This window comes from Plecotus auritus, assembly GCF_963455305.1.
Source record: "Plecotus auritus genome assembly, chromosome: 1".
Lineage (NCBI taxonomy): Eukaryota > Metazoa > Chordata > Mammalia > Chiroptera > Vespertilionidae > Plecotus > Plecotus auritus.
Genome location: NC_137770.1, coordinates 196,309,006 through 197,462,438, shown reverse-complemented (window position 1 = coordinate 197,462,438; position 1,153,433 = coordinate 196,309,006). Strand labels below are relative to the sequence as shown.

Genomic DNA, 1,153,433 nt, shown 5'->3' with positions numbered 1-1,153,433 from the left:
TACTTTCCCACTTCTTTCTGTGCATCATCAGAAGGAATAATGTATGTCTAAGCTTGTCTTATGTGGGTTCATCACCTTCCAGGATGTTTCATTGCATAGAATTCTTTCTCGAACATAGGAGCTTTCCAGGTCTTTAGGCCTCCTCTAACTTTTTCTCCTCAGGTGGGAAAGATAAGGGATAAAGCACAGTCAACCAATTAGTTCAAACATGAGATGTGGTCCTGAAGGGAAACAGCAGAGAAGACCTCAGCCGGTCGCCATCCACTTGTGTGCCAGCAGAATTTGATGGTGTGCACCCACAGGTGCTTTAGGTGTGTTTTCAGTTTTCAAAAAATCATGGGAAGAGATGTTTTGCCAAATAATAAATTACAAATGGTGAGTTCAGATCATGTGGAATATCTGTCTTTTACTTGGTCAAACTTTAAGATTTTGGCTCATACAGAAAAGCTTGGATAAGATAGAACATTAAAAGTGCTCTACGTTAGTCAAGGAAATTCTTATAATCCTGTATGATTTTTACCAAGTTGGGGTTATGGTCTGAATGTTTTAGTATATGTGCTGCCGAAGCGAGCACTATGGTCTGAATGTTACACATCTGAAATTAGAATTAAACATCTGCTGAAGGTAATTCAGTTCAGCGTTAGATTGGGTGTAAAACCTAGTTCTGACTTGGTCTAGTGTTTTTTAGACAACAAGTTGACATTGGCAGAGAATGCATCTGCATTTTTTCAGGTCTTATGGAGCAAGCAGCATTACAGTTTGAATTGATCTCTAAACACAGATACTAGAAAGGATAGTCAAATTCAAGAAGCCTCTGGATATGGAGAACTTGGAAAGGCACTAAGTTCCCCACAAGGGAAGGTGTGTTGGTTCATATGCTAAGAGTATGTCATCAGTCTTCAGTTGTCCCCTCCTTAAGGTTTGTCTCAGCTGCGAGGACAAGTGCTTCCTTTAGCAACACTCATGCACTACAGACTGAAAAGGCGGACAAAGGCCAGCCAGTGGAGGCCACCATGGAACAACTCTGAGGAGCCATATACTGTTATGCCTACACTACAATGAAATGCACTCGCATCCCAATGCAGCTTCCTTTCCCATCCTTTATATGGAATTTCATAAACGTGCTCTTCATGCTGAACTCCACCTCAGTATCTAATTGGGAAAAACCCACCCTATAGCACTAGATGAAAAGGCCGAGAGGAACATGATTCCACTCTTTTGACCAGGGTGTCTACCCATCATCATGACCATGTCCTTTTCAACTCTAAACTCTCTCACCTGAAGAGAATGGCACAGTTTGGGCACCCTAAGACATGCCATGGTTTATGGACTCCTCTAGTTTCTAGTTACATGCCAAACCTTACAGCTTTTTATGGACCTAGATTCCAATTTTATTCTGACATGGTTTTCTGCCTTGTTTAGCTTCTTACATAGGGATAGATGTGTGTCTCTCATCTATCCAGCTCCCAAACACAAATGTCTAGAAAGTGAAATCGGTTCTTCCTCTTAAACTTAGGGAAGAGCACAGCCCGCTAAGGCCCACCAACAGTCTGGAGAGAGTCAAGAACCGGCTTCACGTGTTCTGCAATTTCAGGGAGGATTCCAATACAAAGCAGTCACAAGCAGAGGGAGGTGAGTGACCAGATATCTTGGACTCCATGAAATACTTGTTTTCTCTGACCTGGTTCAAAGAGTTCAAGGTCTTATGACCTTTGGAAGAAGTCACTCTGCAATGCTTACTCTCTGTATTTGCTTCTTTGAAATCCAGTGAAGAAAAGAAGTCTAGCATTTGTCCTAGCGCATGGAGAGGAGCTTCTTAGGCCATTTCCAGGTCTTCAGGTTGGGGTATCCTGCAGGCTGTTGCACTGCTGTCCTGATCTTCTTACAGGCACAGGGAGAGGTTATTCTATAGGGAGAGATTATTCAAGGCAGTTCTACCCACGAGAGGCCAGGACTTTAACCTTTTGCCTGCTTTATGATAACAAGTCTTCAACTTTGAGCCTGAACTTTCAGCAAAAGAGAAGAGGAGAAAGAGCCTACAAGGGCTCCTATTGTCCAGGCAATAATCCTACTTCCTAGTGTAAGCATGGAGGCCTGTCTGGGGACTTGGGGGCTCTGTAGAGGTACCAGTGAGCACTAAAGGGAGGATCTCGTATGTGAAGCCAATGATTCTCTGTAGTAGCAGCCTCATGAACAGGGAAATCTGCTCTTTGTTTGTAATGATATTGGAAAAGACTATGGAGTTCTGGGAAGCTGTGTGTTAATGTGATGTGAAAAAAAACAACTCCTGGCCCTTATTTTGAATATTGCCAGTCACATCTTTATCTATGCTGTCCTTTACTTTCAATTATTTAACTCTTCTTTTAGTCCATCAACAGGATAAAGCCTATTTAGACATAGAGATGGAATGATAGCCTGGATATGCTAAGATATCTTCATACTAGTGGCCCGGTGCACAGATTCATGCACATTGAAACGAAATTAATTAGAAGAAATATTTTAATATCGCTATTCACCCTTTCTCTATAATAGAAGTGTCAACCAAATTCACGATCGACAATGACAGATCGAAACACATGCGTGCTATTGGTGCCAGTGAGAGCTTTATATATATCGTGTATGCGCGAGTCAACTTAGCCTTTTATATATATAGAATAAACTTGCTTAATTAGTTCTGCTTTCTGATTTAGCTAAACTTTTTCCAACCCAGTGAAGCACCTCAACTTCTTTCAGGTAATTGTCAGCAACACAGCAATAAATAGCAACACGAAGCAGATTATTATTGTAGATCATGCAGGGAGAACAAAGGGTAAGATATTTAACTGCAGCAGTGTTTGACTATATTCTGTGCAGTGAGAAAACCTGAAGTCATTTTCAAGGTCCACCATTTCTTCTTGTCAGTTGGGTCAAGTTTCTAAACTTTCTAAATTTGTTTTCTGGCTAATGAAGAGAAAAAGGATTCCACTGAGTCTCCTATCTATCTACTCCAGGACTTCTGTGAGGATCAAATGAAATGAGGCACGGGAAATGCTTCACAGACATCTGATTACAGTGCAAAGTGTTTCCACCTGGGTATAAAGCAAATCGTGTTCCTGGGCTGAAGAAACTGCAAGGAGGCTTGTTGTTGTTAGAGAGAGGAAGCTGGGCATTGCTATGTGACATTATTACCTGGATGGACACTTAGCATATTAGCCTTTTATATATATAGTCTTTATAAAATGGGATGGGGAGAAAGTGGGTATAAGAGAGCTTTCTATGGAGCAGACTAGAACGACAAAGTAGGTATACCAAGCTCTTGCTAGAGCATTAATATCCAGAGATGGCCAATCTTCGTACCACCTCATTGTGACCATCCTTCTGATGCTTGGGAATTGTTCTTCTCTTAGCACAGGAGCTACCTCCTAATTGCCTTGAGGGCATTGCTGTCCAATAGAGATACAGTGTGAGCCACATATCTTATTTTAAATAGTCTAGGGGCCATAATAAAACAAAATAAAGAACTGGATGAAAATTGAAAATTCTCGTTTGTTTTAGACCAGTGGTCGGCAAACTCATTAGTCAACAGAGCTAAATATCAACAGCACAACGATTGAAGTTTCTTTTGAGAGCCAAATTTTTTAAACTTAAACTTCTTCTAATGCCACTTCTTCAAAATAGACTCGCCCAGGCCGTGGTATTTTGTGGAAGAGCCACACTCAAGGGGCCAAAGAGCCGCATGTGGCTCGCGAGCCGTAGTTTGCCGACCATGGTTTTAGACCATTCCTTGATGCTGTCTGCCCTAAGAGGCTTCAGACCATTTGAGGTTTCAAGTCTCAGCTATTCCCACTTCCTAGTTGTAATTGTATTTTCATTTAGAAACTTCTGGCCTGGTTGGAAATTCCCAGAATACTTGGGGAACTGCCCCAAAGATTTTCTGAGGATCATCTGATAAACTATTCATGTTTCCTACAAGTTTCCAGCTTGTAGGGAACTTATAAATGTTCTAAAAGGCACAGTGAACTCAGTGCACCCATTTTTCAGCGGCTAAAGGTTTTTTGGTTCCGAAGAGGTAGCATTTGTCTTAGATTGGCTGAGAGTTAACAGTTGTAGATTCTTATGGCACTTGGTTGAAGAATAATAGAGAATCTAGAGAAAATGCATTTTAGATGTGGCAGCAGGGGCTGGATCAGCTGTGATGCCAGCCAGTGTCCAAACAGTCAACAGAGCCAGAATATTGGCAGCCTTTATAGATGTGAGGGTGTCCTATCGGCTGTTGCACTGCTATGCTGGGTCTTCTTACAGGCACAGGGAGAGAGAATCCTGTAGGGAGAGATTATTCAAGGCAGCTGTTCACCACCAGGGGAAAGGGTGAGAAAAGCCAGCTGCGGAGGATGAGTGTAGATGTGTCTACATGAAGAAGTACCAGTCCTCACCACAGGTGGGGTCTGTGCAGAATGTAATCAGGGAAGTCTTATTGTTTAATTCTGGGTCTGGAGTTCTTCAGTTCTTTGGAATAGAATGGAAGTATATCTGACTAATGGTTAATTGCTCGATGACCCAGAAGAAAGCTTATTCTCTGCCTTACACTGGCAGGGAGTTTTTGAATGAGGCCTAATCTTGAGTTGAAGATTAGTGGACTGTCCTAAAGTGGACCCACCCCATAAGCCCTGTACTCCCTTCCCCCATGTCAGGTGTGAGCTATAGACATGAAGGTTATAGATCTGTGTGCTTACAACAAGATAGTTCTAGAAGCTGAGGTTCTTGTACTACTCACAACTCGTGTTTTACTGCTAGAACTACTTACCGCCTTTGCTGGAGTAGAGCTATTCTGCCTGACAGTTGTATTTTCAATTTTAATTTTTACCTTTTTTTTTTTTGCTCTTAGTATTTTATCCAAATTTCATTTGTAAAATCCCAGACATGGCCAACTATTCTCGTACAGCAATATCTACCTTCCTAGTATTAATAAATAAGAAAACCTGTTGTGTTCTTACCATGAGCTTGGAAAAGTGTTATCACAGATATCAATGAGCTATTCTTGTCCTCAATTCCAATGATTTAGAATCTTTTACTGAAAATAAGAAGCCCTCTGATTGAAATATAAAACACGATATTCTACTTAGTAACAAACACAAACACCCGAAACGCCATTTTTGACCCATTCCTGCTTAATAAGAACCCAGCCTGCATTTGCCCATATTAAACTAGGTAGTCCCTGGAGAGATCACAGTGTTGGCCAAATTCAACATGATGGTGGAGCCTACACAGACACAGGAAACAAAGCTAGGCCCTTCCACATAGCCATAAGTCCTTGCGATGATTTCGTTTTAAGTCAATGTATCTTCATGTCGCACATATTCCCCAATGTCTGCTTGATGAAATACAACAATCGCTATGGGGTCTACTTTCCTGCAGTCTTGTGTAGACTTTGCTGCCACCCCAAAACCCAAAGGGATGTCTGCCATGGAGTACACCACCACTCCCTGGTACTGAGACGTGTTTTCAGTGATTCGACCCAGTCCAGATTTTAACACCTGATTCCCATACAGGAAGGACTGCTCTGCTCCAGGCTTTATCCACACTTTGTACTTGGCATAGGGTGCAAGGTAATCCAGAGCTGTGATGTGCAACCGGAATTTGTGGGTCTTAGTGAATTTTCTGAAGCAGGTCCCCAGCGACACCAGCTTGTCACCGGAGATGTTGGCGGCCAACTTCAAGATCTTTTCACTCACGTAGTACACGTGGTCGTTGTGCAGCCTGAAACAGCAGGTGCCGTCGGGCCTATCGACCAGCAGTTGAAGGTTCTCCCCGATGTATTTTGCTGTCTTCTCAAACATGACACGAGTCTCCTCTTCAGTCAAAGGCCGCATTTTCCCGCTGTTGGAACACCGGATCCTTGTGCCTCAGTCCTTAATTTTTACCTTTTTGTTGTTGTTGTTTGCTTGTTTAGACTGCTAGACTTAGTAGCAACAGATCAGGGTGGTGTGGTCCCAGTGGAGTGGGAGAAGCATAGAAGTACTTTTAAGTACTAGCCATTTGACTATCCCTGATGCTGTCTGCCCCAAGAGGCTTCGGACCATTTGAGTTATATCTCCTTCTGGGCCCCAGAGGCCATCTGCTTACAGGGCACAGCTTAATTTGACGTCTTGCTTTTGCCTCCCAGTTCCCACTCCTCCCAGTTCCCACTCCTCCCAGTTCCCACTAAGAGGTGTCATAGAGTTGGGGTTTTGGACACTTGGGTGATAGTCCAATGTTTATCACTACCGTATTCTAAGTCTTGGTGAACTATATATACTGGATAATTAATAAATTGGAAAAGAATGTTATGGCTTAGATACTTCTTTATGTCTCCCCACCTTCTCTGTCCTTCCGGGGGACTTCTCTAGACCACTGCTGCCCTTGCCTCTGGGCTTGGCAAATCTTCCTCAACTTACTTTATTTGTACTGGGCCAAAAGCAAAAAAAATGGGGCCATTCTGGGCATTTATAGATGTAGTTCCTGTGTATCTTCATCCTTCCTTACCTGAAGGTTGAGACTGCTTATTATACTTTAGATTTCAGCTGAAGTGCTGCTGTCTCAGCTTTGTGCCTTATTTAATTTCTTGCTTACCACCCTCTGTGCTATCCCCCACTTACTTGCTCTGCTCTGACTATTTGTGACTATATATTCATTTATTAGTTTACTTTCCCCCACCAGACTGAGCTGTGTCATGAAGACAGATCACATCTCTCAATGACATTCAAGATTATAATGTATAGTTCCATGTTTGAAACATTCATTTGCTGAACTAGCAGAGAGGAAGCTGTGCATTAGATAACATCATTGCTGGTCTTGCTAGAGATTTTGGACATTATCTTATACATAATAGGGAAACTATTAAAAAAATTTAAGTGTGATTGTGTCACCGGACAACCAATGGGTACTGGCTGCCTGTTACTACTTGAACCAATTCAGCAGATTCAGGGTTGAATCATATGAGTGTTTATTCCAATAATGCCGGCAGTATGGGAGAGCAGCAGGTCATCCACAAAAATCTGCTCTGCCCCCCACCATAAACCAGTTGCTTATATTGGGTAGAAGATTGCGATGAAGATTACATGGGGAAGTAGGCAAAAGGGTATGCCAAATGGGCAGTTTAGAGGTAATGTGGGCTGGGGATTTGCAAAGGGCTGGGGGTCTTCAAAGGGCTGGCAGCTCTGGTTTCTGCAATAAAGTTGTTAATCTTTCCATGATAATAGGCAGCTCCTGATGGGAGCATGGGCCGCATTTCCAGGTGAGCTCCCAGGTCCTGCATGCAACTCCAAGCCAGGTTAGAATGGGCTTTCTTTGTTCACCATTAATCGGAACAAAACAATCACGGTTAACAGAGCATGATTAATATTTCTTAAAATTATAGCTGGCCCCCAATATTCTATTTCTGCCCCTAACAGTTGGTTGACAGAAGATATTTGATATGATCAAACTTCATTTTAAAAATTATTGTTGACATTTCATAAAAAAGGGAAAATGGAGTGAGTTGTGAGAGATTACCTCTGTGGTCTTTTATTGAATGTCATAAACTTAATTACTCTCCTGTTGATTAACTCACTAATATTTAATTCAATTCCTCAAGGAAGCCTTTCCTAAATTTTTTTTAAATTGAATTTAATTGGGGTGACATTGGTTAACAAAATTATATAGGTTTCAGGGATATAATTCTATAGGTTTCAGGGATATAATTCTATAATACATCATTTGTGTATTATATTGGGTGCTCACCATCTCAAGTCAAGTCTCCTTCCATCACCATTTATCCTCCCTTTACCCTCTCCTTCCCCTCCCCACTCTCTTTCCCTCTGGTAATCACCATACTGTGGTCTGTCTATTAAGTTTTCTCTTAATCCCTTTACTTTTTTCACCCAGACCCAATTCTTTAATAAGATTGGATCCTGTCATTTTCTGGGAGGGGTCTCTAGAATTTAGGACCTTATTTGATTACCTAGCAGGGTAGTGATTGGTATAGTATTGTGCAAATTTTGAATGCCTTGTATTTGTCCACTTCTGGGAAATTATTCTAAGGAATCAGAGTGGCAGAGTAAAAATTTAGATATACTTTCCATCCCTATTATGCTAATTACCATTATAAAACTACATATGAAACAGGAATACATTAGAAACAGGAATGCCCATCTCCCAGCATCTCATCAATTTGACATGGCATTTCCTAATCTTTGCTTCCCTGAAAGTTGAAAAATGAGAGGATATATATATATATATATATATATATATATATATATATATATATTAATCTTAATCATTTTTTAATTTTTCAGTTGACATGCATTATATTCATTTTAGGTGAACACCCCAGTGATCAGACATGTAACTAAGTGATCCCAATAAATCTCATTTTATACCCATGATTATTCTGTAACAACCAATTTGTACTTCTTAATCCCTTCACCTTTTTCACCTATCCCCCAACAGCCCTCCCATCTGGCAACTGTTAAAATATTCTCTGTATCTATGAATCTGTTTATGTCCTGCTTCTTAATTTGTTTTGATTTTTAAATTCAGTTGTTGATAGGTTTGTATTAATTACATTTTATTCATTTTTTTTTCTTTTTCTTAAAGAAGACCCTTTAACATGTCATTGAATATCAGTTTAGTGATGATGAACTCCTTTAGCTTTTTCTTGTCTGAAAAGGTCTTTATCTGACCTTCAATTCTAAATGATAGCTTTGCTGGGTAATCTTGGTTGTAGATCCTTGCTCTTCATCACTTTGAATATTTCTTGCTGCTCCCTTCTGGCTAGCAAAGTTTCTATTGAGAAATCAGCTGACAGTCTTATGGAAGCTCCCTTGTAGGCAACTAACTGCTTTTCTCTTCTTGCTTTTAAGATTCTCTTTGTCTCTAACCTTTGGAATTTTAATTATGACATGTCTTGGTGTGGGCCACTTTGGGTTCATCTTGTTTTGGACTCTTTGCCCTTCCTGGACCTGTATGTCTATTTTTTCTTTTTTACCAAGTTAGGGAAGCTTTGTCATTATTTCTTCAAATAGGTTCTTGATCCCGTGTTCTCTCTCTTCTCCTTTTGGTACCCCCATAATGTTGGTGTGCTTGAAGTTGTCCCAGAGAATCCTTATACTATCCTCATTTTTTTGGCTTGTTTTTTCTCTTTACTGTTCTGATTGGGTGTTTTTTGCTCCCTTATATTCCAAATCACTGTTTTGATTCTCAGCTTTATCTACTCTACTGTTGATTTTCTGTAAATCATTCATTTCAGTTAGTGTATTCTTCATTTCTAACTGTTCCTTTTTTATGCTGTTGAAGTTCTCATTAAGTTCATTGAGCATCCTTATAACTAGTGTTTGAACTCTGCATCTAGTAGATTGCTTCTCTCCATTTTTTAAGTTATTTTTTTGGAGATTTATTTTGCTCTTTCATTTGGGATATTTTCTTTGTCTTATCATTTTGGAACTCTCCTTGTGTTTGTTTCTATGTACTAGGTAGAGCTGCTACAACTCCCAGGCTTGGTAGAGTGGCCTAATGTAATAGGTGTTCTGTAGGGTCCAGTGGCACAGCCTCCCCAATCACCCAAGCTGGGCACTCAAGGTATCCCGCCCCCCCCCACCCCTGCCCCATATGGGCTGTATATACCCTCCTTTTGTAGTTGAGCCTTGATTGCTATTGGCATGTCAATGGGAGGAATTTACCCCAGGCCGGTCAACTGCAAAGACTGGCTTTGACCACTGTCCACTGACCTCTGACCATTGTAGAGGATCAGCTGTGTATAGGCTCACCCACGGAACAGTGGGGCTCTGGTACCCACTGAGTCTGGCTCTTGAGTATGTTGCTTGTGGAGATAGTTGGGTGGTGCTTTGTGTTCTGAAGCTATCCATTATGTATGCTGGCTCTGGGGCCTCCTGAGAGGTGCAGGCCAAGATCAGCCACAACCTGTGTTCTGCCCTGGGCTGCCTGGCATGAGATACAGAATGATCTGCACATGGCTGCTACTTGTTCTTGACTTGGAGGTGTCCAGGTGAAACCAAGCTGTGAACCAAGGCCAGCTGCTGCTAGTGCCAGGCCTGGGGTCACTTAGCAAGAGGTATGGGGCACACTGAGTCCAGATGCTGCTTGTCTGAGAGATTTTAGGAAAATCTGAAGAATGAGCCAAGATAGGCCATTTGTATGGAAAAAACACACCACTGGAAACAGCTTGAGTAGACCCAAAAGTTGGGTGAAGTGGGGTCCAGCACTGCAGCTCAGAAAGAGTGAGTCTGAATAAGTCTGTGTGTGGGCCCTTTAAGAGGAATTGGCCTGGGATTCCAGCAATCCTCTGTTTTCCTCAGCCTCAATCCCCACTGGTTTTTATATCCAGAACTTATGGGGACTTTTTTCTTGGTACTGGAACCATGGGCTGAGGGGCCCTGGTGTGGGTCTGGGACCCCTCACTCCTCAGGGGTAACCTTTACAGCTGAGATAGTCCTCTAAATTTTTACTTTCTACATGTGGGTGTGGGACCAGTCCCTTCTGAGTCGCTGCCCCTCCTACTAGTCTCGGTGTGGCATCTTATTTAATTCCCTAGTTGTAGGACTTTCATTCAGCCATATTTCAGTTGTTTCTGAATGATGGTGGTTCTGTAATTAGTTGTTATTTTGATGTGGTTGTGGGAGGAGGCGAGTATCATGTTTTGTCCTAGGATTTTGCAATGAGCAAGTCTGAGAGGGCATATTACTTTGTTTACTTGTGAATTTCAGTAAGCAATGGCTACTTGTTTTTCTGTAAATTACCTATGCCTGTCCTGTACATTTTACCTTTAAGTGTTTTGTTTGTAAAATTTTTGAATGTTGGAAATATTAGACATCAGTCTGTTCCCTCATTTTTTTTCTTTACCAGTTTGACTTGAACTCCTAATTTTTCCTGTATACATTTCATATCTTTTGAATTTTGTGTTATTTACATGTATCACTCACTGAAAAAAAATTTGGTCTCCTTTCTGTCCTTTACCCTAGAAATTGTGATTCCTCTTTCTAAAAAGAAAGCATTTTTGTTATCTTCCAGACTTTCTACACATATATCTAATTTTCCACAAAGTAAAATGATAGTACAAACACTATTTTATGCCATAGCACTTCCAAAATAACTTACAATTCTTTCTACTATATCTTGGAGATATTTTCCCATCAGTTATATATAGAGCTACCTGTCTCACTTTGGGTTCTCTAAAAGTGGAACGTGAGATCAGGGGTTTAGTATCTTTTCCATGGTGGATTTTTTAATGTGTGATATTGTCTTGGGTATCTCATTGACAAAACAAATATCTAGCCTGTTGGCTATAGCCCATGTCTGTAGAAAAATCTCTACACTGTCACTGGGCCAAATTTTTTTACAGAAGTAAATCCTAGCTGTATCTGTCCAGATCTAGCCCTTCAGAGTTAATTGGGTGTTCTTATTGTCAAACCAAGCTCATTCTCATATCTGAAGTTAAGGACTTGTTTGGGCATTTGCTTAAACATCTCAAAGTCTTAAACTGTCTGTTCTAATAGTATGATACAAATTAAAATAATTACATACCATTGTTAAGCCAATGATCCAAATAAAAAAACACAAGCCACTGATTTTGGAATTTATAAAACTTATGTTGACTAAGAAAATTATCACTTTAAAAAAATATTCTTACTGATTTCAGAGAGGAAGGGAGAGGGAGAGAGAGATAGAAACATCAATGATGAGAGAGAATCATTGATCAGCTGCCTCCTACGTGCCCCCTACTGGGGATTGAGCCCACAACCTGGGCATATGCCCTGACCTGGAATCGAACCGTGACCTCCTGGTTCATAGGTCAACGCTCAACCACTGAGCCACGCAGGCTGGGTGAAAATAATCACTTTTATAGATAAACTAAAGCTATAGCAATTCAGAACTTTTTTTTTTTAATAACCATGGGTATGGCAAGTATTTGAAAGCAATGGATCTGAGTTCAGTTCTCACCTTTACTTAAATGCCATGTGTCTATATTCACTTATCAAAAGTGGATACACTTTTAAAGGAGAATGGCAGAAAAAGTACACCTTTTTAGACCAAAACTTATTGAGGGTTCTCTTGACTCCGTTCTCTTGACTACTTTGAGACAAAGTAGGTCTCTAAGTAAGGAAGTTTCCTTATTACAAATATTACAAGCTGAGAGACCTTAAACTCCTAATAGTCTCAAACCACCCACATTCTCATACTATAGTATGTGATCTCTATCACCGGCATTCTATACTGAAATAGTAGTGGCAAAAGTCACCACATTTTCCTTTTGGTTTAAAACTAAACCCAGACATGGAAACTATATAATTATCAGATGTGTGCACAAAAGCTACTTGTGTGTACCAGGTGAAATAGAGACATGGAAAATGACAGCAAATGTTGCAAAATGTGGTCATTAAATCTCAGTTAATGCCAGACTAGAGTGAATCTGCCTTATTCATTGACAACCTTATCTAAAATACTGCTTCCTTCCTTCCTCACCCTGCCCCCTCCATATTCTGCTTTGTTTCCTTCACAGTACTTATCCCTTTCTGACTGTCTCCCCCTTTAGAATGCAAACTCCATGAGGGCAGGGACCTGTTGTTTACTGCTGTGTCCCTCAGTGCCTTTCATCACACTTGCCCAATACACAGTAGATGCTTGATAATATTGCTTGTTGGATGCAGCGGGCATGCAGGTGATTACATGGAATATTAGAACACCTTTCTTTTTTGTCATTGCTTATAAAAGGAACTACTGTGTTTCTGAGACCCTTTACCTAGGTGCTCCAGAGAATAGATTCTAAGACAAAACTTAAGCTTATTGAGAGGAGATGTGTGAAACCCGAGGGTAATAAGAGTAAGGGGGAAAAGTGAGGCGGGAGAAGGAACGCAAATACAAGGTGTTAGTTGACTTGAGCTGATCACAGCTTTAATAGAAGATACATAGCTGCTTGCATTATCTGCAGGCCAGCTGAAAACACTACCTTAGAGCTTCTGGTGGTGGGAAATATATTGTAATGGTGGACTGCTCAGTTTCTCCTTAATTTCTTAAGTTGTAAACTTTAAGACTCTGTGAATCTAATCTTAAAATTTATTTCTATTGAATTGAAGCTTGTTAAAATTAGGTAATGACTTTATCTCAAGTAATCATCTTTTCTTGATTTTTAACTATAGTAACTATTTTGTTGATACATTCCTAATACCTATTTGTCCATCCTTTTACTTTAAAAACGACACATTTAAAATTTAAGGAATCAGACACTTAAATATCTTATGCAAGCATTTAAAAAATTCAGACCTATATGTGCTACTATTTGTAATACCTTAAACAATAAAATTAAAATATCCAGACCTGAAAATCTTGTTCTCTAACTAGAAATCCTAGAAATAACAAGTGTCAGTTTCTAAAACTGTATTTTGTGCTTCCTGCTTTTCTGTTTTGACTCTGTTTCCCCTGAGTTTCAGAAAAAGGAAGAGCAAAAATGTGCTATGTTACCAAACTGGTCATGTTTTTGTTAACCATGTTGATCACAGCTTGGGTTCTCTTGAAGTCATTGCACAGATGGAGTTTGGGGTACAAAGCATGTATAAGGAATCTCCACCTGGAAGGGAAAGGAGGCAGAACTTGGCAGAGAGAAACTGAAATGTGATGCAGGCTGAAAAGCCTTGACCAACGCGGTGGAAAACTCTGGAGCTGAAACTGCTCCATGTCCTATGTCAGGCACAATGGTCAGATACCTGTGGGAGGTGTGGCCATGCTCAGGCTGCTGTGGGAGGGTGTGGCCTTGATGAACGAGTTCTCTGCAGCGATCACTTAGGGGCTGTCTGCTAATTGTACCTCCCTAGCTCAGAAGCAAGTCTTTCCTAGAAAGGGGATGTGGATGAAGCATCTCCATGTCTACAACAATGTCTGTTGTTTCCAAACTATGATGGTTCCTAGTGACGGGTCTGGAGGGATGGAAGGGGAAGTATGCATCTACCAGCTTCCACTTACCTCTCATTTCCAATTGGCACAAAATCCTTTGTACTTCCAGGTGCCACTGGGCCCTACTGGGCAGCAGCTGGGAAAGCCGTGTCTCAGTCCCCAGGGCGCGTGGTGTTCGGCCCGAGGTGGTAAGGGAACCTGCAGCCTGAGTCCCTTCAGGTGCTATGGACACAGTGTCGAGTCCTGCCTTCTTTCTGAGGGAAACACAGTTGGCTGATAAAGCCAGAGAGGAGATGATGATGGTATTTAGGGCTCTTCACTGAGCATGAAGCCAAGGACCAAGAGGCAGGTAGGGCTGAGCATATTTGACAAGAGTATCAATTTGGTCTGATGCGTTTGTGAAACATTTACTTGCTGATAAAGCTCACAGGCCAAAGTTTAGGTAATACACACAATAATGGCTAAATGATATTATTCGAGGCCATGTCTCATTAATAAAACAAAAACCTGTACAGTCTTTTCAACATTAGCATATTCTAATAAAGAAAACTCATATATTTTTATATTAAATATTATATGTAGGCATAATAATGTTAAATTAATATTTAAAGGAAACTACAACTACAGCAAGGCAAATCACTGCTTATTTTCCATCTCTAAAATAGCAGTATGAGAGAAGACATTGATTGCAGTAAAGCCTAATTAGTTAATTAGAATGAGCTGTGAGAAAAATAAAGCAGTATAAGAATAAGGATCTCGGAGGACTAATGTTGACTCTTTTTTTTTCTCCAGGAATAAAATCTAATGTTCTCTTTGGTTAATACTTAAATATTAAGAAAACTATGTTGAACCGGTTCTCCACATTATACTTACAGTGATTCGGATTTTACCTTTCCAAGAGCAGTTGCTCAGAAGGAAGAAAAGGCAACCATAGAGTCTCTGAGGCTCGCACCGCCTTCTCAGGAAGGGGTTCCCTGGCAGAGCAAAGAATTGAGGTGCAGAAGCAAGCATCCTCTCCCCACTCTCCCCCCATGCTCCCATTTTTTCTTTTACTTAAAGCATTTTGAATAACAAATGCAAAAATTAGGTTTGGATATAAAAAGCTCGACGACCATCCCAATCCAGGATTGTTTCACTAGGAGACTTGGCAGAGAAAGGACGTTCCCCTCGTCACAAGGACACAGTGACAGAAGGCAAAGGTCATATGTAAATAATTTGTGATCTCTGAGCAAAGGCATTGAGAGTATAAATTCATCTGGAAAATGAGGGGATCTGACCAGGTGGCCTGTCATGTCCCACGTGACCTAAGCTCAGACCGTCCATGCTGGGGGGACTAAAGTGGACATAGGAAGGAAGGTCTGTCTTACTGTGGCATCAATCTTCCATGTCCTTACTGCTTGTGGGATAAATTTATATTTAATAGTGTGAAATTTCTGTATGCTGAAAAATAGGCAAAAAGACAACCATAAACAAGCCAAGGATGTCCTGTGTAAGGTAGACAATTTGAAAGCGAGTCTTGCAAGCTACTTTCCAAGTCCTGGTCTGCGTCCACGACAGTTTCTCCCAGGTCAGCTGGATGAGGGCATTTCTTGTCTCATGGAGGCTCAAGAAATTATGATTCAAGGGTTTGAAACCCTAATGTTATAGGCAAAGCCTCATTTTTACAGAATACAGAACACTATTTTTCTTCCACCTCTAACAGCTTGCTAAGAGAAGCCACCACTAAATCATGGTCCTGCAGCATCTCCGGGTAGCAGATCAAGGCTGGCTCGATCCTCGCTGACCGCTGTAGGGGTGTGATCAGCTTCATGTCCTGCACTTCCGGCATCCCACTTATTCTGAGAGATGAGAGGTATTCAGAACTTTATCGCTTCTTTTGAAATTTCACTTTGTCCTTATTTTTTTCTTATTCTGGGGATGGGGTTGACCTGTAATTTGATACTAGGGTAACTCTCCTGTTCTGCCTTGGTTATTTGGGGTGTTGCTAGAACCTGTTCTCTCTTTTGGAGAAAGACAAGTCTTTCTTCCAGATTGCATGTCCCTGGCCAGCTCTTCTATAGATGGTATAGTAGTTTCAGCAACCAAAAATTTCAGAGGTAATTCCATCTCTGGCTCTGGTTGGGTCTTGCAAAAATATAAAGAACAACTTCCCGCAACTCTTGTATTGGTGTTGCCCTATTTCTAATGGCCTCTTCATACAGTCCGATAACATCAAAGGTGCCTTTACTTGCCAAGAACTTTGCTTTGCAGATCCAGAATTTAGCAAATTTTTCAGCCTCAGGAATACTGGACAATAAGGTAAATACTCATTAGAAAGTATACCCCCTTCGATGAGCTGCAGACACTTGGTCAGAGTGCTGTTAATTTTATTGGACAGTTCAAGTTGTGCTTCCCTTTCTTCCTCTTCTTTTTCCATGCTCTGCCAGAACGGAACATTTCCTCTGTTTTTCTTTTTGTTTTAAGTTCCATTGGAGGCCGCTTATACATTTTCCCCTTAGATTTCTGCCATTCTTCCAGCTGTTTCCTTTGATCCTCTGCTGTGATCTTCTTAACATCCGGGTTAGTCTGGGTCCCATTTGGGACTCCTCTTCCATTTATGGCTGTACCACCAGCTTGAGTTTGGGGGCTGTTTTGTTTAGAAAGGGGTTCTGGGGAAGAACCCCTTTCAACTTGGGTCCAGGGTCTGTGCTTTCTGTTGATAGCTGCTGCTGTGTTTATTCCCCTGGGCTGTACTTGCTCTTACGCTTGGGGTGTTGGGAATGACTGAAGTGAAGCTGCCAACAGCCAGGGTAGGCCTTTGGCTTACAGCTTTGGATTTCTGCTGCACACATGACGTCTGAGGTCTAGAACAAAGTTGAGTGGGTTTCTGGTCTTGGTTAAGGTGGTCAGTGTGAAAAGCCACGGCCAGCGTGGCTTTTGGGTTCAAAGGCTTGGAGAAAGAGCTGATGCACAAACTGATACACAAGACAAGAATAATTAATTTTGAAATTGTAGGGGGAGGCCAGGGAAAACTCAACTGTAGCAGTCAAGTTCCGCTGAGTCTCCTTTCCCAGCTGCTTTTATTTACTAGAATACACAATTGCTTTTTAGGAATGCAAACAGACATATCAATGGTAATGTTTATAGTAAACAGTAAGATTGTCAGGTTTGGGGGAGTTTGCTTTAGGCCATTGAGTCAGCAGTAGGTAATAAAATGTAAATATTCACCCTGTGAATATCAAAGGGGAGCCCAAACTCAGCCTTCTGGTGGACTCCTCGCATTTATATTAATTACTGTTGATCTTGGTTTCCAGCATTTCCCCCTTCTTTAAATTCTTAGTAGATGTTGATATGCCACTTGCAGAGTTTCAATTATTTTAAGATTTTTATTCCGCATCTGCAGACTAAAATTAAACAAGAACAAGAATGAGACAGGTAATAGTGGTTATGCTAAAAAGCAAAGGTAAAGGAGCATTCTTTCTTTAAATTGCTGTCAGGCATCTAAGGAATTAGTTTGTAAGTTTGCCTGGGATAATTATACAATATGCTGCTGTAATTCAAAAATATCAAGGGTGGTGTTATTTTTACTTTAAGCACCAAGAAGGTGACTTTTCATTGAAGTTACTATTTTAAACAATATCATTTTACTGGTGCAAGTGCAGCAGCTGGTTTTCATTGATTATTACTATACGCAGACCCATAGGGGCTTCAATTCACAAAAGAAAAAACTATTCTTAAGTTTGCTGCTGGTGGGTGCCATTCATAAGACTTTTTACATAATGGCTTAGTGGGGGGAGGTCTTAGTAATGTTAAATTCTCTTTGCCTCTCCCAGAAGCAAGCAGTGATAGTAATTGTATTTAGGTTTTTGCTTCCCCCTCCTTTGGTGTGATGTTAGCCAGCTTTAATTCTACACACAACGGACTAGTTTGATTCTTGTGTCATACAAAAAAAGGAAGCTGGGTGGGGACACCCAAGTAATTATACTTTGCCCATATATTTACTATACTAGGCAGGGGATCAGTCCACGTAAGGGATTTTACCCAGGGAGGACATCCCCATTAGCCCTTGGTGAAATTACCACACAGCTGGTTACTGCCAGCATGGGAAGAAAGACATTTTCGGGCATTCTTGGGGTTTTGGTCTCTTCACAAATTTGTTCAGCTTTCTGGACCATCTTCTTTATTTCTCCCCAAGTCAAGTCTGGGCTGTTTATCGTTCTCCTTGTTCTTCTCTACTCCTTATCTTCAGTGTGTTTCCTGGGGCTGCTGTTTATGGCTGGGGTAGCCAATTGTCTACAGCTGCATGGTGTGGCTTCAGGTGCAAGGTCCTCATTAATCTGGCTAGTTCCTCTCTCGGATCCATGTTGCAGTTTAATATTTCTAGTAGGAATCCACGCAGGTTTGGAGAAATTTTCTGGAAATATACAAGCATATCCTCGATTGTATGTTAGTACTTGATCGGGTCCCTTCCATAAACCAGATTTAGGATCTTTCCATTTAACTAGACCATTTTCCTTTGTTTTATTCTGTCACCAGTGTAACTCCATAGGTGTCTAGCCATCAGCATCACAAGTGAAAAAATTTAAAGTAATTAAGGCTTGGTGCAGCCTACCCACAGGTGTATTCTCCATCATAATCCCCTCTTTTTGTTTTTCAAGTTGGGATTTTAGCCACTGATGCTGTCATTCAATAATTGCCTGACTTGGGAATTATATGGTATTCCTGTAATGTGCTGAATTTTCCACTTTTTACAAAATTGCTGAAAATGACAGCTGTGTAAGCAGGCCCATTATCAGTTTTAATAATTTTTGGAATTCCCATGATGGCAAAAGCAGCTAGGCAATGATTAATAACCCGTTTTGCCATTCCCCCTATAGATGCAGTAGCCCATAGGACTTTTGAAAAGGTGTCTACAGAGAAATGCAATGCCCCAAAGCATCCAAAGGAAGTATAATATGTCACATCCATTTGCCAGATATGGTCCCTTAGCAAACCTCTAGGGTTGACTCCTGTGTTAGGCCCTTGAGGCAGATGTAACATGCAAGTGGGACATTCTCTGATAATCTGTTTTGCCTGCTGTCGAGAGATTGAGAATTGCTTAGACAATATTTTGGCAGATTGATGTAAGAGCTGATGAGATTCTAAGGCCTGTTTTGAAAAAGCAACCAATTGATCAGCATGTACATTTCCTTTTGCCAATGTGCCAGGTAATAAACTGTGAGCCCTTATGTCAGTAATATAGAAAGGATATTGTCTTTGTTGCACAATCTGCTGTACTTGTTTAAATAGTAAAAATAAACTTTTGGTCACTGAGCCATTTTAAACAAGCAGTTTCAATTCTATTTAATAAACTTGCAGCGTAAGAAGAGTCTGAGATAATATTAAGAGGCCCTTGCAAATCCTGTAATGCAGCCTTAATAGCTTCCAACTCAATCTTTGTACAGAAGTATGACTAGTTTCGATGACTCGGTCTAAATTCATTGGATGATAAGCAGCTTTGCCATTTGATGATCCATCAGTAAAAACAGTTCCTGCCTAGTATTTTTTGGTATAATAATAGGAGTATAATATAAAAATTGTAATAATTTGTCTTTTAGTAGGTGACAACTAAGTTCCCCTGAATATCCACTCAGTCCAGTTTGCCAATTTAAATCAGTCTGAAATAACATCCTATCTAAATAAAGAGGGAATATGCTAATTGACCATCACTCTATCACAAAGATGGCTGCACCCACAGCTGAAGCCAAGTTCCCATTAGTAGCCTTAACGAGTAATCAGCAGGGACCTGAGGCTATGCCCTCCCCCACCCGCGTGGGGCTTGACAGGAAACCTCAGGCCGCATCCCCCACCCAGCAGGGCTTGACAGGGGACCTCAGGCTGTGCCTGGCATCAGGCTGGGGGACCTGAGGCCATGCCACCTGCCTGGCGGGGCTTGACAGGGGACTTCAAGGTGTGCTTCCCGTCCTGGTGCTGGGCTAGGGGACCTCAGGCTGCTCCCCCCGCCCCAGTGCCAGGCTGGAGGACCTCAGGCTATGCCCCCCACCAGGTGGGGTTTGACAGGGGGACTTCAGGCTGCGCCCCCCACCCCGGCACCAGGCCAGGGGACCTCAGACTGCACCCCCCGCCCAGCAGGGCTTGGTGGGGGACCTCAGGCCATGCCCCCTGCCCCAGCATCGGGCTAGGGGACCTGAGGCTAAGCCCCCTGCCTGGCTGGGCTTAACAGGGGACCTCAGGCTGTGCTCCCCACCCAGCGGGGCTTGACGGGGGACCTCAAGGTGCATCCCCAGTGCTGGGTCGGGGGAACTCAGGCCACGCCCCCCACCCAGTGGGGCTTGACAGGGGACCTGAGGCTACACCCCCCTGCTGGTGGGGCTTGACGGGGAACCTGAGGCTGTGCCCCCCTCCCAGTGCCGGGCCAGCCGGGTCTGGGTCTCACGCGATTTTGAGGCACATGTGGGTGGGCGGGGACTTGACTCTGGGTCCCATGGTGCACCCCAGACTCTGAAAGGAGAAGGTTTTCATATACATTTTACTAATTTTCTTTCATCTCTCACACTTCTATTATAGAAAAAGGGCAAATAGCAATATTAAATTATTTCCTCTAATTAACCCTCTTTTAATGTACACGAATTTCGTGCACCAGGCCACTAGTTTCTAATTGCTTCCCAGTAAGGGGAAGGTAAATACATTGGGGTTCTTGTCCTCTAAGCTGTCTGCAGTGCGTTCTAAGCTGTCTGCAGTGCGTTCTAAGCTGAAAAATCAACTGAGCCATAAGTTCTATATATGTAACTGCAGTTTTAGAGTATTGATATCCTAGGTGGACCCATCAATTCAAGAGTTTTTATTTTGGAAGATGGCTCCAGTGGGACTGTTTGCAGTAGGATTAATCTGTCCCAATAAAGGCAATTCAGGCAGTACTCGTGCCACTTGGGCTAAGGAGATTGCTCAATTCTTAGTAACTCCTTCCTACCTTCATCTGTCAATACTCGTGGTGAGGAAAGATTAGAGTCACCTCTAAGTATATTAAATAAATTTGTCATTTCTCCTGTAGAGATTTTTAGATAAGGTCTTAACCAATTAATGTCCCCTAATAATTTTTGAAAGTCGTTTAAGGTTTTAAGGCAGTCTTTCCTTATTTCTACCTTCTGAAGTCTAATATATTGGTTTTCAATTATGATACCTCGATATTTAAAAGGCATTTCTTTCTGTACTTTTTCTGGAGTAATTTTTAAACCCCATTTAGGAAGTTCTTTTCCTAATTGAGAAAACATTGCTAAAGTCTGTTCTTTCCATGGACTCGCTAGGAGCAAGTCATCCATGTAATGGACGATATAACACTGAATATTTGTCCCTTAAAGGCTGAGTAGCTTGAGCTACATATTTTTGACATAAAGTAGGGCTATTGGCCATTCCTTGAGGCAAAACTTTCCATTGATATCTTTTCATAGGCTCTATATTATTAATAGGTGGCACTGAAAAGGCAAATCTTTGTTTATGTTGTGGTGCCAAGGGAATGGTGAAGAAACAATCCTTAAGATCTACTACTATAAGAGACCAATCTAGAGGGATTTGTGAAGGCGCTGGGAGTCCAGGCTGTAAAGCTCCCATGGTATGCATAATAGCGTTAACGGCTCTAAGATCATGTAACAATCGCCATTTTCCTGCTGCCTTCTTAGGTATTGTAAATATAGGAGTATTCCAAGGTTCTATATGACCAGCCTCTACTTGTTCCTGTATTAATTCATGAATAGGATTTAATTTCTCCTTGGTTAATGGCCACTGATCCACCCATATAGGCCTATTATCTTTCCATTGTATAGGCTCAGCATGGGGGTGAGGAGATTGAGCAGTGACCACTCCTAAAAAGGCCGATATTCTAATCCTTGTTTTCCTGTGTTTTCTTTGGCCTGAATGGGTTCTTTAATCTCCTGATTATCTTTTCCTAAGCCTTGACCAGCTTGATATCCCATCTGAGTTATTAACTGTTGTCCCTTACCGGTAATAATACAAGCTTGTAAACTTTCTAAAACATCTCGGCCTCATAAGTTGACTGCAATTCCAGAGACTATATAGGGTTGTATATAGGGCTGAAACCATCCTGTTTGTCCTTCCTCATCTTTCCACTTTAACACCGCAGCGCTGTGTTGCGTGTTATCAGGAATTCCAACACCCGTGACAGAGCCTATAGCTTCTACCATGGACCAACTTGGAGGCCAGAATTCTTGACTGATGACACTAATATCTGCTCCAGTGTCTACAGATCCTTTAAACAGTTTTCCCTCTATTCTTAGATTAATCATAGGATGGGTCTTGTTAATTTCCTGTATCCAATATATATCTGAGCTTCCAAATCCTTGTGTCCCTCTCTTCCTATTTATAACTTCACCTTTCGGAATATAAGGTAAAAGCAGGAACTGAGCAATTTTTTGTCCTGGAATAATTTGCATAATATGCTTGCATTCTAAAATTACTTTGATTTCTCCCTTATATTCTGAATCTATGACTCCAGGAAAAACAGTCCTTTTAGCGTATTTTCACTCTTTCCTAGGACTAAACCTGATATTCCTGGTGGCACAGGTCCCCAAATTCCTGTAGGAACAACTTGTCTAGCCATATCGGGGACCAGGGTGATTGTTATTGTGCTATTAAGATCAATAATAGGATGTTCGAATTCCCCTTTACGGAATGACTAGTCCCAGCTATGGGGATGCTGTCAGTAGTCTCCAGCTGTCTGCTTTTTCAAGTTTGCCCTAGCTGCAGAGACACACCACTCTAAGGTATAACCCTTCCACATCTAAGCATCTACTATATTGCAAGTATAAAGGCCATTTGGGTCCACTTTGGGACAACTCGGAGTTGTATATCCTCCAGAACTCTCCGTAGGACTGGCTGAGGTGTTTTTTTTTTCTTTTTTTCTTTTTCCTGATATGCACTTTATTTCCAATTTAAAAGAACAAGAAGCAAAATTTTAACTAGAATGGCATAAAAAGGATGGCCAATTTATAGTCTTCATGTTTACCGATACCATATAATACCAAACTTCACTTAATTGACACTTTTGATAGCAATCTAGAAGCATTATGGTTTTGGTTAAATAGTGGTTTAACTTCATTAATTTAAAACAGATCATGAAAACCTAACCCCTTTCTAAAATTTCCTTTTCCTTACAATGTCAATCTTTGGATCTGGTCTGACATACTTTAGGAAGAACTCGGAATGCAGTGCCTCAAAAATTTAGTCAAACCCTAGTATGTGGTAAGCACTGAGCTAGATACTTTATAGAGAAAACCATAATTATGTTACAGCTACTGAGGTACAAAGCCTACATCCAAGAATAAAAACACAAAATATATTTTCTGAAGGAATATTTACCAATGAAGGAAAATCATAATTAATTCCCTTCTTAGCTAGTCTCTTCCTGAGTAATTTTTCTTTCTTTTTAAATCAGTCCTCCATCCACAGCTTTTTAAGAAGTGTCCGGTTCTGATTACACAGTTTCACTGCTGGATAAGACGGATTCTTAAATGGAAGATGCCACTCTCTAAAAAGTTCCTCGTGTACTTTCTCAGTTGGCATAAAATGACACTTCAAGAGTCTTTTACCAAAAAGGGAGTTGTTCATTGTTTCAGCAACTCTCTTGGCAACATCTTCAGATTCAAATTTTACAAAGGCATAGCCTCTGCTATTTAGTCCTTTTACTTCTGGACAGCCTGAATCTCATAACAGTGCCAAACTGGGAGAAAAATGCTCGGAGCTGAGTTTCGTAAAGTGCTGGAGGTAGGTGGCCCACATAAATAACTCCAGAGTAAGTTTTTCTTTTTTTTGCTTCTGTTTCTTAGTTGCACGCCCGTGGGCCTGAGCCACCTCCTTGTGAAACTTGGCGTCCTCCTGCGGGTTCAGGGACAGGAGCGGCTAGACTGGGCCTGCGAAGACCACCATGCCGACAGCCTCCCAGCCACAGAGCTGGCTGAGGTTTTTTTAAGGTCTCCAGTGCAGTTTGACTTTTCCCTCTGACCAACTCCAGTACTTACCCTGTCCTTCCATAAGCGTTCATCCCTAATACCCTGCACACCAAATTCTCATCTGTCTAGACAACCACACCTGAGATGGTTGGTGTCAGCAGTGGTCCAAGAAAGCAGGTGATAATATGGGTTTCAATTTAGGCTGGATTACTCACTGTCCACCTGGCCATGAGGACCTTGTCATTGGTGGTAGATGGAGCACAGCCCTATGACAATGCCCCAATTATTAAGTGGTATTTCTGGTGAATGTGTATTAGTAGAGGAAAATGCATTAGCTGATGTAATACATAGCATGTTTGACAAGTATCAGAGAAATAGTCCTTATTTTATTTTGGCTAAGCTCCATTGACATTGGAGACCCAGTGTCATCATGGCTTCCTTGTCATCATAGTCCTGGCCAAGGCTCAGCTTATTAGGGTTCCATTTTGTCCCTGAATCAGCCCAGTGGTCATGTCCCTAGTCCCTGAATATACTGGAATTGACACTTGGCATTTGGAGCAACCCCCACATCGAGTTCTTGGGCTTCTCCACTATGATAGCTTTTGCCTATAGGCGAAATAGAAAATGCTGTAAACCCTTCCAATGGTGAAAATAAGTGCCACACTTAAGGATCTAAGTGATGCAGGGTTGGTGGTCCCCATCATGCTCTATTTAATTCACTAGCCTGGCCCCTGAAGAACCATATGTTCCTGAAGGATGGGATAGGCTGGATCTAGAGAAAGAACAGGGTAAGATATGACTGGGAGTAAGAATGTGGCTGGGAATTAGGGGGAGGTATCTCTGGAGTCAGATGACCTGTGACAGGGGACTGTACCATAAGTCACTCCAATGAGCTCAGTACTGTGGCTCCCAGGAAAGGCAGCAGAAATACGTGCACAGGATTGCAACCATGGGTCCAACTGAGCAGAAAGACGTCTGTTCTTCATCTCTTAACTCCTCCTCTTGACTCTCCACTGAGGATCTTGTACTAGAGGAGGGAAGAAAAGAGTAAACATACTTAATACCCCACCACCAGAGGCCCTATATCCCCCCTCCTTCCCTATCCTCATCTCAAACCTGATCTGGTGGTATGAGTTTTAAACTGGACTGGATCCAGTCAGGTTGCTTTAAGTTATTACAAAAAGTTATGGGGTCATCTAGGAAAAGAATGATTGGACACAGCATGATTGAGGTCAGAGAGTAAAAGAAAGTAACAATATCCAATTCTGTACTCCAGAGTGCAGACTAGTTCAGTAAACCAATTAGGAATGACTGCAGTCTATTTCCTTGCTCATCTTCCTCAGCAACAACTTCAAAACTCCGCTTGCCATGTCTCCTGTTCAGTTCCCTTGTGTCTTCTCCGCTCATCCCATCCCTGGATAAACTTACCTACATTTGTTTCCTTTCTTCTCTTCTTTCCTCTAATCTCAGAGGATATCTTGGGTTCAAAGCCAAGTTTTCTAGTGTTCTTAATCAACACCTCCTACCTAACAGTAGACTCTATCAATTATGCATTCTCTTCAGGTCTTCAAGCGTCCACCCTGCCCCCCCTGTGTCTCTTTCTCACTCCATAAATAAGATTGTCTCTTTCCCATCTGAGAGTATCACCCTTGATCCCACCCCACCCCCCAGCCATTGTCCTTTCCCTCCTCTCTGACCGAAACCCAAAAATGGTACTTATTTTTTCTATTTCCTTCCTACTACTTATCCTCTACAACTTGGTTCAACACCATACAACAAATTACTGACTTTGAACTTGCCCAATCATTAATGGGTGCATTTCATTTATGTGGTATTAGAAAAACTGACTTTTCTCTAATTATTCGTCAATGATGGTAATTTTTTATGTGCTCACCTGGCTAGGCTACAATCCTAAGTTATTCAATAAAACACTTATCTAGGTGTTGTAAAGGTAACATATAATTAAATCCACAATAGGTTGATTTTTAAGTAAGCGACATTATTTTGGACAATCTGACGAGCCTAATTCAATTCATTGGAAGGCCTTCAGGAGCAGAGTTGGGCCTTCTCTGGTGAAGAAATTCTACCCCTGGACAGCAGTTTCAGCTGTACCTGAGTTTCCGTCTGCCCTTCCTGACAGCCTTCCCTGTAGATGTTGAACTTGCCTCGCCAGCTCCAGTCATGGCTAAGTAGTGCCTCTGAATACTCCTAGTCAACTACACATGGTGAGTGAGGTATTGGAGGAGCAGGTATTTGCTACTGTAGCACATTTTTGTCTAATGAAGAAGTGTAAGAGGGTTGGCTAGATACTTCTGACGGCCCTGGAGAAAGGAAAAGGAAAACAATGAGCTCAGGAATTCAAACTCCCAATCAAAGCTTTGTATAAAACAACCTGAAAACTTACATGTATGTCCTAAAAGAAGGCTTCATCTGCTGTAGCTGCAAGGCCAAGACTTCTGAAACCCAACTCAGAGTCACAACCTATAAGTGGTCGAATCCCAGTGCAAACAGAATTCCCTACTACATAGTGTCTCTTCTGTTAGAGCAGGGGTGGGAAACGTTCGGCCCGAGAAATCATTTGGTTTGGCTCTGCCAAGGCATCAGGGATGAGTTAAATGTTTGACCAAATATAGCAGGCTAATTTTTAAGTTGATAATTTTGTATGGCCTGCAAATGATGTTATAAATATCCCTGGCAGAAAAAAGGTTTCCCATCCCTGTATGAGAGTACTGATAAGGAATGGGATTCTAAATATTGGTATGGGGACATTTGGGCCAATCCTAACAAACCAGGGACATCAAACCCCTAAATTCTGCCCAGTCTTCTCTGCTGGTAGGAGAAGCCCTTCCACAGCCCTGCCTAAGAAGGTTGGTGCTTCTTTGCTTGAGGGAGTCACCTTGCTAGGCACTGCTGATTCTCCTTAGGGTCTAGCCCTACCACTTCTCTGCTTACTAAATGTTGAGACTTGACTCAAGACCCAGGAGCTCCCAAAGGGCGAGGTACAAAGGGTGATCCATACCTTTTCATGGTGAAGAATATTCCCGTTGTGTGTATCTCACATCTTCTTTATCTATTCATCCACTGATGGACGTGTGGGTTGTTTCCATGTCTTGGCTATTCTCAATAATGCTGCAATGACCATGGGGAATTTCCTGTTGGCACCGAGCAATGCCTGTTTGGGGATGGGATGATAGAGTCATCATCCTTCTCTTTTTGTGCAGTTACTCTCAGGATTTTTGTTGTATTGCTTGTTTCTTACGTGGATTCCAGAACTTTCCCAGAGCTGTTTCTGCTCGTGGATAACTGTAATTATTGATCTTTGTTAGGGGACAGAGACTGAGGTCTCCTATCTTGTAATTTGGTGATGTCACTTGAGATTAAGTATGGTTTAAAGTGTATGGGCTGCCAAGTTAACACAGAGTAGACTGTGGTTGTCTTTTTAGAAAAATATTTTTTTATTTATTTCAGAGAGGAAGGGAGAGAGAGAGAAACATCAAGTGATGAGAGAGAATCATGGATCAACTGCCTCCTGCACGCCCCCTACTGGGGATTGAGCCCACAACCTGGGCATATGCCCTGACTGGGAATCAAACCATGACCTCCTTGTTCATAGGTCAATACTCAACCACTGGGCCATACCGGCTGTGGTTGTCTTTTGATCAGGCTACAGTCCCCAGTTATTCAGTCGAACATGAATCTCGGTGTTTCTGTAAAGGTGTTTTGTTGATGTAATTAAAGTCCATAGTCAGTTGTTTTAAGTAAGGAAGATTATTTTAGATAACTTTAGGGGCCTGATTGAGTTTAAAGGATTTAAGAGCAGAGCTGAGGCTTCTCTGAAGATGAAATTCTGCCTGAGGACAGAATTAGCCATGCTTAATAGTTCAAGCCTAGCCTTCCTAACAGCCTGCCTTACAGATTGTGGATTTGCCTTACCAGCCCTCACAATTGTACAACCCAATTCCTCGCAATCAATATATTTTTTTTTAAAAAATATATTTTATTGATTTTTTTACAGAGAGGAAGGGAGAGGGATAGAGAGTTAGAAACATCGATGAGAGAGAAACATCGATCAGCTGCCTCCTGCACACTCCCTACTGGGGATATGCCCGCAACCAAGGTACATGCCCTTGACCGGAATCGAACCTGGGACCTTTCAGTCCGCAGGCTGATGCTCTACCACTGAGCCAAACCAGTTTCGGCGCAATCAATATTTTGATATATATCTTCTACTGATTTTGTTTCTCTGGTTGAATACTGGCTGACACGTATTGTTTAGTATCTGATATAACTTCCAAGACTAAAAAAATTTTTCCCCAACAACAGTAGTTTCAACCACTCAAGGGGAGAGAATGAATTATACAATCTTTAAAAAAAATTTTTAATTTAAATGATTTATTGTTTAAAGTATTATATAAGTCTCCTTTTTCCCGAATTGAACTCTCCTTGGCCGTTCCCATGCCCCAGCACATGCCCTCACCCCGCTACTGTCCATGGATTATGCTTATATGCATGCCTACAAATCCTTTGGTTGATCTCTTAAAGGTCTGAGCCTTAGTGTTGGCTGTCCTATGATTTATCCTTTTCTGCCATCTTGTGGCCATCCTTGGAAGTTTACAGTGATGACTACTCAAGAAATGCACTTGAAAATTCATAAACAATTCTGCTGAGTCACCATCTCATAAGAAAATAGGGAATTATGCCAAGATTACAACCAGGTGAATCATATTTATTTATTTCTCCAATAATTGAATAGTTAAACATGCAACTTGTTACCCTCCTAGCTGAAAACATACTTTAGAATGTGAATATTTGTGGCAAGTTAGAGTTAAGTTTCTATTTCTTTATAATATAAGTTCAGAATTAGAAGAGCAATATCTTCCCTATAGGAAAGCCTTGTATATTTCTCTTGAGGTTCAAAGTCAAAGTCCCTCCTTTCTCACTACCCACCTCCCCATCCCACTTAACAGGTGTTCACTGTCAAAGTCACCTACGGTCATGCTTCAGAAGGCTGAGTAAATATAAATGAACACAAAGGATTATAGAAGCAAATTTTACAAAAATTTCATCATAATGTACATGTTTTACGTTTCCCTTTGTACTCAATATATCATGGTCATTCTTCAATAAATATCTGCTCACTCCTTAATGTATGCCCAATATTCTATAGTATAAATTAACCATGATTTATTTACTCTTCTCTTTATTGATAGACATATAGTGTTGTCCAGCATCTTGGCAATGAAAAATAATGCAATGAACAAACTTACAACTATAGCCTTGTTCTCTGTGCCAGTATTTTTATAGAGTATGTGACTGGAATAGCAGCAATCCCTTTTTTTTTTTGCTACTGATGCTGAGTAACTTGTCCAATGCCAGAAGTAACAAATCTAGCCTAGGATGGCCCTTCTGACTTTTTATATCCCTGTCTACGCGTCACCTTGTACAGTTGTCCAAGACAAATATGGCCATGAAAGTATTCTGCATAGATCTCCCTTCAAGAACGTCCCATTCAGCTGTTGGGAGTAATGATGATGGACAACCTCCAGATGTTGGTCCTTCAGGATCCACCTCAACTTTTGAGCAAATGCATGGTCTTTCTGGACAGCCTCCAGCCAATGACTGAGCTTGGCGGTTAGAACTAACATCTATTTCCACCCAAATGTGTGATCCTGCTAACAGTCTTTAACCTGCAGCTTCCTATTGGGTTGACTAAAACTTAGATCTGCATAGCAGTGGAGACTCTCCCACCCCTGCCCAATTCTCTCCCTGCTTCCCTTTGACACATGCCAGATATGCGTAGCCACCTGAAGTCTTCTTTCCCTGCTATGGCAGAAAGAATAATGCCCCCTAAAGATGTCCAGATCCTAAGCCCATGAACCTAGGAACATTACCATACATGGCAAAAGAGATTTGCAGATGTGATAAAAGTTGAGGATCTTGAGATGGGAGGTTATCTGGATTATGTGGTCAACCCAATGTAATCACATAGGTCCTTGTAAGGGAAAGAGAAATCAGTAAGAAGGAGAAGTATTAGAAGTCAGAATGATGTGTGACCATAAGTCCAGGAACGTGGGCTGCCACTTAGAAGCTGGATAAAGAAAGGAAAGGGATAGTCCCCTGGAACTTCCAGAAGGAATGTAGCCTGCTGATACTTTGATTTTTAGCTCAGAGAAACCCATTTTGGACTTAAATTCACTATATTACAGTTATGAAGGTTATATCTTAAGCTGTTAAGCTTGAGATAATTTATTATAGCAGCAATAGGAAATTAATATTCCTACTCAACCTTGTGTCCACTCTTTTTCTTTCATAGACATTGCTCTCAAGAAACTTATCACACTCCAAACTCCACCTCGGTGTTTGCTTCCTGGAGAGCTCAACTAACTCAAAAGGGCTTAATGTTACCAATTTTTGACCAACACCATTTGGCAGCAAAGTTCATGAAGCCTGGGCAATAATCATCATGGCTCAGAAGTTTAAGAAATACATTAAGAAGGTAAAAGGGAAAATCTTGGGAGAGAAAGATATAGAACATGACAAGTGGCCACCAGTTTCTCAGAGCTATCCTGAACATCAGAACCAACACATCTAGCAGCTTCTAAGGCAGAGAATTCAACTGGGAGGACAAAACTTGCTCATTGGAGGCCCCTGGTCTGCTGTTTGGACCACATTTCTTCAACAGTGCTGGTAATAGTAATATCCTTCATTTCAGGACACCAGTTTACTACCCTAAATTAAGGGGTTTTCAGCTCAAGAAATTCTGTCTAGTCAGAGGGACATGAAAATCAATGCCACTTATTGCAAACAGCTGGAACTTCTCAATGGTGCTGCTGTACTATGCAACATGTTCCTGATGGCCTCAGTGACACAGTCTGTTAGTGGAAAGTGCTAATTCTTACTAGGCCATTTCTGTAAATTCTGAGGGTTCAGGGGGTCTGCAGAGCTGCTCTCAGGGGACTCTACCCAAATGTCTTCCTGAGTTTTCCAAACCAGGGCCCTGACTCAGTGTAGTAGACTTGCCTTGGCAGGGCATTAAAATGCCACTGCAGTTCTGCTTCTCCAACTTCCATGTGTTGTTTTATCATGTCTATTCTCTGACTATTACTTATAACGAGGCCCAAATCTATAAGGGGGCCATCTGTTCTCACATTTAATCTTTAATTGCTTGGGTTTAAAAAAATGTAACATTCGATAAGGTTAAGGTGTACAATGCTGATTTGATACATTTATACGTTGCAGTATGATTACTACCATAGCATTAGTGAACATGTATCTTTGTGGTGAAGACAATTAAGATCTAATCTCTTAGCAACTTTGAAGTTTATAATACAATATTGACTATAAACTCTATGCTGTGCATTAGATCTCCAGAACTTCATCTTCTAGTTGCAAGTTTGTACCCTTAAACAAGATCTCCCCAATTCCTCCACCCCCAGCATCTGGTAAGCACCATTCTACTCCTTTTAATGAGTTCAGCTATTTTAGATTCCACAGATAAGTGATAGCACATGGTATTTGACTTCTCAGTCTGATTTATCTCACTTAGCATAGTGTCTTCAAAGTTTGTCCATGAAGTCACAAATGGCAGGATTTCCTTCTCATAGCTGACCAATATTCCATTGTTTGTGTGTATTCTTTATCCATTCATCTGTTGACAGATACTTAGGTTATTTCCATATCTTGGCTATTGTAAATAATGCTGTCAATGAATATGGAAGTGCAGATATCCTTTTGATATACTGATTTAATTTTCCTTGGATACATACCCAGAAGTGAGATTGCTGGATCACATGATAAAATACTGTTTATTTTTTGAGACACTTCCATACTGTTTTCCATAGTGGTTGAACTAATTTATTTTATTTTTTTATATATTTATTGATTTCAGAGAGTAAGGGAGAGGGAGAGATAGAAACATCAATGATGAGAGAGAATCATTGACTGGCTGCCTCCTGCACACCCCTTACTGGGGATGGAGCCCACAACCTCAGCATGTGCCCTTGACCGGAATTGAACCCAGGACCCTTCAGTCTGCAGGCCAATACTCTATTAACTGAACCAAACCAGCTAAAGCTAAACTAATTTACATTCCTACCAGCAATGCACAAGGGTTCCTTTGCTCCATAACCTCTGCCAACTTATTACTTATATTTTTTGTTATATATGTTCTTTATATATTTTGGATATATATCTCATAAATGAATGATTGATTTTTGCTTTTGTTCCTTGTACTTTTGGTCTCATATCCAAAAAAATTGTTGCCCTCACTAATTCTCTCTTCCATATGGTCTGCTCTGTTTCCAATGCATCCTTCATCTCACTGAGTTTTTTAGCTCCAAAAATTTGGTTCTTTTTTATAGTTTCAATCTCTGGCAAAGTACTCACTGCAGCATTATTTACAATAGCCATGATATGGAAGTAACCTAAGTCAATCCATAAGTGAATGAATTAAGAAGTTGTTATACATATACTAGAGGCCCGGTGCATGAAATTTGTGCACGGGGGTGTGTGTCCCTCAGCCTGCACCCTCTCCAATCTGGGAAATCCCTCTCACAATCCAGGACTGCTGGCTCCCAACTGCTCGCCTGCCTGCCTTCCTGATTGCCCCTAACCACTTCTGCCTGCCAGCCTGACCACCCCCTACCCACTCGCCTGCCAGCCTGATTGCTCCTAACTGCCCTCCCCTGCAGCCTGGTCACCCCTAACTGCCCTCCCCTGAAGGCCTGGTCTCCCCGCAACTGCTCTCCCCTGCAGGCCTGGGTCCCTCCCAACTGCCCTTCCCTGCAGGCCCGGTCACCCCCAACTTCCCTCCTCTGCCGGCCTGGTCACCCCTAACTGCCCTCCCCTCAGGCTTGATTGCCCTCAACTGCCCTCCCTTGCAGGCCTGGTCCCTCCCAACTGCCCTCCCCTGCTGGCCATCTTGTGGTGGCCATCTGTGTCCACATGGGGGTAGCCATCTTGTGTGTTGGAGTGATGGTCAATTTGCATATTACTCTTTTATTATATAGGATAGAGGCCTGGTGCACGGGTGAGGGCCGGCTGGTTTGCCCTGAAGGGTGTCCCAGATCAGGGTGGGGTTCCCTTGGGGCATGGGGTGGCCTGGGAGAGGGGCCTGTGGTGGTTTGCAAGCCAGCCATGCCCCCTGGCGACCCAAGTGGAGGCCCTGGTATCTGGGATTTATTTATCTTCTATAATTGAAACTTTAGCCTTGAGCGGAGGCCAGGGCAGGCGGAAAGCTTGGCTTCCTCCATTGCCGGGGAAACCCAAGCCTCCTGCTCTCTCCAGCTCCGTGGTTGCCACCATTTTTGTTGGGATTTATTTATCTTCCATAATTGAAACCTTGTAGCCTTGAGCGGAGGCCAGGGCAGGCCAGGGTGTGCGGGAAGCTTGGCTTCCTCCATTGCTGGGAAAACCCAAGCCTCCTGCTCGCTCTGTGGCCATAGCCATCTTGGTTGGGTTAATTTGCATACTCGCTCCTGATTGGCTGGTGGGCGTGGCTTGTGGGCGTAGCAGGGGTACAGTCAATTTGCATGTTTCTCTTTTATTAGATAGGAGCTTTCTGGCCTGCCCTGGCCTCTGCTCAAGGCTACAAAGTTTCAATTATAGAAGATAAATAAATCCCAACAAAAATGGCAGTGGCCACGGAGCTGGAGAGAGCAGGAGGCTTGGGTTTCCCCAGCGATGGAGGAAGCCAAGCTTTCCACCTGCCCTGGCCTGCCCTGGCCTCCGCTCAAGGCTACAAAGTTTCAATTATAGAAGATAAATAAATCCCAGATACCAAGGCCTCCACTTGGGTCGCCGGGGGGTGTGGTTGGCTTGCAAACCACCACAGGCCCCTCTCCCAGGCCACCCCATGCCCCAAGGGGACCCCACCCTGATCTGGGACACCCTTCAGGGCAAACCAGCAAACAACCCGTACACCAGGCCTCTATCCTATCTAATAAATGAGTAATATGCAAATTGACCATCACTCCAACACACAAGATGGCTGCCCCCATGTGGACACAAGATGGCTGCCACAAGATGACTGCCACAAGATGGCCAGCAGGGGAGGGCTGTTGGGAGGGACCAGGCCTGCAAGGGAGGGCAGTTGAGGTCAATCGAGCCTGCAGGGGAGGGCAGTTAGGGGTGACCAGGCCAGCAGAGGAGGGAAGTTGGGTGCGACTGGGCCTGCAGGGAAGGGCCGTTGCGGGGGACCCAGGCCTGCAGGGGAGAGCAGTTGGGGGGGACCAGGCCTGCAGGGGAGGGCAGTTGGGGGGGACCAGGACTTCAGGGGAGGGCAGTTGGGGGGGACCAGGACTTCAGGGGAGGGCAGTTAGGCATCAATCAGGCTGGCAGGGGAGTGGTTAGGGGTGATCAGGCTGGCAGGCAGAAGTGGTTAGGGGCAATCAGGAAGGCAGGCAGGCGAGCAGTTGGGAGCCAGCAGTCCTGGATTGTGAGAGGGATGTCCAACTGCCCATTAGGATCGCGCCTAAACGGGCAGTCGGACATCCCTCGAGGGTCCCAGATCGGAGAGGGTGCAGGCTGGGCTGAGGGACACCCCCCTGTGCATGAATTTCATGCACTGGGCCTCTAGTATATATATAAAATGTAATGTAATATTACTCAGCTATAAAAAATAATGAAATCTTGCCATTTCAACAACATGAATGGACCTAAAGAGTATTATGCTAAGCAAAATAAGTCAGAGAAAGACAAATACTGTATCACTTCACTTATATGTGCAATCTAAAAAACTAAATAAACGAACAAACAAAACACAACAGAGCCAAAACCGGTTTGGCTCAGTGGATAGAGCGTCGGCCTGTGGACTGAGGGGTCCCGGGTTCGATTCCGGTCAAGGGCATGTACCTGGGTTGCGGGCACATCCCCAGTGGGGGGTGTGCAGGAGGCAGCTGATCGATGTTTCTCTCTCATCGATGTTTCTAGCTCTCTATCCCTCTCCCTTCCTCTCTGTAAAATATCAATAAAATATGTTAAAAAAAAACAAAACAGACTCATATAGAATACAGATTGACAGTTGCCAGAGGGTTGGGCAATGGTGGACGGGCAAAACAGTGAAGAGGATTAAGAGGTACAAATTTATAAATAAATCACAGGGATATAATGTACAGCATAAGGAATCCAGTAAATAATATCACAATAACTGTGTGTGGTGACAGATGCTTACCAGGCTTCTCTTGGTGATCACTTTGTATGGTATATAAATGTCAAATCACTATGTTGTACACCTGACACTAATACAATGGTGTATGTCAACTATACTATAATTAAAAAGAGCTTCACATTCCAGAATGAAAAAAACAAAAACAAAGAAAGACATCCAAATTGGAAGAAGTAAAACTGTCACTACTTGCAGATGACATGATTTTACCTATAGAAAATCCTAAAGACTCCACTAAAAAACTATGAGAAATAAACAAATACAGTAAAGTTGCAGGATACAAAATCAATATGCAATGATCTGTTGCATTTCTATAACTAACAACAAACTATCAGAAAGATGAAAGTAATCCATTTTTTGCAACAAAAAGAATAAAATACATAGGAATAAATTTAACGAAAGGAGATGAAAGACCTGTACACTAAAAAGTACAAAATAGTGTTGAAATTTAAGAAGACACAAGAAAATGGAAAGATATTTTGTGTTCATGAATTGGAAGAATTAATGTTGTTAAAATGACCATATTCCCTAAGGCAGTGGTCGGCAAACTCATTAGTCAACAGAGCCAAATATCAACAGTACAACGACTGAAATTTCTTTTGAGAGCCAAATTTTTTAAACTTAAACTTCTTCTAACGCCACTTCTTCAAAATAGACTCGCGCAGGCCGTGATATTTTGTGGAAGAGCCACACTCAAGAGCCACACTCGCGAGCCACAGTTTGCCGACCACGGCCCTAAGGCAATCTACAGATTCAGTGCTATCTCTGTCAAAATCCCAATGCAGTTTTTCACAAAGATGGTTAAAGAGCCAAGAATATGGAGAAAGGAAAATATCTTCAATAAATTATGTTAAAAAAACTGGGCAGCCATTTGTAAAATAATGAAACTAGACCACTATCTTACACCATACACAAAAATTAATTAAAAATTGATTAAAGGATGCCAGTCCTGAAACAGTAAAATACATAAAAGAAAACACAGGCACTAAGCTTCTAGACATCACTAAGCTTCTAGACATCAACTTCAGAGGTATTTTTGTGAATTTGATCCCAAAGAAAAGGGAAACAAAAACAAAAATAAACAAATGGGACTACATCAAACCAAAAAGCTTCTGCTCAGCAAAGGAAAAAACAAAAAGACAAACAACCAAATGGGAGAAGATATTTGCAAATGACATACTTCCCACAAAGAGATAATATCCAAAATATATAAGCAGCTCATATAACTCAATAGCAAACGAACAACAATTAAAAACGGGCAGAGGATTTGAATAGACATTTTTCAGGGAAAACACAGAGATGCTAACAGGCATATAAAAAGATGTTCAACATCATTAATTACTAGGAAAATGCAAGTAAAAACCACAATGAAATATCATTTCACACATCTCAGAGTTGTTATAAAAAGACAAGAAATAATTAAGTGTTGGAGAGGATGTTGAGGAAAGGAGAAACCCTCATTAACTATTGGTGGAATTATAAATTGGTGCAGCCACTAGGGAAAACCAGTATGGAGATTCCTAAAAAAAAAAAAAATTAAAAATAGAAATACAAGCAATTCTACTTCTAGATATTTATCCAAAGAATATAGAAAACACTTATTCAAAAAGATATGTGTTCCCTTATATTCATTGTGCTATTATTTACAATAGCCAAGATATAGAAACAACCCAAATGACCACTGACAGATGAATAAAGAAGATGTGGCGTGCGCACGCACACGTATACACTGAATGGCCAGATTATTATGATCTCTGAACGCATAATAATCTGGCCACTCAGTGTGTGTGTGAGTGTGTGTGTGTGTGTGTTAATTAGAGTCCTGGTGCATGAATTCGTGCATGGGTGGGGTCTGGCCAGCCTGGCCAGGGGGAGGGGACATGGGCGGTTGGCCGGCCCGCCTGCCTGCTGGTCGAACTCCTGGTAGAGGGGACAATTTGCATATTAGCCTTTTATTATATAGGACATACACTGAGTGGCCAGATTATTATGCGTTCAGAGATCATAATCTGGCCACTCAGTGTGTGTATGTGTGTGTGTGTGTGTGTATATATATATATATATATATATATATATATATATACACACACATATATATACACAAACACAATGTGATACTCCTAAGCCATAAAAAATTGGAAATACTTCCACTGCTACAACATGGATGGAATAAGTCAAATGGAAAAGGACAAAAGCTGTATGATTTCACTCATGTGGAATATTTTTTAAAAGTAACAAATGAACTAACAAAAAAAAAAAATCTCATAGATACAACAGAATGATTGTTACCAGAGGAAAAGAGAGGCATAGGGAGAAGGCAAGAATGGGTAAAGGAAGTCAAATATATGGTAACAGATCGAAATTAGACTTTTGGTGGTGAGCATGCAACATAGTCTACAGATAACAAATTATAATGCTGTACATCTGAAATTTATGTTATTAACATTACCTCAATAAGAACATTTCAACAAAAGGAAGATTACCAGCAGTGCAGTGCAATTCTTTTAATTCAAGAAACTAGACCAGAGCGCAAGAAATTTATCTAAGGCCAGATTCAAAACTGTAAAGTGGTCATACAGTTTTCATGATGCCCTCCAGCCTTTCAGTTCATATCCATAACAAGGAAGCAGGGACTCTTCCTTTATTAATGTTATTGATAGATTTCTTGAGAATAATGTTTGAAAGCCTGGGCAGTGATTGCCATGCATTTTCATCTTGTCACTCTTTTTCTAAGTATGGTCCTTAAATGTCAGGGATATTTTTGTTGGCAGGATGAACATTTATAAGTTTTATCTAAAATAGAGAATTGAGCCCCTGGAACCTCAGACTCCTTTGTGGGTTTTCCCCCTATTCCTTCACGGCTGCTGCTATAGAGATAATCTGAGTATTATACTCTAGTATAATAGCCTATGACATGGGGATATGAAAGAACTATGAACAGTGGGAGAGTCAACAAGGAAACCAATGTTCTATAGTAGAGATAGGGTTAAATAGGGCTGCAAGAGAAGGTGAACAGTCAACTTGAAGATTTACATAGTGGGAGATACTTGAGTTGAGAGTTGAAGAATGAGTAGACAGTAGACATTTATCAAGTGGGGAGGGCATTCTAGGGAACAGCATGTACAAGTGCTCAGTGTTTTGAAAATAATTGGTATGACCAGGCAAATGTCTATTTTCTGTCCTGGGATTGGCAGGAGTTGAGTGGAAAGTAAGCAGGAACCAAATCACAGAAGGCCTATTCCCTGTTATAAACTAGGTCTCTGCCTCCAATCTTGTCTCAAGTTGCTGTAATTGTCTAGATGAGTGATGAGGGCCTAAACTATGGAACGAGACATGATAGATTTGAGAGATTTACAGATTGAAACGACGCCAGCTGAAACTTTTCCAGGGTCCAAGTTCTGTGGAGCCTCAAACTAATTGGGAGACAACTGTCAGCCAAGAGATGGGGAAATTGGTAGTTATCCAGTTTCTTGTCTGATTCAAGGTTCCCTGATTTATTTGAGATCCGTATCTCAGGCACTTTTGCAGGGACAAAAAAGGCATGTAGGCCCACTGTTAATACTTATGATTCTGAATTTCTTTTCAACACAGTGCGAGAGCCGTCAAAACTTATGAACCTTAGAGTTTCCCTATTTCTCCTGCCCTGGAGTCCTGTAACAGTTTCAGCTGGCTCCAATGGTCATGGCCGAATTTCCTCTTTCCTTTCACCCCTTGCCCTGTCTGCCTAACCCTGTTTCTAACTCCTCTCACAATTGTAGGATAAAGGCCATTACATTATGGGATGAATTTATTTCTACTTTGAAGACATCAATCTTTTTTTCCTGTCCATTCACCCTTTATGATTTTTGAAATGCACATGTTGCAAACCAAATATAATAAATAACACTTTAATCACACACTTCATGCCACAAAACAAATTTAGAAATACTTCTAGGTATTAATGTGACTGATACAGATGACATCAGAAAATTTAATGTGGCTGGATTAAAAAATTAAAAAACAAAAAAATAAAAAAATTTATGAACCTTAAACCTGAGTAATAGGTTAACAATAGAGTTCAAAGCACGAATCCTGGTCCTTACGAATGTAAAAGGTTGCTAGCAATTCATTTGCAATACAAAGACACACAATAAATGATCTCCATTTTGATTGTACTGTATCACAGTAATTGAGATATATTGAGCTAATCTTTACGCTTTTGTTTCAAAGGCAAATAGTGTAGTGGCACATTAATACCATCCTCACTCCTAAAATTCTCCCCTACCTTTTTTCACTGTAACTTCACTAATGTGACAGTTTGAACTGTCCATACCAGCAGACCCATGGCTAATCAATTTCAAAGATTGTCTACATGAATGACATTCAACTTAAAAACAAAATGGCCCACTGGCCCCTGTAATCAGAGAATAAACTCAATGGAGGATGTCGGGCAGCTCATGAAATTATCAGGAGCGGAGAATTGGGCTCAGAAAAATGTGTAAATAAAGGCAGAGCTTAAAAAACTCATCACATATCATGTCATGTGAAATAGGTCAGACAGAGAAAGAAAAATATACAATTTCACTTATATGTGGACTGTAAACAACAAAATAAATGAATAAGCAAAATGTAGTAGTAGGTAACAAAAAGGTCATTAGAGATTAAAGAAAGTTAATGTTGCAGCAACTTCTTACATAGAGAAATCAGCCCCTCTGAAATGTGTTTTTATATAATCAAATTTATAAGCTGTACCTAAATTTGTTCCCTTTGCTAGCTAGCTTAGCTGCAGAGGTGTTAGGTGCCAATATGCTCTCAATACCCACGAAAAACCATTTTACAGAAACAGCTTGGCTCTGTAGCTAGCAGCTATAGTGACCACTTCACTAATCAGCAGGCAATGTCCTGAAACTACAAAAATCCTTGAAGAAAACATAGGCTATAAGCTCCTTGATAATAGTGTTGGCAATGATTTTTTTAATCTGACAAGCAAAGGCAAAAAAAGCAAAAATAAACCAGTGGAACTACATCAAGCTTTCTACACAGCAAAGGAAATCATCAACCAAATGAAATGGCAACCTATTAAATGGGAGACAGATTTACAAAGCATATATCTGATAAGGGGCTAATATCCAACATATATAAGGAACTCATTCAACTTAAAAGAAAACAATAATCTGATTAAAAATGGGTAGAGGATCTGAATAGAAAATTTTCCAAGGAAGACATACAGGTGACCAACAGGTCCATAAAAAGATGTTCAACATTACTATTCATCAGAGAAATGCAAATCAAAACTGCAATGAGATATCACCCATACCTGTTAAAACGGCTATTACAAAAAAGACAAATGTTCGCAAGGGTGTGGAGAAAAGGGAACCCTCATGCACTGTTGGTGGGAATATAAATTGGTACAGACACTGTGGAAAACAGTAGGGAGATTCCTCAAAAAATTAAAAATGGAACTACCATATGATCCAGCAATTCTACTTCTAGGAACTTACCCACAGAAAACAAAAACACTGATATGAAAGGATAAATACATGCCAATCTTTACTTCAGCATTATTTACAATAATAAGATGTGGAAATAACCTAAATGTCCATCAATGGATGACTGGATAAAGAAAATACACAATGAACTATTATTCAGCCATAAAAGAATACTAACATCTTGCCATTTGCAACAACATGGATGGACCTTAAAGGAATTATGCTAAGTGAAATAAGAAAGAAAGAAAAAAGATAAATACCATATGATCTTACTTATATGTGAATTCTAAAACAAACAACTCCATCCCCTAAACAAACACAAAAACCGGAGCTCATGGATATAGAGAAAAGATTGGTGGTTGCCTGATGTGACCTGTGGGGGGTGGGCAAGAAATGGGTAGAGAGGGTAAAAGGTAAACATTTTAGTTATAAAATGAATGAGTCATAATGTAATGTATAATTAATAATAGTATATTGCATATTTGAAAGTAGCGAGGAGAGTGGATCTTTAAGGTTCTCATTACAAGAAAAAAATTTAAAGTATATATGGTGACAGATGTTAACTATTGTGGTGATCATTTTGCAATATATACAAATATCAAGTCATGTTATACACCTGAGACTAATATGTCAAGTATATCTCAATTAAAAAAAAAAAAAAGTGTTGTGGCTTTAGGCCTCATACCTGGAAGTTGACTCTAGAATTTTCTTCCATCAATTCTATAAACCATTTGATACTCTTTTAAGTCCCTTTCTTATGTCCCTCAATTAGAAGAAATAGGCTCAATTGTCTGTACTTGAACTCTGAATGGATACACAATGTTACTGTTGGACTGAGATTGCTGGGAGCCAAGATCAACAGTAATTAATATAAATGCGAGAAGTCCGGGTCAGAAGGCTGAATGGGGCTTTGATATTCACAGGTCTGAATACCTGCATTTTATTACCTGCTGCTGACTCAATGGCCAAAGGCAATCTCCCTAACCTGATATCCTTTTACTGTTTACTAAACATTACCATTGATATGTCTGTTTGCATTCCTAAAAGGCAATTGTGTTCCAGTAAATAAAAAGAAGATGGGTGCAGAGATTCAGTGGAGCTTAGTCCCTTGAACTAAGTTCACAGCTTGCTTCCCCCATAATTTCCAAATTTATATTTCTTGTCTTGTGTATTAATTTGCGCATCAACTCTTTCTCCAGGCCTTTGAACCCAGGCCACGCGGGCTGTGGCTTCACATGAGATAACACTTTCTTTTAATTTTCCCACCCCAAACCCCAAAATGTTGCTATAGTGAAAGCATTTAACTTTACTACCACTGGTGACTATGTTGGAGTTTGAGGGAGGGCCCTATGAATACTAGCCACTCTTTACCTGGGTTCAGAACAGATACATATTGGGTTATAGAGGTAAGAGCTGGTGGCATGAAGATCAAAAGACCTCCTTTTTTTTTTTTTTTTTTTTTTAAGCTGATAAAGCTGTTGGGAGAAATATAATTTTGATTTCTGGTAAAAAAAGACTTGTAAATACTGTACCCAAAATTGAATTTACCCAATCATCACAGGCAGAGCTGGGTACACTGCCAGTTCTTTTCAACAAGGTCCCACCCCCGAATCTGGAGCATCTGAGCACAGTATATCAAAGGACTATGTGGCCAATACCACCCTTCAGAAATTGACTTAAATCAGAACCCCAAACTTGTTAGGTTGGGTGGGCTCAGCAATGACCCATTGTCAGATGGAATGGTACATCCAGGATCAAACACGAACAGGGCTGAAAGACAAAGCAGCAGGTAGCCCAAATTTATCACTGTTGCACTTGTGTGTTTTGCTCAGGTCACACCTAAGGCAACACTGGGGTCCTTCTGACCATATGATGAAGTGGGAGAAAAATGATGTCAATCCTTGGAAGAGTTCCAGCTGCCCTAAACCTCTCCACATGGTGACATGAGGAAGACATGGCTTACCAGTGCAATGAGAAATGTGCTGATGAAAGGGGAGCATCAGCATCACTGAGAAGTCCAGTGGTGCTGCTCTCTGTGGGCCAAAGCTGATAGTAGAAGGCGCTGTTAAGGCCTGGGACCACTGAGAGCAAAGGGGATCATCAGAATCTGAAACAGTAGAAGCAGGTGATAGGTGAACCATCAGAAGCCAAGTGGGCACAATCATTATAATCAGCAGCACGGTCAGAGTGGCAGCTGGAGATTGCATTCTGGCCCAGAGAGATCTGAACCAGAAGGACATCCTGTGGAATGTAACATGGGCCCACTATATAGATAACATTGTGGTAATCTGACTAGATGAGCAAAAAAGTGGCTAATACTTTGGAGGCCTTGGTAAGGCACATGCATATGGGTGAGGGTAAGAGATAAACCGAAGCTTTGGTGTTCTATTGTATCAATAACATTTGCAGGTCGTCAGTGGTACTGGCTGCTCCAACATCCCCATTTCCCTTAGCTTCTATATTCCTTCCTCTGCTCTCTGGCTAGGCAACTCGGGCTTTTTTCATTTCACTGAACATTGCCCATCACCTTTTCTTTTTTTTTTTATTGTATAAAGTATTACAAATAGTAGTACATATGTCTCTTTTTTTTCCCATTGAACTTCCCCTGGCCTCCTCTACCCCCCGGCACATGCCCTTACCTGCCCCCCCCCCCCCCCCAGTGTCTTGTGTCCATTGGTTATGCTTATATGCATGTATATAAGTCCTTCAGATGATCCCTTACTGCACACCCCCCCAACACTCCCCAGCCTCCCCGCTGTAATTTGACAGTCTGTTCAATGCTTCTTTGCCTCTGTATCTATCTTTTTGTTCATCAGGTTATAATGTTCTTTATTATCCATAAATGAGTGAGATCATGTGGTATTTTTCTTTCACTGCCTGGCTTATTTCACTTAGCATAATGCTCTCCAGTTCCATCCATGCTGCTGCAAATGGTAAGAATTCCTTCTTTTTTTATAGCAGCATAGTATTCCATTGTGTACATGTACCATAGTTTTCTAATCCACTCATCTGCTGATGGGGTCCATCACCTTTTCTTAAAATTTATTTTTCAATTACAGTTTACATTTAATATTATTTTGTATTTGTTTCAGGTGAACAGCATAGTGGTTAGACAATCACATACTTTATAAAGTGGTCCTCTCAATATATCATAGTTATTATAATATTATTGACTATATTCCCTATGCTGTACTTTACTAGCATACCCTCATGACTATTTTGTATCTTCCAATTTGTAGTTCTTATTCTTTCACCTTTTTCACACATCCCTCCAAGCCCCTTTCTTCTGGCATCACCTTTTATAGGCTTCTAATTGCCTTCTTAGCAGCAAGTTTGCTCCATCCCCTGGGGTCCTTGCCAGTGTATTAAACTCAGTGTCTCAAAAAATTGCCCTGAAATAAATGAATTCTTGGTTTTCTAGGCTCATATTTTAGCCCCACTTGATTAGGTGTCCTCAAAATCCAAACCCAAGTGTATTCCCCTAACTTCTGGTGGTACATATTAGCTAATTCTTGCAACAGGTTTATAGTGTTTCCTCCCTTGCCAGGCAGGCCCAGAGCATCCACTAGATCCGTGGTCGGCAAACTGCGGCTCGCGAGCCACATGCGGCTCTTTGGCCCCTTGAGTGTGGCTCTTCTACAAAATACCACGGCCTGGGCGAGTCTATTTTGAAGAAGTGGCGTTAGAAGAAGTTTAAGTTTAAAAAATTTGGCTCTCAAAAGAAATTTCAATCGTTGTACTGTTGATATTTGGCTCTGTTGACTAATGAGTTTGCCGACCACTGGCCTAGATTATGCTGAGATTTAACTCTAGTCACCAGCCTAGAAACCAGGAAAGGAAGTGAGAGGTAGTGCCGGGTGGGTTTGGGGCAGCTGTTTTCTGGTGGAGAGACCTCTGCAGTGTCTTCCACCACTGGGACGATGCTAGCTCTTCCTAGGAAAGGTGGAGGGTCTTGTAGAGTTAACATTTTTGTGGGCATCCATCAAGATGTCCAGATCCCATGCTTTAAGGTCCCAGTTTTTCCCTGCTAAGCCCCGACATTTGCATAACAAAAATACCTTGGCTGTGCATTCCAGTGTCTCTGGAGCTCTGTGACTCGTCTGCAGACTTGCCCAGCTGTGTCTGCCCTTCTACTGCCTGAGATGGGCAGACCTCTTCGTAGGCTACTGCAGAAGCTGTAAGACTCATATTTGCCCACAAACTGCTTATTAATGGTCCTCAGCCTCTCTCCTCCGCCTGCACAGCATCAAGTACAGCTCTGCAGTAAGGAATCTTCTCTACTGTCTTTGTAGGCTTGCTCCCTCTGTATTTTTCAAAAGCCTGCATCACTGCATTGCAGCATTCCCCTCCACCAGGGCTTTTTCAGGCTTCTTTTGGTGAGATCTTTACCAACGGAGCCAGCATCTTATGACAGATTCTATTTGTGCCCCCTCTACCAGGATGGGTTGTTTTTTTTTCACCCACTAGATTTAGAGTGGGCAATGGGTGAAATTTCCTCTATTGTATTTTTTTCTGGGACTACTCTGGTATCACACGAGAAGCAGATGGTAAGATAGACAGGATTAAACATGCAAGAAATTTATTAGAGAAAATGCCTATCAGAACATGGAGTGGGAGCCAGGTGAGGCTGACAGGCCATCAGGCTGAAATGCATGTCTCTTAAGGTTGCATGGACTCTTAAGCTGAGTGCAATTTTAAGAGTTTGGCAAGGCCATTACAGAATCTTTGAGCCTCCTTACTTCCCTGCTTGTCCTGCCTGAGGGTGTGGAAAGGCCAAGGGCAAGATGACAGCTGCACATTGACTTGGCTTTGGGGGGAATTACAGTTCTATGCCCATGTATTTTGAGAGCAAATTAACCTGGTTGTGGAATTCATCAGACAGTGGGGGTTGCTTTTAATCACCATCTGGCATCTCTTGAAATCTAGTGACTTGTTTGGGATTTAATCAGGCAGTAACAACATGTTGATAAAAATTACATCCCAGGTTATTGTTTTATATTACATAACTTGAAACATTACAGTGATTCCAGATAAATTAAAGATGAGCAGCATTCTCTTTGGGATGAACTGTATTAATCACATGTATTTTATAATTATTGTTTATTTAATCATCAAGCCCTGAGGATAAGTTAAAGATTTTAATTTTCTGGGAAATGAGTGCCAACGCATGAAATCAGGAGCACTGCTATAAAAGGCAAAGGATATGTAAAATGATGGTGCTATCACAGCTGAGTAGCTCATAAATAATATTTGTATGATTTTGCAGGCTGGTTGCCAATAATTATGTCAGTTATTACTGCTCAGGAAATATCTCATTTCAAGATATTAAAGTTAGACCTTAATGCAGAAAAATCCATAAATTTCATTATAAATATATAGGATTTTAATATCAGTAATCAAATTGTATAGACATGGGACAGCTTTGGAAGAATACCCTCCTGTGGGGTTGGGGGGTGGGAGATGGGGTGAGATCATTGGCATCAAGACCATGAAGCTGATTGATACCGTTCATTCTTGCATTAGAATTGTTTACTATGTCAATATACTAGTTTGAAGATTGTGATCAAAATCAAAGCTTTAAAACATAGTTGGTGTAATCATAACTTTAAAATCACATACTATTTTGATACTATGACATATTTACCATGGGAATTATCACCTTGGATTTACATGAACATATTTACATACTACAGGTTCTGTTTTATTGAAATCCTGACCCATATCTAGAAGATCCTTTCTAGGATAACAACTGGACCAAAGCCAATATGGAATGACCTAGGTTTAAGGAAATATACCAATGTACCACTAAAGCCACAAGACCACACCACAGTAATCCTATAAGACCACACCATGAGTCCTGAGGATTAGGGAAAGACATTTCCACATTAACCCTGGGGTAAGAAATGAGATGTGTTTTTGGACGAGGGGTGGTGAGGAGGTTGGAGTAGTTTTGCTGGTGGGGCGAGCTCTACGTGGAAAAAGACAGAAATGAGAGGGAACCCCCAGTCTCCTCTTGTTGGCAACAGTGGCATTGTAGAACTACCCCTTCCCGAGCAGCTAGGACAGGCCTCCAAATTCAAGGGGGAAGGTCTGAGTTCTGACCCTGCTACTGAGTGGCAAGATTAACATTTTCGACATGTAGTTATCAGTCTTGCCTCCCTGAATTTGAGATGGGGACATCAGTGAGGTCACCACTAGAAAGGGCTCTGCTCAGCAGTGACAAGTGATGAGCCCATCAGGATCAGTAATGGAAGGAAGCAGCTTGCAATGGCCAGGTGAAGAGGCTGGAGTGGGAAAATCTGAGATAGTCATTCCAGGGCACATGAGAGGTGGTACCATTACAAATAGCTAGAAGGCAAGTGTCCTCTCCCCTACCTTTTTTTTTTTTTTTTTTTAAATGCCTGTGGGAATTAGGTCAGTAACTTGGCCTTTAAAGGAAATGTAAGAATAGCTGTAAGCTGGGGACTTCAATGGATTACCCGATATCAACCCAAAGTTCAGTAACTTCATGGGCTGGCCGAGAAAGCTTCATTAAAGAAAAAAAAAAAAAAAAAAATGAAGGCTGCACTTAGTTCCGGAAGTTCCATGGACTGAGATCTCATTCTGGGCAGCCAAGAGCAGGATATTTTAGCCTTCTGGGTCTGGGGTCTCCTCCCCCACCTCAGAAACAACCCCCTCAGTGCTAGATAAGCCATGCCCTTCCACTGGAGCCTAAATCTGTAATATTTATTTATTTATATATCTTTTATTGATTTCAGAGAGAAAGGGAGAGGGAAGAGAGAGATAGAAACATCAATGATGAGATAGAATCATTGATTGGCTGCCTCCTGCATGCCCCACACTGGGGATCGAGCCCAGAACCTGGCATGTGCCCCTGACTGGAATCGAACCTGAGACCCTTCAGTCCGCAGGCCAACGAACGCTCTATCCACTGAGCCAAACCAGCTAGGGCCTGTGACCTTTATTTAAATAAGGCTGTCAGTTCCTGATAGGCAAAGTACCAGAAGAGACAGTTACTATACTCTTATCAATGCCTGTTACTCAAAGGACACACAGCCTTTCCTAGCAGGCAACTTTGTCAGAAAATTTTCATGAGGGACTTTGTAGAGCAAGAGCTGAGGGCTGTAGTGGGCAGTGTCTTCCATGTTCCTGGAACAAAGAAAATGATGGATTTCATTAGCCAGTGTTTCTCTAGCATCCCTTGATGAAAGTGGAAGGCGCAACACCAAAACATAACATAGCAAATGTGATTATGTGTGAGGCCAAGAAAGTATCACCCGAGTACATGAGGGTCCTGTTCAAACTGAGGATGGAATGTGGAATAACAAGATCTGGATGTGCTATATGACCTCCAGTCAATTTTTCATAAACATCACTTCTTTCAATTAGTCTTTTGGAAAGAGGCAGCACACATCTGAAATTAACCTCTGGTACGGGTATAGAGAATTGTTTTGCTTGTTCAAAGTTTATCCATTACTTAAGAGATCAAATTAGTATGGGGTAAAGTTAATACTCAACATTACAATAATTAAGCAGAGTAACCAAGGCCTCTGATCCAGATGAATTTTCATCTCTCTTTTGTTCACAGTAGCTTTGAAGGCTCAATAGGCAAAGCTAGACACTTTTAATGTCCCAAATAAACTAAATACTCAACTATAGGCTGGAACAGCTCCATGCATTAGACTTTTAGGCTAGAGCAGTGGTCGGCAAACTCGTTAGTCAACAGAGCGGCAAACCGCGGCTCGCGAGCCGCAGTTTGCTGACCACTGGGCTAGAGGTTCTTTTTACCCATTTCTAGAAACCTATCTCTGGCAGTTACTTTAAATTCCTGAAGGCCTGCTTGGTTTCAGGGACTATACTTGTCCTCTGGTATCCAGATATTTTTTGGCCAGAGATCTTTCTTTCCCTTTTGTGATACTGAGGAAATTCCTAAAGCAAAGCTGGTGATTCCTTAAGTCCTGGCAAATGTTGCAGACAAGATCTAGCTCCATCCAAGGGGATCCTGTGTGCCAGTAGAGTCTGGGAATGAGGAATGGGAGGGGAGAAGATCTCTAGGGTCAGCTGGCTTACACTTAGACTAGAATGGGTAGTTAGCACGCTTGGTCTCAGCTCCTTAGCTTTGATACATGTCATGTGGCCAGTTTCTCTTTTGGGAAAGTAGGCTCTTTATTCCTGCTGCAGTCCATCTACCAAATAAATTAGTGACTTAACAAGAGACAGTTTATGTGGAATCATCCTTCTATACAGAAGCTACTGTATAGAAACGCAAACTAAACTTGGTTACTTGAGAGACTGCTTAGAAGTCCATGTGAAGACAAGTATGTATTCAAAATCAAGACAGTACTTTTAAGATCCCTTTCAGATGATTCGTTTGATCAACTAAAGTCGAAGACAAAATAATGAGGTACAGGATCCAGAGTTGATGTTCCTCAATGGACAAGATGCATTTGGACTCTGAGGGAGGTGTGGACTTTAGATAAAGATAGAGGACCACAGGGCAACACTAGCAGTTAACACTTTTTTTTTTTTTTGTAATGAAGATTCCAATTTTTTAAAATATTTTTTTTTTTATTGATTTCAGAGAGGAAGAAATAGGGAGAGATAGAAACATCAATGATGAGAGAGGATCACCAATCGGCTGCCTCCTGCATGCCCCCCACTGGGGATCGAGCCCGTAATACCAGGGCATGTGCCCTTGACCGGAATTGAACCTGGGACCAGTCAGTCCTCAGGCCACCACTCTATCCACTGAGCGAAACTGGCCAGGGCAACAGTTAACACTCTTAAGTCTTAAGCCTTATAAGATGCGGGGCAGGGTGTCAGGAGCAACTCTTAATTCTTATTGGCAGTGTAGATGGGTAGTGCACACAATTAAGTCCTAGGTGAACTGCTGGGTCAGACCAGCTGGGACCAAGTTCAGTGCTTTGACCAGGAGATGGCAGTGTCTAATTACACAGCAGCGTTCACTGAGCCCTGAGGCACCTTGGCTGGATGAAATTAAAACTGGGTAGCTTCTGCGAGGGCTTTCTGGGAAGAAAAGCAGCAGTGACTGTCTCAAATAGTCTTAGGAGGACCTCTGAGTTCTACAACTATGGATAAAGATAGTTCATGAGAGGAGAATGGCCAGGCTAAGCTAAGTGACCCAATCAGAGGCTAATTAGCAGAAAGGACCTCAAGAAAAGGAAGAGATCCTGAAAGGCTAAAGCAGAGCAAAAAGACAAGCCAGGAAAGAAGCAAGAGTTGGATGGACAGGTATAGGTCCAGAAGAGAACCGACACCAGGGAGGCCAGAGGAAAAGACTGGTTCTGTTAGTGGGGAAATTGTGGCATTGCATTTCAAAGCACCAGTGCTTATGGCTTTGTTGACCTTCCCTCTCTTACTAAACAAATAGATTTATGCTCCAAACATATACTGAGCTAGCATAGTTGGTAGCAGGTGAGCAAGACACAAATGGTCCCTATGTCATGGATCTCTGTTTTCAGGTTAAGGGACCTGATCTCTTTTAGCTGCCTTGTGAGGGATGTCTCTGACAGTGGTTCAGCAATCCCACCTGTGTATCTTGCCCAAAGCATGATGGTCTCTAGCTTATATGTACTGATTTGGGACCTATTTTCATGGAAATGGTGTGTGTGTGTGTGTGTGTGTGTGTGTGTGTGTGTGTGTGTAGGGGGGGCGGTCGTGGGGGCTTTTGTGAGATGAGATACTATGTACCACAGAAAGAAAATAACCCAAATCAATATTACCATAGCAACTTTGGTTCCTAAACCCAGTGGCCTTTGGTAATTTGTCAAAAGATAAAATATCTAATAAGATAACTTATTAGAATAGTGGTTTATACTTATAAAACAATGGTTTTAAATACTTATTGAATATACTTTTACTTATTAAAAACATTTTATGGTCTTAGGTTTGTTAACGTAAAAAAGCCATTGACACCTGTAAAGAATTTTTGTGAGTTTATTTGAGCCAAACTGTCGACATATGCCGGGAAGCAGAACCTCAACGAATTGAGATAATGCTCCGGAGAATGGTGGGTTACATCTATATTTATACAGTGCAATCAAAGGAGGGACATAGGTGGGTTACATGAAATCTATTGGTGATAGATTAAGGAGGTGGGATAAAGCAAAGCGGTGGGAAACACCTGGGATTGGATAAAAAGTAAAATGATGGACACATACTTAGGTGGGTGCAGGAACAATTAACATGATAATGAAGGAATTTGTGGCATCAGTCCTGGTGCCCACCACATTTGGTTGTGCCCCAGGGGCTCCAGAAAAAGGGAAGTTACAAGTTACCCAGACATTTCAAGGGTATGTTATAGATGCAAAAAGACAGATAGGCTCAGTTAAGGTAAAGGTTGACCTTGTCAGTGAAGATACTGGCCTAGGATGTAACTGCCCACCATAACTGCGTTTAGTTAAAGTTTAATTTCAGACCATCCTTTGTGATTACTTTATGTCTCTGAGTTTGCAAGACTGTCATGCAGGCTCCCCTGAGCTTGTCAGGTCAGCATGTGGCCCCTTTCGTCCACAGGTTTCAATAATTTTGTTCTATGGTCATCAAATATGATACTAAAACACTAAAATACTGGTTTATACTTAAAGGTCTTTATGTAATTCTGTTCGGTAATCAGTGACTTACTGGGGCACATTCTATCATTGGCAACCTTATCTGGAGCATATGAGTAAATTACTTGCCCAAGGTCCCTCAACTCTGAGAGTTGGACCAGCTCTGGATCTCAGGACTCCTGATTTAGCCCAGTGAACTTGTCCATACATCATTATACAATCTAGTTTATGTAAGTAGGAATTGTATCTATGTGCTCTTTCAGTGCCCATTGGTTCATACATTAAGCTATAGAATTTTGAACATTAGTAAAACCTCTGAAGCACTCCTTTGTGAGGAGATACCTGCTGGTGATCAGGGAATCAAGGTGAACAGACCCGCTCTGTTCCATCCATACAGAACCTTGCTCAGGGTAATGGGACTGAAGAAAGTGGTGTTCCATCTCCCCCTACAAGCTTGGTGGTTCTGCAGCAGGAATCCCTCCAGATATCCAAATGTAGACCATGAATCATTCCTGATGTATATCCAAAATGCTGCAGGGCCCATTATGGGCTCTGTTTTCTCCTAGTTCCATGATACAAAACCAATGTTGACTTCCTTAGATGTTTGTGTTACAGAGCCAGATGGATGACAGACACATAGAAAAACCTCTGGGAAAGGAGCCATCACTAGGCAGAGAGCCAGGCCATGAAACAAAATAATCAGTCCCCAAGGTCATAAAGAACTTTTCAGTAGAAATGGAACTAGTGACTTGAGGAGGTATCCTAGTGGTAACCTTGGGAAGCCCTATGGTGGGACCACATCTGGATAAAACATGTTATCAAGTGTCTCTAGTGTTTGACTTTCATAATACCCTGTTCTCAGGTATCCCCTAACTTGCCAACCTGTTGAACTCCATCTGATTCCTTAACTCATTAGAGCAGCTCACATCTTGTGTGCATCATCTTCTGTTGAAAGAGAATGGCTTTAATCAAAAGAATGACTTATTTTGAATGCTTAGATTTTGGATGAAAGTGTCCAAAGCATTTTCCAGATGCTCATGGTACATTCCTTCAGCCACCTATGACTTCATTTACACCTATAGGAGATGTTTAGTCTCATTCATGCTGGCAGTGTGCTCACACTGGAACTTCTATGGTGTACTTGGCTTTTCCATTGCAGCCTAGAAGAGTTGAGGAGTTGTTCCTGAGGGTAAGTCTGAGAAGCATACAGATCCTTCCAAAGGTGAAAGATAGAGTTCACTACTGCACCTCACATTGGCTCTTCCTATCTCCACTTCTCCTTTTTCACTCCTATTTCCTGGGTACAGAGAGTTTATTAGGAGGTTATCTCAAATCCTTATCTTGGGTCTGCTTTTAGGGAAACCCAAACTAAGACATAGTCTCTAGAATTAGGAGACAGGTCACTTACAAAAATCCTATAATTTAAAAAAGTGAGCAAGGGAAAAACACACCATAAGCTATGAAACCACAGTAAGGCACCATTCAGTTATGAAAAAAGAAACCAGAGGTGAAGATAATTCTTGACCTCAGGGAAATTCCATTTAAAGGGGCCACATGCTAACCTGACAAGCTCAGGGAAGGCCTGAATGGTGGTCTTGCAAACTCAGAGACCTAAAGTAACCACAAAGGATGGTCTGAAATTAAACTTTAACTAAACGCAGTTATGGTGGGCAGTTACATCCTAGACTGGTATCTTCACTGACAAGGTCAACCTTTACCTTAACTGAGCCTATCTGTCTTTTTGCATCTATAATAACATACCCTTGAAATGTCTGGGTAACTTGTAACTTCCCTTTTTCTGGACCCCTTGTGTGCCTGAGAACCAGGACAGATACCACAAATCCCTTCATTGTTATCATGTTAATTGTCCCTGCACCCACCTAAGTATGTGTCTATCATTTTATTTTTTATCTAATCCCAGGGGTTTTCCCCGCTTTGCTTTCTCCAGCTTCTCTAGTCTATTATTAATGGATTTCATGTAACCCACCTATGTCCCTTCCTTTTTTTTTTAAATTTAATAAATCTTTATTGTTCAGATTATTACAATTGTTTCTCCTTTTTCCCCCCATAGCTCCCCTCCACCCGGTTCCCACCCCACCCTTTGCCCTTACCTCCCCCCACACTGTCCTCATCCATAGGTGTACGATTTTTGTCCAGTCTCTTCCTGCACCCCCCCATACCCCTTTTCCCCTGAGAATTATCAGTGCACTCCCTTTCTATGCCCCTGATTCTATTATATTCATCAGTTTATTCTGTTCCTCAGATTTTTAATTCACTTGATTTTTTAGGTTCACTTGTTGATAGATATGTATTTGTTGTTCATAATTTTTATCTTTACTTTTTTCTTCTTCCTCTTCTTAAAGAATACCTTTCAGCATTTCATATAATACTGGTTTGGTGGTGATGAACTCCTTTAGCTTTTTCTTATCTGTGAAGCTCTTTATCTGACCTTCCATTCTGAATAACAGCTTTGTTGGATAGAGTAATCTTGGTTGTAGGTTCTTGCTATTCATCACTTTGAATATTTCTTGCCACTCCCGTCAGGCCTGCATAGTTTCTGTTGAGAAATCAGCTGACAATCGTATGGGTGCTCCCTTGTAGGTAATTAACTGTTTTTCTCTTGCTGCTTTTAATATTCTCTCTTTGTCTTTTGCTCTTGGCATTTTAATTATGATGTGTCTTGGTGTGGTCCTCTTTGGATTCCTCTTGTATGGGGTTCTGTGCGCTTCCTGGACTTGTAAGTCTATTTCTTTAACCAGGTCGGGGAAGTTTTCTGTCATTATTTGTTCCAATAGGTTTTCAGTATCTTGCTCTCTCTCTTCTTCTGGCACCCCATAATTCTGATGTTGGTACACTTGACATTGTCCCAGAGACTTCTTACACTATCTTCAACTTTTTGGATTCTTTTTTCTTTTTTTTTGCTTTTCCAGTTGAGTGTTTTTTGCTTCTTTGTATTTCAAATCTTTGACTTGATTCTTGCATTCCTCTAGTCTGCTGTTGGGTCTCTGTATAATATTTTTTATTTTAGTCAGTGTGTGTTTAATTTCTAGTTGGTCCTTTTTTATATCTTCGAGGGTCTCATTATATTTATCGGCCTTTTCTAGGATATTCTTGAAAAGCCTTATAACCGTGGTTTTGAATTCTATATCCAGTCGTTTGTTTTCCTCCATTTCTTTCATTTGTGATCTGTTTCTTCATCTCCCCATTTTTTTCACTGCTTCCCTGAGTTGGTAGGGTAGATTTGTGTGCTAGGTTTCCTATATGGCCCAGTGGGTCAGCCTCCCCAGTTAACCTGAGGTGGACACTCTTGGTGCACCCCTTTGTGGACTGTGTGTACAGCCTTGTTGTAGTTAAGTCTTGATTGTTGTTGGTATCACTGGAAGGAATTGACCTGCAGGCCAGTTGGCTGTGAGGATCAGCTGTGTCTACGCTGGGAGAAGTTCGGTGCTGGAGACAGCCTTATAGGATTAGCCTTGCCAGATTGCAAAAGCCTCTGTGCTCAGCTTGGATGGGGTGGAGTCTCAGGGCGGAGCAGACTGTCTTCGCTTCCCGTCAGCCCTGCCCTTGCGTGCGAATCTCCAGACCTCTGCCTTCCGCGGTTCCCGAGTTTCCGCCTGACAGTCCAGATTTCCCCCGTAAGAGCGTGGGTCCCCAGGGGCTCGCCCGGAACTGCGGTTCAGTGCAGTCGGAACTGGGGTTCAGTGCAGTCAGGAGTTTCTGACTCCCTTCCGCTAGGGATAGCCTGTGGTAACCTCTGCAGTCAGTCTTTGTGCGCACTTGCACCTCCAGACCCCTGCCGCCATGGCTGCCCTGAGTCTCTGAGTCTCCGAGTCTCCGTGTGCCTTTCTCTCTACCTGACAGTCCAAACTCCCCCTGTATGAGCCTGGGTCCACAGGGTTTCGCCTGGAACTGAGGTTCAGTGCAGTCGGAACTGGGGTTCAGTGCAGTCGGAGGCTTCCTTCCCCCTCCCGCCAGAGAAAGCCATCAGGCACTCCGCCGCCCTTCCTCTCTGTGTGCGCGTGTCTCCGTACCTCAGCCCTTTGCCGCTCCTTCTCTGTGAGCTTTCCTCTTTCCTTCTAGTTGTAGAATTTCCACTCAGCCAGCTTTCCTGTGGTTCTGGATGGTGTCCGTTCTGTCTTTTAGCTGTAGTTTTGAAATTGTTGTGCAGGGCAGCAGTTTAGGTGCTTACCTATGCCGCCATCTTGGTTTCTCTCTATGTCCCTTCCTTTGATTGCAATGTATAAAAATAGATGTAACCTGCCATACTCCAGAGCATTATCCCAATCCCTTGAGCATCTGCTTCCCGGCATTAGTCGACAGTTTGGCTCAAATAAACTCACAAAAGTTCTTTACAGATTTGAATGTTTTTATGTTAACATGTTTTAACTTTCCTCCATTAGTGAAGAAATAGGAAAACTGGCTTCTAATGTGCTGGTATACTTTCTGTTGTTTGAGCCTGCCATGATTCCTTGGCTGGTGGTCATTTTTTCCCCCTAAACTTGCTTTTCAGTCTTGTAGGAGCCAATAAATCTTGGTGGGTATTCTGTCTTTGCTCCCCTCAACAACTGCTATTTTCTTTTTATTTAAAAGGGTGGCTTTTGCCTCAATTGTAGGGGAGAGCTAAGCTTATCTGGTGATTCTGATTAAGAGGCAGAGGGAGACTGCCTTAAAAAACTAGCACACTGTGCAGAGGGTTGAAATCTGAGATGGCAACATACAAGGCTCGTGAGTTAACTTCCTCCCACAGACACATTGAACATGGAACAATTCCTTCTGAAAGAAACTCGGAAACTCACTGGGTGACTCTTACACATCGAATGGATGAGAAAAAATACCCACATCAAAATGGGTAGGACAGATGGTGACATACTCTTGGCATAAACTCCAACCCTGGCTCAGTGCCATTCAATTGAAAGGGAACTCCTCAACTCCCAGCTTCCCCTTAGGAGTGAAGGGTTTGTACCCAACATCTAGCACCCTAACTTTTAAAACTTCCACCTGAGGGATGTGCTCCCAACATACCCAATTCTAAATGCCAATAGAGCTTGCATTCATGAAACCCACCAAACAAAGAAACAGTTTGTAACAGGATTCTGACAACTCCACATGGCTATCCCCTAGAGGGAACAGTCAGCAATGCAAAAGAGTCTTTCACTGAAAAAGGCTTATTTGCATATTTTAAAAGCTGAAGCCTGAGGGTCAGGTTCCTAATTTAACACATATCTAGAGGCAACTGCTATCCATCCCTGACACCAGAAAACATCCAGAGCCATATTCACGTTCTCCCTCTGTGTTGGAGAATGTATTTCCCTGAAAGGAGCTTGTACACACATCTGGAGCCCCAGCTTTTGTGGCTACTGGCAAGAGAATGCACCCCTTGGCTCCAGTGGCCAAGTTGATCTGTGTTATCCATTCCCACAGGATTGTAAAAATAATCACCAGCTGTTAACCAGCTATCCCCCCAGAGCTCAGTGAAGGAGTGGACAGAAACACCCAACTCCCAGTCTTTCTCTGAAAAAGGTCTATTTGATACTTCAAGTGCTGCTGCCCAAGGGGGCTGGCATGCAGGTTTTGACTGAGATTCTTCCTTTTAGGACCCTGATAGGTTTTAGAACACCTTCAACTAGTGAGAGCCAACAAGATAAAGAAGGCAGCTTGGACAATCACAAAATTTTGGGACAACCAAGAACTAGGGCCAATAAGATATTTATGCCATGAGGCTACTTTTTCAAGACTAGGAGAAGTGCTTGTTTTATTTAATGTGCATAAACAAACAGAGACTCGAGGTAAATGAAGAAACAAAGGAATATATTGCAAACAAAAGAAAAGACTCCAGAAACAGACCTTAATAAAAGTGATTTACCTGATAAAGTGATAAGAGATTTACCAAATAAAGAGTTCAAAGATATTAAGGTATTATTAAGTTATAAAGATATTCACCAACATCAGGTGTACAATGTGGAAACAAAGTGTGAATTTCACTAAAGAGACTTTTCTGTTTGATAAGAGTATCAAACAGAAACCACAAAGCTGAAGAATATAATAATGGAACTGGGGGGAAAATTCTAATGAATTCAGGAGCAGACTAGATGAAGCAGAAGGAAGGATCAGAAAACTCAAAGACAGGGTAGAGAAATCTATCCAATCAGAATAGCATAAAGAAAAAAGAATGCAGAAGAGTAAAAAGATAGCTTTAGAGACTTATGAGACAACATCCAACAGACCAACATTCACAATATAAGGGGTTCCACAAGGAGAAGAGAGTGAGAGAGGGGCAGAAAACTTATTTGAAGAAATCATGGCTGAAAAAATTTCATAACAAAGGAAAGGAAACACGTTCAAATACAGGAATCCCAGAGAATTCCAAATAAGATAAACTGAAAAAGACCCACATCAAGAAACAAAATTAAAATGACAAAAGTTAAGACAAGGAGTAAATATTAAAAGCAGCAAGATAAAAACAACTTGTTACATACAAGAGAACCTTTTAAGATTATGAGCAGATTTTTCAGCAGAAATTTTGCAGTTAGGAGGGAGTGGTATGATACATTCAAAATGCTGAAAGAAACAAATTGATAACCGAAAATCACTTTCCAGATAAGCAAAAGCTGAAAAAGTTCATCACCAGTAAATTAGCCTTAAAAGATATATTAAAGGGACTTATTTGAGTTAAACTGAAAGGGAACAAATTAGTAATAAAAAAACATGAAAGTATAAACCTCACTGGTAAAGATAAATATATAGTTAAATTCAGAATACTCTTAATGTACTGGTAGAGGGCAAATTATTTATAAATCTAGTATGAAGATCTACACTAATAAAAGAGAAAGATGCAAATTGACCGACCATACCTTTGTGATGCCCACCAGCCAATCAGGAGTGAGTATGCAAATTAACCCAACAAAGATGGTGGGTTAATATGCATATGCAGGCGCTGAGCGGGGTGGGGTACTTGCAGCAGCTCCAGGCCTCTGGGCAGTGTGGGAAGGCGGAAAGGCGGTTCCGGGCTGGAGCGAAGGCAGTGCCGGCAGCCAGGGGAAGGAAGGCCCATTCTTTCATGAATCTTCGTGCATTGGGCCTCTAGTTAAAATATAAAAAGTTAAAATAATAACTACAATAATTTGTTATGAAAACAAGGAAAATATGTAAATTGTGTCATTGAAAACATAAAACATGGAGTGGGGAGAAGAGTAAAAATACAGAGATTTACTATGCATTTGAAATTAAATGCATAAGCTTAAAATAGACTGTTATAAGATGTTTTATATAAGCCTAATGGTAATCACAAGCAAAAACATACAGTAGACACACAAAAGATAAAGAAAAAGGAATCTAGAATACCACTACAGAATAATCATCAAATTACAAAGGAAGAGACAAGAGAAGGAGAAAGGAATAAAGGCCTTAACAAAATGGCAACAGTATGTCCATGCCTATTAATAATTACTTTAAATGTAAATGGAACAAATTCTATCAAAAGTTAGAGTGGCTGAATGGATGCAAAAACAAAACCCAACTGTGATGCCCTTAAGAGACTCACTTTAGATGTAAGGACTAAAAGTGAAGGAATGGAAAAAGATATTCAATGAAAATAGAAACTAAAGAAATCAGGGGGAGCAATACTTACATCAAATGAAATAGACTTCATGACAAAGACTGTAATAAAAGAACATTTAGCCCTAGCTGGTTTGGCTCAGTGGATAGAACATAGGCCTTCGGACTGAAGGGTCCTGGGTTTGATTCCGGTCAAGGGCACGTATGTACCTTGGTTGCAGATTCCTGACCCTGGTCCAGGGGCATGCGGGAGGCAACCAAATAATGTCTTTCTCACATCAGTGTTTCTGTCTCTCTCTCTCCTTTCCACTCTAAAAATCAATGGGAAAAAATATCCTTGGGTGAGGATTAAAAAATAATAAAAGAAAATAAAAGAACACTCAAAAAATTTTTTAGAGAGAGAAACATTGATTTTTTTTTTTGATTCCACTTATTTATGCATTCATTGATTGATTCTTGTATGTGCCCTGACCGGGGATCAAACCTACAACATTAGCATATTGGAATGATGCTTTAGCTAATTGTGCTGCCTGGCCAGGGCCAAGAGAAATTATTTTAATTAAAGCCCTAAATCCCACAATTCCTGAGGACCATCTTAAACAGGCCTTGAAAAGGGTAATTACCATGTTGAGCCATTTATAGGCCTAGTTAACTGGGGTCTGAACTTTTTTTCCCTTAAGGTTCTGTCCCACATGGAAGTCTTATAGTTTCTCTTCTATAGGGCCTCTTTCAGTTATTTTTAACTGGAGTAGTACTAACTCTCATTAACAAATAAACAAACAAACAACAACAACAACAACAAAACACCCAGGCTTTTTCTGAAGGCAGCGATAAACTTTCACCACATTATTCTTGCCTTAAGTTGTCCATACTCCCATTAGAAGGGAAGGAGGACGCTGTGTGATTGAATCTACAAGGAACCTAAAAGAACAGAAGAAGGGCTTTCACTCTAGCTGTCTCATCCACAACTAGGAGATGATGAGGAAACCACTGTTCAGAGCCTTAATTTCCTCATCTGAAAAAATGAAAAGACCTCCCAGGGCTTTTTGTGACAGAGAACAATATGAACATACTGTATAAATCATAGGACAGAGAGACAGGTCTGGTCTACAGATATACTGGGTTTGTCTCACACCAGATTTTTTAAATCAGCAATTTTAACAGAAAATCTGGCTTTCTGCCTTCTTTTGAAAAATCCACATGGCAACATTCCAATGGCAGGGAATAGTAGCTGGCCCTTATACAGAGTATGTTTTCTCAAGTTCACTCCTGTCCCTCAAACCAGACAAGGGCACCACTGAACAAGAAAAATTACAGGCCAATATCCCTGATGAACACAGATGCAAAAATCATCAAGAAATGTTAGGAAACTGAATTCAATAGCACATTAAAAGGATCACGCACCATGATTCAGTGGGATTATTCTAGGGATGCAAGGATGGTTCAGCACCCACAAATTAATCAATGTGATTAATCATTTGCCAAAATTTAACATTCCCTCATAACAAAAACTCTCAACTTGACATAGAGGAAATGTACCTCAACATAATCAAGATCCTATATAATAAAAGCCTAATATGCTAAATGTCCAGTCATCTGGTCAGCTGTTCAACCAATCCAAGTGTAATATGATAATGATATGCTAAGGCCTCTCAACCACTTGCTATGATGTGCACTGACCACCAGGGGGCAGGCAGTCAACCAGTTGACAAGTCACTATGATGTGCACTGACCACCAGAGGGAAGACAGTTGACCAGTCGCTATGACATGCACTAACCACCGGGGGAAGACACTCCAACCAGTAGGTGAGCTTGCTACTGGGGTCCGGCTGATCGGGACTGAGCGAGATGGGCCAGACATGCCCTGGAGCCCGCCCTGGCTGGCCAACCTCCTGCGTCCCTCCCCAGCCCTGATCGTGCACAGGTGGGGTCCTTCGGTCTGGCCTGCGCCCTCTAGCAATCTGGGACCCCTGGGGGGGATGTCAGAGAGTTGTTTTTGGCCTGATCCCTCAGGCCAGGTGGAGGGACCTCACTGGTGCACAAATTTGTGCACCGAGCCTCTAGTTATATATAACAAGCCCATAGCTAACATCATACTAATCCACACTAATAAAAGAGTAAGATGCAAATTGACTGTACCTTTGTGACACCCACCAGCCAATCAGGAGTGAGTATGCAAATTAACCCAACAAAGATTGTAGGTTAATTTGCATATGCAGGCGCCGAGCAGCAGGGGGTGGGGTGAGATGCTTGTGTCATCACCATGGCAACGACGCAGGCATTCTACACCACCCTAGCTGCTCCGGGCCTTTGGGCAGCGTGGGAAGGTGGAAAGGCAGCTCCGGGCCAGAGTGAAAAGGCAGCTTCGGGCTGGAGCGAAGGCAGTGCTGGCAGAAAGGGGAAGGAAGGCCCATTCTTGCACAAATCTTTGTGCATCAGGCCTCTAGTAAAGATTATATATAACAAGTCAATAGCTAACATCATACTAAATGTGCAATAATGAAAAGTCCTGCAGTTAAGACATGGGTGGCCAGATTCTTGTATCACTTTACAATGGACCACGCAAACAGGATTCTAACAGAAAGCAGCACCACCCCTCTGATCCTTTATGTCTCTGCTTTGTGACTCTCTGTATCAGTTCAGGTCCTCCAAGAGTCACAACCAGGATGGATTAGACATGAAAGATAACAGGGAGATGCCCATGAAGTGTAAAGGGTAGGCAGTGAGAGGCTTCAGACCCTCATGAAGGTCTGCCACCTGTGAAAGGAGAGAGGGAAGAAAAGGTTGGTTGGGAAGAGCCCTGACCTGAAGTGAGAAATCTGTGACCAGACTAATTGGAATCCTCAAGCCAAAGTTGCCTGTGAGATGAAACCAGCATCCAGGAGGACTGACTGGCTTTAGAACTCCTGATGTGCTCCTTGGCCGGGTGAGCCCCAGCCCCATTGGCCTCTGAGTGAATGCCATTGTGGATCCAAAGACAGCTGTGGAGGTTGCCAGTCAGCTCTGTTCTCTGCAGCTGGTTTCTTTTCTTTTTTTAAAAAAAATATTTTTTATTGCTTTTTTACAGAGAGGAAGGGAGAGGGATAGAGAATTAGAAACATCAATGAGAGAGAAACATCGATCAGCTGCCTCCTGCACACCTCCTACTGGGGCTGTGCCCGCAACCAAGGTACATGCTCTTGACTGGAATCGAACCTCGGACCTTTCAGTCCACAGGCCGACGCTCTATCCACTGAGCCAAACCAGTTAGGGCTGCAGCTTGTTTCTTGATGGAACATCTGCGTGGGACACCTCCATGGCCATCACACTCTCTTTGCTGGGAAACAACCCAGATAACACACAACAGAGCTAGAGTTTGCACTCTAAGTGACTGAAGGGGTTTGTAAAGAACCTAACAAATTAACATATTTTTTCCTGCGTGCATTCTTTTTTTTTTTTTTATATTTTATTGATTTTTTACAGAGAGGAAGGGAGAGGGATAGAGAGTTAGAAACATCGATGAGAGAGAAACATTGATCAGCTGCCTCCTGCACACCCCCCACTGGGGATGTGCCCGCAACCCAGGTACGTGCCCTTGACCGGAATCGAACCCGGGACCCTTCAGTCCGCAGGCCGACGCTCTATCCACCGAGCCAAACCGGTTTCGGCTCTTTTTTTTTTTAAATTTAATCTCTATTGTTCAGATTATTACAGATATCCCTCTTTTTTTCCCCCATAGCTGCCCTCCCCTCCACCCGGGTTCCACCCCACACCTGGCCCTCACCACCCCACTGTCCGCGTCCATAGATACTGAATACAAGCATATAAAATCTTTGTCCAATCTCTTCCCGCACCTCCCCACACCCTCTTCCCCTGAGAACTGTTAGTCTACTCCACTTCCATGACCCTAATTCTATTACATTCACCAGTCTATTACATTCACCAGTTTATTCTGTTCATCAGATTTTTTTATTCATTTGATTTTTAGATTCACTTGTTGGTAGGTATGTATTTGTTGTCACTTGGTTGTTCATAATTTTTTATCTTTACCTTTTTCTTCTTCCTCTTCTTAAAGAATACCCTTCAGCATTTCATATAATACTGGTTTGGTGGTGATGAACTCCTTTAGCTTTTTTCTGGTCTGTGAAGCTCTTTATCTGACCTTCAATTCTAAATGATAGCTTTGCTGGGTAAAGTAATCTTGGTTGTAGGTTCTTGCTACTCATCACTTTGAATATTTCTTGCCACTCCCTTCTGGCCTGCATAGTTTCTGTTGAGAAATCAGCTGACAGTCATATGGGTACTCTCTTGTAGGTAACTAACTGTTTTGTCTTACTGCTTTTAATATTCTCTGTCTTTTGCCCTTGGCATTTTAATTATGATGTGTCTTGGTGTGGTCCTCTTTGGATTCCTCTTGTTTGGGGTTCTCTGCATTTCCTGGACTTGTGAGTCTGTTTCTTTAACCAGGTAGGGGAAGTTTTCTGTCATTATTTCTTCAAATAGGTTTTCAATATCTTGCTCTCTCTCACTTTCTGGCACCCCCATAGTATGAATGTTGGTATGCTTGAAGTTGTCCCAGAGGCTCTTTACACTATCTTCATATTTTTGGATTCTTTTTTTTTTTTCTCTTCCGGTTGGGTGTTTTTTGCTTCCTCATATTTCAAATCTTTGACTTGATTCTTGGGATCCTCTAGTCCACTGTTGAATCTCTGTATATTATTCTTTATTCCAGTCAGTGTATGCTTAATTTCTGACTGTTCCTTTTCTGTTTTTTTTTTTTTTTCTTTTTCTTTTTGGCATTCTCACTAAGATCCATGAAGGTCTCACTAAGTTCCTTGGAGGTTTTTAGAAGATTCTTTTTTTTTTTTTTTAATATATTTTATTGATATTTCACAGAGAGGAAGGGAGAGGGATAGAGAGTTAGAAACATCGATGAGAGAGAAACATCGATCAGCTGCCTCCTGCACACCTCCCACTGGGGATGTGCCCGCAACCAAGGTACATGCCCTTGACCGGAATCGAACCCAGGACCCTTCAGTCCGCAGGCCGACGCTCTATCCACTGAGCCAAACCGGTTTCGGCAGATTCTTGAGTAATCTTAATAACTGTGGTTTTGAACTCTACATCCAGTAGTTTGCTTTCTCCCATTTTTTTCATTTGTGACATGTTTCTTTGTCTCCACATTTTGGCTGCTTCCCTGTGTTTGTTTCTATGTATTGGGTAGCTGCTAAGTCTCCTTGAGTTGATAGAGTGGCCTTGTGTAGTAGGTGTCCTATAGGGCCCAGTGGCTCAGTCTCCCTAATCACCTGAGGTGGACACCCTTGGTATACCCCATTGTGTGCTGTGTGCACAGTCTTGTTGTAGTTGAGCCTTGATTGCTGTTGGTATCACTGGGAGGAATTGACTTCCAGGTCAGTTGGCTGTGAGGACCAGCTGTGTCTACAGTGGAAGAGCTGCTGTGCAGGAGACCCCTTATGGGGCAGGACTTGCTTCAGTGGGGCTTTGGTGCTCACTATGTCTGCCTCTTGAATGTGTCACTTATGGATGTGAAGAGTTGTAATCTGGTATGGTCTTGCACTGACCACTGGGTACACTGGCTCTTGGATCTCCAAGGAGGTACAAAGTCAGCCACTGCCTGGGGACACCCAGCAGGAGCTACAGAGAGATCTGTAGATTCCTCCTCTTTGTATCAGGTTTGGAAGTGCCCAGATGAGGCCCAGCTGTGAAGCAAGGCAGGCTAGTGCTGGTGCAGCCTTGGGCCTTCTTTTGATAGCTTTGGGGCTCCCTGACCCAGCTGCAAGTTTGTTTGACAGGTTTCAGTCTGAGAAAGGACAGGCTATTCATATGCAAAAGCCACTGTGTACAGCTTGGGTGGGGTTGTAAATTGGGTAGGGTGGGGTATCAGGGAATCTCTAGGGTGGAGCAAACAGCAATGGCTGACAGTCAGCCCTGCACTGGGGAGGTCCCAGCACGGGAACAATGACCGTTGCGAGTACCTCCATCTAGAAGAAAGCCGCTCCACATCCCTGCCCTAATGCCAGACAGTCCAGTTTCTCCCTGTATGTGTCTGGGTCCCCCCGAGTCTCAACTGGCACTGGAGCTCAGAGCAAGCAGGAGTTGGTATGCTTGAAGTTGTCCCAGTGGCTCCTTACACTATCTTCATATTTTAAAAGATTAACAGAGCGGCACACCCAGGTGCCAGCCCATTTTGCACCTCCTACCAGTCTCAATGCACTTTCTTCTTTACCTCTTTAGTTGTAGTACTTCCACTCAGCCAGCTTTCCTGTGGTTCTGGATGATAGTTGTTATGTATTTTAGTTGTAATTTTGATGTGGTTGTGGGAGGCAGCAAGTACAGGTGTTTACCTGTGTCGCCATCTTGGTTCTCTCCTCCTGCCTGCATTCTTAAATAGACACGGACAAAAGTCAGCAGGTGGTAGCCAAAATACTTTCTTTTCTATTGATAAACTAGATATTGAAGAATGTGATTTATATCTACAGGCCAGTGGGCTTCTCAAAACTAAGCCCAGAAATAGGCATTTGGACAGCAAAACAACAGTAACCACTACAGGACTCATAGCCATGAGCTATCTCTGGAAACTGATGGCAGGCAGGAATTGAGGAGACCACATTTTCTGTGAGCAGCCTCATTCTCCCCCATAAAAAAAGGAACAGGCTGGGCTATACATACCCCGATTGCCCTTTCAGGGAGGAGGAAATGAGTGGTGAGAGAGAAGCCAAGGGTGCTTTGGCAATTGTGCTGCCTCTGCATGGAAAGAAAAATTGAGATCAAGGAAGGACCATTCTCCTCTTTCTTTCTGGATCTAGTTTGAGTCTCCTTCAAATAGTCAAACTTGAGTGCAGGCAGTTTACTTGTGGTCCCAGGAGCTAAAGTGGAGTGGGGAGATAGGAAAGAATGTGTTGTAGATTGTTTTTTTTTTTTCTAGAAGCAGGTTCTAAACAGAGTTTGAGGTACAAAATGTTTCTTAGGAATTGACATCAGTAAAAGGAAGGAAGAGGATGCAGGATGGGCAGTCACACCACGATGTGGGCCTGACAAAGCCTGGCCAGCCTGGCAGGGAGCTCTGGAGCTAATATTGCCCATCAGCAGCATCCTGCCTGGGACCAAAATGGCCCCACCTTTGTCTCACTTAGTCACCACATGTGAGATACCCAGGAAAGGCAGGACCTCAGGTGAGACAATTCTGGGACCCCGTTAGGTCCTAAAGAAAGTGACTCTCTGGATCAGGATGGTACATCTCCTTGCCTACCCACAGGAAGAAAGCCAATGCATCTGAGCAGGATACCACTATGAGCAAATAAGGCTCAGTTCCTCTGGCGACTCTCTGAGCATTTACTGACAATAAGCCTCAGGATTGTCTTACCATGAGATGCAGCATTTCTCCACTGATTTCCATCCATCATTGCTTGAGGGATAACCCTAAGGGCATTTAGCACCAGAGAAAACCCTCAGATGGAAAAGCGCAGGTAGATGCTTAAGGTGGAAGGCTGTCCATTGCAGCTGCAGACCAGCCTGGAAGTGTTCAGGGGCACATAGAGTGGGATCAACAGCATCTCCATGCCCCTGAATATGCCTCGCAATGTCATCTGTTTATGGTTAAGTAGCAATTCTAAGTTCCTGCTGCATTTTTGGGTTGTCACTAATGGGTATATTAGTTTGTGATTGCTCTAGTTCTAGCAAATGGGAGTGCCAATATTCATTCTCATAGCAGAGAATGAATAGTGTGAGTGCTGGCTGTGAGAAATGTGAGCCATTGGGGACAGGAGTGTGTGCAATTGAGGGTACATTTAGAACATCCTTTGACTTTCAAAAGGCGTATAGAGTCTACTCTGTAAGAACAAATGTTTGGTTTGGGGAGGTGTTTGAATCTCTTGCTAGTCACCCAGTAGTTAAAAACCAACCATTCTGTCCCTAGCCGGTTTGGCTCAGTGGATACAGTGTCGGCCTACAGACTGAAGGGTCTCAGGTTCAAATTTGGTCAAGGGCACATGCCTGGGTTGTGGGCTCAATCCCCAGTGTGGGGTGTGCAGGAGGCAGCTGATCAATAAATCTCTCATCATTGATGTTTCTATCTCTCTCTCCCTCTCCCTTTCTCTCTGAAATCAATAAAAATATATTTTTAAAAAAACAAAAAACAAACAAACAAACAAAAAAACAACCACAACCAACCATTCTGTACCACATGCAGTGGAGAAATCTTGAAAGGGACAGGACTTGAAGTGCCCTCGCTCACTGGGGGTTGTCCTGCTGGAGCTCATCCATCCCCCAACCTCCTCACATCTGGTGTGACCTACAGACATGAAAGTTAGGCATGTGAATGCCTAAATACAGATTTCTAGAAGCTGAGCTTCTTGTATGGCCCACCACTCCTAAGTGTAAACCTAAGTCTTTAGTGATTGCTGGCCTACAGCTGATGCAGAGGACTGTTTGTTTTTTTCTCCCAGCTGTTAAAGAGGAACTATTCCTCTCTTGGATGAAATCAGGACATCATGGGTCCAGTGGAAAAGGAGTCTTAAAGAGCTGGCGGGGGAGGCAGACTGCTTGAAGTACTTCTGTGTTTTGTCTAGTAAGCAATGGCTTCTGGACCATTCTCCAGTGTTCCTCTGCCCTGCAGGATTAATAATGCACAAGCCATCTGTTCTCTCCCCAGTAGCCTGTGCTGTCCAGGAAGATGACTGGTCCTCTTCCTGTGTGAAGGGAACATCGCTCAATTTGGAGTAACTTTTCCCTTTTAGAATATGCACTTCTAGTAGTCTGTGTGATGGAACTTGGCTAAGAGTCAATATTTACAATTTGCAACTGACTATTTTTGTCCTTAATAAACTGTAATTATATGATAAAATAAACCTGGGGGAGGCAACAGAAAATGAGTATGACAGAAATAAAAATATTAATACATTATCACTCCCCTACTTACCTCCCCAGCTTGTGAAAAAATTCTGTCAGTGTTCCCTGACCTCTTATACCCCACCTACCTCAACCTGTCCAAAAATACTTGGATCCTGGACCTCATTAGGCATAAATGTTCAAGAATAAAGAAGAAGGAATATTTATTCTGAAATATGAAGCATGCCCCATCCCATTCTATCCATTTCAATAAATGACACAAACTCCCACAAGTCATCCAAACAGTGAATTAGGACTTGTGGAGCAGGTCCTGAGTCATTGGAGAGTACTCTTCAGACATTCTCATCAATAAGCTTTCCCTTGAGGGAGAAACCAAGATGGTGGCATAGGTAAGCACCTAAACAGCTGCCACACACAACAATTTCAAAACTACAACTAAAAGAATGGACACCATCCAGAAACACAGGAAAGCTGGCTGAGTGAAAATTCTACAACTAGAAGGAAAGAGAAAAGCTCACAGAGAATTGGAGGTACAGCAAAGGGTCTTTGTGCGCGCAGAGAGGAAGGGTGGCTGAGAGCCTGGCTGACTTTCTCTGGCGGAAGGGGGAAGGAAGCCCCCGACCGCACTGAACCCCAGTTCTGACTGCACTGAACCCCAGTCCCGGGCGAAACCCTGTGGACCCAGGCTCATACAGGGGGAGTCTGGATTGCCAGGTAGAGAGAAAGGCACCCGGAGACTCGGAGACCCGGGGGAGACCCGGGGGAGCCCTGGCAGGCAGGGTTCTGGAGGCGCGCGTGCCAGTGTCCACAAAGGCTGTGGAGGTTGCCACAGGCTTTCCCTAGCAGAAGGGAGTCCGAAGCTCCTGACTGCACTGAACCCCAATTCTGACTGCACTGAACCCCAGTTCCAGGCGAGCCCCTGGGGACCCGCGCTCTTACGGGGGGGAATCTGGACTCTCCGGCAGAGACTCGGGAGCCAGGGAAGGCAGAGGTCTGCAGGCGCGCATGCGCACAAGGGCAAGGCTGACTGGAAGCCAAGACTGTCTGCTCCGCCCTGAGACTCCACCCTATCCAAGCTGAGCACAGAGGCTATTGCAATTTGGCAAGGCTAATCCTATAAGGCTGTCTCCAGCACCGAACTTCTCCCAGCGTAGACACAGCTGATCCTCACAGCCAACTGGCCTGCAGGTCAATTCCTCCCAGTGATACCAACAACAATCAAGACTTAACTACAACAAGGCTGTACACACAGTCCACAAAGGGGTGCACCAAGAGTGTCCACCTCAGGTTAACTGGGGAGGCCGACCCACTGGGCCATATAGGAAACCTAGCACACAAATCTACCCTACCAACTCAGGGAAGCAGTGAAAATGCGGCGTCAAAGAAACAGATCACAAACGAAAGAAATGGAGGAAAACAAACGACTGGATATAGAATTCAAAACCACGGTTATAAGGCTTTTCAAGAATATCCTAGAAAAGGCCGATAAATATAACGAGACCCTCGAAGATATGAAAAAGGACCAACTAGAAATTAAACATACACTGACTGAAATAAAAAATATTATACAGAGACCCAAAAACAGACTAGAGGAACACAAGAATCAAGTCAAAGAATTGAAATACAAAGAAGCAAAAAACACTCAACCGAAAAAGCAAAAAGAAAAAAAAATCCAAAAAGTTGAAGATAGTGTAAGGAGCCTCTGGGACAACTTCAAGCGTACCAACATCAGAATTATGGGGGTGCCAGAAGAAGAGAGAGAGCAAGATACTGAAAACCTATTTGAAGAAATAATGACCGAAAACTTCCCCGACCTGGTGAAAGAAATAGACTTACAAGTCCAGGAAGCGCACAGAACCCCAAACAAAAGGAATCCAAAGAGGACCACACCAAGACACATCAGAATTAAAATGCCAAGAGCAAAGGACAAAGAGAGAATATTAAAAGCAGCAAGAGAAAAACAGTTAATTACCTACAAGGGAGCACCCATATGATTGTCAGCTGATTTCTCAACAGAAACTATGCAGGCCAGACGGGAGTGGCAAGAAATATTCAAAGTGATGCATAGCAAGAACCTACAACCAAGATTACTCTATCCAACAAAGCTATTATTCAGAATGGAAGGTCAGATAAAGAGCTTCACAGATAAGAAAAAGCTAAAGGAGTTCATCACCACCAAACCAGTATTATATGAAATGCTGAAAGGTATTCTTTAAGAAGAGGAAGAAGAAAAAGTAAAGATAAAAATTATGAACAACAAATACATATCTATCAACAAGTGAACCTAAAAATCAAGTGAATTAAAAACCTGAGGAACAGAATAATCTGGTGAATATAATAGAATCAGGGGCATAGAAAGGGAGTGGACTGATAATTCTCAGGGGGAAAGGGGTATGGGGGGGGTTCAGGAAGAGACTGGATAAAAATCATACACCCATGGATGAGGACAGTGTGGGGGGAGGTAAGGGCAGAAGGTGGGGTGGGAACCGGGTGGAGGGGAGCTATGGGGGGAAAAAGGAGAAACAATTGTAATAATCTGAATAAAGATTTATTTAAAAAAAATAAAAAAAATAAGCTTTCCCTTATACAGTCTTATACTTCATTCCTTCTCCCCTTCTCCCATTACAGCACCTTTCAGGTCCGTTTCCAGGCATTTTCTCTCCATTCCTGCCAGTGCATATTAGCCACGTTCTGAAACTGTTTTGGTGAATCACTTTTTTCCCCTCCTAAAGCATGGGTGGTACTTTCTTATGTAGGCCATGCTGGCTCTTGATCCTCATTAGTGGTCTAGAGGAGATGGGATAAACAATTTAGAAGGGCAAATATCATCTTGCAAGGTGTCAGCTTTAGGTAAGACCTTTAATATTTTCAGGTAGTGGGAGGCTGTTATGAAAGGGGACATGGGGACATTTCTGTTCGAGGGAATGTGGGCATTTAAAATTCTTAAATGCATCCCCTGAGATATTCCCATCACAGGTCTTTACTCACTCCTTTCTTATAGGACTAGACTTTAACGCAGGAGATTTGCTGGGACTGTGAGTTCAGCTTTATTTTTAACTGGTGGCCCAGTGCATGAATTCGTGCACATTGAAAGGAAATTAATTAGAAAAAATATTTTAATATCACTATTCACCCTTTCTCTATAATAGAAGTGTCAACCAAATTCACGATCAACAATGACAGATGGAAACACATGCGTGCGAATGGCGCCAGCGAGAGCTTTATATGTATGGCGCATGGGGTGACTCAACTTAGCCATTTATAGATAGAATAAACTTGCTTAATTAGACCTGCTTTCTGATTTAGCTCAACTTTTTCGAGCCCAGTGAAGCACCCCAACTACTCTTTCAGGTAATTGTCAGCAACACAGCAGTAAATATCAACATGAAGCAGATCATTATTGTAGATCACGCAGGGAGAACAAAGGGTAAAATATTAACTGCAGCAGTGTTTTTTAAAAAATATATTTCTTTATTGATTTCAGAGAGGAAGGGAGAGAGAGAGAGAGAGAGATAGAAACATCAATGATGAGAAAAAATCATTGATCGGTTGCCTCCTGCACACCCCCTACTGGGGTTCATGCCCACAACCAAGGCATATGCCCTTGGCCAGAATTGAACCAGGGACCCTTCAGTCCACAGGCCAACACTCTATCCATTGAGTCAAACCAGCTAGGGCTGCTGCAGTGTTTGACTATATTCTGTGCAGTGAGAAAACCTGAAGTCATTTTCAAGGTCCACCATTTCTTACTTCTTTTCAGTTGGGTCAAGTTTATAAGCTTTCTAAATCTCCATTTTCCAGCTAATGAAAAGAATATAGGATTCTACCGAGTCTCCTATCTACCTACTCCAGGACTTCTGTGAGGATCAAATGAGATGAGGCATGGGAAAATGCTTCACAGACATTTGGTTATAGTATAAAGTGTTTCTACTTGGGTATAAAGCAAGTCATGTTCCTGAGCTGAAGAAACTGCAAGGCAGCTAGTCATCGCTAGGGAGAGGAAGCCAGGTGTTGCTGCTTGACGCCATTACCCAGATGGAGGGAAGGACACTCAGCATATTAGCCTTTTATATAGATAGACTAGATCCCGATACATGAAATTCGTGCAAGGGGCTCAGTCCTCATAGCCCCCGCTTTGTCCAGAAGGTCATCCGGACAGTTGTCCGGAAGACAGTCTGGGCAGTCATTCTGCTGTTCGGTCTAATTAGCATATTAGCTCTTTATTATTAGGATTCTTCTGTTCTACAGTCAGGTACTGGGACTGATTTTCAGCACAGTCTGCCCTCCAGCTTCAATAAACAATCTCTCTAAATGCTGCCGGGGACACCCTCTAGCTTTCAGATTGTGACTGAGTTGGTAGTTAGCTGACTGGAACCTGTCAATTTCTTCTTTGAGGGTATCAGTGGCATTTAATAACCAACCAGCATCATGGTCCCCAAAGCTATCATTGTCCTGATATCTCTATACATTTCGTAAGCCAGTGCATCCTATTTAACCTGTATCTTGGCCCAACTCACCACAGATGACAGTTTTAGTAATTGAGATGCTACAGCACACCTATTCCACTTATCACAACGAGGTTAGAAATCACAGGCAAAACTATCTGAGTTTGCTGTACTTTCTTTTTAATTTTACCGATTTAGAAACTGAGGCACAAAGTGGCTAAAGTGGCCCTCCATTAATAGTAGAGCTTAGCCTAAAGTAAGTTCCTTGACTCACCAGCTGGCTGTCCAGGTATAACAGAAAGCTTCCATTTTGGTCAAACAGATATGTCTTTAAGGTGTAGAGTGGTGTTCTTTATGTGCTTGATGTTCTACTCACATCCCCTTTACCAGCTAGTGCACCCATCCCCCAGGTTCTCTAAATCTTAGCCAATAACAGTTCACAGCTGCTCCTTTTCCAGAGAAAAGGTTCTGGGCAAACAGATACCCATGGGAGGCTGCAGCATACCCCCTTCCCTCCGCCTACATCCTCATCTGGGCCAGTGGCTAGCTCAGGACATAAGAGGCCAACCACCTTGCTTTGAGATACAGCTGGTTTTATGGTGCAATTTATGCTTCAGAATTGCAGTGGTATCACACTCTTGCTTAGCTTTTTCATTTGCTCTATCTTGCTTCTCTCATTGTCTTTTTCCTGGGAGCACTCACCCAATTAATCACTTAAGAATGCTCATTTTAGATTTGTTTCTAGTGAACCCATATTAGGACAGTTGGTAAAGAAAGCAGACCCTAAGGATGGAATTCTGAAGTTGGATTGCTCACTAGCTGTGTGGCTATGAGTATGTGGAGTAGTGACAGTCCCTGGCATGCTGGGAACCATGTGATTGCTACAACTAATTGAAATGAAGTACAGGTGGAAGAGGAAGTTCTCGTTGGTGCAGTGCCTTGGACATTTGAAAAGTATGGTGGAAAGAGGAACAAACATGCATTCTACAATCCTTATAGTTTCTAAGTGCTATTGATTTTTTAAAGAGAGAAAATGACAGACTCAGATATATTAATCGATGATTTAAAACAAGGTAAGAGTCAAATGGCCTCCTTAACAGCATGTTAAATGCACCATTTAAGGGAAGAGAGATGAACAGGGTCAGGGCTAGGATATCTTGGGAGCAAAATTTTAGGAGGTATTTACACTCTGAGTTTTACTAGTGCAAGGTCAGCACCTGCATGACCTTGAGGATGAATGCCTCCTTAAATTTTGTATACTAGGTGCTTCAATTGCCACACACTATTCTCAAATCTATAGCCTAAGAGCAGGCATAGGAGTTAATTTTAACAAAGTGGAACTTCAGAGAAGGCTGGATCCCCAGCCTGGTCAAGAATCCTATGCCAGAGATTTGAAGATGATGGTGTAGGTAAATACCTGTACTCACCACCTGCCACAACCACCTCAAAATTACAACTAAAATACAGAATAACCATCATCCAGAACTGCTGGAAAGCTGGCTGAATGGAAGTCCTACAACTAGAGAAGTAAAGAAGAAAGCACACAGACTGGTAGGAGGTGTGGAGGTGCAGAAGGGCTGGTCCAGCACCCATGTGGGCCGCTTTTTTAATTGGGAGGGAGATCTTCTCTGTGGAGGCTGCCTGGAGGAATAAGAGATTCCAGGTCCACACCAGACCCCCAGCCCAGGGTCACAGATCTGGGAAAAGAAGTCTCTATGGGCAGTAAGAACTACGGGCTATGAAAACCAGTATGGATTGGGACTCAGAGGTTGCTGGAGACCTAGCTATTCCTCTTAAAAGGCCGGCACCATGAACTGAACTTACAAGGTCCTGTTTCCTCTGAGCTTCAGTACCAGGGTGAGGCTCTGGGGAACCCAGACACATATGTGGAGGAATTGGATTGTCTGGCATCAGGACAGGAACTCGGGGGTGGCTATCTCCCAGATGGAGGTGCTGGCAGGGATCATTGTTCCTGTGCTGGGACCTCCTCGGTTGCAGAGCTGAGTGGCAGCCATTTCTGTTTGCTCCACCCTGGTGATTCCCTAAGACCCCACCTCATCCAGTTTACAACCCCACCCAAGCTGTGTGTAGCAGCTTTTGCATATGAATAGTTTATCCTTGCTCAGGCTAAAATCTCTCAGACAAGCTGCAGCTGGATCAGGGAGCCCCGAAGCTATTAATAAAAGGCCCAAGACCTGGCATTAGCACCAGCCTGCCTTGCTTCATAGTTGGGCTTCATCTGGGCACTTCCAAACCCCATACAAGGAGGAGGAATCTGCAGATCTCTCTGTAGCTCCTGCTGGGTGGCCCCAGCCAGCAGTTGACTGTGCACCTCCCTGAAGACCCAAGAGCCAGTGCACCCAGTGGTCAGTGTCAGACCATGCCAGATCACAATTCTACACATCCACAAGCAGTGCAATCAAGGGGCAGACTCAGTAAGCACCAAAGCCCCACTGAAGCAAGTCCTGCTCCATAGGGGTATCTCCTGCACAGCAACTTTCTCACTGTAGTTGCAGCTGGTCCTCACAGCCAATTGTCCTGGAGGCCAATTCCTTCCAGTGACACCAATAGCAATCAAATCTCAACTACAACAAGAGTGTGCACACAGCCCACAACGGGGTGCATCTAGAGCTCCAAGCTCAGGTGACTGGGGAGGCTGAGCTACTGGGCCCTATAGAACACCTACTACACAAGGCCACTCTACCAACTCAAGGAGACATAGCAGCTCTACCTAATACATAGAAACAAACATAGGGAAGCAGCCAAAAGGAGGAGACAAAGAAATATGTCACAAATGAAAGAAGTGAAAGAAAGCAAACTACTGGATATAGAATTCAAAACCACAGTTATAAGGTTACTCAAGAATCTTCTAGAAACCTCAAAAAAAAAAAAGAAAGAAAGAAAGAAAGAAAAATAAAAGAGAAAAGAACTAGTCAGAAATTAAGCATACACTGACTGAAATAAAGAATATACATTCTATCAACAATAGAATAGAGGATTCTGAGAATCAAATCAATGATTTGAAATATAAGGAAGCAAAAAACACCCAACCAGAAGAGCAAAAAGAAAAAAGAATCCAAAAATATGAAGATAGTGTAAGGAGCCTCTGGGACAACTTCAAGCATACCAACATTCGTACTATGGGGGTGCCAGAAGATGAGAGAGAGCAAGAAAACCTATTTGAAGAAATAATGACAGAAAACTTCCCCTACCAGGTAAAAGAAATAGACTCACAAGTCCAGGAAGCACAGAGTCCCAAGCAAGAGGAACCCAAAGAGGACCACACCAAGACACATCATAATTACAATGCCAAGGGTAAAAGACAAAGAGAGAATCCTAAAAGCAGCAAGAGAAAAGCAGTTAGTTACCTACAAGGGAGCACCCATACGATTGTCAGCTGATTTCTCAACAGAAACTATGCAGGCCTGACGGGAGTTGCCAGAAATATTCAAAGTGATGAATAGTAAGGATGTACAACCAAGATTACTTTACCCAGCAAAGCTATCATTTAGAATTGAAGGTCAGATAAAGAGCTTCACAGACAAGAAAAAGTGAAAGGAGTTCATCACCACCAAATCAGTATTATATGAAATGTTGAAGGGTATTCTTTAAGAAGAAGAAGAAGAGAAAAAAGAAAAAGATAAAAAATATGAACATCAAAATGGCCACAAATACACACCTATCAACAACTGAATCTAAAAATCAAATAAGATTTGATTTCTTAAACGAATAAGAAATCTAATGCACAGAATAAATTGGTGAATAAAATAGAATCAAATGCATGGAAATGGAACAGACTGACAATTCTCAGAAGGAAGGGAGGGTGAGGTGGGGTGGGAAGAGATTAAACAAAGATTTTATATGTATATATGTATTACCTATGCACACAGACAATAGGATGGCGAAGGCCTGGGGCAGGGCAGGAACCGGGTGGAGGGGGGCAATGCAGGTAAAAAGAGGAACATCTGTAATAATTTCAACAATAAAGATTAAGAAAAAAAAAAAAGAGAGAGAATCTTACACCAAATTCTGTCTCTAATAGGGAAGGAATAAGACCTTGATATTTGAAATGGGAAAACCTGGGGAGATGTACTTGAGAAATTTGAATCTCATAATCCCTCAGAGCCCTCTGGGCTTGCAGAAGTAGTTTACATCCCTTGTTGGAAGGTAGAGCTCACTCCCTTCCTTGAAGACCATGTAGAAACCTCAAATTAGACACATGCCTGATGAAATATTTGTCTTCCTCAGCACCTGCCCTCACCTAACTCCTGTCCACCAGACCTACAATAAGGGTCAAATCTCAGCAGAAACTTCCTGAAAAAGTGCTGGGCCTATTAAGGTGGGTGAGAAATGTCAAAAGAGCAGACGACCTGGCTAATATGTTTATATGGGTCCTTTCTAGGTTGCCTTGGCCCAACCAATCAATTTCTCTTCACAGATTTTCCTCCTCTAATTTTTTTTATTTTATTTTATTTATTTTTTTTTTCTTTTCAAATTTTTTTTAAGGTATTATATGTGTACATATCTTACCATTGCCCCCCACCCCCACCCCACTCCCATACATGCCCTCACCCCCCAATGTTTTGCATCCGTTGGTTACTCTTATGTACATGCATATAAGTCCTTCAGTTGATCTCTTATTTCCCCCACCTCTCCCTAACCTTACCCCTGTAATTTGACAGTCTGTTTGATGCTTTACTGCCTCTGTAACTATCTTTTTGTTCATCAGTTTATAATGTTTTTCATTATCCCCAAATGAGTGGGATCATGTGGTATTTTTCTTTCATTGACTGGCTTATTTCATTTAGCATAATGTTCTCTAATTCCATCCAAGTGCCTACAAATGGTAGTAATTCCTTCTTTTTTACGGCAGCATAGTATTCCATTGTGTAGATGTACCATAGTTTTCTGATCCAGTCATCTGCTGATGGGCACCTAGGCTGTTTCCAAATCTTAGCTATTGTAAATTGTGCTGCTATGAACATAGGGGTGCATATATCCTTTCTGATTGGTGTTTCTGGTTTCTTAGGATATATTCCTAGGAGTGGGATTACTGGGTCAAATGGGAGTTCCATTTTCAGTTTTTTGAGGAAACTCCATACTGTTCTCCACAGTGGCTGCACCAGTCTGCATTCCCACCAGCAGTGCACGAGGGTTCCTTTTTCTCCGCATCCTCGCCAACACTTGTCGTTTGTTGATTTGTTGATGATAGCCATTCTGACAGGTGTGAGATGGTATCGCATTGTTGTTTTGATTTGCATCTCTCGGATAATTAGTGACTTTGAGCATGTTTTCATGTGTCTCTTGGCCTTCCTTCTGTCTTCTTTCGAAAAGATTCTATTTAGGTCCGTTGCCCATTTTTTTATTGGATCCTTTATCTTCCTTTTATTAAGTTGTATAAGCTGCCTGTAGATGTTGGAAATTAAACCTTTATCAGTGATACCATTTGCAAATATGTTCTCCCATACAGTGGGGTTTCTTGTTGTTTTGTTGATGGTTTCTTTTGCTGTGCAAAAGCTTTTTATTTTGATGTAGTCCCATTTGTTTATTTTCTGTTTGGCTTCCATTGCCCTAGGGGCAGTATCACTGAAAAAGTTCTTTTGGCATATGTCTGAGATTTTGCTGCCTGTGGATTCCTCTAGTATTTTTATGGTTTCCCGTCTTATATTTAAGTCCTGTACCCATTTTGAGTTTATTTTTGTGTATGGTGTAAGTTGGTGATCTAGTTTCATTTTTTTGCATGTATCTGTCCAATTTTCCCAACACCATTTATTAAAGAGACTGTCTTGACTCCATTGTATGCTCATGCCTCCTTTGTCAAATATTAAATGCGCATATTGGTTTGGGTCGATATCTGGATTCTCTATTCTGTTCCATTGATCTATATGTCTGTTCTTGTGCCAGTACCAGGCTGTTTTGAGGACAGTGGCTTTGTAATACAGCTTGAAATCTGGTGTTGAGATCCCTCCTACTTTATTCTTCTTTCTCAGGATTGCTGTGGCTATTCGGGGTCTTTTTTTATTCCAGATGAATTTTTGGAGAGTTCTTTCTAGGTCTGTGAAATACGCCGTTGGTATTTTAATGGGGAGTGCATTGAATCTATAGATTGCTTTGGGTAGTATGGACATTTTAATGATGTTGATTCTACCAATCCATGAACATGGTATGTTCTTCCATCTGTTTACATCTTCCTCTATCTCTTTTTTCAGTGTCCTGTAGTTTTCCGCATATAGGTCTTTTACCTCCTTGGTTAGGTTTATTCCTAAGTATCTTAATTTTTTTGGTGCGATGGAAAATGGGATTGCTTTTTTAGTCTCTCTTTCTGTAAGTTCATTGTTGGTGTATAGAAATGCCATAGATTTCTTGGTGTTAATTTTGTATCCTGCTACATTGCCGAATTCATTTATTAAGTCTGTTAGTTTTTTGATGGAGTCTTTCGGGTTTTTTATGTACAATATCATGTCATCTGCAAATAAGGACAGCTTTACTTCTTCTTTTCCAATTTGGATGCCTTTTATTTCTTCTTCTTGTCTAATTGCAGTGGCTAATACTTCCAGTACTATGTCAAACAGGAGTGGTGAGAGTGGGCATCCCTGTCTTGTTCCTGTTCTTAGGGGAAATGGTTTTAGTTTTTGCCCATTGAGTATGATGTTAGCTGTGGGTTTATCATATATAGCTTTTATTATGTTGAGGTATGATCCTTCTATTCCCACCTTGTTGAGAGTTTTTATCAAGAAAGGGTGTTGGATTTTGTCAAATGCTTTTTCTGCATCAATTGATATGACTATGTGATTTTTATCTCTCAATTTGTTTATGTGATGTATCACATTTATTGATTTGCGGATATTGAACCATCCTTGCATTCCTGGGGTAAATCCTACTTGGTCATGGTGTATGATCTTTCTGATGTACTGCTGGATCCTATTTGCTAGAATTTTATTGAGGATTTTGGCATCTACATTCATGAGGGATATTGGCCTGTAATTCTCCTTCATTGTGTTGTCTTTATCTGGTTTTGGTATTAGGGTGATGCTGGCTTCATAGAAGGAGCTTGGAAGTGTTCCTTCCTCTTGAATTTTTTGGAATAGTCTGAGGAGGATAGGTTTTAGTTCTTCCTTGAATGTTTGGTAGAACTCTCCTGTGAAGCCGTCTGGCCCCGGGCTTTTGTTTGCTGGAAGCTCTTTGATGACTGCTTCAATTTCTTCCATAGTTACTGGCATGTTGAGCTGTTTAGATTCTTCCTGATTGAGTTTTGGAAGGTTATATTTTTCTAGGAATATGTCCATTTCCTCCAGGTTGTCCAGTTTGTTGGAATAGAGTTGTTCGTAGTATTTTTTAACAATCCTTTGTATTTCGGCGGGATCTGTTGTTATTTCACCTCTTTCATTTCTGATCTTGTTTATTTGGGTCCTCTCTCTTTGCTTCTTGGTGAGCCTGGCTAGAGGTTCATCAATCTTGTTTATCCTTTCAAAGAACCAGCTCTTGGTTTTGTTGATCTTTTGTATTGTTTCTTTGGTCTCTATGTCGTTTATCTGTGCTCTGATCTTTATTATTTCCTTCCTTCTGCTTACACTGGGCTTTTCTTGTTGCTCTTTTTCTAACTCTTTGAGTTGTTGGGTTAGGTAATTTATTACCCCTGTTTCTTGTTTTTTGCAGTAGGCTTGTAGAGCTATGAACTTCCCTCTCAGGACTGCTTTCGCTGTGTCCCATAGATTTTGGATTGTAGTGTTTTCATTGTCATTTGTTGTCATGATGTTTTTTATTTCTTCTTTGATCTCTCTGGTAACCCAGTCATGGTTTAATAGCATGCTGTTTAGTCTCCATGTGTTTGATTTCTTTGGGTTGTTTTTATTGTAGTTGATTTCCAGTTTTATGCCACTGTTGTCTGAGAAGATGCTTGATATGATTTCTATCTTCTTGAATTTGAAGAGACTTTGCCTATGTCCCAACATATGGTCTACCTTTGAAAATGACCCATGTGCACTTGAGAAGAATGTATATTCTGTGGCTTTGGGGTGAAATGTTCTGAAGATGTCAATTAATTCCATCTGGTCTAGTGAGTCATTTAGGATTGATGTTTCTTTGCTGATGTTTTGTTTAGAGGATTTGTCCAATGGTGATAGTGGGGTATTAAAGTCCCCTACTATGATTGTATTGTTGTCAATCTCTCCCTTGATATCCTCCAGGAGTTTTTTTATGTATTTGGGTGCTCCTGTATTGGGTGCATATATGTTTACCAGAGTTATTTCTTCTTGTTGGATTGCTCCCTTTAGTATTATGAAATGGCCTTCCTTATCTCTTGTTATGTCCTTCAGTTTGAGATCTAATTTGTCAGAAATAAGTATTGCTACCCCAGCTTTTTTTTCAGTTCCATTTGCCTGGAAAACCTTTTTCCATCCCTTCACCCTCAGTCTGTGTGCGTCTTTTTTTCTGAGGTGGGTTTCTTGTAGACAGCAGATATATGGGTCATGTTTTCTTATCCAATCCGTTACCCTATGTCTTTTGATTGGGGCATTTAATCCATTTACATTTAAAGTTATTATTGATAGGTACTTATTTGTCGCCATTCCTATTCTTTACCCCTGTGTTACTTCTTCGCTTCCTGTTTCTTTCTTTCTTTCTTTTTTTTTTTTTTTTTACAGCAGACCCTTTAGCATTTCTTGCATTGCTGGTTTGGTGGTAATAAATTCCCTTAGTCCTTTTTTGTCTGTGAAGCTCCTGATTTCACCTTCAATTTTGATTGACAGCCTTGCTGGGTACAGTATTCTTGGATTCAGCCCCTTCCTTTGCATGACTTTGTATATTTCATTCCATTCCCTTCTGGCCTGATGAGTTTCTGTTGAGAAATCAGTTGCTAGTCTGATGGGGGTTCCTTTGTATGTAACTTTCTGTCTCTCTCTTGCTGCTTTTAAGATTCTTACTTTGTCATTGGTGTTTGCCAATTTAATTATAATGTGCCTTGGTGTCGGTCTTTTGGGGTTCATTTTGCTTGGGACTCTGTGAGCTTCTTGGATTTGTGTGTGTTTTTTCTTCCCTATATCTGGGAAATTTTCTGTCATTATTTCTTCAAAGAGGTTTTCTATTCCTTGCTCAGCTTCCTTTCCTTCTGGAACCCCTATTATGCGGATGTTGTTTTGTTTCGTGTTGTCCCAGAGTTCCCTTAGACTCTCCTCCTGCCTTTTAATTTTTTTTTCTAGAAGTTGCTTTTCTTGGGTATTTTTTTCCATCTTGTCTTCTAGCTCACTGATGCGGTCCTCTGCTTCTTCTAGTCTACTCTTGATGCTTTCTATTGAGTTCTTTACAGCAGCGATGTCATTTTTCATTTCTTCTTGGTTCTTCTTCATTTCCTCTTGGTTCTTGCTCATATTGTCGAATTTGTCTTCCATTCTTTTCAGCCACCTTATGACCATTTCTCTGAATTCTTTTTCTGGAAGGTTGCTTGCCTCCATTTCGTTTACTTCCTTTTCTGGTGATGCCTGCTTTTCTTTCATATGCGGACTGCTTCTTTGTCTCCCCATGGTCTCTCTTCTCTGGGTGTCTGGTTATGTAGTTCTCTCTCTCCTGGGTTGATTTAAAGGCACAAAATACAGCACTACCAGGTACAACTCACAAGGCACTGAACAGGAATGTATTCACGATATTAATAACCTCCAATAAAGGTGACCACCAGAGAAAGGCAAATTAGGTGATAGGAGAGAAAGAAGAAGAGGAAAAAGGAAAGAAAGAAAGAAAAAAAGAAAAAAGGAGTGAGAAAATGAAATTGGGAAAAGGGAAAGTAAAGAGAAAGAAAAAAAAAAAGTAAGAGAGATAAGAAAGTGACTAAGAGAGAAAGGGGAACAGACTATATATATTGGGGATAAAACTCCAATAGAACAATCACTAATCCCAGCAAATGCCAGCAACAAGTGCCTGGGGATTAGTACAAACTACCACACCAACTAATATGGAGTGGGGCAAGGGAAAGCTGAAGCACAAAACAAACAAAAAAATAAACAAAAGAAGAATAAGCAAAACAATCTCACAAAAAAGCATAAAAATTGGATATAATCTACATTCAAGCAAACAACAACAAAAGGACAGAGAGAAGGACAAGTTTATGGATAGCTCAGACAGCAAAGGGAGAGGTGTATGTGGACTTGGAGCAGAGGATTGGAGATTAGATATGAATCTAATGAAATTTTAACAAGGGGTAAACAGAAAGAATAGGGAAAATCTAAAGCAGTAAAAGGGTAATATAAACAGGACACTGAAAAGGGGGAGGTTAGGAAGAGAGTGATGGCCTAAAGGTAGAGTTGAGATAGAGTAAAACGATGCTAAAGGAAAGATAAAAATAGAATGTAGAACCCTAATCCCAAAATAAAATGAAGAGAAAATAAAATGACACTTAAAAAAAAAAAAAAAAGATAAAATAGCAGTAGTAATAATACGGATTGAAAATAAAAATGTAATCATTAAAAAGGTAAAATCAAGTGATGAAAAAAGAAAAAAAAAGTTTCTTGATTAAAAGATGCAAAAAATGAAAATAAAAAAAAAAATAAAAAAAATAAAAAAATTAAAGGTAAAAATAAAATGTGAAGTAGTGAAGGTCATTCACTTCCTCTGTTTTTCTGTTTGGCACGCCTGTTTCTCAGTCCAGACAGTATTGCAGTTCCCTGCGATCCACTGCTCTTCGGTGTTGTAAGCCAGTCCTGATTTTAAGCAGGCGGTGTGTCTTAATTTCTCGTATTCCTTTATTTTTGATTACACAAGAGTCGATTTGTGATTCAGCCCCTGGGTGGCAGTGTTTCTGGATTAACTTCCGGGTCTATCTATGGCCTCTCTAGGCAGTGTTAGAGCCTTCTTTCCCTGTGGCACTCGTCACCGGCCTTTCCGTGGTGGAGTGTAGAGCTCCTCTGAACTCTTGCGCCAGTTGGGGAGCGTTGTTCTGGGGCTCGCAGCTGTTCCTGGGGTGCCGCCGTTGTGGATTCTCAGGCTTCAGATAAGCTCCACTTTCCGGATCAAGATGGCGCAGACTCCGCGTCCAACCCCGCAGCTCCGGGAGGGGACCCAGCCACAGTTGGTGCTGCCAGGTCAGGGGAACCCCGTTCAGCAGTCCCCCACCTCCTTTTGGAATTCAGCTGTCTCCCAACCAGCCAACAAACACTCCTTGTGCGACCCTCAGCTGTTCTTTCTTTCTGCTCCGGGACAAGGCTCGGAACACGTCTGTCTATTCCGCCGCCATTATTCCCTCTCCTCTAATTTCTTAATAGATTGGAAGCACATTTAATTCTTTGCTGTTCTCCATTAGCCTTTGGGCATATATGATATGGTTTAGGAACTTAGGTTATGTTATGTTAATGCAATTTTGAATGTTTAGATAGCAATTCACACAAGGTTTATTTTATGAGCATTTTGTCTGACTCATTGAATATTTTTTCTTTTTGGTGTTTTAACACATTTTTAAAAAATGAGGATATATACTCTTGATTGGCAAAGAGGTGGTAATAACTGAGGCAGAAGTTCAACTGCACAACCAGGAGTTGACAGACCATCACCTGAGCATGCCTGTACAATCCAAAATTTAGGGTCATTCCCTACAGTTTTCTTACCAGAAAGTGAATTAGGCTTCCTGCTAATGGGTACCTCCAAGAGTCCCCATTCCTACTGGCAGACAGAAGGCATCCAGGGCCTGAGTCAGCACATTTATGGTCAGGACTTTGAACCAAATTCAGAGCCTCCTTTTGAAATGGGGGCCAGAGGGGACTTCCAAATGCCACTGAGGTTGTTCAGCATCCTCAGCTAATTACACCGTCCTCCCAAATATGTAAAAGAGGAACTAGGTTTATGCAAAAAGAGTGGGATTCCCCTTTGGCTTATGGTGGATTTTAAAGCCTTTATTCTGAACATAATGTTCCTTCTTCCCCTATTATTCTCCTGCTTTAATCCTTCCTGCCTCTTTCCTCTTTTAAAATAAGCAAGGCAAGATCACACTTATGGGCCCATCCCTGTCAAGTGATTAGATCATCCATCTTGGTGTGTACAGTAGCTACCACTTATGTCCTCACTGCTTGGCATGTTAGAAGGGTGCTAAGCTGTGGGAGAGAGAGGGTAAGAGAATCCTGAGGAGTCTTGCTAGCAGAGTTCCATGGCCCCTTAGTAATGCTTGAGATGAAGACTCTGAGAGGACCATATTTCTGACCAGTAAACTAGCCAGAGAATCGCAGAATGCTCTGTTGTACTGGACAGTTCAAGGTCTATCTGCCCCAACTTTTAAAGGAGGATCCTGAGATTCTTGACTAGAAATATAAAATGAAAACTTAAGAAATGTGGGCTTAATCCTGAGAGGGTTCAAGAGTTTTGCCCATGCCAAAACCGGTTTGGCTCAGTGGATAGAGCGTCAGCCTGCGGACTGAAAGGTCCCAGGTTCGATTCTGGTCAAGGGCATGTAACTTGGTTGCGGGCACATCCCCAGTAGGAGGTGTGCAGGAGGCAGCTGATCGATGTTTCTCTCTCATCGATGTTTCTGACTATCTGTCCCTCTTCCTTCCACTCTGTAAAAAATCAATAAAATATATTTAAAAAAAAAAAAAGAGTTTTGCCCAAAGAAACCCACTGAACTCATGGCAGAGCTGAAGTTAGCAAACAAATTTCCCTTTGCAAAGTTCTTTCTTGCAGATTGCAAGGCTGTTTGTGTTTGGATGTTCCTGTTGGGGCCCTGCTGACCTCTAGATCAAACAGATGTATGCCCAAACCAAAAAATCCCCAAGCACTTATTTCTAGGACATCTCCCCCACCCACAGGCTTCTGAGCACAACGGGTTCAGGGACCCTGAGTAAAGACTTTTCTAGCCCTCCCCTCCAGCTCTCTCCACCCCCACAAGTCCAGTCTTTGGGACAGAATTCTCTATACCCAACCAACAGACTTTTCTGTGAGGCCCTTATATTTTTGACCAAATGGGTCCTATCTATACCTAAGCTGCAGTCTGGCCTCCCTCGGCAGGAGGCGACTGGGCTGATCAGGGGAAGGCACCACCCCCAACACCCTGTCGCCACTGCTGCCTCTGGTCTCTGTGGGAGGCGACCAGGCCGATCAGGGGAAGGTGCCGCCCTCATCACCCCACTGCTGCTGCCACTGCCGGCTGTGGTGGCTGTGAGGCCTGAGCCCCGCGCCTCGCAGCCACTGGAGCTCACGGCTGCTTGAGCCTACGGCTGCCTGAGGCCTGGCCCTTGCAGCTGCTGTGGCTCTGTCCGGATGGACATCCGGAATACGTCTGCTCTAATTAGCATATTACCCTTTTATTAGTATAGATTTTGTCTCTCTGGTATTAGTTGAGATTGGTGGACTCCATCTGCCCTCTCAAAGGACATGGAATTAAGTTAGCATGTTAGTGGGTGGCTGAAAATACAACATGTAACCTTAAGAAGTGTGGGGTGGCTGTATTCCATCAATAACCTAGGAGAGCAGAGAAAAGTATCTGAATATGTAGAAACAGAGATGGGAAAGTTTTGGCAGTCTATCAGACTTAGATTCTTGTCACTTTCAAAGGCCCAGCTGACTTCTTAAGCTTAGAGTCTATTCAACATCCCTCCCCCCCAACTTAAAAAATAGTTAAAATTGGTTTACTTGACACTAGAGTCATAACTTACAGAGCTGCTTAAATTTAATCATAAGCTTCCCCTTTATCTTGATTTCTCATTCTCTTGAATTCTTGCCAGGAGTAGAAACCTTGCAGGAAATTGATTTTTGCTCATGTGCTTATCCAAATTTCCTTCCTTCCTGCTTGTCTCTCCACCCTTAAAGACACATCTTCTTTCTGATATTGTTCTTTCAACTATTTCCACTGCCAACTGTGACTTCCATTTTTCCTGTAAATAAATTTTCCTACATATTCACAGAAAACTAGACAACCTCTATACTCACTGAAACCTGGAGATGCCAATTTCTTGGACTCACTTGAGAATCTACCCATTCTCCCAGAAGATCTTAAAATTTGGCATAAAACCCTGTCCAAAGCTAGGTCATAGATCTTCAACCATTCTGAACACCTTCCTCAGGAACTCATAACATCTTACAAAACTCCTCTAAAATCTCAAATGCACACAGATTTATTGAAGACTCGGGAACCTGGAGAAGGTCATACTTTCTGACTCCACTCTCCTATCATTTTAAGCATATTCAGCATCCATGTCACTGTTCTAGTCTGTTTCTTGACCATCTATTCCCATGGCCCCCATTTAACAAATATGGATACACCTTGTGGCAAATACTATTGGTTGCCTGCCTAGTGTGCAATCCCCTCCTCTATTGTTTCTTTTCTCAGTTGAGACTGAATATAGCAAATACTCAGTTGCCCAGCCTCCTGGCGCCTAGCTAAGAGACCCAGATATGATGAAGGAGATAGAGGAAAATTTTGGAAAATATTTCCTTACTTGATAAAAGGAGAGAGGCCAGTGAAGAGACTCTGGAATTCCCTTTCTGCTCTTGGATTCTGTCATGTGAGGATATGACGCTTGGAGCTACCAGATGTCGCCAACATCTGAGGATGGTAGAAAAGACAGATAGAAAATACCACAATTCTCAAAGATGTTGTTAAACATACCAGCTACTTCTGGACTTCTTACTTGAGAAAAGCACACTCCAAACACTTGCCACTTTCAGATCAGTACCTCTGATACTTGTAGCTGAAAGCAACTTGACATATATGTATACTATTAGTACACCAGGAAGCTTATTGGGAAAGCTTATTGGAGTGCCACATCTTAGCCAGATTTATGTGCCAATGATTTTAGCATTTGGTATACTTTATGGTTTAGAGTTTTAGTGCCATTTGACTTTACTTGTGCTAATGTGTTAGATAAAAATTTTAAAAAGGAGAAAATAAGAATTAGGTATTATTCATATCAAACTCTGAAGCATTATTCTTTCTACCTAAACTTGGGAAGAAAAAAAATTCTTATGGGGCAGATATCTAAGTTTAAAAATGATATCATGCCCCTAAATGGAAGTGGAGTCTCAATCTCCACTCGGCGTAATAATTCTGGTCATTGCTCCCTAAACACCAAATGTTTCACTATAGATGTAAGACATATGCCCTTTCAGCTCAGTCTGCTATGCAGCTCAAGTGTGGCACATTTATGCTGGCAGCCCTTTAGAAGAAAAATAATAGCATTAAGAACACTGAAGTCCTACAGTGCAGGAGGTTAGAAATACAAATGCATTAAGCTCTCAAAGTAAACTATCCCTCATTTTATTAGCAAGAAGATATACAAACATAGCAATTCATGGTAATTCAACATATCTGCCTCTTTACCAGCTATTTGCAAGTTGCAAAGCACCGTGAAACAATGGATAGCCAGGGGAGGCTAAGGGGCTGTGACGTGAGCACCAGAAGTCTGCTACAGGCCTTTTCTTTGTTGCAGGTATTATGCGAGGCCCTTGGAGATATCTATTAACGTGCTGGTCTCAGGGTTCCTTTACACTATTAAACACGATTGAGGACTCCCAAGAACTTTGTTTACGTAGGTTGTATCTACTGATATTTCCCATATTGAAACTGAAGTTGTACTTCTTGATAAAACACATAAATTTAAGGAAGAGGAAAAAAAAAAACCAAGATGGCGGCATAGGTAAGCACCTAAACTGCTGCCCCGCACAACAATTTCAAAACTACAACTAAAAGACAGAACGGACACCATCCAGAACCACAGGAAAGCTGGCTGAGTGGAAATTCTACAACTAGAAGGGAAGAGGAAAGCTCACGGAGAAGGAGCGGCAAAGAACTGAGGTACGGAGACACACGCGCACAGAGAGGAAGGGCGGCGGAGTGCCTGATGGCTTTCTCTGGCGGGAGGGGGAAGGAAGCCCTGACTGCACTGAACCCCAGTTCTGACTGCACTGAACCCCACTTCCGGGCGAAACCCTGTGGACCCAGGCTCATACAGGGGGAGTCTGGACTGTAAGGTAGAGAGAAAGGCACACGGAGACTCAGAGACTCAGGGGAGCTGCGGCGGCAGGGGTCTGGAGGTGCAAGTGCGCACAAAGACTGACTGCGGAGGTTACCACAGGCTTTCCCTAGCAGAAGGGAGTCGGAAGCTCCTGACTGCACTGAGCCCCAGTTCTGACTGCACTGAACCACAGTTCCGGGCGAGCCCCTGGGGACCCACACTCTTACGGGGGAAATCTGGACTGTCAGGCGGAAACTTGGGAACCGCGGAAGGCAGAGGTCTGGAGACTCGCGCGCAAGGGCAGGGCTGACGGGAAGCCAAGACTGTCTGCTCCGCCCTGAGACTCCACCCCATCCAAGCTGAGCACAGAGGCTTTTGCAATCTGGCAAGGCTAATCCTATAAGGCTGTCTCCAGCACCGAAAATCTCCCAGAGTAGACACAGCTGATCCTCACAGCCAACTGGCCTGCAGGTCAATTCCTCCCAGTGATACCAACAACAATCAAGACTTAACTACAACAAGGCTGTACACACAGTCCACAAAGGGGTGCACCAAGAGTGTCCACCTCAGGTTAACTGGGGAGGCCGACCCACTGGGCCATATTGGAAATCTAGCACACAAAGCTACCCTACCAACTCAGGGAAGCAGTGAAAAATGGGGAGATGAAGAAACAGATCACAAATGAAAGAAATGGAGGAAAACAAATGACTGTATATAGAATTCAAAATCACAGTTATAAGGCTCTTCAAGAATATCCTAGAAAAGGCCGATAAATATAACGAGACCCTCGAAGATAAGAAAAAGGACAAACTAGAAATTAAACATACACTGAATGAAATAAAAAATATTATACAGAGACCCAACAGCAGACTAGAGGAACGCAAGAATCAAGTCAAAGATTTGAAATACAAAGAAGCAAAAAACATTCAACCGAAAAAGCAAAAAGAAAAAAAAAATCCAAAAAGTTGAAGATAGTGTAAGAAGCCTCTGGGACAACTTCAAGCGTACCAACATCAGAATTATGGGGGTGCCAGAAGAAGAGAGAGAGCAAGATACTGAAAACCTATTGGAACAAATAATGACAGAAAACTTCCCCCACCTGGTGAAAGAAATAGACTTACAAGTCCAGGAAGCGCACAGAACCCCAAACAAAAGGAATCCAAAGAGGACCACACCAAGACACATCATAATTAAAATGCCAAGAGCAAAAGACAAAGAGAGAATATTAAAAGCAGCAAGAGAAAAACAGTTAATTACCTACAAGGGAGCACCCATATGATTGTCAGCTGATTTCTCAACAGAAACTATGCAGGCCTGACAGGAGTGGCAAAAAATATTCAAAATAATGAATAGCAAGAACCTACAACCAAGACTACTCTACCCAGCAAAGCTGTTATTCAGAATGGAAGGTCAGGTAAAGAGCTTCACCGACAAGAAAAAGCTAAAGAAGTTCATCACCACCAAACCAGTATTATATGAGATGCTCAAAGGTATTCTTTAAGAAGAGGAAGAAGAAAAAGTAAAGATAAAAATTATGAACAACAAATACATATCTATGAACAAGTGAACCTAAAAACCAAGTGAATTAAAAATCTGAGGAACAGAATAAACTGGTGAGTATAATAGAATCAGGGGCATAGAAAGGGAGTGGACTGATAATTCTCAGGGGGAAAGGGGTATGGGGGGTGCGGGAAGAGTCTGGACAAAAATCGTACACCTATGGATGAGGACAGTGCGGGGGAGGTAAGGGCAAAGGGTGGGGTGGGAACCGGGTGGAGGGGAGCTATGGGGGGAAAAAGGAGAAACAATTGTAATAATCTGAACAATAAAGATTTATTAAATTAAAAAAAAATAAATTTAAGGAAGAAAGGCAGACGAAGTTATACTTTATCCAAATTCATCAGCCTCCTATAGGGCATCCCTAACTGGGGGCTTCTGCTCTTGGGATGCAGGAGAAGAAAACAGTGCTGACTGGTTCTCAAAGGGAAGGGCCTGTGCATGCTGGAAGGGAACACCAAACTTGTTTTCCCTCCAGCTACCAAAAAATCAGCTTCAGGACTTCAAGAAGCAGTGCTTTTGATGGTGCAATGGCTTCAACAAAGATCTAAATAGCAATGGACTTAAATTATTCCTCCCATAATACTGTGGGCTGGGTGCTGTCTTGATTCCCATCTTGGAGAAATCCAGGGATAATAAGTTGATAACCATCATAAATACATAAATAAATTGTTTTTAATTAAAACTTAAGGTGAACACGGAAAGTATAAATGCCTTAGCCCTAGAAAACAGAGTCTGAGGCAAAGTTTACATGCAAACATGGTATTAGAGGTTGCACTCCTAGGGCAGTAAGAGTGAGAGAAAGGGAAGGGAAGTGAGGCAGGAAAATAGGGAAAGAAAAACATTACTAAGCAAGTTATAACTTCATAAAAACATAGTGACATCTGATTTCTGGACACAGGAGATGTCTCTGAAAAGGCCACATGAAAGGTGTCACTGGGTCTTAGAAACCTCTGGTGGAGGATCGAGAGGAAGGATAGAGAATGTGTCACCTCCCTTCTGTCTCTCAGTGGTCAAAATATTCTTAGGGAACAGTAACTCACCCACACTTCTGAATTACATTACTTGGCCACTCCAAGCACCTGCTGGGTGAGCCAAAGCCTACCTGGGTCTGGTTAAGTCAAACCTTGGCAGTTGTGCTACTCTAGGTGTTGCTATGACAACACCATGGAAGCTGTGCCCCAGGAGAGGATGAGATAACTGCTGGTATTTGGAGTTGATGCTGTAGCAGTAGTGGCCATTGAACAAGGTTGAGAGTGGAGGTGAGAAAATCTGGGAAGATGCTTAACCTGAATCTGGTATAAATGTCCTTGACTAAAAAGAGATTTCATGCATACATCTGGAATTTGAAGAGTGCAATGACCACAATTTGTACAACGTTTTAAATCTTGGCACTTTTTAATTATTAGAAACACACAGGGACAGGAAGCCTAGGATGAACCAACAGTCTAACCAATAGAGTCATCTTTGCATCTCCCTTCCAAAGCCACCCTGCTTTACTTAATGCATTAAAAAACAAGCTTGATTTCTAAATGGTTTGAAGCTTATGTGTAACAAGAGAAAAACTAGTTATTTTCTTTCCTTGGTTTTTGAGTTCTGTGAAAACATACTTTTGGAAACATTGTTGGGTTTAAAAAAGTTTAGAAATGAAACAAATACAATTAATGATCAAGAGACAGTTCACTACTTAGTTGGTGGTCCCTGGGGCATCTTTACTTTGATGGATGACTCTTAATAGTGCTGTATTGTGTAACTTAGAAACAGAGTTCAAAAATCCCCAAATGCCACAATACATCAGAGTTTCAAGGCTTTTCCCATCTAGAGTCCAGCATATGGCAACTACATGAAGCAATGAGCTTTTTATGGATCTGGGATTCCAAATAGCTGTGTGTTGTCCTCACCTTAAACAGATACAACTTTAAAAAAAAAGTTGGTTCTTCAAAATACAATGACACGCAAGTTAGGACTCCTTCAAGAGAGCACACCATCCAGCAGTCCATTTTGCTTCAGTGCATGCCTCTCTGAAGATCGGGGCTCTAAGTATAGTTTAGCCCCACCATCTGCTACCTCCCATTCTTGACTAGCAAAGAAGAGAAGTAGATGGTCAAATGCCCATTCCCATGAGGATATTTTTATCGGAGCTTTTAGTGCGTGTCATTTATCTCATTCTACACAGACACCGCCTCCACATTTCCTGTCCTCCCACTTCTTGATCCCACCCTGGCCCCTTCTAGATGCTTCAGGAGGACACTTCACCAGATTGATTGCTGACCATGTGTAAAAGCACATCCTCTGGCACATGTGAATGCCTAAATAGCACTCTAGTGCTTCGCTGGCTCCAAGCCTACGACTCACGCACAGAGGATGGCCAGCAGGCCTGGAGGCTGCCGAAGGAAGAAAAACTGGATGCACCAACACCCAACCGTTTCAAGGCTGGAACCTCAGGCTGGTGATGATTATCTCGTTATTTGTAAGGACCCATGGGAAGAGTGCCTCCCAAGGTACACCAGTCTCACTCCTACAACATAATATTCCCTGATTAGGCAGCTTTGGTGACTGATGTTCTAACATCAGGGATGTCTTGAGTTATCACACAGTAGATCCTTTTCAAAGTGACGGTCTTCTGCAGGGCAGAGGCTTTTGCTATTGTCTGGTGGGTGTACTGGGATTGAAATTTTTCATTCTCTCGTCAGAGTTCAAGTGGATGAAAAATCTATGTGTCCCTGGGTGAGGCAGGGAAGGAGAGCAGAGAAAGTCAGTCTGGGTGGGTTGGGAAGTGGGGAGATTCCTCCTCACAGTCACCCCTCTTTGGTGTTAGGAGAAGAGATGCGAGATCAGTTTTACCCTCACTACCTTGCTCATGATCACCCTGGGAAACACAATTTATAAGACTGAGCATGGTAGGTGATACAGAACCACTCAAATCTTATCCGTTCATCCCCCTATGAAGTCCCTTTTATGTTTTCCCAGCCACTGCAACAGTTTCCCTCAAATACATACTCATGGCCTATGTTGTGAGCAACTATGTGATGTATAAGTAATTTATTATTAAGATACATAATTAAAATCTTCAGCCAATTGCTTTTTTAGCCATTTATTTTTTGTTAATAACTTTAACAAGGGCCCTAGCCAGTTTGGCTCATGGGGTATGATAGATCCTCCCTTCCCCCAACTGGTGGATGGAGTATGACGTAACCTGCGTCTGCAGCTGGGACATTCCCGAGACATTGAACCACCAATCAGCACATGCCGAGTGCCCTGGGCCCCACCCCTTCCCGTTCCTCCCTGGGCCCCACCCCTTCCCGTTCCTCCCCCTCAAAAGGCGTGTTCACCTCTGCACATGTTGCTGTTCTCTCCCCCTGCGAGACAGCCCGGCTGGGTCCTCCTTCTCCTCTAATCCTGGTTTTTCTATCTCGCTCGTTAGTGCAGAATAAACTTCCTCTTTTAACATGCCTTGATCTCTGACTCCATTTCCTGCGCCTCGAACCTTACAGGGTAGAGCAGTGGTCGGCAAACCGTGGCTCGCGAGCCACATGCGGCTCTTTGGCCCCTTGAGTGTGGCTCTTCCACAAAATACCACAGCCTGGGCGAGTCTATTTTGAAGAAGTGGCTTTAGAAGAAGTTTAAGTTTAAAAAATTTGGCTCTCAAAAGAAATGTCAATCGTTGTACTGTTAATATTTGGCTCCGTTGACTAAGGAGTTTGCTGACCACTGGGGTAGAGCATAAGCCTGCAGAATGAAGGGTCCCTGGTTCTATTCCGGTCAAGGGCACATGCCTGGGTTGTGGGCTTGGTCCCCAGTAGGGGACGTGCAGGAGGCAGTCGATCGGTGATTCTCTCTCATTGATTTTTCTCTTTCCCTTTCCCTTTCTCTCTGAAATCAATAAAAATATATTAAAAAAATAACTTTAAAAAGATTTTGAGTGGGATCAGGCCTCCCCTCTTTCAGTCACATTCTTCGATAGAGAACAGGTGAGTAATAGCTAGCTTGCCTTGAGTTGCACATAAACCACAGCCCATCTCACCCCTGTCTACAGGATGATGCCCAAACTCTATTGCATGCCTGCAAGGCCTTTTGGGGTCTAATTGCAGGAGGCCCTCTTCAGCATCACTTCTTGTCACATCTCTATTTGTACCATTTGCTCCTGTCATACCCAAAGGCTTGTAATTTTCCCAAATATGCATTTCCTTTGCCTAAAACACTACCCTTTTTCAATTCCTTAATTTTGGAATATTTAACTTAATGAAGCTCCGATCAAGTGTTACCATTCTTAGGAAGTAAGACTTTCCTGACAAGCTCTCCCCTAAACGCCATCCTCACTTGTAAAGGCCCCTTCTTCCAGGTTCTGCTCACATGTTCACCTCTCCTGTTAGATTCCTGAGGTCAGAAACTGTCTTATTTTCTCTTATATTCCAGTGTCTACCACATAGTACATGCTCTTATTTGCTGATTAAAGAGAATTAGACAACTTATGCCACGTAAACAGTTGTTTCTTTAAGTTGTTCAACTTCCATCATCAGTACTTACTAAGCAACACATTTTATTTTTTTAAATATATTTTTATTGATTTCAGAGAAGAAAGGAGAGAGAGAGAGAGAGAGAGAGAGAGAAACATCAATGATGAGAGAGAACCATTGATTGGCTGCCTCCTGCATACCTCCCACTGGGGACTGAGCCTGCAACCCAGGCATGTGCCCTTGACCAGAATCGAACCTGGGACCCTTCAGTCTGCAAGTTGACTCTCTATCCACTGAGCAAAACTGGCTAGGGCTAAGCAACACATTTTAAATGGAAGAGTGCAAGCAATTGCATGGCTGGACTGGCCCCAGTTTTATTTTCCTTGATTGCCTTTTCTTGGAATGAGTAAGTCAGTACTTGATTCCAGCCCAGTGAGTTTGGACATCCACACTGCTTCAAATCAGAGGTTCCATTTGGCTTCCTCTGTGTTTTGTAATTTAACACCAATCTCACTGGTAACAAGCAATGGGCTGTGATTTGATATGATTACAGCTGTGTCTACATTGTATGTATACATAAGACTGCTCAACTTGCTTGGACTTGATAGCATGTATAACAAGTTTTACATTATTTTTGCTTAGTGCCAAGTAATGAATTATTTCTGTCTGAATGGAAAGGGAACATGGTTTATTTTTATTTTTGGAAAATGCTTTATCAAATAGAACTTTACCAGGAAAAAGGGTTCTGGGAAGATGGCAGAGTGAGAAGCAACAGGAATCTGTCTCCCCACCTGGACAACAACTGCACTGGCAGGATCTGTGTGATGCAACTATTTTGGAACTCGGGAGTCTGATGAAGGCTTACAACTTCGAAGAGAAGACATAGAAGATAAACTGTGATTAATTTGGCCAATTTCAGCTCTTAGCACAGTAGCAGCTGCTCTTCCTTACCCCACCCTACCCCTAGCCACATGCAGGCAGCTGTGTATGTGTTCCTGGAGCAGCTGCACACAGCTTGCAGGAGCAACTGTGAGCATGAAGAACCTTGTCCTCCAAGTATTGGGGATCTGCCTGTGCTCTGCTGATTGCTGTTTCTGATCACAAAGGTTGAAAGTCCCTCTTTACGAGTAATTACTTTAAATGCAAACTCTCCAGTCAGTCACAAGAGAGAGATTGGCAGAATAGATAACATCCTATGACTCAACTGTATGCTGTCTACAATATGCTGTCTACAAGAGAATCACCTGCGATAAAAAAAACAACAACACACAAACAGGTTAAAAGCAAATGCATAACCCATGGACACAGACAATAGGGAGGGGTGCGGGGCAGGAGCAGGATGGGAGAGGTCAATGGGGGAAAAAGGGGACACATGTAATACTTTCAACAATAAAGGCCCATGTGAGCGGATTGCAACACATGCAGCTGCCTGGAGAGAGGGAGCCGATGTTTTACGTCAGAGCCGCCGCCACGAAGTCGCCGCGTGGGGAGGACCAGCCGCTGCCGCCCAGGACTGGGCCCTTAGGGAGGAGGAGGCGAGGAGATGGCGGACGACCCACTGCTGCGGATAGGAACGTGGAGATCTGGAAGATCAAGAAGCTGATTAAGAGCTTGGAGGCGGCCCGCGGCAATGGCACAAGCATGATATCATTGATCATTCCTCCCAAAGACCAGATTTCACGAGTGGCAAAAATGTTAGCAGATGAGTTTGGAACTGCGTCTAACATTAAATCACGAGTAAACCGCCTTTCAGTCCCGGGAGCCATTACATCTGTACAACAAAGACTCAAACTTTATAACAAAGTACCTCCAAATGGCCTGGTTGTTTACTGTGGTACAATCGTTACAGAAGAAAGAAAGGAAAAGAAAGTCAACATTGGCTTTGAACCTTTCAAACAAATTAATACATCATTGTATCTGTGTGACGACAAGTTCCATACAGAGGCTCTTACAGCACTACTTTCAGATGACAGCCAATTTGGCTTCATTGTAATGGATGGTAGTGCTGCACTTTTTGGCACACTCCAGGGAAACACAAGAGAAGTCCTGCACAAATCCACTGTGGATCTCCCAAAGAAACATGGTAGAGGAGGTCAGTCAGCCTTGCGTTTTGCCCGTTTAGTAATGGAAAAGCGACATAACTATGTTTGGAAAGTAGCTGAGACTGCTGTGCAGCTGTTTATTTTTCTGGGGACAAAGTGAATGTGGCTGGTCTCGTTTTAGCTGGATCTGCTGACTTTAAAACTGAACTAAGTCAATCTGATATGTTTGATCAGAGGTTGCAATCAAAAGTTTTAAAATTAGTTGATATATCCTATGGTGGGGAAAATGGATTCAACCAAGCTACTGAGTTATCTACTGAAGTCCTCTCCAATGTGAAATTCATTCAAGAAAAGAAATTAATAGGACGATACTTTGATGAAATCAGCCAGGACACGGGCAAGTATTGTTTTGGAGTTGAAGATACACTAAAAGCTTTAGAAATGGGAGCTGTAGAAATTCTAATAGTCTACAAAAATCTGGATATAATGAGATATGTCCTTCATTGCCAAGGCACAGAAGAGGAGAAAATTCTCTATCTAACTCCAGAACAAGAGAAGGATAAATCTCATTTCACAGACAAAGGGACAGGACAAGAACATGAAGTAATTGAGAGCATGCCCTTGCTGGAATGGTTTGCTAATAACTACAAAAAATTTGGAGCTACATTGGAAATTGTCACAGATAAGTCACAAGAAGGATCCCAATTTGTGAAAGGATTTGGTGGAATTGGAGGTATCCTGTGGTACTGAGTAGATTTCCAGGGAATGGAATACCAAGGAGGAGACGACGAATTTTTTGACCTTGATGACTTCTAGGTAGTCGACATGGGTTCGGCAAAATGTGCCTCACCCTCCAGCATCCAACCCAAGGAGCATACCCATGGTGGAATCCAAGCAGATCCCTGCCTTACAATTGAAACATTTCCAGAACTTAATCCATGAGCATTGGATACTGAAAAGAAAACGGAAACAAAACCAGACCCAGCCCTACACTTTGGTTTGTCATGGTGTCAGCACAGCAGCAGTCTACAACTAAGTTCCTAAATGCCACTTTGGACTAATTTAAACAAGAATCCCAGTTTTTACTTTTACTCGATGGTGAAATTGGTTGCTCTTATATTTTATGAAAAAAAAAAAAAAGATATTTTTAACCTTCATACATAGAAGCAAAAATACTTTAACTGCTGAAAACCTTCAAAAGTTAATAGACATGAGATCATAAAAAAAACCAAAAAACAAAAACAAAAAACAACAAAAAATATTTTAAAAAAAGAAGCAAAAGGATGGAAAAAGATATTCCAGACAAATAACAACCAAAAGACATCAGAGGTAGCTCTACTATTATTAGATAAAATTGACTTTAAATTTAAGAAGGTTACAAGAGACAAAGAAGGACATTATATATTATAAAAGGTTTAATACAGCAAGAGACTATAACAATTATAAACATTTACATGACAGACCGTCAAAATATATGAAGCAAACACTGGCAGAATTAAAGGGAGAAATAGAGTTCTACAAAAATACTTGGAGACTTCAATACTCCTCACACAATAAGAGATAGAACAACCAGACAGAAGATAAGCAAGGAAATGGAGGACTTAACACAATAAACCAACTATATCTAAGACCTATACAGAACACTCCACCAAACAGCATCCCTGTTAAGTACACAGGGGAAATTTTCCCAGGATAGACCATACGTTAGGCTACAAATTAAGTCTCAATAGATTTAAAAGGATAGATATCATACAAATATCTTCTCTGACTACAATGGGGTGAAACTAGCTATCAATAACATAAAGGAAATGAAAAAGTTTACAAAATTGTGCAAATTAATTAAATAACACACCTTTAAACAACCAATGGATCAAAAAAGAAATTGGGAGAAACCAAGATGGCGGCATAGGTAAACACCTAAACTGCTGCCTCGCGCAATAATTTCAAAACTACAACTAAAAGACAAAATGGACATCATCCAGAACCACAGGAAGGCTGGCAGAGTGGAAATTCTACAACTAGAAGGAAAGAGAAAAGCACACTGAGACTCAGAGGAGCTGCAGAAGGCAGAGGTACCAAGACGCGCGTGTGGAGAGGGCTGGCAACTGAGTACGCGGCTGGCTTTCTCAATAGGGAGGGAGACAAAAGCTCCCAACGGCTCTGAACTCCAGTTCCAGGCAAGACTCTGGGGACCTAGACTCATTTGAGGAGAAACTGGACTGTCTGGCAGCAGGTGAAACTCGAGGACGCTTTCTCTCAGAGGTGCTAGCAGTGATTACCGTGGGACACTGAGACCCAGGGGCCTCTTAGGGCAGGGCTGATGGGAAGCCATTGCTGTCTGCTCCACCCTGAGAATCCGTCCCATCCAAGCTGAGCACAGAGGCTTTTGCAAGTCTTGTCTCATAAGGGTGTCTCCAGCACAGAAGTTCTCCCAGCATAGACACAGCTGATCCTCACAGCCAATTGGCCTGGAGGTCAATTCCTCCCAGTTATACTAACAACAATCAAGGCTTAACTACAACAAGACTGTGCACACATCCCACAAAGGGGTGCACCAAGAGTGTCCACCTCAGGTAACTGGGGAGGCTGAGCCACTGGGCCCTATAGGACACCTAGCACACAAAGCCACTCTATCAACTCAGGGAAGCAGCCAAAATGCAGAGACAAAGAAACAGGTCACAAATGAAAGAAATGGAGGAAAGCAGATGACTGGATACAGAGTTCAAAACCACGGTTATAAGGTTTTTCAAGAATCTTCTAGAAAAGGCCGATAAATTTAGTGAGACCCTCGAGGATATGAAAAAGGATCAACTAGAAATTAAACATACACTGACTGAAATTAAAAATAATATACAGAGATCCAACAGCAGACTAGAGGATTGCAAGAATCAAGTCAAAGATTTGAAATACAAAAAAGTTAAAAACACCCAACCAGCAAAGCAAAAAGAAAAAAGAATCCAACAATATGAAGATAGTGTAAGAAGTCTCTGGGACAACTTCAAGCGTACCAACATCCGAATTATTGAGGTGCCAGAAGAAGAGAAAGAGCAAGATACTGAAAACCTATTTGAAGAAATAATGACAGAAAACTTCCCCCACCTGGTGAAAGAAATAGACTTATAAGTCCAGGAAGCACAGAGAACCCCAAACAAAAGGAGTCCAAAGAGGACCACGCCAAGACACACCATAATTAAAATGCCAAGAGCAAAAGACAAAGAGAATATTAAAAACAGCAAGAGAAAAACAGTTAGTTACCTACAAGGGAGCACCCATACAATTGTCAGCTGATTTCTCGGCAGAAGCTATGCAGGCCAGACGGAATGGCAAGAAATATTCAAAGTGATGAATAGCAAGAACCTACAACCAAGGTTACTCTACCCAGCAAAGCTATCATTCAGAATTGAAGGTCAGATAAAGAGCTTCACAGACAAGAAAAAGCTAAAGGAGTTCATCACCACCAAACCAGAATTATATGAAATGCTGAAAGGTATTCTTTAAGAAGAGGAAGAAGAAGAAAAAGGTAAAGATAAAAATTATGAACAACAAATACATATCTATCAACAAGTGAATCTAAAAATCAAGTGAATAAAAAAATCTGATGAACAGAATTAACTGGTGAATATAATAGAATCAGGGGCACAGAAAGGGAGTGGACTGACAATTCTCGGGGGGAAAGGGGTGTGGGGGGTGCGGGAAGAGACTGGACAAAAATCGTACACCTATGGATGAGGACAGTGGCGGGGGGGGGGGGGGTGGCGCGGTAAGGGCAGATGGTGGGGTGGGAACCGGGTGGAGGGGAGCTATGGGGGGAAAAAAGAGGAACTATTGTAATAATCTGAACAATAAAGATTTATTTAAAAAAATTGTAAGAAAAACTAGAAAATTTTTAGAGATGAATAAAAAATGAAAATACAATATACCAAAACTTATGGGACACAGTGGTGCTAAGGGGGACATTTATAGCTATAAATAATTACATTAAAAATCAGTGTGTAATTTAAAACTTATGAATTGTATTTTTCAGGAATTTTTCATTTATTTTTTATAATATATTTTTATTGATTTCAGAGAGAAAGGAGAGGGAGAGAGAGATAGAAACATCAATGACGAGAGAGAATCATTGATCGGCTGCCTCCTGCACGCCCCCTAGTGGGGACTGAGCCCACAACCCGGGCATGTGCCCTGACCATGAATTGAACCATGACCTCCTGGTTCCTAGTCAACAGTCAACCACTGAGCCACATGGCCTGGCCGTTTAATATTTTTGAACTACCGTTGACCGCAGGTAACTGAATGAAACCTCAGAAAGCAAAACTGCTGATGTGGGGTGCAGGGGAAGGCACCACTGTATGTGCATTTGCCACATTAATAAAAGGGAAAAAAATCTTTTCCCAATATATAATTATTTGATACCAATCAGTAAAATTAACTTTTTAGAAAATTCAATTTTTACTAGCTTTGTAAAGTCAATGAAGAAAGAATTCAGACAAGATTGTGCTCTGCTTTCCTTGTTAAAAAACAGGTTTTCAATAGTCTCTCAAGTTTTCTCATAATCTGACAAAATAAAAATCTGTATTTTCAATTCCATATTTTTCTTTGTATATAATTACAATATCAGTGCTTAATTTTCCTTTTAAAAGCAACGACTGCCCCCCAGATCCATTAAATTACAACTCATTTTTTTATCTTAGAGATAAAAATTTATGGGAAGGCTCATTTTTCAGTGAAGAGATTATAATTAATTATTTATATCGTTAGAATGAGCAGTGGGGTAACATTTGTTAAAAAGGATTTATGTCCTAGCATTAAAATTGATATTTAAGCAACAGGTTTGAAAAAGAAAGGCTATGGCCAAAACCCAACAACAACAAATACATCAACCTAATGAAAGTTGTAGATTCATTGCAGGTGTATGTATGGTTTTGAGTTGCGCTCACATTATATCAATGGGAAGTTACTTGGATGTCTATCATCTTGATTGAGAGACAAATGGGGCAAAAATGTTCACTCTTCGAATAGTTACTAAGACTGATAACAAGAAGGTTGTTTAAGCTTCTGTTTCCCCAAAGCACATTTATAAGAATGTTGAAAATGTATTCTTTTCAAAGCTATAAAAATGTTTCATTTATTGGTAGCCTATTAAGTATTGAATCTAAAGACATCAACAAAGTATTTGCTTTGAGCGTGTGGGTTTGCTAGTTTACCTGAAGGCATATTACTTTTATTTTAAATTCTGCCAAGAAGGCCACTTAGATATTTTCTGCTAAATGAGTATTGCCTCCTTGACTTTCTAACATCTGGCTCTTATAGACAGTCAGGAAGATACACTGAACAATACAGAACCTTCTTGGAAGGAGGAGGAGGAGAGTGCAGGGTGGCGAGGAAAGGGTCAGGCCAGGATGCTTGGGTGGGAAGGGGAGTCAAGCTCTGTTCTGCATTCTTACCTCCATGGCCAAAGCTTTTATCTCTCCATTTCAACCAATCATGCTGTTTAATGTTCTTTTGTCAAGCTGTATCTCTGGTCCCTATTATAACTTCAACATAAATAGTGCAAACTTAAATTTGGTGAGGAACACCACTAGTTAGTGAAATAACAATCCTGTAGAATGTGGCACATTTTAACCAGAAAGTATTGTCCTCCCTTGGCATTGAGACAAGCTGTTTCTCCCAGATTTTGATATAGAATAATTGTTTCCACCTGTATTTGCTATTTGTCAGGCTGCCTGGTCTTAGAGGCATGTCCTGTGCCCAGCAGAGAACAGGAAATATCCTGCAGAGAAGACTTTGTTGACAAAGATACATGTAGAGTAACTTGATAGAGTTCCAGTGTTTGGTGTTGTTATTTCCTTGGTTCAGTGTGTCCTTTCCAAAATGATCTATGAATTTGTGTAGCCAACATTCTTTGGGAGATAGGAGAGAAGATATTATGGTCATTCCTTGGTCCTAAGCAAGTCGTGTTGGTATGATCATCCAAGTATAGCAATTACCTTTAACACCAGGAGCTTTTAACGTCTGTCCAGCTCTGGCAGTACTGGATGAACTCCAGCATGAGGTTCCTGGAATCCTAGAGAATCAGCAAAGGTGTTGTGATGGACACACGTGTTCACTGAAGGATTTATTGCCTCAGCTGCTGAAGTGCTGTTGGCAGACAACCGAGTAATCAACCATTCTTGTTTACCTGGTATTTTTCAGTGCTAACATCAGAACAGTCCTGATATGCGCTGGTTGGTCACCCTATGAAATAGTCTTTAACTATCAGGATCTTCAGAGATTATCTCAGATGCAGAGAGCTACCTATTGTACGGTCATGTCCCTTCTCAGCATGGCTCACATCCAATGACTGCTCTATGAGGGAGTATGACATCCTGGCATCTGAGTCCATCTAGCTATACGGTTTCCCTGTGGGGCTGGCTGAGGCTGTCACTGACCCGTATCACAGCTAGACCTCCCCCTCCTTTTCATACTTTTGGATCCCAAGGATGCTTCCTAATAAACATCCTGGATGCTGAAGTCAATCTCAAAGTCTGCTTCCGAGGGAACCTAAAACATACAGTGGTCCATGCTCTAGGCTTCCAACAGAAGAGTACATGAGTTTATTAGCATTTGTACTTTTTTCATAAATGCCCTCAAATGCTGTTTCTTTGCTTTTGTCTGGAATTATGGGAATGCTTTGAAAACAGTGAATCTCTTGAGTAGACCAGAAGCCATGATTACTAATTATATATTTTCTCATTAATTTTCCATTTAAATGTTTAAATGTAGTTTTATATACATATTTAAAAATTCGTCCTCCAAAGGTAGGATGACTATATAATACAAGGAGTCCTTGAATTATAGGGCACTTTTGGGTGGCAGTTGGTCAGACAAGGTGAGATAACCTGACGGACAAGCTAATTTCACTTTGTAATTTTTTTATGGAGTGGGGATGGCTGGAGTAGTGTGCAGAAGCATCTACTAAAGCTTTTTGCTTTTGAAGACAGCATGGAGGGACCTGGAGAGTATTATGCTAAGCCAGTGGTCGGCAAACTCATTAGTCAACAGAGCGGCAAACCACGGCTTGAGAGCCGCAGTTTGCTGACCACTGTGCTAAGCGAAATAAGCCAGAGAAAGACAAGTATCACATGATCTCACACATAGAAACGTGGAACAGATGGATGAATCTCAGAGGGGAGCGGGGTGGGACTCAAGGAGGTGGGAAAGCATTAACCAAAGAACTTATCCACATATATTCATAACCCATAGACTTAGACAACAGTGTGGTGAAGGCCTGGGGGATGGGTACGGGATAGAGGGGTCAGTGGGGAAAGGGAGGGGACATCTGTCATATTTCCAACAACAGAGATCCATTTTTAAAAAGTGGCGTTTTGCTTTGGTTCTTCCGGCTGCTATAATTATCTCAGGTGACAGATTTGTAAACTGATAACAGTAAACCCCACCTCATGGTCTTGGAACTGCTGCTGCCTCCATTATCCCCCTCTCTTGGCAGTAATTCCTAGTTCAAATTCCTGAGAGAAAACCTGGCCTATAACATGGCCTGGCCTGAAAAGGTGGGTTGCCAACATCCATGGTTTGAATTGGTGGCCCTTTCATCGGATGTCCCTTTTCGTCGGGTCAGGTGGTCATGTGCTAACAAGCCTCATCACCTGTAGCTGTGCACGCACTGCGGGCTGCAAGTAGAGCAGGTACTAACTGACATGTCCAGTAGCAGAAGGTGAACCTGGTACATGATTTGAACTTTTATTCTAATCCTAATTACATTCCAACTTGGAACATGACTGAATTTTAAAAGCATATTCTATTGGGCTACATACCACAGTCAACTTGAAGAATAGGAAGATACCTTCAAATGAGAAGTATAGCATGTGTTGGACGATATCCCGCATTATCCCAATGAAAGATGATACTGCTACCGTGACCTCTCTCCACAGGTTAGTGCCAAAATAACTTAGAAGGGGGAAGGAGACAAAACTTCAGTGTTTGTCTTCATAAAAAAATTAGAAAATGTTATGACATCCACAACACAAAGGGAAGTACGCAAACAGGCTTTTGCTTCCCCATCACAAAATGACCAACGCCACATTAATGAAGGAAGCCAGAATATTTTCTAATGCCCCATGATTAGGGCCAAAATTGATGATAAAATGTTACCAAAATTTCACATATCAGCTCCCTGAATTCTGTTTTTAAAAATCATAATCCTCTACGCAGAAAGTAGGAAAGAACAAAAAATATCCTTAAGCAACTAGTTGAAAATAACTATGCGAATACAAGGTTCTTTTACCTTGAGGTAATAATATCAATTCCTAGGCAGAGAATGAGAGGAAGGAAGACATAAAATTTCTGCCTTGAACTCTTTCCAATTCCACATACATATTAGGTGTCTTTAGAAATACTTTATGAGAGATCTCTATTGCTCTGGGCCTCTGCAACATTAAATCATTAATGCTGTTTAGCAAAAAAAAAATCTTTCTCATTACAGCTTTTAGTCTTTCCAGTTTGGGATATTTCTTACTTCACATAAAAATGTAGACTAGCAAAGCTGACTGTACAAAAAAAAATTCCATTTTCTTTGCTATAACAAATGATCCTATGATGGGCAATCTTCTTCCCATGAGGGAGGAAAAGAACCTCTAAAGTTTGAGCAAAACTTTTTTTGGTGACAAATGAATTAATGTAGAGATTAGCTACATGGTACTAGGAACATTATGGTCCTGACAGTGCTTTTCTTCTTGTACTTTCCCTAAAATCAGGATCTTCATTTAGCTCTCTCTCTCTCTCCAGAAACATTTTTTTTTTAAGGTTGATGTATTTTTTTTTATTGTTTGAAGTATTACAAATAGTAGTACATATGTCTCCTTTTTTTCCCCCATTGACCTCCCCCCACCTGGCCTCCCCTACCCCCCAGTACATGCCTTTACTTGCCCCTTTCCCTTCCTCCCCCCAGTGTCTTGTATCCATTGGTTATGCTTATATGCATGTGTACAAGTCCTTCGGTTGATCTCTTACAGCACCCCCCCCACCAACCTCTCCTGCCTTCCCGCTGTAGTTTGACAGTCTGTTCAATGCTTCTTTGCCCCTGTATCTATTTTTCCCCCCATTTCTTTCCTTTAAAAAATCTTGCCTCTGCAGACTAGAAATAAACATGTAATAACAAAAAATGTTTGAGTCCCAATTTCAATGTCCAACAGTTCTGAGTCCCCGTTTCAATGTCAAACAGTTCCTTATGTGTATATGTCAGCAATGATATCTGGATGGTGGGTAAGGAAAAATATCCTATAAGTAAATTACATCTAGAAAATTTTTACTTTACAAAATTAATTTTCATTTGTAATGCTAACAGCAAGACACCCATGAAAAACACACATGATGTCTAAATAAGATAAAGGAAAATCGTTTGGGCAAAAATAAAAAGGATCCCAAATCAATTATATAGAAAAGATTCCTTTATTAACTTTTGGTTGAGAATATGTTTGTATATTTTCAGAAAACAACTCCAAGACCATGTGGATTCATGCAACAGAGAGGAATTGACAGGTCTGCTCCAACCACGAAGACAAGAGGAGAAACAGTCCAGAGATGGAAGATGCTGACAACGCCTTGCCACGCTAGCGGTCAGCAGCTGTGTGTTGCAGCAGGTTGCCTAGGACCAAACCAGAGAGGGTCGGACCTGCATTGCCACCATGTGCCCACCATCCAGAAACAATTTTTTCTATGCTTGTGGGTTCATTGGTCCACAAGAGCGGCTTTGGTAACATTGTAGGTACATTCCAACAATAGCACCTTGATTTCCTTTTTCTTTAGTCTCACTATTTACTGTCTTTAAGTTGAAACTCTCATTTCTTACCGTGGTTTCTGCAAAGCCTCCTGATGAATCTTACTGCTGCTGTCAGAATTACCTAGCACGGGAGAAAGACCCTTCATGGTGTGGATCCTGCCCATGTCTCATTTTTCCCTCTCACTCCTCACACTTCCTCCAGCTGCATCGTGTAGTTCAGATGTGTCATTCAGGTTCCATACGGGGTTGTGCATATCCTGTCTTGACCTGGTGTTGTTCAATGTTGTCCATGTACCCCCTGTGTATCAGCCAAGGTCCCAGCAAACATGGAAATTTGAGGAGAACTGAATAAAAGCACTATTTATTAGGGTGCAGGAAGGTGTAGAGAATCCACATGGATAAAGTAATATTCTGGTGGGGCATTGGTCCTGGCCCTAGGCTGGAACGGGTAAGGGGAGGGAACCCTTAGCAGAACCTGGAGACAGAAAGAGCCAGCTGAATGAGCTGTGACTCTTCGAATATGGAAGCAAAACCTTAGGATGACAATTCCTCAGGGGGAGCTAGAAACAAGGTCTCCTCTCCTTAGTCTTCTTCCTTCCTTTCTTCCCGTCTCTGCAAGGGCTTGCCTTTGGCTGAACCCTACAGGAAGCCACAGGGCAAGGGGGTTCCTTGATGCAGTCCAAAGTGGTCAGCCCCTTAGGGCACAGAGTGGGGAAGGGGAGGTGTGGCTTAGGAGAGTAAAGGCAACTATCTGGCATGCCCTGTCACCAAACATCTGCCCTGGCCTGAGGAAACCAATGTGAGATTACCTGAGTGCCAGCCAAACCCATTCCTGCCTCTGAGCACAGCCCCAGTCTCCACTTTCACCTTAGGATCCAGCCTTACGGGAGCCAGAGGCAGCCTGGGGAGTGGGGACGGAGGGACGGAGCCTCTGGGAGGGAGAGGGAGAAGCTGTCCAGGCCTCTGAAGCAGGCTCATGCTGGAGGAAGGAGAATTTTAAACTTTAAATGAAATTTGGAGTTTTGACAGGGCATAAATTATTGAAACAAGCCTTTTTTTCTCTAGAATTGACCATAGGACTTTAAATTTAGGATGCACCCAAAAAAGTCATGAGATTGTCCTACATTTCTTCCCAGGGGCAAGGAAGAACTTGTTCTACAGAGAAAGTCAGAACAGCTAGTTGGGGAGAACAGAACATTTCTGATCACAGCCTTGAGACCCGCTATTCGACTCAATGTCTCATGTGTCTGATTCTTCCACCAGAATGAGCTCCCCTTAAGGGCAAAGACTGTCCTACCAATTTCATTTCCTAAAAAGTTCTTAGTGCATAGACATTTGGTTAATGTCTGAGAGTTAGGCTATATGTGGTAGAAATATACTATTTATTTTAGAAAATATTTAATCCTTTAGGTCTAGATCTCAAATGGATCTGTTCCCTACTTGATCAATGCCAAAGTGTCTTAAACAGGTACCTGTATCTGTGCATGTTGAAATGAAGAATTTATCAAGAGTAATTATTGAACAATATTCACTTGTGAGACTGAGTTACTTCTCATATAGAGCACAACTTTCTCCAACTATTAATCAACCATTAATCTCTTTATATTTTCCAGATGTAGTACTGATAGGATTTTAACTGCTAGCCCAATGTTGTGATAAGCAATTAATTTTGGAACATCCTTAAATGCATTTCCCTCTGAGATATTAGAGAAGGCCTATCGAGGGAATCCAAACTGCTGTTCATAGCATGAGAAATTTTAGGCTTGGTACATCTCCGAGGATTCTTTATCTCTAACTTCAGATCGAGGTGGACTGCAATAAATATTCTGCATGTACATTTGTGCATGCACACACTACTCTGAGCACTTTGGGGTCCTTGTCTCCCTTGTGAAATGAGGATTGGCCCAGTTCATGAAGGTCCTCAGGTTCAACAGATTTTATCTAATCATCTCTGGCTACCCTTGGCCTGATGCATTTATGCAAGGGAGTGAAAGAAGATGACTGAACAAACTGACCTTGCCGATGAGGTGATAGGTTGATTGTGTCAGCCCCACAAACTCTACTGCTTGATTAACTTCCACAGCCACTGTCCATCATTCCTCTTGGCCGGGGCAGCCCTGGTCTTGAATTTGTTCCAAGTAACTACTAAGGATGTATGCGGTTTGCTAGTTCACAAGTTAAGAGTTTGGAAGCCCCATGCAGAGTACCTGGGGCATTGTGCCATAGAGCATATGGAAGATCTACTTCTAGGTAAGAGATATGTATAGACCTTCTCATCTGGATGCTCACAGTCTGTTTAGGGGACCAACTGTCCAGCAGACTTTCCTTTGACCAAGACTTTGAAAAGCTCAACTAACTTCAACTGTGATTCTTTAATGACAAAGGGGGATTAATTAGTCAATGTGTTGCTTCTTTATTATTTTCTCATTAGTTTCATCTCAATCCAGGTTCATCTATCAGCTGAGGGCAGGGTAGCATTAAAATAGTGTTAGTGACAAAATTTACAGATAATTTTATAAGAATTAGAAAATGCAGAGAATCAGACAGTAAATTCCCATAATTCTATCACATATTTCTGCTGGTACTATTTGTATTCATTTTCTAGGGCTGCCATTACAAAGATTGGGTGGCTTAAATGATGGAAATTTATTTTCTAACAGACCTGAAGGCTAGAAGTCCAAGATCAAGGTGTCAGCAGGGTTGGTTTCTTCTGAGACCTCTCTCCATGGTTTGTAAATAGTTGTATCCCTGGGACTTCATATGGTCTTTCCTGTGTGCATCTGTGTCCATATTTTCTCTTCTTATAAGAACACTAGTCATATTGGATTAGAACCCACCCTCATGATCTTTTAGTCTTGAATATCTCTTTAAAGACCCTATCTCCAAATACAGTTGCATTCAGAGGTACCTTGGGGGTGGTACTTTAACATATACATTTTGGGGGGACACAATTCAGCTCATAACACTACTTTAGTGTGTATTCCTATATACCTTAATCATAAACATTTTTACTTTATAAAATTGGATTATGCACCAGATAACACAAATACACTACATAATAATTTTCCCATGTTAAATATTCATCTAATATGCTAGTGCTTGAACTCCAACTAAATATAAAATAGACCTTTATACTATTAAGATATTCACATGATAAAATCTGATGTATATCTTAGCTTAATCCTAAGGATGATGATGATGATAATATATAAATTTTGAAAAGGGGAAATGATGGAAAATACATTCAAGGGGGAAAAGTCTGTGGTAACTTAAAACCTGGATGAAGTGACACTGAAATGTATCCATTTACTCACCAAATCTGAGGTTTATTATATACTTGGCACTTAGCCCAGGTGTCAGGGCTTTCAGTGAGAAAAGACACGAGGTCCTGGGCCTAATGGACTTTTCACAACCTGATGTCAGTGAAGAGAGTGATGAGCAAACAGGTAAGTAAAACTGAAGGAGGGAAACCAGAACTATAAGATCACCAACTTGAGGAAGTCAGAGACCGTTCTGAAGAAGTCTTCAAACCAAGGTTCAAAGTTGAGAAGGGCCAGCCACAAGGAGAACCATGAAGATTGGTCTCAGAGCCATTGTGTTTGCTGGTCCAACAGAGTTTGAGATGCTCCAGGTGTGGCAGAGGCCAGGGGAGCCTGGTGGGTAAGGTGGTTTTCTTTTGTGAACACCAGGGAATGGAACTTTAGCAAACAAGACCCCTCAAGGTGAGCGGAAGAGTGGGTACATGGATAGACTGTGCTCATATTAAACACTTAAAAATATACCGGTGGCACATTTTACCAAAGAAGATATATGGACATACAGATGGCAAATAGCATATGAGAAGATGCCATGCATCATTAATCATTAGGGAAATACAAATTAAAACCACAGAGAGATAGCACCTGTTAGAATAGTAAAAATAAAAATAGTGATGACATCAAATGCTTGGGGCGGGGGAAGGGATATAGAGAGACTGGATAACTCATACATTGCTGTGGGAATGTAAAGTTATACAGCCGGTCTGAAAAATAGTTTGGCAGTTTTTTAACAACAACAACACACACACACACCCCACAAGAAAACTAAATTTGCAACTACCATATGACCCAGCAATTGCATTCCAGAGCATTTATCCCAGACAAATGAAGACTATATTTATACAAAACTCCTGAATATAATGTTTATAACAGTTTTATTTGTAATGGCACAAAAATTGGAAACAACCCAGATGTTTTTCAATAGGTGAATGTGTAAACAGTGGCACATCCATCATCCATACCATGGAATACTACCCAGTGATAAAAAGAACAAATTATTGATACACTAAACAACCTGAATGAATCTCCAGAGAATTATGCTGAGTGAAAAAAGCCAATCCCAAAAGCTCTCATAGTGTATAATTCTACTCATGTAATATTCTTTTTTTTAGCATATTTATTTATTTATTTATTATTTTTTCTTTTACATTTTGTGTTTTTTTTAAATTGTTTGAAGTATTACAAATAGTAGTACATATGTCTCCTTCCCCCGCCCCCCCCCCCCCCCGATCATGTAATATTCTTGAAAGGACAAAATTATAGAATGGGAAACAAATTTGTGTTTACCAGGAGTTAAGGAGGGAGTAGGGTTAAAGCGGGGTCGGGGCAGTAGGAAGTGTGAGTGGTTATAAAAGGGTAACATAGGAATTCTTCTGGTGGTGGAAACATTCTGTATCTAGACTGTATCAATGTCACCATCCTGGTTATGAGATTACACTATCATTTTGCAAGATATCATTGGGAAAAACTAGAAAACAGATCTCTATTATTCTTATAGCTACATATAAATCTACTATTATCTTAAAATAAAAAGTTTAATTTAAAGTATATACTTCTGCCCAGCCAGTGGGGCTCAGTTGTTGAGTGTCAATTTATGAACCAGGAGGTCACAGTTCAATTCTTAGTCAGGGCACATGCCCAGGTTGCAGCCTCCATCCCCAGTAGGGGCACAGGAGGCAGCCGATCAATGATTCTCTCTCATCATTGATGTTTCTATCTTTCTCTCCCTCTACCTTCCACTCTGAAATCAATAAAAATGTATTTAAAAAAATAAAGTATATACCCCTGAGAACTGCACACGGTTTGAGTTGGGAGCTATTCAAATTTGTCATAAATGACAAATGACCTAGCAGTATAGATCTTACATGTGCTGCTTAATCTCTCATCTCTTGTTTCCTGCCTGAAAAAAAAAATCAGTTTGGGCCATAAACAGGTTCTAAGGTCACTTTTTGCTTTTACAGCTTCATGGCTAGAGTGAGTTATACACGTTTTTGGAGCCTTGAGTTCAGCCTTATCATATTTATCAGAGATCCTCTGAAAATCTTTATGGAAACAGCACTATTTGCTTCTCTAGCATTATTCCAGATGAAACAAACCCTGCCTTCCTATCCTCCTGAAACCTATTTGCATAATACAGCAAGATTACTGGAGTAATAAAAGGGGAAATGCTGAGTGTTTTCTTTCCTGGCTAGATCTCCCCACCCATATTGTCCTCAAAATATTTTTTCCAGAGAAGTTGTTTCAGAGGACACACAGAGTGTGGTCAAGAACATACTGGTTCATTTTCACAGAAAGTACTGGGGGATATTTTAGGAACCTTGTTGTACCGGTATATCTATTTTTTTTAAAGCCCTGGAGGTATCTTGAATAATAGTTGTATATAACATACTCCTATTTTGACAGTTTCATATTTTCTACAATGTGAAAATATGAATTATTCCCCGACGCACATCTTCCCAGTTGAGCTATACGCAAGTTTACAAACTTAGTCCCCACCCTCAATCTTGTGACCCACTGTATTTTTCCAAAGATCACCACAAAACCTCTCCCATCCCACATGCTCTTCTTACAATGTGACCTTGACATTTCTCCCATCAAGTGCTGGGGTCTGTGCGCCACCCCTAATCCCCTTGAATCTGGGCAGAACCTTGTGACTGTCTTGACCAAAAGCATATGATAAAACTAGCACTATGCAACTCCAAGGCTAGAACATAAACATGTCATGCCACCTCCACTTTCTTTCTTGGGGACACCCACTATTGGAATCCAGCTGCCACACTGCACCGAAACCCAAACTCACCCAGGTGAAGAGTGCAGTGAAGAGGCCACATGTAGATATTTTGGCCAAACATTCAGCTGAGGTCCCAGTCAGTAACTAATATCAGCTGCTAGATAGGTGAGTGTACATGTCTTTAGATAACTCCAGCTCCCAGCTGTGGAGCCACCTTGAGCCTTAGAGTCTCAGATAAGACCTGAAACATAGTGTGGTCGAGATGAGTCATCCTTACTCTGCTCTGTTTGAATTCCTAACCCACACAATTTGAGTCTAGTAAAATGGTTATTTCAGGCCATGAAAGTGGGGTCATTTGAGCAGCAGCAAATAACTATACAGCTTATTAAAATAAATGCCCCAGCTTTACTCTCCTCCCTCATTATTCTGCTGGGGTACCCCACTGGCCAAACCTGACTGGAATCCAAAGAGCAAGGGAGCTGTAACCCATATAAGTCAGCTTCCTGGGCAGGATTAGGGTGGAGTGTGGATCTGGAGAGATTGACAGATATCCAATGAAACGGGGAGTCTCATTTATACACTGTCTTATTTCAACAATAATGTAAAGTAGAGGGGATGAACATTAGGATGCCTAAATTTGGTCCAGGATAGGATAAGTAGTAAACAGCAAGAATTTAATAATCCTTTAGTTGCATATGTAAAATGAGGTATTTGAAGTAACTAGTTTCTAAGTTCCCTTTCAGCACTGGCCATTTTTCATGAAGAAATAGTAGAGCTTACCCATTAAGAGCACAGACTCTGGTTCCATACTACTGAAAGCCATCCATAGGTTCAATGCAATCCCTATTAAAATTCCAATAGCATTTTCCACAGAAATAGGAAAAACAATCCTAAAATTCATATGGAACCACAAAAACACTGAATAGCTAAAGCAATTCAGAGAAAACTTAAATCTGGAGACATGACACCACCTGATTTCAAACTATACTTAAAAAGCTACAATAATCAACATGATATGGTACAGGCATAAAAATAGACACATAGACCAATGGAAAAGAATTGAGAAACCAGAAATAAACCTTCACATATACGGTAAACTAATACTTCACAAAGATACCAAGAATACTCAGTGGGGAAAGAATAGTTTCTTCAATAAATGGTGTTGGGGAAACTGGATAGCCACATGCAGAAAATAAAATTGGACCCCTATCTTACATCACTCACAAAAATGAACATAAAATGGATTAAAGACTTGAATGTAAGACCTGAAACCATAAAACTTACAAAAGACAACATAGGGAAAAAGTTTCATGACATTGGTCTTGGCAGTAATTTTCCAGATATGATACCAAATGCACAGGCAACAAAATAAAGAAATAATAAATGGATTACATCAAACTAACAAGCCTCTGCAAAGCACATGAAACAATCAACAAAATGGAAAGACAACCTATGGAATTGGAGAATAATACTTGCAAATTCTATATCTGATATAAAGTTAATATCCGAAATCTATAAAACATACAGCTAAGTGGCAAAAAACAAAAACAAATAATCTGACAAAATGGGAAAAGGACTTGAATAGACATTTTCCCAAAGAAGACATACAACTGGCTAACAGGTACATGGAAAATGCTCAACATACCAACCATCAGGGGAATGCAAATCAAAACCACAATGAGATAATACCTCACAGCTGTTACAATGGCTATCATAAAAAAAATCAGAGAGATAACCAATGTTGGTGAGGATGTAGGAAAAAGAAAACCCTTGTGCACTGTTGGTGCGAATGCCAATTGGTACAACTACTATGGAAAACAGTATGGAGTTTTCATAAAAACTTAACAAATAGAACCATTATATAATGCAGAAATCCCACTTCTGGCACATATCCAAGAAAATTGAAAACAGGATCTTGAAGACATATCTGCACTTCCATATTTATTGAAGCATTATTCACAATAACCAAGATATAGAAACAATTCTATGTCCATCAATAAATGAATGAATTAAAGATGTTTTATACACATACACACACACAAATATTATCCAGTCATAATAAAGAGGGAAATCCTGCCATTTGCAACAACTTGGATAAAACTTGAGGGCATCATACTAGTGAAATAAATTCAAACAGAGGAAGACAAATACTGCACAATATCACTTACTAATATATATGGATCTAAAAAAGCCAAACTCATGGAAACAAAGAGTAGATTGGTGATTGTCAGGGGCTGGGGGTCGGGGAAATGGAATTGTTGGTTAAAGGTTACACACTTTCAGTTGTAAGATGAACTAGAGGCTCAGTGCATGAATTCATGTACCAGTGGCATCCCTCAGCTTGGCCTGCAGGATCGGGCCGAAACTGGCTCTCCAACATCCCCCGAAGGGTTCTGGATTGCAAGAGGTCACAGGCCAGGCCAAGGGACCCCACCAGTGCACGATTGGGGCCAGAGAGGGACATGGGAAGTTGGCTAGCCAGAGAGGGACTGCGGGAGGGCTCCAGGACATGTCTGGCCTGTCTCGCTCAGGCCCGATCGACTGGACCCCAGCAGCAAGCTAACTTACTGGTCGGAGCATCTGCCCCCTTGTGGTCAGTGCACATCATAGCAACTGGTCAACCTGTCGACTGGCTGCCCCCTGGTGGTCAGTGCACATCATAGTGAGCGGTTGAGTGGCCTTAGCATATCACTAGCATATTACGCTTTGATTGGTTGAATGGACAACCCGACGACCGGATACTTAGCATATTAGGCTTTTATTATATAGGATAAGTTCTGGAAATAAAATGTACAGCATGGCGGTACTAGTTAATATTACTGTATTATATACTTAAAAGTTGCTAAGAGAGTAAATCTTAAATATTCTCACAAAAAAGAAATAGTAATGATGGAGGTGTTAGTTAACAGTATGGTGTAATCATGCCACATATAAGCAAATCAAATCATCACACAGTACACCTTAAATATACCCAAAGCTATATGTCCACTGTTTCTCAGTAAACCTTGGAGGGTGGGGAGGAACACAGACTCAGGAGTCAATCTGCCTGTGTGCAAGACCTGGCTGTGCTGTTAATTAGCTGGGTAATTGTGGGTGACTCCCTTAGCTTCTCTGTGCTTTAGTTTCTTCATCTGTAAAAATACTGCCTACCTTATATGTTTGTTGTAAAGATTAAATGAGCTAATCAATATAAAGCACTTAGCATGGTGCTGGGTGAGAGTAACATTCTTTAAGTGTTAGCAGTTATTAAAACAGGAGAAGACTGCAGGGTGAAAACTGTGAGAGGGAAACAGGAGATAGAAAATTTCCTTCCTTTTTCCTTCATTTTCTTCTGTGAAGAGCAATAACTGCCATTGTCTCTGATCCTTAGGTTCATTTATAAAGATGACTTTACCAGGATAAAAGAGGTTAAAGTGGTTAAGAATTACCCAGCTAATTAACAGCACAGCCAGGTCTTGCACTACCTTACATCATTTTTATGAACTAGAGGTAGGGTCTATGGAGTGTTCTTATTTGGGTACACTATCAGGTAGGCCTGCTACATTGGTAATCTCTTCCCAGCTTCCATTAAAAAAAAGAGATAAAATCTGAGGCAATAGTTCTACAAATGACTAATTCCTAGATATATACCACTATTATTAATCAGATTTTTGCAAGAAATAATTGGCATATTCAAATGGCATTATGAAAAGGTTTACTAAAGGGAATATTCATAAAGACATGGGCAAGGCATCAAGAAAGAAATTACAAAGGATGAGCACTTCCCTGGGACTATTAGCCACGTTGATACTACTACCACTCCTAGACCTGAGGATACAAGAGTAGAGAGTTGACAGCGGGACCTGGAGAGAAGGCTGTATGGAGAGGACTGCAGAGAGGAGCCTTACATCAAGGGCTATAGCTGATTCACAAAACCCTTCACTAGGGAGCCCGGGGGGCGGGAGCGGGGCGGGGGGGGGGGGGGGGAATAAATACCCCAACCTTTCTTTCTTTCAAGCTTCTAATCTATTGACAGGGTTCCCATTGGTTGAACCCAAATAGAAGCCAGGGGAAAGGAGAGTGGTTGTAAGCCATATAAGTCAGCCTCCTAGGGCAGAGCAAAGTTGGAGAATGGGTCTGGTGGAGCAACAGAAGACACAGTGAAGAGCATGCTTCAGTAGTGTGTTGGGTAATAGCTGTCCATCCCTTGTACCAGCGTAGAAAATTACATGTATTTGGCTAAACTCTAAGATATTTCCTGTTAAATAGTGTGTAATGGATAGCTATTTGATTGTTTTTGTTTTTACTTCCCATGTCCCTGTGTCCATTTTAGAAATTATTTTTTTTGGTAGTAGCTCTTCAATATTCTTTGGATAATTCCTCTTCCTTCATTCTTCATTGATTGGTTGGTATGAGCCTGACTCCATTCTATGGCTTCAGGGTGAATGTGTGATTCAAACAGAGCATTTTCTCCCCTGTGTATAGGGATTGCTCTTCCTTTAAACCAGTCCCTGAGTTTCAGTCCTAAAGTGTGTCTTGCTTTTTGTTGAAGTTGCTAAACTCATGAAATCTATGCCCAAAGTTTAGGTCATATCTCTGCCTTCACACAGTGAGAATCTGAGAATACAGACAACAGAGAAGAAAGCAGAGAGTAGTGATGGAGAAACAGTCACAATGGAACAGACTGGGCAGTAGCCAGGATACCTCTGGATACTTTAATTATATGAATTGATCAATTCCATTTTGTTTCTAGTTTACCAATTAGAAGTCTTTGGTTGCAATAAAATAGGAGAAAGGAAGCTGCCAAGGGTAATAGGGATCATAGGTTGAAAGAAGTCCTAGAATGGCATCTAGCTGTATTGACTACCCAGCATGTTAGGAAAAACTAGCCCTACAACTAGAGGCAAAAGAAGGTCTTAAGCCATAATTAAATATTTTATTTCCTCATTTTGATATACTAGTAACATAGTCCTATAGAGGATGCAAAGTATTTCTTCACTTCCAGAAAGTGGTTTTATAGCATCGTTCAAGGTTTCTATTTAAAGAGAATTAATGGGTCATCCTTATGTCTTGTTGGGAAAAGAGTCTGTTGAGGTCTTCTGCCCATTTTTAAATTGGATTGTTTATTTTTCTGTTGAGTAGGGTCTATTGAGTGCTCATTATTGAGTTGTATGAGTTCTTTATATATTTTTTATATTAGCACCTTATTGGAGGTATCATTCACAAATATCTTCTGCCATTTGGTTGGTTGACTTTTTTGTTTTGTTAATGGTTTCTTTTGCTGTGCAGAAACTTTTAGTTTGATGTAGTCCCATTCATTTATTTTTGCTTTTACTTCTCTGGCCCTTGGGAACAAGTTCACAAAATCCCCTCCAAGACCAAGGTACATATGTTTAGTACATATACTTTCTTCCATGTGTTTTATTATTTTAGGTCATATTCAAGTCTTTAACTCATTTTTAGTTAATTTTTGTGTAAGGTGTCAGATAGTCCACAGATATAGGAAAAGATGCTCATTCTCATATCTGTAAGGGAAATTCAAATCAAAACTACAAAGAGATACCACCTCACTGGTATATCATTGGTTAAAATGGCTATTATCAATAAGACAAAAAAGAACAAGTTATGCCATGGAGAAAAGGGAACCCTCATACACTATGGGTAAGAATGTAAATTGGTAGAGCCGCTATAGAAAACAGTATGCAGGTTTCTCAAAAAGTTAAGAATAGAGCTACCATATGACCCAGCAATCCCTCTATTGGGTATCTAGTCAGAAACTTTGAAAACACCTTTTTGTAAACATATATGTATCCCTGTGTTCACTGCAGCATTATTCACAAAGCCAAGACATGGAAATAACCTAAGTGTTCTTCAACAATGATTGGATAAAGATGTGATATATATATATATGTGAATAATACTCAGCCATAAAAATGATGAAATATTGCCATTTGTGACAACATGAATGGAGCTTGAGAATATCATTATGAGTGAAATAAGCCAATGCAAAAGGACAAGAACCATATGATTTCACTCATATGTGGGATATAAAACTGAAAGCAACAAATGAACGAACTCACAGACAGTAGTGGTTACCCGAAGGTAAGAAAAGTGAGGTGTGGGGAGGATGAAGAGGGTAAAGGGATTCAAGTATATGGTGATGAAAAGAGAGTAGACGGAGTGGTGAGCACATAATGCAATATACAGATGATGTATCACAGAATTGTACACCTGAAACTTAAATAATGCTATTAACCAATATTATCCCAATAAATTTAAAAATAAAATTTAAAGAGAATGATGGATATTTTTCAGTTTTAACTATGTAGCAGTTCTTAATTTATCTTTTAAAAATGGTTTTGCCAGGAATATGATACTAAAACAGTCCATTGTTAAAACAGAGTGCTCAGTCTCTTATAGCATATACATTCTTAGGGAATGAGCACTATTCTAATGATACTTCGTTGTCTGGTTCCTGCTCCAATTTCAAAAAGAGAGAATAAATAAGCATTTGAAAAGGGGAAAGCTTTTTTCTTCTTACTATTTTCTTCTATTGTTTTCTTTCTTTCTTTTCCATTTTTTTAAACATCACTCTCCTTTTAAAGATAGCCACTAATCTATAGGGTTTATAGCCTAACAGGGAAGATAGGCAGTTAGTACAAATCAGATTTTACCTTGACTACAATTTCTCTCAAGGTTATAGGAAAGTAAAACAAAACTGTGGTCAATAATGATGGTAATGATAACAGCTAGCATTTATTGAGCTAGACACTGTTCCAAGTACTTTGCATATGTCACTTGTAGTGTAGTTCTTTGCACATAGAAGTCTAACATTTCTTTAATGAGAATTGACAGGCATAAATGGTCATCTTCCCTGGCTCAATTTATCTCTTCCTGCAGAGAGAAAGCTGACGAAAGCTTTTATTTTGCAGCTGTTTCTCTCCATCCTCCACGAACACTGGATGTTCTTCCTTTTCTTCATGTTTTCTTCTATATTTCCATCTTAAACACGGGAGTACAATGAAGTTGAATAACACTGACCCCACAGTGTAGTTACTTGACAGGGAAGTAGGCAGAGCAGGAGAATTACTTATGTGACCTTTTCCTGTGTGGTAAAGGGCAAAATTTCTCCAGACCTCAGGACTACTCCACCCATCTCTTGGTTAGAAATACACTCAGACCTGCAGTTCTTGGACAGGACACCTGTTGCTCATTTTATGGCTGACTTAGCTGCTCGGCAAGCTTTCACAAAAAGAATTTTGTCCCTGCTCATTCTTATTAAACTTTTTTTTTTTTTTAATCAGCAAAGGATGACTCATGACTTTGTTTAACTTGAGAGTGTAACAGTGAACTGTGGAGAGATTTATTTGGTGTCTTATGCATTTTTTTTTTCCCTTTTGGGGCAGCTGTGGACTCTTTCTGGAAGAAAAAAAATCAGAAAACATCTTTTCTCTGTACACATCCCCAAACTCTACCCCTGCACTGTAGAAGGCAAAATTTTTTTTTTAAATATATTTTATTGATTTTTTACAGAGCGGAAGAGAGAGGAGGGATAGAGAGTTAGAAACATCGATGAGAGAGAAACATCGATCAGCTGCCTCTTGCACGCCCCCTACTGGGGATGTGCCCGCAACTAAGGTACATGCCCTTGACCGGAATCGAACCTGGGACCCTTGAGTCCGCAGGCCGACGCTCTATCCACTGAGCCAAACCGGTTTTGGCAGAAGGCAAAATTAATTAGGTTGGCTACTTTGAAGAAAAAAGATGATCATGGCTCTGTGCTTTGGAGGTAGAAGAGGAAAATGGTCAGGTTCATTCTGATGAAGCTCACTGGAGATGGTGGAACCACTGGTAGAGATGGCTGTTTGGTTACCCAAGGAAAGCACTAATCATCTCAGCCTTGTGAGATCCTGTGGAGGGCCCATGTCTGAGGGCAGCACTTGGGGCGAGCACAACAGTCTCACCAAAGTTGGCAAACTTCCATTGAAGCATGAGGGTCTGGGCCAGGACCAATGGCAAAGGCATCCAAAAGTGACTAAAAACTAGCAATCTCCACTATTTTCCTTAACCATTGGGTCAGAAGAACAGGAAGACATTGGCATTCTTATCAACTTGATGAGAGAAGAAACTAACTTGATATAACTTGTTTTAAAAAAAACAAAACATAGACACATGATATTTTTTACATTCAGTGTTATAGAGCAGTCTTTATCTTGGCTTTATGTCATTTATGACAGATCCTAATGTATCTAGTAATAGAACAAGAGATAAAAACACTCAATAGAATAAATCAGAGTTTAGCAAAATCCAACTATATGGAGTTTGTAAGAAACACATTATAATTATGCTTTTATTGATTTCAGAGAGAGATGAAGGGAGAGGGACAGAGATAGAAACATCAATGAGAGAGAAGCATTGATCGGCTGCCTCCTGCACTCCCACCCCACACCAGGGATTGAGCCCCCAATCCAGGCATGTGCCCTGATCAGGAATCGAATCTGTGACCACTTGGTTCATGGGTCGATGCTCAACCAGCTGGGCCATTATAAATAAATTTTTTAAATGCAGGTAAGTTAAAGGAAAAGGGTACAAAATTTATATATTGCATGCATTTATCTTAAGAAAATGAGAGTGACAATTCAGGACAAGAAATACTACTAGAGATAAAATAACGTGAAGCAAAAACTGACAGAACTGAAAGTAGAAATAAATTCACAATAATACAGAAAAATTTCAACTTTCTTCTCTTAGTAATTGATAAGACAAATAGAAAATTCCTTAATATATAAAAATGGAACAGCAATATCAATCAACTTGATCTAAACCATTATTTATAGAACACTCCACCAAACAACAATAGAATACCTATTATTTTCATAATACATAGGTCAATCATCAAGATAGACTATATTCTGGACCATAAGGGGTCTAAAGAAATGTAAAGTATTAAAAGCATATAGTATGTATTCTCTGACCACACAGAATAAATTAATCCTATATAATAAAGAGGTAATATGCAAATTGACCATCACTCCAACACACAAGATGGCCACCACAAGATGACCTTAACTAATGTTTACCTCAACTGGGCATCAATCAGGCTGGCAGGGGAGTGGTTAGGGGGTGATCAGGCAGGCAGTCAGGTGAGCGGCTGGGAGCCAGCAGTCCTGGATTGTGAGAGGGATGTCCAATAAACAGGCAGTTGGACATCCCTTGAGGGGTCCCAGATTGGAGAGGGTGCAGGCTGAGCTGAGGGACACCCCCCCCCCCATGCATGAATTTCGTGCACCGGGCCTCTAGTAATTAAATGATATTCTTCAGGGTATTTATAAAAAAAACCCACCAAAACAATAATTTGAAAGAATATATGCATCCCTATGTTTATTGCAGTGTTATTTCTAATAGCCAAGATATCAAAGCACCCTAAGTGCCCATCAATAGATGAGTGGATAAAAAAGCTGTGGTACATATATTATTTAACCATAAAAAATAATGAAATCTTACCATTTGCAACAGCATGGATGGACCTAGAGAGTAAAATAAGTCAGAGAAAGACAAATATCATATGATTACACTTATATGTGAAATCTATAGAACATAACAAAGAAATACAATGGAAACAGACTCATTTCACTTATATGTGGAATCTAAAGAATAAAGAGACAACACTGGCTCCTGCAGTCTTTGATCAAGAGAAGAGTGCTAGCCCTCAGTAGGGAGAAGTGTACTACTTCTATAGGGCTCTTGGGAATCTGAACATTCAAAATTTGAGTTGGAGTATCAAACCTAGGTGTCACCCACATGTCAGGGGCTGATTTTTCACTCAACTAGGACCATGACCTTAGCATAGCAGATCCGCCCAAGTTAAGATTTAATCTTCTTTGAAGTTTAGCTACTCTTATATTAGTTCCTGGGTCTGATCCTCAATTTTCTCAGCTCTTCTGCTGAGGAAGATGAGAGCTTCTTTATATGCTACTAAGGAGAACCTCTGCCGTTCACCTCTAGCTTATCTTCTTCTAAAGCCTCAATTGAGTTAGAAAAGACACCCAAGTCCATTGTTTTTATGGTTAGTATTTCCCTCCTACTTCTCCAATGGCACTAACCGACATCAGCCAGTGTACTTTCTTCCACCAGTACGCCATCCAGCTTCATTACCTGGTCATTTAACACCTGCACTGCCACCGTGTACAGGGCTATCTGTCCTCCCCCTACCACCAGCAGCACCACCTATCACAGGTTGGATTCTTCAGGAAGCAGACTCCAAGGTGAAGATTATCATGCAGAGGGTTTATTAGGCAGTGTCTTTGAGTTCAAGACTTGGGGAAGGAAAAGGGAGGGGAGGGAAAGGAAAAGGGAGGAGAGGGTAGGGGAGGGGATGGGAAAGGAGGGGAGGGAATAGGATTAGACAGAGGGAGAAACTGAGATGGGATAGTTTAAAGGAAGCTTAGGCCAGCCCTGTGGAGATTTCTGAAGATGAGAAGATCCTTCAGAGTTGTTCCTATTTGGGGTGAGAAGGCTGAAACTTTACATCCCTGTGTTAAACAGTCACTGGACATGGCCACGCAGAGAAGGGTGTGGCTTTGGACAAGGTGGCTTTCTTCAGCCAGAGGCCCTCCCAGTTTTAGAACAACTGCCTCTTTATTCCTGAGGGGGATTTGAGTGGCATATCATAGCAATCACCCCCCTTGCTTCTACAAAAGGACTAACATTTGCTGTGTGTGTGTGTCACTGACAGTATAAACTAAAGCCACGTGCTTCCTGGTGTCCTGGAGCTCCAGTCTTTGTGACCCTGTCACCTCCTAGAACTTCCTGCTTATGAGCCCTGCTGTGGCCACAATGAGGTTTCTTTCTTCTTCTTCTTCTTTTATTTATTTATTTTCCTTTAGCTGGATTTTCTCATTTCTGTTTTGAATATGTTGTAGACAAAAAGGGGCTACATACTTAAACTTGACAAACTAAAGTAACCACACAGGATGGTCTAACATTGAAACTTCCTAACTAAAACTGAGTCACGGACAGTAGTCATGGCCTAGGCCAGTGGTCGGCAAACTGCGGCTCACCAGCCACCGCGGTTTGCCACTCTGTTGACTAATGAATTTGCCGACCTAGACTCTTGATTCCAATAATTACAGGCTGTTGTTGTTCCTTGTGGTTAAGCCCCTATCTCAGTGGTCGGCAAACTCATTAGTCAAAAGTCAATGTTTACCTTAACTGGGCCTGTCTATTGTCTTTATGCATCTACAATTACTTACCTTTGGAATGTCAGAGTAATCCCTTTTTCCCCAGATTTCTCAGGGCACAATTACCCACCAAAGCAGGAAACAACAGGACCCCTCATTGCTATCTTGTTCCCCACATACCACCTTTATGTGCTGTAAATGTGAGGTATCCTGTCCCCACCAACGTAAAAGAAGTTTTTGTCTCTCCATTTTACTCTTTACCCAATCTCAGAGATTTCCCTGCTTTGCTTTCTCTGGCCTCCCTAATCTACCACCAATGAATTTTATATATGTAATCCTACTTATGCCTCCTCTTTTGATTCTAATGTATAAAATAAACTGCCAAACTGCGATTCTCTGGAACATTTTCTCAATTCATTGAGATTTTGCTTCCCAGCAATTGTCATCAGTTTTGCTTCAATAAACTCATAAAAATTCTCTACAGGTTTATATATTTCTTACGTCAACAACATTAGTAATTATTGTTTATTAAACACTTATAGTACCAGGCTCTGTGCTAAGGGATATATATATATATATATATATATATATATATATATGATTTCCCTTCATGAATTATTTAATCATTACTTTAATCCTATTTAGAAAGCATGAAATCATTTTTTTATGGATAAGAACATAGAGATTCAGAGTGAATACTATTGCCAAGTCACACAGCTAGTTCTTGTTTAAATTTGTGAATCTAGATCTGACTCCAAATTCCATATTCTTAGTGACGAAACTCACCTGCTTCTTGATCTCCACCTCCCTCAGCCAAGGTCAATTAAGTGCACTGTAGGCCACTGTTTGTAACCAGCATATACTCCTAAACAATGCCTGTTTTGAGGCACATCTTATAGAAACATTTATTAAAGTTATGACCATTTCCTGATACATTCCTACTACTATATTCAATCCCAAGACTCAACTGTCCTGGGAAGGCTCAACTGAAGTCCCTCCTAATTGCACTTTTCCCAGGTATTTCAGACCCCAAAAAACCTGTGCCTGACAAAGCTCTCCCACTGAAGAAAACCACTTTTTCCCATTTTCTCTGCTTAGTATCTTCATATATGCGTCGGCTCCCTTCAACAGATTGCAAACATCACATGCATTCTTTTCCATCACTACCCTGCATAACAAATCGTACACAGGAGACATCTCAAAGCGCATCACATCAATTTTGTATTAGTGTCATGAAGTGCTTAGAAATATGCCTTTGGGCTCTCTTATTTTTCCTCATTCTCTAATAATGATACAACTTTTATCTTTTCTTAGGTTTCCCATGATACTGAAATCCTTATCTACTCCATATATTTTTCATTCTGCACTTCCTCCCTTGTGTGACTCTGCTCTGGGAACCCCAGGCAGTTAAGTTTATTAGTAGTGATTAACCCAGCTGGTTGTTATGTCCTATATATCAGCTCTCACAGATGTGGTCAGATTTTTTGTTGTTGTTGTTGTTATGCTTAAATTGAACAGATCCAGGGAAAATATCTTACGATTTATGGTGTATAGTGGTTAAAGAGAAATGTTAGAATGGTTTAAAATGTTGCTGTATAAAATCTAGTCTGTGGACCAGCAGCTTCACCTGGGAGCTTATAACTCCAATAAATTTAAATTTTTTTAAAAAATATATTTTATTGATTTTTCACAGAGAGGAACGGAGAGGGACAGAGAGTCAGAAACATCAATGAGAGAAACATCAATCAGCTGCCTCCTGCACACCCCCTACTGGGGATGTGCCCGCAACCAAGGTACATGCCCTTGACCGGAATCGAACTCGGGACCCTTCAGTCCGCAGGCCAACGCTCTATCCACTGAGCCAAACCCGTCAGGGCTAAACTTAATTTTTTAAAAAAAGAAAGAAATACAGACCCTTGTGCCCTGCCCAGGTACACTGAATCAGAATCTAATAAGATCTTCAAGTGACTGCTGTGATATTTAGGTTTGAGAAATGCTGGTTTAAAAATCAGTTTTCTTAGGAGGAAGCGGGGTAGAGGGACAGGAAGAAACTAACCAAAGAACATATATGCATATAAGCATAACTCATGGGCACAGACAATAGTGCGTGCAGTAGGCCTGTGAGGGTGCGGGGTGCATGGGGTCAAAGGGGACATATGTCACACTTTGAACAATAAAGATACATTTTTAAAAAAAGCAATTTAATGGCAGTTCTATATACAAACGGCTATGTCTGTTGCTTCTAACAGTTCTAATCATCCCGACAGTGCTGAAGGTAGGTAAGTGGTGCTATTTCTACTTTATACGCGAGAAACTGAGGCGCCCATGCGAACTTACCAAATCATTCTGCTTCGAATCAGTCGCACTGATCTTGCAGCCCAGACTGTCCGCTTTGAGGACCTGCTTTCTGATTTTCTACTCAGATGTGGCAGACTCCCAGCATCTGCCTTCCCGGAGACCTTACCATCCCAGAGTGCACTGCAGGAGTCCCCCCCCCCCCCAACCCAACCCACCGCCCGCGCCCCCACCGCCCCTCAGCAGTTCTCTGATGTGTGTTTTACACCACATCTCAGGGTTTCTCCGCAGGATTAGTTTTCAATCCACCACGTGGTAACTGGCTTAATAATTTACCTGTTTGTTGGCCCCCTTTCCTTTCCTACTTTTCTGCATCTCCCAATAAGCTATTGATAATTAAGTCCTTATCTCAGACTGCTTCTGCGGGGAATCCACATTAAAATAGCAGAAAAGTAAGCTGGGTTCCTACAGAGATTTGGAGAGATTCCTCACACCACACCAATAGAATCATTCCCTCTTACAGAGTGAGTACAACACCTTTAAGAATAGTGAGGTGTCTTTCTGAGACTGGTGAAAACTGAGAGATGAGATTCTGGGATGTTTATTAAAATGAAGTGTCATAGGGGAATTCAAGGAAAATAAAAAGTGAGTTAACTCCTTCCCCAGCAGAGAGAGATGATGTGGTTTTCTTACTTCTATAGGAACCTGTCATTATGGGTGGTTAGACAGAATCGCTTGTCTTTTGTTCACAATTATTTTCCTGTGAGAGAAACAGATAAGTGTCTTTGGGGCATACATATTTTATGTCCTTCACACCTTCATGCATAAAAGCAAGGAAATCTCATTGTGTGAATTGAACATCGCATCAGGACTGTGGCATAAACAGACAAAATAAAGGTTTTATAGATGCTGAAGTTTGTACTCAGGGCCGGCTTCCTGGACGTGTGACAGAGGGCCATGAACTTGGTTTAAGTTGTGCTGTCACTGCCTTGAAATTATTACTAGTTTTTGTAATATATTTTTACTACAGGCCCAATGCATGAAATTCTTGCAAGGGCCTTGGCCCTGGCCCCCCTCCCCTCCCCGCTGCTATCTCTGCCTCAGCCCCTGCTCGCTGCGGCTTTGTCTGGAAGGAAGGACATCTAGTCTAATTAGCATATTACACTTTTATTATTTATAGACTAGAGGCCCCATGCACGAAATTCGTGCAAGAGTAGGCCTTCCTTCCCCCGGCTGCCGGCACCGGCTTCCCTCTGGCACTCGGGACCTGGGCTGGCTTTCCTCCTGCCCCGGCTTTGTCTGAAAGGATGTCCGGAATGATGTCTGGTCTAATTAGCATATTACCCTTTTATTATTATAGATTGATTTCAGAGAGGAAGGAAGAGGGGAGAGAGTGACAGAAACATCAATGATGAGAGAGAATCATTGATTGGCTGCCTCCTGCATGCTCCCTACTAGGGATTGAGCCCACAACCCAGGCATGTGCCCTTGACCACTGAGCCAAACCAGCGAGGGCCCTTGAAATTCTTAATAGTCGTGAGCAAGACACCCCATGCTTTCATTTTGCATTTGGCCCTGAAAATTGTGTAGCCAGTCCTATGTGTACTAATTAAAAATTGTTTGAAATGTGGTTTTCATGATACAAGAAGTCAAGAAAAAAGGACTGTAAGGGTTAAAAAAAACAAAGTTTCTTTGGAGGAGAACTAGAACCAACAAATGTTAGACTTTCTAGAAACTTAGAACTGCCATTAAAAAGTTTGCTGCATAGAGAGCAGGAGGAAATCCGTGGCACCTGGATGCTTGCAGTACTTCTCAAACTTACATATGCATAGGAGCACGCATAGGACATACTAGTACATGAGATCACATATTTGATTTGGAACCAGCAAGGAAAATTCAGGTGATGGAGAAAATTGAAGCAAAGTAAGTGAGCCGCTTGTGCTATTTATTATGCATCAGGCAAGCAAACAGTGTTTCTAATGATATCTATATGCCCAAACCTTCTGAGCCTCCGTTCAAGCTCTCACAGTCATGACCACTCTATCATCTCTTACTCCTACAATGACCTTCATAAGGGCAGGTGCTATTAATCTCCCTACATCCTACAAGTGAGGAAATCTGGGACAAAATGTAAGTAATTGCCTAAGCTCCTACACACTGGCAGGTCCTGGAGTCCTGGATCTAAATCCTAGAAGTCAGATTCTAGAGCCCAAATTCTTTTATTTATTTATTTTTTATTTATTGATCAGAGAGAGAGAGATAGATCTGTTGTTCCACTTACGTACTCATTGGTTGCTTTTGTATGTGCCTTGACTGGGATAGAACCCAGTATGGGAATGGCGCTCTAACCCACTGAGCTACCCGGCCAGGGCCTCTATAGCCCAAATTCTTAATTACAACATATAACTCCTCTCCCCAGTGAAACAGCTTTTTTACTTACACTTGGTCTAAGTTCTGCTGTCACTGCGTTGATTGTTAAGACAGAGAGGTGTTGAAGCAAATTCTGTGCTGAAAGGACCCCAGTGGAGAAGTGAAAGAGGAAAGGCTGTCCTCAGTGGTGCAATCCTCAGTGCAGGAAAGTTCCCCATTCCCCAACTGGTGGTGGGGGGGGGGGGGTGGGGGCAGCAGAAAATAAATCATTGCAGACCTTGGGGAGCCTCATGGGGTTTTCCTGGACTCATTTTACTTCACAAGCACATTTTCCATGGATGTTCATCAGGCTGCGTTAGGTTGTCAGTGGTCTTCCACTGTTCCTCTAGTTTGCTGAGTGGCTCAAAGGCCTGCTGGGAAGAGAGGGGGCTCCATGCACTTTTGCCTGTTTTAATCTAGGGATTTGGAGTAAGGATTTGTTTGCAAAAAGAAGATGAGGTTCTGCAGGTAAACAGAAAAGTTTAAAAGCCATTGATTGCTCTGGCTGTCACTTCAAAACAACTGAGAGAAAATGAATTAGCTATAGATGAATCACATGTCCCTCTCTCTGTCCCACAAACACAACTCACGTTCAACCTGGATCAATAAAGAAAAGATGACATTGGTATTTAATGTTTGTGGAGCCCTGAGCAAAACAAATTTGAATCTTCTCTGTGCTAAAGGCTTTTTCACTAATTGTGAGTTTGTTCCTAGTTTAAGAAAAGTTTCTTTTAATGAAGTGTTTGCACTAGATCCTTCCAAAAGAAAAGAAAAGCCTTACAGGCCATCTCAGAAGCCCTTACAGTGAAAGTGGCTCTGACCTTGCTTTCACGCAGGAGCTGAAATTAATTGCTCCTTCCTCTATTTCCTAATGCATCCAACAACAATTAGACTATTGACTCACACATGTAAAATGCAATGGAGCCTGCCTTGAAAGGACTCACAGTCTCGTATGTAAAAGCATCTAAGTAATTACCTGTACCTGTCATGGTAATCGTCATTTTCTACCTCATGTTGTAGAGGCAGGAGAGCGTGCCGATGGTCATAACAATGTGGGCAAGTTGGTGAAAGATTGACAGCCAGGTTTGCAGGTCTTAAAAAAATTTACAGACCACTTGGTGGATATGCAATCAGTTTCCCAAGAGTAGATGAAGTAACCGCTACATAGCGGTTCAAGTCACATGAACCAAACACACAAACCTGAAAAGCCTTCCTAAGGGCACTTTGCCTTCTAATATTCTCCTGCAGGACCTTCTTTTCCTATGTACGCTTCAACATCTGGGCCCAGCTGTCAGATTTCATAGACCTTTGTTAATGAATCAGATGAGCTTCTGTCTAGTTCAGCTCAAGTTTAATGATGAAAGCACACCTTCCTTACTGATATGATTCTAATGAAAATATGTGCCAGCAAGCAGAGTTGTGGAGGATCAAATGTATATGGCCATCTGGGATAATATAGTTATTTACTAGAAAATGTATATTTAAGATTTTCTAAAACAGACAGGGCTAGAAACCTGTATCCCTATCTCTTGTTTCTCAGTCCATTTAGGGATTTCCAAACAGGACACCAGTAACCAAAGCAAACCATTGCACAAAATTTTGACTCACTACTTGCCAGCACTCCTTCAGGTAATACCGATTGGAGAAAAGATCAAGTACAATTTAAGACATGTAGCTCTAAAACTATGGCTATGTTTCTGTTTTCTGGACAATCCCCCCCCCCCCTTTAAATAATTATGTGGTAAAATAAATAACAAAATTTACCCTCATACCTTGTTTTAAATTATAAAAATAAGTACATGGCATGTGAAATGTGAAAATCAAGACCTTTGAAAGTTTTTGTTGTTAATTTGTAGCTTTTGTTTTTCCCATTAGAACATAAAATGCCAAAATACCCCAGAGCCTCATGTCACTCCATCTTCTATCTCCCAATTTTAGTGGGTGTTGTTTTTTTGTCTCCTTTTATCCTAAGTTAGCCTCTTAAATGAAAACCAATCACCTATGAACTCACAAATACAACCATAAGAATAGTTTTATATATTTAACTAGTTGTACCTCCTAAATAAGTTTACAAATTACGTTATTAAAGGAAATCTCGGGATTCCAGAATATGTCCTGTCAACCAATAAAAATTTGAGACTATAAAACAAAGTAAAAGTTCCTTTGGGTTCTTAAAGGATTTGAATTCAGGAGATGCAGCTTTAGATAGCAACCCAAACTGTGCTCTGGAGAGAACAAAGAAAGGCAGGGTTTATAAAGGCAAAACCCACATAGTTTGAAACAAAAGAAACTTTCCTCTAGGCTGTTTAATACGGTGTGATGACTAGTTCAAAAAGGATTGGTCAAGTCCTGGCCAGTTGGTTGGAACATCATCCCATAGACCAAAGGGTTGCAGGCTCGATTCCTGGTCAGGGCACATTCCTAGGTTGCAGGTTCGATACCTAGTCTGATGCATATGGGAGGCCACCGGTTGATGTCTCTCTCTCTCTCTCTCTCTCTCTCTCTCTCTCTCTCTCTCTCTCCCCCTTCCTCTCCTTCTGTGGGGATTTTTTAAAAAAGGATTGGTGGGTGTGGGTGGTGAGACTCCAAGATATGTAGGTTCCAAGATGTCCTTCTATGGCAAGCACACAAAAGTCCAAGACTTCAAACCTCATTTAGGTCCTCTATGCAAATGAAGGTACTGGCTGGTGAATGCAGGTGAAGAGTGCAGGTGGTCTGGTTGTCATGGTGAGGATTAAGCCAAGTTCAGGATATGATCTCACAACTGGTTCTAAAGTGATAGGTGGGAAGAGCATAAGGCAGCCTATTTGTGACCTCCTGGCTCCATTTTAGTTTATTTGACATAAGTGACTCTATCATGGCAATTTCCCTTCATAGTCCCCAATCTTGATATTAAATTAAAAACAGTAACCACTCTTCCCACAAATACTTCTTGGCATGGTTTATAATTCATTCAGAGCCTTTTCACAAAATGGAGGGATGCTATTTTCTCCTTACATCAGAAACTGTGTAACAATGAAGGCAGCATAAAGTTAGAGTAGGCTGCCTCAAAGTAGCTCCCCCATCACCAGAGTTTCAAGCAGAGACAAGGTAACCTGCTGGGATATTGTCCAGAGCCAGAATGTGTCAGAAGTTTTAGACTTCGGGGACTTGATTTAGATGACCAGTGCTGGCAAGGTACACAATAGTCATAAATAGGAATCTCTCTCTCTCTCTCTAAGCCATTCTATCTGAATCTGCCACCTAGATTGGGAGCAATCTTGTAGGTGCTCAGGCTCCTCATCTGTAGGACCTAGGTATCCATGAGGCATGAGAAGATCCTGGTTGGGGAACCAGTCCTGGGTTTTCGTTACTGGAAGGCTCCATGACATTTGAAAAGTCACATAGTCTTCCTGGGCCTTGTTATTCTCCAATAAAAAAACAAGGAAACCAGGCTAGATGCCCTCTATGACTGTTATGTGGTCACTAGAGGCCTGGTGCACGAATTCGTGCATGGCTGGGGTCCCTCGGCCTGGCCAGCCAGGGGGAGGAGCAGCAGGAGGTTGGCTGGCCCCTGTCAGGACGATCGAAGGGGCCTGCCAGCTGGGCGGAGGGACCGTGGGATGTTGGCTGTGGGAGCACACTGACCACCAGGGGGCAGCTCCTGCGTTGAGTCGTCTTCCCCCTGATGGTTAGTGCGCATCATAGCAACTGGTTGATGGGTCATTCTGGTTGTTCGGTCATAACTGTCACTTAGGCTTTTATATATAGAGATTCCTTGACTCCTTCCCTTTCTTCCTGGGCAACAAAACTTGCTTAATATGCTATTTCTTCAAGTTCCTGATCACTAATAAATGGCAAGTAATCCAATATGCTTTCACATTTTTAATTTGGATGTTGAGGAGTAACCTACAGTCTGTGCCACAGTAACAGGATTAACACTCCCATTCCATAGCTTTCCAAGTGTCATCACACTCCCAGGCTTCATATAATTATAGAACATAAAGGTGCAGTTCCTAATCTCTCTTGCAGCTGAACCTGGCCAGATAACTATGCCTGGCCAATAAAACACACACAGAGTGCTAGATGGCAGTCTCTGGACTTTCCCTATAGGGCAGTGGGAAGTTTTTAAACTTCTTCATTATCTTTTCTTCCATTTGCTGCCTGAAAGAAGAATTTGAGACTGAAACTCCAGCTTCTGCAAGAGCCCCACTCTGGGGATGGCAGAGCAGGGAGGTGAAAAGGCCTGGAGTGCCCAGACTGTGAAGAAACCTCATGGCCCTGGACGCCCTCCAAACTGACACCTAGCAGGAAAATGCATTTCCATCTTATTGCAGGCACACTCATCTTGTCCTAAATGATGTTTTACCCAAACAAAAAAAAATTTTTTTTAGAAGGCTCCTAAGGAATCACTCTCTGGGTGGAATTTTGGAAAGTTAGGGCTGGGACCACTTTTCTGATTACGTGGGTATTGCTGATGTTTACCCCATCAAGGAAGTGGGCCTCTGCCTATCAAAGGTTGTCATTTGGTCCAATTGCAGCCACAACATGTAGTAAAGTGACCATCATCAGACCCCATTATATTCTCTCTAGAAAGCTATTTTCTCATCAGCTATGTGCCCAACTCAGACCCCCGCATTTTATGTTATTTTATTTTTTTAATTTATCTTTATTGTTGAAAGTATTACAGATGTCTCTTTCTCCCATTGACCCCCTCCACCCTGCTCCTGCCCCCCACCCAGGCCTTCACCACACTATTGTCTGTGTCTATGGATTATACACATAAGTTCTTTGGTTGATCTCTCCCCGCCTCCCTCCATTCTGTTTCATGTTTCTGTGTCTCTGGATCTATTTTGTTCATTAGATTCCACGAGTGAGTGAGATCATGTGATACTTGTCTTTCTCTGACTGGCTTATTTCGCTTAGCATAATACTCTCCAGGTCCCTTCATGCTCAGACCCCGTATTTTAAAGCAGTTTCCCTGCTCTCATGGTTTTACTAAGAATTCCAGAGTCATGTCCCCTGGTATGCTGTTATGGAAGACTTTTGTAAATTTATAATTCTGATGAGTGCCAAGCCCTTGAAATCAGACCTCCAGTCCCTTGAAGAATTATGAGCTCAGTTGTAGAGGATGTTTTTGGATGATTGTCTTTATTGCAGGGAGATAACCCCCAATATGTTGGGGCCAGGCACCAGGATCCTTAGATTGTTTCCCTTTTTGGCCTTCTCTGAGCAGTACTGGTGACTAGAACCAATGGCTTACTCAAGAATAACATCCTGATAAACAGCTATACCAACCAGGGTGATATTTATAATTTTCAGCAACAGGCAGAGCATAGGCACAGATCACCAGATCAGACCTCAGCTCTGTAAAACTACTGATACAGCCAAACTCGTGCACACCAGCGGCCTCTCAGCACTGTGCAGAATGACGATCACAATGGAGATTTCCACCCAGATCAGTCCTTGAGGTGTCCTACACACGTGGCGGCAGAAGGCCTTCAGGACTTGTTTCTGGCTTTGCCTTTCCCTGTTTTGAAGGGTGATTTTCAAACTTTGACACACTTTTCTCTTTCTACTTGCCTCAGTGTTGGGACAACCTGGCTTTTCCTTTCACTGAGATTAAAGGCCTCCCAAATTATCCATCTTCCTATTTCTTCACTTTACAAATACCATCCCCTAAGTGAAAGAGCCAGTCACGAGAGACCACACAACATATGGTTCCACTTAAATGAAAAGTCCAAAGTAGGCAAATCTATAGAAACAGAAAATAGATCAGAGGTTGCTAGGGTTGGGTGGTGGAGGGGGGTGAGGGTGGATGGAGGAGTGATAGCTAAAGAATCCAGGGGTCTTTTGGAGTTGATGAAAATGTTTTAGAATTGTCTATGATCACGGTTGTACATATTGGCAAATTTACTAAAAACAATTAAATTGAATTAAAATTACTTGAAATGGGTGAATTTGTGAATTACTAGTATATCTTAACAAACTGTTAAATGCCATACCAGCAAACTTTCGTCTGGGGAAACAGATGCTAAAATATAGGTTTCCAAGTAGTTGCCAATTGACTATTGACAATTTTTCTTTAAATTTTGTTTAAATCAATTGTGAAATTTTAAAAATAAAGGTATCTCACATAAAAATTCAGTTTCCTGATATCAAAATCTCTAGGACCAAAGGCTCCATATTTCTGCATGGGAGCAAGTGCCTGACTTATAGTTGCTCGAGATCCTTTGCAATGAGACTTGAGTTCTCCGGGCATTTTGTCATGCTGACTTGACTTATTTATTACATTATTATTTACTAGAGGCCCAGTGCATGAAAATTCATGCACTGGAGGGGAGGGGTCCCTCAGCCCGGCCTGCCCACTCTCACAGTCTGGGAGCCCTCAGGGGTGGCAACCCGGCAATCAGGGGAAGGCGACGTCCCATCACACTTCTGCTGCCACTGCCAGCAGCGCAAGCCTCGGCCAGCCCTGGTTACTTGAGCCTCGGGTGGCCCTGGGTGACTGGGCAGCCACCATCTGAGGCTTGCCTGTGCCTCGGCCAGCCCTGGGTGGCTGGGGGGCTGAGGGGACTGGGCACCGCCATTTTGTGGCTGTGGGTGCCACCATCTTTGAGGGTGGGACAGTCAACTAACATACTCCCTCCTTATTGGCTGTGGGTGCCACCATATTTGAGGGTGGGACAGTCAATTAGCATATTCCCTCCTTATTGGCTGTGGGCGCCGCCATCTTTGCAACGGCATGAGGGTCAATTAGCATATTCCCTCTTTATTAGATAGGATAGAGTGTATATTAGGTTCCATGTGCCTTCTTTTTTCCTTCTATCTCAGGACAACCCCCCCTCGCCCCAGAAACATATATAATCTCATTCCACTGCCTTCTTCTCCTTCAGTCTATAGACTTTCTTCGGTCTCTATCATAAAAAAAAAAAATTCATGCAACTAAATCTTCCATTGATTCTGCTACTTTCTCATCAGCTGTTTTATCTTTCCTCTTCATTTTTGTCAGAAATAATCCATATTCACTGTCATTTCTTTACCTCCCACTCCTTTAACTGCTCACAGCTTCAGCTTTTATTACTCTATTGAAGCTTTTCTATCAAAGCTAACTAGAAAAGAGTAGTAAGTCATCAAATCTAAAGCCCCTTTCTCAATTTTCACTTTCCTCAATGCTTTGCCATTTTTTCTGTCTGGAAAATATAGAAAAATAAAAAAGGGAAACAATATCATTGACTAGACTCCTAACTTGACAATTTTAAAACTCCATGGACAGTGGGTTTTCTTTGCTTTCCCCCAGATGGAACGCTTCTGACATTTTATGTATCTCCCTCAAGAACTACTCCCCTTTCTGTATATACTGGGAATAGTCAATGAGATCCACTCATTCAACAAATAATTAACTAAGCTAGGCCCTGTAGATACCAAGCCTCTGTCCTCAGGAGTTTAGAGTCTAATGGAATATTACATGAATGTATAATTTCAAACGGGGAAGAACTCCAAAAGAAAGAGCATGATTCTTCGAGACCACACATGACAAAGGCAGGTGACCTAGATGAGATAGGCGGTGGGATCAGGGAAAACATTCATGGGGAAGTTACGTTTGCCCAGCTAACTTCTACTCATCCTTTGTCTCTCATCTCATAGGAAGTGAGAGGAGAAGAGGGAGAGAGAGAGAGAGAGGGAGAAAGAGAGGCAGGGAGACAAGTGAAAGAGAGAGCCAGAAACAGAGACAGGGAAAGAGAGAAGGCATTCCAGGCAGATAAGAAAGTACAGCATGCTATAAAAACTAAGCGATTACAAGATGAGAATAAATAGATTAGACGGGATCTTCTAGGTCATGGTCAGAATTTTGTTATTTATCCTAAAAGCACAGAAAGGCACTGAAAGTTATAAGCAAGGGAGAGAACATCATCATTGCAATATATTATTTTTAAAATGCGTCTGCTGCATTTTGTGGAGAATTGGCACAAGAGCCAGAGACACAGAGAGGCTGTTAATGTATACGGTAGGTGAGAGTTAATGGTTGCCAGATTCCACAGAGATTTAGACAGTAAAACAACAGGCATGTGGATTTTGGGGGACACCATTCAACCATCAGAAAAATCTCAAGGCTTTCTCCCCATTCCCTTCAAACTGAAGAAGAAAATATTCATATCTAGGTCATGATTGCAGATACTCTTAGTTATGTGTTGTCAGGGTTGAAGCTTTTGATGTAAAACAAAACAAAACAAAACAAAAAACAGACTTAAAACTCTTTCTTCCGGATAAACTTAGTAATCAGACTGTGACAGGTTCCATCCTAACCTTTCTCTCAGCTCAGAAAACCAAGGAAGAACCAGGGTTAAGTTGGGGAGGCCATTAGAAGAGTTTGTAGCTTAGGCCTTGAGCTAGAACAAGCATGTCAAACTCACGGCCCGTGGACTGCATGTGAATATTTTTGTGGCCCAGCCAATATAATGGTATGTAAGAAATGTTTTAATAAAAATTTCATAACTTAATTTTTACAATATACTGTTATACATAATTATTAATAACAAACTACAATGTTCACTAATGACTGATTACTATATCATGTTGCATTCATTTTCTTTATGCGCCTTATGTGCAAGCGCACCATTTCTCCCCACTAATACCAGCAGCAAATATGTTAGCAGCTGACTGCCATGTCATGAGGCTTGGACTGATTTGTTTGGTGTGCGCAACAGGAAATATTTTGCTTTCAGAGAACAAGAAAAATAGGTTTATTTGCATTACACTTATTAATTTGTGCAGTTATCCAGTGTCTGGTAAGTTGATGTTCAAGAAAAAAATATTAATTTTTATTAAAACGTCCTATTATTTTATGTTAACGATTACTCCTTTATTTCAGCCCTTTGTATTCAGCATGTCTCTATCGAAATACACCTACGTTCCTTTGAAAATTGAAGCTTTTGTTTTTTTGTGGCCCACATAAACTTAAATCTTGTTTATTTGGCCCGTGTTAGGCAGGTGATAGGAGACAAGTAGGATGTTCTAACATGCTTTCATTCCTCTAGGTTTTGCTTGGTGGCAAAAGTAAGGAGATACACAGGCATCGTAATGCAGGCAGCTCAAATTCAGTAGCTCTCCATCGTAAAGAAGCTGTGGTGACAGCTATCACTCACACCTGTCCAGCACCTATTATATTCTGTAAAGATTCTCCCTTCTTCAAACACTGCAAAATGAAGTGCCGAGCACACTGTGTTGGAGGAAGCCTGTGATTTCTTGCAAGCTTCTCTGAAGGAGTGCCCTGGATCGCGCGCATTGGGGTTACCGTTCTACTGCAGCGCCGTACCCCAGAATTCCCTTGGGTCCCAGAAAGTCGAGGCTTTGCCAAAGCTGTTGGTGTCTTCATTTAATAAGTCTCTACCTTAATATTCTGGTTATTTAAAATATCTCTCCAAGTACGGATGCGCAGGGGCGGAGGGACTCAGTTGCTGTGGGTCAGGAATGTTTAATTTAAGGAAAAATTGTTTCATAAAATGTTTACTATAAATTGTGATACTCAGCCACATGCTATGAGCTTTTCCCATAATATATACAAAAATGATAACCAGGCAGTCTATCAGCAGAGGCTCAGACACTCCATTGCCTTTCTACTCCAATGCCTGGGTCTGGGAGAGAGAAGCTGCGCCTCATCATGACTAATGATTACCAATTATTAGGGAACCACACGCGAAGAATATTATCTTAGAACTGGATGATTGTGGTGAAATAGCTGGCCTTGTATGTTTTTTAAAAATTCTTTATTATTTTTTAAAGTATTACATATGTCTCCTTTTCCCCCATTGACCTCTCCCGGCCACCCCTACCCCCCAGCACATGCCCTCAGGCCCCTACTGTCTGTGTCCATTGGTTATGCTCATAAGCATGCATACAAGTCCTTTGGTTGATCTCTTACCCAGCCCCCCCTCCCCTGCCTTCCCTCTGAGGTTTGACGGTCTGTTCGATGCTTCTATGTCTCTGGATCTATTTTTGTTCATCAGTTTATGCTGTTCATTATATTCCACAAATGAGTGAGGTCATGTGACATTTATCTTTCTTCAACTGGCTTATTTCGCTTAGCATAATGCTTTCCAGGTCCATCCATGTTGTTGCAAATGGTAAAAGTTCCTTCTTTTTTACAGCAGCATAGTATTCCATTGTGTAGATGCACCACAGTTTTCTAATCTACTCATCTGCTGATGGGCACTTAGGCTGTTTCCAAATCTTAGCTATGGTAAATTGTGCTGTTATGAACATTGGCCATGTATGTTTTGGAGGCTTCAACACATTTGAGAAGCTCTAATCAGACCCCCAAACCGACACCCAAAGTTGACCGACACCCTTTCTACCTCCACAGGGCATGAGAGATGAAATCTACACCTGGCGGTTCTCCTGAGGACTTAGATGCTGCACACCCAGAGTTCCCAGAGGCTGAGCCCCAGTATTTTAAAGAGAAACTATTAACACATGGTTATAAAAATGGATTGTATATGTGTTTACATTTAATAAATTAATAACCTTGTAAAACATATAAACTTAATCCAATATAACTGTGTAACTGTGCTGTTCACAAAGTAAGTTAAAAAAATTAACTCAGGCTGTGCAGTATGATAAGGACACAATTGTATAGTTGCATGAAAAAAAAAGTCTCCTTTCACTCCTGGATCTCCGTGACAGTAAATATAACCTCATTTGCAGTTAAAGTGAAAGACTAATATGATGACATGAGGCCTAGGCCAACACCAACGCCTCCTGTGAGTCATCCTGGGCTAGGCTTCTGCTCTCAAAACGACACAATGGAATCATACATTAAATTCTTTTAAAGGAACAAGATCATTAAAGTTGGTGAGAGAGGGCTAATCTTAAAATCAAGATGCTGGAAGGATTCTTTTTTCATCTTTCCTAAGGTTGCAGCATCTCTTGTCATTCAATATCACGGAGTATTGTGGTACCTATGCATGGCTTACAGTGTGTCGCATGGCGAGTCAGCCGAATATGAGCATAAGAGAATTCAACAAACAGGTACTATGTATCAGTGATTTAAAATTCCCTTGGGGACCCTTTTCCCCCTCCCTACTTGGGAGTCTATTCTGTGGGACTCTCCCACTGCCCATGTGGGAGTCTGTACTTGTTCTTCAATAAATCTCCACCTTTGCTATAAAAAAAAATAAAAATAAAAATTCCCTTGTGTCAAGTCAGTGAGGGAAAGACAAATACTATATGATTTCACTTATATGTGGAATCTAAAGAACAAAATAGACTGACAAACAAAATACAACCAGAGGCATGAATACATGGAACAGACTGCTGGTTGCCAGAGGAGAGGGAGAAGAGTGGGAAACTGGGTGAAAAAGGTGAAGGGATTAAGAAGTACAAAGTGGTAGTTACAAAATAGTCCTGGGGATGTAAAGCATAGCAGAGGAGCAGAGGAAATGTAGTCAATAAGATGCATGGTATGCGATGGGTACTAGACTTACTGGGGGGATCACTTTGCAAGTTACATATATGTCTAACCACTATGCTGTACAACTGGAACAATTAAAATATTGAATGTCAACTGTAATGGAAAATAAAATTTAAATTTAAAAAGAAAATTTCCCTGTGATCACAAGGGAAAGCAAGAGAAAAAGCTCAGGGCAAGAGATGCAGGCAATTACCTGTACAAAGTGGCTCACAGACCTGCATGGACAGGACAGGCTCTCTGACAGAGAGGAAAGAATGGCCTTTGCACAGATTACCGAGCAGCCTTCTTTCCCTGGCTTCAGTAGAATCACTAACTTTTCCACCTGTAAATAGAGGACCTAGACATTAGCTTCATGTAAGCCTGCTGTTGGTCAGGGGCATTTGGGGAGATAATTTTGCAGTATGGGAAATTTTATGGCAGGGGTTAAAGTCCAGGGAAGGAAAGATCTAGACAGCAATTTAAAGCTGGGTGAAAATGAAGACAAGTTTGAACCCACAGCTTCTGTATACAAACTGCAGACCCAGCTGCAGTAGGTAGTGCTAAAATGTGAGAGTTGGAGGGCTCCATCCTCTTCAGCAAGTGACGGACAACGTAAAACCACACCTGTGTCTTGGCAGCGTGGGGCTTCTTCTTCTTAATCACTCCTAACTCAGCAGCCTCATATTGAAACTCCATCGAGGCTCCCCTGCCTGGCCCTTTAAAAGTGAATACAACCTAGACTTCCTTTGTTCACAAGTTGGTCAACGGTACTCAGAATAAAATCCGGTAAGTCTGGTGTCTTACTTGCTAAACTAGTCAAAACAAGAAAAGGATGTTATGTTAGAATATTCCCCTGGGTGACTGAAGACCTTCAGTTTCATTTCTCCCCACCACCAACCCCCTTCATTCACTTGCTTATGCCTTCAATCAGCAGGGGAACCATAGGGATCCGACAGACTTTCATTGAGCATCTACTAGCTATAGTGTGAAGAATACAAAGCTGTGAGGTTTGACCACTTCCTGCAGGAACTCGAGTCTAGCTGAGGATACTATAGAAAAGTAAGTGGTTGGGTTCCTCAGGGAGGCAATCACGAGGGTACTTGGTAGGACAGTGGCTCAAAGGAGGGAGACAAGTAATCTGCTTACTAGTATACAATCTTCCCAATGGCTCAGACCTGTGCATCAGGCACTGGGTCAAAGATGTCACCTCTTAGCTCATTTAATTCTCTAATGACTATTGTAAAGAATAGGAAACCAAAGTTCAAAGGAAGCGAGTGACACGCCCAAGGCCATGAAACTAATAAGAGGTAGAGACAGGTGGAGAAAGTCTAGGTCTGCCTTTTTAGTTCTCAGATAGTCCTCACCAAGTGACTGATTGCAAGGACAATGAGCGTGAAGCTTCCCAGTCCATTTGGCCTGGGGAGTAGGGTCATGCAAAGGAATGACAACAGTGTGTGGACAGGCTGGAGCCAAGGACAACTTCTGCTCCCGGTTGTGATGGACTGGGATGGAGAACTCAGCCCTCACTGAGGACTGGCATGAACTCTGACTAGCATTCTTCACCTTCCCATCCTTTTCTGCTGCTTTTATGAGATGCGTGTGTCCACCTTCTCAGTCCATCTCCGCTCCTTAAAAGTCTTTAGAACAATGTAGGGCACCAGCGTTGGTGGCTAAGGGGATTTTTGTCTTGCTTCCTTTGCATGATCTTGACATCCTCTTTTCATCCTTGGTAGATTCAGGAAAGAGAAAAATGTCTCTTCAATGAAATGTTGTGACTCTTACATTAATTTCCCAAGAGGCCACCTCTCCCTATTTCCAGTCTTTATAGAAAAAGTCCTAATGAGCATTCAAATGTTACTATGAATTTGGGTACATACTCTATTCTACTGTTTCTTACCACTACCCCGCCCCTGAGGTATACGACGAACTATAATTCAGAAGAGTGGGTCACTATGGTTGGGTGGGTGGGAAGTACATTGGTCCTGAATCTCAGGGATTCTAGTACCACAGCTTCCTGCCTCTGAGAATCACTGCTCTGGTAGGAAAGGATCATTAGTACTTCACACTCCAGTCAGCTTAGTTCTACCTTATAGATGCCCAGCCTTATATATATTACTGTCCAGCCTTATGTATTACTGACAATGGTGGTGCCAGCTGAGAGAGCATACCAGATTTATTTTAAAACCTGTAATCTTTTCTTACTTGTCCTTGTCACGTGTATATATCATCAGAGGAGTTTCTCTCAAAAACTACCTACCTGGCTGTTGTGTCTTTTAAAGCTCTGAATTATTCTAGCCTGAACATGGATCTGACTCTGTCTTTATTCTTTTAGTCTGCTCTCCTGGATCCTCTTTCTTTAGTTCTTTACTGGGTTAACCTCATAGGCTCTACTTACCCCTACCCCCCACCCTCCATCTCAAACATAGATAAACGAACAAAACTGAGCACCCCCACAGCAATCACTGCACACGACCCTTAAAACCGCTCAGTGAAGTCATAAAAGTAAACCAAATTGAGGAAGACTAGGTTAGAAGGCTTCCTTTTATGACTACCAGAAATGAAAATTACCCCTCATGGTTGGAGCAATTTCCCCTGAGCCACTTCTATTTTCAGTCTGTCTACTAGTAACTTTCTATTTCAGGCTCATGTGGCTACAAAGGCTGCAGATTACTATAGATTATATACATTTACAGAAGTTCTTGCAAGGGTCTTGTTTTGATTATAGGCTGGGTGGAGGAAATTGTTGAAAGCTACATAAAAGTTCTGCTTCCTGACCCCAGGGCCAAGCACCAAGTGCTTAGCATACAGCTGGGATTGTTCGAGATGGCTTGCTTTTCTAGAGCCATGGAGAGACTTTGAAAGATGTTCATGTATTCAATTGGCTCAAACTGTCTAATGTTTCTTTATTTTTTTTTAATCCATTAGACATAGGAAGTTAAGAAGAGGTTCATTCAGTTTAATAGACAACACCCAGACACACTGCCTGTGCCTCCGTCCGAATAGTCACACTGCTTTTCTTCGCTTTTACATTCCCCTAAACACCTGCATATGCATTCCCCACACTCATACCTCCCATAAGCCAAAAGTTCATGGCCCATGCAAAAGCTCTGTGAAGTTTGTTGATGATTGAAGTACAGAGAAGTCGGTTTTTATTAAAGTGTGATCACAGCCCCTCAGGGTTTGCAGGGAAGTTCTACGTCAGAGACCTTTACATTCAGTGGCTCTGGGAGATGGTAAGATATATTTTTAATTCAGAAGACAAAGACTTCCCAAACTTACATATAAATTGTTAACCACTTACCACATATGTCAGAAATGTCCTTTTAGAGAATATCTCTTCTTTGTCTTTAGAAACCAGTTTTCTTAGGAGAAAGAAGCACTCAAAGGTAAAGAGGAGACTTTCTCTTCCAGTTGAGCAATGTGTGGGCCAAGGTCAAAAGTGCTTATTCAAGTCACCATCCTGCTTCAAAGAAGCTGATGGTTGTGGGGGATTCACAGAGGCAATTTATGGGAAGTTTGACCTTTTCACTAATTTTAGCCAAAACAAGTATTATTCCTTTTTTTAAAGTAAATTATTTAAATGAAATTGCACATGGCATCATGATTTAATAAAGCAAAACACAGTATCACAATGTTGATGATAAACTTAACTTTAAAAAGCTTAAAGAATTAACTCTTCATGGACACAAGACATATTGCAATTCCTTCCTTTTCTGCTCCTGGGTTTAAAACCAAACAGCTGAGATAAGTTTTATTGGCATGCCAGTAGCCTGTGAATTATTCCCTCTCCTGTAGAGATGCCACTTACCAATTCAATCACGGGGTTAGCATGTGTGTTAACGTAAAAAAAAAACATTGAAACCTGTAAAGAATTTTTGTGAGTTTATTTGAGCCAAACTGTCGACATATGCCGGGAAGCAGAGCCTCAACGAATTGAGATAATGCTCCGGAGAATGGCGGGTTACATTTGTATTTATACATTGCAATCAAAGAAGGGACATAGGTGGGTTACATAAAATTTATTGGTGATAGATTAAGGAGGTGGGATAAAGCAAAGCGGTGGGAAACCCCTGGGATTGGATAAAAAGTAAAATGATGGACGCATACTTAGGTGAGTGCAGGAACAATTAACATGATAACAATGAAGGAATTTGTGGTTATCTGTCCTGGCGCCCACCACATTTGGTTGTGCCCCAGGGGCTCCAGAAAAAGGGAAGTTACAAGTTACCCAGACATTTCAAGGGTATGTTATCATAGATGCAAAAAGACAGATAGGCTCAGTTAAGGTAAAGGTTGACCTTGTCAGTGAAGATACCGGCCTAGGATATAACTGCCCACCATAACTGCGTTTAGGTAAAGTTTAATTTCAGACCATCCTTTGTGGTTACTTTAGGTCTCTGAGTTTGCAAGACCACCATGCAGGCCTCCCCTGAACTTGTCAGGTCAGCATGTGGCCCTTTTTGTCCACATGTGTGTAGTTCTATTCTCCAAGCCCTAGTACAGGGCCAGTATTTTTGTTTTGTGACTAGAAAGGGCTTGTTAAAACTCTTCATGCCATGCAAAGTTATCCATCAGAAACGCGACCTGTCTCATGTTATGTACTATGTATATTCTACTATTTATGGTTTGTGTCACTATACTAGGAATGATTCTCAAACTTTAGAAAGAATCAGTATCACCTGTGGAGATTTTTAAACTTGAGATATAATTGGCATACAACATTGAGTGAGTTTAAAGTGTACGATGTGTTGATTTGGTACACTTATTTATTGCAGAATGATTTCCATCATAGCATTAGCTAACATTCCATCACATTATATAACTGTCACTTCTTTTTTATGGTGACAACACTTAAGATATAGTTTCTTAGCAACTTCCAAATATATCATACAGTACTGTTGTGTATAATCACTGCACTGTGCAGTAGATCCCCAGAACCTGGGGGGCTTATTAACCATGCAGCTTTCCTACTCTGACCCTCAGAAATTCAGATGCAGTAAGCTGGACCTTGGAATCCACATGTGTGTAAGTCTCCAAATGGTCCTGATGTCTACAGGATGCAGGCCATACTTCGCACAGCCCGGCATGGGCTTCCCATCCTTGTCATTCACCATGGTGTCCCTCATGCGCACAAGCACCTGGCACAGAGTCAGTGTGCAACAAATATCTGCTGAATGATGGCTTTTGGAATCAGGACACCTAGATTTGAGAGTTCATTCAATTTTACCTGGTCACTTATACTCTGAGCTTCTAATTTTCTTATCTACAAAAAAGGGTATAGTATCTCCCTTCACAGGGTCTGGGTAGTCAGTGACAAACAAACAAGCAACAGAAATAAAAACAATTTCTGATACCTATAAAAAAATCATTGAAGGACATTGGAAATCCAAGGGAAGGCTGCAAACCCAGGGGGAAGCCATGGAGAACGGGGCAGCAGGAACAATGCTCAGATCATGCCACTGGGTCGGTCTAATTAAAACATAGACTTTGCACCATGCAAGATTTAAAATTTTGGTGAGAACACTATGGTTTCTATTCTGGGTTTTATGCTCTGACTGCCAGAGGCCTTTTCAGATATTATAGTGGAAATGAGACCTTACTGTTCCCCAAGACTCACAAAATAGGAGGTTCTTCCAAAAGAAGAAATTTTGAATTGCTGGGCAGCTAAATGTACATTACAGTATGCTTAGCTCTACTTTAAAGATGGAGCAATCCAGAGAAATTAGTAATTTATATTCAAGTGGGCATGGCTGTGATTTTAACTTAAATATTTCTTTAAAAAATATTTTTATTGATTTAGATAGAGGAATGGGGAGAGAGAGAGAAACATTGATTGGTTGCCTCCTGTATATACCCCAACCAGGGATCAAACCCACGCATGTGCCTTGGCCAGGCATCCATTCTTCCAGACCAATAAGGTGAAAAATTCTTGACCAGAAGAGATGATTAGAAACTGAAAGCTTACGCCATTTCCCTGATTGTGTGCTGTTATGAATCACTTGCAGATCAAACAAAACGGTTTCTTTTATTTATTATTTTTTTAACAAAACTGTTTTTTTTTTCCACACAAATTAAACATTTTAAGAGCCAACTAGCCTTGGAAGAGCAGATAGAATTACCTTCAATTTACAGGAAGAAGGAGCAATAACCATTGCCTCACATCATCTCCTGTGTGTGCCCGCTGCTGGGAGTCAGACCAAAGTCAGAGATTTGTCACTGATGCTGTCACCATGAGTGAGTGGACATTCCCTTGTAGCTTTGCCATCAAAAACAAAGCTGAGAAGTTCATGTGGCTTTGAGGAAGTTGACTTCAGGATTTACATTAACAGAAATGCACAAATGAGCAATGAAGAGGTAGTAAAATACCTTAAATTTCAAAATAATTTTATATTTTATGAAGCACATTTACATACATTAGTGTCTTATATCATCCTTGTACAGACGAGTTTTATTCCCTTTTTGTAGATAAGAAAATTTGGAGCTCAGAGTTGAAATAATCAGTTTAAGTACAGTGAGCTTTCACATTTAGATCTCCAAGACTCCAGTGAAAACCTTGGCGTGTTTGAAGACAAAGGGTGTTCTTTGCCAAGGAACGCATGCAAAAGAGGCATTGCTGGCTGGGAAAAAAAAAAAATTATCTTCAACCAATAGAGGGGCAGGGAAGACTAGTGCTACCTTGGAAGTGGGAACATGGAGAGCTGCTTGGAAGTGAGAGGACAGGGGTCCCCAAACAGTTATCAGGGGCCGAACCCAGAGATTGGATTGGGTGAGAGTTTAAAAAAGGCCTGTGCCACTCTCTGAGCACCAGCCAAGGTCAGCACTGCTCCTGGGTGACGTGGAAGTCATGGTGAAAGCCATGTCATAGCAGCAAGGCTGCTTTTCCTAAGAAGTGACATCTGCCTCCTGGCAACACCTGGGGTGGTGCAGGTGCCTGGGGGTCAGCTTAGTGGTCAGAACACTGGGTTTTGAGCCAGTGTCAGAACAGAAGGGTTATGTATGGGTATCTCAAACATCTACCAGAGTGAGTTATAAAGAGGAGGAGAGGGGTGAGTTCTTAGACAACCAGCTTCAGGTCCACAGAGGCCCAGATTCTCCCTTAGTTTTTTGTCCTACTTCCTAAGACAATATCCCCTGGCCTCCAAAAAAAGCATGCTTCTAGTCAGAGATGTTATCACACAGAGACGCCTCAACTTGACATGCCAACCCTCTCTTAATGGTCCCAAATAATCTTTTAACTTGGGTAGGGATGGAAAATTAACTATCCTCATGCTACTCCTTCATTGACCTTGTCATATTAAAAAAATTGTGGCTTACATTTTGTGGACAAAGAAAATTCCTTTGTATATCACTGAGGCAGATAGAAAGTAATATAACAGGAAATGTAATGGTATTTTTTCTGGTGTGTGTTAAGAGCTAAAGCTGCCCAGCCGGTGTGGCTCAGTGGTTGACCATTGACCCATGAAGGTCACGGTTTGATTCCCGGTCAGGGCACATACCCAGGCTTGGGCTTGATTCCCAGTAGGGGGGATGCAAGAGGCAGCTACTCAATGATTCTCTCTCATCATTGATGTTTCTATCTCTTTCTCTCTCTCCCTTCTGCTCTGAAATTAATAAAAATGTATTTTTTTAAAAAGCTAAAGCTAACAAGCAAGAGCACAAAGAACATGTGTCCATTATGAAACTGGCAGTTAACAATCAACATGTTTAGGTGTTAGATCACAGAGACTAGAAATATAGGTGTAGGCTTTAACTAAATGTTTCAATTGCTTTGTTTGTCGCATAGCTTATAATCAAAGATTAAGACAGTATGTTTGTCATGTCCTAGAGGCTGTCTCTAAAGCAAGTTCCAGGAAAAATGTTTAAAAGTCTGCTTTGCTTGAGATAATAGAAAAACGTAGCTAGTGAAGCACAAAACAGTGATAGCTTAAACAATAACAATGATCACAAGATGTTCAGTTTCTGCCTTTTGCTTAAAGTAAACCATGTGATTCCACTTATATGTGCAATCCATAAAACAAAATAAATGAACAAACAGAACAGAAATAAACTCATAGATACAGAGAACAAACTGATGGTTGCCAGGTGGGAGGGGGGTTGGGAAGCTTGGTGAAAAAGGTTAAGGGATTAAGATGCACAAATTGGCAGTTACAAAAAATAGTTATGGGGATGTAGAGTAAAGCACAGAGAGTATAGTCAGTAATATTGTAATACCTATTTACGTGTTGATGATATTAGACTTACCAGTGGGATCACTTTGTAAGTTATATAAATGTGTAACCACTATGCTGTATACTTGAAACTAATAAAATATTGAATGTCAACTATAATAGAAAATTTTTAAATAAAAAAACCTAAAAATTATTTCAAAATATTTAAATAGAGTTTGAATGCCACTGGGAAAATAAAAAGACAATGAAATACAATTATGAGATGTCTTGCAGAATCTTGGTTCTTCAACCCAATGACACCAGGCAAGATGATGTCAAGAACTAAATTAATCAGACTAAGGAACACCTCTGAAGCTTGCATAAGAACCAACCAATCAGCTTCACCCATGACCTTACTCTCAATCTTTGCCTTTAAAAACCCTGATTAAAACCACCAAGGAGCTCAGAGTTCAAGTGCTAGCTCACTAGTCCCCTTGCTTGATGCCCTGCTAATTAACTGCTTTAATTTCTCCACAGCAAAACATGAAGATCAGTGTTAGCTCTGCTGCTCAACTGGACGGACCCTTGTCTGTTTGGTAACAATTTGGATGTTTTCTTAAATAACCAAAAATGCATCTAATATGTCTTAAACAATAAAAAAAAATGACTTAAATAATTAGGCCATCTCCATTCTTTAGATGAAGAATTCTTCTATGAGTTGCATTTGTTAATTCTGAATATGCCACCTAGAATTGCTGTAGCTATCTTGTGAGAGGATCCAGCCTGGGGACAATGTCCTAAGACAGGACAAAGCTTACTAATAAAAATGTCTTCCCCACACAGACAATGGGGTGGTGGGGGCTTGCCCTTGGGGGTGGAAATGGCCAAGGGGAGGGGTCAATTGGGGAAAAAGGAGACATATATAAAACTTTAGAAAATAATAAAAAAAAATGTCAAGAAACCAAGATGGCGGCATAGGTAAACACCTGAACTTGCTGCCGCACACAACCACTTCAAAACTACAACTAAAAGACAAAACGAACATCATCCAGAACCACAGGAAGTCTAGCTAAGTGGAAATTATACAACTAGAAGGGAAGAGAAAAGCACACTGAGACTCAGAGGAGCTGCGGAAGTAAAGTGCAGAGGTACGGAGGTGCGCACGCTGAGAGGGCTGGCAACTGAGTACACGGCTGGCTTTTTCAAGCCACAGGGAGACACAAGCTTTTGACTGCTCTGAACTCCAGTTCTGGGCAAGACTCTGGGAACCCAGACTCATATGGGGAGAAAGTGGACTGTCTGGCAGCGGGCAGGACTCGAGGGCGGCTTTCTCTCAGAGGTGCTTGCAGCGATTACCACAGGACACTGAGACCCGGGGGCCTCTTAGGGCAGGGCTGACAGGAAGCCATTGCTGTTTGCTCTGCCCTGAGACTCTGCCCCATCCAAGCTGTGCACAGAGGCTTTTGCATATGAATGGCCTGGTCCTTTGAAAACTAAACTTACCTAACAAACTGCAGCTGAGTCAGAAAGACCCAGAACATCCAAAAGAAGGCCCAAGGCCCCACAGCAGCTTGCATTGCTTCACAACTGGGCCGCATCTGGACACCTCCAAAACACAAACAAAGAAGAGGAATCTGCAGATCTCTCCATAGCTCCTGCTGAGTGGCCTCAGGCAGAGGCTAAATTAGCACCTCCTGGGAGATCCAAGAGCCAGTGTACCCAGGGGTCAGAGTAGGACCATCCAGATTACAACTCCTCAGATCCATAAGGGACACACTCAGGGGGCAGACTCAATGAGCACCAAAGCCCCACTGAAGCAAGTCTTGCCCCATAAGGGTGTCTCCAGCACAGAAGTTTTTCCATTGTAGACACAGCTGATCCTCACAACCAATTGGCCTGGAGGTCAATTCCTCCCAGTGATACCAACAACAATCAAGGCTTAACTACAACAAGTCTGTACACACAGCCCACAAAGGGGTGCACCAAGAGTGTCCACCTCAGATAACAGGGGAGGCTGAGCCACTGGGCCCTATAGGACACCTAGCACACAAAGCCACTCTATCAACTCAGGGAAGCAGCCAAAATGCGGACACAAAGAAACAGATCACAAATGAAAGAAATGGAGGAAAGCAAACTACTGGATACAGAGTTCAAAACCACGGTTATCAGGTTTTTCAAGAATTTTCTAGAAAAGGCTGATAAATTTAGCGAGACCCTTGAGGATATGAAAAAGGACCAACTAGAAATTAAACATACACTGACTGAAAAAAAGAATAATATACAGAGATCCAACAGCAGACTAGAGGATTGCAAGAATCAAGTCAAAGATTTGAAATACGAAGAAGCAAAAAACACCCAACCGGAAAAGAAAAAAGAAAAAAGAATCCAAAAATATGAAGATAGTGTAAGGAGCCTCTGGGACAACTTCAAGCCTGCCAACATCCGAATTACTGGGGTGCCAGAAGAAGAGAGAGAGCAAGATACTGAAAACCTATTTGAAGAAATAATGACAGAAAACTTCTCCCACCTGGTGAAAGAAATAGACTTACAAGTCCAGGAAGCACACAGAACCCCAAACAAGAGGAATCCAAAGAGGACCACACCAAGACACATCATAATTAAAATGCCAAGAGCAAAGGACAAAGAGAGAATATTAAAAGCAACAAGAGAAAAACAGTTAGTTACCTACAAGGGAGCACCCATACGATTGTCAGTTGATTTCTCAACAGAAACTATGCAGGCCAGATGGGAGTGACAAGAAATATTCAAAGTGATGAATAGCAAGAACCTACAACCAAGATTACTCTACCCAGCAAAGCTATCATTCAGAATTGAAGGTCAGATAAAGAGCTTCACAGACAAGAAAAAGCTAAAGGAGTTCATCTCTGCCAAGCCAGTATTATATGAAATGCTGAAAGGTATTCTTTAAGAAGAGGAAGAAGAAGAAAAAGGTAAAGATAAAAATTATGGACAACAAATACATATCTATCAACAAGTGAACCTAAAAATCAAATGAATAAAAAATCTGATGAACAGAATAATTGGGTGAATATAATAGAATCAGGGGCATAGAAAGGGAGTGGACTGACAATTCTCGGGGGAAAGGGGTGTGGGGGGTGCGGGAAGAGACTGGACAAAAATCATACACCTATGGATGAGGACAGTGGGCGGGGGTGAGGGTAAGGGCATGGGGTGGTGTGGGAACCGGGTGGAGGGGAGCTATGGGGAGGGGGGTGGGAAAGAGGAACAACTGTAATAATCTGAACAATGAAGATTTAAAAACATAAAAAATTAAAAAAAATTAAAAAATGTCTTGAGACCTAGCAGGTTTTGCTCAGTGGATAGAGGATCTGCCTGTGGACTGAAGGGTCCTGGGCTTGATCCCATTCCTGGGATCTCCAGTAGGGAGTGTGCAGGAGTCAGCCGATCAATGATTCTCTCTCATCATTGATGTTTCCATCTCTTTTTCCCTCTCCCTTCCTCTCTGAAATCAATAAAAATATACATATTTTTTTAAAAATGTCTTCCCCAGACCCCAAACTTAGAAAAGCAGAATTTTCATGATTGACTTAAGATAATAACATTTCCCCCTAAGAGTCTTGGAATAGCCTCATCTGAAGCACATAGCTGTGTGGAAGGGTTTGAATATTCAAATTAAATAGGGTTCTGTTCAAAAGGTAGAAGTGCAGGAATGGATACTGGATGGGCAACCTGCAGGCTCTGCTATGTGGTCACATTCTATGTCCAGAGCACCAACAGCACCAAGGCCAATCACCTTCCCATAGAAGGTACCCAAAAAAGTCCCCTTCTCCCCTGCCCGCGCCCCCCCCCCCCGCCCCCCCGCCAATCAATGTAAGGGGGAGACTCAGAGAGATGAGAGAGCTTTGGGAGATTTCCAGGTATAAAAGAGAAGCTCTTCTCTCTCTTTGTCTTCTAAACTTTGACAAGCCATTAAAGTGAAAGAGTGCTTAATGTAGTTGCAGCTTGGAGAAAGAGAAAATAAGGAGATGGGATGCTGAGAGAGGAGGTACTGCAAGAAAGCCTGTTTTCCCACCATCTGGCATGCAACAACCCTTCAGTTTTCTGTGAGTCTAGTGAACACTGCAGGAGATGACCAGGCTTCGTTCTCTCACCAGTACTCCACCTCCAAAGGGCTGACAAGAGGTGATGTGATCCCAGCAACAAGTGGCTGCGGAGTGTGCCCTGTTGTAGGGTCTGAGGGGTTGTTAGAGGAGCTGGTCCAGAGTCAGCTCCTACATGTTAGGGAGGTGTGTAGTAGGGAGGTTCCTCAGGATCTCCCTAAGAGATGCAGCCCTGCCAGGCAGCTGGCATCCATAATGCCAACAGAAAAGCAGTGATGAGCAATGGGCAGGGTGGGGACTGCCACCTTGTCACGAAAGATAAACATTCAACTCCCACCCCATTTGTCTTCCTGGTCAGTAGCACACCCTAGAAGAGGGAAGGGGAGGTATAGGACATCCACACTGTGCTGCTCATACCCACTCCACGCCACTTTGGTCAAAATTTTTATCTATATTGGCTGGGAGGAGAAGAGCTTTGAATTATGGAAATTTTTTTTTCAATAAGCAGAGGTAAGATTATTCAAATAACAAAACGTGGCAAATGATATTATGGAATTTGGAGAAGATGCCTTACACAGCAGGGAAGAGAGCGTCAATATAGTACAGTTGGAGTTATGGGGGGAAATTTTCTTCATTATACACCAACGAATTGAGATTCCACAGTAAATGCATTTTATTTAGGAGGAAGGTGGGGTGTTGCCCAACTCTAAGCTTAACAAATATGCACATTCCATTTATAGCCCAGCAAAGCCATAAAAGTAGAGCTAGAGGAAAAATTTAAAATATCCAGATACTGCCAATGAGGAAGAAAGCATTCATTTGGAACGCAAAATTGGAGTCCTTGCAGGAAATGTTCAACCTGTGAATTTCAGACCCCTAGTGGAGGGCACAGTGATTGTAAAGTGTCCTCAAACCCATCTGAAAAGTGGAATGGAGAACAAGGCAGTGAGACAGATAAAACTGAAGAGGACCTAGCACATAAGAACAATGAGATGTTTTTGAAGCAGAGCAAGGACATGATCAGCTTTGCGTTTTGTAAACATGACTGAAAAGTGAATTGGAGGAGGGATGGGAAGAGAGCCGTTACCGGGCTATTGAAGCAGTTGCAACAAAAGACAATGGTAGAAGGCTCAGGTACCAGATGGCAGTGCAGGAAGACCCTGAACTCACCTCCTTCCACAGATACACCAAATTTACAGCGACATATGGAGCAATTCCTCCTGAAAATGAGATAAACTGCTCTCCACAACAAAGCATTAAAGGAACACATAAGGCAGGCAAGAAACGCAGAGACACATTCTCGCAAATGAAAAAAAAATTCACACAAAACAAAACAAAAACCCCACAAACAAACAAACAAACAAACAAACATAAAAAACACACCCAGGGTGAGAGAACACACAATAGGGAGGGATCTCACCAGAAAAGCGCTTCTTCCAGAGGAGTGAGGGATTGGTGCCCCTACCAGGTAGCCCAGCCCCAGGGATCTGCACCAGAGAGGTGCGTCCCCAAAATGTCTTAGAAAATCAACAGGGCTTCTGTCCAGAGGTCCCAAAGTGCTATAGGAAACTCTGACTCCCTTCTTAAAGAGAGCATGTGTGGGGTCTCATTCACCCTGAGACCCAATGGAAAAACCAGCAGCTTGGAAAGTGCTTAGACTCTGTGTGAAAGAGATTCATTTGCTAATCTAAAAACATCAGATTATCAGATGCTCCTGGAGGGGCAGGGGGCAGTTGAAATGCTGCCCGGACAGGAAGGCACAGGTGGACACCATACTGCCACTCTGTACCTGGCCTGCTAGCACAGGTGGACAAGCCTGATGCAGCACGCTCCCTTGCCCTAGGACAGGCAAAGGTAAGCAGTTGTGGCACTATCCCACTGGATAGCTGAAGTTAGAGAGTGTGGGCAGTTGCAGTACTCCCCTGCTCTTGGCTGGGACAGGCAAGCGTCAACAGTTGTGGCATTCTCCTGCTCCCTAGCGAGTGTGAGTGGCCACAGAACTTTCCACTCTCAACCTAAATCCAGTGCACACACACAAACAAGACATTCTCCTGCTGTGTTGCAGCAGTCAATACATTTTCCAGTTGCCTTTCTGAGGCAGATAAGAGTGCCCTGCCCACTACATGTCCAGGTGGATGCCCCTTGATCACTTGGACCTGGTGGCCGAGGGGGCTGGTACTCTTGGGCTTCACAGGACCTACCAATCAAAAAGACAGTTTTTGAAAGGCCACACCCAGGGCACTGCACAGACAGCAGACTGAAACACAACCCCAAGCTTTCTGTGAAAAAGGCATTGTTACTTAGGCTAGGGCTTTAGTCTGAAGGACAGGCTTCACATTTCACACCTATCTATAGACGAAGGAGGCAACCCCAGGGTATGGAAGCAGAGAGATCATCCTTTCACACCCAGAAAGTAGTTTATACACTCACCTGGAGCTCCAATTTTTGCAACTGTCACCCAGGGGTCACCTCTGGATTTCCTGGTCTGGAAGCCAGCGGGTGTTACAATTGCAGCCTTATGGAACAGTATATATGTGTGTACTCTGAAAGCTGCTGCCTGAGGTCTGGCTTCCAATCAGCCTGAAACTGTTAAATGGTATTCCTCACCTTGGAACACTGACGTCTTGGCACACCCTCAACAATGGGGGCCTATAAGAATAAATTAGGCCACTTAGACAATCACAAAGTTTTAAGAGACAACTAAGAGTTAAGGCAAGCTTGAACAAGAAGGATCATTCCTACACAAGACAACTCCTTCAAGACTGAGAGAGGTGGCTGGTTCTCCTAATACATAGAAACAAACACAGAGAGTAAAGCAAAATGAGGAAATAGAGAAACATGTTCCAAATGAAATAAAAGAAAAAAACCTTAATGATACAAAGATAAGTAATCTACTTGATAAAGTATTCAAAGTAATAGTCATGAAGATGATCCCCAAACTCGGGAGAAGTATGGATGAACACAGAGAAAACTTTGACAAAGAAAAAAGTTAAGAAAGCACAAAACAGAAATAACAAAGTTGAAGACTACAATAACTGAACTGAAAAAAAATATAGTAGAGTGTTTCAACTATAGACTGGATGAAGTAGAAGAATGAATTGGCAAACTAGAAAGATAAAGCAATAAAACATCCAGAGGGGGAAAAAATAGTGAAGAAACTTAAGGGACCTCTGGGACAACATCAGGTGGAATAACATTTCCATTACAAGGGTCCCAGCAAGAGAAGAGAGAGAAAAAAGAAAATTTATTTGAAGAAGTAATGATTAAAAACTTCCCTGAGCTTAGAAAGGGAACAGACAGCCAGGTACAGAAATCACAGAGAATTCTAAAAAAGATGAACCCAAAGATAGCTACATCAAGACACATTATAATTAAAATGTCAAAAGTTAAAGATAAAGAGAGAACCTTAAAAGCAGCAAGAGAAAAACAAACTGTTACATACAAAGGACACCCCATAAGACTATCAGCAGATTTCTCAGCAAAAATTTTACAGGTCAGAAGAAAATGGCATGAAATATTCAAAGTGCTGAAAAAATTTCCAACCAAGAATACTCTATCTAACAAGGTTATCATTCAGATTTAAAAGAGAGAGGAGTGTTTCAGACAAGCAAAAGTTAAAGGAATTAATCACTACTAAATCAGCCTTATAAGAAATATTAAAGGGGCTTCTTTTAGCTGAAAATAAAGGGCACTAAAAGTAAAAAATCTCACTGAAAAATGTAAATATAAGTAAAAATTGTGGATCAATCACTTATAAAGCTATTAGAAAGGTTAAAAGACAAAATCAGTAAATTAAAAGTACAATAATTAGTTAAGGGATACATAAAATTAAAAGATATAAAAACATGAAATGTGGAAGGGGGAGTAAAAATTTAAAGTTTTGAAATGTGTTCAAATTTAAGGTGCTATCAACTTAAAATAGACTATTGTAAACATGGGGTGATGTATGTGAACCACATGGCAACCATGATATAAAACTTATAGTAAATACACAGAAGAAAATGAGAAAGGAATCTCAACATAACACTAAAGAAAGTCATCAAACCACAAAAGAAAAAAGGAGAATAAAGAAACAGAGAAATTGTGCTCAGTGAAATAAGACACAGAAAGACAAATACTATATGATTTCACTTATCTGTGGAATCTAAAAAACAAAACAAAACCTAGACTCATAGATACAGAGAAGAGATTGGCAGTTGCCCAAGGATATGGGGTTGGGTGGGTATTGAAATGGGTAAAGGGGGTTAAGAAGTACAGTTTTAAAAAGTAAGTCATGGTATGTAATGTACAGCATGGAGAATATACTCAATAACATTGTGTTAACTTTGTAAGGTAACGCATGGTAACTGGACTTATTTTGGTGATCACTTCACAGTTTTCTAATCATTATGCTGTACCCCTGATACTATTATAATATTGTATGTCAATTATCCCTCAACAAAAAGGCAACTGTAGCTTGGAATATGAAGTGACATTGAAAGTGGAGAAAAGTAGATAAAGCCAGGACACTTTAACAGATATAAATAGCAACTCTTGGAGACCAAATAAGTGTGGGGATTAATGAAGATGAAGGAATTAAAGATAACTCACTAGTTTCTGAGTGACTTGGTGAATGATGATACCCTTTAGTAAGACTGGGAACACTCAAGGAAGAACAGATTTTGGAGAAACTAAGTTCAGTTTTAAATTTAATGGGCTGGAGGGACCTAAGAGGTCTCTAGGAAGAAATGACCAGTAGGCTGTTGGATAGATAGCGATATGAGTGGATGTACATCTAAATTTGAAGCAGGGAAGAGACATGCCTGCCTAAGGAGTGTGCACAGTGAGAAGAGGAGCTTAATGTCGGGTTAGAGTAAGAGGAGGCACTAGCAAAGGAGAATGAGATCAAGAGAAGTATCTGTGGGCACCTGAGGCCTAAGGATCAGCGGATATTAAAAGAGCAGAGGGATATGCCAAAAACTTTCCAAAGTAAATAGAGCTACTCTTGCTGGAAAATGAAACCATTGACTTTCATTTCTAACATCCAGGACTCCATACATGGTTACAACATGAAGAGGTGCTAAGGGAAAAAAGCAGTTGGTGAAATAATCTGTACATGATAGAATCCAAACAGGAGACACAAGCTCCCTGTTTTGTTAACTCTCACTGTGCTGTGCTTTAAAAGGCTAGGAAACTGGACCAGCACTTCGACATTGGTATGTGGTGGCCTTACTGTTCTCAGAAAACTTTCTAGTCGCAGAAGGGTTACCCTCAGCTGCTGCGAGGCCTATCAGGATTGCATGCCAGAGAATGACACACAATCTGATTTTGCAACCTCAGGGCCAAGAAGTTGGAGCTGGACCAGAATTTGTTGGATTACTTCAGATTTTTAGGGGTTTTTCTCCCCTCCTTGATTAGCATTTCAGCCTAATCAAAAAATCTCTAACCACACATTTTTAAAAAAGCAATGAGCCAGATCAGATAAGTGATCTGAATGTTGAAATAACATGCAACTCAGCTCTCCTGTCAGCACGGCAGGACCCTCACCTGAGGACTTTCCCTCTCTGCATGCTGTTTTCATGAGTAATGCTGCCACCTAGCAGTCTTCTGGCAGGTCACCACCCTACGAGGAGAAAAGGATTTTAGATAGCCACACTTTAGGTTTGTCTGGGATCCTCTGTGTTTGAGTTGAACTTGAAATTTAACTACCTTTGAAAAACAGGTGTGGGTCTTGAAACCGTTGTCTGGCAAACAACAGGCTGCCATTCAGGGGATGTGAAGATGATGGCAATAAGACATCGGTGCACTTGTAACTGACACAAACCTACTCAGTCATCTTCTTAGGAAAAGCAGATTAACATGTCTATTGAAAGTGGATAGAAATAGAGTGTGAGTGATCAGTTTCAGAGGAACAGATGTTTGACCAGAGGACCTTCAGACTCAAGGACTCATATATGTCCGATGGAAACCTCAGTGACATTTCGATTCGTGCCAGGAGCTGCAATCACGAACTAAGCCAAAGTTGCATCTTAAAAAAAGATACACAAGGTCTAGCGCTCCAGGTACAACATTGTGCCTGCGGTCAACAATACTGTATGGTACACTTAAAAATGTGAGAGGGTAGAGCTCATGGTAAGTGTTCTTGCCACAATAAAATAAAATAAATAAAATAATAATTGTTAGTGTTGTTACAAAAGTGAAAAGTCTAACACATATGGAGTATTTTCTCTTTGCCCGAACACTGAGCAGAACTCTTCCCTGGCTCTGTTATGTTCCCTGCACAGCTCTCTACGAAGCTATTACTATCAGAAGCCCTATTGACACAGGAGGAATGGAGCGTTGGGGACATAACACGGCAAGTAAAACCCCGGATAGTCTGACTTCAGAACCTGAGCTCTTACCTGCCAGGTTACAATACTTTCCTGTCATGCTGAAAGCTATGTGGAAGCAAATAGATGTCAGATTTTCAGCAGGTCAAAACATTTGTTAACAGAATAGAATAAGTTTTTGTTTTCTAGTTGAGTTGCTTTGCAAATGGAATGAAAAAAAATATACTTAATTTGGTCAGTGGCATTTGTCTTGTTTCTTATTTTATTACAGGTACATAAAATTATAAGAATTCTATCTCTTTCATCATTTTAAACTCTACCGTGGGCCCTCTGTTCAATGTCTATGGGCTAGCTAGATTGGTAGGTAGTTGGAGCAGTGAAGCCACCCCTCCATTAGAGGGACATTTCACTTTTTGATATCTTGAGAATCTCCTTGTTGTTGTTACTGCTCTGCATTTAGCTGTCGGCAAGCACATTCGTCCTGTCTGCTTTCACTAAGGAATCTGTGTGCCATACTCTGAGGAGATGGCTTGTGCAAACATTTCTCTGAAGACAATTTGAATACACATGTGGCTCATGCTACACTAGACCAGTGCTTCTCAGACTTCAAGGTGCATTCAAATTACCTAGGAGTCCGACTAAAATGCAGGACCTGAGATACTGCCTTTTTAACAAGCTCTCAGGGGAAGCTGAGTGTGCTTCTGTACGGACCACAATTTCAGTTCTAAGGTCCTCAAAACTTTTCAGTTTTTCTTGGGTCTGGAGAGAACATCTAGTTTGATTCTAAAATCATGGAAAAAGCCCTCCCTATAATTTTCTCCTTTTCCCTAAGTTTTTATATATCTGATCATAAAAATTAGTTTGACACAAATTAAGTTATATATTTTTATGTTTGCAAACAAAAGTATTTCTAAAAGCTATTTAAAAATAAAATGTTTCCATTTGGCCCCAAATCTATCAGTTAAAAATATTTCTCTTTTTGCCTTCCAAACTTTTAAAATGTATACCCTTGATGTAAATGAGATTGTGGAGTTATACTTGAAACTTCTAGAATCATCTGGTTGCCAGAGAGCTGCGCAACCTCCAATCCTATCTTGGGGCAGGCAGGTATAAGACTCTTTGGTCGGTATAAGCTAAATCCAGAGCTCTGGGCATTAAAAGGAGAAAATAAAATTTTAGAATTGCTCTGGAATTAGCTCTTTGACCCAGCAGTCCTATTTCAACAAGAATCAATCATAGAATTTCCTAGATTTTTCAGGTACCTTTGCCCCTACGCTCTTCCTGTTATTGTCAGCATCACTCATTTTTGCTCCAACAAGGGGATATATAATATATGTAATAAAGGTAAATGTAAAACTCCTACACCGGGGTCTCAAGATCAAATTGCAAAAGAGTACAATGCAAGAGACATAGAAAATTTTGTTGCCTATCAATTCAATATAAGTGACCAGAATACAGTTATTCAGTCTAGGAATGCATTAGTAGAACAATAGTGCCTAAGGCAAAAAAGGTACCAGCTTCCTCTACTTTGTACTGGCAAAGCCATACTTGTGATCGTATGGTATTCAGACGTGTGTGTATGCCAGGGTATGTGTGTATGTGTATGTGTGTGTGTGTGTGTGTCTATGAGTCACAGAGGTATGGGAAGGCAGAAGAAAGGGCATTTGTGATTTAGGAGAAACAGTGAAAAAGATAAACAGGTTTAAAAAAACTGTTAACACTTATAACACATAGAGATATTTACCTTTGAAGTGTGTACATGTGGGTTTTAGAGTAGAAGCTAGTGAGACATTGATAATGGATGGATGGACGAACATATAGGCATCTAGTGAATTCATTCTATGTGCTAGGCACTCTGCTGAGAACTGTACATATACAAAATAATGTTATTGCCCAATCAAACCATTAAAATGAATATGATTCCCATGTGAAAACTGGTAAATATTAAGCATGGATAAATTAAGTGACCTGTCCAAAGTCATTGACCGGGTGACCTCATAGTTTGTGCTCTTAACCTCGAGTTTATAACCCCGTCTGACAACCACAGAGTTTCACTGCTCAGATCTCCCTCAAAGAAATAACTCGCTGGCCAGCTGTGAAAAGTGCAGTTAGCTGACAGCCTCCAGCTGTTAGCACCCTCAGGATCTGCCTTGCAGTTCTACCAGAAACCATGATGTTTCGAGAGGCCCCAGCCATGGCTGAGCATGGCAGGGGTAGTAGGGACTGGACATCCCTGCCCATCATGGGCTCCTTTCATACACAGTCTTCTCTCAGGAGTTCCCCACTGAGTTCTCATAGACTTTATCAGATCAGCAATGCAGTCCGAGGCTCTCCTTGCCCACTCCTTCCACCTTCTCCCTTTTATCTATTACAGAAATTATTCTGAAAAACAAAACAAAAACTTCCATTACTCCACCATCCATGCTCAGCATCTGTTTCCTGTGGGACCCAACTGACATCTGACATACCCTGTCTTCAAATATGATATGAAAGAGCATTTAGAATTGTTGTCATATGGTGATAAGGGGTTAATTAATTAGGACGAAGTGATTGAACTATCAGGAAAGCAGCTTTCATATATATATATACACTAGTAGCTCTGGGCATGAATCCATGGGCCAGTAGCTCTCTGCGGGGCCTGGCCGTTCCGTGCCCACTGCCCAGAGGCTCTTCATGGCCCAGAGGCCCATCCATGGCAAGGTGCGGAACGCTTGCCTCGTCGCCGTGGCGACAAAGCAAGCATTCCGCCAGCCTGCTCACGCTGCCTGCTCTCAGCAGCCCCCCCCCCCGCCCCCCCGGGACTGGGGGACTCCGGTGGGGGCTGAGAGGACTGGGCGCCATCTTGTGGCTATGGGCACCGCCATCTTTGTGACAGAGTGACAGTTAATTTGCATATTACCCTTTCATTAGATAGGATGCTTTCTAATCACTAGACCTGCCCAAACAATAGAGTGGCTGTCCCTGCAGTCATTCAGGCCAGCCAGCGAATGGTTTGTTGTAAGAAGGTTGCACGGTATTGCTATAATCCCTGTGTGGCAACTGGCACACCTAGGATGCTAAACACCACAATACAAATTGAGCAGCAAAAAATCAAATTGTTGAGAAAGCCACATCAGGAAGACCAAACCTCTGATTTTTCCATGGCCCAATGGGTCTTGTTTCATATATGCACACTTATATATTCCCAGGGCAGCCCAGTGGTCCTCTAGGGCACACCAGCCATTGTCCACATACTTTTTTTTTTTTAAATCAAAGTACTCCTAGGAAGTGACTTAAGCAGTGGGTTGATTGTTCCCATGGGTTATATGGCCAGAGGAAAACCAAAGTGCACATATGCTTTGTTAAACACACTGAAATAAGAGTTCAGCATCTGATGAAATTCTAATGACACCTTCCACTGATACCTGGTTCTTAAGCTCAATAAATGTGTCCCCCAGCCAGAATTTTTTAATTCCTCAAAGCCATTGCCTCCATCCCTTCATCAAGACACAAGCACACCAATGAAGGGACACATACTCGCCCCCTTCCAGTAATTCCATAATAGTTAGATGACATCAGTAATCTTATGTTGCAGATAGTAAAATAAAAGGTAGGAAAGTCTGGTAGAAAAACAATAACCTCGTCAGCACAGGGATCTGTGTATAAGGAGATGTTCATTAGATCTGCAAATATTTACAGGCCACCTAGCAAAGGCAATAGACTCTCTTGCAGGCGCTGGGGATGCAGTGATGTGCCTGGCAGAGCCCCCAATTTCATGGAGCATACATTCAAATGCCTTTGAGAAAGTCTGCTGGCCCTTCACTGAGGGAAGCACTCACAGCCATAATTACTGATAGCGATCCTAGAGAGAGTGCTGTGGGGCCTCCAAGCTGATCTTTTCCCTCTCTTTCGACCCCCAAATTCCTGCAGCACCCTTGCCACTCACCATCTACATTTTCAAGAAACATTTTATTATACTAATAGTGCTTTGAAGCAAATTCATAAAATTTGCAAGAGAAGTTACAGAAAGCAATCTCAGCAACATTTGGGGTTTTTTAAAAAACTGATGATACAGCTGACCTACAGGAGACAAAGGCAGTGGGAGGGCCTCACTGGTGTAAATAAATAGGAGTCTCTGTGCTGAGAACCCACAGCATAGACTCAGAGCTGAAGTCTGCACTCCACCTTCAGGAAGAATGAGGCTCATCCCCGGATGTCTGCTTCTCCTGCTGCTGGTCAGCAGCCTCTCTCCAGCCCACGGTGAGAACGTTCACTTACCTTATCACTGTCTTTTGAACAGAAATGGTCTTCAGACATTTCCTTTTTTTCTTTTCAATTAGAAAATGGGGAGGAAACATGACTTGAGGAAAAAAACTGCTCACTGTTGCTAGATTTCTAAAAGTAAAGTACTTAAGAATTCAACTCTTGGAAGCCTTTGTATTGTTATGATTGTTAGCCATAGAAGGAGGGGTATGGATGCCCAATGTCCCTGTGACTTATCCTTGGTTTGTCTATTTGGCCTTTTTCAGATGCAGCTCTGCTATCACTAATTCTTTCCATGTATCTCTCCTTTGCTCTGCCCGTCAGTGCCACCCCTGCTGACCAAACCCTTGATGGGATTTAAAGATTATTGACTCGACTGGTTGGTCTCCTGCAGGGAACGTTTGATGCAATTCTGTATGTTTAGCACTGCCATGAACCATTATTAATAATACCACAGGAGTACTTAAGTACAGCTTTCTGCAAAGAAGCAGACTTCCACGTCTAAATGGGAAGACGGTCTTAATAAATAAATTTGGGAAAGAAAATAAAAATTTAAAAATGAACGGGAAGGCGGTCTTTGTGTAAATAGATACATATCTAGTTGAAGTGGTAACTTTTTATACACTGAAGGGATCAGATACATGTGCAGAATGATTCACATGGCTATGGTTTAGAGGACACATTTCCTTAAAATGCAGGAAATGTTTTTTCAATTATTATTTTGCAACACATGTTATTTTCATTATTCAAGACTCTCATTTCTTTCCTCCATTGCTCCTGGCAAAGCTCTCGGTCCCATTATGCAGTTTGGACGTTGGGTGAAATACAACATTCTGTGGTATTTTAGTTTTTGCTCATTTGCTTCCTCCACTAAATTATAAACACCTTGAGAGTTGAGTCTCTTACATTTGCAAAACCATGTCACGTATGGTGGTAGGCACTGAGATTAAAGAGGGAAGAATTCATTCAAATGCCTGAGATGGGTTACTTATAGTACTTTTCTAGTACTAATAACTTGTTGTTGGATAAAAATAGCCTTGAATTTTTATTATTGACTTTTTTTTGGTAATGATTTGCAGTTGAGATGGAGGACCAACGTATTAAACAACAACAACAAATTATATATATATATATATATATATATATATATATATATATATATATATATATCTTTCATGGTATTTCCTCAAACAGAGGTTGATAGGTGGTGGCATTGAGTATGATAAGAGGGAGAGCTTGTTACTGCTCCAGGGATTTTGCGATGAGTTTTTGTGCTCCATTTCTATGTGTCTGGAGTGAAGATCAGTTGATTTTCTACTGCATTAATTATAACTGAGTTGTAACTATAGTGGTTCTCAAATTTTATTATTTGGACCATGACCTGAGTGCCAATATATTTCTGTCACAAACTTCAGTAGGTGTTGTGTTTTCTACAAAACTAATTTTATTTTTTAGATTTTGGTAGGAAATGTTTGAAAATAAATCAAGACAAGCAGAAATATACACCCTAAAGGAACATGGGTGGAAGCACCAACTTGACATTTTTAAGTCTTCAATTGCACTGTATGAAGGATTAGTAAAGTTCTAGTTATGAATTATATGCCAAAGGGGTTAAAATAACTGATTCTGTGTTCACAGGTGTTCTGGAGGCCTGGAACACGTCCTTTAAGTGTAGATGCATCAAATCGGTTCCATACCTGAGCAAGCACAGCAAGATTTCCCGGGTTGCAGCCTTTATGCCTGGGGATCATTGCCCACGCAAGGAAGTCATGTAAGTTACAAGAAAAAACATATGTGATTCCTGTCTCCCAGTGAAAATCAGATCATATCTTCTACATAGTATTTTAATTTTTTTTATTTTTCAATTACAGCTGACATTCAATATTATATTAGTTTTAGGCATACAGCATAATGGTGAGACATTTGACATAATTTACAACGTGATCTCCTTGGTAAGTCTAGTTACCCACCTGATACCAAGTATAATTATTACAATATTATTGACTATATTCCCTATGCTGTACTTCACACCCCATGACTATTTTGTACCTGCCGATGTGTACTTCTTAATCCCTTCACCTTTTTCACTCAGTCCCCCAGGCCCCACTCCCTTCTGGCAACCATCAGCTTGTCCTCTGTATCAATGAGTTTGTTTCTGTTCTGTTTGTTCAGGGTTTTTCTTTGTTTTTTAGATTTCACATACAAGTGAAATTATATGGTATTTGCCTTCCTCTGTCTGACTTATTTTACTTAGCATAATACCCTCTAGGTCCATCCATTTGTTGCAAATGATAGGCCACATAGTATTCTTACCGAGGAATCTCAAAGTAATTAACTTTGAGGGTCACTAACAAGTCTCAAAAATTAATAATGAGAATAATAATAAAACAATGAGAATCAGCAATATTTGTTTGGTGTTTATCATGCAGAGGCATTCACTCATTTTATCCCTCAGTCCTACTAAGGTATGTCTATTGTTATCATTCCTTCGCAGATGCAGAAATTGAGTCTTAGGGAGGTTAAATAACTGCCCTAGGCACACCATTCTAAAGGGACAGAGCCAGGACCTTACTCACATTTTTCCCATTCCCAAACTCCTTGAATCCACCACATTCAAATTGCCAGCAGATGCAGAAACCTTGTTTCCCACCAAGTCAGAGCAAGAAAAGAAGATTCCACAACAGTCCTTGTCTGAAGGTCTGTTTTATGGAAATGTCCTTTAGTTTTTTGTTCTGTCAATTTTGATCCCACTCTGAATAAAGAGTTAGGCTAAGGGGATAGTAGTGGCTGCAAAAAGTTTAATAGATACTTTCTTTTATTGAAATGGTATGACCCGTTGCTTCTGTGACCCTCCCTTTTTGTAATTCCAGAGAAATCTGTGGCTACTTGTACCATAGCATTTCCACATCACATCAAATGAGACTGCACCCTGCATGTAAAGCCGCTGCCACAGTGTCTGGCACAGTAGTAAATGTTCAGTTAATGTTAGCTGCAATTACTATACCCTTATTGTGTTGAGACAATCAAGTTTGTACCCCCTCTTTCACTCCTGCCAAAAAGGAAGTTTTTTATAGACAGGGATCAGATATTATTCATTCCTCTATTCCCAATGCTTTATCCCTTACCTGGTATGTAGTAGAGGCTCAACAAATAATGGATTGTTACTCTGAACATTTTAAATGGAGCTTTAGATCTTTTTGCATGTCACTACTTAGAACTTTGGTTTCGCCTTCCTGGATCTATCTTTAATGAACCAAGCACTCACAACGCCTTAAATTATTAGGCGCAGCGTCTTTCTAGGGCTTTGACAACTTCATTTTCATTGGAAGCTCTCTCTTTGGACTTCTTTAGACTTTTGAAATGTTTGTAAACAGCTCACTTTTTTGGGACCCATTTTGATATCAATACTTTGGACCTCTGACTAATTATATTCAACTTGTAAAAAAAAAACACCACACCATAATATAAAAAATGGGTATAAACTTTTTCATTAAAAAGGCATTATACTTTCACTAAGGTGTTTGCCAATGAAAGTTCTAACTCAACCACAATTATTGTCCTCAAATTCAGAGCTGTAAGGTCTAGCCAGGCCCTATCTGGGAGCAGCTCCTGTTTGGTAGAAAAATGAGACTTCTTTCTTTCTACTCCATTTCCTTGGCCGTGAGTCAAGGCTCTCACCTTACAGTCAGGGAAAGTAATGCACCGTAATTTTCTCTGCTTTCACTTCAATCGTTCTGAAGTGATGAAAATGTAATTTCATATCTTTTCACCAAATTCTGCATTACTAAACTATAACCAGCTATAGAAATGAAAGATGCAGATTATTATGAGAAACTCAGACCATTCAGGGGGTCAAAATATTGTGAGTCCAGATGACCAGAAATTTGGTTTTCCATAATGAACTCAGAAACCAAATTGGAAGGCTCTGACCAAGAATCCAGTTGTTCTATGAACTCTGACCTCTTATAATTCACTTAACAAGGGTGGAGATTCAAAGCCGAGTAGATGGATCCTTGCTGTTTGTCATTTTATAGCTAACATAAGTGACACATCAAGAAATTGTGTTTTGTTTGGTCACACCCATAAAAAGTAGATTTTTCTCAATTGGCTATCACCTAGAAGACCTCACTTCTTCTACTGCAGGTAAACATGCAACCGTGTGTCTGCCACTTGGTTACCATTGTGATTATGCCCATATAAAGCTGTGGTGACAAGTGTGGGTTCTGGAGTCAGATAACCTTCATTCGAATCCTGTTCTATCATGTATTTATTGTGCAATCTTGGGAAAGCTACATCATACACTCACTAAGCCTCAAGTTCCTCATCTGAAGGCGAGGAAATAATAGTTCCTCCAGCACAGGACTTTCGTTAGGTTAATTGAGATACTTTATGTTACCTGTTAGCATAATGCCTGGCACATTGTCAGTGCTCGCTCAAGATCAGCTATTAATTATTGTTGCTGCTTTTGTTATCACTTAATTTCTTAGAGCAGTGAGAGCCTCACTACCTGGTAGCTCAACCAAAAAATGCAGACGTCGCTCAGAGCAATCAGCTCTGTAACCTCTCCCACATTAAACTTCATTGGAATTTTTTTCAAATAAAACGTCCTCAAGAGAGGGTGCTTTATAGTCTACTTTGTTCTCCCAAGCGCAATGGCCAAAAACATTTAAAAGATATTGTGATATAGCTTTAGGAGTGAGCCAACCTTGGAGTCAGCTATTTGGTGTATCTCCAACTGACATAAAAGTTGTCAACAAAACATTAACCTCTGACTTGTGAAATTCTGTCAGCTTTGTAGTCAGTTTCACCAGCTCAAACATATGCTTCTGCAAGTGGTGTTCTTCTTATTCCTCAGACCTCAGGCTATAAATCACCTACTCCAGATGCCTACCTCTAATTTTGCTTCCTCTGAGAATAATTATTTTTATATTCAAATCTTACATGCAGGATTGACTAAAACGTAACATTGCTTTACTTTTATTTTTGTTTATTTTTCTCCCAGAGTCTGGCTGAAGAATAGGTCAGTTCTATGCTTGAATCCTGAATCCAAGTGGACACAACGTCTGTTGATAAATGTACAGAGGTAAGTCAGGCATACAAAGGGTTTTCAGATTCTAATTTGCACTGAAGGCTTTCCCTTTCCTGGACAGTCAAAATGGGTGCCATTAAAAAATCACTTTTAATATGTCTTTATTGATTTCAGAAAGAGGAAGGGAGAGGGAGAGAGAGAGAAACATCAGTGATGAGAGAGAATCATTCATCAGCTGCCTCCTATTCACCTCCCACTGGAGAGCGAGCCCACAACCTGGGCATGTGACCTGACCAGGAATCAAACCGTGACCTCCTGGCATGAACCTTGGTTGGACGCTCAACCACTGAACTACACCAGCCGGGCATTGGGTGCCATTTTAAACTTATGAGAAGTTTCTAAGACAAATGTCAATTCTTCATTATTACTTATCAGATAGGGTTGGGGTGACTCATTCTAGCAGCTCAGTAAACTAAACTGGAAGCCAGTATCCACAATATTCTTTGCTTGATATCTGCAGGGGAAAGACACAGTTTTTGGTCTTTCTCTAAACATGACTGTCTTGTTTATGTTTTTGTTTCATCAACTTTTAGATCCAACAGCCTGACAAGAGACAGCGGGTCCACATAGTAGACACAGAAGGCCTGATGCCAATATCCCAGCAAGGACACCTGCATCCCTCCTCATTCCTGCTTGGGGTTCAGTTTTATGAGCAGTTGAATCTTTTATTTTTTATATTTTAAAGAGTTTCCCCATACAAGCAAGCATGAAAATACATGTAAAAACCACCCTTTGGAGGCTGATATGGCAAACCTGAAGTTTTTGAATAAAGTAGCCTACATACTTGGAGTTTGCATTCTTACTCGTCAGGGAGGAAAGTTCCATTTAAGTGTCTTTTAATAATATACCTATTGTTGAATGCTAAAATTTCCTAGAAAAATAAAGGAATGGAAATTTAAACCTCAAATCTGAACATCTGGCTTGAAGTAAGAAGGAAATGAGGGAGTGCTTTTCAATCATTTTATACCCAAGGAAAAGCAGGCTTCCATAAGAGACTGAAAAGCTGCCAGGGAAACCCACAAAACCATCCTGACAAGAGATAAGGGTCCACATAGTAGACAGCTTCCATTCAAAAGCTCACTATTAAGAGGTTGGGGTCTTTTTCCTACTTTTAAAGAGTTCCCTTATAGGAGTTACTGTCAGAGATAAAAACCAGTAACATTCAAAGATCCCCATTTCTAAATTCATAGCATATTCTGGAAAGGCATTTATAGGGCGATATTCAGATGTATTCTTTTATATGTTTGCTTTGACAGATGTTTTTAATCCCATCTTTTGCACAGAAATGTTGTTGTTGGTCTCTGGTATCCAATTCTATAATGCTTCTTATTAGTCTAATGCTATTCAATAAACTTGAACAAACATTTTACTTAATTATTAGCAATTCATTCTTAACAGAGCATTTCCTCAAATTTAGACACTCTCTGAATCATCATCATGAATGGTAGAATTTCATCATGTTTATTTTTATTTGCATGCCTCTTACTTCTTACAGATTATCTAAATTACATGGCAAAGTGTGAGTGAAGTTTTCCCTGAGGTTAACACAGTGGGGCAATGCTTGACTCTACTGGAGCTTCTTTCCCTTGTATACTCAATTTCCTCCAGAAATTTCCAATCTCCTACTAAAACCCATTTTCACTGTCTCATAATATTGATTCTTAAAGTCTCCAATGTTTCATTTGGAAAAGTTTTGCATTGTGTTTGACAAACAGAAGTGGCTGATGCTTACACTGCCACCCCCTTCCTCCCCTGGTTCCAGACCAGCTCTCCCACCGCTGCACTGAGTTCTCCTGGGTTTGTGCCCCTCTCTCTCCCCACTTCTTTTGGGGTGAGGGGTTTCTCACAGCACAACCAGGTTTCCAGTTATATCTGGCTCCTGCTTTCATTTTTCTCTTTTTATTTAAATAACTAGAGGCCCGGTGCACAAAATTTGTGCACAGGCCGGGGGGGTGGGGGGTGTCCCTCAGCCCAGCCTGCACCCTCTCCAATCTGGGATCCCTCTCACAATCCAGGACTGCTGGCTCCCAACTGCTCACTTGCCTGCCTTCCTGATTGCCCCTAACTGTTTCTGCCTGCCAGCCGGATCATCCCCTAACAACTCTCCTGCCAGCCTGATCGCCCCTAACTGCCCTCTCCTGCCAGCCTGATCGCCCCTAACTGCCCTCCCCTGCAGGCCTGGTCACTCCTAACTGCCCTCCCCTGCAGGCTTGATCGCCCACAACTGCCCTCCCTTGCAGGCCTGATCCCTCCCAACTGCCCTCCCCTGCTGGTCATCTTGTGTCCACATGGGGGCAGGATCTTTGACCATATGGGGGCAGCCATCTTGTGTGTTGGAATGATGGTCAATCTGCATATTACTCTTTTATTACATAGGACAGAGACCTGGTGCATGGGTGGGGGCCAGCTGGTTTGCCCTGAAGGGTGTCCCGAATCAGGGTGGGGGTTCCCTTGGGGCATGGGGTGGCCTGGGCAAGGGGCCTGTAGTGGTTTGCAGGCCGGCCACGCTCCCCGGCGACCCAAGCGGAGGCCCTGGTATCTGAGATTTATTTATCTTCTACAATTGAAACTTTGTAGCCTGGAGTGGAACCAAGCCTCCTGCTCGCTCTGTGTTGGCAGCCATTTCTGTTGGGATTTATTTATCTTCTATAATTAAAACTTTGTAGCCTTAAGCGGAGGCCAAGGCAGGCCAGGGCTTCAGAAGCTTGGCTTCCTCCATCGCCGGGGGCAACCCTAGCCTCCTGGTCTCTCCAACTCCGTGGGTGCCGCCGTTTTTGTTGGGATTTATTTATCTTCTATAATTGAAACTTTGTAGCCTGGAGTGGAGGCCTGGGCTGGCCAGGGTATGCGGAAAGCTTGGCTTCCTCCATCGCCGGGGAAACCCAAGCCTCCCTCCTGCTCCCTCCATGGCTGCAGCCATCTTGGTTGGGTTAATTTGCATACTCACCCCTGATTGGTTTGTGGGCGTGGCTTGTGGGTGTAATGGAGTGATGGTTAATTTGCATATTAATCTTTTATTAGATAGGGTTTTCTGGGGTAGGGGAAGTAAAAAGTACCTATAAGTACAGGGTGGGGCAAAAGTAGATTTATAGTTGCCTCAAATAAGAAATGCTATCATTTCGTATGTGGTACTGTTATCACTGTGGTTTTACAGATGTAGAAGCTGAGACACAAAGAGGTTAAGTAACTTACTCATAGGCCTTATGGCTACTCAACAGCAAGCCAAAACTTGAACCCAGGCAGTCTGGCACCAGAATCTATGTTTCAAACTACTCTATTATACTAACTCTGTATGGGATAGTTATCATCAGCTCCATTGCACAGAAACAGAAATGGAGGCAAATAGACATTCACTTGCTCCAAATCACATAACTAATAAGAGGCAAAAACAAATTCCAACCCCAGGGCCACCTGATTCCTAAGTGAATCCTTTTAATCATAACACTATACTGCCTACATTTTTCTTATCCCTAAAAGTATTTCCTACCTCAGCCCCTTGGCCCATCTTCCTTGTCAGGGCCACTCAAAGCCAGGGGAGGGGTGGGAGCTCGAGAACACTCAGGCTTCCCTGGGTAGAGACATCCACTGAGTGTAGTTCAATGCCCAGGGGAATGGACAACTGTCAGGGTAGCATGAGGGCACTGGGCAAATGTGGAGTGAGAAACAAACAGCAGGGTCAGTGAGGACTTTGAAACTTGCTTTTCTTACCACAGATGCACCCATTCCTCAAAAGCCACAGCAGATTTGGGGGTATTCAGCCTGATTTAGAACAGAAATCTTAACCCATAGTTAGATGCAGGGTGACTTACTGAGCAGTTAATGGAGTGACTGAGGAAAAGTGATTGTAGGTGATCTGAGTGGGTTGGATCTAGATAGGGAGAATGGTGAAACAGTAAGGCAGATTTTAGGAAATCTACATACATACAGATATATACACATGAATTAAAATCCAAAGTGAAATAGAATTGAAGGGAAAATCAAAACAGGGTGCGGTTTGCTTTTCCATCACCTTCCTTTCTACAATTCTTCCCTTCACTGAGATGTGCCACGTGAGGATTGGTATACTAGTAGATCCTGGGCTTTCTTGCTCTGAAGTAAAGTTTGGGGGTACTTTTTGAACAGAATGAATGTGCTAGTCAACAGAAAGAAAGGAAGTTTATGAGTCAGAAGGGTAACAATTGAAAGACAAATTATACTATGTGACCCTCAAGGACAGAAGGACATTTTCCATGAGCATCAGCAGCAGCATCTGGGAACTTGTTAAAATACACATTCTCCGCCCCTCCCCAGACCTACTGAGTCAGAAAATCAGGGGTTGGGCTCAGCAATCTGTGTTTAACAAACTGTGGTATACTAAAATATATATATATATTTGGTCTTTGTCCCTGGTTCCAGGCATAGAGCTCCAAAAACCTTTGGAATCCTGACTCATAGGAGTGTTTTTTGTTATTCACAGTGAGTCCCTTTCAACCTTACCTGAGTTTATGCTAGTGAGGTGACTATTGGCATACCCCTAGACAACTTTAGGATGGGGTCCGGTTTCCAGAGGAACCAACCATATTCAGCCCCACCCCTGAACCTCCACGGAGGGCAGAGGGGCTGCAGTTCAATTACCAATGACTTAGTAATCATTCCTACATAATGGAACCTCTTTTAAAAATTCCTAAACAATTGGGTTTGGAGAACTTCTGGGCCGGTGAACAAATTGAGGTGCTGGGAGGGTGCATGTGGAACAGGCACGGGAGCAATGTACTCTCCTCCCCTCTACCGTGCCCTACACATCTCTTGCAGCAGGAGTCTTCTAACTTTGTTCTTTTTCAAAATTGTCTTGTACCTAAGTTCTTTGCTTTCCCATATGAATTTTTGAATCACGGTATCAATTTCTACTCTCTCAAAAATGATTTTGATAAGAATTCCTTCTTTTTTTCCGCAGTGTAGTATTCCATTGTATAGATGTACCACAGGTTTTTAACCCATTCATCTGCTGATGGGCACTTAGGCTGTTTCCAAATCTTAGCTATGGTAAATTGTGCTGCTATGAACATAGGGGTGCATATATCCTTTCTGATTCATGTTTCTAGTTTCTTGGGATATATTCCTAGGACTGGGATCACTGGGTCAAATGGGAGTTCCATTTTTAGTTTTTTGAGGAAACTCCATACTGTTCTCCACAGTGGCTGCACCAGTCTGCATTCCCACCAGCAGTTGCACGAGGGTTCCTTTTTCTCCGCATCCTCGCCAGCACTTGTCGTTTGTTGATTTGTTGATGATAGGCATTCTAACAGGTGTGAGATGGTACTGCATTGTCGTTTTGATTTGCATCTCTTGGATGATTAGTGACTTTGAGCATGTTTTCATATGTTTCTTGACCTTCCATATGTCCTCTTTAGAAAAGTGTCTATTTAGATCTGTTGCCCATTTTTTGATTGGGTTGTTTATCTTCTTTTTGTTAAGTTGTATGAGTTCCCTGTAAATGTTGGAGATTAAACCCTTATCAATGATAACACTGGCAAATATGTTCTCCCATGCAGTGGGCTTTCTTGTTGTTTTGTTGATGGTTTCTTTTGCTGTACAGAAGTTTTTTATTTTGATGGAACTTGAGAGCATTATGCTAAGCGAAATAAGCCAGTCAGAGAACGATAAATATCACATGATCTCACTCATTTGTGGAATATAATGAACAATATAAACTGATGAACAAAAACAGATCCAGAGACAGAGAAGCATCGATCAGACTGTCAAACCTCAGAGGGAAGGTAGGGGAGGGTGGGGGTAATGGGGAGAAATCAGCCAAAGGACTTGTATGCATGCATATAGGCCTAACCAATGAACACAGACACCGGGGGGGTGAGGGCATGAGTGGGGGGGGGGGGAGTGGGGGGATAAGGACACATATGTAACACCTTAATCAATAAAGAGAGAAAAAATAAAAATAAATGACTTTGATTGGGGTTGTGTTGAATCTATAGATCAATTTGGGAAGAATTGGCATCTTAATAATACTGAGTCTTCCGTCATGAATACAATATATCTCTCCATTTATGTAAGACTTCTCTAATTTCTCTCAGCAATGTTCTATAGTTGTCTACATTCAGATCTTGCAGTTCCCCAAAACCAAACAATGAGCTATAGCTTTTGAAAAGCATTCATCTGTAGGAGCAATACAAGCAATGTATTCTTATTTATCATTCATATCATTTGGGAAGTGGTCAGATGTGGTTTGTAGCCTAACTTTAAATGGACAATATTGCTTCCTCCTTCAACGAAAAGTAGTGAATCACTTAAAGCAATTAGATGAGATATCCTCAAATTCTCCCCACCAGATTTGCAAGTCTACCCAAAACTCCTTTTTGGCTACATTAAACTTGGCACCCTTTCTCCTCATTCCTCCAAGGCCAATCCCTCTACCTGTATTTAAATATCATCCCCTCTTAGTATCTCAGGAGACATACTATCAACTCTCCTTTGGTTTTCTATAATCAAACACTTCCTCCCGATTAGTTTTAACTTCTTACCACTTAAACATATTCTACTCTCTCCCTTCTCAAACAAACAAACAAACAAACAAAAAGCAAAACAGCCTTTTCCTGGTCCCCTTCTGGCTATTGTCTCCTCTTTCTTCCCCTCCATCACAGCCAAACCTCTTGAGTTTTCTGTACTTAATGTAATTTCCCCAGGGCTCTCTCACTCTGTAGCACCCTCAAAATTAATAAATTAATAAATCTACCTCTATTAGTGTTCCAAACAACTGTCAATAAGGTCACCAGTGGTCAATGTAGCAATATCAGTCAGCTATTTTCACAACCGTGCTATGTAGCTCAGTGGCTTAGAGCAAAAACATTTATTTCTTGACCACATGTCTGCAGGTCAACTGCGGTTCAGCTAACAAGGGTGAGTTTGGGATTAAATTCAGGTCATTTGTTTGGATCACGTCTACTCCATGTGTCTCTTTTGGGGCAGGGATCAGATGTCTCTTATGGTCTTAATTATCAACTTATTACTTTCGCTCACATTTTACCGGCCAAAGCAAGTCATAGGGCCATACCCAATAGTTTATTTCACCTCTAGTGGAACTACATAACTACCTGGCAAAGAGAGTGGGTATAACAGCAGTGAAGAATTGGGGACAATCATAAACCTGCCCAATTGCCAAGTATAATGATGGGTGTTTCATGCTCAACCTATGGAACGGAATAATATTTCGCAGGAAAGGAGGACTACTGCCGAGTTACAGTCTCTCCCCTTGGCACTCAGAATGACACACTTCTCCTGGGTCTTCTTTTACCTTTCTGGCCACTCCTCAGTTTTACTTTCAGGCTGACCTTTCCCTCATTGGTTGAGTGAGAGAAGGCCATTTGGCATTTCTTTTATCATTATATACTTTCTTCCCAAGAAATATCATCCAAGACCTCAGCTTTCGTTACCATGCAAGCAATGAGTATTCCCATCTTTTCATCCCCAGTTCTCAGAATTCCATTCCATTCCATCCAACGTCTCTGCTATATCTCCACTTTGGATTTGGCAAAGACACCTCAAATTCAACATCAAGGACAAAAATTCATGATCCAATTCCAATCTGGTTCAATTCCAGCATTACCTACCTCAGTGAAAGCTCCACAATGTGCTAATTGTGCAAGATGGAAAACTAGGACTCGGTTCAAAGATTTTTTCTTTTCTATCACCACCAGCTTTGTATTCATTCCATAACAAAATACTGTTGACCCATTTTCCTAAATATCCCCCTAATCCATTCACACTCTCCATCTTTACTGCCACCCTACACCCAGATGCCATCAATTCTTACCAGGCCTAATTAAATAGCTTAAAGTTGTCTGTCTCCAGAATTCTCTTGATATCTATCCATAATGCAGCTAACAAAGGTGACCCTTACAAAATGCAAATCAGGTGATATCACTCCTGCTTCATTTCCAAGCTCAAAGGTCACTTCCTCAGGAAAGCCTTCCACATTCATCTAGCCTAGGCCAGATCTTTTTGTGATATCCTGTCATGTAACTGTCTCTTTTCCTTGAGAACACTTACCTTAGTTTCTAATAATACACTTGTTAGTGTGAAAATGTAACAAATACCTGTCTCCTCATTCAGCTATAAATGCTATGAGATCAAGAACTATAGTTTTGTTTATCTTTGTATCCTTAGCATCAATGTGGCCTGGTATATAGTAGAAGTTCAACAAATACTTGTTGAATAAATGTATGAATGAATGAATGAATGCCTTGTAACTGTCTCATGAATTATCATTTAAGATAGCACAAGAAAAAACTTTCCACATGTTTGTCCTATTTCTCTAACTAGATTGCAAACTTCTTAGAGATAGTGAGTCAGACTTTTATTGCTTTGTCTCCCACATAGCATCCCAGATATGCAGTAAGCAACTTTTGTGCAAAGTGAAGAACATCTTGTAGAGTGTATATATAATTTGTTTGTAATATTTACAAAACAACTTTTTTTTTAACCATATTCCCTAGAACATATGACCAGGAGAGAGTAGAACCTAACCACATGTTTGTAACCATCGTGCACCTGAACAAGCTGGCAGATTTTAATTAATTGATAATTGTCATTGAAATTTAACATAATTGTATAATATTAAGATCTTGAAGTTAAATTCCACTAAAATTATGTCATGATATTAAGACACTAACATATATTACTGGAACAAGCAAAATCTATTGTGAATGCATTCTCACCATGAATTTAAGATGATTAAAATTTATTAACATCTCATATGCTGTATAACTTAGGGTCCCATTAAGAAACAGAACACTCAGTGGCAATTTAAAGAGAATGCAGCGAGGGAGCTACTTCAGAGGTGTGGACAGGGTTAAAGGAAACTACAAGGAATATTGAGGCACCCAGGGTCTAGTGTCCACTCCTATGCCTAAGGAGAAAGGGAAGGAGGTGGTGTTATGGAAATTAAGTTGTTTGGAGAGCTGCAGTTTAGAAGCCAAATTGCCTAACAAGAACCATAGCCATTGAGGAATTAGCCACAACCAGAACTGAGTGTGGGAAAGGAGTGGAGGAAATAAATTCCACTTACCTCCGTTTCCTTTTACCCTCCAGTCTCCTCTCTATCCTCTACCTCCTCATTGATCAAACTTATCCAGAAGGGATCAGATGAAAAAACTGAAGTTCAGAGTCACACAGCTAATGAATGCCAGTTCTGGCATTTGAATCCTAGTAGGCAGACTCCAAATATTATTGTATTAGTTATTTTACAGGTCTAATAGAGGACTGTCCCAATTACAGTTCATTACAATAAAAGCAAATGAAGTCTACACGCATGTATTTTTGTCATATGTTCTATTATTGAAAAAAAATGTGCTTGCTCCTATGATAGGCAATCAATTCGATGAATTTGCAAGCATTTTTTTCATCAGCTGGATGACAGCCTCTTTATTTGAAATCTGAAGATCAAATAAATAAATATTTTATTATATTCTTATATTTAGTGGAGCTAGAAGGCTCAGGAAAAATCCCTGATCTATCCCTCTCTTCCTACTAAGTAGACAATGGGACTAACATCTTTCTCCCTCAAAGGTGGACAATGAAGAGGCCTACCTCCCTATCAGTGCCTCCTTGACCTGATTCCTTCTGCTGATATCTGGGCAGGGTTCCCAGCAGAGGATCCAGCTCTATCTCAGACACTTCCTCTAGTCTGAAGGCCCTTTGTGTTTCTCACCCACTAGTGAACAACTGCCCTCCCCACCCATCCAGAGGCCAGCCTGAGAACCTCTGGGAACACTCTAATAACCTCACAGAGCTCAGCTTTTTAAATAGAGGTTCATCAGCACCTCCTGGCGGCTAGCCCAAGAAATATCATTGAAGATTGGGGCAGTGAGGAAAGTGACATTAACTCTGAGCACAAACTCCCTGCTTTCTTCTCTAATCAGAGTGAGACCCTTAAGAGTGGACTGTGGACAGGTAGATCCCATGACTCCCTACTGTTAGTGCCCAAATTCAGGGCCCCAGGGTCTTGCCTCTCAAAGTATGGCCCCTCAACCAGCAAAATCAGCATAATTTGAGAGCAGATTAGAAATTCAGAATCAGAATCAGAACCTACATGTCAACAGATTTCCATATAATTTATATGCAACTAACCCTGAGAAGCTCTTTCCTTTGTATTTCTCCCTGCCTCCTCACTGCAAAAAGACAGCATGCATAAAATCCGAGGGTACACCACACTTCTCCAAAGCTAGGTCTGCAATCAGACTAAGAAGAATAAAAAGATGGGGAAGTCAGAAGACCTTGAATCAAAACTTTGTTTCTGTGCATGATTAATTGTAATATAATTAAATCCTCTGAGTCTCATTATTCCAAATTTTCAGATGAAAATAATATCTACTCTCTGGGGACCTAAGAATAAAAACATTTTCAGATCAGGTACATGCAGCTTGGGGTCATTTCTGGGATTTATAAATTCCAGGAAGTTGGGATTGTATTTCCATTTCTAATGCCATTTCATTGCCTAGAAATGGTCACATTCAACCCCTAGAGTTTAAGCCATGGTCCTCTACTGGCATCCAGTGGTGAATGGAAGAATGTGACAACAACAAACGCATCAAACATAATAACGCAGTAAACCCTAGAACTGAATGAAGATGGAGCTGAAAGCCAGCATGTGAGTCGTCATATGGACTCCAAAAGAGAGACCAGAGAGAGAAATGGAAAAAAATGTGGTTATACGCCCAATGTCAGCTTAGACCTGACATAGATTCAAACTTACTGTTCTGAGCAAAAAGATACCAGTTCATTATCTGCTAAAAACTAAAGAAATGTGTGCTCTATTTTCTTTCATGCGTCATCTCAAATTAGATGTGAAATAATTGCCTAGAGTTCAGTCAAGCTGAGACCCATTATTCAGTAACAAAATTAACATTTCTAAAGTACTTTATCACAAATGACAGGTTAGTTCACTCAGCTTCTTTGCCTGAATCATGGGCCCCAGATTGTGTCTTTTCATTTGCCTTATTTGCATGTTCTGCCCTTCGGGCCTCCTACCTCTTGAAAGTAAAAATGAGGCTAAGCAAAGAATATAATGACTCTTGCTTTCAATACAGGAGGTATTCCATTTATTAGATATCTAATAGCTATGGAGATAATTTCATACATATTCTATTTCTATCATGTCAATTTTCCTGATAGACAATCATGGTGTCCACAATGACAGAGTACACTCTGAAATTTTACCTGACATCCAGTTTTGGAAATTGTAGTGTGTTCTCTCATTAATTGCAACTGATAGACTCTCTGCCTAGAAGCACATTCGAAAAATTTGGAAATATCCAACATATCATTTTTTAAAAAGAAAACACCTCTCCACATTCTCCCACTTCAGATTACCTCCTATGGAGACACACTTGTCACTAAAGCCAATGAGAATCTGAAAATCTCAATTGCAAAGCGGGCATAAACAGGTTAACAGGATTCGCTGTACCACAATTATCCTAACCTGGATTCAAGTCTTTGGAGTTTTTCCCCCTGACTTGATAACATCAAATTTTAAAAAACTTTCTTATTCATGTCCCCTTTTTATTATCCAACTACTCTTATAGGATTAAGGAGAGATTTTTTTCTAAGTACTTAGAGAGATTCTTGAATGTGTGCATGACCTATTGATTCATCGAAGGAGCCCACCTGTTGTGGTACTGCCGTGTGACAGACAGGTAGGGTGGCCCCACTTTCTACAAATGCCTGTGATCCCTGGACACACTCTGGCCAGTTCTAAACCCTACTGTTTAGAAGGGACCTTAAAGGTCCCTCTATGTCTCTTTTGTCACAATAAAACTAGGTGGGGGTTTTTTCCCTAGAAAAAGCTAAAATTCCAAAGAATTAAAATTGAGGAAGTCTTCACTCTCTTTTGGACCCCTCTGTCCACGTGCTCCAGCTTTGTACTCCTGGGTTTCCCAGAACAGATCTGGAACGTTAGTGTGAGCCTACGACTATTACAATCATCCAGCCAATTTAAAGTGAAAAGCTTATACAACTTTCGGAAAACCTTGGCCAAAAGCTGAGGCTGGCTTTTGGCAATGCTAAAGTCAACATACATTAACCACAGAAATGCTGCTCTGTGTTCTGCAACCTGGGACAAGCCATAATATGATCTTGGCATCTAGCATTCATCCTCATACCCAACCTGTGAAACTGGTGGTGGCGTGTGGCATCTTAACCAAAGGCAACGTGACAACTTGGCTGTTGTGCATGCTCTGTACTTGCTGGACTTATAAACACAGAGTGTGTGTGTTTTAAAGTCCTCATCTTGTATCATCTTAGGTTGTGCTTGGAATAGTGGAGGCAATGTTTCTATTTGCTTTTTTTTTTTTTTTTTTTTTTTTTAGTGTTCCAGTACTAGCAAGACGAGTGATTTCTACCAGAATCCTACTTCATCCTGTCCACTGGTGAGACAGATATACTAAAAGGGAGTGAATCTAGGAGAAAAGTGTGTGTCTCTCTCTAGCTATGCACATTGAAAAAGGTGGCGTTTGTGGTGGTTTTTTTTTTTTTAAGATTCCTTACTAAAATAGCAATCATTTGTCCAATAGATGTCTCTTACACAATGATGTTCCTCTCTCTGTGTCTCTCTTCCTCCCTTCCAGTCTCCCTAAAAAAATCAATGAAAAAAATATCCTTGGGTGAGGATTAACAACAAAAAAAATACAACACAAGAACAAAACAAACAAACAAAAATTAATCGTTTGATTTTTGAGTCTCAGCTTCCTTACCTATAAACAAGAGTTATTTAGACAAATGCTAAGGCATCCTTCAGCTCTAAAATTTATACTGCTATCCTTCCCACATCCTTTCTCCATCTGATACTCCCTATCCCAGTAAATTTTGGCACTATTATCCATGAAAATTTATCTTGAGTGTCATTTTTTACCCTCTCCCTCCCCAACTTTCCTCTTTAAATCATTCACCAAGCACGATTGTCCCCAGCTCCTTAATACCTCTGGGATCCATCCACTTTATCTCCAACACTGTCTGGTTATGTGAATGATCTCTCCTTGTTTGGGGAAGTAACTTGACAAGCCAGGAGGGTTTAGAATTGCATTTAGAGATGGTGGGATAAATCAAACTCATGGATGTATTAAGTAAAAAAAGAATCTAGCCTCTCAGGAGATCATGACTTCAGTGTGAATTGTATAACTAATTTAAATCTGTGATTTTAAGCCAAAAGAGTTTATTTAATATCAATTTTAAGCAAGTTATAGTAAAAAAGCTTGATATACAAAAATTCATAATTTTATTTAACACCGTTTTCCTTTAGTCATCAGGAAGACTTGTTAAGGTTCTGATTTTGTCTTGCCAAGCATTTGAAATGCCTAGAAAAAGCTGGAATATATTATAGTAAGATATTTATCCTAAATTTTTTAAAAGAAATTTATTGAACCAAGTTCATAAGTGAGCCTAATTGTTTAAGATGAGTTTAGGTTGTTGAATTGGAGTTAAATTTAAACATCAAATAAAAGTAATTTTAATATTTATATAATTATTAGAATAAAATGTATTGGCTAAACTTGATAAAAATATACAGTTGAAAACTTAACTTTAAAAATGCATGTTAATTTTAAACCCAAGAAACTATTAATGGTCCTTTCCTTCCTTAAAATTCCCCTCCAGACACTAACTTCGATGACAATAGTATGAATGTATAGGGATTTAGACCTTAATATATGTTTTATTTCTTAATACTACGTGAGTGCAAAATCAAACCAAGTTATAAAGCACACACCAATTTAAATACTCTGGTTCCAGTATAACTTTTTGTGATTAATGAAGAGAAAATCCACATGGTTTTTCTTAGGGTTCTACCCTCGTGGTGCACTCCAAATGCATTTCAAAAACTGAGAAAATGTCTTAGCAACTTGACTTTCTCCAAACTATGTTTCAGGCTTTCCTAAAAATTCATCACTATAACTAGAGCTGCATCTCAGCCCCTTCTTTTATCTGGCTGGGATTTGTTATTAGTCGGGTGATGTTCCCTGAAATATAGCTTCTACAGGTTGATAAAATCTGCAAACATAAGCTAAACCCTTAGAAGGATGTTCTCCCAGCCCCTGGGAAGTATAAAGAGGCTTCTCTGTTTTCACTTTGCTGACATCTGCCGCCTTGCCATCAATGTTTACTATTCTACCCAGTTAATATGCTTTGTTATTTTAAACTCAGAATAAATAAGCAGTGAGAACTGAACAAAGCCTTCTTCTACTTTACAGATGATCTCTTCCTTTGCCTTAAGAAATATTAGAAGAAACATAGCTTGCTCCACTGACTCATAGCTGTGCACAAGCTCATGGAGTGGGGAAAGTTTGTGGGGAGAATTCCAGGGCCAAGTCTTCACCGCATCTATGCTGAACTGAATGTGAACAAACCAAGCCCAAGTCTACGTGTATAGAAATCGGTAATGGGATCATCTCTTGGTCCTTCCCTTCCTCACACAACCTCCCTTAGCAGCTGATTTATGTACCTACTAGAGGCCTGGTACACGAAATTCATGCACGGGGTGGGGTGCGGGGGGAGAGGGTGTCCCTCAGCCTGGCCTGCACCCTCTCCAATCTGGGACCCCTTGAAGGATGTCCTACTGCTGGTTTACAGGGATCGGGCCTAAACCGGCAATCAGACATCCCTCCAGGACTGCTGGCTCCTAACTGCTCACCTGCCTGCCTGCCGGCCTGCTCGCCCCCAAATGCCCCCCCCCGCCAGCCTGATCACCCCCAAATGCCCCCCATGCCAGTGTGCTCACCCCCAACTGCCCCCCCGCTGGCCTGCTCACCCCCACCTTCCCTCCCCACTGGCCTGCTCGCCCCCAACTGGCCCCCCTGCTGGTCTGCTTACCCCCAATGGCACCGCCCCCCACCAGCCTGATCACCCACAACTGCCGTCCCATCCTGGCCTGATCACCCACAACTGCCCTCCCCTCTTGGCCTCTAACCACCTCTCCCTCAGCCCTGCCACCATGGCTTTGTCCAGAAGAACATCCGGAAGGTCTCCTGGAAGGTCTCCTAGCCTAATTAGCATATTACCCTTTTATTAGTATAGATAGAGGCCTGGTGCACGGGTGGGGGCCGTCTGGTTTGCCTTGAAAGGTGTCGCGGATCAGAGTGGGGGTTCCCTTGGGGTGTGGGGCATCCTGGGCGAGGGGCCTGTGGTGGTTTGCAGACCGGCCACACCCCCATGGGGTGAGGGTCCCCACTGGGGGGGGGCGTGGCCAGCCTGGGTGAGGGGCTGAGGGCTGTTTTCAGGCTGGCTACACCCCCTTCAGGGTGGGGGTCCCTGCTGGGGTGCCTGGCCAGCCTGGGTGAGGGGCTGATGGCTGTTTGCAGGCTGGTTAAGCCCCCCAGTGGGGACCCTCACCCCATGGGGGTGTGACCAGCCTGGGTGAGGGGCTGAGGGCTGTTTTTAGGCTGGCCATGCCCCCTGGCAATCCAGGCTCCCAGCCCCTCCTTTCTTTCTTTTCTTTTTTTTTTTTCAGCGCCTTCTTGAGCGGAGGCCAGGGCCAGCTGGAAGCAGGTATCTGGGATTTATTTATCTTCTATAATTGAAATTTTGCTGCCTTGAGCGGAGGCCAGGGCCAGCCAGGGTGGGTGGGAAGCTTGGCTTCCTCCATCACCAGGGGCAACCCAAGCTCCAGCTCTGTGGCTGCCACCAACTTTGTTGGGCTAATTTGCATACTTGCTCCTAATTGGCTGGTGGGTGTAGCAGAGTGATGGTCAATTTGCATGTTTCTCTTTTATTAGTGTAGATGATGCCTTTCCTTTACAGGAGTTGTTGGTATTTTCATTCCTGGGGTGAGCGCCTCCTGCACACTGGGCAATGCTTCTCATTTTAGCCCCTAGCCACTAAACACCACATTCACTGGGAATTAGTGGGAGCATTTTTGCTTGTCACCAACATCCTACACATAAGGGCACTCTCCCCCTCCCCAAGAGCCCCTGGACCTCAGTAGAACAGAGAAGACATTGCACCATGTTTTTTTTTTTGTTTTGTTTTGTTTTTAATATATTTTATTGATATTTCGCAGAGAGGAAGGGAGAGGGATAGAAAGCTAGAAACATCGATGAGAGAGAAACATCGATCAGCTGCCTCCTGCACACCTCCCACTGGGGATGTGCCCGCAACCAAGGTACATGCCCTTGGCCGGAATCGAACCCGGGACCTTTCAGTCCACAGGCCGACGCTCTATCCACTGAGCCAAACCGGTTTCGGCTGCACCATGGTTTTTAACCTCTTGAACTCTGCGTTGGGGCCCAGCTCTTTGCTGTATCTCTGCTTTAACAGATAGGTGGCCTTGTAAACAAATGAAACAGCAAAGCTAATCTGTGCAGACATTTCCTACCCCATCCTTCTTTGGCTGTGTGGCTCGATGCCCAGAGCAATGAGGGCAAGAGCTTATGCTGTGATAGAAGCTTGAGCAGACAAGGAGATGCTAGAACATTATAGAGTTGGAAGTTATCTTAGTAGTTATCTAGTCAAACACCCTTCACCTTAGAGATGAACAAAGTGAAATTGTGAATTGTTACCTGTAAAATATACTCCAAATGTGAGTTATTGCTGTGATAACTAGTAATTCTTATATTTACTACTATAACATCTGTCTAAAAATTGCTTATCCTCATGCGAGGCTGAGTTCAGGGTTTCACCAGAAGCTGACCCTGATCAAGGACTTGGGTGGAAGTACCTTATTCTAGGTCAGTGGTCGGTTTGCCGCTCTGTTGACTAATGAGTTTGCCGACCACTAACCTAGACTCTCAATTCCAATAATTATAGGCTGTTGTTGTTCCTTGTGATTAAGCCCCTATCCCAGTGGTTGGCAAACTCATTAGTCAACAGAGCGGCAAACTGTGGCTCGCGAGCCGCAGTTTGCCGACCACTGTTCTAGGTGATCCAGGCAGCACAGTGAGGATTGGGAAAGTGATACCATGTGGAGGCCATGCTGGGCCACCAGTAATACCTTTAGGACTGAAGCACTTATTTCCTCAGCTGCTGGGTGTGTGGCTGGCAGCAGCTGACAGTCTCTGGGAACTTCCTTCACCCAATGTTATGCTCCCTTCCTAGGAGTAGCCTGTGTCCACGGGCTAGTTGATACAAGAGTATATACGTCCTCACACCACTTCCTCAATTCCCATTAAATCTGAGTAGTCATCCCAGCTTCAAAGCTTCCTGTGGGGTCACTCACACATTTCTGTGACTGCCTCCTGTTCAGCTTCTCCTTCTGCCTAATCCTGCTTGCTTCTCCTCCCTTGCATATGTTAATCTTTAAAAGATTCCCAATTGGAAAGAGATAAAAAATAACTACTGACTAAAACTAAAAAAAATAAAATTAAAATTAAAGACTCCCAAATAAATGTGCTGCTTGCTTATCTCCCTATCCATATGATTACCAGGGAGCCTGACTGCAAAGATGGGTTCAAGAAAACAGAGGCCAACAAGGGTTTCTGGAGCTGAAGCCCATGCCGGCCAGCTGGCAATGAGGGCCACATTGCAGGAGCCCACACAGCCCCTGCACAGGTAGCAGTGCAACTGGGAATACTTTTACATGTTGTAAACTGAAACAGGTGGCAAACTGGTCAAAGGAAATGCATTAGGAAGTGCAATGTATCAGGCATTTGAGAAAAGAGGGAATTAGTAATTCTAAGAATATGGAATTGGATGGCTATTGCTGGAGACATTAGGTGATTTACTAAAAGATAATAGAAAGACCAAAATGATTAATCAGCAATTAAAGGTGAGACGTGAAAGCCAAAAGGCCTCTTTGGAGCACATTAAGAGATTATCCTCTTCTGCTGGTAAAGAGCCGAGAAATCTGAGGACCTGGACCCGGACTTAATCCTAACAGTAGCAAAGCTCCAGAGAAGGATGAACTCTCAACATGTCAGGTCTGCAATAAAGGGATCCTAAAATCTGAGATGGGGACTTCCTGGTTGGTGCACTTGAAAATATTAAATCCTCAAAATCCACTGCAGAAGTGACAACCTGTTAAAGGCAGCACATTCCCCCTGACCTTGCAAGATAACATGTGCCTCCTTCGGTCTCGGCCATCCGTTCTCCTGCCACCAGACCAGTAAGTAGAGTGAGCTCACAACACAAATGCTGGGCCTACCCAGGGAGGGAAGAGACTACACCCTGAAGGACTGCAGCACCTAGTGAGCACATGCCAGTAAGATCTGAGAGAGCCCATGTGAAAGGAAATCCCTGAGTGCCAAATCAAGGGTTGGTAGGGCATAAAGTGGGATAAGGAGAGTTTGCCAAGATGGGAACGCTTTCTTGGGATGAAGGATTTAACACCATGGCAAAGACCCCAAGGCATCACATTCTTGGGATGGTTCTTAGTCTGGATCATCACTTTTGCAAGCTCCTAAATGATCTGAAATCTCCAAATGTTCTATGGCAGACAGTAAAAGAAGGGGCCAAAAGTGGGCATGCAGAGTGGATATACTATAACACAGGAAACCCATCACACAACACTGGTTGGTGGGAGGGCCCAGAACATATTCAGTTCACCAAGAGTAAGAGATGTGCTGAGATGAGAAGGCCTCAACCATCCCTGAGATGCTCTCCTCTGTAGGTCAGGGCGCCTGGAGGGGAAGACATCACAGAACTGGGCTACTTGATAAAAATGAGGGTAAAGGTTCCAGAAATAATAGAATTGAGGTGGCAGCACTAAAGCACCAGAAGCAGGAGGGCACGGCTATCATAATGAGTAGCAAGGACAGCATGGCACCCAGGAGGCTGAATCACAGGAGCTAAGGAGATGGTTAATAGGATATGTCATCCACATGGGCAAGACAGATGGGCTTCCAGCAAAGGTGTCACTCAATCTATATGATCACAAAAGTCAAGATGGACAGACAGGAGGCTAAGGCCAGACATCAAAATAAACAATTATGACCTCTTGCCCAGTTTTTGGACCTTAGCCTATTTTTGGCCCCATAAATCGTTGGCTAAAAAAGACCAGTTCCCCTGAGAAAAGACCCTGCAACATCATGGGAAGTGCATATGAGAAATGATTCTCCCAAGACAACTCCAAAAAGACCTCTGGCCATTTACTATAGAAACTATATCCTGGGAAAGAACAATACCCACAGATTTTAGGAACTCTTGGACACACGGGGAGTAAGCTGGCACTGACACCCAGGCATGTGAAACAGCATGGCCGAGGCCTGCCTCACAGTGAGTTCACCGGGTCCACACACCTACCCAGTAGGTATTTTTCCAATCACCAAATGCATAATTAAAATGGACACCCTTGGTAGTTGGCAGAATCCTCATATTGGTTTCTTGGATGTGGGATGAGAGCTTTGACTGCATGAAAGATCAAGTGGACCTCCTCTCCCTTCCTGCTACAAGCAGGCAATGTAGGAAATCAAAAAGAGTATTGTATCATGGGAAAATGGCACAGATTAGTACCACTCTTAAAGACTTAAAGGATGCAGGAGTGATGGTCCCATCATTTCTTCATTTAATTCCCCAGTCTGACCTTAAAAAAGCCAGATGGGTCCTGAAAATATCCTATTACAAGCCTAACCAAATATTTACATTAATTGTACATTGGCCAGCTGTGGTATCTCTGATACAACAGATTAACAAGTCCTCAGCCACATGGTATACAGTCATTAACCTGATAAATATTTTCTTTTCCATTCCCGTCAAAAAGGAAGATCAGAAATAGTTTACATTTGCTTGGAACTGACTATAATATACTATAGATACTATATTTCTAGTCTTGCCCAGAACTAGGTTTACTTTCCTGTCCTCTGTCATAATATATCTGACATTCCTCTAGAATGTCACCCTGGCTCACTACCTGACTAGATGAGCAAAGTGGCAAGTATGCTAAAGACCTTAGTAAAACACAGGTGCCTCAAAGAGATGAGATAACACCTAATCAAGATTCAGGGGTCAGCCCTATCAATGAAATGCTTAGGGATACATTGGTCTGGGACATGCCAGACTTCCCTTCCCAAGTAAAGGAAAAATTATTGCATTATATGCTTCCCAGCATGAAGAAGAAAGCCCAATGCCCAATGAGGATGGGGCCCTTTTGATAAGATTAGTTTAATGCCTCTATAAAAAGAGGAAGTGCCCTGGCCAGTTTGGCTCAGTGGACTGAGGGTTCCAGGTTCAATTCTGGTCAAGGGCATATACCTTGGTTGCAGGCTTAATCCCTGGACCCTGTAGGGGCATGTGTGGAAGGCAACCAATCTATGTTTCTCTCTGTCTCTCCCCTCTCTTCCATTCTCTCTAATAATCAATGGAAAAATATCCTCAGATGAGGATTAACAAAAAATAAAATAAAATAAAAAGAGGAAGAGTTACAAGATCGATCTCCACCCACCCCCACCCACTGCCTCAACCCCACACCCTTACCCCCACATGCACACACCAAGAAAGGCTATGTAAAGACAGACATCTACAAACCAGGCAGAGGGCCTGCACCAGACACTGAATCTGTTAGCACTTTGATTTTCAACTTCCAGCCTCCAGAACTCTGAGAAATAAGTATTTGTTAAAGCACCAATCTGTGGTATCCTATATAATAAAAGCCTAATATGCTAAGTGTCTGGTCATCCAGTCGTCCGTTCAACCAATCAGAGTGTAATATGCTAATGATATGCTAAGGCCGTTCAACTGCTCACTATGACATGCACTGACCACCAGGGGGCAGATGCTCCAACAGGTAGGTTAGCTTGCTGCTGGGGTATGGCTGATCAGGACTGAGTGAGATGGGCCAGACACACCCTGGAGCCCTCCCACAGTCTCTCCCCAGCCCCCATTGTGCACCAGTGGGGTCCCTCAGCCTGGCCTGCACCCTCTTGCAATCCAGGACCCTTTGGGGGATGTTGAAGATCCAGTTTCGGCCCAATCCCACAGGCCAGGCCAAGGGACCCCACTGATGCACGAATTTGTGCACCAGGCCTCTAGTTTTGTTATAACAGCCTAAACTAAGACATGCACTCTTGGTGACTGGCTTAGCTGGTTGTTCAGAGGCCTGGAAGGAGAAAAACTAGAAGGAAGGAAACATGGAGGTCTGTGTTAGGAGCATGTGGATCCAAGTACTGTTCAACTTCTCTCTCAGCCCAACCTCTCCTCCTTCCTTTCCTTTTACATAGATTAATACTGAGAGCACTTTCAGTAAATTTCCTGAACACTAACCTCCAAAGGTCAGCTTCCTGAGAATACCTATCTGAAACAAACAGGGAAGGAAGTTACCTTGACAAGCACATTACCACCAAGGAAATTGAGACACAGCCCCCCTAGAATCCCTCTCAAACACTATGCTGAACATGTCTCAGAATTTGCCATTGAGGAATGATAGCATCAGAGTATTTATATACCAGTTCCTACCATTCATTGGCCGAGGGGTCACTCCGAGGGTTTTAACACTGTGGTACTTTCTTCCTACTCTGTGTGTGGGCTGAGGAAGTTCCTGCAGTTAGAGAATATCATCAGGACGCCATTACCCTATAAGAGGGACTGTCCTCAGGGTAGGTGTGGGGGTTACAAGAGGAACATTAACATCACCTGCAATAGAGGTCATGTGGAACCATGTAATGTATTTCTATTGAGAGGGAAACAAATAAATTATCCTATCTAATAAAAGAGTAATATGCAAATTGACTGCCACTCCAACACACAAGATGGCCACCCCCATGTGGTCAAAGATGGCTGCCCCCAGGTGTACACAAGATGGCCACCACAAGATGGCTGGCAGGGGAGGGCAGTTGTGGGCGATCAGGCCAGCAGGGGAGGGAAGTTAGGGGGAACCAGGCCTGCAGGGGAGGGCAGTTGGGGGGGACCAGGCCTGCAGGGGAGGGAAGTTAGGGGGAACCAGGCCTGCAGGGGAGGGCAGTTGGGGGCAACCAGGCCTGAAGGAAAGGACAGTTGGCGGAGGGACCAGGCCTGAGGGGAGGACAGTTGTGGGGGACCAGGCCTGCAGGGGAGGGCAAATGCGGGGGAGCAGGCCTGCAGGGGAGGGCAGTTGGGGGGGCCCAGGCCTGCAGGGGAGGGCAGTTGGGGGTGACCAAGCCTGCAGGGGAGGGCAGTTGGGGGGGACCAGGCCTGCAGGGAAGGGCAATTGGGGGGGACCAGGCCTGCAGGGAAGGGCAGTTGGGGGCGACCAGTCCTGCAGGGGAGGGCAGTTGGGGGTGACCAAGCTGGCAAGGGAGGGCAGTTAGGGGTGACCGGGCCAGCAGGAAGGGCAATTAGGGGCAATCAGGCCGGCAGGGAGCAGTTAGGCATGTGCGGTTTGGAGTCAGCAGTCCTGGATTGTGAGAGGGGCGTCCAACTGCCCATTTAGACCTGGGCCTAAGTGGGCAGTCGGACATCCCCCGAGGGGTCCCAGATTGGAGAGGGTTCAGGCTGGGCTGAGGGACACTCCTGGGCCCTGTGCATGAATTTTGTGCACTGGACCTCTAGTGAATAATAATAGAAACAAACCCAAAATGATTGCTGGAATAAAGCATCATATGTTGAGGCCATGAGGAAGAGAAACATCTAATGATCCTTTGTTATCATATATTCTCAGTATGGAGTCCATGAGACACCACAGGGAGAGTATGGGTGGGTGTAATAGGGTTGCTGGGAAGGAGAAGCACGTCCTGACCATATTTTACAAACCTACAAGCATTTTGTGGTTCCTGTCTTGAAAGGGAGATAAAGGTTGACAGAAGAACTGTCATCTTTGATATGGTGGAATGTCATAGGTTTGGGGATCACTCTGCCAGGCACTGTGATTGATGTGATAGAGAGAAAAACTGGGCCTCACATATCAGCGCTGCCACTCAGCAGCTCTATGATCTGAGCTATGTTACTAAGTTGTTATTTCCTCACTTATACAATGAAGATTATAATACCTATTTCATGGGTTGAGAGGAGTCAAGGAATGCAAAACAGCTGACATTATTCAGCAGATAGGGGTGCTTAATGAATGTTCATTGCCCTGTCCCCAAAAAATATTTTTAGAGTGAATGAATGATTGTATCTAAACTTACCTGAAAAATTCAGTAGCGTCACATGCATCTAAAAGTTGTCATGAAGTATTGTTGTCATGAAAGACATGACAATTCTTTAGCTATCATGAAGGATCATATTATTAGGAGCCAAATTAGTTTTATGAGTTCTGATTTTAGTGAAATAGTCAGGGAAGGCTTCTAAAGGGCTCCAGTATAAACAGTATTTTAATTTAGTTTCAAACTGTATCTAAATGGAAACAAAGAGACAGCAACAGTGGTAATTGATTAGGTCACTTGAAATCTGTTTATTATTAGCATTTTTAAAATGCCTTTTTGAGTCAAAAACCACTCTACTTGATCTTTTTATAACTTTGGAATTTATGAGTATGTTCCAGTTGTTTAGACCTGTTTCTGAACTGTTTTTTAGTGTATTATATCCTGAATGGGAGAATAAAAAACACTTAGTACTTAATCCCACTAATTTCTTCTCTGTTGAGTATAATCCATCTTCCCATTAGTCGTTCCCCATTCATTTACCCACTCACTGAAATGTAGTTTTGTAAAAAATAAAATGACTCACTCAAGACTACTGAGTAAAAGAATTTCAAGATCAGTTTTCAATAATTTCATTCATCTTCCTGAAACTTTAAATCCTCGCAGTTGTCAGTTATGCCCCAAATCCCTGAATTTGTCATCACCATATTTTTTAGAGAAATTATAGAATAGCCTTATGCTTTGAGGATTGGAAAAAAATAGTTTCAACAGAGGGAAGCCTTGAGGAAGTCACATACACACCAAAAGAAACAGAAAACTGCCGAGGAAGCAGAGGAGAACAAGGCAAGTGATGGCTCTTTGTGGTGAGAAGTGCAGGAGGTGGGACTTGGGCTTTGTAGTCTGCTAATTGCTATTTCAAATTAACTCTCAGTCAGAAGTGGCCATCTCAATTTCTTTTGCAATTGCAAGCATTTCCCAAGATAATGCTTAGTAAGGCACTTTGTGTTGGTAGTATTAATGCTTTGTAATATCAATACATTTGTCTTAGTACTCAGTAAAGTACTTTGTATTAAGTGCATACTAAGTATTAAATACAGTGTTCAGTGTCTATTGTGCATTTTATGCTTTACAAGCATCACCTCAGTTAATTCTCTCTCTTGCCCAATAAAGTAGGCTCTTTTATTATACCCATATCACAACAAGTGAGGAAAATGAGGCTGCCAGATGTCATATTAATCAGGGTTCTAGAAGAGGGGAAATGACCTCTTTAAAGGGTTTAAAGAAAGTGTTTAATGAAGAATCTCTTTGGCTTCCTTTATACAATTGTGGGAAGAGCTAAAGGAACCAACAAGGGACAAGCCATGGAAGAGGGCCCGTTGCCAAAGTCATGGCCCTGCAGTGGAGGAATGGGACCATTCCCTGCCCTCACACCTCCTGCCAGTTCCTCCCATTGGCTAAACCAGTGGTCAGCAAACTGTGGCTCGCGAGCCGCGGTTTGCTGCTCTGTTGACTAATGAGTTTGCCGACCACTGGGCTAAACCATCCAGGTACCAGAGGGAAAGGCAGTCCAGTTGCTGCCTTTGGTGGAAGTAAGCCTCCCAGGGCACAGACAGGGTGGAGGAGGAAGGAGAATGGATTTGGGAGGGCAAATAGGAATAATCTCTGTTACATGACTACATGTCTTGCTCGTGGTCACTTAAGTGAGAATGATTTGAAAACTCATGCTATATGGCATGTCACAGGTCCAAGAAAACAGTTTCATGAAATAGAATATCTTACCCATCCATAGTCTACCTGTGACAAATTCACCCTTCATCCTACTGAGCTAAAGGAAGGAAGTGGAGACCAGAGGTGGGTAGAGCTAGCAGACTCCTCGAGATCTCTTAGTGGTAAGGAGCAGGGCTGGCCTTCTTTGTAGGTTACGATCTTAGGGGCTACAGAAACCTTCTATATAAAACAAAATTACCTCCCTATTTTCTTTCAAGGCAGAGATACTTTAATTTCAATAGATAAGATAAAGTCATTTTATTAGTGTCACCACCATTCTAGTTTAAACTTTGATCCCTCCTTGCTTGCTAAACTGAGATACCTAAGGTAAGGGGAAAATATGATTGACAAAGGGGCAAATATACTTGGAAAGTGTATTTTGATGATAATAATAATAATAATAATGATAGCATTACATTTCAACTAAGCAGACTCGTGCGATCTTTTTAGCTTGTTACTTTATATTTAAATGTATTAACTCAAGGAACTTTTAAAGCTAACCTGTTGGGTGGGCAAGGCAGATATGGTGAGCCCCATTTATAGGCAGTTCTTAAATGGCAAAAATGGGGTGAGACCTATAAAATCACTTTTGTTGAAATAAATCGACCTATCTATCTATAAAACCTCTTTATATATGATTTCTTTTTATATATAATCTTTAGGGACTCGGGTAAGAATTTTTTGAGGACCAACCCTGGTGGAGGCTGAGAAAGCATTATAAGTAGATGCCAAATTTTAGAAGAGAAATACTGCAAAAGCCACCTATGCCACCTTCCTTATTACAGATGTCCCAGTTTAAACTAGGCTTGATCTACAGAAGCTTTATTTTTGTTTGGTTTGTTATTGTTTTTTAAACATTTCTTGTTTACAAATATATTTTTATTGATTTCAGAAAGGAAGGGAGAGGGAGAGAGAAATAGAAACATCAATGATGAGAATCATTGATTGGCTGCCTCCTGCACGCCCCACACTGGGGATTGAGCCCACAATCAACATGTGCTTTGACTGGGAATTGAACTGTGACCTCCTGGTTCATAGGTCTGTGCTCAATCACTGAGCCATGCCAGCCGGGCCAGAAGTTTTATTTTGGATTAGAGATTTAACCCTAGTCCTGTCTAATACAAGTATTTCAATCTTCTAAAAAAATTAAATTCTTTATTAATCCCTGAGAGTAACTAGAAAAGCTATGGTATCTGCCCAAGATTTTGTCCAAGTCTTGAGAAGCACAAAGGGTAACAGAGAGAAAAGTTGCTTTCTGCACACCCCTAAAAACTTATGCCCGTTCCATCAAGTAGACACGAAGGTCAGTGGTGACATAAAGGGGATGGGTAAGTTGGTGAAGGCAGAGAAAGCATTATGAGTAGAGGACAATGGACTGGCTTGAGGAATGAGAGGGACTGAGGAAATGAAGATTGAGAGAGTAGAAATTTTTTTTTTTTTAAAAAGAAATTCTCTTTTGAGAAGTTTGGTTGTTAAGGTAAAAGAAGAGATGGGGATCAGCTGGAGATGAATGTGAGTTCAATGGAGAAGTTTCTTCTTTTAAAGAGAGAATAATGGAACGTGTTTAAATACTATGGGGATGACCTAATGGAGAGGCAAATGTTGAAGACAGAAGATAGAAGAGACAAGACATAGAATACAGTCCCAAAAAGGAGGGAAGTGGGAAGGTCCAGGCACAGAGGAAGAATACTTGACTTGGATAGGGAAGGAGGGCTCCATTCAACAGAAAGGAAAGAGGGAAGAATGGGTAAAAATATGAGGGCTTATGTGAATCTAGAAATGCAATTGTGATTTTTTTTCTATAATAGTTGCAATTTTCCTTATAAAATTAGAAATAATATAATAGCAGTAAGTAAAAAAAATTGACCCATCTCTTCACCGATTCTGTCTTGCATACTAGTGGCCAACAGATATTTGAGAATCAATAATGGATAAACTTTGACATTCTTCCTGTTTTCATAGTGATTGATAATGTTTTAGTAACATTGCTGAAGAGAAGGTTTTGAAAATTCCAAATGATCACTTCCAGCTCGCATTTTGTAGCACCTATAAATAAATTGTTTCAGTTTGGAAGTCCCCTATTCAAATGTAAACAGGGCACTCTCTCCAATTCACTTTCTTTCTTTTTTTTTTTTTTAACCTCAGTCAGCAAGGCCCCAAACTTCCTTCACTTTGAGTGTGAAAATCAGAGGGAAGCAGTGGCTGTTTGGAGTCCCTGTGGATGGATGCTAGTCTTATGGTCTCTGATTGCTCCTGAGCAAGTAATGTTCACAATCTTTTTTGCTTTTTGAAGAAAAAAAAAAAAATGTCGACATAAAAGGTACAGAGATTAAATAACTTCCCATGTACTTATCAGCAGAAACAATAAATCTGAACATTTAGTCATATTTACTTCAAATCTTTTTTTTTCTTTTTACTAAAAGGCATAAAACATAACTGATAAAGTTGAAGTTTCCTTGAGTGTGGAAAAGCCCACAGAGAGACAGATTGGAGATACAGCAGAACAAAAGAATAATTAGTTGATCAACATCCCTAGTTCATGGCAGTTTTGAGGAGAAAATGATGACATAGCACAGATAAAGATATTGGGCTGGGGCAGGAGGGGCCTCCTCGGCTTTAGCGGAGACAACAAGGGAAGGATGGCTGTCAGTTCAGAGTTGGTGGCAGGAAATTGAGAGAATTTTTGTCGTATGATTTCTATTTTCTCTGTGAGCTTGAAGGATGTTTAAGCCCATTCCTTTGTTGAGAGTGAAGGGGAAGTTTGTGTGCTCGGGAACTTGGGGAAAACAGAGATTTGAAGCAATCCTTGGTACAGAAGGTGAAACAGGACCTCATATGGTTCTAGCTCAACAAATTGCTTCCTCTGGGACTTTAGTCCAATCCCCTGAATTTCTTCTGTAAAATGACAGAAGTAAGATAAATAGTTTCTAAAGTTTTCTCAGGTTATGAATCATAAGGCCTACCCTCCAGTTTACCCAAACCATTGGAAAGGCTTCCAAAGACGTCTCCCAGAATTCTCAGATTAGGAGTTCTCCAAGGCTCAGTCATCCTTTATAATGTGATTCTATTTCATGGGCTGGTGGGCTTGGCTGATTGAAAAATTTCAGTGTGTATCTTCTCCTTTTGAAAAATGTCACTTTGCAATAGTGCAGTGAAGGCCTAGGGAGGGAGGGTCCGGGGTGGAAGGGGTTAATGAGGGGGGGAAACATCTGGAATACATTCAACAATAAAGATAAATTAAAAAAAGAAAAATGTCACTTTGTCATCATTAACTTCATTGTTCATGGAAACATTCTTTTTGGAGAAGAAAGTGGTGACAATCCAAAGCCTTAAGTACGATATTTTATGCCATGTCAAGAAGTCATAAAATCATCAACTATCACCACTGAAAAGATTTTTCAATCATTTCAGTCAAACATTTATCCAGATTAGAGGTTCAATGAATTGCATTGCTGCTTTCCTGTCCTCTGTGATTTTAGTGCACAGTATTATTTTCTTGACCTATGCCAAAATGGACTTCACTATGAACTACCAGGAATATTGTGGCAGCCTGGACACTCTCACTGTCTTTGTCAGTGTGACAGCAGACAGACTTCCTATACTGTTTCAGTGCAGCTCAGAACAGTATAAACTTCCTTACAAACTTCACTTAGCAGCAGAAATAATAATTTAAAAAATGTTTGCCAGTCCTTTCTCTAGCTGTCTTTTATTTGGCTGAAGTTTGCCTTCCAGTAGATTTCTTAAGAAAGGCCCTTAGAAACATTAACTCATGAGTCCTTACATGTCCCAAACTTTGCCTTGAATGACAATTTGGCTGGTATTATCCCCACCACAAATGACCATAGTCGTGAGCTTCTCATTGCATCCTTTCTCTCTTTGAAGAAAGATGGCATAACCAATTTTTCATGAGCATGGTTAAAATTGTTACTTGAAGGGCTGAGAGATATTTAAATGAACTTTCAGGGCAACTATACTCTACAACTTTTGTGTCTATGCCTCTAGGAAAAAGTGGTGTCTTTTCCCTGAGAAGTGGTTATTGAAACAAGAACAAAATGGTCTTGGATTTGAGAGTTGGCTGGAAAAACATATTTCTAATCTGTTTATTGTTTGAGAAACAAAACAAAATAAGCTACTCAGTGAATCTTATGATTTGACCACCACATATTTGGTTAGTGTTCAGCAGTAATTATTAACAGTCCACTTCTATCTGCCAATGAGTATTGATTCTAATTTCCCTATGGAGAACAAACAAACAAAACAACCAGGAACCCTTCTCTTTGCCACGAAGGAACTTGCATTACAGTCTAGTATTGTTCTCTATTATTGAAAGGATGGTAAACTAGCTCTCTAATCAGGACTTTTTCCTTTCAGTTTCAACAGGAGCTAAAGGAGCAGCTAGTATTGTTTGTTCAAGATAAGGATCTTTTACTGGAACCTGTAAAGGGGAGGAAAATAAAAGTCAACATACCACAGTGTGCTCAGGAATGTGTGACTTCAAACACGGTAGTGTTTTTGGTCTTGGGCTCACATTATCCGGAGAAATGTTACCTTCCCCGTCATTAACTTTTCTCACTAGAAATGAAAATGTATCTAACTGTGCGTTGGAGAAAACATGATGGAATTGCAGACTCTCAAAATCAGAACAGACAGCAGAGGTCATCTAACCAAATTATCTCATTGTCCAGATGAGGAAAGAGTAATCCAACCTGATTAAAAGCCTCACCAGGTCATGTAACTAGTAGATACAAGAATGAAGCCAGGGCCCAAAATGGCTCATGTTTCCTCATATAATGTTCTTTCTGTCACTTGGTCCTAATTTTGGAAGAGAAAACAAAGACAAAGACACACAAATTATTAATTAATTTAGTTTTTCAGTTTGTTTGAGAATCTAGTGTTTGAAGTGTCTTCATAATTTTTGTACACAGGTTGCCCACTTCTTACAAAAGAGAGAAGTTCTAAGAAAGCTAAATTTAAAAAAATATTGGGGAAGGAGTTCAAAATGGCAGCATTGAACCTGAAGTCACCTCCTCTCATGCACAACAAATCTACACCTACATATGGGATAATTACCTCTAAAGGGGACCTAGGAACTGAATGAACAGAGCACCCGCAACGAAGGATAACACTGTGTAAAGGATAGCACTGAGAGAAAGAGATAGTCCCATTATGGAAAAGAAACCACACACCCCAGTTGCAGTGTTTCATGGTCAGGAGGCATCTCAAAGGTACAGAACTTTTCCCTGAGGAGTGAAGGATTTAAGATCCATATCAGGCACTCCCACCCTTAGATCCTGCACAGGAGAGGTGAGCCTCCAAAACATCTGAAAACTAATAATAACATACTAATGAAAAAATTGAATATGACACAAATAAATGGAAATTTATACCATGCTCATGGATTGGAAGAATTAATATTGTTAAAATGTCAATACTACCCAAAGCAATCTATAGATTCAATGCAATCCCTATCAAAATACCAATGGGAGTTTTCATAGAACTAGAAAAAATTCACCCTATAGTTTTCATGGAACCACAAAAGACCACAAATAGTCAAAGGAATCTTGAGTAAGAAGAATAAAGCTGGAGGGATCATGCTTTCTGATTTCACACTAGACTACATAGCCATAATAATAAAAACAGGTACTAGCACAAAAGCAGACACATAGGTCAATGGAGCAGAATAAAGAACGCAGAAATAAACCCACTTTATATGGCCAATTAATCTATGAAAAAGGAGGCAAAAATATACAATGGGAGAAAAAACAGTCTCTTCAATAAATGGTGTTAGAAAAACTGGACAGCTACATGCAAAAGAATGAAACTAGACCACTTTCTTATGCCTTAAAAAACAATAAACTCAAAATGGATTAAAGACTTAAATGTAATAGATAAAACCATAAAATGCCAAGAAGACAATGTAGGCAGTAAACTCTTTGATCAGACAGCTGAACAACCTTCCGGACATCCTTCCGGATGTCCTTCCAGACGACCTTCCAGATGAAGCTGGGGTTGCGAGGTCCGAGGCAAGCCTCCGCAGCTGTGAGAGCTGAACCCCTTGCATGAATTTCGTGCATCAGGCCTTTAGTACAAAATAAAATTAGAGTTCTGATCATCACTGTAAAAGTGTAATTGAAGAAACAGACGCAGATACAGTTTAGAAGGAAAGAATCATGATTCTCAGTATTTTGGATGGTATGAGTTTTCTATATAAAATACCCTAAAGAATCTACACATAACTTTTAGCACTTAAGGGAGAATATAACAATTCTGCTAAATACCATCTATATATAAAAAGCTAAGCGACTATCCGACCAACCAACTGGCCAACCAGCTAATAGGTATGACATACACTGACCACCAGGGGGCAGACACTCAACACAGGAGCTGCCGAGTGACAGCAACTTTGCAGAGTGCCCTCTCATACTCCAGGACCCCTCAGGGGATGTCGAAGCACCAGTTTCAGCCTGATCCCCACAGGCCAGGCTGAGGGACCCTACCTGCCAGTGGGACCCCACTCACTCTGCAGACGCCCTACGAGCCCCGGCGCCGCCCTCGGTGCGGCCCGCCAGGGAGGGACCGCAGGAGGTTGTTTCCAGGGCATGTCTGGCCTGTCTTGCCCAGTCCTGCCCCACACACCACCTTCTAATTAATTTCCTTTCAATGTGCACGAATCCGTGCCCCAGGCCACTAGTATTTTTAAAAATTTAATTTAAAAAATAGACATTTTTTCTAAAGAAGACATGCAGATGACCAACAGGTATGTGAAAAGATGCTCAACATCACTAATCATAGGGATATGCAAATCAAAACCACAATGAGATATCACTTTACACCTATCAAAGTGCTGTTATAAAAAAGACAACTAACAAGTATTGGTGAGGATATGTAGAAAGAGAACCCTCATGTACTGTTGGTGGGCATGTATATTGGTACAGCCACTCTAGAAAACAATATGAAGGTTCCTCAAAAAAATTAAAAATAGAACTATTATACAATCCAGTAATTCCTCTTATTGGCATTTATCTAAAGAAAACAAAAACACTAATTTGAAAAGATATATGCACTGCTATATTAATCACAGCACTATTTATGATAGATATGATATGAAAGCAACCTAGTATCCATTGATATATGAGTGAATAAGAAAGATATTAAAGCAGTGATTCTCAACCTTTCTAATTTAGTTGTAATTTTGATGTAGTTGTGAGAGGCAGCAAGTACAGGTGTATACCTATGCTGCCATCTTGGTTCCTCTAACACAGTGGTTCTCAACCTTTCTAATGCCGCGACCCTTTAATACTGTTCCTCATGTTGTGGTGACCCACAGGTTGAGAACCACTAGCAGGGTCACCTAAGACCATCGGAAAACACAGATATTTACATTATGATTCATAACAGTAGCAAAATTACAGTTATGAAGTAGCAACGAAAATAATTTTATGGTTGGGTTTTCAACTATACCTTCAACATGAGGAATGGTATTAAAGGGTTGCAGCATTAGAAAGGTTGAGAACCACTGTGTTAGAGGAACCAAGATGGCAGCATAGGTATACACCTGTAATTGCTGCCTCTCATAACTATATCAAAATTACAACTAAAAGACAGAACAACTATCATTCAAAGCTGCGGGAAAGCTGGCTGAGTGGAAGTTCTACAACTAGAGAGGTAAAGAAGAAAGCTCATTGAGACTGGTAGGAGGTACAGAGGTGCAGAAGGGGCTGACACCTGGGTGCACTGCTTTTTTAATCAGGAGGGAGATACAAGTTCCCACTTGCTCTGAACTCCAGTTCCGGGTGAGACTCTGGGGGACCCAGGCACATACGGGAAGAAACTGGACTGTCTGGCATCAGAGCAAAAATGCGAGGGCAGCTTTCTTTCAGACGGAGGTATTTGCAAGGGTCATTAATCCTGCCCTCTCTGGTGCAGGGCTGACTGGCAGCCATTGCTCTTTGCTCCACCCTAGTGATTCCCTGAGACCCTGCCCCACCCAATTTACAACCCCATCCAAGCTGTGTGCAGCAGCTTTTGCATATGAATGGCCTGTCCTTTCTCAGCCTAAAACCTATCACATAGGCAGCAGCTGGGTTAGGGAGCCCCAAAGCAATCAATCCAGCAGCAGCAGCAGCCTGCCTTGCTACACAGCTGGGCCTCATCTGGGCACTTCCAAACCCCATACAAAGAGGAGGAATCTGCAGATCTCTCTTAGCTCCTGCTGGGTGGCCTCAGGCAGTGGCTGACTTTGCATCTCCTTGGAGATCCAAGAGCCATTGTACCCAGGGGTCAGTGTGAGACCATATCAGATTACAACTCTTCACATCCATAAGTGACACACTCAAGGGGCAGACTCAGTGAGCACCAAAGTCCCACTGAAGCAAGTCTTGCTCCATAACGGTGTCTCCTGCACAACAGCTCTTCCACTGTAGACATAGCTGGTCCTCATAGCCAATGGCCTGGAGGTCAATTCCTCCCAGTGATACCAACAGCAATCAAGGCTTAACTACAACGAGAGTGTGCACACAGCCCACAAAGGTGTGCACCAAGAGTGTCCACCTCAGGTGACTGGGGAGGCTGAGCCACTGGGCCCTATAGGACACTTATCACACAAGGCCACTCTATCAACTCAAGGAGAATTAGCAGCTCTACCCAACACATAGAAACAAACACAGGGAAGCAGCCAAAATGTGGAGACAAAGAAACATGTCACGAATGAAAGAAATGGAGGAAAGCAAACTACTGGACGACATAGAGTTCAGAACCACATTTATAAGGTTACTCAAGAATCTTCTAGAAACCTCTGAGGAACTTAGTGAGACTTCAAGGATCTTAGTGAGAATGCCAAAAAAAATGGAAAAGGACCAGTCAGAAATTAAGCATACACTGACTGAAATAAAGAATAATATAAACAGATATTCAATAGTAGACTAGAGGATCCCAAGAATCAAGTCAAAGATTTGAAGTATGAGGAAGCAAAAAACACCTAACCGGAAAAGCAAAAAGAAAAAAGAATCCAAAAATATGAAGATAGTGTAAGGAGCCTCCGGGACAACTTCAAGCATACCAACATCAGAAGAAGAAGAGAGAGAGCAAGATATTGAAAACCTATTTAAAGAAATAATGACAGAAAATTTCCCCTTCCTGGTGAAAGAAATAGACTTACAAGTCCAGGTAATGCAGAGAACCCCAAACAAGAGGAATCCAAAGAGGACCACACCTAGACATATCATAATTAAAATGCCAAGGGCAAAAGACAAAGAGAGAATCTTAAAAGCAGGAAGCAAAAAACAGTTACCTACAAGGGAGTACCCATATGACTGTTAGCTGATTTCTCAACAGAAACTATGCAGGCCAGAAGGGAGTGGCAAGAAATATTCAAAATGATGAGTAGCAAGAACCTACAACCAAGATTACTCTGCCCAGCAAAGCTATCATTTAGAATTGAAGGTCAGATAAAGAGCTTCACAGACAAGAAAAAGCTAAAGGAGTTCATCACCACCAAACCAGTATTATATGAAATGCTGAAGAGTATTCTTTAAGAAGAGGAAGAAGAAGAAAAAAGTAAAGATAAAAAATTATGAACAACAAAGTAACAACAAATACATATCTATCAACAAGTGAATCTAAAAATCAAATGAATAAAATATCTGAAGAACAGAACAAACTGGTGAATGTAATATAATCAGGGGCATAGAAAGGCAGTGGACTGACAATTTTCTGGGGGGTAGGGGGTGTGGGGGGTGCGGGAAGAGATTGGACAAAGAGCTCACACCTATGGACGAGGATAGTGGGGGCGCGAGGGCCTACGGTGGGGTGGGAACTGGGTGGAGGGGAGCTATGGTGGGAAAAAAGAGGAACATCTGTAATAATCTGAACAATAAAGATTAAAAAAAAAAGAAAGATGTAATATATGTGCGTGTGTGTGTGTGTGTGGGTATATATATATATATATATATATATATATATATATATATATATATATTAGAGGCCAGGTGCATGAAATTTGTGCACAGGAAGGGGGTCCCTTCAACTCAGCCTGTACTCTCTCCAATCTGGGACCCCTCAAGACCCCTGGCTCCTAACCGCTCACCTGCCTGCCAGCCTGATCCCCCTAACTGCTCTTTCCTGCTGGCCTGATTCCCCTAACTGCTCTCCCCTGCCTGCCTGATCGCTTCTAACCTCCTCTGCCTTGGCCCTGCCAACATGGCTTTGTCAGGAAGGACATCCGGAAGGACATCTGGAAGGTCATCCGGAAGATATTTAGTCTAATTAGCATATTATCCTTTTATTAGTATAGATGCCACCTTGTCCTGAAAATGCAGGTTGTTCCCAGGTTTTCCTGTCGTGGAAGGGGAGCCCGCAGTAGCATCCTGGGTTCTGACCAGGGCTTATGCGCTTGTGCTTTATCTCAGCAGATGCGATTCCTAGTAGAAGACTCTTGGATGTACCTTGAACATTTCTATCAAATTTGCCAAATCATCCTCCAAAAATGTTGAACCACTTTAAACTCCCACCAGCAACCATGCATGTGCCTTCCATCCCACTTTGATGCCAATATCATTGATTTCTCCCTAGAAGCTTCCCTCCTGTCAGCTGGCATTGCTTGGTACTTGAGCCAACCTCATTGTTCAGCTGGAGCTTGATTTCCTGAGATAGAATTATGGAGGAGGAAAAATAGTTTTCCTCTACCTTTCTGAGTTCTTAGTGGAAGCCCTTGTAATGAAACACAAATCACCTAGAGAAAAACAAAAGTTCATTAACATGTGTACCTCGTGTATATGTGGGACATCCCAGGGAAAAATTAGTAACTCCCCAAGGTGGCTTAGAATGCAGATTTAAATACCTTCTTCCTAGGGAAAGGGGACAGGAGATATAGGCCTCTTAGAGGAGAGTAAATGATATTTAGGAAAGATGAATGGGGGCGGGGGGAAATAGTTTGTAACAAAGTTTGGGTGTGATGTCAACTTCTACTCTCCTGTCCTGTGACAGGAGTCAGTCTTCTCTGCCTGATGACACCTCTCCCGTGAAGGGGACCTATGACATTTAAGCTCCTTTAGGGGGGTCCGATTTTAGTCAGATCAGGAGACTTCAGTGAAAGCCTCTGCATGCATTTGCTGTTTTTCAAACATCTGCAGCTCAAGATCATCAATATAACAACACAGCATATGTTGGGGTGGCATGTTCTCTGACCTTCAGAATAAGCCCAACAAAAGCTTCTTTCCTCTCTTAGATGATTTACCACAGTAGCGTTATTCCCTGGAGATGGTATTCTGACCAGACCTTCCTGGGAGTGGTCATAACATACCCTGGGCTTGTAGAAAGGTGTGGACCACATCACTAAATAAACCAGCGGCAGTTTTCTCATCCTGTGGAAAGGAGATAAAGTTATGATAGTTTATCTTCCTTTCCACAGGTTTCTTGTGGGTTTGTGTCTCCGCTGCCCTCCCCCACCCCCCTAGCAGCCCCAGCACCATGGTGGCGGGCCTTGGGGCTGCTGGGTGCGGGTCTCCCTGCAGGTCTGTGTCCCCAATCCAGCACCCCCCCAGCCCCAGCGCTGCCATGGCGGGGCTTGGGGCTGCTGGGTGCTGGCCTCCCTGCAGGTCTGTGTACCCAATCCGGCCCCCCCAGCCCCAGCACCGCCATGGCGGGGCTTGGGGCTGCAAGGTGCCGGTCTCCCTGCGGGTTTGTGTCCCCATCCGGCCCCCCGCAGTCCCAGCGCCGCCATGGTGGGTCTTGAAGCTGCTGGGTGCTGCTGCCAGGCCGCTATGGGCGTGACCATCTTTGTTGGGTAATTTGCATTCTCACTCCTATTGGCTGGTAGCGTAACGGAGTGATGGTTAATTTGCATCTTACTCTTTTATTAGATAGGATACCTACAGAAATATTCCTCAGCCATTAAAAAATAAAATCTTGCCATCTGCAACAACATGGATGAACTTAGAGGGAATTATGCTAAGTAAAATAAGTCATACAGGGAAAGACAATACCATATGATTTCATTTATATGTAGAACCTGAAAAATAAAACAGAACTGAAACAGGCTCATAGATACAGAGATCAAACTGTTGGCTGCCAGAGGGGAGGATTGTAGGGGGCTGGGCAAAATAGGAGAGGGGGATTAAGAAGTACAAACTTCCAGTCACAAAATAAAGAAGTCACAGAGATGTAATGTATAGCATAGGGAATATAGTCAATAATATTGTAATAACTTTGTATGGTGATAAATGGTTACTAGACTTATCATGATGATCACTTAATAAGATATGTAAGTATAGAATCACTATGTTGTACAACTGAAACTAATATAGTATATGTCAACTGTGTTTCAATGATAAAAAGTTGGGGACAATACTGAATGATACCACAGTGAATGCCACAGTGAATACACCCATTACTATGAGGATGAGAAATGATAAAATTTAGTCTGCATCCCATTTTACAGATTAGAACTAGGCCTAAAAGAACAAGTTACACAGAATATCCTTGGCATAGCCAAAAGAAAGACCCAGACCTCTGACTGCTTACCAGCTAGTCATCTTGGGCAAGTCCTTTAACTTCTTTATACTTCAGTTTTCTAATCTACAAAATGCTATAATAATAGGACTATCCTCATAAAGTTGTTATGAGGACCAAGAGCATGAATATATATAATATATATATATATATATATAATTATGTATAATATATAATTTATTTTAATTCTTTTATACATATGCTATATTATATATATTTACAAACTGTGTGGCCACAGTGAAACTATATAGGTTTTTGTTATTCTACTTATGTTACTGTATCTGAAAGGGTCTTATTCAAAATAACACACTTTGTGGAATGAGAGTATGAAAGGGAAGTCTGGATTAGGAAAAAATTCCAGATGAGATTAGGAAAAAATTTCCCCTACGGTACCGAATTGCACAATTAAGTCTGAGAATAGAAGGAGGTCAAGGGGGAAAGACTTGAATGTGGTTGCAGAGGTTTGAGGGCACAAACGTTGTCTCCTAATATTAATCACCTTAGGCACTAATATTTTAAAGAGACACTACCACCCTTTGCTACAAATGCTGGCCGAACTTTAACTGAAACCCTTGGGGTGCCAGTTTCCTAAGTGGCAAGCAAGCATGTTGAACAAAAGGCAATCTGCAGTCTCTATCTGGTCTGACTGAATCTGTGACTTTAAAGGACTTTCTGAGGTTGCATAGGTAGTTATCGGCAGAGCCAGGGCTGAAACTCATGTTTCCTGGCTCATTTCCTTTTCACTTCTCCATTCTTACTCCTATTACACAATTATTTTTTATTTCTGTTGGGCAACTTTTTGCTCTTTTTATTTTTTCCAGCTTTACTAAGGCATAATTGACAAATAAAAGTTGTACATATTTAAGGTATACAACTTGATGTTTTGATGTAGGTATACATTATATACTAATCAGCACAGTCACATCTATTAACATGTTTATCACTTCACTTTCTGACCATTTTCTTTCTTTTTTTAATGTGGTGAGAATACTTAAGGTTTTACCCTCTTAGCAAATGGATCTCATATTGTAGTTAGTTGCCTTGTTTCTTTACCCTTTCAGTTTGGAGTAGCTCCCTAGTCTTTCCTGGATTTTCATGATCATGACATTTTTAGAGATTACAGGCCTAATAGCTTAGAGCAGTGGTCGGCAAACTGCGGCTCTGTTGAGTAATGAGTTTGCCGACCACTGGCTTAGAGAATGTTCCTTCATCTGTGGCTGATGCTTCCTGTGATTAGATTCAGGTAACACATCCTCTGTAGGAATATCACAAAAGAGATGCATTGTTCTTCTCATTGCATCCTATCAAGTGGTACACGATTTTATTTCATTATTGGGGAGGTTAACTTTGATCGCCCGATTAAGGTGGTGCCTATCAGGCTTCTTCATTGTAAAGTCACATTTTCACACTCTGTAATCAATAAGTATTTTGTTGTGAGTTACTTTGAATTAATATAAATATTCTGTTGCTCATCAAATTTAAAACACTCTCACTTGTGCTCGCTTCGGCAGCACATATACTAAAATTGGAACGATACAGAGAAGATTAGCATGGCCCCTGCACAAGGATGACATGCAAATTCGTGAAGCATTCCATATTTAAAAATAAAAATAAAAAAAATAAAATACTCTCACTTATGTATTATATCAGTGGTCAGCAAACTGTGGCTCGCGAGCCACATGCGGCTCTTTGGCCCCTTGAGTGTGGCTCTTCCACAAAATACCACGGCCTGGGCGAGTCTATTTTGAAGAAGTGGTGTTAGAAGAAGTTTAAGTTTAAAAAAATTTGGCTCTCAAAAGAAATTTCAATCGTTGTACTGTTGATATTTGGCTCTGTTGACTAATGAGTTTGCCGACCACTGTATTATATCATTGTGGTCTCATGGATCTGTTGTACTCACTGAATTGTAATTTATTACTGTTATTTATTTTGTTGCTAAAATTGTGCCTGATTTGGCCACTGTTATGTGCCTTCAAGCTGATTTCTTTGTCAGGTGAAATGTCATCACTTTTAAAGAAATAACTTACTTTTTGGTACAACAGATGATCTCGGTTCAACTTGTATTTTCTTGGCTCCAGCCTTGGAATCAGCCATTCTTCCAAAGAGGTTGGCTCTGTATAGTGAAGAGTGATTTTTAAAAAGCAGTATCTGGGGCCCAGGTGTATAAATTGATATTTGAGGGTTGCAGCTCCTGGACTTCCTGAGTGGCCAGAGCTAGAGACACACATGGGCACGCGTGGGAGTGCGTGCGCGCACGCACACACGTTCACATCTATATTTTTGCTTTTTTAAAATTTGATTTTAATTAAATTGGATAACTGCTTTATCCTAATTTTTAAAAAGTCATTCATTCAATTTGAGTTATTTATCTTATCAATATTTGAGAGGCCACAGGCTGTATGGAAGTAATAATGAGCTAAGAAATAGACCTACCGCAGGTTCAGACATTTGGTGTATGTGCTTGGCTGAGGAGCCAATGGGGCGAAGCTACCATTTGTGGGATTATGACTGAACGCCTCTAAGTCAGAATCCCGCCCAGGCCTCGGTTGGCCTCGGACAGCCGGTCCCCCGCCATCCCGCTGGTGGGCCAGCACGCCCAACCTCGGGACCCGGTCCGGTGCGGAGAGCCCTTCGTCCTGGGAAACGGGGTGCAGCCCGAAAGGGGGCCGCCCCCACGCCCTTCAGGCAACGCACGTTCGTGGGGAGCCTGGCGCTAAACCATTCGTAGACGACCTGCTTCTGGGTCCGAGTTTTGTACGTAGCAGAGCAGCTGGCTCACTGCGATCTATTGAAAGTCAGCCCTCGACACAAGGGTTTGTAAAGAAAAATAAAATAAAATTAAATAATAATAAAAAAAGAAATAGACCTAGATCAAATCCTAGTTCTGTTCTTTAAGAGCCATGTGAACTTGGCCCAGTGACTTACCTTTGCCGATTCTCAGTTTCTTGAAAATGGAACGAATAATATCCACTTCTTGGATTTGGGTGAGAAAATTAAGAGAACCTGTTATTCATAGAACTAACACTCTACATCTCCTCCCTTGTGTTAGCCAGTAGTCAGTTATAAGTGATAAAAGGTTTTTAACTTAGTTGTGAAAGAGAATATTATTTGTGCCATGTAACTCAAGGGTGGAAGGCAAGAAAGAGGGGCATGGTGCAAGCAGGAAGTGAGGCGCTGTCCGGTTGCTCCCAGGTGAAGTCAGCTGGAGCCCACACAGACTAGAACCAGAGACAGCTGAGAGCAAGAGGATCTAAGTGGTCATTAAAAGAGAGAGATGTGCAAAAACACGAGTCTACTATCCCCCACTGTAGACAGGCTCTGTGAGCACTACGATCTGATTTGCATCACAGACCGCTGGTTGTTAATGCATGTATGTCTTAGGCCCGGTGTGCAGTATCCAAATTAGCCCCAGCTCACCTAATATATATTTCTAATATTCTGCTACACCACATTGATATCATCATCCTAAACTTTGACTTGAAGAATCAGCTGCAAATCTCACTCACCTATCTGAGGCAGCTGAGGACATGTGCATGGGCAATTTAGAGACAGGTCAAATCATACTCACAGTTATAACTCATAGTTGTGTCATCTGAATTTGATGGTCTTGGAAATCCCAGCCAAGCATTATTGAGCTCCTACTTATGGAACTATAGGAAAACATAAATCAGTAAAACACAGTCTCTGCTCTTAAATTACTTATCATCTCACTGGGAAGTAACTATAATACCAAGCAAAATGTAACAAGAGCTGTAACAGCAGGGTCGAGAGAGGAAGGTTTGATCCTTATTGAATCAACAAAGGAAAGTGTGCTGGGCTTTGAAGATTAAGTGTTTGCACTTGCAAATCTAAGGGAAGCTAACTTCTCAGGTAGAGGAAAGAGCTTGAGCAAAGGCATGAAGACATGAAAGTGTGTGTGAGTAGAGATGCTGGGAATGCAATGGCAAGTCTCCCAGGTAGTGAGTGCATTGCAGAGCCACAAGTAGGCCTTGTCCCTGTGCATTTCCTTTGTAGTAGCTATTATGATTAGTAAGCACATATTTATCTATTTGTTTATTTGGTTATATTTTCTAATTTCTTAATAGGTTTATGAATTGGTAACATAATCTAAGCATATTATATATATACTAGAGGCCCAGCATGCATGAAATCGTGTGCAGTTAGGGCCCCTAGGCCTAGCCTGGCCTCGTCGCATGGCCTCTGCCGCCCTGCAATGCTAGTGAAGCTCCCGCCCTGGGACGCTCCGCGATGCTCGCGGCCCCTGGACTGCTCCACGAGGCTCCCCCCCCCCCCCCCCGCCCCTCAACTGCTCCGCGAAGCTTGCTGCAGCCCTGTGAAGCTCACCACTGGACGCTCCGCGAAACTCCCCCCGCCCCGCCAACGATTCCGCGAGCTCCCTCGACCCCACAACCGCTCCGTGAAACTCCCCGCCCCACGACTGCTTCGCAAAACGCGCTGCCTCCTGGGTGACTGCTCCGCTAAGCTCATGGCCACCCCACGAAGCAGCCCGCCACCACCACTCAACAGTCCCCAGTCCTGCCCTGCCGCCAGCTCCCAATCATGGTGAGAGCTCGGGGGCTGGGGGAGAGGGAGGACTGAGAGGTGCTCCATGCACTTCATGGTGACTGGTCCCCCGTTCGGTCATGACGCCACCTAGCTCTTTATATATATTAGGATGTACACACACGCATGCACACACACATGGGTCAGCAAACGTAGGTTTGCAGTTGTGAACATGCAAAACACACCGTTTATTCTTGTATTTATTTATTTATTTATTATTGTATTATTTCCATATGAACAACTGTAAACCTACTTTTGCCCGCCTCTGTGCACAAACTATGTGCTGTACAAACCATACCAGCCATCTGCCACCCGCATTGCTTTACCTTTCTTTTTTGTAAATGTGTCTTTATTGTTGAAAGTAATACAGATGCCCCTGCTTTTCATTTCTAGTAAGGGTTCTTATGTTCAGAATTATAGAAGGAGACAAATATTTTCATCGTCATTACTAAAGTATCAGTTGTATATCTCTCTTACCAATGATTCCATTTTAATATTTGGAGCTACTGTCTTACACCATTGTTCCTGACGAAGCACTCCCCTCTGGCTCCCACTGAGGCATCCTGCCTGTGTCGGGGCTTTGCAGCTGGTGAGCAGAATCTCCTTGCACTGGTCTTACTTGTGCAGGGTTGGCATCGAGTCCACACTTACCTTTGTTCACAAGGGACAAAGGGAAACGGTGTTTTGCTCTGCCTTCCTTAGAAGTGGCAGAGCAAGCTTGATTCAATCCAGGGCCATACAAGAGATTTATAATTTTAGCTGAATAAAAGGTTTTGTTTTGTTGTTGTTTTTTCAGGTTCTTCTGTTTAAAAATTCAAGAGAATTTCTTCAGTTGTCTCAGAGATTGTATGACTCTGATTTGGTAACCGTACAATAGCATTGCATCTGGGCTATTCAACCTGGATTTAACCCTCCAAACTTGGAGCCTTTGTCCCTGACTCTTTATTTGTAAATGGGACCTATAATGCTGATTTCTAGGAAGCATAGTTTATTGACGTGGCTGTAAGAGTGGCACAGACAAAGCATTTTGTGCTCTTTCACCTGGATTGAAGAAATACACTAAACACAGTAAAATAGAAAATTATGGGACAATTTACCTTAAAATGTAAAATTATTAGCTCAGCTATTCAGTATCCATTTGTCCTGATACTATTCACAACATTTTGTTATTTGGAAATCAAACCATATCTTCATTGAATAACAAGTGCATATGGCATAAATATGTGACTAATTATGTAACACACTTTAAACATTTTGTTTTACTCTTAAATATTCAGTTAGAGTAAAGCCCTTTACAAAAACTACTGATTATATTTATGTCTGTGTGGCATTTTGAAGTTGGGTATAGCTATTCAAGACCTGAAAGAGTCCTCTTTTAAGAGAGAGAGAGAGAGAGAGAGAGAGAGAGAGAGAGAGAGAGAGAGAGAGAGAATGAACAATTATGGTGACGCATGGGGAAATTTTTCTACAATGTTCAGTGAGACAGAATTTAAATATTAACAAGAGAGTCTGATATTCCTAGTTTGAGCAGCATGTAGCCTAGACAGTCTTAAAGGAATGAAGATGAAAAATCCAGGCCAGTGGAGACCTTTAGCCAAGAGGATGAGAAGTCATATCCAGAGAGGTGAGCTGAATGCAGCAGAGAGTAGAAAGGCAAGGAAGCAAGTCAGGACAATCTCCTGAGGCAGGCCAAGTGACACAGACCAGGAAACTCAGAACAGAGAGATGTAAACCCAGATGGAGGTCTGGGTTACCAGGAGTCAAGAGTTAGCCAAGGGTTTTGGTTCGTAGACATGGAGCTGGGCCAACCGGATATTAAAATATCTCGCTAATTATAGTCCCAAATCCCTAGCTTTAGAGATGACCCACTTATTTTATTTCTGAAAAGTTTAAAGGTGTCCTATTTGACTCGGCTTTCAGAAATATCATAATGATATGCCTTGTTGTAGGTCTTTTTTTTTTTTTTTTACATCTCTTGTATGGGGGTTTATGGAATGAATAATCTCTTTTCAAGATTCCCTTGATTTTCAAAGAAGATTCTACTTTCTCTGGTCCATTAAGTCAGTTATCACTTGTCCATTGTTACACAGCTTCCTTTTCTTCTCAAATGTTTGCCTTTGAAATAATTTCTTTAATGTCATTTTAATGGAATTTGAACATTTTCTATCTCTGCTGGAGGGTGGGCCCCGCCATGACTGGAGGAAGGGCAGTGGTTGTCAGCTGAGGCCCAGAGCAGGCCTGGACAGCTCCATTCCCCTCCCAGAGCCAGGCCCTTCTTGTTCTCTGACTTCCTGTGTGGCCTGAGGCCAGTGCCAGGTAGAACCAGGACTTTCCATTTCGAGGCCAGAAGATAACCAAGGATGTTTAAGCCAAATCAAATGTTGACAGTTCTTCAGGCATATCTATCATAACATTGGAATTGAGCAATGTCCAAGTAAAGTTAAAATTTACAAAAAGGAGTTGAGTGAGAAAAAGAGAGACCTCGTTCAACCTTGAAATCTATGGGCTCAGCCGTTAAGGCACTGGAACCCCTCCTCCCCAGAGAACCAAGGCAGTTACAGCTTTTTCTCCCCTTGGTCAGTGGCAAACCAAGCTGTTAAATCACCAAGGATGAAGAATCAATATTTAATTTAAAAATTTAATAAATATTTAATAAAAATTATAAAACCACTCAAAATATTATTAGCACAAATCCATTTGTGATTCATATTCTTGAGAACTGGTGAAACTCAATGATTAGCATTTCATCCACCTTCAGCTTCCCTACAATCATACTAAGGATAGAATTATGGGGAGCTGGCTGATGACCATGGCATGTGATAATTCAGTGAATTTTTTGAGATGGCCAGCTTCCCCATGATGGCCATTTTTCCTTGGAACTGTTCTTTATCCCAGGACAAATAGAAAGTGCCCAGCTGTCTCCTGTCAGCATCAAAGTGATGACAACTCACCCTGACTCTCTCCCACATAGGGCTCTTGGCCATTTCACTCAACATCTTCACCAAAGTCTGGGTAGGAAATGTCTCAAGCCACCAAGTCAGTAACTTATACAGAGGACAAAAGCAGGGATGACTAACTTGTCCTAGGAGACAGTCCTGTTGCTGATAAATCTATGTGTGTTCAATTTGTCATATTCAACTGGAAGGCCTCTGTGTAGAATATTCCTTACCTACCTATCAGGTTGGACCATAATAAATTACCAATAATCAACCATTTCTGAAATACAAGAATGGTAACTTCTACCTGTCTTTCAGGAGTTGGCTCAGGTATCACCTTATCAGGATTCCTTTTCTGGCTTTCCTGATTTAGATGCTTTCATTCTATTCCCATTGCATTCTGGGTATATAACTATGTTGTACCTATTTCCCCGTGATGGTATTTGAGCTTACCTTTATGTCTTTCCCACCAGACTTAAGATAATTAACTCTGTCTTATTTAACTTCGAATACCCAGCATGTAACTCAGTGACTAGTAAACAGTAGGCACTCAAGTGCTTAAGTAAATGAGAATATAAAAGAGAAAAGCTAACTGGGCAGAGTATGAGTGTTAAAAATCCGTAATCTTCTCATCTAAATAAGGTTTCAGGGTGGAAGAGAGTCCTTGAGTTGACTTCCTGAAATACAGCTTCTTTGAGTACAGTTCCTCTCAATCTGTAAATCTGTGAAAGAAAGAGATCCTTACCTCCTTCACATACATCTAAAAAACAATGGTTGTGTAGGCATAGGGCAATTGATATAGATACTTCTGCTCAAAAAAGGGGAAAATGGAATAAACAAAGGAGTCATTGCCCACAGCAATTCTGAAATCCAACAGGAGGAATATTGAAAGTTCCTTCATTTATTTTCAAGACGTGGGAATAAGTCTCCATGGCTCTTGGTTCATTCTCTGAGCTATTGTTCCACCCTCTGAGTCACCCCTCCTTTTTTCATGAAAAGTAGCACTTGTTTGTAGCTGAGTAATTTTATCAGTCTACTTTTTGCCAATAGAATTTTGGAGGCCCAATGCCTCTTTTCATTTTGTTTTGTCTTTACTATGGTTCACATTTTCCTGTTTACCTTTCATGTGTAGTAATATTTGTTATATGCTGAATACAATGGGATACTACTTAGCAATAAAATGAACTATTAATAACTATAAAAATCAGAAGAAAAAATAAAAATGAAAGCAAGATGTAGACATAAATCAAACTAAACCAATAATTATATTAAATTTAAATAATCTCAACACTCCAAATAAAAAGCAGAGATTGACAGATTAGATTTCAAAATAAGACCATACTATGTGCTGTCTATATTAGTTGGCTGGGTGGCTTAAACAACAAAAATTTATTTTGCCACAGTTCTGGAGGTTGGACATCCAAGATGAAGGTGTAGGCAGGTTGGTTTCTCCTGGGGCCCCTCTCCTTGGCTTACAGATGTGTTCATATCATTTTGCACTCATGCCAAAAATGTACAGGTGTTCTGGTTGCTCCACATACTTTACAAAACCTCAATATTGTTGGTGCTGTTAATCGTAGCCATTCTAGTGTTTGTGTAGTGGTCTCATATTGTAGTCTTCATTTTCACTTCTGTGATGACTAATGATATTGGACATTTTCATGTGTGTAATGGCTATTTATTATTTTTCTTTGTGAAGTATCTACTCAAATCTTTTGCTCAGGTTCTTAAATATTTTCAATTACAGAATTATAAGATTCCTGTATATATTCTAGATACAAGTCCTTTGTCAGATATATACCTTGCAAATATATTTTTATTTCTCTGGCTTGTCTGTTTTTATTTTAAAATTACAACTTTTGATGAGCCTGTTTTAAATTTTTTATGACATATAATTTAAATTAACTTTTCTTTTTATAGTTACTGCTTTTTTTGTCCTAAGAAATCTTTGCTTACTCTCAAATCTCAAAGATATTGCCCTAAAACTTGATAATTTTTATATGTAGGCCTTTGATTCGTCTCAAATTGAATTTTTGTCAGATACCAGGTAAAGTTAGGATTTATTTATTTATTTATTTATTTTTTTAATATATTTTATTGATATTTTACAGAGAGGAAGGGAGAGTGATAGAGAGCTAGAAACATCGATGAGAGAGAAACATTGATCAGCTGCCTCCTGCACACCTCCCACTGGGGATGTGCCCGCAACCAAGGTACATGCCCTTGACCGGAATCGAACCCGGGACCCTTCAGTCCGCAGGCCGACGCTCTATCCACTGAGCCAAACCGGTTTCGGCTCAAGATTTATTTTTATATGGATTTAATGAATTGACTTTTTAGAAACTAAATATATCTTTCTGCTGTGCACTATTTTCATTTAAACAAAACTACTGAAAGGCAATTCTCATTCTTTGTGTTAAACATAGAAAATAATTGTATCAGTTATTTTGTATATTTTACCAATATTTGTATCAGTTATTATTAGGCTTGCCTGTGTATAATAGAGATGAGAAAAACTGACTTAAGAGAGCTAGATATTTCTCTCTCTCGCACATAAATGAAGTCCAGAAATAAACAGTCCAAGCATATAGAGCACCTTAATAGTCATCAGAGACTCGAGCTCTTTCTAACTTCTTACTTGCCTGAGCTGTTGCCCTCATTCTCCTAATCTAGTTTGGGGATGGATATCTAGCCAATATGCCTATGTTCCTTGCAACAGGGTGGAGGAAGAAAAAAAATGCACTGGAGCCCCTTTCAGGAGACTTACCAGAAACCCCACTTTTGTGTCATGGGACAGACTTTAGTCATTTGATTACACCTAGCTACAAATGAGTATTTTAACTAAGCGGCTAGGAGATCAACTAAAAGTTGGGGTTCTATTAACAGGAAGGGAAGAATGAATAGAAAAAGTACGTAGCACTCTCCTCAATGGTATACAGCACTGTGACACTTTAGAAAAAAGTGTCTAACAATTCAAGTTTAAACAAAATGAAAACAGCCCAAAGCTTTTCTTTTTGGGGAAAAAAATTTACATTTGTTTTTTTCTTAACTTTCAATTAGTCTTTTCCATCATATAATTCCAATTATTAAAAAAGGTCAGTTTCCTTGCTTTGGAATCACTTCTATTCTTCCTTGGCCTGTTAGAAGCTTTAGAAAAAGTACCACAACTAAACACCACTATGTGGAAAAAGGCTATTTATCTAATACATACAAGGAAATAATGACCCCAATTAGAACTGAATATAAGGAAATAAGGCATTTGAGATCATTCCTAACCTCAATTTTCCCAAAAATAAGGTTTCATAAAATCTTAGAGAGTTTAACACCTTAGGATTAAGTACTCCATAGAACTTCACATATATACTCCTTATTGCATCTTGCTTTCTTATGTTATTGTTTTCTTTTCTTCTTGGATCCTAAAAAACTATTTTAGAATCTCAACAGCTGCTTAAAATTGTTGTCAAAAATGGTCAGATACACAAAAGCACAAGCAACAAAGGTAAACTAAACAAGTGGAACTACATCAAACTAATAAGCTTCTGCACATCAAAAGAAACAAACAAAATGAAAAGGCAACCTACAGAATGGAGGAAATTATTTGCAAATCATATCTAATAAGGGGTTAATATCCAAAATATATAAATAACTCATAAAGTAGGACAAAAAATCAGATTAAAAACTGGGCAGGATAATTGAATAAATGTATATTTCTAAAGAATATATACAAATCGGAGGAACCAAGATGGCAGCATAGGCAAACACCTGAACTTGCTGCCTTGCACAACCAATTCAAAACTACAACTAAAAGACAAAACAGGTATCATCCATAACCATGGGAAGGCTGGCTGAGTGGAAATTCTACAACTAGAAGGAAAGAGAAAAGCACACTGAGACTCGGAGGAAGAGTGGAGGTGCAGAAGTGAAGTGCAGAGGTATGGAGGCGAGCGCAGAAAGGGCTGGCAACTGAGTACGCTGTTGTCTTTTTCAATCGGGAGGGAGACACAAGCTCCCGACTGCTCTGAACTCCAGTTCCGGGCGAGACTCTGGGGACCCAGAATCATACGGTGAGAAACTGGACTGTCTGGCAGCAGGTGGAACTCGAAGGTGGCTTTCTCTCAGAGTTGCTTGCAGCGATCATTGTTCTTCCATGGTGCCGTGGGACACAGAGACATAGGACCTCTTCCAGGCAGGGCCGACGGTCAGCCATTGCTGTTTGCTCCACCCTGGTGATTCCCTGAGACCCCGCCCCACCCAATTTGTGCGCAGGGGCTTTTGCATATGAATGGCCTGGCCCTTTGCAATCTGAAACTTAACGTACTGCAGCTGGGTCAGAGAGCGCCAGAGCAACCAAAAGAAGACCCAAGACTCAACAGCAGCTTGCTTTTCTTCACAGCTGGGCCTCATCTGGGCACCTTCAAACCCAAACAAAGAGAAGGAATCTGCAGATCTCTCTGTAGCTCCTGCTGGGTGGCCTCTCTCCTTGGAGATCCAAGAGCCAGTGTACCCAGTGGTCAGAGAGAAACCATCCAGATTACAACTCTTCAGATCCATAAAAGACACAATCAGGGGGCAGACTCAGTGAGCGCCAAAGCCCCACTGAAAGAAGTCTTGCCCCATAAGGGTGTCTCCAGCACAGAAGTTCTCCCATCGTAGACACAGCTGATCCTCACAGCCAATTGGCCTGGAGGTCTGTTCCTCCCAGTGATACCAACAACAATCAAGGCTAAACTACAAGACTGTGCACACAGCCCACAAAGGGGTGCACCAAGAGTGTCTGCCACAGGTAATTACGGAGACTGAGCCACTGGGCCCTATAGGACACCTAGCACACAAAGCCACGCTATCAACTCAGGGAAGCAGCCAAAATGCGAAGACAAAGAAACAGGTCACAAATGAAAGAAATGGAGGAAAGCAAACGACTGGATATAGAGTTCAAAACCATGGTTATAAGGTTTTTTCAAGAATTTTTTAGAAACTGCTGATAAATTTAGTGAGACACTTGAGAATATGAAAAAGGACAAACTAGAAATTAAGCATACACTGACTGAAATAAAGAATAATATACAGAGATCCAACAGCAGACTAGAGGATCCCAAGAATCAAGTCAAAGATTTGAAATACGAAGAAGCAAAAAACACCCAACCGGAAAAGCAAAAAGAAAAAATAATCCAACAATATGAAGATAGTGTAAGGAGCCTCTGGGACAACTTCAAGCTTACCAACATCCAAATTATGGGGGTGCCAGAAGAAGAGAGAGAGCAAGATATTGAAAACCTATTTGAAGAAATAATGACAGAAAACTTACCCCACCTGGTGAAAGAAATAGACTTACAAGTCCAGGAAGCGCAGAGAACCCCAAACAAGAGGAATCCAAAGAGGACCACACCAAGACACATCATACTTAAAATGCCAAGAGCAAAAGACAAAGAGAGAATATTAAAAGCAGCAAGAGAAAAGCAGTTAGTTACCTACAATGGAGTATCCATACGTTTGTCAACTGATTTCTCAACAGAAACTATGTAGGCGAGAAGGGAGTGGCAAGAAATATTCAAAGTGATGAATAGCAAGAACCTACAACCAAGTTTATTCTACCCAGCAAAGCTATCATTCAGAATTGAAGGTCAGATAAAGAGCTTCACAGATAAGAAAAAGCTAAAGGAATTCATCACCTCAAAACCAGTATTATATGAAATGCTGAAGGGTATTCTTTAAGAAGAGGAAGAAGAAGCAAAAGGTAAAGACAAAAACTATGAACAACAAAGTGACAACAATTACATATCTATCAACAAGTGAATCAAAAAATCAAGTGAATAAAAAGTCTGATGAACAGAATAAACTGGTGAATATAATAGGATCAGGGGCATAGAAAGGGAGTAGACTGACAATTCTCAGGGGGAAAGGGGTGTGGGGGATGTGGGAAGAGATTGGACAAAAATCGTACACCTATGGATGAGGACAGTGTGGGGAGGTGGTAAGGGCAGAGGGTGGGGTGGGTACCAGGTGGAGGGGAGCTATGGGGGGGGGGGAGAAAGAGGAACAACTGTAATAATCTGAACAATAAAGATTTATTGGTAAAAAAAAAAAAAAAAGAATATATACAAATGGCCAACAGATACATGAAAAGGTCCTCAGCATCATTAACCATCAGGGAAATGCAGATCAGAACCACAATGAGATACTGCTTTATACGCATTAGAATGGCTATTATAAAAAAGACAAAAGATAACCAGAGTTGGTGAAGGTGAGGAGAAAAGGGAGCCCTTATACACTGTTGGTGGGAATGTAAATTGGTTCCCCTGCTATGGAAAATAATGAGGTTTCTCAAAAAAATAAAAAATAAAAATTGAACTACCACACTATCTAGCAATACCACTTCTGGGTATACATCTGACGGAAATGAAAACAGAAACTTGAAGAGATACCTGTCCCGCCAGGTTCATCGCAGTATTATTCACAATAGCCAAGATATGAAAACTACCCACATGTCCATCAACAAATGATTGGATAAAAAAGATGTGAGATATCATATACTATATATAATGAAATGTTATTTGGCCATGAAAAGAAGGAAAGTCTGCTATTTTTGACAATATGAATGAACCTTGAGGGTATTATGCTAAGTGAAACAAGTCTGACAAAGAAAGACAAACTTCTATAATGTTTTATGCTAATTATATCTCAATAAAGTTGGAAAAAATAAATGCAAATATAAGTCTATAGAAAGTGGCAGGGTTCTTATATATAAACAACCCATGGCAGAGACAGTGATACTTACCAACTAGTCCCTTAGCACCCTCCATGCTCAGCCTCCTAGTCCATTGGTTCACTCCATGCTTGGCCCCCTCATCTATTGGCTCCCTATGTACTCAGTCCCCTTATAGTCAGAGAGGACCAAGTGACTAGTTCCGACCAATAGAATGTGAAGGAAGTGAATGTATGTTACTTCTAGGCTATGGCAATGAAAGCCCACACGAACTCTCCAGCCTCCTTCCCCTACCTCTGTGATTGCAGAGGAAGCTTTTTTATTCAGAGAGGACAAGCACAGGTGCAAACCAGACTAGATATATGAGTCATTGCCTGGAGGACAGATGCCCTGAAGACCTATCTAGATCTACAGATGACTTTACATTAGCAAGAAATAAACTTTGTGTCTTAAACAATTTATATGTTGCAGTTGTTTGTTACAATAGCATAGCCTAGCTTATCCTGACTAGCACACAACCAACAGAGCAATACAAGTGGCCCATGATAGGAGAATGACAGGTTTGGTATGCTACAATTACTATTTGATGAAGTATTATGTAGCATTGTTATAAAAATATGTAATAACATAACAATTATTATGATATACTATTCACTGAAAAAAGCAAAACACATTGAAACATGAAAATAAAATGCAGCGCTTTTCCAGTAAAATTGACAGAATGAATAAAATTGTGATTTTATTAGAAGTCTCCTTAAAATGTTTTCCAGAAAGCTGTCAACATACCAGAATTTGTGTATTTATTGGGTGGGGTGGAGATACAGAACAGGATAGTCTCAGCCAAGCCTAAACCAGCGCTCAGGCTTGTTCAGACATATGCTGACGATCTGCTGAATAAGGAGCTTCTAGGAAAGAACCCATTTTAAGGAAAAATAGAATAAAAACACAAATTTGTTTAATAACAATATTCTTTAGTGTGAAAGGGAACTCATGTCTGAGCACTTGAATTTGTTCTTTACCTGACCCCTGGACTCATGTCAACACTGAGAGCTGATTGGCACATAAATCTTGTGTGCAGTGTTAGGAGCATAAGTTCATGCTGCTCTGGGAAGAAGGGAGGAGTGTGACACAGATGTAGGAGTCAGTAATTGACCTGGATTCAGTGAAGGGCAGCAGTGACCCAGGACATGGAGCCAGTGTGTAACAGAAGATGGCCAATGCCAAGAAGATGGCCAATGTCAAAGGCACAGCAATGACACCAGCAAGTGAACTTCTAGGGAGGGGGACAAGCAGCAGGGCTTTACACGACAGGCTCAGCATGATCCTCGGTGTTACCTGTGGCTGAGAGGCGCCAGTGGGAGCAGCTTTTGAGCAAGGGGCAGTCCTCTTAGTGCAGATGCCAATGCTGTGGATGGCAGCCCTTAGTTTGGGGGCAGAAGTGACCTCAGAGGTCAGTGGAAGTTGTGAGAATTTATTCATGAGCATATATACGTGGCATCCTAGAAGTCTCAGAAGAGAAGGCGGGAGATTTGCCGTAAGTCAGAGAGCCTGCAGAAGACGGCAGGAGATCCCATAATAAGTGGGAAGAGCTAAGCCAAAGAAACATGGTTTATTACTGTGGAGACCCCCATTTTCTGCCCAGACTGCACAGCTTAGGACATGTATGTTTCCAAAATGATAGACGATTTAACAGAAGGAAAGGGTTCATTTGGACAGACACATGAGAGTCAGGGAGGCAGCATTTCCTGGAGTTTATCCCTCCAGCACTATCCACAGAAGAGAAACTGAGTCTGAGGGAGAAAAGGCTTTAGATCAACAGAGAAGGGTTTATCAGGCCTATATGAAACCTCCCTCTACTAATACCCATTTGACATCCTAGGTGCCCTCAACTTAAAAGATGTTCTGGAGAGTAAACATAGACATTTTAATTACTGTAAACTAATCCCCTGCTATGGGGAGTGAATGACTAATGATAACAACGCACATAATCATTAAAAAAATAGGCCGGTTTGGCTCAGTGAATAGAGCATTGGCCTGTGGACTGAAGGGTCCCGGGTTCGATTCTGGTCAAGGGCACATGCCCGGGTTGTGGGCTCGATCCCCAGTAGGGGGCATGCAGGAGGCAGCCGATCAATGATTCTCTTTCATCATTGATGTTTCTTTCTTTTTTTAAAAAAAATCTTTATTGTTCAGATTATTACTGTTGTTCCTCTTTTTTTCCCCCCATAGCTTCCCTCCACCCGGTTCCCACACCACTCCATGCCCTTACCCCCCTCCCCCACTGTCCTCATCCATAGGTGTATGATTTTTGTCCAGTCTCTTCCCACATCCCCCACACCCCTTTCCCCCCAAGGATTGTCAGTCCACTCCCTTTCTATGCCCCTGATTCTATTATATTCACCAGATTATTCTGTTCATCAGATTTTTTATTCACTTGATTTTTAGATTCACTTGTTGTTAGATATGTATTTGTTGTTCATAATTTTTTATCTTTACCTTTTTCTTCTTCTTCCTCTTCTTACAGAATACCTTTCAGCATTTCATATAATACTGGTTTGGTGGTGATGAACTCCTTTAGCTTTTTCTTATCTGTGAAGCTCTTTATCTGACCTTCAATTCTGAATGATAGCTTTGCTGGGTAGAGTAATCTTGGTTGTAGGTTCTTGCTATTCATCACTTTGAATATTTCTTGCCACTCCCTTCTGGCCTGCATAGTTTCTGTTGAGAAATCAGCTGACAGTCGTATGGGTACTCCCTTGTAGGTAACTAACTCTTTTTCTCTTGCTGCTTTTAATATTCTCTCTTTGTCTTTTGCTCTTGGCATTTTAATTATGATGTGTCTTGGTGTGGTCCTCTTTGGATTCCTCTTGTTTGGGGTTCTCTGCACTTCCTGGACTTGTAAGTCTATTTCTTTCACCAGGTGGGGGAAGTTTTCTGTCATTATTTCTTCAAACAGGTTTTCAGTATCTTGCTCTCTCTCTTCTTCTGGCACCCCCATAATTCGGATGTTGGTACGCTTGAAGTTGTCCCAGAGGCTCCTTACACTATCTTCATATTTTTGGATTCTTTTTTCTTTTTGCTTTTCCGGTTGGGGTGTTTTTTGCTTCTTCGTATTTCAAATCTTTGACTTGATTCTTGGGATCCTCTAGTCTGCTGTTGGATCTCTGTATATTATTCTTTATTACAGTCAGTGTATGCTTAATTTCTAGTTGGTCCTTTTTCATATTCTCGAGGGTCTCACTAAATTTATTGGCGGTTTCTAGAAAATTCTTGAAAAACCTTATAACTAGGTTCTGAACTCTATATAAGTTTTGAACTCTATATAGGTTTTGAACTCTACATAGGTTTTGAACTCTATATCCAGCAGTTTGCTTTCCTCCATTTCTTTCATTTGTGACCTGTTTCTTGGTCTCTGCATTTTGGCTGCTTCCCTGAGTTGATAGCATGGCTTTATGTGCTAGGTGTCCTATAGGGCCCAGTGGCTCAGCCTCCCCTGTTATCTGAGGTGGACACTCTTGGTGCACCCCTTTGTGGGCTGTGTGCACAGTCTTGTTGTAATTAAGCCTTGATTGCTGTTGGTATCACTTGGAGGAATTGACCTCCAGGCCAATTGGCTGTGAGGATCAGCTGTGTCTACAGTGGGAGAACTTCTGTGCTGGAGACACCCTTATGAGGCAAGACTTGCTTCAGTGGGGCTTTGGTGCTCACTGAGTCTGCCCCCTGAGTGTGTCTCTTATGGATATGAGGAGTTGTAATATGGATGGTCCTACTCTGATCCCTGGGTACACTGGCTCTTGAATCTCCAAGGAGGTGCTAATTTAGTCTCTGCCTGAGGCCACCCAGCAGGAGCTATGGAGAGATCTGCAGATTCCTCTTCTTTGTTTGGGGTTTGGAGGTGCCCAGATGAGGCCCAGCTGTGAAGCAATGCAAGCTGCTGTGGGGCCTTGGGTCTGCATTTGGATGTTCTGGGTCCCTCTGACTCAGCTTCAGTTTGTTAGGTAAGTTTAGATTTCAAAGGACAGGCCATTTATATGCAAAAGCCTCTGCACACAGCTTAGATGTGGCGGAGTCTCAGGGTGGAGCAAACAGCAATGGCTTCCTGTCAGCCCTGCCCTAAGAGGTCCCTGGGTCTCAGTGTCTCTTGGTAATCGCTGCAAGCACCACTGAGAGAAAGCTGCTCTCGAGTTCCGCCCACTGCCAGACAGTCCAGTTTCTCCCCATATGAGTCTGAGTCCCCAGAGTTTCACCCAGAATTGGAGTTCAGAGCAGTCAGGAGCTTGTGTCTCCCTGCGGCTTGAAAAAGCCAGCCGTGTACTCAGTTGCCAGCCCTCTCCACGCGGGCGCCTTCGTACCTCTGCACTTTACTTCCGCAGCTCCTCTGAGTCTTAGTGTGCTTTTCTCTTCCCTTCTAGTTGTATAATTTCCACTTAGCCAGCCTTCCTGTGGTTCTGGATGATGTCTGTTTTGTCTTTTAGTTGTGGTTTTGAAGTGGTTGTGCGAGGCAGCAAGTTCAGGTGTTTACCTATGCCGCCATCTTGGTTTCTCTATCATTGATGTTTCTATCTCTCTCTCCCTCTCCCTTCCTCTCTAAAATCAATAAAAATATATTTAAAAAACTAACTAACTAACTAAATAAATAAATAAATAAAGAGGCTTCCTGGTTATTAGGCCAGTCTCTTGATTAGAAAGTATCTGTTCTCAAGAGACTGAATGCTCTTGGGTTACACTGATGAGATTATTCTTAACCTACAAAGCTAAGGTGTGTGATAGCACTCTGAGATATCTAATCATAGCTGCTGACTGAATTGCTAATATCACTGGCACACTCTCCAGCTACAACAAAAATGTAAAAAAAAAAAAAAAATAGGCAAAACTGTCCAAATATCACCCAGTTACTAAAATTGCCATAATAAAATTAAATCAATACATATATGTACACATAATATGAGAATAAAGGAAAATAAGTGTGCTGGATATTTTTTGTTCCTTCAGAGAACTTATCCACTCATAGCGAGCAATTGAACTCCCGGTCTCCTAGTCGAACTCTTGAGGGAACACTTTGCATATTAGCCATATATATATATATATATCTCCTATCTAATAAAGAGAGAATATGCTAATTGACCCTCATGCTGTTGCAAAGATGGAGGCGCCCACAGCCAATAAGGAGGGGATATGCTAATTGCTGTTCCGCCCTCAAAGATGGCAGCACCACAGCCAATAAGGAGGGAATATGGTAATTGACTGCCCTGCCCTCAAAGATGGCAGTGCCCACAGCCAATAAGGAGGGAATATGCTAATTTACTGCCACACCCTCAAAGATGGCGGCGCCACAAGATGGCAGCACCCAGTCCCCTCAGCCCCACTGGGGCAGCAAGCACGCCTGCCTCCAGAGTCCCCCAGTCCCCTCAGCCCTCCAGCTGCCTAGGGCCAGCCCGAGGCGCAGGCAAGTCTCAGATGGTGGCTGCCCAGATGCCCAGGGCCGCCCGAGGCTCAGGTAACCAGGGCTGGCCGAGGCTTGTGCTGCCGGCAGTGGCAGCAAAAGAGGTATGATGGGGTGTTGCCTTTCCCTGATCGCCAGGTTGCCTTCCGCCCCTTAGGGCTCCTGGACTGTTAGAGGGGGCAGGCTGGGCTGAGGGACGCCCCCTCCAGTGCATGAATTTTCATGCACCAGGCCTCTAGTTGGTAAATAAACCCTTTGTCTAGGTGCAAAGTAGTTTTACTTTGTTTGCTTTTCTCATTCATCAAATCCTGAGTATCTCATGTGTATCCTTTAACACAGCATTTGCCAAAATGGGTTCAGTAATTCTAAGTAAAGACAATTCTATATTAAAAAACAGTTTGGGATTTGTAGGATTGTACAGGTTTAACATGGCTTCTTTGCTGGAGGATTTCTCAGAGCCTTTAATATAAAAATGTTACTATAAATCCCCAAGAAGGAGACATAGTAGGCCACATTTCTCAGGATAATACTGTTCCATGGAGCAAACTCTAAGAAATACTCTGATGAATTTCCTACCTTTGTTTGAGTTAGAATGTAAATTTAGCAGCTATAGTCAGGGGCAAATTTTTTTGCAGTCGTTACGAAATAGCATCTTGCAAGATGCAGTCTTCATCACATTACCAGTACATAATCTAGTAAGTGCTTTAATCACAAAAGTATTATCTTTCATTTCTGTCAATATGCATGATCATATTCAATTAATTTCTGTGAAAGCTTCTTGTATTCTTCTCTTTGTGGTTAGTGTTGTTTTCCTAAGAGTGTAAGCTCCATAAAAGTAAGAATCATGCCTGAAGCATGCATAGCACTTGGTGCAGTGCTAGATGCAAGATTAAGATTCAATAGTGCACCTTGATTGGAAAAAATAAAGCTTAAAAATACAGCAGAAGCAAATTTTTATAAACTTCCTATCCTATATAATAAAGAGGTAATATGCAAATTGACCATCACTCCAACACACAAGATGGCTGCCCCATGTGGACACAAGATGGCTGCTACAAGATGGCCAGTAGGGGAGGGTAGTTGGGAGGGACCAGGCCTGCAACGAGGGCAGTTGGGGGGGACCCAGGCCTGCAGGGGAGGACAGTTGGGGGGGACCCAGGCCTACAGGGGAGGGCAGTTGGGGGCAACCAGGCCTGCAGGGGAGGGCAGTTTGGTAGGGGACCAGGCCTTCAGGGGAAGGCAGTTGGGGGGAACCAGGCCTTCAGGGAGGGCAGTTGGGGGTGACCAGGCCAGCAGGGGAGGGCAGTTGGGGGTGACCAGGACAGCAGGGGAGAGCGGTTAGGGGTGACCAGGCCTGCAGGGGAGGGCAGTTTGAGGGACCAGGCCTGCAGGGGAGGGAAGTTGGGGGCGACCAAGCCAGTAGGGGAGGGCATTTAGGGGTGACCAGGCCTGCAGGGGAGGGCAGTTGGAGGCGCAACGAGGCCTGCAGGGGAGGACAGTTAGGGGTGACCAGGCTGACAGGGGAGGGCAGTTAGGGCAATTGGGCCAGCAGGAGAGCAGTTAGGTGTTGATCAGGCTGGCAGGGGAGTGGTTAGGGGGTGATCAGGCTGGCAGGCAGGCAAGCAGTTGGGAGCCAGCAGTCCTGGATTGTGAGAGGGATGTCTGACTGCCCATTTAGGCCCGATCCCACTGGGCAGTCAGACATCCCTCGAGGGGTCCCAGATTGGAAAGGGTGCAGGCTGGACTGAGGGACACACCTGCCACCGTGCACGAATTTCATGCACCAGGCCTCTAGTATATTTGATAACATGTCATCTAAATATTTCTGTGCTTTAATTATTACTCCTCACTCCTTTTTTCTCTCTGTCCCTTTTTAGTATCAAATACACCATAGATGGAAAATGAGGACAATAAATCTAAGCAAAACAGCCCTGAAAAGTTTTTTTCCCATTTGTTCCAATATGAAGGGTAAATCTTTGGCTAAACAACTTAGGGCTATTTCAACTAGTCGTTTGCCCGATTCCCACGCAGTTTACTCATTAATTGGCTTTTTCATTATTCCTACTGTTTCATCCCTTAAATATAATACAGTATCTTTCGGAACATTTTCTTTGCTCTACAGGTCAGGAAAAATTTCCCTACCATCTCATTATAAAAGCACTTGGCAGGTAAACTTCTGTTATCATATCCTTGTGTATCAAGGTCTTTAACTTAGTCTAATGGTGTTTTGCCAAGTAAACAATTTACAGTCTATTATTTCCACTGGAAATTCCCCTTTTCAAATTGAAGAATTTCACAATAAAAAAGGCACTGGTCAGAGAAACCCCAAGTTCTTCTTAGCATTGGTATTCAGGTTTTGCAACTTGATGGGGCTGTTATTCATATGACAAGTTAGGTGACACCAATGTATCAAATATAGAATGAAAAATTTAGCACCAAGTAGTTCTGTCAATAGTTTCATTGTTTCCACTTCCTTTGGCTGCTTACTCCCTCCCCCATCTCTTTTGTCCATAAAATTATTGGCACCTCTGCAGGGACCTCTCTAGATCTTGCCCTTGTCCCCTCAGGCTTATCTCCCTCCCTGAATTTGTCCCTTATCCTTGCCTCTTCCCATTAATGATCCTTGCTGGCTTCTTTCATTGTTTCTTTCCAAACCCCATTAACTGTTCACATACTTCCTCTTTCTTCTCAAGTCTCTCAATCAGTGGCCTTCCTTTCTCCCATCCCAACCCAAAACCAAGACTAGAGATGTGGTTGGCATACTCCTCACTGAAGTTTCCAGACCATAGTTCCAAAACACTTAATCAATAATTCTACTTACTCTGCTTATACAGGGTTCTCCCAACATCCCTATGGCTGTCAGGTGTCAGTTGTCAGCCTCTAGGGACATCCCTCAGCTTCCTTGATGTCATTCCAACCACATTCCCTACTATCCTGTAGATGGAGTACAATATCAAAGTTGACTGTCCAGCCAACATCCTGGCCTTCCAGCTTCTCAGACCATTACTCTTAAATCAGTCCTGCCACACACACAGTCATGCCTTAGAGCAGGGGTGGGCAAACTTTTTGACTCGAGGGCCACAATGGGTTCTTAAACTGGACCGGAGGGCCAGAACAAAAGCATGGATGGAGTGTTTGTCTGAACTAATATAAATTCAAAGTAAACATCATTACATAAAAGGGTATGGTCTTTTTTTTATTATTATTTCAATAGTTTTATTCATTTCAAACATTTTAACAAGAAGAATGTAAACACTAATTATTATAATTTGAAACTTCAGAAAATGGAGGAATCATAGCACAATAACATACCTTATATTGAAGATGGCAAAGGCAAAATAAAATTGCCTAACAAAGGAGAGGTACAAAAGCCTTTCAAATTAAACTTAAATATAATAAAATAATTTAAAACTAAAACAAATAGAAAAGAACAAAATGTGTAAACAGTAAATTAAACATTTTCTTTAGTGCAACTTCCAAATTATGCCCGGGACATAGATGTAGATGGCAATGTAGACTGGGTTGAAAGGTTTTTGGTCTTTAAAACATCAACTTCAGTGGGAACAGTGTTGTTGGTCTCCTTTTTAGCTAATGCTCTGATACTGTGCTCTCCAGGGGCGTGTCTCCCTACATCACCTCGATAACGTGTCTACGCATTCCCAGGGTGATGTGGGAGGGCGGGGGGGCGCGTCCGCGGGCATTACAAGGAGCCTCTGGAAGACTGAGAGGTTGTTCCTTCTACTGAATGGGCCGATATAAATCCGCCCACTCAGAAGAAGGAGCTGCGGCCGTGTTTCCCGACGTTGCCATGTTAACACTGCTGCTGGGGAAGGAGCGGAGGGGAGAGCAAGAGAACCCTCCACTCTTTCAGCTCCGCGGGCCGGATAGAACAGCCGAACGGGCCAGATCCGGCCTGCGGGCCATAGTTTGCCCACAGCTGCCTTAGAGGTTTGTACAGGGTGCTGCTCTTGTAAATGGCCTATCAAACAAGCTAGACTCAGAAGGGGTAACATTATAAAAAGCTCAATATTTATTTTCACACAACTGCCTTTGACTCCATTGAGCTCAGTCAGTCCCATCTCTCTATAAAATTTTAGGCATATCCTTTTTTTGTTGTTGTTACTCTCAGGTATTAATAAATAGCTTCATCTTTGATTTAATAAAACTTTTTTGTGTGTGTGGAAGAAAAACTTGAATTGCCATTGCAAAAAAACACACATCTGGATGAAGTAGAAATTGTTTTCCATAACATTAGTAGAGAATAGGTTCTAGAAATTGGAGGTGACTGGCTGTAATATCCTGGCAGCAATTTAATAGAACAGTCCCAGATGGTTAGGCTGAGGCTAACACCTAATGAGGACGAAAGCCTTGTCTGTGGGGAATTTTGGAGGATACCTGGAGAAATATTACACTGTGCATAAACCAAATTGAACTGTTGTCACAAGTGTTGTAAAGTTTCATATAGTGTAACTTTTTTCTACATGCACTTCAATTTCACAGCAGGATTGGCATAAGATGCCTAAACACAGAAGACACATTCATGCAAGCCATCTAACTCCATGATATACTAATGCATACAATTCAAATGATTACACTATCATTACAGCTAGGGCTTTCTGCAACTACAAGGTGGTGGTTATGGAAAGCATGGCCCCCGGTATCAATATCTAAAAAGCAGGCACCACCTTCTTTTATGTGTGTTTCCTTTTTGCATTTTTTCTTAATCAACTCTGCTGCTGCTGCTGCTGCTTCTTAGCAAAACTGGTAAAAACAAAGTTGTAATAAGAAAAACATTTCAATTAAATTTAAATCAAAACTTCACTGTCTCAGTCCACTCAAGTGTTTCCTCTCCCCTACAGCTGAGGTTACTTCCTTCTGTCCCTTGCCCCTGTTATTGGTTAATTACTCACTCATTCTGGCCGCTAGGAAGGTGAGAGGAGTGGGAGGTAATGTTCAGGGAAAAGGTGAGAAATCTCCTGACACTGATAGCACTGAAATGTCTGGCTTGTAAGCTCATATTCTGGCTCTTTTTCTCTTCAGTGCTTTCATTAGTTTTCAGAAGACCCATCAACAGTTCTTTAATAAGGGTGATGTCTCCTCCCAATAACCGTACACGACTTAGCTTTCAGTCCCTGCTTTCTGGTGGCCTCTAGTGGTTTGATCTTCTCACTCTTCCCAGAAGGCCTGTGTGGTAAAGACCCTTTAAGACAACTCAAAATCAGCTACCCATAACTCAATAATAAAAAGACATATGGTTTAATTTAAAATGTGGACAAAAACATTTGAATAAATTTCTTCCAAGAAAATATACAAATGGCCAATAAACACATGAAAAGATGCTCAACATCAATATCATTAGTGTAATGAAAATTAAAACCAAAGTCATATATCACTCTATAGCCACTAAGATAGCTATTAATAAAAAACATGGACAATAACAAGAGTTGGAAACAAGGTGGAGAGACTAGAACTCTCGTACACTGCATTCCCATTGTTGGTAGGAGGAGATAATGGAATACCACCTTTGGAAAGTCTGGCAGTCCTCGAAAGGATGAACAAAGAGTTACATAAGACTCAGCAATTCCACCCCCAGGTATATACCCAAGAAGTTGAAATTAGACATGCAAACAAAAATTTGTAATACAAATGTTCATATATTATTTTTCCAATCAAGCGTTATTTATAATATCAGAAAAGTGGAAACAACCCAAATCTCTCTCAACTGATGACCAAATAAATAAAATATAGTATATCCATATAATGGAATATTATTTAGCAATAAAAAGTAATAAAACACTGATTTATGCTATAACATAGATGAACCTTGAAAACTAAGTGAAAGAACCAGGCCAAAAAAAGGGCAAAATATCATATAATTCCAGTTATATGAGATGCCCCAAAAAGGAACATCTGTAAAGACAGAAAGCAGACTTGTGGTTGCCTATGGTTGGGGGTGGGAGAAATGAGTAGTACTGCTAATGGGTACAGGGTCTCTTTTAGGGAAGATGAAATATTCCACAATTAGATACTAGTGATGGTTACACAGTTCTGTGAATACAGTAATATATTGAGTTATACACTGGGTGGCCAGATTATTATGATCTCTGAATGCATAATAATCTGGCCACTCAGTGTATATACATATATATTAGAGGCCCGGTGCATGAATTCGTGCATGAGTGGGGTCCGGCCAGCCTGGCCAGGGGGAGGGGACATGGGCGGTTGGCCAGGCTGCCTGCTGGTCGAACTCCTGGTCGAGGGGACAATTTGCATATTAACCTTTTATTATATAGGATATACACTGAGTGGCCAGATTATTGTGTTCAGAGATCATAATAATCTGGCCACTCAGTGTACATTTTATTTAAAAGGGTGAATTTTATGGTAAAATAAACCTATGAAGAAGAGAAAAGAGAGAAGGAGGGGGGAGAACAGTTACTATATCAGGTACATTTCACTGCCACTGTGGTCCTTTTTCCTTATTCTAACCATTCACCCTCTAACAATGTCTCTTATAGACTTTTTTTTTTTTTTCAGGAACAACTCAGGAATCAGTCCCTGTGTCATCCAAATTTCAGGAAGAATATATTAATCTCTCAAAGTGATTCTTTTGACGTCTCCCTCACTTGGCTTCTGTTTGGGAATGGGGATGGGGAGACCATCTCCTTACTTTCTGTCATGGAGATGTAGCACACTAATTCTCCAAAGAAATCCATACAGTGTATGAGAAGTCATGAATTGTTAGCCTCTTCTTAAAAAGCAGGTAATGGGTTAGTGGTGTAGAATGAAATTGGAACCTCCCTTCTTGCAAGTCCATCATAGATAGTGCAGTGTGTAGTTAAATCAAGGGTCAGTAAATTTTTGTGTAAAAAGATAGGCAATAAAGATTTAAGACTTTATGGTCTCTACAGTCTCTGTTGTAATTCTTCAAACTGCCACTGTAGTGCAAAAGCAGTCATAGACAAAACATAAATGCACAGGCACTTATGTGTTCCAATAAAACTTTAATGACAGGAAAAGTTTGCCCACCCCGCTCTGGACCTCTGCTTCCTGAACTTTAATGTGCATGTGGATCTCCTGGGAATCATGTTAAAATGCACATTCTGATTCAGTCATTCTCGGAGAAGCCTGAGATTCTGCATTTTTAACAAGCTCCCAGGTGAGGATGATGACACTGGTCTATGGACCACGACTTGAGTATCAAGGATCCAGGTAACACAGGGTTCAGCCAGGATTTGTCTGTGAATCTTTGTAGACAAGACAGAAAAATGTGGCCTCATCAGCATCTTCAACTCATTGTCTCTCTGCTCCTGGCAACCATCAACCATTCAGCAACAGTTGAAGAATAGAGGGCACACAAATACCAAACAAAATGATTTCTTGCGGTTTGTGATTCTATTGCTTCAAGTTATCAGCAGTGCCTGTACCAGAACAGTCATCAGTTTGAAAATGAACTGTAGGTTAATAAACACTGACTTTATAATCATTCAAAATGTATATACATTTTTTGGGACACCCTATATTGTGGAATCTACTGAACAAAATAGAAACAGAGGCATGGATACAGGGAACAGACTGACAGCTGTCAGAGGGGTTGGGCAGCTGGATGAAAGAAGTGAAGGGATTAAGCAAAAACCTATGTATATATATCACACTGACACAGACAACAGTGTGGTGATAGCCAGAGGGAAAGGGAAGTAAGGAGTAGGTGGAGGTGGGCAAAGGAAGGGAAAAGGGATGGAAATAGACTTTGCTTGAGGCGAAGGCCGCACAATGCATTGTGAAGATGACGTTTTGCTGAGCCGTACGCTTGAAACTTGTATGGTTTTGTGAACTAATATCACCCCAATAAATTCAATTTAAAATGTTTGCTAAGAAATTCTACCTCAGAGGGGTAAGGCAAAAAGGGTGAAAGTGGTCAAAGGTGCAAACATCTAGTTATAAAATAAGTAAGTCATGGGGATGTAATGTACAGCATGGTGACTATCCTATATAATAAAAGGCTAATATGCAAATAGACCAAATGGCAGAACAACTGAACAACTGGTCGCTATGACGGGTGCTGACCACCAGGGGGCATGTGTGGAACATGGCGGGCGTCAGCTGCAGCGCCATGGTGGAGCAGGTGAGCTGGGTTGCCAGACCAAGGCAGGGCGCCAGTCGCTGTCATCGGGGCAAGCCTCTGGTGGTTACTGAAAATTCTTTGCACTCACATGCTGCGGTCCTGCCTGGTGCTCACACCTGCTGCCGGCGCTGGCCCCGTTCACACCCGCTGCTGCGCCCGGTGCTGGCCCCAAACTCTTGGCGCTGTCAGTAGGTGCGAGTGGTGGCTGCCGGCCCCAATCGCTCCTGAGGGCTTCTCCACCTTCCTCTGCTCCTGAGGGGCAATCACACCCACTGACAGCACTGGCCCTGCTCACAGCCACTGCTAGCACTGGCCCCAATTGCTCCGCTCTGTCAGCGGGTGCAAGCGGGACCCGCGCCACCAGTGCGTGGGAGTGGCGGCAGGAGTGGGGCTGCAGCCAGACAGGGGACTGGGGGCCGCAGCGGGAGGCGCAGAGGATGGACTGAGACCCGCCCCATGCCCACCGCAGCCTCACGGCCCACAGTTCCTTTCAAGGTGCACGAATTTGTGCACTGGGCCCCTAGTAGTTAATAATACTGAACTGCATATTTGAATGTTGCTAAGAGAGAAGATCTTAAAATGTCTCATCACAAGAAAAAAATTGAGAATATGTATGGTGAAGGATGTTAACTAGACTTATTGCAGTGAACATTTCATAATATATACAAATATCAAATCACTGTGTTGTATACCTGACACTAATATAATATGTCAATTATATCTCAATAAAAATAAGTCTCCCGCCCCCCAAAAAGTAGGTGAATCTGACTTCTTTTCAAAGAATACAGTATGGAAATGTAAAGTAATTTTACAGTAAAGAAACCTGAAAACACTATCATCAAGCAGGTGGTCCAGTCAACATCAACACAGATAAGTCATGTTGATGGTGTGTAACCTTGATATTATGTAATGAGAATGGGCCTTTATCTCTGTGGCCTTTGTGCCCAAAACACATAACTCTAGTATAGTCATGATAAAAAATTAAAAAATCATAAAAATCCCAAATGTGGGACATTCTACAAAACACCTGATGAATACTCTCAAATTTGTCAAGGTTATCAAAGACAAAGAAAAATTGAAAAATTAGGTAAAAACTATTAGGTGAAAAATTAAGTAAAAACTAAAGGACATTAGGTAAAAATGGAAATATGAGTAAATTTTGGATATAAGTTAATAATATGCATCAATATTGGTTCACTACTTATAGTAGATGTATCATACTAATGCAAGAGTTAATAATAGGAAAACTGGGTGTGGGGTATATGGGAAATCTCTGTACCCATATTATTCTAAAGCAAAAATATTATTAAATATTTTTTTAAAAAAAGACCCTAGCTGGTTTGGCTCAGTGGATAGAGCGTCAGCCTGCGGACCAGAGTCCCGGGTTCTATTCCAGTCAAGGGCACATACCTCGGTTGCAGGCTTCTCCCCAGCCCGGGCCCTGGTCTGGGCTCGTGCAGGAGACAACCAATCAAAGTGTTTCTCTCACATCGATGTTTCTCTCTGTCTTTCCCTCTCTTCCACTCTGTCTAAAAATCAATGGGAAAATATCCTCAGGTGAGGATTAACAAAAGAGAGAGAGAGAGAGAAAAATAAAAAAGAGAAATGTTGTTTCTTTTTTCGAGTCTAGGCCCCTAATAATAAATTATTAAAGAAAATGAATATAAATGGCTTATTATAAACTTTGCTATGATGAATCCTTGAGTTCATGCCATAGAACTACTTTACAAATAAAATCATTGTAGGATAAGCTTTTGTTAGTGCCTGAGTAATCTAATGTCCAAAATCACACCCCTCCCCTTGCCAAAAAAAATGGGTGGGTCCCTAGGTCACACTGAACTTGAACAAATAACAGCTTCATCACAGTCCAATTTATTGCCTATTCTGGTACTGGCTGAAACCTACTGTTATTTATGCTATTAATCATCTGATTTTCTTGGGAGAAAAAGTCTTTCTCAATGTAATAAAAATACCACAAAGTTCAACCTCTAAATAGCAATAAGCAATTCTTAAAAATCCAATATGCTCCCCATTGCAAAGTGAACTAAACAGGTAAGAAGCTTGTACAGATAAAATAAAGTATTTGTTTAATATGCTAACCACATTTTTTCTGTTCCATTTTTTCTCAATTTAGGTAATAAGTTAGTTATAGACTGTCTAATACCAGTTTTCAACTAAAAAGTAGAATCCCTGTAACTTTTACTTTAGTTACTTGATTCTAGAACGCAAAACTAGATTTTTTCAAAAAACGCTGCAAATTGAATAATATGATATTATACTTTCACAGATTATTGCCTTCAGATAGAATTTAATTATCATTAGGAGTGTTTGCAATTTCTTAGTTAGAAAACCAAAGTATAACAGCATCTGCCATGTGCCAGGCCCTGTGCTGGACACAGGAATACAGTGGTGGCCAGAACAGAGGCAGGCCCTGTCGTCTTGGGGCAGGATGGCATAAGCCAAGTAATCCATGTAAGATTCTGCAAGCAACTTGACTGAGCTGTCTCAACAACTTGGGTAGAAGCATAAAACTATTTTATTTTTCCAGTAAGTGTTTCCAATTCTGCTCTCTTAATTCTCCTTTTCACTGGGTACCCAAACCCATAATATCATCTTAGTCTTAGTCTGTCCCTTTCAGTTATTAAAACAGAATGTTTTTGCTTAAGACTCAATTCTACTTATTTTATTTTTATTGTGTTATAGTTGAAATATCAGCTTCAGGTGTACAAATTAATGATTTGATATTTGTATATACTACAATTTGATCACCACAATAAGTCTAGTTACATTGGTCACCATACAAAGCTACAAATCTTTTTCTTATGATGAAAAGTTTTACGATTACTCTCTCCACAACTTTTAAATATGTAATATAACATTACTAGAGGCCCAGTGCATGAAATTCATGCACGGTGGGGGGGGGTTCCCTCAGCCCAGCCTGCACCCTCTCCAATCTGGGACCACTCGAGGGATGTCCAAACGCCCTTTTAGGCCTGATCTAAGTGGGATCGGGCCTAAAAGGGCGGTCAGACATCCCTCTCACAATCCAGGACTGCTGGCTCCCAACTGCCCTCCCCTGCAGGTCTGGGTTTCCCCCCCAATTGTCCTACCCTGCAGGCCTTGTCCCCCCCAACTGCCCTCCCCTGCAGGCCTGGTCCCCCCCAACTGCACTCCTCTGCTGGCCCGGTCACCCCTAACTGCCCTCCCTGCTGGCCTAATCGCCCACAACTGCCCTCCCCTGCAGGCTTGGTCCCTACCAACTGCTCTCCCCTGCAGGCCTGGTCCCCCCAACTGCCCTCCCCTGCAGGCCTGGTCCCCCCCAACTGCTCTCCCCCCCAACTGCTCTCCCCTGCAGGCCTGGTCCCCCCCAACTGCTCTCCCCCACAACTGCTCTCCCCTGCAGGTCTGGTCTCCCCCAACTGCCCCCCACTGCAGGCCTGGTCCCCCCCAAGTACCCACCCCTGCTGACCTGGTCTCCCCCAACTGCCCTCCTCTGACAGCCCGGTCACCCCTAACTGCCCTCCCTGCAGGCCTGGTCCCCCCCAACTGCCCTCCCTTGCAGGCCTGGGTCCCCCCCAATTGCCCTCCCCTGCAGGCCTGGTCCCCCCCAACTGCCCTCCCCTTCAGGCCTGGGTCCCCCCCAACTGCCCTCTTCTGCTGGCCTGGTCACCCCCAACTGCCTTCCTCTGCTGGCCTGGTCACCCCTAACTTCCTAAAACTGCCCTCCCCTGCAGGCCATCTTGTGGTGGCCATCTTGTGGCGTCCATCTTGTGTCCACATGGGGGCAGCCATCTTTGACCACATGGGGCGGCCATCTTGTGTCTTGGTATGATGGTCAATTTGCATATTACTCTTTTATTAGATAGGATTACTTTGGGTAGTATGGACATTTTAACATATTAATTCTTCTAATACATAACCACAGAATATCTTTCTATTTAGCTGTGTCTTCTTCAATTTCTTTCATCAGTGTCTCATGATTTTAAGTGTACAGCTCTTTCACCTTCTGGAATTGATCTCTAGGTATTTTATCCTAAAAACAAAACAAAACAAAAAAAACAGAGAAGAAGAGAAAGAAACATCAAAGATGAAAGAAATCAATCGGCCACCTCCCACACCCCCGACACTGGAGATGGACCGGGAATCGTGATCTCCTGGTTCATAGGTCAACACTAAATCACTGAGCCATGCTGGCTGGGTGGTATTTTACCCTTTTTGATGCATTTGTAAATGCAATTGTTTCTGATAGTCCATTGTTAGTGAGTAGAAATGCAACCAACTTTTGCATATTGATTTTGTACACTGCAAATCATTTATTTATTAGTTCTGACAGGTTTTTTTGGTGTAATCTTTAGGGTTTTCTATATATAAAATTATGTCATCTGCATATAGTGATAGTTTTACTTATTCCTTTCAAATGTGTATGACTTTTATTTCTTTTTCTTGCCTAATTGTTCTAACTAGGACTTTCAATACTATGTTGAATAAAAGTGACAAGAGTAGGCATCCTTGTCTTGTTCCTGAACTTAAGGAAAAAGCTTTTAGCTTTTTAGCATTGAGTATGATGTTAGCTGTGGGTTTGTCATACATAGCCTTTATTATCTTGAAGTATGTTCCCTCTTTACCAAATTTACTAAAAGTTTTTTAAAAATCACAAGTGGATAGTGAATTTTGTCAAATGCTTTTTCTACATCTATTGAGATGATCATAATTTTTATCCTTTATTTTGTTAAAGTGGTGTATCAAGTTGATTGATTTGTGAATGTTGGACCAGCCTTGCATCCCTGGGATAAATCCCAATTGATCATGGTGTATGATCCTTTTCACGTGTTGTTGAAATTGGCTTGCTAATATTTAGTTGAGAACTTCTGCATCTCTGTCCATCCAGGATATTGGCCTGTTGCTTTCTTTTCTCATGGTGTCCTTGTCTGGTTTTGGTATCAGGGTAATGCTGGTCTCATAAAGTGAATTTGGAAGCACTTATTCTGCTTCAATATTTTTGGAAGAGTATGAGAAAAATAGGTATTAAATCTTCTTTGAATGTTTGGTAAAATTCACCTGTGAATTCATCTGGTCCTGGACTTTTGTTTATTGGGAGAATTTGTTATTACTGATTCAATTTCCTTACTAGTAATTGGTCTGGTCTGATTTAAAATTTCTTCCTGATTCAGTTTTAGGAGATTATATGTTTCTAGGAATTTATCTATTTATTCTAGGTTGTCCATTTTGATAGTGTGTAATTGTTTATAGAAGTTTCTATGATCCTTTGTATCTCTGTAGTATCAATTATAGCTTCTCCTCTTTCATTTCTGATTTTATTTATTTGAGCCCTCTTTCTGTTTTGTAGTAATTATTAAAGCTGAACATATGCATACCCTATGACACAGCAATTACACTTCTAGATATACACTCAACAAAATGAGTACATATGCATCCCAAAAGGCACAATAAGGTTCATAATTGCATTTTCATAATAGTTAAAACTGAAAAGAAATAGTATAAATTTAGTAAAATGGATAAATTGTGGCATTCACAAAAAGGAATACTTTGCAGCAAGTAAAAGAGACAAACTCCTGCTATATGCAACATGGATGAATTTCCTAAAAGTTATATTGAGTAAAAGAAGTCAGAATTTAAAAAAATCATAATGTAGAAGGCCATTTATCTGAAGTTTAAATGTAGGGAACATTAAATGATGGTGCTAGATGTCAGGATAATAATAACTCTTGGTGATGAATGGTGTATAATGGTGGGAGAATGGGATGTAGCCAATATTCTCTCTTGATCCAAAAATGTTCACTGAGCTCTACCCTTATAATCTATACAGTTCACTGTGAAGTACATGAACTACTCTTCAACAAAATAATTACTTTTTTAAAAAGACAATGCAATTCCTTCTAAAAAAAAGTTAGTTGTTATATAAAAACTGTGTTCAAAGAAGCTTATTTAACACGTGTGCCTCAGAAGTTAAACATAGACCTGGGGGAAGCATGACATTTCATTTGGAGCAAACTTACCAATTATTTAGCTGGTTTTTGACTTTAAGTGTTCTTTGCATGTACAAAAGTAAAGTGAGAACTGTCAATGTGTTGGCTCAAATAGCAGAAAAAGAACTTCTCAAAGTGTTAAATTGTGTCAGTTTTACATCAAAGTCTTCAGATGCTTCAGAGAGAAAGGTTAAGATCAATAATAGCTCATTGTTTTCTTCCATTGTAGGAAATTAAGGTTAAAAGTTCATTATGATGAAAGCAAAATAGTGTTAGCTCTTGTTAATGTGAATGTTATTATAAATTTAGTTTAAATTTCAACACTGAAGATAAACTTACTTACGTTTTGTAGTTACAATATTTTGGTTTTAATACATGTAAGTATATGATATTTTATGGCAAGTATTTTTAAAATAGAACTATTTTATAGGTATATCAATATAACAAAACTAAATGTTACATAGTTAATAAATAAATTCCCAAAAATTATATATAATTTTAATGATTTTATCTACTCCTTGTCAAAAGTGTCCCAATTAAGCTATATATACTAGAGGTCCGGTGTATGAAATTCATGCATGGGGTGGGGGGGGAGGGTGTCCCTCAGCCCAGCCTGCACCCTCTTGCAATCTGGGACCCCTCGCTCCTAACCGCCCACCTGCTTGCTCCTAACCACCCACCTGCTTGCTCCTTACCGCGTGGCTTGCCACTCCTTAGCACTGCCGTGGAGGCAGGAGAGGCTCCTGCCACTGCCACTGCGCTTGCCAGCCATGAGACCCCCTTCTGGCTGAGCGCGCTCCCCCTGTGGGAGCACACTGACCACCAGGGGGAAGGTCCTGCATTGAGCATCTGCCCCCTGGTGGTCAGTGCGTGTCATAGCTACGGGTAGTTATGCCAGTCATTTCCACTGTTTGGTCGATTTGCATATTAGGGTCATATATATACTTTTTTTTTAAGTTAATTCTCAATAGTGTCCCAGTTAAGGAGTGATACCAACGACATGATAGAACAGGGAGCCTCAGGCCTCCTTCCCCCAACAAAGACACCAATTTAACAACAATGTATGATACAGAAAGCCTTTTTGAGAACTCCAGAAAACAGCTGAGAAGTCAAGTGCAGAGTCAAAAACAACTATATTGAAATGAGTAAGAAAAACCACTGTCTTTCACCAAGACAACCCTTCCCCGAAGCTGGTACAGCTCAACCCGATCAGGAGAAAATACTTGAATCATCGTTTCACCCTCAGGAAAGAAAGAATGGAAAATTTGCCCAACTTTTCAGGTTTTCAGGGGTACCAAGGATAGTTTTTTTTTTTTAAATATATTTTATTGATTTTTTACAGTGAGGAAGGGAGAGGGATAAAGAGTTAGAAACATCGATGAGAGAGAAACATTGATCAGCTGCCTCCTGCACACCTCCCACTGGGGATGTGCCCGCAACCAAGGTACATGCCCTTGACCGGAATCGAACCCAGGACCCTTACAGTTCGCAGGCCGACGCTCTATCCACTGAGCCAAACCGGTTTCGGCTCCAAGGATAGTTTTTATCTAGCCCTACGATGGGGAACTGACATACTTTGGAGGCCTGAGGGCCTTAAAACAAAGGATACCTCAGTGACATATTGCAGCACCAGGGAACCTAAAGTGCAGACAGGAACCTGAGAGAGCAAGATATTATAAGCTCTAGAGAAAGAATCCTATATTTAGCAAAACTGTCCTTCGACAATAAAGGAAAAATAAAGAAGTGACGGAAAAGATGTGGAGAAATTGGAATGCTTGTGCATTGTTCCATTTAAAAAATTGGTTTAGCCATTGTGGAAAACAGTATGGAGATGCCTCAAAATTAAATATATAATTACCATATGACCCAGCCATCCCACTTCTGAGTACATATCCAAAAGAACTGAAAAGTGATATTTGTACACACATATTCATTGCAGCGTTATTCACAAAATAAAGAAATGGAAGCAACTTAAATGTCTATTAAAGGAGGAATGATTAAATTAAGTGTGGCATATACATACAATAAATATTATCTATCATTAAATAATAAGGAAATCCTGCCATTGGTGACAACATGGATGCCCCTTGAGGGCATTATGCTATGTAAAATAAGCCAGTCACAAAACAACAAATGTTACATCATAATTTCCTATGAGGTATGTAAAGTAGTCAAACTTCTAGAAACAAAAAATAGAATTGTGCTTTCCAGGGGCTAGCAGGAGGGGGAAGGTATAGAGTTTTGCAAAACAAAAGTTCAATGGGTATGGAGTTTTGCAAGATGAAAGTTCTAATTCTGTTGCACAACAATGTACCTGTACCCAGAGCTAACACCGTTGTACTGTACACTTAAAATGGTTGAGAGTAAATTTTATGTTATGTATGTTTTTTTATTGTTATTGTTGTTTTTAAATATATTATTTTTATTGATTTTTGTCAGGGACGGGGAGAGAGAGATAGAAACATCCATGATGAGAGAGAATCATGGATCGGCTGCCTCCTGCATGCCCCCTACTAGGGATCGAGCCCACAACCTGGGCATGTGCCCTGACTGGGAATTGAACCATGACCTCCTGGTTCATAGGTCGACGTTCAACCACTGAGCCATGCTGACCGGGCTGCTATATATGTTTTACCAAAATTAAAAAGTCTCCCAGTTAAGTTATATGTTATATATAGGCTAAGTTATATTATATGCTCTTCCTACTCATGGCACATAGCTGACTCATTCCACTTATCCTTCCTTTCTGAAGCAAGCCATCTCCAACATTCCTCCCCAAACTGCTGCAGAATACAAATCACTTGTGATCAATCTGCCTGAGGTGAGGGTGATGGAAAGAACATTCAAACATCCATGGCTTTCCCCAGTTTGAAAAATATATGATTTATTTGGAGAACTAGTCTATCTGGTGTGGCAGGAGAATACAGGGTGAAGGGGTAGGAAGGAGGTGAGGCGAGGAAGGTCCAAAGGTATGCAAGGCCTTTTTTAATATCTGACCCCATCCGAAAAGTTGGAAGTTTATCTTCTAGTCAATAAAAAATTCTAGAAAGTTTCCACAGAAGTGAGTGACAAGATTCCATTTGTGTTTTTAGAAAAATACTTCTGATAACTACAAAGGGTGGATTGGTGAGGGCAAAGTCTAGAAGCAAGGAGACCAGTTATGTAGTTCAGCTGGTGTCATCTGTGCTTTTATAAAATCTTCTTAAAGAAATTGTGGAAGGGATGAATTTAAGGGATGTTTTTGAGGTGGAATTAAGAGGATTTGGTGACGGATACATCATGGAATTAATTGAAAAGCAAATGAAGGAACAAATGTAATTCACCTAGCATAGAGCCTGGCACAGAGTAGGCATCCAGTAAATATTCAGTTCTTCACGTCTTAAAGTGTATATGTTACAACTAGAGTGATTTTTCGGTTACTTGGTCACTGAAATAAATATGCCTTTTAAAAAATAAATAATATATTTTCAGATGGGAACATTTTAAATACAATGGAAATTGAAACAACCACTTTGAAAAACTTTTGGTAATATTTAGCAATATTGAGTAAAGTTGAAGATACTCATATCCTAAGACCCTGAAAGTCCAGTTCTGGCTATAACCCCTAGAGAAACTCACACATGTGAAAACTGGAACCAACTTCATAAATGTCTATTATGAGGAAGATGGAGAAATGAATTGTGGAAAATTCATATACTGCCATGCCATCCAGTATTTATCAGCATGGATAAATTTCAAAAACAGTAAGCAAAACAAAAACAAAAAACGTTGCAAAGGGATATGTATGATACCATTTGAATAAAAACCTGTTGCATAATACTTTGTAATAAATAAGAAAAGGCTTGTATAAATAATGGAGGGGTGCACAGGAGGTCTTCATTTATGACATTTCATTTCTTTGAAAAAAGGACTTGAGCAAGTATAGCATAATGTTAGGATTTGATGAAGGTTCATACACTGGTGTTCATGATAAGATTCTCTATTCTTATTCATAAGTTGGAAACATTTTGCAATAAAATGTAGTAATCGGATACCTATTATCCTCTAAACTCTAGAATAATGTTGCATCTGCTACTTGCTAAAGCCTTTAGGGCAGAAATGGGTTTGCATCTTTAACTTTGAATGATGTCCACAGAAAGAGCCATAACCTTGTTGCACCAGTCAGGGAGTTCTGAGAAATTGGTGCTAATTTTGGCTCTGAGCAACTCAACAACTGTCTTATGACCTTGAGCAATTCATTTTTACTTTGGTATTCAATTTCTTCACCTCGTCTTCAACCAATATAACTAAGGGGACAGCCTGAATCCTACAGTAAATTTAAAAAATAATAATAAGGACAGCTACCATATGTTGCCATGTGCCAGAGATTCTGGTCATCACTTTAATGAAGAGGATTAACTGTTATTATCTCTAATCTATACCAGGAAAATGAGGCTTCTAAAGGTTAAATAACCTGTCAATGACACACAGACAAAGCAAGGATTTTAACCCTGACACGGCTGTCACTTCCTGACTCCAAAGCCCATGCATGGTCTTAACCAGGCCCAAGGACTCCTGCTAGTTCTGACCCATCCTATTAGTGAGTGTCCCTCCTGATGTTCTGAATAGGGTGGCCATGTCACGTATCCTCCAAACCCGGACACTTTAGAGTAAAAGGGGCGCTATTAGTAATTAAACCAGGCATAAACCCAGACTGTCCCAGGCAAACTGGAACACATGGTCGCCATGGTTCTGACACTAACAAACACGTTCCAGCAGCCTTTTCAGAGACATCATATAAGCACAGTGGTTTTCTAGCAGTAATCAAGCAGGTCATTGAGATGCCCAATCTAAGGTTTTGTTGCTATATTAGTACCAACTGGCAGAAATAGATGGCTGGACTGGTGCCTTCCAATGGCATCTTCATACACAGCTGTTGTCCATAGAGGGACACAGCAGCTGCTCCGAAGCATTTCCATGGTTTATCTCTCACTGCCCTTTCCGTGTTCTGGAACACAGAGTTTCTGCTTCCTTCATTAGGAAGGCATTTAGAAAAAAGTCTGCACAGGAGGCTCGCACTCCTGGAAGCCCTTGATATAAGAATGGGACGATATCGCCCTCTGGTGTTACCAAGGAGCCAGCGAGTGGCTGCACACACTTGGTCAGGACGAGGGTGTCTGACAAGAGGTGAGGCAAGGAAAACCGAACCCCAGCCCTTGCCGAGCAAGCGTATTAACACACTTTCCTAGTTAATTCTTACAACTTTGTGAGGTCCATTCTTATATTCTCCATTTTTATAGGTAAGAAAAGTCATCAGAGAGATCAAGTAGCTCATTCAAGAACACACAGCTAGGAAGGAGATGGAAATTTGAACCCCAGTCGGTCTAGCATTAACGCCCATGGTCTTTCCTTTTCTTATTCTGCAGGCCATATAAACAGTGGGTCCTCAAATAGTCAAAATAGATTTATGGAACACTATTTTATGCCGGAAATTGAAGTTGAAGATAGGTTGACTTACTCCATTTGCAATGCGCTCCACCATCTTTGCTAATACTTTCCCACATCTTTTTTTAAAAAGTCGCTGTCTTCCTCACTGATCCTTGTCTCTCTCTTACTTCTGAACCTTCTACCACTTTCCCTGCAACAGTTTCCTCGGTTACTTTGAATTACAGTCACTGGTGCGTCTAATTCCTCTGTCCACTATCCCTACATCTTAAATTACATAATAAACTATCTGAACGCTGATACTATTTTTTTAAATTTCAATCCCACACAGCATCTATCACTGCTCAAAATCATCAACAAATCTGCAGAACTGAACCGTAACAGATGTCAGCCACTGCCCTGGAGATTTAAACTCAAAGACATCAGTGTCTTCTTCCAAGTCAATAACATCCAACCGTATCCTCTGACAGCGTGAATGTGCCTGTTAAATGTCTGCCAGCCTGGAAAGACTGAAGCTCTCCTAACTTACATCCACATACTGGCAAAACATAGGACAATGAACGTTAGATTTGGGAAATGGGCTGGAGGCGTGGTCTCTCTCCACGTCCTGAGAGTGGAGGCTGCGGGGGCAATGTTCCGCCATCCTTGTCCCCGTCTTCCTTCATTTCCCCATCCCACTCCTCCATATTTGGTAGCTACTATATTTTACTTTAGTACCATCTACTCTCTCATTCAATGGCTCCCTTAAATAAAACCTTTCTGCTTTCTCCCTTCCCTAAATGGCTTTCGCTGATCCTAATTCCGGTGTGTCCTCTGTTTTCAGGGAAATGTGGCTAACCTTCTGACTTTGAATGGTACTGCAGACTAGCTGTCTTTCCAAAGGCCTTGCATTAACCCTGTTTAAGCAAGTCTGTACATTCCTGGGATGCTCAGTCAGCAGCATCATGAGCAGCAGGGCCATCTGGGAGTTTAACCCTGGGCTCCCTGGGTGTTAATAGTGGAGATGGATTAGAAACCCACCTCTGGGTCTAAGCCACATAATGTGTTCAGGCTCCTCTGTAACTGCCCTCATTCTAAGTGTCAACGAAGTGAGTTTAGATGTTGAAAAGGAAAAAAAAATTAGTACATTTATGTTAGTTTTAATGACATATAACAGCAAAATATTAGAAGCAATTTATAGCCGAAACCGGTTTGGCTCAGTGGATAGAGCGTCGGCCTGCGGACTGGAGGGTCCTGGGTTCGATTCCGGTCGGGGGCATGTGCCTTGGTTGCGGGCACATCCCCAGTGGGGGGTGTGCAGGAGGCAGCTGATCGATGTTTCTCTCTCATCGATGTTTCTGGCTCTCTATCCCTCTCCCTTCCTCTCTGTAAAATATCAATAAAATGTATTTAAAAAAAAAAAAGAAGCAATTTATATACTCATTAATACAAAATTCAGCCCTATGATAGCAAAACCAAAACATTTTGAATGATTTTGTAATATTCTGGGGTTCTGAAGTATATTTATTAACCTGGATAAATGCTTAAGTAACAATGTTAAGTGGGAAAAGGTAGGATATAAAAATGAATTAAAAAGTAGTAATCATTTGCTATGTTTTCATCCAATCTCTTTGGCTTGCACATATTCTTAAAAACATAAAAAGAAAAGTGCTCTTAGTTTAAAAAATACTTTTACATATCACAGTAATAACAAATCAACCTAAGTTCAACAGTTGTGCTGTGGGTACGGCATGTTAACCAGCATAAACCCACAGCTGACAGGTGGGATGAACCATTTTTTTGCTTCCACCAGTTCCTGGAATCTTTTCTCTACTACCAATTCTCCAACACCACCACCATCAAAACTCAGCCCTTTCACTTCTCTCCGTTCATCTCTTTCTTCCCAAAGTCATTCCAGGCCCTCTTCTTGGCACTGCTCAGAGTCACAGATAAGAGAAGCAGAAAAGCAGAACAAATACTTTTCCCATTTCATCTTTTCACCAAGACTCTTGCCCTTGCATCTGTGAAAAGACACAGGCCCCGTCACTAGAGAAAAGCTGGCTGCCCAGGAGGGCACAGCTCCATTAGGTCCTGGTCGCACCGCCGCTGTTTCCGACAGGCAAGATCAGAATTTTGTATAGTAATTGCCTAATTCTGGCAAATGGACAAATAAATAGACTTGCTTTTAAAACTGTAACATAAGGCACTCTCCGGCCTTTGGCATATATCCTGAAAGGATTTCTTTCTCTCCCTGGTGTTCATTTTCAGGATAGGACGAGAGACTGAGAGCCATTGGACTGAACACTTGTCCCTCTAGACAGCTGAGCACGTCCATAGATAGACAATGGCATTTACACGGAGGAGCCACTTTAATACGCATTTAGATGACAGGTGGTTAGAACACAGTTTGGCCCTGACAGACAAAGCCATTTCCAGTCATTCCATTTGGACTCGGAGTGTAATCAGGCCAGGGGAACACACCTATGTGCATAACAACGAAGGAAAAGAGAGGGTCAGTCGAAGCCCATGACAGAGCCAGTCCACTCTGGCTTGGTATTTGAGGAGGAAGTGTACAGAGGAGAGGCACACGTTCCAGTGAACTCCTAGGTAACTTTTCCATTGTCATGAATCCCCACACTTGATTAACTTATTACTCTGTGTGTCTTTAAGGGAGGAAAGCAAAGAACAAAGGGTTAAAGAAAGGCTCAGTAATTAATTCCTCTCCCACATAACAATTTTTAAACATTAAAAGTGCTGTCATATTCTAAACCTTCTTTAATGAATTCATTTAATAAACATTTATCAAGGGCACTGTGCAAAGATGGAAAAAACTGCTCCCCTCCAAAAATAAAAAATTGCAGAAAGAACCTAATTGTCGGATCCTCTCACCTCCCTAACTTATCTATGCATTTTCTAATGCCTCAAGGCCTTTCCTCTTTTCCTCAAAAGTATGCCTGTGAGCTGGCCTGCATCAGGATAGAAGAGAAATTGATATTTTGCCTTTTCCACATTGGATCCAGTGTCCAATGTCACATGGTTTGTAACTGGCGTGTTTGTAAAGTCAGATGTTCATGGTGATTAGCGAAATATCCCCTTAGTCCTAGTGGAAGGCATTACCACGTAAAACTGAGAACCTGGTCATGTGGACAGCACCCAAGACCCTTCAGAAACAACTGCTTGGCCAGTTGTGTTGAGGAGAAACCCAATCTGGACTGGAGGGTTAAAAGAAGTAGCACATTCTCATGCTGTCAGCCTCTCAAGCAAATCTTTCCTGGGGAAAGAATGGTAGATGTTCCGTGGATCATTGGGTCATTGCCTGAATCTAACTTCCTGATCACAGGGTAGCGTGAAGTCACATATTCAAAACATAAAGTCCTTTTTAAAAAAAATTTTTTTTTTCCTGACAGCTTGGTGCAGAATGTAAATGTTCCAAATTTATCTGATTTTTAGTAGGTACAATTCAAAAGCTATGAAGGGCAAAAATTTGGGCAAGCATATTTGCCGCTTAGAATAAGACTCTTAAACAGACGAAGGGAGGTTCCCATTCCCCCCTCCCCCATAGATTATTTTATAGATATGGAAATACTAAAACTGAAGATTAACGTTTCCACAGAAATAAACATCTCCAAGTAGGATTCTCCATACTATTTCCTATCTATATGTTTAGTACCTCAATTCCACACAACATTTGTGGTCTATTGAGTTTAGACAATTCGTCTTGGCTACATAGCTGCAAATTACTGAAGAAGACCAAGTTTATAGGAGGGAAGGTATATGTTGTTCTTTGGGTTTTCTTATTTTCTCAATTAACAGGTAAGTTCTGAATAAAGTAGTCAGAATAAGAAAGGTAGGTAGAATATTTAAACACAGACTACTTTTAGTAATTTCACACCTCTCATAAGATAATATCTATGATGATTTCTTTCTAAAAATTATGTAGGTAGCCCTACCAGGAAACAATGCTAGGATTATGTGCAATTTGTCTGACATTCATGCTGTTACTACTACTGACATATAACTATATTTGCAAGTTTTTCTAAAGCAAGGGCTGTATCATATCATCTCTATGAACCCACCCAAAACACCAAGAAAGGGTGCTTCTTGTGCTGTTCATTTGCCTAATTGCTCTCAGATTTATTGCCATCCTTCTTTAGTTCTGCCTGTACCTCAGGGTCTACATTTCCCAGGGTCCCTTGACAAGTGCTTCTGAGTAGTTTTAGCAAGTGGGAAGTGTTGCTGGATGACTTGGAAGTGGGAGAAGAGAAGAAGCCAGGATATTTTGCCCTTTCTCTGCTTTGGAGGCATTTCTGGCAGTGGCTGTGTTTCCTCCGTAGCACAGTTCCCACGGGATAACCATTCCTATGTATTTCAGATCTCACAAGATGGCCCCTCAGAGGCTGTAGCTCCTATAAGGTGGCTTAACTTCTGAGCACTGGTAACACTCTACCTTCCCTATACTTCATCCACCCAAATGGTGGTGGCCGTTTCCTGCTGCTTTTCCTAATTTCAGGATTACCTCAATATCTTCTTATTTGGCTCCCCAGTTCTTCCATTACCTGTACAACCAATGCCTTGCACTAAATTCTTTTGTTTTCCCAGAGTGGTTTCTATTTTTCTGAATGGCTCCTTACTGATACAGTTCTTCATTCCAGGAATAGTCATAGAAAACTGATATTCAACATGGAACTCTGGGATTGGGTTGCTATCTGTTTGACCATGAATGCAGTGAAGACTTCCTTACAAGAAAGAAAAGAACACTAGCAAGTTGTGGCATGATAATTCCTTAAACCATAAGCTATGATTTCTTGAGATATGGTACAGAGTGAAGACAGAGGCTTTGGTCAAGTAACTGATGCATTTGACCATTATGATAACAATTATGATTAAATTGTTACATGATATGGATGCTTCTAAATGCCCTGAACAGTGTACACAAAGAAAAGCATAAACCTAAGGCCTTGAAGTTCTAACACAAAACCTTAAGCTATGTAGCCACATTCTACAGCCCTGTAGCCACAGAGCAGACATGGCTGAGAATCAGGCCAAAGGCTTAATAACATAGGTTACAAAGATGTAACATTAGTTAAATGTGTAGTCCAATCAAGTTTTGCTTTTTGTTTTCGTTTGTTTGTTTTTGCTAATATAAGGGCCTGGATGGAAATAGCATTTCACTGGGACTTTGGATGGTGACATTTAGGCAGACAGAGATGAGGCTGTGAGCTCAGAATTTACAATTCCCTGCACCTTCCTAACTAGCAGAAGTAGTTCTCTTGTCAATTTAACATACCAACTGAGGCAACCAACCTTTACTTGTATAAAAACCTTTACATGACTTTACTTACTTCTGGCAGTTGCCTGAGAAGAGTGTGATTATTCTCTACAAAATTCATTCTAACAATCCGGGAGCCCTCAGGGGCGGGAGGCGACCTGGCGATCCGGGGAAGGCGATGCCCTATCACACCTCTGCTGCTGCCACTGCTGGCAGCACAAGCCTTGGATGGCCCTGGTTACCTGAGCCTCAGGCGAGCCCTGGGCAGCTGGGTAGCCGACATCGAGGCTTGCCTGTGCCTCGGGCCAGCCCTGGGCGGCTGGGGGGCTGAGAGGAGTGGGGGACTCCAGAGGCAGGTGCGCAGAGTGGCTGGACCCACCTGGGGGCGGGCCTGGCCGTGCCGCACGCCTGCCACCCCAGTGGGGCTGAGAGACTGGGCAGTGCCATCTTTGAAGGCGTAGCAGTCAATTAGTGTATTTCCTCCTTATTCCCATCTTTGAAGGGCATGATGGTCAATTAGCATATTCCCTCTTTATTAGATAGGATATATATATATCTTTTTTTAAAATTATCATTTCAAGTGCTCAGTGAGGCTAGTTGCTAACATACTGGATAGCACAGCATAGGCAAAGAAGTCTGGAGAATTCTAGAGATGGGAATTTGGAGTGGATACATAATGTGCAAACTGCTTACCACTCCCAACCATATCCTCACCTTAAAGATCTAGAAGATATTCCTTTCAAAAGGCAAAGGTAAAATCTTGAAAGCAGCAACAGAGAAATAACTCATCACATACAAAGAATCCTCAATAAAATGATAAATTGTGGAGGACAGAAAACTGTAGTATTTGGCATGTAAGATAAATTCCTTGTAAATATGTATATATTTCATAAGTATATACTAAACATTTAAAACTGTGCAAAGCATAGAAAGAAACATGTAGGCCTTATTTAAAAGGTCAATGCCTATCAAATGGTGCAATTTATGGGGTTGTGTGATCTTTTCATGTGGATTAGGTTGAGACCTGTCTATAATAAAAGATTGCTGTGGTTAGGTTTCACTTATCATTACCAGAAATAGCTCAAGAAAGCAAATGCTCAAGATGGGATTCTAGCCCTAGCTGGTTTGGCTCAGAGGACAGAGCATCAGCCTGAGTTCTGGAGGGTCCTGGGTTCCGGTCAAGGACACATGCCTGGGTTGCGGGCTCCATCCCCAGTAGGGGGCTTGCAGGAGGCAGCTGATCAATGATTCTCTCTCATTATTGATGTTTCAATCTATCTCTCCCTCTCCCTTCCTCTCTGAAATCAATAAAACTATATATATATATATATATATATACATATATATATATATATATATACATACACACATACACACATATATATACACATACACACATATATATACATATATATATATATATATATATATATATATATATATATATATATATGATGGATTCTAGAACTGGGTCTCTCTTCTTTCCCCATTGCTAGTTGATGAGCCTAGTGTGCTTTTACTCATGGTGGATATGAAGTGCAGGTGGAAGGGAAGCTTCAGCAATATGTGGGAAGCAGTAGCACTTAAACAGTATGGTGCACTAGTAATGATAAGGATTGTGGGTTGTCTGTTTCAAAACTGACTTTAGACACCTTGAGAAAAGAAAATGACAGTCTCAGATTAACCAACTACAATTCAAAGCATGATGTGCTTTGTAGTGTGTTATGACCATTATTTCAGCAGCCATGGGACAAATAGTGCTAAAGACCAGGCCCAGGATTTGCATAATCGTGGCAGAACCACAACAAACAGTCTTTAAGGTTGTGAATTCAAAATGAGATTCTAAAATCTGGGATGAGGACATTTGGTAGAAAAGTCGGAAAAGCTGGATCCCTTCTGAGCCCTCTCACTTGCTAAAGGAAAGAAACCTCTCTTTGTCCAATTAACTTGCAAAGTTCCCACTTGCAGCAGGTGCCTCAAAAGATGATGCTTGTTCTCTCTTTTTTTAAAAATTTAATTTTGTTTAAAGTATTACAAATAGTAGTACATATATCTCCTTTTTCCCCCCATTGACCTTCCCCCAGCCTCCCCTACCTCCTGGCACATGCCCTCACCCTCCCCCCCAAGTGCCTTGTGTCCATTGGTTGTGCTTATATGCATGCATACAAGTCCTTCAGTTGATCTCTCCCGGCCCCCTCCCTAACACTCCCCAGCCTTCCCGCTGTAATTTGACAGTCGGTTCGATGCTTCACAACCTCTGTATCTATCTTTTTATTCATCAGGTTATAATGTTCTTTATTTTCCATAAATGAGTGAGATCATGTGGTATTTTTCATTCACTGCCTGGCTTATTTCACTTAACATGATGCTCTCCAGGTCCATCCATGCTGCTGTAAATGGTAAGAATTCCTTCTTTTTTACAGCAGCACAGTATTCCATTGTGTAGATGTACCACAGGTTTTTAATCCACTCATCTGCTGATGGGCATTTAGGCTGTTTCCAAATCTTAGCTATGTTAAATTGTGCCGCTATGAACATAGGTGTGCATGTAACCATTCTGATTGGTGTTTCTAGTTTCTTGGGGTATATTCCTAGAAGTGGGATTACTGGGTCAAATGGGAGTTCCATTTTTAGTTTTTTGAGGAAACTCCATACTGTTTTCCACAGTGGCTGCACCAGTCTGCATTCCCACCAGCAGTGCACGAGGAGGGTTCCTTTTTCTCTGCATCCTCACCAGCACTTGTCATTTGTTGATTTGTTGTTGATAGCCATTCTGACAGGTGTGAGATGGTACCACATTGTCGTTTTGATTTGCATCTCTCAGATAATTAGTGACTCTGAGCATGTTTTCATATGTCTCTTGGCCTTCCTTCTGTCTTCTTTCAAAAAGAATCTATTTAGGTCCCTTGCCCATTTTTTTATTGGATCATTTATCTTCCTTTTATTAAGTTGCATGAGTTCCCTGTAAATGTTGGAGATTAAACCCTTATCATTGATAACACTGGAAAATATGTTCTCCCATACAGTGGGTTTTCTTGTTGTTTTGTTGATGGTTTCTTTTGCTATGCAAAAGCTTTTTATTTTGATGTAATCCCATTTGTTTATTTTCTCTTTAGTTTCCATTGCCCTAGGAGCAGTATCGGTGAAGAAATTGCTTCGGCATATGTCTGAGATTTCGCTGCCTGTGGGTTCCTCTAGTATTTTTATGGTTTCTTGTCTTATGTTTAAGTCCTTTATCCATTTTGAGTTTATTTTTGTGTATGGTGTAAGTTGGTGGTCTAGTTTCATTTTTTTGCATGTATCTGTCCAATTTTCCCAACACCATTTATTGAAGAGACTATCTTGACTCCATTCTATGTTCATGCCTCCTTTGTCAAATATTGAGCATAGTGGTTTGGGTAGATATCTGGATTCTCTATTCTATTCCATTGATCAATATGTCTGTTCTTGTGCCAGTACCAGGCTGTTTTGAGAACAGTGGCTTTGTAATACAGCTTGAAATCTGGTATTGAGATCCCACCTACTTTGTTTTCTTTCTATTATTGCTGCAGCTATCCGGGGTCTTCTTCTATTCCAGATTAATTTTTGGAGAGTTCTTTCTAGGTCTGTGAAATACGCCCTGGGTATTTTAATGGGGAGTGCATTGAATCTATAGATTGCTTTGGCTAGTATGGACATTTTAGTGATGTTGATTCTACCAAGCCATGAACATGGTATGTTCTTCCATCTGTTTATGTCTTCCACTATCTCTTTTTTCAGTGTCGTGTAGTTTTCCACGTATAGGTCTTTTACATCCTTAGTTAAGTTTATTCCTAGGTATCTTAATTTTTTTGGTGCAATGGTAAATGGGATTGCTTTTTTAGTCTCTCTTTCTGTAAGTTCATTGTTGGTGTATAGAAATGCCATAGATTTCTTGGCGTTAATTTTGTATGCTGCTACATTGCCGAATTCATTTATTAAGTCTAATAGTTTTTTGATGGAGTCTTTCAGGTTTTTTATGTACAATATCATGTCATCTGCATATAAGGACAGCTTTACTTCTTCTTTTCCAATTTGGATGCCTTTTATTTCTTCTTCTTGTCTAATCGCAATGGCTAATACTTCCAGTACTATGTCGAACAAGAGTGGTGAGAGTGGGCATCCCTGTCGTGTTCCTGTTCTTAGGGGAAATGGTTTTAGTTTTTGCCCATTGAGTATGATGTTGGCTGTGGGTTTGTCATATATGGCTTTTATGATGTTGAGGTATGATCCTTCTATTCCCACCTTGCTGAGAGTTTTTATCTAGAAAGGGTGTTGGATTTTGTCAAATGCTTTTTCTGCATCAATTGATATGACTATGTGGTTTTTATCTCTCCGTTTATTTATGTGCTATATCACGTTTATTGATTTGTGGATATTGTACCATCCTTGCATCCCTGGAATAAATCCTACTTGGTCATGGTGTATGATCTTTCTGATGTACTGCTGGATCCAATTTGCTAGAATTTTGTTGAGGATTTTGGCATCTACGTTCATGAGGGATATTGCCCTGTAATTCCTTTCATTGTGTTGTCTTTATCTGGTTTTGGTATTAGGGTGATGCTGGCTTCATAGAATGAGCTTGGAAGTGTTCCTTCCTTTTGAATTGTTTGGAATAGTCTGAGGAGGATAGGTTTTAGTTCTTCCTTGAATGTTTGGTAAAACTCCCCTGTGAAGCCGTCTGGCCCTGGGCTTTTGTTTGCTGGAAGCTTTTTTGATGACTGCTTCAATTTCTTCCATAGTTACTGACCTGTTGAGATTTTTAGATTCTTCCTGATTGAGTTTTGGAAGGTTGTATTTTTCTAGGAATATGTCTATTTCCTCCAGGTTGTCCAGTTTGTTGGAATAGAGTTGTTCATAGTATTTTTTAACAATCCTTTGTATTTCTGTGGGGTCTGTTGTTATTTCTCCTCTTTCATTTCTGATTTTGTTTATTTGGGTCCTCTCTCTTTGCTTCTTGGTGAGCCTGGCTAGAGGTTCATCAATCTTGTTTATCCTTTCAAAGAACTAGCTCTTGGTTTTGTTGATCTTTTGTATTGTTTTTTTGGTGTCTATGTCCTTTATCTCCACTCTGATCTTTATTATTTCCTTCCTTCTGCTTACACTGGGCTTTTCTTGTTGCTCTCTTTCTAATTCTTTGAGTTGTAGGGTTAGGTAATTTATTACCATTGTTTCTTGTGTTTTTTTTTTTTTGCTGTAGGCTTGTAGAGCTATGAACTTCCCTCTAACGACTGCTTTCGCTGTGTCCCATAGATTTTGGATTGTTGTGTTTTCATTGTCGTTTGTTGCCATGATGTTTTTTATTTCTTCTTTGATCTCTCTGGTAACCCAGTCATTGTTTAATAGCATGCTATTTAGTCTCCAGGTGTTTGATTTTTTTTTTTTTGATTGTTTATGCTCATTCTTCTTAAGAGCCACCCATGCCTCCTCTTTTTTGAACTCAGGATCAATACTAGTAACTACGGTGACAGCACGCCATAGCCTGAGCAGAGGAATAGAGCACCTATACCAGAAGAAAATAACTCTCACACACAAAGAAGTCTAAGACCTGGGCTAACATTGTGACCAGAAACTGAAGAAACATGTGAAAGTGGACCTTGAAAGTATTGGGCCAGGGAAACCTGAATAAACCTGCATAAAGAACAACTTATTGACATAGTAGCACTCTAGTGATTCAAGATTTAAAGTCTTAGCAAGGAGTCCTGGAGGCAGTCCTGATAACCTCCTTGAAATGGTGTGGTAAGTTTTGTTCTTTGGGAAGCATACTCTAGATGGAGATTAGTATTCAGGAAATGTGTTAGTGAGTGCTCTCAGAATCAACCTTGTAAAAGGAATCGGAACTGAACCAAGGAAGTAGATGGGTTATAATGCAGTTTCAACAAAGGCATCTTGAGGAACTCTGAAGTGGGATGGCCCTTCAGAATTACTGAAGTGGACAGACTGACACTTTATACCCATGCATTACGCAGGCATTGGGTGTAGGCTGCCCCATTTGGGGCTCACAATGCTGGTGAACAAGCAGATTCATCACACTGGCGTGAGAAGGGAGGTTTGCAATTACACAATAGGAGGCAAAGAAGCATATCTGGAATCCAAGGGATTCATTAGGCAACTCTCTGTTTTTCCATGCCCAAGGATAAGTGGGCAAATTCAGTAACCATGGCTCAAGAAGCATAACATTTTTGTTGGCGTGAAGGTCTGTCACCTTTTCTTAGGGAAGCAACCTAGACCCACTGATGTGTGGGTGCAACGCTAAGATTTGAAATGCATAATGGAAAGGGCAAGGCGACAAATATCAATCATAGCTTCAGAACCAGCCGCAACAGTGGAGTGTACCTTGTTCCACCACTCCTCTATAATTTGTTGAGATTATAGCCTGTCATGATGTAGAAGGCTGTGATGAAGTGGATTTAACAGTGGGTCCAAAACAATCTCAGTGGTTCAAGTGGGCACACTGTGTGTAACTCTTCTGTGTTGCCTCCCATGAATTCTCAACTCCCTTTCTTACTCTCATCACTGCCTTGGCAACCAGTTGCACACAAGTGTAACTTAATAGCACTTTGCCTCAGCCACACCAAATGCTTGCTTTCTCCACCTCACCACCCCATTTTCACTATTATTGTATGAGATGCCTGCAGGAACCTGCTTAGTGAATTCAATTGATGTAAAAACCTGGATAGGAAAAGGAATTAGTACACATGGGGTAACTGTTCCCTCATAGGAGAAGGAGACTACCAATAACTTCTTTCCCATCCTTCGTGAAAACATTCTATCTGCTCCTCAGAGGGTCTGTGTCAGCTTTGTGGCCCAGTTGTTCACAGAATGACCAGCTCAATAATGTTCCCTTGACTTGGTCTTCTCTCCTTCCCAATTTTATTCTTCCTACTCCCCTACTCTGCTTTCACGGGATCATGTCTCCAAATAAACTACCTGCATTCAAGCCCTTGGTGTCAGTTCTTTGAGAGAACCATTTCATGAGATTTAGTTTCTTATATCCATTTTACCAGTGAGGATGCATTTTGTCCAAGGTCACATGGTGAAGTGCAAGGACACTTGGTGAATGTCATAACTACCTTGTCTTAGAAGTCTCTTCTTTATTAGGCAGTACCCTAAAACTTGGTTCCTTCAAGATCCACTTAAGGGGGGGCGTGATTCTACTTTTGGAGAACTTCCTCAAGGCTGGACATCAAGGTCTCTGCAAAGAGAGGGTCCTTGGGTCCATGACAGGCTCACACTGAAACCTTAGTAGAAAAAACAAATCTGTAGGCACTAAGTGTTCAGCTACAGATTTGCCAATGTTAGTAATCTCTTCCAAAATAAGCTGCCATTATCTTCTTTAAGCACCTATGAAGCTACACAGTTGTTTCATTCTCTTCAAGAATAATCTGGTCTTTATCACACCCTATCTTAAAATCATTTTTCAACTAGATGTCTCTAAACATAGTTTTCAGAATTTCTAATTACTTTACTGTACCCTTCCCCCTCCTAACATTCCAAGGTTTAAGATAACCTTTACTCTGACTTAAACACCTCAATATTTTCTCCTGTGTCAGAAATAGAAGGTTTGGAATGTGAATTCTTGGAGAGGGAGCCTGTCCATCTTATATCTCCCCAAACACCTTGTATATAGTAGATATTTTTTGTTGAATGAACTTACTCTAGGTCTTGGCAGGTCCACCTGTGAATATTGGTTACTCAGCAGATCTGTCCGGGGGTGTCTAGCAGTCAGGATGGGCTAGATTACCGTATGCCTTAATAACAAACCTTCATTGTATTCAGACACTGTGATTTAGCAGTTGTTTCTCACTCACACTACATGTCCTATGGAGGAGCTCTGCTCATCAGTCACTCAAGGATCTAGGATGAGAGGTTTGATCTCCACATGTTTGTATGATCACCATGGCAAGGAAAGGGAATATGGCAAATTGCACACTGGCTCTTAAAGCCCCACTCAGAAGTGGCACATGCCCTTCTACTCAGATTTCTTCAGCCAAAGTAAGTCTCATAACTATGACTAACTTCTGAACCTATTCGAAACAAAGTAGTGCTTGAGTAGTAATGTAGTTTCCACCAGAAAAAAATGTATCAGGAATTTGTAATTTTTTGCCTGAATTACCTTGGCTCTCCCTAATTCACTTTGTAAGAGATGCACTGACCTGAATGCAGACATTTACACTGCACACATAAATAGTAAAAAACCAAGACAAAGGTATGCAGTTGCAAAATGGCCATTTATTGCCTACAGGGAAAGAAAAGTGAGGGAGAGAAGGGAAGTACACAGGTGCAAGGAAACAAGCATATATTTAGCCCTATACATCATGTGTGAGCAGTACCCAATCTCCAAAATGGAAAAAAGTATTTTGTCATCTGACATAATAGTTAAGGTTCTTAAGCACCTCCCTTCTGAGCTGCCACAGATTTAAAAGGCAGGACTGCTTTGTTTAGTCAATGTTCACATTAATGAAAAAATACTACCACCCAACTGTGTCCTTTTGCACACACATTTTGTACAGTGTCTATTGTGAAAAACATCTCAGCTGAGCAGCTTGGTCAAGATTCAGACCTCATCAATAGTTTAACTGTAATAAATAGAAAAATAAATCAGCTGGTGATTTTGTCAAGGAGAATGTGTTCAATAAGAGTAGAACCACGTTCTCCAGGGATGACAGTGTTAAATGATTAGAACACTACAGAACCAATCTATTAAACATTAAACACTAGTAAGCTACCATTACATGGCACTTCATTAAATCTAATTTTAAGAAAAGAAAATCTTAGATTTTAAACTGATTAGAATACAATAACAAATTAATTTAGTGCTAGACTTTTTTTTTTTTTTTTTTTTTTTTAGGACAAAAGCAAAATAAATACGCAACGGAAAACAGATTTGTTCTGGAATAATATCAATAGAAACTACCAAGTATTCAAGGGGGAAAAACACCAAAACAACTTGCTCAGTTTTAAACTCATGTGCTTTGCTTTCAATTATTAATTTAGTTACAAAAACACTTTATAGGCCACAGAATGACTCAAATGTATGCAAAACAATCAATTTAATGCCAAGTACTGAAAATAAATGAACCCTTCCCAATTCAAATGGTAAACTGAGTCAAAGAGGTCATCTCATGAACAATGAGTTGGCACTTATTTCATAGTCAAAAGAAATCACAATAGAAAATACAAATTAATCCATAGTGAATGTGACCAATGCCTGGTCCTTTCAGAGAAAAAGTACATATACACTCTTTGTCTTAAAACAAACAAACAGACTCCATTCATACCACCCCACTAGAGATAAAAGCAAAGTTGAAATGTTCATCTTCCTCAAAATATTCCAAGTGCTCCAATAAACTCTATTCCTTTGCTTCTCCTAGATGAAAGAATTGCTTGCATTTGGACAACTGTACGAATGCCCATAGTGCACTTCTCAGTGCTGCTGGTGTTTAAGAAATTTGCCACAACAATTTCAGATCCAGTGTGCAGCAACACAGCCATCCAAAGCCTCCTCCAAAAGTTGGCAGAGCACCGCTCAGGAATTTCACAGGTAAGGGAATATATTTTTAGCAAGTTAAGCAGAGAAAGGACAGTACAGTTTCTGCATACACACCCAGACTATTGTATCACTTACTGCATCAAGATTGAAACAAGTAGCAGGAAACTAAGCTTATTCAGTAAGAAGCAAAGCCATTATTTGACACATCAGCGCTGAGCCAATCGTGTGAGCTAAGATAACTAATTAAACAAATGTGGTACATATAACCATTGATAGCTTGAAAGAAACAGTCATATACCAGTAATTAGAAATTAACACAAAACTGAAATGAGCAAGAAAGGACCACTTTATGCTTCAGAGTTAAAAGTAACAGACATACCAACAGGAAAATTATCTAAATTCAGGGAGATTGGTATAAAAAAATAACTAAACTATGTCTTCTGAAAGTTTCTGAAAGCTGAATGTACCAATGCCAAAAGAATCATATCACTTGGCATTTGCATATCCTTTTCGTAATGTGATTTATTTCTGATGACACAACTTAATTTCAATATAATGCTGAATTTATACTTATGTTCCATAAAAATTAACATTTAATAGGCAGAAATGTCCTTATTTCATATGCTTTGAAAGTAAACACTATTTTACTTAAAAACTTCCATTGCTTCAATAGCATAATCTTAGTTGAATAAAACCTCAACATGCTTGTTTTCCTTTGGTTCCAAGAATAACCCAAGTCTAACCAAACTTATGCAAAAAAAATCACTAACTAGGTTAATAAAGCTTGCTTTTCCTGGTGTCTCCCTATTTCTGGCTGTAGACCTGTGATTTAAGAAAGAAACATAAGGAAGGTATTTGGTTAAAACAAGAAACATGCATGCACCCCCTTACCACCTTCTTAAAAAGAAATGTTTGAATTTTTTCCCCCTTTCTTTCTGTGCATCTTATTCAGAACACCCTGCAGTATAGGTATAAGAGTTTTCTCTTTACCCTTAAGCTTTAAGTGATACTTATAAAGATTTACATATTCTGTAAAATGGAAGATGCTCTTGGCATCCTGTTCTTAAACAGAGTACAACTTTGGTAAACGAGCCAAGGTATAGATGTACTAATTTACTTATGCTTGAATTCAAATTTGGTGATCATGATGCCATTAAAAATTTTGAATCATTCAAAGCAACCATAGTATAAAATTTCTCTTCTGTGTTTCAAACAATTTCAAAACTTTAGTTGAAGTTCCTGGCTTAGAAAAATATTCTAATCTCCCTAGTTAATTTGTCTACCTATAATTCAGGGTTCTACAAAAATGATACAATTCAGAAGGATTAAACAAATCTTTTTACACACATTTAGAAAGGTGATTTTTTTTTTTTTAAGAAGAGGTTAGGTGGGAAAGAGACTGCCTTACAAATGTGAATATTCACATTTCTGTCAAAATATAATCATGGATGAATGCTATTTTGAAAACGTGCTGTAAAGTCTTTGCTTGCTATAAACCATTGTTTTCATGGCCTGCCAAAAGTATCAGAAACTGATGATGTTTTCTGGGACTGAAGCTACTAATTAGTCAATGTGTTTTACAAAGCTATTAAAATCCCTCAGAAACTCTGAATGTAAGACCTTAGAAACAAGTAAGTATTGGGACACAGTTGATTTTTATTGCTAGAACATCTAACCTTGAATTTAGAAATGATGAACCATATGTCTCTGGTTGTATCGAACACATTTGACCTATATTTTTCTTGTGCTTTCTCTATGCCCTGCTATTTGATTTGAAAGTATAGGTGGCATTAGTGATTTTTAGAAACTCTTAGAAATTCAACAAACTTAAATTTTCACCCATTTAACTATACTTAGGAGATACAATTTTTAAATGGATCACAATCCATTTGCCCATGTTCCAGTTTTAATGTGCCACATCCTCAATCTAATATAACCCACCATGGAATCAAGTGATATAAGCCTCAGATATCATTCAACTTTCTCCTTGCTTCTCTGGCATTTAATATGTAACTTTAAGACACCAAAGAAAAGGGACAAATTAGAAATGAAGCTTTATATTTCTGTAAACTACAACACTAAAACACAGTGGCTTCTTTAATACACTCACACAGGATGCTTATTAGCAAAATTAAATATTTGCCTATGAATACCAGAAAAGTAATTTGAAAACAAAGAGTTTGGAACAAGGCAAATGGGAGGGGGAAAGCTGGTCTCAGAACCCATTGTGCCATACCTGACTTTAACATGTGATATTCAAACAATCGTTCACACGCCTTACATCAAGGAAATGAAAAACAAAAACATTCAGCTACATTGTACAAAAATTTTTTACATAAAACATCATAAATCTTGAACAGATTTACTATATCTGAATTCTAAAAAGTTGCCTATAGAATGGTGCTGGGATTCTGTTCTCTGCTTGCTTTTAGGCAGTGCTGTTGCTTAAAAGTTGACACCAGGCACAATATTTTAAAACAAAGTCAACAAGCAAGGAGCAGTAAGGGACTTGAGCCTTTCCCAGATGTCAGTCCTGAGGATGCTGCGATATTCCCCATCACGATGTGTAAAGCTATGAGGCGGATACTGATGCCTGAGAAAGTGGGTGACTTCACATGCACTTGCATGGCTGCTGTAACGGCAAACAGTGCAGTTTTCCTTCCCTCAAACAACACTGTTTTAATAAATTTAAAGAACACTCCAGTTCTTAAATACCAGAAATCATATTTAACAGTTAAAAAAACACATTAGCACAATCTAAAAATGCCCAAATTTTCCTTTATCTTCAGTTAAAATATGCAGCAGCCCAATGGCATAAAGCTTAACTTATTCTAAGAACGAGAAAGCATATGAGCATAAATATTTTATTCTCACTGAATATATACCATATGTCATTCACCTCTTCCTTTTTTGGCCTGTCACTGCCAAAGTTCCAAATGGCATGGGTTTTAACAAGACAATACTGAGGAGAGCAGCATTTCTGATCATCTGAATTGGCAGCTCAAACAGATACCACTCCTTTTACAAAGGTAACAGAGGGTGAAGGGTACGTGAAGGTTGGGCAATGGGCCGAAGGGAAACGTGCACATGAAATTTGGGTCACCATGCCCCAAGTAAGTGTGCCACCCAAAACATAACACAATTACCTACTTCAACAAAGCTACTACCAACATTTATTAAAACCACATTAAAAATACACAGGATAATGAATGGTCTGAAAGAGTGCATTTGGAAGCAGAGAGAACCCAATTACACACCTTCCTGCAACAGAGTGCCTCAATCATACACAAAATAAACTTAAGCTGTTTACAATGTTTCCCAAATTTTATTTTCCCTCTACATTTAACTATTAAAAAAGTTTTTATTAATAAATGGGCTCCTCTGTGGTTCATATACAATCATAAGTGAACTTTAAATTCCATTTTATACAAACATCTCAAAAAATATCGGGAGTGAAGTATGGTAGGAAATATTGCTCACATTGCTAATTAACATGCATATATGAAAGGAGGAAAATGTTTTGTTAGTGCATATACCTCCAGAGCAGAAAACCCACCCAAAACAAAAGGTTTAAAATAACACATACAGTAGCTGATTACAAAAAAAGGTAATGTCCACAAAATTAAGTTTTTCATGCTATTCTACTTTCCAGTACTATAATTCAGGTAATCAATTTGCATGGCTAGATGTTGAATGCTTGAGGTATATAAGAAGGGATACCTGCACATTGAGGAAAATCTGTCATCTTAAGGGTTGTCTCTTTGTGTGTTTGTTTCTTCTGACATTTTAACATTTTTAAAAGAATATTTTATTTACATCAAACTTCACTTAGCTACAATGACATTCCAATTTTAATAGATGACAAACAATGCCTCATCACTAGGCACTTTTAAAAGGGAGTTTAGGCTTTACAGAAACCTTCTGATGCAATCCCATATGTGGTATCACATCATCCCACCACCCTCATCCCATTAAAATTACCCTTCAGGGAAATATTATATTCTATAGCCTGATTTACTACGGAAGAAATTAGTATGAAATAACCAAAGGAAAAGCGTCATTTAAGACTAATAAAACAGCCTAAGATGTCAGGTTTGAAAGAGGAGACTAATTGTATACATTTAAAACTAATTAAATAATTTAAATTTGACTTGTACTTTATATATTAGTGAGACACAAATATAGGCTATTTTATTTTAAAATTTCATTCACATAATGGAAAATTTCTTGTTTATTAAAAATATCACATTTTGAGACTAGAAACAGTAAAGTGCATGAAAAGTTTAAAATATAAATTCAGAAAACTTTTATAGCAGCAAAAAAGCAGAATAAAGAAAAACTTAAAAACACAGACACAACCTTTTCCTGTTACTGTGCCATAATTAACATCAAGTAGCCAACCAATTTCCCCCCCAGAAAATGATATTATCTTCACTGCCTCGAGTCACAGATTTTCAACTGGCCCCTCATGGGCAAAAAAAAAAGGATTCCAACATATCTAAAGAACATCAAGAGTTGGGAAAAAACCAGTAGCTTCTTAATTCAACCCTGACAGACAATAGAAACAAAGATTTAAAGCATGTAATGGCCATTTGGCAACTAGAGTCAGGAAAAATGATCCAAGGTTTTCAACTACTCCCTGTCTCTTTCTCTCCCAAATTCTTTCTATTGTTGCCCCCAAAAGCCAAAACCAATAGCCACTTGACCTACTTTGGGAAACACATTGAATACTTGGATAGCTTTCATCTTCTAAAACTTTGATCAGGGCCATTTCATCAGTAGTTATTTTTTAAGCATTTGACTATACCAGCAAAAATGACATATATATATAATACATTTTTTTCCAGCACAACCAGGCAGAAAAGGGTAGATGAGAATAATGAAAAATACTAGACACTAATTTTGTGGGCTTCCTAAATATACCAAAAATTCTACTTTCAAAATGTGTGGCAGTAAAAATTACCTGCTGTTTCCCTATAAATAAACTGGAGAGTCGGGCTTAAAATTAATACTTCCAATAAGTCTATAACTAAAAGGGGAACAAAATTCAGAGTGATTCCTCAAAAAAAACAAAAACAAAAACAAAACAAAAACAAAAAAAACCTAAAAAATGTTTGCCCAACAAACTGTCATGTGCAGTTAACTGTTTGATTTTGAAAGCATATTGTGCAACCATCTTTAATTTCTCAATTTTTCTTATGGCTATAGGCTATATCATAGTTTATGTACAGATCTAGTAAATGTAAATGCTTTGTTAATGTGCAAATGACTTTGGGAGCCAAAAATCAGTTTGTTATAATGGAAAACAGAAATTCAAGGAAGTTTTCCCTGCAAGGCATACCATTAAGTTTAAAATCTTACATCGTTTTTAAAATTTGCCTTTTACAAAAATGGTTGGCTCATTTGAAACCATTTAAAGGGAAATATTTGTTTTGGAAAAACAAATACACTGTTGTTGGGCCTCAAATTGGTGATTTATCAATTAAGAATGCTGACTCTTAATATAATATGAAGAAGGTTGATTTTAAAAACATGTTATAAATTAAAAATTTGGAAAGAGTAATACTTTGGTTCCAGCTCTAGTGCCAAACGATGCCAATATGCACAAAAATGTACAAAATCTTATAGCAAACACATAATGAAAGGAACCTGAAGAAGCAGCTTAAGGATGGCCATACTTCACTCCTATATACTTTGATTTACAACTGTACAGGTCCATAGCAATAGATCCCCGTCTTTGCGGGGCAGTACTCCACTACCTCCGATTAGGCAAGTGAACACCATTGACAAGAGGCAGGAGTGGAGGGTGGAGTTCAAGTTGTGTTAACAGTGAGAAGTGGTCTGAAGGGATGTGTGGGTGTGGACACCCAGTGATGTTGTTCTCAACCAGCCATTGAGGATCTAAAGGCCCCAGGACACCAAGCACGTTCATATGAGTCTTGGAATAGAAAATGTAGTCAATTACGCCCTGAAAAGAGATTGGGAGTTGGAAAAAAAAAAAAAGAGAGAGAGAAAAACATATGATTAGAAAAAAGAAAAACTTAATATATACAAGAACAATCCATAATTTTCAAAAGCCAAATACCTGAGTGACCTGTACCTCTGGTTGTTTTGACAATGGGTAAAATAAGGCTCAAGTCTTCAATGGGTTATTACATGAAATAAAAGTGGCACAATAGGGAAACAAAGTACCCTATTGAAATAACAGTCTTAACATGTGTATATAAGTGATAAACAAACTGAGGAGCTAAGCACACCAAATTATGTTTACACATCTTTAGAATTTGCTTGCTTGGGTTAGTAAAATCTAATATATGGATTTCCAAGCATTATGGAAATTGCAGTAATTCTAACAGCTACAATAAGTAGAATCTTTCTATAAAATGCATATACCAGTATAATTAATGAAAAGGTATCACTCAAATTAATTCCTTTAATGATAACTGGAATTATTTTCAATTATTTGCAGCACATCAAAATATCCAAACACATCTGAAAGAAGCGATAGTAAAGCATGTTTTCAGGTTTGCTAATCCTAGTGCAGCTTTCCCTATTTGTCATACCTACAAAATACTGCATGCAGTTAATTGCTCTAATTTGTTCTTTAGTTTAGAATACTCATTTTCACAATTCCTGGTATACTCTAAATTTTGGATTCCTTCCTGCCTAACAATACCTTTGCAAAAATATTCAGCAGGGACCATATATATTAGTAGAAGCCCAGTGCACGAATTCATGCACGGGTGGGATCCAGCTGGCCCAGGGGAGGGGCTGCAGGTAATTGATTGACCAGCCCTGCCCCCGATCAGGGTGTGGGGGCAACCGGGGGGCAGAGCCAGACGGGGGACGGGCCACAGGCAGTTGGCCATCGGCCCTGCCCCGATTGAACTCCCGGTAGAACTCTCAGTCAAAGGGACAATTTGCATATTAGCCTTTTATTATATAGGATTAGCAGTGTTTCTCAGTCTGTCTGATCAGTAAGTTTCAAAACTATTGTGCTCTTCACTTCCTAGCTCTTTCTATGAAGCCAGCATTACCCTAATTCCAAAACCAGATAAAGACACCACAAAGAAAGAGAATTACAGGCCAATATGCTTGATGGCCAATAGATGCTAAAATCCTCAACAAAATTCTAGCAAATCGGATCCAGCATTACATTAGAAAGATCATACACCATGACCAAGTGCGATTTATTCTGGGGATGCAAGGATGGTACAATATCCACAAATCAATAAATGTGATACATCACATAAACAAATTGAAAGACAAAAATCACATAATCATATCAATTGATGCAGAAAAAGCATTTAACAAAATCCAATACCCTTTCTTGATAACAACTCTCAGCAAAGTGGGAATAGAGGGATCATACCTCAACATAATAAAAGCTTTACATGACAAACCTACAGCCAACATCTTACTCAATGGGCAAAAACTAAAATCATTTCCCCTAAGAAAAGGAACAAGATGCCCACTTTCACCACTCCTGTTTGACAGTATTGGAAGTGCTAGCCATAGCGATCAGAGGCAAGAAGAAATAAAAGGCATCCAAGTTGGAAAAGAAGAAGTAAAACTGTCATTATTCGCATATGACATGACATTGTACACAGAAAACCCCGAAGACTCCATAAAAAAACTACTAGACTTAATAAATGAATTTGGCAATGTAGCAGAATACAAAATTAACACCCAGAAATCTACGGCTTTTTTATATGCCAATGAACTCAAAGAAAGAGAAACTGAAAAAACAATCCCATTTACCACGGCATCAAAAAATTAAAGATACACAGGAATAAACTTAACTAAGGAGGTAAAAGACCTGTACTTGGAAAAGTACAGGACATTGAAAAAAGAGATGGAGGAAGACATAAACAAATGGAAGAACATACCGTGTTCATGGATTGGTAGACTCAACATCATTAAAATGTCCATACTTCTCAAAGCAATTTATAGATTCAATGCAATCCCCATTAAAATACCAACGACATATTTCACAGACCTAGAACAAACTCTCCAAAAATTCATTTGGAATAAAAAAAGACCCTGAATAGCTGCAGCAATCCTAAGAAAGAACAACAAAGTAGGAGGGATCTCAATACCAGATATCAAGCTGTATTACAAAGCCACTGTTCTAAAAACTGCCTGGAACTGGCACAAGAACAGATATATAGACCAATGGAACAGAACAGAGAACCCAGAAATAGACTCAAGCTATTAAGCTCAATTAATATTTGACAAAGGAGCAAGAGCATACAATGGAGTCAAGACAGTCTCTTCAATAAATGGTGTTGAAAAAATTGGTCAGATACATGCAAAAAAATGAAACTAGATCACCAACTTACACCATACACAAAAATAAACTCAAAAAGGTAAAAGGACTTAAATGTAAAAACAGGAAATCATAAAAATCTTAGAAGAAGCCAGAGGCAGCAAAATATCAGACATATGTTGTAGCAATATCTTTACTGATACAGCTCCTAGCACAATGGAAACTAAGGAGAAAATAAACAAATGGGACTATATCAAAATAAAAAACTTCTGCACAGCAAAAGAAACCACCAACAAAACAACAAGAAAGCCCTTTGCATGGGAGAACATATCAGTATTTGCCTATGCTATTTCAGATAAGGGCTTAATCTACAAAATTTACAGGGAACTTATACAACCTAACAAAAGGAAGATAAAACAATCCAATCAAAAAATGGGCAAAGGACCTAAATAGACACTTTTCTAAAGAGGACATACAGAAGGCCAAGAGACATGAAAACATGCTCAAAGTCACTAAGCATCAGAGAGATGCAAATTTAAAAGGACAATGAGGTACCATCTCACACCTGTCAGAATGGCTACCATCAACAAATCAACAAACAAGTGCCGGCGAGGATGTGGAGAAAAAGGAACCCTTTTGCACTGCTGGTGGGAATGCAGACTGGTACAGCCACTGTGGAGAACAGTATGGAGTTTCCTCCAAAAGTTAAAAATGGAACTCCCATTTGACCCAGTAATCCCACTTCTAGGAATATATCCCAAGAAACCAGAAACACCAATCAGAAAGGATATATGCACCCCTATGTTCATAGCAGCACAATTTATCATAGCTATGATTTGGAAACAGCCTAAGTGCCTATCAGCAGATGAGTGGATTAAAAACCTGTGGTACATCGACACAATGGAATACGCTGCTATAAAAAAAAAAAAACTTTTGCCATTTGCAACACCATGGATGGACCTGGAGACATTGTGCTAAGCGAAATAAGCCAATCTGAGAAAGATATATATCACATGATCTCACTCATATGTGGGATATAATGATCAACATAAACTGATGAACAAAAATAGATCCAGAGACAAGGTAATACTGAACAGACCGTCCAACCTAGAGAGAAGACAGTGGAGGGGGAGGGGGTTAGAGATCAACCAAAGGACTCATATGCATGCATATTAGCAAAACCAATGGACAGAGAAACTGAGGCGGCGGTGGGTGCTTGTCCTGGGGGGTTGGAGTGGCTGGGAGGAGGGGTCAACTCGGGGAAAAAGGAGACATATGTAATACTTTAAACAATAAAAAAAAACACAAAAAACTATTGTGCTCTTATTGTCCCAGGTTGTGTATGCAAGAGTAAAGTCAAATTTTCTACCTACCCATATCAAGAGAGCCTGACCCCAAGCATGGAGAAATATCTCCAGACCTGGAATTACTTATTTACAAATATTATAAATAATGAGTTTCAGCTAATATTTTATATAGCATCACAGTAAAATAGGATACTTTACCCACCAAAAAAGAAAGAAAAAGAACTCTTAATAAATAAATGAATATATATATATACATATATATATTTCATGAAATTCTAGAAACAATTACCTTAGTTTGCTAATTTTGACATGACCAAGACCAAAATAACAAACAGTTCCTTAACCTTACTTTACCACAAATAAAGAAACCTAGTTGAATCCATGAGCCACTAATAACTCTAAGTCCAAATAGTCAAATGATATTAGTACAACGAATTATCCCTTCACTTGGTTAATGCTTACTTTTGCAGTAACATTTTAGAAAAAAGCTTAACAAGGGTCAGAATGGTCTCACTTTTCTTTATGAGACTACCCTTTTAAAATATTCTCAATTACTTATGTCAGATAAAACCTTTTATATTCTATCACTTTTATTAGACTGGTTATTATGCACATCAGCTGCTAGTTAGAATCCTTTGCAAACTCAAAGAAAAATGGTAGACCCTACAGAAAGTAAGATGAATTTTTTTTCCAAATTATTTAATGTTTTTATGAAATTTACTGGGCTGACACTGGTTAATAGGATCATATAGGTTTTAGGTGTAGATTTCTATGTTACAAGATCTGTATGGTGTACTGTGTGCCCACCACCCAAAATGAAATAAGATGTAATTGGAGGAATCACTTGTAACTATTCTCTTAATTTGAAAAATCAGAGTAAAAGCTCTTATCAAAACACTTAGCAAGGTCAAGTCTGTGAACCTGCCCAAATATTTGTACATATGCACATACATTTATCCATTGTATCATATTCACAAAGGAGGTTATAGACTAATGATTCTTAACCTTTTTTGATTCAAACTATTTCTTTTTTATAAAAGACTATACCATGGAAAAGTAACTTTATGTTAATAAAGACTATATCATGTCTGTAGAGTTGTGTTAGAGAAAAAAGTAAAAACAATAAAAAGCTTATGAGCTAAAATTATGCTGAGCTTTGTTTTGTAAAAAAAAAAAAAAAAAAAAAAAGTGAGAAAATTATATACCATACTAGAGGCCTGGTGCACAAAATTCGTGCACGGGGGGTGGGGGGGGTCCCCTCAGCTGGGCCTGCACCCTCTCTAATCCAGGACCCCTCAGGAGATGTCTGACTGCCGGTTTTAGGCTCGATCCTGCACTGGCAGTCGGACATCCCTCTCGCAATCTGGGACCGCTGGCTCCTAACTGCTTGCCTCCCTGCCTGCCTGATCACAACTAACCACTCTGCCTGCCTGCCTGATCGCCCCTAACTCCTCTGCCTGCCGGCCTGATCACCCCTAACTGCTCCCTGGCTGGCCTGATAGCCCCTAACTGTTCCCCTGCCAGCCTGATCACCCCTAACTGCTCCCCTGCCAGCCTGATCTCCCCTAACTGCTCCCCTGCCTGCCTGATAGCTCCTAATGGCCTCTGCCTCGGCCCCCAAACCCGGGACCTGGGATTCTCTCCCTCTGACCGGCCACAAGCACCTGGGACCTGGGCTTCCCTTCCTCTGGCCAGCCGCAGGCACCCAGGACCCCTGGCAGCTCCAGGACCCCGGCAGCTGGGGCCGGCTGCAGGCACCTGGGACTGCAGGTGGCTTTGCCTGGGCCAGCCACAGCTGCAGGCACCCAGGACCGCGGGCAGCTTCTCCTGGGCCCGGCTTTGTCAGGACGGATGTCTGGAAGACGTCCGGTAAAATTAGCATATTACCCTTTTATTAGTATAGATATTTCATAATTTAACACTTGACATAGGAAAAATATCTTTCTTTTCATTAAATAGTTCAGGCATGCCCTTAGATTTAGGGTGGGGAAAGCAGCAGCAGAAATTTTGAGTTAAGCTGTTTATTCAACTTATGGACTAAATGATTGGGTACCCCCAAAGTTCATATGTTGAAATCCTAATGCCTGATGTGATGGTTTTAGGAGGTGATTAGGTCATGGAGATAGAACCCTCATGAATGGGGTTAGTGCTCTATAAGAGACCCCAGAGAACATTCTTGCCTCTCCGCCATGTGAGGATATAAGATACAGCTATCTGCAATTCAGAAAAGGGTCTTTATCAGAACCTGACCATGCTGGCACTCTGATATACTTTCAGCTTCCAAAACTGTGAGAAATAAATTTGTCTTTGTATAAGCCATATAGTCTATGGTATTCTGTTATAGCAGCCCAAACTCACTAAAATGCCTGGTCTAAAAGTAATACTCCTGTTTACCCTTTTCAAATCAGTTCCAGATTAAATGAATCTGAGTTGTAAGTATGACTTTTCTACATTTCTAACTTATTCAAGGACTGAGAAAGTAAACAAATGCTAAATCAAGTAAATAAAACTTAACACTCCACTGATGCAATGGTTGGATACTGCATTTGGATCTGTATTTAATGCTAATCACAGGACATTTTAATATTTGCCATTACCTACCCATTTTTACTAATTGCTTTCAATATTGGTATAGAACTAATTATTTCCTCTTTCCCACAGATTTTTATAGCTCTCCTTCTTTCTCATCCTATCCTACATATCCAAACAGCAAACACTCTGAGCCATGTACTCTTGGTTTTTTACCTATACTTATTTGGGCAATGTAAATGGTTCAATAACATTTTTTATTTAAAACATATGTAAGATCTTTTGAAAAACATCAACAAAGGATTTAAAAATAATTCAGAAGACTGAGGAAGATGAGTAATATCTCAAATTTTGTTTCTCTAATTTAAACTTTATGAACAAGTAACCTTTATGGAAGCCTAGAGGAGATAGAAATGATTTGGTCTTTTTACCTAAACAAATACCAAAACAACAATAAAAGTTATAGAATTAGTAGCACTTACTTTGGGGAACTTTATTTTAGGTTTACTGGGACTGTGCTGGCAGAGATGTATCACACTCTGTGTCTGTGTATTTGTGTTTAGTATATATCACTACAGTCACAAAAATAGGAATTAACCTATAGTAAACTGTGTATCATTAAATCTGGAGGTTTTCCTTCAAACTTACACAAGAGTAATAGTGTGTTAGAGTTGGCTAGTACCTGCTTTCTTAGCACTTCACCCCAACTGTGTGTTCAATGGTAGTATATTGGGAGTTTGAAATCTACTACAGTGGGAGTACTTATACCACAGAAATCAGCAAACACTACAGATTAGGGATTCATTTCCCTCGAAAACTAGCTATTAAATATTTACTAGCACATCACTGCATATGAGTGATTTGAACAAAACCAACCATCAATGGATATTATTATCTACTCTAACAGCAAAAATACTAAAAATTAGATTCAACTTCTAAACAATTTTTTCCACTTCATGATTACAAAAGCAGACTAATAACATCAGTACATTAATTTCCTTTCATTTTCCTACTACTTGTTTCTTAAAAAGGGATAACAAGCACTGAAAATGGAAAAAGGTTATTGGAGATTTAAGTGCCCATTTCATAAATTTGTTTTAGTATTTTATTAAATTCCCGCTAGGCTTCTTACATCAAACCACTTTCTAACATCTGTGTGTTTTTTCAGGACAGTATAAGATTTTAAGATAGAGCTGGATCCAAGATGGTGGCGTAGGTAAACACCTAAACTGCTGCCTCGCACAACAATTTCAAAACTACAACTAAAAGACAAAACATCTATCACCCAGAACCACGGGAAAGCTGGCTGAGTGGAAGTTCTACAACTAGAAGGAAAGAGCAAACAGCATTGAGGGGTGCACAAGTGCTGAAAAGCTGAGGTACGGAGGCGCGCGAATTGGGCTAGCAGCGGGCAACTGGGAGCGCTGCTTTTTTTCAACCCGAAGGGAGACAAGCTCCAGATTACTCCGAACTCCAGTTTCTGGGGAGACGCGGGGGACCCAAACTCATACGGGGAGAAGCTGGACTGTCTGCCGTGGGGTTGGAAAGTGAGGGAGGCTTGCTTGCAGGGCTGCTCGCAGGAATAATTGTTTACTGTGCTGGGGCGCGGGACACGGGGACACGGTTGGAGACGCAGAGCCAGCTTACTGGCAGCCATCGCTGTTTGCCACGCCCTAGCCTAGTGACGCCCTGAGACCCCGCCCCGCACAACCTACAAACGCACCCAAGCTCCAAGCAGCGGCTTTAGCATATGAATGGTCTGCCCTATTGCAGCTTAAACTAGCAAACTTGCAGCCCGGGTCAGACAGCTCCAAAACCTCCAAACCCCAAGCAAAGAGGAGAAAACTGTAGTTCTCGCTGTAGCGCCTGCTGGGTGGCCTCAGACAGTAGCTGACCTGCACACCATTGGAGATCCAGAAGCCAGTGTACCTAGTGGTCAGTGTGAGACACCAGATTTCAACTCCTCACATCCATAAGTGACACATTCAAGAGGCAGACTCAGTGAGCACCAAAGCCCCACTGAAACAAGTCCTGCACCATAAGTGTGTCTCCAGTGCAGCAGTTCTTCCATTATAGACACAGTGGGTCCTCACAGCCAATTGGCCTGGAGGTCAATTCCTCCCAGTGTACCAACAGCAATCAAGGCTTAACTACACCAAGACTTTGCACTCAGCCCACAAAGGGGTGTACCAAAGGCGTCCACCTCAAGTGATTGGGGAGGCTGAGCTACTGGCCCCTCCTATAGGTCACCTACCACACAAAGCCACTCCATCAACACAAGGAAGCAGCAAAATGCGGAGACCAAGAAACATGTCATGAATGAGAGAAATGGAGGAAAGCAAACTACTGGACGACATAGAGTTCCGAACCACATTTATAAGGTTACTCAAGAATCTTCTAAAAACCGCTGAGGAACTTAGTGAGACCTTTAAGGATCTTAATGAGAATACCAAAAAAATGGAAAAGGACCAGTCAGAAATTAAGCATACACTGTCTGAAATAAAGAATATACAGAAACTCAACTGTAGATCAACGTACCCCAAGAATCAAACCAAAGATCTGAAATATGAGGAAACAAAAAACACCCAACCAGAAAAACAAAAAGAAAAAATCCAAAAATATGAAGATAGTGTAAGGAGCCTCTGGGACAACTTTAAGCGTACCAATATCCGAATTTTTGGGGTGCCAGAAGAAGAGAGAGAGCAAAATATTGAAAACCTATTAGAAGAAATAATGACAGAAAACTTCCCCCACCTGGTGAAAGAAATAGACTTACAAGTTCAGGAAGCACACAGAACCCCATACAAGAGGAATCCAAAGAGGACCACACCAAGACACATCATAATTAAAATGCCAAGGGCAAAAGACAAAGAGAGAATCTTGAAAGCAGCAAGAGAAAAACGGTTAGTTACCTACAAGGGAGCACCCATACGACTGTCAGCTGATTTCTCGGCAGAAACTATGCAGGCCAGAAGGGAGTGGCAAGAAATATTCAAAGTGATGAACAGCAAGAACCTACAACCAAGATTACTCTACCCAGCAAAGCTATCATTCAGAATTGAAGGTCAGATAAAGAGCTTCACAGACAAGAAAAAGCTAAAGGAGTTCACCACCACCAAACCAGGATTACATGAAATGCTGAAGGGTGTTAAGAAGAGGAAGAAGAAGAAAAAGGTAAAGATAAAAATTATGAACAACAAAGTGACATCAAATACATACCTACCAACAAGTGAATCTAAAAATCAAGTGAATAAAAAATCTGAAGAACAGAATGGACTGGTGAATATAATAGAATCAGGGACATAGAAAGGGAGTGGACTGACAATTCTCAGGGGGGAGGGGGTGTGAGGGGTGCGGGAAGAGATTGGACAAAAAGCTTACACCTATGGATGAAGACAGTGGTGGGGAGTAAGGGCATGGGGTGGGGTGGGGAATCAGGTGGAGGGAAGCTATGGGGGAAAAAAAGAGGAACACCTGTAATAATCTGAACAATAAAGATTTATTAAAAAAAAATAAAAAAGATTTTAAGATAGATGCCTGAAATGCCGGAAAATCAAACAGAGGTACAAATAAAGGAGCTATAGGCAGACAGAGTGATCAGAAAATTAGCGAAGGGAGAAGGATTTATTATAGAAAACCACTACAGTCAATCTTTCTAAAGAACAACTGGTCTTGCACAATGGACCCTCTGTGTAAATATCTTTCCTATTCTCTCTGCCTGAGAATATTTTAGTGTGACTACCTGGATGTAAAACAGATCCTAAGTACAACCATCGCCTAAAGAAACCTAAATACTTAAAGATAAATAAGATATCAATGAAAAGTATTAGTGAAATTTTGAGAAAATACTATATAAATTCACTCATGGTGAATTTAGCTATATCAGATTGCATTTATTTGGGTCATTACTTAAAGTGAGGGATGGTATGAACAGGTGAAATTTAAGTATATTAATAAACGTTTAAGTGCTTCCAGTGCCTGGCACATAATAAGCATTTTAGTAGTTTTTTCTGTTACCAAATGTTATTTGAAATTTGAACAAATAAGGATTTAAAAAGAATTCTCAAGTCAAGAATAACAATCACAAAACCTAACAAACCTCTTTTACATTAGGTGCATACTCAGCCAAGACATTCTGAGAATCTAAAAATTCCTGAAGATTATGCAATTAAGCACAATATAAACCTTTCTTGTCATGTTTATATTTAAAATAACTTCTACAGCAGCCCAGAGCAACCACTCACTTTGAAATCAAAGGTGTAATTGGTGTAAGGCATCAAGTTATTTTCATAGGCGCTCTTCAATTGGAAGCCATGTGTGATTCTCCCTTCTGAGCTTCCATTCTTTCCATTGCAGCTGAAGTTCATAAGACACTCATTGTACCTTAGTTCCTTGAAGTCTTTATGGTTGTCAGCTACTCCTCCGTTGCTTAAATATTCCACAACACCTAGTAGAATAAAGAAACAGTATCATTTACTCCATGCCCCATTCACAGGATTCTTACTGATACACTCCCTAATTTAGAAGAGAAATTCTCTACTCAAAAGTTAAGAGCTAGCTGGCCTTTCAAGTAGAAGTAAAAGCAAAACTGAAAGCAATAGGAAATGATGCTATTAATACCTGAATCTGGCAATGAGTTCAGATCTGCACATAGCACCAGCGGGATGGAATTAGGATCTGCTGTTGGGCTGCCAGGCCTACTAGAAGCTTTCTCCAGAATGTTTTTAACCTCTGAGACAAACATCATGGTCTGGATGAGTTTCACATCAGAATACTCTGGGTCCCAATGCATGTGGGCATTTGCCACTATAAGCAGCTGTTTGTCTGCAGCATGAATAGGCTTCATACCTAAATTTAAACATTAGAAAAAGGAAGATAAAGTTATGCTTTATATATCAAAAAGGCAGTATCTTAAGGTTCTCTCCCCAAATCCATAGCCACTTCTTTACTCTTTTCCATTAATTTATATCTTCCCCTTTATCTCATAAAGTAGTTCTCATAAGCTGAAGTGCTGAGATTCTAGTAATCCCAACATAGGAATTACTTTTCTAGATCAGGGTTGACAAACTGCAGCTCATGGGCTAAATATGGCCCACCACCTGTTTTTGTACAGTCTGTATAAGCAAAGACTGCTTTTACTTTATAAAAGGGTTCTAAAAAAAAAAAAATTGTTTTTTAAAGACTGCGCTAGAAACCACATTGGCCCCCAGGACCTAAAATACTATCTATCTGGACCTTTACAGAATGTTTGCTGACTCCTGCTCTATATGCCTAAATTAGAAATTATACCATGATATAACTAACCAATATTTGATTATAATACCTTGATTTGCTGACTTCTTAGTGTAAAGAAGCACTTTAAATATCTCTATCATTTAAATATCAATATAACCTAGTGAGGCAGGTTTTCAGTTATTTGAGTTATCTAAACCTTAATTTAAATTCTTGCTGCTATTCACCTTGCATTTTTTTTGAGCGCATCAGTGATAGGTCAGCAGTGAAAAAGCAGTAACATTATATTAACCTATACAAAATAAAATGAGAAAGTGAATTTTCTACCAAAACAAATTTATACCATATGCCCAAATAAGATAATTTTAAAAATTAAAATCAATAGTGTGCTCTCAAGGTCTGGACATGGGTTTTCTACCCAGCTTTATTACTAACTAGAGGCCTGGTACACGAATTCATGCATGAGTAGAGTCCCTTGGCCTGGCCTGCGGGATGGGGCCAAAACTGTCTGACATCCCCTGAGGGGTCCTGAATTGCGAGAGGGTGCAGGTCAGGCCGAGGGACCCCACTGGTGCACGATCGGAGCCGAGGAGGGACGCAGGACATTGGCCAGCTGAGGTGGGGGCACCATGGGAGGGCTCCAGGGCATGTCCGGCATGTCTCGCTCAGTCCCGATCGGCCAGATCCCAGCATGAGATCCCTACTTGTTGGGGCATCTTCCTCCTGGTGGTCAGTGCACGTCATAGCAACTGGTTGACCGGTCGACTGTCTGCCCCCTGGTGGTCAGTGCACATCATAGTGAGCAGCTGAGCGGCCTTAGCATATCATTAGCATATTACGCTTTGAATGGTTGAATGGCCAACTGGATGACTGGACACTTAGCATATTAGGCTTTTATTATATAGGATTATTTTGTGTAGTCCTGGGCTAGTTACTTTTTAGTGCTTAGTTTTACTTGGACAATGAAGATATTCAACTAGAAAATCTGTTAAAGTTCTTTTTTCCCCTTAAAAGTCTGTTCTTTAATTCTGTCAAAATATTTACATAGTACTTTCATCAAAATGGCAGACAGAATAATATGTTAAAAATTGCGAAAATTAGCCAAAACTGGTTTGGCTCAGTGGATAGAGCGTCGGCCTGCAGACTGAAAGGTCCCTGGTTCGATTCCGGTCAAGGGCATGTACCTTGGTTGCGGGCACATCCTCAGTGGGAGGTGTGCAGGAGGCAGCTGATCGATGTTTCTCTCTCATCGATGTTTCTAGCTCTCTATCCCTCTCCCTTCCTCTCTGTGAAATATCAATAAAATATATTTAAAAAAAATTGCGAAAATTAAACTTAGTTAACCTGTAAGGCATAAAGCTCACTATACATGATATGATGCAATTTAAATAAAACTGTATACATATGTCTTACATGTTAGTGATGTGTAAAGAAATGAAGAGTTACTCCTACAAAGTATAAATAAGGGGCTTTTATATGTTTTTATACTGCTGGAAAATTAGTGAACACATAAAATTAATGTTTCCAATGAAATTTCTATAATAATGTCTCTCCAATTTTTGTATTGAAAAAAAAACCCAAAAAACCCTGCAGGAAAAGACCTAACTTTCTATATCTACTATTTTTGTAAAGTTTCCTTCCATCTTACTAAGCTATAATTATCTTTGATGTTGTGTAAACAAGTAACTAAAGTATGTGTTATATGTGACAGAAATACAGTGGAACCTTGGTTCTCGAACTTAATTCATTCCGGAAGGCTGTTCAAGAAATGATTTATTAAAAAAACTGAATTTTTTCCCATTAGAAATAATGTAAATTGAATTAGTCCATTCCAGACCCCTAAATGACTCCGTTTTAACCTTTTTCAATTACCTGTGATTGTTGTTTTCTGGGCACTTTCACACCCTTAGCAACATCAACATTCTTGATGGCCTTTTTATGTTTTAATATTGTGCTAATCGTCTATTTCGCCATTGCATACTAAGTAGCCAGATTAGACACTCGAATGAACACCTCTATCATACTTTGCAATTATTTCTTTTTGAAGCTCTATCATTGTTCTCACAATGTCCCTTTTCACTTTGCTGCTATCACTAACCTTCTTACGACCATGAACTTACTGTACGTATTTAGTAATAATAAGCAACAAAAGCAAAAATCCATGAAAATATTCACAGCACAATTTCCTGAGATATTAAAAACGTGAGGTTTAGTGGTAAACTGACTCAAAATCATGCATTCTCTCCTTTGTCACCTGAGAGATCCATGACTGGTCATACAGGTATCACCATGAAAGGGTTATCCAAAGGAGAACCAAAATTTTGTTTGACAACTGTGATGGTTTTTCCATGAAAAACTTGGTTGAGAACCTAACTGTTCTAGATGGGAGACATTAGAGAACCGAGGTTTGACTGTTGTCATTTTTAAAGCAATTTGATCATAGGATAAAGCTTGCAGCTGAAGTTCTCTAAGCTCTGTTCTTTTCCTAGAAGTTATAAAGTGTCACTTTTGGCTGTAGATGAAATAAATATTCACTATATTAAATATTAAAAACTTGCCCCTTCGAAGGGGTCATAAGCACCTTCTATAACAGTGGTCGGCAAACTCATTAGTCAACAGAGCCAAATATCAACAGTATGAATGAAATTTCTTTTGAGAGCCAAAAACCAACTTCTGCACATGGGCCACGAAGTTTCAATCACATTGTACGTGCGCGCCCACACGTGGTATTTTGTGGAAGAGCCACATTCAAGGGGCCAAAGAGCCACATGTGGCTCACGAGCCACAGTTTGATGACTGCTGTTCTATAATATTAAACTCTTCTTCTAGGAGTACAAGAGTGACACAGATCAGAATGTGAAACTGCCCACTGTATAATTTATAGTTAAATTGAAAGAAAAGTAAAACTCCAAAGAATATTAATTTTCATATTACCCACCCCCCCAAAAAAATGTACCAAATCTCTGAGAAGAATGAGACTAGATAGGATATAAAAGTATGTAAAAATGGAGAGGCTAAAAAAGAAAATTTTAAATATTCTAACAAAGACTGATTATCTTTGATGATGGATAAACTGAGTAATGGCAAAAAAAAAAAGAGGTCTGAGAGATATGCATGGTCTGAATAATTCAAGTAACACTCAAGACAAAAATATTTTCTTCTACAGTTAGCAAGTACAAAAAATCCTCCTATATAATAAAGAGGTAATATGCAAATTGACCATCACTCTAACACACAAGATGGCCGCCCCTATGTGGTCAAAGATGCCATCCCCATGTGGACACAAGATGGCCAGCAGGGGAGGGCAGTTGTGGGCAATCAGGCCAGCAGGGGAGGGCAGCTGGGAGGGACCAGGCCTGCAAGGGAGGGCATTTGGGGGCGATAAAGCCTGCAGGGGAGGGCAGTTAGGGGCAATTGGGCTAGCAGGGGAGCAGTTAGGCATCGATCAGGCTGGCAGGGGAGTGGTTAGGGGGTGATCAGGCTGGCAGGCAGAAGCAGTTAGGGGCAATCAGGCAGGCAGGCAGGCAAGGGATTGGGAGCCAGAAGTCCTGGATTGTGAGAGGGATCCCAGATTGGAGAGGGTGCAGGCTGGGCTGAGAGACACACACACACACACACACCTGCCCCCACCCCAGTACATGAATTTTGTGCACCAGGCCTCTAGTATATAAATAAAAGCCCTGATGTGTTCTTATAGATCAGGGGTGGGCAAACTTTTTGACTCAAGGGCCACAATGGGTTCTTAAACTGGACCGGAGGGCCGGAACAAAAGCATGGATGGAGTGTTTGTGTGAACTAATATAAATTCAAAGTAAAGGAGCGGAGGGGAGAGCAAGAGAACCCTCTGCTCTTTCGGCTCCGCGGGCCGGATAGAACAGCTGAACGGGCCGGATCCGGCCCACGGGCCGTAGTTTGCCCACGGCTGCTGTTATAGATTCTTCTTACTCTTGCCTAAAGTATAGTTAAATAAACAATGAAATGCTCAAAGGCCATCAGTAGAAAGCAGGGGGAGAGGGAAGTCTGGATATGCAAAGTACATAAATGAGTTTCTGACTTTAATAAAAGCTATAAAAAGTCTAAAATACAAAACAAAAGAAGCAGATAGATTAAAGATCCAGCCCTTACCCTGACAATAACTGAGAGATAACAAAGAAATTAGATAAAATGTGTCAAGTACTTAACCTTAAAGACAAAAGCTTTTATTCTCAAGAAGGTAAAAATATGACTAAGAAGATAACCAACTCATCAGAATATCCAAATTCAGCCTATCTAAAACATTTCCTATTTCAAATAACCTTTGGAATTAATGGCATATTAAAGACTCTCCTTTTTAAAGGTTACCTTAATATCCTAAGAAATACATGGTGCTTTACACAATTAGTGCTATTTTCCTGCCAATCTCTCTCAACTTTCCACAAAAGACAAGAAAATAACTGTGCAATAAATAGCAAGATTCTCTGCACTTGTCTGAAATGGAAAAACTTGGGAAGGTGTTTATTTTTAGTAAAAATATTTTAAACTGTACTCACCTGCTCCAAATAATTCTTTGTGGACCTCTAATACCACAGCAACACCAATATTATCTTTTGTCATCACTCTGTTCAGCATAGCTTCGGATCCATCTGAATTAGCCATTGCCACTTGATTAAATTCCACTGTATGCTTTTGCACCAATGTAAATCTACAAGGTACAATACATTATTATTATATTATGTACTTGGACTGCCATGGTAAAAGAGCACAAGATACAGGCACTATTCACTGTCTCCCTAATCATTTTCTAGCAGCAAGGGGCCATGTAATACAGGTCTGGCCAATGAGTTGTATGAAGTCTGATTACTTAACATAAGAACTTCTTTGGAAGCACGACCTAGTAATAGCATGTTAATCCCTTTGTCCATGTGGTGAGAAGCAGGAGCACAAAAGCCCAATCACTATAGATGGGGAAGCTGCTAAGTCAGATCTGCACTGCCATTTCTGGACTTCTTGTGTGAGAAAATTACCCTTCCCCCATTTCTTTAAGCTGCTATTGGAATTTTCTGGCATTTAAAGGTGAACAGAAACTTAACTAAGTCAGCAAGTTAATAGGAAAGAACAGAGTAAAATCTAACCTTTTTTTGCAGTTTTATTCTTAGCACTTCAAGAGATTTGTCAAGAAGATGCAGTGACACACCTTTATCTCAGCTAAGGAGAAGCCTATTTTTCCATCTGGCTTTTACTAGAAAGCTGGAATTAATGTATAGAAGTTTTCAGAGAAACAGAGTCTACAATAGCCTAAGAAAAAATTATCCATATTCTATCTATACTACCTTAACAATATTACTTAATACTTTTCCCCGTACACACAACCAAATGTAGTCCATCCACTCTGCTTCTATTTTCTGTCTAACAGATTTCCATACAGGTGATATATTGACAAATAGAGGTCTTCCTCCATTCCTTCTATTAGATGTTTGTTTTTTTAAATGAGACATACTGGTTTATACTTACTTTCTACCTCATCAAATCTTGGTAATATGTAAAATCTTAAAACTTGCCTCTTTATTTCAATTCATTTTATTATTCATGTTCTGTAGCAAGTACACAGAGACTATAAGTATTATGCCTAAGGCTATTGTATTTTAATCTAAGAATTCTTCTGTACATTTACCCTTTAAAAAATCTTATTTCACTGATGGTCAAATGGATATAAGAAAGAGAAAATATAATGAAGATTAATATGACAAAAAACAAACGAAAGAGACCTCACCATTCTTATATGATTTGAGAAAAATTAGTTTGAATGTTTCTAAAATCAGGAGAACATGTCCAAAACAGCCCTTCAAACAGAACAAAGAAATAACTCAATATATTACTATCTTGTGATATAGAAGCGATTTTATGAGATGTGATATAATTAAATTAATGCTGGAGAGAGGACAGTGAACACTAACTATGAGCAAGCAAAATAATACTGTATAATTTCACTTATATGTAGAATCCAAACAAACTCATAGACACAGAGAACAAACTGATGATTGCCAGAGAGGACAGAGGTGGGGGCTGGGTGGAAAAGGGAAAGGGAAATAAGAAGTACAAATTTCCAATTTGAAGTCACAGGAATGTAATGCACAGCACAGGCAATATAGTCAATAATATTGTAATAACTATGTATAGTGACAGGTTGTTACTACACTTACTGTGGTGATCACTTTGCAAGTATACATACAAATGTTGAATCACTATCTTGTACACCTGAAACTAACATAATATTGTATGTCATCTATAATTAAGAAAAAAAGACAAGTAATATTCTCTCCCTGAATTCATTATGAGCCAAAAGGAACAATGTAGTACATAGTCAAGAAAAGCTAACCAAACAAAAGTTAACTATGACGCTTTCTGGGTCATATCCCAGCAATCTTAAAACTAAACCAAACAGAAGTTTTTATTGTATATTCAGTACTATAAAATGCTATAAAATGTGTTCTTTGGTTCCTTTAAGTAATTATGGAGTGCCAGAAAATAATGTACTAGAAAAGATAAGATTAGAGACTGGATAAATGGGGAAGATAAGTGGATGTACACCATACTACCTATATTTATACAACTCTTAACCACTGAAAGCACTTTCACTTTCTTGATCATTTTAGCCCAAAAAGAAACCTCTAAAGTTAGGTGGAATCATTATAACAGGGTGTCCAAAAAAATGTAAACACACTTTTTTTCTGATAGCTCAATTGATGTTTCTTTCTTTTCAGATTTAACTCATTGGAGTTAATAATTATTCAAAGTGTATATATGTATTTTGGGGGACACCCTGTATTATCCCTTATGGAGAGGTCACAAAACTGTGGTACAAAGCAATAATTTTATGTTCAAGATTAAGTTAATGGTAAAATTAACATTAGAAACCGGAAATCACAATCTGTTTTTTAAAAAAATTACATAGACAAATTCTAAATTCAACCACCACATAAAACAGAGGAAATTAATAACTGAGAAACCAGTGAGACAGGGATCTTCACAACAGATCATTTTGGGATGATATAACTATAACCCCTGAATGCTCTTTTTTAAGCACGAAACTACCTATAATGATGTAGGAAGGAAAAAGCAAAGACCTGGCCTTACTTGGTACCTCTGATTCTGGAAGCAAGTTAGAAAGCAGAGGCAATACAGCAAGGACTAAGCACCATGACCAAGTAGTTCCCAATCCTATTAGAAGAGACTGCCTTTTCAGTGCCCTAAAACTGCTGTTCTCATCTTTCCCTCTCTCTTTGATTTTAAACAAAGTAGGATCAGATCAGACTGCTAACCTCAGGGACAGTAAGAAATCCACTTAGGATTTCTGCAAATTGTGTATCTGGATGCAAGATCCCGTTTCTACTAAATGTTAAGTCTATAGGACAAAACTTATCTATATACCAGAGGCCCAGTGCACAAAATTCATGCATGGGTAGGGTCCCTAGGCCTGGCCGGTGATCAGGGCCAATCGGGGGCCTTCTGGCTGCCAGCCAGGGCCTTCCTTTGTTCCGTGCTGCCCCCTGGCAGTCAGCACAGTCATAGCGAGTGAGTGGAGCAATCAAACTCCTAGTCTCCCGGTCGAATTCCGGAGGGGATACTTTGCATATTAGCTTTTTACATATATACTAGAAGCCCAGTGTAGCTCACTTCCGCTTGCCTCAACTGGCCACCGCACCCATCTCTGCTCGTAGCTTGTGCCCTGCCCTCTGCCGCTCATAGCTCTCCACCACTTGCAGCTCGCTGCTCTGCCCTCTGCCACTCGTAGCTCTCCGCCGCTGGTAGCTCGCGCCCCGCCCTCCGCCGCTGGTAGCTCGCGCCCCGCCCTCCGCCGCTCATAGCCCTCTGCTGCTTGTAGCTTGCTGCCCTGCCCTCCGCCTGCCGCAAGAGCCATTGCTCGCGGGCCGGGGGGGGGGGGGGGGGTAGGGACCGAGAGGTGCTCAATGCACCTCCTGGTGACCAGTCGTCATGGTGTTATGGCATTACAGCCATGGGCCTTTTATAATATAGATAAAAGATATAAAAGCCTAAGCGACTGTTAAGACCGAACGACTGGAACGACCAGCCAACCAGTTGTTATGATGCGCACTCACCACCAAGGGGCAGACGCTCAACACAGGAGCTGCCCCTTGGTGGTCAGTGAGCTCCCACAGCCAACCTCCCATGGTTCCTCCCCCTAGCCAACCAGTCCCCTGATAGACCTTGATCACTAGCCAGGCCAAGGGACCCCACACGTGCACAAATTCGTGCACCACGTATCTAATCTACAATAACAGTGTCTCCATACATACACATACACACAAATACATACATATGTGTGTATAGACACACACACCCGTGCACACACACACGTTATAAAACACTTTAGACTAAAGGTGATACTTATTGAGGTAAAGGACAAAGCAAAAGCATGCTATCAATCCAAACTTATTTTTTGGTATCTCTATACATCTACCAAAAAAAAGAAAAACATGTTTATAATAATGACCAATAAGTACTACCAATCTTTAACTTCTGAATCCCCAAAGATTAAATTAAACTAGAATGAATGCGATTAAAGGAATATTTTATTGTATTCTAATTCCCTGAATATTGTTAATCTGTGCCCTAGTTTTCGCTAGGCTATATCCTACCCTGTCATCACAAAGGACAAGCTTTTTCTTCTAGCACTTTGCTAAAATAGTAATTATTATAGTTTCTATTTATTGTTACCGACTCTGTACCACTGTTTTTAAAGAAGGGGGGGGAAAACTGTCATCAGTGAAGATTAGGAATTATCAGGTACTCTGGTTTTAGAAGAATGAGACTTTGAGAATGAGTACAGTGAGAAAATCCCTCTACAGCTCATTTCTGACTGTTAGATTTGTTAACTATATAAGAAATTACCTTACAAGTTAATATACAAATGAGGGGGGTTAGAGAGCAACCAAAGGACTTGTATGCATGCATATTAGCATAACCAATGGACACAGACACTTGGGCAGCGGGGGCTTGCCCGGGTTGGAAATGGCTGGGCGGGGGCAGGGAGGGGTTAATTGGGGGAAAAGGAGACATATGTAAAACTTTAGACAAAAATAAATAAATTTGTTGAATGACCACACACACACACACAAATGAGGAAATAAGCCCAGAAAGGGTAAGGGAATCATTCAAGATCACACAGCTATATAAGAGAATGACCTGGCTTCAAAATTTCTTTTCTTTGCACAGTATTCTCTCTCCAATCCAAAGAATAGAATAAAGGCAAGGTAGCACACTTTGTATTGAATTCCAAATAATATAGTTTTAGCTAATATGACATCAACAAGTATTTGGTACTGTTTAAAAGAGGTAGAATGTAATAATGTATCATACCCTAGTCTTTATCTGTTGTTGAATTTATGCTACTATGTAGGCAAAAAGAGTTGAGGAAGGAAAGAAATCCAAATAATAGATCTTAGTGTTTCCTATGTATTTCATCTCTCAACTAATTCACAGTATTTTTAAAAATTCTAGCATCAATTTTCAAATACTTAGTTGTTTCCAAGTTTCCTAGATAGCAGGTATAATTGTTAGTTCAAAATCTTAACTACCTATAGTACTATTAAATTACCAAGGTATTTAAATTTTTTCTCTCAAAACCATGAAGGGAATGATAAAAATCCTCTGTATTATCTTTCTCCAGAAAGAAATAGAAAATAAAAGAGCTTGATTAGATCTCAATGTTAGCAGTACTTTTTAAATATATTATGGTGTTTCAAGTAAATTTGTGTAGGAGTATAAGTAACAAATATCAAATTCAAGGCTATTTTTCCAATTGAAGTAACTGTATACGAAGTACAAGTAATATCCGAAGCTCATATAAGAAGCTTAAAGATTCTATTCAGTATGGTGATTAAAGGCACTGACTATGAAGCCAGACTACTTTCAGTGCCTTGTTGTCCTCATCTATAAAAATGAGGAAATACCATTCAGAAAGAATATATGCACCCCTGTGTTCACATTAAGTATTATTTATTATAAAGGTCCGGAAACAGCACAAGTACCAATCAGTAGACAACTGGATAAAAAAGCTGTGGTACATTTATACAATGGAATACTCTGCAGCAGTAAAAAAGAAGGATCTCTTACCCTTTGAGACAGCATGGAGGGACCTGGAGAGTAATATGCTAAGCGAAGTAAGCCAGTCAGAGAAAGACAAGTATCACATTATCTCCCTCATATGTAGAATTGAGTAAATAAAATAAACTGACAAACAAAATAGATCCAGAGACATGGAAGCATGCAACAGATTGACAAATGTCAGAGGGAAGGTGGGAGGAGCAGAAAGAGATCAACCAAATTATTTATATGCAAAAGCCATGGACACAGACAATAGGGTGGTGAGGGCCTGGGGGCGGTGGGGGGGAGGAGCAGATCAATGGGGGAAAAGAGGAGCGCATCTGTAAAAACTTTTTAACAATAAAGATAAACTTTCAAAAAAATATTTTTATTCTTTAAAGTATTACATAAGTCTCCTTTTTCTCCCCATTGACCTCTCCCTGGATGCTCCCCACCCCCTAGCACATGCCCTCACCCCCCTACTGTCTGTGTCCATTGGCTATGCTCATATGCATGCATACAAGTCCTTTGGTTGATCTTACCACCCACCTCCCCTGCCTTCCCTCTTAGGTTGGACGATCTGTTTGATGCTTCTATGACTCTGGCTCTATTTTTGTTCAACAGTTTATGTTGTTCATTATATTCCGCAAATGAGTGAGATGGTGTGATATTTATCTTTCTCCAACTGGCTTGTTTCGCTCAGCATAATGCTCTCCAGGTCCATCTATACTGTTGCAAATGGTAAGAGTTCCTTCTTTTTTATAGCAGTGTAGTATTTCATTGTGTAGATGGACCACAGTTTTTTAATCCACTCATCTGCTGATGGGCACTTAGGCTGTTTTCAAATCTTAGCTGTTGTAAACCGTGCTGCTATGAACGTAAGGGTGCATATATCCTTTCTGATTGGTCTTTCTGATTTCTTGGGATATAGTTCTAGAATTGGGATTACTGAGTCAAATGGGAGCTCCATTTTTAGTTTTTTGAGGAAAGGCCATACTGTTTTGCCCAGTGAATGCACCAGTCTGCATTCCCACCAGCAGTGCACGAGGGTTCCTTTTTCTCTGCATCCTTGTCAGCACTTGTCATTTGTTGATGATAACCATTCTGACAGGTGTGAGATGTTACCTTATAACTTTTTAAAAATGGGGAACTACCAAACAACATTATGCCCCCCATTACCCTCTCTATCCCCCCACTCATGCCCTCACCCCCCTGCTGTCTGTGTCCATTGGTTAGGCTTATATGCATGCATACAAGTCTTTTGGTTGATCTCTCCTCCTTACCCCCACCCTCCCCTACCTTCCCTCTGAGGTTTGACAGTCTGATTGATGCTTCTCTGTATCACATATGTAATACCTTAATCAATAAAGAAAAAAAATTTTTAAATGGGGAACTACCTCTATTCCTACCTCTGAGGGTTTATTTAAAAAATTAAATAAGATAATCCATATTAATAAAAGGCCTGAAATGTAAACATTATAAAAGTAATTACTGTGGTTATTCTAAAATTTGTTTTAAAATAATCACCTAGCCTGGCTGGTGTGGATTAGTGGTTGAGTGTTGACCCATGAACCAAGAGGTCACTGGTTTGATTCCCGGTCAGGGCACATGCCTAGGTTGTGGGCTCAATCCCCAGTAAGGGGTATGCAGGAGGCAGCCAATTGAAGATATTTCTCACTCATCAATGTTTCTCTCTCTCTCTGCCTCTCCCTTCCTCTCTCTCTAAAAATCAATAAAACATATTATAAATAAATAAATAACCTAAAAGAATTTCATATATTCTGACCTCAAATATTATAGGGCTGTGTACTAATTATTAACTAAAATGAGAATACCTCTATTAAAAATTCACAGAAAAGATAGGAAAGTAGGTTCAAATTAATGAAAAGAAGGCCAAATATCTTTCAAATTCACTTAATTCATTTACTTAAAATAACATTCTGATAATATGCCTACAATAAAAAACATTTAACCAACTTTGTTATAATAGGTATTAAACAGGAATATAGTCATAAGCATGTAAATACTTAAAAAAGTAGATTCTCTGATATAGCAAACCCAAATTATTATCCAGGAGATTCAATCTCTATCAAATTTCACATATTTCAGTTTTCTATTGATGGTCCTTTCTAATTTTCCACTTTAAAATTGGCAGCCTTTATGAGGCAAAAATATTCTCTTTTCCTCATGATGATAACCAAAGAATCTGCCTCTAATCATATAGTTACTCAGCCAACACTCAAGAGACACCTTCTGACCATGTTATAGCTCCTCACCCTCAAGTAGGAAATACAATTCTAAATCAAATGCACACAATATAATAAACCCAGTAATAGAGAAATACTAATATTACAAAGGACTACAGAAACAGGAAAACATGTCCAGGACACTTAATAGTTTCAAAGGACCTACCCATTCATTACCTCATTTAATTATTTTAACTACCTCTGAAGTAAGCATGAATACAGTTTTCCAGATTAAACTCAAGAATATTAAAGCACAGAGGCTTCTACAAGATCATTTATGTTTTTCAATAAGCAGACTCATAATATTCTCATTATGACTGTACAGTAACCAGCTATATTAAGAGGCCCCCCCCCAAAAAAAAAAAACACGAGTGATGTTTTCTTTATGTCTGATAATGACTACTTTCCACTATCCTGTCCTAATTAATTCTTTAACTCCCCACCTCCATAAGCTCTGTGCTTCTGCCTTGCCTTATCTTAATGCATGTTTTTTTCTACCGTGTGTGTGTGTGTGTGTGTGTGTGTGTGTGTGTGTGTGTGTGTATATATATATATATATATAATGTTGTGATTTTCTTTTTTTAATGGTTACTGTAATTTTATTTTTGTTCATCCTTACCCGAAGATATTTTTTCCGTTGAATTTTTAGAGAGTGGAAGAGAGAGGGAAAGACAGAGAAAAACATCAATGTGAGAGAAACACATCAATTGGTTGCCTCCAGCATGAGCTCCAACCAAAGCCCAGGCTGGGGAGGAGCCTACAACCGAGGTACATGCCCTTGACCAGAATCAAACCCGGGACCCTTCAGTAGCAGGTTGACGCTCTATCCACTGAGCCATACTGGCCAGAGCTATTGTGATTTTCTTACATGCTTACCTTTTCCTACTAGAGTAGAGCTCTGAGTGTGCTTAGTAACTGTCTATTTGTGACTACCACAGTACTTGTTATGAAACAAGTGTTCAGTAATCATTTAGTGAATAACTGATTAAATAAATGTATGAAATGTTAACTAAAAAAAAAAATGATGAAAAGGTTTATAAAATGAATGATTCTGAAAAAGGCCAAATTTTTTTTTAAAAATCACAGAAGGAAATAAAAACTTATTTCTAATCTTAAAAGCTACTAATTACTTTTTTCACACCAAAACTAGTATTTTACTTCATGAAAATATAATTGGAAACATGATTATAACACTATATTCAAGTATATGAATTTACTTAAAATTTAATTTCTATATCACTTGCTTTCTAGCTTTTTATTTATTTTATATGGTCAAACCAAAAATAATTTAAATGTGCAGTAATTAAAGGAGTAAGTTTACACTATTATGCTTTCTTTCCTTAACTCACTTTTCTGTTTTGAAGAATACTGCACAACCGTCCACATGCTTTCTCTCCTGCTCAGACATGATTTTGGCACGTGACTTTGGAGAAAAAAATCCATCATATCCACGCTCCTTCAATGCTGGCAGAAAGAGAGTGAAGTATTGCTCTGTTTCCACTTCCTGAGATGAAAGAAAAGTTATCATCGACATGACAGGAAAACTCTGATAAAGATATAAAAATGTTCAGCATTATGAGTAAGATGTGACTAAGTTAAAATAATTCACATAACAAATATTATCTATCTTACCTTACTCCTAACAGCTGCCATTTGACATTGGCAGCTTTTTAAACCTTTTGAAAGAACCAAATGTTACGATTTTCTCATGCTCACACAGCTAGTGGGTCCCAAGCCTCTTGACTCCCAATACAAAGTTCATCCCACTATTTTTCACTTCCTCACAACTGGTAATTAAACAAAGAAAGTTGATCATATCATAGATTAAGTGGTAGGAAAGAATAAATTTTATATATAAAAAAGTAATTTAAAAAATTTTTAAGCTTTCTCAACTGTGGTGAAAAGCATTAATACCCGAGAGTAAGAAGCTTAAGATCAACAAAAAATTGTACTTGAAGGAATTTTTTGGTACCTGATTCTAATGGTCTCTGTTAATTTAGTAATTATTGGGTTATTTTATTTTTTATCCACAAAATGTTTTGAACAAATCCTTCCAAATGAAAAAATCAAGTCTGAAGATAATGATTTATGAATGATAATGCTCATAACAACATAATTTTATAACATGCCTAAATGTCCAACAGTAGGGAAAATGATAAATCAATATATATTAATGTAAATAATTCTGAAGAATTGAAAATATATCTACAAATAAATAAATAAGTGAATTAAAAATGTATACAAGAAACACTTCAGAAGTTTTAACACAGCAATTATCTTTGGGATATGAGATCACGTGTTTTCTTCCATTATTCTTTATATTTTTTCAACATTTTCAACTTCTCTAGAATTAACACTTTATAAAGTAGTATTACTTTTAAAATAAGTGTTTTGGCATATAGTTGTGTATGACCTACATTTGAAAAATTAATTCTTATTAACATATTCAGCCATATCTACTCCCCAGAGCAGATTTCAGAATAATGATTTTAATTTTTTAAATTTTTGTTTCTGATACTATAACATTTCTTGCTTTAAAACATTTTTTAATTAAATTTATTAGGATGACACTGGTATGAAAACTTTTTATTATGGTATTTTATCCTTCAAACTAAACTTTATATAGAAGAGTGTGAGGCTATTTTTACTACATATACAAAATGGAGACAATTAAGTAATAATAATAATACTGATTGTGTTTGCCTCCTCCCCCACCCAAATCTGTGTCAGTTCTCAGTGACGAGAAGAAAATGTAATTTTTGAAGGTATTTATTTCTTATTATTCCCCAGGAAGTCATATAAACCATAGACAACATAATAATTTCTTCTCAGGCTATCCTGAAAAGAAGGTGTGAAACTATAATATTTAACATTTTAAGACACCTTTAAAGTACTTAATATGCTTTGAAAGCTGCTAAAAATTTTTTTTACTGAAATTTACCTAAAAACTTTCTTGGCTATTCATTACCTAAGTATTGAAAAAAAGCAATAAAATGTACATTTCAATGGAAAGGTGCTTCTCCAGTTAAATTTATTATACTAAAGTGTTATAAAACAGAAGAATCTAAATTTCAGAGGTTGTGTTTAAAATAAGACAAAATTGCATGATTGATGGTAAAATATTTTTTGCTGTTGTTAATCCTCATCTGAGGATATTTTTTCCCAGTGATGTTTAGAGAGTGAGAGAAACTTTGATGTGAGAGAGCACACTGGTCGGTTACCTCCCTCTTGTGCCCCCATGGGGACAGGGATCCTGCAACCCAAGTATGGTCCCTTGACCAGGAATCAAACCCATGCCCCCTTGGTCCTCAGGCCAATGCTCTAACCACTTAGCAAAACCAGCCAGGGCTATAATACAATATTTTTAAATGTTTAAAATGTTTATTATCAAGGAACAATAGTAGGCAAGCAATTTTCTTTTAAAATTAAAAGTCGAATTTATATTCCTAAAAGACAATCTTCTGCAGTTTTCTCTTTTTGCAATACCAATAATTTATGGATGAGATGATTGTTAACATGAATAATGCAAGAGATAATTTTCACTTAAGATAGTAGATAAGTATAAATGGATGACTGTATTTAGCAAAATAGTTTCACTGTGGAAATGTCTTAGGTTCTTTTTAAAATTGTCCATTTTCTGTAAGGACAGAAAACAATTCCCTTTGAGTTTTGCTCTGAAAACAGGATCTCTCCCAGAAGTAAGAGCTTTCATTTTTAAGTTCACCTTTAACTTAAAGACAATTAATTTCTATTGTGTTACCTGAAGACTAATGATATCTGCGTCACAGTTAACAATTTCTTCCATAATTCCCTTTTTCCTGTATTCCCAGTTTAATGCCCAGGATGGGCAATAGCCATATAGCTGCCGGGTGGCGTATTTATCACATAACACATTGTAACACATAACCGTGAATGATGCTAAGAAGTGAGAGAGAAAAACAATAGACAAAAGGGAGAAAATTAGGCAACTTTTTCTAAAGTAGTTATCATGTGCACCAGCACACAGGGCACACAAACATACTCAAAATATCATCATTATGAAATGCCTTGGGCAAGAACACATTAAATGGTATCTACTAAAGCTTCACTGAAGTCCATCACACCAAAGCAACTTTACTAGAACTAGACCAACAGTTCATATTTGAAATTTTTAGAAAATTTATTTTAATACAAATTAAAATTTTAAAGAAGAATGATTTTTACACATAATTTGTTGAGTAAAGCTTCTCTATATAAATAAAACAAAGGTAAATTTTAGTTTTGTTCTCATTAAAAGGCTCTAATTTCATTAATTTTTATAAAATATCCATACGTAATACTTCAGTGGACCTCTTATTGCTCTTACTGCTCTGAGCCAGAAGAATATGCACTAACAAAGTTTAGTTATAAGAGAATCCTTTTTGCCAAGTGAAATGTTCACTGCTGAAATTAAATTCTCATTTTAGAATGCCCTTGAACTATGAAAGGACTGTGAGCAAATAGTTGAGGGAACATGGTTTTTATAATGAAATTAGAAACTCAAAAGTGTGTTCTAAGGAAAAGGCATCAGCTACCTCAGAAATGCAGAATCTTTAGTTCCACGAAAACCTATTGAATCAGAACCTGCAATTTAACAAAATGTTCATGTGCTTCATATGACATGCACAGTTTGAAAAGCCCTGATTTTTACCAGTAATTCTCTATCCTAGCTGCCCATTAGAATCAAGTCTGAAGAGCTTTAAAAACAAACAGCTGATGCCCATGGCCCTACTCCAAACAAATTAAGTCTGTTTATTAGGGTCAGGGTATTTATATTTATAAAAAGTATCCCAGGTGATTAGAATGGGCAGACACGGTTGAGAATCACATCCTATATAATAAAAGGCTAATATGTAAATCGACCGAACAGCGGAACAACTGGCCACTATGATGTGCTCTGACCACCAGGGGCAGACGCTCAACGCAGGAGCTGCCTACTGGTGGTCAGGGCACTCCCACAGCGGGAGTGCCACTCAGCCAAAAGCCGGGCTCATGGCTGGTGAGCGCAGCAGGGTGGCGGGAGAGGCTCCACAGCAGAGCTAAGGACACCTCAGCGGACATCCCCTGAGGGATCCCGGACTGCGAGAGGGCACAGGCCAGGCTGAGGGACCCCTCCCCAGAGTGCATGAATTTTGTGCACCAGGCCTCTAGTATTTAAATAAAAGGTGAGAAAGCCAAGTAATAAAGTAACACTTGATTGAAATTGGTTCAGATTCAAATAATGGTAAAAGAATTAAGAGAAACTTAATTCAATGCTCCCCTGGGGATCTCGACTGGTGGCAAATTTGTATACTGCTACTTTTTTCACTATTTGGTAATTATTTTTACGATAGTTTAATGTTTATAATTTTTTTGGCTATAAATCACACTTAAACATCATTCGTTATTATACACATCTCCCTATGCACCAAAAGTAAAAGGCATTTTTAATATCTTTTTTTAGCACTCAGATTCTACTCAGGGAAGCGTACATATAAAAAAAAAAAAAAAAAATCCATACCAGTTTTCAATAAGGAAAACCCAAAAACACATTACTCTGAGAGTTCAACAACTAGTGAAAACTTCTTTCTGTTGTCCTTTTTCTAATGGAAATGTAGGTATGCAATATTAGAAAATGTTTTCTTGAAGATTATATTCACTCATACTCAAAAAGGGATTGCTTTGAATAACTAGAAAATGGTGTTTTTAATACCAGAAAGGAACAAATTAATTGCACATTAGGGGAGGCTAAACATAAAATAAATCTGCCTAACTTAAGGTTTGTAGAAAACCTTAGGTATTCTTTTTTCCAAACCATCAATGTGTATCCTGATAATAGAAATGTTATTTGTGATAACACTGACACAATGCCTCTTGGGACAGGCTGATACTGTGGCTCTCAGCTGTGGGCAAACTACGGCCCGCAGGCCGGATCCGGCTGTTCTGTACGGTTCTCTTGCTCTCTCCTCCGCTCCTTTACTTTGAATTTATATTAGTTCACACAAACACTCCATCCATGCTTTTGTTCTGGCCCTCCGGTCCAGTTTAAGAACCCATTGTGGCCCTTGAGTCAAAAAGTTTGCCCACCCCTGACTGTGCTGGTTTCAACATTATTACTTCCGGAAGACAGAAATAAATTGTATATGATATTTCTCAGCGTTATTAAAATGCAAGATGTTATACTGCCCACATTTCCCAATACCAAAGCAAATGACTTTTTCTGAATCCTCTTATTTAATAACGTAAAAAAAACACCTCACAAACAGAAGGGCTTAAAAAGTACACGATAAACTATGATTTGCCTATTAAAAATTATTTAAGCATGAGCATTCAGTGCTTGTTTTAATCTTCAGATTAAAACAGTAAAATTTTTATTTAATTTTATAATGAAATTAGATACCATAAAAACCACTATTCTTGTGATTAAAACGAAGGCATTAGGAGAAATACCAATTCACAACTTCTTTTAAGTAGAATTGCCATTCATAAAATGTCTAATAAGAAGTAAAGAGCCCTATAAAAATGTCAAATCAAAATTTGTCTCCACAAAGAGACAAGGGTTTATATTTTTTACATTAATGCAGTACAAAAAGTGCTAAACCAAAATAAACTCAATCTAAATTATTCTTTCACAACTGTTATCAGTCTACCTGTTCAAGAAAGACTAAGTACCTAAGTAGGTTTAAATTTTTCAGAAGAAATTCATTATTACTCATTTTTCTTACATCTCCCAATATGCTGTGAAGATGCCAAATGAAGGATGTAGTACAAGGAATCACTTTAAAACTAAGAGTTACATCATTGTGAAAGAAAGCTTCTTGTACATAAGCTTTAGTGTGGATTTTTAAGTCTATCCGTCAGTATTTTTATACTCACCTAGTATAAAATGAAGGCCTGTTCATTTTATCATACTGCCCAAATGGCATTTCAAGTATTTCTGAAAAAAGTCAAGGAAGAATAAAAACTATTTACCTGATGGCAGAATTTGGTCTCGTTCTTTTAATGTAATCCATGGCCTCGGAGGAAGCTGCTCTGGATGAACTGAAAAGAAAAAAAAAATTAACGTAAGTTAATTTCATATGTTCCTAAAATCAGTATCATTTACGTTATAGTGTCAAATCAACTTTTCTTCTCTTCAGCTATAATGAACCAAAAGCCTACTTAAAAATATACAGAAATACAGTAAAAATTTAGAAGCCAAAGGAAGTTTAAAAAAGAGCTATGCAGAAAACACATGACTAATATACAAAAAAAGAATATTAGGAAACTCACTGGCACTTGCACTTACATAGTATTTATGAAAAGTACCTATTTAAAACTTTAACCAGGTTCTTATGTCTTAATTACACATTGACTCAGCCTTGTTCTCTGCAGGGAAATCAAAGCTATGTAGAGTTCCAACATATTAATGAACTAAAATACTCAAATCTCTTTCAAATAGAAAAAACACACGCATATGAATTTATAATAAAAATTAATACATTTTCTAATGGGGCTTTCAATACCTAATTTAAATCTTTCTTTCATAATGTCTATGCAAAGCAAGAGATTAGAACTAGGTTGTACAGAAAAAAGAAAGGCATTGGTTAAACATTAATTGCTCAGATATAGATATCAATACCATGGAACTAAATACTACCCAACAATCAGATGAAAGAAAATTCACTAAGTTAAAATTTTTTCTTTTTTTAAAAAAATTCTTATTGATTTCAGAGAGTAAGGGAGAGGAAGAGACAGAAACATCAATGATGAGAGAGAATCACTGACCAGCTGCCTCTTGCATGCCCCTCACTAGGGATGGAGCCCGCAACCCAGGCATGTGCCTGATGGGGAATTGAACCATAACCACTTGATTCATAGGTCAATGCTCAACCAGTGAGCCACACCAGCTGGGCACTAAGTTAAGATTTAACTACCCCCCCTTTCTTCTTCTTTTTAAAAATATTTTCAATTACACAACAATTTGATGCAAGTTATTTGCGCAGGGTATTTAGTGACTGAGAAATGTATTCTTTTAAAAAAATATATACACTATCTTCATCCAGCCACAAAAATTTTCATGCAAATACCCAAGACCTTAAAAAATGTCAATTTACTAACCATTTCTTGTGTCAAAAGTTTATCTAAAAGATGCCTGTTTTAGCATCTATACTTTTCAAAAATGGAATGAACGTTACTTTGTATATTCCATATAGTGCCAGGAAAGGGATGAATGTTATTATGACTAAAGGCCCAGTGCACGAAATTTGTGCACTGGTAGGGTCCCTAGTGGGACCTCCCTCCCTTCCCCTGGCCACCTGCCACTGCCTCTGGCCAGGGCCTCCCTTACTTCCCCCAACCAGCCCCACCCCATGGTCGAACTCCCAGAAGAACTCCTGGTAGAGGGGACAATTTGCATACTATGCTTTTATTATATAGGACAAGCAAACCATTCAGCTAGTTCAACACACTGAAATGTGAAAAATAATCATGCCTACTAGGAGTGCCATGTCAAAATCATGGCAACTATCGCAAAAACGAAAGCCCAATATACAAATACACTGAAGGTACACATGACACTTTCTAGCTATTGGGATCCTTAGCAAGTGGTTAAAAATGTATAAATCAAGAAAATTCTCAAAATAAAACAAGTAAGATGATGTCAATATTTTGGTGCTTCCCAAATCTTAAAATAATATACTTTACTACATCACTGTAAGTAAAATGCACAGTATTCACTAAAAATATCCGAAGATCTAAAAACACAGGAAAAGACTGTATCTCCAGTAATTAGAAAGCAAAAAAATATAGCATGTTTTTATCCAGGTTAAAAAAAACCACTTAATTTTACTAATATCCATGGGTGATGATATATGGTGAAACACATAGTTACATGTACAACTGATAGGAATAAAAACTGGTATAGCTATCTGGGAGGATTAAGTGAAGAATGTTTTAAAATTTAAAACATCCATGTCCCTGTGACAAAAAATTCTATTTCCTGGTATCATTCCTATCTGATTAAAGCAGTATTCAAGTAGATATTAATTATACCATTGTTTATAATATCTCAAACAATGGTAAATGGCAAATACCCATAAAACTCAAAGCTGCTTGAGCTCATTTAAAGAAAAAAAAAATGGGGAGAAACCAAGATGGCGGCATAGGTAAAAACTTAAACTGCTGCCTTGCACAACAATATCAAAACTACAACTAAAAGACAAAATGGACACCATCCAGAACCACAGGAAGGCTGGCTGAGTGGAAATTCTACAACTAGAAGGAAAGAGGAAAGCACATTGAGACCCAGAGGAGCTGCAAAAGGCTGAGGTAGGGAGACGTGCGCACGCAGAGGACAGGCGGCTGAGTGCACGGGCAGCTGAGTGCGTGGCTGGCTTTCCCAAGCGGGATGGAGATGGAACCTCCCGATTGCACTGAACTCCAGTCCCAAGCGAGACTTCTGGGAACCCAGACTCATTCGGGGGGAATCTAGATGTCAGGAAAAGAGAAAGCACACTGAGACTCAGGGGAGCTGCGGAAGGCAGAGGTTCGGAGGCGCGCGCGCAGAGAGGATGGACTGCTGAGTGCATGGGCGGCTGAGCACATGGCTGGCTTTCTAAAGCAGGAGGGAGACGGAAGCTCCCGACTGTGCTGAACTCCAGTTCCTGGCGAGTTTCTGGGAACCCAGACTCATTCGGGGAGAAACTGGACTGTCTGGCAGCGGGCAAAACTCAAGGGCGGTTTTCTCTCAGAGGTGCTTGCAGCGATTCCCGAGGGACACGGAGACCCAGAGCCTCAAAGGGCAGGGCTGACGGGAAGCCAAGGCTGTCTGCTCCGCCCTGAGGCTCCGCCTCATCCAAGCTGAGCACAGAGGCTTTTGCAATTTTGCAAGTCTTGTCTCATAAGGGTGTCTCCAGCACAGAAGTTCTCCCAGCATAGACACAGCTGATCCTCACAGCCAATTGGCCTGGAGGTCAATTCCTCCCAGTAATACCTACAACAATAAAGACTTAACTACAACGAGGCTGTGCACACAGTCCACAAAGGGATGCACCAAAAGTGTCCACCTCAGGAAACTGGGGAAGCTGAGCCACTGGGCCCTATAGGACACCTAGCACACAAAGCCACTCTATCAACTCAGGGAAGCAACCAAATGCAGAGACAAAGAAACAGATCACAAATGAAAGAAATGGAGGAAAGCAAATGACTGGATATAGAGTTCAAAACCATGGTTATAAGATTTTTCAAGAATTTCCTAGAAAAGGCTGATAAATTTAGCAAGACCCTCGAGGATATGAAAAAAAAACAAACTAGAAATTAAACATACACTGATTGAAATAAAAAATATTATACAGAGACCTAACAGCAGACTAGAGGACCGCAAGAATCAAGTCAGAGTTGAAATACAAAGAAGCAAAAAACACTCAACCAGAAAAGCAAAAAGCAAAAAGCAAAAAGAATCAAAAAACTTGAAGATAGTGTAAGGAGCCTCTCGGACAACCTCAAGCGTATCAACATTCGGATTATGGGGGTGCCAGAAGAAGAGAGAGAGAAAGATACTGAAAACCTATTTGAAGAAATAATGACAGAAAACTTCCCCCACCTGGTGAAAGAAATAGACTTACAAGTCCAGGAAGCGCACAGAACCCCAAACAAAAGGAATCCAAAGAGGACCACACCAAGACACATCATAATTAAAATGCCAAGAGCAAAAGACAAAGAGAGAATAAAAGCAGCAAGAGAAAAACAGTTAGTTACCTACAAGGGAGTACCCATATGAATATCAGCTGATTTCTCAACAGAAACTATGCAAGCCAGATGGGGGTGGCAAGAAATATTGAAAGTGATGAATAGCAAGAACCTACAACCAAGATTACTCTATCCAGCAAAGCTATCATTCAGAGTTGAAGGGCAGATAAAGAGGTTCACAGATAAGAAAAAGCTAAAGGAGTTCATCACCGCCAAACCAGTATTATATGAAATGCTGAAAGGTATTCTTTAAGAAGAGGAGGAAGAAGAAAAAGGTAAAGATAAAAATTATGAACAACAAATACATATCTATCAACAAGTGAATCTAAAAATCAAGTGAATAAAAAATCTGATGAACAGAATAAACTGGTGAATATAATAGAATCAGGAGCATAGAAAGGGAGTGGACTGACAATTCTCAGGGGGGAAAGGGGTGTGGGGGTGCGGGAAGAGACTGGACAAAAATCGTACACCTATGGATGAGGACAGTGGGGGGGAGGTAAGGGCAGAGGGTGGGATGGGAACCGGGTGGAGGGGAGCTATGGGGGGGGGAAAAGAGGTACAATTATAATAATCTGAACAGTAAAGATCTATTAAATTAAAAAAATATATTTTTTAAAATTTAATAAATTTTTTTCTCTTTTCTTTTTTTTGTTGTTTGTTGTTGCTTTATATTTTGTTCATTTGTTTGTTTTGTTTTAATGTTTTTTGTTTTATCTTGTTTGGTTTTGCCCTTCTTTCTGTCCTCTTGTTTTTTGTCTGATTGTTGATTAGATTGTTTTTTTTGTTTGTGTGATTGTTTCTCTTTTTTTTTTTGCTTCTGTTTTTCCTCTCCTTGTTTGTTATTAGTTGTTTGATTCTGGTCAAGGGCATGTACCTTGGCTGCGGGCACATCCCCAGTAGGCGGTGTGCAGGAGGCAGCTGATTGATGTTTCTCTCCCATCGATGTTTCTAACTTCCTATTCCTCTTTGTAAAAAATCAATAAAATATACTTTTAATAAAAGATATTCTGAACAACTTTATACCCATAAATTGGAAGATTTAGATAAAGTGGAAAAATTACCAAAAAATATAACTTTCAGAAATTGATAAAAAGAGAAATGGAGAATCAGAGCAGTAGTATAGTTATTAAAGAAATTAAATCAGTAATTGAAAACTTTCTACAAAGAAAGACCTGGCTCAGATGTATTCTACAAAACATTTAAGAAAGAAAGAACACTCACCTTACATAAATTCTTCTAAATAATAGAAAATAAGATAATCACTCTCAATAAATTTTATGAAGCCAAATAATCTTTATAACAAAAACTTGACAAGGTTACTGAAGAAAGGAAAATTACTGGCCAATTTCACTCAAACCCACATGCAAAACATCCTAAGTATTAATAAACTGAATATAGGGATATATAACAATGATAATATATTATAAAGTACTTGTGTATATTCCAAGAATACAAAGGTGGTATAACATAAAAAACAAGCAATGCATTTGCCAAATTAATGAAGAACCAAAGTTATATGCTCATCTCAGTAGAGAAAAATCATGTGATAAAATTCAGTATTTATTCATATTAAAAAATAAAACACTCTCCTAGGAAACTAGAAATAGAAAACGTCCTTAAACTGATAAAAGTTATGTATATGAAAACTACAATGAACATCATAGTTAGTAATGATTTATTAAAAGTTAATAAATTATTAAATTACTAGAGGCCCGGTGCACGAAATTCGTGCACGGGGAGTGTGGAGTGGGGGGAAAGGGTGTCGCTCAGCCCAGCCTGCACCCTCTCCAATCTGGGACCCCTCGAGGGACGTCCGACTGTCCATTTAGGCCCGATACTCATGGGATCGGGCCTAAACGGGCAGTCGGACATCCCTCTCACAATCCAGGACTGCTGGCTCCCAATTGCTCGCCTGCCTGCCTTCCTGATTGCCCCTAACCGCTTCTGCCTGCCAGCCTGATCACCCCCTAACCACTCCCCTGCCAGCCTGATTGATGCCTAACTACTCCCCTGCCAGCCTGCTTGCCCCTAACTGCTCTCCCCTGCAGGCCTGGGTCCCCCCTAACTGCCCTTCCCTGCAGGCCCGGTCACCCCCAAATTCCCTCCTCTGCCACTTGGTCACCCCTAACTGCCCTTCCCTGCAGGCTTGATCGCCCCTAACTGCCCTCTCTTGCAGGCCTGTTTCCTCCCAAGAGCCCTCCCCTGCTGGCCTGATCACCCACAACTGCCATCCCTTGCAGGCCTGGTAACCCCCCCACAACTGCCCTTCCCTGCTGGCCATCTTGTGGTGGCCATCTTGTGTCCACATGGGGCAGGATCTTTGACCACATGGGGGCAGCCATCTTGCGTGTTGGAGTGATAGTCAATCTGCATATTACTCTTTTATTAGATAGGATAGAGACCTGGTGCACGGGTGGGGGCCAGCTGGTTTGCCCTGAAGGGTGTCCCGGATCAGGGTGGGGGTTCCCTTGGGGCATGGGGCGGCCTGCGCGAGGGGCCTGTGGTGGTTTGCAGGACGGCCACACCCCTCGGTGACCCAAGCAGAGGCCCTGGTATCTGGGATTTATTTATCTTCTACAATTGAAACTTTGTAGCCTGGAGCAGAGCCAAGCCTTCTGCTCGCTCCATGGCGGCAGCCATTTCTGTTGGGATTTATTTACCTTCTATAATTGAAACTTTGTAGCAGAGGCCAAGGCAGGCCAGGGCTTCAGAAGCTTGGCTTCCTCCATCGCCGGGGGCAACCTTAGCCTCCTGCTCTCTCCAGCTCCCTGGCTGCCGCCATTTTTGTTGGGATTTATTTACCTTCTATAATTGAAACTTTGTAGCCTGGAGTGGGCTGGCCGGGGTGTGCGGAAACCTTGGCTTCCTCCATCGCTGGGGGCAACCCTAGCCTCCCTCCTGCTCTCTCCGTGGCCGCAGCTATCTTGGTTGGGTTAATTTGCGTACTCGCTCCTGATTGGCTGGTGGGTGTGGCTGGAGGGCATGGCTTGTGGGTGTAGCGGAGTCATGGTTAATTTGCATATTACTCTTTTATTAGCTAGGATAGATGAATGCTCATTATCACCACTTTTCGTTAGCATTTTATTGGTGGTGGTAAACAAGTGCAATGAGGCAAGAAAAAGAAATAAAAGACATAAGAATTAGAAAGAGTAATAAAAAGTGTCATTACTTGCGAATGGTACTATTGTATAAATTGAAACAAAAATAAATTAGGATTAAAAAGAGTTTAGCAAAGTGCTGAATTTGTACTTACCAATGGCATTTAGAAAGTGCTCAGCAAGGTGGCTGAATACCAATATACAAAACTCAATTGTATTTCTATATCAGCAATAATCATTAAGATCTATTTTCAAAAGGACAATTTATAAGAGCATCAAAATGTCAATATCTAGAATAAATGTAATAAAAATACCCAAGACCACTGCACAGAAACCTAAACTTCAATATTGAGAGAAATTAGAGAAGGCACTATAAATAAAAGAATATTCTGGATGGCTTGGAGACCCAGTGTGGTAAAAATGCCAATTCTTTCCAAAGTAATCTATAAATTCAATATATTCCCAATAAAAATCCTTACATTTTTGGGAGAGGAGAAATTTGAAAAGCCATTTCTAAAAATTTTAATGAAAAATCAAGGTAAAAGAAGCATGGGATAAAACTAGCCAAGACTAGAATCAAATCAAGGGGAAAGACTTACTCTACTAGATCTGAAGATGTTTTACCATTAAGACACTGTCACAAGGGCTAATGGAAGAGAATACAGAATCTAGAAACACACTCATACATACATTAATGATATATGACAAAAATAGCACTAAAAACAGTAATCAAAGGACAGTTTTTTGTCTTCCCATGTTTTCCTGTAATGTTTTAATTGTAGATCCAATTGCTTTCAATAAATACCTTAGGGTCAATTTTATTTACATATGAAAAAGTTATAAAAATTAACTCTTGTATTATACAAACTTCAATACCAAAAATAATATAGCTCCTAATGATACAAGTAAGAAATGTAGTTTTTGGGTAATAACTTGGGGGAATACATTCATGAGCCTGAGGTAGGAAAAAATTCTTAAAAAGGGCACAAAAGCAGTACCTTAATAGAAAAGATCAACAAAATTAAGTATGTTATAATTTTTTCTGTTCATCAAGAGATAAATTAAGAGAGTGAAAAAGCAAATAACACCATGGGAGAAGGTATCTGCAACATATAGACCAGGGGTGGGCAAACTTTTTGACTCGAGGGCCACAATGGGTTCTTAAACTGGACCGGAGGGCCGGAACAAAAGCATGGATGGAGTGTTTGTGTGAACTAATATAAATTCAAAGTAAAGGAGCGGAGGGGAGAGCAAGAGAACCGTATAGAACAGCCGGATCCGGCCCGCGGGCCGTAGTTTGCCCAAGGCTGATATAGACCAACAAATAGGTTATATCTAAAACATAAAATTATACCCACAAACCACACACATCCCCTATTGCTGGGTCATAGACATGAGAGATATTTAATTTAAAGCAAGAAGAAAATAGCATACATGTAATAAGTATACAGCCAAATACTCTTAAATTTTTATTAAAAATACCTCTCTAATAAGTTTATCTCTCTCCTATCAAAACTTTTAGTCTTTATAGCCAAGCATCCTATATAATAAAAGGCTAATATGCAAATTGACCAAAAGGTGGAACAACCAGCCACTATGATGTGCACTGACCACCAGAGGGCAGATGCTCAATGCAGGAGCTGCCCCCTTGTGGTCAGTGTGCTCCCACAGGTGGAGCACCGCTCAGCCAGAAGCCAGGCTCACGGCTGGTGAGCGCAGCTGCAGTGGCAAGAGCCTCTCCCGCCTCCGTGGCCATGCTAAGGATATTTGTCAGTCAGACATCCCCCAAGGGCTCCCAGACTGCGAGAGGGCACAGGCCAGGCTGAGGGGACCTTCCCTCCAAGTGCAAGAAATTCGTGCACTGGGCCTCTAGTTATTAAAGTATTAATCTGGTTTTACCTTATTGTAAATCTTACTATTCTAAAAAATTTTGTATGTAGGTGTCCTCTATCATGGAGAGAATTTCCAAAAGTATAGCCAAATATTGTGATAATGGCCTCTTTGCTGAAATCTAGATTTCTCTAGCTATTTCAGGGTTCTATATTTTAGAAAAGCATTATTTAATAAAAATCTGAATTTAGTAGCATTTCTATACTTTTACCCGTATTTTGAGTCTTAAGCAAAAAAAAAAAAGTCAAGCCTAGGCAGTTTGGCTCAGTGGCTGGAGCGTCGGCCTGCGGACTGAAGGATCCTGGGTTCGATTCTGGTCAAGGGCACATGCCCGGGTTGTGGGCTCAATCCCCAGTGGGGGACTTGCAGGAGGCAGCCGATCCATGATACTCTCTCATCGTGGATGTTTCTGTCTCTCTCTCCCTCTTCCTTCCTCTCTGAAATCAATAAAAACATATTTTTTTTTTAAAAAGTCAAATACTTAATAGCCTTCTTATAAAAAAAAAAAAGTCCATTTGGAATACAACTATATTAGTCAGATAAATCTGGTGTTCTTAATTAAAATCCTGCTAAGTAAAATTTTCACAAATGTGTAGAGAATCAAACCAGTGATATCTCATTCATGAAAAATGTACACAATGTGTTAGTTCTACATAATCTGCATCAAATTCAAACTGGTAACTATGTATCTTTGTGATTAAGAGCAAGACAATCTTGGGTTCATGGCTCGTCATTAATTAGCTGTGTTTACTTGGATAAGTTGCTTTATTCTTTGAATCTTAGAATTTGCCTATAAAGCCAATAAAAATTCCTACCTCCTAGGTTCTTAGAAAGATTAAAAGAGATAATGTAACTACAGCTCTTTACATATTGTTTGGTAAACAGAAACCAATCAGTGTAAGAAAAGAACAATGTCCCACTACCCTGGGATTCACTATTGGCAGGAATTCCAAACTTATAAGAGCTTATAAAAAAAATGATCATATGTACCCTGACTGGTGTGGCTCAGTTGGTTGGAGCTCTGTCCTGTGCCCTGAAGGCTCAGTTGGTTGGAGTGTTGTCCTGAAAGGCTGTGGGTTCAATTCCACATACCCTGGTTGCAAGTCAGATCCCCAGATAGAGAAGCAACCAATTGATGTTTCTCTCTCACATCAATGTTTCTCTCTCTCTTCCCCCTCCTTCTCCATAAATCAATAAAAACATTTCCTCAAGTGACAATTTTTTTTAAAAAAATGGTCTGATGCTCTTAAGCAATATGTGACATATTAGTCAATGGTAATTATTTGTAGAGTTTACTGCTTTGTCATTAATAGTTACCTGCAAGATTGTCAAGCATGAAGTTCAGTAGCTTTCGGGTTCCATCTGGGTCCTGGTACAAATTGAGAATATCCTGTGATAAAGGATTGCCTAAAGAAGAAGAGAAAAATACAATCTGTAAGATGTATAACAGTAAGACCAGACAAATGTACATAATAAAAAAAATGTATTTTTGATAGTGAATTTTACTATATTTAATCTAAACATAAATGTAAAGACGTGTGAATTTAAAGAAATACTTTGTTAAGATATTCAAAAAGAAAAACTTCAAGTTATTTCTTTCGATATTTCACTATTTATACTATATCCCTATAATTTATGTTTGTCAAAATCACATGTATACATAGACACATAGCATATAAATATTAATCTTAGTAAATTCTGAAGTAATATCACAACTTGGCACTTGAAGTAACCCTTATAGGTTCTAACTTTATCTTTGAAGACAATATTTTAACTGAGAAACAAAAAAGTCTGGTATGAGAAAGAATGAGTGATATGAAAAAGAGGAAGGCCCTAGCTGGTTTGGCTGAGTGGATAGAGCGTCGGCCTGTGGACTAAAGGATCTCGGGTTCGATTCTGGTCAAGGGCATGTACCGCAGTTGCAGGCTCTCGGCCCTGGAGGCAACCAATGGATGTGTCTCTCTCACATTGGTGTTTCTCCCTGTCTCTCCTTCTCCCTTCTACTCTCTCTAAAAATCAATGGAAAAAAATATCCTCAGCTAAGGATTTAAAAAAAAAAAAAAGAGGGAGGGTCATCCTAGTTGGAATATTTATATTACATATGAGAAAAGAAAAGACATTTCATGTGAAAAAGAAAATTATTACCAAGATGAGTTAGTAAACTGTGTGAGAGAAGTAATTTTTTATGATACTGATGAGGGATATCTGAGTACTAGGACTACAGGTTTATCAAATACCAAAAAACAAGCTATTGTTAATAGTCTCTATATTCTCTTAAGAAATAAAGGAAGTATTTGTTAAGTAAGCAGGCAAGAGCAGCCTTGTAAACAGATTTGAAAAACAAAAAACATAGAAATTCCAGAAATGAAGGTTTTAACTATTAAACAAAATCTTCAATGCAGCACTCACCCACCAATTTGGCTAAAATTAAAAAATATTAACCACCAAAGTGTTAGAAAAAAATGTGGAGTACTTGGAACTCTCATAAATTGCTGGTGGAAGTGTAAAATTACTCTCCAAAAGCCTTAGTTTCCAAAACCCTTGAAAGTAGGGAAAAGGAACTGTTCTGGGATGACAAAAATGCTGTATCTTGAGCTAGGCAGTGTTTCAATGCGGGCTCGATTTCCAGTAGGGGGCATGCAGGAGGCAGCCAATCAGTGATTCTCTCTCATCATTGATGTTTCTCTCTCTCTCTCTCTCCTTCTCCCTTACCCTCTGAAATAAATAAAATATATTTTTTTAAAAAGACTGAAGAAAGTTTTGCCTCTTCTTGGAGGGGAAGGAAGAATGTAATGTCTCTTTAACAAGTCTTACCCACAAGGAAAATAATTTACCAGAATATGATAAATTAGGATTTTACCAAAACTTAACCAACCTGGGGTAAGAGAAATACCCCATACTCCAGGTCCCTATAGCCTAATGTGGGTGAGGGTAAAACCAGCTCAGGCTTGCTAAAAAACAGACCTAATCATAAATCTACAGGACTCTGTCTCAAGTAACTGCAAGCCTTGGACCCTATTTAAAGAGTCTCTGGGAAAACCCAAAGACAACAGAGGATAAAAGCAAGGACACTAGAGGAAAATTTTTATTCCAACATATAGCTACTATAATAAATAGTAAACACAACCTAACTCCTAGCCAGAAAGAGAGTTTAGAGAGAGAAGAGACAATATTTGGGGGTAGAGGGGCTACAAACTTTCAAAAAGAATAAACTGATACATGAAGCACAATGTATACAAAGTTTATGAAAGGATTTCATTTTTATATCTTGCTGTAAACTAAATAATGCCAAAAGCAAGCAGAAGACTTTAACACCAGATAGGGAAAAAGGACCAATTACTTCAAAAGAAGAACACATGAGAATGGCAACAAAATTCATTAGCAACAGTGCAAGCTAGAATATAGAGAATAATATTCCCAAAGGTTGCATGACAGTATTCGAGACTTTAGCATTCCTCTACCAGTTACTGACAGAAAAAGTAAACAGGAAATCAGTAAAGAGGAAGAAGACTAGAAAAACACTGTCAACCAACTAGATCTGGATACAGCTGTAATTAGCTAATCTTACTAATAAAAGAGAAACATGCAAATTAATCATCACTCTGCTACGCCCACAGCCAATCAGAGTGAGTATGCAAATTAACCCAACAAAGATGGAGGTTAATTTGCATATGCAGGAGCAGAGTGGAGTGAAACCTGCTATAAGGGGAAGGGGGGATGGCGGAGGGAGCTACTGTAGTGGTGCTTCAGACAGAAGTGAGGACTTGCGGCTCCAGGCGGCCCGGGAGCGAGGAGGTGCTGGCTCCCGGGCAGCCAGGGAGCGGGGACTTGCCGGCTCCCGGGCGGCCACAGAGCGGGGACTTGCCGGCTCCGGACAGCCAGGGAGCGGGGACTTGCCAGCTACCAGGCGCTGGGACTGAAGCCAGGGGAAGGAAGGCCTATTCTTGCATGAATATCATGCAACGGGCCTCTAGTCCTATCTAATAAAAGAGTAACATGCAAATTAACCATCACTCCACTACACCCACAAGCCATGCTGACCAGCCACACCCACCAGCCAATCAGGAGCGAGTATGCAAATAAACACAACCAAGATGGCTGCAGCCATGGAGAGAGCAGGAGGGAGGCTTGGGTTTTCCCGGCGATGGAGGAAGCCAAGCTTTCCGCACACCCTGGCCGGCCAACTCCAGGCTACAAAGTTTCAATTATAGAAGGTAAATAAATCCCAACAAAAATGGCGGCAGCCACGGAGCTGGAGAGAGCAGGAGGCTAGGATTGCCCCGGCAATGGAGGAAGACAAGCTTCTGAAGCCCTGGCCTGCCTTGGCCTCTGCTACAAAGTTTCAATTATAGAAGATAAATAAATCCCAACAGAAATGGCTGCCGCCATGGAGCGAGCAGAAGGCTTGGCTCTGCTCAAGGCTACAAAGTTTCAATTGTAGAAGATAAATAAATCCCAGGTACCAGGGCCTCCGCTTGGGTGGCCAGGGGGCGTGGCCAGCCTGCAAACCACCACAGGCCCCTTGCCCAGGCCCTGCCATGCCCCAAGGGAACCCCCACCCTGATCCGGGACACTCTTAAGGGCAAACCAGCTGGCCCCCACCCATGCATCAGGCCTCTATCCTAATAAAAGAGTAATATGCAGATTGACTATCACTCCAACATGCAAGATGGCTGCCCCCATGTGGTCAAAGATCCTGCCCCCATATGGACACAAGATGGCCACCACAAGATGGCCTGCAGGGGAGGGAAGATGGGGGGGGGGGGACCAGGACCAGGCCTGCAAGGGAGGGCAGTTGTGGGTGATCAGGCCAGCAGGGGAGGGCTTTTGGGAGGGACCAGGCCTGCAAGAGAGGGCCGTTGGGGGCGATCAAGCCTGCAGGGGAGGGCAGTTAGGGGTGACCAAGTGGCAGAGGAGGGAATTTGGGGGTGACCGGGCCTGCAGGGAAGGGCAGTTAGGGGGGACGCAGGCCCGCAGGGGAGAGCAGTTGGGGGGGGCAGGCCTGCAGGGGAGGGCAGTTAGGGGTGACTAGGCCTGCAGGGGAGGGCAGTTAGGGGATGGTAGTTATGGGTGACCAGGCCTACAGGGGAGGGCAGTTAGGGGTGACCAGACCTGCAGGGGAGGACAGTTAGGGGCAAGCAGGCTGGCAGGAGAGTGGGTATGGGGTGATCAGGCTGGCAGGCAAAAGCAGTTAGGGGCAATCAGGAAGCAGGCAGGCGAGCAGTTGGGAGCCAGCAGTCCTGGATTGTAAAAGGGATGTCCGACTGCCCACTTAGGCCTGATCCCACCAGGATCGGGCCTAAAAGGGCTGTCGGACATTCCTCATGGGGTCCCAGATAGGAGAGGGTGCAGGCTGGGCTGAGGGACACACCCCGCCCCGTGTATGAATTTCGTGCACTGGGCCTCTAGTTATTAATAAGAGAAAAGGAGCAAAGGGAAGGCCAGACATTATAGACATGTTTCCTACAAAACATTGGGGGAAGTGGACTGGACAAAGGGAAGATGCCCAATAAAGTTAGAGTGACAGGGAAGATACTTGACTGTCAATCACACCTGGGAACAGAGGTAGTTGGCCAGAATGGGCACGGCCACTGCAAGGCATGAAGATTTGGGATACTTAACTCCATGAACAAAGAAATTCACCCTCTTGTGCTTTTGGCACGTTGTGCTTGACTCCTGGTTTGTGGGGCTCTTTCACTCTGCTCCTTAGCATTTGCCCACATGCGATGATCTAATGACTACAGCTAGCCTGAAGCTGAGCTGCACACAGCTCCAACATGGAAAGGAAATTATGGATACTGGCTTTGCTTCTAATGGACAAAGGAAAATGGGACTTTTGAAGCAGAGCTGATGCCTCATCCAAAAGACTAGTGGTCTAAGAAGAGATTTTTTAACAACTATGAATCAGTAGTCAAAAGGGCACTGGATCAAAGTCCAGACAAAGAGAATACAGTAGTCTTCCTCTTATTATAGCTTCAGTGACACGATGGTCAACCAAGGACCAAAAATATAAAACAGAAAATTCTAGAAATAAACAGTTCATAAGTTTTAAATTAGATGCCGTTCTCTAAGTGGTGTAATGATATCTCGTGCCATCCCATCCAGATTGTGAATCATCCCTTTGTCCAGTGTAACCACGGTGGATACCCTACCTGCCTGTTAGCAGCATCTCAGTTATCAGATCAACTATAGAGGTATCACAGTGCTTGTGTTCAAGTATCACTTGTTTTACTTAAAAATGGCCCCAATGCTCTTTGCAATTCAGTAGTACTCTTTGCAATTCAGATGTGCCCAAGAGAAGCCATAAAGTTCTTCCTTTAAGTTAAAAAGTGAGTATAGCACAATAAAATATCTGAAAGTTACACAATAACTTTTACTGCAGTATTTTTATAGTTGTTCTATTTTATCAGTTGTTGTTCATCTCTTACTGCATGAATTCATAAATTAAACTTCATCACAGTTATGTATGTACTAATGGCCCAGTGCACGAAATTCGTGCACATTAAAAGGAAATTAGAGCCAGTATTTTAATATTGCTATTTGCCCTTTCTCTATAATAGAAGTGTCAGAGATGAAAGAAAAATAGTGAAATGTATATGAAAAACTCCCTCCTGTCAGAGTTTGGGGTGTGCCGTAGGACCCAGAGTCAAGTCCCCACCCACACGCTCGCGCTTCAGAACCACGCGGGACCAAGACCCTGCCAGCACTACCCTCATTGGGCGAGACTCAGCCCTGGCTAGCCCCACCCCCGTCAAGCCCTGCCAGGTGGGGGGCGTGGCCTCAGGTCCCCCAGCCTGGCCAGGCACCACACAGCCTCAGGTCCCTGCTGATAGGTCGCTACAGCATCACAGAATGATGACCATTTGCATATTAGCCTTTTATTATTATGATAGGAAAAAATAGTATATATACGGTTTGGTATTATCTTTGGTTTCAGGCTTCCCCATTAGGGGGATCTTAGAACATACCTCCTGCAGATAAAGGCTACTGTAATTTAGAAGACTAACATTTTAACCAGTAAAACAGAATAAAGGACTAAGAAGATAATAGATATTCAGAATGATTCATTCAGTTGATACTTAATATAAATTTTCTGGGAACATGTCTATATATGAGATAGCATGGACTAGCAGGGGTCCTCAAACTATGGCCCGCAGGCCACATGCGGCCTGCAGAGGACATTTATCCAGCCCGCCGGGTGCCACTGCCTGTCCTGCTTAGCAGCCAAATCATCCCGGGCCCGCAGTGCGCATAGGAATTTGTTCATAGTTTTTTTTTTGTTTTTTTTTAAACTATAGTCCAGCCCTCCAACCGTCTGAGGGACAGTGAACTGGCCCCCTGTTTAAAAAGTTTGAGGACTCCTGGACTAGAGTTATGAAACAGTATATGTAATACGTGCTTTTTCAAGAATGTTAAATGCAGTACAGAGGGTAAGTCCACTGGGCTCAATAGTAAATTACTCATTTATCATTATCATTATACTGACTACAGTCAGTATAAAAGTATGAATTTCATACTTCTAGAATCTAAGAATATAAAAGAATGACAACCATTCCATAATTATTTTTAGTAAGGAACAGATCTGCCTCTACTCCAACTCTAGCTGGAGGGCTGTTTTAAGCATATTTATAAAAATGAGTTATAGCATATATAGAATTAGGTAAAATATCCCAACAGTTAAATTTCACATGCCTTGGGTAATTCTCAAAGAAAATGTTTTTCCACTTCATACATAATTTTAAAAATCCAAAATATCCTAGAGAGAAACTAAAAACTAAGACTTAACCATTCATATAATTACATAATTTATAAAGGGTTAACTGTATAAAGAAGCCTTTTCTGTCATTTCAACCAATAATGTCAACATTCTTTTTACTCTTATTCAAGTTTCTTTTTTTAATGCTCCATTATACGTCATAAACAAATGCAAACAAAACATGTTCATGGACACTCAATCTCTGAAGGAGGAAAACAAAATACATGAAAGTGTATATTTTATATGGCTTTAATTAATGTTTATTCCTCAAGAGCACAGAATAAAATGTTTAACCAATACAGTACATCTGTATTTAGTCCTCTGAATTTAAATTAACCCCTCTTCTTATGTTATAAGAGAAAATTATACAAATTTCAGTATTTATGTAAATTGAGTACGACTTTCCTTCCAAGCAAATCTTGAGATAAAATTATCAGTGGAGCATATATTTTGGATTAATATATTTTATTTAGAATAATTATACTCACTAGGTATAGTTCATTTTTACTGTTACAATGTTTTCCCTCTTACAATAATATAATATGTTAATATTATTTTATGTACTCTATCAATACCTGACATGGGATATTCCAGCTATTAAGTCATTGAAGAAAAAAAACAACAACAGAAAAAAAACTATTGTTAATTTGAAACGTCTCTTCTAAAAAATTTTAGCGTTTTATAGAAAGTTAAAGGTAAAATAAAAAAACAAAACATTCCCCCACAAAAGTCTGTTAAAAAGATGGCTGCATGTTGAAATCCTGAAACACAATTCAATATCAAAGAACCACTTTTTCTTTCAAAAAAAAGTATAGTCCCATTTTCAAAATTATACTAAAACCTAACCTATTAATTTAAATGGTCTTTAAAGGGCTCAGTATACCTCAATACTGAGTGTTAATACTACATTTAAAAAAAAAATCACTCACCTTTCAAACCTAGAGTTTGTAGCTGGAAGAGCCGACCAAGTTCATAAGGCAAAACCCGTAACATATTGTTATTTAAAAGCAATTCCCTGTTTAAAAAAAAAAAAAAAAATTTAGTTGAATTTATCAAGCTTTATTAATATCTACAATTACTTTCTTAACCTTCCCTCTAACATACCATGAGTGCTATATATATATTCAAGGCACATTTTATATGCTTATCTAAAACTTGTGTATTAAAGTACTATAAAATGTATAATTGCCACAACTATTAACAGTGTTTCTATAATTTACCCATTATTAAAGGTGTAGGAATTGTATATCATTTTCAGGCTAAATCTACTCTCTTTGCTCTTTCATCCAAATGCCAGTGACAGATATTCTTAGTGTTCAAAGACAAACAGATATCCTTGAACCTAGTCTAATTCATAGAAAAAATAAAATTTTTACAAAGTTCAGGATTTAACTATAATCATATAGTAAGAGGATGGTGAGAAACAAGATTTTAAAATAGTATGTTTCATTTTAAACAAATGACAAAAATCTTTTAAATTACTACTCAGCATATAAACAATATAGAAAATCAATCCTTGTTTGTATTGGGAACATTTATTCAAGGTCTTAAGATTTCTACAAATTTTTCTCCTATAGAGAAATTCTTAAAGAACCCTGAAGGACCAGAAATAAATCCACTTATCAGGTTTTAAGGTTTCCTTAAGGATTTGTAATATGTAAGTACTAGAGGCCCAGTGCACAAAATCCATACATAGGTAGGGTCCCTAGCAGCTGCCGACCGGGGCCTTCCTTCATTCCGTGCCACCCCTGGTGGTCAGCGCACATCATAGTGAGCAATCGAACTCCTGGTTGGTCGAACTCCCAAGGGGACATTTTGCATATTAGGCTTCTATATATACAGAAGTTTATATGAAACAGAGATATGTTCCTAAAAGTTTTACTAATAAGTACATTATATTTTCCCAATTATTTCTGATTAGTCTTATGAGCATACATTTGAGCCAAAAGTCAGACGTAGTATTGTATTTCCACCCTACCTCAAGTCTGTCAAAAGAACTTGGCAATACAAGCACATTTCTAGTCAGAAACCTCCAAATAGAAAGGAAGGAAAAGAAATGTTCAAGGGAGGCCAACGCAAGCACTGTGTTCAATTTATATCATTTGACCTTGGAAACACACATGGAAATCCTACTATAAGATAAGTAACATCTCATAATTTTCTAATTTGGTAAATTTAGAATTTCATATTGTGAGTCATATCTACAATATTTCCTCACCTGAGAGACACCATGTTTCCTAGTTCTGCTGGTAAACTTCTGAGTTTATTGGATGACAGATCCAGGTAAACCAGATTATGAAGCTTGGCAATATCAGGTGGAATGCGACTAAGGAAATTGTCATTTAGGTGCAGCGCTGTCAAGTGTGTCAATGACCAAAGTGATGTACTTAAACTCCGCACTCTACCTAAAAGGCAAAATATTAAAGCATTAAACTCTAGGCCTAAGACAAAGACTGAACTACAAGAACTAAAAAGTGGTAGAAGAGCCTGCAAATATACACAAATACTAAAGGCCCGGTGCACAAAATTCGTGCACAGGGGTGTGTGTCCCTCAGCCCAGCCTGTACCCTCTCCAATCTGGGATCCCTCTCACAATCCAGGACTGCTGGCTCCCAACTGCTCGCCTGCCTGCCTTCCTGATTGCCCCTAACTGCTTCTGCCTACCAGCCTGATCACCCCCTAACCACTCCCCTGCCAGCCTGATTGATGCCTAATTGCTCCCCTGCCAGCCTGTTTGCCCCTAACTGCCTTCTCCTGCAGGACTGGTCACCCCTAACTGCCCTCCCCTGCAGGCCTGGTACCCCCCAAGTGCTCTCCCCTGCAGGCCTGAGTCCCCCCGAACTGCCCTTCCCTGCAGACCCAGTCAACCCCAACTTCCCTCCTCTGCTGGCCGGATCACCCCTAACTGCCCTCCCCTGCAGGCTTGATCGCCCACAACTGCCCTCTCTTGCAGGCCTGGTTCCTCACAACTGCCCTCCCCTGCTGGCCTGATCGCCCACAACTGTCCTCCCTTGCAGGCCTGGTTCCTCCCAACTGCCCTCCCCTGCTGGCCATCTTGTGGTGGCCATCTTGTGTCCACATGGGGGCAGCCACCTTGTGTGTTGGAGTGATGGTCAATCTAAATATTACTCTTTTATTAGATAGGATAGAGGCCTGGTGCATGGGTGGGGGCCAGCTGGTTTGCCCTGAAGAGTGTCCCGGATCAGGGTGGGGGTTCCCTTGGGGTGTGGGGCGGCCTGGGCGAGGGGCCTGTGGTGGTTTGCAGGCCGGCCATGCCTCCTGGCGACCCAAGTGGAGGCCCTGGTATCTGGGGTTTATTTTTCTTCTACAATTGAAACTTTGTAGCCTGGAGTGGAGCCAAACCTTCTGCTTGCTCGTGGGGGCAGCCATTTCTATTGGGATTTATGTATCTTCTACAATTGAAACTTTGTAGCCTTAAGCGAGGCCTGGGCCCGCCAGGGTGTGCGGAAAGCTTGGCTTCCTCCATCGCCAGGGGCAACCCTAGCCTCCTGCTCTGTTGCTGCCATCATTTCTGTTTGGGTTTATGTATCTTCTATCATTGAAACTTTGTAGCCTTGAGTGGAGGCCTAGGCTGGCAAGGGCAGGCAGAAAGCTTGGCTTCCTCCATCGCCGGGGAAACCCAAGCCTCCCTCCTGCTCTCTGTGGTGGTAGCCATCTTGGTTGGGTTTATTTGCATATTCACTCCTGATTGACTTGTGGGCGTGGCTTGTGGGTATAGCAGAGTGATGGTTAATTTGCATATTACTCTTTTATTAGATAGGATTGTATCTTTGACATTTAAATTTTGCATTTAATGCCAGTTGACAGCTTCCATACACACCTGGCCCTTCTTTAATGTCAGACCACTTTCACCTGACCATCATTCTTTCTCATGGATCTTCTGTGTATTAAATGAAATGAGGAATAATGAAGACCCTTGGAATCAGGTTGATTACAGGGTCTCAAGGAAAAAGCCTTGGTTGAATTGAGCTTTTGTGGTAGATCATGATTTTTTTTTTTTTAAGTCATAGTCCTAAACAAAGTATATCTCATATGCTCCATAAAAATTAACAGTGCATGGTTTATCCATATCTAGGGCCCAAATTAGTCTACAAATTTAAATAGACAAGAGTAATGACTGTGATATAGAGTAGACCAACCTTAGATTAGCCACCAGGAAAACCATTTAACCCCCAAAAGACACAATTATACATTAACTCCAGCTTAATACTTTCCATTAAGTAAACATACTCAAGGAAATAGTCACATATTAAGTTTTACAAATAGTCAGCATCTTATAGTTATGGTGGAACATGTACTAGAAAGTCAGAAGACATGGTTCAGATTCCTGATTTTTGCTATTTATTAGCTACATAAGCCTGGGCAAATCACCTCGCCTCAGCTTCTATAAAATGTAATATTATCTTAACAATTTATATGAAGATTATTTTATAAACTTTACAAAAGTAAAATGGTATTTAATTATATAACACTTTTCAAACGATTTTTATTTAAAAAGCAGTGGAAGGTAGAGATGGACAAAATCTCAAAAGGGAAATGTTACTTTTTATGTAGCTAATGAGCAGTAAATTTAAACTTAGATCTTCTATCCAGGGTTTTTTCCACCCTATCTATAATCAGGCTTAAAATGCCAACTAGGATTTTGCATTTTAATAGGGAAACAAAGTTCCCAAGAGAAATGTATTTCAGTTTTACCCAGGATTTAACAGAGTGGTTCTCAACCAAGGGCAATTTTGCTCCTGAAGTGACTTCGGCAATCTGGAGACATTTTTGGTATTCAAAACTAGGAAAGTGCTGCCCCAGCCGGTTTGGCTCAGTGGATAGAGCGTCAGCCTGTGGATTGAAGGGTCCCAGGTTCCATACTGGTCAAGGGCACATGCCCAGGCTGTGGGCTCGATCCCCTACTGGGCGTGCAAGAGGCAGCCAATCAATGATTCTCTCTCATCATTGATGTTTCCATTGTTCTCTCCTCTCCCTTCCTCTCTGAAATCAATAAAAACATATTTTAAAAAAACTAGAGAAGTGCTACTGGCAACTTGTGGGTAGGAGCCAGAAAAGCTGCTAAACATCCTGTAGTGCACAACAACAGCCCCCAACCACAAAGAATTGTCTGGACCTACATATCAGCAATGCCAATTTGAGAAACTCTAGGTTAACCTAATAGGATTTGCTCATATTCATTCTTCTGATTATCCATTACTTATTCACCCAGTTCCCTTTTTAGCTAACTGCAAAGGTGATTCTTGCTATTGACACTATAATATTGGTTTAACTCTTCCAAATGAAAGCCTATATAATCTGTATTGCATATCAATTCATAAAAGAAAAACAGTACTCATATTAATAAAGTTTTAACTGTAACTAATAATTTCAGATATACAGAAAAGGTTCCAAGATAATACAGAGTTCTTGTATATCCCTCATCCAATTTCCCCTAATATTAGTATCTTATATTACCATGGTACATTCGCCAAAACTAGGAATTAACACTGGTACGTTACTATTAATAAGCTAATTTGGATTTAACCCATTTTTACACTTCTGTGTTCCAAGATTTAATTCAAGATACCATTTTGCATTTAGTCATTCTGTCTCCTTAGTCTCTTTTTATCCATGACAGTTGCTCAGTCTTTCCTTGTTTTTCTGACCTTGACAATTTTGAGGACCAATTAGGTATTTTGAAGAACATCCTTTAATTGAGTTTATCTTATGTTTCTTATTATTAGACTGGGGTTAAGATTTTGCATAAGATTTTGGAAATCTTATTCAATTTTACCAAATCCTAAATATGTAAGGTCATATAACACAGTTATCACATGTGTTAGAATAAACAGACCTTCTAGATTTCCTACTCTGCCAACACTGAGATGATAGGAGAATGGCAAAGATTTCAATTTGCAAAAATAATTACTCTGTACAGGAAAAAGTAAAGTAAAAAAGTTAAAAATAAAAAAAATTACTCTGCAATAGCCAAAACAAAATCTATCATATTAAAAACCCTGATTTTACTTAGAAACTGAACTCCCAATGTCTTCAATTCCAGATGTCAACTCTGGCTCAAGATACTAATCTCAAAAGAAAGGATATGAACAAATATATTTAGTTATAGATAAAATAGATAAATTAAACATTAGTATATCAGTGTATATTTTCTTGATTAGTTCATCTAATTAAAAATGTACAACAAAGAAATAAATATAATAATACTCAACTCTTGTTTATTATTGCTATTATACCCTGAATTAAATGCTTCAGATTCCACTCACCCGAGATTTCTAATTCTGCCCAGTGAGATTTTTTCCCATTGGCTACCTCCTCTGCTGACATGATGGTATAAATTTTGCGAGGATCTGGAGGATCATATTTTTCCTTTGGCATCCCTATTAGTCTGTAAAAAAAATAAAAATAAAAATAAATCATTAGAGTCTTATAAGAAAAAAGAGAAAAATGGGTAAGTTTTTTGTTTTTTGTTTTTTGTCTCCCTTTGCCAGGTTACTAAGTGATTTTATACCACAAATTCTCACTAAAAGAAAAATACCTCTGAAGTATGCTAGGCCCTTGCAGGAACTAGCAAAAGGTGTGTCGGGGGAAATTCAAACAAGAAATGACACTGAACTTCACAATGAACATTGTAGTTGCTTCTCAAACATTCATTCCATCCATTCCCCTTCATTTAGCTTCCGTGCCTTCCATGACAGACTGATCCTACACCAATTTTCTAAATGGACTCTTGACTAGTCCAAGAGAACCAGGGTAATCCCATCCTCTTTGCCTCAGTGATATTCAGATATCCCATATCTAAAACAATCAACACATGACATTCCAACACATAGATTAGTTGAGACATATCTAATGATCACAGAGTTTAAAACTCTTATATGTTAAAGGAGGACTTATATGTTATATAATGGGAGAATAAATATGTTATATCTTTATTGCTGAAAGTAATATAGATGTCCCCTCTCTTCTGCTGATTATAAATAAAGGAGAATATATCCCAAATTGCTATTGGCAGCCATCCAACAATTATAAGGGACGTCAGCCATAGAAGTTAGAGTAGTGGTTCCCAACCTTTTTTTGGCCATGCCCCACCTAAGCATCTCTAAAATCCTGATGCTCCCCGCTGTGACATATAATTCTTATTATTCAAAAAGTGAACTCCTATTTACAAGGAAGCCTAAAAGGCCATTAACTTGGTCTAAACAAGCTTCCAAAGAAGAGAAAAATCCATGAAAGAGAAAAGTAAAAGAACAAAAGAACATGTCACAATTTATATACTGTATATGAGGCCCCTAGAACCATAACAAATGCAAAAAAAAAAAAAAATTCAGTTAATAACTCATTCTCAAATTGCCCTCCTTAAAAATCAAATTGCCCCACATTAGGAACCACTGAGTTAAGAGTCTAGAAAATATAAAAAGAAAGCCAGATTCCCCACCAATCCGTACCTGTAGCACTTCCAAACACTGGACTTTTTGGGTACACAAGCCAATACATTTCATTTGTTTGAACTAGTTTGAGTTGTGTTTCCTATTACTTGCAATCAAAAGCTTACTAATCAGGATGATCATGTATTTTGGTTTGCCTGGGCCAGTCTTGGTTTATATCTGTTGTTCTTAGATAATTAATATCAGCCCTTTGCACTCTCAAAAGTATCCAATTTGAATGATGGGTTACATGACGACCCTAATTGAAACTATCATACAGTCTTCATGTATTAATAAAATAATCACAGAACAATCAAAAGTAATGACCAACGAGGCATAAAATTCCACTAGTATGCATGTATGAAACAGATGACAAATGGTCCTAAAAGTAATTGTTTCAGGGGTCCAACAAAAGAATTACTGCTTGGTAATTGGTAAGGGGAAAAAATCCAGTTCAGATCTAAGAAGAATAGTACATAACAAAGTCCTGAACCTAATTAAACTCCCACATGTTATTAGTAAACTGCCTCACAGTATTTACAGTTGACTCTTTGCTCATATTTTTAACATACACACACAAACATATACACACCAAAACCAAGTGTCTAAATCTGGGAGTATTTTTAAGTAGAATTCAGAATTTATATCTCAATGGAAGAGTTACTTTCAGGGGGTCTGAAATTTGTTACAAATAGAGAGAGAAAAAATTACAGGTATTCTATCATGTTTCAAGAACTCAAAGCTAGTTTATAAGAGTACAAACTTTCCCATACCATAAATTGTCCTTTTATTTCTAAAGGTAAAATAGTTGATTTTCCCCCTTACCTTAAGGCAAAGAGAAAGTTTTCCAGATTTGTTCATCTGTTAACAGTAATTAGCTTCCAAGTTTCCATGTTAAACTTTTCTGTTTTAATTTTATCATACAACTTGGGTGATATTAAACCATATTTTATTTCCCATAACTCCCATACCTTCAAATAGCACAAAGAAGATCATTTTCCACATGGGAAATACTTGATTTCTAACACATTTAGCCTATGTAAAATACTTCTGAAAAGAAAATTTTTAGGTAACAATGTTTTCAAAATTTCTACTGTGCACCATAAAGCACATGTATCTTTCTGTGGGTATTTCTACATTATAAGAGTCTACAAAAACACAAGATCAAAGCTAAATCAAACCGATCCAAATCCAAAGACATGCTACCAAATCCATTACCTACAATGAGGATGGGTAAAAAACACACTACAAAATTTGCAATAACATATGTTTCAGTAACTTTAAATCCTTTTTATAAAGCACTAGTGACCCAGTGCATGAAATTTGTGCACATTAAAAGGGGATTAATTAGAGGAAATAATTTAATATTGCTATTTGCCCTTTCTCTAAAATAGAAGTGTCAGAGATGAAAGAAAATTAGTAAAATGTATATGAAAACCTTCCTCCTGTCAGAGTCTGGGGCACACCACAGGACCCAGGGTCAAGTCCCCGCTCACCCACATGCACCTCAAAATCGCGTGAGACCTAGACCCAGCCGGCTCCCCACATTGGGCTAGATCCAGACCTGGCCAGTCCCACCCTTGTCAAGCCCTGCCAGGCAGGGGGCATAGCCTCAGGTCCCCTGGCCCGGGGCCAGGATGGAGGGTGTGGCCTGAGATCCCCCAGCCCAGACCGGGGCGGGGGACATTCCTTGAGGTCCTCTATAAAGCCCCGCCAGGTAGGGGACATGGCCTGAGATCCCCTGTCAAGCCCCGCTGGGTGGGGGTGTGGCCTGAGTTCCCCCGACCCAGCACTGAGGGTGCACCTTCAGGTCCCCGGTCAAGCCCAGCCAGGCAGGGGTGCAGCCTCAGGTCCCCTGGCCTAGTGCTGGGGTGGGGGGCGCAGCCTGAGGTCCCCTGGCCTGGCGCTGGGGCGGTGGGGGGAGCAGCCTGAGGTCCCCTAGCCCAGCACCAGGACAGGAAGTGCAGCTTGAGGTCCCCCGTCAAGCCCTGCCAGGCGGGGGGTGTGGCCTCAGGTCCCCTGGCCTGGTACTGGGGCAGGGGGTGTGGCCTGAGGTCCCCCAGGCTGATGCCAGGGCAGGAGGTGCAGCCTTAGGTCCTCTGTCAAGCCCCATGGGGGCGGGGGAGGGCATAGCCTCAGGTCCCTGCTGATTGCTCATTAAGGCTCCTTATGGGAACTCGGCCTCAGCTGTGGGTGCAGCCAACTTTGTGATGGAGTAATGGTCAATTAGCATATTCCCTCTTTATTAGATACGATAGAGCAGCATAGGATTAGAGGTCAACTTAATTTGGCTTTTTTTAAAAATTCTCACCTGAGGATATTTTTCCATTGATTTTTAGAGAGAATGGAAGAGAGAGGGAAAGACAGAAATATCAGTGTGAGAGGAACACATCGATTGGTTGCCTCCTGCACACACCCCTACCAGGGCCTGCCTGCCAACTGAGGTATGTGCCCTTGACCAGAATTGAACCCGGAACCCTTCAGTCCTCAGGCTGACACTCTATCAACTAAACCAAACCAGCTAGAGCTAATTTAGCTATTTTAATCATGGGCTCTCACTAGATGGCATGTTTCCTTCTTTAAAAAAATTTTATCTTTATTGTTGAAAGTATTATAGATGCCCCTTTTCCCCTCTAATGCCCCTCTCCACCCTGCTCCCATCCCGTCCCAGGCCTTCCACAAACTACTGTCTGTCCATGGATTATGAATATACTATTCTTTGGTTAATCTCTTCCTGCTACCCCACTCTCCTTCCCTCTGAAATTCGTCAGTCTATTGCATACTTCAATGTCTCTGGATCTATTTGTTGGTCAGTTTATTTTGTTCATTAGATTACACATATAAGTGAGATCATGTGATACTTGTCTTTCTCTGACTGGCTTATTTCCCTTAGCATAGTACTCTCTAGGTCCCTCTATGCTGTCTCAAAAGGTAAAAGATCCTTATTTTTTACTGCTGCATAGTATTTCATAGACAGTATGTTTCTTAAGGGGACTGTGAGTTATTTCTGTGTGGAAGCATATCCTTTTTATATCTCTATACAGTTCCTACCAGGGCACTTCATATGTATTTATGGAATGTAATCCTAAAATCTACCACTTCTACCTACCCTTCCCATCTCACAGCCAACTAACAGACAATGCATTTCTAAAAATTAATCTCAAGAAAAGGTAATAAATCCAAATGTTCCATTTCCCTAAACATTTTAAAAATCTCTTCTGGCCCTCTATTTTCAAATAAATACAAGTTTCCAAATTTAAGAGTACATTAAAATTTACAAAATCCATTTCAGACAGATCCATAAAATGTTTACGAATGTCCATAATATGTAAAAACCAAAATAATATTAATACTGCTATGTAAGGGCTGGTCAGAGGTCTCATTTGATTAGGAAGCCAATAAAAGTATGAGTTAATTAATTTTTCAAAGTGAATCTAGATTTGGATAACCTGATTGAAGCTAAAACATTTTTCATTTGGATTAATTGATTTAGTAGAATCTATATAGTTCCAATCGCTATTGTCCCAAACATCAGGTTTTCAAATGTGCTACTAAAAGCCTGGAGAACTCAAATTTAGAAAATTGGTATTATTGAATCCTCCTACTCAGCTTTGTTTTCCTTCTTAGTTCCTTAGCATGAATCACTTTGGAGACAAACGACAAAAAAAAACCTATTTTAAAAGATCTTACAATATAAAAGAATAATTCAAAGCTAATTTAAATCTCTAAATATGACAGTGATAATGTGGTTTCTCATATATAGATCATTCCAAGGCTTAAAGACTGAGTGATAGACACTTTATATCCAAGAAATAGAAATGTTTTATTTTGGAAAGCAAAACCTTTCCTACCTTCTTTTTCAAATTGATGAAAAAGGCAGTTTTGGTTACTTTATCATTAAGAAATATTTATGTAATACTGGATAAAAATATACTGCCTTACCTTTGAAAAAAATAATAACTAAGAGGGCTTCAAAGCATTATTTTAATTTATTACTAGAAGCCCAGCGCGTGAAATCGCATGGCCCGCCCACCCGTGCTCGCAGCCCCGCCCATCCACACTGGTCTTTAGTTGTTACGGCATTAGGGCCACTGGGTTTTTACAATATAGACTAGTGGCCCGGTGCACAAAATTCGTGCACATTAAAAGGGGATTAATTAGAAGAAATAATTTAATATTGCTATTTGCCCTTTCTCTATAATAGAAGTGTCAGAGATGAAAGAAAATTAGTAAAATGTATATGGAAACCTTCCTCCTATCAGAGTCTGGGGTGCACCACGGGACCCAGAGTCAAGTCCCTGCCCACCCACATGCACCTCAAAATCGCATGAGACCCAGACTGCCCTCCCCCACACTGGGCAAGATACAGACCTGGCCAGTCCCACCCAAGCCCTGCCAGGCAGGGAGCGTAGCCTCAGGTCCCCTGGGGGGCATGGCCTGAGGTCCCCCAGCCCAGACTGGGGCGGGGAGCATGCCTTGAGGTCCCCGGTCAAGCCCCTTCAGGTGGGGGGCATGGCCTGAGGTCCCCCGTCAAGCCCCACCTGGTGGGGGGTGCAGCCTGAGATCCCTCGGCCTGGTGCTGGGGCCCCCTAGCCCAGCACCAGGATGGAAAGTGCACCTTGAGGTCCCCCCTCAAGCCCCACCAGGTGGGGGGCGCGGCCTGAGGTCCCCATCAAGCCATGCCAGGTGGGGGGCACAGCCTGAGGTTCCCCGGCCTGGTGCTGGGGCAGGGGGAGCAGCCTCAGGTCCCCTAGCCCAGCACCAGGATGGAAAGCACACCTTGAGGTCCCCCGTCAATCCCTGCGGGGGGGGGGGGGGGGGGGCACGGCCTGAGATCCCCTGTCAAGCCCTGCCGGGTGGGGGACACAGCCTGAGGTCCCCTGTCAAGCCCCACGGGGGCGGGGGAGGACGTAGCCTCAGATCCCTGCTGATTGCTTGTTAAGGCTCCTTATGGGAACTTGTCCTCAGCTGCGGGTGCAGCCATCTTTGTGATGGAGTGATGGTCAATTAGCATATTCCCTCTTCATTAGATAGGATTATTTTATTTTTGAATTACAGTCTAAAATCAATATTATTTTGTTTCAGTTTCAGGTATACAGCATAGGGTTAGACAACTATATACTCTACAAAGTGGTCCCCAATATTTCAAGTACCCCCATGGCACTGTACATAGTCATTACATTATTAACTATATTCCCTATGCTGTAATTTACATCACCATGTCTATTTTGTGACTACCAATTTATATTTAATCCCTTCACCTTTTATACCCAGCCCACCAACCCTCCTCCCCTCTAGCAACCACCAGTCTGATCTCTGTATCTATAGAGTCTGTTTATAGTTTGTTAATTTGTTTATTTGAAAGAGGCAAAGTTTTAAATTAGTTTTTACAAGAGTTTCTAATACTCCATCTTACATCAGTTCCCAAAGGATCCTTTCATTACATCAACCTAATTTACACTGCAGATTTTGATCAGGTAAGAAAATAAACTAAAAGCCCCTTCTCGACACAACCTTTTACTTTTTTTTTTTTTTGTAGTTTTTTAATTGAATTTGTTGGGGTGACACTGGTTCACAAAACCATACAGATATCAAGTGAAGAACTCAACAAAACTTCATCTGCACACTTTGTTGTGTGCCCATCACCCCAAGCAAAGTCTCTTTCCATCCCTTTTTTCCCCCTTTGTCCACCTCTACCTAACTTCTTTCCCTCTGTCTATCACCACATTGTTGACTGTGTCTATGTGTTTTATATATATATATATATATATATATATATATATATATATATATATACATATACATATATACACATATAAAATACATATGTTTTTTTTGCTTAAACCCTTCACCTTCCTTCATCCAGTCTCACAACTCCCTCCCCTCTGACAGCTGTCCATCTGTTTCATGCATCCATATCCATCCATTTTGTCAGTTTATGTTGCCCACTGGATTCCTCATATAAGCGAAATCATATGGTATTTGTCAACACAACCTTTAAACTTCCAAGTCTTCGACCCCATTTCAACACTATGAAAAATACTCCACAAAGCTCCCCAAATACTAACCACATAAGTTTCTCTGAACCTGCTATCCTCCATTCCTTGAACCTTAGTCTATCATTTATGAAGACGTCCTAGATTCTAGTGCAAAATTTCTGAGAGTAACCATCAGTCCTGGACAAAAAACCTGATTACCTCCTACTTCTTAGTTTCTATATAAACTATCCTGAAAGTAAGTAAGTTTTAATCTCTATCATAAGAGCCCTGGAAAAGTTTAAATTGGAACTTTTCAAAACCAAAATAAAATACAAGATAACTATATAATATGCTGTTTCAATGAGTAGCATATTACAAAGTATATATGAAATACACCCAAATATACTATTGTTAAGAAATCCCAAATCTTGGGTTTTATATCTGGGGCTAGGAAAATAATGCAACATAACTATCATATATGGTATCAAATACCATATATATATATGAAATAATTTGGGCCAAATCAGAGCAAACTGTTAAAGACTAGAATTAAACATTTAATATTGGTCATCTGAAGCAGCTTATTGAAAACAAAAAAGCAGGCTCTACAGTGCATATAAAGATAGAAGTCCTTATAGTGTTAAAACTATACAGTTTCCCTCTCAGCACCCTGTCTAAATTTAAGCAACAGTTCAGCACAATTAATATTGTTTCACCTTTTTACTATTTTTAATTACAGTTTACACTTAATGTTGTTTTGTTATTAGTTTCAGGTATACAGCATAGTGAGTAGATAACCATATGCTTTACAAAATGTTCCCCCCCATTATTTCCAGTATCCATCATACACAGGTTATTACAATCTATGTATATAAAAGCCTAAGCGACTGTTAAAACCAAACGACCGGAACGACTGGTCGCTATGACACACTGACCACCAGGGGCAGACACTCAATGCAGGAGCTTCCCCCTGGTGGCCAGTGCACTCCCACAGCCAGCTAACTTCCCACGGTCCCTCCCCCTCAGCTGGCCAACCTCCCAAGGTCCCTCCCCCCAGCCAGCAGGTCCCGTCCCTCCCCTCAGCTGGCATGACATGGTGGCAGCATGGCGGTGAGAAAAAAGAGGAGGGGAGGGAGGCGGGGAACCACGTGGTGGCAGGGCGCCAACGATGACATTGGCGTCCGGCATCCATTCCTTCCGTACCTGATGGGTCCGGCCCCTGATCCTAGGGACCCCACCCATGCACAAATTTCATGCACTAGGCCTCTAGTATTGATTATATTCCCTACTAGAGGCCCGGTGCACAAAATTCGTGCACTGTGAGGGGGGGTCCCCTCAGTCCAGCCTGTACTCTCTCCAATCTGGAAGCCCTCGGGGGATGTCCGACTGCCGGTTTAGGCCCAATCCCTGCTAAACCAGCAGTCGGACATCCCTCTTACAATCCAGGACCACTGGCTCCTAACTGCTCACCTGCCTGCCTGCCTGATCACCTCTAACTACCCCCCCACGATGGGCTGGTCACCCCCAACTGCCCTCCCTGCCAGCCTGGTCGCCCCCAACTGCTCCCTGCTGCTGGCCTGGTCGCCCCTAACTCCCCCCCACACTGGCCTGGTCACCCCTACTGCCCCCTCGCCAGCCTGGTCACCCCCAATTGCCCCCCCCCACCAGCCTGGTCACACCTCACTGCCCCTCCCTGCCTGTCTGGTCACCCCTAACTGCCCCTCCTGCCAGCCTGGTCACCCCACACAGCCTGCTGTTCGGTTATCTGTTCAGTCATTTGGTCGTCCCTCACTAACTCCCCTGCTGGCCTGGTCGCCCCATGCAGCTGCTGCTCAGTCGTTTGGTCGTCCCTCACTAACTCCCCTGCTGGCCTTGTCGCCTCACGCAGCCTGTTCAGTCGTCCATTCAGTTGTTTCGGTTGTGACGGTCGCTTAAGCTTTTATATATATAGATGCTGTACTTTACATCCCCATGACTATTTTGTAACTATCAATTTATACTTCTTAATCCTTTCACCTATTTCACCCAGTCCCCCAGCACCCTCCCCTCTGGGAACTATCAGTCTGTTCTCTGTATCTATGAGTCTTCAATTTTGTTTGTTCATTTATGTTGTTCTTTAGATTTCACATATAAGTGAAATCGTTTGGTATTTGTCTTTCCATGGCTGACTTACTTCATTTAGCATAATACCCTCTAGGTGTGCCCATATTTTCACAAATGGTAAGATTTCATTCTTTTTGATGGCCAAGTAATATTCTATTGTATATATGTACCACAACTTTCTTATCCACTCATCAATTGATGGGCACTTGGGTTGTTTCCATATTTTGGCTGTTGCAAATAGTGCTGCAATGAACATAGGGATGCATATTACTTTATTTGAATTCAAACTAAGAAAGGGAGAATGTTAAACCATCAAAGAGTGTCTCATAATGAATCAAATACTTCTAACTCAATGAATCTAACCCTAAATTACAAATCATTAGACACAGACTCATTTCTATAGAAATATTAACTGATCATCTCAATATTAGTTTCCAAAGTAATCTTAAGCAGAGATGCAAATGCTGCCAGCGTTCTCAAAATTGGATGACAATATTGAGCCTAAATTAGATATTTCTACTTAGGTTTTAGAGCAACAGGTCAATGACATATTTTTATACATTCTCAGATAAATCTGTCTTCCATCGACATTTATTCCCAAAGGTTATGGAATCCATTCTGTGTTATTTGTTAAGCCCAACTTGACTAATATCCATCCTTCCCATTTGATCTTAACCATTTTCCTTTCTGAGAAAATATGTCTAAGTTTATTTACCTCCTTTAATAAAAAACAAACAAACCCTGCACTGTAGCATTTTTGAAGTTTCTATTTCCTCATCAATATCTACTTTTAACTATACACAACTACTAATCATTACAAATGTCATATAAAATCTTTTATCTTCCCTCAATGGTCTTACCAGTTGATAACTAAAAAACAGCATCTAGCAAACTACACTGCATATAATAAGACCATATTGATAAAAATAAAGGTCTATGGAAATCAAAAAAGCTTACAAAACACCCTAGGATAAATAACAATTTAATTAGTATTCCCACTCTACTTTTATACCAAGGGCCTCTGGATAGCATTTGTCTCAATGACATATTCAACTAAAGTCCATCAATGAAAATAATGCAAACATTCAAAAAGAACCCCAAAGTTTTCATATTATTTCCTGCTCTGTTACTACTCTAAACAAAACCCATGTTTTATGATGATAAGGTCACACATCATTATGACAAAAATAACATTCAGACTTTTGAGTTTCTGATCAGTTTAATATTTATTCAACAAATATCTACTGCAGGCACATTATCATGTATTATACCAAGCACCAAGACTTCAACAGTGAACAAGATGAACAACATCCTTGCCCTTGTGTAGCTTACACCCAGTGGTCTTATAATACCTAGGACTGACAAGGATGACACATATAACCAACATCCCTGTGTGTATGTTTACACACACACACACACACACACACACTCACACACACACACACGCTCATATTTTGCTGGTGATAAAGCAAAATGGTACCACAACATTGGAAAACAGTTTGGTAGTTTATCATAAGTTAAGCCTACACATATACAAGCTAGCAATCCCAATTCTAGATATTTACTCTAGCAAAATAATAACTAATGTTTGCACACAAACCTGTACGTAGATGTTTTATAGCAACTTTTTTCATAATCACCCAAAACTGGAAACAATTAAAATGTTCTCCAACTGATAAAAAGATAAACTGTGGTACAGCCACACAATGAAATACTACTTAGCAATAAAAAAGACTAAACTACTAATACACATAACATGGATAAATGTCAAATGCATTAAGCTAAATCAAAGGACATCTTGGTTGCTTCCAAGTTTTGGCAATTATGAATAAAACTGCTATAAACATCCATGTGCAAGTGTTTGTGTGACATAAGTTTTCAATTCATTTGAATAAATACCAAGGAGCATGATTAATGACTGAATATAAGAATATGTTTAGTTTTATAAGAAACTGCCAGAGTCTTCTAAGTGGATGTACCATTTTGCATTCCCATCAGGTGCTCCAATCCTCACCAGCATTTGGTATTGCCAGTGTTTTGTATTTTTGGACATTATAATAGATACTAGTGGCCCAGTGCATGAAATTCATGCACATTAAAAGGGGATTAATTAGAGGAAATAATTTAATATTGCTATTTGCCCTTTCTCTACAATAGAAGTGTCAGAGATTAAAGAAAATTAGTAAAATGTATATGAAAACCTTCCTCCTGTCAGAGTCTGGGGCACACCATGGTACCCAGAGTCAAGTCCCCGCCCACCCACATTCACCTCAAAATCACGTGAGATCCAGACCCAGCCAGCTCCCCCCATTGGGCTAGATCCAGACCCGGCCATTCCCACCCTTGTCAAGCCCCACCAGGCAGGGGACGTAGCCCCAGGTACCCTGGGGCCTGGTGCCAGGATGGGGGGGGGGGCATGGCCTGAGGTCCCCCAGCCCAGACCAGGGCAGGGGGCATGCCTTGAGGTCCCCTGTCAAGTCCTGCCAGGTGTGGGACATGGCCTGAGGTCCCCCACCAAGCCCCACCAGGCGGGGGTGCACAGCCTCAGGTCCCCCGGCCCGGCACCCTGTCAAGCCTCAGGTCCCCTGTCAAGCCCCACTGGCAGGGGGGTGCAGCCTCAGGTCCCCCGTCAAGCCCCACTGGGCGGGGGCCGCGGCCTGAGTTCCCCCAACCCAGCACTGGGGGTGCACCTTGAGGTCCCCTGTCAAGCCCCGCTGGGTGGGGAGCACGGCCTGAGGTCCCCTATCAAGCCCCGCCAGGCAGGAGGGTGCAGCCTCAGGTCCCCTGGCCCAGTGCTGGGGGGGGGGGGGGGAGCAGTCTGAGGTCCCCTAGCCCAGCACCAGGATGGGAAGCGCACCTTGAGGTCCCCTGTCAAGCCCTGCCAGGTGGGGGGCGCAGCCTGAGGTCCTCTGTCAAACCCTGCCAGGTGGGGGACAGAGCCTGAGGTCCCCTGTCAAGCCCCACAGGGGTGGGGGAGGGCATAGCCTCAGGTCCCTGCTGATTGCTCGTTAAGGCTCCTTATGGGAACTTGGCCTCAGCTGTGGGTGTAGCCATCTTTGTGATGGAGTGATGGTTAATTAGCATATTCCCTCTTTATTAGATAGGATAAGAGTACAGGACTTCCTATCACTCAAAGTAACAAAGCCACTAGAAAAACTGGATTCAGTTCAATGTTTAAATGTGGAAAAGACTGAATTTATAGTCTATCACTTCATAAAAAATAAAACACTTCATCTTTTTCCTTCTCCTACCTCCCAATTTCAGGCTCTGCCTCTCTAGTGGTACAGAAAAAAATCAAAGAATTGGGTAATATTTCACAAATATAATGTCTTAAGTTTGTTTATGTAAGCATTATCACCTGTGTATAAACTAAGAATGTCTTATTGCATCAAGAAAATATAAACAGTATATCAAGAAATCATTTGGTTTCTGTTACTAGAAAAGTAAATTTGGTAATATCAAAAATGAAGAATTTAATTAATGAATCAATTTCATAATGAATACCTTTTCTACTTATTTTTAATTTTCTATTGTTTTGGAAAGTAACTGCATTAAATTTTTAATACAAAACTGATCATGAAAGTCTGAAGGTATCCATAGCTGCCCCACACTTTTGACCTGAACCAAATAATCCAATGCTTCAGCGTTAGATATACACAGCAAAATATACACAAAAAGGTGTTAAAACTAGTTTTACTTTATCTGAGAACCAAGGTTTAGAATTTGGAAAAGCAGTATCTAAATATGTAAGGCTCTATTAAAAACAGTAGTATAAAACAGAAAAACCTTAGTAACCAAACTGTCTGTGGATAAAACTTGATAAAGGCACAAAGAAAAGCTCCATCCAGGAAAGGGTTCTAAGGTGCCAGCAACTTAATTATAAAAGAATTAAAAAGGCAGGGCCAATGCTGACTCAAATTGATCCAAAGCAGATAGCATTAAACAATAGAGCTAATCCTTAACTTTTTGGCATGAATAAATGCCTGAGAGTACCCACACTACTCATAAAATGACTGCCAAGAAGGTGGTGCTTTGTACTGAGCGGAAAAGGTTTGAAGGGAAGGGGTGTCAGCTTTAAAATAGTTCCTAAAATAGTTGCTTACATGGATAAAGAATAAGAGAACTTACAAAAGCTTTGAATCAAGCTTGGTTCCAGGAAAAGGATACTTTGGCCCCATGTGAAAGCAAAAACGAACCATTGTAAAATACAGATACCCAGATTTTGTCAGCAGAAGGAAGAGTATTGTTCATCATTTCCCACAAAGGTAGCAGGGACTTTAACTTGGGTTTCTTTTTTTTTTTTTTTCCTGGCAGGTAGATACTCTGCAAAAGCAACAAAGCAAACTAAATATAAAACTCTCCTAAATTTCAATCCTATAGTCAAAATGCCAACTTCACAAACTCATCAAAGGTCACAGAGGAACAAATGTCCTGTTTTGTTACTTAAACTCATTATCTTCCTCCTTAGCTAACCAATACAGAATTTCCTTCTTGTTTTGAGGCTGACAAAATGAGGACAGTATACTTACAACATACTAGGAAAAATAGGTAGTTACCCAGAGTGAAAGAATAGAATTTGATGATTTCCTAAAACCAAGTTGCACATAATCCATGTTTATTATTTCTCTATGTAAGAGCTAAAAAAACCTTTTTAATTAACAATTTTTAAAAACTTTATTTTGAGGTTGTTTCACAAATTAAAAAATAAAATGTAATTCTTTGTAAGCATTTATCAAAAATCCATTATTTTTAATTGTTAGAACTGTGTTCCCTGCCCTAAAAACTTTAGTCTATGAAAGATGAGAAAAATGTAAACAATGACCACTATATTGTAAACATGTATTTCCCATTTCTTTCTAAAATGTACTTAAAGTTGCTTTCCACGAAGGATATATAACACTGCTTACAAATAACTGTAACTTAATAAAGAAATGTATGCACATTACATAAAAGAATAAAATTCAATTGTAGCAATTCTTGAATGATGATTAATTGTAAAATGTTCTATAAGCACTGTAATTCATAACACTCAGCTGACGAGCAAGTGAACAAAATATGGTATATTCACACAATAGTGTATTATTCAACCACAAAATGGAATGAATGTTACATGCTACATCAAGCATGTCAAACTCGCGGCCCTCAGGCCGCATGCAACCTACAACGAATATTTTTGTGGCCCAGCCAATATAACAGTATGTAAGAAACGTTTTAATAAAAATTTCATAACTTAATTTTTAGAATATCCTGCTATACGTAATTATTAATAACGAACTACAACGTTCGCTAATGACTGATGACTATAATCATGTTGCATTCATTTTCCTTATGTGCCTTACATGCAGGTGCACCATTTCTCTCCACTAATACTAGCAGTGAATATTTTAGCAGCTGATTGCCACATCATTAGTCTTGGACTGACTTGTTTGGTGTGCGCAACAGGAAATATTTTGCTTTCGGAGAACAAGAAAAATAGGTTTATTTGCGTTACACATTAATTTGTGCAGTTATTCAGTGTCTGGTAAGTTAATGTTCAAGAAAAAATATTAATTTTTATTAAAATGTTCTATTATTTTATGTTAACCATTACTCCTTTATTTCAGCCCTTTGTATTCAGCATGTCTCTATCGAAATAAACCTATGTTTTTATGAGAATTGAAGCTTTTTTTTGTGGCCCACATAAACTTAAGCCTTATTTGGCCCATGTTAGCCTTTGAGTTTTACATGCTTGTGCTACAACATGAAATAATCTTGAAAACATAAGTGAAAGAAGCCAGACACAAAAGGTCACAGATTGTATGATTCCATTTATATGCATGCCTAGAATAGGAAAATCCACAGTGACAGAAAGTAGATTGGTGGTTGCCAACAGATGTTAGAATGGGCAAACTGGAATTGCTAATAGGTATGAGGTATCTTTTGAGGGTGATGGAAATGGTCTGTAATTGGATAGTAGTGGTGTTTACAATACTGACAAAATACTTTTAAAAGGTGAATTTGTGTTATGTGATATATATATCAATTTTAATGCTATAAAATTTTTAGGAAGGAGACTTTACTTGGGATGGTGAACACATAATACAATATACAAATGATTTATTATAGAATTGTACACCTGAAATCTATATAATTTTATTAACTAATGTCACCCCAATTGATTCAATTAAAAAAAATAAAATAAAAAATTTGAAGCATGAGGTGTATCTATTTTTGGAAAAATGGCCATAACATGCTGTTAAATAAAAGAGCAAGTTTAGCCCTGGCCTGCTGCCCAGTGGTTAGAGCGTTGGCCTGCAGACCTCAGGATCATGGATTTGATTCCCAGTCAAGGGCATGTACCTCAGTTGCGGGCTCAATCCCCAGTCCCGGTTGGGGTGCATGTAGGAGGCAACCAATCAATGTGTCTCTCTCACATGGATGTTTCTCTCTCACTCTCACTCTCTCTCCCCCCCCCCCCCCCGCCCGCCTTCCTCCCTCCCTTGCTCCTCCCTCCCCTCTATTCTCTCTGGATAAAAAGTGCCAATGGAAAAAAATATCCTCAGGTGACGATTAAAAAGAAAAAAGCAAGTTTAGTCCTATCCAGGTGGCTGAGTTGGTTGGAGTAGAGTCCTATACACCAAAGGGTTGTGGGTTTGACTCTCAGTCAGGGCACCTATCTAGGTTGCCATTTCGAACCCAGGTTGGGATGCATACAGAAGGCAACTGATTGATGTTTCTCTCTCACATTGATTTTTTTTTCTTCTCTCTTTCCCGCCCTCCTCCCTTCCTCTCTCTCAACATATCCTCAAATGAGGATTATATTTAAAAAGAAGCCCGGCCTGCATGGCTCAGTGATTGAGCATCGACCAATGAACCAGCAGGTCACGGTTTGATTCCCAGTCAGGGCACATGACCCGGTTGCAGGCTTGATCCCCAGTGTGAGTGTGCAGGAGGCAGTCAATCAATGATTCCCTCTCATCATTGATGTTTCTCTCTTTCCCTCTTCCTTCCTCTCTGAAATCAATAAAAAAAAAATACTTAAAAATAATAATAAAAAGAAAAGCAAGTTTAAAAACATCAAACAGTATGATTCTAGTTATGTATGTTTATGTAGTTATATAAGTACATATTGCCCAGAAACAGATAATGGTACTATATATACTATACTACTAACGGTCTTGTGACAACCAGAAAATTACTCTCTTCAGTATCATTTTTCTTTCAAAGAACACATATTATTTCTAGAACAGACATGGAAAAAAATACAATTTGCAAAGAAGAGTACTATGACATTAATACATAGATTGAAACCAGGAGACAATACAAGCAAAGATTTTTAAACTGAGGTCCATAAAGCTCAGAAAATCTCTAAATTTGTATAGAAAAAAATTACATCACTATTTTCACTAACCTCTAATTAAAATTTTGTACTTCTCTCAGATAGACCTAGACAACCTACCATAATAATAACAGTAACTGTGATTTTTGTCACTAACACAAATAAATCTTCATATCACATTATAGTTGTTATAGACATCTCAAAATATCATCCATCTATAGGACTACTTCAAATATATAACACTATATATGTCATCTATATGTATCACTACTTCAAAATCACAGTAGTTATTACTCTGCTAGATCCTTACTTAAATGCATTAACAGAGACACATATATTAATATATCACAAATTTGTTTTTATATATTTTCTATTATTTCAATATAACAACTATTTTCTTTCATTCACTTAAATTCATTACACTAAAAAGGCTCCAACATCCACCCACATCCATCCATTCATTAAACGCAGGAAGGGAAACCAATCATGAGGATATTCTAATTATTCGAGTAATAAGTAATTAGGAGCTGAATCCAGGCAAAAATAGAAATCATTCCAATTTTAATCAATTTATCTAATACAAAATTCCTAATTTTCTTTCCCAAATTGTCTCCTGGTTTCTCAGTCATCTCCCTTCACATTCAATCAGCAAAAGCCTTCTTTTCTATAGCAATTGACAGCAATCTATTTCTTGACCTATCATTTCATGTTTTAATTTAACTCTTTTTTTAAAAAAAAAAAAAAAAGAGCCTCCCTCCTCCCATTCTGGTCTCCTCAACTCATTCTGCATACCTCAACAAGAATCTTCAATAATTGTTTTCAAAGTACCAACATGCCCAAAATCACTCAATGTCCCCAATGTCCTTAAAAGTAATATTGATACTTATGAAATTCTAGAGACACATTTACAATAACTATTATCAAAACTATCATGTAGGTATGCCCTACAAAATATGATCTAAGACAATATTATAAAACTCAGGTATTAATAACAGAACCTCAATTTATAGATGTAAAAAAAATGCTGCTCTAGAGTTGAACCTAGCTGAACCTAGTAAAGAAATTTTAATTCCTTACCCACACATTCAAACCCCTCCATAATAATCATACTCCAATGTGCTTTATCAGCCTCCTTCCCACTGAAGCTCTGGAAGTTAACTGGAAATTAACTCAACTTCCCTCTCATCCTTGAATCTAGACTGATGCCTTTCTGCTACTACATATTTGTTCCATGTAATTTCTACTGCTTGCATTGCCATTGGATTATTCATTCATTTAACAAGCAATTATTAAGCCCAGGATATGTAACAAACATTTAGTACATAGTTAAGCCTCTACTATGTATCAAACACTTGAGCTATAAGGGTGAGGTATCTCTGCCTTTAAAAACTCTCAGCCCAAAGGAAAAACAGAGACATAAATCAGATAAACACAAGCCAATTGGTAAATGTTATGGAAGAGGCATGCATAGGATGCAAGGGGAGCAAAAAGCAAGAGCATAAAGCAAATAGTGTAAGTGTCAGCAAAGTTTCCCAGGGTAGGGAGAACCTGAGGTGAATTATTAAATAAGTTAGTGAGGTCATAAAATATAAGGTATTGTAGGCACATATAAAGCATAAACCAAGCTATAAGTCTCTCCATATAGCTAGGCTAGGGAATATGTTCAAGAGAGAGGAGTAATCAATAAAACTGGAGAGGTATACAAGAACAAGATCATAAGGAGCCTTACATATAATTCTACGAAATCTCCATCCTAACTAATAAAGAGGGAATATGCTAATTGACCATCACTCCGTCACAAAGATGGTTGCACCCACAGCTGAGGACAAGTTCACATAAGGAGCCTTAATGAGCAATCAGCAGGGACCTGAGGCTACGCCCTCCCCCACCCCCGTGGGGCTTGACAGGGGACCTCAGGCTCTGTCCCCCACCTGGCAGGGTTTGACAGGGGACCTCAGGCTGTGCCCCCCACCTAGTAGGGCTTGACAGGGGACCTCAGGCTGCACCCCCCACCCGGCAGGGCTTGACAGGGGACCTCAGGCCGCACCCCCCACCCAGCAGGGCTTGACAGGGGACCTCAAGCCATGTCCCCCACCTGGCAGGGCTTGACGGAGGACCTCAAGGCACACCCCTGGCCCCCGTCTGGGCTGGGGGACCTCAGGCCACGCCCCCCCATCCTGGCCCCAGGCCAGGGGACCTGAGGCTACGCCCCCTGCCTGGCAGGGCTTGACAAGGGTGGGACTGGCCGGGTCTGGATCTAGCCCAATTGGGGGGGGGGGGCGGCTGGGTCTGCGTCTCACACGATTTTGAGATGCATGTGGGTGGGCGGGGACTTGACTCTGGGTCCCGTGGTGAGCCCCAGACTCTGACAGGAGGAAGGTTTTCATATACATTTTACTAATTTTCTTTCATCTCTGACACTTCTATTATAGAGAAAGGGCAAATAGTAATATTAAATTATTTCCTCTAATTAATCCCCTTTTAATGTGCATGAATTTCGTGCACCGTGTCACTAGTTTTATTATAAAAGCAATGAGCAGCAGCAGGTTATCTTGGAAAGTACACAGGTTTAGGAATTACAATAACCTAAATCTGAATTCAAGCTCTGACATTTACTTGCTATATGACTTTCAACAAATATGCCTCTCTAAGTTTCCGTTTCTTCAACTATAAAATAGAAATTAATATCAATTTTGCCAGAATTCTAATAAGTTAATTCATGTAAATCTTCTAGCACAGGAGTCAGCAAACTACAGCTTGGTTTGACAGCAATGAATGGCTTTACATCGTAAGATTATTAAAAGAAAAAACAAACAAAAAAAACCTACAACTAAAACATAAAGGAGACTACAGAACAGAGATCTTATGTGATCCAAAAAGCCAAAATAGAGACAACCAAGATGGCGGCATAGGTAAACACCTGTACTTGCTGCCTCTCACAACCACATCAAAACTACAACTAAAAGACAAAACAAATACCATCCAGAACCACAGGAAAGCTGGCTGAGTGGAAGTTCTAAAACTAGAAGAAAAAAGCACATTGAGACTAGTAGGAGGTGCGGAGGTGCAGAGGCGTGAACAAAGCGGGCTGGCAACTAGGTGAGCTGTTGTTTTTTTCTATAGGGAGGGAGATACAAGCTCCCGATTGCTCTGAACTCCAGTTCCGGGTAAGACTCTGGGGACCCAGACTCATACGGGGAGAAACTGGACTGTCTGGCATTGGGCTGGAACGCGAGGGCGGATTTCTCTCAGAGGTGCTCGCAGCGATCATTGTTTCTGCACGGGGCCACAGGACACAGAGACTCGGGGACCTCTCCAGTACAGGGCTGACTGGCAGCCATTGCTGTTTGCTCCACCCTGGTGATTCCCTAAGACCCCGCCCCACCCAATTTATAACCCCACCCAAGCTGTGCGCAGCGGCTTTTGCATATGAATGGCCTGTCCTCTTGTAGCCTAAAATCTAACAAACTGCAGCTGGGTCAGAGAGCTCCAAAGCTTCCAAAAGAAGGCCCAAGGCCCAGCAGCAGCAGCCTGCCTTGCTTCACAGCTGGGCCTCCTCTGGGCACTTCCAAACCCCAAACAAAGAGGAGGAATCTGCAGATCACTCTTAGCTCCTGCTGGGTGGCCTCAGGCAGTGGCTGACTTTGCACCTCCTTGGAGATCCAAGAGCCAGTGTACCCAGTGGTCAGTGTGAGACCATACCAGATTACAATTCTTCACATCCATAAGTGACACACTCAAGGGGCAGACTCAGTGAGCACCAAAGCCCCAATGAAGCAAGTCCTGCCCCATAACTGCTGTGTGTCTCCAGCACAGCAGTTCTTCCATTGTAGACACAGCTGGTCCTCACAGCCAATTGGCCTGGAGGTCAATTCTTCCCAGTGATACCAACAGCAATCAAGGCTTAACTACAAGACTGTGCACACAGCCCACAAAGGGATGCCCCAAAAGTGTCCACCTCAGGTGATTGGGGAGGCTGAACCACTGGGCCCTATAGGACACCTAGCACTCAAGGGCACTCTATCAACACAGGGAAGCAGCAAAAATGCGGAGACAAAGAAACAGGTCACAAATGAAAGAAATGGAGGAAAGCAAACTACTGGATATAGAGTTCAAAACCATGGTTATAAGGTTACTCAAGAATCTTCTAGAAACCTCCGAGAAATTTAGTGAGACCCTCAAGGATATGAAAAAGGACCAATCAGAAATTAAGCATACACTGACTGAAATAAAGAATAATATACAGAGCCGAAATCGGTTTGGCTCAGTGGATAGAGCGTCGGCCTGCGGACTGAAGGGTCCCGGGTTCGATTCCGGTCAAGGGCATGTACCTTGGTTGCGGGCACATCCCCAGTGGGAGGTGTGCAGGAGGCAGCTGATCGATGTTTCTCTCTCATCGATGTTTCTAGCTCTCTATCCCTCTCCCTTCCTCTCTGTAAAATATCAATAAAATATATTTAAAAAAAAAAAAAAAAAAAAAAAAAGAATAATATACAGAGATCCAACAGCAGACTAGAGGATCCCAAGAATCAAGTCAAAGATTTGAAATACGAAGAAGCAAAAAACACCCAACCGGAAAAGCAAAAAAAATTCAAAAATATGAAGATAGTGTAAGGAGCCTCTGAGACAACTTCAAGCATACCAACATCCAAATTATGGGGGTGCCAGAAGAAGAGACAGAGCAAGATATTGAAAACCTATTTGAAGAAATAATGACAGAAAACTTCCCCCACCTAGTGAAAGAAATAGACTTACAAGTCCAGGTAGCGCAGAGAACCCCAAACAAGAAGAATCCAAAGAGGACTACACCAAGACACATCATAATTAAAATGCCAAGGGCAAAAGACAAAGAGAATCTTAAAAGCAGCAAGAAAATAACAGTTAGTTACCTACAAGGGAGCACCCATGCGACTGTTAGCTGGTTTCTCAACAGAAACTATGAAGCGAGAAGGGAGTGGCAAGAAATATTCAAAGTGATGAATACCAAGAACCTACAACCAAGATTACTCTACCCAGCAAAGCTATCATTTAGAATTGAAGGGCAGATAAAGAGCTTCACAGATAAGAAAAAGCTAAAGGCATTCATCACCACCAAACCAGTATTATATGAAATGCTGAAGGTTATTCTTTAAGAAGAGGAAGAAGGAAAAGGTAAAGATAAAAATTATGAACAACAAAGTGACAACAAGTAACTATCTATCAACAAGTGAATCTAAAAATCAAGTGAATAAAAAATCTGATGAACAGAATAAACTGGTGAATATAATAGAATCAGGGGCATAGGAAGGGAGTGGACTGATAATTCTTGGCGGAGGGGGGGGAAGGGGTGTGGGGGTGCAGGAAGAGATTAGACAAAAATCTTACACCTATGGATGAGGAAAGTGGGGGGGGGGTAAGGGCATGGGGTGGGAACCGGTGGAGGGGAGCTATGGGGGGGAAAAAGAGGAACAACTGTAATAATCTGAAGAATAAAGATTTACTAAAAAAAACAAAAAGCCAAAATATTTACTGCATACGGTCCTTTGTATAAAAAACAACTTGCCAACTCCTGCCCTTACACATAATAGGCAACCAAAATACAGTAACTTATCATTGAAGGATTTTAGATAGGGAATTTAAGCAATGTCCAATGACTTAGGGATTTCTCTGGCAACAATGCATGCAAAGGAAAAGAAGTTAAATAATAGATGCTGGAGGATTTTGCAATAATCCACTAACTTTCCTTCCTTCTCCTAAGACTAAAGGTAAGGTCAACTTCTATACCACCTGTCTTTATCCATCCCCGTAAGGTTACAAACTCATATGCACCCTGTATTTTATAGCATTTAATGTTCTTTGTTGCTTACCATATTCTGCCTTCATTTGTTTGCCATTTACCCAAAGTTAAATACCACTTTCCAACTCTGCCTTAACAAGATGATTTGTAACTAAACGCAAAGTTTAACTTCTGAGACTTATAACACGAAGGACAGAAATGAAATTTTAAAAATATTTATCTAGCCCAGCCAGTGTTGTTCAGTAGCTGAGTACCAACCAATGAACCAGGAGGTCACAGCTCAATTCCCGGGTCAGGGCACATGCTCAGGTGGCAGGCTCAATCCCCAGTAGGGGGTATACAGGAGGCAGCCGATCAATGATTATCTCTCAACATTGATGTTTCTACCCCTCTCTCCCTCTCCCTTCCTCTCTGAAATCAATAAAAATATTTTTTAAAAAATATTTTATCTATTCAGAATGTAGCTACATGGAAACAGAAAGTTTCAAAAATGAAACAAAGGGTAGTAACCACATCAATTGAAACATAACTTTACCTTGTAAAGCAAAATTTCCTAAAAAGAAAGCTATTAAATTTTTCAGAAAACTTACAAAAACAAAATCATTCATGCTGAAACGTTTTGGGTAAAAAGTCAGATGACTGTCAGGTTCAAAGTAAACATGGAATTCATCATTAGCCATATTCTCAGTATCACAAAGGTTTGTTCCCTTCTTTTAAATTCTATGATTGATACTTTTTTTTTTTTTTGGTATTATTTTCTCGGCCTCCTGTGTTCCCCCTTCCAACCTAGCTATCAAACTGATCAGAACAAAACTCTCCACAGTTTAAGGTTTTCCAAAAAAAACAATAGTCTCAAGAAATCTGAATTATTCAGAAAATCTTCAGTAAAGGATTAAGGACCTGCTAGATGTGTGTATGGATCAATGGGAAGGCAATTAGAAAACATTAAAGGAGGAAGGAGGGGAGGAAGGACTGGAGAGGGGGGAAAAGAGGAGGGAAAACTAGTCTCTCTTTTCCAAACAAATTAAGCATTATTACTGGCACTCATTACTGAACATAGCATCTTCACTTTTCTAATTCATATTTCATACTTTCATCAAAACTCAACCATAATACCCCTTCATCATAAAGCACTCAAACTAGGAATAGAAGGGAACTTCCTCAACATAAGAGGCATCTATGAAAACCCCACAGCTAATATACTTAACAGTCAAAGACTAAAGACCTTCCCCACAAGATGAGGAATAAGACAAAGATATCTGCTCTTGACATGTCTTCCAACAATGTACTAGAGGTTTTAACCCAGGCAATTAGGCAAGATTATAGAAAGAAAATGCATTTAGATTGGAAAAGTAAAACTACATTTATTTACAGGTGACATGATCTTTGGTATATAGAAAATCTTACAGAATCCACTAAAAATCCACTAGAACTAATAAAAAGTTTAACAAACATGCTAAATACAAAATCAATACACAAAAATCAGTTGTATTTTATATACGTGCGATAAACCCAAAAATGAAATTAAGAAAACAATTCCATTTATAATAGCATCAAAAAGAATAAAATATTTAAGAATAAATGCAACAAAAGAATTGTAAAACATCTCTGAGAACTACAAAATATTGTTGAAATAAAGATCTAAATAAGTGGAAAGATTCCATGTTTGTGAATAGGAAGATTTAATGTTAAAATGGCAATGTTCCTCAAATTGATCTACATATTACACAACTCCTATCAAAATCCCAGCTGGCTTTTTGCAGAAATTTACAAGCTAATTCTAAAATTCATATGGAAATAGCCCGGCCAGCATGGCTCAGTGGTTCAGCATCAACCCATGAGCCACGAGGTCACAGTTGGATTCCCAGGTCAGAGCACATGCCTGGGGTTGCAGGCTCAATTCCCCAATGTCGGTGTGCAGGAGAGAGCCAATCAATGATTCTCTCTCATCACTGATGTTTCTACCTTTCTCTCCCTCTCCCTTCCTCTCTGAAATCAATAAAAATATGTATTTTAATTCATATGGAAATACAAGAGACCTCAAATAGCCAAAACAATATTGAAAAAGAAAAATGTTGGAGGACTCAAGAAATCTGAATTACTCAGAAAATACTTCTTAATTACAAAGCTACGTTAGTCAAGACAGTACTGGCATAAGGAAAATCATATAGTTCAATGGAATAAAACAAAGTCCAGAAATAAACCCTCATATTTATGATTAACTTATTTCTAACAAGAGTTACAAGACAATGCTGTAGGGAAAGAATAGTCTTTTCAACAAGTGGTACTGGGACAACTAAATATCCACATGCAAAGGAATAATGTTAGACTCCCTACATCAGGCCACATACAGAAATTAACTTAAAATTGATCCAAGATCTAAATGTAAAAGTTAAAACTATAAAACACTTAGGACAAAACAGAAGGGTAAATCATTGTGACCTCAGATTAGTAAAGGGTTTCTTAAATATGACATCAAAAGCACAAACAACAGAAGAAAAAACAAATTAGACTTCATCAAATGTAGAAACTTGTTTTTCAAAGGACACTATCACAAAAGTGAAAAGATAATTCAATGAATTGAGGGAAATATTTGCAAATCATATATGTGATGAGGGACTAGTATCTATTAAATACACAAAGGACTCTTACAATGCAATCATAAAAAAATTTTTAAATGTTCAAAATATCTAAATACACATAAAGATACACAAATGGCCAATAAGGAAATGAAAAAACACTTCAAATCATTAGGGAAATGCAAATCAAAATCACAATGAGCTACTACTTAACACCCACTAGGAGAGCTATGATCAAAAAGAAAGAAAACAAAGGTTGGCAAAGATGTAGAGAAACTGGAGCCCTTACATATACACTGTTGGTGGAGATGTGAAATGAAATGGTGAGACAGCTTTGGAAAACAGTCTGGAGTTCAACCATCAAGGAACCATATGATCCAGCATATCCCCAAGATAACTGAAAAATATATGCTCAGAAACTTACATATGAATGTTCATAGCAGAATTATTTACAGTAGACAAAAAGTAGAAACAACTCAAATGTTGATCAGCTGGCATATCCATAAAATGGCATATTATACAGCCATAGAAAGAATAAAGTACGTAACAGGAATGAACCCTGGAAACAAAGTGAAAGGAGCCTGTGATAAAAGACTACGTATTAAGATTGCAATTTGTATGAAATGTCTAGAAGAGGTAAATACACAGTCAGAAAATAAATAATTGATTACCTAGAAATAAGAGTTTGGGAGAATGAGGGGTAACTTTTAAAGAACACAAGATTTGTATTTTAGGTGATTAAAATGTTCTAAAATTGTTGCGATGGCTGCACAAATATGAATACACTAAATACTACTGAGTTATGTATTTTAAATGGACTACTTCTATGGTAAGTGAATTATATCTCAAAAAAGCTCTTACAAAAAACCTTTTTCTTTTTAAGTAGTCAGACCTACCCACCATTCTATTTTTGTTACTTCCTCTCAGAATATCTGTAAACAGTTTATACTATAGTGACCTGCGCTTGTTTATTTTTTTGAAATCACTAAATTGTTTTATCTCCCTTACAAGGGTTTCTTCTCCTTTCATACTTCACTTTACAACTGAATATACTAATGGATATAGAGTGGGCCCTCAAATAAGGTTTTTAATTCTTAAAATACGAAATATTAGAAATATTTACCAGGAAAAAGTTAACCAGACCACTCAAAAATCTTTCTTTGGGGAAATACAGACATATATAAAATTTCCCAGATTCCTAACCAAACTCTTCAGAAGAAAAATAAGTATAGGTGGACCAGAGAGCTGAGGTTTCACTTTACAAGAATCCTAGGCAGTGAAAGAATAAATTGTGATTCAATTAGAATTAAAGTTGTTTGGAAATAAAATGCATTTAATGTATTAGAGATTCAATGTTAGTATAGTTAAAGAAAGTTGTAGTATTTTCATCATGAAACACAAGCACAAGTTAATAATTAAGCCTTTGCTGTTTACTTGATTTTGTTGTTCTTTCTGATTATGGTTAACATATCTTATAATTACAATGACTTTAAAATTACAAAAACAGCAACAGCAAACAATAAAACATAGTAAGGTCAACCTAAATGATATTTCTTTAAAGTATAAAGTAATAACAACTATAATGCTCTATATATTACATATGCTTTCTCAACAGAAAGGAAAATTCAAAAATTCGTTTCCCATAAAATTATACCCCAGAAACTAAAATTCAAAGCCAAGTGATTTCAAAGTACAAAGAGAAACAACTCAAAACAGTCAAAATCCAGTACACCACAATGGCAATCAATAACTGGATAGTAAAGAAGAAACTCACTAAAGATTATTAAATACAATTACAATGTTGTCTCAGCTATCTGTATCTTTAAATCGCTGATTTCAGTTGTCATTCAAAATCCCCAAAGAAGAAAGCTCCTGTTCCCTCCTCCTCCTCCTCTGGCTCTGCACCTTCCCTTTTCTCCCCTTGCCCCAATTTTATTCTTTGAACATGGAAAGCAATTTTTAAGTATTATAATTCATTTTAGACATAATTTCATAAATATGTGCTACCATCTAAAATAACCTCATGAAAAGTCCCAAGCTGTCCACTATGCAGAGACTACATTTTCATCTTCCTTGTATTCAAATAAGACTCTGTGACAAATTCTCACCAATGAAATGTGGACAGATGTTTGCCACCTAAAGTATGGGGATTATTAAGAAATGGTCTGTGGGTAACAGGCAGGGCTAGGACGGCTTAGGGAATGGTGGAGCTGTAAGATATAAGGAGTCAGGGTCCCTCAATTGCCACAGGGAAGAAAGCCACAAGCCTGCTAACTAGGAGCACTTGCACTACACTGTTATGTGAGCAAAATATACACTTATATGTATTAAGCCACTGAAATTCTGGAGTGTCTTTATTACCCCAATTAGCATTACCCAAAGTAATACATGCACAAATTCTTAAAGTGTCTTAATTCCCTCTCATTAAAGACATTTTATAAGGAATATTTTGGAAAGATTGTTTAAAAGCCCATTTAAGTAACATTTATTGTTAAAATCTAAACAATTTGCCACTTTGATTTCGATGTAACACAATTCCTTTAGCTTAAACAATGACAACATAAGCAGTTCCACTATTAATAACAAATTTCACATGTCTTAATATATTAGTTCAGTATCATCTATTTTCATATTGCTGAGAAAATTTTCCTCAATTTTCCCAAATTAAAAAAGTGTGAAGTGCTTTAAATTTTACTAGATTCATAGTATCTAGTAAAAACCAAATACCTAGTTAACAGTAAAATTCTATTTTATTTTTTAAGATATTAAAAATTACCATTTATAGGTAAGAATTATAGGTAAAAATTACCATTTAAAGGTAAGAATTCTTCCTTTAAATGTAACTATATGGCAGATGGTTATATTTGTTGTAAATACACACCCACCCATAACACACTCACTTTAACAAAATCATGACATTTTGCATTCTAATGAAGTTGTCTCTACTACCCTTCACAAAAAAATCCTTCACAAATTTATTGAAATTTTAGTGCTTACTAAGTGGTTAGTTTTTTCGCTTTGTTTTGTTTTTTAGCCTAACTGGTTAACTTGGTATTGGTAAATAAGGACATTACAAACTTAACCAATGAAACTTCTACCATATTCACTTCACCAAAAAAAAAAGAAAAAAGTAATTTCTTTCAACTCTGTTGCCTTTGCCTTAAACTCCATGTCATTACTTTTTCCACAATACAATTAAAATTAAAACGATGGCACATTTACTACTTCACACAGAGTAATAAAAATATTAAATTATTAAAGTTGATAGAGGATTTTTGCTTTCATTCAGGAAAATATTCTAAGAAGTTCTGTTTACCAGAATCAGTCAACATAAACTAAAATAATTACATAGCAATATTTGTGACACTTACACTATGTGGACCTATATAAAGTAAACTCTAGTTCTTTGGTCCTTTTTAATGCTTGACTGTATTGGAACATGTATGTGCTACAAACAACTTAATTTTTTTTCCCAGGGCTACATTAACAAGAATTCATAAAAAGAGTAATGAAACGAATCTATATCATGACTTTAACTAGAGGATTTTAGCTAGATGAGCTAACTAGATACAAATTGCAAGATGGTGGAATAAAGTAAATCAGCAAATAATTATTCAAATATCATTAATTCTGAAATGCATTGTACACCTACAGGCAGATCTCTCTTTAGAGGCCCATTTGAAAATATAAAAAATTTTAAGACTATATAGTCTCTATAAACTAGAACACTAGGTATTTTAATGAGTCTTATTTCTAGAAAGAATTCTAAAATACAGTTTTAAAAGTCGTTTATATATATATACCTTATGCATATCAAAGGACTCTGAAATGTTCTATTGCTTTGATTTTTAACTTAGTTACATAATAGTGCTCTCACTAATTAAAAGAGTATTTGTACTTATGTTTTTCAAAGCCATAAGGACTGCAGGTGAAGGAACTAATATTTAACTAAGCATCTACTATGTGTCAAACATATGTTACTCATTCTATCCTCAGACAATCTTACTATAAATGTATTATCTCCTTCTTGCTGATGAGAGAGATTTAAAGACATTAAATGCTTTGCCTAAGGCCAAATAGCTAAGAAAATGTCACAGTTGGAGTTCTGAAGTCTGCAAAACAAACCTCTGTTCCATTAAACTATGTGTGTTGTTTTTCCAATAATGGCCACAGAAAACGGCTCTCCACCCCCCTACATCCCCAACCACCATTCTTACCCCACTTCCCAGTGAAGGGCATGGAACATTTCTTTGTGAGTCCAGGTCAGAAAGGACCAATCTCTGGCAAGGGTCTAAATTAGATCATCTATATCATGACTTTAACTAGAGGATTTTAGCTAGATGAGCTAACTAGATACAAATGGCAAGATGGTGGAGTAGATAAAGTAAATCAGCAAATAATTACCCAAATACTACTTATACTTAATTCTGAAATGCATTGTACATCTACTGGCAGATCTCTCTTTAGCGGTGCATTTTATTTAGACTACTCTCAAAATAGCTTTTCAAGAGTACACTCTAGCAACAGAGGCTTAATGTAGGTTTTGGAGACTGTGAGGGAAAGTGTGTTTATGCACAACTATCCTGACTGGCAATTAAGACACCTAGAGGTAATAAGGCAGTGTCTCCTGAAAGGTGGTAGCGTGCTCCCAGTGTGCACAAACTGCTCGGCTAAACTGCCTGGACACAAATCCAACTAAAGAGCCCAAGCTAAACAGTCAGCGGAGGAGAGGATGACAGCTCCAGCCAGTAACTTCCTCTTCCTCACAGGCCGCCTCAGCTCGGCGCGTACCCGCCTTTCCCCCTAGGAGGCAGGATAAAACAATTTCAAATGCACAAAATCGACCCAATCTCACCAAACCACAGAAGCTTCCATTTCTTCCCTCGCCCCTCCAAGAAAATTTTTATCTTAAAATAATGCATACACGTTTTCTCAACCGTAAAGTATTTGCAACGAAAAATGAAAATAGGGACTTAGTCCCTCCATACAGCTTAAGGGCTCTCGGCACCGCGTATTCCCGAGACGACTGCTTTGATTCACTTTCCCCCAGGTCCCACCGCCGGCCAGGGAGAGAGCCTGCACTTCCGAAGCCAGAATATGCCTTCGCCGCTCCTCAATCAGTACGTGCCGCCTCGGACCGTCACCTGCCCAGGCCCGAGACGGCGCCGCTGGCCCGCGGGGCCCGAAGTCCCGGGAGGACGGCGGGAGGCCCGCGGGAGGCCGGGCGGGCGGGCGGGCGCCGAGGCGGTTAGGCCGCGCCGCAGGCCAGGACGCTTCCTGCCGCGGCCGCGAGATCAGAGGCGCGGCCCCGACCCGCAGCCCTCCGCCCCGCAGCTGTCCGTGGGCCGCACACTCACCCACCCGGCCCGGCTCCCGCGGAGCCGCTCTCACCTGCGAGGCTCCCAAGCCTGGGCCACAAAGGGGGACGGACACGCCACTCGAGGGTCCCAGACTCACCGACTCCCCAGCCTCCCGGGCCCTGAGCGCCTCTCCCCCGCCCCCCGACACACACCCGGAACCTTTGACAGACCCGGGTCAGCCCGACACACACCCACTCCCGGTGGCTCCTCGGGCCGCCACCCGCCCGCCAAAGTCCCAACTCGCATCCACACAACACACAGGAGCCTTTCTCCCACCTCATCTCCCCGGGGACGCGCTCCTCTCCCCAACACTCGGGATCCTACTCGGAGGCGCAAAAACACTCGACCTCCTTCCCTGCCTCGGGCCCAGGAGGAGCAACAGCAGCCATTTCCCCGCGGCCGGGGAAACTCACACGCGCGCGCGCGCGCACAGGCCCCCACTGAGCTTCCCCCCGATCCGCGGCCGCAGACGCAAACACAAACACCCACGGGCGGGCCTCGCTCCCGCCCGCCCCGAAGGGAAGCTGCGAGGCCGGCGGGGCCTGGACCGAGCTCGCGGGGCGCGGGGCCTGGGGCCCCGGGGGCCCTGCGCCCCCTCCTCACCTGCATTCAGCGCGCCGGGGTCCGGGCGGCGGCGACGGCGGCGGCGGCGGGGCGACTGGTGCTGGTGCTGCGGCGGCGGGGGAGGCGGTGGCGGCGGTGGCGGCGGGGCTGAGGGCAGCAAAGACATGCAGGCAGCCCGCCGGGGGGGAGAGGCACCGGCCGGAGGGGACGCGGGGCGGGCGGGCCGGGCCGGGCCGCCGGAGGAACGGCAGAGGCGGCGGAGAAGAGGGCGGCTGAAGGAAACGAGGAGACGGACGGGGGCGGGGAAGGAAGGGGACGAGGGCCGCGCTGCCCGGCTTCGGGAACGGTGACCCTGGACCGCAGGAGAGGTCCCGCGGCCGCCGCCGAGAAGGCCCTCGCCGGAGGACGCTGCGCCCCCGCAGCCGCAGGAGCCGCGGCTACTACTGCGAGAGCCGCGCGAAGCCTGGCCTTGGCCTTGGCCTCCTGGCGCCGGGGCTGCCGCCGCTGCGGAGGTTGCTGTTGCGCTCGCTGCTGCCGGGGCCGAGGCTGCTACTCAAAAACGCCAGCTTTCGGTGCCTTCGCTCTCGCTCACACACGTTCACACCCCCGAGGCCGGGGGAGAAGCGTCCGCGCGATATCGGTATTGAGATTAATAACAAGGTGCAGAGAGTGCGAGAGGAAAGGTTGATTGACGTGGAGGGGCTGGCGGGAGTCAGTCACTCCCCTGAGCCCTGGGGTGGGGTGAGGGGAAGGAGGCGGGGCTCCCCTGCCCAGCCTGGGCCCCGCCTCCTGAGGCCGGTGCGCGTGCGCGTGCGCGCGCCGCGGCCAGGGGTCTCGCCTGTTTTCTCTTGCTGTTTTTCTTATTCTCTTTCCTTGGCTTGAGTGTCGAGCAGAGCTGGAAAGGCTGGTAGGGTATCAAAAACCCACATCCACAAATGCATGGTGGGGGGAGAGAGAGACTGGCGAACCGACGAGCCCCGTGGTCACGCGTGGACTCGGCGCTGTTTACTGCACGCTCGCTCGCCAGAGGCTGACAGCAAAGCTGAGCGCTGGTCTGGGTGGCTGAGATGCCAGGTGAGGTGAAGTGACCAAAGGAGATGTTTCCTGACATCTTTGTGGGTGCGGTGTTTTGTTTTGTTTTTTTTACGTGTAATATCTATAGGTGGCACAGCGAAATGTAAATAAAAGAACCTGTGACTGCGATAATCACGTCCTATATGTATTCTAATTTTCCCTCTCGCGATAGCATCACGTTTCTTTGGCTGCAGAATGAAAACATCAAAATGTGAAATAGAAATATTAATGTTTACTTGATGAATATGACCTTGACATTTTAGTTCCTAGGGTTTAATTTTGTTTTTGTGGGTCAGCTTCATTCAGCTGTTACCACCAGCAGTCCAAAACCAAATCATACCAGCTCTAGAGGCAGAAAGAATACTGCTGTTGTAATTTTGCAATCTCTTTCTCAATGCATGCTCCAGGTCACGGGTATATTAGCAGTGTTCCGTGTTGTTTTTCCTACAGGGTTGTTGTTTAGCACACTAAGCACGTTGTGTAGGGTTGCAATTAATCTTAGACCCTATTATTGGATGCAAAACGTTCTCATCTCCTGGGGAAAATGGTGCGTTAAAAATGCAAATCATAGTTTAGACAGAACTGATCAGCTATTAAAAGAGTTCACCATTGCAGAAGAACAATTGCACCACTTTCATCTTTGTTACCAGGAAGTGTGAGTGAATGAGTGAAGAAGCCCCTTAAGGGTATAGAAGACCTCAGGCTGTTTTGTTTTCCACCTGTGTTGTTTCCATTTCTCTCCCTAGCAACACCACCCCCATACTGTGTAATAGGCATCAAAATGGCTTTAAACCTGGAAGAAGTCCCCACTTGTTCCTTCCCAACAATTTTAAGTCTAGGCTGACATATAATGAATAATTATCTTTGGCTTTGTAAGCAACAAAGCCAAACAAGTCACTTCAGGAACCCAGAGTAGTAAACCCGTCTCAATGGCATCTTGCCACAGCATTTCTCCTTGGCACACAAACACGCTTTCCCAAGGAGAAATACTACCAGATGTTGAAAAAAAGAGGGAAATAAACCTGGAAAATATGAATCAGATGATGGGATATTCTCACAGATTTAAGCTTCTTCAAATACCTATAACTATATAGATTCCTAGCTGTTCATCCTATCTAATAAAAGAGTAATATGCAAATTGACTGTCACTCCAACACACCACCCCTATGTGGTCAAAGATCCTGCCCCCATGTGGACACAAGATGGCCACCACAAGATGGCCAGCAGGGGAGGGCAGTTGGGAGGGACCAGGCCTGCAAGGGGGGGCAGTTGTGGGCAATCAGGCCAGCAGTGGGGGGCAGTTGAGAGGGACCAGGCCTGCAAGAGAGGGCAGTTGGGGGCGATCAAGCCTGCAGGGGAGGGCAGTTAGGGGTGACCAGGCCGGCAGAAGAGGGAAGTTGGGGGCAACCAGGCCTGCAGGGAAGGGCAGTTGGGGGGAACCCAGGCCTGCAGGGGAGGGCAGTTAGGGGTGACCAGGCCTGCAGGGGAGGGCAGTTAGGGGCAAACAGGCTGGCAGGGGAGCAGTTAGGCATCAATCAGGCTGGCAGTGGAGTGGTTAGGGCAGGGGTGGGCAAACTTTTTGACTCGAGGGCCACAATGGGTTCTTAAACTGGACCGGAGGGCCGGAACAAAAGCATGGATGGAGTGTTTGTGTAAACTAATACAAATTCAAAGTAAAGGAGCGGAGGGGAGAGCAAGAGAACCAGATAGAACAGCCGGATCCGGCCCGCGGGCCATAGCTTGCCCAAGGCTGGGTTAGGGGGTGATCAGGCTGGCAGGCCGAAGAGTTAGGGGTAATCAGGAAGGCAGGCAGGCGAGCAGTTGGGAGCCAGCAGTCCTGGATTGTGAGAGAGATGTCCGACTGCCCGTTTAGGCCCGATCCCTACATGCATTGTATTTAGCATCAGAAATACAAAGATAAGGATATGTAGTCCCTATTCTTAAGTAGCTCACAGTCATAGGGGAAGCAGACACATAAACAGGAAATTCTCACAGGACAAACCTGAGATGAAAGTATGAAAAGTAACACAAAATTAATAGTTACAATGCCCAGGAAGATAAGACTGATGGCACTGGCATTTTCACTTGAGCCATATGATATCTGCCACTTTTACAGCAGTGGTGACTGTGGTGAGGAAAGTGGGGAGAGCCTTTGTGGATGTTAAGTACTAATAAATGGTGAGGCTTACTGGTCCAGAAGCTTAGGTGTATATAGGGGATGTTCATTGTTGACCTTTCAGTTTTAAATACTAAATGAGTCACAATCCATTGAATAATTGTACTTGTGACATTCAGAGTTAAGAACAGAAGATTTTATTATAAAAAGGTCAATTGAATGTAGATTAAATTTAAATAATCTCTACTCGAGGATGTTTTCTATGCAATACATAGCAAATGAATTGACTCACTAAAAACAAAAGGAAAGCAATACTTTTACATATTATAAATATATCACATCTGCAATGAGATAGAGATTAGAGAAATAATAATTTTCAAATAGTTTTTGGCACTGTGCAAATGCTGAGAAATTAAATCTTCACTGATGTAAAAACAAAACCTCCTAAGACTCAATTCAAAAGACATTCCAACAAAAGAGTAACAAACTATTTTTATAAAAGCAGCTTTATAATAGATCAACATTTGCTTTTCATATTTCATATGAATTTTTTTATGTTTGTCGGATATTGCAATTTTTAAGATTAAAAATAAACTATCTCTTTAAAGAAATTCTTTATCCAAGTGAAAACTTCTGGCTTAAGTAAGACCTTTTTGACCAAATTGGTTTAATAGCACTGCTGTGTAGGTACAATTTGTTCTGAAACAACACTTATATTTGTTTGTATTATTACAGAACTGGTTGATTCCTTCTGAATTTAAAAAAAAGTACTTCATGTTCTAGCGACCTGTGCATTTTCCAAATTAGCACTTAATATTTGATCTGAGTAAATCTGACCTCTCCGTGTTTTTTCTATTGGTAGCACAGGTAGCTGGATCTATAAAATTGCTTAAAATTATGTTCCTTTGTCTGTTTTCTGAAATTCCTTTGAAAAACTTGCTCAAAAAGCAAAGATTTAAAAAACTTTTAAGAATATTATTACTATTTGATAATCAAATTTGACTTTATTGCTTTCAATATATGCTTTTATATTAATAACTACATAGCTTTACAATAAAAGTGTCAGATTTAAATTATTCAGTAAGGTATAATTAGTAAAATAATTAAATGTAATTTACATGATATTCACTAGTACAACTTTTAAACAAGTATTAATCAACATGATCTTGAATTTTTACATCCCAGATTTCCTGACAAGGCTTCCAAACTATATTCTACCTTTTACTGAACTAAACTCCTCTCTAACTTCTCATCTTTTACTCATATTATTCCTCTTCCTCTCTCTCCCTATATCCCCATTACTTTACTTCTAATATTTTTTGAGGTACCATTTACCATAGGTATATTTATCCAAGAAAGGTGGCTTCACTCATCTCCTCTGTTCCTTTCCAGGTCCATAAACTCTCTTTCCATAAACTTCCCCGTTGTTCCTTTCCCTAGAATGACTGAGAGTGACATCAATGGCCATCTCACTATCATAGCAAAATATGAACATTTTCCCAACATTATTAATAGTGTGCCATATGATATGTTAGTCCTAGATAAAATGGCTAAGTAGGCCAAGTTCATCTTGGTGCCCTCCTGCTTACTCTTTCTGTACTCTCTGTCTCAAGTCTCTTGATCCCTGAATATTCAGAATCTCCACCCCAACTCCATCAGCATCAGTACCATTCTTTCTAGTACTTCCCTTATTCCAGAATTTTTCTTCTAGGTTAACGCACCACCACCATGAATAAATATCTAGTGCTTCAATTTGTCAAGGACTTGCAGGCATCTGGCATACTATCCATTCAATAAAATCAATTATTTTAATGCTATAACCCAAGGGTCCTCATGGTGACTTCAAAAGGTATGCTTCAAAAGCCATCTTGTCTACACAGAGGGTACCATATAGGTGGGAAAGCCTCTGCTTTATGTTTTACATATTGACCATCTTTGTCTGCCTGGTAATTTTCATTTTTCTGTAAACAATGCTCCTTTTCTTTGGGGAAACTATTTCTGCCTAACTATAAACATGTGATTCTAACGCCCACTACAGCTCAAGAGAGTCTCCCAACTTCTTGGCTGCAGCATGGGCAATATGACTCAAGCCACAGCAAGAAGAGTTCTTCTCCAGAGTGTTCTCAGGGAAGAAAGGGAAAAGGGGCTATTTCATCATAGTGGTAGTCTGAGACAAGGAGGAAGGAAAAAGGAAGTGTTGAGAGTGGTCAGTGGCCACATACTGCCTCGTATAGAATGAAGCCATCACACACAAGTGAGAAGTGTAGAGAGCAAGTCCTGGTAATGCATCAGTCTCATGTTCCAGTCATTGTGGGATCTAGCTGCACCTTTTCACACAGCATAAATCAACTAGTAAATTCCCTTCAACAGCTAATCAGACTTGAGTTAGACCCCTGCAACCAAAACAGCCTGGTACATTGTGTTTCTGCATGGAAGTTCTTTCAAAGAAGGCTAACTGCTGCTGAATACGTTTGAAAATCACTGACCTAAACTCAAGTAGGTCATAATATCGCAGTCTACCAAATATTGAAGGTCGCCTGGCCTTACTTCCTTATTTTCCACATGAGGAACCCAAGACAAAGTGACTTGCTGTACATTATCCAGGCAGTCGATGGCTAAGTCAGTGTTAGAAATTGATCTCTGGATACCTAGCTCAGTCGTTCTCTTCATTAAACTACCCTGTTGTCTATTTAATTTCTCCCCAAGGTATTTTTAAGAGGCAATTACTTAGAGATACAGCCTTAACCTAAAGGAATAAATCACAACAATGGCAATTTCAGACACTGACTGCTTAGTGGGGAGATATTTGGTGGCATGGAGGCCTTAATAGACCCCTTTGCCTTTTTGAGCCTCTGGTGTGTTTCTCGTATTGCTCCCAAACACAATATTTCAGTCTTAGATGGTCAGATATACAAATTTTAACTGTAGGCATATCTCATTTGATTGTGCTCCGCTCTTTTGCACTTCACAGATGTTGTATTTTTTTACCAATTGAAGGAAAGATCCTCCACCAGCAAAAAGATTACAACTCGCTTTATTGCGATTCTTTATTGAAGTGGTCTGGAACTGAATTCACAGTATCTCCAAGGCATGCTTGCTTATATCTCCCAAATCTACCCCTCCAATTCAGAGTTCTTGCCACACATTCAGGTCTACTAGTATATTGTCAATTTCCTCCTGGGTATCTCCATCTAGACAGTCTGCACCTATTTCAAGGAAATTGAGCTGATTGTCTTTCCTCCCCAATCTATTCCTGACCTTGTGTGACCCTTTCTCATTAAAAATTGTAACTCCGTGCTAATGGTCATGCAATCATGTGAATGATCACCCAATGTAGAATCCTAGGAATCATCCTTAACTTTTCTCTACCATCCCCACCATAATCTACCTATTTGACCTACTAAATATTTTCATTAATTGATTCTCTCCATTTCAGTGTACTGCTGTCTTAAGTCAGCCTGACACCTCTTGCCTGAGCTCTTGCATGTTTTAATTAACTTTTCCCTACAAAGTATAATCCTAACATCTTCCTAAAACATGTTCTATTCATATTATCCTGCTCTTTAAAATCTTTCAATGACTTCCAATAATTTAAAAACTAAAACCTAATAAGCATGAATGTCCCTTAATAATTTGCCTTTCTTACCACCACCACTTGCAGCCTTTCTCTCTACTTCCCATTTCTGAAACAGAACATGCTCTCTTAGATATCTTTGCACATGCTCTTTCTTCGGCATGGTATGCTGTTTCCCATTCTGTCCTCCTCTTGAAATCATTCTTCAAGATTTAGCTCAAGCATTACTTCCTTTGTGAAGCCTTCCCAAAAAGCCCTACTGTGTATTCCCTTAGCATACTGTGCCCACCTCTGTTACAATAAGTGTAAGTAAATAAACTAGTAAATTCTCTTCTACATCTAAATTAATTTGAGTTAGATCACTAAAACCAAAACATCCAGACTAATACATTATGTTTCCAGATGAGAGTTCTTTCTTTTTTTTTTTTTTTTAAATATATTTTTACTAGAGGCCCGGAGCATGAAATTTGTGCACGGGGTGGGGGGGTCCTTCAGCCGGCCTGCACCCTCTCCAATCCGGGACCCCTCGGGGCATGTCCGACTGCCTGTGGGATCGGGCCTAAACCAGCAGTCAGACATCCCTCTTGCAATCCAGGACCATTGGCTCCTAACCACTCACCTGCCTGCCTGCCTAATGCCCCAACTATCCCCTGCCTGCCTGATTGCCCCTAACCACCTCTGCCTGCCTGCCTGATCACCCCTAACAGCCCTCCCCTCCCGGCCTGGTCACCCCCAACATGCATATGGCTGAGGTCCCTCAGCCCGGCCTGTGCCCTCTCGCAGTTCGGGAGCCCTCAGGGGATGTCCTCAGAGGAGCGGGCCTAAGCCAGCAGTCAGACATCCTTAGCTCTGCTACGGAGACGGGAGAGGCTCCTGCCACTGCTGCTGCATTTGCCAGTCGTGAGCCCAGCTCAAGGCTTCTGGCTGAGTGGCGCTCCCCATGTGGGAGCCCACTGACCACCAGAGGGCAGCTCCTGCATTGAGCGTCTGTCCCCTGGTGATCAGTGTGCGTCATAGCTACTGGTTGTTCCACCATTTGGTCAATTTGCATATTAGCCTTTTATTATATAGGATTGATTTCAGAGAGGAAGGGAGAGGGAGAGAGAGAAACATACATGATAAAACAGAATCATTGATCAGCTGCTTCCTGCACGCCCCCTACTGGGGATGGAGCCCACAACCCAGGCATGTGCCCTTGACCGGAATCAAACCCAGGACCCTTCAGTCCGCAGGCCGGCACTCTGTCCACTAAGCCAAACCAGCTAGGGCAGATGAGAGTTCTTTCAAAGAAAGCTAACTGCTGCTAAAATAAGTTTGGAAATGAGTAAACAAAAATAAGGCATTATTATTGGTTGAATCTTACTCTCTGTCTTTGTCCCTGGCATATACAGAGTATCTGATACATAATGCTCAAGGAATATTTGTTTAATAAGTAATTAAAAGTAGCATGTCTCAAAACATGCCATATGTTCTTAATTTACTAGCAATTAGCTGATAGTAAAAGAAATCAGAAGTAACCGTGACAAACAATATTTTTCTCTTTCTTGCACAAAAGAAGTCTGGAAATAGTCCATTTAGGGCCGATATGGAACATTCATGGTCAGCAGGGAACCATCTCCTTTTCTCTTTAGTTTTGCTGTCTTTAGAACATGGCTTCCTTTCCTGCCTTTTAGTCCAATGTGGCTGTCAGGGCCACCGCATATAGTTTTGCAGTTTCTTTACTGCAAAGGCACCAGATCAAGAAGTGAGTGGGTTTTGTATAGTGTGATGTATTGCATCTACCGAGAGGAGGAACTTTTTCTAATCTATCTGCAAGGATGAGTGCTCTTTCTATTCTGTTCAAACTCACCAAAGAGGTTAACGGAGATATTTTGGCCATTGGATTCCAGCTATCACATCCATTTTCCTGGCAGGAGAAAAATTACCACTACCACTAAGCACTTTCCTGGAAGGCCCACATAAAAAAAATATTTTCTTAGATTTCATTGGCCAGTACTTAATGACAGGACACAAACAATTGAAAGGGAAACTGAAAATAGTGTCTTAGTTACACATACTGCCACCATAAACTAGTGGGCAGCCTCCGTGTAGGTGCAGCCTGAATGCAATCCAGCACTTCATCACATGGCTGATGAGTCTAAAGAAATAAGTTAAGCCATTGGGTTGAGTTTCATAACTAAAAATTTTCCCCTAGCAAAGCAAACTTATAATTATGTTTGTCTACATTAAAGCAAGACACTTTCAATACAACTTTCATGGTATCTGTCTGTCTATCTGTCTGTCTGTCTATCTTAATGAAAGGTCAGTAGAGTTTGGTTTTGATATCCCAAACACCATCTACACTTAAATTCTGCGTTGTTGAGTAGAAGGGTTCCCTTACTCTTTATAAATTGAAGCGGAGGGGGACCCCTCTTAAGATGAGAGTTATTCTCCTAACCCAGATACCATTGAAATTTTAGGAGTATGTCTGTGTGTTCATACCTCTTCTAGGCCAATGGTAGTTAGTAAAGGCTCTCACTGCCTTTTGTTCAAGGATCTTTATAACCTCAAACACCTTACTAAACTTAGCACATTTCTTTTTCATTCATCCTAGGTTCCAGCCAAGCTTGTTCCCTTCATGCACTGACTTTCCCTCTCTGTACCTTTGTTCACATTGTTTTTGGTTTCTACTTCTCAACCCGCCATTCCCACAGGATCCAAACAAGCACATTCAGGCACTAGCTCCAATGCTCCTTCTTTCATGAACCCTTACGTCATCCCCTCCTCATCAGATATATCTTCCTCCCCATCTGAGTACCCACAGCACTTTGAGAGAAGGGACTCTGGTGTGGTAGAAATCCTATGCTTTGGGAGAAAGATAAATCTCGATACAAATTGCCACTTACTATCCACTTACTATGTGACCCCAGGCAAATTGTTTCACTTCGTCTGAAACATAAGTCTTGGAGCGTTGTCATGAAAACAAATTAAATACTAAATGTTAAGTCTGATAGTAGTAAACAATGTTTCTTGTCTAAATTAATAAATACAGTATACAGGTTTGTGCTAATTTATATTAATATTATAAATGTTTCAAAGCTACCTTAAAAGAGAAGCTGCAGTTCTTTCTTCTGTAAGATTTTATCAGAAGTAAAAGTCATAAAAACAAAATACAGTGACATGAGGAAATGACATAGCCACAAGTAGAAAATACTCAAAGCATGTATTCAAGTAATCTCTTTACAAAAATCTCCAGGTAACCATAGCCTAAAAAATTGTATAAATACACAGATGTGTTCATACCAGATGGGGAGGCAGAAATGATGTTTTCAATGACCAATTATATCATTAAATAGTTTTGCTACCGTTGGCAATTTGCCAGGATTTTCTTTCCTCAGCTTCCTGATCCATCAAACACAGAGGGGGAAAAACAGGATATTACATACCCTAAACAACTTGAAGATGAACATAATCAAGTCTAAACATTCTGAGAAATAATAAATAACAAAAAAATGTTACATATTACTCTAGGTTTTGTAATTATGTTACAGTATTACAATAAGACAAATAAATGGTCAAAAGAAGTGTATCTCCTTTGAAAGCTCTCTTCCTCTAATGAATTTCTTCTTTGTCAGCTGCAATGCCTTGTTTTCTGATGGCACAACCTAATCAGCTCCCCAGAACCAACCTATCCACCTACCTTACTTTTTTCTTCCTTCCTTTATAGTGCAGGTTTTATAATCATCTGATCAATTAAATTAATTTTTTTTACCTGACCAGTCCTTTTGGTGGATAGAAGATTATATGTTAATGCACCGGTTGGCACACATAACTACTTTACCAAAAATACCAAATGTCACCGTGTTATGCTAAAAGCATTGACGAAGGATATTCTTTTGTTTTGCTGGTTCTTGTTTTTCAGGGTTACCTGCAATTCTGTGTAACAAGGATGAGCTGGAGAATTAAATCATAGAAAGACTATATGACATTATCCCAGGCCTGACACTGATATGTGAATCTGTTAGTAGAGTTATAGTTAGTTGCTATGGGGATGACTATTTGGATAAGAAATTTCCATGAAACTCCAAAATTTGCAAAAAATATAGATGTTCAACCTTTGGATTTATTTTTGTTTTTATTTTTGTTATATGCTTTTTAATTAAAACATCAGAATATTCAATAGAGAAGTAGGAGTGCCTAAAGAAGCAAAGAGGTGGAAAGACACAGTACATTTAATCAAGATTTCACTACCTGGTATGTTATTTTGAAGGCATGACTTTCATAAACTACTAGAGACCCAGTGCACGAATTCGTGCAAAGGTGGGGTCCATCCAGGCTGGCCTCAATTGGGGCTGATCAGGGCTGGGCCAGCTGGGGAGAGGGGCCACAGGTGGTTGGTCAGCCAGCCCCACCCCTGATTGGGGTGGGGGGGCTGATCTGGGTTGGGGCCAGGTAGAAGAGGAGCTGCAGGAGGTTGGCCAGCTGGCCCTGCCCCCTATTGGGGTTAGGGGGGCGATCAGGGGTGGGGCCAGTGGGGGATAAGGGCTATGGGCCTATCGGGGTGATGGGGGCCCATCGGAGGCAGACTCGGCCAGGGGGAGGGGCTGCAGGAGCTTGGCTGGCCAGCCCCACGCCCTGATCAAGGTGGGAGAGGCCGATCAGGGGCAGGGCTGGCTGAGGGGAGGGGCCGAGAAGCTGCTGACCAATTGGGGTGGGAGGGGCCCATCAAGTGTGGGTGTGCCAGGGGGAGGGGCCATGGGAGGTTGGCCAGCTGGCCCCGACCCCGGTCATGATTGGGGGGGGGGGGGGGGACGATCAGGGGTGGGGCCAGCAGGGGGAAGGAGCTGCAGTCTAATAAGGGTGTGGGGGTCCAATCGGGGGTGGGGTGGGAGGGGCTGATCAAGGGTGGGGCCAGCTGAGGAGAGGGGCCACAGGAGGATGGCCGGCCAGGCCCACCCCTGATCAGGCCGGTTGGCCAGCCACAGTGGGTGTCATAGTGACTAGTTGTTCTGATGTTCTGGTCACTGTTTTTTTATATATATAGATAGATTGTGAGAAATTGTTATTTTATGTGCTCTAAATTTTCAATTTGAAGCATTTCTTTGTTTTTTTTTAGAAACCAAGTATATCTTTATGGGGTTTTTCACAACAAAGGACATTTAGTATACAGACTCTAAAACAGGTCCTATACTGTACTGAAGAGACTATTGAACTAGCTACACTACTAGGTATACCGGTTAATAATGCAGATTTTTTTCAATAGGTGGAGTTGTTACACATATGTTGATATATATGCTATTTTGTTGTATTGACAACAAGCTTCAAAACTTCATATGTCAAATTTTCTAAAGGTGTTAACATTATAGATATTTTTATGCTTAAAAATGTTGAATTTTGTGCCAAAAAAAGAGCATTTGCAGGAAGTTTTAATTTATTACTTTATTTTGGAGAAAAGTGCTGCTGAAAGTTATCATATACTTCGGGAAGCTTATGGTGAACATGCTCCATCTCAAGGTACTTGTGAACACTGGTTTAAATGCTTTAAAAGTGATTTTGATGTGAAAGACAAAGAACATCCAGGTCAACAGAAAAGTTTGAAGACCAACAATTACAAGCATTATTGGATGAAGATGTGTGTCAAACTCAAAAACAACTTGCAGAAAGATTGTTGCTCAGCAAACAATTTCCGATTGTTTACAAGCAATGGGAAAGATTTTAAAGGATGGAAAATGGGTGCCACATCAACTGAACGAAAGACAAATGGAAAACCGAAAAGTCATCAGTAAAATGTTCCTTCAACAGCTAGAAAGAAAGTCCTTTTTGCATCAAATTGGGACTGGTGATGAAAAGTGGCTTTATTTTGAGAATCCCAAATGCACAAAATCATGGGTTGATCCAGGTCAACCATCAACATCGACTGCAAGGCCAAATCGCTTTAGACAATGTTCTGTGTTTGGTGGGATCAGGAAGGTGTGGTATATTATGAGCTTCTAAAACCAGGTGAAATGGTTAATACTGATCGCTACCAACAACAAATAATCAATTTGAACTACGCTTTGATCATGAAACGACCAGAATGTTCCAGAAGACACGGCAAAGTAATTTTGCTTCATGATGACACACCATCACACACTTCAAAACCAGTTAAAGACACATTAAAAGATCTTGCCTGTAAGTATTAACCCACCTGCTATATTCACCAGACCTTGCTCCTTCAGATTACCACGTGTTCCTATCTATGGCACACGCACTTTCTGAGCAGCACTTCAAAACACATGAAGAAGTGGAAAATTGGGTCTCTGAATGGTCTGCCTCAAAACAAGAAAAGTTCTATTGGGACGGTATCCACAAATTACCTGAAAGATAGGGGAAATGTATAGCTAGCGATGGACATTACTTTGAATAAAGCACTTTTGATGTTTCTCTTGAAATTATTGTGTTTTCTTTGATTACAAAATCTGCATTATTACGGTTAATAATTCAGATTAATTATTAACTGGTTAATAGTGTGGATTAACTATTAACCGGTTAATAATGCGGATTTTGTAATCCAAAGAAAACACGATAATTTCAAGAGAAACATCAAAATGGCTTTATTCAAAGTAATGTCCATCGCTAGCTACACATTTCTCTCATGTTTCAGGTAATTTGTGGATACCATCCCAATAGAACTTTTCTTGTTTTGAGGCAGACCATTCAGAGACCCAGTTTTCTACTTCTTCGTACGTTTTTTTTTTTTTTTTTTTTTTTAAATATATTTTATTGATATTTTTACAGAGAGGAAGGGAGAGGGATAGAGAGCCAGAAACATTGATGAGAGAGAAACATCGATCAGCTGCCTCCTGCACACCTCCCACTGGGGATGTGCCCGCAACCAAGGTACATGCCCTTGACCGGAATCGAACCTGGGACCCTTCAGTCCACAGGCCGACGCTCTATCCACTGAGCCAAACCGGTTTCGGCTCTTCGTACGTTTTGAAGTGCTGTTCAGAAAGTGCGTGTGCCATCGATAAGAACACGTGGTAATCTGAAGGAGCAATACAACAAAATAGCATACATGTCAAATTGCATATATATCAACATATGTGTAACTCCATATATTGAAAAAAATCTGCATTATTAACCGGTACACCTAGTATTGGGCTGAGGCCAAAGTGAGGGATTCTTTCCCACAGAAATGAAGATGGCTGTTGGCTGACTTACCCTGTCACATGTGAGGAGTTTGAACAGCGGGAGAGAGAATAGTGGACAGGCAGCTACAAGTGAAACAGAGAGAGGATGATAGGCCATGTCCTCATGGTGGAAAGCACTAAGGAGGTTCTGCTAACATATTGAATATCCAGCTAAAATATTGGAGCTAGACACACAATCTACTCCATCTGGTGTGGGGGAAAATGTGCATGCAGAATTGCACTTGAGACCCAGCAACCTACCCATCGGTAAATTGTGCTCTAGCAAATGTCAAGCTCTAGCCCATCTGGTTGGCCACTCTTCCTTCCTGAGGCCCAAGAGAGAAAGAGTTCCAATGGAGAGAAGCTGGAGTCTTTTTCTTTTTCTTTAGGAGACAAGGAGAAGAGTTTACTCTGAACTTGTGGAAGATCCCAGAATATGTATCTGATGGAGGAATAGGGGGATAGGAATGGCATTGGGTGGAAGCATTCCGCAGGAGACTGGAAGTTCAGCATTTACTCTTAGAATCAAGACCTTGCAAAATTTGGTTTTGTCATATACCTTTGCTAATATACAGCCTGGTAAGTCACAGGGAAAACTGTCATTGCCTTGAAGGCCATATGTTTTGTTCTTAATAGCCCTTTATTTATGAATTTACATTGTAAAAAACTATAGGCAAGCAAAAACAAAAACATTATGTATCCACTATATTTAATGCCTAGTGGTGTAATCTTTCTGGTTCTCTATTTTTTTTTTAAAGAAAATTATACCATGATGAGGCCCACCTATCTATTTTAGGAAATGTTTGTTTTACCTAATGCAGAATATAGTTTTAAAAATTCCTTAATGACACAAAAATGTGCTTTAGAACTGGTTTATCTGGGCCAGCCTCTATCCAGGACCACACATTGCATCTCTCTTCATCTAGCACTATACTTTTAAAATATATATATTTTTATTGATTTTTAGAGAGAGGAAGGGAGAAGAATAGAAAGACAGAAACATAAGTGAGAAAGAAACATCATCCATTGGCTGTCTCCTGTATACTCCCTACTGGGGATTGAGCCTGCAACCCAGGAATGTGCCCTAACCAGGAATCAAACCAGTGACCTTTTAGTTCATAGGTCGATATTCAACCTCTGAGCCACACCAGCCAGGCTAGCACTGAACTTTTTAATGACCCTGACTTGCTGAAGAAACCAGAACAATTGTTCTAGAGAATGTAACACTTTCTGGTTTATTTAATTGTTTCCTTGTGTTATCATTTGGTTTGTTCCATGATCCCTGGATATTATATCCAAAGATTTGTTGGATTCAAGTTAAACATTTTTTGCTAGAATACATCATAGGTACATTCTACATGAAATGTTACCTACCATCAGAAGGCACATAATATTGCGTTGACTCACAATAAACGATACTGAATTTGGACCCTGGATTGGAGTGATAACAGTTTTTGCTCCAGAAATCTAGCTCAATGAATTGTGCATGTAAAAACTTAATAACTGCTCGGTAAAATATAGACTTCAGTATTGTTTATGCCCTTAAGAGCTTTATATGTTTGTTAAGCCTTAACTTTGTTTTAGAACCCATTATTTGACTGTTTAGTTTAGTTTTTATTTTGATGGTAGATTAAGTTTTACTTGTTATGTTATTAAAATTAGTTTTCATAAACCATCTTGTGTAGGAAACTAGCCCAGAAATACACTGTATGGCAGGGCAAATAAACTAGATGTTAAAAATTTTCAACAGATAATTCCACTCATTAAATAATTCATGTTTTGAAATGTGAGACTTATATGGTCTAAAATAACTCTTTAAATGTCAAACATTCAGGTTTTTTTAACTAATACCATCTGCTGATACACCCACACAAAAAATTTGGTGAACTTCTACCAGCTGACCTTTAAAGTAATCATTAGTTAAAGATAGTAGGCTCTTTTCTACAACAGCAATAATGTTATTTGTGTTCTTTTTAGAATTACACTCCACTTTTTAAAAATTTAGCACTTCTATACTGGTGACGTAATCCCCCAAAATAATCAAGAAAACACAATGTGTCTAATATTTTAAATCATCTATTTTCCTACTTATTTTCTATACGTAATATTACGCTCCTTCTGTATCTATACTGCTGTTTTTCTAGGGAAATAGGAGTGCTGCGTGGTGGAAGCATTTTGCAGGACACTGGAGGTTCAGAATTCACTCGTAGAATCCAGACCTTGCAAAACTTGGCTTTTGTCATATTCCCTGTAAATCACAGGGTAACTGTCATTTCCTTGAAGGTCATATGTTTTGTTGTTGTTGTTCTGAACAGCCCTTTATTAATGAATTTGCATTGTAAAAAATACAGGCAAGCAAAAATAAAAATACCTTTCAGATTTAACTATTTTAATTGACTAGACCAACCAAACATAGTCTTTCTGGACAGAATTTTTAAAATAGAGCAATCTTTTGATGTGAAGAGAATCTCTCACTTTTTAGTTCTAAAATGACTCATGCTCATTACACATTTTAATTTGTGTTCTTTTATTAACCTTTTCAGTTCCTTCTTTCTGTCAACCTGAACTTACAGGTTAGGATTCCACCATATGATGTGATTTAAGAGAATCACTACACAGAACTATTGCTTGTTATAATGTCTGAAAATTAACCATGGGGATTGAGTCCTTTCGAAATAAATGTTTTCTAAAACATTATCTTCAGTGTACATCATCTTAAATTAGTGTGTCCCAACACCTGCTATTGCAGAAAGGTACTTTTGAAATTTTCAGGTGTAGGGAGAGGGAAGATTCTGTGGTCCAATGTATACAGGAATTGCTACCCACTGTACTTCTCTTGAAAACTCACACTACTCAAGCTTACCAAGGAAATTGAAATGTCTTACCTAAAGAAACATGTTTAACTTTACTTAAACCAGTTTTTTTCTCAGATATTTTAACCACAGAACCCTATTAATACCCATAAATGACCTATTATATCAGTGCTCTGTGAAGCATACTTGGGGAAGCATGACCTGAGCTTATAATCAGCAAAGTCTTGCTTTAAAATCATAGAACCAGAAAGCTCTAAGTCTTTTGTTAATGATAATGTATCTTAAACCTCACGTTTTCAGATAAAGAAATAGACCATTAAAAGTAAAATGACTTGTCTAAATAATAAAGCCAAGATTAGAATCTGTATTTCATTTTTCATCTGATTCCTGGGCACTCAAATAATACATTTTTATAATTCTCCAACTGAAATAAAACACAAATTATTTGTTTAAAAAGCTGGAGAACTGCCCTAACCGGTTTGGCTCAGTGGATAGAGCGTCGGCCTGCAGACTGAAGGGTCCCGGGTTCGATTCTGGCCAAGGGCATGTACCTTGGTTGCGGGCACAACCCCAGTAGGAGGTGTGCAGGAGGCAGCTGATCAATGTTTCTCTCTCAGTGATGTTTCTAACTCTCTATCCCTCTCCCTTCCTCTCTGTAAAAAATCAATAAAATATATTAAAAAAAAAAGCTGGAGAACTATACAGCACCTAAGAGGAGGCCTCTTGAGTTGGGTTATTGTGATCCCATAAGATATTATGGGGGAGGGGGGAGAGAGTGAGATCCTGAGGTTTTTGCTTATTTATTTAAAAAATGAGATCAATCGGTAATGCTTGAAATTTACCTTTTCCACTGGACCTTATATTGTTAATATATTTTCATGACATTAAAAATAATTCTAGTGCATGGTTCTCAACCCCATCAGATCCAACACTCCCCTTTATAGCAAATATTTTGTAATACTTTCTTTAACATTCTGACATGAAATGCATAGATAATATTATATGTATATAAACAATTTATTAAAAAGCAATATAATGCCTTAGCTATAGTATACAGGACCATTAAAGCAAAATAATTTATAATGAAATAACATATGAACTGCTCAGGCATGACTTTATCAGAGGACAGGGTGAAGAAGTGAGATGCTTGTGGCTTTAATGCAAATACCGGGTCTACAAAAGCAGACTGATTTACAGATGTGTTGATTTGTCATAGAAGTGACATTGTCATGAGTCAATGATTTTACCAAAATGGTGAAGTACTTTTAAGTAAAAATTGAAGCAAAACAACATTTTTTCTCTATTTACATAATAGCTGCATTCCTAGGAAATTCATATTAAATCCATGAAAAAATTATGTTTTAAGCAAAACGGAGTTGCGGTCTAGGTTCAGATCATTTTACACAGGTTTTTCTAGACATTCATGTAGGTAAAACCACATGAATTCTAGAGGGACATTTAAAAATCATGTAGGAAGCATGGGCATGCATTCTTTTATGTGCAGGACTTTCCTGAGAATTCTAGAATATCTAGCATCCTCAACTTCTGTCTGCTAATCCCAGAGAGTGCACTTTCCACTCTTTGCATTACTATGATGTCCAAAAACCTTCCCTACAAACTCTTAAAATGCATCCCTATCCATGAACCACTGTTGTAAAATATATTTTAAAGATTGTTTAGCATTTCATTGAATTAATATGGCACTAGTGGGTTACCAACTACTCAATAAATTCAAGGACACAGTCTCCTTAAGTCACTTAATAATCATAATAGCAGCCACTTATTAAGAGCTCCCAATGTCCCAATGACATTTTATTTGTATTATCTTATTTAACCTTTACAATCACCATACAAAGGTAAGTAGTAGTATTACTTTTCTCCATTTTACAGATGAGAAACTTGAGGCTCAAAGATGTTAAGTAGCTTTCTTCAAAGGAATCAGGATCCAAATCCAGATCTTATTAATGTTTAAGTCCATGTGCTTAGGCAGAACAATATATTGACAAATGACGTTTTTATTACTTCTTAGAGCAGTCATTCTCTTTCTGTTCGATTCTTTTCCTACCTTCTGATGCAGCTCCCTTTCATAATTGCCTTTTCTTTTTGATCTTTCTGAAATAATTATTTTCTGGAAACAGGAGGCTGTTCCCCACCCCCTCTTCCCGCTGCCTTTTAAAGTGGAGATCTGTGCTAGAATTGGATCTGCTACAAATGGTTCCAATTAACGTCCCAGGCCTTGGGCTGTCTCTGAATGAATAACTCAATATAACTGAGCAAATTCAATTTTTAAAGGAGCTTGAGAATTTTTAACCTGAACCAACATGTTCAGGGAGTATACTATTACATGTTTATTACCTCTGTTTCCTCAGAGACATTCACTTTTTAAACCACTGGATGGTTGCCTTCACCTCTACTATAGTCATCTGAAAATATTATTTCAGTGGATATGAATGACCTCCTCATTAGTGGAGTGTTTTTTTCTCCATTACTAGAGTGGAAATAATTGGTTTCCTCTATGATATATTGTAATGCTTGTACATAGTAAATTCACAGTAAATATCTACTAACTACATTAAGCTGAGTTCAGTCTAATTCAGCACAATAATTATAAGCTAAACATGAACAGACTGCCTCACTTAGATCCTCCGTGTTTTGTTTCCACATCTATAAAATGAGCTGAATTCATAGGGTTGTTGTGAAGACCCAATGAGATATTTGTGTGTTGCTAGAACTATACTAGCACATAGGAGACATTTGAAAAGAGTAGCTTCTCTTTCTACTCTGTCTTTTCCCCACAACCTCCTTTCCATAACAGAGGGCTCTGAAGCATAAATGTTGAAGATTCAAATTTTGAACTTGTGTACATAAAGGGTTTCTTCCTTCTGACATGTATATGGAATTTTGTAGGATAGCTGGACACAATTAACAAACTTTATTTTATGTTGTTCTGATCACTGTAATAGAGACAGAACCAATTTCCCTAATTAGGAATAAAAGAAGAAACTAGAGAGTATAGAACCCTCATGGTATACTAGTAAACTAACTTTTTCACCTATTCTGTTACTATAGGTGTGTATGTATTCAGAGAGCGTTCATCTTTTTTTTTTTTTTTTAAATATATTTTTATTGATTTTTATACAGAGAGGAAGGGAGAGGGATAGAGAGCTAGAAACATCGATGAGAGAGAAACATCAATCAGCTGCCTCCTGCACGCCCCCCACTGGGGATGTGCCCGCAACCAAGGTACATGCCCTTGACCGGAATCGAACCTGGGACCCTTGAGTCCGCAGGCCGACGCTCTATCCACTGAGCCAAACCGGTTTTGGCGAGAGCGTTCATCTTAAGCAGTCTAAAGGACTAGGTCTTTCTTGTTGATAATTGTCAAGGAAAGAGGCTAGTCCTCACACAGGAAAGTTTTACTGAGTGGGTGGGCCCAAAATAGATATAAAATGAGATTTGATCTCGAAAGGTCAGAATGTTTGAAAATGTACTCTTGAATAATGACTATTGAAGATGACTAGATGACCCCATGATCCACCATATGGTAGCAAATAGAGAGCCAATAAGGAAAGACATAAATAAGATCTCTTTGGTTTTTAATTTTTTTGTTCCCCTCCAGCACATGAGCTTTGAAGACAAACCATAATTTCAACCCAGATTATCCAAATGCATGCTATTATTTAGGTTTATTTACCTTTTGTTATCCCCAATCTTAAATAAACTATTTTGGCTGTATTCCAGGAAGCAGGGGCAGTACCAAAAGGAGGATCTGCACCTCCCTCCAGGCCCCCCGACCCCCACCCCAGTGCGATTGTCTCAATGTCAGTCAGGGAAAGATCCCAAGAGCTAGGGAAAGCCAGGGGAAAAGGCAGTGCCATGTGATCCAATTATCTCCTGATTATCAAGAAAATTTTCTAATGCCAAACTTGGAAGATCTGGGTTATATTTTTGTAAAGAAAAAGAGGATCCTAACACATATGATTCATTGCTGTCTCCTCAGAGCCTTCTCAGCACATGGTGCTCACCAAGAGTTTGTAGAATGAATAAATAAGCCAGTACGTATACACTTAATTGAGATTTGTCTTGTTTTTTTCTATCATTGTGTTTCATAGCCTGGTGGTATAGTGCAGGTAACTTTTATTGAAGTTCAACTCAATACCTATTGAGTACCTTCTGTGAACAAGGAACTTAGCTTGTTGCTCTGGGAGACCCAAGTATGAGTAAGATATGGCATCTTGTTTTAAAGAGCTAAAAATCTGGTAGCAGAGATAGACACCAACATAAATATCTCTTTCTTTAACATGTAACCTCAGGGATGTCTGAAGTTCCCTAGCTCATTACCTTTCTCTCTTTTTGTAAGCATTTTCAATTTCTCTCTCCCTTAAGAACGCTTTATCTTCCTTGCCTGATTTACTCCCTTGACACCATTCTTATAATCTTTCCTATCAACAATTCTTACTGTTTTAACAGCTCTTCCTTCTCTTTTAAGCAAGCTCTGAGTATATCCTTCTTGACTGAATGGAGAAAAGACTTTCCTGGAGCCTGGAAGCGTTTCTTTGATTATCTTACAAGTTTCTTTTCTTATCATTTATTTAAAAATGTTTCTGCTCTTCAAGATGGTCATCCTAAATTTTGGTAGAATAGCCTTCTCTATATTTTACCCAAAAAGTATTTAGTAAATGTTTTATTAGTGAAGTGACAACTCTGTGTCTACTGTTTTCTCCTTCCCTCGCCCCTCCCTTAACACATATTACAGAAGCTGCTTAAAGTCCTTAATGGAGTGGACATATGCATGCTGTCTTGTAAACAATATTGCCTTCTTAGAATCAGATGAGACAATAAAAATAGTTATCCGAAATCTGAGTTGCGCAGCAAAGTTTCAGTGAAAGAAAGAAAATAAAATATTACTTTGCATTTTTTACAAATATTTTATTACTATACTTCTTTCTTTTTTAAGTATATTTTTTATTGATTTTGAAGAGGGAGAAAGAAGCATTAATGATGAGGGAGAATCATTGATTGGCTGCCTTCTGCACGCCCCCTCCAGGAATTGAGCCTGCAGCGTGGGCAAGTGCCCTGACTGGGATAACTGTGACCTCCTGGTTCATAGGTCAACACTTAACCACTGAGCAACACTGGCCAGGCTTATTACTGTATTTCGGATTCTGAATACCACGTTGTGAAACTTTTTGATGTGTAACCAGCTCATTTATTTATCTTTACAACAATATTGTTTTGAAGAAATCAGAGTTATAACTATCATTTTTAGCAGATAAAAAACTCAGATAAGCCAAAAGATGTCTCCAAATTCACAAGATCTGCTTATGTGTGGCAAATAGAGGACTCCAATTCAGGCATTCTTACCTTTAGGACATAATCCTTCCATCTCTTCATAATATACTAGTACTAGAGGCCCAGTGCACGAATTTGTGCACAGGTGGGGTTCAGCTGGCCCAGCCCCAATCAGCAGATCAGGGCCAGGCCTGTCGGGAGGAGGAGATGGTGGAGGTTGGCAAACCAGGCCCACCCCAATCGGGGCCCAATCAGGGCTGGGCTGGCTGGGGTGAGGGGCCAGGGGCGATTGGCCAGTGGGCCCCGCCCCTGATTGGGGTGGGAGGCCGATTGGGGGCTGGGGGAGGTGGGCTGGCCAGCTCCATCCCTGAATGGGGTTGGGGGGCTGATCGGCAGCCAGCGGCCTGGGGAAGGGGCCATGGATGGTTGGCTGGCCGGCCCTGCCCCTGATCAGAGTGGGGGGCCCATCGGGGGCAGAGCTGGCTGGGGGGAGGGGCCATGGGTCAATTGGGGTGGTGGGGCCCATTAATTTTTTTCTTCACTTCCTCCCTCAGACCTGCTTTGTTCCCTCCCCCATTTCTTCCTTCTTCCCATTCTCCTTTTAAGCTCTACTGGCTCCCCTTTAAAACTTTTCTTCCCTCCCTCTTTCTCTCTCATCCTACCTTTCCCGTACATTCTTCTCTACTTACTTCCACTGTTTTAATATCTATCTATCTACCTGCCTAATTATTCACTATCATTTATCTTTTTTCTTTTCTGACTCCTACTTTTAAAATCTGTCCCCAGTACACAACTATACTTGATTTTCATTATAGCTCCTACAGTTCATTCATACATCCTCTTTCCTTCTTTAACTCTGGTGTTTGTCTACTGGCTCATTTATAAAGTTCTTCTCTCCCTCCTTCCTTCTTCCCCATCCTCCCCCCTCCTCCCTCAGTCTTTTACTCTTTTTATAAGCTAATTAAAAATTCTGTGCTTTTTTGTCCTGACTTAGTACTGATTTCTTTAGTCTCTGAGACCTTTAGCCACCTCTGTTTGGACACTCGGGCCCTTCTTGCACTGGCTTTGAGGGGCCGAGCGATGACGCAGCTGTGTCTTGCCTACCGTGGCCCACGCCTCCCCCATCCAAATCAGGGGAGAGTCCCGCCAGGTTGGGGCCACGTCCATCGCAGGGAACTCTGTGTTTCGTGCACACACGTGTGCATTCATGCATGCGTGAGGCTAATCTCCCGTTGTGTGCTGAAGTGGGGGGACATGGAGGCCTTTCCCATCCCCCAGCATGCCTGCTCCTATGCCTCGAGCGGCTCTCCGCCTGCCCCCATCCCGAATTCACAGGCGACGGGGGTGCTTGTGCAGGCACAGTCAGAGCCTGGCTTGTCCTCGCGGGGGGGGGGGGGGGGGAGGGGGCGTGGGGGGGGGGGGCGTTCTGCCCAGGATCCGAGCCCCTGTCTGGGTGGGACCAGGCAGATGAATGGATGGACGGCTGGAGAAAGCCGCAGCGGCTTCCCTGTGGTGTGAGGGTCGCCTGTGGTCTCCACAGTGGTGGGGCCGGGTCTGTGCGGCGGGAGGAGGCTTTGAGGTCGTGCGCTTGGGAGGATCGACTGGCGTCCCATGGGGGCCACCCTGTGTATCTGTGGGGGTGGGATCCCTGTGTTGTTTACCCGGTGGCCCGTCCAGGTCTGGTGCCTTACCTCAACGTCCACTCTCTATCATCATGCCCGGGCCCTTCCTTCATGTTGGGTCCACACCCTCTTGATTTTTGTGTGCGACTCCTCCTGGGGGTCACTGCCGACGCTCGCACCCCCCTGGTTGGTGTCTGCCGACTGCATCCCGAGAACCGGCCTTCTGCCGTGCGGGTGTATCCCCTCAGCACCACCCACCTCAGAGTGGGGTTGGTGGCATCCCTGGGCAGAGTGCTCTCAGATGGAGCACAGTGTCCGGGGATGTTTGTCGGGCACATGCACCCGGGAGAAAAAGAGGACTCCTGCGCCAGGTGGGGAACGCAACCTCACTTCCCCAGCCTGGCACCAGGTGCATGGAAGCGAGCCTCACACAAGTCCCCCTGCTGCGCGTGCAGCCTGTTGAATGGTCATGACGTTACTGCGTCCAGGACAAATTTGCATATTATCTCTTTATATATATAGATAGTCAACATACTGTACATTACATCCCCAGGACTTATTTATTTTATAACTGGAAGTTTGTACAGTAACCACCTTCACCCATTTGGCTCTCCCCAGACCCCTGCCTCTGGCAATCACCAATCTGTTATCTGTATCTATGATCTTGTTTTTTGTGTATTTTTAAATTAGATTCCACATATAAGTGAGATCATATGGTATTTGTATTTCTCTGACTTACTTCACTTAGTATAGTACCTTCATGGTCCATCCATGTTGTTACAAATGGTAAGATTTCCTTCTTTTTTATGGCTGAGTAATATCTCATTATACATGTACCACTATTTCTTTATCCATTTATCTGTTGATGGACACATGGGTTGTTTCCATATCTTGGATATTATAAATAGTGCTGCAACAACATGGGTGTGCAGATATCTTTTCAAGCTAGTGTGTCATTTCCTATGGATAAATACCCAGAAGTGGGATTGCTGGATCATGTGGTAGTTTTATTTTTAATGTTTTGAGGAACCTCCATATTGTTTCCCCTAGTGGCTGCACCAATTTACATTTCCACCAACAGTGTAGAAGGGTTTTCTTTTCTCCACATCCTCACCAACACTTGTTATTTCTCATCTTTTTGGTAATAACCATTCTAACAGATACGGGGTGATATCTCTTTGTGTATTTGATTTGCATTTCCCTGATGAGTTGTGATGTTGAGCCCCTTTTTGTGTACCTGTTGACCATCTGTTACGTTTTCTTTGGGGAAAAAAAAGTCTATTTGGATCCTCTGCTCAGTTTTAAATCAAATTGTTGGTTTTTTCTTTTGAGTTGTATGAGTTCTTTATGTACTTTGGATACTAATCCCTTAGCAGAAAGTGTTTGCTAATAGAAGGATTAGATGGAAATGACAAACTAAAATTGAAAAAAAATTGAAAGACTTTATAATGTATTTCCTTCAAAAGTCTTCACTAGTGTTACATATGTACAAGTCATGTAAGACTAAGTCTCACCCTATCTGGTTTGGCTCAGTGGATAGAGTGTCCACCTGGGGACTGAAGAGTCTTGGGTCCAGTTCCAATCAAGGACATGTACCTACCTTGCAGGCTCGATCCCCACGTGCAGGAGGCAACCAATTGATGTGATCGAAGTTTTTCTTTCTTGGTCTCTCCTTTTCCCTTCCACTCTCTCTAAAGACCAATGGAAAAATATCCTTGGGTGAGGATTAACAACAACAAAAAAGACTAAGTCTCACATCTCATAAGCCTGCTGTACTGAAAGGCAAACTGAAAATTAAAAAACAAAATTAAAAAACTCTTTCTTATGCCTTTCACATAAGACCAGACCCCAACTAACAAAAAAAGAAATTCTTTCCAAAAGTTTATTTTTAATATAGTTGTCTAACAGTCTATTTTTATATCTTGGGTATTTGTGAATTGAATATTTGTTAACTCAGGGAGTATGACAATGTCAAAATCAGGTAAGAAAATTCAGTAAGGTCATTTATGATGTGGATTAAAATCTCCATTAGGTCTTTTATGTGTGTGTTTTATATATATATATATATATATATATATATATATATATATATATATATACACACACACACACACACACACACACACACACACACACACACATATATATATAAATTGTTTGAAATATTACAAATAGTAGTAGATATGTCTCCTTCCCCCCGCCCATTGACCTTCCCCCGGCCTCCCCTACCCCCCGGCACATGCCCTCACCCCGCCCCCCCCCCCCCCAGTGTCTTGTGTCCATTGGTTATGCTTATATGCATGCTCCATTAGCTCTTATTCTATGATATTTTTATCCCAAAGATTATGCATTTGCATACTAAGATGTGCCATAAAGAGAGCATTAGAATAGAAATATGTCAGCATAATTTAATCCTTCCTTTATATAAGTGAGAAGAGAGCCTGATACGAGATGCTTAATAAATGCAGCAGGCCCTTCATGTCCTACTAAGAATTTTGCATTGGGTTTTGTTCTGCCTGTTGGAAAGTCTTTAGACCTAAAACATGATCAGTTTAGATGGGCTTATAAGAGACTCAGAAAGGAGACTAGATTGTTAATCCTGCCTTTGGTGTTTTTTATATGTTGCTCTATTTTTCTGCGCTCAGTAGTAATTTCTTGGAAGTCATAAAGGATTGTTAAGTACCTAATCATGCTACATTTTTAAATATTTATCTTAAAATGTTGTCTTTTTTCCAAATGTTGTTCTGTTTTCTTGGGGAGCTTACATCTTCTAGAAGCTCCCTTCCATGTTGTAGTCCCCTAACCTGGATACAGACCCAGGTCCTGAGTTAACTCTTCTGAACCAGTCAACTGTGTAATTTTGAAAAAACCTGCACTTCTTGGACCTCAGTTTTCTTTTGTTTGAAATGAGAATTTAGGCCTTGATATCCTCTCAGGGTATTCCTTCTTAAATGTTCATTGACATAAAGAAGGTTTTCAAAAATACTCATTGAAGGAATAAGTATTAGCCCATTTTTTTACATGCATGTTTGGTCAGAGTTATCATGGTCTCTTAGACATCAATAGAATGAGAGTACCAGCTGGGAAATGGGGCATGTTGAAGGCCTCCCTGCTGGTAATACCCAACAAGGGGTGTCATGAAGTTCTAGGATGTGCTAAAGCCTTGTGAAGAGTAATGACCAACTTTTGATAATGTGATTGTTTTGAAGTTCTGGACTCTCACTTTCATCAACAGGACTAGGAAGGGGTTGGATAGATACGTTCTCTGTACCCAGCTGCTCTTATACTACTGTTGCAAAGAAGCACAACAGACCACTGATAACAAGAGAGGCATGCAATGTTGCACTGTTGGCAATCTTTGGGTAACTAAAGATTGTCCTGGCTCTCATCAATCAGAGAAGAGGTTTCACAGTCAAATTTCCCAGTACTTTAGAAATATCTATTTTCTTTCAACTGGTATAATTTATTACATAGAAAAAAATCTGGATGAGTAAACATGTTAATAGTGTTCATACTCCAAAGGAATGAGATCACTGGAGAAAGAGTTCCATTTTAACTTTACACTCTTTGGAATTATTTGTATTACTTTCGTTATTAAAAAAATCTTCAGTGTGCCCTTGATGGTTTTGCTCAGTGGTTAGGGCTGAGGGGTTGCAGGTTCGATTCATGTCAAGGTCACATACCTCGGTTGCAGGCCCTGGGACATCAATGTTTCTCTCTCTCAGTCTGTACCCATCCCTTCCACTCTCTCTAAAAGTCAATAAAAAAATATCCTCAGGTCAAGATTAACAACAACAACAAAAAGCCCACAAACTTTAAAGTATATTAATAGTCCAAAACGGAAAATAGGCTTGTTATCAAGACATTTCAGTAATTGGGTGTGATTCTCTGGCTGAGAAAAAAGTACTCACTACTTTCTAAAGTGAATTTTACCAGTATGGTTTACAATTATGGGTGTTTGGCAGAAAATTATTTTCATTCAATTCCTTCTCTTCACCAGCATTTCATTATTTTATTGTATCCAGAGCAATATGTCTAATTTTTCAAGGGCTAGACTATATTCTTGACACATAGTAGGTCATTATTAAATGTTTGCTGAATGAATACATTAAATAAACCTTAGTCCTATTCTATTTTGAAATCAGAATAATTTTAAAAATAGGATACCAGTTTGGGCTCTGAAACAGTTTTTCTTTTTTTTTTTTCACAGTAACCTAAAATATTTTACAATATCTCTAAAAGTTTATTTTGAGAGAGAAACCAAGATGGCGGCATAGGTAAACACCTAAACTGCTGCCTCGCACAACAATTTCAAAACTACAACTAAAAGACAGAACGGACACCATCCGGAACCACAGGAAAGCTGGCTGAGTGAAAATTCTACAACTAGAAGGAAAGAGGAAAGCTCACAGAGAATTGGAGGTACGGCAAAGGGGCTTTGTGTGCGCAGAGAGGAAGGGTGGCTGAGAGCCTGGCTGACTTTCTCTGGCGGAAGGGGGAAGGAAGCCTCCGACCGCACTGAACCCCAGTTCTGACTGCACTGAACCCCAGTTCCGGGCGAACCCCTGGGGACCCACGCTCTTACGGGGGGAGTCTGGACTCTCGGGCGGAGACTCGAGCTGGGAAAGGCAGTCTGAAGGCACACGCGGGCCAGTGCGCACAAAGGCTGTGGAAGTTGCCACAGGCTTTCCCTAGTGAAAGGGAGTCAGAGGCTCCTGAGGGCACTCAGCCCCAGTTCTGACTGCAGTGAACCCCAGTTGCAGGCGAGCCCCTGGGGACCCACGCTCTTGTGGGGGGAGTCTGGACTCTCAGGCGGAGACTCGAGCTGGGGAAGGCGGAGGACTGAAAGCGCACATGCGCGCAAGGGCAAGGCTGACAGGAAGCCAAAACTGAGACTCCACCCCATCCAAGCTGAGCACAGAGGCTATTGCAATTTGGCAAGTCTAATCCTATAAGGCTGTCTCCAGCACCGAACTTCTCCCAGCATAGACACAGCTGATCCTTACAGCCAACTGGCCCGGAGGTCAATTCTTCCCAGTGATACCAACAACAATAAAGACTTAATTACAACAAGGCTGTACACACAGTCCACAAAGGGGTGCACCAAGAGTGTCCACCTCAGGTTAACTGGGGAAGCAGACCCACTGGGCCATATTGGAAACCTAGCACAAATATCTACCTTACCAACTCAGGGGATCAGTGAAAATGCGGGGTCAAAGAATCAGATCACAAACGAAAGAAATGGAGGAAAACAAACGATTGGATATAGAATTCAAAACCACGGTTATAAGACTTTTTAAGAATATCCTAGAAAAGGCCGATAAATATAACGAGACCCTCGAAGATATGAAAAAGGACCAACTAGAAATTAAACATACACTGACTGAAATAAAAAATATTATACAGAGACCCAGAAACAGAATAGAGGAACCCAAAAATCAAGTCAAAGAATTGAAATACAAAGAAGCAAAAAACACTCAACCGAAAAAGCAAAAAGCAAAAAAAAAAATCCAAAAAGTTGAAGATAATGTAAGAAGACTCTGGGACAACTTCAAGCGTACCAACATCAGAATTATGGGGGTGCCAGAAGAAGAGAGAGAGCAAGATACTGAAAACCTATTTGAAGAAATAATGACCGAAAACTTTCCCCACCTGGTGAAAGAAATAGACTTACAAGTCCAGGAAGCCCACAGAACCCCAAACAAAAGGAATCCAAAGAGGACCACACCAAGACACATCATAATTAAAATGCCAAGAGCAAAAGACAAAGAGAGAATATTAAAAGCAGCAAGAGAAAAACAGTTAATTACCTACAAGGGAGCACCCATACGACTGTCAGCTGACTTCTCAACAGAAACTATGCAGGCCAGACGGGAGTGGCAAGAAATTTTCAATGTGATGAATAGCAAGAACCTACAACCAAGATTACTCTACCCAGCAAAGCTATCATTCAGAATTGAAGGGACGATAAAGAGCTTCACAGATAAGAAAAAGCTGAAGGAGTTCATCACCACCAAACCAGTATTATATGAAATGCTGAAAGGTATTCTTAAAGAAGAGGAAGAAGAAAAAAGTAAAGAGAAAAATTATGAACAACAAATACATATCTATCAACAAGCGAACCTAAAAATCAAGTGAATTAAAAACCTGAGGAACAGAATAATCTGGTGAATATAATAGAATCAGGGGCATAGAAAGGGAGTGGACTGATAATTCTCAGGGGGAAAGGGGCATGGGGGGTTCATGAAGAGAATGGACAAAAATCATACACCTATGGATGAGGACAGTGGGGGGGAGGTAAGGGCAGAAGGTGGGGTGGGAAATGGGTGGAGGGGAGCTATGGGGGGAAAAAGGAGAAATAATTGTAATAATCTGAATAAAGATTTATTTAAAAAAAATAAAATAAAAAAATAAAATAAAATAAAAATAAAAAAAAATAAAAGTTTATTTTGAATTTCCTACTTATTTTCAGGGAATAGTTTAGATAATAAAAATAAAATCTGATTTAACAAGTAAGTTGTATATAATATTTCAATGTTTAAAAGAATTATTAAAATAAAGCGTTTTATGTTATTCATATTATTCATTTTATGTTATTCATTCATATTATTTAATTAGCTTTTCCTTACAACTACTGTGGTGTCCCCTTTGAGTTCAAAGGAAGTGATTGAATGAATGAATGGATGTATGAATAAATGCTTTGCTTAGGATGCCAAAGGCAAGGAATGGCAAAGGCAGGTTAGTGTTCATTGACTCTGTCACCCCAAACTACTGTTTGGTCTCCTGAGCCCTGTTGTCTCCCCAGAACAAAGAGTCTCTGCAATGTTTTCTTTCTGTGGCAGTAAATAAGTGGGTCATTTGTTATAGTAAATGCTTGACAGGAAATCATGCAAGACTAAGTCAGATAAGAAATGTCTGCTTGCTAGAGGTACAGTTTAGTATCTTGGTTTATAACCAATCTATAGTAAACATTATGATTATCATTAACAAGACTTTGCAGTCTTTAAATATGCAAACTCACACTTCTTGTCCAGTGCCAAAAAATAATTTCCCTTTGTTACATGCCTGGGAAAAGGGGGTGGGGAGAGAGGGAGGGAGGGGAAAGATTTTCAGTGTTTTAGTTCTTTTGATAGAAGAAAGCTTCTTTTGTAACCCAATTGGAATCAGTAGTTGGTTAGTTAATCATATAAAATGATAACTATATACCTTCAACAGTTTTTCATTTAAAATGTACAGAACTCATTGATTTGCTAAACTCTTCTTTGAATATGGATCTAATGATTATTGTTCAGAATTGTCTTTTTAAAGAATAAAACACACATGTAAAGCAATGCCTATTATCCAGTGTTTTCAGCTAAAAGTCAGACTTCTTAGGTTTAAAACTGGGCCCCAATATGTAATTATTTAGAACACTTAACCTCTCTGAACTCTCATTTCTTCATCTATAAAATGAGAGTAATAGTAGTACCCACCTATAAGAGAATACAATTTATACTAATAAAAGGGTAATATGCTAATTAGACCGGAAAGACCAGACATCTTCCGGTCATCTGGTCCTCCTTCTGGACAAAGCCACGGTGGCGGGGGCCGAGGCAGAGGTGGATAGGGGTGATCAGGTGGCAGGGGAGGGCAGTTAGGAACAATCAGGCTGGCAGGGGAGGGCAGTTAGGAGTGATCAGGCTGGCAGGCAGAGGGGTTAGGGGCGATCAGGTAGGCAGGCAGAGTGGTTATGGGTGATCAGGCAGGCAGGCAGGTGAGCGTTTAGGAGCCAGTGGTCCTGGATTGCGAGAGGGATGTCCGACTGCTGGTTTAGACCCTAAACCGGCAGTTGGACATTGCCAAAGGGGTCCCGGATTGGAGAGAGTGCAGGGTGGGCTGAGGGCCCCCCTTCCTGTGCACGAATTTTGTGCACTGGGCCTCTAGTGAGTTAAATATGTTAATCACTTAGGACATTTGTCTGGCACATAGTAAGTATAATATATGTATTTGCATAAAGTGAAACAAGAACTTGAGCAAGAGCAAGCTGAAGAAGAATCCCTCTTGATTTTTATCCTTTTTTTTTTTTTTTTGGTCATATTTTTACAGTTGGCTTGTTACCCCAAATTTGGCAGCTTTGGTTTTTAGCAGCATGCCTTTATCAATTCTTTCTAAAACACTCAGATTAATTTTCATATTTAAAAAACTTTTTTCTTTCTTGTACATATAGTTCATCAACAAACATAAACAGATTTGGGGAAACAGTGAACTCTTGAGTATAAAACTCTACTCGTGGGAGAATTACTGGGCAGATTACAGAATAGATTGCTAGCCAAGATTTCAAGGTGCTGTGGGAATCAATCAATGTTTTTACCAAAGCACTGAAAAGGTTCAGTTAATTTAGTTAATTGATTACATGGAAGTTGGTTAATAATGTGTGCACTACAAATGCAACAAGAACACCTTTTCTTTATTGTTGTTTTTAAGCCAGTGGTGAGTGACTAGACCATGGCAAAGTTTAAATGAGCACTGTGAGATGCACCAGTGCACAAACTAGTCTTACAACTTTTAGCACCTTCAAAATATGAATAAAGTTTTCCTTGGCAATGGAGATTCCATTTAGCACATAACAATCTTATTACAATACCTATCTAATCAATTAAACGAAGTGTCTCATTATATTTTCATATGTAATGCAGGAGGTCAAGTTTAAACAATGGGTTGGAATGGTAGTGGAGGGCTTCAAACAAGAATTCTGGATTTGGGGATAAAAATGTCTCAGCCAGCACTATAATTTATTCCACAGCATGTAATTCAAAATGGAGAAAACACACAGGATTCAAATGAAAAAACTCTTTTAGTAATTCATTCATTTAAAACTCATTCATACTTGAGTGAGTTTAGACTAATTTACTGATAACTAGTTTACCTCAACCAATTTGACTAACTAAAGTTTCTAATGTGTTCCAGTATATAAAATGGAAAAGAAAGCATCAGGATGCAAAACATCCACCCACTTACAAAAACTAGCAAATTTTATAAATACTTATTAAACAGCAAGGTTGAGATGGAAAGACCTTTGGTGAATTGCCTAAAATATGAAAGATTTTAGTTGGACAGTTACAGATGGTAATTGCAAAGCTGTAGCCTCGTGTTTTTGCTAATGAAACCATCATTATGAGGTTTATTCTTCAGCAATAGGCCTATTTCTTATTCTGACTGACTCCAGAGGACATAATTTGAAAAGGAGTGAGGGTGGTGGTGGCAAATTCAAGTGTCTGCAGGGCTTAGGCAGACACTGTAAAAGAGTGACATGCCTAGAGAGGCATACAAAGTGGTGATGATTGCTGTACATGGGGACTATTTAGATGCCCCATCTGAAAAGTGGGCCATGGCTATGTAGAAATATGGGCCCAGTATGGCTTGATCAGCTGATTACTTACAAAAGAAGGGGGGAAAAATCTAGATTTTTAGCTTAATTAGTTACCAGTTTAACTTAAAAAGAAATATTTATGGGCCAATATTGTATTAACAAAGTATACTGTCTTTGAGAATTCAATTTCTGCTTAGGAGATTTTGTGTGTGTATGTGTGTGTGTGTAATTTAATAATTACCTGCTAGACAATTGAAAGAACAAAGATGGGTTTTGGCAACTCACACTTGAGGGAAACGTTAAAGAGGATCTGACTACCGTGCCAATGTCCTCTGGACACTTCTATAGTCCTTTGTAGAGTGCTAATGTGCCGGGGCTGACCAGCAGACCCTGAGTGATGGATGAATAGATTACTCTGACACATATTTCTGTGAAAGAGAGGCTAAGGGGCTGGTTGGCTTTAGAAACCAAAACAGCCTCGACTGCCTGCCTCCTTAGGCTTTTATTATAACAACAGCTTGAACTAAAATTAACCTCTAGATACAATCAGCAGGGTAAGTATCCTTGAGAAAGCTCATGCTTCTACAAGGTCGGGTTTAAGACTAAACATAGAGATTCTAGCAAAACACCCAGGGCTCAGAATTGTTTGGAAAAGTCAAGGCAGGGCTGCCACCTTCGGCAAGGTCCCCTAAGAGGCCCCGGACCTTTCAGAGAATCCTCCTTACAGACTTTCCAACCAAGCCCCATGCTTCTCCACACTAATGGACACTACAAACTGTCTTGTTGGATTCCCTTATTCTTGACTAAACAGTTCCAAATGCTGAATACATATTGTGTTGAAAGGTTGTAAATTATGAAGGATGACCATCCATTTTATGTATGGAAGGGGTTTCAGCAAAGGCTGAAAGTGTAGCATTTTACATAGGAGATACAATGAAGGTAATTTTCTTATTGGAAGACACAGACCCCAGGACAGAGTTAAGAACTAAAACCAACCATAAGAGGACCTGCTGTGAATGGTTTGACTTCTTGCCTACATTTCTTTTAAACTGTGGAAATTGTTATTATTAGCAGAGTATTACATTTTTTCCACCAATTGTTTATCTCACCCCTTCAGTTAAAGTCTGATCTAGCAATATATTGACTAGGTGTCTGCTTTTAGTTACTTCCTGTGTGTAAGAAAGGGGCTGAGTGTGCCACAGGCTACAGCATGTTGCATTGGAAAGTTTCTCTCGTGACCTTCCTCTTTGTTACCTGGTTCCCATAAACAAGAAGTCCTGTGCTCACAGGTCCCGCAGAGGTTTCAGTGAAGTGTCTCTTTTACATGGTTTTCTTTTGCCTGGCTGCCCAGGTGGTCACACTTGTCCCTGGAAGGCACTGGGCAGGAGCAGGGCCCTGAGGAACACCCTCAAAATTGCCTTCCCTTCCACGCTAGTCCTGTGCCCTTCAAATGCTCTCACATGTCCCTTAGGATAAACGGCTCCTCAGAGACATGCAAAGACAACAGACAGGTCCTCTGTGTGTCTAATATCTGAATCTCAGGCTGCACACAGCTTGGGTTAAGCAGAGCCTTCCTATTACATTGCTGCTACTTCCTGAATCTGGTCTGCGAGCTGTTTAAATGGTGAGCTGTGGTAACACTGCAAAAGTCCCCACCCTCATTGTCAACCACCACGGAAGGCGGAAGGCGTCAGGCCTGTTCCTGGGGCAGAGCTTTGGGAACCAGGCATCTCACTCGCCCTAATCTTCTGTAGCCTTCCTTCTGGAGAGGGTTGAGGAGAGCAATGCATTCTGTGTTTTCTTGAAGAATTACATGTTTTTTATTACTGAAATATATTTTTAGGCTCAAGATGGAGCTGCTCCAGCCTGGGGTGCCACGTCAGCAAAATGAAAGTTAGATGACGTTCCTGTCCCAATAAATGCTCACCTGGACTAGAAATGCAGTATGTATACCCAGTCAGCTAATCCCCATCTCTAAGTCAACTCTGGGCCTTCTCACCCCAAGTAAGGCCCCAGTAAATCAGATATTTTCTATTTTTCCCCTCCTGTTCTCGAATATATTTTTGATTTTAGAGGGGAAGGGAGAGGCAGAGAGAGATAGAAACATCAATGATGAGAGAGAATCATTGATCAACTGCCTCCTGCATGCCCCCCACTGGGATCGAGCTCACAACCCACACGTGACCTCCTGGTTCATAGGTCCATGCTCAACCACTGAGCCATGCAGGCGGGCAGCCCCTTCCTGTTCTTTATCCTATAAAAGTTTCCTGCCTTTTGTCCCGTTTTGCAGTTCTCCACAGGAGACTGTCGCTTCATGTAGTGTTAAAGTTTTTGTTTGTATCACCTCAGTTGTCTTCTTTCATCATTCTTTAAGGATACCATTTACGATGCTTCAAAGGAAAGATAAGCAATTACAGTACATATTTTAGAACCTTTAGATTATTATAGCTGAATAGAAATTTTAGTTAGTGATCCGTCTGTCCTTATCTCTATGCCTAGCCATTATTATTTCCCTTTGACCCATGGAGAAATCCATTAATTTTCCTAAATACAATCTGTTTTTCCTGATGGATCAGGATGCTAGTTACTCCCTCTTCTTAGGTGCCTGTGTATTCCTTTGATCTTTTTTTATTTTCTATTTTTTCCTTGGGTTAGAGCTCTGTCATCTCTCCCAGAGAAGCCCTCCAAAAGCAACTTTTATTTCTCTATTAAAAAGTAACCCTTAACAATTAGCCATAGTTGTTTATCATAAATTAATGTCACCGGAGCTGAGGAACTGCAGTGGAGAATCCTCTGCCACAAAAATGTTGTCATTCCTGTCTTCAGGTGGGAAACGGAGGCACCAAGTGAGGACATAACTCGCCTGGGTTAGCCATCCGGAAAGCTGACATGAACCTCCTTGATTATTAAAGGGCTCTCCACTCTGAGTCTCTTCTCCCCATCTCTCCTCTCATTCCCTCCAACACTGCAACTGTTCTACCTTTACCACTTGGTAACTATGGGAAGCAGAAAAATGATAACCATAGCAACAATAGGGAAATTGTTAAATGGAATAAAGTAATTTAGACAAAGATGAGGTGCTACTCTACATGGGTGAATATTGGAGTATTTGGACTCAATATTTATCAGATAAAAATGACTAAGAAACAGTTTCCCAGATTCCCTAAACACCGTAGGCTCCTGTCCTGAAGCAGCCAACGGAGCCGTCTGGAGACAGACAGAGCTTATTAACCCCTCCGGCCCCTGGGGCTTGGTGAGGAACTCAGCCTCAGTTTGAGCTCATCTAAAAGAAAGACAGGACCTGAAAGGAGTACAACAACAAAAGGTCAAGTTCACTTCTAAGTCTACAAAACAAGAAAGCCACACAGTACAAAAGGGAGGAAGAGAGTCACATCCTTTCAGTTGCTAACAGCCTCCTCTTGTGAGTGGTGCACACTCTTATATAAAAATAAAACGCCTTCCTGGGAATTTGCTTTGTTGGTATTTTTATTTTTCTCAGATCTATACATTTTAAAAAATGCATTTCCATATTTTAGATAAACATTTCAAACAAGTTTTACTCCTGCCTGCATTAGAGATTTAAAAACATTAACTCTAATTAGTGTTTTGTTGGTGCTTGTGATTTACATGCTTGGCTTTGAAGATCAAAAATAATGTACATGTGCTTCCATGTTATTTACTTTCTCCCACACCCACTGATATTATCTGGCCATTTCCAAATTTAAAACATTGGCATCAAAAATATTGAGTCATCAGCACCAAACCAGTATTATATGAAATGCTGAAGGGTATTCTTTAAGAAGAGGAAGAAGAAGAAAAAGGTAAAGATAAAAATTATGAACAACAAAATGACAACAAATCTAAAAATCAAGTGAATAAAAAATCTGATGAACAGAATAAACTGGTGAATATAATAGAATCAGGGGCATAGAAAGGGAGTGGACTGACAATTCTCTGGGGGGAAGGGGGTGTGGGGGGTGCGGGAAGAGACTGGACAAAAATCGTACACCTATGGATGAGGACAGTGGGGCGGGGGGTAAGGGCATGGGGTGGGGTGGGAACCAGGTGGAGGGGAGCTATGGGGGGAAAAAGAGAAATAACTGTAATAATCTGAACAATAAAGATTTATTAAATCCTGAAAAAAAATATTGAGTCATGAGTGTCTGTAGGTAAACAGCAGCGTTTCAGGGTGGCAGTCAAGCAGGAGGAGGTGCAGTGATGAGATGCACTGCCTCTGCTCTTAGGCTCTAACACTAGTCATGTGGCCTTGGGCAAGTGACTAACTTTTTGGATCCTCAGTTTCTTCATCTATAAAGTGAGAATTAAGCAAGATATTATATGTACAGTGCTTTCACAGCATCCAGCATGAAATATGTATGTGATACACATATAACAGTGACTAAGAACATAGTCTCTGGCCCTGGCCAGTGTGGCTCAGTTGGTTGGGCATCATCCCGTGCACTGAAAAGTTGCCGGTTCCATTCCAGTCAGGGCACATGCCTGAGTTGCGGGCTTGATGATCGGTAGGGAGCATGCAGGAGTCAGCCAATCGATGTTTCACTCTCACATCGGTTTTTCTTTCTCTCCCTTCCTCTCTCTCCAAAACATCAATTTTTAAAATAGAGTAAAAACAAAATGTATATAGTTTCTATATCCAGGCATCCTAGGTTCAAATCCCAACTCAACTACTTATTCATTGGGCAAGTTACTTAACTTCTCAGTACCTCTGTTTCTTCATCTATAAAATAAAAATAATTATAGTGTTTATCTCATAGTGTACTGTAAATATTTAAAAATTTAAAATATGCAAGCTTTATAAAAGCATTTGGCATACAGTGTGTTCAATAAGCATTATTGTAAAATTGTGTTGTCTAATATGGTAGCCAAATATGGTTATTGAGCATTGATTCCTAATTGTGATATACTGTAAGGGTAAAATACATATCAAATTTCAAAACTTACTATAAAAATATACAATATCTCAATGATTTTTATATTACATGTTAAACTAATAATATTGTGAATATACGGGGTTAAATTATTAAAATTAGATTTACTTGTTTCTCTTTGCTTTTTTAATGTAGCTACTAGACAACTTAAAAGTACATATGTGATATGCATAGCCCATTAACACAGACAATAGTGTGGTGAAGGCCCTGGGAGGGGGGCTGGGCTCTGTGGAGGTGGGCAATGAGAGGGGAAATGAGAGACATCTGTAATAGTGTCAACAATAAAAAATAAAATTAAAAAAAGTTTTTTAAAGTACATATGTGACTTGCATTGTGTTTGTATTGGACAGGACTATTCAAGAATATAGAAATCTTAAAGCAAGAAATTTATCAAAAAAAACCTTCCTCACCTTTTAGTTTAAAGTTTGGGATACTTTTGGTATGCTTTTCATCATAAATAAGAAATATTGCAGAAAAGCAAGGGAATGAAAGTACTAAGGGAAGCCATAGAATTGCCAAAGAAGTGAGTGCAATTTTAGGTTGCATTGATTTTCCCAGGAAAAATTAACTATTCCTTTCTCTTCTGATGTGTTTTTGTTTGTTTGTTTTAGGATTATATTTTAAGAAAGATATAGGCAATCTAGACTGTGTCCTTGGTAAGGCTCCTATGAAGATGAGAAGGTCTCATCACCATACCATGGAAGGCAGCAACTATTGGTGGTTCATAAAAACATGAACATATTCAGCCAAGTGAGAAGACTCAAGAGGCATGATAGCTGTTGTCATTAGCAGGAAGTTTGTCCTGTGAAAATGGAATTGACCCAAAAGGTTCAATTAGGTCCAAGTTACTAGTAGAGAAGATGATTCTAGCTTTAATACTGTATGGAACAATTTTAACAATTAGGGTTGTCCAAAAATAGAAGGAACTATCTTAGGAGAGTTTGTCACCAAAAATTCAAGCAGGGAATTATACAGAGGGTTATATATCAGGTAGATAGACCTTCCAAAGTTTTTCAAACTGTGAAATTCCATGATTAAGTCTTTATTTACAACTAATTCTGGCAGAGAGCTGCCAATTCATGCATTATGACCAGAAAAACTACAGTTCCATGATTTAAATTAGTTTTTTTGTTTAAAATATATAATAATTCACTTGATTAAGTTAAGAAACCAGGAATTATTGTAGGAAAATATATGGTAGATAGGGATCTCACAAGACGCAGGGAGAGGGACAGTGATACAGCGGACTTGGCGGAAACTGTAACAGGAACTGACGCAGCATCTGCTATCTTCCTCTCAGGATGGCCGATCTCTTTCTTCTTCCTGGTATCTGCCGTTTTCAGCATTCTCCCTCCATTCTATTCTCGATACTGACTGGCTTCATGTAACTCTACTCAGGCATCATTTCTGCTTAATTAATTTCAGCTTGCCTTTCACGGCTTCTCTAGCCTTGAATCTACTCCATGACCTTATAGCACGAGTTCTCCCACAGCAAAGAAAATGCTGTCTTTCTTGTTTTTCTCTAGTCTTTCATTTTCCCAATTCTAGTTTCATGAGAACAATTGGCCCAGCTTTTCTTTTCAAGCCCAGATCACTGGCTATAGAACAGATGGACTTTCCTTGGGTCAGATGGCTTCCACTGATCCAAATAGCCGGGACTGGGGAATTTTACTTACGTAGGAGAAGGAGGTTTCTACCAGAAGCAGATGTGGGCTGGGCAGGAAATTACTGATATTTCTGTAATCTCCACTGTTGGAGATCATGGAGGTAATACTAGAAATTTGGGGATCTACTTAAGTTATTCTCTGTATAGGAAGAAAGAACCTATTCAAAAAGTTCTGCTTTGAGGCTAATGATAAAATTATGAATTTTGCAGTAGGATGTGTTGTAAGATTCTGCTACTCAAAGCGTAGTCCATAGAGCAGCAACATCACCACCACTTAGGAGCCTGTTAGAAATCAGAATCTAAGGCTCTACCCCAGACCTACTAATTTAGAATCTACATTTTAATAAGATTTCCAGGTGATTTGCATTCACAGTTCAGTTTGAGAAGTCTAGCTCTAAGATGAACTGATTTGGTTTAGTCTTTCTGAAAGTTACCAAAGGCTTTTTACCAGCAAACTTCCAGTAGTGATCTATAGCCACGTGAGAACCAAGTGTGAAGTTGTCAGAAATTGTGTGTTAGCTGATTTCATGTTTGGTAGCTTACAATCAGCTATTGTGTGAACATTTACACCATGGAGATATGCAGATGTTACAAATTCATTTCCTTTGTATCAGGAGCCAGTTGTTAAACACTTACCAGCAATTCCACTGGGCAATCTAGGATTTAGTCTTCTAGGGATTTTTGAAGAGAAGCACCCATAAATGGGGGAGGGAAGACAGACAAAATGAGTTCCAATTCCTTCCAAACTTTCAACTTTATGACTAAGAAATCATTATTCGAGATAGTAATTTCTTTATGAAAAAATAATCTGAGTCTGAAGTAAGCCCAAGGAAGGAAGGGAATCTACGAGTTGGTAATACTTAAAATCCAAATAGGCAGATAGGCAAACACTGGAAATTTGCCCAGCTGACAGCTGGCTAGTTTAGTAGCTGCAATCAGGTGTGCAGTAGCAGTTTTTGTATAGAGAAGATAAGAGTGGGTAGATTCTGGTCCTAAAGACGCCATGTGGGGAAATTCATGTTTTTATTGCCTATATTATATGGAGCATTAAATTATTAAACAAAACAACAACTCCTCCCCAAGATAATGACAGGTAGGATGCAAATGTTTCATAGTATTACAGAGGGAGTGATACTGGACCAGTACATTAGCATCACCTGAATACTTATTATACCCTAGTACAGTGGTCGGCAAACCGCGGCTCGCGAGCCACATGCAACCAACACCCCCCACTTCTTCTAACGCCACTTCTTCAAAATAGACTTGCCCAGGCCAAAAATCAACTTCTGCGTATGGGCCACGAAGTTTCAATCGCACTGTACCTGCGCGCCCGCACGTGGTATTTTGTGGAAGAGCTACACTCAAGGGGCCAAAGAGCCTCATGTGGCTTGCGAGCCGAGGTTAGCCAACCACTGCCCTAGTACATGCAAATTCACAGGCCCACCCTAGGCCTACTGGATCAGAAACTCAGTGGGTGGAGCCCGGCAATCTGAGTTTTAACAGGTCTTCTGGGTAATTCTTATGCACACACAGAAGTAGGAAGTGTCATGGAGTTCCTTTTTGTGGTCCAATGAGACCCATTTTTCCATTTGAACCCCAAATGAGAAGTGACTCTTCTTGCAATGAAGTCTTCAGCTCAACTGGAAGATGGTTGAGAGAGGCAGAAAACACAGATCAGGAGAATCACAGAGCTAAGCAAATATTTAAAAGCTTTGCATAGCCAAGCAGGCAGGCAGCTGGCATGTTGCCAAGACTCCTAGAGAGTATAAGCCTCTCTAGAAATCAACTGGAAAAAGTTGTTTTAAAGTGAACTTAGAGGAAGTGCATAAACACAGCCTAAAGATTTTCTTCAAATACGAATAAAAGTTCTGATATAAAGAAAGTGACATCCTAGCACATGTAGGGATAAGAATAGCAGGTATCATATTAAGAAATAAGCAGATATTAGAAGAAGGGATATTAGAACAGCATATTCATTTTGCCTCTCTGGTTAAGAACGCTCACTGCTTCCTTACTAATGACAACATTTAACATTAAGTGTTTATTCTGTGTCAGGTACTGTAGTAAGTACCTTAGTAAATTATCTCATTATTAGTCCCAGATGAGGAATCTGAGCTCAGAGAGATGTGGTAACTTGCCCTGGGTCATATGGCTAGTAAGTGGTGATACTGGGATTCAAAACCCAGGAAATTTAGCTTCAGAACACCACTGCTTAACCAGAATGTTCTACAGGTTCTCTTCAATGAGAACCTCATATGTATTAAACATTTAGAGTCTTGGAGTTCCCCATTTCAGAGTGTGGATTTCTGTAGTTATTAAAAGTTTCAAACTAAATAACCTCTTTCTATGTTGTTATACATAGATAACTGGACTCTGAATCCCACTGACTAAAGTCATCAAATTCTAGTGCTCAAAGTGAGCAATTAGGTAAAGAAGCTGCACCTCTGTAGGACATTGTTTTAATAGGGCTTACAAGCATACTACGTGAGTCTCACATTGAATATTTAAATTCTCTTGTTTTGAAAGGAGACATAAAGAAGTACACAGATGGGGGCCGACTGACTCTGGCTAAGGAAAGGGAGGGGTGTAGAGTCTAAGGAACAGCACCTCTAATCTGGGTGTTTGTTTTGTCTGAATGGATCTGGTAAATTTGCTCCTATTCTGGCATTTGTCCACAAAATTCATTTTTAAACAGAGGTTAAAAAAATAAACAAGACATGATTTCTGCCCACACTGAGCTCAGATTGATGGGGAAAACGGAAATATTGTGGGAATGGTCGCACGACTCTGTGAATGTTTGAATTGTACAATTTAGATTGGTGGATTGTTTGGTATGTAAATTAACTATCAATAAAACTCTTTAAAAACAAACAAAACCAGATATAAGCCCTGGGTACTGTACAAAGTCATGAAGAGATGGTCATAACTCAGCCTGGGAAGAGAGAAGGGAGGCTTCATCAGTGATTAAAGTCTGCGCTGAAATCTTTAAAAACAGTTACCTGGGTGATGTGGTACAAGATATTCCAAACAGAGGGGACAGAAGGAGCAGCTGAGCATGGTGGTGATGAGAAACCCTGGGTGTGGGAGCGGGGAGGATGTTGGCAGGAAGACTGAGGCTGGGGAGGTAGGTGGAGGCAGAAGCAGCTTCAGAGGTAGTCCCTGGAGGGTTTTATTTAAACTGGGAAGTGACACAATCGGTGACCAGATTTGCTTTAGATAAACCACACGGTCAGCTGTAATGGGAAGAATACTGGTTCTTTCCCACCCTCTCCCCCGCCGCCCCCAGTCAGAATCACCTGTGCGTTGGTCTTACATCTGCCATCTTAAAACTAAGAGTGTTATATACATTTGTTCAGTCTTGTTATTCAGTTGATCCTAATGCCATAGTTAGCCAGCAGGGGTAAAATGTAGAGCTGATAAATATTACCTTAAACCCCCTCTGACCTTGCGCTGAGTTAAAAGGTTTGTCACTGATTGGGGCACCCACCTTGGGTGTAGGGGAAAGCCTCGTGAATTTTCAGTCTTTACAAGACTGGCAATGTGGCGGTGGAAGCTGGTGAGATTCTTCTGATTTCCTATTTTTCATACTTTCCTGGGTACTCTCACAATCTATTAAAACGACCGTCCCGAGTACACTTGCAGAATCAAAAATTAAAATGGTAAGGACATCGCCAGCAGGACCGTGTTCTGCAGGAAGAGCAGATTTCCTTGAAAACGTTTACGTTCTCCTACCGGAACCTTGAAACGTGGAGTCCCGGGCAGCACGGAGGGCTGAGGGGAACACCGCCACGGGGCACGCGGTCCAGCGCCCTTCCCACTCGGCACCAAAGCCAATTCGGTTCCTGCCCCTTTCTTGCTCCTTCTAATCTCTTCCCCCTCCGCCAATTCCGGAAGGGAACCCTTTCAAAATTTCTTCCACGTGGAAGCGTAGGACCAATTTCATCAGCACAATCCGGAATGGTCAACATGGCGGCGGCCGTCAGAGGCCTCAGTAGAGGTAAAGCCAGGCGTTGTGTGGACTTGGGGGAAAAGTCCTGTGGCGCGGAGTCTCCTGTTGTACAGAGTGCAAGCCAGACTCCTACGCACGGGTCTGCACTGGGGGCTGGAAAAGCCTCCTGCTCTTTTGGGCTCAAAGTTCTCCTGACGGTCATTACTATGGAAAAGCGACCTTCTCACTGGTCTCACTCCCTTTGGAGCCGTCCACCGTGGGAATGGAATGGGAGGGGGATGTACATCGACACCCCTCCGGCCGCTCGTACGACCGAGGCTGTTTCCGATACCGGTGGGGTGCAGGGAGAGAAAGGAGTTGGCTACGCGAAGTGAGTTCTGATAAGGAAAAGGTTCTGTATATGTACGTGTGGGGCTCACAACTGTAAACTTGAACGTTTACAAAATGCTTGTTGGTGCGTTCAGGGTACTACATGGGTGCAGGTGATTTCAGTTCTTAAACTTCCGAAGACATTGTCTAATTTGGGTCAGCAGTTGTCATTTGATGGCTAATTCAGGCATACTTCTTGGTAGCAACTCTTCCTCAGCATTTCAGAAGGTCCAGTTAAGGGCTGGGGTGACAGCCCTTTTTTGGTACATTGCTTTTTAATTTTTGTTTTGTGTTGTGTTTTTGAAGCACAGTGATGTGTATTGTTATTTAATTAAGATAGATCTTTTGGTGGAAGCATCATCTAGCATCACCCCCATTTTACGTATGTCAAATATCCATATGTGCACGAATCTGTTGTTGGGCTGTTTATTGTTTTATTACTTTGTCTTTCTATACCTGTGCCAATACCACAGTCTTAATTACCATAGCTTTATATCAATTCTTGATCTCTGGTGAGGCAATTCCTTCACTTTTTTCGTATCTTTCAGAAGTACTTACAGCAACTCTGTGAATGTAATATCTATTCTTAAAAATGAGTAAAATTTAAATTATTTTATATATTCAGGACAGACATACATATTCTGTAACATACTTTGAGCCTGAACTGGATTAAGTTAAAAATAAGTGAAGACAAAATTGTTCAATTAGTTGTGTTTACTTGGCTTTAGTTTTAAGAAGTGGAGTGTCCATTATTACACTTTTTAAAGAATGGTTAAGAATAACAAAATATTGAATGTTTTTGTTTTGGAAAACGCTGGTTAAGAATATAAAAATTGTGAATGTAATTATTATTTAATATTAATATTTTACATGTTTTTCTTTCAAGTCGTGATACAGCAAAGGCATAATCTTTCCAAGATGGCTTATCAGACACCTCTTTATCTTTGTTCTGCATGTGTTCATGTGCCTAATAGACATTTTGCTGCTGCTGCTAGGAAGTAAGTATTTTTTTTTTAGTTATTTCATTTGCTATCATCCTAAATTTTGTTTAAAAAAATTATGCTCAGTTCCATAAACAGATACAGGGACGTATAGTTGTAAAAGCCTATCATCTCTGCTTTTTTTGACTTTGTAGTCCTGAATAAAATATATAACTTAAAACAATACTTAATATTTATTGAATACTGACATTCAATTATGAGTTTAATCCCTACAGCAACCTTATGTGGAAGCTGTTGTTATTATATTCTCTTTTAGAAACAAAAAGCAAGGCACCGATAGATTATGGAACTTGTGCAACATCACAGAGCTAGTAAGTGTTGAGGCTAGAATTTTGTGACATAATACGTATTTACTGGTACATTGGTCTCTGCCCAGTTCCTGACACAGAGCTTCTAAAACCCTTGTAAATCTCCTGAGTTATAGGGATGCTAGGAGCATCTTTTGTTCTTATATCGGCTCTTTGACCCATTTCCTGATACGGAGTTTCTAAAACCCTCGTAATTTCCTGGGTGATAGGAGCACCTTTTTACTAACAAAGCAACTCTTGGTGGGCACCTGGATTGGGGCTGGTCACCAGAAAGACCAAAACATGGTTAGAAGCTTAGAACTTTCAGCCCCACTCTCCATCCTCCAGGGAGGGGAGAAGGCCTAGAAATTGAATTCATAATTGAGCATGCCTACATGATGAAGCATCCATTAAAATCTCTGAACTGTGGGGTTCAGAGAGGTTCTGGGTTGGTGCACACAATTTATGTGTCAGAGGGTAGTGCTCCCAACCCAATGGAAACAGACCCTTCTGGATCTTGTCCTATATACCGACTTATCTAGCTGTTCATCTGTATCCTTTATCATATTCTTTATCCTATCTAATAAAGAGGGAATATGCTAATTGACCATCACTCCGTCACAAAGATGGCTGCACCCACAGCTGAGGCCAAGTTTCCATAAGGAGCCTTAACAAGCAATCAGCAGGAACCTGAGGCTACGCCCTCCCCCACCTGGCAGGGCTTGACAGGGGACCTCAGGCCGTGCCCCCCCACTCCCCGCCACCCCTCCCCTCCCTCCCGGCAGGGCTTTACAGGGGACCTCAAGGTGCGCTTCCCATCCTGGTGCTGGGCTAGGGGACCTGAGGCTGCTCCCCCACCCCAGCGCCAGGCCAGGGGACCTCAGGCCGAGCCCCCCACCCCAGCACTGGGCCAGGGGACCTGAGGCTGTGTCCCCCTGCCTGGCTAAGCTTGACGGGACCTCAGGCCGTGCCCCCCACCCAGCAGGGCTTGACGGGGGACCTCAAGGTGCACCCCCAGTGCTGGGTCGGGGGAACTCAGGCTGCGCCCCCTGCCAGTGGGGCTTGGCTGTGCCCTCCTCCTGGTGCTGGGCCAAGGGACCTGAGGCTGTGACCCCCTGCCTGGCAGGGCTTGACGAGGCACCTCAGGCCATGCCCCCGACTCAGCAGGGCTTGACAGGAGATCTCAGGCCGTGTCTTCCACCTGGTGGGGCTTGACGGAGGACCTCAAGGCATGCCCCCTGCCCCAGTCTGGGTGGGGGGCCTCAGGCCACGCCCCCCATCCTGGCCCTGGGCCAGGGGACCTGAGGCTACACCCCCTGCCTGGCAGGGCTTGACAAGGGTGGGACTGGCCCGGTCTGGATCTAGCCCAATGCGGGGGGGGTGGGGGGGTGGGGGGGTGTGGGGGGGCGGGGGGCGGGGCCCGGCCGGGTCTGGGTCTCATGTGATTTTGAGGTGCATGTGGGTGGGTGGGGACTTGACTCTGGGTCCCGTGGTGTGCCCCAGACTCTGACAGGAGGAAGGTTTTCTTTCTTTTTTTTTTTTTAAATATATTTTATTGATTTTTTACAGAGAGGAAGGGAGAGGGATAGAGAGTTAGAAACATCAATGAGAGAGAAACATTGATCATCTGCCTCCTGCACACCCCCTACTGGGGATGTGCTCACAACCAAGGTACATGCCCTTGACTGGAATCAAACCCAGGACCCTTTAGTCCGCAGGCCGACGCTCTATCCACTGAGCCAAACCGGTCAGGGCAAGGAAGGTTTTCATATACATTTTACTAATTTTCTTTCATCTCTGACACTTCTATTATAGAAAAAGGGAAAATAGCAATATAAATTATTTCCTCTAATTAATCCCCCTTTAATGTGCATGAATTTGGTGGGCCAGGTCACTGATGATTTGATATTTATATATATTGTGAAATGTTCACCACAATAAGGCTAGTTAACATCTATTATCATAGAGTTACAATGTTTTTTCTTGTAATGAGAACTTTTAAGATTTTTCTCCGCAATTTTCAAGAATACAGTACAGTATTATTTACTACAGTCACCATGCTGTATATTACATTCCCATTATTTATTGTAAGGTTTGTACCTTTTGACCATTTTGCCTACCCCTCACCTTCTGCCTCTGACAACCACTAATCTATTCTCTTTTTTTCCCCCTTATTTCACATATGAGATCATATAGTATTTGTCTTTCTCTGACTTATTTCATTTAGCATAATATCTTCAAGATCCATCCATGTTGCGAATGACAAGATTTTGTGTCTTAATAATATTCCATAGTTATGAGTACATGAAACACAGAGTTTATTGTCTTATTTTCCATATGAGCAACTGTAAACCAACTTTTGCCCTACCCTGTATATACCACATTTTCTTTGTCCATCCATCCATCAATTGATACTTAGGTTGCTTCCATGTTTTGGCTATTGGAAATAATGCTGCAGTGGACATGGGTATATTTCATTGTGTGACTTTACCATAATTTAACCATTTTCCTATTGCTCTACATTTATTGTTTCAATCTTTTGCTATTATAAATGATCCTGCAATGACTAGTCATGTACATAGATCTTGTCAAATATTATGAATATGTTTGTAGTGTAAATTCTGAGAAATAGAATTGTTGAGTAAAAAGATGTGTCCTGGCGTTGAACGTTGACATATGAACCAGGGTCACGGTTCGATTCCCAGTCAGGGCACATGCCCTGGTTGTGTGCAGGAGGCAGCTGATCAGTGATTCTCATCATTGATGTTCTATCTCTCTCCCTCTCCCTTCCTCTCTGAAATCAATAAAATATAAAAAACGAACAATTTTAATTAAGAACAAAAAAACTCTTCTCTTTGGTATACAAAAAAGGTGTGTGCATTTATAATTTTGATAGGTAATAGCAATTTGCCTTTATAGAGATCTTGTCACTTTATGTCCTTACCAGCAAGTATTATTAGAATGCCTATTTTCCCATATACAATGTGTAGTCAAAATTTTTATTGTTGCCAATTTGATAGGTAATAAATGGTTTCATCATGGTTTTAATTTATATTTCTTTTATTATTGAGGTTGTATATCTTTCATATGTTTAAGAACAATTTTTTTTACTGTGAATTTTCTGCTCATGTTCTATTCTCATTTTTTTGCTTGTTGATTAACAGAAGCTCTCTGTATATTATAAATTATCAAATATCTGCATGATAACTTTAAACATGTTTTAACTGTTATGGTAGAGGAATGGATCAAGTGCTATGGGATCACAGATGAAAGGTCAGTTATTTCTACCTGGAGGAAAGTAGTGCAAGAAGTATTGGTATTTGAGCTGGGTCTTGAAAGATAGAGTTTTGCAGGGGAATTTGAGAATGGTGTTTCAGTGGTATAGAGGCATGAAAGTAAATGATATGGATGTAATACAGTCTGATATGACTTGAATATAGGATAAAGAGAGAGATGGTGGGAGGTGGGGGTGGGCTGGAGGGGGTCGATGGGGGGGGGATGGAGACATATGTAACACTTCCAGTAATAAAGATTAAAAAAAAAAAGAGGTGGTGGAAATGTAACTAGAAAGGAGGCTTTCTTTGAGTGTGAATAGTACCTGGATTATCTTTTCTTTATTACTTCCAGTAATAAAGATTAAAAAAAAAAAGAGGTGGTGGAAATGTAACTAGAAAGGAGGCTTTCTTTGAGTGTGAATAGTACCTGGATTATCTTTTCAGTGTATTCTGTTCGAGAACTATTAGTGGTGCCAGTTTACATGCCTACCCAGCAGTGAGTGAGAGTGTCCAGTTTTCCATATTCCTAACAACCCTGGATATCATCAATCTTTGTGTTTCTTCAGTGTATTTCTAATTTATATATTTTGCCCATGTTTCCATTGGGTTGTTCATTTTTCTGCTTTCTTAAAGTATTTGTTTATTAGAGATAGCAATTATTTTGAGAATATTTTATGTTTAAATGTGTTTTTTTTGTCCTACAGAAATTTTTCATTTTATATTTTCTGTAAATTTGTATTCTAGTACAACTTTTAAAACAATTTCACTAACCTAAAAAACATAGTATAAGAAGTTTGCACACTTAAAAAAATGAAAAATTATTACCAATATTTTTATGCCTGACAATGAGTTATTCAGTAGCTTGAAGAGGATCATAGTATTCATAATTCTAGTTGTGGTTTTAATTTTTAAATTAAATATACTGACTTTATAATATACTAAAAATAGTTTTTTCACGGCTTTTTTTTTTTTTTTTTAAATCAGGATCTGAGACAGAGGGGCTTGCTTTTTTCCTCTTATCTCTTATCATTCTGAATCTCCCCGCTCCTCCATGCATATAAACCATGGTTTGCCAGTGGCAGATTCTGGTAAAAAAAGGCCACTGTATCATCTCTGACTCTGGTTCTTTTCCTCTCCTGAGGTTATTTTTCTTCAAGTATTTCAAAAATTTTTGTGGACTGCCAGACATTTTGTGTAGAACGGTCGAGACTGAAATACGTGGTATTTATGCCTGGAAATGTGCATGCTCCTCTGTCATAGCCTTGAATCAATCCAGTCAGTTGATCTAGGTTTTGGTTTTATTGTTGCTATGGTTACCATTGGCTTCATATTTCTGCACTGTCACTTTGTGCTTTGAGTGGGGGCTGGGCTGTGGAAGGTTTCTCTTCAGTGTTCTAGGTCCTGCTTGCAGTTTTTGGGGGAGAGTGGGGAGAGTGGGGAGTACAGTGCAGAGGTTGAGGGGGTTCGGGGTGGGGGGTGTTTCTCCATACTCTTGCCTCTCCCCCAGTAGTAGACTGCTGTTGCTTATTGCTCAGTGCTTGTTAGGCTGGGGATAGGTATGTGAGGGAGTCTCTGTTTTTTCAAATACAGCATTTATCTTAAGTAGGCACAGTGTGGCTAGACCTTGGGGATGGGTCTTCTTAATATTTTTGTTCCTTGTGCCCATGATATGTATCTGCCACAGACCTTGTGTGAGAATGTCCGGGACCTTTCCCATCTTTATTGGTAGAGGATACTGCTTGCAGGACTGTTTCCTTCCCTACCCTCAAGGGTAGAAGTTTTAGTACTTTTTTCTTCTTTCTTTTTCCTGCACAGAATGGATGTTTACCTATGCCCTAGGGCAGTGGTCGGCAAACTCATTAGTCAACAGAGCCAAATATCAACAGTACAACGATTGAAATTTCTTTTGAGAGCCAATTTTTTTTAAATTTAATAAATCGTTATTGTTCAGATTATTACAATTGTTTCTCCTTTTTCCCCCCATAGCTCCCCTCCACCCGGTTCCCACCCCACCCTCTGCCCTTACCTCCCTCCCACTGTCCTCATCCATAGGTGTACGATTTTTTTTTTAATATATTTTATTGATATTTTACAGAGAGGAAGGGAGAGGGATAGAGAGCTAGAAACATCGATGAGAGAGAAACATCGATCAGCTGCCTCCTGCACACCTCCCACTGGGGATTTGCCTGCAACCAAGGTACATGCCCTTGACCGGAATCGAACCCGGGACCCTCCAGTCCGCAGGCCGACGCTCTATCCACTGAGCCAAACCGGTTTCGGCATAGGTGTACGATTTTTGTCCAGTCTCTTCCCGTAGCCCCCACACCCTTTTCCCCTGAGAATTATCAGTCCACTCCCATTCTATGCCCCTGATTCTATTATATTCACCAGTGTATTCTGTTCCTCAGATTTTTAATTCACTTGATTTTTAGATTCACTTGTTGATAGATATGTATTTGTTGTTCATAATTTTTATCTTTACCTTTTTCTTCTTCTTCCTCTTCTTAAAGAATACCTTTCAGCATTTCATATAATACTGGTTTGGTGGTGATGAACTCCTTTAGCTTTTTCTTATCTGTGAAGCTCTTTATTTGACCTTCAATTCTGAATGATAGCTTTGCTGGGTTGAGTAATCTTGGTTGTAGGTTCTTGCTATTCATCACTTTGAAAATTTCTTGCCACTCCCGTCTGGCCTGCATAGTTTCTGTTGAGAAATCAGCTGACTATCGTATGGGTGCTCCCTTGTAGGTAATTAACTGTTTTTCTCTTGCTGCTTTTAATATTCTCTCTTTGTCTTTTGCCCTTGGCATTTTAATTATGATGTGTCTTGGTGTGGTCCTCTTTGGATTCCTTTTGTTTGGGGTTCTGTGCGCTTCCTGGACTTGTAAGTCTATTTCTTTCAACAGGTGGGGAAAGTTTTCAGTCATTATTTCTACAAATAGGTTTTCAATATCTTGCTCTCTCTCTTCTTCTGGCACCCCCATAATTCTGATGTTGGTACGCTTGAAGTTGTCTCAGAGGCTTCTTACACTATCTTCAAATTTTTGGATTTTTTTTTCTTTTTGCTTTCCCGGTTGGGTGTTTTTTGCTTCTTTGTATTTCAAATCTTTGACTTGATTCTTGCGTTCCTGTAGTCTGCTCTTGGGTCTCTGTATAATATTTTTTATTTCAGTCAGTGTATGTTTAATTTCTAGTTGGTCCTTTTTCATATCCTCAAGGGTCTCATTGAATTTATTGGCCTTTTCTAGGAAATTCTTGAAAAACCTTATAACCGTGGTTTTGAACTCTATATCCAGTCGTTTTTCTCCATTTCTTTCATTTGTGATCTGTTTCTTTGTCTCCGCATTTTCGCTGCTTCCCTGAGTTGGTAGGGTGGCTTTGTGTGCTAGGTGTCCTATATGGCCCAGTGGGTCGGCCTCCCAGTTACCTGAGGTGGACACTCTTGATGCACCCCTTTGTGGACTGTGTGTACAGCCTTGTTGTAGTTAAGTCTTGATTGCTGTTGGTATCACTGGGAAGAATTGACCTCCAGGCCAATTGGCTGTGAGGACCCGCTGTGTCTATAATGGGAGAACTGCTGTGCTGGAGACACGCTTAGGGGGCAGGACTTGCTTCAGTGGGGCTTTGGTGCTCACTGAGTCTGCCTCTTGAATGTGTCACTTATGGATGTGAGGAGTTGAAATCTGGTGTCTCACACTGACCACTAGATACACTGGCTTCTGGATCTCCAGTGGGGTGCAGGTCAGCTACTGTCTGAGGCCACCCAGCAGGAGGTACAGCGAGAACTACAGTTTTCTCCTCTTTGCTTGGGGTTTGGAGGTTTTGGAGATGTCTGACCAGAGCTGCAGTTTGTTTGGTTAAGCTGTGATAGGGCAGACCATTTATATGCAGAAGCCGCTGCGTGGAGCTTGGGTGGGTTTGTAGATTGTGGGGGGCGGGGTCTCAGGGAGTCACTAGGGTAGGGCGTGGCAAACAGCAATGGCTGCCAGTCAGCCGTCTCTGCGTTTCCGCCTTTCCAAGTCCCCTCGTCCCATGCCCTTGCGCAGTAAACAATGGTTGCTGGGTGTACCTCTGCAAGAAAGTCACCCTCACTTTCCGACCCGATGGCAGACAGTTCAGCTTCTCCCGGTAGGAGTTTGGGTCCCCAGTGTCTCCCCAGAAACTGGAGTTCAGAGTAATCGGGAGCTTGTCTCCCTTCGAGTTGAAAGAAGCAGCGCACCCAGACACCCGCCACCAGCCTGATTCGCGTGCCTCCGTACCTCAGCTTTTCAGCGCTTGTGCACGTCTCAATGCTCTTTTCTCTTTCCTTCTAGTTGTAGAACTTCCACTCAGCCAGCTTTCCCGTGGTTCTGGGTGATAGACGTTTTGTCTTTTAGTTGTAGTTTTGAAATTGTTGTGCGAGGCAGCAGTTTAGGTGTTTACCTATGCCGCCATCTTGGTTTCTCGTCCAAGAGCCAAATTTTTTTAAACTTAAACTTCTAACGCCACTTCTTCAAAATAGACTCGCCCAGGCCATGGTATTTTGTGGAAGAGCCACACTCAAGGGGCCAAAGAGCCGCATGTGGCTTGCGAGCCGCAGTTTGCCAACCATGGCCCTAGGGTTTCAGGGTTACATGCTTTTCTGGTATCAGTGGCTGATCTCCTCCTTGTCTGCGCCCTCAAGGGAGGATTTCTAGTCTCTTGGCCTGCTCTAGTTATTTCCTAAGAGTATCAGTGGAGGTCTGTGAAAAGGCCCTACGAATGGAGTGTGAACTTTCCTTGTGTTTGTATCTTCCAAGGGGGTTTACACTGTCACCCTCACCCTAAAATTTTAGCTGATTTCTTTTCCTTACCTGCTTTCCTTTCTCTCATACTCTGCTAGGGGTGGAACTTGCCCTGGTGGTATGCGTGGGGGCGGGAGAGTGTGGATGGACTCCTTGGATTTCAGGCTACTCATTTGCCCTGTGATCTCAGCTCTGTGATGGATTCAAGAAGTGGTGATTTTTATTTCACTCTTTCTTACTGTTAAAGTTCTTTCCAGCCTTTTTTTTTTTTTTTTTTACTTTCATTTATTTGTATTATTTATGACTGGGTTTTATTCTGTCAGCTTTTATATTGTAAGTGGAAGCAGAACTTCTGCATTTAGTTTAATGAATAAACCAGTATCATAAATGTTAGTGAATTTATTTATGTGATATACACTGAGAAATACAAATTCCAGACATTTGCATTCCATTAATAATTACATGCCCTAGGCATTTTCTCTTTAGTGCTGTTTAATTAAGTTTACTTTGACAGAAGTTGTATGCTTTCCTCCTTCCTCCCCCATCCCAACCCTTTAATTCTTCAATGTCAAAGGTTTCTTTCCTTCAAAGAACTTGGATCTCTGGAGTCATAGATCTTCAAAGGTCTTGAAGAGAGCTTTATTATAGCGCTGATTTTTTTTCTTATAATTCTTTATTTGAATGTAACCATGGAATTATTTTTCTTTTCATGCTTTTGGAATTAGGGGACAGATGAGGCAGGCAGAAAGTTATTACCTGAGCACAGTCCCTTTTACTCATTTAATCTTTGTGGTTTAGTTACCCAGGTAACTGCAGCTAAATTCTCTTCTCTTTGATTCAGGCTGCCAGGTGTTTCTCCCTCATTTTCCAAAAAAAGCCTTTCTAGTATGATTTATTTTAGGCTCTGAGAATTATAGTTTTTAAGCTCTCCTGATAGGGCCTTGCATAATTACATGAACATGAACAACAACAAAGTTCTTCTGGACATGATTCTTATGAATAAAGATAGACACTTTTTGGAGAGTCATGGAAAATAGGCAGTTGGTCTCTGAAATTATTATTAATGGATTTTGTTCGTTCCAGGTTTTTCAGTTTCTTCCTTTTTTTTCTTTCTTTCTTTACGTTTTGCAAATATTTGTTAATTTAAAAATTATATTTCAGCCCCTGGGAATTTCATATTAATTGCAAATTAATGGACAGGTTCAGCCATGAATGAAAATTTAGTGGTGAAATCAGCATTTATGTAAAGTAAATCTGTAGGTTACAGCTAGGACTCATTTTTTTAAAAATTCTTTATTATTTAAAGTATTACATATGAATCCTTTTCCCCCATTGACCTCTCCCTACTCGTTCCCACCCCCACCCTCACCCCATACATGCCCTCACCCCCCGCTACTGACTGTGTCCATGGGTTATGCTTATATGCATGCATACTAGTCCTTTGGTTGATCTCTCCTTCCCCTTCCCCCCAAGTCCTTCCCCTTTCCCCCTGAGGTTGGATGGTCTGTTCGATGCTTCTATGTCTCTGGATCTATTTTAGTTCACCAGTTTATGTTGTTCATTATATTCCACATATGAGTGAGATCATGTGATGTTTATCTTTCTCTGCCTGGCTTATTTTGCTTAGCATAATGCTCTCCAGTGCCATCCATGCTGTTGCAAATGGTAAGATTTCCTACTTTTATACAGCAGCTTAGTATTCCATTGTGTAGATGTACCACAGTTTGTTAATCCACTCATCTGCTGATGGGCACTTAGGCTGTTTCCAAATCTTAGCTATGGTAAATTGTGCTGCTGTGAACATAGGGGTGCATATGTCCTTTCGGATTGCTATTTCTGGTTTCTTGCGATATATTCCTAGAAGTGGGATTACTGGGTCGAATGGGAGATCCATTTTTAGTTTTTTTGAGGAAACTCCATACTGTTTTCCACAGTGGCTGCACCAGTCTGCATTCCCACCAGCAGTGAAGGAGGGTTCCTTTTTTCCCCCGAATCCTTGCCAGCACTTGTCGTTTGTTGATTTGTTGATGATAGCCATTCTGACAGCTGTGAGATGGTACCTCATTGCCATTTTCACTTGTATCTCTCAGATGATTAGTGACTTTGAGCATGTTTTCATATGTCTCTTGGCTTTCTGTATGTCCTTTTTTGTAAGGGGTCTATTTAGGTCCTTTGCCCATTTTTTGATTGGATTGTTTATCTTCCTTTTGTTAAATTGTATGAGTTCTCTATAAATTTTGGAGATTAAACCTTTATCGGATATAACATTGGCAAATATGTTCTCCCATGCAGTGGGCTTTCTTGTTTTGTTGATGGTTTTTTTTTGCTGTGCAAAAGTTTTTTTACTTTGATGTAGTCCCATTTATTTTCTCCTTACAGCTAGGACTCTTATTCATTTTGTTTATTTTAGGTAGAGAGTTTATTACTAAAACAGGTTCTCTAGGCTTCTTCTATTGGCTTCACTGCTCTTTTACTAAATATAAAATAAAAATGTGATTTCTCCAGTTTGGAAGGTTTCAGGATTTTGTGGAGTACTTCCCAGGTAGCTGAGGCATGTTGCCTCCATTCACTTGCGCTCCTGCTTAGACTTAGACAATGAACATTGGCATTATCTCCTATTCTGTTAAATTGCTCTTTAGCTGAGAGAATATTATTATTAGTTGTGGTAATGAGGTTTCATTGAGTCTAAAAGTGAGAATGGAATTAACTTTGGAATGGTTTTTGAGGTACTTTTTAAAAAGTTATTTTACTGCATCCACTTCTTTCACATAAATTTTATAGAACCTTGTATTAATTTTCTTTTGCTGCTATAACCAATATATTGTGGCTTAAAACAACACAAGCTTATTATCTTGCAGTTTTGTAGGTCAGAAGCCTAACATGGATTTCACTAGGCTAAGATCAGGGTGTCAGCAGGGCTTCATTCCATTCTAGAGGTTCTATGGAAGAATTTGCTTCCTTTCCATTCCCAGCATTGAGAGGCCACCTACATTCCGTGGCTCCTTACCCCAGGTTCTCCACCTTCAAAGCCTGGAATGGCAAATTGATTCTCTTTTCATGCTTGAATTTCTCTTATCTCTTACCATCTTGGTCAGATGCAGGTGGGAAAGGGGAAAGTTTCTCTGCTTTTAAGGATTCGGTATGATTAGATTAGGCCCACCTGGATAATTCAGGATACTCTCCCATTTTCAGATCTTTAAAGTTAATCACATCTGCAAAGTCCTTTTTGCCATGTAGAGATGGCTATCTTTGGGAAGCCATTATTCTGTCTACCACAGAACCCAAACATCCTTATAGAATACTAGAGGCCCGATGCACTAAGATTCATGCAAGAATAGGCCTTCCTTCCCCTGGCTGCTGGCACCAGCTTCCCTCTGGCACCTGGGACCTGGGCCTTTGCTTTGGCCACTGTCTTCCACTTTTGCTCCAGCTGGAGCTGCCTTCTGCCTTTGCTCTGGCCCTGGCGCCCTCCTGTAGCTCCCTCCACCTCCCGCCCCTCCCCCCATCATAGCAACCGCCTGTGTGTGTGCGCTGCCCAGAGGCCTGGAATAGCCAGGGCGAGGTGGAATGCCTGTGTCGTCGCCATGGCGACAACACAAGCATCCCGGCCTGGCCGCCTCCATCTTTGTTGCGTCAATTTGCATATTCCCTCCTTATTGGCTGTGGGTGCCACCATCTTTGTCATGGAGTGATCGTCAATTTGCATATTGCCCTTTTATTAGATAGGATTATTTCACTGATTTAACACATTAAGCACCCTGTCAGTCACCGGTGACTGACACTATACTTTCCATCTGGAAGACAAAACAGGCTGGGCGCTTAACGTGTTTTAAAGTGCTTATGGTTAAGAGATTATAGGTGTGATTTGACTTAATGCTGAGAAAATATATCACCTCTAGTTCTGTCTTTTCTTCTTAGCTTCAAACTCTTACCTGCAATTACCTGTTGAACATATTTTCTTAGATATTTTGTAAGCACCTTGTTAGCTTTTGTTACATAACAAACCACCCCACAATTATTTGTCATTGCCCACATATGGGTCAGCTGATGTAAGCTAGGTTTGGATGGGTGTCTCTGATGACCTTGGCTGGGCAAGCTGTGCATCTGTGAGTAGGCAGGTCAAGTGAGAATTGTCTAACTTAGCCTGGGGCTCTCTGGGGGCAGCTGTGTTTCACATGTCTCATCTTCCCACCTTTGGGTTAGCCCAGGCATGTTCTTATGAAAATGGCAGAAATACAAACATGTAAGTGGAAACACATGAAGCCTCGTGTAACCTAAGCTTAGAGCAGAGAAACGGTCACTTTTGCTTATTCTATTGTCCAAACTAGTCACATGGCCAAGTCAAGGTGCTGGGAAAGATACTTTTATCTTTTTAAATAGGAGGAATTTAGCAAAGGAACTTGAATGGATAAAGGGGTGTAAACAATAATATAAACAGAGCCACTTTAAAGTAGAGTTGGAGCTGCCATCCCAGAGGAACTTGCCTTGCAGGTCTACTCCTCAGACCTTTGGAATGTTAAAACTGGGCAAAATAACCTTTAGACTGGGCCTAAAGCAATCTTATATCCCAAACAATGTTTGCAAAGATAACAAGAAAGCAGATAATATAGCTATAACTATTTGAGTTTCTGCCTGGGTCAGTTTTTCCAGAATCACTATTAGTTTGTATCTCAAATAAATGCTTGCTGCCTCTCTCTCACTCTGGCCTTTTATTTTTTTGTTAACAGGGGATAAAGAATTGGGGCTAGTGATGTAATTAACCCCACACTCACCTCTGTACTACCTTCCCGTTTTACTTTATTTCTGGTCTTAGTTAATGATACTACTCTATGCCTAGTCATCTAAGCCAGAAAACTAAGAAGTATTTTAGAATCTTCTCTTTCCCCTTTTCCTATATTCAGTATCTACCTTGTAAATATTTTTCTAAACTCTCACCTATTACCCTCATTGCTCTGGTTCAGGCTGTCATATCTTCTTGAGAAGAAAGGGAGGGAATAGTCTCTTACTTGTCCCTAATCTAGTTTCCTTTGAATCCATTCTTGTATTGCAGCTGGAATACTCTACTTGCAATATATTGCCTCTAGAGGATGCCCTCTGGGATGAGAGTCACCAACTTTTATCTTCTGCTGTTTCCTGTCTTTTGCTTTACTCTTCGTTCAAGAGTCAATAAAATAAGGCCAGTGGGTCAAAAAAATCTAGTCCACAATCTCTGTTTGTATGGTTCATGAACTAAGAATGGTTTTATGTTTTTAAATGACTGGAAAAAATGAAAAAGAACAGTCATTTAAAAATGTAACAGCCGAAACCGGTTTGGCTCAGTGGATAGAGCGTCAGCCTGCGGACTGAGGAGTCCCGGGTTCGATTCCGGTCAAGGGCATGTACCTTCGTTGCGGGCACATCTCCAGTGGGAGGCGTGCAGGAGGCAGCTGATCGATGTTTCTCTCTCATCGATGTTTCTAACTCTCTATCCCTCTCCCTTCCTCTCTGTAAAAAAATCAATAAAATATATTTTTTTTAAAAAAAAGTAACATTTTTGTGACACATGAAAGTTGTGAAATCTAAACCAGTGTTCATAAATAAAATTTTATTGGAATACAACTATGTTCATTCATTTTTGTATATGGCTGCTTTCATATTATAATGGCAAAGTTGAGTCATTGAAACAAGAGACCATAAAATACTTGCTATCTCGTTCTTTACAGAAAAAGGTTGCCAGCCCTTGCTCTAGTCAAGTAGAACTTTCTGTACTATTCTATTTCACGCCTCAACATGTTTATTATGTTGTTTCTTTGCCTGGCTAACTGTTCTCTTAAATAATAGCTTTATTGAGATACAACTAACATATTATGAAGTTCATCCATTTAAAGTGTACATTTCAGTGGTTTGTAGTATATTAATAGAGTTGTGCATCACTGTAATTTTAGAGCATATTCATTACCTTCCCAAAAAACCCCATGTTCATTAGTGGTCACTTCTCATTTCCCTAATCCTCTCCCCCAAGCCTTAGACAATCACTAAATCTACTTTCATCTTCATAGATTTGCCCATTCTTGATATTTCATGTAAATGGAATCATACAATATGTGGGGTTTTGTGACTTTCATCTTCATTTACATAATGTTTTTAAGGTTTATACATATTGTAGCAGATATCAGTATTTCATTCTTTTCATTGCTGATTAACATACCATTGTATGTATGTAACATGTACCCATTTGTGATATGATGGACATCCATTTTGTTTTTACTTTTTGACGATAATGAATAATGCTGTTATGAATATTTGTGTACAATTTTTTGTGTGGTCATAATTTTTCATTTCTCTTAGGGGTAGGGTTAGAATTTGAATTAAAGTCTGGGCAAATTCTTCTTTATTCTTCAAGAATTGACTTTGGGATCTTCTCTTCCAGATCCCTTTCCTAGCCTCCTAAGCTGGATTAAATGTTCATTCCCTATTGCTCAAATAACACTTGTAGTACTTTACACAGGATATTGACATTATCTGTTTGCATGTTTATTCCTCTGTTCCTCTGAGTTTCTGGAGAGCAGCATCAATGCCTTATTCGACTTTGTATCAACTGCAAACAGTACAAAAATTCACTTAATATTTGTTGAGCTAGAAAAACTGTAAAGTAGTCTATGCTTTTAAATTAAAATAAACTTTATATTTTGTTATTTTTTTTGTCTTATATACATGTTTTTTTTTTCTTTTTTCAGTCTCTTGGGATACATATTGAGATAACTGTTCTTGAATTTATCTTTTTTCAAGGCCTGAAAAGAAAACAAAAAAAGGTACCAAAGAAAAAGCGTCAAATGAAAAACAAGATGACATAGAAAAAATAAAGTCAATCCCCTTTATGGAAGGTGAACCTGAGGATGATGTTTACTTAAAACGCTTATATCCAAGACAGATGTATGAGGTGGAGAAAGCTATTCATTTACTTAAGAAATTTCAAATTCTGGACTTTACATATCCAAAGCAAGGTGTTTATCTTGATTTGACACTGGACATGGCACTGGGGAAGAAGGTATATAGACCCAAAATAAATTTATATGTGAATAGTAGTTGTATGAATTGACATTTCTTAATGTTTTAATTCTTGCCTTTTATAATAATTTTTAGAAAAACTTATGCTCTTTCTATACTTCAGCATGAGAAATATGTATGTTTGCTTTTTAACTTCCAAATATAAAATAGAATGTTAAGCATACACTCATAGTTGATGAACATATATCTCCTATTCAGCAGAAAATCATTGGTATAAAGTTCAACAAAAATAATATTAAAATTGAGGTATTACTATAACTTTGAAAAATTACTTAAGCTGCCTGTGTGTCCTGTTCCTTCTCTGTAAATGAGAGTTTTGGATTAGATCATTGCCCTTCAGGTATTTCCTTAGAGTCCTGGATTGAGACTAAGTTTGCATGAGTGGGGTGCCAGACCCCTCACTTGCTTCAATCAGAACTTCTCTGCTTTATCTGTTTGTATATTGCAGTTCCATGGAAGACTTTTGTTTATAAAACTCTAAAAGTAGGAAAGACATTTGATTAGAATTGATGTCCATTATAGCTCTAAATTTTGTAAGCTTCTCACTTAAGAAATCTAATTTTCTTGGAAATGATATTTAAATTTTTATTTTCAGGGTCTTTTTTGGTCAAACTAGAAGGTGTAAGTTTTGGAATGCAATTGAATAACCTCAATAATAACATTAATGATTGAGCATGTAAGAGGAGGCAGGATAGAGTCAGATTACAGTACAGGCCAGCATCTTGTTGTCACCGCTTATTAACTCTTTGAACTTGAGTTTCTGGTTTTACCTCTTCAAATCTCAGTTTTTTCATCTCTTTAAAAAGGGAGATAAAAAGCTTTGTTCATATGGTTATAACAACGATTGAATGTGGTCATGCATGTAAGGACTTGGTAGGTGTTTAATAATAACAGTCAACATTACTGGAAAGTTTTTATGTACCAACCACCATACTAATGCTTTGCATGCATTTTCTCATTTAATCCTTTAATACTTTCAGAAGAAGCCAGGACACAAAAAGTAAAGTAACTTGCTCAAGGTCAGAGAGTAGGGGTAGGGTTAGAATTTGAATTAAAGTCTGTCTCATTTCTTAGAAACAGTTTATACTAGCCATGTTATAATTTTATTTTATATCACAGTGTTACTGTTTGTTTATTTAAAAAATGTTGTGGTGTCCAAGATGATCACTTTCTCAGTCAATTGTTAATATATTTCATAAATGGAAGCCACTTGTAAACTAGACACATTGAAAGGATACTGTTGTCTTCCTAAGACATTTTCTTAATCTGGATAGACTGCTTGTAACAAGCCAGTATTCTCCAGGGAATGCTATTATGATTGCTTGCCATTGAAAAATTTACTGAAACCAGTTGTGACATGTTAATGGCAAAGGAATGCCAGTGAACAAAATTGAGTTGCATGTCTGATAGAATGTGTACTTAAGAGTTGGTGCTTTCTTGTCTGAAAAACCCTCAGAAGGTTATCTCTACTCAAAATAAACTAAAAATACAATCTTTCAGTTTTAATTAGGGAACACCCCTTTTCTCTTTTTTTCAGACCTTAAGACTGCATCAAAATTATGGACTTAGAACTTGTTTCCATGTAAAGTTTCCCTAAGAGATCTGAGCCACAAGCCTAGACAGGCAGGACTTTGACCAAATGACTGAACAAATTAGTTCTGAGGCCCTGTGGAATCTCCGCCCATATTAGGGTGCCTCAAGTGCATGCTACTGTTTATTTTAGATGTTCCAATTTTCTCCCCACAGATGTCTGAAAGTGGTAGGTGGTTTAGGTTGTTTCCAAATAGACCCACTCAGAAGAGCCTTTCAGGCTTGGCATTCTGTCTTGGATGTAGAGTTAATATCACCAGATTGTTTAGAGCCAGTGATGGAGATAGTGTGTCCTCCTGAGCAGATCAGCTGGATATTGTCTATTGTTCAGTACGCACAGTTGCATTCATGTCCTCGTTGATGGTGTCAAAAGATTACATGTTCTTTTAAATTTAATTCAAAGTGGCAAAAATTATTGGCATCCATGTAGAAAGCATTGTACTAGGTGCCGGGGAAGATATGGATATGCAAATACATCTTTCAATATATGAGACACTGATGAATGATGTATAGATAGAAGCCAAGTACCTTGGGAGTATGGAGCTAGGAAGAGAGATTTAGATTTTCATGATGGTTTCTTACAAAAGAAATAAAATCTCTTATGCCTTAAATTATAATCAGTGAATAGTTCTGGATTAATGAGAGGATATGTGGTAGAATTGAAACATTAAAAAACAAAACATGTTAGTTCTGTTTTTTACAGATGTGAGAGGCACAGAAAAGATGAATATTTCACAATTATTTTTCCATTGTTGTGTATTTAGAAAAAAGTGGAGCCATTTGCCAGTGTTGTTAGTTTGCCATACCCATTCGTTTCAGAAATCAATAAAGTTGCTGTATTTACAGGGGTGAGTAACCTTTATCAACTTTTTATATCGTTTAACTTGCTTAATATAACATTAATAAGTGATTAGAATAACTGAATGAGTAGAGTTAGAGAAAATTCTAGCATTCACCAAGTCTTATTTTCCTCATTTGAACCTCAAAGCCGTAAGATGACTCATTTGAGGTTATGTCATTAAAGTAAGAAAAAGCTAAACTAGAACATTAACTTCATCATCATTTCTTCTACCCTATTCTGTTACTCACAGAAAAAGCTGAAGGGAAGTACAGAATTTATTCTACTAGCTCCTGCTTCTGACTCAAAACTCTTCAAACAATAAAATTATTTTGGGCCCATGTAGTGCTTTGAAGACACAGAAACCACACTTTAAAAAATATCTAGTGTGGAAAGTGAAGAACGTTAAGGCTATAACAAATACAGTAATAACAGGTTTTTTTGTCAAACTTTTTGTATTTATAAACATTTATTTATAATGGGTTTATTTTATTTTGTAAGGTATTTTGATTCTTCTCCATCTGTCTCACTTTCAAGGAAGAAATTCTTTACTTTTTTTTTTTTTCCAGAAAAGTGGAGCATATACCTGTTGGAATGCCACAAAACTTGATTAACTAAGGGAGTGATACATTTCACAGTAAAACCAAATGGTATAAATGGAATATAGAGAAAGAAAATAACTAATGCTGTGTAGTTTTCTTTGAATTTTCAGACAACAGGCTAAATTTTGGTTCTATAATTTATTAAAAATATTTTTCTCTTCCTGACCAGTGTGGCTCAGTTGGTTGGGCATCATCTCTTGTACTGAAGGGTTGCTGCTTAGATTCCTGGTCAGGGCACAAGCCCACGTTGTGAGCTTAATTCCTGGTAGGGGGCGTGCAGGAGGCAGGCGATAGATGTTTCCCTCTCACATCCATTTTTTCTCCCCGTCTCCCTTCCTCTCTCTAAAAATCAGTTTAAAAAAATCTTTAAAAATAAATTTTTCTCTCTATATTGGTTTGATAAAATATCTCCATTTAAGGAGCAAAATTAAATATATTTTAATTTTTACTTTTGTAAGATGATATATTTATGGTATGAGAGACTTAGGCTGAACTACTTGGTAGTTCCTCATGCATTTTTTAAAAAAATATTTTTATTGATTTCAGAGAGAAAGGGAGAGAGAGATAGAAACATTAATGATGAGAGAGAATCATTGATTAGCTGCCTCTTCCATACTCTCTACTGGTGATCGAGCCTGCAACCCCGGGCATGTGCCCTTGACTGGAATTGAACCTGGAATCCTTCAGTCCGCAGGCCAATGCTCTATTCACTGAGCCAAACTGGCTAGGGCCGCATGCATTTTTTAGGTATTTGCTCATGTTACAAGAAATACCTCAATTACCTAAAAACTAAACTTGTTCTGGATGTAATATTTCTGATGCATCTCATTGAAAATTGATGCATTTCCAATTAAAAGTAAAAGCCACAGTTTTTATTTTGAGCTGTAATATTATTTCTGACAAAATACTTGAAAGCAGACTGGATTGATGTTTAAACTATTGTATTTTGGTAGAATGCATCAGAGATTAAAATAGCAGAAGAACATGGAGCTGCGTTTGCAGGAGGAACTAATCTGATTCAGAAGGTACAGTGTTATTTTCACGTTCATTAGTTATATGAATTGTTTTGTTATCTTTGCCATCCATTTATTTATTACATGTTTTAGAACTAGTATTGGAAAGTCTTGGAGTAGAAATTTCACATACCGTTCTTTGACATTTCAAAATTGCCTCTGCTTAATATTTCTAGCGATGAGAGCCCTAGTTCTGGATCCACACTGCCTTTGTTTGAATTCTGGGTCTGTCCCTTATAAGTACACAGACTGACTCATCCTCCCTAAGTCTTCAATTTCCGAATCAGGAATGTGTGGTCAATATTAGTACTTGTCTCATAGGATTATTGTGAAGACTGGATTAATTAAACCATGTTAAATATTGAGCTGAATGCTTGGCATGTGATAAGTGTTTGCTTAATGTAAGTTATTGTTAAGAGGAATACAGAATGTTATTTAGGGAATAAAGAATTTATAAAAATAAAGAATAGTAACAGGAAGATAAAATTTCAGAGTCACAGCTTAATTTTGCCAGGGTTCAAGTCTTTAGGGTTCACTGTAATCCCAAACCACAGCTTTGAATGACGTATTGTGGTAAGATTGAAGCAAAAGGAATCATTGGTAAAATATTTGTTGCCTAGGAAGTACTATTCTAAAAAGTTGCTTCATTTTATAATCAACTAAATTTTTAAATGGAAGAATTAAACCCATTAAATACATATATTTTAAATGGATATGACTATTTTTAAGAGAAAAGATCAGAAAATGTTTTGCTTCTAATAGTTTTCATAATTAGTAAATGTGTTCATATGATCCTTGTTTAAAGGAAAAACATTGTGTTTAATGTGTGTTTTCTAAATTATAAGGGGAATTACTACATTATACTTTATTTTCAGAAGGTTATCTTTTATCTTGATTTTTAGATTTTGGATGATGAAATTGAACCAGACTTTTATGTAGCTGTTCCAGAAATTATGCCTGAGCTTAATCCATTAAAGAAGAAACTGAAAAAAAGATTTCCAAAGCTTAATCGAAGTAAGGGAAAATTCTTTTTCATTATTTCAATATGCTATGAACAACTTTCTAACATATATTTTGTTAGAAAACAAAATTGCTAATATATATGTAGAATAAGTAATATGTCCTGCTATTTGAGTTTTATGTTATGTGAGAACATGCAGATTTGATTTTTTCCCTCTTGACATTGATGTTGGTAATCTATTGTAATTTGCAATAATTACTATATAATACTTTAAATTTAGGCCATGTTTTAACTTGAAATTAAGTGAAAGTATTAACCACTAGACATGTTATAATCATACTGTTTTTGACCTCTTTATCAATATAATAGGTATGCTAATTTATGTCAGCATTCAACTCATAAATGAATGCTTACAGTGTGCATGGCTCTGCAGATTTTTTTCCTTATCATGTTAAGCGCCATATCAGTCACCGGTGACTGACCCTATACTTTCCATTTGGGCCTTGTTAGTCTCCGGCTGCCAGCATATCAGTGAAATCGGATATTGTGGGCTAAACAGAAAGGAAGACAAAACAGGCTTGGCACTTAACGTGTTAAGGAACTTTTCCCTTATGGATATTTCTCCCTTATGAAATCTAGTAAGAAAAGTAACATCCTATATAATAAAAGCCTAATATGCAAATTGTCGGTTCAACCGGGAGTTCCACCACTTGCTATGATGTGCACTGACTACCAGGGGGCGGCGTGGAACATGACGGGCATCAGCGATGCGGCGCTGACAGCGGGCGGCAGTGGAGGTGCTGCCAGCCCTGATGGGCCCTGATGAGAGTGGGACTGTGACAGAATGGTGGAGCAGGTGATCGGGCAGTGCCAGGCCAAGGTGGGTGCGAGCAGGGCCCGATCGCCCTGCCAATTGCCCCACAGACAGCAACCATCAGCGGCAGCAGTGGGGGGTGGGGCCACCGCCTGGCTCCAGGTGCTGAGGGAGCCGGTTGGGGGCCCGATGACTCAGGCAGAGGGGGGCACATGGTGGCCCAGGGGCCCAGGTGCTGCCCAGGGCCCAGAGGTCAGCTGGGACCTGCCCTTTTACGCCAGATGCTCGCGCTTCAATTGCCAGCCAGGCCTAGGGACGAATTTCTTGCACCAGGCCTCTAGTTGCTACGTAAATAGCTATGTTTTAAAGCAGTGGTCGGTAAACTCATTAGTCAACAGAGCCGAATATCAACAGTACAACGATTGAAATGTCTTTTGAGAGCCAAATTTTTAAACTTAAACTATATAGGTAGGTACATTATTATTAACTTAATTAGGTTATTCCTAAACTGGCCTTTGCTAAGAATTCAAGGGGCCAAAGAACCGCATGTGGCTCGAAAGCTGCAGTTTGCCAACCACTGTTTTAAAGTATAACATCCTATCTAATAAAGAGGGAATATGGTAATTGACCATCACTTCATCACAAAGATGGCTGCACCCACAGCTGAGGCCAAATTCCCATAAGAAGCCCTAACGAGCAATTAGCAGGGACCTGAGGCTACGCCCTCCACCACCCTCGTGGGGCTTGACTGGGGACCTCAGGCCACGCTCCCTGCCCTGGTGTCAGGCTGGGGGACCTCAGGCTGCACCCCCTGCACCGGCACCAGGCCAGGGAACCTGAGGCCATGCCCCCCACCTGGCGGGGCTTGATGGGGGACCTCAAGGTGCGCTTCCCGTCCTGGTGCTGGGCTAGGGGACCTCAGGCTGCTACCCTGCCCCAGTGCCAGGCTGGGGGACCTCAGGCTGAGCCCCCCACCAGGTGGGGCTTGACAGGGGACTTCAGGCCGCACCCCCCATCCCGGCACCAGGCTGGGGGACCTCAGACCACACCCCCCGCCCCAGCACTGGACCAGGGGACCTGAGGCTGCGCCCCCCCCCCACCTGACTGGGCTTGTCAGGGGACCTCAGGCCTTTGCCCCCCACCCAGCGGGGCTTGACAGGGGACCTCAGGCCATGCCCCCCACCCAGCGGGGCTTGACAGGGGATCTCAAGGTGCACCCTCAGTGCTGGGTCAGGGGAACTCAGGCCGTGCCCCCTGCCCAGCGGGGCTTGATGGGGGACCTCAAGGCACGCCCCCTGCCCTGGTCTGGGCTGGGGGACCTCAGGCCATGCCCCCTATCCTGGCGCCAGGCCAGGGGACCTGAAGCTACACCCCCTGCACGGCGGGGCTTGACAAGAGTGGGACTGGCCGGGTCTGGATCTAGCCCAATGGGATGGGGGGGCCCGCTGGGTCTGGGTCTCACGTGATTTTGAGGTGCATGTGGGTGGGCGGGGACTTGACTCTGGGTCCCATGGTGTGCCCCAGACTCTGACATGGGACCCACACAATACATTTTACTAATTTTCTTTCATCTCTGACACTTCTATTATAGAGAAAGGGAAAATAGCAATATTAAATTATTTCCTCTAATTAATCCCCTTTTAATGTTCACGAATTTCGTGCACTGGGCCACTAGTAAATGATAAACTCACAAGGTGCTGAAGATTTTAAGTAGAAGAAGAATTTACATATAGGTGAGGAAGTTAGCATTTAAACTGATCGTGAATAATTGGATGCATAGATTAAGGGAAATATTTTTTAAGTATGAAACTGAACTGTAGTTTTGCTGCCTGCTGCAATGAAAGCCAAACTTGTGAGACAGGTGCTAGCAAGAAGGAAAGTGGTTTATTCAAGTGCCAGCAACTTGAGATGGGGGACTCCTGTCCCAAAGCCCATCTTATTAGTTCTTGTCAAACCAGATAATTATATAAGGTAAAAGGGAAGTGGGAATTGAGTTGAGGGGAGTGGCAGGGATTTTTCTGTGGACCGGATGTGCAGTTTGACTCAGCTAGTCATCCTGTTCCTGATACTAATTTTGCTCTCTTGTGGTTGGCCGGTGCGTCTCCACATCTGGTGGTGACAAGAAACAAGAACAGTGTGCTTTGCTAAGATACTTAGGCAAAAATATGTGATTTCACAATAAATCTCTACTTTATTATTAGTTAGCTTTTGCTAGAATTTCAAGGTTAGTTTGGCAGTAACAAGAAGAAATAATCTATTAATCATAGACATTGAAGTAAGTCAGAAATTATAGTCCATGTACAAGAAATATTAGTTAGTTCTCTTTAGCTGTATTGAAAGATATCCCTACATTGATATGAAAGAGAATAATGGGAAATTGTGTTGGAAAGGTAGATTGATGTCATATTGAGAAGGATCTGGAATAAGATCCTAGTAAGCTTGGACTTTTATTTTTTTCTATATTCAGCAGAATCCCTTAGAAGTTTTTAAGGTGGGGAATTCTTTACAAGTTTAATCTAGCAAGATTCATAAGATGTATTGGCATCAATCAAAACTAGAAGCAGGGAGACATAATCACCAGAGACTAATAAAGTTAATGTTTAAACTAAAGTCTTCATAATGAGACTGGAATGAAGAGGACAAATGTCAAATATATTAGGACTGCACTAAGTAATTAAAAATGGACAGGAAAGACAGAAAGGGAGGAGTCAAATGGTGCTGGTATTTTTTTTTACTGTATATCTGCTATAGATAGGTATTATTTCAAATAAAATTTCATAGTATAAACAGAACAAGTATTTTAATATTGTTTTAGTAGATTGGGCTTCACATTTTAACTCTGCTTGAGCTGAAAATTCCTACCAAAATTCTTCAGACATGGTAGCCACTAACACCATGGATTATAGATTATGTTTTGTACTTTAAACAATTTCATATGTACTCTCCAATTCTTTTGTTGTACTAGAGTTTTATTTGTTTATTTTGATAGCCTGCTTTGATAACACATCCTTATTAGATATTGAACTGAGGTTTGGCACTTTTTATTAGGGATTTCCATTATAATAGTTTTTGTTGTCATGGAATCAGATGTAATTTTTCTAAGTAAGACCTGAAATTGAACATTATTTTAAAAATTAAATGTGAATTACAGTTCAATTTGATGAAAATATTTCTCATAATTTTTTCTAATTAAATTCAAGCTCAACAAAACCAAACAATACTAAATATAGTCAATTAAAACTGAAACCAAATGCTAAATATATCTGTATTTAGCTATCTCCTTTTTTTGCATGGTGAACTTGCTTTACACAGAAGTTAATTTTGTCACCTTTGCTACTTCATCTATTCTCTGAACAACCCTTTAGGCCTTTATGGTTTTTAGCCTTGAGGGTTGTTTTGGTTTTTTTTAATTAGATTTTCATCACAAAATTAGGCACTGTTGTTTTTAGTCTGAAAAATTGCTAATTTTTATTAATGAGCTTTATTTTTACTTTCACAATGAGTCATAGTTTCTGTACACCAAGGTCAAGTTACCTAGGTATACTCCCCCCCCCACCTTTGTTTAACAAAACATCTTGAAAAAACAGAGAGACCTTTCTCCTTCTAGATTTTTCTGTTCACCCCCACATGATCTGTGTAACAGCACTGGCAAAACATTCGTGTTCTTTAAACATGAAGACAAATGATTAACCTGTCAAAATGTTAAAACAAAATACACCAGATGTGCATTAGAACAAATGAAGCTTGTATTATGCATTTTCAGAGCTTGTTCTGATTCTTGTTTAGGAACATTTGATTCTCCTTATAGCCAACAAAAGACTTTAGGGTAAAATAGAAATAACATTTTGAGCAAATGGATGAAATTAAAAAACAAACAAGCCCCTACAGCTAAGTTCATTAGTTTCCCATTTTGTCCTACATTTTGTTTTAGTAATGGGAGTGGGTGTAACCATCTTGGCTGGATTAAATGTCCACATTTTGCAGCATGTTTAGTGCTGCAGCTTTATTTGTTTTATTTATTATCTTAATTGTTCACATAACTGTAGTCAAGTTCTCTGTTTTTAAATGCGCATTTGGCTTGTTTTTTAGTATTACTTTTTTATTTCAGAAAAAAAGACATTTAAAACTTGCTTTTTAAAATTTCTTGGAAGAAAGTGGGTTTCCTTTTGCTTGTAAACTAGCTTCCCTCTAACCCCATAACATCATTGCCTGCTGAAATTCTTTTATCTCTAATATCAATATGTTTTGTTGATATTTTTGACATTTTTATTCCTAATTTTATATATTATTTAGAATTTACTTAAACCAAAAATACTAGTATGAAAAATATTTTGATTTAATTGAGTCAGTCTTCTATTATTCATATTGAACCATGCTAGGGTGCTACCTGTATATATAAAAGCATAATATGCAAATCGACCAGTCGGCTATGACACGCACTGACCACCAGGCGGCAGACACTCAATGCGGGAGCTGCCCCCAGCCCGCAGGCCCTGATCGCCCAGTGGGGAACAGGGGAACCGGGGTGGGTGGCGGTGGATGCAGGCGGCACCGGGACCCCGATCACCCTACTGGTCGCCCCACACATAGAAGGTAACCAGCGGCGGGGGTCGGGGCTGGGGAGCAGGCAGGAACGGCCAACCTCTTGGTTCCTCCCCCTGGCTGGCAGGCTCCGATCACCTGATGGGGAACCAGGAACTGTGGGTGGGTGACAGCTGACGTGAGCGGTGCTGGGGCGCGATCACCCTGCCGGTCGCCCCACACACACAGGGCGACCCATGGCAGGGGGTGGGGCCAGCTGCTGGCAGCCGGGGAAGATGGCCCTGATTGCTGGCCAGGCCTAGGGACCCTACCTATGCATGAATTTCATTCACTGAGCCTCTAGTAGTATATGAAAATAGTTGAATTCTTTTAAACCATACTCAGTTATTGATAGGTGGGAATAGGAACATGATTAAAAAATTGGACCCTCTAATGTGTATTTCTCTTAATACATAGCTCTTAGAATTGAATGTTAGTACTCTATTTGGAGTCTTATCAAAAGGATATTCCAGCAGACTTGTCCAACGAGTATTCACATCTACTGCCTTTTGTAAGGAAGTGGTGTTGTGTCGTATTTGAGAGTAATGGATGTAAAATTGTTGAAATCTAATGTGAAATATTTTTAACACATAGACTAAACATGGTATTGCTTGCATTATTTAAACAATTAGAACTCCTTTTGGTTATATTAAAAAATACTGAAAAGGGACTTTTTGCAGAGTAATCAATTTGAAATTTTTCTAAATTTCCCCCACTTGTGTATTAGTTTAAAAAGTATTTATGTGTGAAAGATTCCAATGATGATTAAGTACGGTTATAATTTTTATAGATGAATTATTGATGTATTACAGCTGGTTCTGTTATTCTTTCCTTCATTTCCTTTACTACAGCTGCCCTTCCTCATACACATTAAATATTCTCTCTTTTCAGGTCTTTGGACTTATTGTCTCATCTGTGTATAATGCTCTTTGCTTATTTTCCTGGCTCACTTTCTCATTCAAATATTACCTAAACAAAAATGCCTTCCATGACCATATATTTTTTTTTTTTAAACCTCACCAAAGGACATGCTTGAGAGAGACAGAGAGAGAGGAATGTCACTGTGAGAGAGAAACATTGATCAGTTGCCTTCCATCCGTGTCCAGACTGGGGATTTAACCTGCAGCCCTGGTATGTGCCTAGGATGACGCTCAACCAACTGAGCCACTCTAGCCAGGCCATAACTATCTCATATGGGATATTACCATCACTTCCCATTAACACTGGATTTCTCATTTTATGTTTTTATATTATTTTTAGGACTACACTTAGGCATCTTACATTCTTTATTTGTGGTTGTGTATTTGGTTCTTCCCATTAGAGTAAGGGCATTTTTTGGTTTTGTCCACTACTGTATTTTTATGGCCTAGAATAGTACCTGGCACATAGTAGGTGCTCAATAAATATTTATACAGTGCATGAACATTTAGTGCAGCATTCAGTTGATAGAAGATATAGATTAAATACTGCAACTGAAGAGTATATTTATCTATAATTTTTAGGGTTTTTTTTTTTTTTTTTAAGATTAGGATAATTGTATTTATAGGTATTGAGTATCTGCTATGTGCCAAGCCTGGAGTGTAATGGCTGTGAAAAAGACAGACAAGACCCTTGCTGTCTTGGAGCAAAGCGTTTTGTTTTCTGCAGTATATAAACTGACTTAACTGAACATTTCGCTAAACAAATAAACTGAAAACAAAACACATCCCCCAACACTTTCATTTCATTCAGCTATCCTTTCTAGCTACGATCTTAATCCTTTCTGTTGTTTCATACAAGTTTTTCAAATAGTGGTCTTCAGTGCTGTCTCCATTTCCTTAGCTAATGTTATTCTTTCTTTTATCCTTCTCTCCCGTATTCAGCTAAAATGTGGTTCTCAGTAATAATCACGGGTCTTTTTTTTGCTGCATTTAAAGATTTGTTCTTAGTGTTTTTTCTTTCTTGAAACTTTCTTTTACACTAAGTGATCTTCACTTACCTCCTTTCTCAGTAGATATTCCTTCTTTGTTTTCCCTAGCTTCTGTTATTCGCCTTGCTTCTTCCCTGCAATATTCCCTAGTAAAGAAGAAGAGAGAAAGTACATCTGGGTGAAATACCTGACAATATAGTTTCTTACATGTTATGTTCATTATGGAAATCAAATTAGAGGAAGAGAAAGTAACAAGGAAAAAGTAGAAGGACATAAAAGTACAGAGAAGAAGGAGAGCAATTACGTAGTAATAAGGGGTAGAAAATCCCTAGAAATAAGAGTGAAGATTTAACATTGGGTAATACTGAAAAACAGAATAGATTAGTGGTTAACATAGACCTCTATCAGACTTGGTTTTGACACTTACTGTGACATTGAAAAAATTATTTAAAACATTTTTGTGCCTCTGTTTATTCATCTACAAAATGGGTTTTATGCTCCCCATGGTGTTTTTGTTATATAATGTACACAAGAACTTTACATAACCTGGGTATATAGCAAGTTTATAATAATATATGTGCCTTGGTTATTATTGACTTCCTACAAGTCCTAAAGTAACTACTCATGCTCCATAATTACTTTAGAACTCATTCCTTTTCATGTCTTCAAATATCATTCTTACCTTCATAACTCATTTATTGAATAACCATATAATTTGAGTACTTACTGTGTTCCAGGCAGTACACTTAGTACTGAGGATTGAAAGATGAAACGATAGTTCCCATCTTTAAGGAGGTAAAAATTGAACAGTGAGAGAAATGAGAACAAAAATGCTATAGTAAAATGCAGAAAGTGTATCAGTGGAAAAGGTATAATGCACTGAGAGGAATGCGGGACTACTTTGTAGAATCAGGTCATATAAAGAAGGTACCAGCTATGTTGAGCATTTAAGCACGAATAGGCATTTTCTTTCCTGACATGCCTGGGGAGAACATTGCAGGTAGAGGAAATGGCCTGTATTAATGAACAAAAGTATGAGTGAGCCAGTTATTCTCAGGAAATTAAAAGTAGCTTTCTATCATTTTGTACATAAAGTATTATCAGATTATGGTGGTCACTGAGGTTAGATAGTGATAGGCAGTGGGCCAGATCATGGAGGGCTTTGTGTACCATGCCATGGAGATTTGATTTTATCCTCTATGTAGGTAGGAACCATTGAAAAATGTTGCTCAGAAGGATGATATAAGATTTGCTTATTAGAATGTCTATATGTGCAAGCTATGTAAATGATAGAGTGGTGATTTGAGGACAATGAAACCCTAAGAACAGAGACCAGTGAGGAGGCCAATGCAGTAGGCTAGGTAAAAGATGGATAAAGACAGAATCTGAAAAGTGGCAGTAATGACAGAGAAGAGGAAGGCTGTTGTGGGATATAGAAGAGGTAGGAATAATGGGAGTTATTGATTAGCTGTTGGGGTAAGGGATAGGGAAGAATCTAGAATGATCCCCTAATTTCTGTCTTGAGTAGCACAGTGAATACTATTTTAAAGATAGATACACAGGCGATGAAGCAGGTTTGGGTGAGATAGGGAGGATGGAGATAGGCTGGCACAAACTTACTCTGTTTTCCTGGAAGAAGTCAGTATTAAGATGAAGTAGGTTGTGATAAATAATTGTGCACATTGTAATCTCTAGGGCATGAAAAACACATACACAAAAAAGAGATATTTCTTCAAACTAAATAGAGGAATAAAAATGATATACTAAAAACTTCGTGTTTAAAATAAAAGAAGGCAGTAAAGAAAGAACAGAGGAATAAATGAGATGAGACAAATAGAAAATACATTAAAATAAAGACCTAAATCCAGCCATATCAATATTTAGGTTAACTGGAAATGGTATAAACACTTCAACCAAAAGGCAGAAATGATAAGACTACAAAAAAGCAATCCAATTATATGTTGTCTACAGGAGACACACTTGATATTCAAACACAAATAGGCTGAAAGTATAATGAAAAGTAAAGATACACCATGAAAGCAGTAAGTGTTAGAGAGTTGGGTTAACTATACTAATATCTGAAAAATAGACTTTTAAGACAAGGAATTTACTAGAGAAAAAGATGGATGGATATCTTATAATAATAAAAGGACATACTTGTCTAAAACAGAGCTACAAAATACATGAAGCAAAAACTGACAGAATTGAAGGAGAAATGTACTAATCATCAAGTACAGTTAGAAATTTTAGTATTCTTTTCCCAGTAACTGATAGAATCCTATATAATAAAAAGCTAATATGCAAATAGACATCATGCCCTCACACTAATGACCGATCAGCATGAGGCTGCGTGCGCGGCAGGTGCATGCGGGTGGGCGGGGCTGCGTGCACGACCAGTCACCAGGAGATGCATGGAACACCTCTCAGTCCCTCCCTCCCGGCTCTCGTGGGTGGCGGCGGCTCGCTCCCACCTCCCACCTCCCGCGGCGGGCGGTCTGCGCGCGATTTCGCATGCTGGGTCACTAGTCTATGTGTATAAAAGCCTAGGTGACCGTTATGACCAAACGACCAGAACAACCGGTTGACCAGTTGCTACGACGCACACTGACCACAAGGGGGCAGATGCTCAATGCAAGAGCTGCCCCCTGGTGGTAAGTGTGTTCCCAAAGCCAACCTCCCGCGGCCCTTCCCTCTGGATGGCCAACTTCCTGCAGTACCTACCCCCGGCTGGCTGGCCCCCCGATAGGCCTTGATCACTGGCCAGGCTGAGGGACCCCACCCATGCACGAATTCATGCACCAGGCCTCTAGTCTATAGATAAGAAAAACCATAAGATACAGAAGACTTGAGTAATACTATCAACAAACATGGCCTAATATTTATAGAACACTTTCCCCTACAATAAAAAGTGTTGTTTGGCCTACACTTTTCAAGTGTACATGAAACTTTCACCAGGTTAGACCATTTATTGGGTTGTAAGGCAAGTCTTAATAAATTTAAAAGTATTGAAATCATACAGACTGTGTTTTCTAATCACAATAGTTAAATCAAATTAGGTAACCAAAAGAAGTATGAGAAATCTCCAAATACATTAAAATTAAGAAACCTATTTCTAGATAACTGATAGATCAAAGAAGAAATCCCAAGGTAAATTAGAAAATGTTTTGAACTGAATGACAGTGAAAACACAACACATCAGAACTTGTGGGGTGCAGCTAAAGCAATAATGTAATGCGTACATTATAATCTGTAAAGGGAAATTTATAGTTTTAAAATAACAGAAAAGAAAGGTTTTGACTTTTCTTTGTTCTAAGCTTTAACCTTTAGAACCTAGGAACAAAGAAACAAATTAATAAAAAGAAGAAAATAATAAGTAGAGTGGAAACCAATGACATAGCAGAAGGGTAAATAATAGAGAAAAGGAATGAAAGGAAAACTGATTCACTGAAAAGATCAATAAAATTGATAAAATTTTAGCTGGACCGATTTCTTAAAAAAGAACGCAGATTATCAAAATCAGGAATGAAAGGGGGACCTCAATACCAAACTCATAGACATTGAAAGATAATAAGGTGATATTATGAACAACTTTATGCCAATAAATGTGACAACTTACATGAAATAGGCAAATTCCATGAAAAATACAAAATTCCAAAAGTATCCAGAAGAAATAAAAATATCTAAATTGATCTGTATCAAGTAAAGAAATTGAATTAGTAAATTCTATTTTCCACAATGAAAAGTTCAGGCCCCCATGACTTCTCACTGGTGAATTCTGTCCAACACTTATGACAGAAATAATACCAATTCTTCACAACCTCTTTTTAAAAATAGTGGGAAAGGAACACTTACCAAGTTATTAATGAGCTCAGTATTACCCTGGTATCAAAGCTAGACAAGGACATCACCAGAAAAGAAGACTTCAGATCAATATCTCTCATGAGCAGAAGCAAAAATTCTTAACAAAATTGAATCCTGCCGTATATATATGTATATATAAAGATTAGTAAATCTTAACCAAGGAGATTTAGTCCAGGAATACAGTTAATTTAACATTTGTTGGACATCAATATAATAGATCAACAGAATAAAGAATAGAGACTTTAAGATCATCTCAGTAGGTGAAAGAACTTGACAAAATCAAATACCCATTCACAGTAACTAGAATTATCAGAATACTAGAGGCTCGGTGCATGAATTTGTGCACGGGTGGGGTCCCTAGGCCTGGCTGGTGATTGGGGTCGTCTTGCCTAGTCCTGATTGGGGCCAGGCCGATCAGGGCCAGCTGGTGGGGGGAGGGACGATAGGAGGTTGGCCAGCCAGCTGGGGGAAGGGACTGTGGGAGGTTGGCCAGCTGACTGGGGAGAGGGACCACGGGAGGTTGGCTGTGGGAGCTTACTGACCACCAGGGGGCAGCTCCTTTGTTGAGCGTCTGCCCCCTGGTGGTCACTGCTTGTCATAACAACTGGTTGACTGGTCATTCCGGTCGTAAAGGTTGCTTTTATATATATAGTCTAGAGGCCCAGTGCATGAAATTCGTGCACGGGGGGGGGGGGTCCCCTCAGACCAGCCTGCACCCTGTCCAATCCGGGACCCCTCGGGGGGGGGGCCTTTCACAATCTGAGACCACTGGCTCTTAACTGCTCACCTGCCTGATCGCCCCTAACTCCCCCCCTGCCAGCCTGGTCACCTCTAACAACCTCTACTTGCCGTCCTGTTCGCCCTCAACTGCCCCCCCTGCCGGCCTGGTTGCCCCATGCAGCCTGCTGTTCAGTCTTTTGGTCGTCCCTCATTAACCCCCCTGCCAGCCTGGTCGCCCCACGCAGCCTGCTGTTTGGTCATTACTGTTACTGTGATGGTGTCCCAGACAATTTGCATATTCCTCTATTAATATGTATTAGGAATGGAAGTGAACTACTTCATGTTGACAAAACATGTCTAGAAAAAAATCAGCTAATGTTATTCTTAATGAGGAGACCATCAAGACTGAATGCTTTCTACCTAAGGCCAGGAACAAGGCAAAGATCTCTGCTCTCATCACTTACATTCCAATTTTAACAAGTCAGAGGAATAAAGGGCATGCATATGGGAAAGGAAGAAATAAAAACTTTTTATTCCTAGGGAATATGATCATAAGATGTTCTAGAAAGTGAATTCTAATAAGTGAATTTAGCGGGGTTACAAGTACAAGATCAACACACAAAATCAACTGAATTTCTAGTACTAGCAATAGACAATTAAAATGAAATTTATAAAACAACTTCATTCACAAGGGCATAAAAATAAAATATCAATTAATTTAACAAGGGATGTACAAGACCTATTCAGAGAAAACTACTAAATGTTGTTGAAAGTTTAAGGAATACATAAATAAAGGGATATGTACGATGCCTATAGATTTAAAGTATAATATTTTTAAGATGGAGTTCTCCCCACATATTTCTATAGATTTAACATATTCCTAATTAGACTCCCAGAAGGCTTTAAAAAGTTTTAAAGAAATTATAATCTCATTCTGATTTTTATTTTTTTATTTTTCATCTATTTATTTTATGTTAATCCTCACCCAAGGATATTTTTCCATTGATTTCCAGAGAGAGTGGAAGGGAAGGGTGGGGGGGGGGGGAAGAGACAGAGAGAGAGACAGAGAGACAGAGACATTGATATGAGAGAGACACATCAATTGGTTGCCTCCTGCACACACCCCAACCAGGGCCAGGTGTCGAGCCTGCAACTGAGATACGTGCCCTTGACCGGAATCAAACTCAGGACCTTTCCATCCGAAGGGTGATGCTCTATCCATTGAGCCAAACCAGCCAGGGCTCATTCTGATATTTAAATGGAAAGACAAAGAACCTGGAATAGAAAAATGATTTTAAAAAGGAAGAACAAAATTCTTCAAAATTTTATTATCTGGTTTAAGACTTGACTAGAGAGCTATAGTAATCAAGAGAGTGTGGTATGGCATAAGGATGGATGTATATAAACTAGAGGCCCGTTGCATGAAATTCTTGTATGGGGTGGGGGGTGCCTTAGCCCGGCCTGCACCCTCTTAAATCCAGGACCCTTCGGGGGATGTCCGACTGCCACTCACAATCTGGGACCGCTGGCTCCTAACCACTCACCTGCCTGCCTGCCTGATCGCCCCTAACTGCCTCTGCCTCACCCCGCACCCACGACCCAGAATTCCCTCCAGCCAGTCGCAGGCACCCAGGACCCAGGCTTCCCTCCCTTTGGCCGGCCGTAGGCACCCAGGACCCGGGCCGGCTTTGCCCGGGCTGGCCACAGCCATAGGGGACTGCGGGGCGGGTGGCTTGTCCCTCTCCTGGGCCGCAGCCTGGCTGGTCCCCATTCCACTCTCGTGAGCTCATTTGTGCCTGGCTGGTCCCCATACCCCTCTCCCCAGTGTTGAGTGTCTGCATGAGGGAGTGACAATCATTTGCATATTAGCTCTTTATTATATAGGAGGATAAGCATTGAGAGTTCAGAAATGACCCAACCCTGAAGGTCAACTTGGTTGACTTTTTTGTATCCTCACCCTGGGACTTATATCCATTAATTCTACAGAGAGAGGAAGGGAGGAAGAGAAACATCAAACGTCAATCGATTGCCTCCCCCACATGCCCCTACTGGGAATTAAACCCACAACCTGGGTATGTACTCTAACTGGGAATCGAACCTGAGACCCTTTGGTGCATGGGAAGACACTCTAACCAACTGAGCCACACCTATCAGGTTAGGGTCAACTGGTGTTTGACAGAGGTACCAAAGTTACATAGAAAATAATGGGTTTATCAATGAATGATGCTGAAGTTACTGGGTATCCCTTCCCTCAAATCAAACACAAAAATTAATTCAAAATGGATCATAGTCCTAATTGTAAGGGCTAAAGCCATGAAATTTTTAAATAAAAATTTCTAGGAGAAAATCTTATGACCTTGGATTAGGTAAGGATTTCTTAGGACACAAAAAGCACAAGCCACTGAAGAAAAAGTTGCTAAATTGGACTTTATTAAACTTAAAATCTTTACTCATGGAAAGATATCACTAAAAATGGAAAGACAAGCCACAGATTAGGGGAAAAATACTTGGCACACACATATCTAACAAAGGACTTGTATCCAGAATATATAAAGTAAGTAAAAATATATAACTCAGTAAGAAGACTGTCTAATTGAATTTTAAAGGGAGGAGGCTAAAGAATTGAACAGACACTATACAAAAGAATATATGCAGTTGTCCATTAAGAACATGAAATGATGCTCTCAACATGTTGGTCATTGGGCAAATGCAAATTCACATCAAGAGAAAGAGATAGAAAAGGAAATATTTTAGGTCAAAGGAAGGTTGTTTGTGTTTGTTTTAGGATAGAACTGGCTTAACAACTCAAATACATATCATTATCCCCAATCTCTCACTTTTTTTCTAGTTCTTCTAACTGTATACAGTATCCCATCAGCACCTTCACTTCATTATATTTTAATACAGAACTACAGTGGTTCCCTTTCCTCATTAAGCCCTCTTTTCCTCATTTCATTATCACTATAACATCACTATGATATCAGACTCAAAATTATGAAGTAATTTATTTGCTCATTCTTTCAGCATACATTTGTCATATTGTATTCCTTTTTCTATACATATCTATGATAAAATGGAATTGATGTATTTGGCACAGTAAGAGATTAACAACAGTAACTAATGATATAGAACAGTTATAACAATATGTTGTATTAAAAGTTTTGTGAATGTAGTCTCTCTCTGATAATAGAGACAGCTACTAACTGTCTAACAGTCAGGTAGCATATACAGTGGGGGTGCACTGGACAAAAGGATCATTCATGTCCTAGTGGGATGATGGTGTGAGGTTTCATCATGCTACTTAGTACAGCATGCAATTTAAAACTTACGAATTTTTTATTTTAGGAATTTTTCATTTAATATTTTTGAACTGCAGTTAACCATGGATAACTGAAAGCATGGAAAGCTAAATGGTTGATAATGGAGGACTACTGCATTAGCATCTTACTGTTTATTATTATAATACTAGAGGCCCGGTGCACAAAATTCGTGCACGGAGGGTGGATGTCCCTCAGCCCAGCCTGCACCCTCTCCAATCTGGGACATCCCTCTCACAATCCAGGACTGCTGGCTCCCAACTGCTCACCTGCCTGCCTTCCTGATTGCCCCTAACCGATTCTGCCTGCCAGCCTGATCACCCCCTAACCACTCCCCTGCCAGCCTGATTGATGCCTAACTGCCCTCCCCTGCAGGCCTGGGTCCCTCCCTCCCCTGCAGGCTTGATCGCCCCCAACTGCCCTCCCTTGCAGCCCTGGTCCCTCCCAACTGCCCTCCCTTGCTGGCCATCTTGTGGTGCCCATCTTGTGTCCACATGGGGGCAGCCATCTTTGACCACATGGGGGCAGCCATCTTGCGTGTTGGAGTGATGGTCAATCTGCATATTACTCTTTTATTAGATAGGATAGAGGCCTGGTGCACGGGTGGGGGCCAGCTGGTTTGCCCTGAAGGATGTCCTGGATCAGGGTGGGGGTTCCCTTGGGGCATGGGGCAGCCTGGGCGAGGGGCCTGTGGTGATTTGCAGGCCGGCCACACACCCTGGTGACCCAAGCGGAGGCCCTGGTATCTGGCGTTTATTTATCTTCTACAATTGAAACTTTGTAGCCTAGAGCGGAGCCAAGACTTCTGCTTGCTCCCTGGCGGCAGCCATTTGTATTGGGATTCATGTATCTTCTATAATTGAAACTTTGTAGCCTTAAGCAGAAGCCTGGGCTGCCAGGGCTGCAGAAGCTTGGCTTCCTCCATCACTGCGGGCAACCCTGGCCTCCTGCTCTTTCCAGCTCCCTGGCTGCCGCCATTTCTGTTTGGATTTATGTATCTTCTATCATTGAAACTTTGTAGCTTTGAGTGGAGGCCTAGGCCAGCAAGGGCAGGCGGAAAGCTTGGCTTCCTCCATTGCCGGGGAAACCCAAGCCTCCCTCCTGCTCTCTGTGGCCGTAGCCATCTTGGTTGGGTTTATTTGCATATTCGCTCCTGATTGGCTGGTGGGCGCGGCTTGTGGGCATGGCTTGTGGGTGTAGCGGAGTGATGGTTAATTTGCATATTACTCTTTTATTAGATAGGATCTATCATACTATTTAGTACTCAAGTATATCAGAATGTGATACTAAGAAAAACCTATTTTTCAGTAGTTGTTGCTTCTGCACATCCCTTTTCTCCTAATTAGATTTAAAGCTCCTTGTGAGTAAAGTGCTCCTGAGCCATACGGAATGACTCAGATGATCCTTAGAAGTAATATATGCTGAGTGTATATTGTGCTTGCTATAGAATAAGGTTTTAAAAATTTTTTTATTGGGGTGACATTGGTTAATAAAGTTATATAGGTTTCAGGTGTTCAATTTTATAATACATCATCTTTATATTGTATTGTGTGTTTACTACCCAAAATCAAGTCTCCTTTCATCACCATTTATCCACCCTTTACCTTCTCCTTCCCTCCCACCCCCCTTTTCCTCTGGTAATCACCATACTGGTATCTGTGTCTATGAGTTTTGTTTTGTTTTTTTGTTTAATCCCTTCATTTTCCACCCAGCCCCGCCCCCCTCATCTGTAACAGCTGTCAGTTTATTTTCTGTATCTGTGAGTCTGTTTCTATTTTGTTCATTAGATTCCACATGTAAGTGAAATCATATGGTACTTGTCTTTCTCTCACTGGCTTGTTTCACTTAGTATAATACTCTCCAGGTCCATCCATGCTGTTGCAAAATGTAAGACTTACTTTTTTATGGCCAAGTAGTATTCCATTATGTAAATGTACCACAGCTTTCTTTTTTTTTTTTAAATATCTTTTTACTGAGGGAGAGAAACATCAATGATGAGAATCATTGATTGGCTGCTTCCTGCACGCCCCCTACTGGAGGTCCAGCCCGCAACCTAGGCTTGTGCTCTTGACCAGAATTGAACCCAGGACCCTTCAGTCTTCAGGCCAACAATATCCACTATCACAGCTTTTTTATCCACTCATCAACTGATGGCCACTTGGGCTGCTTCCAAATCTTAGCTATTGTAAATGACACTGCAATGAACATAGGGGTGCATATATTCTTTTGAATCAATGTTTCAGTTTTCTTTGGATATATTCCCAGAAGTGCAATTGCTGGGTCATAAAGCTATTCCATTTTTAATTTTTTGCTTTCCACAGTGGCTGCACCGTTGGTATTCCCACCAACACTGTACAAGGGTTTCCTCTTTGCGTCCTTGCCAACACTTGTTTGTTGATTTATTGATGATAGCTATTCTGGCAGGTGTGAGGTGATATCTCGTGGTTTTAATTTACATTTCTCTGATGATTAGTGACATTGAGCATCTTTTCACATGCCTGTTGGCCATCAGTATGTCCTCTTTGAAGAAATGTCTATTCAGGTCCTTTGCCCATTTTCTTATAGTAATTGGATTGTTTTTTTGTTGTTTTTTTTTGGTGTTGAGTTGTATAAGTTCTTTATAAATTTTAAATATTGACTTATCACGGGAAGAATTGCTGGAGACACAGTGGTAGTAATGTGTCTTTAATAGCACATTTCTTATTTTACTTCTTACCCTTCAAATAATTCACATTTTCTATGTACAAAATCGAAAAATTTTCAAGTTAATTAATAGTATTGTAGAATATTAAAAATATGTATTTCATGTATTAAATTCAAGTTAAAAATTTAATGACTAATGATTAGGAAAATGAGCTTATGTTTGGAGTTTCCAATGTGATTCTTTGAAAATTCTTACTTTTTTTTTTACCTTGATTCTGTTTTTCTCCTTTCTATATTCAATTGCATCCTTTTTTTTTTTTTTTCATGTTAAGGGATGATAAAGTGACATTAGAATCCAATAAATTAAGTTTTAATTCTTTTCTTTTTTTAAAAAAAAATATATTTTATTGATTTTTTACAGAGAGGAAGGGAGAGGGGGAGAGAGGTAGAAACATCGATGAGAGAGAAACATCGATCAGCTGCCTCCTGCACACCTCCCACTGGGGATGTGCCCGCAGCCAAGGTACATGCCCTTGACTGGAATCGAACCTGGGACACTTCAGTCCGCAGGCCGATGCTCTATCCACTGATCCAAACCGGTTAGGGCAAGTTTTAATTCTTAACTTGTTTTTCATGCCAGCTTTGTACAGTACTGAGCTGTATCATTCACTGTGATATTATTTCTACTGCTAAATCTTGCTACTTTTGCTAGTTTCTACCTTTCTTTATGGTAAGGCAGGTCAGGTGAATTTTACACAAAGGTAAGTAAAATGTTCTTAAAAGATTTCAAGACTCCACTGTTACCTTTTATTATGGACTAGAGGCCTGGTGCACGAAATTTGTGCACAGGTAGGGTCCCTAGTCCTGGCCAGTGATCAGGGACTATTGGAGCCTCCCTTCCCTGGCTGCCGGCCGGGGTCTTCCTTTGTTCCGTGCTGTCCCCTGGTGGTCAGTGCACATCATAGTGAGCAGTTGAACTCCCGGTTGGTCAAACTCCTGAGGGGACACTTTGTATATTAGCTTTTTATTATATAGGATTGTTTTACAGATTTTATTTTAATTTGTCATTAGTGTTTCTAAAGTAGATAAGCAGCATAATTACACATATTTTTTTATTAGTTATCTATTACTGTGTAGCAATATTACCACAAATGTAGTGGCTTATAACAACACACATTTATTATCTCAGCTTCAGGGTCTCGGGCTTCAGTCAAGGTGTAGAGTAGAGCTGTGGTCTCATCTGAGACATGACTGGGGAAGGATTCGCTTGTATATTCATGTGACTTTTTGGCAGAATTCAGTTCCTTTCAGGCTGCTGGACTGAGGGTCTCAGTTTCTTACCCTGTGGCCATCTTCATATGCACCTCATAACATTGCAGCTTGCTTCTTCACAGCCAGTAGGAGGAGAGTCTCCTCTTAAGATAGGCATTGCAGTTCTATGTGATGTAATCATGTACACATAATCATCCTGTTGGTGAGAGCAAGTTGCAGGTCCCATCCACACTAAAGGGGGGATTACACAAGGGCATAAACTCCAGGAACTGGGACCACTCTGGAGTATCTCTGCCACAACTTATTTAGTATATATTAACATGAGATTAATGCTTTTCTTATTCATTAATTTTTGCTACTTGCTTAGATGGAATGATTAACTTTGGATATTTTATTTTTCTAACCAGATTCCATTGGCCGTGACATCCCCAAAATGCTTGAATTATTTAAAACTGGAATTGAAATTAAGGTAGATGAAGAAAGGGAGAACTTTCTCTCGACCAAAATAGCAACAGTAAGTTAACAGTGGAAATTATTCAATAACCCTTTTATATTTTTTTGCTTAAGTGATTCATTAATTATTTATAACATATCAGTCCTTTGAACTTGTTCTTGTCACTAGCATTAGGAGTGGCACATAGATAATTTTTTTATTGGTTGAACTCATAAATTTTAATGGTACTATAGAATTTCTTCCTTCTGAGTTATGTGCTGCCCACTGACATTTACTTGTACTTTGCCTTATTTCATTATCTATTCTGTTAATTCTGTCCCCTAATAAAGTAGGGTCTAGATCTTATGTATGCCCTACAAGACTTTGCATAATGCTGAGCCCATAATAGGTATTTAATACTACTTTAATGGAATTGAGTAATTTCCTTTATTTTTATGAATTATTTCTGATTATCTCTGAATGGGTTTTAAAACCCTTTTGTCTATTTACAGAAGATGCTAGAAATCAATTTCCAAAGCTACTTTTAGGAAACTACTATAGATGTGTCAAATTTTTATAGGATTATGTTTTTAAATACACAGCTATTTGCTAATATCTTTTTTAAAATATATTTTTATTGATTTCAGAGAGGAAGGGAGAGGGAGAGAAAGATAGAAACATCAATGATGAGAGAGAATCATTGATCGGCTGCCTCCTGCACACCCCACACTGGGGATTGAGCCCACAACCCGGGCATGTGCCCTTGACTGGAATCAAACCCAGGACCTTTCAGTCCACAGGCTGGCGCTCTGTCCCCAGAGCCAAACCAGCTAGGGCTGCTAATATCTTCTTTATATTAAAGAATCTCTAAAATATCTATGTAATGTAATTTTATTTTGTACAATAACTATAGGGATAATAGTAATATGGATAGCAAATTTTAAATTGCCTACTAAGTGCCAGGCACCATTCTAAACACTTTTTATATATTGTATCTTTTAATCCTTAAACCTGTGAGAGGTAAATTATTCCCATTTTATAGATGAAGGCATGGAAGCCCAGGGATGTTAAATACTTTTTCCAAGATCCCATAGCTAGTATAAGGCAGAATAGGTATTTGAATCTTGGCAGTCTCCTCCAGGGTGCAGGCTCTTTACCCCTGTACCATCCAGCCTCATGGCTGGAATTACTTGGATAGCTGTTATTCTTCCTCCCATCCTACTCCTGAGAGGAATTATGCATTATAGCCAACAGGTAGAAGTCTAAGCTAATTGAACTGTACCCACTGTAGATCATCAGAGATGTAGAAAAAGTGCTTATATAGTTTTATGGAAAGAAAACTTGCTTTAGAAAGGGGCAAAGCAGGTTTAATCCAGTCAGGGATTGGGAAACCGCTCATTGCCGTCATTTCCATCAAAGCTCAGCTCCAGTTCATTTGGCTTTGACCTCTGCTAGAACCTGATGTAGGAATTTCCTTATTCCCCAAAGGCCCTTGGCAGTGCTTCTTGTTTCTTAGGGTTGACAACATTGTAATGTAAAAAAAAAAAAACACCACAAAACAACCAAATACAAATTTTAAGAGAATATTCTGGAACTATAGAGACATGGGTTTGAATACCAGTACTGCTACTTAAGGAATGGCAGACTTTAAACAAGTGTCTTAATGTTGTGTCTCACATTTCCTCATCCATAAAACTTATATGGTAATATCTGTTTTACAATGTGGTTTTACAGATTAAATAAAATTTTAAAATGGTAGCAGCTATTGTCGTCACTCTTTTGGTTGGACTTTTGGGGGCTATAGAATATCTTTATAAAACTCTTTACAGCTAGATTTTTTCTTTTTAAGTAATGTTTTCAGTATATTCAATAGTTAGTAGTTTATATAGATCCAGATTTAGAGTATACTAAGCCATGGCATCTTATTCATTCTTTTCAACAAATACTGTAATGATTAAGACATGGGCTTCAGCTCAGCCAGTGTGGCATAGTGGTTGAGTGTTGACCTATGAACCAGGAGGTCAGAGTTTGATTCCCGGTCAGGGCACATGCCCAGTTGCAGCTCGATACCCAGTATGGGGCATGCAGGAGGCAGCCGATCAATGATTCTCTCTCATCATTGATGTTTCTGTCTCTCTTACCCTCACCCTTTCTCTCTGAAATCAATAAAAATATATTAAAAAAAAAAAAAAGACATGGGCTTCAGATCAGACTCCCTGGATCTTTTAGAGATATAATCCTATATAATAAAAGCCAATTATGCAAATCGACCAAACAGTGGAACCACCAGAGGAACGACTGGTTGCTATGATGCACACTGACCACCAGGGGACAGACGCTCAATGCAGCAGCTGCTCCCAGCCCGCAGAGGGAGGCGACAGGTGGCGGCAGTGCAGGGGAGAGGGGCAGGGCGGGGCTGGCGAGTGGGCGGCGCCAGGCTGGCCAAGGCGGGTGGCAGCGGGAGCCCCTCGATCACCCCGCCAGTCTCCCCAACGATCGGCCCTGATCGCCAGCCAGGCCTAAGGACCCTACCTATGCACGAATTTTGTGCACTGGGCCTCTAGTAATTTTTATAATGAAAAACAACTTTGTGTGTTTAAAGTGAATACTACTTAAATATTGTAGTATAATAACGGGTTTTAGATTCATACTGTCTGCTTCAAATCCTAGTTCCAGATTAGAACTCTGCCACCTTGCTCTCTGAGTTTCAGTTTCCCCCCATACCCTGTATATGTAAAATGAAGTTAATAGTGATACAGACTTTCTAGGCTAGGATGGGATAGATAAAATGACATGGTAACTATCAAAGACTTTCTAGGTTGAAATAGAGTTAATAGGAACCTGATTTATCCTCCTTCTAAAGCAATTAACATTACCTTGATATCAAAACCAGACCAAAATAAGAAAAGGGTAGTCCAATATCATTCATGAACATAGATGTTAAAATTATAAAATCAGTAATAAAACAATTACGTTTTAAAAATCAGCAAAAGGGAGAAAACCAAGATGGCGGCATAGGTAAGCACCTAAACTGCTGCCTCGTACAACAATTTCAAAACTACAACTAAAAGACAGAACGGACACCATCCAGAACCACAGGAAAGCTGGCTGAGTGAAAATTCTACAACTAGAAGGAAAGAGAAAAGCTCACGGAGAATTGGAGGTACGGCAAAGGGTCTTTGTGCACGCAGAGAGGAAGGGCAGCTGAGAGCCTGGCTGACTTTCTCTGGCGGAAGGGGGAAAGAAGCCCCCGACCGCACTGAACCCCAGTTCTGACTGCACTGAACCCAGTTCTGACTTTACTGAACCCCAGTTCCGGGCGAGCCCCTGGGGACCCACGCTCTTGTGGGGGGAGTCTGGACTCTTGGGCGGAGACTCAGGAGCCGGGAAGGCAGAGGTCTGAAGGCGCGCACGTGCGCGCAAGGGCAAGGCTGACGGGAAGCCAAGACTGAGACTCCACCCCATCCAAGCTGAGCACAGAGGCTATTGCAATTTGGTAAGTCTAATCCTATAAGGCTGTCTCCAGCACCGAACTTCTCCCAGCATAGACACAGCTGATCCTTACAGCCAACTGGCCCGGAGGTCAATTCTTCCCAGTGATACCAACAACAATAAAGACTTAATTATAACAAGGCTGTACACACAGTCCACAAAGGGGTGCACCAAGAGTGTCCACCTCAGGTTAACTGGGGAGGCAGACCCACTGGGCCATATTGGAAACCTAGCACACAAATCTACCTTACCAACTCAGGGAAGCAGTGAAAATGCGGCGTCAAAGAATCAGATCACAAACGAAAGAAATGGAGGAAAACAAACGACTGGATATAGAATTCAAAACCACGGTTATAAGGCTTTTTAAGAATATCCTAGAAAAGGCCGATAAATATAACGAGACCCTCGAAGATATGAAAAAGGGCCAACTAGAAATTAAACATACACTGACTGAAATAAAAAATATTATACAGAGACCCAAAAACAGACAAGAGGAACACAAAAATCAAGTCAAAGAATTGAAATACAAAGAAGCAAAAAACACTCAACCGAAAAAGCAAAAAGCAAAAAAAAAAAATCCAAAAAGTTGAAGATAGTGTAAGAAGCCTCTGGGACAACTTCAAGCGTACCAACATCAGAATTATGGGGGTGCCAGAAGAAGAGAGAGAGCAAGATACTGAAAACCTATTTGAAGAAATAATGACCGAAAACTTCCCCCACCTGGTGAAAGAAATAGACTTACAAGTCCAGGAAGTGCACAGAACCCCAAACAAAAGGAATCCAAAGAGGACCACACCAAGACACATCATAATTAAAATGCCAAGGGCAAAAGACAAAGAGAGAATATTAAAAGCAGCAAGAGAAAAACAGTTAGTTACCTACAAGGGAGCACCCATATGACTGTCAGCTGATTTCTCAACAGAAACTATGCAGGCCAGACGGGAGTGGCAAGAAATTTTCAATGTGATGAATAGCAAGAACCTACAACCAAGATTACTCTACCCAGCAAAGCTATCATTCAGAATTGAAGGGCAGATAAAGAGCTTCACAGATAAGAAAAAGCTGAAGGAGTTCATCACCACCAAACCAATATTATATGAAATGCTGAAAGGTATTCTTAAAGAAGAGGAAGAAGAAAAAAGTAAAGAGAAAAATTATGAACAACAAATACATATCTCTCAACAAGTGAACCTAAAAATCAAGTGAATTAAAAACCTGAGGGACAGAATAATCTGGTGAATATAATAGAATCAGGGGCATAGAAAGGGAGTGGATTGATAATTCTCAGGGGGAAAGGGGTATGGGGGGTTCATGAAGAGACTGGACAAAAATCATACACCTATGGATGAGGACAGTGGGGGGGAGGTAAGGGCAGAAGGTGGGGTGGGAACTGGGTGGAGGGGAGCTATGGGGGGAAAAAGGAGAAATAATTGTAATAATCTGAATAAAGATTTATTAAAATTAAAAAAAAATGTAGTGGAAAAAAAAATCAGCAAAAGATTTGAACACACCCCACCACAGTGTGACAAACACATGACAAACACGTTGGAAGATGCTCATCAACATTATTAGTCATTAAGGAAATACAAATTAAAACCACAGGGATGTATCGTTATATATTCACTGGAATAATTAAAATTAAAAAGACTGACTATGACAAGTGTTGATGAGGACATGGAGGGACTGGAATGCTTATAACACTACTGTGGGAATGTAAAATGATGCTGCCATCTGTTTGGCAAACAGTTTGGCAGTTTAAGAAGTTTAACATCCACCTCTTATATGATTCCACTATTCCACTTTTAGATAGTTACTCAGGAGAGATGAAAACATATCTCTATAAAAATACTTGTAAACAAATGCTTATATCAGAGTTATTTGTAATAGCTAAAAATGGAAACATTCTACATATCTAGTGACATATGAATTTATAAATAAACTTTGTTAGATTTCTATAAAATTCTTTTTTTAAAAAATCCTCACCCAAGGATGTTTTTCCATTGATTTTTAGAGTGGAAGGGAAGAAGGAGGGAGGTGGGAGGAGGGAGAGAGGGAGAGAGATGTGAAAGAGACACATTGATTGGTTGCCTCCCGCATACTCCCTGACTGAGCCTGCAACCTAAGTACATGCCCCTGACTGAGAATTGAACCTGGACCCTTCAGTCCATGGGCCAATGCTCTTAAACACTGAGCCAAGCCAGCCAGGGCTATCTATATATATAAAAGACTAAGCGACTGAACGATTGGTCGACTGGTTGCTATGATGTGCACTGACCACCAGGGGGCAGATGCTCAACACAGGAGCTGCCCCCTGGTGGTCAGTACATTCCCGCTCAGCTGACCGACGGGCGCCAGACGCTGGGCTCATGGCTGGCAAGCGCAGCTGCGGTGGTGTGAGTCTCTCCCCGCTCTGTGGCAGCACGGCGCCAGGCACAGTGGGGCCAGAATGAGGGGGAGCTGCATGGTGCCTGGCCCAGGCTCAGGCTCCTCCCTGGCTGCCTGTCACTTCACACACTACTATATCCTTCGGAGGATATCAGGCCAAAACTGACAGTCCAACATCCCCCAAGGGATCCTGAATTGCAAGTTGGCGCAGGCCAGGCTGAGGGATCCCACTGGTGCACAAATCCGTGCACCAGGCATCTCTATAATAGAATATTCTTCAGTAATTAAAAGAAACTACTGATGCATGCTTTAACATGGATCAAATTAAAAATAATTATGCAGAGTGAAAGAAGCCAGACAAAAAGGAGTGCTTATTGTATGATTCTATTTATATAAAATTCTGGCAAATGCAAAATAATATATAGTGACAGACAGAAAGCAGATCAGTAGTTGCCTTGGGGACAAAGGTGGGAAGGAGAGATTAGGAAGGAGAGGGTAGGAATTTTGAGGATTAGTAACATGTTTGTTATCCTGACCAGTGATGGTTTCATGAGTGTGTACATAGTTAACATATTAACACTTTAATATGTATATATACATATATATATATTTTTTATAGACTTCTGAGAGGGAGAGAGAGACAGAAACATCAATGATTCTCATTGATGCCTCCTGGACGCCCCCTACTGGGTATCGATCCCACAACCCAGGCATGTGCCCTTGACCAGAATCGAACCCGGGACACTTCAGTCCACAGGCTGACACTCTATCCACTTAGCCAAACTGGCTATGGCAGTGGTTGGCAAACTGCGGCTCGCGAGCCACATGCGGCTTTTTGGCCCCTTGAGTGTGGCTCTTCCACAAAATACCATGGCCTGGGCGAGTCTATTTTGAAGAAGTGGCGTTAGAAGAAGTTTAAGTTTAAAAAATTTGGCTCTCAAAAGAAATTTCAATTGTTGTACTGTTGATATTTGGCTCTGTTGACTAATGAGTTTGCCGACCACTGGGCTATGGCAATATATTAACACTTTAAAGATGTGCAGCAGATCCCATGGAATACCATCTATATATATAAAAATCCAGCGACCAGAATGACCAGTTGCTATGATGCCCATTGCGGCCAGCGAACCTAGCCCTATTGGGGGTGTGGCCAGCCTGCAAACCCCCAGTGGCCCCTCACTCAGATCGGCCCCGTCCCCCAGCAGGGACCCTCCACCCCAAACCAGGGCCTCCATCAGGGCAGACCAGCCGGCCCCACTCATGCACCAGGCCTCTATCCTATATAATAAAAGGGTAATATGCAAATTGACCTTAATGGCGGAACGACCAGAACAACCACTGGACCAGTCACTATGAGGTGCACTGACCACCTCTTGGTCTGTTTCCCTGCCGGCAGGCTCTGATCGCCTGATGGCCACCCGCAGCGGGGCCGGGGCCGGCGAGCAGGCGGGAACAGCTGACCTCTCAGTCCCTTCCCCCAGCCGTCAGGCACTGATCACCCAATGGCGAACGGGAAACTGGGGGTGGGAGGTGGTGGGAGGCAGGGCCAACTGCAGGCAGCTGGAGAAGATGGCCCTGATTGCAGGCCAGGCCTAGGGACTGTACCCATACACGAATTTTGTGCGCCAGGCCTCTAGTTTAGCAATAAATAGGAACAATCTATGGATACATGCTATGTTGTGGATGAACCTCAGAAACATTATGCTTAGTGAAAGACACCAGACACAGAAATCACTTACTGTGTGCTACTATTTATATGAAATATCCAAAAAAGATGTGTTTTTTTTTTTTAAGACAAAAAGTAGATTAGGTTATCTGGGGTGGCAGCAGGAAGAAAAAGGCATAACAGTAAATGTGCATAAGTCATGTTGGATTGATGAAGATGTTTTAAAACTGCTTGTTGGTGATGGTTGCTCAACTTGGTAAACTTATTAAAAAATAATTGAATTGTAAATTAGAAAATGGCAAATAATATGAAATGCAAAATATGCCTCAATAAAATTATTAAAAATATGCAGTAAGTCAGGAATACCTCAATAAAGTTGTTTAAGAAGGAATAAAAATCTGTTTACCATTGTATATAATATAACTATTCCATAGAAATATTAGTTTTAATTATCAGAGATTACAGATTTTTTTTTAAAAGACTTCAAAGCAAAGTAACATAGTTTTCTTAAAAGTTTGATATTTCCATGAGTGATGTTACTCTTATTATATAGTTGGAAATACTGAAGATGTTTGTTGTTGCCACCTGTGTAATATTAGAATTGGATTGGGTATGATTATGCAGATGAAAGGCCATTGACAGCACCACAGTCCTCATTTAGGGAGAGTTCCTCCTCATTTTGGATACAAAGAGGGTATCAAGATCAGGGTCAAGAAACTATAGCCCAAATCCAATTGTGGCTCATTTTCTTACAGTCTGTGAACCCAAAATGGTCTTTACCATTTAAATGGTTGTAAACAGCAAAACAAAACAAAGAATTTTCTACAGAGATCATATGAGGCACACAAAGCCTAAAGTATTTAATATCTGACTCTTTAGGGAAAAAGGTTTATTGACCCCTAATCTAGAAAGATGGGTTTTGGGAGAGCAAAATGTATTAATTTTGTGTTTTTATTTGCCTGTACAAGAGAGACTGTCTTAACTTTACTTAAATCATCTTGGTGTCTCTTGTTATGGTTCTAGAGTCTGCACTGCCACATTGCTTCATGATTCATATCTACTTTTGATGTAATGTGAAACTGATGTTGAGTAGTTTAAGCTGGTTTTTCTTCTGTATCAAAGTGATAAATACAATCAGTTGAATGATCTTATATAGTTATCTGATTTTAGGATTAGCATCTTGAGTATGAGAACCAAGCCACTTGTGATGCCTTTGTCTATCAGAACTGTACTAATGTGTTAGAGCCAGTATCCAACATTTGTGAGTAGTACTTGTGGGTAAATTGGTTTCGTTTTTCTTTCCTACCATTTGTACCTATATTTTACATGTTCGTGAAATTGGTTATATGTACACGCAAATGCTTATATCAGCGAGAATGTCATTCAGAGAATAATGTTGGACATCGTGCAGACAGAACAGTTTGTTTTTGGAATATTTTATTTTTTAGTCAGTTATATTGCTATCATCCTATCTAATAAAGAGGGAATATGCTAATTGACCATCACTCCATCACAAAGATGGCTGCACCCACAGCTGAGGCCAAGTTCCCTTAAGGAGCCTTAATGAGCAATCAGCAGGGATCTGAGGCTACGCCCTCCCCCGCCCCCGTGGGGCTTGACAGGGGACCTCAGGCCTGATGCCAGGGTGGGGGACCTCAGGCCACACCTCCCACCCGGCAAGACTTGACAGGGACCTCAGGCCTCACCCCCTGCTCCGGCACCAGGCTGGGGGACCTCAGGCCATGACCCCCACCCAGCGGGGCTTAACGGGGGACCTCAAGGCGCTCTTCTCGTCCTGATGCTGGGCTAGGGGACCTCAGGCTGCTCCCCCCACCCCAGTGCCAGGCTGGGGGACCTCAGGCTGCGCCCCCCACCAGGTGGGGCTTGACAGGGAACTTCAGGCCGTGCCCCCCACCCTGGCACCAGGCCAGGGGACCTCAGGCCGCACCCCCTGCCCCAGCACCAGGCCAGGGAACTTCAGGTCGGGCTCCCCACCCAGCGGGGCTTGACGGGGGACCTCAAGGTGCACCCCCAGTGCTGGGTCGGGGGAACTCAGGCCGTGCCCTCCGCCCAGCAGGGCTTGATGGGGGACCTGAGGCTGTGCCCCCCTCCCAGTGCCAGGCCGGGGGACCTGAGGCTGTGCCCCCCTGCCTGGCGGGGTTTGACAGGAGACCTCAGGCCATGCCCCCTACCCAGCGGGGCTTGACAGGGGATCTCAGGCCGTGTCCCCCACCTGGCGGGGCTTGACGGGGCACCTCAAGGCATGCCCCCCGCCCCATCTGGGGGATCTCAGGCCACGCCCCCCATCCTGGCACCAGGCCAGGGGACCTGCCTGACAGGGCTTGACAAGGGTGGGACTGGCCGGGTTTGGATCTAGCCCAATGTGGGGGTGCAGCCAGGTCTGGGTCTCATGTGATTTTGAGGCGCATGTGGGTGGGCGGGGACTTGACTCTGTGTCCCCCTTTTAATGTGCACGAATTCCGTGCACTGGGCCACTAGTGTAATCAATATTTCTCGTCATGAAGAATGAATTGGTTGGGATAAAATAAGTTGCTAAATGGACAGATTTAAGGGAAAGATCTTTTTTTAAAAAATATATTTCATTGATTTTTTTTTTTTTTTTTTTTTTACAGAGAGGAAGGGAGAGGGATAGAGAGTTAGAAACATTGATGAGAGACATCAATCAGCTGCCTTCTGCACACTCCCTACTGGGTATGTCCCTACTGGGTATGTGCCCGCAGCCAAGGTACATGCCCTTGACCGGAATCGAACCTGGGCCCCTTGAGTCCGCCGGCCGACGCTCTATCCACTGAGCCAAACCGGTTAGCGCTAAGGGAAAGATCTTAAAGCATAAAACTAAAAATAAAGGTTTACAGGGGAGTAGAAACACATTTTTACAACTGGACCCTAACCTTTTTTTTTTCTTCTTTTTAATCCTCACCTGAGTATAGAGAGTGGAAGAGAGAGGGAAAGACAGAGAGAACTATGGATATGAGATAAACACATGGATTGGTTGTCTCCTGCACACACAGGACCAGGGCCCGAGCCTGAGCCAGGGAGGAGCCTGCATTCGAGGTACGTGCCCTTGACCAGAATCGAACCCGGGATCCTTCAGTCCACTCTATCCATTGAGCCAAACTGGCTAGGGCCCTATTTTTTTTTTTTTAATTTATGATTCTTTCCATGAAATAGAAATGAATTAAGGCAGATTCTCAAAAAAAAAGCTGAAATATAATATGAACCTGTCCAGTATATATATTCTAAGTAGCAGTTTCATTTCATATAGTAATTAAATAACTTTAAAGTGATTTATCTGAGTTTATAATATAGAAAACAACATAACAGTCATAATTTTACTGCCTAGATAACTCTATTGGCCTTTAAAATTTTTCAAATTGATATATGTACTTGGTTAAATTATTAGCTTAAAAATTCTAAGGTGAACATTACTATTGTTTTCTTAGGATAAAATCTTATCTCCTACTTCTTAAAATTTTAAGTTTCTTCATCTGTCACCCATTCTTAATACTTTCTTTTCAAATATTCTTAGGCCTGACCTGATTCTCTACCTCTCTCTTTTTTTCTGTGTGGGGTCTTGTGACTCCGTTTACTGTGCACACCTGCTGATTTGCCTCTGCCATGATTCACTGTTGACTAGTCCTACTAAATGGAATTGACAAGAGCCATGTTCATAGAAGGTGGACTGCTTGTAAAATTGAAGTGTTCACAGATTGCCTGGCATCTGCTAACTATGGAAAATAAAGCCTTTCTACACAGTGTTTGGGACTGATATTTTTTCTAACCCATGACCTCTAGACATTTTTAATGTATCCTATATATTTTAAAAATCTATTCTTATTTATTGACTTTTCTTAAATTTTATTCTCTGAATAGGAAAAATTATTAGCTCATTTATAATACTAGGTGTACCGGTTAATAATAGCGGATTTTGTAATCAAAGAAAACACAATAATTTCAAGAGAAACATCAAAAGTATTATAGTCAAAGTAATGTCCATCGCTAGCTACACATTTCCCCATCTTTCAGGTAATATGTGGATACCGTCCCAATAGAACTTTTCTTGCTTTGAGGCAAACCATTCAGAGACCCAATTTTCCACTTCTTTGTATGGTTTGAAGTGCTGCTCAGAAAATGCGTGTGCCATCGATCAGAACAAGTGGTAATCTGAAGGAGCAAGGTCTGGTGAATACAGCGGGTGGGTTAATACTTCCCAGGCAAGGTCTTTTAACGTGTCTTTAACTGGTTTTGAAGTGTGTGATGGTGCGTCATCATGAAGCAAAATTACTTTGCCGTGTCTTCTGGCACGTTCTGGTTGTTTCATGATCAAAGCGTGGTTCAAATTGATTATTTGTTGTCCGTAGTGATCAGTATTAACCATTTCACCTGGTTTTAGAAGCTCATAATACACCACACCTTCTTGATCCCACCAAACAGAGCATTGTCTTTCCAAAGCGATTTGGCCTTGCAGTCGATGTTGATGGTTGACCTGGATCAACCCATGATTTTGTGCATTTGGGATTCTCAAAATAAATTCACTTTTCATTGCCAGTCACAATTCGATGCAAAAAAGACTTTCGTGCATTGAAGCAACATTTTACTGGTGACTTTTTGGTTTTCCATTTGTCTTTCGTTCAGTTGATGTGGTACCCATTTTCCTTCCTTTAAAATCTTTCTCATTGCTTGTGAACAATTGGAAATTGTTTGCTGAGCAATGTTTAATCTTTCTGCAAGTTGTTTTTGAGTTTGACACACATCTTCATCCAATAATGCTTGTAATTGTTGGCCTTCAAACTTTTCGGTTGACCTGGATATTCTTTGTCTTTCACATCGAACTCATCACTTTTAAAGCATTTAAACCAGCGTTCACAAGTATCTTGAGAGGAGTATGTTCACCATAAGCTTCCCGAAGTATTCAGCAGCACTTTTTTTCAAAATAAAGTAATGAATTAAAACTTCCCACAAATGCTCTTTTTTTGGCATGAAATTCGACACTTTTAAGTGTAAAGATATTTTTGATGTTAACACCTTCAACAAATTTGACATATGAATTTTTGAAGCTTGTTGTCAATACAACAAAATAGCATACATATCAAATCACATATATATCAACATATGTGTAACTCCATCTATTGAAAAAATTCCGCATTATTAACCAGTGCACCTAGTATAGCCTAAAAAAGAAAAACAAAAACAACCAAATTAATAGTCAAGTGCTGACTTTGTACCAGGCACAATGTAATGCAAAATAGAATAAGACCTTTTTCCTTAAGAAAGATATATGTGGGCCGAAACCGGTTTGGCTCAGTGGATAGAGCGTCGGCCTGCGGACTGAAAGGTCCCGGGTTTGATTCCGGTCAAGGGCATGTACCTTGGTTGCAGGCACATCCCCAGTGGGAGGTGTGCAGGAAGCAGCTGATTGATGTTTCTCTCTCATCGATGTTTCTAGCTCTCTATCCCTCTCCCTTCCTCTCTGTAAAAAATCAATAAAATATATTAAAAAAAAAAAAGAAAGATATATGTGGTAGAGGAGCTACATATGGAAATAAATTATAGAAAAGTATGATAATAGAAATATATATAAGATAGAAGGAAATTGCAGAAAAGAAGCAATGATTAATGTGTAATTATGCCAAGGAGTAGGCCAAGGACTATTTCTAGGAGGAGTTTGAAAATATACACCAGGTAAATTAAGGGTCATTATTCATATTTTAAAATAATATGTAAGATAATAAATGGGCTACTATACATTTATATTGGTTCAGGTGTTTTAAAGGGACCAAATAACAGTGGCTTAATTATGACAAAGTGTGAGCTGGTGAGCAGCTCAGAGCTATTCTTCACAGAGTTAAACAGGGATCAAGGTTCCTTCTCTCTCTCTCTCTCTCTCTCTCTCTCTCTCTCTCTCTCTCTCTCTCTCTCTCTCTCTCTCTCTTTCTCTTTCTCTTTCTCTTTCTCTCTTTGCCATTTCCTAGGGTATTTTATTCTTTATAGATGAATCTTATTGCTACCTAGTCTGACTTGTAGCCAGTGTGGAGGAGGCAAGAAGAGGTAGACCAACCAGCTTTCTTTCAAGCATATGAGTCATTGGCCTCATCACTTCTGCTCCCATTCCATGGTCCAGAGTTAGTCATGTGGCTTAGCTGAAAGTCTGTGCTATCTAGTATCTATCTGGATGCTCATGTGCCCAGTTAAAACTATTTAAAAGAAGAGGGGAGCCCTAGCATGTTTGGCTCAGTGGATAGAGCGTTGGCCTGCTGACGAAGGGTTCGATTCCGGTCAAGGGCACATGCCCGGGTTACAGGCTCCATCCCCAGTAGGGAGCATGCAGGAGGTAGCCAATCAGTGATTCTCTCTCATCATTTATGTTTCTATCTCTCTCTCCATTTCTGAAATCAATACAAATATATTTAAGACAATAATAAACGAAGAGGGGAGGCACTGGCCAGGTGGCTCATTTGGTTATGAGTTTGATTCCCATCAGGGCACATGAATGCATGAATAACCAGAACAACAAATCGATGTTTCTCTCTCTCTTCTCTTTTCCCCCTCCCCCCGCCTTCCTCTCTCAAAATCAGTAAATTAAAAAAAATAAAAGATGAGGGGATAGATTTGGGAGACAATTAAGGTTTTGCCACAGTTAAGGAGGAGCCAAGAAACCCAAAAGAATAAAAAAATAAAAGGAATTTTTGTTCATTTGTTTATTGCTGTACCCCCAGTTCCTAGAATAGTGCCTGGCAAATAGTAGGTGCTCAATAAATAATTGTTGAATGAATGAAGGTACAAATAATCAAAAGCTACTGCCAATGGAAGATCAGTTAGAAATTACTGAAGATACTGTTACACATAATATATAGTGAATCAGTGTTTTGTTTTCTCAAAATTTGACTGATTTACAATAAACTTTTCAAGCAATCCTTATGGAGTAATATAGAAAGTGAAAATTTTAATTTCTGGAATTTCACAAAATGAGTCAGAATTATCCTATCCTCTATTTATTATGGAAATACTTAGGTGTATATTTTGACATTACACAGGAAAATTAAGCAGTCTCCAGATACTATAGCATACACCTGCCAGAATAAAGATTTTGAAGTACTTTTCAAAGGGTGCCTGTTAGTATTTTACAACATACCACTAGTCCATTTTATGTTAGCTTTGAGGCTCTCAGAACCTGCTTTTTTCCCTCACTAATGGATTCCTTGTGTGATTTAAGATATTTGGCCTCCAACCTACTTTTTCAGAAGACTTGTAAGTGTAATTTTAAGCCATTTGCATTGTTGATTGGCTTTTTTTTACTTGGCCTTTATTATAAAGTAAAAGTTCTTTCTGATTTCCTATTAGTATTGACTTTACTGTTTTACATGAAGCACATATAATACCTTTATTTTTGTCAAAAACTAAAAATATTCTCTCTCTTAATGTTAACTGTCTCACATATTTCAAAAACAAACATGTGATAACGTTGTAGTAAAATATGGCACATTAAGACATGTAATAGGAAGCATTTATCCAGAAGAGAGGACATGAACTGTAGTTTAAAGGAAAATTTGGAATGTGCTTATGTGGTGTATTTAAGTATCATAATATTTAATACCAGAATAAATTACATGACTCTCATGGCCTATTATATATACTCCTAAAAGAGCCTATAAAATCAGACCCATGTTTCTGTATATGTTTTCAAGCAGCAATTAGCTAACTTTTGTGTGTGAATTTAGTTAAATAGAATCTCACTTATGTAGAAGTACTTATTATAGTTTTCATGGGAAATTACTTTGATTTTCAAATAAATTCTGACTGAAAAATCTTTTGGGATTAATAAAGTTACAGTTTGAGGATAACACATAGATTTGCATTATAATGCACCTGGACCTTTTAAAGAGTACAGTATATTATGAAATCATAGTTTCAGATTATTTTTTGTAGTTTGGCCCTTTTATAAGTGCTTAGCTGTCAGCACAGCAACTTGGTAGAATTTCTCATTCTTTATAACAAGTATTTGGCCAGCAAAAGAATGTTTAGTGAGCACCAGCTATGTAGTCTAATCAACTTTCTATTTTAATTTTTCACTTCAAAGTAATTCTTTTCAAGTATACAAGTTCATTCAAGTGAGGCTTTTAAAAAAGACTTCACTGTAAAAATTTTCTGAAAACCATAAAATCAGGAATCTTTATGTTTTATCTTCATTTTATTTTAGAACATTGGGGACAACCAGTGTTCAAAGGACTTTAGAAAAGAAAATCTAAAGAGAAATTAAACCATATTCATAGCATTTCAGGTAAGAAAATAATGAAATATCACATATTTTCTTGGAATTTATTGCTTCATAAAGCTTGGCCTCTAGAGAAACCAAGATGGCGGCATAGGTAAACACCTAAACTGCTGCCTTGCACAACAATTTCAAAACTACAACTAAAAGACAGAACGGACACCATCCAGAACCACAGGAAAGCTGGCTGAGTGAAAATTCTACAACTAGAAGGAAAGAGAAAAGCTCACAGAGAATTGGAGGTACGGCAAAGGGTCTTTGTGCGCGCAGAGAGGAAGGGCGGCTGAGAGCCTGGCTGACTTTCTCTGGCGGAAGGGGGAAAGAAGCCCCCGACCGCACTGAACCCCAGTTCTGACTGCACTGAACCCCAGTTCCGGGCGAGCCCCTGGGAACCCACGCTCTTACGGGGGGAGTCTGGACTCTCGGGCGGAGACTCGGGAGCCGGGGAAGGGGGAGGACTGAAAGCGCGCACGCGCCAGTGCGCACAAAGGCTGCAGAGGTTGCCACAGGCTTTCCCTAGTGGAAGGGAGTCGGAGGCTCCTGAATGCACTGGGCCCCAGTTCTGACTGCACTGAACCCCGGTTCCAGGCGAGCCCCTGGGGACCCACGCTCTTGTGGGGGGAGTCTGGACTCTCGGGCGGAGACTCGGGAGCCGGGGAAGGCGGAGGACTGAAAGCGCGCGCGCGCCAGTGCGCACAAAGGCTGCGGAGGTTGCCACAGGCTTTCCCTAGTGGAAGGGAGTCAGAGGCTCCTGAATGCACTGAGCCCCAGTTCTGACTGCAGTGAACCCCAGTTCCAGGCGAGCCCCTGGGGACCCACGCTCTTGTGGGGGGAGTCTGGACTCTCGGGCGGAGACTCGGGAGCCGGGAAGGCAGAGGTCTGAAGGCACGCACGTGCGTGCAAGGGCAAGGCTGACGGGAAGCCAAGACTGAGACTCCACCCCATCCAAGCTGAGCACAGAGGCTATTGCAATTTGGCAAGTCTAATCCTATAAGGCTGTCTCCAGCACCGAACTTCTCCCAGCATAGACACAGCTGATCCTTACAGCCAACTGGCCCGGAGGTCAATTCTTCCCAGTGATACCAACAACAATAAAGACTTAATTACAACAAGGCTGTACACACAGTCCACAAAGGGGTGCACCAAGAGTGTCCACCTCAGGTTAACTGGGGAGGCAGACCCACTGGGCCATATTGGAAACCTAGCACACAAATCTACCTTACCAACTCAGGGAAGCAGTGAAAATGCGGCGTCAAAGAATCAGATCACAAACGAAAGAAATGGAGGAAAACAAACGACTGGATATAGAATTCAAAACCACGGTTATAAGGCTTTTTAAGAATATCCTAGAAAAGGCTGATAAATATAACGAGACCCTCGAAGATATGAAAAAGGACCAACTAGAAATTAAACATACACTGACTGAAATAAAAAATATTATACAGAGACCCAAAAACAGACAAGAGGAACACAAAAATCAAGTCAAAGAATTGAATTACAAAGAAGCAAAAAACACTCAACCGAAAAAGCAAAAAGCAAAAAAAAAATCCAAAAAGTTGAAGATAACGTAAGAAGACTCTGGGACAACTTCAAGCGTACCAACATCAGAATTATGGGGGTGCCAGAAGGAGAGAGAGAGCAAGATACTGAAAACCTATTTGAAGAAATAATGACCGAAAACTTCCCCCACCTGGTGAAAGAAATAGACTTACAAGTCCAGGAAGCCCACAGAACCCCAAACAAAAGGAATCCAAAGAGGACCACACCAAGACACATCATAATTAAAATGCCAAGAGCAAAAGACAAAGAGAGAATATTAAAAGCAGCAAGAGAAAAACAATTAGTTACCTACAAGGGAGCACCCATACGACTGTCAGCTGACTTTTCAACAGAAACTATGCAGGCCAGACGGGAGTGGCAAGAAATTTTCAATGTGATGAATAGCAAGAACCTACAACCAAGATTACTCTATCCAGCAAAGCTATCATTCAGAATTAAGGGCAGATAAAGAGTTTCACAGACAAGAAAAAGCTGAAGGAGTTCATCACCACCAAACCAGTATTATATGAAATGCTGAAAGGTATTAAAGAAGAGGAAGAAGAAAAAAGTAAAGAGAAAAATTATGAACAACAAATACATATCTCTCAACAAGTGAACCTAAAAATCAAGTGAATTAAAAACCTGAGGGACAGAATAATCTGGTGAATATAATAGAATCAGGGGCATAGAAAGGGAGTGGACTGATAATTCTCAGGGGGAAAGGGGTATGGGGGGTTCATGAAGAGACTGGACAAAAATCATACACCTATGGATGAGGACAGTGGGGGGGAGGTAAGGGCAGAAGGTGGGGTGGGAAATGGGTGGAGGGGAGCTATGGGGGGAAAAAGGAGAAATAATTGTAATAATCTGAATAAAGATTTATTTAAAAAAAAATAAAGCTTGGCCTCTAGTTAAGCTGGCACTGATAAGTATCTTTAATGTCTACATATCTTTCCCCTCAGTTTTTTATTTTGAAAATTTTTAAATGAATGGAAAAGTTGAAAAAAATAGTACAGTGAACACCTACCTATACACTCATCATACCTAGAGTCACCAATTAGTTTAGAAAAACCAGTAAAAGTAGTTTGCTTAGAGAAAATAGATACCTGTATATGCCACTTGTCCTGTTTAAGTTTAGAAACTTACTATTTCTGTATTTTTATTAATAGGTAATTAGAACATAAAATCTTAAATAATTTGGAAAGGGGAAGACTTCTAAAAACTTCACTAAATATGACTGAAATTTTGAAGAATATCTTTTGAAAATACATTATGTAATAGCCTATCTTTGACATGAACAGTTATCATAGCATTAAAGGAAAAATAATTGTAGCTCCCTTTAAAACCATGTAAATATCCAGACTTTGAGGACTTACAGGTAATAATGCTATTGGCAAATCAAACGTAAGCTCATTTTCTAAAAAGAAAAAACAGAGGGTAGGACAACTCATATGTTTATACCAGATTATGCCAAGACCTGATTTAACTAGTGTTTCTTGTCTGGGTTTCAAATATATTTGATCTTTTACATACTTAATATAAAGGCAGTATCTTTGATGTGCTTTTCTCTCCCTTGTTTTTTTAAGTTGTAGACATGGTCCATTCATAGGCATGTATCACTATACTTCGCTTGAGTAATAGTGAATTATTTTGTGGCAAGAATATTATCAACCTGGAAGCTGATAAAAGATGAAGTATATTCTAACAAAAATAAACAAGTTCAGGGCAAGGGGATAAGCATCATAAATCTTGTGTTGAAATCAGAGTCTTTAGTTTCAGCGAACATGTTAGAATAGGAAAAGTGAATGTGTTGGAGTTCAGTTAAACAAAATGTGGATAGTATATTGTGCATGAAAATTGAAGACTTATTTTGAAGCATCTAGGTCCATAAGTTGAAAAACTGGCAAGCAAGGAATATTGCTTAAATCAATTAGAAACAGTAATTAGCTAAAAGGTGGCAGCCCATTGGCTCAGAGCTCACTGTTATTTCCCTCCCTTTTCCTCCATTCCTTCTAGTTGATGATTAACTTTTTTTCGGTTGCATTATTTTTGGTGTACGATAGTGTGCTGTGCCATGAATAAGAGGCTTATAAAGAGAAGAAGGTAAATTGTAGAATGTAAAAGTCAAATTCTGTACTTGTTAGTTCTCATTAAAATTAAAGGAAGTATATTGGCAATAGACCTTAGACCTCAAGTAATATGGGACTAAGAACAAGGGGAAACTAAGATTTATCTAGAACTCAATATGTGCCAGCATTTTGCTTGCTGCTTTGTGTGAAAGATGTATATTTAACTGGGATGAGTAATCCTTGTAGTAGTTTAGGTTGCATTCATTGAATAGATTTTTATCAGTATTCTTACCAGTAGGAATATTAGAATGAAAAATAGTTTATTATTTCCAGTTTTCTTATGCTATACTGTTGTGAAATCAGATGATAATTTCCCAGATTTAGGGGAATTGAAAGTGTGTCTCTCCCCTTCTTTAGATAAATAATAGCATAAGAAAAACCATAGTATTTGGGAGAACAGCTAACTTTTCTCTTTAATTCATTGCATTCACTCAACAATGTAATGATCACTGATCAGTAGAATAACACAGATGACAAATATAAACGTGGCATAGTGTGTAAAAGGAAAGTGAACTGACATGCTTTCCTTTCTTTGCCAGTCCATCCTATATAATAAAGAGGTAGTATGCAAATTGACCGTCACACCCTCGCACAAGATGGCTGCCCCCATGTGGTCACAAGATGACTGCCACAAGATGGCCGGCAGGGGAGGGCAGTTGTGGGTGACCAGGCTAGCAGGGGAGGGCAGTTGGGGGCGACTAGGTTGGCAGGGGAGGGCAGTTGGGGGCAATCAGGCCAGCAGGGGAGGCCCGTTGTGGGTGATCAGGCCTGCAGGGGAGGGCAATTAGGGCAACCAGGCCAGCAGGGGACGGCAGTTGGGGGCGACCGGGCCGGCAGGAGAGAGCAGTGGGGGCAACCGGGCTGGCAGGGGAGGGCAGTTGGGGGCAATTGGGCTGGCAGGGGAGCAGTTAGGCATCGATCAGGCTGTCAGGGGAGTGGTTAGGGGGTGATCAGGCTTGCAGGTAGAGTGGTTAGGGGCAACCAGGCAGACAGGCAGGTGAACAGTTGGGAGCCAGCAGTCCTGGATTGTGAGAGGGATGTCCTGTGTGGGATCAGGCCTAAAACGGCAGTCGGACATCCCCCGAGAGGTCCCAGATTGGAGAGGGTGCAGGCTGGTCTGAGGGACATCCCCTCTCCCCCAGTGCACAAATTTTGTGCACTGGGCCTCTAGTTTGTTAATAAGTAGTTGTCAGTATCCTGCCCATACAGCTTTCTTTTATAAATTTTATTTAAAAAACCAGTGATAAGTATGGTAGCTTTTACAGAATTTTGTTTTTAAACAGCTTTATAATAAGCAATGGTGAAAGCTGTTCCTTTAGATTTTGGTCAATTATTTGTTAAAGTGACATAAAACATAACTCATACCACAACTTGTCTTTGCATGCATTTTTATATATTTGTAGTCAAATAGTGTATACTAATACAAGCGTTGGCAAATCATGGCTCAATGGTCATTTTTTAAATCATATGTGAACTTAGAATGGTCTTTTAAAGGGTTGTAGAAAAAAAAAGAATATGCAGCAGAAATCATATGTGGCCCTCAAAGCCTAAAATACTTATATCAAATATAAATATTTGATCCTTTACAGAAAAAGTTTGCCAACCCTAAAATATAAATACATAACTCATAAGCTTGGGAAGTTCCAGTTCCAAGTGAGGAGGTGTAATGACATGACCCCCATCTCTCTCAGGAATGCCACTATTGTAAACCTGCACAGAATGTATGGAGCAGCTGTTCGAAGATGCTGAAAAGTAAATAGTGGCAGGAACATTAGGGAAGACCAGAATTTGAAGTACCACCAAACTGGCTGTGAGTTTGCCATTTTTCCCTTGTGTTGTCACATGACCTGGTCTCAACTTAGACTGAAATCAGGCAGCAGACAGCAGAGCAGACAGAGTGCCAGGCTTGAGAAATAGAGGTATGGCTCCTAGTAGTAGCAGTGGATGCAGAGGAGGATACAGGTATGTTGAGGTAGGGAAGCCTTCCTTTGTGACTAGAGGATCTGTGGTCACAAGAGGATGGGGCACACGGCCTTTGCTTTTTTTTTTTCTCTCTTTTTGTCTGCCTACCAGTTGGCCCCCACTGCAGGAACAGTTGCAGATAGTGGCAAAATGGGGGGTAAATAAAGCTCCAGCTTTCTGGGCAGACTGCCAAAAGGGAGAGCCCCAGGGAACCAGAAAGTACTAGGGAGATCAGGGAGAGATGGGAACTTGGGAAAGGGACCTCATAAAGTTATTTATGTCTTAAGAGACATGAATGATAATATCTCTGTAATGCTTAGAACGGAGCTTGAATAAGAGTAAGACCTAATAAACAGCTAGTTAATAAATCAATTATTATTTTCCTTAGTGTTGTATAGGAAACACAGATTATCTTCCTTTTCTTCGTTTAGATTGTTAGGAGTCATGGGGATTAAGAGTATTGGCCCATCTGCAGCAACCATATGCCAGGCCACATTCATTTAATCTTAGAACATTGCACTTGGAAGCGATTTTGGAGGTCAGATGTTCTAAAACGTAAAGTAGCAGCCCTCCCTGCAGTTCCATTTAGAGATGATCAGTCATCTGAGGCTGTCAGTGCACTTACAGTGACAGAGCTGGCCACTTTGGGAGGGTCATGTGATCTAACAATCATGTATACATATTTGCCTTTTTTTTTTTTTTCTAGCCTCTGTAAAATGTAAAAAATTAAGTTGAATCCTTTTTCACACTGTAGTCCTTAGTCATTCAGAATATTTGAACAAACTTAATTCTATTCTGGCGAGTCTCAAAGTGTGGCCCCAGGATCTTGCTTAACTGACAAACTTTTCTCAGGACGCCTATTCTCTCTTCCCCCTTCTTTTAATCCATGAAAATATACCCTAAATTTTTTGTGTGTGCCTGTGTGCATTTTTCTGGAATGAGGTTTGATAACCTGAAGAACATTTAAGAATCATTGCTTTAGACATGCTCACGACTACAATTTGTCCTGCACACATTTGTATCTCAAAGGGACAAGAAAATGTTTTTTAATTTTCTCATAATGGTAGAAAGTGATTGAAGACAAAGTTTAGGAATTTCACAGAAAGAGGAAAATCTGAGAGTTAAAGCAAAGAGGTGGAGTTCACCTATATTCGCTGCACGAACCTTCTGATTTCTGTGGTAAGTCTTCCATCTAGTCTGCTTAGGAAATTATTTCTGACACAATAAGAAATGTTAAGCAGAAGGTAGGATTCAGTGAAGCAGTCTTTTCTTGAAAACATCTATGCTGCAGATGAGGAATAACTATTTTGTCCTCAGTGGATAATTATCTTAGCTAAAGATAGATAGTATTATGACTATTATATATTCAAGTACATACATTATGCACATACAATATGGTGACCTATATTGCCAGATATGGTGCTTAACATAGTTCAGTTACCCTTCAAGGTCAACTCAGTCCTGTTTTGTTGTTGTTTTAAGCTGCTGTACCAAGTCTCATGCTCTGCTGTTGAGAATAGAACAGGTATTGTCTCCTCATAATGGTTATCCTTAACTTCATAAGACCACAAAATGTAATTGCATGGGAAAACACCATTGGAAGTGCATAGTAACTGATGTTGCTTTCATGGGTTATCTCTAGATTGTTATCAGCCCAAATAAATTTCTCATGCATGCATACATTTTATAATTGTACATAGCTATCTTGTCATCAATAGCCAATTAAATAACCACAGTTATGCCCATAAAATATATAACTTTTTAATAAGATTGCAAAGTACCTAAAAGAAAAAATAAAATGAAGTATTATGGCTACAAATATATTTTTAATTCAGTAGAGACATAGTACGCAGTAAAGATAGAGGTGATATAATTTGGATAAAAGTATAAACTATTTTAAAACTTAATGAAATCATTGAAATCATCCTACTGATGAAAATTCTAAGGGAAGTATTTGTTTTTCATTTCTAAAGCCAGGTCATTATTAGTTTACTATAGGAATGGCAATATAGGTCAGCAGAAATTATATAGTAGTTACAAAAATCTGATAAGTTTAGTCTATATAGCATAACAAACTATTTAAAAAATTATGCTGCACATCTTGCTTTTCCTTGTGTCTATTGCTATCCTAAATTTAGGGTAGATCTTTAGCAAAGGGTAAGAGAAGTTATTAGATCTGTGGTGATTGCTTCAGTTGATATAGCAGGAAGGCCGATTTGAGGTAAGGTGGAGAATTAAGGGGGGAATGAAAGGAGATAGGAACACATGTTGATACCTTTGGCATTTTGTTTTCTTTTCTAACATAACAAATATCAGGTGCCTTGTCTGCCAGTGTACTGCTTGCTACAATGCAAATTAAAGACTATCAGGTCCGTGGACTTGGTAAGGTGAACTAAGCATTGCTTGATATTTTTCTTCCCAGATTGGCATAAAAGTGAAAATTCTTCTAGTGATGTCCATACCCTCTTATTTAGGGGTTTGGTACTGCATCTTGCCCAAAAGAGTGTCAGGTAAATGTTGTCTAATGAGGATGAGGGTATATTTTTTCCCCTGAGGAATTATCTTTATGGTTATGTGACACATTTCTCAGGGTCATTGGAAAATAGAAATCTTGTTTGAACTTGAACTCTTACTATGTGGCTTTTGCTGGTTACGCTATTATAAGTTTTAAATGAATTTTTAAAAAATAGATTCATTTTGTAAAGTGCAAAATCCTCTAAATATTGAAATGTAATATAACTGGTTTTAACTGGGATACTTAAGAATAACATGCATTGAATCTGAATAATAAACATAAGGACTTTCCGAAGGTGTGATTTTCCCAAGGTTTAGGAGTTTATGAATAGATCTTGTTCCCTGTAATTATTACTTGCTGTATTTTTTGCTAAATAGCAGGATAATTATTATTGCATAGAGTGTTAGCATAGCATCCTGAAAATGTCTCTGTGTGAGATTTGTGCTTGTCTGAATGTATGTAGTCAAGTCATTTTATTTTGATCTTGTGAAAGCATTAATTTCTAAACATTGTCTTTGTTTCCTTCAAAAGTAAGTCAATAACCTCAAAAGAAAATATTACTTATTTCTTGAGAGTTAGGCGTAAGAGGTGTGCCTGAGGATAAGTTTTGGGGAAATTACTTGGAAACCAAGGAATTTCAAGTTGAATAACTTCAAAACACTTTGCTGTAATATATTCTGTAAGGTAATTAAGTCTTGACATATAAAGACATGTAAATGTAGCATTCTAAAAGAAGAGTTAGAGGCTTTTCTTTTACAGTAGGAACTCTTAATAGATAATTTATATTAGTTGAATATTTAAAAAATACTGTCTAAGTAAACACTGATACAGTTACCAAAATTTGTATTATTTGTTTCACTTTCACATCATTAATGCTATACTTTTTTTTAAGCTGGATATGTCAAGTGACCAGATAACTGCCAATCTGCAAGCTGTTACCAGTGACGTTTGTAGGCACAGACCGCTGAATTTGGGTGAGTGGGTAGCAGGCTTAGACTTCCCTATAGCTCTGTGATACTTTAAAAATGTAAAATATTAAGAAGACAATTAAGTCATATGCAGCTACAATAGCAACAGTATTTTCAGGGATTAAACAAATAACATTTAATTCTTCAAAGGATTCTTAATTGCCTTATTAACAAGTATAGTTGTTTAGAGAGAAGACCTCTTTAACATTAGTGGGAGTACTCTACATCCTAAAACCTTCGTAAATTCCCACATGATTTCTACCATTACATGTAATAAATAAAATTTGAAGGAAAACGGTAACTGATCACCTTAAATTTACAATGGCATTAAATAGAAACTAAAATAAAACATAGAAATGGTATGAAGCCGCACCATTCACTTTGCCACTGGCGCTAGCTTTCTAAATCTTATTTATTTCAGAAAAGAAACAAGGCTTTACTCATGTCAGGAGAACAGTGAAACGTGGTCGAGGCTGTGTAGTAGACTAGGCACATGGTCAGTGCCCCTATCAATTGCATACATGCTACTCATTCCTTCCTGAGGCAAGTTTCACTCACCGCTGTTTGAAGCCAAGCAAATGACTTTATCTTCAATGGACTATCCACTTATAATTCTATCATTAGAGGAACCTGTCACTTTGAGTTTCATAACCAAGTGTCTAACTACATTACAATATTTCACTATATTTCACTTTTTTGAGAGTTAAACACACTGGTGATAACTACCTTATTTGCTAAATCTGTTGTCCTAGATTTGACCATAGTGCTTAGTAATGGTATGTATATGGATTCTTGTATTCCATGGATAACTTTGGTTTGAGTATAGGCTCCTCTGAGACTATAGCGGAGTAGAATGATAGTTAGTAAATCTCTAAAAACAATGTAGTTATCTGGGTTTTGCCACTTTGAACAAAGTCCCTTAACATTAGTCATAGGAAAAGCCTTTTAATTTTTAAGGATTTTTATTAAATCTGTGTTGACTATTTTAAATAAATATTTAGACTATTTTCATCAAATGTAAATATTACCCACCTGCTCTTTCATTGTTGACTTTGCAATAAAATAAATTGTAAGTGACCATATTCTGGAAGAGAGAAATGAATTGTTTGTTTTATGTGTAGTTTAAAGGATAAATCTCTTTAATTTTCTAGAGTGTAGCTAGTTTGTCTTCTACTCTAGAAATAAAATGATTTTTCCTTTTTTATACTTCAAAATATTAGTTCAGTAATGTCAGTACTTACAAGCTATCCCATGAGTTCTATAAGGTTTATTGTTTTATGTTTATATTTGCTTATTAGGTATCTCGAATAAAATGAAAGTTGATTCTTCTCTTTGTTTCCAGGACCCTTTGTGGTACGAGCTTTCCTTCGTAGTTCAACAAGCGAAGGTTTGTTACTAAAAATGGAGCCATTTTTGCCTAAAGAAGTGGAAACCAAAGAAAGTAGCAGAGAAGCTGCCTGAAAGTGTTGTATTGTGAAATTATTCATAGTGGATGAAGAAGCAACAGAAAAATCATAAAACTGTATAATTTCTATGTTTGGTGTCTTGTTATTTATTTACTAGAGGCCTGGTGCCTGGATTCGTGCACCAGTGGGGTCCCTTGGCCTGGCCTGCACCCTCTCGCAATCTGGGACCCCTCGGGGGATGTTGGATAGCCAGTTTGGGCCTGATCCCCGCAGGCCTGATCCAGACAGGAGGGAGCCTGATCCTGTGTGTTGAGGTGTCTGCCCCCTGGTGGTAGTGCATGTCATAGCGACTGGTCGATCAGTCGTTTGGTTGCTTAGGCTTTTATATATATAGATTTATTTATGTACTAGGGGCCCATTGCATGAATTTGTGCACATTGGAAGGAACTGTGGGCTGCAAGGCTGTGGTAGGCACAGGGGCGGGTCTCGGTCCATCCTCCATGCTCCCGCATGGCCCCTCCTGCTGTGGTCCCCAGTCCCCTGTTTGCCAGCAGCCCTGCTCCCGCCTCCGCTCCCACATGCTGACAGCACCAGACCTGCTCGCACCTGTTGACAGTGCAGAGTGATTGGAGCCGGCGCCAGCAGCGGGTGCAAGTGATGGCTGCTGCCCCGATCACCCCTCAGGAGCAGAGGAAGGTAGAGAAGCCCTCAGGGGCGGTCAGGGCTGGCAGCCGCAGCTCGCACCTGCTGATGGCACCGAGTGATTGACTGGTGCTGGGCACTGGCAGTGGGTGCAAGTGGTGGCTCTGGCGCCAGTAACGGGTGCAAGTGGGGCCAGTGCCAGCAGAAGGTGTGAGAGCCAGATGTGCAGGAGCAAAGAATTTTCAGTAACCACCAGAGGCTTGCTCCGATAACAGCTACCGGCGCCCCGCCTTGGTCTGGCACCCCAGCTCACCTGCTCCACCATCCCACTACGGCCGACGCCCGCCATGTTCTGCACATGCCCCTGGTGGTCAGCACACGTCATAGCGACCACTGTTTGGTTGTTCCACTGTTCGATCTATTTGCATATTAGCCTTTTATGATATAGGATGTATGTATGTATGTATTTATTTATTTTGTTAATCCATTTTCCCATTGGTTTTTAGAATGGAAAGGAGGGGGAGAGACAGAGAGAGAAACATAGATGTGAGAGAGACCCATCAATTGGTTGCCTTCAGCACAGGCCCTGACCAGGGCCAGGGATCAACCCTGCAACCCAGGTACATGCCCTTGACCGGAATCAAACCCGTGAACCTTCAGTCTGTGGGCTGATGCTCCATCCACTGAGCCAAACTACCTAGCGCTCTTTTTTAATTTTTATTTACTAGTATTAATTTCAGAGAGGAAGGGATAGGGAGAGAGAGAGAGAGAAACATCAATGATGAGAGAGAATCATTGATATGCCACCTCCTGCACACACCCTACTGGGGATAGAACAAGAAATCTGGACATGTGCCCTGACTGGGAATCGAATCACGACCTCCTGCTTTGTACTTTGTAGGTGGATGCTCAACCACTAAGCGACACTGGCTGGACTGGGCTGTCTTGTTATTTCTTTATCATCATATTTGGAAGTGGATTTTAACACCGGAAAATCTTACAACACTTTCAAAAATAAGAAAATAAAATTTTCTCTGTGTCTGAGCCTGCCTTTAGATCCCTTTAAATCTTTTTCCTTAGAATTCAGCCTTTACATGCCGAATTATTATGTTATTATAGCAGCAATTTTTAGCTTAATAACTTTCCCTTGAGAACTATACCATCTGAGGGAAAAGAAACATCCTCAATTCCCATAAGAGAATGGCAGAGTAGTGAAGTACATCACAAGTATGACTATTTTCTAAAGAAAAAATATGGAAAATGTTGGAAAATGTTCATACTAAAAAATTCTAAATGTTATTTGATGTAACATGAATATAGAAAATGAATAAGCCATTTAAATGTAGGTGTAAAATCTTTTTTTCCTCTTAGGAATCAATATATAATATTTTTATAATAACAATACTCTTTATTTTTATGGTGCTTTGCGATATACAAGCACTGTGTATAGTGTTTTCATATACTTAACCTCATTTGATTCTGAATTCCTCTGCTTAATAGGAAGTAATCACTTTGCTAGTGTTTGTTGAATGAACATCCCAGGAGGTAGCTAGAACAACCTCCTTTGTGGATGAAGAATCAGGCTAAGAAGTTACATATCTTTCATCAAGTGCCAGTTTGCAAACTGGTATTGGTCCTAAAGTGTTTACTGGTAGATGACAACACAGGAATAAAAATTTAAAAAGGTAGATAATTTTGTCATACAGTTGCCAACTGTCCTTTCTTGGGAGTGATTTCTCATATTCTGAGGCTGTCTTTCACTTTTTTTAGGAATGTTCAAATGCTCTTTATGAAATAACAGTACTGTTAAATTTTGTTGGTGGGTTTTAGTAACAGCCAGTTTATGAAGAATATTTTGACAGCTCCATGTAAGTCTCCCAAGTTGTTTTTGAAATTTTAGTATTTTGAGAAGTCCAAATAACTATGCAAGCACTGAACCTCGGTAAGCTTTTTTTCCTACAGAGAAATTAAAATTTAAAGGCTGTTTACAAAAAACAGCTAACTACATTAACTATAAAACAATGGCAGTCGCCTTCCATCTTATGCTTTCCCTGCGTCCTCTCATTTCATCCTCACAGCAGTCCAGGGAGGAGGAGAGTGTTGCTCCCATTTTATAGATAAGGAAGTTTAAACTTGTAGGAGGTCCCATATGTGGCAAGCTAAGATTCTAAACTAGGTCTGTCTGATTTTGCAGCATGTTCTTTTAACCCAGGGGTCCTCAAATTTTTTAAACAGGGGGCCAGTTCACTGTCCCTCAGACCGTTGGAGGGCCAGACTATAGTTTTTTAAAAAAATGAACAAATTCCTATGCGCACTGCGGGCCTGGGACGAGTCGGCTGCTAAGCAGGACAGGCAGCGGCGCCCGGCGGGCCGGATAAATGTCCTCAGCGGGTTTCATGTGGCCCGCGGGCCGTAGTTTGAGGACACCTGTGACCATTAGGCTATTTTACTTTCTGTTTGTATATTTTAAGGTAAATTAAACTATTTAACTGAGCACTTAAAATTTAAAAATATTGAATAATTACACCTCAGTTTCTTAGTATCTGAGATTATGGGGTTATGATGGCTGATGGGAAGAGAGGAGAAATAAAGGGTGGAAGGAGGGGGATGAATGAGATAAGAGTAATGCAGGACGGAGAGAGAAAAGATCTTATTTCCCACAATTACCATCTTTTGAAAGCTTACTAATTAATCATTATTTGAAGATTCAGGTTCACAGAGTAGAAGCTCTATTGTATTTACTCTGTTAATCACAAGAAAATTGACAATTTTAGAAACACTAATATTTTCAAAATCACAATCCTACCACTCATAGGTAACCAGCATTAATATATTTTTAATATATTTTTATTGATTTCAGAGAGAAAGGGAGAGGGAGAGAGGAAGGGAAACATCAATGATGAGAAAGAATCATTGATAGGCTGCCTCCTGCATGCCCCCTACTGGGGATCGAGCCAGTAACCCAGGCATATGCCCTGATGGGGGAGGGAATCCAGCCATCACCTTTGGGTTCATAGGTTCATGCTCAACCACTGAGCTACGCCGGCCAGGAGTATTTTGATACTTTCAATTGTCTTTTTCAACTGACAGAACATTAACACACTTTTTGTTATAAAAAAATTCTCCATATTATGTAAAATTTCATATGAAAAACATCCTTTTAATGGTTAAAAAATATTCCATCCTGTTGATGCTTTAATTTATGGAGTCATTTCCCAATTTGGGGGCATTTAATTTGCTTGGGTCTCCCTTCCCCTCTTATTTTTAATGCCTTAGAGAAACTCTTTGGGCAAAATTTATTTTCTCTATTTCTAGAAGTGACATTCCTGGGTTAAAAGGTATGACATGGCTAAAGGTCTTATGTTTTAAAAAGGTGCCTTTCGATCAGAACAAGGGAATATGGTTGGAAAACTTTCTCTGGGTGAGAACATTCCAGGGTCTTACTAACTGGCCTATCCTATCTAATAAAAGAGTAATATGAAAATTGACTGTCACTCCAACACACAAGATGGCTGCCCCCATGTGGACACAAGATGGCCACCACAAGATGGCCAGCAGGGGAGCACAGTTGGGAGGAACCAGGCCTGCAAGGGAGGGCAGTTGGGGGAGATCAAGCCTGCAGGGAAGGGCTGTTAGGGGTGACAAGGCCGGCTGAGGAGGAAGTTGGGGGCAACCAGGCCTTCAGGGAAGGGCAGTTAGGGGTGACCAGGCCAGCAGAGGAGGGAAGTTGGGGGTGACTGGACCTGCAGGGGAGGGCAGTTAGGGGTGACCAGGCCAGCAGAGGAGGGAAGTTGGGGGCAACTGGGCCTGCAGGGAAGGGCAGTTGGGGGTGACCAGGCCAGCAGAGGAGGGAAGTTGGGGGTGACTGGACCTGCAGGGGAGGGCAGTTAGGGGTGACCAGGCCAGCAGAGGAGGGAAGTTGGGGGCAACTGGGCCTGCAGGGAAGGGCAGTTGGGGGGGGGGGACCAGGCCTGCAGAGGAGGGCAGTTGCGGGGGACCAGACCTGCAGGAGAGGGCAGTTGGGGGTGATCAAGCCTGCAGGGAAGGGCAGTTGGGGGGGATCCAGGCCTGCAGGGGAGAGCAGTTGGGGGGGACCAGGCATGCAAGGGAGGGCAGTTGGGGGCGATCAAGCCTGCAGGGGAGGGCAGGTAGAGGTGACCAGACTGGCAGAGGAGGAAAGTTGGGGGTGACCGGGCCTGCAGGGAAGGGCAGTTGGGGGGGAGTCAGGCCTGCAGGGGAGAGCAGTTGGGGTGGGGGACTAAACCAGCAGGGGAGAGCAGTTAGGGGCAATGAGGCTGGCAGGGGAGGGCAGTTAAGGGTGACCAGGCCTGCAGGGGAGGGCAGTTGGGGGGGAACAGGCTGGCAGGGGAGGGCAGTTAGGGGTGACCAGGCTGGCAGGGGAGGACAGTTAGGGGTGTCCAGGCCGGCAGGGGAGGACATTTAGGGGCAATTGGGCTGGCAGGGGAGCAGTTAGGCATCAATCAGGCTGGCAGGGGAGTGGTTAGGGGGTGATCAGGCTGGCAGGCAGAAGCGGTTAGGGGCAATCAGGAAGGCAGGCAGGCGAGCAGTTGGGAGCCAGCAATCCTGGATTGTGAGAGGGATGTCTGACTGCCCTTAAACGGGAAGTCGGACATCCCTCGAGGGGTCCCAGATTGGAGAGGGTGCAGGCTGGGCTGAAGGACACCCCCCTCCCCTCTGCACGAATTTCGTGCACCAGGCCTCTAGTAAATAAATAATTCCCTACCCTTCCATTAGAGCGATTTCCCTACTGGCTAGCTAGAACTGATGTTGAGTGTTTATAATAATACTAGAGGCCCGATGCACGAAATTCGTGCAAGGTGCTCGGCCCTCACAGTGGCCGCGGCTTGCCTTGGCCCTTGCAGCTCCAGCTTCCTCCGGATGGTCATTCCACTGTTCAGTCTAATTAGTATATTATGCTTTTATTATTATAGACTAGTGGTCCAGTGCACGAAATTCATGCATGGGGGGGGGGTGTCCCTCAGCCCGGCTTGCATCATCTCCAATCTGGGACTCCTCAAAGGATGTCCGACTGCTGTTTTATAGGGATCGGACCTAAACCATCAGTTGGACATCCCTCTCGCAATCCGGGACTGCTGGCTCCTAACCTCTCACCTGCCGCCTGCCCGCCTGCCTGATTGCCCCTAACCACTCTGCCTGCTGGCCTGCTCGCCCCCAACAGCCCCCCCCCCCCCCGCCAACCTGGTCACCCCCAACTGCTCCCCATGCCAGTGTGCTTGCACGCCCCCAACTGCCCCCCCCTGCCAGCCTGGTCACCCCCAACTACCCCCCTGCTGGCCTGCTCACTCCAAACTGCCCCCCCTCGCTGTCCTGATCACCTCCAACTGACCCCCACTGATGTCCTGCTTGCCGACAACTGGCCCCCCTGCTGGTCTGCTTACCCCCACCAGCCCCGCCCCCCACCAGCCTGATCACTCACAACTGTCATCCCATGCTGGCCTGATCACCCACAACTGCCCTCCCCTCTTGGCCTCTAACCGCCTCTACCTTGGCCCCGCCACCATGGCTTTGTCCAAAAGAACATCCGGAAGGTCTTCTGGAAGGTCTCCCAGTCTAATTAGCATATTACCCTTTTATTAGTTTAGATAGAGGCCTGGTGCATGGTGGGGGCCAGATGGTTTGCCCTGAAGGGTGTCCCAGATCAGGATGGGGGTCCTGCTGGGGTGCCTGGCCAGCCTGGGTGAGGAGCTGAGGGCCATTTTCAGGCTGGCCACACCCCTTTCAGGGTGGGAGTTTCCACTGGAGTGCCTGGCCAGCCTGGATGAGGGGCTGATGGCCGTTTTCAGGCTGGCCACGCCCCCCGGCGACCCAAGCTCCCAGCCCCTCCTTTTTTGCTTTTTTTTTTTTTTTCAGCGTCTCCTTGAGCGAAGGCCAGGGCCAGCTGGAAGCAGGTATCTGGGATTTATTTATCTTCTATAATTGAAACTTTGTAGCCTTGAGCGGCGGGAAGCTTGGCTTCCTCCATTGCCGGGGGCAACCCAAGCCTCCTGCTCACTCCAGCTCCGTGGCTGCTGCCATATTTGTTGGGTTAATTTGCATACTCACTCCTGAGTGGCTGGTGGGTGTAGTGGAGTGATGGTCGATTTGCATGTTTCTCTTTTATTAGTGTAGATGCTTCTGGAAAAACAGTAGAATTGTACTAGATTACTTTTTAAAAATTATTACTATTTTCTTAGCAGTAAATTTAATCTTATATTTAAAAGGAGTAAAAACTTTCCATTTTAATAGTAAATGCTAATGATTCTCAAACTGAAGCCTGCATCCAAATCACTTGGAGGGTTTGTGAGCACAAATTGCTGGACTACACTCAACAATTGGTTGGACCCTGAAAACTGACATTTCTGACGAATTCCCAGGTGATGATGATGCCGGTCCAGGGACCACTCTTTGAGAACCACTGGTGTCTACTAATGGCTCTTCTAACTGTGGGTGGATAAAAGGATCTCTGGCTTTGGTACAAGCATCAGTTTATTAAAAAGTTCCACAGATAATTCTACACACCAGGGCTGAGAATCACTGATATATGCAATTAGCCAACTTACAAAGGATGTAAAGTTGTGATAAAAATTAAGATTTTAAAAGACTGAGATTAAAAAAAAAAAAAAGCAGCACTATATCTAAGAGCCAGGACTAGTTTCTAGCTTTCTGGTTTATCCCTATGTGTAAATAATTTAAATTCTGTGTTCCAACCCTCTGGAAAACTATTCAAAATAAGGGATTTTCTATTAAAGAAGGACATCATTCGATGATCATCAGTGTACTTTCTAACAAAAATTTTGATACACTTTTTGCAGGTGGCATTTCATGCTGTTAGAAGTGATGTAATATAACATTATTAATTAACACTATGAGTGTAAACACACACTCATAAACATAAATTTAATAGTATTGGCATTATCTTAAAGACCAAAGGCTTGGGATAGGATAGGAGAATCTATTCAATAGTGATTTTTAAAATACAAGTAGTTAATCACAATGTCCAGTAGGTGGCGATAATAACCTTTCATGCAACTTGAAAATAGTGGACTTAATGGTAAAGGATTGTTTTTTCATTTTACTATAAAAATTAAATAGCAAAAATAGACCTCTTGGCGCTTTGTTTTGGAATGATTTTTTTGTTTATTTTCTATTTTGGGCACTACAGTGGTTGCTTTAGGTGTCTCTGTAACTGCATATTAAGGGTTTTATCTGTTTTTGTTTTAACTTTTATTGTAGAATCAAATATTCAGAAAATTAAAAAAATAAAATAACACCTATCTAGTCACTACCAAGCTTTCACAATTATCAATATTATGTTGTTCTGGTTACATCTATCCATTTCATCTACCCACCACCCCTAGCTTGTCCTCAGTCCTGCTGGAGTAATTAAAGGAAAACCTGTATATCATATCCCTTAACCTATAGAGTTTTAAGAATAATCAAACCATAATTACAAGAAGATTTATTTTTTATTTTTTTTAAATATATTTTAATGATATTTTACAGAGAGGAAGGGAGAGGGATAGAGAGTTAGAAACATCGATGAGAGAGAAACATTGATCAGCTGCCTCCTGCACACCTCCTACTGGGGATGTGCCCGCAACCAAGGTACATGCCCTTGACCGGAATCGAACCTGGGGCCTTTCAGTCCGCAGGCTGACGCTCTATCCACTGAGCCAAACCGGTTTCGGCATTACAAGAAGATTTAAGGTCTATTTTACAGAACCTATTATGTTTGTATTCTATTCGGGCCTTTGAGAGCATTTCGTTCTTTTGGTTTATATTTTTTGTGTAATAATGAAAAAACAATACGTTTTTAGTGTTCTGAGAACTTAAAGAACATAGTAATACAATTAGCCACAAAAGGTGGTATGAGTGTCAGTACTTAAAAAAAAAGAAATTGATATTTCCACTTAAATTTTTATTTTTGAATCAAAATAGAAGATTGGAAATAAGATTAGAAATTTAACTATGATTATAATTAAAAATATTAAATTTTCATCTGAAGGTATCCAAAAGAATGAAATTTTTACTGTATTTTATTTTTTAAAAATTGATGCACATTAAATAAATTTGGCAAGTAGAGAAAGGAAGAACACTGAAGAATCTAAAGAAAAGAATGACCTCACAATTCTTTGTGTAATGACATTTCTTTTATACTTCCTCTCTCTCTTCCTGTGTGGAGGTCTTTCCCCACATTACAGGGCTGAGATCGTGTTGGAAAGAAGACGTCTTGGCTCTGGAGATGGGTCATATCTCCGGCTCTTTAGTCACTTTCAACTGAGAAAAGCCAACCCAAGTCCTTTCCCAGTAATTGCTAATTGAAAGATCTAATTCCTTTTCTATTTCAGTATGTGCTACATAAACTTTATATTATTCTTTTCTAAGTTGGTAACTGCTTTATTTATTTATTTTTAAATAAATCTTTATTCAGATTATTACAATTATTTCTCCTTTTTCCCCCCATAGCTCCCCTCCACCCAGTTCCCACCCCACCTTCTGCCCTTACCTCCCCCCCACTGTCCTCATCCATAGGTGTATGATTTTTGTCCAGTCTCTTCATGAAACCCCCATACCCCTTTCCCCCTGAGAATTATCAGTCCACTCCCTTTCTATGCCCCTGATTCTATTATATTCACCAGATTATTCTGTTCCTCAGGTTTTTAATTCACTTGATTTTTAGGTTCGCTTGTTGATAGATATGTATTTGTTGTTCATAATTTTTCTCTTTACTTTTTTCTTCTTCCTCTTCTTTAAGAATACCTTTCAGCATTTCATATAATACTGGTTTGGTGGTGATGAACTCCTTCAGCTTTTTCTTATCTGTGAAGCTCTTTATCTGCCCTTCAATTCTGAATGATAGCTTTGCTGGGTAGAGTAATCTTGGTTATAGGTTCTTGCTATTCATCACATTGAAAATTTCTTGCCACTCCCGTCTGGCCTGCATAGTTTCTGTTGAGAAGTCAGCTGACAGTCGTATGGGTGCTCCCTTGTAGGTAATTAACTGTTTTTCTCTTGCTGCTTTTAATATTCTCTCTTTGTCTTTTGCTCTTGGCATTTTAATTATGATGTGTCTTGGTGTGGTCCTCTTTGGATTCCTTTTGTTTGGGGTTCTGTGGGCTTCCTGGACTTGTAAGTCTATTTCTTTCACCAGGTGGGGGAAGTTTTCGGTCATTATTTCTTCAAATAGGTTTTCAGTATCTTGCTCTCACTCTTCTTCTGGCACCCCCATAATTCGGATGTTGGTATGCTTGAAGTTGTCCCAGAGTCTTCTTACATTATCTTCAACTTTTTGGATTTTTTTTTTTTGCTTTTTGCTTTTTCGGTTGAGTGTTTTTTGCTTCTTTGTATTTCAATTCTTTGACTTGATTCTTGTGTTCCTCTATTCTGTTTCTGGGTCTCTGTATAATATTTTTTATTTCAGTCAGTGTATGTTTAATTTCTAGTTGGTCCTTTTTCATATCTTCGAGGGTCTCGTTATATTTATCGGCCTTTTCTAGGATATTCTTAAAAAGTCTTATAACGGTGGTTTTGAATTCTATATCCAGTCGTTTGTTTTCCTCCATTTCTTTCGTTTGTGATCTGATTCTTTGACCCCGCATTTTCACTGATTCCCTGAGTTGGTAAGGTAGATATTTGTGCTAGGTTTCCAATATGGCCCAGTGGGTCTGCTTCCCCAGTTAACCTGAGGTGGACACTCTTGGTGCACCCCTTTGTGGACTGTGTGTACAGCCTTGTTGTAATTAAGTCTTTATTGTTGTTGGTATCACTGGGAAGAATTGACCTCCGGGCCAGTTGGCTGTAAGGATCAGCTGTGTCTATGCTGGGAGAAGTTCGGTGCTGGAGACAGCCTTATAGGATTAGACTTGCCAAATTGCAATAGCCTCTGTGCTCAGCTTGGATGGGGTGGAGTCTCAGTCTTGGCTTCCCGTCAGCCTTGCCCTTGCACGCACGTGCGTGCCTTCAGACCTCTGCCTTCCCGGCTCCCGAGTCTCCGCCCGAGAGTCCAGACTCCCCCCACAAGAGCGTGGGTCCCCAGGGGCTCGCCTGGAACTGGGGTTCACTGCAGTCAGAACTGGGGCTCAGTGCAGTCAGAATCCTCTGACTCCCTTCCACTAGGGAAAGCCTGTGGCAACTTCTGCAGCCTTTGTGCGCACTGGCACGTGCGCGCTTGCGCACTTTCAGTCCTCTGCCTTCCCCGGCTCCCGAGTCTCCGCCCGAGAGTCCAGACTCCCCCCACAAGAGCGTGGGTCCCCAGGGGCTCGCCTGGAACTGGGGTTCACTGCAGTCAGAACTGGGGCTCAGTGCAGTCAGGATCCTCTGACTCCCTTCCACTAGGGAAAGCCTGTGGCAACCTCCGCAGCCTTTGTGCGCACTGGCCCGCGCATGCCTTCAGACTTCTGCCTTTCCCAGCTCGAGTCTCCGCCCGAGAGTCCAGACTCCCCCCGTAAGAGCGTGGGTCCCCAGGGGTTCGCCAGGAACTGGGGTTCAGTGCAGTCAGAACTGGGGTTCAGTGCGGTCGGAGGCTTCCTTCCCCCTTCCGCCAGAGAAAGTCAGCCAGGCTCTTAGCCGCCCTTCCTCTCTGCGCACACAAAGCCCCTTTGCCGTACCTCCAATTCTCTGTGAGCTTTTCTTTTTCCTTCTAGTTGAAGAATTTTCACTCAGCCAGCTTTCCTGTGGCTCTGGATGGTGTCCGTTCTGTCTTTTAGTTGTAGTTTTGAAATTGTTGTGCGAGGCAGCAGTTTAGGTGTTTACCTATGCCGCCATCTTGGTTTCTCCGGTAACTGCTTTAATGAAAATTAATTTATACAAATATTTAAGTTAAATAGAATAACCTAATGTTTCCCAAACGGCACTATGTATGCCATTAGTGGCACGAGAAATTAATTTTAATAGTAAGTGATCCACATTTTAAATTAATAGTTAAGTAATTTTAATAGTAAGTGATCCATTATTTTAAATTAATAGTTAATGTGTATAGGATCATGATTTCATGCGTATTACTGCTTAGGATAACATTACAGTAGGCGATTTTTTGTAGTCCATTTTTAAAATATTAAGTAAATTATATCAATATGTAAATTATATAAACTGTTTTCAGAAGTGGCTACATCATTTTACATTCTCTCCAGCAATCCATAGAGTTCCACTTTCTCCACATCCTTGTCAACACTTGGAATGGTCTGTCCTTTATATTGTGGGCATTCTAGTGAGAGTGTGGTAGTCATACATGTTTTAATCGAGAAAATGAGTTATTTTGCAGAGAAAGTATTTAGGGATAAATGAGAGTGGTTTTTAAATATGTGCCATTTGGAAGGTGGAGTACATTTATGCTATGAGCTTCCAGAAGTAGAGCTGGGACTAATGTAGACAACAGAGAAGCAAATTCTGGCGCAAAGTTAAACAAAATGCTGTGGACTCTTGCAAGCTAGTGGTGACCTTTTTATTTTATGTATTTACATGCAGCTCTGTCAGTGTTCTTCAGTTACAATCAACATCAATGACTGACTGACTAAACCAGAGAGGAATGTATTGTAAGGACATGGGGTAATTCACAGAATCGGAAGCAGCTCAGCTCAAGGAATCTAAATAGGAATCAGTTGGCAGTGTCCTCAGAGAGATGCTGTCAAGGCAAATCAGCTCTGTTTTCTGACCTCCTGTCCCTCCACTCAAGATTCTAAGGGGAGAGAGTCTGCTTGGCCTAGTTTAGTTTACATGTCCACTCCTTGGTCAGGAGAAGGCAGAACTGACAACCTCACCAAAAGTACATGCGATAGGGTAGAAAAAATTCCAGGGGGGTATTGAAGCACCTTTACCAAAAGAAAGGGCTGTTGGGTGCTGGGCTGGCAAAACCAATAAATGCCCACTCTACCGGGCCACTACCTCTGATGAATATTTAGGAACAATTAGTGACAATGACAGGAGGCTCCACAAATCTCTAAGGCCCATTCATTCATTGAATATTTATTCAATGTCTCCTAGGATGTCTATGAAATCAATAACTATATTAACTTTGTTACTCTAAAAGTTTTTTACATTCAAAGAATAGAAAATATTTGAATGTAAAAGAAATGTTGCCTTTTTTGGAGGAGAGAAATGTCAATTTCATTTTATTAAACATACACACATGAACAGATTCCATGGTAAATGATCAATCAGAACAACATTTGTGTGATTTCCCCACCCAGCCTCCCTGTGGCTTCATGTGGATATTCTGTACTTGTACAAATTATGTCCCTTGATCTATACAGTTTATTGCCTTTTGGTATATGGAGGGTTTCCATATTTATAAATAGATAGTATTATACCATATACATCATTTTGCAATTTAAATTTTTAAATTTAATTAAAAAAATCTTTATTGTTGAAAATATTACATATGTCTCCTTCCCCCCTGCATTGATCCTTTCTAGCCTACCCCCACCCCTTTACCCCCACCCCCCTGCTCATGTCCCCCTGCCCCTGCCCCTGGCCTTCACCACACTATTGTCGGTGTTCATGGGTTATGCATATATGTATACAAGTTATTTGGTTGATCTCTTCCCAACCACCCACCCACCTAGGCCTCCCCTTTGAGATCTGACAGACTGTTCCATGCTTCTATATTTCTGAATCTATGTTGTTTGTCAGTTTATTTTGTTCATTTGATTCCACATGTGAGTGAGATCATATGATACTTGTCTTTCTCTGATTGGCTTATTTTGCTTAGCATAATACTCTCCAGGTCCCTCCATGCTGTCTCAAAGGGTAAGAGATCCTTCATTTTTATTGCTACATAGTATTCCATGATGTGAATGTACCACAGCTTTTTTATCCACTCATCTACTGATGGGCACTTGGGCTGTTTCCAAATCTTAGCTATTGTAAATAGCGCTGCTATGAACATAGGGGTGCATATGTTTTTTTCTGATTGGTGTTTCAGGCTTTTTAGGATATATTCCTAGAATTGGGATCACTGGTTCAAATGGCAGTTTCATTTTTAATTTTTTTGAGGAAACTCCACACTGATTTCCATAGTGGCTGTACCAGAATGGCTGCCTCTGGCGAGGCTGTTGAGAAAAAGGAACCCTAATACACTGCTGATGGGGATGCAATTAATTTTTTTACTCAACATTATAGGGAGCAGTATTCCATGACTACTGCATTTTAAAGAATGCTTTGTAGTACTCCATAATATGAACATACCATGGTATATAGTATATTAGCAGATATGTGTTACAGTCCCTATTGATAGGCATATCATATTGAAATTGGTGAGAACCAGTGATAAAATGAAACTCTAAGAGCAGTCAGAGAAAAAACACACCAGGGGTACCAAGATAAGAATTACTACAGATTTCTTGTCAGCAATCATGCAAGCCAAAAGGAATGGAATGATAGCTTTAGCATGTTTTTTTTTTTTTTTAAAGTTTACTTAGGATTCTAAGTGAAAATATCCTTCAATAATAAAAGCATCATAAACACTTTCTTTTACAAAAGCACAAACATTTTTTTTCCAGCAGACATAAATTATAAGAAATATTAAAGGAAGTTGTAGGGAAAGAAAATGATGCCAGATATAAAATCAGTTCTGTACAAATGATGAAGAATGCTAGAAATATGTGGAAAATACAAAAGATGTTTTTCTCATTTTATAATTTCTATTAAAAAATTACCTTTTAAAAGAAAATGTAATAACACTAAATAAGTTTAGTGAACATCCATCACCACACATAGTTACAATTTTTTTTTCTTATGATGAGAACTTTTAAGATCTACTCACTTAGCAACTTTCAAATATACAATACAGTATTCTTAACTATAGTCACCACGTTGTACATTACATGCCCTGGACATACGCATTTCATAAGTGGAAGTTTTTATCCTTTGACCACCTTCACGCATTTTCCCGGCTCCTCACTCCCCACCCCCATCTCTGGCAATCACTAATCTGTTCTTACTATGCTTTTCTGCATGATTGATAGTAATGTCTTCTTTTTCATTCCTGGTTTTAGTTATTTGACTCTTTTCTTTGCTTGAAGAGTCTAAAGTTTGAATTTTATTGATTTTTTCAAATAATTAAATTTTGGTTTTATTAGTTGTTTCCATTATTTTTCTATTTCTTATTTGACTTATTACCACCCTATTCTATTATGTCCATCCTTCCCCTTGCTTTTTCTAATGTCTTCAGGTGGAAGTTTAGGTTATTGACTTGATATCATTTTCTCTTTTAATATAACATTTAAAGTTATCAATGTTCCTTTAAGTGCTGATTTAGTTAAATCCCATGAGTTTTGATATGTTATATTTCATCACCTCAAATTATTTTCCAGTTTCCCTTGTGATTTCTTCTTTGATCCATTGGTTATTTAGTATTGTGTTAATTTCTATATCTTTGTTAATTTTTCAAATTTACTTGTTATTAATTTACTAGGGGCCCAGTGCATGAAATTTGTGCACTGGGGGTAAGGGGTCACTCAGCCCAACCTGCCTTCTCTCACATACTGGGAGCCCTCAGGGGATGTCCTACTGACGGCTTAGGCATGGGGAGCGGGCCTAAGCCACAGTCTGGCCTCCTTTTGTGGGAGGCGACCGGGGTGATCAGGGGAAGGCACCAGCCCCATCACCCCACTGCTGTAGCCACTGCCAGTCACCACAGCCACCAAGGTGTTTTCATCAACACAGACTCCAGTCCCTTCACCATGAAAAAATGACAACTTTCTTTAGGCATTTTCAAGATGTGTCTTTCATAGAGAATGTGTAAGAGAAAGGGAAAGACAGAGAGAAACATCAAAGTGAGAGGAACACTTTGATTGGTTGCCTCCTGCATAAGCCCTGACCTGGGCCCCGGCCAAGGAGAAGCCTGCAACCTAGGTACATGCCCTTGATCAGAATCAAACCCAGACACTGCGGTTGGCAGGCCAAGGCATTAGCCACTGAGCCAAACCGGCTAGGGCAGGATATGACATTTCTTAGCCCTCCAGCAGCGGACCTTCGTTTTTTTCTCCAGAAGTGTGGTGGAAAAACCCTAGATCACCTTTTTGGATTCTTATTACCCAAGTTACTAAGAATATTACCAGTGGCATACAGGAAGCTTAGCCAATGAGCAGTCAGAAAAGGTGTTTCCTCTGTAGTTCACACCAATTACCGGCTGGGCCCTGCCAAGGCCTAAAGCCTCTGGCCTAAGCTTTAGGCCTGGGCAGGGGACCCCCAGCTCCCTCTGATCGCTGGCTCCACTCCTGACCAGGCCTAAAGCCTCAGGCCCTGAGCAGGGGATCCCCAGCTCCCACCGATCACCGGCCCTGCCCCTGCCCAGGCCGAAAGCCTCTGGCCAAGGCTTTAGGCCTGGGCAGGGGCCCCCCCAGCTCCCTCCCATTGCTGGCTCCGCCCCTGCCCCCTCGGCTCTGATTGCAGGCTTGGCCCTGCCCAGGAGCCCCCTGGCTCAGGCCCTTCCCAGGCTGCTCAGGGCCAACGCGGGGCCTACCTCAGAGTGACCTGGGTGCCAGGATGTTCCCAGGACCCAGGCGCTGGGCACCTATGTATGCAAGTTAACCGCCATCTTTGTTGGGTTAATTTGCATACTCACTCTGATTGGCTATGGGCCTAGCAGAGGTACCGTCAATTTACATGTTTGTCTATTATTAGGTAAGATAATTTTACTCAATCTGATAGTTGGAGAACATCCTTTGCATGATTTCAATCCTTTTAAATTTATTAAGTTTTGTTTTATGGCCTGGGATATAGTCTATCCTATAGAATGTTCTGTGTGCACTTGAGAAGACTATATGTTCTACTCGTGTTGGGTAAAGTGTTTTATAAATGTCTGTTGGTTTAAAGTTGTTCAAGTGTGTTATCTTTTTATTAGGTTGTTTTTGTTTGTTTGTTTAGTGTATCAATGACATAGTCTTTGACTATTGTTCTCCTAACCCCATTTTTCCCCTGGCCCCTTTGTTTTCTTCCTTTTTTAAAAAAAAAAATTATTTTATTGATTTTTTACAGAGAGGAAGGGAGAGGGATAGAGAGTTAGAAACATCGATGAGAGAGAAACATCGATCAGCTGACTCCTGCACACCTCCCACTGGGGATGTGCCCGCAACCAAGGTACATGCCCTTGGCCGGAATCGAACCTGGGACCTTTCAGTCCGCAGGCCGACGCTCTATCCACTGAACCAAACCGGTCAGGGCCCCTTTGTTTTCTTTCTGTGGGAATTTTTATAGCCCTGAAATTTTTAGGAATACTTATGCTGAGTTACAGAAGAAGTGACTATATGCTTAAAATGGTGTATTTTATTTTATATACATTATACCTCAATATAGTTGATATTTAAAAGAAAGTAATTCTGGGGAAGAGTTATTTAAAACTATAAATTGCAGCTTTTTAGAGTAACAAATTATTGTATTGAACGGAAAGATTTTTGAAAAGTTACCCCTTAAAAAGGATTTTAAAAAATCTATCACACCTTTCCTAATGGATATTTAAATCCATTTTTCTACTTCCACTAATCTTGTCATAAAAATCCATATTTTTTTTCAGAAAGGTTTGATTATTTTTTCCTCTTAAATTATTTAGTGAAATTCTTCTGTTTTATTATTTTATTTTAAAGTTTCAAAAAGCTACTGATAATTAGAAATATCTGACCTTAAAATTTTAGCTGTCAACCATGTCAGGATAAGAGAGCATATCTACCAACAGTTGCTCTTTAATACAGAATACAATGTTCTCTTTCTTTATGTCCATTTAAAAAGAAAGGGTTGATTTAAACTATTGCTCTTCTCCCAGCATTGCCTGTAAGTTAGACAGTAATTTCACATAGATTAAAAGCCTAAATTAACCATTAAAAGCAGGTGGACTTGTCAAGTGATCTCAATGGCTTCATTGAGAATTCAAAGGAATGGTAAATCAGAACCTTCATTACATGTCTTTAGCGTTGGGAAAAATCTTTTTTTAATGAGAAAGCTAATCATTGAACAAATATGTGTTCCCATGGGAAACTGAAGTTTGGCTATCCCAGTGATAACTCTCACCATTCTAAAATAATAAAATTCAGCACAACAAAATCCTTTGAGTGCCTACTAAAAGTAGGGCATGGTGTGAGTTTGGTTTAATGACTATGTAATTTTGAAAACAAGTTTTAAGATTTATAGCCAAGTTTTTAATATCAAGGTCAACAAAGATCATTGAGCTTATAGTTGTTAGAACAACAATGCAGGGGTGAGTGAATAATGTTGTCATTGTTTTTCCAAATTTTTATTTTAATAGATTTGTCTTGGATGGTTCATTCTAAATAATATTGGTAAGTTTCTCCTGATTGGGTGATAGCTAGAAACAGTGATATGTATAAAAATGAATGAGCATTCTCTAAAAATCATGTCTTGTCAAAAGAGTGAGCTGTTTTTGTTGATAAATTTTAGATGCTTAGCCTAGATGTAAATTATGGCACTTTCACTTCCTGTTTTCCTCTCATCAGAAGCTGTTCTTCATTTATAGCACATATTAAACTTGGTGTGTTCATTGGTTTAACATACAGCTATGTCCCATATCTTACTATTATGTATCATATACATTTTTACCACTATATACCTAGTTCCTAGTACCATGTCTGGTGTATAGTATGTACACTAAAAAATTTGTTGAATAATCAAATAAATAAAATGTCTAGACCTCAAAATCCAGTCTTAACTCCATTCTGATTTAAGAAATAATTTAAGCTGATCACTTCCCCTCTTTTTGCCTTTTCTGCCTTCTGTAGTTTAGTGAATAATAATGAAACCTTACATATAATACATTACATGTCTTTAACATTCAAAACATTTCATAGCACTCACTGAATGATTGTATATGCCAGATACAATTCTGGGCATTAAGCAAAAAAGTGAGCCAAAAAGACAAAAATGTGTCCCTTTATGAAGCTTACATTCTAGTGAAGGCTGTTGTTTGGTCTTCACAACAACCCTGTGAAGTGGTAAGACTGATGTTATTAATAATTTACTAATGTGGAAATAGAGACTTGGTGCAGTTAAGTATTTACTCAAGATCAATCAGCTATGAGTCCAAGAAACAGCTCCTTTAGCCACTGCTTTTCCTTCCTCCCCTAACTCCTCATCTATCATGTAGGAGTTTCTTGGGGAAAAGTAAGATCCAATTTACTCAGCATCTTCTGTGAAATATATGACATAAATACAAAGTGATGGCATGATTCAGGTTGTTATTGTTTTTTTAATTGAGGCATAATTGACATACAGGTGTACAACATAATGATTCTATATTTGTATATATTGTGAAATGAGCACCACAAGTCTAGTTAACATCCAATCATAATTCAGGTTTTTAAAACTATGGCATTTAAACCTTAAAACCAAAGAAAATTTAGAATTTAAATCTGAACTCCTTTGTTTAGATACAGCCGGCTGTTATGTAACATCTGACTCATGCCTAGACCCGTGACTACAGGAGTTGGGGCTTCCTATTGTTAAATGTTCTAACATTGCACATTAGTATGGAAATCTAGACAGTGCTTATAGTGGATAAGGTATTAGTTGCTAAGCAGGGGAAATTATTATGCCATCTGCTGCCTCTTATAAGGTGTGTTATTACCCAACTCATTTTCTGAATCAACATACTGAAAGTACCATAAGTGAAGTAAATTATAGTAGCTTGCACACTTCTCAACTAAATAAGCAGTTTATAAGAAAACCCCCCACCAATTTTGTGCCTCTTCTCAATTTTAATGGATGCCTTGAAAAATTACTTTTGTCCTTCAAACTTTGTTTTCATAAGATAACTTTTATTAGCCATCAGAGATCCCATATTAAAATTTAAACAAGAATTCTTCTTTGTTATGAACTTACAACCGTTCTTTAGGTTTGAGAGAAAGATACTCAAGGAAAATTTGGTAGTTATTTTGACTTGAGCACTTCAAATTCTAAAAGCATTAAAATGCCCCAACATATGCATAAACTTACATAGAAGAACCTAGATATAGAAAATATATCTATTTGACAGAAATGACAAAGTAATTTCATAAATCTATCCTAAAAACTTTACCTTTGATATAATTCTATTTGACCTTTTATTCTATTGAAGGATTAGATTACCATAGAAAAACACTTCTCAAAATGTGTTCCTTGGGTGTGTTTCTTAAGATAGTAACAACGATTATTGAGGGAGAAGAAAGGTGTCTGTAGCCAAATATAATGAAAATGCTAGAGGTTTCTTCACTCTCAGACTTCTCAGAGCCTTTATGTTGATGTTATTGTGTACTATTATAATCTCTAGTGGTCAATATTTTTCTCAACATTTTGCCACAGAACCATTTTTTTAGGAATATCTTGTAGGACTAATGTTCCACAAAACGTAATTTGGAGATCACTACCTTAGAGTATACATTTGCTTAATAGCTAGGAAGTCTGTGTGCTACAGGTTGTTCCTCAGACCTCTGCTTTCTCTGTACCCAAGGCTTCCAAAGTGATTTGTAGTCTGATGATGCCCAAATATGTAAAGCCACCACCTCTGTCTCCTGAGCTCCACATCCATGTGTACACCTGCCTTTTCCAAGTGGATATTGAGGCCCTCAAATTCATGTATCCAAGATGGAACTCAATATTTTCCTCTTAAATCTGCTTCTTTTGTTCATTTCCTAGCTCATTAAAGATTACGAGTATCCGCTCAGTTATTTTGCCACTCATTTTTCTTTTTCATCCAACTATCACCATGACCTGATTATCCTCATCATTCTCTATCATCATTGATGTTTCTATCTTTTCCTCTCCCTTCTTCTCTCTGAAATCAATAAAAACATATTTTTTAAAAAATATTTCAATCTTTATATCTGATACATTAATTTATGATTTGCATTCATTCATTTATTTGAACATAGAGGACCTATCATGCTAGATACTGCTAAGCAACAGGGCTATAAAGATGAATTAAATGTCGTCCCCATCTTCAAAGAACTTAGTCTTGTATGAAAATAGTCATGGATGGGTAATATGGAGAAATTGGAGTAAGCTTCATAGAAGAGATTGGGCTAGGATAAACATTAATTTACCCATTGGACATGATGGGGAAAAGTTCTGGAATACCAACAGCGGGAATGGCAGATGAGCAGATATCAAAACAGAAGAAAGACATGTATGTTTAAGAACTACATGTAATTCAGAATTTCAAGAATGTTCTGTGTTCTTGTATGTGTTTATTGGGAGAGATGGGGCAGAAAGAATGATTGGTGACAAGACCAGATAGGTAAGCAGGAGCCAGATCGTGAGGGCTTTGTATACCAGGACCAGGGATTTCAATTTCATCTTGTGTACAGTGGGAATTCATGAAGAGTCTCAAGCAAGGGACTGCAATGATCAGATTTCCATATTAAAATGAGCAAAGGGACAAAGATGATGGGAACAGCCGGTGAGTGAGTTAAACATAACAGTTTGCTATAAGTACTTCTTTTGAAGTTTTTTTTCTCCTCAACCCCAAAGATTTGGGAGTGTTTTCTTTGTGTGCTTGAGATACCTGAATTATATGAAAATTTGTAGGTTTATTATGAAGTCAGAGGTCAACCATGTAGGGGAAAGGAAATGTATTCCCTTCCTTTTCACTGAGATTACAGTGTGAAAGTGGAAACTGGAAGCACACACTCCAGGTTTTACTTTACTAGATAACGCTGAGGCAGGAATTTCATTTTCTTAGAGGGACCTCCATCTAGCATGAAGTGAATGGCTCCAGGGCATAGAGATGAACACGTGAGTCATAAAACGTCAAGTCCTAGCAATCAACGCGTGAGAAACAGTTTCTCACTCTTTGATCTATAACAATAAGAACCATTCCCTTGAAGAAGTAAAGTGTCAGATTATAGATGAAACTCTCATACCAGTATTGTGACAGTTGATTCAGAGAGTGATGTGATCCCAAATTGCTGAGCCTTGTTTCTTCAACCAGAGAGAGCATCAGAAACGAAGATGAATAAAAATTGATCTATAATGTAGGACAGACGATCCAGCCAGAGCAGACTGCCTTCTCACTGCCAGCGCTCCTGCTCTGCTGTGGTTCTGCTGTAATAGGCAGCCTGCCTGACAGCAGCCATCAAGTAAGTGTATGATGCAAAAGTGTCTGTGGATCCCACCAGCATCTACTGATCTAACACGGTTCATTCTTCATCACTCACCTCCTGATAAATAGAAACAAAGTCAGAATGATTGAGTGCCTAGAAAGGGTCAGTGTTTCTGGCTCTGGCAACACACCCTGTTTTCCTTCCCCATTTATTTCTCATCAGTGGATTTGCGCCAGCAGTTATCCAGCCGCAGGGAGACCATTAGTGCATGAAAATGTTCCATGACAGAGACATTCACTCAACTTACTAAAGCTAAGCATGGACTCTGGGTCCCTCTAAAACTGTAACACAAGCAGCTTACATGTGAATAGTCATTGGACACTTTGAAAATTTGGAAAACTCAAGTTTATTCATATTTAGTAATAGCAATAGTTAATTTTCCATTTGTAAGACCTGGAGATATCAAAAACAATGAAAGGTCCCTGAAATTTTCAAAACATTATTTATACTATTGTGTATACCTCAGCATTATCTTCTAGCAAACCCTTTCATTAGAACTGCTGTGGAGTAGCAACACTGATGTTTGACCTCACCTTTCTGCCTCTCTACAAGCCCTGGGTGAAAGGAGGAAATAGCAAATAGGGAAAGCACAAGTAGCACGAGGAAGAGAAAAGGGAGGAGAAAAAAAAAGGTTTCTAGATCACCCACACTCTGGAGTCTACCACTGAATTAACTAGCATTAACTATTTTTTTAAGGCATCTGTGATTGTAAACCAACCTACCCATTTCAATCTGTCTTTCTTGAAACAGCATTTTGTATGATGTGGTTTTATCTTATTATGTGAATAAAGGCACTGATTTTAATCACATGGAAATTGATGTTTACTATGAGCTTTTATGAAGAGTAATTATTGCATTGGAAAAGGATCCAGAGAGTAGTCATTCATCTTTACAGTCTTTGATTTGGCTGTAAATGTGTCTGATCTCTAAGCTTTAATAGTAGAATGAATTTGTTCATTACATCCACATTTACATATATATATATATATATATATATATATATACACATATATATATATATATATTTAGTTATCAGATTCCTGGTGTATTTGTAGTTTTTACCTATTCATACGTGTTGACGTCAAGGTTTGTTTAGGTTTCTTCCTTTTCAATATATTGCTCCCTAAGTATACTTGGTCACATCAGAATTTTTGCTTCCATGACTAGATGTTGCCTTCATCAAGGTCAGAGATCTCATCTTAACCAACTTCGTGAATCTCCCTATGGAACACAATGCCTGGCTCATAGGAGGCATCCTATTAATAAAAGCCTAATATGCTAAGTGTCCGGTCATCCAGTCATCTGTTCAACCAATCAAAGTGTAATACTATATAATAAAAGCCTAATATGCAACTTGTCCCCTAGATCGGGAGTTCGACTGGGAGTTCGACCGCTCACTATAACGTGCACTGACCACCAGGGGGTAGCGCGGGACATAGTGGGTGTTGGCGATGCGGCACTGGCAACAGTTGGCAGTGGAGGCGCTGCTGGCCATGATGGGCCCTGATGAGAGCAGGACCGCGGTAGGATGGTGGAGCAGGTGAGCAGGCAGTGCCAGGCCAAGGTGGGTGCAAGCAGGGGCACGATTGCCCCGCTGATCACTCCGCAGACAGAGACCAGCAGCGATGGCTGGGGGGGTGGCACCACCACCTGGCTCCCAGGTGCTAAGGGAACCTGGCAGGGGGCCCGGCCTTGATCAATTGCCCCACAGGCAGGATGGTGGAGCATAAGAGGGGGCAGCGCCAGGCCAAGGTGGGGTGCCAGGTGCAGCTGTGAGGCTGGAGGCACGAGCTGGGGCTGCAAGGCTGGGAGTGTGAGCTGGGGCCTGATCCATGCAGGCCACCCTGAGGGACCCCACCCATGCACGAATTCGTGCACCAGGCCTCTAGTGTACTAATGATATGCTAAAGCTGCTCAACTGCTCGCTATGACGTGCACTGACCACCGGGGGCAGACAGTTGACTAATCGACCAGTCACTATGATGTGCACTGACCACTGGGGGGGCAGACAGTCGACCAGTCGCTATAACATGCACTGACCACCAGGGGGCAGATGCCCCGACTGGTAGGTGAGCTTGCTGCTGGGGTCTGGCCGATCAGGACTGAGCAAGACAGGCTGGACATGCCCTGGAGCCCTCCTGCAGTCCCTCCCTGGCTGGCCAACCTCCCACATCCCTCCCCTGCCCCGATCATGCACCAGTGGGATCCCTCAGTCTGGCCTGCGCCCTCTCGAAATCTGGGACCCCTCAGGGTAGTCAGAGAGCCGGTTTCAGCCCTATCCCTCAGGCCAGGCTGAGGGACCGCACTGGTGCACGAATTCATGCACTGGGCCTCTAATTTAAATATAAGTTGAAGAAAATGAATCTAGCACAAATGGATGATTTCAGACAAATGAAATAATCTGTTTGACTCCATTGCTTTATCTGAAAAAAGAGGCAAATAGCTTGATTTACATCATGGGTATATGTATTTTAAGGATCAATATATAGTGGTAAGAGAGTAATTGCTCAGAAGATGGTTGTCATACAAAATACAAGGGGAAAAATTTTTCCTCTGGGTGTCTGCTTGATATGTCTATATGAAATCCTCCTCTCCTTGTTCTGCTGATGTTGCAAGTACCTGAGCAATTTGCTGTTCCCACCTATCCCTGGATCCATATAGTATTCATGCTTTACAGGTTTCTCATTTCCGTTGACAAGCAGCTCTTCAGATTTAGTATAATCTGAGAATTTAATTAGGAATCAGAGCAAAGGTCAATTGGAGTCTCACTGTTCGGGCTGAGAGGGGCGGGTGGTTGAAGGTGATTACATTTTTGCCTGGTACCCATGCTCATTTTAAAGAAAAGTTAAGCCAGCAACAGTGGGAGGCCAGGTGTGTTCCCATCTGCTGTCCCCGGTAGCTGAAGCTACTTCATCAACATTGATTAATATGCTCTGGCAGGTGCAGGTTTTTGGAAATGAGTTTAAATGATCAAACACTTTATTCACCAGGGGGTTCTTAGAATGTACATCTCAACTTCACTTTCTGCCCATGATCAGGGGAGTCTGAGGGGACTGAACCATCCTTTGTGACTCTCCACTCCAGTTGGGATTCGGAGTCATTATTTAAAGTCTCAGCCTGCCTTAAATATGCTTTTACCCTTTGACCCAGTAATTCCCCTTCTTGGAATTTAATAGAACAAAATAGTCAGAGATCCATGTATAGGTCATTGTTTTAACATGTTTATAATATAAAAAACCTGGAAACAATCAAAATGCTTACGTAGAAGATTGATTAAATGATACAATCACACAGTAGACTCCTATGTAGCTACTAATAATTATTTATTTAACAAGATGGGAAAATGCTTATTATATAATATGAAGTGAAAAGAGCAGAATACAAATGTAGTTAGACATAGCTATAATTGTGTAAAACAAACTGTGCATGTATATAATTTTAAAAAATGTATATTTGGTGAGATTATAGACGTCTGGGAATATTATTCCCATTTAAGTCTATCTGTATTTTCCCAGTTTTCTATAATTTTATCAAAACGAGTTAATTTATTAACAATAAATTATTTCAGCTACTTTTTTTCCTGAGTGATAACCAAAAGGCAGTGATTCGCATACAGAAAGTATGGGAACTGTCTATAAAGCAGAGACTGAAGAGGTGAGAAACAGGGGTGGCAAGCTCAGTAGGGTCAAGGTACCAGTGTGAGAGAGGGACCGCTCACAGACTGGGGTCACTCTGGCCTGGGAATCTCTGAGGAAAAGGGGAAAATCCCATGTCAAGTCAAATACATGCAGAGATGACTACCGCTTTCAGATGAACCATTAACATACCATTGATGTTTGTAGGGAGACAGCCAAGTCTGGCTCTGCTGGCTGCAGCTGGGGGTGCAAGAAGGAAGAAACAGCAGGCAGCAGCCCGCCTGGCTAAGGAAGAGTCTGGAAGTAGAGATGAAGGGACAGAGGTTGTTATAAGTGGAGAGGGAGAAGTGAGCCAGCAGGCAGAGCAGGAGTAAGAGTCCTCACCAGATTGGCGTAACCCAGCAATGGAAACACAGGATTGAGGAATATCTGGAGGCCCAGATGCAGCTGAAGGAGCCTTGAGAAGTTCAGGGTCCTTGGTCATTCCTCTGCTCGGAACCCTTCAGTAGCAACTCGGTTCACTCTGAGTAAAAGCCATAGTCAGAGCAGCTAAATTTTAAAAGGTGTCCTTGGAAATCGGCTTGAGGCATCACATTGCCTCCCTCCCCGAGGTTCTTGGTCTGGGTGAGGATGGCAGACTCCCGAGCCCTCAAAGAGCCACAACTACTAAGCCCCGGACCTCAGAGCCTAGAGCACATCTAATCCAGAAGACAGCCCAGAGGGAAACCTTGAGTAATAGATGCAAGTTGGATTCTGGGGCTGGGGCTGGGGCGGGGGGTTCAGCGAAACTGATGATTTGGGTCTGGGGTATCAGTGTCCCCCTTGGGGTAATTACTTTTGTGCAGAGGTGGAATTCTCTAGTTCGAACAATGTCACCAATGTGCTCATCGGCTTCAAGCAGTTTTAAGTCATGAGACTGTGTATTTAAAAAGACTTAGCTGCCTATATTTTATTAATTTGTATCTCCAAGATCTGAAATTATACCATAATCATTCTTGCTATTACTGGTTGTTCAAGTGGAATTTTAAGCAACCATTGTGGAAATGTAGAGTGGGGGAGAGGAAGGGATTGGACGAGAATGAAAGGGAAGAGGGTCTGGTTAAGATGGTATGTGGCTGTACTCAGACCTGCTCCATCAAAGCAGAGTGAAAAGCGCTGCTGTTAGAGTTCTGAGTGAACATTCTGATTGTACACCCAGGAGCCCTGGGTCTAAATCTACACCAACTTTTCTGAGGTCAAAGACTGAGTCAGTGAGAGAGCTAAGAATAGAACCTCTGAGCACCGGTGACCTATCTGTTAAACCACACGGAGCAAGGTGTGTGCACACAAAGCATTTTTTATTATTAGTGGTGGGAAACAGGGCTTGCCAAGTTTAGAGACTTCTTTGAAACCAGAGGCTCAGTCTTTACAACCTGAATACTGACATATCCCTACCCGAAACGTATATTCCTTTTTCTTCTTAGGAAAAAGGGCTTGTTTCGAATAATACATTAAAAGACTCGAAGATGTTTTCCTAGGCATGAATGGTTGTCTTAAAGCAGCACTTTAATAAATTGAAATGCAAATGGAAAGGGCTGGATTTAATGGACAAATGCATTTCTAAATCACATTGTTTTCCACCCAAGCCTACACAGAGAAAACCGGCAAGGAAAGACTGTGCTCAAAGCTCATCATAAACCGATTTAAAAGCTCACCAAGTCAAGGTGACCACACAAGGCTTCTGCTTCTACCTGTCTGTTTTTGCTGGGTCTTTACTTTGAGTCAAATAAAAGAAAAGCCTTGTAACAGAGCCTGGCATGGGCAGACCTGAGCCATGTGGCTAATAATTTCGTGCATCTACCAACTGTTACTAAACAAATACTTATTCAACTGAGTGTAGCAAGGAGGAAGAGAACTTTGTGGCCACACCTGATATTTTCTATCCCGTGCTGGCCAATATGGTAGCTATTAGACACATGTGGCTATTTAATTTTAAATTCAAATTAATTAAATTAAACGAAATTAAAATTTTAGTTATTTATTCACGCTAGGCATGTTTCAAGGGCTCAATAGCCATCTGTGGATAGTGGCTATTGTGCTGATGGCACTGATACAGAATCTTTGCATCCCTGCACGAAGGAAAGTGCTCTGGGCACCATTGTTATGTCCAAGTTATTTAGGTTCCAGATGTGTGTGGCCCTCACAGCATAGCAAGAGCCCTACCGTTTGTCTGCTGACAAAGCAGTTTAATGGCATTCTGTTATACTCGGACATTCACTCATTCAAAAAATATTTATTGAGCACCTGTTACATTTTCTGGCTTTGCTTGCCTCTGGGCCACCTGGGTTCAGATTTCAATGAAGGACCTCAAACAGAAAATGGAAGGACTGGTGGTGGTGTTTGAGGCGAGACTGTCAATTGTCACTGGCGATCAGGAGGGGGCTTAGGGGATGTGACCATAGACATCAAAAGTACCGGCTATAAACACTTTGTAACTGTAACATTTTGCCTTTATTTTAACATTTGCGGATATAATTTAAAACGTTTTTAGTACCCAATAGAAATGCCATCGAGGCGCTCCAGTAAATGTGGTCCAAATGATAGCGCTGAAAAACTCGGCCTGAAAATCAATGTCTTTGGAATGGAAGTTAGATGTGTTAAAATAAGACGAAACACCCTAATGCACTAGGCTATTGCTTTTGGAGAAAGCACATTATGATATATTAGGGTAATCTTGAGAAAACTTAAGGCAAAAATAGGCAACAATGATGATAGATGCATATGCTGTGAGATTTCATCTCTTCCTAGTTTCCGATTTTTCCCTTTGGAAATATTAGTCTGAATTATGAATAGGAGGCTTAAGGAACATGGTGACTCTCACATGGGATAGCCCTGAACAACTTTCTCTGTCTACATACATTTCCAGTCAAGGCTCCCTATCGATTGGCACCCTTGGCAACTGCCCAGCTAGCTCACCCTATTGGTCAGCTTCAGCCTGGTAGTAAAACCTGGTGATAAAAAAATCTTGGTTTCCTCTATAATATCCATTTCACCCTCTTGCCTGGGTTAAAAACCATGGGGCTGGGCAGGATCAACTCCTTCAGTAGCTCTAGAGGTGGGTTGTCATTAGTCTAGCTCTGGCTATGTTATTGGCTCAGGCCTGAAATTAGTACGGTGCATGACTTCCCTGGCCACAGTAATGTTTTCAGAGGTGGGAAAGTCCAGGCGGTGGAAAGCCCAAGAATTTGGTTTTATGATTGGAAGGAAGGATACCCCGCCTAACCACTCCTCCCTGTCCCCCGCATGTAAATGATGAGAAAGCATCTAGTTCTGGGAGCTGCTGGCAATCACCTTGCTACCATAAGGAGCGCCAGTCTTAGAAGCTAGTACAAGAAGGTGGGCACAGCCAAGGGAATTGCAAAAATGAGAAGCACTGGCCCTGATGATATGACAAACCTTTGGCTCTCTAGTCTCTCTGGTTCTGAGTCAATAGATGCCCTTATTCTCAGCCAGTTTAAATGGTATTTGTGCTACAGAAAGCTTCCGAACTGATAGCAGACACTTAGAAATAAATGTTCCATCCCCTCCCTTCCACCAGCGATGTCTTCAAAGCAATCAGGACTTCAAACCAGAAAGTTATACTTGAAGCCTGTAGAAGACTATGTTTTTTTTTCATGATCCAAATCAAATGTTCTGGTCTTTGTCCACTCAAACTTTTTTTTTTTTTTTGTATAACCTTATTATTTTATTATCAGTCCCTAATCACTGGCAATTCACTTCTAAATTGGTTTACGTTGCTTGTAAAGTGAAACATCATCCGCTACTCAGTTTAATTATTGAATGCTGATTGCTGACATAAATAAGCAACTCTCTGCATGTGACAGCCCGGGCACTGCTGACCTCAGATTGGTTGAATTCACTCGTGGTTCCCATGGTGATCAATGATGTGCATGTGTAGGACTTCCGATTGTAATAATGCTCTGGTGCAACAAAGTAATGCTGCATAGTTTCATATTTTACAAAGTACGTAATTGCTTCCATTTGTCCTAGTTATACAGCTAACAATGTTTATTTCAACAGATTCTGCAAATTATCTCCCAATAGAAATGGCTGAAAATATGAATGCATTTTTATGTTATCGTTCACGCAAAGACATTTGTGTAAATGTAATGTATATCTGCTTGGACTCTTTCTGTTGCCAGTAATGAAGGACCCAACTTTAGTTGGTTTAATAAGAAGGGGGATTGGTGGGCCCGGGGGGCTTTAGGGAGGGAAGGATCTGTGGTTCAAATGGTGCTCTCAGAACTCAGCTTTTCTCTGTCTCCATCTCTGTCCGAGCTCTACTCTCAACTGCACTGCTTCTATCCTCAGGCTCTACTCCATGTCCTCTGGCAGCTCCAGTTTCCCTCAGATCTCTTAGCCCAACAGAAGTGCTAATATTCTCCCCACAAAACTTAGAGAGGACCCAGAATTTAAGGTTGTAGGTATTGATTGGCCTGAACCAATTATAGTAAGTGATCAAGAGATAGAACCCATGGATTGGCTTAGAGGAGTGCATATTCTCAACTTCTGCATTCAATGGAAGAGGCAGTTCACTTGAACCATATCCACACCTACTGAAAGTAGGGAGAATCCTAACTATGTATATATTGTATGTTCTTATCTCAAAAGGGGGTGGGAAGTGAAATGACTATGAACCATCACAAAGTGAGGCCATATCCCATTCTTGTCTTTGGCCTGCAGGGAACTTGGAGGTCTAGCGGGGGCCTTGAACACTTACTAAGGCTTTTCACATTCAGGTTCCCAGAAAGTAACCATGTGGCCTTTTGGTGGCACTTCTTTGCCTTTTCTTCTGGCCCAATTTGGGTCCCATCTGAGCACTGATTTCTGGGTGAGGTCAATTCTCACTTTATCACACAAAGTTCATGGTTATAAAGGAACTATTAAATCCATTGGCTCTTTGCCCTTTCCTTTAAAGCTATTTGTGTTAGCCTCACAGTATGATTGATGAATACCAATAGTGGCTAGGTAGAGAAGGAATATTCTGCTTGATAGGTTCTGAGGCAGCTGGCTAATTTTAATTCATAGAAAATAATTAACCTCAGAGATAGGGAGAGTACATTGGAGCTATCCAACATGATGCATAGGTTTGTGTCTCCCGCTCTCCCCCCAATATGGTTAAATTGGTTCTGAGAAATTTGGAGGTCTGAGGCTGCTGCTGGATGATCTGCTTCGAATGAGTGTCCTGAAGAGGGATTGTTTTCATTTTTAAATAGGGTAGTGGACATGCAAGGGCATTTCCAAATCTGGAAAGTTAAAATTGTCCCCTGAGAAATTTGCTAAGCTTCTAATTTGGCTATTTAATAAAATAATCTAAAAATAAGGACTGCTTTAAATAAAAGACCAAAATAAATCACCCAAGAGAAACTCCCATATCTGTTCCTATCAAGCAGTCCAATTACACCATTTAATCATTTATTTACCATTAAAGCTAACATAGTTGCATTTGTTCTTTTTTCACATAACTGTATGAACCCCCCTTTTAAAGTTATGTGTAAAAATAATATCCATCTTTTGCCTGTTAAGAGAGCATATTTTGTTAATATTTTTTTGCCAAGGGAGATGTTACTTAGAGTGAATTCAAGGAGTCCCAGAGAAGAAGCTGAAATAATATAAGCAACTGGGAGATGTCGAGACAACACAATGAATTCAGAGTGAAAAATTGAAGTTTTAATTTTGTCCACTCATTACTGTGTTACCTTGACCAGTTTACCTAACCTCTCTGAGCTTCAGTTTTTGAAGAAAATGAAAATCAGAGAACAAGCAAAATAGTAAATAAACAACATGGTAATTTGACCTTCCTGGAAAGAGCTGGAGTCTTAGGTAGCCTTTACATCTCATCTCTACAGACTTAAATCATTGTGGGTAGATGGATATTTACTCTATTTCAAGTTATAACAATAATATCTTTGATTTATGTAAACTTTGCCCTCAAAAAACTTTTCTGAAAAGGGAATAACATTCTAACATCTTTAATACGAAGGAATAAATGACACCTTAAAACTGCCAGCGTTTTGTGTCATATTGTTATAATGATAAGCATGAAGTCCTGAGAACTAGATATAAACCAAGTCCCACTAAGATCATAGTTTTCTCTGGATCGTATCCAGGCATTGCTGAACCTTGCCCCCAGCCTGAACATGAAGATAGAGAAAACAATGTGATGGGCTTGGGAGGAGAAGGCATCCACATGCCACGTTGAGATGTTTTGCATTCCAGGTCCCAAACTTAGCATTTTAAAAATAGCCTCTTTACATTAAAGGAAGGCAGGGTTGTTCCGGCTCCATTCTATTGCTCAGAACTTACTTTTTTAATGAAAGGAAAACTAGCTTAAAAGAACATTTCTTCAGGTTTGGTTTTGTTCTTTTCCTTTCCATGCCACTTTTTTGGATATTATCCTATTTTCTCCTGGTGACCAAGTTAGAATAATAGTTTCTAAGCCATTTGGAGTGGTTATAACCAATCATGGTTAATTTTGAAATTATTTCTTCCTCCTTATTTCCTTCATTATTCTATACTTTAAAAAAATCACACATTACATACATACTATATTATTTAGCTAATATTTTTATTCTTTTAAAAAATCTTTATTGTTGAGATTATTACAGATGTCCCTCTTTCCCCCCTCCATTGCCCTTCGCCACCTGGTTCCTGTCCCACCCCAGGCCTTCACCACCCTATTTTCTGTGTCCATAGGTAATGCATATATGTGTATATGATGTTTGTTTAATCTCTTCCCATCCCCCCACCTCCCCTTACCTCTGAGAATCATCAGTCTGTTCCATTTCCATGCCTCTGATTCTATTTTATTCACCAGTTTATTCTGATCATTAGATTTCTTATTCATTTATTTTGATTTTTATATTCAATTGTTGATAGAAAATGTATTTGGGGTAATTTGTTGTTCATATTTTTGACCTTTTTCTTCTTCTTCCTCTTCTTAAAGAATACCCATCAACATTTCATAATAATACTGGTTTGGTGGTGATGAACTCCTTCAGGATTTTCTTGTCTGTGAAACTCTTTATCTGACCTTCAATTCTAACCGATAGCTTTGCTGGGTAAAGTAATCTTGATTATAGGTCCTTGGTATTCATCACTTTGAATATTTCTTGCCACTCCCATCTGACCTGCATAGTTTCGGTTGAGAAATCAGTGGACACTCATATGGGCATTCCCTTGTATGTAATAACTGCTTTTCTCTTGCTGCTTTTAAGATTTTCTCTTTGTGTTTAGCCCTTGGCATTTTAATTATGATGTGTCTTGGTGTGGTCCTCTTTGGGTTCCTCTGTGCTTCCTAAACTTGTAAGTTTTTTCTTTCACCAGGTAGGGGAAGTTTTCTGTCATTATTTCTCCTAATAGGTTTTCAATATCTTGCTCTCTCTCTTCTTCTGGCTCCCCCATAATGGGAGCGTTGGTATGCTTGAAGTTGTCCCAGAGGCTTCTTACACTATCTTCATATTTTTGGATTCTTTTTTCTTTTTGTTCTTCTGGCTGGGTGTTTCTGCTTCCCTGTATATTATTCTTTATTTCAGTCAGTGTGTGCTTAATTTCTGACTGGTCCTTTTCCATTTTTTGGATGTTTCTAAAAGATTCTTGAGTAACCTTATAACTGTGGCTTTGAACTCTATATCCAGTAGTAACATTAAGAGATATTACCACACCTTAATTTTTTATTTTATCAACTATAGGTGTTGTTGATCACCCATCTTATCAGATGAAAACACTAGGGCCTCCATCCTTCCATTTAGTTTTTCTCCATTCCATCCCCTTCCTAACTTCTAACATCTATACTTTTTCATTTGTATTGTTAAAGTTGTAACATTTATAGTCTATTCTGTAACCAAAATTTATTCTTCCATATGTTACCTATAAGTTGATCCAAAAGTTGAAAAGCAACAAAATGTTATTATTTTTACTCTGTAAAAATCTGAATTGCTACATTATACTATGATTAATACATTTTTCTTGTATAGCTTTTCTCCCTGTAATGTTTCTAAAAGTCCCCCTTTTCTTGCACTTTTTCTTTATAATAGTCTTACTAGCTCCATATTCTATATAACATCAGATATGCTATTGAGTTCACCCTTTCCCTGGAGCCTCCTTCTCACCTCCCCCCAACTAAGACATTCCATCATTATATCCAACTAGAGGTCTGGTGCATGAATTCGTGCAGGGGTGGGGTCTGGCCGGCCCACCCTAATTGGAGCCAGCCAGGGGGAGGGGCTTCAGGTGGTTGGCCAGCCAGCTATGCCCCCGATCAGGGTCGGGGGGCTCACCGGGGGTGAGGCTGGCTGGGGGATGGGGCTGCAGGTGGTTGGTGGGCCAGCCCTGCCCCTGACTGGGGGCAGGGCCGGCTGGGGAGAGGGGCCGCAGGCAGTTGGCCCCGCCCCCTGATCGAACTCCTGGTTGAACTCCCAGTCGAACTCCCCATCACAGGGACAATTTGCATATTAACCTTTTAGTATATAGGATTTGAACTCCTCTCAAGTCATTACAGGAGGGACTTCCTTTCACTTTATTGATTTATTCTCATGTTTTAATGGAACACACCCTCAAGAAATTTTCTAAGAAATGGTGTAGAATATAAATTTTCTCAGCTATTGCACATTTGAGAATGGGTTTAATCTACATCTCACTTGATTGACAGTTTGGGTGGGTATAGAATTCCAGGTTCAAAATCCCTTTTCCACTAGAATTATAAAAATACTAGAGGCCTGGTGCATGAAAATTCATGCACTGGAGGAGGGGGTCCCTCAACCTGGTCTGCCCCCTCTCACAGTCTGGGAGCCCTCAGGGGCAGGAGGCAACCCAGCGATCAGGGGAAGGCGATGCCCCATCACACCTCTGCTGCTGCCACTGCCGGCAGTGCAAGCCTCAGCCAGCCCTGGTTACCTGAGCCTCGGGCCGGCCCTAGGCGGTGGGTGGCTGAGGGGATGGGGGACTCCCGAGGCAAGTGCACGGAGTGGCCAGGCCTGCCTGGGGGCGGGCCCGGCCTTGCCGCGTGCCTGCCACCCTGGTGGGGCTGAGGGGACTGGGCACCACCATCTTGTGGGTGTGGGTGCCACCATCTTTGAGGGTGGGGCAGGCAATTAGCCTATTCCCTCCTTATTGGCTGTGGGCGCTGCCATATTTGAGGGCGGGGCGGTCAATTAGCATATTCCCTCCTTATTGGCTGTGGGCGCTGCCATCTTTGTGACGGTGTGAGGGTCAGTTAGCATATTCCCTCTTTATTAGATAGGATTATTCCACTATTTTCATGCAACCCTCATTGTCATTGAGAAGCTGAACACTATTCTGAGTAACACTCCTTTGTAGATAAACAATTTTATTTTAGGGAAAATTTTATGATCTTGTCTTTATTCTTTGTATTCACAATTATCTATATGGATATGGTTCTTTTTTCATTCATTGTGCTGGGCAGGTGAGGACTTCTTTAATATGCAGACTTATATTCTTTTTCTCTAGCAAATTTTCTTATTTATTTGAAAATGCCCTTATTTCTGTATTTTTCTGTTTTTCCTTCCTAGAACTCCTATTAATTGAGGTTGAATCTCTTGTATTGATTGTGTTCAATTTCTTTAGAAAAGAATACTCTATATTTTCTTTAAGATAGACACGACAAAAGAATTTGAGAGTTGGAGAGGTGAACTTTTCTGAAAACACACTTTAATTAATCCCTCTGTTTTTATCCTTGTAAGTCAATGCCACCATTTGTTGTACCTGGCACATCTGTGTCCTATGCCACTCTTGTATTCTTCAGATTATTTTTCTCCTTATTTGTGTTCCCTGCCCCATCCCCAATACCTGCATGTACACACCCTCTCCTCTCTCTTTAGATTAAGGCTTCTTCCTTCTTGCTTCACCAGTAAACACTTCTCTGTCAGCACTCATTCTTCCAGAAATTGGTCTAAACTATTGTTCACCAATGGAGCCCTTCCTCTGTGTTTTTTTGGGGGGGGAGCATTAAAAATTATTCTTTTTATAGTCTGTTTCTGTCATTTCAATAGCACCTCTAGAGGAAGAGGAGATAAATGTATGTGATTGTTTACCCATATTGACCCTCTAACAAATCAAGCTCTTCATCTGACACTGTCTGCAATTGCTCTGCCCAGATCCTTATCATTAATTACTTTATCTTCCTTCAGATCACATGATTTGGCTCTACATGATCCATTGTCTTGACTTAATTGCTCATTATTCTTCTTGGTACAGAGAATTTCCTTGATATATTACAAAACAGGTCTGAGAATCACTGTCTAATGTTGAAGACTACTGATTTTCATACTGTGAATTATAACCCAAGTGTAGAAAAATTATTATCTCCTTTATTTCTTTTCAGAGAAGTGAAAGTGTTGGAGAAATAGCTGTGTGTTTGGGGTTGGGGCCAGGGGTGTGAGAAGGGAAGAGGAAGACCAGGTCATAATTTTCTTCAAGCACAGCATCTACAACATAACTAAATAGAGTGATAAATTGTTCTCCATCCACAGTAAAGATAGCAAGGAGAAACAGGCTGAAGTTGCAACATGAGAGGTTTTTAGGAACCCTAGAAAACATTTCTGATTGAACCAGTTCCCGTAGGGAAATCATATACTTTCTTTTTCTTAACTACCCTTAAAAATAGGAGAGGGACCCATTTTGTTTTCTGTAAGTATTTAAATGTGATCCAAATTAGAAACAGAGGGATGGACTAGAAGAGTTATCTAGCTCCTTCTCCTGCTAGGATGATGCTGAGAAATAACAACAAAAATGATGATAGCTATCATGTATTGAGTGCTTACAATATGCCAACTTCTGGGCTAAGAACTTCACATGCCAATCTCATTTAATTTCTACAATAAGCCTGTGAGGTGGGAAATAGTAACATTTCCACTTCACAAATGACGAAGTCATTGTCCCAGATTCCTAAAGTAACACAGATTCAGATCTGGGTCTGTTCCACCACAAGATCCTTGCTCTGAATTGCCACACTAATTTCTCTCTTCTGGGATACCATGATTTCCATTTTCAAAACAATGCCTTTCCTGAGGACCACCCACTACGCCTTCACTGTTCTAAGTGAGCTTTGTAATTGTAGTTGCTTTTAGGGGATTTGTTCTTTGTTCTGCATTTTACCATCCTGTCAGAGTGCAATGATGCCTCCTTATTTCTGGGACCTGAACTAGTTTTCCAGTCTTATAAAAACGTGCCACCTGCAAGCTGTCTTTCACGTCAGATTACTTTTCACTATCTACACAGAAGATTAGCAAAACTCCTCCTCCAGCGTGGAGCTTAGCCGCTGCTCTGAATGGACTGGTTCAGGAAATGGCTTCCTGCCCCACCCCAGGGCAGCCCCACCCCCAGGGCAGCCCCATCCCCAGGGCAGTCCCACCCCCAGGGCAGCCTGCCAACCATTAACAGGCCAGGGAGTGCTGGCAGATTGCCAACCAGAGCAGGTGAGCATTTCTTCCTGGCGAGGACACTCTTCCCATTCGTCTTTTCCAGTGTGGCTGCCTCATGTAGGGTAAAAGATTGCTGGTTAAAGAAAAACCTTCATCCCACAAACTCTTCAGATGGATTCTATTGTACTCTACCAGCCTCAGTTGTATGTTTATTCTTGCTCTTGTTGGCTTTATTGTTCATTAGAGTTGTTTGTCCTTTTCCTATGTATATATCTGAGTGAATTGAAAGGTAACACACTTATTTAAAACCACTTGAAAGACACAAGAACATTAGGAAGATGAAGGAAGGAAGGAAGGAAGGAAGGAAGGAAGGAAGGAAGGAAAGAAGGAAGGACAAATGTCTTTTCTCTCTTGCATGGAGGTAAAGAGAAATGTGGTTGCAGCAGATCCCTACAGTAACACAAAAGCATAATTATACCCTAGGTGAAATCATGACAATTAAAACATATTCACACCATTGCAGTTAGCCGTCAGGTGATTGTTGTTACAAAGGAATTCTGTAGTCCTTTCAAGTTATATCCATTTTTAAAAAATATATATTTTTATTGATTTCAGAAAGGAAGGGAGAGGGAGAGAGAGATAGAAACATCAATGATGAGAGAGAATCATTGATCAGCAGCCTCCTGCTTGCCCCCACTGGGGATCGAGCCCACAACCTAGGCATGTGCCCTTGACCAGAATCAAACCAGGGACCCTTCAGTCTGTAGGCCAACACTCTATCCACTGAGCCAAACCAGCTAGGGCTGTTTTTCCCCCTCTTAGTAGTATTTGTCCTGGGGTGACCACATAGGAATCCTCTAGCTGCTGCTGGCTGGTCTGCCACTGCCCACCGCTTCCCTGTGATTTCCTCTCCCTCCTCTGAACTCAGTTGGACAGGATTGTTGAAAAGATGGTGGTAGAGGCAACAAGCAACTCATGGGTCTTGTTTATGATCCCCCTTTCCATTTGCTTTCTGTTTATAGTTACTGGCCACCTCCTGCATCCAAGGATAGGTGACACTGCTGGTCACACAGTAGCTGGGCAAACATGTTTCTCTTAACTTTGCTTCATGTCACCATAAAGAACACACTTCTGTTGGATAGGTCCTGTGATGTCACCGTCACATTCTGGACTTCAGGCTCTTAGGTTGCACTGCACTGGGAAACAGGATGAAGCTGACAGGCTCCTACACAAGCTAAAGAGGGGATTCTTTTTTGTATTATTTTTAAACAACTCTGCTTCACAAATTAGTTCTTCCTCCTTTATGCAGAGGCTTTCTGAGAATTTTCAGTATTATTGCCATAATTTCCACTGGCCTCAGCAATGACACATTTTCCAACGTTGGGCCAGTAGGAGAAAGAGAAAGTGACCCTGTCTAGCCTCTGAAGTGCCTTAACTGCACTCTGGAGCAAGTACAGAAGGTTTGTTCATTCATATTCAACATAGCAGATATCAAAATATAAAACTGCAGTAATTTAGCAAATGTAATGTATTTAAAAAGAGACAAATAAATGTAGGTAATAGGAAAAGAACCAGCATGTATAAAATCTTAATAAATGATATTGGAAGGCATGACAAATCAATTAAAAAGGGTAAAATTGTCCATTAAATGATCTTGAAAGACAAGGTTTGATAGTCAGAAAAAAAAGATCAATTTCACTTTACACTGTATGTGAAAATTTATTCCAGGTGGACTAAATATAAATTATTAATAAGTAGAAAGAAACTATAAGTGACTGATGTCTGGAAGGGAATGTGTTCTATTGGCATTAGAGCAAAGATAAAAATTATAAAGTAATTTATACAGTTGACTAGATGACAATGTAGAACTTCTGTAGAGCAAAAACCAATTATGACACAAAGGGCTAATATCTTTTCTCAAGAAAAATGCTTAGGCCCCAAGAGGAAAAATGGACAAAGAATATGAATAGTAAGTTCACAAAAGAGGCGATGTCAGAGCTCAACAAAGATAAATAAATATTCACTCAAATCTGTAATCGAAGAAATGCAACTAAACGAATGAAATGTCATTTATGCTCCTATCAATTAGCAAAGTTTCTGTATGGTTGGGTCATCTGGCAAGCAGATACAAGGTGGGGTTAGGAATACAAAGGTTTGTTTGTGAGTCAGTTCTCTGAAAGACAAAAGTGGGAGGAAGCAGAGTCTGACATTCATGGAGCATAAATATTCCATCATACTACATGATGATCTATCAAGAAAAATAGAGGCAATTAGTGCTAATAACACTCAAATATAACCCCATTCAATATTCACTTGAACATACTCTATAAGGCACACCCTTTTTGGATCCCGACCAGTATGTTAGAGATGAAGAAGCTGATGCACAGAGAGCATAAGGAAAATGCCCATGGCAGAGTTAGAACTTGAACCCAGGTAATCTGGCTCCAGAGTCTTTGGTCTTGGTTTTATATTATACTGCCTCTTAAGTATAGCGTGCAATATTAAATAGTTTTTAAAATGAAGTTAAAAAATTTTAGTCATGTGGGAAAATGCATATGATATAAAATTAATTGCAAAGAGTGAAATTCTAAATTAGCTACATAATGAAATCTCAATTAATTATAATGTGCATAAAGTACTGGGTGAAAATAGCATACATTATTAATAGTGACTACTGAGTGAGAGGTGAGGTATGGGGTAACCAACCCATCCTCGCTTTTCTGTTTTTAACTATGTCCTGGGAATTTCTTCTCTTCTTGGACAAACTAGAATGATTGGTCAATCTTAGTGATTTTAATTATCTTTTTATATGACGTAGGTTTTCCACCCACATTTTCTAAAATGAAGATCTATTAACTGGGTAATTAGGAAAAATAAATAAATTATTGAGAGAAGAAGAGGAAGCATGTTGGCTGTATTTTGGTTGAGAAGAGATCGGGAATAGAGGAGAAGCATCCAATAAAAGGACCCAGATCAAAAGGATTGAAAACAAGTAGCAGGAGCTATTAGTTCATTTTCTCATTCATTCGATCCAATGCTAGGCCCTGGGGAGACAGGAATGAAGATGGTGACAAGACACTTGCTCTCAGGAATTTACACTCTAGTAGGCTCAGGCATTCAGTAAACAAGGACAATACTTACGCATTGTGATGAATCCTAGGAAAAAAAGAAGCAGGGTGATGTAATAGAGAGCAATGGGATGGCAATACTCTAGAGAGGAGGGTTAGGGAAGGCCTCTGTAGATTGGTGACATTTGATTTGGGACTGAATGAGAAGTGCCATTATAAACATTATTAATTCAAGTGTAAAACAAAACCATGGGGGAAAGAAAAAATTTCTGGCAATTTATTTCTTCCCAGACCTGAGATTAAGACACTCCATTTCTGGAATTCCTTGGCATCATGCTCCCAACTTACATGAATGATAACCTAGAGTATGTTCACATTTTTGGACTCTGGAAGAAAATGGGCAAGTTTGCAAAAATGGAGAATTTTTTTAAGGGGAAAATTGATGGAACGTCAGTTTTCAGAGACTTTTTCCTAAATATGTGAAGCAGTAATAAAGCACCTTGCATGTATAATTATTCACCAAAATAAGGGTTTTTGAAAAAAATTTTCATGTGTTTGAGTGATCTCATTTTAGCATGATACTGCTTAGAAGCATTACAAATCTTGAGTGACTGAAGGAGAGCATAAGGGAAGCTGTAATCTCCCTTTCTTCACTTAGCAAATGCACCTCCCTTACAATGAAGACTGAGCGTGCAGTTTCCAGGGGGAAAAAACAACACACTCCAGTCTTGCCAAAGTCAGCAGAGCTTCTCTGGGGTCATCAGAAGTAATGTCTTCACCAAAACTCCTCTTACACCTTGAGAGCCTGTTTTGTAAACAGTGACAAGGGGTTACAGCACCTCCCTGCCTTCTCATCAAGGTGGGTGACAATTAGCAAAATAAATTATTCAATATGAAACACAGAAGGGCCACACTGGAGCAGGGAAGGAGACGCTGGAAACAAGAGGGTTTTTGTTTTGTTTTTAGATTGGAAGAGGTTGATATGTTCCTAAGGTCTAGCCTGGTAATAAATTAAGACCGGAGTGTCAACAATCTATTTTAGATGATAGTGCGCGTAAGAGAATCCATCCTAAAAAGACTGTAGTATTTGTTCTTCCACATTCCTCCCCTGTTGCTACTCCTCTCCTTTCTGAAAATACTCGTTAGGAAAAAATTGTTAAAATGCTTATTAAACAATTTTTATGCTTTAAGCTGATTATGAGTTTGGACTTTTAAAAAGGAAAACAGCAGGATGGATTTTTTAAATCCTCAGAAAAATGTCTATGGAAGAGACGCCTTTTTGGGGGGTAGGAGTTCAGGTTGGATATCAGTGTCTGCTGGTAGGCTTATCGTCACTGAGAACACTGAGCTTTTCTTAAAAAAATTCCTTGGCTGGAACAAATAATTGAAAATGCTGATCCATTAAAACTTCAAAGATTAATTTTCTCCATTAATGGCACAAGGTGATAGAGAGAAACAATTAGGCTAAAGAAGAATAATCAGACTCACCCAAGTGGGGCATTTCATCTGATATTCAAAGTTGCTGGGCCAAAACTTTGATCTCCTTCAGTTTGGTTTGAGGGAGTTTTAGGTCATTTAAACCTGCAGAAAACTTCTGTCTTTGTAACTCAGAACTGTGTTCTGATATATGCTTTTCTTTTAATCCCTTCAGGTAATAGGATACAAAGTGCTATTTCTGGGCACTGTGAGCTGCAGGATGGTTATTTAATGACCAGCCTCAGATATTCCCAAAAGGTCTTGGCTATATTTTTAATGTCCTTACTTGATAGCCACAAGTCCATTCCGTTATATTAAACTTGGAGACAGACCATCTCACTTAGCTAAAGAAAGAACAATGATGCAACAGGAAGTCAGATGGCAAAGACCAGACTCCTGTGTTCTAAGAAAAACCAAATAAGGCAGAACCACTATAACTTGGGTTTGAATAACAGTTGGGATGGGTAGATTTAACTAAAAGCTTTTCTTGTTAGCAGCCAATTCTCCCAGTCATGGATATATATTCTTAAGGCTTATAACCAAGAATATAGAGGATAGCTTATTTTACTATTAGGTGGATTATATTCTTTCTGTCAGTGAAATTTTCATACTGTGTAAGTCTAATAAAAATGTTTCATAAGTGCTTATCAGGATTATTTCATAGTTATGGAAACTTTCTGTTTCAGAAATTGTAAATCAGATCATTATACCTATTGTCATTAATATTGGCAAAATCAATGGCATAATAGAGTTATTTATATATTATATAGAGTTTCTACCTATTTTATTTAGTTACTGTTATGTCTGAGGCACTGTTTTGGGCCTATTTAAAAATCTCTATTACTTACAATAATCCTGCAAAGTAAATAAGTATTTTTAGTTTCATTTAATACCTGAGGAAATAGAGTTTAAGTCATTTGCCCAAGGATTACAAATGGATACATGGTGGATTTCAAGATTCCAGTAGGAGCTTCTTTGGCTCCAAAAAACAAATTCCATCACAATCACTCTCTCTCCAATTTTTATGCTGCTTTTCCTTCAGAATTAATGGTTGGAGTGGTTTTCCTTGACAATGTCACTTGGAAGCGAACGTTCTTTCTTTGCAGCAGACTGAATCTACTGAATATTCACAAGTTCTTTAGTGCCATGCTATCTAACTGGTGGGAGTAAAAGAGACAAATCAGGGTGGAGAATTCCAAAGCATCTTCATTATCATCAAAGTCAAACCAAGCACACATATTACTTTTAACCCTAGTACTCGGAACTCTGGTGGGATTAGTTACATGCACACTTCCATTTGAGTTTTTTTACATAGTGGGCTGCAGAATTTAACAATCTCCAACTCTGAGTCCTTTCCAGGTCTGAGACATTTTGCATAGATTATCTTATCAGTCAACACATTTACGAGTTTAGTACTATTGTCATTATCATCATCATATTGCAAATAAGGTTAAGGTCATTCACAATTTATTGGTAGAACAGAGAGTAGAATTGTTCATAATTTGGTAATTCTTTAGTGTTTTCAAGTATCTTGACACTCTAATGTATTGTAATTTTCAAACATTCTGAGTAACTTATAATCAAAATAGATAAAATACTAAAATTTGCAAATAGTTGACCTTTCTCTTTGTAAACTAGAGAACATTCAAGGGTTTCTCTTAAATACCATCATCTGCTACTGTTTGCATTCAAATATATTTCCTTTTGTATGAGAGAAATATGTGTAATTGCAGCCATATTCAGGAAACTAAACATAACGCTGTCTGTTAATCCATTGTGCTGCTTTATCTATTTCCTGTCTTGGTTCTTTGAAAGCTGTATGAAGACTTTCTGCCACCTAAAGGGCTTGACACAAGTCTTTCCTTACATGTAGCAAGTGCAGTAAGTTCTTGCTGAAAGCGTTGAGTAAGGAACTGGGTGGTTAAAAGCACAGATTACAGGGCTGACGCCAGCCTTCAGCACTTACCACCTCTGTGATATTAGGCCATTATTTACCCTCTCCAAGCCTCAGTTTCCTCATTAAAAGAAATGGGGGTAATAATAGTACCTAAGTCATGGGGTTGTTGTGAGGATTAAATAAAATAATGTAAATAGAAGTGTTTAGCACAGTGTCTGACTTACAGTAAATGCTCAATAATATCGGCACATATTATCTGCTATTCTAAAAGGGTTCCTTTTCCCCCGCCTCTTAAAGTCTAGTTACATCATAACCACACAAAATAAGGGGCTATATTTTTGCCTTTGGGTTGAGCTAAGGAAGTCTGGGACATATTACTAGAAATAAATATATATTATTTTATTTATTTTATAAGAAATGCCATGCATTGTGAGGGGAGGGAGGAAATGTAGTCAATAAGTAATTGGAAAATTTAATAAAATATTTACTCTTTGCCTTCCAACCTTATAAACTAGTGGGGAAAAAACCCAAATTTTAAGTCTTGTTAATAGCTACGTTGCACTGAAGATGATAAATTTGTGTGTGGGGAGGCCTTTAATCATTTCTTGAAAGTTATTGATTAAAAAAAACCTAATTATCAACATAATGGAAATTAGTGCACTTTGAATTCTTAAGGAATTTTTTTTCTCTTTATAAGAGACTTGAAAATAGCTAGAGCAATCTGCACAGAAAATTAAGAAGAAAATCAACATAGTTGCAGATGGACTTGGTGTAATAACCAGTAGAAGGAACTGGATAGTCTGTTAACGATATGCACAGAAGGAAGCATCATTCAGAGGGGAACTTCCACAAAGGTGTTGTCAGATATCACTTGCTGTAATGTGGCAGCACAATTGCTCTCATTTTCTTGATCTGTAGTATGAAAGCATTGCTCACATATCTAGGTAAGCTGTCTTCAACAAGTGCCATACAGATTTCTCATCTTCAATAATATTCTACTAATATTTTTTGTCTCAGAATCACATACCTTACACATACTACAGGACAGCAGCAAAGATTTCTGGCTTCAGAGACGAAGAGTAGAGCTTCTCTATGTAGCCTTATCTTTCCAATCTCTTTAGTATCTACCTCTCTGCCACCTGAGTGTCTGGCACAACCTTTTCTGTCTGTCTCGACTGAATGCCTTCTTACTGCCTGTAGTTAGTTATTCTTTCCAGCAGGAGGAGTATGATGATTATGCTGGTATCAGGCTTCTTTGACTTATTAAACACAAAAGGGACTTTAACAAGAATAAAATGATGTCAGAAGTTGTAAATGAAAAAAAAAATTGGAGAAAGCAATTTTGCTTTTATTGACATTAATATTATTAATCAAATGAATTGAATGGGAAACTTTATTACACCAATTCTACTTCTGGTGAGGAAGGCAGTGTGATGAAGTAAAAGAAACATACACATAAACACACACAAAACAAAAACTGAATCAAGACAGGGAAATATGAGTTCTGGCCCTAATCTGGCCAACCACAAGCTAGGAAATTTTGGGTATTTACTGTGCTTTCCTAGAACACAATTTCCTTATGAGTAAAACTAGAATATTGGGACAGATGTTCTGAAAGACCTCTTATAACCCTATCATTTGGTGTTCTAAGATAAACAAAGCCATCATCTCTAGTGGACAATTTTCCAAGAGATGATCATGAACCTATCACTGTAAATCAATGTTATAGTTTTTTTTTTAAAATGGCCTAATTCTACCCAGAGGATTATAAGATAAATAGAAGTGAAATAAATAGAGATATTTCAGACCAGAGATAAGAAACAGTGGATTCTCAGTGATTATAAAAATCCCGATAACTAAACAAAGTAACTTAGCAAGAAAAGCAAGCAAAAAAATAAAAATTCAAAGTTCAGATCCCAAAGAATTATTAACAAAATTTTACATCGAACAGACTGTCAAACTACAGTGGGAAGGCTCAGGAGGGTGGTGAGGGGGGAGGGGGGCAGGGGGGGAGGGGAGAGATCAACCGAAGGACTTGTATGCATGCATATAAGCATGACCAATGGACACAAGACACCGGCGGGGAGTGGGGGGGTTGAGGGCATGTGCCAGGGGGGCGAGTAGGGGAGGCCAGGGGAAGGTCAATGAGGAAAAAAAAAAAGGAGACATATGTACTACTATTTGTAATACTTTAAACAATAAAATAACATTAAAAAAAGAACAATTTATTTATATTACTTTTAAACACTGGAAGTGTTCCTTTATAAAAACTAATATAGACTTCAATTTCTGGACTTGGTGGAGGAACTGGTACCAGACTTTTCTTCCTACTAAGAATAGCTAAAAATCTCAACAAAACAAATGGAACAGCTGTTATATATTGGGCAACAGGCAGTGCAAGAATATGATCCCTGAGAGAAGGGACAAACAAACTGAGCCCCCAAATCACTCCGAGTTTCACTTGGAAGCACTTTCTAGAACGTGATGTAGGGAGGGAGAACCCAAGTAGAGAATGCATGAGGCTCCCACTGAATTGAAGGGATAGAGTTAGGAGTTTGGAGAACACTGAGGTGGCTGGGACTTGTGGGGAGAATAGTAGAAGAAAGAAAGTTACCTAACAAAAAAACTCCAACAAATATGAAGAGGACCCCTATTGAATTGGTTGATGAATACTAGACTATGCATTTTGGTAAACCCTCATTAGTTCAAGTAAAGAACAAGAGGTGGCTATAAATGCAACAATTTCCAGAATTAACATTGGGAGAAGAAATTTAAATTCTCATCAGCCAGAATGAAGAGACTTTGAATTCCTGGGACATTTATAGAGAATCCAGAGGATCATGCATTAATAGTATGGCTAAGCCAGCTCCAGAATAAAGGTTACTCTGACCTATCCTAACAAAGTTTAAAGAGAAGCCTTAAAATGATCTAGTTGATCTTCAAGTAACTTAATTTGCAGAAACCTAAGTAAGTTAATGAAATGACATAATAAATTTCAACACTAGATGAAAAAGTTGATATAATTAATGTAATATTCAGAGCCCTAAATCTATAAAAGTAGTTACACATACAAGGAAACAATGAAATGTAACCTATAACCAGAAGAAAAATCAATCAATAGTAACAGGAGAAAAAGCGATAGAGATAATGGAGTTCACAGATAAGAGCTTTAACACAAGCATTAACAATACATTCAAGGATTTAAAGGAAAGCATAAATATAATGAGGAAGGAAGTTGAATATATATATAAAGATTGAATGGAAATCTGGAAGGTGAAAAATTAACAAAGCCTCATTGAAAGAAGGCTAAAACAAGAAGTCTAACAAATATCTAATTTGAGTCCTAAAAGTAGGAGGAAAGAAAAAAAAATTATTTCAAGAAATAATGTCCAAAATTTTCCCACCTTTGAAGTAATCTAAAAATCTGCATATACAGTAAACACAAGGAGCCCCCCTAAAAGATGAAAAAGTTGATAACACCAAGGGATGTTATAATCAAACTAGAGGCCTGGTGCACAAAATTCTCGCACAAGTAGGGTCCCTAGGCCTGGCTGGTGATCAGGGCCGATCTGTGGGGTGATTGGTGGGGCGATTGGGGCCCCCACTGGAACCCACCTTGACTGGCCTGGGGCCTGTGGGTTGGGGGCGCTCCTACGTTGAGTGTCTGCTCCCTGGTGGTCAGTGCATGTCATAGCGACCAGTTGTTCCACCGGTCGTTCCACTGTTTGGTTGACTTGCATATTAGGCTTTTATTATATAGGATTGCTGAATAACCAAAGATAGGATAAAATCTTAAAAGCAGCTAGAGCAAAAAAGGCACATTATATACAAGGGGAAAAGTAAGATAGCCATATAGAGGTCTCATCAGAGATAATGCAAGCCAAGAATTTTCAAAAATTGCTAAATGACATCAACTCAAAGATTCAAGAAACTCAGTGACACCCAAACAAAAAATGTACATAAAAAGAAAAGAGACACCAGTCTAACTGCTAGAAACCAATGCTAAAGAGAAAATCTTAGCAGTCAGAGGGGAAAACATATTACATGCAGAGTAACATAGTCAGAATAACATCAGACTTCCCATCAAAACGATGGAAATCTGAAGACAATTAGATATCTTTAAAATGTTAAAAGAAAAACTACCAACCTAGATTCTATGCTCGGTGAAAGTATTCTTGAGAGAAAAAAAAAAAAGATGAGACATTTCCAAACGAATAGAATTAAGGATTTAACAGAAGAATAACACTAGGAGATTCTTTAGTTGAGAGGAAATGATCCTAAGAGGGAAACTCAGATATACAGGAAGAAATGAAGAGCACTAGAAGGAGAGATGTATGTAAGTATATACTTAAAAACGACTTTTAAAAGTATCTTTAAAAGACTATTAACTGTACAAAGCAAGTATAAATATAATTAGTTGTAGAATAAAAATATTTTTAATCCAAAAGTGGGTAGAAAAGAAATATAGAAACAAAAAATGGGGGAAATAAAAAACAAATAAGATGGTAGACCTAAATGCAGCCATATCACTAATTACTGCAAATGTAAATGAATCAAACACAACAATTAAGAGACAGATATTGACAATACACAATTATTTGATATGTACAAGAAACACACTTTAAATACAAGGACAAAGATTGGTTGAAAGAAAAAGGATGGAAAAGCCTATTATGTAAGCTTTCATATTAGAAAATTTGTGTAACTATATTAATACAAACTAGATTTTAAAACAAAGATTATAACTGGAGACAAAGGGGGCATTGTGTAATCATAAAAGGGTCAATTCATTAGGAAATAATAAAAATTTAAATATATATGTGGCCATCATTCTAAATATATGATGCAAAGACTATAAGAAATAAAAAGGGGGGGGGGGGGAAGAAACAAAAGGAGAAATAGACAAATCAACAATCATGTTTAATCCACAATATTTGGAGATTTTAACATCTAACTCTTAGTAATTGATAGGATTTAACAAAAAAAATCAGTAAGAATAGAGAAAAATTTGACAACTAATTTGATCTGATTAACACTTATAGAATATTATACCCAATAGCTGTAAATAAAGAAAAATTATATTGCTGGTTTAAGAAAAAGGTTTCCTAAATGTTCATTCAAATGCATTTTAGTATGTGTGCAATGGGCATCACTAGAATTTGATGCATAGTTCCATCATCACATTCTCATCTACTTGAGATATTGTCTAGTTCCCACCTTCCTGCCACGCTTGGTTTCTGTGCTGTGAATTGCTTCTGACAAAATCTCGTTTTCACCTATCCACTGCCTAGTCTGGTCAGGGCAAATCACTTATCCCTCATTGTATCAAACTCCTCATCTGTGAAATAGGAGCAAAGCTTGGTGTTATGTTTGTAAGGCGATTTTCTGAAGAGGAACTCCTGCTCTTGTATCATTTTGTGTTTTGCTGCTAAGCAGCAGGATGCTGACTTTGAACAGTCTGTGAAAGGGGTCATTGATACGGGAGAAGTTTAGATTGCAAGTCCACTGCTATGATGGAAGAGTAAACTGTTGAGGTCTTTGTTAAGGTACCCTTGATCAGACTGCCATAAGAAAATAGCAAGGCATAATTCAATTCTTTGTTATTTGGTCTGTAAATTCATAATATTCATGATGTCCATACTACTTGAAATACAGAATATATTTTTATACCATTCTGCTAATGTGTTTTATGGTTTTAAAATAGCTTCTAGATATGTCACTATTGAGTCCATGTTGCCTGTCTCTACTTGAGCCAATTAAGCAGAGATAGGGTTGAATCATATATGAATATTTATTCCAATACTGCCATCAGCATGGGAGAGCAGCAGATCATCTACAAAAATCTGCTCTGCTCCCTCCCATGCCCGCCCCCCCCCCCCATCATAAGCCAGATACTTATCTTGGGTAGAAGGACAAAGGCTACATGGGGAAGGGTATGCCAAATGGGCATTTACAGGTAACGGGGACTGGAGATTTGCAATGGGCCTGCGGGTATGCAATGGCTGCAAAGGGCTGGGGATCTTAAAAGGGCTGGGGGCTCTGATTTCTGGCTCAGGTTTCTGCAAAAAGATTGTTAATCTTCCCATGATAATGGGCAGTTCCCTGATGGTGGGGATGTGCTGCATTTCCATGTGAGCTCCCAGGTCCTGGTGCAATTGTGCACCAGGTTAAAATGTGCCTTCTTTAATCAGAATAGAGCAATCATGGTTAACAGAGCATGATTAATATTTCTTACAGTTATAGTTGGACTCCAATATTCTATTTCTGTCCCTATCAACTATAAGAGGAGTCTATATTGCCATAGTGAAATCCATGTGCCCACCTCTCTACCATTACAGAAAAGAGCAGGTGACTCTAGCTGGCTAGTCAGAGCAACTCACTTGTCTAGCCATAAAAATTGAATCAAGAATGAACTCATCCCTGATAAAAATCCACCCTGGAATAAAAATGACTATAACCTCCTTCCTCTTTCACTAAAGTGACCTGTTTTGTTGAAATCATTTTCGATTTTAATATATTTTTGAGGTTTTTGTATTATAGCTATTTCATTTTCATGATATTTAAACAATTCTTTATCGAGATTTATATCCATAATAACACTTCTTTATACGTATCTATAAGTTTATTAGTTTCTTTGCTCAATGCTATTTCTTTTTTTAAGTCTTCTTACTTCTTTAGATAATTTATTTGTAGAAATATGTCTTGAAGTTTTTCAGAAAGATTGAGTGAGCAGGAGCTATATAGCAGTTGAGTAAAAAATTTCTCATTTGTTTTCACATATCAATAATGACTTATTTGCCTTTGTATGAAATTTTGTATAAAATTTTAGGTTCAAAGTCCCTTTCTTTTATAACTCCACAGACATTATTCCATTGTCTTTTTTGCACTCCATGTAGAAGATGAAAGTATAAATCCATCTGAGTCTTAATTATGTAGGACTATTTTTCAAAAAATATGTTTATTCCTAAAGCTGAGAAGTTTTACTTGAATGATCTTAAGTGTTTCCTTTTTCAGTATTGCTGGTTAGGACTAAATCTAAACATTCTGTGTCTCCCTAACTCAAAGAAAATTTCTTTTAATATTATTTTAGAAAGTGTTTTAAAATAATTCAAATTATATATGAATGCAGACTTAACGTGTTCAATTATAGTAGTACACAGAGTAAAAGCTTTGAGTCCTTCACAATCCCTTTACTTTCCCTGTGGTCATCTGGACATGTGCCACCCTTATGCCCCTTCAGGGAGAGCTTCTTGTCCAAGTAGTCAACAAGCAGCCTCTTGCTCCGAGGTTTGGCTCAGTGGCAGAGAGCATGGCTTCCTAAGATGACTTACATACAATGAGTTGTTAAGTCGGGGGTATAAGGGCCCAGCAATGTCTGCCCAGTGTGATTTGTCATGTCTGCAAGTCAATATTCTGCAGAAGTTCCAATTGTCCAGCCCTCATCATAGTTTAACTTCTGCCCAGTCCTGTTTTCTCTCTCTGAGTTGATGCCTAAAGCATATCATGTCTATCAAACTCGGGCTTAGCATCTGCTGGAAGAGAACCTAACTTAGAAGAGTTGGTGGCAGAAGTTTTGTGAGAAAGCAGGTGATATGCCAGGGTTTTAGAAATGGATAATTTGTTGGTCACCTGGCAGTGAAGACCCCATTATTGGTGGGAGGTGGAGCACAGCCCTTGGCACAAGGTACAATTCTAAAACTCTCACTGATGGTGAATTGTAATGGTATATTGGTGAAAGGGGATATACTAGATGGTATAATTTATCAGGTAGTTCAGTAGTGTATGAGAAATAGTAACTCTAAAGGCAATGGGATTGGATGCTAAAAGCTCTTGATTAACCTTAGATTAATGCTTCTCAAAGTATCTACTGGGAACTTGTGTAAAATACAAATTGTTGGGCCCCATCACAGACCTACGGAATCAGAAACTGTGGAGATTGGGTCCAACAATCTGAATTTTAACAAGCCTACAATGTTAAAGTTTTATAACCACTCTCATAAAAAAAGATAAGGAAAAGCTGCTGGCATTAGCAGGCAACTGGAAGCCAAGTGTGAAAGCCAGAGGGTCTCTCTCTCAGCTTACAAAGAGGCTCCTATCTCTTGCAGAGTAAGCTGTGGACCAGACCCAGGGAGAGATAAGAGGCTGAGCTCCAGAGAATGTTTAACTCCCAACTAAGGCAGGTCTATTATGCCAAGGTCAGGGCCTTGGGATAGGAACATCTGAACAGATTTTGAGGCCCTAGAATTATCTGATTTTGCAGCAGATTACGCCACCATATTAAAAGTTGGCAGTTCCCCCTTGCCTGAAGAAAATTCAGATGCCTCTTCCAGGCAAGACAACATACGGTTCCCTCAGAATCTACTTCCACATCCTTCCTTAGACACGAGGTCTGTATCCTGAGTGACATACATCATCCACAGTTGGGCCTGATAAGGGAGGAAAGAGAATATATCCCAGAGGAGCTGTAAATCTAGCCGGAAGCTGCTAGTCTGAGACTGCCAGTCTGAATTGCGGGTGCTTGATTAGAGGACAGGGACATAAGATTAAACAGTAGAGAGTTTATTGTATTGAGAGCATGCACCTGAGATACAGAATTTAATGCCGTGGCACAGTCCCCAGAAGATGGTATGGACTTGCCACTAGGATGCTTCTAGAAGCATGGACAAAAATGATGGCTAATACATATGAATTTGAAGTGACAGAATTTCTGTGGGCGACAATAGAGGAAAGGTGCAAAAGACCCAAGGAAGTGGGCATGCTGAAGTAGGTGTAACATGTGAAGACCCACTGGAGTATCATATTCCACAGGTGCACTCAGGGGATATACCACCCATCAAGGTCATAGAGAATGTTCTGGAGACAGAGTACCAGTTTCACTAAAAATGTTCAGTGCTATTTCCCAGGACTGATGGGAGGAGACTATTCTAGAACTAGGCTGATAGGAACCCCAAACAATAGAAGTCAGGTGGATGCAATTATTGTAATAATCCTCAGGAATGATAGCCAAAGGGATACGACCAGAAGAGGGTTGTAGACTAGTAGATGATTAATCAAACAAGTGACCCTAGGGGCAAATAGATTAGAGCCAACGTAGATACTACTCAGTGTGTATCATCATAAAAAATTGAGGACAAAGGACCCGAAGGCTGAGAGCAATTGGCACAATAAAAAGCCATGATACTTTGCCTGCATCCAGATCTGAACCAGTTTTTAAATCTGGAGCATATTGACTAAAGAGGAGGCTGGATCCACAGGAAGAAGAACCTGGCAACACCATTGACAGTTATCACTTGTAATCATTCTCCCAGTTCTTCTCCAAAGGATGTGGCCACGTATTCAAGTAACTGCACTCTCGGGAAAGACTTCTTGTGGTCATAATAATAGCCTCCCCAAGGATGTCCAGGTCCTAATAGAAACTGCACTCTTGGGAAAGAGTTCTTGTGGTCATAATAATAGTCTCCCCAAGGATGTCCTTAGTCACTGGAACCCATGACTGAGTTATGTAAAGTGCCAGGGAGGATTAAGGTTGCAGATGGAATTAAGGTTGCTAATCAGTTCACTTCGAATGTGGAGGAGTGAGAAGAGACAGGGCGTTGGGGTGGGTGATGCAATGTGAGAAGGACTGAACCTGCTGTTGCTAGCTTTGAAGATGGAGGGAGACCATGAGCCAGGAGAGTATGGGCAAAGCTGGAAAAGACAAGGAAATGGATTTCAGGAGAAATGCTAACCTTGATTTTAGTCCAGTGAGATTCATTTTAGATTTCAACTTCCAGAAATGTATGATAATCAGTTTTTGTTGTTTAAGCCACCAAGTTTGTAGTAATTTGTTACAGAAGCAATAGGAAACATACAAGTAATAGAATACATACACTAATACTCATCCATTTTATTTACAAGTCTGGCCACAAAAGGAGCCCGATGAATCATAGAAAATCCCCGCGGACCAAAAACTCAACTAAGCAGCTGCTATCTCAAATGTAAATTTGCTAGCAGATTAACATGGCCTCAGGTACATGGAATGTAGTCCCTGAGTTGGCAAACACATTCTTTTCTATTCCAATCAGAAAAAACATTCACATGGAATGGGCAATAAGTCATATTTGCAGTTTTCCCCAGGGCTATGTTAAATCTATCTTTTATCATAATACTAGAGGCTCGGTGCATGAAATTTGTGCACGGGGGAGGGGGGGTGGTCCCCTCAGCCCAGCCTGCACCTTCTCCAATACCAGACCCCTCAGCAGATGTCCGACTGCTGGTTTAGCCCCTAAACTGGCAGTCAGACATCCCTCTCACAATCCTGGACCGCTGGCTCCTAATTGCTCACCTGCCTGCCTGCCTGGTCACCCCTAACTGTCCCCCCTACCGGCCTGATCGCCCCTCACTGCCTCTGTGTGCTGGCCTGATTGCCCCTAACTGCCCGCCCCCACCAACTTGGTTGCCCCTAACTGCCCCCCGCTGCTGGCCAGTTTGCCCCCAACTGCCCCCTCCCTGCTGGCCTGGTTGCCCCTAACTGCCTCCCCCCTGTTGGCCTGGTCACCCCTTACTGTCCCCCACAGCCGGCCTGGTCACCCCCAACTGCCCCCCCTTCTGGCCTAGTCACCACTCACTGCCCTCCCTGCCAGCCTAATCGCACTCAACTGCCCCCCCCCCGGCCGGTTTGGTTGCCCCCAACTGCACCCCCCCCACCGGCCTGGTGGCCCCTAACTGCCCCCCCCCACCCCGCTGGCCTTGTCACCTCTTACTTGTCCCCCCTGCCGGCCTGGTTGCCCCTAATGGCCCCCCCTGCCAGCCTGGTCACCCCCAACTGCCCCCCCACTGGCCTGGTCATCCCACGCAGCCTGCTGTTCAGTCATTTGGTCATCCCTCACTAACTCCCCTGCTGGCCTGGTTGCCCCACACAGCCTGCTTGTTCAGTCATTTGGTCATCCCTCACTAACCCCCCTGCCAGCCTGGTTGCCCCATGCAGCCTGCTGTTTAGTCGTTTGGTCGTCCCTCACTAACCCACCTGCTGGCCTGGTCATAGGCAGCCATCTTGTGAGGGCGTGAGGGTTAATTTTCATATTACCTATTTATTGTATAGGATAGTCTGAAGAGATCTGGACTATGTGGACACCCTCCCAGAAACTGATCTGCTACATCAAAGATATTATTCTAATAGGGTCAGAGGTGCAAAAAGTGGTTAGCACACTAGAAGCCTTGGAAAGTCACCTCTGTGCCTGATGGTGGAAGATAAACCCTGCAAAGATTCAAGAGTCATAGGTGTGCCAACATATCCCTTTCAAATGAAAGACAAATTATTGCATCTTGCAACTCCACCATGAAGACGGAAATACAATGCCTGGTAGGCCTCTTTGGAGTTTGGAGGCAGCATATTCTGCACCTGGGAATACTGCTCCAACCTCTATCCTGGGCAACACAGAAGACTGCCATCATAAAGTAGGGTGCGGAGCAAGAAAGAGTTCTACAGCAGGACCTGTGGTAAGGTAAGCAGCCCAGCTGCATGGCCCAAAAAACTCAGCAGACCATTATATTGAAGTATAAGTGGTGGGAATGGTGCTGCATGGTGTTCATGACAAACTACGGTAGGCCCTCAACATTCGATAGCTAGACTATGCCCTTGTGGAAGACAATGGTGTTTTTTTTTTTTTAAATATATTTTATTGATTTTTTTACAGAGAGGAAGGGAGAGGGATAGAGAGCTAGAAACATCGATGAGAGAGAAACATCGACCAGCTGCCTCCTGCACACCCCCCACTGGGGATGTGCCCGCAACCAAGGTACATGCCCTTGACTGGAATCGAACCTGGGACCCTTGAGTCCACAGGCCGACGCTCTATCCACTGAGCCAAACCGGTTTCGGCAAGACAATGGTGTTTTTTGAAAAGCAACTCCAGCTGAACCACTGGATTCTGATGGAGACATTCAATCCTAAGAGGGCCACACTATCTTCCAAGGCCCAACGCCCTCTCCACATCAGCTGTTTACCACACTATTGGTCAGGAGAGAGGGGGATATGTGTTCAGCCTTCCATTATCTCTGCATGAATAACTATTGTTCCTTTTACTACTATTTTCCTTATGTTTTCTCTGTTTCCTCCACTGAGAACTCTTATTAGATAGTTACAGTGTCTCCTGAAGCTATATTATGTTTTATTGCTTTAAGTTTTGAAAATATCCTGTTTTAATCCTTCAGGCTGATTAAAGTTTGCAGCTATGTATGTTTTATTATACAGAACTTCTGTTAAGTTGTTCTTATTTTGGAAATTATATCTTTGTTTTCCAAAAACTCTTTTGTGTTATTTTGCATAGTGGCTAGTGCTTGTTTTTCAGAAATACTGTCCTTTCCAATAACTCTGAGGATATACATTCATTTTTTTTTGAAAGTTTTCTTGTGTTTCTTGCATGATGTTTTTTTACTCAGAGATCAGTTCTTCTTATTATTATTTTTGGTTCATTTTTATATTCCTACTTCAAGCTGTGGCTCCTTTCTCAGAGGTGTTTTGATTTTGGTTGTTTGTTTCTATTTATGGCAGGAGTAGGTTGGCTAGCACAGGTAGCTGATATGTATTTCTTCAGCAAACTTTAGTTGCCTCCTTCCTGAATGAGCATGCGTGTTTGGGGATGCCAGAAGGTGGGTTAGCTAAGGAGCTCTGTGGATAATTGCCCACAGGTAAGATTCCTGCCAATCACATAGCCCCTAGCAGGCAGGCTAGCTGGGAACCTCTGTAACTGTTCCTGTTGAGAGGCATTATTCTGGGTGGACTCTATGCCATGAATAAAACTAATTGATTTGTCTATTCATCAGAGCGTCATTTTATTTCTAACTGATTCCATAGGTAGACACTTATGGAATCCCCACATTTATAATGAAAATTAAAATGACAGGTTATTTTTGATGATATATGTAAAATAGCATCATGTTAACAACTTTCCAGTTCAATTCAAAGCTTATTGTAAGTCTTTTAATTATATTCAGATTAAAAGAGGATTTATAAGGACAATTGTGGATGAAAACAATTGCCCTACTTTTCTTTCTTTATATATATATATACATATTATTGATTTTTTACAGAAAGGAAGGGAGAGGGATAGAGAGTTAGAAACATCGATGAGAGAGAAACATCGATCAGCTGCCTCCTGCACACTCCCTACTGAGTATGTGCCCACAACCAAGGTACATGCCCTTGACCAGAATCGAACCTGGGACCCTTGAGTCCACGGGCCAACACTCTATCCACTGAGCCAAACTGGTTAGGGCACAATTGCCCTACTTTTCAAATAAATTTGAGAAAATCAGAGAAGAAAGCTTTTATTTGTAATTTTTTTTTTCTATGAAGGGAAGAGCACACAAAAAAATCATGATATTCTGCCATGCTAAGTCACCTAAGTACATACAGCTATAAACTTTGTTCTGTTCTCAGATATCTAGGAAATTGATTGCATTGTTTGCGATTCTTCCCCTTTACTTATGAGAGTGGCATCTCTTTATAGCATCTTATGTAAAGTAAGACAGTACATATCTTTACATTTTAATAAAAAGCTTTGGCCATATTCATTGCAAGTTAGATTTTTCTATGCCAACACTACATTTGATGCATCATTGACTCAGATCCGTGTTAATACGATTTGGTGAGAAGAAGCATAATGGTGGTTCTGAGGATCATGATGGAGTTGATAAGAAGGGGCCATCTATGGGAGATACAAACATTTTTCCCATCTCCAGGTCACTTTCAAATTCTGTATACCTTTTGGTTCTAAGCAAGGTGTGAAGGGACACAGGGACATGGCTCTTCACTATTTGCTTTCCCACCTTCTTTTTGTCCTGTACCCACAAGGGAAATATTACTCAACTCTCTAACCTCCTAAAAATGACAGCAGGTCCAGGACTGCCTGTCTGCCAGGGGACTCCCCTGAGAACCCATGGCCAGTTCTTCCCGGTCTTTTCAAAATCCACCATCATTTTAAGATTGAATCACTCCAGAGGAATCAAAGCCAGACATATAGCAGCTCAGCTGCTACTAGGTACTCACAGGATAAAGGAGAAAAACAGCAAAATTAAAAGCTAATGCATTAGTATGAGCAAACATATTAGACTCCCATTGCTAGTAAAAGTTGCAGGTCTGATTATATAATTACTGAAAATCTATTAAAAAGTAAAGATGCTAAAAGGTACTTAATCTTTTTCCATGGATTAAGGTGTGAGATCATTATCTTTGCTCTCTGCCTCTCATTCACGATTAGAGAAATATCATCATGTCATATCAACATCATCATCATCAGTTTTGATTTATCTGAATAGCCTGCTGAAATAGACCTCTGAGAGCATTTACATATCCAATTACCACAGAATGATTATTCACAGCCTTAAAACTGCCTTGCACATAAAAATGCCTGACCTAGCTGAAAGTTCTTAATAATAATTCTTTACACTGTGTAGTGCTCTTAATATTTCAAAAGATTTTCATATCTATTTTCTTAATTTGAGCCTCAAAAACAACCCAGTTGAATAAGTGGATCCCAAGTATTATTATCTCCCTTCTACAGATGAGGACTTAGAAGGACATCTCATCTATTAAGGGCTTGTCTAAAGTCAGTCAACCAGTTAAGTCTTAGAACTTAGACTGCATCATAGGTGTCACTTCCTGGGCTCAGAATGAGATGATCCAGTCTCTCATTCCTTGATTTGTGGAGGCCAATATCTTTGGGTTGCAGTGAAAATAATCTCAAAGCCATGATTTTTACTTCTGAGAAGGTGTTTTTCTTTGTTGTTTCTACACTGAGGTCGTTAAAAAGCCTTGGGGGGCGTGGGCTGTGGACCAGGAGCCCAGGGCACATCAGCAGGCTTGAGCTCACTAATGTGGATTTTCTTATGTTACCTTGGAAAGAATATCTTGAAAACAGGCTGGATTCAGAAGCAAGCTTTGCAGTTTACTGAGTTTTCCCTCATAAAGAGTGTATGGTAATTATGACCTCAGGGACTCTGTTTTCTTTGTAGGTGGTATGGACTGAATGCGTATATCCTCCCCACCCCCAAAAATTCATATGTTTAAACCTAATCCCCAGTGTGATGGCATTTGGAGGTGAGGCCTTTGTGAGGTAATTAAATCATGAGGTTGAAGCCCTCATGAATGGGATTAGTGCCCTTATAAAAGAGACCCCAGAGCCCTCCCTCACCCCTTTTGCCTTGTGAGGACATAGCAAAAAGGCAGCCATCTGTGAACAGGAAGCATGTTCTCACCAGATACTGAATCTGCCCATGTCTTCCTCTCAGACTTCTCAGTCTTCAGAACTGAGAACAATTTCTGTTGTTTATAAGCCACTCAGTCTGCAGTGTTTCAGTATAGCAGTCTGACTGGACTAAGACATGTAGGTTTGGTATGGTTTAAAATAACTTTTAAAATGGACATTGTGATTATCTCCCCAATATCCTTTCCACTTTCTCTTACTAGCTACCAATTTTTCATTCAGTTATCCACATTTTCCTTAGGAAGCCATATACTTTGGTAGCCCTGGTTTGCTAGTGTGATTATTAATACACTAGAGGCCAGGTACACTGGCCTCTAGCGTATTAATTTGTGCACTCTGGGGGGTCCCTCAGCCCAGTCTGCACCCTCTAGCAGTCCAGGAGCCCTTGGGGGATGTCCAACTGTCAGCTTAGGCCCGCTCCCCGGGGGATCAGGCCTAACCTGGCAGTCAGATATCCCTTTGGCAGCCCAGGAGCCCTTGGGGGATGTCCGACTGATGGCTTAGGCCTGCTCCCCATGGACATCCTGAGCGCTGCCGCAGAGGTGAGAGAGGCTCCCACCACTGCCGCTGCGCTCGCAGCCATCAGCCCAGCTTGTGGCTGAGCGGAGCTCCCGCTGTGGGAGCACACTGACCACCAGGGGGCAGCTCCTGCGTTGAGCGTCTGAACCCTGGTGGTCAGAGTGCATCATAGTGACCGGTCATTCCCGGTAATTTGCATATTACCCTTTTATTATATAGGATTATCTATTACTTTCTAAAGCATCTTGGTTTGGCTAAGCACCTTAATGTGTGTGTGTGTGGGGGGGAGTTAACTCTACTTCTGACTGTAGGGGTGGGGCATTTTTGATGACTCAGGTCTTAGCTAATTCATGAAATTTCATACTCTGTCTAACATGTTGAATCAGATGAGCATGGGAAAGAATGTGGGCCAATGAAACAAAGAAATGTTTGCTGTGGGTGCACAAGAAAATAGGTTCCTTGCTTTTCTTAGATAACTTGGCATCAACCTCTATAGATTGGTCAAATAAATGCATGGTGCTCTGAGAATTGCTGGCAGTTATTTTTATTTTTTAAATTTATTTTTTAAAATTTATCTTTATTGTTGAAAGTATTCAGACATGCCTCTTTTACCCACATTGACCCCCCTCCACCTCATCCCTGCCCACCCTCCTCCCCAGGCCTAAGGGGGACCCCAGTGGAAGGTGGAGCTGACACAGTGAAAGGCAGCATTCTTCAGGATGGGCTAGGGCAGTGGTCGGCAAATTGTGGCTTGTGAGCCACATGTGGCTCGCAAGCCGCGGTTTGCCACTCTGTTGACTAATGAGTTTGCTGACCACTGGGATAGGGGCTTAATCACAAGGAACAACAACAGCCTGTAATTATTGGAATCGAGAGTCTAGGTCAGTGGTCGGCAAAGTCATTAGTCAACAGAGCGGCAAACCGCGCTCGTGAGCCGCAGTTTGCCGACCACATGCTGAAGTAACAAACAACCCCCAAATCTTTGTTACTTAACAAAATAAAGTTTATTTCTCACATTATCTGTCCAACGAATGTTGGCAGGGTTTTTTTTTCAAATAGTCACTCAGGGACTTGGGCTTATTGAGGGTTCACCATCTTACGATGCTGCCATCATAAGCTTTGGACTTCACTGAGGCAGGGGAAGGGAGCTTTGTTGTCATCGTTTTGGCCTCAAAGTGCCATAGCCCATTACATAAAACAGTGCTCTCTAATAAAAATAAAATGTGATCCATATGTGCAAGCATTTCGACTAACTCTATTATTGTTGTTCTTTTTACCAAATTTGGAAGTAATGCTTGTTTGCTAAGATTTGTTTGTTTTCCATGCTTTAAATTAGGGTATGACTTATAGGCAGTGAAGTTTACCCTTTTTAGTGTACAGTTCTGTGAGTTTCAACAAACATACAGTCATGTAATTACTATTTCAAGCAAGTGTTTGAACAGTTTCATCTCTCTTCAAAATTACCCTGTGCCCTTTGTAGTCAACTCCCCCTTACCCTCTGCCTCTGGGGACCTCTGATCTGTTTTCTGACCCTATGGTTTTACCACTCAAGGATGTCACATAAATGGAATCAGAGTGTATAGTTTTTTGAGTCTGGCTTCTTTCATTTATCATAATGTATTTGAGATTCATCTGTGCTGTGGTGTATATCAGTAGTTTGTCCTTTTTTGTTGCTGACTAGTATTCCATTGTACAAGTATACCACCATTTGTTTATTCATTTCCCAGATGAGGGTCATTTGGGTTGTTCCTAGTTTTGGTGACTAATAAAGCCAAAGTAAACATTCATATACAGGTTTTTGTGGGAACATGAGTCTTCATTTCCCTTGGGTAAATATTTAGGTGTGGGATGGCTATGCCATATGGTAACTTCATAAGAAACTGCCAAACTTTTCTAATGTGTCTGCACCATTTAGCATTAGCACCAGCAAAACATATGAGAGTTCCAGTTGTTCTACATCCTTGTCAGTTTTTAAAAATATATATATATTATTGATTTCAGAGAGGAAGGGAGAGAGAGAGAGATAGAAACATCAATGATGAGAGAGAATCACTGATCGTCTGCCTCCCGCACGCCTCACACTGGGGATCGAGCCCACAACCTGGGCATGTGCCCTGACCGGGAATTGAACTGTGACCTCCTGGTTCATAGATCAACACTCAGCCACTGATCCATGCCGGCTGGCTCAGTATTTTTTTCTAATTGCCATGGCTATGTTGTATTTATTACCTGCGTTGATTAGCTAGTTAGGTTATTCAAGTTGTTTGAGGTGTAACTAGAAGATAATTGGTGATACAGAGAATAACAAATTTTTTAAAAAAAATTTAGAAGTTAGTATGCAATGGTGAAGTGCAGGATGAATCAGGCCCAGACCTATAGGACTTTTATTTATAAAACAAAGCCAGTGTAATCTGTGCGGAAAAAAATTGATTAAATGTGCTGAGATGACCTAGCAACTTTCCTGTATTGGCTGCTGTGACCATTTGTCATTTTCAGTGGCCTCTGATGTTTGGCTTTCTGCTATGTTGTTGTGGTAGGCAAGGGGTTATATTAAAATTATTAACCACTGATGAGGCGGAGGTATTGACCAGTGAGAAAAGACTGAACTAGTGTGTAAGGATTGGCTGGCTGTTCCATATGGGGTTTTTGTTTATTTTATCCCAGGAAAAAAAGTCTTAATTAAAAGGACTCTTTTTTTCTCTCTTGGTTTTGGTCTTACATGTCCTTCCAGTAACACTACTGGGGGATCTATCATTTTCCACAAAAATAAATGGTCAGTGACCACTCCCTTTCTGCAAAGCAATGTCCACATTCATAAAAAAGGATTAGTATCCTGAATATATTAAAAAAACCTTATAATTCTACATAAAATAAAAAACCCTATTTACACACATACACACAAAGAAATACAGTAAGTATGAGAAAAAGTTTTACCTTACTAAAGAGCAAAGAAATGCAAATTTAAAAAATACCTGTATTTCACTTGTCTAACATCTGTGAAGTGGCTAACTTGTGTCAGGTATGGTCCTTTTATCTTATTTAATGCAAAAAAAAAAAAGGTCCTGTAAGGTCGGCACTATTACAATGTCCATTTCATAGATAGGGAATCGGAGGTTCAGGGAGGTTAATATGTCTGAGATAACAAAGTGAGTAAGTGGTATTAAGCAAAATGCTATTTTACCTTTTGAATTTGCAAAGATTAAATGATTGTATGAAAATGAAAAATATGCCTGCTTTTCACTCAGCAATTTCACGTACAAAGTTTATCCTAGGGAGATAATTAGGTAAGTGCATAAAGAACTTTTATAAAGATGTTTTAGTGCTGTATTATTTATAACAGCAAAAAAATGGAAACAACCTAAGCATTCTTCAAAAGAGTTTGGCTAAATAGATAAAGACATATCCATACAGTGTAAACCCAAGCGGCACTTAAAAATGAGGTAGATTAATATAATTGGGCTTAGAAACGTGTGGCCTAGCTATTTTGTTCAGTGGGAGAAAAGAGGCAGGTTACAAAATAGCATGTAAACCCTGACTCTATTTTTATACAAAAAATAATTATATTTGTTAAACAGAGAAAAGTTGCCAGAATGTATTTTCCGTGGATATCCTGTGTGTGTGTGTGTGTGTGTGTGTGTGTATGTGTGTGTGTGAGGGGAGGGGAGAGGAGAAGGGTTTTAGATTATAGCAGAGCCCATCAGTTTATACTCTGCATTATTTGACTATTCTTTTTTTTTAAAAAATATATTTTATTGATTTTTTACAGAGAGGAAGGGAGAGAGATAGAGAGTTAGAAACATCGATGAGAGAGAAACATCGATCAGCTGCCTCCTGCACACCCCCCACTGGGGACATGCCCGTAACCAAGGTACATGCCCTTGACTGGAATCAAACCTGGGACCTTTCAGTCCGCAGGCCGATGCTCTATCCACTGAGCCAAACCGGTTTCGGCTTGACTATTCTTTTTTGATGTAACTATTTGAAGCAGAAAAAAAGGCAACAAATATTGTCACATGCTGAAAGTGACAAGCCAGAACAAATGCACTAATACTGCAGGAACACTGCCCGAGCAGGTGGAAGGAATTCAGAGAAGGCACATATAGGAGAAAGATATAAGACTTAATCCTTCGAGTGGGGTTGTACAGAAAAAAGACCGCGAGAGGCAGAGGAAAGGGGGATGGGAGGGAGAAGGGGAAAGGAGAGCAAAGTGGAAGAGCAGCAAAGCGGAGTAAAGACAGGCTGGAGAAACAGTAGAGCATCTGCAGTGAAGGTCAGCAAAGCTGAGTGTTAGTTGAGAAGGTTCGACCTGGGGCTTTGGTGAGAATGAGCTGGTGTAGCTGCGGGGAGTTAAGAGGGTTAGAGCGTGGTCTCTGGAGTGGAGCAGTGCTCACTAAACATCCCTGTGTTCCCCGGTGGGCCTCAGCCCTTCCTGCAGTCAGGTTGGGGTCATGTGACTTATTCTTGTCACAGGATGCTTGAGGGAAAGCCTTAGGTACTGCAGTGCCTCTAGCACTCTCTTGCCCAGATGCAGAGGCAGCGCCTGTGTTCCATGATGGCCTTGCAACAAGAAGTCATCAATATCAGTGGCCACCTATGGGCAGTGGCCAGGATGTAATTGAGAAATAAACTTTTGTTGTTTCAAGACACTGCAATGTGGGGATTTGTCTGTTATTGCAGCTAGAGTTGCTTGCTCTAATATGCTTTGTCATTTATTAGCTGTCTACTAGTAATTTTGGACAGATTATTTAACCCTCTGAACATTAATGATTTCTCCTGTAAATGGAAAAAATAATAGTACTATCTCACAAGGCTACTGGAGGATCAAGTAGGAAAGTGTGCAGTGTTAGGAACAAAGTATTCAATATGTGTTAGCTGTTCTTGCTGTTATCACCGTCATTTAAAGCAGGAATTGATAAATCAGTCCCTCAAGGCCAGGGAAATGTCAGTCGATGACAGCAGGGCTGAGCCAAGGAGATATTGTGGGACATACTAACAGAAGTTGTGGAATCCAGACATGTGAATGAAGAGCACTGAAGATATAGATCCAAGTATCTGGCTAGTGAATTGCCAACTCCCTGTCACTGGAAGCACTGGTTGCTGAAAGAAAACACTCATAAGTAGGGGTTAGCTTATAGAGATGAGCTAGTTCTGAGTAGCTGCATATCTATAAAAATGCTTACTAAACTTCCATCATAATGAAATAGGTTGTGCTAATATAATTCTTTTTCCAATATCTCAATTTAAATGGACACCCGATATGCCTAATATTACTAAATTATTAGTTGATCCTTTTAACCATTTGGTCATCCAAGGATCTTGGTACAGGTACTCTGGGGCTACCAACTAGCTCTCTGTCTAATTAGGGTAAAGGGAGGATGATTCTAGTGAGCCAGTGTGTGCCCCTGTGCTAGGCTGGTGGTGGAAGGGGGATGCTATTTATAAATATAGCATATGATGAATTCGGGGAAACTTGGTGATGCGATTCTCCCCCCTCCTTTCTCTCCTTCTTTCATTTCCTTTCCCTTTTTAAAAAGTAGCACATTTGCATTTAGCATAAAAATAACAGATGTCTTACTGAGATTAATTCGAGTGCCATGACAGTATGATTTTTTTTTTTTTTTTATAAAATCAAATTGACTCTTGAAAGAGCAAATTGTCTAAGTTACTCTTTGTCAGTGGTGGCTCCAAAACTTCTATAAGGAGGGGTACGGAGTAACACTGTTTCAAGTGGAGTTTTCATAGCACTTTACAAGGGAGTGAGAAAATGTCAACTTTCTAAAGAAAAGAGGGAGTGGATCCTTTTTTGGGGGGTTTAAGACACCCAACTTCACTTGATATGGTCACTGCTCTCAGGGACTTACTATTTTTCTAAGTCCATTCTGTCAACAGACTTTTAATGACTTTTAATCTACTATGTGCTTCAAATATACAAAGCTGAAAACAGCCTCTGCCCCTGAGACCACCACAACTCAGGAGAACCAGAGAGCCATTGCACAATACCTGGGGCCTCAGTACTCAAAAACCAGTGCCAGGTTGTCAGAGGTTTCCTCTTAGTTCTGGCTAAATAGTAGTAGTCTCAGGGATCTGCCAGTTACAACTTAATGAGTTAAACAGTGGGACCCCTCTTGGCGTTCAATGCTCGGACAAACTCTACTCCTTGGACAAACTCCCTCCAACACGGAGCGGCCCAGGATGTCTCTTCTCTGGGCCAATCAGAAGCCAGCCAGCCAGCATCTCCTAGATGCAACCATTTTCTCATCTTAAAGAATGCTTATTTAACCTTACCTCAGCTATTTTTATTTGGTAAAAAAACAAAAAACAAACAAACAACAACAACAAAAAATCCAGCTGCCATTACTCAGTGCTGACCAGGAATCAAGGCCTCTGCTCTGTAAGTGTGCGCTGGAGTCTGCCTTGCCCTGACATTTACTTCCCAGTCAGGGCGTTTGGGGGCGCGGCTGCAGCCACCGCGCAGAGACCGCATCCAGGAGAGGTAGAGGTGCCTTCGCGGTGGGAGGCCCCGCTAGGACACACACACCAAGATCCTCCCGAGCTGGTGGGCAAACCCACTATGCGGCGACGGAAGGTCCCAGAGCGAGGAAGATGGATCAGGTCCGCCTCTCGCACTTAGTCCAGCAGGAGTGGCGGGGTGTGGGGTGAGGGTAGCGCCGGGGCCTTTGAATGTGGGTGTACCTTACTCCGGAGTGGGTCTCTCCCTGCGTGAGGGGTGTGGACCCGGCTCGCACAACCCTCAGCTGTGCCTGAGCAGGGACCACGCCATCTCCCCTCCTACCCCTCCCTGGTGTGACCGACCACCTTTGATCCCGCTCCAGACAAAGGCAATCTGAACTCCGGCAGAACGTATAAGGGGATCAGGTTGCTCTCTAGGTTTCCCCTCACCACCACCCCTCCCCGCGTTCCCCCTTCCCCACGTGACTCTCTGGAATCTTTGCCAAAGCTCCGTGTCCCTGGGTCCATTTTCACGCCCAACACTGGAGAGCGGAGAGAGGGGAGGGAGGCGAAGGGAGGCGGAGCGTGTCTTTTACACGCGGGCATCCAAAGGGGGCCTTATTTTGTGCGTCTCCGGGCTCTCGGGTGTGAGTGGCATTGAGTTCGGGGGTTCTTTCCAGCCCCTGTAGCTCTTTTCTCCGTGCATTTACAATTATGGCTCCTCCTCCTCTCCCGTAAGCACACCTCGACCCCGCAGACCAGCTCCGCCGCGTTCAGTGCGGAGGTAGCTGTGGGCGTGGAGCGAGCCGCGCCGCCACAGCCCTCCTCACCGCGGCGGTGGGGGTCCAAAGTAGCTGCAGCGCCTCCCGCGCCGCCGCCCGGGTCTTTCCTCCGAAGCTCTACCTTCTGCTGCAGGGAGCGCAGCCCGAGGCGGCGCCAAGCGGCTGCAACACCCGCGACTCCCCGGATCTGCCCGCAGCGGCCGCGAGTCCCCGGAGCTGCCCGCAGCGCAGCCCAAAGTTTCTTGCGAGCGGCCCCCCGCGGCCAAGGTCCGCCGAGCCCAGTGGCCCACAGAAGGGCGGGTGGGTGGGTCCTTCCGGGCTCCTGGCGACCCCCTCTGCCGACGCAGCGCCGACGTAAGGTGTCTAGCGAACTTTCAAAAGCTGCTGCAGACGCACCCGCGCGGGGATCTCCACGGTGGGGGACCCCGGAGCGGAAGGCTCAGGCCTCAGGGAAATGCTGGGTGATCCGATCAGCCGGTGACCCGCAACTTTCCGGCGAGACCGCCCCGGAGAACTGCGCTTTGCCTCTTCCCGAGCTGAGCCCGCGTTGGCGCCCTGCTTTGCTGGAGAGCTGGGCAGAGAGCGGATTGGATCCCCCGCCCACCCCGGCGCCTCCGGGGCTGGTGTGAGAGAGCTCTCCATCGCCTCATTTCCCAGGAGGTGGCCGCCCCCCGCCCCCCGCCTGAAGCCAGCGTTTTGGCCGAGAGCGGGTTCTTGGATGCTGAAGGCTGGGCTCCTCCAGCGTGGGTGCCGAGGCGGCGATGGGTGTCTTTAAAGTGTGGCTCGGGGTGGCCCTAGCACTGGCGGAATTTGCAGTATTGCCTCATCACTCTGAAGGTGAGAGAGCGGCGGTGTGTGTGTGTGTGTGTGTGTGTCCGTGCTGTTTAACCAACCCAGCGGCGTTATGGTATGGTGGACCAGATGAAAGTTTTTTTTGGGCACGGGTGGGTGGGAATAGAACAGGAGTGGGCTTTTTCTGAGACTTCCACTCCTGATTGTTTTGTATTCGGATCACCAGCCGGTCTTGCGTCTCGCTCTCTGCCCTCAGTGCATTTGGGTAGGTGGGTGCCGGGATGAGGTGGAATCTCTGAAATTGGATTCTCTGTTTTCCCACTTCTCCGCTGCCCCCAATGGAAAGCAACTACACGGAGCGTAGGTGCCGAGCGAGCAAGTGCTCTTACCTGTGTAAAAACACGTTTTCCTGCTCCTATGAAACATACAATCGGCACCCAAAGCCCCCACTGCTCTCCCGCCCTCCTCGTCCCAATAGGTCTCCCCTTACAGTCCAGTGAAGGTTTTATAACTGGCTGGTTAGAGCGTGTTCTGGACGTAGGCAATGCAACGGCACGAAAAGAGACCTTCCCAGCGCGGAGAAGCAGGGGGTTCCTGCCTGGACAAGAAGTGGTTAATGAGTTGAGCCTAATGCTCGTACTTAGCCCCCTGCCTCCTACTTTTCTTCCAGAACACCCGGCGCTGCGGGAGAGAAAGGAGGCTGTGGGAATTGTTGTCGCCATGATAGCAAAAGCAATCTGGGCGCAGGGAAATAAATGAATCAATAAGTAAATCAAGATCTTGGGGGTCGTGGGATGGCGGGCCCGGGGACGCGAGGCGTCCCCAGCTCCCACCTGCTCGGAGGAGCCGGGAAAGTCGCCTCGCTGGCGCGCAGGGAGGGGGAAGGGGGCCGGCGGGCTGGAAGGAAGACGGCTTATTCCTCAGCGCTCGGCCTCCCCTCTCGGCTCCATTCATTATTCATCCAGCTGCGGGAGGAAGAGTTCACCTGCCCGGCCGCGAATCAGAGCCGCAGCCTGGGCGGCGGCGTGCGCGGGGCGGGGCGCGGCGGGGCGCCTTCTCAGTCCTGGTGCCGCGTGGGGGCGGCTCCCGGGTGCTGAGCCCCGGCGCGGGACTAGGGACGGCGGCTGGCCCCCGGGAGGACAAAGCCCTGCCTCGGGTCGACCTCCAGCCACCAGGGCAGGTGCCTTTTCCTTGCTAGTTTCCCGGGACAAAGTGGCATAGCCTTGGAAGTCCATGCAGAGCTGTGAGGACTTTCCATGGATAAAGGTACTGCCGGCCCGCACCCTCCCAGGAAGTTTGTCAAACGTGTTCTTTCCCCGTGAAAAGCACGTCTGAGGCCTGTGCAGCCTTCCTTCAAACAGGGCAAACCTGTAGAAACATGTCTGTATTATATATGTGCGTGTGTATGTGCACTCTTTAAAAAAATAAAACTTATAGGGCTTAATGATGATGATAAACCCAGATGGGAGAATCGATCCAGGCCACCCAAATCAGAACTCGAGACTTAGTAAAATTACGTTTTCATTTGGTGGTGACAGTGTCTTATTCAGAGTCACATCCCAGCAGTGCAGAAAAACGTGCTATCTTTCCCAGATAGCTCACCAGAGGGCAGTTGGAATGAGTCAGTTTTACAAAACCAAATCTTTTGAATTACAAAAGCCATTATTATTAAGAGCCTGCAGGGTTCAATCTTTGGAAGACTGGTTGATATATTGGGCAAAGTTTAAGAAACTTTTGAAGGGGGAGGACGAGTGCAGGGCGCAAGGGAGCTATTCTTCCAAAGCCCAAAGCCAGCAGGCAGATATCCCCTGAGGGGTCCCAGACTGCCAGAGGGTGCAGATGGGACCCCCCCCCACCCCACCCCCAGTGTATGAATTTTGTGCACGGGGCCTTTAGCTATTGATAAAGGCCTGGTTTCCATCTTCCTCACTTAACTGAGGGCTTAGGATGAGTCCTAGTTATTCTTATACCTCCAACTCAGCTCCTACTATACAGTAGTTGCTTAAAAATATTGGTTAGATGAACAAGTATTGCCAAATCATATTCTTTTGAACTAAGATGGACTGGCTTCCCCCATAAGCTTCCCTATGACTTTGAATGAATCACCTAACTTCTTTGGGTTGTGGTTACCTGTCTTACCAAATGCAGAGTTGGACAAGTGATAGTTCTAAAATACTTTTGCTAATCATCCAGTATTGCGGGGGGGGGATCAATATTTGCTGTCTTACTCTGTGGTCAGTTGCAACTTTCTCAATCTGAATTTTATTTTAATTATTAAGAGAAAAATGAATTATTGGCACAGATAATTTACATTGTCTTATATTGCCATCTGACAAACTACTATGGTTTGAGAACTATATAAAATTAAGATGTTACAGAGACACTTCTAGCAAACATGGCTGCTTTTTGAATCTGACTAGTTCTGCCATGGAATTTTCTGGAGAAGTGCATCTTGAGTTATATTGATGGGGAAGTCCTGTGAACTTACACGATAGAACATGTTGGCTTGGCGGTAGGAAAAGACTACTTAATTGGTGGTTAAGAGAACTGAATTCTAGCCTGTGTCCCATCACTCCCCACGTGACTTCCACCAATCCCACAATCTTCCAGGCTTTCCCTTAAATGTCATTAATAGAATGCAGTGAAAAGGATCAGTTGATAGTGTGTTTTATTCAATGGTGTACCAGCATGTTTGCTTCTACTCTTGGCTGGAGAGTTTCTTCTGTGTAAGATTCAATGCTTAAAACTCAGTATTAAGGAAGAGAAGGCATTGGCTGGGAAAAATAGTCTCTTCATTTTTTTAATTTTTATTCTACAAATCTTTATTGAGAGCTTATGTGTGAGGTTATTTCTGTTAGGGGGTTACAAACATAAAATAATAAACCTGCCCTTAGGAATTTAAATATCCAGAAATCATCAATTCCATAAAGTAGCAGTAGGGGTATGTGAACACTGGTCTATGGTGGGTTTCCCAATATTGAATAATTGCAACTTTGCATCTTTTGGCTTTGGCAGCCACCTGCTAGTAGAAATAGAGAGGTGTTGAATAGTCATAGGGTCTTGATTCCATCATATTACATTTCTTCTCTGGGGATTGGATTTTGGGTGTTATCCACCACATATTCCTTATTTAGTGAGGGCTCAGCCATCTGCATTCACTGTTGTGGACTTGAGTGGCAATATCACTCAATTTTGCTCAGGCACAAGTAATCATAAAGCTTCCAGGAGAGGGGAGGGGACTTCCACTGGCAAAGTTGGAGCCCTGTGCCAAATCTTAGAATAGTTCAAGAACAGTTGGCCCATTTTCATCTTAACTACTTTATTAATTGATCTGAATCCTGATTGATAATAAACAGGATGTGGATAGTCCTGTCACTCTAGAAAATGGATCTGCTTTAACTCTTCCACAGTGTACAAGCCATGTGTTGAACTGTAACACAACATAAAGCTCAAACATTTAAATGGCAACTTGTGGCTGCTTGTTCCTAAGGAGTCATATTTTTGTGACACCATGCTCTCCAAGTCTCTTCATATCTTATGGTCATATCTGTTCTCTGAACTAATGGGTCTGACTTTTGTTTGGATTTGACTTCTCTAACTTACTTAGTTTACCAGGTTCAGTTTCTATAGTGAATAATACTGGTGCAAATTATAGCTCAAATTTTATCTGTAAACTTTAGATTCTATAGAGGAGTACATTATAATGTGCAAAAGGGCTTAAAAGCAGACACTTTCTTATTTAAATGATATGAAGTAACATTTTGCCTATGAAACTTGCAAGAAAGGAGCCAACCACCTGGGAGGAAGATCTCAGGAGCTCAGCTTCCTTCTTGGCGCATATGATCACTTCCTCCTGCAAAACTTCATGCGCTTCCTCACAGGGTGCTAGAAATTAAATCAGCTAGCATCTCAGCTGTATTCGATGCCCTGACACTGGCAAAGATCTTGGCCAGAGAACTCCAGCTCCTGTTGTCTGATTTTTCTTGTTTTCCCTTGAAGAAGGTCTGTTTCTCCTTCTAGATGAACACCATCTGTCAGAAGTCACCTTGAGGAATTTCCTTTGAAGTTCAAATCCTATATGCAAATTGACCATCACACCGTCACAAAGACAGCGGCGCCCATAGCCACAAGATGGCGGTGCCCAGTCCCCTCAGCCCCGCTGGAGTCCCCCAGTCCTTTCTGCCCTGCTGGGGGGGAGGGAAGTGGGGTGGGTGGTAGGCGCACAGTGCGGCTGGACCTGCCCTCAGCCCCCTAGCCATCTAGGGCCAGCCCGAGGCGCAGGCAAGTTTTGGGTGGCAGCTGCCCAGCCGCCCAGGGCCACCCAAGCTCAGGTAACCAAGGCTGGCCGAGGCCTGCGCTGCTGGCAGTGGCAGCAGCAGAGGTGTGATGGGGGCATTACCTTCCCCTGATCACTGGGTTGCTTCCCGCCCCTGAAGGCTCCCAGACTGTGAGAGGGGTCAGGCCGGATCCCCCTTCCAGTGCATGAATTTTCATGCACTGGGCCTCTAGTAAAGTCATAAATGTAAACCTCAGATAGAGCTGCAATCATTCCAGTACTCCTTAAGAAAGAAAGTGATGAGTGGAGTGAGTAATTTTGTTTTCCACATTATATGAGTTGATCGATGTTGGAAAAGGCCTGTGCACTAGGTCAGAACCCGAAGCTGCCCCCAGCAGCCAACACCAGCAAGCCTCCCAACTTCATCTGCTGCTGGGTGTGAAGCATGTGCTAGTGTGGGAGAAATATGCTTGCTTGGAGGACTGCATCTGGCCATGGGTAGTGATAAATGTTTGATAGGACTGGGCATCACTGGAATGCTTTATTTTCTCTAGAGAGTAGAAATGAGGTTTTGGAAGCTGTGTTAATGGAGACTCATTTGTGCAGCTGCCTTCCGGGGAAAGCTGTTCTGGTTTAGGAAAGCCCTCAGAGGGCAAAGCTTATTCTTTTGGAATTGTACATCATGGAGCGACCCACATTGAGTTATTTCCCTTTCCTAATGATGGAATTTACCAGCACTTACACACCATTTTTGACTTGAGTCTCTAGCAGATGTTTGGCTTAACCAAATGTCTATGTGGTGGCACACAGTCAATGCTGCTTTATTTTTTTTTTATGTTATAGTGAGTTTATAGCATCCACCTAAAACTTCCAGAAGTGGACTTTGATGTGGGTACCTGAATACTTCTTCAGATACTTGATTTCTTTTGGAGCTTTGAAAAGATACTGGCTTGTGTAAAGTAATGCTATGGAGGAGGGCAATGAAATTATTTGAGGATAGTCTCATTCTAATGGTTAAATTTTGTTGTTTATTCTAAAGGTTAAATTTTGTTAAATTGTGCCTAAGTGATGATCTTTATGTTTATTTTTAAACATCAGAAGTAATTAAATATATCCATTTAATTTAGAAATGTAGTTGTCTTGATATATATTTATTTGAGCTATGTATGATTATTTTAAATATAGGGTGGGACCAAAGTAGGTTTGTAGTTGTTCATATGGAAAATAATACAATAATCAATAAGTAATAATACAATAATAAACTCTGTTTTGCATACTCACAACTGTAAATCTACTTTTGCCCCACTGTGTGTACATATATATATCATATATGAATATTTATCCTTTTTAATGAATACCATAGACTAAAATACTAATTCTTAGGAACAGGGTTTTTTTTTAAAATATATTTTATTGATTTTTACAGAGAGGAAGGGAGAGGGATAGAGAGCCAGAAACATCAGTGAGAGAGAAACATCAATCAGCTGCCTCTTGCACACCCCCCACTGGGGATGTGCCCGCAACCAAGGTACATGCCCTTGACCGGAATCGAACCCGGGACCCCTCAGTCCGCAGGCCAACGCTCTATCCACTGAGCCAAACCGGTCAGGGCAGGAACAGGGTTTCTTAAAGAAAAATAAGTCAGTTGGACTCAAGGTTTTTATCTCGAGTTATTCTTATTTGAATGTCAAGGGCACAAAAGTTATTTCAGTAAATTTGCCCACAGAGATCTTTGATTCAAACGCTAAGTGTAAATAGCAATCTCTTTTTTTTTGAAGATTGTTCTTAATTCCATTATTAGTGGATAAGATAGACCAGTCCTTTCCTGGTTAATATTTTTGGTTGATCTGTTGAAGGCCAAGCACTGTAGTAAAATTAAAATGTTTCCTTCCCTCTTTGAACACCAAGTGTGGCATGGTGTGAAGCTGTGCTTCTGCTAATCCAGTCTCTGTGCAGCCTCAGTTTCTGAGAGAGTAGCTGTTAGCACACTACCCACATGTTCCTAGATTAAAGCAACACCTATTGTGCTGTTCAAAAATGGGTTGGGAATGTATGTGTATGTTTTTGTTAATTAATGTTGTAATTTCACATTGTTTTCAAATATAAAACTTAGAAAAGATTTATTTTATGATACACTAGTTATTCAGAATATATAGGCTGTCCCATTTAAATTCAGCCTTATTTTCTAACAGAAGCAAATCTGTGGGGGTAGATACAACACTTCCACATCCTTAGCAAGGCTGTCACAGGGAAGTACACAAGAATGAATTTACAAACCGTTGATGTAGGCACAAAGTGCTGTGAGCTCAAAGGAGAAAGGGCATAATCCTATGGACTGGAAAGCTTCATGAAGGAGATGGGATCATGTTCGATGAACTTGAGTAGACCAAATGCATCTTCTGCAGGTAACACAGATGAGCAAAGGCATTGAAATATGAAAGCATTATCACAGGATCCTAAGTTGGCCTCTTGAGTTGGACTGGAGAACTTGTGTTAGCCAAGAGTGGCAGAGAAGCCTGGATAAGTCAATTGGGACTGGATTATGGAGGCTTTGCTGATTTATCACAAATGAAAATAGACACTGTAATTATAGCATGTCATTATAAATGCATTTATTTTAAAACTCAATACTAAATATTAATGATGCTTTTTCTCATGTATATACAAGAAATCTTATTTTGGTATATGAGGTTATTTCCCCCAGGGTCAGGATGCTCAAGTTCTTAAGATTTTGGGAAGTGCAGTTTGCTGATTATGATGCATATAGACACAATATTTCCGTAAGTCTGCCAGGGCAGTGCCAGTTGGCTTGCTATGCATCCCTTTTAATTCTTATTTTGTTTTCTCCACAGGTGCTTGTGTCTATCAGGGTTCCTTGTTGGCGGTAGGTCATTCTTAATATTTTTGGCTTATTTCTTTTGAATGTAAAATGCTTGACTGAGGTTATTGAGTGAGTGAGGTGACCCTGTCAATCTGAAATATGTTTATTTTCCTTCGAAGTTTGAGGATTATCCCTCATCCTGGCACAATCATACTCAATTACTTAGTACCTTTTTCAGAGTGAATTAGTTCCATTTGGATACTCAGGTATTGGAAGAGAAGTATAAACACTCTGCACAATTTGCATTCCACGGCTGTCGTTTGTGTTTTTTCAATCAGAAAGAAAATTAGATCCCGTTCTCTTGTCAGATATGCACTAGGGCACAATTTGTTTATCTTCCTGTTGCATTTGCCTCTTCTCTTGAACCCTCTCCAAAAAAAGGTATGATTATTAAATTGAGTGCAATGTGGAGGACCCTTGACTGTTGCTTTGAATTATAAATTTAAGATTTGGTAAACAACAAACAAATTAACATTTTATTGCTGAAACTTTGCCATATAGAGTAGAATTGATTTTGAATTTAAAGTCAGGATGACTTGGGGGAAAAGCTGAGGCAAATCTCATGCATTTCTTTTCATTAATAATGTACTATGGTGCATAACAGTGTGTTAAAGCCTTATTGAAAAAACTGTCTATGCTCCATCAACTCTAATAAATGGTGTGACAAGTCATTCTTCACCACTTTTTTATTCTGGTTTAATAAATGCTGTAATAAAAACAGAACTGAAATGGTTGGAACGGGTTTGCTCATTTCCATCACAACTTGCTGTTGACATGTGTGATATTAATAAGTCATCTTGGATTATCCTTGTGGTGTTGAAATAGATGAGAAATTTCTGAAATATCTAGGAGTCCAGATAATTGTAGGTGTTTACAGTAATATTCTTGAATCTGAACTTTATGTAATATAGTAACTGGAGATTTATGGGATGTTTTTCTTCCTTATGTTTCTCTATTGAAGAATCAGGAGAAAGCCATTTTCCTCTCTTTCTCATTTCATACCCTTAAAAACCTACTTTTCCTTCTGTTTATTCTTTAATACATTTTAGGATTCATTTTAAAATCAGTGTGCTTTAAAGTACATCATCAGTTTTGGGGAGCTATAGTAGCTATTATAGACAAGTCAGTTATCCATGTTAATACAAAGAAAATTGCTTATTGTATAGAGTGTTTCATAATTTTTCAATATATTTTCATAGCTATTGATCCACCTGATACTTACAGTAGACCAGTGAAATCAGCAAGCCACACATTAGTTTACACCTTCCCCCTTTTAAACAAAGAACCAAGGATGAGAGAAAGATTAAGAGATTTGCTAAAGGTAATTGACTATTAAAAACAACCCATCTTTTTTCTGTCGTTCTGCTTTTATCTGAAGAAAAGTGACTAGACTATCTTGTATATTTGACGTTGTTGTGTGTTACTGTGCATTTGAATATGAAAGCATCAAGTACTTGGAGAGGTCAATTTGATCAAGATAAAGTAGAGGCTGTCTAGTCCATTTGTATTTAACAGATGATCTTGCTCCCCTCTTTCACGCCCTGGCTGATCCCAAGGTTCATGGCTGCCCAGGTCTAGTAGTCTGTGCTCTAGTGCATCAGCACAATCTTGACCCTTCTGGTTGGCTTCTTGGTTTACCAAGACTCTGCTATGTTTGTTCCTAAACCTCCTCAAGCCTGATGTACTTATTATTGTAGTTATGCAATTCAATCAGAAAGGCAATATACTTACTGCAATCACAAACGTTATTTTTAAATCATTTTTAATTTTTCAATTATAGTTGACATACAATATTAGATTAATTTCAGGTGTAAACTCCAGTGATTAGACATTACATAACTTACTAAGTGATCATCTTGATAAATCTTGCACCCATCTGTCACCATATGTAGCTATTAGAATATTATTGACTATATTCCCTATGCTGTACTTTGCATCCCCATGACTGTTCTGTAACAACCCATTTGTACTTCTTAATCCCTTCACATTTTTCATCCATTCTCTCAATCCCACTTCCATCTGACAGCCTTCAAAATGTTCTCTATATCTACTAGTCTGTTTCTGTTCTGTCCATTTTAAAGAACTTCACACTGGAAATGGAGATGATGCATTTTGGAGATAGTTAATTGTCTGCATAATTCATTGCTGCTCTCTTTCCATGTTATTTTGTTTTTTAGATTCAATTGTTGCTAGATATGTATTTATTGCCATTTTATTGTTCATATTTTTTATCTTTTTCCTTCTTCTTAAAGAATACTCTTTAACATTTCATATAATACTGGTTTGGTGGTGGTGAATGCCTTTAGCTTTTCTTGTCTGGGAAGCTCTTTATCTGTCCTTTGATTATAAATGATAGCTTTGCTGGGTAAAGTAATGTTGGTTGTAGGTCCTTGCTTTTCATCACTTTGAATATTTCTTGCCAGTCCCTTCCGGTTTGGAAAGTTTCTGTTGAGAAATCAGCTCGAAGTCTTATGGGAACTCCCTTAATTGGTAATTAACTGCTTTTCTCTTGCTGCTTTTAAGATTCTCTCTTTGTCTTTAACATTTGGCATTTTAATTATGATGTGTCTTGGTGTGGGTCTCTTTGGAGTTATCTTGTTTGGGACTCTCTGTGCTTCCTGGATTTATCACCAAGTTAGGGAAGTTTTTGTCATTATTTTTTAAATAGGCTTTCAATTTCTTGCTCTTTCTCTTCTTCTTTGGATACCCCCATGATGCAAATGTTGGTACTCTTGAAGTTGTCCTAGAGGCTCCTTACACTATCCTCATATTTTTTTTTTTCTGTTCTGAGTATTTTTTGCTTCCTTATATTCCAACTCGCTGATATGATTCTTGGCTTTATCTACTCTACTGTTGACTCCCTATAAATTATTCTCATTTTTGTTAGTGTATTGAAGATTATTATTAAACAAACATTTATTGAGTGACAAATGTACCCGCTATTCTAAGCATTAAGAATGCATCAGTGAACAAACAAACAAAATCCTTGCTCTCATGAAGCTCAAATTCTAATGAATAAAATATATACTATGCCAGATAAGTGCTATGGAGAAAAACAATATATGGTAGAAAAGGCTGAATGGGGCAAGGATGGCTACTTGAAATAGGATGATAGGGAAGTCTTCACTAAGAAGGTGACATTTGAATAAAGACCTGATTATAAGAGCTAGCTTCCTATCTATCCAAGGGAAGAGAATTCCAGAGAATGGGAGAACAGCAAGTATGAAGTATGCTTGTCCATTTGAAGAAGTGTGTGGAAGTCAGAGTGACTGGAGCACATGACCAAGGGGGAGGATGGCAGGAGATGAAGTTAGAGAGCTGGGCAGAGCACATGTCATTTCAGTAAGTGTGTGAGTCATCAGAGGAGCTTGACTAGAATGACAAAATCTGACTTACAGTTTAGTTGAACTGCTGAAATGTGAATGTGAAAAGAAATAGCATTCTTGTTTCTAGGGAAACTATGTTGAACACTTTAAAAAGACTCCATAGAGGTGAGTCACTAAAAGTTTGCTGTCAAATTAAGTGTGAGAGAAACAACAGCAAAAGATTGGGGAAAAACACAAAAATCCAGAGAGATTCTGCATTTGAATTTATTTGCAACCATTTTAAGGAACTTCACACTGGAAATGGAGATGATGCATTTTGGAGATAGTTAATTGTCTACATAATTCATTGCTGCTCTCTTTCCATGTGAACTGGTCTTGAAGAAAGGCATATGTCAGTGAAATGCAGTGAAGGCACATTTATATTTTTTTGAATTAAAATAAAGAATTTAAGAGCATTTATATATTATTTTAGGATTCTCTGATTAAACAACTTGGTGAGTGAGAGGATTTCTACTCAGTTGGGAGCTGGCTATGAGGATGGTGGTGTGGTGTCCTTGTACCAAGCCTTGTAATTTCTCCCACAGGCATTTTAGAACTAGGAATGACTTCAGAGAGCATGTAGTCCAAACTTTCTATGTTATAGGTGATGAAAGGGTGGCAAGAAGATGAAATTTTTGAGCTTCATTCATTTCTCAGGTGAGTAACCAGAATGGAGAGTAGGTCTGTGAAAATGGCAAAGCATCAGCTTTACCTGGAAGAATTCCATAAAAAATACCAGGCAAATCAGTACACTGATCTAGGCCCTGGCTGCTAGTTGCCAATTCTCAACCTGTCTTGTGAGGCTTCCTTCCACTGATAACTTTTCAGTTGCCTAGGAAGCTGCCACATATAGTGGGACATTCATGGCCCCCATGTTTCACTTCTTCCTCCGCTGCTAAAGACCAGCTCAGTGACCTTGAGCCAGCTACATGGCCGGCCCGAATCTCTTTCACCTCATCTCTGAAATGAGGATAAATAAAGCCTCTCCTAGAGTGTTTTTGTAGAGTAAGAAGATAATGTGGAAGATGCCCAGAGGCAGCACCTAGACAGCCGTGGGCAAACTATGGCCCGCGGGCTGGATCCGGCTGTTCTATCCGGTTCTCTTGCTCTCCCCTCCGCTCCTTTACTTTGAATTTATATTAGTTCACACAAACACTCCATCCATGCTTTTGTTCCGGCCCTCCGGTCCAGTTTAAGAACCCATTGTGGCCCTCGAGTCAAAAAGTTTGCCCACCCCTGAGTGCTAGCATGTGCTTTTCCACCCTGACACATTCCTCTTTACCAACCAAGAATAAGGAGAAGAGTCAGGGATAGTTATTAAGCATGTACTATGCATTTCATACTCTCCACAGTCTCAGGAGATAGATTTTGTCTTTACAGATAAGGAAACCGATGCTCAGGAAGTCTGAAACACTTATCCAAAATTACACAGTTAGTCAGTGCTGGAGGAAGAGAGGGTTCAAACTCAGTTCTGGCTCTGACGCCATTTCACTGAGCATACTGTTTCTCACTGCCAAGCCAGCCTGCTTGTTGTCTCTGAACACAGCTAGCTTATTTCACCTTCAGTCCTGTGTGCCCACCCCCTCCCTGCTGCACCTGCCATGCAGTTGTCTCTGCCAGTCTCTGTCCTGACCTGCAAAAGCCAGCTGTCCCTGGCTAACCCCTTTTCTCTTCGCTGAGGCTCGGCTGTGCTAGTGTGTATGAGATTCACATACCAGGCAGAAACATTTAGGGGGTCACTTCATCTTAAAAAAATGTATGATCTCACACACACACACACACACACACACACACACACACACACTGACACATTCCCGACAATATATTGTGTTTCCCAACTTTTGACAGCTCAGTGGTCTAGCGGTGACATTCTGGATTATTTGGTTCCAAGCCACCTGAAACTATCATGTATGTAATGACTTCAGCTGTCTCTCTTCTCCCTTCTTTAACACTACCTTCACTACCTTTCTTTCCATGCCTCAAGTCAGAAATTACCTGAAGGCATTCAAAATACCCAGGAAGGTCCTATACCTTGAGGAACACTGGCTACTCTACTTGGGGGTATTTTTCCTACCCTACAATATCCTGCACCTCTGGGCTCTCAGGACTTTTTTTTAAAAGTCAGCCCTTGTGGAAGAGAGAGCGTGACTGTGTTAAATCAGAAATGCATCAGAGGAAAACTACGTACTTAATATGTTCATTTGTCACTGGGGCATTGAATGTGAAGAGGAAAATACATGTTGTATATCAAAGTTTTCACCTGTCTTCTATTCTTTTCCAATTGTCTGAGTAAAAGAACTTCACTTTATTTTGGCATCACCACAAGCAAACATGCCTTTGTTAGGTTCTTCCTGGGGGTGGATGGACTCTTCACCTCAGTCTTTACATCTGTAAAATGGAGGTGAGCTGTTTACTTCACAGGGTTGTTGTGAAGATTAAAGGAGATAAACAGGAAGCCCTTAGCCCGGTGCGAAGTGATCTCCAATGCTCAGTAAGGGTTAGCTGCTGTTACTGTTGCTATAAAGTAGTTATGATTAGAAAGTTTGGACAGAACTACACTTCTTCCCTAGACCAGAAGTGTCAAGAGTTTGAATTTTCCTACTTGGGATACTTTTACTCACAGATGCTGGCAAAGTGAATCATGAGACACTAAAGTATAGCACACTTGAAAGAAAAATAAATTTCAAGGATAATTAAACACATGGAGTGTCTCCTATACATGGTATAACACTGGAAAGATCCAGACTTCGGCATTGGAATCTCGGTAGTGCTGCATACTTGCTGTGAGTCCTCAGATGTGATATTTAATGCAGAGAGCTATGTTCCTCATACTGCTGATGTGAAGATTAACCAAAAGTATGGGTGTGAACTTCAGAAGTGTGCTTGGCAAGGAACCAGCCGCTCATATCATCTAGTTGGCAACACAGTGTCAGAGTGGAAATGCTGAGTGATAAAGCCCAGGTCCTGTCTTGGTTTGGGTCCTGGCTCTGTAATTGCGAGCTGTGCCGCACTGAGTAAATTGCTTGAATGAAATGAGGTCTCAGTTTCTAAATTTGTAAGATGAGAGAGTTAGATTAGGTCCTCTCCAAGATTCCTCAGTGCAGTGCTATCCAATGGAACTTTTCACTGCTGATGGAAATGTTCCATAGAGGCTTTCCAGGATGGGAGCCATGACCTGTATGTGCTTAGTGAGTACTTGAAATGTGGCTAGTGACACAGAGAAACTAATGTTAAATTTTGCTTAAAATAAATTAATTTACATTTAAATAGCCACATGTGCCCCATGATTACTATATTAGACATGCAGCTTTAGAGCTTTAAAATTCTTAACACACACTCGAGTACTTACACTTGAATTATAGTCTCATGGGTGGTTCTCACCCCTGGTGAAGGCTCACTGTGGTGTTGTTAGCAGTTGTAAGGAAGGTTGCAACAAATTTGTTAGAGTACCTGAATTTACTATTTGATTATTAGTTTAAATAATTGGAATAGTCATCTCTGTTACATCACCACTCTCCTCATATTGCTCCATGTGTTTCCTTGAATACAAGAAAGGGGGTGCCAAGATTTTGGATTTGATCCCTGGTCAGGGCACATATAAGATTCAACCAACGAATGCAAAATAAGTAGAACAACACCAATGTTTCTCTCTTTCCCTTCCTTCCTCTCTCTCTAAAATCAGTAAAAGAAAAGAAAAGAAGCCCAGCTGGTATGGCACAGTGGTTGAACATTGACCTATGAATCAGGAGATCATGGTTCAATTCCGGTCAGGGCACATGCCTGGGTTGCAGGCTCAATCACTAGTAGGGGGCATGGGTGAGGCAGCTGATCAATGATTCTCTCACAGCATTGATGTTTCTCTTGCCCTCTCTCTCCCTTCCTCTCTGAAATCAATAAAAATATATTAAAAAGAAAAGGGGTGGAGTTATACCTGAGCCCTCACCAGCAAACAATCTTACATATTTCATTAAATTTTTTCCAGCTTTATTGAGGTACTAGAGGCCGGGTGCACAAATTTGTGCATGGGTGAGGTCCGGCCAGCCAGAGGGAGGGACCAGCAGGGGGGGGAGGGCCCGCAGGAGGTTGGTTGACCCCACCCAAGGTGGGTGGGGGCCAATTGGGGTTGGGGCTGGCCAGAGGGAGGGGCTATGGGAGGTTGGCTGGCTGGCTCTGCCCCAGATTGGAGGGCCGATTAGGGGCGGGGCTGGCCTGGGGGAGGGGCCATGGGAGGTTGGCTGGCCAGCCCCGCCCCCAATTGGGCCGGTTGGCCGGCTGCAGTGCGTGTCATAGTGACCAGTCGTTCCGGTTGTTCCATTCGTTCTGGTTGCTTGGCTTATATATATATATTTGACAAAAATTGTATATATTTAAGCTGAACAACTTGATGTTTTGATATACATATACATTTTGAAATAATCACCACAATCAAGCTAATAAACATCTACATCACTAAGTTACCATTTCCTTCCTTCCTTCCTTCCTTCCTTCCTTCCTTCCTTCCTTCCTTCCTTCCTTTCTTCCTTTATTGGTGGTAAGAACACTTAAGATCTACCCTCTCAGCAAAGTACAAGTGTACAATAGTGTTATTAACTATAGTGATATTGTACATTAGATCTCCAGAACTTGTTCATCTTGCATAAATGAAACTTTGTACTCTTTGACTAACATCTCCTTCTTTTATCTTACCCCTAGGCCCAGAAAACTAGCATTCTATTCTCTGCTCTATAACTATTTTAGATTCCACCTATAAGTGAGATCATGCAGTATTTGTTTTTCTGCATCTGGCTTATTTCACGTAGCATAATGTCCTCGGGATGGCAGGATTTTGTTCTTTTATAAGGCTGAGTAATATTCCATTATATATATTTTATATACACCATTCATCTGTTAATGGATATTTAGGTTGTTTCTGTATGTTGACTACTGTGAATAATGCTGAAATTACCATGGGAGTGCAGTTATCTCTTCAAGATCTTGATTTCATTTCCTTTGAATATACATCCAGAGTGGGATTGATTTAGTTTCCTTTGAATATATATCCAGAAGTGGGATATATATGGTAGTTCAATTTTTATTTTTTTTTAAGGAATGTCCATACTGTTTTCCAATATAGTTTTACTGATTTCCATTCTCACTAACAGTGTACAAGGGTTTCCTTTTCCCCTTGTACCATCCTCACCATCACTTGTTATCTTTTGTCTTTAATAATAGACAACTTAACAGATATGAGGTGATTTCTCATTGTGGTTTTGATTTGCATCCATTATAATTTTTACCAAATACTTTTGGTGCTTTGTCAAAGTCTGATATTTTGTGGGAGTGTTATCCACTGCTTATGTTGTTGCATAAAAAAGTTGAGAACCTCTGGTCTAATCTATAAGCCTTGTTTATTAAGTTTAAGGAAGATTAAGGAAGACAGAGCTCTTCAGTGCTGTTCTTTTAAAAAAATTGGTGTGCTATATAGCATTACTTTCTTTTATTGAAGCTAACACAAAAGAGATAGCCCACAGAAGTGAAAATGCCTGACTTGCATTTGTGCTGGCATTCACCAACATGCTCAAGAGGTTTTATGATGAAGAGAAATGACAAAAATTTGGAAGCTTTCTCTATTAAGTGCTCAAAGATCCACTAAACATGTAGTGAATCTCGGTCAGTGGCTACTATTAAACACCCTAAACTTCTCAGCAGTAGGGATTACTTGGTATCCTGTGGATATACTCAGAGGGGAAGCAATAAAACCAGCCATTTCTTAATTTCCTTTAAGAGCACTATTGGGTATTGTAGGATATTGCTCTTTTTTGTTATAGCTTAACAAGAATTCATCACTTTTTAATACCTCTGGTCCTTCATTTATTTTTAAATACTGAATAATATGCTTTTAAGTGGGGAAGCTACTGTTAATTTAAATGTAATTATTCGGGGGTAAATATATATATTTATGGAAAACCAGTAGCACATCATCATTGTGCTAGGTGCTGGAATAAATCTTGGGAAGTTATAAGCTTCCTTTAACCAGAGGGATGAAAGTGGAGATGGGACAGTCAAGTATGAGAAATGGCAGATGACTTCCAAGAGGCCTTCTGATTTGGGCTTTTACTAGTGTGTACTGAAGGTTAGAGCTGTGTGTTTCTGTCCAAGGAAGCCCGTATAGAGGATGAGGGAATCTCCAGACTGTATAATGACCAGTTTCTCCCCTGCATCTCTTCAAAGGCAGCAATTTTGTACCCCTGGAGGCCAGGTGGTGAGAATTGGGCTCTAGGTGATTCAGATTATTCTTTTTTTCCTTGCTGGATTTTTAAAATTGTTCATCATAATCAGATGTGCTAGCTTCCTTTTGGGAATTTATATCTTAGAATGCTTGTGTGAGAGGAATAACGTAAGAGATTTTGTGCTTTTATTGATGAATAATCCATATGCGCTTTCATTCTTATTCATATTCTTGTGGTAGGAACAGATGTTTAAGTTAACAAACACATATCTTATGCTTTGTTTTGTATTTAGAAGATACAACTGAGCTTGGCAGCCATATTAATTTGTTCAAACTATGGTAGGCATGATTTTATATCTCAATTTTTCAGTCAGAACATACATTCCTCATACTTTAAAAAAAATTGTGTCATTTTTGCTTCAAATTGCCTTACAACCTAGTACCTCATTTTTGTTTACCATTTGTCTGTTTATAAATACATGTGTTTATTTTATACATAGTACATTTATATATGCATATGTATATATCTCCTAGAAAAAACTGTCACTCATTTATGACAATTTATGGTATAATCTTGTCACAGTTTACTTACTTTTTAAAGCCATGTGTTTTCTACGGGAAAAGATAATATATAAATATCAAATGACAATTATGAGTTAAGCTTATGTTTTCATGGGAATTTGAATGACAAATATCTTTTAAAAAGTTGGTTTTGAAAATTTCATATGGATGTCATTTTGCTTCTGTGATGTGAAGGGACACTTAAATATAAAATTGGCACAAAATACATATTTTAAAATCTGAGCAGTTTTATGTAAAATAAGTGCATAACCTCTGGTATCCCAGCTAAGTCCCTTTCAGCAATGATTTCTTAGGCTCCCAGAGTTCATAAGCCACATGAAAGGAAGGAGGAAAGGAGAGAAAAACTATCATAGTAAGAGACAGTTTATTGTTAGTACCCAGGAGGTGCTTGAGTTTGGGTCATGACCTGTGAGTTCTTTTCTGATAGCTTCCAAGATTGGTTATTTATTAAATTTATGTCATTTCTTTCTTCTAAAGAAAAATTGAATAAGTGGAGGAGGTGCTGGGGAGAGGAAGGAGTCTACCTTGGAGAGCAGATTTCACAATTCTCCTACCTTACATTCTTGAAATGGTTTTGTAATAGTGAGCAGGAGAGAATTATTAACAGAAACGGATATTTATTCTTTGGTGCTTTTGCTGTGCTGAGTTTCCCTATAATCCAGGAGGAACTTGGTCTAAGAGATCAGAGAACAGGAATAGAAGTAAACCTAACCTGGAATTAGTGGTTAAGAAGAAACCTCTCTCTCTCTCTCATATTTGCCATAGGTATATGGTAGTAGTAGAGATCCTACCATATTCCAGATATATTTATTGGTCAACCTCCAGGTGTAGAAGATAGCAATTATATCCCCAGGTCATATAGTAGCAGACCTGATAGCTCTTCTTCTACTTTTCTCTCCTGGCAAAGTCTTAATCTTTTTCCACATGACACGTGTACATTCTAACTATATGCTAATTAGGGCGTTTCTATTCCCTGGCCAAGATTGGTTCAGGAGTGAGTATATGATGTATATGGCCATGAGATATGCATGGATGTCTGCCAAGTCTTGGGTGTTTGAAAAGACCCCCATAAAGAACACCTCTCTCCCTCCAGTTCTGAACAAGTTAAGAAGTAAACAAAGAGTAAATACAGAAGTAAAGTATCACTTTTTATTTTTTAATCAGTGAAGCTAAGGTGGAGGATATAGCTTTAATTTCCTTAGCCAAATGGGCTTACTGATTTGGACTTGGGCACACTCATGCATTCACAGGTAGAGCTTTACTAAGGAAACTTCATACAGCAGGGCTGCTCAGGGAAGAATTACTGTTTGGAGAAGTAGAGGAAAACTTATACTCTTGGTTGATAGGTTTGCTTCCTAGAAGAGGAAGGAAGACAAAACTGAGTTAAGCATCCCCAATTGCTCTTTTAAATTTACCAGTTACATAAATCAAGCCACCTTCCCAGGGATAAGAAAAGTCTGGTTGATGTGTTGATATCTCTTCGCAATAAGAAACTGCAAGAGAAAGAAGAATACTTCATTAATGGGAAATAATAAAACTTATTATTTGAACATTGGCACACAGATATGTGATCCCTGGAGCTGTTGCAACCATTTTGCAACCATTAGAATACCTAGGCAACACACAGTGGTTGATGGAGGAGAAAGAGGAAAAGAGTTTGGTTCCTCAAGGAGTTTGGTTGTTGTTCTGCTTACTTAACGACCAGCACAGGAACAGGCCTTTCTGGGGAATTGACATATGACCTAAAAAATACCCTCATTGTTTAAATCAATATAAAAAGGATTTTATGTTACTGTAGCCAAAAACATTCTGACCAATGCCCTACAATCAGGTAATTAACTCAATTCAAAGCACTTGGGAATAAATGTCAGGATAGGAGTATAATAGCAGGTTAAGGGCACAAGCTCCAGATTCAGACTTCCTGAACTTGAACCCGAGTTCTTCACTATTGTTTGACCTTGGGTAAGGTTACTTACCTCATCTTTAAAATGGAGATAGTAGTCTTGCCTATATTACAGAGCGGTTACAAAGATAAATGAGTTAATACAGTCAAGTACCTGGGATATAGTAAGTAGTACTAGTAAGAACGTGCTAGCATTTGAGAATACTGTTATTCACAAAGGAAACCACTTTTGAGATTGGCCTTGAAATTTGGGTTAGTTTAGAATTGGAAGATATGAGGGAAAAACCCTTAAGATAGGGGATCTGTATGATTAAAAATGTACTGGCAAAGATAGTCCAGTTTGATTGAAATGTGAGAAGTGATGCGATGAAACACTAAGAAGAGATTTTTAAAGTCCAGATCACATAGGCCCGGGAATAAGGCATTTGAATTACATTCTGTAGGCAGTGGGGATGCTTTGAAATGGAGATCATATGCTCTTGAATTCTAACTCTGTCACTACAGAGTTGTTGGAAGTGAGATATCATGGCACCCTCCTCCCTCTTCTCATTTTCACCAGGGTCCAGATGTAGTTGCTCTGTTAAGCTTTGGAGAAAGTGTGGGTGGCTCCATGTAACTGATCATCACTGCTGGAAAAAAAAAGATCAGTTTGCAGACATATTCCTACAGTGAGTCAGTACTGTTATGTTCATTATTAGTTTAGCAAATATGGGTTCATCTGGCATTATGTCAATGGAAGCTCCCTATTAATAGGCACTAATCCACTCCTTTAATACGGATGTTCATAACGATGCCCCTTGAGGTGGTGGTATAATCCTTTCCTTTCCTATTTTAACCTGGTTGGCATTTCTTATTTCTCCTTCACAGTTTGCAAAGGTTAAATTATGTTCTGGATAGTATTAGGATAAAGTACAATTTATTGTGTTAAAAATATTTTGAAGAGTATGGTTTTTCTCCCAGGATGGACAATACAATTTGCTGTTTGTTTTTTTTCTAGAATTTTATCAGAGTTATCAATTCCTACATTGAAAATGTTTTCTAACTTTTAAAAATGATTTTTAAAAATCTAGTTTCAATTACAGTTGACATACAATATTGTATTAGTTCCGGGTGTACAATATAGTAATTAGATATTTGTATAACTTACGAAGTGATTACCTGGCTAAATCTAGTACCCATGTGATATCATATATAGTTATTACAATATTATTGACTATATTCCCTGTGCTATACTTCACATTCCCATGACTATTAAAAATGTATAATTGTTACCGGAGAATCAAATTCTTCCCTTGCTCATGGGAATGGGGCTAAGGTTCTTGTGATATCTTTAGAAAATGAATTTTCTAAGGTTTACACGGGAGAATGAGATGTGACAAAAGGCATTATTTGTGTGAAGTTACATTTCTCAGGTTCTAAAGTCCCAGTCCTGAAAGAGGTACAGCTGGAGTTCCAGTAGAGCCCAAAGCAAGGCCAGTGGACAGAGCTTCCGCTCATGTTGCAGCTGGGTGTAGTTCAGCATTCAAGCTAATTAAAGCCCAGTAGTCCTTTTGGAGTCCCACATGGCCTTGAGCCACATGGGCACAGAGGAGTGCACCCTGCCACAGGAAAAGGCGAGAGAGAGAGAGAGAGAGAGAAAGAGAGAGAGAGAGAGAGAGAGAGAGAGAGAACCAAGGGCTCACGCTTCTTCGTTTAGAAGTTTAAATACTTAAGTTTTGTGCACTTGCAGTGGCCATACCTATTCTGTCCTGACCTGCATACCCAGGTGTGATTGATGGGGAAGTGCCTTCCCACGGCGCTCAGACCTTCCTGGGCATGTGTCTAACCTGCCTTTGTCCAGTCCCTTCCCCCATCAACAGGGAACAAACTTGGAGAGTGTTAAATGTAGCTTTTTGACAAAGTTGTATACATAAATGGCATGCTTATATTATCTGATTTTCTCTTTCCTCCTTTCCTGTTAAATACATAAAAAACTGAATTCTTCGATTTAAAGATACACTCTCCCTTACTGAGCAAGTATCATTGACCTTAATCTCCATAAAAGCACCTCACAGAAATATACATCTTGATGCTCACAGAATTTCTTTTATTATGTTTTATATTTATCTCCTGACTGTTATTATTGAAGTTTTTTCTTCCAAGTCAGCAGTGAAACAGTAAGGAATACAAAAAGTTTTTTTTTCAACAGCTTAATTTACTCTGCTAAAGTAGTAACCAATAACCAGGTTATTACAACGGCAGCATAATAAGTATTGATTTTTTAAAATGAATTTTAGAGAGAGAGGAAAGAGAGGGCGAGAAACATCCATGTGAGAGTGAAACATTGATGGGCTGCCTCCTGCATGTGCCTCCTGCTGGGGGATCCAGCCTGCAACCCAGGCCTGTGCCCTGTCTGGAAATCGAACCTGCAACCTTTTGGAACATGGGGGAATGCCCAACCAAATGAGCCGTAATGGCCAGGGTCTAAGTTGATTTTACTTTATTTTACTTTCATCAAAATCATTTAACATTATTGCAAATTGATAAACATTAAAACACATCAATTTTAAATGTAATATTTAGTTAAATTTATTATTTTATTTTTGTATGGATGGGAGATTAGAAGCAAAAAGTTGTGTTTTTTAAAAGAAAGATCAAGTGTGGTAGGATACTTTAAGGAATACTAGGACCTTTTGAAAAACATGAACTGCTGAAAAGATTCTTAATAGCTTGAGGATTTAGGAGAGGAGAGGAGAGGAAGATTTTATGGGCATAAGATAACTCAAGTGCATATAAAAAGAAGAGAAACTCATTTAAACAGCTGCTTTGGTTACTACTTTAGCAGAGCAAATTAAGCTGTTGAAAAAAAACTTTTTGTATTCCTTACTGTTTCACTGCTGACTTGGAAGAAAAAACTTCAATAATAACAGTCAGGAGATAAATATAAAACATAATAAAAGAAATTCTGTGAGCATCAAGATGTGTATTCCTGTGAGATGCTTTTACGCAAATTAAGGTCAATGATACTTGTTCAGTAAGGGAGAGTGTATCTTTAAATCGAAGAATTCAGTTTTTTATGTACTATAGATAAATTATTGAATTAAGAAGAAAAAAATTAAAAAGGGTAAACAATAGTGTTTTAAAAACCAAACCACAAAACTCATCCCAACTTTTGAGAATGATAGCTTTCTTTTTTTTGTTTTTTTTCTAAATGAAAATGAATGTATTGTTTTATTTATTATATTAAAAAGAATTCAAGTTTGTTCTAAAAGAAAAGAAACCAAATCCTATATAATAAAAGCCTAAGTGGCATCACACCCTCACACAACACCCTCGTGCGACATCATCACAAGATGGCCGTCCTCATGTTGTCACAAGATGACCACCACAAGATGGCTGGCAGGGGAGGGCAGTTGGAGGTGAACAGGCCAGCAGGGGAGGGCAGTTGGGGGCAACCAGGCCTGCAGGGGAGGGCAGTTGGGTGCAACCAGGTCGGCAGGGGAGGGCAGTTGGGGGCGATCAGGCTGGCAAGGGAGGGCAGTTGGGGGCGATCGGGCTGGCAGGGGAGCAGTTAGGTGTCAATCAGGCTGGCAGGGGAGTAGTTAGGGGGTGATCAGGCTGGCAGGCAGAAGTGGTTAGGAGCAATCAGACAGGCAGGCAGGTAAGCAGTTAGGAGCCAGCAGTCCCAGATTGTGAGAGGGATGTCCGACTGCCTGTGGGATCAGGCCTAAACCGGCAGTTGGACATCCCCCAAGAGGTCCCAGATTGGAGAGGGTGCAGACTGGGCTGAGGGACACCTCCCCCCATGCACGAATTTCATGCACTGGGCCTCTATTTTTTTTTAAGTTTTTATTTATTTATTTTTTAAAATAAATCTTTACTGTTCAGATTATTACAGGTGTTCCTCTTTTTTTTTCCTCCATAGCTCCCCTCCACCTGATTCCCTACCCCACCCCATGCCCTTACCCCCCGCCACTGTCTTCATCCATAGGTATAAGATTTTTGTCCAATCTCTCCCCGCACCCTTCACACCCCCTTCCCCCTGAGAATTGTCAGTCCACTCCCTTTCTATGTCCCTGATTCTATTATATTCATCAGTCCATTCTGTTCATCAGATTTTTTATTCACTTGATTTTTAGATTTACTTGTTGGTAGGTATGTATTTGTTGTCATTTTGTTCTTCATAATTTTTATCTTTACCTTTTTCTTCTTCTTCCTCTTCTTAAAGAATACCCTTCAGCATTTCATATAATCCTGGTTTGGTGGTGATGAACTCCTTTAGCTTTTTCTTGTCTGTGAAGCTCTTTATCTGACCTTCAATTCTGAATGATAGCTTTGCTGGGTAGAGTAATCTTGGTTGTAGGTTCTTACTGTTCATCACTTTGAATATTTCTTGCCACTCCCTTCTGGCCTGCATAATTTCTGTTGAGAAATCAGCTGACAGTCGTATGGGTACTCCCTTGTAGGTAACTAACTGTTTTTCTCTTGCTGCTTTCAAGATTCTCTCTTTGTCTTTTGCCCTTGGCATTTTAATTATGATGTGTCTTGGTGTGGTCCTCTTTGGATTCCTCTTGTTTGGGGTTCTCTGCGCTTCCTGGACTTGTAAGTCTATTTCTTTCACCAGGTAGGGAAAGTTTTCTGTCATTATTTCTTCTAATAGGTTTTCAATATTTTGCTCTCTTTCTTCTTCTGGCACCCCAAAAATTCGGATGTTGGTATGCTTAAAGTTGTCCCAGAGGCTCCTTACACTATCTTTATATTTTTGGATTCCTTTTTCTTTTTGTTTTTCTGGTTGGGTGTTTTTTGTTTCCTCATATTTCAGATCTTTGGTTTGATTCTTGGGGTCCTTTGATCTACTGTTGAATTTCTGTATATTCTTTATTTCAGACAGTGTATGCTTAATTTCTGACTGGTCCTTTTCCATTTTTTTGGCATTCTCATTAAGATCCTTAAAGGTCTCACTAAGTTCCTCAGAGGTTTTTAGAAGATTCCTGAGTAACCTTATAAATGTGGTTTTGAACTCTATGTCATCCAGTAGTTTGCTTTCCTCCATTTCTTTCATTCGTGACATGTTTCTTTGTCTCCGCATTTTGTTGCTTCCCTGTGTTGATGGAGTGGTTTTCTGTGGTAGGTGACCAGAGGTTCAGCCTATCACCTGAGGTGGACACTCTTGGTGCACCCCTTTGTGGGCTGAGTGCAAATTCTTGGTGTAGTTAAGCCTTGATTGCTGTTGGTATCACTGGGAGGAATTGACCTCCAGGCCAGTTGGCTGTGAGGATCCACTGTGTCTGTAATGGAAGAACTGCTGTGCTGGAGACACGCTTATGGGGCAGGACTTGCTTCAGTGGGGCTTTGGTGCTCACTGAGTCTGCCTCTTGAATGTGTCACTTATGGATATGAGTAGTGGAAATCTGGTGTCGTCTCACACTGACCACTAGATACATTAGCTTCTGGATCTCCAATGGGGTGCAGGTCAGCTACTGTTTGAGGCCACCCAGCAGGAGCTACAGTGAGAACTACAGTTTTCTCCTCTTTGCTTGGGGTTTGGAGGTTTTGGAGCTGTCTGACCAGAGCTGCAGTTTGTTAGGTTAAGCTGCGATAGGGCAGACCATTTATATGCAAAAGCTGCGGCGTGGAGCTTGGATGGGTTTGTAGGTTGTGCGGGAGTCACTAGGCTAGGGCGTGGCAAACAGCGATGGCTGCCAGTCAGCTGTCTCTGTGTCCCCGCGTTTCCATGTCCCCGCGTCCCGCACCCCAGAGCAGTAAACAATGATTTCTGCACGCACTTCTGCAAGAAAGCCACCCTCACTTTCCAACCTGATGGCAGACAGTCCAGTTTCTCCCCGTAGGAGTTTGGGTCCCCAGCGTCTCCCTAGAAACTGGAGTTCAGAGTAATCGGGAGCTTGTCTCCCTTCGGGTTGAAAAAAGCAGCGCACCCAGTCGCCCACTGCCAGCCCAATTCGTGTGCCACCGTACCTCAGCTTTTCAGCTCTTGTGCACGTCTCAATGCTCTTTTCTCTTTCCTTCTAGTTGTAGAACTTCCACTCAGCCAGCTTTCCCGTGGTTCTGGGTGATAGATGTTTTGTCTTTTAGTTGTAGTTTTGAAATTGTCGTGCGAGGCAGCAGTTTAGGTGTTTACCTATGCCACCATCTTAGTTCCTCAACCAGGCCTCTAGTATAAAATATAAAAAGGGAAGTCTCCATTAATTCCAGGTACAAAAATAATTACTATTAAATATTAGATGAATTTATTGCAGAACTTTTTCTATAAATATGTGTGTGTGTATGCTTAACTAAAACAGGAATCACAATATGCATATTGCTTGGCCACTTATATTTTTTATTTAATACTGCATAATGAATATCTTTCTATGTCAATACATATTGATTTATATCATAAATTGATTGTGGATAAACTGTAAGTTACTTTAACCAACCCTGTTGATTAGTATTCATATCCCAATATTTTGATATTATAAACAACACTGTGATGAACATCTTGCATACTTTTTAGTTATTTCCTGAGGGTAAATTTCAATTATTTCCTGCAGGTATATTCCTTAAATATACACTTTTTGAGTCACATTATATATAAATTTTAAAAGTATATTTGTGTACACGTTTAATGCATATTACCAAATTGCCCTTTAGGGAAGTCATACAAATTTTCATTGCTATTAGCTGGTATTAATAGAGAATTCTGATGTAAGGGTAAAAACAACAGTTGATTTTGAATGATTGATTTTTAAAGGTTGATGGAATAGATGAGAGCATTGACAAATATGATAAAATTCTAAAATATTATAACAATGTAAGATGAAAAAAACGAAAGTATACAATTTCAAATAATTAGTGTTATAAAAATTTACTTAATATTCTTAAAGAATTCATACAAATATTTAAGAATACCATGAAACTTTTGGAATTAAACTGATTAAAAATAGGAGTAGAGAGTTCACATAAGAGAAGATACAAGTAGCAAAATATATTAAGCACTGACTGGGTGGCTCAGTTGGTTGGAGTGTTGACCTGTACACCAAAAGGTTGCAGGTTTCATTTCCAGTCAGGGCACATACCTAGGTTGCAGGTTCAATTCCCAGTTGGGGCACTTATGGGAGGCAACCAATTGATGTTTCTTTCTTACTTTGATGTTTCTCTCATTCTCTTTCTTCTTCTCTTTCTCTCAAATCAATAAACATATCCTAGGATGAGATATATATAAATATGTATACCATTGTTAATAGGTAAAAACTAAACCAATCATGGGATATCATCTTGCACTTATCAGAAAAAAAAAATTAAATGATCAGATTCAATTTAGATGAACCTTCTGGGAATTTGCCCATAGGAATTAATTTAGAAGAAAGAAAAATTATACCTAAAGAAGTGTTCTTTCCAGCATTATTTATAATATAAACTAAGAAGTTCTCTTGATATCTATATTAGAGGAGTGGCTAAGTAAATCATCATGGACTATGTTGACACAGGACATCATAGAGCCATTAAAATAATAGATGTGAAGAGCATCTAGCTGTGTAGCTGCAATTTGAGGTCATGTTAAGTGAAAGGCAGAGCACCTACTTCAAACCCGTGATTGAAATTATTTTAAAAGATGTGCCTTTCTGTGATTGGAGTCTGGTAAGGGGGAAAAACCCATTTTATGTCAAAAGGAAGGAGAAAGCTTGTAAGTAGAGGATATGGAACCAGAGGAGAGAGAGGAGAGAAGCTATGAGAATAAAAAGACAATGGATGGAGAAATGGAGAAAAAACAAGATGGATAGAGGTGGATCAAACCATAAATGGCAGGGATAACCTACACAAGGTTCTCTTTCAAAAACAGAAGTAAAGCCCCAGAAGGTATATGAAAATTACATCATTTAGGACTCTTAGTATGAGTGATGGAAACTCACCTCAAACTGGCATAAGGAAAGCCTGTAATTTATTGCTCCCATAACCTGAAGTCCAAAGGCTTAGCTCCAGATGCAGCTGCATCCATGTGTTCACATGACATCTCTCTTGGCTGTGCTTTACTCTGGGTTGACATCCTTCTTAGATCAGCCTTTTTGTGGTGGTGATGTTGGCCTACATAGTTCAAATAGCTCATATTCACAGATAACTCTTTTTTGGTTGATATCTCCAGTCAAAGTTCTAGGCTTGAGCCAAGCATCATACTCCCAGGTGTAATCACACTCTCACTGGGAAGAAGAAACCTTATGATTTACCAGACTTATCAAGTAGAGGAGGGCAGTTCTAACAATAAAAGCACACTGGCTAAAGAGACAGAGCAGATGTTCTCTACAAAAATGAATAGACACTTGGAGGCAGAGTGGCTCATTCAATAAGTCTTAAGTGAGAGCTACCATCTGCTTGATTGGCCTAATCAACAAGGCTGGAGAAAGCATCTTTGGGACCAGGTCCCCTACCTCTTGCCTACCCCATTGTGGGCAGCCCTAGACTAACATCCATATTGCCTTTCTGTGATATTTCTTTTCATGCTTTTATTTGAAGTGGAGAAAACTTCTTGGGCTTCTTTTACTCTATAATAAACTTTTACTTGTTTGAACAGAATACTCAGCAAAAACATGGACATATTTGATGAATTAGGGCCATGTTGATGTCCTTTTTGGTAATTTAGAGGGGGCAGTGGTGAAGTAAATGGGTGGTAGGTTAGCTATTAGTGCATTTTGAAATGAAATGTTTTATTGCTTGCTTGGAACACTTTTTGGGTACTTAGTTCTTGGTTTCATTTATTTCCCTGTGATAAATGACTTGTAGAAAGAGAAAACTGTCTGAAATGGAGACTGGAAATTTATTGACTAGAAGGATGGAGCACAAAGTGCATGGGGCCAAACATTTTTCCAGTCCTCTGAAATGAGTCAATGATTTGATGTACAACTTCCATGGCAAAATCATTGTCCTGCCATGAGGAATGAGAGTAGAGTAGGTTAAACCATGGTACTTCATGTGCTTGGGAACTTTAGACTATTATCTGAAAGTGTTGTAATTTCTAGCATTTTGGGAGTTACAATGTCCTCCTCCTCCCCTTCTTCCCCTTTAACTCCTCAGTGTGGAAGAATGATAGCTTTGTGATATTGGAAATTGAGAAGTTTGATCATTTCCCGGGGCTTAATTTAATGCCTTATATTGGCTGTAAATTAAGCTTTCCTTTTTTAGTGTAAGGAAGCTTTCTTTGGTATATTTAGCTTACTTGCTTGTATTCACTAAGACCCTCAAAAAAGTACTTTTAGGGAAAGAAAATCAAGACTTGGCCTATTTGTCTTTAATCAAAGATAGAAGGTTAGTGACTCAATGTTTACATGTGAGGTAAGTTGTATTTAACTCTGGTGCTAATATTTCCCCACATGGGTTTTGTATAGTTGAGGGAGAGTCCTTATGGCTCAAGGGTTAGAGATACAACTGACACAAAGCAAAGAGAAACTGGATGAGTTTGGGTAGGTTAGGCAAAGAGCATAGGTAAGGATTGAGCAGGAAAGAATAGAGTCTTGACAATATCCTGGGTAGAATGCCCCATGTAATTTTCGGTTGGTGTGAGTCAGAAATATTTATGAGTATTTATGTAGAGAATATTATAAAAACTTTGGTGATATGCTGGATAGAAAGAACAAGGAAACAGAAACGTGAGTTAAAAGGATCTTTTTGAAAAGAACTTTGGGTGACACTACCATAGCATAGTTTTTAATAGTCAGAACTGTTCTTTCTTAGAAAACATGGCTTACTACATTGTTTATATCTTATTTTTTTTATCTCACTGTAAAGATTTGTGTATGGATGTCAGAAGTAGCTTGAGTGTTAATATCGAGATTGTTCTATGTCTCTGTCTTTTGGCATGTTCTCTAAATTTTATATTATTTCTCCTCCTCCCACTCCTTTCTCCGCTTCTCCCCTCCCTCTTTCTTTTCCTCTTTTCTTCCCCTTCCCCCTCTCTCTCCTTCTCCATCTTCTTTTCTGTATATTACCCAACTTTTTTCTTCTACATCCCTCTACTAATATCTCAATTTTTACCTCAAACTGATGGTGTAATAAAGCATGGAAGTAAATGTTATTTTCAATATTCATAATCATCTCCTTTTGTATTTGATGATGATGATGATGATGATGTGTTTGTGTGTATAGCTATGAAAACTATTCTGCCATTAGTTCTGTTTTGAAACCTGCTATCTTCTGGATCCCTGAGTGGGTCCAAGTATTAATACATGTGATATTATATACAACTGACACCACACAGATGGAATGACATCTCTCCTGTGGTAATTCAGCTTTTGGCAAACTCCAGCTAAGAAACAGGAGCTAACAACAAAGGTCTGTGAAGAGTCAGACTAGATACGACGATGTATATGTCCAGAAAGGCTGATTGATTTATTCCCCTGGGGTGCTGAGAGGGTCCAGCAGCTGTAGGTTGGAGGAGGAAGCATGATTGCAGTGTTCAGCAGTGTTGCTTAGAGAAGAAGAGGCTGATGCACTCAGGCGTTGAGGAGAAAGAGTGGCATGCATAAGTGAATGCATTGGGCAAATATTTTGAGACTTCTTTGTCATTATATGCATTTAAAAAATAGTTTTTTTTCTATCATTGTTAGGATGTCAATAAAAAAATCAAATCTTCACTCAGTGGAATAGGTTTTATCTTAATAACATATATTCAGTTGTCCAGAGTTTGTACACATGAACTGCTGGTGATAGATGTGCTTTGGGAAATGCTGTATGCTATGCGCAGTTCTGCTCTTGCTATGAATACATAGTTTAAACTCCACAAATTCATTATACAAGCACATACATGTAAACATTCCATGAGATGCATTCACTTTGGGCTCACAAACAGTTTCCTGCCTGAAGTTCTTTTGTAGTTATGGAATATTTATTTTTAGTTCACTTTCTAATCTCCCATTTGTGTGGCAAGGCTGTTTTTCTTTTTCTTTTAAATTCTTCATAGTTACATTGCCTTTTAAATCGGCCATAGGATGCCTTGCTGAATCAGATCTGAAACTGGGAAATGCAGGCGGGTAGAGTTGGGGTATGCCTCCCTGAAATCTGTCCTTCCTTGTGTTGGAAAAACAAAACCTCCCCAAGTGACATTGAACATGTTGGGATATTAATTAAACTGGTGTTTAGCTGCAGTCCCTGGTTTCGGGCCTGGGATCCTCCTGGGAAAGAGCTTAAACAGATGGAATTCAGACACCTGATGCTATATCTTAAAAGCTCTGAGGATGGGATCAAGATGGTGGCAGAGCAGGTGGAAGTTAAATTCACCTCCTTCCAGGACCAAACTGGAATTGCAACTAAAATACAGAACAGTCAACCTGAATAATCAATCCAAGACTAACTGAACAGAAGTCTTATAACCAGGGATTTACAGAAGAAGCCACATGGACACTGAATGTGGAGGAGAAAGAAGGCTCTTGCGCAAAAGTTGTGGAAGATGGAAGAGGCAAAAATGGAAAGCGCTGGGATGCCTGAATCATGTAGAAGCCCACCATTAAATATTAGTTGAATGAAAAATAAACATTTATTGCATTATTAAAAAAATAGACTCTGAGGATGAGATGGTGTGAGGCCAAGGATAAGAAAGCTAGGCCGTAAAGAGGGACAACTGGTTTCCTGAGAGGAGAATCCCCACAAATGAGCATGGCGTTTGGCATGGTGGAACCTTCTAAGAGATCTTTCTTAACAATGGAAATGTTCTGTAACTGTGCTGGTGGCCATTGAGCATTTGACATGTGGCTACTGTGAAAGAGGAGGAAGTAGATTATAAATCTTATTTTCAATTACATTTAATTAGCCGCATGTGGCTAGTAGCTACCATAACAGACAGCATGGGTATAGACTTTGTAGTAAAAGTGATGACTGAAGAAAGCAATGATTCTAGGTATAGTTTGGGGCAACACATAAACTCATGCCACCCAGCCTCTCAGAGCAATTTTGTACCTGGAAAGAAGATGGCTGTGGGGTTGGGGAGGAGAGATAAAATTGAAAGAATCCTATTACTTGGGATTCAAACCCTCTTAGATACCTGGGAGACAAATCGATAAGAACTTTCACTAGCTTTCCCAGCCCCACTGGTTTGGACCCCTATTCACCTGCTCATGTCAACTAGAGATAGATGGGCGCCCAGAGTCAGGAGGAAGGACAGGGAGCGCCATACCTTGGCAGCTGACTGAGGGCCTTGTGGGTCAATGATAGATGAACAGAAACTCTGGTTACCTAAGAAGCCTTCATTTCTCTTTCCCCTTGGTTTCTTCCTCAAATGGCCCTGATTATTTTCAGGCATTTTTCTTTCTCATGGCCATATCCTTTCGAAGAGGGAGGCCTCATTCTCAGGCTTAATAATATGTTTTCTACGGTCTGAGTCAGTGCTCTCCTTCTGCTATTTTTCATTTTTACTCATATCTCCTCAAAATAGTTTTGAAAACCATGTACCTCCTCACACATTTACAATTTTATATCTAAATTTTTTATCATAAGATGCATGAGTTGTAATGTAGGTAATTATTTGCATATGGAAAACATTGACATTTTAGGTCTTACAGCTCTATCCTAAAACGTCAGTGTATCTGACAGCATCTGAATACTGTAGCAATTTGATTCCCACTGTCTCCCATAAAAAATACACAAACTTATCTTCATAGAAATGTACATTGTATTTTTCTCCTTAAACTTTCATTTCTGATCCAATTTTCCCACAGAGTTTATCCTCATGTAATTTATTTTTATGCTTGAAAGTCTTTTATTGATCACCTTATTATACTTCTCTGCAACAAAATGTGTGTATAAATTTTATTTTAAAACACTTGTAATGTGTTTGTTTTTTTTTTTGTGTGTGTGTGTGTGAACATAAGGCCCTTAAGTGTAAGTAGTTTCTTTTGGATTGAGTTATCATAGTTGAGCAAAACAACATAAATACATTACAAATTTTGATAAATACATGTTAAACATTAGAAAGTGCAGTTTCATTGAAAAAGCATCTCTTAATGAGACAGATGGGGCTTTTCTTCCTTCAATTAGCTTATGCAGGATGCATATTATTTATTGCTGGATGATACAGGATTCAGCATCAATTCTATTTGTATTTTTCACTTGTCTAGGTGTAAACTCCGTGAAATCTTGTTCCTATAATAAACAGATAGAAAAGGAAGGAATTTGTTTTATATCATCTCTGAATTCATTCTGAGTTATAGGCTAAAAAACAAATTGTGATCTATCATTAAAAATCATTTTTAATGATCAGCTGACAACTTGATTAAGTCCCTCTTCAATTTTGTTAAAAGAAAAAGATTGGTAACTGCCTGATTTGCAGAAAGATTAGTTGTGAGTTATTACAGTAATTTACTTTCTTAACTTACACATTGATGTTTCAAAATGGCCCGTGCTTGTTGACCCTGATATTTTAATATACCAGAGCATCACACTACAAAAAAATGCAGGGTAGGTGAGAGGTACACCTTTCTTTTATAGTGTGAAAAGGAAGTTAGTGAAAGGCTTAGCTTATTCTTAGGAAAGGAAACAAATAGACATGGGGATCTGGAAAATACTAAGTGATCTATTCTCATTGTACCCTTGAGGAGACTTCATGTCTGCAGTGCTCTAATACCCTTAGTTTGAAGGCCCAGGATCTAGGCGTTTCCATGGTTCCCTTTCCTTGGCTTGTGATTGGTCAAGACATGTCATAGGATGCAATTCTGGACACTGAGAGGCGAGGGGAAATACATTGCAGGATTCTGGGAAATGTTTCCTTGTGTACAAAAAGAGATCCAGAGAATATTCCGTCTCTTTTTCCTTTGGGTGTGGTTGTGTCTGGTCATGTGGAACAGCTGCAGAAATATTTTGATCACCAGGAACAAACAGCAGAATTGGGGTCCTTAATGTTACTCTTGAACCACTCAATTAACCAAGCCTAAATATACACCCTACCTTAGAACTTCTTAGATAAGAATTTTTTTCTTATTGTTTAAACCATATATTTTTGGCCACCATTGTATTATTATTATTATTAACAGCTTTATCATGATAGAATTCACATACCATCAATCAACTCATTTAAACGATACAATTCAATGGTTTTTAGTATATCTCAGAATTGTGCAACTATCACCACAATCAATTTTAGAACATTTCCTCATCCCAAAGAAGAAATCCATACCCTTTAGTAATCATCTTTTCTCCCCAGCCCCTTTACTCCAGTCTCAGCCAACCACTGCTCTGCTTTCTGTCTGTATAGATTTGCCTATTCTGGATATTTCATATAAATGAAATAATTCACTCTGTGGATTTCTTTCTTTCTTTTTTTTTTAATGACTGGCTTCTTTCACTTAGTATAATTTTTTCTAAGTTCATGCTGTAGCAAGTATCAGTATTTCATTCTTTTATATTGTCAAATATTTCATTATGTATACCACATTTTATTTATCCATTCATCACTTGATGCAGTTAGAACTGTTTCCACTTTATTGGGCTATTGTGAATAATGTTGCTACAAACATTTGTGTACAAGTTTGTGTGTGAACATGTGTTTTTAATTCTCTCAGGCATACACCTAGGAGCAGAATTTCTAATCATATTGTCACTTAATGTTTAATCATTTGATGAGAGTGCTTACCAAAGTGGCTACACCATTTGTAGTCTCACCTGAAATGTATGAAGGTTCAAATTTCTCCATGTCCTTGGGAATACTTGCTATTTTCTGAGTTTTCGTAGCCATCTTACAGGGTATAAATTGGATTTTCATTGTGGTTTTGATTTGCATTTCCCTGACAGCTAATGATCTGGGACATCATTTTATGTGCTTTACTGGCCATTTATATATCTTTTTGGATATTACATTATTACAAAATTTTTTTTTAACTTCAGAAAATTTCAAACATACGCAATAGGAAGGACTGGTATTATAAGCCCCCATTGCCCATCATTAATAATTTTCTGTTTATGATCAAATTTGTCTTATTTACTTTCCCTTCTTCTCTTCACTTATCCTGGATCTCAGAAATTATGTTAGTTTATATCACTAATGATACATATATTTAAAGTATATATGACAGTGGCTTAAAGAACATAACACTGTTATTATGGCTTAGAATTTGGCCATATTGCTTTTGCCATCAAATTTTCCCATGTTTACATCCAGATTGTTTAAATCATTGCAAATATAGTCTACACATTTCATTTAATCTTTAAGTTTCTCCATTTTTTGCTCTGCAATTTATTTGTTGAAGATACTTGTTCATTTGTTAATAGGGTTTCCCACATGACAGATTTTTCTGTGGTGTCATTTAACATTTTTTTTTGTTTTGTCAATATTTTCTGTATATTGGGAAATAGACCACTGTCTCATTCAGGTTCCATTTGTTTGGCAAGAATTCAACACAGACTACAAAACTACTTCGATTAGGAGGTACATGGTTATTTCTTCATTGTGATGTTAAGAGTGGTAAGCAGGTTCAGATGTTATCATTCTGACTGTATGTTGTCAAGTTACCCATCAGCTTTTCACCTAGTAGTGTTAGCAGTCATCAATCAGCATAACTTGGATTCCTAATTTCATTAGATTTTAGTAAAATGCTGACATTTCACTTCTGTTTTTCACTTTATGATCTCTAACACATCTAAAAAATAAAACTTTCCAGTATCATGTATTTGGTTAGTCTACGGCACAGTGCAGAGAGGAAAAGCAGGGTAAATTCTTGTTTTGTTTTGTTTTTTTCCTTTTTATCAGTTTTCAGAGTAATGATTTGGTTCTCTGGTATCCACCAAAGGGAGTCAATGAGGTTCTTTTTTTATTTTGTTAAACTGTACTATTGTGGATTCATGGATGTTTAACATGTATGAAGTGTATCAATTCATTGCAGTTACTATTTCTTCTGCTGTGCCGTTTGTCCCATCTTTGGGTAGCGAGAACCTCTTCATCTTTAGATATGACTGCAGTACACTGACAGTCCTTTCCTGCCCCAGTCCTAGGGTCAGCCAGTTTTTCAATGAGTTCTGGTTCCTTTTAATGGGAAATAATATTCTGGGACCAATATGTAGGTGCTTAAAGGTGCTTACTGTTACTGGAGTGATCATTGTTTTCTGGCCCTTTCAGAGGATAGAGTTAGGAAATACATATTTCCTTCTAAACAGAAAAATAAAGTATGAATTTATAATTATTCCATTTCAAATTTAGGAATATTTTTGTTCTTACTGTATTTCATATTTTGAAAAGCTTTCAATTTCCCATTGACACTAACATAATTGCATATATACACTGCTGCTACATATTGAATTTATCACTATAATTAATTATTGCAAAAAGTTTAAGCTTTTTTTGGTCTTTAGAATGTATTCTGCTAAGGATAATCCAATTTATGTGTTTTAAAGTCACTTGAAATAGTTCTCTGCATGATCATGTATGTGTTCAGACTTTTGGATTTGGTAAGAAATGGTATCTCAGCATAGTTTTAATTGCATTTCTGTTTTTATATATTGAAGGGCCATTTATGTTTCTTTTATGCACTTTCTGTTTACTCCTCCTGCCCATCATTGTTGGTCTTTTAATTCTCTATTTTAGAAAAATTTCAACCACTTTTACTTTAGTGAGTTACACCTGAAGACATCCTGATAATAAGTCGCAACCAGCAACTTGCAGGCCTAAGGATCAGCAGTAAAAGTCAGATAGCAGTAACCAGAGTGATGGCAGAGGCAGAGCTGCAGGCAGCAGGTTCTCGAATGTTTGGAAGCCCTTCCCCCTGTGTCCCCTACTCCTGCCTCCTGGGGACGCTTAGACATGAAAAGGGGAAAGGAGACTCACCTGGAGGGAGTCAGGTTGTAAGTGTTGATTCAGTGGGGTTAGTAACAGTTTGTTAACAAAACTCCCTCATTGGCGGAGCCCGAGGGGCCTTGCCTTTGTATGACACCTTTGGATTACATACCAAGCCCCTATTTTGACTTTTAGTTGTTCTCCTTTTTGTGAATTCCACGTTTCTAATTTTTCTCTGACTCTGCAATACAAACTCCAGGTCATTTGACCTCTCACTTTGTCTGCTTGGAGAACACATAATACAAAATCAGCCCATTGTCTGGGCTCCTTATAAAGGAATAGAGATAAATAGGAGGAAATATAAATTTGATCAAGATCTTCAAGTTTCACGTTTTCAAAGTGTACGTGAAGTCAGCCATGTTGACAATGTGTACCAAATGTCAGCGATCATGGCATTGCAAGCTTGTGGTTCAGACCCAACTGACCCCAGAGCTGTGCTCCCACAGTCAAATGGTAATGCCTGGAAATAGACTGGACATAAGAGCAACATCCTTCTCTAGCAAAACTTAGTGCACTTATGACCGGCTAAAGGCATAAGCCTTTATTTCCAAATTGGAAGAAAGTGAATTCACTTGGTTTAGAGACACTCTTAAATGTACTGAACAGTTGCTAATACTGGACAGTATGCTAATGTAGAAGGTCTTGAACACTTCTGGAATCTGGGAGCCAACTGATCAAAACTACAAGGGAGGTAAAATCATAGACTCAAAATTATACCAAATTGGAAGCTATTTGAAAAAAATTTCCCCTTGTTTTCCAAACTTGACTTACAAACTACCATGGTAGATAGTCGGATCTGGTTAAGCGCGAAATGGGGCTCTGCGGGCCAAAAGAGGCCTTTCCGAGCGGTGTCCCTCTCTTCATCGTTGCGTTTGGCTGGTGCTGTTCCCATGGCCCTCAAACCATGAACTCATTTATGCTCAGGATCATTAAGGCTATAAATCCATGGCATTCCCACGGTGCAGCTGTGTGCTGCAAAAAGATGATTTTCCCATCGTCATTAAGAGAACACATGCCATGGGACATGTTTTTCTGTAAGTTGACAACTGAAGAAAGGCATTTTTCCTCCAGTTGATATAAAAGTTGTCATTGCATAGAATGGCCTGCCTGTCTTATCCTTCTGTGCATTAACTGCGCATAATTTTCAACTGTAGAACCTCAAAGAGGAGCATAATTCTGGAAATGGCAAGATTATAATTATGTGCAGTAGAAAGGATAAATTTGCAGTTTATAAATCACAGATATTAATATTCAGCAGAAGCCTAATTCACAGCAAAATTTGAAATAACTACATTGTTAAAAATAATTGAATTTCAGTTGTAGTGGAAATGTTAGCCGTTAAAGATTATTTTTTTGAGTGCTTCTGCCCATTTGGGGTTTACATTTGCATTTTGGTGGGGCGTTTTCCATTGCTCTTCAAGGCAGTGGCATATATTTAAATTCGCTTCGATTATATTTCTCATTCCTACTCACTGTCCCTCTGCCTCTCATCTGTCACAAATGCTTGGTTATTTAACTTTGCATATACAGTATTTGTGGAATCACTCCTTTCCTGCTGTTCCTACTGACACTATCTTGATTTCTGCAGGGGCCTGCAACATGTCCCCCAGCTTCCAGTCTCGTGTCCCGCAAATCTGTATTATGTAGCATCAAGAGAAACCTAGTTAATATGTGACTCTCACGTTATCCCTTTGCTTGCAACTTCTTGATGCCACCTCAGTAGCTACAGAAATGGAATGTGCTGTGCTCTGAAGGGCCCTGGTTGCTTTAGGTGCAGTGAATGGGCCAAAATATATTTTACTGTTGAGTAATGCTGAACTTTTTCAGTGGGTCTTGAGCGTTACTGATTTTCAAAGGGATGTTCATTTTTATTTAATTAATTTATTTAAAAGGATAAGCAGTTTTTTTCTTTTTAAAAAAATATTTTTTATTGATTTCAGAGAGAAAGGGAGAGGGAGAGAGAGTTAGAAACCATCAACGATGAGAGAGAATCATTGATCGGCTGCTTCCTGCACGTTCCTCCTCCAGGGATCGAGCCCACAACCCAGAATCAAACCACGACCGCCTGGTTCATAGATTGAAGCTCAACCACTGAGCCATGCCGGTCTGGCGGGGTATTTTTTTAAACAAATATATTTTTAAAAATCACAAATGCTTCAACTTTGGGATCCTGAAGTTTGAGTGGCTCAGAGATGAGAACTTCCGTGGCTGACACTTTTGGAGCTTCAGGTTTTTCTCATGCCTTCAGTGTTTTGTTGGTGAGAAGAAGCATAGGGTGGTAGAAAAAATGAGCTGTAGGTGGACCTGAGTTCAAATTCGGCTCTGCTGCTCTCTTATGGAGTGATTTTACATGTTATGTATCCTGTGCACACCTCCGGTCCCTGTTCTTAGGATGGGTTATTGTGAGGACTGGCATGCGGTAGGCACTTCATCAATGGCAGTGGCCTTGAGGTTTATAGTGGACCTGAGGAGGTGGGTTTCAAGGACCTCACAGTAGAAATGGGTTCTTCTTTGAAGTAAAGCTTGGCACTTTTGTTACCCTTAGATGCATGCATAGATCACGGGTTAAAGTGTACCATATGATTTCACTCATGTGTGGAGTTTAATGAACAAACTGAACTACTAAGCAAAATAGAGACAGACTCCTAGATAGAGAGCAGGTGAACAGTTATGGTGGTGGTGGTAGTGGGGGAGGGTGTTGGGGGAGGTGGAGGGATTGAGGAAGAGAGAGAGAGAGAGAGAGAGAGAGAGAGAGAGAGAGAGAGAGAGAGAGAGAGAGAGAGAGAACCCATGGATGTGGACAACAGTGTGGTGATTGTGGGATGGGGGGTGGAGGTGGAAGAGGACATAAAGGGGATAAAGGTGATGGAAAAAATAAAATTAAATTAAAAAATAAACAACAATAACAGTAAAAAAGGAATCAGAAGACTTCAGAATAACTTCTGCGGGCACACAAAGCGGGCAGGTGCTCTTTCTTTGGTATACATACAACCCAGGGGCCTGCATGCAGAGTAGAGGCTGCCAGCCACAGGGGGTAGTTTATTAGGAGTGACAGTTTGAGAAAAACTCGCTTGGCTCTGACCTTTGCTTTTGGTATAGCCAGGTGTACACCAAAGATCGAGGTGAGGCTGGTGTAATTTTCATTCAAAGCCACCTTTGTGACAACACCGGTTCGCCCATGAACATGTGGAGCCTGAGCCTGTGTTCACGTTCCCGTCTTAAGTCAGGAGCAGCCAAAAGGAAGGAGCTGCTCTCAAACCAGAATATTTAGCTTCGCACTGAGAGGCATCCAAGATCCGATAAAATTATTCCCAAATGGAAAAATACCACAAGTACCAGCCTAAACCCCAAATGCCTGTGCAGGAGCCATGAAAAAATAAACATTGCAGTAATGGATGGGAGTTAACCAGGGTTTCTAGATGCTAAGTTAGAAAGTGCTAAGTATAAACCAAAGTGCATCTTTATTTTTGCAGCTGTTATGACTAAGGCATGTTGCTTATATTGAAAAAGAAAAACAGTATTCATACCACTATGACAACTGATTATATTTAATATCTACTCCCATAAAAACCTTAGGAAGATTTCAGAAGAGCAGAAAATTAAGTTACCAGGGTTAAAATTATTTTTATCTGATCAGGAATAACGGGTATTTAAAATGTGAACGATTGGATCTGATATATCTGGCCAGATGCTCTCCAACTTTTTATTTTTACTCTTTTTTTTTTTTTTATAAGGAACCATCTGCTGTAAGTAGAGGTGCCTATTAACTTTTCTAGTAAAAAAAAAAAAAAGAAATTAGCTTCTGAAGACACAGCCAGTGAATTGTGAAAGAACACAGTTATGAAGACAAAATTAAAAAATCCTCTGGCACCCCAAGGACCAATTAAAAAGTGTTCTATTTAGAGCAATTCTGTTTGCAAAGCATATATTTTCAGTTATTTCTGTTAAGGTTACTATTTGCAGCAATTTCAGAAGTTTGTTTTAATAGATACTGTATTATGTTGCATTTAATGAGAATGAACTCTGGATCATAGCTCATCTGTTTATGGAACGCACTCTGCTGTCCTCACCCCCTACCCCAAGTCTTGATGACCAGTCTGGAATATCACAACAGGTTACCTGGAAATCACTGTGTAGTTAGAAACATAACATCAGGGTGGAAGGAACTGGTAAAATTATTTATGGATAACCAAGTAGTTTTTTGCAACTGTGAAAGTGAAATTTGGAAAGTATGTCATGTTCCATTTTTATATTAGCTATATATTTCCCAAGAACTTGTATCACACAGCATCTCTCATATTAGGGAAAATATAAAAAGTGAGATCAGTGGATTTTAGATAATTTTCAAAAAATTAAAAATGGAACTGCTTTTTGACCCAGCAACTCCATTTCTGAGAATATAGCCAAAAAAACCTGAAACACCAATTCGAAAAGATACATGCACTCCTATATTCATTGCAGCATTATTTACAATAACCAAGACTTGGAAGCAGCTCAAATATCATTAGTAGATGAGTGGATAAAAAGCTGTGGTACATTTACACAATGGAATACTACATGGCTGTTAAAAAACCCTTCCAAAAATCCTTATAGACATAGATAACAATATGGTCATTATCAGAGGAGAAGGGTGGGGGTGGGAGAAGGTAGAAGAGGGTAAAGGGGAGATAAATGGTGATGGAAGGAGACTTTACTTGGGTGCTGAATACCAAACAATATACAGATGAAGTATTATTAAATTATACACCTGAAACATATATAATTTTATTAACCAATGTCACTCCAATAAATTCAATGAAAAAAAAGGGAAAAAATGATGGCAAATGCTCTTATTTTGTTTGAGGTAGCATAGCTTTTTCTTGAGGCAAATTGTGTTAAAGCCACATGCAAAATTCTTTTCTCCCCCTATATTGTATCAAATATATTTTTGAATCTTCAACTTAAAAAGTTCTCAAATTGGATTTTTTTTCTGACTTTTATCTATAATAGAATCTTAACTTTAGGATAATACTTGCTGTCCCATTAATGCCATTGTCCATCTGTGATGACTGGCCAGAACTTTTCAATTGTCATATGATACAATTTGTATTAAAGTTATTTCTGGATTTAGCAATTTTGCTTGGTTTCATTTTTAGTTAATCAGGTGCCAAGTTAACCTGGGGAGCCAGAAAAAATGAAGTTAACACTCAGCCTGTGTTCAGCGGGAACAATGCTCTTCGTGTGACCGGCCCTTTTACCAGGAAACGTTTTAAAAATCACAATCTTAAAAGCAATGTAATAGATGTAAATAAAGAAATGATTAAAACCCATCTAATTGATCCAAAGACCTTTATTTTAAATGTAAAAATGTCAAAACTTTTCCAGGAGAAGAAAGTCTGTCCTCAAGTAGTTAGATCCTGCTTGGTTAGGTTTCATTTAAACAGTGAAAGCCTCATTGTAGGGGGTGGGGGGGGGGGGGAAAGAGACTATGTCCAGATGGTCTATTAAATTGATAGCTCTAAGAGTTTATTTTTAATTTGTTTATTTGGAAATTGGAACATATTTTCCCCACAAAATAGTTCATAAAAGCTGGGTGGATCTATTTAATGCTTGGTGAAGTTTCCCATTATATTATCTTGGTTTTGATCTTGAAAGTAGAGGACTGTTCTGGGCTGAACTGTGTCCTCCCTAGATTATATCTCGAAGTTTTTAACTCCCAGTACCTTAGACTGCGACTATATTGGGAAATAGGGCTTTAGAGAAGTAATTAAGTTAAAATGAGATCATTAGGTTGGGCCCTAATCCAAAATGAGGGGTGTCCTTTAAGAAGGGGAAATTGGACACAGATGCACAGAGTGGGAAGACGGTGAGAAAACTCTGGAAGAAGACAGCCGTCTACAAGTCAGGGAGAGAGGCCTTAGAAGAAGCCAGCCTTGATCTTGGACTTCTAACTTCAGAATTGTGAGAAAATAACTTTCTGTCGTTTAAGCCACAGAGTCCGTGGTCTCTGATGGCAGCCCTAACAAACTTATACAAGGACCATGTGGTGTTGGAAGAGTAGGCCTGGTTGTAGGTTAAAATGAAAAAGTAGAAGTTTGTCTTTAGTCCTCTTTTATCCTTTGCTACCTTTCTCTCCCTTCCCCATTAACTTCTTGCCGCTCCGAGTTCCACTCTCACCCTCTTCTTTAATGTGTTGAGTTAGGATGGATCTGGATTCCCTCCAAAGTGCTCCCTGCTCCTCTTGCTCCAGATAAAGTTAGAAAATATCTAATGTGAGTGGCTTTGCTCATACATCCTAAAATATGAGTGCCCCATGGCCCCTTAATTCCTTAAATATGAGTTCCACTGGGCATGGGTTTTGTTTGCTGGCCAGCATATTCCCAGAGCCAAGAATCGAGTCTAACATGTGGTAATTACTTCAATTAATATCCCAGAGTGAATGTTTCATTTTAAAAGCCGGAGTTGAACTCGAGCAGCTCTCTTACTGTAGGAATTGTAGGCAGTACAAGCCAGTAGAGTAAAACATTTCCAGCACTTGGGAATGTGCTCCATTTTTTACAGTGGTGGTTGTTGGGGTGTGAGCAGTAAGAGTAGAGCCTGAACTAAGAGCCTGCTCCTGGGATCAGCCTGTCCTGCTTTGTATACTTTCCTTTATCTTTCCAAGTTTGCACCCACAGATTTAAAAAATCTCCTCATTGCTTTAGTTCATAAGGGCTCTCCTGGCATTGCAAACAGGTCTCCGCTTTGGGCAATAGGGAGAGATTTAGGCAATTGGGTAGGATGCCTTTGTGCATCAGGGTCATTTGTAAGTTATTTTTACCTTATTCCATGCATATGCAGTACTTGACGGGGATGGTGTGAAACGTGGGAGTAGGAACAAGTAAATTTGGATTGCTTCTTACTTGTTCCTTTCCAGACAGAAATAATAGCTGTGAGGGGAGGTGTGTAGTTAGAGTGCCGGCAGGCTCTGAGCACTTCTCTTGTCCTTGTCCCCTATTTCAGTTGTCCCCTCCACCTGTGGAACCTACTCGGCCAACCTTTTAAAAGATGGAGGTGAAGGGGCACATGAAATAGGAGGTAAATAAAAATTTGTGTATTTAATTTATTCACTCAGTAAACACTTATATAGCACTTACTATGTTCTGGGCACTGTTCCAAGTGTCTTATACATATTCATTCATTTAATCTTTATAATAACCCCGTGAGAAAACTCTGGCCAGAGAGGTTCTTGCTGCAGGTTACGCAGTGAGAAGATGTTAGAGTGGGGGCTTAGGCCCAGGGAGTGTGATTCCAGAGTGTGAACCCCCACGTGAAAGAACTGATACAAGTCAGGTGCTTTGTGGAGTGGGATTAAAAAAAAGGAATTCCAGATTTGGGAGTGAGATATTGTATATACATGAGGCACAATTTGGGTACAAACAGAATAAGCTTATTATCATATTGAATTGATCTCGAATTCATTTTGTTTTTTTCAAAAATTGATTAACTTATTTTAAATTTATTTATTTATTTATTTATTTATTTATTTATTTATTCTCATTAAACTTTGTTATTTTAATGGGTCTCAAAATTCTGTGACAGATTTTTGGTCATGTTGTTTCCATTAAAAAATACTGATTTTAAGAACTAATAACTTAAAAACTGCCACACACACAAAAGAACCAAATGGTCCACAAAACATTCTCCTTTCCTTCTGAAGCTTTTACGATGCATTGTAATCATTAACCAGTCTTTTACTATTAAACTTAAATGGCCAATTGAGACAAACAGTTCTGAGACCATTCTTCCACCACTGATTAAGACGGGGGTGGCAGGTGTTGGGAATAATATTCATTTAGCCTTCTGAGCTTTCTGGGCAGACTTGGTGACTTTGCCAGCTCCAGCTGCCTTCTTGTCCACTGCTTTGATGACACCCACAGCAACTGTCTGTCTCATGTCACGAACAGCGAAACGGCCCAGAGGAGGGTAGTCAGAGAAGCTCTCAACACACATGGGCTTGCCAGGAATCATATCAACGATGGCAGCATCACCAGATTTCAAAAACTTGGGGCCATCTTCCAGCTTTTTCCCAGAACGACGATCAATCTTCTCCTTCAGCTCAGCAAATTTGCAAGAAATGTGAGCTGTGTGACAATCCAGCACAGGTGCATATCCAGCACTGATCTGGCCTGGGTGGTTCAGGATAATCACCTGAGCTGTGAAGCCAGCTGCTTCCATTGGTGGATCATTTTTGCTGTCACCAGCCACATTGCCATGGCGAACATCTTTGACAGACACGTTCTTGACGTTGAAGCCCACATTGTCCCCAGGAAGAGCTTCACTCAAAGCTTCATGGTGCATTTCAACAGACTTTACTTCAGTTGTAACATTGACTGGAGCAAAGGTGACCACCATGCCGGGCTTGAGAACACCAGTCTCTACTCTGCCCACAGGGATAGTACCAATACCACCAATTTTGTAGACATCCTGGAGGGGCAGACACAGGGGCTTGTCAGTTGGACGAGTTGTTGGCAAGATGCAATCCAGAGCTTCAAGCAGTGTGGTTCCGCTGGCATTGCCATCTTTACGGGTGACCTTCCATCCCTTGAACCAAGGCATATTAGCACTTGGCTCCAGCATGTTGTCACCATCCCAACCAGAAATTGGCACAAATGCTACTGTGTCAGGGTTGTAGCAAATTTTCTTAATGTAGGTGCTGACTTCTTTAACGATTTCATCGTATCTTTTCTGGCTGTAGGGTGGCTCAGTGGAATCCATTTTGTTAACACCAACCATCAGCTGTTTCACACCCAGTGTGTAGGCCAGAAGGGCATGCTCACGGGTCTGTCCATTCTTGGAGAGGCCTGCTTCAAATTCACCAACACCAGCAGCAACAATCAGGACAGCACAGTCAGCCTGAGATGCCCATAATCATGTTTTTGATGAAGTTTCTGTACCCTGGGGCATCAATGATGGTCACATAATACTTGCTGGTCTCGAATTTCCACAGGGAGATATCAATGGTGATACCTCGCTCCCATTTGGCTTTCAGTTTATCCAAGACCCAGGCATACTTGAAGGAGCCCTTCCCAATCTCAGCAGTCTCCTTCTCAAATTTCTCGATGGTTCTTTTGTCGATCCCAATGCATTTGTAGATCAGATGGCCAGTAGTGGTAGACTTGCCGGAATTTACGTGTCCAGTGACGACGATATTGATGTGAGTCTTTTCCTTTCCCATCTTGGGTTTGAGTTAATGGTGGTTTTCACGACACCTGTGTTCTGGCGGCAAACCCATTGTGAAAAAGCTTAAATTTATTTTATTGTCGAAAGTATTATACAGATGTCCCCCACTTTCCCCCTTTTGTGCCTCTCTACCCATCTCCCACCCCAATCTAGGCCTTCACTAGTTTATTGTCTGTGTCCATGGGCTATTAATATCCTATATAATAAAACCATAATATGCAAATCAATCGATCAGAGGAATGGCTGGTTGCTATGATGAACACTGTCCACTAGGGGGCAGACACTCAACGCAGGAGCTGCCCCCTGGTGGTCAGTGTGCTCCCACAGGGGGAGCGCTGCTCAGCCAGAAGCTGGGCTCATGGCTGGTGAGCGCAGAGGCAGTGGCGGGAGCCTCCCCTGCCTCCGCTGCAGGCGGGCAGTAAGGAGCAAGGGGTCCCTGACTGTGAGAGCCCTGGATTGCGAGAGGGATATCTGACTGCTGGCTTAGGCCCAATCCTCAGGGGGATTGGGCCTAAGCCCGCAGGCGGAAATCCCCTGAGGGGTCCTGGACGGTGAGAGGGTGCAGGCTGGGCTGAGGGGACCCATGCTCCACCACCCCACCCCCCCCACCCCCCCGCACTAATTTCGTGAGCTGAGTCTCTAGTATGCTTATAAGTTCTTTGGTTAGTCTCTTCCCACTCTCAACCTGTCCCCTTTCCTCTGAAGTCCGTCAGTCTGTTTTATGCTTCCATGTCTGTGATCCTATCTTGTTCGTCAATTTATTTTGTTCCTTAGATTTCACATATAAGTGAGATAATGTGATATTTGTCCTTCTCTGACTTACTTGTTTAGCATAATACTCTCCAGGTCCCTCCATGCCATCTCAAAGGGTAAGAGATCCTTTTTTTTTTACTGCTGCATAGTGTTCCATTGAGTAAATGTACCACAGCTTTTTTTTCCGGTCATCTATTGATGGGCACTTAGGCTGTTTCCAGATCTGAGCTATTGGAAGATAGTGCTGCTTTGAACATAGGGGTGCATATTCATCGTGTTTTATAGCCCTCTTCTACTGTGGTCTCATTAACACTGCAGTTACTTAGAGGAAATATCCTTAGAAGGAAGTATTTTCTGGAGACTGGAGGAGAGACGTAGCCCAGGAAAGAAACTGCTGTTGGGATGGGGAAGGCAGGGTTTGGTTAGTAACACGTTCTTGGATTAGATGTTGACCCTCTCTGTTAGTTTCTTTACAACTAGAGATGATAATTTCTATGCTTATACAGTAACGTGCCACACAAAGACATTTTGGGTGATGATGGACTGCATATATGCCATTGGTCCCATAACATAATGCAGCTGAAAAATTCCTATCACCGAGTGATGTTGTAGCCATCGGATCATCATAGCACAGTACATTACAGTTGCCTACAGTATATAGTACAGCATCATGCTGTACAGGCTTGTAGCCTAGGAGCAATAGGATATAACAAATAGCCTACGTGTGTAGCAGCCTGTACCTTCTAGGTTTTTGTATATACACTCTGTGATGTTTGCACACTGACAAAATTGCCTAATGACACATTTCTCAGAATGTTTCCCAGTTGTTAAGCAACCCATAACTGTGCTTACAAGATGGTTGTGAAGCTATAATAAAAATAAAGCATAGAACTTGAAATTGGAAAGACTGCAAGCTCAACAAATCTAATAATTTTCACGTAACTCATTTTTTTCAAACGAAGGTAAGAATGTCAAACAGAGTCACTGTTTCAATTAAGAGTGACCTATTCTTGCCCCTCTTCACCTGCCCTTTCTGTCCTTGAGGGCACTCCATGGATTCTTCAGAGCATAGTTTCAAAGCATAGTTTCAGTCAACCGCTGTTCTGAATATGAAGAAATGTAGGCCATGAGACATTCAGTGGCATTCCTGCAGTTCTTCGATATTTCCACTCTCTGAGGGTTTTGTCTCTACTGGGAAAACCACCTCCTTGTGAAAATACTCTCAAAAGTTAAAAGTTCAGTTCAAAGTCAGCATGTTTGCTTTAATAATACCTACCACTTATTGAATAATTCCAGCACTCTTGGACAGAGACAGCTGCACAAGTGTGTGATTCGAGCAGTTGCATAGTCTCACGCTCAGAAGGGCCCTGCTCTTGGTTTCATGCTCCGCTGTTGCCGTGTTGAAATTCTTAGTAGTTTTTGAACAAGGTGCCTGTGTTTTCTTTTTGTATTGGGCCCCACAAATTATAACCCTGGCTCCTGGTGTTTATATATCTGGTCTCATTTAAAATTCACAATAACCCTACAAGGTGTGAATATTATTATCCCTATTGTACAATCAAGGACATTGAGGCTAAGAGAATTTCCTGAAGATCACAGGTGTTGTCAAGGGAAATGTAGTCAAGAAATGTTGGCCTAAAAGCCCACTGTCTTTCCACCTCAGGCCAGTGTGAATCTAAAGTAAGAGTGTGCTGGAGAAGGGAAAAGAAGCTAATGGTAAATCTTTATTTTCGGGGAGACATGGGGCCGGTTAGGCAATGTAAGAGCTGCTGAAATGTTTAACATGGGGAGCACTCAATGTATGTAAACATTCTTTAATTTTTTTTAAGGTAATTGACTCAATTTTTAAGAAAAGGTAGTTTGTTATGAGACTAATTTACATAGGACCTTTACACCACTAATCTGGTGGCTGACCCAAGAAGTGTGATTTTGTTTTCTTTGCATAGGAGCAGCTGAGAAACATTTGTAAAATAACATTTTAATTCAAGCTGTGCCTTGGAGGCAGGTTTAGGATTAGAGCTGTATTGTGCTTGCTTCTGCTTCAACATTCACTTCATATTTTTCCTTATTTTTTAAATTTAGTCATGGTTTCGGAGTTGTTTCTATGATGAACATTGTGGGGCAGAACGTACAATTACTTGATATTCTGTGTTCACCTTTAAGAACCTAAAACTTTATGTTTAGCTTTCTCTCCTCCATCCCCATAATTTCAAAGTGAAAGTATAATTTTTCACATTTTTTTTTCATCCAAAGTATTAGTGAATTTTTAAATAGTTGCCTAGGTAGAAATGGGGATTTTCTATCTGGAGAAAGTTTTTAAAGAACTGAGAATTTCTGGTTCTAATATCCTTGGACAACATTATGGCTCATATTATAATAATATTTTGTATTTGTATAGAGCTTTTAGTCTGTAATGTGTTTTCATGTTTGGAATGTGATAGGAAGGAGGGATAAGATCACAGAATGGAGGAAAGCAAGGATGTTGACCTGATATTCTGACAGAACATGAAGACACTAAATGAGGGTTTCATAACAAGAGCAAAGCAAGTGGACACAAGGCTGGGTGCCGTGCAGGATTCAGGAGTACAGGTTTTCACTCTCCTAGTGTCCATTGATCTGCTTTAGTCATTTGGCAAGTATGAATGATTGTCAAAATACCAAACCTTTAATACCCTTTAATATACCAAATTAGACTGCAGTGGCCCATCAAGACCTAAAATTGCAGCTTTATATCAATACCATCCTTTAATCTGAATGGCACACTTCCAAAGTGTTCTAACCAACTGAACTTTGATCAAGTTCAAATCTGGTGATTTTTCAAAAGGAAAAATGAGACCAAAAAGTTGGAACAATTTCCTTCTTCATCTGAACTGTTGAAAACACTTCCTTAGAGACTTCTCAGAAAAGAAGCCATTTCCAAAGGACCACCAGAGGCACTTCCACAGCGCATAGAATGTATCCCCATGACTAATCTTCGCCTAAATCCTTGAAAACTCAATTAGTGAAGTTCATGCCCAGAATCTGTCAGACAGGTTGTAACCAGAGAGTGCTAATGGCTTAATTCTTTAGTTATCAAAATGTCACTTCATATTAAGTGAATGAACTCTAAGTACCCATATGCTAATTGGATTTATTCCATACATGTTGGCTGTGGTCATTATCACACCGAGCATGAACTTTACTAAAGGACTTCTACAAATTCTCCAAGTTAGGATGGCATTGGATCACCTTCATAAAGATATTTTAACTTCCCACTTGACAGTGTAAAGTAAAAGCTGAAAGTTGGAGAAAAGGCTTAAAGAATGAGAAAAAGGTTAAAAAAAACTAATAGAAATAAGCTGTATAAACCAAATATATAAAGTACTGAAGACTACTATAAAGATTTTATTACCTTAAGATTGAAGTTACCACATTACTATAGATTTTTCTCAGTCAGCCATATCTAAATTTATTGCCATATAATGAGTGCACTCACCCCATTTTAAGATCTGAGAGAAGGGGATGAAAGAGTAAAATAGCTTCATCCAGAGTAGAAATAAATGCAGAAGTTGGACACTGAGCAGCTCTCCTATTCTTTAAACCAGTGGTCGGCAAACTGTGGCTCGGGAGCCACATGCGGCTCTTTGGCCCCTTGAGTGTGGCTCTTCCACAAAATACCACGGCCTGGGCGAGTCTGTTTTGAAGAAGTGGCGTTTGAAGAAGTTTAAGTTTAAAAAATTTGCCTCTCAAAAGAAATTTCAATTCTTGTACTGTTGATATTTGGCTCTGTTGACTAATGAGTTTGCCAACCACTGCTTTAAACCAAATGAAACATAATCTGGACTTGCATCCTATTTGTAGAATAACGAAATGCTTTTGGAAATGGTGCAGTGTGTGCGGCTTTATTTTCTACATCTGGAATAGACCAGTGCCTACTTACCTGTGCGCATCCTGGAGCACAAAGAGATGGAGGAAGCAGCAGCCTGCTTCCCAATGAACTGCTTTCTCTGCCTGTTCCTTTAAGACAGAAAGGCACATACAGTATCTTGGATTCAGGGCCTGTGAAAGTGACTTTATGGGAGCTCTGAGCAAAGCCAGCCTTGAAACCATGAAGTGACCAGTATTTAGAATTTTTATGTTATCTCCAGTAGCCACTAACTATTGGATATAAGGATGTATTAGAAGAAGACATTCATCAAATAATTTTAATTGTTAAATGAAACATTCTTAGTACTTTAAAAGTATGTTCAACATACCTAGAGTCTCAAAAACTGCAAGTTATTCTAATTTTCTCTTGCCTTCTGAGAGGTTATGTTTGGTATGTGACCTTATAGGTTTTCTTGTGTAGACAACAACCATTTCTCATAGTTTTTTTCCCCCCTGGAATAAGGGGATGTAGTGAAGATGGGGGTTTGGGGAAAGAATAGAGAAGTGGGAGTAGTGAGGGATATACATTTATGAAGAGTAGTGTGTTATTCTTCACCTTAGGGTTGAAAATAAGTAATACTGCTGGGAGGCTAAGCTTGTGCACAGCCAGCCAGCTAGCAGCACCTTCCTGTACCCAGCATGTAATGGGATCAGCTAGCTGGAACCCCACTTGTAGAAAGTAGCCTCCTCCATACTTAAAGCTCATTTAGCTCAGCGCTCTCAGCTAGAGTCTCCTGTTTTGCTATGGAACCGTGACAGTGTTTGTATTCAACATTTTACTCCTGCTTCTTCCAGGAGTGGTTGTGGCAACTTTGAGATTGAACACAAGGTGAAAATAAGATGTTTAGGAATAAATCTGTACAGAAGCCCCTTGAGAGGTTTTTGCATCGCACATGAGCCAAGCTATCATCAGATGCACTACAGTTTTCTTGAGCCAAGCTAACTAACATCAGATGCACTACAGTTTTCTTGATCACTCTAACTTTAATATATTTGCTCCATAATGTGGAAAATAATTTTAGGAGATAGTGAGAAGTCTGGAAACACAATCTTGGCAAACATGAAGAGAAGAGAGAGATTTGGTGCTGCCCACCAGGTTTTATCTGTATTCGATGCAGACCATCATCTTTTTATTTATTTATATAAATAGGCCTCATCTTTGTAGCAAGATTAAATGATTCACCATGTGCATTTTTGCTCACTTTCTTGTTTGTTAATTTATTCTAGTGTATATGCTTTCAGAAAAAGAAAGGATAAGATAGAAATTGACTATCCGTTCAGCAGAACTTCATTGTGCAGCTAATATGTCTACCATGCTAGGTGCTGGTGGTATAGAGATGCAAGGCCAAATGCCTGTCTCCCAGGAACCTACAGTCATATCAGAGGACCTTTTAACTGAAAGCAAATACTTAGTTCACCCTTTAAGAATATATTAAAGAAAATAAACCTTATTTTGAAATCAAACCTTTTATCCTGTTTCATATCCTACAACATTTTCTACTAATATTATAGAGTATTTTATATTGTCATATTTTGTAACAGAATTGAACTAATCCTGACTCTCAGATAGCGTGTTCAGCCTAACCTCGCTGCATCTTGCCTGCTTTCATTGATTGTTCTTCTCATTTCAACTGATCAGATTTATTTGTTTTCTCAGCAGTGGGTGGATTTCCTTTCAAGTCTTTCTTTACTTTAAATCCAGATTCTTTAGAAAACCTGCTGTTCCCTGGTTTCTTCTCCTGGCATCAGGTGGCTCCGTGTGGATAGCTCCCACCCATTTGAAAGAGTCTTTATCTTGTTAGGAAGCCAGAATTCAGGCTTGGCTTGGCATGATACTCAGAAGAGAAAATGTTTGATGGGAATAGTTGCCTTCCACATCTGCTCTGGACTGTTGGTTTTACTTGCCTGGTATGTTTTTACATGATTACATTCACTCATAATCTTTATTTTGGAAGAGGGGAGAAGGATGGGGTGGTTGATAGGCATCATGAAGTTATAGAAATTTGCTTATTCAAAGCACCCTAAATGTGCTTTTTTGTTCTCTCTCTCAACATAATGGAAGGCTTAGTGATAGGAGAGCTCTCTAATTGCTCCTCTCAGAGGGCGAGGGAGGAAATGAGGAAAGGGGATTGAGGGAGAGTGCTTGGTATTTATATAGTGCAGGAGAGGATGCACATTCCTCACCATTGTTTTTGAATACATTGGTCTGACATCACAGAGGGGAAATGCAACTGTTGGAAACAGGATGAAATATGAAACACAATAAGATATGAGATCAGTGCATAAATTGTGAAATGTAAGATGAGGCTCAGTTTTGCAACAATATAGAAGTCTTGAATAGTTAATTAAGGTAGAAACTAGACACAATGAAAAACTAAGAGAGTAATAAGGTAGGAAGAAGACCTACTGCCGTCCCATTTACATCCCCACTTGAAGTTGTTCTCAGGTGATAGGAAAAGATTCTGAATCAGATAACATTTTAAGAATGTGTGTTTTTAAAAACAATAAAAAAGCAATTTTTGGAATTCTTGACATCCAGATTTTATACTATATTAGAATTTCTTTGATAATTTCCTTCACTTTAGTGAGTATATTGCCCTTCTTTCTATGTTTTTCACATAAAAAATCTAAATTTTAGCCGAAACCGGTTTGGCTCAGTGGTAGAGCGTCAGCCTGCGGACTGAAAGGTCCCAGGTTCGATTCCGGTCAAGGGCATGTACCTTGGTTGCAGGCATGTCCCCAGTAGGGGGTGTGCAGGAGGCAGCAGGCAGCTGATTGATGTTTCTCTCTCATCGATGTTTCTAACTCTCTATCCCTCTCCCTTCCTCTCTGTAAAAAATCAATAAAATATATTAAAAAAAATCTAAATTTTAGTTTTATTAAGCATTCTTCAAAGTAGGAAGGGAAATACCTGATTATATGTGGTCAGCGTATTTCTGATGCTTTATTAAAAACTGTAATAATATTATCTTACAATATGTAGAAAAGCCATATAGAAAACTGGCTAAATGAAACTAATGAATAATCGATCAACAAATATATATTAAGAATCTGGCCTTTACTATTGCTTTTAAGGGAATCACACAGTCACTTCATGTACATATTTACAAATTTAATTTCTACTCTGGGATCCATAGATCTGGAGATTGTGGATCTACAATTTCTTTTATTTTACACCTGAGCAGTCTGTGAGCTTTTCCATTAAGTGACTCTCTTTCCTGATAGCTATTTCTTGAGGCCTATTGCTTGTGATAGGGCTTTGAACACATTAATGTGCAATACAGATAAGTAAGAGTCAAATCATTAATATCTTGTCCTCTAGAAATGGCTTGTGAAAGTACTATGAGAGTAGTAATATGAAACGTCCTAACGAAATAGATTCTGTGCATGGCTACTTACTTGTCAGTTAATACAGTTCTGAAATGGTCCAACCAGAACGATCAAAGGGCTATACTCAATATTTTTTTTCTTTTAACATGTTTATTATATTTCTACTAATTCCCCAAAAGCTATGTCAGCAAGTTGAGGTCAGACTTTTTAGCATAGTAGTTCCCAAACCTGACTTCAGAGTTAGTAAAAACAGACACCTAAGTTGTGGGGATGCTAACTCAGTGGGACAACAGTGGGGTCCTGAGTGTTGACTTCTAACACGTTTTCCAGGTGATTTAATGACTGGTCTGTGGGCCAATGTATGGGAAATGCTGCTGTCGAAAACCTAGCTGTCAGGTAACAAATGAGCGAAACCTCGTGACTGATAGCTGGCATTGTGATGGGCAGTTCAGATTATGCTCTGCATGAGCTGCCGAAACCACTACAATGATGAGAGAGGAAAGCTTTCTTCTCTTTTCCTTGTCTGCTGAAGTGAAGCAGAATTGTAAACTATGTCTTTTTTTTTTTTTCCTGTTTAACCCTTGTCCTTTGACCTTAATCAGATCAATGGAGAGACTTTTTTAAAGTTACAAATGGATGTATCTCAGACTCCTACGTATCCAACTACTGCCCAGGACATATTAGAACAAAAGATAAGTACAGTATAGTGTTGAGTTTCTTATATCCTTCTCGTTTGGGAGTTAACAGCATTTTGGTTTCTTTAAAATGTACGCAGATTTCTTATGACCAATATTTATGCCAAATAGCTTAAATCTGAACAAATGGTTTTTCTTATAAATAACAAACAACAACAAATTATATGTGATTTCAGATAACAAAGTAACTGTCCTCTGGAATGGTGGCAGCAGGGCACTGCTCTCTATATGGTGCATCTCTAAGGTTTAATTTAGAGTGGTCCAGGAAGTGCTATGTATTTTCAATAAGACTTACTAGTATTTCTAAGATTATCAAAATATCTTTCATGTTTCTCTGATTCCCATCAGTTCTCTGTGCAGGTCTGATGGTCCTGTAGGGAGACAGTGTAAGAGCTCTGACTTGCTCTGCATTGGGTACACAGCAACCATTTCTCGGGGGAAAAGGGCTGTGTGCACAGCTGCAGCCTGGGTCCGTCTTGTTCAGAGGAGACCATTTTGTACATGTCTGACCTCAAAGTTGAAGTTGGGATTGTTTTGGTGTAGGATTGCGCATACTCTGTGGGCTGCTGACTTTAGGGGTCTATTCCACAGTGATTTACGGCCTCTGAGTTTTTGAATCTTAGGACACTTAGGCTTAGTTTCTAGACTTTCTCTGCCATAGTCTCAACTAAATTAAAATCTTGCTAAAAGTGGGGTCAGAAGTTAGGTTTGGATCAAGTCTATTTTTTAGTAATACTTTTGTTTTTAATCTCCACCCAAGGATACATCCTTCATTGATTTTTAGAGGGAAGAGAAAAGGAGAGGGGGAGAGAGAGAAACATTAATCAGTTGCTTCCTGATCAGGGTTCGGGCCTGCAACCTGGGTCTGTGCCCTGACCAGGAATGGAACCCACAACCCTTTGGTGTTCAGGACAATGCTCCAACCAACCGAGCCAACCAGCTAGGCCTGGACCAAATCTAGATCTATACACATGAGATGGATGAAGTGATGGTGGTTCTGGTGTTGGCTTGATGGCCTTTGCTACTTTGTGGGAAATTGAAATGTGGCTTCTTAAGCCCAAAACAAATCAAGGAAGACATTCAGGACAGCCAGGGATCCTTAAATAGTACAGCCTTGGGTGCTTTGGTACTTTTCTGGGCCACCAGGTTTTTTAGAGGATGCAGTGAAAATTCTGAAACCTCTCAGCCAGCAAATTTGCCTTCTTTGGAACCTTAGTGATCCTTGGTGCAGCCTGGTATGACTTTTCTCCTTGGAGCAATAGTAGCATGTACATATTTGCATATAATTTCAAAAATAGGAGGAGTCTGATTAGGATTCCTGCTCAATAGGGTGGGCTACAGTAAAACAAGTTCCTTTGAACATTTTGCTCCAGTGCCTCACCAATTGTAGATGCTTTTAAATCCATTCTGAGGTTTAAATTTCTTAAAGCAGGCCCCACACATATTGGGAGCATTCTGGGGGCCCCTGTAACAAAGTGGGAACCCTGGTTGGGTGAGGGTTTTTGCACAGTGCTGGCCTGCTTTTCTTCTTTTCTTGAGTCCAAAGGGCCCTAGCCAACAAGTAATATAATCAAGCAAACTCTGCCTTATGTGCCTCTTGGCATACGATGTGAAAGCACTTAATATAGTGAAGGAATTAGCCAGCCCTGCCTGGGAGATTTATTCCCTTGCTGCATAGTAGGCAAGGGGTGTTTTATCAGACTCTCTGCCACGCTTTAGACTTATTGCATAAACAAAGACTTCTTTGGTTATACTTGAGCTCTGTTTCAGATTGGACTGTGTATGTTTTGCAGTGAAACAGCTATGTTGTGCTTCTCTAAAGCAGCACAGTAGACTTGGCTGTGTCCTTTTGTATCACAGCACATGTGGTGGATTTCATTCAGAGTAGCCACGGATGGCAGTTGGAATATGAATAGCTCTTGGATGATGAGCCTTGGGATGCCAAAAGTTAAAGATGTTGATGTGGCCTGGACATGTGTTGCTTTCTTAGACTAGAATCTAGGGTCTAGATTCTGAAAGGATAAGACCTGTGTCTATTTGTAGCACCTGCCTCAGGAACACAAGAGGTATATGATACAGAAAGCCCTTGATACTCTTTGTATTGAAAATCCTTGGTTTTATCTATCTGCCCTGTGCTAGAACAGCCCACCTTCTCTTCCTCAAATCTCATTCTATTCTTTACTATTTTTGAATCCAGCACATTGTACAATTTAAGTATTAATTTATATTTTAATCATATCATTATTCCATGATCTATATGATCTATGTCTAGGCACAGATTACGGAATAGTGAATAAGTAAAAAGGTCAAGGAGGAAAGTGTATTGACATGGTGTAACATTCAGCAACTTCCCATGCATTCATGGAGACCTCTAAAATATATTTATTTTGTATTAGTCAAAGCTTTTGTTCCTTTTATAAGCAAATTAGTAGCTCCTTGAAATTATAACCTGAGAATAATTAAAAGTGACTCATACTGAACCCCAGTATGTATTCATTTATTAATTCAGAAAACACTTAGTCTCCCAGTATGTGCCCAGCATTGTAGTAGGCACTAGGATGCAATGAATCACACAGATGCAATTCTGTATTCATGGAACCAAGAGTGTTAATGGAGATGTGATTACACAAACAATTATTAAGGAGAATGGGTAAGGGATAGGCCATGGGAAACAATATACTTGAGAGGGAGAGAGAGAGAAAGAGAGAGAGAGAGAGAGAGAGAAGGGGAAAGTAGGGGAGGGGAAGGGAGGGGGAGAGAAGGGAGGGAAGGGAAGGGAAGGGAAGGGAAGGGAAGGGAAGGGAAGGGAAGGGAAGGGAAGGGAAGGGAAGGGAAGGGAAGGGAAGGGAGAAAGAGAGAAATAGCATATGGAGGAACTAAAAGGATTCAGAACAGCGTGAATGTGGAGGGGGAGGAGGAGAATGGTGAGAGGGGTTAGATTAAAGAGATAATCCTGGGCTCCCTAATGAAGGGTTTGCAGCCCTTTTAAGGGGTTTAGACTTTATCTTAAGGCAATAGGAATTAAGGTCGGATTTAGAGCTAGAGAGATGTGATCAGATTTGCAGTGTCATAAAGATATCAGTGTTCTGGATAGGGCCTGGAGAACAGATTGGATGGGGCAAGAGTGAATGATGGTGATGCTGATCAAGGTCGTAGCTCGGGTGGAGAGGAGTAGGGTTTTAAGAGATACTTAGGAAGCAAGGTCTGTAAGACTTGGTAATTGAAGAGGATCAAGGATGATTTCCAGGTGTCAAGGCTCAGGCCAACTCGGTGAACAGTGATACCATTCACTGGGAGAAGGAACACAGGAGGAGGAGAGTTTTAGAGGAAGATGATGAAGTAAGTTTTGGGCAAATTCACTTTGTGACATCTATGAAAAAGCCAAGGGTGGGAGGTCTTGGATGTGGATGTTGAATTGAGAATTTATGGTAATTCCTGGGAAATGAAGAAACAATCTGATTAATGGCCCATGGCCTCCTGGTATGTGAAGTTAAATTTGGGAATGAAGACTTGCATACTCAGAATAAGAGTGCCAGTACAAGATGGCTCAATGGTATCCTGAGCAACACAGTGAATACTCTGAGTCTTGAGAAGGAAAGATTCAATAGCCAGGGATAATCAAGGGTGTTTTGAAGCCAGTGAAATCTTTCTAAAGTTCATATCCCCCTGCCTAAAACCATCAGTGGTCCCTCATTGATTTTAGAATGAGTTCCAAATTTCTTAGCTTGGTTGCCAAGGCCTATCCTAACCTAAGTTTCTCCCCACCACTTAACTCTTCACCTTCCAGTCTTTTTCTCCTTTCATTTCCATTTTGGCACCTACCTATTGATTTTTCCAAGCATAAAACTGCTTCTTACTTCTGTATCTCTGCCGTGATGCTCCCTCACTGGATTCTGGCCTGCTCTTCTAGATCTTGTCTACTGGCAACTCTATTTGATCCTTCCAGCAGAGCTCTGCCTGGGTTGTTTTCCTTACCATGCTTTCACTCATCCCTAAATATAGCATCAATTCCTCCTGTGTATTTCTCTCCCTTGTACATTCTTTTATTATTATACTAGAGGCCCAGTGAATGAATTTGTGCACGGGTGGGGTCCAGCTGTCAGGGCCCCAATTGGCGGATTGTGGCTGGGCCTGTCAGGAGGAGGAGACAGCAGGAGGTTGGCCAGCCTGCCCGCCCAGATCCATCCGATTGGGGTGGAGGACCGATGGGGAGTGGAGCAGGCTGGGGGGAGGGGCTGCAGGCTGATGGGGTAATGGGAGCCTATCACCCATTCCAGACTTTTAAGATCCTTATTGACAGTGACCAGTTTCCCCCCCCTCCCAACCCCCCCCCCCCCACACACACACACATCAGATACCCAGTACTATCTAGCAGAGTGTTTGGCATATGGAGGATGCTCAATAAATTGTGAACTGGAATGATTCAGGTATAAAAGTCTAAGGTAGATTACTGGAATATAGGACCAATGTAGAGGAATCTATTGACTAGATTTTTTGTATTTAATAGCTTTACTAGCACTGATTACAAACTCAGTGCTGCATACTTATTGCTCATGATAATGGCATTAATCAAGTCCAGCCCAGTCAGCACTTACACAGTTTTGGGGCTCCGTTGTCCCCAGGATCATTTGGGTTCAAACTTTAGTTTTACTTCCATTCTTCTGTCTCAAAAAATTAAAATTGTGAAAATTGTAACCAACCCTAAAGCTTGTTCAACTTATTATTCAGTCATTCATTAGCCCCATTCATTCATAGACAGTTACCGAGTGTCTACCCTGGGTCTAGGCACCGAGGATTTGGTTCACACTCGCTTTCATTGTGCCTTGGGTGAATATGTTTTTTATTCAGGGGAGTAATTCTTTGCAGAATTAAAATTCTGATACTGCTATGTAATCACATAGGATTTGATACAGAGATTTAAATTTATAGAAAAGTTCTGGACTAGATCTTTTTGATCAAGCCTGGCACTGCCTCACCAGACTTCTTGTCTCAGCTTAGCTTTTCTTGACGCTCCTTCATCCCATCTAGACTACTTTTCTTTATCCTTCCCCTACTCTTCCCGCCCATGCCTATAGAGTTACCATGCTAATCCTTTTGGTATAAAGTGAGGGACGTCTCGGTGTCTTTATGATCATAGAGGAATTATGTAGTCTGGTGAGAGGAATGACTGTTATGTTAAAAATGTCTGTGCTAAGTCTTCATAACAAAAGCAGTGTAAGCAGAAGCCAAATTTGTGCCACTTGGAGAAGATGATGCATCGGTGTTAGGAAAGCGTGTTTGCCTCTGGGTTGCTTTGGAGCCTTGGAGCATCGTGCCAGGGAGCCCAGCGGTGTTAAGGGACTAGTAAGTAGCATAGATTCAAGTGGGTAGAAAAAAAGTTAGCCATTAATTACTTATTCAGGCATGTAGCCTACAAGAATGGGAAAATCTGAAATTATTTTGCCAGCATTAGCTAGAGCTTTAAATCAAGCACTAAGCAATAACTTCAGCATGGATTTAAGTAGTTGCTGATAAATAGGTACCTGGGACCATCTCCAGCGGCATTGCTTGTTTTATTAAATGAACGCACTAAACAGGCTATTAAAGCTCTGTGTTAGTTCAGTGTGGTCCCAGACTTAGCCTGTAAAATCCCTTTGCTTTGTCTTACTGTGTATGGTTCAAGTCTGTAAAGTTGGTGCCCTACCAATGCCGACTTGTGTTTCTTGGTGGTTTTCCCTCTGGTCTACCTTGTACAGACCAGAGGCCCCATGGACAGGATGTAGGGAGCCAGGAGGGGCAGCCAAAATCTCTTGACTTTTACTTCAGGTTTGGCTGGGAAAACAATCCCATTCCTGTTTTCTTAGAGAATTATTTTAGTGTTTATGTAAGAAATCAGGTCTTGGTTTGGTGGTCCATAATGTGCCCTTTCTTAAAACAAAACAAAGCCCCCCCCACCTCCCCCCACCCCCCCGCAAAAAGAAGTATCTTTGGCAATATGAGCAGTAGCACTAGCCGTGATCTGCATTGGGGTATTCAGAGCTGTCAGTCCAGGAGTGCATCACTCTCAGTCTTGTGGAATGAATGCATGAATAACAATCTCAGTTTAAGTATTGCAGAACTTATTTTTGGACTAAGATAAGGAGACATCTAGAGGGATAGAAAGGAGTGTCTGGAGATGCAGGAGAGAGGAGCATTTATAGATTCACTCGTATAATTAGCATCAGAAGGGGATAGAGAGTAGATAGAGATTTGCCTGGGACAGAAGAAGAGCTATCTCTCCCACTGAGCAGCGAAAAAGAAGGGATGGCAGCTGGCTGGTGTGGCTCAGTGGTTGAACATCGACCTATGAACTAGGAGGTCACGGTTTGATTCCCAGTTGGGGCACATGCCCGAGTTGTGGGCTCAGTCCCCATTGTGGAGCCTGCAGGAGGCAGATGATGATGGTTCCCTCTCATCATTGATGTTTCTATCTCTCTCTCCCTCTCATTTCCTGTCTGAAATCAATTAAATGTGTGTGTGTGTGTGTGTGTGTGTATATATATATGTATATATATATATGTGTATATATATATAGACAGGTTTAGAAGAAGGTTCAGAAGGGATGACAGGTTCAGAAGAAGGTTTGTGGTGGGTGGGTGGGAGAGTGGTTTGGGATATTTGAGGTGGCTTGCATGTGATGACAAAGGGTTTGTAAAGAGCAATCCAAGTTGGAAGAACCACTGAAGGAATGGGAGGGATCCTAGCTTGATTTGGCCTGCCCAGGGCATGCAGGGCAGATGCTGAGGCCTGCACAGAAGGAATGGCCCTGCTAGATGGTCATATGTTTACAAGTTTAGATTTGGAGCTGGCTGCTTGCTTTATACCTCACTTTGTTGTTTCTAGTGCCTTGGTTTTTTATTTCTCAGTCCTCTCTCCATTTGTAAGTCAATCTAAACACCTCCAGTTAGGCATATAATCAGCTTCTCTGCCTCTTTAACTTCAACTATACTTCCTAACTGTAGTTTGTGTTTTTCCACAGCTCAGCAATTTTGCAAATGGATTTCTGGATAAGAAATTCATGGCAGGACCCAGCCCTCAAAACTTTCTCTTCTTTCCAAGCTTTAAACAGGAAACCCTTACTGTTCTAGCTTGGGGGTTGGACTGAGACAGAGGGATCAGACCAAGGACAACTAAAAGGATTATGACCCGGTCACCGGTCCAGCTGTGAAGTGAAATCACAAATCTGAAGTGGAGTCCAATGTATGAGTATGCAAGTCCAATGTAATGGTATGCAGCAGTCCCAAGAGATTAGATTTTAGGTTTGATCCAGAGTTAGTGGCTTGTCGGCAGCTATGTGATAAGGCACAAGGATGAAAAAAATTAGGGTGCTGGCAGGAATGTCACTGGACTAGCATTCCATGGGGTCCATATGGGGTTGAAGAGATACTAGCAATAGATGGGCTGATAGATTGAGAGCAGAGGAGGTGTCAGATGACCAATCCTGGTATGGCCCAAGACAGTGTGAGGGAGTGGACTGAGATTCCTATACCCATTTTATGTTTTTATAGACTACTCTTATATCCAATCTCAACCTTCTCACCTTTCTCAAAACCATAGGTCTATATTGAAGATTCATAGTCATGTTAACAGATTGTATTAGATGAACCAAAAGATCTCTCCAAAGCCCATGATTCCATTATGTTCTACATGAAGCAAGAGAGAGAACAATTAAATAACTCACTGATCAATGATCAGTTATGATGACTGGAAGACAATGTGTCTTTAGCCCTACGTTGGCCTCTTTTCTTTTTTTTGGCCTTGTTTGTCTTGCACATGAATTTTTAATATTTGACCCGGAGGATTCCTGAACTGTGCCTCTGAGAGGTGTTCTCTGATACGCTGATGCTAGTATTTAGTTTTTTTTCTTTTCCTTTTTTAAATGATGTATTTTATAATTCCTTTCCTCAGAAGTGATTTTATTCACAAGATTCCATTGAAAGTATTCCTGCAGTTAGGGCTGTTGGAAAGCTTCCTATAGAACATAACCAAGATTATTTTACTACTATGGTAGGCATGCAAAGCTGCTAGATGCTTCCCTTTCTTTGAGCCTCAGAATTCTTTATTGCTCCCCCTCCTCTTAGCCGCTTATGATGGAGACTTTGGCCTTAGAAGTTTTTTCCTTTGTCTGCTACACATTTCCCCAAGTTTATTTTCGTATCACTTGTCCCTCCTTTTCATGTCAATGGGATATCATTGTGGCTTCCAAGTGCTGGGCCTGTGATCACATCATTTTCACTTGTAGGATTAGTTTTGGTCTCTGGGAAGTCACTGATCCATTACTCATCAATGAGAGAAGAAAAGCAGAAAGCCCGAAGAACTCAAAAGGAAACTGCTGTTCTCTCTTCTTTCTCCTGCTGGCATCAATCCCTTCATGATAGATAACTCCAAAGGTGTTTCTGTGACATGGGTTCCATTCTGGGGTTTTACCTACTAATTTAAAGCCCCCATATAGCCTAGATCTGTATGTAATTTACCAGTTATAAAATGTTAGTTAATGACATTTTTCATATTCCAGGTATGGTATTAGGTGTTTTATATTCAATATTTCACTTAATTATCAAAACCGTATTCAGTAGGTGCTGTTAGTATCCCCATTTTACAAATGAAAACTGAAGTTTAAAAGATAAACCACTTACTGACAGCTGTGTGGCTAAGTGGTATTGGTGGGATGTGAGCTTCATATTGGAGTTCAGAGTCTATATGGAGTATGCTCTTTTATCCTAATTTTGACAGCCTTAAAGGACAGTTGCATGCTGGCAGGGTTTAATTGTATGAAATTGTGATGTGGTTGGGCTGACTATATATTTGAGACATATAGTTAAAAGTCATATCCTATATAATAAAAGCCTAATATGCTAAGTGTCTGGTTGTCTGGTCGGCCATTCAACCAATCAAAGTGTAATATGCTGATGATATGCTAAGGCCGCTCAACCGCTTGCTATGACGTGCAGTGACCACCAGGGGGCAGACACTCTGACTGATAGGTTAGGTTGCTGCTGGGGTCCGGCTGATCGGGACTGAGCGAGACAGGCTGGACACGCCCTGGAGCCCTCCTGCGGTCCCTCCCCAGCTGGCCAACCTCCCGTGTCCCTCCCCGGCTCTGATCATGCACCAGTGGAGTCCCTCGGCCTGGCCTGGGACTCCTCGGGGGATGTTGGAGAGCTGGTTTCAGCCGGATCCCGCAGGCCAGGCCAAGGGACCCCACTGGTGCACGAATCTGTGCACTGGGCCTCTAGTTATAAAAGAAAAAAGCCCACTAAAACTTCCCCCAACCTGTAAAGGAAACAAATTTTGATCCATCTTGCTGATAATAAGCCTTTCTCAAGTGGCATTTATTTCTAAAGCTTCTCTTTCTTCCTGGATTTTTCTTGCTTTTTTTTGCTCTTGTGTTTCCTCTCCTTTCAAAAGAAATCTCCCAGTGTATCTTCCCTGTAGGATTGTAGGTGGGAGCATGAATTATTCATTGTTACTGTCCTGTGTTTCTGCAGTGGATTTGTGGAGAACCTTCTCATGGGGCACCATCTGCAATTATTAATGACAGTTACAAACTGATCTGAAGAGGGAGCTTAGAAACACTTGGATTTTTTTCTTGAAAAATTTAGAATACTTATATTAGCGTAAGAGGGATGGAGGAAATGCATTTCAGGAGACACCCAGGTTCGAAGATAGGCATTCCCATGCTAGGAGCCTGGGTCATGTGCAATAATTTCATCATGAGCACAAACTAAAGGTTCTAGAGAAGTTTTTTTATTTGGGGTATGTTAAGGGTATAAGTTTCCATTTAAAAAAAAATCTATTTTTTTTTTTTTATATATTTTATTGATTTTTTACAGAGCGGAAGGGAGAGAAGGGATAGAGAGTTAGAAACATCGATGAGAGAGAAACATCGATCAGCTGCCTCCTGCACGCCCCCCACTGGGGATGTGCCCGCAACCAAGGCACATGCCCTTGACCGGAATCGAACCTGGGACCCTTGAGTCCGCAGGCCGACGCTCTATCCACTGAGCCAAACCGGTTTTGGCAAAAAAAAAAAAAAAAAAAAAAAAAAAAAATCTATTTTTATTGATATCAGAGAGAGGAAGGGAGAGGGAGAGATAGAAACATCAATGATAAGAGAGAATCATTGATCAGCTAGCTGTCTCCTGCACACCCCACACTGGGTATTGAGCCCACAATCTGGGCATGTGCCCTGACCTGGAATAGAAACGTGACCTTCAGGTTTATAGGTCGATGTTCTACCACTGAACCACACCAGCTGGGCAAGAAGTTTCCATTTTCGTTTTCTCAGTCATGTTCATCATATCTCCAGGGCAGTGCTACTACACATGGTTGGGCCGGTTGTACACTGTACAACTCGAGGGGATGCCGTTTACACTGTTGTAGATGAAGCCCAGACTTAGAGTGTACAGTCAATTCCCATTATTCACGATAGTTATGTTCTATAAAGTTATCACAAACACTGAATTAGCACATACTGAACCATTGCTCCCAGGGGAAATATGTATTTCCCGCAGGAGCCTCTAATCACAACATTTTCATCAACTGATCAATACATAACCTTGTTTTATGTGTGTTTCTGTTTAAAGACACCTTATTTAATATCTATTGCTGATTTATTAACACTGAAATCACGGCCAACAGCATTGTAACTCACGCCTTAAAGAAGCTTATCTAACACACATATTTTCTCTATAAAGATCATCACAATCTTCTTGAGCTCAGCACTTCAACACTGTACGTAGGGACCATTTTAAAGAGCAAAATCATCAACAAAAAAGTGCAAAAATTTGAAAAATAGAACACTAAATAGAATGCAAAGAAGGACACGATGGGTGCTGAAACAAGAAGGCAGAGGGTCAGCTCATTTGACTTCAGCTGGGAACGAGCATGTCAATATTTACTCAAATATTTTGTTGCTCTGGCGTGTTCTCAGATGACCATGAAAGCACTGCAAGTGTTGATTTGGGGGTTATAAATAAGTTTTAGCCAGTAAGTGAATTCCCAAATATGGACTCCTTGAGTAATGAGATCAACTGTCTATTCTTTTAACCAAGAACTGAGGAAACCCAAAGGAGATGTTGGGCTGAGAATGATTTTAAGAGAAGTAGAATTATAACAGAGTTACACAGCACTCTGCCTAATCTCTTCCGTTCTCGGATGAGGAAGAGCCTCAAAGACATTATGTGACTTGCTGAAGGCCAGGTAGCTGATGAATAGTGGAGCCAACATTTGAGCCGGAGTAGTAGTTCATGGGAACCCAAGTCTTGACATTATCCCATTGATGCTCCACCTTTCTATGTGTGCCGGGGTCAAAGTCCTCACAGGACTTTCCAGAGCTCTCTGTTGAAAGGAATGGGCAAGGGCATGATAGCACTGAATAGCTCTTACAAGTGTTGGTTTCTCAGTCTGGTTAGGCTGCTGTGACAGAATGCTGTAGACTGGGTGGTTTACAAACAACAGAAATTTATTTTTTATAGTTCTGAAAGCTGGGAAGTTCAAGATCAGGTCACCAGCAGATATGGTGTCTGGGAAGTGTCCACTTCCTAGTTCATAGATGACATTCCTCTTACTATAACCTCATATGGCGAAGGGACCAGGGATACTATCATATTGGAGATTAGGTTTCAACATATACATTTTTTGGGGGGAGGAGGCATAAGCATTCAGTATGTAGCAGCTTCCTACCCATTAGTTTAATTCTTCATTCAAGAATTTTTTTTTTTTTTTTTTTTTTTTTTTTTTTTTTTTTTGTATTCTTACCATGTGCCAGTACAAGGCTAGATGCTGGATACTAGGAGAAATGGGACCTCACGAGAAGCTAGCAGTTCCCCGTGAAGCCTTTGCAGGAGGAGTGGGCCCCAGCACCATGAGGCTTGAGGGTGCTGGCACCGAGACATCTAGAAGAAAAATCCCTTTCCCAGCAAGGAAAGCTCTGCAAAGGAACCAAACTTAATGTCACTTCTCAAAATCCTGCCTAGAAGCCTCTCATGTCACCCACATGGCTATGGTTTTTCTGCACTTAGACAGGGCCAGACTACAGGTGACCCTTGAGCAACATGGATTTGAACTGTGAGGGTCCACTTATATGTGGATTTTTTTAAAAAAATAAATACTATAAGTGTATTTTCTCTTCCTTATGATTTTCTTAATAACATTCTATTTCTCTAGCTTTATGGCAAGAATACTGTATATAATACATATAACAAAATATGTTACTTGACTATTTTATTGGTAAGGCTTTTGGTCAACAATCGGCTATTAGTAGTTAAGTTTTAGGGAATCAGAAGTTATATGTGCATTTTTTACTGTGTGGGGAATAGGCGCCCCTAACCTCTGCATTATTCAAGGGTCAGCTGTATACTTAAATACTTTTATAGTCCTTTGGATTACCCCCCCTCCTCCACTCCCCTCAGCTTAAGAAAGATGTGAAGCCTATGACAGAGTTTGATGTCTCCCCCTTCTATGGCCAAGTAGATGGTCCAAAGGCTCTTTATAGGCCCTGTTGGTTCTAGGGAATTATTTGAATCAGTAATTTGTACTTACTAAATGTCACTTTGTATCTGTACACACAGATACACACATATAGTTAAAGAAGCTGTTTTACTCAACATTGAATAAGATGATATTCTCTTTTATTTAAGACTAGGGGCCCAGTGCACGAATTCGTGCACCTTGAAAGGAACTGTGGGCTGTGAGGCTGAGGTAGGCACAGGGGCGGGTCTCGGCCCATCCTCTGTGCTCCTGCCCGGCCCCTCCTGCCACGGCCCCCGGTCCCTTGTCTGCTGGCAGCCCCACTCACACCGCTGCTGCTCCCATGCGCTGATGGCGCTGGCCCCACTTGCACCCGCTGACAGCACAGAGTGATTGGGGCTGGCGCCAGCAGTGGGTATGAGCAGTGGCTGCTGCCCTGATTGCCCCTCACGAGAAGGGGGAGGTAGAGAAGCCCTCAGGGGTGATCGGGGCCAGCAGCCGCTGCTCGCACTCGCTGATGGCGCCGACTGATCGGGACCAGCGCCGGGCACCGGCAGCGGGTGTGAGTGGTGGCTCCAGTGCTGGCTGTGGGTGTGAGTGGGGCCATCGCTGGCAGCCGTGCGAGAGGTGGCTACCGGCCCTGATCACCCCTCAGGAGCAGGGGGGAGGTGGAGAAGCCCTGAGGGGCAATTGGGGCTGGCAATGGGTGCAAGCCGTGGCAGGTGTAAGCACCGGGTGGGACTCTGATGTGCTGGAGCAAAGGATTTTTAGTAACCATCAGAGGCTTGCCCCCATGACAGTGACTGGTGCCCCACCCTGGTCTGGCGCCACCATCCCACTGCGACCGATGCCTGCCATGTTCTGCACGCACCCCTTGGTGGTCAGCACACGTCATAGCGATGGTTGTTTGGTTGTTCCACCGTTCAGTCTATTTGCATGTTAGGGAGATATATATATATATATATATATATATATATATATATATATATATGAATAACTATGAGTGATAACAGTATCCTCTCTTAGAAATGGAGGTGATTGACAAAGGAAACTTTAAGTACTGTCTGGGGAGGCTGGACTGAGCCCCCAGAGAAGGTGCCCCACGTCTGGTGTTGCCATTTTGGCATTGGCAGATGTCTCTTCACTCACTCTCTCAAGGAGATCTGGATTTGGGGGCACGTGTGGCAGTGTGAAGAGTGGTTAATAGCATGTGCTTTGGAGTTAGGTTGATCTGCGTTCTAATCTTATCTCCATGTCATCTTGGACACATTACGAAGACTGACTATACTTCCAGATTCTTATCTGTTAAGTGGTGATAATAGCATGAACCTCACTGGATTGTTTTAAGAATTAATATAGGTAATTGTATAAAATGCTTAGTGTAATTCGGCATAGAGAAGGCGGATAAATGGTATTTTTTGGTAGTAGTAGTGGCCATGTACACTCAGTGTGCATTGGCTTAATCTAAGGTGGGAGCTTCCAACCCTGGACTCTCCCCGCAGCACTTGTCTGCCTTCTGCAGTTGGCCTCAGGCTCTTGCCTGTGGAGAGCCTCACTTCCAGTTTCCTTGGTGTGAAACTGCCCATTACTTAAGCCCTGTAGTTGCTTTCATTTTGAATAGAAGAGTGATCACTGCATTGAATAAACACTACTCTGGTTCATGTTTTTATTTTATCTACATGTAGAGCTTAGCTAAGAAACGTAAGGATGACTATAGATTGGCTCCAGGGCCCAGAACTGAGTTGTTTTGTTTCTGGAGGGCCTAGGCTAATAATAGGTGAGGATGTGGTCAGAAGTTCAGGGAATATTAAACCAGGGATCAGCAGGATTATAGATAAGTCCAAATGGTCATCCTAGATGTGTATAGAGGAATTCATCTCAAGGGTTATGCGATTTCTGTTAACTCTATGTTCTTAACTGCCTGCTTTCATAATCAGATTGGTTTTTCAGCCTTGGTAAGAAGTTCACAACTATTACATAATAATTCCATGGCCCCTAGCACTGTGTGTCTCTGACCAAGTGACTTAATCTCTCTGAGCTTCAGTTTCTCTTGGTATTCTAGGGGGCGTGTGTGTGGAGGGCGGAAGATATTTTTAGTACCTATCTCCTAGGGTTGTTCTGAAAATTAATTGAGATAAATAGATGCATGAGCAAATGAATGTGCGTGAGGTCGTGTGAGATCATGAACTCAGCATAGTGGCTGCCTTATATCAGAGTAAACATTTGATAAATGTTAGCTGCTATTATTGAAGTTGCTGGTGAACTGTAGTTAAAAATTGGGGAAAATAAGTGTGATCTTCCTTTGTTTTAATGCGTAAACGCTGACCGAATACTGAGGATTTTTTTAGTTTCTGGTACCTGTGTGTGTTTGTGTGCACGCGTAGGTCTGCATATCTGTATATTTAAATTAGGATGAACTAGCTCACTGAGAGTTCACATTTTGGGATTAAGGGACTTGCCTAGTTTGAGAAAGTCCTGTAGTGTTTTTGGAGGGGAATTAGAACCTCTTCCCATCCCCCACCAAAATGATATGCTGCCTTCTGCAAGCAGTCATTGGTGAGGGGTAGCGCAGGCCAGAGTACCAATCTCATACAAGGCAGAGAGGCGGGCAGATATTGACCCCAGTGACTGAAGAGCTGGGCCTCTGGATGTGACAGCAGGATACAGGGGGATAAAGAAAGAAATTGGTACATAACCAAAACAAACACTTAGCAGACTATTCATTGAGCAGGGAACATTTGATGGAGGGTATGATAAAATCATTTACCAAAGTTTTTTTCCTATTTTTATTTGGACTAGCCCCCATGCCTCAAGTTATGACTTTTTAGGTATATTTTGGTACAAAAAAAAAAAAGCAATTTGCAGGGGACCTGGGACATTAATTGGTTTTTATCTTTGCTATTACATTTCACCTTCCAACTCCTACTTCCACCAATTTATCCTTTTCTCTCTAATAAGTCTTACTTGGATTCTGAAATACCTTAAATATAGCTAACATTCCACAGTGGTGTGCTTTGTTAGTAGGAAAGAATCTGGGTTATAAAATATTAAGAATGTGCTAACCACTGAATGTTGCATTAGCATAAATAAAATTATTTCTTTTAGATTTTAAAACAGATTATAGTTGATAACACTGCATTGTATAATTGAAATTTACTAAGAGAGTAGAACTTAAATGTTCTTACACACACAAAAAGATAAATATGTGGGGTGATGGATGTGTTAATTAACTAGATGGGAGGAATCCTTTTTATAAATTATCATGTATATAAATCACCAGGATGGACACTAAATATTTTACTACTTCACTTGACAATTAATCTTCAATAAAGCTGGGAACAATATTATTAGTATTTTTATTAGTATTTATATGATGATATATAAAAAAAGGGTTTTTGAATTATACTAAATAATGCATTCTTTTGCCTCTTGCTTAGCTAACATAGTTTATAGAAGTTATTATTTAAAGCATTTGTGTTATTGGCTGAAATTTTATATCTAGAGATATTTGTTGAACTGAGTTATTATAATTGGATTTGGCTTTTAGTCCCCATTAATTCATTCACTTGGCAACTTTTTAGAAAAGAAGAAATAAATAACCGATAAATGTTTTACTTCCTTTTTATTTTATTTTTACTTTTTATTATGGAAGATTTTACATAACTATGAAGGAACACTATAATGAACAACTATGTATTATCACCATCTCTCAATTCCTGGCCATTGTTTAATCTATATACTCTCTTCTTCATATCTTATATTATTTTGAAGTAAATACTAATTATATTTCATCAACAAATATTTAATATGTATGTGTAAATGATAGTGACTCTTTTAAAAATGTAACAAAAGTAACATTACCATGTCTAACAAAATAATTGTTTCTTAATAACCTCAGATATTTAGTCTCAGTAAAATTTATAATTACTTCTGGTTTTTCCTTGGTTTGTTTGTAAGGATCCATATTAAGTTCAGATATCATGATTGGTTATGTTCCATTTTATTTGTTTACTTCATAAACATTTTTTTGAAGCTGTGCTTTTTATTTTATTTTAAATATCTAGTGCAGATGCCTTCAATGTGAACTGGATTAGTTTCCTAGTTCTTTCAGGAACTTGTATGACCACAAATAAATTACCTCATCCCTTAGAGCCTCAGTTTTATAATTTGTAAAGTTATAGTGTTGAGCTAGAAGACCTTTAAAGTCATCTACAGTTCTTATATTTTGTAATGACATAAACCAATAGCAAAAAAGGGATATCTGAACTTTCTTTTTTTCTTTTATGAGGGTAAATGGCTTTTAGAAAGGGCATAAGTCAGAGCCATGGATAAAATGGTAGGTGATGGGCTGGGAGATTCTTTTTGAGTGTTTTGAAAAAAATTACACTCTCATAGAATTGGTATTTGGCTTATTACCCCTAGAGTACACAGTCTATCCCTTTCACCCTTATTTAACTGAGCATGGTCCAGGGATGAATTGAAATGGGTTATGAAAACAAACTTATTTGGGATATAATTTTAAAAACTTGTTAGGCAGGGGAGTTTTCTACTGGCAATGGTAGACTATGTTATTTTAAATCAACTCTCCCACTTAAAGAACTGAAAAATATGTAAAAAATATTAAAAACCTTTGTTTAAAGGAATAGGAAAGCTATTAGGATAGAAAGAAATTATAGGACCAAGATACAGGGGAGGAAGTGTCTGAAAGCAGTGATTGAGAGGCTAAGAAACTAAGGACGGCTTTTAATACAATTGTCGGGCTGATAGAGGATCAAAGTGGGACTAGAACTTACCTAGGAGTGGGGCTGCTAAAACCTTAGACTTTCATTTAAGGACTTGAAGGGCTGCATCCTAGAATCAAGAGTGAGCAGGAAATAGGCTAGTCTCACAAGGACTGAAGCTGTGGTGTAAATCAGTTCAATCCCTGGTAAGATTAAGATGATTTTAGAATCATTGGTGCCCTTAGACTAGTTGCCTGCCAACAGTGAAATTATTCCTCTCTGGAAGCGTCACCCAGACCTTGCAAATAATTCTACTTTTTAATTCAAAATGTTCTGTACTTAAGCAGAATAGCCAAGCCTATGAGAAGACAAAATGTAAGTGAAAACATAAAAAAAAAAAAGAAGGAAAGATGACAGGAAAAGCTCCATCAGGGTCTCTCAGAAAATGGAATTATCAGAGTCTTTACAACTATAACTAATATGTTCAAGAAAAAGACTGAGAATTCAGTAGATAACTGGAAACTAAGAAAAAAATGACAAAATTATATAGTTAACAAAATGCAACTGAAATTAAGGACTCAGTGAATGGCTTTAACAGATTTGACACAATTAGAGTGAAGTGGTGAACTGATAGAGCAGAAGAAACGATTCAGTTTGAAGCACAGAGAGCAAAAAGAAAGGAAAATACAGAAAACAGTGTAGGAAACAAAAAAGATCTGGTGAAAGGTTCAGAATTTTGTAAGTGAACAACAACAACAACAAAAAATCAGAGGATATATGACGATTTGAACAAATTAGTCAACCTGACCTAATTAATAGTTAATAGTATAGTGTTCACAACAACTGCAAAATACACATTTCCTTTAAGTGCACATTGTACATTTTTCAAAAACGAACCTATGCCAGGCATAAAGCAAGCCTTAATTAAAAAAAAAATACAAGAACTCTAAAAAGTACTCCTGATGACTGAGCAATTAAGCTAGAAATTACTAACAGAACTACTTAGAAAATTCCTGAATATTTTGGAAAAAGTCAATATCTCTCTAAATAATAAGTAAAAAAGAAATCACAAGAGAAACTAGAAAGCATTTTGAACAGAATGATAAAGATACTATAAATTATAGCTAAGAATTGAATAGTGAGAAATTCATAACCTTAAAAATATGTAAATAAAAATTTAAAAAGAGAGGATGAAAAATCCAAAGAAGTTGGAGAAGAGAATAATAAATGAAACGTAAAAAAAGTAATAGAAGGAAGAAAATAATATAGGAGCAGATATTATTGAAATAGAAACAAACATACAATAAAGAGAATGAACAGTGTCAAAACTGGTGTTTTTGAAAAGACTAGAAAAGTTGATAAAACTGATGAGACTATATTCCCAGATTTTGAAGAATTATTGTTTGGGCCAACAAATATATTCCAAAATCAACAGTATTGCTTGACTATCATCTGTTCTTTTTCCTCATACTCCTTTCTTATTCTAAAAAATTAGTGTATATATAATATTAAAAATACCAGTACTTTTGTAGCCTGCCTGTATGTTCTTTGCTTAATCAGCTTTAGAAAGAAACAACTATAAAGTGATATATGTTCATTGAACAAAATGCAAATATTCAAAAAGATTTACTGAGAAATTTTAAATCTCACATAAATGCTTTTGATATACAGTCTTTGAAACTCGTTTATTTTTTAAAAATATGTTTTTATTGATTTCAGAGAGAGGAAGTAAAAGAGAGAGATATATAAACAATGATGAGAGAGAATCATAAATCAGTTGTCTCTTGTATGCCCCTCACCGGGGATCAAGCTGAATCCTGGACATGTGCCCTCACCGGGAATCAAATCCTGACCTCCTGGTTCATAAGTCAACGCTCAACCACTGAGCCACACCTGCTGGGTTGAAACTCATTTATTTGCTTATAGATTCACACGTATTTAAAAAATGTGCTCACTGTGTATCTGTTCTATACCTCTCCCCAATACTATATAATGACTATTTTCCATGCCATTAAATGTCTTTCCATTGAATTTTTTAATGACCACATGACCTAATTTATTCAAGTGTACCAATTGCCTATATTTGGACATTTAGGTTGTTTGCAGTATTTCTGCTATTATTAAGGGTGCTATGATAAACATACTTGTAACTAAATTTTTGTGCAAATCACTGATCATTTTCACCTGAAAGTGAAATTGATGAGAGGGGAAAATTCGTTTTTAAGGCTTCCTATATTTTTTGTACAATTGCCTTCCAGAAAGATGTGCCAAGTTATAATCTCATCAACATCAACGGTGTATGAGAGGATCCATTTCCAATACTGTCTCCAACATTAAGGCATACACTTTTTAAGTGAGCTTCACCTAATTATCTGAACCTATTCTGAAAGTGCCGAGTCAGAGTTTTCGAAAGGATGGCAGCTGTGGGCATCGATGCGGGAGAACTTTGCAATATGCCTTACTTTGTGGGTAGCTCATGGGAGGGACAGTGATGGAGTAAGGTCATTCCTGCTCAGTGGTTTCCACAGTTCATTTCTGAGAGGCCTTCAGCAGCCAGGCGCCATACACAAACCAGGAGAAGGGAAAGCATGGCTGTTCTTTATTCTCTACCTTTATTTCCATAGTTAATAGTATTAGTATTTTATTTTTTAAAATTATGTTCACATAGATACCAAAACCTCACTCACTTGAGGCAGGTGCATTGGGGTGAAGGGAGGATTAGAGAACCTCACTGAGCTATGTGAAGCCCCGTGGGGGTCTCTTCTGTAAGTCAGCAGCCTCAATGAGCTCAGACCCTCCATTTATAAAGTACTTTAAAGTTTACAAAGCCTTTGACACTTTGTGGATCTGAAAATGCCTTTATTCTCAATTAATAATAAGGTTGGCTATAGAATTCTAGGTTGTAAATGGTTTCTCTCAGAATTTTGAAGTTACTAGTATTATTCCATTATCGTCTGTCTTCCAGTGTTATTGGGAAGACTTAAGCCATTGTGATTCTTGATTATTTATTTTATTCCTGTCCAGAATACTTTAGGATCTTCTTTTTGTCTCTTGTGTTCTGAAATTTCATGATGATGTACTATGAAGTGTTTTTGTTTTTGTATCTTTGTGCTAAACACACACAGTACTTGCTTTACTATGTGAATTCAAACCCTTCAGTTCTGGAAAAATATTTGTAAATGATTGCATTGATGACTTCCTTCTCCCTTCCACTCTGTATTGTGCCTCAATCAGAACACATTTACTTCCTCTCCTCTCCTTCCCTCCCCTCCCCTCTTCTCCCTTCTCCCTCCCTCTCTGTCATTTAATTTTGGATCTTCCTACAAAGGGAGCCTAGAAGTCAGTATTTCTGGGACACAAGTGGGGATGGGGGCTGGTGGTCTCCTCAGGTATACAAACGTGCACTTATCTCTCCCCTTTCTGTAAGATTCTTCACTCAGCCCTTCCTGGGAATCCTTGGTTCAGAACATTTCTGGTTTAGCCTCTTCACAGGGTAAATCTTCTGTCTTCTACCAGGGTTGTGGGAGGGGGGTCAGGGGTATCTACATAGCTATCATTCCCACTTAAAGCGGAGAAACCTGAAATGTCAGTCACTGTTTGTCTCTCTGCTTTCTTTCTTTAAATAATTGTGATCTCTATCATTCACTGTCATTGTCTCCTTTTCTCTTTGAAGTTCTGTATTTGTATACTTTTATCCCTTTCTTTCCTTTTAGTGGGGCTTTAAGAAAAAGTGGAGATGGACACTTGTTCCATCATCCAGTGTGTTTCAGTGAAAGTGTTTTTAGTACAAAGATTTTTATTTCTGTAAGTGACCTTTCTAATGTACTTGATATACAAGGCAGCAACATAAGAAAGGGGCAGAAAGGAAGAGAGGGGGAAAAGGAGAGGGTGTAGATATGTGGAAGGAGCACTGCTGATCCTTGAGCCATAGATTCCCCATGGGGAACAAAGCCAAGACTGGGTCAGGGCTTGGGTTTGGTTCCTAGGATGATGTGTGTCGTAGGTAGGGCTTCATCTGGAGAAAGACATTGATATTTTCCAAAAAACACACCGGTGGTCTTTGGCTCAATACAGCTTTTATTTATTACAAAACGATTCCCCAAAGTCATTTTTTCATCTTTTAGCCAGAATTAATTTCATCTTCTCATTTTATTTTATCAAGTAGGGGATTAGATTTCTTTTTATTCCCATGGGGAGGGGAATGGAAGTATTTCCATTTCCATTATGGTTTATTCTGATATAAGTTTCTGATCAATCACCAACTAAAATTTGGGTTCCATAAAATAGTTCATTTATTCACTTATTCTTTCTTCCTTTTAATGCCCAGAGCAGGGTTACCTTTTTAGTAGACACTGTGACATAGGGCTTAAAGTTTGCAGGTCTGTGTTCATTGTTAAGTGTTTAAACACAGATTAATTGACCACTATTATGTGGCATTGTTTTGGGTTTTTTGGACCAAAGTTGAACAAAGTATGATTTTTTTGTCAGCCTGCAGAGATTACAGCCTTGTAAAAATCTGACCCCCCATTCTAAAGAAATAAATGTACTGTGAGTTGACCCAGTAATTTTGCACGTATGATGAATGAACCGTTTGGAGCCCAGTTTGTAGCAGGGAGACCATATTCCATAATGGGAAACCACATAAGCTTGGAATCAGTTAGACTCAGCTTTCATTCCAGACTGGGCATTATGCCATGTCTCCTCTCTGAGTCTCAGCTTCCCCATCTACAAAATGGGGAGAATGATACCACTTTTCACATGTTGGTTTAAATGTGCTAACACAGGTAAAAGCCTTAGATGTGGCTCTGAGGAAAGAGTATATTAATGGCAAGTAGGAGCTTTAGAAGGACAGCCGAGAATGTCAGACAAAGATTTTGAGCTCATGTTCCAGGTTTGCCCCTTTCTAGTTATGTGATGTTTGGTAAAATAATGTCTCTTGGCTTCAGTTTTCTTATGTTTAAAATTGGGATAGGGTGTCTGCCTTATAGAGTTGTTATGTGGATAGGGTTAAATGGGATAATACAAGCCACTGTGGGTCATGTATAACTGCTATTGTAAGTTTTATTATTAAAATGTTAGGGATCCTGGGGTGCTAGATTGCACTGTGAGATTGTGTCTGAGGAAAGCCAAGCATTTGATTGAGAATTGGCCTGCTTCTCTGTTTGGTAACCTGATCTTTATAGTACTATCCTGAAAACTTAATTTAAATCTAATTGTTCATAGTGAGAATTTTCTTGACATGTTCTGTGGAGGTAGTTCAATCTGGAGGTGACCTTGGGAATAATAAAAAACTAGAAGGAGCTACCTTGTGTGTGTATGATGAACATTTCATTGCCTTATTTTAAATCCGAAGACCTTCTCTTTTACAAAACATATGAACAGCTTCTAGGAATTAATTTGTTTGGGATTTAGGGTTTGTTTCTTTAAAAGCGTAAAGAAATGGTGAGCCGTATGCTAATGGGGACTAATAAACTTTCAGAGATGAAAAGTAGGGTAGTGACCTGATTAAAATTTTCAATTTTTTATTGATGAAGAAATTAAGCTTTAGAAAGCCTGTTACTTGTCCAAGACCACAAAGCTATTAACTAGTGAAGCTCAAGAAAATAGATCTCCACTTAAATTTCAGCTAAAACAACGTTGTAATAAAACAGCTCAATGTAATGTTATAATTGAATGCTTTAGTGCTATCTCGCCAGCCTCGGCCTAGAATAGAAAAGTTGGGCTCCCAAAGGGTTTTCGAAACAATTTTGTTGTAAGAAAATTAAAACAAAAAACTTCATAAGTGAATAGAGATTTAGTAAGCATTTTTGAGTTTCTCAGTTAACACTTCGATTTTCATATGCAACATAGCTATTAACTTTATTTGGGTTCCTAATTATTTATTTCAAAATGTATCTAAAGCATCAAGTTCCCCTGTGTTAAGAATTCTGGTCCACTGCTTATCTGTGGACCATAGTCAGTGATACTCAGTAATTTGACTAGATTCTCAACTACTTTTGTAATCATCTTTATATTGATCTATTCTTTTGTTCTCAGGTGTGTTTATTGTTCCAGGTTATAGTGACCATGAATACACAGTGTTTTTGAGGACCTTGAAATTGTAGGAAGACATTCACAAGCCAAGTCCATGTGATTTGTGTTTTATCAAGTGAACATGAGGCTTTTCATGATTGGCAGTAGAAGTGGCCCAACTCTCCTGTGAATAATACTGTCTTAGTTTGAGATATAGGCTGCAGAAATAGTCTTCTTTTAAAACTTTCAAAGAATGTAAATCACACTCTTTCTTTGTGGAGAGCCATTCTGATGTTGCTGTTTCTTTATGTGCTGAGAAAAGCTTCAGATTTGGAATTTATTACCCTACTAGAGGCCTGGTGCATGAAATTCGTGCATGGGTAGGGTCTCTAGGCCTGGCCAGTGATCAGGGCCAGTCAGGTTCCCCGCCTACACACCTCCCCACCTCCTCCTTCCCTCGCCACCCGTGCACCACCACTGTGCAGTTCCCTACCACCCCGCCTCCCTGCCTCATCCTTCCCCTGCATCCTTCCACTGATCGCCTGCCATGTTCTGCACCACCTCCTGGTGGTCAGCACACGTCATAGTGAGCGATCAAACTCCCAGTCTCCTGGTTGAACTCCTGAGGGGACACTTTGCATATTAGCCTTTTGTATATATAGATTGTATTTTGGCTTCCCCTTAAATCCTTTGAGGAGGCAGTAGCTGGGAACAGCATGATCCTGGAAATGGTGGAGTTGGGGTAGTGCTGGCAGAGTGACATGTTCTATGGAGATAGTTCAATCTGGAAGCAGTGAGTGTCTTGTTTTGGTTAATTGACCTAAGGGCCTAAGCATTCTTGGCAGCAAATATGCAGTTGGCTTTTGAATATCTGGCTTTTGATTCCTTCTCCTCCTTAAATTTTGTTTCTGATGAGTTAACTTTTCTCGAGCTTCTTCATCTTCGTATATATTAAAAAATTATGAGGCCAATATATGCTTGTAGTAAAAAATGCAAACAGAACCAAAAGATTATACAATGCACTGTAGACCCCCTCTAGTCTCATTGTTTACAGGAAACACAATCTGTTGATTTGGAGTTTTCTTCTAGACACTAGGGCCCGGTGCATGAATTCGTGCACGGGTGGGGTCCAGTCAGCCTGCCCCAATCGGGGCCGATCGGGCCGGGTTGGCTGGGGGGAGGGGCCACGGGTGGTGGTTGGCTGGCCAGCCTCGCCCCCTGGTCGAACTCCCGGTCGAACTCCTGGTTGAAGGGACGATTTGCATATTAGCCTTCTATTACATAGGATTTTCTATGTGAACATACCCACATACATATACATGTATACTTTTCCTGAATGGGAGTATAGTACACATACAATTCTCTACCTTGTCTTTTCACTTAATATAGTTTGGAGATCTTTTTGCATCACCACATAGGGTGAACTCATTCTTTTAAATTGCTAGGTAGTTCTCATGTTAGAGACATTCCATTACTTATTAGATTTTTCTCATATCCTTTTCCTCTTCCTCAGACAACATACCTCAAGACAGGCCTTGAGTCAATCTCACACTCAAGGCATGTGTCACCTGGAGGGGGCTCAATCTCCAACCTCAAGAAAGCGGGCTGGTGGCAGCCTGGGACTACCATTAACTGTTACCACCTGTACTTGCCTTCCACCTTCTGGTATATGAGGAATGGCATATGTTTGCCAGCCAAAGTCAGAGCTGCCATGTGGCTCCAAGGGGCATCGGAGTGAGGAAAAGTGAGGGGGAACATCAGTGGCAAAGCCTTAGATTGGATATAATGAAGCAGAAAATCAAGGTATTGTGCTGTCAGAACTTTCAAGGTCAATAATGCTGCTCACTCTCTTCAAGTCCCGTAGCTTTGTCTGCTTCCCCAGACGGGAGGAAAGTCTCAGCACTTGTAAAACCCGTCTCAGGAAGAGCCTGCAGATTCCCAAAGGAAATGGAACTATTGGTTTTAGCCTGCCTTCAAGCCAGAGTGCTAAACTTTGGACAAGATAAGTAGTTTTCAAACTTCTTTTAGAAAGGGAACCAATTTTTCAAATGAAATCTCTTTTACAATTCCCAATGTATAAAAGAGATAAAAGTGCAGCTGCAGGGTTTTGGGTTGGGTTGGGGATCTGTTGATTTCCCCCCAACAATTTTCATTGCCTAGCAGTTTTGCAGAACACAGACTGAAAAACAATGCACTAGATAGCATTTCATGTCAACAAAGATGTTATGATTTTATCTTTCTTCGTTTTTAGAATATTATTTAGACAGGGTTTCTAATAGTATGTAGAAGTAATTATCTGCCTTGCATATAATTTTGAAGAGGGAACATTTTTTTTTGTCCTTTTTTAAAGGGCCTGTTTTTACTTTGCTGCATTGAAGGGCAGCCTGCTAGTTGATACTAGTATATGACTTCAGTTAACTTTTAGCTACTAAAGGAAAAGTTAAATAAAAGTATCCAGACTGGAGAAACTAGTTTGTAAAGGCAGCAAGTCTCTGTACAAACTCCAAAGCCTCTGAGATTGATTGCTTTCAGTGTTTACTGCAGCCAAATGATTAACTAGAACCCTGAAACCGAGCCTCCTGAGAAGTGATTTATGCTGTGAATGCGGAAAGGATGTTTGCATATGACCACTGGGTTCTTGTTGGAGCCTTTTAAACATTGTTTATCTTGGGGGCACCCACTGCTTAGAGCATTATTTTCTTTTGTATTTTGTCGTCTTATGCCAAAGGCCAAGGCCAGCCTTGTAGTATTTACTGAATTTGGTTGTTCAGGGCTTTCTAGGGGGCACTGAGTGTGTGGGAGAAAAGCAGGCTTCAAACCGTTTATAAAGTGTAGTGCTCTGAAAATTTTCACCGTTGCTAACAAGGCTTTTTGTAACTAAAGAGGCATTGTGCGCACAGACATTGAATCATACTATAATTATTTGGGATTTAAAAGATGAGATGTATGTTCAAGCCAGAGCCAAATTTTATGGAATCTTCTTTTTAACACCTCTCTTATGCCTTGAAGTTTTATTATGGATGAAACATTCCCACTTCCCCATATTGAAATAGCATACTTCATTCAAAAGTACTTATTGAGCACCTACTATGTGTCAGTCAGGATTCTAGGTCATTGGGATACAACAGTGAACAGAACAGACAAAATTCCACCCCTCAGGGGACCCTCATTCTTGTTCTCTTAGCTAGTCATTAACAAATCTGAAAAGTCATCTGCCTCACCTTCTGCAAAAGGTGTTATTTAAGGAAGACAGTTGCTTCAGGGTAGTGAAACCTGTTATTTTGGTAGGGAATTTTCTGTGCACTCGAGGTAGGCTAATGGAAGATGATCATGGACTTGTCCTGAATACAGAAGATAACGCGCAGTTTCTCAAAATATGCTATTACCGACCTGCATGTGGATGAGTAAGACATTTTCTTAAAAACACACATTCCTCAAGGTGTAGTGCAGACTTAAAAGAAAAAGCATTCACTTGCAATTCTCTTCTAATAGGGAGCATCAAGAGAGCTGAAGAATAACTAAGAGAGAAAGGCTTTTCCTGGCTCCCTAGAGCTAGGGATTTCTAAAGCTTTCATGTTCCAGGAGAGTTCGAAGGCCTAATAGCTGACCAGAACTTTCAAGAATTCTTACTCTTCTTTGGGAAGATATATGAATTTTTAAGATACTGCCTTAGTTTTTTTTTAAAATAAAATTCTTCATCTGGAGATGGAAGAAATTATACTTGGTGAACTACTGTTCTGAAAAGGACTGATTCTAAGTGACAGCCCAGAAACTAAATCAATATTTGCATTGTTCATATCACATTATAATTCATTGTACTATGATGCTATATTTTAGAGAAATGAATGTTGGTGTTGCCGTTGAGAAAGGTTGAAATTTCTGTACACATTTGAATTGGTATCTTTCCTTATGGATCTGTATGAGGGCGTGGAGTGCTACCCCTTGTGTAGCTTCTGGAGAGGCAGGGTTCTGCTTAAGGCACCTCCCCCACCCCCTTCACAGGAAGATTAAGGTGCAGGAAGGAGTCTGAATGGCTGAAGGCAGTGGTTCTCACCTTCCTAATGCTGCGACACTTTAATACAGTTCCTCATGTTGTGGTGACCCCCAACCATAAAATTATTTTTGTTACTACTTCATAACTGTAATTTTGCTACTGTTATGAATCGTAATGTAAATATCTGATATGCAGGATGTATTTTCATTGTTACAAATTGAACATAATTAAAGCATAGTGATTAATCACAAAAACAATATGTAATTATATATTGTGAAATATTTATTTCTAATTACAAATAAATGAAATTTTGTCTTGAAGCATGGTGTAGCATGGGTAACAGTCTTAATATAACAACAGTAAACTACATTGCTACATTTTGCGACAGTATGCGTAAAAAGCCAATGTCAGTGTGAAGGTTGAGATGGCTTCTTTCTCACCAGATCAGAAATTCTCCGGGCAGTCTTTGCAAGAGCACAGCGAAGATCATCTTCCACAACAAGTCTACTTCTGTATTTAGACTTGATAACCAACAAGCTGGAAAACCCTGTTTCACAAAGATATGTTGTTGGAAATGGAAGAAGAAGGCGCAACACATTCTCAGACAGAACAGGATATGACTGCAAACACTTGATCCAGAATTTTGTAACTGGCATTGTAGAGAAATCAGTTCTCGCTGCATCACTGTTAATAAGTTCAATGACTCCTCTTGTGCTGTCTCAGGAACATCTTCAACTTTGACTGTGAATGGGCTTCTGGCAAGTGCAAATGGGGTGTCAGGTAGATTTGGAAAGTACGATGAAATTTCGTCTGCAAGCATGTGCAAGTGTTCTTTCACAGAAGTTATCATTGTAATCCTTTTGTCTGGTTCAATGTCATGTTCTTCAAAGAAAGCAGATAAGGTAGGCATCATGTAAATTTTATTTTCATTCAATTTTTTTTTTTTTGCCAAAGCTGAAGTTTCATTTGCAATGATCGGATCTTTTCAGACAAATCAAGGCATGTTGCATTTGGTCCTTGCAGTGATAAATTTAACTCATTCAAGATGGCAAAGATGTCAACCAAGTAAGCTATTTTCTGCAGTTCACTTTTATCACTGAAAAGTACTTCAAACTGCGGTCTTGCTTTCTGATTAAAAAATGTTTTGAGTTCATCACGAAGCTCAAAAACACGTATTAAAGCTTTTCCTCTTGACAACCATCTCACTTCAGTGTGAAACAGCAGAGCATTATTCGGCGCATCCAGCTCGTTGCACAGTTGTGAAAACAGTTGACTATTTAAAGTGCTCACCTTTACAAAATTGACAGAACTTATGACGCTTTTCATTACTTCTTGTAACTCTGTGGCAGCGTCTTTGTTGCTAATATTTGCCGATGAATCATACAGTGAGTTCCGATGACTTTTGGTGACTCATTCAGTACCAAACGTTGAAATCCAGATCGACATCCTAGCATAGCTGGAGCACCATCTGTGCAAACACCACAAACTTTTTCCCAAGAGATCTTATGCTCTTTCAGAAATGAACCAACTGTCAAATACATCATGTGCAGTAGTTGCTGTTTCAAGAGGTTTGCAAAAAAAAAACAAAACACACAACACTCATCTTTAAAGTCGCCATCATTAATATACCTCACGTAAATCAGTAACTGTGAACAGTTTGCAATGTCTGTAGATTCATCAAGCTGGATACTAAATATTGAGAGTGGAGCAGATTTAATTTCCTGGATTACCTGATCAAGAATATCAGCAGACATGTCATCTATTCTTCTGGGGACAGTGTCGTTAGATAAGGAAGTTGCACTCAATTTCGTAACAAATTTGTCTCCGATCGTAACTCGAACAATGTCTTTGGCTGCTGGCAACAGTAAATCCTCAGCAATGGTGTGAGGTTTCATAGCTCTGGCGATTCTGAGTGCTACCAAATATGAAGCTTCAATGGCTGCTACGTTTTGTTTGTGCTACTTGCCACCAGTGTCAAGTCTGGCTTTCTTGAGTCCATCAGCTTTGCTTCTAAAATAGTTAGTATCCTTGCCAGCAAAGCTCGATGCTTGCTATCAAAATGGCGTTTTAGTTTGTTCGGCTTCATAGATTCGGCTGATAGAACTTCACAACAAATAACACATTGCGGTTTCTCAATTCCTGCTGTAATTATTGAGGTAAAACCATACTGTAAAAAATCCTCACTATATTTTCTTTTCTTAATGTTCTTCTCTACATGATCCATTGTCATGGGATGGTTTGCTAATGAAAATAATATAACAATAGCTTTAATAATACAAAAGATGATACATGGCATAGTTCAGTTAATACAGTTCATTAAAGTTTCCTGTGATTTACCATTCTCTGTGTTGTTTTTTTTACATACCTGTTACTATCACAAGGGGGCAGTATTCATATCAACCACAGCTGAATATAAAAAGACTGATCAGCATCCAGATTAAGTTCCCATGGTACAGATATTTTTTTTTGCAAGTTGATGATTTTACATTTACCCAGTAATTATAATTCATGAAGTGTCGTTTTACCTCCAATACTGCTGCTTTCAACACAGTAGCTGCTTTTAACAGAGTAGCTGCTTTCAACACAGCAGCTGCTTTCTACACAGTAGCTGCTCTCTACACAGTAGCTGCTCTCTACACATGTGTGACTGGTCTGCATAAGTACATTATGGTGCCAACCCTGTCACATACACCTGTATTTGTATGAGGTGTATGTGATGGGGTTGGCGTGATGATGTCATCACGCTGGGTACTCATATGTGGACGTATCTGCATGTGGGCGGACCCGTCTGGAGATGGATAGAGAAGCGGTGTCTCGTTTCCTAAGACCATCAGAAATATGTGTTTTCCAATGGTCTTAGGCAACCCCTGTGAAAGGGTTGTTCGACCCCAAAAGGGGTTGCGACCCACAGGTTGAGAAGCGCTGGCTTAAGGTAACTGAACACCTGGGGGTCAAGTTGTGCTTCTTACCTGCATGCCCTTGTGTAGGGCTCTGGGTTGCTTATACCAGGCTCCAAGGGACAGTCAAGAACTTGCTGATTTTAAATTGAGAATATGCTTTAATTCAGGCCTAATTGTTGTATAAAGTTGTGTACATGTATTTTCTTCCCAACCAGTGGCAAGCATTTTGAATTCAAGATTCTTCTCTTGCACTTTTGTTTGCGTGCCCCTGATGTCATGCAGACATATTCTTAGCATATAAACCTTTTGTTAATATTTGTTGATTGATCAAGAGTGGCCCAGGGTCAATATCTCGCAGATAATGACTGATTCAATTTTGGAGAATTTATTGATTCACTCAACAGATATTTGTCTCTGGCTAAAGGACTAGTGGGAATAAATAACTTACTCTTTGGTTGGATATGAATCTGGTTCTCAGTGGTAATGCATTGTATTTGACATGATTATAAATTAATGAGGCATTTTCCAGGGAACTTGATCTCAGTACTTGTAGTCAGTCCTACTCACTTTATTGCCTAAATATAGCACAGAGCATTCCATTCTTTCTATCGTCAATGACCCAGCATAAACTTAAGCCTTCATTATTGCTTGCCTGGATTGTTGTTGTAGTTGAACAGTTCTCCCTGTTTCATTGGTGTTCTTGCCTCCCTCATATCCATCTTCTAAGTTCTTCCACACTGATGCTACAAGGATCTTTCTAACCTGAAAGACTGGTCATATCCCTAGAAGGTTTGTCAGTGGCATACAAGACCTTCTGCTAGCCTTCCAGCCTTAATTCCAGCTATGCCTCCTCGTCCACACTTTGTGTTCTAGGAATGTCCAGTGTCAATATCTCCTAGATTGAGAGTTCTGTGAGAATTGGGTCCATGTCTGCATGTTCCTTTCTGAATCTCTGGGACCCAGAACGGTGCCCAGAATAGAGTGGGGTTCTATAAGATTTTGTAGAGTTGAACTGAATCAGGTACTCTCTGAAATTAACAAGATTTAAGCTTGTTAGCAAAGCAGATTACATTGCCTTCTGTCTAATCCTTTAAATTCTTATTGGATGAATTCAGCACTGTTTGCCAAAGCACTTTGTGAAATGAAAAATAGATGGCTCTTTCCTCTCACTGCTCAACAAAACACAGAAATATATTTAGAACATTTAGTACTTGTCTATTGCTGAAGACTATGCGTATTTCATCCGATTGTCTTCTCCTCTGATATGAGGAGGTGGTATTAATTTCTAAAATAATAGAAAAGGAGGGGTAAAGAAATGCAGGGTACTCGTATAATGTTCTTCAAAGTATCTTTTGCTTTTTGGTTATCTTGAGAAGTAAACATGCAAAAATTTAATAGATTTCTCAGTATTTTAAAATCTGCTTTACATTTCATAATTCTCCTTTTTTCATATTCTGCAAAGAAATTTTCTTTATAACATTGATTCTACATTTACCCAGTGATGTTTGACCAAAGTTTACGAATTCAGTGTTATTTCAAGATCTTTCTGGCCCAACTAGATCAAATTATTTACCTAAGAAATCTGCAAATTCTTTAGTCTTCGTTCAGTAGAAATTTATCTATACTTCCAAATTTGAATTGAAGATCATTCACTGGGATTTGCCTTCTTCACAGCCACTTTTAATTTTTGGGATTTGTTTTCTTACTCCCATTTCATGAGGCTAAGAGATTCATACATATGCATGTAGTTAATATGTGGCATGCCCTTTATATTCAGAGATGAAGCCACTTACCGTTGGGGTTGGTATCTTGAGCTGTGCTTCATGGAAACACATGAACAATAATTTCACCCACAATTTCTCTTGATCCCCTCATTCTCTCAGAACTAATGATATACACGTTAGAGGGAATTGTATGATCTCTGTGTAAAGAAGAGCCAATTCAGACTTAGTGGAGTTAAGTAACTTGCTTAACTGGTCTGTTTGCCTAAAACCCACTTAAAATATTTTTTATCATGCAGTTTTATAAAAATTCTGAAAAGGAAAAAGGCCATTATAAGGAATTCTCATGTACCCATCACTCAGCTTTAAAAGCTGGCAACATCTACCAGTTTGGGAGCCCAGTCTTTAGTACCATTGTGCTTGTCCTACCCCTGACATAGGTTTAAAGACATTCAGTTCACACTGGGAGGATCTGGAAGTATTACATTTCTTTTTAGGCCTATTTTAATTGTATTTACCTAATTATGCTCATCACCACTGAAAATCATTCTCATTGTTAATATTTGAAAACTCACAAAACTAAGAAAATCCATATTTAATCCCTGGAGGGGAAAAATGCAAAAGTAAGCAAAGTGAAAAATCTTAGCAGATGGGTAATTAAAAGCAAACAAAGCAGAATTATCCCGAGAGTTTAATCACAGTTCCATAGACTAAGAATGTGTGCTTTATCTGGGAGATTAAATGCACTCAGTCCTTGAATATCTGGCAGCAGATAATTGAGTTTGTCTTGGCGTTTTCTCCACTCTGTGGTCCGATGCACTTCCTTCCACCGTCTTCCTGGCCCAGCGAGTCACAGAGGTAGTAGAGTAGCAAAGGTGACCCTGTGTGATTGTCTTTTTTTGATTTCCATTATTTTTGGATGAGGCATTGGATTGTTTTGATTGTTCATATCACTTATCTATGATCTTCACTCACTTAATAAAACATGGATTCAGGGAGCTGCATTAAACTAGAAAAACTTGAGTCCCTGGCCCGTTTATCTTGTATCCGTATCCGTAGGACAGGGTCTGACTTCTGATAGGTTCTTGGTTTTGGGTCCTAGGCTGGAGGAGAACCACCCTGAGACGACATGACATTGGTTACGAACCTCTATGTGGATTGCTTTATTTTCAAACTGGGTCGCTAGACCCTGAACAAAAACGTTTTGGCATGTGTTTAATCTAAGAAAAGGATGGTGTTGTTGAAAACAAACTGAAAAATGAGAAAATTAAACCGATCTAATTTTACTCTGAGCACGTGACTGAGAGTAAAGTAAACAGTAAACTGTGCTGCAATGGAAAGAAAACAATATCTGAGGCAGGGATTATAGTTAGAAAGCAGAGTTATTTTTCAAAACTATTGTTTCTGCTGTGACCTTTTTTCAAGTTAACTGATGATACAGTCCCTTGCTTTTTCTAATAGAGAAACACATGGCATTCTAGGAGCTTATTTATAACCCACTGGGAAGAGCCAACAGTAAAGAAGAAAGCTCAGTTGCACATTCTAAACACTGTGCTTCGTGTGGTCAGGATGAAACGTTATTCTGCTTGTACTCTGGTATCTTTTATATCTGAGCAAACATACCTGGCTTACTTTCCCCAGCTTCCTCCTCTCTTCTTTCTCTGTTCAGGAAATCATTTTGGTTGAGTTTATTGTATAGGGCGAAACCCATGGACTGGTGCAGAGCTGGTGAGTGGCCCATCAATGGGATCTCTGTTAGCTCATTTTTCATCAGGGAGATACATTTCTTTCCCAAAGCTGTGATCTAGGAGAGTTGCCAAGCAGAGTTTAAAAAAACACATACAAAACAGCAAACAACGTAATTCTTTCATGTGGCGATCTCTTCCCTTGTGCTCATTATGCTGTTGCTGACTGACCACTTCCAAAGCAGAGTCCACAGTTCCTTTGCCTTCGACAGTTTCTGGGCTCTTGGAATCTTAGTTGAAGTTTGATTCCGAATTTTTTTTTTTTTTTTTTTACTGATCTCTCTGACCCAACTAGATAAAATTATTTACTTAAGAAATCTCTGCAAATTCTTTAGTCTTTTGTTCAGTAGAAATGTATCTGTCCTTACAAATTTGAATTGCAGATCATTCACTGGGAGTTGCCTTCTTCACAGCCACTTTTAATTTATGGGATTTGTTTTCTTGTTCCCATTTCACGAGGCTAAGAGATGCGTACATATGCATGTAGTTAATATGTGGCATGCCCTTTATATTCAGAGATGAAGCCACTTACCGTTGGATTGGTATGTTGAGTTGTGCTTCATGGAAGCACATGGACAATAATTTCACCCACAGTTTCTCTTGATCTTCTCATTCACAGTTCCACAGACTAAGAATGTGTGCTTTATCTGGGAGATTAAATGCACCCAATCCATGAATATCTGGCAGCAGATAAATGACTTTGGGTGGAAGTGGAAGACCCTTTTTGTGAGTTGGGACCTAATTGAAAAATGATAAAAGTTCACGAACGATTTCTCAGGTTTACTTTGGTGTGCCCAGCAGGTGTAAAACATTTACAAAGCATTCATGTTCATATCTGACCTTGTGTGTTCTTTGAACCTAAAGTCTTCATCTTTTTTGATATCGCTGTTTATCTCTGATGGTGGCTTAAAACTGAGATATATTTTCTTTTCTTTCTGGATCTTCAGCAGAGCTGGTATGGAAAAAGCCAGTTGACTCAATTTGCTTCCATCTGCTTTGTTTCATGAATGCCTCTGGTGGTCACAGCCAAGCTCCCCTGATCAGAGGAAACAGTGATGCCCACCCAGTGGGTGGGGAGTAATTTTTTAAAAATTGTGAGTACTTGAATTTGGCTTATGTGCAACATTCTGTAAAGAAGCAGTTGTTCTCCCTTACCTCAGGTAGCTTCAGTAGTCTGAATGAAAATGACCTCTGTCTCAAAGGAGTCCTTTCAGATGATTGAATTGAATCTACTAATTCTAAATGTAGCACCACAATGAGAAATGTCTAACAGTCAATTCTGCGGCCCAAAATTGGTTGGAAAAAAGTGGTTTTAGCTCAACTGTTTTCCTAGTGGTGACTCTCTCACTGCTTCAGTTCCTGAAGTATGGCGTGGAAGACACACTGCCAGTTTCCAGCAGTGCAGTGTTCATCTCCTTCTAGCGCCTTCTCAGTTCTGCTGCTGCCACGAGTTCAGGACGCCCACTCTCTCTGTCTTCTAACCTCTGAATACCAGCAGCCCCTTCTAGATTGACCTTTCCAGTGGCTCTCTGCTCTGATTGCTCTGTGGAAGTTCTCCTTTAAACTCTGCTGAGTGAAAAGAGTGATCACCAGCTATGGTGCTCCAGCCACATGCAATGAATTCGATTCCCATGTGTACATTGTAGTCAACAACCCAAATATTTTTATTTCATCTTGAAAATATATCACGTGTTATGTTTTTAGGCTTGCTTTAATGTATAATGTGTTCAAGGCAAATGGCACTTGGGTTCTTTGATCTTGGTTCTTTGTAGCGAAACTAAGATTTGTTTATTGTACCTTACATGACCCCATTTTCCATATTAGGGAGGTTGTTGGACTCTTGTTCATGTAGCTTTGCCATTGCTGTTTCATTGTTTGAAATCTCTTACTGAAGAATGGCTGTTGTGTTGATATGGTGTTAAAGTTAGGATCACTGTTTTGGCCTTGGGTATCCAGTTGATGGAGAGTAACCACAAACAGTGATTGGAATCTGTAAGCTGTGTCTGGGATAGTGTAACTACAGCCCTTGAACCAAACAGTGGCAGGAGCTCTTTGACATCTAGGGCAGCCCCTCTCAATCAGATGTCATAGTATTTGGTCAGCAGTGCCGTGTGTCACACACATTGGATGCTAGTGTGATGGGGCAAAACCTACCAGTATGTGGGTGTTCAGAGATTCTCAGAGTGCCTACTTTCTGAGAAAGAAAGCATTAAACTCAGTGAATGAATTTTGAGAGGAAAAACAGTCAAGTTGGAATACAAACTAAGTCCTTGCAAGCTTCATTGGAGGGGAACTTGATGCAGTGGGAGTATGAAGGCTGGGCTGGAAAAGTTCAGGGAGAAGTGACCTAGAAAAGCAGATAGGAAAGGTGTGATGGTAGATAAGTGACAGTTCTTGCGGAGTGGGCCAGTGAGTGGCTCCTGTGAGTCGTGTGTTGTTTGAGAATAATATAAGACAGGGCTTTCATGTGGCACTGGACGCTATTCTGGAGCTCCTTTAAATGATTGTGAGAGCTGCAAGAGAAATTGGAAAGTCTTATTTGTACGATGAGTTTTAATTGTGACATTGTTCTGGATGGACCGTGTGGATCATGGCTTTATGTTTGCAGTAATGATTACTATTCTGATTTTTTTTGTATAATTTGCCTTTAAAATAATTTAGGACTAATTCATGATTATTCCTATATTATTACTTTCTCTCTCATAATCATTTAAAGCATTCCCTTCACCCTGGGAGAGAAAGGATGCTCCAGGGATTATACATACTCTCTTACCTATTTTATCTATGCTACAGTTCAGAGCAGGTATCTATTGCTATTAATTAGTGTGGGGATTACCACTTATTTATAATGCTTGTGATTTGTTATTTTATAGTTTTTAATTTACCCCTGGGTAAATTTTTAATAAGGAAGAAGGCAAGGATAGATGAAGAAAGCCTGAGTAGTGTGTCTGTATCTCTGCTGAACATGAAAAAGAAATACGTTTTAAATGTTTCCTTTAGTAAGAACCCAATAGTTCCATGGGTCATAAGCGAAAGGACTGTAGTCAAATACATCAAATACAGCCTACATACATGTTTTATTTGTCTCTTTGATGTTTTAAAAAAGTTGAGCCTAGACCAGCCAGTGTGGTTCAGTGGTTGAATATCGACCCATGCACCAAGAAGTCACTGGTTCGATTCTGGTCAGGGCACACACCCAGGTTGGGGGCTAGATCCCTAGTAGGGGGTGTGCAGGAAGCATCTGATTGATGTTTCTCTGTCAGCTATATTTCTATCTCTTCCTCTGCCTTCCTTTCTCTGAAATCAATAAAAACATTTTTTTTTAAAAAAAGTTGAGTCTATTGCCAAAATATCAAATATGGAGATTTAATAGGAAAATATGACTTTCTAACTTCTCTTGAACAATTGAAAGACTTGGGAACATTGGGCTCATATTCCCATGGCAAAAACTATCTGGATGTGTTTAAGAAGTCTTGCTTATTAGGTGGGGCACAGGTACTTCAGTTTGCTGTTGTCCACATGCTGTTTTCTGAGGCACTGGCTGCTTCCTTTGTTTATGCAGGCACTGGAGTATGTTAGCCCTAGCTAATCACTAACTCCAAGGTAGGCAAAATGATGACGTTTTAAAAGTTTGTAGTAATTCTAGTAATGTTGATAATGTTAAATACCTGTGTATTATAACATAAAACTCTAAAGTAGGGTTTATTTCTTTTAATTAGAATATTTTATTTTTAAAATATATGTTTTTATATATTTCAGAGATGAAGGGAGAGGGAGAGAGAGATAGAAACATCCATGATGAGAGAGAATCATCAATTGGCTGCCTCCTGCATGCCTCCCACTGGGGATTGAGCCTGCAACCCGGGCATGTGCCTTACTGGGAGTTGAACCATTACTTCATAGATTCACGCTCAACCAGTGAGCCACACCGGCCAGGCAAATATTTTATTTTTTATATAGCACCATTTCCAATATCTTTCAATGTTTTATTTTATTACCCAGATGCAAGCATCATTTAAAGATATAAAAAAAGATGTTTTATAATTCAAGAAATATGATTATTCTAATCCAAAGGACTAATCACAGTTTTTTTAAAAAAATATATTTTATTGATTTTTCACAGAGAGGAAGGGAGAGGGATAGAGAGTTAGAAACATCGATGAGAGAGAGATATCGATCAGCTGCCTCCTGCACATCCCCCACTGGGGATGTGCCCGCAACCAAGGTACATGCCCTTGACTGGAATTGAACCTGGGACCCCTCAGTCCCCAGGCCGACGCTCTAGCCACTGAGCCAAACCGGTTAGGGCTAATCACAGTTTTTTTTTTAATGATAACTAATATTTTTCAGCTCTCTAATCCATAGACTATATTAGTAAGTGAGCCAGTATACATAAATAAACTCTGCTTTATTATTTTACACTAGAGGCCTGGTGCATGAAATTCGTGCACAGGAGGGTGTGTGTGTGTGTGTGTGTGTGTGTGTGTGTGTGTGTCCCTCAGCCCAGCCTGCACCCTCTCCGATCTGGGACCCCTGTGGGATTGGGCCTAAACCGGCAGTCGGACATCCCCCTTACAATCTGGGACCACGGGCTCCTAACCGCTCGCCTGCTTGCCTACCTGATTGCCCCTAACTGCCTCTGCCTGCGGGCCTGATGCCCCTTACTGCTCCCCTGCTGGCCTGATTGCCCTCTAACTGCCCTCCCCTGCTGGCCTGATTGCCCCTAACTGCCCTCCCCTGCCGGCCTGATTGCCCCTAACTGCCCTCCCCTGCCGGCCTGATTGCCCCTAACTGCCTCTGCCTCGGCCCCCACCACCGTGGCTTTGTCTGGAAGATGTCCGGTCTAATTAGCATATTACCCTTTTATTAGTATTGATTACTATCCACACTCTAGATTTTGTGGGTTTGAATTCTGACTCTGTCACATATAAACTGTGTAACCTGGATGAGCCAGAGCTTCTCTATGCCTTGATCTTCTCACCTGTGATATGGGAATCATTATAGGATTTACCTCAGATGATTTATTTTAATTAAACCAAATGATCTAGACAGAGCAGTTGGCTCAAAATAAGAATTCAAAAAAGATTACCTATTATTACTACTTTTAGATAAAGAGTTTTGTGTTATCTTATTTACTTTATTACCTTTTTTTTTTTTTTGCCTGAGAAAATCTGGGGGTCAATATTGGGTGTATGTTAGACATGTCTATATCATATGTCAGAAGTAAGGTTGCAAAATTCTACTCTAGAAAGTGTTCTCAACTTTAACAATTTCATCTGATACCATAGTTCTTTATCTGTGAAATAAGGACATCTCTTTGTCATCTACCTTGTAGGGTAAAACAAAGTAGGAAATTGTACTGATAATTGAGGCTCTTGGTACAAAGGTGCTAAAAAGACTTTGTCTGCCATAAATGAATTTGAATATGAATTTCATATTCCAATTCCACGCTTTTTCCAAGCCTTGGTAATCGAATATAGAAAAGCATAAGTATCATGTTGTGTCCAATAGATATGCAAACTACTAATTTATTGATATGGAAATAAACTTTGTCCTTCATGTCTGTGGCCTTGTAATTTTATTTCTTGATGTTGACTTTGAATTTTTGCTAGAAGGAGGAAAAGCAGGTTTTACGCCTCTGCGTAAAAGGAATCTATAAGAAAAATGTTTTTTAATCAGCATATGTGGGATATAGCACTAACTTGGGACAATGATCTGCATCCAGAGAAATGTATGATCATGTCCTTCCATCTTGTTGTCACTCTCCCAGAAAAAATGGGTTTTAAGTGGGACAAGATAGAAGTGGTTGCCACAAAAACTATTTTTTTGATTCAAAATTGCTGTTTTCTGGCACCCTAGGAAGCCTACAGTGCTGAGCACCACTGTCCTTCCTGAGAAAACAGAAGGCAGCATTTCACGGTTGTCAATGAAGATGGAGTGTAATGGGTTAAATAAATGATCGCAGAAACACAAATCTATCTCAGCTGTAGGGTTTTCAGTGCAGAGGATCTTGTAAATTTTGTCTGGCTGCCATTGTCATTGTGGTTACAGTTATCCCTTTCTGTCACTGCCTGTTAGGAGAATGCTTTGCTTTTATCTGATAACTTTGGAAACCCAAGGTATTTCTCCTGAGGCGACCAGGCAGAAGCGTCTCGCAGGAGTTGATTGATTCTAAAGTGCGAAGCTGCTTTTCCTGAAGAGAAGGTGTATTATTAGACCTGGTTTTGGTCCCTTGCTGTGTCAGTGTAAACCATCCTGAATTGGGGAAAACAATAAAGTGGAATTACCTATGAAAGGAAAAATCCAAGAAGTAGTGTTGTTGTTTTTATAGCTAACTGCTAGAAAACAATTTGTGGGATGAGACCTTGTCCCCCGCTCCAACTTTCTCTAGCACTGAGCATGTGAGCTCTGAGGCCCCATACTTGAAGTGAAATTAGACAAGAAGCAACAGGCAGATGACGCACAGCTGTCACCATTCCACTGCCTGCTTGTCTCTAGAAGAACACACCCAAACCTCAGACGGTAGAAAAGATGGTAAAAATACCACTCTTTTAATGGAGACTCTTGGAACATTGCCCAGATCTTATAAGGAGCATTTTATTCACTTTTCTCCATTCCATTTTATTCATCTTTTTATGAGTAAATTTAAGTGCATAGACCCTCGCTTATATAGTTGTACTCCTTAACATATATAATTCATTGTACATAAATTACATATTTTATTTCTCATTCTTTGAAAATTTGGTCTTTTCCTCCCTGTTGTTATAAAAATCTATATAGTATTTCTCACTATTAAAAAACCACCTCTATTTTAATTAAATTTTATGGTCAAAGGTTTTTCACATTCCTGAGACCAGTTAATTGAGTTACTTAATTATTCTAAGAGCGAGTTATATTTATAATGGTGTTGTTAGCTGAGATCATAATATAGACCTGGTGTCTAAGTTGTGCGAACTTTCTAAAAGTTATTGGGTGCTCAGATTTCAAACCATCCTCCTCTGCCTTCCACCCCTGCCAAGGGAACAATATTCTAAATTATAATACATGAAGATTAGATTTCCACTGTAACCCAGGAATCTATGTACTCCACACTGGGGCTGATCTCTAGAGCTACAGTTTCTTATTGCTTCTTCGGAAAAATTAGTCCCAAGTCACAGTGTTACATATGACTTCCATAACTCCAGTATTGACAAAAATCATAGTTTGCCTTTCCCTTTGTACTTTGTCCTTCTCCTTCCACTCCAACCTGAGCAGTGTGAAGAGTTCTATTCATTTTCCTCCTTTCGGTGCAGGGATCTGGAAGGAGTTGGATGTGGTTACATCTGATGAGGATTGCATTGGCCACCTGACTGGTACAAGTGATGTGTTCCCGGAGGCCCTGGGCATAGAAAGCAAAAGGGGCAAGAAGGACAATTGAAGTCAGAGTTCCTAAACACAGACATTAAATCAGTGGTCTGTGATAGGATGTTGCAGAGCAGACAGAAATGATTTTAGGCAGAAAGGGGGTCCAAGGATGGGCAGGCAGAAACACCTTTGTATGGTATGTTCCGTGTTTTCCATTGGAGAGAGTGGGGCAGTATGTGATACTTGAAGCATGGAACAGACTGACAGGTCTCAGAGGGGAAGGGGTTGGGGGACAGGAAGAGATGAACCAAAAGTATATACACATATATGGACACAGACAATAGTCTGGTGAAGGCCTGAGTGGTGGTGGTGCTGGTGAATCAGGGACATCTGTAATATTGTCAACAATAAAATAAATAATAAATAAATAAGGAGTATTTTTAAAGCAGTGTGTTTATAACTTCAAGCCACTCATAATGCTTTAGGGCAATATAATTTTTGAATCAGCACAGATTAAGAAATATAACACAAGCAATGGAAACCATATTTATAACCAGTTAATAAAATTAATCCTTTATAAATCCTATGAAATATTAAGAAAGATGTAAGAAGAGATTTAGAAAGGTTTTGATTTTGTAAAAATGCTAATGTAAATTTAGTACTTACTAAAAGCACTAAAATTGTTCAAAAAAGAAAAAATATCTTACCTGAGATAATGCCTTACATAAATGTAAATGATTACTATATAACAACTTTTCTGCAGAGGCAATCTAAAGGCTATTTAAAATCTCAATTTTTATTATGAGGAAGTTGAGTATTTTAATGAGGTTGTATTTAAACATGGACACAACAGAGTTAATATCTTTTTCTTTTAAAAAAAATATATTTTATTGAGTTTTTTACAGAGAGGAAGGGAGAGGGATAGAGAGTTAGAAACATCGATGAGAGAGAAACATCGATCAACTGCCTCCTGCACACCTCCCACTGGGTATGTGCCCGCAACCCAGGTACATGCCCTTGACCGGAATCGAACCTGGGACCCTTCAGTCCTCAGGCTGACGCTCTATCCACTGAGCCAAACCAGTTAGGGCAATATCTTTTTCTTTTTAAAAAGTGTTCTAATATTTTCCTCATTCTTTGTCCTCTTTTTCATGTAGGTCTTTTAAATAAAAGTAATGTTATTTTCCTGTTTCATCAGCCTATAGTGAAGTGTAAAGCTCTTTTTCAAAACTCTTATCTTCTTGAATCTATATCTAAAGCCTCCCTGAAGATCAGGCTCTGCTTGGAATCTGTTTATTTATTCACTCATTCAGATCCATTGCTAGGCCATGGTAATATACTAATTAAAAAATCAAGGTTTCTGCCCTTCTAGCCTTTAGTCCCTTGAGTCAGAATACATGTTAAAAAGGCAAATTCTGGAGTAATTCTCTTGATGCTCTAAAAACTAATGAGCAATTATGCTGAAATTTCTTCCCCCCATTTTTTTTTTTTAGAATGATTAATGTCTAGGTAAAAATCAGAGCTTTCTGAGCTAAAAACATGATAAAGCTGACCCAGTGACCTTTCTTTTTGCAAAGTAAAAGCTTATAAAATACTTTCATCCATGTCTCTGGCATATAGTAGGATATTTGCCTTTTATAGTACTTTACAGTGCGTTTCACATGATTTCCTCGTATGAGAAGGCCCAACATTACCACATGTGGCATTCCTCGGTGTCCAGCTCTTATTGGATCCTAATTTTTATTTTGACTTGAGGAACTCCGAAGATCTTAGAAGTAAATCAAGATAACTTCATGGAAAGCACATCAAACTGCTAAGTTAGAAGACCTGAGTTCTAATCCTTGCTTTACTAGCGTTGATTTTATTGCTTTCCTTCTCAAGTCTTCTGTTTACTCATCAGTAAAAGGAAGGGCTGTGTTAGGGAAAAAGTAAAGGTCTATGTTAGGTAGTTTGTGTAAAAGGCCACCCCCCAACATCTGTATCAAAACTGCATTATTACTCTGGAGGCATCTGTGGGTCATCTGGGCAGTTCTGCTTACATGGGTCAGGCTTGCTTGATTTTGATTAGACTTGCTCATGGTTCTGCAAGTTGGCTAGAGGGCTGGCCATGGCCTGGGTCCTCTGGAATGGCCTCTTGCACATTGCTGGTTAATAACTGGGCAACAAGATGAGAGTGCCATCTATTTCTCATCAGGCCAGCCTGGGCATATTCTCTCGGCCAAAGCATGTACCCCAAGAGTGTGAGCAGACACGGATAAGGCCTCTTGAGGATTATTAACTTCACCACATTCTGTTGGCTGAAGCAAATCTCAAGGCTAGCCCAGATTCTAAGAGGTGGGGAAATTGACTCCAAAATCTCATTGAAAGGGCATGGAAACAGGGAGCAGGGAAGAATTATAGTCCATTTTGCAATTAATTGACTATAGGCCCCTTTGAGCCTTAACTTTTTGTTAAGCCTGTAAGTGATCTAATTGGTTATTTAAATACCTACTACTGTGCTTAGGTACTGAAAGAAATGCAAATTAAAAAAATAACAGTTGACTATACTGAAGGCATTTTATAAAGCCATTTTCACTTTCAGAGAAACATAAAGTAAAAGATACCCTTGAGGAGCTGGCAGTGTGGTTAAGCAAATAAGGCTCATATGTTAAAACATAAAACATTTCAAGACCATCTTTTTTTTTTTTTTGGTAGGGCTACAGAACACAGAAAAGCAAGAAGCAAATGTGGGCTGGAATTGTGTAGTAAGCCTTGAAGGATGAGGTGTCATTGGTTAGATCCAGACTAATTAGACTTTTTTTCCTTTTGATCATCTCCTTATATTTATACATACAAAGAGAACAAACTGTGTTTTAATTAGGCAAGGGAAACAAACAATTTGCTGGTGGATAGTCAGTCTCAAAACCTATTTCTTGCTAATTTAAGGAAGAAGTTACATCTTGACTATAGATTTTTAGTAAGTAAAAGTTATTTTCACAAGAATGTTAATTTTATCAATATTCACCAAATGAGTTTAGGCAGTGATTCCTTTGAATAAAGCAAATGGGATTAATTTCTACCACTGGCAGAGGTTGCTGGCTGTTCACTAAAATTAATTTCCCCTTTCTATATCTCCCAGCCTCTCTTGCAGGTAGGTGTATCATTAGACTAAGTTCTAGCTCGCAGTATGTGAGTGGAAAAACATGTGCCACTTCCTGCTTGTTCCATAAAACCTCCAACAGGTGCTTCTCCATACGGTCTCCCTTGTCTGGCTGTGTGGGTGGCCCCACCTTGGGCGACTTTGGAAGCCATGGATTGGTGTTGGAAGAGCTGCTATCACATGTGTTCTGAAATGATTGGCTGGAGCAGAACCCCTCTTTCAAATAGGAGAATCTGCCCTAGGGTATTAACTGAGCAAAACATGAAATTCTGTTGTGTTCAGCACAATAACACAGTGGATCTATTCCAACGAATAGAACAAATAATACCTTTACTTATAAAATCAAGGTAGCTAAAGCATAATTAAAGAGTTTTGTAGCTTATTTTCTCTATCCAAGACCTAAATCTTGATACAAAGTTGAGTTCAATAAATACTGATTGACTCTCTTCCATCTACAAAAGGCTGAGCTAATTGCTGTATCAAGAACTGAATGAGACTATTCAGCTTCAGGGATCACATAGTCTCATAGGAAAGAATGATTATTAACAATGTAGTAAACCTATTTTGTGGTACAGGCTGAATTAATGAATCAAAGAGACCCTACTATTTAGTGACTAAAATAAGATAGAAAATTCTTTTTTTTTCTGTAATAATGATCATCATCATTGTTATCAATTATTATTATAATTGCACATACTGTGCTTTAGGATCTTTTCCAAGTCATTAGATGTAATGAATAACTACTTTGGTTGTTATAAAACCCACATGCATTAGGTGTTGTTTATCTCCCCATTTTATAGATAAGAAAAACCAAGGCACAAATTGCTTAAGTAATTTACCCAAGGTCACATAGGTAGGAAGTGACTTAGCTGGGCTTTGAGCCAGGCAATCTGAGCCTATGCTGTTAACCACCAGACTACCTATAATAATAAAAGCATAATATGCTAATTAGACTGGACATCCTTCCAGATGACCTTCCGGATGAAGCCGGGGCTATGAGGGAAGCCCGGGTCCCGGGTGCCTGCCAGCAGCCAGAGGGAAGCCCGGGTCCCGGGTGCCAGAGGGAAGCTGGTGCTGGCAGCCCGGGGAAGGTAGGCCTACTCTTGCACGAATTTCGTGCATCAGGCCTCTAGTATCCTATCTAATAAAAGAGTAATATGCAAATTGACCAGCACTCCAAGACACAAGATGGCTGCCCCCATCTGGTCAAAGATGGCTGCCCCCATGTAGACACAAGATGGCCACCACAAGATGGCCAGCAGGGGAGGGCAGTTGTGGGCAGTTAGGGGTGACCAGGCCAGCAGAGGAGGGCAATTGGAGGAGACCAGGCCAGCAAGGGAGGGCAGTTGTGGGGGACCCAGGCCTGTAGGGAAGGGCAGTTGGAGGGGACCAGGCCTGCACGGGAGGGAAGTTGTGGGGGATCAGGCAAGCAGGAGGGGCAGTTAGGGGTGACTGGGCCAGCAGAGGAGGGCAATTGGGGGAGACCAGGTCAGCAGGGGAGGGCAGTTAGGGGGGACAAGGACTGCAGGGGAGGGCAGTTGGGGGAAACAGGCCTGCAGGGGAGGGCAGTTGGGGGAGAACAAGCCTGCAGGGGAGGGCAGTTGTGGGCAGTTAGGGGTGACCAGGCCAGCAGAGGAGGGCAGTTGGGGGAGACCAGGCCAGCAAAGGAGGGAAGTTTGGGGGTACCAGGCCTGCAGGGGAGGGCAGTTGGGGGAGACCAGGCCAGCAGGGGAGGGCAGTTGGGGGGACCAGACCTGCAGGGAAGGGCAGTTGGGGGGACCAGGACTATAGGGGAGGACAGTTGGGGGGGGGACCCAGGCCAGCAGGGGAGGGCAGTTGCGGGGAACCAGGCCTGCAGGGGAGGACAGTTTGGGGGGGACCCAGGCCAGCAGGGGAGGGCAGTTGGGGGCGACCGGGCCAGCAGGGGAGGGCTGTTGGGGGCCATACTGGCAGGGGAGCAGTTAGGTGTCGATCAGGCTGGCAGGGGAGTGGTTACGAGGTGATCAGGCTGGTAGGCAGAAGCGGTTAGGGGCAATCAGGCAGAGGCAGGTGAGTGGTTGGGAGCCAGCAGTCCTGGATTGTGAGAGGGAAGTCCAAATGCCCATTTAATGGGCGGTCGGACATCCCTCAAGGGGTCCCAGATTGGAGAGGGTGCAGACTGGGCTGAGGTACACGCCTCTTCCCCCCCCCCCCCCCGCCCCCTGGGCATGAGTTTCGTGCACCGGGCCTCTAGTATAATAATACACTGTAGATTTCTCTCTCAAACTTTCATCAGAAGCATACCATACAGGTCTTGCCCCCTCCTTGTCCACTGCATTTGCCCTGTAGCGTTGACTCAGAGGACAGTTTCTGATCCTTCCTTTCCCTCAGTCACTCCTCAAGAAAGGCTGGGTTTCTAGACAGGATGCAAATTGCTTTTACATAGCACTTTTGCTTTTCCCCATTGCAATATTTACACAAGATGCTTTGGCAAATGTAAACCTAATCTGAAACCTAAATTCTCTTTTCCTTGAGTAGACACAGTCAAAATGTGCAAAATGCCACTTATATTACTGTCCACTACATTTTTTCATTTTATGAGAGTGTTGGACTTTTTCTGAGATTTATACTATATCAGCTCTCTAGTGGGGATAATTTCAGTTTTCCTTAAACTATTGTGACTGCTATCCTACTTTTTTTGTTCACTTCTGATCATTTTCTCTTGTAGGGGATGTTGGGTAGAAGTTTTTTCTGAGCATCCCATCTGTTACATGCTGAAGTCCTCTGGTGATTGAGCCAGCTCCTGAGAAAGAGGCTATACAGGTGCTAAAGGATTCTTAGAAGTGCTTTTTTTCTGGGGCCATTGTGTCCGGCTAATTCTGAGCCTTGTTGGATTTTGTGAGGGTGCTTTGTGTGCTAGATGGCTGGCAGCACAGAATAAAAGAAGGAACTGGCAGTGTCCATTTACTAAAGTTGGCAGCTCTTCACTGGGAAATTTAGATGTAAATTATGATCCAGTTTGGGGCTGCTGCATGTACTACAAGAAGGGTTTTGAAAGTCCAACAGGTCTAACAATGGACTTGTAAACTGCAGGTTGCCCTTTCATTCCTCGAATACAATGGACTTGAGCCATTCAGGATTGAATTAAGCAATTTTTTTTCAATAATCATGCATTCATCATCTTTGCCCGAGATATGTTCCTGAAGTCAGGAAGTGAATGGGAAGCCAGGAATTCTGATTTTCACTAGCCAAGTTACCTTTGACCAATTGTTTTACCTCTGTTCTTTCTTCCTGCAGCAAAGCTAGTTGTGGCTCACGGAATTCACGAGCTGGTGAAGGAATGACATTGTTAGTGTACTGTATTGGGGTTTGTCTCATGTTGCTTAATGTCTCAACTTTAAATTTATTTGTTTATTTATTGATTTTTTTTGAGAGAGAAACATTGATCTGCTGTTCCACCTATTTATGCATTCGTTGATTGCTTCTTTTATGTGCCCTGACCAGAGATGGAACCCACAACCTTGGTGTACTGGGACAACACTCTAACCAACTGAGCTATCCAGGCAGGCTTAACCTCTCAACTTTAGATGCCATTTCTCAAATGGGGAAAGTAATGTCCACCTCAAAGGTTGTTATAAGGATGAAATAAGGCTGTGCCTGGATACTACCAAGCACAAAAGTCTAGCACATAGTAGGTGCTCATTAAATTTTAGTTATTATATCTAATTATTATTATTATTAGCTTTTATCAAGTTCTCAAATTAGATGATATGCTGGCAAAATATCAACAGAAGTGCAAAGAATGTTCTTTTATGAAAAATTCATGCCTGTTGCTATGTGAAGGCGCAATTTTTCAATGCCTTACTAATTATTACATTACTATTAAAGAGTTTTTCTCCAGAGTCTTATTTTCACAAATAAAAGAGTAACTTGGGAGCCCATGTGAGTTGAGAGTCAATGGGGCATAGTGGAAAAAGCAGGAGATTCAGGAGTGGCACAGATCTCGCCTTGAATTCTGTCAACACCACTTTACTACCTGTAACCTTGTAAAAGTTAATTAACTTCTCTAAGCTGTGGTTTACTTGTCCATAAGATGGAGATGAGATGATAATGTTGATTTAAACAAGACTCATTTTGAGGCTTGGAGATCATTAGCATAGAGTTAAAGTCTTGCACATTGCCATGTGATCGAGCAATAGAACAAGAAAATGTTGCCATGTGCTCTCTTAAGGTGGTTTATAATGCCATCATGAGCTTCCAAGACCATCAATTGTGTTGTCTGTTTTTCTGTTTTAAAGCATTCTGTTCTTTTCCTTCCTAGTACTTAATCACAGTGTGTGTTTCTCCATTTATTCGTATGTTTGTTTACTATCTCTTCTTTTCCTGGGCTGAGAACTGGGTGTGTATCTGCATGTTCACCATTATATGGCTAGCACAGTACCTGGCAGAGAGTTAGTGCTCAATCAATCTTTGTTAAATGACTGGATGAAAGGATAGCCAACAACTAACAGAGATGTTTCTCCTCTGTAAGCACAGAGCATTAATTTGTCACTTCATTTCATATTGCCTTGTCACATTGCCTGTTGCCTTGTTAATTAGCTCTTGAAAAATTGCTAATTATTTTCTTAGACTTTCTGCAAAGTTGCAAACCCCTTAAGGGTTGGAGCCATAGATTAGTTCTCCATCCCCCAAAGGTAGTACAGTGCTTGGCACAGTAATTATTTGTTGGACAGATGCAGCGAAAAAGGAAAGGAAAAACTCATTCTGCATATTTCACCAAAGATTGAACTTCTGGGAAATGTCATGAGGTCAGTTTGCATTCAGTCTTTTTCTCTGGTGCTTCTATCTATTGTGTTATAATACTGATAGTTGATGTTTAGAGATGAGAAACAAGGCATATGCTCAACTAACTCTATGACACTGTCCTAATGGTTCTTTATATGCTCGTCTCCATGATTCTTTCCTCATTCCACTGGTGGTCCTACCTACCATGGCCACACAGCATCATCAGTTGAAACTGCGCTACTTTTGAATTCCTCTCTCAGGTCCTCTTCCTCCCTCTCTCTCTCCTGCTGAACTGCTCTTTGTCTTCCTTTTGGCTTCTGGCACCCCAGTCCATTCTCTTTCTCTGTTCTCTTTTTCATTTTTAGCATCTGTCTTTACTTTCCTGCCTTAGTCACATTCAAGTTCAGAATGGACCAGCTGCCACTTTAGGGATTAGGAATCTTCCTGTGGGTCTTTATTGCCTATCATACTTGGCCCTCTTGCTGCTCTGATTTTGGTACCTTGAAAACTGTGAAATCTAACTTCAGCTAAACACTCACTATTGGCACACAATATGTGAGTAATTTTTAAAAAATCTCTACACAGTGTCACCTCTCTGCTTTCCATAAGCTTTCCTGCCTTATTCTTCCCTGGGATGTTCAGTGACTTGCCCCAGACCACAGAACTGATAATTGTCAGGACTGGGATTTGAACCCAGGTACTCTGTCCAAAGTCACTTAATTGCTGTTCTCTACTGCTTCTATATGTGCCCATATATCCCATGTAACATATGATAGATGTTTTAAAGATTTTCTTTTACATAGATATAATATACTATACTTGGAATTGAGCAACTTGCTCTTTTTCAGTTAACAAAATATTTTGGGGTTGAAGTGTGTCTTAACTTCCCCACATTTTTGCCACATTAAATCCTCAAGGACTCACTTTGCGGTTTCTGTTAGCATTCTAACCATGCCTAGGATCACCTCTGTACTCAAGCCATTTTGCCTAGGATATCAATGTCACCTTCTGGCTAGGAAAAAAAAAAAAGGGAAAAAAAAAGGATACCTCCTGTCTGCTACTGGTTGCTCTCTCCAGCACATCACCATATCCTTTTATGTTTTCTTAGAGCTAACTTGCACCTTACTTCTTCCCTCCTCAAGTACTTCTATGGCTATTTCCTACCAAAGTAAATAGTGGCTCCTTGACCTGGCCCTTAAAGAGCTCCGTAATGCAGCTTCACCCATCTTTCCAGTGGTATCTATATGCAACCTGCAAAATTTTCTATGCTTTCCCATAGCCATTTCCTTTTCATGTCATTTCCTGAAAGAAGACTAGTGCCTTCCGTCTTCACCTGTTAAAACCTTACTCACCCTTCAATCTTAAATGCTGCTCCTCATTTAGGTGCTCTCTTATGCCCTTCCTCCTCTCTCTCTCCCCTCCCCCTCATCCTCCATTGCATTTACACCTGACTTTTTTCTACAGTAGCTTCATCTGTTCACGTGCATTAGGCCTATCCTGTCTGCACACTCCTTGCCCTTCTCTTCACGGCTGTCATTTCCTGGCTCAGTGCATGGATAGTGTAAGAATTTGACATGAGTTGTTTTCATTGAATAGAACCATCCCAGAAAAGTTGTTATATTGATCACCCCATTAAAAATCTCCTATTTTCATTCACGTTATTAGTCTGAAGAACATTAGGCTATTGAGAATCTTCTGTGAAGTCCTTGACTGAAAAATTCTTTGGGACCCCTCTTTATTTTAAAACTGTACTTTTCCTCAGAGTGTCACCATTTTGGATTGAATTTAGAGGTGATCATATGATAAAAATACTGCCTTTGTGGTCTCTGTGTTGGCAGTATTATTTTATCCATGACACCCAACAAAGAGAAGTACATTGTGAAAGGTTAATTTAGGAGATGGGTGCAAATGTTGGTCCATAACTCAGGAGTGCTAGAAACACTGTATGTAACTAATCAATTTCTGACATCGAGTCTCTATGTTGTCAGGTGGGCAGAGCACTATCTTAAGTCTTTCTGCTGTGTCCCTTTGTCTTCCTGGGATTTTTGTCAGAGTTTGAGGTCTGACACACAGCCAGCTTTCAAGGAGGTGGCTCATCTCTGTTGTGAGTCCAAACTAGTTGCCAGGAGATATCTCCAACCCATCTTCACTGCTCCCCAACCTCTTTGGGTTTAGGAGCCTGTGTTGCTTCTGCTATGGGAAGCATGGGCATCTGTCTTGGGACAGTCCCTTCTTCCTGGGGCACCATGAACACAAAGCCATTCATCTCTGGAGGCGTCTCGTCACCTCACAGAGGTGCTGTGGACAAGTGGGTTCCAAACTCTCTTTATTCCCAGGACTCCTCCCTCTCTTTCAGTCTCCTTACCCTTGATTTCTGCCATTCCGTATAATCACCTGGAAACTCCCACACTCCCGTCCCCAAGAGCTACCAAACTCATTGTTTACATAAACTGCAAAAAAATTGGTGCTGTGCTTACTGATTAGTGATGAGATCCGACAAATTCTAATTGGGGAAACTATTAGTTTTTTTAAAGACCATTTTCATTTTTAATTGGGCAGCTCTGGGAAAAAGTTCCTCACTTAAAGCATTGCTTTGCAGAACCATCATGGATAAAAATGGCAGGCTGGTTGAAGTAATAAAAAACATTTCTATTTGCAGTAGGCTGTTATTGTCAACATGCTTAGTAATTTTTACTGGGGCTTATCACCAATTACTGTGTACACTCAGCTTCATTGTACAGATGGCATAACTGGTGCTACGTGACTAACTCTTGGTTACCATGGCCCTTGGTGTCTACTGCATCTCCTGTGTTTCAGCTGAGCACACAACTGCATCTGTGAGGTCAGAATAGCAGTCTCTTTTATTTTTAGGATGAATCTCTGATACTTGGCCTCTCTGAATGTGCCTTGTGTGTCCCAGGAGCTAACTGTAAATTGAATTTTGCTGCATTCACTGCTTTCACTTGGAAATTTGTTGGCTCATGGTCTCAACTACAAGAAATCATGGTCCACTTAGGTCACATAAAATACCTTATTGTTAATTTAGAGCCTGGCAAATATACCTGTGTCAATGCATCTCTTCCATATTTGGTATGGCCATGGGACCTGCTTAACAAAGGTTTGAATATCATTTGAGTATATAGGAGGATTATTGTCTGAAGAGAAGATAATGAAGAGGCAGCTTGATGGATAGTGATGTTTTCTACCAGTAATGGCAGCAAAATTCCAGGCCCCATGCCCACTTTATCCCACCCACAAGACCTTTTGTTTTCCTGAAACCAGGAGTTATTATCTGTTTTGGATAGAACCAATACAGAGAGGAAGGGAAAGATAGAGGGGTGTGTTCACTCATCTCTCTAAAAAATGCTGAGTATACAAGTTGTCTAACAATTAAGATGAGCCAGATATTTGGCTGACTAGTACTGGTCGTCTGTCTCCAGGCATTAAAGTAGCCTGCAGCATAATTTATCTTGGCGGTAAAATGACAGGATTGTAAATCTTTAACCGAGCTCTTTCAAATCTAGTAAAATGAAAGACCGAATTAGGTCAGAAGTCTCAGGCAAGAGAATGCAATCTAACTCTTGAGGTATTTGCTTGAAGTGGGATTACCTGTGTAGGAATTGTTGTCAGGATGGGTATTTTCATTTGGAAACAAAACATAAGTCCTAAATGTAAATCACTGAATTTTCTCCTACTCGCATGCGAATAATGCACTACATTCATGCATAGGCTGTGGTGTTATTGAGGCAGAAAGGCATTACTGTATTCAGTAATGTGGTGTGAAGATTTTCATTATTGGGTCTCAGCAGTCTTGGTTCTAAGCAGAAAGATGAAGTGTGTGAAATACAATTTTTTTTTTTACCTCCCGCAAATGCAGGCTGGCTCCTTCCATTGGTCCAACCTGACACAGTAGGCTCCTTGTTGGGGAGGGCAGGATCTCCCTTTGGGCTCCTACTGTGTGCCTGCCTTTGGGTGAGATGCTCTACATACATTCTGTCTCTAGTATTTGCGCCTGTGGTGGAGAGCAGTTCTCTCTCCATTGTTCTTCTCTTGGACTCTGCCTTCCCATGTTCTGCCCTCCTTGGTATCACACCATTTCTCCTTTCTCCTATGACATCCCTCACATGGACAAATTTACTACTCAGGTACCGCCACATTTCCACAAATTAAAGTTCTTAGAACCTGGGGGAAACTAAGCCAATACATTAGTGTATGATAATACTTAACATTCATTAAACACAAATCATGTGCCAGATTCTGTGTTAAACATTCTGTCTCCTTTAACCTTCACAACAACCTCTCATGGTAGGAATAATTATCTCTGTTTTATAAATGAGAAAACTGAGAGGCTAAGTAATGTCTCCAAGGTCATTGGCTAGTAAGTGCTAGAACTAGGATTTGAGTTCGGGGCTGCCTGATGTTCTAAGACAGTGGTCGGCAAACTCATTAGTCAACAGAGCCAAATATCAACAGTACAACGATTGAAATTTATTTTGAGAGCCACATTTTTTAAGCTTAAACTTCTTCTAACGCCACTTCTTCAAAATAGACTCGCCCAGGCCGTGGTATTTTGTGGAAGAGCCACACTCAAGGGGCCAAAGAGCCGCATGTGGCTCACGAGCCGCGGTTTGCCGACCACTGTTCTAAGAGAGTGATAATGAGAGAAAAAGAGCCAGAGCAGAGAGAGAGAGAGAAAAAGAGAGAGAGGCGAGAGAGAGAGAGAGAGAGAGAGAGAGAGAGAGAGAAGCAAGAGAGATAGATAGAGAGAGAGAGATTTGCTCTCCACTCTATCCTCTTCGGTACCATTTCCTTCTTTGTTTCCTTTCAGAATTAAAATAGTGCAATATTAGCTTCTAGAGGCCACACCAGCCTTAGGTGCTCATAAAAAAATATTTTAGGCCAAATAGGGACTAAGAAGAAATGGCAGATTGGATATTGGACATATCAAACTAGGTGGCAGGTATCTACCACTTAAAGCTTAAGTAGTCAAGTTTGAAGTTCTAAAAGATGAAGGCATTTGTGATATCAATCAGAAAATAGTTACATCCTTCTTTTCATGCCACATGGCTTCTTGTCCAAATCTCATCAGGGGGAATGAAGATTATTTTCCTCTGAATTTGGAAAAAAGACTAACTTTTGTCTCTCAGTTCATTTTTTATAAAACTTGTATTTTCTCATGGATTGACTATCGTCTTCACTGTAACTGGTTGCTGCTGCTGTTTGCTCCGAGGTTGGACTAGCACTGCTGGAGAGACTCTCACAGGCTGCTGGCCTGTGTGTGGGTGGCAGCACTCCTGTCTGTGTCCCTGGGGAGGAGGCACACACTTGCTCTGCCTTGGGAACTACCCTTCAGTGAATGGATCTTGACTGGTGTCCAGCTGTGTTAATCAGGACTCCAGCAGGAAACAGACAACCCACCTCAATCAGGTAATTTGAGGAGGGACTCTTTCAAAGTGGAGAGCAGCTTTGTATAAGGAAACCACGGGATGGTGCAGTGCCTCAGGGTTAGTTGCAGCAAAATTAGTATTAACCCTATGTCTGAGGGGCCTGGGGAGGGAGCAGTTATGGAAACCTGAGGCAGAGCCAGCCTGTGGAGAGAGGGTCGCCTTAATGGAGCTGGGACCTTCACATGAAGGATGTGGCCAGACCTTTGGTATTCAGCAGAGAATGAGGCAGGAGAGTAAATATCCTCACCCTCTACCCTTTCTCTAATCTTTTGCCAGCCCTCACTTTTGGCCAAATCCTACTGGAAGCCAGGGGACACATGATCCTGCTGATGTGGTTCAGATGGGCTGCCTGCCTTGGCCAAGAGTAGGCCTAAATGGAAGATATCAGCACATGGGCTCTCAAACATGTGACATAATTACACCCCTGAGAGATACTACATTACTGTCATTTTGCTGGATGTCATTTTGCAAATTAATAGGATTAAGATTTCATCTACTCAGATATTAGTAAACTGAATATCAAATGCTGCATTGGGCATCAGGAAAATTTTATATTGGTCTAACCATTTATGTCTAACAACTATACTTCAGTTGTACCCAGTTCAGAAACAAAATAATTTTTCTTTTGTAGATATCTTTCTATTATATGGGAGATGGCAATACTTCATGTATCAACTCTATGAAAATTGATAATTTAGGAAAAAGACCTGAAAGCTAAAAAGCCTAAAATGTCATTGTGTCTTGGACTTGGAAGAGAGTATCTAATTTATTCTTTTACTTAGATCAAGAATCCTTCCATACGTGCCCTCAGTAATCATCAATGGGAGGACTCTAAACTCACCCCAGTCCTCTTGCCATCAAATGTAATTGTTAGAAAGAGCTTCCCTACACTGGACAGAGATCAATTCACTATTCCTTTTACCAGTTGTTGGATTTTTTCCCCTCCAGAGCTACATAGCTTAAATCTCATCATCCTTCAAATATGTGAAGACAGCCATCATTTCTCCCTGACACCTTCTTATTTCCAAACTGCACATTCCCAGTTTCTGCAACCTGCCCTAATATGATAGAGTTTAATTCAATAGACTTTATTGAACCTCCAGTACTTGGGGTTCTAGTATATGCACTTGGTCCGGGTTCCAGGACGGTATAGCTACAAAGCTTACAATATAGTGAAGAGGAAAGTAAACACTTACCACAGTATAAGACAGAATGAAATGTGTTGAGTGGAAGTTTAACTCACATACTTCTAAGTCTTCATGCAAGTTGTGGATTAAAATGTTACACAGGATAGGAATTAGCAGAAGGCTCTTTGGCATGCCAGTAAAGAGCCATCTCCAGATAGAGACCAATCAGTTAACTGACATTCAACCTGCCTTCGCTCTGGCCATCTTATCTACCCCATCTAGACATCATGGGGCACCTTTGTCATTAAATTTGTTCCAACAGTTGTCACTCAGAAGGCCACACACCTTCATGGAGTAGGTAGATTAAACCTTCAAAGGGGAGGGAGAGACAAGATGAATTTTTTTTGTATTCATCAAAAGAGGGGACATGGTTTAAAAATAAAATTAAGAAAACAAAATAAATGTGCCAAATGTTAAAAGTTGTTGAAGCTTAGGGGTGATCCACAGGTGTGTGTGTGTGTGTGTGTGTGTGTGTGTGTGTGTGTGTGTGTGTATATATATATATATATATATATATATATATATATATATGTATGTATTTTTTAAAATATATTTTATTGTTTCCTTCACAGAGAGGAAGGGAGAGGGATAGAGAGCCAGAAACATCGATGAGAGAGAAACATCGACCAGCTGCCTCCTGCACACCCCCTACTGGGGATGTGCCCGCAGCCAAGGTACATGCCCTTGACTGGAATCGAACCTGGGACCCTTCAGTCCGCAGGTCGACGCTCTATCCACTGAGCCAAACTGATTAGGGCTATATTATTCTACATACTTTTCAAATACTTCAAAATTTATTAAAGGAAGAAATAAGCACTGCCAATGGCCCATTAGTGGAACTGTAAACGTTGAGTTTGGCCATGGCAGATCATAAGCCACTAGAGACAAGTGGTTGGGGACACTGGTTCATGCTCATCATTCTCCTGCTGTTCCTGTTTAGTTTCATTGTTAAAATTATTATTAGAGTTAAAGCTAGAACAAACAACCTCCCATGGGTGAAGTCATTTGGGAGCTTTTGGTTCCTGACTTACTACCTGTGAGCTGTGTGTTTGAGGCACAGGTTTTGGGGGAGAATCTGACAATCGTGCTTGAGGTCTTGCTTCAAGCACTCCTGATCCATCATCACTAAGGCCCAGGAATTCAGCCATCTTCCCATCCCTTACACTTTTGGGAGGGGAGGGTGCCTCCCCTGCCCTTTAACCCCCCGTCCCCATGGAGATGGTTATTGGATTGACTCTGTTGCTTTCTGTGTGAAAGTTACCCTATGTCCTTTATGCTCAATTTCTGCATCAGTAAAGTGGCGATAAAAGTTACCTACTGTTTAGGATTTGTATTAGTTTCCTAGGGCTGCCATAGCAAGTGTCCACAAATTGGTCTCTTAATACAACAGAAGCAGAAGTTTATTTCCTCACAGTTCTGGAGGCCAGAAATCAGAAATCAAGGTATTGGCAAAGCCAGGCTCTCCCTGATGGCCATAAGGGAATCTTTCTTGTCCTTCTACCTTCTGGTGGCCCCAGGCATTCCTTGGTTTGTGGCAGCAAAACTTTCTTCTCTGCCTCTGTCTTCACATGGCTGTCTTTTCTCTGTGTGCCCTCACCTCTTTAGTCATTGGGTTTAGGGTTCACCCTAATCCAGTTGGACCTCATCTTTTTTTTTTTTTTTAATATATTTTATTGGTATTTTACAGAGAGGAAGGGAGAGGGATAGAGAGCTAGAAACATCAATGAGAGAGAAACATCGATAAGCTGACTCCTGCACACCTCCCACTGGGGATGTGCCTGCAACCAAGGTACATGCCCTTGATCGGAATCGAACCCGGGACCCTTCAGTCCGCAGGCCGACGCTCTATGCACTGAGCCAAACCGGTTTCGGCTGGACCTCATCTTAATGTAACTAAGTTCATCTGCAAAGACCCTATTTCCAAATGAGGTCACATTCTGAGGTCCTGGTCCACAGAAATTTGGAGAAGGCACTACCAGGATATGATCTTCAGATACTTTCCCGTTTACCAAAATGGGGCCAATCATTCATCTGAAAAGTGTATAGGAATGTAGAAAAGGGGAAGTGTTCTTTTAAAAATTCTTGTTCAGGTTTTCCAGTTATGAATATAGCAAAGGAAAACTTCTTGAGAATGTAGCTTAGAATCAGGACATGGAATGGAGTAGGGAAAACACAGTTGTTTGCACTGTGTGAAAGTGCATTAGCAGTTTAGGCCCCCTTTGGATCATTTGCATTCTTTTCATTTTTTCAGCCTTGGGGCCCTCTCGTGACATCTGCTTCTCCACAGAAAAAGCACCTGTGGTGGCCTCTCCTTTTTAATATCAAGTGCCAGCAGGTAGTGGGGCATGCTATGCTGAGACACTGCTCAGTCTCCTCAGGCTTCAGATGAAAGGAAGTGGAATTCCCCTGAATGAGCGGGAAGTGTTTCATTAAAAATCTTAGTTGCATAAAACTGTCATAAAGCTATTCTTTCCCTGCTCCAGAAAATATATTTAAAATGACATCTCTATAAACTTTGAATGTGTTGTGTGTACAGAAATCCAGAGAAGTTAAATAAATGAGTGATTCCAGATATTCATTTAGTCCAAATAACTTGTATCTGGGAGTTCACTTTCATCTGAAGGTGGAGTAAAGCTGATGCTATTAAAAGACGCCTTTTATATGTCTCTAGGCATTTAAGGTGTCTAGTTGGCAGCCACTTGTGAGACAAAAGGATGCAAATGTCATTGCTACAGGCCCTTGTAAATAGTAGCCACCCCAGAGAGAGTCGGGGCTGGTGGGAGGATGCTGAGGCCATTGGTGGCATCCTTGGATAGATGTGGCTGAAAAGATTTGATTAACACATACTCTTACATATATGAAGCTTACTCTTTGACTACCGGTGATGCCATTATATTTATATTGACTTATTCAATCAACCAACATTTATCAAGCACTTACTACATGCTAGGCACTAGGGGTAGAGAAATAAAAGTCAGTTCCTATTCCTAAGGGGCTCCCAGTCTAATGGAAGAGATACACAGGTAAATGGTCATTCATTCAACAACTAATTGAGCAAATACAGTGTCTCAGGCACTGGGATGTGCTGCTGGGTCTATTGAACAAAATAGATGGTCTCTAATGTTATGGAATCTTCAGCCTAAAGGGTAAGAAGGTCATTCAATAATTGTACACATTATTATGGAATTATAGTCATAAGAAAATGTGTAAAGCAAAAGCTCAGGGTGCTGTGAGAGTATATAACAGGGTCAACCAAATTATTGTTATTTTTCAATTACAATATGATGGGACAAGTGCTGCAATGGAAGTGTACATGTAGGACGCACACAGGAGTGGAAATTTGCCATGACTGAGGCAAGTTAAGGAAGGGTTGTAGGAGAGGCAGCACCTGGATCTTGACTAAGTGTTGGACGATGAATAAGAGGTAACCAGGCATAAAAGAGGGTGGATTTCCTCTCAGATTTCCAACTTATTTTCCCTGAGTGGATGATGATGCTATTTCAGTAAAACAGAATACAGGAGGAAAGTAGGTTTACAGAGAGTGACAGTCAGTTCACTTTCAGTCTAAGATACTTGTGAACATCTAAATTAAGATGCCCAGAAGACAGATGACTCTATGGGTCCAGAGCTCAGTGTGGGGATGACCCGGAAATATCATCAACAACTAAAAATTTGAGAATGGATGATGGAGGAAAACAAGAACTCAGACTGGGTTGCAGAGAGGTCAAGCCATCTATGGACTTACTTGGTCACTGGGTTGGGCATAAGGAGGCCACTGACATCTTCACTAGGTGTGGTTTCATGGGCAATGAGAGCAGTGGATTGAATGATGAGTGTGGACATGGACACAGGCATCATAGTTTCTGAAGTTCACATTTGTATTTTCCTCAAGGCTATTTTTATTCCCAAGAAAGCCTTATAGCACAAGAACAAAGTTTTTTTCATAGACTATTAATAGTCCCAGGTGAGAGAGTGAGTGAGAGCGAGAGAGAGAGCGAGAGGTGTTAGTCTCTGCATAGGAGTTGTTTTGAAATCACACCACATTCAGATGAGAGCATGAGTGGTCCAAGACTGGTCAGGAATGTACTTACTGCGCCCAGAGAACATATTATGTTGTTTCTCTGTTGGTATTTGACTGTGTTCTGCTTTTATCTCTATAAATAGTGATCATGCTTTACTCTAATGTCAAATGATCTCTTAGGTCTTTGTGTTAATGTGTCTTCTATCATTTGGGTTGTAACAGTGCAGCCCTGTGTGGGTAGTCTTTAGTTCTGGGTATGGGTTATGGGAGGGCATTGTTTAGCATTTACTTATTTCTATTTTTTCACTCTTCTTAGAGGCTTTTTTAATATTATAGCCATCCAAAGCTCTGGGGGAAAGTGGTCAGTGCATTATATATTTCAATTGCACTAATTAATTAAAAATAAAAACAAACCAACAGAAACTTGAAAATTGTGAGAGCAAAAAGGTGGTATGGGGAAAGCAAACTAGCATTTATTTAGTGTCTATTATTTTCTGGGATGGCTCTTGCTAGTCAGAATGTGTCCACTGACCAGTGATGTTAGCATCAACTGGGCTCCTGTTAGAAATGCAGGCTCTTGGGTCCCACCCCAGACCTGCTGGCTCAGAAGCTGCACCCCAGGTGATTTGTGCTCACAGTAAAGTTTGAGGAATACTGCTTTAGGCACTATCACATTAAATTCCCATAGCAAATCTGTGAAGTACAGGTAGTTATCCCCTGTATCATATTGGGACTAAATGGAGAAATATAACCAATAGGAGATAATATTAAAGATTTATTACAATTAATTGGCTTCAAGTCAACTGATTAGGGACTTTAATTACATCTGCAAAATCCCTTCACATCAGCACCTGCATTAATGTTTGATTAAATAATTGTGAAAAAGTCTGTATGTGCTACCCATGGCTTTGCCCTCTCACCCTTATAGTTTAGCCTGGCCAAATTGACAGCAAAAGACATCACATCTGTAAATGTCAACAAACAGTGGTCAAGTAAATTATCTTGGATCATACAGTTGGTAAATGGTACTCTGGCATTCAATCCTAGGACTGTCTACCATGTTGCCTCTAAAAGGATTATTACTTTTTAAAATGTGTTGCCCACACTAGTACTTGCAGCATTGATCCTGCATGTCAGCTGATTAACAATGATCTGCGGAGCTCCTGGTGAGTCTTGTGCAGGCCTGAGGTAGGTGCTGTGTCTGTGGGTCATTTAGCAGAGTGCAGGTAAGGTGAAACAGTCACTGATTGAAGTGGTTTATAGTGTGTAGCTGTTTTATTGGCCTAAGCTTTGTTAAAGTAAACTTGATTTATCAAGATTATTGCTTTGCAGAATCTAAACAGAGTGCATTTGTGCCAGAGTTTATAGATTTCAAGTTGGTTGCTAGTTGCTATCCTGTTTGAATAAACTTGGAGTTGATGTTTGGGTATCTATGTTCTTGTTTTTTTTTTTTCCACTTCAAAGGTCTATGTTTTTTAACCTTAGGATGTTAGTTTTAGAGGAGACTTATTAAGTGTTTGGGGTTTTTTTTTTTTTAGTCTAATAAAGTTATTTGCTTTTCTTAATTGTTAGAAAATGTGCTCCAACAAGTTGTGACCAGGCGTCTTACATGCTGATTGATTGATCATCACACAGTTCTAATTTTAGAACATGCATTACTTTGGTTAACATTTAAAAATATCTACCCTTGAAGCAGATCAGGACAAGCCGCATCTTGGGACCATAGGCTACTAAGTAAGTGTGATTTGCCCACTTCTTGAAAATCATCAACCCTTGATTTGAATTCTTACCTGTTTTATGATTTCCATTTCTTCATTCTTGGATTCCCTTGTTCTATCCTGATGACCCACATTTCAAGTCAAGGCCCAATTTTTTGGCAATTTCTATTAGACCTATTTTTGTGGTTCCCTTTGAAGCTGCTGTCCTCTTTGCTGACCCTGTCCTATAAACCTGCTGATCCTCGTTACTTTCCATGATTCTCATGGCTCCAAAAGGGTCTTAATCCCAAAGTTGAATATTCTGAAGTTTCCCAGGGGAAAAGGTGATATGTGTGAGACTATATATATATATATATATATATATATATATATATATATATATATATTGGGGCTTTCAAAATAAATAGGTCAGGATATTAGTAACTGTGATTCAAGTTGCAGAAGACTCAAATACAGTTGGCCATTGAACAACGCGGGTTTGAATTGCATGGGTCACCTGAACTGAGAGGGTCAATTGAAAAAAATCTGTGCATAAGTGGACCCACATAGTTTCAACACTGAGTTGTTCAAGGGTCAAATGTGTAAAATTTAATTTAACTTTTCTTAAAAAAAATAGCTTTGATGAATGGCTGACTTACAGAGTGGTGAGAAACAGCTGCTTGACAGACTGCTTGGGAGATTAAGAGCTTGCTCAGACTATTTTCCTCTTCTAGAATCATGAAACCTTGGTATGAGCCTGGGCCAGAGAATACTAAATGGTGATCAGTTATCAGGGGTATCTATTATAAATGCCATCTGTTCAAGGCTTCACATATATTTAATAGCATTTTTACTGAAGTACTCTATTTATCATAAAACCTGTCACTTGTGAACTATGTGGAAGTCTATATTAATTTGGAGCCAGCATACTACTGAGTTTGAATCACATGAGGCTTATTAGCATTTGCCAGGTCAGGACCTACTTGCGCTCTTGCCCTGATTCTTTATATGCATGTAGCTTTTAAAGAAAAAGTTATTTTTTCATCCCAAATTTGTCAGCTGGAGCAAAGCAGCAATATTCAAAGTGACACAAATTACTATACAAACTGTGTAGCAATTCTGTTCTTTGGTGATTTCCCTGTAGACCATATCAAAATTGTGTTCTGATTAACTACTTTTCTAGTGGCAAGTCAATATATAAATAACAAGATCTTAATGTGATGGATAAAAGCTCTCATATATCATGGCATTACTTTTCTCTTTTCCACTTCTTTTCAGTCTGTCACCCCACTATGTCTAACTACGTCCAAACTCCTGTAGGATTTTTACATGTATATTTAATGTCAACATGTATTATAGTAATACTAGAGGCCCGGTGCATGAAATTCGTGCACGGGGGGTGTGTGGGGGGGTGGGAGGTGGCGTGTGTGTCCCTCAGCCCAGCCTGCACCCTCTCCAATCTGGGACCCCTTGAGGGATGTCCGACTGCCTGTTTAAGCCCGATCCCACCGGACATCCGGACATCCCTCTCACAATCCAGGACTGCTGGCTCCCAACTGCTCGCCTGCCTGCCTTCCTGATGGCCCCTAACCGCTTCTGCCTGCCAGCCTGATCACCCCCTAACCACTCCCCTGCCAGCCTGATTGATGCCTAACTGCTCCCCTGCCAGCCTGTTTGCCCCTAACTTCCCTCCCCTGCAGGCCTGGTCACCCCTAACTGCCCTCCCCTGCAGGCCTGGTACCCCCAAATGCTCTCCCCTGCAGGCCTGGGTCCCTCCCAACTGCCTTTCCCTGCAGGCCTGGTCACCCCCAACTTCCCTTCTCTGCCGGCTTGGTCACCCCTAACTGCCCTCCCCTGCAGGCTTGATCACCCCCAAATGCCCTCCATTGCAGGCCTGGTCCCTCACAACTTCCCTCCCTTGCTGGCCATCTTGTGGTGGCCATCTTGTGTCCACATGGGGGCAGGATCTTTGACCACATGGGGACAGCCATCTTGTGTGTTGGAGTGATGGGCAATCTGCATATTACTTTTATTAGATAGGATAGAGGCCTGGTGCATGGGTGGGGGCCAGCTGGTTTGCCCTGAAGGGTGTCCCAGATCAGGGTGGGGGTTCCCTTGGGGCATGGGGCGGCCTGGGCGAGGGGCCTGTGGTGGTTTGCAGGCCGGCCACGCCCCCTGGCGACCCAAACGGAGGCCCTGGTATCTGGGGTTTATTTTTCTTCTACAATTGAAACTTTGTATCCTAGAGCGGAGCCAAGCCTTCTGCTTGCTCCATGGCGGCAGCCATTTCTGTTGGGATTTATGTATCTTCTATAATTGAAACTTTGTAGCCTTAAGCGGAGGCCTGGGCTGCCAGGGCTGCAGAAGCTTGGCTTCCTCCATCACCACGGGCAACCCTAGCCTCCTGCTCTTTCCAGCTCTGTGGCTGCCACCATTTCTGTTTGGATTTATGTATCTTCTATCATTGAAACTTTGTAGCCTTGAGTGGAGGCCTAGGCCGGCAAGGGCAGGTGGAAAGCTTGGCTTCCTCCATTGCCAGGGAAACCCAAGCCTCCCTCCTGCTCTCTGTGGCTGTAGCCATCTTGGTTGGGTTTATTTGCATATTCCCTCCTGATTGGCTGGTGGGCGTGGCTTGTGGGTGTAGCGGAGTGATGGTTAATTTGCATATTACTCTTTTATTAGATAGGATATGTACATACATTCTCTCAAAATCCTGGAGTCTAAAATCTGGTCTGATTTATTTTAGTATCTTCCAAAGCACTTGATAAATGATTTTGAGTGAATGAATGCACAAATGAAAATGTTGGTGAATTTTAAGAGAAACTGGGATCAACTCTATACGCCAAAGGTGGTGCTGAAGGGCCAAACAGAGCTGCAAAATGACTTTTTTTTGAAGTGTTCCTTTACCAGAAAAGTGAATCCTTTGACTACGTGAGATGTTCTAGAATGGACATACATGTTGAGAGGGGAGCAAACCCCTAATCTTGTTTTCCAGATCACCTGGGCATCCAGAGATGACCCTCCCTCCCTGACCTAGTGGGGAGGGGAATGACTCATAGACCTCATATTCAAAGGTGAGAAAGGGTGAGAGGAGAAAACTGAGCTAGCTGCCATTTTCTTTCTGGAAAAGGAATGAATCAAACTTTGTCCCTGTAGTTCCCAGCCCCAGATTGTCCACCTTCTTCCCAGGTGTTTCTGGGGAGAGCTTAAGAGACTCAACTCAAGGAACTAAAGCTAAGGTTTAAAGTTAGCATCAGCATTAGATTTTGTACAGCTGTTTCTGTACATTGGATTTAACAGGGAAGTGCTATTGGCTGTACAATTAAATGAGACCTAAGAACCTGGTATTAAAGTTTAGATTTGCCAAGTGCATGGAGCTTGTGATTAATGAGAAGTACAAGTTTTCTGACTGGGTCTTTGTCAACCTGTCAACAGCTATGCTTCCCTTTGCCTCCCAGGAGAAAGGGAATCAACTTTATCCATTTTCCTTCAATGGAAACAAGTACTCTTTAATTGTAGTAGTATGCATTTACGTATATAAGCTTGGTATCTTTTATCTGTGGAGAAAGGAAGGTGTATAAGTCAGAGTTCCACCAGAAAAACAGAGCAAGAAGGATTATATATATGTACATATACGTATACATATACATAAACATATACATATATAGTAGTCCCTCCCATCCATGGGAGATACGTTACCAGACCCCCAGTGGATGCCTGAAACCAATGATAATACCAATTCTTATATATACTATGTTTTTTCCTATGAATACATATTTATAATAAAGTTTAATTTATAATTTAGGCACAGTATTATATTTATAATAACTAATAGTAAAACAACAATTATAACAGTATCCTATAATACAAGTTATGTGAATGTGGTCTCTCTCAGCAAACTAGCATAAGTTTCTTTTTCTTTTTTCACAATTTTACTGATAAAAGATTTGTTCTTAAATGTAGATCTTAGCAACCTCAGCATGTGATTTTTTTTCTTTCCTTATTAAGATGAGAATGTTTACCTTTTAACTTAACGGAAGCAATTTACGGCTTCTATTTGAATATTCAAATTGCCAGCATTACTACTGTTGTGCTTTGGAGGTACTCTTAAGTAAAATAAGGATTACAAGCACTAAGATACTGCAACAGTCCATAGGACTTTAGATAGCTACAAGTGACTACCTGGGCAGGTGTACAGCGTGGATACACTGGACAGAAAATGATTCATGTCCCAAGTGGGATGAAGTTGGATGGCACGAGATTTCATCATGGTACTCAGAATGGCACACAATTTAAATTTATGAGTTGTTTATATCTGGAATCTTCCATTTATTATTTTCAGACCATGGTTGACCCGGGGTAAGGTAACTGAAGCCATGGAAAGCAAAACTGCGGATGGGGAACTACTGTGTGTAAATCCCTGCGTATAGTATATACACTGAACGGTCAGATTATTATGATCTCTGAACACATAATAATCTGGCCACTCAGTGTATATCCTATATAATAAAAGGCTAATATGCAAATTGTCCCCTCGACCAGGAGTTCAACCAGCAGGCAGGCTGGCCAACTGCCCACGAATTCATGCACCGGGCCTCTAATATATATACTGAGTGGCCAGATTATTATGTATTCAGAGATCATAATAATCTGGCCACTCAGTGTATATGTCTATGTATTTTCACAAACACTCATATATGTATATATACACACACACATTTACTTACTTACTTTTGTAAGGAATTGGCTTATACAACTGTGAGATCTGGACTCTACAGTCTGCCAGGGCATTGCTTCTCTGGGAAACCTCAGCTCTACTCTTAAGGCCTTTCAACTATTTGGATCAGGTCCAACCAGATTACGGAGCATAATCTTCATTACTTACAGTCAGCTGAGTGTGGATATTATGGACCTCTGCAAAATATCTTCAGAGTTACACCTAGATTAGTGTGTGAATAAATGGGATTGCAGCCTAGCCAAGTTGACACATCAAACTGACCGTCACAGAAGAGTTTTGCATGTTGAGACTTCCAGACTACATGTGGATTCTGTGCCATGGAGTTTTCTGCATTGCTCCAGTGAAGGGTTACTGATACTGTGGTCATGAATTCAGTCCCTGCATGGGCAGCTGGCATTACTCTGCCTCCTGCCCTCATGTGTTAAGTGTTCCTCAGCAATAAGAATGGACAGTCTTAAAGCACCATCACAAGTGGGAAGTAGCTCAAGGTGCATGCCTTCCAGATGTGGGTTTATTTTTAGCTGTTAACTGATTAGCTCTGCCCAGGTGAAGAGGCATTGTGGCATTAATGCTGAATTGCAGGTGAGGCCCAGGGAGGAGCCAAGGGCTCATCCACTCTGTAGGACATAGTAAGTCCCTGGGGACTTGCCTTGATGTAGCCATAATCTGCTTCCAGTTCTGGTGTAAGCTTTTCTTCCCTTGATTTATCTGATCACATGCATGATTACATCATGTCTCATTAAAATGCACAAGTGTGGACATGTTCATTTTCATTGACCTTAGGTTTGACTTTTCAATACTAAAGGATAAAGGTACAATTGTCGCTTAATTGTGTTGGGAATTAGTGGACAAGTCAGAGCCTCCCTCTTGGTTTCCTTCAGTCCAGATTGGACAGCCTTCATCATTTCCTTTAATATTCCTACAACAGTCTTACCTGCATTTCTCTGAATCTTTTCTCAGGTTCTTGGAGTACAGAGGTTGAAATATACTCTCAGTTCTCCAGAGTCAGAGAACAGTGTGAGAAAAGGTAGGGAGGTGGTTTTTATCATCCTGAGGAGGCTTTGATGGCTTCTTCTCCTCTAAAAGTTGGTGTGCTGTTGTAGACCTGCCTCTCTAGCTATTGGCTCTTCCTAGGGTTTCATTCAGCTCTGTGGTTCAGATGTGTCATCTCTGTATTGATTTGCAAATGCATCCCTCCAGCAATGATCTCTCTGTGGCAGACACAGATGGCAAATCTCTATTGTACTTCTCCATTTGCATGTCTAGTGGGTCCTCAGACTTCACAAGTTCAAAAGAGAAACCCTGACTCCATGCACCCTTTCCAACTTGCTTTATCCAATTTCTCTCCATTTCATATAATTTTTGACATGCTAAATATTTCAGTTATTTATAATTCTACCCTTCATATCCAATCCATGACCATGTCCTATGGCTCTACTTTATAAAATAGACCCTAAGTTCTTCTCTCTAAACTTCATTACCTCAACCCATTTCCCAAATGCACCATTTTTTTAAGCTGATGAACTAGTCTTCTAACTTGATTTTGCTGTTTTTACTCTTGCCAAGCTAGATCCTTTCCTGACTATAGAAAAACCCAACTGACAGCAGTGTTGACAGATCAGGCTCCCATCCCTGTTTTCCAATGCATTTCTGTTGCAGTTAGTCTAAGTGCAAACTCTTTATCATGGTCTGTATCTTCCTGCATCCTTTCCAGACCTCATCTCATATTGTTTGCCCCATGTTTTACTACAGTCCAGCCACTATGACCTCTTTTCCTCTCATGTGCCAAGCTCATTATTGCCCCAAGCTTTTGCATTGTCTATTCTTGCTCCTTAGAACACATTCCCAGAAAACTCATGTGACTGGCGCTCTCTCTTCCTTCAGATCTCTGTGTAAAAGCATTTTCTCTGAGAGGCCGTCCCAGTCCAAGCTGTCTGAATTGGTCATCTCTGCCAATTCTCTTCCCCATCCGCCTCGCCCCCGATGGTTATTCTTCATTTCCTTGTTTGATAATTTATTGTTTATCATCATCTGCTATGTACTATTATGAGAGCAGGGCCTTTAACTCCTTCCTCCCTCCCACTTTCCCTCCTTCCTTTCTTTCTCCCACAACACAAGATAGTACCTGGTACAGAGTATTTATTTAATATATATTTAAATGGTTGATTAACTACTTATTATTTTTTGTGCTTTTGGTCTGTAGCAATATACTAGGTTTTGACTTCAAGGGATGCTTTGGACTGAATTGTGTTCCTCCAAATTCAAATGTTGAAGCCCTAACCCCCATGTGACTGTATTTTATGGCAGTAATTAAAGTTAAATGTGGTCATAAGGGTAGACTTAATCTGATTAGATTAGTATCCTATAAAATCTTGGACTTCTCATACTGTGAGGAAAAAAATTTTGTTATTTAAACATCTAGTCAGTTATGGCAGCCTGAGCAAATTAATTCTAGGGGTGATCTACAGTGACGATTGGGTAGCTTTTGTAGGTCTTAGCACATATCATCTTCCATAGATAATTCATGTTGAAGTTTCCTAATTGCACTAAATTAGAATCTCCCTCATTATTTATTATCTACCAATTTTCTGCCTTATCACCTAGCTTCTGAGATATTCTGTTAGGCTGACATTTTATTACTCAAGGGAGTTAGTGTTATTTGATAAATTAGAAATTTCACAAAAAGGTTAAAATATTTTAAAGTAACATTTAAAAATGTTGAAAGAAAACTATACCTACCTACCAGGTCTCGGGGAATCTGTGTTTATTTTCAGCTATGGAAATGATCATTTATTCTTATTTTTTTAAATCTCAAAGCCAGTTCTTATTTAAACAAGCTCATGTCTTATTGATCGTAGTATCTCTAGTATCTCAGGCAGTAAAACATCTATTCTAGAACATAGTGTCAACCCAAAATGTTTATTGAATGAATAATTAAAGTTTTCAGGACCCAGGCTAAGTTGTTCTTAGTCTTTGGTATAAAACCTTATCAGAAGTCGTTAGATTTTAAAAAGTATATGCCTTAGCATAATCTGTATGTACTCATATTATACTTTTTATTTTCATTTTTTTCATCTTGGTATTCAAAGTTAAAACCCTGAGCTAAATTTAGAGAATTTTCTTTTCTTCCGGAATTGGTTTCTCTAACTCAAATGTTTTAATAGTGTCTGTGGACATACATTCTGTAGTATTACTGGTGGTGATTGCATATTGCTTTCACTCCAAGAGTTCATATATTCTCTGTCTCTCAGAAATGGTGGAGGAGAAGAAAAGCTATATGAAGAATTTGAAATAATGATATATTTATCATATAATTGATACTGGGAAACTTCAACATTAATTCTTAGAGCTTGACAAAGATTCTTTTTCCCTATAGAGTTTAACTAAAAATCATGGAATTTCATAAGTGTTATTTATAGACCTTTTGAAATGGAAGTCAAGAATGAGCACAAATTTGTTGCAATGAACAGGGGTATGAAAAACAATGAGTGGGGTGGGGGATGATTGTTTGTTTCTACAGGCAACTCATTCTTTACCTCAGTAATCATGCTTATACTTACTATGATTATTTTGTCTCTTTTTCTGTTCCATCTTCCTACAAAATTAGTCTTGGTTCTGAAGTCATGCCGTCTAGCTCCTTCACTTCATATTTGTGTGATCTTGGTCAAGTTACTAAATGTCTCAATGATTCAGTGAAGTGAAGAAATATCTATAAAATGGGGCAGTTAGTTTGAAGAATTGTCATGGGGATTAAATGAGTTCATACATGTAAAGAACTGGCATATAAGACCTCAGTAATTAGTAGTTGTTATTTTAATCATCATCATCATCACCATCATCATCATCATCATCGTGTTTATTTCTCCTAGGGAGCCTAGCACATCAATATTTTATTAATTGAAAAACAATTTTCAAATGATACATGGCATTATGAAATTATTTTATTTTATTTTTTAAATACATTTTATTGATTTTTTACAGAGAGGAAGGTAGAGCAATAGAGAGTTAGAAACACTGATGAGAGAGAAACATTGATCAGCTGCCTCCTGCACACCTCCTCCTGGGGATGTGCCTGCAACCAAGGTACATGCCCTTGACCAGAATCGAACCTGGGACCCTTCAGTCCACAGGCTGACACTCTATCCACTGAGCCAAAACAGTTAGGGGATTATGAAATAATTTTAAAGTGTAAAAGGCAGTTTTTTGGGCTAGAAAAAGTAGCTTGTTTCAGGTACATAGAGAAGATTGGACAAAGAAGGAGGACTAAGACAAGGGAAAATTTTGAGAGTAAGGAGTGAACTAAATACTATATTCACAAGTGAGCAGAGAATTCACACAATACTTTTAGAGCAAGACTGTGTAGCAGTAGGTGCTTTTGATGCTCCACATAACCTCTCCTCTGCCCACCTCTGATTTAGGTCTTGCATTGGGGGTTGGATGAGTGATAGTTCCATGGGAGCTCAGACTCACACTAACAGTGCCCCATCTTAACCAGCAGGCAGCCTCTTTTCACTTTCTATCTCAGGACCTTTTCAGATCACTAGAATCAGCTTGGCCAGCAGGCAAGTACAGCCTACACATATGGGAGAGATCATACCCCCTGACAACCCTTAACTAATAAGCCCAGACTCCAGCCCTGCCGATGAACATTCTGGGAGACATCCTCTTTGCCTCTTAGAGGTTTCACTGGCATGCAGCCCCAATCAACTATGATCTTTATAACACACCCACTTCTGGTCTTTCCCTCTGTCTTTATCTCACTCTTCCCTCCTACTCACTCGTACTTTCTGGGATTTCTTCCAAATGAATTATCTTTCCCTCATTCCTTGACCTTGTCTCAAAACCTTCTTTGGGAAGAACCCAATCAAAGAAGAAAATGAAAGAAAGAGGGTAGTAAATTAATAGACCAGCATTCACTTGGGAGACTTCTTGCCATTCTCTCTGGCACACAAGTTGTTGATAAAATACCTTAGCAGTATTGCAGTATTTTAACTTTTTTCAACAATATCGAAACTTTCTTAAGAACAAGGACAATTTTTAAAATGTATAATTACTTACCTTCTGTCACTCAGAGGTAGGCACATTTGTTGATGGATTGTTTCTAGCTGAATCTCAAATTCCTCTTGGGACTATCATTCAGAGTAATCTAGTTTTATCAGTGGGAAATCAGTGTCAATGATAAATGAGTTCTATTAGTTTGGGGATTTTAGTTTTTAAGAGCAGTGGCTCATGTGAGCTTCCTAGCTGAAGAATAGCTGTAGCTTCTGTGAGTAATTCTCTCTCCAGAGATGATCGCCTCCTTAGTTGCCCCTTCATGTAACAGTGAAGTTTCTTGGCTTTGTTTTTTATCTGTTCCTATGAGACAGAAATTAATTTTGGGAAGAGGACACTATTGTAGGCATTTGTCTACAGAGTATGAAAGCAATTTTTCCAAATTGATGTCTGAACAAATCAGTAAAAAATGAAGTAAAGCTGACCAGTATTTTGAAATATTTAGTACTTGTAAAATGCCAATTTAACTTCTTCAGCCTTAACTCATATTCCCTTATAAAGAGATCCATGAGAAGACCTGTGCCCTGGCATGATACCCAGACTTCTAGCTCCTATAGAATTATGATAACACTGATTTTATTAAGAAAAGAAAGACTTCATTAGGGTGAATGATGGTGCCACATGTGACCAGGCCTGTGAAGTTGGAAAGACAGAAACCATTTTAATGATTTAATACATGTAAAGTGCTTAAAATTATGCCTGGCACATGGTAAGTGCTCAGTAAATATTATCTCTGATGATGATATATGAATAACAACCACTGAAACAATAGGGGAAGAGCCCTAATGCCTTCAACGTGTACTTTTTCCCTTATGATTTGAGATTATACACTGAGTGGCCAGATTATTATGATCTCTGAACACATAATAATCTGGCCACTCAGTGTATATCCTCCTATATAATAAAAGGCTAATATGCAAATTGTCCCCTCGACCAGGAGTTCAACCAGCAGGCAGGCTGGCCAACCGCCCATGTCCCCTCCCCCACTGACCAGGCTGGCTGGACCCCACCCATGCACGAATTCATGCATCGGGCCTCTAATATATATATACTATACCAGGGGTGGGCAAACTTTTTGACTCGAGGGCCACAATGGGTTCTTAAACTGGACTGGAGGGCCGGAACAAAAGCATGGATGGAGTGTTTGTGTGAACTAATATAAATTCAAAGTAAAGGAGCGGAGGGAAGAGCAAGAGAACCGGATAGAACAGCTGGATCTGGCCCGCGGGCCGTAGTTTGCCCACGGCTGGTAGGGGAAGAGCCCTAATGCCTTCAACGTGTACTTTTTCCCTTATGATTTGAGATTATACACTGAGTGGCCAGATTATTATGATCTCTGAACACATAATAATCTGGCCACTCAGTGTATATCCTCCTATATAATAAAAGGCTAATATGCAAATTGTCCCCTCGACCAGGAGTTCAACCAGCAGGCAGGCTGGCCAATCGCCCATGTCCCCTCCCCCACTGACCAGGCTGGCCAGACCCCACCCATGCACAAATTCATGAACCGGGCCTCTAATATATATATACTATACACTGAGTGGCCAGATTATTATGCATTCAGAGATCATGATAATCTGGCCACTCAGTGTAGGTTAGAGGATGCCTAAAGGATAGTCAAAGAGAGCTCTGTCTATATTTCCATCTGTTTGGGTTACTATAACAGAATATCATAAGCTGCGTAGTTTACAAACAACAGAAATTTATTTCTCACAGTTTTAGAGGCTGCGGAGTCAAAGATTAAGGTGCTTACAGGTTCATTGTCTGGTGAGGGCTTGCTTCCTGGATTATTGACAGTTGTCTTCTCCCTGTGTCCTCACAGGACAGAAAGGGTGAGGGAGCTCTCTGGGGTCTTTTCTAAGGGCACTAATTCTACCCATGAGGGCTCTACCCTTATGACCTAATGCCTCCCTGAGGCCCCATCCCACATTGGAGGGTTAGGTTTCAAAATAGGAATTTTGGGGAGATAACAAACATACAATCTTTAACACTGCATTTATTAAAGGTAACTTCTTTACAGAAGAAATATAGGTAGTAAGAACTATTCTAGCTGTCTGCCCATTTAATGTGGAGAAATTGAAAGCTGGTCTTATCTCATGGTTCATGTGATGTGACTTTGACTTGGGATGATGAGGCAGTTCTGTTGACAGGAGGTTTGTAGCCCTTATTAGAACCTTATTTTTGCTGTTGTTGTTACTCCTCTAAATAGATGTCAAGTTAACTAAAAATGAATAGAGCTCTTTTCTTGGACATAACATGTGCTCCACCACAAATAATTCACTGTATACTTCTGGGAGACATGAGTCTGTGCCTCATATTTTAGCATACAAAATATGGAGCTACTGACAGATAGGGCCACACCCCTATCATACGTTATTGCTGACATTTCTCCCAAAGCAGCACTGCTGATTATTATGAAAACAAAGCAGGTACAAGTGGAGAAAGAACATGCTGCATTGAAAGACAACAGAGAGTAACTTCTAACTCATACTTGGAGGCTATCATTCAACTGTTTCCCGGTGTAATTTTGAAGCAAATAAAGGAATTGCTACAATACTGATGTGATCAAGCTATTCAAGAAAGTGATATAACCAACTGAGCTAACTGGCCAGGGCCTCATCTTTTTCTGATCTCATATTTGTTCTTATTGTTTTTGTACTGAGCACATGTTTTTATTTGGTTTTTGGTTTATGTGTCTGCCTATCCTCCTTGGGTCAGAGACCAAGTCTTTTCTTTTGGTGTTGGTGGGAAGATTGAAACTCAAGAACTGTTACATTGAAGAAATGTTTATTGAGTAGATGTTAAAATATTATAGTTATGTCAATATTAAAAGTATGAAATTATTGATGAACTAGAAGCTAGGTTAATAAACAACTTATTAGTAGTTAACTGGAATCATAGAATTTTAAAAAATATGTTAAATTTTAGAGAAACATGAGATTTTAATCCAACCTCTTTGTTTCACAGATAGAGAATCTTTGACTTGCTTTGGGTGACAAATTCATGGTCCATGCACTCCAGTCATTTAGTGCTATGACTAGAGAGCCAAGGAATTGGCCTATGAAAGACTTGTTGTTAAATTAATTCTAAGCCTGTTATAAGGGCTCTGAGCTTTCACCCCGTATTTACACTGCTACATACTATATGAATAAATTCTAAAGTTAAGACTGAACCAATTGCTTTAGAAAGTTTGTAATATTAAGAACAAAATAAATTTAATTTTGTAGCCTAACAGAGCCAGTGTCACTGAAGAGAAACAAAGGAAGTATTATAAATACGAAGGGCTTTGAGGACCTTCATAAAAACTGTCTGTACCTTTCTCCACTAAGGATTCATTGAATTGAGGGAGAAAAAAGAAAATAAATTTATCGATAGCCTACCACATATTAGACCCTGTCACATTTATTAGGACCAACAATCCTTTAAGCCTATGGGTCTCAACCAGCAGTGACTTTGCCTCTCCCCGCTACAGGGGACATTTGGCAATGTCTGGAAATAATTTTGTCACTATTGGGGTGTTGCTCTTGGCATTAGTAGCCCAAATCCATGAATGCAAACAGCCTACCATGCACAGGATAGTCCTCACTAAAAATAGTTATCTGGCCCAAAATGTCAATAGTGTCATGGTAGAGCAACCCTGTAAACTAAGTATTATATTATCTTCATATGTACAGATGAGAAAATAGAGGCTCCATGTTACCTGGCTAGTAAGTGGATTCAGCTTTGATTTTTTTTTTTAATGTATTTTATTGATTTTTTACAGAGAGGAAGGAAGAGGGATAGAGAGTTAGAAACATCGATGAGAGAGAAACATCGATCAGCTGCCTCTTGCACGCCCCCTACTGGGGATGTGCCCGCAACCAAGGTATATGCCCTTGACCGGAATCGAACCCGGGATCCTTGAGTCCGCAGGCTGACTCTCTGTCCACTGAGCCAAACCGGTTTTGGCTGGATTCGGCTTTGAACCCATATTTCTCAGCAACCAAAACTTAGGCACCCTCACTACTCCCATTCTCTAGGTGGAGCAGTGACTCCCAAATGTAGGTTTGTATCAGCATGCAGAGGGAACTTGATAAGAATTCAGCTTTTTGGATCACCCTTCTGCTTTATTCTTATTTTTTTGTTAATACTCAACCCATTAATTTTTAAAGAGAGTGGAACGGGGGTGGGGAGGGGCAGGGAAGAAGGAATTGGGGGAGAAGGTGACAGAAGCATTGATGTGGGAGAGACACATCAATTGGTTGCCTTCCCCATAGGCCCCAACTGGGGCCAGGAATTGAACCTGAGACCCTCGGTCGGTGCTCTAACCATTGTGCAACGTGGGCCAGAGATTCTGTTTTATTTGGTCTGCTGTGGAACATGGATTCTGCACATTCTGCACATTTTAACAAACACTCAAGTTTCTCAGATGCATACTTTGAGAAACTCTGCCTCAGGCAGGGGTATCACTACGTGGGCAATGCTGCTTTCATTGTCCCTGTGGTTGGGACCTAGAGAATTGGCTCCTTTTGTTTTGTTCTGGTTTCTTACCTCTTTAACATCCTACCTCCCCCTCCTTGGATTTTGCCTTAGGCAATGATAGGGACTTTCTTAGTTGTATATATTAATGTTCCGGATACTGGGTGAATGGAGATTTGAAGGCATATCTTTTATTTCATCGGGGTACATTATCTTTTCATTCTAAGCTACTATTTTAGATTAGTGATGTTGTTTGGTACCTGGGTATTGGAAATAGTATAGAACTGTTTTGTAACACTGGTTGCAGGGAGAAATGACTAAAAAAAGCTCCCTTTAGGGTCAGTCTGAGTGGTTTGATTAACTTAATAAACTTTAATGGAGTGCTTCCTCTGTGGCAGCTAGGAATTTTGCTGCATGGTTGCTAGGCAAAAATATGGGGTAAAACAGTCTCTGTGTTGCTGGACCTTAGGAACTGGGAGACCTTACAGTGGACTGGATTTTAGGAACTGGGAGACCTCACAGTGGATCAGGGAGTGACTTAGAGGTAAGTAAGGGATAAGAGAGTTGGAAGTGTTTTTTACAAGACATGATACGATCAACTCTCATTATTTGTGGATTCTACATTTGAGAATTTACCTATTACTCAGATTTATCTGTAACACCCAAATCAGGCCTCACAGCACTTTTGTGGTTATTTGGTACATGTGCGAGTGGCAAAAAATCAGGTCTCTTTGATGAGCATGTTCCCAGCTGCAGTCACCAGGTGATGATCTGCCTTCTTGTTTCACTTCCCATACTGTAAACAAGTATCTTTCCATGGTCTGTTTACTACCATGTTTTTCACATTTTTGTGCTTGTTGGTGGTGATTTCACGGTTTCCAATAGCCTCCCAATGTCAGTGTTGAACTGCTACCTAGTGTTTCTAAGCAAGAAGGCTGTGATGCGCATATGAAGAAAATATGTGTTAGATAAGTTTTGTTCAGACATGGATTATAGTGCTGTGGGCTGTGGGTTCAATGTTTATGAATCAACAATTTATATTCAATAAGGTCTCTTTAAACAAAAACACAAAATAAAGTTACGTATTGACTGGTTAATGTAAAAAAATATAATATTGTGACCATGGGTTTGTAAGAACACTACCCTGTACATCCCTAGGAGCAACGGTTAAATATTTACTAATTCAGTGTTTGTGGAGACTTTATAGAATGTAACTACTACAAATAATGAGTATCTGCTGTATGTGGATTGCCTTAACATCTATCTATGCAATAGAGTACTAGGCAGCTGTGTTATAGATTTGTCAGAGACTTTCATTTTGTCTGAGATAAATGAGTGATGTTTTTCTGAAGTAAATATGGCTAATCTTCATCCATACAGCAACTGCAGTTGTAGATTAAGTTAATTGCTTACTAAAGGAATAAAGTAAAGTAAAATAAAACTGTCCCTTTTAAAGACATAATTGTCCAAGAGATTTAAGGGCCATTTGATTCATTTTCAAGAACCAATATGAGTGTCTGGACTGACTTCTCGGCTCACTATCAGGTAGTTTTATTAATCTTGCCCTGGCTTTTACACTGATTTAAGAAAGAATTTTCACCTACAGTCCACAGGGTGCTCCTTACCAAGAAGGAGAAGGCCCTTTGAGTTAACTACCCTTCACCCATTTAGGTTGTATATTCTCTAAAATTCAGAAAAAAAATTATATTTGATTTAGTTTCTAAGTGAAAAGAATAAGTCATGTATACACTGACAGAAAATTATGGGAAGCCTTTACACATAGACTGATATGTTTTGAACTATTTCTTCTTCATCAAAATTTTCATCTTTTGAGGATCAGATACTAGTTTTTGGCAGAGCATGCATCATATTAAGGAGACCTTGCTTAGGAGGTCCAACAAATACACAGTTTGCACTTTGTTTTGTACCCAAGCTTCAGCAGACTTTTTCTGGATGGTCGATCTGGAGGTAGGGAATTGGTCCCTGATGATGTCCAGATGCACACTGTTGATTCCATGATTGGGAAGGAGTTAGAATGCCTCTAAAATAAAAAGAACATTTAAAAGGGTAGTCTTTAAAGTTTCCAGCCAATTAGATTCTTTTGGGATAATAAAACATCTCTATGAGCCTTGGCTGGTGTGGCTCAGTTGATTCGGAATCGTCCTGTGCCTGCCTGGGTTGCAGGCTCATGCACAGTAGGGCTTATGCAGGAGACAGCCCATCTATGTTTCTCTGTCATCACTGTTTTTTGTTGTTGTTTTTTTGTCTCTCTCCCTCCCTCTCCATTTCTCTCTCTAAATATCAATAAACTATTCTTTAAAAAAAGCCCACATCTCTATGAAAATGAAGAGTTCTTTGAAGTCTGTATGTGAATTACTTGAATCAGCAACTCTAAGCAACATGTAACCTAGTTGCTCCTGAACTGTCAGGTTGGGAGTAGAAAAGAGAATGTGAAAATAGTGCAGAGGACTGGTGCCGTGGCGTGGAGACCTTCTGACCATTGTAACCCAAACGTCCTCTCCAAGAAAACGCTCTGGAGAGAAGCAGCAGGAAGAGGGTGGCAGCTCCAAGAGGGGAGGGTCAGGCTATCAAGGGCAGCGTTTGGAGACTTTGCTATTGCAGGTCCAAACCACACTACAGTCCAGCCTCTGCAGGTGAGCTTGATTCCTCCAGTTTCCCCAGTTTATTCTGCACCCCCTCCTGTGTTCAAGAGGGTGCCCGGGGAAGGAAAAGAAAAAGAGCAGGTTAGGTCTTTGGATCTTCAGTCCACTGTATGCAAAATTCCAACTTTATGTTTTAAAAATCACACATATGCTACCTGTGGTAAGCTAAGTAATAACCCTCCAAGTTGTTCACATTCTATTTTCCCCTATGCCATATACTCCTCCAAGTTGTTCACATTCTATTTCCCCCTATGCCATATACTCCTTAGATGGCAACAGGGACTTTGCAGGTATGATTAAGTTATGGATTTTGAGATGGGAGAGAGATGAGCTTGGATTGTGCAGGTGGGCCCAATCATGTAATCACAAGAGTCCTTGAGATGGGAGGCTTCTACCACAGAAGAAGAGAAGATGTGATGCTAGAAGCAGTGATTAAAGTAACGTGCTTTCAAAACAGAGGAAGGGACTCTAAGCCAAGGAACACTGTAGCTGCAAAAGGCCATAGATTCTCCCCTCAGAGCCTTAATAAACCAGACCTGCTGACACCTGGACTTTAATGCAGAGAAACCCACTTCAGGTTTCTACCTCCAGAACTGTAAAAGGAAAAAATGTGTGGTGCTGTAAGCCACTAAATTTGTGCTAGTTACAGCAGCCATAGGAACTAATACACTACCCAAAGGGCGGTTTTATGACACTGTTATATTATTTCCTTTTATAAAAATAAGATCATATTGTGGGAATATGCCTTTTGTGCAAATGGTTCCTCACATTTTATCTTTTCTTTATCAGGAAACTAAACAAATTTATTTAAGCATTTTGAGATGAATGGCTGGGAGGGATCATAAAATTATGGCATTCAAGGACATCTAGGGAAAATTTAATCTGTTTCCTTTTTCAAAAAAAATTTTAAACTTATTTGAGAGAGAGAGAGGAAGGAAGAGAAAGAGAGAGAGAAGAGAGAGAAGAGAGAAAGAGAAACATTGATATGTGAGAGAAGCATCAGTCTCACCCAAGACTGGGATTGAAGCCAAAACCTGGGTATGTGACATGACCAGAAATGTACCTGTGACCTTTTGGTGTACAGGAGGACACTCCAATCTACTGAGCCACATGGGCCAGGGCTAGTCTAACTGTTTTCCAGATGAGTTAATCTGGATTAAAATCTAATGGGGTAGAAGATGAAGCAAGGGACTCGCTGTCCCTGTGTCTAGCCATATGTGATGGTCACATTTCTGAGAACTATGAGCCCAAGTCACATTGCCCTGACTTTGTTACAGATAGGAAGGGGGTATGAAAAATCAGGCTCCAGTTGGAATAAAGTTTTTTTTTTTTTTTAAATTATCCCAAATGTACAACTATCACTAAAGAACTGCACTGTGCACTCTGATGTTTTAATCCTTCATTAAGAAATGAAAGGAGTTTTCTCCAAACCTCCCCTATTCAATCTTGAAATCCAGTCCTTGCTTATTGAATGCAAAGTCTGGAGAGGAAATAAAATGCCATAAATTACCTTGATTAAAAGTTTTTCTTTTGTTGTGTTGTTTGGAGGCTAGTCCAGTGAGAACAAGAATGTATAAGACATCAAATGTGCCAAAATGACTATAATACTAAAAAATCTGAGCCTAATTATAGCCATTCTTTACTTTGCAGACTGTTCAGATAAATAAAGGTTCTTGAGTAATATTTAGGACTACAGATATAGGGAAGCTTTTGAAGTATTTTTTTCCACTTAGATGGGAGATAGTAATCCTGATACAGCTACATATTTGTAAAATAATGTAGAAATGCTAACCTAAAGTTTCCTGTTTTTGAAGGGGAGGAAGGAGGTGTAGCAATGTTAGATAGTTGCTTCTGGTAGCTTCTGTAATCCTGGCAACAATCTAGGAGCCAAATATTATTTTGTTTTATTTGTCAAGAAATTGAGTTAATTCAGTGAGATAAAACGATTAGGAAAGTTACAGTGAGCAATTTGAAAAAAATTCAGGTCTCAAGACCCCAGATTGAGAGACTGGGCTGTTATAATTTCTTCTAAACTGGTTGCTCTTCCTCACATTTGAGGGCCTGTGCACAGTATAAAGTGCAGGGCCAAGTGCAGTGTCATACCTTCCTGAGTCAGGTTTTTAAGTATGTCTTCATTGATTTATTTATAGATCTGTCATTTATTTATTTATCATCATATATATTACTTTTTATTTTATCATTGACAGTATTACAGATGTCTCCCATTTTCTCCCCTTTCGCCCCACTCCACCCAACCCCCGCCCCATCCCAGGCCTTCAATAGGTCCAGAGGTGTGGATACATGGAACAGAATAATAGATTTCAGTGGGGGGAGTCTGGGGAGAAGGGGACAGGAACAGCTTAACCAAAGAACATCTATGCATATTTATTTATTATTTTTAAAATTTTTTCTTTATTATATATTTTTGCCATCACCATTTATCCCACCTATACCCTCTTTCAGCTTCACCAATTTCCTGTAATCACCACCCTGTTGTCCATGTCCATGAGTTTTCTATTTTTCTTATTTATTGCTCAATCCCTCCCCACTTCACCCCACCAGAGCTGTCTGCCTGCTCTCTATCTATGAGTCTATCTTTATTTTGCTTGTTATTCCTTTTGTTCAGTAGAGTCCACAAAAGAGTGAAACCATATGGTACTTATCTTTCTCTGACTGGCTTATATCACTTAGTATAGTGCTCCCCTGGTCCATTCATGCTGTCACAAAGGGCGAAATATTTTTCCTTTTTATGGCCAAGTAGTATTCCATGCTGTAAATATACCATAGCTTTTTTCCTCCCCTCATCTACTGATGGGCCCTTGGGCTGCTTCCAGATGTTGGCTGTTGTAAAAAAAAAAAATCATTGCTTATTTGTTTATATTAAACTTTTCTACGTCTATAATTTGTTCTGAAAGTAACAACATGCTCATTGTAAACAAGGTTAAAAGTATGGATATTCTTCCACCACTTTTACCAGATTCATACAATGTAGAACTGTCATTTTAAAGAAAAGCATTGCCTATTTTAGATTTGACTGAACAAAGAAAAATGAATTGTAGTTTATGTACCTATTATTCACATGTAAATCATTGCCCATAAAACATTGAATAAACTATGTTCTCTTCAGTAGTTAAAATATTTCCCTGCATTTTGGTTTATCCTCAGCCTCGTCAGGGATACCTCAAGTTCAAATGTAGTCACTCATGAATCAATGAGATTTTGATGTGTTACCAGTTCTCTCCACTGTACATCAGGCATGTGTAACTCGACAAACCTGAACATTTGTCCCCTTGGAATGGCTAGTATCTAAGTATCAGAATCCCCGAGGAAGAAGCTCCTTGGGCGTTTGGTACAATGTCTCATGATGACATTAGGCCTCTTCCACACATAAGAGGAGCCGCTGCCCTAGGGACCGGTGGGCCCGCCAAAGCCTGTTGAAATAAGCAGTAACCCACTTACTGGAAAGTACCGTGTGCAATACCCAACTTTCCAAGTGTATCATGGCTTGTGGCTCTAGATTTTGGTTTTCAGGCAACCCCTTAGCAATTGCCCTCAGCCTTCTATGAGTTTCCAATTTTTACCCCATTACCCCCTGTTTAGTCTCTTTCTAGAACAACAGGAACAAGACCATCCTTGTTTCCACATTCCTAATGCTGACTCAGTTTGTTTCCCATCTTATCACAGATGGATCACTTCTGCAGAAGGCTGACCATGGTCTACTAATGATCATAACACATCACTTCTGCCTATCTTAAAAAATAGAGCCATAGAGGTCAACTCTGCAGTAGGCAAAGTATTTTGACTGGATATTTTCCATTTATCTTCCCAAACCTACTGCTTCCTCTGCTCTGCAACCCTGGAAGATTCATGCATTGATGGGCCCTCTCCCTTCTGGCAATGGGAGACACTGGCGGGAGGTGAGAGGGCTGCAGGAGAATGAGGTAGGTCTGCTTATTCTACCAGCTCCACCCTCTGAGTTGCTTGTGGTTAATTGAGTTGTCTGCTTCCAAAGGCCACAGCTCTGCTGAGTTCTGGGAACTGTTCATCCCTATGTCCCTTCAGGCCTAGTAGTGGTCATGGCTCCTTGGGTCCCTACCGTTGCCTGGCGTTTCCTATACCCTGCCTGCACTCTGTCAACAGTCTCAGTCTTACCTTTCCCTCAGTGCCTCTGTGGGAGTGAGCCATCTGTTTCTGCCAGGACCAGAGTCTGGCTTTCTTTTTCCAAGTCTCTCCTCTCCCCATTTTCCCATGAATGGCTCCTCTTCCCCCTTTATGTGTTAGTACTCTCATCACCATGCCTCTTTCCCCAGGCCCCATGGTTTGAACAAATGTCTATCATTAGATAATTCCTACCTAGTAGGAAATTACCTCAGAAAGCAGTGTCAGAACCAGAAGGCATTTGAGAAATTGTGTGCTCTAATGGGTTTTTATTCAGAAGTGAAGAAAATAGGGCCAGAGAAGATAGGTGTATTATTTGAGGTCCTCGGGATACTACTTAGAGGCTAGTCTACTGTTCTTTCCCCTGTACAATATAGAGATTGGAGATAAATGTCCCAAATAGCAGACATCATCAAAAATGAAGATCAGTATATGCCACCTTCTGAACTTGAAACCAGTAAGATCCAATATCAGAGAGATGGAATCATTCCTCCGCAGAAATAAAATGCATTCTACGAGGAGATACTGGTTTTGAAAATGTATTCCTGACAAGTCAATATGTTTCACAGTCTTCAAGGAGAAGACCTAGAGAGATTCCCAAGAAATGAAGATGTACTTTCATCCAGTGGATTTTACATGCATAACGGAATGCATCATCACAGAAGGAAAAGAGAAATGTGTAAGGCTTTTACATGCATCTCTGGTATTGACTACCTCAACTGTCATCCCAATTGACTGACTCAAATGGTCTGATTCAATTTCCAAACATATCCCTGTAATGAATTTAACGTATCCCTGGTAAATTCAACAAACACTGACCACCTACTACGAGCTCCTCACTGTACTAGAAATTGGCCATGTAAAGATGACTTAGATGTAGATTTGCCTGTGAGTAGACTACAATGGGGAAAGAGACACAAACCAGATTTCAATGTAGATTATTTTAGTTCTCCCTGCCATCTTCTCTCTGCATCTTCTTTTTTCAAAACACCTGGCTTCTAGGAAATGCCTGGAAAATCACCTCTTATGGTCATTGCTTTCATTCTCCTTTGATGGTACCAGCTGCTCTGTGACAAGCAGACTAGGATGTTCTGGACCTCTTGACTGGTTCACGAGAAAGTGTCCAGGACCAAGTGTGAGATTCACTTTCTGGGTGAGACCGAGCCATAAGGGAGGAGATAAGTTACCATCCTGGGCTGGCACATAGTATTTGCTCAGCAAATTAATTCATTTAATGAGTGTCTACTAAGTGCTAGGGATACATAGGTACACAAATCAGGGGTCAGTGAGAGTAAGTCCTTACCTTCCTGGAGTCTATATCCTGAGAAATATCTTGAAAGAGTGTTTCTTGGAGAGAGTGGTGGGTCTGAGAGGAGAGAGAAGCAGGTAAACCAAGAGCTCAAACCTGGAGCAGAAGTAGAAGCAATGGGAGTGCAGAATATTTAATGTGGTCTGGGGTGCAGGGGAGGAGTGAGGAGCGAGGGGACTGGAGAAGACTTTTTAGAGGTTCGAGTCTATGGCCATCCTCAGGGTTACTTTTCCCCAAGGTTTGTGCATTTCTGGGGGTTTCAGGACAGAACTTTAGACTATCAGGATCCCCCTGGATACTTCTTTGTTATGGTTATAGCAGGAGGACTCATTGAAACTGACCTTTGAAAATAACTGCTCTTAATTCAGAGGAGTATTTGATTCTATGTAAGTTGTCAAGAAGGCTAATTTCATTTACAGTCTTTACTGCTGTGCTGCCTCCCACCCAACCAAGCTGACCAAAGGCCTGCGTGTTCCAGAATAGCTCCTTGACTCTGCACCTCTTAGCTCCCTTTTCCATTGGTTTAGGGGTCTCTGACTATGTCCTGTTTGGGTTCACAGAGCAGAGTTACCAAAGCTCTTTACCCTCCTTGACCTGGGCTCTGCTGAGATCACTCACCTCATCTCTTGCTAATCCTGGCCTTTCCCTTTATGCAGTGACAGTACAAACCATGTCCATGCCTCTTCACATAGCTCTCCTCGAGTTCCCACACTTCTCATTCCTAGAACTGCCTCTTCTGCCTCCTTCTCTCCTCCCCAGTACCCTCATCTCCCTGCTTCTAAGATTCAATCCAGGCACTACCACTTCCCAGAAGCCTTCTCTGCTTCCCCAGCTGGACTGAGGCTCTTATTCTAAGCCACACAAACCTTTATCAGAGCACTCATCACCATGTATGTAAATTACCCACTATGATAAGTTTTGTATTTAAATTTACTGTTTATTCTTTCACTGGGCTCGTTCAGGCTCGAGTCTATGTCACTTTGGAGCCTCAGCAACAAATACAGTGCCTGTCACATACTGAGTAGACACTCATCTTGGAAGAAGTAATTCTGATTTGTAAGAAACAGGTTATATGTTGGGGTTTTCCTGACACCCATAGAGTTTGTCACATTTTTGCTTTGCTTTCCTCTGTCGCAAGCTCTTGTGTGCCCTGAGAAATTGGGGCTATAGGGATGGTTCCCAGGCCATATCTTGTCCTTGCCTCTGAGAAGGATGACGCAGTTATGGGAAATAGGTTTGCCTGGTGTGGCAGCCTCAGAGAAAGAGAGAAGAGAAGTGAATTCCCTTCTGTCTAAACAACCATTGCAGAGGTAGGGGCTTGCAGGTGTCAGAGCTCTTGGCAGAAACCAGTGGTTGTTAGGTTATAAAATCACAGAGACTGTTAGGTAGCAGTGCCTAACAAAAAGCAATTCGCTGCTTTCTTTGTGGGCACGCATTGTGGAGAACCTGTGGGCATCCCATGTTTACACAAGGACCATGGCTCCTGATGCATACAGATTCTGAGGACACAGCAATTTCCTTTCGCTGAGATGTTCAGATAGTGGTGGGCATTATGGCCTCTCTGTAGGGACTTGTTTATTGTGAAATCTAATTTTATTTTAAATATATTTCTATTTTTCAATTATAGTTGACATACAGTATTATATTAGTTTAGGGATACAACATAATGATTAGACATTTATATACCTTACAAAGTGATCACCCGATAAGTCTAATACCCATCTGACACCATACACAATTATTACAATATTATTGACTATATTCCCTATCTTGAACTTAACATCCCCGTGACTGTTTTTAAATCTGGCAATTTGTACGTCTTAATCCTTCCCTTTTTTTTACCCAACTCCCCTCCCATCTGACAACCATCAAAATATTCCCTGTCTCTGTGAGTTTGTTTCTGTTTTGTTTGTTCATTTATTTTGTTTTTTACATTCCACATATACATGAAATTATGTTGTATTTGTCTTTGCCTGTCTTATTTCACTTAGCTTAATATCCTCTAGGTCCATCCATGTTGCTGCAGATGGCAAGATTTTATTCTTTTTTATGGCTGAGACGTATCCCACTATATATATATATGGAGGCAACCTAAATGTCCATCGATGGACATTTAGGTTGCCTCCATATCTTGGCCATCTCTATATATAAAAGGCTAATATGCTAAGTGTCCGACCATTCAACTGGTAGCTATGATGCACACTGACCACCAGGGGGCAGACACTCAATGAAAAGGCATGGAAACATGGAACAGACTGATGAATCTTGGAGGGAAAGGGAGTTGGGAGAGAGCAGGAAGAGATTAACCAAAGATCTTATATGCATACTAGAGGCCTTGTGCACGGATTCGTGCACCAATAGGGACCCTCAGCCTGGCCTGTGGGGATTGGGCCAAATCTGTGCACCGGGCCTCTGACATCCCCCAAGGAGTCCTGGATTGCGAGAGGGTACAGGCCAGGCCAAGGGACCCCACTGTTGCACAAATATGTGCACCGGGCATCTAGTTGTAAATAATGCTGCAGTGAACATAGGGATGCATATGAGATGGGACTTGTTGGCTAAGAAAGGCAGCTGTGGATGTTTAGGTGCTTAGATTATAGTGAGAAGTTTTATTTAGATAGCAATTGCTGACATAACTAGTTGATAGTTATAGAGTCGGAATAAAAGTTATTTCAGAAGGTGGTGGATTATAGGTTGGGAAGGAGCATGAAGGAAACTTCTGAGGTGGTGGACAGGTTCTCTAGACCTGCATGGTGGTACATGGCTGTCTATATATGTAAAAGTACCGCCGAGCCACACACCGAAGGCTAGTGCACTGCATGACACCTTACTGTATGAATGTCATCCTTCACTAAATTTAAAAAAGAAAATAAATAACTTGCAAAAGTTTATATGTTATCATTGAAAAAATAGGGAGGCAGGAGGCTGATTCTGACATTTCAAAACAGTGGCCTGTGACAAAAAGGCTGCCTGCAAACTTATATAGCCGATAGACTCACAAAAGGTCCCTGCATGTGGGCTCTCTCCCAAAACCAAGAGAGAGGGCAGCTCAAGTCAAAGAAGCTTGAGAAAGGGTGAAGCTTCTAAATCTTGTGAAGAAAGGAATCATGGGTCTGTTCCAAGGAAACTAGGGAAACTGAAAGCATGTGCCCTTTGACCAACATTCCCCTTGGAACATTATTATTATTATTTTTTGTCTGTCTCTATAAGCCACAAATGAAAGAAACCCAAAGAATGAAACTGGTTATTTTAGTTCTTTTATTTCATGTCTTATTTCCCATGTTCTTATTTTATGCCTTATTTTTCTGGAGTGAACACTTAGAGCTTTTGTAATTAGGATACATATTATTAAAGTGTATAACAAATGTAATTGATTGCTGGAAGAAAATGAACTTGTAAAGGAGGAACTCTTAACTGGTTTTTATATCAAATATGGGAACCGCAGAGAGGAAGAAGTCGGTGGAGAGTTGCCCCCAAATGGCTTTAAATAATTATTTACTCAATTCTTTAACTCAACAAAAACACTGAGCATTCTCCTTAACCAGGAGGAAATTCCTTCTGCTACTTTTAGTAAATGTTCATTGGTCATCACCTCTGTGAACTCCTAAGTTTGAAAGTTAATCAACTACAAAGTGGGGTACATTTTCAAGTTGGAGACACTCATGTGTATAATTCTAGAGAACCAAATGTGCCCAAAAAACTTTGGTAGGTGTTGGATTCATTATTTTTTTAAAATATATTTTTATTGATTTCAGAGAGGAAGGGAGAGGGAAAGACAAGTAGAAACATCAATGATGAGAGAGAATCATTGATCGGCTGCCTCCTGCACCCCCCCCACACACACTGGGGATTGAGCCCGCGACCTGGGCATGTGCCCTTGACCGGAATTGAACCCGGGACTCTTCAGTCTGCACGCAGATGCTCTATCCACTAAGCCAAATCGGCTAGGGCTGGATTCATTATTTATGATTCTACTGGATGTAGCATGAAGCTGGAACATTCGCCAAAAGGTCCCTGAATCTTCAGGGAAGCCGTGGGTTATGGGGAATTTGGTGGAGGGAGCTGACTTCACTGCCATGTCTCCCTTAGACAGGGTTGATTTAGCTGAAAAAGGCAGAGGCTAGAAGTCTCCTTGTTTTTTTAGTTTTTTATAAGTATTTTTTTTTATTTTTATTTCAGAGAGGAAGGAAGAGAGAGATAGAAACATCAGTGATGAGAGAGAATTATTGGGGACCAAGCCCACAACCCAGGGATGCATCCTGAACTGAACTGAACTGTGATTTCCTGGTTCATAGGTCAATGCTCAACCATTGAGCCACACCCGCTGGGCTAGAAGTCTCCTTTGCTATTTTTCACTCACTTTCCCTGCCTGCACACTTGTGTTCTGAGACTCAACTGGGCAAAGGTTCCATAATGTTCTATCAGTAATAAATTTTCCTGCTTAATTTTATAGTTTCTTGATGGGTAGGGAATAATCTAAATTCTGTGTCTGTCTTGAAGTCATCCACAAGCCTGTCATAAATTGTTATGCCACATGCACATTTAAAAAACAAACTTTTATTACAGAAAATTTAAACTAAACACGAAACGTAGGGAGAATGACATAATGAACCCCATGTAACCATCATCTAGCTTCAAGAATTATTAACACCTTGTCAATCTTGTTTCATCTACCTTGCCCATTTTTTATTTTTTGCAGGAGAATTTGAAATCGAATCCTTTATTGTGTCTAAATATCCCACATACTTCTTGATAAAAGCAGCACACCTTTCATGGGTACCTCTCAGACTTCCTTGAGGGCTGCCTGTGAAAGGTGTTTTTTTTATAGCAGAATTTTTCCTCGAGGCAATAAGTTGCTATGCCAAGAACAATTAATTTACTCATTCATAAGGGAGAGAAGCAGTCTGTGCTGTGTGCCAGTGAGCTGTGGAGCCCTTACCTGGCTTTTGCTTGCAGTTTATTTTAATTTGTTTGCCCTCACACAGCATTACTAGCCAGTCACATCTTGACATCCTTGAATGAACTGAGGGGCCCTTGTCACAGAATTAGGGGACCAAGAGACAGCTTACTTTGCACAAAGGCTATACTTGCAGCCTTGTGATCTAGGTACAAAGTCTGTGATCTCTAAGATCAATGACTATGCCAGAGGTGCCTTTTTAGTTATTATTTTGCCCTTTCTCTAAAGCATTCAATCACTAGCCAGTTTGTAAACCTGCCTTTCTGGATGTTGAGTGTGAAGGTAAGTCAGAAAGAACTGAGGTTTGGAGCACACCTGATTGCTATCTCAACCATACTGTTGAACTTCACCTTAGTCTATAAAATGTTTTGTTTTTTTGTTTTTTATTGTGGTAAAATAGACATAACATAAAATTTACCATCTTAATCATTTTTAAGTGTATAGTTCAGTGGTGTTAAGTATATTCACATAGTTTGCAAGTAATCCACAAAACTTTTCATTTTATGAACTGAAACTCTGTACCCATCTATAATAATAAAAGCGTAATATGCTAATTAGACAAAGCCGTGGGAGGTGGGGGGTGGTGGCCGAGGCAGAGGCGGGGTGGCGGGGCCCCAAGGCCCTTGCACTAATTTCGTGCATTGGGCCTCTAGTTAAACTATAACCCCCTATTCTACATACCCCTGCCCCAGCCCCTGGCAGCCATCATTCTACTTTCTGTCTCTAAGAACTTGACTACTCTAGGTGCCTCATATAAGTAGAATCATACAGTATTTGTCTTTTTTGATGGGCTTATTTCACTTAGCATAGTGTCCTCAGGGTTCATCCATGTTGTAGCATGTATCAGAATTACCTTCCTTTTTTTTTCCCCAGGAGGATAGTAAATAATTTATTGATTACATATGATAATGGATGATGCACAAGCTTCATATCCATCTATAATTTTATCTGGTACCATAATTCAATTTAGATATATTGCATAGGATGTGCCAGTAATCATTAATAACCAAATAAACTCCATGACTATGCTTGGGTTACCCTTTGAATGGTGAACTCAAGGTCACAACACAGTAACTGTCAATTCAACTACACCGAAGTTTCTTAAGACAATGGCTTCTGCGCCCAAGCAGGTTGTAAATAAATTTCAAATGGAACCTGGCATCACCCTGAAGGAATTCTAGCTTCACACTGTTGGGGTAATTTATCAAGATGGCTTCAGAGCAAACTAACTTTACATAGCACATTTTTAAAAAAAGACATTTATTCAGTGTCATGATCAGACTATTATATTTAGCAATCAACAGCACGGGTGCAAAGAAAAAATCTACATTAAAACCCTTTGTTGGAATGCTTTAACTTTCCACAGAACAGAAACTAAAATAACCTGTTGTATAATTAGTCACAAATACAGTCCTCGAGTTATTTTTGCCCATTCACATGAGTATTGTCTAATACATGTCTTCTTTGTAGCAGCTAGGTCCTGCCACCACCGTGCTTGGCCGAGTTCACAAATCTGTTGTAACCTGTAGCTTCCCTGTCACTTCTTTGGCTCTCCTCTCCTGCTAAGTTTTGTTTCCTGGCAGTAATTAAAACCTTCTGCCACTGCCATAGCTACTGCTGCTGCTGGAACCGCCACAGCCACTTTGGTTTCGTGGTTTGGCAAAATATAGGCTTCCACCACCATAGGGGCCAGAGCTTCTGCTTCCAAAGTTTCCTCCTTTCATGGGCCCAAAATTTGAAGATTGATTGTTGTAATTGCCAAAGTCATTGTAGCTTCCACCACCTCCAAAATTGCTTTCATCATTACCAAATCCATTATAGCCATCCCCACTGCCCCCATATCCACTGCCACCACTGCTACCACCAAAGCCACCCTGACCACTGAAGTTTCCTCCATGACCAAAGCTGTCATTTCCACCAAAACCACCTCCACCACCACCTCCGAAGTTTCCAGAACCACTTTGACCTCTTTGGCTGGACAAAGCGCTAGCCATCTCTGGCTTAGATAGGGCTTTCCTTACTTCACAGTTGTGGCCATTACAGTAGGGTATTTCTGAATGACAATCTTGTCTACAGAGTCATGGTCATCAAAGGTTACAAAAGCAAAGCCTCTCTTTTTGCCACTGCCTTGGTCAGTCACGGTTTCAATCACTTCTATTTCCCATATTGTTCAAAATAATCTCTTAGGTGATGTTCTTCAGTGTCTTCTTTAATACCACCAACAAAAATATTTTTCACAGTTACTGGTAAGTGGGCACCAGGTCTTTGAGAATCTTCTCTTGAGACAGCCCTCTCATTCCACAACTCTTCCATCCACCTTATGTGGCCTTGCATTCATGGCTGCATCCACCTCCACAGTGGCATAGGTGACAAACCCAAAGCCTCTGGAGCGCTTGGTGTTCGGATCTCTCATCACCGCACAGTCCATGAATGTTCCCCATTGCTCGAAATGGCTCCTCAGACTCTCATCGGTTGTTTCAAAGCTCAAACCTCCGATAAAGAGCTTCCGCAGCTGCTCCAGCTCTTTGGGAGACTCAGACTTAGACATGATGACTGCAACAGGGGAAATTCCAACGATGCTTACTCCGCGGCATTCACTGGCAGAAAGGCAGAATTACCTTCCTTTTTAAGGTTGAATAATATTTCACTGTATGTTTACAGTACCATATTTTTTTTTATTCATTCATCTGTTGATGGACAGTTAAGTTGCTTTTATATTTTGACTGTTGTGAATAATGCTGCTATGAACATGGGTGTGGATAGTGTTCTTTTAGGTGAATACAGCTTTTCCTGTTCTGGTTTTTGTTGCTTCCTCATATTGTTGGTGTCCACCATTGGTTGAGTACTCCCCTTTCCTAGGTTATTATGGGACCTATAATACCTCATCATCATTTCTGTCAAATCCTGGGCAGTTTCTCTCCCTGACCTGTTGCATGGCTTACCATTAATACACCCAGCATTTGGCACAGTGCTTGGGACAAAGTATAGATATTTGATAAACAAGTGAATGAGTGAATGAACCAATGAATGCAGTAAACTTACTAGTAAATTGAAAAGAAACAAAAAGTTGTTTTTCTCATAAAGTGGTTGGGACTACAGGCCTGTCTCGATATGTCCCAGAAATCTCTTTCAAACATCTGACACATGCTTCGATTTCAATGAACTCAATATGGCTATTCTTATCTGCATTTTTAGTCAAAATGCACAAACACAACCCATTCCTCTTTTACTGCCTTTCTTTCCATGATTTGAACATAGTAGGGGCTCAAATACATTCACTACATGTGAGTTAATCTGTAAATGAATGCATGTGTGGGGGAATGATTTCATGAATGAGCCAACGAAAGAATATATTCTTTGGTGGGTGGTATAATTCTTGGAGACCTTTACTGAGTTAGGAGTGAGGAAGGGAAGGAAATGGGAATGGGCCATTATTTGTTCTCTCATTCCACAAATATCCACATCTCTGAGCTCTGGGGGTTCAACAGTAAGCAGAAAAGGCATGGGTCCTGCTCTCAGGACCTTACCTCTTAGGGAGTGAAACAGACATAAACAGATGATTTCTAGTTGTTTTTCACACCTTGAAGAGGAAGAAGAAGCAGTGGTAGAGAATAATAGGGGCCAACATTGGAGCGGGTGGTCAGGGAGGACATGGATGAGAAAGTGAAATTTTCAAAGTGAGAAGGAGCCCAGTCAGGAGAAGGGGGAGACTGTCCCAGGAAGGAAACACCTGCACAGAGGAGAGCATTTTCACGGAATGAATACAAGGCAAATGGGATAAGAGGTCAAGAGGAGAGTGTAGAAGGATGAGGCCAGAGCAGCCATGAGATAGGCCATGGTATGGAATTTGGATTTTTGTTAAGAGCAGTGGGAATCCATTGACATACCCTATTTTTTCATGGAGGTAACATTGGTTAATAACAAATTTCAGGTGTACAACATTAAAGTTTGATATCTGTATGCTCTATTGAGTTCTTACCACCAAAAGTCTAGTTTCCACCTGTTACCATATATTTGACCCCTATTACCCATTTTACTGTCACTCCCTTCTCCCTTCCCCCTCTGGAATCACCATTCTGTTGTCTGTATCTATGAGTTTGTTTTTGTTTTGTTTTGTTTTGTTAATTTGTTACTTTTTGTTTTATAGTCCACATATGAGTGAAATCGTACAGTTTTTGTCCTTTTCCATCTGACTTATTTTACTTAGCATAATACCCTCAATATCAATCCATGTTGTTATAAATGGCAATATTTCATCTTTTTTGTAGCTGAGTAGTATTCCATTGTGTGTATATGTATGTTTGTGTGTGCATGTATTAGTATAGACACTTAGGTTGTTTCCATATCTTGGCTATCGATATATATAAAAGCCTAAGTGACCATCCGACTGTCTGACTGTTTGACCAGTAGCTATGATGCACAATGACCACCAAGGGGCAGATGCTCAACACGTGAGCTGCTGAACTGCGGTGACTTGGCAGCTGTGGTTCTCGGGTGTTGCACCCGGAACCAAAGAGGAGGGAGCCCGATTACAGGGTGCATCACCCGAGAACCGCCTTCTCACAATCTGGGACCCCTTGGGGGATGTCAGATAGCCAGTTTCTGCCTGATCCCCACAGGCCAGGTTGAGGGACTCCACTGGTGCACGAATTCGTGCACTGGGCCTATAGTTATAAATAATGCTGCAATGACTGAAGAATGGTATGATCTAATTTGTGTCTTTAAAAGTTCACCCAGGTTGCTGTGTGGACAATTGTTGAGGGGTGTATCTGGAAGAGGAGTGTGCTGTCAGGGGCTGCTATAACAATAACCTGGAGAGACAAGGGTGGCCTGGACTAGAGGTAGGATGCAGGGAGATGTGGTGTTTGGCGATAAGAGATTGCCTTCCTCATCTTGGTATTTGGTCTGCTTATCCCTATATTTATTATGTTACCTCTGAAGGCAATTTCTCAGTATCTGTGGAATGTATTGCTGCTGTCACTGCCATTTTAATAAAATATATTTTTTTATTGATTTCTGAGAGGAAGGGAAAGGGAGATATAGAAACATCAATAATGAGAGAGAATCATTGATTGGCTGCCTCCTGCACACCCCCCACTGGGGATCAAGCCTGCAACCTGGGCATGTACCCTGACCGGAATTGATCCGTGACCTCCTGGTTCATAGGTTGATGTTCAACCACTGAGCGACCATGACTGGGCATCACTGCCATTTTTATGTGTAACTTCACCTGGTACTTTGTCAGAGTCTCCTCAGCATTAGTTCATTGGACAATAGCTATTTCAAGTTCCTATTCCCTCTCACTCAAGAACCTAAAATACCTCTCTCTCTCTTATACACACATCAAAAGAAAAAAAATAGTTTGAAGTATTTAAGTTACTATTTCACTGAATGAAATATAATTCTGTCCATCTTATCCATTTCCCTTTGATTCCTAAGAAACTATATTTTATAGAATATTCACAGGGAAAAGGAACAGTCTTAGAAGGATCTGTGTTTAAAATATATCACACTATGCTACCCTAAAATTCACTTTTTGTTCATAGAAGGTGGTAAGATTTGAGTATATCTGGAAATAAGTTCACATATGCTATGATTTGCTTAACCTTTTCTGAATTGGAGAAGAGTAGACTATATATTTTTCCTAGTATAGTTCAGTTCATTATCTGAACATCTTAGCACCAAACCAGGGGTGATGGTTGCAGGAGTGACATCAGGAAATTATGTGGAGACTGAGAGCCAAATGCATATTGTTTGCCTTGTGTTTACTTGGTTGAAACCTGGGTTCTGACTTAAGTCTTGAATATTGTCTAAGGGCATATCTAAGAGAATTACTCTGTAGAATCCTTAGACCCACTATCATTCTGACCCTGCTCTTGAAATCATAGAGGGTTGGTTAGCTCCAGAATCAACCAAACTAGTCTTCCTAGAGTCTTTGCACAAATGATGCACCCTGGAAACCCAGAAGACCCCACTTGCCACCCTTGTCCTGCAGGAAGGGATGGGAGACCAACTGGCTTTTGGGATTGAAGAGATGTTAACATGTGGATTCCTTGCCTCAAAACATTCTGAACTCTGCATTCTTTCTGTGTGATTTTCCAAATATGAAATGTGACTTTCTTAGAAAACGATAATTAAAATGAATTTTTATCTTTTTAACTCACTCACAAAAATAGAATTGGTAAATTTAAAAAGACACATTTATTTCTTACAGAGGAAACACTGTGTATTCTAGGATTCACTTTCTCTAATATGGGTTTTCAGCTTCATATATAAGTTAGGAGGTGCTTGCAATTGCATTCGTTTGCTGATTTTTCTCTTGGTCATCTTGAAGATGATTTCATTTTCTCATTCTATACACTAAATGCTACTTAGTGTTCTTATTAGGGAAAAATAATTAATGTATCAGTGAATTGTGGCCCTATTTCTACAACTATTATCAGAGAATTACTTGTTTGCTTAGGAATGTTCTACCTCATTTAAAACCATTTTTGCCTGTTAGCAATTGAATTCTATTTGAGTTTTATGAGTATGTTTTATTTCACACATACCAAAGAGCCATTATTTTAGAAAATCAGAACTTAATACATTTTTTATTTGTTTAAAAGTTTTTTATCTGCTTATAATCCTAAATAATAAGAGCCTAATATGCTAAGTGTCTGGTTGTCTGGTCGGCCGTTCAACCAATCAAAGCATAACATGCTAATGATATGCTAAGGCCTCTCAACTGCTCGTTATGATGTGCACTGATCACCAGGGGGCAGGCAGTCGACCGGTTGACCAGTCACTATGACATGCACTGACCACCAGGGGGCAGACGCTCCAACCAGTAGGTTAGCTTACTGCTGGGGTCCGGCTGATTGGGACTAAGTGAGATGGGCCGGAAACACCCTGGAGCCCTCCCACAGTCCCTCTCCACTTGGCCAACCTCTTGCATCCCTCCCCGGCCCCAGTTGTGCACCAGTGGTGTCCCTCGGCCTGGCCTGTGCCCTTTCACAATCCAGGACTCCTCAGGGGATGTCGGAGAGCCGATTTCGGCCCGACAGCAGAATGACCAGTTGCTATGATATGCACTGACCACCTGGGGGCAGACGCTCAATGCAGGAGCTGCCCCCTGGTGGTCAATGCACTCCCACAGGGGGAGCACCGCTCAGCCAGAAGCTGGGCTCACGGCTGGAGAGCACAGCCGTGATGGTGGGAGCCTCTCCCGCCTCTGTGGCAGCACTAAAGATGTCCGACTGATGGCTTAGGCCCGCTCCCTCCTAAGCCATCAGTAGGACATCCCCCAAGGGCTCCCAGACTGTGAGAGGGTGCAGGCCGTGCTGAGGGACACCCCCCGCCCCCAAGTGCATGAATTTTGTGCACCGGGCCTCTACTATCTACACTAATAGAAGAGAAACATGCAAATTGACCGTCCTTCTGCTACACCCACCAGCCAATCAGAGTGAGTGTGCAAATTAACCCAACAAAGATGGTGATTAATTTGCATATGCAGACGCAGAGCGAAGACTGAAGACAGCGTAGCAGGAAGCCAAGCGCTGCAGAAGGGAGCGAAGCTGCGGAGAAGCAAGCGGGGCGGCGGAGACAGGAGCATTCTTGTAGGAATAAGCCCAAAGAAGCCCTATTCTTGCAGGAATCTTCCTGCAACGGGCCTTTAGTATTTCATAATTGCTTTTTCTTTTAGAACTAGTGACAACTGATCATGGATAAAGTTGATATCAGCCAATTTCTAGGACAAATCATATGTACAATTAAATAAAAACATATTTTAAAAGAGCTTTCAAAAGACCACCTGCCAGGTCAAATTGATAAAGCATCTCAATAACATGTTGGATTTAAAATATGTTTGTGTGAGGTCTCTGTTTCATCCTTGAGGAACAATAATGAACCTTGTTGAGAAGGTTGAGCTTTCTGCAGAGTTTATTTGAGATGTCAGGATAAGTAATTGCCTTGCTGCTGCAAATTTGGAGCTTAACATTTTGTTGGGCCTATTTTTGCTGCCACTCAATAGATAATAAATTTCATGAAGGGATCGTTCCATTGGCAGAAGTTAGTTCCTTTTGTTTTCTCTGAAGAAAATGAGTTGCTTCATTTTGTGATGGGCAGGTATCCAAACACTAATACTTTTCTTTTCAGTCTGGAATCAGGTAATGACGGCCCATCATTCTCACTGACAGCGGGGAGAACAGTCTTGCTCATCCCATATCTTCTAGTACAGCTCAAGGACAGACACAGTGGCTAGAATTTTATCAGCAGGCTCATGAGTCAAGGGACAGAAGTCTTATGGGCTGGAAAAGATGATTTACTCTTTGAAGACTCTGTTATCAACTCCAAATTGACCAGAAGGTGCTATTTTACTGTAGAACCCTGACTGCCTTCCCTCACTTACCCCTCTGGAATGATACAAACACAATCTATTTTGTTGATTCATTTCTCTCTCTCTCCCTTTCTCAATAGATCACATGTTGGCCAACAATAAACCCAGTCTATGGCTGGTAAGCTAGTTAGAATGGGTTTTACATTTTTAAATGGTTGAAAAAATGAGAAGAATATTTGCAACACACAAAAATGATGTCAATGACCATAAGTAAAATTTGATCGGAACACAGCCTGCTGATTCATTTGCATAATATATGGTTGTTTGTCTGCCATGTTGACAAAGTTGAATAGACAGTGAATGGCCCACAAAGTCAAGGTTAAGGCAAGTCGAGGCAGTTCTTAGGTTTTTTACTATGTGAGTAGCTAAAGCTCTGTTCTTAACTAGTGGTGATTTTCCTACATTATAGAAAAGATATTTTTTTCAGGAGCCAGAGAAAATTTTTGCACATTTCTCATATTTGGTATAATCTAGTTGTATTATGGGGAAAGTCAAAGCAACAATATAGTAGAGCCAGTTTAGACTGTAGACCATTTAATCTGAAGGTATGAGATGAGCACAACCACTGATTTAACCTACTCCCTCTTTTTCCAGCCATTGTTTTTAGGAGCTCATCTCAACTTGTTAGGTAAACTATTGAGATATTTCAGGAATACCGGCAGCATTTTTTCCTTTTACTTTTCTTTTTTTCTTTTTTTTTTTTTACAAGAAATAACACATTTACCATAAAAAATAATATGTGACCAGCTATCTCTTTTAATGGAAAAAGTGAGAATATAGAATTGATTATGAAGATTAAAAATAATAAATTTCTTTAGTGATTTCCATTAGTGTTTTAACATTTCTTTCCCTCTCTGTAATCCTTGTATATATGCAAAGTTAATGTGATGGTAAACAACTTTTGGGCTGATTAATTGATAGTTGAAATAAAATTACCTGAGGGTTTTTTGCATATGTATTAGAAACTTAAACATTTGCATATATTCTGTCTTCACTTCTACAGATCAGCTAAATAGAATGCTATTTACATTTACTGCATTTGGAAGAGTTGTCAGTCAGCTCTAACTAATCATTTTGGTATGCCTGGAAAGGACTCTGATGCCCAAAATACTGTTACCATTTTCTACAGATATACATTTATCCTTGCCAAACCTCATTTCATTCTTTGCATTGCATGGCTTACCATCTCCCCCCCCCCCCCCCCATGTATAGAATGGAGTCCTGGTTGAATGAACCACACAATGTGCATTGAGCAATGTAGTTCATGGACATAGGGTTCTATGGAGAGTTGTGAGACCCAGAGGGTGGCTGATCTGATTTGCAAATGAATGCTTCCTCCTGACTACACTTGACATTCAGCTTTAGGTCAAGGTCACAAAACCCCTTCAGTCCATATTAAATATCAATCACAGGGCCAAAAATGGGTAAAGGCTAAAATAGTATATTTTGGATGAAGCCCAGGAAACAAATTATAATGTATGCTCTGTCTTTAATGGAATCGTTCCCCCAAGGGTGCTTGGAAATCTCAGGCTCATCCTCAGCAGGGCCACACAGAACTCTCCCAGGCTGTTTGCAAGGGCTGCAATTAGCCTCCTGTAAGCTCTGGATGAATATAGGAGGCCAGGGCAATGCTGTGGAGCCTTGCCTGGGTTCAGTCTGCACTATTGCTGGGGCTGAAGCACTGGCTGAGTCTGCTCAGTTCTGGAAGAATCACTGCAGTTATCCAGCCAGAACTTGTGAGGACTCCAAGTACAACCTGTCAGAACCCCTCTGTGAGATTCACCTGGGAGCCTGACACTGGTCAGCAGATTCAAATGTTCATTTATTCAGTTACTCCACACCTCCCACTGATTGCTGTATGATTTCCTTGTTTCCTGTGTGCATTTCACCTCACTGACAAGACTGGGAGCTCCCCCAGAAACACACTGTTTTCTGTTTCTTTAACAGTCCCTCAATGTTTCTGCACTCAGTTCAGTAACTTCTCTGTAAATGTTGACTATGGAGAAGGGTGAGAGAAGTTAGACATTATCAAGCGAAGGTGTGCTTTTGCCTGTCTTCTGTGCAATGTTAGTAAGTCCCAGCCAGACCTTGAAGGGGGAACAATGATTTAATGGTGTTGCCATTAGTCAAACCAATAGTAGGTGGGACGGGTGTTGAGCTTAAATATCTCCTGTATACCATTTAACCCATACATCCCACCTGTGGGTTGTCTGTAGCCTGCCCTTTGTTGCAAAGGGTCCCCTAATTTTCTTTTCAGTCCCTTTCCTGTCATCATTGTTCTTGAAGGCATAGCTCTAGGAACCACATAAAGGCCTTTAAACTTCCCTTGAATTTTGTTGTATTCAGCCAATTGACTAGCACTGTCAGCTAATTGGAGTGGAAATGTAAAATGAAAGCTGTATTATTCAGCTGCCAAGTCTCTTCACTTGGCAGGGAGTGGGTGATGCTGGTAATTGTACCAGAAGTGTAATTGCCCTGGGTTCTGCCTCTGGATTTAACAGTAGACCCTGGGAGGATCTTCCTCCGAGACACCTGATACCTGCTTCTCTTCAGTGGCTTCCTGGCAAAAAGAGAGGCTTGAAACAAATCTAATCAAGCATTCTTGTGTTGTCAGTGTGTTCAACCACTGTGGATTTTGCTGACTGCGGGAGTGGGTTGCTTGGTCTAAGGACTTAGTCAATATGTCATCCCCATCAGAACTGGCAGCTAATTTCTTCTTGGTTTGGAATGGGGTGAAGATGCTAACCTCATATGCCAGTTGTGGCCTGTACCCGGCTGTTCTTGGGAACAGTAGCTGATGCAGAACAGAAGCTCCTTTTGTAAACTAGCAATGAATGAGGAAAGGTTTACATGTCTGGAAAGAGTTAAATAGCTTAACGGAAAAATAAGGAAAGTTATAGTTGATTAATTCTCCATTATAATTGATCATCTCAGTGTTTTTGGCCCAGCCAGTTTTCTTTTTTCCCACTTAAACTTACGAATTAAGTGAGAGTGGTAAGCAATATCTCACAGTAGATTATGTTGGCTCTAGCACGTGGAAACATATGGCACAGGTAACTTCTACTTCTCCCCACAACTTAACCCTGAACCCATGGCTTAACCTACTTAGAGCTCCAGAATCCTTCTCAGCACAGCATTTTAAATAGCTATTTCCATAGCTGGCATATATGATAAAACCTGTTTACTATTTCTGACTTAGAAATTTAGAAATATTTCCATTGTGAACTTGGGAAATGGAAACAGCAGCAGCTAAGTAATTATTAAACTCTTCTCATTTACCAAACAATTAAGAAAATTGTTTTGAGCAGTGTTGTCTGGTACAGTTTTGTTACTAAATCATTATTTTATTATGCCATGTGGCTTTATAGAAAGCTTTCTCAAACAGAGGAAGAACTGTTTTTGTTTTCCTAGAAGTTTGAGATCTTGAGTAAGATATTGAGAGTCAGATTGTCCAGACAGAGCTAGCTACCCTTGTTGGTTCCCGATTCCCTCCTTCCCAGAAATCCTTGCCAGCTGCAAGGAGGAGGGGTGTAGGTGGCAGCAGCAGCCCAAGTCAATCAGGTCTATCGATCAGTTATATTCAAACCTGTTGAGATCTGTTCTCTTTAGAACTATGGCTCTAGAAACCCATCAGTCCTGGCTTCAAATTCTGGCTTCACCAGTTATATGATAACTGATCAAATGATTTATTTAGGACTAGTTTCTTTTTCTGTAAAACACGAGTAATAATAACTCACTCATAGGATTTTGGTGAGAATTAAATGTCACATGTGTAATATAGGTATACACATATACATAGATGCACAGGTAGTATACATATATAATACATGTGCATGTAATATATGTATGTATGTAGTAGTTGCTCAGTAAATAGTAGTTACAAGTACTATATGTATAATGGGATTGGGGAAGTTGTGTGCAGTATCTCTACAGTATAATACTTTGAAAAGTAAACTTTTAATTTGTAACATTAGGAGTGGTTGTATTTTGATGAATGTGGTCATGAAATGTACACATGAGAAAAAATCCAGCAGATGATGAACTGCTTTATCAATTCTCCAAATTTATAAAGAGTTGTGTAACAATGATCCCTCTGGGAGACAGAGGTCATATAGAGGTTTGTCTGGAGTACAGAAGGGGACTGAAGACGGAGAACTGAAGGCCTTTGTTTTAACCTGTAAGTGTGGGCACCATGCTAAGGAATTAGAAATGTGTTCTCTAATTTATCCTCCTAATATTCCTCCAGGGTAGGTTTTATTATCTTTATTCTTTTTACCTAAAAGAATAATTAGGTAATTACCTTGCTTAAGGTTCTATAATATTAAGGCAAGGAAATAGATTCCAAGCAGAGTTCTTTGACTCCAAAATCTATATCTAGATTACGGACGATGTGATCTAATCTCTGTATTTTATGGAGGAGGAATCTAAGGCCCAGCAAGTGACTTGTTCAGTGGGCACAGCTTGGTAAAATCAGGTTCTAAGTCCCAGATTCCTTTTTCCTACTATGTTCTCTCTCTAATTATATTCTTTTTCTTTGTTCTCCAATTGCTTCACAAGTCTTGCTCTTCAACTATAATTACAATTCAAGGGCAAATGTAAGGGATTGGGTTGTATTCGTTATCTGGTTTGGGTTGTATTTCTCTGTATCTCCCACAATAATAGATCCTCAATCCTATTTTTCTTTTTTTGATCAATACAAAAGTTTATTAAACAAAAGTCCAATGTGAAAATGGACAGGACTCTATTTTTATATTGTAGTAAAACAGGTGCTGTGGGCAGGGGACATGTGGAAGCAGTTGATTTCTCTGGTAACTACAGCCATTCTTTATACTCATTCCAAGGCTTCTAACATGATGATACTATTTCCTCGTATTACCACCATTCCAATATTGTTCTGTTGCCCACCAGTTGCCATCTCCACACATTCATCTATCACAAGATTGATAAAGGGATCAAACCGCCGTAATATTCCTTGGACATGTCTGCCACCATTTAATTTAATAACTTCTTGTCCATAAATTTTTTTAACTCGGGAGGGTGAGCTTTGCTCAATGTGTCCAAGCGAGCTCAAAGATACTTCCAAACGGAATTCGTGGCCTCTCTCGATCCTCAATCCTTGATGAATTGAATTCTTATAAGAATTAGTCTCTGAATCCTATTTTGAATGCGGCAGAGGTATAAATACATACAAATATACAAATATATTTATTGGGTTTTATCTTTGAGAAATTAAGTTGGTACTTTATGATACTGGCTCTCGAATGTTATGGGGTCCACTCCCTATTTTTATGCAGTCTGACAATTTTTATCTTTTAACATTTTCATTCAGTAAATTAATGATATTTTAAGGTTTCTATTATCTTACTATTTGTATTCTGTCTTTCCTATATTACTTTTCCTCTCTCTTTTCTTCTTTTGGTTCAATCCAATAATTTTTATTTTCCCACCTATTAGCTTGTCAGTTACAAATGCTTTTAACATTTGTTTTGTGGTTAATCCTAGAAATTATAGCATGTATTAATTATTTTATTTACCTCCTCCCAACTAGTACTAGGACCTTAAAACACTTTATTTACTCCTCATTGTCTTACATGTTGTTGTTGTTATGAATTTTATATTTACACTAGAGGCCCTATGCACAAAATTCGTGCATGGGGGGGGGTTGTCCCTCAGCCCAGTCTGCACCCTCTCCAATCTGGGACCCCTCGAGGGATGTCCGACTGCCTGTTTAGGCCCGATCAGTCAGACATCCCTCTCACAATCCAGGACTGCTGGCTCCCAACTGCTCGCCCACTTGCCTTCCTGATTGCCCCTAACTGCTTCTGCCTGCCAGCCTGATCACCCCCTAACCACTCCCCTGCCAGCCTGATTGATGCCTAACTGCTCCCCTGCCAGCCTGTTTGCCCCTAACTGCCCTCCCCTGCAGGCCTGGTACCCCCCAACTGCTCTCCCCTGCAGGCCTGCCCCCCCCCCCCCCAACTGCCCTTCCCTGCAGACCCAGTCACCCCCAACTTCCCTCCTCTGCCGGCCGGGTCACCCCTAACTGCCCTCCCCAGCAGGCTTGATCACCCCCAACTGCCCTCCTTTGCAGGCCTGGTCCCTCCCAACTGCCCTCCCCTGCTGGCCATCTTGTGGTGGCCATCTTGTGTCCACATGGGGGCAGGATCTTTGACCACATGGGGGCAGCCATCTTGTGTGTTGGAGTGATGGTCAATCTGTATTACTCTTTTATTAGATAGGATAGAGGCCTGGTGCATGGGTGGGGGCCAGCTGGTTTGCCCTGAAGGGTGTCCTGGATTAAGGTGGGGTTTCCCTTGGGGTGTGGGGCAGCAGGGACGAGGGACCTGTGGTGGTTTGCAGGCCGGCCACATCCCCTGGCGACCCAAGCGGAGGCCCTGGTATCTGGGATTTATTTATCTTCTACAATTGAAACTTTGTAGCCTGGAGTGGAGCCAAGCCTTCTGCTCGCTCTGTGGTGGCAGCCATTTCTGTTGGGATTTATTTATCTTCTATAATTGAAACTTTGTAGCCTTAAGCGGAGGCCAAGGCAGGCCAGGGCTTCAGAAGCTTGGCTTCCTCCATCGCCGCAGGCAACCCTAGCCTCCTGCTCCCTCCAGCTCCGTGGCTGCCGCTATTTCTGTTGGGCTTTATTTATCTTCTATAATTGAAACTTTGTAGCATTGAGTGGAGGCCTGGGGCGGCAAGGGCAGGCGGAAAGCTTGGCTTCCTCCATTGCCAGGGAAACCCAAGCCTCCCTCTTGCTCTCTGTGGCTGTAGCCATCTTGGTTGGGTTTATTTGCATATTCGCTCCTGATTGGCTGGTGGGCATGGCTGGTGGGCATGGCTTGTGGGTGTAGCGGAGGCATGGTCAATTTGCATATCACTCTTTTATTAGATAGGATACATTTTAAATCCCACAATATGTTATTATTTTTGTGTCATACAGTTCTTTATTTAGATTTACCCACATATTTGTCCTTTCTATTACTTTAAATTTTTCCTACATTGTTTTGATTCCATCTAGATCCACTTTGTTTTTGCCTAAATAACTTACTCTATTATTATTATTATTATTATTATTATTATTTAGTTTGGGTCTGCAGGTGACAAATTCTCACAGGTCTTATTACTTTAAAACATCTTTATTTCACTTTCATTTTTGAAGGCTATCTTGCGGGGTATGGAATTCTAAGTTGGTGATTATTTTCATTTACCACTTTAAAGATTTGTTTTCTAACTGCTATAATTTGTGTGTGTGTGTGTGTGTATGTAGAACTTAGCTGTCAGGTTTAGTGCTTTTCTTCTTTGACGATAATTCCCTACCCATCTATGGCTTTTAAGATTTTTATTTATGCAAACAACTAAGTGTCCATTGATGGATGAGTGGATAAAGAAAAAAATGGTATATTATTAAGCTTTAAAAGAAAGAAGGGAATCCTGTAACAACATGAATCCACCTGGAAGGCATTATGCTAAGTGAAATAAGCCAGAAAGAGAAAGACCAAATATTGCAGAGTAGCACTTATGTGTGAAATCTAAACAACAACAACAAAAAATTAGTCAAACTCATAGAAACAGAGAATAGAAAAGTGGTTTCCAGGGGCTGTGGGGTGGGGAGAATAGCAGGATATTAGGGAAAAAATACTTTTCTCTTTGCTATTTATTTTTAGTAGTCTTACTCTGATGTGCTTAGGTATTTATATTTATTCTGCTTGATATTTATAGCACTTTTGAGTCTATGGCTTGATGTTTTCCTTCATTTTGGGAAATTTTTAGCTATTATTTCTTCAAAAATTTGTATCCACCATTTTCTGCTATTTCTCTGTGAGAACTCAGTTGCCCATATGTTAAACCTTGCAACACATTCCATGTGTTTTTCCATGCTCTTTTCTGTTTTTCATACTTTTTGTTCTTTGTTCTTCAGATCAGATATTTTCCATTGACCTATCTTCTTGTTTACTAATATTCTTTTGAGCTATCTAATATGCAGTTCAACAAAATTAATCTCATTTGTTTGTATTTTTCTGTTCCCGAATTTCAAATTAATTATGCTTGTAGCTACTTCTTACCTAATGAAATATTCGTAATTATTTTTAAATCTCCAATATATGTTTTTATTTTCTTCTTTTATCCACAAAGTTAGAAACAAAATAAAGTACAATCTTTCTTTGAGTTACAGGGTAGTTAAGTTCCCGAGTAATTTAGTGTACATTATTGCTGCTGAATAAATTCTTTGTGTTAATATGTAAAACAGAGTTAGGATATGTAGTCAATAATGATAAACAGATTTTTCACTGACATGAATGTTTGGTGGGACATTAAAGTCATGTGGAAATGGAACAATTTTTCTTTGTGAAGGAATGTGTTGCCTATTCATGACATCTGGAGTTTATGATCTCTGTTCATTAAATGTCAGTGGATAAACCCCAACATTCAGTCTTCAGAACGAATTTTCAAATACCTCTTGAGATGGAATAGCTCCTGTGTAGATGCTTGCTTTACATTAAATAGTGAGGCTGGGTCACCAGTAATGAATTCCTTGACCCAGGGCCTTGGCTGGGCCTGAAAACAGGCATTGTAGGATGTGACTTTACCTGGTTGTCATTTACAGGATGGCCGGTTTTACTAAGCCAACTGTCAAGAGGCTGGCTAGCATAAAACGTTAGGGACTGAGGACATGAAGCAGAGCTTCAGATGATATAACACAGCTCTGGCATCAGGCAGATGAGTCTGGCATTCAGTCAGAAATAGAGGGGCTCTTTTAGAGCAAACGTCTTGACTGAGACATAAGTCTAGAAAGGAAGATCTCAAACAGTGGGTACTGAAAATGGCTACTGCAGCCACAAGGCAGATATTATAGGGTAGCATGGAGAGTAAAGTGCTGTGGTCTGTATTTGACTTTTAGCAATTACATCACAAAATAGCTGGCAGTTATTTAAATTTAAGAATATCCATTCATCCATTTACCCATCTATTTATTCATCCATCCATCCATTCTATCAAAACACTACCAGTGCCTGTTATGTTTCATTCACTATGGGAATACAGCACCACTTATATGTAAAGAAATCGTTCTCACTCTTGGGAATAGAGAGAGACAGTAAACAACTAATTATAAAATGAATGATAATGATCCAGTGGAGAAGGAAAACAAGAAAATAAATACATTTAATATAAGAGATAATGGTATAGCTATAATTTAATTTTGTCTACAAGCATTTTGAATGTTTAATTTTTCTCTCTCCATTTGCCTTAGGAATATGAAATGAAGCCTGAGAGCTGAATTGTTAGAGGGGGAAAAAAGTTAATTACTAGTTTAAGCTCTATTAGTCTCCCCGGTATCTGGATTGCTTAAGTAGAAATATGAGGCAAACTGTTCAATCATTATAGAACTTTTTATATGGTTAATGTCTCTAGGAATTAATTTTGTCATTGAGGTGCTCTTTGCTGGGCTTTCACTATAGCAGGATTGTGTTAGGACAAATGGAAAAATTAGAAGGGCTACAGAGCTAAACCTGTGTTTCCATCGCTTCAGAATTTGGAACGTGAAGCACATTCACCAGATAATTAATTTTATTCTACGTTTTGAGGAGATTTACCCCCTTTCCCCCCGTATATCACTCTAGGAGTATAGCCCTCTATTTGGAATATCTTATAAACATTTAAGTGGTGGGAAAGTTAACTTCCCTGTATTGTGGTAGCTGGAGGGATTTTTCTAAATCTCTAAATGCTACAACTATTCTTATGTCACAGAAAATACCTTGCTCAACAGATTAAGATTGTGGCAAGTGACCAGACTCCTAGCTACCATTTATTGAGTGTTGCCTATGGGCCATCACTGTGCTAAATACATTAGTTTATTTCATCTCTACTGTCATCCTGTTGGGTCCTATCTTCTCCTTAGTTTATATACTGTATTAGGAAATGGAAACTCAGAAAAACAGAGATTTGTCCAAGTCCCCAAAGTTGGGAAGTAATTGAACTGATATTTGAACCCAAGTTTACCCACCCTACCATATTGGCATGGTTACTTGAGTTAGTGAGGTATATAACCTGTGTTCATAGACCAAGGCTGTGGTACAGAGGTGGATATGGTGGGAAAAACAATCTTCAGAATCCAATGGACACTGGTTCAAATACGGGTACCATCACTTTATAAGCTTTGGAAATATTACTTGACCTCTCTGAACCTTAGTTTCTCATCTGTAAAATGAGGGTGATAATCATATCTATCTTAACATATTATATGAAGAAACATAAGATATGTGAATGTCAAATAATATGGAACCCAGAGGGCCCTCTTTCTCCTTTTTCTTTTCTATGTAAAACAGAACTTGGAGGAGTAAGTCTGGCTTTGTGGAAGAAGGATGAGCTTTGGAAACATGAGGCAGGGAAATATTGACTTAGTCAAGGAGGCAGAGAAGGCCTCCTGAGGAAGTGATATTTCAGTTGAGACTCGGAGGATGTTTGGAAGTTAGATTGAGAGGGCGGGCCCAGCTGGCATGGCTCAGTGGTTGAGTGTTGACCTATGAACCAGGAGGTCATGGTTCGATTCCAGTCAGGGCACGGGTCTGGATCGCAGGCCCAATCCCCAATGTGGGGCGTGCAGGAGGCAGCCAGTCAATGAGTCTCTCTCATCATTGATGTTTCTATCTTTCTCTTTCTCTTCCTTCCTCTCTGAAATCAATCAAAATATATTAAAAAAAAAAAAAAAAAAGAGGGCGGGAGTGTGCTGTTGTAAGCACAGGGAACATGTTAGGCAGGTAAGTCACTCAACCTTATAGTTTCTTCCTCTGTAAATTTGGGAGCACTGCCCCAGTGTGTCTCACTCTGTGGTCTATTAAAGTGAGAAAGTGGAAGTAAGAATGATTTGAAATGGTAAGACTGCTATACAATATAAGGCACTCATTATATGGTAGTATAGGATAACAATATAGCACAGAAGAAAAAGGATGGGTTTGAATCCCAGATCTACTCATTGCTACTAGATGTGCTCTGGACAATTCACCTAGCCTTTTTCTTCAACCCTATTCTGTTATTTATAAAATAAGGCAGCGATGCCCTGTTCATAGGATGCTGTGAAGAGCAGTGAGATCGTAAGTATGTGGAGGACCAGAAGGACCTGCCCCTGGAGGTAACTTGTTCCCTTTCCTTTCCCTGACACCACCCATGCTTCCACACTATTCTAAGAAGACACATGTACAAGAACATGATGTTAACTTGCCATGCTATTCAGGGTCTCTTGTCAGCAACTGAACAAAGACATTTTCAGTTATATATAGCAGCTATCTTTTCATCTGTGATTCATGCTGTTCTTTCTGTAGCCAAATGATATTCTTATAGCTGATGTCTTCAGATTTATCATTTTAAGACAGCAGCAGGAGGAGATCAGGTACAAGCTAATCACTCCAGGATGCTGACATGGGAAACTACTTAGGTCCTTGGTTTGGAAAACAAGAAACTCCATAAGGGGGTGTTATGTGGAGCAAGCCTTTGAAATAGGTTTCAAACAGGAAGTGGTTTGCCTTTTTCGCTTTCATTTGACATTAAAACGTGTTTTCTCCTCCTGAAAGGAGAGAATGTAAACACCAGAACTCATATCTTTTCTTAACAATAAGTATCCTCTGCTCCTGTTTATTGGGTCTGGTTGAGGAGCTTTACACGAACTTTAAAATGAGACCAAATGAAAAAGGTATTGTTTATCTAAGCTGTCTGAGGAAGGGCACTTGGGGGAAGAATTGAACTCTTAAATAACCTTATGAAAGTTATTGATTCGTTTCTTTACGGTGCCTTTCCAAACAAGAACCATTATTTCCATGCCTGAACTGGAGCTGGGTCAAGGAACCCTTTTTTATGGATTATCTTTCCTGAATACCAGACTTGTCAGGAAAAATGAACCTCCAGAAATGATTACATGAGGCCAGTTAAATAGTATGGCCCTTTTATTGCTTTGAAGGACAAGTAGGGAGCACAGTTAATTTTTAAAAACCTCACTGAGTGCAAGAAAGTTTGGGAATAGCTTGGGTGTGGCTCAATGGCTTCCTGTTATATATTGGTAGGTGGTTTTAAATAACTCCATTCCCCCCATGCCTGCTGGACTCCAAAGCTCATTTCTACCTATGTTCTTGAACCTTATATTTACAAATTAACTTTAAGCAATCACATAAGTTTCATCTACTATGTGTGAGAACTGTTCTAGCCATTAGGGACATAATAGTGAATGCACATAACAAACAAAATTTCTGCTTTCCTAGAGAGAGACCATAAATAAGCAACTGTCTAGTATAATGTCAGGTGGTGAGTGCTAGGAAGAAAACAGTAAAGGATTTGATTGACAACAAAATAACATCTGAGGAGGTGGTATTTGAGCAGCCACTTGAATGCAGTGAAAGAATAAGCCATATTGATATTTGGGGGAAGAGCACTCCAAGCAGAGAGAATGGCACGTTCTAAGACCCTGAGCTGGGAACATACTAGTACTTGGTAGTTCTAGGAACAGCAATAAAACCAGTGTAGCTAATGGGCACTTAGGTTGTTTCCAAATCTTAGCTATGGTGAATTGTGCTGCTATGAACATAGGGGTGCATATATCCTTTCTGATTCGTGTTTCTAGTTTCTTGGGATATATTTCTAGAAGTGGGATCACTGGGTCAAATGGGAGTTCCATTTTTAGTTTTTTGAGGAAACTCCATACTCTTCTCCACAGTGGCTGCACCAGTCTGCATTCCCACCAGCAGTGCACGAGGGTTCCTTTTTCTCCGCATCCTCACCAGCACTTGTCCTTTGTTGATTTGTTGATAATAGCCCTTCTGACAGGTGTGAGATGATACCGCATTGTTGTTTTGATTTGCATCTCTCTGATGATTAGTGACTTTGAGCATGTTTTCATATGTCTCTTGGCCTTCCTTCTGTCTTCTTTCGAAAAGTGTCTATTTAGATCAGATGCCCATTTTTTGATTGGGTTGTTTATCTTCTTTTTGTTAAGCTGCATGAGTTCCCTGTAAATGTTGGAGATTAAACCCTTATCGTTGATATCATTGGCAAATATGTTCTCCCATGCAGTGGTCTTTCTTGTTGTTTTATTGATGGTCTCCTTTGCTGTGCAAAAGCTTTTTATTTTGATGTAGTCCCATTTGTTTATTTTCTCTTTGGTTTCCATTGCCCTAGGAGCAGTATCAGTGAAGAAATTGCTTCTGCATACGTATGAGATTTCGCTGCCTGTGGATTCCTCTAGTATTTTTATGGTTTCCTATCTTATGTTTAAGTCCTTTATGCATTTTGAGTTTATTTTTGTGTATGGTGTAAGTTTGTGGTCTAGTTTCATTTATTTGCATGTATCTGTCCAATTTTCCCAACACCATTTATTGAAGAGACTGTCTTGACTCCATTGTATGCTCATGCCTCCTTTGTCAAATATTAATTGAGCATAGTGATTTGGGTCGATTTCTGGGTTCTCTATTCTATTCCATTGGTCTATATGTCTGTTCTTGTGCCAGTACCAGGCAGTTTTGAAAAACTCTGGTACATCTACACAATGGAATACTACGCTGTGGTAAAAAAGAAGGAGTTCTTACCATTTGCAACAACATGGATGGAGATGGAGAGCATTATGCTAAGTGAAATAAACCAGGCAGAGAAAGATAAATATCACATGATATCACTCATTTGTGGAATATAATGAACAACATAAACTGATGAACAAAAATAGATCCAGAGACAGAGAAACATCAATCAGAACGTCAAACCTCAGGGAAGATAGGGGAGGGTGGAGGTAAGGGGGATAGATCAACCAAAGGACTTATATGCATGCATATAAGCCTAATAAATGGACACAGACAACAGAGGGGTGGGGTCATGAATGGGAGGTGGGGGGTAATGGGGGAATAAGGACACATATGTAATACCTTAATCAATAAAGAAATTTAAAAAACAACAACAAAACACCAGTGTAGCTAGAGCCTGGTAGAAAAGGCTGGGAAAGAGGGTAGGAAATGAGGTCAGAGAGAGAAATAAGTGGCCACTGGAACTTTTTAAGCAGTAGAGAAGGTGCCATGGGCTATGACAATCCTTTCCTGAGGCCATCTCTGCATTCTAAATCCCACCTTGGAGCCTGGCTTGCTCTACATACCAAGCTAGGCTCCCCAGAAGATGCTTGGGGAGACTTAGCATCCACTTCCTCCAAGGTGGTTCCAAACTTGTACCCTCAACACAGTCTCCCGCTGGGTCCTCCCACTTGACTCAAGGAATCTGGGTCTACTAAAGGCCTAACATAAGAAAAGAAGATTCAGTAATTCCTGATGTCAGAAGATCCATGAGAACTAAGGAAAAAAAAAACACTAAAAAACTAAAAAAAAAAAAAAAATAATAATAATAAGAGTGTTGTACTATCTTTCAAGATACTAGTACGCAGGCATCTGAGGCCCAAAGCTGCCCACAACCATCCCTACCCACCCACCTACCTAGGGAAGCCAGGGGTCCTGGTGGTCAAACTCCTCTTACCTGGGAGGTTCTCATCAGCTCTGCATCCCAACACGAAGTTACTTAGAGATGGCTTTGAGAATCTGAGATTTTTGTGAAAATACTTTATTTAAAGAAATAGGTTTTATAAGTACATATACCCATTATTACTAGTCTGGGAAATTTTAATATGCAAAAAAATCACATTAAGTTTTGTATTTTTGTTACTAGAAAATAGAAAATATGGATAAGAATAAAGGAAAAAAACAAAAAAATCACCTAGAATCCACGCCTAGGGATGACTACCCTTCACTTACTGGTTTTCATAATTCTATACTTTGTTTCTATGCATGTATTTTTTTAAAGAGAGGAATATTTTAATACTACTTTATAACTTGAAAGCACTGCTTTGGGGGGACTTTGTTCCTTCTTTCTCATTTTGGTCTAAGAACCAAGGGAATTTAAAATGAGATGAATTAATCAATAGTTGAAGTGGGATTAGTATACCATTTAGATGAAAGAAAATTTATGTGAACAGTTTATATACTGCTCTTACAGAATATTGTAAATAATTTCCCCCCAGAAATTGAGGACTGATGAGGGATGTAGTCCTTGTTTCTTTTTAGCACTAATTAAATATTTAGTAAATACTTAACCAAGTGAAATAAGTGCGTGTTTTTAATTGAAGCATCTTGTTATACCTTAAAAATAAATATTTCCTTTTGTGACAGCATGGATGAACCTGGAGATTATTATGCTAAGTGAAATAAGTCATTCAGAGAAAGACAAATACCATATGCTCTCACTTACATGTGGAGTCTAATGAATAAAATAAACCCATGAACAAAATAAAAAGAGAGGCATGGATGCATGGAACAGACAGCTTTCAGAGGGGAGGGGGATGGGGAGAGTGGATGAAAGAAGGTGAAGGGGTTAGCCAGAGAACATATATGCATAACCCATAAGCACAGACAGCAGTGTGGTGTTGTCCAGAGGGAAGGGGAGCCCAGGGCTGGATGGAGGTGGGCAAAGAAGGGCATCTATAATAGTGTCAACAATAAAAATTAAGTAAAAAAAATATTTAGGGATGGAGGCACTATATTATTTGCAAGAACATTTCATTAACATATTTAAGATATATAAAAATCTGTTTAAATAGGTCATATTTTGATTGCTTTGTAGTTTTGTCAAAATCTAATCCTTTAATTTATATTCTAGAGAAAAACGATTTTAAGACTATTTCTTTTGCAGAATGTGTTAGATTGGAAGATAGAATTGCAATAGTGACATGGAAAACCTGTAAACTTATTTTACAATGTTATTTCGTTGGTCTTTATGACTTTATCCAAAGTTTCAACTATTGAGGAACTCTCGTATCCCTACTGTCATAAAGCAATTTTATGGGACCATAGAAATTGATTCTTAAAGTTTTAGAGCTAAAAAAAATATGGCCATCTGTCCAGGTTTTACTTTATTTAAAATTAACCATAGTCCTGGCCAGTGTGACTCAGTTGATTGGGTATAGTCCCGTGCACCAAAAGGTTGCTGGTTCGATTCCCTGTCAGGGCACATGCCTGGATTGTGGGCTTGATCCCTGGTAGGGGGCATTCAGGAGGCAGCCAATCGATGTTTATTTCTCTCCCTCCCTTCCTTTCTCTCTAAAAATCAATAAAAAAATCTTTAAAAATAAAGTTAACCATAAATTATTTACTCTAGGAGGACATTATTGTAAGTACTTTTTTGACAAGTCCGATGCCTTAGATGAAGGAAATTTTTCTTCAAATATAGTTTGATTGAATGAAGTAATAACCTTCTACATTATGGGGATTTTGTAGTGACATCACTTAAACATGGTATTATTCACGTCTTGCATCCTAACTGGGGTATCTCAGTTCACATGGACAGATATTATCCTGAGGGTAAGCAAGTACTCAGGGTCATTCTTTAATGAATTCATCCAACACTCAGGAACTGTGTTAGGTGATGGGGACAAAGAGAAAGCGATCTCTTTCCTTGAAGGGTCATAGTCTGGTGGAAAGACAGATATGTAAACAAATTCAGGAAGGCTTCCTGGGCCCAGATAACTTTAACTTTGAATTAACATAGAGGAAAATTGTGGATCTGTGGACGAAAGTGGAAAATTATTCCATGTTTTTAGAACTCTACTGTGTAGAGTTCAGTAAGCCAAGTCCAGTGACTGGGAGCTGCGGAAAAGAGTCATGGGCTGTTTTGGAGTCTGGGGTCACTGAGGAAATAACTGAGGGGCAGAGAACTTGATGCCAGGTATGAGAATGCTGCATCTGGGGTGAATGTGCAGTACCTTAGAGCCATCCTGACAGGAAGGGAACACGTGGAGCTGGTGTAGCCCTCACCTTCTGCGTGAAATGAAGACATGGATTCATGGCCTCATCAGCTTAGCAGGACAGAGGCTCTTCCATTTACCCGAGTAGTCCTGCAAACGCCATCTGTGGATTCATGCCTCCTTTCAACTGCAGAGCCCTGGGTCATCTCAGTGTGAGGGTCCTAATTCAGTCATAATCTTGCTGTTTTACCTGAGTAGGCTGGAATAGGACGATGGGAAAGTCAAGGGACTTATGAGAATATTTTCCCCATGAGAAAAGGAAAATTTTTAAAGATATTTGCTAAATAGCTACGACATTGTACAAAGTATTTGGATTAAAAGTAAATTACATTTAGCTCTAGCCGGTTTGGCTCAGTGGATAGAGCATCGGCCTGTAGACTGAAGGATCCTGGGTTTGATTCTAGTCAAGGGCACATGCCCAGGTTGTGGGCTCAATCCCCAGTGGGCAGTGTGCAGGAGGCAGCCAATCAGTGATTCTCTCTTTTCATTGATGTTTCTAGCTCTCTCCCTCTCTGAAGTCAATAAAAATATATATATATTTTTAAAAGTAAATTACATTTAATGGGCACTTAGTAACTTCGGCACTGTTCAGACCTCTTTAAATACATCGTCTCATTTCATCCTTTCAATAACCCTGTGAGTTAAATACTTTGTCATTCCTACTTCACAGATGAAGAACCTGGGACACAGACACCTTAACTTGATAAGGGCCTCACCAGTAATAAATGGTGACACCAGGATTCAAGCGCAGGCAGCCCGAGTTCTTAGAGCCCAGGGAGCTTTGTGAACTGGGGTAAATTGCTCAATCTCTTAAATCTTCATCTGTAAAATGGGAATAGTCATAATAAGGATAGTGCCAGCTCCTAGGGTTATCATGCAGGTAAGTCCTTTGCACAGGTAGCATCCATGTGCACTTTCATCCCTCTCTACTGGGCCCAGCCCTCCGGCACGAGGGCAGAGCCTGGGAAAGCAAACCAGGCCCCCTCCTCCAGGACCACAAGTGCCTCCTTCCATCAGTGTTTCCTGCTCCGAGAGTCAGGCATTAGTCAGTGTAAGATAATGATCAATAAGTGGTAGCTGCTGCCTTTGTGAAGTTGTCATTTTATTTAGTCTGTATCCTGAAACTGATATCATTTTCCTGAAATCAGCAGGAAAGATACAGTATATTACATTGTGCTTGGGGATGGAATTTGTTTTTCCTCACCCACTTGCCATTGCTCTTTGGGTGAAGAGTCAACATAGTTGGCACACTATTGCCAATTTCAGAGGAATGAGCTATAACAATAAAGAGAAAGAGATTCAGAGGTTTTGCAAGTCAGGTTCCAGTACTCATTTGCTTCAATTCCTATTTTTTGTGAATTGGCTACTGGGAATGTAATCTCACTTCAGATGCACTTTATATTTCTTAAATGACTTTGTTTCTGAAGCATATTCCCTAAGAGGTTATGTATGCATTTAACATTTCTCAGCCCAAAAGGATGACTTCATTTTGCGTGGGAATGTTGTGCACATCCATGTAAATCAGTACATTGTTGGTATGTCAGATATGGTCCTGCGGAGAAACAGAACCAAGAAAAGACATGTGTATCTTGGCTTGTACAATAATTGTGGGGACTGGCAATTCCAAGCCTGTATGCTGGAAGAGTCTTGAGTCTGAAATTTTGAAATCTGTAGGGCAGGCTGGTAGTCTGGAAATTCCAGCAGAATTCCTGTGTTCCAGTTTTGAGGCCAAATTCCTTCCTCTCCAGGAGATCTCAGGTTTTGTTCAGTAAGCCTTCAACGGATTGGTTGAGGCTTACCCAGGTTATCAAGGGTAATCTCTTTTACTTAATCAACTGACTGTAAGTTAACTACATCTACAAAACATCTTCACTGCAACATCGAGGTTGGTGTTTGACCAAACAATAGGGCACCATATCCTAGCCAAGTTGACACATAACATTAACCATTGCATTTGATTTCAGCCTTAGTGTGAAAGTATCTGTTGCTAGCATCTGCCAGCTTCCCAGCTCATCCAGTTCAAGTTGAATGCTAGTGTTCTGATGACTCTGTCGGGAGCTTGGACACTGCTCTGACTCTGCCCCAAAGAATTCTATCAACACTTCATTTGCTTGACTAAGGAAAAAAGGATGAGAATCTTTAGAAAGAAGGAAAATGTCTTTACCAAGCAACTTATGAACTGTGCACCTTGATTTATAAAGAACCTACAGAGGCCATCCAAGGACCGTGCCTGCGTTGAGGACTTACATTCTGGTCTAGCAAGCTAACAGGAATGTAGATGAATGCAGGAAACAGTGAGGTCACAGAGAATCACTGAAGAGCCACACCTGAGTGTGTGCGTGTGTGTGTGTGTGTGTGTGTGTGTGTGTGTGTGTGTGAGAGAGATGTGCAGAGTTAAGAGATAGGAAATATTTATTCTTGAGGTTGAGGCTTAAAGAAGCATGCTGATTTGCAAACTGTCTCTGGGGAAGTGAAGGAGGAGTGGGGACAGATAAGGGAGGCTGGGGCTGTCCAATGGCTTGGCCGATTTAAGTGAGGGATGAAAGTCTCAGGACTGGGAGATAGGCCGATGCCCGGGAGAGAGGCGAGTGCCTGATCATGGCGTCTGTACTTTATCCCACCAGAGGTAAAGATGAGAGATCATAGTTTTAAACCAGATAATAACACAGACAGCCCTCTTAAAAGAGGCTGAGTGTGTAAAACTCAGCCAACAATATGGCTGTTTTCAACCCATACAAAATAGGAAGTTAGGTTAGGAAATCTCTGAGAAAATAAATTTCAGTACAGTCAATTTGAAGCCTACCGAGCAGCCTTGCAAAGGACAGAGACTGGTCTCTGTGAGTTCTGTGCTATAGTTGGGCTCAAAGGTGCTTCAGATGGACACATTGAAATACGGATTCAGCAGAATAGAAGGTGGGAAATAGGAAGGATATTTCGAAGTCCTTTTTGCACTGAGCCCAGTCTTACTTTTCTGTTATGATGGTTACTTTGCTTTTCAATTTGGTGAGAACTAACATAGTGTCGTCAATTTTTGTTTATTTAATACCCCATGTGCATAATCCAAAATTATTTGTGAGGTCCTATGGATGGTGCTTTATTCATACCCCCATATGCTTGGCATACAGCTGGACACATAATAGCCACTCAGTGTGTTGGTTGATCTGCCTTAAAAACATTGAACTACGTACTCAGGTCCTTCTTGATTCTGATGAGCATTAAAGTGTGTAGTAGCAAAGAGCTGGAAAATGCTGGTTAGTGCTTGTCCAAGTGTCGTTTTTTTTTTTTTTTTTTTTTAAACAGGCTCTGATGGTTTCTGCTGCTTAATAGCAAAGAGAAACTTCAAGTCAGGGAGCAGCTTGTCCCCTGACGTTTCAGGTCAATCGATGGTTTTTACTCTGGGTATCGACAGCTCTCTGCTGCATGCCCTTGTTGTGGGCTACGTGGGTTGACTGTGGTGAAATGGATTATACCGCTTTTATTGCCTCTCGAGATTTAATCAGTACCCAGTAAGCACGACGCGTGCCTGTGACTTTTCCTTTGCCTTTTAATTGTTTAGACTGTAGGGCCATTGAAGGTGCTGTTGTTGTGTGTTCATACCTTGACTGATCAGTTTTTAACTCAGAGCCTATGCTTCTTTGCAGGATGCCACAATTTGGAAGCCCGATTCGTGCCAGAATTGCCGTTGCCATGGTGATATTGTTATCTGCAAACCTGCTGTTTGCAGAAACCCTCACTGTGCCTTCGAGAAGGTATGATGTGCTAAATGTGCCCTAAACGTATTGGTAAAGTCAGTGAACTGGTAGGGTTTTGGCACTGTTTTCAGCCATCTAGTTTTTTATCCCAAACTAATGGGAAACTTTATGAAACACAGAAGATAATCTTTGCATATCATATTTAAGAATATCTTAATTTCTGTTTATTGGGCATTTAGTACTCTGGACCAGGCACTCATTTAAAGGTTTTACAAATATTCTTCCATTTACTATTATGGGGGGTAGATATCTTAATCCCCACTTTACAGATGAGGAAAGTGAAGCCTAGAGATTGTAAGCAAGTTAACCATGATTATGCAGTTAATAAACCAACTGCCACCCAGAGACTTTTCCTGGCCTTGACAGTTGCTGCAGCTGCTTGATACTAACCACAGCATTTATAAGCCATTGAATGGATTGAAAGTCAGGATCAACTTCTTAAAGATGGTTTTCTAAAAACATTGTTGATTCTGATTGTAAAATTGTGCTGCCTTTGGGCTCCCTAAAATAATAGAGGCTTTGACTCAAAAATTTCTGGTATTTGACTAAGTGTATGAAGAATAGTTCACCTTGTTCCTCTGTTAAATTTTTTCAGTCTTTTTTTTTTTTTTCCTAACTACACATCTATGCTGTTAGAATTTTTTTTTCCAGGTGCTGACTCTTTGTTTTTAAAGTGAGTCTATTAAAATAAGAAGAGCTTAAGCTTCAAATTTGAACATTTGAAACTCCCCGGAGAAGACCAATTATTTGTTCTGAAAAAGCGTTCTGTCAGTTTCATAGTTTATTTTTTTCTAGTTTTCTTGCTCCCCCACAATAATTAATCTTGAGCTTTCATACCCTTCTAGTGCTAATCAATTTCTGTTTCTAACTTTGGTGTGAAGGTTCTGTATACCTTTAAGGTATTACTCAATTTCTCTGTGTATGTATTCCTGAGAAGTTGGTTGTACATCAAGTGCTGGTAAATTTGATAATATTTTGTTGTATATTATAGAGCTTTTTATTTTATGGAGTAAACACTCTTAAAATATCACTGTTTAGCTTGCTGAGTAATTCATGTCAAAATCTGAGCTGATTGTGTAAGGGCATTAAAACATGCCCTTTTCCATGTCACATGAATAATTGTGGTATCACAGCAAAAGCCCTGAACTCACTGTTATAAGACACAGACTATATCACTGAAAACTAAATGTGTTCTATACCAGGGGGTCACCAACAGAATCTAGCCTCTATGACTGCAAACAAAGAATAATTTTTGCATTTTGAAATGGTTGGAAAAGATCAACAGAGAACAATATTTCACAATGTGAAAATTATATGAAATGAAGTTTCAGTGTCCATGAATAAAGTTTTATTGAAACACAGACCGACTCATCTATTGCCATGACTGCATTATAATGACGAGTTGTGTAGTTGTGACGTAGATCAAAGGCAAAAATATTTTGCTGAAAAAGGTTCTGACCCTTGTTTTATACCAAACGTGATTTTATGCCTTCCTCATTTGTTCCTTTCCTAATTTTTCCCATCTCAGTAAAGGGCAGCTCCCTTCTTCGACTTCCTCAGGCCAGCAAACAGCATCTTCCTCAGCTCCCTACTTTCTCCCACATCCCACATCATTAGCAAATCTGCCAGCTCCTCATGAAACAGTACATTTCACATGGGGCTTCTCTGCTCTTACTGTTATCTTTTGCTTCATTCTCACACTAACCTCTTAACTTGTTTCACTGTTTCTGTACTTGCCTATTTCACTGTAATCTTGATATAGTAGCCAGGGTGATCCTACTAAAACTGAAGTCAGATCATGTTGCTTCTTTCCTTAGACCCCTCCAGTGGCTTCCAATGGCTTCTCTTCTCACAGTAACTCTTCATAGTGTCCTTTAAGGTGCTATTGCACCCTATTAATTAACCAACTGTTCTCTCCCTTGCTCTCTCTGCTTTAGACATCATGCCTGCTTGCTGTTGAGTGGCTATGCCAAGCACACTTATGCCAAAGTGCCTTTGCTCTGTTTTTCCCACAGAGATGTAATATATATATATATATATATATATATATATATATATATATATGCCTTGATCTTTTACTTTCTTTATGTTTTGCCTGAATATCTTTCTATTTAAAGTTGCAGTCCTCCATCCCATACCACACCTTTCTTATCCCTTTTCCATGCTTTAGTTTTCTTCTTGGCATTCACTACTCTCTGACATACTCTATATTTTACTTACCATTCTTGTTTACTGTCTCTTTTGTTTACTGTATGTCCTCAACACCTACAATGGCAACTGATTCATGGTAGGCATCAGTAAATATTATTTGACTGACTATATGAATGAATGAGAGATAGGGCCAGAGAGTTGGTAAGTTAAGGTTATGGAGAGCCTTGTATGGTGTACTACGAAGCTTAGAATTTTATTTTTAAGATGATTGAATACTAATGAAGGTTTCAGGCATATGGGTAAATAGCCAGCTTTTCTTTTAGAAATCTCTCTCTGATTTTTAGAAAATAATACATAATGTTAGATATGAGGAGATGAGTTCAGAGGCTGTGAGATTAATCCAGATGAGAGGGAAAGTACTTAAATCGGGAACACTGGTAGTGTCAGAGCAAGAGGAAAGGGCAGGCTCAAGAAATATTTAGGGAATAAATCAGCAGGACTGGGTGAAAGTAGGAGGGCGAGGGAAAGGAAACAGAGAGATGACTCCCGTATTTATGACTTGATGACTAGTTGGTTAGCTGAGCCATCAACTGATATTGAGAATATAGGGGAGTGAAGGAAAGCATCCCATCTGGGAGGGAAATGATGATTTCAGTTTGGGGCATGCTGAGTTTGAAGTGCCCATGGAATAACCACGTGGATATTTCATAAAGACAGCGGGGCATGAGTCTAAATCTCAAAGGAGAAGATAGGGTTGGAGTTAGTATGTGGATATGATTAGTATTTAGATAGTAGTGCAAATTTTTAGAATTAATAAGATCCAAAGAGATTGTGTGAAGAAGAAAGTACAAGGCCAAGGATGGAATTTGGGGAACACAAATGTTTAAGGGGAGGTGAACCTAGGAAGATTAGAAAGACATGATCAGCAGTTAAAGATAACCCTGGCCAGGTGGCTCAGTTTATTGTAGTATTGTCCCATACACCAAAAGTTTGTGGGTTCTATTCCTGGTCAGGGCACATACCTAGGTTGTGGGTTCGATCCCCAGTCAGGGTGCTTATGGGAGGCAACATCTCTCACATTGATGTTTCTCTCTTCCTCTCTCCCTCTCTTTTCCCTTCTCTCCCCTCCCCTCTCAAATTAATAAAAACAGAGGCAGTTAGAAACCAGTCCTGTCAGAACAAATCCTCTTAAGGATTTCTGGAGAATATCTAGGTATAGAGGACAATCCCGTGCAAAGGAACAACTGTATTAGTACATGTGGTAGGTTTTCAGCTGCCAACTTCAATGCAGATAATAGTACTTACCTAACAAGTTGTTGTGAGAATTAAATTATATATATATATATATATATATATATATATATATATATATGCACACACACACACATATATACATACACATATGTACATATATACCTATATATATACACACACACACACATATGTGTACATGTATGGTGAGCAAAAGTAGGTGTACAGTTGTGAACACATGAAACACAGAGTTTATCTTCTACTAGAGGCCCAGTGCATGAATTCGTGCATGGGTGGGGTCCTGCTGGCCTGGCCCCAATCAGGGAGGATTGGGGCTGGGCCTGTTGGGAGGAGGAGATGGTGGGAGGTTGGCCAGCCAGCCCACCCTGATCAGGGCCTGATCAGGGCTGGGCCAGTTGGGGGAAGGGGCTGTGGGCAATTGGTTGGCGGGCCCTGCCCCCGATTAAGGTTGGGGGGCTGACTGGGGGCAGGGCTGGCCATGGGGAGGGGCTGTGGGTGGTGGGCCAATCGGCCTCACCCCCAAATGGGGTGGGGGGTGCTGATCGGGGCCAGTGGCCTGGGGGAGGGGCCATGGGTGGTTGGTTGGCCAGCCCTGCCCCTGATGGGGTGAGGGGGCCAATCTGGGGTGGGGCTGGGTGGGGGGGAGGGGCTTCTGGAGGTTGGCGGGCCAGCCCTGCTCCCTATTGAGGTAGTAAAGGGTGATCAAGGAGAGGGCCAGCAGGGGAGAGGGCTGTGGGCTGATCAGAGTGGTGGGGGCCCATTGGGGGCCTAGCCAGCCAGGAGGAGGGGCTGCAGGAGGTTGGCTGGCCAGCCCCACCCCTATTGGGGTGGGGGGTGCGATCAAGGGTGGGGTGGCCAGTGGGAGGGGCTGCAGGAGGTTGGCTGCCCAGCCCCAGGCCCTATTGGGAAGAGGGAGGGGTCGTTTGGCTGGCAGCCAGCTCTTGATCAGCAGGGGGGAAGGGCTGTGAGGTTAGCCGGCCGGCCCTACCCCCTGATCGCTGGCTTGCTGGCCATAGTGGGCATCATAGCAATCGGTTTTTATGATTGTTATGGCTGTTATGGTTGCTGGCTTTTTATATATATAGATTATTATTTACTAGAGGCCCAGTGCACAGAACTTGTGTATGGGTTAGGGTCCCTAGGCCTGGCTGGTGATCAGGGCCGATCTGTGGGGCAACTGACAGGTTGATGGGGGGCCCCCCCGCTGGCACCTGCCTTGGCCAGCCTGGTGCTGCTCACTCACTGGCCCCGCCCCCCTCTCCCCCTGCCACCTCCAGTCGCCTCCCTCTGTGAGGCAAATGGCAGGGCAATCGGGGACTCCGCTGGCACCCACCTTGGCTGGCCTGGGGCCTGAGGGCTGGGGGCAGCTCCTGCATTGAGCGTCTGCCCCCCGGTGGTCAGTATGCATCATAGTGACCAGTTGTTCAGCCAGTAGTTCCACCATTTGGTCGATTTGCATGTTAGGCTTTTATTATTTAGGATTCTTGTATTATATATTTTTCTGTATGAACAACTGTAAACCTCCTTTTGCATATATATATATATATATATATATATATATATATATATATATATATAATATTAGAGGCCCGGTGCATGAATTTGTGCATGGGTGGGGTCCGGCCAGCCTGGCCAGGGGGAGGGGACATGGGCGTTTGGCCAGCCTGCCTGCTGGTGTATTTATCTGCTTTATGGATTGATAGTTGTAAAATCTTAGTCCCATTGCTCACCCACTCTTGTGAATGTAGTTATATAAAATTACAATTTTCTTGTACGCTCAATATTTTTAACAGAAGCAGCCCCAAATAACAAGGAAACATGAACACACACACACAGACACACACACACACACACATACACGTTTTTCATTCTAGCAGCTGAATTCTTTATAGACTTCTATTCTGTGAACAAGTTATGATTTCCTGGCTAATGTAGGGTCTCCTAACGTTTTTGACTGAAATTACTCTTTGCCTGTTCTGCCACATCTCAAGACTCGAGGAAATGCTAAGATCTATGTAGTGGAGGAACAAGAGAAAGCAGAGAGTCACTGGCCGCAAAGACAAACATAAGCTCTTTGCTCCATAGTTTTAATAACTCTTAGATAAATGGATTACTCACAGTGGCAAATGGATGGTTAGTTCATGTGACAACTTCCCAATAAATCCTGGGGTGTCTCATGGTAGCACATTCCCTTGATAGTATCACATCTTGTTAGGAAACACAGTTACCATTATGGAAGCCTTGAAAAGCAATGTAGGTCTTTCCTGGAGCCCATGAATTCTACCAGCTCTCCACAGTACACATGATACGTCAACAATGCTGTTTCCTCTCCCAGCTTTGTCCTTCAGTATTGCCTTGCTCTCCAAGTTCCTGGTAAAAGTGAACCTCAAAATCTCAGCCCCCCCCACTCTCCCGCTAGAGGCTGACAGCATCTGACCTCTCTAGGAGATCTGGAAGACCTGGGGCCACCAGCTCTGTGGCCACCCCTCACCCCTATCCAGGTCAAGAGACAGTTCTTCTCTCACCCTCTCTGCTTTTCTTATGTGGCACTCAGATGAAGCATTTCTAGTGAACAAAATTCTTCACTTCATTAGATGTGAAAAGATGTAGACAATTTCCAAGGAAATTGCTTCCACAAGGGGGTTCATTTTATCTTTGAAGAAGCTCATCTTGACAGAGAGAATCCCTTTTGTTCGTTTATTTGGTTTATCCTGTCTATTATTGTCACCGGTGGAAACATATTTAGAGATTTAGTGCATCCAAGATGGCTAAGGTGCAAAGAACCATTGTGACTGCTGCCACTGCTTAACACTGAGCTGTTTTTAAATGCGCAGGGAGAAGTACTTCAAATAGCCGCCAACCAGTGCTGCCCTGAGTGTGTGTCCACGACTCGTGGATCTTGCCATCACGAAAAGAAAATCTATGCGGTAAGTGTTTTCTGATCCAGGGGTGATTCTCTGTCTGTAGATCATTGACAAGGGGAGGCTGAATGCTAACCTTATGTTGACAAGAGAGGTGTTTTTTCCCTTTGTCTGGGCTCTGGAGGGCCGGAAGCTCATTTGACTTTCCACGGGCATTTGGGTTTCTTGAACAAGATTAACACTGCCCTATTTATTCCTTAGGCCCTCTGTAAATATGCATAGATTGAATTTGTGTCTGTGTAAAGGGTAGTCTGAGAATGTTGATGTTGAAGAAGTTGCGATGCTAAATAATAAAAGTGCCAACTTGGTTTTAGATACAACGTACAGTTTTTTCATTTGAGTGGTGAGTAGAGCAGATATTATTATTCCTGTGTTAAAGATGAAGCACTTGAATTACAAAGAGCTTGAAGTACTTGCCCAATGTCGTATTGCTAATAAGTGGGATAACCGGATCTAGAACCCTGGTCTTCTTTCCCTTAGGGGAGAGTTTCTAAACCTGAGGACTATTGACATTTTAAGCTTTGTTATGGGGCTGTCCTATGCTAAATTGTAAGAAATTTAGCAACATCTTTGGCCTCTACCCACTCGAGGCTAGCAGTAACCCCCGCCCTCGCCCAGTCTAATGATCAGAAATGTCTGCATGCATGGCCAAATTTCCCCAAAGGGGCAAAATGCTCAGCTACCCCCGTTTAGAATCACAGTACTATAAATTGGTCCTAAAATCCCTTTATTACACTTTCTCATTTCAGATCATTTGGGATTAATTTTGAGATACTAAATACTGATTTAAAAGTACCATTGCCAGGTTTATAATAGAAGTTATGAAAACGGAGTGGTTACAGTTAGTTCATCTTTACTCATACCTAAATGTTACCCGTAGGCAGCAGGTGAAGTTGAATGTGATGGAAAGAAGCTCTTTGCTTTAATCCTCATCTTCCACCTGATACAAAACTTTCTCCAAGTTAGTGCCTCTACCCATTCAGGAGAGAGCAGAGGTTAGCAGGATTTGATAATATCCACTCTCGGCTGCTATTCAGTGTGCGGACCTAAAACTCAGCAAGCACAATGCACTGTCCCTGTGGGACGGGATCATCTCACCTGAGCCACTGTCTCCGACTTACCTGAGGAAGCCACTCTTTCACTTCTGCACAATGTGCTGCTGAAAGGCAGCCAGGCAGGATCTATGTTGGGAATGTCTTCATAGCACGTATCCTCTGTGCTGCTCGATTCAGTCTGTTATGTTGGGTGATGTAAGGTTTACCCTCCACGGAAGAGGATCCCTGTGAAACGGAAGGTGTTGCAGGACAGACCGGTGATGGAAATAATGCCTGTTCATAATGATTGTATTAGGTAGGTGGTTCAAGGTCAAAACCACCAAGCTAAATTATTCAAGGGAAGGAGCACATAGGGTCAAAATAAGATCAGGAACTGGGGAACATCAGACGTCTCAAATGAGAGGTGGTACCAGGGACATGGGAAATCAGAGTTCATTAACTCTTTGCATGGACCCCTCTACTGACACTTTCCATTTTGCTCTCTCATGTTACGTTTGTGCACATGTGCAGTCTTCCTATCTTGATTTAAGAGGCCTGAGAACACCGACATTTTCTATATCTTTAGAGTGATCTTCCTTGCATCCCACCTAACCTGGCACTTAGCACTGAACTTTTCCCAGCGTAGGTGCTCAATAAACATTGATGACTGGAGGACTCAGACCATGGGTATATCTCTTTTCAGCTCATCCATGTACTTGTCCCAGGGCACATTGGTCGTTGGACTGCAGACCTGCTGATAGGTTAGTTGGAGATCCGCTTGGCCTACTTTTTCTGGGAGAGTTCAGAAAGTCTTCCTTCTGCCCGCCTCCCTGCGGTTCACCCCTTCCACTGTAACACATCACATGGAAAGCTCTAAACTGGGTCAGAACGGATCCACATGCCCTTTTCCATATGCAAGTTTCAAAATACACTCCCTCAGAAAATGCTATAATTATATTTCTGGTATGGATGTAACTGAGAAAAGGGCTGCATTTAAGGAACTGTAGTTTAAGGGGAAAAAAAATCTCTACTTCAAATAGAGATGGAAGAATGATTTATTTTTAAGTCAAGACAGAGTCTTCTAATTTTAGTCTTAATAAAGTTAAAATGCTCATGTTTCTAGTCTTCCTGTTCTTCCTTCCTCTCTTTCTTTCTTCACTTCCTCTAGATTCTTGCTACTTCCTTCTTAATAGTGTTTATCTTCTTGAGTGGATTAAATGCTTTTCTGGGTTTGCTCTGAGTCTCACCTTATCACCTGCATCACAGGTGATTTCCCCCCCCTGAATCTTGGAGACTTTCCCCCTCACTCCTCACCCCCCACCCATCACCCCCCATCCCCCATCCCATTTAGCTCGTTTGGTAAGCAGTTTCCAGAGCACTTTCTTCTCTAGCCTCTGGCTTGCATCCCATGGGGCAGGCTATGGAGACTCGCTCACAGGAGCTATAAAATAGCCTGGTGTTTTAGGAACTTTGGAACTGTGATCTGGGTAAAAGCTTTCCCTTAAGAGAGATTTAGAAGAAGCTTTAGGATAGAGTGTGGCAGGAGGGGAACCAGTGGAAATGCCCCAGAAAACAGGGTTGAAACAAAGGAAAGTCAGGGGTGGTAGCGCTCAGGGCAGCAAGAGGCCCTGCTCTGAGTGAGCAGCCTGGCCTCCTGCTAGAGAACCTCTTTTGCCTGCAGGGCAGCAGCATCTTGTACAACTGGCATTCCAGCAAGTCAAGACAAGTCCCAACATTTTCCTGGAGGGAGGAAAACACTTGAGCCTTTTGGCTGACTGCAGGTGATTTGACAGTTTTACTTGGGCTTATTACCGCCAGCATTTGGGGGACTGTTTCATCCATGACCTCCCCAAAGCTATCCCTTCAAATTAGCATTTGGATCTCTGCCCAGCCTTGCCAACCAGACAGGGAGACAAGCCTGAAATATATTTTCTTAAAGAGTGCTGGAGTGCTTTCCCCCTGTTCTTTTTCCCACAAATTAGCTTGTGAGAGAGAGGGGAAAGGACCATTAATCCCCTTTCTTCTCCTCTGTACTAATTTATACCAGCACCAGATAATACCATGTCAGAGAAAACATAATGCTTGAAGATTCACTAAAAAAGGAAGTGGCAGGTGGTAATGTCCTGGTGCCCACATAGGACTGAATACAGGAGCACGGAGGGAGAGGTTTGTTCACGTTGCCTGTTCTGAGGCTAAAAGGAGAACTAATTTATGTGTGTGGGGGAAGAAGTGAGTATTGAATTCTGCAGCCTTGTTCTTCTCAACCTAGAGGATGTAATTATAATATGCACTGAACATTGCCAGATATTTAGTATTCTACCTCTATAACTTCATAATGGGAACAAATTATATAAAGAAAAATTATTTTGTTGCTCTGACAGTAAGTGAGGCAAATACTTTATGACCTTATCTTTCCTTTGGAATTATATCTACAGCCAAGCTGACGTTGGTTGACTGTGCATAAGAATACATTTAAGCCCTGGCCATTTGCACAGTGGATAGAACATCGGCCTGTGGACCAAAGGGTTGCAGGTTTCCCGGTCAAGGGCACGTATCTTGGTTGCAGGTTCCCCAGCTCCAGTAGGGGCCCTTGAGGGAGGCAACCAATTAATGTGTCTCTCTCATGTCCATGTTTCTCTCTGCACCTCCCATCCCCCCGACTCCCTTCAACTCTCTCTTGAAATCAATGGAAAAAATATCCTCGGGTGAGGATTTACAAAAGAATATATTTAAGATGTCTGCAGAATGCTTTTCTCACAGTGTCAAAAACTCATGTTATCTATAAGTTTAATGAGGTTAAGATGGCACAGATAAACCCGGGTCTTTTGGGTGGGTGGCTGTTACTCCTTGATTTTACAAAGCTCTCTTTGCTGCTACAGTGTCTATAAAATAAATAAGGCTTTTGTAAATAGGTAGATAGAGCACTGAAATTATATCTATCTGTCTACAGTATCTATCTATCTATCTATCTATCTATCTATCTATCTATCTATCTATCTATCTACCTACCTGCATGTGATGAACCTCTTGATCCCTAATCTCCCTTTGGTGAGAGAGGTATCATTGCCTTAGGGACAGGAGTAGGCAATGGAAAGGAGGGGACTTCTGTGACTTGACCCTGAGTGAGAAATGGGAGTAATTCCTTTACTTGTGCACTTTGGGTCACCCTCTGGCGCTTATTCTGTGGCTTTAACAGTTTTCCTGCTGAATGTTCCATGTTATTGCCATAGTTCTCCAGCTTATTGTGAAGAGGGAATCCCCTGCTTAATTTTATGTCTCTTGAGTTAGATAATAGATTTATATCATTAGGGAGTTTGAAGGTACTGGAGAGATTAGCGAACACAGCCCTCTCATTTTACATATGAAACTCTTTTGGTGATTGACAGATTGTTGTTGTAATTAATTTTTGTGGTCTCTGTCTGAAAGGTGGTGTGATTGTAAATGTTTCAGAAATGATAGTGTTTCTGAGTAGTAAAAAAATCACGCTCTGGTTTTAATGAAGTGAAATGGCTAGATGTTTAGAAGCAATCTCCTAATTTGTAATAAAGAAGTTCACTTCAAGTTGTTTTATATGCAGTCTTCAAATTTTACTTTACTTAAGATATATAAATGATTCATTATATATTTTAAACAGGAATTTGCTCTCTGATGACAAAAGTAAAAATATGTTTATTGATGAAAATTTGGAAAATAGAGAAGTATACAAAAGCAGAGGAAAAAAAAACACTAGTAATCCCCAAACTCTAAAAACCACTGTTACTGTTCTTTTAGTTTTTTGGAGAGGGGGTGGCAGTGGTGATGGGTAGACACAGAGATAGATAGATGGATAGATAGAGCCATAGGCTTTACACAGTTGTAATTATACTGTGTATACAGTTTATATCTTGCTTTTTAAAAATATATATATTTTATTGATTTTTTACAGAAAGGAAGAGAGAGGGAGAGAGAGTTAGAAACATCGATGAGAGAAAAACATCAATCAGCTGCCTCCTGCACACCCCCTACTGGGGATGTGCCACAACCGAGGTACATGCCTTTGACCAGAATCAAACCTGGGACCCTTGAGTCCGCAGGCCGATGCTCTATCCACTGAGCCAAACCAGTTAGGGCTATATATCTTGATATATATATATACATATATATATACACACACATACACATATATATATACACACACACACAATATTATGTTTAAATAGTTCCCTAGCATAGTCTTAGAGAACATGATTTTCTATTATTAGGCATTTGGGTAGATTCCAGTTTTCACTAAAATATTTCTAATTTTGCTATAAAGAAGTGAAATGGAATTTCTAGTATTTAAACTTTTATGTGTTTCATTGATCATTTTTTTCATATAACTTCTTAAAAGTGAAATTAATAGGTCAAAGCATCTAAAGGTTTTGAGCATTGAGGCTGTAACAGCTATGGTCGTTATTAAGTGCATTTTAAATCCTCTGTGTCTACTGATAAACCCAGTGGGGATATCACAGAGCGCACAGGCCTTGCCTGGCTGAGTTATTCCCATGCTACAGTGAGGAAGGCTTTGGTTGGGGGGGGGGGAGAAACTCCCTCCACTGCAGCTCCCAGCACTAACTACTGTGAATTTTAACTCTCCCCTTACCTGACTTTACATAATATTTAATTTCATTTTAATATTTCTTTGCAATTAAGGAAGTTGAATCTTCTATAAGCTTATTGCCATTTATTTCCATTGAGATTTTTCTTATTGTTTGTCAGTACTTTTGGATATCAATTTTGTTTTAATTAATATAATTTGCAATCTTTAAATCAGTTTGTCTTTTGCCTTTTAAGTTTGCTTATAATGTATTTTTGACAGACTTTTAAAATTTTACCTCACCAGGACCTGTCAATTTTTCTCTTGAAATGTCTTGCTTTGCTTGTGTGCTTAGGCCTATCAGCAAGTTGTGGGCTCGCCCATTTATATGCTGTACTACATTTGAAATGTTGTGTTTAATTATAGCAGAAGTGAAAATTGATGGGAGAGGACTTGGTCTTGGCACACATGTCCATTTCCACAACCACAGCTGGCAAGTCTGTGTGGAAATGGGAAGGAAGGCCAGAAACTCATGTGGGGGAAATCGGGGAGAGAATTGAGCACCTTCTACCTGCCACCCCCTCTTGTTGGCTCTTTAATCAGCTACCTTGAAACTGAAATTTAGAAAGATCAAGTCACTGACCCATAGTCCCCAAAGCAGACTGGGCGGTGAGCTGGGATTCCAGAACACACAAGCATCCCAGGAAATCCTTGGTTTGTCGGACTCGGCACATGACTTGCATTGCTGCCCCCTTGTGCTCCCAGTCAGTCCACCTAGAGGATAGAAACCTTCATGACAGTAAGGTGAGGACTTGATTCCCAAATAATTACATGACTATGACGACCTATTATTATCATTGCTACAATAATAGCTCAGGTTATTAGTAATTCCAAAATGAAAGATTTGCAGTGCTTGCAATATTGCAGCCATTTGTGAATAAAGAGGTACTGACTTGCTTAGGTAAGACAGAGTTCTTTTGTGTTTGAGAGAGATGAATAATTATGCTGGATGCTGGCTTGTGGAGAAGCAAAAGGACTTCATTTTCCATGCTTCTCAGTGACACAGTTGTAATCCCCATATTACATTAGGTGATTGAGCACTGGGAATGTGTGATTTTTTTTTTTAAATAGAAGTCTATACTACATTAACGGAGGCAAAGGAAAGGAGGTTCCAGTATTAAAGAAAATCTTATAGGAGGAAAACTTCATTCATTAAGCTAATTTCCCCCCTACATCTTGTAAAAGGCCACCATTATTTCATTCTGCCATTGAGAACATATTTTGACAGCTACTTCCCTAAGCAATCAGCATATTTGTAGCTTTTTACATTTAGGGTTCACCTCCTCTTACTCTGCGTCACACCTGAGAGTGGCTCATTTAGATACTTTGAGTACTCAGTAAATCATATGGTAACTCAAAACGGGGTTCTGTTAGAGCACTGAGGCAGCGTTAGCTTTGGGAATGCTGTATCCCAGTCTGAAGTGGATTAGGAGCGTTCTCTAAGTGTCGATGGGCACTCTCACAGGGAATGAGTTGACGCCGCAGTTTGTGTGAGAACTGAATGGAGCAGGTGCCTCCTGCTGGCGGTCACACTTCCCCCAGGACCATGAGGTCATTGGAGGAAAGGAGAGAATGGGGCACAGAGGGAGGAAGAGAGGGGAGGGGAGCAGAGGGAGAAAAAGAATTGAGAAAGCTATTGAAAACAATATCATCATTATAAAATATTAAGTAGCTGTATGTGTAAGTGTGTGCATTTTACTCTGGGCTTTATAGAATTTTTAAGTGATGGGATTGGGGTGATTTTTTTTGTGTGTGCTTTTCTGAAAATTTCAAATATAATCTTAGGGATAATAAAAATAAAATAAAAGCTAGTTTTTAGACTTGGGACATTGCAAACCCTGGTCTTAATCTTGCAAGCTTAGAGCCTTATTCCACCTTTCCTGGGCTCCATCCTTCATTTAAAAAGGTTGGTTTGTGTCTGGCCAAATGAAAACCTATATTCTAGCTATAACCTTCTTTTTCTCCCCTCCCCCCACCAACCCCCGATACTCAGCATGGGACAGAGTGGGCCTCCTCTGTGTGTAGTGTGTGCTCCTGCACGCATGGAGAAGTCCGATGTGGTCCCCAACCATGCCCACCGCTGTTGTGTGGACACCAGGAGCTGGAATTCATCCCTGAAGGAAGCTGCTGCCCCATCTGTGTGGGCCGTGGGAGTGAGTATGAGCTTGTAAAAATAGATCCTCTTTGCCTTTGAGGTTCACCCGGTGACATCCCAAGTCTTCTCTTTCACGTTCAATATGGTTCAAAGATTCCCAACCCCATTTCTTATTGGAACAAGACAGAGCCTTGCACTTGGCAGGAAGGGATGTTGCAAAGAGTGAGGTTGGAACAAATCTTTAAGCTTCATCCCAAACTTAGGATTCTGCAAGTCTCTGACTTACCGATTTTGCCTTGGCCAGATGCATGCCTCTGCCTTCATAGCTCCTGAGAAGGAAAGGAAGGAGGTATAAGATCCTTTGATGTGATTCTATAAGGCCAAGGTAGTTCCTCCGGTCTCCTGGCGGAGAGGAGAACGAACAAATCTCTCTGAATGTAGTATCACTGGCACTAATTCTGCTGGCTGGTCTTTGAGATGGCATAACATTTTTCTCCAAGACACACCAAGCAGGAAGCAGGTATTTAATCTGTTTGGATTGCATCTTCGCTGTGGAGATCCTGCCTGCCTCCAAACCAAGGCACAGTTCAGCAGGCCAGCAGCACACTGCCAGGCCTTCTCCTTGGAATTCACTCCTGTTCCAAGTACCACTTTTATTACATTTACGGATATATGTCCCCTTCCTTCACAATAAATGTGAATTGTTGTCATGGCTGCATTATGCTCTCTCCTGGCAAGTAATAGCTAATTTATTTATTTTATTTTTTTACTTAATGGCACCTGGAAGCTCGACTCTTCTTGCCTTTTCCCTTTAAAAAGACCCCTGGTTTCTTTCTGATCCCCAATTATTCCATTTCTGGCCAGCTCTTCCCCTGGAGAACCATTCCAGGGATTAAATAGCATGTGAGGAAATGATGGAAGTAGAATGCTTGCCTCATGCCTTGCTAATGTCACTCACCAGAAATGGACAGGCAGCTGCTTTAAGTCAAATTACCCTGCAAATAAAAATGCTTGAGCCACAGGGTATAGGGGTGGAGTGGAGAGTGGGCAGTGTGAGTCTGTGGAGTCCTGGCTCATGTTTTAGGAGGCTTTCTTGCTGGCCTCCATGAGAAAGACTCATTGGAAGAATTTTGTCTGGAGAGACTGGAGGATCAGCCAGGGCCAACTCCATCATTTGCTGGATGGTGTGCAAAATGAAAAAGTGCTGGGCGCCTTGTGCAAAAGGCCAGGGGTGTGGGGGATGTTTTTTCTTTCCTTCTGTGGGCTTTTCCACCTGTCCTGTTTTCAGTTTGCTATTTTATATCATATTCCCTCAGGTGTAGGGATACTTGCTGGGTGGGTGGAGTCCTCATGGGCTCCCAGGACCCCGCCCTGCTACTTGGTGCTTAGGACACATGTGCTCCCCTGGCACGGCATCCAGGCCCCCAGGCCCACTGTGGTGGAGGGCGGCAGGTTTTGGAGCGGGAGGTGGAGAGCCCATCCCAGAAAGGCAAAGAGGAAGCGGGAGATGGGACTGTGCACCAGCTGAGACCCTGAACCCCAGTGCATGCTCGTTGGACTTCCCTTACAAAATGGAGAGTTATTAAGAGCTCCATACAATGACTGCAAAGCATTAAACCCTAAGAATGGGGCCCCCTTCTTTGTACTGGGGCCCAACAAGGGACCCCATGTGATTGCACTGGCCACACACCCATGCATCAGCCCTGGGATCAGCAAGTGCAATCCCCCCAGTGATTTTTCTTTCTCTGACCTTCCAGAGTCCTGTTCCTACGAAGGCCGTGTGTTTCAGGATGGGGAGGACTGGCCACTGAGTTCGTGTGCCAAATGTGTGTGTAGAAATGGAGTCACCCAGTGCTTCACGGCTCAATGTCAGCCTCTGTTTTGTAACAAGGTAAGCGAGACAGCCTCAGAATGGATCCTTCCGAGACTGTTAACTTCACTGTACAAGACTTGGAGTCCCTTCTGAGATTATGTCAGGCCACCATGGAAGTTTAAGAGCAAGGAGCCAAGGCTGTTTTGTTTCCCTTATACTTTTGGAGACCACTGCTGAAACCTTGATTTTACCCTGAGAGGCTACAGTTAGTCTAATTACCAGCCATTTAGGCTAATTGTTACATTGTGAAACTGAGCCTTGAGGGTGAGCAAAAGGAAGCTGCCCAACCCAGTTGCAGATGTTCCAAAAATGTCAAGCTCAACATCTGGAAAATTCATTAGTATTGATCGGATTTGTTACCGTCGGACAATGTAGAGGTAAATGCTGCTTTTTGAAGACATAGATGTGTCCTTAGACATGATTATTTATGTCTAAACACATATAGCTGTACACTATTTATCTTCTCTGGAGTGGTTTAAAATAGTGGGATCTTATTATTCTTTTAAAGCTGGTCTGATTTTCAAAACATTAGGCTCGTCACACAAATTTAAAACAAAATCAATTGCAAATAAGTGTAGTACACATGATATTTTATAGTTTTTTACTCTTCTAGAGGCTCCTACGGAGGTTTCTTGGCAGTTGACTGATAACCACGAAAAGAGTTTGCTTCCAGTGAAAAAAAATAGCTCATTTTTTGATCCAGGGAAAAGCTGGAAGCCAACATTCAGTTGATACAGAGCAGTACTTTGTGTCAAATAAAACAAAATCAATAACATGGCATATTGTGACAATTGGGCAATAATTTTAAAGGCAGACAAAAGGCAATTAGACAAGAAATACTAAATGCCAAATAAAAGGGAAATGTATCTAATTGAAAGACTAGATTGTATTACCCACATTACACCCAACTACGCTCATGACACATCTCTTAATTTATCACAAAGTCTGCTCTAGCTTTAAGATTACAAATGAGCTTCTTGGTAGAGATGTACAATATCTTACATTCAGAAGAGACTGTAATGTTGAGGTATTTTGATTTGCACATTCTAGGTCTCAGTCCCCTCCTGAATAAAGGATAATTAAGCAGTTTGCCGCCATTGCAATTAAGGAGGTAGGAATAAGGATGGAGGAAACACCCCATTGGGACCCTTTTCTTTAAATCTTTAAAAACTTAGCCAGGGACTGTGTATTAGGGGGTTGGATATTGTAATAATTTAAATTAATATTTCCCATTAAATTTAAATTCTGGCTTCAAGTGGTAGCTTCCAAACACATATAGCCTGCATTGTTTAAAAAGATGGAATTTGGTAGCATACTTTAGAGTTAATTGATATGCAAGCATTCTGAAGTATTGGAAATAGGTTGATTTTAATCACTGTTACATTATTAAATCTACATTTTTGTCATGACATAATTTAAAAACAACTGTCAGATTATTTAGAACCATGTTTTATTTAATATCAGTATTAAATATTGGGTGTTCTGATGATGTAAAGAGATGCTGTTGAAGTAGCACTTTTGATAGAAACATTATCACCACCACCATCTATCATCACCACATGCTGGGCATTTACTATGTACCAACAATTTGTTTTAAGAGCTTTAATCAATCCTCAGAACAACCCTAAGAAGTAGGAATTTATTATCCCATTTTACAGTAGATAAAACGGAGGCACTGAGAAGTAAGTAGCTTGCTCTAGGTACCAGAGTTAGAAAGTGTCAGTGCTTCTAGCTTAGGCAGTTCTACATCACAACTTCAACAGACCACACCTGACTTATAATTTTAACCATTATGCTATACTGCCTCCCAAAATGATGAGTTTCATAGCATTTATAGAATAACAATAACAATAGCAATAGTTGCTAACATCATTGAGCACGATTATGATTCTTTTATATATTAACTCATTAAATATTTTTTTAAAAACCCACAAATTCATTAGAAAAAATGTATTTCCAGGTCTTGAGCTCTAGAAAAATTTGAATTTTAATATAAGGGTTTTAATTATAAAAATAATTTGTATTCATTAAGGAAAGTTTGGCAAACACAAAAAAGCAGAAAAGAAAATGATCATCCATATTTTCATCATTTAAAAAGACCATTATAGAATTTTTTTGGTAATGAAACGAGAAATTTGGACTGGAACGCATGGTGTTCCCCTGAACAGGATGGTTTTCCCGGGCTCTTTGTCCATTGGAGTCGAAGAATAAAACCACAGATGAAAGGTGGTATAGCAAAGGTGGAAATTTATTGAGAAATAAGCACAGACTCCCATGTGGGGAGGGGGATAGACTCCCACTGAGTCCTTTTTCCTAGTTTTTAAAGGCTGCAGTTTTTTGTGCCTCAATATCCCCTCTGATTGGTCCCCTTTGATTTGGTCACTATAGCAACTCCTGAGCTCAAGAGTCATGTGAAGTACCTGAGGTTCCCTTCTCCCTTATTGTTCTTCTATTCTCTCTAAGCTTTTCTTCCTCTTTCTTTGAATGAGAGGTTTCCTTCCCGTTATTCTGTAAATGTGTACCTTTTGCTACTTTCAGTTCCCTTGTCTTATGGAAATGTACCCTTTTGCAACTCTGTAGCCCTGTGTTTTTATACATGGACCCCTTATTTTTTTTAAAAAATTTCCTAAACCTGCCTATTTCACCCCTAAAAATTCCTTTCAGTAACTCATTTCAATTTTTTTTTAAATATATTTTTATTGATTTTTTACAGAGAGGAAGGAAGAGGGATAGATAGTCAGAAACATCGATGAGAGAGAAACATCGATCAGTTGCCTCTTGCACACCTCCCACTGGGGATGTGCCCGCAACCAAGTTACATGCCCTTGACCGGAATCGAACCTGGGACCTTTCAGTCCGCAGGCTGATGCTCTATCCACTGAGCCAAACCGGTTTTGGCTCATTTCAATTTTTTGATAGGGAAATGTAGATAGATTTCTTTGTTTGCATAGTTACAATTACATTTTAGAAGTTGGTGATAATCCTGTTGAAAGGAGAAATATCTTAGTTTAAATAAGGAGTTGTTCTCTTAGTGAGGAATATAAATACTGAAATTGCTTGCTCTCAATTGTTCAGATGCCTTCTAAAAAGAGCTCTAAACCCAGCCACATTTTTTGTGGGTTCATTAAAATTGCCTCTTTGGTCTGATCACAGTTGTTCCTAATGATGTTACCACCAAGTTTTTAATATTATCTTTTTCTCGATCCCAAAATTGATTAATCTGAGTAGGCTGAACTTCATCTTCAGATATGTTGTTTTCTGAGCCACTAAGTATTTGAGAATCATTTTCTTGTTGTCTACAGTAATGAAAGATAATTGGTGGAATCTAAAATTTGGGATGATTATGTTCTCTTTCCATCTCAGCCCTTTTCGTCTTCTTTCTATTGAATTCTGGAATTTAGTGCCATGGAGGTCTGTCTGCTTTCTCTTCCATTCTATTTAGCTAGTTTCACTTTGTTAGATTCTTGTGGGATTTTTTTTTTATCTTTATAATTCAAAAATTTTCCCAGACATTTCTAGGAGAGGTGTCTTTTCACATATTTCGCCTAGAATATTGTAAAGCCCTCTCAGTCTGTATTCTAGTTTTTGAAATGTTTTCTTTGGTTACAGCTCTGATTAATCATATTCTTTCCAGTTATCCCTATTTCTCCAGAAACACCTATGATTCTTAGATTGCTCCCTATCTTCCCCCTCATTATCAATCATATTCTTTCTCATCATTTTTCACTCTTTGTCTTTCCCCTGCATTATGGAGAGAGCCTCTTGAGTTTGTATTTACTACCTGTAGTATTGATTTTAATTTGAAGATTTTACATCAATTTTCTTTTGATCCTTCCTTATTTCTCCTATCGTTGGTTCATCTATTTTTTATCCCAATGCTTATTCTTTTTTTATTGCTTCCCACTTGTATTTAATAAAGACTGCATTTTCTTACATCTTACTAAAGTTGCAAAACTGCTTTTAAATATTTTCTTTTGGATCTTATAGTATGTCATGTTCAGAAATCTGCTCTTTCTCTGAGTCTTTAGAATGTCATTCCTTTCACTTTTTCTTCAAGGTTTCCCCCGCAAGTTCCTTTCTTTCTGTTTACTCATCCTTGATCAAGAGAAATCTACCCATACCCACTGCTTGAAAGCTGCAAGGATCAGAGGCCTGCCCCTGGCTAATTCCCCTTCTTAGAGCCTTAGCCCGATGCTAAGAAATATGCATGTCCTCCTGGTCCAGGCGTCTGCCAAGTTTCATGGAGTGTAGCTCTATTGTACTGAGATCAAATATTTTCCTAACCCCACTGTCCAACCCTCTTACATTCTGAATGCATGAAACAAAAACTATAATCCCCAGTTTGAACTGTTATAAAGGGCTCTTTCCATCTCTCTCAGAAACTGTATGTTTTACATTTGGGGTGTCCTCCTCCCCTCACCCCTGCTTTTTATCATTCCCTCCACCTCCCCAAACACACATAATTCCCACTCTTTTTTAAACTTATGGGCTCTGACTAGATGTAGAAAAGAAGATCCTGAGGCCCCCTGATTGCCTCAAACAGCATCATCCAGACACCAGAGGGATGAAGGCCATGTTGTGTTTGATATAGGAAGACAGAGAGTTGGGAAAACGTGATAGTTCTTATTCCTATTTAGGCTTACCAACCAAAGGAAGGCCGAGGAATACCTTGTGGTAGATGGGACTTCCTCTTGGCAATGGCAGGAGGTAGGCTCTTCTACTTTTTGTTGATGGAAGTTTCATCTCTTTCTATATCTTCGGAAGTGTCATAGTGGGAAAATAATTTATCAAGAGCTGTTAGGCATATGACACTATACACTTCTTTATCTTAAGTATTTTTATTTAGGAAATACAATAGAATATATCCTAAATGGTAGTTCGAGCCAAAGTTATAAGGACATTAGTCATATCCTAATATATAAAAACCCTGGGTCCATCTCAACCGGAGGCTTGACCAACTGGAAGTCAGTCCTGCAGTCAGTGCTGGACTGCTGAGGGGGCTGCGAATCAGGCCCGTAGAGAGGCCTGAAGAGAGAAGCAGGGTCTGATCTGTTGCCTCTGTGGCAGCTATTGATCAGCACTTGCCTCTCTCTTTCTCTCCAGGCCTGGCCAGCAGCCGCGCCTCCATTTCTCTCCAGGCCTCCACTGGGGCTGCTGATCAGCCCCGCCTTTCTGATCAGGCCCCGTTGATAGGCCCAGAGATGCAGACTGGCATAGAAACCGACCAATCAGAGCCAAATATGGGTGAAGTGTGAGGAGCCAATGGCTACCTAGGAGGCAGAGCTTTTGATGCTGACTGGCATAGAAACTGACCAATCAAAATCAAATTGGCCAGCAGAGGAGGGCAGTTGGTGGCGAGATCAGGCCGGCAGGGGAGGGCAGTTAGGGGCAATCAGGTCGGCAGGGAAGGGCAGTTGGGGGCGACCAGGCCGGCAGGGGAGGGCAGTTGGGGGCGAGATCAGGCTGGCGGAGGGGGGGCAGTTGGGAGTGACCAGGCTGGCAGGGGAGCAGTTAGGTGTTAATCAGGTTGGTAGGGAAGTGGTAAGGGGGCCATCAGGCAGGCAGGCAGGCGAGTGGTTAGGAGCCAGCAGTCCCGGATTGTGAGAGGGATGTCTGACTGCAGTCAGACATTCCCTGAATGGTCCCAGATTGGAGAGGGTGCAGGCAGGGCTGAGGGACACTGCCCCCCCCCACCCCCCCCAGTTCACAAATTTTATGCACTGGGCCTCTAGTACATATATATTTTCATTGGACTCCTATGAAAACTGAGGGTAGACTCAGGGTTAGCAAACTTTTGCAGATGGTGAAAAATTTCAGTTTTGAGTGCCATACAGTTGAAACAACTACTCAAGCTTTGCAATTGTATCACAAAATGTGCTGCAGATAATGTGTAAATGAATGGATGTCATTGTGTTCCAATGAAACTGAACTTATAGAACAGGTGGTGGGCTGGATTTGGCTCAAGGTCTGTAGTTTGCTAGCCCCTGTATTAAACTGTACATTCGAAAGAGCAAATCTACCAAGACCAGAATGATAGGATCCAGGTGTGTGATAGCAACAAAAGGCATGTTAAAAAGCCATTCCCATTTTTCTGACCCACTTCGCTGCTCACCTTCTTACTTGCCTCTGTGGTCGTCTGGCTTATGAAGCCTTAGCCCAGATGGATCTCACCTCTGAATCATAGAGTTCTCTGGTATCCTGGATAGTTTCTCCTGAGATGCTTTTCCTTTCTGCCCTTGTTGGTCTGTATTTGTGAAGGAAGCGTCTGTTTCTGGCAACAAATTACATAATTAGGTATTGTCGATAAGAATCAGAAAGCTTGATTTTCCCTCTACCAACCTCCATATCAGCAACTCCTCCCTCCCCTACTCTCCTGCTGACTGTGCTATATTTGGGTTTAGTCCAGGTTGGTGAAGATATAGTGATACTAACTCAATTTCTTCTCAAGATTTGTTTTCATGACATTTGTCCCCTGTTTACTTAACGTTGTATAAGTTCATTTGTTTACTTCAATGAAGACATTGAAGACTGTGATATCAGATAAACCTTATTTTATTCCTCACTGAAATGTCATTAAACTAAAGAGTTCTGAAGTCAAGAAATGCTCAGTGATTTCAATCCATATCCAATTTTCACAGGCTCTGTTAAATGGTCTTAATATTTTGCATATAGAATCAAAAGAAATAAAATAACCCAAAGCATAGAAAACAGTTGTAAGTTTAATTATAGTGATTCAGGTGTTTGAAATAGATTCTATTATATAGTAACATGTTAATCTAACTCATCATATATAATTGGGGTAAAGGAACTATTGAAGTACGACTGGAATTTTCCAAGAAAAATTAAGGTTATTTGGCAGTTACCCCCTACCCCCACCCAGTACATTGACCTTGTTTTCCCTGCAGAATGAACACCAGAGTAACCATGGTAATAAAATCTCATTTTCTGCTGCTAATAAGAGAAGGAAGAGAACTGTTATGAGATATTCTCTATATAAGATCTACCACTTCGTAGTCATTGAAATTTGTTTTGTTCTAATTCTCCTTTCCCTGCCTTTAATTGGTCTATCTTCCTGCCCATCAATAAGACTGTAGTGATGAGTCAGAGTGAGAAGCTGGCTTTTGGGCATTAAGGAGGAAACTGTTGCTGTGAAAATTTTTAGAGCAGCAAAGACAGAATGGTCTGATATTCTGGGGTTGAGGTGGGGTGTTAGAGGTGCATAAGTACTGACATATTCCCAGATATCTAGAGATAGGATTAATTTTTTTTTTCATGTTAAGGACCTCCCTAATGCACATATGTAAGTGTATGGGTTCACATAAAAATGCAAAAAAGTAGTGAAATAGTCTATGAGGGATACCTTCTCTTTGAATTTAAAGGTAACTCAGCAGGGGTGTGAATGCTCTTAGGTGATGATATGGTTAGTGTTCTGAGTTTCCACTACTGACCATTTACTACTACCAGGTCAGCTGTATGACCATGGGTGAGTCACATAACCTCTCTGTGTCTACTTTTCTTGTTTGCAAAGCGGCAGTAAGAGCATCTACTTCAGAGGTCCATGTCAAGAACTTAAAACAATGCCTGGCAAAAATCCAGTATAATTATTATTGTTATGGTTATTATTTGTGCTTTTGTTTGTTTTTAGAAGAGGCTGGGACTTAATGAATGTGTAAACTTCTTAATAGTCACACTGACCTTGGAATTGCTAATTTTTATCAAAGCACTAAGTTACTAATAGATACCAAATTCCTCAAATGTAAGGAACTGCTGTTTGTGGATGCTTGAGGAACATGCTTCAGTTGGCTATGAATAAAAATTTCCTACTTTTATGGATTTTATTAATGCTTCCTTTTGATGGATTATCCTTTTCTGGGTATTCAGGATGAAACTGTGGTTCGAGTTCCTGGAAAATGCTGCCCCCAGTGCTCTTCTGGATCCTGCTCCGCTGCTGGCCAAGTATACCAGGTAACCTCTGCTGTACCCCAGGCAGGTGTTTGACATACATTTTCACACATCTGCCCTCCATTCTTCCAACCACTGTACCTCCTGCCCTCATGTCTGACTCTTTGCCAGGATTAGTAACTCAGTACATAAGCGTCCTTTTTCTTCTCTACACGGAAGGCCTTTATGAAAAAATTAAATAGGAGGGGATTAGGAATATAAAGGAATGTGCTGGCTAGCAGCCCCAAGCTCATGAACCTTGGCGAACTTACTGTTCATACATCTTGAAGAGAAAAAAGGACTGTCATTGGTTACTATCACTTTATACTTAGGTTGTCTGCTTTGGTTGGATTTTATGTACTGATATTTAGAGATAATGCCCCCTTACCTTACACTGAGCGGGAGGGCATGGGGGTGGTAGGTGAGAGAGGGAAGGAAGGCAGGGGGTTGGTGGTAGTAGATCCTCTAAACTTCAAAGTACTATTGGGCAGTCTGGATAGCCGCTTAGTAGATAGTAGGCATCAAGTAAAAACGAGTCCAACAAAGGGAATAAATCAATGAATATTCTGTCTCAGGAGTGCCCAACTGAGCCAAAAGAAGACTACATTATTTAAAAGCAAAGAACATATTAAGAGTGAACCCAACTACTTCTCTTGCTTGTCAACTACTCTAAGGAAGACTAAATAGAAATTGGGACTATGACTCTTAGTAGAGAATCTGGGGGTGGTGTCACAAATTACAGGTGGATCACATGAAATCTGAATGCAAATAACTATGGGGAAAGGATTTTTGTGTGCACTAGATGTGTGCTGCTCAGTACAGTAGCCGTATATGTGCTAGATTAATTTCTCATGGAAGAGATAGCCTCTGTGTCTGTTATGAGGTTTTTGGCTGCAAGGAACAGAAATACTCCTCTCAAAGTAGCTAAAATGAAGACATTTATTGTCTCATATAACAGGAAGTTCAGAGGTAGGGCAGTTCCAGGGTTGCTCAGTTCGGGTCTCAGTGATGTCGTCAAGGATCTAAGCTCTTTTGATCTTCCCACCCTGTCATGCTCAGCTTATAGCATTTGCCCTCTGTCCTGTCTCCTCCAGGCCCCAGGATGGCCTAGGCCCCAGGCAGCTTATCTTCACATAACCATCACGAAAGGCTGGTGGAAGAAAGGAGTGTCCTTTTCTTCATGGGAGACGAGTCTTCTTCTTGACCTCTGCCTCTCTAGCAAACTTCCCCTTGGTTCCGGTTCCCTCGGTTAGGATTGGGACAGTGCTGTGCCCTGCCATAGGGGAAGCTGTGAAAAGAAATATGTGGCAGAGAGATCTGGGTTGCCTGGCAAAGAAGAACTAATGAATGACCATTGACTAGCCAACCAACAGGCTCTTCCTATGCGTCCTCTGTGTGCCTGGCATAGGGCAGGCCCTCAACACATCTGTGGGATGAAGGGAATGGAATGACAGTTAATCCAGAGTTCCCTCTGGACACTTACTGACTTTGTTCTGAGAGGCTGTTGCTACCCAAATGGTATCATTTCTCACGAGTACATTCAGTGTGTACATTCCATTAAAAATTGAAATAAAAAATAGTTTGTCTTACGCGCCTATGTTTCTATTTGATATGCATGACATTGGATTTTCCCCTTTCTTCTTTCACTTCTTTACTCAGCATGGTGAACAGTGGAGCGAAAACGCCTGCACCACGTGCCTATGTGACCGGGGCGAGGTCTGGTGCCATGCGCAAGCCTGCCCCCCTCTAAGATGTGAAAAGGTACTGAGACAGCGTGTGGCGTGATTTTCAAAGTTTTATTCTGGGCCACTTCAGAGATGGGTTTCTTAGTCCAGTGTGTCCTTTGGGGCAATCAAAAGTTTATAATGTTTAGTGTATTAGATAAAGATATGGAAGGTCTGCTTCTAGGAAGGAGGCTGAGGGGAGGGGGACTTGCCCGGTTGGGTGAGCTGGGGGGAAGAAGAGAGTGTGGTGGTGCGTTATGGCCTCCTGTCGCATTGGCTGGGATGTCTCCTAAGCACCCTCCTTCACCCCCCTTCTTCCTGTTTCCTCAGGGTCAGAGGAGGGCTCCGCGCCATGGGGAGTGCTGTGAGGAATGTGTGTCCCCTGCCGGAAGCTGCTCCCACCACGGGAGTGTGCGGTACCAGGATGAGATGTGGAAGGGCTCGGCCTGTGAGTTCTGCGTGTGTGACCGCGGCCGAGTCACCTGCCACACGGGAGCGTGTGCCAGGGTGGAGTGTGCCCAGGTAAGAAGCAAGGGCATTTCCACCAGGACTGTGAGAGCGCTATCTGATGGGATGGGGGTCCCTCCCTGGTTCCTTACTTCTTGGCAGTGGAGGGGCCCACCAGGCCACCAGGTGGACTGCTTCTAGCACAAGGATTCTGTGGTTTAAAGTAAATGCCCCTGTTTGCTCAGACAGTCTCGGAACAGTCCCCTGGAGCCTGCAGCTCTCAGGGCATCTGGTCAGATGGGAAGGCCTGGGACAGACACAGGAAGAGAAGGACACGATGTGGACATAAGCCTCTCAGCCAGTGCAGCTGGACCTCATTGCTGGTGCCTGCCCAGCTGGCTGTGCTTGGGAGACAGAGGCCCTCGGGTGCTCCAGGCTCAGCTTCTGCTGCAGGCCCCACTGGCAGCGTTTATGCAGAGAGGAGGGCCAGCACCGAGGGGCTGTTCCTGGTGCCCAGGAAAGAGAATAAAATGTTTTTATGTTTTTGTTCTAAGTGGGGGGTGGGGGGGGGCCCAAGAGTAATTAACTCCCTTGACCTCTTTTAACTTATGCTGTCTGTTGAATTTCTAGAAGCCTCTCACAAAGTAGCCTCTGTTTGCACTATAGTATATTGTAGGGAAATTGCTTTTTTCCTTTCTCTTTGAACTCAATTTTTACCCACTGCAAAACAAATTGCTTTTAAAGTTGTCTCTTTCTCCCCTACCGCTCCCTTCGCCCCACCAGTTCCCCGCAGGGTTGTGAACTTGAATAGAAGAGGGAAACTTGGGGGATCAGACACACTGGGTGTCTGTAAAGCCATTTTCCTTTCTAATTCTTCATCTCCACGTCTCAGCTCCTCCTCACACTGAGCCTAAGGAGGAACAACCTCTCAAACAAGCCTGTCTTGACAGGGTTATTTTTCATTTGCCTCCTACGTCGGAGTCCTGGCAGACCTGAGACATGTTTAAGTAAAAAGGGTCTTGCTTCTTGCAGATTTACTTCCCCCAACACGCCTTTTCATTTCTTCTCTTTGATTATGTCAGGGCATCAGAATGGTTGGATGAAGATGAGAAAAACCCTAATCAGGGCCCTTGTCTTTCTCCCTCTCTCAGGCTGAGGCAGGGCTTCCTGGCCTCGGCAGTCTGCCCAGAGGATGCTGGGTTATTTCCCAAGGTTTTAATTTGTCTCAAATCTTTGGGTTTATGGAAAGCATGGAAGAGATAATCCTGGTAGGGTGAGTCCTTCAGCTATCTATTTTGTCTGAACAAGGAGTCGCTCTCAGAGAAAATCATTTGACCTCCTACCCCCAATGTTGGTGAGTTAACAAGTGCTTCCTGTGACACCTACGTGTGGCAGCATAAGCCAGGTCTTCTCTGTTTTTAGGGAAAATGAGGAGCAACTGCGGATGTAAGTGGAGAGGGCCTTGGTACTCTTCAATAGCACTACCTCATCTCTTTCCACTTTCATCTCACACCCCCACCTCATCTTCTCTTCTATTTCTTCAGGTGGTTAATCAACTAAATTGATTTTTTCCACATTACTTTCACGTTCCTAAATTTCATTTAAGGTGCAGGGTTCTAAATTGGAAACACTATCAGAAGTGAAATTTGGCCCTGACCGGAGTGGCTCAGTGGTTGAGCATCGGCCTATGAACCAGGAGGTCATGGTTCGATTCCCGGGTATATGCCTGGGTTGTGGGCTTGATCCCCAGTAGGGGGCATGCAGGAGGCAGCCCATCAATGATTCTCTCTCATCATTGATGTTTCTATCTCTTTCTCCCTCTCCCTTTCTCTCTGAAATAAATAAAAATATATTTAAAAAAAGAAGTGAAATTTTAACTAAAATCGAATCTTATATAGAATATTCCTTAGCTTTCTTTCTATGCCATACATCTGTAAATAATGACCTTGGTTAATGACCTTGTGTAAACCTGAGCATGTTAACCTTGGTTAGTATGGTTAATGACCTTGGAAAAGCCTGGACATACTAACTTCCCAACTTCTGTTTAGTTGGATATAGAAAGTTGAACAAGACACATTCTGATCTAAGAGTTCCTAACCTTTGGGGAAGTCAGATACATAGACAGAAATTATAATATGTGGTGACACCAACAATTATGGAAGTATGAATTAAATGCATTAGGAACACCTGGAGAAAATGATTATGTCTGCCCAAAGGAGCAGTGAAAATATGCTACTGGTATTTTTATTCAATTGTCACCTATTTGCTGCCTTTTCTAGAATATCAAGGTCATTAGATTTCTAATCTTGGATACCAAGGGTGGATTAAGTCTAAGCGTTTGCACATCCACACATATGAGGAAGCCAATTGTGCAGCTTCACAATTGTAATGATTATCTCACTGGTTATCAACAGCAGTATTCTGAAGAGCATTGAAATCAGCACACAACTTTTTTTTTAAAAAGGAGAACATGGTTCCCTGGCAGGTGTTGTTCAGTGGTTAGAGATTGGCCTACACACTGAAGGGTCTCAGGTTTGATTCCTGGCCAAGGGAATATACCTGGGTTGCAGGTTCAATCCCTGGCCCCAGTGGGGGCACGTGAAGGAGGCAACCAATCAATGTGTCTCTCACATTGATGTTTCTCTCTCTCTCCCTCCCTCTCATTCTCTCTAAAAATCAATGGAAAAAATATCTTCCGGTTAGGATTAACAAAAAACAAAAAACAAAAAAAGGAGAACATGGTATGACCCTTTTCTTTGGCATAGTAAACCAAATTCCTAGACAAAGAAACATAAATAAATCAACAGAATAGCACAATATGATGATTTTAATTTTTCTATATTTTGTGTTATCTTTAAAGATGAATTCAGATAAAAAAGTCAAATGCCTTTAAAAAAAAAAAAAAAAAAGACCTAGCATTCATTCATACAGGGGTGGGCAAAGTAGGTTTATAGTTGTGAATACATGAAACAGAGTTTATTATTATATTATGTTTATTAATCATTATATTATTTTCCATGTGAACAACTGTAAGCCTTCTTTGCCTCACCCTGTATATGAGGCATAAACTTATGGGGACTTGATGGGTGATTGTAGCAAAGTATATGGAAGAGGGTAGGCATGCCATAAAAGTGAGGTTCCTTCCCCTTCTCCAGTAGAGGAAAAACTCAGAAGAGTGTTTACTTTTCCAGTGGGCAGGTGTGTGGAGATTTTTGTCTGGTGGGTGGATATAGGTGTGATTCAGTGGGGAGGGGTGAGCAGATTTAATCTGGCCTATGCAGCAGAATCTTCTCAAAAGAAAAAGAATTAGTTTTGTTTCACAAGGCAATTTTTCTCAAAGCAAAAGTCAAAAGCTAATTGGAGTGAGTTCCCCACCGCAGTGAACTGTCACAGGTTGGGGCATTCAGGCTTCTTCTATAAAAAACAAATCTATTTAGAACTAACCACCTCACCAAAACCGAATCCTTGCTGCCCAGGAGCAGGGCTTGCTGTTATTTACAGGAGAAAGGAAGACTCGGAAACGCCACCTTCTTTGCTTTGTTGGGGTGATGCAGGTTCCATCTTCAGTGTTGTCTCTGTATTGTGGTGGGCACTCAAGAATCTCATGCATTTTGTCTTTAATAGAAGTACACATACTCTGTTGTTTCAAAACATTGTTTTAAGCAATCTACATTACATGCCTATAAACTCCTTTTTACGCTTTCAAATCAAATTTCACTGTGTTTCTGGGTTATGCCTTCACTACTAGCTCATTTGTCACATTTCTGCAAAACAATTTATATGTAAATAGTCTGCTCTCTGTAGCACCCATTGGCCTCTGATTGGCATTACATTTTTATAGGCAGCGATGTATACAGAACTCCCTTCTTATTGACATAACTTCTTAGATACTAAAAAGTTCATGTGTGTGGTTTTTGTTTGTTTCTTTCTTTTAAAAGTTTATGTTTTCCTTTTTTAAAATGATACATTTTCATTTTAGGAAATTAAAGACAAGAAAAGTGGAAGAGACTTTAAAATCTATTCATAATGCTACAATTCAAAGCAACCAATGCTATTCTTATATTTTTCTTTAATGCACAGTGTTTTAAGCATAAAATATCATTGTGATTATTCTGTTTAAGCTATCTTGCATGATTTAATTTTTTGCCTAACATGGTTTCTGCACTTTAGATATAATATAGTTCCCAAATTAAATAATGTCTTCATTTAGAGACATCACCATTTTTTAGAAAATAGATATATCTTTTTAAAGTGAAAAGTGCTTTCAAGAATACTTTTTAGCTCATAGATATTAGATATTAGTGTATGCATACAAAAAATTGTAAACGGAGATTGTATTTTTAACAGGAGATTCCCTGGGAGGTAGAGCTCCAGTGGAATTATACTTTCTAAATTACAAAATTCAGAATTATTTAATTTTTATAGTAAGCATTTATTATTATTTTATAATTAAAACAAAAATTTTGAAATTGCTGATACTGGGAAGTTAAAATAATAACAATTTGAAAGTTAAACATCTACTTTTCTAGTGTGGCATTTCTTTCCTTCCTCATAATTTTTTAAAAATAGTTATTATGTAAGTTAGATAACAGTTTCAGAATATTGAATAGCCATTGTTCTATCTTTAACTTATGCATGAGACTACATCTGTGCACAATGGACGTGTCTGGTTTTGTTTTCAAGGGAAAACATTGGTTTGACTTGAGCGCCATAAATGAAACTGAACCACAAGTTCAAACCTTATATATCGAAGAAAGCCTGATCCTTTTCTGAAGCTCATAGCTTTCCAAGACTGTAATATTAATAACCTTGGCCATTCTTGTTATTCACATGAGCTCCTGATCCTGGGTAGGAAATTATGGAGGGTTCTGTGCACAAGTATCACCAGAACTGGAAAGAAAAAGGTTTTGGGGATGACTAGTGACTGTACTGAGCAGACTTTCTGTAGGAAGACAGTGGGGGGTGAAGGGGGGGAAGTGGGGGAGTTGTGGGGGGGCGGGATTCAATGAGTCCTGGGCGAAGGCAAAAGAGAACGCTCAACATCTTTCATTCCAGTCAGGGAATCCAGCTGCTTCGAAATTTAGCACTGCTACCTGGAGTTGTTAATTTGATAAGTCTCTCTGCAACCCTTACTTCTATAGGGTGAAGAATTAATTCACTTAGATGGAAAATGCTGTCCTGAATGCATTTCAAGGAGTGGCTATTGTGTTTATGAAGAAAATGCAGAATTTGTGAGTATTGGGAAAATAACTAAAGGCCATTAAGAACTAATAATTAAAAAAAAGAACTAGCCGAAACCGGTTTGGCTCAGTGGATAGAGCGTCGGCCTGCGGACTGAAGGGTCCCGGGTTCGATTCCGGTCAGGGGCACGTACCTTGGTTGTGGGCACATCCCCAGTAGGAGGTGTGCAGGAGGCAGCTGATTGATGTTTCTCTCTCATCGATGTTTCTAACTCTCTATCCCTCTCCCTTCCTCTCTGTAAAATATCAATAAAATATATTTTTTTTTAAAAAAAGAACTAATAATTCAAAATTAATTTAATGAGGGAGTATTACCTTCTCATTTCTTTCACCTATTCATTTGTTCAGCAAATGTGATTGTGGACCTACTATGTGACAGGTACTGGGGATGCAGATGCGGACACAGTAGGTGCAGTCCATACTATACTCTCATGGAGCTTATGTTGTAGTGTGGGGATACAGAGGGCAAAGTTCTGCCTAGAGCTGTGGTCGGCAAACTGCGGCTCGTGAGCCACATGTGGCTCTTTGGCCCCTTGAGTGTGGCTCTTCCACAAAATACCACGGCCTGGGCTAGTCTATTTTGAAGAAGTGGTGTTAGAAGAAGTTTAAGTTTAAAAAATTTGCCTCTCAAAAGAAATTTCAATCGTTGTACTGTTGATATTTGGTTCTGTTGACTAATGAGTTTGCCGACCACTGGAAAGCAGCTTAATGGGGCTAAGGAGTACCTGGGATGGAGGCAGGTGCTCTTTTACATAAGGTGGTCAGGGAAGTCCTCTCAGGCAGAGAAATTTGAACACAATTTCTCAGCAGTTGAAAAAGCCTGGAGCAGAAATGTGTTTGGCATGTTCAAGAAACTGCAAGAGTGAGTATTGCAGCCCGACTGGTGTGGCTCAGTGAGTGTCAACCTAAGAACCAGAAGGTCACCATTCGATTCTGGTCAGGGTTGCAGGCTTGATCCCCACTGTGGGGGGTGCAGGAGGCAGCTGATCAATGATGCTCTCTCATCATTGATGTTTCTATCTCTTCCTCTCCCTTCTCTGAATTCAATGAAAAAAATATATATTTTAAAAAGTGAGTATGGCTGAGGGGAAAGGAGTTGGAGATGAGGTTCAGTAGTGGCCTGGATGCAATGATAAAGATGTGTTTACCCTGATGCAGATGGCAGCTGCTGGGCAGTGCTAAGCAGAGCAGTGCCTGGGATCTGGCTTACTTGTGAGAGGATCATTTGGGCTGCTACTTGGGCAAAGGACAGAGGGGGCGAGACTGGAAGTAGGTGGTTTAGTTCAAAGGTTTTGCCATAGTCCAGAGAAAGGGTGATGGTGTCTTGGCCTAGTGAGGAAGTGGTGAAAAGTGACCAGATAGGATCGAAAGAATTTTGATGGATTGGATGTTTTGAAACTCTATTTGCTAAGGTTTTATTTCTCCCTATATCTGTACTTTTTTTACTCTATAGCCAAAAGAAAAATATTTATCTTAATCTTTTCAAATGTACTCTATTCATGTAGCCCATATTTTTCACATGAGGTTGTGGAATGTTAATACGTTCACCGGCTTCTTAAAAAACATGCCCGTTGATCATAAATACAGCTGCTTCATTGACCAACCAGAGGAGGATTATAAGAATTAGGATTAGGTACTTTGATTTGTGAACTGATTCCTATATACCTTTTCTCTGTGATCTGGGTAGACTGCATCTATCCACCTGCTAGTGTTCTGTATATGCTGAGGAGGCAGTATTATTTGTGTAGGGTTAATGTGCAGGCACTAGGTTGAGAACCCTACTTTGCCACGTACTGTGATCTTGGGCAAGTTACGTAATCCTCAGCTGTAAAGTAGAGATAAAAATGGTACTCACCTCATGGGTCTATTGAGATAATATGTATAAAGCACTTAGAACAGTGTCTGGCACACACAAAACAGCTTTAAAATGATATTATTGTTATTATGGCATTGGTATTGTTTGTTTAATAGTGGAGTTTCATAGTTCAGTCATTCTTGTTTCTTAAGAATTTAAGAGATTAAAGGTTCCCTAAAAATGTTGAATCTGTATTTTCTCAATCATAGTATTAATTTTTCTGCTCATTTTTGGAGGTCAATTAAGCTCAGTGGAATTAAAATAAAGAAAATTATTTTAAATAAGCTCAAATCCCCATAATGCTCTATCTAGTTCTGTGCAATATTCAAGAGTGTTCTTACAAGCATAGATCTAGTCCTTCCCACTGACGGGAATGGAAGCCAAGTGCTCAAACACAAAGTGAGAATGAGAATTTAAAAATATTTCCTGGGCATCTTGTCTTCACCTCATATTGGTATGCTTTTCTTGTTTTGTATAAACATAGATTTTATTCCTATTCATAACTGATGAATGTTGTTGCATGTCACTTGGGGGAAAATGGATAGTTCCTAATGAAAAAATAGATAGATCAGCCTAATGGTGTTTTTAGTGGTATAATAAAAACATTTCTCTTTGTTCCTAGATGTCCTCAAATGCGAGTGAAGTTAAACATATTCCAGTAAGTATAGATTTTTAACTTTATATAGATACTTATAAAATTGTTTGAAGCGATGATCTGCATAACTGTTCTGTGGACCCTTACTGCTTAGGATTTTTAAGTTATATTTGATGGCCATGGCCTCAGATTAAGAATCTTAATAACTAAGACTTTGATTCATGGAACTTTCCCTCCTTTCTTTAGCTTGTTCTTTTCCCCACAATTGGTAATTAATAATTCAACTACAAGCTCCTACATAGATCCTTTTCCATTCTTGTGATGATTTTCTCCTCCTGAATTTTCTGGCCTAAAATAACTCTGTTTAGCCATTAGTGCAATTTCATGTACTGCAAAGCATTCAAGAGAGAGCTTTTTGGGTCTTGAGAGTGTTCACTCCCCAAGCAATACCACATGAGAGAGAGAGTGTTCACTCTCTCTATAGTGTTTGCAGGACAGTGTTGTATGGTTTCTTTTTAAGGGAAAATGTAAGCGTGTTTGTTCACCTAAGCAACCTTACACAGTTGGAGGTTATAGAATCTGGTCTGCCTTGAATTGGAAGGAAAGCACTTCTGCTTTCTCAAGATAATCGCTCTCATTTTTGTAATATTGTCATTCATTGTTGCTAAATACTGCCACATTGGAATTTTAACACGGTTTGGCTTAATAAATATTTTATCAAATCTTTGTCTTAAAATATGTTCTCCTATTCTTACCTGTTTTACCTCCTTCATCACCCCAAAACATTCTGGTGGGAACCTCTGTCTCTTCCCTATGCTTTGGGCAAGTGGGATAGCAATAAATAAATAAATAAATGCATGCTCGTTATAATTCACCATAGATTCTCTGTCAAAGTACTAATGTTTATTACCATAATTTGCTTGGAAGAAAAGAATATTTTAGTGTGAGGTTGCCTGTGGCACATCTACAGCTCATTAAAAAGGTACCTGCCAAAACTTCCACTTTTTAAAAAAATATATTTTATTGATTTTTCACAGAGAGGAAGGGAGAGGGAGAGTTAAAAACATCAATGAGAGAGAAACATTGATCAGCTGCCTCCTGCACACCCTCCACTGGGGACATGCCCGTAACCAAGGTACATGCCCTTGACCGGGGTCAAACCTGGGACCCTTGAGTCCGCAGGCCGACTCTCTATCCACTGAGCCAAAGTGGGAAGGTTAGAGAGAGGTGGAGGAGATAAGAGATCAACAGAAGGACTTGTATGCTTGCATATAAGCATAACAATGGAAGCAACACTTTGGGGGATGAGGGCATAAATGCGAGTGGGGGGGGGGGCAATGGGAAGATATGTACACATGTAATACCTTAATTTAAAAAATGGAAAAAAACAAACCTTTCACTTTAAGAATACAATGACACTACTGTTACTCTTACCGTAGCAACCATAAGGAAATTCAGGGCTTCCACCAGCTTTCCACTGTTATCATAAAATTGTAGGTAATGTACCTGTTAATAACTAGGTACCAAGTAAACCCCTCTGCTGTTTTCTCCATGACATGGGATGGGAAACAAGTGCTCTATGCTTCTTGCTTATTGTGGGAGCCCCAGGATACTTTCACAAAGTATCTTTCTGCCTGGGTTCTATATTAAAATAACCCAATTAAAAACAAAGAATTAGAAATACTGTCATTTTAAATTTAGGACACCTCTACTAATGTCCTATTTCAGGGTTAAGTTTGACATGGTACTGATCAGGAGCCTTCACTTTGTCCCATATGGAAATGATAAATTCTTCACCAGCAAACTATCTTCAGAATCTCTGCACTCTGCTAACAACACCTTTACTATCGCATGCAGGAGGGAGAGAAGTGGGAAGAAGGCCCTTGCAAGCTGTGTGAGTGCCGGGGGGCTCAGGTAACTTGCTATGAGCCCTCATGTCCACCGTGTCCAGTGGCCACACTAACCCAGATGGTGAAGGGACAGTGCTGCCCAGAATGCACAGCAGGTGGGTCCATGGCTAATTGATTGCTACTGAGATGTTTTCTACTGTCAAAAAACTCAGAGATCCTCTCCCCCTGCCCTTGCTTCCTTTTTTTTTTCCAAACCACCGTTTTATTTTGTTGGTGTTTTTTTGTTTCCTAATTTTTCTAACAAATGAGGTTAATTAATCTTTGTCCAGGTATTTGCCAAATTCAACTGATGATGAGTATATGACCTCTGGCCATGTCATTGATCATCTCTAAATCTTAATTTTCTTGTCGATAAAATGTGCTTTATCTACTTCCCAAAATTATTGTGAAAAATCAAATAACGTAATTTTTGAAAACTTGTAAAGGCAACTATTTGGTAGGACTGTTTCTTTTTTTAAGCTATAAGGACAATTGCTGAAAGTTTGTTATGGATGTCCATTTTTTTTTAAAGGTGAGCTATTAAACAGATGGTTCCTTTTGCAATTCTCAAAAGGGTTTTTGAAATTTAAAGACTCATTAATTTCTTCCAAAAGAAATTTTTACCTACTTGTTCTGCAACTCTGCTTTCAAATCACCTGGGGTTGAATTAGTTCCAGTTAATAATTGTTGGCAAGCACTGGAGTTACTCTGGCTGAGCAGTAATTTGCCTATGAGCTTTGTCTCTCAGAGAAGTGGCATTTTCTCCCATTCATATTCCACAATTAATTGTTTTCATCCATGGGTTGCAATTTTTCATATTGGCAGTTGTAGCACTCAACTTATTTTGGCTAATCACAGTGTTTCGTGAAGAGTGTATTATGGGAAGAGCAAAGCAACGTTATGTTTTAATTACATTACCTTCACCAAAGTGGCTCTCTGGGTTTTCCAAAGCAAACATTTAGCACATTATAATGTAGCATACCTTGAAAATCAGATCCTTGACAACTTTAAAACCTGAAAGAAATTCTTGCTGACAATTACCATTAAATTCAGTGATATTCCCAGTTACTGGCAATGAGATTTGAAATTTTAGAAAAAAGAAGAAAACTGGTTGTATTTTTTTTAAAGAAAATACAATTTAAAAAATAATGTTGGTTTTATGTCTTAACATTTTATGCATATCAAAGCTTAAGAACAACTGAAAAGTCATAATTTATTGAATCTGTTTAAATCATATATTGTAGAGCTAGTCATTCCTGTCTTAAGAGGAATTCCTGCAGGTAGAAGCATTAATAGGCTGGTTTGGTAATGTTCTTAGCATCTTTAATTTGAAGCTATAGGAGACAATGATGTCATTTCAGATAAGGAGATATTTTAGGAAATCTTGCATTAAAATATTTTTTTTTTTCTATTTGGGAGCCTCTTTCATACTTAAGTTCCAGAGTTTTCTGTTCTTCATATTCTATACAGCTCCTTTTTTGGGATGATGTAAGAGAAATAAATTAGATGGTCTCTACTGAGTTTTCTTCTTCTTTGTCTTTGATTGTAGTTTACTGCCACCCAGACTGCTTGACCTGCTCTCAATCTCCAGACCACTGTGTCCTCTGCCAGGACCCCACGAAGCTGCTATGGAATGGACGGTGTGTGCACAGCTGCGGCCCAGGATTTTACCAAGCTGGGGCCCTCTGTTTAGGTATGGCTCTAGGTGGCGCTTCCAGAGGTGGACAGAGGCTGACTGCTGTCAAGGAGGGGGTCCTAGGTGCAGGAAATGCACAACTTCCAAACCATTATTAGATAGTAAAGCCATCCATAGGTTACTTACTTCTTTACCTGCAAGTCTCTTTCTTCTAATATTTTACAGGTATTTCTAGACTTACTGGCAGATAGGTGATAGGGAGGGCAGATGCTTGCTATGTAGTAATGGCTGGATTTTTCATTTTTTGAAGGATAGTAATATCAGGATGTTTGGTGTCATTTATTAAAACATGCAGTGAATCCAAGATAGAACTTTAGTATTGACACGGACATTTGAGATCACTTACTAGAACTTTCTCATTTTACAAATGTGGAACCTGTGGGACAGAGAATTAACCTGCTTTCTCAACATCACACAGGTAATTGGTAATAGAGCTCATCTCTCATGGGTTCTTACCATAGGATCCAAACTGTGTCCATGTGTATTTTAGAATTCTTATATAAAGTGAAAAGAAGAACTTAGCTGGGAAAATTTAGTATGGTTGGGGTCAAATCATAGTTACTTTTTTTTCTATTTCTGAATCATAGGGTTAACTATGAATTTAAGAGTGTGTAGGTTCATACCCTGGCTGTGAGTATTTAACTTCTCTGTGCCTCAGTATTCTCATCTGTAAAGTGGGGTAATGCTGGTGCCTTCCTCAAAGGGTTCTTGTGAAAATTAAGTGTGTCAATATATGTGAAGTGTCTAGGATATAGTCATGCATCACTATAGGTTAACTGCTTTTATTATTTTTGCAATTATTCATTTACTCCTACTTTCTCTCCTGATTTATAATCTTCAGACTGTTTGAAATTTATTTATATCTCTGCCATAGGTTGTGGAGGAAAAGAGGCCAGGGGTATTTCTATGAAATGGTTGAGTGAGAAAGATATTGGGGACTAATGGATAAAAATAAAATAACTCAGATCCCTGAACCTAACTGCCTGGCTTCAAATGCCAGCTTCATGTGACCTTGGTCAAGCTCTTTAACCTCTGTGAGTTTGTTCCTCATCTGTAAAACTGGAAGCCTGGTGCACGAAATTTGTAGAGGGCAGAGGGCGGGGTATGGGGGGGAGTCCTTCAGCCTGGCCTGCACCTTCTCCCATCCGGGATCCCTCTCACAATCCGGAACCACTGGCTCCTAACTGCTCACCTGCCTGCCTGCCTGATGCCCCTAACTGCTGGCCTGATGGCCCTAATTGCTCTCCCCTGCTGGCCTGATCCTCCTAACTGCCTAACTTCCACCTTCTCCCTTCTGCCTTCTCCCACGGCGCCAGCCTTCTCACCTTCTCCCGCAGCGCCACCTTCTCACCTTCTCCCTTCTGCCTTCTCCCACGGCGCCGCCTTCTCACCTTCTGCCTTCTCGTTCATGGCCTTCTCACCTTCTCCCTTCTGCCTTCTCGTTCATGGCCTTCTCACCTTCTTCCTTCTGCCTTCTCCCGTGGTGCTGGCCTTCTCACCTTCTCCCTTCTGCCTTCTCCCGTGGTGCTGGCCTTCTCACCTTCTCCCTTCTTGCAGGGTGCTGGCCTTCTTCCTTCTCCTGAGGCGCCACCTTCTTCCTTCTGCCTTCTCTCTTCTGCCTTCTCCCACGGCCTGCTGATCAGTCGGTTGTTACTGTGACGGCATCCTGACTAATTTGCATATTACCCTATTATAAGTATAGATGGAGTTAATAATATCTATCCCGTATGGTTGTCATAAAGATGAAATGCATTTGTATATGTAAAGCACTTTGTACAGTGCTTGGCATGAAACATGTGCTCTATGATTGAAGGCTAAGATATTTTGTTGTGTGTGTGTTTTTGTTTGTTTGTTTGTTTTTTGCTTTTTTATTCCCTGTGACCCCAGAGCCTCAGAATTGAGCTGTGCAGGAAATGACTCTGCAGTGGTGTCTTTGAGCTAATTAGAACTTCCCTTTTCTTTCTCCCAACCCTGTCTGGAGCAGCCTGCAAGCCTCAGTGTTCCACATGTTCCAGTGGCCTGGAGTGCTCCTCTTGCCAGCCGCCCCTGCTGATGCGGCACGGGCAGTGTGTGTCCACCTGCGGGGATGGCTTCTACCAAGATCGCCACTCCTGTGCAGGTAACCACTGGCCAGACCAACAGCTGGCTGTGCCATTGAGAAAGTCACTCCCTATTCCTAAGCCATCTGGGGTCACTAGGAGCTATAAGCAGCTTCCAAGAAATTCTGAACGGACTCCTAATGGGATGAGAACAGTGGATAAGAGAGAGGACATACGTTGTTTTTATAACCTCATTAGTGTTTTAGTGATGTGCATATGTGATGTAATTTTTATAAGTCCTTCTGCACACATTTGGGGGCACTGGGACAGTATTTAATTAACCCCATACTTGTGGTTCAGGATTTTCATTATGTTATAAGTTAGATTCCATCGTAGTATAAATACAAAGGGCTTAAATGAAAATAAAGGGAAAAAATACATCTACATATTTTTTAAACTTCATTTCCACCTAAAGAGAAAGGGAGAAACAGAAATAAGAAAGTGAAATCATAATAACGAACTTGGACAAAAAAAGTAGGCATTTAAATGTGCTTTTGCCTTATTATCTATGTATTTTATTAGCTTTATATGCCTACTTTTATTTTAAATTAATATCTAGTTGAAATTCTTATATTGTAACTGTCCCTGGAGGTGGGAGTAGTCTTAATATTATTTAATTTGTTGTTTATACTTGAATCACTTTTTCAATAGTGTTATGATCATGGGTATAAGGGAAAAGTAAATATATGAAGAATTTTTAAGTGCAGAAATGGGAGAAGGCGGTAACAGTGAAAGGAAAGACAGGCCGAGTCCTAAATGCAGAGTCCTCTTCCAGAGGAGACAGGTAACCAGGTGTGCCCAGAGGCTAAGGCAGGTCTGCAGTGGCAAGTAAATTTGAAAAGGTAGACAGGCCAGGAGGGAGCTTCTGGAATGTCACTCCAGGTTTTACGGTAACTACACTATCAGCTGAGCAGAAAATGGGCAGATCCGTAATGAGAATCGGAAGGTGGGCCAGTCTGAAGATCAGCTGATATGCTCCTCTCTTTCATGCCCTTGGTTAGATTTTCAGGGAAATTATATGAAGGAAAAAGATTAAAAGAGAATAAGTGCATAATATTCTTCAGATGTGCAGGCTGAATGAGCTCTAAGGCCACGTGAAGATTCCATGCGGGGAGGCTGCTGGCCCCCTCATTCCAGGCCGTGGTCAGAAGCACAGTCCATGGGACTGTGGACATCATCTTAAAAGGAAACACGGTGCTGTCTGTGCATGCACATGTGAGGATGGTGGGGCCAGTCCCATGAGAGAATATGGAAGCCACACTAGCTTCAGAGCCTGGCTTGAGGGCTGCAGGAATATCTTCTGTGTCTCTGTATCCCCAACATCAAGGGCTGCACAAAGCATTCAGCATTTGTTGAATAAGTATTTGATGATGAAGGAATGTACTACCCTTGGTGATCCTTGAAGGATCGTGTTTTAATACAAGTTTCAACCATAAAAGAGAAAAGAACCCTTAATGTTTATTACTTGTCATCTTCTATTTACCTGTTATTCTAGAACAGGTTCAGAGTGGGCACGTACAAATGGCTTTGTAAGTGTCTAATGTTTGGGCAATTTAGGTAAACTGCTGAAATTTCAATTTGATGAAATTATTGGATGTATTCTTCACTCCTTTCTTCTATCCCATCAAAGAGACCTCCTACGAGCACTCCTGTGACAGATTTGCTTTTGAAGAGGGAATTAATTTCCCTTAGATTTTATTCTACCCTCCCTACTGCTTCCACCGCCTGCCACATATCCCACATACGTATTTACTTTTTAATTTTTTTTCCTTTTTCTTTTAGAGGAAGCATTCTTCTTTCTCTTGTGCCCACTGTTTTAATTGGTGATGTTAATGCTGTTTTAGGGCACTTTAGAATAGGTAATGTTTCACTTGATTATTGGTTTATGTAGCTGACTCTTTCACATTCCATCCACAAAACCATACACAAATGCCTCCAGTAGAGAGTTGCTGGGAAAATTTAATTCCTTCCAGGGAATTAAACCAATTTGCTTTAGTTCAGCCTGGTTGCATTTTTATGCATAAAATGAGAAGAGAGGAGAGAGCAAGAGGAGAGAGGGAGAGCAAAGAAGAGAGAGAAAATGGTTTTAAAAATTAAAGCTAAACTTGTGATCAATTTCTATATACTGTCTCGATGCTGAAACTACTACCCAAATAATCTTTTTTTAAAAAATTGAATTTATTAGGGTTATATTGGTTCTCAAAACCATACAGGTTTCAAGTGTACAACTCAATAAAACATCATCTTCACACTATATCGTGCACCCATCTCCCCAAGCAAAATCTCTTTCCATCCCCATTTTCCCCTTTTGCCCTCCTCCATCTCCCCCCAACCCCCCCTTTCCCTCTGACTATCACCATGCTGTTGTCTGTGTCTATATACATGTCTTTTTGTTTAATCCCTTCTCATTATTGGAATTTTTTGGTGTCATTTTGGGTGACTTTTCACCGTTGACCCTGGAAGCCGGTCGGTCAACCAGTGCTCTTTCAGTATGTGTTAAACTTTTCAAAAAGAAGCCTGCCATTCTATGGTTATAGCAGGTTTTTTTCTGGATTCATTACTCTTGGCAGGGTCATTTGTGTCATGTTGGCATAATTCCCCACTTTATTGACCCATCAAAACCAAAAGAAAGTGAACATTGTGCTGAGGAAACTAGTTACCAGGAATTACCTGATTAATATTCATGCTCACTGTGTGAGATATAGGCAGAGTGAAAAATGTGGGGCAGAGCCCAGCAGCACATAAACATGGCTCTTCAACAAAAGAGTTCAAGCAGGTAAGCCAGGAGGGAGTGAAAGAAGACAGGAGTCCTGCCGGAAACCACATCCCTAGAAGCCCCTATCATGTTCCCTTTCCCTCAATCCTGTGGCATATACACACATACACACATGCTGTACGCATACAGACCTAGGCATATGTGTACATATGTTAACTTGTGCTTGACTACACTGAATAATGTTGTACATATAGATCACATCATGTGCCCCATACCAGTCCCTGCTTCATTTCCCTTGCCTTCCCCAACTTTGGAGTTTGATGCTTTATCACTAACACTCAGAACCACCCAGTTTTTATACTGGTCTCAATCAGAGACAGGTAACATGTAAGTTGCCTCTTTCCCACAACTGGTAAGGCCAAGGCATAATCACCCTCTTAGTACCCACATCTCACCTTTTAGGCCTGGCATTTGGGCTTCTGCCTTAACCTCTTGGCTAACCTGGGATCTTGTCCAACATTCCTGTTGCCTACCCTGTCCTATTCTTGACACCATGGGCTTCAGGCCCTAGGACTGGGCTTCTACTTTGCTTCCTGCCACCTTGCCCTGTTGTGACCCATTTTCAGGAATGAATGGCCCATCTCATCTTCGCCTCCAGCCTGGTGGTCAGGCTTGAGACATGTGTGGATGCTCCTTTCCCCACCCCTCACCCCCATCATGCCACATAACCTTGCACCCTTTTTGCATGGCTCTTGGATACCACTTGTCCTGAATGTATGGTATTCTATCAGAGTGGTGGTTCCATTGCCTCTTTTTAGAAATCCAGGCATTAAATTTAAGTCTGGATTCAGGCTGAGCTCACCATGACCTCAGGACATTCTTTCTTGCTTGTCTTGCTCCTCTTTTCAATCAAACTCTGTTCCAATCTGGCAGGACCATTGAATTGTGCACACAAATCCTAGACGTATGAGCCAGAAGAAGAAAACTTAAAACAAGCAAACTAATATACGCCATGTAAGATTAGTTTAAAATGAATAGACTTGGAGTAGAGAAAGAGTAGAATTTAACCCATTTTTATATGTGTACCAGTGTTTGTTTTGTCTACTTAACACTTTCGTTATTCATATCGGCCTAAGGATGAATAAATGCACGCATGTCCTTAAGGATCGTGCCTGGTACCTAGAAGCCCTACATATATGTTAGGAGATTTGAAATGTGCTTTCCATTACCCCTCTTCCCTGTTCCCTTTCTCTCACTCCTTCATTCATTCCCTTTTGACCACTCTAGGTCCTGAAGATCTGAAGATAAATAAGACTCTGTCTTTACCTATAGTGAGCTTCAATCAAGGCAGGGTTAGCCGCTGCTTATAGAGTAACACAAAAAATTTAAAAACACAAAGACCTATGAAGTTTATCCTATATCTGATTGCCATGTGGTCTTAGATTTTGCAACTTAAAGAATCAAACAGTTGAACTCTACCACTTGTTGCTATAGGGTTTGGGGCAAGTCACTTAATCTCTCTGAGTCTCAATTTCCTCAACTAGAAAAAAGGGGATACTATTATCTACCTCAAACCATTAACATGAAGTTAGAAAAGATGTTTGAAAATGTAAATATATTATGCCTTGCACACAGTGTATGTCTGACAAAGGGCAGCTATTGTCATTATCGAATTTGTTCCTTTATTCTTCAATTTACAGGAATAAAAACCAAATAGCCTACATTAATAAACAAAGATTCATGATGTTAGTGTCTGAACTAAAACAAAATCTACTTTTATTTGTTATGGGGAAGTAAATATAATACAGAGAACAGATTACTGTATTCATTCATCACAAGTAAAAATCCTTCTATTTTCTTTAAATGCTCAGATTAAATGATGAGAATCTGTAATTATTTGTTTCTCAGCCAATATTATGGTATATTGAGAGAGAAGCCATATTAAGAAAATCCATAAAATTTACATCTAGGATGCTGGCCCAGCTGAGATGTAAAAGCTGTGGTGTGAACAGAGGAACTCCTAAAGTTAATTATTTGATGGAGCCATGATTGACTAGTGCATCTCTGTCACTGTGGAAATGAAGCACTAACCCCTGGATCCAGGTCCAAAGCAGTGAAGACCTGATGGGTCCTGGCATTATACTCCAGCATGTGGCTTAGCCCAGCCAGCCGAGCCCAGGGCAGACTTCTTAGCAAAGGCATCTAGGAAACTGTTTTTCTGAAATCTTCAAGAAGACAGGAGCCCTCCTTGATTTGTTGGGATAGTCATTGTTAAGTAGGTATTCTCCATGGCCATCCCCCACACCCTAGAATTGTAGGGTCAGTCCCAATTTAATTGCCAAATCACATATTCACTTTGGGGGCCCGGTACATCTTAGCACTTGGTCTTCACTCATTTTGTTCTGGCCTTTTGAGTCTTGTACATTGTTCAAACATTCTCTGGCGTTCTAGAGCAACTATGGTCTCTCAGTTGCTGAATGCCTTGTAAAGGGGACTTACTGCTTCAAGTGATATTCCTGTCTTCTCCATTCTGTTTAACAAATATCTGTTGAGCCTCTTCATTGTGTGTACCAGGCGCCAGGGATAGGGCAGTGAACCCATACACAACTGCCCTGTGGTTAAGGAACTTCCCTTTCCCACCCAGAGAAGAGTGTCGGTAAACAAGTAAGATAATCAGATAGTTACTGCTCTCTGAATTCATTGCTATCAGTGCTATAAAGACAATTTTAAAGGTATGTTAATAAGAAGTGACTGATTACTGAGGCAGGGATAGGTCTTGCAGTGGTTCTCAACCTTTCTAATGCCGCGACCCTTTAATACAGTTCCTCATGTTGTGGTGACCTCCCAACCATAAAATTATTTTCGTTGCTACTTCATAACTGTAATTTTGCTACTGTTATGAATCGTAATGTAAATATCTGTGTATTCCGGTGGTCTTAGGCTCTAGAGCAGCGGTACAGATTTGGGGGTTCAGATTTGTCAGGAAGAATGGGATCTGTCTAGAAGATAAACTCCCTTGCATTTGTGGTGGGCTTTCTCTGCTGGAATGTGATCCTTTTGTTCTGTCTTTGTCTCTTTGTCGCAACCCACAGGTTGAGAACTGCTAGCAGGGTCGCCTAAGACCATTGGAAAACACAGATATTTACATTACAATTCATTAACGGTAGCAAAATTACAGTTATGAAGTAGCAACGAAAATAATTTTATGACTGGGGGTCACCACAACATGAGTAACTGTATTAAAGGGTCGCGGCATTAGAAAGATTGAGAACCACTGGTTAAGACTTTTGAATTCCTCACATTGCTAAGTACGTATAAGGCCTCTGGAATCATTTTTGTTTGCAAAAGTGTGATAAGCCATTGCATGGAGGAGAAAGGACAGGAATGTACAGGCATGCCTAGGCGTTGGCGTTCAGGTGATCTGTCTTCCATTAGCTCCTACTATTTGCTCCCTGTCAGCATTCCTGGCTAGGTGTGGCCTGAGGAAAACTGCAGAATCTCTATTTTTCCCCAGTCCTCTTTTTCTTCTCTTAATTTCCCTCTTAAGGTAGTGGGGTGATTCTTTGAAACCACTGTCGCTGGAATTTGGGGAGTGTCCATGGACTGTTTTAAGCTGTGCAGAAGGAAGGACCAGCACATCCTACCATTTTCTTATATATGTTTCTAGAGTAAACGGAACCCAAAGCAGCAGGTGACAGTGGCATTCCGAGTCCCCTTCCTCTTTGGACACTCATGCCAAGGATACTTGGAGAGAAGGCAGAAGCAGCTGGTGGAGTTTTGTGCAGGACCTTTCCTGTGGTGGGAGACTGGCTGTGTTTGGCATTCGTCTGCCTGGCTTATAGACCCCAGCTGTGTATGGACCCCGGCTATGTATGCCAAGAGACAAAGACAGAACAAAAGGATCACATTCCAGCAGAGAAAGCCCACCACAAATGCAAGGGAGTTTATCTTCTAGACAGATCCCATTCTTCCTGACAAATCTGAACCCCCAAATATTTCAGCTATGGATTACAAACTAATGACAAGTCTTCTGGCTTTCTGCCCAGTGCCTAGTGTTCTCAGTTATTTCAGCTAGACTGGGTGGCATACATTCTTTCTCTTCCCTGTATCCCACCCCAGCTCTCTTGCTGTTCCTCCCTCCCCTTTGTTTTCTGCTGCCTACAGAGCTCACAGCACCTCTGTGCTATCGCTGCCCAGATCTGAGCAGGCTATGCTAGAGCAGCCAGGAAATCTGAGAACTCTGCCCATCAAAAACTTGGTTTGGGTTGGTGATCCCTCCTTTGGCTCTTCAGATTCTGTAGACAAAGAGACTCAATGTATTCCTGGAGAGATCAAAAGCCATTTAATTAACAGGTGCTGAAGAAATACCCAGGGAGTCCTAGCAGCTGTGGGTGGCCAGTGGTCACAGGGAAAAGTGGAATCTGAGGGTCCCATATGGCTCATCAAGCTAGGCCTAGCTAGTCACTGCATTGATAATCCTTGGGGTGTACTTGTGTTGTAGATTTAGCAGTATAGGTAGAAGGGCAGGAGGTAGAAAGGATGAGAATGTTTCTGGTAAGCTGGCCTGGCTGCCTCTATTCCCTGACTTGCATACCAATGAAAAGCTGGCCGGCTTGTACATCTCTCTCCACATGGACCTGCCAGAGCCTCCCTCAGTTCAAGCTCCGTGTCTATAGAAGACCCTGCAAAAGATTCAAATAGGTTACCCAAGACGAGTAAATTACTCAGCTGTATCACAAATGTGGTTACTAGATTAACTAGCTGTTTACCCAGCATGTGCCTTAGGGAAAGTACCACAGGCTTTTTCTTTTTCTCCTTCAGTAATTTCCCCCCTAAGTACTAAATGAATTCATGTTTATTCCAAAAAATAATTTGATAAAGTTAGCAAAATTCAAGGCACAATAAAAAAAAAATCAGTGAAAATTCCTGACTCAAGCTCTCCCAAATCATTACTGTTAGTATTTTGGTGAACGTCTTCCTAGTTTTTGCATTTTCTATGTGTGTTGTATACACAGATATACATGCACACATTGGCTGTGTGTAAGAATTCATTTAGCCAAACCTCTTTTGCTTGATATTTCTTCCTAATTTTTCCATTACCATAAATAAGCATGATGTAAAAAATTTTAATAGAAGTTTTGGTGAATTTATTTGATTAGGGTAAATTCTTAGACATGATTTCTGAGGCCAAGTATATATATATATATATATATATATATATATATATGGCCACATATTAATATATTACTCACTTTTTTAAAAGTTGTAATTTATACTCCTCCTAAAAATGCAAGAGGATGCCTACTTCCCACCACCTTTGTCAAAACTAGATATTATAATTAAGTTTGTCATTTTGATTGATGTAAAATGGAATCTTGTTTTTTGTTTATTTATTTGTTTATTTCACTTATTTTTGGGATTTATATGAAGAGACTTGAGGTTATCATACTTACCAGTTAATGGCTCACTTTCACCATTGGCCTAGGCCAGGCTGTTCTCTTGCTTATGTATATGTCTGTCTGTCTGTCTATCTATCTATCCTTTTTGTTCCCATGACCTATTTCCACTTTACTTCGCACCAGCTCCCCACTTGAGTAACTATTCTAATGCAATTTAATGTGTATTTCATGTATGTGTGCTCTTATTGCTTTGTAGGCATGTCTTAAATATTCACAAGCATTACCAGTTTGAGATTTAATTCTTTTTCTTTTTTTATTTTAAAGACTTTATTTTTGTTGACCAGTTTTGGGTTCACAGCAAAATTTAATGCAAAGTACAGAGATTTCCCATAGTCCTTCTGCCCCTGACACATGCATCCCCTACCAGAATGGTACATTTATTACACTTAGTGAACCATGCTTTCACGTTTATCCTCTCTCAGCACTCTTTCTGGGATGCATATGTGTTGTCATGTGTACGTCTAATCCACAGCACCTACTTGCCACTCTTCTGTTTAATTTGCTTTTCTCTGGCTCTTCATGAGACTAGAGATTTTTTCATGTGTCTACATTTTCTCTACTATAAACTTCCTTAAGTCCATGGGGGTTTTCAGAACATGTGGAGACTGGACATCCCTGTTGCAGGGGACAAAAGCGTCAGTTGGTACAGGGAGGCAGGTGGAGGGCAGAGACCCAGCCTGATAGGGGACAGAAGACTGGAGTAAAAGGATCCAAAATGATGACTACTCAGATGAGCTTCTCCTTTTAAATAGGTCTGGCATTTGAGCTTCTTAGGCAAGTAGCCTTGGCCTCATGTGGGTATGAGATAGGCAGAGGGGAGAGTGGTCTGCCCAGCATCTGGGCTTCTCCGGGAGCTTCATCAAGCTTGCTTGATATTTGTAGAGATTGCCAGGAAAGAGCTTTAGAGTGGGAGGCCTCTGCTAGAATAATCCACGAGGGCTCTGTCACTTCCTTTACTCCCTTAGAAAGTCAGCCTGCCTCTCCCATAGTCTTTTATGCCCTTTCCTCTACTGTCTGCATTGCACTTTAATATGCTCCCTTTATAATTCCTCTGCCTCTGACACCAATGGAAACAAATGTGCTGGATTTCCTGGGATATGCCACTCATATGATCACATATAACATTCTCTGTTTTCTCAAACATGCCATCTCATCATATCCCTGTGAACAAGGTACAACAAATACAGTTGACCCTTGGAAAACAAGGGCTTGAAATGAGCAGGTCCACTTATACACAGATTTTTTTCAATGAATATACAGTTGACCCTCCATATCCCTGGGTTTTGCATCCACAGATTCAACCAATCATGAATTGAGAATAGTATTTTCAATCTGCAATTAGGAATCCAAGGATGCAGAAGGCCGACTTTATCTATTGATCTTCACCATTTTATATAGGAGACTTGAGCATCCTCAGAGTTAGATATCTCTGGGGATCCTAGAACCAGTCCCTTGTGGATACAAAGGTAATCCTTAAGTTTGGAGGGAGTCAAAACTTATACACAGACTTTTTACTGCATGGGGGTTGGTACCCTAACCTCCATATGGCTCAAGGGTCAACTGTATTACTATTCCCACTTTGCAGATTAGGAAAGCAAGGAACAGTGAAGTTGAGTTAAAGATAAAAACATTTTCCATCCAGCAAGAGCTTCTTATTGGAAATTGACCCACTAAAACTTGGCAAGGGCTTCCTGGTCATTGGTGAGGTGAGAAGGAAAGCAAGCCATTGCCACAAAATGCGTGAAGAACAGAATGAAGGCATCTGTGTCTGGCATATCTGCCTATGCCTGGAATTCGGGCTGTTTCTGTGGAGTTGTGAGTGAATACTTCTTGGTGCTTTGGAAATCTTAACTGCAGCCTCAACTGATGCTTGAAAGGGGCTGCTGATCAAGTGTGCGGGTTCCCTGGCAGTGGCAGAGCAACTTGCCCAGGAGAGCATGGAAGAGGTGTGGAACCCAGGCTCCTTTTCCTGAGGGGCAGTCCTGACCATGCAGAGCTCTCTGTGTCTGCTGCCTGGGTCTGGGTAGGCTTCCTGGAGTCTCAGCGGCCTCTAGGAAATGCTTGTTTTAGCATTTCCATGGAAAGGCTGCATTTTATTCTTAGAGAAGCACAGGCTAAACAATTTTTAAAGCAATCTTCTATCTCAAAATTATCAAGTACAAAAAGCGTTTCTTATTTTGAGAGTAGGGTTTCAATATGTAGTTGCCCCCCAAAGGTAATGTGTTCCTTTTCATTTGAAACACATTGCTCAGCAAGCCAATACATGTCATGTTAGGCTCCAGCAGAGTCAGGGGCTTTCCCAAAGAAATGATCGACTGCATGCAAGATAAGAAGATAGCTTTCCCTCATTCTTCCTATTTGAATTTATTTGCCACAATTTTCACAGTGTATTACTCAAACCCTGGGTGATCTGCAATGTATCACAAAGAGGACTTCATGGTGAAAAGTCAGGGAGTGACCTTTTATTTTTCATAATAATCCCAATGTAATAAAAGTCACATATAAAATAAGTCTGCAAGAAGAGATTATCTGCAGTAGCATATGTTCAGTTAGAAATTAGAAATCAATTGCAGAACACAGTGGGAGTATGTCATAAGAAATGACAGCTAAAAAAAAAAAAAAGGAAACTGACAGCTCAGCATAGTCCCGGGTAGAAATAAAAATTCCTTCTGCTGTTCTATCTGGCCATGGAACATGGTTTTTGTCTGATATGGAAAAAAGAGAAGGCCTGGCATCACATTTGGTTACTTTGTATGAATATAGCATTAGTATTCGTCATCATAAGCAGATCTGGGCTCCAGGTAAATTTTATAGCCTCAAGTTTATCTATCTTAAGGTATCATATTTTCAGACCATGACCTCATCATGTAGGCATTACTGTATAGAAGAAGATAACTGATAGGATGAATTCCCCATAGCCAAAAAAAAAAAAAAAAAAAAGAAGAAGAAGAAGCCATTAATTAATTCATTTAACATGCATTTAATGAGTCCTGACTGCACAAGGCAGGGATACTGACATGGGGGTTAAGATGACTGAAACATGGCCCCTGTTTTGGAGGATATTACGTTCTGTTGAAGGGGATCGATCTGTAGCTGAGTAATTAGTACAGCAGGATAAATAGAACAAGATAGGCACGTACAAAGGGCCGCAGGAACATAAAGGAAGGCGCGACCAACTTTGTTTGGACAAGTTCAGCAAAGCTTCGCAGAAATAGTGACAACTTAGGAGGCCTTCTGAAGTGTCAACAGGATTTCAGGAGCTGGGTGACTCCTCTGTGGGGCATCCAAAACCTATGACAGGCACATGGCATGCATAGGGTACCCAGTTTCATGGAATTGGCAAGCATGAGGGAGGCTGCAGAAGGCAGGTATGAAGAGTTCCGTAGGTCTCAGTGTGTGATGGGCCTGAGTGCATCCCTGAGTCTGTGGCCTCTATCCTGCTCACCGTTGACCCCTGTTCTGATGGGCAATGCCAGGGGTAATATTAAAGATATTTAACACAGTATGGCACAAATCAGATCAGTCAGGAGGAGGGAGGACCTGAGACCCTCTTCTGTCCTTAACCTCTCAGTTGCTGAAGCATGGTGCCTGCCAGGTTCCAGGGATGAAGCCAGAGTATCATGGAGAGGACAGGACAGTGACCAATTACCAACCAAATTGAAAATATTTGTACTGTTTTAACAGCCAGTGCAGCGGAGTGTATGCACTGCCATCTGCCAGTCCATGAAGAGAGCTAGTTGTTCTTTCTCATCTCCGCTTCACCCCCTGGACTAAGATGATTTCATCTCTCACAGATTTCTTAATCACCCTCACCTCTCCCTACTGCGGAGCAAACTGTCTAGAAAGCAAAAACAGTCACTTCCACTGCCCTGATTAAAACTCTTACAGGATGAAGTTCAAGGTCCTTACCCAGTCCTGCCCATGTTTGTGATCTGGCCCCTGTTGTCTTTTTAGCTTCAATTCCCATCATCCCCTGGGGCACATACTCCCTGAGCAGTTTGCACTGTACCACCAGCGTGCTCAAGTGAGAGGTGGTTTCATCGTTTCTTCTGTAGGCGTCAGGTATTTGGCTTACCTGTGGCTCTGGGAAGGCCCCACAGGATAGTGCAGCATCTTGCACAGAGTAGGTGTTTCTGAGCATTGATAGACAGGTCAACTTGGGGGCCCTTCTTAGATGTGAGGTTGGGCTTCTTTTGTTTATTTGTTTAGGAAAATACTTTGTATCAACTCCTGAGTCAGTGAGACAGAGGCATGAACAGTGTTAGACACTTCAGACAATGAGTATGGCCCGGGATTGAAGGGTAGTTGAATAAATAAATGACAGTCAGATTTCATGTGTATTGAGGGTAGTAGAATTTGTTACTGGGATCTTTGCATCCATGTCTTTAGTTATAATGTAGTGTTAGTAGTTATCCTAATATGAAAAGAATTATTGTGTACCACTTGTAAAGTACCAATGAGATGTTAAATGTAAATTTACTCTCAAGAGATGTTTGTAGAGCACCAAACAGTCTGCTTGGTGAGGAGTTAACCAAATAGAAACGGGCTCTGCCCTCATAAAGTTTATGGTCTCATGAAACCAGATAATAAGTAAATGTTCCTCCATTTCTGCTTCCTACCTGCCATCGGTATCTCTCACCTGGACCACAGCATTGCCTCCACATTGGTCTCCCTACCTTCATGTAAGCCCTTAAACCCTCTCTTCATGGCAACCAGAGAGAGTCTTTAAAAATCTAAATCGGTGCTTGTGTCTATCCTACTTAAGCCTGTTCATGACTTCACATTGCAATTAGGATAGAATCCTAATTTCTTTACATGGTCTCCAAGGTCAAGTTTGATAGGGCCTCTGCCTTACCTCCAGTAATGAATCAGGCCATCCTGTCCTGCTCTGCCCCACCCCCACCCCAGCAGCTCCACCTCCAGCCAGGAGGTCAGCCTTCGGTTCCTTGAACACCTTCTCAATACCTCTGTATTGTTCTTTGCTCTGCCCATGCTGGCTAATTCTCATCTTTTAGATCCACCTAAAGCCAGTCCTTTCCATCCTCACCACTGTTATTCTTTATCAGAGTCCTGCTAGCACTTAACACAAATTGTCATTTTCTCTAAATTCACTGGGGAGAAAAATTGTCTGAGTTGTGCTTTCATGTGCGGTTTAGAACAGAGAGGAGAGGACTGGGTCTTGAGATTTGCAATGTAGGTATCCTTTCCTCTGTTTCCAAACAGATACCTAATTAAATTACCGAAGTGAAATCCCCAAGTCACTTGCGATCAGCTAAGGCATTGGTCGGCAAACTCATTAGTCAACAGAGCCAAATATCAATAGTACAACGATTGAAATTTCTTTTGAGAGCCAAATTTTTTAAACTTAAACTTCTTCTAACGCCACTTCTTCAAAATAGACTCGCCCAGGCGGTGGTATTTTGTGGAAGAGCCACACTCAAGGAGCCAAAGAGCCGCATGTGGCTCGTGAGCCGCAGTTTGCCAACCACGGAGCTAAGGCATTCTTCCCACCAGTTTTGGTCAGACTGAATATGTCTGCAAAACAGGTTGTGTTCCATTGTGAAGCAAACATTTTGAAAATTAGAATGCATAACAAAAGCAAAGGTGAGGTTAGCCATACAGAGAATTACGTCTGAATATACTCAGTCTAGAATAGGCCTCTCTAAGGTGAAGAGCAAGCAGAAAGAGTAATAAAAAATTAAATGCTGGGAGAGGTGGAAATTTAAAGGAACAATGCTGGTCTGGGAACAACATATAATTAGAAACCTAAAGTGTAAGGAAAAAGCAGGCTCTGTGAATCCTCAGGGTGTACGTTGAGAGCCAATGCTACTGGGAGTAACCAGAGACTGGGGAGATTGAAGGAGTTGTGAGGGAGAGCAGGGGAAGGTGTGCTGAGGGATGGAGAGAGAGGAGATGGAAAGGGAGGGAAAAAGCCACATGGTCAAGCGATACTAGGTCCTTCAAGGGTCTAATCAAGGACTGGAGGACACGGCATCCTTCCTTAGCTGATTGTAGATGGCAATGGAGACAGAAGTGTCTCCAGCTTGTGGCTTTCACTTTGCTGTGTGGCTGCAAAGGCAACATGACAGAGCGCCATAGACAGTCCATCTTCATCTAGAACATTATGGTTTCCTTCCCTGTGATTTCCATTTTTCAAAAGCTCCTGATTTCTTATTCCATTTTTTTCAGCAATAATTTATTGGAAATGTAGTTCTGGCCAAGAGAAATAGTTTTGTTTTGTCTTTTTTTTTTTGGGGGGGGGGGTCTCCTGGGGTGTACACATGTGCAGAATGATTTAGGGATGAAGGAGCCAACATCCTTCTTATACTAAATTTCAAAACTTTTCCAGGGGAAACTGACCAGTCCTTTCTGCTATGGCTTGTTCACTGACTCTGCTGTTTGCCTACAGCCTGCCACGAGTCCTGTGAGGCCTGCTGGGGTCCCACGGAGAAACACTGCCTGGCCTGCAGGGACCCGCTCCATGTGCTGAGAGAGGGCGCCTGTGAGAGCAGCTGCGGCCCTGGGTTTTACAACAAGCAGGGCACCTGCAGTGGTAGGTACCAGACTTTGCATCTTTTCCTCTTCCCATGGTCCCACGTTTAATTCAAATCATAGCATCAATAACTAATGTTTCTTTTACTCAATGAATATGCAATATGCTGACATTGCTGGTGTTTTAGTAGTTTAGAAAACAGGTATTATTTACTTGGGGGAGGGGGTCTCCTTTAATACCTCCCCCCTCCCCCTCAAGGTGTTTAGCTTCTTCTGCAGATAAAGACAGTGAGGACTAGGCTGCTTGTTCCAGACCCACAGCTGTAGGTTCAGGAGCAGAGCTTCCTTCCTCCAAATCTCAGACGGCCTTCCAAATATACATGGAGACAAGGACACTTTCAGGCCAGCCAAGGGCAGACCCGCCTTGTTTTTGGTGCCACTGACTTAAAACTAAAGCAGTTCTTATTCAGTCTACCTTTAATACCTACTGCACAACAATAAGCGTTAACCTGGCTTCCTGTGTTCTTGTGCCAGTCACTGTTCCCAGTACGTTATAAACGCGCACCCACTGAGAAGCAGGAAAGTACGGTGGGGAAAGTGTGACCTTGGGCAATTTATGTAATCTCTCCATGTGCCAGTTTCCCAGGTGGGGATAATACAGCACCTGTGGTAGACAGAATAAGGGCCCCTCAAAGATGTCCACATCCGAATCACCGAGACTTGTGATTATGCCGCCTTAAATGGCAGAAGGGGTTGGGAGGTGTGATTAGGTTAAGGATCTTGAGATGGGAGATTATCCTGGATTACCTGCCTGGGCCAGTGTCATCACAAGGGTCCTTACAGGAGGGAGGCTTGAGGGTGGGAGTCAGAAAAGAAGATCGGAGATGAAAGCAGGGGTTTGAGTGATTCCAGAAAGGGGCCCATGAGCTGGCAGGCAGCCTCCAGAACCTGGAAAAAGACAAGGAAATGATACTCCCCACCCCCTCAGGACTTCCAGAAGGAATGCAGCTCTGCAAACATATTGATTTTAGGACTTCTGATCTCTAGAGTGATAATGAATTTGTGTTGTTTTAAACCACTGAGTTGGTGGTAATTTGTTAAGGCAGCAATGGGAAATTAATACACACCCACCTCAGAAGGCTGTTGAGAGGAATGAGTTAATAGCATTGCATTTAGCACAGTACCCAGCACAGAGCAAGTGCTATGTAAGTGTTTGGTGTTCAATCCTCACAACAATTTTATAAGATAGTTATTATCATCATGCTCATTTTCCTGATGAAAACTTGCCCAAGATCACATAGCTTGCAAGGGGTAGAGTTGGACAGGAGCCTTGGTCTCTGGCTCTAGATGTTAACTGCCTCTTCACCAGTCTACTGCTCACTACAGTGTGATCCCCGTACACACCTCTGCCTGTTTTTCCCTCTCTTCTTTTTCTATTTTCCTCTCCCCTCTTTTTCTTCTCCTCCTTCCTCCTGCCCTCCTGTCCATCTTCAGATCATTCCACTGCCCCTGTAGACGTTGCCAAAATAGACAGGTAGCCACCTGACAGTGAGTGATTGCCTTTGCTTTGGGCATACCAATAGAAAGGCCAGTAGCAATGGGTGAGATGATCTTTGGGAGTTGACAAATCCACTTGCCTTAGGGAAGAGAGAGCTCTTAGCAGCTGCTTGCTTAAAGCTGTGCAGACATTCCTCAGCATCACTGGTGTGAAAAATCTCACTTGATTTGGCGGAGTCATAGGTGGCCAGTGTGTGGATTTGGGAGAGAAAAGGAAGGAAAGGCCAGGCTGCCATTAGTCTGAGCATTTTCAACTTTTTCTGCCAGCATTACTTTCCTTCTCAATTAAGCCAGAATACATCTAAAGGTCAGCAGGTGTCAAATTTGCACTAATCCAAAGGACTAAAGGTGTTTACTCAAGTCCCTAAGGAGGCTGTCTCCTGTCACTGATAAGGAGCCATGACAGTATCCGGCTACTGAGAAGGTATTGTCTGGACTGAGAAAGCAGCTTTTGCTGGGAAGCTTGCATTTAAAAGGAGAGATGGTTAGTGTGAGCCTGGAGGCGATGAGGTTCTGCATATACACAGGCTCAGAGGTTGGGTGAAAAACACTGGAGCTCCTTGGAGACAGACAGTAGTGTGGAGAAGACCTGGGGTGGGGTGGGAACCAGGTGGAGGGGAACAATGGGGGAAATGAAGGCGGGGGGGGGGGGGGGCATCTGTAATACTCTCAACACTAAATATATTGAAAAGAAAAGACTGCTTAACAGGTGGTTGAGGGAAAGAGTATACATCTGAAGTACTATCTTTATACATTGTGAAACAAATCACCAGAAAGAAAACTTCCAAACAGAAGGATGGACCATTGCTGACAGCCAACCAATCAGTTGATCAACAAGTAATCACTGGAACACCTGCCCTGTAGCTTAGCCCATGCTAGACTCCGTAACGCAACTGGCATTCACCAACGTGCCTTTTGATAGACAAGATTAGAATTTACACTTTTCAGAGTTTTCTAAGTTTTTATCAAGTGCTTTCAGAAATGTTCAAATAATACTTCCTGAACAGCCATGAACCAAGTCACTGATTGGTATCAGAATGTTAATTACGATGTCTGAAGCTGATAATGCTGACTCATTTCCAATTCAGATTAGTGCTATTCAAGATAAAGACCGGCTGGTGTTGGTTTAATAATTTATAACCAAGCAGCTCATATCTGTAGCAATCTCAAGGTCAAGTGCTGAAAAAAATCCAGAATAACTTGTTATGAAAGGTGGTATGCCCTGGTTGAAAGAATTTACAGTAACCATGTTCATCTGTGGTACATGCTTTGAGTTTTACAAATATTAGATATAAAGGGTGGGGGAACTCGAAAGACAAACCTCCTCATTCTTTAGTCATTTAAGTACTTGTGTTAGTTATTAAGAAGGCTTTCATGACTTTAGCTAACATAAATCAAAGCAAGTTTCTGTTAATTGTTCTTTCCATTTTTCTGTCTTTTTACCCTTCTATTCTCATTTCCCTTCTTTACTTAGGCAAGTATTTTATTTTTTAATCTTTTTGTTTTTATATAAAAGAGACAAGAAAGGAAAAATTTCCTTTTGAGTACAGTTGACCCTCAAACAACACAGGCTTGAACTGTGTGAGTCCACTTATAAGCGGATTTTTTTCAGTAAATACCTGTACTGTTTTCAATCCGTGGTTGGGATGCTGAGGACTAACTGTATGCATTGATCCTTGCTAGTGTGTATAGGGAACCAGAGCATTTGCAGATTTTGGTGTCTGTGAAGGTCCTGAGACCAATTTCCCACAGGTACTTAGGGTAGTTAAATTTTGGAGGAGTCAAACATTGCATGTGGATTTTGACTGCATGGGGAGGATTGATACCCCAACAAGGGTAACTGTGTGTGTATGTATATTTAATGATATCATGTTATGGAAGTCATGTTGTTCTCTTCTTTATTTCTCAGCATTACGTTTTTAAGATTCATCCATGTTACTATATCATCTAGCCCTTTGCTTCTTGCTGCTGCATAGTCCTCCCAGGTCTCTATCCCCACAGCTCATGCATCTACTCCCTAGTGATGGACTCCCTGGGTTTCTTCCATCTATGTGCCATCAATAGAGAGCACTAGCAAATAGCTGCAAAAATGTCGCTTCATGAACCGTGTGGGAAGTTCTCTGGAATGGCTACCCCAGGAGAATTGTTGGTTTCGAATAATTATAAAATTATATAAAAATATAACTTTATTTTTATTGTTGACACTATTACTTCTTGAATCTGCATATTCCCTATGACTAAATAGTGCCAGGTAGCTCACCACCATCTATAACCCAAAGCATGAGATCTCCCATTCCCACATCCTTGCCCCCACTTGGCCTTATCAAGTTTTAGATTTTTCTCTGGTCAATAGGTATACAGGGACATCCCATTTTAATTTGCATCCTTCTGATTATTAATGAGCTTGAAAATATCTTCAACTCCTTTTGGACTTTTGTGTTTCCTCTTCTATAAATTGCATTTTATGATGTTTTCCCCATTGTTTCATGGAGGGCCTTTCTGCCTTTTGGTTATTAATTTTTTTAAATAAGTCTTTATTGTTCAGATTATTACAGTTGTTCCTCTTTTTCCCACCATAGCTCCCCTCCACCCGTTACCCACCCCACCCCCTGCCCTTACCCCTCCCACTGCCCTCATCCATAGGTGTATAATTTTTGTTCAGTCTCTTCCCACATCCTCCACACCCCCTTCCCCCTGAGAATTGTCAGTCCACTCCCTTTCTATGCCCCTGATACTATTATATTCACCAGTTTATTCTGTTCGTCAGATTTTTTATTCACTTGATTTTTAGATTTACTTGTTGATAGATATGTATTTGTTGTTGCTTTGTTGTTCATAATTTTTATCTTTACTTTTTTCTTCTTCTTCCTCTTCTTAAAGAATACCTTTCAGCATTTCATATAATACTGGTTTGGCGATGATGAACTCCTTTAGCTTTTTCTTATCTGACCTTCATTTCTAAATGATAGCTTTGCTGGGTAGAGTAATATTGGTTGTAGGTTCTTGCTATTCATCACTTTGAATATTTCTTGTCACTCCCGTCTGGCCTGCATAGTTTCTGTTGAGAAATCAGCTGACAGTCGTATGGGTACTCCCTTGTAGGTAACTAACTGTTTTTCTCTTGCTGCTTTTAATATTCTCTCTTTGTCTTTTGCTCTTGGCATTTTAATTATGATGTATCTTGGTGTGGTCCTCTTTGGATTCCTTTTGTTTGGGGTTCTGTGGGCTTCCTGGACTTGTAAGTCTATTTCTTTCACCAGGTGGGGGAAGTTTTCTGTCATTATTTCTTTAAATAGGTTTTCAATATCTTGCTCTCTCTCTTCTTCTGGCACCCCCATAATTCGGATGTTGGTACGCTTGAAGTTATCCCAGAGGCTCCTTATGCTATCTTCATGTTTTTGGATTCTTTTTTCTTTTTCAGGTGGGTGTTTTTTGTTTTTTCACATTTCAAATCTTTGACTTGATTCTTGGGATCCTCTAGTCCAGTGGTCGGCAAACTGTGGCTCGCGAGCCGCGGTTTGCCGCTCTGTTGACTAATGAGTTTGCCCACCACTGGGATAGGGGCTTAATCACAAGAAACAACAGCCTGTAATTATTGGAATCACGAGTCTAGGTCAGTGGTCGGCAAACTCATTAGTCAACAGAGTGGCAAACTGCGGCTCATGAGCCGCAGTTGGCCGACCACTGCTCTAGTCTGCTATTGGATCTCTGTATATTATTCTTTATTTCAGTCAGTGTATGCTTAATTTCTAGTTGGTTCTTTTGCATATCCTTGAGGGTCTCACTAAATTTCTCAGAGGTTTCTAGAAGATTCTTGAAAAACTTTATAATCGTGGTTTTGAACTCTATATCCAGTAGTTTGATTTCCTCCATTTCTTTCATTTATGACCTGTTTCTTTGTCTCGCATTTTGGTTGCTTCCCTGTGTTGATAGAGTGGCTTTGTGTGCTAGGTGTCCTATGGGGCCCAGTGGCTCAGCCTCCCCAGTTACCTGAGGTGGACACTCTTGGTGCACCCCTTTGTGGGCTGTGTGCACAGTCTTGTTGTAGTTAAGCCTTGATTGCTGTTGGTATCACTGGGAGGAATTGACCTCCAGGCTATTTGGCTGTGAGGTTCAGTTGTGTCTACAATGGGAGAACTTCTGTGCTGGAAACATCCTTCTGGGGCAGGACTTGCTTCAGTGGGGCTTTGGCGCTCACTGAGTCTGCCCCCTGAGTGTGTTTCTTATGGATGTGAAGAGTTGTAATCTGGATGGTCTCACTCTGACCCCTGGATACACTGGCTCTTGGATCTCCAAGGAGGTGCAAAGTCAGCTACTGCCTGAGGCCACCCAGCAGGAGCTACAGAGAGATCTGCAGATTCCTCCTCTTTGTTCGGGGTTTGGAGGTGCCCAGATGAGGCCCAGCTGTGAAGCAATGCAAGCTGCTGTCCAGCCTTGGGCCTTCTTTTGGAGTATTTGGGGCTCTCTGACCCAGCTGCAGTTTGTTAGGTTTTAGATTGCAAAAGGCCAGGCCATTCATATGCAAAAGCCTCTCCGCACAGCTTGGGTGGGGTTGTAAATTGGGTGGGGCGGGGTCTCAGGGAATCATCAGGGTGGAGCAAACAGCAATGGTTGATCGTCAGCCCTGCCTCAAAGAGGTCCCCGGGTCTCTGTGTCCCGCGGCGCCATGCAGGAACAATGATTGCTGCAAGCACCTCTGAGAGAAAGCCACCCTCGTATTCTGGCCCGATGCCAGATAGTCCAGTTTCTCCCCATGCAAGTCTGGGTCCCCAGAGTCTCACCCAGTAGTGGAGTTCAGAGCAGTCAAAAGCTTGTATCTCTCTCCCAATTGAAAAAAACAACAACATATCCAGTTGCCTGCCCCTTTCTGCACATGCGCCTCTGTACCTCTGCACTGCACTTCTGCATCTCCACACCTCCTCCCAGTCTCAGTGTGCTTTTCTCTTTCCTTCTAGTTGTATAACTTCCATTCAGCCAGCCTTCCCATGGTTCTGGATGATATCTGTTTTGCCTTTTAGTTGTAGTTTTGATGTGGTTGTGCATGGCAGCAAGTTCAGGTGTTTACCTATGCCGCCATCCTGGTTCCTCTATCTTGGTTATTGATTTTATGGAATTATTTGTATGTTATAGGTATCAACTCTTATCAGCCTCAAATATGCAAATATTCCCCAATTTTTTACCTTTTAGCTGTTACTATGGTACCCTTTGTTGAACAGAAAATTTTAATTCATCATTTTTTACTTCAACATTTAATTTTGAATTTTTAAAAAGAATTCTACCCATTTTGAACTTGAATTATCTTTTTTTTTCTGCTCAAGTTCACAAATAAATTATTCTATATTTTCTTCTATTAACCAGACAGTTTTTATCTTAACTTACTTTTTTGAAACACCTGGAGTCCACTTATGGATATGGGTTTAAGTAGGGATCCAGTTTTTCTTTTCTTCATTTCATGATCCAGTTTTCCCAAAATCATCTAGTAATTCAATCTAACCACCTCCATTGATCTTTACTGTATATTAAATTTCTGTGTGCACATAGGTCTGTCTTTGAGCTATTCCAATAGTCTAAATTTCTGTCCTGTACAAGATCACATTGTTTTTTTTTTTTTTTTTTTAAAAAAAAAAAAACAGCTAGCATTTTTTTAAAAATATATTTTATTGATTTTTTACAGAGAGGAAGGAAGAAGGATAGATAGTCAGAAACATCGATGAGAGAGAAACATCGATCAGCTGCCTCTTGCACACCTCCTACTGGGGATGTGCCCGCAACCAAGTTACATGCCCTTGACCGGAATCGAACCTGGGACCTTTCAGTCCGCAGGCTGACGCTCTATCCACTGAGCCAAACCGGTTTTGGCACATTGTTTTGTTTTATGTTTTCATTAATTTCTGTTGCCTTGCAGTATGTCTCAATATCTGATTGGGTAAATTTTCCTTTTCTTGTCTCTTCAGTTTCAAAGTTGACTTAGTTATTCACGGGCTTTAGAACATGTTTATTAAATTCCTAATAAAATACAGCTGGAATTTTTATTAATACTATATTGAAGTTTTAGACTAGTTTGGGAATAAATGACATCTTCCTAATAATTTTACTTAAATTTACAAATTACACTCTAAGTATTACATTAGGTGTGTCTTAAAAATGTTTGACTTTTTATTGTTGGTCAACTCTACATTTTTAAAAAAATTTCGGCTACTATTTATTTCTGGGGAAATCCACTTAGCTTAAAGATTGTTCTGTTTTGTTGAGATGTCAGTTCCAGAGTTAGTAACTTTGGAGATTTTTATGGAGGGTTGGTAGAAAGATGCTTTTCATATTTATTTTTACTTCTTTGTTCCAGTTATGAGTTGAGGGGGTGATTTTCTTTTTCTTTGGTATAGAGATCATTGTCTTTGACCATTTACTGAATATTATCTTGCCTTACACATTTGCTTCTAGAGAATGCTGAATCCTCTAGGATGCAGGATGGAACATTTGGCCCTATTGTTTGCATCTTATTTCCCTAGGTCTTAAAATGTTTTTTCAGGAGGTTAGCATGGTGTAGGTGGATGAAAAGAACAGATAGAATATATCTCAGCATTGATTCTCTAATAGTGAGAAGGTCTGTTTTGTTTTTAAAGTATTTAAGCAATAGGTATAGAATAGATTGAGTCCCAGACTTACCTCCTGGTGCATTCACCCTCACCTGCCTTCTTCTATTTTCAGGAAAGGAGGCCTTCCAGATTGTCCAAGGCTAATCTCTCCTTCTGTACTTTTGAATGTACAGCCCCTTTTCCTCCTAGGCATTCTTTGAAGAGTTATTTAAACTCTTCTCTTTTAAAAACCTTTCCTTGGGTCTATGCTTGCCTTGAGCTTTTACAATATCGGAGAGACAAAACATCCTCTTACCCTTTTAATTATTTCTCTCTCAGTCCCCATCCATTCACAGCCAGGAGCCTTTAAAGGAACAGTTAATAATCATGGCCTTCACTTTCATTCTAATGACTCCACTTAAATGGTAGTGGTACAGGTTACCCATATCTCAATGTCTTAGTGTAGTGAGCCATGTTCAGACTTTATTTGTCCTTTCTGCACTTTAATCACTCCCTTCTTGAAACTTTTTTTTCCCTCAGCTTCTCAGCCATCACACTCCTGTTTTCTCTTCTACCTTTGTTTAATTTCTTCTTGGTCACATTTGCTAGTTTTTTGTTTTTGTTTTTTTACGTTAAATGTTGGCGCTCTCAGATCCCTGACTACTGCTGCCTTATCCTTTATGCTTTTCCTGAATAAATCAACTAACTTCTGATTTCAACAACCACCTGTATGTGATGACACCCTGGTCTCCCCCAGAGCTCCAGAACTATAAATCAGGCTGTTTCCTGGACTGCACCTATCTAAAACAGCCCATGAGAATCCTCACAACCATTCTCCTTCTTGCATTCTGTGAGTGGCATCACTCATCCCCCAAGCCAGACCCCTGGAATCCATCTGAGACACTTTCTCCTACACAGGTCTCAAATCTATCATCTTCTCCACAGTCTTGATTCAGTCCCTGATCATCTTGTTCTGTGAGTATGGCCATGGTCTTCCAGCTAAACCCCCAACTCTCCTTCTTCACCTCTCCAAACTACCCTCCAAACTGAAGCCAAAGTAATCTTTCTTATACCCAACATGGCAATGTTTCTATTGTAATTAAAACCTGGCAAGGGCTCCTGCTGCTGTCCTTTCATAAAGATGAGAATCTAGACGGTAGATTCTGGCATACAAGTTTATATAGTCTGGCCCGGTCCACTTTTCTAGCCGAATGGAGCTGCTCTTTTCCTGGACAGCCCAAACTTTTGCCAGGCCCTGGACCTTTCCTTGCCTTGCTGCTGAGGTCATTCCCATTACCTAAGCACACTCTGACACACTGCCCAAGACAATGTTCAAGGGTCGCTCTTATACAAATCCTTTCCTGACCTTTTATATCTCCTGTATCACATACATCTTTTGGGGAATTTTTCTTGTACCTATACAAACTGATCTGAGTAATATCTATAGTATTTCTCATATCGATTGTCTATCTTCCTTTATAAGACTCATAAGACTCTTAAAACAGAGACCAAGTTGATTTGATTTTTGTGTCTCTACCACCTGGAACAGTACTTGACACAGAGCATAAGATTTTTTGGGGGGACTAAATGAATGTATATGTGAATGAGTAGATCCTGAAAGATTGGGAGAGTTCAACAACTTAACGTTTTTATAACATGACCTTGCTTAGTAGAACTCTGAGTTTCTGAATTCTCTCTCCAACTAGGGTTGCCAGATAAAAGATGAAATATTTGGGACAAACATAAACTAATTATTCATTATTTATCTGAAGTTCAAATTTAAATGGGCATTTGTTATTTTTTTAAAATATATTTTATTGATATTTTTACAGAGAGGAAGGGAGAGGGATAGAGAGTTAGAAATATCGATGAGAGAGAAACATCGATCAGCTGCCTCCTGCACACCTCCTACTGGGGATGTTCCCGCAACCAAGGTACGTGCCCTTGACCAGAATCGAACCTGGGACCTTTCAGTCCGCAGGCTGACGCTCTATCCACTGAGCCAAACCGGTTTTGGCCGCATTATTTTTATGTGCTAAATCTGGCAACTCTATCTCTGAGGCCACTTTAACTTTAAATCCTATATTAAATTGGATACACTGGAGAGGGGTGGAATGCCCCAGAGTACTTGTTATGCTTAGTCCAATGAATAATTCTTTGGTTCTTCAACTGTGAAGACAGAAAGTGCAGATCCTTTGAAATATTGGAATCAAGAAAACAAAACTCAGTTGAGCAGTCAGTGAATGAGATTACTATGTCGATACCAACTGTGGACGTTGTAATGAATAGACTTTTCTGCTCCATTGGCTCACTATTGACTTTCTCTGATGGTTTTTCCTCTCCCTTAGCTTGTGACCAATCCTGTGAAAGTTGTGGCCCCAATAGTCCCAGATGCCTTTCCTGTGCTGAGAAGGCAGTGTTGCATGATGGCAAGTGCATTTCTGAGTGCCCCAGTGGATACTATGCTGATGCCACTAGCAGATGCAAAGGTAAGACATGGGTCATAATCATCATGATCATCATTGACTAGACTGGGAGCTGTATGCTGCTCACTTGGGAATCTGTGTGTTTGATGGGAAAATGTCAAAAGGAATAGCTTTTTCATTAGATAATCTACCTGTATGTGGTATGGGAATGGGAGGCATGGGTGGATGCTGAGATACTAGAGTGATTAAATAAAGAACTTATATATATTAATCACCATTAGAGATCATTTGGTCTTTCTGAAATGCCAAGAACATCTTTAAGACTTTCATAGAGTTCTTGTGTACTTGTAAACCATCACCAACTTAGATCAGAGGTATGACAGAATCATTCCTTAGATGGCATTTATAAATACTACAGGGGTGAGCAAAAGTAGGTTAATAATAATGAATGATAATATAATAATTAATACATAAATAATAGTACAAGAATAAACTCTGTGTTTTGCATACTCACAACTGTAGACCTATGTTTGGCTCACCACCCAGGACCAAAGGAGATGTGTGTGTGTCTGACATTGTCATAGGTAGAGGGCAGATTCTTAAATGTAATTCTTACTTAGAGTCTCAGAATATCCAAGCTGAAAGTACCTTAAATAATCATTTAGTCCAACTTCTCACAGTGTGTAAGCCAAGGAAACTAGGCCTGGAAATACTCAGACATGGTGAAGGGCCTAAATAAATTCAGGGACATGACAGTCAAAATTCCACTGCTCCCAACACTCAAGCCTATGAACTTTCTACTTGCCCCTATTCAGGTGGGCAATTTTAGATTCAGACAGACCCAGGGCTAAATTCCAGACCTGCTACTAATTACCTCTGTGATCTTAGGTAAATTTTTAACTTCCCAAGACCAGTTTCTTCATCTTTAAAGTGATGTTAATAATGCTTATCTCATAATATTACTGTGAAGATTAAAAATGGTAATGTGTATAAAGCACTTAATACAAACACTAAATAAAGGATCACTAGTAGTAATAGATATAAGTAGATATAACATGGATAAAAGTGGGTAATTGGGCAATGTGGGCAGTTTTAGAGATATAATCACCCCCTAACACATCTTTTCTTTTGATTTGGTGTGAGAGCTGAAAAAAGATTGAGAGTGATGGAGGAGAGGGCTTCCCAGCACATATGGAACCCAGCCAAGAAATGGGCTCTTTAGTCACTTTGGTCCCTTTGTGTTCATCTCTCACTCTCTTCCTCAGTATGTCATAACTCGTGTGCCAGCTGCTCTGGACCCAGGGCCTCTCACTGTACAGCCTGCATCCATTCCTGGGCTCTGCACCAAGGCCACTGTCTGCCCAATTGTGGAGAGGGCTTCTACCCTGACCACGGGATCTGCAAAGGTATCGTTGGTGTCATCCGTATTCTTAAGAGACTTTCCCATCATAAGGACATAGATTTAAGTTACTATATTTTTTATTGATTGATTTTAGAGAGAGTAAGGGAGAGAGAAACATTGATTTGTTGTTCCATTTACTTACACATTCATTGGTTGATTTTTGTATGTGCCCTGACTGGGAATCTTACAAATCCAGGGCACTAACCAACTGAACTACCTGGCCAGGACCTAAGTTACTTTTCAGTTCAGCTTTTCCTCTGGTATATCTTACATGGCAATACATACAGTATATGCTTTTTTTCTTACCAAGAGATAATCTGAAAAATTACACTTAAATATCTGTGAAGATGCCCACAAGTTCATGATTTTCTTGGACATCCTTCAGAGGAATGCCATTCCCTTTGCCATACATTGGAACCACTCTCATTTCCTCCCTTTTCCATTCTTCTAGCATTGCTAATGTCTTTCTTAGTCTTCATTTTGTTTTTCCCTGAAGAAGCTCTTTTTGTTAATGATACTGCCGAGCACACTGAGCGTCACCAGTGATGCCTCTGGGCTGAGGAAAATGGAAAATCTTAAATAGCTGTTTGCCAAGAAAGGCTTTGGGCTCCTTTGGAGGGCAGTATCATTTCAGCTTTTTGGAACTAGAACATTGGGAGCAAACACTTCAAGTGAAATTAACTTATATTTATTTATGCACAGGGCACCTTAGAAAAGAGCTTCAGAATAGTTACAAGCAAAACGTTTTTAAAATAGGCAGCTGCAATACATATTATGAAAAGGAAAATGTAGCGAGCCTTTTAAAGAACAGGAAAGCTGATTGTATAAAATATGGGCCTGAGAGAACTCATGTACTCCATTTGGCTTTGATTTCCACCAGTAGCCAGGGAAAACAAGGAGCTGTGAAGGATTATGAAATTATTGTGGCTGCTCAAAAGAGGCCTCTTCCTTGTTTAGAAGAGCAGCCTTTCCTCTCATAAACTCTAAAGGGAATTTGTTGCCTGGACCCCTATAGACTGGGTGATGAATAACATAATGGACAATATCACAATGACCATGTTTGCAAAAAACACAGCAATAGCCTTTATGTGAATGCTTCTTAAAATCTTCAATAAAAACTGAAGACATAATGTTAAATCGCCATTCAGTGAATGTGTTTCTCTGGAGAACCAAGCCAATATAGTCCATTTTGCTGTTATTTTTGTGTTGTATTTTGTTTTTGTTTTTTTTTTTTAATCTAGCTAGGCAGCTCTTATGGGACCTGAGAGACATGACTAGTTAGCTTCACCCTCATTTTGCCACAAGTATTATTATTTTTACCTTGTGCTTTGGTATAGCACACTAGAAAAACAATATTCTGGAAGGATGTATCTGGTGAACTTCTCTTAGTGGTTTTGATTTAATGATAGGCCTCCATTGGTTGCAGCCTATATATGACCCTGGGATTGTTTTTTGCACTCTTTTTCTGTTGGCAGCCTGTCATTCCTCTTGTCTGACTTGTGTGGGTCCAGAGCGCTCTCACTGTACCAAGTGCAAGAAGCCAGAGGAAGGACTGCAAGCCGAGCAGCTGTCTGGTGTGAACATCAGCTCGGGCGAGTGTCTGTCTCACTGTAGAACCCAGTTTTACTTGGAGAACACTGGGCTGTGTGAAGGTGAGTGATCGTGATTTGAGAAAATGTTAGGTACCTTCTGGCCTTACTACTTCAGAGATCCTGTGAGGTGGAGCCACAACCAAAAAGGTATTTTCATATAAGTCTGGTTCTGGGATGCTCATGGATGAAGCAGAAAACCAACGTGCCAAAGAGGGCCCTGCTGATGTCCTCCTGCCCTTTGTGAGGAATAGATGATCTGAAAGAGCTGTTCCTTTCACCCCACACTGTCCCCAAAGTTATACTCAGAAGTTCCAGACAGGAATTCTTTCAGAGGCCAGTATGAGGAGCTAAGAAAGACTCAGTGCTCATGTAGAATTCTGTTTATTATTTCTTCTAATTTGCTACTCAGAATATGAATTTGTTCCTTCAGGGCAAAATCTGGACTTCTGTCAAAATTTAGAAGTGATTCCTGTCATTGCCTTGGCATATCTATAGAAAATTGATGTCATCCTGAATAATTTGACTTAATAGCTAGGTCAACTATGAGTGGTTAAGGAGATAAAGGGGGGAGATATATATATTTCCTACAAGAAGCTGCCTTGCTAATGGAGAATTATTTGACTCTCAAGCTACCTGATAAAAATTATTACTCATATTTCCCATTGTAAGCATAACATGTGTGTCATTAAATAAATTTTTGAATGTAAAAAAAAGTATAAAAATAATCTGCCCACCACCTACCACCTAAGTCCACTTGCCTTTACCATTTTGCTGTAATATGCATGAGGGTTTTTTTTTCTCTGCATAGCTTCGAGTTTTTGTTTTTGCAACATAACTCTAAACATGCTGCAGATGCAATTTTGTATCCTACAGGCCCATTTATTAAAGTGGCTTCCCTTTCACATTGGAATACCCTCTCACATGGCAATGCTGGATTTCAAGGTTAGGCTAAAAGATCTTGGATGCAGTGAGTCATAGGCATAGTAGGAAGTATGCAGATTGGAATATAGAGACCCCAGACAAGACATTTAAGCGCCATGAGCCTTGGCATTCACTGCATTAGAAGAGGGATAATTTTCTTTCACATTGGCTTTTTACCAGGGCCGGAGGAGGTTAGGAGTATGAAAGTGCTTGGTAAATTGGTAAAGCCCCCATGCTCAAATGGTATAAACCTCAGCCATATACTCAGGTGTTCAGGAACACTGTAGGGGTAACTTCCTGCTCCCTGGGAAGCACCAGGACCCCAGGGCATTTACATTGATATCTAAAAATTGGGGAAAGGGTCACTACTCTCCAGACGTCCAGGTTACTGCCCATGTATACATTGCCCAAATTCTCTATGGTCCCTTATGCTCCCCTGGCTCTGTTTCCACAGCACTTGAGAAATAGGAGGATCTTTGTTGCTCCTGAGGGATCCAATGCCTTCCAAAGCATGTCACACAGCCTTGCCCCTGCATCCCAGGAGCAATGGAGAAGAAATCTCCCCAAGCTGCTCCGCATAGTTAGCTTCTTTCTACAGTTTTCAGCACTGTCATAAAAACGAAATGATTAACATCTTAAGTTATGCTGTAAATAAAAATTATAGGGCCAGGGTTATTCAGCCAGAAAATCATGTTACTGGTGATTTGGTACACAAATCATGAGCCAGGCACTGTGAAACATGCCATATTGTTTACTCACTTGTCCTGATGCCAGCCTTATGGGGTCAGTGGTACAACTAGAGAAGAAACGGAGGCTTGAGGAAGTTAAGGCTGTAACTTGCTCAAAGTCATGTAGCCAACACAGAGTGGAGTCCAGTGGGACATAAGTCGGCCTGTCTCCAGTTCCCGTGCTCTAAACCAGGATGCTACTGTATTGGTGGCTGAAGGGCAGAAGCACCGTGTGCTAAGGGTGCAGGATTGAATCATTATAAATTGACAAAGGGGTGTTTTCTGGGAATTTCTTTATACAGACACTTTTTTAAAAAGAGGATTAGATCTAATCCCTCTGGAATGGCTTCACTGTGGTCCCGAGTGAAAGGACTAGGTTGACCTCCTGAGTCCTTGTAGCCTCGTGATTTCCTGCTAGTTAATATAATATTATTAGGTATCACACATAGAGCTGTCTACTCTCATTTATTACCAAGTCCCTGTGCAATCTCAGCTAGATAGATAGATTGTTGTACTCAATTTATAAGTGATGAGAATGTGGCAGAAAGAGGTTAATTGAGTTGCCCAAGATTTCATTGGGAAACTGAGTGCAAACACCAATTGTTTCGAACCCTGCCTGAGTATCAAGTGTGTTGATTGATGTACTTCCTGTCACTCATCCAGTATCTCTGGAAACTGTTCTGCCTTCCCCAAATCTGTTCCATTTTCCATTCTGCCGGAGCGTGTCTGTGAAATCAGGCCCTGGGAGTGCTATGAGATTGCAAGGGACTCCCCTCACACAGTCCCAGAAATGTCCTTGCCTCTTTGCAGAACGTTTAGAAAGGCTGGAGGGGTGTGTGCGTGAGTGTGTGAGTGTGAGTGAGTGTGTGTGTGTGTGTGTGTGTGAGTGTGTGTGTGAGTGAGTGTGTGTGAGTGTGAGTGTGTGTATTTGTGTGTGTGTGTATGTGTGTGTGTGTGTGCCATTAAGATTTTATTTTACAGTGCCTTTCATCTCGAGTGCTTTTCTATAAAGAAGAGGAAAACAACTGTATCTGGAACTCTCCCTCTTCCTTTTTCTGAGACTGCAGCACGGGGTGATCAGAATATAACTGCTGCTAATGAAAGTGAGAAGCAACTTAGCCTTTGAAATGGTATCAGAGTTATTATTATAAAAGTTTCTACTCCGAGCTACAAGACAAAAACAGGCATTATCTACTGAAAAATGAAGCAAAAATGTATTCAAGATATTAGACTAAAATCCAAGTCTGTGATCGATGAATGAAAAAATATAAAATTAACAAGCAGTGACCAGAGAGAACACTGTATATTCATAGCTGTTGGACATCTTTATTCATTTCTTCTACATATATTTACGGAGCGCCTTCTGGGTGCCAGGCATTTTCTAGGTACTGGGATACACTCATGAATGAGTCAGATGAAACTCCTGTTCTCATGGAATTTATATTCTGGTGAGAGAAATGGATAATAAAGAAATAAATGAATAACAAGAGCAGCAACAAAATCCATGGCTCACACTTGGCTAGCAATCTATGCTCTGATGCCCACACAGAATAATGGGGGAAGGAGGGACGGAGTTGAGATGGCCTCCGAGGCGGAGGTGCTCTGGTGAGATGGGGACAGCCACCTGCATGTGTTGGTCCTATGTCTTTGGCTCATTCTCTGAAACTTGGGTACCTCAGAAGATGGGCTTTGACATCCTGCTTCTTTTTCATGTGACCTCTAGTTTTCCAGCATGTGGCTGGATGTGCTAGTACAAAGGGGAGTCCATTGCTAACTGTGAGATAATTCGGAGGCATTTGGTGATTGACCAAATTTGTTCATGTTTATTAAATACTAGAGGCCTGTTGCACCGATTCGTGCACTGGTGGGAGGCATGGCTTGCGGGATCAGCCTGCTGTAAGAGTGCTTGCTCATCCTGGTCAGCCAAACCAGGGGCAGCTCCTGTGTTGAGCATCTGCCCACTGGAGGTCAGTGCACATCATAGGTACTGGTCGACAGGTCATTCTGGTCGTTCTGCCATTCGGTTGCTGGGCTTTTATATATATAGATGAACATTTATAATTCATTAAAAGAAAAATTTTAATAATCTTACATAGAGTAGAGCTCACCTGTTTTAACCGATTATTCATTGGTATTGACAAATTCAAGTTAAAAGGAAAAAAAAAAAAAGACAACACAGCCCAAGAAACACCCATCACCCCTCTTGCCCAAACAAAACAAATTACAAATCAGTAAAATCCCATGTCCTCCAAAACAACATAAAAAATCCATCCCCACCAGTTTTCCATGCCCCTGGGCACTAGGCCGGGCCTCTCTACTGTACAGCTCTGGGGGCACCATGCTCCCGGTCACTTGTCTGAGGCATTAGTGACTGCAGCCCTGAGCACATAGTAGCCGTGGTGGATGGACAAGACTGAGCACTTGGGGCTCCTGTCCCTGGGAGGCCTCTACTCTCTCGCTGATATTCTTGGCTTCAGGTCAGATTGCTCAACTCAGTCTCAGATTCTCCTTTCACTCTTGTTGAGGATTTCTTTTCTCTTGAAAAGAATTCAGTTATTTTGAAGATAGCTTTTCGTTGAGTTTGTAGAGTGGAGCCTCTCGTTAAAGTCTCCTGGGATTGTGTTAAGATGTGATTCAGATTTAGTAGGTCTGGGTGGCGTCTGTGTCTGCATTTGTGATGTGCTGCTCCCAGGTGAGGCTGCTGCTCCTGGTCCACTGACCAGAGTTTGAGGAAGGAAAGCCTCTAATGAAAGAAGATAAGCACATCACTTATCTCTGGCATGCTTCTAACGAAAACTGTTTTTGTTTTTTTTATTCCAACTGTTATTTCTTCTCATTGCCAGCATTATACATGCCACAAAAACTCTAAAAAATACAGATAAGAAAATAATCTATTACCAAGTTACCCAGATTTAGCACATAAAAATACAGAATTAGGAAATAAAAATGCAGGATGAGGCAAAAGTATGTTTATAGTTGTTCGTATGGAAAAGGATACAATAATTAATAAATAATAATACAAGAATAAACTCTGTTTCATGTGCTCACAGCTATCAACCTACTTTTCCCCACCCTGTATTTTGCAAATGAAAAGAATAATTTTTTTAGTATAAGTATTTTGCAAATATTGCCTGAGATATTCTAAAATATTATTTGTTATTTACCTGAAATTCAAATTTAATTAAGTATTTTTATTTTATCTGTAAACCCTACCTATGACCATTCTATCTTGAGATAACCTCTTTAATTTTGGCATAGAGTCTTACAGTTATTTACACACACACACACACACACACACCTTTATAGTTTATCAATTCATTACAACCAAGAAGTTTATTGGAGATCCTATGAATGTACATTTACTCCCATTTTATAGATGATGAAAGAGAGGCTTAGAAGGAACCAACTAAAGGATAATTTAGCAATGGGAGATCCTGGGATCTAAGAGAGGACATAGTTGCTTACAAAATATTTTCTTCTTTCCAAACCCAGATACCTTGTTCTTCATTTCACACTAGAGTTTTACAATTTAATTTCAGGCCAGGCCATCTCAATTAATGATACAGTTCAATCACCATGTCCACAGTTGGCAATGATGACCAGGAAGGTATATGAACATGATCAGGATGATTAGTTTAGCATGTAATTGCCTCGATTCTGTGGCAAATTAATGATGGATTCTTTCAAATCCCAAACAGTTCAGCAAGAGGTTGAAAATGATATACTTTTAAATTACAAGCTTTATGTTAAAAATGAACTCTGTACTATGATAATGAATTCAACTTACACATTTTTAATGTATTATGACAGGAGAAACTGCTTTAAAGAAAAATGCAGAGGTAGCAAACATCCCAGTGGCCACCATCCCCCACACCAGCAGCCCTTTCTTTCATTATACTCTCGGCACACTGGTCAGGTAAACATCAGGGAAATTTTAGCAACTAAATTTTTCCAAGCCTCCTTTTTCAGTCTTGAACATAGTATTGCCTTCTTAAGCTAGGTGTTACTGCATGGGGCAAAACTGCACAAAATTAATACCAGTTTGATATCAGTATTTAAAGCTTTTAAACTTTATTGAGATATAATTGACACATGACATTGTTTTAGTGTAAGGTGTACAACATAATGATTTGATATATGGACATATTGGGAAATGATCCCCACAATAAGTTCAGGTGAATTTATTACCATATAGTTACACTTTTTTTGGTGTGTGTAATGAGAACTTTTAAGATTTATTCTCTAAACAACTTTTTAATATACAATATGGTATTTTTAGCTATTGTCACCATGCTGTACATTACATCCCCACATCCCCAGGACTTGTTTATCTTATGATTGGAAATTTGTACCTTTGGACCACCTTTGCTCATTTTCCCTGCCCCCCTCTCCACCCCCCCACCCCCCACCCCGGTCTCAATCACTAGTCTGTTCTCTGAACCTTATTATTCAGCTGCCATAGCTCTTGCTTGTCTCTCAAACATTTGTGATCGTCCAACATACTTGCTTTGTTCTTAGTGGCTCCCGGTAGTTGAGGGTATGCCCAGACCTGTCAGTGTCCCAAAGTAGAGGAAGCTAGGCAGCCCCTAGATGCAGGCTGATTGAAAGCTGGATTACAGCAGCTTATAAGTATGTAAAAACATCTCTTTTGGGGGAACACTGCAAGATGGGTATTTATATTCACTCTTTTGGGGGGAACACTCAGAGATGGGTGTTTATGTTCACTCTTTGGGGGGACACTCAGAGATGGGTGTTTATGTTCACTCTTTGGGGGGAACACTCAGAGATGGGTGTTTATGTTTACTCTTTGGGGGGAACACTCAGAGATGGGTGTTTATGTTCACTCTTTGGGGGGACACTCAGAGATGGGTGTTTATGTTCACTCTTTGGGGGGACACTCAGAGATGGGTGTTTATGTTCACTCTTTGGGGGGAACACTCAGAGATGGGTGTTTATGTTCACTCTTTGGGGGAACACTCAGAGATGGGTGTTTATGTTCACTCTTTGGGGGAACACTCAGAGATGGGTGTTTATGTTCACTCTTTGGGGGAACACTCAGAGATGGGTGTTTATGTTCACTCTTTGGGGGAACACTCAGAGATGGGTGTTTATGTTCACTCTTTGGGGGGAACACTCAGAGATGGGTGTTTATGTTTACTCTTTGGGGGGAACACTCAGAGATGGGTGTTTATGTTCACTCTTTGGGGGGACACTCAGAGATGGGTGTTTATGTTCACTCTTTGGGGGGACACTCAGAGATGGGTGTTTATGTTCACTCTTTGGGGGGAACACTCAGAGATGGGTGTTTATGTTCACTCTTTGGGGGAACACTCAGAGATGGGTGTTTATGTTCACTCTTTGGGGGAACACTCAGAGATGGGTGTTTATGTTCACTCTTTGGGGGAACACTCAGAGATGGGTGTTTATGTTCACTCTTTGGGGGGACACTCAGAGATGGGTGTTTATGTTCACTCTTTGGGGGGACACTCAGAGATAGGTGTTTATGTTCACTCTTTGGGGGAACACTCAGAGATGGGTGTTTATGTTCACTCTTTGGGGGGAACACTCAGAGATGGGTGTTTATGTTCACTCCCTCTGAGCCCAGGAGGGTTAGCTGGTTTGCTATAGTCCCGTTTAACCCTGCTGCCACCAGAGCCAGGCTATCCAGGGTGTGTCCTTTGGGTAGCAGCAGCAGAAGTCAGGCATCAGGCCTGTGCTTAAGCTCTTTCCGGGGAGACACCAGTGACCTGGAGCAGGGCAGAGGGAGAGGGTGAATCAGTGTTTGCCAGCCTCCCAGGTCTCGGAAGTCATCACAGACAGTCTTGTTAAATTAGAAGTATGACCTTCAGGCTACAGCTTTTAAGAAATACAGACATGTCTTTCAGGGGAAGTCTGGGAGATGGGCGTTTCTGACTGCTGCCTCTGTTCTGAGCTTGGGGAACAACTTCCACGAGCCTTTGCAAGTCATTAAGAACTGCTTCTTTATTCTCTATAGTCTGATGGATCTTGTGGGAGCAAGGCCACATTGGCTTTCAGCCCTATAGTTTTGGGGACCCATCCCTTAGATAGAAATCCTAAAAGTTGGGGCACTAGATGTTGGGTCCAAACCCTTCACTCCTCAGGGAGAAGCTGGGAGTGGGGAGTTCCCTGGCATTGACTGTTGCTGTTCTGTGGGTAGGGTAGATGGCAACAGTGCCTCAGCCTTTCCTACCCAGGAAAGATAAGGTTTTTTTTTATCCTTTGTTGATGTGTAGTAGGAGTTGTTCTGCTAGTTGCTGGATTCTTTCAGAGGGAATTGTCTCATTTGTGTCTGTGGGAGGAAGTGAGCTCAGGAGCCTGCTGTCACCATCTTGGATGGGAACACCAATTTTCTTTTTAAACAACAAATTCGCCAGTAATTTTGGTCAATTAATTAACTTGCTTTAGATAAATGGGGAGAAACAAAGTATACTGTGAGTATTTTGATCTGTTTAGTTGTTGCTAAGATTCACTGGAGGCCTTAAGGCAAAGAGTTTTAATTAAAGAAATAAGTGGGCAGGAGTCTGCCTGCTCAGCTTGGAGTATGTTACTATTTATGAAGTTGGGGTTCCCTTGAATTAATTGAATAAAAGACGTGGCTTCTGTATTAAGCAGTACTCTTTAATGTGGGCCCCAGAGTGCTGACATGAGCTCTCCAAACACATGCCTTCTGGTAATGTTCAATCCTCTTCACTTCCTCCTCCTTGCTTCTGTAGCTTGGGTGTACTCGGCTTTAGGGATAGAAAGATGAAAAGATACAGACCATGCCTTAAGGAAGCACAATCAAGTAGGGGAGACTGACATCTGAACAAGTCATTAAAAGAACATGCAGCATGCTGGAATGGCAGTAGGCGCAAGGTACAGAAAGAGCCCAAACAAAGGAGACTGACTCTGTCTGGGGGACAGTGTATCATCAGTCTGTCTGTGGAAGGATTGATGGGAGCTCACCAGGGGAAAAGGAGGGAAAGCACATTCTAGGCCAAGGAAATAGCAAGGGCAAAAGCATGGTGTGTTTGGAGAAGGGCAGTGTATTTGGTATTCCTGCAGTGTAAAGGCCAGAGCAGTGAATTGTGGGGACTGGCACTGGAGACGTGGGGTGAGTCATGTCATGAAGTGCTTAATGTGCTGGGCTAAGAAGCTTAGAGTTGACACTATTGGCATTGGAGAACCATGAAAAGATCTTAAGAAGGGGAATAATTTAGTCAATTGTCATTTTATAAAGATCTATCTGAGAGTTGTATGGCAGGTAAGTGTGAAAGCAGAGTGGGGCTGGTTGGGAAGCTTTGGCACTTACCATATCATGAGTGAAGGACCAGGGGATGGTGAGGTTGAGATAGATGTAACAGAGATTTAAGAAGTAAAAATCAATGTACCTTGGATGTGTTGTAGTGATGGAAAAGTAGAAGTCTACGATTTTCAGCACGAGTGTCTTGGTGAATGGTGGGTCTACCAAGTGAGGCAGAGAATACAAAAGAGAGACCAGGTAAAGGAGAGGATGTGGGGTTGGGGGTGGCTGATAAGTACAGTTTTTAGAGAAGGAATGTGATATAATTTGCACTAAGTAGGTATGGACCGAGCTTGGAAGTGGTAATGAGTAGTATTTTAGAAATTTGGAGTATGAGATACTGATGAAACACCATGTAAAAATATCCCTTAGGCAGTTAGATTTATGTGATTGGAGTTCAGAGTAAAAGTCAGAGCTATACACATAAATTCAGGACTCACCAGCATGCAGGGCATCATTAAAGCTGTGGATTAGTTTGCCAGAGAATGAGAAGAAAAAGGGCAGAGGGTACAATTTTGGGAAGCTCTAATATTCATGACATAAATAGAGAAAGGCTAAAAAGAAATGATCAAAGAAATAGGAGAATTAGAAGAGTTTGCTGCCAATATTTCCATGGAAAAGATGTGATTTTTACTCTTGAGGCATTCCCAATATACTTAGGTGAAATCATGTTCATTAATAAAAGAAAAAAAGAAAGAGAATAAGGAATAGGAGGGTGAAAGGAAGAGGGAAACCGATTTTATTTGACTTCACTCATTTCAGTTTTCATTTTTTATGATAGTACTCATACCATATATCATAGAGGATTTTCATATTTACATCATAATTTGGGAGATGCCTACCTCAAAAATTGTTTTGAGATGAAAAGCCAGGAAATCTCATATGATATAAAAATAGGCATGCTGGACTACTCTTTATATCATCAAAAGGGAAAAAAATAAGTGGTGTTTGCTGTCTGAAATTTAAATAGAAAATTGAGCAAATCAAAATTGAGAATATTTTAATTTTCTTAGGTAATTTTTTTTTTTTTTTTTACCAGAGTCAGGTCAACTGGACTTTACAACCATCTAAAGGACACTTTTCGTATTTAAGCAGCTCAGTTCTGCTTCTTCAGAAATATACTTAGCCATCAACTGGAAAGCCACTCTCTAAAAATGTAGTACTATGTGGAGAAATAATTCATAGACCTTCTTTCTAACCTCTTCCATATATACCCCGTAATGAAGTTACTCTTCCTTGAAGGATCTTAGACTTCACACCAGAACGCTGGCTATGAAATCAGCGTCCACAGAATGATTGGGCCTCATAAAAGTCAGTGAGATGGTGTGGACATTTCCACCCCCAGCACAGAACTGAAGTTTTATAAGATTGTGGTAAAGATGCAGATTCGAATGCCTATAAGATTGTGGTAAAGATGCAGATGCGAATGCCTATAAGATTGTGGTAAAGATGCAGATGCGAATGCCTGTCCTTACAGAAAGGGCATGATAGAGAAAAAGGCACTTAGAGAGGATGGTCACCTTTCCCCTCTGTGCCACATGGCAGCTTAACTAGCTGATTGCCTACTTGGCTCTTGAGCATTTCCAGTGAAGGCACTTCCGAAGGCTGCCATGATGATGTTCATTGGGGCATATTTCTTTAAGGTCTAGATTCCCCTGGAATTTTTGGTCCATTGGCCTTTCAATTCCTTGGTCCTCTTTGCTTTCCTTATATAATTCAGTAATACCTTTATTCACATTGAGTCAGGTTATCACATTGACTTTGTGACCAAATGGAATGATATAAAATATGCTGTGTGCTCATAATGCATTGATTCATATTTCTGTAGTTTTCAATTCCACAATGAGGAGCTTTGATTTACTATTTATTCTGGGAGTATAATAGGAAGAACTGAGGATTTTAACAATCTTGTGAAGCCTAGTACAAACATATTGGCATTATTGAAGGAATATTTAAATAGAAAATATTATATTGCTTCTAATTGCTTCCTCCAAATCATCCTGGAAACTCGGTGTCAACAATATAATTTAGCTGTTACTGAAATATTGCCACCTGACTTTTCACTGCATGATGCTTCATTTGTGTTAAACATGTCTTAAATAATGGGCTAATGTGTACCCTTTTAAATAATATTTGCTTAAATGTCAGTTTACCTGTTTGTCTTTTTTTAAAATATGTTTTTCTTGATTTCAGAGAGGGAGAGAGAGATAGAACTATTAATGTTAAGAGAGAATCATTAATATGCTGCCTCCTGCATGCCCTCCACTGGGGATCAAGCCCACAATCTGGCATATGCCCTGACTGGGAATCAAAACGTAACCCCCTGGTTCATAGGTCGATGTTCAAGTACTGAGCCACACCAGCCGGGCTACCTTTGGGGGATCTGCAAGTAAAGTTTCCATCACTGTTCTCTTTGTCTTTTAATGAAGAAATATTTTTATAGTGATTCTGAAAATACTTAGGAAGAAAATTTCTAATTGTGACTTGTGCTAATAGAGCTATTAACAAGGTCATCTAGAAAAAATAAAGAAGTTATTTTAAATTGTGGTTCTAGCTCTGTTTTTCATATAGTAATAAAAACTGCTAAATAAATATTAAGCTCTACAGCATATTCAGGGATAATAATTAAAATATTTATCAAACAGGGAGGTAAGGTTACTGCCCTGTGGGAATGGGCCCTGGCCTTGGGTCAGGAGCAAGGCCCTGAGGGCTCCTGGTACAGGTGTTAACCCTTTAGGTGCTGGGTTATCAATCAGTCAGGGTGCTAGGATGGAGCCACAGCTGCAGGGGAGCACTGGAAGGCTTAGGACAGCAGCCATATAACAGTAGTTTAATACTGTAACAGCCAGTACTGCTGGGCCAGGGCAGCCTGGCTTATTTCAGCCCCATGTACATCCGAGATTGTAGGTGACATTTTTGTTGGGGGTTTGTTGAGACTGCAGTAGCATAAAATCACATTCCACTCTTCCAAGTTGTTTGTCTGTAAGTCTTCTGAGTATTTCATCGAGGACTGAGAGTGGTGTCACTGAGTCGGTGGATCTTGTCCATTGGACAGAATGTGCCCTGAAATGCATGGGGTCATCTATATGGGCCAGTTCTTGTCTTACTATTATATCCCCAGCACCTAGACTTTCTTGACAGATAATCTATATATATAAAAGTGTAATGATGCGCACTGACCACGGGGGTGGGGGGTGGGGGGGGTCAGACACTCAACACAGGAGCTGCCCCCAGCCCTCTGGCCCCGATCACCTGATGGGGCCTGCCCACCAACCTCTTGTCCCTGCCCCTGGCCAGCAGGCTCCAATCACCTGATGGGGACCAGGGGACCAGGGGTGGGTGGTGGTGGATGCGGGTGGCGCCAGGCCCTGATTACCCTGCTGGTCATCCCACACACAGAGGGCAACCATGGTGGCGGTGGCAGGGGGTGGGGCCAGCTGCTGGCAGCTGGGGAAGATCGGTCCTGATAGCAGGCCAGGCCTAGGGACCCTACCCATGCATAAATTTTGTGCGCCAGGCCTCTAGTAAGGAATGAATGAATGATTGGAGGTGAATATCAGGCTATTTCAAGATGTAAGTTTTCTTATTTAGATTTGGTAAGGCTAACAGATTAGCAGACAATTGTTATTGGAAATACAGTTTGTTAGTCACATTCCCCAGAGGAGAGGGCACATTATTCCATGGAGGGGCCACACAGGGAAGCACCTGAGCTGGTCGGGAGGTGAGGGAGTGAGGAGGAAACATAGGCAAGAGCCTTTATTTTGGTTTCACTGGGAAAGAATAAGTGAGGCAGGGTGAACAGGCTTAGAAATGGCTAGTCTGAATAATTCCAGTGGGCTTGAGGTGTAGGGGCTGTCTGGCACCCAGCAATGGAGTGATTAGGGCCAAGGGATAGTTATGATCCTCAGACGAGGTGATGGGGTATGGACTTTGGGCTAATTAGTAGGCAGATGAAAGGCAATCTCACAGGCTAGTCACCTACCATCTCTAGAAACTGGCTAGCCCTGAAAGGGTCAATCTCTCCAGGACCACCAGGGCCCCTGATGTCAAAGCATGAGAAACACAGACAATTTTAAAAAAGCATCATTAAGACACTGGCCACACTTGGAAAATGATGTGAATATTCCTTTTATCCTTAAAAGTCTCATGTAGGCAAGCAGAGATGTTGTCTTTCTCTTTGCTTTCCACATTTTTTTTTTTAACCTACGAGTACTTGTGTAACAGTGTTTACTGGTAATAATTATAGCTAAGATGTATTAAACCCTTACTCTGTGTTTTGCACTAGCATAAGAACTTTACATGCATCAACCCAATTAGTGTCCACAACATCCCATGCAGAGTGTATAGTTCATATTCTCATTGTGTACATGAGGAAGTAGGAGCCTTGAGAAATTACATAACTTATCAAGGTCACATAGAGTGGCTAGGTGACACTCTTATTCTCTGTGCTATTCTCTGTCTCCCATTCATTTTATTCTAGATATTGGCTTGTGCATCTGTTGATGCGGCTAGTTTCGGCAGTGTGATGGGCATTTGGCGTGACCTCTACAGTTCTCTCCTGTGTGGTGCCGTCAGAGAGCAGGCACCACATAAACCTTTGGGGGATCTGCGAGGAAAGCTTCCATCGCCCTTCTCTTTCCTTTATGAGCAGTCTGACCAGCAGCCCGTAGTCTGGTGATGGTGGAAGAGCTGTCCTGGGGGAAGGAAGACCTCTTTTATGGCTTCCTGTTCGTTACTTGACATTCTCTCAGAATGGGATCTTGGGAAGAAAGAAATGTGTGACTCTGCAAATAGTTATTTCTGCTTTGTGGCATTTGTGCCTTGTTTAACCTGAGTGCCACAGATGCTTGCTTTGTAGGACATGGCCTTTAGAAAGAAGTATGTGAGATGTGTCCTTGGGAAACTGAAATGAATGTGCAGAATGTGTTTCAACCTAGGAATGCTAACAGGAGAGACAGAGCACCCACACTTGTCATGTGGTTGCCGAGAACCAATTCCAGCTGTAATAACTACAAGAGTTTTACCAAAAGGTTGGTGAAGCTTGGGGAGCTCAACAGGGTTGAGTCACATGTAGTTTACCTGTTGGAAACGGCTAAAAGGCACTCCCCCCAAACCTGAATAGGATTGTTAACTGCCAGACAGCTCAGGGCATTTTATTGCCTCCTGTTGGCCAAACACCTGTAGGCTATTCCTGAAACTGACAATGTTTCTGTATATCCTTTGATACTATACCCTTTGAAGTGTATATTTTCACCTTGCCTTAGGACAGATTGTACTAATAAAAGCAGGTTCCTTGGTCAAGGTGAGAGCCTTCTAGCTCCTTTAGCTGGAAGCTCCTCTGACCCCCAATCCCTTTCAAAAATATCTTTCGTCCACGGACTCCTTCTTAATCATCTACGCACAGCCCTTTCTCCAGAATGCTGAACCCTTTGTAAGGCTGGGAAAAAGAACCCCAGCATATGGTGACTTTCCTGATTGTCTCTTCTGCTTTGTCTTCCCAGCTTGTCATCAGTCCTGTTTTGGGTGTGCAGGGCAGAGCCCGCATAACTGCACAGTCTGCTGGCCTTCCCATGTGCTGATGGAGGGGCAGTGCCTCTCCCAGTGCCCAGATGGGTACTTTAACCAGGAAGGCAACTGTACAGGTGAGTGTGACATGCTGGGGCATATTCCCTGTACCCCTGTTTTGTCTTCATAATGTGGCCAGACACTGTAATTAGAAACATTGTCATACCCATGGGACTAAGGGCTGGGTTGTAAATCCCTATCTTGAACTTGTAGGAGTAAAGGGAACAAGAGAAATTCAGTTCTTCCAATAAGGAAGCATGGAGGAAGTGACGAATTAGAACCAGCTTACCCTGCGCATACAGTGAGGGATGGGTGTGATGGCAGGCATCCCGGAGACAAAGTACTCAGGCTCCAAGGCATCTGTGTAGGATTGGGCATTTGGCGTGACTTTTGCAGTTCTCAGCCCCACTTTCCCTGGCTACAGCCTAATAAAGCAAAGGCAAGGAGGGTGGTGGTGGCGGTGGAGTGGGGGTGGGGGGGGGATGACGACATCTGTAATACTCTCAACAATAAAGATTTTTTAAAAAAATAAAATAAAGCAAAGGGAGAGAGAGGTATTTATTTGTTTCCTTGACAGGTCAGTCCCATATATTTTTAAGAGCACTTTCATGTCTCAGTGACAGAGAGTCTAGAAATTACTAGTTGAGATTAGTGCGGGGATTTTATTGGAATTGACAAAATACAGGGGGAAAAGAAGACTAAACACATTCTATCATGATGACTGTTTTATTTCTAATAATACACTTGTTGACACCAGCTTATAGGAAAAAGCCCACTGTTATGAAATTGTATTACATGTATTTCTAGAGTCAGAAAACATGTAGTAAATTTGTAAAATATTTTAAAATTAAATTAATACTTGTTAGATTCCTCTAGCCTCAAACTCCAAAGAGGAAATTTAATGTGAACACAGATTTAGATGATTGAAGATCAATATGATATTTCTTCTTAAATTTTCTTCTTCCAAGTACCTTTTTAATCTCTCCAGGCCCCTGATGGGTTGCTTTCCTTTAAACTCTCTATCACGCTCAGAGGGGAGTGTTTCCGGTTTGTCATTGGTGGTGTCCTTGAAAACCATTATCTGTCCTGCACTTTCACACTAGCCCAGTGGTTTGTGTGTGTAAAGTGGTTTGGGGAGTAAAGTCTGAGTAGCTCTAACTCCTCTCTGCCTGTGCCTCTGCCTGCTTGAAGCCAGTGGGTGGATGGTACCACAAGCGCCAGGGCCACCAGGTCACTGGAAATATTCTGGTGGGGAGGCAACTCGGCAGGTGGAAATCATCTTGAGAACACTAGTATCTCTGGGATGGGCGTTTTCAAAGTTCATAGCCTCAGGAATGTAGAAGGGGTGCTGTTTAATGCAAGCCTTCTAATCAGCAGTTCATTTTCTTGCTTGCTTGCCTTTTTAAAACATATATATAACTCCTTATCTTCTTTTGGTCTCTTGCCAGAAGAAGTGAGAGGCAGGTGATTTTATTTGAAATCCGTGCCTTTACTTTTCACCAGCTCTGTGCCAGAAGGGAATTCTTTGTCATCATTTCCAGCAAGTGCTACCCAGCTCCCCTCCTCTTGGAACCAGGCATGCTTAGACCTCCCGGTCCTTGGCAGAGAGATCCTCACATCTCCTTCTCTGTGCTCACTCCTGCTGCTGCCTTGGCAGTGCGCACGCAGCTGCAGCTGCAACCTGCTTTTATTCCTTGCCATCCTTATCTTTATTGCCCACACCTACTGTGATTCACTTGGTTTTCTTCCAGTGTAGTGCTTTTGTTAATTTGGTAGTTTTTCTGGGGAAAACATAGCTTTGACATGATTTTGTCTAAGGAATTGAACTTCAAATGCAGCTCATGATAACCTCCAGGAAGAGGGCTTATTCTGTTCTCTGTTCTTTAACGGAGTATTGCTACCAAAACAGGCATCCAAGTTGTGCCATCTGACTCTAGTGAGAAGGTTCAGTATCCATGGCTGTGCAAGGTTTCCCCTTTGCCTGTCAGGAGTTTGTGAGAAGCAAAGTCTCCCTCTCTTCCCTGCCTTGCTGCCTTTGCATCCGGATGTTTTGGGGCGGGGGAGTCTTACCACTCACTTTTCTGTTTTGTCACTTTGATCTTCACTTCCTTATTTCCGTAGATGGGGATGGTCATGCTGGCCTCCTTAGAATGTATGGCCAGTTACTCAAATTTTTATGGTTCTAGATTCCATGTTCTATTCATGGATGGCATTTTCATTGACTCCAAAAAATGCATTCTCTTGGTCAGGATACACCAGGCTTGATCAGGAATCTTCAAAAGATGAGTAGTGTTGCCAGACCTATGTTGCTCAGTGGTTGAGCATCGACCTATGAACCAGGAGGTCCCAGTCAGGGCACATGCCTGGTTTCTGACTTGATCCCCAGTAGTGGGGTGCAGGAGGCATCCAATCAATGATTCTCATCATAGATGTCTCTCTCTCCCTTCTTCTCTCTGAAATTAAAATATGCTGTGAAAAATATATATATTTTTAAAAAGAAAAAGAAAGAAAGGATGAGCAGTATTTGAGTTCTGTTCTGAATATAATTTGTGGAGTTCATAAAATATTTCATGTATTTACATGCTGAGCTGCTAATTCCCATCCTGGTTCTTGTTTTCCCCCCTAGAATGCCACCCCTCCTGCAGGCAGTGCCATGGCCCATCCGAATCTGACTGCATTTCCTGTCACCCTCATGTCACTATTAATGGTGGAAACTGCAGGACCAGCTGCAAGGATGAGCAGTTCCTCAACCTCGTGGGCTACTGTGCTGGTGAGTGATGCCTCCTCAGAGTCTCAGGACCACTGTCAAAGGCTGGCGGGTCTTCATTCCAGGCTTTAAAGGCTCTTGTACCTGTTTATCAGCTGAGGAAGAGCTCTTTTCTCAGGAGACATTTATTTCACGTCTGGGAACTCATTTCACTGCTTCCTAGCAGACGTTTAGTAAATAATAGTGGATTCAAATGGAATCTTCTAATAATACTCCTGCAATTTCTGAAAGAACTTAGAATCTCATATGAATGAAGATTGGAGTCATGATAATAGTATCGTCTATGCACGTGGCACACTTTGGCTTACAATAGCAAAATGTATTTTCAACACAATCTCTCTGAAGACTGTCTCCCTCTTGTCTGCACTATCCCCTGGCTCTTGCTATGGAGAACCTTTGCCATCAGCTCCAGCACCAAAATTTAGAGAAATTAACCCAAAAGTAAATCAGTTGCCTCAGGAGTTTGGATTATTCCTCCTCATTTAGAACACAGATCTCAAAAAGAAATAAGTTAGGAGAGCAGCATGGAGTTTAGGTAATGATGAAGGAGCCATACAGTGTTTGTGGTCATCCATTCATTCATGTAGCAAGTATCTTTGAAAGTCTACTAATGGCTCAGAATAAAAAAAAAAAAAAGTTTTAAAAATGCTGAATAAGAAAAGGACTCTGTTCCCAAAGAGCTAATAGTCTGGAAAGCATAAATTATAGGCTAGTGGGTCATTATTTATTTCCTGACCCATTTTTCTCAATTTAGGAGAAATGTGAAGAGATTTGCTTGTGCAGCTGTTGTTACAGCTCTGAAGGGCTTGCCTGAGATGCATTCTGGGATGCCACTGGGCAAATGGGAAAGATGAGAAAGCCAGAATCTGGTTGGATGCATGCTAGAGGAATTGACTTGGCTGTAGGGTTTGTCCCTGGACAGTAGGAGGTATGGCTGAGTGTCTAGATCATAGCGTGAACAGGCACATTCAGCCTGGGATAGCTTGATATTTCAGTTGTCAAGTTTGATAGTGGGTGCACAGCAAGTCAAGGGTAGTGCTCCAAGTATAGCCGATGGTGCCAGGGTCCTGGGGATTCCTTCCTTTTTGCACATGACCTTTGCTATAGACATTGGTGTCCAAAGCCTATATCCTAGAAAGACTGAATTGTTAAGAGCACAGTTTCAACCAAAAATGCTGGAATTCAGGGCAAAAATCAGTTGTTGTATGAGTTCAGAGAAGAGAGAAGAAAAAGATATGGAAGGCATTGTGACGGAGGTGGGACCTAAAATTCTTCCTGAAGAATAGCTAGGATTACATTAGACAGAGGGAGGTCAGTCAGACTTTCTGAGTGTGGTTCCACCAGGAGACAGGCACAGTGGAAGAGCATGTGGGCCGTTCATGGCCAGTGAGATCCAACTTGGCTGAAGAGCATGGTTTGTAGTAAGGCATAGTAGATGAAACAGTTGGGAAATTTAAGTTGGAAATGAGGAATAGAAAACCCAGAATTTCAGGCCAAAAAAATTAGATGGAATTTTGTGGGCAATACAGTCAGAGTTTTGGAGAGGTCAGTGACTTAACTAAAATGGTGTGTTATGGGCAGAAAACGTGCACGCTGTATGGGAGATAGACTGGAGCAAGGCAAGATGAGAGTCAGAGAGGAGTTAGAAGGTAGGATCTTCATTATGCTTTTCTATTTCCAACCTATCCAATGTGTGCACCTTGAAATTTTTATGCTGGGGAAATTTTAAAAATAAGTGTTTTTATAAGGAGATCGGAAACATTTAATTTTTAATGAGCTTTGTTCTCTCCAATGTCCAGAGCTCTCTTTGAGAGTAAATTAGGTGATTAGGAGTACGTTAATTTTTTAAGGTTAATAGGGGACCATTAAAATAAAGAATCACAGCCCTGGCCAGCTTTGCTCAGTGGTTAGAGCATTGGCCTGTGAACTGAAGGGTCTCGGGTTCGATTCCTGTCAAGGGCATGTAACTGGATTGCAGATTTCCCACCCCTGTTGGGGTCATGCGGGAAGCAACCAATTGATATGGCTCTCTCACATCTATGTTTCTCTCTCTCTCTCTCTCCCCCTCCCCCTGTCCCTTCCACTTTCTCTAAAATCAATGGAAAAAAATACTCTCTAGAGAGGATTTTTAAAAAAACCAACAATGAATAAATAATCATGGGACTAGACTCTATGACTCTAGAAATCCCTAGCCCTAGAAGAGCAGGTCCCACTAAAACAGCTTGACTGTCAAACTGTCAAGAGACAAACCTTGACTGTCCTTGGCATTAGGTATATTGAGTATTAGTTTTAAATAAGATAACCATTATCTAGTACCTGGATAGCCTTTGTTGAATAGAGACAGGTGTATGAGTGTCTAGTAAAGAAAAATTTGACCAGTAATTTCAATTGTTGATCCTTCAGAGAAGTGTATTGATCTCAAAGTTTACTTTTTCAATAAATATATATCATTTCCAAAACAACTCCCACTTCTCTCTGTAGCATTGTAATGCATTTGTTCATTTACTGCTTAATCAAATATTTATTAAGCACACGCTTCATGCCAGGCACAGTGCTTGGCTCTAGGGATACAGATATGAATAAGATATAATGCTTGCATTCAAGAAACATAGAGTGTAAGAACGAAGGGGATGTGTGTTGAATATGATATTGCTGTGGATATGAGATAAGCCTGTGGGACAGAACGCCAACTCAGACCAGAGGATGTGTGTGTGTATATATATAGTAGATATAGAAGGCTTTCTAGAACATTTCATAACTGAGATGATTTTTTAAATATTGAGAGGGGTTTGGAGATTAGAAGGAAGAGCATTCCAGAAAATGGTCCAAAGAATATTATCTCTTCAGGCACCAACAAAGAGTTAAGTAGAATGCCAGGCCCTAGCATGGGAGTGGTGGGACTTGAAGCAGAAGGAAGCAGAACCAGTTCATGAGGCCATTGTATTTTCTGTGTAAGGAGAACATACTTTGTTATCAAGGCTGTGGGGATCTCTTGAAGGTTTTAAGACATTATGGAGGCTGCTGTTTTGTGGGCACAAATGGTCAAATAGTGGCGATTTCATATGGTTCAACCTAATACAGTGCCCCCCCCCCCCCCCCGCTTATCTGTGGGGGAGGCATTCCAAGACCCCCAGTGGATTGTACCAAACTACGGATAGTACTGAACTATATATATACTGTTTTTTCTTATAAATACATACCTTTCATTTAAAGAAAGTGCTGTAAGGCTTCTCTTTGGCATATCCCAATTGCCAGCATCACTACTCATGCTCTTTGGAGCCATCATTAAGTAAAATTCGGGTTACTTGAACACAAGATACTGCAATACCACAACAGTCAATCTGATAACCCAGATGGCTACTAAGTGACTATGGGGTAGGTAACATAGAGCATGGATGTGCTAGACAAAAGGATGGTTCACATTCCCAAAGGGACCATGTGGAATGGGCGAGACGGTGTTGAATGGCACAAGATTTCATCATGTTACTCAGAAAGTCATGCTATATAAAATTTATAAATTGTTTATTTCTGGAATTTTCCATTTAATATTTTTGAACAGGGGTTGACCAAAGGTAACTGAAACTATGGAAAGCAGAATTGTGGATAAGGGGAGCTTACTGGAGAAGCAACAGAAATTACTGATCTCTTAACCCTGGGGGCTGAGGGAGAAGGAGTTTGGGGGATGATTTCCTGATTTCTGATCAAATAAATTCAAGGAATGAGAGTACCATCTACTAATGGCCAGAATAGGAAGATAAGATGTTTGAATTTAGACACGTTGAATATGGGGTGACTGTTGGACATCCAGGGAGAGCTGTCCAGGAGGAGGTTGAAGACCCAAGTTAACAGGTGTTTTACTGGAACCACCAGGAGCTCATCTGCTATCTTTCTTTTACCCTGAACCTAATGTGCTAGAATGTTTCTTTCTTTTAACTGAAGTCTTGCTTTAGTCAGGTCAGAGTTAACCTCATGGAACATTTCAATGACTTTTATCTAAACTCAGGAAGTTGTTAGGAAGAGTCCAGTGATGATCAACAAAGCAGAAGAAAATCCTCCCCAGGCAGTGCCATCCGGGGAATGTATTTTCATCATCCTTGGGGAGTTCTGGCACGGTGAAAGCCCCGGGGAAGGGCCCTGTTTTCTCCCTCCATCATGTGTGAGGTTTGCACGGTGGTGGGATTTACTCACAGGATTTATATCTATCTGAGCTGTACCTGTGATCATCATCACAGACCTCTTAATTGCACTTGGCTGTTTAAGAAAGAAAATTACATCTAATCTATCACACAGACAAGAATAAACATATCCTGGGAACAGGTCCAATAACCTTAATGTGGTTATCACATACAGAGATGTCATATGTGTGGGGATATTTTTTCCCTTTAAGTCTATCAAAGCAAATATACAGTTTGTGAGATTTAGACCAGTAGACCAGGACTGAAGGTTTTCAATAGAGATAAATGCACTGGGGTGAGAGGCAGGAGTGGATAAGATTACAGCAGACATGGATAAGCATTGTGGAAAGCCAGGTTTTTTCTTCATAGATTTTTTCCTTAGAATTTTGCACACATCTCAGCCACATTATCCAAAAATTCCAAAGTCTTAGGTGCTTCCTCCTGTGTTTTTTTTCCCCAGCTAAATCTTTTCTCCTACTTATAGAAGACGATAGAAATTAAAAAGAAAGCATGAGTGAGAAATATGCAAATGCAAGAGCAAAATAGAAGAGTCTTGGACTTTGAGGCATGGCCTAGTGGAATGGCTATACTTTGAGTTCTTCTGTAGAAAAGGAGATAACGCTGAGACTAATACTGTAGAGGGGATGAATGGAAAATTATAAACAGCTGATTTATTAGGGTGGTGGAATCCTGGGGGATTAAAATTTTATTTGCTTATGCAGTAATTTTTAAAATACTGATTCGTTTTCTTCATAAATCTGAGCCAGAATGTAAGCAAAAGGAGACTTGTCAGTAAAGAACTTCTACTCTGAGCATTTCCATATTGTAATCCATGGTACTCAAGTCCTAGGCAATGGTTAGTAGGTGTTACATGCAAAACAGATTCCTGGCTACATAAATTTGGGAACCTCTGAGTTAATAACTTAAGCAAATTTCTTTATTACAGGATATCTCAGAACCTTAAATAAACAGATGTGCGTTGTGAATCTCTAAGATGAAGGAGGCTGGACATCATTTCCCAAACATTTAATTGCATATCCCTCCCTTCATTTATTATAGCCTCTCACAGAGTTAACCAGGGTTTGCAGAAAAATCTTTGGAAATCCCTAAGTGATGTTAACATGTTGAACAATTTGTTGGCACTCCCTAAAGGTAAAATGAAATAATGAACTAGTCCTCAAATTGTGTACTTCCTCCCTCACTCCTTCACTCCTTCCCTCCCTCCTTCTCTCCCTTCCCTCCTTCTCCTTGGTGGGCAAGCAGAGGATTTACAGAGGAGACTCTTTTGCCTACCAAAGAGCGCTGAGGAGTAATCAGTAATTATCCTCCAGTGTTGGGTCTGAGAAATGTTTGCTCTCTGAACCTGCGTGAAGCCATTTGTTGACTGGTGAGAAAACCTGTTAACATTTTTCTTCCAAATCATAAAAAAATAAGCCTTTTGAGCCCTGTCCATGATTTTCTCCATTTACTTTCATTTTTGAAAGAGGGCCCTATAAAAAGTGGTGCAAAAGTTGAAATGCAGATTAAAAGAGCAACAAATCCTTATTTTGGAATAAACTGCCATGACTACAATACTAAATAATGAAAAAAAAAAAAAAAAAAAAAAAAAAAACACCAAAAAATCCAGCTCAAGTTGAACGTAATTAAGGACCTGGGAAGGAGCCCTGTGCCAGCCAGTGTGCCAGGTCTGTGCTTCCAGACACAGTGACTTGAAGCCAGAGAGGTGAGAGCCAATTCTGTTTTACAATTCTACGTGCGGGGGAGGCGGGTTGGCACTGCCCTACATCTTGCTGTAGCTGCTCCTGAGGCTGGAACTGGAAGACTACAAATGTGTAGCAGTTACTGCCTCATTCTGATTCAAAATCCTACCCATCCATCTCTCAGGGCCTGGCTCAGATTCCTTCCCTAAGAGTACCAGCTTCCTCCTGGTCTCTCCCACATTGTAATTCCTGGTGTGCTGATCATTTCTACCACTTACCTTGTGCTTGTCATTGACGATCTCCTGTTCTCTGTCAGGGATTGCTTCCTGGTGTCTAATAATAGGTGACTGTTCTGAGGGCTCATTATGTAACAAGCACTGTGCTAATAGCTTTGCATGCATTTTCCCATTTAATAGTAGCAATAATCCTCCAAGATAGGTACTAATTTGATCTCCATTTTATATCTGAAGAAACTGACATACAGAAAGGTTGAGTAACTTGCTCAAAATGACAGAAGTTGGAAGATAGAACCAAGATTTGAACCTAGAGAGTTCCACACAACAGAAATTTGTGATTTCACACTATAGAGACTTAACGATTTTTTGATTGGTGGATTAAAAGATGGATTGATACAGACTGGTATGAAGGTGGCTTGGAGAGGCACTGTTGGGAAAAGTTGCAAGAACTCTGCTTTAAATGCTCTGGGAACTAATGTCTAGTGTAATCACCTTCTAATGCATCATAAGGTAATTATAGCAAGGATCTTTCTCCCTAGTGTGACTCATTTATTTGATTCTTATATCTTCTTTTTCACTTCCTACTTTATTCTAACTGGTCCTATTCTTCTATCTCTATTTTTTTTTTCAATTTTCTTGTGTCTTCTATTTTTTTTTAACACTTGCTTGTTTATTTTTCTTATCTTCTTTTTTTCTTTTTTTTGCAGTGCACTCTTTTCTTATTTCTCATTTTGTCACCCTATCTCCTTTTGCTTGAACTCTGAATTGCATATCCAATCTCTCTCTCCAGGACTTTCAATGACTGTCTCTTCCTTGTTCTCCTTATTTGTGTTTTATTTAAGAGGCCACCCTGTCTCCTGAAGGATGATCCTATATTTCAAGGCATTTTTTTTCTTTGAACTTTCCCTTTCAGAATAAAAGAACATGACATGATTAAATTGGGCCTTCCTAAATTAAAAAGAACTTGTATTTTCTTCTTCATGTGACTTTTACTAAACACTGTCTTTTCTAGCTTTGGTAATGACAGAAAGATCTTAACTTATACAGGCTCAACTTGGCAGAGCTCCTGATGAAGTCAGGATTGCTGTTATCTTCATAAGAACTGCAGGTCAGGGCTTGCATTGCAGAGAAGGCCTTTGAGGGTCTGTGCCTAAAGAACACAGCTGAATTTAGATTCCTAAGTAATCCTTTCAGTACTAAAGAGAGCAAAAGTGCAGAGGCTATCTTTACCTACTTTCCTATATGTAAATCTCTGTGGTTTAAATAGGTAAAACAGTGACTTAGATGGATGCATGATCATCACTTTCAATGTCAGTTCTGATCAGATCTAGTGCAGATAATGTTTATTGAGCACTTACTATGTTCCAGCTCCTCACATACATGATCTCAATTAGTCCTGACGGCAACCCCAGGAGGTTGGTCCTGTGATTAATAGTATCTCCATTTTATAGCCCAAGAGACTGAGATTGGCGGCATTAGTCAATTTACCAATGTTTCACAGCTAGTGAGCACTAGCACTAGGCTTTGAAATGGTGCCACTTCAGAGGACACATGTGGGTCACTGTGTCATCAGCCTTCATCACCTGATCTAGTTCCAATACGACCTTCTCTGCTTCTTGGCAGTCATACTCTTTACAGCTCTTTTGGATGTTTCGTCATCTTGCCCACCATGCCCTTTCCCTATGCACCCTCCACTCTTTCTCAACTCACATTTTACTCAGATCAGTTTGCATTTTTGCTTTCTTTATTGTTCAGGATATTAACATAATCTGATTAAAACAACAACAATAAATTCACCATTTCTGCTCAAATGTCCAGTATTTTCTTCTAGATGCCTCTTTTCCCTCACTATTTCTCCTCCTCCTCCTCCTCCTCCTCCTCCTCCTCCTCCTCCTCCTCCTCCTCCTCCTCCTTCTTTTGGATATGTTTGTTGTTGTTTTTTTTGAGAAAGAGAGAGAAACATCAATGTAAGAGAGAAACATCAGTGTAAGAGAGAAACATGAATCAGTTGTCTCCCGTAAACGCCCTGACAGGGGATCGAACCCACAACCTAGGTGTGTGCCCTGACCAGGAATCAAACCCATAACCTTTTGGTGTATGGAACGACACTCAAACCAACTGAGCCACCCATCTGGGGCTCGTCACTTCTTCCTTTGAGAAAGGAGCTCCCTTATCCTGGCTCATGGGGCCCCTCATCTGTGACCCAGAACCTATCTGCCCCATCACCTCCATAAGCTGGTCTTTCCAGTCAGTTATTTCCTCTTCTGGTTACTCATTTCATCTCCCTCTTTCTCTCTCTTCTTCCTCCCATCCCCTTTCTTCTAGGACCTTAGTGTCTTTCACAACCTTAATGTGACCCTCATTTCTGTTTCCTCCTTAGGATCTGTCCCAGGTACACACATGATGATCATCTGCAGGCCCTCATTTTTATCTACTTGCTGGACAACTGACCCACAGGAATATCATACTCAAAAAACTTCAAAGAAAACCCACCCCAGGAATATCATACTCAAAAAACTTCAAAGAAAACCCACCCCATCTTTCTTTCCCCGATCCACCCATCCACAAGGTCCTTTTCTTTCTTTGTCTGTCTTTCTTGTCCACCTGCTGCTGATTTTTTCAATCAGTGCAATTCAAAACAGTTGAGTTACATCTAATTCCCCCCTACCCCTACCCCATGCCACATTCTAATCACTGCATATCCTGCAAACTCTCCTTTCCCAATGCCTCTTAAATGTATTCCCCTTTCTCTGCTAACAGAGAGAAACCTAAGCTCATCTTTCTCCTGAAGGCTCTGCCCCACTGAAGTTCTCCCCACTCCTTCCTAAGAGAGGGTAACTCTTTTGGAAGATCTGCTTTGGCTTAGAAAACACTTTGATGGTGGGAACTTGTTGATCATTTCCCATTGCCCACACATTAAGTATACATTTGTCACCCTGAGTTTTAAGCCTCCCCCCCCCCCCCCCCCCGTCTCCCTTGGTTCCTGAGTGGATATCTGAAGCTCTGTCTATGCTGGGTGCTCCCCACTCCCCACTGTCCCTCCTGTGTGCCTTTCATGTTGTTCTTGCCTTCTAACTAGGATGTCTCAGCCAGCACCATTTACAAACATCAAATAAGCATACAAGTTTAAGTCCGTCTTACTCCCTTTAGATAAATATTCTCTGGTCCTCCTTTGACACCTATTGCATTTTAGGTGTGGCTTTGTTCTGACATTAGACCTTGTCATGGGCATCTCAAAGGAATGTTCTGAGTCTGGCTTAATCCTCTGCCTCCCACAGTAACTTCCATAGTACCTCACACCCAATTGATGTTCTAAGCATATTAATAGAAGTGGATATTTTTCTATCATGGACGTAAACTGAGAGTAAAATATAAACTGATGGGAGGCTAGTTACATGGGCAGGAGTGGGGCTCATTGTCTCCTTGTTGGCAGCAAGAACTGGCACCAAAAATGAGGCAAGAGCTTTGCTCGTATATCTGAGAGTGCCTCTTGCCCCTTCCTTTTTCAAACTGTGACTCCTCAGGTCTTACTGTAGCCTTTTCAATACGTTTGTGAGTTTGTTCACACTGGGTAGAGATAGAACCTACAGGTCAGTCTATTGTAGCGGGTTATGTTTTTTATGGGGTAGGGGTGTGTGATTCTTTTCAGGGTGAGACAATAGCCACAGACCCTAAAAAAAGGGGGCAGTTTTGTTTTGTTTTATGGTTTTTGTACTAATCCAGAGCCTGTAACAAAAAGAACACATGATTCATAAGAGCTCAGAGATGGGCTAGGACCAAAGTCATGATCCAAAATGGAAGAGAGAATGCTTCTTTCTACTCTGCCATCGTGGTTATTTCCTGGAATCCAGCTGTAGTTATCTCATGAGTAACACCTTTTGGTTTTAAAAGTGGCATCAGAATTCAAATTCCATGCACACTTTACGGGCCCCGAGTTTTGGTATGAAATCATTTCTTTTTCTCCTGATGAGGAATAGCTGAGTGCTGATTATTGTAACCGCTTCCAAACACATTTAACGTGGTTGCATTAAGAACCTAATCGACTGACAGGTGATTATTAAAAATCTCACTGTGTGTCTAAATTTGTCTTTATAGGTCATTATTTATTAGCTAAGGAGTCACTGCCCCATAAAACCAACATCCAAAGCCATTGCTTCGACAGTACACATTTACTTTAATATCTTCAAGCTTTTTTGACTTTGTTCCAAAGATGTGAAATAAGTCATTTCACTGCCGTGTGCTTTCATCCATCATGATTGTGGGTAATCCTCACTGATCCTCGAAGCAGAGCCTTTGTGATGTGAAGAAAGAACCACACAGCGATGACCACATGTCATTTCCTCACAGCTGCAGGGTGGCATATTACAGGGTTTTGCAGCTGCTGAATCAAAATATTAATTTTTTAGCTATTTCAATTTTTAGCACATCTGCATGCTGTGCATATTTAGAAAATTAATAGAATCCTTTGCTTGCTCAAAAACAAGAAATGTATTCATTTCAGCTCAAGCTAATACTCCATTCCCAGGCTTCCTTGTAATGTGTTCATTAATTTGTTTGTTTAAAGTGCTAATTCCCTGCGTTTGTTAGCGAACAGGCACATAGATAAACAACTGGAATTCCATCTGCCCTCCCCCATTCCCACCACATGCTTATGTTACACCAGGAAGCTGAAACAGGCCATCCATAAATGTATCCTGGGCCTCTTGTCTTCCCTTGTCACCCTTAATGAGTTTTATATTTAAAGACTTTTCACTGTAATTGAAATAGTGACAAATAAGGATTTACTTACTGAGTAGCAATGGGAGCGACAGCCTCCGGAATGGCACTGTTTTTAGGCATTTAATGGATATCCACTCACCATTTAGACACATTTGAGGTTAGCCTCCTCTTTTGATTATAGACGGGGTGGCAGGGGGGCGGGGGAGGGGGGTGAGAGGCAAATGCCTTACTGCACAGATGGGGCTTTTAGGATGGGATGTTAATCTTGCAGAGGCTGCTAGGTTGGCGGGTTGGACACTCAGTTCCCATATTTTAACAACCGCATTCCTGGTACAGATTAAGCGGTGACAGTATACACTTCCTCTCATGTATCCTGTGAAATTATTCCAAATATCACCTGTGGGGAGGAATGGGCGTGGAAGACGATTCTGGGGAAATTCACTCTGTGGTTTGTTGGCCTCTCCGGGAATACTGCCAATTGCGGGACACACTTTCTGACAGCTGTGCTCCTCCAGTGTGGGTCCAGCAAGAATATGAATTAGAATTTGTCAGATGGTCAACGCCTAGCAAGAAGAATTCAAGACTTGCCTCTAAATCAGCTTAGTTTTTAGAAAATGTGCCCACAGATTTTACTGTGCCTGAAGCAACTGGTGCCTTAGCAGTTCCCCAGGACACAGCATTACCTCCTGCAGTGCCTGGAGATGGCTCCTACCACCTCTTAATTATGTTTAGATTATATAATTAATGCATTTGGCCGACCATGGAGATATTTCTCTTCATTATCTCCAATGGTACTGACAAGGCAGTTGTATGTTGTCACATGCACAGCCGAGTAGCGCCCTTCCCTCTTCGCCTGAAGTAGCTTTTGAAAACCTTTTTCAAGGGCCTCCAAGTTCTCAATTTCCCAGTGTTATTACTCCAATAATTTTTTTTTCTTTCAAAAAATAGGTAGGGGCCACTTTCTAGGTACAAGTGATGTGGCCAAATTCTACTCTGTTTTCATTTTTAAAGGTGCTTTAGAAACTGGCAATTTGTGAAAAGATCTTCCTCGGTCATTATCTGGGACACAAACCAGTGGTATGTTTGTTATTCTTTTTTTCCTAAGGGACACCCCAGATTTCCATGCCTGGTCATGATAGCTTTCATGTACCTATGTTCTAGTATTCTTAATATTCTTAATATACCTAATCTAGCATAAGCCCCTTGAGAGTAATTCAGCTGTGGGATGTTATTGACAGAGAAGGGCCTTCTATATTCCTAATGGAGAGAACAAGAGAGGTCCCCCCGTCCCCAGTTTCGTATTGAGAGCTGCTGGATGTTTTCTTGGATTGTTGGTTTTCTGCTGCAGTTCTAATGTCTTCTCCCATCACTAATTACTTTTCACACAATAATTTCCCATTCACATCTGTATTAAAAGCAGATAGCTCAGTAAATAGACTGGTAAAAGACAAACACACTCATAAACTGACCCCCAGTTGCCTATAGGATAAAATCTATACCCCTTTTCATGACTTACAGGCTATTCCAAAACTGACCCACCCAGGTCCCGTATGGCTCCTGCGGCTGAGCCACACACAGTGTTCCTGTCTCGGCCTCCTCTAGCGAGCCTTCTGGACTGAGTGATACCCCTTTTATAGGCTTTCATTGTCCCGTTAGCATTTTATGGAACAGTCTCCTGGCAGTCCTGTGTCTCAGTGTCTTCTTGCTTGTCCTGCTGTGCCACCGTCTCCATTGCCCTGTGACACAGGACTCCATTTGGAGACAGTCCTATTTAAGGCAAGAAACACAGCCCAAGTCCACTCTACTCTTGGAATTCTTAGATATTCCACTGGGCTGCCACCAACCTATTCTGCAAGGGAGTAGGGCAGGGGCAAAGCAGATGGTCTCTCTGCTTCTTCTTCCTCTCCAGAGTGAAGGGTTTTTCTAGGCTGGGGAACAAAGGTGGAGAGTATAGGTGTTATGTGGTGGGGAGAGGACTGGGTCTGTTAGGTCCAGTGCACATTCAAGTCTGTTTTTTCTTCTTTCACCTGTGCTGGGCTCTTTGAATTTGGTATCTTCATAGGCCTGATTCTGATACCTTTCTTACTGGCCCAATGGGGGGTGGTTACAGTGGATGAGGAGAGAGCTCACTGGTTGATATCTCAGATTGTTGTTTGGTTTTACATATTTTATACATCCAGGGTCACTGTTCTCCACCATACTGAAAGCTCTATGAGTACACTAAATGTTAAACATTTTTGTTGTTTGAAAGAAAATACTTTTAAAGTGTTTAATCTCATGATGTAATGCTAGTTTTCACTAGCCAAATTAGCCAAGATTGTTTTACTATTTTTAAAATCTCAGTGCAGGCAAAGTTATAATGAAATAGTCTCATGAATGGCTCTTTGAGATGTAAATTGATACAAGCTTTCTGGAAAGAAAATTTTAATACTTATTAAGTATTTTTTTCATGTGTTTAGTGGTTAAAAGTGTATGCTCTGGAGTCAGTGTGGATATGGTGTGTGCAAGCAAAAGACTTAACTTCTAAGTCTCAGTTTCTTTGTCTTTCAAATAGGGATAATAACAATGCCTACTTCATCTTCTTAATGTGATTATGTATTTATACTAATTAGCATAGTGATTGATATACATTCAGAACTCAATAAATGTCAGCTATAATAATAATATGAATTGTGCTCTTTTGACATTGCTTTACTGAATATCATGGAGCCCCTAACAATTATGTTTACAAAGAGTGTCTAATGACACATGGAAATGCTGATGGTATTGAGTAAAAATAAAGATATTACATGACAATGTTTAATATCATCTAATTTATTTAAAAAATATATATATATATATATTTGTATAGAAAACTAAGAAAAATGTCAATGTTAGTATTTCATCTGAAAGGCCTACATAGGGTGATTTTTATGCTTATTTAAACTTTGTAAAAATGTTCTTAATATTTACAATCATAATTCACTTTGTAGTCAGAAAAATAAAACCTTAAGATCCCCATTCGAGTCCCACTCAGCCCCTGTCCTGGGAAGAAGGTCACAGTGGTGCCCTGGGCTTGAGCCTGAAGCTTGCTGCTGTTGGTGCCCGGTGGGACTGGCCACTTCAGCCTGCCGTGCCTGAGTTCTGTAGGCTGCCCTCAGGAACTACACTACTCTGATTACAAGTCAGAACACTGGTATTAATCCTCAAGCCCTTGTTGCTCTGATTTTTGGCTTTTTTCCCTGCACATCATCACTCATTTTGAGCTCTCCCGAGATACTCTCCCCTACAAAGCGATTTTGATGTCAAGCTTCTTAAGACAAAGGTGTTTCTTGGGTTTTAGGAATTTATTTTTTCTTTTCTGGTTGGTTTAATAAAAGTCAGTCAACTTTCAGATCAACTTTGGAGCTTATTTACTTAAGTGCTCTTCTGTTGGGGACTTGTATGTGATAGCATTGGGAATGGAGGTTTGCATGAGTGTATTACCAGGGAACCCACTCACATTGTTGTTTTGGAATGAATCGATTCATGGGATTGGGAGTTTAGAAGACTTTTTAAATCATGGATGAATGGATAAAGAATGAATACAGGTAGTGAACCAAAACGGTTAGAGAGTTCAGCTTTCCAGACTCGGGTAGTTATGTGTGTGAGGTAAAACTATAACCCAACTTGGGTTAATGTGATGCACTGGGCATTCCTGCAGTTGATTGTTTTATATTTTCAGTTGTCAGTTATTGGTTTCTCTTTGCCTCTGGGTACTCATTCCATCATGCAAGTGATGTGTCTTAAGACTTAACATGAAACCATGGAGAGAAGCAGAGGCCTGAGATTTGGAAGTTGAGGTCAAGGAAAGTAAATAGTGATGAAAGAAAGTATGAAATAATGCTGAATTTCAAATAATGTTGAAAATTGGTCAAGCCTAGCCAGTTTGACTCAATGGTATCAGCCTGAGGACTGAAGGGTCCCGGGTTCCATTCCAGTCAAGGGCATGCGTCTCGGTTGCAGCCTCGATCCACAGCCCCATCTGGGGCTTGTGTAGGAGGCAACCAATCGATGTATTTCTCTCACATTGATGTTTCTCTCTCTGTGTCTCTTCCCTTTCCTTCTACTTTCTCTAAAAATCAATGAAAAAATATCCTTGGGTGAGGATTAACAACAACAAAAAAGAATGTAGGTGGAAGAATTAACCATTTCATTCTGTGAGAGAAGGATTGAAATAAAAATGGGTAAATACAGATGTGCTGAGGTTGACAGGGAGGAACTGAAGGTGCTCATGCTTGAAGGGCTGAAATAAGTAGAAGATGAAATAACCTGGGGAGGGAGGAGGTGGGCAGATGGGGGTGGTGACTAGAGAGGAGTAATAAAGGTTTAAAAGCAGCTGCCATGAGGTGTGAAGGAGCATCCATAACCCAGCTCTATCTTCCTTTAGAAATAACACTACACATTATGCTCCTTTTTTTGAACAGCGTCTAGAGATCCTTAAGATAAGACAAATCCGTAAATATTTATTTTTTGTACCCACAAAATACTCCCGAGACCTGCTTACTTTCTCTTCAAAGCATCCCCTGAGTGATTACTCTTTTTCATTTCTCTAATTGCACACTAGAGAAAGCTGCAGTTAGTTGCATCTAGTGTTTAGATCTCTGCACACCTGCAGATCTTGTGGATGCATGCCTGAGCCCAGAACTCCCTGCAAGTACTTGCTTTAAAGAGGAAGAGGCCATGACCTTTCAAATAATCGCACCTTGAGTCAGTAATGTGCCCAATCCGAACATGTATCCACGCATTTAGGTAACCACAAAGCACAGTCTCCTCCATTTGCTCCAGCAACTTTTAAAGCTTTTTTGAGTCTCCCCTTTGTACATGTAGGATTGTGCTCCTGTCACTGTGAGTAGGGCACAGGAAAAAAAATTTTTATAAAGGTTGGCATTGTGTGGAAACCATACATTAAATCAAGGAAAATTGCCTCCTTATCATATTTCTCTCCATACAGTCATAATTTCCTTTATGAATCTCTGAAGGGCTGTCATGAGGCTTAATTTGGCTCTTAGGATATTCAGAATTGTTCCTAATACTAGCAAAGGCTGCCTGTAACTTGAAACTCCCAAAGTTCAGAGAAAGGTCAGGGGCTGTTAGTTTGCCGTGCTTCAGGAGGGTCAGCATTTTTGAGGAGGACTCTTTTGCTTCAACTGCTTGAGTCGCTATAAAGATCCTAGTACGGCTTCTCATGCAGATGAGTGGGTGCTGGGTATGGGACTCAAATCTGCTTCTTGCACAGGGAACGCATCTTGGATGATCAGCAGTTAAGAAAATGTATCACTGAAGGTATAGCGAGAAAGACCTGTTTTAGCAGAGTTCGGTGTCAGCAATCTGTTTTGATGACAGGATTGCTTTTAGTCTAAACATCAGTAGAAATCCCAATCTATATCTACAAGACTTTGAGATGAAACAAGACATATCTGGTCCCTGCGTGAGACATTAGCAAGTACAAACAGTGCTTTGAATCCTAAAGGGGAAGATGGAAAGGCCCTATAACCAGAGCTCTCTCTTCTTTTTCCTAGGTCTTTTACTCCTCTTTTATTTTGGTGGGTAATTATGGATTTATGTATTTTCTTCCACCTTTGGAATGGAGGATGGTAAATGGGACTTAAGGGTAATTATCAGGACAGATGTTTTCACCTAAATGGGAGATGAACACAATCAAGTTCTTTAATTAAAGGATATCTATTATATGGGCGAGAACAAGAGGCAGTGCTCGCCATACCAGATAATTTGTCTTATAGCTTCAATCATAACTGGTACAACAGAGCTTCTGAGAGCTATGTTTCACATCATGAAAATGAATTTTCAACTCATAACTCTTTGTCATAAATTTTCCTTTAGTTAAAAATTAAAGTTTTCCACTAACTGTACCCAATGATTTACTAACTCCAATCCCTCTGTACCAAAATGCCTGAGATTGGTATACTGCCTCTGGAAGACCGAATCTGGGAGGGCACTGAGCACAGCTCAGAAGCATGGGGAAGGGGGAGCATGCTGTCCTCAAGTTCTCGGAGCTCTTGGGGAAATGGTGATAGTGTCGATGATACTGTTTCTGTGAGTCTGACAGTTCTCTGTATACCCCTCCCAAGTATCTATCACATGCTGCCCTAGAACTTGAAGGTCATTCAATTGGAAAGGGATGAAAACTCAATTGCTGTGCTGGGCCTGGCCATTTGCTAAAAACCTCAAACACACAATTTGTCAGATCCGTCACTCCTGCTTTACTGCCAGATACTGCCTTTGGGCACTCAGGCTGTCTGTGCTGCAGCGGTGGTAATTGCAGTTCCATCTGCCCTTTGGTGTAGTGATGAGTCTTGGTGCTTCCATCATCTGCTTTCTCTGTGCTCCCTTGCCTTCTCCAGACTGCCAGCCTCTGTGCCAGCAATGTGCAGCTGATCTCCACAACACCGGGAGCATCTGCCTGAGGTGCCAGAACACCCAGTACCTGCTGCTGGGGGACCACTGTGTTCCTGATTGCCCTTCTGGATATTACGCAGAGAAAGGAGCTTGTAAAAGTAAGTGTTGGACACAGGAGCTGGTGACGCCCGTTGAGCTTCTCTTTCGGGTAATAGCTAAGAAGACTTGGGGGGCGGGGAGGGAGAGAGAGAGAGAGAGAGAACAGGAAGGCAAGGGGGAGGGAGGAGTAGGAAAAGGAGCAGAGGGAGCACACTGTGATAATAAATCAGACCAGCTAATGCTCTCAGCATTGGGACTTTTTAAAAAAATTATCCTTATTGTTGAAAGTATTACAGATGTCCCTCTTTCTCCCCCACTGACCCCCTCCTTCCCACACCCACTCCAGCATTGGCCTTTCATGAACAGTTCTTGGGATACTACTTTGGAAAGGAGTCTGGCTTCATAGGTTCTCTTTGTGTCTCTGCAGAATGTCACTCCTCCTGTAGAACCTGCCAGGGCAGAGGACCCTTCTCCTGCTCCTCATGTGACACCGACCTCGTTCTGTCCCACCTTGGCACCTGCAGCACCACCTGCTTCCCAGGGCACTATCTCGATGACAGCCATTCTTGTCAATGTAGGTTTTTAAAAATGAGCTTTCTCTCCGTTCCTTTTGCTTCCTTTTTTCTTACCTGTAACCTTTGTTTTTATAAAAGGAAGAAAATTAATCTAAAAAGGCATATGGATGCCATTAGCAGATTTAATCAGATATCACCCTAATTCGAAGTGCTGGGCTGGGGCTCTTCTCTGCCAGTACCAGATGTGTGATCTTGGGTCAGTCATTTATTTAATCTCTCTGTTCCGTAGTTATTTTATTTAAAAAAACAACATTAGTCTATTTCCTTTTACTGTTTCCCTCAGCATTTGAATTATAAGATCCTGAGCAGAGATCATTCTAGCACAGAACCAGTGACCTAAGCACTTCTCTGGATTCAACTTGTTTTTGACATGTATTTGTTGAATATTGACAATATGCAAGGCTTGACTTGCACAGAGTATTTAGTTTCTGCCCAAATAGTAGTTATTTGTCTTGCATGAGAGTTACTTATATAGATGTCTCATTTTAGAAATAAGGCAAAATATGATTAATTACTGAATCAGGCAAAACAAAGAGTTAGGATAAATTAGGGAAAGGGCAAATTTGAGGAGAACAAATTAGGAAATCCTTCACAGATGACAGAACACTTTTAAAAATGGACTGAGATGGCTGACTCTATTTCAATCACTGAAGTGTCATTTGCAAAAAAATATATATTTAGTTATACTTTCTCATTTGAAAATGAAAATTAACAAATACAGTGCTAATATTTCAATCTTATGTCCTAGGAAATACCATATTGAAGGAATTATAGAGTAGTGGTTAGGAAAGTTGGCTCTGGAGTCAGGAGTTCAAATCCTACCTACCACTTACTAGCTTTGTTACCTTGACCAAGTTATTAATCACTAGTTCACTCAGCTCTTTCTTCACTGTCCACTATCCATGAAGTCAGTGACCTTAGAGAACTGCACCTGCTACTCCAGATGTGGTCATCCCAACATTACTGCAATAGGACTAATACCTTATAGGTTGGAGAAATGCTCCTTATCTACATCCCTCTGAAGATGGAAGCTGAGGACCTAAGGGGCTCTGGTATGTGCAGAACTGCCCTGAGTGAGACAAGCACATTTGCCAATTGCCTTGGAGAAGGATGAGGGGATAGATGAGCGAGGAAGAATGGTTCAGACAGAAATAGTGGAAGCCTGTGCTTCTCAGTGTGACACTAGTGCATCCCTCCAAATCCTCTTAACATTTCAAGATGCTCAATGTGAATCTATTTTTTTTTAAATTTCTTTATTGATTAAGGTATTACATATGTGTCCTCATCACACCATTAACCCCCCAACGCCCCCCCCACTCATGCCCTCATCCCCCTGGTGTTCGTGTCCATTGGTTAGGCCTATATGCATGCATACAAGTCCTTTGGTTGATCTCTCCTCCTTTCCCCCACCCTCCCCTATCTTCCCTCTGAGGTTTGGCAGTCTGATCCATGCTTCTCTGTCTCTGGATCTGTCCCTGTTCATCAGTTTCTGTTGTTCATTATATTCCACAAATGAGTGAGATCATGTGGTATTTATCTTTCTCTGACTGGCTTATTTCACTTAGCATAATGCTCTCCAGTCCCATCCATGCTGTTGCAAATGGTAAGAACTCCTTCTTTTTTACCGCATTGTAGTATTCCATTGTGTAGATGTACCACAGTTTTTTAATCCACTCATCTACTGATGGACACTTAGGCTGTTTCCAAATCTTAGCTATGGTAAATTGTGCTGCTATGAACATAGGGGTGCATATATCCTTTCTGATTCGTGTTTCTAGTTTCTTGGGATATATTCCTAGAAGTGGGATCACTGGGTCAAATGGGAGTTCCATTTTTAGTTTTTTGAGGAAACGCCATACTGTGGCTGCACCAGTCTGCATTCCCACCAGCAGTGCAAAAGAGTTCCTTTTTCTCCGCATCCTCGCCAACACTTGTCGTTTGTTGATTTGTTGATGATAGCCATTCTGACAGGTGTGAGAAGATACCGCATTGTTGTTTTGATTTGTATCTCTCGGATAATTAGTGACTTTGAGCATGTTTTCATATGTCTCTTGGCCTTCCTTTTGTCGTCCTTTGAAAAGTGTCTATTTAGGTCCTTTGCCCATTTTTTGATTGGATTGTTTATCTTCCTTTTGTTAAGTTGTATGAGTTCCCTGTAAATGTTGGAGATTAAACCCTTATCGGTGATGACATTGGCAAATATGTTCTCCCATGCAGTGGGCTTTCTAGTTGTTTTGTTGATGGTTTCTTTTGCTTTTCAAAAGCTTTTTATTTTGATGTAGTCCCATTTGTTTATTTTCTCTTTATTTTCCATTGCCCTAGGAGCAGTATCGGTGAAGAAGTTCCTTCGGCATACGTCTGAGATTTCACTGACTGTGGATTCCTCTAGTATTTTTATGGTTTCCTGTCTTATGTTTAAGTCCTTTATCCATTTTGAGTTTATTTTTGTGTATGGTGTAAGTCGGTGGTCTAGTTTCATTTATTTGCATTTATCTGTCCAATTTTCCCAACACCATTTGTTGAAGAGACTGTCTTGACTCCATTTTATGTTCAGGCCTCCTTTGTCAAATATTAATTGGGCATAGTAGTTTGGATCGATTTCTGGGTTCTCTATTCTATTCCATTGATCTATATGTCTGTTCTTGTGCCAGTACCAGGCTGTTTTAAGAACAGTGGCTTTGTAATGCAGGTTGATATCTGGTATTGAGATCCCCCCCTACTTTGTTCTTCTTTCTCAGGATTGCTGCAGCTATTCGAGGTCTTTTCTTATTCCAGATGAATTTTTGGAAAGTTCATTGTAGGTCTGTGAAATATGCCGTTGGTATTTTAATGGGGATTGCATTGAATCTATAGATTGCTTTGGGTAGTATGGACATTTTGATGATGTTGATTCTACCAATCCATGAACACGGTATTTTCTTCCATCTGTTTATGTCTTCCTCTATCTCTTTTTTCAGTGTCCTGTAGTTTTTCGCATACAGGTCTTTAACTCCTTAGTTAAGTTTATTCCTAGGTATCTTAATTTTTTTGGTGTGATGGTAAATGGGATTGCTTTTTTAGTCTCTCTTTCTATAAGTTCACTATTGGTGTAAAGAAATGCCATAGATTTCTTGGCATTAATTTTCTATCCTGCTACATTGCCAAATTCATTTATTAAGTCCAATAATTTTTTGATGGAGTCTTTAGGGTTTTCTATATACAATATCATGTCATCTGTGAATAAGGACAGTTTTACTTCTTCTTTTCGAATTTGGATGCCTTTTATTTCTTCTTCTTGTCTGATCACAATGTCTAGTAATTCCAGTACTATGTTGAACAGGAGTGGTGAGAGTGGGCAACCCTGTCTTGTTCCTGTTCTTAGGGGAAATGGTTTTAGTTTTTGTCCATTGAGTATGATGTTGGCTGTAGATTTGTCATATATGGCTTTTATTATGTTGAGGTATGATCCTTCTATTCCCACCTTGCTGAGAGTTTTTATTAAGAAGGGGTGTTGGATTTTGTCAAATGCTTTTTCTGTGTCAATTGAAATGATTATGAGATTTTTATCTCTCAATTTGTTTATGTGATGTATCACGTTTATTGATTTGCGGATATTGTACCATCCTTGCATCCTGGGATAAATCTTACTTGGTCATGGTGTATGATCTTTCTGATGTACTGCTGTATCCGATTTGCTAGAATTTTGTTAAGGATTTTGGCATCTATGTTCATGAGGGATATTGGCCTGTAATTCTCTTTCATTGTGTTGTCTTTATCTGGTTTTGGTATTAGGGTGATGCTGGCTTCATAGAATGAGCTTGGAAGTGTTCATTCCTCTTGAATTTTTTGGAATAGTCTGAGGAGGATAGGTTTTAGTTCTTCCTTGAATGTTTGGTATAACTCCTCTGTGAAGCCATCTGGCCCCAGGCTTTTGTTTGCTGGGAACTTTTTGATGACTGCTTTAATTTCATCTATAGTTATCAGCCTATTAAGATTTTTAGAATCTTCCTGATTGACTTTTGGAAGGTTGTATTTTTCTAGGAATATGTCCATTTCCTTCAGGTTGTCTAGTTTGTTGGAGTAGAGTTGTTCATAGTATTTTTTAACGATCCTTTGTATTTCTGTGGGGTCTGTTGTTATTTTGCCTCTATCATTTCTGATTTTGTTTATTTGAGTCCTCTCTCTTTGCTTCTTAGTGATCCTGGCTAGAGGGTCATCAATCTTGTTTATCCTTTCAAAGAACCAGCTCTGGGTTTCATTGATCTTTTGTATTGTTTTTTTGGTCTCTATATCATTTATTTCTGCTCTGATCTTTATTATCTCCTTCCTTCTGCTCACTGTGGGCTTTTCTTGTTGCTCTCTTTCTAATTCTTTGAGTTGTAGAGTTAGATGATTTACTACCATTTTTTCTTGCTTTTTGAGGTAGGCCTGTAGAGCTATGAACTTCCCTCTCAGGACTGCTTTCATTGTGTCACAATGGATTGTTGTGTTTTTGTTGTCATTAGTTTCCAGGATGCTTTTAATTTCTTCTTTGATCTCATTGGTAACCCAATCAATATTTAATAACATGCTATTCAGCTTCCAAGTGTTTGAGTGTTTTAGATTGTTTTTATTGTAGTTTATTTCTAATTTTATGGCATTGTGGTCTGAGAAGATGCTTGATAATATTTCAATCTTCTTGAATTTGGGGAGACTTTGCTTGTGACCCAATATGTGGTCTGTTTTTGAAAATGTCCCATGTGCACTTGAGAAGAACATATATTCCATGGCTTTGTGATGCAATGTTCTGAAGATGTCAGTTAAGTCCATCTGATCTAGTGAGTCATTTAGGATTGCTGTGTCTTTGCTGATTTTTTGTTTAGAGGATTTATCCAGTGATGTCAGTGGTGTATTAAAGTCCTCTACTATGATTGTATTGTTGTCGATCTCTCCCTTGATATCTTCCAGGAGTTTTGTTATGTATTCGGGTGCTCCTGCATTGGGTGCATATATGTTTACCAGGGTTATATCCTGTTGTTGTATCGATTCCTTTAGTATTATGAAGTGGCCTTCCTTATCTCTTGTTATGGCCTTCACTTTGAGGTCTATTTTGTCAGATATAAGTATTGCTACCCCAGTTTTTTTTTTCATTTCCATTTGCCTGAAAGATATTTTTCCTTCCCTTCACTTTCAATCTGTGTGAGTCCCTTGTTCTGAGGTGGGTCTCTTGTAGACAGCATATATATGGGTCATTTTTTTTATCCATTCAGCCACTCGATGTCTTTTGATTGGAGCATTTAGTCCATTTACGTTAAAGTTATTACTGAAAGGTACTTGTTTGTAGTCATATCTATTTTTGTGTCTGTGTTCCTTCTTACCTTTTTATTTCTTCTTTTTACAGTATTCCCTTTAGCATTTCTTGCATTGCTGGTTTGGTGGTGATAAACTCCCTTAGCCTTTTTTTGTCTGCGAAGCTCCTGATTTCCCCTTTAATTTTGATTGATAGTCTTGCTGGATAGAGTATTCTTGCATTCAGTCCTTTGCTTTGCAATACTTTGTATACCTCCTTCCATTCCCTTCTAGCTTGATGTGTTTCAGTTGAGAAATCATTTCATAATCTGATGGGGGATCCTTTGTAGATAACCTGTCTCTCTCTTGCTGCCTTTAAGATTCTCTCTTTGTCATTAATATTTGCCATTGAAATTATGACGTGTCTTGGTGTGGGTCTTTTGGGATTGATCCTGCTTGGGACTCTCTGTACTTGTGTAACTTTTTTCTTCCCCATATCTGGGAAGGTTTCTGTCATTATTTCTTCAAATAGATTTTCTAATCCTTGCTGCTCTTCTTGTCCTTCTGGCAGCCCTATTATACGAATGTTACTTTGTTTCGTGTTGTCCCAAAGCTCCCTTAGGCTTTCCTCCTGCTTTTTAATTTTATTCTCCAGTTGCTTTTCAGATTGGGCTTGTTTCTGTACCTGATCTTCTAACTCACTAATTCTGTCCTCTGCTTCTTCTAGTCTGCTGTTGAAACTTTCCATGGTGTTTTTGATTGTAGCTATATCACTTTTCATTTCTTCCTGATTCTTGCATAGGTTATTGATTTTCTCATCCATTCAATGTATGAATTCTACAACCATTACTCTGAATTCTTTTTTGGTCATGTTGCATGCTTCAATTTCACTAATTTCCTTTCTTGGCGACTCTTCATTTTCTTTTCTCTGGGGATTGTGTCGTCTCCCCATTCTGACTATCACTAGAAGGTTCAAACTTCGAGTTGCGTGGACCTGGGCCATGTGCAGTGGGATCTTCGCACCACCCGAGTGTCACTGAAGTGCTCCGACACTAGGACATGTGGCTGCCGTGGTTTGGTGGGAACCAGGCTCGCCAAGGGTCAGTGTTACCAGTGTTCAGTGTGGTCTCGTTTGCACACCTAGAATCATGAACCCCGCCTGCACTATGCTGTTGGCGTGTGCCAAAAATGAGTCCCCTAGTGCGTGCCAGGAGTCAGAGTTTCCCTGTGTCTGCACCAAGAATTGAGTATCAGAGTCTCTGCTGCCTTGTGCAGCTTCTCACTGAGAATCAGGGTCCCCGTGTGCGCATGCACCAAGAATTGGAGTCACTGGTTCTTAGTGTGAATGTGCTGTGAGTCAGGGATCCCAGGCGCACACGGTAAGAAACAGAGTCAAGTCAGTGGTGCTCAGTGCTGCCTCATGCCAGGAGAATCTGGGTCCCGGTCACCATGGGGGACTGGGTTGCACAGTAGCACTATGGCGTGCCTGCGCTGCGGGAAACAGACTTCCGTGTGCGCTGCGGAAAATAGACTTCCGTGTGCGCTGCGGAAAACAGACTTCCATGTGCGCTGCGGAAAACAGACTTCCGTGTGCGCTGTGGAAAACAGACTTCCGTGTGCGCTGTGGAAAACAGACTTCCGTGTGAGCTGTGGAAAACAGACTTCCGTGTGCGCTGCGGAAAACAGACTTCCGTGTGCGCTTGCCCAAAATCAAAGTCAGGTGGCACTGCTGCCCTGCGTGGGCTTCAGGTTTGGTCACCCGATTGCGTTGCGGGGAGCAGTTACCAGTCTCTGTGCGTGCGCAGGCTCAAATTACAGTAGCAGCGCTGCGGTCCGTGCAAGCGCTCACAAACTCAAATTCCCCTAGGGGCGCTGCATCCCATCCCTATGTGCGCTCCCAAGCTCAAATTCCCGTAAGGGCGCTGCAGCGGAGTGAGGGGCGGGTCTATCAGTTACTATGGTACTATCTGCGATCATGCGGGAAGGGGGATAGGCTCTTTGACTCACAGAAATCTGCGGCCGGGAAGTCTGGATTCTTGTTGTCTGTTGGTCTGCAGCTGTGGTCGCAGTTCTCTGTCCCCAGTGGCTGCAGTGTCCTGGTTTGCGTCTGAGACACGACTGGGTGGTGCTGAGGCCAGGATCCTAGTCTCAAGCAGCTCTGTTTCTCAAGATGGTGTGGTCTCTGTTCCCACACTGGCTGCCCAGAAGTGTCTGCTTTGTGCATGGGGCTCCGCCGTCTAAGACTGCCTGGTTTGGCAGCCCCTTGGAGGACCTGCAGAATCTAACTGTCCCTAGCTCATACACACACACACCACACACGTCTACATTCTTCTCTATGGTTCCCTCACTCTCTCACACTCTCTCCCTCCCTACCTTCCTGCCAGTCACCATCTTCCAATCCATGAATCTATATTTTTTGGAAAACAGTGAAGGGGCTGAGTTTTACATTGAGGTGGCAAGGGGAAATGAACGACTGCATAGAAGGATTCAAGAGCATGGAGGCAGACAGAGGCTTGAGGAAGTATTACAGGAAATTCATCTGTGTATTGACCTGTGACCCCAGTCCAAGGAACTGGCATTTGGGCCTCTTTTTGCAGCTCCCTGTCAAGTAGGGGGTTCCAGGTGACATTCAGTTTACATCTAGGCTCTTCAGCTCAAAAGTGTACTCATTTCCTTAGTAACCATATGACACTTGTAATAAGCTTTCAATCAGCTAAACTTTCAGATCCTTTTTTATAGGAATTGCTGTCTAAGGCCTTTTGTATCCTCTATTTGTGTTAATTTGTTATGGAACATAAATGTAGGGCTTATCGTTTTGTTTATTTTATCTGATTACTTTTAGTTTATTGTATCAACTGGCAAAATAGGTTTGAGTTGTTATTCTTTCAGGTGATAAAACTTAACTACTGTGTTTCCTATATAGGTGTATATGGCATATTTCAATATCATTAGCATGACATCATTGTTTTCATTACAGTTATTAATAAAAATATTGATCAAGTAAAAATAATGACTTGGTCATATTACTCTACTAGACATTTCTTTTACCAATTACAAAGATTTCCTGATCACTTTTGAGTATGCATTTTAACCATCTTCAAAACCACCTACAACTACTAGACCCCTTTATTTTTGTATTCACAAGTTTATCTTTGGGATCATTATCAAACACTTTGCCAAAATTAAGATGCACCATGTGTAGAAATCCCATTAAAACAAACAAAAAAAAAGATAAAAGTTTACTGTCATGTAAGTTTCCAACATTTAAAATATTCTTTTCTAACTATTCCCAAATTATCTGAAACTCCCATCTAAAATTTTTATGGGACCTTTCATTACAAATCTGCATACTCTAATGAATATGTTATATCATTGCTTTTTCTTATAGGTAAAACAAGAGGGTTTTTTTCTTTCTTTTTATTTCACAGGGAGGTAATTTCCTGCAGTGTGCCTCATGCTTTGATATCCCATAGATTTAAAACTCCCATGATCACTCTGTAGACTTTTCCTGTGACCTATACTTAGAGAAGATTTCAGAATGAGGCAGAGATGCTAGTGCTTGAGTGTATATAATTAAAATATCTCGCTTCTTTCATTTATGTAACAGGTGTTTACAAGATGATAGATAACCAGTTAGGTGCTGGGATTCTTGCAAGGAACAAAGCAAACCTGACCTTTACTTTTATGAAGCTTTTAGCTTAAAGGATACAGATGTTAAATAATCACTTAAATGAAAATTGTTATATATGGCATAAAAGAAATGTATAGAATATTATAGAACTAGAACTGGGAGACCTATTCTAGACTGGAGAATCAGGGAAAGCCTTCTTGAAGAAGAGACTGGAGAATAAGTACAAGTTAAAGACAAGGGACTTGGAGATTATATTGAGAGAATTCAAATATGTGAGTTAAGATTTATAGGTGGGACGAATAAAGGGAATGATGGAGGAGCATTATTTATAGAAATGAAAGCTGGAAATTAATTTTTCAGGATTCAGGAAAAATATAAATGTATAGATGAAATTGACCTCTGGAGCTTGAGCAATATGAATGAAAGTATTACTCTGGTGGAAACATGGAAAATAGATTGCAAGGGGGGCAGATTAGATTTAGGGAAACTAATTAGGAGACTATGGTAGCAATCCAACAGGAGATGATGATGGCTTGGATCTATTGGTGACATGTGTGGATATGGAGAAAAGCAAAAAGTTCTGAGAATTACATAGGAGAGTTCCAATAAATAGGATCCAGTGAGTGATTGGGAGAAAAAGGGGCTGTCAAAATAGACTCCCAGGTTTCTAGCATGAACAGTTGAGTAGATGGAGAAATGTCAGTTGCTCAGTTAGGGAAGATGGACGTATGATCAGATTTAGGGATCATCCCTGAATGCCTAAATTAAGTAAATGGCTGCTAAGAATCACAACTGAGCAAATCAATAAGCCAAGTCACCTTTAAGTCTATTGCATCTTAAAGTTGATGCCTAATTTTAATCTTGACATCACATAAAATCTGAATCTATGTCATTAACTAAAGGGGTTTGATTCCTTAAGAAGTAAGGTTCAAATAAAACTCTGGACTATCATTTCAGAGATCTCGGGCTACGTATAAATTCTATTGCTGAATCACAAGGCAATTTGAATGTGGGATTTCCATTCGTGGGTTTATAATTTATCTTTTCTGGAAAATAATATTATCTTTTTTTAATTTTGGAAAATAAGACTAACATTCTCTGTTTCCGTTGATCACAGGGGAGGGCTATGAGCCATAATTAAAGAACAGGTTGGAGCTGGGCTTTGTTTCTTTGCAGCATCTGTCTAGGTTTGATCAGTATGTCAGTATTTGCAATTGTAATCATCTGGTCATTTTCTTTTCCTATCTGCTCAGCATGCAACCCGAGTTGTGGGAGCTGTGATTCACAGGCCAGCTGTACCTCCTGCCGAGATCCAAACAAGGTCCTGCTCTTTGGGGATTGTCAGAATGAGAGCTGTGCCCCACAGTACTATCTTGACTTCTCCACCAAGACATGCAAAGGTGAAGCTCATCCTGAATTGTACAGTTCTTTTACCAGTGATGCCCCTTTACTAGTGATGTTCATCCCTCACCTTGGGAAAATACTGTCATCATGCATTTAGACTTTCTCTGATGATAGCAAGAAGTCATTATGTATGTATGTATTCATATATTCACTCATTAATTTATGTGTTAAAGGTTCAAGCAGGTATTTATTTGTTAAACAAATATTTTTGAGCACCTACTATGTACCAGCCATTGTGCAAGTTAATGGTAAGGAGACCAGGGGTGGCAAACTGGAAACCCTCTGGTTGTATTTGGCCCACCTAATCTTCCAGTGTTTCAAAATGTTTAATATTTTCCTTTTAAAAATCAGAAAACATTCCATACAAAAATTGAGATTTTTCTAAGTCAGAAGATCTGGCAAAACTGGATTTGCATTCCCAGAATGCAACAGGAGGTTGGCATGAGTAGCTGTTGTCTCTGTTGGATAGAGCATGATCTCCAAAGGTCACCACACTCCTCACTGTTCCCTATTCCATCACACCAGGCCTTTTTAAAAGATTTACACTACCTTTCTGGGCCCCATAGGCACTTGCATTTACAACTCTAGAATGCTAGACTCTATGCTTAATGAGGACAGGAGTTGTATCTGATTTGTTCATCTCTGCTTAACATACTGAAATGAGTGAAGACACAGTCCTTGTCCTCAAGGAGTTTATAATGTCAAAAACCAATTGCCTTTTTCTTTGTTCTCTGGTGGTGGTTGGAATTCTAGGGGATTTTGCTCTTTGAATGGCAGTGCTCAGCCAGAGGAAAAGCAGAGTTCAAGGGTGATTTTCCTTGCTCTTGTTCTTTCCCTTCTCCATTCCACACTTCCCTCTGTATCTCCAGTTCTGCCAGGGAAGCTAGGGCTCAGATATGGAGGTCAAACATCTGTCCGGTAAACTTGGGATGCTTGAAGCCTTTGCAACATTGCACACTAGCCATTCCAGGAAATTCTCCTTGGTTGTCAACTTAGGTGGTCTGCTGTGCTCAAGACCAAAGAAGCTTTTCTGTTTCTTCCCTCCTAACCAGTAGTTGTTAGTTTGCAGTGAAAAACAAGATTATCACAAATCCTCCCTGTTGTAAATTATTCCATAGCCATGCTGGCAGTTTTCAAGGCTCTATTTTAGTCATTTTCCCTCAGGACTGATTCAGCCAAATAAATGAGTGAGATTAACTTTATAAATCTTCTTGGAAGCACATGTACTGTCTTGCACGTTTACCTGCTTCCTTGGGACTTAGAAATATTGCATCAAGGAAGAGGGAAAGTGACTAATGAGAGGTTTCCCCAGCTTCTTCTCAGGGAGGGAAGGTGGGCTGAGGCAGCACTGAGTGGAGATATTTCTCCAAGATAAACAGTTCAGCAGCAAACCTTTAGGAAGCTGCTACCATATGTCAGGCACTATGCTGAGTTCTTTACATTCATTATTTCCGTCTTCACAGTAGCCTTATGCAATAGGTATGATTATTTTTCCCCAGTTAAAATATATTAAAATTTATTTCAAAATGCATACAATATTATTGTGTTACACTGATTTGACTTAAGCTCCAAAAATGCTCAAATATTCCTGTTGAAATTAGAATAGTTCAATTGTAGAGAAGAAGCATCAGGCATTTCAAGTCTATAAGTACTCTTCAAGTATGAGGATTCTCATATTTAGAGACCATCATGTCCCTAATTATTTATTGTGGCACAAGTCTAATTCACCCACGCTATATTTTAATTCTGCTCAAATATTTTTAAAATTCTGAAGTATCTGTAGCACCAGTTCCCTGACAAAGTTAGCTGTTTAACACGTTAAGCTCCCAGTCAGTCACCAGTGACTGACACTATACTTTCCACCCGGAAGACAAAACAGGCTGGGCGCTTAACGTGTTAAATTAAACCAAATATTTTTCCATACCCTGGATTAGATAGATGATAAAAATGCAAGCATACACACAAAACACACACACACACACACACACACACAAACACACACACACAAAAAAACCTATTTTTTGCACCGTTAATAGTTCCTTTTTCATAAATATTATTTTAAGTATCTGAGCACCTTACCACAACAAACAATGTATGTTATACCCCACAAATCTTCCCATGCAGAGATTTTGCATACTACTAAATCCCCATCTGAGGGCTACAACCCATTCTAATTCTAGAATCAATAGGTATGATTCTTATTTCTATTTTACAGACAAGGAAACTGAGGCTTAAAACATTTAAGGGAGGCATGTGAGATATGCAGATAAAAAGCAGCAAAGCCATGACTTGCATAAAGACTTACCTGACTTCAAAACCAAGTCCTTAACCATGGTGCCGTCCCAGCTCCCGTGCATGAAGGATATACCTTACTAGCAAGCACTTTGTTTTCAAACATGAGTTTTCTGACTGTATCCGAACTGCCTGGACCATTAAAACAATAGCAAGGAAAGCTATAGCAATCACAATAACAAAACAATAGCAGCAACAACATGTTTTTCTTGCCTCAACCTCTGAGATTGACTGTAGTTCTGATGTTGAGCCTGATCACCTGTGTTTCTTTTATTTCTTTAAATATATTTTTATTGACTTTAGAGAGGAAGGGAGAGGGAGAGAGAGATAGAAACATCAATGATGAGAGAAGCATTGATCTGCTGCCTCCTGCACACCCTCTACTGGGGATGGAGCCCACAACCCGGGCCTGTGCCCTGACCAGGAATTGAACCGTGACCTCCTGGTTCGTAGATCGACGCTCAACCACTGAGCCATGCTGGCTGGGCCACCTGTGTTTCTAAAAACCCCGCTGGATTATTTGGGTAACATCTAGGGCTGGGACCCACTAGAACATAAGCTCCTTGAGGGCAGGGTCTACACCTCTCACTTTACACCCTCACTCAGTGCTGAATAACTCGCATGTGCTTGCTGAGTGAATGAACCTGTAAATGAATCGGTTCTGCTCTATATGAGATCATCTGTTCCTTCAGTAAGCCCTTTATTTCTAGGCAGGTCCTTCATGCCCTGTTTAACTCTACCATTGTTAGCTTTTTTTGTCATGTTGGTCAGCACCTGATGTTTGAGTAGAGAGTTGTGGGCTGGTCATGGAGATAGCAGATGCATTCTTAGTTGACCCTCTGACATCCTTTCTCTCTCAAGCATTTGGAGAGGGTCCGCAAATTGGCCACTCCCTACAGCAGGCTTTGCATGAAGATGTGTGACTCAGGGATAAAGAACTTGGGGCTTGTGGAATAAGATCGAGTTGATTTGGCTCCTCAGCAGCCTCACTGACAAGCAGGCTCAGGAGCAGGAGCGATCCATGTACATGCTCATGTCTAACATAATTAGGAAACACTAAACCTCAGAGAAGTGCTCAGGCTACTATAAGTAGAGTTACTAGAGCTCACTTATCTGACATCTCTTATGTGGTACTCACTTTCCTCCTTGCAGCTGCAGGCAGCATCCTCATAAATTAGGTGCTGGACAGAAAGGAAGCTGGTCTAATGTGGCCTTTCTTTCTAGAGTGTGATTGGAGTTGCAGTGCGTGCAGTGGGCCTCTGAGGACAGACTGCCTGCAGTGCATGGATGGCTACGTTCTCCAGGACGGCACCTGCGTGGAGCAGTGCGCACCATCATTCTACCGGGACTCGGGCCTCTGTAAGAGTAAGTGTCTGGAGCCCCTGCTCTGTGCTCATCCAAGCTTCAGCCTCTTCTTGTTGTACTATTCTGAGAAGGAGCCTGTGGCTAGTTCCCATCCTGGCTTTGTATCTAATTTCTGGTTTCTTTTCTAAGAACTTTTCTTTGGTATAATGAAAATCTCTTTTTTCCTTTCTCTCATGCCCAAATACATTTCCTAAAATTTGAGGGCACTATGGAAATAATGGGAGTATATGGCCATGGAAACAGGTATGTTTGGGCCATTACTTTTGGGTTTCCTTAAAAATTGAACAGGCCTGTGCTTCAGATGGAAAGATCTGTGTCCTCTGGTCCCTTGAGTACATGGAAAGATCTCATTATTTGCCATCTGTTTCCCACAGCCCTCCATACATCTTATATCTCACCATCACCTTTCTCTGGCCCAGGACCCCCTTCAGCCTCAATTTAACACCACAAAGTCTTCAGACCCTGAAATGCCCACCCAAGTGCCCAGAAAACATGCTTGGGAGCATTGTTGTTAACAGACTGGGTGAGTCAGGAAAAGATCAACATTTCGGCGAAAACGGTACAGAGAGCCAGGGACTAGTTAATAACAATGGCTAATACCTGTTCATTTCTAGTTTGCCTAGTATTTTCCATTATTTAATTTCATCTTCGCCCAGGGAGCTGGGGGGATAGTACGTCCAATCCCATTTTGTAAAAGAGACCACTGAGGCTCAGAGAAGTGGAGTAACTAGTTCTGTCCCCCAGCTGGTAAGTACCACAGTCTCAACCTGGAACCCGGCTCCTTGACTCCTGTCAGCAGCTTTGCCCAGCCACCAGGTTATATTGCTCATTGCTGTCTAACACTGCCTCACTGTCAGGACCAGGACCCCCTGGGAAAGCCATACACATTCCTGTCGACTTGTCTTTCAGGCTGTGACAGCCACTGTCTCCAGTGCCAAGGTCCCCAGGAGTGTACCCGCTGTGAGGAACCATTTCTCCTCTTGGGAGCCCAGTGTGTCCAGGAATGTGGGAAGGGATACTTTGCAGATCATGCCAGTCGCAAATGTGCAGGTAATTTGGAGACCAGGCTGAATTCTCTGGAAAGACATAAAGGAACAAGCTATTCAGGTGTGCTGATCCTCAGGTAACCAAGGAGAATCGGAATCAGAAGTAGCATGAAAACCCAGGGAGCTTGGCCTAAGCAATTGATGACTTGCCATGCACTCCGCCAATTGCTGGTTAAATGGAATATAGACGAGCAGGCCAATAATTCTCTTGCACAAATCAATATTGTCCCTAACAGTCTTTATGAAAATGAAGCCAGTATTTTATGGAATGTAAAGCTTATGTATATCCATTAAGAGTGGATCAGCCCTGTTGAGATGAGCATAGAATTTTCAGTGTGTAAGACTAAATAACCAGTGATCCTGATATTTGCCATAATATCCTTGAAGAGTAGAATTTCTGGAGATACTTTAGTGAGACACATTAATCTTTTATTATGAAACTAAAATTAAGCCCAGAGTCTAAATTACCTTGTCTATTGAGTTATTGAGGAGAGTTTCCTTAGTGTGTTCTCATCATTTCTGTCAAAACTTAGTACTGTTTGCCCCACTTTAATGAATACCTGACATTTAATAGTAATGCCATTACCCAGGCATAGCATTTTATACTTCACCAAATTTCCTTCATCAGCATTATATCATTTGATATTTACAATGTCCTGGTAAAATATGGCAGGAACTATGAATCCTGTTTTACAAGTGAAAAAAACACACACAGAAAACAAAGAGGCTAAGAGTATTAACCAGGGCAACATAAAATATTAAACCCAAGTTGTTTTGTTCTAATCCAGTGCCTTTTAAACTGTACTGTGCTACATTTCTCCAACAAAATCTTATTTACTGAAGCAGAAAAATAATTCTAGATTATTAACTTGACCCAAAGAAATAATCTATGGTCCTTTAAATAGTTTGATCGCCTGTTGCATTTAAAATAATAATAATAAAAATAGATCAACCAAAGGACTTGTACATAAGCATATAAGCATAACCAATGGATACAAGACACTGAGGTGGGGGGCAGGTAAAGGCATGTACTGGGGGGTAGGGGAGGCTGGGGGGAGGTCAATGGGGAAAAAAAAAAAGGAGACATATGTACTACTATTTGTAACATTTTAAACAATAAAAAAAAAAAATAGGAGAGTAGCAGTGATAGTTGTAGTGCGATTGAGCCCTTTTGTGAGCCAGGCACCGTTCTAGTCACGACATACATAGCACATGTATTCCTCCCAACAATCATCTGTATGAGGTGCTATCAGTTTCCCCATTTTTAAAAAAAGAAACTTGCACCACAGATTGTTAGAGGAACTTACCCATGTTTGGCAGCTGGTAAGTGGTAGAGGAGGAACAGTACCCAGAAAGGGCCTATGCTCTTAATCACTATAAACTGCCTCTCTTATAACTCAGTATGGTTAACTTTCTAAACAATACATTTATGTGAAACATTTTCAGATCACAGTGTGTAAGGCAAGAGTACTCCTCCCTATCACTTTCCTCCGAGGGTCAATCTCTGTGAAATTCTGTAAGAAACTGTTAGAATTCTCTTTTGCTGCAGTTGGTGGCCATGTGTGCTTGTGCTCTCACTCTTCTTTGCTTTACCACTGGGGCCCTGGCTGGGTGTTCGTGCCTTTGTTGTGCGTCATTTAGTGTGTCTTCTCTTCAATAGCCTGCCCTCAGAGGTGCTTGCAGTGCAGCCACAGAAGCCGGTGTCACCGCTGTGACCATGGGTTCTCTCTGAAGAGTGGCCTTTGCGTTTCCAGCTGTGTTCCTGGCTCCTCTGCCCACTCATCTAACGAAACATGTGCTGGTAAGTACTTCTCCACTGGTGGCTGATGAGCTCACCTGCAGTTTCTACATGCAAAGGCTGTGTTTGCACATGCAGTTGACTCATGTGGTGTAAATGCAGGATTCCCATTCCTGGGGGAAAAAACGGGCCTTTAGGAATAAGGAAATCTTTATAGAACATGAAAGCTTGGGAAAACTCAACTTCTAAAGTTTTTAGAGAAGAAAAAGAAGCAATCTTTTTAAAGTTAACTGTGCCCTTGACGGTTGTTCAGTGGTTAGAGCGTCGCCCCGCAGACCGAGAGTCCCCGGGTTCAATTCCTGGTCCAGGCATGTACTTTAGTTGCAAGTTCAATCCCCAGCCCCCATTGGGGCATGTGTGGTAGGCAACCAATTGATGTGTCTCTCTCACGTTCATGTTTCTCTCTCTCCCCTCCTCTCTCCCTTCCACTCTCTCTAAATATCAATGGAAAAATATCCTTGGGTGAGGATTAATAAATAAATAAATAAAATAAATAGAAAGTCAACTGTCGGATCAGAAATTTGGCATAAAACTTACTTATGTTCCTGAATTACAACTATGTTGTAGAAAATGACTTATATACTTATATAGATATAATTTACTTATATTTATATAAACTTGTAGAGCTGGATGCAATGGTGCATCCTTTGTGCACACACTGGAGATAACTTATAAATAAATAATGAATAGTGTGAGGAGCTTGCCCCATTAGTTTCATACATTTGAAGCAAATGGATTTCAAGCCATATTGTTTGCCATTAAGAATGAGGTGACAGCCCTAGCTGGTTTGGCTCAGTGGATAGAGCATCAACTTGTGGGCTGAGGAGTCCCAGGTTTGATTCCAGTCAAGGGCACATACCCAGGTTGTGGGCTCAATCCCAGTGTGGGGCGTGCAGGAGGCGGCCAATCAGTGATTCGCTCTCGTCATTGATGTTTCTCTCTCTCTCTCCCTCTCCCTTCCTCTCTGAAATCAATAAAAATGTATTTTAAAAAAAAGAATGAGGTAACAAGTTAAAAGGGTGGAGCTAGTCTTGTCCAAAACATCAATGAACACTTTATACAACAAAGAGAAGCAAATTTAAATTGTCTTAATTTTAACTTCAAAAGTTTTAGAGGTGAATAAAACTTGGGAGTTCGGTTATAGCTGAGAATTCCTTGGCTTTGGGTATCCTTTATCAGTAACATGAGGCATACTTTAATGCATGCAGTCAGTCATGTTTTCCATCTCTGTATTTCTGACCTCTAAAGATATTAAAACTTCATATGAGAACAAGTATCTTTGGCTTATTTTATTGGGATCCTTCTAGAAACCCCAAGTACTTGAGAGTCAGCTTGTTCCTCTTGGGATGTAATACAAGTCAATGTGCGAATGTGAATTACTCTCACCTTCGTTAAAGTAATCTTACAATAGGAGAAGTCCCCCTGAAAGTTGGCATCCCTGACTGTCCTGTCTGGCCTACCTTCAAGTCCAGGCAAAACAACTTGCAGGAGACAGAATGGTCAGAAATCCTAATTCATCCATCAGATGTTTCCTGTGGACAAAGATTGTAAAACTTTTAAACAAAGTGTGTATATTTCACATGAATTCTGAATATAAGCCATTGATAATCCTACTTCAATGGAGATTAACTGGTACTATTCTAGCATTGGTATTAAACACCTCTTTTCTTGCCCTCAGTGGGTCTGATGGTCAGATATGACAGATGTTTTAGTACTGTGGTTCTCAACCCTGGAGCCTATTGGGATTGCCTGGGAGTTTGTAAAATCATGAAGGTCCCACCCCAGAACATGTGAGTCAGGATCTCTGGTGGTGGAGCCCAAGTATCAGTATTGTTTTAAAGATCCATATGTGATTCTTTATTGTTATTATTATTGAATATAATTCCCATACCATAAAATTCACCCTTTAAAGTATACAATGCAGTGATATTTAGTAAATTTTTAGTATGTTCACAAAGTTATGCATCCATCCACTATCTAATTCCAAGACACTTTACTTACCCTAAAGAGAAATTCAGTAACCATTAGGAGTCTTTTCCCATCACCCCCTCACTATAGCCACTGGCTACCACGGATCTACTTTTTGTCTGTAGGAATTTGCCTATTTTGGACATTTCACATAAATGAAGTCATACAATATGTAGCCTTTTATGACTGGTTTCTTTCACTTGGCATAACATTTTCAAAGTTCTTCCATTTGTAACATGTATCAGCATGTCATTTCTTTTTTTATGCCTGAATAATATTCCATTGTGTGGATATACCACCTTCTTATTCCTTCATCAGTTGAACATTTGGCTTGTTTCTACTTTTTAGCTATTATGAATAATGCTGCTATGAACATTTGTGTAGAAGTTTTTGTGTGGATATTTGCTTTTAATTCTCTTTTCGCCCAAGAGCGAAAATGATGGGTCATATGATAATAGCTCTATATTTAATTATCTGAGGAACTACCAGACTGCTTTACATTCCTACCAGCAATGTATGAGGGGTTCTAATTTCTCCACATCTTCAGGAACAGGTTTTACCATTGTTCCTAGTGGGTGTGAAGTGGCATCATTTTGTGGTTTTAATTCGCATTTTCCTGATTGCTAATGATCTTGAGCACCTTTTCGTGTGCTTATTGGCCTTTTTATACCTTTTTCGGGGGAAATGCTTATTCAAATTTTTTGCCTATTTTAAAATTGGGTTGTCTTTACTGCATTGGAAGAGTTCTTTATATATTCTGGATTCAAGTTCAGTTTCAGGGATATCTGATTTGTAAATATTTTATCTCATTCTGTGGGCTGTCTTTTCACTTTCTTGCTGGTGTCCTGGTGAAGCACAAATTTTTTTTAGTTTTAATGATGTCTCATTTATCTATTTTTTCTTTTGTCACATACGCTTTTTGTGTTATAGCTAAGAAAGCATTGCCTAATTCAAGTTCACAGATTTACTCCTTATTTTCTTCTAGGAATTTTATAGTTTAACACAGGGATGGGGAACCTTTTCTTCTGCCAAGGACCATTTGGATATGTATAACATCATTCGTGGGCCATACAAAATTATCAACTTAAAAATTAGCCTGCTATATTTGGTCAAATATTTCATTAACTCACCCCTAATGCCTAGGCAGGGCCAGACCAAATGATTTTGCAGAACTTATATGGTCCTTGAGCTGGACATTCCCCACCCCTGTAAAAGAGCCTGTGTTCTTTTCCTGTGCATCCACAGTGAGAACCACTGGATTAGAAGGAAGCTTATGGTGGACAGTAGCCTAGAGTCTCATCTTTGTAGCTCTCTGAATGAACATTACAAGCCTATTTTTTTAAATACATGCCCCCCACCCCCAACTTGTGAATTACCAAGCCTGACCTTTGGATCCATGTTTTCCAGGCAGAACACACACTCCTGGTCTTCATGTGAATGGTTCTCTCACCCTGGCCATTGGTTTAATGAAGCCACTGGATTTTTCCCTCCTGAACGTCCAAGACCAGGATGGCAGGGTCGAAGACCTGCTGTTCCATGTTGTGAGCACGCCCACCAACGGGCAGCTAGTGCTCTCGAGGAATGGGAAAGAGGTGCAACTCGACAAGGCTGGCCATTTCAGCTGGAAAGATGTGAATGAGAAAAAAGTGCGCTTTGTGCACAGCAAAGAAAAGCCCAGGTGACTCCGTGTTCCATTGTTTTCCTCTTGCCTCCTTTCCACCAGTGCTCTTCACCTCCCTCATCGCCCCCTCTCCCAACTCCCTTTTCTCCACAGTTATCCCCTTCTCCTCTGAGAAAGATCCATACTCCACAAATGCCAAATGCTTTCAGCTGCCTGTCATCATTTCACTGTAATTGCTCAGAGAGTGTGCTTCTGTTAGAGGCATTTTCATTTTATCACATAATTATGGGTAATTCTCTGATGTGACAGGAAAGTTCCTGGTACAATTACCCAGCTTTCTGGCCCAGCAGAAACAAAACTGGTTATACACCCAAATGCTCCAGCTGCTTCTTCAACGTTAGTGTAATATGCTGGGAGGAGGGCGTGGCTGAAGGATAGAGTGCACGCTTTTCAAGGTGTTGTATGGGTCTTAGAATTTCAGAGTTGGAAGGAAACAAAGAGTCACAGTTAACTTTCTATTATCCACTTTATGGGATTAATTGTGGTTAATATTTAAGCCTGATCCAGTTTTCCTCTGATGCCTAGCACACTTCTGGCTGTCTTCCCCGCCCCAGCTGACATATGCTTTAGGAATGCAATTGAATGTTAACACTAACCCTAGCAAATATAGCCATGTAATTAGCAGAGTAATTCTACTAAGCAGAAATCAGAGAATGCACCCCAAAGATTAGCCTCTTGGATTATCCTTCACCCTGCTCTGCTTCATTAGTGCAGGTAATTCAAACTAGTTTATTTGTAAACAAGGAGTTGATACCCAGGGAATAGTAATAAGGAAACAGTGAATATTTTCTACTGTCACCACTAAACTTGAGTTTTTTTTAAGGTTTGGGCTAGGACATAGGTGGGGAGAAAAGTAAATGGCACTTTCTCCATTTGCATTTGAGAGCTGGTGAGCAAAGAACCTCTTATAGAAATAAGAGCAAGTAACATTCACTGAACACTAGCTATTAGCCAGGCACTGTGTTAACTACTTTATGTAAATTCTGTATATTTATATTCCCAGTCTCCAGGCCTTCAGAGTATAAAGTAATCTTACCCAAGGCCTTGCATCCTGTGACGCACAGCTGAGGCTCCAACCCAAGGCTCTCTGATTCCACAGCCCATGCCTTTAGCCACTGTGATTTCTGTCTTAATAGTAGAAATAATGGGCATGTTTCCATCTCTGGGGGCATGCAGAAGTATTGCTATAAATGGTGCTTAAAACTGTAGTACTTGATGCTTTAGAATCACTCGTCAAACTCATGCTCCATCTCCTGCATTCCTTTTGCTGCAAGTATAGTTAAATGTTTTCATATCTCATACACACACGCGCGCGCACACACATACAGACACACACACACACACACACACACACACACGTACCTATAGTTGTTTGTCTTGGAATCACTTGTGAAATGTGTATAAAGAACTTAAAGCTTCAAAGGCAACCAAAATGAAAAGCCTCCTGTTTCTCTAACCTTACCTTTTTAATCTCTCATCATCTATTTCCTCACAGAGTCAGCTTTGTACCCATAAACGGGACAAAGAATGGCAACTATTTTTTAGGGAATTTTTAGTACTTTTTGGGGGGTACACATTTAACATTGGATTTCCTTTACCTAAACATTTAAACAAAAGAAAGAATGAGAGGAATAGTAAAAGAAACAGGCTTGGCAGAAACTCATGAAAAAAGGAAGTGTATGTCTCTGAATGATACAAAAACAAAAGACACAACCTGCCACTCCGGTCCGTGGTTTTGTTTTCCCCCATGCAAACACTGACCCTGATTCTTTAGGACTGGAATTCTTTAGGACTGCATTCCTCTGGGGTTGGAATGCTCCTGTGGAGTACGAGACAGATTGTAAATATCGTCATAGGAGATGAGATAAGCTCCACTGCTGAGATGCTGAGCACAGTTATTGGAAGCTCACTGCCAACAGAAAATCATTCCCCCCCAGTAGGTTGGGAGTAACTAGCCCTTCACTGTTCATTTTGTTGTTCCCATCATTTGTATTCTCTTGAAGGCTGCAAGTGGGGATGGAGAGGACCAGGGTTTAAATGGGGCAGAAAATGGAGGAAATACAGCAAACTTTTTTAAATTAAGTTTTCTGAGGAACAGTTTGCATTTAATAAAATTTCCTATTTTAAATTACTGTTCTATGAGTGTTAACAAATGTCTACTGTCTTTCAGTCTTGAGAACACAACCACATTCAAGGTATAAAACCCCCAAAACTCCATTTACAGTCACTACCTTCCCCAGTCCCTGATAAACACTGATCTGTTTTTACCCTTGTAGTTTTGCCCTTTCTGAAATGTCATGTGAATGGAATCAGCAAGTATATAATCTTTTGTTTCTGGCTTTTGCCATAATGCTTTTGAGATCCACCCACATTCTTTCACGTATTGGTAGTTAATGCCAAGAATACCTTTTTTTAAAAAAAATAAATCTTTATTGTTCAGATTATTACAGGTGTTTCTCTTTTTTTTCCCCTCCACCTGATTCCCCACCCCACCCCCATGCCCTTACCCTCCACCACTGTCTTCATCCATAGGTGTAAGATTTTTGTCCAATCTCTTCTCACACCCCTTACATCCCCTTCCCCCTGAGAATTGTCAGTCCACTCCCTTTCTATGTCCCTGATTCTATTATATTCACCAGTCCATTCTGTTCTTCATATTTTTTATTCACTTGATTTTTAGATTCACTTGTTGGTAGGTATGTATTTGATGTCATTTTGTTGTTCATAATTTTTATCTTTACCTTTTTCTTCTTCTTCTTCTTCTTAAAGAATACCCTTCAGCATTTCATGTAATCCTGGTTTGGTGGTGATGAACTCCTTTAGCTTTTTCTTGTCTGTGAAGCTCTTTATCTGACCTTCAATTCTGAATGATAGCTTTGCTGGGTAGAGTAATCTTGGTTGTAGGTTCTTGCTGTTCATCACTTTGAATATTTCTTGCCACTCCCTTCTGGCCTGCATAGTTTCTGTTGAAAAATCAGCTGACAGTCGTATGGGTGCTCCCTTGTAAGTAACCGTTACTCTCTTGCTGCTTTCAAGATTCTCTCTTTGTCTTTTGCCCTTGGCATTTTAATTATGATGTGTCTTGGTGTGGTCCTCTTTGGATTCCTCTTGTATGGGGTTCTGTGCGCTTCCTGAACTTGTAAGTCTATTTCTTTCACCAGGTAGGGAAAGTTTTCGGTCATTATTTCTTCTAATAGGTTTTCAATATTTTGCTCTCTGTCTTCTTCTGGCACCCCAAAAATTTGGATGTTGGTACGCTTAAAGTTGTCCCAGAGGCTCCTTACACTATCTTCATATTTTTGGATTCTTTTTTTTGTTTGTTTTTCTGGTTGGGTGTTTTTTGTTTTCTCATATTTCAGATCTTTGGTTTGATTCTTGGGGTATGTTGATCTACAGTTGAGTTTCTGTATATTCTTTATTTTAGACAGTGTATGGTTAATTTCTGACTGGTCCTTTTCCATTTTTTTGGCATTCTCATTAAGGTCCTTGAAGGTCTCACTAAGCTCCTCGGAGATTTCATCAAGTTTCTCGGCAGTTTTGAGAAGATTCTTGAGTAACCTTATAAATGTGGTTCTGAACTCTATGTCATCCAGTAGTTTGCTTTCCTCCATTTCTTTCATTCGTGACATGTTTCTTTGTCTTTGCATTTTGCTGCTTCCCTGTGTTGATGGAGTGACTTTGTGTGGTAGGTGACCTATAGGGGCCAGTAGCTCAGCCTCCCCAATCACCTGAGGTGGACGCTCTTGGTGCACCCCTTTGTGGGCTGAGTGCAAAGTCTTGGTGTAGTTAAGCCTTGATTGCTGTTGGTACACTGGGAGGAATTAACCTCCAGGCCAATTGGCTGTGAGGACCCGCTGTGTCTATAATGGAAGAACTGCTGCGCTGGAGACACGCTTATGGTGCAGGAGTTGTTTCAGTGGTGCTTTGGTGCTCACTGAGTCTGCCTCTTGAATGTGTCACTTATGGATGTGAGGAGTTGAAATCTGGTGTCTCACACTGACCACTAGGTACACTGGCTTCTGGATCTCTAATGGGGTGCAGGTTAGCTACTGTCTGAGGCCACCCAGCAGGCGCTACAGCAAGAACTAGTTTTTCTCCTCTATGCTTGGGGTTTGGAGGTTTTGTCTGACCCGGGCTGTAAGTTTGCTAGGTTAAGCTGCGATAGGGCAGGTCATTCATATGCTAAAGCCGCTGCTTAGAGCTTGGGTGGGTTTGTAGGTTGTGCGGGGCAGGGTCTCAGGGTGTCACTAAGCTAGGGCGTGGCAAACAGCAATGGCTGCCAGTCAGCCGGCTCTGCGTCCCTGTCCCTGCGTCCTGTGCCCCAGCACAGTAAACAATTATTCTTGCACGCAGCCCTGCAAGCAAGCCTCCCTTATTTTCTGACCCGATGGCAGAGAGTCCAGCTTCTCCCCGTAGGAGTTTGGGTCCCCGTGTCTCCCCAGAAACTGGAGTTTGGAGTAATCAGGAGCTTGTCTCCCTTCGGGTTGAAAAAAGCAGCACTCCCAGTCACCCGCCGCCAGCCCGATTCGCGCGCCTCCGTACCTCAGCTTTTCAGCACTTGTGCACCTCTCAATGCTGTTTGCTCTTTTCCTTCTAGTTGTAGAACTTCCACTCAGCCAGCTTTCCTGTGGTTCTGGGTGATAGACATTTTGTCTTTTAGTTGTAGTTTTGAAATTGTTGTGCGAGGCAGCAGTTTAGGTGTTTACCTACGCCGCCATCTTGGATCCTCCCAAGAATACCTTTTAAAGAACTTGAAAACAGTGGCCCCACCATAGACCAGAATTCAAACCCTCTCATATACATTAATTATGTCTTACCAGCCCACAGTGAGTTCTGTGCTTGGTTTGGCTTTGAAGGGGGCAACTCCTACCTTTCCTTCTAGTAGTCTCTGAAGCTGTTGAAACAACACACTTTATGAGAAGTGCAAACCACAGCAAAGAGTGAGCCTTATTTTGTTTTCTTAATTAGGATTCTTTGGTTGTAAGTAAGGGAAGTCAACTTGAACTAGATTAAGGAAATAGTAAGGTTTGTTCTAACATTGCAGGTGTGGCCTAGATCTCAAACACATCAAGGGCAACTGGGCCCCAGGGCAAGCCTGGAAGCTAGAACCAGCACCAGGAAGCAAGACTCGGTTCTTTCTCTTGTCTCTGTGTCTTGGCTTATAGGCTTCATTGACCTCTCTCCTACAAACTGGCTTTCTCCACACTATGGTTTCTCAATAGTCAATAATGAGACATCCTTCCCTGGTCAAGTCTACATTAAATGTTGCATTTGTGTGGCTGGACAGAGAGGGGGATAGAGTTACGTAATGAAAGCATTGCAAATATTATTATTTGGGACCCACTCATATGAATTGGGTAGGACTTGGTGAGTGAGTTTGCAGGGAATAGGGACTCATTGAGATCTTCTCAAAGATTATGAAAGATTCCGTTTTCATTCTTTAGTTTTACCATTAGCCTACAATATATCACTAACCTTTCTTGGCCCAAAAACTGATTTTCAACCTTTTATAGATTCAACTTAGAAAAATGGGAAAAAATTATATAATTATTACAATGAGATCTAAGAACACACAGTAGTTTTGTCTGGGTTTCACTAGGTTCATATTTATCTGGTCATTTTTATTTATAGTATGAATGTTATATTACTGTAGTGGTTTGATCCAAATTCATCCATGCACATAGCCTGGAAATGTTTTTAATCATTGTCATTCTAATGACTAATTTAATGATTGCATTTTCTCATTTCTTTCTTTGGGATTTCTTTTAGGAAAGGTTACTTTTCCCTGAAAATTAGTGACCAGCAGTTCTTCTCTGAGCCACAGCTGATCAACATACAAGCATTTTCAACACAGGTAATAAAAATGCCACACTATTACTAAGTTTATGTGCCTACCAATTCTCAAGCACAAACAAAGATTTCTTGTATTTGTAGACAAATGAATGAGCTGAATTAATCTTGTCTCAGTTTTCTCCTGAAATAATTTTTTAATGCTTCTAGGCAATAACAATAGCAGCAACCATTACTAATACATCTGTAGTACTCTTTGTAGTGTTTCTCATTTAAACCTCATGCCATCCTCATGAGGCATTATTATTCCCAATTTACAAGTGAGAACTCTAAGTCACAGGGACCTTAAGTAACTTGTCTATGGTGATACACCTAATCAATAGAGAGCCAAGATCTGTGCTCATTAACTCTGAATGCAGATTCTATGTTCTTGATCATTACATTAGGTGCCATCTTTTGCTATACTGAATCAGAAACTAGTCCATCAGAATAATTTGAGGTGGTTCTAGTTCTTAAGACTTTCCTTATTCTTAGATAAATGAGTTAGTTTTGTAAATATTTCTCTCTCATGGGTATGGGATTATGTTGGCTACTTTTGCCTATCTACTTGCATTATGCAGCCAGACTGCATTTATCTTAGTTGGCAGTAGTTAGATGATCTTATTAAGGATATTCTTAAATGTTGTGCCAGTGTGGTCATCAGCCAAGCACTGGTCTGAGGAAATCATGGTAGCTGTTGTAAAACTCAATGTGATGGTTCTTCTCTTCTCATCACTCATCTCTGTCAAGTTGTACTTATGTATGCAGAATATATATAGTGGTAGAAACTCTGAGTAATTGGGCTTGAGGATTTGAACAGCTGAAATGTGCAAAGAGAGTAGGAAGATAGATATACTCTTAAGGTGTGAATGGCAAGAGAAAAGGACATCATCATGGGGAGCCAAGGCTACCTAAAATATCCAGATCTCAGGAGTGTGTTATACATGATTCAAGGAAGGACATGAGGTCATTGTTTTTAAACTGATATTTTTATATCTTTGGTCCAAAAATGAAAGGACCATAGCCTGTGAACCAGAAGTGGCTGCCAAATGATATGAACAGCCCAGCTCAGCTCTTCTTGATGGCGTTCTCACTTTAGGGATGACTGAAATAAAGGAATGATTAGAAATTAATTTGATCTCAGAGTTGAGCTAAGAGTATGAATTTTGTTTTAATTGTAGCTAAAATGTGATCTCTGTAATATGGGCCAGAGGGTGACGTCAAGCCCCAGGACTTATTGGCTTAGATGTTTTTCAGTACTTAAGCTCAGAAGTTTTGTTTTGTTCTTTTTGCTTGTGTAATATAGTTATGCTAAACATGTGAATAAAAGGCCTAGTGTAGGTTGGTATAAGTAAGTGGCTTTCTCACCGAGATGGTGAGTTCTGATGGTTCCCTGATATTTGTTGTTTTCCTGAAATCAAGTGAGTAGATAGTGAGAACACATTTTTATTTTATTTATGAGAAACTTTTTATCATTTTAACTTTTCAAAAAATGGAATTTTAGAAATAAACTTTAACTTATTTTTGTTCCTTTACATTTCTGTGATATTTGAACATGGTCTTGAGGCTCCATGGCATTTTCTCATGTAAGTTAAGTCAATCTTTTCCATTTATGGATTTTGATATCACCTTTCATGTCTCTCTTTAGAATCCAAGAGGCCTTTCATTCCCATGTGTAGAATCACAGCTTTGAGTTTTCACTTGGGAATTCTCAGTAGCTATTTTCTAGTTTCCTATTATGTGATTGTTATAATCATGCATTCATTAGACATTACTCTAATAGATATTGAAATTCCCAGGAGGTCAGGAGGGCTAGTTTTAAAAGAAAGCCTTTTGGATTAAAGAGGGCAGTGTGCTGAGCAAAGTCCTAGAAGGTTCAACTTCAGATGATATAAAAAACTGAGATAATGATTTCTTTGGCTTCTGGCCTTGATTTGTGTGTGTGTGTGTGTGTGTGTGTGTGTGTGTGTGATTTTTTTTCAAATAAGGTTCATTAACTTTTATCTTTTGAAGGAACATTTTATCTGCTTACTCAAGTTGGTAAGAGCACACCTGATAATCCTAAGGAAACATATTAAAATTTGCTATATGAGCAGTGCCATTTGAATTAACCAGGTGCTTGCCTTACTCAGATCAGGATCTTGTCAGGCTTTATAACCTGAGCTGGGTTGGGCCCCTTCAAGATATGAATGAAACAGCTTGAAGAAAATTACTGGGAGGGACAAGAAATAGCATGAATTCAGAATGCAAAATTATCTTACTCCAAGTCAGCATGCTGCAACATGGCCTGAAATGAAGTGCTCAACTCCCAACACAAATACAAACATTCCATATGTCTTTTAGCATCTCTTGGATGCAGACAACTGACTGGATTGCCTGACACTGACCTGATCACAGTTACAGTGAAGGGGATGTGTTATAACTCAAGACAGCAGAGACTTCAAAGATTTAGAAGCAAGCAGTTCTCCTTGATGGCCTCTGATGAATACTGTAGTCCTGAAGTGGCTAGAGATGCCTCCAGAATCAGAGATGTGAACCTCATTTGCTGTGATTCCTAGGACCAACCCTACCTTTGACAAATACTGTGAATATGCAATAGTTAGGCACTTTGCTAGAACATCTAGAATTCTGTAAAAAGCATCAAAATATCAATTAGGTTGCACACAACTGATATCTAGCCCACTGGATGGTCCTCTCTTTTCCTGCTCAATGCTTTCTCGTCTTCTCTTTCATTCCACAGCCCCCCTATGTACTGAGAAATGAGGCTCTCCACATTAGCAGAGGAGAGAGGGGAACCATCACCCCCCAGCTGCTTGACATCCGAGATGATGACAATCCACAGGATGTGGTAGTTGAAGTGCTGGATCCTCCACTTCATGGCCAATTGCTTCAAACGCTTCAGTCCCCTGCAACCCTTGTCTATCAATTCCGGCTGGATGAAGTCTCCAGGGGCCTTCTCTACTATGCTCACGATGGCTTGGATAGCACATCTGATGTTGCAGTCTTGCAAGCCAATGATGGATACTCCTTCCAAAATATACTGTTCCACGTGAAGATTGTGCCCAAGGTACGTGTCATTCCCAGAGGTACAATTTTCATTCTCCTAGATCAGTGGTCGGCAAACTGCGGCTCTGTTGACTAATGAGTTTGCTGACCACTGTCCTAGATGTTAAGTTTTGTTGATGATATCATTTTTTAATTTCATAAAGATATGGTTGGTTATTTATTCCATTTGTTAAGTACCTATTATGGAGATACTTTGGACATTCAAAGATTAAGAGAACATATTACCCAATCCCAGGAGCAGTATATATTTTGTTAGGAGCACCTTTGATCTGAAAGACTTGGCCCCATTCTCTCTACAAAAGGTAAACTTTTGCCCTGACTGGTTTGGCTCAGTGGATGGAGCGTCGGCCTGCGGACTCAAGGGTCCCAGGTTCGATTCCAGTCAAGGACATGTACCTTGGTTGCGGGCACATTCCCAGTGGGGAGTGTGCAGGAGGCAGCTGATCGATGTTTCTCTCTCATCGATGTTTCTAACTCTCTATCCCTCTCCCTTCCTCTCTGTAAAAAAATCAATAAAATATATTTTTTTTTAAAAAAAAGGTAAACTTTTGAATCTTTATGTTGACTTGCTTCCATAAAAGTGCTTCATTGTCCACTGATCCTTTTGTCTCCTGCCTGAGCATGATTATAATCAAATGCACCCCTGTTTTTGTCTGCTCTTCTAAAACAGTTCATGAAATATGTAAAGCTCCAGGTCTTATAATGGATCATAAAGGATGAGTTCAGCTATTCTGTTAGCCCAACAGAAGCAGGAATGGGAACTTTCTCTTAGTTATGATAGAAATCGTTGGCTAATGGGGTAGAAGCAGTGTTTCTCAGCCTGAGTCATTCCTGTGCTATTTCTATTAGTTTCTGCCATATGTGCAAACACCTGCCCTTTTATTTACTTTGAGTCAACTTCCTTTTTTACTGTGCCCTCATCCTAATAAACAATAGTTGTGAAATCATGGGTTTAATGTACAACTATACTTTTTTCTATAATGTTAAAATTAATATATAACCATTTTATAAACTTTCATTCATGTCTTTCATAAAATACTAGAGGCCCGGTACATGAAATTCATGCACTCGGTGGGGAGGGGTCCCTCAGCCCGGCCTGCGCCCTCTCACAGTCTGGGACCCCTCAGGGGATGTCTGCCTGCTGGCTTAGGGGGAGCGGGCCTAAGCCGGCAAGGCTCCCACCACTGCCACTGCACTTGCCAGCCATGAACTGGGCTTGCTGCTCCTTAGTGCTGCCTCAGAGGCAGGAGAGGCTCCTGCCACTGCTGCGGTGCTCGCCAGCTGTGAGCCCAGCTTCTGGCTGAGTGGTGCTCCCTGTGGGAGCACACTGACCACCGCGGACAGCTCCTGCATTGAGCATCTGCTCCCTGGTGGTCAGTGCATGTCATTCCAAGCAGTCATTTCACCGTTAGGTCGATTTGCATATTAGGGTTTTATTATCTAGGATTCTTGGGATATCTATCATATTTTGGGGAAACTGCTAAATCAAAGAGATCTATCGAAAAATATTTTCTAAACCATTTATTACATAATGATACTTCATTAGAAGCTCTTTTCTCATTTATACTAGTAAAAAGAATGGCTCTTTCCATGATGATAGACTGAGATACATAACTTTTTGAAACTTTTCATTCCAAATATTGGTACCTAATGAAAGGTCATTAGTGATCAGCTAAAGAGATTGATCACTTGTCACTTTCTCACCAGTGATCACTCAAAATTTTTGATTGATCCTCATGAAGGTGATAACCTGAATCTAAGATGGTCTGCTCGCTAGTTTCTCAGGCTCTTGTCTTATTATTTTCAGCTGCTAAAAACAGTGATGGTGAGATAGATGGGAGTGACTGAAGGCTGATTATGAGACAGAGTTGGCAGACAGGCACCTTGTAGCTAATCCTAATTATCACCCTCTCACAATTGCCCTGGGAAATGAGGTTTAATTCTGAAGAGATGAAGTCTATACAGACACAGAAAGTTTCCTTTTCTTCTTTCATGGTTTCTTTCCAAAGATTGTTACAGGACCTCCGTGCAACCCTAGCAGCTGCCTTCCTTATCGTGGCTTCAGTCTCCATGTGTGGAGCTAAGTTCAGTGTCTTGCACAGTCATTTTGTGTGCAAGGTTGAAGTCCCAAGGTTGAAGGGTATTTCTAAGATTTTTGCTGCTTTGACTATACAAAAAAAAAACAAAAAAAAAAAACAAAGAAAAATAGAGTTTAATATATAAGTAAGGCATAAGCACAGAACTTGAGAATCCTTGTGGTGCTATATTGAGAGTCATGTTGCTATTTATGGTGTCTATCCCTCCTTCCCCTGCCATCTCTCATCCCCTATCATGCTGAGCTTACCTGTCCATCAGGTGAACTAGTGGTGTATAGGCCAATGAATTGGGGTAATGAAACCAGTGACCAGAGCCCCAACATTCATCTAGATGTACTACTAATAAATTCGACTCTGCAGTACTGATAAAGTTTTATAAACATATACTACATGTTTTGAAGGAATTCAAAGTACTTTTCCTCTTATTTATTCTACTGATCTTTACAATATCTTAGTAAAGAAGGTTAGAATAGAACCTATATGACCTTATTTCTTATAAAGGAAATTTTACTATGGATGGTGGGTGTTTTTGTTTGTTTAGTTTTAAAATCTTTATTGGGCACTGATGCTTAATATAAATTATTTCATTTTATCTTCATAATCATTTTAGGATATTTGTGCAATTATTATGTCTAATTTTTCAAAAGAGAAAACTAAAATGGAAGTTTAAACATATTTAGAAGCTTAAAACATTTTTCATAAAGGCATTTAGCGCTGGAGCTGAGATTTCAATTCAAGTGCATTCCAGCGCCTCATGGCTCTTTTCATTCTAGTCCATCTTTTTCAATATTTTGGTCATATATTTTCTTATCCCCTTAATGGTCTGAATGGAGACAGTAAGTTAGTCATTTTCTCAATGTCCTACTCAAGCAGTCTAGGCCTGAAACCTCCTGAAATCTTCCCTCTGGGCTCAGCACATCTTGTTACAAGTGAAGCTATTTGTAACCATAAGTCTGCGGGAGCCCACGAAGTAAAGATTCCCCCAACTGTTAATAGTTTCCAGTAGATGTGAGGTCAGACATGACTAATTTCGTTCTGATAGCTATTTCTGAAAATGGGCATCCAAATCCTTACTCTAAGGCTACCTGTGTATTAAATTTGGAGTGAGCCCAGTTACTGGCTGATGTCTAGCTGGTGGCTTAAATGGAATGGCCAAGCGGTTTAGGTCTAATTCCTAGTGAATGTACAAATTAATCCCAGTGTTGTTCAACAGAAAACTTAACCTGGTAAGATAGATGGAAAGGAAGAAGAGGTAGAAAAAGGAAGCTTTGTGAGAGCAGCAACTATTTCAGTCTGACTCTTTTGAGCCAGGTAAAGCGTAGAAGTTTAGTAGGTTTTTGTTGGATGGATGGATAGATGGAGGGAGTGCCTGGGTCCTGCCTTTGAATGAATCTCTTGCACCAGATGAGAAGGCTTCGGAGCATCTCTGCTGGTGCTGGGTTAGCCCATTTGGGACTGAGGATGGGCGCTCTCAGTTCCACTCTTGTTCCTCGAGTTCTACATCACTTCCCCAAACTTAGGTTTTTATCCTGGGCCTGGCAGGGAGTAAACTTGACTGTCACCCTCCAGGCCTTTATTGAGTGGTTGAGGAGGGAACAGACTCAGGACTGGTGCTGAAACATGTTCTGTTGAAGGGAGGAGGCAAAAAGAAATAAAAAAGATTAAGAAGTAATAAAGAATGCTGTGCTGAACAGGCTTTCATTAATTGGGTGGATTAGCAAAACCAAGCCTGCTAGATGTACTGTTCTAAAGCAGTTTAGCTTTTAATGAGGGCTAACAGTGTGGGCAGGGAAAAGTCAAGCTTACTGGCGAGTTTCTCTCCACAGCTGGGCTTTCAAAGAATTACCTTCCTTTTTATTAATTAAGGCATCTCTGAAAATTGTGCATCTTTTTCCACATTGGCAATAAATCTGATGATCCTTCTGACCTCATTTGTTGTTGTTTGAACAGTAATTTTCTGCCACTGGGTAATGCTTTGATGTTAAAAGCCCCCGAGTGTCATGCTTATGAACCGAATGGAAAATTCAATTATTGAGAGTCCGTTCTGGTTGTTTGACCTTGGAAAGGCCCCTGTGCAGCTAAAAGCCCTGCTGTACTTCCCCTCAATTTTCTTTCTTTTTAATTTTTAAAACTCTTTGTTGTTAAAAGTATTACATATGACCCTTTTCTCCCCCATTGAACCCTTCCTCAATTTTCTTTAAAGCTCTCCTCCCATTGGTTGATGAGAGGGTGGGTGGGGAGAGATTTACCAAAGAACTTATATGCATATATTCATAACTCCTGGACATAGACAATAGTGTGAAGACCTGGGGGGGTGGGGGGAAGGGTCAATGGGGAGAAAAGGGAGAAACTCTGTAATACTTTAAACAATAAAAATACATTTAAAAAGTAAAATAAAAGCTATGGTATAAATGAACCTTTGCAAATTAAGGTATATTTATAGAATAAATAAAATGTTAGTGTTGACATTGACATAGACTATATCCACTTATAGTCATTTTCTGTTTAATTAAGTTTAAAATTTTTTGTCTTAAATATTTTGGCCTGGAGTTGAGGTACACTATCATTTGAGCTCATCATTTTGTCCCAAGCTTTAATTTGAAGTGGGGAGGATTTCATTGTATTTGTGGGATTATTATAATTTGGTTTACAACATTAATATTTTTATTTGTAACACAATAAACAATGGTGAAACTTTATTACCAGCATTTCTGTTCTATGAAATGAACTTTTTAATTTAAAGCACTGTTTTAATTATGCCCCCTTAATCTCTGGTTGGGATTTCATCCTATCTAATAAAAGAGTAATATGCAAATTGACCATCACTCTAAGACACAAGATGGCCGCCCCCATGTAGTCAAGGATGGCTGCCCCCATGTGGACACAAGATGGCCACCACAAGATGGCTGGCAGGGGAGGGCAGTTGTGGGCAGTTGGGGGAGACCAGGCCAGCAAGGGAGGGCAGTTGGGGGGGGACCCAGGCCTGCAGGGGAGGGCAGTTGAAGGGGACCCAGGCCTGCAGGGGAGGGCACTTGGGGGTACCAGGCCTGCAGGGGAGGGCATTGGTGGGTGATCAGGCAAGTAAGGAGGGCAGTAAGGGGTTACCGGGCCAGCATAGGAGGGCAGTTGGGGGAGACCAGGTCAGCAGGGGACGGCAGTTGGGGGAGAACAGGACTGCAGGGGAGGGCAGTTGGGAGGGGGGCCAGGCCTGCAGGGGAGGGCAGTTGGGGGGGACGAGGCCTGCAGGGGAGGGCAGTTGTGGGCCATCAGGCCAGCAGGGAGGGCAGTTAGGGGTGACTGGGCCAGCAGAAGAAGGCAGTTGGGGGAGACCAGGCCAGCAGGGGAGGGCAGTTGGGGGTGACCAGGCCTGCAGGGGCGGGCAGTTAGGGGCAACCAGACTGGCAGGGGAGGGCAGTTAGCGGTGACCAGGCTGGCAGGGGAGGGCATTTAGAAGTGACCAGGCTGGCAGGGGAGGGCATTTAGGGGCAATCAGGCCGGCCAGGGAGCAGTTAGCTGTCAATCAGGCTGGCAGTGGAGTGGTTAGGGAGTGATCAGGCTAGCAGGCAGAAGTGGTTAAGGGCAATCAGGCAGAGGTATGCAAGCAGTTGGGAGCCAGCAGTCCTGGATTGTGAGAGGAATGTCCGACGCTGGTGGGATCAGGCCTAAACGGGCAGTCGGACATCCCTCAAGGGGTCCCAGATTGGAGAGGGTGCAGGCTGGGCTAAGGGACACCCCCCCGCCCCCTGTGCACAAATTTCGTGCACCGGACCTCTAGTTGCCGTATATATGATACCCTGAAGGATATATAAAACATCACTAGGCAGAAGATTAATCAATTGATATTAAGGTTGATATCTTGAATTTACAGGGATATATGCACCATTGTGCAGAAGAACAAAAAAACTACAAGGAGATAAAAAAAATTGTACATGTCAGACCCACTGGGGAAATTTTTGGCTTTTGGACACTTTGGGTATAGAAAAATAGTGTATATAGCTTGCTATTCATCTCTTCTTAAATCTTCCCCAGACCATCTCCCAAAAGAAAGCAACTGAAAAACCATCTTCATCATAATGAGTAGGAAAAATGATCCTTTTCCTTAGATAGTTTTCTGTTTCTTCTTTAAGTACTAGAAACAAATAATTAAGAAACAGAGGGATATGTATTATCCTGCTATAAACATAGCCATACTAAATGCCTGTCTGTGCACTTTTGGGAAAATCATTCCAGACCCATCATGAGCTCTACCCTAGGCCATGTGTCTCACACGTTAGCATGACTCCATATCTCATGGGGATCTTGTTAAAATGCTTGTGGGAATGCATCCAACTACAAAGCTGCACAGCAAAGGAAACAATCTACAAAATGAAAAGGCAACCTCTGGAATGAGAGAAAATATTTGAAACCATATATCTGATAAGAGATTGATATCTAAAATATATAAGGAACTCAAACAGCTCAATAGTGACAAAGCAACCTGATTAGAAATGGACTAGAGACTTGCATAGATATTTCTCAGAAGAAGACATACAGTAGCCAACAGGTACATGAAAAGGTGCTCAACATCACCAATCATCAGAGAAATACAAATCTAAGCCACAATGAGATATCACCTCACACCTGTTAGAATGGCTATTACTAAAAAGACAACAGATAACAAGTGTTGGTGAGGGTGTGGAGAAAAGAGAACCTTTATATGCCATTGGTTGGAATGTAAACTGAGGTAACACTTTGAAAAACAGTAAAGAGATTTCTAAAATATTTAAAAATTGAATTACCATATAATCCAGCAATCCCACTTCTGGGTGTTTATCCAATCAAAATGAAATCAGAGTCTGGAAGAGATATCTGCACTCCCATGTTAATCGTAGCATTATTCACAATAGCCAAGATATGGAAGCAATCTAAGTGTCTTACAGTGGATAAATGGATAAAGAAAATGTGGTCCATATGCACAATGGAATGTTGTTCAGCCTTAAAAGGGAAGGAAATCCTGCCATTTGTGACAGCATGGATGAGCCCAAAGGACATTATCCTAAGTAAAATAAGCCAGATACAGAAAGGCACATACTACATGATTTCACTTAAATTTGGAATCTCAAAATGTTAAACTCATAAAAGCAGAGTAGAATGGTAGTTTCTGGGGGGTCGGGGAAATGGAGAGATGTTGGTTAAAGGGTACAAAGGTTCAGTTATAAGGGATGAATAGCTTCTAGAGATCTAATGTACAGCATGGAAACTATACTTAATAAAAACATATTTTATACTTGAAATTTGTTAAGAAAGTCATCATGTTTTTAGCACACCAGAAAAGTCATAGCTATGTGAGGTAAGGATACCTTAATTAGTTTGATTGTGGTAATCATTTCATAATGTATATGTACATCAAAACATCACATTGTATTCCTTAAATATATACAGTTTTTTATTGGTCAAGTATACTTTAATAAAGCTGATGAACAAAACTAAAATGCAGATTCTAATTCAGAAGGTCTGATCCAGAAGTCTGGGGTAGGTGCCTGAGGTTCTTAACTACTAATACGCTTTTAGACGTCGCTGATCTCTGAACACCGACTTGCAAGGAGTACTGTCTCCTAGAAATGTACTCACACAGGAATTGTAGGGGATTGTGTTGATGAAGAATAGTCAAGTAAGAGAGGCATCTAGGACATGCATTCGAGTCCCAGTGCTTACTTGCTTGGAATATGAAAAGCCACATTGCCTCGTCCGTCCAAGATTGTAGTCTTTGGTGTATGGCTGATCTCCGTAACCATAATCAAAGTTGACAAGGCTTTTTAGCAGTTGAGACACCTGGGTCCAAGTATATTATGTTATGTAAAATTCTGCTGGAGTTAACAGGGCTTTTCCCCCCAGAGCTCTGGTAGACTACATGCCAGGTTCTTGACCCACTGTGATATTTTTGTAAATAATATTCTATATCAATTGTGAAAGGAGAAAGCTCTCCAGGATTTTGCTCCCAGGCATTTTTCACAATAGAAGGTGCCCTGGCTGCTGTTCTCCTGGGTGCTGTTTGACTCAGTTTCCTGGTGAAAATAGCTGTGATGCCTCCTCACAGGGAAAAGTGACCTCCTGTCAGGTGACTGGAAAGGGTATGTTGTCTTCTGTTCTGAATGCTGCCTCCTGGGAGTGCTGTTTACTCTGTTCTCTTTGTTAGCATATTTGAAAGTAATAACAATAATTTAGAAAGACATCTGTTCAGAAACGCCATATTTTAAAATATCAGATTTACTGACTATTAAAGTATGAAAACAAACTGAAAACTGAACATGAGCCGCCTCACTAATCTCATCCGTGCAAAGTGTCAATTAGGAGGCTCCTTGGCAGTGCTGTTTGATAACATCGGCTTTCGCAATGACAATGGTCCCTTCTCGGGAGTGCAGTTAGGGTGACTCCTTCCAGTCAGCTATTCCCAGCTGTTGTTTCTAAGGCTTCGCTTTCAGTCATCCAGGCCTGTCAGTTTGGCCTCTGTGGTATTTCTGGGATCTCTTTTTTTAACTATCCATTCCCACTGCAACTGCCTTCTCATATTCTCTCACCTGAGCCATGGTAAGAATGTGTCAAAGGGTTTCCATAGCTCCAGATCACCCCAACTCTAGTCCCTTCCATCTCTTGCTGCTGGAGGCTTTCCACAACCCAGATCTGATCATTCCATTTCCTTCTTCAAGACTCGTGCTGACTTTACAGAGCCTACAGTGTAGATTGAGTCTTTTAGCAGCTTTTGCCTTCTATTAGCCAACAACCAGTGTCATTCTTTTTTTTTTTTCAACCTTTTTTAAAAAATGTATTATGTATTGGTTTCATGTACCGCTTAGTGGTTAGACAATCATATACTTTATATCATGCTCCCCTTGATATTTCCAGTACCACAACTGGTACCATACATAGTTATTATAATACAAGAGGACCTGTGCACAAATTCATGCACCAGTGGGGTCTCTCGACCTGGCCTGCAGGATCGGGCTGAAACCAGCTCTCCAACATCCCCTGAGGGGTCCCGGATTGCTAAGGGTGCAGGCCAGGCCAAGGGACCCCACCAGTTCACGATCAGGGCGGGGAGAGACCTGGGAGGTTGGCCAGGTGGGGAGGGACTGCGGGAGGGCTCCAGGGCATGTCTGGCCATCTTGCTCAGTCCCGATCGGCCGGACCCCAGCAGCAAGCTAACCTACTGGTAGGAGCGTCTCCCCTCTGATGGTCAGTGCACGTTATAGTGAGCGGTTGAGTGGCCTTAGCATATCATTAGCATATTATGTTTTGATTGGTTGAATGGATGAATAGACACTTAGCATAATAGGCTTTTATTATATAGGATTATCAACTCTATTTCCTATGCTTTACTTACTTTCCCATGACTATTTTATAACTACCAGTTTTTATTTCTTTTAAAAATATTTTTATTGAATTTTAGAGCAAGAAAGGAAAGGAGAGGGAGAGAGAAAAACAACAACATTGTGGCTCAGTGGTTGAGCATCAATCTATGAACCTGGAGGTCATGGTTCTGAAACTGAAGTCATATTTCAGCCATCCTTATGTACCTTAGCCCTCTAGCAAAAGAGCTGAACAAATAGTTCTTGAATTTGGATGGATGTGGAGAATGGAAGGACAGGTATATGGACAAATGATAGAAAGAAATGAAGAGACTTAGTCTTCCTAAATGAAGTAAGTTATTTGCTCATGATAAATTAAAAGAAAATGCAGGAAAATACATATATATGTATATATATAATTCTATCTAATAAAAGAGTAATATGCAAATTAACCATCACCCACAAGCCACGCCCACAAGCCACGCCCACAAGCCAATCAGGAGCGAATATGAAAATAAACCCAACCAAGATGGCTACGGCCACAGAGAGCAGGAGGGAGGCTTGGGTTTCCCCGGCAATGGAGGAAGCCAAGCTTTCCGCCTGCCCTTGCCAGCCTAGGCCTCCACTCAAGGCTACAAAGTTTCAATGATAGAAGTTACATAAATCCAAACAGAAATGGCGGCAGCCACAGAGCTGGAAAGAGCAGGAGGCTAGGGTTGCCCGCAGTGGTGGAGGAAGCCAAGCTTCTGCAGCCCTGGCTGGCCCTGCTTAAGGCTACAAAGTTTCAATTATAGAAGATACATAAATCCCCCCAAAAAAGGCTGCCACCATGGAGCAAGCAGAAGGCTTGGCTCCGCTCCAGGCTACAAAGTTTCAGTTGTAGAAGATAAATAAACCCCAGATACTGGGGCCTCTGGGTCGCCAGGGGGCATGGCAGGCCTGCAAACCACCACAGGCCCCTCACCCAGGCCGCCCCACGCCCCAAGGGAACCCCCACCCTGATCCAGGACACCCTTCAGGGCAAACCAGCTGGCCCCCACCCGTGCACCAGGCCCCTATCCTATCTAATAAAAGAGTAATATGCAGATTGACCATCACTCCAACACACAAGATGGCTGCCCCCATGTGGTCAAAGATCCTGCCCCCGTGTGGACACAAGATGGCCACCACAAGATGGCCAGCAAGGGAGGGCAGTTGGGAGGGACCAAGCCTGCAAGGGAGGGCAGTTGTGGGTGATCAGGACAGCAGGGGAGGGCAGTTGGGAGGGACCAGGCCTGCAAGGGAGGGCAGTTGGAGGTGATCAAGCCTGCAGGGAAGGGCAGTTCGGGGTGACCAGGTCTGCAGGGGAGGGCAGTTCGGGGTGACCAAGCCGGCAGAGGAGGGAAGTTGGGGGCGACCAGGCCTGCAGGGGAGAGCAGTTACAGGTGACCAGGCCTGCAGGGGAGGGCAGTTAGGGGCAAACAGGCTGGCAGGGGAGCAGTTAGGCATCAATGAGGCTGGCAGGGGATTGGTTAGGGGGTGATCAGGCTGGCAGGCAGAAGTGGTTAGGGGCAATCAGGAAGGCAGGCAGGTGAGCAGTTGGGAGCCAGCAGTCCTGGATTGTGAGAGGGATGTCTGACTGCCCGACTGGGATTGGGTCTAAACGGGCAGTCGGACATCCCTTGAGGGGTCCCAGATTGGAGAGGGTTCAGGCTGGACTGAGGAACAGCCCCCCCCCCCTGCACGAATTTCATGCACCGGGCCTCTAGTATATGCATATACATATACACATACACACAAACACACACACACACACACACACACATAGTATATATACATATACAGTTGAACCTTAATGTGGAGTTCACCTGCACGATCAAAATTCCATGTATTACTTAATTCAGCCCTCTGCATAGGGGTTCCTGACTTTGGTTGCAGATTCCTAACTGTCAAGGTGACCCTTGAACAACAGAGTTTGAACTACACCAGTCAATTGATTGCACAGATCAATTTTAAAAACAAAACCACTTACCAGTGGACTCATGCAGCTCAAACCGGTGTTGTTCGAGCAGCTGTAGTTCATAGTGTGACTCTAAAGCCATGAATCTCTCTTATTAGACAATCATTAGCAGCAGTGGGACCTGATAACATGTTTTTAAGGACTGCTATTTTATTATTTTGCTTGGACCTAATTCTGTACTCTCTCCTTATTCTAGAATGACAAAGGTCTTCGGCTTGTGGCCAATTCAATGGTGTGGGTTCCGGAAGGGGGAATGCTGCAGATTACCAACAGGATCTTACAGGCCGAAGCCCCAGGTGCCAGAGCCTCAGAAGTCATCTACAAAATTATGCAGGACCACCCTCAATTTGGTAACTGCTCTTTCCTTTGCCATGATGTCATCCCTGTGCTCAGTAGTCTTAGACTTGCTTTTGTAAGATGCCATACAGCAAAGCTGTGACTTCAATGAACTTGACTTTCTAATATCTCACACTTACCCTTTAAAAACAGGATAATCAAAAGAGCTACCACACTGTACATATGTTATTTACTAGGTAGTATGCTCAGTAATATAAACATATTATATAAAAATCTAAAATTTAAGCTTTAAAAGGACTTAATTTTATACAAAAACTAGAGGCTTGGTGCACAAAATTTGTGCATTGGGGGGGGGGGCGTTGGGGGAGGAAGGGTCCCTCAGCCCAGCCTGCACCCTCTCCAATCTGAGACATTCCTCTCACAATGCGGGACAGTTGGCTCCTAACCGCTCACCTGCCTGCCTGATTACCCTAACCGCTTCTACCTGCCAGCCTGATCACCCCCTAACCGCTCCCCTGCTGTCCTGATAGATGCCTAACTACTCTCCTGTTGGCCTAATCACCCCCACCTGCCCTCCCCTGCTGGCACAGTCACCCCCAACTGCCCTCCCCTGCCAGCCCGGTCGCCCCCAACTGCCCCCCCCCCCCGCTGGCCTGGTTGCCCCCAACTGCCCTCCCTGACAGCCCCCAACTGCCCTCCCCTGCTAACCTGATCACTCACAACTGCCCTCCCCTGCTGGCCATCTTGTGGCGACCATCTTGTGGTGGCCATCTTGTGATGACATGGGGGTGGCCATTTTGTGATGATGTGAGGGCAAGATGCCACCTAGGCTTTTGTTAGTATAGATATAACATGCTAAGAATTGCCCACCAATATATGCCAGTTTAATTTCAAAGCTCAGGCTCTCAATCTTGTGTCCCTCCCAGGACATCACCAGACTTCTTGATGAGACTTTCTTTTTTAAGAAAAACTTTACACAAAAACATTTTTTAAGATCTCCATTGTTACTTGAACTTCTAGCAGGATAGTAGAGTATGATAATCTGAAAAGTTTTCCATCATTATCAACTAGAAATGCTGGATAAAAGATTATAAGAATTATAAGCCATTTATAGCTGATTTTGCAAGGATAGAAATAAATCTTGAGGTGTCAGAAACAAAGAAGGAACTAAAGCCAGTCTGGGCATGCAATGATGGGAAGGCTTTCCTGAGAGGAGCTGTGTGTGTCTCAAGAACCCAGAGGCTTGGGATTTAATGCCTATTCAGAGACAGTAAGTTGTAATTAAGATTCTGCATAAAACCTGGACTCTGGAAAGACTTACCTTCAATTACAGGAACAGAATAGAAAACAAGAAACTCACCAGCACAGAGGAATTGCAAGGAAACCTACCTGTGTTTTTCAGGGCTCAGAGTAAAGCAAAAAAAAAAAAAAAAAAAAAAGTCTGCTGAGAATTCAGAACTTCAAGCCCATTTTTCTTGCAGATCCAGAGTTAAGTTATACTGTGTACATTGTTTGAAAAACCCAGGGCCGAGACATTAGTATGAAAATTAATCTCAGACTGATGATACTTCTTCGGTTTCTTAGAGAAACTAATAGAAACTACTGTAGAATGTCCACCCTCAATTCCAGAACACTCAGGATTCTCACAAATAATACCACTGAAGATTAGCTTAGAATTCAAAATTACAGAACATACGACGAGGAAACAATCTATAGTACTATAAGTAAAACAGAAAATTAAAACCCCAATGATTTGAAATAAAGGAACAATCTTATAAAAACTATGAGATAAATATATCTAAAATGATTTAAAGCCAAGCCAGTGTGGCTCAGTGGTTGAGTGTCGACATATGAACCAGGAGGTCACAGTTTGATTCCCAGTCAAGACATATGCCTAGATTCCGGGCTCCCTCCCCAGTGTGGGGCATCCCATAGGCAGCCAATCAATGATTCTCTCTCATCATTAATGTTTCTATCTCTCTTTTCCTCTCTGAAATCAATAAAAATATATTTTTAAAAATGGTTTAAAGGCATAAAAAAGGAAATAGCAAAATGTTATAAACATAAAAGAATAAGCAGATAGATTTTTACAAAGAAATAAATAGATCATCTGAAAATGAAAATTATATTCATTAATAGTAAAAACTTGCTTGGCATGTTAAATAGAGGAGTAATTTGTTTTTCCTCTAGGTTATCAGATTTTCAAAACTATATATTTTCTGTAGTGAAGAAAAATTAACTTTTGTATAATTTTTAAAATAATTTTAATATCCACAAAGATACTGATATAATTACTAAGCAGTAGGTCTAGCTGGGATGTCATTTATTATAGTTGTGTAACCTTGAGGAAGGCAAGTGGAGCCATAAGTTTCTTTGAGAGATTAAACTGGATATTTTTTAACTTTTTATTTTAAAGTAATTTTGGATTTACTGAAAAGTTGCAAAAATAATATACTAGTAAAGAGATCTTGAATACCCTTTATCCAGTGTTTCCCAATGTCAGCATTTTACATTACCGTAGAATAATTATCAAAGCCAAGAAATTAATATTGATACCATACTGTTATGTAGTCCACAGACCTTATTCAACTTTGCCTTACGTTCCCCCACTGATATTAAGCTAGATGATGTTTAAGAGCTTTCTGGCTCTAAAAGTCTTTGACATGCTTGATGTATTAAATTATCTACCTTATCTTGATTATTAAAAACCAAAGATTAAATTTTCTAGTGACAGCCCACTATTCCAATATTCTGTTTAAGTGTTAAACAGAAAAATGCTGAATTAAATTATTTTTAAGCCATTTACCTTGAAAAATACCATGTAGGCTTGACTGTGACCCTTTCCTACTGTAACTCTCTTGATTAACTTCTTTCTGTGAACATAATCCTCTTTCTGTGTCCAGAGCTCTGCGTCAGTAATAAGCAAATCACATTGCCCTTGGCAACCATTCAGGAGTAAAAAACGTGGTGGGAACTAGAAGCCCACCCAACACAAACCCCAGGGGTGTGAGGTGTGGAGCCTTTCCCTATTTGCCACCCCAGCTACTCTATACTCCCTCAGCCCTTTAGAATGTCCTAGTTGGGTTTTAGGCTTTTTGTGAAGACCTGGTCATGGAATGGAACAAAATGTAAATTGCTGGTATAGTCTGTGCATAAAGGACCTACCTTCAACCACTGGCAGACTCCTCACTGTCTTCAAGTCTATTTAGATAAATGGATTACTACTTGTACCTTTAGCTACTTCACAGGTTAGAAAATCAATTTAATGAAATGATTTTAATGAAATAACTTCAGTATCATGTGAAAGAGAACCTGACTTATTCCAGTACACTACCAACTCTAAATTTTTTAGCATAGAGTAAGAAAACTCTATAAATGATCTCAATCCCAAATGAATTCATGGTAATTTCAATGAGATCCCAATTTTTATTTTTATTTTTATTTATTTTTTTAATGTATTTTATTGATTTTTTACAGAGAGGAAGGGAGAGAGATAGAGAGTTAGAAACATCGATCAGCTGCCTCCTGCACACCCCACACTGGGGATGTGCCCGAAACCAAGGTACATGCCCTTGACCGGAATCGAACCTGGGACCTTTCAGTCTGCAGGCTCTATCCACTGAGCCAAACCAGTTAGGGCGAGATCCCAATTTTTAATACCTATTAAGTTTTTCCTTCAGAATTCTTGGTTAAAATATAGACATCAGTATAAAGAAAATCTGAAGTAGAGATTATTTTCTTTTTTAAAAAACCTGCATTTTCATATATTTAAAGGGTCATCTTCTGATATTTGTCCTATTATAATAAAAGTGGAGGTGAGGTACTACACAAAAGCCCTCACCTCCCTGGGGTAAACCCTACAAAACACTGATATTTCTTCCTGTCTACTCATGGATTTGTCACAAAGGCACCTTTTATTCAATATACCCAGTGCTGAACTCTTCATCTTCCCTCCAACCTGCTCATCCCCATCAGTGGCATCACTTGCCTACCCATTGCTTCACCTCGTAGGCAATTCTCCAATTCCTCCCTCTCATCCTTCACAGCCACATTTGTCAGGTTTGTTACTTTCACTTCCTCAGTGGTTCTTGTGTCTGTTTATTTCTTTCCACTTTCCACTCTTACCTCTGTTGCCTTAGTTCAGGTCCCCATCTCTCATCTGGATTTTACAGTAGCCTCATAATTGGTCATACTGTCCACATAAATATTAGCTACTATTGTTATCATTTTTTTATAGAATCAAATCCAGTCTTTTAAATCAAGCCTCATTGGCTCTCTGTATTCAGATCATGTACCTTCCATGTTCTAAATCATTCACCTACTGAAAATCTCACAGTGACTCCTAATTGCTTATGCAGGGGGCCTGATCTTCAGAGGAAGGAAGTACATTTTGCTTATTGTTGAATTCCCCAACCTTAAGGGCCTACCACAGCAGCTAGCACCTAACAGGTATCCATTGACTATTTACGAGGTTGACATTAATGGAGTTAGCCAATATCCTAGGATTCCTATTAATTTTCATAGTATGACAGTGATTTTCTATATCTTAAAAATAGATGTATTTCATTGTTAGGAAAAGTCCGCTTAGCTTTTACATTATAAAACAGAATAGCTAGGTACTTGGCATTTAAATATTTTCTATCCTCACTCTCCATATTTTCGTTGTGGAAATCTTTTAAAATAGTTTGCAGCTGTACTCACATTCATAAACAGTCCACATCCTGGAAGAGCATGTTTATTAGTAGCATCTTATGAACAGAAGCTGAACCAGGGAGAGACATGTAATGGAATTTGTGACTTAGGTACAAATGAGAAATAATACAAAAAAAGAAACTAGAGTGAGTTGATTCTGCACACGATTATGTAAAGAAGAATACTGCTATTTTTTTCTCACTTTAGTATTTCAGCATCATCCAGGATATTACACTGGTTTTTAACTTGAATTTAGTGCAGATAAATATTAGAATGGGTATTTCCTTTGAGAAAAAACAGACAATTTCTAGGGTGATCAAAGTGTGTTATCAATTGGCCAGTATGTTTAGTGTACTAAGATCTGGGTATCCTCCTACTTAACATTGTTAAACATGCAGTCTCTCTCTCTTTCTCTCTCTCTCTCTCTCTCTCACACACACACACACACACACACACACACAATTTTCATGAGAACACAGCTTCTATTTTCAGCAGTACATTCATTCTTCTGTTTGGTCTTCACTTAAAGGCATATTCTCCTTGTGAAATTTTAATTGTTTCTATAACACCTCTGTATTTGCAATCTCACTTTTAAAAGTTAGTAGCTTCAGGTGAAGAATAAGCAATAGAAACAGATTGGCTGTTGGTAGTGGTATTATTTAGATTTAGATTTCCTTGCTTCAATTCTAATGAAGTTTAGAGAATGAAGGAGGAGAATGTTTATCAGGGTAAATATTGGCCCGTGAACACAAAATAATCATGATTGTTAACAGAGTTTCTTGACCAAGAATATGAGATTAGGACTCAAATCCCAGCTGTTCCACTTATCATTTGTATGACCTTGAATAAGTTATTGAACTGCTTTGAGCCTAAAGAACGTTGTCTTTAAAATGGAGATAACAATAGCATCTTCAGAAGGAGTAAAAACATAATGATAAGGATGACCGACATTTTTAAAGCACCTAAGAGGTATGGATCATTATTCTTGTTTCATCAATGATGAGCAGAGCTTATAGAGCATAAGTCAGCTGACACAGTTGGATGTGATGGAGCTGGGTTTGAACCACCTGGTAAAGTGCTTCATGCAGTGGCTCCCATATGCATTCCAGAATTAGCTGATATTATGTTCATTATACAGAATTCTCCCAATGATAACTTTTTCTGAAATGTTTTCTGATTTCCCATTGTGTTTACACCAAAAACTTTCTGGTTGGAAAGCGTTTTCTGTTCATAGGAAGTTGTGGGTAGAAATGAATGCAATTGCCCAGTATTTAAAGATTTGTTTGCAGTGTTCATGGCTGTTTGGGTCTCCTTATGTACTTTTAATAGATACAAGATATTAATTTCATATATGAATTAACCTTAAGTACTTTTAGTTCTTTTAGCTAACATACTGGGAATTCTATATCTAAAGATGGGTTCAATGATATCTATTGAATTCTGCATTAATGTTCTTCCCTTTACCTTATCCTATATAATAAGAGAGGAATATGCTAATTACCTGTTATGCTCTGAGGTGTAATGACTGACCGCATAATGACCAGATCACGGGTCAGCAAGAGGGTGGGGCAGCAAGCTACAAGAGGGCAGCTGAGAGCTACAGGAGGGGGCAGGGCAGCAAGCTATGAAGAGAGGGGTGGGGGGAGCTACAGGAGGGCGGGGCAGCAGGTGGAGAACTACAGGAGGGTGGCAGCGAGCTACTGGTGCACGGATTCGTGCGCAGGGCTACTAGTACAAGGATAAAGAAGTATATATTTTTTTTTCTGGGGAAAAAAAGTGGTAGAAGGGAGATAAGAGCTCTGACTTATTTTTCCCAGGGATCCTCACTAACTCTGTGGCTTTTGTAGGGGAGGTGGTCCTTCTGGTTAATATGCCTGCGGACAGCCCCGCTGAAGAAGGCCAGCACCTACCTGATGGGAGGACAGCAACCCCCACCAGCACCTTCAGCCAGCAAGACATCAATGAAGGCATTGTGTGGTACAGGCACTCAGGAGTCCCAACCCAGAGTGACTCCTTCCGCTTTCAGGTACCGTTTGCTTCCTGACTTTTCTGATGTCTGAATGGTCTGATGAAAACCATCACCATTATTTATAAGCAACTTGGGGAATTTTCTATGATTGCCTAGAAATCATATTTGTGGAAAGAGAAAATGTAACTAATAGTATTGAGAGATATTTTTAATCTGCTAATTCAATCTTATAAATATCTCTACAAGCAGAGTCATTTTACAGCAAGGAGATTTATAATAGATAATGGCTAAAGTGTTTAGGAAAATAATGTTTCCAGAATATTAAAATGCTTATTTTAATATAGTCTTATTTTCTTTTTTTCAAATGTTTTTGGAACATTTGCCATCTTCTGATAAGATCATAGACTTGACAGCCAAACCCAGTGGGTTCATATTTCAGTTCTGCCATGTATTAACTACACAACATTGGGGAAATTACTTGGAAAAATACTTGTCCTTCAGATTCCTTACCTGTAGAATAGAATTATCTAAGGATTTAATGCGTTAATACGTACAAAGATTTAGAATACTGCCTGTCACTAGGTAAGGATTATTACTACCATTTGTAAAGATTGGTCAGATACCAGTACTGTAGACTGAATGTTTGTGTCCTGAAATAATTAATATCTTCATAACTGCCCCTCCCCATGTGGTAGGTGATGAGCATTAGATGAGTGGGATTAGTACACGGACAAGAGTCACAGGGGAGCTGCTTCCCTCTCTACTCCCCACCATGGGGCTACAGTGCAAAGATGGCCGTCTACAACCCCAAACCCAACCCTGCTGGCACCCTGACCTCAGACTTCCAGCCTCCAGAACGAGGAGAAATATATTTCTGTTGTTTATGAGCCACCCAGTCTGTGGCATTTTTGTTATAGTAGTCTAAGCCAGCTAAAACAATCAGATCCTAAGAAGACTGCCAATAAATGAAAGGACAAGAAATGGTACTGGGGATATTCTCTGGCTATTATTAAATACTAGAGACCCAGTGCATGAAATTGAAATTCGTGCACTCGGCGGGGGGGGGGGGGGGGGGGTCTCTCAGCCTGGCCTGCTCCCTCTCGCAGTCCGGGAGCCCTCAGGGGACGTCCTTAGTGCTGCCATGGAGCTGGGAGAGGCTTTCACCAGCTGTGAGCCTGGCTTCTGGCTGAGCAGTGCTCCCGCTGTGGAAGCACACTGCCCACCAAAGGGCAGCTCCTGCATTGAGCATCTGCCTCCTGCGGTCAGTGCGTGTCAAAGTGACCAGTCATTCCGCAGTTTGATCAATAGCCTTTATTAGGATATTAGCCTTTTATTAGGATATTTATATATTAGCCTTTTATTAGGATATTTATATAGGATAACTAGAAATTCATTTAAAAAGGGTAAAACAATTCAAACCTTTTATTAGGATATTTATATAGGATAACTAGAAATTAATTTAAAACGGGTAAAACAATTCAAACCATTTGGAATTTTTTAAATAGTCTCCCAAATAATTATACTTCTAAAAAGAAATCAAAATAGCAAACTATTAAGAAATAATGATGAAGAGGAAATAAATTATCAGTACTTCAATGATCTGGATAAAATAACATTCAAGTAAATTGATGGTCTTAAGCTCTTATTGAGCAGAAGATCATGAAAATAAAAGGACTAAATATTTAACTCAAGAAGCTAGAGAACTACAAAGGAAACCTAAGGAAAGAAAAAAGGTAGAAATTAATAGAGATAAGCACACAACTAATTATAAAATGCTAGAATTGATAAATGAGTACAAAACCTCATTCTTTGGAAAGACCAATAAAATTAGACCTCTGTCATGGACAAATTGGGAATAAAGAACTGAACAGAAGTATAAAGGAATGAGGGAGTATGAATAGAAAGAGCATTTAAACATAGATACAGAAGAGAATTTGGGAAAGTGTAGAGAAAATATGAAGATGCATTCATGATGATCAGCCAAAGCCCCTCTGAGTCTGAGACTCTTCCTTTGTCTCGAATCCAGCTGGGGATAAACTACCACAATAGCTCACCTTGTTAAAATTATCATACATTCTGCCTCTGAGGCCTGGGGTGCACATCTTCATTGCTTGACAAATTTATATGATATAAAAGATGTGCTTTTCCAGAGAGCAAGTTGAAATAAACTTGCAAACCATTAAAAGGAGATTTTACTAGCACATTAATGTCCAATGAGTGAGAGCAAACATTTGCCCTTTGCTGGAATTAACTTTTCATTTTTAGCACCTGGGGACTCAGCAGTCCTCAAAGAATGAGTCAGAATGGAGGCAAAGACCTCAATCAAAGAAGTCACCTCAGCAAACTAGAATCCTCAGCTCTGCCTTTGCCGTCCTAGGCCTTAGGAAGAACATTATCAACATGGAGCATTTCCCTGGAAAGGGATTCTCAGCACCTGCTCATAATGATATTTGATTGCTTTTGCAAGTTGGTTACTAAGTGGGTAATTATAAAATAGCTAAACTTACTGATTTTTTTTAACAAACTCACTTGAGTTTAAGACATTCAGTTGAACATCATTACTTAGTAAGTGGTTCCCTTTGAAGAGTCTTCACACATTTTGCTCAAAATGTGTTTAGAACTCCTATTGGAAATCTCCTTCCAAACCCATGGGATATTCTGAAGAATATCCTCAATAGTGATGGTATAGCATCCTTTGGAAGTAGATTTTAAAACGTAACCATATAGCCAGTCATTCAGAATCATGTCTGGTATGAAGAAGAGTAGTAATTACTTTGGGTTGACCCAGGGGGTAATTATGAAGTAACAAGTTCCTTTTTCTCACGTGATTTTTGAACTCGCTCGGAAGGCATTTCAAAAGTGCATTTTGAACACTCACAGCGTCTTTATTGCACTTATGAAATAGCTCTCTGAGATCATGTTCTCCTGGATGTAAAAGGTTTGGTGTGCTTGTTTTTAAAGTTTCATTGTTTTATGGACTTACCTCATATTCTGATTTGAAATGACACTTTAACTATGAGCCAAAATAAACAGCAACTTTTCCCATTCATTTTAATGTCCCTCAAGGATTTTAAACTAAAAAAAAAAAAAAAAAATGCTGTTTTCATGATTCTTCTTTTTCTTCCCCTTTTCTCTTTCAAGCAAACCTTGCAATACAATGAGTTGCATCAATTTCATTTCATTTTAATGTTTATGTGCTGTCATGAGCCATCAATGCATTCCATCTGTTACTTTGCCTATAAGACTTGGGATTTATGTAATGCTTGTGGCTTTTCAAAATAAAGCATGGAGTAAGGATAAGAAAGCACGCACACTTATGTCACTTTTGGCCTGGGCAGGAGCCCTGGTCTTGGTATATGCAGATCATGTTGACACAGCCTCAGGGGATGGGGTTTTAAAAAGACCAACATGGTTTACACCAATATCTTGACTACGGAATCAAGAACAGATTTCCTTGCTTGGCAAATATGCTCACATTTTATTACCTGCACAGCATTTTTCAAGAAATGGGAGAACATGTTTTCCTAATCTTCTAAAGCTTTGAGACTGAGTCATCTTGGTCAGTAGGAAGACCATGGTCCGCTAACCTGTTAAATACCAACCCTTTTGTTTTTTTGTGATTTTTGACACCTTGCTTAACTTTTTTGGTCAGTTTCCTCATCTGTAGAAAAGGAGATAATATCCACTTGGTGGGAATTATATATGGTGACTTTTGAGAAGTAGCTAGCCCGTGATAGACACTTAGTGAATTATAGCTGTGTATAGTGATACTATAAGATGGCGCCTTGACAACCTGTAGATATTCTGAATTTAAGCTCCAGGCATCAGATGTGATTAAGATACAGAGAAGACAGTTTTTAAAATTTATTTTAAAAAATAGTTTATTTTTTTTAGAGAGAGAAGAAGGCAGAGGGAGAGAGAGAAACATCGATATGAGAGTGCAACATCAATTGGCTGCCTCCAGCACGCTCCCTACCAGAAATGAAGCCCACAACCCAGGCATGTGCCCTGACAGGGGATTGAACCTTCAAACTCCTGGTGCTCGGGATGACACTCAGCCAACTAAGCCACATTGGGCAGGGCAGAGAAGACAGTTTTGTTGTTGTTGTTGTTGGCCTAACTGTAGAAGACATAAGAAAGGGCTGCTATTTCTGCCTTTTTCTTAGAATGTATGGCACCCTGCTCCCTCTCATATGAAATTAATGCAACTACACATGGCCACACAGGCCTTAGCCATTCTTGTAACAAGCCTGAGCTGGAGCAGACCACAGAGAAGAGAGTGTGAGGGAGCAGCTCAGTAGCCCTGAAGGAGGGGAGAAGCTACATTAGGAAAATCATCAGTGTTTTTAGCATTTTTTGAAGCAAGAAAAATTTGATTTTGTGATCACTACACTAATTATTATGACTCTTGCCTTGCAGTGATGTGTCATTTATAACCTAACTGTAGGTGTCTGTGCTTGGGTACAACTTTTAAAAATGGAATAAAAGTCACATATCTAACATGTGTTGTGTGCGCTCACAGTGAAACATTATGCAGCTATCAAAAATTGTGTTTTGGCAGGGGTCCTCAAACTTTTTAAACGGGGGCCAGTTCACTGTCCCTCAGACCGTTGGAGGGCCGGACTATAGTTTAAAAAAAACAACTATGAACAAATTCCTATGCGCACTGCGGGCCTGGGAGGAGTCGGCTGCTAAGCAGGACAGGCAGCGGGCCAGATAAATGTCCTCGGTGGGACACGTGTGGCCCGCGGGCCGTAGTTTGAGGACGCCTGGTTTAATGTATTATGTTCAGTAAAAATTTATAGTACACAAATGAATATAGAGTTTGACATACGCATAGGAAAGAGATTAAACTAAAATGCATCAATGTGTTAATAACCACTATTTGTAGGTATTGTAATTCTAGATGACTTTTTATGTCTTATTTAGGCTTTCCTGCATTTTCAGGATTGCCCCAAAGGATTGTGTGCACCTTTGCAATGCAGGAGCAGATGGAATTCAGAGACAGATGATTTAAAGGTGGGGCGGGGGGTAAACACATGCAGCACGCTCTGCCCAACCCAGGCTCACCAGGAGGACGTTTCTTTCCAGGTTTCTAGTGCCGCCGATGCCCACACCCACCTGGAGAGCCGCATGTTCAACATCGCGATCTTCCCACAGATGCCGGAAGCGCCTCAGCTCTCTCTGGGAGCCTCTCTCCATATGACTGTGAGTTGGGTGGGAGGGCTCGCGGTTTCTGAGGCATGCTGACGGGATCTGACAGCATGACCTGTTTTTTGTATCTGGTGAATACCTGGCCCGGAACCCAGACCATACTAGCCCTGTAAACACATTTCTCCTTGACTTGGAAAAGAAACTTAAATTCCCGGAGTGACAGGAAACTTAGATGGAATTCACCTCAAACGCTTATCCATTGCTGGTGTCCTCTTTTCAGCATCCCAGACAGTCACAGGACTCCTCCTTGAGTAGTTTGAAGGGATTTCAGGCCTATATCTGTTTAATCAGTACCTTTTGGGTATAATTACTCAGCTAGTTATAGCTCCATATAGCTGGAGAAACTGTCATTCCATTTCTTAGAGCCCCAGTAGAAGTTTCCTTTCTGTTATCGATGTTTCCCAAAGAAGCGGATATCTATGCTGAATCCAGAGAGATAAGTAGCAATTATCCAAGTGAAAATTTGGGGGGCAGGTGATGGCAAAGGACACTAAAAGACATAAAACATAAAAACAGCACATGCAAAGACCCAGAGGCCAGCGAGGATATGATTGCTGGGGAAAATTGTAAATAGTTTAGTAAGACTGGAAATGAGGACAGCAGAGGAGAAATGGTGAGGATAGGGAGGCCGTGAGCTCCATCGCAAGGGGGCCTGCTTGCTGTGTGGGAAGAGCATGGGCTCATGAAAAGGTTTGAAGTGAGGTGACAGCTATATTAGTTCAGACAATTAGCAGCCCCCCTGCAACCCTGTATCTAGGGGTGGGGTGATGCCAGAACCCCTCTTTCAGTCAGAGCCACAGCATCTAAGACTGCAAATGAATCATTACAGACCTGCATTTTAGTTAGCGCCCACATAATTACACTCCAAAGTGTATCAGCCTTGAGCCATGACAAAGAAATAACCTGCAGTTTTAGAAATTATGGGTCTGGGGCACGACAGAGACATAAAGGGAGAAATAGAAGGTTTTTAATGAATAGCTGATATCGGCATTTCCACTGTAAACCATAATTTAAAGAAATCATAATTCAGTAGCACTATAAAGTCTATAATTCATCATTCTGACTGGAGGAACTTGGATCAGAATTTTCTTTAAACTGTGAAGAAAAATGTGCATGCATGTTTTTTGCCAAATGCTAATACACTGTTGTTTTGACTGTAGAGGGCAAAAAATGGGCCAGGAGCCGTGGAGATGGCTCTGTTCCCACTCCATTGCTATGGACCGCTGGACATTTCAAGCTCCTTGACCTTTAGGGTCTTAGATTGCTAGTTTTGAAACTAGGTCTGTCCAATTTAGGATATCACAAAGGTTAGTTTACCATAAAATGCAATTAGCCTAATCTTCAGTGCCATAAGATACACATAGTTTGTATTTCTTTTATTTCTTTAATTTTTAAAATATATTTGTTTATTGATTTCAGAGAGGAAGGGAGAGGGAGAGAGAGATAGAAACATGAATGATGAGAGAGAATCATTGATTGGCTACCTCTTGCAAGCCCCTTCCTGGGGATCAAGCCCACAACCTGGGCATGTGCCCTGACTGGGAATTGAACCATGACCTCCTGGTTCGTAGTTGATGCTTAACCACTGAGCCACACTGGCCGGGTTTCAGTCATACATTTTTGAGCCCTTAATTTGTGCCAAGTGCTATAGGAGACATTGGTGATTTGATGACCGTAAAATACAACCTCTATTTTTAAGGGGCTTAGAGTCTAAAATGGGAGAGGAGCGAATTAACAAACACTGACAATATAATGATACATGCCATGACAGGGACATGATATGGAAGCAAATAAGAGAACCTGACCCAGTGGGGGGTGGCAAGGTCATGGGAGGCTTCTTCTGGGGGGTGAACAAAGCTGGTTGAAGTGAAAGATTGTCTCTAAAGCAGGGTCTCTAACTTCAGCCTGCATTGGTTCACCTATAGTGTTTGTTACATCACAGATGGCTACAGCCTACCCCAAAGTTTTCCAATTCAGTCCATTTGCTGTAGGGCTTAGAATCTGAGTTTCTAACAAGTTCCCAGGTGGGTCTATTGCTGCTGCTCTGCTTGAAGAACCACTTCAAGAAATAGGGGGACATTCATTGTAGACAAAGGAACAGCAGGTGAAAAAAGATGGAGATGTAGGAGAACATGACATATTGAGCAATAAGAATTCATGTGGCCGGAGCATAAATTCCTAGGTGAAGAAGAAACAATATATGAAAGTCACATCATGGAGGACTTTAAGATAAAATGAAGGGATTTCCACTGTGTCCTGAAAGACTGTTGGGACAAATACTATTAGCAGACAGGCAACCTAATCAGATTTTCAATTTAGGAAGGTCATTCTGGCTGCAGGGTAGAGAATACTCTAGATGGGGACCAGATAGGGATCACGGAAATAGACCACTGCAGTCATCTAGAACAAGAAAGGTTAGTGGCATGATACCATGCAGTGGCAATGAAGGTTAAAGTTAGTGAGATCTTGAAGAGATACTTGTACACCAATGTTCATTGCAGCATTATTCACACTAGCTAAGAGGTGGAAGCAGCCTAAATGTCCTTTGGCAGGTAAGTGGATAGAAAAGATGTAGTATACACAACAATGGAGTATTATTCAACCTTTAAAAAGGAAGTCCTGTCATATGCTACAATATGATTGAACCTTAAGGACATTGTACTAAGTGAAATAATCCAGTCACAAAAAAACAGAGTCTGATGATTCTACTTATATGGGCTATCTAAAGAAATCGGACAAAGGTGGTTGTCCCTGTGAGGGTAGAGGTGGAGGTGGGGAGAGGGAAAAGGGAAGTTTTGTTCAATCCATACAGAGTTTCAGTTTTGCAAGTGGAAAAACTTTCTAGAAATCAGTTGCATAACAATATAGTTAACACTACTGTATTATACACTTAAAAGTATTTAAGGTCGGGGGGACATTAGAGAAAGAATAAGAGATATTTATGGATATCATAGTCAGTTAGATTTGAGAGGAAGGTAAAAAGCCCCAATTTCTGAGTATATTAAGATGCAGTCACCTCAGACCTGTCAGAATGGCTACAATCAACAAATCAACAAAATGACAAGTGCTGGTGAGGAAGTAGAGAAACGAGAACCCTAGTACACTGCTGGTGGGAATGCAGACTGGTGCAGCCATTATGGAAAACAGTATGGAGTTTCCTCAAAAATTACATATGGATTGCCATTTGACCCAGTGGTTCCACTTTTAGGAATATATCCTAAGAAACCCCAAACACCAATCAGAAAGAATGTATGTACCTCTATGTTTATAGCATCTGGAAACAGCCCAAGTGCCCATCAGTAGATGAGTGGATAAAAAAGTTGTGTTACCTTTTCACCATGGAATACTATGAAGCAGTAAAAAAGAAGGCTCTCTTACCCTTTGAGACAGCAATGAGGGACCTGGAGAGTATTATGCTGAGCAAAATAAGCCAGTCAGAGAAAGACAAATATTACAAGATCTCACTCATATATGGAATCTAATAAACAAAATAGATCAAGAGACATAGAAACATGGGGACATACTGTGGAATCTCAGAGGGAAATAAAAAAGAAATCAAGTTTCATCCACAAAAACATTTTAAAGAATCTGTAATTTATACATTTTCACATAATAAACTTTTTTTTTTTTTCAAAAAAAGATGCTATTCATTGAGATAGAAATGTATGAGGTCTTTAGGGGGAGGGGTGGAAGTCATGATGAGTTCTGTTTGGGGTGTGTCTATTAAGGGTGGTTAGGACAGTGGTCGGCAAACTCATTAGTCAACAGAGCCAAATATCAACAGTACAACGATTGAAATTTCTTTTGAGAGCTGAAAACCGACTTCTGCTCATGGGCCACGAAGTTTCAATTGCACTGTACGTGCGCGCCCGCAAATGTTATTTTGTGGAAGAGCCACATGTGGCTCGCGAGCCACAGTTTGCCAACCACTGGTTTAGGAGATCAGTAGATATTCTGGGTGAGAGATAAACTATTAAGAATCACTAATGGTTCATAGTGGTTAACTACAAACATAACTGGAACATAACTAAGAAAGATTGAATAGAGTGAAAAGCAACATAATCAAATACCTATCTAAATTGAAATTGGTTCTGTGGCCTTTCTGTAATTATGTTATTCATCAAATCTAAGATCCTCTAAATGGGATCGTATGGTTTAATTTGCAGTGTCCATCAGAATTATATGTAATACACATATATATGTATATACATATGTACAATATTATAAGATACAGAGCTATATAAGTACATATGATATGTATACATTTAGGATACATAGTATATATGGGCAAGGAGATCCAAAAACATGCATATTTACCAATAAATATCATAGCCTAGATAGTATAAGATTCTGCAAATGAGTTAATAGATTCACATCAACTCAAAGTTTTCCAAGTAATCATCCACTATTTGACTTGGAAAATCCTTAAGGGCAAAACCTTTGATTAATTAATCTTGGTATCTTCCTCAGCATCTCACACAATGCCATATATAAAGTAATTGCTTAGTAAATATTTGCTGATTAAATGAATATTTTCAGACCTACTTTCTCATAATTAATAACTCCCTAAACTGTATCCCCTTCAGATTCATGTAAATTAATCATATAGGCATACACACACACAATTTGAACATCATATTTCCCATTCCTTTCCTAAAGGGCAAATAAATTCTATTATCTCTTAATGTGAAAGACATATTATTTATTATTTCCTTTTTCAAATGGTTGCAATACTCAGGGTTGGGTTGGCCAAAGTCACCACTTGTGGGAAAGGCCTTGAATAAGCTTTTCTTTCCTGGTTTCCTTTGTTTTCAGAGTGATTGCTGTAGCAGAGTTCTCTTAAGACCACTCTGTTGGGCCCAGCAGGGATCCAGTTAGATGATCTCTTTTGTGATGCAGACTCAAGTCTGGGCTTGCTCTATTTATTGTGTGGCAGCCAGCTTCTGTGTTCATGTTTATACTTGAGACCTGTCAAAACTAATAGAATTATTATCTGCAATCTCTGGAAATGTTTGTTTACCCTTGGAATTCTTGCTGTGCTTTATCTGAGCCTTTCACACCACTCAGAATTTCCTACCTTAGAGTTATTTATGATTTTCCCCTCCAAAAAACTGGAATTCCTTGAAGAAAGGGTCTATATCTGATTCATCTTGTATGTCTTTGCTTGGTACATTGCACATAGTAGGTTCTTTATAATTTGCTACATGAATATAAGAATAAATTAATTTGCTGTCCTAACTAATAAACTATGGGAGAAGATAATTTTTTGTAGGACCTCCATTTTATTTATCTCATCTCATTATTCATGGGCGCCTAATTTCTCAGGCCCACTGTGGGCTTTTGTCTTTACTAGAATGGCAGTCAACTTGTGAAATCGGTCTTTTTAAATAGAGGGTGACATGATAATGTTTGTAAATCCTGACCTAGAAGTTTAAGTTATGCACACTTTGCTAAGGCTTAAGTGTTAAAATGTTTGTGTCCCCATCCCCCATCCAGTTCTTCAGATGACATTGAAACGCAATGGAAAGTATTCTAAAAAGTTACTTATTACGTTATTATACAAAGTATTTTATTATTTTATTTCTTAGCTTAATCTTTTTTATGATGGTATGTTTCATTTACTCAACAAATTTTTATCATGTAATGATATGTGCCATATGCTAGGTGGTTGGGATCTACCCATAAATGAAAAAAATCCTTGTTCTTATGGAGTTTACACTCTCTTAGGTATAAGTAATAAAATAAATAACTCACATATAGCAAGTTAGTGAGAAGTGTTATGGTAAAACAAAAAGTAGGTCAGGGACAAGGGTGTCGGAAATGCAGTGGTGGGAGCAGAGGAGACCTATGTTGTAATTTTAAATAAGGTGGTCGGCATAGCTCAGTGGTTGAGCATTGACCTATGAACCAGGAGGTCTTGGTTCAATTCCTTATCAGGGCATATGTCCCAGTTGTGGGCTCAATCCCCAGTGTGGAGCATGCAGGAGGCAGCCCATCAATGATTCTCTCATCATTGATGTTTCTGTCTCTCTCACCCTCTCCCTTTTCTGAAATCAATAAAAATGTATTAAAAAATAAATAAATGAATAATGTGGTCAGGGTGGACTTTAATAAGACAATGACATTTCAAGAAAGACTTGCAAGGAAGTGAGGGAGATGGCCACACAGATATTCAGAAAAGAGCATTCCAGGCCCAGGGAACCATGTGTTTACAGGCATCCAATTGAGAGCTTGCTTAGATGTTCAAGGCACAGCAAGAAAGCCAGTAGGGCTGGAGCAGAGTGAATGAAAGCAAGTGTAATTGACATGAATTCACAGATGTGCTAACTGTGTGGGGGAGCGAAGGGGACAGATCATGTCTGGCCTCACCGTTATAGGGATTTAGCTTCTATTCTGAGTAAAATGGAGAGCCATTGAGAGTGTTGAGCAGAGGGCTACTGTTCTTGTTAAAGAGATCAGGCTAACTGCCGTGCTGAAATAACCTGGGGACTGTGGGATGGGGCAGGAGAGCAGCTGGGAGGCCATCCTGGTAGCCCAGCAAGGTGGTGGCAATGGCCATGGGGAAAGTGGTTGGATTCTGAATATATGCAAAAGTAATATGAGTATTATAAACTCATTATTCTGTAAGATTCTCTTGTTGACAGATACTTGATTAAAAAATGTCTTCTGTAATGATTTCTATGAAATTTAATTTCTCATTTCTTACTATGTTTAATTGATGAGTATTGAACATTCCAAATAAGCAATATTAAAATTGATTATACTTTGATACATCTCAACCTTAATATTCCTTTCTTTGGAGAATCAAGTCCTTTTTCTACCTAGTGCATATTTCTATTAGTAGAGAAATAGTCTCCATAAATTTCATGGATATGAAATATCGGTTACCTTGGCTGGTACATATTTCTCTTTTCTATAGTCCTATGTCCATGCTAATTCTCTCTTCTTATCATTTTATTGTTTTAGGAACATCTAGATTTTAAAAAAGATCTCACAATACTAAGGATTTGCAGTCATTCTGATGGTTTTGAGATTACAAATGAGGCAAATAGACTGAACAAGATATTGACCCTGCACCTTTTTGTTCATGTATCTGTGCACACACGTGTCCACATTTGTAGCTGTGTGCACACATTCATGGGCTGTAAACACCTTATATAGGGTATATATTTTTAACTTGTTGCCCTTACTTGTTTTATTTTAGGGTGAGACACCAGGTACTATTTTGCAGTCCTGATTTTCCTTGCTCTGTACATTCCAGAGCTGAGCAATGGCCTGAAATATGACTCTTTAGGACAGGAGGATTGTCCTAACCTGCTAATGCTGCCTCTCCCCAGGACAAGTATGCCTTGGGGACAATTAAAAGAGCAACTGTAACCTTCAATCTTTTCATGGTTACAAGGAAGAACACCACGCCCTCCTCCATGAGAATTACTGAGCCCTACTTTCTTAAACAGGGAATTCCTTCTGAAAGAAGGAAAGCTTCAAAGAGCAGGAGAGGCTGTCAAACTCTAACCCTTTGGGGGTCAGTTAGGAAGAGCCTGCGAAGAGCCTGATATTTTCGTTCTGATTTATTGACAGCATATGTGACCCAGTCAAAGGGCCCGTGCTCACATTACTTTACCCCTCTCTTCCCTCCACTGTGTGTTTGCTGCTGTCCCCAACTCACCGTTATGCCTGGTCCTGGGATTCTGAATCTCTCCCCCTGCCCCTTTTTTTGAGTGTTGTCACTGTTAGTCGGTGATTGATGTTCACAGGTGAATGGATAGTAAAAGCTCTGTACACATTGGCCTTCTGATTAATTTTGCTTGAGTCTTCATTGGGTTCTGAAAGCTAGAAGAGAAAAGCAATATCTAGTTCGTTTGAGTAGTAGAATGGAGACAAAGAAATATTGACTATTTCATTATTTACTTTAATAAATAAATAATTCTTAAATATCTGAATTCAAATGATGAGCCTCTGTTGGTTTTTGAGTTCATCTTTAGTCCTTGAAATCATCACAGTTTCAAAAAACTCACAAACCAAAACAGAAAGAATCAAAGTTCCTGTCAGCAAAGCTAGGGAGCGGGGAGGGAGGATAAGAAGGAACTTTTTACCAGATGAAACCTTAGCTCATTAAATTGGAGGAGCAAAGATGTAGCAATCCAGCTGTGAATACTAGAATATCCAGCTGTGATGGCTCATTTTCAAACCTGCAGCACTGTGAGCTCCACATTGGGAAAGTGATCATATTAGGATTCCCAGAGTATGCACCAGCATAAACCTGGGGCAGAGGGCCGGGGAGAGAAGAGTCAGGGTGCAAGAAGACCTGAAGAGGGACTGTAATCCTGTGAGATTCCTAAGGCTGGGACCAGTCTGTGGTGCAAGACCAGCCCCTTCTGTTAAACTCTCAGAGAAAATTTTGTTATGTGTGACTAATTTAAAAGCCCAGAGTGAGTTTGTTTGTTTGTTTGTTTTAATAAGGTTTGTTTTTGCCTCTGACTTTTGTTTTGCCCTGACCATTCTTCCTTCTTAAACTTTGTTTAGGCTCGGGAAGATGACCTGACTGTGATTCAGCCTCATTCTCTCTCTTTTGTAAACTCTGAGAAGCCAAGTGGAAAGATTCTATACAATGTTACTTTACCTCTGCATCCAACTCAAGGTAAGATGTGCAGTAAATGATCTCTTAAGTGATATCTTCTAGCTGTTGATGAGTCTTAAAAGCTCTGGAGTTTTGTCTGCTTATACTTAGTGAATTTTCAGAAGTAACAATTATTGATACCCCTTGTTCCCATCCTGTGAGTTTAGAACCAATTGAGAAAGGGAGAGACATTGTGGTCAGACCTATGGAAATGAATGTGTCAACTTTGGTATCAACAAGGTTGTACTGGAGAACATAGTGTGCATATAACTTCATTCACTGGATTGAGCTCCCCCGCCTGTGCATAGGCAGAATTGGACAGACACAGGCACTGTCTGTAGGGACAGAGCCTGCCCTGGTGTGGTTATAGGTGAGCAGACCAGAGAATGTGCTAAGGACAAGGAGCTCTGCCAGACAGTTCAGAGGGGACTGAGCCACCCATACCCAGTCCCTTTCCCAATTGGATACGTCTCTTCTCCTCCCATAGGGGATCATGGAAATGTGAACTACAGTCAGAGGAGAGGTGGGCCCCTACCATCAGTCCTCAGCCTGAAGATCTCTGAATGCTGGGTTTAACTAATAAGCCTATGCCCAAGAGAGGTGGTGGAGAGGAGATCAGCTTCTATTAAGATAATTCTGCTTCCGTCTCTGAGGCTGCTCTCCCAAGACCAGTCACTGCCTTAAATATAAGCCTTTCAGATAATCAAATTCCCAAGGAGAAATCAAAGTCTAAAAACCCCATTACCCTTTTGATAAAATGCAAATAAATTAAAAGTCTAAAAGTCTCCATCCCCTTTTTTTTACCCTGCTAAGTCATAGCTAGAGTCGTTCTCCCTGTGTTGCTGGGGAGAGATGATGTACTTTCAGACCTGCGTCCTGATAGCTGTCTCTCAGCCCTTCAGAAGTTGAATTAGTCCAACACTAAGCCTCATTCATGTCCTCCTTTGGAAGAAGTAATAAGACATGAAAGATGATCACAGCATCAGTTCTGTACCTGCAAAATTTAGAAATGACAGGCAAATAGGCAACTCCTAAAGCATTTATCACAAGCAAAGTGATCATTGTAAATCCAGGTCTTAGAATCGTCAAGACCCAAGTTACTATTGCCAGAGATCATCACAGAGACTAAGGAGTTCCTGAAAGAAAGAGGATAGATAAATAAAAATCTCTCTGCAGCTCACCAGGAGACCAGTCTGTGCCATTTCTCAGTCACCTTGACCTCTGAACTTAAACTTAATTGAGAGAATCTCATAATCATAGTACAGTGTCTATGACTTCTGCAGAATTTACCTGGGCTAAGCTACAGTAGGGGCAGTTTGTGTCTTTCTATTGTTTATAGTCAACAATTCCTTGTCAAGAGTCTATTTGGGTTTCAGATTTGCATTTTCTTGAATAACAGGAGAATAGTAAACCAAGAACAACCTGAGAGCAGTAGTTCCTGAAGGAAAAAAGACTCTCACCAGTGGGAAAGGCAGCTGATGTCTTTGGTAATTCAGTTAGTCATCCAGAACTACTGTTGATGCTCATGCCCAGTCTCCTTCTCCCCAGGTATCATCGAACATAGGGACCAGCCTCACTCTCCCATCCGGTATTTCACACAGGAAGATATTAACCAGGGCAAAATCATGTACCGCCCTCCCACGGCAGCCCCCCACCTCCAGGAAATCATGGCCTTCTCCTTCGCTGGTAATGCTTTCTTCTCTATTTTCAGGCACCTAAACTATCCTCTGTGGCTCTTCATGGCCGGCTCACCCTAACTCTTCCTGTCATCCTCCTAGGTAGTTTGGTGATGCTGCTTTATAGCTGTTCAAAATAGCTTGAGACTTGCAGTCTAATATGTACCTTGGGCTCAGTTCATCCCTTTTCTTAATTTATTCATGCATCCAGGAATACATTCAATAAATATTTATTTCATGCCTACTATGTGGCAATCACTGAGTGAGGCCTTGGATATCTAGTGATAAGCAAAAGGAGGCATGAATCCTATTCTTGGCGACTTTGGGGTTCTAAGTACAGAGACAGAATTTGGTAAATAATCCCAGTAATGAATGTTTAATTGCAGACTGAGATAAGAGCTCTGATAAGTGGTGGAATTAGATGTAACAACGCTGACCTAGACTGAAGGCTTAGTGGAAGCTACCCAGTGTGGTATGGACCTGGGAGAAATAGGGAGAAGCTAAGTAGGCTAAGTGTGCATATTGGGGTTGTTTAGTTATAGAACATTCCTGAAGAAAGGACACACACCCCTTGTGCAGAGTCCCTGGCGAGGGAGCGAATGTGGTATTCTTGGGATTGAACAAAAGTCCAGTGTGTCTGGAATGTGAATGGTTGAGCAGAGGGGGATGGGTCTGGAGGGAGATGGAGGCCAGACCTTAGAGGCTCTGTACACTTATAGAGATTTGGATCTTTATCCCAACAACAAGAACCAGGTGGAGGGTTTAGGATCTAGGAGGATGTCTTTCCATAAGGAACTCTTCAACTGCAGTGATATGAATGGATTTGAGGAGGAAGCCAGGGTGGGTGGACATGGGGGTGAAAGGAACACAGTGAGAAGGATCTCACAGTGCTTCAGGGAAGATCCCACGTAGGAGTGGAGAGTGCAAGTGACCTTTTGGGATTAAAACACGGATTTGTCAGGAGGTACCTTTTTAAAGGAAGAGAAGGCTAAGTGAAAGAATAACTGAATTTTAAAATCAAGCCAGTGTGTTTCCCTGCCACTAAGCCAAGATAGCCTTAATCTTTACCACCCCTTATATCTTCCCTTGACCCAGTAATCAGAGCTACTTCCGGGAAAGCAGGAGGCTTGAGTCCCTATCCTAAATATTTCTGTGCCTCAAAATGATTCTAAAAATCTTGAAGCTATTTCTTTATGATCGTTAAGGTATATGTACTTAACTCAACTAATATACAGTATTATTTTTATATGGTAACTTTGATAATATGGAAAAGCCTTTCATTTCTTATGATGAGTTGAACATGGATAAAATAATTTTAGAGTTCTGTTTTAAATTATGGGCAACATTTAAGTAATAATTGCCATTATTTATATAACTGTAATTGTAGGACATGATTAACTACTCAATTAGATTGAAAATCTCTAAGGATAGAGGTAGGCTGCTTCTCTAAGGAGTATCCACAGTGTTTAGTAACTGGGTAACCAATAGCCCATGAAAATGTTCATGGTTCCCTAACCCCTACTTTATAAGACCTACTTTACAAGAAACTCAGGATATTGTGGGATTAGAGGAAAAGAAAACATGTCAGCCGTGGTTGAAGTTATTTCCATATCCATTATACTCGCCTGAGTTCCTAGAGCCTCTTTAGAGAGAGCAGAATCCTGTCCTGTATAATCTATGGGGTAAATGCCATGAGATAAATCTCTTACACTGTTACCGTGTGTAACTCATTGTCCCAGGCATCACTCAATTCTACAATGGAATTGACCCACCAGACAGCCTTGTCAGTGATATACGACATCCCCCACTCACGGGTTTGTAAGGTTTTATGTACTGATAAAACGGGATCTGAATGAATGTGTTATAAATCACTCTGACTGCTGTGATATAAAATTATAGCACTTTGTGGTCCTCTTGGTTACTTAAAATTAGTGGTGGCACTAATTTTAAATTCAACATAACATTATCAAACAGCCTGGTAGCCTTTCCTTAAAGTATAGTAATTTAGATGAAAACATCCTTTATTTTTCTAACCTCTGCCACATATTTTATACCTTACCCATCTATTTCTGACCTCAAAATGTTTAGTACACTGATTTTCTCTCTTCTGTTCTTGCAGGTCTCCCAGAATCGGTGAAATTCCACTTCACAGGTGAAGATTTTAATCTCAACTTTATTAGAAAATGGAATTTTTCCTTTCCTTATTAGTCCTTTTTTTTTTCTCTCTTCATCATTACTTTTAACTATTTTCTAAGAACTGCTTAAAAGTTACATGAGATAAGTTTCTTCTAAAATAATCACATGGCTAGTTAAATAGTCATACCTTAACTTTGTATTCATAGGGAAAACAATCCACCAAGGATTCTAAAGGTTAGTGTTGTTTGAGCCCCATTTCAACTTGTTCAAATACCTATTAAAAAGAGGTAATAGTGGTTAAGATGATAGACTCTGGATATATACTGTCTGGGGTTCAGCCTATTCTGGGAAAGTTTTTTAACCTCTCTCTGCCTAAATGCCTCATCCATCAGTGGGGAAATAAATCATAATTATATTTATGTAAAGTTCCAAGACAATGATTGGCACATAATCATCTCTGTGTGACACTCACCTAATGAAAGTGGTTGTAATATAGTCTTAAATAGAGCCTTTCGTTGAATACCTTGTTACCGGAGGGAGAAGTGTTATGGCCCAGAGAGTGAGTTGTAAAAGCTGTGTGTAGGAGACCTCATCATCCCAGCTTTAGTTCATAGTCCACTAGAAGCTGAGTGCCAACAAGCAAAAGCAGAGTCAGATCTGACATCTATGCTGGGCAAAACAGAGACAAGCATTCTTGTTTAGATCTAGAGTGAGGATGGTTGAATATAAATGGCATCCTTAAATAGCTATCTAGTTAGGATTGACTATTTCATTAGAATCAACCATCCATATGTCCTGTCACTTTTCATGTAGGTGTAAATCTTGGTGGAAGAGAGAATCACCTTCCTCAAACACACAGACCTGCCTTTTTTCTTTGAGGGTTAAATATCACACTTGAATCAACAGTAAATTTTAATCTTATGTCATGTTTTTAAATTTTCTTATTGAGATATTATTGACATATAATGTATTAGTTTCAGGTGTACAACATAATCAGTTGATATTTGTATATATTGAGAAATGATTACCACAATAAGTCTAGTTAACATTAGTTACCATATACAGTTGCAAAAGTTATTTTCTTGTGATGAGAACTTTTTTATTGAATTTACTAGGGTGACATTGGTTAATAAAATTACATAGATTTTTAAGTGTACAGTTCTATAATACATCATTTGTATATTGTATTGTGTTCACCACCCAAAGACAAGTCTCCTTCCATAACCATTTATACCCCCCTTTACCCTCTCCTACCCCCTTTCCCATTGCTAATCACCATACTGTTGTCCATCTATGAGTGTTTTTGGTGTTTGCTTTTTTGCTTAATCCCTTCAGCTTTTTTATCCAACTCCCTCCCCTCGGTTGTCAGTCTGTTCTCTGTATCTATGAATCTGTCTCTATATTGTTTGTTAGTTTATTTTGTTCATTAGATTCCACATATAAGTACAATCATATTGTACTTGGCTTTCTCTTTTAAAACATTTTTTAAAGAAAAAAGAGTAAGTCTTTCAATAATTGTACAAGCCAAAGCAATATACAGTATTGTCTTATTCCACTGGCTTATTTCACTTAGCATAATACTCTCCATGTCCAGTCATGCAGTTGTAAAAAGTAAGATTTCCTTCTTTTTTTGTGGCCAAGTAGTATTCCATTGTGTAAATGTACCACAGCTTTTTCAATCCACTCATCTACTGATGGACACTTGGACTGCTTCCAAATCTTGGCTACTGTAATTAATGCTGCAATAAATATAGGGGTGCATTGAACTGTCTGTATGTTTTTATGCTCGTACCATGCTGTTTTGATTACTATGGTTTTGTTGTATATTTTGATATCAGATAGTGTGATTCTTCTAACTTTGTTCTTCTTTCTCAAGATTTCTGTGATATTTAGGGTTTTTTGTGTTTTTTGGTTTCTTATAAATTTTTGGAATATTTGTCCTAGTTCTATGAAATACACCATTGGTCTCTTGATAGGAGTTGTCCTGAATCTATAGATTGCTTTGGGTGGTAGGACATTTTAATGATGTTAATTCTTCCTATCCATGAACACAGTATATGCTTCCACTTATTTGTATCTCCTTCATTTTCTTTCTTCAGTCTTTCATAATTTTATGAGTACAGGTTTTTTACATCCTTGGTTAAATTTAGTCCTATCTATTTTCTTCGATGCAATTGTGAATGGGATTGCTTTCTTTTTTTTTTTTTTTTTAAGCATAGAATTTTTTTTAATTGTTTGAAGTATTAAAAATAGTAGTACATATGTCTCTTTTTTCCCCCCATTGACCTCCCCCCACCCTCCCCTTCCCCCCAGTACATGCCTTTACCTGCCCCCCCCCCCCAGTGTCTTTTATCCATTGGTTATGCTTATGTGCATGCAGGGATTGCTTTCTTAGTTTTTCTTTTTGATTGTTAATTGTTGTTGTATAGAAATGCAGCTGATTTATTTTGCATCCTGCTACTTTACTGAATTCATTGATCAGTTCTAGTAATTTTTTGGTAGAATCTTTAGGATTCTCATTATCTGCAAATAATGACAGTTTTACTTCTTTTATGGTTATATGCCTTTTATTTCTTCTTATCTGATTGCTGTGCCTAGATCTTCCAGTACTATCCTATATAATAAAGAGGTAATATGCAAATTGACCCCCACGCCCTCGCACAAGATGGTTGCCCCCATGTGGTCAAAGGTGGCCAGCAGGGGAGGGTAGTTGTGGGCAATCACACCAGCAGAGGAGGGCCATTGGGGGCAACCAGGCTGGCAGGGGAGGGCAGTTAGGGGCAACCAGGCTGGCAGGGGAGGGCAGTTACGGGTGACCAGGCCGGCAGGGGAGGGCAGTTGGGGGTGATTGGGCTGGCAGGGAAGGGCAGTTAGGGGCGACCGGACCAGCAGGGGAGGGCAGTTGGAGGCAACCAGGCCAGCAGGGAAGGGCAGTTGGGGGTTACTGGACAGGCAGGGAGGGCTTTTGGGGGCAATCGGGCCAGCAGGGGAGGGCAGTTGGGGGCGATCGGGCTGGCAGGGGAGCAGTTAGGCATCAATCAGGCTGGCAGGGGAGTGGTTAGGGGGTGATCAGGCTGGCAGGAAGAGGCGATTAGGGGCAATCAGGCTGAGCGGTTGGGAGCCAGCAGTCCTGGATTGTGAGAGGGACATCCCCCAAGGGGTCCCAGATTAGAGGGGGTGCAAGCTCGGCTGAGGGACACCTCCCCACCACCACCCCCAGTGCCTGAATAGTGGTGAAAGCAGACATTCCTGTCTTGTTCCTGATTGTGTAGGAGATGCTTGTAGCTTTGGCCCATTGAGTATGGCTGTGGGTTTGTCATATATGGCATTTATTATGTTGAGGCATGTTCCCTCTATTCCCACCTTGCTGAGAGTTTTTGTCATAAATGGATGCTGGATTTTTAAAAAATGCTTTTTTCTGCATCTATTGACATGATTATGTGGTTTTTATCCTTCATTTTGTTTGTGTGATGTCTCATGGTTAACTTTTAAGATCTACTCTCTTAGCAACTTTCAAATGTGCAATACAGTATTATTTACTATAATCACCATGTTGTGCATTACATCCTTTGGGCTTATTTATCTTATAACTGGAAGTTTGTAACTTTTAACCACCTTCACTCATTTCACCACCTCCCATCCCTTACTTCTAGCAACCACTAATCTGTTCATTTTTTAGGGTCCACATATAAGTGAAATCATATGGCGTGTCTTCAAGGTCTATCCATGTTGTCTGTCACAAATGGCAAGATTTCATTCTTTTTTATGGCTGAATAATATTCCATCACATATATATGATGTTTTCTTTATCCACTTATCCATTAATGAACACTTTATCCACTTATCCATTAATGGACACTTAGGTTGTTTCCATGCCTTGCCAATTATAAATAACTAGAGGCCCAGTGCATGAAATTCGTGCACAGGGGTGGGTGTGTGTCCCTCAGCCCAGCCTGCACCCTCTCCAATCTGGGACCCCTCGATGGATGTCCAACTGCCCAGTAGGATCGGGCCTAAACGGGCAGTCGGACTTCCCTCTCACAATCCAGGACTGCTGGCTCCCAACTGCTCGCCTGCCTGCCTTCCTGATTGCCCCTAATTGCTTCTGCCTGCCAGCCTGATCACCCCCTAACTTCCCTCCCCTGCAGGGCTGGTCCCTCCCAACTGCTCTCCCCTGCAGGCCTGGGTCCTCCCCAACTGCCCTTCCCTGCAGGCCTGGTCGCCCCCAACTTCCCTCCTCTGCCGGTCTGGTCCCCCCTAACTGCCCTCCCCTACAGGCTTGATCGCCCCCAACTGCCCTCCCTTGCAGACCTGGTCCCTCCCAACTGCCCCCCCCCCCGTTGGCCATCTTGTGGTGGCCATCTTGTGTCTACATGTGGGCAGCCATCTTGTGTGTTGGAGTGATGGTCAATTTGCATATTACTCTTTTATAAGATAGAGGCCTAGTGCACAGGTGGGGGCCGGCTGGTTTGCCCTGAAGGGTGTCCCAGATCAGGCTGAGGGTTCCCTTGGGGCATGGGGCAGCCTGGGCAAGGGGCCTTTGGTGGTTTGCAGGCCGACCATGCCCCCGGCGACCCAAGTGGAGGCCCTGGTATCTGGGATTTATTTATCTTCTACAATTAAAACTTTGTAGCCTTGAGCAGAGGCCAGGGCTGCAGGAGCTTGGCTTCCGCCATTGCTGGGGAAACCCAAGCCTCCTGCTCGCTCTGTGGCCACAGCCATCTTGGTTGGGTTAATTTGCATACTAGCCCCCAATTGGCTGGTGGGTGTGGCTTGTGAGTGTAGCAGAGGTATGGTCAATTTGCATATTACTGTTTTATTAGATAGGATGCTGCAGTAAACACGGGAATGCAGATATCTTTTCAAGTTAGTGTTTTGTTTTTTTGTGTGTTTTTTTTCCTTTGGATAAATACTCAGATTTGGGATTGCTGAGTCATATCATAATTCTATTTTAAATTTTATGAGGAACCTTCACACTGTTTTTCATGGTGGCTGCAACAATATACATTCTCACAAACAGTGCACAAAGGTTTTCTTCATCTTACATCCTCACCAACACTTGTTAATTACTGTGCTTTTGATAATAGCCATTCTCACAGGTGTGAGGTAATATCTCATTGCGGTTTTGATTTGCATTTTCCTGATGATTAGTGATGTGAACACCTTCTCATGTACCTGTTTGTCATATATATGTCTTCTTTGGAAAAATACAGATCAGATTCCTATTGACCGTTACTATTTTCAGAAGAAAGTCAAGAAGGAAACCAGTTTCTTATAACCAACCCCTCTAAAAACATAGCACACATTTAAAAATAATCCGTAGTAAATAAAGTTAAAAATAAATAAATAAAAATAAAGTAAAGTAATCAATAGTGCAGTTTTCTCAATTGCCACTACAAATAAACACATCAGTGAGCTAGTGGTGCAGGTAATCCTCCTGGCTTTCAGAGAAGCAAGGGTGTGTTAAGCTATGGGGAAGTAGAAATACGAATCAAGGATCAGGCAATTCTGCTTTCATTTCCCTCAGGTGATCAGTATTCACTTGGCTGTCAGGTAATCCAGGGAAATAAATCTTAAGGTCACTGTTTTGTTCACAAAGGTGTCTTCCATTTATTGTGTTGTGCATAACAACCAGGTAAAAATGGGTCTGCTTACTTCCAACCAAATGCCATTAGAGATATTTGTATGGACATTTTCTGTCCTGTTCAAAAGCTATTTTCTAAGGAGATACAGACATGTCCTTTCTAAAAGAGATTTCTTGAAAAAAAAAATCTTTCTCTGGAACATTGGAAGAATGATTTTAATAAAAAAATAATCCCATAAATAAAAGCCTTTACCAACATCATATAAGGGTACAAGTTTTGTATTATTTTTCTTTCTACTAACATTTATCAACATCACCTTGTTGTGAAACTTGCTTCTTGGAATGAACTTGTTGTTATGGCCCTTTACCCTTCTTGTTATCCCATAGAAAAGGTTTTGTTAGAATAGCTCACAGTATCTTGCTTACTCGCTTTTCCCATTTGTCAGCATCTCTTCAAAGTGCTATGGTAATCTAAAAATCTCTGGCTACACATTTATGGAAATAGCCTGAAGGTGACCAGCCTACAGCAGATTTATGTGTGTGTACCTTTCTAGTTTCGGATGGAGAACACACGAGTCCGGAGATGGCCCTCACCATTCACTTACTTCACTCTGATCGGCACCCCGCAGCGTTCCAGGTCACAGCTCCACTGCTCAAGGTCAGCCCAGGAGGCAGAACTTCCGTAGGTAAGCACTGGCAGCCCAAAAGAAGCATGGCTCTGAAAATGGGACCATATTTTAGCAATGGTTCCTGTTCAAACCTCTTGATGCTTACCAAAAAATAACGACCTCCCCTTTCAGAAGGTACTTGCTCCTCATCTATATCCTTTCCTCTGCCCAGTTCCATGAAAATAGAAATAGCATGGAGAGAAGGCAATAAACCCTTCAGAGGCCAATACTCAGTGATGGAATATAACACAAAATTTATTGTTCAGCCTCCAGGAGACTGATTTGTGGCCATCACTAAAATATAAAGTAACAGAGAGCAGAGAGAATAGGGAGGAGCCTTTTCAGTGACTTCCTTCATTTCCTATTTAGAAAGTAAAGAGTAACGGGAGAAATGACGGATCACAATAACCTTGGGAAGCTGTGAAGAGTTAGTGTTGGCCCAGTTCTTTTGTATGTGATTTACCTATTACTATACTCACTCTTTAAAAGTGTATTCTTTTGCCAAGAACATCCTAAGTGCAGATTCTTATCCAGTTTCAACATGTGGGTTTTGGCCTAAAATCAATTATCATCCAACTTATAAACAACTGTCACTTTCACCCTACTTCTCACTCCAGTGAGGGCAGGAGGAGCTATTGTTAAAATAACTTGGCTCTTATGTCGATTCAGAGAAAGAAGAAGGGAAGAAACAATGAAAAGGAAAGACAGTTTTTGGAAGAATTTTTTGGAAGAAAACCTACCCGAGCTAATCAGGACTGACCATACCTTCATTTGTGTAGAAATAAAAACGGTGTCTTGAGGGGAGCTATGGGGAGAGAAAAAAGGAACAACTGTAATAATCTTAACAATAAAGATTTATTAAAAAGAAAAAAAAAAACGGTGTCTGCATTCAGAGCTACCTACTTATAAGTTAACTTGTGGAAGAATCTACTTGTAATTTGGGAATTGACTGTATTATCAGTTTTTATTCCTTTGTGGTTGATTGGGATTAAACAGTGCTTTCTTATAACTATCAGATTACCCACAACATGGCTTCCAGCCTGGCCTGTGGCTTCCGTGTACACAGAGAATACAGTGTTTAATGTGCACACCTTCTCACCAGGCTTTATTCTCCTGACCGCAGGGCTGCAGGTGGTAATAAGAGATGCTGAGACAGCGCCTGAAGAACTCCTCTTTGAGCTTCGGAAACCGCCCGAGCACGGTGTGCTCCTTAAGGACACAGCTGAGTTCCCAGGGCCCATGGCCCCAGGTAGCTGCTCACTCTGTCATCGAGGGATTTTTTGCTCTGCAGTCAGTTTTATGTGTCTCAGACAAGAAGTCAGCAATTTTGTGGGACAAACTATGAGGAGATAACTTAGAAAGGGGGAAAAATAGTGTTTAGTTCATTAGCTGAAATATTTGGGACTTCTCTGTGCCACCTCCTATGCCCAAAACTAGGAAGCTGTTTCCTCAAATTGTAGGTGCAATTGGTTGATTTCTGAAACCTGAAGTAAATGCATTCAGAACAACCTCATAGGAGTTGTCAGCTGTCACTCTCCTATAGACTGTTCATGAACATGAATTTGTTTCCTTACTATGATATGTAAATCTTCACAGTATTTATAGCACTGTGATTCTGATGGTGTGAACTACACGTATCTCCATAAAAAAAAGGAACATGTTTTTAAAATAGTGTTTACGCAGTATAACAGTGTGGTGATGTGACCAGCTTTCCAAAAATAATATTTACTGCACTTTCTCCAGCTATAAAAAATAGCACATATTGTTTAGAACGTATAGAAAAGCACAAAGAATATAACTAAACCTAATTTTTGATAGTCATTCCTTATATATCAAAGTAGATATTACCCCTTTGAAAGTTGTCACCTTGGGATGCTCTGTGCTTATTCTGACAATCTGTACTTTCTCAAAACCTCCATATAATTTCTAGTTGTCATGTAAAAATGCATTATTCTGAATATCCCTGCAGAGGTAGGGGGCATGTGTTTGACCTTGAAGGTAGATTGAATTTGTGAGAACAAGCAGTAGGCACTTGGGAGTCACAAAGGCAGATTTTTTTTACAAATTTACTGAACAAAAAATAGGTTATTAGAATAGATTTCTAGTACCCTAAGGTACTAGTCATAGCATAATAGGAGCATAATAGTCATAGCCCAGTTTTGTGAACATTATATTTCACCTATATTTGTGTAATTAACATAGAGATCCAAAGATGTTAGTAAAATGTTCTTTTTAAGGTATTACAATAAACTTATTAGGTTTATTACTTTTTTTAAGCGCAACACCACTAGCACCAGTAAATCACCGTAACACAGTGTTGAAAGGGAAGGCTTAGAAGACTAATACAGAGCATGAATAAATTATTTAGTTTAATTATATCACACCAGTTATGAGAGTCAATAATCTATCAGGAACTAGAATTGAATATATAACATCCAAGAAGACCAGTACCTTGACTATGCTCTGTGGAATTGTTGCGACCCAGGACACTAAGTAGAATTTCTCATAAAAATGGATCCTTGACCAAACAGTTTTGAGAAGCTATAATATTGTATATTAAAGATTCTAAAATTCTAATAAATCCTGCATTTTAAAAGTCAGAGAAAGACAAATACCATATTGATTTCACTCATATGTGGAATTTAATGAACAAACTGAACTACCAAGCAAAATAGGGACAAGCTTATGGCTAGAGGAATTTGGGGGCGGGGGTGGGGGGGTTAAGCAAAAAAGAAAAAGCAGAGATAAATTCATGGACATGGACAAGTGTGGTGATTGTAGAGGCAGGAGAGTGGAAGAGGATAAATAGTGATGGGGAAAAATAATAAATTAATGGATAAATAAATAAAATCAGAAAAATAGTTTTTAATTTTAAATTTTGTTTAAACCTATTTTTCCTAAACTAATATGACCTTTTTCACACAGCACATATCAAATCTATCATGAATTAGTGCTCCAGACTAAGAGTTTCTAACTTCAAGTACATTTTTTAATTTTTAGATATTTTTTAATTTAAAAAAACCTTATACTCTCAATTAAAACAAAGATCTCTTAGAGGTTCATTAAGAATAATTTATTTTATTGTTCAAAAATTTTTTCGTGTCAAGATTAGATACTAGAAGGACTATCATAAAGAATAAAGGCTTGTCCTTTATTCTCTAGACCTGAAAATGATGAATGGATCTTCTAGAGGCAGATTTAAAACACACACACACACACACACACATACACACACACACACAGTAGAGCTGCCTCCCGTGGAATGAGCCACCTTGTCAAACAGTGAGCCTTTCACCTTGAGAAGTGTTGAAGGACAGGCTAAATACCTTTTTCAAGGGTAGTGTAAAGGGAATTCTATATTGGGTGGGTGGCTGGACTAATTAGCTTCCATCTCCCAGCTTGTGATCCTATATGTGCTTTGAAATCCTGAGATCAAAGGTGTTATATAAATGAAAAGCGTCATTCCCAGAAGTAATTGGTCTGTAATTTGTTTTATTCTTGAAAGGTGACACTTTCACATATGAGGATATTGAGAAAAATGTGCTGCAGTATCTCCACGACGGCTCTTCTGTGCAGGAGGACAGCATGGAGATCTCGGTCACAGACGGCCTCTCTGCGACGACTGTGGACGTGAGAGTGGAGGTGTCACTGTCAGGGGCCCCAGCGCCTCGACTGGCTGCCGGTGCCTCTCTGAGCATGACCGTTGCCAGTGAAAGCACAGCTGTAATCACTAGATCTCACCTTGCTTACATCGTAAGTGCTTACACTTGCCTTCCTCTTCTCTGCGCCTGAGTGGGCTGACCGGCAAGCAGTGCCATGTCTGAGTATCTGGGGCGTCAGGTAGATGGCCATATAAAGAACTTTTTCTCAACTTTCCTATAGCTGTGCTCTTCAGAATTGTTACACGCTTTATTCCAACAGCTCTCAATGTCTCATGCACAGATAAGTGAATGGGCAAACCTTGATGAACACACAATGTGTATGTGTAGGGATGAGTGATTGTCAATAGGAAACACTGCCAATGTCAGAAAAGCCCAAGTCCCCACATTTTAAGCTCCATCCATAATGTTTCAAATGAGAATATTATGGAAAGAGCATGTCAGAAGAACTTACCTGGTCAGTGACTAATAGGTAATGCTATTTCATGGCCCACTTTTCTAAGAGAAAGCCCACTCTTCACCAGCTTTGGTCTCAGGTCCAGCTCTAGACAGAACACTGGCTCACCCCTTGGCAGTGCCTCTCTGCCAGGCCTCCTGGGCAAGGTTCCAGACTCCACCTCCAGTTCATGCCCCGAGAGAAGCAGGGTGATTGGGGGACAAGGGTAAGCTAAGGAACTCTAGTTTGTTTTTTTCCTCATCTGACCTTAACTTGATAATAATTCTTGTAAATTAAAACTCATCTTCTTTCTTTGATTTTACCTTTAGCATTAAGGAATGAGGATAATTCATTTTATTTTTCAATTATGTATGTTGTAAAACAGATATGAACTCTCAATGTAAACATAATAATGAGAAGTTTTGACAAATGTCTTGACGATAAGAATGATTATCTGAGTGGTAGTCATTCTTAGTATTGAATTTTTCCTCTACTAATCTTAAAATTCTAAGCAATGATCTGGCTTTTTTTTTTTTTTAATTGATCTTTTTAGAGAGAGGAAAGGAGGGGGGGGGAAGAGGAAGAGGAAGAGGAAGAGAAAGAAAGAAAAATGTGAGAAACATTGATTGGTTGCTCCCGCTGGGGATCAAACCCGAAAACTGGGTATGAGGCCTGACCTAGAATCGAACCTGCCATCTTGTGGTGTATGGGACACCTCTCCAACCAACTGAGCCACCCAGCTGTGGCAATCTTTAAAAATAACACTGTGTAGTTTTAAGTAATCCTTTACTGGGCTGAAGAGTCTGGCTATAAAATCTAGTCCTAAGTAGTGGTATGAGAGATAAAGCATTGGCCTGGGAACAATTTCTTCAATTGCTTTTGCACAGATTTCTTCCTCAGATTGTCTTTTCTTAAATTATGGGAAACTGTATTCCATCCTATGCTTCTCATGGGTCTAGTACAGTTTCAGAAGTTTTGATTTTGTTTTGTTTTTTAATCAACAGGTGATTTTTACCATAGGTTATGGTCTTAAATTGTATGAAACTCATGAATTCATAAAAAATGTATGAATACAGATTTAATCAATAGATCACCAAGGCTTGAAAAATGTTTGACAGACCAAAATTGCACTCCAGGAGCAGTTCCTGCCCATTAACTGCATATTATAAGCTGCATATCAAAATGCAAGCCCATTGGCAACTGAACGTGTATTTTCAGAAATTGATTGAATGCGAATTTACCCACTAGAGCAGAAAGACTCCTAAAGAACTGTCCTAGCCTGCTGAAAGCATAGCATATTTTAAAGACTTAGCTAAAGCGTATACTAACTTTCTCTGAGGGCTGTAGAAGAATTTTATACTTAGTATAATGGGGAAATTTTTTCTAGATGTGCATAGTTAGTAAGTTTGCAGCAAACATTCAGAAAGGTTGGAAAAGCCATATGAAATCTGATCATTAATGAAGCAGAATATAAAGGGAGAGGAGCAGGTGAGCCTATTCTTAATTAGAGTTCATTAATGGGATGTCGGGAGAGACAAAAGGCAGAAATGGGATTCTGTGTGATTTGCTTATTAATGGTGGTTCTTTTACACCGTTTATATGCACTGCAAGTAAACAAGTAGGGGAGGGATGCTATGGATTTTGTAGTTAGAACAGATGGGTTTTAATCCAAGCTCACCACTTATTGGCATAGGAATCCTTAGCAAATTACTTAACTCTCTAGAGCTCAGTTTTTTTTTCATCTGTAATATGAGGAGGGTGATATAAGATTGATCTTAAAAGTTAATGATGTTTATATGTACCAGCCAAAACTACAATAATTCAGCCCTGGCCAGTGTGGCTCAGTTGGTTGAGTGTCATCCCATTCACAGAGAGGCTGCTGGTTCGATTTCCAGTCAGGGCACTGCCAGGGTTTTGGGCTTGATCCCCAGTAGGGGGCATGCAGGAGGCAGCCAATCTGTTTCTCTCTCTTCCACTCTCTGTAAAAAAACAACAACAAACACACACACAATGAAAACACATTAAAAAACTACAATAATTCAAAATATGATACCACCCTAATATATAAAGAACCAGGGTCCTAATGTCCAAAACGACCAAATGGACAACCGAACACCAGGCTGCACGCACAACAGGCTGGGGTGGGTGGGGACTGGTGAGCGGGCTGAACTGCTGACCTCTCAGTCCCTCCTGGGTCGCAGGCACCGCAACGACCCAGCACTGACTGCCACCGCCAAGGTGGGTGCAATGCGATTGGTCGGGGGGCCCTGCCATTGCCCCATGATTGCCCCATAGAGGGAGGCCCAGGCCACCGGCCAGGGGGCTCCACAATCGCCCCAAAGAGGGAGGCCCAGGCTACCCAGCCAGCAGCGGTGGGCGGGGCCTCCCTCTGCAGGAGGATCAATCACGGAGCTCTCAGACTGCGAGAGGGCGCAGGCTGGACTGAAGGGCCCCCCCATCCCCGAGTGCACAAATTTCATGCACCAGGCCTCTAGTCTATAACAATATTGTGTAATACATGTCTAGGGATAAATGTAACAAAAAGTGCATAAATTCTAGGGTTAATTAATGCTATGAATGATTATAAAGAAAATCCAAAAGAATCTCTTGACAAAGTATTAGAATAAAAGAATTTACCAAGAGGCCAAATGGAAGATCAATAAAGCAATAGCATTGCTATATATAAGCAAACAATAGCCAGTAAATGTAACTAAAAATAGCTTATAATAGCATCACAAAAATCATGTCCATTGGACAAAATCTAGCAAAAACCAGGCATTCTTTCACAGGGGAAATTTGTCACTTCACTGACAGACATTTTAAAAAGCTCTAAATAAATTATGTGTTTTCCATTTTCATGAATAAGAAGATTTAATATCAAAAAGGTTATAAATTTTCCCACAAAATGATCTTTCTATTCAGCTGAGATCCAATCAAAAGCCCAGTAGCCTGTTTATGGCTTTTGATAAGCTCATTCTTCAATATATAAGGAAGAACAAAGGGCCAAAATTATGAAAAAGAATGATACCAGATATCAGGCTTTATTATAAAACTGCACTATTTAAAGCAGTGTAGCACAGGAATATGCTGAAGAGTCCAGAAACAGACCCACACATGGGACAATATAAAACAGATGAAGCAAGTCAGTTCCGTGAAAACAAGAGAAACTGATTAAGACATGGATCTGCACAAAATGAGTACTCATGTGGAAAAACAAAAGAACTTGTGCCACTACCTCACACCCTATATGGATATTAACTCCAGGCAAATCATGTACTTAAGTATTATAAGCAAAATTTTATAATTCTTTTTAGGATATATATATATGATATATATATATATATATATATCATATATATATATATCATATATATATATGATATTGGGAAAGGAAAGAATTTCTTAAACTAGAAAAGATTGATAAATTTGCCTATATTAAAATTAAATTTATGTTTCCTAAAACACACTATAAATACAGAAAATTGACAAGTTAAAAATTGGGAAAAGGTATTTATAACACATAAACCAAAAATAACACAGAAAAGATAAACAACATCTGCAAATCAAAAAGAAAAAGCAAAGCCAATCCAATAGAAAATGAACAAGAGACATTAACAGGAACTTCAGAAGATGAATCATAGGGCCAATAAATCTCAGAAGGAATATTTACCTTTTTGTCATTAGGGAAAGCAAGTTCAGATTACATATCATTTTATACCAATTCAATTGGCAGAAATTTAAAAATCTGACAACACCAAATGTTAGGAAATTGGTCTAAGGAAGGTTTTTTACTTTGCTCATGGAAGTATAAACTGGAATGACCATTTGGGGTGAATATATACCTTAACCCTTTCACTCCTAGATTCCTATGCAATAAGAGAAACATATATTTATACTAAAGAATATGCACAAAAATGTTCATATCAATATTATCTATTACAAACCAAATGCCTATCACCAGGATAACAGATAACTTTTTTTTGTTTGTTTTATTTTATTTTTTTTTTAAATTTCTTTATTGATTAAGATGTTACATATGTATCCTTAATCACCCATTACCTCCCCATCCTCCCCATTCACACCCTCACCCCTCTGTTGTCTGTGTCCAATGGTTAGGCCCATATGCATGTATACAAGTCCTTTGGTTGATCTCTCTCCCTTACGCCCATCCTCCCCTACCTTCCCTCCGAGGTTTGATGGTCTGATCGATGTTTCTCTGTCTCTGGAACTGTTTTTGTTCATCAGTTTATGTTGTTCATTATATTCCACAAATGAGTGAGATCATGTGATACTTATCTTTCTCTGACTGGCTTATTTCACTTAGCATAATGCTCTCCAGTTCCATCCATGTTGTTGCAAATGGTAGGAATTCCTTCTTTTTTAGCGCAGCGTAGTATTCCATTGTGTAGATGTACCACAGTTTTTTTAATCCTCTTATCTGCTGACGGGCACTTAGGCTGTTTCCAAATCTTAGCCATGGTAAATTGTGCTGCTATGAACATAGGGGTGCATATATCCTTTCTGATTCGTGTTTCTAGCTTCTTGGGATACATTCCTAGAAGTGGTATTACTGGGTCAAATTTTTAGTTTTTTGAGGGAACTCCATACTGTTCTCCACAGTGGATGCACCAATCTGCATTCCCACCAGCAGTGCACCAAGTTTCCTTTTTCTCCGCATCCTCGCCAACATTTGTCATTTATTGATTTTGTTGATGATAGCCATTCTGACAGGTGTGAGATGGTACCGCATTGTCATTGTGATTTGCATCTCTCTGATGATTAGTGACTTTGAGCATGTTTTCATGTGTCTCTTGGCCTTCCTTCTGTCTTCTTTCGAAAAGTTTCTATTTAGGTCTGTTGCCCATTTCTTAATTGGATCATTTATCTTTCTTTTATTAAGTTGTATAAGTTGCCTGTTGATGTTGGAGATTAAACCCTTATCAGTGATAACATTGGCAAATATGTTCTCCCATGTAGTGGTCTTTCTTGTTGTTTTGATGGTTTCTTTTGCTGTGCAAAAGCTTTTTATTTTGATGTAGTCCCATTTGTTTATTTTCTCTTTAGTTTCCATTGCCCTAAGAGCAGTATCAGTGAAGAAGTTCCTTCAGCATATGTCTGAGATTTTGCTGCCTGTGGATTCCTCTAGTATTTTTATGGTTTCCCGTCTTATATTTAAGTCCTGTACCCATTTTGAGTTTATTTTTGTGTATGGTGTAAGTTGGTGGTCTAGTTTCATTTTTTTGCAAGAATCTGTCCAATTTTCCCAACACCATTTATTGAAGAGACTGTCTTGACTCCATTATATGTTCATGCCTCCTTTGTCAAATATTAATTGGGCATAGTGGTTTGGATCGATTTCTGGGTTCTCTATTCTATTCCATTGGTCTATATGTCTGTTCTTGTGCCAGTACCAGGCTGTTTGGAGAACAGTGGCTTTGTAATACAGCTTGGAATCTGGTATTGAGATCCCTCCTACTTTATTCTTCTTTCTCAGGATTGCTGCAGCTATTCGGGGTCTTTTTTTATTCCAGATGAATTTTTTGGAGAGTTTGTTCTAGGTCTGTGAAATATGCCGTTGGTATTTTAATGGGGATTGCATTGAATCTATAGATTGCTTTGGGTAGTATGGACATTCTGATGATGTTGATTCTACCGATCCATGAACACGGTATGTTCTTCCATCTGTTTATATCTTCCTCTATCTCTTTTTTCAGTGTCCTGTAGTTTTTTTGCATATAGGTCTTTTACCTCTTTAGTTAAGTTTATTCCTAGGTATCTTAATTTTTTTGGTACGATGGTAAATGGGATTGCTTTTTTAGTCTCTCTTTTTGTAAGTTCACTATTGGTATATAGAAATGCCATAGATTTCTTGGCATTAATTTTGTATCCTGCTACCTTGCCGAATTCATTTATTAAGTCTAATAATTTTTTGATGGAGTCTTTACGGTTTTCTATGTACAGTATCATGTCCTCTGCGAATAAGGACAGTTTTACTTCTTCTTTTAGAATTTGGATGCCTTTTATTTCTTCTTCTTGTCTGATAGCAATGGCTAGTACTTCCAGTACTATGTCAAACAGGAGTGGTGAGAGAGGGCATCCCTGTCTTGTTCCTGTTCTTAGGGAAAATGGTTTTAGTTTTTGTCCATTGAGTGTGATGCTGGCTGTGGGTTTATCATATACTAGAGGCCCGGTGCACGAAATTCGTGCACGGGGGGTGTGTGTGTCCCTCAGCAAAGCCTGCACCTTCTCCAATCTGGGACCCCTCGAGGGATGTCCGACTGCCCGTTTAGGCCCGATCCCAGTGGGATCGGCCTAAATGGGCAGTCGGACATCCCTCTCACAATCCAGGATTGCTGGCTCCCAACTGCTCGCCTGCATACCTTCCTGATTGCTCCTAACTGCTTCTGCCTGCCAGCCTGATCACCCCCTAACCACTCCTCTGCCAGCCTGATTGATGCCTAACTGCTCCCCTGCCAGCCTGTTTGCCCCTAACTGCCCTCCCCTGCAGGCCTGGTCACCCCTAACTGCCCTCCCCTGCAGGTCTGGTCACCCCTAACTGCTCTCCCCTGCAGGCCTGGGTCTCTCCTAACTGCCTTTCCCTGCAGGCCTGGTCGCCCCCAACTGCTTTCCCCTGCCGGCTTGGTCTCCCCTAACTGCCCTCCCCTGCAGGCTTGATTGCCCCCAACTGCCCTCCCTTTAAGGCCTGGTCCCTCCCAACTGCCCTCCCCTGCTGGCCATCTTGTGGTGGCCATCTTGTGTCCACATGGGGGCAGGATCTTTGACCACATGGGGGCAGCCATCTTGTGTGTTGGAGTGATGGTCAATCTGCATATTACTCTTTTATTAGATAGGAGGATAGGATAGAGGCCTGGTGCACGGGTGGGGGCCAGGTGGTTTGCCCTGAGGGTGTCCCGGATCAGTGTGGGGGTTCCCTTGGGGCGTGGGGCAGCCTGGGCGAGGGGCCTGTGGTGGTTTGCAGGCCGGCCACGCCCCCTGGTGACCCAAGTGGAGACGCTGGTATCTGGGGTTTATTTATCTTCTACAATTGAAACTTTGTAGCCTGGAGCGGAGCCAAGCCATCCGCTTGCTCCGTGGCGGCAGCCTTTTTTGGGGGGATTTATGTATCTTCTATAATTGAAACTTTGTAGCCTTAAGCAGAGGCCAGCGTGTGGGGAAAGCTTGGCTTCCTCCATCACCGGGGGCAACCCTAGCCTCCTGCTCTTTCCAGCTCTGAGGCTGCCAGCATCTCTGTTTGGGTTTATGTATCTTCTATCATTGAAACTTTGTATCCTTGAGTGGAGGCCTAGGCCGGCAAGGGCAGGCGGAAAGCTTGGCTTCCTCCATTGCCAGGGAAACCCAAGCCTCCCTCCTGTTCTCTGTGGCCATAAGCCATCTTGGTTGGGTTTATTTGCATATTCGCTCTGATTGGCTGGTGGGCGTGGCTTGTGGGTGTAGTGGAGTGAGGGTTAATTTGCATATTACTCTTTTATTAGATAGGATGGCTTTTATGATGTTGAGGTATGATCCTTCTATTCTCACCTTGCTGAGAGTTTTTATCAAGAAAGGGTGTTGGATTTTGTCAAATCCTTTTTCTGCGTCAATTGTTATGACTATGTGATTTTTATCTCTCAATTTGTTTATGTGATGTATCATGTTTATTGATTTGCGGATATTGTACCATCCTTGCATCCCTGGGATAAATCCTGCTTGGTCATGGTGTATGATCTTTCTGATGTATTGCTGGATCCGATTCGCTAAAATTTTGTTGAGGATTTTGGCATCTATGTTCATGAGGGATATTGGCCTGTAATTCTCTTTCATTGTGTTGTCTTTATCTGGTTTTGGTATTAGGGTGATGCTGGCTTCATAGAATGAGTTTGGAAGTGTTCCTTCCTCTTCAATTTTTTGGAATAGTCTGAGGAGAATAGGTTTTAGTTCTTCCTTGAATGTTTGGTAAAACTCCCCTGTGAAGCCATCTGGGCCTGGGCTTTTGTTTGCTGGAAGCTTTTTGATGACTGCTTCAATTTCTTCCATAGTTATTGGCCTTTTGAGATTTTTAGAATCTTCCTGATTGAGTTTTGAAAGGTTGTATTTTTCTAGGAATATGTCCATTTCCTTCAGGTTGTCTAGTTTGTTGGAATAGAGTTGTTCATAATATTTTTTAACAATCCTTTGTATTTCTGTGGGGTCTGTTGTTATTTCGCCTCTATCATTTCTGATTTTGTTTATTTGAGTCCTCTCTCTTTGCTTCTTGGTGAGCCTGGCTAGTGGTTCATCAATCTTGTTTATCCTTTCAAAGAACCAGCTCTTGGGTTCATTGATCTTTTGTATTGTTTTTTTGGTCTCTATGTCATTTATTTCTGCTCTGATCTTTATTATCTCCTTCCTTCTGCTCACTCTGGGTTTTTCTTGTTGCTTTCTTTCTAATTCTTTGAGTTGTAGCATTAGATGATTTACTACCATTTTTTCTTGTTTTTTGAGGTAGGTTTGTAGAGCTATAAACTTCCCTCTCAGGACTGCTTTCATTGTGTCCCATAGATTTTGGATTGTTGTGTTTTTATTGTCATTAGTTTCCAGAATGTTTTTAATTTCTTCTTTGATCTCATTGGTAACCCAATCAATATTTAATAACATACTATTCAGCTTCCAAGTGTTTGAGTGTTTTGGATTGTTTTTATTGTAGTTTATTTCTAATTTTATGGCATTGTGATCTGAGAAGATGCTTGGTATGATTTCAATCTTCTTGAATTTGGGGAGACTTTGCTTGTGATCCAGTATGTGGTCTGTTTTTGAAAATGTCCCATGTGCACTTGAGAAGAACATATATTGTGCAGCTTTGGGATGAAATGTTCTGAAGATGTCAATTAAGTCCATCTGATCTAGTGATTCATTTAGGATTGTTGTGTCTTTGGTGATTTTTTGTCTAGAGGATTTATCCAGTGATGTCAGTGGTATATTAAATTCTCCTACTATGATTGTATTGTTGTCTATCTCTCTCTTGATATCTTCCAGGAGAATTTTTATGTATTTGGGTGCTCCTGCATTGGGTGCATATATGTTTACCAGGGTTATATCCTGTTGTTGTATCGATCCCTTTAGTATTATGAAGTGGCCTTTCGTATCTCTTGTTATGGCCTTCACTTTGAGGTCTGTTTTGTCAGATATAAGTATTGCTACCCCAGTTTTTTTTTTTCATTTCCATTTGCCTGAAATATATTTTTCCATCCCTTCACTTTCAGTCTGTGTGAGTCCCTTGTTCTGAGGTGGGTCTCTTGTAGACAGCATATATATGGGTCATGTTTTTTTATCCATTCAGCCACTTGATGTTTTTTGATTGGAGCATTTAGTCCATTTACATTTAAAGTTATTATTGAAAGGTACTTATTTGTAGCCATTTTTATTTTTTGAGGCTGTGTTCCTTCTTTCCTTTTTGTTTCTTCTTTTTACAGCATTCCCTTTAGCATTTCTTGCATTGCTGGTTTGGCAGTGATAAACTCCCTTAGCCTTTTTTTGTCTGTGAAGCTCCTGATTTCCCCTTCAATTTTGATTGATAGTCTTGCTGGATAGAGTATTCTTGGATTGAGGTCCTTGCTTTGAATCACTTTGTATATCTCCTTCCATTCCCTTCTAGCTTGATGTGTTTCTGTTGAGAAATCATTTGATAATCTGATGGGGGATCCTTTGTACGTAACTCTCTGTCTCTCTCTTGCAGCCTTTAAGATTCTCTCTTTGTCTATAACATTTGCCATTGTAATTATGGTGTGTCTTGGTGTAGGTCTTTTGGGATTCATCTTGCTTTGGACTCTTTGTACTTGAGTAACTTTTTTCTTCCCCATATCTGGGAAGTTTTCTGTCATTATTTCTTCAAATAAATTTTCTAATCCTTGCTGCTCTTCTTGTCCTTCTGGCAGCCCTATTATACGCATGTTATTTCGTTTTGCATTGTCCCAAAGCCTTCCATGGTGTTTTTGATTGTAGCTATATCATTTTTCATTTCTTCCTGATTTTTGCATAAGTTGTTGATTTTCTCATCCATCCGGTGTATGAACTGTATGACCATTACTCTGAATTCTTTTTCTGTCGTGTTGCATGCTTTCGTTTCACTTATTTCCTTACTTGGCGATTCCTCCTTTTCTTTCCTCTGGGGATTGCTTCATTGTCTTCCCATTCTGACTTTCACCAGAAGGTTCAGATGTCGAGTTGTGGGGGTCTGGACTTTGTGCTGTGGGAGTTTTGCACCCCCCAAGTGTCACTGAAGAGCTCTGATACCAAGACGTGTGGTTGCTGTGGGTTGGTGGGAGCCATGCTCGCCCTGGGTCAGAGTCACAGGCGATTAGTGTGGCCTCGTGTGTGCCCCTAGAATCAGGGACCCTGCCTGCGCCACATTGAAACAGAGAACCCACTGGCGTGTGCCAAAAATTAAAGTCCCCCATTGCATGTCTGGAGTCAGAGGCTCCCTGTGTCCATACCGAGAATCGCGTATCAGAGTCTCTGTTTCTTGGTGCTACCTCGCACTGAGAATCAGGTCCCTGTGTGCACGTGCGCCAAGAATTGGAGTCACTGGCTCTTAGTGTGAATGTACTGGGAATCAGGGATCTTAGGCGCATGTAATAAGGAATGGAGTCTAGTCACTGGTGGTCAATGCTGCCTCTTGTGTGGAGATTCAGGGTCCCCGATCTGCCCGGGAGACCAGGTTGCTCAGTCGCACTGTGTTGGCAGGAGGTCCACTTCTGCTCTGCAGCAAACAGCCTTCTGTGTGCACTTGCCCTGAATCAAAGCCAGGTGGTTCTGCCCCTTAGTGTGGGTGTGGGGTCTGGTCATGTGGGTGTGCACTGTGGAAAACAAACTCCCTGTGTCCATGTACCCAGGCTCAAATTCAGCTGTGGGGTTTTGCCATCTAAGACTGCCCGGATTGGCAACCCCCTGGAAGAAATGCAGGGTCTAACTGTCCCTATTTCACTCACACACACACCCACACACGTCCACACACACCTCTATTGCTTTCTCACTCTCTCACACACTCTCCCTCTCTACCTTCCCGCCAGTTACCATCTTGCCTCCAACAGATAACTTGTAGTACACTTACTCAATGGAATATTAAAGAACACTCAAAACAGATGAATTATTTTTTAAACAGTTGAACTATTGCTACACAAAACAATATTGATGGCTCTTAGCACTCCATTATTAAATAAAAAGAAAAATAAATCCCACAAGAGGAGAGTCTAACTACCTTTTCATAAGTATATAAAAAAAACAGTAAAATACTTTGTAGTAATATATCAAACTATATCGCAAAATTCTAAGAAACAAGATTCAGGGTAATGGTAGACCCAGTGACAGGATAGAAGAAAAACACATAGACAAATATTAATTATCAAAGTACTAGTTCTAGTGTTGAATCGATGACAAACAATAGATTTATAAATAATAAAAAGAATATAACAAAATGGGTTAATACAGAAGGGGTAAGAAGGTCTTCAAGTAGAAAAGTTACATGAGAAAAAGCTCTATATTTTTATAAAATTTTTAAATGTATTTTTTTATTGATTTTAGGGAGGGAGAGGAGAGAGGATAGAAATATCAAAGATGAGAGAGAATCATTGATCAGCTGCCTCCGGCACGCCACCTACCGAGTATCCAACCAGGACCTCCAGGTTCATAGCTTGATGCTCAGCCACTGAGCCATACCATCCAGACTTATAAATTTTTGTACCTGCAGTGTCTTGGATATCCCAAAATAGTAATTTCTTTAAATTATGACAGTATTTTCAGAAAAAAAAAGTAGCTGATTTCACACTTTTTCAAACACAGCAGTCCTTTGAGATTGGAAACATTATAATAAGATGTGCCAGACATGAAAAAAGTATTTCTTTGCCAAATTTGCCAATGAGGAATTTAGAGTCAGGAGCTCTGTCCTTGTAGTCCATTGCCATTCTGGAAGACAATATTTAGAACTCTCAGCTGCCTTTTTAAAATTCACTTTCAGGGAGTACTCACAGTAATATTAAGAGGTAGTCTTTTGGAAGTCTGCCTATTATATTTGACAACCCATGTGGAAAAAAAGAGAAACTTTTAAAGCATAAATTTAGGGGAAATTTTCTGAAGTGTTGCAGTCTCAATGAATTTAGTTTCCTCTCTTGCTAAGTGTCAAAAAATGTGAGGAAATCTGGAAAGTTCTATGATCTTGCCTTGAGGATCTGAACAGCCAACTTAAAAAGGCCTCTGAGGCTAGAGTGAGAACTGATTAAAATCACCAGATCACCACGTACCCATGCTCACATTTCTGCCCGGGACCTCTGCTAACTGTACAACATAGCTGTGAACATTTGCACTTGAGAGAACACCCAACTATGCAATATTGACCTTCACTGTTGCTATGGTAGAGTGTAAAGTGCCCCCGTGTTCACATCAAGTGCTCTGAAAGATGAGTGACTTCCAAGAAAACCTTCCAAGATGTTGCCTATCTTCTAGATATTCCCAAAAAGATCCATGAAGAAAGAGGAAGTTGTTTATTAAGACATTCAATTGTTGTCCATGTAGAAACATAGAAAGCCAATTTTATTTCCTGATAAGCAATTCAGAAGGAAACGGAAATGGTCTTTTCAGTCCTCTTACGAAATCCATAACATCCCCTAAATTCTATTTAACTAAAAATTTTTATCATGTTGAACATTAAAGTGAATCATTGGCTGAGCTAAGTAACTTCATTCTCTCTGTTTTGCAGAATTTTCTTTATTATTGTATTAACGTTATAAGAGAATTTTACCTATTTCTAAAAAGGACATCGTTCTTAGAAACTCTAGAAGAAGCCTACAACTATGTTTTCAAAAAGAGGGCTTTTATCTCTGACCCTGTTTTGTTCTTCACTCAATGCTTATAATAAAAAACGAGACCTTGTGTGGCTCTTCTAGTAACAATAGAGCTTTATGCCCCATGCCTAACGGGCATTTCCTCACTGTTATCTTGAGCTACTCTTGAAAAAAGAGATTATCAAAGAGGCATTTTAGGAGGAATGAGTACTGGGATTTTCCTGCAGTTTGAAATGGTGTTGCTTTGTCACAAAGGGAAAGAGACTTCCAATTAGCAGAGCAGGAATCACCCTGATCTTTAACTACTGGAGTATTTATTTCTGCAAATGTGCATTCATGTCTTACCTCATATTTGCCTGATTAGGATGATTCTTCCCCCGACTCTGAGATCTGGATTCAGTTAAGTTCTCTGCCCATGTATGGGACTCTTTTAAGAACCTCAGGACTTGAAGTGGAAGAAATCTCAGAGGTTGCCAATTTCACGATGGAAGATATCAACAACCAGAAAATTAGGTATGTAACCACTTTGTATTACCTGACAGAATTTTTTTAATTGTATAAAGGGGGACACCTGCAATATGTCAACATTAAAAATTTTTAATATTAAAAAGTTAACCTTGACTTTGGATGGTGAACACACAGTACAATATACAGATGATGTATTATAGAATTGTACACTTGAAACTCATATAATTTTATTAGCTAATATCACCCCAATAAGTTCAATAATTTTTTTAAGATGTGGAACAAAATTTTTAAAAAGTTGACTACTAAACAGTAACTCCCTTGAAAGATTATATTGCTTCTAGTCCCATTTTTATTGTTGTTGTTAATCCCTACTTTAAGATATTTTTCCATTGATTTTTAGAGAGAGTGAAAGGGAGGGAGAGACACATCAATGTGAGAGAGACATATCGATTAGTTGCCTCCTGCACCTGCCCCGACCAGAGCTAGGGATTGAGCCTGCAACCGAGGTACATGCCCTTGACCAGAATCAAATCCAGGACCCTTTAGTTCATGGGCCAATGCTCTATCCACTGAGCCAAACCAGCTAGGCCCTGGCCCCATTTTTAAACAAAGATGCACTCATTTACTTGGCTTCTCAGTGTAGCTCATTCATTTTATTCTTCTCTTGGCCTCTGTAGATACTCAGCCGTGTTTGAGACTGAGGGTCAGCTGATTACTGATAGCTTCCATTTCTCTGTGTCTGATATGGACCACAACCGACTGGAAAATCAGATGTTTACCATCATGATCACTCCTGTCAAGAATCCACCTCCTGTCATTGCCTTTGCTGACCTTATCACGGTAAACAATTCTCAGATCAATAGATATTGAGTGCTACAGAGAGCTGGAATATGTGGGAATGTAAATGAAGAATTTCTTTCTAATAAATTGGCTGCCAACTCCTTCCTGCAAGGTTTCCAGGCAATAGCATCAAGATATGCATTTTTTTTCAATCATTAAAAAGTAAGAAAATAATTGTACGCAGAAAACCAAATCATTATGTCAACATTGTTTAGTCAACACATATTTATATGCCAGACATAAATCCTAGATGTGTATAGAAGAGGGAGCAAAATTAAAAATGGAATATATCTTTAAGGAGTCTATAATCTAATGTTCGCAGCAACTAAAACATGGGGATATGGGAAATGTTCCCCCAAGTCAGTCCTTAAATTAAGTTGATACTTATCACTATTTATACTGTGTTAACAGTTCCATGGAGTGGGGAGACAGGGGATGGGGGGCAATTAGATAATAAATCCTAATCATGAAGTTACACAGACATGAGTTTAAGTGCCTGTCCTGTTACTTACTAGCTGAGTGACCTTGGGCCAACATGTAATCTTTCTTAGCCTCAACTTCCCCATCTTTAAAATATGAGTAATTCCAGAAGGCTGCTTTGATGATTAATAAATTAGCATTTTTTTTAAAAAAACAGTACAGTACTGGCATGGTGTAGGAATTCCATAAAAGTTAATTCGCTTTCCTCATCCTGCACTCAGGAGCTTTTCTGTTTTCTGTTGAGCGATTCAAAATTGATCAAACCGAGTTGTTTCTAAACGATTCTGATGTTCCACCCATTTTCCCATTTCCACACCTTGGGGCAGCCATTTGGACTTTTCCCATTCCCAGAGCCAGGGTCGGATTCAGCAGGCCAGCAGAACACACCAGACTGGGCTCACAGCATGAGCACGCAAAGCAGGGCCCCCAAAGGAGAAAGTTAGTGCGAGCAACTGCTTTACTCCCACTGATTTATTGTCCTCATTGACATTAAGATAAGCACTAGTTTTGAGATATGTTGAGCCCTTTCTTTCTGCACACCGATAAATATGTCCTGTAAAGGGATAAACAGGACTTTTTTCTGCATGGGACCATGTGTAGGACAGTCACCCACACAGTGTCTGGGGGAGGACTGGACGATCATTTTCTAGCTGTGGGCTTTTGAATGTTGATATGGGAGAAAGGCAGCGTCCTGTGTGTAGCTGTGCGAGGTGGGTGATTGGAGTGGGCCAGAGCTACTTTATAACCAGATCCATCATAGAAGGAAGCACGGCTTTGAAGGGAGACACTCGAGTCATTGTGCCTGAGTGTCGCTTTGCAAGGTGCTGGGAGATTGCCTGGCTTCAGCAGCGTGCACATTCCTCATCTCATCTGTGGAGGATCTGCCTCCTCAAAGAAGTGAAATTGGTGCCAGAAGGTCACCCCAGGGGCACTTTGCAATTCAGTTTTTCTTACCGCAGTGCAGTTACCTGCAACCGCCCAAGGACTGTCTCTGCAATCTTTTCTTTCTCAGGTTGACGAGGGAGGGAGAACCCCACTCTCATTTCATCATTTCTTTGCTGCTGAAGATCAGGACAACATCCAGGGCGATGCCGTCATTAGACTAAACGCTCTGCCCAAGTATGGCTGCATTGAGAACACAGGAACAGGTACCCGCGGGAGCTTCACTGTAGAACTGAGAGAAGTGGGGTGGAGGGGTAACCACCTCTGATTAAACCTGGACATAGGCAACCAAAGAGGAATGGAACCATTTCAAAGAAATGGAAGGAAGGAAGCTTTCATCCACTCATCAGAAATTTACTGAGCATTTTCTGTGTGCCAGGCACTTTTTAAGCACTAGGGACAAATCAATAAACAAAACAGCCAGAAACCACTACCTTCATGGTGCCTTAGATCCTGGGAGAAAGGGGGAGGAGTCAAATAAGAAACCTAACAAATGAGAAAATCGTGTGAGATGTTAGGAGGTAAACCAGTGCTATGGGAGGAAAATAGAGCAGGGGGGTAGAGGGCTTTGTGGATTACACTCAGAATTGAGTGTCAAGAAAATAAAGTTTCTGTCCTTTTATTGTGATGCAGCAGCAGTTTAGAAGAACCATAGCTTATGTCTCGACTCCTTCTGAAGATATGACATGAATTAAAATGTGTGCTTGTCTATCTGTGACCCTCCCCAGCATCCCTCCCCCTCCCCCTCCACCCCCCACCATCTGCCTGGATCCACCACCCTTGGTGGTTATCACAGAGAAGAAGTGAGATGTGTACCATGCACAGGCCCCCTGAGACCGCAGTGACTGGAAGCTGAGATAGCCCCTGTCAGGTTACAGTGAGATTCCTGAATGTGGCAGCTCTTGGCTCTAATTGGCCTGCAGCTAGCAGCTCCCACAGAGAGGCCATTGACTGAAGATGTCTGCGGCCAGCATGGTGCTGAGATTTGAGGCTGGTTATAGGAAACTGATTTTGCAGTGACCATGCTTTCCTATAGAAAATCTTGGGTCTTTTCCCCATCTTTCAGTGTGTGCACTTCGCTTTGTTTATCACTGAATTTGATTTATCTCCACAAATGCTTATGCTTGACACAATGGATATAAAGATGAATAGGACACAGCCTCTGCCCTGAGTGGGAGACAGATATGAAGACTGATACATTACACAATACATAAAATGCCAGTGCAGGGAAGGGAGCAAAGCACTGAGAAAGTACATAGAACAAAAAGTTAACCTGTGCCTGGGAAGGCAGGAAAAAGTCTAAGGAAGTGACGTTTGAGTTGGAACTTGAAGGGTTAGTGGGAGTTGCTGTGGGAAGAGGGAAAATGGCATTTCTCGCAGAGGGAAGAGCATGGACAAAGGGTGGGAAGCAGCCAAGGATGGTTGCGTCTGGCCTTCTCTTCTCTCCAGGTGGTTTTTTATTAAGCCTTCCTGCCATGGTTTTATGTTAACCTGGAATGCATACAGAGGAGTGTTTCACTGGCCTAGAAGTCGAATTTCTGGCAAGCCTTGGCCTCTCTAAAGATGGTTCTCAAACTTTAATGTCCATAGACTCACAGGGAGGGCTTGTGAAAGCACAGCTTCCTGGGCAGCCACCGGAGGTCCTGCTGGAGGAGGCTGGTGAGGCCCATGTATTCACATTTCTCACTAGCGCATAGGCGATGCCACTGATGCTGGACCAAGGGCCACACTTGGAAAACTGCTGCTCTACATTAGTGTGAAGCTGGAAGTAAGGAAGAGATGGTCAGGGGGCGAATTACTGTCCCAAGGCACAACATTTAAAGACCCTTCCCTTTGCCCTATGGGTATTAAGAACCGTATCTGTCTTATGCATATGAAACTAGCTACTTAGGTTTGGAATGCAGCTGATCAGAAGAATGTCTTTATAAAAACATTAGACGAGGAGCTTAAACTTCTTACCAGCAAGACTGGAAGGAACAGAATAATTACATTGTTAAGTATAAACTCTAACAGCCTGGAGTCTACATTCATTCAGTACCAGCACAACCAGGACAGGACCCACCTTGATTACCTCTAGGCACCAATGTGCTCCAGTGCAATGCAGGAATAGATGTTCATGATGATAGCCTGCTTGCACTGAGAGCTAGTTAATTTGCATACAGTCTATTTGTTTTAAGAAGGAAAGGAAGCACAGAAGAACAATTTCTGTGAAAAAAAATAAAAGGTGTGGTTTAAAAAATCCGAAAGGTTGATGCTAAGAGCTTCAGTGACAGATTCACTTGTTGAGTGGCTTGTTTTCCAGTGATAGAAAATAAGTCATTATTCTGTTTGCATGTATTTGTAGGCATTATTTACTTTATTCATGCTATTTCTGACCTAAATAATGCAGCCACATTTATCACATTACTGGTAGTCAGTGGGAAGAGAAAATAAGAACTGGGAAAACTTATGGCCATTTCTTCTGGAAACCCTGAACTGTGCATCCTGGGGATTAGACTCCTCTATGCATCTGGTGACAAGAGATATCAGATTTGAGGGGTAAATTTAAGAAAATTTATGTCATTGCAGAAGAAAATATTTGTCTTGAGTTCTTAATTCAAACAAAACTTTTTAATTCCTAGTCTTTCTGTTGGGAGGTCAACAAAAATGAAACTGTCTACAATTCAAGAAGTCAGTGGCTTTTTAATATATGGCCTGGCCTTTGCAAAAGGCTATGAAAGAAGGAAAGAGAAGGCCTTGATGCTTTCAGATCTTCTGTCTATACTTTCCTTTGTTGATATGTCTAGGGAATGTTTGAAGACACAGGGGTTTCTTTTTTCTCCCCCCCCTTTTTTTTAGAAGAAAATGTGATAACAATTTGAAATCAATCAGAGAGACTCAGACCAAGTAAGGGGCAAGTCATCCATCATGTAGACAGTGCTTACTCTTCCCCTGGTTCTTTTATGGTCTGTGGGGTTGGGATGAAAGGAAGAGTTAGCTAGAGCCAGCACTTCCTGTGGAGCTCTGGATGGTCCTTGAGCATCTCAGTACCTGAATGGCACCTGAGCTCTGGATGGTCCTTTGAGCTTCACAGCAGCCCTGGTGGACCATCCCAAAGACTGAACTGTGATCCATACTGAGGTTTCCTAAAGGAACCAAGAGGTCAAATGAAAACATGCTTAAGGAGATGTTTCTTACATATAAAGGTTTCTTACAGTCAACCTTTTCTTATGTAGAGAAAGAGAGTTCCTCTTGCAGGATATGCCAAGTAGAGTGGTCTTGAAATTGACTAAAGCTTAAGGTAGAACATTTGCTATTACGTCATTACTTGCCCCAGCACTTATTTTATCAAAGATTTCTAACAGAACAACCATGGATTCTGTGCTATATAAAATAGTGACGCTCTGAGTGCTTTCATGCATATTACCTCGTTTGATTCCCTATGGAAATTGCAGGGCAGCTATATCCATTTATAGATGAGAAATAGTGGGGAAATGGTGATCCAACTCCAAGTCTTCCAATTTCTGCTCTTGTGCTCCTTCCATACCCCAGCGGTTATCTCTCACATGCTTTCATCTTTTGCTGATAATGCTGTCACGTTTTCCAGTTCAGCCTAGTAATCAGGGATTGATGGAGCAAGGTAAAAGTTCTCTCTTGTTGATGCAGGTGATCGTTTTGGCCCTGGAACTACTAGTGACCCAGAAGCATCCTTCCCAATTCAAGATATTCTGGAAAACTACATTTACTACTTTCAGAGTGTTCATGAAAGCATTGAGCCAACTCATGATATCTTTAGTTTTTATGTAAGTAATGGAAATAGTCGTTCGGAAATCCACAGCATCAATATCACCATTGAGGTAAGGGCTTTGGAAGTTGGAGAAGTTGGGCCTTTGACCATAATATCCCACCGTGAAATAGCTTTATATAAACTGAAAAGCAAAGGAAATTGAATTTGACCTTCAGTTTTTGAGGTTAATTTGAAAAAATAACCCTAACCTACAGGAAATTTATAGAATTAAGGCTGGCATTTGGGGATGGTCTGACCTAGAAATCTAAACTTCCATTTCAGGGTAAAATCTATTCTTTCTGTGTGAAAACAGTTTGTGAGGGTCAGACAGAGAAACCTTGCTAATCTCATATTTAGATGGAAACTAACATGTGCCAATTTTCCCCTGAAATTGTTCTATGTGCATATTTGCTTTCTCTTAAGTTTTTAATGCATTTATTCATTAAATTACAGCATCAAAGAACTATGTTCCTTGATACTGTATTTATTTTCACTGGAGCACTACATAGGCTTGCTCTACCAGCCCAGGGAGAGAGAGAGAAAAAAAAGATAAAAACTCAGAATGGAATACCCTTTACCTTGAGCAAATAAAACAGATGGTAACCTCAGTACCCTTCAGGGACAGTGATGGGGGTGGTGCTGGCATAAGAGCAAGGAGACAACTTTAAAAACCCACACTTTCAAATGTGGTGTCCTCCTATAGACACTATGATATGCTTAGGGTTTCCTAAGACAGTTCTGATTTCAAATAATGTGTTTTTTTATCCCCCAAATCTACTTGTACTTGCCTAACCATATGTCCATTTTTGTTGGTCTGGAAAATATGATTATTGTACATATGGAAAAGATCTGAGAATTGTGTAGAATGTCCTCCTGTTTCTTTTCAAGGGGACATTTGGTTTGTGTGACTTGCTCTCCTTTGAAGCTAACCATTTTGATTGGGAATTAAACATAGTGACACATTAAACGCTATTTCGGTAGTGAAAGTTGGTGCACCAATATTACTTCCTCTGAATAATGTGCATTTTTCCTTCTTAAACCGGCATCTGTATGAGACCTAATATTCTGTGCTTTAATCAGAGGAAGAATGATGAGCCTCCCCAGATGACTTTGCAGCCCCTGCGCGTGCAGCTGAGCTCTGGAGTGGTGATAAGCAATTTTTCTTTGAGCTTGCAAGACCTGGACACCCCAGATAATGAGCTGATTTTTGTATTGACAAGAAAGCCTGACCACGGTAGGATGCAACTGCTGTATAAAGTTCCTTAATTGAGGTGCCCAATGGGTTATTAGAATAAACACATAGATTCCAGCTGATTGTTTCTCTCTCTTGCCTGTATATCATTCATTCTTTGTATCCAATTACAAATCAAAATCACAGCTAGCTGATATTCTTTGGACTCACAGAAGACACCAGTTGCTCTAAAAGCCTGAATCCTAGGTAATTGGTGTTTCTGCCACCAATTTCAGCTGTTTTCTCACTTTCCTATGTAATCTCAGACAAAACAGGTTTCAGAAGCTGCATATTCTCTTCTCAGAGAAAGCATCATCGCTTGGTAATCTGGGGCCATCTTATGCAAGGAACAGCCTTGTTATTAACTGCAAAAGGTGTTCATTTCAGGTTAGAGGCATGGTAGATGTCTTTATGAACTTTTGCACACACAAAAAGTCACTTTTCCTGATTAAACCAGAGGTTTAAGTAGGGGTCTTCTACCTAATTCTTTCCTAAGCATCATCCCCCTATATTGGCTAACGCTGGAATTTTCATCTCCTAAGGGTCCATCCTAATATCCGTTGATCTCTTAAAGATGAAACTGTTGTTGTTGATGGAGGGTTAATTGAAGGGGCTATTGGCTGCTGCATTTTATCTTGCCTTCATTAATTTTTATTTTCTTTAATGAAGCATGTTAACTGTTTCATTGTGGTACACATGACCCATGAAAACAGCAAATTATGTCTCAACCCAAAGATGCTTGGCGTCTTTCTGAATTTAAAAGGAATTCAAAACATCTCCTTATCTCCTATCCCAGATGCCCTGGGAGGAAGGCAGCGAGTGAAGAGTGCTATTTTCACTTTGCATAAGGGAAAAATAAGGTTTAGATAATGAAATGAGTTTGAATTCATGGAGTGGGATTTGATTTCTAAGCCATTAGATTACCACACCCATTTGTGTCTCCTTAAGAGATTTTAAGAAAAAATGGGATTTTATCTTTTTTATTTGTAGAAGAGGCCACAGGGAAGCACCCTGTGCTTATTTATAAGATGCTAAGTTTTTGGTCACTTATGTATGTGTCACCAAGAGCCTCTGAGGTGATTGACATTCTTCCAGGGTCATACTGGTTGACAAAATCAGGTAGTGTTTTGGTGCCATATATATTTTACCATTGCCTCTTTGTTTTTCTTCCTTCCTCAGGTCATCTACGCCAGAGGCAGACTGCTTCTGAGCTTCTGGAGAAGGGGAGGATTTTAGACCAGGGCTCCTCCTTCACCTACCAGGACATCCTGGGCGGGCTGGTGGGGTACACGCCTGGTGGGCCCGGTGTGGCAGTGGATGAGTTCTGGTTCTCTCTCTCTGATGGACTCCACATGGACACAGGGAGGATGGAGATATACATTGAGCTGCCTACAGGTGACGCCCCCCACTTGGCTGTTAACCGAGGCCTACAGCTCTCAGCAGGTACCAGAGGAATGGAAGAGAGTGGTATCGTTCTTTGTCAGAGTGCAGGCCTTCCTTCCATGTTAGCTCTGTAGGAGGTTATGAGCTAAGTTTTCAGAACTCAGGGAGACTGGAGTTGGGGAGAACTGTTGCTTTAGGGACACTGAAAGTTGTGAGTGACAAATGTGAATCTCTGAAATTCTTTGGGCCAGATGCCTATGTCTGTGAATTTGAGAAAAGATTGAGAAGAGTTTATAGTATTTCTAAGGATGAACATTGCCACTGCCCAGCCAATCCCACATAGAAACAATAAAAGAAATCCAGTAGGATTTTCAACAGGCTTATTTAAAAAAAAAAAAAATGGTATGGTGGGGCAATTGGGAAGCTGTCATTCACTAAAAAGATTGTGCAAATAATTGAGACTCATTTGCTACGATAATTTTTATACATATAATTTTGCGTATATATGAGCAACCCCGAAGAATCTGTGATACCTATCGGTCTTAGAGTCAGTTTGCATTAGGATGTTAATTAGGGAGTGGGCCTTTTACCCTCAGAGCAGCTACATTCCACTGGAGTTCTGTTAGTCTCTTAGTTTCCCATGTATTCTGTAGTAAAATTAATATAATGGTACTTGAAAATTTGGAGAGCTGGCCAGTGTTGCTCAGTTGGTTGAGTGTCAACCCATGAACCAAGAGGTCACTGGTTTGATTCCTAGTCAGGGCACATGCCTGGGTTGTGAACTCCATCCACAATAGGGGACATGCAGGAAGCAGCTGATTGATCATGTTTCTCTCTCATCGATGTTTCTATCTCTCTATCCCTCTCCCTTCTTCTCTTTCTAAAAATCAATTAAAAAAACAACATCACATTTTAAGAAGAAAAAAAAATTGGAGCTTCCCAAAGGTCCCAAGTATTAGGTCTGGGATTTAAGTTTACCCTATTTACAAGCAACTTAGTTAGCCTGCTTCTGTTTCATGGGTGCTAGTGGAAGACACCAGATTTCTGGGTCTGAGACAAAGTGCTCTGTTACTCACAAGCACAGCAGGCAACATTGCCGTCGGCAAGTTTGCTTTGGTTCTCTCTGCCCTCTAAGTCTCGTGATGGTGCAAAGGGCCCAGATGGACCCTTCGCATGCAGTGGGATGCATTTCAGGAGAGGAACACTGAGCAATATGCAAGTCTGATCATTGTCCCAGGGGAAGACATCTTCTCATCCCTGAGAACAGCCTCGGTAACGAGTGGTCAGGCCTTGCATTCTGCGCATTACCCAGCAGGAAATGCACTCAGGGCCCATAGTGGATTGTCTCTCCGAACACCTGGGTGACTAGGATCTACTTTACCAGAATTTACTATTTGTAATATGAGAAATCAGCTGAACAGAAAAGCAAGGGCGAAGTCCTCAGAAGAGGTGTTTGCCAGGAGCCGGTTCCTTGCCTCCATCCCCAACAGCTGTGCAGTCGCACAGGGCCCAGCGCTCGGCTCCCCCTGCTCTGTCATCTCACCATATCTTCTGTCTTGAGGAGTAATGCCTTTGATATTTGGTCTGAGATGGCAACCAGATATGTTTGTGAGTTTAAGATTTGGTGATCCTCAAGGCAGTAAATAAATTAGGTCCAAGCAGATTTTATCATAGGGTTAACTAATAGGTTGTGGAACTAGAGCAAACATAGAGTGAGAATGCATCAGGAGAGAAAAGGGGCTCAGACTTACACTCAAGGGCTGATAGCAAATTGGGAGGTTGGGAAATTAACATTTATTGAGATGGAAACAGAAGGGCAAGCACCTTCTACTTGCTTAGACCCAGAGAATGTATGATAATTTACTCTCCATCTCCCGAAATCACTTGACATCCTATTCGAAGGCAATGATGGGGAATGACCTGGGTCTCCTGTTCTCTCCCAGGGTCTGCAGCACGCATCACAGAACAGCACTTGAAAGTGACAGACACTGACTCAGATGAAAGTCAGGTGATGTTCATTATGAAGGAAGATCCTGGTGCTGGGTGCCTGCAGACAGTGAAGCACGGCAACCTGGAGCAAATCTCTGTCAAAGGCCCCATCCGGAGTTTCACGCAGGCTGACATCAGCCAAGGTCAGCCAGGGGTCCTCAGCCTACTCAGACTTCCTCAGACTCCACCCACAATAGCGAGTGGGAGTTAAATGCCTGGTAGCCTATGGCAGTCAATGGTACACTCTTTGTTTTGAATAAGAACTGAGTTATAGCTCCGTTTATTCTTTCTTGACTCCTCAATTTTTTTTAAAACTATCATTCTTGGCTAAAATGTGTTCATCCTTTGACATAGCATTGATGAAATTTGGGGCTGTTGTGGAGGGGGAAAAATCATTTGACTTGCTGTAATGCTAAAAAGTGTATGTGAGAGAGGGAAAGGAAAAAGAAGTGAATTGGGATGGATTTAGGTGAAAATTATGCCTGCCTTAGGTGAACAATTTATATCTCTTTTCAGCTCCCCGAAGAGCACAAGTTAATGAACTAAGCAAAATGGAAGGGCATAAATCGGAGGTGCCTGGGGGAGATTACATAGCTCATCCCTCCTCCAGGAAATGCTGATGTCATGTAAAAGCATAAATGTTAAATGCTACGCAGTTACTGCACAGTGCTTTCAGGGGTAAAAAAGGGGGGGATGTTACATATTGTGGGGGAAAGTAATCTAACATCTTGTGGTGATGTGCAATTCCATTTAGAGGTGGAAATATGCCCCCAAGGAGCATAAAATAAGGGTCCTGTCCATGTACTAACACATCAAAGTGGTAGCAACCTAATTCTCATTGGACCTGTCTGTACTTTAATAAAGGGGGCAGAATAAGCAAAGGAATAGTCATTCCTTAATTACTCCTTGCATCAGTGTCTCTTTTTAAAAATGAGACCAGGCCCCTCTTCCCAGAGATCTGGTTATAGTTGCATTGCTGGGTACTTAGAAGTGATGTTGTGGGTTCACAACAGTGTGACACATTGCACTTCTTCCTTTGGATCCTTTTGACTTCTGTGTAGAGTTTATTTGTTTTGTTTATCTATTTACTTGTTGGTTGGTTATATTTTGTGTTGTTCCAAAAATGATGTAAGGCTGTATTGGAAAGTGGAAGTGATGCTTTCTAGGGGAATGTGGGCTGAGCTCTGCAGCCTCTTATCCCGTGACATGGGTATATACAGAGTCACCAGTGACATGGGTATATACACGGTCACACCAGTGACAGGGGTGTGGTCAGCGCACATTTACCACATTGGCAGTTTTGCTGATCTAGTTATACATGAGACTTCCTCAGACTCTTTCCCAAAAGCTGAGCCCCAGCTGTAAGCAATGCTATTTCAGGTGACTTTAATAGGAGGAAGTCCAGAGTGGGAGAGGAAAGCAGGAAATGAAAACTTTAGATTAAAATGTCAAAAACAATGTCAAAGTCAGGAGAGTGTTAATTGATTCTTTGGTATGGATACCAATCGAATTACCACCTCACACTTCAGAAATAAGAGCAGAAAGCATTAATAGCAAATCTTGATTTTTGTTGTTGTTGTTCTTTTTACAGGCCAAGTAGAATACAGTCACAGAAAAGGAGAATCTGGTGGGAACTTTGATTTTAAGTTTGATGTGGTTGATGGAGAAGGAAACAAATTGATCAGCCAGTCATTTTCCATCGTTGTTTTGGGTAAGGGGGCATTGAGTCTCTAAAAATATGTCAGTGGTTCTGAAGTTAAAGAATCTATACTGTGATTACCTTGAGGCTGAGCCCTTCCTTTACACCCAACTAGTAAGGAAATCTGAGATCATGTCCCCACTGCTGTTGAAGCTCTGGCTCCTTGCCCCCCCTCTCCCCCTCCTCTCTCAGAGCTATTCTGATCTTACCCCCGGGCACCAGATCCAGAATTGAAGAAAGGAGGCTAAAAATATCCCATTTCAAATAACTATTTCTAATATTTTCAGAAGACAAATCCCCACCAGTCATCACCACCAATAAAGGACTGGTCTTAGATGAAAACTCAGTGAAGAAAATCACCACTCTGCAGCTCTCTGCCACTGACCAGGAGAGTGAGCCAGCAGCACTAACCTACAGAATCACCAGACAGCCCCGGCTGGGCCACCTGGAGCATGCAGGGTCACCAGGTAAGCCTGTCGATGCTTTATCAAATCAAAGTTGGCATTTAGTCCATGTTGGGGTAGCCACAGCATGTGAATACATACACCTAGAACAGCCTTGGGCAAACTACGGCCCGCGGGCCGGATCTGGCTGTTCTATCCGGTTCTCTTGCTCTCCCCTCCGCTCCTTTACTTTGAATTTATATTAGTTCACACAAACACTCCATCCATGCTTTTGTTCCGGCCCTCCGGTCCAGTTTAAGAACCCATTGTGGCCCTCGAGTCAAAAAGTTTGCCCACCCCGATCCTAGAATCTATGAGTATTTATTTTCTGCATCACTAATCTTGACCATTATATACTGCCTTGCATTATATTTAGCAAACAGTAGATGCTCAGTAATTGCTCACTGAAAGTTGAATAAAAATTTGCAATTTTATAAAAGCAATCTTGTCTTTATAACTAGATTGTCCATTTCTTAGAGCAAACACTGCACCCTGTTCTTTTTTTTTTTATTATTTAAAAATATATTTTATTGATATTTTACAGAGAGGAAGGGAGAGGGATAGAGAGTTAGAAACATTGATGAGAGAGAAACATCGATCAGCTGCCTCCTGCACACCTCCCACTGGGGATGTGCCCACAACCAAGGTACATGCCCTTGACCGGAATTGAACCCGGGACCCTTCAGTCCGCAGGCCGACGCTCTATCCACTGAGCCAAACCAGTTTCGGCATGCACCCTGTTCTTCTTTTAAAGTCTTTGAGAACCTGGCCTGGTGTGGATGCGTTGTGCTTAAAATTTTAATTCAGCAAAGAGCAAGTGAGCATGTGTATTGAGCAAGATTCTAGCTTAGCTGCTGCTGGTAAAGAAAAAAAAAAAGGTAAATAAAATACAATTCTTCCCTTCCGGAGTTTTCTACTGGGTGAGATAAGGAACTTCTTCCCTGCAGATAACCATAACTCAGGGAAGACTATGGCAGGTGTTTTAAGAACTGCATAAATCTGTTGTCATAAGAGTTCAAAAGTGGGAGAAGGATACATGGGGTGGTAAGGTGCCCGCTGGTGGCATTTGGAAGACAGAGTTTGGGCAGACAGAAGTTGTGCTATTTCCAGGGATGGGGACAGCATGTGGGCACATTAAAAAAAATGACTGGGCTAGTTCAGTTCAGCTAAAGCATATGCTCTGAAAATTGAAATAGATGGTGCTCATGGGTAAATTGACATTTTATGGAGGGTCTTCAAATCTGAGATAATTCCTATTTAATTAAATAGGCAGTAGGAAGTCATTGCAGAATTTTGAGGCAGGAAAGGAAGTGAAATTCATCTGGAGTCCAACAGGATGAACCAAAAGAAGGGAAAAGGAGGCAGTGATTGTAGGTAGGAGATTCACATTTGACCAGGTGGGAGCTAGTGAAGCTTCACCCAGGGCACAGTAGTGGGACCAGGTAAGAGGAGAATAATGTATGAGGTAATATCTGGTACCTACTAAGTATTCACTGAGCAACAGCCAGTGAAGGAAGGAGAGAAGGAAGGAAGGAATTTCAGGGAGAGAACCGATGGAACATGCCAGTGGAAGGAAGGTGAAGGACAAGAGACACTTGCCAAATAAACAATCTAAAGTTAGAATTGTCTTTATTTTGTACATCATACAGGCGAGGCAGCTGGCAGGATATTTAGATCCTCATTGCTTTTCTTTGTATTTTAGGCTACAGAGTCTTCACTCAACCAGGGAAATAGCAAAATGGGGGAATTGCTTGCCCTGATGGTACTGACCATCTAATGCAGGGAACCAGACAGTAAGCAGTCAAGCAAGAGAATACATCATATGTCACTGGTGATGCGTGCTGGGGGAGAAACAAGGACATCACCAGGATGCGCAGGGAGCAAGGGGTGAGCGAAGGCCCTCTAATAAGATGACATTTGAACAGAGATCCAAAGAAAATGAGGGAGCCAGGCAAACTGGCAGATAAGGAAAGAGCATCCCAGACAAAGGCATCAGCGAGTGTGAACAGAAAGTCAGGATCAGCTTGGCACACCAGGTTCCAGACGCAGCAAGGAGACCAGTGTGCCTGTGGCAGTGAGTGAGGGCCAGGACGGTGGGAGATGAGTTACCAGAGCTAGAGGCTGATGCGGCAGACCATGTCGAGGTCCATAGTGATGCTAGAGGAAGGAGTGTCATGTGTGTATGGTGGGAGGGACTGGGGAGGGATGGACAGATTGGCCAAAACCCTAATGCATATTGAAGCAGGTGGCCTACCCTTTGTCGCCCAATTCCCGGGGGAGTATGCAGATCAGCACTTCTAAGACCTTGGCTACATGAGATGTTTGATAACTAATTCATGAGCTAATTGCTTCTGCCAGAATCCTGTCAGGTTGCTGATTGTTTCTCTCCAAAGATGAAAGGGCAGACTCTTGGCTGTTGTGTTGGGCAACTGCATGCTCACTGCGAAGGGCTTTGAAAGGCTCTGAGCTTCCTGCAAGACACTGCCAGTGCCCAGGGCTGGTAAATCACAGCCTCCCTCTTCTCTGACCCCAGGCTCTGCTGAGTCCTGTGTGAGGCTGCTCCAAATTCGCCTTTTTGGTGTTTACAGTATCACTGTCACTGAGCTTGAATTCTGTCTGCAAAGACCACGCCAGTATGGCTCAGGGAGCGACCCATAGGTGAACACACTTCTCCCTCCTCTTGGGAAAGTACTTTCTCAAAATAGGGGGATGTCTTGCTCTACCTGGGACTCTTCCTTCACCTGCCCTTTTTCTCCAGGTTTGATTTCCTAATCCAGTAGTCTCCAGACCCAACCTGTTTTTCTTAATTCACCTGTTTCTGGTAACTCTTAAGTAAACCAGATACTGGATGCAGTCCCCTCTCTGCTATTCATGGGGTCTCACACCATTGCTAATACAGTAGGACTTCCCTGCCCCTCCTTCATTACAAATTCCATCTCATCAGCATCCTCTCCTTCCCTATCTCCCCTACATGAGAATATTTTCATGCATTTGATTCTTTCTAAATGTCAAAGGTCTACCTTCAGAGGAAATCCATGTTGCTGACTTATCATCCTCTCTTAAGGCAGCTGACTATAGCTTACAGAGCAGCAGCACCTGCCCTGACCAGGTGACTTAGTTGGTTGGAGCATCACCCCATACACCAGAAGTTGTGGGTTCGATTCCCAGTCAAGGCACATGTCTAGATTGTGGGTTCCATCCCTAGTCAGGGCATGTACAGGAGGCAACCAATCGATGTCTCTCTGTCTTTATCTTTCTTTCTCCCTTTCTCCTCCGCGCCGCCACCCCCTTCGCCCCACACACCTCCTTCTCTAAAATCAGTAAACATATCCTTTGGTGAGGATTTAAAAAAAAATTTTTTTTTTAAAGAGTAGCAGCACCTCACCCCATTTGTCTCAGATGGTGAGCATGTCTCTGCCAGGAGTGGGGGTTGGGCTGGACCTGGTCTTTCTGAGAGGAGCAGAGCATCTTCTAGGCCAGGGTCTGTAGTTCAGGCGCTGAGCTATCTTGGGACCCGTGCTGCGTGCAGTGATCACTTGCCACTGGTGTTGCAGACATCCTCCTGATGGCTCGCTGTGAAGTGGGCTGATTCTCATGCCGCCTTTCGTGGCCCGCCGATGGTGAGCGATTGCTCCCTGAGATAGATGGGAAAGCTGTGCAGAGCCTCTTTTCTTCCCCTGAGGCGATGTCATGAGCCATCTGCCTGTGCAAACTGTGGAAGACAGACACCAGACACCAGACTGAGAGGATCTGGGAGTCTAGTCCCACAAGTGCTCTGTCAAGGTTGAGGTGGCCACAACCTCACATCAGGGAGACAAAAGAGTCTCTTTTTCTTGGGAACTCAGAGAAAGGAATTAAATTATTAGGGCAGAAGCGAGGCTGCTGGAATAAAGAGACTTCAAAATACAGTGCCTGAAGCAAGAAGTTTTCTTTTCCTTTTCAGAAAAATCAAGAGGCAGGTGGCCCAGATGGCCCAGGTGGCTCAGTGATCCCCAGCATGAGGCTCCCGTTTCTACTCTAACAACTACTGCAGTTGTGTCCTCCTCCCGCCAGCAGTAAGGTGGGAAGGCCAGGGAGCCCACTTCTGTCTCCTTCCAGGGGTATTACTAGAAGAAAGCACATTACTTTTGGTCACATCCAAGTGGCAAGAACAGTCACACCCAGCTGTGAGGTAGCTGGGAGATGAAGACCCTACCTGGGGATTCAGTTGCTTAGCTAACAGTCAAGAGTTGTATTTTTAAAGTAGGGGAGGAGTTGTATTGTAATACAGCGATCACCAGCACAGCACTGTTTCAGAAGTTGTCGGCATGCAAATGAATAGGTGCAGGTGTGTTAGTAGCTATGATAGCAACAAGACAGAGGACAATAGGAGCCAAAGGACAGCCAGTTCTACTGAGACAGAGATGGGGTGAATCAGGAAAGACTTCCCAGAAGTGATCTTGAGCCAAGGTATGCTTTGGTTTTCTCTTAATGTCAGCCTTTCTCAGTATTATGACCACAACCAAAATTGTCTTAGTTTGGGTTCTCCGTGAGGGCAGGGTGTATGAGCCTGCTAGGGCTGCCATACTCAGTACCACAGACTATGCAGCTTAACAGAATGTATTGTCTCACAGATCTGGGGGCTGGAAATCCCAGATTGTGGTGTCAGTAGCGTTGGTTCCTTCTGCAAGAAGGGTCTTTCCCTGGCCTCTAGATGTCATCTTCATGTTCACATGGTGTTCTCTCTATCCTATATCACAAAAGCTCAGTGACCGAAATGGCAGAACGACCAGAGAGCAGAACGATCGGGGGCATGGTAGGCCTGCAAACCCCCAGTGGCCCCTCACCCAGGCTGGCCCCGCCCCCCAGTGGGGACCCCCACCTCGATCTGGGGCCCCCATCAGGGCAGGCCAGCTGGCCCCCAACCGTGCACCAGGTCTCTTTCCTTTATCATGAAAGAGTAATATGCAAATTGACCCTAACAGTGGAATGACCAGAACAACCGCTGGACCAGTCACTATGAGGCACACTTACTACCACTTGGTTCCTTTCCCCGACCAGCAGGCTCTGATCACCTTATGGCGAACGGGGACCTGGGGGTGGGTAGCAGAGGACGTGGGGGTTGCCAGGCCAAGGCCCCCATCCTGCTGGTCGCCCCACTCACAAAGGGTGGCCTGCGGCGGGGGCGGGGCCGGCGAGAGGGCGGGAACAATCGACCTCTCGGTCCCTTCCCGCGGCCGTCAGGCACTGATCACCGGGGGTGGGTGGCTGTCAGGCACTGATCACCGTTGGGGGCAGGGCCAGCTGCGGGCAGCTGGAAAAGATGACCCTAATCACAGGCCAGGCCTAGGAACTGTACCTGCACATGAATTTCATGCACCAGGCCTCTAGTATGTGTATATCTAAAGTTTCCCCTTTTATATGGACAATTGTCATATTGGATTAGGTCCCACCCTAGTGAGCTCATTACTTCTGTAATGATCCTGTTTCCAAGTAATGTCATACCTGAGGCACTAAGGGTTAGGACTTCAACATATGAATTGGCGGCAGGGGACGGTGGGGTGGGAAGGCAGCACAATTTAGCCCATAACTGGAGGCTTTGAAGAAAAGCTGAGAGTCTCCCATGGCGTGAGCCTGCGGTGGTTCAGCACTGGTTCCGACATAGCACTGTTCCCATGCACAGGGCCATCCTGGCTGTGCTGAAAGCAGGAGGCCGAGGCAATCGCCTGACCTCCACTTAGGAAGGCAGTTTCTTCAGAGATGCTTTTTTCCCACACCACTCTCCTGACCTGGATGGAATTTTCTGAGCGAATTGGAAAAGCTGACAGGGTTAATGTGGGTCCCTGTAATACTGCCAGAGACGTAGTGTAGCCAGTAGGTTGGTGACTGCAAATGCCTTCCATGGGATTAAAAGCCTGCAACCTTTCAAACAGTAACTACCTGCTGTGGCAGCCAACAGGGAGAACATGTTATTGGAAACACCATCTTGGTGGTGAGCAAGTAACTGAAGTTTTCCAATGCCCAATTAGCAAAGGCTAAAATAGGTGGGCGGGGGTGGGGTGGGGAGGAGAAGGTACATAGAGATTGAAAATTCTGCGCTCAATGGGTAGGGCCTCAGATATTGATTATAGTGGGTGAGCTAAAATCAATTACCAAAAAATGTTTTGAGTACCTACTGTGTGTGAGGCACTATTCTAGGTGCACGTTGGTGAGGAAACCACCGAAATGCTTGTCCCCTTGAAGCTTGCATTCTAGGTGCAGCTTATTACTCTCTGGCACTTAATTAGTGATATCATTTAAATAATAATATTAAGTACCCCATCAAAATCAATATTTCAGATAAAAAAAGGTTATGGCCAAGTATAAGAAACAGTTCAATTCAGAAATATTACAATGGTGATATTTAGTGGTAAATATATGAGTGATTCTTGTGATTCCATACTATGAGTGATTTTTGTGATTCTTTACTACTTTTTGTGATTCTTTACTACTTTTCTGTGCTTTTTACATTTTCTTTAATAGCCATGTATTACTTTATATTGAAAACAATTAAAGGATAAGGGTGATACCTAAGAGGCTCCTTGTCTAGTCTGAAAGGTCTAGATGAGTTTTATAAAAACATACTCCTAGCAGGCATAAACTTTGGAGTTAGACAACCCTGATCTCCAGTTCCAGCTCTGTCCCCCTATTAGATGAGTGAACTGGGATAGGCCACTTTGCTACTCTAATTGTATTGCAGTGTCCTAATCTATCAAAATGAGGTAACCTGGCAACCTTGACCTCCCAGAGTTGCTAAAAGATAAAACCTAAAATATATAAGCAAGCCTGTAATGGTATTCTGCACAGTAGGTGTTCAGCGTTTTCTAGATAGAAGTGGGAAAGGCCCACTAAGATGAAGCCCAGAGCTCTCAGGCACTGCTGTGGGAATGGAAAGTGGTACTGCCTTCTTTGGAAAATGGTTTCTCAGTTTCCTAAAAAGTTAATCATGCACCCAAGACGTATTCCAGCCATTTCACTCTTAGAGATTTGCCCAGAAACAATGAAAACTTAGGTCAGTACAAAGACGTGCACACAAATGACCGTAGCAGCTTTATCTATAATAGCCACAAACTGGAACTAACCTAAATGTTCATCAACACATGAATGCATAAACAAACGATGGCATATCCACATAATGGAATACTACCTAGCCATAAAAAGGATGAACTGTTAACACGTGGTACAATATGGATGAATTGAAAAATGTTATAACAAGTGAAAGAAACTATGCATAAAATAGTACATATTGTATGAATCTATTTATTTAAAAAATCAGAAAAAATGCCAAGTAATCTAGAGTGACAGGAAGCAATTTATTGATTGCTTTGGGATAGTGTAGGGGATGGGAAGAATGGAAGAATTATCAAGTGTCAGCTGGAAACTTTCGGGGTGATGGATATGTTCACTGTTTTGATTGAGGTGGTGGTTTTATGGATATGCCAAAGCTTATAAAATTGTACATTTTAAATGTGTGCTATTTATTATATGTCCATTTCCTCTCAAAAATGTTTTAAAAATCAACCCCAGTGCTTCCTTTCCAAGAGGAAGGAAAATCCTATCACCTTCCTCAGTCAGTCCTAGGTTCTCATAAAGAGAAGAGTGAATTAGGTGACCAGTGGATTGTGAGAATCCAGACAAGCATTTCCCCATGAGCTATGAGGAGGGAGTCACTGCAGGGGAAGAGATTTAAATTTCTCAGCTCAGCCAGTCTGAAGTTATTAAATTTTTAAAGAATGGTATGGATTTCTGTCCAGACTACAAGACAAAGCTATAAGACAGGGGGCTACATTTTTTTGCCTGTCAAGAGCTCATGTAGCAAGCACAGAAATATAAAATGCCTCATCAAAAAATTAATGCCCCAGTATCAGGAGGCTGTTGTATCTGGGCGACAAATTTCAGATGATAAAGAGAGATGCAAATGTAAACCATGCAGGTTTATTAATTTTTTAGGATGGCAGTGATACTGGTGTCACAGTCAAAGTACAATTTCTGGGTTTGTGTGTGAGTGTTTGTTTTTGGTTTTGTTTTTTTGTAGGAAAGCTATGCTGGTTTTGCCAGGATTTACAATGACAAATAATAAATCCTAGGCATCAACAAATGAATTGCAGGACCAAACAGAAGGATTAGATTAAATGGATTAATACCCCAACACTCACATAAGGCAGAGGGAATTGGTGCTGAGGGTCTAAAAGATGTGATTTTGTTTCCGTCTTGGCTGGGACCAGGGAGTAAGTCCGAGGGCCCTAAGATGGAAGCAAGAATTCTACGCTAATTGTTGTCTGACATTTAAAAACATAGAGATATTATTCACTTGTGGGATACTTTGGCATTAATTATTCAAAATCACTTTAGATTTTTGTACTTTCAGAATGACTCTAAAAAAATTAATATGTTTTCTATCATGTTGTTACAGGGTAGTGGTTTTCTGGGTCGTTTTAGAGTTGATATGGAATGATTGCCCAAAGCCCAGAGTTATGCAGGAAGTCTACTGTCAGCCTGGCCGACGTGGTATATGAGAAGCGAGACTCACAGGCCTGGAAAGGGACCTTGAAGAATTTCCAGTGAAACTGTGGAGGCTGGGGGAGCCCCACCAATCACAGAAACAAGGCTATGGTTTAGCCAAGCCCTTTAGTCCAGGGTTCCCATTACACAATATTAAAAATTAGGATAGGTTTTCAGAAAGGGCTATGAGGTTATGGGGGAACATAAAACTTAAGAGAGAGGAGTTTGGAGAATAAGGCAATGTCTCTACCTTTCACAGGTTTGACCTGCATACATAAGCCCCAAGAGAAAGGAGAGTAACATTTATTGAGCACCTGCTGTTGGCTTGGCACATAGTAGAAGCCTGGATAATTACGTTAACATGTGCTCCCACAGAACATATGCTGTTGTAGAAAAGAAAAAAAAAAGTAGGCAAACAACGCTAACACCAGGTCTCAGAGAGAAGCACATAAATGCTAGGAAACAAATACCAAGGACTCTATCTAGTGAGCATTTGATGTTTCCCCAGCCTCAGAAGTATGACGAGCATTTTTACATCCTTTCTCTGTTTCTCTTCTCCCCTTTTGCCAGGTATCCTGATCACTTCTTTTACTCAGGCTGACCTGGCTTCACGAAACGTTCAGTATGTCCACTCCAGTGAGTCCGAGAACCATTCAGACGCCTTCAGCTTCACGCTCTCAGATGGAGTCCATGAGGTAGGTGAGGAGCTGAATTCCCTTAGCATCTGCAGGATGACTGGTGCTGTCTGAGCTTCACTTCCCTCTGCTCTCAGCCAAGGTCAGAGGCGGCTTCTGACAGCCCCTGGGGTCTTGTCCAAGAGAATTCATTTTTGGGTTCCTGGCCAGTCCATCATGTGAGGAATGGTGTGAAGGGGAAAGTAGAGGGCACCTACCTTCTACTTGGGTGGGGTTGGGGGCCTGTGTCTCTCTAGCCTGCATGTGGCTGCCATTCTAGGTAACCCAGACGTTCCACATCACCATTCGCCCTGTGGATGACTCGCTGCCCATTGTACAGAACGTGGGGATGCGGGTGCAGGAGGGAGTGAGGAAGACCATCACGGAATTTGAGCTCAAGGCCGTGGATGCGGATACAGAGGTAAGAACGTGCCCTGGGTTCTCTGGCTGAATGAGAAGCTGATCTGGTGAGTCCGGCGGTTGCTTTGTGACTGAGCATCCCAAGGGGAGGGCAGGGGGGTGAGGTTACTACAAGTATCCTTGAAGGACTAAAAACATGAAGAGACCACAGCCCTCTGAAAAAGAGGAAGTGAATACATTTGCATCAAATTGCTTTTAAACCCTTTCTGAAACCCTTAGTATGCTCACCCTCTCCCCTGATTACATGTAACAATCTTTTTAACATGCTGAATTTTTATCATGATTTATAGAAAATTATTCCTTATTAGCATGAACAAGGATTTATGGCACCTATATATCTTTCCCTCTTTTCTTTTTAATTTTATATTTATTGTTGAAAGTATTATAGATGTCCCATTTTTCCCCCATTGATCCCCTCCACCCTGCTTCTGCCCCCTCCCAGGCCTTCACTGCACTTTTGTTTATGTCCATGGGTTATACATATCTTATATAATAAAAGGCTAATATGCAAATCGACCAAACAACTGGTTGTTGTGACGCACACTGACCACCAGGGGGCAGACGCTCAATGCAGGAGCTGCCCCCTGGTGGTCAGTGTGCTCCCACAGGGGGAGCGCCGCTCAGCCAGAAGCCCTGAGCTGAGCTCACAGCTGGTGAGCGCAGCAGTGGTGGCAGGAGCCTCTCCCGCCTCAACAGCGGCAGTGCTAAAGGATGTCTGACTGACAGCTTAGGCCTGCTCCAGTCGGACATCCTCCGAGGGGTCCCAGCACTGAGGGAACCCCCCAAGTGCACAAAGTTTGTGCACCAGGCCTCTAGTATGCATATAAGTTCTTTGGTTAATCTCTTCCCACCCCTCCTCTCATCCCCCCCCTCTTCCCTCTGAGAATCGTGTCTGTTGCATTGATCACATTATCTCACTTTTATGTAGAATCTAATGAACTAAAGAAACTGGCAAAATAGATCTTTCCCTTTTTTTAATTTTCTTCATTCAGACTTCTCTGGATGACAACTAATTATTACAATTTAGGCATCCTCAGAGAACTAGGCTTTATATAGTAAAACAGAGCCTGTAGAGACAGAACTCTCATTCTCATGATGCTTTCAGATAAAAGCGTGTAACCTCTGGCACAATTTAGCTCCCATAAGAGTACCACAGCAATTATTAATTAGTTCTATGTGCACTCTACCCTCTGCCAGTGCTTGTTCATTCATCTGTTCACTCTCAGCAAATACTCATTACCTACCCATACCAGCTCTGCTCTAGATGTGAAGGACAGAGCCGTGAACAAAACACATAAAGTTCCAGCCTTCGGGAGTTTTCAACCTTTGTTGAGGAAGACAGGCAATAAAGAAAGAACATATAATACCATGTCAGATATGTAAGTGCTATGAATAAAACTAAAGCAAGCTAAAGAAGATAGAGATTGTGCTATATTAGACAGAGTGGGCAGGGAAGGCTTCTCTGAGGAGCAGAGATATGAAGCAGAAGAGCAAACTATGCAGCCATCTGGGAGCCTTATTCCCTGGGCAGAAGAACCAGAAGTGCAAAGGCCCTGGGGTCAAGTGTGCTTGGGACTTTTGAGTTACAACAAGAGGCCAAAAGGTGGGAACCGAGTGAACAAGCAGGAGAGGGGAAGAGCGGGCTCAGAGAGGAGTCCTGGGACCAGTTCACAACGGGCCTGGTTGGCCCAGGAAGGCCTTTTCATTTATTCTAAGTTGGTGGGAAATCATTGGAAAGTCTTGAGCAGGGTTTTCTACCTCTTTATTTTTGCTTCTATGTGTCGCCCTAGAAGCAGTGACTAGAAATGGGAAATAAACTTCTGTTCTGATGCATATGGGATTCTGGATATAAGAGTTTTGGGAAGTGGGGGGAAATGGATAGAAAATAAGTGAATAATTTTTAAAGGTCTAGTTCCTATCACCCTGAGAGAGGTTAAAGATTCAGGCTTTCCCCTCTGACTGCCCCCCCCCCCCACCCCCCGGCAAAGGACAAATGTAAATGTCTTAGTCTTACAACTGAAGGCACCAGAACATAAATTCAATTATAGCAACCAATATAATTTATCTCCTTAGTTTTATTTTTGATAGCCATAAAAAATGCAGTTCTTATTTTATAACTGTCTTTAGGTTTGACTACACTTGACCACCTTTTGGCCATCACTGACACATCTGGTTTCTCTTAAGAAGGCCCTCCTCCTCTTGCTTTTTGCCTCCTCCACAGGCCGACTCTGTCACGTTCACCATTGTGCAGCCACCACGTCATGGCAGCATCGAGCGAACCACCAATGGGCAGCATTTCCAGTTCATCTCCACCTTCACCATGGAGGACGTCTACCAGAACCGAGTCAGCTACAGCCACGATGGCAGCAACTCCCTCAAAGACTGGTTCACCTTCACTGTTGCTGATGGGAAAAACCCCTTCTTTATTGTTGAGGAAGGAGGGAAAGAGGTGAGGGGAAACAACGGAGGGGGAGGCATAGCAGAGCATGCCAGAGGTTGTCGAGAACATGGCATTTCAAGGCCAAGGACAGCCTTGTTTTAGTTCTTGTTCTGTCACTTATCTATTGGCCTTCAGCAAATCACTTAGCTGCTCTAAACCTCTTCTTGTCGTCTGCAAAATGGATACAATAGTAATCACCAGCTTCAATTAGATGAGGGTTCAAAGAGATAATCCATAGTAAGTACTTAATCCACTGTTAGCAAATTATGAGCACTTTCAATAGAAGTTGATAGTTATTGTTATTGTTATTATTTTGTTATTATTTCTCCTTTCCTTTCATTTTTTTTCATCTGTTTTTTACTAATTTCATATGGTTCTAGATTGTCTTTCTCTCTTATATGTCCCCTTAGTCAGCCAAAGTTTCTTAGTCTCATGAAGAATAACAATGGCTAAGAGTACAGTTTCTGCATCCAAAAGACACTGATTTAAATTCTAGCTCTGTCACCGAGTGGCTGAGTGACTTTGCAAGTCATTTAACCTTTCTAAGACTTAGCTTCCCTATCTATAAAATGGGGGTGATGCTACCTTCGTGATGTATGTAAAGCACTTAGCCCAGTGCCATACACAGGAACATCCAATCAACTGTGGCTGTCATCATCACTGTGTCATCCTTTTAGGATCAGCAAGTGAAACAGGTAAAGACTTGTCTTGAAGTCATGCAGCCATTCAGCGTTATTTCTTTAAGAGAATTGTTCCCTTCTGATATCCAGGCGTCTGGAAGAAACATTAAGACAGCCCCTGCACTACCTCCCCTGCTATTTTTACTCACTCCTTCATTCCTTAGCCCGGTGTCCTGCAGTCCCACACCCTCTGCTGAGAATAACTGCAACCCAGGTAAAAGGTAGGCGTGTCTCTACATCACAGGCGTCTGTCTCTGACTCCGCAGAAGCAGTTTGAGTGAGCTATATCGTCACACCCTACCATCCTTCCAGGATTACAGAGGGCTCAGCTCCGTCCTGCAGTCCCTTTCAGACTTTGGTGATGAATGGGGATGGCTCCTTTGTGGAAGAAAGGTCTTCCTGCACCCTTTAGAGACCGACAGCCTGTTGAGAAGTGGGTCCAAGAGTCAGGATTCCCCTGCCATTCGGGGTCTGCGAGGCATCACCCCCGGGGAGCTCATCGCTTTTATTCTCCCTCCTGCACTGCAGCTGCTCCCAGTTAGCGTGACCTTCAGAAGAGAAAAAAGATTTCAGGATAAATCAGCAAGATGGCTACCTCTCTGATAAACATAAAAGGTCACTGCAGGTCTCCAGAGGGACCCTGCTATTTTACGAATGGAAATTGCTTACAAGGAGGGTGGTAGAAGGTTGAAAAGCCTGCATCTGCTGCCCTGCGTGGCAGCCGCCTTTTCCCCTCCCACAGGGAGGTGCCGTGTAGGTGTTGTGTGTATGTATGTGGATCGGTCTGAGTGAGATTGAAATTATAAACCAAAGTTTCTTTTCATTATCTCCACAAATATTTTATTCTTTTTTAATGTAAATTCTTTATTGTTTCAAGTGTTACATAAGTTTCTTTTTTCCCCCCTTGACACCAATATTTTATTTTTGATTTCTCCCGTTTTTCCCCATATGGATAGTTCTCTCAAAAAAAAAAAAAAAAAAAAAAAAGGAACAAAAAAGGGGAAAAGAAAATCTCTTTCCAGGAAACCTCTTTCTACATCTGGCAGAGTTCCACCTGGAGACTTTGACATTAACATTTTAATGATGGTTTTCTTCTGCCTCTCAGGAAAAATTTAGCAAGAGTAATTGCAAGGAAAATGTTTTGTTTATTGTTTCACCTCAGGGTAACATTGAACTCACTACATGCAGCGGTGTGTAAACGTCAGCTTCCATAGCAGGTGAAGTCCCAGCCCGGTGCCCCTGGTTTCTCGCTTTCCTTCTCATAGTGCCCTTTAGCAGACAGTATTCTCCCTGAGCCTCAGGCCAAGGGGTGCTAAGTGGTGGAAACGGGCTCAGCACCCACTCTGAAGTGCCAACTGATTTCAGGGTTCCAGACCTGACAGTTCAGATGTCTGTGAATGATGAGTTTGAGTTTTTTTGGCTCTCTCCCCCCACCCCGTCCCCCAGATTATGACAGCAGCACCTCAGCAGTTCCGAGTAGATATCCTCCCAGTGGATGACAGCACCCCAAGAATTGTCACCAACCTGGGGCTCCAGTGGCTGGAGCATACGGATGGCAAGGTAAAATTCCACACTAACCACCTTGGACAGTAGTCTTGAATATAACGATAGCTTATGACTAGAACTCTAGCTCAAGTCATGTTTATTCCCCCCTAAGTGAGCTGATATTCCTGAGATTGGAGAGGCTTCATGGGTTTGATTCGGATTGTATATAGTTTAACATGTTCTTATACAATGACTCCCAAAATATAGTAGCACAAACCAAATAGCAGTATTTTCCCCCTCATATTTAGGGTGGTAGTCTAGGGCTCTGCATGACAATTCAGAGGCACAGCTTCCTTCTCTCTTGCCGTTCTGCCATCGTTGGCTTGTAGCCGTTGACTGGAGTTACTCTAATCTCTTCAGTTAGTCATCAGTATTTTAGTTCATGAGAAGAGGAAAATAGAAAAGTGGAGAGCAAGGAATATATAGATATTTTAATCCTCACCTGAAGATATTTTTCCCATTGCTTTTCCGAGAGGGAGGGAGGGAGGGAAGGAGACAGGGAGGGAGGTGGAGAGAGAATGAGAGAGAGAGAGAGAGAGAGAGAGAGAGAGAGAGGAACATCAATGTGAGAGAGACACATTGACTGCTTGCCTCCTGCATGTGCCCCAGTGGGTGGGGAGTGAGTATGTGCCCTTGACCAGGAATCGAACCCAATACCTTTCAGTGTGCGGGCTGATGCTCTAACCATTTAGAAACACTAGCCATGGCAAGGACAAGGAATATATTTTACGCAAGTGGTACAGAAATTAAACACATCTCTTGCACTCATATTATTTTGTCAAGAAATGGGTCATATGGGCCCATCTGTTGCATGGGAGACTGGGAAATAGATTGTCTAGCTGATCAGCCAGGTGCCCAGCTAAAAGTTTGTTAACTAGAAGAAGGGAAAGATAGATTTTGGGACATATCTGGCATATGCCATTAATGGGAAGAAAGTATTTTTGTAGGTGAATGTCCTCAGAGGAATACTTTAGAAATTTCATTCTCCTTCTCCTAAAGCCCAATTTGATCACATATGCCATCACCATGTCTAGCGTTAAATTCCTGTCCCCACCCAAACACACACAGTTCTTGAGTTCAGTTTGAGAACTGTTTTCTTTCTTTTGTGTGTGGTTTTCCCTCTAAGACATAGATTTTCTCGTCTCTATGGAGCTGATTAGTTGGTTGTATAGGCATACCTCAGAGATATTGTAGGTTCAGTTCCAGACCATTGCAATAAAGTGAGTATCTCAGTAAAGAGAGTCATAACCTTTTTTGTTGGTGGAGGGTCTTGCCTTCAATTTCTGAAACACACAGCATCTGTGAAGCACAATAAAACAAGGTATGCTTTTATATGTAGGTGTTATGCTATAGCTTTCCACCACATTTATCGGAATTTTTAAAATGTGTCAAACAAAATTAGTATCAATTCTTTTGCCCTATTTTATTTACTTTTTTCCATATTCAGAACCATCTCACTCTCTTCTAAACCCTCCCCAATTCTACTTCCCACCCCTACCCAACTGCAGGGACTCTTGTCAGAGTCACCAATGACCTCTATTTTGTCAAGTCCAAAGGTCACTTACATGTCCTTACTTTCCTAGAGTTAATAACATTTAATACTATTGACTACCCCTTTTTTCTCTCAAATCTTTGCTCTCTTTAAATATTTTTTGAGTGAGTTAAAATATAGTCAGTATATTTGGGCAAAATTGGAGTATCATAATACACTGAGTGGCCAGATTATTATGATCTCTGAATGCATAATAATCTGGCCACTCAGTGTATGTATATGTGTGTGTATATATATATATATATATATATATATATATATATATATATATATATATTAGAGGCCCGGTGCATGAATTCATGCATGGGTGGGGTCTGGCCAGCCTGGCCAGGGGAAGGGGACGTGGGCAGTTGGCTGTCCTGCCTGATGGTCAAACTCCTGGTTGAGGGGACAATTTGCATATTAGCCTTTTATTATATAGGATATACACTGAGTGGCCAGATTATTATGCGTTCAGATATCATAATAATCTGGCCACTCAGTGTATATCTTACTCACTTGCAAGCATTGCATTTGATTCCTGTATTTTCAGGAGTGGCGGTCTTTCCTGTGTTGTATCATTCTTTCAAAGTCCCAACCTTCTTTAAAGGCCAAGCTCAAATTCCACCATCTCAAATCTCTTCTGCCCCAGTTCATATGGAATTATCTCTCCCACTCCCAAAATAGTGCATAGCACTCTTTTTTTTTTTTTTTTTAATTTCCTGATATAGCTCTTGCCACAGCTACATTGCTTATCAGCCTTTCTTTCCCAATAAAGGATGAACACATCGAGGGCAGAGGCCGGCTGGCTTTTATCCTTACAGCCTCTTCAATACTGACAGATTTTTCTGTGCAGTAAATGCACTCAGTCAATCATTGTTCAGCTGAATTAAATCTGAGTCACTGGGTCTTGTTCTTGCTTTATTCCCACAACAGGAGTTAAATTTAATGGGTTTCTATTCCAGGCAACCAACTTGATCACCAAGAAGGAACTGCTGACCCTGGACCCAGACACAGAAGACCTGCAACTTGTCTATGAGATCGCTACGGGCCCCAGGCATGGCCACGTGGAGAACAAGCTGCAGCCTGGCCGAGCTGTTGTGAACTTCACACAGGGTGGGGCCTCGGGGAACTAGGAAATGGGAGGAATCTGTTCTACCACCACTCTCACCCCTAAGTAACCTATATACAAACAAACAGATCTTTTAATGTCTAACCATCCAACTTTGGAATTTTACTTCTCTGATTTTTTTCCTGTTACTCTAAATTATGCCCCACCCCCCCAAAAAAAAATTTTTTTTTCTCCTTTACCATGCTTCCTCAGCTCCCAAATTGCTTTAGGTTTTGGCCATGTTTTCTGGAAGGGATCTTGTGAATGCTTGGTTTTCTTTAAAAAAAAAAACAAACAAACACAAAAACAGCCACCAGGCTTTATAAAAGATCCATGATCCTGTGTGGTTTATTTTTTGTTCTCTAAGGGTTATGGATATTTTTTAAAGTCTTCAGCAAAGAAATTAAAATCAATGTGGGCAGATTCCTTAACAGAAATGTTTTCCTGCTTTGAATGATATCAAGCAGACCATTTTGTATTTTAGTTTCCCAGACGCCTCTTGGGGTCTTCTGGAATCTAGATGACTTCTGAGGAAGGACTTCATTGGGAGCAGTTACAAGAAATTGCCTGTTATTACTCATGTGTCTTATTTCCTTTTTCTCTCTGTCCTCAGTCTTCTGGGCTCTCCTAGCCCATGTTACCTGTGCCTTGTGTGGGGGCTGTTTTAATCCAATCTTAGCTTTTCTTAGTAACACATGCCTTCCAAGGAACCTTATTAGAAGGGAGTGGTGTGGATATGAGCATATGCACACAGAGGATGGGGTCGAAGACTTTTCTCTGTCAGCTCTCAGATCTGCCGCTAACATTCCATAGACATTTATTGAAGTGTCTTTTTGCCAAGACCTGGAAATTCTCATTTACAGCAGCATAGTGTATTTTCTGTACATAAAGATAGCTTTTTGTCACACAGAGCTACAGGATCTTATTTTTGCATCTGGCGCAAACAGTAATTTTTAAGACTATTATCCCGTTTTGTTCTTGGGAACACATGTTCTGTCCATGACCCATCAAAAGAATAGACTTAGTGTGTCAGTGTGGACAGCTATGAGGCTGTTTTTATAACCCCGGACTAACGCATTGTGTCTTTTTTCTCACAGAGGATGTGAACTTGGGGTTGATTCGTTACGTGTTGCATGAAGAGAAGATCCATGAGATGATGGATAGTTTTCAGTTTCTGGTGAAAGACAGTAAACCCAATGTGGTCAGAGACAATGTCTTCCACATCCAGTGGTCCCTCATCAGCTTTAAACATACCAGGTACAAGCGTCATTGTGTCTTCATTCTTGAGAAATGAGTCAGGCAAGCAGAGGATTCTGGGCAAAGCACTCTGTGGGTCAGCTGTAGTCATCTGATGAGGGGATGGTGATAATAATAATAAAAATAATAATTGTACCAAGTATTTCTTGACTACTGTAAGTATCAGGCACTGAACTAAGCCCTTGACCTACATCACCTTAATACTTGCAATTATGAGATGCATACTATTGTTGCCCCTGCAACAACAAAGCAGTAGAGACAGAAAGAGGGTTACTTGCCCAAAGTCACATAGCTAATCAGCAGTAAAACCAGGATATAAGTAACCAGAAGACACTGGCATTGAACTAGCAGATTCTTCACAACCCAGGGGCAGAATTTCAGAGACTACCTTTTTGTGTGTTTGTAGCTACAATGTCAGTGAGAAGGCGGGGTCTGTCAGTGTCACAGTGCAGAGGACTGGGAACCTGAACCAATACGCCATAGTCCTGTGTCGCACGGAACAAGGCACCGCCAGCTCCAGTTCCAGGACCAGCTCCCAGCCTGGGCAGCAGGACTATGTGGAGTATGCTGGCCAGGTAAATGGGCGAGAGGGCCTCTGATTCCTGAACTGCCTGCAAGGACTGTGACGAGGTTGTAGGCTACTGTGGCACCTTCCAATTTTCTTTTATCCCACCTTCCTTTCCATTGGCAGCTTTCCTCAATAATTTTCCTATCTTCGATTCTCACAGTACTTTGTTCTTCATGGTCTGCCTAAACTCCATTGACCTGCTAACTGCCGAAGCTTAAGTTGTTGTCTAGCTTCTCAGTCTACATTTTGCTTCATGACCAAAAAAAAAAGTCTCCAAGGCATCATGTTCTACACTCGGCCTTCAGAATTCTAACCTTTTCTCTCCATCTTCTTTACCTGAAGGGAGGGAGTATAGGGAGACCAGTCGGGAAGCTTTTGGATGGGCTGGGTGAGAGATGATGGGAGCTTAAGCTGCAGTTATAAAGTGAAGGGGGAGAGAAGTGGATGGATTCAACTGATGAGAAAGCCATCAATTGATAGGACTTAGCAGTGGATTAGATAGTGGGGCAGAAGGGAAAGTTGATGATGATGCCCCTTGCTGGGAGGGGACACCATAGAAGAGCAGGTTTGGTGAGGGGGTGATCTGACTTTGCTTTGAACATGGTGAGTGTGAGTTGCCTTAGAGCCATCAGTGGCCTGCTATATACATCGGTAGGGAGTACAGAGAGGAGTTCTGTGGTAGGGAGATAAATTTATCATCTCTATATAGAGCAGTGGTGGTAATTAGTGTCAGGGTAGAGTGAGAGAGAGAAAAAGGGGAGAATGAAAGCAAAAGAGAAAGGAGGGGACTTAAATAGTAAGCTCCTTAATGGCAGAATACCCTGTTATTGTCATCTTTTATGTATGGCACAATGCTTGGCACATATTAGGTATTGATTAAATGTTTTTTCAAAGTAATTTCATTATTCTTATGGCAACATAAAGTAACAGGAACCATAAAGAGGAGTGGGCTTTCTTGGAGTCATTTCAGCAGAACTAAGCTAAGGCCACTTACGTCAGATTTAAATGAGGAATTAGAAGAGTCTTAACAAAATGATAAAAAGAGGTATATATTTCTGTTTTTCAGAGAAAGATAAAAGAAAGTGTGTTCTAGATCTTAAACAGAGATTTGTGAAGTGTTTCATTTAGTTGGGAGTGTTTTGAAATGTGGAGTTTAGTAAAAATTTGATTAGCTGATTAGATAGTAATGGTAATTTTCTTTTGATGAAAATTATGTGGTTTTGCCCTAACCAGTTTGGCTCAGTGGATAGAGCATCGGCCTGTGGACTGAGGGGTCCCAGGTTCGATTCTGGTCAAGGGCATGTACCTTGGTTGCGGGCACATACCCAGTAGGGAGTGTGCAGAAGGCAGCTGATCGATGTTTCTCTCTCATCGATGTTTCTAACTCTCTACCCCTCTCCCTTCCTTTCTGTAAAAAAATCAATAAGATATATATTTTTTAAAAAGAAAATTATGTGTTTTTAGAGGTTTATAACTATTTTTACATATGTTTCATTTGTTTCTGATTACACAAAGTATATTCCAAGCCCATTTCCTACCCTTTCAATTTTGAACAGATCCAGAGCCCTGATTCTATTTGAAGGTTTTATCTTCCTCTTTTACTTTTGGGTAAAGTAAAACCACCATATATCCCTGTAAGTTCACAATTAAGTGCATGTATAATAATTTATCTCCTTTGTACCAGGCTAAATGTACTCACATTATAGGTTTCATTTGCGAAGGATTTAGTCAAATATAAAGTTAAAAATTCAGTCTGGCTCATTCACAATGTAACTTTTCCTGAATTCAAACTTCATTATTCAGTACACTGAAATTCTATGTCAGTTTTAATTGTACATTCTATATATATAAAAGCCTAAGCAACCATCGCAACCAAAACAAACGAACAGATGACCGAACAGGCTGCATGGGGCGACCAGGCGAGCAGAGGGGTTAGTGAGGGACGACCAAATGACTGAGCAGCAGGCTGTGTGGAGCGAGCAGGCTGGCAGAGGGGGATAGTGAGGGGCGACCAGGCTGGCAAGGGGGCTGTTGGGGGCAATGAGGTCAGCAGGGGGAGCAGTAAGGGGTGACCAGGTCAGTGGGGTGGGGCAGTTAGGGGCGACCAGGCCAGCGGGTGTGAGGGGCAGTGGGGGAAAACCAGGCCAGCAGGGCAGGTAGTTGGGGGTGACCAGGCCAGCGGGGGGGGGGGGGGGGGGGGCAGTTAGGGGCAATCAGGCAGGCAGGCAGGTGAGTAGTTAGGAACCAGTGGTCCTGGATTGTGAGAGGGATGTCCAACTGCCGGTTTAGGCCCGATATCCAGGATCAGGCCTAAACCAGCAGTCGGACATCCTCTAATGGGTCCTGGATTGCAGAGGGTGCAGGCTGGCTGAGGGGACACCCCCCCCCCCCGCACAAATTTTGTGCACCGGGCCTCTAGTAATATGATAATGGTAATAGGATAATATCTTGCATTTGTTCAGTGCTTTAAAATAAATTGATGTTTTTAAAGTTTCAAAGCCTGACCCAGCTTGGAACTAAAAAACCAGAACTTTAGCCTAGAACTTCACATTCCAAGTTCAAAGATCTTTCCAGTTAAACTTGCCACAAATAGAAGTGGAACTAAGTAATCAAATGACTCTTGCTCAAGTGAGTTAATAAAACAGGATATGAACATGTTTTAATATAGTCACTGAATGGGAGGGGATGTCTTCACGCTCCATGTCCCTATACAATAAATCAGTTCAGTTGCAGATGAAGAATGGGAAGAGGTAGCCATGTGTTCCAGGTAATTCAGCAGAAAGTTGGGGCTAGAAGAACCAGCTGCTTCGTTCAGTGCTTGCTGGACTTGGGCCCTCTTTGCCCATGACCTTCTGGGGGAGCAGAGCAGGGGAAGCTGAGGCACAGCTTAATTCCTTGTTGTTCCCTTTGTGACAGGTGCAGTTTGATGAGCGAGAGGACACCAAATCCTGCACCATTGTCATCAACGATGATGACGTGTTTGAGAAGGTGGAGAGTTTCACCGTGGAGCTCAGCATGCCAGCATATGCCCTACTAGGGGAGTTCACCCAGGCGAAGGTCATTATCAATGACACTGAGGACGAACCCACATTAGAGTTTGATAAGAAGACCTACCGGATCAACGAGAGCATTGGTTTTCTATTTGCACCTATTGAAAGAAAAGGTCTGTTGGCGCCAAAAGTGACAAGGAGCTTTGTAATAGCTAACATTTATTGAGTCCCATTTATGTGCCAAGTGCTCATGTACCATATTAACTCATATGTGCAAGTACTTTACATGTATTAATTCATTTCAATTCCAAGGACAGCCCTGATAAAGATCCTACCTGGTGAGTTCTATCAGAAGGCTTCTCTTGGTAGTTCGGGCTGTTAGCACACCCATTTATTCTTTAACGGGACTAAAACACTTTATATTTGGCCTTGCAAATATTCATGTACTGGGGATTCTTAATCAATCACCCAACCCATAAAATGTTTAGTAACCTTGGTCAAAGAGGGAAGTTACAGTTTGTAAAAACTGATTTCCCATCTTAGTTCTTGAAAGACATGTGTTTAAAGATTTCCTTCCGTTAGAGACACATATAGAGCTCAGATGAGAAGTAAACTGTGTGTAAGAACTAAAGGTCAGTTCTTGAGGGGCTAAAAATCAAACCAAAGATCATATTATTGTGCAACATTGAGACTTTAAAACACATGGGAATTAAACCTTCATTCAAAGCCACACAACAACTATAAGTAATGATGTCAGGGTTTTTTGTTTGTTTTTGTTTTGTGTGGTTTTTTTTAAATATATTTTTATTTATTTCAGAGAGGGAGAGGGAGATAGAAACATCAATGATGAGAGAATCATTGATTGGCTGCCTCCTATATATCCCCCACTGGGTATCGAGGCAACCCAGTCCTGTGTCCTTGCCTGGAATCAAACCCAGGATCCTATATAGTCCATAGGCTGATGCTCTATCCACTGAGCCAAACCAACTAGGGCTGATGTCAGGTTTTTTATTGAATCTGCTGCCTGGGTGTTAGTGTAACAAACACTGTAAGTATTGCAAACCTTTGGAGGTGCCACTTGGAAAACAAGCAAGTCCCACTGATTGCTCTGGACCAGCAAGTGGGCCCAGAATAGGCCGTCACTCAGGGCAGTGGCAGCATTAATAAGTAAAGGCTTTTGTACAGAAAGGCAGGTTTTATTTTGTTTTGTCTTTCTTTTTTTAAAATAAGCTTATTTTTCCCTGGGAGTTAAAGTACAGAAGTTTATTCAGAAAGGCAGTGAACTGTGCCCATAACACTACCTTCAGGACACAATTACTTTGCTACTTAAAGTACCAAATATGTCTCTTATCTTTCCACCCTCTGTGGTCTTAGATGGTGGGCAATGAGTCTTGTGAATTAACAGAGCACAAAATTCACAGACTAGGAAATCCATTTTAAGTTGTTTGGTGAAGTATCTGGGGTATATTAAATCCTCAAGTGGTTTATTTTATAAGCTCAGAAGAGACTGCAATGCGGGAAGGTTTCATGCCAGAGCGTGAACATAAATAGTGATGGAATATGTCAGAGGGAACCAAGCTCACTAATTTATCAGAGATTTTAGAATTTGAGAAGCACTCATTCAAATGTTTTGGTTTTCTTGCCATTTTGTATTTCAGGGGATGCAAGCAGCATTGTGTCTGTGATTTGCTACACCATCCCTAAGTCAGCTATGGGAAGTAGCCTCTACGCTCTGGAATCAGGCTCTGATTTTAAATCTAGAGGGAGGTCTGCTGACAGTCGTGTGATATTTGGGTCTGGTGTCACCATGTCCACCTGTGACATCATGCTCATTGATGACAGTGAATATGAAGAGGAAGAAGAGTTTGAGATTGCCCTGGCAGATGCTTCTGACAATGCCCGCATCGGAAGGGTGTCATCGGCCAAGGTGCTCATCAATGGTCCCAATGATGCCTCCACTGTGTCCCTGGGCAACACGGCTTTCACTGTCAGTGAGGATGCAGGTAACAGAGAGCATCTCTGGGGTTCCATCACCCATCTCTTGATCTCTTTCTTGAATGATTTCCTCTCAGATTTGAGAATACCCTTAAGACATTGAGAATGCCATTCCTCAGTGACATTATTGTTGGCCCAAGACATTATATAATGCTAGGCATTTCAACCAAGAATGGAAGGTAGTAAAGAATCACTTTTCTTGCTCTGATTACTGATGGCAGGGAGGGATCTGGCTTACAGTCATTGGCTGACCTTTGTGGTCTACAGGGAAGGCATGTTGCTAAGCATTTTGTCTTGCAAAGGAGGGGAATGCAATCTGTTGAGAATAGAGGTAAGTGATTTCATATACTTCTCGCTGCTAAAACAAATACATTCTAAAATGTCAGTGTCTTCACAAGTGGAACCTGCTCATTCATGTTACAGCCCAAAGCAGTCAGTGGGCAGATTTTTCCACACAGGCTCCTTCCCTCTCCTGGCTGCACAGGGGTCCTCCGCATGTTGCTGGCAGTCATACTACCAGAAGGGGCAGCAACTGTGAGAAGTATCTACTGATGGGAGCCACTTGACCAAGGTCTCTCACCTCTTTGAAGGTGATATTCTGAGGGACAGTGGGAACTGATCTTCTTGAATACTTATGGAATGCCAGGTACCGAGCAACATACATTTCATGAATTCTCACTTAATCTTCTGTAAAGAAGATGACATTATAGAGGAGAGCAAATGGAGACTCAGAGATTAAATAAATCATCAAATATCAAGCAGTTAATATGCCAGAGCTGGATTTAGAACCCAGACCTTTTTACAATGCCACTTCCTTTGCCATACACTAAAGGCTCAGTCATGACTAATGTCCTTTCACAACTGACTAGAAAAATGTGATTTTCATGTAGCTTTGCTCTCACCTTGATTGTGAAAACAGCTAAAAATCTACATGTGTATCATTAGGACCCTATGAAGTATGATGTCACAATGGACCAGAAAATGAGTTTCATTCCTAAGATAAGCAATAAGCACATATGGCTTAAGTAATGATGTGTGCACCACTCAGATAAAATGGGGAAATCAAACCAGTTAGGGACATTTAATTAGGAACATTCAGCTTCAGGCCCCATAGAGTCCCATAGCTAGTTCTTCCTTAATTGACTATTTTCTAGCTCATCCCTGAGGCGCTCGTCTGAATTTCTTCTCCCTATATAGGTTTGAGATGTTTTCCAATGGATCCTTCCCCCTTAAGTTCATTGTTCTTCTGTGAACAGTCTCCTTTGTGAAGCCACAAAATCATTTTCCCCTAAAGGCTACTTTCCAGCAAACCTGCATGAGACCCTCCTCTAGGTCTGCTATTAATCTCAGTGTTGGTAAAAAGAAGGGCGGTGATACCTCAGCCTTCCTCAGAGGGAGCACCAAGCATCGCTGAGGTTAGAGTAGACGGGCCAGCAGGATAAAACTGCTGCTGCTGAGAAAGAGAACATATTGGGAAAGTACCATTGATTTTCTGGGTCAAGGTTGACCTTGGGAATCTATGAATCTTGTTTCAGGAACAGTGAAGATCCCAGTTATCCGCCATGGGACTGACCTTTCGACCTTCACATCCGTCTGGTGTGCTACGCGTCCCTCAGACCCAGCTTCTGCCACTCCAGGAGTTGACTATGTTCCCAGCTCTAAGAAGGTGGAATTCGGACCAGGTGTCACTGAGCAGGTGAGCATACAGCCGTGAAAGGCTGGATGAGTCTGTTAATGTGGTATCTAGTCTGCTCTCCAAACTCTCCGGAGGACACTAAACTCCACTTGCAATATTACTATCTTCCCTTTCTTCAAAAACACAAACATACAATCAAGAGAACAAACTTAGAGGGATCGTCTACAAAACTCTCCAAGTGATGTTTTTACCATCTCTTATCCAGCACCACAGATTTAGGATAGAAACCACATTTGTTTGATCTAAATATCTAGAAACAAAACACCTAAGGGTGTGTAATAAAAAGAGTGTAATTTTATGGATAAAAAGAAACTTAATTTAAGACCACCAAAGAAAGACAAGTTGTTGCCTGTGTCCTAATTTCCCAAAATAAATGGGTGTTATGTGTTTGGCATTCTGTAAGGTTTACTTGAATGTTTCTTTTTTAAAAGTTAAAAATCACTTTTTAAAAATGAGATGTAATTAACATATAACACTACAGTAGTTTCAGTTGTACAATGCAATGATTCAATGTTTATATATATTGAAGACAATCACAACAGTAAATCTAGTTAACATTCTGATTTTTCTTCTAGTATTGCACCTTGACGATCTTAGATGACACTCAATATCCAGCAATTGAAGGGCTGGAGACATTTGTGGTTTTCCTCAGCTCAGCACAAGGGGCCGAACTGACCAAACCTTTCCAAGCTGTCATTGCCATTAATGACACATTCCAGGATGGTAAGAGATTGGGGCTGCCAGCTGGTGGCTGACTATAGTTCTATTTTTTTTTTTTAACTTCCATATGTATGCATTGGACCTCATTCACATTTCATTCAAGAAATGTGAGTATGTGTGTGTGAGTGCATGTGTATGTATGTGTGCATATGTCTGTTATATCTGTGTGTGTTCAAGTACCTGCATGCACACATTTACATGGAAATAGGGGAAAGAAATAATTGTTCATGTTTCTGGCACTCTACTAGATACACAAAAAATGTTTAAGCCTTGGTTTGGGCCATGTTCTCAAGAAGTTCAATGTCTAGTTGGGGGACCAGACCCTTATACTGAAAAGTTAGGATATCCTATATAATAAAAAGCTAATAATTGCAAATCGACTGAACAGTGAACACCTGATCGCTATGATGCACACTGAACAACAGGGGGCAGACACTCAACACAGGAACTGCCCCCTGGTGGTCAGTGTGCTCCCACAGGAGGAGCACCACTCAGCCAGAAGACAGGCTCATGGCTGGCGAGTGCAGCGGTGGTGGTGGGATCCTCTCCCGTCTCTGTGGCAGCGCTAAGGATGTCCGACTGATGGCTTAGTCCTGCTCTGGAGTGGGCCTAAGCTGTCTGTCAGACATCTCCCAAAGGCTCCCGGATTGCAAGAGGGCACAGGCCAGGCTGAGGGACTCCCCAACGAGTGCACGAATTTCGTGCACCGGACCTCTAGAATTATGATAAATGGCCTAACAGTGCTATAAATCCAGTGCTATCTGAGCAGATGGGACTGAACAATAACTTTGCATGAAAAAATCATAGAAGATTTCACAAAGGAGTTGATATTTAAGCTGAGTCTTCAGGTGTGATAGTAATTTACCTAATGGATAATAAAATAAAGCTTTCTCAAATAAACAGATATAGTATGTACATGGCATAAAATTTTGAAAGGTGCATATTTGGAAAACAGTGAGATGCTTACTTTTGCTTTGAATTCAGTAGGAGGTGAATAAAAGGAAATTAAATGAAAAGATAGATTGGAGTCAAGTTCTAAGAGTCTTATGTTCCAGCTTAAGGAATTGATAAGCAGAGGGAAGCCACAGATTCTTATCAGCACAGGAGTGTGTGATTTTGTCTTAGGAAACTCATTATCCTGTAGATGATGTGCAGGAATGAAGACACAAGTATATGAACAGAATGTAAGTCGCCACTGAAGACCTAACCTAAGTAACATGAGGGTGAAGAAGAAGGGACAGGTGCTTCTTAGGAAGAATTGATGAAATTTAGAATTGTCAGATTCTAGAGTTGGGTGGAGAGAATCAAGGCAAACTTCCCACCTCAAGCAGAAGGACCCTAATCAGCATTCCTATGGTTGACAATAGAGTCCACGATTAAACTCTTACAGTGAATGAAAAGGCACCAAAAAAGGAACAGGCAGCCCAGCAGAGCAATCTTTAATATTTTTATTTATTTTAAATTATTTATTCATTTATATTTTTAAAAAATCAAATGACAAAAATGGTATACTATGAAAATTAAGTCTTCCTTCTACTCCTGTCTCCCAATCCTCCAGTTCCACTCCCTAGAAACAACCATTTTAACCACTTTTTTGTTGTGTGTAGCCTTCAAGAGAGAAAAGAAATATATGCATGTGTCCAAAATGGTATCTTACTTTATTTTATTCTTAATATATATTTTTATTGATTTCAGAGAGGAAGGGAGAGGGAGAGAGAGATAGAAACATCAATGATGAGAGAGAATCATTGATCAGCTGCCTCCTGCATGCCCCCTGCTGGGGATCAAGCCCACAACCCAGGCATGTGCCCTGACCGGGAATTGAACCATGACCTCCTGGTTCATAGGTTGACACTCAATCACTGAGCCACACCAGCCAGGCAAAAAATGGTATATTATTTTAGAGCTAGTTATATTAAGGTTTAATTTATATGAATTAAATTTATCCTTTCTGGTATGCAGTTCTATGAGTTTTGACAAATAGACAATATTGTGCCCACCACCGCAATCAAGATGTTGAACAGCCCTGGCTGGTATGGTTCATTTGGTTGGGCATTGTCTCACACACAGAAAGTTGCTAGTTCGATTTCCAGTCAGGGTACATGCCCGGGTTGTGGGCTTGATCACCCTAGGAGGCATGTAGGAGGTAGCCGATTGATGTTGTACTCTCACATTAATGTTTTTCTCTCTCTCCCTCTCCCTCTTTATTTCTCTAAAAACCAATAAACTATTTTTTTAAATGTTGAACAGTTCTAACCCTACAAAGTTCTCTCACGTCCCTGTTAGTCAACCTCTTACCCATTCTGATCCTGGCAACCACGGATCTATTTTCTATCCATAAAGTTATGCCATTTCCAGAATGTCTAAATGGAGTCCAGTAATATGAGCACCTTGAGTCTGTTCTTTCCATCAGAATACCTACTGCCTTTGAGAGTCATCCACATTGTTGTGCATAAGAGCAGTTTGCTCTTTCCATTGCTGAGTAATCTCCCTTGTATGGATGTACCACTGTTTGCTTATCCACTCATCTGCTGAATGACATTTGGGCTGTTTCCAGGTTTTGGCAATTATGATTAGAGTGGCTATAACATTTGCATATAGGTTTTTATGTGAATATAGGTTTTCATTTCTCTAGAGTAAATACTTAGGAGTGGAGTTGTTAGATTATATGGTCAGTGTTTAACATTCTAAGAAACTGCCAGCTTGTTTTCCAAAGTGGTTGTAACTATTTTGTGTTACCACCAGCCGTGTGTGAGAATTCTAGTTGCTCCACATCCACACCAACATTTGGTGCTGTCAGTTCTTTATGAAGTGTTTTAGTTATTCCAGTAGGTGGGTAGTGAATGAGTGATGACATTGAGATATTTTCAGGTGCTTACTTGCCATCCATATATCTTCTTTGGCAAAGCATTGTAGAAAACTCCCATTTTTTAATTGGGTTGTTTATTGTATTGTTTTAGGCTCTGGACAAAGATTTGTGTTTTGCAAATATTTTATCCAAATCTACTGCTTCTTCTTTTTTTTTTTTTTGTTCTCTTAATAGTGTCTTTTAAAGAGCAATAGGCTTTTATTTTGAAGCAGTTCCATTTATTGATATTTCTATTACTGATCATGCTTTCAGTGTTGTATCTAAGAAATCTTAGCCTAAACCAAAGTTTCAAAGATTTTTCTCCTGTTTTCTCCTGGTAGTTTTATAGTTTTAAGTTTTGCAATTAGATTTATGATTCACAAAATGGTAACTTTAACCACAAACAAGATTATAACAATACTCTATTTTATATTGCATGTTACTTCAGAGTTTACAGAGTGATCTGTTAGACATTGTCTCATTTGCTCATAATCCAGTGGTTTCACTTTTACTTCTATTTTGTAGACGAGGAGACTGATTGGGGAAAAAACATTCACAAAGTTTAATATGTGGAGGAACCAGCATACATTCTGGGACTTTTGGCTCCAAATCCATAGTCCTTATATAACACTAAATGGTTCTATTTATGCAATAGTAGACTCTGTAGGATTTTTTTCCTTAGTGGAATTTAAAAAAGAAAGAAAAAGGAAATACACTTATTCCTTTTATTTTTGAAAAGACTTCTTATTCTTTTGCATGAAAAGATAGCCAATTTCCCTCTGATAAAGTGGAAAGTGAGTGCAAAGTCAGAGTCCTAAAATTTAATCCCAGCCCCACCACTTCCTTGCTCTTTCAGCCTTAAGGTTATTGAGCCCCATTTTGTTCATCTATAAAACATGTAAATACCCATCTTACAAGATTGTTGTAAGGAATAAATTAGATAAAATATGTGAAAATACCTACCATAGTATCAGGCACATAGTAGATTTTATTACATGTTAACTTCTTTTCTTCCTGACACACCTGTAATTTATTATACTTGCCAGTGGGACTCCAGTAACACATAAACTTCATTGCACTCTGATCAATACAAGATTCCACTTAGATTATTTTTATATTTTGTTGATGGGCATTAGGATTGCAAACTTAGAAAATGAATATGTTAAAAAAAATATATATCATTTTTTCAGGAAGAGTACAATAATATATATTCAGTCCAGAATTTATCCCAAAGAAAGAAATCCCCAAACCTATTTCAGTGACCCATTGTAGTGTTCCGCAATTACTTCTGTTGGTTATCCTTCTTCCTAGTGAGTACTAACTTTTGTTGAATCCCTTCAATGTGCACATTGTAAGGCAGAAAGATCTCACTGGCTCTTCAAATTGTGAAACTAAGGTTAAATAATTTAAGACCACACAGAGAGGAAGTGATGGATCTGTAAAACCCAGATCCACTCTATCCAAGTACAATCTTATGCTTTTTTACCCTACCATGCTCACCTTCCATAGAAGTGGGATCATTGGGTCATAAGGCAGTTCCACTTTTAATTTTTTTGAAGAAACTCCATACTGTTTTCCACAGCAGCTATACCTATCTGCATTCCCACCAACAGAGCACAAGGGTTCCCTTTTCTCCACATCCTTGCCAGTATTGTTTGTTGATTTATTGATGATAGCCATTCTGACAGGTCTGAGGTGATATCTCATTGTGGTTTTAATTTGCATTTCTTTGGTGATTAGTGACATTGAGCACTTTTTCATATGTTTATTGGCCATCTGTATGCACTCTTTGGAGAAATGTCTATTCAGATCCTTTGCCCATTTTTTAATTGGATTGGTATTTTTTGTTTGTTTGTTTGTTTTGGTGTTGAGTTTTATAAGTTCTTTATAAATTTTGGATATCAACCCCTATCAGATGTATTATTGCTGAATATGTTCTCCTATTCAGTGGGAATACAGGGAACATACCTCAACATAATAAAGGCCATATATGACACACCCACAGCCAACATCATACTCAATGGGCAGAAACCACAAACGTTTCCCTTAAGATCAGAAATAAAACAGGGATGTCTGCTTTCACCACTCTTATTCAGTATAGCCCCAGCAATCAGACAAGAAGAAGAAATTAAAGGCATCCAAATTGTAAAGAAAGAAATAAAACTGTCATTATTTGCAGATGACATGATATTGTATATAGAGAACCCTAAATATTTCCCCCCAAAAAATACTAGAATTGATAAATGAATTCAGTAGAGTAGCAGGATGCAAACTAAATATTCATTAATCAGCTGCATTTTTATTCACCTATAATGAACTATCAGAAAGGGAAACTAAAAAAACTATCTCATTTACAATTGTATCAAAAAAAAATACCTAGGAATAAATTTAACCAAGGATGTAAAAGACCTGGTCTTGAAAAATTATATGACAGTGAAGAAAGAAATTGAAGAAGATACAAATTGTAGAAGCATATACCATGTTCATGAATAAGAAGAATTAAATATCATTATAATGCCCATATTACTTAAAGCAATCTATAGATTCGATGCAATTCCTATTGAGATACCAATGGCATATTTCTCAAAATTAGAACAAATATTCCAAAAAATAATATGGAACTGCAAAAGACCCCAAATAACCACAGCAATCTTGAGAAAGAAGAACCAAGTTGGAGGAATCATGCTACCCGATATCAAACTATACTACAAAGCCATAGTAATCAAAACAGCATGGTACTGGTATAAAAACAGATGTATAGATCAATGGAACAGAATAGAGAGCCCCAAAATAAACCCACACCTTTATAGTCAGTTAATATTTAACAAAAGAAGCAAGAACATAATATGGGCTAAAGATAATCTAATCAATAAATGGTATTGGGAAAATTGGACAGATACGTGCAAAAAAAATGAAATTAGACCACCTTTTACACCACATACATTAATCTCAAAATGGATTAAAGCTTAAAAGTAAGAATCAAAACCATAAAAATCCTAGAAGAAAACATAGGCAGTAAAATCTCGGACATTTTTTATGGCAATATTTTTTCTGATATTTCTCCTGGGGCAAAGAAAAAATAAACAAATGGGACTACTATAAAGATTTTGCACGGCAAAGGAAACCATCAACAAAGTGAAAAGACAACCACTCTAGCTTTTAACTCTCATCTTGACTTGATGCCTGTCAGGCCAGCAAGAAAAATCAATCCAAAGCATTAGATAATCTGCCAGAGCAGAAAAGCTTTCTTGCTTGTGTTACTTTTTACTTGGCAACAAACTTCCTTCTTGTCCTCCTGTGCTAGGTCATGTCATTGCCACCTACTTCTTAAATAGCACCGACCATTTTACTGGATGACAGAGCCCTAAATGGTAATTGTTCAGAGCCTAATGCTAAAGTTGTCAATTTTCCTTTAGATGTGGTGTTCTGGGTTTTTCTCAGTATAAGTGGGAATTGTTAGGTTTAGTTCAGCTCACGGTTTTGTGTTGTTTTGTTGATGCCAACAGTTCTGAGCAGAGGGCAGGTTGGAGGCAAGCAGCTTTCTGCAAGTGGACTTGCACAATGCTGGGGTGCTCACCCTTTCTGTTTCCTCCTTTCAGGTTTGGCAGGGCATACCCAAGACACAGCCAGGAACTAGGTGTCTACAGCTATAGGGTCAGCTTCCTGCAGCCCCAAAGACTAAGGTGGCACATGACTGGAGGGACTACCTCTTTGTATTTTTTATTAGGAAATTAATAATCTGCATTCAACAAAATGTTCTTGGAAGGGGACATGTCCTAATGCGGAGTATTACCATGGACACTGTAGGAAGTAAGGAGGAAAAAAAATGACCTTTCATATAGAGAAGCCTGGAATTGGGGCCAATATAAATCATATGATAATAATCCATACCGAAATTTGAGTGTCGCTGTGTGCCAGATACTGCATTGAACACCATTCCCATACAATCTTGTTAAATTCAATACTCCTGGTAATTCTATGAGTTAGATATTAACATTTCCAATTTACATAATGAAGAAACCCAGGTCTCATAAAATCTAAGTAGATTGCTCTACATGATATAGCTAATAAGTAGCAGAACTGGGGTGGAAATTCAAGCCTGCTTACTCCAAAACCTTTGCTTTTAACCACCATTTGGCCACTGTCCCTCCCTAAAGTCAAATGAGACCTTGTGAGTTATGAGACCAGGTAACTCTCCAGCAGTGGTCACAGATTGGGGGCCCACTGGACATTTCGGCATGTGGATATGTTTTGTTTGGCCCAAATAGTTTTGACTTGTCTGGAATTTCTTTTTCCCTATTTTAATGGGTTGCTATTTTAAAATTTAGGAGATGTGACATAAAAATCCAGATAAGAGATCTTGCTTTGTTTGAAAATAGGAAGATCTGCCAAAAAAAGACTGGAGCTGCAAGTCAACCTACTTTAAATAAGGCCTGCTCTTCCCTCTTTACCAACATCCCAACTCCTCGCTGTTGTGTTCCTGGCCCCAGGACCAGTGTGAGTGGCCATTTATCAGCAGGCTTGCACTGCTGTTTGCCTGATTGTAGCCTTAGAAGGGAAGTGAACTTTTTTGAGTACTCAAGTCTCTATCAAAATTTTTTACACCTGGCCCATTTTTTTTTTTTACTTGAATTACTTGTCTGCATTTGAGATGGTGACCATACCCTGAAGCTGGGCAAAAAAAGGTGCAACATTGATTTGTTCTATTTTATTGGAACCACATTCACAGTGGAAGCAATTCCCTTGCCCTGAGAGCAGCAATCAGGCCTTGAAATCGGCTTACCAGCCTAGGGTGGCCCTTCCTGGAGCCCTCCTACCACGTGGCTGCCCAGAGCTGCAGAGGGCTGTGTCCACCTCCCTATATTTCCCTCTAAAGATGCCTCCATCTTTCCTTCTGCTCCCCCAGTGCCCAGCATGCAGTTTGCCAAGGACTTGCTCCTAGTGAAGGAGAAGGACGGTGTTCTGCATGTGCCTATCATTCGGAGTGGAGACCTGAGCTATGAGTCGTCAGTGAGGTGCTATACTCAGAGCCATTCAGCTCAGGTCGCAGAGGACTTTGAGGAGAGAAGAAATGCAGACTCTTCACGGATTACGTTTCTGAAAGGAGAGAAAGTAAGTGGATTTGTGGTTACTGAATGATGAGATTCTCTTCTTTCTTGATGCCTTTATTTGTCCACAGTGAAGTAATTTAGATAAATTCTGAACATTTTAGGATATTTTTTACTAATTGATAATATTTTTTAGTAATACCATACATTCTATGTGGCTGTCTTCTTGGTCTCTCACTTAAAACCAAACACATATATCATTGGTTGAGTTGGGAAATTTAGGTGATGAGTAATATTTCTGGAATTTAACAGAATCGAATGAACAAGGCTTCTCTTAATTTGAAACATTAGAGATGAAGAGATTCTACATCTAAAGGAGAAATAGACAATACTCTAATACCTGGGCCTCTTTCCTAGGGCAACATACATGCTAACAGAACCAATAGAATAGGACCAGATGAGAAGACATTGAGCAGAGGCAAGTCAGTTGAATAGCAATGCACCATGCATGGAACGCCTGAAAAACACCAATCACGAATTATGGCTGCATCAAACTTAGTGTATGCCAAAAATACATATTGAATGAGACTCACATTTCTCCATTTTTGGATCTCAGTTGCAGATGGTTGATTCCATTGTGCCCCTTGATTCAAGGCACAAGTTCTGGTCGGTTAGTTCAAGGCCCTTCTCTTATTCTGTTTATTTATTTTTATTCTACGCCTCTTCTCCTCATTCCCTTCCTCACCTCAGAGCTCATCAATATGTTGTATTTAATATATATCCTTTAATTTATGTTTATTCTTTAAAAATGCTTGTTTTGTGTGCATAATTTTTATTTTATAAAATTGCTATTGTGTTGTATCTTTTTCAAACTTTTACTGTGTTTACTCAGCAATATGTTTTATTCATCCATGTCATTTATGTGTACATCTAATCAGTTGCTTCAAACTATTGCATAGTTTTTATGATGTGCATCTACTACCTTTTTAAAAATATGTTCTTATTAATCTTAGAGAGAGAAGAGGGGAGAGGAAGAGAGAGATGGAAACATCGATGAGAGAGAAACATCAACATCAACCTGCTGCCTCCTGTATGCTCCCGGGGGATCAAGTCCAAAACTCAGTCTTGTGCCCTGACTGGGAATCAAACCAGTGACCTCCTGGTGCATAGGCCGACACTCACTGAGTCACACCTGCAGGCTGCATCTCCTACCTTTTCTTTCTTTTTTTTCTTCCTTCCTTTCTTTTTTCTTTTTTTTTTTTTTTTAAGAGAGAGAGAGTAGAAGGGAAGGGGAGAGACAGGGAGAGAAACATCGATGGGAGAGAAACACATCAATTGGTTGCCTCCCGCACACACCCTGACCAGGGACTGGGGATGGAGCCTACAACCGGGGTATGTATCCTTGACCAGAATTGAATCCAGGACCCTTAAGTCCTTGGGCTGATGCTCTATCCAGTGAGCCAAACCAGCTAGGGCTGCATCTACTACCTTTTATCCACCTGTTCTCAGCAATAGACAGTGAGGAACCCCAGAAATAGCCGACAGTCAATACCTCACACTACGCCACCACTAATAATGCTGCGGTGCACATCCTCATACTTATCCACTCACAGATGTGAGATAAAATTTCTTTGGATACATATATAGCAGTCAAATTGCTGTACCATAGGACATGCATGTGCTTAATTAAAAAAAAAAAAGGAATATTGTCAGAATACTTTCCAGAATGTCACAAGGATTATTGTATGTAACCCAACAATCCTCTTCAACATTTAGCATTATTCATCTTTTGACTTTTTGCTAATCTAATATGTGTAAAGTTACATCTTGTTTTAATTTGCATTTTTCTAATTAATGGTGGTTTATACACTTGTTAACTTATTGAACTTTCTCTTATTGAAATTCATTATTATTATTTTAATCCTCACTAGAGGATTTTTTTCCATTGGTTTCTAGAGAAAGTGAGAGGGATAAGGGGGAGAGAGAGAGAGTGACACACACACATTAATTGGTTGCCTCTCACACAGACCCCTACCAGGGCTGGAGAACCTGCAACCAAGGTATGTGCCCTTAACAGGGAATTGATCCTGTGACCCTCCAGTCCATGGGGCAGTGGTCTAACCACTGAGCAAACTAGCCAGGGCAAAAATGTATTATTTTAATCCTCTGCTCCTTATTTTGTTACATTGCTGTCTTTTTCTTACTGATCTGCTATACTTTCTTAAATATTCTAAATATCAATTCCTTGCCAGTTAGACATTTTAGATATTATAAATATACTTTCCCTTTCTGTCACTTATCTATTACTTTGGACTATGATGTTCTTAGTTGAACAGAAGTCTTTGATTTTGATAACAATTCAATGTATATAATTTTGGTTTTATGATTAGTCCTTTTGAAGTATAGCATAAGAAGATCTTACCCATACCAGTTCACCCCAGATTCTTCTTCTGTTCATATTTAATAACATTAAAAAAGTGATAGCTTTCTTCTTTGGGAGTTTCAGTCTTTTATACATTTATGACTCAGAAAAGCCCTGGCTCAGTTATATATTTTATAAGAATTTTACTGGTGGAGGGTTGAAACATGTATTTAAAAATACACACACATACTACAGATGCAATCTAAATCTTTGAATCTACATGTCTGTATTTGTTTTAAGTTCAAAAAAGGATCCTCTACCTATCCAAGAGACAGTTTGTCTTAATAAAATTATAAAGAAATATAGTCTAATGGTCTAAATGTTACCCACATGACAATCTATCTATCATCATTCATAAGCACACTTGGGAATCTTCACTTTTTCTTGACTTACTAAGCAATATATCTTTGGAATTTGTCATTCAGTAGAATGTCTTCTTTTAAAGATATCCTGAAGATTCAATACTAAATTCATATTTTCTATTAAAATTGTTATTGTAAGAAAGATGTGGTAGAGAAAAAAAAAGGAACATTCTTCAGGGATTTAAAACTGGGTTAGCAATCCACATATCATGTTCACAGGGATGCTCTCCTTTCATTTAGTATAATTAGGAAGTATGAGAATGAAACTTCTCTATACCCACATAGTCTATGCAATACGGTAGTATAGTGGCTTTTAAATGGTTCAACTAAAAATAACCCCACTTATCACATGATGCCACTATTGAGGCTGCTCCGTTTTCCAAAATGTTGTGACCTTATTTTACATATCTCAAGGACACAATCCTCAGTAGAGAATGATCAGTTTGAGAAACACTATTTCTTTGCATCAAACAGGGGTTTAGATTATGTTCTGAGACCCAATCAATACTCAGCAGTTTTCAGATGAGATAACATTTGGCAGCACATTTGAGAATTCTGCAGCACTTAAAGGTGTCCTTAGCCTAACAGGAAGCCTTTCTAAGCTCTTTATAAGACTATTCCAATTTTACAATGAAAAAGGAACATTGTTCAGCTCTCCAGGAAGTCTAATCCATTTGTTAAACCCCCACATCAGAAATCTGCCTATCATAACATGTGCAAGTGTATTGATCAGCTTAGGCCAGTGGTCGGCAAACTCATTAGTCAACAGAGCGGCAAACCGCGGCTCATGAGCCGCATGTGGCTAGCGAGCTGCAGTTTGCTAACCACTGGCTTAGGCAAAATGTGGGAAAGTGTGCAAATGTTCTACACATGATCATTAATGGGTTCTGTATTTGATCTTCTTTTTTCATAACTCATCACCAATAATTCAAATGATTTGGAATGTTCTCATACAAGGCTCCACATATAGGTAAGTCCCACATAGGCATGAACTTCTAGATAACATTCTATTTTAACTAGAATTTATGTTGACTCTTTGATGCTACAAAGAAGAACAATCGTTTTCTAGGAAAAACAAGGAAGTTATTAACATCTCAATGCAAATTTGACTCTATCTTCTTCCCTTGACTCTAGATGAAGAACTGCACTGTCTACGTCCATGATGACTCCATGTTTGAGCCTGAGGAACAGTTCAGGGTCTTCCTTGGCCATCCCCTTGGGAATCACTGGAGTGGAGCCAGAGTTGGAAAGAATAGCATGGCCACCATCACCATATCCAATGATGAAGATGGTAACCACTACTCTAATGTACACTTGCTGTACATCACATTTACTAACCATGTAATTACAAGTGTCTTAAAAAATGAAAGGGCTACAAAGATGCCTACTGATAACAGTCCTGTATTATATTTATAACACTAGAGGCCCAGTGCATGAAAATTCGTGTACTTGGGGGGGTCCCTCAGCCCGGCCTGCACCCTCTCGCAGTCCGGGACCCCTTGGGGGATGTCCTACTGATGGCTTAGGCCAGCCTTGGGCAAACTGCGTCCCGCAGGCCAGATCTGGCTGTTCTATCCGGTTCTCTTGCTCTCCCCTCCGCTCCTTTACTTTGAATTTATATTAGTTTACACAAACACTCCATCCATGCTTTTGTTCCAGCCCTCCGGTCCAGTTTAAGAACCCATTGTGGCCCTCGAGTCAAAAAGTTTGCCCACCCCTGGCTTAGGCCCACGGGGAGTGGGCCTAAGCCGTTAGTCAGACATCCTAAGCGCTGCTGCAGAGACAGAAGAGGCTCCCACCACTGCCGCTGCACTCGCCAGCCGTGAGCCGGCTTCTGGCTGAGCAACACTCCCCCTGTGGAAGCACACTAACCACCAGGGGGCAGCTCCTATGTTGAGCGTCTACCCCCTGGTGGTCAGTGCGCATCATAGCGACTGGTCGGTCATTCTGCCATTAGGGTCAATTTGCATATTACCCTTTTATTATATAGGATGTTGGCAGCAAATGATCATCGTCTACAAAGCTCCTATAAGTTTACTAGGGCTATAGGTAGTTTTAATCTCATTATTCCCTACCACACTGCCAAGAGAAAGGAATGATTATGGTTAAGGCTAGGACAGAGACACTAAGACAGGCAGAGAATAAAACTATTTAAATCACTGCAGTTGGAGCAGAATTGGAAATACAATCAGAATGAGTTGAATCCAATGAACTGATTTAAACACTGAAATTAGAAAAGTCTAATTTCTCAGTTTTCTTTTCTTCCATTGACTTGGCCTACTAACCTAAAAAAACAAATCTTACATTCTTTGGACAGGTTGTAGTAAAGAGTGACCCACATACCAGGGAAAACAAAATCTGTTCCAAATTAGGACATAATTGTTCTATTAAAATTGATATTTTAATGAGTTAATGGATAATAACATTATACATAGCAATAGCAATTTTATTTAATATTTATACCAATATTCATCCTCACATATATAAAATCAGGGACTAATTTGGACATTGGGTAAAATAAGAAAAGCCAGCCTTGAAGCCGAATTACTCCTTTACCCAAGGAAACTCGGGTTCTACCCCTGCAGTGACCTTCTCCCAGTCACACGAGAGAAGCCAGTGGCTGAAGCTCAGAGGGGTAACAAATTCACAGTGTGTTGCAGAGACACATCTAAGTTTCAAAGAACATTGTTTTTTAAAACTATGCCATCTCAAATGAGGCTTATTTTCTACAATTAGAAAGAATTGACTTTCTGAGGGGAAAATGAAAATAGAGACTCTAGAAATTTCTGCAAAATTTTATATAGGAAAAATGGTATACAACTTGTAATTGCTCTAAATTATTTATCTTATTCTCTCTACCACTACCACTTTGCCATTCCCCATAAGAATATATCGGGGGAAAAAAGGCATAATTTGATATTTTTGTAAGAATTGTCACTATATCATTAACCGTACCCTAGCAATAACAATAATACTTTAAACCAGAATGTGTTCAGAAGTCTTCCGTTCCTGAATTATCATTGTAGTCAGTCACTGAAACCACCCATTCTTAACTGAATAACCTGTGAGAAGTTAGGAAAAGCTGAGGGTGGGGGGAGGTGAGAGCTCAAGGAGCGAAAATTCAAAGGACCAGAGATGAGAGATGCATTTGGTAAAATTAAGTTGTATATAAATGAGATAAATTATTAACCTTGGAAATTCATGTATCATCAATGAAAAGGAGTTGATTCATGCAATCAGTTGATACAAATTTATCAGTTGCTTACTATGGCTCAGTCCCTTAATAAAGCATGCACATTTTAAAACATTCTGTGAGTTGTGATGCCTTGATGGAAACTTGGGCATCATGCTTCCAAAGTCCTTAAAAATATTTCCCTCACTATCCTGTTTTGTTTTTTGGTTTTTGTTTTTTGTTTTTTGGTGTTTTTTTTTTTTTTCAGTTCGAAAACATTTATTGAGCATCAATTACACAGTAGATAGTTGTGTGTGGTTTTTTTTGCCTTTTTTAAAAATTTCTTTATTGATTAAGGTATCACATATTTGTCCTCATCCCCCCATTCCCATCCCAAACCCCTCCCCATGCATGCCCCCACCCCCCTGTTGTCTGTGACCACTGGTTAGGCTTATATGCATGCACACAAGTCCTTTGGTTGATCTCTCCCCCTTACCCCCACCCTCCCCTATCTTCCCTCTGAGGTTTGACAGTCTGATCGATGCTTCCCTGTCCCCAGGTCTATTTTTGTTCATCAGTTTATGTTGCTCATCATTTCCCCTAGATGAGCGAGATCATGTGATACTAGAAATACACTTATAAGAACCGAAAATGAGACAAGCAATAATGGCCATGCTGAGAGGCAAATGAATCAGTCTGCAGTGAGTTTCTTTCTGGGCCAACAGTTCTTTGAGTCCCAATTTCAATGTCAAACAGTTCCTTATGTGTACATGTCAGCGATGATATTTCAGTTCTGGATGGTGGACAAATGGTGGCAATGCAGGTCCGACCCTCTCTGGTTTGGTCCTGGGCAACCTGCAGTGATGCACAGCTGCTGACTGCTAGTATGGCAAGGCGTCGTCAGCATCTTCCATCTCTGGAATGTTTCTTTTCTGTCTTCACGGCTGGAGCAGTCCTGTCAATTCCTCTCTGTTGCAGGAATCCACATGGTCTTGGAGTTGTTTTCTGAAAATATACAAACATATTCTTGACCAAACGTTAATAAAGGAATCTTTTCTATAAATTTGACTTGGGATCCTTTTTCATTTTTTGCCCAAACGATTTTCCTTTGGCTTGTTTTGACACCATGTATGTTTTTCAATGGGTGACTTGCTGTTAGCATTACAAATGAAAGTTAATTTTCTAAAGTAAAAATTTTTTTAAATAAGAAATGACTTCTATAAAATCAGAAATAAATCTCTTTTTCCCAAGCATTGCTTAGGCATAAATACTGATTGATTTTCATAACAGTAAGGCATTTTGTCTTTGTATTGTTAACTGTGAAAAACCCTTCTTGTCATTAGCAGGTGTTTCCATGGGAGTTGGAATCTTTCCTGCTTTTCTAACTTGCTCTTGTTTCTCTGACCATGTTTCTTCAGCCCCCACCATTGAGTTTGAAGAAGCTGCGTACCAAGTCCGGGAACCCTCGGGGCCCGATGCCACGGCCATTCTGAACATCAAGGTGATCCGCAAAGGGGATCAGAACAGGACGTCCAAGATCCGCTGCAGCACGCGGGACGGGTCTGCCCAGTCTGGTGTGGATTACTACCCAAAGAGCCGAGTCTTGAGGTTCAGTCCCGGTAATTGAATGCCAATCCCCACATGTGGGTTTTACTTAATAGAGAACCTAATATCTCATATTTGAAGAAAGGAATGAGCAGAAAAATAAAAGAGGAAAACAATCGTTCCAAAACCATTAAGTATTTTGTAAGCACACACTTGAGATGGAAGGAGTCTTTAAAATTTTTAATTAGTAAAAGTGGCATGGGGGGGGAAATAAGCCACTGACTTCAGAACATCCTTGGCATTTTGCTTCATTTAAAAGGATTTTTGTTGTTGTTGTTGGCCTGTGATTTGGTTAATAGGAGCACTTGATTTTTAAAAAGTGTATGTGACTGCCATCATTCAACAAACACTGGTGCAAACCACTGCGCTGCCCTTTAGGCCAGGGTGACTAAAATCCAGAAGGCACACTGTTTAACATCTAAAATAGGTTTATCTAGAGAAAGCAATGGAGACAAGTCAGGGAAGAGAGGAAGATGGGATTGAAGTCGCAACCGGCTATCTCATGTATTAATTTGATGGGAGGAGTGAGATAGGGAAGGAGTTGAATTATATGCTAGGTTTTTTCACAGAACTTTCTGGAACAGTGTAAGGTAAAGAGGTGAATGTAGACAATGGCATCATTTGTAATGTAGCCAGAAGTGGGCAACAGTGTTAGAAGGTCTTTTCAGAGATGTCTTGGCAAGTGGAGGGAGAAAATGACTTCCCCAGAAGTGACTTTGGGGGTCTCTGTATGTCTCTTTCATGCCCCCAAAGCTTCAAAGGGCTTTCGGCTCTGTCCTTTGTGTGTCTGGTTGGTGTTTGCTGGGAAGGTAGGTGCCCTTCCTCCACACTTGCACAAGGACCTCTCTTCTGAGCAGCTTTACTTTTTCATTTTCTGCATGAGGATCTGGGGAAAATACCGGTCTTAGAAGTAACCGAGTAGAGAATCATTTTAGGAAAAGGCAGGGGGTTTCTAAGATTCAAACCCTCTCCCTTTAAGGCCTACAAACTACATTCTCCACTTGGCAGAGACTGGCCTGGTAGGTAGCCTCTGAGCTATTGCTTCTCGGGAGACAGCTTTGAAGGGTGTGTGTGTGCAAGCACTGGCAGCCACACAGGTGCTCATGCCTAAGTATAAAGGGGAAAGAAAAATTAAGCAAAAAAAAAACTCCTCATAACCAGGGTGGAGTGTGTTTTGGATCATAGATTTTTATTACTGCCAACTAGTGTCAGGCAGGGGCCATTAATCCTCATATGGTGTTGAATAGTAAATCTGTAATACTGAGCCTCCACCACAGGTGGAATTAGGTCTGTAAAACAGATTCCCTGTTTGAGATGCGGCCAACGTGACCAGCAGCCACTGCAGTCATAGGAAACCCTTAAAAGGAAAGGGTATACTTAAACACGAAGCCTTGTCTTAGGTTGGTCACCTAACTGGGACCTCTGCTGTCCTTGTGTTCTGTCCTTGCCGAAGGTGTGGATCATATCTTTTTTAAAGTTGAGATCCTGTCCAATGAAGACCGGGAATGGCATGAATCGTTCTCCCTAGTCCTTGGCCCAGATGACCCGGTGGAAGCAGTTCTTGGTGAAGTGACCACTGCCACAGTGACGATCCTAGACCAGGAGGCAGCAGGGAGTCTCATACTGCCCGCACCACCCATCGTGAGTGGCTTGACGGGAAGGATTGCTTTTATGTCTTAGTGACTAGTAGATGAGAATTTGAGATAAGTACTAGTAGGACTTGCAGTGCTATATACTTCTTCATTCCTCTAACACAGTGGTTCTTAACCAGGAGTAATCCTGTCCCCTCCTCCGCAATACCCCACCCTCCACCACCACCTCCATGGCGCATTTGGCAATCTCTGGTGACATTATTTGTTGTTATGACTGTCACAGTAGGTGCTGGTAGCATCTAGTGGGTAGGAGCCAGAGATGCTACTAAACATCCTACTATGCTCCAATGACAAAGAATTATTTGGCACAAATGTCAAGAGTGCAGAGGATGAGAAATTCTGTTCCAACATTAGAGGAAGACCAAACCATGCCGTACCTTAGTCTGATAAAACAGAAAGTACAATACAAATAGATATTCTCACTTCTTTGGTGGGACCTAAAAGAGTAAAAAAAAAAAAAAAAAGAAAAGTAATGCTATCCCATATCTATTATTCTACCTATTGGCCACACACATATAGAATTAAGTATCTGTAGAAATGTGGTACCATGATTCCCAGTTTGGGGGTGTAGGGAATGAATGCACTGACTTTACAGTTAGGAGGAAAATGCCCGGAGATTGCCAAAGGGATTCTAACCCATGGGAAAGAAGCAGTTAGAATAAGTCTTCTAACCTTCCCAGACTAGTTGCATACTAGAAGGATCATTTCAAAATGTGTCTCTTGATTGATCATAGAAGAAATACACTACCTTTATTTACTTTTATTTTGCTGAATGCACTACTGCATACCATTAACAATTTAAGGCAACTTTAAACTAGTAACTGCCATTCATGATATAGCTTCAGTTACAGTTTGCAGGAAAATAAAAGTATTTTCCACATGAGTGATAGAGCTCTGCTTTAGGAATAATGCTAGCAAGATAATAAAGCTTCTAGCTGACCAGTAGAAGGATCTTCTCTACCGCCTAAGGTCTGCATTACCTTTTAGGGATGCTTGGTAAAGCATTGTAAACTCCTGTTATATTTTCAAGAATCCCTGGAAATTAAGTGATCTTGTGGATCCTGTAGAGCAGGGGTGGGGAACTTTTTTCTGCCAAGGGCCATTGGATATTTATAACATGATTTGCTTAATATAATTCACTTAACATAAATTTATGTTGCTATGAATAAAAGCTCCTAGGTTTATTGAATTTTAAGTCCTGCCTGCAGTTGCCTTGGCAGGGCGAGACAAAATGATTTCATGGGTCTTACAGGGTCCGCGAGCCGGACATTCCCCACCCTTGCTTTAGAGCCTTAGTACTCTGACCTTTCTGATACCTAACCAAGGCTGAAGCTTTGTTGCTCCTTTGCAGGTTGTCACACTTGCGGACTATGACCATGTGGAAGAGGTAACCAAGGAAGGAGTCAAGAAATCTCCCTCCCCAGGTTACCCGCTGGTCTGTGTCACCCCCTGTGACCCTCATTTCCCCAAGTATGCCGTCACGAGGGAGCGCTGCAGTGAGGCTGGCATCAACCAGACGTCCGTGCAGTTCAGCTGGGAAGTGGCCGCCCCCACTGATGGCAATGGGGCCCGGTCTCCCTTTGAGACCATCACCGACAACACACCGTTCACCAGTGTCAACCACATGGTAGGTCTGGGGTCTGGGCCTGGTTGTGTAGGGAAATAAATGATATTTCTGTTCCTCTGACTCTGTCAAGCTCCCTAAGGTCCATGTGTGGCATTTGGAATAAAATAAGCAAATGAGCCCTAGCTGCTTTGGCTCAATGAATAGAGCATCGGCCTGTGGACTGAAGGGTCCCGGTTTCAATTCCGGTCAAGGGCAGATGCCTGGGTAGTGGGCTTGATCCCCAGTAGGGGCCGTGCAAGAGGCAGCCTATCAATAAATTCTCATCATTGCCGAAACCGGTTTGGCTCAGTGGATAGAGCGTCGGCCTGCGGACTGAAGGGTCCCGGGTTCGATTCCAGTCAAGGGCATGTAACTTGGTTGCGGGCACATCCCCAGTAGGAGGTGTGCAGGAGGCAGCTGATCGATGTCTCTCTCTCATCGATGTTTCTAGCTCTCTATCCCTCTCCCTTCCTCTCTGTAAAATATCAATAAAATATATTTAAAAAAAAAATAAATAAATAAATTCTCATCATTGATGTTTCTATCTCTCTCCCTCTCCCTTCCTCTCTGAAATCAATAAAAATATATTTTTAAAATTAATAATAAGTAAGTAAATAAAATAAGCAAATGAGCAGGTACACACAGTCTTTTTATTCTTATATATAAGGAAGGTAACATGGTGTAGTAGAAAGAACTAAGCTAGTACTCAGACAACCTATTTACAAATCTTAATTCTGCCTGTTTTTAATTATGTGATGTTGAGAGGTTTGGTATTACTCTTATGTTGGAACAGAATTTCTCATCCTCTGCACTCTTGACATTTGTGCCAAATAATTCTCCACCTTTCTGAGTCTCAGTTTCCTGATCTGCAAAATGATACCTCTTCCACTTAGCCACTTGACAAGGTCACTGGCAAATCAGATATAAAAGTGACCTATAAATGGTATAGTGAGTCAAAGGTTCCAGTTAGGTACAATGAAAGATCACTTTTTGTTCACAGCTCTCTAATCGTTCAACAAGTAGGCTATAAACCAGGGGTCCTCAAACTTTTTAAACAGGGGGCCAGTTCACTGTCCCTCAGACCATTGGAGGACCGGACTATAGTTTTTAAAAAAAACTATGAACAAATTCCTATGCACACTGCGGGCCCGGGACGTGTCGGCTGCTAAGCAGGACAGGCAGCGGCACCCGGCGGGCCGGATAAATGTCCTTGGTGGACCGCATGTGGCCCGCGGGCCGTAGTTTGAGGACGCCTGCTATAAACTCTGTAAAGACATGGACCAAGAGTCCTACCACATTTGTATATTTCAAAGTGGCCAGCACATCCATGGCACATAGTAGGGACCAGTAATTAAACAAAAAGATAAAATTCTTATTAAGCCATTAGCATTGTACAAAGTCTTGTGGGAAAACATGAAAGCAAGTTCACAATGCAGTTGGGGTCCTCAAAGAGATAGGAGACCAGACCAACACCTCTGCCACCACCAGAGAGCAGTGAACAGAGATGGTTTCCCAGGCTTAGGAAACAGGGACTGCTCATCGCACCAGCCCAGTTCATCTCTTCAGAGAGAGAGCTGGAAGCAGTGGAGATGCAGGCTCAGCCCCATATCTGGCACACAGTAAGCACTCAATGATTTTGTACTGAAATTATGCACTTAATTATTTGGGAAATTAGAAATTTCTTTCAGACTGAATTTCTCCTATTCAAACCACAGTTTGATCCCACTTTAGTAAGTGCATCACTTCAATGGGATGCTAGTGGAAGAAGCTATTAGACATAGGTGGGAGGCTTTGGCTAAAGTGAGGTGATTGATGCCCAGTGCTTTGGCACAGCTTATTCAGAAAGGCTAGAAGGTTAAGTCATTTGCAACATAACCTAGCTCAAATTTAAAATATATTTTATATGATTAAGAACTCTACATGGCAAGCCTTTACAGGGTATTGTTTCCTAAGTATCTAATTCTCCATTCAGCAATACCATGAAGGGAGTTTGCTCTGAGTTGAGCCAAATATAGATTTTTAACAGGTACCAAGTTCGTAATTTTACTTTATATTTCATTTTTCCTTCTTGCAACAAATTGGTGACTAATACTTTTACCCTAGTTCCCTTTGCTCTATCTTTATTTCTTCAATTATTTATTTAATATCATTGTATTTTATGCATTTTGGTAAGCTGCCTCAAATCCCTTCTGAACTAAGTCCATGTATAAATAAACAAATAAGGCGTTGGCAGCTAATTAAAATTTTTAATGAGAAAATCTTCTTTAATTTTTAATAGACTTCAGTGAAAATTGTTTTCATGGGTAGAATTTATAAGTTTGTATGTTTGCTTTGTGGGAGGTCTATGGCACACAGGACTACCAATTAATTAGTCCTGTTGTTTGCTTCTCTGTCTGTGTGCGCACATAACCTAAGAGTCCTGGTGACCACGCTGCCGCTGCATTGGTGGAGTTAAGCACTCTGTGGCTTCTGTATGTCTGGGAGCATGAAAGAATCTGTAGAAAGACCTCCAAAGGCCAGTCGGTGTCAGTAGCCAAGTTCCCAGCTTTAAGCTATGTGTGTGGTTGTTAGATGGGGGTTGCAGGAGAGAAAGAATTAGAAAACTAAGAACTCCTAGGAAGGAAGTATCTCTCCTCTGTATCCAGCCACCAAGCCTGAAACAAAATGGACTTGGAGGCCAATGACTCTTGCTAGAGGGCTGGAAACCTGTTGAGAGGTTCTTATGCAGAACCTAACAGATAAAGAGAACAGTACGCCCCTCATAACCAGTCATCTCCAGGCTCTTGCTCCACATCTGTCTACTTGCTCGTTGTCTGACTTATTGAATTAGACTGTAAGTACTCACCATTCTGTCCGAAGTGCCTGGCTCCTGGTGGAAAGTCATACGTACGTGGTGGGTGGGTGGATGGATGGATGATGAATTGTCTTCACAGATTATCTTGTAACAGGAACTTGTGTCATATCCTCCAGAAGATACATTTGAAGGGGCTGTTTAAGTAGTGTACACTTGTCTGAGGTGTTTTATTCTTCCCGGTAGGTCCTGGATAGCATTTACTTCAGCCGGAGGTTCCATGTGCGTTGTGTGGCAAAAGCTGTAGACAAAGTGGGTCATGTGGGGACCCCCTTAAGGAGCAACATTGTTACCATTGGGACAGACAGTGCTATTTGCCACACCCCCGTGGTGGCTGGGACAGCCAGAGGGTTCCAGGCTCAGTCCTTCATCGCAACCTTGAAATACCTGGATGTCAAACACAAGGAGCATCCGAACAGGTCAGGCTGGTGGTGCTTTCCACAATGACGGGGCGGAGAGCTCTTCTCTGTGTGTCCTCTAGGCAAAGAAGGTCTAAGAGTGATGCTTTAGCAAAACAGGTGTAGTGGTGAGGCATGCTTCAGAAAAACTTTCTGGCCCCTTGCCTATCCTAGCCTCATTTCTCTCACCTTGACATTTTCCCCTGCCAGTCCACCACAGAGAATCACTGCAACTTCCCCAGGGCTTCAAACTCTTTTAAGGTGGCATGCCGCACCATGCTGCTACTCCTGATTCCAACTCCCCCGCCCCCTCCCACTCAGTGTAGTTAGATCTAGTTGTCCTACTATACTCAGCTCAGGGCATATCTTTTAGGAACTTCTCATCATCTCCTCCCATTTCATTTGCAAAGAGCCTCCTTCCAGCTCTCCTGGCACCCATGTGCCTCTTTCATTCCCTCTCTGTTCCGATGGTAGATGGTGAGGGCAGGGACATGAGTATTTATTTTGTACCCCCTGTGCCTAGGACAGTGCTTCTTGGCACACTAGAGGATATATATGCTTTTATATTTTCCTGTGCCATCTGATTTTGATGGAAGGTGAATACTATCATTTTTGCATAGCAAAAAAAAAAAAAAAAAGAAAAAGAATTTATGTGTGTTGTACATATTCATTAAACCTCACAGTGTTTATATGTGTGCCTTTATGAGCAACTGAGTTCAGGGAAAGGGGCTCATTTGCATGGAAAAAAACAGATTTGAATATATAGCTAAGAATAGGCAAATCCTTCTTTTGTTCTAACAGAATAAACTTTATCTTTGTTAAAAAGCAATAACAGAAGTACCCAAGGCACTACGGACCAAGAGCCATCCTGTTCATCTCCCAGAATTCTAATTCCTCTTATAAATGTGGGTCTTTGCTCTGAGAGATAAGCTGTAAAACTCAAAATGCACCTCAATAAACGTTCTGAAAATTTAAACTTGTACAATGAAAAAAAACACACAGCCTGTAAGTACACGTCCATGGTGGTGCAGTCTCAACCAATATTTATTAGGCTTTATTTTATTTAGAATTGTATACTACGTGCTCTAGAGAAACAAAAGAAGTGAAGTAAATGGTCTGTTCCTCAGAGTGGGGAGGCAGGGAAACATACAAGAAATAGCAGCCAGTGTAAGTAAGTTACAGAGTTTCTGGTGCAAAGGCACTCAGAGGCTGAGGAATGTAGATCACAGGAGAGTGTATTGCCCACTGAGGCCCATGAGGAGAGGGAAGGTCTTTCAGCTGGGGAGGCACAGGACGAGGAGTAGGATATTACTACTCTAAGTGATTTTCTTGGATAGAGATCTTGGCCTTAGCGTGTAAGAGCTCAATGATGCCTTTTATTTTAATAATTATTTTTAAAACATATTTTTTAAAGAAATATGAATGCTGACCCCACCCAACCCCCTCACACTCACTGTGACAGAAAGAAAGCCTATAGCCGTCAGCACCGATAGCAGTCATTCAGCTTTGGCTCATGAGGAAACAAAGCTTCCATTTAAAGCAAAAGAAAGCTTTAAAGTAATTTGTGGTTGTAATGTTATCTTTTCTTGTATTGAACAACAACAACAAAAAAATCTATACTTCTTGATTGCTATCAGTCCTGAGTCTGAAGGCTGAAGGATCTCTTGGGAGAAGAAAACAACCCTATGTGTGCTTCAGACCCTCATGTTCAGAGAGAAATCTTACAACATGGAAAGCTTTGGGAATCAAAACAAACAACAAAAATAATTGGGGAATTCACTGGTGAAGACAGTGGGTTTGGAGAAAGAAATGTACCCTGTGAACTGCTTACAGCATGCACCTAAACACTTTGTTCTGCACTTTCCCCCACCTTAGGATCCACATTTCGGTGCAGATCCCACACCAGGATGGAATGCTGCCCCTCATCTCCACCATGCCCTTGCATAACCTGCATTTCCTGTTGTCCGAGTCCATCTACAGACACCAGCACATCTGCTCCAATCTCGTCACCACCCGAGATCTGAGAGGCATCTCAGGTGAGGGATGCCTTCCGTGCTGGCTTACCCGCTCCCGCACAGTGCAGTGGCCCTTAGGGGTAAGGCTGAGTGAACCCTGCTCTTCATGTTTTCCCAGACCCATGACGCACATGATTAGTGGATTTCCTTCTTAGCAGGCAACCAAATGTAAGCAGCTCAGACAGGGACATGAATAGGAAAAACCAGGGACTTTGGAATCAAACCGACTTAGATTCACATCCTTAGTCCACTACCTATACAACTGAACAAAAATAGCTGGACCTCCCCAAGTGAAGGTGAGGATTAAATGCATTAGCATTTTTTTAAATTAATCGACTTATTTTTTTATTTATAATTTGCAGTCAATATTATTTTATATTAGTTCCAGATGTATAGCATAGTGGTTAGCCAATCATATACTTTACAAAGTGTTCTCCCTGATATTTCCAGTACCCACCTGGCACCATATGTAGTTATTACAATATTATTGACTATATTCCCTGTGCCGTAACTCCCATGACTATTTTGTAACTACCAATCTGTACTTCTCAATCCCGTCACCTTTTTCTCCCAGTCCTCTAAGCCTCCTCCCCCCTGGCAACCATCAGTCTGTTCTCGGTATCTAGGAGTCTGTTTCTGTTTTGTTTGTTCATTTGTATTATTCTTTAGGTTCCACAAACAAGTGAAATCATTTGGTATTTGTCTTTCTCTGACTGACTTAAATGCATTGGCATTTTTAAAGCACCAACTATGGTACATTTTCGTTCTTTCCCTTCCCGTTAGTGAGCATGTTATGATCTGTGCCCATAAATTGCATTATCACTGCCTCTTTAGGAAGCTCAAGTGCAGATGTTACCTGTTCTAGGATGGGTTCTCCAGGAGCAGGAGCAGAGATGGAGTCAGGGACCAAGATGAAAGGGAAGGAGAGGAAGCAGGATTGGACAGAGAGAGAAGTCCAGCTGCAGTGCAGCCTGATGAGGCCTGGACTAGCTAGTTCTTGAGGGAGCTTTGGAGAGAGCCCACCAGTCAGACTTGTCCTATTGTCAGCCCAAGGGACAGACCTTTCTACCCGCCTTGCTCAGTCACTGGATACTGGCCACCCCAGCCAGGGCGTGACCTCGCGCTGCATGGCTCTGTGGCTGACACAGACCCAGAGGAGCTGACGGCTGGGGTGGTGCCTCTCCCACAGCAGACAGTACTCTACTAAGAATCCAGTCCCTTCCCATTGACTTTAGCAAGTGCTCACTAAATGCACTCTTCCTGCCGTCACACTGATGAATCATTTAACAGTGTTTTTGAAGATAGAAAAGCATTCATATGCTCTTTCATATTCATTAAGCATCACTTTGGGTAGTGACGGTCTTCATATAGTAGAAATTAGTTGAGTGTAAATTATTCCCAAGTCACTGAGCTACACATGAAAGCTTAATCGCTCCACATATGTAGCTAGAGAAAGAAAATTACTATGTTCATAGGCTGAAAGTTTGCACCTCTTCCTACTCAAATAATTAAATTCAACACATGTGAATTGAGGTCCTAGTCCTCGTGGGGCAGATGGTTGGGTGCTGAAGAAATGCATCCACTTTTTCAGAATACTAGAGTTCTTTTAGTACTCTAAAAATCTCAACCCTAATATTCTGAAATTGTATCTGTGTCTAGCCCTCCGCTGCATAAAGGTCTTCCTTAATTTAAAGTAGTTCAGTTGCTTGGCAGCATTTGATCCAATAATTTTTGCCTGTGGCAGGGAAGGTTTAGTCAGACATCATTAGCGAACTATATACTAATTAACACAAAATTAAGACCTTTTTCCCCAAGAGTTCAGGAACTTTATGGGGTGGAGAAGGCATAGACAGATGTTTGTTGGCTTTTCATAAAAGCTATTTTATAAAAATCAGTCTTAAAAAATTGGCCTGAGAAAAATAATAACTCATCAACAGATTATCCATATAGTAAACCTCTTTCTTCAAGGGCTGATTGAGAAGCACAGAACCAGACTTGCCGGGTGTGGCAAAGCTTCACTGTGTTTCCTTATCCAAGATAAGCAGGGCCACCGAGCTGAGGTCTTCATTTATGGTATCATTTGTTCCCCTGTTCTTCCCAGGTTCCTGCAGCCCCTTAGAGGAGTCTATGAACCCAGGCATTCTAACATGTGTCAGCAGGCAGCTAACCATCCACTTCTTGTGTGTGTTGGGAGTCCTGGGTTGTTCTATTAATAGAGTCTCAGATGGAGGGAAAACTCTATCAGTCTCAGAGGAACGTCTCCCTTCTCCCCACCCAGCTCCCGTGCAGCCAGCGAGGGCAAGTCTGCACACTGGGTTACTGTTTCTTGTCCCCCACCCCCCACAGAAGCAGGGTTCCTGGACGACAAGGTCTATGACAGCACGGCCATGGGGCCTGGCTATGACCGCCCCTTCCAGTTTGACCCCAGTGTCCGGGAGCTCAAGACCATCCAGCTCTACAAACACCTCAACCTGAAGAGCTGTGTCTGGACCTTTGATGCCTATTACGACATGACCGAGTTAATTGACGTCTGTGGGGGGTCCGTAACTGCCGACTTCCAGGTGGGTGCACCGGGGGCTTGTGTGAAGGCTGTGCACTGGGTGCCATATGAAACCTGTTTGTTCCTAAAGCGCTTCAGTTAACACTTTGCATCCAGTGGCTCACAGCACGGGGCCAACGAACTAAGGGAGTCTGTGTAAGTCCCTCAAGTGAGACCTCAGTGGTAGTGCCGCCAGAGAGAGTCCTTTAAATCTACTAATTGCATGCGTGGTATGGAAAATATTCAAACTAATGTGGAAAAAGCTTACTGTCTGGCACAGTCGTTTATATAAAAATCGAATGCTTACTTTTCTGAGTATATATGTTTTTTCCTCTGAGTGTATTTTGGAAAGCCAAAAAGATTTATATTTTATGGTAGAGTGTTCCCTTCCCCACCTGGGGAAATGAGTCAAAATGACAGGTAAGTAGAACACTGTCATCCTAAGACTAAGGGAGAGATAATTTTTTAAAACACCTTGATTTTATATCTATTCAAAACTGACAACCCTTGTAAATATAGACCCTTTTTAATAGTCATTAAACATAGTGACAAAGGAAAATTTTATAGCAAGAAGCCACTTGGGGGGCCATTATATCAAAGGGACTAGACTAATGCATCCTCATGGGAAAAATAATTCTAAAGTATGTTCTCAGTGGACTGAAAATTACATGTGGTCTTCATTTCAAATCAGGTTTAACCACACTGACAGAGGGAACTTGTAGAGGGACTTAGACTAATCATTTTGGAAAAGTGCCTTTGCATCAAATTTGTTTTGTTTGTGATGCCTCTCATTTTGGTTAACTCTCATTTTATGTACACTACTGCCCTCTACTGAGTAGAATTTTAAGGCATGCTTATGTTTTCTTTTTATCACTGCAATTCTATACCCTCCATTCACTTTTGAAAATGCAAAACTGAATGATTGGTTCTTCCCAGGCCCCTCAAAAGTTAGTATTCTTCATGATTTTACTTTGATTATGTTTCAGGCTATTTTTGTTCAGACTATGCTTGAAAATCTCAAATATAAGGATCTTATATGTCCCACTTCTTAAAACAACATAGGAAGAATATATACATAGAAATACTTCATCATTGTCTGTTTTCTTTTTTTTCAGTCCTCCCAAAAACATGCTTAGAAAGAGAGAGAGGAAGGGAGAGAAAAAGAGACAGAGACAGAGAGAAAGAGAGAGAAACACATCAATTGGTTGCCTTCCGTATGCTCTCCATCTGGGGATCAAACCTACAACCCAGGTATGTGCCCTGACCGGGAATCAAACCAGCAAACTTTCAGTGCACAGGATGATGCTCAACCAACTGAGCCACTCTGGCTGGGCCATTGTCTGTTTCTTTAAAAATAGTTGAAACAGCTGATATATGTTTGAAAGACTATAGAACTTAGAACCAAGCCCTACTTCATAACTTTGTCAAATATCAATAGACTTCAATGAAACATAACCTCTCTGAACCTCCTCTGAAATAGTCACTAATAATCTCAGTATTAGAAGACATCTAACACATCTGGCACAAAATAACTATACAGTAATAGTAATCAGGGATGTTTTTTCTTTTTAAAAATTATTAATTAATATGAAGGTTAAAGGAGCATAAACAGAAACAGAGGAGGAAAAATTAATTTTTCCCATTAACTCAAGAAGTTATGGAGATTCTAATATCAGAGATTTTTAAATGAATATGGAATTAGTAGAGTCTTTGGAAAAATTCGGTGACAAATTTTAAATCCCTGACAACATTGAATATGAAAAAATACTTTAGAAAAATAAGTTTGATGTCCTAAATAATAAAGCATTTGCCTCTTTTCTTATTTACTCATGGAAACACCCTACATTTGTATTTTCAAACCAAAAAAAAAAAAAATGTATAAGTTCCATAGTGTATTTGGCCAGTGAAAAAATAAAATTGTTTTAAACTAAATTTTTTGTTATAAAAGAAATATATATTTATGAAGAAAAATAGAAAACATTTTAAAATGGATAAACCAACTCCCCACTCATACACACATATGCACTTAGCCTCCACGTGAAGCCTTCTGCTCATGTTATCTTTCCATCCAGTTTTTGTTCATTGCATAGTAAAATGAAAACAGGAATTCCTTTAGGAAGTACGATGTTCTACCTTTTCAGAGTTATTTCAACACAGCGTTGTATGAGATGGCAAATTATCCAAGCATGCGTAGCTCTGAGCCATCGGTAAGTTTCCTATACATGAGCTGCGAGTGCTCACTGAAACATTCAAGTCAGCCACACATTCATCCCTGGGATCCAGACCTGGGCATCTTCCTGAGTAGGGTTAATTCAGGCTCTCCTACAGGTCACTGGAAAGTATGGTCAGTGAGGGGCTGCTGTGTACTGACAGTACATCCTAGGTCTGTGTGTTCAGCCCTATAGGAATAGCTGTGAAACTGTAAAATCTCAGCCAAGGCTTTCAGCGATTGAACAGTGGAAACAAAGCTCTTTCTCACTCTTTGAAAGTTTTTGTTCAAGTGTCAGCTCCTCAGAAAAGCCTTCCTAAATTACCCTCCCTAAGAAGCACCCTGGCCACTTCCCATCCCTTTATTTATTTTTTAAGTTGACGTATCTTCCTTACTAGACTGTAGGCTCCGTAAGGGCATCATTTAGCTCTTTCCACTTTGAGGGCCCAGCTCCTTAGCCTGGTACCTGCCACAATCATGGGCACTTGATTAATAATTATTGAGTGAGTGACTAATGGAGGGAGTGGAGATTGAGCTGAGATGTGAGGACCGTCTGCCCTTTTATCCCAGGGAAGAAATAACCTCCCTGTGTGCACTCTGTTTGCTTGGCAGGTGAGAGACTCGGCCCAGTCGTTCCTGACCGTGCACGTGCCTCTCTATGTGTCCTACATCTACGTGACGGCCCCCAGGGGCTGGGCCTCCTTGGAGCACCACACCGAGATGGAGTTTTCCTTCTTCTATGACACTGTTCTCTGGAGAACAGGTACACCCATTGGCATCTTCACTGTTCCTACCTTATGCTCCAGCAAGATTAAAAGAAAAAATAAGTACTGACTTTTAATAGTAGCTGCATTCTTCATCCTATTGTTCTATGTCCAGTCCAAGGAGGGCTGTCTGGAGTCTGGGAAGTGTAGATCTGTGGTTCCTGAAAAAGAAGGAGGTCCATTCATGTTGATGTTGATGCTGGAAGACCTCCAGGGGTGAGAAATTGGGCGCAGGTAGCGAGGGGCCCAGAGTAGAGGATGGCAAGTGACAGATGGGTCCTGTACTGCCCATTAGCAGTTCCAAAGAGTGTGTGTTCTTTTGGAGCATAGTCATGTTCATTCTCTTTTTAGCTAAAAATGGTGGGATTCACATTTAAGGAGCAAAAGGAGTCTTCAAATTAGATATATGGACATTGAAAAATATATCAAAAGCCACTTAGCTCACTTTATTTGTCTGGCTTAGAGTTGTTTGTTCTTTTGTGGCACTCTTAAAAGTTAAAAAAAAAAAAAAAGGACTTTAATCCTACTATTCCTTTAGGGATTTCAATGCTGAATTTTTAAAATGACCCTCACCTCAGGCTTGGATTGGTGACAGCCCGTCAGCTGGGAGCTCACGCCTTACTCATGTCTCCCCCACCCACCTTCTCCCACTGCTACCACATGAATGCCCCTTAAAACTGCATGATCCCCCCTCCATTTACTCCAGTGGGTCTGTTATTTTTTGCCTTTTTCCCATTTTCAGTGTCCTAGACTTCAAAAATTACCCCCAATTCATTTCCCTTCCTTCTCCTGCTCTCATTCTCCCTCCGGCCTTCCCAGGGGTGATTTTATTGGATCTGAGGCAGACATGCTAAAAGGCTGCAGGAGCTTTCTTTACATGGGCCTCATTTCTGGTCATGGAAAGTATAGTCCATTCTTCTGTTAAATGATTTAAGCTCAAATCATTTATTTCCATTGTATTTCTCATAGGAAAATAACTTCAGGAAGTTTTCATCCTTTGGGTTAGTTAAGTCCTTGAGCTTTGGTTTGTTTTCTTTAACATTTTCTTCCCTTTCTTTGGTTACTCTTTAATTTTTGGTCAGACTGAACTCATTGGTATCATGATTGCACTTGCTGAAGCTACAGCTTACTCATGTCATGCCATTGTATCTGGCCTTCCAGGCTAACCTTTAATTCTTCATTGGCTTGAATACTGAGTACAAGCACCAAGACTTTGTTTAGGGTTTTGTTAAGTCCTAAAAGGTGTCCTGGTGGGGAACAGAAACTATACTGTGAAGCAGATGTGTTGTAACCACATCCTGGAGGAAAGCTGATATAAGACGTTTTAGGAACCACTTTTTTCTGAGCTCTGGGCTGGAGGCCCTGCATCTGGGCCAGTGGCACTTACAGGAACTGTGGAAAAGAACGAAGTAGAATGAACTGTCCAGATGTTTAGAGATATTTAATTGGCAAATGTCTCTAAATAGATTCTATGTTTATGTGAATATATATATTTTTTTCCTTAAGCTACATTCAAAAACTGTGTATGTTTACTTAGAGGTGTCCCTGGGGAAACTTCCATGTAGGTTACTGTCCGGGAGGTCTTCTCCACACCCTAACTTGGATGTTTTGTGTACGGTTGCCTGCTTAGGAATCCAGACAGACAGCGTGCTCTCTGCAAGGCTTCAGATATTAAGAATCTATATTCGAGAGGATGGCCGACTCGTCATTGAATTCAAGACCCATGCCAAATTCAGAGGTAATGTCAGGGCTGTTGTTCTCCTCAACTTTATTTTATTTTATTTAGTTGTGTGTTGTTGTTTTTTAATTTTATTGACTTTTAGAGAGAGGGAGAGAAACATCTATCCGCTGCCTCCTGCACACCCCCTACAGGGCATCTAGCCTGAAACCCTTACTGGGAATTGAACCAGCAACCTTTCGGGGTAGCAGACAATGCCCAACCAACTGAGCCACACTGGTCAGGGCTCTCCTAAACTTTTTATTAAGAAACATTTTGAATATAGAGAAAAGTTTAAAGACCAGAACAATTAAAAGAAAATTCAGTAGTTGTTAACCTTTTGCTATGTGTGTGTGCACATACAAACATGCACACACATTTGGCAGGCTGCATGTCAAGTTACCCTAAGTACTTCAGCAGTCCTCTCCTGAGAACAAGGACATTCTCCTACATATCACAATAGCATGACTGCATCCAAGATATTTGACTTGCTCCAATGATATCAAGTCCCTATTCATATTTTCCCATTGTACCCCAAGTGTCTTTTCTACTTGTTTTTATGAGTTTATATTTATTTTATATCTGTTTATATAAAAGGAAGAATCCAATCAAGATTCATGTTACATTTTAATTGTTATGTCTTTTAAAATAACTTCTTTTAATCTAGAATAGTCTCCCTACTTTTGTTTATTCATGACACCATATGACTGCAGTTTTAAGAATAGATGTGCCTTGCGGAGTAACATTTACCTTTTTAATCAAATTTATAATTGTCTCCCTCCACCAAGGACTTGAGTGGTGCTAAATGAGATATTTTTAATCCAAATTTGGTATTTCTATTTATAAACCACTGAGACCTTTCTATGGTTAAGAAACATGTTGGTTGGTATTCAATGCTAAGTTTATTCAATGTGAATTATCACATAAGGACTCCTACTATTATGGATGTACTCATTAGCCCCATTTCCACAAAGCACATTCATATTATGTACAAATCTCTATGATCATAATGGCCATCACAAGTAGGATGATGGACTGAGGGGAGGTGCTATGCTGTCCCCACCAGTGTAGAATATATTCTAAGGGTAAGAGAATGGATATTACCTTAATTGTTTCATTGAAGACTACTAATTCAGTTCTAAGATGTGTAGGACATCTCTGTAAGTACGATAAAGCTCATAAGTAAGCATGTGCTTTCCCTTTAAATAGGACAGTTTGTGATGGAGCACCACACCCTGCCAGATATGAAGTCTTTCATAATGACTCCAGACCACCTAGGAGGAATGGAATTTGGCCTGCAGCTACTGTGGAGTGCACAGACCTTTGATTCTCCTTATCAACTCTGGAGAGCCACAAGCTCTTACAACAGGTGAATACACAGTAGAGGCACTGACGGGTAGGACTGACATGTTTGCAGATCCTTTTAGGAGCTTGGGAAATAGGGCTTTTCTTCAAAGGCTGGATTTCTTTCTTTTTAAATTTATTTGGGTGACATTGGTTAATAAAATTATAGGTTTCAAGGTACATTTCTATGATACATGATCTGTATGTTGTATTGTGTGCCCACCACACAAAGTCAAATCATTTTCTGTCACCATATTTGTCCCCCCTTACCACCCCACCCTCACGCTCCCGCCTTCTGGTAACCACTATACCTATTGTCTGTGTCTATGAGTTTTTCTTTGTTTTTCTTGTTTGTTTATTTGTTGCTTTCAGTTTTATATCCCACATGTGAGTGAAATCATATGTTTCTTGACTTTTCCTGTCTGACTTATTTCTGGCTTAACATGATATCCTCAAGGTCCATCCACATTGCTGCAAATGGCAGTATTTCATTTTTTCTTATGGTTAGCTAAGTTGTATTCCATGGTAGATATGTACTGCATTCTTTTTATCCAATCATCTAATTTCTATTTTAAAAGGAGGATGGATAGAAACAACACTGGCTAATAGAGAAGAAAGCAAATATAGCTCAGATCAGTTTCTGAAAAACAAAACAAAACAAAAACAGGAAGGTATTAACTTTATGCTAAGGGTAAGACCAGGCAGAGCATACATGACTCTTACATTCCATTGGCTAGAATTTAATTATATGGTTCTTCTGCCTGCAAGGGAAGCTGGGGAATGTGCCAACTAAAACCTTAGTGTGAAAAAGGAATTTCATTCCAGTTGCCTCAGGCAGGGACAATTTAGGATCTCTGATTATTAGGTCCACATGTCAGTCCTTATGGCCCAATGCCCTATAAAATAAATAACAATATGTATTCCTTCTCACACCCAACACAGAAGTAGAATAGAAATTGGATAGATACAGTAAATTATCTCATTTGTAAAAGGGAAAAATAGGAAAAACAAAATTAAAAGTATTACCATGAGAAGAATAGTGGGAAACCAGGAGTCTGTCATAAATAATATTATCCCCATGTTATAGACTGTGAAAGTAAGATCTATATTTGCCATGGAGATGTTATTCTAGCTTTATAGTTAAGAAGTGACAGATTGCCCTAAGAATTATTTTCAAAAAGATTTCTTTAATTATAAACTTTTGGTCTTTTGAGAGAGAGGAGGAGGAGGGAGAGACAGAGAGAGATATTTGTTGTTCCACTTATTTATGCATTCATTGATCGGTTACCCTGACTGGGGATGGAACCCACAACCTTGTGTTTATTGAGATGATGCTCTAACCAACTTAGCTACCCAACCGGGGCCACAAACTTTTGGTCTTCTGTCAGGTATTTTTGTGTGTAATGATTCCTTTGAAATCATTATCATGAGATTATGCATGTAATTTGTCCCAACTTATAGCTGAGAAACTGTCCTCTTTAAATTCTGTGCTGACTCCCCACCACCTACTAAAGTCCAACTCTTTGTACAAGGCCATCCCCTCCCTTCTAGCCTCATCTCAAATCCAGCCTTCTCACCACATTCAATATCTCACCAAGCCCTAAACCCACAGCCCATCTGTACCCCCTACCTCTGCAGTTCCCTCTGCCTTTCCCACTTCCTTCCTCTTACAAAACTCCAACTCATCTGAGCCACAGCTCAAATGCTGACCCTCTGTGACACCTTCCCTGACTCCCTTTCAGTGCTAGAAGCTCCTCCCCCTTGTTTCCACTTTGTTGCAGCTTCTACTATGACCCAGCTCATCCCATATAATAAAAGCCTAATATGCTAAGTGTCCGGTCGACCAGTCAGCCATCCAACCAATCAAAGCATAATATGCTAATGATATGCTAAGGCACCTCAACCGTTTGCTATGATGTGCACTGACCACCAGGGAGCAGATACTCCAACTGGTAGGTTAGCTTGCTGCTGGGATCCAGCCAATCGGGACTGAGCGAGACGGGCCGGACACGCCTTGGAGCCCTCCTTCAGCTGGCCAACCTCCCACGTCCCTCTCTGGCCCCAGTTGTGCACCAGTGGGGTCCCTCGGCCTGGCCTGTGCCCTCTGGCAATCCAGGACCCCTCAGGGATTGTCGGAGAGCTGGTTTCGGCTCAATTCCACAGGCCAGGCCGAGGGACCCCACTGGTGCATGAATTCATGCATTGGGCCTCTAGTTATGTTATAATGATCTAAATAGACTCTCATTTTCCACTAGATTATGAGCTTCCCAAGGGTAAAGACATACTTGTTTTCTATTGAATCCCCAGAACTGTAGGTTTTAGCACATGTAGGTCCTGAATAAACATCCCGTAGGAGATTCTATTTGCAGTAAGGAGGTAAAATATATAGAAACATTTTCAAAGTGAAGAACAACACCACAAATTCTGTGCTCTGTGCACGGTGAGAGACATTGAAGCCCAAAGCCATGGTTGTCCAGGGAATGGAGAGCCCAGGATAGGCTGGGAGCTGAGCACAGCTTCCTGGGGGAAGCGGGGCAACTGGTGCTCCAGGTTTTGATGTGGGAAATGTCTAGTTTTTACAAAGGCGGGGAAAAGAACTGTATGATTAAAGACCTGCATCTAGGACAGTGTTTGGCATATTGGCAGGGATAGTGAAGAAATTAACTTAAATGGTATTTAAGAATGGGGAAAAGTGGGGCTGTGAGCCCGAGAGACCATGCAATTTGTCTTGCATTCATTTGTCTAACAAATATTTATTAAGCCTTTGCTATGTGTCAGTGAACAAAATAAATATCCCTGCATGCAGTACTACGAGTAAGAAGACACAAGAGTAGGAATAACATATAAATATAAATATAACATGTTAGAAGGTGGTGAGTGCTGTGGGAAAATAAATGGTACAGAGCAGGGTAAGGGGACTCAGGAGAAGGGGATAATGTCATTTTAATTAGGATGTTCAGAGTAGGCCTCACAGGAGGTGCATTTGAACAAAGACTTGAAGGAGGGAAGGGGCTTGCTCTACAGATCATCTGGGGAGGAGGTTTCAGACCAAGTCCCTGAGGTGGCAGCATTTCTGACATGCTCGGAACAGCACGGAGCCCAGAGTGGCTGGAGCAGAGGAGGGTCATAGCAATAAAGAAGCAAGGAGATGGTGTAGGGCCAGGGGGTGGGCCCTGTAGGCCAGGGTGTGGACTTTGGCTTTTAGTGTGAGCCACCGCAGGGTTTGAGCAAAAGTCTGGCCTGACTTTTTGAAAGCCAGGGTCAGGCAAGGAGAGTTCTGCCTAATTAGGTGTTTCTATTAAGGGTTACTATTCACCTTATACATGTAAATTTTCATGCCTTTCAAATATGGTGTACAAAGTTTCATTTTCTGCTGCTCCAGGCTTTACAGGAAGATGGGAAAACTGTGGACATACAGATTTTCAGGGCAGGGCATGAATGGCCTTAGAAACTAAGCCCTGAAAATTTGATGGTTTGTCTAACATCATATGAGCAGCCTGGCTGGTGTGGTTTATGGCTGAGCGTCAATCCACGAACCAAGGTTTGATTCCTGGTCAGGGCACATTCCCAGGTTGCAGGCTCGATCCCCAGTAGGGGGTGTGCAGGAGGCAGCCAATAGATGATGTTTCTCTGTCATTGATGTTTCTATCTCTCTATCCCTCCACCTTCCTCTTTCTGTAAAATCAATAAAATAAAATATTTTAAAAAAAACAAACATTCAGCCCAAGCTGGCTTTGCTCAGTGACTAGAGCATAGGCCCGAGGACCCAAGGGTCTCAGGTTCAATTCCAGTCAAGGACACGTTACCTCAGTTTCAGACTTGATCCCACACCAGTTAGGGCCCATGTGGGAGGCAACCAATCGATATGTCTCTGTCACATCGATGTTCCTCTATCTCTCCCCACTCCCATTCGCTCTAAAAAAATCAATGGGAAAATTTGTTCTGGTGAGAATTAATAATAATAATAAATAAATAAATAAATAAATAAAATCATACAACCAAAGCAGAGGCAAAGCCAAGCCCGGGTTAGACTGTCTCCCGGGTTCCACCCAGGCCCATTCCACTAATCTGACCCCAGAATGACCTATAAAAGTTTTACTTATGTATGTATGTATGTATTTATTTCCAAATCTTTGCTATCACTTTAGTACTAAATAGATATAAAGAATACAAAAGAAACGGTGAAAGGATAAACACGTGGCTGTGAGGACCGTTTGCAGATTGCTCCCAGCAGTCTAAATTAAGATTCACAGCCCCGCGCTCTTCTCTCAATGGATGGCAGCCTCCCAAGCCCCTTGAAGAATCTCCCGAAGCTTCTGGATGTCTGGCTGCCTTCCAGGCAACCTGCCAGGGCTGGACTGTTACTCTATGGCAAGTGTGGGAAATGAAGTAGATGAGGGTGCAAATGCCCATGCCCTCCATGCCGTGACCTGCAGAATCCTGTGCCCCACCGTAAACAGGGCCGTTCCCAGCGAGTAGTCTCCTATGAGAAGTGGTATTGTTCTCCAGCTTCATAAAGAGATGAGTCTGTAGTTTGGGAGAGGATTGGATGCTAATGAAATGGAGTTTGGGGCTTCCTCTGAAGGGTAGACATTTGCTACCTCTTCCGTGAGAGCAGCAGCCGACTTGGTTATATGTTAATTAATAAAGTTTTTGCAGTTGAGGATGCATTCATTGAACAGGGTGTCAGTCAACAGGAAACGCTACACAGAAATTGTCCAACAAGTTTAGGGAATCTACAGGAAGTGGCCAGTTCTGCTTTGTCTTCACCTGAGCCTGTTAGGCTTTTATAAACAGTGTGTCTTTCTAGCTTTCCTCACGAAAAGGACTTGAGTAGATGAAAAGTAGTTCTATTTAGCACCTGGCTGGTACTCTGAAGATTAGAATGATCAGTAATGAATTCCTGAAAATTGTGTTTGCAGACTCATAAAGTTCTTACCATCTGAAAACTGTTTGGGAACTGAGTGTGTTTCTGGGTGAGCAATCGGTAAATTATTCCCCCTAACCGCAGTCTGATCTGTGTGTTCCCAGGAAGGACTACTCGGGGGAGTACACCATCTTCCTGATCCCTTGCACCGTGCAGCCCACACAGCCGTGGGTCGACCCAGGAGAGAAGCCTTTGGCCTGCACCGCACACGCCCCGGAAAGGTAGGGAAGTAGTGTCGATCTTCATTAGTAATGAATTTGCCCACTGGATAACAGTTATTTGTAATCCCAAAACCAATTTGGCTAGGGGTAGGGGGGGGTGCTTTCATGGTCATTTAAGAACATGCACATTGGCAAAATGTCGAGTCCCCTGACACATTCCCAGCTCAGGCTGAGCAAGGCAGCGGTCTGCTGTCATGTTTCAGCTCCCATACTATAAACAGGTGTCCTTCTCACAGTCTGTTTAGTGCCATGTTTGAATTTTTGTCATTTTCATGGGTGATTTCCTTGTTTAAAATGTCTTCTGCCCAGCCGGCATGGCTCAGTGGTTGAGTGTTGTTGACCTATGAACCAGGAGGTCGCAGTTCGATTCCCAGTCAGGGCACACGCTCGGCTGCGGGCTCGATCCCCAATAGGGGGTGTGCAGGAGGCAGCCGGTCAATGATTCTCTCTCATCAGTGATGTTTCTCTCTCTCCCTTCCTCTCTGAAATCAATAAAAATATATTTTTAAAAAAAACACGAAACACTTAAAATAGCTCTCAGGTAGAGTGCCGAAGGGCCGTCTAGTGTTCCTAAGTGCAGGAAGACTGTGATGCACCTTGGGGATGTCAGGTGTGACTTTCAATGCTGTTGCCGTGAGTTCTATGTCAATGAATTAACAATATGTACCAGGATGTCTTTAAGCAGAAACACGCATAAGACAAGTCAGGTGTTAATCAGTTGATGACCATGTTGGGCCCAAGGCTGCAGGAACTAGGTCCTGTATTCCACCCCCACTCCCCACCCCCGGGAGCAGGGTCAGTGTTCACTAACTCAAGTGTTCACTGTGACTTTACAGACCATAATTACCACAAATAAAGAGAATCAACTATGCATCAGCTCATACCCACCTCAGACCTGAGACTGAGTCATATCTATGTTCATTCATTTGACCAGTACTTACTCAGCTCTTATTATGTGCTTCGCTCTGGCCTGGATTTGAACATTCTAGTAGGGATTAAAGGAACCTCTGCTCTCAGGCAGTTTATCGCCCGATGCCTCCTTTCTAGGAGCGGAGCAAAGTGAATTAGAAACATTTCTAAGAAAAGATGCTGAGGACAGAATTTGACATTATTACTAAGAGGAGACAATTTGGAATGGCTTTCAAATTAAGAGTCTAAGTTGGCCATTGGATTTGGTGATGTGGAAGTCATTGAGGACAAAGGGCAGGTTCAGTGGACTAAGGGAAATAAAGCTTGATTGGAGTGGGTTCAAGGGAGAGGCAAAAATGTGGGGACAACAGTGAAAAACAGTGAGTAAAGGACGTCAGAGGATAGGACCGTAGCTAGAAACATGAGGTGTCAGTGAGGTTTTATTTGTGTTTTAGGTTGGAAAGTATTTCAGGATGTTTGTATGCTGGTGAGAATAAGTCTATCAGTCTGTGATGGGGAATTTGATGGTGCTGTGAGAGGGGGGAAATCTGCAGAGCCAGGTCCTGGAGTAAGGCAGGGACAGAACCAGGACAGGGCTGGCCTTCACTAGAAGCAGAGAGAGCTCATCCACTCAAAGAGGAAGGCAGCAGTCCGTGGAGACAGGGGGAGGGGGATTCGTGGATTGGGAGGGTAAGGAGGACAAAATGGATATTTGATTGGATCTATTTTCTGCATGAGGAGCTCTGAGGTTTGGGAAGAGAGGAGAAAGTATTTCCTCTTAAGATTCTCTTACTGACATTTTCTTTCTCCACCTTGCTTTGTTGTTCGAATAGTGTATATAATATATAAAATGTACAAAATACGTTTTAATTGTTTATGTTATCAGTAAGGCTTCCAGTCAACAGTATGCTATTAGTAAAGTTTTGGGCGAGTCAAAAGTTACATGCACATTTTCAACTGGGCAGGTGTTAGCACTGCTCCCCACATTGTTCAAGGACAATTATACATACACTTGTAACACCTCTCCACAGTTAAGATAGTAAATATACCTATTTCCTCCAAAAGTTTCTTCATACTTCTTTGTAATTTCTCCCTCTTATCCCACCATAACTGCCAGGGCTGACCAGCAGACCCTGGGGAAGGGATGAATGGATTACTCCCTCACAATGTCTGCTGTGAAAGAGCGGGCTAAGAGACTGCCTGGCTAAAGGAACCAGACAGCCTCGATTGCCTGCCTCCTTAGGTTTCATTGTAGCAGCGTTTGAGGTAAAGTTTATCTTTTAGATGCAATCAGTAGGGTAAGTAATATTGGGAGGACACCTGTGTCTGCAATGTCCTTTAAGCAAGGACACCCAGAGATTAAGCATAAGGATTCCAGTAAACACCCAGGGTCTGCACATGCACAGACTTGTTTGGAAAGGTCAAGGAATAATTAGGGGCCCCGCCTTTGGCACTCCCCTAAGTCGGAATCCCAATAAACAGGGCAGGCGGCCTTCCGTACACTTCCCTTTTCTCAGAATGTCCTCCTTACAAACTTTCCAACCAAGTCTCATGCTTCCCAACACTTAACCACTCCTTATCTTAGATCAGTGGTCAGCAAACTCATTAGTCAACAGAGCCAAATATCAACAGTACAACGATTGAAATTTCTTTTGAGAGCCAAATTTTTTAAACTTAAAATTCTTCTAACGCCACTTCTTCAAAATAGACTCGCCCAGGCCGTGGTATTTTGTGGAATAGCCACACTCAAGGGGCCAAAGAGCCGCATGTGGCTCCCGAGCCGCAGTTTGCCGACCACTATCCTAGATACCCACTGTCCTGCTTTCTGTCCCTACAGATGAGCTTATATTTCTAAAAAGTTCTATAAATGCCACCATACAGTACACATTCTTTCTCTCTGGCTTCCTTCCCTCAGCATGATTATTTTGATCCATTCATGTGTTTGTATATCGGCATTTTGTTCCTGTTATTACTGGATTGTATTCCATGGCATGGCTATGCTACAATTTGTTTGTCGATGTATGGGTTGATGGACATTTGGGTTGTTTCCAAGTTGTGGCAATGATAAATAAAGCTGCTACGGATATTTATATATATATGCCTTTATATGGACATATGCTTTTTATTTTCTTGTGTAAATACCTAGGAATGGAATGGCTGGATCATGTATGTTTAACTTTTTAAGGAACTGCCACACTGTTTCTGAAGTGTTTGCAAATATGTAACAATGTGTGTACATTTCCCTCATGCCTGTGTCGGAGTTCTAGTTCCCTGCGCCCTGGGGAAAGTGGTCAGGGAGGTCCTGGTGTGGTTGCAGGATTAATGAGTGTGTGTAGAAGAAGAGATCTGGAAAGGTAGGAGGTGCTAGTTAGAGAAGTGAGGAGTTTGAAAATGAGATTTTGGAGGTGGTGCATAGTAGGACTGTGAAGTATGGGTGTCTTCAAAGAACAAGCTCTATGGAGGTGAGGACGTCAGGAACTGGGAGGCTGGGGTGTTAGATGGTTCATCCATTTGGAAGCTGAAATCACCAAGGTGGATGGCAGGAGCGATGCTAGAGAGCACCATAGTCAGCCAAATGTGGGAGGGAAGGTGACCAGGAAAGTGGTAGTTGGCTGCAATGAAGGGCAAACGTGAAATATGCTGGGGAATCTTACTCATATATTAAAGTTTTTAAATTGTGAAATGTTTTAGATATTCAGAACACCATATATAGAACATATATAAAACCTCAAGAAATAGAACATTACCTGATGTGAAATGCAACTGCAATGAATTGAATATCCCCTGGGCTGTGATACTGATGATAAAATGAATTATAATAACTACCAGTGATGTTAATGACCAGGTGTGGAGTGTGGACTAGGTGGTGGGTTTGCACTAAGCTCTTCATGTTTAATTCTCACTACAGTGATTCACCACAATATTGACACTGTTTTTTCCATTTTGTAACAAATGGAGTGAAAGAAATAGAGCATTACCAGGACCTTTTAAATACCCTCAGTGCCCCTTCCAACTGCACTCCCTAAGGTAACTGCTAGCCTGAGGCTGTATTTCTCTTCCCTTGTTTTTGTTTATGGTTCACCTCATATTTACTTTCATGTGGTTTTACCTGGTATTTTTTTTTAACTCCATATAAAAATTTCAGCCCTGGCTAATATGGCTCAGTTGGTTGGCGCATCGTCAGGCACATACCCAGGTTGTGGGTTCCATCCCCAGTTGGCCCCATGCAGGAGGCAACCAATTGATGTTTCTCACATCGATATGTTTTTTTCTCTTTCTCTCTAAAAAAATATAAATAAATAAATAAATAAATAAATAAATAAATAAAACTTCAGACCACATGAATTCTCTCTGCAACTTTTTTTATTTCCTCAGTGAATCATATGTTGATTCATAAGTGAATCTACACTTGTGTTGGTTCATGTAGCTGTGGTTTGGTTTTCATAGCGTTAAGGTACTCATTGTAGGAATATCCCAAAGCTTATTTACCACTCTATTTGGCTTATAATTCCAGATTCTCTCTATTACAAAGGATATTATATGTGTCTTTTAGTGTATATATGAAAGAAGTCTTTCTCCCGGGTAGGTGCTGGATTTTTTTTGTGTGTAAAACAAGACAGGAACACTAGTGTGAAAAACAGCAAAAGGAGCAGAAAAGACGCCAGCCTATCTGCAGGCTCAGTGCTGTGTGGGTGAGGGAGGCTGCAGGGGAAGGGTGTTGTTGAGTATACTGAGGCTTCGGGTTGGAAATCCTTCCCCATTATTCCCAGAGTGACTTTTTCCCTGGGCCTCACCTGCTGTGGATCATCTCTATAGCTCTACGTGGATGCAATAGAAGTGTAACACAAAAACAATCAAGACAGACTCAGGGAACTCTGGCTTAATTCAAAAGAATTGTGTTTCATATTACACCTAATTTTGTGAGCTCTGTCAAACATTCTAACCTTATAAATCATCATCACCATCGTGAGTCCGTTGTTCCTTCTATTTAATCAATAAAGATTTATTGAGTGTCCTATGTCCCTGGCACTCTGTGGATTCTGGTAATGCCACTATTAACAAGAACAAATGGTTTCCCTGAGTCAGATATATGAGCTCTTAGTGCAACTAATGGTTATAGCAAAGCTGTTGAAGTAGGAGCAGCCCTGGCTTGTGTGGGTATCTCCTATACCCCAAGTTCCTTTGCCAACCCTTTCAAATCTACCCACTGGAGCACCTTCGATAAAAGTAAGGAGTAGTCAGATGGGCTCCATTGGAAGAGTAAAGCATTGAAATCATCGCACATGCATTACTCTGTAACAAATATGAGTCTGGAGCTTGGCTAGCACTGAAGATACAATGGTGAGCAAATAGATATGGGCCATGAAGTAGATTTCAGTCATATAGTGACACATTTCACCAAAATACTAAGCCATGATCAGTACTACAAAAGAAAACTAATGAAGTTCCTCTCCTGTACACATCTCTTTACTCAGTGAATATTTAGCACCTGCAACAAAGCACTGTTCACAATCCTGAGAAGGGTGGGGAGGGGAGTGCAGCTTTAATGACCTTTGCAAAGTTGACCGGCTTTCAAGGAGCTCTTGTTTCTCCCACTTTTAGATTCCTGATACCCATCGCATTCCAGCAGACCAACCGCCCTGTGCCAGTAGTGTATTCTCTCAATACTGAATTTCAGCTCTGCAATAATGAGAAAGTGTTTCTGATGGATCCCAACACATCTGATATGTCACTGGCAGAAATGGATTACAAAGGAGCCTTCTCAAAAGGTGAGTTGTTCCCTTTGCCTGCACAAAGAGACCATGGCTGAATGTGAGAAGTTTTCAAGTAAACCCCTAGACCAGCATCTCTGCTCATCAGCTTTCAGTCAACTTGCCAGTGAAGATTCCCTCAGGGAGGATGCCAGGGCAGCCAGCATATAGTCAAAGGAACAGACCCATGTTCTTCCTTTATGTCATTTCACAATCAGATCACACGCTTGGCAGTGTGGCACTGTGGGAAAGCACTGGTCTGAGTGGTAAGAAGACTGGAGTTTCGTACCAGATTCTAACACACTGACTCTGGGCAGGTTGCTTTATCTCTCAGTTCCTCAGAGAGATTGCAACATGACCCCCACTGCCTGTCAGCTTCAAAGATATGCCAAACGTATATGTGCTCTCCATCATGCTTCCTCTGCTTGGAATGGTTCCTCTGCCCCCTCCTTGCCCCACACATGGTTCCCTTGACTTTTCGAAAGGCTATCTCTCTCTTCCTTCGGATCTCTGCTTACATGTTAATCTTCTCAATAAGCCTTTCCCTGACCACACTGGACAGTCTAACATAGGCCTTCATAGTTTTCATTTTCACAGAACACTCTTCAGTGTTTTTTTTTAAATTTAATAAATCTTTATTGTTCAGATTATTACAATTGTTCCTCTTTTTCCCCCCCATAGCTCCCCTCCACCCAGTTCCCATCCCACCTTCTGCCCTTACCGCCCACCCCCACTGTCCTCATCCATAGGTGTACGCTTTTTGTCCAGTCTCTTTCCGCAGCTCCCACACTCCTTTCCCCTGAGAATTATCAGTCCACTCCCTTTCTGTGCCCCTGATTCTATTATATTCACCAGTTTATTCTGTTCCTCAGATTTTTAATTCACTTGATTTTTAGATTCACTTGTTGCTAGATATGTATTTGTTGTTCATAATTTTTATCTTTACCTTTTTCTTCTTCTTCCTCTTCTTAAGGAATATCTTTCAGCATTTCATTTAATACTGGTTTGGTGGTGATGAACCCTTTAGCTTTTTCTTATCTGTGAAGCTTTTTATCTGACCTTCAATTCTGAATGATAGCTTTGCTGGGTAGAGTCATCTTGGTTGTAGGTTCTTGCTATTCATCACTTTGAATATTTCTTGCCACTCCCGTCTGGCCTGCATGGTTTCTGTTGAGAAATCAGCTGACAATCGTATGGGTGCTCCCTTGTAGGTAATTAACTGTTTTTCTCTTGCTGCTTTTAATATTCTTTCTTTGTCTTTTGCTCTTGGCATTTTAATTATGATGTGTCTTGGTGTGGTCCTCTTTGGATTCCTTTTGTTTGGGGTTCTGTGTGCTTCCTGTCCTTTTAAGTCTATTTCTTTCACCAGGTGGGGGAAGTTTTCAGTCATTATTTCTTCAAATAGGTTTTCAGTATCTTGCTCTCTCTCTTCTTCTGGCACCCCCATAATTCTGATGTTGGTACGCTTGAAGTTGTCCCAGAGGCTCCTTACACTATCTTCAAATTTTTGGATTCTTTGTTCTTTTTGCTTTCCGGCTGAGTGTGTTTTGCTTCTTTGTATTTCAACTCTTTGACTTGATTCTTGTGGTCCTCTCGTCTGCTGTTAGGTCTCTGTATAATATTTTTTATTTCAGTCAGTGTATGTTTAATTTCTAGTTGGTCCTTTTTCATATCCTCGAGGGTCTTGCTAAATTTATCGGCTTTTTCTAGGAAATTCTTGAAAAACCTTATAACCATGGTTTTGAATTCTATATCCAGTCGTTTGTTTTCCTCCATTTCTTTCATTTGTGATCTGTTTCTTTGTCTCCGCATTTTTGCTGCTTCCCTGAGTAGCTTTATGTGGTAGGTGTCCTCTAGGGCACAGTGGCTCAGCCTTCCCAGTTACCTGAGGTGGACACTCTTGGTGCACCCCTTTGTGGACTGTGTGTACAGCCTTGTTGTAGTTAAGTCTTGATTGTTGTTGGTATCACTGGGAGGAATTGACCTCCAGGCCAAATGGCTGTGAGGATCAGCTGTGTCTACACTGGGAGAACTTCTGTGCTGGAGACACTCTTCTGAGATAAGACTTGCAAAATTGCAAAAGCCTCTGTGCTCAGCTTGGATGGGGTGGAGTTTCAGGGTGGAGCAGACAGCCTTGGTTTCCCGTCAGGCCTGCCCTATGAGGCCCCTGGGTCTCAGTGTCCCTCGGTAATCTCTGCAAGCACCTCTGAGTGAAAGCCGCCCTCGAGTTTCACCTGCTGCCAGTTTCTCCCCGAATGAGTTGGGGTTCCCAGAAACTTGCCCAAGACTGGAGTTCAGTGCAGTTGGGAGCTTCCTTCTCCCTCCTGCTTTAGAAAGCCAGCCAGGTACTCAGCCGCCTGTGCAGTCAGCTGCCTGTGCAGTCAGCCGCCCGTCCTCTCCGCGTGCGAGTCTCCATACCTCAGCCTTTTGCAGCTCCTCTGAGACTCAATGTGCTTTCCACTTTTCTTCTAATTGTAGAATTTCCACTCAGCCAGCCTTCCTGTGGTTCTGGATGGTGACCGTTTTCTCTTTTAGTTGTAGTTTTGATATTGTTGTGCGAGGCAGCAGTTTAGGTGTTTACCTATGCCGCCATCTTGGTTTCTCCCACTCTTCTGTTTTTATAGTACTTCTCACATTTTTAATATTTTATAATATATATTATTTCCTTATTTGTTGCCTATCTCTACCAGTAGACTGTAAGTTACTTGAGAACAGAGATTGTGATCAAATTTGCACAACATACCAGCAGTGCCTGGGTGCTCAATAAATATTTGTTGAATGAATAAATTAATTAAACAAGATCTGCCTTTCCTCTCTCAATTATCCCTTCTGCCTCTTTCTTACTTTTAATCTTCTCCTCATATCTGAGGTTTCTCTCTCATCCTAAAAACACATTCAAGTCCTGCCCTTAACAGGAAAAAAAAAATTCTCAGCCTTACCTCCACTTCAAACCTTCTTTTCTTTTCTTTGAGGAACTTCCTGAGGGAGCGGTGAGCATACACTGTCTCCATAGCCTTTCTTCACAGGCAGTGCTCCGGCCACCCATTGCAGGCTGGGTCTGTCCCACCACTGCGCAGAACTCTCTCTTGTCGATGACACTTGGCTTCCTGTGCACCAGCCTCACCAGACACGGTCTTGCCTCTCTGACCACTTCTCACTCTCCTTCCCTAGGACTCTGTTCTCTGCCCTGTGTGTGTTGTTGTCTCCATGTTCTTTGCTTGGCTCCTTCTGTTCTCACTTCAGTGCTACCTCTGGCCATCCCCATGGCTTGTCCCATCTGTTTGCTCTGAACCTACTAGAGTCCTACTACTCCACAGCCATTCCACAAAAGTTGACCTTATTTCTGATCTCGCCTGAGCTTCATTCCTCATTTCCATGTGCAATCTGACTACCAAGCCTCTCCAGTGGATGTCTTTCAGACACCTAGCAATGTCTAGAGCTGGACTTACCTCCCTCCAAATATGCTTCTCCCCTATCCTCTGCCCCGCTGACAGCATCCCCATATTCCAGGTGCCCCAGGAAACAACCTCAGGGTTATCCTTCCCTTCTTCACCTCCCCATCCCATCCATCATTAAAATGAATGGAATCCAACTCCCAAACATTGCTTGAATCCACCCCCTTGCCTCCCAGCTATAGTTTAAATATCTATCACTAGAGCATTAAAATAGCCCTTATCTGATCTCTGTGACTCAAATCTCTTAGGCTCCTCCATTCTGTTTTCTGAAGCCCAGATGTGTTGATATTATGCCCAGGCTTAAAACCTTCCCGTGTTCCCTGTTACTTACATACTTAAGGCCAGAATCCTCAGCACCAGGAGTCTATCTTCACAGGAGTCTCTCCTGCTGGAGCTTCTACTCATCCTCCAATCCAGTCACACTGACCTACCACAGAGCAAATGCTCTGGACAGGTGTTTGGAGTCGGACAGATTTGTACTCAACTCTTGTGCCTCATGTGACAGAGAGGAAAACTTGGATGAGTTATTTTATTTTATTTTATTAATATATTTTATTGATTTTTTACAGAGAGGAAGGGAGAGGGAGAGAGAGTTAGAAACATCAATCAGCTGCCTCCCGCACACCCCCTACTGGGGATGTGCCTGCAACCAAGGTACATGCCCTTGACCAGAATCGAACCTGGGATCCTTCAGTCCACAGGCCAACGCTTTATCCACTGAGCCAAACTGGTTAGGGCTGGATGAGTTATTTTAAACAGAGATAATAATTGAACATATCTCTTTGAGCTCATGGGAGGATGTAAATAAGACAGTGTAGATCAGGCGTCCTCAAACTATGGCCCGCGGGCCACATGCGGCCCACCGAGGACATTTATCCGGCCCGCCAGATGCCGCTGCCTGTCCTGCTTAGCAGCTGACTCGTCCCGGCCCCGCAGTGCGCATAGGAATTTGTTCATAGTTTTTTTTTTTAAAACTATAGTCCGGCCCTCCAGCGGTCTGAGGGACAGTGAACTGGCCCCCTGTTTAAAAAGTTTGAGGACCCCTGGTGTAGATGAAGAACTTGTTGCCACATCAGGGACTAAGTGCCCGGGACTCATACCCTTCTAGCATTCAATACTTTGTACTGGAGTTTCTTTCCCTTAGAATGCTCTCCCTGCCTCTTCCTTCCATCTCAAATGCTCTTTCTGACAAACACCTACTCATGTTTCAGGATTATGCTCAAATATCCTTGTTATATCCTTCCATACCTCTCCCCAGGCAGATTTCTGTGCTCAGCAATATGCTTATTTAACATAATGTACCTCCCTCTATTGTGGTTGACAACAGCATAGAGTTGTGGTGGTTAATAGTGTAGGCTGTAGAGCCAAAGTACCTTGACTTTCAATCCCACCCTCACCACTTCCTAGCTTTGTGACCTTCAACAAGTCACTTAACCACTCTGTGCCTCGATTTTCTCATTTGTGAAATTGCCAATACTACATGAGTTCTTACATGGGAAGGACTTAGTTCAGTGCCCAGCAAATAGTATAAGCTTGATAAATGTTAGCTATTTTAGCAATTATTAGCTATTATGACTGTTCTCTCAGCTACATCTCACTCACCTTTGTATCCCCTGCATATAAAAGAGTGCTTGGCATACCTTAAATGCTTAATTAATACATTTTGAATAAAAGAAGCACGTGGATTGAAAAAGCTCTTCATAGAAAGATATTTTTTGTCTCTAAGAGAGTGTGTTAAATCCTTTTTACCTTGACATTTCTTTCTCTTTAAAGTCTGACCTAATTAATGCCTCTCAATCTTTCCAGGTCAAATCCTTTATGGCCGAGTACTTTGGAATCCAGAACAAAACCTTAATTCTGCTTACAAACTCCAGCTGGAGAAAGTCTATCTGTGTACTGGCAAGGATGGCTATGTGCCTTTCTTTGATCCCACGGGGACAATCTACAATGAAGGGCCACAGTATGGATGCATTCAGCCAAACAAACACCTAAAACACAGATTCTTGCTGCTGGTATGTAACTGTTGATGTTAAAGAGATGACACTTGAGTAGATTTTCTCAGCTCTGAGTCCTGTCTAAAGCTAATAGAACTCCACTCTTTATGGTTTTATATATTTGTGTGTCATATATATGACACACAAATATATAAAACCATAAAGAGTGGAGTTCTATTAGCTATATATATATATATATATATATATATATATATATATATATATATTATTGTTGTTGCTTCTCTCTGATCAGCTGAATTCTAGTACATATCTGATGGTATGGTGGGTAACAGACAAGCTATTATTAATGTCCCAGGAAAAGAAAGTCTAGCCCAGTGTTTCTTGAGGTGTGGTCCAGAGACCCTGAACATCCTCAGTACTCATTCAGGGGGTCCACAAAGTCAAAACTACATTCCTAACAGTATGATGACACTTGCCTTTTTCACACTCATTCCTTCATGAGTGTAGAGAGCATGAAAGGTTTATCGATATGATTTCAGATTCCACATTGTAACTAATATTTTTTAAATTGCACTTATCAACTTATTGATAAAAGTTATTGATAAAAGCTATTAAAATATTCTTCCCTTTAAACTGCATAGCTGTGTGAGGTCATTTTCTTCATAAACATCAGCCAAAACAACATAGCACAATTGACTGAATATAGGAGTTACGAGAATCTAGTTCTTTTCCAGAGATTTGCAAAAATATAAAGGAATGCCAGCTCTTTTTTGGAAAGGTGGGGGTGAATATAGGTATTTTCTCTAAAAAAATATGTTACTTATGTTAATATGTAATGAGTTTTTTCACTGCCGTTTTAAAATAAATTTGTAAATAGTACTTTTTGATTTTTAGTGTTAATTTTAGTACAGTAAATACTGATAGATACAAACCACATAAACAAAAGATTTTTGGGGTCCTTGATTTTTAAGTGTATAAAGGTTTCTGAGACCAAATAGCTTGAGAGTTATTTGCCTAGGATACCCCACTCTCTGTGTTTTGAGATCACAGAGGCCACCAGGTGTCCTCCCTTGAAGAGGGTGGTGGTGCCCAGAGGCGACCCAAGGAGAGGGCTTCTGCTGCGCATTCTCCCCTGACCCCAACCCAAGGCAGGTGAAGAGGGCCTTTCTCTTCCCAGTGACTGCTGCTTGCCAGTCCAGTAGTCCCATCTTTCTCTCTCTTGTTTTTTTTCCTGAAAATCTAGGACCGCAGTCAGCCAGAGGTAACTGATAAGTACTTCCACGACGTGCCCTTTGAGGCCCACTTTGCTTCCGAATTGCCTGATTTCCACGTGGTCAGTAGCATGCCAGGTGTGGATGGGTTTACTCTGAAAGTTGATGCGCTCTATAAGGTGAGTGTGATAAGAAGAAGAGAAACAAAGGACCAAGGCCACTTTAAAGGTTGCAAAAGGAAGACATATCATCTGTGGACTGTCAGTTTCTTTGTACAGCATCTTGCTGGCACGTCCTTTTTATTGTTGTTAAGCTTATCATTCACCCCAGATTTTTACCATTTACCTCCAATACGACAAAGTAATGGTAAAATTATTTAATTTGCATATACTCTCTTGTTATTGTGTGCATCTGGGTGCCTACCATATTCTAGTTTTTCCTAATTATTTTTTGTATTGCCTGCCTTCTGGGCTCTATTTTCACAAGCATGTGGAAAACTTTTAACAAAATCATAAACACAATACAATAATTTAGAATGGCAATAATAAGTAATATTTGATGAGCAAAAATACTCTAAGTCCAAGTAATAAACAAGAACTTCCAAGATCAAATTCCACTTTTTTCTGTCTCCAAATAGTAATCTATGACCTTAAATTTTAGAATGATGATCACTCTTTGGAAGGTAGTTCAAAATCATGGAGTGTTTCAATGGGGCCAGATGACATGGCAATAAAATACTTGATGGTATAGCTCAGGGGATATCCAGGGAATATTCAGATTTAGCAAATTTTTGTCAAGTATCTGCTTATTATGCACAGAGTAGGTGTTTAGTGAATAAAGTATCTGCTTATTATGCACAGAGTAAGTGTTTAATGAATATTTGTTGAGTGACTATTTTAGCTAAAGTTCATCATTAAGTAGTAAATTAGCATAACAAACAATTAAAGGTCCCTGGTAATTAATGTGGCTATTAATACTGTTACTTCTCTATAATCAAGGAAGACCAACAAATCATAAGCATTTACCAGCTCTAGAGAAATAAATTCTTAGGACTATTCTATACACAGATAGACAAAGAGAAAAAGAATGTGAATAGCTGGACCAGGATCACCCTAATTTAGAAATAAAATGGAATCCATAAACTCCGTAATATTTGGTTGAATTCTCTAATGGTAAACACCAACCATTGCAAATGCCTTTCTTGAAACACATCACTTGCATTTATCTATCGAGGTTTATGGTGGCACTGTCTTTCCATTTCCTTTTGTCAGAGGTCATCTGTGGGCAGCAGTGACATGCTTGGTTTGTCTCCCGTTTTCCTCCTCCTGCAGGTGGAAGCAGGACACCAGTGGTACCTCCAGGTCATCTACATCATTGGCCCTGACACCCTCTCAGGGCCCCGGGTCCAGCGCTCTCTCACAGCCCCTCTGAGGCGCCACCGAAGGGACCTGGTGGACCCCAGTGGCCAGCTGGCCCTTGCCAATTCCCTCATCTATGACAATGAAGGGGACCAAGTCAAGAATGGCACCAATATGAAGTCCCTCAATCTGGACATGCAAGAGCCCGTTGTAGCTGCCTCTCTGTCCCAAACGGGGGCGTCCATTGGCAGTGCGCTCGCTGCTATCATGCTTCTGCTTCTGGTGTTCTTGGTGGCTTGTTTCATCACCAGGAAGTGCCAAAAACAGAGGAAGAAACCGCCCACAGAGGACATTTTGGAGGAATACCCTCTGAATACCAAGGTGGAGGTGCCCAAGAGGAGCCCCGACAGGGTGGAGAAGAACGTGAGCAGACAGTACTGCACCGTGCGGAACGTCAACATACTGAGCAACGCCGAGGGGGCGTACGTGTTCAAAGGTGCTAAAGTGAAAAAACTAAATCTGGAAGTCAGAGTTCACAACAATTTACAAGATGGAACAGAAGTTTAATGGAGGCGACCCATGTGTATTTTTTTCTAAAATCATTTTTTATAAAACGGGAGAAATACTGGTATTTTTATAATCTTGCAGATGAAAAGGGAAAACTATAGCTTTGAGCAGGGGAAGGTACACATCACTTGCATCAACTCACAACTGAGCTACCTCATTCAACAAAGAACCACTAGGACTCCCAGCGTACTGGAGTCGCTGTTTCTGTGGATCCCTTTAGTAGTCTCAGTAGCCACAGTTGCTCCTGGAAGGCTGATCTTCGAAAGCAAGTGTGTTAGTGTTAGGACGGGAGGTAGACGGTTAGGTTAGCTGATGCAGTTCCGAGGACCGGGGGATGGACAGTGGCAGATCTCAGAAAGTGGCCTTCAGGGCCTTTGGTTTCCTCCCCCACTTCCAGCTTTCTTCTACATGGGCTTCTCCTGGGCCTCTAACAACCTAGAGGGCTCATGCTAATTCTTCAAGGACAGGAAGCCGGAGGTGAGACTGTCCTTGGTCTCCAGAGCAGGACATTTAGAGGAATGTCTGACTTAGCATGCTGAGATGAGTGTAACTTTTTCAAATTGCTGGCACCCAGATTCCATTCAAAATTCTGTTAATCAGCACAACGTTGTATTTCTCATTGCATCCACTTTGACAGCCTGCACTCACTCCATGGCCTCTAATTGCACTTTGCCATTTCCAAAGTCCTTTTCACCTGGGGGTTAAAGTGCTCCAGATACAGGAGAAACCTCAGACATGGCAGGAGTGGGGACTGAAACCTACAGAAAGGAGGGGCCTGGCAAGCACCTCAGAGCACATTATTGATGCACTGCACCCTAGTCCCAGGGAGATGTCCTTGTGCCCAACTAGTTGATGCTGCATCGAGGACATGTTAGGACACCTTTCTGTCAAAGGATGCCACAAAACAAGGTCACTGCACATGACCTTTTTCTACATCGCCATGGATGCTTTAAAAACCTACCACATTTCTTGCTACCCCAGGCTTTGCCCAGTCCAATAATAGACAAGCCCATGTGCTTTGATAGTTGTGGGGTTTTTATTGTGCTAGGGCAGTGGTCGGCAAACCGCGGCTCGCGAGCCACATGCGGCTCGCGAGCCGTGATTTGCCGACCACTGTGCTAGGGTTTCAGGAAAGTGAGTGATTCATTTGAATAAAGCAAATTAGGATAAAGCCCAGGCCAGAGTGAAATCAGTTAATAGATGCCTACTGATATAATACAGCAGATAAAGTACTAGTACTCACAGCAGATAAGGCACCATTCCTGGTACCGTACGTATTTCAGGGATTTCTCTTTGTGGGGGTTCTTTTCTGGTAGCTCAGGCACTTATTTTTACCATATCAGCACATGACAAGGCCATAAACACATGGCTTTTAAATGATTTAGTGTTCAAATAGCAACTTAACGATTTTGCACATTGTGTACACACCGCTTGCTTTTGTGTTTCTTTTTGGTTCCTGCCTTATTGCAAAACCATAAGCATGCAGGTCTTAAACTGGAGACACCATTTTATTATTCTCTTCCTGATGCATGGCATACCATAGTCACTGAGCAAATGACCCAAGCTCTTTGGAACATTCCAAACTGGGAACACTTTGGTACTAACAGCTAGAAAGAAGGAACTCTGAAAGGTTTTCAGCATCTCTGCCAGACTCCAAGCTCCTTGAGAGTAGGACCTGTGTGAGCCATGACTTTGATTATTCAGCAGTGCCTTGCATATAACAAGCACTCCGGAAATATTTGTTGAGTGAACAGATGACTGGTGTCATAGGTGAGTTATAGAGGAATAAATTTAGAAACGGGAGGGAAGAGGGTGTGGTGGCAATATCACAAGGGAAAGTAGAAAGAAAAGCAAAAACTGACTTCTACTTGGATTATGAGATAATCTCATTGGAACAAGGAAGCACCAGTTTACGTAGACATGAACCTGGCCATGGTCTTGAGAACTAAACAGACAAGTCATAATAGTGCATTAGCAGGAGGTGAGACTCCTTGGTCTCCAGAGCAGGACAGTTAGAGGAATGTCTGACTTAGTAGGCTGAGATGAGTGTTACGTTTTCATGATAGGATGAATTGAGGGATCCCAGAGCCGGAAATGCCTACCTGACTGGTCTGGTGCCACTTGAGACACCAGACAATTTGGGGCAGAATTTATGTACCCACCTCACAAACATCCAGAATTGGTGTCTCATGGCTCCCTGCTCACCGGAGGGGCAGATTCTTCTAACAACCTAGAGGGCTCATGCTAATTCTTCAAGGACAGGAAGCCAGTCATTTGAAGAGCAACTTTGACTTGGTCCTTTATTTATAGTTCCTCATGCCAGATGCTTACACATTAAAGCAACATCTTTACATTTGCTCAAATATTCGTCTTGCACATCCTCTCCATTACTACCAAATGGGACACGTGCATGGGGAGAGTGCAGACAGGTGGCAGGATTAAGCTAGTTGGGAATCGCTTGAGACTGAGATCTCTGCGTGCCCCTAGCAGCCTCCATGGAGGAGGTTTTGCATGACCAGGGCAGCGTCCTGTGAAGACCTTGAGGTGGTGAATCGTCTGTGCGAAGGGAAGCCCTTGGAATAGTCCTGCCTTCCTTCCTCTCAGCCCTTCCCCCCACTACATACACGTTCCTGAATGTGGTGCTTCTCTAGTGGATGACATTACACGGAAAGTGTTAAGAGATGTGAACTTGAGATTGACTCCTTTGATACAGAATTTTTTATTTCGTTTATGTTTTATACTTTATTTAGGGATCAGATCATTTGGTGGCTGATGTGGAATTATACTTCAGTCAAAACTCTGCTTTCTGTTCCTGACTTGCTCACTAAAGCCTTGTGTGTTTACTAACCTCTTATAGCATGCCTTTAGGTAAGAAGGAACAAAGCCCCTTGGGGGTTACTATTTGCTATCACACACTGGCTGGCTGTGAAGGTTAAAAGAAAGAAGAGTCTGCAGCTTTTTTCTGCCTGCATTGTCCCTGGGCCTCCTGGAGGACTCCTGCAGTCTCACTGGTGGATGGGAAATCATAGTGGAATACGTTCGCACAGCCTTCTGACATTCAGGCTCAGTGTCCTGTAAGAATTCTTGTGATTCTTGGATACTGCGCACCTGCTCAGACTGAGTAAAATATTTGTGGTGCTGTCAACCCGATTTCTTGACTCTCAAATGATTTTTGTATTTCCAATACCAATTTGTGTGTTATGAATTTGTGATCTCTTCAATAGCATATGCCACTATATAAATTTGTATTAATAAATGACAGTCTGGTTGCGTTTTTTTTTTTTTTTTTTTTTGCTATGTTCATTTTACGTTATTCATCTCATAAGACATTGCCCTTGAGATGGAAAAATCATTTTGCAGCAAAGTTTTTTGGAAAAAGTCCCTCTGAAGGGGTTGAATTTGAGACACATACTAACTGTGCTAAGAGCATGATAGAGAATTACACATATCCAGATAATCATAGCTCTTTTCTTGCAATCAGTTGCAACCCCAGGACAAAGAGGAATCGTTAAAATCTCCATGTGCAATACAATAAGATGATTATTCACACTATATTACCATCAAAGTTTCTCAGGACTGTGATCTAGTGTGAGAATGGCTATGAGCTCTTATGCACACACAAAGGTTCATTAAGTGTCCATAACACCCAGGAGATGACCAAAGCGCCAAATAATAGTTTATTGGCTTATGCAAGGGAAAATGGCAGAGTTCCAATGGGACTACGCCCAGGCAGTCTTGGCATTCTGCAAGCCTGTGCATTTGTGTGCCTCCCCCCGTGTGCAATTGTTTTATATGAAAAAACAAAAATATTGCCAAGGATGATGATCAGTAGGGCTCTGTTGGCACCTTTTCATGGTACATTAGCAAACTCAGCAAGACCTGAGAAAGCATGTTTTTATAAAATCTGGGGAAAGGAACCACAACCAAGCCTAGGATTTCCTTAGATGCTGCCAGGACTTACCTTGAGTTTTACTTCCTCACAATTTCCTGTGATTGCCCCATACCTCACAGCAGGCTTTAAGCCCTGGGGTGCATTTCTCTGGGGTCCAGGGAGAAGCTGTATCAGACACAAATCTATGAATTGTTAGGAATGGCTATGAAAATGCTCCTTAAGACCTGAGATTTCATAGCTATAATATTTAGAAAACTTGGGAGTAAGTGGCAGAAAACAAGTTCTCATATAAATTTTGCAGTATCTCACAGATGAGGTTTTTGAAGAAATACTGGGAGCAGGAGAGGGAGACTGTATTGAGAATACCTCATTAGGCTCAACCCCAAATAAATGTTGATTTTGTAGGTTAAAAATAGTCCTATGTCAGTAGTTTTAATGCTTTAACCTAATATTAAGATGCCAGTAAATGTGGACAAAAGAAACATCCTAACCTATAGAAAGCATTAATAAGAACTTATTTGAGCCAAAATTTTGAGGACATGTCCAGAAGCAAGGTCTCAATGGATGAGAAAATGCTTGAGAAAGAAGCAGTTTTATAGTTCTTTTAATACATTTAGAATGAAAGGAGAAAAATAAGGAAGGGTATGTGAAATCTAGTGGTAGATAGGGAGATGGAGAAAAAGCTGGGCAATCTCTAGGACTGAATAAAAAGGAAAATGGAGAGATACATACTTCTTTTACATTGGTGGTCACAGGATAGTGAGCATTTAACAATTACAGTGAATAGGGATGGTATGTAGGCAACAAGATAACAAGGACTTTCAGTGTCATTATGCTCTGTTGCCAGGGGTCTGCTTTTGAAGGATCTGGAAATGAAAATCATTCTGACATTTCTAAGGTGTATTATCCCAGATACACAATAGCAACAGGCAGGGTTCCCTTAAGGCAGGGGTCCCCAAACTACGGCCTGCAGGCCACATGCAGCCTGCTGAGGACATTTACCCGGCCCGCCAGGTGCCGCTGCCTGTCCTGCTTAGCAGCTGACTCGTCCTGGGCCCGCAGTGCGCATAGGAATTTGTTCATAGTTTTTTTTTTAAACTATAGTCCGGCCCTCCAACAGTCTGAGGCACAGTGAACTGGCCCCCTGTTTAAAAAGTTTGAGGACCCCTGCCTTAAGGTAATATACTAGAGGCCTGGTGCACGAAATTCGTGCACGCAGGTGGGGGATGTCCCTCAGCCCAGCCTGCACCCTCTCCAATCTGGGACCCCTCGAGGGATGTCCGACTGCCCATTTAGGCCCGATCCCAGTAGGATCGGGCCTAAACGGGCAGTCAGACTTCCCTCTCACAATCCAGGACTGCTGGCTCCCAACTGCTCACCTGTCTGCCTTCCTGATTGCCCCTAACCGCTTCTACCTGCCAGCCTGATCACCCCCTATCTACTCCCTTGCCAGCTGATTGATGCCTAACTGCTCCCCTGCCAGCCTGATTGCCTCTAACTGCCCTCCCCTGCAGGCCTGGTCACCCCTAACCGCCCTCCCCTGCAGGCCTGGGTCCCCCCCAACTGCCCTTCCCTGTAGGCCCAGTCACCCCCAACTTCCCTCCTCTGCTAGCCTGGTCACCCCTAACTGCCCTCCCTTGCAGGCTTGATTGCCCCCAACTGCCCTCCCTTACAGGCCTGGTCTCTCCCAACTGCCCTCCCCTGCTGGCCTGATCGCTCACAACTTCCCTCCCCTGCAGGCCTGATCCTTCCCAACTATCCTCCCCTGCTGGCCATCTTGTGGTGGCCATCTTGTGTCCACATGGGGGCATCCATCTTTGACCACATGGGAGCAGCCATCTTGTGTGTTGGAGTGATGGTCAATTTGCATATTACTCTTTTATTAGATAGGAGAGAGGCCTGGTGCATGGGTGGGGGCCAGCTGGTTTGCCCTAAAGGGCGTCCTGGATCAGGGTGGGGGTTCCCTTGGGGCATGGGCGGCCTGGGCGAGGGGCCTGTGGTGGTTTGCAGGCTGGTCACGCCCTCCAGTGACCCAAGTGGAGGCCCTGGTATCTGGGATTTATTTATCTTCTATAATTAAAACTTTTTAGCCTTCAGCTGAGGCCAGGGCAGGCCAGGAACTTGGCTTCCTCCATCGCCGGGGAAACCCAAGCCTCCTGCTCGCTCCATGGCTGTAGCAATTTTTGTTGGGATTTATTTATCTTCTATAATTGAAACTTTGTAGCCTTGAATGGAGTCCTGGGCTGGCCAGGGTGTGCAGGAAGCTTGGCTTCCTCCATTGCTGGGGAAACCCAAGCCTCCTGCTCACTCTGTGGCCAAAGCCATATTGGTTGGGTTAATTTGCATACTCGCTCCTGATTGGCTGGTGGGCGTGGCTTGTGGGTGTAGCGGGTGTATGGTCAATTTGCATATTACTCTTTTATTAGATAGGTTATAAAAGCCCAGGGTCTGTAAGGACCGAAGGCTCGACCAATTGTCAGGCTGCAGGCACAGCGGGCTCCAGTGGGCGGGGACTGGCGAGCGGGCTGAACTGCTGACCTCTCGAGAAGAGAGAGAGGCAGGGCTGATCAGCAGCTACCACAGCTGCTGGCGAGGACCCGAGAGAGAGAGAGAGAGAGAGAGAGAGAGAGAGAGAGAGAGAGAAGCAGGATCTGATCCACAGCTTCAGACCCTGCTTCTCTCTCTCTCTCAGGGCCTCGCCAGCAACTGCACCTCTCTCTCTCTCTGAGAGATCAGCAGTTCAGCCTGCTCGCCAGAAGCCTGGGTGGATGTTGATCAGCCCCGCCTCTCTGATCAGGCCCAGAGATAGGCCCGGAGACGCTGACTGTCATAGAAACTGACCAATCAGAACCAAATCTGGGTGAAGTGCGAGGAGCCAAGAGCTGCCTAGGAGGCGGAGATTCTGATGCTGACTGGAATAGAAACTGACCAATCAAAACCTAATCTGGGTGAACTGCAAAAGCAGAACCTAAGATGGGGGCTGAGGAGGGGTTTTAAGGACAACAGCTCTTTGAGGTAAGGTGTAAGAAAGTGGTTCAATTTTTTAATGACTGGTTTGGCAGTATAGTGCATATGGCTGGCTATCAGTCCAGATATAGGGATTATGTATTTTTTTTCTGCCAAGAGCATCTCCTCCTGATGAAAAAGGCTTTTCCCCCCATGTAAGCAATCCTATCCTATATAACTATCTATACTAATAAAAGGGTAATATGCTAATTAGACCGGGTCAACCGGCCATCTTCTGGACCCGACTTACTTCTGGACAAAGCCATGGTGGTGGGGGCCGAGGCAAAGGCAGTTAGGAGCGAGATCAGGCCAGCAGGGAAGAGCAGTTAAGGGTGAGATCAGGCCAGCAGGGGAGGGCAGTTGGGAGTCATCAGGCAGGGAGAGGCAGTTAGAGGCAATCAGGCAGGCAGGCAGGCAGAGAGGTTAGGGGTGATCAGGCAGGCAAGCAGGTGAGCAGTTAGGAGCCAGTGGTCCCAGATTGCGAGAGAGACCCCTGTGGGGTCCCCGATTGGAGAGGGTGCAGGATAGGCTGAGGGAACCCCTCCCCCCCCCACCCTGTGCACAAATTTTGTGCACTGGGCCATTAGTATATATATAAGCAATCACTTCTTTACATTCTCTACCCCATTCATTTCTTGTAACCACCTATGACATGGTTCTTGGTGACTGTCCTGGATAATTTTTCTTGAAATTTTCACATGAATCTGGGATTTCAAATCTTTGCCAGAGGCCCTCACAAGCACAAATTGGTGTTGCTTAATAATAGTCCAAAGCTCCTATAACTTGGATTCAATGCTTGTCATGAAAAATTCAGTCACTTGATTACTACAACAAAATAGACCGAGATTGCAACTCTCTAAAAAATCTAGCAAAATGTTATTCCTGGGCTCATTTGGTTTAAGTCCAGTAAGTTATAAAAGTTTACTAGAATCCTAGTCTCTGGGACAACTTTCATAAATTGTTAAAAATCCATTTCAAGATGTCTCCCTTAAACATCCCATTAAAGAATGTGTCCAAAATGAACCCGCACTTGATAACAGTGACTCCCGAAAGTCCCGTGCTGCTTATTCTGTTTGTCTCCGTACGGATTCTCTGCCTTGTTTATGCTCCAGGAAACTCTCTTTCCAAACTGCTTCTCCAAGGCTCCTTTGCCCCTTGGCTTGTGGCTGAGATGGGCCAAATGATAGGAGAGAAGTTGGGATGTATCTATTCCTCCCCACTGCTTAGCTGTGGTTCTGATGGTGCCTGCAGCCTGCCACAGTCCAGTTCTCAAAGGCTCTGACAAGACTGTCCCTTTCATGTCCAGGCAGGCTCAGAGGCACTTTTGATTTCAACCTGTTCCTAGTCCTTGGGGCTTCATCACCACCTATTACTCATTTCCTTCTGGATATCCAGTTCTAGTACTTCCTGGTGTGTGGCATACAACCTGTGGAAGTTACCAAATTAAGCTAGTGAGTAAGCATGAAGTAAGTGCATTACTCAATGTCTGGCATAAGTCATAGGCCCTCAGTAAATATCCTCTTTCTGCCCCATGCTAATCCTAGAAGTTTCCAGAATGAGGTGGGGCTTAGTCTAGTGCGGTGATCTCTACATGGGAGTCAGGAATTAGGATGAAAAACAGAAGACAGAACACGGTCATATCTTTTCCTGGCCGAAAGCTCATCACTCTCGATTTGTAAATCTGGTGCCAAGCTGGTGGGCTCCAGCTTTTTAAGCAAGGCTGTTTCTCTGCTTTCTCCATTGCGGCTCCTCTTCTATTTAAGGAAGGGTGTCCCCTTGGACCAGTGGTTCTTCAGCTCTAGGGTCCAGCAGAATCACCTGGAGGGCTCATTAAGAGGGTAGTTTAGGGTAGGATCTGAGAGAATTAATACTTTTATGGGTTCCCAGGTCCAGCACCCAGCTTGGAGAACCTCTGCTCCGGCCTCTTCAGCTCCCACACAGCAGTCCAAGCCAGGACTTTTCCTCTGAATCCCAGCACCTCCTATGTTGGTTAAAGGGACATCATGAATTATCCTGCTGAAAGACTAAGGGGAAAAACATATTCTGATAGTTTAAGTAGCTGTAGATAAACCAAACCAAAAGTTTTCAATCAACTAAATGACAATTCATCAGTCCTAATGCTTTTCTTCAAATTAATATTTTCACTAAAACTTTTCTCAAATAACAGGAATGGCAGAAAGGCAACCTCACACCATGATTGAGAACTATGGGGCACACTAATTTAAAATTAAAAAGAAACTAAGAATTCTTTCAGATGACAGTGTTCAAATCTTCCCAGTTTCATTGCCTTCTCCCCCGCCTGTCCCAATCTTCTTGATGTTCCTGTGCTCCTAACGCTACCATGTTTCAAGTCCTTTCCCCAGAATTTAGCATTATGTATAAAAATGACAAAGCATCACACATTACTGACTTTAGTTCCACATGAGTTTGTCTTGACCTCAAATTGTAAACTCACTGATATTCCAACTACGTCTGATTACTTCCTTTTAATCTTCCACAGCACACGTCTTACAGGAAGTGTGCCGCCAATAAATACTTTTTGCTTATTTGTCCTTGGGTAAATGACTTAACCTTCCTAAGCCTCAGTTTCCCCTGCTGTAAATCCTAATAAAAATAGCACCTCCCAGGGTTGCCTTGAAGATAAAAGAGAGGATGGAAGCAAGCACTTATTTTAAGGCCCGACATCAAATAAACGGTAGCTTTAACTCCATCCTTCCCCACACAACTGCTCCTAATTCCCCCAGTCAAGTAGGGCTTTACTTTTTAGCCTTCTTTTGTTCTGTTGTGCCAAACGCCTCGTACGCCCTTCCACCTTGTCTCCTCCAGTCTTTGGGTCTAATCCTCACACTAAAGAGCCTGCAAGCTTAGCAGAATGCCTACAAAACCACCTGGGTTCAAAAATGAGGTCTGCTGTTTACTCCCTGTGCGGCTCTGCTAAAGTGACCTAATAATCTCTGCGTCTCGGTTTCCTTATTTAAAAAATGGGAGGAACAATAGTATCGGTCTTATATAGTTGTACGATTATTTAAAGAATTCTGAACAGTGCCTGGCACAAAGTAAAAGCTAGGTAAGCGTTGGAGGCCACTATTCGTGTTAGCTGTCCGCTCTCTGTACCAGGCCCTTGGGAGTGAGGACTCCCTCGTTTCTGCATCCGCAGTGCCTAGAGCACAGTCAGCGCTGCAACCAATCCGAACCAGAACTTAATGCAGGTGAAAAGGTGAAAACCGAGGAAATGGGTTTCAATGTGAGGATGGTGGGAGATGGGGAGGGAAAGTTGAGCGACCCCGAGTCGAGGCGGAGGGCGGAGAGTTCCGGGCGTGGGTACCGGCGAGGGGCGCGGCTTCCCGTCCCGCCGGCGGCGAGCAGGTGGAGTCCGGCCGGAGGCGGGGCGGGAGGAAGGGGTGTGGTCGCTGTAGCGGTCGCCTTCGCTGGCCCGCCGGGAACCAGCTTCGGAGCAGCAGCGCGGGACGCACACCTGGCTCGCCGTTCTCCCGCGCCCGGGCCGCTTCACGGTAAGTCCAGCCTCCCCGCGCTCAGCCACGCGCCTCGCCCAACTCCCCGCGAGCGCCGTGCGGTCCTGGGCGGAGCTAACTTAGCGCCTTCGCTGCAAACCAACCCGGCAGCGCTGGTGCAGGATCCGAGGGGCCTCAGCGCGCACTCCCACATTTCAGAATCGAGGAAACTAGCCCAGGGGAGCAAAAGTGCTGCGCTCTGGGAGGGCCACCCAGCTATGGTCACCCCGGGTCCAAGCTGACACCCCGCAGTCCCAGGCCCTGCACCCTTCCCTTTTCATCACAGCGAACAGAGTAGGGAGCCAGTTGATCATTTCAACCTTCCCAGTACTAAAGGTCTTGGGGACAGAAGAGCGAGGCGTTGGAAGGGTCCTCTGGGTCCAGATGCCGGGGCAGACACTGGCTCCAAGCTCTGTACTGATTACTCTGTACACCACCCATCCTTGTGAGCATGCTGTCCTCTTCACACACGCAATTTATTTTGTTTTACTTATTTTTCTTAGGAGGTAGAAAAGTGTGTTTAGATATTGGGCGTTGGGAGTCCGAGAAGTTTGCTTTTTCTTAAACAGGCTCATCATTTCCTTTTATTGCAACAGAATTCCATTCCCTAGATGTGAATCATTCTCCTGGCACTTGGCATCGGAGTCAGCAGGTGGGGGGATATGGGCACCTGATTGCAAATGACCACACCTATGTAGAAAATTGTGGCTGGAGGCTCCTCTGTCTGATGATAAGAAGTTGCACCACCAAAGCTAAATTCTTTCCAAGGATTTCTGATCACAGACAGCAAGACTTTGCCTTCATTTACAACTTTTTAAAATCAACATCATAAAAAATGTAACTTACTAAAACGTTCTTTTCTAGAGATTTCACCACCAGCTTTCATGAAGGCAGAAAACTTCCAATGGACAAGAAAGGGAACTTAAAGATGTAAAGGAAACCAGAATCTTGTTCCCAGAGCCACGAGGATGTGTAGGAAAATCTGTTTAGAAACAGGGATGCAGGAGGAAGTAAAAGGAAAGGATGTCACTGCTCTAACCCTTTCAGAAGAGGCTGTTTAAAGTTCTGTTAGGCCTTTTGGCTTCCAATGTGGAGTAATTCTTTCTTAAAATGTAAATCAGTAATAATTATTAATACGTTAGAAATGATACTGGATCAACATATATTGAGTATCAGCGTTGACCATGTCTGGAACAGCCACTTGGGTACGCAGAACCATGTGATTAAGGCCATGTCTTTGGAGGATGGCTGCCTAAATTCAGTCCCTATGTGACCGGACAACCAAGGGGTCTGGGCTGCCTGTCACTACTTGAGCCACTTAAGTGGAGACAGGGTTGAATCATATATGAGCGTTTATTCCAATACTGCCAGCAGTATGGGAGAGCAGCAGGTCACCCACAAAAGTCTGCTCTGCCTCTCCCCATAATCAGCTGCTTATGTTGGGTAGAAGGACAAAGATTACATGAGAAAGTAAGAATTACAGACATAGAAAGTAGGCATGGTATAATCATTACAGGTTATAAGTCATGCAGGCTTGGCGGGTCGCAGAGGGTGGGTGCCTCCGGATGCCCTGGGACCAGATTGCAGGCAATAAGGGCTGGGGGTCCCAAAGGGCAGGCGCCTCTGGGACTAGATTGTTTCAGCCAGGAGGTTGTTAAGTCTTTCCATGATGATAGGCAGTTCTCAGGAAGGAAGGATGGACTGCATGCCGATGTTAGCTCCCATGTCCCAGGGCGTACAACTCTCAGCAGGTTAGAATGTGCTTTCTCTAATCAGAACAGAACCATCACGGTTAACAGAGCATGATTAATATTTCTTGTACTTGTGGCTAGTCTCCAATATTCTATTTCTGCCCCTAATAACTACTTATTAGCTATATGACTGGACTGTTATTTTACTTATCTGTGCCCCACCTTCTTCATATGCATAGTGGAGATGATATTAATGATACTTAGTACCCTAGATTATTGTGAGGCTTATATTAAATTATTCATTCATTCAATGAGTATTTTTTATATTGCCTTGTATGCCCCAGTGAGCAAACATGAAAAAATGTCTAGCTTTACAAAATCAACCTTTTAGTGCTTTTTATATTATCTGGAACATAGTAAGGACTCGAAAAGCTAGCTGATATGATGATACATGTTATTTTATTCAATACCAGCTACAGCCCTCCTCTCCCCTTTTTATAGAAAAGGGAACTGAGGGTCAAATAAATTGTGTCTAGCTTTAAGAGGTAAAACCAAAACTAGTGATACCTTGTATCTACTATATAGATAGAGGAATATACACTGAGTGGCCAGATTATTATGATCTCTGAACGCATAATAATCTGGCCACTCAGTGTATATATTAGAGACCCGGTGCATGAATTCATGCATGGGTGGGGTCCAGCCAGCCTGGCCAGGGCGAGGGGACATGGGCGGTTGTCCAGCCTGCCTGCTGGTCGAACTCCTGGTCAAGGGGACAATTTGCATATTAGCCTTTTATTATATAGGATATACACTGAATGGCCAGATTATTATGCATTCAGAGATCATAATAATCTGGCCACTCGTGTGTGTGTGTGTGTGTGTGTGTGTGTGTGTGTGTGTGTGTATTTTAGAGGCCTGATGCACGAAATTCGTGCAAGAGTAGGCCTTCCTTCCACTTGCTGCCGGCACCAGCTTCCCTCTGGCATCTGGGACCCGGGCTTCCCTTGCAGCCCCGGCTTTGTCCGGAAGGTCGTCCAGAAGGACGTCCAGTCTAATTAGCATATTATACTTTTATTATTACTAATGGTGTTAGACCCTGTAACTAGAGAGCCAACCTCCCTCTGCTACAGACAGAGAGAGCCTGAAAAAATCAGGGCTAAATATTTGCAGGGACTAATGGTGTAATTTCCTGTCGAACTTTGTTTTGAGGCTATCATGGTATTTTTAGAATGTTTTGTTCCAAGGATGGGTGGGAGCAACTTGTATTTCTAAATCAACCCTTGGAGATAGGCCAGCATGTTTGAATAACGTTGACGTATGCATTCCCAATTGAGGCTCCACGAAAGAGCTGCCCTTTTCACCCCTGCATCCGCCCAAGGACTGGACTGCCTCTCAGGGAGCAGGCACGTCTGTTTATAACTGTAGGCTTGGAGCCTTATAGAGTGCAAATGCTCATTTCACAATCAAACACAAGGAATCAAATGGAAGCCAAGCAAAATTCATGTGGATGGGGGACAATTTCCTGTGTTTTTGTTGTTCCCTAGATGGTAGTCTGTCTTGATTAAAAGAAGTCAGCAACCAAAGTAGTTCTACTGGATTTTAAATGAGTCAGAAATTGGCTTTCTAGGAAACATATGTGTAAACCCCTTAAGTCTGAGATTTTTTTTTTTTCTCTTTTTGAGCCCTTCACTGGTCTAGCTCCACCTCTTGTAGAAGGTAGGCACTGAGTAAACGTTTGTTTAGCAAATGGGCTACTTGATGTTAAAGACACATCCTCTTCTCCAGGGGGTTTCTCTTTGAACATGGGTTCTGCTTTCTGGATTAAAGATTGAGAGTTGGTGAATTTACTATGTTTGGAATCCTAGGCTTATTCCATTTAGTAATTTTTTTTTCTTTTAATAGGTTAGTGTGATCTGAACTCAAGGCAAAGGTGGGATAGCATGGCATCTCTCTGGGTAAGTAAAAATCAAGTCTTCCTAACACAATAATCTACCTGGTCCAATCAGAATACAAAGAAAAATATTTTGAAAGTTGATAAAAAAAGTTCATCTGAAAAAAATTAACATGCCAAAAAAGCTCGTGGATGTCCAAAAATAATAATGTATTGTACAGGTATGTAGTTAAAATAATTTATGATGATACCAAAGCAGAGAGGTCAATAGCAGAGAATTTATTTAGTATATGACTTGGGAACTTATTATATGATGAAGATGATATTTCGTAGCAGAGAGGAAAAGATGGCTTATTCAATAAATTATGCTAGGAAAACTTCTAGCCATTTACGAAAAAAGTAAATCTGTATTCCGTCTCCCTTCTTACATTGAAATAAAAATACTGAAATGAAAGAGATGGGATATGAATAAAATTTAAAAATAATCTTGGAGTGGGGAAGGCACTTACAACTGTGGCATAAATCAAAAGCCTGAAAGAAAAATACTGATCTACTTAACTATATATAAATTTATAATTTTTTACACCAAACAATACTGTTAATAGAAGACAACCCACAGTGGGAAAACATTTGCAGCACATCGGACAAAAGACTTACTTCCTTAACATACAAATAACTTCAATAAATAGATTAAAAAAAGAACTCCTTGGAAAAATTTGCAAGGGACATGAAGAGAAATTATAAATGTTCAATAAACATATGAAAACATGATATACCTTACTGAAAATTAAAGAAAGGTAAATAACACAATAAGAAATCATTTTCTACCTAAAAAATTGGTAAAGGTGAAGAAAATGTAGTAAGACCAATGCTGCAGAGGATTTGGACAAGACAGGTCCTCTCATCCTCTCTTCCTGGGAGAAGGAACTTGGCACACTTTGGGGTGTTATTTTGGCAATATCTATCAATGTTTCAATGCACACACCATTTAACCTTGTAATTTCACTTCTGGGTATTTATCATGTAGATATCCTCAGGGAGCAGGCCTAAGCCATCAGTTGGACATCCCCCAAGGGCTCCCGGACTGTGAGAGGGCACAGGCCAGGCTGAGGGACCCCCCTGGGGTGCACAAATTTCATGCACTGGGCCTCTAGTACTGATATAAGGATATTCATTTGTATTAAAGAAAATATACAGACAGCATAAATGGCCACCTATGGGGTATGAAATTATTAAATTACTCATTTGTAATTTAGAGCCATTTTTATGTGATCATTAAAATGAATAGGGGGAAAATGGGTCAGCTTTATATATACTGACATAAGAAAATGTCAAAAGCTATATTAATCAATGAATACAATCAAGTTACAGAATAACAAGTACAGAGTGATTATATATATAACTAGAGGCCCGGTGCATGAAATTCGTGCACGGGGGGGGGGGGGGGTGTGGTGTCCCTCAGCCCAGCCTGCACCCTCTCCAAACTGGGACCCCACAGTTCTCCAAAACTGCTGGCTCCCAACTGCTCGCCTGCCTGCCTTTCTGATTGCCCCTAACCACTTCTGCCTGCCAGCCTGATCACCCCTAACCACTCCCCTGCCAGCCTGACTGATGCCTAACTGCTCCCCTGCCAGCCTGTTTGCCCCTAACTGCCCTCCCTTGCAGGCCTGGTCCCTCCCAACTGCCCTCCCCTACTGGCCATCTTGTGGTGGCCATCTTGTGTCCACATGGGGGCAGCCATCTTTTGTGTTGGAGTGACAGTCAATTTGCATATTATTCTTTTATTAGGTAGGGTATATATACTGTATCACATGAAAAGGTGGAATTATGAAGAAGGGTACTTTTATTTTTTAATGTATCACCTCATCACATTCTGTGCTTTGATTGTTTTTCAACAATAAACATACATTATATTTTATAAGTAGGGGGCAGAGGAGGCTTAAAGAATAGCTTGTATGGAGAGGTGACCAGCCCTTATATGAGCAGTTCAGGGGAAGGGATGCTGTTATGAAGCTCCCAATATTACTTCCGTATGACCGGCCAAGAGGCTGACCTCCCCTCTCTCCAGGTCTGAAATCCCTGCTACTATTATGGATATCTAGTAGAATCAGATGAAAAAAAAAAAACCAAAACATTTCTCCAAAAGGCTGGCATTTAAAATAAAATAAAAACCTCCCTCTAGCCCTTGTCCATTAGTAAACAGATGTGGAGTTATTTGGTCAGACTCTCCTTCTGACACTGTCAAAGTCTTGGCACATTTCTGAACAGCTGGGAGAGACCCAGGCGAGTGTGAGAGAGGGTACATTAATCTCCTGTTGCAACACCCATTCATTACATCACAGTTCTACATGTTAGAAGCCCAAAATGGGTCTCGTGGCACTAAAATGAAGCAGTTGGCAGGGCTGTGTTTCTTTTTGAAGACCTTGGGAAGAATCCACCTCTGAACTCATTTAGGTTGTTGGCCAAATTTAGTTCCTTGCAGTTGAGGTCCCTTGTTTTCTTGCCAGGCCTTGTGCGTGGCCGCTGCAGCTCAGAACAGCAACTGTACAACAGTCCTCCTGCATGCAATCTGTTGGTCTTCCCTCTGGGGCATCTCTCTTCTACCTTCCCTTTCTCCCTCCAGCTGGAGGCAGTTCTCTGCTTTTAAAGCTCAGGTGACTAATTGGGCCCACCCAGATAATCCAGGATAATTTCCTGATGTTGAGGTCTGGAACCTTCATCACTTTGGCAAAGTCCCGTTTGTCATGCAACATAAAACATTCTAAGGGCCCAAGGATTACGGGGTGGACATTTTAGAAGGGAGCTGTTATTCTGCCTACCTTGAGGGGATAGGAGTATGGTGGCCTCAGGGAGTGATCACATTCCTCTTTGGGCAACAGGAAGGAAAGGGCAGAGCAGACCACAAAGGGAAGCTCTGGGTGAGGGGAGAGGAGCCCCTTCAGTGAGTGCAGAAAGAGGCCCTGGCTCCTGCTGCTCCTTCTTTTCTCTCCTGTTGTCTTGCTCTTCTCAAATTAGAGAACTCACGTCTATGAGTGAGATCTCTGAGAACTAATATTAAAAACAACTCAGAACTACTGTGGAAACAGTATGGCTGTTCCTCAAAAAAAATTAAGACCAGAACTACCATATGATCCAGAAGTTCCATTTCTGGATAAATAGCCAAAAGAACTGAAAGCAGGGTCTTGAAGAGATATCTGCACTCCCATGTTCATAACAGCTTTATTCACAAGAGCCAAAGGTGGAAACAACCCAAATGTCCGTGGACAGACAAATGGATAAACAAAATTTGGTCTATATATACAATGAAATATTATTCAGTTTCAAAAAGGAAGGAAATGCTGACACATGGTACAACACAGATGAACCTTGAGGACATTATCCTAAGTGAAATAAGCCAGTAATAAAAAGACAAAATACTGTATGGTTCCATTTATATAAGACTAGAGGCCTGTTGCATGAAGATTCGTGCAATAGGCCTCCCTTCCCCTGGCTGCCGGCACTGGTTTTCCTCCGGCACCCGGGACCCAGGCCTTCGCTCCGGCCGCAGCAGAGAAGCCAAGCCTCAAGGCTAAGCTTCTCTGCTCCAGCCGCAGTGAGGCTTGGCTTCTCTGCTCTGCCACAGTGGAGAAGCCAAGCCTTGAGGCTAGGCTTCTGCACTCCACTGCAGTGGAGAAGCCAAGCCTCTTCAGTCTTCAGGCTTCAGTCTTCTCTCGGGCCAGAGCCTTCAGTCTTTGCTCCGTGCCTGCATATGCAAATTAACCCACCATCTTTGTTGGGTTAATTTGCATACTCACTCCTGATTGGCTGGTGGGCATTGGGGAGGTACGGTCAGTTTGCATATTTCTCTTTTATTAGTGTAGATATCCAAAGTAGTCAAATTTGTGGAGATAGGATAGAATTGTGGTTGCTTGGGGTTGGGAGGGGGAAAAGGGGAGTCATTGTCTTATGGGTACAGTTTCTGTTTCCACACACTGAACAGTTTCACCTCTACCGAACTGTGCACTTTAAAAGGGTCAATTTTAGTTGTTGTTTTTACCACAATAAAAAACACAACTTTCTGATTTGTGTACATACTCTTACCACTGAGTTACATCTGTTCCCTTGTTCCCTCTTATACACAAAAGCACATAAACACACAAACACAAATGAGCAATCCAGTCAGTGTGTTTCTACAAACTGTAGAAGGGTTTGGGTGATCAGTGTATGGTGAGTTCACTGGCATAATCTGGTCAAGAGAGAAGACTTCAGTTGCAATTTCAGTCCTTACGGTTGAAGCTGAAAGAACAGTTGGTTTGCTAGGCCTGGGTAGTCTCTCTAGGGGTGTTGCAACCTCCCATTGTTTCAGATGAGCAAACAGTCTATGCTGCAGTACAGTTTCCTGTTTGGAAACGGTCACTCACTCTGTTCAGGCTTGTGTTCTACTTCTTAACTCTGATGAAAGGACTTGATGGCATAGTAGTTTATACCCTTTGATTCCTTGTCCCTTGGTCCCTTGTCATATATTGCCTTTAGGTCCACAGCAAGCACTCAGGCAACCCACAATTAAAATGTCTTGGAACATGACTTTTTTATTAAGATACGTAGTGGTATTTTTTTTTTTTTACATGCACCTTCTACAATGCCGGCTTTCTCATTCAAATATTCTGAGCTCTTTCCTCCTTGGTCAATTCCTAACTTACTTTTGCAGAATAATGAATGTAATTAATCTTTGTTTGAACCCTCACATTAGTATTTTTATTATGGAACTAAAATACTTGTAAATTAACTCACAATCATTGTAATTATCATGAACCTTTATAACATCCTAACTTGTGATAGCTTTTTCCTTCCCCATTTCAGACTCTAATTTGCAGAATGAGGACGGAGAACACAGAGACTCTAGACCCAAGGGATAAAATCAGTTTCACACAAAAATAACTTCCCATAAATATGATGCCTACTAACTTTGTTTTGAAAGAGTAGTTAAACAATTAAAGCAGCAAGTACCTGGTGTAATGAGCTCTGAGAGCAGCATGAAGACAGTAAAGCCACAGTCCCAGTTCTCCTTTTCATAACTATCTAATTGGTTAAAAGGCAGACTCTTGAATATAACGTGGAGCAAAATGCCTAGTCTCTCACTGTCTGTCTCCTCATCTCTAAATGAGTGTACTAATAGTACCTACATTATCTGGTGTTTGTAAGCATTGAATCAGTTATGGAAAACGTATTAACAGTGCCTGGCATGTAGTGAGCACTCAGTTAATATTATAATCATTATCATTTCAATATATTAATTTTTTTCTAAAAACATAATTCTTGCTAATTAATATCCTTGCAACTGTATTAGGAAAGGAGAGTCTGCCTGTTTCATGGGCCTGATTTTTTTCTAAATCAACAGTATTCCTCCCTCCCCATTGGAATTATTTCTCTGAGCTACCTGCAACATTTGGATTTTCCCCAGGAGAATCTTTTTCACCACTCCTGTTTTCAATATTTTCTAGTATATGTGTGTGTGTGTATGTGTGTGTGTGTGTGTATGTATATATATATATATATATATATATATATATATATATATATTTAAGACTTCTTTTTTTAGAGCAATTTTAGGTTCGCAACAAAATTGAAAGGAAGGTACAGAGATTTCCCATATACCCCCAGCCCCACACATGCACAACCTCCCCCAATATCAGTATTGGCCACCAGAGTGGTACATTTCTTACAATTGATGAGTCTACCTTGACACATCATTACCACCCATATTCCATAGTTCAGTTCACTGCTGGTGTGGTATAGCTAAGACATATAGTGCCCAATTCCCACTCCAAGTGGGTGTGCTGCAGCACGATCCTCCCATTCCCAGGATCACTGTCAGCCTCCACAAGTTTAACGGCTCAGCCCTCACTTCAGACATCAGCTACAAGTCTTAGAGCCACCTGCATTTCTGACCGATTAGCTATAGATCTGGGGATTTCCAAGACTCCCTCAGGTGGAGTAATTCTCTAGAACAATTTACAGAGCTCACTGAAAGTGCCATCCTCACAGTTACAGGTTTATTACAAAGGCTACACACAAGGTGAGGTCTGTCTGGAAGGGCCCTGGATGCAAGCTCCGTGCACCCGCCCCGTGGAGTCAGGGTGTGAACCCTCCTGCACATCCGTGTGCTCACAGCTAGGAAGCTCCTGCAGGCCTCAGTGCCCAGGGTTTTCACCTGGGTTTCACGACAAGTGTGATTGAACTCAATCTCCAAGTGCCAGCACTCTAATTAAGCCTTGACTGGTCTTTTTAGTGGCCAGCCTGGATGCTGGAGCCCACAATGAGTCACGTCCTTAGCATAACAAAGACACTTTTATCACTCAGGAATCTCCAGGGTTTTTGAACCTCTGTACCTGGAACCCAGGACGAAGACCAGATGTGTTCTTCATTATACCTCATGTATATAACTCATATCAGGGTCTACAGTTTCCAAAACATCATATTTCTTTATGCTTTTTACTAAAAGTTTATCAACATGGGCACTGGTTATCTTATGCTGATCAGAAGTTCTGACTGGAAGTTATATCTTTCATAGTAAGTAACAGGAAAATGAGTTAATGTTTTGTAATAAATGCAGACAGAGCGGCAGGCAGAATCATTCAAAGCATGGGGTCCATGGAGAAGAATAACAAAAGGGATTCCTGATGGTGGAAAAGTTGAGGAAGGTGTATCTAAAGCAGAGGGAAAAGCTGATCCAGGATAATGTATTCATGGTGAACATTAGAGAGCACAGCTTCCCTCCCCCACCCAACCCTTTCTTTCCTGGGAATAAGATCGGTACAGTTTGACACCTGAAGACACATGTTCCCATATCTGCTGTGTAACCCAGAGGAATGACACCAGTGGTATGGCTCTCAGGACAGAAGCAATGCCCTAATATGAGAGGGGATTGTGGGAAGGTAATGCCTTTCAAATTTTGTCCCATGGATGACACCAGCCCTGGGCATTTGGCTGCTGTTGGTCCTGGGTACAAGGAGCCTGTGAGAGCGTTGTCCAGTTTCATATTTCTTGCTTTGGTGGGGACATCCCATTAGACCTTAATTTCCTGGTGTATTGCTCTTCCTGACCATGCAGATTTAATACGTGTGGAGAGAACACCTGTGGATGCACTGAATTTCTCCTCTGGCCTCCTTCCCGTCTCCACATCTCAGGGCTGGAAGATCTGACTTTCTGTTTTAATTGAAATAGACTTTTTGAATCTCAAGCAGAGCAGCGTGTACCAGCGATTTTCTGGTGTTTGGCAAGAATTTTCAAAACATGCAGTACCTGACCATTTAGTCTGGGGCACTGACCTCTTTCCACATTAAAAATTGTCACATAAAAAAATGACAACAGCCAACACAACCATAGCTGTCTGGTGTGAATGAAACAAATGTATACCTATTTTTTGTCAGAAGATATTATATTTTTTGGTATGCTGCAGAATTTTAGTGGTTAGTTTATGTGTGACATGAAATAAAAAAGGTTGAAAATCGCTGGTATATACTCATGAAGTATTCTTCAACAAAATTGCAACTTCCTGTCTGGTGTGTTTTAAACCGTGTTCCCTGAAGCTTCTTTAGATAAATATTGGCACTCAGACAGTTATATAAATGGCTCTCTGCAGGAAGTTAATGAAAAACAGGTTAGGCCTGGATTTCAAATAAAAAAATGAGAGCTTTGTTTCAGGACAAAGCCTGGAGAGAATCCTATGTAAGCTCAGAGAGAGGAGAGAGGCTTCCTGGAAATGAATGGAATTAACATTAAAGTTCTTTGCCACTCTCTGAATCAAGCTCAACCACCAAGGAGGGAGGGTCTGTCTTTCATATCTATATATATAAAAAGCCAGTGACCGGAATGCTGGAACAACCAGAACGACAGGTTGCTATGACGCCCACTGCAGCCTGCCAACCAGCCCCATCGGGGGCAGGGCTGGCTGGCCAACCTCTGGTGGCCCCTCCCCCTGGCTTGCCCCGCCCCCGATCGGCCCCCCACATCCCGATTGGCCCACAGCACCTATCCCTGGCTGGCCCTTCCCCTGATGGACCCTCCAACCCCAATCAAGGGCAGGGCTGGTCAACCAACCTCCCATGGCCCATCCCCTCAGCTGGCCCCGCCCTCAATTGGTCCCTCCCCCCACCGGCTCGGTCCCACTAGGCCCCCATTGGGGTGGGCCAGCCAGACCCCACCCATACATGAATTCGTGCACCAGGCTTCTAGTTTAATCATAATAAGAAGTATAATTTGCCAATCTAATGAGTAGCCTTTGAAGAACCCTGGTAAATCAGAGGCAAAGAGGAAAAGAAAAGGTTTTACAATGAGGGCAAGGAATATGACAGGGAAAAGTACCAGCATGATTTGATTCTCTTGAAATTCTATTTATTAGTAGATGCAAAGGAGTTAGAAATATATTTTAGAGTCCTGAACAATAAGAGTAATACAGAAGTCTCATATGAATTAAAAGAATAAGTTAAAATGTTACCATCATAACTAGCTAGTTAATATTAATAATAGTAAATTATTATTATAAGCAGAAGGGAGGCCAGACATAAGCATGATCATCAGGGTAGCTTCACCAGGAAGCCTCATATTCACGCTCCCCAGGAAAACACCAGTCTATTCTCTGCAAATCACTGGGGGAAGGGGTCCAAAAAGGGGAGAAATGGACACATGTGCCGTGAAGTCAGGGTGACATAGGGAAGGTACTTGCTTGTCTGTCTAACCTGGCAACAAAGATCCTTGGCTAGGAGGTGGACCCAGTGCAAGTCCATGAAAATTTGGGAACACATAATCCCCAGGCAAAGAAATTCTCTCGCTCCTGTCCCTCTGGTTTTGCTCCTGCTTCCTTGTATTCACCCATGCTCCTTCCATAGCCATGTGGCCCATGGCCATGCGGACCCCACACACAATGGACTGCACCTGGGAATACCAGCTAAGCTAGCCAGATGCTGGTCTCGGCTGTGCAAATGTTGAGCGGAGGCTCTGGGCAGTGGCTTTGATCCTAGCTCTGTTGAAGACAAAATGAGACTTTTTCCATGGTGGGACAGAGGGAGATGGGACCTTGAAATCTCAGGGGTTTAATTCCACAGAAGTAAAGCTTTCCCTGATACCTCATCCCCTCTTGGGGTCTTCAGGAAATTCTTTTCCCTGTGGCACCCCAAGAAGCCCATTTCCACCAGCAACAAGTGGGGACACAAAGAGCACCCGACCTCAAAAATTCTTAAAGTCTCCCCCTTCCTCTCTTATCATATCTTTGCTCCTTTCATTTTCAACTCTCTGTGTCTAATGAAATACCTCCCCTAGGTTCTCGGGGCATGTTTACCTGGGAGTGGTGACAGGACTGAAAAAAAGGCAAAGAATGCATTTGTTAGATGTTTGACATGCAATGTGCAACTTTGAAAAGTCTGTATGCCATTTGAGAATTATCAAAGAAAGCAAGATCCAGAATAAGAAAGCACTTTTATTCACTTATTCACTTAACAAATATCTACTAAACATCTTCTATGTGCCAGATGCTGTTTTAGGCTCTGGGGATACAGCAGAGAAAGAGAAATAAAATTTAAAAAGCATAGAGCTTGCATGCCCCTGATTTTATTATGGAAGACAAATAATAAACAAAGAAGCAAATGTATAATATATAAAGTCCGTTTTAAGCACTCTGGAGAAAAGCAGAGGTAGATAATAAGAGTGATGGGAGTGTTTTTTTCTGCTTAGATATGTGTTCAAAACAGAATTCTGGACTGGAGATATAAATGTGGGGGATGTCCGCAGACAGAAGGGATAGGGGTGGAAATAACCCACAGCAGGATAAGAGGGAAAGAAAAAGAAAGAGACTTCATTTTAGAAGAACCGATTTTATAAAGGTCAGGCAAAGGGGAGAATAAATGGAAGCTGGAAAACCCTCGCAAAGAGGCCCAGGTGCCAAAGAAAGACAGAGATCCAGCTGGTTAACCATGAGTGACACATGCTTCAGAGAGGTTAGGGGTTCTTATTATAATCTGGGTTTCATGGAATATACAACACGAGTTGCTTGTTTGTCCCTATCTTCCTAACCAAATCACATGTATCTATCTGCTTCAGCCCAACACTCTCCTCTGCTGTTACATTCCAACACTCCTGCCCTGGTGAAATCAGAAAAGGAGAGTTGGCAGGTGTGGAGATTTTCCCCTTGGAGTGAGTGCAAGGTAAAATGCAAACATCTCCTTAGACCTCTCAGGCACATTGCTAACATAACAAAGCTGTGATGTCAGCCTCGCTTCTCTGAGGCCGACAACCTGTTTCCTATGCCCCGCCTCTCTTTGCTGCCCTGGGCAAACAGCGTGCCTGCGGTGGCTATGGGGAGCCCTCTGTTAGCTGTGGCCCCTGCCAGCCTATGTTTGAAGATAAGGCCCCTGGCGTTTGCCCTGCAGCACCTTCTGGTTACCAGTCCTTTTCTCTGACCTCTGACCTGTTGTATTAGTTTCTGGGGGCTTTTGTAATAAAGTGCCACAAACTGGATGGGTTTTAAACAAGAGAAATGTATTGTTTCAAAGTTCTGGAGGCTAAAAGTCTGAAATCATGATGTTGGTAGGGCCATGCTCCCTCTGAAACCTGAGGGGAGTCCTTCATCGACTCTTCCTGGCTTCTGGTGGTTTGCGGGCAATCTTGGTATTCCAGGTACAACTCCAATCTATGCCTTCGTTCCCTCATCATCACATCACATTCTCCCTGTATCTATCTGTCTTCACATGGTTATCTTCTAAGGACTCCTTCTATTAGATTAGGGGCACACCCTACTCCATTAGAACCTCATCTTCACTCATCACATCAGCAATGACCTGATATCCAGATAGGCCCACATTCTGAGTACTGTCAATTGGGCCTTCACCATATCTTTCTGGGAGGCACACAATGCAGCCCATCACACCTGCCTCACGTGACCATGTTTCATTTCAGGGCCTCTTGTGGTACACTTTCTTTGGTTTTGAAAATCATCTTTTACTTGAAAAATCAAAAGAGAAGGCTTACATTTTCCAAATTCTGATTTTTTTTAGCCTACTCCATTTTTCCTTTTATCATAAACCTCCGGGACAGACTGTTTCGACACTGAGCAGAGAATGACCATTTCTCCCTGGCTCCTCGAGAGTTCCTGAGTCCTGGAGGTTTCCATGGGGCATTGGTTTGAAAGCTTAGCTTTTGGGTATGACCTGTTCAGGGCTCTATGAAGAGAGGAGTGACTCGGCCGTGCCTCACCTTCAAAACGTATGTGCAGCAACCGCTCTTCTTGCTCTGGAGCATTTGGCTTTAAACATGTTTCTTGTCCACAGAATGGGCACCTTGTGATTTTCTCTTTCACTCATTCTTCTAAATGTTAACGTTTAATTTCCTGCAAATCCAGTGCACGTTGCATGAAGAAACAGGTCCGACTGCCTTTCATGAGTCAAGAACAGACTGGCCTCTCCTAGAGGTTGAAACAGACAAATCCCCAGGCCCAGCTTGGCCACATCAATGGCTTCAACGCCTCATGTTTGACCTCCAAAGGACAGTTTTAGAAGATCAGGGGAAATTATATTGACATGAAGAAGATGGTTCAAATAAGATGCAGCCTAGCCCAGTAATTAGCAGCATAGATTAAAGAGACTGATCACTTGCTGGCAGTGAACTTGGGCAAGTTACTTAAGCATCAGTTTCATTCTCCTCTGTGAAGAGACGTTATTATATCTGCCTTATAAGTTTGTTGTGCGGATTGAATGGAGCTAATGCTGGACACATGGTTAGCACAGTACTTGGCTCATAGTAGGCAGCAGCAATTCTTATTGATGTAAAGAGCTCTGGTTATTCCCCCTTTATTTACACATTGCTTGCTTGACTTTCTTTTCCAACTGGTTTCAGGTTCATTTTTCCTTTTGGGGCATCTGAAGGTCAAGTTTGAGAAAAGGAAAGCAACTATGTTTAAAGAATGTGGATGGAAATCTGATTAAACATGAGGTTTCTTTTTTTAAAAAAGAAAGACTTTGACGAGTTTTCATTCAATGTCCTACTCTAGCACTGACACTTTGTTTGGGGAGTAGAATTAGTGGAAATAAACTAAGTCAGATATTGGTTAGTAATTTAAATGTCAGGGAATTAAGCCTGCAATGAAGTAGGCAAGGTAAATAGTTTTGTTTGGCTGCAAAAAAACGCTAACATTCCTGAAACAATGAGCTCATCATCAAATTCTTCCACACCCATAAAAGAATCTAGAACTTGTTTGCTCACTTTTGCTTTGGTTTCCTGGGCAGCTAAGCCTAAATAGAGCAGTGGTTTTTAAACTATAGAATCCATTAGAATCATCTGGAGGGCTTTGTAAAAAAACAAAACAAAACACAAATCCCAGTCTTAGCCCCAGAACTGTTCATTTCTAAGACTGGGATGGGGCCTGATAATTTGCATTGCTAATAAGCTCCTGGCTACTTACTGATCCAAGAACCACACTTTGAGAACCACTCTGTGGACTCCTGTGAGGCACTGTGATATGCTGTAGAGCACAAAGAGGTGGGTTCAAATTCGGAGGGCTGTCCTTACTAGCAGATTGAATGTCTTCCATTTTGAAATGGAAATAATAAAATCCCCTTGTTAAGACTGTCGTAAGAGTTAAATAATTTGTCTATAACTCACTTTGTTCACTGCCTGGCATGTATTTGTTTAAAAGATTCTATTGCTTTTACTGTAAGATTTTTTACATAATTCATATAAATATTTCTGAATGTTCTGGGCAACCAAGTCCATCAGATAAACAATACTGCTATTTAAATAACTGAAGCAGCTTGAAATCACTAAGATTCTACTTCAGAATGCCTGTGGCATTTTTTTTTTCAATCTGGAGTGTGTGTGTGGTGGTGTTTAGGTGTTTTTTTTTTTCTTTTATTTAAATGAGTGGTTCCTTCCCACTTAATTCTTACTGAATATCAAGTTGCATAACAGATTGGGAATTTCTCTCTTCTCTAAATTTGCACATTGGAATTTCAGCATGCTTTGATGTGTAGGTGGTACAGGGCAGTGGAAAGGTCACGGCTAGACTGGAAACCCTGAGTTTTCATAATTCATGAAATAATTAGAATCGGACTCCCATTTTGTCTTTTTGCATTCAGAAGCAACCGTGTTTATCTGCATGGCACAGAATCGCCTGAGGGGCTTCTTGAATGTGTAATGTCTACCTTAACACCTCATGTCTAAGGAATAAGATTCAGTGTGTCTGTGATAGGGCCTGTTTGGATGCATTTTAAAGAATCACTCCACGTGATTCAGAGGCCAGATTTCAAGAAAGGCTAGGAATGGGCTGTAATGGTCATGACCGCATTCAAATTCAGGTGCTGGTGCTTAACTAGTTGTGTGGACTTGAGCAAATTCTCCACCTTCTTAAATCCTGGTGTCTTGTATGTGAAATGCGTCACTTTTACTCATTCATCAGGACTGTGATGCCGGTTATAGTTAATGTTTATAAAGTGCCTTGTACAGTGCTGGGCATGAGGCACCCAAATGCTGCAATATTGTGGTGGTTCTTCTAAAATGCCACACATGGGAGGTGGGCACATAGATAAACACAAAGTTCATAGAAGGATAGAATTGAAATGAAGCCATTTGGCTCTGGGAATCCATAATATATTTATTAAGCCCCAGAGAAAGAGAATTCTCCCATTATTATGTTGACGTGACTGGCTTCTTACAGTGCCTTTAGAACAGGCACATTCACATCTAGTTTCTGATTCATTAGAATTACTTTTTTAGAATAAAAACTCTTTATTTTGGGTACTGTAAGGTTAAATGATATTTGATTGTATTGAAACAAATTATTCAATCTAATCTATTAAATTACTATCAATTTTTACTGTGCCAGAACATTAATTTTCCATATCTTTAATGTGACAAAATAATGTCTTTTCATTAAAATATTAAACACTTCAGGAGAGCCTAGATAATGCCATAGTAACACAGAGTAATAGAGCTACTGTTATTCCTTAACAGGATAGGAAAATCAGTTTAGGGAAAAAACATTATTACTGTAAAGATAAGTTTTTATTCAAAAAGTTAGAAAATACCATATAAGAGCATGTTTACTTGGATTTTTCTCAACGTCTTAATGGCTCTTCTACTGTCTCTTGAGCAGGTTTAAGGTATTTTATCCTTCCTACAGGACGGTCTTTCCCAGCTTCCTGACATGGTTCCAATTTGTGTAAAATTGGTATCGTGGCAGTTTTCATTTCCATGCTATTCCTGAAGATCTATGTTAGTGGAACTTTCCGAAGAGAATTTATCAGCCACGATTGCACATCCATTAAACAAAGCTTAGCAACAGGCAGTCCTAATGGGGTTTTCATTTATGGATCCCTTAGTGCAGAGTTCCCCAAAGACAATGGTCAATATTAATTCAAACAATTGAAGTCTGCAAACCTCAATTACTTCTGTGTGAGATGAAGTGAAATGCTTTGAATTATCACTTGAAAACAAAGAGGATGTAGGAAATGTCCACTTTTTCTTTGCTGTGATGCAGATGCCACTTTAAAACAAATACTCTTCAGAGTTCCAGGGTTAATACTATTTATATTTCTAATTTGTTACACAAGAGGGGGAAAGGAGAAGCCTCATAATCCATGGGGTAGCCATCATATTGCCTACATCTCTCTTGAATCATTCCTGAAGGGAGAGGAAGGTGTGCAAATTCTGGGTTTGTTATTTTTACAAGAGATGGATGGGGAAATGCATATGTAATATAAACAAAAGTGTCATTTTGAACTGGTGGGACTTTCAAATATTTCCTTCCAGGTGGGACAGCGTGGGACGGTGCGTGATTATCCAGGCTTTAGCCCGTCAGTGGATGCTGAAGCGATTCGAAAGGCAATCCGAGGAATTGGTGAGTGGTGCTTTATAATTCCTCTCTTCATGTTGAAGCAAATTAGATTATATTTTACAATCCAAAAGTGAAATGGTTCAGTTTTCCCAAGTTGGCTTACTCACAGAAATTGTAAGATACTTAAAATTGTGAAATAATGAGGAAAAGTATAGGGAACCCAGTTTTATTAAATCTCAAAATTTGTCCTATTTACTTAATATTAAATGCTACCATCACCATCACTGCTACCAGCAACAGTAATTATCATCAACATTATAAATCATTACAAATACAGCCCCTGCCAATCCTTCTAGGACAGCCATGGGCAAACTACGGCCCGCGGCCGGATCCTGCCCGTTCGGCTGTTCTATCCGGCCCGCGGAGCCGAAAGAGTGGAGGGTTCTCTTGCTCTCCCCTCCGCTCCTTTACTTTGAATTTATATTAGTTCACACAAACACTCCATCCATGCTTTTGTTCTGGCCCTCCGGTCCAGTTTAAGAACCCATTGTGGCCCTCGAGTCAAAAAGTTTGCCCACCCCTGTTCTAGGACCTCATTCCCTAGAGATAAACACTATCTTAAATTAGAGTTTATTCCCATGAAACTTGTAATTTTGTAAAATCATATTGTTTTGCATGGTCTCAAACAGTATAAATTGAAATCATACTGCATAAATTCTTCTGTAACTTTTTACCCCTTAACATTATGTTTTTGAGATTTATCCATGTTGATATGTTTAGCTCTAGTTCATTAATTTTAACTGCATAGCAGTCTATTAGATTACTATATTGTAAGATGGGAATATTAATGGAATAGTTAAGTTGCCTATAATTCTTTTCTATTACAATATAAAAATACCACATTAAATATTCCTGCTTATGTCTCATGTGCACAGTTGCTAACATTTCTGTAGAATAAAACAATTGGAATTTCTAAGTTGAAGGTGTTTATCTTCAAATTAAAATTATTGCCAAACTGCTCACTGAAATGATTATACAAAATAGCATTCCTAGCAGGAATACATGAGATTTCCTCTTGCTCCATATTCTTATCAATATTTCCTAAGGTCATACTATTCCATATTTCCAATTGAGTGAGACTAAAATGATACCTCATTTGGCCCTGGCTGGGTAGCTCAGTTGGTTAGAGCATCATCCCGACATGCCAAGATTCTGGGTTCTATCCCCAGTCAGGGCACATACAAGAAGCAACCAATGAATGCATAAATAAATGGGACAACCAATCTATGTTTCTCTCTCTCTCTCTCTCTCTCTCTCTCTCTCTCTCTCTCTCTCTCTCTCAAAATTAAAAAGTAAAAGAATTTAAAATTGCACCTCATTCTGAATGTGTGTTTGTTTCCTCTCTTCTCCACATTCCCATGACCAAATAATCATTTCTGGATTATTTGCTTCTTCTTCCATGATTGACTTCTTCATATCTTTTATCCATTTTTTAGTTGGATTGTCTTCTTCATGATTGGCAGGATTTTTTGTTATAAATTTTGGATATTAAACTTTTTAAAAAATTATAGGCCATGAAAATATCTTTTTCCGATTTGTGGTTTTCTTCTAACATTGGTCATAGTAAATTGTATTGCACGTTTATGGGTCTGAAATGGTTGAGAGAGGGATATACATGTTTTCTAGACAGAGATTTGGGTCCAGATTCCTGCTGCACCAATGATCACGATTGTTGCTCCCTGGAGAAATCAGAATTCTCTCACAGAAAACAGATCCATGGTGTATGTCAGCCTCTCATGACATTAAATCCGTTCCCTCTGGCAGTAGCTATGATTCTCCTGTATAGTCATATGCTAAAGCAGGCTTCATAAAGCATCTGAGCTAGATCCTAATGACCTGCTGTACAGCTAAAGGAGTGTAGCCTTCATCCTGAAGGTTGCAGAGAGCATTATGATTTTAAGTAAGAGATTAATATGATCAGATGCATGTTTAGGCGGTAATATACAGTATGAATTACAAGGAGGTCAAGATAGGAGGCTGTTGAAGTTTCTGGGTAATATATGATGAGCACATAGTGGTAGAGGAGAGGACAAATTCAAGGGATGCAGATGATTGCTACAATGTAGGGAGGAAAGAGGAGAAAGGAGTATAGAATGACTCCCAGGATTTTTGGTTGGATGACTACATCATAGTGTGTCATTGATGAGGGAACAGAATGAAAGAAAAGTTAGAAAGGAAGTAGAATGATTTCAATGTGGGGCATGCTGAGTTTGAGATACTTACGCGTTTTGAAGTGTCTAGTCATGCACCAACACAGAAGCCATTACAGGTCTAAGTTAGTAGTCAGGCTCACAGGACACAACTAGGCTTGACTCTAAGTCTGTGTTGTCTTAACTGTATAGAAAACTACAAGACCACAGATACTGTGGGGCAGCATCTTTCAATGGGAGACTTAGTAGCTAACCAAGTACAGTTCCTTTTATCCCATCAATGATGTAGAGTGTGTACCATTGATTGTCAAGGTCGTGTATACCCAAGTTGTGTGTGGGTCAGTTTAACACAGAGAAGTTGAGTCTAGCATTCCAATTATTCTTTTATACAATTCTAGTCATGCAGAGCCAATGCGTGCAGGCCAACTCATAGTTCCCCAACCCAGGTGTATTCCTCTACTGCTAAGGAGGCTAACATGACTTACATTATCTTAATACTATAATTATCAAGAAACTAGTGATCGTGAGGTCTTTCTTGGGCAGGCCAGCATCAGCCCTGGCCAGATGTTATTCTTTACTCAGGTGGTTAAGTAAATAGGTGTGGAATGCCTGAGAGAGGTATGGACCAGAAGAGATACACTGAGTGGCCAGATTATTATGATCTCTGAAAGCATAATAATCTGGCCACTCAGTATATATCCTATATAATAAAAGGCTAATATGCAAATTGTCCCCTCGACCAGGAGTTCGACCAGCAGGCAGGCCAGCCAACTGCCCATGTCCCCTCCCCCTGGCCAGGCTGGCCAGACCCCACCCATGCATGAATTCATGCACCGGGCCTCTAATATATACACTGAGTGGCCAGATTATTATGACCACCTGACGTTTGTAGGCAAATTAGCCGTACACTGCATCATATGGGATATGGAAGCCGAAGGCTTGTTCGAACACCTTTGCTGTCTGCAGTTACCAAGATAAAACGTCTCCAGTTCGCACAGGAACACAAGGATTGGACAGTCAAGCCCTGGAAAAAAGTCATGTGGTCCGATGAATCACGTTTCCAGTTGCATCATGCAGATGGCAGAGTGAGAATTTGGCAGAAACAGCATGAAAGCATGCACCCCACATGTCTGAGTACAACCCTTCAAGCTGGTGGGGGCAGTGTTATGGTTTGGGGCATGTTTTCCTGGCATGATTTGGGCCCTTCAGTTCGTGTGGAACTATGTCTGAATAGCACAACATACCTAAGTATTGTTGCTGATCAAGTTCATCCTATCATGTTGATGGCGTGTCCCAATGGAGATGGCTTCTTCCAACAAGACAATGCGCCATCCCACGGTGCTCGTATTGTGCAGGACTGGTTTCAAGAACATGAGGGAGACTTTACCTAGCTTAGGTGGCCCCCACAATCACCAGATCTCAATCCAATTGAGCATTTGTGGGACGAAGTTAAAAGAGCCATCAGGCAGCTGGTTCCACAACCATCAAATCTCACAGAACTGGACAGTGCTATTCATCAGGCATGGTGGCAGATTCCTCGCATCACCTTTCAACATTTCGTGGAGTCAATGCCAAGAAGAATCACCACAGTATTGAAGGCAAAAGGTGGCCCAACGAAGTACTGATGGGGTGGTCATAATAATCTGGCCACTCAGTGTGTGTATGTATATGTGTATAAATATATATATATATATATATATATATATATATATATATATATATATACACATATACATACACAAATTTCTGACTCCAAAACACATACACTGAGTGACCAGATTATTATGATCTCTGAATATATAATAATATATACATATATAATAATATATATTATTATATATTCAGAGATCATAATAATCTGGTCACTCAGTGTATGTGTTTTGGAGTCAGAAATTTGGGTTCAAATTCTTGTTCACTACTTAAAAGCTGCATGACTCTGGCAAGTGAGGTAAGTTTTCTAAGTGTTAGTATCTTCATCGTTAGGACAGTTTAATCATACCTATTCCTAGGGCCCCCTGAATATTAAATATGACAGCAATTACTAGTAAAAGATGTCTAGTACATGGTGGGTTCTCAATAAATGTCAGTTTCTTTTTTTAGAGGAAAGAAGATTTTGATATAAAGTATATAAATAAGAAAGAAAAAAGGTACAGGATAGTGACTGAACCTCATATGGGAAAAACATCTGGTCTAAAAGCAGTATGTTCCTTGTGCTTCTCCCTCTGTCAGAGAAATATTTAGGCAGTGATTATTTTCTTCCCCAAAAACTATACAAATAAAGTTAATTTCCTTTTCCAAAAGTCAGGCAAACAAAAAAATAAAGATTTCAACTTGGAAATTAAAAATTAAAATGCCACCCTTACTGGTGTGGCTCAGTTGGTTGAATTCATCCCATGCACCAAGAGTTTACCAGTTCAATTCCCAGTCAGGACACATGCCTGGGTTTAGGGTTAGTTGGGGTTAGAGTTTCAGGCTCTATAGCCAGTAGGGGGCATGCAAGAGGCAGCTGTTTCTCTCTTCTCCTCTTCCTTCCTGCCTCTCTCTAAAATCAATAAAAACATATTCTAGCGTACCCTATTTTGCTCAGTGGTTAGAGCATCGGCTCATGGACTGAAGGGTCTTAGTTTTGACTCCAGTCAAGGGCATGACCTGGGTTGCAAGTTTAACCCCTGCATGTGCGGGAGGCAACCAATGGATGTATCTCTCTCACATCAATGCTTCTCTCTCTGTCTCTTCACTCCCTTCCACTCTGTCTTTCAAAGAAAAAATATCTTTCAGTGAGGATTAACAACAACAAAAAATTCTATAACAAATAATAATAAAAATTAAAATGCCTTCCTGTCTGCATTTGTTTCAGACCATCAATCATTTTCTTTTGTTCACAACAGGTACTAAGGATCTTTGGATTGATAGTAAGTAACATTATTTTCATTTCATTTAGGAACTGACGAGAAAACGCTTATCAGCATTCTGACTGAGAGGTCAAATGCACAGCGGCAGCTGATCGTTAAGGAATATCAAGCAGCATATGAAAAGGTACAATTGATTAACATGGGCAAAATCCAGGTGGGGACATTTAAGAAACAGAAAAAGTTCCAATATGACAGCAGTATAGAAAGTCAAAGATATGGGTGTAAGAGGAAGCAGAAGGAAGAGATGAGGTAAGAGAGAGTTTTAGAACATTCATATTTTCATCGATATTGTTACATATGTTCATCTTTCACTAGGTGACTTAGAGAAAGAAAAAAGAAGAAAAAGTCATGCTTATCATTTTGGGGTTTTTTATTTTTAGAAACTGAAAGATGACCTAAAGAGTGATCTCTCTGGCCACTTTGAGCATCTCATGGTGGCCCTCGTGACTCCTCCAGCAGTGTTTGATGCGAAGCAGCTAAAGAAATCCATGAAGGTATGAGCCCTACACGAGTCACTTCTGCCCAGGATTTGACTATGTCATAAAAAATGGTGACTTTCTTCCCGTGCACAGTTGAGATATGGGTGTAAATCTGATAGATTTGGGTGTCATTTTGATTCTGTACTCTCCAACTGGTAGAGCAACGACTGAAATGGGAAGCAGTTGTAGAACCTTGAACCCAGGTGACCCTGGGCTGAAAGGATATTGTCATTCTAATTTGTTTGTTTTTTGACCTGAAGAGTCAAATTCTCTATTTTATTGTTATTCAAAATGAATGGCACCATCATCAACCCCACTGGTTTAGGCCAGTGGTCAGCAAACTGCGGCTCGTGAGCCACATGCGGCTCTTTGGCCCCTTGAGTGTGGCTCTTCCACAAAATACCACGGCCTTGACGAGTCTATTTTGAAGAAGTGGCACTAGAAGAAGTTTATTAAGTTAAAAAAGTTTGGCTCTCAAAAGAAATTTCAGGAGAAACCAAGATGGCGGCATAGGTAAGCACCTAAACTGCTGCCTCGCACAACAATTTCAAAACTACAACTAAAGACAGAACGTCTATCACCCAGAACCACGGGAAAGCTGGCTGAGTGGAAGTTCTACAACTAGAAGGAAAGAGCAAACAGCATTGAGGGGTGCACAAGCGCTGAAAAGCTGAGGTATGGAGACGTGCAATCGGGCTGGTGACGGGTGACTGAAAGAGCTGCTGTTTTCAACCCGAAGGGAGATAAGCTCCCGATTACTCCGAACTCGTTTCTGGGGAGACACGGGGGACCCAAACTCCTATGGGGAGAAGCTGGACTGTCTGCCGTGGGGTCGGAAAGTGAGGGAGGCTTGCTTGCAGGGCTGCGCGCAGGAACAATTGTTTATTGTGCTGGGGCGCGGGAGGCGGGGACACAGTCGGAGACCCAGAGCTGGAGAGCCGGCTTACTGGCAGCCATCGCAGTTTGCCACGCCCTAGCCTAGTCACACCCTGAGACCCCCCCTGCACAATCGATGAACCCACCCAAGCTCCAAGCAGCAGCTTTAGCATATGAATGGGCTGCCCTATTGCAGCTTAACCTAACAAACTTGCAGCCCGGATCAGACAGCTCCAAAACCTCCAAACCCCAAGCAAAGAGGAGAAAACTGTAGTTCTTGCTGTAGCGCCTGCTGGGTGGCCTCAGACAGTAGCTGACCTGCACACCATTGGAGATCCAGAAGCCAGTGTACCTAGTGGTCAGTGTGAGACACCAGATTTCAACTCCTCACATCCATAAGTGATACATTCAAGAGGCAGACTCAGTGAGCACCAAAGCCCCACTGAAACAAGTCCTGCACCATAAGCGTGTCTCCAGTGCAGCAGTTCTTCCATTATTGACACAGCAGGTCCTCACAGCCAATTGGCCTGGAGGTCAATTCCTCCCAGTGTACCAACAGCAATCAAGGCTTAACTACACAAGACTTTACACTCAGCCCACAAAGGGGTGTACCAAAGGCTTCCACCTCAGGTGATTGGGGAGGCTGAGCTACTGGCCCCTATAGGTCACCTACCACACAAAGGCACTCCATCAACATAAGGAAGCAGCAAAATGTGGAGACAAAGAAACATGTCACGAATGAGAGAAATGGAGGAAAGCAAACTAATGGACGACATAGAGTTCAGAACCACATTTATAAGGTTACTCAAGAATCTTCTAAAAACTGCCAAGAAACTTGATGAGACCTCCGAGGAGCTTAGTGAGACCTTCAAGGACCTTAATGAGAATGCCAAAAAAATGGAAAAGGACCAGTCAGAAATTAAGCATACACTGTCTGAAATAAAGAATATACAGAAACTCAACTGTAGATCAACGTACCCCAAGAATCAAACCAAAGATCTGAAATATGAGGAAACAAAAAACACCCAACCAGAAAAACAAAAAGAAAAAATCCAAAAATATGAAGATAGTGTAAGGAGCCTCTGGGACAACTTTAAGCGTACCAATATCCGAATTTTTGGGGTGCCAGAAGAAGAGAAAGAGCAAAATATTGAAAACCTATTAGAAGAAGTAATGACAGAAAACTTTCCCTACCTGGTGAAAGAAATAGACTTACAAGTTCAGGAAGCACACAGAACCCCATACAAGAGGAATCCAAAGAGGACCACACCAAGACACATCATAATTAAAATGCCAAGGGCAAAAGACAAAGAGAGAATCTTGAAAGCAGCAAGAGAAAAACGGTTAGTTACCTACAAGGGAGCACCCATACGACTGTCAGCTGATTTCTCGGCAGAAACTATGCAGGCCAGAAGGGAGTGGCAAGAAATATTCAAAGTGATGAACAGCAAGAACCTACAACCAAGATTACTCTACCCAGCAAAGCTGTCATTCAGAGTTGAAGGTCAGATAAAGAGCTTCACAGACAAGAAAAAGCTAAAGGAGTTCATCACCACCAAACCAGGATTACATGAAATGCTGAAGGGTGTTCTTTAAGAAGAGGAAGAAGAAGAAAAAGGTAAAGATAAAAATTATGAACAACAAAGTGACATCAAATACATACCTACCAACAAGTGAATCTAAAAATCGAGTGAATAAAAAATCTGAATAACAGAATGGACTGGTGAATATAATAGAATCAGGGACATAGAAAGGGAGTGGACTGACAATTCTCAGGGGGAGGGGGTGTGAGGGGTGCGGGAAGAGACTGGACAAAAAGCTTACACCTATGGATGAAGACAATGGCGGGGGGTAAGGGCATGGGTTGGGGTGGGGAATCAGGTGCAGGGGAGCTAGGGGGGAAAAAAGAGGAACACCTGTAATAATCTGAACAATAAAGATTTATTTAAAAAAAAAAAAAGAAATTTCAATCGTTGTACTGTTGATATTTGGCTCTGTTGACTAATGAGTTTGCCGACCACTGGGTTAGGCCAAAGACCTAGTATTATCTTTGATCCCTTGCTTTCCCTCATCCTTCAGAGCTCCTAAATCTATCTGGAGGCCCATTAGATCTACTCCAAGATTTATAAAAAATGAGAGCACATTTCTCAAAATCCATTGCTAATATTCTAGTTCACCACATCATCTTTTGACTGGACCATACCAATGGCCTCCTAATTGGTCCCTTTGCCTCCATTTTTACACATCTCACATTTATTCACACAGAATAGCCAAAATTATTTTTATAAAGTTTCTAGAATTGATTATATTATGCAGCTGCACAAATTGCCAATGAATTTGAATACTTAAAATTTAAACTCCTTACCATGACCTTCATTATCCAGCACAGTCTTGCTCCTGTCTATCTCTGTGTCTTTTTAAAATTCTATCCGTTATCAGTCAGGGTTCCCCAGAGAGGCAAATCCAGTAGGCAGGAGATATATATTAAGAGATGTATTGCAAGGACTTGGTTACACGGTTATGGAGCTAGCTAGGCAAATCTGAAATCTGAAGGCAGGCTTGAACTCTTAGCACCACCTCAAGCTGCTGCCCACAGGTAGAATTTTTCCTTCAGAGGATCCTCAGGTCTGCACATACAGCCTTTCAACTGACTAAATTAGTCCCACATAAAATATCTAAGAAAATCCCCCTTATTTAAAGTCAACTGATAATGGACTTCAGTTATATCTACAAAACACCTTTAGAGCAAACCTAATTAGTGTTTGGTTAAATAACTGAGGAATGTAGCTTGGCCAAGTTGAAATGTAAAACCATCACACCCTCTCCTGACCATCCCAGTTCAACAAAGATCCAGTTTCAGTCCAGCCATTATGTCTTCATCCAAGCTAAAAAGAGTTAAGGGACAAAGAAGGGTTCATCCCGGATCCTGGAGGACTATCAGAAAATGTATGGGGAACTTCACATATATTCCATTGATGAGAGTTTAGTTAGATGGAGAAACCTAGCTCGAAGGGAAGCTGAGACACATAGTATGTATTTATTTGGGTAGCTATGTGCTAAGTAAAAAAATTAGGCATTCTATTACTAAGCAAGGAAGATAGAAGATATATTGGGTCCACTCAGTTTTGCTGTGAACCTAAAACTGCTCTAAAAATTCATAAACTGATGAACAAAAACAGACCCGGAGACAGGGAAGCATCGATCAGACTGTCAAACCTCAGAGGGAAGGTAGGGGAGGGTGGGGGTAAGGGAGAGAGATCAACCAAAGGACTTGTATGCATGCATATAAGCCTAACCAGTGGTTACGGACAACAGGGGGTTGGGGGCATGCGTGGGAGGGGTTTGGGATGGGAATGGGGGGATGAGGACAAATATGTGATACCTTAATCAATAAAGAAATTAATAAAAAAAATTCATGTATTTAAAATTTTTAAATTAATAATTTTTAAAGGCGAGATATGGGGGCAAGTAGGACTCTGCCATGGAGGGACAAGAATTCAGCCTCTGTTTCTATGCTGCATTGGTGTGTTTTTAAAAAATATATATTTTTATTGATTTCAGAGAGGAAGGGAGAGGGAGAGATAGAAACATCAATGATGAGAGAGAATCATTGATTGGCTGCCTCCTGCACACCCCTCTCCCCACGCAACCTGGGCATGTGCCCTTACCAGGAATCGAACCATGACCTCCTGGTTCATAGTTGACGTTCAGCCACAGAGCCACACCAGCCAGGTCATTAGTCTTATTTTTATCAAGTCCTAGTGTAAGTGGCTTCTTTTGAGTCACAGTGTGATTCAGTGATCTCAATATAGACCAAGGCTCAGGACTAACTAATCCCTAAACCAAGTGGGCCCATTATACGTTATTGAGGCTTTAAAATCTCCCTGAATGAAGAGGGTGATACATGCTGACCAACCTAGTACATTAGTGTAGGGATGAACTCATTCAAAAGAATTGCAGAGCCCTTTCTAAATATAATGGTGTGTTGAAGGCTCCCTTCTGATCTGATCTCGAATGACGTAGGCTTTTCCCTTTCTACTATTTCTTCCTAGAATTATTCAATTGATTTTTGTATCAGAGTTTGAAATTTTGGGGGAAATTTGATGTCAGTTAACTCCACATGATTCATATTATTTAAGACTAAAATATGGAATATTTGAAAACTGCTTTAGATCCATAAAGACCCTTACGTTGATTTATTCAAAACTGTTCTTTTCATTCATATAAAACAAGATATTAAGACTGAAATGCGTGAATTTAAGTTTTTTAAGTGCTCTAAAAACAGATTCCCTTTTTAGGGCACTGGAACAGATGAAGATGCATTGATTGAAATCTTAACCACCAGGACAAGCAGGCAGATGAAGGAGATCTCTCAAGCCTACTACACAGGTCATCCTCTTCTCTGCTTACCTTTATCACCATCCACACATATATAAGCCAGTGTTGCCTTTCCCAGAAACCCACCAATCTCTTTTTCACAAGGTTTTTGAGAAGGCAAGACATCAAAAACAGGCTCCATTCTAAAATGGGCTAAGGTCTGTGGGATTTTCAGAGAAAAACTGAATATGATTGAGCTAGAAACGGCTACACAGTGATGACATTAATACTTTGCCTTTTGCTCTCAGCGATCACCGCTTAATTGAATCAACTAATTTCATCAACGTAAGAGACTCAAATCATTGTATGTTAATATTATATGTTAAAAGCCACTTAGATCAGCCTCATGACTTTTGGTGGGAAATTAGATGAACCATTTAGAGAGCATGTTCAGCAATTAGCTGAAGTCCTAAAAGCCTGTCAGCTATATAAAAATTAGAAAGCCCCTGCTTCGCAATTCTGACACTGACGACCCAGAGTTAGCGTGACTTCGCAAGTTCGAACACGGGCCCAAGCAGGCTCCCCTAACTTCGGAAATGAGCCACGCGTGCAGGTGTTCCCAGGCCACATGCACTTCTCACCAAATGGCTACAAATTGAGGGCTTCGCACTCTTCCCTCAGGTGCAGTAGCTCACTAGAATGACTGATAGAACTCAAGAAAGTGCTCTCTGCACAATTAGGGGTTTACTACAAAGAATACAAATCAGGATTGTTCAAATGAAGAGATGCATAGGGAGAGGCCTGGGAGGGTCCCAAATGCACAGCCCTCCCAGCACATTGATGTATAATTACCAACCACGGAAGCTCACTCGAACTTGGATTCCACAGTCTTTATTGGGTTTCATTAATAGGCATGATTGATTGGACCACTGGCCACATAAGATTAAACTCATCTCCAGTGCTCCTCCCCCAAGAGGTCAGGCCAATCTCATGTGGCTCAGAACCTGAATCCTTGAATCCCATGGTTCGTCTTTCTGATGTGACCAGCCCCTGATCACTCGGATCCTGAGTCATCTTGACAGCAAATACTCAGGTGTGGTTCATGGGACCTGCCAGGAACAACAAAGACATTTCTATTATTTAGTAATTTCCAAGGACTCAGAGGTGATTTACCAGGAACCAGGGACAAATACCAGCCCAATTCTATATTATACAACAGCCTCTGTAAACCTCACCAAGAACCTCAAGGGAGCCATGGTTTCTGAGTTTGTGTGACAGGAAGCCTCTGCAGTGGGAGGGGTCTCAATAAGGGCTATAGTATAGCCGCTATACTGTCCCCCTGGTGGGGGTTAGAGAGGTCACTTTGAGAAATTCTCATTAGAAGGTAAGTACCTCTGTGATAGGTCAGTGACTGTTTCATTGCTTATGTGTTAATCAAGGTCTAGTGAGAAAAACAGAAATAGCAGTCGGTATTTTAACAGAGAGAATTTGATGTAGAGAATTGTTTGAACACCTTTGGAAGGACTGAAAAAGCGAAAAGGGCACACAGGTGTGGCACAGAGGTATAACTCCCAGGGCTGGGACGACAGAAGAAAGAGGTTGGGGTTTTCAGATACAAGAAGCTCAGAGGAGAGGCACCATCTTGCAGGTGTTGATGCCTCAGGGGCTGGGAGGAGAGGCTTAAGGAGCTGGAGTCCAGACTCCCCGAAAGGTTCCATCTGGCTGGAGCTGGACCCCCAGGGGGGTGCTAAGCGACTTGTCCTAGTAGTCGGGGACAGCTGCTGCTGTCAGGGAGAAAGCCCTTCACGGGGTTGCCATTGACCTGAATAGCAAGCAAATAGCATGTTCTTCTTTCCTCCTCCTGCCTTCCAGTCTCCCTCTAGTGCCCCGCCCCGCCCCCGAATTGGTGGAACCTAACGGGTGTGCGGGGTGAGTACAAAAGAGAAATGTAATTTGTAGAGTCCCAAACCCAGCTCCACAAAGCAGAGTATAGAAAGGTAAATTTGGAATAGATGAGATAATTGCTAAATGGGTAAAGTGGGTGCATTGTAAGTGTTTAAAAAAATTGGTTCCATTAGTTCCACATAGACCAGTAATTTGGTCCCATTAGTTTATTTACGTATAAAAAATCATCAGAGCCAGGTTCCTTGCTGCTTCCCGGTGTTTCTTAGAAAAGTCACTGCTCTGTGAGGTGACCTGCCACAGGATGGCTCCCCGGAGCCCAGCACTTACGGACAAACAGCCCTGGGATGTATGCTCTGTGGAGGGGGGCCTTTTGTCTGTTTCGTTCACTGCTGTAGCTCCAGTGCTCAGAACAGCGGAAGGCAAATTCCAATATTTATTGAATGAATATCCTCAAGATCCAGATTGGGATCTTAAGAGCCAAGTAACATATCTAGCATTTAGGACTGTGGTTTTGTAAGTATGACAAGCGATAATAGTTACGATCACCAGATGCCGTGATATCTGGGTGAGCTGAGCTCTCTAAGGCGAAAAGAAATGGAATTGCATGTAGATCACTGGTGAGTAAGGGTTAATGATACACAAAACGTAAAGAAAGGAAACAGTCTCAGTTAGGTGCAGCCAAGCTTTACAGAGACTCAGGACACAGCAGCCCTGGTCCAGGGACTCGGCTACCTTGTCACTCCCTCAGCATCAGGCATGCGTTGCACCCCTCGCTGATGTTTTCATTAACAGCGACTCTTTTTCCTCCCTCTCTGCTTCTGCTGTTTTTGACACTGCCGAGTAACTTCTCTTCCCTGGCCATACAGTCTCTGTCTACTCAGAGCTTGTATTTGCCCTTGGTTTCTGGTTATTCTTGGCCTCTGTTTTGTGCCTTATTTCTGGGAATCTTTTCACTCTTCTGCTACTCTATTGTCCCTGTCTCCTTTTTCTGTTACAGCTCACTCCCTGAGGGAGAACGTTCAATGGGCTCAGGAAGGCACTCACGAGTAGAGAGCATTATTTTGGACAATGCTCTCCCACCCAGTCACCTCTTAGGTTGCTGGCCACCTGGAGTCAGATGCCAACCCTGTTGCAGTCAGCTGCAGCAAGAACAGTGGTGCCATGTGATGTGAAATGGTGACCCAGGCATGAGAAATCCATTCAAGGGGGCTGTCTACTTGGCCCTCATCAAGGAACTAAGCTTTGTATTTCCTATTCTTATTTCTTGAAAACTATCTGGGGTCAAGGGAGGTTGTGGGGAGGCTACATAAAATGACTATAAGGCCTCATCTAGATGATTCTAAAGTGTAAAATACTTCCTCAAATTCTAACACGTGAGAGCTTTATTCTTTGGCTTCATATTTTTAAATAATTATTTTTTTCTAATTAAAGTGAAGAATAGACACAATGATACCATGACTATTAGGTAAAATGGTGCCTACCTAATGTTACTATTACTTAGATAATTTATAGTGAATTTTGCTTATTTGAATTGCTCTGGAAAAAATTATAGATTTCATAAAAAGAGACTAAAGCATGCTGGAAGAGTTTCAATCTCTACACAGTTCTTGCTACTAGATAACCTCATATCACTTTCTATAATTGTCTTTTATTGGTTTAAAAGGACAAGCATTCATATGACTAATTTATAGAGCCCTTAAAAGTGATGCAGGCAGAGTTCAAATGGCCACCTGGTGTCAGCGACACCCAGGCACATGACTCCGAGAGGATCAGTGAGGCATGGATGGAGCAGAGCAGGGACTTAAACTCAGCGCACACTGCATAATAAGCCATGCAAGAGGAGCTACAACTAGTCAGCCCTGAAACAGGGGGACATGCAGTTGTCATTTGTTACGGAAAAATAGGGCTTTTAGGGTAGCTTTCTTTTGAGAGCTATCAAATAATACATTCTAGCTGTATGCACCCATAAAACAGAAATATTACAGAGGCTCAGATAAGATGTATTTCTCCCACATGTAGACCAGGTCTGGAGACAGGCAATTCTAGGACTGGCATGAGAGCTCCTCAGAACTTTCAAGAGTCCAGGCCCCTTCCTGCTTACGTTTCTGCCATCATTTATTTTTTTAAATAATCTTTATTGTTCAGATTATTACAGATGTTCCTCTTTTTTCCCCCATAGCTCCCCTCCACCTGATTCCCCCCCATGCCCCTACCCCCCGCCACTATCCTCATCCATAGGTGTAAGATTTTTGTCCAATCTCTTCCTGCACCCCTCACACCCCCTTCCCCCAGAGAATTGTCAATCCACTCCCTTTCTATTCACCAGTTTATTCTGTTCATCAGATTTTTTATTCACTTGATTTTTAGATTCACTTGTTGATAGATATGTATTTGTTGTCACTGTTTTGTTCATAATTTTTATCTTTACCTTTTTCTTCTTCTTCCTCTTCTTAAAGAATACCCTTCAGCATTTCCTATAATCCTGGTTTGGTGGTGATGAACTCCTTTAGCTTTTTCTTATCTGTGAAGCTCTTTATCTGACCTTCAATTCTGAATGATAGCTTTGCTGGGTAGAGTAATCTTGGTTGTAGGTTCTTGCTGTTCATCACTTTGAATATTTCTTGCCACTCCCTTCTGGCCTGCATAGTTTCTGCCGAGAAATCAGCTGACAGTCGTATGGGTACTCCCTTGTAGGTAACTAACCGTTTTTCTCTTGCTGCTTTCAAGATTCTCTCTTTGTCTTTTGCCCTTGGCATTTTAATTATGATGTGTCTTGGTGTGGTCCTCTTTGGATTCCTCTTGTTTAGGGTTCTCTGCGCTTCCTGGACTTGTAAGTCTATTTCTTTCACCAGGTAGGGAAAGTTTTCTGTCATTATTTCTTCAAATACGTTTTCAATATCTTGCTCTCTCTCTTTTTCTGGCACCCCCATAATTTGGATGTTGGTACGCTTAAAGTTGTCCCAGAGGCTCCTTACACTATCTTCACATTTTTTTTATTCTTTTTTCTTTTTGTTTTTCTGGTTGGGTGTTTTTGCTTCCTCATATTTCAAATCTTTGGTTTGATTCTTGGGGTTCTCTAGTCTACTGTTGGATTTCTGTATAATATTCTTTATTTCAGACAGTGTATGCTTAATTTCTGACTGGTCCTTTTCCATTTTTTTTTTTTTTTTTTTTTGGCATTCTCATTAAGATCCTTGAAGGTCTCACTAAGTTCCTCAGAGGTCTCACTAAGTTTCTCAGCAGTTTCTAGAAGATTTTTGAGTAACCTATAACTGTGGTTTTGAACTCTATATCCAGTAGTTTGCTTTCCTCCATTTCTTTCATTCGTGACATGTTTCTTTGTCTTCACATTTTGGCTGCTTCCCTTTGTTGATAGAGTGGCTTTGTGTGCTAGGTGACCTATAGGGCCCAGTGGCTCAGCCTCTCCAATCACCTGAGGTGGACACTCTTGGTGCACCCCTTTGTGGGCTGGGTGCACAGTCTTGTTGTAGTTAAGCCTTGATTGCTGTTGGTACACTGGGAGGAATTGACCTTCAGGCCAATTGGCTGTGAGGATCAGCTGTGTCTATAATGGAAGAACTGTTATGCTGGAGACATCCTTATGGGGCAGGACTTGCTTCAGTGGGGCTTTGGTGCTCACTGAGTCTGCCTCTTGAGTGTGTCGCTTATGGATGTGAAGAGTTGAAATCTGGTGTCGTCTCACACTGATCACTAGGTACACTGGCTCCTGGATCTTCAAGGAGGTGCAAGTCAGCTATTGCCTGAGGCCACCCAGCAGGAGCTACAGCAAGATCTGCAGATTTCTCCTCTTTGCTTGGGGTTTGGAAGTTTTGGAACTGACCCAGCGGCAGTTTGTTAGGTTAAGCTGTGAAAGGGCAGGCCATTCATATGCAAAAGCTGCTGTGCACAGTATGGATGGGTTTGTAAATTGGGCAGGGTGGGGTCTCGGAATCACTAGGGCGTGGCAAACAGCCATGGCTGCCAGTCAGCCCTCTCTGCGTCTCAGCATTTCTGTGTCCCCGAGTCCCACACCCCAGCGCAGTAAACAGTGATTCCTGCGCGCACCTCTGTGAGAAAGCCACCCTCACTTTCTGACCCGATGCCAGACAGTCCAGTTTCTCCCTGTAGGAGTCTGGGTCCCCAGAGTCTTGCCGGAAACTGGAGTTCAGAGCAGTCGGGAGCTTGTGTCTCCCTCCCGCTTGAAAAAGACAACTGTGTCCTCAGTTGCCAGCCCTCTCCACACACGCACCTCTGTACCTCTGCTTTTCCATGGCTCTGCACCTCCTGCACAGTCTCAATGCACTTTTTTCTTTCTTTCTAGTTGTAGAACTTCCACTCCACCAGCTTTCCCGTGGTTCTGGATGATAGTCGTTTTGTCTTTTAGTTGTAGTTTTGGTGTGGTTGTGAGAGGCAGCACGTACAGGTGTATACCTTATGCCGCCATCTTGGTTTCTCTCCTGCCATCATTTAGATGTGTCGTCCTTATCTTCATAGTCCAGGATGGCTCCCTGAGCTCCAGGTATGCTCCACATATGCATCTACAGACCAGGCATGAGGATGGAGGAAGGAACTAAGATGGGCATGAGCCATCCCTTACGGAGATTTCTCAGCAATGCCACATTTGTCTGCCTACATTCCACTGACAAGAACTTAGTCATGGAGCTGTACCTCGCTAAGCTGAGAATGTAGTCTTTATGCTGCAGGCATTATGACTTGCTCAAGATGAGGGTTCTATTGCTACGGAAGAAAGAATAGAAACTGGAAGGCAGACTAGCAATTAGCTCACTCAAGCTTCCCCACTGTATGTGTGTTCCTTGGTGCCATTGTCAGACGAAGCGGACCATGATTTGATCCAGTATGGCAATTCTTTCTGTCCCTGTGCATCTACCACAACACATACTATAGTAATAGTTACAACAGGGTATCCATTCTCAGAAGAACACCAGGAAATAAAAATAAAAAAAGAACAAGGTTTATTTTATCATTTTATCAGGAATTCATTTCTGGACAACGTGGACATTTAAACTTTTCTCTGGTTTATAATAATATTTTCCAGTTTGTCAAGGCTTAATTCCATTCTTATGTGGTTTCAGTGTATAAGAAGAGTCTTGGAGATGACATCAGTTCTGAAACATCTGGTGACTTCCGGAAAGCTCTGTTGACTTTGGCAGATGTAAGGTTTATCTTTTATTTTTTAATTCCTCAATTAGCTGCATGCTCGATAATAATTATTAGGGGGTTTAAAAATAACCAAACGGAGACAGTGAGCTTGCAATTTTCCTTATGAAATGATTCACTCACTTTGTGTTTGCATTGCCACGGAGCAGTATAATGCTCAACCACCATCAGAAAAATATAACATCATCATGTAACAAAAAGATCTTTTGATGGTTAGTATATGGATTAAAAGTGTTTAGATCAGGTTTCACAATACATTAGAAATGTTCTGATAATTCATCTGACATAAAATAATTGTCCATTTCTATTTTCAGTATCTCCATTTTAAGAACATGCTTATTTTTATCTGTACTCCAAAGAATAAATATTCCTTTTGTTAGCATTTAAATTAAGTACGAAACATAATACAGACAAATTGTTTTCAGAGGTGGGTATATTAGTCTCAGGATAAAAAAAATAACTTGTAGTTACTTCATCATTATACCTTTGGAAGAGTTGCTAAATCACTCATCACCATGTGACTAACTGATGCCACACTTTGCTGTCTCTTTTTAGGAGGCTCATGACTTTATAATAAAGGTGGGCAGTGTCAAGGATGAGCTGTAATCCCAGGTGTATGGAAGAGAGGAAATAAGCCTGTCCCACTGGCCTCTTTCAGCTGATTTACACAGCCTGTAACTTGTGAGAGAACACCAAGAGTGGTCTCAGCCTGAGGGCTGAAGCAGCACTTGTCAAAGTGAGACATATGTCACTAAGAAACAAGTTACCTTAATTTTTGTTGCAGTTATTTCAAACTAGAGGCCCGATGCACAAAGATTCATGCAAGAATGGGCCTTCCATCCCCTGGCTGCCGGCACCGCCTTTGCTCTGGCCGGAGCTGCCTTTTTGCTTGGGCCCAGAGCTGCCTTTCCACCTTCCCACACTGCCCAGAGGCCCGGCTGCTCGGTGCCTGCCTATGCAAATTAACCCGCCATCTTTGTTGGGTTATTTTGCATACTCACTCCTGATTGGCTGGTGGGTGTCGCAAAGGTACAGTCAATTTGCATCTTACTCTTTTATTGTGTAGATGGTGAAAACCTTAGGAGGGTACCCAATTTATGGGGCATTGCTGCAAACATACACCCCCAGAGGTTTATATTCAAAAGTGCACATCTGTGTGTGTGCAAGAGCACACACACATCCTCACAGGAGGCAGCAAATATTAGGGCTTCCGAGCATTGTTTCAGAATCAAACAGACCTGGAATGGTATGCTCCTCTATTGCCTACTAGCTTTACTAGTATGTGTCTGGACACATTACTTTAAGCCTCAAAGCCCTTGTTTTCACATGTGTAAAATTAAGGTAATTAAAGTACTAATGTCATAGATGCTGCAAAGATAGATAGATAGATGATATAGATAGGTAGATAGATAGATAGATAGATAGATAGGTAGATAGATAAAAAGATAGATGATATGAAGTACTTAGCACATAGAAAGTGATCAGTACATGGTAGTGGTGGCTGATTATTATTATGCTGATAATCAGCATTTTTATGACTAGAGCAGAGCGCACAATGAGAGAACAAGAAGGCAAACAAACTAACAGTAGAGAATCAGCAGCACTGAAAAGAAGCAAATAAATCATGCAAAAATCAGACAGGCATACGAGGATCTATTTGAAAACAAGAATAAATGCTTTTTGAATATTATAGCCAATATTTCATTCACCTATCATTTTCAGAGTAATTCAGGAAATCCTCTTTCCCTCTCTACCTCCTGTCTCTATGAGCTGAAGTGCTTGCACATGAGCACACACTTAGCCACAGAGGCTTCAACAGCAGAGCTGGTGGGAACCTTTGAACTTTTTTTTTTTATTATTAGACTTTAATATTTTAGAGAAGTTTTAGATTTACAGAAAATTTGAGCAGAAAGTACAGAAGGATCCCATATGCCCCTCCTCCCGTCCCCTCACTATTTCTCCTATTATTAACATACGAGAGGCCGGGTGCACAAAATTCGTGCACTGGGGGGGGGGCGGTGTCCCTCAGTCCAGCCTGCACCCTCTCCAATCTGGGACCCCTCAGGGGATGTCCGACTGCCGGTTTAGGACATCCTAAACCGGCAGTCGGACATCCCTCTCACAATCCAGGACTGCTGGCTCCCAACTGCTTGCCTGCCTGCCTGCCTGCCTGATTACCCCTAACCACTTCTGCCTGCCAGCCTGGTCGCCCCCAACTGCCCTCCCCTGCTGGCCCAGTTGCCCCCAACTGCCCTACCCTGCTGGCCCAGTCGCCCCCAACTGCCCTCCCCTACCAGCCCAGTTGACCCTAACTGCCCTCCCCTGCAGGCCTGGTAGCTCCCAACTGCCCTCCCCTGCAGGTCTGGTTTCCCCTAACTGCCCTCTCCTGCCGGCCCGGTCAACCCTAACTGCTCTCCCCTGCAGGCCTGGTCCCCCCAACTTCCCTCCCCCTGCAGGCCTGGTCGCCCCCAACTGCCCTCCCTCCCCTGCAGGCCCAGTCACCCCCAACTGCCTTCCCCTGCAGGCCTGGTTGCCCCCAACTGCCCTCCCCTGCTGGCCTGATTGCCCACAACTGCCCTCCCCTGCTGGCCATCTTGTGGTGGCCATCTTGTGACCACATGGGGGCGGTCATCTTGTGACCACATGGGGGTGGCCATCTTGTGCGAGGATGTGATGGTCAATTTGCATATTACCTTTTTATTATATAGGCTTGCTTTAAAGTGGTACATTTGTTACAGTTGATGCGTATTGATACATTATTAATTAACTAAAGTCCATAGTGTACAATAGTATTTACTCTTTGTGTTATACAGCCTATGAGTTTTGACAAATGCATAATGTCATGTATCCATCAGGACAGTATCATACAAAATAGTTTTACTGCCCTAGAAATATTCTGTCCTCCAACTATTCATCTCTCTTCTTCCCTCCAAACCCCTCACAACAACTGGACTTTGTACTGTCTGTATGGTTTTGCCTTTTCTAGGCTGTCATATAGTTGGAATTATACAGGGGGTAGTCTTTTCAGACTGGCCCCTTTACTAGCAACATGCTAAGTGTCTTTTCTTGGCTTGATAGCTCATTTCCTTTTTATCGCAAACACTATTCCAATATATGGGTATACTATAGTAGTATGTCTCACCTGTTGAAGGGCATCTTGGTTGCTTCCAAGTTTGGGTGATGATGAATAGAAATTTCTGTGAACATTCATGTGCAAGTTTTTATGTAAATATAAATTTTCAACTCCTTTGGGTAAATACCAAGGAGTAGGAGTATGTTTAGTTTTGTTAACAAACTGCCAAACTGTGTGGCTGTACCATTTTGCATTCCCACCAGCAATGAATGAGCGTTCCTGTTGCTGCAATCCTTGCCAGCAATATGGTGTTATCAGTGTTTTGGATTTTAGCCATTCTAATAAGTGGTCTTATTGTTTTAATTTTCAACTCCCTAATGATATTTGATGTTGAGCACCTTTTCATGTGCTTTTTTACCATCTGTATATCTGAGGGTGCTCAGACCTTTTGCCCATTTTTCAGTTGGGTTGTTTGTTATCTTATTGTTGAATGTTAAGAATTCTTTATATATTTTGGATATAAGTCCTATATCAGATATGAGTTTGCCAACAATATTTTCTCCCAGTCTGTGGCTTGTCTTTTCGTTCCCTTATGATCTTTGAATTTTCGGAGTAGGAAACTAAACTTCAGAAAATTGTGTGATTTTGCTACAAATTTCGTGGCTAGTCAGTGACAGAGCAACAACTAGAGCCCCAGGAGCCCAAGTCCTCTGTGAACCTCTCAGACACCCTGCTGATGGGAATACCAAGCGTTAGACTCTTCTGTCTTTACAAGGGTTGCCCTTGCTCTTATCTTCCTTGTTTAGGGCAGAAGAGATGAAAGTCTGAAAGTGGATGAGCAGCTGGCCAAAAAGGATGCCCAGGTCAGTAACAGAGCAAAGAAAACATCTCCTTTAGTACCTGGCCCACCCCCCAGTCTACCTTTTTATTTCTGTGGCACAGCTGGGGCTGCGGTCTCCTGTCCTGACTGAGGAGAAGGCTGCGGATCAGCCTTCCCCAGGAGGGTTATTATCCCCTAGCCCCTGCTACCCCACCTCTCAGATTTCTAGTCTGCTAAATGTGAGAAATTTGGATAATTATCTCGCTGACTCTACAACAAAGTAAACCTCCTCTCCTCCCAACCCTTCAAAAAGAGACAAGAGGATTGTGTCCATAAGAACATTTAAGTCTCCCCGCCTTGTCCCACAGATTCTCTATAATGCCGGTGAGAAGAAGTGGGGCACAGACGAAGATGCGTTCACAGAGATCCTGTGTCTAAGGAGCTTTCCCCAGCTAAAACGAAGTAAGGACTCTCGTTACGATCCTTTTGGCTCTGTGTTGCTTTGCAAATGTTTTCTGCATTTAATATACAAAATTCTGGAAAACTAAGTTAAAAATCGCCAAGGTGGTTCCATTTTTATGTATCAACAGTTCAGGAAACAACTAGTCAGGGCAGAACTGACATGACTCTTGTTCCCCTAGAGGCTGAGTAGAAACCTAGTGACAGGTAACAAACAGATGGGGAGGGATGGCGGGAGGAGAAAAGGGGCTGCCCTCTGGGGTGAGAGCAGAGAGGAGTGTTCCTGTGGATGGAGGACGCTGGCTGCATTGCTTCCACCCCAACACTTCCCTAGTTAGGCACTTTCCAGAAACACCAGGTGCTGTGGTGTCTCTTGTTAATACTTTAGCATGGATTACCATTCACATCTCTCTGAAATGAAGGTAAATTGGGGAGCCCTCTTTGTCAGACCAACTATTACGTGGACTTGCCAAGCATCCACCCTCTCACTCGTCCATCTCCCTGAGCCATTCTGGAAGCAACAGCACCTGGATGCCGAGAAGCCCATGTCCTGTGAGCACCTACTGTGGCTTCCAGGTGCAGGCCAAGAGAACAGTGACAGTCACAGTGCATGACCAGGCTTCTGCTGAGTCATGGGGAAATGAGAAAATACGAAGATAGTACCAGGATTTTTAATTCTGAAGTTGCCCTTCCTTAAGTTTGGCTTTAGAATTTCATTTATAAAATAATAGTAATTGTATATCATGGTTGCTTTAATAACATCTTTATTTTATTTATTTAATCCTCACTCAAGGATATTTTTCCATTGATTTTTAGAGAGAGTAGAAAAGGGAAAGACAGAGCGAAATATCGACAATGAGAGAAACACATCAATTGGTTGCCTCTTGCATGTGACCTGACCAGGGCCTGGGCCAGGGAGGAGCCAACATCTTTATTTTAAAAATAAAAACCAAGCAATCCTAGATCTCTCTCCAAAATTTCTTTCTTTTTTTTCTCTCCAAAATTTACATGGAAAAAATTACTTGACTGGCAAAATATGCCCATATACTTGGTGATGTATGTATAGGTTTTGCTTTGGGGCAAAAACTGATCAAGAAAATGAAATGCCTTCAGGTACATGTGAAGTAGGCCATGCCCCTGAGGGAATGATCTGCTCAGCAATAAGAAATCTTCATATTGAAGACTGTGTTGGCAGATAAAACATGCTTGAATAATTACCCAGGTGCTGCTATAACTTAAACACAGACCATCTTACTAGACATATTATTTAACCTTTTAGGCTATTTTAAATGCTAACAACCTGGGGAGAGGGAGAGGAGAGAGAGAGAGAGGAAGATCATTGAAGAAAATGGCCTATGAAGTTCAGGTTTTATTGTAGGGGTTTTTTTTGTTTGTTTGTTTTTAAGACATGAAAAATAAAAACTTCCATGCTCAAGTTTTGATGATTTAAAAAAGGGGTTTTTGAGCTCACAACTGAACAACTTGATTTGCTGCATATCAACTAAAAAACTGGAATATATTCACGTGTGGTCAAGTGGGATGCTTTCACTGTTTCTGTGGTACTGCTCTTTAGCATTTGATGAATACAGAAATATTAGCCAGAAGGACATTGAGGACAGCATAAAAGGAGAATTATCTGGACATTTTGAAGACCTACTGCTGGCCATAGGTAAGCTCTTGAGTGCTTCCAAACTGAGTTACTTTGCACTTGATGTAAACAGCGTCGGGGTTGGCTCCTTGTAAGAATCCTGACTGATCCCTCTTTAGGCTCCCACAGCATCCATTTAACAACATGCTCCACAGATATTGATAAAGGAATGTATGAAAAAGTAATTTTTTTACATCTTACTTTGCTTTTAACTTTGTATTTGCCTGCTTATCACCACATTTGGATTGTAAACTCCTTGAGAGATAAAAATATGACATTTCTATTGGCATTTTTATTGAGCTCTGTTGAAAGCTGAGATGGGAGCCAATTTGGTAATTTACCATTTTGGGTCATTGGAAGATGTCAGTGGCTAGTTGAGCTCCGGTGGGAACTAGCGGTCTCCTCCCCCTCGGCTGTGCTAGCAGGGAGTGTGTCAGAAAGACACGTGGATAAACAAGCAGACAGAGACGCTGTTATATAAGGTGATCTGCCTCTCAGTGAGGCAAGGAAGGTGTGGTCAGAGAGTGAGAGACGATTCAAAGACAGGATTCGGTGGCCCATCTGGTCAGAGTCAGGCAAGAGAATCTGTCACGTGCTTGCACACACCCAGGATTGTTGGGAATCCTAAACCACTCTAATTTAGGGTGGTGACTGGGTTTGCTGCGGCTTCTTCTCCATTAGTTCCAGGGCAGGAGTACCTGTATGAAAAAGCATTTCTGTCATCCACATGATAATGCATAGCTCCTCTGGTGAGATCAGGATAGCTGATGTCTGAAGGTGCGCTCCCCTGGAGTGAGCCTCTGATTCATCTTCAGATGCTAATTACCGGGTCTGGAGGTGAGCTCCCAAGGAGGGTTCCTCAAGTTGTATTTTTCAATAAATACTCATCTGGCACTTACCATGTGCTCAGCGCTGCGCTAAACTCTTTACAAATATGGACATATTTAAGCCTTATAACAATCCCCTGGGTTAGGGGTGGTCGAGATGGTAAACCTGAGGCACACAGAAGTTCAGTTCCTTCCCAGGTCACCCAGGGAAGGCAGGTCGAGCTGAGGTCACCCAGCAGCCAGGCTCCACGATCTGTGGGGAGAACCAGCCATTCGGTGTGTAAACAGAGGCTGAAACACACACATATCATACGTCTGTGCTGAAGTGTTTTAAAGTAAATGACAGAAAAGACACCAGGTAGCAACCACTCATGAAGTTCCAGACCATTCTCAGGGCTTCTTCCACATATGTCATTTCGCTTCACTTCTAATCCTCTCTTCAGTGCCAGAACAGGACTCTTTATCCAAATGCTAGTAAAAAATGGAAGGAAGGAAGGGGGGCAGGGAGGGAGGGAGGGAGGGAGGGAGGGAGGGAGGGAGGGAGGGAGGGAGGGAGGGAGGGAGGGAGAAAGAGAAAATACTGTTGACTCTGAATTGCTAAAAGATAGGCCAACATAGAAAAAGCTTCTTTTTCAATTAAAAAAATGGAATAGAGCTGTCACCATAATCAGTTTGGAGGCAATGAGGTAGCCAGTTTATTTTTTTCCATTTCACATTGTTGCTCTTTACATCAATTTTGCTAACTGCTATCATATTTGAAAAACTTTATTGAAATGTGTGAATTCTTACTCATTGAGTTAAGAAGCATTCTTGGAAATATATATTGAATGATACACTAAATTTAGGCTATAATGTATATTATTTTATCAAGTAAAAGAAACTCCTTATAATTCGACTAATTGGAAGTTCAAGATGTGTCACACTCATTTTCAATTTGTTTACCATTGGAATACTTCGCAGTTTTTCTCATCTTTACTGAGCTATAACTCACCATAAAATTCACCCATTCAAAGTATGCATTTTAGTGCTTTTTAATATATTTTCAGAGTTTTGCAACCATTGCCAAATCTAAATTTAGGATATTTTCATCAGCCCCCACAGAAACCCTGTACCCACTAGCAATCACCCCTCAGCCCCTAGTAACACATACTTTCAATGTTGATAGATCTGCCTATTCTAAATATTTCATGCATAAGGAGTCTAATACATTATGTCAACACATACTGTTTAATATGAAAACCCACCTGAGCTGTATCACCTTAGAAAGGCATAATAGAACATTTCTAGTTGTCAAATCTGGACTAGACAGGGGAGGCTCTACTCAAAAAGACTCTCCCAGTAGGGAGAACGCTTTCATCGCAGACACGGGCAGGAGTCTCAGAATCAAACAGAAAAGGCTTCTCTTTGGCATAGGAGTTGGATAAGCCAGGGAGCATGATCGTTGGGGTTTGACAGGAGATGTGTTTGGCTCTGTCACCTCACTCTCAGGACAGGCTGCTAGGAAGGTATGTTTCATGTTTTAGTGCTTGCTCGGGTGAGGGGCAGCCAGAGTTCAGGGGCCTGGGGGAGGAGAAAGGACTGACTGAAGTTTGGTCAAGACATCACAGAAGGTGAGAAATTGGCAACTGTGGCCTCTTGGTCATTGCAGTTAATTTCAGTGGACTCCCTGCATGTCAGAGATTTTCCTGAGTTTTCCTGCTTTCGAGGTTGGGTGCTAAAGCAAACTTTATCACTATGTCTAACACCACTTCCCGACATTTTAGGGCATAAAGGACAAACCTGCTGGTTAAAAACATAAAGCAGAAGAAAAGCTAAAGGGTTATGAGGGCAGGGGGAAGTATTCTATAAGGATTTAGTTTAGGGAGAGGGAGATGATTGAAAAGCTTATTAGGATAAAAGTGGGCATAACAACTTTTAATCAAAGTATTAAGGCTTGCTTAATAAGAATTTCAGAAAAAAATAGGTACAACTGATCCAAATGGTTGGTTTATTCTCAGAAAACTTCACATCTAACACTGTTTTCATATTTGTCCCAGATTCCACGTATGAGTGTCTAATACATCCTCTACGCCCCCCCCCTCCGACACCCACCCCCCATTTCCCTAAGTCAATTACACAAACTGAAGGCCTTTTCCGTTCCTTAAGAGATCCAGTAAGGCACTATGAGAAAGCTACTTATCCTTGTTCTGACCTCTAAAATTCATTATAAAATTTATTCACTTTCATCAGATTCCTATCTGCAGATCACATTTGAGGCTATAAAAGTACTTGTGTTGCAATAAATGGATTTTCTCTCTACAGATTTTTCTATTCCTGATGATTTTCACTTTATTTAAACTATACTTAATTTTCTCATGTTTTTGCCAATTTCCTTTTTTTTTGTTTTACTCCTGCTTTACCTGTTATTTCAAAATAAAGAATTAAAAGATTGCAGTATTTTTTAGTAACTGAATTTAGATACAGCCACTTAAGAGAAAATCTTTCCCATTTGAAACACTGGTTTCAAAATGAGCTCCAGCGCCTCTTCTTACCTAATGAGTTATTTGGGCAACATCTCTGCAGTCTTTAGACCCAACTTATTCATCAGTAGTCAAAGCTGTTAGAAATGGAGCAGTGGCCCACCTGGGGAGTTATCAGTGGAAGCGAAGGTGTTGGTGTGTCTGAGACTGGAGATGAGTCATGTGCTGTGGGAGTTTCTTTGGCAGGCAATTTCATTTTCCCCACGGCTAAAGATCACTTCTGCTAACATTCTGTGCAAATATAATGTTACAAGGCTTGGAAATCTAGGTTAACTATTCATTCTTTCATTCTAAATAAAAGCCAGTAGTGGGGAGGGAGTAAAATGGGTATGAATCGTTGTTGTTTTTTTATTTGTTTGTTTGTTCATTTTAATTATTTATTGTCTAAAGCAGGGGTGGGCAAACTTTTTGACTCGAGGGCCACAATGGATTCTTAAACTGGACCGGAGGGCCAGAACAAAAGCATGGATGGAGTGTTTGTGTGAACTAATATAAATTCAAAGTAAAGGAGCGGAGGGGAGAGCAAGAGAACCCTCTGCTTTTTCGGCTCCGCGGGCCGGATAGAACAGCCGAACGGGCCGGATCCGGCCTGCGGGCCGTAGTTTGCCCACAGCTGGTCTAAAGTATTACATATAGTATTACACATGTCTCCTTCCCCCCCGGGTATGAATCGTTTTAAAAAACATTTTACTGCATATTAACTCAATTTCAATTAAATGACGATGAACATGCTTTATTTTTCTACAGTTCATTGTGCAAGGAACATACCTGCCTTTTTAGCTGAAAGACTGCATCGAGCTTTGAAGGTTGGTCTGGGAATTTCATACATGTTCTTAGCTGCCCTCACGGAAAATGTAAAAACATTGCCATTGTTGATGGAATTCCATTCACTGTGATGGTCTCTCTTTTGTAGCTAATCCATGCCATGGATTGATCACGAGTATCCTAATCATTAGAGCGGTTGGTACAGTAAAATGTTGACTAAATTACCTCTCCCGGTTCACAGGCAATAGAACCTGTTTTAGAACTGCACACCTCAAACCTGACCCCATAGGTCCAGTGGCCTTTCAAGCTGCCTTCCTTAAAATAGACCAAACTGAGTCAGCTGCCTTGTCTGTTGCCCCTGCTAGATGGTGAGCTCCATGAGCAGAGGAGTTTGTTTTTCTCTTTTATATCTTCAGACCCTAGCACTGGACCTGGCACACAGAAGATGCTTGCTCCACTTCCCTTACTGGACATTTCCTATGGGAGTCCATGTGCACCTTCTGAGTTATGTCCAAAGTGAACACATCACGTTCCTCACTTCACCTCCCCTCCACCCCAGTTCCGCTCCCCTTCCTGCGTTCAGTCATCTCAGTGGAAATCCCCAGCTCCCGAAGTCATACCACTCCTCCCATCCTTGTTCTTTGTGCCTCAGCCTCTTCAGCCTTTCTGCTCCTTGACTATGCCACGTCTCTTCCCATGTCAGAGTCTGTGCATTTGTTGTCCTCCCTGCCTGAAAGGTACCTCCTCCAGGTCTACCTGTGATTGGCTCCTTCTCACCTGTCAAGGTCTCTGCTCAAACGTCACCTCCTGAGAAAGGTCTTCCCTGACTACTCAGGTCAATTGTCTCCCTTTTAGTCACACTCTGTTCCATAGTTCTCATTACTATTTATTTAAACACTTTGTTAATTTTCTCTACTGACCATCTCCATTCATTAGAATGTTAACTCCATGAGGCGAGGTACGGTCTGTGTTGTTCACTATCGTATGCACAGTGCATGAAACAATGCCTGGCATACAGGACACGCTCAATATGCATTTGTTGAATAAATGAATAAATGAATTGTGTCAATGTAACTGCTCGGGAATTTTACGAGTCTCCCTCTCCTTCATTCTGGACAAATGATACATCCAGTTTTGTCATCTGCCTTTATAAGCATCTCTTAAATAGACCCATTTTCTCCATCGAACCACCATTTTTCTAGGTCAGGCCATCAACTTCTCTTTTGTATGTTAGTGCTAAAGCTTCTAGTCCATTCTGTTATCTTCATACTCCTCCTGCCCCGCACGCCATTCCTCATACTGCTGCCAGAGAGATCTTCGGAAAGCTCAACTCTGCTCCGATCCGGTGCTCTCCTGTTGAAAAGACTGCAATAGTTCCTCACTCTTGGGATAAAGTCAGAACTTCATTTCGTGGCTTAAAAGGTCCTGCCTTTCCAGACACCTCTCTTGCTATTCCTCTTCATTATTTATGTGTCCTTGAGTGTGGCATTCTTTCTTGCCCTAACCCTTCACACCTGCTGTTTTCTCCATTGGAATGTCTTTTTTCCTCTTTCTGTGAACCCCACCCCTTCTCCTGTCTGGTTATTTAGGCCTCAGCCTAATTACCACTTTCTCAGACAGACCTTTTCTAATCCTTAATCTATTTTAGGCTCCCCTCATATGTGTGCCTATAGTACCCAATATTTCTTATATGTCACATTATATTATATGGCCTGTTTTCCTACCTGTATCCTTTGCAAAACTGGAAGTGTCCCATCTCTGTTTTCAGCATGAAGCATGGTACTGGCACAAAGTAAGCTGTTGATAAATATTTCTTAAACAAATGGATAATGAGGTTTGATGTTAAACGAGGGAAGGAGAGTCACCGCGGTGGACTATTTTGTGCACCGTTATCTATTTATTATAAATATAGAATTATACGCTGTTTTGTGCCTGATTTGTGCCATGGATGTCTACATCTCTTAACAGGGTGCTGGAACCGATGAGTTTACTCTGAACCGAATAATGGTTTCCAGGTCAGAAATTGACCTTTTGGACATTCGAGCAGAGTTTAAGAAGCGTTGTGGCTATTCTCTATATTCAGCAATTAAAGTAAGTCTCTTCTTAAAAATAGCAAAACACATTTTGCCTTTCTCTCCCTATTCTCTTTCCCTTATAATCCTTAGAACATGGAGATATGTGACTAAGACTTCTCTCTCTTTGTCAGTGTGTAAATGTGTAGTGGTAGCAAAACAGCCCTTAAACATAGAGACTGTTTTCAGCTCTAGAATCTCAGCCACATGATAGATACCCACTTTTTTTTTTTTCTGTTTAGTGGCCACTACTTTTTCTTCTTTTTTGAATTGTATATGCAAATTGTTTACCTATTTTTTTTATATTGCACGGTTTTTATTTATTTTAGTGTTTCTTTATGAAAATGACAGGAAAGAAAACTACATATTTTAAATTTCCTCTCTGTTTTACACAAAAGATAGCATGATTCTGCACCTTGGAGTTCTTTTCATTGCCGTATATCAGAAGCTTTCTCAGTCTTTTAAATAGCTGTGTATCATTCTATTATTTGTTTATTTATACCCACCACATCAACAGATGTTTCCAGTTTCTTGCTATTGTGAACAATGCTGCCATATGCATACACAGTTTCCTAAGGTACAAGTGTATCTGTGGGATAAATTTGAGCAGTTTTTTCCTGAGATAAATTCTCAAAAGTGTGTAGGATTGCTGAGACAGATGTGAATATATTTGTAATTTTGGTAAATATTACCAGTTGACTTCCATCTCTACTTCCATGAAGAATATATGAGTCCTTGTTTCTCGACAGCTTTGGCACAGAGGGTGTTTTCAAACTTTGGGTTTGTAAAATCTGATAGGTGAGAAATTGCATCTCAGTGTATCTTTTTCTTAATATGAAGAAAGCCGAACATGTTTTCATGTTTTAAATGCCATTTCCCTTCTGGTAATTTTTTATGTTACTTGCCCATTATTCTATTGAAATTTGGGTTTCAATTTTTTGAGGGGGTGTCAATTTCTAAGATCTCTTTTCATGTATGTTAGATCACCTTTTGTCTATGAATTATAAATATTTCCCCCAGTTTGTTGTTTTTCTATTGACATGGCTGAAGTTGTTTTTTCATACTGTTTGGGACCAAATAGAATTCATCAATGTTTTATAGTTTCTTGATTTAAAAAAAAAAAAAGTAATTCCTTACAGTCTATTATTCTGTATGAGAATTCTAAAATATGTTACACAAATTCCTTTCAGTTTTATAGAATGAAACCAGTTTTCATTGTCCTCAGATCTTAGTTAATATTATATATGTAGACAAACCCCAAATAAATGACAAATTATAAGGAAGTAAGACCTGAAAAAATTGTGTAAGAGGCTTCCATACATGGAGCTAATGGTAAAGCCACAGTCCCAATAAGAATATGACAACTTGGAAACGATGAATGAAGGGGCTATCCCCCATTAAAGATTGTTCTCTACGTCAGCCTCCAAGATGGCACGCAGGCATGAGTGGTAGAGAGGGGTGGTCCACGCTGGGTTCCTGAACAAAATGGGAGCCCAGGTTGAAGAACAAGCCATCACATTGTCCCAGCCTCCAGGGTCACTGGCTAGGTGCAAAGATGGAGTCCAGGGCTGGCTTCACATACATCCTACAGGTCTCTCTATGCCTCAGCCTCCTCCACCTAACAGCTGTCTGGGAAAATCAGCTTTGGCAATCATTAGCCCAGACATGAAGACAAATGGATCTCAAACAGTGTAGAGTCACTGAGGCCAGAGCTCGGAGGTGGCACCCAGAGGACAAACCTAGTCTGAGAGAAGGACATGTTTGCTCTGAGTACTGGTGGTCCAGAGTCGGGTGTGGAGTCTGAGCTGTTCAGACATCTGGGGCCCAGCTATAGGATCATTTTATGAATCCTGTGGATTCTGATCCTGGAACCAACCTCCCTCAAGCCTCTCTTCGAGGCTGGAGTCCCATGCTATGCAGGAGACAACATCCAGTTGCCCACCAAGGACTCCTCCATTCTGTCCCCATTCCTACGTCACCAGGAACAGCTGAAGCCCATGGCCCAGCCTTTGAAGTGGCCCTGCCCAGCAGAGCTTCCCTTGACCACCTGTTGGCTTGGGCCTTCGGGCAGCCATCCTGAGAACTTTCTGGCCTCAGGCTCCACAAATGGAGTTACGGTGGATGAATGAATGAACATCACACAATCAACTGGAGTCATAAATCAAAATCCCCCCCACCCTATTTTTTTTGTTTCAGCCAGAGCTTTTGCTTTTTATTAAACCTTTGCAGAAAGAGATGCATGCCTGAGTTGAAATCGGAAACTTACTCAAAAAGGCAACTCTCAGACTGTGCCTGGGGCTTAGCACAGATTTTATCAGCTGCTCACACTCAATGCAATTTGAATCGATCCTGACACATTACAATCATTTCAATCAACAGAGGAAGATTCAATAACGTTAACCATATTGTTCTTACTAAGGCAGAAAAGTAGACGCATAACTTTTATAAAGATTGTCAGTAACAAGATTGAAACATAAAGAGGGCTCTTGGTTCACCCTCAGCAAACCAGAAAATTAAATTAAGCCGTAGCTCTCCCTCCCGCAGTGGTCTGGGTAATTGAGGCTGATTGTATTAGGAAACATTTAAACTATGGGTATCTTGATAGAAAATAAAAATTCATTGCTGAAGAGTTCAGTTTGTAATTTAAAATTATATAAGGTGTCTTCATTTCTACTACCTGAAAGTACATTATTAGGCGATATCATTACATTTTCACTACTAATGAATAAGATCCTTTCAGATGATTCCATTTCTGTCACTCAGAAGCTAGAATTTCATTTTGTATATTGTCGGGGAGGAAGAAAGTTTCGCCTTGTCTAATGATTAAATCTACATGAGACATATTAATAAGAGAAAATAACCAAATTTAACTGCATAACTGTACATGGGAACCCCACTGAGTCAGAAACCTCACATAAGGAGAGGCTGAGGGATAGAAAGGTAAAATGAGCTATATCTGACTACCTCCTGGTCATATATGAGGTGAGATGCCATGGGGTTTCAGAGGGTCACTGCAGGACGATAAGAAGAACAGAGTTCAGTAATTTGTAGTTTGCTCTGCCTTATAGATAGGTCAGAAAGGTTATCTCTGATAATCCCTCATTATGGGCAAAACCCCCAATTCAAATTCTTCTCGGTAGTTAAGCGGGGAGGGCAGAAGTTTCTCTTTAGCCCACAGGATCTCTGTTGCCTTTAGTTTAAAATAATCTGCATCCCACAGAGGCACATTTTGGGATAACTCATTCTGAACCCTACAATATCAGCCTGGCCTTTAGTTCTGTCTTCCTCTTCCTTCTGCCTATTATTTAGACATTTCTCTGCTCATTAACACCTTTCTCATGTGATGATTGGTGGGGAGAAGGAGAGAAAGACGTAGGTGAAAAATGTGTGTCTCTTATTCATTAATAATAAGATATTAAGAGCATATTTGGATGGAATTGCATTTTTGGTAGATTTCCTTGATCCATAGATTAACTACCTATTTAACAAATAGCGCAAGTCCAGGCTCTTTAAGGGAAAGCATAGTAGTCACCTTCAATTTATAATCTGTGTGAAGTGAGGTGGGCATAAATAAAATAATTAAAAGATAATAATATGAAACAACATACAATTAAATACTTGATTGTACAGAGGAGAGTAATATAGGAATTGAGAGTAAAACAAGTTTGAGATTAGATAGAGAAATGGGTTTGACCCTATCTTTCAGGCTAATAAGCATGTGTTGAGTGCCTCCTGTGAGTCAGGTGGTATGATGGTCAGTGGAGTCTCACAAGTGAATGCTCTAGAAACATGTATGGTGAGAAGTATGAGGGAAATAAGGAAAAAGTCACTTGAATTGTTAGGAGGTCTACCTTGGGGAGTATTGAAAAATAAAATCCAAATAGCAAGATGAATTCAGTTGAAAGAGAGCTCTGAGATCATGGAATTTGTATTTCATTTATTCAATTAAAAATATTTACTGAATGAGAATTATGTGCCAAGCTCAGGGTTACAATTATAGGCAAAGGAAAAAAGTTTCCTGTCCTTATGGAATTACAAATAAATGTAATATTTGTTTATACAACTATGCTGAATGGAAAGGAAAGGAATATTGTGATATAAGGCCATATAATAGGAGGATTTGACCTATGGGAAGGTTTGATTCAGATCTGAAAGGCAGAGGTTGTATGTGTTGGGAGGAAGTAGAGCATTCTAACAAAAGGAGTCACAAGTGAAAAGCCCTAGTGTTGGAGGAAAAACAATGAAAATGAGGCTGAGGAACCAGGTCACAGAGGACCTTTCTGACAATGTTTAAAGATTTTTTTCTTTAGCTTAAGAGCAGTGGGAAGCCCCTGAAGAGTTTTTGTTTTAAGCACATAGTGTCATAATTTGAAGTACACTTTGAAAAGATCCCTGAGACTGTGGACGATGAATTGGACAGAAGATAGAAGAGATGTGGAGGCATAAGTTATTATACTGGTCATATTAGAGTAGCTATGACCTGGTAGTGCAAAGTAGTAAGCAAAGCTACTGGCAATGCAAAGAGAGGAAAGAGCAAAGACTTCAGAGATATTTAGGAGTTAAAATTAAGACACTTGGTGTGAGGAGCAAAGAAGAGAGATGTCAAGGATGACTCCTAGGTCCCTAACTTGGGAAGCAGATAGTTGTGCCATTCCCTGCAAAGGTCGGGTTTTAGGTGTCTGACTTTTTTGTTGGCTTTTTTTGTTCGTTTGTTTTTTCTGGGAGTGGAGGAGAAAGCGCAGGGGTTTGGTTTTGCACATGTTGAGTTTGAGATGTCTTTGAGCTATAAATGGAGATGTCAAGTCAGTAAGCTAGTAGTATAAGATACATTTTCAGGGTCAATTATGTTATTGAACCCTTGGACATGGATGACAATCCTCTAGGAAAGAGGATATAGAAAATACAGATTGAGAAGAGAAGAAAGCTGAGAACTGAGTTTTAAACATTACTAACAATGAGTGGCTGGATCGCAGAGGATAAGCCTTCAAAGAAGACAAAGGTGGAGCTGCCAGAAAGGAAAGAGGAAAAGCCGGGACTCTTTACAGGGCTACCTGTTGTGCATATGGTGGTGACTGGACTAGATTTACAAAGCAGAAGAACTAACAACTTGGAGAAACAGATTGATGAATTTAGAGCCAAGAAACTAGTGACAAGAGATGAGAGCCCAGAGTAGGTTTGTTGTGGTCAGAATGGAAAAAAAGAGTAACTTGAAAAACACCACAGGATTTAATTGGGAAGCCGGATTAAATGTAAAGGGTAAAAGGTGGAATCAAAGTTGGGAGAAGAGAGACCTCTGTTAAAAACAGGCCAACAGAAACATTTAGTTAGTTTTTATATATATATATTGATTTCAGAGAGGAAGGAAGAGGGAGAGAGAGAGACATCAATAATGAGAGAGAATCATTGATTGGCTGCCTCCTGGACGCCCCCTACTGGGGATCAAGCCTGCAACCTGGGCATGTGCCCTTGACCAGAATCAAACCTGGGACCCTTCAATCTGTAGGCCAACACTCTATCCACTGAGCCAAACTGGCTAGGACAGTTAGTTTCTTAAGAACAATTAATATGGCCTAATTAGGAAAGCATGAATTATGTTCAAAGGTTTTGAAATTACACTAATTTCAAATTAGTGTAAATTTTTTGTGTGATAAAATTTCTAAAATGCCATATAAATAGAATAGCTATTTTACCAGAAGACATAGGGAATAGAGATAGGAGAAAAGGATGACTATTTGTTTAGTGTCTACAGTGGATCAGAAAGTTGTTGTTTTTTTTAATCCCAAATCTCAGTACTTCATTGTATACTTACATAGACAGGACTATATAGTCTGCATAATTTTACTTAATATCTCAGCTATACCAAGGCTCCCTTGTTTTATAGCAACACCCTCTGAAACATGTAGCATCCTTGATTGTTGGGCAAAGGGAAGAAATATAAAAAATATAAGCAAGCAGATGGAATTCAGTTGAGCATCAGATATTTTTCAATGCTTCTCAAATATATCAGAGATGTTTAGTTGATAGTACAGGGATCATATTACTCTCTCAAATCTGTACTTTCAGTTTCTTTTCTGCTTTTTTCCCCCTTTATTGTTGAGAGTATTACAGATGTCCCCTTTGTTTGTTTTACCCATTGATCCCCTCCACCCCGTACCCACCCTTCCCAGGCCTTCACCACTCTGTTGTCTTTGTCCATATATGCATGTAAGTTCCCTGGTTAATCAATCCCCACCAGAAGATATCTGTGTGCTAAGCTACTTGGATGTATTTTCTCAACTAACTGATAGAACTCCTAATAATTCTTACAACTTTGTGATTAGAGGGAGTTGTTTTAATGCAAAACTGGAGCACTGTTGACTTGTCAGCAGTTTGAGAAATTATTACCTATGGCAGAACAAGATTAAGAAAACCAATAAGGCCAAAGAGGACCACACCAAGACACATCATAATTAAAATGCCAAGGGCAAAAGACAAAGAGAGAATCTTGAAAGCAGCAAGAGAAAAACGGTTGGTTACCTACAAGGGAGCACCCATACGACTGTCAGCTGATTTCTCGGCAGAAACTATGCAGGCCAGAAGGGAGTGGCAAGAAATATTCAAAGTGATGAACAGCAAGAACCTACAACCAAGATTACTCTACCCAGCAAAGCTATCATTCAGAGTTGAAGGTCAGATAAAGAGCTTCACAGATAAGAAAAAGCTAAAGGAGTTCATCACCACCAAACCAGGATTACATGAAATGCTGAAGGGTGTTCTTTAAGAAGAGGAAGAAGAAGAAAAAGGTAAAGATAAAAATTATGAACAACAAAGTGACATCAAATACATACCTACCAACAAGTGAATCTAAAAATCAAGTGAATTAAAAATCTGAAGAACAGAATGGACTGGTGAATATAATAGAATCAGGGACATAGAATGGAAGTGGACTGACAATTCTCAGGGGGAAGGGGGTGTGAGGGGTGCGGGAAGAGATTGGACAAAAAGCTTACACCTATGGATGAAGACAGTGGCGGGGGGGGGGGGGGTAAGGGCATGGGGTGGGGTGGGGAATCAGGTGGAGGGAAGCTATGGGGGAAAAAAAGAGGAACTCCTGTAATAATCTGAACAATAAAGATTTATTAAAAAAAAATTTAAAAAAAGAAAAAAAAAGAAAACCAATAAGGGAAGAACTAAAAACTGTATTAAAAAAGTATGTATGTAAATGCCTGTTGTGTCTTATGAAAATAATGCTTAACTTCTTTTCTAAATAGCCTTTCTTCATTGCTTCCTTTGCATTAACTATTACTTAATATTCACTCCAATGTGAAACTTAAATGATAAGAAATGCTCATTTGAGTTGCCTTGAATAAAATAAGAATAATGTGAGTTTTTTGGGCAATTTAGGTTCAAAGACAAGTTTTACCTCCAATGCTATGCAAACATTTTTTACCTCCTTTGCATAGTAAATATTACATCTTAGTACTTTAAGCCTCAATCTCACATAGTATGTTTTCTGAATCAAGATCTTTTTGACTAGTCTAGGGGAAAGTAAATCAGAAATATACTCTTTGGAGATGTAGTTCATTTCACTTTCTTAAGTATAGTAGGGTGTTAAGGAGCCAGGAGATTGGGGTTCAAATTCTGCTTCTGTCGCTTATTATATGATTTGGCACAAGGTTCCTCCTCTCTCTTTTTCTCATCTTACTGATGTGTTAAATGGATATACTTATGAACCTACTACTTAGAGTTCTTCTGAGGGTTAAAGTAATTGGTAATTATTTACTAAGTGTTTGGTAAATAATACATATTACTAAAACTATACAGTAGGTCCTCGGGTTACATTGGAGATCTGAAACCCACCTCCATAAGCACCTACGTCACTAACATGGAGCACATCCACAGCAGCAATGAAGTGAAACAGTAAAAAAAAATTTAAAAGAAAGATAACAATTCCTGACCTTTACTTGTGGTAAATAAATAATAAAAAACATAAAGCACAAGTGTACATACGTTGAAATGACAGAACTTTGTTTTTTATAAATAAATGGGAGATGGCGACGTAACTACAAAACAACGTACATCGAGTCCGACGTAACCTGAGGACTGCCTGTAATTTTTAAAGTTTTGCTTAAAAATTAATATTATGTAACACCATATAATTGATGAAATATATTTTATTAAAACCAAATTGAAATTTAATTGAATTATATCAGGAAGAATTTAAACATTATTGTGAAAAAGATGCTAGGCTGAAAAATAACTACACTCAGGTATGAATGGATGATGGAATTACAGGTGCATTTTACTAAATGGTACAGGTCATGAGTCTTGCACCCCAGTGAATCCCCTAGTACTACGAGATTTGGTTACTCTATGGTCCCCTCATTATTTATGCTGTACCTGTCCTTCTCTCCATCCTGTGCTTTGCAGTCGGATACTTCTGGAGACTACGAAGCCACACTCTTAAAGCTCTGTGGAGGAGATGACTGAGCCACGCACATCGTCTACAAAGGTTGTCTGCTCCCACGATGGGCTTTTCCAACAGCTCTGCTCACTTCTTTCTCATGTGTTTGAAAAGTACAAGCAAGTATAAACAGCAGCCTGTTTTCCTAACAAATTTTCATTGTTCCATAACAACAACAATGACACAATTATTTTAGAGCATCTCATCATACATATGTAGCAGTTTATTAATGAAAATTTAAAATGATGTGAAGAATCTCCTAACACTATCTAAATATATTCCTGTTTAGGAAGTGAGAATCTTTGTACAGTTCTAAAATATCAAATGCAAAGCAGGGTAATAAAAATTGTTGCCTTTGTTAAATTGTCTGTTTTTAGCGTCTACTGACATTGTTGGTACCTGGTGCCAACAACTAATTATATTTTATAACACGCTTTTGTTACAGAAGCTGTTGCTGCTTCAATCTATTAACATATTAATCACATCCATCTTTAAGAAAAGGAATAAAAATGAAGATGTATGTGATCCTGCCTACCCTTCCTAGTCATGATCAAGCTACATGAGCAGCAATGTGTCATAAGTTATTTAGCCGTCAGAAAACATCTGTGGAACTATTAATCTAACCACTTCCTGTCTGAATGGCAAGCATGAATTGGGGTTATTTTATGCTAAATACTGCTTTAGCAGAATCAAGTCTATAAGCTTTCCTTTTCCTCTAAAATAATTTTGCAAAACTATGCATTTTACAAGTCCCTCGTGTTATCTTTGAAAGGGACCTACCATGAAATATCTTGACCAATATGAAATATCTGAGGTAAAAAATTCCAGTTGGAGTTATTAGTCTGGACTAGATAGAAATGATAGATGTGTGAGAAATATAAACAGTGAGGTGTGGGTTCACAAGTTATCTCTTGTCCTGGAATTTCCGAATTGCATAAAGGGAGAAAGGTGTAGGGATTTAGAGTCCTACACACATGGTTTTGACTTCCTGCCCTACTGTGTACCAGCTCTGTGACCCTGGCAACTAAGCGCTGCTAACCTAAAGTTTTCTCATCTGTAAAATGGTGATAATTATAGCGCCTGTCTCTTTCACAGAGTTTCTTAAAGATTAAGTAAGGTAGCCCTGGCCAGCGTGGCTCGGTTAGAGCATTGTCCCATACACCAAAAGGTGGTGGGTTCGATTCCCAGTCAGGGCACATACTCAGGTTGTGGGTTTGATCCCTGGTCTGGGCACATTCAGGAGGCAACCGATGATATTTCTCTCTCACATCGATGTCTCTCTCTCCCTAAAATCAATTTTAAAAAAATAGATTAAGTAAGATAATGCCTCTGAACACATCGCTCTGTGCCTGGAAATGGTAAGTGTTCAATTAGCATGTTACCATTATTATCTCCATGCAACATCAAAATGATAACAACAGCACTGCAATCATTCTTTCAACACTTCACCCACCGTATGCTAAGTAAGTATTCGTTACACTAAAGGGACTAAGACTCATTTTCTATTGCCAACGTGCTTTAAAATCTGAGAAAGAGACGTGTAAGCAGATAAATGCAACACAGTATGTACTGTGCATTCAGGGAAATGACGTTGTATAAGAGAAAGAAGCAGTATGGAGGTGGAGTGAAGAATTCAGCCTCCTAATGGTTATAAATCCCACCAGCTAAAAAATTGAGAAGAGGCAAGAGCACTTGCAAAATCACAGAGTTATGAACTAGCATTATGTGTGCACAACTCTATGCAAAGGTTTGTGTGATGGAGGCTTAGAGCACAATTTATGAAGGCTCATGTACCATGCTAAAGAGGTTATAAGCAGCCCTGGCTGGCATTGCTAAGTGGTTAGAGCGTCGGCCTGTGGACTGAAGGGTTGCAGGTTTGATGCCTGGTAAAGGGCATGGACCTGGGTTGCAGGTTCAATCCCTGGCCCTAGTCGGGGGGTGCAGGAGGCAACTGATCTAATGTTTCTCTCTCTCCTCCTCCCTACCTCCCTTCCACTCTCTTTAAAAGTCACTGGAAAAAAAATCCTCAGGTGAGGATTAACAACAGCAACAAAAAAGAGTTTACAAGCAGGGGGCAGTCATGGGAGGTACATTCCAGGAGGATTTCAATCAGGGAAATTATGTGCTTAAATTTTTGACCAAGGGGGAAGAATGCATAGAAGAAAGCTAAAAGCAGGGAGCCTACTTGGCAAGTTCTATAATCCATACAGAAATGTCAGTCTGAACTAAAATAATGCCAAGGGAGACAAAAGGAAAAAAAGTACATACACACACTTAAGAAATATTTAGGAGATAAAGTTGATAGAACAAGATAATCAAGATTGTCAGGTGTCAAGTTTGATCCTGTCACTTCAGCTTGAGTGATTTGGTGAAGGAGCATCTCACCAAGCAAATCATTGCTAATACTTGAGTGCTTAGTATGCATCACTCACTACGTTAAACAGTGTAGTATATGTTAAACCCTAATCCTCAAGGAACTTTACAATGTAGGCACTAACTCCCAGGTACAGGAATGGAGGCTGCGAGAAATCAAGTAGCTTGACTGTTGGAAGAGCCAGGATTGAAGCCCAAGCAGCCCAACTTCAGTGTCCAGGCTCTTAATCACTATTTGGCCTTAAAATGCGTCCCACCCCATGGCCACTGTTCTTTTCAACACTAGAACATAAAGCTATTTGAATGCAGGGAATTTTGCCTGTTGCATTCGCTGCTCTGTTCCTAGTGATATTCGTATCATTGCATGTCATGTGTTTTAGTTATTTTGACGGTTCTATATCATTTCATAGTGTACATCACAGGCATAATTTCTAGGAGGCCATGGAATCGCCCTGAAAGAAGTACGGAAGGCATAGTTTTATCTGGCTCCATACCCCTTGTGCTTCTTTGAAGCTATGGTACCCTAATCCAGCCACAGAAGTAGCCTTCATCTACAGTCAGTACACAAAACGAGGAAGAACCTGTTTCATTCTCTCTAATGGGTTCTGGTCACCTGTTTCCAATGTGTGTGGGGAGAAGGGTTCCCCACACCAAAAAGCAATGCTCTGACACCATCTGGATGTCCTACAACGACTCAATTGGACACTGTTTACCTGTGGGCAGTGTCAGATCCCACAAGTCAAGGGTTCAGTCCAACAAGACTGCCCTCCCACCTCCAGATGCCAATTACAAGTCCAGTTTGTTACCTGTGCTTCCAACCGACTAGCTATGGATCAGAGATTGTAACAACTCCTTCCTTAGGTTCGATTAATTTGCTAGAGCAGCTCAAACTCGGGGAAATGCTTACTTCTGTTTACCAGTTGATTATAAAAGGATATAGTAAAGGATACAGATGAACGTCAGATGGAAGAGATGTGAAAGGCAAGGTATGTGGGAAGGGACATAGAGCTTCTATGCCCTGTCCAAGTGTGCCACCCTCCTAGCACCTCCATGTGCTCACCAACCCGCAATCTCTCCGAACCCCGTACTATTGGTATTTTTATGGAAGCTTCATCACATAGGCATGACCAATCATTAACTTCATTGTCAGCCCTTTTCCCTTCTCAAGAGAATGGAAGTATGGTGCTGAAAGTTCCGAGCTTTTAACCAAGGCTTGGTCTTTCCCATGACCAGCCCTCATCCAGGAGCCTACCCAGAGTCACCTCATTGGCAAAAAACAAATATTAGAACAAAAGGTGAGTCTAGTGATCTTTTCACTTAGGAAATTAAAAGAGTTTTAGAAGTTCTGAGCCAGGAGCAATTATCTCTTGCTTTCTCAGATTTGTTGTATAATCTTGTCATATAAAGAGACAGCCCCTAAACCATTGTGAATGTCAATGTATATCTTACATGTCTTTAAATTTCTAGCCCAGTTTCCTTTTCATAGAGGTACACAATAAATTTTAAGAATAATGATTTGTAACATGGGGTAGTAGACCTTATCTGGTTGTTATAAGGAGCAGAGGAAATAATTAGAGCTACCTTGAAAAGTATTGAATGTTATTCAAACGTGATGTAGAATTTTAGAGTTGATATAGACCAAGTTGATTGTGCTCCTTAAATAATACACTATAATAATAATATGATCTAGGTCTAGGCTAACATTTATTAAGGGCTTACCATATGGTATGCACTATGCTAAACACCTTTAAATTGTTTTCTAATTATCAAAATAACTTTATGAGGTAGAAACTATTATTGTTCCCTTTTTAAAGAATAATTACTTTTGTATGTATGAATAGAGGACTTACTATGTGCTGAGACTGTAGTAAGTATTAAATACCATTTATTCTGAGAGTTGTTATACTTTGAAACATTATATGTGTTAATATTACCCCTTATTTTACAGATGAGGAAAATGAAGCTCAGAAAGGTTAGGTTACTAGCCCAAGGTTGCAGAGCAGGAAAGCCAAGGATTTAGAATCCAGGTCAGTGTGTATCTATCTGTGCCTGAGTAAGTCTGAGGAGGGTGAGAATGAAGGAGGTGAAGATCACTTGAGATGATTCTCCATATAGAAAGCAGCATTGTAATAATAAGAAAAGGCTCCAAGGAAAGCTTTCTTCCTTCAAACTTTTTATTCTCATTCTTCTTGCATCATACGCATTGGACCAGCTAGTAACTACTGAAAGTATATTTCTAATGATTCTGATGGGACACAGCTAACTCAAGATGAAGGGTCGTGGTCAGTGATCCTTCCAAAGAACTACAATACTTACTTAAATGTTTAAACACTAGAATGAGAGGGGCAATATAGGCACAGGGCAGTGCCAGCACATGGGCCTTAACCGATCTCGGCAGCATGACCCTAAGTTATTTTACTTTAGGCAAGTTATTTTACTTTGCTATTTTCACCTTTAAAATTGGAACAGTAATAGCTTACTAGTAGTTATTTTGATAATTAAATTTGAAGACAAAAGGTGTTCAGAATAGTGCATACCATATAGTAAGCCCTTAATAAATGTTAGCCTAGATCAGCGATTTTTAACCAATGTGTCGCAATAATTTTTTAAACAAGCAATACCTGACTATTTATTCAGGGGCACTGACCACTTTTCCTTTAGATTGTCAAATGAAAAATGAAAACAGCCAACACAATAGCTGTCCAGTGTGAATGAATCAAAATTATACCTATTATTTTTGTCAGATTGGAAAAAAAAATGTTTTGTGGTGTGTGGCAGAATTTTAGAATTTAGTTTATGTGTGCCATGAGATGAAAAAGGAAGATCCCTGGCTTAGGTCATATTATTATTGCCATTTATTATTCAAGGGACATGTTTATTATTGCCTCCAATTTCCACAAGGTGGCAGGTCGAGTTCAAAGTGGACCTCATGACTCTGTGTCCCAAAGGCTAAAAGCTACTTACTTGACTTGCTTCCAAATAACTGGGCCAAGTATGAACTGTTTGGAAAAAATCTCCATTATTTTGTCCATAGGATGTCTTTTAGGCACTTTATTGTTGGGGTAAAAATCCTTCTTAATAGAACATATGGACCACTTCACTTAACCCTTTTGTTTCTCACCATCTACACTTACATGAAACCAATACGGAAAACTTTTCCGTAGATCACCCGCCTGAGTGAGTACATTTAAGTCATCTCTTTACTCACTAAGTTTAGTCCCTGCAGACTGTGAAGGAGGAGGAAATTAGCAAGTTGGAAAGAGTCCTGGACTCTGTGCAAGGTGAACTGCAACAGGCAGGAGATTTGCACACCTCGCTCTAGAGCAGGGGCCCTCAAACTACGGCCCGCGGGCCACATGCGGCCCGCCGAGGACATTTATCCGGCCCGCTGGGTGCTGCTGCCTGTCCTGCTTAGCAGCCGACTCGTCCCGGGCCCGCAGTGTGCATAGGAATTTGTTCATAGTTGTTTTTTTAAACTATAGTCCTGCCCTCCAACGGTCTGAGGGACAGTGAACTGGCCCCCTGTTTAAAAAGTTTGAGGACCCCTGCAAGAGTTCTTGTGAGTATTAAATGAAACAAAACATATGAAGAATGTAACTCAATCAAAAGTAGTTACTGGGCAGTGCATTGGCATAGTTTTCCTAGTGAATGGGAGATAGTTTTCCATAAGCATTTGCAGACTAAATAAATGATGGACTACATGGTGATAGTAACTCTAAGACTGGCCTTGGAAGTCTTCAAAAAATACGCACTGAAATCAGTGTTGTCAAAAAAATGTGTCCTCTAACAATGGGAATCAAAGGTGTGCACTTGAGTGGTCAGGTGAGCAGGATCTGAAAACAGGTTCCCTCCATTTACTTCCTGCCCACCACCTGTTGAGTGAGCAGCCTACTCAATCTTTGTGTGCCTTGGTCTCCTTATCTGTAAGGCTGGGATGGCAATAGAATTTATTGTTCTGCTTCTGACAGAGGTGAGGTTTCGATAAGTCGGTTTAGGCAAAGCTCTTAGCAAAGGGCCTCCCATCCTATAAGTGCTCAACAAATGTCAGCTGTAATTCTCTGGCTCAGTTTGGAAGAGTTACAATTGCTTATCCTCAATTCACTTGGGGGTTTTTTGGATGTTGTAAAGCGAACACTTCTAGTTTGTAATTAGGAGAGAAGGTAAAGCAGACCTCTTGGCAATTTCCTGCCTATGAAGCCAGTGTTTTATGAACCACGGAAAGTACCCCAGATTTCTTTTCAACCCCCACCACCACCAAACTGAAAAACGCTGGTCTTTCCCACCCACTCGCTATACATCTCCCGTAGGACTCTAAAATCAAAGCAAGTATGAGTTGCTTTGTGCTCAAGCAATTTACTAGTGTGATGTTTCCTGCAGTTTCTACAAACTCGGTTTCATGCCAGTTTTATCTCCCAGAGGGTCAGTCCTGCTCAGAGGCCGGAGTTTGCCTGCTTCCATGGATTTTATAGTCCAAGGTGGGAGAGAGGATATCAAGTGGGCAGGAGTCCCACTGAATGGCGGCTGCAGTAAACTGTGAAAAGAAATCCCAAACCCCCAACCCAAGCCACCAAAACAGCCCATTCACCTGTACGCATTGTTTGTGTTTTTTTTTAGATTTTTATTGATTTCAGAGTGAGAAGGAGAGGGAGAGAGAGATAGAAACATCAATGATGAGAGAGAATCATTGATCGGCTGCCTCCTGCACGCCCCACACTTGGGATCAAGCTCGCAACCTGGGCACATGCCCTGACCAGGAATTGAACGGTGACCTCCTGGTTCGTAGGTCAACGCTCAACCACTGAGCCACACTGGCCGAGCTCAGCTGTATGCATTTTAAAACACAGCCATGCACTAGGGAAAATGTGCCATCAGAAGTCCTCTTCGGCACAAGCTCTGTGGGTCTGGATGTGGCAGTAAGTAACAGCCCAGGGCCAGGATGTGCAGAGCTCTGAGCAGGCGCTGAAGTAACAAGTGACACAATATCAGGCAAAAAGAACTTTGTAAAAGGACATTGAGATCAAATCAGCTCCTCCACAAAGGAGCAGGCCACATTGGGTAGGAGGTGGGAGCACAAATTTCCCAGGTGGGAAGCGGGTGCGAATGAACCACATTCTCACCTCTCTTCAGAGAACCAAAAGGCAACCAGAGCATGGCGGCCTCTGTTGGTGCTCAGCCAATTTCCTCACGTGGAGTTAGGAGATGGCCAAGGTGAAACACTGAAACAACTTGTTTTGTGTTGGAGACCTAAGTCTACAAAGAAAAACCCCGATCACATACTGCACATTCTAGGTAAACAGGGGTTAACTGATCTCTTCCTGCAAAATATCTTCTTGGTTGCTCCTGGTCAAACCAACTCCTTGAATCCTTTATTCTTTCAAACAGTTATTGCCTGGTTAACCACGGACCAGGATCTGTGCTCAGTGCTGGGTTATAAAGATGAATAAAGCAACACATTTCCTAATTTCAAGGAGTTGATATTCTAGAGAATGAAGACATACCTGGCTAATTAGCAAAGGGAGCAAGGTGGGGGAGTGGTGATGATGGTGGTGGTTGTGGTGATGGTGAGTAGATTTGTGGTTCAGGCAGGCCTGGCCGTCCTACTTCCCAGCTGTTTGACCCCAGACAAGATTCTCACACTGCTGTTCTTGACTTCCAGAGTTAACAAATAAGCTGTTTGAAAAAGCTGCTGATGATTAGGTACTCAATTAAAGGCTGTTTGTTAACATTGTATAGGACAGTGGTTAAGAGTCTGAAGCCAGGCTAGCTCAGGTTCAAATTCCAGCTCCAAACACACTAGCTGTGTGTTTATGGACAAATTACTTAAAGTCTTTATGCCTCAGTTTTCTTATCTCTGAAATTTGAATGAGAGTAATCGTTCAACCAACCACCTAGGAGGACACAGCTCAAGTGGATCAGTGCATGTAAGTACTTAGAATGGCCTAGCACATAGGAAACCCTCTGTAAGTCCTAACTTTATCATTAACTGTAATAAAATGTGATCTGCGCTGCAATGCTGTTAAAAATGTATACAAGAGATACTCATGATATTTTGCTAAATAGAAAAAAAAAAGCATGTTGACGAATCAGTGGGGAAAAGTAAGCCAGAAAGATTGGAAGAACATACACAACAATGGTAACTTTTTCTAAGTCGTGTTTTCTAAATTTTAAACAATTATGGGTTTATTAATTTTGAAACATTTTATATGAAGTGTAAGAAACTTTGATTATTAAAAGGTGCCTAGAGCTCAGATGAAGGTGGTGGTGGTGGTAGTGGGTGGGTTTGGGGATCAGGCAGACCCGGCTGCCCCCCATCACAGCTGTTTGGGGTCAGACAAGATTTTCACACTGCTGTTTCTGATTCCCAGAGTGAACGAATAAGACATTTAAAGAAACTGCTGACTGGCTCTGCCAGGGAAGGATTCTCTGGGAATGGAAACTCTCAGCTTGGTAATAAATGAATTAAGTGGGAGGGGCTTTGAAGATTAAAGATAGGCATGTCGATGAGAACAGGCTCCTGAGAACTGCCTGGGTTGTGTATTATTTGACTGTATTGGAGGATCTGCAGTGATAAGTGGGTGGGCTAAGTGGGCCGTTGATCCTCAGGAGGCCTCCTCAGGGCACCACACAGAAGAATCCGTACTTAATGTTCACTTGTCTCCCTGTCTCTGTGGTATTCGGTGGGAAGTTTGGCTCTTTTCTCTCTCTCACACTCTTTCTCTTTTTCTCTCTCTGATTTCAGAAATTTAATTGTGGATCCTGTCTGTTAAGGTACTGGAGACCAGTTTAAATCTTTGTGATAGAACCCACTCGAATAGTTGCTAATTCTATTTCCTACTTTCTGGAAGCTGGCCGGGAACATGAGAGCCGAGTAGACATCCCTGTTGTGGATTAGGGCCGTGGCCCCTACTTTGTGTACCCCCGAAGGAAGTGGGTGACACAGAATGACACCCATCTGAGAATGCTTCTACTTTTCCTCCTCTTTCTGTGCCTCGCTCAGGCCTCAGGACCCTAAGGAGGGACCAGAATGTGCTGTGGGTGGGGCCAGGCAGCCCAGGGCCCCTAACAGTCATTTCAGGTCTTCTGAGCACCAGCCCACACCCTCTAAGCCTTTCCTCACTGGAGGCTAAATTCAACAGCAATGACTGGAGACTGTCTCCAGCTCATCCAGACATGTTTCTGGAGAGAAGATTTAGTGCCAGGAGAAAAAAGCAGCTTCCTTCCTCTCTTCACTGCCTGTCTGCTCCTCAGCCCTCGGCCTTAATTCCTGGCTAACTTCAGTGTTAACCAGACAAGGAGAAGTCTTTGCACTGTTTAGTCTGCTTTTAATTATTTCAATATGGAAACCTTTCCTGGCCACCCGGCTACAAATTGTCCGTTCTTGATGTTCTCCTCACCCTTTCTTCTGGGTATTGGTGATGTAGTTTGGCTGGGCTAGGTGCAGCCAGAAACTTCTTGGGAGGGTCAGGGTTTCCCAGATTAACCCCCCGGGGGAGCTCCACACACCTTCCTCTGTTTATGTCTCTAAAGACATGGGCTGCTCTCCTGGCTGCTCTTGGCTTCCTCTGTGTGTTGGTCCTGTCTTCCCCCTGAGCTTTCCCTTCCTGGGCATAAAGGGATGGCGCCAGGCTCTAGAGCCACACTCTGAGTTTGCATATCACCTGCTGGCTGTGTAACTTTGGGCAATTACTTAGTGATGGCGATCCATCATTTTCTTTATCAGATGGGAGTAGTGAAATAAGTAATTGCTCAAAGTTACACAGCCAGCAGGTGATATGCAGACTCAGAGTGTGGCTCTGGAGAAAGACAAATACTGTATGATCTCACTTCTTTGTGGAATCTAAAAAACAAACAAACAAAAAACCACACCTGAACTCATAGATACAAAGAACAAATTAGTGATTTCAAGAGGTTGGGGGAGGGGGGAGCATGAAATGGGTGAAGGTACAAAATTCCCATTATAAGATAAATAATTCCTGGGAATAAATAATGTACAGCATGGTGACTATAGTTAATAATTCTGTATATTTGAAAGTTGCTAAGAGAATACATCTTAAAAGTCATCACAAGAAAGAAATTTTAACTGTGTGGTGATGGATGTCAAACTTTTGCTAATTATTTCATAATATGTACATATATCAAATCATTATGTTGTACATTTAAAATTAATACATTAATGTCAATAAAATCTCAATTTCAAAAAAGATTGAATAAGTTATCTAGCTCACAGTGCCAGAAGATCCCAAGGAGGAATGATTAGATCTGCTATGGAAGATCTGAAGAATTAAATGAAGTAACAAAAGTTACCTAGTGAAGAGCACCTAGCACAACATCTGAAATGTAGTGATAATTGGATATCATTTACACCTTTCCCCAATTTCTCATTCCCTTTTGCTATATACCAAGTACATGCATAAGATCCTTTTTTGTTTCAAAAGTTTTACTATTGCCCTAGCTGATTTTGCTCAGTGGTTAGAGCATTGGCCCACGGATTGAAGGATCATGGATTTGATTCCAGGCAAGGGCATGTATTTCTGTTGCAGGCTCAATCCCCTACCCCAGTCGGGGAGTGTCCAGTAGGCAACCAATCAATGTGTCTTCATCACATTGATGTTTCTCTCTCTGCATCTCCCCCTCCCTTCCACTCTCTCTAAAAATCAATGGAAAAAAACATTCTCAGATGAGGATTAACAACAACAACAAAAGTTTTACTATTAATGACTACAAGGACAAGACAAAGGGCCTCATATTCTGTATAATAACCATGGGGAATTTTTGCAGTGTAACCACCACCACCACATTCTGGACTCCCTTGCAGAGAGGAGAATTCAGCTTCTCTTGAACTTTGGCTTTAAGACCTCATAATTCTCTTCTCAGAAAACACACCTGAAGACCCAGTAGGTGTTGACTTGCTCCATCCTCTCAGGTGTCAATAATAACAGGCAGTTTTCTTAACAGTCAGTCTGAGCAATTATAGATGTTATGTCATTTTAGCCTCACAACATCTCTCCCCACTTATTAGTTAGGAAACTGATACTCAGAAAAGTTAGGTGCCACCCTAAATCACACAACCATGTCATTTTGGAGCCACAATACAAACAGATGTCTGTGGCTCCAAAATCCATGCAGCTGAGGCTCCTGTGGGGCCTCGGTGCAACAGAAGCTCTTGGCTTTAGAAGCCTGTTTTCCAAGGGGAGAAGGGTGGGAAACTTGAATGTCTCAGGAACCAACTGGCTTCACACCCCACACAAGTTCTCAATAGGTCACTGACCTCTAACAGCCATAAATACTGAAGTCAAGATCAGTCCCTCGGCAGTTTACAGATCAAATACAAAGTCACCTAGTACAGGACAAAAGCCATCTCGATAAAGAAAGCAGCGCTGGAATCTTTAATACTGATGAGACAGGTCAGGAGGCTCACAGACCAGAAGTTAGTGGCGACTGCATGTCTTCGCTTGCTGAGTTCTGTGCCGACAAACGTTGAGATGTCTAGAATGTGCGAGGCAGGGCACAGGGGAAAGGGTGGAGCTGGAACACTGAGTCAGCTTTTCACCATTGCTTACCAGATCCCCTGGTTTTGTTTCCCATACTTTCCAAGGAGGAACTAATGTGGTATAGCCCTCCTTTCCCTGTACTACATAGAGCGACGGTACTGAAACCATCCAGCGCTGAGGACTTGGCAGCTTCCAAAGGTCATGTTACTGGCGGCTGTAGTTTGAGTTGAAGTAATTGCAGACATGCAGGCAAACATCCAGAAGGTCAGCAGGCTCCAGGCCGGGCAGGCCAAGCCAGAGGGGAATCCACAGTTTCTGGAGCGGGAGTGGGAGGGGGAGGGGGAATCCAGAGAGGAAATGGAATGAACAGCAGGAGGATCATGGAGCACTCTGGAGAGGCAGCAGAGTTGTCGTTGCACCTGAGACATCTTTAATAAGATGGGGGAAGGGCGGGGGGGACTCACAGCAAATCAAATCGGGGCTGTGTGCTCAGCACTTGCTCCTGTGGCCCTGAGGCACAGTGTGAGGTTAGAAAGACCTCAATTATCCTAACTCTTCTACCAACTAGTTTTGAGAAATTGGGAAGATCATTCAATCTCTCTGAGTGGTTATTTCAGCTATAAAATTAGAATAATAACATCTGTATTATTTATTGAGCCCGTCAATATTAACTGAAGACCTCTTATATGCCAAGCATTATAAAAGCTGGATATACACAGGTAAAGTAAATCTGCATCTTATAAATTCTGGGGATGTAGTGTACAGCATGGTGACTATAATTAACAATAGTATATTATATACTTCAAAGTTACTAAGAGAGTAAATCTTAAAAGTTCTCATTACACAAAAAAAGTATAACTATGTGTGCTGATGGGTGCTAACTGGACTTATCTAGTAATTATTACAAAGTATTTGCAAATATCAAATTATTATATTGTACACCTTAAAGTTATATATGTCGATTATCTTCATATCTCAATTTACTTCAATAAAACTTGAAAAAAAAATAAGATAAAATAAATCAGTGCCTATTTTCTTGGAACTTATAGTCTATAGATAAAGGCAAGTGTGATAAATTATATAAAATGCTTGGCATTTGGCAGTTTTTATTTCATGTAATCCTCACAGCAATTCTTTTTTTAAAAAGTCTAAAAACTTTTTTTGTGCCAAAACCATTATTGCCAACTAAAAAGTTCTAGACTAGATTCTTCCGAACTTAAAAGAATGTCTATATAAAGCATTTCCCCCTGTTCTTGTGTCTGTGAGTCTGACAATCAGAAAAGTGAGTCATTAGTTAGGCTTAACTTTTGGACAGATATATTATTTGCCAGTTGTCGGTACCTGGAAATTCTATTTTAAGATTGGAAAGACATGTAGCAAGTTTTTCCTGGGACAGGTTTGCAATGACATTTGACAGAAAGGAGGAGGATGTGGGCCTAAGTAGCTAGAGGGAGCTTCAGCTGTGTGAAGGGCGTCTAGACTGCAGGGGTCCTCAAACTACGGCCCGCGGGCCACATGCGGCCCGCCGAGGACATTTATCCGGCCCGCCGGGTGCTGCTGCCTGTCCTGCTTAGCAGCTGACTCGTCCCAGGCCCTCAGTGCACATAGGAATTTGTTCATAGTTTTTTTTTTTAAACTATAGTCCGGCCCTCCAACGGTCTGAGGGACACTGAACTGGCCCCCTGTTTAAAAAGTTTGAGGACCCCTGGTCTAGAGCGTCACACTTTGTTGGGGGAAAGTCTGGAGGCCTGCCAGCTGGGGAGGGAAGAGACCAGCGATAGGCAGGAAGTCTGCCCTAGGGCTGAGGCAGGTGCCCTCTCATCGCTCACCCGGAAGAGCATGGCACCAAGGAAAGCATGGCTGGCTTTCAGTTTTCTTTGTGGCCAGTCCATTGTCATGTGCGATGCAATTTTTCAGGAAATAGCTGTCACTCCACTCCTTTCTCCCCTCCTCAAGAAAGAGTATAGGAATGTAATGGACTGAGGGTTCATTATTATAGGATATTTTCATTAAGGTCTTTCTGAAAAGACCAAAAACCGTAGTCAAACCGACTTACTCAAGAGAAGGAATTTATTGGATCATGTAACTAAAAATTTGGGAATTGTGGGCTTTAGGCACAGTTGGATTCAGGGTTCAATGTGCATCATTAGGATATGGTTTTTCTTCATCTCTCAGCTCTGCCTTCCACTGATTCGTTTCAGCCTCAGGTTTCATATGGCACCAAATGACTGCGGATGGTACAGCTTCATTATTATCCCTGGTTCAGGCCTGAGAAAGAGTGTCTGCCTCTGTCCCAAAGCCTTAGCAAAGATTTGATTAAATCTTAAAGACTTAGGGGCCCTGTGTCATCCCTCAACTAAATCTACAACCTAGAGAATGCTAGACTCGAGTACTTCTGGGTTGGGGATGGAAAAGTCACCAGAACTATGGGGATGGAATAAGTTCCTAACTAAAAATTTTATGAAGAATGCCGAAAATCCAGATAATCAGAAATACTAGTATCCACAAAATGGGGAAAATCTACAGTTTATTTGTGAAATAATAGAAAATATATACATTGGTCTCTGCCCCTGGTTCCTGGTACAGAGCTCCAAAACCCTTGCGATTTCCTTAGTGATGACAAGGAGCATCTTTTGCTCTAATATTTGGTCTTTGACTCTGGTTCCTGACACCAAGCTCCTAAATCCTTGGAATTTCGTAGGTGACAGGAATGTCTTTTGTTCTAAAGAGGTGACTCTAGGATGGCTCCTGGAGGCGAGGCAGTCACCAGAAAGACCAAGCCATGATTAGGAGCTTGGAATTTTCAGCCCCATCCCACCCCATCCTCTAGGACAGTGGTTCTCAACCTTTTTAATGCCGCGACCCTTTAATACAGTTCCTCATGTGGTGGTGACCCCCAACCATAAAATTATTTTCGTTGCTACTTCATAACTGTAATTTTGCTACTGTTATGAATTGTAATGTAAATATCTGTGTTTTCCGATGGTCTTAAGCGACCCTGCTAGCGGTTCCCACAGGTTGAGAACTGCTAGCAGGGTCGCCTAAGACCATCAGAAAACACATATACTTACATTACGATTCATTAACAGTAGCAAAATTACAGTTATGAAGTAGCAATGAAAATAATTTTATGGTTGGGGGTCACCACAACATGAGGAACTGTATTAAACGGTCGCGGCATTAGAAAGGTTGAGAACTACTGCTCTAGGAAAAGAGCTAGAAATGGAGTTAATGATTAATCATGTGTATGTGATAAAGTCTCCATAAAATCCCAATAATATGGGGTTCAGGTAGCTTCCAGGTTGGCAAACACATCCACACTGGGAGGATGACACACCCAACTCCATGGGACAGAAGCTCCTGTGCTCGGGGTGGTAGGGAGTTAGACAGACATGAGCAGAGGAAGACGATGGGACAGGTACAGAAGGTCACCAGGGTGGGAAGCCCCAGGTGCCTAGCAAAGGACAATTATAGGGTGGGACCTTGTCCCCAAGGTGGCCTTTCCTTCCCTAGCATATCGCTGGTCAGGAGATTTGGACCCCCTACCTTCCTCTCTAGAGATAATATCTAGGCCTCAGCTGTATTTCAGCTCCAGGCCCAGAAAAGCAGCAAAACCAGACCAGTGATGCCATGGCTTACGTCAGGACCAGCTGCATTGAATAATGACCCCCTGCCCTGGTGCAGGCCAATCAACCCTGAAAGGACACACCTGGAAAGCTGCTGAGTATTCTATAAGATCTTTCCCTGGGACCTCTCCTAAAATCTCCGCCCTTAAAACCCTTAGGATGGAGGACCCAGCTCGAGCCCTCCCTCCTGGGAGCATGCCTGTGCCTTTCCGATTCCCCTCCCTCTCCCCCTCACCCCCAGGTGTGTTACAATTACCTTCCTCACTCCCAAGCTCCAAGGGCCCTCCTTTACCTCTATAACTTGTTTCCTAAGCCCATATCTTCTAGGAATCACTTCTTCCGGTGATTTATGAAATAGAAGGTCTCTCACAGTTTGAGTCTTGGCTCTGATTTTTTTTTTCTAGCCAGAACCCAAGTACCGAGGTTTCTGAACCCTGGTCCAGTCTAACTCCATGGGTCAGACACCTGGTGCTGTTCCCACCCCCGACAACACTCAAAACTTCCTAGACCTCTCCCTATGTATCTCTTCATCTGGCTGTACTAGTACAGCTATTTCCTTTATCATATCCTTTAATAAAACTAGTAAGCATAAACGTTTCCCTGAGTTCTGTGAGCCACTCTAACAAATTAGTCAAACCTGGGGAGGGATAATGGGAAACTCTAATTTGTAGCAAAATCAGACAGAAGTAGTGGGTAACATTAAGGACCTACTTACTACTCAGGATTGGCATCTGAGTGAAGGTGGGAGCAGTCCTGTGGGACTGAGTCCTTAACCTGTGGGGTCTGACACTATCTTCTGGTAGATGCAGTCAGAATTGAGCTAAATTTTAGGACACCCAGCTCATGTTGTGGAGAATTACTTGTTATGGGGAAAGCCCCACGCACATTTGGTGACCAGAGTGTCAGGAGTGAAGTCTTCTGTGTAAGTAGGAAAGGACACACACAGGAAAAGGGAGAACTATAGATTTTTCCAGTACATTATTCATATTCAAATGTACTGCAATAAATATCATGTGACTTTTCAGACATCGCACCGCTGAAGGAGATAGCAGTGTGTGTTAATAGGAAGGTCCAGAGGATAGAGACACTGGATTGGTAAAAAGATTATGGAACTAGGCTTCAGTATTGCTAAGTAATAATCTTGTTTTAATCACTAAGTTTTCAATGTGATCCTGCATTATTCATCTTATCTTCCTGGTTCTCAGGCTTTTTTTTTTTAATCTGTTAAACAGATGAAAGAAATATTTGCCTGTGTTACTTTATCTCACTGGGTTACTTGAGGCTGAAATAAAATGAAAACACTATGCAAGGTGAGCCACATAGTTTTATTAGTTTATTGTAAGAGAGAGTTCCATCCAGATATCATATATTTTGTCTTAATAAAGGATCATTAGGTTAATCTACCCAATGATTTGTATTTTTAAGGATCATGCAGTTCTTAAATTCCTGACTACAAAATTGAGGCAAATTATTTTCATTGGTTCCAACAGCTGAGTCCAAAGTTTAGCTAGATATTTCTTTACTGACCTTTTACTAAAAAAGAATATTTGAAGAGGCCTGGCCAGGTGGCTCACTTGGTTGAGCATCATCCTGTGAACCAAAAGGTTGTGGGTTCTATTCCCGATCAGGACATATACCTAGGTTGTGAGTTTGACCCCTGTTGGGGCATGTATGGAAGAAAACCAATAGATGTTTCTCTCTCTCTCTCTCTCTCTCTCTCTCTCTCTCTCTCTCTCTCTCTCTTTCTCTCTCTCTCTCTCTCCTCTTCTCTCTTCTCTCTCGCAAATCAATGAATATCACCAGGTGAGGATTAAAAAAATAAAAAAAGAAGAACATTTGAAGAGATAGCATAAGATTTTAGATAAAGGCCATCCGTTGACAGATTTTCTTTCATTCTTATTCATTCCTTCCACTGATATTTTCTAGTTCCTACTGTATGATGAAACATAGAGATATGGCCCTGAATTCATAGAGGTTAGAGACAAAATGACATTAATATATTAAATTAACAATCACAGCAATAAATACATAATAAAAAACTGACAAGAACAATAAGACACTCTCATGGAGACTTGTATTTTGATTGAAGGAAGACTCTCTAGTGAAGTGACATTTAATCTGAAACTCAATAGTGAGTAGAATTAGTTATTTAAAAACTGTGGTCATGGTGGGGGTGATGAATGAGAATCAGGAGTTCCAGGCAGAGGGAAATGTAGGTGCAAATGCCCTATGGTGAATGTTTGTTGTTTTGGTTCACTCAGTATCCCTATGCCCATTCTTTCGGAAATCTAAGCCTTCTCTCCTGTAAGGAGCTAATTTCCTGTAATTTAAGCAGATACTCTGACCGAGACTGACCACCGCACTCTTTCCTCCAGGCTATGGTGATTGATTCAGGGATGGGCACTTATTTCAAGCTAGCAGCCAAGGTGTTTCCTGGAACCTTCTTTTTAGGGTACCAGAATCATTAGGGAGAAACAGAATCATTTGCTGCAGTTATTTTGCCAAGAAAGTGTAATGGTGAGAGAGTTGGCCAACTGTATGGTTAGAGGAGCACAATCCACACAAGACACCCTCATTTCTGACATCAATTGCAATTTGGTGTCCTCGATTTTGACAGTTTGCTAGAGGGACTCAGAGAGCTTACTCAAAGTGGCTGGACTCATGGTCACAGTTTATTGCAGGGAAGGGATACAGAGTAAAATAAGTCAAACGGGAAGACACAATCTGGCCAGGAGGGTACCAAACCTGGAGCTCCCAGTTGACCTCTCCCTGTGGAGTCAGGATAGCTTACTCTCTTGGCATCTATGTGTGACAGTGCACAGAGTGTTGCCAACCAGGAAACTCATTTGATCCTCAGTATCCAGCGTTTTATTGGGGCTCAATCACCTCAGCATGATTGATTACCCATAGAGCTGATCTCAGTCTTCACCCCCTCCAGAAGTCCACTGACAGCCTGTGACTCAAAGTCTCCACCTTAAATCACATTGTTACTATCTGGTTGGCCTATTGCTCCAGGCAAACAAAGAAATTCTTACAAAGCAGGATATTCCAAAAGCCTAGAAATTACCTCCCAGAAGCCAATGGCAAGATTGATTCTGTACTCCACAATTAGCCATCTCTTACAGTGGCTATCTTGCCTCTATGAGGACAAACAGTGTTGAGAAGAAATCGAATCTAAGATAAGTAGAGATAAAAGCAACAGGGCAATAATGTCATAATGTAAGTTCTTGGAATCAGCCATGTCTGATGTGAGCTGCATGTTAGGCTTCTTATATGAGCTACTATATTCCTTTTTTTCCCTTCAGTTTGTTTGAGTTGGGTTTTGTCCTTGCAATTAAAAAGATTCTGAAGTGGAAAAGAACTTGCTAATTTCAAAGATTTGAAAGAAAAGCTAGAATATAATGAGCAAGAAGAAGTGATGTTAGATAAGGCTAACTAGGTAGCAGTAAGATCATATAAGAGTTTGTATGCTTTATTAAGCATTAGGAAATTATCCTAAGTACAGTGGAATCTTCTAAAGGATTTTAAGAGGGAAGTGACATTATCTGATTTGCATTTTAACAATATATAGGGTGTCCCATGTATTATTATACACAAAACTTAACCCAGATTTCTGGCATAAGACACTGGTGGATGGAAGTGTCTCATTTTTCCATTTATTGAGATGGGAAAATGGAGGGGTAGAAGTTGGAGATCAGTTTTGAATATGATTCATTTAACATGTCTGTGAGAAGAAAATATGTCATGAAAACAAGAGTGGTTGACTCTGTTAAGCCCTGAGAGTTACAATGACAACCCCACAGTGTCCGTTTGACTTGAAAACGTGGCCCCTATTGAGGACTTCAGCAAGAGCAGCTTTAATGGAGTGGTAGCAAAAAAAAAAAAAAAAAAAAAAAAAGCTACATGGATTGGGATTAAGAGTGAATGGGAAGCAAGCAGTTAAGACTGTGTATAAACACTTTTCCAATTAAGATGGTCTATGAAATGAAGTAATGAGAAACTGAGCAGGAATGTGGAGTCACAGGAAAGTGTTTTGTTGTTGTTATTGTTTTAAAGCTGGAAGATGTTTGGTCATGTCTGAATGCAGATAGATTCCAGTAGAGAAGAATGTGCAAGATATAGAGGAAAGAAAAATAATGTGCTAGTTAGGATAATGATAACTATTATAACAAAAGGACCAAAGAGCATGTAATAGGTCAAACACAATAGAAATTTATTTCTCACAGAAAGTGCTCAAAACGGAAGTTCTTAATGGCAGGTGGGTCTCTTGAACTGATGATTCAGAAACCCAGGTGGCAGCCACCTGTGGACCCTAATCTTTATGGGTTCCAGCTTTGTTGTGCCCCTTGTATCATGTGAATAGAGGGGGGAAAGAAGCACTCCTGCTTTTAAGCTACTTGGTCAAGAGGTGATCCATGTCACTTCTAATCGCATTATATCCATAAGAACTAGTTGTATGGCCTCATCTAAAGGCAAGGGAGGTTGGGGATCATAATTTCTGGCTGGACAGCCACTTTTCTACCAACAATTATATACCATACAAGATAGAAGCCTGGATGTAGGAGGACAAATCATTTCTGCTGCAGATAATAACCAATTAAACACACTCTCTGAGAAGGCATGGGATGGGATCCAGAATGTCTCTGGAAGAATTTGCCTTTGATAGGAGAAAAGATAAATCCTTCATTGTAAGGGAAGGAAGATGAAAATGGGAGCTTATATTTTTATCACCAAACACAGTGAGTGCCAATTAGTGCAACAGAATAAGGCTAATAGGAGTTGAAACCTGGCTGTGCCCAAATTTGGAGCCCTAGCCTATCTATCATCCAGGAGTTGGCTAAGGAATAAGGCCTGCTGGTCACCTTCTTCAGCAAGAATTTTTACTAAGAAGATAGAATCAATAGAAAGATCCAGCCAGGATCAGCCATGCCTGAAGAAATTTAAGATGAATTCCTTTGGGAGCCACTTCACATGATTTCTAGCCTCTGTCATGATAACCTGAGAGACAACCTCAGGGAGAATGAGGTTTTGTCTCAAAATGAAATCATCCTAAAGTAGAGTCCAAGGCTTTGCACGCCCTTGAATTTAACAGCATAAAAAACAAACTGAAACCTTGCTCAAAGAAACCTGGGTAGAGGAGGCCAAGAGTTGAACAATAACCTGCTCTTGACCTTATAGAAGCCAAAGGAAAGCTGATCAGGAGCTGGGGCAGGTTAGCCAGATTCTGACACCACCACTGGCGGTGAAGTCAGCAGTACACACTCAAAAAGCCTTGCTGTACTAACGCTTCCCGATCTTGGCCCTCAGACAAGAAAGAGAACTTGTGACCAAAAGGGACACTCCAAAAAGAATTTCAATGAAGCACAACTTGAGCACAAACAATAAGCTTCCCACATTGCTTGGAACATGGCAGAGGGCCTGGCATGTGGAATGAATGCCATCAGCTGAGAATACAGCCTTTTGATTGGTAGCTATGGAGCCTGCTGCCCACGTGGTCCCCACGGGCTGGCTTCCTGGTGAATACTACTTGGTGAGTGCCAAACCTCTGTTTGCTGTTTTTTTTTCCTTCCTCCAAATGATTCCCACAGAAATCTTTCCCACTCTAGGCACTGTGATAAATATTCTTTACTAAGATGTCATCATAGTTTGGTTTTGTAAAAATTGTCCTTTGGGAGGCAGAGAGAGCAACTTAGATGGTATGAATGCAAAATGGTTCAACCCTTTGGAGAATTGTTTGGCAGTGTCTTTTTTTCCTGTTTGTTTTTTTTTAACGTTATATTTGGGAAATTACTCCATGTTGTTACACGTTGTAATTTGTTCATTTGCTTTGCTGTGTGATATATTGCATAAAATTTTATCTAACCCTTCAATAGCACATGACTTTTGGATCATTTCCAATTTGGTCTATTATAGATAGTACAACCAGGAGCATTCTTGTACATGTGAGTGGGTGAGCATCTGTAACATTTCCATAGGATAGAATTCTTTATAGGGAGACCCTGGGTCAGAGAATATGGGTGTGTTCAGCTTTAATAGATACTGCCAGTCTTCCACAGTGTCTTTATCAATTTACACTCTCGCCAGCACTGTATGAGAGTTCCAGTTGCTCCATATCCTCACCAGAACTGAGGGTTTTGTGTCTGTTATTTTAGCTAATCTGGTAGGTGTCTATTGGTAGTTCATTGTTATTTTAACTTAATTTTCTTTGATAACTAAACTAGAGCATCTTTTTCTATGTTTATTGGCCATTTGAATTTCCTTTTGTGAGAAATTTCTTCTTTAAGTATTTGCCTATTTCTTTTTTAAAAAATTTATCTTTATTGTTGAAAGCATTACAGACGTCCCCCATTGACCCCTTCTAGCCCATACTTGTCCCCCCTCCCATTTCTTTACGGGACTGTCTGCCTTTACCTTAAGGATTTGTAGGAGGTTTTGCTGGATATATGTATTGCAATTATCTTCTCCACTATGTGGCCTACCTTTTGATTCTGTTGATGTCATTAGATAAAGACTTTCTGTTCCTTCTCATTGAGTTTATTGGGATGCAGTGGTTAACAAAAGTACACAGGTTTCAGGCGTACAATTCCCCAGTGTATTGTGTGTTCACCACCCCAAGTCAAATCTCCTTCTATTATTATGTATCCCCCTATATTCTCTGCCACCTCCCCACCCCACTCTCCCAGCAGTTTCTTATAATGGTAAACATACATTTTAGCCTATGACCCAACAGTTCTATCCCTAGGCATTTACCCAAGAACAATGAAAACACGTTCGCACAAAGACTTTCACAAGAACAGTCATAGCAGCCTTATTCATAATATCCCAAAGCTGGCTAAACAAATACAATGGAATACTACTTGGCAATAAAAACAGACTACTGATAAAAGCAATGATATGGATGCATCTCAAAAATATTATATTGAGTGAAAAAAAGCCACACACACACAGAATCATAAACAGCCCAATTCTGGAGTGACCAAAATGTTTTATATCTTGTTTTGGATAGCGGTTGCATGGGTGTATAAAGTTATCAAAAAACATCCCACTGAACATCTAAGATCAATACTAAGCATCTAAGATCAATTTATTGAAGATAAATATGCCTCAATTAAAAAAAATAACTATTCCTTATGAAATGCTGTTAATATGCCCTTGCATAGTTTCAGACTTCAGTCATTTGGAAACAGGCTTTCAGTCCTATCTCATACATTCGAATGTCTTATGAGGTCAATCCCAGAAGAATTCAAAAGCAAACAGCAACAGAGGTAAATGACAAGCTGTAGCTAAACCAAGGGAGAAACTGGACAAGTGCTAGGCCCAGTCAAGCAGCACTGGGATAAACGCTGCTAGCTGTTTGCCAAACACAGATGCCTCTTCTAGTGTGGCCTCATAGGGAGATAGTGCTAATCTAACTGACGGCATCCCAGCCATACTGGCTCCTGGGGTTTGCACAGAGAGCATTTACTAGGAGTTGGCCACTGCAGTCCATCCCTGTATGGACCACTCACACCTTGAGTTTCTACTGTATTTTTAGCTATAGCATAAAATTCAGTTCTTCGTGTTTAATACATTACTGATTACACAGGCAATATAGTGGAATGGTTAAAAGTATGGTCTTTGTAATCAGAGAGACATGAGTTCAAATTCTGTAGCTGTCATTTACTATCTATCTACATTTGGACAATGTATCCAACTTCTCTAAGGTTCAGTAACCTTTTGTGCTAGACAGAGGGGCTTCCAAGAGGGAGCGGTTGAAGGGATATGCTACACTTGCAAACTCAGCAGTCAGTGTCATGCTACGGTGAGGCAGGCTTCTCACCCACACTTCATAATGAAAAATGAGCTCAAAATCATAAATCTGTATAATCATAAAGGTCACAATGAGCACCCACACCTTCTGTAAGCAGACAAAAGGTTTTTCAATCATTTTTATAAATGTCTAATATGGGCAAACTTTTCTTATTTTCTTTATTTACTAATTAAATCCATAAAGAAAATGCACAAGTGCAATTTACAAACGGTACTCGTGCATGTTGTCAGCACCCAGATTAAGTGTCAACACTCCCACCACCTTCAAAGACCTGCTCCCTTCCCAGCCCCTTGGGTCAATAACCCACCCACAAGAATAACCACATCTTGACTTCTGCTATAATCTCAATGTGTGTGTTCCCTTCAAATTTGTATGTTGAAACCCAATCCCCAATGTGATAGCATTTGCAAGTGGGGCCTTTGGAAATGATTGGAATTAGTGCCCTTATAAAAGAGACCCCGAGAGCTCCCTTTCCACTTCCACCATGTGAGGACACAGCGAGAAGATGGCCATCTACGAACCAGACACCGAATCTGCCGGCCCCTTAATCTTAGACTTTCCAGCCTCCAGAACTGTGAACAACAAAATTCTGTTGTTTATAAGCTGCCCAGTCTCTGGTACTCTGTTATAGCTGCTGGGATGGTTAGAAGTTTAACACCCAAACCAGTGGTGCCTGTGTTTTTAACTGTATACAATGGAATCGTGTGGAATTACAGTAGGCACCCTTCTGTATCCATTGCCTCTCTCAGTTTTGTGCATTTCACCCATGTTGTGATCCTTTCATTCTCGTTGCTATACAGGACCTTCCACAATGTGTCTGTCTATTTTCAGGGAGTTTCCAGTTGGGAACTTTTGTGATTAGTGCCGCTATTAATATAAATGACCAAATATGTGTATTTCTATTCAGTAAACACCTGGGCGCAGAGTGGCTGAGCCCTAGGCTCTGCTTGTATATGTTCAGCTTGTATGGATATCCTCAAGCAATTTTCCAAAGGGTTTTCACCAATTTGCATTTCTACCAACAGCAGTTCCTTTTGTTCCAATACTTGTCACTACCAGTCCTTTTCATTTTAGCCATTCAGGTGGGGCTGGGGCAGCACTTTATCTTTATTTTTATTTCAGTACCAATTGTTGGCAAGTTTGTTTTTTGACGGAGGCTTGAATTTCCTTTCCTTCCTCTTAGTGGCTGAGATACTTCTGTTCCAGTTTCTTCTTAAAGTTATCCATCCTACAGGAAATCTGCTGACTTCCTTCTTGTCTCCTCCTCATCTTTGCATTGTTATCTCTCCCTGGCAGTTGCTTTCAGCCACTTTTGCACACACATCACAGCCACATCTCTGAGCATCTCCTGCTGGTGTTCCTGTGACATTCGTGGGAGTTCAGTGTGAATCACCATCTCCTGTGGATTCTCAGGGTCCTTGGTTCAAATTTTCAGCCCTCCCTAGTCTAACCTCATCCATACCCATCCTGGGACTAATTCTTATCCTGTTTCTTCACTGGGCCCGGCCCTAAAAATTCTCAGACATTAAGGATAATTAATACTTATTAAGAGTTCACAGACCTCCAGAAACTTTACAATACTCCTGCACCCTACACAAAAATCCTGCGTTTTACAGATGAGGAAGCAGAGGTCCAGGCAGCTGAGGCAAATTTCCCCATTTCGAACTGTTCGCAACGGACAGAGCCAGGATTCAAACGCAGTGACTCTGACCCCAGTGCGTGCTCTCAGTTGGTGAAGTTAGAACCTCCTGTCTGTCCCAGTTGCCTGGCAGTTATATTCAGATCCTCATATTTTCTCTCATCCTTTTATTTCCAGCATCATCACTTTGAATATTTAGGATCTCCTTCTGATTTTACAGGGCATTTAAAGAGTGAAGATATTGACTGAAAAGGGAATAATAGTAAATAGTAATAGAAGGAGACTTGACTTGGGGTGGTGAACACACAATACAATGGCGAAAGGACACCACAAAAAGACAGATGACAGACCACAAGAGGGAAATTTATGACCAAGATTTAATATCCTTACTACAAAAAAAAATTTTTTTACAAGTCCATAAGGAAGGAAGCAACCTAGTAGTTAAATAAAAACATTTTAAAGGGTAACATAGGAGTAAAGTAAGCAACTCACACTAGTAGAAATGCTTAATTCACAAAAAGTTTTACTTGGAATCACATGCATGAAAATCAAAATGATTGTTTACTTTCTTTATACTTTCCTATGCTATATATGCATTTATTTTGCAAGAAGTATGTGTTGGTTTTACCCTTTTCTAAAGGAAGTTATTTCTATCTCAGGAAAACAAGAGTGTGCATCACGTGATTTGCTAGGCAGTATCAGAGACTGGAACTCATTGGAATCTCGTGGCAGGGCTTAAACAGTTTGGGGCAAACAGCTACATTCCTCAGAAGCCATTTATCATTCACTCAGTTTCTTTCTTATGGATAGTCAATTTCCTGACACAGTGCTTCTGGCACAAATTCGTGATGTCTGGACTCTGCCATCAGAACCTGACTAGACTTGCTTCCCTTCCTCCCCCTTTTGTCCTGAGGCCACAGGAGGGCCCTGTGCGTCACTCCCCAGACCTCACCTGCAGAATTATCACCTTTCCCATCCAGATCCCAGCCAGACTGGGTTCATTTGTGACCAGGCAGATGCTCCAGGCCCTAAGATGACCTACTAAAACCTGTGCTACTGGTTGATAGGACACACCTTCCTGGCAGAAATATCATCTGTTAGCTCAGACCCCAGCCCAACTCCTCTTTGACTCCTCTTAGCTTCTAACATTTTCAGTCAAAAATGTACCTATCCTTCACATGGGACTCAATAAAAGACACTGTTAACAATTTATGGAGTGTTTACTTGATGCCAGAAATTGACATATGTGCTCTATTTTCAACCTCCCAATAATACTTTTAGTTACAGATAGTCACTGTTTTACAGATGAAAACACAGAGTCGCCAAGAAGAGCACAGCCAGGATTCAGAGGCACGTCTGACTTTCTTCTGACCTGGGGGTCTCTCTCCCCTCAGCTTTTCTTTCACCAAGAGGAACCCCTGACTTGGTTCTCTGCTAAGGGCTGGACGGCTACCACCACCTGGAGATCTGCTCTTTCTCCTGCAGAGAAACTTTGCTTGCTTTCCACACAGACACTAGATGCCCACCAGTCCATTCCTGAATCTTTATTCTGAAACCTGTCAATCTAGCACCACCCAGGGAAGAGACCCCTCCCCTTGTCTCCAGTAACCTGCAGAACCAGATATGTTTCAAGTTAGGGGAAAATACTGTGTTTCCCTTGGTGTATGTCTTTGTGTTTTAAAAGGGTGTATCTATCAAGGTAAATTGCTAATGCTAGCAAATTCTCTAATAGGAAGTTCAGAATAGGGGATAGTGGCATTTAATCCCTATTTTAGAAAAGAGGAAACCAGCCCTCGCCGGTTTGGCTCAGTGGATAGAGCATCAGCCTGTGGTATAAAGGGTCCCGGGTTTGATTCCAGTTAAGGGCACATGCCTGGGTTTCGGGCTTGACCCCCAATAGGGGGTGTGTAGGAGGCAGCCAGTCAATGATTCTCTGTCATCATTGATGTTTCTATCTCTCTCTCCCTCTCCCTTCGTCTCTGAAATCAATATATATTAGTATATATACATACTAAGTCTCAGACAATCTTTGGCTTGGCCAAAGTAAACAACCAGATGTGAAATTAATCTCTACTTTCTCATTATTGAACCCAAACCTCTCCTTCTTTCTGCCCCACCTGGTGCCTGTCTTCCTCAGCCATTGATGGAGCACTAAACCCCTCCTTCACCAGGTCCTCATGCTTGTAGGAGTCACTTCCTCCGAGTCCTGGAGAGGGGGCTGGGGCAGGGCTCCCTCCTTCCCTCCAAGGCTGTCCTTCATCCAGAAGCGTAGTGAGCCCTCTGGAGAAACAGTTTTGATAAGACCACTCACTCCACTGCAATATTTTATGTCATTATTATTTAATGAGATACAATGTTCAGCTCTAGATTACTAGACCTTCCCAATTTTCCACCAAGGACATGATCTCTATGTACTTAAAGGTTCCATAGAGCTCTTTCATTCATCCATTTGTTCAGACCCTGGGAAGAGAAAGAAGGGCTCCGTTCCCCATAGAATTAGGAGGCTAATTTTATGAAATGTCCTGATCTAAATTCACTGGACCCTCCTCAACTCCCAACAGACAATCTCTCTAACCCACTACTCAGGGTGAGCTTGCATTCTTGCCACTCTTTCAGATCACTGAGGATAAATCATGCTACACTGTGGGCTAGGTTCGCTCGATGCCCCAACCCACTTGCTTTGCTTTCTGACCATGGCAGCCATGGCAACAGCTAGCAGTGTTGAAAGACATGGAGCCAGATCACTGCTGCCACTACTGCCACCATTTGCTACCTGACACCATGGAACAGATTTTCACTGTCACATCCTGTAGCTGCTGCTCCTGGGCTCCTCAGTTGTCACACTACCCACATTTAGCACATTGTGCTGTGTGGGGTGTGCCACAGACATGTCCACTCACTGCTCCAGCTGCTGTCCTGACATCTGGCCTCCTTAGGGACAAGTAGAGCAGCCAGGTGCACAGTCCCAAAGTACAGAGGTCATGTCATAAACATCTTTGCATTCTAAGCACCTAGAACATGGTAGGAGCTCAGCAGGTGTTTGTTGAACAAAGAAATGAACACTGAGGTGACCTGCCTAAGACACCTAGTTTTGGAGAGAACTAGACAGGAATCCTGGCTCCCTGTGTTTTGTATCAGTGCTCATCTAACTCTATCTTCCTAAGGCCTCCTGTCAGGGGAAAAAAATGATGAATAAGAACAAGGAAAGGAGGAGATGGAAGAGAAAGCACAAGAAAGTAAAATTTGAGGTTGAATTTACAGGTGATATAGCAGTAAGAGCAGGAATGACATTTCCTAGGTCTGAGGTCATTCGCTTCAAGTCAGATAAACTATATTTATGAATAAATGATACTGTCATTCAAATTCTCATACCTGGAGCAGGCCTGGCAAAATACTTGACCCCAAGCATAGTGAAAGTAGCTCAGAATGTATTCATAAAATTGAAATGTGCCAGTTTACCAATTATACACTTCTAATTGTTAACTCTTATTATATTTTGTTTTTAAAATACATAATTACCTTTTTCTACCCATCCCAGCATGGTAAACATCTCTTAAGAATTTGATTTTTTTTTGTTGTTGCTATTACTTCATTTTTTTAATTTTTCATATATATATATATATATATATATATATATATATATATATACACACACACACACATATATATATTATTGATTTCAGAGAGAAAGGGAGAGGGAGAGATTGGCTGCATCCTACATGCCCCCTACTGAGGAATGAGCCCGCAACCCCGGGCATGTGCCCTTGACTGGAATCAAACCCAGGACCCTTCAGTCTGCAAGCTGACGCTCTATCCACTGAGCCAAACCAGTTAGGGCACGTTGCTGTTACTTTAAAAAGATTAAGTAAATCAAGCATACTAGATATTAGTGATTTTAATTTAATTAGTATGATCACATAATATGCAGAAATCACAGTGGGAATTCCAGTAAGTAATTTCTCTTCAGAATATGACTTAGATGTGCCTTTTTTCCACAAGGTATAGACTGAGGAAGAGTAGGGAAGAAAAAGAATCTTAAGAGGAAATTTCTTTGCATTAGCTGAACTGTTAACCAAGACTACCAACTTGAAGCAGAGAAACGGAATAATTAAAAAGTGATGACAGTGCAAGATTTAGGCATGCTGTCACAGAGTCCAGCAAAATGGTTTTGGAAATTACCTTTAATTCTCTTACTTAATGGGGGAAATTTTTATACAGAAAACTATGAAAAGATAAATATTCCCCGTAAACTTCTCATTTGACAACTACAGTTAACATGTTAGTATCATCTATTCTGTTAGCAAAATATTTGCCTCCCTAAGAAATCTTAAATTGCCCAAAGGGAGATAAGATATAGGTAACGCTGATTGTAGCTGAGGAGAGTGCCTGGGTAGTAGGCGTGGGAGAGACATTTTTCACTACATACACGCTATTATTTTTTTAAAAATTCCATCTTTGATGAATGTAATCCCTATCAAAAAGTAAATCAAGCTGAAATTTGAAGTCAAGATTGTACAAATATTTTCATGGGAACAGAGCAGTTTTAGACTCATGGTAGAACAGGGTTTCTTTTTCTGCATAGTAATTTCAATAATACATGTGCTTTCATAATCACACGTGTATTTGGTTAATTCCAGCTTTTAGAAATGGTGGGTCAAAAACTACAAAAAGAAGCAGACTCTTCCCTCCTCCCTTTGCTTCCGGCACTCAGTGCCCTCTGAGCCCTGTCGCAGCACAGTCCACAATGGCCAGGAGAAACAGCAGCTTTACTGCTAGTCTGATGAGGCTGGTTCTCAATCAATAGTTACCACTCTGAGTGGTAAATTTAAATCATGTTTCATAATTGCTCCCTGGGCTATATCCAGTTCTTGTTATGGATGCTTTATGAGAAAGATAAGTGCCTGTATAATTTTCCATGTGTTTTTTTTCTAGGCATGTTTACACATATTTTACATAGAACTTATATTTAAGGATCATAATAAACATACTACATTAGACTTCTTTTTCTTACTGAACAGCATGTTCCAAGAAACTCTTCCATGGTGATCAACATTGGTCTACATGATCATTTTAATGCATCACATTCCACTTGCTCAATCTACAATAAAAGTTTAAAAGTTGGGCATTTATTTCCTGAAAAAAACAACAGCACTTCAAAAAGTTGTTGTTCTTCATTAAATAAGGCCATGTTGGTCTTTTCAGTGTCTTTACAATGTTAGTATATAAACTATTAAAATGAATGTGATTCCATGATGATTTAAAGACAGACCCTAAGGCCAGCGTAGGCTGAGATGCCTATGGGACATAGCAACCCTGGGAGATATTGCCTTCGCTGAAGCTATAGCAAACCAAGGGGTAACTGAGGTCCACCCAAGGAGGGCAGGAGTTGTGCGTGACTCAACATTCTCAGGTCTACTAGAAATCAAATCATTTCCTTAGGCTTCAATTCCATTCAGTTCAAGCATTTTTATTTAATAAAATGCAAGGCATTGTGCTAACAGAAAGGGATGCAAACTAAACCAGGTCACTCTGATTGTCCAGGTCACTTAGTAGGGAAATACATATACATAAAACGTACTTAAAGAGTGTGCTACAAGGAAGACTTGTAAGTTAGACAAAGTAAACAAGTGTTATAGGAAACACAGAAGAGGACCAGATTAATTAGGCTGGGAAGGTAGCATTAGAGTTGCTCCTAAAAGTGTAGGGGGGATTGCAACCAAGAGAAGAGAGTGGAAAGGCTCTAGGGCAGTGGTTCTCAACCTTCCTAATGCCGCGACCCTTTAATACAGCTCCTCATGTTGTGGTGACCCCCAACCATAAAATTATTTTCGTTGCTACTTCATAACTGTCATTTTGCTACTGTTATGAATTGTAATGTAAAGATCCGATGGTCTTAGGCAACCCTGCTAGTGGTTCTCAACCCACAGGTTGAGAACTGCTGCTGTAGAGCCTAAGACCATCGGATAACACAGATATTTACATTACGATTCATAATAGTAGCAAAATGACAGTTATGAAGTAGCAATGAAAATAATTTTATGGTTGGGGGTCACCACAACATGAGGAACTGTATTAAAGGGTCGAGGCATTAGAAAGGTTGAGAACCACTGCCCTAGGGAGTAACAAGACTCTAGGCTGTTGACATAGGCTTGATTCAAGCTGCTCAGAGCTGTAAAGTCTTTCTCCTGTTCTCACTCTGTCTCTTTAGTTCTCTCTTCCTGAGGCCCCTGGGTTTCTGGGCACGCCCAAGGATCCTCAGACTTTACAAACCGGTTGTGCAGAGCCAGGCATTTCAATATGAAACAAAATGCTGAGTAACAACATGAAGTCAATACGTTCCTTGCCAAGAGCTGGGAGGCCTGGGTGGTTTCCCAATCTTAAAGAGGCAGGATATTAAAGCTAGCCTCCCAGGAAAATCCTGGATAGATTTACCAACACAGAAAATGCTATGCACTAATCCAGTGTGGGCAGGTGTACTGCCTACAATTACTACCAAATCAGAGGGACTAACTGTAGCTCCCAGTTATTTTGCCTTTTTCTTTTTTCATGACAGCCTAACACATCACTAATGGCTTACCATTGTGAAGACTCTTTCATGCTCTGTAGGACGGAGATTATTTTCAGTCAGTCCTGGTCTTTGAAGAAGAAAAGTTGAAGAGTTTTAAACAGGAAATGACCCTGCTACAAAGAATTCAGGAGTACTAGTGAATAAACAATCCAGACACAAATGATAAGTTCTAGGTGTTCTCAAAACAGGGCTCTTTGCCAACTCAGATGGGTGAAACTTCAGTCTAATGAAAGGCTTCGACCCCTCAAGGAGATAACTGGTAGATCTATCACACTGGTGTCACCAGCTCAGCTCTTACTCAACATCCTGAAGCCTTTTGCCCAATCACTCATATTTGAACACTTGTTTTAGGACCAAGGTACTGAATATTTAGGAGGCCTCATAGAACCCATAACTGAAATGAACAGAGAAACTAGCAGTCAGACCAACCCAAGGAGCACTGGGGCAACTCAGGAATTTTTTTTTTTTAATTGACTTTTTTTTTAAGAAGAGAGAGGGAGGGAGAGAGATAGAAACATCAATGTGAGAGAGAAACATTGATTGGCTGCCTCCCCCATGCACCTCAACCAGGGATCAAACACACAAGCTGGGTATGTGCCCTGACCAGGGAATCAAACCTGCCACCATTTGGTGTATGGATGGACACTTCAACCAATTGAGCCAGAGCCATACTGGTCAGGGTAGGAATTTCTTATTTTAATCTCCACTTAAAATTCTCAAAAATTTTAAATATGGTTATAAAAATAATATCTGCCACTGATGGAAAATTTGGAAAAACAGAAATATATAACATACAAAAAAAAACCCAATCCAGCACTGACAAATATTAGGTATGTTTATTTTCATTCTGTGTTCTCTATACACATGAATGTATAAAATTTGGATCGTATTTTATAAACATGTTTTATCTATATAAATTTTTTTTCTAGTTGTTAATCCCCACCTGAGGATGTTTTTTCTATTGAATTTGAGAGAGAAAGAGGGAGAGAGAGAGATCAATGTGAGAGAGATACATGGACTGGTTGCCGACCTGGCTGGGAATGAACCTGCAACCCAGGCACATGCCCTTGACCAAGAATTGAACCCCAACCCCTTGGTGCTCAGGCCAATGCTATACCACTTAGCCACACCAGCCAGGGCTTGTGTTCATTTTTATCTAATATTATACTATAGTCATCTCCCATGTTATTGAGCATTGTTGTAAACATGATTTTTAATGGCTAAATATTTCAGCCTATAGGTATATGGCAATTTATTTAAATATTCCCCTTCTTGGGAGACTTAGATTGTTACCAAGTTTTTAAAATTATTGTTATTATTATAAATAACACTGTGATGGATAGCTGTACATATAAATATTTTACTAAAATTTAATCTATTTCCTTAGAATTTATGTCAATAAGTAGAATTACTGAATCAAAGATAACTATAATTTTTTAAAGTTATGAACAGATAAACCATGCTGTGTGAACAATGCGTTATAAGTCTGAATCACTCTCTAGGTGAGTCAGGGCATCTGTTCCCTTACTTAGTAGCCTTCTTTTGTACATTTCACCTGTAGTTCCTGAGCTTCCTCATGCCCTACTCCAGCCCCTAGTGTAGCCAGTGTTCTCCCATAACTGATCATCTTTTCCATTTGAAGGATTTTGAAACTGGTTTGCTCAATGGTTCCCTCTTTCTCTTCCCAGACACCTTACATCCAAATGATTTCAAGGAGCAGTTCCTCTGAGCCTTGAGATCAAGTTTATTTACCCATCTTACCTACCTGCCCACCTCTATACACACATATATCTTTCTCCTTTTTTTAAATATCATGTATAATGACAACACCCAACTTCATATCACTACCCCAGATTTCTTCTCTATACTCTGAATGATATCTAATGTTCTACACAACATGTCTATTTGGATATCTAATAATCATCTCAAATTTAATATAGCTGGAACCAAACTGCTGGTCTTTCCCAATCCTGTTCTTCCTCTGGTCTTCTGCACATTCATTAATGGCAAAACCATTTTTAATTCCTCACGCCAAACAACTTGGAGCCATCTTTGACTCCTCTCTGTTTCTCACATCCAATCTATCAGCAAATATTTGCATAATTTCTCACCAGATTATTTCAAAAATCTCCTTACTGGTTTCACTGCTTTTCAGCCTATTTCTCAATATAGTAGTCAGAATCGTCCTATTAAAATGTAAGTCAGGTCACGTGGCCTTTCTGTTCAAACCCACTTATAGCAAAAGACAAAGTCTTCATGGTGGCCATACACAGCCTGCCACCTCCCTGCCTCCTTACCATTTTACTTTATGTCTGTTTTCTCCTTTATTGTCTCTGCTGTAGCCACACTGGCCTTCTTGCTATTCTGTGAACACTTTTCCTGCCTGAGGATTTGTGTGTATTCCATGCCTTCTACCATCCTCCCAGATTTCTGCATGACTCATGCACTAACTCCTTCAGGTCTTTACTTGTTCATCTTCACATGTAATATCTCCTGACCATTAAGTTTTAATTGCAAACTTTTGCCCCTACACTCCATATCTCCCTTTCTTTCTCCATTATGCATATCACTCACCAGTAGACCATATTTACCATATTTGGTTTGTTGTCTACTAACAGAGAGGACTACTTTCTGTTTTGTTCCTTAATATATGCTCAGCACCTCAATTAGTGCCTGGCACATAGCTGGTGCTTCAAAAATACTTGCTGAATAAAGTAAAGGCAAACTATAAAAAAGAAGTGTGGACAAGGACAAGGATTTCTGGGTCAGGATCATGAGAAAGCGATTGGCACCAAAAGGTCTCTACTCAATATTCTGATTTCTGTTATAGAATCTGGGCCTAAAGGACATGAAAGAACCAGCATAATTGTAGGTCAAGTGAACCAGGTCATGTGTCTTGTAGATTTTCTTAGGTATTTTTGTAAATTTTACTTATTATGGGAATTTTTAAACTTCTGTACACAAAAGCAAATTGAAGGTTTTGCTAAAGATTATATTGGGTTTCTCATTTTTTCTACTTGGTCACCGAATTTGGCAAGGGTTTCTGAAAATAGAGCCAATATTAAAGAGGGAAGGAATGAAACTAACATGGAATTGAGTGGCTTCTAAGGCAACTTACAGTATCTCATTTACCGTAAACCTTTAACAACTCTGAGAGTCCAGCAGTATTATCCCAAACACAAATACATTAATATTGAGGCTCAGAGAGAATGACGTAGATGTAGTCACACAGGTAGTAAGTGACAGGCTTAGATGTTCTTCTCACTAGCTCTCTGACTAATATAGGGCTCAGAATCTAATTGTTCCTATCTTGATGAATTAGATAACTTGGGAGAAATCATTTAATATTTCTGTCTCAATTATCTGCACAATCTACATTCACTTTTGACTTAAACCTTAGAGTAAATCAGGGTGATGATTTCAGGGTTTGCTGGCTTTGTTCACTTCTCAGCTCTCTCGGGAGAAAGACAATGCTCTAAATGGTTGGCTTTACTGTGGCTCTTGTGTTTCCCAGTTTAAATCTGAAAAAAATCCTCAAGTTAAACCACCACAACTACCAAAAAACAAAGCTTCCTGGAACTTTTTCCCAAGTAAAACAAAAACCCTAGCTCTGGGAGGGTGTCAGAAATGAGACTCTTTGCCGATTATTCATATGAAGGATTTTGTTTAAGGGAATCCTATGTTGCCAGCACAGTCACTTGTCAAGGACAATAGCTGTTGGCACAGCATTAATATGTGAAGATTGGGAAAGCTGCCAGGGAAAGCAAACTCTTTTGTGGTGTGTGCAGGGTTGTGCTGAGCCATCAGTTGAAGTTCACCATTGATGACCATCTGAATACTAGCACGGCCTTTCACTGACAGCACACCCAAATGGACAACTCAGCAAATTGGAGAATTAATTTCTAGGGAGAGGCAATGCAGTGTAATAGGAAAGAATTAGAATAGGGTGAGGAAACCCGAATTTTCATTCCAGTGTTGTGACACCGATACCTCCTTTTCCTCCCCTGAGCCTCTTTTCCATATTCCCTCACTCACCAGTCACCCATCCAGGCATTCATCAAGTATTTATTAAATAGCAACTTGTTTTCAAGGCTTTGGGTTGGATGATGGGAGCATTTCATGATTCTGCTTTGTGAGTATTAAGGATAATAACAGCCTCATCTACCTCAAAGTGATGTAATGAACAGGAGAACCCAGTTACCGCATTAGTAAAAATGGAAATAGTTATGTTTGCCTTACTTCATGGCCCTATTATGAGAATCATATCAGATAATTATGTGGGTATATTTTATGAACTTAGAGTATTGTATAAATACATAGAAAAAATGTATACTTTGACTGGATGAAACTTATACTATTCCTGGATATTAATGAGAATGAGAGAGAGACAGAGCTGGAGAAGCTAGTATCTTGTGCCATTTTTCTTTTCTTTTTTATTTTTAAGAGCAAGACTTTCCAATCTAAAAATAGAAACTAGTTTAAATAATTATCTCTATGGATTTTCAAAGAAAACACACAGATAATAACAAAACCTATGGTTCAAACTCTGCTCTTGTATCATACGAGTAGTTTTAGATGTTCAAGCTCTAAAATTCAATATTAGGACTGGAGGTGAAATTTTTTTTATTGCTAATGTATCTGTTAGGATTAGGTGTTTCAGCACATAAAAGAAAAATGTATACTGTTAGGTCTAAAGCAAGCCACAATTTGGGGGAATTTTTTACTCTCAAATAAAATAAATCTGGAGGGAGACAATCTAGCTATGGTCATTGCAGGATGTCACATCCTAACATGTGGCTTTTATTATCAAGGCCATCTCAAGGCTGGTCACACTCCAGTTGTCACATCTGCACTGCAGGCCAAAAAAAAAGAAGGAACAGCAGACAGGACCCCTCCCAGCTGAGCTGAATCCCCTTAAGCAGCCTTTCTGGACTTTCCATCTAGGAAGTAGGCTTCAATATCTTTGACAGAAAATATCACATGGTCACACTTAGAAAAGAGGCTGGGAAATGTACTTTTTGCCTTGAGAGACTCTGCACCTAGCTGAAAATTGAGGTTCTTTCAAAGAGAAAGGGGAGAATGGATAGGCAACTAAGCAGTCTTTTCCATGCAAAATATTAAAAAAAAATAAGTCAATAGATAAAATACCTCAATTTTAACTTTTCTCCATAATGTTTCATAATCCTTTGGTTTTAATAACATTACCATCCTCTTAAGATAGTATCTGATTCAATACAAAATTATACAGTTATGGGTTTTTAAAAATAATTTAACTCTAGCCAGTTTGGCTCAGTGGATAGAGCATCGGCCTGTGGACTGAAGGGTCCTGGGTTCAATTCCGATCAAGGGCACGTACCTCGGTTCCAGGCTCCTTACCTGGCCCGGGCCCTGGTCAGGGCATGTGGCAACCAATCAATGTGTTTCTCTTGATGTTTCTCTCTGTCTTTTCCCCTCTCTTCCACTCTCCCTAAAAATAGTCAATGGAAAAATATCCTCTGGTGAGGATTAACAACAACAACAAATAATAATAATAATAATAGTAATTATTATTATTATTTAAGTGTTTGTATTTCATTTTATTTTATAAAATGCAACATGGTTTTCAGGTGTTTCATCACATAAATATCTTTAAGCCCCATTAACCCAAATCAAAGAAAATCTTATGAGTCTAATCTAGGAACACAGCCTATCTAACCTAAGCTGCCAGCTTCTCATTCCTCCAACAGATTTTGTCCAGAAGCATTTACTAAAAAGCATGTGGACTTGAACATCAGCATAAAAAAAGGCATCCCTGAATGTTTTTCAACACAGAAGAATGTCCTCACATTGTGGCCACAGCAACTTTCTACATCTGTCCTCAAATTCCTAACAACACAATTGTTCTCTCAATGGAATCCCTTTGGTATTAAGTGTTGACCTTACTTGTATGAATATTTGTGGACATCCTTGTTCATTTAGAATTTGCCTTCTTAAGACCTTAAATAATGTTGTGCAATAGTGCCTGAGGGGCTTATTTCCTAACCCAAGGAGCATGGCAAACCAACTGGATTATGAAAGAGCAGTGGGGCGTCCAAAACTGTCTTGGTGGTTAGAGGAAGTGTCCTCTGCCTGCTGCATACCAGGATGGCAACCAATGAACATCAACTCTGGATTCTGAAGCAAAACTTTTATTTCTTTAAAAACAACCATTGCTGCCCTAGCCGGTTTGGCTCAATGGATAGAGCATCAGCCCATGGACTGCAGAGTCCTGGGTTCAACTCTGGTCAAGGGCACATACCTCAGTTGCAGGCTCAATCCCTGGGCCTGGTCGGGGCACATGCAGGAGGCAACCAATTGATGTGTCTCTCACATTGATGTTTTTCTCTCTCTCTGTCTCTCCTGCTCCCTTCCACTCTCTCTAAAAATCAATGAAAAAATATCCTCAGGTGTGGATTAACAACAAAACAACAACCATTGCTATGTGACATAAGCTTAAATTCAATTGAATTTGGGCCTTGCTGGCAATAGTATAATTCCTGGATGAAATAAGGTTTGGAGAAATTTGAAATAAATCTGCTATGTTATGTAACCTTGGACAAATCACTTACCCATACCAAATTGTTGCAATTTTATAAATAATAATAATAGCTACATTAGATTATTAGTACAATAATTCCCCCGAAGTATTGCAAATAAATATATGAAACATAGCTACTGATCATTCTCCATTCAGTCAAAAGATTTTGTTACTTTTAGTAAGATGGTTAATAGGGGGTCAGTAGGTTACTCACTCTAATGAGGGAACTGAAATCAACAATCTATACTATTCTAGCAGGCTTTATCACTCTGCCATTCCAGACTTTATTATTTCTAGACTCCTTTTTTCTTCTTTGGGTTGCTCATTAATTCTGGACATTTCATTGCGTCTGCCTGTAAAGGTCAGCAGAGGAAAATAACAGCAATTCTGAAAAATAGATCAAATATAAAGGGAAATGAACCAGAGGCGGCTCATTATGTTCAGTAGAATGTCATGTATTGATCAAATGGCTCTATACTTGGGAAGCAAGATGAAATGGCAACTAGAATATAGATTGTGAAGTTGAGAGTAAGAAATTCATGTCTTGAGACTATCCTGCACTGGCCACTTGACCCCTAACAAATGATACAACCTCAGAGAATGCACCTAGGAACTAAGGATGGTAAACTACATACTTTCTAAGACTTGTGAGAATGAGATAATAGTACTCATATTGTTGGCAATCTATTCACCTATTACTATAGAGATATAGACATCTCTGTATAACAACAAAAACAGAATTCCCTACATTTGAAGGTCCATTTATTTCAAGTAATATTTGATGCAAATCTAGTACAATAGAACATCCCTGGAATAACTGTAATAGGTCTACGCCTGTTTCCAGGTCATTTCAGTAGGAAAACTGAGACTTCGTTATCTATTTGTAAATGCGTCATTTAATCCATAGTTCTGAGTCCCTCACTACTTTCATTTTGTCCTTTCTGGTGTCTTTACCAGCTTTGTGGCTTGAGTCTTTGCTCTCTTCCCGACTTACAGTTCAGTTTCATCAGCACTCCTGTTTCCTGTTTTGTCCCTGTCTAGGCTGCTTGTTTTGCCCTCTACCTCCTTCCCCTTCCTCTTCAGGGGATGTCATCAACATTTCCACGAGGGATGAGCAATACCACCAGCTTCTCTTGCTGTATAGCGTTTCTTCTTTCTTTTTCTTTTTTAAGCTTTCTTTGAAACTTCCTAAGCTTCCTGTAATGACTATGTCTCTGTTTCAGCTATTTCAGTATTTTTGTGGCTTTTGATTTTGATCTGGATTCAGGTCATCTACCCGAAACCATCTCAAGCAAGTAGTTTGAGGTTTTTGCTGGAAGGTAATTTGAATTTGTTTACATGGCCACCAACTCCCAATTTAGATGTCATGAGATTTCTGGAGTGGAGGAGTGACCTTCCCAGATTACTTTCCTCTTATTATCACTGAGATACATTATTAGTGGGGATGGGCTATTTTGTTTATGAGTCAAACTTGCTTCCTATAATTCTAAATAATTACTGCTAAATCAGTAGAATTAGGATTTCAGGAGGGTTGATGGAAAGTTAACTAAAGTCAACTATAGCCATGGCAATATCTATAGAATCTTATTATAGTTACATCTAAAGAACAATCACATGCACACACACATACACAAAAACATGATTATTTAGCTGTAATATTCTGGCATCTTCTCTGCAAAGATGCCACAAATACAAACTGAATCTGAACAAAATAATTCAGTTACTATGGCAGATGACAGATGACCTTTTCTACTGCATGTCTTTTTCTTTCATTTTTCATCACCATTGTTTAGGTGAAGAGCAAAATATTTCTTAGTCTGCTCTTAGATGATTGGACCCTGAGGGGTGCAAATTCATTCATTCATTCACTGAATACCTACTATGCTCACAACATAACTGTGTACAAAATAGACCAGACCCCTGCTATCAGAATCTTCTGTCAGGATCAGACATCTGACTCATTTGACAAAAAACTCAATGTGGTTTAAGATTTCATGAGAAGCACGTTAAGGCAAGAGCAGGGACAGAGTTTGTCACATGCCCCACCAGGTGGTTTTCTAACGGGCCAAATGCAATACAGACTAGGGTATTGCTCACTCTTCCTTCCTGTTTCTGTCACTCAGAACTCACAGCAATATTTCAGGAGCTGAATATTTCATCTCCAACCAAGCTAAGACTTTTACTGTGTTTCTTGTTATTCTCATCAAGTGAGAAGGCCGTTCCCTTACATAACAATATTTCTGCCTTGCACCTTGGCAACCCCGAGCAGAAATCATCTTGCCTTAATTTTCTCCAGGAGGCAAGATAGTTCCTCAGAGGAACTTTCTTTTGCTTTGTAATATCACTGTTTAGACTGATTGAGAAATTTACTATAAAATGCTACCTAGTAAAAGCCACTAAGCTCTTAATTGCATCCCTACTTTAGTCTTTTATCCTTTTGATTTGAAAAAAAGTATGCCAAGTATTTGTTATTCATGATTTTTGTTTATTTGTGTGTGCTTAGGTTTTTGTAGTGAACCTACATTTGTAAAGCTCTTTCCAAATCTCTTTAATATTATCTGCTTTGTGTGGAGTAAGGATGTAGCAGTGAGTATTTTGTTTATAGGTAGTTGTGAGTATTTCTAAAAGTCCACTATTTTCTAAGATCTCTTACAGTTCTTGTTTTCAACTAAGAGCAATTGGAAAATAAAGATTGTGAGAGTATAAAATGAATGTTTGCAATGTTTGTCATTTTTTTTAAACTCTATTTTTGTGGCTCTTGTATTTTTTCTAAGATGACTTCACCTAAAAGCCAAGGCCAAGCCAGAGCCCTTGTTGTACAAGTGACAAGGGACATGATAGCCCGTAAGGAATACAGTCTGGGCTATCGTGGCCTATTGTGTGAATAAAAGGTAAAAAGCCAATTTTGAATACAAAGAAAATGAATGAAGCCTCTTATCATTAAGAGAATTAAAAGATTATTGGAAGACAGAATCATTCTATGCAGCTAGACCTATACCCTCCCTGAGACTGGTAACTACTCGATATGGTTAGGAAGCCTATCTCCTACCCAAGTGACTCATATTCAATTCTCCTTTTGAGCAAGAGTTGGGAGAAGGTGGAGAATAGCAGTTAAGAGACTGCTTGGGTTCAAATCCTGACTTCACCTCTTATTTTCTATGTGTTTTCTTAATAACCTGAATACTTATTAACAGTACTTGACTCACATGGTTGTTATGAAGTTTGAATGAGATAATTCATGTGAAGCACACTGCTTATAGGGCACATAGTAATGAATGTGAGATGATGGTGGGTGTCCAGGGAGATCCCAGGCTGAATGCACCTGGGATGCCTTTGTAGGTTACTGAAAGTCAGGAATCAGAAGTGAGTGTGAACCAGACAACAAGCCTCAGAAGATAGAGAACTGACTGGGTAAGCTGGCAAGGGTTACAATGTAGAATCTAAGTAATCATCAAAATAAACTGATGAACGGATTGGATCCAGAGACATGTGAAGCATGGAACAGAGAGCGGAAACTCAGAGGGAAGGTGGGGATGGGGAAAGGGAGGGCTGAAGGGGGTCAATGGGGAAAAAAGGGGGACATATGTAATACTTTCAACAATAAAGAATTTTTTTTTTTAAAGTAAGGATACAGGGCAGTGTCTGTAAAACCAAGAGTTGTGAGGGCACCCTTTGTCTCCTGTGAAACAAAGAGTACATCACCTGGTCTGCATTCAACTACACAGGGCCTGGACCTCAGCAGAGAAGACACTGAACACAAGTAGTGTGGTTAAGGTCAAATAGGGCAAAACTTCTTTGGTTTTCTGTTTGTCTGTCTGGTTTGGAATATATCTGTGGAGGAATTGTATGGTTCTTCTAATTCGTTCTTCTAATATCTGCTTCTGTATAATGAAAGGGACAAGGGCAATCTAGTAAGCCTCTAGAACACCATGCGCATACATAACTGAACAAGGAGACCCTGTGTAAGATGATGAGAATGACAGCTCTTGTCCTATCAAAGCATGAAGGTAATAAATTCCCTTCTAAACATGTTACAGCTATATAAGCTATAAAATATAATGAGCCATCTATTTGAAAATCCTGTTGCATATAGTTTGTATAATTACAAAACTAGTAATTGAAAATGTACAGCTGCCAAGAATAAAGAAAGGGTTGGGAGTACCTAGTGTGTACAAGGTATTATTCAATGATGACAGAGTCATGCTATTCTGTTTAATTTATGCATAGATTTGCATTGCCTAGTCAGTGTCTAATGAATTTCTTTAATCTTCAGGAAAAAAAATTATTATCTAGAATCTCCTACTGGGAATATGGTAGCATAGAATCATAAATTCAGCATTTTAAAGCTGAAGGACTCCTAGAAGAGAATGAAAATCAGTTCCTTAGGCTTTCTTCAAAATGCTAGTTAATATCCTAAGGGGCTTTTGAAATTTTAAAAGGTTATTTTAAAAACATAAAAGAAAATATTTAGTCAAATATATCAACTGGTTCATTGAATCCCCACCTATTATAAGAATTTATTCCTATTAGCAATGTCAATTTTAGGAAGTGCAGAATAGAAACTCAAATAACCTAAGTGACAGATTTCAGGTGAATGGCACGAATCATTCATTAGAGGGAGATGACAATCTATAGGGCATCCAAAGAAATCAGGCCTAGCATTTGACCTGGTTGATTATTTCTGTTCCCAGCTGCAAAATATTTTCTGAATTCTGTCCAGCTCATCTTGAGGTAGACAAATGTTAAAACAGAAAGAGGTGGTGATGTGCTTTTGTTCAGTATGGCCTCATGGGGAAAGTCTTTATAATATTTTCAGCTGGTTGCTATGGAGGCAGCCAGCAGTAAGCTCAGCTAATAAATTTGGGCTGACATCGTTGTTAATAGACAACTGAGCATTGCAATTGTGCAGCAGAGGAAAAGTAAGGCGGGAGGACAACAGCAAAGTTCGCCAAATAGAAAATAACAAGGTGCACACAGACAGGTATGTTTCTCCAACATCACAAGGTATTTACAAATACTGGTGAGCGAGATATGCACGTTACTTTCCCATAGGCCCTCCCACAGGCAGATAGATATCCCAGGGAGAGCTATTTACCTGCACACTGTAGTCAGGGCACTAGAGGAAACTGGTTAAACTATTTGGGGATTTAGCTGAGTTTTAAAAAAACTATGTTCCAGGCTCATTAGATTTCTAGAGTTGTCGGATCCACACCACAGGGCTTGTAAAAATAATCAGAAGTTCAATTGGAAAGAGTCAAAGAACAAGCTGCCTTCATTCGTTAAAATGGTCAGGGGAGGATCAATGAAAGTCATCCTTAGCTATTCTCTTCTATTCTTCTATGCTCTGGACAGAAGTTTTCTTCCTGTTCAGAGCTTCCTGCTCGGTGTTTGTCTAAGCAGGGAGGAAAGCCATCACTCAAATTCTGAAACAGATTGCAAGCTAAGGCTTTTCTGCACTTTGTTTAATTTTCCTGAAGTGTCCTTTTTCCAGAAATGATTTATTGGAGACCTAGCATGCTTTTCTTCTTACTCAACACTCCCCTGGGGATGTAGTTAAAACACCACTCTTAGCTGTAATTCTCCTGGGTGGGGAAGTGGCCGGTGGTGGCAATGAAACCAAAGCCCAGATTTGAGCAACTGTGGGCTGTTGACTTTATGCTAGTCTTTCATAAAGGGAACCCTCAAAACACCATGGCCATTCAGCAAACAGTGTGCATTTCATCTGAGCCTGGCTGCCTTCGCGCTTGCCTTTCTTCAGGCTAGAATGATCCTAACCAGCAATGTCTTTGTGTCGTGATGCAGAAAGTTGGCAAGTTGGCATGAGGATAAAGCTGAGTATAACTTCTGAGTGTGTGTGTGGCGGAGGGGGGGCGGGCGGGTCAGGGAGAGAAATAAAGCTCTGCACAATGGCTAGTGGTTCTCTCTCATGATGTCTTTCCCAGCAGAGGTCAATCATTGTGCATTGTCTCTGCGGGAGTGAATGCAACATATTATTTTTGAGTAAAAAATTAAGATTTCTTTTGGTGGCAAAGTATATAGAAAATAGAAGCTCTCTGTACTTGACTTTTTTGTTTTTATTTAAAAGCCTCCAGAGACATTCTTCTGTGAGAAGAATGACATAATAGGTCTCTAAAGATGAAACTGTTTTGATGATAGAAATATTCAATATTAAATCCATTAGAACTACTAGGAAATGTTACCAACATTTAAAAAATTTCTTGTATGTAGTGAACTTTGTTAATTATCTACTCAACAAATATCTTTCCCTTCTTCCTAAAAGAATTTCAATTTTTCTTACCTTTCATCTAGCCAAGTGCCTGAAGGAAGTTGATCTCAACTCCAAAGACAAGTCTGATTGGTCTGAGCAGGGGGGATATAGTCAATAATAGTGTGATAAGTTTACATGGTGACTTATGATGCCATCTCTCCATCAGCCAACCACTCAGGAATGGACATATAATTCAATTCTGGCCAATAAGATGTAAGCAAAAATTTGCTGGAGGGTTCTGGGAAGTTACCCCTTGCTATCAGAAAACCACAGGAATCCAGCCTTTTTCCAACCACATGAATCCTTGGGTGAAGAAAATCAGGAAGCACATAGTCCCAATTGCTCCTGCATTTGTCCCATGTCCATAAGAGGTATAAAATTGAGGCCAATGAATTGAGCCAGTGACTCAATCAATTCATTTCTTTGTTGTTTAAGGCATTCAAATCAAGCTTATGTTACTGGCAGCCAAAGGCATTCTTTTAACATAGAGTGATCCTATCTGCCAAGCCTCATCCTAAACATCTCTTAGTTTGGGTTCTCTCCTCTTTTCCTCTGTCTTTTTCACATATGAACCCCAACCTTTGCTGTGACTCACATTATTTCACTCTGATACTCCCCTTCTTATTCTCCTTGTCTCTCTTCTCTATTCCTCTCCCTTTTACCCTTCATCCCTTCATCCCACACGTAGTACCCCTAGGTATATCTTAGTCACAGTCAGGGTCAAAGAGCAGGTCCACCATTAGGCATAATTTTGGATTAGGTGAGGTTTCGCTCCTAAGTCCTCCTATACTTTGGTTATAAACACCCCTGGCCTCCCAACAACGTCTTCCACTGCTCCACCACATATAACAAAGTGACTATGTGCTCTGAGACATCTACCCCAAAACTATGTTTTCATTGAAATGCCTTTTGGAGATAATGCCTTAACTCAGTGGCTTTCAAACCTTTTTTCTTTTGCCTATAACCCACATTAAGTATCCATACTCAGTATATACACACATAAATAACTAAAACAAAAGTGTCATGAAACATACTTACCTTTACTACCTGTAATGCATTCTGACATTTTCTATTCTGTTCTACTTCATTTTTAAAAATTGTTTGTCTCTCAACACTAAATTGATTTCATGGATGGCTTGTGGCTGCCCAAAACACTGCCTTAACCCACAGTAGAAACTCTGATGTGCTTAAGGAAGTCTTTGAGGGTAGTTAGGGTCTTCCTTAAACTTGAGTAAAATGCCAGCCACAGCAACTAGAAAGGATTCTGTCTGTTTGAGTGTATGTACTGTGCTTTTTTTCTAAAAAAGCAAAGAGTAATTGAGACTTAGTGTATGAATGCTGACAACTGAAGTGGTCCTAGTAACTTTCAGACATCTTTCTGAAATGACAAATGTACTTGACAAATACCATTGTAGTGGTTTCTGAAAGATAGAAATGTTTTCTTCAAAGGTTGTTGGTGTTCAGGGTCATTTTATTGATTGCATTTTTATATGTAACTTTATAGAGCCTATTAAATACATCTGCCCAATCATTCAATTGGCAGCTTTGCCACTTCTCTAAGTGCTGGGAATTTCATAATGGCAGATTATCTATTGTAGGTATTTCTCTCTTTCCGTGTCCAGCGCGGCTAGAGAGCGGGTCCAGTTCCTGAGTGGGGGCGGCTGGGGATTGAGAAATAAAAGAAAGAAAGAGACAAGACACAAAATAGAAGGAAAAAGCTGGGAACCGGGTGGGACCGCTGCCCTCTTCGGCTGGAGAGACAATGACCCAAAGCCCATGCAGCATGTTCGTTTTATACCCCCAAATACCAGGAAGTTTCACCAAAAGTCAAGACAAAGGAGATTATTTGCATTCTCCAGTAGGCCCCAGCATTCCTGGTGCTTGACTGGATTTACATATCAAAAACACACTCCCGGACACCTGGACAAGGGTAACAGTTAGTGCTAATAACACATCTGCCTTTTTGGTAAATGTGTATCCAAGACGCGGCTTTGCCTGTCGCCTTGGGTTCAGCTGACAATAATTAAAGAATGCCCATGTGCCTTCCCAGGCGCTGTCTACAATCTATAGGTACCATTTTTATGCCTTTGGAGTGTGGCCAATATGTGTTGGTCTTCCTGTTGATAGCCAGTTGTTATCAGCTGAAGCCACTCTTGCAGTCTTACCATACAAAGGCCACACTTATAGTGCCCATAGAATGCTTGTGGAGCACCTGGTATCTTAAAAAGCCCTGTACAAACTGTAGAGTACAATGAAAATAAAAAATACGATTATTATGAATTTTAAAAGAAAATTTCTTTGCCTATGAAGTCATTCATGAATTTTCTTATTTCTATCAATGGTATTGAATCTTATGAATTTTTACCACAATTCTAATTAATATACACACACATTATTTTTATTTATTTTTTTACTTTTTAAAAATTTTATTGATTTCAGAGAGGAAGAGAGAGGGAGAGAGAGATAGAAACATCAACGATGAGAAAGAATCATTGATTGGCTGCCTCCTGAATGCCCCCCACTGGAGATGGAGACTGTAACCCGGGCATGTGCCCTGATTGGAAATTGAATCTAACTGTGACCTCCTGGTTCATAGGTCAACACTCAACCACTGAGCCATGCCAGCTGGACCACATTTGATTTTTAAGACTGTATTCAATACAATGCAGACTGGTTAATTGTACAGAAGCCTTAAGCTCTCCCTTATCTATATATATAAAAGCCAAGCAACCAGAACAACCAGAATTACTAGCCAACCAGCCCAAATGGGGGGCAGGGTTGGCCAGCCAGCCTCCCAGGGCCCCTCCCCACAGCCGGCCTGGCCCCAATCGGCCCCAATCAGGATGAGCCCGCCAGACCCCACCTGTGCACAAATTCGTGCACAGGGCCTCTGGTTGGATATATTAGGAAACTGGTTTTCTTTTACATATATTTATCTTTATAATGTAACATATCCAGAATTGGTAAATGATGTAATATAGCTCTAGTAGTTAAGACAAGGTTTTGGAGACAGAAACACTTCAAATACAGTTTTACTTTTACCTTTGAGTAATTCAGTGAAATTGAATGAGTTCTGATATTTCTCATCCAAAAAATGGGGATAATATAATTTACTTCCACAAGCTGTTACAGGACTGAGTTTATCTCTACCCATTAAGTTAAGTTCATATTCACCAATGGATTGTGACCACCAAAAACACAGCCTTAACTCACAGCATAAACTCTGATATTAAGAATTATGGGCACATGACAAATGAGCAGTATGTGGGGTACCTGTGTGTGTAAAGCACTGAGCAGTGATGATACTGAGCAAAAGCTCAATAAGTGGTAGCTATTAACAATAATGACTAATGATAACCATGACATTTTTATCCTGTGACTCCATCACTGTGAAGAAATGCAGAAATCTAGCATGTAATACTTCTTGCTCTCTTGTTAGTGTAGGGGTTCTCTCCAGTGCTTCCCAAATCACCCATGTGTCATGGGCCATGGTGCTTAGATTATGGGATAATACTGTAATACATATTTCTAAATCTTCAAGGTGTGTGTGTGTGTGGAGAGAGAGTGAGAGAGAGAGAGAGAGAGAGAGAGAGAGAGAGAGAGAGCTGGCTTCTCTCTTCTTGCTAAAGGAATTTCTTTAAAAAATAAATATACTAAAAAGTAATGACAGGAAACTTCACAAAATCTAAAGAGGATGTCAGGAAGTACAGGATGTGAGGTTGTTTTCATTTCCTTCAGTGTTTTTCTTACTAATCATATATATATTTATAACTTTAAAAAGCAGGAAGGTTCACTTAAGACCCAGTTTATAAAATAAAAAAGCTGTGACAAAAAAAGAACCAGTTAAACACTTTCTGTGTTATAAACAGCATTTAAGTCTCTGATCCTACATTATTGGACATCTAAATAGGACTTTTCACACTTATTCTTATTCATTTATAAAACTGTTGCCTTCTTAGGCACGTCATGCCAATATGACAAGGATATAAAATCATAGTGCCTTGAATTAGAAACTGATAAGGAAAGTTGTGGGTTTTTGTTTTTTTTAAATTATTCTGATCATTACTTTTTACCAGAAGACAGCTTTCATACACAAGCAAGAGCCTGGACAAATTAACAAATATTTAAACCAGAAAACCCAATTCTCCCTTTTAAAAAATGAGGCTACAGGGCTTATAGAAACAGAGACCAAAGGGTATGCTTACCAGAAGGGAGAAAGTGGGGGACAGGTGAAAAGAGCAGGGGGAATATGGTCAATAATACTGTGATAAGTTTACATGGTGACTTATGATTACCAGAATTAGTCAGTGATCACATTGTAAGGTATAAAATGTAGAATCACCGTATTGTACACCTGAAACAATATAACCAAAATAAGGTTGCATGCCAATAGGAACATCAGTACTTTCATTGTCTTAGCAATGGGAAGGGTGAGTATTCTATTTGGGTACAGAGTTGGAATGAAGAAGGGAGGCACATGGTCCTTGCTCTCATTGAATTTACACTCTGGTTGTGGAAATAATCATTATACACATACACACACGTTCCATTTGAATGCATATATATTCAATTTTTCATCTTGTAGATGATAAGGATAGGATACTGAGAAATGGCATTAGAGGAGAATGAGTGGTGGTCTACAGTGTCATTATGATACCATCATAATTAAACCAAATATTAATACTAGAAAAGAAGAAAAGGAAGGCCAGGTATTATAGGCATGTCATTTAGACATCTTCACCAGGAAGCTACAACAACTCTGTGCTCCCCAGAAGTCCAACGGCATGCCCAGTAAAGTTGGGATGACTAGGAAGGGTGCTTGCTGTCAGTCCCACCTGGGCACAGAGGTCATTGGACAGAATGGACATGGCCACTGCAAGCACATAGAAATTTGGGATATTAATCCCCTGACAAAAGAGTTCACTCTCTTGATTCCTCTTGGTGTCCTTGTGCTTTCGGGACCCTTGGAATTCTTGTTGCTTGGGGCACGCTCTCCTAAATTCTCTCTTGTGGCCCATGGCTATGCAGATCCCACACACAATGGACTAATGGAGTATAACTATCTTGATGCTGAACCGGACCCAGTTCCAACATGGAAAAAAACTGACACAGACTTTGCTTGTAGCTTTACTGAAATCCCAGCTACACTTCTTCTGTGACTAGACAAAGGGAAATGGGACTTTGTAAAAACAAAGATGTAATTCCATCCAAATAAAAATCACTCGTTCTCCGTGTGAGTCTCAGACAATTCTTTTTCTCAAGATATTGTAAGGACTTCACCCCCCAGCACCCAGTGGGAAAAAGGACCTCTACTTCATCTGACAACAATTAGAGTAAAACTTATAAAAATGGAGTGTGTGAATTGTGGTTTAGAAATGCAGATGAGGCAGAAATAAAGGAAACTTCACTCATAGTCAGGAGAACAGGAGCCTCATCCTAGCTCCATCAAAAAGGAAGAGAGCATTCCTTATCAGCAAGGAGGTAATAGCTGTCTTTATTCCTCAAGGGTTATCATGCAAATCAAATGAGAAAATATGGCTGATGCACATTGGAAAAAAAGAGTGTGCTATTCAATTTCAATGTGTGTATGATAGAATAACAGGATAACCTGGTGCACCTATTAGGAGGCCTGGTAGGAGGTCTGGACTTAGTCTCATGGTCAGGGAGGCATTGAAGAGGCCAAAGCTGAAAAAACAAGTGAAGATTAATGGCCCACTAATAGTCACTGAGAGGATTGTTTGCATTTATAAAAGACCCGAAACACAATCTTTATTTACTTATTTATTTTATCCTTTAATGTGTCACTGAGTGCATTCTAGTCCAACATTCATTGTTCAGCAATTTTCTAATGAAATAGTTCTCAGTAATGTTTAACATAATGTGTTTTTAAAACCCCTTAAGGTGTTTTTACTTTTCATTTCCCATGCCCTCCTCACAACACACCTTTAGGTCATTTTCAAAAGAAGTACAAAAAAATAAAAAATAAAAAGCAAAGGAAGCACTACCTTTTCTCTAATTCTTGAGTGAACTTGTAAAAATCCAATTGTAAAAATAATAGTATTGTGAAAACTTCAAGTAGTTCAGAAGGGCATAAAGTAAAAGGTTCCTTTTCCACCCACTCCTACTTTTCCTTGCCCAGTTTACTCTGAATCCTTCTGTGGTAGGCAGTAAGGTAGACATGAGCAGAGCAAAGATGGGCCAGTTACAGAAGGTCACCAGTGCAGAACAGCGGACACCTAGCAATGAAAAAGAACTGGTAGAGCAGATATTGGAGATACTAGTAAATATTGTCATTCAAGGTCTTGCTTCTAAGACCCCCTCTTCACCCTAGAATGCCTCCAGTCATGCATGTCGGAATCTCCTGACCTTTTCTCCCCTGACATGTGGTTAATCCTATGCTAGACACCCCACCCTTAGAGTAGAACAACAGGGCTGGAGGGAAGCCCCATCTAACTTCATGCAAGGACAGAAGACGACAGAACAGGCCCTATTAGGTCAGTTTGAAGAAGAAAGCAGTTAACTCCCCTCCGAGGGTTTAAAACGAATTCTAGCCCACTCCCCAAAGTGGCTCAAAGAGCTGCCCACTTGAAATTTCTCTTTGAGTGTACTTTCTTTTTGCTTGCCCAAATAAATCTTCTCTAGCGAGTTTGAGTCTTGGCTCTCTATTCTTTTCTTAGCCAGAGCTCAAGTACCACGGTTGCTGAACCCAGGTTTGATCTGTTGGTCTGACCGATCAGACACCTGGTGCCATTCCTTCCCGACCCCAGCCTACAATACTTCCACCGCTTTCTTTATCTGCATAGTCAGCTGAGTCTTGAAAGCTGAGCACAGTCTCTTGGCAGTCAACAGAAGGAAGGTTATTTCCACAAGTGGAGGAACAACATGAGCATGCACGGTCACGGGTAAGATAGATTTCTAGTCCACATATATACAGTTCTCTTCCAAATTGAGTATAATTTGGCCTGTAATCACATTGGTAATCAGGCAAAATATTCCATGGTATTCATTTGAGTGACTTTTTGAACTCTCTTTCCAGGGTCAAAACAGGCATCCCAGCATTATGTCAGGGCAGTAAAATGGGATGGAGGATTGAATTTGCTTCTTTAGCTACTTACTGCTCTTTGATGTGGTCCCTGTGCCTGCTACCCAGGTACTGTGCCCTGAGAAGGCTCAGTGGTCCTCTCCACTGAGCACAGGCTGGCCATGCCTCCATCCACAGCAGTGTGCCATGGGGTGGGGGAGAGAGTATTATTCTCTTCCTTCAGTCTCAAAGCATCAGCCCAAACCTAGGAAGGACCCTGCCTTCATTCCCTCCCTGTCTAGAAGATCCCACAACACTGACCTTTTCTGAGGAAAGATGTCAGTATGCTAGTCTTTTGTTTTTTAAATGCCTTCATAGTTCCCCTTTTTACAAAAGGGAAGGCAAAGAGGCATGAAACCTGCATGACCCACTGGGAAAACTAGCATTTAAGCCAGTCAGAAAGGTTCCTCGGAGGATGGGAAGCACAGAAGAATATGGCTATGGAGGCAGATGATGATTGGAAGTGTTTGCATGGTATTCTAATGGGTTTGCATCTATCTAGGCATTGAGGGGAGGAGATCAGTGAAGGCTTTAAACAGACCAAGGGCAGATATCAGATTTTCCTTTGAAAAAGAAATTCTGGTGCTAGCAGGGACAGTGGGTTGGAGGGGACCAGAGCTGGATAGCTGGGAGAAGATCATGGCAACAGTTAAAGAAAGAAATATCCTGAACCCAGCATCATAATCCCCTCTTGTATCTGAGGGATTTCCCATTCTATTGGCTTATGATTTGGATCTTAGGCCAATCTCCTACCATAATAGACAAAACCGACAACAACAAAAAACCCTGATATGCACATTTCTAGCCTTCCTTGCAGCTAGAGTTAGGCTTAGCTGAGACCACACTCCTCCTGGTAGTGCTGGTAGAAGCAGTGGCAGCAATGATCCACTGCAAGCCTGCCTCCGGGCCAGCAGTGATGGCGGCAGCAGTTAGTGCCGGGCTGCAACACGATGACCTTTGGCTGTGTGCTGCTTGCCTGAACTCCCTTTGTTCCTGCCTGTTTCCCAAGCCTGGGTTTTCAAATCTCTGAGCAATTTTCATTCAATTTAAAAAATAATCCTCTGAGGAGGTAAGGTAGGTGTTATTATTCTTATTAAAGTGAGAAGACTAAAACTCTGAAAAGATGGTGATTCTATTAGATCAAAAGCTAGTAAGTGGCATACCTCAGGTTGGGTCCAAGTCTTTATGATGAGACTCAGTACTTGTTCCTCAACCCACTTGCTTGTCAAACTTGGTAGCTCATAATCCCTGGCATATATGACAAAGTGAAGGGAAGTGCTAGAGACTGGAGCTTACTCCTGGCACAATTTCTAGAGTTCTGTAGAAGTCTTACTAGTAAGTCAGTTACTTAAAACAATTTTTAATGGAGTACAATGCAAAATCTAGGTACAATTAGCAAATTCAAATAAATGTTACCTTCGTAGGAAGTGAACTTCTAGCTTCTCCAGGGTTACAAAAGCATTCATCTCTTTAGTGTTTGCTTTGGTAGAAATCTATAGGAAGTCCTGAAATGAAACATTAGCCAATCTTTAGGCTAGTGTTGCAATTAGCTAAATGTCCCCATTTAATTTAGTAAACACATATATATGATCTATGTGTACATATATAAAAACCTCATTCATTTATGTTCTTATACCCCAGAATTCCAGAACATCTTAATAAATGTCAAATAAAATGTATTTGATTATATATTGATAGATATGCAGATACTAATTCTACTAAAAATACTTGAAACACTGTGGTAAACACCCTACAAAAAAAGAGATAAAAATGTAAGATTTTTTTTTTCCATATCTGTGTGTTATGCTGAAATGACTATTTGTCATCTGGAGATGATTATGTACAATGATTTCATAGTGAGGAAACAAACTCATGTTTCAATGAAAGGGTAAGGTAGATATGAATCATAATCATTCTAAATTATAGTTATTAAAATTTTATAAATTCAAAACATTTCAATTCTATATGAGTCCAGCCCAAGTAGCATTGACCAAATACTATTATTTTCAGATGTTCTAAAAATACCAGGTTACATCTGACCACAAAACGTTTCTCTAAATTATTATTACACATGCCCATTTATTATTTCTGCTATTCATTCAAGCATTGTGAGGTCTTGAGGCAAAGATAAATACCACCTTGACATGTAAATACAAATTATAATATGATCTATATACATAAATCCCTAATATGCAAATAGACCGAACAGCAGGACGACCGACCTGAACAACCGGTTGCTATGAAATGTACTCACCATGAGGGGGCGTGCATGGAACATGGCTGGTGTAGGTAGCACACAGCAGAGCGCAGAACATGGCGGGTGTCAGCCGTGGAGGGATGGTGGAGCAGGTGAGTGGGGGCGCCAGACCAAGGCGGGGCACTGGTCACTGTCATCGTAGCGAGCCTCTGGTGGTTACTGAAAATTTTTTGCTCCAGCGTGCCGCAATCCTGCCCAGTGCTTTCACCTGCTGCCAGCGCCAGCCCTGTTCACACCCACAGCTGGCGCCGGACCACCGCTAGCACCCGCTGCTGGTGCTTGGTGCCATCAGCAGGTGCCAGCGGCAGCTGCCAGCCCCAATCGCCCCTGAGGGTTTTTCCACCTCTCTCTGCTCCTGAGGGGTGATCGGGGCCGGCAGCTGCTGTCTGCACCCGCTGACAGCACCGGCCCTGCTCACACCCTCCACTGGTGCCAACCCCAATCGCTCCGCATTGTCAGTGGTGCAAGCGGGGCTGGTGCCATCAGTACGTGGGAGCTGCAGCGGCCAGCAGACAGGGGACTGAGGCCGCGGTGGGAGGAACCAGGTGGGGGTGCAGAGGATGGGCTGAGACCTGTCCCTGTGCCCAGCTCAGCCTCACGGCCCACAGTTCCTTTCAAGGTGCACAAATTCGTGCACTGGGTCCCTAGTGTGATATACTATAATAATAGAAATACATACAAGGTGCAGTGTAAGCATCAAAAAATAAGCTTTGCCTATTGCCTTCACTGAAGGGTTGATTCTTACACTCAGGTTGAGTATTGAAGGATGAATATGAGAACAACAGTGGACAACATGCTCAGAAGTGGGAAAGTATTTTATATATAGAAACTGGAGCTTACTTCTGGCACAGCTTCTAGAGTTATATAGAAGTCTTATTAGTAAGTCATATCAGAGAGGAAGGGAGAGGGAGAGAGAGATAGAAACATCAATGATGAGAATCATTGATTGGCTGCCTCCTACATGCCCCCTACTGGGGATCAAACCCACAACCCAGGCATGTGTCCTTGACTTGAATCGAACCTGGGACCCTTCAATCCGCAGGCCAATGCTCTATCCACTGAGCCAAACCGGCTAGGGCGAGGATAGTATTTTAGATAGAGGGAGTGCATGTGTAAGGACATGGAGTTTAATAACTTTAAAAAATTGCAAGTATTTTTGCCTTTATGGAACCTAACATTGAGAAGCTATAGTGGAATAGAAGTTAGACAAAGAGGGATTATATGAAGGTCCTTAAATAATCATGCTATATGTGCTTCCTTTATTGAACATGAGGAAGACAGTAAGAGTTTCAGGCAAGAGCACAGAGAATATTTACCTTTTGGAAAAATCACTGTAACATATTGTGGAGAATACCTTGAAGAGGAAAGAGGCAAAGACAATGGAATACATGGAAGGGGTCAGGGCTGGCTATACTATTTAAGTCATCAATTACACAGATAGCAATGACAACTATAGGAGTGAATGAGATTGCCTAATTAGGAAAAAAGATATTCTAAAAGCATATGGTATATATGCCTGAAGTGTTGTTAGTAGGCATCATATCCTTGTCAGTAGTAATTATTGGCATCTGTTTTCTCCATGTCATGCCTAGGAATGTGCACCAGGTGTGGTAGAGGAATGCTGGGCTGGCGAGCAGGCCTGGCTCCCCATCCTGGGTCTCTTAGGAAGTCATTGCATGATGTTGGACAAGTCATTTAGCCGTTCCCTTCCTTGGTTTCCTTATTTGTGAAACAAGGAGGCTGGGTTAGGTGAACTTTAACACCATGATATAATTCATTAACCATTTCCCCATATCTCATGATTTCCCCTCATGGGCTCTGATGAAGTTGCCAAATAACTGAAAAATAGGCATAAAGGGAGAAATTTAGCCTTGTAGGAGACACAAACTACATAATTCTCCCCTGATTAATGAAAAGCTGACTTTAAAAAAAACAATTTTGCTGTAATTTGGGAGCAGCTGTTGTAGACTATTATGAAAAGATAGGGTTGGTTTTTTTTATGGAAAGGGATTGATACTTGGTCACAAATATTAGGGTTTTGACTGAATGACCTTTTGGGTACAAGGGTTTTAGAAAATATTTATATACATTTGTCCTATTTAAAAGCCACCTACACACAGCTTCATCACATTAGGAATTACGTGATAGAACTGATAATATTTGTTCCTTCTGGCCAATTATGACTGCCTACAAGTAATGCAGGAATAGAAAACATGTATTGTGTGTCCTTATGATGGCGAACAGTGCAGATGAAGGCCCAGAAAAACCTTAGTGATAGATGGCTCAGCGGTGCTGAGCTGGCACCCAAACTGAATACATAAAAAGCTTCCCTTTTGTGTCCCCCCAAATGTGGGATAAGTGGACTATAAGCATCAAGGAAACATAGACTGTAGTTCAACTAACAATCTAAACACCTGTGGAGATGTTCACTAGCTGTGTTGAAGTATATGGGTGGTACAGTTTTTGTAAAGTTATTTGTAGTTTTGATTGAGCTTCAATCTGTCAGTACCCTTACTCTAAGCTTCTGAGTTATAATTACTCTCTGACGTCAGAGTAAAATAAACAAGGGACAGAACAGTATGTAAAATATTATACTTTTCATATAAAAAAAAGAAAAATAAGAATCTACATTTGTATTTACTTGTCTATAAAGAAACTCTGAAAAGATTAATAAGAAATAACCTATGGAGGGTGTAGAAAATGAGTGAAATAAGAGACAAGAACCAGAGAGAAGATTTTTCATACCGGCTATAGAGTACTTCCTCATTTCTTTAATAGTTATATAGCATCCCAGTATCTAATTTCATATACTGATAGTTGTACTACAATTTGTTTAAATCAGGCTCCTGTTGGTGATATTTAAGTTGTTTCCAGTCATTTGCCATTAAAATCAATTTTGCAATTAATCTTGTAAATAATTACCCTTTAAAAAAAAAACAAGGTTTAAACCTTAAATAAAACTTTTTCTAAAAAGAAATCCAGAAATAAAAAGCAAGCACTTTCAAATGAAAGCTCCAACTTCTTAAATATAAACAGTGAAGGTCAAAATGGCAAGTCTTAGGAGTAAGCTAAGTCTAGGGTGAATATCACTCTCCTTTCTCCCCCTCCCATCCACATACCACCATCCAAACCACACCAGCTCTCTCACTTATGAATAAAGAAGCATTCCTATGCCATATGTACATTGAAAACCTTTCTGTGTAGATGAGAAACAAGCTAAGGGATATCATCCAAGCAAGTCAGCACAATGCTCGAAAGTCATCTTTGTTAATCAGCTGTTGTTACTTTCAGTGTATCTTGCCACGGTGGCTATTTTGCTAGACTGGTGGGTATGGTAAAGTGATGTATTAAAGTATTAAATTGTGTTGATCACTCTAGTTTTCCCTCCTCCTACATTTGAAGCAGATCATTGGTGTTTGCTGCCTTGTCTCAGAGATGGTTTGTAGCTAAACAGAAAGCAGGAGCTTCCTGAGGAAAGGCATTGTATTTGTACGTAAAAACCTCAACTCACAGAGAAGAGTGTTCTAGATGTCCTGAACGGAGGAAAGAGAAAGGGAGTGTGCCTGTGAAATTGGCAAACGGATCAAAAAGTTAACTTTTCCATCCAGGGCAGGGATAGCAGTCCACTGGTTTATAGAGTAGTGGGGACCTGCTCCTGGCTCCCAGGCTGGGCTCAGCGAGATGCTGTATGGCTTTTGAGCCTTAGACACCAGGGCCTCAGTCCTGATCATTTCCTATGTCCAATAAAGGGCCCAGGAACAGCTGGTCCCTAGATTTCAAGAAACCACTGGACAATAAGAATATCAGCAGCAACCATGATCAACTGGAAAATAGACCTGTGTCCTCTATGAATCAGTTAAAAATGCCTTAAGCAGCAAATAATAAAAGATGCAAAATACAGTGGTGTAAACAAAGAGGGTGTTCCTTTTCTCTCTCACAACAGAAATTCTGAAAGAAAGTGGGTGGCAGAACTGGTTCCGCGGCTCAATGATGTTGGGGCCACCAAGTCTGCAATTCTCCTGGCCTGTCCTTTGTGGTTGCAAGATGACGCTGCCATTTCAGATACTGTGTCCATATCAAGTCAGGAGAGAGGGAGAGGGAGCCTTAGGATCTTGCATTTATTTTATCAGGGAAAGAAAAGCATTGCCTGCACCCCCAGCAGAAGTTCTCTTCCCTCTTATAGGCCGGTACTGTCAGTTGACCATTTGTCCACCCCTAGCAGCAAGGAAGGTGACAAAGCAGGAGGGGTTTGGGAATGACTGTTGGGTAAGCCGAAACCACAGAGGCTCTCACATCCAACTTTCTGGGCACCACAAAAGCATTCTGAGTCCTGTGTGACCAAGGGGAGATAAAACCCCAATAATGACAGAGATTCCATTTTCCACTACCCAGTGAGACACCAGAATTAAGATAATTTCAAAGAAACTAGTCCAGACAAAATAAACACACATTTTTAAAACTAACAATACCAAAAAAAGAAAAGGTTAAAAGTTGATGTTTCTTGTATATGGGAGTTTCACATAGGTAGCAGTGACCTTCTCTTTTGATGATTCATCCTTAAACAAAGTAAAAGATAAAAGAGATAGCAGTACTAGAAGCTTCCTAACAAGCAGTCACTGTGGACTCATTTGAACACTGGCAGTGAACATAAACCCAGTTTATGAGGCACTTGGACTGAAGGTCAACATTACTTAAACGTAGTCATAGAACCGCTTAACTTTGTGATGCAGGCGGCTGGATATGGACTCTCCAAACCTCACTTACTTGGATAATGCCTATATTTTAAATGTCAGATATGAGTCTTTCTCTGTTAAATGTAGTCCGTCCCACTAAAACGCTAATCTTGTTTGGCAAGTGACCCATCTTACTAAATTTCTGTTCTATGCTTGATGTTTATTTTTAACTGATTTTCACTTTGTTTTTAACTGACATACTAAATAATTCTATTGTCTATTAACCCTGGTCTGGATCCCTCTCCTCTTTCCTCTCTGCTCTGCTTATGTTTTCTTTTCTACTGCTATTCCAGGGCGTGTACTCATCTCCTCATCAGCCAGCCAATACTTCTCTCCTTGGAAGTATTGTAACGCTGCCTGACTAAGGAATGGCAGCAGAACCTGCGACTGGGCAAGCAAGCTGCTGCCTGTTACAGAGATGGATCATTAACTTCAGATCACTAAACTCAATTTGTCAGCTTATCTCTTTCAAACTTAGTATGAGGAAGTCATTTCCCAATAGTGACCTCTTGCCGGCTGGAGTTTTTTGTTTGTTTTGTGTGTGTGTGTGTGTGTGTGTTTAATATATTTTTATTGATTTCAGAGAGGAAGGAAGAGGGAGAGAGAGAGAAACATCAATGATGAGAGAACATCATTGATCGGCTGCCTCCTGCACGCCTCCCACTGGGGATCAAACCCACAACCCGGGCATGTGCCCTTGACCGAAATTGAACCTGGGACCCTTCAGTCGGCAGGCCAATGCTCTATCCACTGAGCCAAACTGGTTAGGGCTCAGTTGGAGCTTTTTATGCATATGGTCAGGACAGATGAAATTGATGGGGGCCCTCTGAACTCTCCCTAAGGAATGTTCTCTACAATGTGACACTTTCCTCCATATCATCTACACTAATAAAAGAGAAACATGCAAATTGACCATACCTCTGCTACACCCACAAGCCACGGCCACCAGCCAATCAGGAGCAAGTATGCAAATTAACCCAACCAAGATGGCTGCTGCCACGGAGTGAGCAGGAGGCTTGGGTTTCCCTGGCAATGGAGGAAGCCAAGCTTCCCGCCTGCTCTGGCCGGCCCTGGCCTCCGCTCAAGGCTACTAAGTTTCAATTATAGAAGATAAATAAATCCCAACAAAAATGGTGGCGGCCATGGAGCTGGAGCTGAGCAGGAGGCTTGGGTTGCCCCTGGCGATGGAGGAAGCAAGCTTCCTGGCCAGCCCTGGCCTCTGCTCAAGGCTACAAAGTTTCAATTATAGAAGATAAATAAATCCCAGATACCAGGGCCTCTGCTTGGGTCACCAGGGGTGTGGCCAGCCTGCAAACCACCACAGGCCCCTCACCCAGGCTGCCCCACGCCCCAAGGGAACCCCCACCCTGATTCGGGACACCCTTCAGGGCAAACCAGCCAGCCCCCACCAGTGCACCAGGCCTCTATCCTATCTCATAAAAGAGTAATATGCAAATTGACTATCACTCCAACACACAAGATGGCTGCCCCATGTGGTCAAAGATGGCTGCCCCATGTGGACACAAGATGGCCACCACAAGATGGCCAGCAGGGGAGGGAAGTTGGGGGCGACCGGGCCTGCAGGGAAGGGCAGTTAGAGGCAATCAGGCTGGCAGGGGAGCAGTTAGACATCGATCAGGCTGGCAGGGTCCCAGATTGGAGAGGGTGCGGGCTGGGCTGAAGGACACACACCCCCGTGCACGAATTTCGTGCACCGGGCCTCTAGTATTGTTAATATTAACAAGAATTTTCTATAAGGTGTTTGGGGTTTCTAAGATGAAAGATGTCACACACATGGAACGAATCCATTTGGGGAGATAGAATGTGAATACAGGGAATATTATATACATCATGGAGCTGATACCTGTAGGCCTATGGGTTCATTCTCACTGATGTGTAGCTAAGGACAGTGGTAAACACTTTTTGAACATGGTTTCTCCCCATTGGAAAGGACAGATAATTTGTTTTTCTCCACATGTGTGCATGTATGTCATACGGAGCAGATCTGCCACAAAGCCAACTGAGCTTACATTTCAGACCCCTCTCCTACATGAGTCCCTTTCAAAGTGAATAAGATCATTGTTCACAGATATCATTTGTAGTTTAGTATTATTTTTCTTAAAGGAGACCCTAAATTGATTCAGCTTCAAACTTCCCAATATCTGGATCCATACTTTATCTAATATATGACACAACTTTCTATTTTGAATTTTTAGTTGTATGCCATATTTCATTGGAAATGAGCAAGCATATTAAAAATAATAATTCTTTTTGTTTGCTTCTCTGGCTTTATGTTTAGTGTTGTAGTTAAATCTAACCACCTGGAGGCATTTTCAAATAATCCCCATTGAAGGCAATTCAGCGATAGCTTTAAAAATTATAAAGATACTTGCATAGTTATAAGCAGCCATGGCTACAAAACTGTTCAATAGCCTAAGATCGGAAATACCCCAATGCTTAATAAATTATGAAAAGTAAATAAATTATGGTACATCCTTATGAACACTGTGCAGCTGTAAAAACAAAAATGAGGAAGTTCTCTGTGTGCTGATATAGACAGACAGGTGTCCAATGAGTATTGCTAAGTCAAGTATAGAATGGTGCATATACTATGTTGTATAGTGCAGGAAAAGGGAGTGGAGATAAAAATGTATATTCACAATTGTTTGTGTTTGATAATTTTGGAAGGACATATCAACTAATAAAAGAGATTACCTACGGTAGTGTGAGCTTTGAGAATTGGATGAGTGAGAAATAGAAGTGTATAAGTGTTTAAGTGTTATTATAATGGCTTCATGAAGCCTTCCCCATGGTGGGACTTTTACCGTTCTCTTCACTCCCATAGCAATAGCACTGTAAGCAACTTCTGTTAGGACAAATCACTCTCCACCATGAATGACCATTGTTCACAGATGTCATTTTCAAGGCTGTTCTCCATTCATCTCCTGTCATTCTCGCCTTCACCTCTACATGACCTTCTTGTTGTGTTCCTCTTCACTTCTGGAATAGGCTACATTTCCTCCCACAGAGAAGCCTTCCTTGACCCCCTTACCTGCTATTTTCTCCTATCCCCATACATACCTTTCCAAAATATGTATCTTACTTGTTATTACTTCCCGACTGACTAGTATAGACCGGCAATTTTCAACCTTTTTCATCTCATGGCACACACAAATTAGTTACTAAAAAATATATTTTGCCGATCTGACAAAAAAATAGGTGTCATTTTGATTCATTCACACCAGATGGCTAGTGTTGTGTTGGCTATTGTCATTTTTTTAAATTTGACAATCTAAGGGAAAAGAGGCCAGTGCCCACGACTAAATAGTCAGCTATTGCATGTTTTAAAAATTCTTATGGCACACCAGTTGAAAATTGCTGGTTTAGACCAAAAGCTCCATGCTGACCTGGGCTATGTTTGTATTGTTTGCTTGTGTGTCCTTGGTGCTTAATACAGATTCTTGTAAGGTTAGCAAATATATTGACTGGAAGTGAATGTTTCCCCTTCCTTACCAGAGGGAGATTTCCTTATGTGTAAGCTTTGCCATCCTTCTATAGTCCACATAATACAGAGAACAAGAGTGTAGCATGAATAAGAGACAGAGGTTCAAATATGGGCTTAGCCACTTACCACCCCTGGGATCTTAACCTTTTAGCCTCTCTGAGCTTCGGAGTCCTCATCTCCATCATTTTTATGTATTCTATCATTCAGTAAAAATTTACTGAGTATCAGCATGTACCAGGCACTATTCTAGTACCTGTGGTTATAGTGGTACACAAGACAGAAAAGTTCTAATTGGGATAACGAAGGAGATGGGTGAAGAAGGGCACAATAAACACATAAGCCAAATAAATAAAATTTTCAAGTAGTGATAAAGGCTACAATAGAGCAACTGAGGGTGACTAATTCAGAGCAAGCAGAGAAGGCCTCTTGGAGGAGATAATTACTGAGCTGAGTTTTTGAGTAGGTTAAATGAGGTAGTGTCTGGCAATTCTTTAAAATAATGTCTGGTATGTACTCTAACGTAGCAATAAATGATAACTGCTAGTATTAATTAAAAACTTGTTAAAAGGATGAACTGGAAGTATATGAAATTATAAACAGATTGTCTTTAATATATAAAATGCTTTAATCACAACATGTAGATGTGGACTTATATGTATTTATAGGGTATGTGTGTGTGTACATGCTCGTGTGTGTTGAGTCAGCAAACTCTTTTCTAACAGAAAGAATCTTCTTTTTTGATTCTGAAATAGTGAATTTATACCTTGAGAGTGATTTAATTACTCACAGAATCTGTTTAACAACATACTCAGAGGGAAATCACAGAAATGAGTACTATACATGTTTAATAACTAGATTCATGGGTGGATTATGATTATAATCCATGCAAGTAATACAAACATATATGCATGTTTATATACATAAAATATATACATGTAAGTAATAGGTAAGTGTATTCATAAGTGGATTCAATCTTCTCTAAGGTCTCATGAACCTACGAATTTTTACATTTTTTCCCCATCTGAGCTGATGGAAAAATGATTAGGCTAAAGATTTGAGAAAGACTATGGATGTGTCAATACAAACCCACTCCAAAACCATTAAAAAAGACATTGCCAATTCACTTCTTCCTGATATGGTTGTAAAATCAATGGAGTATATTAGCTGGTATATATCATGGGGTAGGGTTAAGAACCTCCACTGTGCCAGGCACTTCTCGTTTAAGCCCCCAAATTATATGAAGTAAGTGACTGTCTTAACTTGGGTTCCCACAGCTGACCCTTAGATGACGGAAGTAAGGGTGTGATTTCCTGGTGAAATCTCTACTTGGGCTGGAAGCCCCGGGGGGAGGGGGGGTATAAATTTGTCCCCATTTGAGGTAGGGAGTGGGTGTGTACTTACACAGAAATAATAAATGGGATGCAGGGAATGTGGGCAGAGCACCGACAGTGTGCTCTATGGTATTTATAGCTTTAATTTACATAAGAGGACATCTGGAAGTTCATGTACTCAGGGTAAATACTTTGCTCAAGGTCACCTACTTATTAAGTGGCAGCGTTGGGATACAAACCCAAACAGATTTGACACTACAGTTCATGCTCATTCTCCTCTACCAAATGCACCTCCCTTTCCTGAAATCAGCCATAAACACAGAAACATATTCTGTATTTATATAAAGAGACATTCTTACCTAGTTTCCTGAGGCAGAAGACTATCCGGAGTTTCCATGCAACATTATATTTTGGAGCCTCTAGAAAAACAGTGTCCAACAGAAATATAATGACTGTCACTATAAAAAAGAAATGAGTGAGCCATGGCTGGGTGGCTCGGTAGGTTGGAGAATCCTGTGCACCAAAAAGTTTCGGGTTCGATTCCCAGTCAGGGCATATACCTAGGTTGCAGGTTTAATCCCCGGTCGTGGCATGTACAGGAAACAACTGATAATTTTCTCTCTCTCATTTCAATGTCTCTTTCTCTCTCTCTCTCTCTCTCTCTCTTCCTCTCTCTCTGAAATCAATAAATGTTTGCCCTAGCCGGTTTGGCTCAGTGGATAGAGAATGGGCCTGTGGACCAAAGGGTCCCGAGTTCCATTATGATCAAGGGCATTTACCTCGGTTGCAGGATCCTCCCTGGCCTGGGCCCTGGTCGGGGCTCATGCAGGAGGCAACCAATCAATGTGTTTCTCTCACATCGATATTTCTCTCTGTCTTTCCCTCTCTCTTCCATTCTCTCTAAAAATCAATGGAAAAATATCCTTGGGTGAGGATTTAAAAAAATAATAAGTTTTTTAAAATAAATGTATATGTATGTATATAAATATATACATATATACATATACTCATATATACATATATATCTATATCTTCAGGTGAGAATTTAAAAAAGACACAAGTGAAATTAAATGTAATACCTTATTTAGCTCAATATATTCAAAATATTATTATTAACATGTAATCAATATTTAAAAATTTAAGGAGACATTTTACATGCTTTTTTAATACTAAGTCTTTTGTATATTTTATACTACAGCACATCTCAATTTAGTTGAAAAATCAGAAATACTTGATGTCAATTTAGGTTTCATAAAAGTTACAGTTGGAAAAAGTAGGTTCACTTAGCCAAGTTGGTCCAAAATACTTAAGTTTTCTTAACAAACTCAAGTATCATTTTTACTTTAAACCAATTAAAATTAAATATCAAAAATAATTCAGCTCCTCAGTCACACTGGCGAGACCTCAAATGCTCAATAGTACCCTTTTCTCCACATCAACACGTGTTATTTGTTGTCTTTTTGATAACAGCCATTCTGCAGGTGTGAGGTGATATCTCATTGTGGTTTTAATTTGCATTTCCCTGATGATTAGTGATGTTGAGCATGTGTCTGTTGGACATATGTATGTCTTCTTTGGAGAAATGTCTATTCAGGTCCTCTGCCCATATTTTAATTGTATTGTTTGTTTTGTTTGATGCTGAATCATATGAGTTCTTTACATGCTTTAAATATTAACCCCTTATCAGATATATCATTTGCAAATATCTTCTATTCAGTAGATTGCCTTTTTGTCTTGTTGATGGTTTCCTTCACAAACCCACAAATTCCACTTCTGGGTATTTACCCCAAGAAAATAAACACAATAATTTAAAAAGATATATGCACCCCTATGTTCATTGCAGCATTGTTTACAATGGCCAAGGTATGGAAGCAACCTAGGTGTCCTTTGATAGATGAATGGATAAAGAATATGTGAATATGTGACATATATAGATAGATATGCAATAGATGTGATATGTGTGTGTGTGTGTGTATTGAATCATACTAATGGAATATCACTCAGCCATAAAAAAGAATGAAATCTTGCCATTTGCAACAACATGTATGGACCTAGAGAGTATTATATTAAGTGAAATAAGTCAGACAAAAAAAGACAAAACCATATGATTTCCTTACATGAGAAATTTAAAAAACAAAGTAAATGAACAAACAAAATGAAACAAACAACTTCACAGATACAGAGAACAAACTGATGGTTGCCTGAGGGAGGAGAGTAGGGGGATGGGCAAAAAACAGGAAGGAGATTAAGAAGTACAATAAATAAGTCATGGGGATATAATGGACAGCATAAAGAATATAGTCAATAATATTGTAATAACTAGGTATGGTGGCAGATGGTTACTAGACTTACTGTAGTGATTATTTTGTTAGATATGTAAATGTTGAATCATTATGTTGTACACCTGAAACTAATGTAATATTTTATCAACTATAATTTAAAATAAAATTTTAAAAATTCTCAATAGTTTCATGTAGCTAGTGGTTACCATACTGAACAGTACAGAAAATTTGCTCTATGAGAAAGTACAGGAAATGACTCTGTATACCATCAGAAACCAAACCAGTCAATCTATCAACAAATCAATATTGAGTATCTATCCTGTATTGCATATAGTAAATAGGTAGTGAACAAAGACCCTTGGCCAGGAACAGTTAGCTACAGGACTTTGCAATTGGTGTTGCTCAGAAGGAATGAAAATTAGCTGAGTTAATGCTTTTGGATCAGAGCCGCTCAGGAATAAGATAGGGACAGCTTTTGATTGATCTTTGCCAAACCGCCTGTGTGAAATATTTAATTTTGATCTCTGGAGGCCTGGTTACCTGGTCTCAGAGCATATTTTAATCCAGTGAGAAACTCTGTAACAAACCCCAGAGTGCTGGTAAGAGGCCATTTTGACCTCGTAACCTCCCTTGTCCATGCTGGGTGGTGCTGGAAGCACAGCCAGGGGCAAACACACACAGGAAAGCATTAGAAAGAACATGACAAACTAAAATACATGTGCAGGTTTAAGCCCAAAGGAAATGAGTCTGTTTCCAAAGGCATGGCAAGAATATTCATGGTAACAGTATTCCTAATTGCCAAAAGCTGGAAATTATTCAAGCACACATCAACAGTGGAATTATTTAAAATAGTGGAACTTTCTGGGATATTTATGCATTGAAATACCATTCAACAATGAGAATGAAAAACTTACAGCTATATCCCACAATATGGATGCATCCTACAAATATACTGAGTAAGAGAAACCAGATCCCCAAAAATGAACAAAATGTACAATAGCATTTATACCAAGTTCAAAAATAGTTAAACTAATAAGTGAGTTTAGAAATCAGGGTAATCATTATCTTGGGGAAGGGGATTAAAAAGTAGCATGAAGGGGCTACTGGAATGCTGGCCAAGTTTTTCTTAACTATATGCTGGTTATACAGGTATGTTTATTTAATGAAAATACTTATATTCAGTGCATGTTTCTCTATATATGTTATTATTTAAATGTATATTTAATTACTAAATATATTTTATTTTTTTCTGTGAAGACCAACAGAGTTTATTTTTATCCATTCTGGAACTCGAAAGACAAGCTGTACATGTGTAAGAAAGTAAAGGTCAGCATTCTACTCTGTGGTTCTACCTTCTTAAAATCCCAAACATCTCTTTTGGTGGCAGAGGAAGGAAAAACAAGCTTATCATAGAGCATGGGAGTCCATGAAAATAGCAGGTGATGAAAAAGAGAACTTAGTCCAGCCAGCTTGGCTAAGTGGTTGAGTATTGACCTATGAACCAGGAGACCAAGGTTTGATTCTCAGTCAGGGCACATGCCGGGGTTGTGGGCTCAACCCCCAGGGTGGGGCAAGCAGGAGGCAGCCAATCAATGATTCTCTCTCATCACTGATGTTTCTATCTCTCCCTTCTTCTCTCTTCCTCTCTGAAATCAATAAAAATATATTTTAAAAAAATAAAGAAAAACATGTCTTTAAAAAGAGAGCGAGAACTTAGTCCTCACTGAGACTCATCTGCCTGGCATGACCTTCTCTCACCTCTGCCTAATGAAATATTAACTTCCTTCAAGTTTCATTTAATGACAGTTCCTCCAGGAAGTCTTCCTTGATTTCCCTAGATAAAAATTGTCTCTCCTTCTTCTAAATTTGTAGGGCATTTGTGGATACAATTAGTCATAATCACATTTTACCACACATAACAGCAATTTCTAGAAAATAGTGCAGTTTAGTGCTGAAAAGCTTGGTGGGGATTCAACCAAGGTTCAAAACCTGCCTGTGTGACCTGGAGCAAATTGCTGTGTGATTTGGAGCAAATCGCTATGCATTTGTTTCCCCATTTGTAAAATGAAGATAATAATGATAGGACCTCTCCAATAGGCTATTATAAAGATGAAATGAATTAACAAATATACAGCTGCTAGAAATCAGTAAGATCTTGGGAAATATTAACCATTAGTATTCTTGAGTATTATATTTTCTAGCAACTGTTTCCTGAAGGATATGGAACATGACTTAGATGCCTTACAATGAATAAACTCATTACACACATCCCACGTTGGCTTGCTTTATGAGTAGTCATGTTCTTTTCTATTTTTTCCACTATCCCAAGCTCCTCAAGAACTGGAACAACAATTATTCATTGTAATAGCTTTCACGTTGCATAACACTGGGATTTAGACTATGCAGATGCTTAGTAATGGGTTGAAGCAACGGAGGAGGCTAGCCTTTTCTCATTTGGCAATACTCAAAGCAATCCAAAGAGAACTTCCATAAACACATACCCCAAATTTGCCTACCTCTGAGGTGACCAACCATTCCTATTTGTCCTTGGCTGTGCCAATTTGGGCACTGTAAGTCCCATGATCCAAGAAACCCCTCAGTCCCAGACCAGAATAGTTGATCCCCTACCTGCATCTGTGCCCATAAGCCTGGGCTAACCCCGTGGTCGGCAAACTGTGGCTCGCGAGCCACATGCGGCTCTTTGGCCCCTTGAGTGTGGCTCTTCCACAAAATACCACAGCCTGGGTGAGTCTATTTTAAAGAAGTGGTGTTAGAAGAAGTTTAAGTTTAAAAAATTTGGCTCTCAAAAGAAATTTCAATCGTTGTACTGTTGATATTTGGCTCTGTTGACTAATGAGTTTGCCGACCACTGGCCTAACCTATGTTTTATGGAAGAACATTGGTTCATGCTCCTGTGTAAGGCCAAGCACTCATTCTGGTTGGCATTTCCTCTGCCTACTCAAGGACTGGGCTGTTGAAATTCTCCCCTCTCCTTGCATCATCAATCTTTTCCTCTCTACTGAGCCATTCCCATCAGCCTTCAAACATGCTGTAGTTTTTGCCTATTAAAATAAAAACCTTAAAAATTAAACAAAAGCCTTGAACCTTTATCTCCCTCAAGCTACCTTGGCTCTCCTTTATAACAAAACTGTTTGAATGAATGTCTATTCACAGTCTCCAATGCCAATCACTCCCTTTTCCACTCTTTGTTGAACAACTTCAATCAGGTTTTTGTCCCCAACTCTCCATAGAAATAGGTCTTGTCACAATTTGCCGATCATCTGGAACTTCCCTAGACTGTTGACTTATGAGAAATAAACTTCTATTACTGATCCATTGTATTTTGTCATTTTTTAAAATCACTCAAGTTTACCCTAGTTTAATAGAGCTGAAAGAACTTCCCCACTGGTATCTTCAGTTTATACTAGTATACCTCCTCTGCACTTCACACTTGTATAGCCAGCTGTCTGCTCTGCAAGCAAGTGAATGTATAGTAAGCATCTCATACTTAATACATCAAATCAGACTTGCCATTTCCATCCCGAAGCAGTCTCCCCATCTCAGAAAACAGCCTTCATTCTTCTTGCTCAGACCACAAACCATGAAGTCATCCCTGGATCTCTCCCTCTCTTGTGTCTCACATCCAGTCCACCATCATCTCTCACCAGATTATTGCAATAGTTTCTTATCTGCTCTCCCTGCTTCCTCCCTGGTGCTGACCCCTCTCATCATGGGAACCAGAATAATCCTCTAATAACATAGGTCAATATAAGTCACTCTTCTGCTCAAAATTCCTTCCACAGGCTTTTCATCTCATTCAGAATAAAGTCCAGGGCCCTTACCTTGACCTGCAAACAACATGATCTGTTCTGTTACCTGTCTGACCAAAACTCCTACCACTGTCCTCCTCCCTTACTCTGCCCCGGCAAGCTGGCCTCATTGCCCTTCCTCAAACACACCACAGCCACTTCAGCCTCCTCACCATGAACTTGCTGCTTCTCCTGCCCAGAAAGCTGTTCCCCCAAATAATGACATGATTCACTCCCATACTTTCTTGGTCTCTCTTCAAATTTTAAACTCTTCCTTTGGCTTTTAAATCATTCACTTGTTATAAGAAATATTTCCTACGCAGTAGACACTGTGGTGGGAATATAAAGATGAACACAACAAGGCCTCTGCCCTAAAGAAACTGCTAAATATGTCTGGAGCCTGGGCTTTCCAGGAAGTTTTCTGTGGGAAGGTGGTCCCTACGCTGAATCCTGAAGGAAAAGTAGAAGTGAGTTCGTGGGAATGGGGTGATAAGACAAGTGCCTTTCAGAGAGAGAGAGCATAGCGATTGCTAATGCTTGCGGGTGTTAGAACATATGCTATATTCAGAGACTGCAAGATCAGCTTTACCCGTCACAGAGCATGGTCATGTGCTACAATATGAGCACTAGACGGTTCTGTTTACTGCAGAGGGTGGGAAGGAGAGGGGAGAGCCAGCACGCCTGGACGCTAGGATGGTGCGGGAGAGACCGCCAAGAGCCGCGACCAGAATGGATACCGCACAGCACTGTCAATGACAAGAGCAGACGTTCAAGCAGGAAGTTAGAATGAGCACCCCATTAGAAGGAGAGAGAGGTGGCCGGACCTATGGGCAGGATTCAGAAACAGAGTTTCCTGCGGCATGCTGTGTTCAGAGCAGTAATAGCAGTGGGAGTCTGTTTCACTGATGCCTCTCAGGGAACCAAGCCTCTCCCCTTGAATCTGGGCTGAAACTGTGACTTGCTTTAACCAAACAGCTTCCAACTAGGGGAGATTTTGCCTTCTATGGGACATTTGACAGTGTTTGGAGACAATTTTGTTTGTCACAGTTTAGAGGAAGGGGGTGGTGCTACTGGCATCCAGTAGGTGGAGGCCAGGGAGGTGTTACAGACCCAAGAATGCACAGCACAGTCCCCATAACAAAGAATTATTCAGCTCAAAATGTCAATAGTGCCAAGGTTGAAAAACTTAAGCCTTAAGACTTAAGGACCGAAAAGCTTCCGCTTTTGCACTCTTGAAAGCAGAATAGCCAGACTTCCTATATGGGCAGCTCAGAGACTCCATTAGAGGCCACAGGGCAGGAGGGACCCTAAGGCGATATGGAGGAGAACTGAGAACCCAGCTGACAGCAAGAAGCAAGGTCCCAGATATATGATCCCAGACAAGGCTTGCAGCCAGCCCCCAACCATGTGAGCCATCTTTGCTGAGGTGCCAGATATGTGAGCCAAGATGATATCACAAATGTTCCAGCACCAGCAGACGTCAGGGAGTAGACACAACTTGTCCCCTATGAGCCCTGTCCAAATTACAGAATCATGAGCAAATAAATAAAGTGTTGATTTAAGTCACTAAGGTTGGGGATAGCTGGTTACACAGCAATAGATGAAACAATAGCCAACGTAGTAAGCACTGTTCTAAGTTCACCCTAACTGCTTTCTAAGTTGTAAGTGTATTCTAGCTACAACCCGATGAAATGGCCCTTATTATCAATGCCACTTTAGGTCTGAGGAAACCTAAGCCCAGAGGCACAAAGAAGTGAAGACCCCACTCAAGATTAACACAACTTGGAAATAAGAGAGTTGGGCTCTGAACCCAGGCAGCCAGACTCCAGAAGCTATACCTTAACCATTATGCCATAGAACCTCTCTAGTCATTCATTCCTTCAACAAATGCTTATGGAGAACCTACCATGTGCCAGGCACTGTTCTAAGCACATGGGATACAATAAAAACCCAAACAGATAAAAAATCTACTCCCGGAACTTACTTCTTGTGCAGTCTGAGAAGCCATAGAAGTGTGCTATCAGGTAGCAAGACACCGATTGCTTTTTTGACTGCCAGGCCTCTGTTCTAGAACCCCCATCTCCACCGAGGAATTACCCTTTCTTACCCTTCCTTTTGGATACAGTCTGTTAAGAGTGTTGTTCAAAGTGGGCAACCCTCCCCTCTCCAAGTCAGGCCATCTACTCCTGTCCTGGGATTTGGAACTCCAGAAAAGTAACAAAAAGATTGGAAACAATTTGAACTTATTGTCAGGGCTGGCTCCCAGACAAAACTATTGAGAAGCTCCTGCTACCCAGACCCCTAAATCTGCCATGCTTCCTATCCACTTATGAACCTTGTTCTATAGACTTCTTATTGTGCTGTGAGCCACCTGACATCTTCCTAATAAATTCCCATGTTGTCAGGCAGAGACTGGTTCTAATGTTTGTGACTAAAGGACTCTAACCACAAATCTGGAGTTCAGGAGAAGGTCTCTAGGCCTAGGCGGGAGAGACTGGTATTAATAAATAGTAATGGTGTTCCCCAATAATCTCCATTAATTTTCTTTCTGATTTCTAGTTTGGGCAACTGATACTTCCTCAACCTTATGAAAAGTGCTAAGCAGAAGCATCAGGCCTTCTTCAAACCAGATTTCTGTACTAGCATCTTTTTGCATAGAAATTCTGAAGCCATCAATGCTAAAAGTTTTAAAGCAAACACGGAGACACGGGACACTGGCTAAAGAACTGTGACAAAGACACAAGACTATGTAGAAGCCCATTTGTCAGGACTGAGGCTGAGCTCACACCCAGACCAGGAGGACATGCCCCCCAAAAAGAGAGATTTCAAACCCAGACTCCCTGAGTCAAATCCCCGGGGGTGGGGATCAGAAATGTTCATTTTTGTATAAATGATTCTCTCAGTAATTCTGAGGCTCGCTAAAGTTTGGTGACCATCCAGGTAAGTGCTGGGCTAGAGCCCCTTAGAATAGTGCTTGTCAAACTTTAACATGCAGACCTGTGATCTTGCTAAAATGCAGATTCTGATTCTGAATCGGAGATTTGGGAGGAGCCTGTGAGTCTGCATTTCTAACAAGGGGGCAGGTTATGCCCTTGCTGTTCAGATCACATTTTGTGTAGCCAAAGCTCTAGAACACTCCGGCCTCCATGCTAGATGGGTCATGGAACCTGGATGGGGCTAAACCTAAAGCTGGGAAGCAGAAGGCTAGACGCAAAAGAGAAGCTGGGACGTAGACAGAACCTGACAGCTCATTCCTTGGTGAACTGACAGAATAAAATTACAGAGTCTGCAAAACCGACAACTAGATTCTTCACCACCGTGGTGCTGCCTTCCTTCTGGCTTAACCTTAGCAGCCTCTAAAGCAGCTATGAGACCCAATCCGTTAATTAAATCCTCAAGTAGCTACTTTGCCTGACCCTTTCCCACTGCTTCCTTGTTCAGTCTTATAAGATGAAACAAAAGCAAAGGTGTGATTCCAACGTTCAGTCTGCTGTAATTGGGTGCTTTGTTCTTAATTAGAGTGCAAAGCACTCTTTTTGTAGGCCATTGAGTCTGCATAGATAATAGTTTTGTGTTTACTGTTCTAGTAAAAACTACGTTTCATTGTGAGAATAAAGGTATCTAAAAGCTGACAAAGACAGTTTCCAAATGATGGATCAAATCAAATTATTCTGAAGAGCTTGTATAGATTTAATTACTAGGCATGGCCCTTCCCTCGCTAGTCATCAATACTTTTAACAGTGATCATGGTCCAAGTGATCACTGTTAAAGAGTACTTGGTCCAGCCAGGGGAAGGAAGGCCTACTCTTGCACGAATTTCGTGCATCAGGCCTCTAGTGGTAAAATATTTGTGAACTTCAAAAGAAGAGCATCAAATACTTTCAAAGAGAAAAACTGGATTCTTGATTCTAGGTAAAAGGGACCACAAACTCCAGAAACCCTCCAACTCCTCCCACCCTCAGTTACAAAAAAAGGCCTTAGGCAAGTTGCATTGCCCTGAGGGGCTCATCGGACCCTCTATGGAAAGTCACGCTACAGGGAGCATCAAATAGCAGCAAGACAGAAAAGAGAATTAGCCGGTCCTCCCACCACCCTCTGGTCCCCACAGACAGTGTCTTATTGTTGGGATTGTGTTTGTTTGAGGAAAGACAAAGCCTCAGCTGTGAGTCTGTGGTTGTGCACACCCAGTACTTACTTTACCAAATGTCTTGGTGCCAGCAGGAGTGATGCTGAAGGGGCTGGTTTAGGCAAAGGACAAAGGAGCAACTCATGACTCCACCAAGAAGAGAATATATTCCAAGGCACCTTCTCCACAGGAGACCCGCATTACTTAGTCCTTGCCTTGTGTGTGCTGATTGCCTGCTATTGATCATACTCAGACCAACAGTATATACAGAATGCTTCTTTCCTAACACAAAATTCAAACAGTCTGATCTGGTGGTGGTAGTCATCTTTGAAGAGTGAAGCGGAAAAGCGAGGATTTACCTATTGTGTGATGAAGTCATTTAAAGTGGTGAAATTTGTTTTGTTTTGTTCCATTTGATATTTCTGAGACTGTAATTTCATTAAATAAAAAAGTGATGGAGTATGGGTACTTTTTGCCATCATTTTTCCCCATTTGATATTTCTAACATACAGATGTTTCTAAGAAAATTAGCTTATACAAGAAAATTATGTTTAAAAGGTTGGCAGCCATTAGGTTAAAAATGGTTTGAAAATATAACTACCAGCCAGGTATATTTTACAGCGCTATGGAAATTTTAGCACAGCTGTGTCATCATAACAACTAATTTTTACTTATTACTAACTACATCCCATAATCTGTGCTTATTTCTTTGTTCTGTGTTCATTTATTTAATCCTTACAACAACCAGATGAGGAAAGATTGGGGAGGAGTGGAAGATATAAGCAATTAACAAAGTTTTATGTTTTGTCACCCATAGCTCTACAGTTAGTAATATAGAGATGTGATGTAAACTGTCCCAGATTCTTTTTCTTAACTCTTTAATTGAAACTTAACATATGTATAGTATGTACCAATGTTAAGTATATAAGTTGTTGAATTTTTACATATATATCCACCAGGAAACACCAGATTAAAATATAAACTATTTCCAGCAACCCAAAAAAGGAGTTCCTGTGAACCCCTTCCTATCAATATTTTCCCAAAAGGTTACCATTATTCTGACTTTTATCAGCATAGATTAGTTTTACCAGTTTCTGAACTTCATGGAATCATACAGCATGTACTCATTTCTGGCTTCTTTCATTCAACATTATGTCTGTGAAAGTCATCTGATGCCATTGTAATAACCTGGTTATTATTTAACAGGAAAGGAGGGAAAGGAAAGCTAAATAATATAGGCATGCCATTTATACAGCTTTTCCAAAAAGCTGCATTTAACATTCTCAAGTCTGTTCCCCACTGATCAATGGGGAAAGGGACAGGACAAAGGCAGTTTACATGCCCAGTAAGGTCTGAGTGACTTGGGAAGGTGCCTAACTGATTACCCATCAATCACACCTGGGAGCGAGTTGGTGGCCAGAATGGGCATGGCCACTGCAAGCAGGAGAAACCTGAATATTTAAAACTTTCAAGCAAAGTAAGTTCCCCTTCTCTTCTCTTCTCTCTCTTGCACACTGAGTTCCTGGCTCTCCTGGGGCAGGGGGATGTGCTCCCCTGTGCCCATGTGGCTCAGGGCCATGTTGGACTCCATACAACAGACTAATGGACTTTAATTAGCTTGGATGCTGAACTACACCTGGCTACAACATGGAACGAAAGCTCGGGACACTGGCCTTGCTTCTGGCTGTACTGACCCCACAGCTGCACCTTTTCCAAGACTAGCGGAAGGGGCAGGGGACTCTAGAACCCGAGAAATGTAACTTCATGCCAATAAGGCCTTTTTCCACATCCCATCTTCCAATGGGGCCTTCTGAACATGTTTATTTCAGCAGTACTCAAGGACCCCACTTCCACTCCTCTCTGGGAAATATAGCCCATTAATTCCTCTTGCAAGAATCCATGCTATTGTGTATATTAGTAATTCATTTTAATTGCTGTGTAGTATTTCAGTATAAAAATACTAGAGGCCTGCTGCACAAAATTCGTGCAAGGGGCTCGGCCCTCTCAGCCTCGGCCGGCCCTCACAGCCCCGGCTTCATCCGGAAGGTCATCCAGACGGTCATTCTGCTGTTTGGTCTAATTAGCATATTAGCTGTTTATTATATAGGATTTCACAATTATTTATCTATTCTCTTGTTGATGGACTTTTGGGTTCTTTTCAATTTGAGGTTATTATGAATAAAGCTACTATGAATATTCTTTTTTATGTCTTTTAAAGAACAAATGCCTTATTTCCCTTCAGTGTATATTTAAGAGTGGAATTGCTGGGTTATAGAATAGGTATGTATTTAGAGTTCATAGATATTGACAGTTTACTAAAATAACTTTGCTAATTTATACTCCCACTAGCAATGCATGAGAGTTCCAATTGCTCCACATCCTTGCCAACTCTGTCATTCTAGTAGGTGTATAGTGGAATCTCATTGTGGTTTTCATTTGCATTTTCCTGATAACTAAGTATGTCAAGTGCCTTTTAATATCCTTGTTAGCCATATGGGTATCCTCTTTCATGAAGTGGCTATTTAAATATTTTGCTTGTATATTTTAATTAGGTAGTTTTTCTTTTCCTTATTAAACTATAGAAGCTCTTAGCCCATTCTTGTTTGGACTCATTTGTCAAATACAAGTAATTGGGAATAAATTCTCAGTCTGGCTGTTCTTTTCACTCCCTCAGTGGTGTCTTTTAATGTCAAATCATTTTCAGGAATTAGGGGATAAATACTATATTTTATATAACACATATAAAGGAGAGAGCTTACCTAATTAAGTTACCAACATCTACAATGTAATAAAACTTATGTCAATAGCTTCAAATAAAATCTATTTAAAATAATCAGTTTATTCAGTCAAGCATAGATTTCAATATTTATCCCAAGTTAATTATGTGCAAGACACTGTGATTTGGGTGCAAACGTGGCTGGGACTCTTCTTGCTCTCAAGAAACTCCCTGAGATTGGCAGGTGATAAATCACAATAATGTAATGAGAGAAATGATAATAGATATTTGTACATTTCCATGCTCTCAGGCTAGAGTGAATGTACTATGAGGGAGCCCAGTAGGGAGAGCATTAAAGGAGTTTCACCCAGACATTTGCCCAGACCCTTGAATGAAGAGGAAGGAGGGGTTCACCAAGCACACTTGTTGGAAGGGGCATGGAAGATATGGAGGTGTCAAATTCAAATACTTTGCTATCGCTAAAGCAGTGATTTCCTTCTATGTGGTTTTCAGACCACCTGTACTAGATTGATCTGGAGTACTTGTAAAAATTGCAGATTACCACCTCTCACCCCAGAACTTCTTAAAAAAATTTTTTATCGATTTCAGAGAGAAAGATAGAGAGAGGGATAGAAACACCAATGATGAGAGAGAATCATTGATTGCCTGCCTCCTGCACACCCCCTTCTTGGGATCAAGCCCGCAACCCAGGCATGTGCCCTGACCAGGAATTGAACCCTGATCTGGTTCATAGGTCGACGCCACACCAGCGGGGCAACCCAGACCTTCTTAATTCAAATCTTTGGAGGTAAGACTTGATAGTTGGCAATTCAAATATGCCCCTTGAGTGATTGTGTGTGAATGTGTGTGTGTGCGCGTGTGCGTGTGTGTGTGTGTGTGTGTGTGTGTGTGTGTGTGTGTGTGTGTTTTACATCCTTATGTTTGAAAACCACTAAACTAGAAGGCAGGGGAACAAATATGACAAAGGAAACGGTGCCAAGAGTCAGGTTGTGAAGAGCCTTTCCATGAATTTCAGACTGAAGAGTTTGGATTAAATCCAAGTGGTCAACATAGGGCCAGGAAAAGAGTTTTTAGAAAGGAGAAATATTTAAAATCAAGAATAATGATCTTGATAAATGTTCTTTCTACTTCCGCACTGTTAAAATTATCAAGGGAATCTGTGAGACCTACTTGATAGTATTTGAACCATGCCTTGACTAAAAGTCAAAGAAGGAAGTAACATTTGTATTTCTTGTTTTAGATTAGGGATCAGCAAACTTATTCTATGAAGGGCCAGATAGTAAACATTTTTTCAGTCTTTGCAGGCCACCCAGCTTCTGCTACACCTACTCATCTCTGCCTTCTTGGCAAGAAAGCAGCCAAGCAGCCATAGAAAATATATAAATGAGAGGTTGTGGCTGAGTTCCAACAAAACATTATTTAGAAAATCAGGCAGGCCAGATTTGCCAGGGAAGTAGTAGTTTGCCCTCCTTGGTTCTAGATAATTTCACTTAGTGTAGTTAAAGGCTTTTAATTCAAGAAGTTTGGCTCATGGTAGCCATCTTCTTCCCCAGAATCAGGTTTAATGATTACAGGTTTAAATAAATATAAATATAAAACAAATTATACAGAAGAAAATTAGTGAAATCTAGACTGTGATGTATCCTAAAAGAAAAACTCTATGGTGAACACACAATGCAATATACAGATAATGTATTATACAACTGTACACTTGGAACTTATATAATTGTACTAGCCAATGTCACCCCAATAAACTTAATTTAAAAAATACCCAATCCCTGGTTGATGTGGCTCAATTGTTTGCGCATCGTCCCATGCAATGAAAGATTGCCGGTTCCATTCCAGGTCAGGGCACATGCTGGGGTTGCAGGCTCCATCCCCGGTAGGGGGCATGCAGTAGGCAGACTATTGAGGGTTCTCTTTCACATCAATGTTTCCTTCTTTTTCTCTCCCTCTCCCTTCCCCTCTCTCTAGAAAAGAAATAGCTTCTCTGCACTGGGAGCAGCTCCCCTCATCCCCTGAAAATGTATGCCTGCACCAAGTTTGTCTCCACCCGCTCCTTGGTCAGGAGCACCTCTCAGCTGAGCCGGTCAATGTCTGCAGTGGTGCTGAAAGACCAGAGACACTGACAGATGAGAGTCTCAGCAGCTTGGCAGCCCCACATCCCCTGACCTCGCTTATTTCTAGCCGCAGCTTCCAAACCAGTGCCATTTCAAGGGACATGGACACAGCAGCCAAGTTCATTGGGGCTGGGGCTGCCACAGTAGGGGTGGCAGGCTCTGGGGCTGGAACTGGGACTGTGTTTGGGAGCCTCATCATTGGTTATGCCAGGAACCCTTCTCTGAAGCAACAGCTCTTCTCCTATGCCATTCTGGGCTTTGCCCTCTCAGAGGCCATGGGGCTCTTTTGCCTGATGGTGGCCTTTCTCATCCTCTTTGCCATGTGAAGGAGCTGTCTCCACCTCCCATAGTTCTTTTTCCCGTGTGTTGTCTGCCCTGTATGTTCCTTTTCCTATACCTCCCTAGGCAGCCTGGGGAAAGTGGTTGGCTCAGGGTTTGACAAAAGGAAGACAAATAAATACTGTATTAATAAGGAAAAAAAAGAAATAAAAAAAGTTTCCTAGATGTTTAAATGTGGTGAGAAATGAGGGGGAAAGCAGACTCTTTTAATATAGTTTAAAAAGACTTTAAGAAATTTTACAACCAAATAAAATGCATGAAGCTTGATTGGATTCTGGGTCAAAAAAAGGGGAAAAAACCTACAAAGACTACAATTGAAGAAATTTGAATATGATCTATATCCTAGTATTAGATGATATTAAATCAATGTTATAGTTCTTAGATGTGATCATGGTATTGTATATATAGAGAGAATGTTTTTGTTCTTAGATAAACATGCTTATATTTAGGGATTAGAATTGTGAAAATAATTTACCAAAAACAGAAAGAGAATATGGCAAAATCTTAACAATTGTTACATCTAGGTAAAGGGTACAAAAGTTTCATTGTATTATTATTTCATCTTTTCTGTGGCTTTGAATTTTTAAAAAATAAAATTGGGGGAGCCCTGGCTGGTTTACTCAGTAGTTAGAGCATTGGCCCGAGGACTGAAGAGCCACAGGTTCAATTTCCGGTCAAGGTCACATACCTTGGTTACAGGTTGATCTCCGGCCCCTGTCAGGGCAAGAGCAGAAGGCAACCAATCAATGTGTTTCTCTCACATCGATGTTTCTCTCTCCCTCTCCCTCCTTTCTCCTTTCCACTCTCTCTTTAAAAAAAAAAAAAAAAGGAAAAAGAATCCTCAGGTGAGTATTTTAAAAAATAAAATAAAATTAGGGAAAATAAATATTGTAGAGCTCAATATACAGTATACTATTTTTTTTTTCTTTTGAACTGCAGTAGGACTGGTCTACTTCAAAACAGTTAATTGAGAATTAGAATTCTATCATAAAATAATGGAAAGCCTCATAGCAATCTTCATTTTAGGCCCAGAGTTGCCATTTATAACCTTTGGCTCCAGGTTGCCACATTCTCACCTCTCAACTCCATATCTTTTTTTCCCCTCTCTCTTTTTACCCCCCCCCCCATTTTGCTGGAGGGAGGGGCATGGAAAAGTTCATATTCCACAAGCATTTATGACATGTCATAAAATTGTGGATTGTGGCCATGTTCAGAGCACCACCCCACATCCTTTCTGGCGAGGGTGTCCCATATTGTGGCACTGACTTTGTCGCTGTTGACATTTTGAGTCCCTTCTGTGTGGAGTGTGGGAAGTTGATCAGAAGGAGGTGTCAAAGGCAGAACTGCCAAAGGTGACAGAATCATCTGTTTACACAGTTCTCCTGTTTCCGGTTTCCAGTCCTCAGCTCTTTTATCTCCCTCCTCTTTCTGGAGCAGCCCAGGCTCCTCTGGGGTCATTTCCGGAGTGGAGCGCTTGCTCTGTCACCGACTTTCTGTTTCCTTCCCCTTCCCCATGGCAGTTATGCTGAAAATTGCTTGAAGGGGAACCGAGTGGTTGGTAGCTGCAAATAACTAAATTTAAAACTTATGAAAAATAGCACTAATTTATGCTGTTATATAAATTTATCCTGAAAAAATGACATACTAGTAAATATAAAGGGAAAGACATGTAGAGTGCTGTTTATAAAAAGGATATAACTAATAATAATCACAAAAGCATAACTCCTATGAAAATCATGAGCTTTGGCTTTAGGTAGACCTGGGCTCAATCTCTGCTATGCCACTCAACTGGCAAAATGTTCTTGGACAAATTCTCTGAGCCCCAATTTCCTTATCTCTAAAATGGATCAACTTCTTGTTAGGATAACATGTCTTTCCTTCTTAGCTGAGACACTTCTAGAGGTCTGAACGTTGATCTAGTATAATTGCTGGTTCAACCTTATGTGATCCTTTATATTCCACAAGAATGACTAGTACCCAACCAAAATCCAGAAAAGGGGGCAGTTAAATCCATTCTGGCAAAGTGGAAAACCCTTCTTTGAAGCCTTTCACCATTCAAGTGCATCCAGATGTTATTGATGCTTCATCCAACTCTAATGTGAAGAGGAGTCACGTGGGGCAGAGTTCTGAACTTTTATCAAACTTCCAGGTGATACTGATGCTGCTCTTCCACCAAATGCATGCTGATTGAAGGCCCCAGGGTATATATACCAGCTTTTCCAGACTGGGAACACATAGGATTTCCAGGCTCTTTCTACTATTAATTCATCTCCATTCTGTGGGATAAGAAACAAGAATTTTCTTCTCACTTTTCTAAATTCTTCTGGCTGGAATAATAATCAAATTAACATGAGATGGATTAACAGGAGAAAACAACCAAATTTATTATGGATGTGCAGATGGGGGTTCCATAAGCATATGAGACCTAAGGAGGTATTGGGCCATTGAGGTGGAGATGCCATTCTGGACTAAGAAGCGGTAGGAAGGGGTCTAAGATTTCAAAGGGAAAGTAGTCAATTCATTGGTAGATGAGAAAAAGCAAACATGTGGTAAACAAATTCTTGCTGAGCCCCCAGAAACGACGGGACACAGAGGAGAGCCCAACAAATAGGCTTGTTGGATGCTCCTATGTGCCACACTTAATTCATACATGCTAAGGTGAATGTGTTCGAGTTCCCTTCCCGAAGCAGGTGTTTCTATCTGAATTTTTTTAGGCATGTAAAGGGGGAGGGTCACAGGTTCTTTTGCGTCTTGTGTTTTCTTAAAAAGTGCCAGCTTAAAAAAAAAAAAAAAGTGACCACCTTAAAATAATTAATATCCCCAAAGGCATATTTGGGGGTGGCAAACTCTGGTCCCCTACAATTCTCATTCTGATCCTGGGGCAACAACTCACTTAACATGCCCATGTTTAGTTTTCTTTCTGTTAAGTGTGATGTTCCACCATGTGTTAATGGACTAAAACTCTTTTTCAAAATGAACTAACAACATTGTTAGCTGCCAGCTGAACCCTCGCTGAAGAAGAACTAAAACCATGAGCTCTACAGACATGGAATGAGTTTTGCGATGGAAAGTTGGGAACAAGAGAGGAAGCTTGGCAAACAAGTGCCCCTGTGTGCAACATTAACTCCCATTCCCCAAGGGTGGGCAAGAGACCTACCATCTCTTGTAATTGTGAAAGCAAAGTTTAGAGAGGTGAACTCCTGAATGCGTGCATTTACTAGTAGGCTTTGAACCTTAGCCTTTTTCTTCACTTCCCTCTCCAGCCTACATGCCAGTACTTGCACAGCCCTGGGAGAATGCAAACACTGGTCCTCCTGGAGTGACTGGAGGCCCAGGACTTGCCCAGCAGGTTTGGGCCCATTCAAAAGGCTTTCCTTTGTGAGGCCTGGTAGCTAGCATGGCCCAGGGATTTTGAATGGCTTGATTTAACATGTGTCTAATGCTGGTGAGGTATGAACATGAAAGGGTTGGATAAATTTCTCAAAATCAAAATAGTTTTGAGGTTTAAATATATATATCAGCCCTAGTGGGTTTGGCTCAGTGGATAGAGCGTCAGCCTGGGGACTGAAGGGTCCCGGGTTCCATTCCAGTCAAGAGCACTCAAGTTGGTTGCCGGCACAGGCTCCTCCCAAGCCCAGGCCCTGGTTGGGGGTGTGTTCTGGAGGCAACCAATCGATGTTTTCTCTCACACTGATATTTCTCTCTGACTTTCCCTCTCCCACACTCTCTAAAAATCAACAGAAAAATGTCCTCGGGTGAGGATTTAAATATATATATATGTATATGTATATATGTATATATAATCTCAACCAAAACAACTAACACTTATTGAAAGTCCATTAAAAGCTAAGGATTAGGTTAAAGACTGGAAAATCAAGTTTAGCGAGATACCCCACTACCTTTTAGGAGTTTTACTATTATTTAGGAAGACAGACAAACAAACTTAAAAGCCACAAGACACAAATAAATGCTGTATCAGTGAAACCAGTAAGAAGGTGCAACTAAACAGAGATTGGAATGATGGAATCCATTAAAGTATAGTCTGCATCTGCCCAGCAAGTTCCCCAAGGCCCGTTATAAAAATGCATACATTGAAACGTTAGTGTGGTGGTCCGGGGGTGGGCAGGCTAAATAGCCACCTCAGATAGCGGATAAATAAAATTTTAATTTATTTAAGGAAAGGGGGTTGGAGATGGGATATCCCCGTGGTCGGCAAACTGTGGCTCGCAAGCCACATGCGGCTCTTTGGCCCCTGGAGTGTGGCTCTTCCACAAAATACCACGGCCTGGGCGAGTCTATTTTGAAGAAGTGGTGTTAGAAGAAGTTTAAGTTTAAAAAATTTGGCTCTCAAAAGAAATCTCAATCGTACTGTTGATATTTGGCTCTGTTGACTAATGAGTTTGCCGACCACTGGTCCAAAGGGAAGGGCAGCACAGCACCAAGCCAAGGGGACATTGGGTCGATGATGGAGGCACCAGGAGCTGGAGTTCCATTCTTGTATGAGTCACTGGCAGGAAACTGTTGGTGGGCCTCGGCCTGAGCTGGTAGGCTTGCAATGTGGGTGGCATGCAGGTGTGTGATCAGGTGTCTTCAGAACAGTTTCCATTCCTTCTATGGTCTGACTCATGGTGTCCAGCAAGTTTTTCCTGGCCTTTGTCCTCCTATGGCAGGCAGCTTACAAATGGCCACTAAGGATTATATTGCCTTATTGTCCTAACATAAATATGGCTGAATGAACGAACTGAAGATTGTGAATGAGTAAATGAATACAGACCAATACATTAATTTCTTAAGAAGTAAGCACATTTGCCCTGTTGTCGTTTCTTTTTCTGAACTGATTATCATCTGCTAGCCTCACATCCCACACAGCTGGCACACGCTGTCCACCCTGACTGAGAGCAGTGAGGCCCTCACAGTCACATCTCCCCTCACTCTGCCTTTCATGCGCTTTGGGGGCTGGGGGAGCTTCTGTATATTGGTAGCTATGTCTGCCTGGTATTACCCTCAACTATTAGCAGATATCCTGAGAGGAGTCCTGTAACCTTAGAAACAGCTGTTGCCAGTTTTCTTATCAAAGAAAACGTGGGGAGGAGGAAAGAAGAGTTACAAAGATGGCCCAGGGAATGTACCAATGACTGCAAAGGACTGAACATTCTGGAACAACATAGTTACCTAGTTTTCTGTGGTTGGCTAATCATGCCTAGAGCAGTAATTTTCAACCTTTTTCATCTCATGGCACACATAGACTACTAAAATTCTGTGGTACAGCAAAAAAAAAAAAAAAAAAAACACACCAAAAACTATATTTTTTGCCGAGCTGACAAAAAAAGTACATGATTTTGATTCATTCGCACCAAATGGCTATTATGTTGGCTGTTGTCTTTTGTTTTGTTTTGTTTAACCATCTAAGAGAAAAGAGGTCAGTGCCCCTGACTAATAGTCAGGTATTACATGTTTTAAATATTCTTGTGGCACACATGCTGAAAATTGCTGCCCTTGAGCGATGTGGGTGAAGAAGGACAAGGGCCAGTGCTCTGTTCCAGGGGGAGGGAGCTTGACTGCAGATCCCATTCTGCCGTCTGACCTGAATAACGCATTCAACTGCACAGAGTAATAGAATGGTCACTGACAACTGGGAAGTAAAAACTGTTAGAGCCTGTATAACTCTCTCCCAGAGCTTAAACACTGCTCTCCTCAATTAGCACTTACAGTGCCTATTAAGTACCCACTCACAAAACCTGCTGGTTGTCTTTCATTGTAACTTTGTGTGTGTGAGTGTGTGTGTGTGTGTGTGTGTGTGTGTGATCAGTTACGTCTTTGAGGAAAGTTTGTGAAAGCCTAAAATAGGAAAATTTTAAAACATGCTTTAGATTTGCAGGTGTCCTTTGAATGGAATACTAGTGTTGTCCAGCAAAGCTTTCAGGGTTTAACTTATAGGGTCTGTGCCTTTCATTGTCCTTAAGCTATTTTACAACCCTGTAAATTGTACAGACGTGATGGTGATGCCAGGAATCCCTGTTCATAGACATGAAAATGAATTTAATAATATTAATGATAGGAAAGGAGCAAAGGGAAGGCCAGGCAAGCATGGCCACCTGGGCAGCTTCACTAGGAAGCTGCAATTTAACATTCCCCGGGAACCACGGGTCCATTCCCTGCGGGTCCCTGGGGTAAGGGGCCCAACGAAAGGGAGATGGGTGCATGCACAGTGAAGTAGGGTGATGTAGGGAAAGTGCCTGTCAGTCTAATCTGGAAACAAAAATAATTGACTACAGGGTGTGTGGCCACTACAAGTACAAACAATTTTAGGAGATTAAAATCCCCAGACAGAGGAATTCTCTCTCTTGTTCCTCTGGTTTTGCTCCTGTTTCCTTGTACTCGCCCATGCTCCCTCCATAGCTATGTGGCCCTAGAAACTGCATGGCCCATGGCCATAGAGACCCCATATGCAGTGAACTGCAGCTGGGAATGTTACCGGGAATCAAATTTCCCTGTTGTTCATGGGAGCAAAGTGGGCACTGCTGAAATAAGAATTTTTAGAAGCCCCCACAAGAGGATGGGATGTGGAAGAAGGCTGTATTTGTATGAATTTACATTTCTTGGATTACAAAGTCCCTTGCCCTTTAAGAAAGTCCTGGAAAAGATGCAGCTGGAGTTTCAGCAGAGCCAGAAACAAGGCCAGTGTCCAGAGCTTCTGTTCCATGTTGCAGCCGGAAGTAGTTCAACATCCAAGCTAATTAAAGTCCATTATTCCATGGGTGTCCCCCATGGCTCACAGCACAGAGAGCAGAGCCCCCTGCAACAGGAGTCCGAAGAAGGCCTGGCACATGTGGAGGGAGAGGGAGAGGGAGAGGGAGAGGGAGAGGGAGAGGGAGAGGGAGAGGGAGAGGGAGAGGGAGAGGGAGAGGGAGAGGGAGAGGGAGAGGGAGAGGGAGAGGGAGAGGGAGAGGGAGAGGGAGAGGGAGAGGGAGAGGGAGAGGGAGAATGGGGTGGGGGAGGGAAGAGGAGAGGGGGAGGAGAGGGAGAACGGGGTGGGGAGGGAAGAGGAGAGGGGGAGGAGAGGGAGAACGGGGTGGGGAGGGAAGAGGAGAGGGGGAGGAGAGGGAGAGGAGGGAGGAGAGGGAGAGGGGGAGGGGGGAGGGGGAGGGCTTCCTTTGTTTGGAAGTTTAAATATTTAGGTTTTGTATGCTTGCAGTGGCCACACCTATTCTGGCCTATTATTTGTTTCCAGGTGTGACTGATGGGCAAGCACCTTCCTAAGTCACTCAGACCTTACTGGGCATGTGTCTAAATTACCTTTGTCTAGTCTCTTCCTCATCCATCAGTGTGGAACAGCCTTAGAGAATGCTAAATGCAGTTTTTCGGCAAAGCTGTATAAACGGCATGCCTGTATCATATAGCATTCCCTTTCCTCCTTTTCTGTTAAATAATAACCAGGTCATTACACCAGCATCAGGAAAACAAGCTAAGCTAGCCTGATGCTGGATTGGATTGTGCAATTATGGAACGAAACTTTAGGCAAAAGCTTTCACCCTATCTCTGCTAAAGACACAGCTGGACTGCCTCCACAGTGGGATGGAGGGAGAGGGGAACTTGGAATTAATTCCACGCAAAGAAATGTGACTCATTCTCCCATGGGAGTCTCAGAAAATTCCTCTTCCTGTGACATCACAAGAGGCCTGCATCCACCAGCAACAGGGGGGACATGAGGAGCTCCCCACTGATAACAAATGTGCAATGGCTTCCACCGATAGAAGAGGCCAGTTTTGCCCCTTCGCCAGTTCATGTCAGTGCTCCTCCTGCCTGTGGGTGTCTGAACGCTGACGTCTCCTTTGAACTAGTTTTTACATCGCACTGGTTTCCTCATTAACTAATGAGCTACATCAAATGTTTGACATATATCCAATTGATATTTGTATGAAAATTATATTTTCTTTCTTTTTAAAAACAGCCCAGCCTCAGTGGCTTAGCGGTTGAGCGTTGAAATACGAACCAGGAGGTCACAGTTCGATTCCTGGTCAAGGCACATGCCCAGGTTGTGAGCATGGAGGAGACAGCAGGTCAATGATTTCTCTCATCACTGATGTTTCTATCTCTCTACCTCTCTCCCCTTCCTCTCTCTGAAATAAAGACAAAAAAAAAAAAAATCCAAAAACCGTATGAACCGGTTAGGCCTAAGAGCTTACATACCATTTCAACAAAGAATGATACATTGTGGGGAAGTGTCTACACAACGAATAAAAGGTTTACGCTTCTAGGGGCAGGAAATTGTGGGAAGGTGGATATGCGGAAAAATTAATGGAAGATAGGAGTTAATTCTAAGGTTTGTTTATGTGGACTCATCTTAGTGCTGACTTTGTGTCTCCTGCAATGAGGGTTGTTCTGCTGCTGCAGAGGGGAGGTGGCACTCCTTCACAAAGGGAAATTCATGTTACCTTTACAAAAAAAAAAAAATGTTTGCCCTGCTTGTATCTGAAAGCGAAAGAGCAAAGAGTACCTTGTGTGTCTGCTATTTCTTAATTGCCTTCAGCTAAAAATAATCCTCATGCAAAAGCAACATATTTGGGGCCAGCGTATTGTGATCCTCTTCACTGACGTCACTTAGGCTGCTTTATTTGTGCCTGCTTCCTAATATCAGTAGAATATTTAAATTATTTTTCTTAATAAAATCCCTGAAGATCCCCTTTAAAGCTGTCAGAGCGAAGTCTAATTTGCTGCCTGGCTGAGCTGCCTGCCTTTACTTTCTCATCACATCTAGATATTGCTTTTTAAAAGTATATTTATGACTGAAAAAGAAAAAAAGCAATATCTACTTGCCATTAGGGATCCCCAGATGATAACCTAGATTAGATCAGAACTGTTGTTTTAGTCAAAATAATTAAAGTTATAACTGACTCAATTTCCAGATGTCTTGGAGAATAATATAAGAACCAGCTCTTTCAATTTTGACATATACATGTAGTGGTTTTAACCTGTAGGTGCTTCGCACCTCCATGTACTAATATGGGGTGAGCTCTGATATGTTAACTGAAAAAAAAAGCAAGGTGCAGTACAGGGTCTACAATATGCTGCCTTATGTGTAAAAAAGGGAGGGAGATAAGAATCTGTATTAGAATTTGCTTGTATATGATAACAAAGAATTCAGAAGAATATGTTTTAAAATGAAGAGAATTCTGATGGGAGCAACACTGGGCATTTGGGAGACAAGGATAGAAAAAAGATTTTTAGGTTGTACACCATTTTAGGCTTTCTGCATTTTGAACCTTGTGACTGTATTATTTTTAAAAAACTAAACATTTTTCAAAAACCTAAAAAAATATTTTAAGTACAATATAGCCCATCGTGCTTTTCTTAAGTTTCAATTTCAACATGTTACGAAAACAAAATAAACATTGAAATAAAATGTGTGTCTACGTTTGCAGGTGCTGTGTGTGAAGAATGATGCATCAGAAAAACAGCCTGAGAAGGCTGTGTGCACCAAATAGATGACTCCTAACACTGACAGCACAGTTACTATTGAGCAATAGCAATACTATGTATAGCCTCTAATTAGAGAAGAAGAGAAGGTGTGGGAGGGAGAGAGAAGAGAGAGAAAAGCAAACAGGGCAAAATATTTAAGTCTAGAGACTCTGGTAAAGGGTATATGGGTGTTATCCTTACTATTCTTGCAATTTTCCTGTAAGTTCAGTTTTAAAGTAAAAGCTTTTAAAAAGTATATTTATGACTGAAAAAGAAAAAAAGCAATATCTACTACTTAGTGAGAACTTAGATGCCAAATATGTATGACAAAAATCAATGCTTTCCAAATAGCTGTTCTTTGTTTCTTCTGAAAGTAATATAGCCCTGATTTTGGTGGGGGACAAATCCTGCCATCAGTTTTTGTGTGTGTGTGTTTTTTAATAATGTTTATTAGAGTACTGCCATTCATTTATGGGTTTTGTTTTTCTTTAATGGCTGTTTTTGTGCTACAACAGTTAAGTAATTGCCACTAAGACTATCTGGTCCACAAAACAAAAAATATTTACTGTTGGGTCCTTTACAGAAACAATTTTCTGATCCCCATTCTAAACCAGTAGGTCTCAAACTTTATGGAGCATTAGAAAGACACACACACACACTCTTTTTTGAACCATTTAAATCATACCTCTTTGCCCCTTAAGGGTGTATTTCCTCAGAACAAGGATATTTCTTATATAACCACAATACAGCAACCAAATTCAGGAAATTTAAAATAAATATAATACTTTTATCTAACTTACAAGCCCACATTTCAATTTTGTCATTTGCCCCAATAATGTCCTTAACAGAATTTTCTTCCTCCAATACAGGATCTAGTCCAGGATCATATTTTGTACTTTTGTAGCTTTTTGTGAGTTGTCTTTCATGGTTTCCCCCCATTTTTCAATAAGATTTTAAATCCTTTTTTCAATTTAAAAAGATTTTCTGAGTATTAGAGATATTAACCCTTTATCTATTACTAGTGACCTGGTGCACAGATTCATGTACATTGAAAGGAAATTAATTAGAAGGTGGCCGGTAGGGCAGGACTGGGCGAGCTGGTCCAGACACACCCTGGAGCCAACCTCCCGTGGTCCCTCCCCTGCTGGCCACACCTGGGGTGGCACTGTGGCTCGAAGAGCATCTGCAGAGTGAATGGGGTCCCTCCGGCAGTTGGGGACCATCAGCCTGGCCTGCAGGGATTGGGCTGAAACCGGCTCTCCAACATCCCCTGAGGAGTGCGAGAGGGCACTTTGCAAAGTTGCTGTTGTACAGGATGTGGAATGCAAACACAAGTGTACAGTAAACCAGATTTGGGGCCAACAGTGCCCCAGCAACAACATAACCCATGGCCAAAGGTGGAATCGCACGGCCCCCGTGAGGAATCGGGCTCCCTCCTCTCTGGTTTCTGGATGTGTCACCCGAGAACCACCACTGCCAAGTCACTGCAGCTCGGCAGCTCCTGCATTGAGCGTCTGGCCCCTGGTGGTCAGTGAGCATCATAGCTACCGGTCGGACAGACACTTAGCATATTAGCCTTTTATACATATAGGTATATATTGCAAATATTTTCTTATAATTAGTCATTTGACTTTTGACATTGCTTATAATATATTTCTGCCCATGCAAAAATTATGGGTTTTTTTATGTAGCAAAACTTATGAATGTTTTAGCATTTGGATATTAAGTCATAGTTAGAAACTTTTCTTACACCTATATGTTCTTCTAGGACTTGCATAGTTTGACTTTTTATATTTAATCTCTGAATCATTTGGAGATTACTTTTATGTTAGGAATGAGGAATAAATCTAATTTCATCTTTTCCCAAATGGCTACCCAGTTGTCTCAAAGCATTTATTGAAAGTCCATCTTTGCCCCAGGGATCTGTGATCTCATCATTGCCATCTGCAGTCGGTTCTATTTCTGGACTTTCAATTTTATTTCATTGGTCGTTTGATTATGCACGTGCCAGTATCATGCACATCGTTTTAATTACAGAGGCCTCGCGGTGTATTTTAACAGTGGGCATGGCTAGTCTTTCCCTGTAGTTCTGACTTTGCCACGTTTTCCTAGATATTCCAGGATGCTTATTTTTCCATATGAATTTTATTTCATATCAACTTCTCTAGCTCCAGAAAAAGTGTCAGTGTTTTTATTGGGATCACATTAAAATTCTTAATTAGGAACTAAGTTAATGGGTTGGTGATTTTGAGACAAGAATAAGGGATAAACTCTTCCTCAAATGGAAATGAAAGAAGAGAGAGTACGTTGTTCCACCATCCTTTCCACAGGAAGCCTCCAGTAACAGTTTGAAATTGTTTAGAATTCATTCATCTGGACATTTTTCGCAGATGGATATAAACTTTACATATTTTTGTACAAAAATCAAAATAATATTCTGTATACTACTTTCCAACCTCCTTTTCCTGGCTTAAAATACATTGTAGACTTTTTCTTTCAAATAGGTATATACAGATCCAACTTACTCTTTTTAAATAATAATTTTAATGAATTTTGTTTTCCTACTGATTGACAATTAAATTCTTCTGACTTATTTTATTACTATTAAAAAATAATACTTCATTGAACATCATTGCTTATACAAGGAGAGGTACTTTAATAGTGTTGTTTTAGGTGTAATGACCTACTCATTGCTCTACATATTTAAACAGGGACCTGATCTTGGCAGATATCATTAGAAATAATGGAAGGTGCAGATGACTAGTTAGAGAAAATGACAAACAATTGTGGGCTGCACCAACAGCAGCACTCTGGTAAGTAAAGGAATTGTGTACTATGCGTTGCCAAAGTTCTTCCAGCCTTAACAAGAAAGAGCTGCCTCGCATGCATTTGCTCAAGTTGCTAGCAAGTATATTTTTGGTTCATTGTCTTTGCTAACTCAGCAAGAGATTTCCTGACCAAAGTTTCCAAGAAACCCAGGAAAGAAATTACATCAGTATATGACCTTTGAACCCCACATCTCAGCTGTTTTACCATTTTCTAATAAATTGTCACAGTGTCTCTGCACACCGGGCCATCAAGATAAGGGAAGGGCCAGCCAAGTTTTCTTTTTTTCCTTTTTCAACACTGTCATAAAATATGCTTTGGGTTAGATGATTTTGCCAAACTGTAGGCTAACGTAAGCGTTCCGAGTATGTTTGAGGTAGGCTAAGCTAAGCTATGATGTTGGGTACGTTAATGTATTAAATGCGTTTTCCAGCCAAGTTTTCAAAAGCAACAGCCAACATTACTTTTTGTTTTTAAGTGGGGGAAAGTGTGACTGTTTATAATCACTTCCAAGTGAATGCTTCCTCTTTTCCTTAGCCAAAGGTGGAGCCCTGAAAACATTAACTTGTCAGCATTTCAGGACTTTTTTTATGTGGTTGTGTGGCGTTCTCAGTGACTAGGGCAGATGCGTGCTATCCTGGGGTTCGGTATCAGCAAGGCCCACTGCTGCCCTCACCTAGGCCACATTCTACATCGTTCTCGCAGTGACAAACCTGCCTGACTCTGTCTCTAATTGTGTCTGAACTTGAATGAGTATCATTCATTAGAAGTCCTCAAATGTGAAACAATATTTATTTTCTATTCTTTATATTGTTTGCATTTTTATACAAATGAGCATGTATTGTATATAAACAATACAAATATATAGACATATACCTCTAGGCATAGAGATAGGAGCTCAAAGAATATATAGATAGCCTTACAATTTCTACTTAGTATTTGGATTCCCTTTGATTTGTATTGTCCCTTATACTTCAATTGCATTTAAGCAACCACAGTGCCTTCCAAGCTAGGAGGAGTTACTTTGACTTGACCTACTTTATATTCTGGTGGTCACTAGACACCAGTTCTCCTGTTCCATTCATACTTTTCCCCTTCTGATTTAAACCACCAAATTTGGCTTCTTTCAAGGAGGCCACTGCCTTTCTGTTCCAGTAAGTCCTTCCTATTTTGACTTGGGAAAAAGTTCTCCCTATTTTTCTAGGCCCCCATGATACTGCTGCTTTGGTGACAGCCTAAGCATTGACTCAAAAGTATTTAAGAATATATACTTTATTTTCCACATCATAGGCTGCATATATATAAAATATTAGGCCTGCTAGAATCTTTTTTTCTCCAGGCAGAATAGTTCCAGTTTTTTTCAGTTATATATGATATGACATGGTTTACTCCCTTTTATTATTTTGGCCATGCTCTAAATGAGCCCCAGTTTTTGTTTGTTTTTTAATTCATTTTTTATTAGGAAAATTAGATTCTTTGTTAGAACTTTCTAGATTCATGTTTGCAAATATTTAAGGAGGGGGTTGAATGGGAAGCTAAAAACAACCCACACCATCCTCCCCGCAGCTCTGCGCAGAAGCTGGACCTAGAGGAATAGAGCTCCATTAAGGGTTTCCACTTGAACCTTGCCTGGCTCTGGCTCCTGGGCTGTGAAATGCCTTTGTAATCTGACAACTGTGTCCTGGAAAGTGTCAGGGTTGCTTTGAGAAACCTCCTAAAAGGTGTTAAAGAATGACAGCCAAAATGGAAGTTCTCTGGTGTGATCTAACCAATATTGATATATTGGTGATCATGCCACAGGGTCCATTCATATTGGCCTTACTATGACATAAAAAACACAAATCCCTTTCATCCATTCTATTGGTAAAACAAATTAATTCCTCTTAATATTTAAACATCTCAGTCACTTCCATGCTAAAGTACAAAACGCCCCCATGTTTCCTAATGTGATCATCCCTTCACAACCAAACATCCTCCTCTTTACTTTCTATTCACCTTTCAGTCCCAATGACTCTCATTCATTTTGAGCTGAGTAATTTGAAGTTACTTTTACAACAATGGTAATAAGAAAAATCCAATAGACTCTTTTCATGTCCATTCTTGACCTGTATAATTAATATGACATTGATGGCCATTCCTCCTCTTTCTGTTTAAGACACTATTGCCTTCCAGCTCTCAGACTACTTCTCAAGATTCCCCTCTCATCCCATACTGTTTCTCTTTAGGCTATCCCACCCAAATCTGACTGTCATTATCCTGCTTAAAACACTTCAATGACTCTTTGGAGCTGTAGTTCTTAATCCACTTGTATATCAGAATCCTCTGGGACCTTCAAAAAAATATAGACTCCAAGGCCTCATCTCAGATTAATTGAATCAGATTTATAGTGATAGACCTGGATTTAAAAACCATCAGAGAGATGGCTCCCACTTTTTGTCCAGCATCATCTCTCATGCCTCACCTAGTGGCCTAGTCATATTAAATAGCATTCTTCAACACTTGCTGTTTTCTCTCTCTAGATTGTACCCTGTCAGTTTAAGTGACATCTCCTCTGTGAAGCTTTCTGTAGGTATACATCTCCAACCACACCCCACTTTCTCCTTGCCATATAATTTTTCAACTTGATAAAGATAGAGTGTAGGTTGGTTCAAGCTGCCCCCCCCCACAAAAAAAAAATCAGGGGGCCAAGCAGAGTAAAATGGGGTGGAGGTTAAGGTGTACAGATGCGGTGATATATCCCTTTCAAAACATTCACCTTTATGTACACACACATACCCTGTGAACAAAAGCTGGCTCTTTTTCAAATACCTCAGATTACAAAAAAGAGAAAGGAAAGCATTTGGGCAAGAGATAAAGGATGTAGGTGGATTGCTTTTTAATTGAAGACTCAAGAGAAAAATGATGGAGTACATTGGGGATAATAGTAAAAGAGCTTGCTTTTTGGCAAGGTGTCTAGGATGACTGGAATGAGAAGTTTGGGGCCAACATGGGGAGAATTTATGGGATTATAAAGCTGGTGGGGTGAAAAGTATATGATCTGATCAGCTGTCTGCAACTTCTCATAACCAATTCTTGATTCTGAACTAGGATTGATGTCATTGTTATTGGTCTGTTGTTTGTGGTCACCTTCTTTCCAGTTTGAATATTTCTTTCTTTTTGTATTGTTTCAAAATTTTCTGTCTTGTAATCTCATTTGCAATTAGTATCTTGAAATAGAGAATAATATTGGTTGCCTACCCAACACTCATTTCCCATTTACTCCTTAAATAACTTTCCTCCCACACAACTATGTGCTTTCAGGAAACCTGATTCTATCCTCACCTCTTGATCACGATTAGTCTAAAGTTTAGAACAATCTGTGTGTGGCATTTCCCTGACAACTGATACTGGTTTGGAGTGTGTATCTAACCCCAGGTCTGAATGGTTAGGGGATAGGGTTTCTCTTCTTCTGGACATATAGAAGGACATTTGTAGCCCAGTGACCACTGGCAGCCATCTTCCAGCAAAGGGAAAAACTAAAGGATGAAACCACTCCTGAGGACAGCAAAGCAGAGGGAGGCAAAAAAATATAAAGCTTTGATGACATCATTGAGTCACTGAATCAGCCAACATTGGGTCCTGTCCTTCCTCTGGATTCTTTGTTAAACCAGAAAAACAATGTTGTTATCATTTAAGGCACTTCCAGAGAGGATTTCTGTTATTGTAGCCCAAAGCAGCTTAACATTCATCTAGATCAGTCATGGGCAAACTACGGCCCGCAGGCCGGATCCGGCCAGTTCGGCTGTTCTATCCGGCCCGTGGAGCCGAAAGAGCGGAGGGTTCTCTTGCTCTCCCCTCCGCTCCTTTACTTTGAATTTATATTAGTTCACACAAACACTCCATCCATGCTTTTGTTCCGGCCCTCCGGTCCAGTTTAAGAACCCATTGTGGCCCTCGAGTCAAAAAGTTTGCTCACCCCTGATCTAGATGTAACTTGAAAAGATTAAGTGCCTTAAATGCACTTGAATTAGATGACTATCTCTTCATAATTTCTTCAACCTTCTTAAATATTAACCTTAGTAGTTACCTGTTTCCAATATGTATTTTAGAACTCTATATTCAAATATCATTGAGATGTACTGACTGGTGCTACCTTCCAGAAGAGTAAAGGAAAACTAATAACAAGAACTTCTTCCTGCCCAGCTGAGTGTGGCTCAGCAGTTGAGTATCAAGGAACCAGGAGCCAAGAGGTCACTGGTTCAATTCCTAGTCGGAGCATACGCCCAGGTTGCAGGCTCAACCCCCAGTAGGGGGCATTCAGGAGGCAGCCAATCAATGATTCTCTCTTATCATGAATTTTTCTATCTCTCTCCCTCTTCCTTCCTCTCTGAAATAAACACAAATATATTGAATTTTTTAAAAAAGGAAGCTGAACTTCTTCCTTATTCCCAAGACTTGCAAGGGAGTCAATATTGATTTTCACTTATCCAGTACAACAAGCAAGTTGTTAGTTTTTGTTTGTTTGTTTGTTTTTTAAATAACATGAATCTGAGATACTTCTAGAAAGGAATACCTAAATGGTAGGACTATACAGTTTGGAGGAGTTCAGAAATTTGTCATCCAGTGTGTGAATATTTTACTGTCATTGGCAAAAAAAAAAAAAAAGACTTCCATTCATCACTCTTGATTTGCTATTCTAGATTCCTTTCTTATTCTTCAGAGGAAAACAGAGGTGGTGCATTTGTTAGTTTCTGAAAGTTTTATAGAGCAGATGCAGAAAAGAATCATTTCCAAATGACCTCATAGCTGAGAGAACATTATAATTTTATATCTCTTCAAGAAGTTAATTTTTCAGATATTGAAATTAGAAGTCTTTTTTTAAATGACACTACAAATTGACAATTTGCTTGATGATTTATTGTGTTTCCTGCATTTTTGGCAACATAAGTCACTGTTAAGGTGGTTTTCAAAGAGATCCAAAATCATCTAAAGGCAAAAAAAACAAAAACCCAAAATCACTGAAAGCAGTGATTTTCAACTGGTATGCCACCACACACTGGTGTACCACAAGAATTTTTAAAACATGCAATACCTGACTATTTAGTCAGGGCACTGACCTCTTTTCCCTTTGATTGTCAAATAAAAATGACAACAGCCAACACAACAAAAGACTTTCAGTGTGAATAAATTAAAATTACACCCCCTTTTTTTTTTTTGTCAGATTGGCAAAAAAAATATTTTTTTGGGTGTGCCACAGAATGTTATAATTAGTTTATGTGTGCCATGAGATGAAAAAGGTTGAAAATTGCTGACCTAAAGAACAACTGTAAAACTACAAACTGATCAAATGAATTACAAATTAGGTAGAAAAAGTTTAAATGCTCCTTCTAGTTGAGAATATACACCTAAATTAAAGTATTTCATACAATCAAATTTCATGTACAAACAAAAAACATATATATTGAATTGTTTGCATATGTTTGCATTAAAAGATTAAAATACCTTGGTCTTCTTTAAACTGAAACAATAAAAATACTTTTAGAAACTATAGCTTGTGGAATCACTATTTCTCCTTCTACTAGCAAAAGGATTCTGCAATAAGATAAGGCTGTTTCCCATCTCCTTATGTAAATTAAACTTCCCCTAGTCACAATTCAATTAACGTTTTATTTTCTGTAGAGCACTTATCACTATCTGAAATGTTCTTATCTGTTTGTTGTCTAATTCTACTACTAGAATGGAAACGACAAGAGCAGCAACCTCATCTAGTTTATTTGCTCCTATATTCCTAGCAAGGCACCTAGAACATCTGGTGCCTTTTAGGGCCTCACCAAATACTTGTTGGATACATAAGTGGATAAATAAATCTCAGCTAAAATCTATTTTAATTTACAGAGGAAAAGACTTTGTTAAGTAGATTCTTACTAATGCAATTATTTAGGAAAACTTGCACTGAGAAGTGTTAATGATGTGGTATTGTTAATTGATAGGCAAGTGTATTTAGGAACTGGTATAAACAACAACAAAAAAAAAGCTAAATATGTACTGTGGATGAAAAAAAAAAGGGGGTGATCTGATCAGAAATTTCTAACTGGGCAGGTCATGGAGGGTATTCACACCAAACGTATATAACTTCTTTAGTAAAAAGTTTATCTTTGCCTTAAGCACTACCCATTGTTTCTGTGCATCTAGGTTAACACACCTTTGAAATTAAAATTCGCATAACTACCCTGGAGAGAGAACTTAATCTCCTTAACTGTTCTGTAATCCAATCCCGCTTTACTTTCTCCCACCTTTCTATAATCTTCCTTATGTTACCTCCTTAATTTCAAATGTATAAAAGAAACTGCAAAACTGTGATTTTCAGAAGCATTTGAGATCTTGCTTCCCAGCAATTACCATCATTTTGGCTCAAATAAATTCTTATAAAAATTCTCTACAGGTTTGGATATTTCCCATATCAATTAAAGTCCAAGATCAAGGCACTGGCAGAATCAGTGGTCATGTCACCCAAAAGGAACTGGGCCCTGAGCAGGTCTGCCTTGGGCCCACCAGCAGTGTGTGTGCTCTTGAATTTGTGCAGGAAAGATTTCACAAAACAAGTTCGGGTGATTCTGAGAGTGTGCTTATTAAATCTGGAGACAGTGAAACACAGGAAAGGTTTAGGGTGGAAGAGCAGTGCTCTGCTTGGGCTCTCTAGAAACGTCACAGGAAAGAAATGAGCCAAGGCAGGGCTGCTGTTACCTCACTGAAAAGTTAGAGAAAAGGGGATCTTGACAGGTTGAGAGGGTTAGCTGGGGACCAGCTGCCACTGCCTGTTGCTCCCCTGGTTGCAAGGCTCATGGGGATCCTTAGAGTTTAGGAGAGAAAAGTAAAGATGCACGCTGAGAGGGAAGAAAGGCAAGAAGAACGGCATGGGCATGCTCCAGAGAAAGAGCACATACTGGGTCTTTGTGTTGAGGGTTCTTATCTGTTTTCTTACGTATGTATGTATGTATGTACGTATGTATTTATTCAAATTTTTTTTTTACTCCAGAGAGGAAGGAAGGAAGGGAGTCAGAAAAAGAGAAACATCACTGTCAGAGAGAAACATTCATCCATTACCTCCTACACATGCCCCTACTGGGGGTGGAACCAGAAACCTAGGTGTGTGTCCTGACCGGGAATCAACCCGTGGACAGACACTCCAACCAAAGAGCCACACCCGCCATGGCATTTCTTACCTTTTTTCTAAAGGCGGGGAATTTTAGGAGATGTCTTAGGAGAGGATCTCAATAGAATATTCATCAGCTTTTTGCTGATGAGCCAAAATGAAGTTTGTTCCCTGACTTCATCTGTCCTTCAGTGTGGTTGGGACAAATGGCACCACTTGGATTTCTATTATCTATCTCCCTGAGTAGGATGATTTAAGCTATTTATGCTCTTGTTGGGGAGAAGTACAAACCATTTTCTCTTAAGTGTCCTTGTTTAGGGGAAGATAGGATTTTGTGACTTAACTAAAAGGTTGTAAACTGGTTGGCTGTTTAAGTATCTATTTCAGTTTCCCTATTCCACTTGTTCTGGCTTACTAAATTTTTTTTTTTTAATCTTTACCTAAGGACATGTTTTTCTGTGTGTGTGTGTGTGTGTGTGTGTGTGTGTGTGTGTGTTTTAATATATTTTTGTTGATTTCACATAGAGGAAGGGAGAGGGTGATAGAAACATCAACTATGAGAGAGAATCATTGATCAGCTGCCTCCCACACGCCCCACACTGGGGATCAGGCCTGAAATCCAGGCATATGCCCTGACCAGGAATGGAAATGTGATCTCCTGGTTCATAGGTTGACTCTCAACCACTGAGCCATGCCAGCAGAGCAGGACAGGTTTTTATTGATCTTGGATGAGAGAGAGGAAGGGGGAGGGGACATTGATGTGAGAAAGAAACATCAATCAATTGCTTCCCATATGCACCCCGACTCAACTGGAGATTAAACCCGCAGCCTGGATATGTGCTATGACCAGGAATGGAACTCATGATCTTTCTATTGTTAACGTAAAAAAAAATATTGAAACCCTTAAAGAATTTTTGTGAGTTTATTTGAGCCAAACTGTCAACATATGCAGGGAAGCAGAACCTCAATGAATTGAGATAATGCTCTGGAGAATGGTGGTTTACATCTGTATTTATACATTGCAATCAAAGGAAAGGGACGTAGGTGGGTTACATGAAATCCATTGGTGATAGACTAGAGAGTGGGGAGAAAGAAAAGTGTGGTGGGGGGAGTGAACCCCTGGGATTGGATAAAAAACAAAACGGTAGACATATACTTAGGTGGGTGCAGGAACAATTAACATGATAACAATGAAGGAATTTGTGGTATCTGTCCTGGTGCCCAGCACATTAGGTTGTGCTCCAAGGGGCCCAGAAAAAGGGAAGTTACAAGTTACCCAGACATTTCAAGGTATGTTATTATAGATGCAAAAAGACAGATAGGCTCAGTTAAGGTAAAAGTTGACCTTGTCAGTAAAGATACCAGCCTAGGATGTAACTGCCCACCATAACTGCTTTTAGTTAAAGTTTAATTTCAGACCATCCTTTGTGGTTACTTTAGGTCTCTGAGTTTGCAAGACTGCTATGCAGGCCTTCCCTGAGCTTGTCACATTAGCATGTGGCCCCTTTCATCCACACTGTGTACCAGACAATGCTCCAACCAGCCAGGGCTGAGAGCCCAATTCTTAGATGACCATCTTTTTGCTGTAAACTCACATGGTGGAAGGGAAGAGGCATCTTTCTGGGGTCTCTTTTATAAGGTTAATCCCATTTATAAGGGATTAGACCCCATCTCCTAATACCTCCACCTTTGGGATTAGGATTTCAACATATTCACTTGGGAAGGAGTGAGAAAGGGGACAAACATTCAGTATCTAACTTCAAAGTCTCTTTTTTTTTTTTTTTTTTTTTTTAGTATAAGATGTTTTCCAGTAGATCAGAGTTTGATAAACTCTATTATATGAAAAGTGAAGTAGAGAAAAAAAAGTGTTAAGAATCTTTTGGGGGAATAACCTGCTTTTCATGGGCATCATAAAATATCTGTGGTTGATCAAAAGTGAAGGTTACATTAGCAAGGGGCTAGATGTTGTCAGACAAAAGTCAGGTCAGATCATATCTACACACAGCAAGCGTTATATCCCATATAGGGAGGGCCCCATCTCTCCATCATCATCACCATTAAAAAATTCATATTGAAGAACCCTGGATGACTTATCAGGTGTTATATTTTAACTCAAGGATTTGGAGCAATAAAGTTGATACTCAAAAGATGTCATTTATTGTGTTAACTATGATTAACTAGAAAGTTTTAAAGTGTCCACACTAAGTTAGCATGGCACAATTAAAATATGGACCTTTGTCAAGGATTTCCTTCTCCCTGTTTCCATGCATTGGAAATCTAATGCATTATTAATAAGAATTTGTTCAAGGTGTAAAAACTGCTAAAATTCTGTATGTATTGAAATTAAATGTTAGCTTTCTCGCCTTGAACACTTAAATTAATATTTTGTTTTCTCTCCGAAGCCGGTTTGGCTCAGTGGATAGAGCGTCAACCTGCGGACTGAAGGGTCCCAGGTTCGATTCCGGTCAAGGGCACGTACCTAGGTTGCGGGCACATCCCCAATAGGAGGTGTGCAGGAGGCAGCTGATCAATGTTTCTCTCACATCGATGTTTCTAACTCTCTATCCCTCTCCTTTCCTCTCTGTAAAAAAAATAAAAATATATTAAAAATATATATATATTTTATTTTCTCTGTGCGATCTGACTGCACGTAATATAAATGAAAATAAAAATGTCTTGAAATACAAGAGAAGCTACCAAGGTCAAATAACATTTGTTAAAAGTTTTGAAATGTGGTATTAAAAACATAGAAAAAAAACAGCATGTTTTTGCTTAAATTCAAGACAGGATCAACTTCCTTCCCCAGATCAATTAAGTCAGTTTCAGTCAAGAGTTTGGTCTGATAGATTCCTTTGCTCCCTGGCCTTAGACTGATGCTGCCAGAATAGAGGAGGCCAAGTGTTTGAGCGTTGACCTATGAACCAGGAGATCACAGTTCGATTCCCATCAATGAGGCTCAATCACCAGTATGGGATGTGCGGGCAACAGCCCATCCATGATTCTCTCTCATCATTAATGTCTGTCTCTCTCTCTCCCCTTCCCCTTTCCTCTCTGAAATCAATAAAAACACATATATATTTTTTAAATGGGGAGAAAAGGAACATTTAAACAAAATTTACCCCATTAATATTCATTTCCATTTTTTTTCAGTGCACCCCAATTCCTGATATAGTTATTGTTTTATTTCTCTCAATGAAAATTGAAAGGGGACTTTAGTTAAAATAAGCCACATAGCCCAAATTTTGAAAGTCTCATAATTTTTGGCAAGTTTATCCAGAAGTTTTGTTTGGACTTCTAGCAGGGCTGTGATTATACATAACTTTGTTTATATGCACAGTATTCCTGGTTACCTTTTTGGCCAAAGCTAAGGTAATCCCTTTCATAATGAATATTAATACTTCCTGTAATGCAATCTGCTTTACCACCTGTTGTTGAAAATGTTCTATTTCACTGTTGCTCGAAGATTGCTTTGTTTACATTTTGATTTCACACATCTTCTGTGAGCCTTTCATTAGAAGAAAATAAATTTTGTAGCTAGATTCTTGTGGGAACCCCTTTCACGTCCCGCGTGGTTCAGGGTTCCGGCTCAGGGTTCGGGTTCTGGAGAAGGCCGCACACAAATGAAAAAAGACTAGAAAAGTATTAATTTGGGAAATGGGGGCCAGGCGGAAGCCCACCTCTAGTGGGAGGACTACCCTTTGCTTTGGCCTTGCCATCCCTTTTATTCAGGTTTGGGATACACTAATTGCTCTTAGGCAGGCAATTCCAGTAACAGGCAGGTTATCTTATCAGTAAGGATTTACATGATTATTTGGTGGGGAAGTTGCTTCAGCTACCATTGTCTTAATTAGATAGGGAGTGGTTGGCTCTGACCTTTCAGAGCTTCAAGGTTGATCAGCCTTCCAGGTTCCTTGTCCACATCTATTAGTGAGACAATGATCAGTTTCCGGCAGATTCTGAATAAAAAATACTTGCTTAAATTCTAAACCACCTGATCAGTAGTGGTTGAAGGGAGAGCTAAGTGACCTGAAAGAGGGAAATAGAATATATGTTTTCTGAGACATTGGCCTGCAAGTTATAAATTCATCTCAGTTATAGCCATAGAGAGTAGGCAGGTGTTTTTGGCCCCAAGCAGTTGCTTTTCTTGGCTTCCTCTATTCTGGCAGCATCAGCCTAAGGCCAGGGAGCAAAGGAATCTATCAGACCAAACTCTTGACTGAAACCTACTTGATTGATCTGGGGAGGAAAAGTTGGTCCTGTCTTGGATTTAAGCAAAAAATTGCTGTGCACCATCTTTTATAAATGTAACACTCAAGAGAAATACTTATTAAACTTTGACAGGCTGTCCTTGTGTCTTTAATCTTCTTTTCTCTGAATATGAACCTTTCCTATAATTGAGTATCATTAGAAGTTAAAAAATATAAATACTAAATTCTTATTAAAATTATGTGTCTAATTCTTTTAGTTCTGAAAAACATTTTCTATTTTAGCTTTAAAAATGAGTACATTTAGGAATGAGATATAGAATAGACACCATCTCACCCAGATGGCATGGCTCAGTGGTTGAGTGTCAAACTCTGAACCAGGAGGTCACGGTTCGATTCCCAGTCAGGGCACATGCTCAGGTTGCAGGCTCAATCCCTAGTGTGGGGTGTGCAGGAGGCAGCCGATCAATGATTCTCTCTCTTCACTGATGTTTTTATCTCTCTACTAGAGGCCCAGTGCACGAAATTTGTGCACGGGGGGCGGGGGGTGTCCCTCAGCCCAGCCTGCACCCTCTCCAATCTGGGACCCCTCAAGGGATGTCCAACGGCCCGTTTAGGCCCAATCCCAGTAGGATCGGGCCTAAACAGGCCGCCAGACATCCCTCTCACAATCCAGGACTGCTGGCTCCCAACTGCTCGCCTGCCTGCCTTCCTAATTGCCCCTAACCACTCCCCTGCCAGCCTGATTGACGCCTAACTGCTCCCCTGCCAGCCTGTTTGCCCCTAACAGCCCTCCCCTGCAGGCCTGGTCACCCCTAACTGCCCTCCCCTGCAGGCCTGGTCCCCCCCAACTGCTCTCCCCTGCAGGCCCGGTCGCCCCCAACTTACCTCCTCTGCTGGCCTGGTCACCCCTAACTGCCCTCCCTTGCAGGCTTGATTGCCCCCAACTGCCCTCCCTTGCAGGCCTGGTCCCTCCCAACTGCCCTCCCCTGCTGGCCATCTTGTGATGGCCATCTTGTGTCCACATGGGGGCAGCCATCTAGTGTGTTGGAGTGATGGTCAATTTGCATATTACTCTTTTATTAGATAGGATAGAGGCCTGGTGCACAGGTGGGGGCCAGCTGGTTTGCCCTGAAGGGTGTCCCGGAACAGGGTGGGGGTTCCCTTGGGGCATGGGGCAGCCTGGGTGAGGGGCCTGTGGTAGTTTTCAGGCTGGCCATGCCCCTGGGCGACCGAAGTTGGAGGCCCTGGTGTCTGGAATTTATTTATCTTCTATAATTGAAACTTTGTAGCCTTGAGTGGAGGCCTGGGCCTGCCAGGGTGTGCAGAAAGCTTGGCTTCCTCCATTGTGTGGGAAACCCAAGCCTCCTGCTCTCTCCGTGGCCACAGCCATCTTGGTTGGGTTAATTTGCATACTCACTCCTGATTGGTTGGTGGGCGTGGCTTTTGAGTGTAGTGGAGTGATAGTTAATTTGCATATTACTCTTTTATTAGATAGGATTCCTCTCTTTTCCTCTCTGAAATCAATATATATATATATATATATATATATATATATATATATATATATAAGAATAGACACCATCTCAAAATCTGTACTAATTCTTAGGAGACAGAGAATAATTAATGGATATGCCTACAAATACCCAGTTAACTGCATGCATTCATCCAACCAAGTAAATTCCATAAAAATCAATAAAAGCCTTTTTATTTTTATTAACCACACTAGAGGCCCGGTGCATGAAATTCGTGCATGGGGGCAGGTCCCTCAGCCCAGCGTGTACCCTCACCAATCCGGGACCCCTTGGGGGATGTCGGACTGCAGGTTTAGGCCCAATGCCGCAGGCATTGGGCCTAAACTACAGTCAGACATCCCTCTTGCAATATGGGACCACTGGCTCCTAACCACTCACCTGCCTGCCTGCCTGATCACCCCTAAGCACTCTGCCTGCCTGCCTGATCGCCCCTAACCACTCTGCCTGCCTGCCTGGTCGCCCCTAACCACATCTGCCTGCCTGCCTGATGCCCCTAACTGCTCCCCTGCCGGCCTGATCACTCCTAACTGCTCTCCCCTGCCTGCCTGATCACCCCTAAGTGCTCTTCCCTGCCAGCCTGATCGCTACTACCCACTCTCCCCTGCCGGCCTGATCGCCCCTAACCATTCTGCCTGCCTGCATGATTGCCCCTAACCACCTCTGCCTCGGCCCACACCACCATGCCTTTGTCCAGAAGACAGCTGGTCTATCCCGTCTAATTAGCATATTACCCTTTTATTACTATAGATAGTTGAGATAAACAGTTGATTAGTTGAGGATTTTAAAAAATTCTTTAAATAAATAATATTTGTTGTTATTTTATTATAATTACCAAAGCAATGCATGCCCATTATGGAAAAGTTGGTAAATATGAAAAAAAATCCAAAGAACAAAATACAATAATTCAATCCTATCTTTCAATTATAATTACCATTTTTTTAATTGTGTGTCTTTTGGGCTTTTCTACCCATAAATGACATATATGTTTAAATAAAAGCAAGCTTAAATTATATGTATTGTTTTATCATTTGTTTTTTTCCCCCTCAGTATTATGCATAACTACTTTTCCTTTACTACCTTTAATCTCTTGTGGTTGATATGTAAATTGTTGCCTGTTTTGTTATTATGAATATAGCTGTAATAAAAACATTTGTAATTTTTATACCTACTTTTGATTATTTCATGAGAGAAATCTTAGCACTGGAATCCTAAGATAATTATTAAGGCTCTTGAAACATTTAGCCTTTTAGAAACATTGAAAGAAATTATACACTTACAAATAGTGATAAGACGGTTAGTTTGCCAGTGACCTAGCTAACACTTGGAATTAGCAAACATCTGTTTTCATATGTAGACAGAGCACAATCTAATAAATGCAGGAGGCGGACAAATACATATATTTCCTTCTAAAAGGTCCATAGATTTCCCTGAAGTTTCCCTTATGCCTACATATAATGTGAGTCAGAACCAAGTCTTCAAAAACAGGGACAGAGGGAATAAACTGACATCATAATTTCGGCCACCATGTCCATAACTTCCCTTGTTTGACTAATTTGTTCCTTTTACACTCACGTGTCTTAGCTTTGAGGCTGCCTTTGTTTCAGGCCACTCATAAATTATAAAGTCTGATCAGCATCAAAAGAAGTGAGTGGAACACAGTATGAAAGAGGACCCTTTTATCACTACAAATTCATTGTTTATTAAAGTATATTTGTCTATTTAGATCTGAGACTAAAAAAGCTGTGATTTGTTTAATTTTTATTACCCACAACAAAATAAATATATTTAAAACAAACTAAAATAAATGAGTTTCCTAAGAAGA

At 40.9% G+C, this 1,153,433-nt stretch overlaps 6 protein-coding genes and 7 pseudogenes across 20 annotated transcripts; 6 read left to right on the top strand and 7 right to left on the bottom strand.

Moving 5' to 3' along the window:
- Positions 1 to 5,306: 5,306 nt before the first annotated feature.
- Positions 5,307 to 5,849, bottom strand: LOC308248135 (60S ribosome subunit biogenesis protein NIP7 homolog; the record flags this gene model as incomplete). Its single annotated transcript, XM_080668163.1, has 1 exon — positions 5,307 to 5,849. The coding sequence occupies one exon, from the start codon at positions 5,847 to 5,849 to the stop codon at positions 5,307 to 5,309; it is 543 nt and encodes a 180-aa protein (XP_080524289.1).
- A 9,662-nt stretch (positions 5,850 to 15,511) lies between these two features.
- LOC308241904 (cytoskeleton-associated protein 2-like) lies at positions 15,512 to 18,053 on the bottom strand (annotated as a pseudogene). Its single transcript has 3 exons — positions 17,920 to 18,053; positions 15,811 to 16,853; positions 15,512 to 15,737 (listed from the first exon to the last, which is right to left on the bottom strand). The product of its transcript is annotated as a cytoskeleton-associated protein 2-like (transcript).
- A 3,684-nt stretch (positions 18,054 to 21,737) lies between these two features.
- On the bottom strand, positions 21,738 to 23,817 carry LOC308241897 (MKI67 FHA domain-interacting nucleolar phosphoprotein-like; annotated as a pseudogene). The gene is made up of 2 exons: positions 23,251 to 23,817; positions 21,738 to 21,869 (listed from the first exon to the last, which is right to left on the bottom strand). The product of its transcript is annotated as an MKI67 FHA domain-interacting nucleolar phosphoprotein-like (transcript).
- A 71,552-nt stretch (positions 23,818 to 95,369) lies between these two features.
- Positions 95,370 to 96,684, top strand: LOC308241888 (eukaryotic peptide chain release factor subunit 1-like; annotated as a pseudogene). Its single transcript has one exon. The product of its transcript is annotated as a eukaryotic peptide chain release factor subunit 1-like (transcript).
- Positions 96,685 to 161,652: 64,968 nt separating this feature from the next.
- CXCL13 (C-X-C motif chemokine ligand 13) lies at positions 161,653 to 168,222 on the top strand. Its single transcript, XM_080663433.1, has 4 exons — positions 161,653 to 161,758; positions 163,400 to 163,532; positions 166,764 to 166,844; positions 167,384 to 168,222. Exons 1-4 carry the CDS (start codon positions 161,695 to 161,697, stop codon positions 167,418 to 167,420), a joined length of 315 nt encoding a protein of 104 aa, XP_080519559.1. The 5' UTR covers positions 161,653 to 161,694; the 3' UTR covers positions 167,421 to 168,222.
- Positions 168,223 to 259,405: 91,183 nt separating this feature from the next.
- Positions 259,406 to 349,015, bottom strand: CNOT6L (CCR4-NOT transcription complex subunit 6 like). 2 transcript variants are annotated; one of them, XM_080650251.1, is made up of 12 exons: positions 348,329 to 349,015; positions 317,451 to 317,572; positions 313,382 to 313,568; positions 312,093 to 312,178; positions 304,725 to 304,814; positions 294,661 to 294,729; positions 291,452 to 291,609; positions 289,041 to 289,195; positions 279,892 to 280,043; positions 274,751 to 274,978; positions 274,375 to 274,577; positions 259,406 to 263,993 (listed from the first exon to the last, which is right to left on the bottom strand). In XM_080650251.1, exons 2-12 carry the CDS (start codon positions 317,560 to 317,562, stop codon positions 263,781 to 263,783), a joined length of 1,653 nt encoding a protein of 550 aa, XP_080506377.1. In that variant the 5' UTR covers positions 317,563 to 317,572; positions 348,329 to 349,015; the 3' UTR covers positions 259,406 to 263,780. The 2 variants fall into 2 exon arrangements, with proteins under 2 accessions (XP_080506377.1, XP_080506376.1); XM_080650250.1 differs by lacking the exon at positions 348,329 to 349,015 and adding an exon at positions 348,002 to 348,167.
- A 42,632-nt stretch (positions 349,016 to 391,647) lies between these two features.
- On the top strand, positions 391,648 to 461,177 carry MRPL1 (mitochondrial ribosomal protein L1). Of its 6 annotated transcripts, XM_080650196.1 has the most exons (10): positions 391,648 to 391,892; positions 393,100 to 393,211; positions 408,308 to 408,566; positions 410,941 to 411,024; positions 412,570 to 412,641; positions 413,532 to 413,643; positions 433,115 to 433,221; positions 458,011 to 458,092; positions 459,429 to 459,473; positions 461,036 to 461,177. In XM_080650196.1, the coding sequence occupies exons 1-10, from the start codon at positions 391,853 to 391,855 to the stop codon at positions 461,158 to 461,160; spliced, it is 1,038 nt and encodes a 345-aa protein (XP_080506322.1). In that variant the 5' UTR covers positions 391,648 to 391,852; the 3' UTR covers positions 461,161 to 461,177. The 6 variants fall into 6 exon arrangements, with proteins under 6 accessions (XP_080506322.1, XP_080506323.1, XP_080506321.1 ...); XM_080650197.1 differs by lacking the exon at positions 461,036 to 461,177 and having other exon boundaries at positions 459,429 to 459,620; XM_080650195.1 differs by lacking the exon at positions 461,036 to 461,177 and having other exon boundaries at positions 391,840 to 392,214; positions 459,429 to 459,620.
- A 65,299-nt stretch (positions 461,178 to 526,476) lies between these two features.
- Positions 526,477 to 983,771, top strand: FRAS1 (Fraser extracellular matrix complex subunit 1; the record flags this gene model as incomplete). Of its 2 annotated transcripts, none has more annotated exons than XM_080673629.1 (74): positions 526,477 to 526,567; positions 533,651 to 533,682; positions 697,759 to 697,866; positions 704,127 to 704,219; positions 711,856 to 712,015; positions 713,715 to 713,848; positions 721,712 to 721,795; positions 723,431 to 723,532; positions 723,826 to 724,017; positions 729,084 to 729,173; positions 731,660 to 731,695; positions 733,490 to 733,637; positions 735,071 to 735,214; positions 737,202 to 737,336; positions 751,901 to 752,044; positions 762,464 to 762,604; positions 763,807 to 763,947; positions 765,419 to 765,595; positions 779,989 to 780,129; positions 782,679 to 782,822; positions 800,033 to 800,185; positions 800,554 to 800,700; positions 810,833 to 810,979; positions 814,500 to 814,640; positions 815,550 to 815,690; positions 817,347 to 817,491; positions 820,864 to 821,130; positions 826,903 to 826,987; positions 829,703 to 830,029; positions 841,645 to 841,798; positions 848,285 to 848,463; positions 853,498 to 853,614; positions 862,147 to 862,261; positions 863,789 to 863,926; positions 866,036 to 866,068; positions 872,191 to 872,322; positions 873,428 to 873,553; positions 875,810 to 876,057; positions 889,576 to 889,724; positions 890,357 to 890,519; positions 892,012 to 892,147; positions 895,587 to 895,777; positions 896,788 to 896,941; positions 898,118 to 898,381; positions 900,265 to 900,453; positions 901,902 to 902,021; positions 902,297 to 902,476; positions 911,543 to 911,667; positions 911,927 to 912,067; positions 914,288 to 914,515; positions 916,633 to 916,746; positions 919,228 to 919,378; positions 920,471 to 920,630; positions 921,037 to 921,205; positions 924,115 to 924,361; positions 925,847 to 926,191; positions 927,719 to 927,879; positions 928,455 to 928,602; positions 936,354 to 936,559; positions 940,414 to 940,570; positions 943,870 to 944,070; positions 945,510 to 945,697; positions 947,060 to 947,335; positions 950,352 to 950,584; positions 952,439 to 952,599; positions 954,925 to 955,139; positions 957,939 to 958,089; positions 959,721 to 959,828; positions 961,017 to 961,176; positions 966,183 to 966,299; positions 971,811 to 971,977; positions 977,221 to 977,426; positions 978,613 to 978,759; positions 979,912 to 983,771. In XM_080673629.1, 74 exons carry the CDS (start codon positions 526,492 to 526,494, stop codon positions 980,503 to 980,505), a joined length of 12,039 nt encoding a protein of 4,012 aa, XP_080529755.1. In that variant the 3' UTR covers positions 980,506 to 983,771. The 2 variants fall into 2 exon arrangements, with proteins under 2 accessions (XP_080529755.1, XP_080529756.1); XM_080673630.1 differs by having other exon boundaries at positions 526,492 to 526,567; positions 817,347 to 817,487; positions 820,860 to 821,130.
- LOC308250982 (elongation factor 1-alpha 1-like) lies at positions 570,041 to 571,713 on the bottom strand (annotated as a pseudogene). The gene has a single exon. The product of its transcript is annotated as an elongation factor 1-alpha 1-like (transcript).
- LOC308245326 (heterogeneous nuclear ribonucleoprotein A1-like) lies at positions 670,508 to 671,469 on the bottom strand (annotated as a pseudogene). The gene has a single exon. The product of its transcript is annotated as a heterogeneous nuclear ribonucleoprotein A1-like (transcript).
- LOC308255728 (small nuclear ribonucleoprotein G-like) lies at positions 682,130 to 694,220 on the bottom strand (annotated as a pseudogene). The gene is made up of 2 exons: positions 694,198 to 694,220; positions 682,130 to 682,345 (listed from the first exon to the last, which is right to left on the bottom strand). The product of its transcript is annotated as a small nuclear ribonucleoprotein G-like (transcript).
- Positions 983,772 to 990,812: 7,041 nt separating the features above from the next.
- On the top strand, positions 990,813 to 1,048,163 carry ANXA3 (annexin A3). The gene is made up of 13 exons (XM_080676175.1): positions 990,813 to 990,915; positions 994,512 to 994,564; positions 1,009,276 to 1,009,363; positions 1,014,452 to 1,014,546; positions 1,014,803 to 1,014,916; positions 1,020,076 to 1,020,166; positions 1,027,093 to 1,027,172; positions 1,031,057 to 1,031,113; positions 1,031,439 to 1,031,532; positions 1,033,103 to 1,033,198; positions 1,037,271 to 1,037,329; positions 1,039,257 to 1,039,379; positions 1,047,770 to 1,048,163. The coding sequence occupies exons 2-13, from the start codon at positions 994,550 to 994,552 to the stop codon at positions 1,047,827 to 1,047,829; spliced, it is 972 nt and encodes a 323-aa protein (XP_080532301.1). The 5' UTR covers positions 990,813 to 990,915; positions 994,512 to 994,549; the 3' UTR covers positions 1,047,830 to 1,048,163.
- A 77,856-nt stretch (positions 1,048,164 to 1,126,019) lies between these two features.
- On the top strand, positions 1,126,020 to 1,126,441 carry LOC308252115 (ATP synthase F(0) complex subunit C2, mitochondrial-like; annotated as a pseudogene). The gene has a single exon. The product of its transcript is annotated as an ATP synthase F(0) complex subunit C2, mitochondrial-like (transcript).
- Positions 1,126,442 to 1,153,433: the final 26,992 nt, after the last annotated feature.

Bases quoted from the DNA above. Each gene is read 5' to 3' on its own strand.
- CXCL13 (XM_080663433.1), top strand. From the start codon at position 161,695: ATGAGGCTCATCCCCGGATGTCTGCTTCTCCTGCTGCTGGTCAGCAGC. The intron at 161,759-163,399 runs GTGAGAACGTTC...CTGTGTTCACAG, and splicing joins CAGCCTCTCTCCAGCCCACG to GTGTTCTGGAGGCCTGGAAC. The intron at 163,533-166,763 runs GTAAGTTACAAG...TTTTTCTCCCAG, and splicing joins TGCCCACGCAAGGAAGTCAT to AGTCTGGCTGAAGAATAGGT.
- CNOT6L (XM_080650250.1), bottom strand. The intron at 313,569-317,450 runs GTGAGTGGAATC...TTTGCCTTTTAG, and splicing joins GGCAGAATTAGAAATCTCGG to GTAGAGTGCGGAGTTTAAGT. The intron at 294,730-304,724 runs GTAACTATTAAT...TTTTCTTTTCAG, and splicing joins CATGCTTGACAATCTTGCAG to TTCATCCAGAGCAGCTTCCT.
- MRPL1 (XM_080650194.1), top strand. From the start codon at position 391,853: ATGGTCAACATGGCGGCGGCCGTCAGAGGCCTCAGTAGAGGTAAAGCC. The intron at 411,025-412,569 runs GTGAGTAACCTT...GTATTTTGGTAG, and splicing joins AAGTTGCTGTATTTACAGGG to AATGCATCAGAGATTAAAAT. The intron at 413,644-433,114 runs GTAAGGGAAAAT...TTTTCTAACCAG, and splicing joins ATTTCCAAAGCTTAATCGAA to ATTCCATTGGCCGTGACATC.
- ANXA3 (XM_080676175.1), top strand. The intron at 1,014,547-1,014,802 runs GTACAATTGATT...TTTTATTTTTAG, and splicing joins ATCAAGCAGCATATGAAAAG to AAACTGAAAGATGACCTAAA. The intron at 1,033,199-1,037,270 runs GTAAGCTCTTGA...ATTTTTCTACAG, and splicing joins AGACCTACTGCTGGCCATAG to TTCATTGTGCAAGGAACATA.